The sequence below is a fragment of the Scyliorhinus canicula genome, chromosome 14, assembly GCF_902713615.1.
Source record: "Scyliorhinus canicula chromosome 14, sScyCan1.1, whole genome shotgun sequence".
Lineage (NCBI taxonomy): Eukaryota > Metazoa > Chordata > Chondrichthyes > Carcharhiniformes > Scyliorhinidae > Scyliorhinus > Scyliorhinus canicula.
Window position 1 is genome coordinate 57,116,401 of NC_052159.1, and position 1,153,433 is coordinate 58,269,833.

The following is a 1,153,433-nucleotide window of genomic DNA, read 5'->3' on the forward strand; positions in this document are numbered from 1 at the left end:
CCCTCCGAAAGGGCACCCCATCTAGGGTCTGGCCCGCCACATCCCCATAACCCGTAATCCCACCTAACCTAACTTTTTGGACACAAAGAGACAATTGATCATGAACAATCCACTTAATCTGCACTTCTTTGACTGTGGGAGGAAACCAGAACACCCAGAGGAAACCCACGCAGATAAGGGGAGAAAGTGCAAAATCTTCTTTGAGAGTGAGGACAGGTGTATTATGTGCTCTGGGAGCCCAGCAAATCATGCCCATATGTTCTGGGCATGTCCAGCATTGGGGGAATTTTGGACGGGTGTGGCAGGGACGTTGTCGAGGGTGGTAGGATCCAGGGTCAATCCGGGCTGGGGGCTCGCAGTATTTGGGGTTGCGGAGGAGCCGGGAGTGCAGGAGGCGAAAGAGGCGAGGCCCCCAAGTGTGGAGGCCTGGGTCAACGACATGGCAGGGTTTCTCAAGCTAGAGAAGGTGAAATTTGCCCTAAGGGGATCAGTGCAGGGGTTTTTCAGGAGGTGGCAGCCATTCCTGGACTTCCTGGCAGAACGATAGAAACAGACCAGCAGCAGCAGCAACCCGGGGGGAGGGAGGGAGGCGGGGGATGTTTTGTTGTTTTGTACTAAAAGGATGGGTATAGTTGTTCTGTGCCAATGTCGGGCATTAATTCATTTCCTCTTCTGTGTATACGCGGGGGGAGGGGGGGAAGGGGGGGCTTCTGTCCTGTGTATGGACGGGACGGGCAGATGTTTTGGGGGAAGGATGGGTGTTAGTTTATCTCATCCGCTGTGTATGCGTGGAGGGGGGACTGTTCTTTCTGTTCTTTGTAAAAAAAACTATCGTTTTGTTGTTGATACAGGTATTATGCAAAAATGTGAATAAAAATTATTTTTAAAAAAAGAAAGTGCGAGATCCACAGACAGTAACCCGACGCCAGAACTGAACCCGTGTCCTTGTCGCTGTGAGGCAGAAGTGCTAACCATTGTGCTTCCATGCCACCCAGTGAATTTGGATGATGGTCTGTGAGAAGTTACAGGGCTACGTGTAGGGATTGGGGGAATAGAGAGCATAGTTAATTTGTGCTGAAGAGGTAGTATTTGTTCATGGCAGCTATTTTCCTTGATATATTTTAATCCTTTCTCCAATATAGGATATTAATATAAATATAATATACTTACCCAGCACTGAACCTGATGTTTTATGTTGTGTGATTGTTCATTTCAGAATTCTAGGGCGATTACCGTACAACTGGGGCCATTCTGCCCATGCCATCTCTGCAAGATTAACATCTTATCTCACTCTCTTCTCCCTATGGTCTTGCACATTTTTTCTTTTCAGGTCATTATTTGATTATCTTTTAAAGGCCTCCATTGAATCTGCATCCACCACTCTCTCAGACAGTTTTATCCAAAACCTAACCATTCACAGCGTGTTGCTTCTGCTTCTTTTGTCAATCACCTTAAATCAGGGCCCTTGATTCTGGGTCCTTCTGCCAAAGGGAACGGTTTCTCCTATCTATCCAGATAGAACATAGAACATAGAACATAGAACAGTACAGCACAGAACAGGCCCTTCGGCCCTCGATGTTGTGCCGAACAATGATCACCCCACTTAAACCCACGTAACCCGTATACCCGTAACCCAATAATCCCCCCATTAACCTTACACTACGGGCAATTTAGCATGGCCAATCCACCTAACCCGCACATCTTTGGACTGTGGGAGGAAACCGGAGCACCCGGAGGAAACCCACGCGCACACGGGGAGGACGTGCAGACTCCACACAGACAGTGACCCAGCCGGGAATCGAACCTGGGACCCTGGAGCTGTGAAGCATTGATGCTAACCACCATGCTACCGTGAGGCCCCTTTCATTATTCTTTCATTATTTTGGATACCTGCATCAAATTTTTTTTTAGAATATTTTTATCAAAGTTTTCAATTTTACATTTTACCACAAAATGCACCAAATCCACAAAATCTAGTCCCGTACATTATTCCACATAAACATAGAGGGATTTTTATTTTAAGTCGGTGGGGATGGCGGAAGCGTCATTAAGGCTGAAGGACTGGGGCTGAGATAAGTGTTGGGATTTGGACTTGGCTTGTGGACGGGGATGGTGTTTTTCTTTATGGAAGGTTTTCTATTTGTTTGGGGTTTTGTTTTCTGTCTCTTGAATGGGGGGGGGGTTGTTTACATGTTTTGGGTTTTGGTTTTATTCCTTTTTACTGTGGGAACGGTCTTGTATTGTTCTTTGTTATAAGGGAGGTAGGTGGGTTTTGTTGGGATATGTGGGACCGGGTTACTGAGGAGGAGGTTGGGAGGGGGGGCTCTGCTAGCGCAGGCAAAGTTTGACTAATGAACGGGAGTATGGTGGGGGTGGGTCCATGGCCGTTGGAGCCTGGTCGTGCAGGGTTCAATGGACCTGGGAGGTGTGATGATGGGGGAAGGGGATCAATACTGGGTGAGGTTGGAAGAGTAAGTGGATGGTTCCCCAGGTGGATGAAGCAAAGAGGCAGGCATTGCAGGAGCCCCTGGGGTTGAGGGGGGTGCTGGATAGTATTAGGGGTATAAAGTCAGGGAAGGCCCCTGGGCCGGATGGGTACCCAGTAGAATTTTATAAGGAATTTGCGGTGGACCCTGGCACCACATCTGTTGGGGATGTTTAACGAAGTACTGGAGAAGGGGGAGTTGCAGGAGATGATGAAGCAGGCAATAATCACACTAATCCTCAAAAAAAGGAAGGATACGGTGGAATGTGAGTCATATAGACCCATATCACTATTGAACACGGATGTGAAAGTATTGGCTAAATTGTTGCGGGGAGGATGGAGGATTCTGTCCCGGGGGTGGTTCCAGAAGATCAAACAGGCTTCATGAAGGGTAGGCAGCTCGCGAGTAATATAAGACGGCTGTTGAATGTGGTGATGAATCCGTCGAGAGCTCTGGTACCGGAGGTGGTGGTGTCCATGGACGCGTAGAAAGTATTTGATCGGGTGGTGTGGTGGTACTTGTTCGAAGTTTTGGGAAGGTTTGGGTTTGGGCTGAGATTTGTAGCATAGGTGCGGTTGCTGTATGTGGTGCCAAGAGCAAGGGTGGGGACGAATGATATGAGCTCACGAACCTTTGACTTACACAGGGGTACGAGGCGGGGTGCCCACTGTCATCGCTGCTGTTTGCGTTGGCCATGGAGCCATTGGCGATCGCTCTCAGGGGGTCGGTAGAGTGGCAGGGGATGATGAGAGGACAGAGGGAGCATCGGGTGTTGCTCTATGCTGATGACCCCCTGCTGAATGTTTCGGATCCGCTGGAGAGTATGGGAAGGATTATGGGCCTGTTGGGGAGGTTTAGAGTGTTCTCGGGATACAAGCTGAATGTAGGGAAAAGCGAGGTATTCCCGGTGAATGAGCTGGCACAGCGGGCTAATTTATTGGGATGCCATTTAAGGTAGCGAGGGATAGTTTTAGGTACTCGGGGATTCAGGTAGCGAGGGAACGGATGGGGCTCCATAAGTGGAACTTTTTTTTCTCTCTATAAATTTAGATTACCCAATTAATTTTTTCCAATTAAGGGGCAATTTAGCGTGGCCAATCCACCTAACCTACACATCTTTGGGTTGTGGGGGCGAAACCCACGCAAACACAGGGAGAATTTGCAAACTCCACACGGACAGTGACCCAAAGCCGGGATCAAACCTGGGACCTCAGCGCCGTGTGCCGAGGGTGGGGAGGACCCTGCTCCAGAGGCAGCAGGGGAGTTGGCATTTCCAAACTTGCTTCATTATTATTGGGCGGCAAACATGGACAAGGTGCGGCGGCAGTGGGAAGGAGAAGGGGTAGAGTGGGTTAGGATGAAGGAGGAATCTTGTAAGGGGTCTAGTTTGAGGGCTATGGTGATGGCAGCATTGCCAATGGCTCCGAGTAGGTATTCAGGGAGCCCAGTGGTGTAGTCCACGGTGAAGATATGGAATCAGCTGAGGAGGCATTTTAGGGTGGGAGGGATGTTGGTGCTAACGCCGCTGTGCGAGAATCATGGGTTTGAGCCGGGGGGGATGGATAATGTATACAGGAGGTGGAGGGAAGTGGGGCTGGTCAAGGTGAGGGATTTGTATTTGGAGGAAGGGTTCGCCAGTCTGGAGGAGCTAAGAGAGAGGGTAGAGCTGCCGAGGGGTAGTGAGTACAGGCATCTACAGGTTGCACGAAAGGTCTGGAAGGGGTTCCCTAGATTGCCGGGATACACCCTGCTGGATCGACTGCTGCTTCCGGATGTGGAAGGGGAGGGAAAAATTGGGGATATATATAAGTGGCGGGGGGAGCAGGGAGGCGAGCGGGTAGTGAAGATCAAGGAGAAATGGGAAGCGCAGTTGGGAATGGAGATCAATTCGGGAGTATGGACTGAGGCACTGTGAAGGGTAAACGGGGCCTCCTCTTGTGCAAGGATGAGCCTGATACAGTTTAAGGTGGTCACAGGGTGCATATGACTCGGGTGAGAATGTGTGGGTTCTTTCAGAGGTAGCAGATGAGTGTGAGATGTGTGGGCGGGGCCAGCGAATCATGCGCACGTTTTGGGGTTGTGAAAAATTGGGAAGATTTTGGGTGGGAGTGTTCACGGTCTTAGCCAGGATAGTGGAGGAGAGAGTGGACCCGGACCCTTTGGTGGTGATATTTCGGGTTTCAGAGAAGCTGGAGCTCATGGAGAGGAGGAAGGCCGATGTCTTGGCCTTCACCTCTCTGATTGCACGGCGATGAATTTTGCTGGAGTGGCGGTCGGCATTGCCACCGGGGGTAGCAGCATGGTTGGGTGACCTGTATGACTTCCTGTATGAGTTAAGGGGCTCAACAGGGGAGTTTGAGAAAAGGTGGGGGATCTTTGTGACTGTGTTTGAGGAGCTGTTCGTCGCAGGGAGGTTGGGGGGGGGGGGGGGGGGGGGGGGAGGGGGAGGGGGGGTGACAAAGGAGAAAAATCTGTACAAACTGTATAGTTGATTGTTGGGAAGAATGTTTCCCGGGGTGTTTATTTGCTGTCATTCCGCATGACAACACGAGCGTCATGATGTCAGAAGATACAGACCACGCCCACTTAAAGGGAAACTGCCTAAAAATTCAAAATAACAGTCTTAAGGGTACAAAACCCAGATTTGTTACCTCAAAAGGCAGAACATTGAACTTCAACCATCAGTTGAAAATAATTTTCGCAGGACCCTGGAACACGCAGTTTACAGCATCCAAATTATTATTTTTTCTTAAATTTAGAGTACCCAATTCATTTTTTCCAATTAAGGGGCAATTTAGCCTGGCCAATCCACCGAGCCTGCACATCTTTTGTGTTGTGGGGGCGAAACCCACGCAAACACGGGGAGAATGTGCAAACTCCACACGGACAGTGACCCAGAGCCGGGATCGAACCTGGGACCTCGGCGCCTTGAGGCAGCAGGGCTAACCCACTGCACCACCGTGCAGCCCTGCAGCATCCAAATTGAAGAGCACATTAACATATCCAAAACTAAAGAAGATGATTTGTTAATTAAAAGTGAAGAGCTCAATAACAAATCCGAAACCAAAGAAATGATTTGTTTATTGAAGAATACTACTCAGACATGGCTGAGTTATTCGGATATGATGCTCATAGCATCAGCAACATGATTGAAAATCTCAATACGACTCTACTCATGGTAGATGAATCCAATACCATGATGCAATGGCAAATCGTTGATATATTGGATGACAGCAACTTGTCAAATAGCCAAGAAGAAAATAACATCACACAGAGAGTACTGACCGACTCCATTGAGAGAGTGTGATCGTCTCCATCGAAAGAACACTGCACGACTCCACAGAGAGAGCGATGTAAGACTCCACAGAGAGAGCAATGCAAGCCTCCACAAAGAGCACGTTGACAGACTCTAGAATGGAAGCAATTAAAGACCCAGAGCGACAACATGCATGAAGAAGACTATGAAGGCCTATCCACCTTTTTGGTCAACTAGAAGCAGGCAATGAATGTACACCCACTGTATGTGAGAATAGTTACAATGTGATCACAATCAATATACAAGATGTGCAAGATCACAGCGAGACTGACAGTCTCAGCTCATCTGTACAGAAGCACTCAACAATCAAAGTAAAACTACTCATGAGTCCAGTGAGACCGCATCAATTAAAATCTCATCTACTCTTGACAACCTACAAGAAACTGAAATCTTGAAGATGTTGACTCCAGAAGAGGAGCACGAAGAGATCAAAGATGAAGCAAATCAACCAGAAATGACTCCAGAAGAGGAGCACCAAGGAAGCAAAGAGGAATCAAATCAACCGGAAATGACTAATGTCACCAAGATCAATGCAACATCTGATCATTCACACATACCTTACCTCAAAAAGCTCAGTGAGCCATCAGATATCGCAAAGGACACTGATACCAATAACTTTGAGAATGGCTCAAGTTATCTACAAGGAACAGTCATTGAGCATAACAAAAACAACAACAAAAACAAGAACAACAATGAAAACAAAAAAGACAATAACAGAAACAACAAAAACAACAAAAACATAAACAATGAAGCAACAACTTGTACAACATGTACAATGAGGGACAATGTAACAGCACAGTCCAAAACAATGGCAAGAGTACAAACATAACATGCCATGACAACGAATTTCACAAATTCATATTTGCTCCAAAACAAAGAAGCAAACTAGCTTTCACGGCAGATAACATACAGAATCGATACCACAAGCACAAAAGACCAGGTCATCCGAAAGCGGATGCTGTTCAACCTCTCCACCCTGTGCCCTGGCGGCCGGGGAGGGGGGGGGGGGGGGGGGGGGGGGACCTGCCGGAATTCTTAACGCTTGAAAAGGTCAAATTTGAACTGAGGGGAAGGATGGAGGGGTTCTGCAATTCATGGGCATTATTCATTATGCACTTTAGAGAATTGGATCACATCAAACATTAGTGGGGTTGACTATGGGTGATTCATGATTCCTTTTTGTCATTTGTTTACGTTAACATGCGGGCCAATGTCTGGGGTTTGGTGGGAGTACGGGATCATTGTTATTGATATGGGGATTGACATTACATTAGTTACTGATTACTGTTTATTGTTGGGTGTAAATTTGGGAGAAAATGTGAAAAAGGAGAATAAAAAATATTTAAAAAAAAGAAAAGACCAGGTCACACAACGAACATCGCAACAGTAAGACAACAAACAGCAGTTGCTATATTGTAAAGTCTGATGAGGGTGTGCAGTCTAGACACAATCGACGAGATTTGCTAAAGGTTCAACCTCCTAAACTTGTCTTTCCAACGTGGAATCTGCATGATTCACTGACTCGACAACGCTTTAAATCATCCGTTGGTGAACAGAAGGACATTAAAAACTTCAGTGGCTCCATGTCCACTCAGGTGATCAACTAGAAGAAGCTGCAAATCCAACCGTTTGAACTTGTGACCATTAGACTGAGTAACTCATTGATTTTATGTAATGCATTTGCAAACTGCATCAACTATGTTTGTTCAATTTTCTTTACAACATACAGAAAATATGTAACACAAAAAAAAGGGATGTAGTGATCTCTGTATGTGCATGTTCATAAGGGGTTAATCTGTAATCAGAAGATCACTGGAGGGCAGCACTAACGGATATAAAAGCCAGGCTCACGCTGTTCGTCTCTCTCTTTTGGTTGTACTGTAACGAGAGCAGGAGCATCGATTTAGCTCAGAGTGATGTGTGTAGCCAAACATAGCTACTGTATTTAGATCTTGTAACCTTACTACTAGTATTAATCTTAAAGTAAAGAACTCGCAAAATTGTTGATTTAGTCACTCAATAAACCTTTCATTACTTCTGGACGACTTTCAGTCTTTTCAATCAAGATACAGAAAATCTCATCAGCAACTGGATTGGGTAACGTATGTTGCATTCAGTAGTATAACTAAACATACTACAGAAGTGTAACAAAAGAATGGTAATGGAGGATAAGAGGGACGGGTGTGAGGGACCACTGGTCAGAATAGTGACGTGAAACCTGAGGGGGTTGGGGGACCGATGAAGAGGTTGCGAGATTCGTGCACTTGAAGAATTTAAAAGCTGATATGGTGATGTGGCAGGTGTCCCATTTGAGGGTGAAGGATCAGTTGAGGCTTAGGAAGGGTAGGCTGAGTCAGGTGTTTCATTTGGGGTTTGATATAAGATTAATTAATTGACATATTCTTCAAAGGAAAAGAGGGCCCAGAAAGCCCACAAAAGGTCCATGAAAGCGGTTGAGTGTCCTACCTTACAGTGGTCACCTAAAAGGACATCCTGGACATCACCAGTTGGCAGGGGCAAGGTAGATGGACAGAGAGGCCAGAGTCAGTTCTGGAACTGATGAGTATCTAATGCACCCTCTCTAAGTAATGAGGGTATGAATTACAATGGGACATGAGTTCGGGTAGGTATATGTGTTGCAATGGTTTGTGATCAACACACTTGAGCCATGCGCCATATGTTGCATGTCCATGTCTAAGATAATGCTATTTTTCCTTATTATCTCTCCTCATTGTTAATGTGCACTCAGTTGTCTTATTCCTTCATTTCATTCATCAACCTGTGAAGAAAATGACAAAGTCTGGAATTGACCTCCATGGAGGAGGAGGTTAACTCAGGGTGAATTATCCCATCCTTTATCCATTCTTAGACAATATCAGATACTGGTGTTGCTCGTTCTGGGTGAGTGTGCTTAACACTCAATTTGGCTCTGTTTCATTCCTTAGCTTTGGAGTCGCCAGGTATCGTTAAGATACCGCCATAAGTTTCAAGTTCAAGTTCAAAGCAATAAATCCATACACCAATTAGTAAGTTCAAAGACACGTTTATTATATTACAGTAATCTACTAATCATGCATATAAAATTATAAGACTAGGCTAATCCTACCACTAATGGGCCAAATACTTATCTGGGTAAGGGGACTGCCGGATCAGGGAACAACGACCTCTAGCTTTGTCCTGGGTCCGCAGGCTTCCAGTAGTTATGGACTAAAGGGGGTCAGGAGTGTCTACTCTCGTAGCGTGCGTTGTGACACTTACCTGCTGGCGGCTGCTGTCCAGACCTCTCCTCCTCAAGGTTCTTCTGCTGCAACGGTGTTCTGCTGGGAGGGCTGGCTGGTCAAGGAGAGGCTGGCAGAGAGAGAGAGCTGGGGTCGGGGTCTCTGTTTTATACCTCTCTCAGGGTCTGGGCGGACCCTCTATTCACTCACAATCAATTGGGTCTCTTTCCAATCGATTGATTTGAATTCCCCAATAACGGGGCAGTACCTCGGTCACTGGGCGGTTCTTGGGACTTATTGTTTTGGACTTCCTTTGACGCCGAAAAGTCTGGCCTTCCATTTAATGTATCAATTTGTGTTCACTTGTTTCCATTGTACATGGGGATCGCCCGGTATCGCCTCATTAGTATGTTAACTGGTTTCTTTTCACAGTGCTGTCTGGTTTCTGCAGCAGTCAGAACTGGTTTCTGCAGTAGTCTGAATATACAAGCGCTTTGCAAGCTGCTTGCTTTTACAACATGTCCAATTTCCCTGCATTCCTTGCAATCTTCCATTTTGTGTTGGGCAGTGGTCACCCCAGGTGGCTACACTGGGATCTCGGTAGGCCCGTGTATGTCAGCTGAAACAATAGCACAAACTGAGGGGACACTGCATAATCATCAGGCTAACTGCTGGAGACTCTGACAGTCCAAGCCTTAGTCTCTTGGGGGTGTATGGGCGACCAAGATGGTGCCAAGTCTCAGGCAGATTACAAGCATTTGGAGTTATCAGTGAGGAGGCAAATGTTAGATGTTCAATAGGAGGTCGGTGAATATCTGGTGGGGCTTCTAGAAGGTATGGGGCAAATACCATGGAGGAGTCCAACTAGGCTATGAGTGCTGTCACCACACTCTGCTCTGAATGCGTAACTTCCCCCATCAAGAAATTGGCAACTCTCAGGCTAGCAGCTCAATCAGGGGTTTCTGGATATACATTTGCACCGGCAAGTCCACACACTGTCACTGATCTCAATGAGAGTGATGCACAATCAATGGACACGAAACGTAGGTGAAGTCCGAAACGAAAGGCTGTAATCATCAAGAAGTGAGCCCGGCAGCAGACGCACAGAAATGGTCTGGCTGCTGGGGAACACGGGTTCTTATACCCCACCTTCCTCTTAGCCAATAGGATTATGGAGAACAGGATACCTGGGCCAATGGACAGTGAGCTCTCTGCACCAATGGTAGCTCATACTCCCAGGTACCGTAATATCCCTAGTCATACTACCACATTCACCCCTTGCTGAGAGAGGAACCCGGGGGGGGGGGGGGGGGGGGGTGTCTACAGGGACATGGAGAGAGAGGGGGGGTGTTCCGTGCTAGTGGGTAAGAGACTGGTAGTATGACTAGTGATGTTGGATCGTACCTCTTCAACGGTGGCTGCCCACTGGCCCGCAACTATGTACAGAGTCGAGTCAGAACTATATACAGGTTTGAGTGAGGGAAAAAAAAAATGAGAGAACAGCAAGAACAAGGGTCCATCAACAGTTCACATAGACTCGATCAGCCGATCGGTTGCCTTGGACATCCTGTGCGACCAGCGGAGCTTCGCTGGAGACGTTGGAGTTGTGGGCGTCCGTGACTCCAGGAGCGATGATCCGGTCCTTGTGGCTGCGTCTATACCACTAGTCGGAGCTGGCGAGGGCCGGACCTGGGTAGGGTCGTCTGGTCCTCTAGGCAGCGCGTGTAAGGGTGTCGGTGGGCCAGGGAGGGGAGCGCCTGCCGGGAGCAGTTGCGGTTGGGGGGTGGTTGGGGGGGCCGGCGCCGGGGGAGGTGGTCGGGATCCGGTGGATACCAGGTCCCATAGGGAGACCGTGTCCTGTCGGCCGTCGGGAGACTCCACATACGCGTACTGTGGGTTCGCGTGGAGTAGCTGGACCCTCTCGACCAACGGGTCCGACTTGTGCACCCGCATGTGTTTCCGGAGCAGGATGGGCCCGGGTGTAGCCAGCCAGGTCGGGAGCGGGGTCCCTGAGGATGACTTCCTGGGAAAAACAAGAAGGCATTCATGAGGCGTTAGATTAGTGGATGTGCAAAGAAGTGACCGGATTGAGTGGAGGGTGTCTGGGAGGACTTCTTGCCAGCGGGAGACTGGGAGATTTTTGGACCGTAGGGCCAGCAGGACGGTCTTCCAGACCATACCGTTCTCCCTCTTGACCTGTCCATTACCCCGGGGGTTGTAACTGGTCGTCCTGCTGGAGGCGATGCCCCTGCTGAGCAGGAATTGACGCAGATTGTAACTCATAGAGGAGGACCCCCTATTGCTATGAATGTAAGCAGGGAATCTGAACAGGAAGAAAATGGTGTGTAGGGCTTTAATGATGGTGGGTGTGGTCATGTCGGGGCAGGGAATGGCGAACGGGAAGCGGGAGTACTCGTCAATCACGTTGAGCAAGTACGTGTTGTGGTTGGTAGAGGGGAGGGGACCTTTGAAGTCCATGCTGAGGCGTTCAAAGGGGCAGGAAGCCTTTATCAGATGCGCTTTTTCGGGGCGGTAGAAGTACGGCTTGCACTCCGCTCAGATGTGGCAGTCCCTAGTGACTGTCCTGACCTCCTCGATGGAGTAGAGCAGGTTGCGGGTCTTGATAAAGTGAAAGAAGCGGGTAACCCCCGGGTGGAGGGTTCGAAGGCGGTCCACTTGTGCGTTGGCACAGGTGCCGCGGGACAGGGCATCGGGAGGCTCGTTCAGCTTCCCAGGATGATACAAGATGTCGTAGTTGTAGGTGGAAAGTTCGATCCTCCACTGCAAGATCTTGTCGTTCTTTATCTTGCCCCTCTGTGTGTTGTCGAACATGAAGGCCACTGACCGTTGGTCTGTGAGGAGGGTGAACCTCCTGCCGGCCAGATAGTGCCTCCAATGTCGCACAGCTTCTACTGTGGCCTGTGCTTCGTTCTCGACCGAGGAGTGGCGGATTTCGGAAACATGGAGGGTACGGGAGAAGAAGGCCACGGGTCTGCCCGCATGGTTGAGGGTGGCCGCCAGAGGTACATTGGACGCATCACTCTTGATCTGGAAGGGGAGGGATTCATCGATAGCTCGCATCGTGGCCTTTGCAATATCTGCTTTGATGCGGCTAAAGGCCTGGCGGGCCTCCATCGACAGGGGGAACGTGGCTGATTGGATGAGGGGACGGGCTTTGTCAGCGTAATTGTAGACCCACTGGGTGTAATATGAAAAGAAGCCAAGACAGCGCTTGAGGGCTTTGGTGGAGTGGGGGAGGGGGAGCTCCATCAGGGGGCGCATGCGTTCCGGGTCGGGGCCTATTACTCCGTTACGCACTACGTAGCCGAGGATGGCTAGACGGTCGGTGCTAAACATGCATTTGGCCTTGTTGTAGGTCGGGTTCAGGAGTTTTGCGGTTCGGAGGAATTTACGGAGGTTGGTGTCATGGTCCTGCTGATCGTGGCCGCAGATGGTGACATTATCGAGATACGGGAAGGTTGCCCGTAAACCGTATTGGTCGACCATTCGGTCCATCTCCCTTTGAAATGAAAATCGCTTATTGTCACGAGTAGACTTCAATGAAGTTACTGTGAAAAGCCCCTAGTCGCCACATTCCGGCGCCTGTTCGGGGAGGCTGTTACGGGAATCGAACTGTGCTGCTGGCCTGCTTGGTCTGCTTTCAAAGCCAGCAATTTAGCCCAGTGTGCTAAACAGCCCCTTTGGAAGACCGAGACCCCTTTTGTGACACTGAAGGGAACCCTTACAAAGTGGTAGAGCCGCCCGTCTATTCGAACGCAGTGTACTTACGATCACTCGCGCGGATGGGGAGCAGGTGGTAGGCGGACTCGAGGTCCATCATGGAGAAGACCTTGTACACCGCGATCCTGTTGACCAGGTTAGATATATGGGGGAGAGGGTACGCGTCCAACTGCGTAAACCTGTTGATGGTCTGACTGTAGTCTATGACCATCCTATTCTTCTCCCAGTCTTTACCATCAGAACTTGTACTCACTGGGGCTGTTGCGAGCCTCGATGACCCCTTCCTTCAGAAGCCGTTGGACCTCGGACCTGATGTAGGTCCGGTCCTGGGCACTGTACCGTCGACTCTTGGTGGCGACAGGTTTGCAATCCGGGGTGAGGTTTGCAAACAAGGATGAGGGATCGACCTTGAGGGACGCGAAGCTGCAGACAGTGAGGGGGGGCATAGGGCCGCCGAATTTGAATGTTAGGCTCTGGAGGTTACACTGGAAGTCTAACCTCCAGGAGTGCTGCTGCGCAGAGCTGAGGAAGGACGAATAGCTTGTAGTTTTTAAACTCCCTGCCCTGGACCGTGAGGTCCGCTATGCAGCACCCCGTTATCTGTACTGAGTGAGAGCCGGAGGCCAGGGTGATTTTTTGCTTAACCGGGTAGACAGGGAGGGCGCAGCGTCTTACTGTGGCGGGGTGGACAAAAAACTCTGTGCTCCCAGAGTCCACCAGGCAGTTTGTCTCGTGGCCGTTGAGCAAAATCTTCGTGGTCGCTGTGGAGAGGGTACGGGGCCGAGACTGATCCAACGTGACTGAAGCGAGTCGTGGCAGATAGTTGGAGTCTTCATCAGGCAGGTCCTCGGAGCCGATCCAAGGTGGCGGCACCTGTTCCCCGCACATGGAATCGGGGGTCCAAAATGGCGGCGCCCGGGGTTGCACATGGCGTTGGGGGCGTAAAATGGCGGTGCCCGGGGATCACACGTGGCGTTGTGAGATGGGGCCGCACGGGGCCCTTGAAGGGAGCAGGGGGGTGGGGTCCCGCGGTCACTGCTTGGGATCGCAGCCCTTGCAGGTTACGGAACGGGCCGGGCAGCGCTGACGGGGGTGCTTCGCCTCGCCGCAGAAATAGCAACGGGGCCCTGCGGGTTTTTCAGGGCGCCCTGCGGCGCAGGCCTGGGGGGGTCCGAGTCCGTGGGGGAGAGGCCAAATTCCACGCTGCCCAGGGGGCCGCCGCGCGGTCGGCGGCGTATGAGCGAGCATTCCGGTTTGCGACGTCTAGGGAGGAGGCGAGGGCCCATACCTCCGTGAGGCTTAAAGTTTCTCTCTCCAACAGTCTTTGGCGGATCTGTGAGGATTGCATGCCTGTGACAAAGGCATCCTAAATCAGGACGCTCAGGAGCAGACACCTGTGGGCAGCCGCAGTTCCTCCCCAGCACGAGGAGGGACGGTAAAAATCATCTAGTGACTCAACAGGTAACTGTTGACTTGTGGCTAATAAGTGCCGAGCGTAGAGTTGGTTCACCGGCCGTATGAAATGTCCTTTCAGCAAGTTCATAGCCGCGTCGTAGTCTGTCGTGTCCTCGATGAGCGTGTATATTGTAGCCACCGAAGTTGGCCATTCCCTGAATACAAAATGGAGGAACGCAAAGCATATAGGATAAAATGGACAATGTTTGCAGCGCCAGCCGGCTGCACCTAGCAGGTGTGGATTCTGTCTGCTAAGAAAGCAGACAACACCGAAACAAACATTCTGCATACTAATGAGGCAATCACCGGGATAATTAGCATGCTAATGGAACGATTCCAGAGACAATGGACACAATTGGGGAAGCAACTGCAACATTGTAAAGGATACCAGACACTCAGGCACCAGCAAGGTTTGAAAACAAAGAGCCTGGAAACCCGCCCAGTAGCTAAGGAACAACCTCAGTATTGGGGGGATTCAAACATTTCGATTGGGAAGAGACCCAATCGATTCCAAGCAGGTAAGGGAGTCCGCCCAAAGGGGCGCGGATCCCTGGGACCTATAAAAGACAGGTCCCACACATGGTTCAGTCTTCTCGTCCAGCCCTCCTCTCTCTTTGACCAGCACTCCTCCGTGGACCAGCACCTCGACCAGCTTTTGCCAAGAAGACCTTGAACGAGAGAGAGGAGAGGGTTCGGACAGCAGCCGCCAGCAAGTAAGTGCCTCACAACGATCGCTACCAGCGATAGACACTCCTGACCCCTTTTAACTGATACCAACCTGAAGTCTGCAGACCAGAGCAGAGCAAGAGGCCTTGTTCCCTGACCCGGCAGTTCCTTCGAGATAAGTATTAGTTTATTTAGCGGTAGGAATAAGTTTAATCCTTTTAGCGTGTGCATGGGTAGTTATTATAATTGTATTATAATAAACTCAGTTGTTTGGACTTACTAATTGGTGTATGGTTTTATTGCTTTGAACTTCACCTTGAACTTGTGGCGGTGTCTTAACGATACCTGGCGACTCCAGAGCTAAGAAACAGAGCCAAATTGAGTGTTAAACACACTCACCCAGAACGACCAACAATATGGCGGTGCCTACGCACGAGTGGAGGATGTGCAGTTTCTGCTCCCTCGCCGGGACGTTTTCCGCCGTGCTTAGGTAACTGTTGAAGCAAGCCAGCCAGTGCTTAAATGCGGCTGTTGCATTCGCTGCGTGAGGGCTGAGTCGAAGACACTCTGGCTTGATGCGGAGCTCCATCCTTTAAAATCTTGCTGATTGAATTGATGCACAATCAATGGACACGAAACGTAGGTGAAGTCCGAAACGAAAGGCTTTAATCAGCAATAAGTGAGCCTGGCAGCAGACGTACAGAAATGGTCTGGCTGCTGGGGTACACGGGTTCTTATACCCCGCCTCATAGGCAGAGCTACCTTCCTCTCAGCCAATAGGAATACGGAGAACACGATACCTGGGTCAATGGGCAGTGAGCCCTCTGCACCAATGGCAGCTCACACTCCCAGGTACCGTAATACCGCTAGTCATACTACCACAGAGAGTTCACCTGGTGTCCTCACGAGGGTGCTCACACATTTCTGGTAAGATTGAAGGGTCATTTAGACCTCCCGTTGGAGGATGGGCAGCGGCTGTTTGCTTCTGGGGCCTACGGTCAGGTTGGTCCTGTTGCTAACAGCAGTTCCTCAGCCTCTCTGCCAATGATACCAGTGCTTCAGGATGCCACAGCAAAAGAGGAGGCTTCTTCCAACAGGCAGGAATCCCTCAATGCCAGAGTCCTGATGGCTTCAAATGACCAAAGGACACCCACCAAGGTCCTGCTAGTCAATGTGGTGTCAGAATCAGCAATCTGCCTTCAGTACAACCTGGAGTGATGGGGGAGCACCATGCCACACCTGTAATGAATGAACAGATCACTGTACACACAGGGCCCATCACTGGTGTTCAGTGCATGTGTAAGGCTAGATATTATGTTGTTAACTTGCTCTTTATTACATTTGTCAGTTTTATATGGTTTGGGAACTAACTTACAAGAGGCAGCAAATCTGTGACATCTTCAGATGAAGGTCACAGCCCCTTCCAAGAAATGTTTGCAGAGGTGAGCCTTTGGGGATGACTTTAGTGTATGCATCATATGCTGCAGTCACTTCCATTCTGTAGTTTGTGAGATGCCAACAAGACCTTAGTTGAACCACTTCAGATTAAGGGCCTCTTTATGTCTCCCTAGCACCCAGTCACTGCTGCCCAATGCGTGGGCCTCCATGGTTGTGCCCAGTATCTCGTTTCTCCTGGACTCATCATCTGAGAAAGAAGGGTGGTACTGAAGTCGTCATCCACTTTATCTTCATCTCTTTGCATTGCTGGGTTGTTCAGCACACACACATGACAATGAGTCAGGCAACACAATCCGCCACATACTACAAGGGGTTAGCAGAACAACTTCTGGAGCTGACCAGTGATTCTCTCTATGCTCATCCTAGTGGAGGCATAGCTGGTATTGTACCTCTCTACCTAAAGACCACAGATGCCTAATGGACCCATCATAAAACTCTCTAATGGGTATCCCTCATCACCTAACAACCAGCTATCCAAAGAGCCATGGGAGTTGGGAGTGCCTGAGAATGCATGCATTAGGACTATTCCTAGGGTGCACAAACCTGCAGGATGCACTGACAGTGATCACAATCTGCCCATTCAGTGTCATAATCTTTCCAATTGATGAAAGCCCACGGCTGGCATGGCATAGCCCAATGGTGGCATGTGAACAGTCCATGAACTCTTGCATCTTCGGAAAATCCATCACCACTCTGAACACTTGCACCCTCTCAGGCTGGCTCTGGTCAGTGATTAAATTAAAGAATGTTTCCACTCTCCTGAACAGTCCATGTGTTACAACTTTAATACAAAGGTGGGCTGGTGATTGCAAAGTGCTGCACAGAGCATGTGCAAGATTAAAAAAAAAACAATGAGAGCATCCAATTCCTTTTTTTCCAATTAAGGGACATTTTAGTGTGACCAATTGAAGTACCCTGCACATCTTTTTGGATTGTCGGGGTGAGACCCACTCAGACACGGGGAGAATGTGCAAACTCCATATGGACAGTGACCCTCGTCGTGAGGCAGCAGTGCTAACCACTGCGCCACCGAGATGCCCTAAGAATATCTATTAACTTAAAAGAAAAAGACACAAGGACTATAATACACTACAACAGTACGCGAAACTTTATTGATGGCTATATACACACACAGTATTACATGAGGTTACCCCTTTGTTTCCAACTGCCTACATTTCCTGAACTCTGAGATATCCCTTTTTCCCAGATAACACCCAATATTATAAAACTCGAAGAGCTAAATCCAACAGATAGTTACCACACACAGGTTATTTGACCATATTTGGTAAAACCTTCTTCAGTTTCAGTGAAGGTGTAATCTTCTTAGTTCAAGTTTTGGATTTTAACTGGCTGCCCTTTTTGCAATAATTTGTTTTCAGAGGAAGCTGTTCTCTGAAGCCCTTTGATAGTAATTGCTTCTACAGTGTGCCTTTCTCCAGTTATTGTACTATGGATATATCATTCTAGCCCTTTCATGTTACCTGCCCTGAGGAGCGTTTAGCATATAAATGTCAATTTCCTTATCATTCCACTTTGAAGTTACCTCTTCTATATCCCATTGTTTTCCCCGTGTCACATTGGTAAACACTTGCTTTCTCATTGGTATGCTTCAAAACCCATTCAGACAGCTGCCCTTATCAATTCCCCTTATTTTATACCAATTTTATTTTTTTAATCGTAATACTCCCCAATTCTTAACAGCTGGTATTGATCTTCCATAATTCCTTAGATTTTAAAATAGCTCCCAAGGACTGGAAGGTAGCAAATATAACTCCACTATTTAAGAAAGGTTAAACAGAAAACCTTTGGCCAGTTAGGCTAACATCAGTAGGAGGCAAAACGCTCAAATTTATGTATTTATTCTTTTAAATTAAGGGGCAATTTGCATGGCCAATACACCTACCCTGCACATCATTTTGGGTTCTGGGGGTGAGACCCATACAGATATGGGGAGAATGTGCAAATTCCACACAGTGACCCAGGCCGGGATTGAACCTGGGACCTCAGCGCTTTGACCCAGCAGTGCTAACCACTGTGCCACCATGCTTCCCCCTCAAATTTATTTTTAGAGACGTGATAGCAGGGTAAGACCGTAAGACATAGGAGCAGAATTAGGCCATTTGGCCCATTGAGTCTGCTCTGCCCATCAATCATGGCTGATATGCTTCTCATCCCCATTCACCTGCCTTTTCCCCATAACCCCTGATCTCCTTATTAATCAAGAACCTATTTATCTCTATCTTAAAGGCAGTTAGTGATTTGGACTCTTCAGCCTTCTACGGCAAAGCGTTCCATAGATTCACCACCCTCTGGCTGAAGAAATTCCTCCTTAGTCCATACTTAGTAGTGAGTACATAGTTCATACTGATTTATGAAAGGGAAATTATCCCTTTCATAATAGATTATCATGGATTGTTGATTGATTAATGGACAGAAATAAGAGCGTAGAAATAAAGTGGACTTTTACAAGTTGGCAGGTTGTAAATAGTTGGGTACCGCAAGAATCAATACTTGGGCCTCAGCTATTACGATCTTGTTAATGGCTTGGCTGAGGGAATCAAGTGTAAATCTCAAAGTTTGCTGATGATACAAAGTTCAGGAAAATAAGTGGCAAGCAAAAAGACTGTAGCGCAATGGAAGTTGGGTTCGTGGGAAATAACGTAGCGGCTGGAATACAATATGATGAAGTGCGATGTGAAAATGCAGAATATTTTTTGAACAGTGGGAGACTGGGAAATGTTTGTCTTCAGAGGGAACATGGTGTCGTACATAAATCACAAAGTTAACGGGCAGGCACAGCAAGCAATTAGGATGGTAAATGCTACGCAAGGGTTTCAAGTACAAGAATAAAGAATTATTATGACAATGGTAAGCCCACAACTGGAGTAGCATGTGCAGTTTTGGTCTCCTTACCAAAGGATGTACTTTCCCTGGAGGAACTGCAGCAAAGATTCATTTAAACTGGCTTCTGGAATAAGGAGTTAGTTCTATGAGGACAGATAAGTAAACTAGGCTAATATTCCCTGAAGTTTAGAAAAATATGAAATGATTTAATTGGAATATATAATATTCTTAAGGGTCTTGACAGAGTAGATGCTGAAAAATTGTTTCCTCTGGCTGTAGAATCTAGAATGCAGTCACAATCTCAGAATAAGAGTCAGCCATTTAAGAGTAAAGTGAGGAGAAACTTCTGAATCTTTTGAATTTTCTACCCCAAAGAGCTGTGGATCCTTAGTGCAGTATATATTTCAGACAAAGGACGATTGATTTTTGAATACTAAGTTAGTTGGGGATGTTAGGTTAATGAATGGAGGTGAAGTTGTGGTAGATCATCAATATCTTGTTGAATGACAGAGCAGAGCCAAATGGTCTACTCTTGTTCCTATCTGATCCTTGTTTTTGTATTCCATGGACTGTATTTTAATGTAGGGATGGGAAAATACCAGTCCGTCCCTTTTGCTGTTTCTGCCATTTACGTTAGAATATAGCATTGAATTTGTCAAAACATTTAACATTTACCTGTCAGAACGATCCCAATTCTTTGTTAGGCTTCCCAAAGTGGTCACAAAGTCTCCAACAAGGTGTGTTTTATAGGCTTCCAAAATCCAAAAAGCCCTTGGCTTGTTCAGCCATTTCAGAAGGCAGTTAAGAGTGAACTACATTACTGTGGGTCTGGAGTCACATGTAGGTCAGACCGGGTAAGGACAGCAGATTCCCTTCCCTAAGGACATTAGTGAACCGATCGTTTTTACAACAATTGGCAATGTTTTCATGATTATCATTAGACTTTCAAAACCAAATTTATTTTATTGAATTCAAATTTCACCATGGTGGGATTCGAATCTGGTTTCCAGAGCATTATCCTGGGTCTCTGGATTAATAGTCCAATGACGATACCACTGCGCCACTGCCTTTGTTGCAAAAAAAGCTACATGAAAATACCAGGGGGTCAGGGGGGAGAGGTAATTAGTTTTTGCTGTCATAACCTTCAGGTTTTCTGGTTTCAGATCGACAAGGGACTCATTGATGATGGGGCAGTCAGGAAAGTGGAGGCCATACTCTTATTGAATGGTGGAGCAAACATGAGGGGCCGAATGGTCTAGTCCTACTACTATTTCCTATGTTGTTCTGATGTTTCCTGACCCCATTCTTGCCTGCATCAGATGAAAAGCTGGCACCCAAACATCTATCAATAAGCCTAAAAATCCCATCTTCTTTCAATAACCTTAATCACTTGTCCCACCACCTTTAAATATTTGTGTATGTGAACCCCAGTTATATCTTTTCCTGCACCCACTTTAAGATGTCATTATTTAATTTATACTCTTCTCAATTTTCTTCAAAAATTTATAAATTCACACTTCTTTACATTCAATTTCTCAAGTCTAGTTATGTCTCCCTGAAGTCTGCCACTACCCTCCATATTATTTACTACATTTTTAAGCTTTGCGCCATCCAGAAACTTCAAAATTAAGTTTCCTGTACCCAAATCTTGGCCATTAATAATACCAAAAGGAGCAGTAGATCCAACACAACTCCTTGGGGACATCATTCTATTCTTCCATTCAGTGAAAAAAACAGCAGTTCACAATTTTTCTCTGCCTTCTGACTTGCAACATGTCCTTAATATGAGACTATATCAAACATCTTTTGAAAGTCCACGGACACATCAACTGCATTGTTCTCATCAATCCTCTCTGTTACTTCGTTAAATGCAATCAAGTTAGTTTTCAGCAAATCTGGACATATTATCCATGAGAAATTTATGACTGGCAGTGAGGTGAGACCTTTTGCCCATCATTCTGGGGAATTACAAATTCCATTCAAAGAAAACATATAATCCACGAAAAAGGAAAATTCATTTAACGTTAGACAATTTGTTTTTAAGATTAAAAATCAACAAAGTTACATTTCAAATTAATTAATTTGGTTGAATTTACCCCAGGGATCAGTGGGATGTGGGAGCTAAGAAACAGGCCAGTTGGCTGGGATACAAGTTCCGCAGATCCATCCCACTTCTTAGCCATTTTTGTGGGTGTGGAATGTGGAAGGGGGGAGACATCAAGGCTATCCATTTGCACGTGGCACAAAGCCAATCTGGCACAATAAGAGCCAATTTACGCCAACTATAAGAGTTGTCTAAGATTTTCCAGTAGGCCTCCAGGTTCCAGCAGGCAGTAGGGGCCCGTGTTGGTGCCTGAAGAAGTACCCCGTAGCAGGTCTCAAGTTTGGACTGCAGAGGAGTCCCGGCCCATCAATGTTGCCGGAGTGGATGCCAGAATTAGTTATAATTTATTTTTGAAAAAGTTGGAGAGAGGGTACCTCTATCCTGAAGTGCCTTCTCTCTTACCTTCCAACATAGCCTGCTGTATTTCAAGCTTGTAGATCTCAGATTTGCCCTCCAGCTTTGAGAGCTCCCCCCCACTCCCCCCAACTGGGTTGGGTTAGTCCCAATCTTGGTTTCCCATTCCCAGAGGGAAACTCCAGCCAAATGTAATAACAAGAGAGAACAAAAAATGTTAATATTTCAGATAATAAACAAATCATTTCTACCACAAGAAAGTTTAGAAGTATGCTTATCAATCTATGTTTTAGTATCCCAGTTAATAATAATATTTACCATAGTTAAATGCTGATGAATTCATCAAATGACTTAGTAAATTAGATTTCAATTGCTGAAAGCTACAATGTCCAGGGTATAGTGAACAATTCCTGCTTCCAGTATTTGTTCTTTTTTAAATTTAGAGTACTCAATTCTTTTTTCCAATTAAGGGGCAATTTAGCATGGCCAATCCACCTACCCTGCACATCTTTGGGTTGTGGGGATGAGACCCAAGCAGACACGGGGAGAATGTGCAAACTCCACATGGACAATAACCCGGGTCCTTGGCGCAGTAAGGCGGCAGTACTAACCACAGAGCCACCGTGCTGCCCCTTTGCTTCCAGTATTATTAAACCATTATTTAATTCATCACCCTGTACTTTTACTATTCTTGGTTGTACAACTGCTGAAGTGGTGAGCCTTTTTTGAGAGAATCGATCTGCAACAGTTGACGAGTAGCTGATTCCCAGTCTCTTCCTAGCTGCAGGCGACTACAGATTGCTGGATACTTTCTGTCTGTATTTTTAGCCCAGGCTATGGCTTTTTTTACATGTTCATCATGCCAACATCCTGTTCTGTGGAAGGCAATGATAGCAATTAATGTTGTGGAGCATTACATTGAATAAAAACACAATGCACCAATTCACCTTGTACAAAAATTATCTTTTTAATCAATTAAAAGTTTGTTCATACACACACGCAAAACCTCTCTCATTCTCTCCCCCCCCCCCCCGGCCCAGGCAGCCTATGTCTCCCCTCCTCCCTGAAAACCCCTGCTTCTCCCCAGACTGACCTCTGATACTCCTTTTCAGGCCTCTGGTTGGATGAAAATGAAATGAAAAAAATGAAAATCGCTTATTGTCACAAGTAGGCTACAATGAAGTTACTGTGAAAAGCCCCTAGACGCCACATTCCGGCACCTGTTCGGGGAGGCTGGTACGGGAATTGAACCATGCTGCTGGTCTGCCTTGGTCTGCTTTCAAAGCCAGCAATTTAGCCCTGTGCTAAACAGCCCCTGTCATACACTGCACGCTGCAGGTGAGCCTATCAGCAACAAACGTGGGAGAGAAAAGAGAAATGGCCGTGATTGGAGGAGGAGTGGCTCTTGCAGAATCTTTTGCTCCACTTACTGACACTTCAAACACCTGGTCCAAGGGCCAAGATAGAGAAGCATATTGGGGCAGATCTTGTCTGCCGGTCAGGCATTGGACAAGCCTCACCTAGACTATGCTATGATAAACCCACAGACAATTTATTGGGCACAAATGGGAAAATGTTTTTGGAGCAATGTATTATTTGACAAAAGCATTTAAAAAAAGAGCCAAATTTGTAATTGTGCAACTGCTGGAGGAGGGTGCTATGAAGGAGTTTGACATTACCTTGGCCATTGTGGCTGGAACTGGTCAACCATTTAGGGTTGTCCATGCATGGAGAGTTACGCCTTATTCTATTGCTAGTTATTACAAACTCAATCAGGGCGGCATGGTGGCGGAGTGGTTAACGCTGCTGTTTCACAGTGTAGAGGACCCAAGTTTGATCCCGGCCCAGGGTCACTGTCTGTATGGAGTTTGCACATTTCTCCCGTGTCTGAGTGGATCTCACTCCCACAACCCAAAAAGATGTGCAGGGCAGGTAAATTGGCCACGCTAAAATTGCCCCTTAAATGGAAATTTAAAACAAAATTTCAGACTCAATTGTCATGGAAAAACCGTCTTCTGTGTATGGTGCTGTATAAGGGAATTTTTCTTTGCAGAGGGAAAAGCATAGCCATTTACATTTTGAGTTAGTTTCAAAATGTGAGACTTTTACGATTTGTTCAGCATCAGTAAGGTGTCCAAACTTTTCTCAACTTGAGCTTCAATTAGTGTGCTACACGAAACTAACAAGTGATCCATCTGTTGCTAAGTTGCAGCAGGACTGTGGTTTAAGTACTAAAAAGTGCAATCCAGATGATGTTCTATCTACAAGCAATGCCATTTATAGACCAGTGCACTTGTAATTATTACTAATTCTACTCCAACATGTGAAAAAAAATTCACAAGACTACAATTGCCTCAATAATTTTCAATTAAAACTTTAAACACACCTTGAATCCAATGTCTGTTCCAGACAAAGGAGGGATGTGAGCTTAATCCCTTTCAACTGGTTAGTGAAACGAATCAACTGTAGGATCAGAAATGTAGCAATCAGCGATACAATCTCTTCAGCTGCTCGGTGACCTTTCAAAGAATAAATATTTTCAAGTCAATACTTACTTCATAATCTATCATTTAAAAGTTGTTATTGAAAATTTGGATTTTATTGCAAGTTCTGTCAAGCAAATCAACATGCAGAGAAATTACAGCAATTTAAATGCAAAATGTCAATTTCCATTGAAATATTAGCCAATGTATATCATTTGACACTGATAGTATTATGAAAAACTACTTATAAGTCATCAAAAAAATCCAGTGACCCAAAACAAAGCCAGTAATTAATTGCTCTGAGTAGACACATTATTAAAAAAAAATTTAGAATACCCAGTTCATTTTTTTACAATTAAGGGGCAATTTAGCATGGCCAATCCACCGACCCTGCACATCTTTGGGTTGTGGGGGTGAGACCCACGTACACACGGGGAGAATGTGCAAACTCCAAACGGACAGTGACCCAGCCCCAGGTCCTCGACGCCATGAGGCAGCTGTGCTAACTACTGCACCACCATGCTGCCCCAACACACATTATTACTATATATGTTTACTTGTTTTTTAAAAATCTGCTTAGAAAATTCAAAAATACAATGGGCCATGAAGTCCAACTAACAGTGTAAAGTCCTGGCCTACAGGAATGGCAAGGGTTTACAGCATAAAGACCTGTTTTGGTAAACATTTTTCAAATAACTTCATTGCAATGTTAGTGTAAGCCTACTTGTGACAATAAAGATTATTAAAATTAAAAATCTCCACTGGGTGCAGCTGCTCGGGACCTGCATCAAAAGAGTCCCCGAAGACTGAAGGTTGGTGTGGGGGTGATGGAAAGAGATAAGGACGGGTTGATGGGTGGGAGAGGGGGTGCAGTCTGATTGACTCGTTAGGTTGATGATAAAAGCTCATGGAATTGGAGGAAGTGTGTTAGCATGGATTGAAAACTGGCTGTCACATAGACAATAGAGAGTTGAAATAAATTATTCCTTTTCAGAGTGGAAAGGTATAGCTAGTAAATTAGTGGCAGGTATCGGTACTTGACCCGCAATTGTTCACTATTTACATTATTGACCTGGAGAAATCAACAGAATATAAGGTTTAAAATTTGCCAATGATACGAAAATAGGAGGAAGGACATGTTATGATGAGGATATTGTGATTCTACAACGGGATATAGGTAGATTGGATAACTAGACCAAAGCCAAGGGCAGCATGGTGCCGCAGTGGTTAGCACTGCTGACTCACAGGGCTGAAGTCCTGGGTTTGATCCTGGCCTCGAGTCACTATCCATTTGGAGTTTGCACATTCTGCCCGTGTCTGCGTGGGTCTCACCCCCATAACCCAAATATGTGCAGGGGAAGTGGATTGGCCACGCTAAATTGCCCCTTCATTGGAATAAAAAATAATTTGGTACTCTAAATTTATTTTTTAAAAACTAGGCGAAAACCTGGCAAATGCAGTTTAATGTGGGAAAGTATGAGATCATGCACTTCGGTAGGAGGAATCAAAAGGCAGATTATCTAAATGGAGAGAGAGTGCAGATGAGCAAAATGCAGAGGGATCTAGGTGTTCCTGTGCGCGAACCACAAAAAGCTAGCAGGTAGGTTCAACAAGTAGTTAAGAAGGCAAACGACATTTTGGACTTATTGCAAAGGTGTTGGAGTTTAAAATTAGGGAGATTTTGTTGCAATTGTGCAGGATGTTGGTGAGGCCTCACCTGACATACTGTTTTGGTCCCCCTTACCTAAAAAAAGATATAGTAACATTGGAGGCAGTCCAAAGGAGATTCACCAGGCTAATTCCTGGGATGATGATGATGTGCAGCGGGACCTGGGTGTCCTTGTGCACCATTCGCTCAAGGTAAGCATGTAAGTGCAACAGGCGGTAAAGAAGGCTTATAGTATGTTGGCCTTCATTGCAAGAGGTTTCAAGTACCGGAGCAGGGACGTGTTGTTGCAATTATACAGTGCCTTGGTGAGGCCACACCTAGAATATTGTGTGCATTTTTGGTCTCCTTTTCTGAGGAAGGATGTTCTTGCTCTTGAGGGAGTGCAACAAAGTTTACCAGACTGATTCCAGCGATGGCGGGAGTGTCATATGGGGAGAGATTGACTAGGTTAGGATTGTTCTCGCTGGAGTTCAGAAGAATGACGGGGATTCTCATAGAGCTTATAAAATTCTAAAAGGACGAGACAGGGTAGATGCAGGGAAGATGTTCCTGTTGGTGGGTGTGTCCAGAACCAGAGGTCACAGTCAGAATTTGGAGTAAACCATTTCGGACAGAGATGAGGGGCGCGATTCTCCGACCCCACGCCGGGTGGGAGAATTGCGGGAGTGCCGGGCGAATCACGTCATGCTGCCCTGGCACCCGCACGCGATTCTCCCACCCCCCCCAAAACGGCATGTCCCTCCGGTCGAGCGGCGATTCTCCGGCCCGGATGGGCCGAGCAGCCTGTCTAATACGACCGGTTCACGCCGGCGCCAACCACACCTGGTCGCTGCCGGCGTGAACAGTGCGCGACTGCTGCGTGTGGGGCCTGTGGGGGGCGGAGGGAGAATCGAGCACCAGGGGGTGCTCAGGAGGGGTCTGGCCCGCAATCGGTGCCCGCCGATTGTCGGGCCGGCGTCTCTGAAAGACGCACTCTTTTCCCTCCGCCGCTCCGCAAGATCACTCCAACATGTCTTGTGGGGCAGCAGAGGGGAAGACGGCAACCGCGCATGCGCGGGTTGGCGCCGGCCAACCTGCGCATGCACAGGTGACGTCATTTAGGCACCGCTGGCCGCCTCAATCAGGCGGCGCCGCTTTGACGCAAGTGTCAAGGCCCGGCACCCGAGATTGACGCGCCTCCGCTCCTCGCCCCCTGGGGGTGGGAGAATAGGGGGCGAGGAGCGGCCTCCGACGCCGGAGTGAAACACTCCGGGTTTCACTCCAGCGTCGGCACTTTGTCTCCCTTTGGGAGAATCGTGGCAGAGATATATCTTCACTCTAAGAGTGGTGAGTCTGTGGTATTCATTACCACAGGAAGTAGTTGATGCGAAAACATTGAATATATTCAAGAGGCGGCTAGATATAGCATTTGGGGAGAATAAGATTAAAGGTTATGGGGAGAAAGCAGGATTAGGCTACTGAGTTGGATGGTCAGCAAGTGTAGAGACTGAGGATGAGCATGGTACCAGGGCCAGGCTGGCTAAGAGGAAGGGCAAGCTGGGGGAGGTCGAACCCAGTGGACCTGGAGGTTTGGAGTGTATCTGCTTCAATGCACGGAGTATAACAGATAAGACAGATGAACTTAAAGCCTTGATTCTTGTGCAGAACTTGGATGTGATTGCTGTAACGGAGACTTGGTTAAAAAAGGGACATGACTGACAGCTAAATATTCCAGGATATAGATGTTTTAGGCAAGACAGGGAGGAAGGTAAAAGAGGTGGGGGAGTTGCAATACTGGTTAGAGAACATATTACAGCTGTACAGATGGAGGATACCATGGACGAATCAAGTAACGAGGCACTATGGGTACAGCTCAGAAACAGGAAGGGGGCAGTCACTATGATGGGGGTGTACTACAGGCCTCCCAACAGCCTACGGGAAGTTGAAGAACAGATATGTAAGCAGATTTTGGTTGATGTAGAAATAATAGGAGAGGCTATTTGAGGGTAAATCCACATTTGGCATGTGGGAGTCTTTTAAGGAGCAGCTGATGGGAGTGCAGGACAGGCTGTGCCGGTAAAAAGGAAGGAGAGAGAAGACAGGATTCAGGACCGTGGATAATCAGGGAAATTGCGAGTCAAGTCAAAAATAAAAAAGATACATACATGAGGTCTAGGCAATTAAAAACAGATGAGGCACTTCAATACAAGAAACGTAGAAAAGAGGTCAAGCAGGTAGTTCGGAGGTCAAAAAGGGATCACAAAATGTCCTTGGCAGATAGGATTAAGGAGAATCCCAAGGCATTTTATACATATATTATACGTATAGTAGGAACAAGAGAGTAGCTAGAGAAAGAGTTGGTCCACTCAAGGACAAAGGAGGGAAATTATGTGTAGGTGAAATTCTTAATGAGTATTTTGCATCGGTATTCACAAAGGAGAAGAACACATTGATTGATGGTATCTCAGAGGGATGTGTAAACACTTTAAACAGGTCTTATTACGAGGAAGGAAGTGTTAGGTTTGTTAAAAAGCATTACGGTAGACAAATCCCAAAGACCAGGTGGCATCTATCCCACATTACTGAGGGAGACCAGAGATGAAATCGCTGGGCCTCTAACAGAAATCTTTGTATACTAGTTGGCCACAGGTGAGATCCCAGAGGATTGGAGAATAGCCAATGCTGTACCGTTATTTAAGAAAAGTTGCAAGGATAACCCGGGTTATTATAGGCCAGTGAGCTTGATGTCAATGATAGTAAAATTGTTGGAAAAGATTTTCAGAGATAGGGGGCTGGAAACTCCAATAATGGGGCTATGTCCCCACTCCAGCGTCAAAATGCAGGCGAATCACTCTGGACTTTCCTGAAGAAAGTCCAGAGTGATTCTCCAACCTGAAGGGAGCTAGCAGGGTCCTGGAGTAGTCCTTGCAGGTCCGGCTGCCGATACGGGGCCCTGCACTTCCGGTTGAGGGATGGGTCGGCCGCCCCGCGTGACATGGCGGACTCACACCGTGGACTGGCAACAAAAAGATAGCCCCCCCCCCCCGAGATCGCACATGCCTGCGGATCGCTGGCCCCTGATCGCTAGCCTGGCGTCTGTGAGGCCTCCCCCAGTGAAGGATACCCCCGCCCCCCACCAGGGCAGCCGTGGACTGAGTCCGCAGCCGCCACACCGAGTTCCGACGAGTGGGACCATGAGAGACCCAAGCCGTTGGGAACTCGGGCAGTTACACTTCGAGAATCGCCGCAGGTACCTCTGCCAATGGCCCCCTACCCGCGCCACGTAGACCGTGTGCACGATTCGCCACGATTCTCTGGAGACCGGAGAATCACGGGAGCGGCGTTCACGCCCATTCTCCGCCCCCGTGCCAATCGCGATTTCCGTGCGGAGGCTCGGACAATCCCGCCCAGGATCTATGTACATTTGGAAGTGAATGGTCCTATTAGCAACAGACAGGATGATTTTGTACGAGGAAGGTCATGTCTCACTAATTTAATTGAGTTTTTTGAGGAGGTGACAAAATTAATTGACGAGGGAAGGGCCATGGATGTTATCTACATGGATTTTAGTAAAGCATTTGACAAGGCCCCCTTATGGCAGGCTGGTGCAAACGATTAAATCACATGGGGTCGGGGTGAACTAGCTGGATGGATTCAGAACTGGCTTGGCCATAGAAGACAGGGTAGCAATGGAAGGGCATTTTTCCGAATGAAGGTCTGTGACAAGTGGTGTTCCGCAGGGATCAGTTCTGGGACCTCTGCTGTTTGTAATATATATAAATCACTTGGAAGAAAACGTAGTGGATCTGATTGGTAAGTTTGCGGATGATACTAAGATTGCAGGAGTTGCGGATTGTAGTGAATTCCAATTGGCTTTATTGGTTGGCCAATTGGAGTATGAGCTCCCTCAATGATAGCTCATTGAGGGGGCCCATATAATCACCTGTGTAGGCTTTGTGAGCCAGTCTTTAGTTGACTGGACTGCTAGCAGCACTGTTTGCAGCTGCTCCTGTAATATCGTTATTGTAAATAAATATTGGTGTGGTGACGGAACTCCTGCCTCCCGTGGATTACTACAGTGGCGACGAGGATGGGATATAAAGTAGACAAGTCAGGCTTACATCCATTAGAAGACAGAGTAAGGGCAATAAAAGCCCCAGCTCCCACCACGGTCCAGGAGTTACGATCATTTCTAGGGTTGGTAACCTATTATGGAAAATGTATTGAAAATAGGGCGTCCATCCTAGAACCCCTCCACCAGCTACTAAAAAAGGGGCAAGAATGGAAATGGTCCATCCGCCAAAACCGAGCATTTAGGGACATTAAGGAACAGCTGTCATCCGAAAATGTCCTAGAGCATTATGACCCAAGGAAGGAATTGGTGGTCACTTGTGATGCATCCCCCTACGGGGTAGGAGCCGTCTTAGCCCATAGAGGAAGGAATAGGGAAGAATGGCCAATAGCCTATGCTTCGAGGACCTTGGCGATGGCTGAGAGGAAGTACGCCCAAATCGAGAAGGAAGGACTGGCGGTGATATTCGCAGTAAAAAAATTTCACCAGTATCTGTACGGGCGGAAATTCACCATAGTGACGGACCATAAGCCGTTATTAGGGTTATTAAAAGAAGACAAGTCAATACCCCCGATTGCATCAGCTAGAATCCAACGCTGGGCGTTGCTACTGGCGGCATATATATACGTTCTGGAGCACAGACCGGGAACGCGAGTAGCACATGCAGATGCTTTGAGCAGACTTCCCCTCCCGGACACTCCGCCGCAAATACCAAAAGTAGAGGAGACAGTAATGACTAAATTTTTTGGACACCCTACCAGTAGACGCACAACATATTCGGTTGTGGACGCAAAAAGACCCAGTTTTAGCCAAGATGAAGCATTTACTGCTAACAGGGGAACTGGAAAGACCAGTGGAGCCCCAGATGCACCCATACTGGAGCAGAAGGGACCAAATAACCGTAGAAGACGGTATCCTATTATGGGGAGCCCGGGTAATCGTCCCAGCTCAGGGCCGTCAGGCAATCTTAACTGGCTGCAAGCCAGTTGTCATAGCCTACTATGCTAAACCACCCCCTCTAGGGAGAACAATCCCAGTTTATTCAACTCTTACATAGATTACATAGAATTTACAGTGCAGAAGGAGGCCATTCGGCCCATCGAGTCTGCACCGGCTCTTGCAAAGAGCACCCTACCCGAGGTCAACACCTCCACCCTACCTCCATAACCCAGTAACCCCATCCAACACTAAGGGCAATTTTGGACACTAAGGGCAATTTATCATGGCCAATCCACCTAACCTGCACCCGGAGGAAACCCATGCACACACGGGGAGGATGTCCAGACTCCGCACAGATAGTGACCCAAGCTGGAATCGAACCTGGGACCCTGGAGCTGTGAAGCAATTGTGCTATCCACAATGCTACCGTGCTGCCCTTGGAGTTTAGAAGAGTGAGGGTGATTTTATTCAGGGTAAATGGTGAGGTGTTTCTATTAGTGGGAGAAACTCGAACAAGGGACAAGGCTACAAGAAAAGGATGAAGGGCGGGTCATTTAAAACTGAGGTGGGTAGAAATTTCTTCTCGTAGAGAGTGGTCAACCTGTGGAATTCGCTGCCCAGGAAGGTGCTGGAGGCTGGATCAGGAGTATTTAAAGTGGAGGTGGATAAATATTTGATAGATTGAGGAATAGAGGGCTATGAAGAAATGGCATGGAAAAGGAGTTGAGGCCGGCATAGATCAGTCATGATCGTATTGAATGGTGGAGCAGGCTTGAAGGGCCTGATGGCCAACACCTGCTATTTCTTGGGTGGTGGAGGTGGGGAGGGGGGTGTCTGGTCAAGTCAGGGCAGGGAGGGGGTGGTCCTGGGGAGTCCAGTATGGCTGGTGGTGTGTGGGAGGTGGAGGGAATCCCATGGGAGGGGCGGGGGTGTTGGTGTCCCTTGCAGGGCTCAGTCTGGGTCCTTAAGATAACAACACTGAAGTTAGAAGTGCTTTTATTTCTCTTTCAGAGGAACTATCAGTTACTGGCAGAACGATTCGAAGTTAGAGATTTAAATCTCTTTGTCGAATGATTCTCAGTGCAGCGCAAGTGTCCAGGAGAAGTTGCTTCGGGACAATTGGCCCTGTGTGGAAGCGTGGCCCCTTAAAGGGGCCAGGCTCCATGGACCACATGACTGGCTCAAGGCTAACTGCATGACAGCATGCAATCCCCAGCCGATGGGGAGTTTGTGTTGGGCCCTTGGAGCAGGACCCCAGGCAATGCGGACCAGGGAACTGAAGTGGAAAGGCCTGTTGTATAGTGTACTGAGCTTGTTATCTAACTGCCTTTGCCTTTCATCAATAAACCCCTTTGTTTACTATTGGAAGTCTACAGTGGATGTCTCGAGTCATCACACCATGTAAACCCTTACCTGGGAACTTCGGAGAGGGATTCCCGGATGCATCTTTGGAGTATCCCCCAAATCCAATGGTGGGGAGCCAGGAAAGTACAGGATACTTGAGCACACAATATGTTTTTGTACAATAGCGCATTAAAAATGCTTTTGAAAGGGCAGCATGGCATGCGCAGTGGTTAGCACTGCTGCATCATGGTGCCGAGGTCCCAGGTTCGATTCCGGCTCTAGGTCACTGTTCATGTGGAGTTTGCACATTCTCCCCATGTTTGCGTGGGTTTTGCCCCTACAACACAAAGATGTGCAGGCTAGGTGGAATGGCCACGCTAAATTGCCCCTTAATTGGAAAAAACTATTGGGTACTCTAAATTTAAAAAACAAATGCTTTTGTAAAGTGTTTGATTTGCAAGTATTTTTTATTATTTTATTTATTAGTACTTCTGATTTTCTAGTTAGGAAACTGTTTTTGATTGATGTTGAAATTATAACAGGAAAATTTCAAGGAATTAGAGCGTTTATTCCTCAATAACCTGGGGGAAGGGGACCTTTTAAACTCGGGAATAAATTGTTCCCAATTAGATTTTCATATTCTATGACTATATTACAAGGTTCGAATCTTAACAAAATTTGTATTTAAATTCCTAGGCCTGTTTTTACACCTGGATAGTTTTATGTAGGTTTCCCAGAGTGAGAAGTTTGGATTCCATTAAAGTCTTTGGAGAAAGAATAACCAAATTCTTGTTTTTAAAGAATAGATACTAATTTGACTGCAAATATTTTGCGGTCTCTGCTCATTTTAATTAGATTCAATTAACACTTCTGAGAGCTACTTTCCCCAGCCCTTTCTTCAAAGTGTGCTCCTGTTGTGGTGTCATGAAGTATACAACTGGTAGAAATCAATAACATTTGAACCAATTAATTTTATATTAAGTATGTTTTTTAATTTTGCGAGATATATTTTGAAGTTCTGTGAGCTTTTGCCTCCTTACATTTTGCAGTTACAAGTCCCATCTGGGCCATGCAGTTGGGAGGTGGACAACGAAGTGTATGTGTAAAAGTCTAGGAACATGGATCCCTGGTGCTGTGAGGCAGCAGTGCTAATCACTATGCCGCCCTTTATGAACATATTACTTTAACTACACTTCGCTTTCGATGTCCTTGCCCACTCTCCCAATTGACCAGGACAAATTCTACCTTGTTATTGTCCAATTTCTGAACAAACTAATTAAAATAAAATTCTGTAACTTAATATCACCGAGGGCTGTATCACAAATGTAATAGTAAGCGCCCGTCATCCTCCACATGGGACATAGCAGAGGCCAGGATATTCCTGCCCCATCTGCAGCATGCTCTGCAGCGGTGGAGGGTAGCTCACCAGCAGCTGGCGGTGGGACCTCCCGGTCTCATCACTGTCAATGGGGTTTCCTGTTGAATCCATCCCTCGGGTTTTCTTAGCGTGGTGCACCATCGGTGGGGGTATAAGATCCTGCCAACATGAATGGCCAGAAAATCCCACCCATATTTTCCTCATAATACAGATTTGATATTCCTCTAGAGCGTGAAACCAACAGTTCTCATAATTACAAGTTTATTTCTTTCCTTCAATTTATGCAATGAAAAGTCTGCAATTATTTTCAATATATCAAAGGTCTTTAGATTCAGTTGGAATAAAGTAGATTTTTTAAAATTCAAAGTAAAGTGGGTCAGGTTAAAAGGGTACGTGCTTAAAGGGGTAAATGTCAAACCAGCATGCTAAATATTAGAAATCTATAAAGGAAACCTTGAATACCCTGGCAAAAAATAGATTCTTGCCATAATATTGATATTTGCATTTATGTAGCATGGAATATACAGCACAGAAACAGGCCATTCAACCCAACTGGACTGCGTTAATGCTCCACCTGAGCCACCTTCTTCCTTCCTCATGTACTATATCAACAACACTCTTTCTTTATTTCTAGCACATACATTTATCTAGTTACCCCTTAACTCCATATATTCAGCTCAGTGGTGAAGACCCACATTCTCACCACGATCCGGGTGAAGAATGTTGTTCTGAACTCCTGATTTGATTTGTTGGTGAAAATCTTGAATTGATGACCTCTAACTTTTCTCTTCCCCACAACTGGGGAAGAGATTTTAATCGCAAAGGTTTTATAGCAGAGCACTTGGAAAATAGTGGCAGGATCGGACAGTGCCAGTATAGATTTATGATGGAGAAATCATGCTTGACAAACCTACTGGAATTCTTTGAGGATGTGACTAATAGAGTTGACGAGGGGCAGCCAGTGGATGTGGTATATTTGGTCTTTCAGAAGGCTTTGACAAAGTCCCACATAAAAGATTAGTGTGTACAATTAAAGCACATGCGATTAGTGGTTGTGTATTGAGATGGATAGAAAACTGGTTCGCAGACAGGAAACCAAGAGTAGGAATTAATGGGTCTTTTTCAAATTGGCAGGCAGTGACTGGTGGGGTACCGCAGTGATCAGTGCTAGCACCCCAGCTATTCACAATATATATTACTGATTTAGATGAGGGAGCAACATGTAATATCTCCATATTTTCAGATGACACCAAGTTGGGTGGGAGAGTGAGCTGTGAGGAGGCAGAGATCCTCCAGTGTGATTTGGACAAGTTGAGTGAGTGGGCAAATGAATGGCAGATATAGTATAATTTAGAGAAATGCAAGGTTATCCACTTTGGTAGCAAGAATGATAAGGCACTCTGTTATTTGAATGGCCAGAAATCAGGAGAGGTGAATGTGCCACGAGAGCTGGGTGTTCTCATACACCAGTCACTGAAGGTAACCTATTAAATTCTAACAGGACTAGGCAGAGTAGATGCAGGAAGGATGTTCCCTATGGTGGATGTGTCCAAAACCAGGGGTCACAGTCTGAAGATACAGGGTAGACCATTTAGGACAGAGATGAGGAGAAATTTCTTCACCCAGAGGGTGGTCAGCCTGTGGAATTTGTTTCCACAGGAACTAGTTGAGGCCAAAACATTGCATGTTTTCAAGAAGCAGTTAGATATAGCTCTTAGGGTGAAGGGGATATGGGGGCAAAGTGGGATTAGGCTATTGAGTTGGATGTTCAGCCATGATCATAATGAATGGCGGAGCAGGATCGAAGGGCCTCTTCCTGCTCCTATTTTCTATTTTTCTATTACTGGAAACATACTGGACATGATTTTGCCCTTTGGGTTGGAACCCCGATGATGAAAGATCCCCGTTGTGTGGCAAACAGTTACACGGCTGTGATTTTTCACAATATGAGGAATGGATTCCAGGTAGCCTTTCCTCCGCCATCTGAATTGTGCCTTTGGGAAAATGGCATGGGAGGTGGGGTGGTGCAAACAGGATTTGTGTGCCTGCATACTACCATGCTCACTATTTTTAGGGGCTAGATATCCAGCGCACCATGGGCGGGATTCTCTCAGAATCCCCGCGGCCGGCGCGAATCGCACCATGCCGCCCTGACGCCAGCACGCGATTCCCTGCAGAGCGTAGAATCGGCGCCATTCGCACCGGCGTGGTTGGCGCAGCGCCGGTCGCGGGCCGCTCTACGCGGCCCACCGATTCTCGGCCCGAGATGGGCCGAGCGGCCATCGTGAAAACGCCGAGTCCCGCTGTGTGGAGTTTGCACAGTCTCCCCATGTTTGCGTGAGTTTCACCCCTACAACCCAAAGATTTGCAGGGTAGGTGGATTGGCCACGCTAAATTGCCCCTTAATTGGAAAAAAATGAATTGGGTACTCTAAATTTATTAAAAAAAGGATAGATGACAGGCCATGCAGCAGGAACTCGACCGTACAGAGGCGGCCTCCCATCAGGGACAGTGCTCTCTATTGCAAAAACCTCATGTGCCTCCAATGCCTCCATAAAAACACCTCGCAGCTCTTGAAATTAGGTCATGACCACTTGCACTACAGAGCCGAGACTTTCAGAAAGAACAGCGGGCCCGATTCTCCGCTCCACACGCCGCGTGGGAGAGTCGCGGGAGGGCCCCCCAACTAATTTCACGACACCCTGGCGCCCCCCGCGATTCTCCCCGCTCAGAAGAATCGCCGCTCGCCGTTTTTCACGGCGACCGGCGATTCTCCGACACGGATGGGCCGAGCGGCCTGCCGTTTGCGACCGGTTCACGACGGCGGCAACCACACCTGGTCGCTGCCGTTGTGAAAACTCCGTGAGATGCCCGTTTGGGGCTTGTAGGGGGCCTCGTGGGGAATGAGCACCACGACTGTGCTCGGGAGGGGACGGGCCCGCGATCGATGCCCACCGATCGTCGGGCCGGCGTCTCAATCAGACGCACTATTTCCCCTCCGCCGCCCCGCAAGATCAAGCCGCCACATCTTGCGGGGCGGCTGAGGGGAAAGACGGCCACCGCGCATGCGCGGGTTCGAGCCTGCCAACCTGTGCATGCGCAGCTGATGTCACATAGGCGGCCGAGAGTTACGGAGCACCGCTCCTAGCCCCGCCGGGAGGGGAGAATAGGGGGCGTGGAGTGGCCTCCGAGGCCGTCGTGAAACTCAGCCAAGTTCACGACGGCCCTCCCGATTTTTCCCAGGAGCGAAGAATCCGCCCAGCATCTTTGTTGGCGACCACTGGCAACCACCATCCGCTGATGCACACTGCACTGTCAGGATGGGAGCCCGCTCAAAAGCAACTGCACCACTAAAGCAGGGCCCCACTATGACTACTTACAGCCACCGGGAATAAGCGAGCATTTAAACATTCTATCCAGACTCTATCAAGCCGAGACGCAGACCACAATTCGTGGGACATAGTTGTGGTAAACACCACTAGTGTATATTGGTACAGAAAGGTCATTGTGGTCATTGAAAGTGTATCAGAGACCCAAGCCATTGTGGAAGCTGTGCGACATTGGAGGCGTTATCTGGCCGACAGGAGATTCACTCTCCTCACTGACCAACGGTCGGTTGCCTTTATGTTTAATAATACACAGCGGGGAAAGATCAAAAATGACAAGATCTTGAGGTGGAGGATCGAGCTCTCCACCTATAATTATGAGATCTTGTATCACCCGGGGACGCTCAACGAGCCCCTTGATGCCCTATCCCGCTGTACAGCCAGCGCACAAGTGGACCGACTCCGGGCTCTCCGCTATGACCTCTGCCATACGGGGGTCACCCGGTTCTTCCATTTTGTCAAGGCCTGCAACCTGCCCTACTCCACTGAGGAGGTCAGGACCGTCACTAGAGACTGCCAAGTCTGCACAGAGTGCAAGCCGCACTTCTACCGGCCAGATAGAGCGCACCTGGTGAAGGACTCCCGCCCCTTTGAACGCCTCAGCATGGACTTCAAAGGGCCCCTCCCATCCACCGACCGCAACGTGTACTTCCTCAACGTTATTGAGGAGTACTCCCGGTTCCCCTTCGCCATCCCATGCCCCGACATGACTTCTGCCACAGTAATCAAAGCCCTGCACAGCACCTTCACTCTGTTCGGTTTCCCCACCTACATCCACAGCGATCGGGGATCCTCTTTCATGAGTGATGAGCTGTGCCAGTTCCTGCTCAGCAAGGGCATCGCCTCGAGCAGGACGACCAGCTACAGCCCCCGGGGAAACGGGAAGCTGGTGAGGGAGAACGGGACGGTCTGGAAGGCCATCCTGCTGGCCCTGTGGTCTAAAACACTCCCAGTCTTCCACTGGCAGGAGGTCCTCCCCAACGCGCTCCACTCCATCCGGTCGCTCCTCTGCACTGCCACTAATGGAACCCCTCACGAACATGTGTTTGCCTTCCCCAGGAAGGTCTCGCTCCCAACATGGCTGACAGTTCCTGGACCCGTCCTCCTCCGGAAGCATGTGAGGAGCCATAAATTGGAACCCTTGGTCGAGAAGGTCCACTTCCTACATGCAAACCCGCAGTACGCCTATGTGGCACACCCTGACGGGCGCCAAGACACAGTCTCCCTCCGGGACCTGGCACCCGCTGGGTCCCACCCACAACCCCCGACGTGACACTGCTCATTTCCCCCCCCCCCCCCCCCCCCCCCCCCCGGTTGCGTCATTTATCCCTGCGCCAGACACCCTCCCTCCAGCGAACCTCACCGCAGCCCCCACCCCAGCAGGATCCGGCCTCCTACTCCTACTGGATCCACTCAGGGGTGACGAAGGCGAGGACAGCATGCTCCTGGAGTCGCAGGTGACCATGTCGACGCCCGCATCACCGCCAGGACTGAGGCGATTGCGGCGGAGGGTCAAAGCCCCCGACAAATTTAATTTGGAATGTTTTCATCACCCCCGCCGGACTCTTCTTTTAACAGAGGGTGAATGTGGTAAACACCACTAGTGTATATTGTGTGTATTACAACATACTGCCCGTATATTACAGGTACAACGGTAAATCCCTGCCTGTTGGTTCCGCCCAGCAGGCGGCGTATAAAAGTGTGTGCTCTCCTGTGCTGCAGCCATTGTGGTTCCAGCTACAGGAGGCACAACAACTTGTTCAATAAAGCCTCGATTGTCCCCCCCATTCTCGTCTCGTGGTAATTGACGGTACATCAAGAGTATTAACAATGTAAACCAAAAAAAGACAAAAAAGAAATGTGTAGGAATATGAAAAGATGAGCAGAGCCAGAGCTCGCGAAAACGCAGTTGCTCCTGCATTCACATCACTCCCCCCCTCTTCCCGCCCCATCCGACACACAAACACTTCGGCCTTTAATACTATTTTTCCTCTATGCACTTCGTATTTATGCAAAAATGACATTATCAAGCAACTTCAGACATATGGATTAACATTTTACATTCAGCTACAACATTTCAGAAAAATATTAGCAGACATAGTAAGAGACCAAGGTCAGAATTCAAATAGAATCATATAAATAAATATGTAGGATGGACAATTTTGATTCATTATATAACATGGTCTCTCACTGTCAATTGCCTCACCCATCAGACCCAGTCATTTTATCTCCACCTTCAACAAACTCAACTTGGAGATTCTACTTAGTGCTACAAAATATTTTAGCAATACTTGCTGCTACTTGCTGTAGCTTACATCTAGACTAATGCACTGCCAGAGATTAAAATATACATTACCCAGAGATTTAATGCCTCTTTCTATCAGAAAAACATTAGTTAGATATTCCACATTAATTTCCAACAAGACTCCAAGATCAGATGTAAAATTCCAGTAGCCAGTCTGCAAAAATACAGAAAATAATTATGAGAAACAACAATGAATATAACACTTGTCCGATCTACTGAGCAATGGGAAGAATGTGCAAGAGGCCAGCATTGGAGAAGTGCAGAGTTTTTAGTGGTTTGTAGGTTAGGGGTAGGGGTAGAAACAGAATTTAATTTTGAGGTATTTGTGGACTGAGAACTAATGTAGATCAGCGACCACATAGAATCATAGAATCCCTGGTGCTGAAGGAGACCATTCGGCCCACTGAGTCGGCATCGACACTCTGAAAGAGCACCCTGTCTAACCCCATTTCCCTGCCCTATCCCCATAACCCTACCCAACTGTTGGACACTAAGGGGCAATTTTTACCATGGCCAATCTACCTAACCTGTACATCTTTGTAATGTGGGAGGAAACCGGAGCACCCAGAGAAAACCCACGCAGACACGGGGAGAATGTGCAAACTCCACAGTAACCCAAGGACGGAATTGAACCTGGGTCCCTGGCGCTGTGAGGCAGTAATGCTAACCAGTCCACAGGTTTCCATGGGCTCATGTTTATGACAGGCGAAATGTGGGAGGCTGACATATAAACTATTGGAACTGTCTAGTTTGGATGTAACAAAAACATGGGAGGGGCAGAGTATATAATGAAGATGGAAATAGGCGGTCTTTGATGGAGAAGATATGGAGTAGTAAGTTCAGCTCAGGTTCACAAAGCATAAATGAGTGAGATGGAGACAGAGCAAGCACTTGGGAATTTGATTAAAGTGGGAATTTGGTGTAGAGAGAAGGTGCTTCAAGCTAAAGTTTGCTGCAAGAAGTAGAGCTTGCTGAGTTTTGGTTAAGGTGGGGGTGGAGGTGGTCCTTTCTTCTACTCTTTTTTTCTAGCCTCCAGCATGAATTCCACTTTCAACAGGAGTAGATTAATCAATAACCAGAGAGGTCAGAGAGCTTAAACAGATAATAGGTGCTCAGTCTATGAGCTGACTGTATTCTACAAAAGATAAAAAGGATGCCTTTGGGAAACAGGTAAGAGATTCATTGGTGTGTATTTTGTTCATTTATCTTTCAAGATTTAGATGATTCAATTGCCATGTTAAAGTCTTATTGGCATTAGTAAAAGTTCACCAGCATTAATACAGCTTATTTGGAGCATTAGGGTCTATAAATTGTAAGAAACAATAAATATCACACAATAAAGAAGGCAGAGTAGGTGGTATGCTGCAATTGGGGGATGTGGGAGCTTTTGGATGCCACTGTGGTCCAGGGCAAACACATCTGCAGTTAAGTGTCTGCGGCTCAATGAATTTCAGCTCAGAGTTTTGAGCTGGAGGCAGAGCTGCAGATACTGTGACACATCAGGGAAGGGGAAAGTTACCTGGATGCCTTGTATCAGGAGGCGCATACACCTATTAGGATGGGGCCTTCTGTTCTGATTAGTTATCAGGGACAGAAGAGTGTGACAATGAGTGAGGGAGGAAGGGGGACCCAGAAGGCAGGAGTACAGGAGCTGCAGCCTCTGCAATTGTCCAACACATTTGAGATCCTTTCTGCTTGTTTGGATGAGTGAGAGCTGCAGGTTTGATGAGCTAATTGACCATGGCACTGTGGTACAGGAAGCCATTCAACTGGGGGGAGCAAAAAGGAATGTAGTGGTGGCAAAGGATGGTTTTAAAAATTAATTTGCGATACGTGGGTGTCATTGACAGCATTTGTTGTCCATCGCTTGTTGTTCTTGCGGAAGCGGTGACGTGCTGCCTTCATGAACTGCTGCGGTCCCCACGGTGTAGGTACATCCACAGTGCTGTTGGGGAAGGGGGGTGGAATTCCAGGTTTCTTCAGTGACAGTGAAGGAACAGCAATATATTTCCAAGTCAGGATTGTGAGTGCCTTGGAGAGAACTTCCAGGTGGGGGTATTCCTAGGTATCTGCTATCCTTGTCCTTCTAGATGGTAGCGGCCATAGACTTGGAAGGTACACTCTAAGGAACCTTTGTGAATTCCTGCAGAACATCATGTAGATGGTACACACTGATGCCACTGTTTGTTGGTGGTGGAGAATTGGATGTTTGTGAAAGGGGTACCAATCAAGCAGGCTTCCTGAGTATGATTGGAGCTGCACTCATCCAGGAAAGTAGACAGTATTCCATCACACTCCTGACTGGTGCCTTGTAGACAGTGGACAGGCTTTGGGGAGTCAGGTTAGTTATTCGCCACATGATTTCTGACTTCTGACCTACTCTTGCAGCCACAGTATTTATATGGTTAGTCCAATTCAGTTTCTGATCAAAGGTGACGCCAGGATGTTGATACTGATGGATTCAGTGTGGGTAATGTAATTGAATGTCAAGGGCTGATGGCTATTGGAGATGGTCATTGCCTGGCACCTGTGTGGTACGAATATGCCTCATCAGCACAAACATGGATATTGTCCAGGTCCTGCTGTGTTTGGACATGGACTGAGTGATTGAGACACTGTTCTGAACAGCGAAGAACATGAGTAATAATAATAAGAACCTTTTATTGTCACAAGTATGAAGTTACTGTGCAAAGCCCCTAGTCGCCAATTTCCGGCGCCTGTTCGGGTAAGGTGGTACAGGAATTGAATCCGTGCTGCTGGCCTTGTTCTGCATCACAAACCAGTTGTCTAGCACACTGAGCTAAACCAGCCCCTAGACCGGAAGGCTATGTTGCATACCCGGTGCCAACGTTCGGGACAACTGCTCAGAGCTGGACAGTAACTTGGAGTGGGAGGGCGAGGGTCCAGTTCTGGTCCTTGTAGGTACCAATGACATAGGTAAGAATAGGAAAGAGATTCTGTAGAACGTCACTTCACCTGATGAAGGAGCAGCACTCCGAAAGCTTGTGATTTCAAATAAACCCGTTGAACTTTAACCTGGTGTTGTGAAACTTCTTACTGTGCCCACCCCAGTCAAGCACCGGCATCTCCACATCATTGGCACACTAGTTAGAGATGGGTGGCATGGTAGCACAGTAGTTATCACAGTTGCATCACAGCTCCAGGGTCCCAGGTTTGATTCCCAACTTGGGTCATTGTCTGTGCGGAGTCTGCACCTTTTCCCCCGTGTCTGCGTGGGTTTCCTCCAGGTGCTCCAGTTCCTCCCACAGTCCAAAGATGTGCGGGTTAGGTGGATTGGCCATGCTAAATTTCCCTCAGTGTCCAAAAAGGTTAAGTGGGGGTTACTGGGTTACGGGGATAGGGTAGATACGTGGGCTTGAGTAGGGTGCTCTTTGTAAGGGCTGGTGCACTCAATGGGCCAAATGGCCTCCTTCAGCACTGTAAATTCTATGATTCTATGACCTTTGTTCAGGATGTCAGGATGTAGAATTGGTTTGAGTAGGGATGAGGAATAGAAGGAGAAAGAAGTCTCGAGTAGCAATGCTCTACAGACTCCCGAACTGCAACCACAACGTAGAACAAAGTATATAAGAACTTTTGGGTGCTTGTAATAAATCATGGGCGATTTTAATCCTCACAAATTTGGAAAAATCATATTGGTAAAGGGAGCCTGGAAGAGGAACTCAAAAGATGCTTGACATAGTTTCTTAGAGCAGCACATTCTGGAACCAACCAGTGAGCAGGTCATATTAGACTTGGTAGTATGTAATGTAACATGATTAATTAATGACCTCAGAATAAAGGCATGCCTTGGTAGCAGCAACCACAATATGAATTGATTTTACATTCAAATTGAAAGGGAGAAGAGTGGGTTTAAGCTAGTATTTTAAATTTAAAAAAAAGACAATTATGCGGGTATGAAAGCGGAGTTGGCTAAAGTGAAATGGGATACAAGGTTAGGGGACACATCAGTAGAGAAGCAGCGGCAAACATTTAAGGGGATATTTCAGAATGCTCAGAATAAGTACATTCTTACCATAAAGAACATTTCTAAGGAGAGGACACAAAATTTGTGGTTAACTAAAGAAGTTCAGGAAAGCATCAAACGTAAGAAAAAGTATATAACTGCAAAGAAGAGTGGCAGGACAGATGATTGGTTTGCATTTAAGAATGGCAGAGAATGACTAAAAGATTAATCAGGCAAAATAAATGTCCTTGTATGAGAGGAAGAGTACCAGAAGCTAGCTAGAAATACAAAAACAGAAAGCAAGAGTTTCTACAAGTATTTAAAATGGAAAAGAGTAAAGTGAGCATTGATCCTCTAGAAATTGACAATGGGGAGTTAATAGTAGATAAGGAAATGGCGTATGAAATGAACAAGTATTTTGCTTCTGTCTTCACAAAACAAAGTTCCAGGCATGTAAATCAGGTGGGTGGCATGGTGGCACAGTGGTTGGCACTGCTGCCTCACGGTGTCGAGGACCCGTGTTCTACCCCAGCCCCAGGTCACTGTCTGCGTGGAGTTTGCACATTCTCCCCGTGTCTGCGTGGATCTCACCCCCACAATCCAAAGATGTGGAGGGTAGGTGAATTGGCCACGCTAAATTGGAAAAAACTAATAATTGGGGACTTTAAATTTCTTAAAAAGGCATGTAGACCAGGAGGCCAAAGGAATTCAGGAACCTGGTGATATTACAATCACTAGGGAAGCCGTACTGAACAAATTGATGGAGTTTTGGATTGGCCAGTCTCCTCGATCTGTTAGACGTTATCCTAGGGTCTTAAAAGAGGGTAGATAATGAGGTAATTGTGTTGGTGCTATTTTTTCAAAATTTGCTCAATTTTTGAAAGGTTCTATCAGATTAGAAAGTAGCAAATATAACCCCTCTATTCAAGAAAGGAAAGACAGAAAGCAAGAAACTAAAGGACAGTTAGCTTGATGTCTGTCACATGGAAGGTGCTAGAATCATTCATTATGGAGGTTATAGCTGGACACTTAGGGAACCTCAAGGTAATCAGGGTTGTCTTATCGGGATAAGTTGGAGAGACTGGGCTTGTTTTCACTGGAGTTTTGACGAGTGAGGGGTAATTTCATTGAAATATATAAGTTCTTGAATAGTCTTGACAAGGTGGACTTGGAAAGGATTTTTCTTTTAGTGGGTGAGGTCAGAACTTGGGGGTGCTGTTTTAAAATTAAAAGTAAAAGTTGCCCATTTAGGACAGAGATGAAGATAAATGTTTTCTCCTAGAGGATTATGTGACTTTAGAACACGGTCTTAGAAAGTGGTGGAGATGGGGGGTCATTGAATAGTTTAAGGTGGAGGTAGATAGACTTCTATTACAGTAAGAAGTCTACAACACCAGGTTAAAGTCCAACATGTTTGTTTCAAACACTAGCTTTCGGAGCACTGCTCCTTCCTCAGGTGAATGAAGAGGTATGTTTCAGAAACATATATATAGACAAAGTCAAAGATGCCAGACAATGCTTCGAATGCAAGCATTTGCAGGTAATCAAGTCTTTACAGATCCAGAGATAGGGGTAACCCCAGGTTAAAGAGGTGTGAATTGTCTCAAGCCAGGACAATTGGTAGGACACAATTCACACCTCTTTAACCTGGGGTTACCCATCTCTCTGGATCTGTAAAGATTTAATCACCTGCTAATGCTCGCATTCTAAGCATTGTCCGGCATCTTTGAATTTGTCTATATATATGTTTCTGGAACATATCTCTTCATTCAGCTGAGGAAGGAGCAGTGCTCCGAAAGCTAGCGTTTGAAACAAACCTGTTGGACTTTAACCTGGTGTTGTAAGGCTTCTTACTGTGCTCACCCCAGTCCAACGCCGGCATCTCCACATCAAGATTTTTATTAGGCAAAGGAGTCAAAGGTTATCGGAGGTGTATGGGAATGTGGAATTCGAAAAACAAACAGGTCAGCCATGATCTTAATAAATGACCTTCTGCTCTTAATTTGTCTGTTTGTTCATAAATTAAGATTTTGAACTGTCTGATTTTGCTTCACAGGGACTGTGGAGGAGAATGGAATGATGGTGGGGCAATGGAATGTGACAGGAGCCAAAGACAATGGCTTCAGATCTTCCCAGTGTTTTTTGGAAGACCTCCGTGGTATTGGAGAAAGAAGCCAGTTCATCTTTGCATCCGAGGGTAATCCTTGAGTAATGAGCAGTTATGGCAGAGACAGGGTACTACGGTACTTGATGGGGTTCAACTTTGTCAATGATGAATGGCAAAATAAGTTGTGCTCCACCTTTGTTGAGATCTGTACCCCTTGGAGTTAAATGGATCAAAGATAGGGGTTGTAATAGGGAGAATAACTAAGGAGTGAGAAATCACAGGTTTTACTTGGTCATAGGTATCAAAAAGGGGTATTGAGAAAGTGAATGAGTAAATCAACAGCTGCAGAAATATCATGGTGAATGGACGACCAGAAAGTAGAGAGTTAGGAATTTGAGAGAGTCATTGTGACATGTGGAGGATTTATTTTCCAGAAATGGACACAGCAGAATGTACTTCATGAGGAATACAAGGACGTAATCGGAAATGGCCTTGCCCTAAGAAAAAATGAGATGGCAAGGTCGAAGGGGTGGCTATGATAATAGGTAGAGAGCTTACTTAGAAAGGATTATTTTATTAAAGGAATTTTAGGATACTTTATATTATCAGATTAGTCCAGAAATGAATGTCAGTAAGATTAGGAGGCAAACATGATAAGAATTACTGTTACATGCTCCGTTTAGAAATTTAGGCTTAAACGTTAAATTTAAAACCAGCATAATTATGTGAAATTTGAGTAAACAACTCTTTAGTCTGGCGGTGGAGCCGGTCTAATGAGCTAAGGTGTTTCAGGAACCCAAAGACAAGTCACAAAAAAGCAACAATAAAAACAGAAAATATTGTAAAAACTCAACAGGTCTGAAAGCATCAGTGAAGAGAGAAACTGAGTTAATGTTTTGAGTCCGTATGACTTCTTCAGAGCCTTTTATCATAGAATTTAAAGTACAGAAGGAGGCCATTTGGCCCATCGAGTCTGCATCAGCTCTTGGAAAGAGCACCCTACTTAAGCCCACACCTCACCCTATCCCCATAACCCCAGCTAACATTTTTTGGCAATTTAGCATGGCCAATCCACCTAACCTGCACATCTTTGGACTGTGGTAGGAAACCGGAGCACTCGGAGGAAATCCACGCAGACACGGGGAGGACGTGCAGACTCCGCACAGACAGTGACCCACGCCGAGAGTCAAACCTGGGATCCTGGAGCTGTGAAGCAACTATGCTAACCACTGTGCTACCGTGCCACCCTTTTTATCATAAAAAAGCAAGCTTGTCAGGTGTAGCATAATGGTGTGTGTAACACACTTGCATCTAAGTTTCCTTGATGTTACACGATAAGTATAATACATTTCTTCAGCCAGAGGGTGGTGAATCTCTGGAACTCTTTGCCGCAGAAGACTGTGGAGGCCAAATCAATGAGTGTCTTTAAGACAGAGACAGATAGGTACTTGATTATCAAGGGAATCAGGGAGTATGGGGAGAAGGCAGGAGAATGGAGATGAGAAACAGCCATGATTGAATGGCGGAGCAGACTCGATGAACCGAATGGCCTAATTCTGCTCCTATGTCTTATGGTCTTAAGTATTCACTTTATGCACAAAGTACTTTTTTTTTGGGTACAAATACACAGAAAATTCCATCCCTATATCCTAACACTGGAAGAGAATGGAAATAAAAATTGGCTACTTGGGATGGGGGGAGGCAAGTAGCTCAACAAACTTATCATGAATCATTTTAAAATAATAACCTTATTTTGACACATTAAGAGCTTTATCCAAGGTATTTCACAATTTTTGCTTCTTAGTGCTTTCTCTCGGTCTTCCTTTTTTTTCTGAAAGCATCCAGTTTTCTTTGGCAACTCATTTTCTTTCTTCAAACTTCTTTGGTTCTTTGCACGCATCTTTATTTTACTTCCACTTGATACACCCGTACTCTTATTTGATACACCCTCTAGATTTTTCTTCAGTTTCCGAACGCTGAAACATATTTAAAAAATATATATCAGTTATTGTTCAGTTACAATAATAAGTTGCATTAATAATTAAACTAACATTACAAAATTATGATTGTTAGTCAATTTACACAGGATTAGTGAAAAGGAAAATTTGGTGTAATGCAAAATTCTGTAACTTATGGAATATTTCTATTAATCAGTGAAGTTTTACGTGGTTACAAGTTCAAATGCCAAAATATTAATGGATGGATTATCTACACATTCAGTTTACGACAAACATCATATCCAAAGCAAGCTGTCTAAATATAAGCAAAGTCCAGTTATACTATCTGAAGTATCTGAGGGAGCTCTTTATTCAGCAGCACCGATGTGTGGCTGTGAGAAATGGGTTCAACATTGTTTTTGGCTGACAGTGGACTGAACAGATGAAGACCCAAAACGGTGTTTTGTTATTTTAACCTTCTGAGCCACTAGTGAAAATAACGGTTGTCGTGAATATCTAGTTTACTGTTCATGTGTTTTAAAATATAACTTGTAGTTTTAGGAATTAAAGTTTTAATGATAGAAAATAGGGGTAAATGCAATTAAAACAAAGCCCACTTTAAACTTTGGGCCCACGTTATGATGGAACCTGTGCTTTCGTAAAGTTTGTATATCTTTTGGCTGACCTTAATGAGAAACAGAAATTGCAAAGGGAGACACAAAAGGAAAACACAGAAAGGAAACTGACCCTCCCAGTTTCTAAGGAAACAAAAACTGAACCAGAGATTTGTAAATCAAAATTTCTGGGCAGACTGAACCTGGCTGAGGTTATATAAAGAGGCGCAGAGCCATCGAAACTCAGTGTTTGCAGTTTGGACTTGGTATGGTTTGCTGTTCACTAAGAGATAACAGAAGTAAATGTAAGTTAGCAAGACCTGCATGGAAAGCAGAGTAAAAACTACCCATCATTCATCATGCGGAATACAGTTGAAGCTTAATCTCAGCCTGAATTTTGTGAGGGAATAGAAGCTGGAAGATTGCCTAGTTTTAAACTAGTGGAATCATCTACGGTAGTCATCAGGGCCTTGTGGCAAAATAAAGCATCCAGCAGATTAGTTTGGAAGTATTGGAAAAGTAACTAGAACAAGAGGTGAGGCATCCACAGTCAAGAAATGGTAAATTAAAGTTTCGCCTTTGAGAATAGCTGGAGCCAAGGAGCATGAACGTAGTCTGAACTACTACTAGTGGCACAGTGGTAGCGCTGCAGCCTCACAGCGCCAGGCACCCAGGTTTGATTCTGGCCTTAGGTGACGGTCTGTGTGGGGTTTGCACATTTTCCCCCATCTGCGTGGGCTTCCACCGGGTGCTCTAGTTTCCTCTCACAGTTTGAAGGATTGCAGGATCGGTGGATTGGCCATACTAAATTGTCCCTTAGTGTCCAAGGATGTGTAGGTTGGGTGGAATTATGAAGATAGGGTGTGGAAGTGGGCCAAGGTAAGGGTGCTTTTTTGGAGGGTTGGCACAGACTCAATGGCTCCTTCTGCACTGTAGGGATTCTATGCAACTAGAATAGTGGGGGACTATGGAATACCTATGATTGTTCCCTACAGAAATAACTAACTATGGTGTTAACTTAATATTTGCTTTGTTTAGTTTGTTCCATTGGCAGTAAAGTTTGTGATTTGCTTAAAAACTTCTGGCATAGTTGTATTCATTAAAACAAGTGGCAGGATGGACGGCAGGCGGGAGGCAGCTGCACATTGGAGGGCTCCCGCTCGGAACGGCATTTTCAGGGTCTAACGCCCGGTCCCGGGGTAACAGAGGCGGCAAAAGCAGGGAGAAGGCACAGTGAAGGAAGATGTTGAGAACAAGTAAAAAACAGCCATGAAAAAAGCAGCTGAAAGTCCGTCAGGGAGTGGAAACGTCACTGCGGGGACGGCAAGAAAAATGGAGGCTGGGGCACCAGGAGAGGCCGCATTGCACACGGCTGAACAAATGACTAAGGTGATGGTTGCGGAACTCGAAAGGCAGTTCACAAAACACATGGAGACAATGAGGAAGGAGATGTAGGCGGTATTGAAAGTGCTGGTGGAGGAGGCAATTGCCCCTGTGAGGACGGCGGAATTGAGCGCAGTGGCGGAGGTACGGGAGCAAGGCGAGGCGCTGAAGGAAGTGGAAGAGACATTGTTGCAGCACAGCGATCAACTTACTTCGATGGGGAAGGAGATGCGGAAGGTGATAGAGATCAATGAGGGTCTGCGAACCAAAATGAACGACTTGGAAAACAGATCCAGGCGACAGAATCTGAGGATTGTGGGTCTTCCCGAAGGAGTGGAAGGCCCGAGGCCGACTGAGTATTTTGCCACGATGTTGGCGAAGTTATTGAGGGAGGGGGAGGATCCCTCTCGATGTGAACTGGATTGGGCTCATCAGTCATGGAGGCCTGTACCAAAGGAGAGTGAGCCGCCAAGAGTAGTGACTCTGTGTTTTCGTAGACCCAGTGTGAAGGAGAAGGTCCTGTGCTGGGCAAAGCAGAAGCGGGTGGTGCAGTGGGCTGCAGCTGGTATACGCATATATCAGGGGCGCGATTCTCCCAAAGGAAGGCAAAGTGCCGACGCCGGAGTGAAAACCGGAGTATTTCACTCCAGCGTCGGAGGCCGCTCCTCATCCCCTATTCTCCCACCCCCAGGGGGCTGGGAGCGGCGACGCGTCAGTTTCGCACGCCGGGCCTTGGCGCCCGCGTCAAAGCGGCGCCGCCTGAATGATGCGACCAGCGGTGCCTAAATGACATCATCCGCACATGCGCTGGTTGGCCAGCGCCAACCCGCGCATGCGTGGTCGCCGTCCTCCCCTCCACCGCCCCGCAAGACATGGAGGATTGATCTAGCGGGGCGGCGGAGGGAAAAGAGTGTGTCTTTCAGAGACGCCGGCCCGACGATCGGTGGGCACCGATCGCGGGCCAGACCCCTCCTGAGCACCCCCCTGATGCTCGATCCTCCCCCCCCCCCCCCCCCCCCCCCCCCCCACACACACACAGGCCCCACACACAGCGGTCGCGCACTGTTCAAGCCGGCAGCGACCAGGTGTGGTTGGCGCCGGCGTGAACCGGTCGGATTAAGCAGGTCGCTCGGCCCATCTGGGCCGGAGAATCGCCGCTGGCTGGAGCAGCGATTCTCCAAGTGGCCTGTCATAAAACGTGACACGCCGTTTTGGGGGGGGCGGGAGAATCGCGTGCGGGTGCCAGGGCAGCGTGGTGTGAATCGTCCGGCACTCCCGCGATTCTCCCACCCGGTGTGGGGGCCAGAGAATCGCGCCCCAGAACTTTAGGGTGGAGCTGGCGAGGAGGCGGGCTGCCTTCAGCCGGGTGAAGAAGGTGCTGTACATCAGTAAGGTGCGGTGCGGCATAGCATACCCAGCTAAATTGAGGGTGACCTACTAATCCAAGGATTTTTATTTCGGTATGACGGAAGCAGCGGGGGAGTTTGCGAAGGCAGAAGGTCTGTGTCTGACTTGAGAAGTGGTCACATACCAATGTAGCCTCATGTAGCTGTACTTTTTCACAGCGGTGGGTGTATGTGCTAAATGAGCCAACGTTGTATATACTTGGACAAGGCAAGAGGGGGACTTTCACTTGCAATTATGGTTCTTTGGAGCTTGGGTGTGTATGCAGGGTTTGTGTGCTAAAGGGGGTTTCTTAGTTTTTCTGGGGCCGGCCAAGGGGGGAAAGAGACCCGGGCAGGGGCCTCCATGCTGGCCGGTTTAAGCCAGCCAGTGAACGGGAGTGAGGTGGGGAGAAGGGCTGAAGCCATCGGATCCTGGCAGAATAGGTACCGATGAGTCTAGCCGGGGTGGAAAGATGGGGGGAAGGAACAGAGGTTGGGGGGAGGATTTTTGTAAGAGGAAGTGGAGGGGAGGAGCCGGGGAGGGAGTGAGGGGCTTGCAATGCATGGATGTCATCCACGGTACTCTTTCAGAGATTGGATGGCATTGAATGTTAGGGGGGGGGGGACTCTATAGGTTAATGGTGCCAAAGGCAATTCCTAATTTCTTTCTCTTTTATTTCTCCTTTGTTTGTCCCACCGTGGGAGGGTTTGTTCTATTTGATGCTTATATTGTCAGGTGGGTCGTTGCTTGGGGTGGTGGGAGGATGGGATTATTGTTGTTGATAAGGAAATTGACTTTGTATTTGTTACCATTTACTGCTTGTGGGTGGGATGTAAATTCTCGAGCAAATGTGAAAATGGAGAATAAAAATATTTAAAAAAAAAAAAACAAGTGGCGGGATTCTCAGTTTCAGAAACTAAGGGCGGGATCCTCTGATCCTGAGGCTAAGTGTTGATGCCGTTGTAAACGCCGTCGCGTTTCTCGACGGCACCAACATGGCCTCAGGAGCAGCGATTCTGACCCCTACAGGGGGCCAGCATGGCACTGGAGCGACCCATGCCGCTCCAGCTGCCGATCCCCGGCATCAGATGGGTGCCGTGGGTCTGCGCATGCGCAGTGGGACCGGCGCCATTGCGCGCATGTGCAGTGGCTCCCTTCTCCGCGCCGGCCCCAACGCAACAGGGCGTAGGGCTACATTGACCGGTGTGGAACAAAAGTGGCCCCTGTCATAATATGCAGCCATGCACATCATCAGGTAAAAGCAGACAGTGACAGACACCCAAGTAAGCCAATCAACATACAGAACAGAACACAACCAATCACCAGACAGAACACCAGAGGCGGACTTCCGACTATAAAACACACGAGGGATCAGCACTCTGCCTCTTTCAACTGGTGACAAATCATTCAACACCTTCTGCACATGGATCAGAGCAAGCCTGGTCTAGATAATTAGAGTTAGTTTACTTAGAGTAGTAGAGTCAACCCACAGGCAGCTGTGTGCTTCCTTACTGAATTTCAATAAATCTTATTAAACCAACGCCTACACACGACAGCCCCCAGCCCGAGAGGCCGGCCTGCCGATCGGTAGGCCCCGATCGCGGGCCAGGCCACAGTGGAGGCCCTCCCCGGGTAGGACCCCCCGGATGCATGCACGCCGAAGTCCCGCCGGGTAAGAGCAGGCGTGAATGGCGCTGGTGGGACTCGGCTTTTTTTGCGCAGCTGCTCGGCCCATCCCGGGCGGAGAATCGCCGGGGGGGGGGACCGCGTAGTATGCCCCCCCGACCAGCGCCGCGCTGAATGCGCCGATTCTCCGTTCTCCGGCCTGGGCTGAGAGAATCCAGCCCTAAGTGTTGACTCTGGGACTGAATCGGTGGATTTCTACGATAACTAAATTGGTGCTGGTCCCAGAACAATTCAGAATCTGTTAATGGGTTAGTACTGGCAGCACGTGGAACACGATCGATTTCAATGAAAAACGGTGTCCAACTTGCCAGGGTCAGGATTGCCACCTTTTCTTTAATTTAGAGTATCCAATTATTTTTTCCAATTAAGGGGCAATTTAGCATGGCCAATCCACCTGCCCAGCACATCGTTGGGTTGTGGGGGTGAGACCCAAAAAGATACGGGGAGACCATGCAAATTGCACACGATCAGTGACCTAGGGCCAGGATTGAACCCGGGTCCTCGGTGCCATGAGCCAGTGTGGTAACCACAGCGCCATGGTGCTGCCCATTGACACTCGAGGATGACAAGCTGCAGCTGCATATTAGCACTCCACTCCTCACACACACTCATTCCGTCCCAACAAAATGGAGAGCGGCACCCCGGTTTGCAAGCGCCAAGCTGGAGACCCTACTGGATGCTGTGGTGGAGTGGTGGGCCACCATGTTCCCCGGGGTGGGAAGGAGGCTGCCACGCCCCAACGTACACCGGGCCTGGGCACAGATGGCAGAGGTCATGAGTCCTGTGGGCCCCATCACAAGAACTAGATAGCAGTGCCAGAAAAAGCTGCACAACCTCAGGGCAGGCCAGGGTGAGGAGGCAGCACTGTGCCCCAGCACCAACCCCCATCCCAAATACCCGTAACTGCTCCCCCTTGCCCATATTGCGACCGAACCCACCCGCCGGAAATATGCATGCTACCCACCCTGCACCACATGACAGCAGCTTCCCATCCCCTGTGCTGCCCATGTCTGAGTGTCTCACACTGCATTTTCTGTCTACAACATCTAAGGAAGAGGTCGGCATCTGGCGACCAAGTGAGACCCAGCTGCATTGCAGTTTCCCATGGCATGTGTGGCATGGTCCCCACCACACCACACCAACGTTTCACTACTGCCCATCACCCCAATCCACGATCCAATCATGTGTCATGTCTTGTGTGTTACAGGATGACCTGACAACGAGGCGGGCCCATATGGTGTCCCCCCGCCCCCAATCCCAAGCACATTCCAGCGACAAGGGGGATGGATAGCGAAGACCAGCCCAAGACCAGGGACACAAGTCCGGGGATGACACTGACTTCCCATCACACTTGTCTCCAATACCCTCCACCATCCCAGAGACACTCACCTCGGTTGGGCATGTTAGTGATGAGACTCCTGGGGCACTATGTGGTGTGCACAACACACATGTTATGGTACATCAGGTGGAGGTAGGAACCCCCCATAGGGTGGATGGCCAGAGGGCGGCCTGACCCCAGGTTCTAGCTGTCGTCCGGACGGGTCTCGGGCCTCTGGAAAAGGTGGTCCCATCAATAATGGAGATGCAGATACAGAGCGAGGTACTGCATGAATCAGCAACCACCCAGCACCTGCAGGTGCATTTGGAGGAGTCCAACCGCTTACAAGGGCAGGAGACAGTGCCTACAATGTGTGCCACCAGGCCAATGCTGAACGGGTGGCATCCTCAGTGGAGGACTTTTGGGGGGGGGGGGGGGGGGGATGAGTTGGCCATGGTTCAGGATGTCCAAGGCCTGGGGAACTCTGGGCGGCAGTGGTCAAGCACAAGACAGGGACTGCCTTGGCACAGGCAAATATGTACCAGGGTCACCTGGACATTGCAGTGGCGCTCCAGAGCTTGGCCTCGTCACAATGGGTTATGGCTGAGGATATCGTCAGCCTTGGTAGGGCGCTGGCTGACCTCAGTGAGTCCCGGTGGAAGGTGGCACAGTCCCAGAGAAAGGTGGCACAGTCCCAGAGAAAGGTGGCACATTCCCAGCGGGAGATGGCCCAGTCCCTATGCTCCCTGGCTGCGAGCATCGAGACCCATGTCGAGACAAAGGGGGGCTCTGGGATTGGCAACGTCAGGTGGCGGGGGAGCCCAAGAGTTCATTCTGGTCGCACCCCCGTCCCACCGAGTAGTTGGGGGCCATCGGGCACCCCGAGGGAGATGGGGTGATGGGGTCCATGCCAGTGACTCCTGCAGGGAAGGTGCTGGAACACCACAGCAACTCGGTCTTCCCCCCATTTCCCAGAGAACGGCTGCCAAAGGGGGCCCATGTCACACAGCGGGATTCGCAGTAAGCTGCCTCTGCTTCTGATGTGCCGCCTGGAGGTCCACCTAGACGTAGCATTAGGGCCCATAAGGCCAGAAAGATAAAGATGGCACGGATGAAGTCCATTGGATAGCTTTAGGGGTTAGGGCATACACCGTTATAGAGATGTTTACGTGTTCTTTGTAAAATAAACACCTGTGCACAAAAGTTCCAATCTGCCCTGATGCTCTGTTAGCAGGGTGTGAAGGATGGGTTGGTTGTAGAGGGGGCCGTGAAGAGAGGGGTGGCCGGGGGGGGGGGGGGGGGGGGGGGGGGACCCCTGCACACCGCCCCTGGACCCCCCTGCATCCCATCCCCACTTCCGCCATCCCAAGAGTTCGGTGTGATCATATGATGGAATGGCAGCTCATACGCAGGGATCACCCAGGTGAACAGTGGATTTACAGTGGGCAGGAGTCAGATGGTATCAAACAAAACTGAGCACCAGACCTCTTCGAAAAGCGGGTCATCATCATCCCCCATCCCATGGACCAGTTTTGCTGTTACTGTCAACCCAGTGCCCTCAACCGCAGACAGGAATCACACAGGGGGTTCAAAGGTGGGGTGGGGTGGGGGTGGCGCCCCGCTGCTGCGCAATGTTGTGGATGATGCAGCAAGCCACCATGACGTGGGAAACTCCCCTAGCGCGATACTGGAAGGCATCCTCAGAGCAGTCCAAGCATCTGAACCGCATCATCAAGATGCCGAAGCACTGCTTGATCACACCCCTGGTTGCTACATGGGCGTCGTTGTACAGAGAACAAAGAACAAAGAAAATTACAGCACAGGAACAGGCCCTTCGGCCCTCCCAGTCTGCGCCGATCCAGATCCTTTATCTAAACCTGTTGCCTATTTACCAAGGTCTACTTCTCTCTGTTCCCCACCCGTTCATATATCTGTCCAGATGCATCTTAAATGATGCTATCGTGCCCGCCTCTACCACCTCCGCTGGCAAAGCATTCCAGGCACCCATCACCCTCTGCGTAAAAAACTTTCCACGCACATCTCCCTTAAACTTTTCCCCTATCACCTTGAAATCGTGACCCCTTGTAATTGATACCCCCATTCTTGGAAAAAGCTTGTTGCTATCCACCCTGTCAATACCTCTCATAATTTTGTAGACATCATTCAGGTCTCCCCTCAACCTCCGTCTTTCCAATGAAAACAATCCTAATCTACTCAACCTTTCTTCATAGCTAGCACCCTCCATAACAGGCAACATCCTGGCGAACCTCCTCTCCACCCTCTCTAAAGCATCCACATCCTTCTGGTAATGTGGCGACCAGAACTGCACGCAGTATTCCAGATGTGGCCTAACCAAAGTCCGATACAACTGTAACATGACCTGCCGACTCTTGTACTCAATACCCCGTCCGATGAAGGCAAGCATGCTGTATGCCTTCTTGACCACTCTATCGACCTGCGTTGCCACCTTCAGGGTACAATGGACCTGAACTCCCAGTTCTCTGTACATCAATTTTCCCCAGGACTCTTCCATTGACTATATCGTCTGCTCTTGAGTTAGATCTTCCAAAATGCATCACCTCGCATTTGCCTGGATTGAACTCCATCTGCCATTTCTCTGCCCAACTCTCCAATCTATCTATATTTTGCTGTATTCTCTCACAGTCCGCCTCGCTATCTGCAACTCCACCAATCTTAGTATCATCTGCAAACTTGTTCATCAGACCACCTATACCTTCCTCCAGATCATTTATGTATATCACAAACAACAGTGGTCCGAGCACGGATCCCTGTGGAACACCACTCGTCACCTTTCTCCATTTTGAGACACTCCCGTCCACCACTACTCTGTCTCCTGTTGCCCAGCCAGTTCTTTATCCATCTAGCTAGTACACCCTGAACCCCATACGACTTCACTTTTTCCATCAACCTGCCAATGGGAAACTTTATCAAATGCTTTACTGAAGTCCATGTATATGACATCTACAGCCCTTCCCTCATCAATTAACTTTGTCACTTCCTCAAAGAATTCTATTAGGTTTGTAAGACATGACCTTCTCTGCACAAAACCATGCTGCCTATCACCGATAAGTCTATTTTCTTCCAAATGTGAATAGATCCTATCCCTCAGTACCTTCTCCAACAGTTTGCCTACCACTGACGTCAAGCTCACAGGTCTATAATTCCCTGGATTATCCCTGCTACCCGTCTTAAACAAAGGGACAACATTAGCAATTCTCCAGTCCTCCGGGACCTCACCCATGCTCAAGGATGCTGCAAAGATATCTGTTAAGGCCCCAGCTATTTCGTCCCTCGCTTCCCTCAGTAACCTGGGATAGAGCCCATCCAGTCCTGGGGACTTGCCCACCTTAATGCCTTTTAGAATACCCAAAACCTCCCCCTTCCTTATGCTAACATGACCTAGAGTATTTAAACATCCATCCCTAGCCTCAACATCCATCATGTCCCTCTCCTTGGTGAATACCGATGCAAAGTACTCATTAAGAAGCTCACTCATTTCCTCTGACTCCACGCATAAATTCCCTCTTTTGTCTTTGAGTGGGCCAATCCTTTCTCTAGTTACCCTCTTGCTCCTTATATACGAATAAAAGGCTTTGGGATTTTCCTTAACCCTGTTAGCCAAAGATATTTCATGACCCCTTTTAGTCCTTTTTATTGCGCGTTTGAGATTTGTCCTACTTTCCCGATATTCCTCCAAGCCTCATCTGTTTTGAGTCGCCTCGATCTTATGTATGCTTCCTTTTTCATCTTAGCTAGTCTCACAATTCCACCCGTCATCCATGGTTCCCTAATCTTGCCATTTCTATCTCTCATTTTCACAGGGACATGTCTGTCCTGCACTCTAATCAACCTTTCCTTAAAAAACTCCCACATTTCAATCCTGTGGTCTGATGAGCAAGTTTGCAGATGATACTAAGATTGGTGGAGTTGCAGATAGCGAGGCGGACTGTCAGAGAATCCACATTTCAAATGTGGATTTACCCTTAAACAGCTGCTCCCAAACCACATTCCCGAGCTCCTGCCGCATTTTGTTATAGTTGGCCTTTCCCCAATTTAGCACTCTTTCTTTGTCTGTGTCCTCTGGATAGGCGTCATCAGCCACGACCACAGCAGATAACACATCGTCCAGGAGCCAACGCCTCATCCGGGGGTGTGCCTCGAAAGTGTCAGGAACCATCAAGTGTTCCAGGATGCAGGCCGCCTGTTCACTGCCCGGGTATCGGGCGCACAAGTGCATCTCATGGTCACACATCAGCTGCACACCTTGCAGTTTGTGACGACCGGTGTATCATGGGCTGGTACTCATAGGGCGACACGCATCCCGTCAATTACTCCCTGTTCCTGGGGCATCCCGGCGATGATGGCAAACCCCCCTATCTGGGCATCCTAGTCCACATTCAATTTGATATATTGTGTGAGCGGGCATATAGGGCCTCTGTGACGGTGTGGATGTACCTGTGCACCGATGTCTGTGAGATCCTAGACAGGTCCCCATGGCACCTAGAAGGACCCTGTGGTGTAAGGTTCCGGGCACTGTCACTTTGATGATCACTGGGAGTGGGTGTCCTTCCTCATAATCCCATAGTTCCAGGTGAGTCAGATCCTGGCAAATATGTTGCATGGTCCCTCTGCTCAGTCGGAGTCTTCGATGGGATGCCCGGTCCGGCAGGTCTGCCAATGACTGCCGCTGCTGGTACACAGATCTAATGTGGCTCCTCCTTCTGACCTTCTCCCTGGCCTGTTGAGTGGCTAGCTCTCCATCCACACTGGCTGCCTCCTGTTCCTCTGGGGGAGGCTCTGCTGCTGCAGGACCCTCCTTGAGCAGCTCCTGCTCATACAGCCTCAGTACATCCCCCAGAGTTGCGATGGCCAGGTTGAAGGCCACCATTCCTGTTGAATTCTGGTCCATTGTCTGCAGGGGGTGAAATACATTGTCTGCAAGGCTGAAAGAGAGACATGTTAGCATGATGCGTACCATGTGCCCAACTAGGTCTGCCGGGCTACACGATGGCCCGGCCTGCATTGCAGTTCCTGCCCATGCGTGTCTCCCTACAACTCCCCTCCCCCCCCATCCCCACCTCTAGCCGTTCCCTCGGCACTCTGCCCTCCGCACCACACCCCTGGACCTATTGGTGCCTGGCACCTTGAGTGCCTCTGGCCCTGGCACTTCTCCTTACTGACAGGGGTACCTGTGGCTAGCACTACCCATGCCAGCAGTAGGCTCTGCGACCCCCGTCCGGAGCCCTTTAAGGGTTACTGATGGCATTGTGCGGACTGAATGGCATCCAGATGGCATCCAGTTGTGGGGGTGGGGAGAGTTGGTGGGGTGAGCGTGGTTGGGACACCCACATAACTGGTGTTACTCTGCTCCACAGCGGGCCGTGGTGGGTGGTCCATGGGATAGGCAGCAAGAAGGCTGCCTTGCAGGCCACGGCAATGGCTGTCTGTGCCTGGACACCCCGGTCCCACGGAGTCACGCCAACCCCATGGTCCACCCCTGCTCACTCCCCGCTACACTCCTCAGCCCTGGCAGACGCAACACCGCCCCCTCCCCTGCCCTCCCCAGCCAGCTAGGCCAGCGGCAGGACAGGCAGCCTCTGGGAACATGTCCTACCTCCTCTCTCCCCCTCAGCAGCCAAGTCGCCTGTTTCCTGATTTTTGAAACCACAAGTGAAACTCGCCATCAGTAATTCCTCCTGACGGAGTATCACAGGAGACCCGGAGAATACCTGGGCAGACCCGTTAATGATATGCCAACGGCATTTACTGTATACGTGGAGTAGAATGATTTCACGCTGCTGACGAGGCACCGGAGCATGGCATTCTGTCGGGTGCCCGGCACCGGCCACAATTTTGCCTCACATGCGACTCCTCCCAATCGCGTTTCCCGATTCGCTGGACAGAGAATCCCACCTAAGGTGTTTGGATTTCTCAAACGTTAATAATCCCTGACCTGATTGGAACAGTGCCAAGTGCAAAGGCTACTTTTTCACACAGAAAAAATGTCTCGTTGGCACATACATTAATCACTCAGAATTCACATGCCACCCGTGCGCCCACATTCTAAAATTTCTGCCCTTCCTGAACATGCCGACTTGATTTGGGGATATAATTCTTATAATGCTAGAAGCTCTTCAGTATCTTGCCTGAGTGATTATTCTTCACCCATGAAACGGCTAGTTAGTGTCAGCAGACCACGCAACAGTGGGAAACGCTACAACAGTGTCAAATTCCAATAACCACACTTAAAATTCAGCTGGTGCCGGTATAACAGTTAGCAGTTGGGATCTTGGCTGATGTTTTACTCGGGTGCAGTGCAGCTAACTGTAGTATCCAGATTTCCAATCTCATTGAGATGAGCAAATTCAGCACAAAATAGGAATGGAACTATTTCTAACACATGCAAAATACTGCGGATGCTGGAATCTGAAACAAGAACAGAGGATGGAGAAGAAAGGTTGTTTAAAGTTGTCTAAAGTTGTTGAACTCAGAGTTTGACCTGAGGGCTGCAAGTGCGTAATCAAAAGATGAGGTGCTGCTCCCCTCACTGGAACTGTTTCTCCTTTAAAAGCAGATCCATTGAGAAAAATACAGTAACTACCATATGACAAATTGTATACAGGGCAGCTCGGTAGCACTGTGGTTAGCACAGTTGTTTCTCAGCTCCAGGGTCCCAGGTTCGATTCCTGGCTTGGGTCACTGTCTGTGGGGAGTCTGCACGTTCTCCCCGTGTCAGCGTGGGTTTCCTCCGGGTGCTCCGGTTTCCTTCCACAGTCCAAAGACGTGCAGGTCAGGTGGATTGGCCTTAGTGTCCAAAACAAAAAAGGTTAGGTGGGGTTACTGGTTTACAGAGATAGAGGGGAGGAATGGGCTTAAGTAGAGTGCACTTTCAAAAGATCGGTGCAGACTCGATAGGCTGAATGGCTTCCTTCTGCACTGTAAACTCTATGATATTGAAAAAACTTTCCAAGCTTGGTTTATTTTAGTATGATCTTCTCCACACTTACCCGATATTGGAGGTGGACCCAATCACATTGGTGTCGATATTTGGGGTTTCGGAGAAGCCGGACCTCATGGGGAGGAGGAAGGGCGATGTCTTGGCCTTTGCCTCTCTGATTGCATGGAGGCAAATTCTGCTGGAGTGGCAGTCGGCATAGTCACCAGGGTTAACGGCTTGATTGGGTGCTCTGTACGACTTCCTATGGTTCGAGAAAATAAAGTATGAATTAAGGGGCTCTGCAGGGGGGGGGGGTTTGATAAAAAGTGGGGGACTTTTGTGACCGTGTTTGACTGTATAGTTGATTGCTGGGAAGTATGTTTCCCGGGGTGTTCATTTGCTGTAATCTGTTTTGATACATGTTTGTAATAAAATACATGAAGAAAAATACTTGCCTGATATTGCTAAACTCTGAAAAATTCCTTGCAGAATGCTACATGCACAGACTGGACATTAAGGATATCAAAATGAGAAATGTGCTGCAGACAGTGCACTCATTACTTGTTAACACGGTGGTCAAAATAATATATATTTGAAATGAAAATCGCTTATTGTCACGAGTAGGCTTCAATGAAGTTACTGTGAAAAGCCCCTAGTCGCCACATTCCGGCGCCTGTCCGGGGAGGCTGGTACGGGAATCGAACCGTGCTGCTGGCCTGCTTCGTCTGCTTTAAAAGCCAGCGATTTAGCTCAGTGAGCTAAACCAGCCCCTTTATTTATCAGGATCTATCAGGACTGTTTAATAAGATTACAAGCATTCCATCAATTTTCTATATGGACATACATTGAATCAGAGTCTTTACAGTGTGAGAGACCATTGGGCTCATTGAGTCCGCACTGGCTCGCTGAAAGAGCATTCTACTGAATCCCACTCAGCTGCTATTTCCTTGTAATCTTGCACATTGAGGAGGGCAGCACGGTAGCATAGTGGTCAGCACAGCTGCTTCACAGATTATTTGAATGTGTATCCTCTAGTTCTTGATGTACTCTCAAGAGGGAACCTTTTCTCACTATTTATAGTGACTTTTGATACCCCTTACGATTTTTAATATCTCTATCAAGTTTCTTCTTAGCCTTCTATTCTCCTAAGAAAACAGACCCAACCTCTCCAATCTATCCTCATATCTACAGTCATTTATCCCTGGAATCATTCTTGTGAATTTTCTCTGTACTCTCTCCAATGTCTTCACATCCTTCCTCATATGGCACCCAGAACTGGGTGCAGTACTCCAGATGAGGCCTAATTCATGTCTTATATAAGTTCAACACAGCCTCCTTACTTTTGTACTCAATGCCTTTATTAATTAAAACCTAGGATTTATTAACTGCTCTCTCAACATGCCCTGCCACCTTCAATGACTCAAGTACATACGTGGGAAACAAGGAGGAAACGTGGGTTTCCTTCGGGTGCTCCGGTTTCCTCCCACAGTCCAAAGATGTGCGGGTTAGGTGGATTGGCCATGCTAAATTGCCCGTAGTGTCCTAAAAAGTAAGGTTAAGGGGGGGTTGTTGGGTTACGGGTATAGGGTGGATACGTGGGTTTGAGTAGGGTGATCATTGCTCGGCACAACATCGAGGGCCGAAGGGCCTGTTCTGTGCTGTACTGTTCTATATATATAGGTCCGTCTTATCCTGGACCTCACTAAAGACTTTCTCCCTTTATTTTCTACTGTCTCTCCACATTCTTGCTGCAAAGATAAATCACCTCAGACTTGTCTGCGCAATCACTTGTCTGCCCAATCAACCAATACGTCTCGCTCCTTTTGAAGTTCAAGACTATCCTCATTTCAGTTGAAAATGCTTCCAATCTTTGTATAATCTGCAAATTTGAAATCTTGCCCTTCACAGTCCAGGTCATTAATATATATCAGGAAGAGCAAGGGGTCGCAACTGAAATCCCTGTGGAATTTTACTACACGCCTTCTTCCAATCTGAAGAAAACTATTTATCACGACTCTCTGTTACCTGTCACTCAGGTAGTTTCTTATCCAAGTACCTATTTCCCCTTTTATCTCATGAGCTAGAAGTTTGCTCACAGGAGCAAGTGTGGTACTGTATCAAATGTCGTTGAAAATCCACATACAACACATCAACATCATTGCCCTCATCAACCTTTTATGTAATATGCACATAGGCTGGAAAAATCTAATTGGCAAAGGTAGCCTGGAGGCAGAGTGCATTGAATGCATTAGTGATTGTTTCCTAGAACAGTATGTTGGGGAACCAACCAGGGAGGAGGCTACTCTCGATTGGTATTTTTTAATGAGGAAGGATTAATTAATGACTTCATAGTTAAGGATCCACGAGGGAGTAGTGACCATAGTATAGTAGAATTAAGATTCAGTTTGGGGGGGCGAGAAAATGCAGTCCTACACTAGTGTTCTGGAATTAAACAAAGGAAATTACACAGGCTTGAGGTCATATTTGGCCCTTATAGACCGGGCAGGAAGGCTAAAAGGTAGGACAGATGATGAGCAGTGGCAGTTGTTTAAGGATTCCTCACACCTAAATGATATCCCAGTGAGGAAGAAAAATGGGAAGAGGGATAAAAAAAACATCCATGGCTAAAAAAGGAGGTCAATGCCATTACAAAGACAAAAACTAAGTTATATCATATTGCAAAGTCCATTAGCAGACTGGAAGATTGGGAAACTTTCAAACAAAGGGCTACTAAAAAAGTAATTTAAAAAAGCTAAGGTAAATTACGAAAAGGAACTAGCACAGAATATCAAAAAGGGAAGAGAGTCGCGAACGTGAATGTTGGCCCCTTGGAAGATGAAACTTGTGAGTTAATAGTGGGAACACAGAAATGGCAAAGATGCTAAATCAATACTTTGCCTCAGTTTTCACGTTGGAGGGCACTAGTACCATTCCTATAGGAACAGACAATTCAGAGGTAATAGAAAGGGTGGAACTTGGAACAATCAGCATCAATAGGGAAATGGTACTCAACAAACTCGGGATTGGGGGCAGACAAGTCCCTAGAGCCTGATGGCCTACAACCTAGGGTGTTAAAGGAAGTGGCAGCAGCGATAGTGGATCCCTTGGTTATGATATTCCAAAATTCCATGGACATAGGAAAGGTTACAGTGGACTGTAACCACAAAAATGCTAACGTAATGCCTTTATTCAAAAAGGGAGGGAGGCAGTGTGGTGAGATGCATCACTGTATACACAAGGGGTTAATGTACATACACAAGGGGTTAATGTAAATACACTAGAACTAAATAAACACTAGAGGGAGCACCAGAGACATCATGACACACAGACATTCAACCAATAGGCCAGTAAGATAGGACATGACCAATGGCAGTCAAGATACACCTAGAGGTGACACTACCACAAGGGGGCTACCCATATAAAAGGGCACAAATGCTCTTCTTCTTTCCATAGGCGACACTCAGAGACACAGGGACAGATCAGGAAGCATCACACCGACCGCATGGATTAGAGCAGACTGGTTAGTTAGATTGAGTTACTGTAGATAGATTAGCAGGGGAGTCGAACCCAAGTAAGAGAATTATTAACTGTTCAATAAATGTTTTAAACCTATCTCCAAGTCTGAACCTTCCTTTGTCAGAGTATACATCAAGGAAGCAGCTTATGCTACATGAAGAAGAACATGGGGAGAAGAACATGGGGGAGACTTTGGGGTGCTCTGATGCAGAGGGATCTGGGTGTCTCGTGCATGAGTCACATTAAACGAGCATTCAGATACAGCGGATAATAAGGAAAGCAAATGGAATGTTGGCATTTATAGCAAAAGGAATTGAGTATAAAGGTAAGGAAGTATTATTGTAACTATACAAGGCATTGGTAAGACTGCGCCTGGAGTATTGTGCACAGCTATGGTTCCTTTATTTCAGGAAAGATGTAGTGGCATTGGGGGCAGTTTAGAGGAGGTTACTAGATTATTTCCAGAGATGAAGGGTTTGTTGTATAAGGAGATATTGAATAATTTAGGCCTATACTCTCTGGAGTTTAGAAGAATGAGGGGAGATCTAATTGAGGTATATAAGATGTGTCATGTAAGAGTCCCTTTAAAAAAAGTGTGTTTCATCAAATGGCTGCAGTGATGTCATTGTGCGGGTGGAGCTGGAATGTGACTCTGCTTTTTACTTTTGTTTTGAGCTGGAAGCTCTTTTTGGCTCTGTGTTTTAGTTTCGCTTTCAGTTGGAGAGCTGCATTCTAACCAAGCAGACGTATACTGGTGTCTCTCTGTATGTTAAACAAGGTGTTTAGCTCACTTGATAATTTAAAAGTGATAACTGTTCTCTGTAGAGAATTCAAACCTACTGTCTTTGTGTTTTGGCTTATGGATGTGGTTAGGAAAGTTACTAAGGGTTACCTATAGAGTACTGTATCTTTTTGGGGAGTAATCAGTGTTGGTAGTTGATAAGATGATTACTGTGGGTTTATAAAATGTTAACTGGATTCATAGAATAAACATTGTTTTGTTTTAAAAATACTTTAGATCTCTGTTGCATCACACCTGTAAAGCACACCCTTGTTCCCCATAACCAAACTCTATTAAAAGTTGTGGGTCAGGTGAACTCCATGATATACTTTGGTGTTCCATAAACCCTGGCCCATAACAGATGCTAAAAGGAAGGATAAAGTAGACGTGAAGCTGATGCCTCCTCTTGTGGAGCATTCTAAAACGAGAGGTCATAATCTTAGAGTAAGGACTTCCGGTGGCGGCAATGACGTAGGAAGCCGCACATTTGAGAGCTCCCATTTTAAACTGACTTTTCGGCTCTTTTTAGAGACCAAAACGGAAATTTTTCGACGTCTCCCGGTGGGAGAAGGTGTGCTGATCGACTTTCCCCGCAGTCCATGACTCGAACTCGGAGTGGAAAGGGGGAAAAACGGCAGCAGCTCCCCAGAAAAAACGGGGGAAAGAATCCAAGATGGCGGCCGGCGGAGCTCCAGAGAAGTGGAAGCTGTGGGCCCTGGAGCAACAAGCTGCTGTCCTGCGCTGTTTTGCAGACTTCAAGGCTGAGGTACTGAGCTCTCTGCAGGAAACGAACAGAAGGCTCTCGGAGATTCAGACTACCCAGGGTGCTGCCATCAAGGAGTTGAAGACGCAGGCCACTGAACGAGAGGAGGAAGCCGGGATCCTCGTGAGTAAGGTGGAGGGACACGAGACACTCCACAAGAAGTGGCAGGAACGCTTTGAGCAGCTTGATCACCGCATGAGGCGGATAAATCTGCGGATCTTGGGCCTTGCGGAGGGGCTGGAGGGGTCGGACCTGACAACCTACGTGGCTACGATGCTGAACTCGCTAGCGGGGGCCGGGTCTTTCCATCTGCCCCTGGAGCTGGAGGGAGCCCACAGAGTACTGGCCAGGAGGCCTAAGGAGAATGAACGCCCGCGTGCGGTTCTGGTGAGGTTCCACTGGTTCAATGATCGGGAGTGCGTGCTGCGCTGGGCCAAGAAGGTGAAGAGCAGCAATTGGGAGAATGGGGTAGTACGGATCTACCAGGATTGGAGTGCGGAGGTGGCTAAGCGGCGGTCCGGATATAATCGGACGAAAGAGGTGCTTTACAGGAAAAAGATAAAGTTCGGAATGTTGCAGCCCGCGCGCCTGTGGGTACCTTATTCGGACCGGCATTATTATTTTGATTCCCCGGAGGAGGCGTGGGCCTTCGTGCGGACGGAGAAACTGGACTTGAACTAGGGGTTGTGGGTTGCGGGGTCTGTTGTAATACTTTATTGCTGGATTCGGCTGTTGCTGTGTTCTCTTTTTTTTGTACTTTTGCAATTTTGATATGGTTATTTATGGGAGTGTTGTTCTGTTATTTTTTTTGCTGTGGGGCATTGTTTGAGTTTTGTATCTAGCGGGGACGGTTGGGGGGGGTTTGTTGTATTCTATGTCGGGTTGGGGGTATGGAGTGGGGCTGGTATTTGGGAGCTGCGTCAGAAGGGTGTGGTGGGGCAGTGCGAAAGCGCGGGCTTTCCTCTGGTTTCCCGCGCTGCGGGGTGGAGACGATGACGGGGGGAGGCGGGGCCTTAACTGGTTCTTCCCCACGCTGGAGCGGTGCCTGGAGGAGGGATAGATCGGGGGAATATCCCACTTTGGGAGGGGTCGGGTTATTGGCGGGAGTTTCCGGGGTCAGCAGAAGTTAGCTGACCCACGGAAGTACAATGGAGGACGGTTCGCGGCTAGGAGGGTTCCTAGCCTGGGGGGGGGGGGGGGAGGAGAGAGAGGGGAATACCGGGTTGCTGCTGGCAGGGTCAGGAAGGAGCTGGTGGGGGCTGGGGGGACAGAAGTGAGGTGTTGTCGCTGTGGGGACTGGGTCGGGCAGTGGATGCTGGCCTGGAGCGGGCAGTCGACGGGCTATGGCTAGTCGACGGGGGAGGGGGGGGGACGCCCTCTGATTCGGTTGGTCACCTGGAATGCGAGAGGATTGAATGGGCCGGTGAAGCGGTCGAGGGTACTTGCTCATCTGAAGGGGCTGAAGGCAGATGTGGCAATGCTTCAGGAGACCCACCTGAAGGTGGTGGACCAGGTCCGTCTGAGGAAGGGATGGGTGGGGCAGGATTTCCACTCTGGGTTGGATGTGAAGAACCGGGGAGTGGCGATTCTGGTGGGGAAAAATGTGTCGTTTGAGGCATCGGAGGTGGTGGCGGATAAGGGGGGTAGGTATGTTATGGTTAGGGGCAGTCTACAAGGAGAGAAGGTGGTACTTGCTAGTGTGTATGCCCCAAATTGGGACGATGCGGGCTTTATGAGGCGTATGTTGGGACGGGTCCCGGATCTGGAGGCGGGAGGTCTGATCATGGGGGGGGGGGGGGGACTTCAATACGGTGTTGGATCCTTCACTGGATCGGTCCAGCTCTAGGACGGGTAGGAGGCCGGCGGCGGCCAAGGTACTGAGAGGGTTTATGGACCAGACGGGTGGGGTGGATCCATGGAGGTTTGTGAGGCCGAGGCCACGCGAGTACTCTTTCTTCTCCCACGTACATAGGGTCTACTCTCGGTTAGACTTCTTCGTGGTGAGTAGGGGACTGATTCCGAGAGTGGAGGAGGCCGAGTATTCGGCCATTGCAATCTCCGACCACGCTCCACATTGGATAGAGTTGGAGATGGGGGAGGTGCGGGACCAGCGCCCGTTGTGGCGATTGGATATGGGGTTGTTGGCGGAGGAGGAGGTGTGTAGGAGGGTCCGGGCAAGTATTGAGGGGTACCGCGAGGTGAATGATACGGGGGAGATTCAGGTGGGGGTGGTCTGGGAAGCCCTGAAGGCAGTGATTCGTGGGGAGCTGATATCCATCTAGGCACACAGGGAGAGGAGCGAGAGGGATAGACTGGTGGGAAAGATGCTGGAGGTAGACAGGAGGTACGCAGAGGCACCAGAGGAGGGACTGTTGGGGGAGAGGCGCAGCCTGCAGGTTAAATTTGATTTGCTGACCACTAGAAAGGCGGAGGCACAGTGGAGGAAGGCACAAGGGGCAGTGTACGAACATGGTTAAATGGCGAGTAGGATGCTGGCTCATCAGCTCCGCAAGCGGGATGCGGCTAAGGAAATTGCTGGAGTGAGAGACAAGAGTGGGAATGTTGTGCGGAAGGGGGTAGAGGTGAATGAGGTCTTCAAGGACTTTTACGGGGAACTGTACCAGTCGGAGCCAACGGGGGAGAGGAGGGGAATGGAGAGGTTCCTCGACGGGCTATCTTTCCCGAAGGTGCAGGAGGAGCAGGTGGAGGGGTTGGATGCGCCGATTGAGCTGGAGGAGCTAGTTAAGGGGATCGGGCAGATGCAGTCAGGGAAGGCACCGGGGCCGGATGGGTTCCCGGTGGAATTTTATAAAAAGTTTGTGGACCTAGTGGGCCCCTTGCTGGTGCAGACACTTAATGAAGCGTGGGGACTTTGCCCCCGACGATGTCGTGGGCGCTGATCTCGTTAATTTTAAAGAGGGACAAGGACCCCCAGCAGTGTGGTTCATACAGGCCCATATCTCTCCTCAACGTAGATGCCAAGGTGCTGGCAAAAATCCTGGCCACCAGGATAGAGGACTGTGTGCCAGGGGTTGTGCACGAGGACCAGACAGGTTTTGTGAAGGGATGGCAGCTGAACACGAATGTGCGGAGATTGTTGAATATCATCATGATGCCGGCGATTGAGGGGGAGGCAGAGATAGTGGTGGCGCTGGATGCGGAGAAGGCCTTCGACAGAGTGGAGTGTGGGTACTTATGGGAGGTGTCGGGGAGGTTTGGATTTTGTGAAGGGTTCATTAGATGGGTAAGGCCCCGATGGCGTGCGTGGCCACGAATGGGAGGAAGTTGGAGTACTTCCGGCTTTATCGAGGGACCAGGCAGGGTTGCCCCCTGTCCCCCTTGTTTGCACTGGCAATCGAGCCGCTGGCGATGGCGTTGAGGGATTCAGAGAGGTGGAGAGGTTTGGTGCGAGGTGGGGAGGAACATAGGGTGTCGTTGTATGCCGCTGACCTGTTACTGTATGTGGCGGACCCGGTGGGAGGGATGCCGGGGGTGATGGAGCTGCTAGCTGAGTTTGGGACCTTTTCAGGTGATAAACTAAATTTAGGCAAGAGTGAGGTGTTTGTGGTGCACCCTGGAGACCAGGAGGAAGGAATTGGTAGGCTCCCGCTTAGGCAGGCAGGGGAGAACTTTAGGTACCTGGGGGTGCAGGTGGCCAGGGACTGGGGGACTCTTCACAAACATAATTTCACCAGACTTGTAGATCAGATGGAGGAGGAGTTCACGAGGTGGGACATGTTGCCATTGTCGTTGGCGGGGAGGGTGCAGTCCGTCAAAATGACGGTGCTTCCGAGGTTCTTGTTCCTCTTTCAGTGCCTGCCCATCTTTATCCCCAGGGCCTTCTTTAGGAGAGTGACTAGCAGTATTTTGAGCTTTGTGTGGGCACATGGGACTCCAAGAGTGAAGAGGGTGTTCCTGGAGTGAGGGAGGGATAGAGGCGGGCTGGCGCTGCCCAACCTTCTGGGGTACTATTGGGCGGCCAATGTGTCAATGGTGCGTAAATGGGTGATGGAGGGGGGAGGGGCAGCATGGAAAAGAATGGAGATGGCGGCATGTAGAGGTACGAGCCTGGGTGCCATGGTAACGGCGCCGTTGCCGCTCTCCCCTAAGAGGTTTACCACGAGCCCGGTGGTGGCGGCGACCCTAAGAATCTGGGGACAGTGGAGACGGCATAGGGGGGAAACAGGGGGCTCGATGGAGGCTCCATTGGGTGACAATTATCGGTTCATCCCAGGGAACAGGGATGGGGGATTTAGGGGGTGGCAAAGGGTGGGCATCAGTAAATTGAGGGACCTGTTTATTGGTGGGAGGTTTGCGGGCCTGGGGGAACTGGAAGATAAAATTGGGCTTCCCCAAGGGAACATGTTCAGATACTTGCAGGTAAAGGCGTTTGCTAGGCGACAGGTAGAGGGATTCCCTTTGCTGCCCTCGCGGGGGACGATGGACAGAGTGCTTTCGGGGGTGTGGGTCGGAGAGGGGAAGGTGTCTGCCATCTATAAGGTAATGCAGGAGGTGGAGGAGTCGTTAGTGGAGGAGCTGAAGGCTAAATGGGAGGAGGAACTCGGGGAGCATATAGAGGACGGAACTTGGGCGGATGCCTTGGAGAGAGTCAACTCTTCCTCCTCATGTGCGAGGCTTAGTCTCATCCAATTTAAGGTGCTGCACCGGGCCCACATGTCCGGGACTAGGATGAATAGGTTCTTTGGGGGTGAGGACAGGTGTACCAGATGGTCGGGGAGTCCAGCGAACCACGCCCATATGTTCTGGGCATGCCCAGCACTGGAAGAATTCTGGAAGGGGTTGGCGGGGACGGTGTCGAGGGTGGTTGGATCCAGGGTCAAACCAGGGTGGGGACTCGCGATTTTTGGAGTTGCGGTAGAGCCGGGAGTGCAGGAGGCGAAAGAGGCCTTTCGGTGTGCTGGCCTTTGCGTCCCTAGTAGCCCGATGAAGGATCTTGCTACAGTGGAAGGATGCGAGGCCCCCAAGTGTGGAGACCTGGATCAGTGACATGGCGGGATTTATAAAATTTGAAAGGGTCAAATTTCCCCTGAGAGGATCAATACAAGGGTTCTATAAACGATGGCAGCCTTTTCTGGACTTCCTGGCTCAAAGATAGGTATTTTGGTCAATAGCAGCAGCAGCGGGGGGGGGGGGGGGGGGGGGGGGGGGGGGTGTTCCTTATTGTAGTTTCTATTATGTAACTTAATATTGTGTTAATTTGCATTGTTGTTAAAATGCTGTGTTGTTCATGGAGGTGGGGATGCTGTGTTGTTCATGGAGGTGGGGGCGAATGTTTATGATTGCTAATATTATTTTTTTTTTTGGTATTTTATTATGGTTCGTTGTTGTTGTATAAATTCAAAATTTTTCAATAAAAATTATTTTTTAAAAAAATCTTAGAATAAGAGGTAGCAAATTTAAAGCTGATATGAGGAAAAAATACTTCTCCCAAAGGGTTGTGAATCTGTGGAATTCGATACCTCAGAGTGTGGTGGATGCAGGGACAGGGATTGCATTTAAGAAAGAGTTAGATAGATTTTTAACTGGTAATGGGTTGCCGGGTTATGGAGAACGGGCAGGACGGTGGAATTGAGGCCAGGATGGGATCAGACATGAACACATTATGGATATTATGCTTGGGAGGCTAAATTGCCTACTTCCGCTCCTAGGTCATGTGTTCTAGGGAGGAGATTCTCTGGCTTATTTTGCGATCCAGCTCTTGGCCTGTAACATTGTAGGTCGCAGATGAGGAAGAGATCAGTCATGATAGAATGATGGAGCAGTCTCGATGGGCTGAATGGCCTAATTCTGCTTCTTTTTCTTATGAACGCCTCAAAAAATTCCAGCAACTTAGTTAAACATGATTTTTTCTTAATGAATTCACGCTGGCTTTCCTTAATTACACTGCACCTACCAAAGTGACTATTGAAATAGAAACAGAAGGTGCTGGATAAACCCAACAGGTCTGGCAGCATCTTTGGAGAGAGAAACTGAGTTAACATTTTGAGTCCATATGACTCTTCGAGTAATTAAGAGATATAGATTTTGTCCCGAATTATAGTTTCCAGAGGTTTCCCTGCCACTGAAGTCAATCTGACTCATTTGTAGTTGTCAACATTATCTTTACACCCCTTTCTGAACATTTGCAATTCTCTAGTCCTCTGGCACCACCCATCTGTCTCAGAACAATTGGAAGATTATCGCCAGTGCCTTTGAAACCTCCACTCTCACCTCCCTCTATATTTGTGGATGCATCTCATTTGGTCCTGGTGCTTTATCAACTCAAGTGAAGGTAGTAGGCTTTATAACAACATCTTCCTTCTCAATTGTAAATTCCTCGAATGTATCAGTTCCCTCATCAGCCTAGGTAGCATCCTCTTCCTTTGTATAGACAGATGCAAAATCCTCATTTAATACCAACACTACTTCTGCCTCCTCATGCAAGTCTCTTTTTTGTTCCTAATCGGCCCTAATCTTTCTTTTGTTGGATTGGCCATGCTAAATTGCCCCTTAGTAAGGTTACTGGGTTATGGGAATAGGGTGGAGGCATGGGCTTTTGTGGGGTGGGCTTGGGCAGGGTGCTCTTTCCAAGGGCCACTGCAGACTCAATGGAGTGAATGGCCTCCTTCTGCTCTGTCTGGTTCTATGGTTCAATAATGACTGACTAGCCTATTCTAGTTCTATCAAACTCTCCAAGTAGTCTATTTACCTTGATACTCGTGTCTGATATATTCTCCCTACCAGTTGATATTTCTCTACTTCCCACTGCCAGTTTTTCTCCTTTCCACTCTGAATTTCTCTTCAGGTTCCCATCTCGCTGGCAATGTAGTTTAAATTATTCACAACAGTATTAGCAAATGTCCCCACAAGGACTTTAGTCCCAGTCCTGTTAAGGTATAAACCATCCTTCTTATACAGGTTCCACCTGCTCCAGAAGTGGTCCCAATACTTCAGAAATCTAAAATCCCTGCCATTTCTCCAGTCACGTGCTGAACTGCTCAACCTTCCTATTCTTATACTGATTAGCACTTGGCATGACCGCAATCCTCAGATTACTGCTCTTGAAGTCTTGCTTGTCAATTTCTTTCCTAACTCCCTGTAATCTGCTTTCAGGCCCTTGTCCCTTTTCCTGTCTATGTCATTGATTACAATGTGGACCATGACTTCTGGCTGCTCACCCTCCTGTCCTGCATGTCCTCAATGTCCCGCAGCTGCTCTGACATCCCTCACCCTGGCACCGGGGCAGGCAATATACTATCCTGGAGTCATATCTATGGCTGGAGAAACATCTACCTGCTCCTCTAACAATGGAATTCCCTACCACTATAGCACAAGGACTTGATGTATTCATTCAAAGAAACAAGATCAAGAAAATGATTTAATATGAATTATTTTTACCTTCTGGATTGGGGATCTTGGAATGATGTTTTAAACTTTTCCCTTTTAAAATTCGTAGACATCTCAAAGTTGTGAAAATCAGTAGTAACCAAACAGGTCTCTTCAGGTGGTTCCTGTAGCACTTTTTCGTTGGCCATATTTTGATCTTGGGAAGCACTCAGGCCTGCAGATCTAAAACCATTTGATCCTGCAGGAACGTGGAGCTCTGAACTAAAATCTTTTGATTTTCCAAGTAAAGCTGTGGCTTTGGAAAAACTAGAATGTAAAGTTATTGGACAGGGAGGAGGAGGAGGCGGTGGAGGTATTGAAGACCGAGCATGAATTACAGATCTTACAGAATTACTAAGAGTGAGGTCCTCAGCCATTAAGCGAGGTGAGCCAATTGTATATGAACCCCTCGCAGAAGACGTAGCAAGTGAAACACCTGGGCCTCCAAAAGTAGAAGGTGCGGCGACTGAAGAATCTAAACCAAATAATTGATTTCTACCAGCAGCTGCCGCTGCCACCTTTAAATCAAAACGTACTGAACTTGCAGGGATGGGAGCTAGGGGCGGTGCAAATGCTGAATCAAAACGTACTGAACTTGCAGGGATGGAAGCTGGGGGCAGTGCAAATGCTGAACCAAAACGTACTGAACTTGCAGTGACGGGAGCTGGGGGTGGTGGAAGTCCCGAATCAAAACGTACTGAACTTGCAGTGACGGGAGCTGGGGGTGGTGCAAATGCTGAACCAAAACATACTGAACCTCCAGGGATGGGAGCTGGGGGTGGTGCAAATGCTGAACTAAAACATTCTGAACTTGCAGGGACGGGAGCTGGGGGTGGTGCAAATGCTGAACCAAAACATTCTGAACTTGCAGGGACGGGAGCTGGGGGTGGTGCAAATGCTGAACCAAAACATACTGAACCTCCAGGGATGGGAGCTGGGGGTGGTGCAAATGCTGAACCAAAACATACTGAACTTGCAGGGACGGGAGCTGGGGGCGGTGGAAGTCCCGAATCAAAACGTACTGAACTTGCAGGGACGGGAGCTGGGGGCAGTGGAAGCCCCGAATCAAAATGTACTGAACTTGCAGGGATGGGAGCTGCAGATGATGCAGATGTTGAACCATAACATGAATCCAAACCTAAACTTGCACGGATAGGAACTGTAGACGGTGAAAAGTCTGAATACAAACATAATGAACGTGGATGGATGGGAGCTCCAGATACTGCAAACTCAAATCCAAATAGTGAACTATTTTTAAAATCAGCACCAGTTGCTGAAAATCCTGAACCAAGATATGCTGAACTTCCAGATATGGGAGCTGCATCTAAAAGCTCATAAAAGCAGCGTCCAAAGAAATTGAATCTATTTCCTCACATTTCTCCTCAGAAAAACATAACTCTACTTCTGAGCTGTGGTATTTTAAATACTGAACTTCATCAATGGTTTTTTTAATTGAAGGATATTTTGCAGCGTTCCGATATCCACATAATGGGCTGAGGTGTGAATCCAGTAAATCAGAGTTTTCAAGAGACATTTCTGAAGAAGTAGATAATGTATTGATGCTTGAAGAACATTCCACACCAACTAGCGGTGAAGTGTTACTTTGCATTTCACCACAATAATAATCATCATAACCATCATCTCCAATGATTGCTTTTGTAAATTTGTTTGGAACTTCCCATTGTTCCATCAGTTCCTACAGGTTAAATATAAAGAAAAATTACTAAAACAAAATTTGCTGAGAAGACCATTAAAGTCCAAAAAGTACTATGATTGTTTAACACATTAATAAAATAACATGCAGTGCACAAGGTCCTTGCCTACCAGTGATAGTCCAGCCTTGATGCTCCCAAATGAACTTTATTTTTAAAACATTTTAGTGCCCAATTTATTTTTTACAATTAAGGGGCAATTTAGATTGGCCAATCCACCTACCCTGCACATCTTTGTGTTGTGGGGGTGAGATCCATGTAAACGGGGAAATGTGCAAACTCCACATGGACAGTGGCCGAGAGCCGGGATCGATCTGGGACCTCGGCGCCGTGAGGCAGCAGTACTAACTACTGTGCCACTCCAATAACTTTATATTGAAAGATAGCTGACTCATTATGTATAAAGAGAAATAAGATGCAAACAGAAATATTTCTATAAATTAAATTAAATTGAATGTGAAGAAAACACAAATTGCTATACAATCACTTAAAATAATAGAATCACTAATAGAAGAAGATCGTAGATAACTCGTATGTGTTGGGAAAAGCTTTTTCAGTTACCTAAAAGTCAGTTAACTCTTAATGGCTGTGTTGGGCCTTTGATGGATGTTCAATAATAGATTATAAAGAACAGGTTACAAAGAACTCATAGTCGAAATATTCCAACAAGAGGCAAGGCCACATTGGATTTGGTATTGGGTAATGAACCAGGACAGGTGCTAGATTTGGAGGTAGGTGAGCACTTCGGTGATAGTGACCACAATTCAGTTACGTTTACTTTAGCAATGGAAAGGGATAGGTATATACCGCAGGGCAAGATTTATAGCTGGGGGAAAGGCAATTATGATGCGATGAGGCAAGACTTAGGATGCATAGGATGGGGAAGAAAACTGCAGGGTATGGGCACAATTGAAATGTGGAGCTCATTCAAGGAACAGCTACTGCGTGTCCTTGATAAGTATGTACCTGTCAGGCAGGGAGGAAGTGGTCAAGCGAGGGAATTGTGGTTTACTAAAGTAGTTGAATCACTTGTTAAGAGGAAGAAGGAGGCTTATGTAAAGATGAGACGTGAAGGTTCAGTTAGGGCGCTCGAGAGTTACAAGTTAGCTAGGAAGGACCTAAAGAGAGAGCTAAGAAGAGCCAGGAGCGGACATGAGAAGTCTTTGGCAGGTAGGATCAAGGATAACCCTACAGCTTTCTATAGGTATGTCAGGAATAAAAGAATGACTAGGGTAAAAGTAGGGCCAGTCAAGGACAGTAGTGGGAAGTTGTGCATGGAGTCCGAGGAGATAGGAGAGGTGCTAAATGAATATTTTTCGTCAGTATTCACACGGGAAAAAGACAATGTTGTCGAGGAAAGTGTGAAAATAGAGAAGTCCCCTGGGCCGGATGGGATTTATCCTAGGATTCTCTTAGAATCTAGGGAGGAGGTTGCTGAGCCATTGGCTTTGATCTTTATGTCTACAGGAATAGTGCCAGAAGACTGGAGGATAGCAAATGTCGTCCCCTTGTTCAAGAAAGGGTGTAGAGACAGCCCCGGTAACTATAGACCAGTGAGCCTTACTTCTGTTGTGGGCAAAATCTTGGAAAGGTTTATAAGAGATAAGATTTATAATCATCTAGAAAGGAATAATTTGATTAAGGATAGTCAACATGATTTTGTGAAGGGTAGGTCGTGCCTCACAAACCTTATTGAGTTCTTTGAGAAGGTGACCAAACAGGTGGATGAGGGTAAAGCAGTTGATGTGATGTATATGGATTTCAGTAAAGCATTTGATAAGGTTCCCCACGGTAGGCTATTGCAGAAAATACGGAGGCATGGGATTCAGGGTGATTTAGCAGTTTGGATCAGAAATTGGCTCACTGTAAGAAGACAGAGGGTGGTGGTTGATGGGAAATGTTCAGCATGAAGTTCAGTTACTAGTGGTGTACCACAAGGATCTGTTTTGGGGCCACTGCAGTTTGTCATTTTTATAAATGACCTGGAGGAGGGCGTAGAAGGATGGGTGAGTAACTTTGCAGATGACACTAAAGTCGGTGGAGTTGTGGACAGTGCGGAAGGCTGTTGCAGGTTACAGAGGGACATAGATAAGCTGCAGAGCTGGGCTGAGAGGTGGCAAATGGAGTTTAATGCAGAAAAGTGTGAGGTGATTCATTTTGGAAGGAGTAACAGGAATACAGAGTACTGGGCTAATGGTAAGATTCTTGGTCGTGTGGATGAGCAGAGAGATCTCGATGTCCATGTACATAGATCCCTGAAAGTTGCCACCCAGGTTGAGAGGGTTGTTAAGAAGGCGTACGGTGTGTTCGGTTTTATTGGCAGAGGGATTGAGTTTCGGAGCCATGAGTTCATGTTGCAGCTGTACAAAACTCTGGTGCGGCCGCATTTGGAGTATTGTGTGCAGTTCTGGTCACCGCATTATAGGAAGGATGTGGAAGCATTGGAAAGGGCGCAGATGAGATTTACCAGGATGTTGCCTGGTATGGAGGGAAGATCTTATGAGGAAAGGCTGAGAGACTTAAGGCTGTTTTCGTTAGAGAGAAGAAGGTTAAGAGGTGACTTAATTGAGGCATACAAGATGATCAGAGGGTTAGATAGGGTGGACAGTGATGGTGATGTCTAGCACGAAGGGACATATATTTAAATTGAGGGAGATAGCTATAGGACAGATGTCAGAGGTAGGTTCTTTACTCAGAGAGTAGTAAGGGCGTGGAATGCCCTGCCTGCAACAGTAGTGGACTTGCCAACATTAAGGGCATTTAAATGGTCATTGGATAAACATATGGATGATAAGGGAATAGTGTCGATGGGCTTTAAAGTGGTTTCACAGGTTGGCACAACATCGAGGGCCGAACATTACTGCGCTGTAACGTTCTATGTTCTATTAATTGAATACTTTGCATCAATCTTCGTTCGTAAAGGTGATGCTCAACTATTAGAATAAAACTAGTAATATATTAGATGAACGTATTATTTTAGATATAATTAAGAATTTTAGATATAATTAAGGCAAGATTATAGTCAACCAAAGGTCTTTAGGGAGATTTGAAACATGCTGTCCAAGCCCCTAGCTCATATTTCTAAAGCTCCGTTTTAACGATAGTTCCATCGACCAAAAGGAGGCTTACGTAGTTCCCACCTTTAAAATAGGTGACTAGATGGATCCCATAACAATAGGCCTACATATTTCACATCAGCAAAAGGAAAGATGCCTGAGGGAATCATTGAGGAGGTAGTATATGCATGCTTGAATTAAACGAGGGTCTACGTACATAGAAACACAAATAGAAAATAGAAGCAGCAGTAGACCATTCGGCCCTTTGAGTCTGCACTGCCATTCATTAAAATCATGACATTCAATACCCTGATCCTGCCTTCCCCCAAATCCCTTGATCCCTTTAGCCCCAAGTGCTATATCTAATTCTTTCTTGAAATTGCACAATGTTTCCGCCTCAACTACTTTCTGTGGTAGTGAATTCCACAGGTTGGTCACCCTCTGGGTGAAGAAATTTCTCCTCACCTCAGTTCTATAAGATTTACCCCTTTTCCTCAAACTATGACCCCTAGTTCTGGACTCCCCCACTGATGTGTTATGTGCTCTGGGATAACACAGGCTGCAGCTTGATGCAGCTTTGACCAAAAGATACTCGTCTTTGTAGTAAGTTCAATGTGATTTATTGAACCATCAGAACAGTTCTCTATGAGTTTGACTCTCCTGCTAATCTTGCTATAGTAATTCAGTCTAACTAACCAGCCTGCTCTGAGCCACATGGTGGGTATGATGCTTCTGATCTGCCCCTGTCCTTCTCTCTAAGTGTCACCTGTGGAAAGAGACAGAGTATGTGTGCCCTGTCCTTTTATATGGGTTGCCCCCTTGTGGTAGTGTCACCTCTAGGTGTCTTGACTGCCCATTGGTCGTGTCCTATTCTATGTGTTCATTAGCTGTATGTCTGCATGTGATCACATCTCTGGTGCTCCCTCTAGTGTTTACTTAGTTGTAGTGTATTTGCATGAACCAGTTTCAGCTCGTGGAAGACTTCATCTCATCCAAAGACAGAAACGTCAGCGAATTCAGGGCCAGAATAATATCCTGGACTAGTTTTGAATGCCTAGATGTGTTGCAAAGGAATTTCTCATAATTTTGAATTTTGCCCCTCAAATTGGCCTGTTGCTTTTAATCTATTTTCCTCATTAGTCAGATCATCATATAATGGGAGAGTACATAATAATAATAATCTTTATTGTCACAAGTAGGCTTATATTAACACTGCAATGAAGTTACTGTGAAAATCCCCGAGTTGCCATACTCCGGTGCCTGTTCGGGTACACAGTGGGAGAATTCATAAAATCTAATTCAGCGAACAAGTTACATTGTAATGCACAAGTTATTACAATTGTTTGGGACAATCTGTGTCCTTACCTTTCCATTATTGTTCGCATATACAAAGCTCAGGATATACAGAGTAGATGATGGGTGATTTAATGTCATTTCCAAACATCATCAGTGTTTATAATAAGCCAGTGGCGCAGTGGTTAGCATTGCTTAGCATTGCTGCCTATGGCGCCGAGGAGCCGGATTCGATCCTGGCCCCGGGTCACTGTCTGTGTGGAGTTTGCACATTCTGCCAGTGTCTGCGTGGGACTCACCACCACAACCCGAAGATGTGCAGCGTAGGTGATTAGCCACGCTACATTGCTGCTTAAAGAAAATAATTGGGTACACTAAATTTATGTAACACAAAATAAGCCAGCATGCATACTGCACTCTCCACCACAAAACATGTACCACACTTTAGCTTGGAACACTATATTCATTTGCAATTCTTTTTCAAAACTTCAAGCTGTTGAAATTAATCTCAGGTTGGCGCAAAATAGACAGTATTGGCTCAGTTGTTCATAATATGCAACACTGATAATTAATTGAATTGACTGCAATGTAACTGAACATCAAACACAAAGTATAATGGGCAGATGATCCTATACCGCCCGCCTTGTGCCACTGTCGGTGATAGATTTCAAGCCACAAATTCCTTTCTTTTTTCAAACTTTTAAACTGAAACACAATTTCATATTTCACATGATTTAACTGAAAAGTAGAATCAATGCATAAGGCAGCCATATTCCGGTCAGAATGCAGAAGACGGGTATTGAAGTTTTGAATCTGTCACACGGCTTAAGTGCTGACCCACTGCAACACCTCGGTTATCCCACTACTAAGCCACTCAGGAATCAAAAGATTATACCTATATTCTTTATACTCACCCTCTTTGAAGTGCGCAATTTGAAGTTTTGATGTTTAAATTTTTCTTCCCAGTCCATATATGACAGAATATCCACACTTTCTTTTGCGGCAAGTTCCTGAATAGATGGGCTGAGAATTAAATCTTCTTCCTGTTCATACTAAGCAAGGAAAACAAGACAAGGTTTAAATAGTTCATGTAGGGCAGCACAGCGGCAGAGGCCTCACGTGGCTGAGGACCAATGTTCAATCCCAGCCCCGGGTCACTGTCCATGGTTTTCAGATTCTCCCCGTGTCTGCGTGAACCTCACCCAAAAGATATGCAGGGTAGGTCGATTGGACGTGCTAAAATTGCCCCTTAATAGGAAAATGTAAAAAAAAATGAGTGCGCTTATCTTGAACATTTTTTTTTAGTTGTGTTTGGATGTTGAATACAACACCTGTAACCTGAGACTAATTACTAAGTCTCAGTAATAATTAAATCTCAGTTATAATTAAGTCTCAAGAACACCAGATGCTCAGTCTGGCAAGAACAGTTGATCCTCTATACTTTATTTTATAAAGCTGTTGTATTTACAAATATTTGGCATAGATGTTTAATGCTGAACAACCAACAGCACATAGTGAGAGCACACTTAAAAAAGTTCCACATTTTCAATTGGAAGAGCTTATGTGATGTATTTTCCTGCAATCTTGTGCCTATGTGATGTTCTGAAGCTATCTGTAATTAGTACTATGCAATATAAAACCTTGATTTAATCTCTGACAAAAATGAAGTGATGCACAGAATAATTACAGATCAGAGGCTATTCAGTCCACCTTAATTCATCTACTCACAGAGATGGACTTACTCTTTTGTGGGCCCTGCACTCTTTGGCAGGGAGGGCTCCCAAGTCATGCCCTGCCCTCTGGTGACGTGGTGGTTCACCCACAATGTGTTGCAGGTTATATTAACTAAATCACTGGAACATGGGATGAATAATGCACAGGGGCTTGCATTGTTCAGTACAAGTCAAAAATGCCAAATACTATTTCATAATTGTTGATTCAGCACCAGATGTGTTAAGATCCAGGACCAGACACCAACATTTGTTACTGGACAAGAACCCCAAAGACTTTTAAAAAATTTTAAACTGGGAGGAAAAGATACTTCACTCCAGGAGTGATTCCACTGAGCAATGAGTATCTTTTATATCATAACAAACTTTATTCTTAACACAGGATTAAACCCACTGTAATCACAGAAATTAGCTTACAATTAACAGTTAAGCAATTCTTAACAGGGGCTGGTTTAGCACACTGGGCTAAATCGCTGGCTTTTAAAGCAGACCAAGGCAGGCCAGCAGCACGGTTCAATTCCCATACCAGCCTCCCCGAACAGGCGCCGGAATGTGGCGACTAGGGGCTTTTCACAGTAACTTCTTTGAAGCCTACTTGTGACAATAAGCGATTTTCATTTAATTTTCAATGAAAGTGCACACTTCTTAACTTCTAACTAATACTTTCTCTATCTCCAATTAAGCAAAGCCCATCACAGATCAAAAGCCACATAAATAAAGTTATCAAACACAGGGATGCTTGCGTCTCTTGGGATAGAGATTTTTGGAAAAGACTGCTTGAAGAAAGAAAGATACCCTTTCAGGTACAAGCTGCAAATCTTGCTTTTGGAGACTACTGATTAACCCGATAGCCTTTGGAAAAAGCTCCTGCTCAGTTTCACGATCCTAGTCAAAAGCTAAACTGCCTGCCACAGACCTGGCTCGTCCCATTAATTACATCACCCGTATCTCACTAATTGAGTTATGACCATCTTACTAATGCTAACCATAACCTCTCAATTATCTAAACCCCAGAGAACCTTATTTTTGTAAACTAAATTCCATTAACCCTATATAGATAAACAATATACATGATTGGAATAAATATCTCAGTTTTACAACATCTTAATTGCACCTTCTGCAGACTCAAAGTCTGCCTGTATGTTAATAACAGGACTAGACAGGGTAAATGCAGGGAAGATGTTTCTGATGGTGGGTGAGTCCAGGACCAGGGGTCAAAGTCTGAGGATTCAGGGTAAACCATTTTGGACAGAGGTGAGGAGACATTTCTTCACCCAAAGAGTGGTGAGCCTGTGGCATTCATTACCACAAAAAGTAGTTGATGTTAAATTGTTGAATGTATTCAAGAGGCGGCTAGATATAGCACTTGGGGCAAATGGGATCAAAGGTTATTGGGAGAAAGCAGCATTAGGCTATTGAGTTGGATGATCAGCCATGATCGTGATAAATGGCAGAGCAGGCTCGAATGGCCAAAAGGCCTCCTCCTTCTCCAATCTTCTACGTATCTATAGCTGCTGCTGGTTATCTGCCTGCTCTCTGCTCTCACACTCGCAGACCAGTTGCCACCCATCCCACTGACTCTCAGCCCTGACGACTAGCTCTGGTCAAGTAGCCCGGGAAGTCGCTGCTCCCTGAAAATCACTACACTGGTGCTTGCCTGGCCCTCACATCTCCCAACTGCTCACCTCTTGCTTGGGTGGCTGGGCCTTGAGCCTCAATGACCGCGTAAGCTGCTTGGCTGCTGGCTTAATCTAGCCTGGTCTCTATTCTTTCTTTGGTTGGTTGCTTCCCTGCCCACCCTCAGCCCTGGCCTTGAGGTCAAGAGTCGTCCTGCTGCTCCTCTCGACGACTGTTGGCCAGCGGGCCGCCTCCTTGCCTTGCTGAAGGCTCTGCATGCTCACTTTTGCCTTAGGTTGCCAGGCTGAATGTCAGAAACCTTGTTGCTACACTCAATTAAAGTTTAGAAATTTCACACAAGCAGCAGTGCTAACCACTGCTCCACTGTGCTGCCCCATGATTCCTTATTATAGCATCAAATTGTTTCTTATGATTCTGTAAATAAATAAACAAATAACGTTTATTGTTACAAGTAGGCTTACATTAACACTGCAATGAAGTTACCCTATTGGGGCCTCACGGTAGCATGGTGGTTAGCATCAATGCTTCACAGCTCCAGGGTCCCAGGTTCGATTCTCGGCTGGGTCACTATCTGTGTGGAGTCTGCACGTCCTCCCCGTGTGTGCGTGGGTTTCCTCCGGGTGCTCCGGTTTCCTCCCACAGTCCAAAGATGTGCGGGTTAGGTGGATTGGCCATGCTAAATTGCCCGTAGTGTAAGGTTAATGGGGGGATTGTTGGGTTATGGGTATACGGGTTACGTGGGTTTAAATAGGGTGATCATTGTTCGGCACAACATCGAGGGCCGAAGGGCCTGTTCTGTGCTGTACTGTTCTATTCTTCTATAAGAAAAGCCCCTAGTCGCCACATTCCAGCACCTGTTCGGGATTCTCAGCTGCAACGGGAATTGAACCTGCGCTGCTGGCCTTGTTCTGCATCACAAACCAGCTGTCTAGCCCACTGAGCTAAACCAGATTCTAAGGTTTTTGCCTCCACTATTCCAACTGAAGGTGCTGATATGCAGGTTATTCCCCCACCCCAGCATGATCTTTGGGCCTGTGTTTTCTGGCTGATGCCTACCAAAAGGCTTCACTGCTGGTGACTAAGAACACAGCTACATATCTAAGTGGCCTGCAGCTGAGTCTTTGATCTCATATCTGCAATTCCAACCTGATGGCCCTGTTAGATAGCACACCTTCATTTGGGTCGGATAAAGTATGCACAGGTGTAACAGTCCCTTAACAAGCTCAATGCATTTTGTGATGCATCTATCTGGTACCCGAGCTGGTAGAGGTATGGGCCAGGGAGAGTGAAGAAGAAAACCAATTCTGTACCTCAGACTGGCACAGCTCCTGCAGTGGCGGAAAAAAACACTGGGCAAAACTTGGAAAATCTGATTGGATTAAGTGCCTGTTAGGCATCCAGCCTTCCCTGAAATTCAGGAGCCCAAGGGCCGCTGGCCAATCAGAGGCTGAAAATCAAAGGTCCCTTGGCCCAGAATTACAAGTAGTAACAGCAGAAATAAGAGCAAGCAAGACATTATAGGTTTTCATATTTAGTTTCAGAAGAAACATGAACATTTTAGATTAATCTTCATGTGTCCCCCATGCTTCCCTCTTGTTAACTTACACTTACCCTTTCTTCAATGGCTACAAAACTAGTAAATTGAGTCACAAGTGAATATTCTTTGCTGAGTTCAATGATGTACGATTTCAAAGTGGATTTCTTCATCTGGAAGGAAAATATATCAGGATTACACAGTCACCATTGCAAAGCCATCTGCCTGCATGTGCAGGGCAATGATTTGCTGGATGAAGCAACATTAGATTGTAAAAACTGTTTCTTAAATCAAAATAGGAATACTTTCAGTGCTAAAACTGCTACAGGTAATTCCAAATTCCTGAAATCAAACAAGTGTATATACAGAATGTTGGTGAGCCATCATCATTCTGATTCCCCAATGAAGAAAAAGGTTGATTTTCATTGTGGTGCCTCGAAATTGTTGTAGAGATTATGTGGATGATACTCAATTACAAAAAGTTGAAAAGCAACAATCACACGTAATTATTTGGCTGCACTGCCATCCTCAGCAGGTTTTCAGATTAACAATGATAACACAATGATCAAAAGTCAATCAGCAGAGAGAATAGGAGAGCCTCTGTAAGAACCTCTTCAATGTCATTGCCAAATGCTGTTCCGTGATTGGATCAAAGTCCGTGTACACCAATCCTTTCACCCATTCGAGAAGCATCTGATGCCAACATCATCGGCATGTCAGTTCATGCCCCAAGGTTTGTGGAGAATGCAATGAACAATTCTGATACTCCATTTCATGATCTAGCTAATTTAACATCTGGTGATCTCATCCATATGCTATTAGAATATAGTTCCAAGGAAAGCTCTGCTGAAATTATTGGGAGGGGGTTATTCTAGATATAATACTTTGTTGATTGTTGATGACTCCTGCAAGTGGTCCAAAGTGTATTTTCATCTGTTCAATGACTGCAAGGTCTCTTCAATTTCCTTGAAATATCACAAGAACAAGGACCCTTTTTCTGTGCTGCTTCTCAAAGAAAAACTGATCTTTTAAATGCTGTTGATCTTTCATGGTGAATACTGCCAAAGAGCTAGTTTCCTTGCTGGCTTTAGACTGAATTGCAAACAGCCATCAATAATCTTAAAATTGAAGGCTCTTGACCACTGAAGTATCCATCAAAAGGACTGCTTGGAATCATTGCCCTATTACCATTATCAAATGGACTCATATCTTACCCAGACACAGCTGTGTTAACATTTTGCTTGCTCTGCAACTTTCTCCTCTTCGACTTGCTCTTTTATGGAAGCTACTACAACCCTTTCAGACAGCGCACTTCAGACTATAATAACTCAAACGGCAGAAGTGGAGGTGAGCGCGAGACGGCAGTGAGATCCGTCCGGGAGAAGCAAGCGACAACACCAACACCAAACCCATTAGAGTATTGCCCACTGTAATTGTTTCTCCAGCACCCAAAATGTATATTTACCTCCCCAGTCTCTACCCCCCTCCCCCTCCCTCCCCCTACAAACAGTTGCCTACTTATGTGTTGTAAATAATTTTGCCAGGTGTACAGAGATGCTGCTGTTGAGCTGGTGCACAATACCCTACCAGTTATTCTATTTTATTTTTTATTGTATTTTAAAAATTATTTTCTATTTTCTTTGGTATGTTTGGGTGTGCCCTTTTCTTCGATATATGTGTATATATATATATATATATGTTTCCTCTCCTGTGTACATAACGGTAAATATAATTTGTTCAAAAACCCAATAAAAAACATTTATTAAAAATAGACTATAATAACCCACAGTGTAATCAGACACCTTGTCAATCACCTACAATGTTTGGAATTGAATGGGTGGCTTGATTCACTGTTCTTTACCAAATACTTTGAATTATCTCCCAGAGGGCACCCCATCTAGGTACAGTACAAATGATTAAGGCTTACATACCACATCTCTGCCCTACTGAGGTGGGCATATCACTAGGGTGTAACTTTAATACTTTAAAGCTTGGAATAATCTCAAAGTCCCAACTAAAATTTGGCAGCTTATATGGCAAACAATAACGAATATCATAAATAATGATATTAAAAAATCTTTACTTTTGTCACAGTTCTTATTAGCACAAACATATTTGCACAAACCAGAAAAGACAAAGAAACAGGAGAATGCAATGGCTACTACATGGGCTCTTCATCACTTTAGAAATTATGGTGGAATTGTTTCCTGGTTTTATTGGCAAAACACTTGGTTTTCTTCTAAGAGAATCAAACAGCAGCATGAAATCCTAAGGGTTCTTGAAAATAATTGCATTTCCAGCTTTTCAATGGTCTTTATTCTCTTCCTGATCTTATTGCATACTGAATTTTTATGGGATCAAATAAAATCCATTGATGCAACTAATATTTAAGTGACAACTGCACAGAGCAAGCTGTTTTCTACTGATGAACAATCATGTAAAATACTTCAATTAAAATTACACACCTCATGTTCACTTTCATCTGTATGTAGACTTCCATTTTCATAATCTCCAATAAGAGCTCTTGCTGTAAGGCGGTGAAGTATCTGCATATGAAAGAGATATCTATTACAGGATACTTTATTTTCATTTTTGTCCAAGCACAAGTGCCAATGTAAAATAAAAGAGTCCATTACTATAGGTAATAAACATTCACAGAAAGTAGGTTCTTTGTGGTAATTGGTGAACATGGAATTAGCCCAACTATTACAATGACTAAAGAACATTTTAAGTTTGTTATTGTTGGCAGAATGCTGGGAAATCTAGACAGGAATATTTAGTGACTCCATAGTGTATTTTGACTGTGGTGGCACTGATTTGTTTGTTTCATTAAAAATTAAATAGACTTTGCTTCATAACCTGAATCCACTGAGGATAATTTTAACTTTGGGCGATGATGTAAAATGAGCAATGTCAAATTAATTGTTCATTACACATCCACCGCAGGACTGGACAAAGGAAAATTTATTTAAAATATTCAAAACACAATGTATAATGTACAGTCCGAATAGACAGGTACCACAGCTTTCCCAATGTGCATAGGGCACTAGGGAATTGGCAAGATGAATGAAAATGGATAGAGGAGCGGGAGCTATGCTACTTAATAAACATCTACTTCAGAACCAATCCATCCCACAAAGCATGCTGGAGACACCTGGGATCACACTACTGGCACCAGCTAGATTTCACCGTCACCAGATGTACCATCCTCAAAGTGTCCTCATCACTCGTAGCTTTCACAGCACTGACTGTGACACTGACCAGTCTGTGGTGTACAACAAGGCCAGACTTCAGCCATGGGAATGATATCACCCCAGGAAGAAAGGTAGGTCCTTGGATCAACACTTGCCACACCACTGACACAGAGAGAACCCACGAATATACAAATTAGGAGCAGGAATAGACTCCTAGGTCCTTGAACTTGCTCCACCATTGAATGAGATCACAGTTGCTCGGATTGTACTCGCAACCCCACATTCTTACCTACCTCCGATAATCTTTCACCCGCTTGTTAATCAAAAATATATATAGCTCTGCCTTAAAAATATTTATTCTGCTTTCACTCCCTTTGGAGGATGAGAGTTCCTGAAACTCATGACCCCCAAAGAATGAATTTCTCATCTTAAATGAGTGACCCCGTATTTTTAAACATTGATCCTCGTTCTAGCTTCTCTAACAAGAGGAAATATCCTCTCCACATCCACCCTGCCAATACCCCTCAGGATTTGAAAGGTCTCGATCAAGTCACCTCTTACTCTTCTAAACACTAGTGGATATGAACCTAACCTTTCATAAGACAACTCACCCATTCCTGGTATTCGTCTGGTAATCCTTCTCTGAACTGTTTACAACACATTTATATTTTTCTTTAAATAAGGAGACCAATACTGTACACAATCTCCAGATGTGGTCTCACCAATGCCCTGCACAACTGAAGCATAATCTCCCTACTTCTGTAATTAATTCTCCTCTGTAAGAGTCCTTCCTGATGATTCCCTTATTTCCCCTTTCTTCATTTTTGCGTTATCATTTTTGATCCATGGATGCTGAATGGACCTGTATCTTTAAGTCAAGCAGCAGAGAGAAGGAGGAATTCAGAAGTTGCAATATAGTATATGGTGCTACTAGCTTTGGATAGCATGACCCAGACTTTTCGGCACCTGAGAGATCGGGTGTGACTCAGTTTGATTGATTGGCTGGTGGCCAATGAATTGGCCAAAAGGCTGTATTCTGCCTGGTAAGAGGTAGTGATTGATTCCTACTCGAGTGGAATGATTTTCAGAGACCTAAAGAGCTCAGTTTGAATCCTGAACACTCAGGAGAAAGGACTTTCTCTCTCTCCTGCTCCAAAAAGGCTGCGAGTTGCAATATTTTTGAAACTGCAGAGACTTGAACAAATCTACAGCGAACACCATTACAGACTGGGAAGCAGAAATCTCAAACCAAAAACCTGGTTTGAAGGACGTTGTGCGAAAAAACAACCATCTGAAACAAAGACTCCTACCTTTTTTTTAAATTTAGAGTACCCAATTCATTTTTTCCAATTAAGGGGCAATTTAGCTTGTCCAATCCACCTAGCCTGCACATCTTTGTTGTGGGGGTGAAACCCACGCAAACAAGAGGAGAATGTGCAAACTCCATACGGACAGTGACCCAGAGCTGGGATCGAACCGTGAGGCAACAGGGCTAACCCACTGCGCTGCCCCAACTCCTATCTTTTACACCTCTCTCCTCCGCTCTCTGTTTGTCTGTCTTGTGTGTGTATGCAGAGGATGGGGGGGGGGGGGGGGGGGGGCAAGTGGGGATTAGGAATTAGATAATAGTTAGTTAACCGGTTGTACTTGTTGCTTACTTCATTACATTTCTTGTCATAAATAAAAAATAATTGGTTCAATTTACAAACCTGGTGACTGTAATTATTGGGCAGCCAAGGGCTTGTTTCTAAGAATTATTGGTTAATTAAATTGTATTGCGACTCTTGGTCAAGTGGGCCTGGAATTGGCCACGCACTATCCCAGGGTGTTGTAACACCTCACAATAAATAATTATACTCTGTTAGCTTTCTGAATTACTTGCTGTACCTGTATACTAACCTTACTTGCGTCAACATCCTTCATCCAGGCTCTTTCAGACAACAACGCTCAAGGAGAGAATGCGGTGTCAAAGTGAGATCATCTGTGGAACACCATTTATAGATTTGTGCTCATTGTGTACAGGAAAAGAGATCAGAGGAATGTTGCCTAGTTTAACGTTTATTGGACTTAAATGGAGCCAGTTACTGCAACACTAGGAAAGACCTCATGAACTATGAGTAAATCCCTAGCAAACAAAATCGAGATACTCTCAGAGCTATCAGAATCAAGTCTCAGCAGGCTGCTCAGCACTGTGCCAATCAATACTGGCCGATACTCCGCAACAGCATATAATCTGCTGATGAATCTGGTGATGCTATAGGGATGTATGAAGGAATCAAGTAAGCATCACGCCCAGCAACAACCAAATCAGCCCCATTGCAGACAATGACAGAGATGACCATCAATGAACCTAACAAGCAGATGGAAAGTTGGAAAACTACTTCAAACCCGACACAAAATGGAAAACATTGTCACTGAGGAAATTTTAAACACCATTCCAGACTTTCATGTCATGGAGGAGCTATAAACCGAGTCCATCGTAGTGGATCTCAACAAGGCCATTGACAGCTCCAGGAAACGATGCCATTCCACCTGGAATCATCACAAATGGGAGACTGATACTACTGCAGCATCTCCCTGGACTTCTGTGTTTTGCCAAAAGGAAAGATTTGTATCTCAAGACATATGTTTTGGAAATATAAAATCCCTGTACAAAAACAAAGGGAATCACAGCGACTGCAATAATTACCAAGGCATCCCTTTGTTAAGTATTGTGGGGAAGTTCTTTGCTCACATTGCTCAAACCAGGTTGCAGATCCTGCTGTCAAGCATCTACCTTGAATCTCAAATGACTTCAGAGCTGGCAGATTGATAGTTGATGTAATTTTCTCACTTTGCTAGTCACAACAGAAGTGCTGGTGTACACTGCTCCTTCTGCACTGTAGATTCAATGATTCCATGAGGCCGTTGATCTTGTCAGCAGAGAATATGCAGTTTCCTGAGACACAATGGAGCAACATTAGACGCTTTCAAGATCTGCAGTGGGATAAAACAGGGCTACGTCCTGGCACCAACTCCCTGTGCCATATTTTTCTCCATGCTGCTATTATACACTTTTGGCAACTAAAATTAGGGTGTCTGTCTGCATGCCAAAGCTGACGTCAAGCTGTTCAACTTGGTAAGACTGTGCTTCAAGAGCAAAGGCCATAATGTCCTGGTCCATGAATTGTTGTTTGCTGATGGTGCTGTGTTGGTATGTCATACTGAATTTCACTTGCAACAGCTGGTAGATTGGGTCACCTAGACCTGCAAGGAGTTTGGACTGACAATCTGTGTCAGGAAGACCAATATTATTGGTTAGGATGTAGATACTCCACCTTCAATCAACAAAGACAACCTCATTCTGGAGCCTGTTGACAGCTTCACATGCCTTGCATCAACAATTACCAACAAACGTTCCTCAACCCCCACGCTGGTCAATGCCTTAGCTGTCATATCAAAGTTGAGAAGTCGAGTGTGTACCATTAGCAAACTAACCAAAAATACAAAGCTCTGTGTTCTCAGCACCTTTTACAGTGGTGAATATGGACAAATTGTACAAGCCAAGAAAAGTGGCAGAACAGCTTCCATCCCTGTTGCCTCAGAGAAATACTGGGTATCTTCTGGCAAGGCAGAGTGCCGAATATGGACATCAACATGTAGGGATCCCCAGCATGTTGCTATCTTGAGTAAGCAGCGATTCCATTGGCTTGGTCATGTAACCTGAATAGATGACAGCTGCATCCCCAAAGACATGCTCTATGGTGAGCTTGCTAATGGCCCATGTCTGCAATACAAAGATGTCTGTACACAAGATTTCAAGTTGACCGGGTTTAGAGTTGATGCATGGGAAGCCCTCTCTGTTGACCAGATTGTTTGGAGACAAGTAGTTAAGAAATGCATGGAAAAAGCAAAGGACTAAAAAAATGACCAGACGGCAGAAAAAAAAGCCCATGGGAAAGAAAAGTCATCAATCGATTGGGCTAACACTATTCACCTGTGCCAACGGCAGAAGGGAACACCACCCATGTATTGGCTTCTACAGCTACAACAGGCAATGTTCAACTCTGGGTGCAGTCCATCATCTCCTGCACCACCCTGGGTGCAGTCTATCATCTCCTCCAACAGACAAATGCCAAACAAGAAGAAGAATAGACCAGTAATTCTGCCAATGTTTTACGACTATATTTATTATGAAGGCATTTGAAATTAAAAACGCCCTCAAAGGTTCAGTTGATAAATTAGCTGGCCAGTTTTAATTGAGTGATACAGACCAAGAACGCCCAGCTTCAATCACTTGTTTGCGCTGTAACAAATGATCTTAGTGAGGGCAGTAATTTGTTGTTCTAGAAATTATCTAATCTCTGGGCAGCATGGTGGCGTAGTGGTGAGCACTGCTGCCTCACGGCGCCAAGGTCCCAGGTTCAATTCCGGCTCTGGGTCATTGTCCATGTGGAGTTTGCACATTCTCCCTATGTTTGCGTGGGTTTTGCCCCCACGATCCAAAAGGGTAGATGGATTGGCCACACTAAATTGCCCCTTAATTGGAAAAAATTAATTGGGTACTGTAAATTTATTTAAAAAAGAAGACATTATATAATCTGATTTTGTTTTTTGCTTTAATCTGGTACAGCAAACAAAGTAACAAAATATATTTAGTTGGTGGCCAATGGAATGCCAGGCAGTCTAAACCATTGAAAACAGCTGTTTACATCAGTTCTCTGGTGAAGCTGCTAATCTTGACAAACATCTTAGAGCTGAAAAATCTATACTTTGTATATCAAAAGGGAACTCATTTAAAATCCAATAAATATTCTTGTGATCACTGTGATATACCAACTATAATCTATATATAATAGAAGTTGTTCATCATCACTGTAAATTCTATGATCTATGAGCTACATGTGTATTATATGTGTTACTGTTGTAGTTTTACCATCCGACCAGCAGGAGTCCCCGGACCCGGGATGCACCATGCGTTCCTGCAGAAGGTGTATGTTAGGAGTTGATAGCAGTCGCAGATTAGAGTAGCTCTGTTGTATCTTAGTGTAAGTTAATGTTAGACATTTATTTCCAAATGTATTCATCTTAGACATTTTAGTTATTTGTTAATGTAGTGTTCGTAATAAATAGCTTTGTTTATAAAACAAAGTCTAATATTCTTTGTTCATATCAGCCAATCAAAGAACATTACAATCACTATGTGGCATAATATTTAAAGCATATGTTCAATTTCTTCCATTCACTATTTTTAGAAATTGTGCTTTATAAAATATTTTTCTAGATATACCAAGTCGAAGAAACCAACAAATTTGCTCATGTGGCCAATGTTGCAAAGCACTACAGACAGGGACAGCCAAGGGCTTGGGTCCTGATAGGGGAACAGACAACGAGGAAAAGGGGCACATGATCTCTCCCAAAGAAGCAGCTGGACCTCTCCATATAACTCCAGCAGCTTTAGGCATTTTCCTCAAATGTCCAATACCTGCTGAAGGAGATGTGGACGCTCCAAATGGAGTTTGGCTAGTGTTGACGGGGGAGGTGGTGGGACAACTGTGCAGAGCCAAACGGGCAGTGCATGAGAATGGGGAGAAATGGAGCAGGATGCTCGTGTACTCGTTGAGGAGGCAGGCGGCGAGGGAGATTGGGTGGGTGAGGGATGGAGGGGGAGGTAATGGAGCCCGAGGATGTAATTGGGGTGTTTGAACTTTTTATTGGAAATTGTACAGCTTGGTGCCCCTGGTGGGGGATGAGGTCATGAGAAGTTGTCTGGATGGGCTGGAGTTCCTTAGGGTGAATGAGGCGAGGGTACAGGGGCTGGAGGCCCCAATTGGACTGGAGGTGGTGATGGATTGTGTGGGGTTGCTGCAGTTGGGGAAGGGCCTGGGCCCGGCCAGGTTCCGAGTGGAGTTTTATAAGAGGTTTGGGTTGGAGCTGGGACGCCTGTTAGTGGAGATGTACAATCAGACGGCGGTGAGAGGCAAACTTTCTCCCAAGCTGTGTCAGGCGTCTATCGCGCTCATTTTAAAGAAAGACAAAGACCCGGAGCAGTGTGGATGTACCGCCCGATATCATTGTTGAATGAACCAGGAGCTGGTTTAGCACACTGGCCTAAATAGCTTGCTTTTAAAGCAGACCAAGGCAGGCCAACAGCGCTGGTTCAATTCCCGTACCAGCCTCCCCGAACAGGTGCTGGAATGTGGTGACTAGGGGCTTTTCACAGTAACTTCATTTGAAGCCTACTTGTGACAATAAGCAATTAAAAAAATAAACACATGTTGATTTTAAGATATTGCCGAAAGTGCTGGCAATGCGGATAGAGAACTGTGTGCTGAGGGTGAAGGGAGGATCAGATGAGGTTCACGAAGGGGCGACAGCTATTGGCCTATGTTTGGAGGCTATTGAATGTGATAATGATGCCCTCGACTGGCCGGGAGGCGGAGGTGGTTGTGTCTATGGATGTGGAGAAGGCTTTTGACCATGTGAAGTGGCCGTACTTAGTTGATGTTGGTTTGGGTTTGGGCAGGGCTGAGTGAGTTTGTTTAATAGGGTTCCAAAGGCGTGTGCGAGGGACCAATAGTGTCGATTTGGAGTATTTTTGGTGGCACTGGGGTGACTAGGCAGGGGCGTCCACTCTCCCCTTTGCTCTATGCCCTAGCAATTGAACCGCTGGCAATGACGCTTAGGGCTTTGAGGGGGTGGCAGGGCATTGATGCGGGGAGGGGGGAGGAACACTGGGTCTCTTTATATGCTGATGACCCTTTTCTTATATATTGCGAACCCGGTTGAGTATTTCAACAGGATTATGGGGATCTTGGGGAGTTCAGTTTTTTTTTTGGATATAAGCTCAATATGGGGAAAAGTGAGGTATTCTTGATTTAACGCCTGGGTACGGGAGGGTTAAGGAGGTTGCTGTTTCGGTTGGAGGGGCGAGATTTAATTATCTGGGGATACACGTGGCAAAGAGCTGGGCCCAGCAGCACATGTTGAATCTGGCAAAGCTGATGGAAGGAATGGAGGAGGACTTTCGAAGGTGGGATGTGTTGTCTTTGTTGTTGGCTGGAAGGGTCCAGACAGTAAAGATGATGGTGTTGCCAAAGTTTTTGTTCGTGTTTCAGAATCTCCCGATTTTCGGGTAGAAGTATTTTTTTGTAGGGCGAATAAGATGATACTGGGGTTTGTGTGGGTGGTATGGTTCTCCGGACCAGGAGGGTGTTTCTAAAATCTGGAAAAGGATGGGGGTGGCACTGCCAAATCTGCAGAATTATTACTGGGCGACCAACATAGCTATGGCCCAGAAGTGGGCAGTGGAGGAGAGGTTGGTGTGGCAACATGTGGAGGAGGCTTTTTGTAAAGAGAGAAGTTTGAGGGGTTATTGTTGGTGCCTCTTCCGTTCTCGCCGACCAGGTACTCCACAAGCCCGGTGGTGGTATCAGCGTTGAGGGTGTCAGCAGCTTTGCAAGATGCTGGATGCAAAGTTTCAGGGGTGGGGTGTGGGGGCAGTTTGGGTTACAGTGTTTTTCAGACCAGTTTGTGGGGGGGGGGGGGGGGGGTAAGTTTGCGGAATTAGAAGAGCTTGAGCAGGTGTACTTGCTGCCGAGGGGGAATGGGTTCAGCTACCTGTGGGTGAGGGACTTCTTGAGAAAGGAGATGGGTTTGCTCCCGCAGCTGCCATCTCCAGTGCTACAGGACAAGCTGTTGTCTGAGGATGAGATAGGCGAGAGCAAGGTGTCAGATATATATGGGGAGCTGATGAAAAGGGAGGGTGCCCCAGTGGAGGAGGTCCAGCGCAAGTGGGTAGAGGTCTTGGGAGGGAAGATGCAAGCTGGGCTGTGGAGTGAGGCTCTGCAGAGGATAAACTTGTCCTTGTGTGCAAGACTGAATCTCATACAGAATAAGGTAGTGCACAGGACTCATATGGCGGGGTCTAGGATGAGCCGAGTTTTTTCAGGGGTGGAAGGTAGGCGTGGACAGTGTGCAGGGAGTCCAGTGAATTATGTCCACATGTTTTGGGTATATCCGAGGTCTGGAAAGAGTTTGCAAATGTAATGTTGAAGATTTTGGGAGTGGAGGTGGCGCCGAGCCCGTGGGTGGTGATCATAGAATCATATAATTTACATTGCAAAAGGAAGCCATTTAGCCCATCGAGTCTGCACCGACCCTTGGAAAGAGCACCTTACCTAAGCCCACATCTTCACCTTATCCCCGTAAATCCACCTTTTTTGGACATTAAGAGTAATTTAGGATGACCAATCCACCGAACCTTCACATCTTTCGACTGTGGGAGGAAACCGCTGGAGGAAACCCATGCAGACACGGGGAGAACGTGCAGACTTCACACAGACAGTGACCCAAGCCGGGAATTGAGACTGGGACCCTGGAGCTGTGAGGCAACTGTGCTAACCACTGAGCTACCGTGCCACCCATGATATTTGGGATGCCAGAGAATCTGGGAATGCAGGTGGGGAGAGAGCTAAGGGCGTAGATTAATTTTCAAATCGTTGGAAGAAATCCAGACTATCCCTTAATTTTGCTTACTCAACAGCAACATCAGGAGTGCTCAGAGAGTTGGAGGCGGGAAAGCATTTGTTTTTTCCAGCCAGCGTGTCAAGAGTAATACTAGTCGATTGAATCAATGTGTGGACTCAAAAGCTTCTAGAATACAAGCAAAGAAAGAAAATAAAGAGTTAGGTTGTGTTAAGATGAGTTTACTTCCTGAAGGTGGGGAGCATTTTTCAGCTGCGTGCCTTCTCATGTGGCGGACTGCAATATCAGATTGTCGGACTCAAGTGAGAGGGAGGGAGAGGGAGCAACTGCTCCAAAAGAAGACAAAAAAAAGAGAAAAAACTAATATGATAATAACAAAGATTAAGCAGAATTAATGCTGAAATTTCTGGTTTTAAAAGAATGATGTTTGCGAAAAAAAAATATTTTTTCTTAAAGCCACAGTCCAACCAAGAAAATAAATTAGAGGGAAGGAAAAGTTGAAAAAGTACTGCAGCTTAAGAACAGGTAACTGCAATGGTGGGAAAAGGTAGTGCTATGGAACCATTCAATGAGAATGCAGAAGTAATTGACTAAGACCCTTGAAGGGCACTTCTTGCCCAAACTATTGATTAGTGCAAAGAGATTCAGATTTCATCGACGTACCCAAGAGGGTAAACATATTCAACAATTTGTAGCCGTTGTATGGCAACCAGCAAAGAATTGAGAGTTTGAACCAACCCTTGAGGACATGCTGCGAGTCATCCTTTGTGTGCTGATTGAGAAATGAGGCAATTCAGCAATAATTGCTGACAGAAAGCTCTCTATCATTCAAACTTGCTGTTAAAATAGCAGAGTCTATGGAATTGGCAGCTAAAGAAGCTACCCAAATCAGAGCTCGCGCCAAAATAAACAAGATAAATACTGAGAAAGGAAGATCTCTCAACACGCAAGCATGCCATCGGTGTGCCCAGGTGGGGCACTCTCCACAAGAATGTTGGGCGTCGAGAAAACAGCTGTCGTAATTGTGGCAGGAAAGGTCACATAGCAAAGGCGTACTGGCCAGACAGAATCCTCAAACCTTGAAGATGGGTAAACACAAGAACGCACCCAAAGATGGAGTGATCAAGACAATGACAATGAGCGATTGGGCAACCCCAATCGTCCCAATTATCAAGTCAGATGGCTCAGACAGAATCTGTAGTGATTTTAAAATGACGATAAATCCAATGGTGTGTGCCCACCAGTATCCCTTATCATTAGTAAGAGGACCCATTTGCTGGATTGTCAATGGACAACGGTTCAGTGAGATAGATTTGTCCCAAGCGTAGCTCCAGATGAAGGTAGTAACTGAGTAGCAACCTCTTCTCACAACTGTAACACATAAAGGACTGTTCAGGGACAAGCGTCTACTGTTCAGAATAATGTCAGCATTATTCCAAACGCGCATGGACCAAGTCCTAGTGGCCACAACGGTGTTCAATAAATAATGACATCTTAATTACTGGCAGGGCTGAACAGGAATTTAGAAGAGACATTGGAGCTTAATGAAAGACACAGGGCGGGATTCTCCAAACCCCCGCCGAGTCGGGGAATCCCCGGGCGGGTGGCACGAATCCCGCCCCGCCGCCCCGATGCCAGCTGCTCTATTCTCCAGCGCCTTTTTTCAGGCGGGGGCAGGGTTTACGCCACAGCGGTCGAGGGCCGCTGGCAGCGGCCCGGCCCTCTCGGCAATTCTCCGGGCCCCGATGGGCCCAACGGCTGTCTGTTTTTGGCCAGTCCCGCCGGCGTGGGTTACGTATGGTCCCACATGGTGGGACCTGGCAGGTAGTCTTCGGCTGGGGCGGTCTTCGGGGAGGCGTGCGGGGATCCGACCCCGCGGGGGGGGCTGCTGCACGGTGGCCTGGTCTGCGATCAGGGCCCACCGATCTGCAGGTGAACCTGTGCTGTGGGGGCACTCCTTCCTTCCGCGCCGGCCCCGAAAGGGTTCCGCCATGGCCGACGTAGAGAAGAGAATCCCCCCGCGCCTGCGCCAAATCACGCCAGCCCTTTGGCTCATGCACGAACTCACGCAGTCCTTTTGGCACCAGCTGGAGCTTTCCTTCCACAATTACGACAGCTGTTTTCTCGACGCCCAACATTCTTGTGGAGAGTACCCCACCTGGGCACACCGATGGCATGCTTGCGTGTTGAGAGATCTTCCTTTCTCAGTATTTATCTGGTTTTAAAAGAATGATGTTTGCGAAAAAAAAATATTTTTTCTTAAAACCACAGTCCAACCAAGAAAATAAATTAGAGGGAAGGAAAAGTTGAAAAAGTAGTGCAGCTTAAAGAACAGGTAACTGCAATGGTGGGAAAAGGTAGTGCCATGGAACCCTCCGGCGTCCACCTAGCCCCCAGGCCAGGTGAGAATTCCTCACCTTGGTGGACTGTTGACGCCGGAGTCGTTGGCACCTGTTTTCCTGCCAGTGTGGGGAATTAGTCCCCGGAAAGGAGAATCCCAGCCACAATCTTTGCTTCAAGAGAGAGAAATGCAAGTTTTTCCCATCATCAATCAGCTATCTAGTAATTGATCGGGATGGTCTCCCACAAGGAATTAAGACAATGACTGCGATTTTAGATCCACCAAGACTGCAGAATATATTGCTATGGAGGTCTCTTTTAGAACTTAACAATTACTATTGAAAATTAATTCCAAATGTTACCACCATGTTAAAACCACTCCATACATTATTTAAAAAAAATAAATTTAGAGTACCCAATTATTTATTTTCCAATTAAGGGGCAATTTAGCGTGACCAATCAACCTAACCTGCACATCTTTGGGATGTGGGGGTGAAACCCAGGCAGAAACGGGGAGAATGTGTAAACTCCACACGGACAGTGACCCAGGGCCGAGATTCTAACCCGGGTCCTCAGCGCCATAGTCCCAGTGCTAACCACTGTGCCACATGCTCCCCTAACACACCATACATTATTAAGTGCGAACCATTAATGGGCTTGGACAAAAGGACTGCAAAGCAGCATATATTGAAGTCAAAAATTAGAAGAAATCGTAACTCTTAGTTCATTTTGATCCTAATTTATAAATACAACTTAAATGTGACACATCGCCCTTTGGGGTGGGTGCAATTGTCCTCTGTATAATGTCAAATCGAGATGAAAGATCAAGATCTTTCACTTCGAGAACATTGACAAGTGCTGAACAGAATTATGCTCAATTGGAAATGGAAGCCTTAAGTACAGTTTTTGGAATCAAATGATTTCAGTATTACCTGTATGAAAGACATTTTACCTTGTAAACAGACCACAGAACTTTGACGATTTTTGGTCCATACAAAGGAATACCATCTCCAGCTGCGAGTCATTTGCAGAGATGCTCCCTCAACTTATCAGCACGTAATTACGAGATTAAGTACAGAAAATCTGAGCGACATGCGAATACTAATGCTTTATCAAGTCTACCAATTCCGGACAAAGCCAAATCACAGGAGAACAATGTGAACTGTGTGTACTTTTTCCAGGTTCATAGTGTACCTATTAGACTTCTGTTGACAGCCATGGTGTTAGTGGTCGCACATTTGGCAGCTCACGCTCAAGGCTTTTTTCTTCCCTTTTCCCTGTTTGTAGGGTGAATGTTTTGTGGAAAAAAGGTGCAGGGGTGACTGGAGAATAGTTTAAATCCGCTGGTGGACGGATCCACAGATCTGGGCCGGGATTCTCCCCTACCCGGCGGGGCGGGTGGTCCCGGCGTAGCGGAGTGGCGCCAACCACTCCGGCGTCGGGCCTCCACAAAAGGTGCGGAATTCTCCGCACCTTTAGGGGCTAGGCCCGCGCCGGAGTGGTTGGCGCCACGCTGACTGGCGCCCAAAACCGGCGCCAACGGCCTTTGACACCCACCGCCCGGGCTAGCCGAAAGGCCTTCGCTGGTTCGCGCATGCGCCAGTGTGTCAGCGGCCGCTGTGTCACCACCAGCGCATGCGCGGTAGGTGACACAGGAGGTCTCTTCCACCTCCGCCATGGTGGAGGTTGTGGCGGCGGCGGAAGAATAAGAGTGCCCCACGGCACTGGCCCGTCCGCCGATCGGTGGGCCCCGATCACGGGCCAGGCCACCGTTAGGGCAACCCCCGGGGTCCGATCGCCCCGTGCCCACCCCAGGACCCCGGGGGCCCGCTCGCGCCGCCACTCCCGCCGGCACCAGAGGTGCTCCAATTCCCGCCGGCGGGAGAGACCTGTCAGCAGCGGGACTTCGGCCCATCGCGGGCCGGAGAATCACCGTGGGGGGCACGCTGATCGGCGCGGCATGATTACCACTGCCGCCGATTCCCGGGTGGCGGAGAATTCCGGCCACGGCGGGGGCGGGATTTACGCCGGTCCCAGGCGATTCCCCGACCCTGCGGGGGGTCGGAGAATTCCGCCCTTGAAGTGGGTCGAGAAGAAGGGAGTAGTTGGAACAAGAGAATCTTTGTGCAACACAGGTCAAGATGGCAGAGGATAAAGGGTCTGCCCTGCCTGCCCAATGGTCGACAGAGCACCTAGTGGACTTCTTAAATGGGAAGTTTTGCCATCAGAGGAGGGAGACCCAGGAGGACCTAGCCAAGGCGGTGGAACCATTAAAAGCAAGAACTGACTGCATGGCACAGAGGTTGGAGTCCCAGAGCCAGACTATTTGGAATGTGGAGGAGGTGATGGGGTCGCACGAGGAGTAGCTCACCTCGTTGGTGGTTGAAGTAGGTCTGATGCAAGAGACCCAGAAGTGGTTAAAGGAGAAGTTGGAGGATGTTGAAAACCACTCCCGGGGACAAAAATCTAAGAATCGTGGAGATGCCTGAAGGCATCGAGGGAGCGGATGCCGGCACGTATGTAGCGAAGATGTTGGAGAAGATGATGGGGGAGGGGGCCTTTGACTGGCTCCTGGAGCGCGCAGGGTGAGGATGTGAAAGCCACAGGCAAATGAGCCACCGAGGGCAATGGTGGTGCGTCTTCACCAGTTCCTGGACCAGGAGTGGCAGATGAGGAGATGCACCTGGGAGGGGAGCAAGTTTCAGATGTACCAGGACCTGGGCGCAGACCTGGCGAAGAGGAGGGCCGGGTTTAATCGGGTGAAGACTGTCCTCTAATAAGGGGTGAAGTTTGGGATGTTGCACACGGCCTGCCTCTGGGTGACTTTTAATAGCCGAGAACATTATTTTGGAACACCAGAGGAGGAGATGGAGTTTTTAAGGAGACAATGGACTGGCAGGAGAAGGAGGACATTGAACTGTGGAGGAGGTGTAAGGAGATTAATAATTTTTCTGTCCAATTTTTCTTGTATCTTTTTTCTTGTTGTTGGTTTTTGAGAACTTTTCTCCTTTTTGAAATGTTTTATTGCATTTTTAAATTTTTTTTCCAATTAAGGGGCAATTTAGCATGCCCAATCCACCTACCCTGCTGGGATCGAACCGGGGACAAAAGTGCCGTGAGACAGCAGTGCTACCCACTGTGCTGCCATGCCACCCTTGTTTTATTGCATTGAGGATGAGTTCATATTTTTTATTGTTTCATTGTTGTTTGTGAGGTTGCGAGTGGGGGGGGGGGGGGGGGAAGAGAGAATCAGCGGGGTTTGGAGGCTTAGGCGTCTTGGGCCGGGACTGCTAGACTAGCTGGGTGGGTTAGTTAATTGGAGCGCAGTGGGGGATGATCAGGTGGTTCGTGTAGCAGAGGGGGATGGGGTTGTTGTTTTGTTCACGGGAAGGGGGGAAGCTGCTGACAAAGGTGTTGCTGTGGCGTAGCATGGGAGGGAGTAGTGACAATGGACATCCGAGGGTGGGCATGGAGGGTCGCGTGGCATGTGCCAGGGACTGGCTCAAGAAAGGATATGGTGGATCGGCAGGGGTGGGGGAACGGGTGCCCTCCGACCAGGCTGGTCACATGGAATGTGAGGGAGCTGAATGGGGAATGTGAGGGAGCCGAATGGGCCAGTTAAATGATCGCGCGTTTCACGCACCTGAGGAGCTTGAAGACGGACGTGGCATCTTTACAAGAAACCCAGTTGAAGATCGGGGATCAGACAGGGCTGAGGAAAGGGTGGGTAGGGCAAGTCTTCCATGCGAGGTTAGACATGAAGACGTGGGGGGTGGCGGTGCTGGTAAACAAATGGGGGGGGATGTCAATGGTCCTAGTAAACGTTAATGCCCCAAATTGGAACAATGTGGAGTTTATGGGGTGGATATTGGGGAGGATCCTGGACCTGGACTCGCATCAGTACGCCGCATTGGATGGACTTGCAACTGGATCGGGGGCGGCCCAATGCCCGTAGTGGAGGCTGTATGTTGGGTTGTTAGTAGATGAGGTGTGTGAACGGGTGAGCGCCGTCATCCAGGGATATGTGGAACTAAATGATACAGGTGAGGTCTTGGCTGCCAAGCTGTGGGAGGTGCCCAAAAGCAATGGTTAGGGGGAGTTCATATCGATCCGGGCACATAGGGAGAAGCAAGAGGGAGTAGAGATGGCAAGGTTGGTGGACGAGATTCTGCGGGTGGACAGGAGGTATTCGGAGGACCCGGTAGCTCGATTGTTGAAGGAGAGGCAGATGCTCCAGATGGAATTTGGGCTGGTGTCCACGGGGAAGGCATTAGGGCAGTTACGGAGGGCCAAAGGGGCAATGTACGAGTACAGGGAGAAGGTTAGTCGGATGCACGTCCACCAACTCAGGAAGCAGGAGGCGGGGAGGGAGATTGGAAGGGTGAAGGACGGGTGCTACTGGACCCGGTAGGGGTGAACGAGGTATTTGAGGAGTTTTACAGGAAGCTTTATGAATCGGAGCTCCCGATTGGTGGGGGAGGGAATGCGGCGATTTCTGGATGGGTTGGAGTTCCCCAAGGTGGAGGAGGACCTGATAGAGGGGTTTGGGAGCACCTATTGGGCTGGCGGAGGTGATGGAGGGTATGGGGGCGAGGCAGGCAGGGAAGGCCCCAGGCCCAGATGGCTTCTCAGTACATTTTATAAAAGGTTTTTGGGAGACCTGGGACCCCGGCTGGTAAGGGCATTTAATGAGGCGAAGGAGAAGGGGGAGCTTCCCCCCCCCCCCCCAACGTTATTGCAGGCCTCGATATTTTTAATTTTGAAGAAGGGCAAGGACCCAGAGTAGTGTGGGTCCTACTGCCCGATATCACTGCTGAATGTAGATGGCAAGTTATTAGCAAAGGTCTTGGCCTCGCGCTTTGAGGACCGTGTGCTGGGGGGTGATAGGAGAAGACCAGACGCGGTTTGTAAAGTGAAGCATCTGTCAGCTAACATTAGGCATTTGTATCGTATGTCACATGATTACGTGGTGACATCATGAGAGGCATCTGGGAGACTTCCCTCTGTTCCACCTTAGACTTTGAGCAAGCAACACCAAGTCTGATGATCTGGCTAAGTAACCTACAATGTCCTCGTGGGTAGAGTTAAGGCGGACTTGCAAAGGTGGGATAGTCTCCCATTAATGTTGACTGGCCAGGTCCAATCGATAAAGATGAACATCTTGCCGAGATTTCTATTTTTATTTCAGTGTCTCCCGGTGTTTCTGCCCAAGTCATTTTCCCGAAAGTGGAGCAGCTTATTTCTGGTTTTATTTGGGCGGCTAAGGCCTCGAGGAGTTTGGGGGGGGTGCTTCAGAGGGAGAGGGCTTTCAAAAAATAAATTTAGAGTACCCTATTATTTTTTTCCAGTTAAGGGGCAATTTAGTGTGGCCAGTCCACATACCCTTCACATCTTTGGGTTGTGGGGCTGACACCCATGCGGACATAGGGAGAATGTGCAAACTCCACACGGACAATGACCCAGAGACAAAATCGAACCCGGGTCCTCGGCGCCATGAAGCAGCAGTGCTTACCATTGCCTTACCGTGCCTCCCAAAGGAAGAGGGTGTGGTGCTGCCAAATTTGCTGTATTATTATTGGGCGGTTTTGTGAGGGCCATGAAGAATCCAGCACAAGTTTGAGAGTCAAGCAGAAAGTAACCCTATTTACAAGAATATGTATAGAGGACCAGTAATTCATTACTGGTTTCCTCTCTAGCCAGTACCACACAGGCCAGCTCTATTTATACAGCTGTGCTGCTGGTGATTGTCCCCCCACAACCTCATTGGGGGAGCTCATATTCCTCAAGTAACATGGGGTAACCAATTGTCCCCAGCCAATAGGATCTGGGCAAGTTATAACTGTTGCCTAATGCAGAGGAGGTGCTGTTATGGTGCAGGGACCTGAGGCTCTCTGGTTTCAGATGCAGTCAGAGTCATGCAGGGGGACAAGTTTGGGGGCATTGGTAACTGCACCACTTCCGTTGGTAGCAGCACAATATTCAATGAGTCTAGTGGTGGTGGTCACCAAAATATGGTGACAACTTTGTCAGCATTTCAAGTTGGGGGCAGCTTCGAGCTTGTCTCCCATTTGTGCTAACCACGGGCTGCTCCGTTTCTGAGACTAAGTGTTGACGCCAACTGAGAATCCCTGTACTCTTACGACAGAAAAATCAGCGCCGCACCTGGATTGATTCCGCTAGCGTTGAGGGGATGGCACTGGTGCCGCACAGAACACACTTGATTCCACTGAAAAACAGTGGAGGTACGCCGGTTCCGTGATCGACACTCGGGAGGCTGACAAGCTGCAGCCAGACATACACATTACACTCCCTACACACACTTATCCCAGCCAAAAACATGGCACAGGTTGTGCTGGAGCCATACAGCTGATGGGTGAGCTGGGGCCAGAGGGTACCCCAGGGGGACACCTAGACGACCCGTGGCACCAAGTTCAAAGCGGGCTGTTAGCAGTGTGTGCAGGCAGCTGCATGGCTGCCTTGCCGGTTGTGGCAATGGTGCTCCATGCCCGTCCACCCGACCCCACAGCCCACCTCCTGGTCACCCCCCACTATTCCCCCCAGTCCTGGCAGAAGCCCCCAGCCAGTGGCACAACTGTCAGCAAACTATGGCAATGTTGGACACCTTCCACACCCACTCTCTCCCCCTGAGCAGCCGCCACGCTGGTTTCATGATTTTTAAAAGCACAAGTGAACCACGCCGTCAGGAACTTGGGCCGTTGGAGTCAGAGAATCATGGGGGCCATGGAGAGAGCCGGGATGGACCCGCTAATGATATTCAAATGGTGCCTACTGTACGTGCGGAGTGAAACGTATTGACGTTTGAGGTGCTGGAGCATTGCGATTTGCCATCAAATCAGCGCCTGCCGTGACTTTAGGCATCGGAACCAATTCTCCGCCCAATCGCCTTTCCCGATTTTGGCATTGGCTAATGGAGAATCCCGCCACATCTGTTTGAGCTGGCAAGGTTGGATGTCCCATTTTGTGCTTGGAGGGAGAGAGGGCTGGAGAGAGTGGGGGATTTATTTTTGGAGGGGGGGTTTGCCAGCTTGATGGAGCTGAAGACTCGGGCATGTTTAGGTACCTCCAGTTGCGGAGCTTTGTCAAGAGGTTTTTTTCAGCTTTCCCGGTGGTGCAACCATCTTCCTCACTGGAGCAGATTCTCTCCTGTTGGGGTCGGAGGAGGGCAGTATGTCCGGCATGAATACCCGGATAGCAGGGAAGAGTTGAATTCGGTGGAAGGGGTGAAAGCGAAATGGGTGGAGGAATTGAGGCCAATAGTGGATTGAGGATGTGGAGTGTGGCACTGCAGAGGGTGAATGCTACATTGTCATGTGCGAGACTGGGACATATTCAGTTAAAGGTACTGTTTTGAGTGCACCTCACTGAGGCAAGGATAAGCATTTTTTTTGAGGGGGTGGCGGATAGGTGCGAGCGATGCAATGTTCAAGGGAGCCCGCACAATTTTAATAGTGGATATCAATGTCCCAGTTCTGATATTTATATATATATCAAAACACATGACTGGAATTAAAGTCTTGCATCTTATCACCGCCCATGTACTCTTCAGTAAGTACACTCACACAGTTTGGTCTTATTTGTGTTTTTACAAATTATTCCTACATTTAACTTTTTAAAAATAAATTTAGAGTGCCAAATTCATTTTTTCCAATTAAGGGGCAATTTAGCATGGCCAATTCACCTACCCTACACCTAGTTGTGGGGGCTAAACCTACGCAAACACGGGGAGAATGTGCAAACTCCACATGGACAGTGACCCAGAGCCGGGATTGAATCTGGGACCTTGGCGCCTTGATGCAGCAGTGCTAACCTCTGCGCCACCGTGCTGCCCAATTCCTGCATTTATGTTCATTAAAACTGTTTTGAGAGAGGAGAATTGACAGTGTACCTTTCCCTTTGTCTTTTGCAGTTCAGTGGTGGAAACGATGGTGCTCACTTCTTGGTTATTGATCACAGCTGAGAGTGTAGCCTGATGTACACAAAAGAGTGATTAAAACATATACACATAATCTTAAACCTGAATTATAAATTTTAATAATTACATTCTTCCAAAGTACTACGCCCCTTCCAAGGTTCCCAAGTCCTAAAATTCTGATATGATACTGAAATTGGACATGTGATTTCCAGACTAGACGATGTAAAGTCATGAAGGCCACACTTTAAATGGAAACCCTGCAGAGATCTTAATACACTTTAGTCGGAAGTAATGTAAATGATCTTTAAAAGAAATAAAGTAAATCTCACCTGAGTACAATGTGACACAAAGCCATAGATGAGCAATCTTGAATTGCTGAATACAGAGCGAATCTGCGCAGGGGCTTGGACTGGATCCGAAACATTGAGATTAAATCTCTCCCACTTAACAGAAATTGAACTGCAGCCTGGTTGAGTGACTCGATTTACCTGAGATAGAACCTATCATAAAGAAATCACCTATTATGTTAAAGCCAGTATAAATGAAAGTGTGCATTAACTTTGAGCAAGCTGAAAAAATGGTCAGTTCTCTGCCTTTAAACATCAACTCTAAGGGGAAGAAAAATCTGAAGCAAGAATTGTTCGAAGCACTCTCACATTTTACAAAAGGAAAATAATTCACATTAAAGACTTTCAACTTTTTGAAAAATTCAGCTTTTCAGTTATGAAGGCACAAGAGTTCCTGTCCCTCAGTATGGTTTTGCAGGGTCAACGGCTTCACAAAGAGTCTCAGACAGGTGGGAAGCCGTGTTTCCACTAAGTTGCATGAACCTGGAAGATACCACACAGACTTTGCTCCTTTATGTGGCTTGCAAAAAAAGTATAAAGTGACTGCACAAGAAAAAAACTGGCTAAGCACAAAAACAACATTTTGAAGATAATATTACGTACAGTTACATTCCCTGTAATTTACGATAGAAATGTGTGCTAAGTATTATTCGTTAGAAAAAAGGACAGGCATTTGAAAGGCAAGAAGGATTCTCACCTTAGGCTTTGCTTTCCTTTTAATAAATATGAATGAATTAAGCACACATTATGCAGAAGCATCAGCATTACAAGTCAGCATAGTTCTATTATCTGAAGACAATGGCAGAATTCAACCAAAAAATTCCAAGTATCATTTTGAGCGAATTTGGTGGGATATTTCCTGCCGGCTTTTTGGGCAAGATCTAAAATAGCTTTCACGCACACGTAAGTCATTTTTGGGGGCCTTGGAGAGTTACCTATCTGTCTAGCCCAACTTAGAAATGGTTAAACGGTGTGGAGCTGAACTCCCCGGCAAGACTGGCTCCTCAGAGTTTGGGCTGCCATTCTGAAAGGGTGAAGTTCTCTACGTGAGCTTGAGAGTGCCCCCCCCCAACCCACCACCCCCACCCACGAATAATGTCACATGGGCTTTACCCCACACTCCCCCAAGTGAAGACACCCCACTATTGGGGGGGGGGGCACTTTTCAGGCCTCCCCACCCCCCTTTCAGGCCCCTCCCCTTTCAGGACACACAACCTCCACCCTCCAAACTTTATGAGGCCCCTTCATACCCATCCTTCTCCTTCTTCCCCTCTTTCATGGTTCCTTCAAGAAATGCCACCCAGGCACCCTGACAGTGCCAGGGTAGCAGTGTCATGTAGTCAGCCTGGCAAGGTGCCCTGGTGCTAGAAGGAGAACTAGGGTGCCACTCTGCCCTGTCCCTGACCACTCAGAGGTCTCCAAAGACTTGGGAAACCCCCTCAGATGCCGTTATCCCAGTCCACTTTGTATGGACGAGTACTAAATGGCACCCAGTTAAGGCCTCACGAAAGAGGCTATTAGTTCCTGGGAGCCCAGAGAATTTGTTTTAAAAATAAATTTAGAGTACCCAATTTTTTTTTCCAATTAGGGGGCAATTTAGTGTGACCAATCCACCTAACCTGCACATCTTTGGGTTGTGGGGGTGAAACCCATGCAGACACGGGGAGAATATGCAAACTCCACACAGACAGTGACCTGAGGCCGGGATCGAACACGGGTCCTCAACACCGTAGGCAGCAGTGCTAACTACTGTGCCACCCCAGGATGGAGAAAGCATTTTTAACTGAGTGTAATGCCAATTTAAATATGCTGATCTGGATCTCATCCAGCACGGGCAAAATCTAGATCGCAATGTCTCGTGAAGTTAGTTTGAATCTTGCGAGATGTCTCAAATCTCGGCGGCACGGTAGCACAGTGGATAGCACTGTTGCTACACAGCGCCAGGGTTCCAGGTTCGATTGTGTGTGTGTGTGTGTGTGTGTGTATATTAGAGAGAGAGAGTGGAGCAAATTAGGAAGGGGGGGGATTGGGCTAGGGGTAGCAGATAGTCAATCAGTTACATTTTCTGTCCGTTTAATTATAATACTGTATATAATAAAAGGTTACTTATGTTTTATTGTTACAAATCTGGTGACTGTAGTTTATTGGGCTCAACCAAGGGTTTCGGTATTTTAAATAAAAACTAATTTCACCTGTGTTGCAGCTCTGGGTCAAGTATTGGCTGGAATTGACCGCGCACCAGCCCAGTCATGACAACAGGTTAAGTGTGTGGGCATAAACTTGGCTGATGGAATATAATGTTGGAAAACATGAAGGTTCACCCTTTGATAGGAAGAATAAAGGAGTTGAATATTATATCAATGGAAAAAGGCTGCAGAACGGAGGGCTTTGGGGGCTCTAGTGCATAAATCACAAAAAGCTAGCATGCAAGTATTGCAGGTAATAGGTAAGGAAACCGGAATGCTCATTATTTCAAAGGGATGGAGTATAAAAACAGGGAAGTCTTGCTAAAACTATGCAAAGCACTAGTTTTTCACAGTAACTTCATTGCATTGTTAATGTGAGCCTACTTGTGACACTACTAAAGATTATTAATAGATAACATCTGGAATACTATCAACAGCTTTGGGCCCCTTATCTAAGGAAAGATATACTGGTATTGGAGGCAGACCAGGGATGGTTCACTAGGTTGATCTCGGATATGTATTCCTTGAGAAGTGACCTTATTGAGACACATAGGATTCTAAGTGGGCTTGACAGGGTAGATGATGAGAGATTGTTTCCTATTGTGGGAGAGCCTAGATCCAGAGGGCATAATCTCAGAGTAAGGGGTTGCCCATTTAAGGTAGAGATGAGGGGAATTTTTTTCTCGGAGGGTTGTGAATCTGTGGAATTCTTTACCCCAGAGAGGCTGCGTTGTTACGCATGTTCAAGGCTGAGATAGACAGATTTTTAATTGATAAGTGAATCAATGCGACAGATGAACCTACTTAGTCCTCATGATATCACTTGACATTGTAATTCAATATTACATTCCTTTTGCTTTATAAATTTAGAGTACCCACCTGCACATTTTTGGGTTGTGGGGGTGAAGCCCACGCAGATACGGGGAGAATGTGCAAACTCCAGATGGATAGTGACCCAGGGCTGGGATTCGAACCCGGGTCCTCAGCGCCGTAGTCCCAATGCTAACCACTATGCCACCCTATATTAAATTTCTGCTAAGGACTTCAGCTGATGATTTAAGTTCTCACTGCATCCTTTGAAAAAAATCAAGAGGTTTGTCCTGCATCCTGATTAGCATTGGCACAATTAACAAAGCCTCAAGAAAATATCTCAAGAAATAATTTTTATCCTGCTTTGTTCCTGATTTCAGTTTCTTCCAAATGGGTTATTCACCAGAGGTCCTGGAGCTCTATATAAAGCTCATACCAGCCCTGCTTTCTCCTGCAGTGGACTCTCCTGTGCAGCTCTCTCTAACAGATTCAGTTGTGAGATCCTGGCCTGTTTGTGTCTCTGGCACTCTCTCCCTTATTACAATATGATCCACCTTCATTTCTTCACAGTCCTGATGCCTTGCTTGCTGGCAGCTACAAAATTGAGGAATCTTTACTCCGTGATTTTGCACCCAAAGCATTGACGTACAGAGTGTGTGACGTCAGTGTACATACCGGGCGCGTATCCTGCTCTCTGCCACCGCTTCTGGCGGGAAGACTCCATCGTTCATATTTAAAAGCCGGTCGCGGTCGTTGGCCGCTTCTCCCGCGATCGGGAACACAGCGACTGATCGGTCTGCGTCTCTCCCGACACTCGCCTGCGACCCATTATGTTATGTCTCACAGTTTATAAAACCCTGCCCTACTTTTATTTTCCAGAATAACCCTTGATGTGACACCTTATCAAATGCCTTCTGGAAATCTAAGTACAGTACATCCACCGGTTTCCCTTTGATCCACAGCATGTTTTGTTTCTTCAAGGAACTCAATAAATTGGTTAAACATGCTTTCCTTTGTTTGGGGGGGGGGGGGGGGGGTGGGGGTGGGGGTGGGGGTGGGGGTGGGGGGGGGGGGGAGTGTGATACATGTGATGTTACGGTATGGGGGGAATTGTGGGTGTTATGGGGCTGTTAGTTGCATATTACTGCTTTTTGCTTTACTTGTTGTTATATTTTTATATTTTCTGTAAAAAATTCCAATAAAAATTATTTAAAAAAAAAAAAAACATACTTTCCTTTTCACAAAACCATGCTGATTCTGCCTGGTAACCTTGTATTTTTCTAAGTGCCACCTAACTTGCCTGTGGTTTCCCACTTTGTTTCCCTCCCATTTTAAATAAATGGGCGTGATTCTCCGCTCACACGCCGGGTGGGAGAATCGCGGGAGGGCCGCTCTGGCACCCCCCGCGATTCTCCCACCCCCCCCAAAATGGCGTGTCGCGTTTTGCGGCACGCCACTCGGAGAATCGCGGGCCGCCGTCCTTTCTCCGACCCGAATGGGCCGACCCTGCCGTTCCTGACTGGTTCACGCCGGCGGCAACCACACCCGGTCGCTGCCGCCGTGAACATGGCGCCAGCAGCTGTTTTGCGGCTTTTGGGGGGCGGAGAGGGGAGCGAGCACCACGGCCATGCTCGGGAGGGGACTGGCCCGCGATCGGTGCCCACCGATCGTCGGGCCGGCGTCTCAAAGGGACGCACTCTTTGCCCTCCACCGCCCCGCAAGATCACGCCGCCACGTCTTGCGGGGCAGCGGAGGGAAAGACGGAAACCTCTCCGGGTTTCACGACGACGTTGGGCCTTGCGGAGAATTCCGCCCAAATGTGCTACATTCGCTATTTTCCAATCTCATGGGACCTTCCCCAAATCCATGGAATTTTGGAAAATTTATATCAATGCGACAACTATCTCACTAGCCACTTCTTTGAAGACCCTAGGTTGAAGTCCTCAGGACCAGGGGGCTTGTCAGACCACAGTTCCAGCAATTTACTCAGTGCCACTTCCCTGAGTTCCTCCCTCGTTGCCATTTCCTGATTTACAGTTATTTCTGGGATGTTACTTGTATACTCTATAGTGAAAACTGATACAAAATACCTGTTCATCTGCCATCTCCATATTTTCTATTATTAATTCCCCAAACTCACTTTCTATGGGACTGATGCTCACTTTGTGAAATTATTTCTTTTTAAAATATCTATAGAAACTCTTAGTATACTTTTATATTTCTAACTAGCTTTCTCTCACACTCTAAATTTTCCCTCCTTATTAATCTTTTAGTAATTATTTGCTGTTTTTTATATTCTGCCCAATCTTCTGACGTGCCATCCATCTTTGCGAGACTATATGCCTTTTCTTAAGTTTGATACTCAGCATGAACACTGACTGATTTATTTTCGCATTACTGCATGTAGATTGAAGTGGTGTTTTATAGTTATCCCAATCATTTTAACCTTGTCTCTATAGTTCAACGTACCAAGGCTCCTTCAATAGCACCTTCCAAACCCACAACTTCTACCACCTAGAAGGACAAGGGCAACATATGCATGGAAACACCACCACCTACAAGTTTCCCTCAAAGCCACACATCATCCTAACTTGGAAACGTATTGTTGTTCCTTCACTGTCACTGGATCAAAATTTTGGAACTCCCTCCCTAACAGCACTGTGGGTACCTGCATCACATGGTCTGCAGTCGTTCAAGAAGGCAGCTCACCACCACCTTCTCAAGGGCAATTAGGGATGGGCAATAAACGCAGACCTATCCAATAAGGCCCATGTCCCGTGAAAGAACAAAAGATAATGCCACTGAGGGCGCTAAGTTTTCCATCCATTGTTTTAATTCACATCTTGATGAGCACAAAGTCATGTTTCCACTTCTCAAATTATTTTTTTAAAAAAAGTCTTAAAACGAATCCTAAGGCAAAAAAAGACCTACCTTTTCTTTCCAGCTGAATTTGGTATTCTTATCAAAAACCTCATGTGCTCCCCCCCCATACTGTGCCAAGATTCGAAGTATATGGCGATTCACTGTTGATCTAATTAGAAATAGAATAATTAAATATTCTGCATGTCATCATGCTGCAGTATATGCTATTTGGATCATGTATTACAGCCCATAGCTAATGTTTACCACATGTAGAAAGCTGAATTCCTTAATTAACCCTGGTTAAATAGAAAACCCCCAAAATATTAAGTAACTGGATTATGTAGTGGATGGAGAAGGGAAAAGAGCAACTTTGATATTGTCAGTCCTTCCACAATTGAGGTTTAAACCAGTCAGAAAGAGGGAGAGGAAACATCTGTAAGAAATTACAATGATCTGATGGCCTTCAATAGTCATAAATGGATATAGCAGTGCTGTAATATCTTTTGATGCTCTGCTATGGAGTGTTGATTATGCATTTATGGCCACAATGTCCTATATGGGGCAGTCGTAACTTCAGCAATACCATGAGAGAAACAAGCCAAATGGAGACCAGACATTTAAAAAAGAAAAATGGAATGGGATTGGGGGGCAGGGAGTCACTGTGAACTGCTTTTAAACCTCTGCTCAATAAAGCAGATGGACATAGCAAATGAGATAGTAAAAATTCAAACTCAAAGATAGCATGGTCAAAGGTGCAGTTTATATGGAGGGTGTAGTTATTGGGGATTCTCTGGTTGGAAAAAATGATGGTCACGTGCTTTGCAACAATAATACGTACAATGAGCTGTCCACCTAGAGATAGAAGAGAATATATTGAGGAAATGATAAGGGATACTGAAAAGGACTGAAAGATACCTTATGACTTGCTCTGGTATACTTCCACTGTTTGGGAAAGGAGAAGAATTTGAGAAAATTCAAGGTATAAATAAATAGCTGGCATCAGTATAATGAGGACAATGCACCATTCATAAAAAAAAGTGATACCTTCAAAATAGAAAGAAATGGTCTGGAAAGGCAAAGTGTATTTAAACCAAGTAAAGACAGAGACTTGTGAGTGGACTTTATTGCAGCAATCAAGAATGATTTAAACTAAATAGGTGGGGTGGAGAAAATGCAATGAATCCCAGACAAAACTTAAATAATCAACTGACAGCACGGAAGCACAAGCGGATAGCACTGTGGCTTCACAGCGCCAGAGTCTCAGGTTCGATTCCCCACTGGGTCACTGTCTGTGCGGAGTCTGCACGTTCTCCCCGTGTCTGCGTGAGTTTTCTCCGGGTGCTCCAGTTTCCTCCCACAGTCCAAAGACGTGCAGGTTAGGTGGATTGGCCATGCTAAATAGCTTTAGTGACCAAAAAAGGTCAGGTGGGATATTGGGTTACGGGGATAGGGTGGAAGTGAGGGCTTAAATGGGTCGGTGAAGACTCGATGGGCCGAATGGCCTCATTCTGCACTGTATGTTCTGTGTTCTATGGGGACAGAGTGGACGGAATCATCTTGATCCTGAAATTGAAGGCAGATCTGAGAGAAAGGTGAAATGAGAGGGTTTTTGGTCTATGGGTTCCCACCTTTGGTCAATCTTGCCAAGGGCAGAATGGAAGAGACATGGGATACACACCAGCAACATTCTTAAGTGCATATTTAATTTCCTAATTGTGGGCAGAAATCACTGTCAGGATTTTCCCAGCCACAGACTGATCCTTTTGAGGTCAAAGCCAGGAAGGGCCCTCAGTGGCACGTGTTTTGTTCTTTCACGGGACACAGGCCCATCCTTAATTGCCCTTGAGAAGGTGATGGTGAGCTGCCTTCTTGAACCACTGCAGATCATGTGAGCATACCCACAGTGCTGTTAGGGAGGGAGTTCCAAAAGCAAACCCCCACTGGAGATGAAAAGATTAGTAGATTGTGGCTGCTGGTCACCCTTGGAGGATATTTCTTACTATGTTGGTGATCTGGCAGCTGTGGTCACAGTTTTTCTTTATAATTTTCAGACATCTCAAGATAAAATTGCCCTCAAGATTCCTGTCTGACAGCAGCATCATCTATCTTTTCTGCTGGGCCTGCGGCCTTTTCAAAGCTATAGGCACTCTGACATGGCCTGCAACCTCAGGAAACAGCCCCTATGGACAGAGGGCACACATGCAGTCAATTGAGTATCCACCTCCTGCAAGATTGTGCTCTGGGCGCACTGCCGGCAAGTGTGGATTTGGGACTTGGAAATGGTCCTGACCGAACGTCCTGTGGCGGCATGTAGGACGAAGTCGCACGTTTGGTGGTTCCTGCTCGAGGCTTGACTTCTTTTTTAGAATTTAATGTCCGGTCCCAGGGGAACTTTTTCAACAAACAACTGCAAGAAGACATAAGGAAGGAGGGGGTGTCCAAAAACCAAAAGAAAGCCGCCGTGAGGAAGGGGGCGAGTAAAGGTTTGCCCTTCGAGCGAAAGGGTCAGCAACTGGAAAGACGGAGGCTGGATCGCTGGGTGGGGCCGCACTATTCACGGCAGAAAAAATGACCGAGGTCATAGTTGTGGAGTTTGAACAGCAGTATTTTTAAAGCACATGGAGGTGATGAGGAAGGACATGATTGCGGCAATGAAGGTGTTAGTGGAGGAGGTGATTGCCCCGGTGAAGGCGGTGGTGTCGAAGACATTGGCTGTGGTGCGGGAGCAGGGTGAGAAGCTGAAAGAGGTGGAGGAGACCTTGTCACAGCACACCGATCAGTTCACCCCAATGGGTGAGGAGTTGTAGAGGGTGGTGGAGGCCAACAAAAATCTGCGATCGAAGGTAGAGGGCCTGGAAAACACATCTAGACTGCAAAATATGAGGATCGCGGGCCTGCCTGAAGGGGTGGAGGGCCCGAGGCCAACTGAGTGCTTTGCCAAGATGTTGGCGGAGCTGTTGGGGGAGGGGGAAGATCCCTCCCAGTATGAACTGGATCAGGCTCATCGGTCGTTGAGGCCTAAACCAAAGGCAAATGAACCGCTAAGAATAGTGATTATTTGTTTCCATAGGTACCATGTGAAGGAGAAGGTCCCAAGTTAGGCGAAACAGTGGGCTGGAGCTGGTTTATGCATATACCAGGATGTAACCGTGGAGTTGGCGAGGAGGTGGGCACCTTCGGCTGAGTGAAGATGGCACTGTATAACAGCGGGAGTGCGGTTCTGCGTAGTGTATTCAGCTAAGTTGAGGGTGATCTACAACTACGGCGTAAGGGGGAAGTTTTGGGTATTCTAAAAGGCATTAAGGTGGACAAGTCCCCAGGTCCGGATGGGATCTATCCCAGGTTACTGAGGGAAGCGAGGGGCGAAATAGCTGGTGCCTTAACAGATATCTTTGTGGCATCCTTGAGCACGGGTGAGGTCCCGGGGGACTGGAGAATTGCTAATGTTGTCCCTTTGTTTAAGAAGGGTGGCAGGGAAAATCCAGGGACCTGTGAGCTTGACATCAGTGGTAGGCAAACTGTCGGAGAAGATACTGAGGGATAGGATCTATTCACATTTAGAAGAAAATAGACTTATAAGTGATAGGCAGCACAGTTTTGTGCAGGGAAGGTTGTCTTACAAACCTAATAGAATTCTTTGAGGAAGTGACAAAGATAATTGATGAAGGATGGGCTGTAGATGTCATATACATGGATTTCAGTAAGGCGTTTGATAAAGTTTCCGATGGCAGGTTGATGGAAAAAGTTAAGTCGCATGGGGTTCAGGGTGTACTAGCTAGATGGATAAAGAACTGGCTGGGTTTCATGAGATAGAGAGTAGTGGTGGAAGGGAGTGTCTCAAAATGGAGAAAGGTGACTAGTGGTGTTCCACAGGGATCCGTGCTCGGACCACTGTTGTTTGTGATATACATAAATGATCTGGACGAAGGTATAGGTGGTCTGATTAGCAAGTTTGCAGATGATACTAAGATTGGTGGAGTTGCAGATAGCGAGGGGGACTGTCAGAGAATACAGCAAAATATAGATAGATTGGAGAGTTAGGCAGAGAAATGGCAGATGGAGTTCAATCCAGGCAAATGCGAGGTGATGCATTTTGGAAGATCCAATTCAAGAGCGGACTATTTGGTCAATGGGAGAGTCCTGGGGAAAACTGATGTACAGAGAGGTCTGGGAGTTCAGGTCCATTGTACCCTGAAGGTGGCAACGCAGGTCGATAGAGTGGTCAAGAAGGCATACAGCATGCTTGCCTTCATCGGACGGGGTATTGAGTACAAGAGTCGGCAGGTCATGTTACAGTTGTATAGGACTTTGGTTAGGCCACATTTGGAAACTGCGTGCAGTTCTGGTCGCCACATTACCAGAAGGATGTGGATGCTTTAGAGAGGGTACAGAGAAGGTTCACCAGGATGTTGCCTGGTATGGAGGGTGCTAGCTATGAAGAAAGGTTGAGTAGATTAGGATTGTTTTCGTTGGAAAGATGGAGGTTGAGGGGGGACCTGATTGAGGTCTACAAAATTATGAGAGGTATGGACAGGGTGGATAGCAACAAACTTTTTCCAAGAGTGGGGGTGTCAATTACAAGGGGTCTCAAATTCAAGGTGAGAGGAGGAAAGTTTAAGGGAGATGTGCATGGAAAGTTTTTTATGCAGAGGGTGGTGGGTGCCTGGAACGCTTTGCCAGTGGAGGTGGTAGATACGGGCACGATAGCATCATTTAAGATGCATCTGGACAGATATATGAACTGGCAGGGAACAGAGGGATGTAGATCCTTGGAAAAGAGGTGACAGGTTTAGATATAGGATCTGGATCGGCGCAGGCTGGGAGGGCCGAAGGGCCTGTTCCTGTGCTGTAATTTTCTTTTTTCTTTAACTCCAAATGCTTTTACTTCGAGACGGTGGACCCTATGGTAGCGTTTGTGAAGGCAGAGCAGAAGTGGGAAATGGGACTGAGGATTGGTCTTGGACTGAGGGTAGGGGGTGGAAGATTGTGTACAGTTCTATTTTTTATTTCATGTTGTTATATGTGTTAAATGGGGTGAAGTTGCTTATTTGCGTAAGGCAGGAGTTGGGATTTTTTGGGGGCGGGCCAGACCCAATGGGCAGGGCCCGTGGTTATGATGATGGTGGATAGGAGGAGTGAGAGACCCCATGGCAGGATAGTTCCGTGGAAATATTCTGTGACGAGGGAGGGACTGTTGCTGAGGGACAGCGAGGAGGTTGGGGGCTGAGGCTGTCTGGGGGCGGGCCGGTGGAGGCGCAGGGCATGGGTTGGAGACTCGCCCAAGAAAGGTGATCGGCGAAGGGGGCGATGAGCCCCCAACTAGGCTGATCACCTGGAATGTACGAGGGCTAAATGGGCCGGTCAAGAGGGCACGCGTGTTCGCGCATTTGAGCGGACTGAAGACGGACGTGGTAATGCTGCAGGAGACCCACCTTAGAGTAGCTGACCAGATTAGATTAAGGAAAGGTTGGGTCGGACGGGTTTTTAACTCGGGACTGGACTTGAAGACTAGAGGGGTCGCGATCCTGATCAACAAGCGAGTGGTGTTTGAGGCGGGTAGAATAATTTCGGATGTGGGAGGCCAGTACATTATGGTCAGTGGGAAATTGGAGGGGGTGCAGGTGGTACTAGTAAATGTGTATGCGCCAAATTGGGACGATGTGGAGTTTATAAAGAGGATGCTAGGGAAGATACTGGACCTGGATTCGCATAAGGTGGTCATGGGAGCAGGATGGGCCCGGGGGTAGCCAGCCAGGTCGGGAGCGGGGACCCTGAGGAAGACTTCCTGGGGAAAACAAGAAGGCATTCGTGAGGCGTTTGGTTAGTGGATGTACAGAGAAGTGACCGGATAGAATGGAGGGCATCTGGGAGGACCTCTTGCTAGTGGGAGAATGGGAGATTTCTGGACCGAAGGGCCAGCAGGACAGTCTTCCAGACCGTACCGTTCTCCCTCTTGACCTGTCCGTTACCCCTGGGGTTGTAACTAGTCGTCCTGCTGGAGGCAATGCCCCTGCTGAGCAGGAATTGACGCAGCTCGTCACTCATAAAGGAGGACCCCCTATCGCTATGAATGTAAGCGGGGAATCCGAACAGGGAGAAAATGGTGTGAAGGGCTTTGATGATGGTGGTTGTGGTCATGTCGGGGTAGGGGATGGCGAACGGGAAGCGGGAGTACTCGTCAATCACGTTGAGGAAGTACGTGTTGCGGTTGTTGGAGGGGAGGGGACCTTTGAAGTCCATGCTGAGACGTTCATAGGGGCAGGAAGCCTTTATCAGATGCGCTTGTTCGGGGCGGTAGAAGTGCTGTTTGCACTCCGCGCAGATGTGGCATTCCCTAGTCACTGTCTTGACCCCCTCGATGGAGTGGGGCAGGTTGCGGGTCTTTATAAAGTGGAAAAAGCGGGTGACCCCCGGGTGGCAGAGGTCCGCGTGGAGGGTTCGAAGGCGGTCCACCTGTGCGTTGGCACAGGTGCCGCAGGACAGGGCATCGGGAGGCTCGTTTAGCTTCCCAGGACTATACAAGATGTCGTAGTTGTAGGTGGACAGTTCGACCCTCCACCGCAAGATCTTGTCGTTCTTTATCTTGCCCCTCTGTGCGTTGTCGAACATGAAGGCCACTGACCTGTCTGTGAGGAGGGTGAACCTCCTGCCGGCAAGATAGTGCCTCCAATGTCGCACAGCTTCTACTATGGCCTGTGCTTCCTTCTCGACCGAAGAGTGGCGGATTTCGGGAGCGTGGTGGGTACGGGAGAAGGCGGCCAAGGGTCTGCCCGTTTGATTGATGGTGGCTGCAAGAGCTATATCGGACGCGTCGCTCTTGACTTGGAAGGGGAGGGACTCGTCGATAGCTCGCATCGTGGCCTTTGCGATATCCGTTTTGATGCGGCTAAAGGCCTGGCGGGCCTCCATCGACAGGGGGAATGTGGCTGATTGGATGAGGGGACGGGCTTTGTCTGCGTAATTGGGGACCCACTGGGCGTAATATGAAAAGAAGCCCAAACAGCACTTGAGGGCTTTGAGGGAGTAGGGGAGGGGGAGCTTCATCAGGGGGCGCATACGTTCCGGGTCAGGGCCTATTACTCCGTTACTCACTACGTAGCCGAGGATGGCTAGATGGTCGGTGCTAAACACGCATTTGTCCTTGTTGTAGGTCAGATTCAGGAGTTTTGCGGTTTGGAGGAATTTTCGGAGGTTGGTGTCGTGGTTCTGCTGATCGTGGCCGCAGATGGTGACATTATCGAGATACGGGAAGGTTGCCCGTAAACTGTATTGGTCGACCATTCGGTCCATCCCTCGTTGGAAGACCGAGACCCTGTTTGTGACACCGAAGGGAACCCTTAAAAAGTGGTAGAGTCGCCCATCCGCTTCGACCGCAGTGTACTTTCGGTCACTCGCGTGGAAGGGGAGCTGATGGTAGGCGGATTTGAGGTCCACCGTGGAGAAGAACTTGTACTGCGCGATCCTGTTGACCAGATCGGAGATACGTGGAAGAGGGTATGCGTCCAGCTGCGTAAACCTGTTGATGGTCTGACTGTAGTCTATGGCCATCCTATTTTTCTCCCCGGTCTTTACCACCAGCACTTGTGCTCGCCAGGGGCTGTTGCTAGCCTCGATGACCCCTTCCTTCAGAAGCTGTTGGACCTCGGACCTGATGAAGGTCTGCTCCTAGTGGCGACGGGTTTGCAATCCGGGGTGAGGTTTGCAAACAAGGACGGGGCATCGACCTTGAGGGACGCGAGGCTAAAGACAGTAAGGGGGGGCATAGGGCCGCCGAATTTGAATGTTAAGCTCTGGAGGTTACACTGGAAGTCTAACCCCAGGAGTGCTGCCGCGCAGAGGTGAGGGAGGACGAATAGCTTGGAGTTTTTAAACTCCCTCCCCTGGACCGTGAGGTCCGCTATGCAGAACCCCGTGATCTGTACCAAGTGAGAACCAGAGGCCAGAGCGATTTTTTGTTTAACCGGGTAAACAGGAAGAGCACAGCGTCTTACCGTGGCGGGGTGGACGAAACTCTCTGTGCTCCCAGAGTCCAGAAGGCAGCTTGTCTCGTGGCCGTTGAGGAGGATCTTCGTGGTTGCTGTGGATAGGGTGCGAGGCCACAACTGGTTCAATGTGACCGAGGCAAGTCGTGGCAGAAACTCAGAGTCGTCATCAGGCAGGGAGTAGTCACCTGTGGCGTCCTCGGCGCCGATCCAAGATGGCAGCGCCCGTCGGCCGCACATGGTGGGGGCTGGACAAAATGGCGGCGCCCGTTCCCCGTACGTGGAGTCGGGGGTCCAAAACAGCGGCGCCCGGGGATCGCATGTGGCGTCGGGGGTCCAAAATGGCGGCAGCCGGGGATCGCACGTAGCGGTGGGGTGTGGGGGCAGCGAGGTCCGCGGGGGCGCCTGAGAAGAGCGGGGGGGGGAGGACCCGCGGTCGCTGCTCAGGACAGCAGCGACCGCTTTAGATTGGCAGATGGCCACAAAGTGGCCCTTCTTGCCGCAGCCCTTGCAGGTTGCGGAGCGGGGCGGGCAGCGCTGATGGGGGTGCTTTGCCTGGCCGCAGAAATAGGAGCGGGGCCCCGCGGGTTTATCGGGGCGTCCTGCGGCGCAGGCCTGGGGGGGCCCAAGTCCGTGGGGGCGAGAGAGGTTGTGTTCCACGCTGCCCAGGGGGCCGCCACGCGGTCGGGGGCGTACTCGCGAGTGCTACGATTTGCAACGTTTAGGGAGGAGGTGAGGGCCCGTGCCTCCGTGAGGCTTAAAGTCTCTCTCTCCAACAGTCTTTGGCGGATCTGCGAGGACTGCATACCTGCAACGAAGGTGTCTCTGATCAGAAGTTCGGTATGCTCAGCAGCAGGCACCTGTGGGCAGCCGCAGTTCCTCCCCAGCACGGTAAAATTCATCCAGAGACTCATCAGGTATCTGCTGCCTCGTGGCCAGTAAGTGCCGAGCATAAGACTTGGTTTACCGGCCGTTTGAAATGTCCTTTAAGTAAGTCCATAGCCGCATCGTAGTCTGTCATGTCCTCTATGAGCGTGTACACGGCAGTGCTGACGCATGAGTGGAGGATGTGCAATTTCTGTTCCCTCGTCGGGACGTTTTCGGCTGTGCTCAGGTAACTATTGAAGCAAGCCAGCCAATGCTTAAATGCTGCTGTAGCATTTGCTGCGTGCGGGCTGAGTCGAAGTCACTCTGGCTTGATGCGAAGCTCCATCCTTTAAAATCTTACTAATTAAATTGATGCACAATCAATGGACACGAAACGTAGATGAAGTCCAAACGAAAGGCTTTAATTAGCAAGAAGTGAACCCAGCAGCAGACGTACAGAAGAATGGCTGGCTGCCGGGGAACACGGGTTCTTATACCCTGCCTCGTAGGCGGAGCTACCTTCCTCTTAGCCAATTGGGCTGAGAGGCATACGATACCTGGGCCAATGGCAGCTCACACTCCCAGGTACTGTAATACCCCTAGTCATACTACCACAGTTAGTAAAGACAGTAACCAGTGCCCGCACAGGAGGTTAGACGTGGGTCTTCCAGCTGACGAAGAGGTGTGCGGGCGGCTGAGGAAATGTATTCAGAACTACCTGGAAGTCAATGACACGGGGGAAATTTCAGCAGCAGTGGTCTGGGAAGCATCGAAGGCGGTGGTTAGAGGAGAGCTGATCTCGATGCGGCCTCACAGGGAGAAGGTTGACAGGGCAGAGACGGACCAACTGGTAAAGGAGATACTACAGGTCGACAGGAGGTATGCGGAGACTCCAGAGGCAGGACTTTTAAGGGAATGGCGGAGGCTACAGGCGGAGTTCGGCTTGTTAACCACAGGGGGTGCGGTGGAGCAGCTGAGAAAGGCGAGGGGGGCCATTTAAAAAAAAATAAATTTAGAGTACTCAATACATTTTTTCCAATTAAGGGGCAATTTAGCATGGCGAATTCACCTACCCTGTACATCTTTTGGGTTATGGGGGTGAAACCCATGCAAACACGGGGAGAATGTGCAAACTCCACACGGACAGTGACACAGAGCCAGGATTTAACCTGGGACCTCGGCGCCGTGAGGCAACAGGGCTAACCCACTGTACCACCATGCTGCCCGAGAGAGGGGTGATTTATGAGCATGGAGAGAAGGCCAGCAGAATGCTTGTACAGCAGCTTAGAAAGAGGGAGGCAGCCAGGGAGATAGGGAAAGTAAAGAATGGAGATGGGAACCTGGTTGGAGACTCAGCAGGGGTGAACAAGGCATTTAAGGAGTTTTACAGTAGACTGTATGGGTCAGAACCCCCAATATTGCCAGAGGGGATGAGGCACTTCCTAGGGGGGCAGGCTCCTTTGGCGAGCGTACGGATGAATAGGACAACATCGGACTATTTTAGGCTGCATCGGGGGACAAGACAGGGGTCCTCCCCTCTCCCCACTGTTGTTTGCATTAGTCATAGACCCACTGGCAATTGTACTGAGAGCCTCAAGGGGCTGGAGGGGGCTTGTTCGGGGGTGGGTGGGGGGGGGGGGAGGGGTTACCCAGCAGAGGGATGGAAGAAATCATGAGGACTCTGGGGGAATTTGGCCAGTTTTCGGGGTATAAACGAAATATGAGAAAGTGTGAGATGTTTACGGTCGAGGCGAGGAGACAGGAGAGGCGACTGGGGGAACTGCTATTTAGAGTGGTACGGGGAAGCTTTAGGTATCTAGGCATCCAAGTGGCCCGCTGTCACTAGCCGGGAGGGTGCAGATGGTGAAGATGACGGTCCTCCCGAGATTTCTGTTTGTATTTCAGTGTCTCCCCATCTTTATTCCACGGTCCTTTTTTAAACGGGTCAACAAAGTGATCACTGGCTTTGTATGGGCGGGCAAGACCCCGCGAGTAAGGAGGGGGATGCTTGAGCGGAGCCAGGGAGAGGGTGGGCTGGTGCAACAAAATTTCAGTCACTACTATTGGGTGGCGAATATAGCCATGAACTATATTGGGTGGTGGGGGAGAGTCGGCATGGGAGCATATGGAGGCGGCTTCATGTAATGCACCAGCTTATCAAACTATTCGGAAGGACAGTGTGGATGGTAAGGGAGGTGGTATAGCTCTGTTATTTAAGGATGATGTGGAGATGCCGGCGTTGGACTGGGGTGAGCACAGTAAGAAGTCTTACAACACCAGGTTAAAGTCCAACAGGAAGGGATTCACCTGAGGAAGGAGCTGCGCTCCGAAAGCTCGTGTTTGAAACAAACCTGTTGGACTTTAACCTGGTGTTGTAAGACTTCTTACTGTGTTATTTAAGGATGACATCCGGGCAATAGTAAGGGATGACATCGGTGCTATGGAGGATAAGGTTGAATCCATTTGGGTGGAAATCAGGAATAGTAAGACGAAAAAGTCACTGATAGTAGAGTCCATAGGCCACCAAATAGTAACATTATGGTGGGGCAGGCAATAAACAAAGAAATAACTGATGCATGTAGAAATGGTACAGCAGTTATCATGGGGGATTTTAATCTACATGTCGATTGGTTTAACCATGTCGGTCAAGGCAGCCTTGAGAAGGAGTTTATAGAATGTATCCTCGATAGTTTCCTAGAACAGTATGTAATGGAACCTATGAGGGAACAAGCGGTCCTGGCCCTGATGGAATGCATCCCAGAGTGCTAAAAGAGATGGCTAGGGAAATTGCAAATGCACTAGTGATAATTTCCCAAAATTCACTAGACTCTGGGGTGGTCCCGGCGGATTGGAAATTGGCAAACGTGACACCACTGTTTAAAAAAGGAAGTAGGCAGAAAGCGGGTAATTATAGGCCAGTGATCTTAACTTCGGTAGTAGGGAAGATGCTGGAATCTATCATCAAGGAAGAAATAGCGAGGCATCTGGATGGAAATTGTCCTATTGGGCAGGCGCAGCATGGGGTTCATAAAGGGCAGGTCGTGCCTAACTATTTTAGTGGAATATTTTGAGGACATTACCAGTGTGGTAGATAATGGGGAGCCAATGGGTGTGGCATATATGGATTTCCAGAAAGCCTTTGACAAGCTGCCACACAAAAGGTTGCTGCATAAGATAAAGATGCATGGCATTAAGGGTAAAGTAGTAGCATGGATAGAGGATTGGTTAATTAATAGAAAGCAAAGAATGGGGATTAATGGGTGTTTCTCTGGTTGGCAATCAGTAGCTAGTGGTGTCCGTCAGGGATCAGTGTTGGGCCCACAATTGTTCACAATTTACATAGATGATTTGGAGTTGGGGACCAAGTGCAATGTGTCCAAGTTTGCAGACGACACCAAGATGAGTGGTAAAGCAAAAAGTGCAGAGGATACCGGAAGTCTGCAGAGGGATTTGGATAGGTTAATGGGCTAGGGTCTGGCAGATGGAATACAATGTTGACAAATGTGAGGTTATCCATTTTGGTAGGAATAACAGCAAAAGGGATTATTATTTAAATGATAAAATATTAAAACATGCTGCTGTGCAGAGAGTCCTGGGTGTGCTAGTGCATGAGTCACAAAAAGTTGGTTTACAGGTGCAACAGGTGATTAAGAAGGCAAATGGAATTTTGTCCTTCATTGCTAGAGGGATGGAGTTTAAGACTAGGGAGGTTATGCTTCAATTGTGTAAGGTGTTAGTGAGGCCACACCTGGAGTATTGTGTTCAGTTTTGGTCTCCTTACCTGAGAAAGGACGTACTGGCGCTGGAGGGTGCACAGAGGAGATTCACTAGGTTAATCCCAGAGCTGAAGGGGTTGGATTAAGAGGAGAGGTGGGTGGGTGAAATCAGAACGAGGGGGCATAGCCTCAAGATAAGCGGAAGTAGATTTAGGACTGAGTTTAGGAGGAACTTCTTCACCCAAAGGGTTGTGAATCTATGGAATTCCTTGCCCAGTGAAGCAATTGAGGCTCCTTCATTAAATGTTTTTAAGATAGAGATAGATAGTTTTTTGAAGAATAAAGGGATTAAGGGTTATGGTGTTCGGGCCGGAAAGTGGAGCTGAGTCCAGAAAAGATCAGCCATGATCTCATTGAATGGAGGAGCAGGCTCGAGGGCCCAGATGGCCTACTCCTGCTCCTAGTTCTTATGTTCTTATTATGGGCATTGATAACGGCGCCTCTGCCGTTCCCGTCGGCACGGTATTCCACCAGCCCCATGGTGGTGCCGGCCCTGAGACTCTGGGGGCAATGGAGGAGGCATGTGGGAGCATTGGTGTGGTCTTCAATTTGCAATAATCACCTGTTTGCCCCGGGAATGATGGATGGGGGGTTCCGGAGATGGCAGAGAGCAGGGATTGAGAGGATGGGGGATATGTTTATAAAGGGGAGCTTTCGTAGCTTGAGGGAGCTGGAGGAGAAATTTGGATTGGCGAGGGGAATCAAATTCAGGTACCTGCAGGTGTGGGTCTTCCTACACAGGCAGGTTTCAACCTTCCCGCTCCTACCACCAAGGGGGATACAGGACAGGGTAGTTTCCAGAGAGTGGGCGGGAGAAGAGAGGGTCTCTGACATTTACGAGGAACTTAGGGTCAGAGGAGACACAGACTGGGGAGCTACAGTGCAAGTGGGAAGGGGAGTTGGGAGGAGAGACAGAGGATGGTTTATGGGCGGACGTGTTGAGTAGAGTCAACGCATCCATAACATGTGCCAGCTCAGCCTGATACAATCCAAGGTCGTTCACCGGGCTCACATGACAGTGGCCCAGATGAGCAGGTTATTTGGGGGAGAAGAGAAGTGTGCGGGAGGGCTAACGAACCATGTCCACATGTTCTGGACATGTCCAAAGGGGATTTTGGCAGGGGTTTGCAGACATCATGTCCAAAGTATTGAAAACAAGGGTGGCACCGAGTTCAGAGGTGGCGATTTTCAGGGTGTCGGAAGATCCGGGAAACCAGGAGGAGAAAGAGGCAGGCGTTCTGGCCTTTGATTCCCTGGTAGACCGGAGACGGATATTATGAGCTTGGAGGGACTCAAAGCCCCCGAAGTCGGAGATCTGGCTATCGGACATGGCTAGCTTTCTCTGTTTGGAGAAAATCAAGTTCACCTTGAGAGGGTCACTGTTAGGGTTCGCCCGGAGGTGGCAACCGTTCATTGACTTTTTTGCGGAAAATTAATCGTCAGCAGAAGCGGGGGGGGGGGGGGGGGGGGGTTAGTTTAGCTTAGAGTAGGGGGTTAATAAATGTGGGACTTGTAAGGGAGGAAGCAGGCTTTTTGCACTATGTTTATAGATTCATGGGTATTGTTTATTTTGTTGTCGCTGTAAAACCAAAAAATACCTCAATAAAATGTTTATTTAAAAAAAAGGATTGTTCCATGGAATGGGAGGGGTTTGGGAGTGGCGGAGATTCAACTGAAAGTGTAAGACCAGGTGAGGCTCAGGAAGGGCTGGGTGAGCCAACTATTTAATTTGGGGTTCGACAGTAGGTTGCGGTTTTGGTGGATAAGAGAGTGGTTCCAGATGGAGAAGGCGGTGCTCACTCGCCCAGCTGTGGGCAGTGGAGCGGGAGAAGGTGCTGACTGGGCTTATGAGGGAAATGGAGGGGTGGCCCCGTGGAGGTTCTTGCACCCGAGGGAGCAGGAGTATTCGTTTTTCTCCTCAGTTCATGAGGTTTATTCAAGGATAGAATTTTTTGTAGTAGGGAAGGCATTGCTGGCAGGGGTTCGGGGATCAGAGTATTCGGATCATGCGCCGCATTGGGTGGACATGGTCCTGGAGAAGGGGATTGTGCAGAGACTGGGGTGGAGAATGGATGTGGGGTTGCTGGGGACAGAAGTTTCTGTGAGAAGATTGGGAAGGTGATTGAGGAGTACATGGGCTTTAACTGTGGGGGAGAATAATCACAAGCGAAGGTATGGAGGGCGATGAAGGCGGTAGTGAAGGAGGGGTGGGGGGGGGGGGGGGGGAGGAGGTGATATGATATAATTTAAGGCCAAGGTGGATAAAGGGGAGAGGGAAGAGTATCAAAGGCTTACTGAGGAGATGTTGGAGGTAGACAGGCAGTATGCAGGGGATCTTGATCCGCCCTTTTGGACAGGAGGGAGCTTCAGGCTAGTTTTGATCAGTTGCCCACAGGGAAGGTGGTACGCCAACTGAGGCGGGCAAGAGGAGCGATTTACGAATATGGGTATAAGGCTTGGCGCAAGCTGGCAGGCCAACGTCGGAGGGAGGCGGCCGCGAGGAAATTGTCCAGGTGCAGGATAGGACGGGGAAATTGGCCGTGGAAGATTAATAAGGTGTTTGAGAAGTCCATGAAAATTGTATAGATCGGAGCCACCAAGGGAGGATCAGGGGATGCGGGAGTTCCTGGATGGATTGGAGTATCCGAGGCTGGAGGAGAAAGACAGGGTCACACTGGAGTTGTCGGTGGGGGAACAGGAGGCCAAGGAGGCAACTGGGGGATTGCAATCGGGGAAGGTGGCAGGGCCAGATGGGTTTCCAATGGAGTATTGCAAGAACTTTAAAGACAAATTGACGCCACTGATGGTGGGGATGTTTGATGGTGCGATAGGGAAGGGGGTGCTACCACAAACATTGGGGCAGGCCCCAATCTCCCTGCTGTTAAAGAAAGATAAAGACCCGACGGAGTATGGGTAGTACAAGCCTATATCGCCACTGAATATTGACGCAAAGATACTGGCGAAGGTACTGTTGGCTAGGTTGCAGGGGTGTCTCCTGAAGGTGATACACGAGGATCAGACGGGGTTCGCAGGGCAACAACCCACTTCAGGTATTTGAGGATGTAGTTGGCGTGAGACTGGGGGGTTCTGTAGGTACAATTTTATAAGCTTAGTGAGAGGGTGAAAGCGGACTTGGCAAGTGGGACAACCTCCCTCTGTCACTGGCAAGTTGGGTGCAAGCGATTAAAATGGATGTGTTGTCGCGATTTCTGTTTCTATTGTAGTGCCTGCTGGTCTTTTTGTCAAAGGCATTCTTTAAGGAAGTGGACAAGTCGGTCACTTCGTTCATTTGGGGGAGGAGAGGTGGAGGTAGCCAGGGTCAGGAAGGTGGTCCTGTAGAGAGGACGACAGGCAGGAGGGTTGGGCCTCCCGAATTTCTAATACTATTGGGCGGCGAATGCTGAAAAGGTGAGAAGGAGGCCGGTGGGGTGGGGGGAGGGGAAAAGTCCCAGTGGGTTAGAATGGAGGAGGGTCTGTGTAGGGGATCGGGGTTGAGGGCGGTGGCAATGGCACGTTCCCGATGGTGGTGGCAACACTGAAGATTTGGAGGCAGCTGAGGCAGTGGCTCAGTTGGGGGATGCGTCAGTCGAGATCCTGATCAGGGGAAATCACAGGTTTGAGCTGGGGAGGCTAGATGGGAGGTTTCAGAGATCGGAGGAGAGGGGGATCAGGGTACTGAAAGACCTGTTCCGGGGGGGGGATGTTTTGCGAGGCTGGCAGAGTTGGGGGAGAGGTATGGAATGGGGCAAGGGGAAGGGTTTAGGTACCTGCAGGTCCAAGACTTTGCTGGGAAGGAGGTTCAGAGATTCCCGATAGTGCTGACCCCTTCGTTGCTGGAAGGGGTATTGATGGCAGAGGGAATGGAAAAGGGGGTGGTGTCTGCGATCCATGGGAAGATTTTGGAGGTGGACAGGGTGTCCATGGAGGGGATTAAAGCCAAGTGGGAGGAAGAGTTGTGGGAGATTATGGAAGACGGTCTGTGGTGTGAGGAGTTCGGACAGCAAACACCTCAACCTCATACGCAAGGTTGGGGCTGATAAAGCTGAAGGTCGCGTATGGGGCGCACTTCACGAGGGCGAGGATGAGAAAACTCTTTGAGGGAATGGAGAACATATGTGAGCGTTATGGGAGCAAACCACATACACATGTTTTGGTCCTGTCCAAAGCTGGAGAGGTATTGGAGGGAGGTTTTCAGTATCATCTCAGGGATACTACACATGAACTTGGAACCAGGGCCCCTAGAAGCCATTTTCGGGATGTTGGATCTGCCCGAGCTGCAGGCGAGGCAGGGGCAGATGTTTTAGCCTTCGCCTCGCTGATTGCCCAGAGGCTGGTCCTGTTGGGGTGTAGGTCAGCTTCTCCACCCTGTGCCTCGGCTTGGCTGGGGGACCTACTTGAATTTCTGACTCTCGAGAAGGTGACATTTGAGCTGAGGGGGATGAAGGAGGGGTTCTACAATTCATAGGACTGCTTATTATGTACTCTCGAGAATTGGTTGCCATTGGAGGTGGTGGCGGATGGGGTAATTGTTTTTGATTACACTGTTTACTGATCGACCGTTAATTTTTTCACCTCGAGTTCACAGGTGGATGTTTTGGTTTGTAAATTGAGGGGGTGCTGTTTTTGTTTGGGGAATTGTTATTGTAGTTGTTTTTTGTTTGTTTCTTTTCTTTTGTTGTACATCTGATGAAAATGTTTAAAAATTGGAGAATATAAAGATTTTTAAAAAAGGAAATGGTCCTGACCTGAAATTATATTGAGGTGCTAAAGAAAGGCAGATGCTGGGAATCTTGAGAGAAAGAAAATGTATCTTTAGATAATAGTGGAAAATGCTGGTAGCATTATAAATAGGATGTTACATTTAGAGGTCCTTGTGGCAGCAGTGAACAATGTCTTAAGAACGTCAGAAACCCATCCAACTCAAGAAGATGGGAACAAATAGTCAGGGGCATAAAGTGTGTCAAGAGATCAAGTGGGCGATAAATGAACTGGTGGAGATGTACACGTCAGGAGGTGAAAGAAATAGTTCTTGAGGGAGGCAGCTAAATATTAAAGGATGTACTTTGGATAGAGATCTCCAAGAATAAAAAAAAAAATCCAAGCTAACAACAGGAGCATGAATAAAGTCTTCGTGTCAGCACAGGATGATTTGCTTTGTGAAGAGATAATAACGGAATATAAGAACAGCAAAGTTATTTTAATGGTTATCTTTCATCAATCTTATATAAATTTGAGAAACCCAAATTGTTAGAAGCAGAGCTGGCAAACACTTCAAATAAAACATCTTCTACTTATTTATAATTATCTGGTTATCAAAATGACTTACCCAACACCGCATGTAAATATCCTGGTGTGTTTGATGTTCTGGTGTACTGTCTTCAGTGTAAGAGCTTCATTTTGAATGTGCCCATCAGAAATCAAAAGTATATTGCGTATCCTTTTGGATGGGGCAAGCAGGTTCAGACTCAGCAATGGTCTCCAGAAATCTGTGTTTCCCATAGGCTTGTGTACAGACTTTAACAGAACATGAAAATTAAAACATTGGTTGACTAGAGTATTATTTGGATAACTGTGTTGCTGCCTTTACATCTAGATTGCGAATTAAATTCATTCTGGCTAACTAGTAAAAGATGCTGCTGTCAGTTGAAAATGACATTCTGCCGAGCATACAATTTAGCAACGTTGTGTATGAATTTCAGAGTTAGTGTGATGCCAGGTACGCAGGCCATAGGTCCTAAGGATTGGCTGATTGAATCAAACAGTGTTTTCTTCTGGCTGTTTGCAATGGATAGAGTCCAGATAATACTCAACCAGCTCACATTTGCAAAACCCCCCAAATAAATGTCCACTGCTAGATGTGGTCTGTGAGCAGCACAGTGGCACAGTGGTTAGCACTGCAGCCTCACGGCGCCGAGGTCCCAGGTTTGATCCTGGCTCTGGGTCACTGTCCATATGGAATTTGCACATTCTCCCCGTGTTTGCGTGGGTTTCACCCCCACAACCCAAAGATGTGCAGACTAGGTGGATTGGCCATGCTAAATTGCCCCTTAATTGGAAAAAATGAATTGGGTACTCGCAATTTTAAAAAAAAGATGTGGGGCGAGATTTTCCGCAAATGCAGAGAGTCGTAAAGGCTGCCGTGAAACCAGCCGTGTTTCACGGCAGCCTTCACGCCCGTTCCCGGGACCCGATTCTCCCCCCCCCCCCCCCCCCCCGTCGGGGCTAGGAGCGGGACCCCGGGAATCACGGCGTCGCGGCCTTAACGACCGTCGTTAAGGCTGCACGCCAGGATGACGCACGGCCGGCTCCAATCCGCGCATGCGCGGGTGACGTCATCACGCCCTTGACGGAACTCGAGCATGCGCGGTTCCGCATTTCTCCACCGTCGCCCGACAAGATGTGGCAGCTTGATCTTGTCGGGCGACGGAGGTGAAATAGTGCGTCCCTTTTGGTCACAGGACCGACGATCGGTGGGCACCGAACGTGGGCCTGTCCCCTCCCGAGCACAACGGTGGTGCTCCCGCCCCAAACGGGCCTCTGGATGCCCCAAAGGGGCATCCAGCGCCCGTTTTTACGACGGCAGCAAGCAGGTGTGTTTACTGCCGTGAAAAAACGGGCGTAAAGGCCCGGCTGCGGAGAATCGCCGCTCACCGTGAAAAACGGCGAGCGGCGATTCGTGACGTGGGTCGGGCGAGGGAGAATAGCGGGAGGACGTGAAAAATGACGGGAGGCCCTCCCGCTATTCTCCCAACCGGCGTGGGGGGTGGAGAATCGCGCCCGTGGTCTGCGATTGGACAGCACTTGCTGAACAATCCTGGGCATGCAAATAGCTACACTTACAACCAATTTAAGATAACCAGTCAAACTAGTGACATGACTTATTTACACTTGCTCAAAATAACATACATTCATATGCCATTCATATGCAGGGACCTGTTCTCTGCAAACAAAAGAAATATGTTCAAGCCTTGAGCCTTTTTTGAATATCCAGGTAACCTGGGGAGCTTATAGTTAGTTCCCTGTTGCTTTCTAATTGCAACACTGTTGCTAACCATTTGCCAATCAATCAGCATGCGTTTTTCCTGTGCACCAAATTGTTGCGATCATTTGAAATCTGGTATTCATATAATTGACCTGATGAGTTCAAGACAAAAAACTTCAGGATATTCATGTTCTTACTATCAACTAGTGTTGGTGACAACTCAGTAGCAAAGCAATTTACTTTCTGTTTAGCACATGCTCAGTGTTGTTAACTGTATTTCAAAAGATTTGTTAATCTGACTACTTTAATCTTTTAAATGTTAAAAAGAAAATAAAACACATAGTACACATGAAATGCCTACCAGAATAAATTTATGTGCAGCTTTTACTGCATCTTCAGAATTTCTTTGTTGTGAACAGTGAAAGAGTTCTTGGTAATCTAAAGTGGGAAAACATTAAAATAAGATTTTTATCGAATGCCAAACAGGACTCAGGAACATTTATTGCCACAGCGATGCCAGAAATTAATAAGGCATGGATATTATCATTCCAGTGCCCTTTTCTTGTTAAATTATTGGGGTCAACCTGCACTTCTTTTTCGCTTCAACATTCTATCTGTTCACAATTTTCTTCCTTCTCTCCTGAAGATATTGGATGGCTCACTGGGTGCAAACACCTTTCAATGCCATTGCCTTTTTAAAAATGTAAATGTAGAACAGTAAGTACCAAAGGACTTCGGTGACACCACATTCGAGTATGGTCTTGTCCTTATTCAATGTTTACTCGAATCACCAGCACGTAATCTGGAGCAGAAACATATTGAACAATTGGTTCGGACATCGGGGAGGGTGGGAATCGTGACGTTGTATTGTTCTTTTCTTTGTACGTATGGTTAACATTTATTTTGTTTTGTTAATTGTTGCGAAGGTTATGCAAAAATTATGTTTTAGACAAAAGTTTGAATAAAAATAATTTAAAAAAACATTTAAATAAAACGAAAATACTGCAGATTCTAGAAATCTGAAATAAAAAAGAAAATGCTGGGTAAATTCAGCAGGTTTGGCCGAATCTGTGGAGAGAAACAGGCTTTTTAAAAAAAAAAATGTATTTTATTCCATACTTATAGCAAAAGGTTACAAAACAAACAATTCGGGAAGCAAACTCCCCACATACAACTATACAATTTGTACAAATTTTCCCCTTTTTCACTCCCATCTCCCTGACGAACAACTCCTTAAACACGGCCACAAACATACCCCACTATGCCTTGAAACTCTCCGATGAACTCCATATTTGATTTTTTCTAGCTGAAGAAAGTCATAGAAATCACACAGCCAGGCCACTACCTCCAATAAAATTCTTTGCTTGGCAATCAGAGAGGCGAAGGTCACAATAATAATATTATTCTAACGTCGGCTTTCCCCCCATACATCAGCTCCACTTCTCAGATATCGCCACCAATGGGTCCAGCTCAACATCATCCCCCGCTATCCTTTTTTAAAATAAATTGAGTGCTCAATTATTTTTTTCCAATTAAGGAGCAATTTAGCGTGGCCAATCCACCAACCCTGCACATCTTTGGGTTTTGAGGGCGAAACCCACGCAAACACGGGGAGAATGTGCAAACTCCACACGGACAGTGACCCAAAGCCGGGATTGAATCTGGGACCTCGGCGCCGTGAGGCAACAATGCTAATCACTGCACCACCGTGCTGCCCCCTCCCCCACTATCCTTGTTAGCGCTGCAACCACTCTTGCCCAGAATCTCTCCAACTTTTCGCAACCCCAGAACATATGAACATGATTCGCTGGTCCCTGTCCACACTTCTCACACTCGTCTGCCACCCCCTGGAAGAACCCACTCATTTTTGCCTGAGTCATATGTGCCTTGAGTACCACCTTGAACTTTATCAGGCTAATCCTTGCACACAAGGAGGTCGCATTTACTCTTCGTAGCGCCTCACTCCGTACTCCCCAGTTTATCTCCCCTCCCAGCTCCCCCTTCCACTTCTCCTTAATCTTCACCACCTGCTCACTTTCCTGCTCTCCCAGCTATATGTCTCTGATCCTGCCCTCCCCTTCCACATCCGGAAGCAACAATCGTTCCAATAGGATGTACCTCGGCAATCTGGGGAAGTCTTTCTAAACCCTCCGCGCCAAGTCCCTTACCTGTAGGTACCTAAACTCACTTCCTCTCTGGAGCTCTACCTCCTCTTTCAGTTCCTCTATACTGGCAAACCCTTCTTCCAGAAACAAATCCTTCACCTTAACCAGCCGCACTATGCTTCCCTTCCTATACATACTGTCTATCCCCTCCCAGCTCGAAACCGTTGTTTTTGCACAGCGGTACCAGCACTGGCATCCCTTCTATCCGGAAATGCCTCCTCAGCTGGTTCCAGACCTTTACTGTGGACTGCATCACCGAGCTCTCTGCGTATTTCCTTACGCCATTGGCAATGCCAATCTCACCATAGCCCTCAAGCTGGATCCCCTACAGGATTCTTCCTCAATCCTAACCCATTCTGCCCCCTTGCCTCCTCATCCTCTCCACGTTCGCCACCCAGTAATAATGCAGCAGGTGCGACAACCCCAACCCTCCCTTCCGCTTCAGTCTCTGTAACAGGGTCCTCTAAACCTTTGGCACCTTCCCTGCCCATACAAAGTCTGAGAAAATCATATCCAGTTTTCGAAAGAAGGCCTTCGGTACAGAGATAGGAAGTGTCTGGAATATGAACAGGAACCTTGGTAAAATATTCATTTTCACCACTTAGACCCTCCCAGTCAGAGTCAAGTGCAGCATGTGCTACCTCTTCAGATCCTCCCGGACCTCCTCCACCAGTTTTGTTAGCGATTCCATTCATGTAGTATCGCCCACTCCCTCGCTACTCGAGTCCCCAGGTATCTAAACCTGTCTTTGGCCACCTTGAATGGCAACCCCCCCGAGGGGGGCCCCCTCGGTCGGTGCGCCAACCGAGCTTGTTCACCGGGAACACTTCACTTTTCCCTATGTTTCGCTTATATCCCGAGAACAGTCCGAACGTCCCCAACAGGCCCATGATCCTCTCCATGCTCTCCAGCAGGTCCAATACATACAATAGTAGGTCAAAGAATTACAGTGCAGAAGGAGGCTATTCGGCCCATCGAGTCTGCACCAGCCCTTGGAAAAAACACCCTACTTCATCCCACGCCTTCACCCTATCACCGAACCTAGTAACCCCACCTAAATGTTTTGGATGCTAAGGGGCAATTTAACATGACCAATCCACCTAACCTGCACATCTTTGGACTGTAGGAGGAAACCGCAGGAAACCCACACAGACACAGGGAGAAAGTACAAACTCCACAGTCACCCGAGGCTGGAATTGAACCAGGGACCTGTGAGGCAGTAGTGTTAACCAGTGTGCCACTGCGCCGTCCTGCGTATAGCGGCACCCGTTGCTCCCTTTGGTCCCTCGTAATCCCTTGCCACTTTGTCAACCCCCTAAAAGCCATTGCCAAAGGTTCAATAGCTAGTGCAAAAACCAACAGCTACAGCGGGCACTCCTGCCTTGCTTCCCTGTCCAGTTCAAAATTTTGTGAGCCCATATCGTTGGTCTGCATACTCACCACCGGTGCCACTTATAACATGCCACAAACTTCAGCCCAAACCCAAACCTTCCCAGGACCTCAAATAGGTACCACCATTCTACCCAGTCAAATGCCTTCTCTGCATCCATGACACCCCCATTTTCAGTATCTGAACTCTCGATGGGGTCATGATCACGGGTAACAGTCTCCTTATATTACTAGAAAGCTGCCTGGTCTTAACAAAGTTTAGTCCTCCGCAACCACACCCGGGGCACAATCTTCCTTCGTTCCCGCAACCAACTTAGCCAGCACTTTCACATCCATATTTAACAGCAATATGGGCCTATACGACCCACATTCCAATGGGTCCTTCCCTTTTTTTGATTGTTGCCTGCGTCATCATCTCCGGCGGCTCCCCCTTCTCCAGTGCCTCATTAAACATCCCCAAGAGATGTGGTGCCAGGTCCATTGCAAACTCCTCATAGATTCCGCTGGGTAACCATCAAGCTCCGGGGCCTTCATATCCCTTATACTATCCAATACCTTCCTCAGCCCCAAGGACTCCTCTAGCACCTGCCTCTTTTCTTCCTCCAACTGTGGAAACTCCAGTTCATCTCAAAACCATCCCATGTCCCCCTCTTCACCCCCCGGGTCTGCCCTGTACAACTCCTTATAATAATTCCTCATTTATCTTCCCTGGCTCCGACACCACCTCCCCTGCCTCAGTCCCTATCTTCACTATTTCCCTGGATGCAGCCTGCCTCCGTAGCTGATGCCTAACATTCGACTCATCTTCTCCCCATATTCATACTGCAGGCCCCTTGCCCTATGCAGCTGTCCAACCGCCCTTCCCGTCGTCAACCTATTGAATTGTCCCTGCAACCTTTTCCTCCCCACCAATCCCTCCGTGGTGGGCACCTTCGACTAGTCCCTATCTACCTCAACTATCTTGTTCATTAACCGTTCATACTACTCCGTCCTTTCACTATCCGCATGTGCCTTGAACGAGATAATCTCCCCTCGGACCACTGCTTTTAGTGCTTCCCAAGATGTGGCCGCCGACACCTCCAGTTTTGGTTCAATTCTACATAATCTTTAATCACAGCCTGCACTTTATCACAAAACCCTCTGTCTGCAAACAATCCCAAATCGAGCCTCCAACCCGGCCTCTGCTCCCGTCCTGATCAAAGCTGAATCTCGAACCAATGGGGCGCATAGTCCAAGGTTACTATCCTGGGTACTCTGCCCCCTCCACCCCAACCAAAACCTCCCGGCTCACCACAAAAAAGTTGATTCTTAAATACACCCTATAAACATGTGAGAAAAAGGAATACTCCCTCCCCCCTCGGTTCTTGAAGAGCCACAGGTCTACCACACCCATTTTTTCCATAAACCCTCTCAGCTCCTTTGCTGTTCGTATCCTGTCCATTGACCTGAGGCCTGATCTATCTACCCTCGGCTCTAGACACAATTGAAATATTGAAATTTCCTCCCATAATCAACTGGTGCATGGCCAAGTCCGGGGTCGCTGCCAGCAACCCCCTCATAAAACCTAGATCGTCCCAATTCGGTGCATACACATTCACCAGTACCACCGACGTCCCCTCCAATACCCAATATCATATATCTCCCATTCGGGTCCCTCACTTCCTTTGCGCTCACAAACCCTGTTTTCTTGCTCATCAAAACGGCCACCCCCGTGACTTTGAATCAAACCTTGAGTGGAAAACCTGACCTCCCCACCCCTTTCTCAGCCTAACCTGGTCCTTCACGCGGAGGTGCGTCTCATGCAGAAAGATCACCCTCGCTTTTAAACTCCTGAGGTGTGCAAAGACCCAAGATCTTTTCACCGGTCCCTTGAGCCCTCGCATGTTCCATATTATCAGCCTTAATGGGGGCTTGCGCTTCTATTCCCCTCTACCATCCGCCATCCTCCCCTTTCGGCTCCCACTTTAATTTCACCCTGTATCTGGCCCATCCAACATAGCTCCTTTCTCTGCCCCTGACCATGCTTCTTCTCCAACTTCACTGCTTCGCATCTCCTCCACTCTGTCCCCCCTCCCCCCATCTCATGCCCCTACAGACACCTCGCTCGGCCTTCTTCCCCCACCTCACTTCCATTCACCATCATTACCTGCCAGCATGGCAACTCCTGCCCAAAGACTCCTCCTACTGACCCCCTACCCTCTCCTCCATCCTCATCTCTTAGTTCGATGAAGAATGCTCCACACAGAACTCCCCCTCCCTCACCCAACAAAGACTCATCTTGAACCACAGGCCACCTCCCCCAAAGACAAACAAAAAGAAAAAACACAGGAACAGGCAGAGGGGCAGCAATCCCCTTACAAACTTTTCACCCCTGCTACCCTTTGTCAACCCAACAGAAAAAAGAAAACCCTCCGAATCAGAGGAAAAGAAAATAGACCATCTCCTTCCAACCACAGCTCTACCCATATTCTCCATTACTCCACAGTGCCAGCACCTCTGTCTCCCAAAAATGTTCAGTTCTCCCCAGTTTATGCTCCTTGATAAAGTCATTGGCCGCTTCTGGGTCTCAAATAGTACTCTCGGCCTTCATTAGCCACTCACAGCTTTGCCTGGTAGAGCACCCCAAACCTGGGGCGGGATTTTCTGAAAATGGGGCGGAAAAACGGGTGCCAATGACTCCGGCGTCAACGGCCCCCCAAGGTGAGGAATTCTCACCTTTTTAGAGGGCTAGTTTGCTGCCAGAGTCGTCCCCGCTGCTCCAGCTGGCTGGAGGGCCAGCGAGAGTTCTCTTCTCCGCGTCAGCCCCCGGGCAATATGGCGGAGCCCTACAGTGGCCCGGCGCGGAGGAAAGAAGGCCCCCATGGAAACAGCCCGCCTGCCGATCGGTAGGCCGTGATCGCAGTTCTCCCATTCGCAGTTCCGCATCTCCCTGGCCCAGACATTTTTCCACCCTCTCCATCGAGCCCTTCTGGGGTGCTACAGCCTCTTTGATGGCCTTTGAGCGATCCTCCTCCATCTCCTTCCTCTGCTGGCGGAACTTTGCCCTGATGAAGGCCATCAACTGTTCCATCTGGGGCCTTCCAATTTTCACTGATCCTTCCCCCTCTGTCATCTTTCCAATAGCAGCTGCGCCCCATGTCTCTTCCAACTCCTTGGCCAGATCTTTCACCTTCTTCTGCCGGGTTTGGTAATCAACAGACATGCCACTCCCGGGGAACGCCTCCTCCGACCCGCAGTTACGTTTTTCTGTTGAAGTTACACCCGGTTTCGGGTAAAAAGAGCTCTTTTCTACGCCTTCAAGTAGGAGCTGCCCTGTGCATGACCACTCACACCATTGCCGTCACCGGAAGTCGGAGAGAAATAGGCTTAAGATCTAAATGATCCTTCTACAGTAAGGTAGAAATGTACAGAATATTACAGTTGGAAAGGGAGTGGAAGAGGTGGGGCAGAATAGAAGACCAGAGATAGGTCGGGCCAAAGGAGAACATGATAAAAGAGAAAAACGGAAATCCCATCGGAGAGAAGAGCAGTATTATGTATTATAAAATATTTAAATATCATATCACAATGAAATAAGGATGATAAAATTGTTTTGCAAACCTGTGCCAAAGGTAATTACATTGAACCGGCAGGCGGTTGGAAGGTATCGGAGTAGAAGAAGTGCTACCTTCTTGGCCTGTTCAAGAGCTAAGCCCCTCATGGAGTAGGAACAATCCAAGCAAATGATAGCCTCACAGTCAGAGAGAGTGCCCACATCAAATTCTGGATAGAACGCCAGCATACAGGCCTACGTGAAAACATAATAAGAGAACTTGGTTTCAGCAAGATATACAAGCTTTAATAAATAAACATTTTCCAACTTTATACAGAAAATAAATAGAGCAGGTTTCACACCAAACAATCAACAGAAGTTGTTACTGTGGCCAATGCAGAAAATTGATTGGGGCTTTTAATGGATGCAAATCTAACAGGATAGCACTATTTGCATATTACCAAATAGAGAACTTAATGTAATTATTCATTTGTAGCACTTAGCTGAACACTGCAGATTTATATTAGATGACACTTTTGATATACAAAACACATTGATAGAAAGGGTATCAGTCTCCCTTGGCGGTGTGTAAGCAGCAAGATCCAGGCATCTCATGTTACTCATAATCAGGGCTCGGTGAAAGAACCAATCCAGTCTGGACTTCTAGGTTTAAGCAGGTTTATTATTAGACATTTTCTCCTAGCAACTAACCCACAAGAAGCCCTCACCCCAAATTGTTCCAGCTGTCTGCATTTATAGGATAATCAATGTCACATATTTAACTGGCATGGTAGCACAGTGGTTATCACGATTGTTTCACAGTGCCAGGGTCCCAGGTTCGATTCCCGGCTTGGGTCACTGTCTGTGCGGAGTCTACACGTTCTCCATGTGTCTGTGCGGGTTTCCTCCGGGTGCTCCGGTTTCCTCCCACAAGTCCTGAAAGACGTGCTTCTTAGGTGAATTGGACATTCTGAATTCTCCCTCAGTGTACCCAAACAGGCACCGGAGTGTGGCGACAAGGGGCTTTTCACAGTAACTTCATTGCAGTGTTAATGTAAACCTACTTGTGACAATAAAGATTATTATTTTTATTCACAATTCACTTAGCAATGTAATTATCACACACAATGATTCACATCTCATCTGCATGGATAATCTTTTAGAAAAGTAGAAAGGACCAGAATTCTAGGTTTGGGCTCAAACAGTGGTCAAAACTGATTTATGTGCTATTGATAGACATGAGGAAGTCTGTAGACTAGGTTAACAAAGAGCATCCTAAAAACAAGGAAGGGAATGGAGCCAAGGATGATTCTTTGAGAAAAATCCAAGATGATAGTCCACAGTGGGAACAGAACCACTGCTATAGATGTTCTGATTATAATGAGAGAGACAGGAGTAGAATTAAACAGGAGCAGTCAACTGGACTGGATAACAGAAGAGAGGAGTTGCAGGTTACTGATCTAGGGTAAGAAGGACAAAATTAGAAAACTTCCCATAGTCAGCGAGAATGGTATTCATGACTTTGATTATGGCTGTTTCATTAGTTGGAAGAGGTTAAAACTTAAGTGAAGAGATTCAAACAGGGAGCTGTGGGAGAGTTGAGCATGGATATGTTCCAAGGACGAAGAGAGGAAAAGGAAGTTGAAATTGTGGCAGCACTTAGCTATGTAATCATATGAAACTACATACATCTTTCAGGAGAAAACCTGCATCCCTGGGCTGTACGAATGACTATAGTGGCAGCGTCCAAGGTCAATGGTGTTTTTTTAAATAAGTGGTGAGACAGAAGAGCAGCCATTTAGATTCAGCAAAATGGGGAGAAGTGAACCTATTGGATGCTGTGAGTGACTTTTGAATGTTTCATATTAAGACCAAGTCTGCAGAAAGTGTGCTGTATATTTGCGGGGTGGGATTATCAATGATGCTAAAACAATAAGGATTATCCTTTCTGTAGTTTACAGTATTAGTTGTCTATTAAGTCAATTTAGTCAAAGAACAAAAAGAACAAAGAAAATTACAGCACAGGAACAGGCCCTTCGGCCCTCCCAGCCTGCACCGATCCAGATCCTTTCCGATTTTGATTTTAGTTTGTTTGCGACAGTAAAAGCCTTAAAACTTTAAATCCTGTCATATGCATTCTTTGCTGATGAATATATTGAAAAATTTAAGCAAGAGAAACTAAGGTGAGGTGCATGGTTGGTTATCTCCCTCGGAAAGTTAAGGGGGTTTAATAGGACAAACCAAAAGTAACAGTAAAACCTGAACTCCTTGTGGGTCTGTTCTAGGGTTTAGCCAAGGTGGTCATTAACAGGTCCAGGCAACAGATAGTCCAGGGGATCATCTGATCAGACTGTCTATCCCTCTTCCACATCTATGTGCACAGCAGCATGGCCCTGGAAAGGGAACATGTGGTGTCCACTGGTAAAAGCCTGAGGCTTTCCACGACCAGTGGACACCGCGAGGGCTGGGGTACATCGTCAGCCTCGGGAATTATATTTTGGTTCAGCTAGTCATGCTTTCTTTAATGTTTTTGTTTTAGTTACAGTGCACCACCAGGGGCTGTCCCCCCCCTCATTACTATTTCAGTCAATTAATTATTTTTGACAGAGAATATAAATAGGGGACAGCTAGGACACCTGGTTAAGTGGGAGGAAAATTACACGGTGTAACTTGTACACAAGGACACACCTTCCCAAAAGCAGACACCTGCAAAAAATGTTTACTCATCAACAGTCTCATATATATTACATTATAATGCAGACAAAATAACACTTGAAACTAAGCACGACAGACAACCTCTGAAGCATTAAGTTCATTAGCAAGGAGGCAATGGTATAATGGTATTGTCACAGGACCAGTAATCCAGAGACCCAGGGCAAGATCTGGGGAGCTAGGTTCATATCCTTCCACGGCAGATGGTGAAATTTGAATTCAATAAAAAAGTCTAATTGTCGTAAAAACCCATTTAGTTCAGTGATGCCCTTCACGGAAGGAAGTCTTCCGTCCTTACCTGGTCTGGTTTACATGCGACTCCAGAGCCACACCAATAGGTTGACTCTCAAATGCCCTCTGAATGGAGGGCAGTTAGCGATGGGCAATAAATGTTGGCTCAGCCAACGATGCCCACATTCCTTAAATTAATTGTGAAAAAATGAAAATGAGGGGCACAAGAGTAACAGATGGATAAAATGTGTAATTGAGATTTCTTTACCCTGCATTCATAGTGATAGACAAATCACTCTATAGGGGTTCTCCTAAAATACAGCAGTGGTCTCCAGGACTTTTAGATGCCAATCATTAGTTTAAATTTTCGATGAGCAGTTAAGAAGCACATTCGGCGGCTCCCGCGGAGATCGGACTTTGGGGCTCTTTTCAGGGCCCCCAACGGAGCTGTAGCGGCAAACTCCAACGGGGGAAGAGGGAAGCAGTCGACCCCAACGGTCCCATGGTTCGGACCAGGAGCGGGGCAGAGAAAAAGCCGAAGAAAGCACCTCTGGAAAAGCGGGGGCAGGAAGATAAAATGGCGGCCGGCGGTGACCTCGAGGAGCTGAGGAGGTGGGTCCAGGAGCAGCAGGCAACGCTGCTGCACTGCTTCCAGGAGCTGAAGTTGGAACTGATGGAGACCCAGACAGCCCAGGGGGCTGCGATCCGGGAGCTGCAGCAGCAGGCCTCCGAAAGGGAGGACGAGGTCGTGGCCGTGGCAGGGAAGGTGGAGATGCACGAGGCGCTCCATAAAAGATGGCAGGAGCGGTTCGAGGAGCTGGATAACCGGTCGAGGAGGAAGAATTTGCGGATCCTAGGCCTCACGGAGGGGCTGGAGGGGTCGGACCTAGCGGCCTATGCAGTGATTATGTTAAACTCGCTGATGGGGGCTGGGTCCTTCCAGGGGCCCCTGGAGTTGGAGGGGGCCCACAGAATTCTGGCTAGGAGGCCCAAGCCGAACGAGCCGCCGCGGGCAGTGTTGGTGAGGTTTCATCGGTTCGTGGATCGTGAGTGTGTGCTCCGGTGGGCCAAGAAGGAGCGGAGCAGCAAGTGGGAGAACACGGAGGTGCGGATCTTCCAGGACTGGAGTGCGGAGGTGGCGAGACGAAGGGCCGGGTTTAACCGGACGAAGGCGGTGCTCCACAGACGGAGTGTGAAGTTCGGCATGTTGCAGCTGGCACGTCTGTGGGTCACCTATAAGGATCGGCACCATTATTTTGAGTCCCCAGAGGAGGCGTGGACCTTGGTGCAAGCTGAGAAATTGGACTTAAACTGAGGGTCTGGGATGGGGGTGTTGTATTATACTGTATTTACTGTATTTGCATTTGCTTGGTTTAGTGTAAGAAGTGGGTTGGCCTTAGGGTGGGTGGGGTGATGTCGTACTGTTTTTTCTATATGGGTTTTTAAGCAGGGATCGGGTGGACGGGTTCGGGCAGAGGGGTAAACGGGGAGTTTGGGGAGCTGGTGGGGGGGACTGACAATGGGAGTGGCCCTGGAGGAGGCGGGGCCCGGCAGGGCGAAAGCGCGGGCTTTCTGCGGGTTTCCCGCGCTGTGAGATGGTGGGGGCGGGGCCGGGACTGAGAAGCGCGGGTCGTTGCTGGCTGGTTTCCTTTCCCGCGCAAGAGCGGGGGGAGGGGCGACCCGTTGACGGGCACAATGGAGGAGGGGCAGTCCCACGTGGGGAGGAGCCGAAGGTAGGGCGGGAGTCGCCGGGGTCAGCAGAAGTTAGCTAGCTCACGGGAGTGCTGTGGAGGGAGGGGCGCGGAGGCTAGGAGGGGTCCTAGCCTGGGGGGGGGGGTACCGGGTTGCTGCTGAAACAGTCAGGAAGGAGCTGGAGGACGCAGGGGGTGCTGGAGGGGGGGAGTTGCCGCCGTGGGAAACTGGCAGAGCGGGGGACGCTGGCCAGGGGTGGGCAAGGGATGGGGTATGGATAATCGGCAGGGGAGGGGGGCAGGGAGCCCTCGGTTCCGGCTGATACCCTGGAATGTGAGGGGGCTGAATGGGCCGGTCAAACGGGCCCGGGTATTTGCGCACCTGAAGGGACTGAAGGCGGATGTGGCCATGCTCCAGGAGACACACCTGAGAGTGGCGGACCAGGTTCGGCTGAGGAAGGAATGGGTGGGCCAAGTATTTCACTCAGGGCTGGATGAGAAGAGTAGGGGGGTGGCGATCCTGGTGGGGAAGAAGGTATCGTTTGAGGCGTTAAATGTGGTGGCTGACAGTGGCGGGAGATATGTGATGGTGAGTGGCAAGCTGCAGGGGGAGCGGGTGGTGTTGGTGAATGTTTACGCCCCAAATTGGGATGATGCGGGGTTTATGCGGCGTATGTTGGGCCGCAATCCGGACCTGGAGGTGGGGGGCCTGATCATGGGGGGGGACTTCAACACAGTACTGGATCCCCCATTGGATCTATCCAAGTCCCGGACGGGTAGGAGGCCGGCGGCGGCTAAGGTGCTGAGGGGCTTCATGGTCCAGATGGGGGGGGAGTGGACCCCTGGACGTTTGCGAGGCCAAGATTCAGGGAATACTCGTTTTTCTCCCACGTACATAAGGCTTACTCGAGGATTGATTTTTTTGTCCTGAGCAGGGGGTTGGTGTCGAGGGTGGAGGATGTGGAATACTCCGCTATTGCCATTTCAGATCATGCCCCGCACTAGATGGACCTCGGGCTGGGGGAAGAGAGGGACCACGTCCGCTCTGGCGCATGGAGGTGGGGTTGCTGGCAGATGAGGAGGTGGCCAAGAGGGTTCGGGGGTGTATCGAGAGGTACCTTGAGGCCAATGATAACGGGGAGGTTCGAGTGGGGACGGTCTGGGAGGCATTGAAGGCGGTGATGAGGGGGGAATTGATCTCCATTCGAACCCATAGGGAGAGGGGGGAACAGAGGGAGAGGGAGAGACTAATAGGGGAGATGGTGCAGGTGGATAGGAGATATGCGGAGGCCCCAGAGGACGGATTGCTGGGGGAGAGGCGTAGCCTGCAGGCCAGGTTTGACCTATTGACTACCAGAAAGGCGGAAGCTCAGTGGAGGAAAGCACAGGGGGCGGTGTATGAATACGGGGAGAAGGCGAGCAGGATGCTGGCACACCAGCTCCGAAAGCGGGACGCGGCCAGGGAGATTGGGGGAGTGACGGATAGGGCTGGGAAGGTGGTGCGGAGGGGAGTAGATGTTAATGGGGTCTTCAGAGACATCTATGGGGAACTGCACCGGTCGGAGCCCCCGGTGGAGGTGGGTGGAATGGGGCGCTTCTTGGACAAGCTGCGATTCCCGAGGGTGGAGGAGGAGCAGGTGGAGGGATTAGGGGCGCCGATCGAGCTGGAGGAGGTGGTCAAGGGGATAGGGAGCATGCAGTCGGGGAAGGCGCCAGGGCCGGACGGGTTTCCGGCGGAATTTTATAAAAGGTATTTGGACCTGTTGGGCCCCCTGTTGGTCCGGACCTTTAATGAGGCAAGGGGGGGGGGGCTTTGCCCCCAACTATGTCACGGGCGCTGATTTCCTTGATCCTGAAGCGGGACAAGGACCCTCTGCAGTGCGGATCATATAGGCCGATTTCGCTGCTGAACGCCGATGCTAAGCTGCTGGCAAAGATCTTGGCCACTAGAATAGAGGTTTGCGCGCCCGGGGTCATTCATGAGGACCAGACGGGGTTTGTGAAGGGAAGGCAGCTGAATACAAACGTACGAAGGCTCCTCAACGTTATTATGATGCCGGCTGTGGAAGGGGAGGCGGAGACACTGGTGCCATTAGATGCGGAGAAGGCCTTTGATAGGGTTGAGTGGGAGTATTTGTGGGAGGTGTTGGAGAGGTTTGGGGTTGGGGAGGGGTTTATCCGGTGGGTGAGGCTGCTCTACGAGGCCCCGATGGCGAGTGTAGCCACAAATAGGAGGAGGTTGGAGTACTTTCGGCTGTACCGGGGGACGAGACAGGGGTGCCCCCTGTCCTCCTTGCTCTTCGCGTTGGCAATTGAGCCCCTGGCCATGGCATTGAGGGAGTCAGGGAACTGGAGGGGCCTGGTGCGGGGTGGGGAGGAGCATCGAGTGTCGCTGTACGCGGACGACCTGTTGCTGTATGTGGCGGACCCGGTGGGGGGGATGCCGGAGGTGATGAGGATTCTTAGTGAATTCGGGGGTTTCTCGGGGTATAAGTTGAACTTGGGCAAGAGTGAGGTGTTTGTGGTACATCCGGGGGATCAAGAAGAGGGGTTTGGTAGGCTCCCATTGAAGCAGGCAGGGAAGAGCTTCAGGTACCTAGGGGTCCAGGTGGCGGGGAGCTGGGGGGGCCCTGCACAAGCTCAACCTCACAAGGTTGGTGGAGCAGATGGAGGAGGAGTTTAAGAGGTGGGATATGTTACCGCTGTCACTGGCGGGGAGGGTGCAGTCCGTTAAGATGATGGTGCTCCCGAGGTTTTTGTTCCTGTTCCAGTTCCTTCCCATCCTTATCCCGAAGGCCTTTTTTAGGAGGGTCAACAGGAGTATCACGGGATTTGTGTGGGCGCATGGGACTCCGAGGGTTAGAAGAGTGTTCCTGGAGTGTGGCAGGGATAGGGGGGGGCTGGCGTTGCTCAACCTCTGTGGGTACTATTGGGCTGCCAATGCAGCGATGGTGCGTAAGTGGGTAATGGACGAGGAGGGGGCAGCATGGAAGAGGATGGAGGCGGCGTTTTGTGTGGGCATGAGCTTGGAGGCGCTAGTAACGGCGCCGTTGCCGCTCCCTCCAACGAGGTATACCACGAGCCCGGTGGTGGCGGCTACCCTCAAAATTTGGGGGCAATGGTGACGGCACAGGGGAGAAATGGGGGGCTCGATGGAGGCCCCGATACGGGGGAACCACGGTTTGTCCCAGGGAGCATTGATGGCGGATTTCTGGGCTGGCATAGTGCAGGGGTTAGGAGGTTGAGGGACCTGTTTGTGGAGGGGAGGTTCGCGAGCTTGGGGGAGTTAGAGGGGAAGTTTGGGCTCCCCCCGGGGAACATGTTTCGGTACATGCAGGTTAGGGCGTTTGCCAGGCGGCAGATGGAGGGGTTCCCCTTGTTGCCCCCACGTGGGGTACGGGACAGGGTGCTCTCGGGGGTGTGGGTTGGAGGAAGGAGGGTTTCGGACATATACCGGGTAATGCAGGAGGTAGACGAGGCCTCGGTGGAGGAACTGAAGGGTAAATGGGAAGAGGAGCTGGGTGAGGAGATTGAGGAGGGGACGTGGGCGGATGCCCTGGAGAGAGTGAATTCCTCCTCTTCCTGTGCGAGGCTTAGCCTCATACAGTTCAGGGTGCTGCATAGGGCCCACATGACTGGGAGGAGGATGAGTAGGTTTTTCGGGGGAGAGGACAGGTGTGCTAGGTGCTCGGGGAGCCCAGCGAACCACGCCCATATGTTTTGGGCGTGCCCAGCGTTGGGGGAGTTTTGGAAGGGGGTAGCAAGGACGGTGTCGAGGGTGGTGGGATCCAGGGTCGAGCCAGGCTGAGGACTCGCAATTTTTGGGGTGGCAGTGGAGCCGGGACTGCAGGAGGCGATAGAGGCCGGTGTCCTGGCCTTTGTGTCCCTAGTAGCCCGGCGGAGGATCTTGCTCCAATGGAAGGATGCGAGGCCCCCAAGCGTGGAGGCCTGGATCAATGATATGGCGGGGTTCATTAAATTGGAGAGGGTGAAATTTGGAGGGGGGGTGGGGAGGAAGGGGGGGGTTTGGATTGGGGGGAGGGAGAACTGTGTACATGGGTATGTGGGATGTGGCGTGTGCTATCTCTTTCCCTTTTGTTGTTTGGGTGATCTGTTGTTTTTTTTTTTTCCTTTTGTTTGAAGTTGCTCTTGAAGTTGGGGGGTATTGTTCTTGGGGTGTTACCGCGGTTGTTTGTTAATAGAGTCAAGATGTTTATATTTTGTAAAAATTTCAATAAAAATTATTATTTTTTTTAAATTAGTTTAAATTTTCACATTGCCTCTTTCCCACTCTATAACCTCATCCAACTACTCTCCGATGAGTCCATGGAGCTAAGTCAGGATGGGGCGAGAAAATCATGGGTGTTGATATGTGTAATAACGTCCTCTAACGCACCTGATCGGTAAAATAGGCAAAAATGATAGGTAAAAGATAGCTATTTAGCATGAAGTGCCATGTCTATTAAATACCCATTTTAAAACTCACTCATAACCTCAGGTCATTTCAAAACACATGTTCAGCATAATTCATTTCAAAACATAGCTTCAACAGAACACAGAAGCAGCATAATTCATTATAGATTAAAACAGCATTCTTATTCAGCTAACAAATACATTTGAAAGATAATATGACACTAAGCAGTCCAAGGACAGGGTAGCTCCATGACAACAGCATAGCAATGGTACAGTAACCTAAAGGAGCCATTGTCCTAACAATCAAGTCAGCAAGAATCCAGTTCAAGCTGCTTGCGATAACGGCACCAAATCGCATTCCAGAACACATATAAGAATTCATTTATGAAATATTTCAAGTTAATGTTGCACATTAAAGACCGGCAGCTAACCGTCAAATCAAACTTATTTGATTCTAACCCAAACCAACTAGGATTACATAGGGGTATAGCTAGATGGCTAAAGACAGATGTGATTTAGTATAACCGTGATAGATTGTATGGCCATTTTTTGTGGATCATTCTATATTATTTGATCTAAGCTAATAACTGTCTCTATCTTTCATACTTTCACTTTCTAACTCTAACTCTCGAAGTAAATGCAAGCTGTTTGGCCGTAAGCAAGAAAATCATTTCTGTATTATTTGAAAGTTATATTGTCTACTAATTGCTTCCCTTTGAGTCCTTTTGCTAGCTGGACTTATTAGAGAATACGATTTAAGTGATTCTCAACTGTAATCAACTAGAGTCAATAAAATGATTCTTATTTGCACCCGAGAAGTGTTAACTCAAATTTCTACTGAATTTTAGTATTCGCAAGTGCCACTAGATCCACATGGTAGATCTCTACACGGCCATTTGTGATATATGTATGCATTTCAGCCAAACTGCATTAAACTGGTTTCTCTTTTGTACCAGATACTCATGCCATTGTTCAATGAAGATACCAGAGTCTGACAATAACAGTTAGATTATGGATTGTTTAACTGAACAAATTTTGGTTCACAGAAGTGAAGAAGGCGCTTGACGAATTGTACAGTTACAAATAACAATGTAACTGAACACTCTGAGGCCTTGTTCATCGTGGATGGGGACTTCAACGAGGCCAACCTCAAGAATGTACTGTCAAAATTCCACCAACACATCTCCTGTCCCACCAGGGGCGACAACACTCTTGGCTACTGCTACACAAAAAACAAGGACACCTACCGATCCATCCCCTGACCACACTTCAGAAAATCAGACCATAAGACAGTGGTTCTCCTCCTGACACACAAGCAGAAACCGAAGCGGGAGAATCCGGTTAAGAAGGTTGTGCAGTGCTGGTCCGAGGCAACACAAGAGCTCCGACGCGACTGCTTGGAGACAGTGGACTGGTCCATATTTAAGAACTCAACCACTAACCTGAAAAAGTATGCCACCACCGTCACAGAATTCATCAGCAAATGTATAAACGACTGTGTGCCAAAGAAAGTAGTACGTAAGTTCCCCACCTGCAAACGATGGCTTAATCGGGAGATTGACTCCTTACTGAAGGACAGGTCTGAGGCGTTCAAGTCAGGCAACCCTAACCTATACAAGAAATCCAGGTACGACCTCTGCAAAGTTATCAGGGATGCCAAGAGATAGTATTAAACCAAGCTAGAGTCATAGACTAGCGTTACAGACTCTCGGTTGTGGCAAGGCTTAAACAACACAACAGGCTACAAAACAAAGCCGTGCAGAATCTCCGGCAGCAGCGCATCCCTCCTTGATGAACTCTATGCTCGGTTTGAGCAGGAAACCATCAGACCGCTGTCAACTGCCCCAACAGCCCCGGACACACCCACACCCACCATCACAGTTTCTGAAGTCAGATCGGCCTTCTTGAAAGTGAAAACTCAGAAGGCGAAGGGCCCGGACGGGGTCCCTGGTCGTGCATTCAGATCCTGCGTGGACCAGCTAGCAGATATGTTCGTGGACATCTTCAACCTCTCCCTTCTCCGTTCTGAGGTCCCCAGCTGCTTCAAGAAGACCACCATCACACCGGTGCCAAAGAAGAACCAGGCAACGTGCATCAATGACTATCGTCCAGTGGCCCTGACATCGATCGTAAAGAAGTGCTTCAAGAGGTTTGTCATGAGGCACATCATATTCCCTGATCCACTGCAATTTGCACATCACCATAACCGGTCCGCAGCAGACGCCATCTCCCTGGCCCTACAAACATCCCTGGAGCATCTCGGCAACAAGGACTCCTACATCAGACTCCTATTTATTGACTACAGCTCCGCCTTCAATACCATAATCTCAGTCAAGCTCATATCAAAGCTCCAAAACCTAGGACTTGGATTCTCCCTCTGCAACTGGATCCTCGATTTCCTGACCCATAGACCACAATCAATAAGAATAAATAGCAACACCTCCTCCACGATAGTCCTCAATACCGGGGCCCCGCAAGGCTGTGCACTTAGCCCCCTACTATATTCCCTATACACACATGATTCAGTGGCAAAATATGGCTCCAACTCCATCCACATGTTTGCTGATGACATGAACGTAATGGATCGGATCTCGAATAACGACGTTCAGAATGCAGGAGGGAGATAGAGAACCCAGTGGAGTGGTGTAGTGACAACAATCTCTCCCTCAATAGTAGCAAAACTAAAGAGCTGATCATTGACTTCAGGAAGCAAAGCACTCGACACACCCCTGTCTGCATCAATGGGGCCAAGGTGGAGATGTTTGACAGCTTCAAATTCCTAGGTGTGCACATCACCAAAAATCTGTCCGGGTCCACTATGTAGACGCTACGACCAAAAAATCATAACAGCACCTGTGCTTCCTCAGGAAACTAAGGAAATTCGGCATGTCCACATTGACGCTTACCAATTTTTTACAGGTGCACCATAGAAAGCATCCTATCTGGCAGCATCATAGCCTGGTATGGCAACTGCTCGGCCCAGGACCGGAAGAAACTACAGAAAGTTGTGAACACCGCCCAGTTCATCACACAAACTCGCCTCACATCCACTGACTCTGTCAACACCTCCAGCTGCCTTGGGAAAGTGGGCAGCATAATCAAAGACCCTTCCCACCCAGCTTACTCTTCTTCCAACTTGTTCCATCGGGCAAGACATACGGGCGTGTGAGAACACGCATGAACAGATTCAAAAACAGCTACTTCCCCGCTGTTACCAGACTCCTAAATGACTCTCTTATGGACTGGTCTGATCTCTTCACCACACATCTTCACCCGATGCCTGTGTATTTACATTGTGTATTTTATGTTTGCCATGTTATATATTTTCTGTTCATGTACGAAATGATCTGTTTGAGCTGCACGCAGAACAACTGTTCACTTTACACGTGACAATAAACCAATCCATCCAATTCCAGCGCATATCCAGTCTAGGGAAAAGTACATGTGGGTGGACTAAATTTGAAGGTGGTTGTGCAACAGATATTATTGGGCAGCTGGGGAGATCAAATTGTTAAGCTTGCTCTTGTTTCTTCCAATTTGAGTCTAGCATTTTCTTAACATCAGTTTTCATTAGATCGGCTTAGTGAATTTTCTGTTTACTTCCCATTACATACCTCACACTACAACTGGTAGAATACTAGCTGAATTGTTTCTTAGAAGACCGTCTAGAACAAGGTTTTCATTGCTGAAGCTACATTTAACATGGTCAATAGAAGAGAAACAATCAAGGAAGAGCGATGTTGGGGGTAGTATGAGAGAAAGAAGTTGAACCGGAAGGTCAAGGTGAAACATCATCATCATAAGTGGTTGAAGCAGTCACTGAGGAATCGTAAAAATGTGCGATCCTCACACACTTTTGTTCGTGGAAAGGTTAGGTGTGTACATATAGATTTTTACCCTCAGAGATTCACGAGTAAGAAGCAAATTAGGAAGAATCAAATGTGTCTGATAAAGCAGATAGTTGGGATACCAGTAGAATAAAAATATTCTGTCAGTCATGCCTAAAGCCAGTTCAGATCCAAGTCAGAGTCTGACACACAGGACTGATGAAGTGGGAAATTTGGTTGAAGATCAAGGTTAAAATCAGCCAATGTTGCCGAAAGCTTCTCCTCTGACTTGGATCAAGGTCATTCCCCAAATTCTGAAAGTTTGAGTCAGAAGTCCGGTTAGGAACAGGAAACCTATGGTTGACTTTGATTTGTGACTAAATGGAAGGCAAGAAAAGTATAGAATTTGTGTGGAACTTGAACATTATGTAGCTTTCTCATTAGGAGGGAGGGGTGTAGTACTTTAGGGTAGCAGGGTAGCATGGTGGTTAGCATAAATGCTTCACAGCTCCAGGGTCCCAGGTTCGATTCCCGGCTGGGTCACTGTCTGTGTGGAGTCTGCACGTCCTCCCCCTGTGTGCGTGGGTTTCCTCCGGGTGCTCCGGTTTCCTCCCACAGTCCAAAGATGTGCGGGTTAGGTGGATTGGCCATGCTAAATTGCCCGTAGTGTCCTAATAAAAGTAAGGTTAAGGGGGGGTTGTTGGGTTACGGGTATAGGGTGGATATGTGGGTTTGAGTAGGGTGATCATGGCTCGGCACAACATTGAGGGCCGAAGGGCTTGTTCTGTGCTGTACTGTTCTATGTTCTATGTTCTACTTCCCTCTTGTGGATATTGTGCATATATACAAGCCAAATTAGGTTTGTACTAGACTATTTGCCCACACAGGGACGGGAACATAGAACGTTACAGCGCAGTACAGGCCCTTCGGCCCTCAATGTTGTGCCGACCTGTGAAACCACTCTAAAGCCCAGGGAAGTGGAACAAATGCACAAATGGGCGGGTGTGTACATGGACACGCACACACATGTTGGCAGGCACGCAAGCAGGCACTTGCCCACCCAAGCAGGGATGCGTACGCATGTGCACGCACAAGGGGACGCACACAGGGACTTGCGTGCGGCGCACACCCACACTTGGGACATGCACGTTGTTACGCACACACATGGGGACGTGTGCACTCACACATGGGGACGTGCGTGCACACACACACATGGGGACGTGCGTGCACACACACACACATGGGGACGTGCGTGCACACACACACACATGGGGACGTGCGTGCACACACACACACATGAGGACGTGCTTGCACACACACACACATGGGGACGTGCTTGCACACACACACACATGGGGACGTGCGTGCACACACAGCACATGGGGACGTGCGTGCACACACACACACATGGGGACGTGCGTGCACACACACACACATGGGGACGTGCTTGCACACACACACATGGGGACGTGCTTGCACACACACACACATGGGGACGTGCGTGCACACACAGCACATGGGGACGTGCATGCACACACGCACACACATGGGGACGTTCGTGCACACACACACACATGGGGACGTGCTTGCACACACACACATGGAGACGTGCGTGCACACACACACGGGGACGTGCGTGCACACACACATGGGGACGTGCGTGCACACACACACACACACATGGGGACGTGCTTGCACACACACATGGGGACGTGCGTGCACACACACACACACACATGGGGACGTGCTTGCACACACACATACACACACGGAGACGTGCGTGCACATACACACATGGGGATGTGCGGGCACACACACACATGGGGATGTGCGTGCACACACACACACACACACATGGGGACGTGCGTGCACACACACACACACATGGGGACGTGCTTGCACACACACACATGGGGACGTGCTTGCACACACACACATGGAGACGTGCTTACACACACACTCACACACATGGAGACGTGCGTGCACACACACACACACATGGGGACGTGCGTGCACACACACACACACATGGGGATGTGCGTGCACACACACACACATGAAATGAAATGAAAATGAAAATCGCTTATTGTCACGAGTAGGCTTCAATGAAGTTACTGTGAAAAGCCCCTAGTTGCCACATTCCGGCGCCTGTCTGGGGAGGCTGGTACGGGAATCGAACTGTGCTGCTGGCCTGCTTGGTCTGCTTTAAAAGCCAGCGATTTAGCCTGGTGAGCTAAACCAGCCCCTGGGGGCTGCCACCAGCCAACATGGGGATGTGTGTGCACACACACACACACACACACACATGGGGACGTGCGTGCACACACACACACGAGGATGTGCACGAATGCACACATGAACACGTGCAGGCACAAACACATGGGGACATGCGTGCTCGCACAAACACGGGGATGTGCGTGCACACACACATGAAGGTGTACATGCATGCACCCACAAACACGCGCCGCACACACATATTGGGATGTGCATGAAAATTAAAATCGCTTATTGTCACGAGTAGGCTTCAATAAAGTTATTGTGAAAAGCCCCTAGTCTCCACATTCTGGCGCCTGTTCGGGAAGGCTGATACGGGAATCGAACCATGCTGCTGGCCTGCTTGAAAAGCCAGCGATTTAGCCCAGTGAGCTAAACCAGCCCCATGCACATGTGTGTTAGCTTTCTGTGTTCCATGCAAAAGCAGACCCAAGTCCCTTTGTGTTGCAGCTTTCTGCGTTTTTCTCTATTTAAATAATAGTTCTTTTGTACTCCCTTCCGAAATGAACTTCACGCACACACAAGCTTGGGGACATGCGCACATGCACTCGGGGACATGCGCGCATGCTTCTGTTTATGGTCATGTATAGATAGTGAAACAAAGTTAGTTACATTTAAGGGAGATTTGTAGAAAACATTTGAGAAATATGATTAAAGAGCAAGAAGAGAAGTGAAACTGGAGTAGAAAGACAGGTAAAGCTGGCACTGAAAAAGACAACAACACTGAGCTCAATAACTTTAGACTGTGACATTTCTCTTCCAACCTATTTTTAATATCACATACATTTTTTGTCTCACTGCACAAAGCCTTCCCCCACTGCCCTCCCACACCAGGCCACCTGTCTCTTGTTCTTAAGTTTGCTCCATCTTTGGTGCAATCCCTCCCAGATGCAGAATAATATCCAACATATTTTTCCTCATTTAGTTCCAATGAAGAGTCAAATCGACTTGAAGAGTTAACTCTTGTTTTCTCTCTCTACAAATGCTGGCAGACCTGCTGAGCCTTTCCAGCATTCCCTGCTTTTTGCTAAGCAAGCTGGGTCAAATTACATCCTTTTGGACTCAAGCCTATGGTTTTGCTCTACAATTTATCATTCATTCAGATTGTATTACCTTAAAGCAATATGTATAATATGACTGTGTGAAGTTGTCAAATTGGAGATTGCTTGCAATTTAGCCCACACTCCCACTTTGCACTAAGAGCAGTTGCAATGAAAGTGTAACTTTTAAAAAATATATTTTTAATTCTCTTTTTTCACATTTTCTCCCAAATTTACACCCAACAATAAACAATAATCAGTAATGAATGTAATTTTGGGACAGCACGGCAACACAAGTGGATAGCACTGTGGCTTCAAAGCGCATGGGTCTCAGGTTCAATTCCTTGCTGGGTCACTGTCTGTGCGGAATCTCTCGGCCCATCAAGTCTGCACCGACCCACTTAAGCCTTCACTTCCAGCATATCCCCGTAACTTAATAACCCCTCCTAACATTTTTGGACACTAAGGGGCAATTTATCATGCCAATCCACCTAACCTGCACATCTTTGGACTGTGGGAGGAAACCGGAGCACCCGGAGGAAACCCACACAGACACAGGGGGAACGTGCAGACTCCACACAGACAGTGAACCAGCGGGGAATCGAACCTGGGACCCTGGCGCTGTGAAGCCACAGTGCTAATCACGTGTGCTACCGTGCTGCCCCAATAATAATACATCAGGTTTGGAAGACCTAACCCCCTTTCCTCTCTGTAGTAGCACCTTTTTAATTCTGGCCACCTTCCCTCCCTATTTGAACGAGGTAATCATCCCATCAATCTCTGTAAAAAGTGCCTTGGCAGGAAAATCGGCAGGCATTGAAAAATAAACAGGAATCGCGGCAGCACATTCATTTTAACCGCCTGTGACAGAGGGAGACAATCCCACCTTGCAAGATCAGCTTTCACCCTACCCACCAAACTAGAAATGTTGTACCTAGGGAGCCCCCCGCCCTTCCAATATCTGGCAACCTGCACCCCCAGGTAGTGAAAGTGTAACTTGACATTAATAAATATGCTATTTCAAAAAGTTAAAAATTCTAAATTTTGGTAGCAATTATTAACTAGTGCAAAAATGATCCTTCGCAGTAATTCAAAACAATCACTTACACATAGTATTTCATATAATGGGCCATAATTGAGTCACCTACTTTGCTTACAGCTCACCAGCTGCAAATACTCAAATAGCACAAATCACACCTTTTAAAAAAAAAAAATTAGAGTATCCAATACTTTTTTTTCCAATGAAAGGGCAATTTAGCATGGCCAATCCACCTACCCTGCACACCCTTGGCCTGTGGAGGTGAGACGCAGACACAGGGAGAATGTGCAAACACCACACGAACAGTGACCCTGCGCCAGGATCGAATCTGGGGCCTCAACGGTGTGAGGCAGCAGTGCTAACCACTGCGCCACCGAGCCGCCCCCGCACAAATCATACCTGACTGTCCTTTTCTGGATTATTCTCCACCCACATTCTCGGGGCATGGATTTCAGCCAATAAAATCAGTAACTGGAAACCAGTTCCCAGACAACTGTTCTGCTCCACAGAGATAACAGCCGTACAGTCAGTCCGCTAAAAAATAAAATGAAAAAATCTGATTCAACATGTCACAAACTGAAAACTACCTCAAACATCCAGTAAAGTAAGGAGCAGGAATGAAAAAAATGATTACCTTAATTTTAATGTTGTGCGTTGGAGATGTGATTTCTTTTATCTCAAATGGCATCTCAATGGATAAGTTAAGTGAGAAACCACTTTATGAAAATAAAAAAACAAGTGTTTACTAAATCTTTACTTCAGTACATTTACAATGCATTTAAATTATAGTGGTTAGCGATTTCATGTACAGAGACGTGATAATAATTAAAATATTATATAATTTTAAATTAAGGTTACTTCCTCTCACCTTACCTTATGGATAAATCAAAATTAATGAGATAGCCATGAGAATCTCTACAGTGCAGAAGAAGGCCACGCAGCCCATCTCGAAAGAGCATCCCACGAAAGCACCGCAACCCCAGTTAACCTGCACATTTTTAGACATTAAGGGGCAATTTAACATGGCCAATTCTGTGCCAGTGCAAAATTATTTTGGACTTAATGGTAGAACATGTGCAATTCAGTTGGCTTGGGCCCTGGCTATGGATCCACTTTGGAGAAACAGGTTTAATATTTAAAGGTTTGAAAGTAGTCAGGTAAACATCCTTTCAGTCTTTAATGTCAGAAAGGAGCTGTGTATAACTGAGCTTTATAAACTGGTTAGTTCCAGATCCTTGGCCAGGAGAGTTTGGAAACAGCCTGCAGTCCCAGCAGTGTCTCCTGGCAGTGTTAATGGAACTGCAGAACTGTCACACTAAGATGGGACTTTCTCCCCATCATGGGGTGGAGTCTGAAATCAATTAACACTGCACCCGGCGCTCCCTGGATAACAAAAGGAGTTAGAGCTAGGATGAAGCAGGATAAAAAGAGGCATGTCCCAGATATTAGCTTTGCAAGACAACATAGAATCAGGTAGAATGCAAAAATTAAAGAGAATTGGAAAAGTAAATAAGGGCAGAGGCTGTACAAGAATAGATTGGCGGTGAACATAAAAGGGAATTGGTTTGGATTAGAATTTGTTAATTGTCACGTGTACCCGAGGTACAGTGAAAATTATTATTCTGCGTACAGTTCAGATCATTCAATACATTAAAAAAATACATAGGGCAACATTCACCGGCCTCCTATAGGCATATGAACAGTAAAATGTTTGTCAGGAATAGTGGGGTTATTAAGGAATGGAAATGGAGATCAGATAGTGGAAATTGATCTCAAAATGAGTATTTTGCATCTGTGTTAAAAAGGAAGAGGAATTGTTTACTCTAGCTTTGACCAAGTCCTCTTCCTTGTTAAACAAGGAGGCTGCAACCTCGGTACTGAGGGAAGCAAAGATGCTCGCCACAACCCTTGAATGCTTAACGATATCCTTGTGAAAAACAAGGGGAGAAGGTTAAACCTGTAAATTACAGGCCAGTCAGTTTAATGTCAGTGCTGGGGAAACTTGTGAAAACAATAATTCTGATGAATATTAACAGTCAACATTTACTTCTTAAATGTTAGGAGGGTGTCTGCCTCCACCACCTTTTCAGGCAGCGAGTTCCAGACTCCCACCCAAACTCTTGTTGAAAAGGCTTTTCCTCGCATCCCCTCTAAACTTCCTGACCCTTACCTTAGATCTATGCCCCCTGGTCATTGATCCCTCCACCAAGAGGAAAAGTTTCTTCCTCTCTAATCTATCTATGCCCCTCATAATTTTATACAACTCAATCATGTTCTCTCCCCCCCACCTCCTGTTTCTTCTGCTCCAATGAAAACAAACCCAGTCTATCCAATCTCTCTTCATAACTAAAACTCTCCAGCCCAGGCAACATCCTGGTAAATCTCCTCTGCATCCTTTCCAGTGCTATCACATCCCTCCTATAATGTGGATTCCAAAACTGCACATAATACTGGCCGAACCAACATTTTATACAGTTCCAGCATAACCTCCCTGCTCTTAAATACTATGCCTCGGCTAACAAAGGTAAGTATACATATGGTTTCTTAACGTCTTTTATCCACCTGCCCTGCTACCTTAAGGGATTGGTGTACATGATCAAGATCCCTCTGATCTTTGGTGCTTCCCAGGGTCCTGCCATCATGTATTCCCTTGCCTTGTTTGTCCTGCCCAAGTACATCACCTCACATTTATCTGGATTTCGTTCCATATTCTACTGATCAGTCCATCTGACCAGCCTATCAATGTCCAACTGTAATCTAAGGCTACCCTCCTCACTATTTACTACCCCACTAATTTCCGTATCATCCGTTAACTTACTGATCAACCTTCCTACATTCAAGTCTAAATTAGTTACATAAACCACAAACAGAAAAGGCCCCAACGCTGACCTCTGCGGGACCCCATTGGACACAGGCTTCTTGTCAGAAAAACACCCTTGACCATCACCCTCTGCTTCCTGGCACTCAGCCAATTCTGAGTCCAATTTACCAAATTTCCTTGGATCACATGGGCTCTTACATTCAATCTTAGTCTCCCATCTGGGATCTTATCAAAAGCCTTGCTAAAATACAAGTAAACTATGTCAAATGCATTTCCCTCATCGACACACCTGGTCAGACATGACCACCTCTTAATACAACCATACTGACTGTTCTTGATCAATCCATGTCTCTCCAAATGCAGATTAATTCTGTCTCTGAGGCTAGACTGACTGGCCTGTAGTTTCCTGGTTCATCCCTTCCTCCCTTCTTGAATAATGGTGCCATATTGGTTATCCTCCAGTCGTTCTGCTCCTTTGCCTCACTCAACAGCCTGGGATACCTTTCATCTGACCTAGAGATTTATCGACTTTTAAGCCGGCCAGACTACTCATAACCCCCTACATTAATTAATTTAATTTTAACGCAGTCCTATTCCCTGATTTCTATAACCAAATTGTCCGTCTCACTTCTGAACACCAACACAAAGTATTCATTTAGAACCCTACCTGCGACCTCCAGCTCCACACACATTATCATTGTGGTCCTTAATGGGCCCTACTTTTTCCTTAGTTATCCTTTTACCCTTAATGTACTTAATAATAATCTTTCTTATTGTCACAAGTAGGCTTACATTAACACTGCAATGAAGTTACTGTGAAAATCCCCTAGAAGCCACACTCCGGCACCTGTTCGGGTACACAGAGGGAGAATTCAGAATGTCCAATTCAACTAACAGCACGTCTTTCGGGACTTGTGGGAGGAAAATGGAGCACTAGAGGAAACCCACGCAGACACAAGGAGAACGAGCAGACTGCACACTGACAGTGACTCAAGCCGGGAATCGAATCTGGGACTCTGGTGCTGTGAAGCAACAGTGCTAACCACTGTGCTACTGTAGGATTTTTCTATATTTCCACATCCGGAAGCAGCAGTCGCTCCAGCAGGGTATATCCGGCAACCTAGGGAACCCCTTCTAGACCTTTTGTGCAAAGTCCCTAACCTGCAGATACCTGAACTCACTCCCCCCTCAGCAACTCTACCCTCTCCCTTAGCTCCTCCAGACTGGCAAACCCTTCCTCCAAATACAAATCCCTCACCTTTACCAGCCCCGCTTCCCTCCACCTCCTTTATACACTATCCATCCTCCCCGGCTCAAACCCATGATTCTCGCACAGCGGCGATAGCACCTTCCACCCTAAAATGCCTCCTCAGTTGATTCCATATCTTCTTTGCTACCTAAAATTAAGACCAGGACCGCCCCCTTTCTTGTAGGAGCTTGTACTTCCTGGCTTAAAAAGCTCTCCTGGATGCATTTTAATAATTCCGCTCCCTCTAAACCTTTCACACTATGACCACCCCAGCTAACATTGAGGAAATTGAAATTGCCTATTATAACTACCCTATTCATTTTATACTTCTCTGAAATTTGCCAACTTATCTGCTGTTCTATTTCTCTCGGACTGTTAGAGGGCCTATATAACCCTCCCAGCAATGTGTTGCTCCTTTTTGGCATTTAAGTTCTACCCATATGGCTTCATTTGAAGAGCCTTACAATATGTTGTCCCTCCTTACTGCTGTAATTCATTCCGTGATCAAAATTGTGACACCCTCTCCTCTTTTACCTCCTTCCATGTCTCGCCCGAAGATCCTATATTCTGGAATATTGAACTGCCAATCATGTTCCTCTCTCAACCATGTCTCACTGACAGCAATTACATCATATCCATGTTTTAATTTGTGCCCTCAACTCATCTGCTTTGTTAGTCAGACTCCTTGCATTAAAATAAATACCATCCAATCTTGCCAAACTCCCTTGTGACCTAACTGGCCTATAATTTTCCTGCCATCCTGATTCACTTGCTGTCTCTTCAAATTTTGGTTCTGCACCTCCCTTTGCTGAACCTTCTTTCAGGATCTCATTCCCCTAAGTTAGTTTAAACCTTCTCCAACAACACTAGCAAACCTCCCTGCAAAGACACTGGTCCCATTTTGGTTCAGATGCAACCCGTCTGCTTTGTACAGGACCATTATTGCCAGAAATGGTCCCAATGTCCCAGAAATCTAAAGCCCTAATTCCTGCACTATCTCTCCAGCCACGTATTCATCTGGACTTACCTTCTATTTCTATACTCACTAGCACGTGGCAATGGAAGTAATCCAGGCATTACTACCTTTTGGGTCCTTTTTTAAGTGTATTTCCTAGCTCCCTATGTGCTCCTTGCAGGACCTCACCCCCTTTCCTTCCTATATCGTTGGTACCAATATGTACCATGATATCTGTCTGTTGCCCTTCCCCTTCAGAATACCCTGCAGCCATCCAGACATCCCTGACTCTGGCATCAGGGAGGCAACATGCCATCCTGGAGTTTCTTTTGTGGCCACAGAAATGCCCATCTGTTCCCCTTACAATTGAATCTCCCACCACTATAGCCCTGCCATTCTTCCTCCTCCCCTCTTGTGCAGCAGACCACCCATGGTGCAATTAAGTTGGCTGCCATTGCTTTCCCCTGCACAGTCATCTCCCCCAACAGTACCCTAAACAGTATGGCTGTAAGAAAAAGGGATGAACACAGGGGACTCCTGCATGACCTGCCTTCCTCTACTCTGCCTGATGGTCACCCATGCCTTTTATGCCTGTTTAATCTTCATCTACGATGTGACCACATTACTGAATGTGCTATCCACGACTTGCTCAGCGTTGCTGCAGCTCCACAGTGAATCTACCCTCAGCTCCAAAGTGTAGTTATCCAGTAGCAGCACTTGAACAAACTTCTTGCACACATGATTAGCAGGGGCAACTGAATCTTCCATGATTTGACACATAGCACAAGGGAAACATATCACGGGCTCTCCTGCCATGACTACCCGTCAGCTCTTTAAAAATCATGCTTACATAAGAACACCATTAACATACCTCCCTTACGCTAACTTTCTTTCCCTTATCCTACTTTGCTTACTTAGATTACTTGATGATAATGATGTCAACTTTCACTTATTTCTGTTGTTTCTCAGTTAATCCCTTCTTCTGAAAAAAAAACACTTTTAAAAATCACGACTGCGTTATTGCGAAGTTGACTGAAATGACGCTGTTCCCACACTGCTTCATTGTGACGCTGACTGTGAGTATATCGTTCCCAGAACGGTTCTCTGCGACAATGACTGCAAGGACACTATTCCTGGACTGTTCTCAGATTTTGTTTGACTAAATTCACAGAATCACAGAATAATACAGTTCAGAAGAGGCTCTTCGACCCATCGAGTCTGCACCGACACATGAAAAACACCTGACCTGCCTACCTAATCCCATTTTCCAGCACTTAGCCCATAGCCTTGAATGTTCTAACCTGATTGAGATCTTTCTTAAGGTGACAGGGTGTGTACATGATGGGAATACAGCTAGTATATGTGGACTCCCACAAGTTACTTGATAAAGTACCACGTAATAGGCCTGTGCCCACACAGTTGTTCCTACACAACTGGCTAAGTAACAGAAAACAGGGTTATGGTTAATGACTTCATTTTGGACTGGAGGAATGTATACAATGCCCCAGTGTTCAGTCTGATGACCATTGCTAATTTTATTGACTTGGGCAGAATTTCATACTTTGCCGTTGACACCAAACTTTGAAGTGTAGTTAACAGTGAGAAAGATAGTAATAGACTTCAAGAAGATGCAGATTGGACCTTGGTGAATGGCTGGACACATGGCGGATGAAATTCAATGCAGTGCAAGGGTCCTTCCTGTTTATTCCCTTTGTATTCCCTTATTCCCACTATCATTGCCGTTCCATCTTTTGATCCATGGACATGTCTCGTCAAGGAAAGCAGCCCGAGTCTTTAATTCAGCAGAATTCAGGAGAGATCACTGTGCTAGTCTGTGCTGATTCAAACTGGAGTTGTAGACTGACTAGCACTAGTGAGAATATGGGCTGGGACTCGGTTTGATTAATTTGGTTGGTGGTCAATGAATTGGCCCAAAAGGCTGTACTTTGCTCTGTGAAGGGTGGTGATTTGATTTTATCCCAGTGGGATGGTTCAGAGATCCAAGGAAGTTTCAGTTTTGATTCTGGCAGCTCGAAGGAGACAAGACTCTGCTAACTTTCCAGAATGGCTGATGTGATCCAGCTGTCTCTCACTCCAGAAAGAATCTGAAAACTCTCCCCAGAAGAGCTTTTTATTTTTTTAATTTAGAGTATCCAATTTTTTTTCCAATTAAGGGGCAATTTAGCATGGTTAATCCACCTAACCTGCATTCCCATCATGTACACACCTCGTCACCTTAAGAAAGATCTCAATCAGGTGATAACATTCAAGGCTATGGGCTAAGTGCTGGAAAATGGCATTAGGTAGACAGGTCAGGTTTTTAAAAAAAATTTAGAGTACCCAATTATTTTCTTTCCAATTAAGGGGCAATTTAGCGTGACCAATCCACCTAACCTGCACATCTTTGGGTTGTGGGGGTGAAACCCATGCAGACACGGGGAGAATGTGGTCAGGTATTTTTAATGTGTCGGTGCAGACTTGGTGAGCCGAAGAGCCTCTTCTGCACTGCATTATTCTGTGATTCTGTGAAGTTAGTCAAACAAAATCTGGGAACAGTGTCCTCGCAGTCATTGTCGCAGAGAACTGGTCTGGGAACAATATCCTCACAAGTCAGCATCAGAGTGAAGCAGTCTGGGAACGGCGTCCTTTCAGTCAACTTCTCAGTGAAGGAGTCGTGATTTTTAAAACGTTTTTGGTTTGTGGGGGTGAGACCCATGCAGACATGGGGAGAATGTGCAAACTCCACACGGACAGTGACCCAGGGCCGGGATCGAACCTGGGACCTCGGCGCTGTGAGGCAGCAGTGCTAACCACTGTGCCGCCCTACTCCCCAGAAGAGCTGTTGTGAACTGTCTATCTCCCTCTCCAGAAAGGCTGCCTGTGAATTCTGAAATTTCTACACTACAGGGGCCTGAACACAAACCACAACCTGAAAGTAAAGATTGATAACAAAGATTCTGCTTCTCCAGGAAAGTTGTGAATATTAGATTTTCTAAGTAAGAAGTCTTACAACATCAGGTTGTTTCGAATCACTAACTTTTGGAGCACTGCTCCTTCCTCAAGTGAATGTTCGAAACAAACCTGTTGGCCTTTAACCAGGTGTAAGACTTCTTACTGTGTTCACCCCAGTCCAACATGCATCTCCACATCATAAATTTTCTAAAACATGAGAAAAACCATTACGAGGGGGGTAGCTGGAAAATTCCGGCCACCTTCTCAAAAGCGGACAACCATACAAACTACAACTGATGACTGAACGCCCAGTACAACATGTTGCTTAACAGAGTGTTCTTAGTTCCGCTTCAGGTGTCTAACGACAGAAATAAAGTGCATGATTCCGCAGATGGTTGTAGTCAAACATTTATTGATGTGCTAAAGACTAACCCAAACAAAACCTGATCCTGTCAGATTTGATATTTTCACCCCCCCCCCCCCCCCCCCACATTTTTACTCTCATCTCCTGAAAAAGGCAAGCTATACTGTGATCATGTCTAGACGTGTCCAGTAATCTTTAATGACCTCTCTTCATGCTTGAGTTTGGACAATGAGAGCAGACATTCGAATCAACCACACTTTATTCTGGAGGTGGGGGCAATGGAAGGGACGAAAGAGGAGGGTGAGCATCACAATTGAACCTGATGCTATCCTTAGTCAAAGTTGACATACTTACACTTTCCATCAAATGTCACTCGATAGTGATCAGAGTAATAAACGTCCTGATAGAATGTTCCCCATCTCAGGCCAGGGTCACAAAGGCCAATTGTAGCACCTCCACCTTTGCCTAGCTATTCTCAACTAATTGTGCGCAGAATCCTCCATGGTCCATGTGACTCAAACATCACTTATCCAGCACAGAGGATAGCGGAGATGCTGGATAGTGCTGCATCCCATTTTGCTGGTATAAAACGGTCACCCAAGGGAACAAGATTTCAGGCAGCTTGTGGCTTTCATTCTGTGTTGATGATTGATTAAGATTCCTTTGTAGGTGCCTCAAATTGCATAAGATTGTCTGCATATGCAAATTTCAGGATTAATCATACTTACTTTGAAAAGTTTGATCATGAATGGCTCCTTTATGCCTTAAAGAGATTACTAGAGGTTGCAGCATGAAAGACAAGTATTAAGCTTGTTGACTTTTTCTGGAGACATGAGGTGGAAACAGTTCTCCTTTAATCTCTAAATCAACACTGTGGACCAATGCCGGTCACCTCTCTTCTTCCCACCCATCTTCACATATGATCATCCTCCTCCCTAATCCTTGGACTTTTGCTGAGGGGCGTGGCTGATTTCCACTAAGACTAGCAAATTGCCTCTGGGGCATTTACCAGCATCAGAAACTCATCAACGATAAACATATGAGGCTGATTGACCAAGCTTCCATGTTCCTGTTGCCAGTTTCATTAGACACATGCAGTGTTCACATCACCAAGATCAAACCTTGATAAGTGTGCAATCCAATCTCTAGGCCCAAGTATTTAACGATTTGTGAACAATTCATATTTATAATCATTGTTAAAGTTGCCAAAAAGTCCTTGCTGATGAACTTACCCTGCTGGCTCCTGTTGTTTCACATCGATTTTTTTCAGAGATTCCTGAAAAAAAGTTTACAAAACTAGATTAGCACCTATCTCCATTCAGAAGCTTTATTTTTAAATTATTTCACTCAGCTAAATCGCTGGCTTTTAAAGCAGACCAAGCAGGCCAGCAGCACAGTTCGATTCCCGTACCAGTCTCCCCGGACAGGTGCCGGAATGTGGCGACTAGGGGCTTTTCACAGTAACTTCATTGAAGCCTACTCGTGACAATAAGCGATTTTCATTTTTTTCATTTCTTCCTCTCTTTTGGTTCCACCCATATTATGGGTCACACTAGCTGAGGGGGTAGGCAGCTATCCTGTTCCATTCATTAGTCAATGCCACTATCTAACTTCTTCCAAGCATCACAACAAAAACAAGGACCTTATGGCGAAAGGAATCAACAGCGTGTACATGCAGCTTTCCATTCTGTCACAGTCTCCAATGTAACCATCGCTTTTGGAAATTTTGCTATGTAGCTTTGAGAATAGTTTGTGAAACATAACCTGAAGCCTTAATTTATTTTGTGTAAATAAGGTGAATTGATTGTTTTAAGATTAAAAGAATCAATACATTAAGGAATACGTTTTCAGTCTGATTCTTTTCTGCCATATTTCTCATTTTATTTCACTATTCTCTGATTTCTGTCCTATCCTCTTCCAGAAGTTCCAATGGTTTGCTACTATCATCACTGCAGCTCTGAATAAATGATCAGAGCTGTAATTTTCAGGTTGGATTAACTCTCCTCAAAATGCTTTTCTTAATCCAAGTTGGAGTAGTCTGCCAACATGAATTGCATCATTCACTGTTGCTATTATAGCAGGACAGTATAAAATAGTGCCATGTTGAACTTGTGTGCTGTGTGAGTTTCTGAAATCTAGCAATGTCAAACAATCGCACTGCAAGTACCTTCTCCAGGTGGTCTCAAATTCAGGAGCATAAAGCTCGACAAAGTAAAAGTTAGGGACATTCTGCACTATACAAAAGGAAGAAATCATGTGAAGCATATTACATGTCATTGTCCCTCTGTAGCTATGGAGGAGCAGTGAAGCAAAGAATAAGAAGTGGGAGACAGCGCAGGAAACACCTGCAGCTTGAAGTTGTTTGAGGGGCTGAATACTATGGTGCACACAATGAATGCAAGTTGGGGCGATGGGGATGGCAAAAAGTTTGAGCAAAAATCTGAAGTTGTGATTATTATGGAACAGGCAGGTAGGAGGTGGTTGAGAAGAGATTGAGGTGGCAGACATCATAGTGTTGAGAGAGAGGACCAGAGGTAGTTATCAGAAATTCAATCATTTGAGGGACTGATAGACTATTTCTTATTTGTAACTGGGAATCCTGAATAAACTTTACCTTTCTGGTGCGAAGGTAAGGGTCATAAGAGATTGGGTGGTGGAGATAGTGCTTTTAATGTAATTAAACATCTTATTTGAAAAAGTAGTTTTATTCAACAGATTTTCAACAGTTTTACAACCCCCCCCCCCCCCCCAGAAGCAAATCTCACCTTTCCCATGGTCAAAACCCCAGCAAAGTCCCCCACCACAGCAAGGCACAGGGTGGAGAAGGTGACCTCCACCCCAACAATACCTGTCTACGAGCAATCAGCGAGGTGAAGGATAAACATCTGCCCCCACCTGTAGTTCTGGCTGGTCCGAAACCTGAATATGGCTTTTAGGGTACTGGGCTCTATGTTCACATGTAAGACCATAAGACATAGGAGCAGAATTAGGCCACTCGGCTTAGCGAGTCTGCTCCGGCATTCAATCATGGCTGATATTTTCTCATCCCCATTCTCCTGCCTTCTCCCCATAACCCCTGATCCCCTTATTAATCAAGAACCTATCTATCTCTGTTTTAAAGACATTCAGTGATTTGGCCTCCACAATCTTCTGTGGCAAAGAGTTCCACAGATTCGCCACCCTCTGGCTGAAAAAAATCCTCCTCATCTCTGTTTTAAAGGATCGTCCCTTTAGTCTGAGATGGTGTCCTCTGGTTCTACTTTTTCCTACAAGTGGAGACATCCTCTCCACATCCACTCTATCCAGGCCTTGCAGTATCCTGTAAATTTCAATAAGATTGCCCCTCATCCTTCTAAACTTCAACGAGTGCAGACCCAGAGTCCTCAACCGTTCCTCGTACGACAAGTGCTTCATTCCAGGGATCATTCTTGTGAACCTTCTCTGGACCCCTTCCAAGGCCAGCACATCCTTCCTCCGATACGGGTCCCAAAACTGCTCACAATACTCCAAATTGGGTCTGACCAAAGTCTTATACAGCCTCAGAAGTACATCCCTGGCCTTGTATTCTAGCCCTCTTGACATGAATGCGAACACTGCATTTGCCTTCTTAACTGCCAATTGAATCTGCACATTAACCTTAAGAAAATCGTGAACAAGGATTCCCAAGTCCCTTTGTACTTCTGCTTTTCAAAGCATTTCCCCATTTAGAAAATAGTCTATGCCCAAATTCCTCCTTCCAAAGTGCATAATCACACACTTTTCCTCATTGTATTTCATTTGCCACTTCATTGCCCACTCTCCTAGCTTATCCAAATCCTTCTGCAGGCCCCTTGCTTCCTCAATACTACCTGTCCCTCTACAGATCTTTGCAAACTTTGCAACAATGCCTTCAGTTCCTTCCTCCAGATCATTAGATATTGTGAAAAGTTGTGGTCCCAGCACAGACCCGACGCACACTACTACTCACCGGCTGCCATCCTGAAAAAGACCCCTTTATCCCCACTCTCTGCCTTCTGCCAGTCAGCCAATCCTCTATCCATGCCAGGATCTTATCCTTAACAACATGGGCTTTTAACTTAGTCAACTTCTCCTATGAAGCACCTTGTAATGAAAACAAAATGAAAAGCGAAAATGAAAATTGATTATAGTCACATGTAGGCTTCAAATGAAGTTACTGTGAAAAGCCCATAGTCGCCACATTCCAGCGCCAGTTCGGGGAGGCTGGTGCGGGAATTGAACCGTGCTGCCGGCCTGCCTTGTTCTGCTTTAAAAGCCAGCTCTTTAGCCCTGTGCTAAACCAGCCCCAAGTCTAAGGCCTTGTCAAAGGTCTTCTGGAAATCTAAATAAATCACGGCCACTGGTTCTCCTTTGTCTAACTTCCTTGTTACCTCCTCAAAGAACTCTACCAGATTTGTTGGACATGACCTCCCCTTGATGAAGCCGTGTTGACTCAGTCCTATTTTATCATGCACTTCCAAGTACTTCGCGATCTCATCTTTAATAACGGACTCTAAAATCTTACCAATGACCCGTCAGGCTAACCGGCCTATAATTTCCCTTCTTCTGCCTCCCTCCCTTCTTAAACAGTGGTGTTACATTAGCCACTTTCCAGTCCTCTGGGACCCTTCCTGCCTCCAGTGATTCCTGAAAGATCATCACCAATGCCTCCACAATCTCCTCAGCTATCTCTTTTATGACCCTGGAGTGCACTCCATCCGGTCCAGGTGACTTATCCACCTACAGACCTTTCAGTTTCCCCAGAACCTTCTCCTCAGTAATGGTCACTGCACTCACCTCTGCCCCCTGGTTCTCCTAGAGCTCTGGCATCCCACTGGTGTCGTCCACCGTGAAGACTGATGAAAAGTAACTGTTCAGTTTGTCTGCCATTTCTTTGTTTCCTATTATTACTTCTCCAGCTACATTTTCCAGTGGTCCAATATCTATTTTTGCCTCGCTCTTACATTTTATATATTGAAAAAACTCTTCCTATCTTCCTTTATATTACTAGCTAGCTTGCAGTCATACTTCATCTTGTCCTCTCCTTATTGCTTTTATAGTTGTCCTCTTCTTGCTTTTAAAGGCTTCCCAATCCTCTGGCATCCCACTAATCCTCGCCTTGTATGCTTTTTCATTACTTTTTATATTGTCCTTGACTTCCCTTGTCAGCATGGTTGCCTTGTCCTCCCCTTAGCATGTTTCCTCCTTCTTGAATGAATTTCTGCTGTGCCTCCCTAATAACCCCCAAAAACTCCTGCCATTGCTGTTCCACTGTCTTCCCTGCTCGGCTCCTTTTCCAATCAACTCTGGCCAGCTCCTCCCTCATGTCTTTGTAGTTACCCTTATTTAATTGTAATACCAATACATCTGATTGCAGCTTCTCCCTCTCAAACTGCAGGGTAAATACTATCATATTGTGGTCACTGCTCCCTAAGGGTTCCTTCACCTTAAGTTCCCTAATCAAGTCTCCCTCATTACACATCACCAAATCCAGAATTGCCTGTTCCCTAGTAGGCTCTGTCACAAGCTGCTCCAAAAAAACATCTCTTAGACATTCCACAAATTCCATTTCTTGGGATCCACTACCAACCTGATTTTCCCAGTCCACCTAGCCCCCATGATTATTGTAATATTGCCTTTTTTACATGCCTTTTCTGTCTCCTGATTTATTTTCTGCCCCACATCCTGACTACTGCTAAGGGGCCTGCACATAACTCCCATCAGGGTCTTTTTACCTTTGCGATTCCTCAACTCTACCCACAGAGATTCTATGCCTTCTGATCCTATATCGCTCCTTGCTATTGATTTAATTTAATTCCTTACTAACAATGCAACCCCGCCCCCTTTGCCCATCTGCCTGTCCTTTCGATAGGACATATATCCTTGGATATTTAGATTCCAGCCCTGATCAAAACCTTTCCAGCTTCGGGCAGGACCAAAACATATGTACATAGCTCGCAAGGTCCCTCTCACATTGCTTACAGACATCCTCCACCCCTTTGAACAGTCAGCTCATCCTAGACTTTGTAAGGTGCGCCCTGTACGCTACCTTCAGCTGTATCAGCCCCAGTCTCGCGCGGGAGGCATTTACCCTTCGCATCACCTCACACCACAGACCTTCCTCCAGCACCACCCCCATCTTTTCCTCCCACTTCACCTTAACCCCCTCCACCTTAACCCCCTCCATGGACTCCCAGTTCTCTTCCAAAATCCTCCTGTAAATCGCGATGACGACCTCCCTCTCCAACCCCCACGGCTGACAGCACCGCCTCCAGCAACAAGGAGGCTGGCACTATCGGGAAAGTCGGGAATACCTTCCTAGCAAAGTCCCGTACCTGCATATACCTGAAACGTTTGCAACGCGCCAGCCCAAACTTTTCACCCAACTCCTCCAAACTCTCAAATCGCCCTCCTAGAAACAGATCCATCATTTCCTTAATCCCCCTCTCTTCCCATCCCTGGAACCTCCTCGGCTCGAACCCACGATTCCCCTTAATCGGCAACCCCCCCGACTGAGCTCCAAACCTAAAATGGTGCCTAAACTAAACTGTCTCCAGATATTCAACGTGGCCACCACCACCGGACTCACCGAGTAATTCCCTGGGGCCATCGGGAGCGATGTCGTTGCCAGTTCCATCAACCCTGACCCTCTGCAATAGCCCAACTCCAACCTCACCCACAAAGCAGCCCCTCCCTGCTCCTCGCCAAATCTCCTCTGCATTTGCCGCCCAATAATAATACATCAGATTTGGGAGGCCTAGCCACCCCACCTGCAATCATGTCTGCAGTATCACCTTCCTAAACCTAGCCACCTTCCCTGCCCAAACAAACAAGGAGGTCAGCCTGTCCACCCCCTAAAAAAACGCCTTCGGCAAAAAGACCAGCAGGCATTGAAACAAGAACAAGAATCAGAGCAAAACATTCAACTTCACTGCCTGTACCCGGCCCGCCAACGACAGAGGGAGATTGTCTCACCCCAGAAAATCAGCCTTCACCCTCCCCACCAAGCTGGTGAAATTAAACTTCCGAAGCCCTGCCCCGTCCCAGGCCACCTGCACCCCCAGATACCTAAAATGAGATGCCTCCAGATGAAATGGCAGCCTCTCCCCTGCCCCGCTCCTGGAGGAGAGACCACAACGTACTCACTTTTCCTCAAATTCAATTTGAAACCTGAAAACATCTCAAATCTCTGAAGTAACCCGATTATTTATTTTTATAAATTTTGAATACCCAATTAATTTTTTCCAATTAATGGGCAATTTAGCGTGGCCAATCCACCTACCCGATTATTTATTTTTATAAATTTAGAATACCCAATTAATTTTTTCCAATTAAGGGGAAATTTAGCGTGGCCAATCCACCTACCGTGCACATTTTTGAGTTATGGGGGCGAGACTCGTGCAAACACGGGGAGAATGTGCAAACTCCACATGAACAGTGACCCAGAGCCGGGATCGAACCTGGGACCTCGGCGCTGTGAGGCAGATGTGCTAACCAGTGCGCCACCGTGCTGCCATGAAGCAACCCGATTACGCTCCCCACCGAAGAGCTCAGCTCCGAAATATACAGCAACAAGTCATCTGCATATAAGGACACCCTATGTTCCACCGCCCCGTCCCTCCCCTCACTATCCCTTTCCACAACCCTGAGCTCCTCAGCACAATGGCCAAGGGTTCTATAGCCAATGCAAATAGAAGGGGGGACATGAGGCATTTTTGCCTTGTATCCTGGTGCAATGCGAAATAACCTGAGTGCACGTTTGCCATTGACTCCTTATATAGTATCTACACCACAAGCTTCGGCCGAGTTCCAGATTTTTCCAATACCACCATCAAATAACTCCACTCCACCCGATCAAACGCCTTCTCGCATCCAACGCCACCACCACCTTCGCATCCCTTCCCTCTGCCAGAGAAAGCACCACATTCAACAGCCTCCTCACATTGAAAGACAACTGTCTTCCCTTTATGAATCCGTTGTGTTCTCCCCAATCACCTTTGGTAGACACCCCTTCAATCATAACGTCAACACCCTTGCCAATATCTAACCGTCGACATTCAGCAGAGACATAGGCCTAGACGACCCACACTCCACCAGATCCCTGTTTTTCTTAAGGAAGAGGGGCTATCAGAGAGGGAGCAGGGACCACAGAGTATTGTTCTGTGCAGATGACCTGCTCCTCTACGTATCAAACCCCCTGGCCAGCATGGGGAAGCTAACAGCACTTCTTCGGGAGTTTGGTGACGTAAGACCATCTTGCAGCAAGGGCGACACGTGGGAGGCCTGGCTCTACCGAACCTCCTATTCTACCACTGGGCAACAAATGAGGAGGGGGGGGAGCGGATAGGAAGGGGGGGGGGGGAATGAACAGAAGGGGGGTTGCAGGGAGTACCGCTGGGATGAAAGGGAGCTCAGATGAGAGACGAAGAAGAAGGACACTCGCTGGAGATAACACAGACCCCTCCCCCCACACACACATGGAAAACAGAGGACGCGGACCATCCAAACCTCCCGCGAAAACTCAATGGGGGAACAGAACTTCACCCCCATCAAAACGAGTGTAAATATAAATAAAATAAATAGCATGTCACGGATTGTAAATATAAATGTAAATAAGAGAATGCGTGCATGGGATCACAGGTAGAGTGACAACCTGTTGTGTCGATGTTTATAAAGTTGCTGTCGCTTGGTTTCTTCTTTCGTGTTCTTGCCAATGTCTTTTGTTGTGTATAAATCTTGTTATTAAATGTTAAAAATATTTTTCAAAAAAAATTAAGACTAACACATAATTTGCCTTCCTAATTGCATGCTAATTTTCTATATTTCTTGCAACAGCACACCCAAGTCTCTTTTAACATCAATATTTACAGGTTCCATACCCTATAAAAAAAACCTGCTTTCCTATTCTTATGATCAAAGTGAATAATTTCAATTTCCTCACATTATGCTCCATCTACCATAATCATGCGCACTCACTTAACCTGTCTCTATTTCTTTTCACCCTCTTTGTGCCCTTCTTCCAGCTTATTCTTCCACCTCACTTTGCATCAAAAGCAAGCCCTTCCTTTCTCAGCCCCCACTTGTCAATCAAAAGTTTGTCGAACTCGAAATTAAATATATTCAATGATCCAAGCTCCACTGGGCAGGAGAATTCGAAACACCAATGACCCTTTGAGAAGAAATTCTTCCTCATCATCTTCTTATATAGGAGACCCTTCAGTTTTAAACTATATCGCCTAGTTCTAGATTCTCCCATGAGAGAAAATATCTTCTCAGTGTCTCCCGTGTCAAGCCCCCCCAGAATCTTCTGTTTCAACAAGATCAGCTCTTATTCTTCGAAACTCCAATGAGTATTGAAATGAAATGAAAATCGCTTATTGTCACAAGTCGGCTTCAATGAAGTTACTGTGAAAAGCTCCTAGTCGCCACATTCCGGCGCCTGTTCAGGGAGGCTGGTACGGGAATTGAACCGTGCTGCTGGCCTGCCTTGGTCTTCTTTAAAAGCCAGCGATTTAGCCCAACGTGCCCAACCTCTTCTCATAAGATAACTCCTTCACCCCAGGAATCACCCAGCCAATCTTCTCTGAACTGCTTCCAATGCAAGTATATCCCTCCATAAGTAAGGTGACCAAAACTGTGTTCAGTACTGTCGGCATGATCTCAACAATGTCCTGTAATTTGTAGCAAGAGTTAGCTACTTTTATATTCCATCCCCCTTCCAATAAAGGCCAATATTCTATTTGCTTTCCTAATTACTTGTTGCACCTGAATGCTGAATTTGTGACTCATGTACAAGGACTTAATCTCTTTATACGGCAGCATTTTGCAGTCTCCATTTAAATAATATTCTGTTTCGCTATTCTTCCTGCCAAAGTGAGCAACCTCATATTTTCCCACATTATGCTCCATCTGTCAAACTTCTACCCACTCACTTTATCTTTCTATATCCCTTTGTAGATTCTTTGTATCCTCCTCACACTTTGTTTTCCTACCCATCTTTCTACTGTCAACAAATCTGGCTACATTTCAGTTGATTCCTTCATCCAAGTCATCAATATAGATCATAAATAGTTAATGATGGTAACTGTTGCTTTCCACTCATTATAGTTTGCCAACTTAAAAATGAACTATTTATCAGACACACTATTTCCTGTTAGTTGGCCAGTCATCCGTCCATGTTAATATTCTAATATTGCACTCTCAACACCATAAGCTTTCACCTTGTCAAGTAACCTTCCAGGTGGTAGCTCATCAAATTCCTTTTGGAACTCTAAATACATTACATTTACTTGTTTCCCTTTATCCACCCTGCCTGTTACATCCGCAAAAGAACTCTAATAAATTAGTCAAACATAGCTTCCCTTTCATAAAACCATGTTGATTCTGATTGTATTATGATGAACACAATAGTGAAGAAAAGGTATTATCTCCAGCGATGTGGAATTTGTATGGGCAGAGTTGAGAAACACCAAAGGACATGAGTGGGGGTTGTATATAGATCCCCGAACTATAGTTGCGATGTTGGGAATGGCATTAAACAGAAAATTAGAGACGGAAGAAATAAAGGAACATCTGTAATTATTGATGACTTTAATCTGCATGCAAATTGGGCAAATCAAATTAGTAATAATACCGGAGAGGAGGAATTCCTGGAGTGTATACCGGATGGTTTTCTGGACCAAGACTTTGAGGAACTAACAGGGAACAGACCATCCTAGACTGGATATTGTGTAATGAGAAATGAATAATTGGCAATCTAGTTGTCTGAGGCCTCTTGGAGATGAGCGACCATAATATGATAGAATTCTTCATCAAGATGGAGAGTGACGTGGTTGATTCGGGGACTAGGGTCCTGAATCTTAATAAAGGAACCTATGATGGATTGGGAAACGCTGTTTAAAGGCATGACAGTGGATGGATAGGCAATGGCAAACATTCAAAGAGCGCATGGGTAAACTGCAACAATTGTTTATTCCTGTGGCACGATGACGCAGTGGGTAGCACTGCTGCCTCACGCCGCCGAGGACCCGGGTTCAAATCCCGGCCCCGGGTTACTATCCATGTGAAGTTTGCACATTCCCATCGTGTCTGCGTGGTCTCACCCCCACAACCTAAGGATGTGCAGGGTAGGTGGATTGGCCACACTAAATTACCCCTTAATTGGAAAAAAAGAATTGGGTTTAAAAAAAAACAATTGTTTAATTCTGTCTGGTGCAACAGTACAATGGGATAGGTGGCCAAATCATGGTTTACACAGGAAATTAGAGGTAGTATTAGATCCAAAGAAGGGCATAGAAATTGGCCAGAAAAATCAACAGACTTGAGAATTGGGAGCAGTTTAGAATTCAGGAAAGGTTGACCAAGAGATTGATTAAGAAGAGGAAAATAGAGTACAAGAGTGAACTTGTGGGGAACATAAAAATTGACTGTAGAAGTTTCTATCGGTATGTGAAATTAAAATGATTGGTGAAGACAAATGTAGGCCCCTTACAGTCAGAAACAGGGGAATTTATAATGGGGAACAAAGAAATGGCTGACCAACTAAATACATACTTAGGTTCTGTCTTCACAAAGGAGGACTCAAAAAACATACAAGAAATGTTGAGGAACATGGGATTTAATGAGGAGGAACTGAAGGAAATCAGTATTAGTGGGGAAATGGTGTTGGGAATTTGATGGGCTCAAAGGGCGATAAATCCTCAAGGCCTGATAATCTACATCCCAGTAGCCCAAGAAATAATGGATACATTGGTTGTCATCTTCCAAGATTCCATATGGAACAGTTCCTACAGATTGAAGAGTAGCTAATGTAACCACTTTATTTAAAAAGGGAGCTAGAGGGAAAACAGGGAATTATAGACCAGCCAGTCTGATGTCGGTAGGGGGAAAAATTCTTAAGTCCATTATAAAAGTGTTAATAACAGCACTTGGAAAACAGTGGCAGAATCAGACAGAGTTAGATAGTGGGATGCCAGAGGATTGGGAAGCCTTTAAAAGCAAGCAGAGGACAACTAAAAAAGCATTAAGGGGAGGGCAAGATGAAGTATGAGTGCAAGCTAGCAAGTAATATAAAGGAAGATAGGAAGAGTTAGATAGGGCTCCTAGGACGAAAGGGATCAACAGATACGGGGGTAAGGTGGGAAAAGGCTATTGAGTTGAATGATCAGCCATGATCATAATGAATGGCGGAGCAGGCTCCAAGGGCCAAATGGCCTTCTCCTTCTTTCTATGTTTAAATGTCCTGTTACTACAAGGATGCAGGTCATCAAATCCAGGGATGCGTCAGCCTCAAGTGCCATTTATTTATCTCTAGTCATAGTGAATGTTTCAAATTCCTCCCTCCCCTTTGCTTCTTGATTTTCTACTATGTTTGCGATGCTTTCATTACCTCCTGTGAAGATGGAACATAAATACTTGTTCAAAGCCTTTGCCAATTCCTCGCTTCCAATTATTAATTCCCGAGTTTTATCCTCTCAGGGACCAACGCACACTTTAGCTACTCTTTTCCTTGTTATATACTTGTCGGAGATTTTACTGTCTGCTTTTGCATTTCTTGCTAGTTTTTTTCTCATATTCCAATTTCTCCCTCTTTATTATTCTCTGTCATTCTTTACTGGTTTTCAAAACTTTCCCGATCATCTATCCTACCACAAATCTTCGCCATATTGTACACCTTTTTTTCAATTTGATGCCACCCTCAACTTCCTTAGTTAGCCACGAATGGTGCATCTTTCTGGTGGTGTCTTTCTTCCTCAGTAGGATACATCTTTATTGAGGGTTATGAAATATCTTCACAATCATTTGCCACTTTCTCTCTACCACCTTCACTTTTAATGTTTTCAGTCCAGTTCAGCTTAACCAACTCTGTCTTGGTAGCCTTGTAATTGCCTTTATTTAAGTTTAAGACATACATTTCTCATTCCCAAACTGAATGTGGAATTCTATAATGCTCTATTCACTTTGCCAATAGGATCCTTTCCTATGAGGTATTTAATGAATCCTGTCTCACTACACAATACCAGGTCTGAAGTAGCCTGTTTCTTAGTCTGTTCCAGAACATATTGTTATAAGAAACTATCCTGAATACACTCGATGAACTCGTTCTCCAGGTTACTTTTGCCAATTAGATTTGTCCAATTAATGTGAATATTAAAGTTACCAATGATTATTGCAATACCTTTCTTGCAAGCCCCAATTATTCTTGCATAGCTACTGTTAGGAGGTTTATAAAGTACTCAAATCAGTAACTCTTTCCTCTGCTATTCCTCATCTTCACCCAAACTGAATCTACATCTTGACCTTCTAATACAGGATCATTTCAAACTACTATACAACATTTATTTGTTTTTGTTATTTAAAAAAATAAATTTAGAGATTGGCGTGGCCAATCTACCTACCCTGCACATCTTTGGGTTTGTGGGGGTGAGAGACACCCAGACATGCAGGGAATGTGCAAACTCCACACGGACAGCAACCCGGGGCCAGGATCGAACCTGGGTCCTCAGCGCCATAGGCAGCAGGACAAACCACTGCGCCACCATACTTCCATTCTATACATCCTTAACAGAGCTCCACTTCCTTTCCCTCTCCTCCTGTAATACCAAATACCCTTGAATGTTCAGTCTCAGCTTGGCCACCTTGTCATGCACCACAACTGGGGCAGCAGGGTAGCATGGTGGTTAGCATAAATGCTTCACAGCTCCAGGGTCAATTCCCGGCTGGGTCACTGTCTGTGTGGAGTCTGCACGTCCTCCCCCTGTGTGCGTGGGTTTCCTCCGGGTGCTCCGGTTTCCTCCCACAGTCCAAAGATGTGCGGGTTAGGTGGATTGGCCATGCTAAATTGCCCGTAGTGTCCTAAAAAAGTAAGGTTAATGGGGGGGGTTGTTGGGTTACGGGTATAGGGTGGATACGTGGGTTTGAATAGGGTGATCATGGCTCGGCACAACATTGAGGGCCGAAGGGCCTGTTCTGTGCTGTACTGTTCTATGTTCTATGTAACTCTATCATATCATAATTTATTTGTATTTGTGCTTTCAGTTCATCGCTCTGTCTGAATTCAGATAAAGAGCCTTCAATTCTGTGTTTTTGCCGACTCTGACCATACTAGCTAGTGCACGCTTGTCTGTATGCTTTGTTCCTTCCTGTCATACTCTGGTCATCATTGCTTGCATTGCTATCTGCGCGATTGCCTTGTCCTTTCTCTTTTTTTCCCAATTAAGGGGCAATTTAGTGTGGCCAATCCACCTAACCTGCACATCTTTAGGTTGTGGGGGTGAAACCCACGCAGACATGGGGAGAATGTGCAAACTCCACACGGACAGTGACCCAGGGCCGGGATTCGAACCCGGGTCCTCAGGGCCGCAGTCCCAGTGCTATCCACTGCGTCGCATGCCGCCCTGGGTCCTTTCTCTTTTAACTCTACAAATCACCCCTCACATGAACCCTCTGCTCTCCCCAACTATTTAATTAAAAAGCCTCTCCGCAGCCATAGTTATATGATTTGTCAATACTCTGGTCCCAGGCACGGTCCCAACGGTAGAGGCTCCCGCTTTTAATAGTACTCGTGCCAGTGCCTTGTGAACTGAAACCCATTTCTCACACACCAATCTCCAATTCCATTCTCTGATCTTACTTATCCTATGCCAATTTGTTGCCAACACTGCAGAGCTTCAGAGAGGGCAAGAGTTACTGGACGCTTTGTTCCAAAGGGCCCTCAAACCCATAAATAGATCTTTAAAGTCAATCAATGGTTTGGAACAGGAGTGTGCAGATACCCATGCCAAGTAGGAAGGGCCCATGTGAGGTAGGCAGCCAGGAGCTTTTGCTGCATGGGCTGTTATCATGCTAGGGAGGTTTGTGGAACTACCTTTATAAGCCACCTGTAAGTCCCTCACTGGGGACTGCCAGTCAGACCCCATCAATAATAATAATCTTTATTAGTGTCACAGGTAGGCTTACATTAACACTGCAATGAAGTTACTGTGAAAATCCCTTAGTTGCCACACTACAGTGCCTGTTCGGTACACAGATGGAGAATTCAGAATGTCCAATTCACCTAACAAGCATGTCTTTCAGGACTTGTGGAAGTAAACCGGAACACCCGGAGGAAACCCGTGCATTCACGGGGAGAACGTGCAGATACTGCACATACAGTGACCCAAGGCGGGAATTGAACCGGGTTCCTAGCACTGTGAAGAAGCTGTGCTAACCATTGTGCTACCATGCCGCCCATAAAATAGATTGGTTAGCAGTGGGATTCGAACCCACGACTCCAGGGGAGACTGCGACCTGAACGCACCGCTTTAGACCACTCGCCCACCCTGATCTGGCTCCATAGCTTCCTCTTGTTCAGGGGCTACTCATAGTTACAGCAGTGGTCGCCACTTGAATCTGGGACTGCAGGGCTGCTGGCCAATCTGGTGAACCTTCGTCTCCAGATGGGGGTAGAAGCCTTTAACCGTAGGCAGTTAATGCTGTTGCAGCGTAAAATACCTGTAGAGTAGCCAACCTTTTGGTGGGTACAGGTTTTTATAGGTTTTTCTATCCACTGACTTTTAGTCAGGGTGGGGGCGTGAAGGCAACTCCTAAAAATGGATTCTAAATAGCAACAAATTAATGAAAGCAAGTGTGGGTCATTCAGGGGCAGAAACAGGTCAAATGATTACAGAGAAAATGCACAGATATTAAACAAATACTTTATATCAGTCTTTATGTAGAAGTCATGAATAATATTCTGGAAATTAGAGGGAATCAAGGGTTTAGCAAGATTGAGGAATTAAAATAAATCAGTCTAAGTAAAGAAATAATACCGGATAATTTTTTTTTCTTCAATATTGTTATTCGCCATATTTTCAACATTTTCGCCACACAAAATTAAGCAAACAAAATAACCTCAACAATGTAAAACATAAAAGAAAGCAGTTCCCCCAAACAGCTCCGCCTTCAGCAATGAGGAGGCCGCCGCTATCAGAAAGGTCGGGAAAACTTTCCTTGCAAAATCTCGAACCTGCAGTTATCTAAACCCCTCTCCCCGTGCCAACCCTACTCTCACAGCTCCTCCATGCTTGTCTATCGTCTCCCAAGAAACAGATGCTTCATTTCCTCAATCAGCCTTGAACAAAATAACCTCCCCCCTCACTACTGCCTTCAGTGCCTCCCAAAATATTGACTGTGAAACCTCCCCCGTGCAATTAAACCCCACGTATTCCTCAATCGCCTTCCCAATCTGATCGCAAAAACTCCAGTGCCATCCCCTTCTCCAGAACAACATTGACCCAATGCGGCGCATGGTTCAAAATCAATATCGCTGAATATTCCGACCCTTTGACCTCGGCCAATAACACCTTCCCCACCATGAAAAAGTCTATTCTCGAGTACACTTTTACGTACTGGGGAGAAAAAATAATTCTCCCATTCCCGTGGGTGCAGGAACCTCCACGGGTCCACTCCTCCTATCTTTCAGGAGCCCAGTCAGCGCCCCCCCCACCGACTGGGCCAGCGAGCACGGCCGAGACCTATGCACTTTCAGCTCCTGCACCACATTCCAATCCCCCCCCCCCACCCCCTATTAACTTGTGGGTATTCAAATCCGGGATGGCATTCAGCACCCTCTTCACAAGCCCTGCATTGTCCCAGTTGGGGCCATATATGCTCGCCAGTGCCACCAGCCTGCCCTCTAACGCCCTGCTATCGACCCCTGAATGGAAAACCTGGCTCACCTAACCCTTCCTCACCTGGTCCTTCATCCTCAGCCAGATCTCCTGCAGTATCACCACATCGGCCTTTCAGCTGTTCCAATGACTGCGGCCCATCCCCCTACCATACTCCCATTCACTAGCCAACCTTTGCTTGCTATAGTGGAGGCTCTTGCCCAGGCCTCCCTCCTTTCAATTCCCTCCCCCATGACTCAATCCCTGAAAACAAAGACACTCAAACATAACCAGTGCGCAAAAACCACGCTGCAGAAAACTGCCATAATCCCAAAGCCCAATAGTCACGTACACACTGTAGCCCATAACAGAGGTACACTATCCTTACCCATCAACCAACCCAAAAACCAAACCCCCAACTGTTCCCCCCACAAATTAAAGCAAATGCACATCCTGAAACAAGAGATAAGGCTGTACACAGCATTTCACCCCCCTTCCGCCTGAAAACAAACCCCAGTCCCATCTCTCATTTCAACCTGTCCCTCAGCCTTCACAAATGCCTCCGCCGCCTCCATCGTCTCGAAGTAGATGTCCTTCGAATTGTAGGACACCCTCAGCTTCGCCAAGTAGACCACGCCAAACCTCACACCATTACTGTAGAGTGCCGCCTTCACCCAACAGAAGGCCGCCCGCCTTCTCGCCAGCTCCACAGTTAAGTCCTGGTATATACGAATACCAGCTTCTTACCACTTCCCCTCATACCTTTGCTTTGCCCAACTCAGGACCTTCTCCTTGACATGGAATTTGTGGAAAAGAATTATGACCGCCCTTGGCAGCTCGTTTGCCTTTGGCTTGGGCTGAGCAACCGATGAGCCCTGTTCAGCTCATACCGGGAGGGTTCTTCCCCCTCCCCCAACAACTCCGCCAACGTCTTTGTGAAGTATTCAGTCGGCCTCGCACCCTTCACCCCCTCTGTCAAGCCCAATATTCTCAAATTCCGCCGCCTCAACCTACTCTCCAGGTCATCCACCTTGGCTCTGAATCCTTTGCTGGCCTCCACCGCCCTCTGCAGCTCCTCACCCATCAAGATGAACTCGTTATTATGTTGCCACAGAGCTTCCTCCACCCTCTTCAACTTCTCTCCTTGCTCCCATACCTCGGCTGACGTCTTCAACACCTTCATCAGGGCCATTGCAGCCATCATCTTATGTATCACCTCCATGTGTTTGGCGAACTGACTCTCAAATTCTCCGGCCATCGCCTCGGTCAGAGTCTCCACTGTGAAAGGCGAGGTCCGACCCAATGATCCCGGCTCCGCCATCTTTCTTGCTGTCGGATTGACCCGTTCACTCGACGGCGAGCTTTCCCTCGCCCCTTTCTTCCCTGCGGCTTTTTTCTGGGTCTCCGACATTCCCCATCTTCCTTGTGTCTTCCTGCACCAGCTTATTCAAAAATTGTCCCTGGAACCGGGCTTAATCTCCAAATACCAGAACCTTGAGCAGGTGCTACCCAACGTGCGACTTCCATCGACATGCCACCACCGGAAGTCAGAACTGGAGAAATTAAGAGGACTAAATGGCTCAAATCCCCTGGACCTGACAAACTTTATTCTAGGGCTTTAAACAAAGTAGCTACAGTTAGTAGATTCATTGGTTTCAAGCTTCCAGATTCCTTTGATTTGAGAACAGTTCTAGAGGATTTGAAGGTGATAAACAGTTCCTTCCCTAAATGATGAGGATGAGTGAAAATCACTCTTTGTAAAATCAAAAGAAAGCAAAAATAGATAAAACAAAACAAGCAGCACAATTTGAATGGAAGTTATTCAAGTTTCACTGCATAGGTCTTTATACAGGTTTCACTTTCCACACTTACAATAAACACAAAATAGGTCTGTTATATTACGTGATAATAATATATCGTTACTCTTTTGCTGACTTCCAGAATGGTCAGATGGTTGTAGTTCAGTAAAACTATTAGTCTTCAAATTAAGCAAATAACATTTATTGAATAACAAATATAAATATCTATGAGTTTCTTCGCTCTTCTACAACTATAAATGAAGATTAGGTAAATAAATAAGAATAAGTATATATAATGTTTAACTACACGTGCCAACTAAGCTATATCTCTAACACTCTGCTCACTCGTCACTCCTGATATGAAGAGGTGGGAATCTCCTCCGAGTGTAGTGCATATACAGGGATCTGGTGCTGCCATCTAGTGGTTGTCTAGCACTATTATGTGGGTGTTAATCCCTTACATACCAGCAGATATACAGATCACCACAAGGTCAACTGTAACAGTTGCGGGAAACTAAATAGTTTGTCTTACAGAGAAAAATACCTCAATGCTTTGAACAGCACTTGAATTCAAATAACGGTTTAATTCAGTCAATCTTTTAAAAAAAATAAAGAATATTTGGAAGCAGAAGATAGCAATGAGCCGGAGGCCTCAATTAATTCTATAGTCAATCAAAAGAAATAAATGGAAATTGAACCTGAGTTTTCTCTTGCAATGCTTTGTCCCGTTGTTGGGATGTCAGACTTCCAGGCAGTAGAAAGGAAATGTATTCTTGATCAACAGAGAGCTCAGTGATGTAGGTGATTTTAATGATGACGTTAGCATTTGGTGGGAGATTTCCAATACTAATGGTAAAGACCTCCTGAAATGTTAAGGAAAAAATAGATTATATAGACACATCAGATAAAAATATATGAAGGTCTGAACTCAGCTGTTTACATCAGGAGTTTGAGAAAGTGAGCAAGATGATGGCGACACATGTGACACCATGTTTAAAAACATGTCAGTTTGAAATTTTCAGTTTTTAAAAATCAAATCATAGCTATTTTAATTGAATTTATTTTTAACAAAATGTAATACTTCTCATAAGTTACAAACAATATGCGGATCACTATTTTCAAGTGAATAAAGGAATGTATAGTATCATAAGTGAAAAAATGGTAGTTGTGCTGACAGCACTGAACAACACTCTTAACTGTTAGATGATTGCTTAGTAGCATCGTGAAAGATTCTGCCATTTATTTTCTCTAATTGTGCCAAATTCCAAGTTATGAAGGTTCCATCGTTAAAATATACGTAGGAGGATTGAATATAATTGTAATAATATTCACAATCAGGCATGTCAGGATTGTAAGCTACTAATCACAAAACTTTCATTTTATTGCAGGCAAAAGATTATGGACTGGATTCTCTGATTTTCAGGCTATGTCCGGAGGATCTGTGGCGTTTCACATCAAAAAATTCGGCGGTAGCTCAGCACCGATCCTCCAACTGGTGAGGGAATAGCAGCCGTACCACTAGCAGTCGTGCCGTAGAACATGGCGCCGGCCATGCGCGAACCCAACCTGCCAGATAGTGTCCCCCTGGACACCCCCTCACCACCCCCCACAGCCCTCGCCGAAGCCTCCCCCCGGGCCAGCAGCACAGCTCCTGCCCGACTGTGGAAGCGCTGGACACAGTCTGTCAAAGCGAGAAGACAGAGTGAGAGTTTGGAGTTGTCAAAGCGAGAAGAGAGAGCGAGAGTTTGGGGCCAGGCCGTCAAAGCAAGAAGAGAGAGCGAGACTTCGGGGCCGTCAAAGCGAGAAGAGAGAGGCAAGAGTTTAGAAGAATGAGAGGGGATCTCATAGAAACATATAAAATTCTGATGGGACTGGACAGGCGTTTTGCAGGAAGAACGTTCCTGATGTTGAAGATGTCCAGAACTAGGGGTCACAGCCTAAGAATAAGGGTTAAGCCATTCAGGACTGAGATGAGGAAGAACCTCTTCCCTCAGAGAGTTGTGAACTTGTGGAATTCTCAACCACAGAAAGCTGTTGGCGGCAGTTCGTTGGATATATTCAAGAGGGAGCTGGGCATGACCCTTGTGGCTAAAGGGATCAAGGGGTAGGGAGAGAAAGCGGGAGTGGGATTCTGAATTTGCATGATCATACTGAATGGTGGTGTAGGCTCGAAGGGCCGAATGGCCTACTCCTGCAACTATTTTCAATGTTTCTATGAGTTCGGGGCCGTCAAAGCGAGAAGAGAGAGTTCGATCGAGGCCGCCAAAGCGAGGAGGGAGAGCAAGAGTTCAGGGCCATCAAAGTGAGCAGTTGCTTTTCCTTATATATATTAATGACTAGATCATTTGCAGCAACTTGTTGCTAAGGCTCCTTCAACAGCAACATCCAAACCTATGACCTCTGTCACCTAGAAGAATAAGGGTAGCTGACACATGGCAACACCACCACCTGTAAGTTCCTCTACAAGTTACAAACCATCCAGACTTGGAACTAAATTACCATTCATCACTGTTGTTGGTCAAAATCCTGGAACTCCCTTCTTATCAGCATTGTCAGTATAACTACACATGGACTGTCACGATCAGCAAATTCTGACCTTGGTGATGATTCTCACTCCTCATCAAAAACAAAATCTGCAATTTTGGCAAGAGCTATGCTTCTCAATGTCAGCCAAGAGTGAGAATTCCTCATGTCAGAATCATGAAATTACATCTTCCACTGGGTGGACCAACACTTCAATGAATCAGTACTTATGAGTTTAAACACAAATGAGGACTCAGAATTTCCATTCAATGCAAAATAAAAGAAAGCTCATCTTCTCCATAACTAATGGTACAGTGACAATCTTGGGAAAGTATGGTTTTGAAACATTTAATTATGGAGAAAAAAGATAAAACTCCTATTTGCAATGAAAGAAGAACAAAATCCCAGCACCCAACTGGATATGTACCCAAGTGTTTCATATATTATTATTGACCCAAAAATCTCACAAAATAGAAACTATTAAATAAGATAAGGATAATTGCTGGATGTAAGTTGTATATCAAAGTATGGATTATACTCCAACTGAAGTCACAAAACCCTAAAAATAATACTCAATTTCTTTCACTGTTATAAGAACAGAAAATGTTGGATAAACCCAGCAGATCTGGCAACATTTGCGGAGAGAAACAGAGTTAATGTTTCAGATCTAAATGATCCTTCTACAGAACGGCAGACGGGTCATTTAGACACAAAATGTTAACTCTGTTTTTCTCCACAGATGCTGCCAGACATGTTTATTCACCATTTTGCGTTGTTATTTCAGATTCCCCCAGTATTTTGCTATTATTTGAGCCTTTCACTGTTATGCTGATTGGGGAGGGCAGCAACATGAAAAAGGATGTTTAAGACTTACAGCAGTAGCCTGATCCATAAGGTAGGCCCCGTGACCTTGTTTGATGGCTTGTCGGTACTCGTGATGAGCTTGTTGCTTTTCTTTCACCTACAAGAGCAAAAGTACATATACCAAATCAAAACTGGCTATTATATTAGCTCAGAATAGAAAATACTTATTAAAAAATGAGAATATACACGAACAAATGAAATTTTGCATTAGTCAGACACTCAGAACGCAAGAACAATTTGAAGACACACAACTTATTCAGTAGAATATTAATCAAACAGATTGAGATGTCTTTAGAAATAATCTAATTTTAGTCATTTCACCATGATGAAAAGCTTTAGCTTAATTACCTGGCCAATAATGTGCTTTCCATTAATAAAAGCCTCAAATCCACATACAGCTGCTGCATCATCCAAAGGAAATACATACTTAGCTTCAATAGGAAAAGTATTGGGGTTCGTGTAGGACTGGAAAACCATAACCTAGAAGACAAAATAATGTATTTACTAATATACTTCAAGAATGTTCTGCACAATTAAGTTTGGCATAATTATACACAATCACTCATTTGCTTGGGCTCCATCCCATTTCGCCCAAAACAAACATACAAAATACGATACTGAAAATGGGAAGAGGTAAATGTGTACGCGTTTCCTTTTTCTAGTTTACTAATGGTAAAAATATTTACAATATCTTAAAATCCATTTTCATACATGCCCTTGCTCCTATAACACAGAGGAAATCTCCTCCCCGTCGCATTTTTCAAGGAAGTTACTGGAGTGGCCAACATTTATTTTCCTGTCTTCCAGGTCTTAGCACCCTGATCAATCACAATTGGTACCTGTGCAACAAGATCCATTAACTTTGCCTCTATATGGATTTCCTGCAGAGCAATCACATTGCCAGCACTGTCCTGAAGACCAGATGTAACATTTTTCAAAGGATCCTGTGCAGCTTCCAAATCATCTGTAAGTAAAGGAAATGAAGTACTACAACTTTTTACACAACTCAAAGTTCTTATTTAAAAAAAAACATTTTTTAAGTGAGTGTTCCTAGTGGCTTTGTGGGTATATGCAGTTAGGTTGCAGGTCTGACCCCCACTCTACGATGCAGCCCAGTTGCAACTGTTCCAAACAAAAGTGTGAATGGCTGTATATCCCCTTCATACACCACAACAGGCTTGAAGCAGATCAGTTGTCTAAGCTCGACAATGGCGTGTGATACAAGGATACTTGAAACTGGGAGGGGAAGAATAAATAAAAATGTGTTTCTTAAAATCAGGTGAACATAATAAAAGTAGGGCCCTCTGCTGAAGTCCCTCACACCACAGATGCTAGTCTTCAGCCATTTCAATTCACTTTGCGTGAAACCAAGAAATGGCGAAAGGCACTGGATACTGCAAAGCCGGGTTCCGACAACATTCATCAATAGTACTGAAGACTTGTTCTCCAGAGCTAGCTGCACCCCTAGTCTAAGTGTACAGCTACAATACTGGTATCTACCCGGCATTATGGAAAATTGCCCAGGTATGTCATGTCTACAAAAAGCAGGAAAAATCCAACCCGACCAATTACCACCCGCCAGTCTACCCTCGATCAACAATAAATTGATGGAAAGTATCGTTAATACTACTGTCAAGCGGAACTTACTCAGCAATAAACTGTTGCCTGAAAATTAGTTATGGTTCTGCCAGGGCTATCAGCCCTGACCTCATTACAGCCTTGATCCAAGCATGGACAAAAGAGCTGAACTCTAGAAGTGAGGGGAGAGTGACTGCTTTGACATCAAGGCAGCAGTATGGCATCAAGAAATCCTAGCAAAACTGGTCAATGGAAAGTCCCGAAAGCGACAGATCCAGACAGTGTCACTGGGCATGCACTCAGATCCTGCACAGATCAGCTGGCGAGTGTATTCGCAGATATCTTCAACACCTAATTTCTCCGCTCCAAGGTTCCCACCACCTTCAAGAAGACCACCTTAATACCAGTACCAAAGAAGAACAAGGTAGCCTGCCTCAATGACGACCAACCAGTGGCCCTGACATCTGTTACCGTGAAATGCTTTGAGCGGCTAGTCATGAGACAGATCAACGTCAGCCTCCCAGACGGTCGCGATCCATTGCAGTTCGCCTATCGCCGCAACCAGTCCACGGCAGATGCTATGTCCCTGGCCCTACATTCAACACTCAAACACCTCGACAACAAGGACACCTATGTCAGACTGCTATACACGACTACAGCTCCGCCGTCAACATCATTATCCCGACAAAACTAATAACCAAACTCTGCAACTTGGACTTGACGCCTCCCTGTGCAGCTGGATCCTTTTTAAAAATAAATTTAGAGTACCCAATTATTTTTTCCAATTAAGGGGCAATTTAGCGTGGCCAATCCAGCTATCCTACACATCTTTGGGTTGTGGGGGTGAAACCCACGCAGACCCGGGGAGAACGTGCAAACTCCACACGGTGCAGCTGGATCCTTGACTTTCTCACCAACAGACCGCAATCGATCAGGATAGGTAACAGCACCTCCTCCACAATAGTCCTCAACACCGGGGCACCACAAGGATGTATGCTCAGTCCTCTACTGTAGTCCCCATTCACACAAGTTTTGACTCCAATTCTATCTAAAGTTTGCGGATGATATGACTGAAGTGGATCGTATCTCAAACAACGACGAGCCAAGACTACAGAAAGGAGATGGATCACTTGGCTGCATGGTGTACCGAAAACAAAATCTCTTTCAATGTCAGCAAAACCAAGGAACTGATCATCAACTTCAGGAAGCGTAGTATGACACACGCCCCTGTCTCCATCAATGGCTCCGATGTGGAGATGGCCATTAGTTTTAAGTTCCTGGTAGCCACCACCACCAACACTATCCTGGCCCAACAACGTCTCTACTTCCTACGGAAGCTAAAGAAATTTGAAATGTCTGCATCGTCTCTCATAAAATTCTACAGATGTGCCATAGAGAGCATCCTATTCGGCCCACAATTGCAAGAAACTGCAGAGTGTGGTGAAGTCAGCCCAATGCATTACACAAGCTTGCCACCCTCCTATTGATTCTGTCTACACCTCCCACTGCCTTATGAAGGCAGACAGCATTATCAGAGACCCCTCTCACCCAGGCTTTGCCCTATTCCAGACTCTTCCATCAGGCAGAAGATACAGCGTTCTGAAGACCCGTACATCCAGACTTAGGAACAGCTTCTTCCCCACAATTACCAGACTCCTCAATGACTCTTCCTCGGACTGATCTGATCCCTATAAGGCACTATTCATGATGCTTTATGCTGCTCTTGCTTATGTCGTATTTGCTTTGTTATTTTGCCCCTATTGCATACTGTAACTAATTACTTATTTGACGATGTACTGTGTATTTTTTCATATTCACTGTAACTATCGCTATTTTTTGACTGTGTTCCTTGGCCACAGAAAAATACTTTATACTGTACTTCGGTGCATGGGACAATAAATAAATAAATCAAAATCAAAGCAGGGGGAAAACTAACCACTGGTTGAAGTCATACCGAGCACAAAAGAAGACGGCTGTGATAGGTGGAGGTCAATCATCTCAGTTCTGGGACATCACTGCAGCTGGTCCTCAAGGTGGTGTCCTAGGCTCAAACATCTTCGGCTGCTCCATCAATGCGCTTCCCTTCATCATAAGGTAGAAGTGGGAAGTTCGCTGATGACTGCACCATGTTCAGCACCAATCACCTTCCAATTGTTTTTTTTACATTTTTAAAAAATTCTCCTCCTTTTTCACATTTTCTCCCAAATTTACACCCAACAGTAAATAATAATCAGTAAGGAATGTAATGCCAATCCCCATATCAATAACAATGATCTAATCCTCCCACCAAATATTAGCCCGCATGTTAACATAAACAAATGACGAAAAGGAATCAGGAATCACCCATAGTCGCCATTAACACATACAGTCCCCCTCCCCCCAACCGCCCCCCCCCCATGTTTGATGTGATCCAATTCTCAAAAGTGCAGAATGAATAACGCCCGTGAATTGTAGAACCCCTCCATCCTTCCCCTCAGTTCAAATTTGACCTTTTCAAGCCTCAAGAATTCCAGCAGGTCCCCCGCCACGCCAGGGCACCGGATGGAGAGGTTGATCTCCAACCTAATAGGATCCGCCAAGCCCCCCCCCCCACCGCTCATCCTCGCCCTTGTAAGGTGTGCTCTGTGCACCACATTCAGCTGTATCAGTGCCAACCTCACACACGAGGTGGAGGTGTTCACCCTCTGCAGCACTTCACATCAGAACCCCTCCTCCATACCCTCTCCCAACTCTTCCTCCCACTTTGCTTTGATCCCTTCCAGCCGTGCCTTCTCCTCCTCCAAAATAGTCCTGTAAACCACCGATTCTACACCCTTCTCCAGTCCCTCTGTCGGCAGCACCTCCTCCAGCAATGTGGAAGCTGGTTCTCCTGGGAAGCTCTATATCTTCTTTCTGGCAAAGTCTCGAACCTGCATGTATCTAAATATTTCCCCCTTCTCCAGCCTTTTGCTCCCAGCTCAATCCCGCAAAACGACCCCCAAGAAACAAATCTTTTAGTGTCCTAATTCCTTTCTCCTCCCATCTCCGAAAATTTCCATCCCACTTCCCTGGCTCAAATCTATGGTTTCCCTGAATTGGCATTTTCCTTGACCCTGCCCCCAACCCGAAGTGCTGTCGAAACTACCTCCAAATTCTGAACGAAGCTATTACTACCGGACTCCCTGAATATCTACCCGGGGACGTCAGAAGCGGCGCTGTCGCTAGCGCCTTCAGTCCCGACCCCGTACCCAAACTGGCATCCATTCTGACCCATTGGGAGTCAACTACCCAGCTCTGTACCTTCTCCACATTCACCGCACAGTAATAATACATCAGGTTCGGAAGACCCAAACCCCCTGCCTGCCTTCCTCTCTGTATTAGCACCTTTTTCATTCTGGCCACCTTCCCTCCCCATATGGATGAGGTAATCATTATTTCAATCTCTCTAAAAAATGCATTTGGCAGGAAAATTGGCAGGCATTGAAAAATAAACAGGAATCGCGGCAGCACATTCATTTTAACCGCCTGTACCCGACCCGCCAGTGACAGAGGGAGGTTCAGCAGCAATCACAACTCTTCAGATACTGAAACAGTCTGTGTCCATATGCAGCAAGACTTGGACAAAATCCAGGCTTGGACTGACAAATGCCAAGTAACATTCACGCCATACAAGTGCCAAACAATGACTATCTCCAACAAGGGAGTATCTAACCATTATCCCATGACATTCAATTGCATTACAATCATTGCATCCCCACTATCAACATCCTGGGGTTTACTAATGACCAGTAACTGAACTGGACCAGCCATGAAAGTAATATGGTTACAGTAGCACATTAGAAGCTGGGAGCTCTAGGGAATGTAGGTTCCTCCCAACTCCCAAATGTTGTCCACTCCCTACAAGGCACAAACTAAGAGTGCAATGGAATATGCTCAACTTGCCTGGAAGAAGCTCGACACCAGCAAGGATAAAGAAACCTGCTTGATTGACACCTAGCTACAATAAACATTCACTCCATCACTGATCCACACTGAGAGCAGAATGCACCAACTACTGCAGCAACAGACTGAGGCTCCTTAGACTGCGCCCTCCAAACCCACAACTGCTGCCAAGGTTGTGGGCAACTGATACCTCCACCTGCAAGTTCCCTTCCAAGATACTGATCATCCTAACTTGGAAATATATTGCCTTCCACTGTCCCTGGGTCAAAATCCTGAAACTTCATTGCTCACAGCATTGTGGGTGCTCTTGCAACACATGGATTGCAGCGGTTCAAGAAGGCAGCATGCTACCACCTTCTCCATGGCAATTTGGGACAGGCAATTCTCCAGAAATATTTCTCAGTTCATTTACGGGTCTTTCAGGGAGTTTCCCGCTGGCTCTGCCGAAAGGTTCTCCATCGCTATCCAATGACATTTAGTCATTTTCTTGACCCTGGCGAGATTCTCACTGCTTTAGCCCACACTCAGAATTTTTTATCAGCACTGGGGAGCTGAACTCCGAGATCGGGCCGCCATTTTAAAAGGGTGCCCCGATACGTAAGTGAGCTTGTGGGTTCCAAACGCCCCTCACTCATGAGAAATATCACCCCACACACACATGGGCACTACCCCTCTTCAGCCCCCCCTTTACAGCACCCCCTTGGCCTTCTAGAACCCCCACTCGTTATCCCCACCCAATTTCCCGGAGGCCCCTACTTACCTGCCTGCACACCCAAACCCTTCAAATCCCTCCTCCTTCCATAGGCCTGGCCCCCTCGGCCCGGCCCCTGAACCTTGGCAGTGCCACCCTGGCACCCAGGCAGTGCAACCCAGGTACCTTGGTAGTGCCTGGGTGGCAGCGCTGAGGTGAAAGCTAGGCAGTGCCAAGGTGCCCACGTTCCAGGGGGGAGAGCCAGGGGGCCTCTGTGCACTGACCCTGACCACCCAGGGGTCTCTGTCGTGCCGTTCCGCCTGGTCTATATTCTTGGCACCTGGCTGCTGCCTCCTTGAGGGAGCCAAAGAATTGAGGGAGGCCAGTGTGTTCCGGGTACGTAGGCCTGAAGTAGGTTTAAGACATACTTCCGTGAGCACCGTTTGGTCCCACCCCTTTTGGGTGGAGGCCCCATTTCGATGCCTCGTGAGACTTGGGTGAATCCCACAAGGCACAGAGGCTGCCAGGAGGCCCATGGGAGGCTTCTCCCAGTATTCTCTAGCCATGTTGTGCTCTCACTCGAGTGCAATGTGGCTAGAGAATTGCGTCCTAAGTATTGGCCGAGCCAGGGCCACCCATCCCCCTTGAACAAATATATAAAAAGATTATGAGGTGAAGAAGATAACTATATTTTGGAACACTAATTTTAAATTTAGGGCAAATTAAGGAGACCGTCTGACAGGTTCTGAAGTCTGCCTGTCAGTAAGCTTGAATGATTTAATTATTAGCGATCACAGGCAGGCTTAGATTTCTTTCATCATAAGATGGTGCAAGGTATTTACATTTGGAGAAAATTACAGTAGTCTCTGAGCTTACAATGATTCGATTCTGAGCCTCCAAAAGTCACAGAACCGGATTATAGGAATCAGGTTGTAAACAGTTGTGCTGTAACGGTCCATTTACTTCTAAGATAAAAGAGATTTGGTATCAAGAGTGTTTATTCAGTATTTCTATCGAGTGCCTAGTCCTGTTTCCAATTTGCATGCAAGGTGCTTTCACCGTGACGTGGAGAAGAAGCCATTTGTGAGATCACGTTACAGGTATCCCTACAAATCCATTGTCATAGATAGGCAGCAGTGGTGTAAGGTCGACATCCAGAAAAGGGTGCGTACCTTTGCAAGCTACCACAGCTGGATATAGAAGGGTGATGGCCTCGAGTTGAAGAGATACCATCTGCAGCCCTGCTTTTGTCCGTATAGCCTGCCAGAACCTCAAACCTGTTGGACAATTGCAAAGGCTATCTCCTCTCTTTCTGCCTTCTGGATCCCACTTCCTGCCTCCCTCACAGTCACCCTCTCTTGTCCCTGACCATGGATCAAATCTGACAACCCGATCCTCATATCCCGAAGGAGTGTGAGCATCTCCTGCAACAAAGTGCTTACGTAACATTTCCCCATCCCGATGAATTGCAATGTCTGCAGCTTGGCCTCAAGCTCAATGACCCTGAGCCAGGTTCCTTCGGTCGCAGACAGCTATTGTAGACGAGTTTGTTTTGGATCACACCGGTGTCCACAAGCTCCCACATTCTGCAACCGCCACACATTACTTCTTTAACAGGTTGTAGAACTAAGCAATATGACAAGAATTAAGAATCCCTGGGATGAAACGGTTCCTTGATGGACTGGACATCCCAGTCATAGCGGACGGCAGAAAGCGGGGCCTGGAAGCACCACTAGCACTGGGAGAGATCATGGACAGCATTAGCTCCATGCAGGCGGGGAAGGCGCCAGGACCTGACGGATTCCCGGCGGACTTCTACAAAGTATTTGCGACAGCGCTGGCCCCGCACCTGCGGGAGATGTTCACAGACTCGCTAGCTAGGGGCACACTGCCACCCACGCTAGCACAGGCCTCAATCTCGCTGATACCTAAGAAAGACAAAGACCCAACGGAATGTTGGTCATACAGACCTATCTCACTGCTGAACGCAGACGCCAAAATACTGGCCAAAATCCTAGCCAAAAGGCTAGAAGACTGTGTACCTGAGGTGGTTACAGAGGACCAGACAGGCTTCGTCAAAGGTAGACAGCTTACCTCGAACATCAGGCGCCTGCTGAACGTGATAATGACCCCCTCCGGGGAGAGAACACAAGAGGTGATCGTGTCCCTGGACACAGAAAAGGCCTTCGACAGAGTCGAATGGAAATACCTCAGAGGTACTGGAGCGGTTCGGGCTTGGAATAGGGTTCACCTCCTGGGTAAAGCTTCTATACAATGCTCCCATGGCGAGCGTACGGACCAACAATACCAACTCCCAATACTTTCAACTGCACAGGGGCACCAGACAAGGATGCCCACTGTCCATGCTGCTGTTCGCCCTAGTGATCGAACCGCTAGCAATCGCGCTCAGGGCAGCAAAAAGCTGGAGGGGGATCCGAAGGGGAGGCAGAGAGCAGAGAGTCTCACTCTATGCAGATCCAAATAGCCCATGACTGGAAAGGGATCCACAAATTGAACCTCACCAGTCTGACGGAGGAAGTAAAAAAGGACCTGCAAAGATGGAACACACTCGCACTCTCCCTCGCGGGGAGAGTCCAGACGATCAAAATGAACGTACTGCCCAGGTTCCTCTTCCTGTTTAGATTCATCCCGATCTACATCCCCAAGGTCTTTTTCAAAGCGCTGGACAAACTAATCATGGCGTTCGTATGGGGGGGGGGGGTAAAAATGCTAGGATCCCAAAGAAGGTCCTACAAAAAACAAAATCCATGGGGGGGGGGGGGGGTAAAAATGCTAGGATCCCAAAGAAGGTCCTACAAAAAACAAAATCCAGGGGGGGGGGGGGGGGGGGGGGGGGCTAGCCCTCCCAAACCTACAATTCTACCACTGGGCGGCGACAGCCGAGCGAGTAAAGGGATGGATCCAGGAGCCAGAAGCCGAGTGGGTGCGCGCGGAGGACGCCTCCTGCGTGGGGACCTCCCTCCGGGCCCTCGCCACGGTAGCACTCCCATCCCCACCCAAAAAACACTCCAGCAGCCCAGTGGTGACAGCCACCCTCCAATCCTGGAACCAACTGCAGCAGCAATTTGGCCTGACCAAAATGTCGGACAAGTCTCCCATCTGCAACAACCATAGGTTCACACCAGCACTGACTGACGCCACCTTCAAAAGGTGGAGGCAGGACGGAGGGACACTGACAGTCAGGGACCTATACACGGACGGCAGGATCGTAACACTGGACGAACTGACAGAGAAATTTCAGCTAGCCAGGGGGAGCGAGCTAAGGTATCTGTAGCTTAAAAACTTCTTACGAAAGGAGACGACGGCTAAACCTGAGGAAAGAGAGGTGAACCACGGGAAGGGGGGGGACAAGAGAGAAGAACCAGCGGGGTGGGGCGGGGGACAGGGAAATGGGAGCCGGAAGGAAGGCACGGGATGCCAAAACGTGCATGACATCTCCAGGAGGGGGGAATGAGGAAAATAAAGATGGAGGACTGGAGGAGCAGCAGAAGCGGAGGCGAGCGCGTAAATAATTTTGTCAGGTGTACAGAGCTGCCGTTGTCGAGCTGGTGCACAATACCCTACCAATATTTTATTGTATTTTATGTTGGGGTGTGCCCTTCTCTTCTAAATATGTGTATATATATATATATATATATATGTTTCTTATTCTGTGTACATAACGGTAATTATACCTTGCTCAAAAATCCAATAAAAAAACATTTATTAATAAGAATTAAGAATCCCTACAGTGCAGGAGGCCATTTGGCCCATCGAGTCTGCACCCACCCTTTTAAAAAGCAGCCCACCCATGTCCACTCTGCACTATCCCTGTTACCCCATAACCTAATCTGCACATCTCCAGCCACTAAGGAGCAATTTGCCATGGTCAATCCGTCTAACCGGCACATCTTTGGAACGTGGGAGAAAGTGGAGCACCCGGAGGAAATCCAGGCAGTCATGGGAAGACGGTATAAACTCCACACAGACATTGACCCACAGCCAGAATCGAACCGGGTCTCTGGTGCTCTAAGGCAGCAGTGCTAACCACTGTGCCACCTTGCAGCCCAATTCCAGTTTTTTTTATTTTTTTTATTTGAAGTACCCAATTCATTTTTTTCCCCCAATGGAGTGTAAAGAACCTACCTCTGACATCTCCCCTATACCTTCCTCCAATCACCTTAAAATGATGTCCCTCTCGTGACACACATTTCCGCCCTGGGAAAAAGTCTCTGGCTATCCACTCTATCCATGCCTCTCATCACCTTGTACACCTCTATCAAGTCACCTCTCTTCGTTCTTCGACCCAGTGAGAAACACCCTAGCTCCCTTAACCTTTCTTCATAAGACATGCCCTCCAGTCCAGGCAGCATCCTGGTAAATCTCCTTTGCACCCTCGCCAAAGGATCCACATCCTTCCTATAATGAGGCAACCTGAACTGGACACAATATTCCAAGTGTGGCCTAACCAGGTTTTATAAAGCTGCAGCAAAACCTCACGGCTCTTAAATTCAATCCCCCATGTTAATGAAAGCCAACACACCATCCGCCTTCTTAACAACCCTATCAACTTGGGGGATCTATGTATGTGGACCCCAAGATCCCTCTGTTCCTCCACACTTCCGCGAATCCTGCCTTTAACCCTGTATTCAGCATTCATATTTGACCTTCCAAAATGAATCACTTCACATTTATCTAGGGTGAACTCCATCTGCCTAGTTCTTGTAGGGTTAAGAGGATTTTGATCTCTTAACTGATCAGGAATAAGAGCAAAATAGAACTAACAAAGAAAGCAATCTGGACTTTGGAAATCAGATTATGTAACACAAAGTGTCTACTTGTGCACGAAACACAGAAAGCCAGCATACAGGTGCAGCAGATAATCCGGAAGCAGGTCCTCAGGAAGGCTAATAGAATGTTTGCCCTTATTTCAAGAGGGTTGCAATATAAAAGTAGAGACGTTTTGCTGCAACTATGCAAGGTACTGGTGAGATCACATGTGGAATACTGTGAGCAGTTTTGGTCCCCTTATTTAAAGAAAGATACGGTTTCATTGGAGGTGATTCAGAGAAGGTTCACAAGGCTGATTCCGGAAGGAGTGTCTGATGAACAAAGGTTAAACGTGTTGGGACTCTACTCATTTGAGTTTGGAAGAATGAGGGGGCGATCTCATTGAAACATATATAATTCTTAAGAGGCCTGACATGGTAAATGCTAAGAGGGTGTTTCCCCTCATGGAGAGTCGAGGACCAGAGGGCATTGTCTCAGAATAAAGGGGTACCAATTTAAGGTTGAGGTGTGGAGGAATTTGTTATCTCAGAGGTTTGAGTATTTGGAACTTCTTATCACAGAGTCCTTGTGTATATTTAGTTTTGAAATAGACAGATTGTTGATCAGTAAGTGAATCAAGGGTTATGGGGAAATGGCAGGAAAGTGGACGTGGGGAATGTCGGACCAGCCATGATCCCTATTGAATGGTGGAACAGGCTTGAGGGGCTGAACAGCCTAATCCAGTTCCAATTTCTTATGGTCTTAAGTACACCTGCCAGTAATAGTGATCAGGTTACTGCATCACGGTAGGGCAGCACGGTGGCATAAATGGATAGCACTGTGGCTTCACAGCGCCAGGGTCCCAGGTTCGATTCCCCGCTAGGTCACTGTCTGTGAGGAGTCTGCATGTTCTCCCCGTGTCTGTGTGGGTTTCCTCTGGATGTTCTGGTTTCCTCCCACAGTCCAAAGATGTTAGGTGGATTGGCCATGATAAATTGCCCTTAGTGTCCAAAAAGGTTAGGGAGGGTTATTGGGTTACGGGGATAGGGTGGAAGTGAGGGCTTAAGTGGGTCGGTGCAGACTCGATGGGCCGAATGGCCTCCTTCTGCACTGTATGTTCTATGATCACTGGGTCTCTCTGATACTGAAATAGATAGGTTGGGATGGACGGTATTATGGCAATCCTGAGGGAATTTGGCTGGTTCTCCGGATACAAACTGAACATGGTTATGAGCGAGTTGTTTGTAATTCAGACGAGGGGGCAGGCGAGTAGACTGAAGGGGTTGCCGTTCAGGCTAGTGGGGGAGAGTTTCCGATATTTGGGGATTCAGGTGGCAGGGGATTGGGGCAGGTTGCATAAACTCAACCTGTCCTGACTGGTGGAACGAGTGAAGGAGGAGATCCGGAGGTGGGATGCGCTCCCGCTGTCATTGGCGGGGAGGGTACAGAGTGTTAAGATGACGATTCTCCCGTGGTTCTTGTTTGTTTTTCAGTGTCTCCCCATCTTTATCCCGCGGTCCTTCTTTAAGAGGCTGAATAAAATTATTCTGGGATTTGTGTGGGCAGGGAAGTCCCCGCGGGTGAAGAGGGTGATGCTTGAAAGGAGCAGAGGAGAAGGGGGGGCTGGCGTTGCCGAACTTCAGCAACTATTACTGGGCGACCAGCATAGCGATGATAAGAAAATTGATGGCGGGGTCGGTTTGGGAGCGGATGGAGGCTGCTTCGTGCAGGGACACTAGCTTAGCAGCCCTGGTCACGGCGCCTCTGCACTTCCGCCGGCATGCTACTTCACCAGCCCGATAGTGGTGGCAGCTCTTTGGATCTGGGGCCAGTGGAGGCGCCATGTAGGGGAGGTAAGAGCATCGGTGTGGACCCCAATCTGCGGCAACCACCGAATTGCCTCGGGGAACATGGACGGGGGGGGGTATCGACTGTGGTGGAAGGCGGGGATTGTGAGGATGGGGGGGATCTGTTCCTGGAAGGGAGCTTTCCGAGCATGAGGGCGCTGGAGGAGAAGTTTGGGTTGGTGAGAGGGAACGACTTTAGATACTTGCAGGTGAGGGATTTTGTACGCAGACTGGTGCCGTCCTTCCCACGTCTCCCGCCGAAGGGGAGGCAGGACAGGGTAGCTTCTAGGGGAGAGGTGGGACAGGGTAGACTTTCAGACGTCTACAAGGAACTTATGGGAGCTGAGGATACGCAGACCGACGACCTGAAGCTTAAGTGGGAAGAGGGGCTCGGGGGGGGGGGGAAGAGAGCCCTGAGCAGAGTAAACATGACTGCAACATGCGCCAGGCTCAGCCTGATCCAGTTTAAGGTCGTGCAGCGGACCCACATGACGGTAGCCCGGATGAGCAGATTCTTCGGGCTGGAGGACAAGTGTGCTAGATGTGCCGGAGGGCCGGCTAACCATGTCCACATGTTCTGGTTGTGCCCTAAACTCAGGGGGTATTGGCAGGGATTCGCAGATGTCATGTCCCGGGTATTGAAAACTGGGGTGGTAATGGGCCCGGAGGTGGCAATCTTTGGGGTTTCGGAGGACCTGGGAGTCCAGGAAGAGAGAGAGGCTGACATTCTGGCCTTTGCTTCCCTGGTAGCCCGGCGACGAATACTGTTAGCATGGATGGACTCAAAGTCCCCGAGGGCTGAGGTATGGCTATCGGACATGGCGAGCTTTCTTGGCCTAGAGAAAGTCAAGTTCGCCTTGAGAGGTTCGCTACTAGGGATCGCCCGAAGGTGGCAGCCATTTATTTAGCAGAGGAGTAAGCATCAGCGGGGGACTGCAGCAAGGGTAGAGTCGACTAGAGAAGGGGGATATTGAGGCAGGTCCATGCGTGAACAGAGCCGTGGTTTGCACTATGTTTAATTTGTGTCTTGACTTTTTTTTTGGACTGTACAATGTTACTTTTTCTGTATGCCTAAAATACCTCAATAAAATTGTTTGTTAAAAAAAAAGATACTGAAATAGATACAAGACAGTGGCAGTCATTTCAATCCAAGTAAGACAGCTCAGACCACTGATACCATTGAACCTGAGTAAGTTTTACAAAAGATCCAAATTAATAATAACTACCAACTCAATACTTCTCTCTCCTCTCGAGAAATAGATCTGTAGCAAATGCCTCTCAGATCAATTCATTCTCTCCACTTTTAAAACCATAAGAAGTTTTAGGGCATCATTTAAAAGTACAAATGAAGAGTATCACATAAATCTGTTTTGTGCAGAAGTAATCACTACTAAATTGGTACTTTATGCATACATCTATTGCTGAAAAAAAGTACAATTGAGATTCGAACTCGAGATTAGTTATTTGTGCCACAATTTATTATCATTTTAATTTTAAGCAAAAAAAGCATGCAGGAGGTAATTCTAACCTATATCAACGTCTTCAGATGTCACTATTGAAGGAATGGTTTCTTCAGGAGCTACATTAATAAGAGGATGAAATGGTTTCAGTTGATCTTCACCAATGCAGAACTGGACAACATACTTAATTTTCACTTGGGAGGTGCTATAAACAACAAACTCATCATCCTGGAGGGAAAAAGAAGAAATATAGGTATAAATGATTTATTCATGGAAGAAAAATTACATCAAACAAATCTATATAACATTTCCATACAAAAATAAATCACTTATTTAAATGAAAACATTTGACAAATATCTTGAAACAACTATTTTTGAGAAAAAAGTGATACGTTACATATATTTGGTTTCATTTTTATTATTGTCCCCAAAACATTTTTAGAGTAACCCAGACCTGAAATATTTCATTTATTCATAGTAGACCAAAGCCCAATAACAGCATGTGGAGACTGACAGGAGAGCTAGATGAGAAGTCTGAAGAGGAAAAGTTGTGGCAGGTGAGTGCACTCAAGATCTGAAAGTGGTGGGAACGGTTGGGAATGGCGCTGGGTGTGGACCCTGGGAGCTGTGAAGCAACTGTGCTAACCACTGTGCAGCCGTGATACCCAGGTAGAAGACTTTTAAACAGATTATAGATACATGTTTGATGCAGGAATTCTGTACTTTCTCAGCTCAAAGAAACAAGAGAAATTTTATGAAGAACAAAAGGTCTTGCATCCTCCTTGTTGAAAAACAAGTCAACTTAAACATTCGTTAGTATTAGTACAGTATCTTAGTATTATCAAATTTATCCAACGCTAGGAACTGTTTTCAAAACAAAAGTTTACAAAACTGTCACAAAAACACAATTTCATGTTTATTGCATATGGTAATAGCTGACATACCTCAAACTCTGAGACAATATTTTCAGTTTTACAGATTCCATGTACACTGGAGTATTCTGCTGGTGCGGCAGTTAAGGTCAAGTCCTTCTTGTAGTAGTTCTTACATTTACCCAGTGAAACATCACAGATCACCAAGAGACGACTCCCATCAATTTTATTGGGTTTTGAGTACTTAATGCTTGTGCTACAATTGAGAAGTACGTTTTTAGTACATATTATTTCAACAAATGAAAACACAAACACAAATATTGAAGGACACTGTAGCCCTTCCACACAGTTTTTGGGCAGGCCTAGAAAATCATTTTCAGATGCCATTTTGCCTGCCAAAACACTTGTGCTGCAGCTGACGACAGGCACATTAAAATAAAAATCATCAACGAATGTAAATTTTCAACTGTGACTGACAACACTTCTGTCCAAATTAATTAAGCTTTATTAGAACAATGCTAAGCAAAGTAAAACTGACCTGATTGAATTGCTGAAGTAAATTCCACTTCCAAGATTGCCAAAATCAGTTCGCTCCACCCCATAATCTTCTACTACTGTCTTTGGCAATAATAACCCTCTGTGAAATTGGTGCAATAATACATGAATATCACTTAAACCACTGAGTGCTGTCACATGCTGTTTATCTGTGAGAACGCAATAAGATTCTCATGGATTAATTTACTAACTAAACTATTTGCCAAAATACTGTTGTAAGGATAGAACATGGTCTTTGAAAGTGCAGTGATGAGTCATTTTAAAGCATAAACATTGACAATCCCCATCTTGATAAGTGATTATTTAAAAACCCACTGTTTTTATACTTGCTGGCTAAGCAGAAAGTCAGAGTTTAAGTTGGTTTAGGCATAATAATAATAATCTTTATTAGTGTCACAAGTAGGCTTACATTAACACTGCAATGAAGTTACTGTGAAAATCCCCAAGTTGCCACCCTGCGGCGCTATTCGGGTACAATGAGGGAGAATTCAGAATGTCCAATTCACCTAATTAGCAAGTCTTTCAAGACTTGTGGGAGGAAAACTGGGGTATCCAGAGGAAACCCACACAGAGTGTGCTGACTCCGCACAGTCAGTGACCCAAGCCGGGAATCGAACCTGAGTCCTGGCGCTTTGAGCAACAGTGCTAACCACTGTGCTAATGCATAAATGACTTATTGGGTCAGAAGATCAGCACTTTGGAGAATTGTCAATGGTCACCTGCAAAAGTAGAAGACAAGGGCCCCTGGCATGAATAGGTGGATGCTGGAGTCTGACACCGACTTAGTTAAAGAACAAGACAACTCATGCTAATTTGTCCAGTGACTGAATGGGTGAAAGCCAGTTAAGATACTATAAACTGATGCTGTGAAATACTGTAATCTATCGATCTTTGCTGTATCATAATAAAAGATTAACTATATCCAAGTGGGAAAATGTAAATCCTTAAAATGTCATAGCCATTATTAGGGTATACATTTATAATAATATAAAAGGCTAACCATGACAAAGACTAACCTACAACATTACAGATTTGGGCAGCAGTTGCACACTGAAGCAGTCTACCTCAGGCACATCATGGAATTAGAATTTAATCTACAATTGACTATTTCCATTTATGATTCCATTGGGTTTCAATTTCACAATATATTAGGGGTTGGACGGAAAATATCTGTTTCTGCTCCAGAAGCAGCATTGGACAACAAATAGTATTCAAGTCAGCTGCTAACTGACACTACCCCTGATTCTCTATTCCGGTATTATTAAAAAACATTTTTTAGTACCCAATTCATTTTTTTTCCAATTAAGGGGCAATTTAGCGCACCCAATCCACTTACCTTCCACATCTTTGTGTTGTGGGGGTGAGACCCACGCAGACATGGGGAGAATATCCCTGTTTTATGAAGCATCTGGCCTCTCTTCATTTCTGAGTTCTTCCCCACACTGAAGTGGCTCGCATTGAGTACCCTGTAAGTTGTGGGAGAGAAGGATGTGCACGAACATCCACACAACTATCGTAGTGTATGTGGGAGCTAATATATAGATCAGCGAGAGTGATGGATGAGCAAGACTTTGTTCAGGATAGGATACGAACAGCAGAATTTTGGATGAGTTGAAGTATGCAGAGCATGAAAGATGGCAGACTGGCCAGGAACACATTGAAATAGCTATTTTGAGATAAGAAAAGCCTGGATGAGAGCTTCAGCAGAAGACGGACACAGGCAGGGATGGAGGTGGACCATGGTTCAGAGGTGGATAAAGGCATTCTGATGGAGAGGATATGAGCTCAGCTTGAGGTAGAATGCAAAATCAATTAAATTGGGTTCACATCAAAATGCTGAATAAAGAATTAATGGTTTCAAGGGAATAGGGCCACAAAGTGCCACAGACAAGGGCTCGAAACAGGGAACTGCTGCAAGCACCCACCCAGTACGGTCTGTGGGTGAAGGGGCCCCCCGGAGTGCAGGGGACTACCCGCGTGGCGGACACACAGTGGACGGCCATGGCGGGTGTCCCCGGGACAAGGGGGAACCCCGGAGCGCAGGGACCCGACCGCATGGGGAGAGCAGTGATAGTGGACATCCTGGACGGCCCCCTAACAAAGGGAAACCCCAGAGGGCAGGGGCGCGTCCACCGGACAAATATGGTTAACCCCACAGGAGCAAGGGGGCAGAAGCCCCCCACCAGAATAGTCACCTGGAACGTAAGGGGACTTAACGGCCCAGTGAAGAGATCTAGAGTCCTCACCCACCTTAGAAACATGAGGGCCGACATAGTCTTCCTCCAAGAGACGCACTTGAGGGAGCAGGACCAACTGCGGGTAAGAAAGGGCTGGGTGGGACAAACCTATCATTCCTGTTATGGGGCAAGGGCCAGGGGGATGGCGATCCTGATTGGCAAGAGGACAATGTTTAGGGCGACAAAGACGGTTACGGACCCAGGGGGACGGTATGTCATGGTCAGCGGGGCCCTGGATGGGGCGCCGGTAGTTCTAGTTAACGTGTACGCGCCCAACTGGGACGACACGAGCTTCATCCAAAAGACAATGGCAGAAATCCCGGACATAGCGACGCACCGACTAATCATGAGGGGGGACTTCAACTGTGTACAGGACCCAACGACGGACAGATCAAACCCCAGAACGGGGAAAACCTCAAACATGGCAAGGGAACTCAGTCACTATATGGAGCAGATGGGAGCAGTAGACCCCTGGAGATTCGCCCACCCGGGGGAGAAATAATTCTCTTTCTTCTCCCCAGTACACAACGTGTACACCAGAATTGACTTCTTTGTGGTGGGGAAAACGGTGCTTCCAGAGATAGACAAGGTGGAATACTCTGCAATTGTGATATCAGACCACGCTCCACACTACATGGATGTGCGGCTAGAGACGGGAAGGGCCCAGCGCCCCAAATGGAGGTTGGACGGTGCCTTACTAGCTGACAAGGCCTTCAGCGAAAGGATAGCGCAGGCCATAGCGGAGTACACTGAGATCAACCAAAACGGGGAGGTCTCACCCTCCACGTTCTGGGAAGCGCTTAAGGCCGTACTAAGAGGGGAAATCATAGCCTACAAAGCGCAAAGAGATAGGGAGGAAAGGGTGGCTAGGCAGAAGCTGGTCGACTCCATACTGGAGGTAGACCATAAATACTCCGAGGCCCCGACTGTAGAACTCCTGGCGGAGAGAAAAGAATTACAAAGGAACTTTGACCTGCTCTCCACCAGGAAAGCAGTACACCAACTCTGCCAGGCACGCGGGGCCCTATACGAACACGGAGACAAAGCCAGCCGCCTGTTGGCCCACCAGCTGAGAAAGCAGGCAGCCAGCAGAGAAATTGCGCAAATCAGAGATACCAGAGGCACGTTGGAAACAGAACCAGAGAGGATTAACAAAACCTTCAAGGCCTTCTACCAAGAGCTGTACACCTCAGAGCCCCCAACGGGGAAGGCTGGGATGAACCGGTTTCTTGACGGACTGGACATACCAGTTGTGGGAGAGGGCAGAAAACGGGATCTGGAAGCACCACTAGCACTGGGAGAGATCATGGAGAGCATTAGCTCCATGCAGGCGGGGAAGGCGCCGGGACCGGACGGATTCCCGGCGGACTTCTACAAAAAATTTGCGACAGCGCTGGCCCCGCACCTGCGGGAGATGTTCACAGACTCGCTAGCTAGGGGCACGTTGCCACCCACGTTAGCACAGGCCTCAATCTCGCTGATACCTAAGAAAGACAAAGACCCAACGGAATGTGGGTCATACAGACCCATATCTCTGCTGAATGCAGACGCCAAAATACTGGCCAAAATCCTAGCCAAAAGGCAAGAAGACTGTGTACCTGAGGTGGTCACAGAGGACCAGACAGGCTTTGTCAAAGGTAGACAGCTTACCGCGAACATCAGGCGCCTGCTGAACGTGATAATGACCCCCTCCGGGGAGAGAACACAAGAGGTGATCGTCTCCCTGGACGCAGAAAAGGCCTTCGACAGAGTCGAGTGGAAATACCTCATAGAGGTACTAGAGCGGTTCGGGCTTGGAACAGGGTTCACCGCTTGGGTAAAGCTCCTGTACAACGCTCCCATGGCGAGTGTACAGACCAACAATACCAACTCCCAATACTTCCAGCTGCACAGGGGCACCAGACAAGGATGCCCACTGTCCCCGCTGCTGTTCGCACTAGCAATTGAACCGCTAGCAATCGCGCTCAGGGCAGCAAAAAATTGGAGGGGGATCCGAAGGGGAGGTAGAGAGCACAGAGTCTCACTCTATGCGGATGATCTGCTCCTCTATATCTCGGACCCACAAAGCAGCATGGACGGAATCATCGCGTTCCTGAAAGAGTTTGGAGCCTTCTCGGGCTACAAACTCAACATGAGCAAAAGTGAGATCTTCCCAGTGCACCCGCAAGGGGAGGGGGGGGGGGGGGGGCAGCACTAAAGGGGCTGCCGTTCAAACAAGCCCGACATAAATTCCGCTACCTGGGGATCCAAATAGCCCATGACTGGAAAGGGATCCACAAATGGAACCTCACCAGCCTGACGGAGGAAGTTAAAAAGGACCTGCAAAGATGGAACACACTCCCGCTCTCCCTCGCGGGGAGAGTTCAGACGATCAAAATGAACGTACTGCCCAGGTTCCTCTTCCTGTTTAGATCCATTCCGATCTACATCCCCAAGGCCTTTTTCAAAGCGCTGGACAAACTCATCATGGCGTTCGTATGGGGGGGTAAAAATGCTAGGATCCCAAAGAAGGTCTTACAAAAAACAAAAACCAGGGGAGGGTTAGCCCTCCCGAATCTACAATTCTACCACTGGGCAGCAACAGCCGAGCGAGTAAGGGGATGGATCCAGGAGCCAGAAGCTGAGTGGGTGCGTGCGGAGGAGGCCTCCTGCATGGGAACCTCCCTCCGGGCCCTCGCCACGGCAGCACTCCCATCCCCACCCAAAAAACACTCCAGCAGCCCAGTGGTGACAGCCACCCTCCAATCCTGGAACCAACTGCGGCAGCAACTTGGCCTGACCAAAATGTCGAACAGGGCTCCCATCTGCAACAACCATAGGTTCACACCAGCACTGACTGACGCCACCTTCAAAAGGTGGAGGCAGGACGGGGGGGACACTGACAGTCAGGGACCTATACACGGACGACAGGATCGCAACACTGGACGAACTGACAGAGAAATTTCAGCTAGCTGGGGGGAACGAGCTACGGTACCTGCAGCTCAAAAACTTCCTACGAAAGGAGACAAGGACGTACCCACAACCGCCACGACAGACACTACTGGAAGACCTACTGGACGCAAGTATCCTAGAGAAAGGGAACTGTAGTGACATGTATGACCGACTGGTAGATAGGGACGACACCGTACTGGACGCAACAAGGAGGAAATGGGAGGACGACCTGGGGATGGAGATAGGGTGGGGACTCTGGAGCGAAGCACTGCATAGGGTCAACTCCACCTCCACGTGCGCAAGGCTCAGCCTGACGCAACTAAAAGTGGTACATAGAGCCCACTTAACAAGAACCCGTATGAGTAGGTTCTTCCCGGAGGTGGAAGACAGATGTGAACGGTGCCAAAGAGGCCCGGCCAACCACGCCCACATGTTCTGGTCTTGCCCCAGACTCGTGGTGTACTGGACAGCCTTCTTCGAGGTTATGTCCAAAGTGGTGGGAGTGAGGGTGGAGCCATGCCCGATAGTGGCGGTCTTCGGGGTTTCAGAACAGCCAGATCTATTCCTGGGGAGGAGGGCGGACGCCCTTGCCTTTGCCTCCCTGATCGCCCGCCGTAGAATCCTGTTTGGCTGGCGGTCAGCAGCACCGCCCAGAGCTGCGGACTGGCTGTCCGACCTCTCGGAATCTCTCCAAATGGAGAAAATCAAATTTGCCATCCGAGGGTCGGACGACGGCTTCCACAGAACGTGGGAGCCATTCATGCAACTGTTCCGGGACCTATTTGTGGCCAATGTACAAGAGGAAGAATAGTCGGGGGAAGGTAGCGGGAGGGGGGGGGGGGGGGGGCTACAGGCTCGTTACGGGGGTTCGATGGCTAGCTAAGGCCCAAAACCAAACTAAATAAACATGTTGAGGGGGGGGGGGGGGGGGGGGGGGGGGGCAGTTACTACTACGAAGATGCTTACCTGTAAATATGTATGTTAATTTTTGCGTGTTTGTTTTTTTTTCTCTCCTAACAATTTGTAATTTGTTCAATATAAAATATGAAAACTGAATAAAAACATTTATAAAAAAAAAAGAATTAATGGTTTCAATGATGATCGTTTCCAAAAGGTTTAGAAACACAAACCCTTCACCATCTAAAGAGCCTTTTCTGTAATTTGATCCTTATTTTCCATCTGCATAACCTAATACCGCTAAACAGCTATAGAAGCTAACAGGAATCATTCGAGTGCAAGTCAGAACTGGTTGTATTTGTGAAGATGGAAAGTAATTATTAATTGTAGAAGTTATATGTGCGGCTGGTCACAAGTGAAGAGCTGCAGGGATTGGTATGAAAGCTATTATTCAAGTCATAAAAATGATGAAAACAGAGGTGTTGGGAGAACTATTTGCAAATTCGCGCCCAGATGGGCCGAGCGGCCGCTCCGACACGACAGGGTCCCGCTGGCGCCGTCCACCCCTGGTCGCTGTCGGCGGGAACTCTACGGGAACACTCGAGGGGCGGCCTGTAGGGGGAGGGGGGGGGAGAGAAGTGGGGCTCCTTCACCGGGTGGGGGGGGGGGCCTCCAAAGGTGTCTGGCCCGCGATCGGGGCCCACCGATCGGAGGGCCGGCCTCTCTCCCCCCGGGCCTACATTCCGCCGCGGCCGGCCCCTGAACACCCACGCCATATTGCGTCGGGGCTGGCGCGCATAAGAAGTTCCCCGCGCATGCGCAGGATGGCACGGCCCAACTGCGCATGCGCAGGATTGAGCTGCCCCAACTGCGCATGCCCGGGTTGGCGCGGCGCCAGGCTGGAGTGGCGTGAACCGCTCCAGCACCGTGCTGGCCCCCTGTGGGGGCCAGAATAGGTAGTGCCCGGGCCCTGTTCGGGCCGTCGTGAAACGCAACAGCGTTCACGACAGCGCGGGCACTTGGTCCGCGGAGTGGAGAATTGCCCCCATTGACTTTTCTAGTCAGCTATAACCATGAGAGTCAGGGAAGATGCTAGAGTTTTAAATGAGACCTCCTTAAGAATAATTAACTATAATCATATTAAGCATTACTTCAGTGGAACAATAGTTGGGAATCCACTGAGGGTTAATCCAGATAATACTCTTTAATTTCTTTCTTAGGTTTCACATTTTGCAAGTTGCTTGAGGTCAGTGACATCAACTAGCTAAAAAGCCCCATTGTAAGGTAAAAACTGGACAGCTGTCCAGTACGAGTAGTCACGTTTCTAGGCCAGTCTAGGGCTGATAATTTCTTAACGAAAACTGTTTTTCTAATTAAATTGGCAAGCGATGGAATGGGAAATTGGCAACAATATATTTAAATACATATATCTCTTAAATTGATGGACAGACAGTTGGCCGAATTGAGTGAATTATGAATTAATTAAAGCCAATCAGAAGTAAAAAGGCCACACCTTAAGGTAATTATCCTTGGTGTCCTTGTATGCCGATGATGTGTTGTTATACATGTCGGAACCGAGTACGTCGATAGGACGAATATTGGAGCTGCTTTGAGTGTTTAGGTCTTTCTCGGGGTACAAACTAAATCTAGACAAGAGTGAGTATTTTGTGCTGTCTCGGCCGGGGGGGGGGGGGGCTCCGCAGGTACAACATTTCTAGTTTGGTGGGGATAGTGAAAGGTGAAAGCTGATCTGGAAAGGTGGGATGGTGTCCCTCTGTCTCTGGCGGGTCGGGTACAGGCGGTTAAAATGAACGTGTTGCTGCAATTTCTGCTTATCTTTCAATGCCTGCTGATTTTCCTGCCAAAGGCTTTTTTCAGAGAGATTGAGGGAAGGATTACGTCGTTCACATGGGGAGGGAAGGTGGCCAGAGGTAGAAAGGTGCTACTGCAGATGGGAAGGCAGGCAGGGGGTTTGGGTCTTCCGAACCTGATGTATTACTACTGGGCGGCGTATGTGGAGAAGGTGCGGAGCTGGGTCAGAGGGGTTGATTCCCAGTGGGTCAGAATGGAGGAGAGTTTGTGCAGGGGGTCGGGATTGAAAGCACTAGCAACTGCGCCGCTCCCGATAGCCCCAGGGAAATACTCAGGGTAATAATAGCTTCATTGAGAATTTGAAGGCAGTTTCGCCAACACTTCGGAATGGGGGCAGGGTCAAGGGAAATGCCGATTCGAGGGAACCACAGATTTGAGCCAGGGAGGTGGGACAGAAATTTTCGGAAATGGGAGGAGAAGGTGATTAAGACACTAAAAGATTTGTTTCTTAGGGGTCGATTTGGAGGACTGAAGGAGCTGGCAGCGAAGTATGGGCTGGAGCAGGGGGAAATGTTTAGATACATGCAGGTTCGAGATTTTGCCAGAAAGGAGATACATAGCTTCCCGGTGGAGCCGGCCTCCACATTGCTGGAGGAGGACCGGAGAAGGGGGTAGTGTCAGCGGTTTACGGAGCTATTTTGGAAGAGGAGAAGGCACCACTGGAAGGGATCACAGCAAAGTGGGAGGAAGAGTTGGGAGAGGATATGGAGGAGGGCTTCTGGTGTGAGGTGCTCCGGAGAGTAAATGCCTCCACCTCGTGCGCGAGGTTGGGGCTGATAGATCTGAAGGTGGTATACAGAGCACACCTCACGACAGCGAGGATGAGTCGATTCTTTGAGGGAGTGGAAGATGTGTGTGAACGTTGCCCGGGGGGGGGGGGGTCACGTTTATATGTTTTGGTTCTGTCCCAAGCTAGAGGATTATTGGAAGGAGGTTTTTAGGTCATTTCTAAAGTAGTGCACGTGAAACTGGACCCAGGACCCCGGGTGGCCATATTCAGGGTGTCGGACCAGTCAGGGTTGGAACTGGGTGCGGAGGCAGTTGTTGCAGCCTTCGCCTCGTTGATCACCCGAAGGCGGATCCTCATGGGTTGGAGAGCAACCTCTCCACCCTGTGCCCTGGGGACCTGTTAGAATTCTTGACTCTTGAGAAGGTTAAGATTGAACTGAGGGGAAGGATGGAGGGGTTCTACAATTCATGGGCATTATTCATTATGCACTTTCAAGAACTGGATAACATCGAACATTAGTTGGGGGGGGGGTGTTAATGGTGACATTTGTTTATGTGAACATGTGGACTAATGTTTGGGGTTTGGTGGGAGGATGGGATCGTTGTTATTGATATGGGGATTGACATATTTGTTGCTGATTATTGTTTATTGTTGGTGGGTGTAAATTTGGGGGAAAATGTGAAAATGGAGGAGAATAAAGAAATATTAAAAAAAAAGATAACCACCTCCTTAAGAATCACTTACTGGGCTGGAAAAACTCTTTCCGGAATCACCCTATCTATATTTCTGAAACCTATTTCTTTGCTGCTTGCTTTTGCTAATTGGCATCTTTCTTTTGTTTAAATCACTTAGACATTCATAGAATTTACAGTGCAGAAGGAGACCATTCGGCCCATCAAGTCTGCACCGGTTCTTGGAAAGAGCACCCTACTCAAGGTCAACACCTCCACCCTATCCCCATAACCCAGTAACCCCACCCAACACTAAGGGCAATTTTGGACACTAAGGGCAATTCACCATGGCCAATCCACCTAACCTGCACATCTTTGGACTGTGGGAGGAAACCGGAGCACCCGGAGGAAACCCACGCACACACGGGGAGGATGTGCAGACTCCGCACAGACAGTGACCCAAGCCGGAATCGAACCTGGGACCCTGGAGTTGTGAAGCAATTGCGCTATCCACAATGCTACCATGCTACACTTAGTTAGGTTATCCTGTGTATTATGATTTGAAGAGTTACCACGATCTGTAATTGAATGAAAACTCAACTACTGTATTCGTTAAAGACAATCAATCTGACTAGCTTGCTGCAGGGCTAGTTGGAACTTCCTAAATGTTGTATTGAAAATAAGGTTACTAGTGGCACAGCTGACAAATAAAGTACAAGTGGACTTTGCCAAAAAGCACAGACTTGACCTCTGTTATTTGAGAACTGAGAAGGGATAACGGATATCCAGGGTTCCGAATAGACACAGAGATCCATCAATAGGTTTTATGCTTAAAGCTGCTAAGTCGAAGATGAAGGGATGTGCTCAGAGGAGGGGCATGGCCAGTACGGCTACATAGGGATATTATTAAAGAAATATTACTGGAGAAATTAATGTGATTTACAGTCAACAATTCCTCTGGATGCTTACGGGCAGCACAGTAGCATGGTGGTTAGCATAAATGCTTCACAGCTCCAGGGTCCCAGGTTCGGTTCCCGGCTGGGTCACTGTCTGTGTGGAGTCTGCACGTCCTCCCCGTGTGTGCCTGGGTTTCCTCCGGGTGCTCCGGTTTCCTCCCACAGTCCAAAGATGTGCGGGTTAGGTGGATTGGCCATGCTAAATTGCCCGTAGTGTCCTAAAAAGTAGGGTTAAGGGGGGGTTGTTGGGTTACGGGTATAGGGTGGATACGTGGGTTTGAGTAGGGTGATCATTGCTCGGCACAACATCGAGGGCCGAAGGGCCTGTTCTGTGCTGTACTGTTCTATGTTCTATTGGTTGTTATCTTCCAGAATCCACTACATTCTAGAACTTGGATTGGCAGGTGGCAAACATAACTCCACTATTTAAGAATGGAAGGAGAGAGAAAATAGGAAACTATAGATAGAAGATAGAACAGTACAGCACAGAACAGGCCCTTCGGCCCTCGATGTTGTGCCGAGCAATGATCACCCTACTTAAACCCACGTAACCCGTATACCCGTAACCCAACAATCCCCCCATTAACCTTACACTACGGGCAATTTAGCATGGCCAATCCACCTAACCCGCACATCTTTGGACTGTGGGAGGAAACCGGAGCACCCGGAGGAAACCCACGCACACACAGGGAGGACGTGCAGACTCCACACAGACAGTGACCCAGCCGGGAATCGAACCTGGGACCCTGGAGCTGTGAAGCATTGATGCAGCTGACCTTACATCACTAGTAGAGAAAATGCTGGAATCTATTGTGAGGATCATGGTAACTGAGAATCAAATGACAATTAGGTAGTCAACACAGATTTACGAAAGATAAATTGTGTGCAACAAATTTGTTGGAAGTTTTTTGAGGATTCAACTAACTGGGCAGATAAGGAAGAAACAGTAGATATAGTGTATTCTGATTTTCAAAAAGCATTCAATAAGGTGTCAAACAAGAAGTGGTTACATCAAATTAGGAAATTAAATTGTGTGGGGGGGTGATACATTAACACAGATGAGGATAGTTGAACAGACAGAAAACAAGAAGTAGTCATAAATTGGTTATTTTCAAGTTTGCAGGCTATAACTAGTGGGGTATTGTAAGGAGCAGTGTTTTGGTCTCAGCTATTAACAATCTATAACTAAACAAGTTAAGGATTGTATCAAATTGAAAGGAAGGACATACACCGTTGTTGGAAGTATGCCAGAGGTTAGGAAAATTTTAGAAACCAATAGATGATTACAAGAAAGTATGAAAATGGTTTGAGAGTTAACTAGCAAGAACAGACAGTAAGAGATTCTACAAGTATAGAAAAAGGAAGAGCATTGCTAACATAAATGTGGGTCCCTTAGAGAATGAGATTGGGGAATTAATAATGGAAAACAACGATATGGCAGAGACTCTGGACAAGTATTTAGTACTTGTCTTCATAGGAGAAGACACTGAACGTTTTTCAATAACAGTAGAAAATCAGGAGGAAAAATAGGGAGGGGGAGGAGCTTAAAATTATCATCATTACTAGCAAGGAATACCAGGCAAACTAGTGGAAATAAGGCTGACAAGTTATAGATCATAGACTCCCAAGAGTGCAGAAGGAGGCCATTCAGCTCATCACATCTGCACCAGCTCTCCGAATGTGCACCTAGGCACACTCTCCCGCCCTAAACCCATAACCCTCTAACCCAATTTAACCGCTGGACACTAAGGGGAAATTTAACTTTGGCCAATCCACCTACCTGCATTTCTTTGGAACGCGAGAAGAAACCGGAGCACCCGGTGGAAACCCACGCAGTCAGGGGGAGAATGTGCAAATTCCACACAGGAGTCCACAGGTCCTTTGGACCTAATGACACGCATCCTAGGGTCGTATAAGAGGCGATTGCAGAGACAGTGGATGCTCTGACACAGAGTTTTATAGCACAGAATGAGGCCCTTCGGCCCATTGTCTCTGTGCTGGCCATTGATTGTAACCTTCCAAAATTCTCTAGATTCTGGACTGGAAAACTGTAAATGCAATTTCTAAATCAAGAAAGGATGGAGACAAAAAGTAGGGGATTACAGGAATCTAAGTCTAACATTTGCAATTGCAAAAATACTGGAATCCATCATTAAGAAAGCAATAGCAGGACAATTAGAAAGTCAGAAAACAATCAGGCTGGGTCAACATATTTTTAGAACCATAGTATTCTAACATTGCAGAAGGAGGCCATTTGGCCCATGAAGTCTGCACCGACGCTCCGATAGAGCACCTCAGCTAGGCCTGCTCCCCCACCCCTTCCCCAAAACCCCACCCAACCAGCACATCCCTGGACATTAAAGGGCAATTTAGAATGGCCAATCCACCTAACCTGCACATCTTTGGACTGTGGGAGGAAACTAGAACACCTGGAGGAAACCCACGCAGACATGGGAAGAAAGCGCAAACTCCACACAGACAGTCACCCAAGGCCGAAATTGAACCCCGGTCCCATTTTGTGGGACATTGCATTCTGAAAAATGTATTAGTGCTCTTTGAGGATGTAACGAGCAGGGTGGATAAAGGAAAAAACAGTAGATGTGTATTTGGATTTCCAAAAGGCATCAAATAAGATGCTACATAAAAGGTTACTGCACAAGAACCCAGAGTTTCCAGAGTAATCATACTGGACTCTAAACATTAATTCTATTTCTCTCCCCACAGATTCTGCCAGACCTGCTGAGTTTTTCAGCATTTTCTATTTTTACTTATGATGGACCAGTTAGTCTTTTTCATATAAATGGTTCGTTCATATTTTATTTACCAACAGTAAAAACCTATTAGATTCACAATGGCTGATGCAAATAAACAGTACAATTATATAAAATGCACAAGTTAATTAAACTCTCACTTACCGAGACAATATACCAACAAAGTTGCTCCCAGAAGAGGCATGGTACAATTGCTGATTATTGCCAAGTTGGCTTTGAAAATTTTGAGATTCACTTAGTCGAGCAACATGAAAAATTTGCAAGATTTTGACTGAACAAGTACTGGAAAACAAAAACAAAACCATCTGTAGATATATCCAAGTTCAGAACTGTATATTAAAAAACTCACTGCAATTCAAGTAGAGGAAAGTGATTAGAGTAGGTTATATTCAAACACACTATTACAGAGATGTTCATCTTTCAATACACAAGGAATACTATTTTACCAATTTATAATCATTGACAGTTGAAAAGGCAAGGTCCAGGAGAGGTCAGTGTCCCGAGGGATTTGTGGGAGGGTCAGTGTCCCATTGGGGTGGGGGGGGGCTGTCAGTGTCCCGGGCGTTGGGAAGGTTGCTATCAGTTTCCCGGGGGTTGGGAGGGTGGGTAAAGATCCCGGACGTTTGGGGGGGGGGGGGGGGGGGGTGTCAGTGTTCCGGAGGTTTTGGGGGAGGGGGCAGGATGTCAGTGTCCCGGGGTTTGAAGGCGGGGGGGGATGTCAGTGTCCGTGGGGGGGGGGGGGGGGGGGGGGGGGGGGGGGGATGTCAGTGTCCGGGGTGGGGGATGTGTCAATGTCCCGGGGGTTTGGGTGTTGTCAATGCCCCGGGGGTTGTGGGGTGTCAGTGTCCCGGGGGTTTGGGGAGATTTAAAAAAAAGAAAAAAAGAGAAAGACAAGGCCCACAAAATTAGTTAAATGTGCAATTTTACCATGACTACACTTTGTTAACACTAAACATATCAAAACAGTCTCCATGTCTATTACCTGATACACGCATCAAACAAAATCTAAAATCCACAAACAAAAGCCAAATATTACACATTATTTCTGGGATTTGGGACCGCAATCAAAAATTCTAAAGATTAATCAACTATTAATATTCACCATGAGAAAACATTATTAAATAACCTCACAAACTGAAGCTATTGTATTCAATTCAATATCGTGAACTCGAACATCCTACATCTTCACCGCATATTGCCCTCATAATGCATCTTTAATTCCTACTGCTCAGTTTTCTAGTTGCCTGCTTTTGTTTGATACAGAGCTTCCACACATTTTATGCCATAGTTTTATTAATACAAACGTTGTATCCTCTCAAGCAGTGGCGGACTGGCCAAGGTGTCAGCTTGCCCAATGGCAAGTGGGCCCCTGATGAAGTGGGCCCCCTATGTCAATAAAAATGCAATAAAGAAACAAACACAGACAACTGTTTTAGTAATAAAAAAGGAAGAAGAAAAAAAAAGAGAACAGGACACAAATAAGCAGTGCATTAAAAGGAACGAAGCAGGGGAGGTAGTGGGAGGATGTGGAATAGGGGGGCCCGGGTCGGGCATAATTAAGGAAATTCCATGTTTTCAGCAAGAGTGTGTGAATTAAAAGATAAAGTTACAATTCGTGATTTGAGATGGTCGGCAACTTCAAAGGATATCAAGCAGTAGTCTTGGTTCAGCCGGTACATCGGTCCGGGGCCCGGAGCCCGGAGAGCCAAGAAGGGGCCCGTGAATCTCTGAAGGGCCCTTAAAAATTATAATTAATTAGATAAATAAATCTCCAACTTCTTTCCTGAGATTTGTATTCTAACTTAATAAAATATAATTGTTTTTAAAAAGAGCAATACCAAATAAAAATGCAATAAAGAAACAAACAAATAATCACTCAGTGTATGAAGGAACGAAGCAGTGTTAAACGGATGTGAAAAAAAAGTGGGGGGAGGGGGCTGGTTCATCTGGGTCGGACATAGTTGGAAATCCACGTTTTCAGCAAGAGTGCGTGAATTTAAAGATAAAGTTACAGGTCGTGATTTGAGATGGTCGGCAACTTGAAAGGATATGAAGCAGTACATAGGGTCGTGAGGTCACCGAAAAGGAGAAGCGGTACCTTTGACCGTGAATCATGAGGTCAAAGATATTGAAGTGATAAGCCATGATCGGTAAACTCAAAGGGTAGCGACTTGTAACACTACACTGGTATCAAACTGGACATGTTAACTTTGGTCGTGGGACCATTCTTAATGTCTTACTATAGTCGGACCAAACTTCTAAGTTTCAACAGTTGTCTCAGTTGCTTGCTGGTGTGAACACTGGACAGTGGATTATCTCCTCTTCTGAAGCTGCATAGGCCACAGTAGTATTGACTAATGAACATAGCCTATTGAAGTGTAAGTAAGTTATTTTATATTTTTTATCAAGTAGGGGTTTATCTGGCGTTCCTTCAAATTATTCTCGCAATCATCAATATTCATTTTTCCCAATGTGGGCTATTTTTAATTAAGTTGTTATTTCAGGAATATTACCCCTACCAGCATGGAAAAGAAAAAGCATAAATCTGGGTCACTAAAACGCAAAGAACAAAAAGAAGCAGAAAAGAAGGAATCAGCCAAGCGATGCAGGCCTATTACAGAGTTTATAATACCACAAGCACAATCCACATCAATGTCCAGTTCTGCAACAAATAATCAAGAAGCAAGAAACAATGCTCATGGTGATGATGCAATGACATGCAAGTTACAAGAACAGAGAAGAGCTACTTTGAATGTAGAGACAAATACAAGTGCATCCATTACTAATCAACCCAGGCCCAATATTTCTTCTGGCTTCCTTGTTCCGGTATCTGTACTGCCTGTAGTTGCAACATCTGAACACATAGCTTCAACTAGTGACAGGGAATCAAATATTCCTTCAAGCATAAATGACTTGGTTTCTGAAGCACATCCTGTAAATGAACCTACGCAAGAAAATGAAAGATCAATTACTGGAATCTTCCAATATCCATCACGAGCATAGCTAAAACAGTTTTTTGCTGAACATCCACTTTAGCCACTTGATGATCTGCCATTTGATGCTCGTTTGTATGAGAGGAAAATTATGAATGACTCAGTCCCAAGAAAATGGTTAACATATAACAAAGAAAATAGATGCTTATATTGTTCATACTGCTTAGCCTTTGAGTTTCCCAACACTTGTAATCCATCACCCTTTGTACGTGGTTTTAGTGACTACAGGCGTATTAGCCAGAGCTTGACTTTACATGAATCGACAACACATGTCAGAAATGCTCAGCAATATATCAGTGTGGTTAATGATGGCACCTTAGATAAATTTTTTGCAGCATCACTAATTAAAAGGAAAGAAGAAGTATTGAAGCAGAGAAGTATTGGCATGAGGATTATAGACATCATAAAGATGTTAGGCAAGCAAGCACTTCCTTTTCAAGGTCACAGAAATGAATCGGCCTACACTCTAGATAATGAGGTTCTGAATCATGGCAATTTTTTAGCTACAGTGCAGTTGATGGCAAAATATGACCCCATTATGGCAGCTCACGTTTCTGCAGTGCAAACAAGTCTAAACAAAGAATCAAACGATTAGAGCAACAAGGAAAGGCTCAAAGTAAAGGCCGTGGTGGACTTGTCACATACCTGAGTAAAACAACTACTGTATAAACATGTTAATCAAAATTCTGAAGAATATGATACAAGAAAGAATTAGTCATGAAGTTTCTCAAGCAAAATATTATTCTATTCAGGTTGATTCAACACAAGATAATTCATCCATCAATCAGTTTAACATTATTATTCGGTATGTGCTTAAAGGTATTATCTGTGAGCGACTACTTTCAGTTGTGCCAAGTAATGATGGTACAGGACAGGGACTTTTTGATCTATTGATTGAAATATTACAGCATCTTAAAATTGACCCCCAAAATGTTTATCTGATAGCACAGATGGCGCTGCAAGGTACCATGGCCAGTATAATGGTTTACAAAGTAAAATTGCTGATGTGTCTGATCAACATGTTCATATATGGTGCTATGCCCATGTCTTGAATTTGGTGATAACTAAAACAACAAAATATTGTGTGCCTGCAGTTTCTTTTTTCAATTTGCTCCAGAATATAGCAACTTTTGTGAAAGCATCATACAAGAGAATGGCTGTATGGATAGAAGTTGTTGGAAAACATCTAGGACAAGAAAAAAATGAAATGATTAAAGCTAATTGGTGAGACCAGATGGTCAGGAAAATCCAATGCAGCAACAACTATATTTGGACGTTTTGATGATGCCGCTGCCAGTACTTTCGTAAATCTATTGACATGCTTATCAACGATACAAGATTCAGAAAAGTTTGATGCAAAAACAAAACATGAAGCAAATGTTTTAGTTCAAAGTCTTCTAAAGTTTGAAACCATATTGACAGCATTTACTTACTTGTATATATTTGAAACTACAACCCCGTTATCAAGTTATCTACAGACAAGTGGTTTAGATATGTTTACTGCATGGAGGTTGGTAGATTCAGCTACAACAAAGTTGAAGGAACAGACAAGAACATTTGATAAAATTCACAGCAAGGCTTTGGAATTTGTAAATAAATGTAATGACAGGATTTCACAGATGAATATGGATGAAAATCAAACATTGGAAATTGATGCGTTGGAAACAGCATTGCCAGTTAAGAGGCAGAGGAAGAAGAAAAGAATGGCAGATGAGCTTATTGATGATGAAAGAAATTCCTCAGATTCTCTAGCTGATTTTCGAGTAAATGCGTTTTAACCTAATAATGGATCGCATTGTCCAGTCACTAGAATCACGCTTTGTACAACACAAACAGTTGTATAAAGATTTGTCCTGCTTGGACCCAGCAAAGTTTAAAACTATTGCAGAGAAGGGCCTTGAAGATGAAGCATTGGAAAGTATTATTAAGCTGTTTCCACAAATCAGCAAAGATCAAGTAATATTGGAATTGTTTTCTTTTGCTTCAAACTTTGAAGCATTAAAGCTATTGCTTAATGATGGTGAGAATATGGATTCCAGTTGCAACAATTGTAAAATTTACAGCACTTGCCCATCGTGTGTACTAAAAATTCTGGCATCCAACAGACTTCATGACAAGGCATATGATAACCTTTATGAACTTTATAAAGTCATCTTCACACTATCAGTTACTCAAGTCCAATGTGAGAGGACATTTTCAAAGCTAAAGATCATAAAGACAAGGTTAAGAAATTCGATGTCTGAGGAGAATTTGGAATCATACATGTTGCTATCCATTGAAAAGGAATTGTTAGATGAATTGGATGCAGAAGGAATTATTGGCAGATTCGCACAATCATCTAGCGAACACAAACGATTGCTCTTAATATAGTGGACTGCATGCAATGCTCTATTGTGCTTTTGAACTATCTGTTAATGTGTAAATTGTGCAGTGAACTATTTAAAAATATCAACCAATTACTTAAAATTAAAAAATAAAAATTAAAAATTCAATTATAACATTCTGTATTTACATTTGGTATCTACTGCCAGTAATATGTACAGTGCATGTACACTGTAATTACTAAGAAATACACATTGTTTCCACAAAAATTTTAATTGCACCCTTTTCTCCATATGTATTTTTTGAAAATTTTATTTATTCGTTATGAAAATTAAATGATAGCATTGTAGTTGTGGGTGGGCCCCCTTTGTCTCCTGGCAACCAATATTTTTAGACCCAGTCCGCCACTGCAAGTAAGTGATAGATGGAGAAGAATGCTGAAGAACGAAGGAAGCACTGTTTAATGTATTTTTTAAATGATGATTGTTGTCAATGAGGAGATGCCAGCTGACTGGCAAGGGGCTAAATTCATGCTACATTCAAAAAGATACAAGCACAGATCCATTAGATTTACAAAGAACAAAGAAAGAAAAGTACAGCACAGGAACAGGCCCTTAGGCCCTCCAAGCCTGTCCCGATCATGATGCCCTGACAAAAAACAAAACCTTATTGCCCTAACTCGGTATCTAACCCTCTATTTCCTCCCTATTCATGTACCCATCCAGATGCCTCTTAAATGTTGTTAATGTTCCTGCTTCCACCACATCCTCTGGCAGTGCGTTCCAGGCACCCACCACTCTCTGCGTGAAAAACTTATCCCGCACATCTCCCTTAAGTTTTTCCCCTCTCACTTTGAACCTGTGCCCACTTGTAATTGACACTTCCACCCTTGGAAAAAGCATCTGCCTATCCGCCCTGTCTATGCCTCTTATAATTTTGTAGACCTCTATCAGGCCTCCATCTTTCCAACCTCTCCTCATAATCAACACCTTTGAGACCGGGCAAAATCCTGGTGAACCTTCTTTGCACTCTCTCCAAAGCTTCCAGGTCCTTCGATAATGTGGTGACCAGAACTGCATGTAATACTCCAAATGCGGCCTAACCAAGTGATAGATTACATATTTATTGATTTACTGATTCCTTTATTGATTTATTTGGGACATTTAAGAATTGATGCAGTATATATTTTTTTAAATGTTTTTTTTTGGATTTTTGCAGAGAATATATTTTGCTGTTATTTACACAGGATATGATGTATCTATATATACATAAGTGGGCCTCCGTTCGTGCCTTCAAGGCACTTCTGGAGGGCAATCATCAGGTGGGTTTGATGCCGGTCTTGTCCCTCGCTTCTCCCGGTCGGATTTCGCCGCCGTTGTCTTCTCGTGCGTGCTGCCGCTTTATCTGGCCCTCCTGTCCTCTGCCTGTGTTCTCCTTTTTCTCTGTTCTTGTTGTATTCAGGTTGGTTAACGCTTCCCTGCCTAACCCGCCCCCCCTGGCTTTCCCCTATTGTTCCCTATCTCTTCACTCCTCCCCCCCCCCCCCCCCCCCCCCCCTGTGGTTCGCCTTTCCTTCCTCTTTGAATGAGTTGATCCCCTCTCTCTCCCATTCGTTCTTCCCTTCTCATGCTTTGGCAGCTTTCCCCTGGTTCCTGGCTACCTGGGTATTCTTCTCCTTGTTAGTTGACCACAAACAAGTCCCGGAACAATCGGGTGATTGGCTCCCACGTTCTGTGGAAGTCATCGTCTGACCCCCGTCTGAGAATTTAATTTTCTCCATTTGGAGAGATTATGAGAGGTCGAACAGCCAGTCTGCAGCTTTAGGTGGTGCTGCTGACCGCCAGCCGAACAGGATTCTTCATCGGGTGATCAGGGAGGCAAAGGCAAGGGCGTCTGCCCTCCTCCCTAGAAATAGATCTGGCTGGTCTGAAACCCCGAAGACCGCCACTTTCAGGCATGGCTCCACCCTCACCCCCACTACTTTGGACATTGCCTCACAAAAGGCATTCCAGCACTCCACAAGTCTGGGGCAGGACCAGAACATGTGGGCGTGGTTGGCCGGGCCTCCTTGGCACCGTTCACATCTGTCCTCCACCTCCGGGAAGAACCTACTCATACGGGTTCTTGTTAAGTGGGCTCTGTGTACCACTTTTAGTTGCGTCAGGCTGAGCCTTGCGCAGATGGAGGTGGAGTTGACCCTATGCAGTGCTTCACTCCAGAGCCCCCACCCTATCTCGATCCCCAGATCCTCCTCCCACTTCATTCTTGTTGCGTCCAGCACGGTGTCAGCCCTTTATACCAGTCGGTCGTACATGTCGCTACAGTTTCCTCTCTCTAATATGCTTGCGTCCAGTAACTCTTCCAGTAATGTCTGTCGTGGCGGTTGTGGGTAAGTCCTTGTCTCCTTTCGTAGGAAGTTTCTGAGCTGCAGGTACCTTAGCTCGTTCCCCCTGGCCACCTGGAATTTCTGTCAGCTCGTCCAGTGTCGCACCCTGCCATCGGTGTATAGGTCCCTGACTGTCAGTGTCCCCTCGTCCTAGCGCCACCTTTGAAGGTGGCGTCAGTCAGTGCTGGTGGGAACCTATGGTTTTTATAGATGGGAGCTTTGTCTGACATTTGGTCAGGCCAAATTGCTGCCGTAGCTGGTTCCAGGACCGAAGGGTGGCTATCACCACCGGGCTGTGGAGCGTTTTTTTGGGTGGGGATGGGAGTGCCGCCGTGGCGAGGGCCCCTTACAGGAGGCCTCCTCCGCGCGCACCCACTCGGCTTCTGGCTCCTTGATCCATCCCCTGACTCACTCGGCAGTTGTTGCCCAGTGGTAGAATTGTAGGTTTGGGAGGGCTAGCCCTCCCCTTGATTTTGTTTTTTATAAGACCTTCTTTGTGGTCTAGCAGTCTCCCCCACCCGCCCATACAAACGCCATGATTAGTTTGTCTACTGCTTGGAAAATGGCCATGGGGATGTAGATCGGGATGGCTCTGAATAGGAAGAGGTACCTGGGCAGCACGTTCATTTTGATCATCTGTATTCTCCCCGCAAGGGAGAGTGGGAGTGTGCTCCATCTTTGCAGGTCCTTTTTTACTTCCTCTGTCAGACTGGTGAGGTTCCATTTGTGGATCCCTTTCCAGTCATGGACTGTTTGGATCCCCAGGTAGCGGAATTTGTGTCGGGCTTGTTTAAACGGCAGTCCCGTTAGTGCTGCCCCACCTACTTGTGGGTGTACCGGGGAGATCTCGCTTTTGGTCATGTTGAGTTTGTAGCCCGAGAAGGCGGCAAACTCTTTCAGGAGCGCGATGTTTCCTTCCATGTTGCTTTGTGGGTCCGAAATCCGAGATGTAGAGGAAAAGGTCATCTGCATAGAGTGAGATTCTGTGCTCTCTGCCGCCCCTTCAGATCCCCCTCCAGCCTTTTACTTCTCTGAGTGCAACTGCTAGTGGCTCGATCGCTAGAGCGAACAGCAGCGGGGACAGTGGTATCCTTGTCTGGTGCCCCTGTGCAGCTAGAAGTACCGGGAGTTGGTGTCATTTGTCTGTACGCTCGCCATGGGATCATTGTATTGGAGTTTTGCGGCAGGCGGTTGGGCGCGCGGCGATGCTGCTGACGGCGGTGGCGGTCCCAGCTCGGAGCTCTGCGCTGGCGCTCCTCCTCCTCTGCGTGTTGCTCGGCTGCTCAGCCGCCACCGACCTGCAGTACGTGACCTGCGGCTCCGTGGTCAAGCTGTTCAACGGCCGCCACAATGTTCGCTTGCAGTCGCACAACGTGTACGGCTCGGGAAGTGGTCAGCAGTCTGTGACTGGGGTGGACACACCTGACGACAGTAACAGCTACTGGGCAGTGAGAGGGAAGCCCGGCCAGGTTCGTCAGCGAGGAATACCGATCAAATGTGGCCAGTCAATACGGCTGACACATGTCAACACTGGAAGAAACCTACACAGTCATCACTTTGTGTCACCACTCTCTGGAAACCAGAAAGTAAGTGCTTTTGGTGACAATGGAGAAGGAGATGACTTGGATGTTTGGATTGTGCAATGCAGAGGGACCGGTTGGGAGCGAGATGATGATGTACGCTTCAAGCATGCAGGCACCCAAGTCTTTCTAACAATAACTGGAGAGCAGTATGGCCATCCAATATGAGGCCAGCTTGAGGTCCACGGCACATTCAGCCCCACTGCTAACAACTACTGGACTGTAATGGAGGGCGTCTTGATCAAACCCAGTGCCGTGCAATTGAAACACGATGAGCTATAGCTTTACTTTAAGACTATGTGCAGGAAAGTAATGAGAGTAAGAAATATTGTGACATTGTGTGTGTTTTACAAGTTACTTCATCCAGTCTAAAGTCAGAGACTGAAGTAAAAAAAAGTTGTACTTTTTTCTATACTTGTTCAAATTTCTAAAGAAATGGGAATATATTTAAAACAAAGTTTGTGTGTTAATGTAAGGATGCACATGTTCTAGTGAATTAATTTTTTGCTTTAATTTTCAGTTGTTTAAAAAGTCAAAATGGAAAAATCAGGTATTGGAAATAAAAGTTTCAAAGTAAAAAAAAAGGAGTTTTACCCAGGAGGTGAATCCTGTTCCAAGCCCGAACTGCTCCAGTACCTCTATGAGGTATTTCCATTCAACTCTGTCGAAGTCCTTTTCTGCATCAAGGGAGACAATCAGCTCTGGTGTTCTCTCCCTGGAGGGGGTCATTATCACGTTCAGCAGGCGCCTGATGTTGGAGCTAAGCTGTCTACCTTTGACAAAGCCCGTCTGGTCTTCTGCGACCACCTCGGGCACGCAGTCTTCTAGCCTTTTGGCTAGGATCTTGGCCAGTACTTTGCATCTGCGTTCAGCAGTGAGATGGGTCTGCATGACCCACATTCCGTTGGGTCTTTATCTTTCTTAGGTATCAGGGAGATTGAGGCCTGTGCTAGCATGGGTGGCAGTGTGCCCTTGGCCAGCAAGTCTGTGAACATCTCCCGCAAGTGCAGGGCCAGTGCTGTCGCAAATTTTTTATAGAAGTCCGCCGGGAATCCGTCCGGTCCCGGTGCCTTCCCCGCCTGTATGGAGCTTATGCTGTCCATGATCTCTCCCAGTGCTAGTGGTGCTTCCAGGTCCTGTTTTCAGCCCTCCCCCACGACTGGTATGTCCAGTCCATCAAGAAACCGTTTCATCCCGGTACCCCCCACTGGGGGCTCTGAGGTGTACAGCCCTTGGTAAAAGGCCCTGAATGCCTTGTTGATCTTTTCTGGCTCTGTTTGTAATGCGCTTCTAGTATCCCTGATTTGCGCAACTTCTCTGGTGGCTGCCTGCTTTCTCAGCTGGTGTGCCAACAGGCGGCTGGCTTTGTCTCCGTGTTCGTATATGGTCCCACGTGCTTGGCGGCGTTGAAGCACTGCTTTCCTGGTGGAGAGCAGATCGAAGTTCCTTTGCAACTCTTTCCTCTCCGCCAGGAGCTCTACGTTCGGGGCCTCGGAGTATTTACGGTCTACCTCCAGTATGGAGTCAACCAGCTGCTGCCTAACCGTCTTTTCCTCCCTATCTCTTCACGCTTTGAAAGCGATGATTTCCCTTCTTAGTAGGGCCTTCAGCGCTTCCCAGAACATGGAGGGCGAGACCTCCCAGTTCTGATTGTTCTCCGTGTATTCTGCTATGGCCCGCAATATCTTTTCTTTGAAGGTCTTGTCAGCTAATAGGGCAACGTCCAACCTCCATGTGGGGCGTTGGGCCCTGCCCGTTTCCAGCAGTGTGTCCATGTAGTGTGCAGTGTGGAGCGTGGTCTGATATGACAATTGCGGAGTATTCCACTTTGTCTATCCCGGAAGCACCATTTCCCCACCACAAAGAAGTCAACTCTGGTGTATACGTTGTATACTGGGGAGAAGAAGGAAAACTCCTTCTCCCTTGGGTGGGTGAACCTCCAGGGGCCCACCGCTCCTGTCTGTTCCACAAAGTGACTGAGTTCCCTTGCCATGTTTGCGGTCCTGCGGTCCGTCCCCCCCCCCCCCCCCCCCTCCGTAATGATTAACCGGTGCATCGCTATGGCATGGATTTCTGCCATGGTCTTCTTGATGAAGCTTGGGTCGTCCCAGTTGGGCATGTACACGTTAACTAGTACTACCGGTGCCCCATCCAGGGTCCCGCTAACCATGATGTACCGTCCCCCTGGGTCCGCAACCGTCTTTGTCGCCCTAAACATCATCCATTTGCTGACCAGTATTGCCACCCCCCTAGCCCTCGCCCCGTAACAGGAAAAGTAGGTCTGTCCCACCCAGCCCTTTCTTACCCGCAGTCGGTCCTGCTCTCTCAGGTGCGTCTCTTGAAGGAAGATTATGTCTGCCTTCATGTTCCTTAGGTGGATGAGGACTCTGGATCTTTTCACTGGGCCGTTGAGTCCCCTTACGTTCCAGGTGACTATCCTGGTGGGGGGCTTCTGTCCCCTCGCTCCTGTGGGATTAACCATATTCACCTGGTGGACGTGCCCCTGCCCTCCGGAGTTCCCCCTTGTTAGGGGGCCATCCTCGATGGTCGCTGTCACTGCTCTCTCCATGCGGTCGGGCCCCTGCACTCCGGGGCCTCCCGCCGTCCAGGGGACCCCCGCCATGGTCGCCCGCTGTGCGACCGCCACGCGGGTAGCTCCCTTCACTTTGGAGTTTCCCTTCGCCCAGCGGCTGTACTGGGTGGATGCTTACAGCGATTCCTTGTTCCAAGCCCTTGGTTGCGGCACTTGTAGCCCTATTGTTGTTCCTTTTCTAGCCTTGGTTGTCGCTCTATCCCTGAGTTCCGCCCCCCCGTGCTCCTCCCCCCCAGTCCCTCCCTTTCCTCCCCCTCTCCCGTACATCCCTCCTTTGTCCCTCTTTCCCCTGCTCCTGTCCCCATTCGCCCTCCCGCCCCTGTTGAGTGGTCCCACCCGCCCTCTGCCTGGCGCCGTCCCCTCTATTGGGGGCGCGCTGCGGCCTGCTTTTTTGCATGTCCCCGGTGCTAGCTTTCTTGCTAGTGCGGTAACCCCCTTCTGGGGAGTTACTGTCTCGCTCCTCCCCTGCCCAGCCTCTGCGTTTTTTCGCCCAACCTACCCTGCACTCCCCCTGTTTGCTCACCCTTCTCTGCTACTCTCATACCCTTGTGCTGGGGCCTGGTTTCCCACCTATGTCAGTTTGTTGGGTAGCGGTTTGCTTTTTGTTCAGGGTGCACTTGCCATGTTGGGGGTGGGGGCCTCACCCCCCCTCCCCGTCGGCACATTGTTGCCCCTTACCAGGGGGCCCGTGTTTCAACCCTCGCTGTTGGTTTTCCAGCCCATGTTCTTCGATGAATTTGATGTGAAGAAATCTATTTTAAGGGCATTTTATTGGTCACTGGATAGACATATGGATGAAATGGAATAGTGTAGGTCAGATAGGCTTCAGATGGTTTCACGGGTCGGCGCAACATCGAGGGCCGAAGGGCCCGTACTGCGCTGTAATGTTCTAAATACTCTTTTTCTTGGTATGTGACCCAGAGTTTCGCTGGTACAGCATACCAAATCGCACCGTGTTCCTGTGAAGGGCTGCTTTTGCTCTATTGAATTCGGTCCTTCTCCTGGCGAGGTCTGCCCCAATGTCTTCGTACACTCTAATGAGGTGCCCTTCCCATCTGCAGGTTCTGTTTTGCCTGGCCCAGCGCAGGATTGTTTCCCTGTCTTTGTACCGGTGCAGTTTGGCTATAACTGCCCTCGGGTGTTCCCCTGCCCTGGGTTTCGTGCGCAGCAAATGGTGTGCTCTGTCCATTTCTGGTGGGTTGGGAAAAGTTTCCCTCCCCACTAAGTTGCTCAGCATCTCAGCCACATAGGCCATGGGGTTTCTATCCTCGACACCGTCTGGGCAGCCCACTATCCTGACATTTTGTCTTCTTGAGCGGTTTTCCTGGTCGTCCACCCTGCCCTTCAGGCTCCCCTGCGTTGTGCACAGTCTCGCCACCTCCTTCTCCAGGGCCGTGATCCGGCCGCTCATGTCAGTCGCAGCCATCTCCAGCTCCTTAATGGTCGCCTTTTGGGTTTCCAGCTTCTCCTCCTGGGCTTCCAGTTTCTTCTCTGCTCTGCCCAGGGCGAGCTGCACCTCCGCCAGGGCCTTGGCCATTGCTGTCTGTACTGCGACCTCTATGTCTGCTCTGGTCCCTGCCTTACTTTCCTGCTGGTGTTCCCTCAGCGCCTCAGCAAAGGCTGCCTTCCAGTTCCCCTCTGGCCCAGGGGGTAGACGCTCCTGTCTGCCCAGTTCTTTTAGTTGCGGCGAGACTTCCATTCCGCCGGTTCGTATGCCAATTAGCTCATCTGAGTGGGCTCGTGTATTGCCCCGTTTGCTCTTGGTGCCCTTTCTCCCTCTGCTTTGGCTCCCTTCTGGCATTTTTTGTTTCCCCCTTATTCACCCCCTTCCCATCTTTTTCTCTCTCCCCTCCCTTCTGAGGAGACTCTTTTCAGGTAAGTTTGTTTTTCTGAGAAGCGTGGAAGGAGAGAGGGAATGTTCTGTCCCTTTAACACTTTTCTTTTTCTAAGTCTTTCTTCTCTTTTGTTTTTTTCCCCCCTCAGAATGAGGGAGTTTTCGTTTTCTCTTCTTTTTTTTCTTCCCCCCTCCTCCTCACTCACCCTGGAACCAGGGGGTTGAGCGAGAGAGAGAAAGGCTTCTCGGGCTGGGAGTCCCCCTTTGTTCCACTGCTGCCAGCCTCGTGGTGGTTGCCGGGGGGGGGGGGGGGGGGGGGGGGGGGGTGTGTAGCTCGGTCGGTCGGGCCAGCTCGCAGGCCCACGCTCCGCTGTGCCGTCTTCGTTCGGGTGGGGGGGGCGGCTCCGGTCGCTTCCTGGTCTCCGGCCCCTGGCACCTCCTGCATATCTTTCCTACCGTCGGCTCCCTGTGGTCTCCTCTCCGCCTCGGGGTCCAGGTCGCTCCTCCTCCTTCGTTCCCGCCGTCCAGTCGGCCTGGCTTGCGCACTCGGGCGCGCGTTCTTCGTGGGGGGAATGGGACACGACTATGTTCCCCCCTTCGGAGCTCCTCTGTATCATAGATATCATAGAATTTACAGTGCAGAAGGAGGCCATTTGGCCCATCGAGTCTGCACCGGCTCTTGGAAAGAGCACCCCACCCAAACCCACACCTCCACCCTACCTCCATAACCCAGTCACCCTACCCAACACTAAGGGCAATTTTGGACACTAAGGGCAATTTAGCATGACCAATCCACCTAACCTGCACATCTTTGGACTGTGGGAGGAAACCAGAGCACCCGGAGGAAACCCACGCAGACACGGGGAGAACGTGCAGACTCCGCACAGACAGTGACCCAAGCCGGGAATCGAACCTGGGTCCCTGGAGCTGTGAAGCAATTGTGCTAACCACTATGCTACCGTGCTGCCCTATATGTGACCGCTCCCCTCCGCCGCTGGAAGTCCTCTCCCAATGCAGTATATTTTTTAATTCAGTCCATAGACAGAATCCACAAGGTCAATGTGGCTCTAGTTTCAAATAGAAAATAGGAGTTGCTATGAAGGAATTTAACATATGAAGGAAAAGTTCCATAAAAGTCCTTTGTAATGTTTAAAAGGTGTCACAGGCTAGCAACAGAAACATTTAGTAATAAAAATGTATCAAAAGCAAGGTTCATGCAAGGGCCTTGGGCAGGATTCGCCCGCATTTGGTGCGATGGCCCGACGCCGGCTCCAAGAGCGGCGCAAACCACTCCGGCGCCGGGCTACCCGGAACTTGCGGAATCCTCTGCACTTCCGAGGGGTAGGACGGCGCCGGAGGGGTTGGTTCCGCGCCAACTGGTGCCAAAGGGCCGCCGTGGGCCAGCGCAAGTTGGCGCATGTGTAGAACTGCCAGCATGTTTCCTGCCATGTGCATCCCCCCCCCCCCCCTCCCCCCCTCCCCGAGGACTCCACTAGCCACCCTCCAAGCCAGGTCCCGCCGGGATGGACCATGTCTATTTCACGCTGGCGGGACTGGCCAAAAACGGGCGGCTGCTCGGCCTATCGGGGCTCGGAGAATTGCCGGGAGGGGGGGGGGGGGCCTACCAATGGCCCCTGACCAGCGCGGCGTGATCCCTGCCCAAAAAACTGGTGACGGAGAACTCGGCAGCTGGCGTCGGAGCGGCGGTGCGGGATTCACGCCACCTCCCGGCGATTCTCCAACCCGGCGGGGGGTCAGAGAATCCCGCCTATAATCTTTAATCTTTGTAGGAATTACATACGTGGCGGGTGCATGTAGACATTTCATTAATTTCATGATCATGAGTAAATTTTAAGTAATGACCAATGCCTGGGTAACAAACCATGTTCGAAGTGACAGACAGTTGTTTGAATAAATCAGAAAGCCTGAGCTGAAAATTAGAACCAATGAGAGAAAGGGGTTAGACCATTTATATGAATTCCCTTAAAATAAGACCTCGTGGGCGAGGTTTCATTCTTGAATTCCTGCCTTCTGAATTCATGAATCATCTTTTTTTGATAATTATTTCCTGCTTTTAGCGATGTTCTGACCAGATTATGAGTTATTTGATCTAATGCAAGTGTATTAAAGTGAATATTTAACAATAAAATCATATTTTTGGACACCCCCAATCAACCGGACTGTTGACTCTTATTTTGAAGATAAGTAAGAGATCTTATACCAAGGTTTTATACAGTTGCAATATGATTTCTCAACTTCTGTACTCAATATCCCGATTGATGGAGGCAAGCATGCCATATGCCTTCTTAATCATCTTGGCCACCTGTGTTGCCACTTTTAGCGAACTGTGGACCTGCACGCCCAGATCCCTCTGTATATTAATGTTCCTCAGGGTTCTGTCATTTATAATGTACCTCATACCTATATTTGATCCTCCAAAATGCATTACTTCACATTTGTCTGGATTAAACTCCATCTGCCATTTCTGTGCGCAAGTCTCCAATCTATCTATATCCTGTTGTATCCTCTGATAATCCTCGGCACTATCAGCAACTCTGATAATCTTCGTGTCATCCGCAATTCTATTAATCAGACCTCCCACATTTTCCTCTAGATCATACTACAAACAACAGATGTCCCAGCACTGGTCCCTGTGGAACACCACTAGCTACAGATATCCATTTGGATAAACATCCTTCCACCGCTACTCTCTGTCTTCTATAACCAAGCCAGTTCTGTATCCATCTAGCCACCCAACTCCGAATTCCATCAGATTTCGGTTTTTGTACCAGTCTACCATGTAGGGCCTTGTCAAATGCCTTACTAAAGACAATATGAACTACATCCACAGCCCTTCCCTCATCAATTTTCTTTTGTCACCTCTTCAAAAAACTCCATTAAGTTGGTGAGACATAACCTTCCCTGTACAAAACCATGCTGCCTGTCATTAACTAATCCATTTTTCACCAAATGTGCATATATCCTGTCCCTCAGTACCTTTTCCAAAAGCTTTCCAACCACTGACGTCAGGCTCACCAGCCTACAATTTGCTAGATTATCCCTGCTTCCTTTTTTAAACAAGGGAATAACATTAGCTATTCCCCGGTCCCCGGTTTTGAGGGCAAAAAGCAAAATCTTATCAAATTCCCAACATTTACACTGTTTACAACCACTCGACCAACAAGAATGTGAAGAGTTTAGAAAAATTTAACATGGAAAATTACTTGATTGAACTATCAAAGGGGTCATGGATTCAAATTTTAAAAAGGGTACTTTTAGAACAGATTGTATTCCACAGAGAATGGGCCTGAATTTATGAGCAGCAAATAAATGAGCTTTTGCATATAAGCTGCTTTTAGTTGGACACCCAGATGATGTGACACCCTCTGCAGGGCATCTGGGACTAAAGTGTACAATGCAAACAACTATGTAATGTTTGAAGAAACTTTAATGAGCAGTGCAGAATCTGAACCAGCAAGCTGAAATGAGAACAAATGCAAATATTGTCAAAGCAGTTTGAAAAAGTGAAATAAAGAGTGAAGGAAAGAAAGATTGCAATAGGTAAGAGGAAGAGAGAGATAGAAAAAAATAGAAAGTACAAAGTTTAATTATTCAAAAAATCTCCAATAACTAAAAGCTGAACAAATGGGACTCCACACTTGCAAAAGTTAATTTTCAAAACCAGAGAGGTTGTTTGCCAATAATTAAAACATACATGTTGTTAAAAGGGTGCTTTGACTGGAGCAAAAAAATGTCCTAATTTCTTTGGCGAGTTTATACCATATTTAGAACAGTAATACAGGAAATATATACCATTCATTACATTTGAATGGAGAGTCTCATGAGCAATACCATTTCGCAAAGATTATACAGAAACATCTCAGACAGCAACTTCCAGATTTTTGTATTTAACAATGTACATGTCCTCGCTGCTGTAAGTTGCTGTCAAGTTTGCAATTAATTATTGATGAATGACGTTAGCCTCACTATTACTTTCACAGTAAATTCTGGCCCAAAATGTCAGAAAAAACTTTGGGAGAAGAATAGTGGAGGCATAAACGTTAGGATCATTTAAAAAACAACTGGATGTTATGGTGGAATCACTTTAGAATACCTCTGGAAGGATGAGTCAAATAGTCTTCTGCAGACGCTGATCTATTAGGGACAGCTCACACGCGGAGCTTATTTTCAAAGAAAAGACTAAGGGACTTCCGAATGATAGGATGAAGTAGATGAGATGTTACTTGACTTGAAATATAATTTTAAAAAAGGATAAAATTGGCAAGCTTCAGGTTGCTTGCTAGATTATAATAATTGCCCTCTTCCTTTGTTCTATGTTCTATAACACTAAACGCATTCAAATGGTCATTGGATAGGCATATGGACGATAAGGGAATAGTGTAGAGGGACTTTAGAAGGGTTTCACAGGACGGCGCAACGTCGTGGGCCGAAGGGTCTGTACTGCGCTGTAATGTTCTATGTTCTATGTTCCTGGGAAGTGAATATATGGAATAGACTCCCAGCTAAAGCAAGTGATGGAAGTGTTATTAATGTGCACAAAAGTGGGATGAGTATATATTTTAGAATTGTATTGCAAATTATAGGGAAAGATATCAACAGAGATGATCAAATATTGAATGAAAGAATACTGTTCAGGAGATACTGATGATTTATGAATACCCACAATGGAATGTAAATTGTCAGAGGATTTGAAAAAGATTAGAAAATAAACCACTCTATTGTTAAATAAGACTTTACCTTTGATTCGTGTTCAATAACTGATTTTTGACAGACAAAAATTCATCACTGTTTGGATCAACATATTCAACTTGGCATCTCAGAGCATGATATTTGGTAAGTGATGAAGGTACGGGGGTCCATGATGTAGCCTCACTGGCATTAACAACATCTCTTATCAGCTGAAACACAAAAGAAAAGTGTATCTCCTACCTTCTACACTCTGTATTACATCGGCATATTTTTTGCCTTGATATGTTTTACATATCTAACATTGATAAGTATGCAAACATTGTACTTCGATGCGTTTTGGTCCGTCTAATGTGATTGGGTAGGGTGAATGTTTTATCTTGGTTTTTCAACAGGCAAAAGCAATTAGCAGAGGATAACATTTACACATAAAGCAGAGGGGAAAATATCAACAGCTAGCCTAATAAAACTGTGATTTCTGTAAGTTATTTAGCCTCAAAATTGCATTGTGGGTATAAATGCTTAGGGGAGTTTATCTGTCATTTGTCATTTTATATTGCTCCTGTGAAGTGCCTGAGGAAGTCTGATTATATTGAAGGTGCTACATAAATAAGTAGCCATTATCATTCTTGTTTGTTGTTCAACTTTCTTGCTCTGCCCCGGTGGGGGGGATGCCGGAGGTGATGAGGATTCTCAGCGAATTTGGGGGCTTTTCTGGGTATAAGCTGAACCTAGGCAAGAGTGAGTTGTTCGTGATGCACCCGGGGGATCAGGAGGAGGGGATTGGTAGGCTCCCACTGAAGCAGGCAGGGAAGAACTTCAGGTGGCTGGGAGCTGGGGGGCCCTGCACAAGCTCAACCTCACAAGGTTGGTGGAGCAGATGGAGGAGGGGTTCAAAAGGTGGGATATGTTACCGTTGTCACTGGCGGGGAGGGTGCAGTCCGTTAAGATGATGGTGCTCCCGAGGTTTTTGTTCCTGTTCCAGTGCCTTCCAATCCTTATCCCGAAGGTCTTTTTTAGAAGAGTTAACAGGAGTATTATGGGATTTGTGTGGGCGCATGGGACTCCGAGGGTAAGAAGGGTGTTCTTGGAATGGGGCGGAGGGGCTGGCGCTGCACAACCAATGTGGGTACTATTGGGCTGCCAACGCAGCGATGGTGCGTACGTGGGTAATGGACGGGGAAGGGGCAGCATGGAAGAGGATGGAGATGGCGTCCTGTGTGGGCACGAACCTGGAGGCGCTGGTAACGGCGCCGTTGCCGCTCCCTCCAATGAGGTATACCACGAGACCGGTGGTGGCGGCTACCCTCAATATTTGGGGGCAATGGAGATGGCATAGGGGAGAAATGGGGGGCTCGATGGAGGCCCCGATACGGGGGAACCATCGGTTTGTTCCAGGGAGCATGGATGGCGGATTTCTGGGCTGGCACAGGGTAGGGGTTAGGAGGTTGAGGGACCTGTTTGTGGAGGGGAGGTTCGCGAGCTTGGGGGAGTTAGAGGGGAAGTTTGGAACATGTTTCGGTACATGCAGGTTAGGGCGTTTGCCAGGCGGCAGGTGGAGGGGTTCCCCTTGTTGCCCCCACGTGGGGTAAGGGGCAGGGTGCTCTCGGGGGTGTGGGTTGGAGGAGGGAGGATTTCGGACATATACCGGGTAATGCAGGAAGTAGACGAGGCCTCGGTGGAGGAACTGAAGGGTAAATGGGAAGAGGAGCTGGGTGAGGAGATTGAGGAGGGGACGTGGGCGGATGCCCTGGAGAGAGTGAATTCCTCCTCTTCCTGTGCGAGGCGTAGCCTCATACAGTTCAAGGTGCTGCATAGGGCCCACATGACTGGGACGAGGATGAGTAGGTTTTTCGGGGGCGAAGACAGGTGTGCTAGGTGCTCGAGGAGCCCAGCGAACCACGCCCATATGTTTTGGGCATGCCCAGCGCTGGGGGAGCTTTGGAAGGGGGTAGCAAGGACGGTGTCGAGGGTGGTGGGATCCAGGGTCAAGTCAGGTTGGGGACTGGCAATTTTTGGGGTTGCAGTGGAGCCGGGAGTGCAGGAGGCGAAAGAGGCCGGTGTTCTGGCCTTTGCGTCCCTAGTAGCCCGGTGGAGGATCTTGCTTCAATGGAAGGATGCGAGGCCCCCAAGCGTGGAGGCCTGGATCAATGATATGGCGGGGTTCATCAAACTGGAGAAGGTGCAATTTGCCCTGAGGGGATCAGTACAGGGGTTCTTTCGGCGGTGGCAGCCTTTCCTGGACTTCCTGGCGGAACGGTAGGGAAATAGGCCGGCAGCAGCAGCAACCCGGGGGTGGGGGAGGGGGGTCTGGTTCGGTGGGAGGGAGAATTGGGTACATGGGTTTGTTGGATGTGGCGGGTGTTATCTCTTTCCTTTTTGTTGTCTGCCTTTCTTTTGTAGTTGCTTTTGTAGTTGGGTGGTTCTTGGATTTTTACCATGGTTGTTTTGTTAATATTGTTTTGTTGCTTATATTTTGTGAAAATCTTAATAAAAATTAATTTAAAAAAAAAACTTTCTTGCTCTGCTGTTTGAGATGTTGAACATTAAGGTAAATGTGTGAAGCATTCAGTCACTGGTATGACACCATACAATTTCAATGACTTTCTTTTTCATCTCATTCTATGTGTTCCTCAAACTTCTATTTCATACATAAGAGAAACCTGTTCAAAGGCCTCGAATGGTATGTTTGGAACTACCTTGTGTAGCCTTTTGATTTTTTCTTGTTACCTCTGTTCAGTACCCAGGTACTTTTCTTGATAACAATGCTGAAATTGGTAAAAAGCTAATGAAATTCACAAGTGTAAGCCTGAATTTGCTCCTCCGTAGTGCTGGTCCATGCTGAAAGAACCATTTTTGTTTCCATGTCAACATTAAAGTGTGATATCTATGACGTAGTCTAAAAGCATTTAAACACTGAACCAATTTTACTTGTTAACGGCTTATTTCATGAATTTCTAACTCCAGAACGAGTCATTCATTTTTTTAAATATAAATTTAGAGTACCCAATTAATTTTTTCCAATTAAGGGACAATTTAGAGTGGCCAATCCACTTACCCTGCACATCCTTGGGTTGTGGGGGCAAAACCCACGCAAACACGGGGAGGATGTGCAAACTCCACACAAAGTGACCCAGAGCCGGGATCGAACCTGGGACCTCGGCACCATGAGGCAGCAGTGCTAACCACTGCTCCACTGTGCTGCCCAAAACTAGTCATTCATAAGTGACAACAACATCAACACGGCAGCAAATTCACCGAGCAAATGTACAAAGAAGGGTAATTACCTGACAGAGATCTTGTTTCTCTGATATCTTTCTTTTAGTAATTGTAGAGTCAGTCTCAGGTTTGATTAGCAATATGGAATAAAATTGAGACATCAAATCTCTCAACATTTCTGTCTCAATTTTATCATCAATAGCTTTTTTCAGCTGTAGGAGTATCCCTTCTGCTCTGGTTATCTGAAAGTATCAAACAATGAACAGACTTTAATCTGCTTATAAAAAATATTCATTGAAATATAATACATACTTATTCATTGAACTTTTGATATGGGGTTGGTATTGGCTTCATCACATTTTTCTCTTTAATTTTTCCCTTTGATTCACGCTTTTAACTTTTGAGTCCCAGTTCAGTTCGGTTGGTGATATTCTCATCTGAGTTTGAACTAGAAACTATAACGTTCTAGTTCAAGGACGTTCTAGTTCAAATGAGATCTGCTTACAGGAGTGGCCTTTTTCTTTCCAATTAAGGAGTAATTTAACGTGGCCAATTCACCTGCCCTGCACATAGAATTTACAGTGCAGGAGGCCATTCGGCCCATTGAGTTTGCACCGGCTCTTGGAAAGAGCACCCTATTTAAGCCCACATCTCCACACTATCCCTGTAACCCAGCAAACCCATCTAACCTAAGGGCAATTCAGCATGGCCAATCCACCTAACCTGCACACCTTTGGACTGTGGGAGGAAACCGGAGCACCTGGAGGAAACCCACGCAAACGCGTGGAGAATGTGCAAACTCCACACGAATTCCAACGCCGGGATCAAACATGGGACTTTGGCATCGTGAGGCAGCAGAGCTAACCACTGCACCACCGTGCTGCCCTACAGGAGTGGTCATTGACCTAACCAAGTATACCTAATATAAAACAAACACAAGACCGATTGCTGTGCCTCATTGCTGCTCGATGGTGATTAGCTCTTGGTTGTACAGCTCAAAAATCATATTATGCAGTGCACTTGTCCAAAGAGTTATATTCTACTGGCTCCTTAAAAGCAAAACAAAAATGTATCTTACATCATTGAGAGTGATGGAGGTTGGATTGATCAACTGATCTTCTAAATGGCCCTGAGCTTCTGCCCACACCATTTCCACGAAGACTCCAACTTCATTAGAAATTCTGCTGGTATTCAGGGCTCCCTCGATTATAAGCTGTTGTCAGGAAAAATGAAAAATAAATTAGAATAGTCATCCCCCAAAAGGAGTAAAATCGAAGCAGACAGCTTGCTTGTTATGTCCAGCTTGACAGTCTGCACAGATTTCAAAAAGGTCATGCTTGACCAATCTTACTAAATTCTTTGAAGCATCTGAAAGAGTAGACAAGGGTCATGCAATAGATGTAATATATTTGGATTTGCAAAAGGTCTTCATTAAGATAATACAGAGTTGGCTCATGACTAAGGTCCTAGCACATGGGAGTGGGGGACAAGTAGCTGAAAACGAGATAACTAGTACACAGACTTCAAAATAGGATTAAATGCAGTTACTCAGAGAGAGTAGGTGGGATGTCATGTTTCAAAGGGATTGGTGCTGAAACCACTAGTGTTCATTAATTACATAAACAATTTGGACTTGGGAGTCATAAGTACAATATCAAAATTTGAAGAGGACACCCAGGGCACGGGGTGTTGGAAGGAACATATGGTTCGTACTAAGAAGACTGCACCAAAACATGGATCAACATTAGTAAACTTTTTGAATGGTGTATAATCGATAAACAATCCATCCCAGAGCTGAAGGGGTTGGATTACGAGGAGAGGTTGAGTAGACCGGGACTGTACTCGTTGGAATTTAGAATTTAGATGGTGTTCGGGCCGGAAAGTGCAGCTGAGTCCACAAAAGATCAGCCATGATCTCATTGAATGGCGGGGGCAGGCTTGAGGGCCAGATGGCCTACTACTGCTCCTAATTCTTATGTTCTAACAAACACCCATATAGATAAATTGAAGGCGGTGGATTTTGGTAGGTAGATTAAGAAGGTCATATCCTTTTTGGAAAATAATAGACCAACCAGGGTAATGGAGCAAAGAGACTTTAGTGCATCTGCGAAACTGAGAGCTACCTGGATAGCACATTCAGAGAGTTGATCACAGCACAGCTAAAGGATCTGGAGGCAGAGAGAAAATAGTTGACCGCTGGGCAGCCCAAAAGAACTATGCAGGTAGTGCAGGAGTTCACTGGGTTCTCGCTCAGAAAACATTTTTCTGATTTGGAAGCGGGTGAGGGTGCTGCTTTCTCACAGTATTATAGCCATAGTCAGGTTGGAGGCATCACGAGCAACTCGGCTGTACAAGAGAGGAGGAAGAAGAGAAGAGCAATAGTGATAGGGGATTCGTTAGTTTGGAACATTTCTGTCGTCACAAACCAGGATGGTTTGTTGCCTTCCTGGTTCCAGGGTCAGGATGTCACAGAGCGTTTGCAGGATATTCTTCTGGGGGTGAACAGTCAGAGATCATGGTCCACATTTGCACCAATGACTTAGGTGCATTCAGAATTTATGTTGCTGGACAGAACATTAGCAAGGAAAATCTCAAATGTAGTCATCTCTGGATTATTGTCAGTACCACATGATAGTGAGTATAGAAATAGGAGGATAAGGCAGATAATACGTGACTGGAAAACTGGTGCAGGAGGTAGGGCTTTAGATTCCTGGGACAAGCTCTGGGGGAGAAAGCATCTGTACAAGTCAGACGGTTGCACCTGACCAGAGCTGGGACTGGATTCCTTGAGGGGCGTTTTGCCAGTGCTGTCAGGAGGGCTTTAAACGAATGTAGCAGGAGTGTAGGAACCAAGAGGAAATATTAGGGAGGAATACCAGGATGTACAAAATACTGGGAGGTATAGAAAGCATTAGTAAAGAAAATAGTAAGTTAATAAATTAAGTCGGAGTAAGGGACAAAGTATGACATCTAAATCAGGGTTACTATACATTTATGTGAATGCACGAAGTATAATAGATTGGGGAGTTACAGATGCAGATTGCATTGTGGAAATGAGCTGGATTCTCCGCAGCCCCGCGCCAAAATCGCGTTCGTCGCAGGGAGGAGAATTAATGTTCCCGACCAAAATGGGCCTGGCGCCACTCCGGCGATTCTCCAGCCCCCGGAGAATCAATCGACCACAAAATATGCTGCGTGGCTGGGGGGCCATTGCCAGAGGACCTCCCAGCGATACTCCGATCCTTACTGGTCGAGTTCCCGACGGCGTGGAACTAATGTGGTTATGGTCGGTCGGGACTCAGTCCGCGGCCACCCCGATGGGGGTGGGGGGGGGGGGGGGGGGGGGGAGGATCAAGCCAAAGCTGCGTGAAGCTCCCCGGGTCCCTGCTAGCCACCTGCACATAAGTGAATAGCTATTTTTTTTTGCAGGAAACTGAGGAGTGAAATACCAGCGTTTTTACGCCGGCGTGGAGATATAGCCCCATTTTTGGAGAATCTAGCCCAGGGGTGGGCAAACTACGGCCCGCGGGCCGCATGCGGCCCGCCAAAGGTCTTTATGCGGCCCACCAAGATCAAGTCATAAAAGGGCCTGTTCTGTGCTGTATTGTTCTATGTTCTATTTTCTATATGAGGCGCCCAGAATCATAACCGGGTGAAGCGCCATTTTTGAAAAGTAGAGAAAAAGAGGGCTAAAGGCAGGATGCCGCCGGGGGAAGCGCTGAGGTATATGCCGCACGCTAATTGGTTACAACCGGGACTATTAATTAATATACTATGCGGCCCTTTAAAATTGTGAATTTCTGAATGTGGCCCTTGCACGGAAAAGTTTGCCCACCCCTGATCTAGCCCATGATGTTGTGACCTGGCTCAATGTTGTCATAGCCCCAGCAATTACAGGACAATCAATTTTACATCTGTGGTGGGCAAACATATGGAAACAATTATTCAGGACAGTATTTGCAGTCATATGAAAAATGTGGATTGATCAAGAAGAGACAGCATGGATTTTTAAAGGAGAAACTGGGTTTAAGTAACTTCCTGGAGCTTTTTTTGAGGAGACAACAGTGTGGATCTGGTGTAAATGGACTTTTAGAAGGTATTCACAACAGCCTTGAGAGAAAAGTTATACCTTATGGAATAAAAGGGGCACTAGCAATGTGGATACAAAACTGGCTGAATAATAAGCAGAGGACAATGGTCAACTTTTCGGGTTAGAAGAAAGTTTGTGGCGGTATTCCTCAAACATTTGCGTTTCCTGATGTCTATTAATGATTTAGATCTTGGCATGAAGGGGACAATTTTAAATTTTGCAGATGACGCAAAACTTGGAAGTATTGAAAATTATGAAGAGGTCCGTGTTGAACTTAAAGAGTACATAAACAACTTGGTGGAGAGGACAGGAAGGTGGCAGATGCATGATGGTAGGAAGAACACAGAGAAAATACAAAACAAAGGGTAAAGTTCTTAAAGGGGTGTGGGAGCAGAAGGACTTAGGTTTTTATGGGTATAGATCATTGAAGGTGGCAGGACAGGTGGAGGGAGCAGTTAATAAAGCATATAGTATTTTGAGCTTATTATAGGGGCACAGAGTAAGTACATAGAGTACAAGAGCAAGGAGGTTATGCTGAACTATGCATTTCTCTTTTCAATATATATTTCTCTTGAAAGGGTGTGTGAGATGTGAGCATGAGGGTGAGAATCACCGGTTATCCTGTTCCAGCAAAAAACCATATTGAGTCGATTATGTAAAATGTGTTCTATGCGCAGTATTACTCCTTTCTTTTATTATGTGCTGTAATCCTTGTGGTCCTGGGAAGGGAGTGATTTTTGGAAACCCCTTATCTCCTTTATAATGAAGATGAGTTGAAGTATGGCAAGGTGATGTGTGGTTGGTTGGTTGGTGTGGAATTAGACAATAGGGTTAGTTAAATCCTTACTGAGGTTGAGGAGTACTGGGTTACTTCTGTCTTTTGCGTGAGTTTGGAGTGTTTTTTGGGGGTCCTTTTTTTTTCCTCTTAGAGCTATTCGAAAAGGAGGAATTGAGTGGCGGCACACTTTAGTCAATCCTTGACTGATTTGTTGAAGAAAGAGATTGCCTCTACATTGCTGGAGCTCTTCCCTCACGTGGGGGTAGGTTTAATGGGGGAGTTAGACACCCTCTTTCAAGTCGTCTTATACGGCAGTTTCCTGATTTCTTCCATGTTGTGGTTGGGGTTTCCATGTGGAAGCAGTGTTTTTGTCTCTGTTGAGTTGGGGGGGTTTGTGGTGGTGATGCACTGCTCTGGGTGTGGTTGGTAAGGTGCAGGATTGGCTGGCGGGTAGGTTTTGGGATGTGCTAGAGGTCCTTGATCCTGTGTTTCAGAGTGTGCTGGGCTAAGCGCCAGGTCCGGTGCTGTGGTTGGTATCCTTTTGCCCTCTGGAGCTTGGGATGCCCATTTTCGAAGGCACTTATTAAAGGACAGCTGGGTCTTGCTTCTTTTGTGCACGGGGGCTTGGGGTTGAGCAGTGCCCTGCATTTTGGCTGAGATCCTGTTGTCCCCCGAATGGTCAAGGCACTTTCCTGTTTGAATGAGCAGGTTGTTCTGTTCTACATCAATGATTGTTGGGCGTGTACCGGGGGAAATACGGAGCCATGATGGGTCTTGACTCTTTTTTATCCTGTGATCCACTCTTGATAGTTCTGGTTCTTCCTTTTTGTTTTCTTGGGAGGTGTTGACGGCACTGATCATATTCCATTCATGTTGCTGCGGGTCCTCTCTGTATAAATGCGTGGAATGACATTGATTCTGTGCTGGACCTGAGATTGGGGTTATGTTATATCGTCATATATATGTAACTGGGGCTCATGTTTCTTAGTTGTATGTTGCCTTTTATTTTAGGAGTAAGTACAAAGAGTCCGTGATTGATACCTGCATGGGTGCAGCTGGGTCTGATATCCAAGGAGAGGAGGTTGTGGTGTTTCATCGGTGCCTCTGGCGCTGCTAAATTGGAGGGAAATGTGTATTCATGCATGTCTGAACATAGTGCGAAAAACGTATCATGAACTCTTGTCACAACTGTGAGCATTTGCTGCGTGGGAAGGTGGCCACCATTTTACCATGTTCTCATGGCCTTATCCTGTTTCTCCCTTGTACTGTGGCTGAACTTAGAAGAGGCATCAAGTTATGTTTAATGATTGTATTGAGCTCATTATACTGCTGTTCTTTTGTCCCCCTCATTGCCGAGTCCTTTTTTTCTTTCTGTGCTGTATCATTTTAGTGGTTTTGTTGCATTGTTTGTTAAAATGTAATACCTCGATAAATATATATTTTTATAAAGTGTGTGTGTGTTAATGGGACCATTGTAGTTTAGTACTTTGTAATCAGTAGCAATCTTAAAACCTGTGCAATTAGGGTAAAGGGGGAGTAAAGGCATATTGCATCATAATCCAATTCTTTCATGTTTCATGTTCTTTTCTTATTATTAAAACGAATTAGCGGTCCTGTAACTCTATTCCTCCACACTTTTATTAAAACAAAGTTACAGTCTTTTGAGCCAGGGTTCCATTCTGGGATCTTTTCACCCAGTTATAACATTAACTGGGTTTGTAACACAGGGATGACAGTTAAGAGGATAGATTCAAGTGATTGGGAGAATTCTTGAAGAGAAGATGACAAAGAGGATATTATATTCAAAATCATGAGGGGGCTGGACAGTGAGAGGGAGAAATTGTTCTCGCTCATAACAAGAGGGGCTGGTTTAGCTCACTCGGCTAAATCGCTGGCTTTTAAAAAAGCAGACCAAGCAGGCCAGCAGCACGGTTCGATTCCTGTACCAGCCTCCCCGGACAGGCACCAGAATGTGGCGACTAGGGGCTTTTCACAGTAACTTCATTGAAGCCTACTCGTGACAATAAGCGATTTTCATTTCATTTCATTTCAAGAGGGAAGAACAAGAGGGCACAGATTTAAAGCGATTTGCAAAAGAAACAAATGTGATTAGAGAAACAAACCTTTTCACACGATTGATTTAGGCCAAGAATGCTCTGCCTGGAAGTGTGGTGGAGTTAGGTGCAATTGAGGCATTTATAATAATAATCTTTATTATCACAAGTAGGCTTACATTAATGAAGTTACTGTTAATGAAGTTACCTCAATGAAGTTACTGTTAAAATCCCCTAGTCACCACACTCTGGTACCTGTTTGGGTACACAGAGGGAGAATTCATAATGTCCAAATTACCTAACAGCATGTCTTTCAGGACGTGTGGGGGGAAACCGGAGCACCCGGAGAAAACCCACGCAGACACGGGTAGAACGTGCGGACTCCGCACAGACAGTGACCCAAGCCTGGAATTGAACCTAGGACCCTGGTGCTGTGAAGCAAGAGTGCCACTGTGGTGCCCAAGGCATTAGATAATTGTTTGAATAGAAACAAGGGAATAGCAATATGTTATGATGGTCGTTTGGAAAGCTGTGCAGACACAATAGAGCAAATAAACCTACGAGCAGAGATTAAACAATTTGGGCTTACACTCGCTGGAGTTTAGAAGGATGAGAGGGGATCTGATCGAGGTGTATAAAATACTAAAACGGACTGATAAAGATAAAGTAAACGTAGACCAAATGTTCCCCTTTGTGGGGCAATCTAGAACGAGAGGTCACAAATATAGGTTGAGAGGCGGTAATTTAGAACTGAGATGAGGAGGCACTACTTCTCGCAGAGGGAGGTGAATTTGTGGAACTCGCTGCCCCATAGTGCAGTGGAATTGGAATCAATAAATGGTTTTTAAAAAGCGATATATAAAACGGATTAAAGAAATATGGGCAACAGGTGGGGAGGTGCATTTGAGACCAGGAAGAGATCAACCATGATCTGATTGAATGGCGGAGCAGGCTCGTAGGGCTGAATTGCCTACTTCTGTTCCTAATACCTATTCTACCAAAATTTAGTTGCAGAACAGGTTGTTCCAACATGGGTGTATTATTGCATTCAGTCTTACAGAATAGAAATTGGCCATTCTGTGTCAGCACTTTGATAGGACAACTCACCAGGTTAGTTCCTCCGGCCTTTAACTTTTTCCTTTCCCCCAAATATTTATCTACCTCTTTTATTGGAAAAAAAATTATAGATTTTACTTCTGTCAATTTCTAGTAAGACATTTCATGTCCTTATAACTCTATATAAAATGCTTTTGCCTAGCCTCTTGGTTCGCTTGGTTATGAATTTAAACTGATGCCATGAAGTGGGAATAGTTTTTCACTAAAGACCTCAGTAAATTCCTCCGAACAAAGCTTTATTTAAACTTTGTTGTTTACTGTAAAAAGAATTTGAAAGTCTAATTTCCGAACCACTTTAGTGAATCTATTCTTCACCGTATTCATTGCCTTGACATTCCTCTTTCTTAATGCAATGCAGCCAAAATTGGGCTCAAATGTTCCAACTACAGCTTAATGAGTGGTTTTAGCGTAACTTCTGTGCTTTGTACACCGTGCTTCTATTTATAAAGTAGTGGATCAAATAGTTGACAATGGATTTACTCATAACTGGTGTATTTAAGATAGCAATAAGATAGCATCAAGTTATTAAACAGTGCATATTCCCCCATTAAGTATTAATATTTTTAACCAATTCCATTTACTTTATCAGATTAAAACACATAAATAAATGGTCAAAGAAAGAAGTTGAGGAAGAGGTGTACTTATAATAATCATAATCTTTATTATTGTCACAAGTGGTCTCACATCAGCACTGCAGTGAAGTTACTGTGAAAAGCCCCTCGTCGCCACACTCTGGCGCCTCCTCGGGTACACAGAGGAAGAATTCAGAATGTCCAATTCACCTAACAAGCGCGTCTTTCGATACTTGTGGGAGGAAACAGGAGCACCCGGAATAAACGCACGCAGACACGGGGAGAACGAGCAGACGTCGCACAGACAGTGACCCAAGTCGGAATTGAACCTGGGACCCTGGTGCTGTGAAGCAACAGTGCTAACCACTGTGCTACTGTGCCGCCCACTTTAAATCATCAGGAAATTCTATTGTTGATACAAGGGACAGAGAATGGCAATACTTTTTTCACTTTGCTGCCATTTTGGCAAAAAATGCATTTATGCACATAAATAAGGGGCTGGATTCTACGATTTTGAGGCTCTGTCTCCACGCTGGTGTGGGAACGGTGGCATTTTACAACTGAATATTCGGGCAAAATCCTCCCTTTGGCTGGGGGCTAGCAGCCGAGCAGCATAGAGCACCTGGCTCTAGCTGCCGACACGGCCCAAAGAATTACCAGGTGTGTGGCCGCACATGCGCACGGTGGTGGCCTGCAGTAGCTGCACTGTCCAACACGGCGCCGGCCGCTTGCGGACTAGGTCTGCGAAATAGTGTCCTCTCTTTGGCCGGCTCGCGTGCCCTGGACCAACCCCCAACAGTGCCCCCTGCCCGCAGAACGGCCCTCCCCCGACTGTGGCGGCGCTGGACTGAGTTTGCCGCCGCCACGCCGAGTTCCCGATGGATGATACCACACGTGACCAATGCCATCGGGAACTCAGCCGTTCGGGGGCGGAGCATTAGGGGTGGGCCTCAGGCAATATCCTCAGGCTGTTGATATGTACGCCGCTTTGGAGGGTGGAGCATCACGAAATAGCACCGCCCCCGATTTGGTGGTAAACGGGTATTCTCCGGCTGATCGTCGAACGCGATTTCGGCATCGCCGACTGGAGAATCCTGCCTCATATCTCTGCTGAAGTGGAGTGGGAGAAGCCCCAAGGAAATCAACCTCCATTATTCGTACTCCCCTGTTTGTCTGTGTTTGGGCCAGCACAAATTCCAGAGATGAAAGGTTGTGCAACTACACTGCCAGTCTAATCTATTATGCTTACAGAGCTTTAGCTAAGTGTTCAAAATCGCTTTCTTTCACAGCATATGTCCAGTAAAGTGCAAAAGGTAAAATACCAGCCCAATTCTCACTGAAAAAGTGTCCTTTATTGTACAAATTCCAGAAGAATGCAGTCAACGTTATTAGCTGCATTGAAATTCCAATAGTAGCATTACATGCAACAGCTGGTCAGAAGTGCAGAAATGAAAAATATTGTTTGCTACAATAAGCCAAACTGAGATCTGTAAATTATCCATTTCATCTTTAGGTTAGTGCAATCAGATGTTATATTACTGTTTATTTCACAGCCTTCAGACAAAACCGTTGCCAAACTGCTAAACTGTGTGTACTTCTGTCCACACAAGATGTGCAGGTTAGGCTGGGGTTACAGGAATAGAGTGGGGGAGAGGGCCGAGGTAGGGTGCTCTTTCAGAGGGTCAGTGCAGACTTGATGGGCTGAATGGCCCCTTCTGCACTGTAGGAATTCCATAATTCTATGCTCCATTTAAATACTGAATGTACCTGCTCATGCAAAACATTTTAAGGAGATCACACATTGATGTGCTTGGCCAGCTTTTTCAATGATGTTTTAAAGGAAACATTGCTACAGAAGATATACAAATTCACAGACTCTCACTGCACAAGAGGGAATTTGGTCAATTGGGTCTTTGAGGGCTCTTTGAAAATTCACTGTATTCTTTTGCTCTTCCCCAGAACCCTGAAAATGCTCCTCTTTTTAAGTATATAGTTAATTCCCTTTTGAAAGTTGTCATTTAATCTGCAACACATCCTATCTATCACCCAGCTATGGAACTTAATAATTGAGCTGGACTGTAATATTCAGGAATATGTTACGGACAGGAGGGGGTCAGTTCAAATGGTACTGTTTGCTTCTTACCATCTGTCCGTAAGCAGAGGATGTTTTGAATTAGTTTGCTCTAAAAAGTAAGCAGTGGTATATTTTTTTCCAACCCCATCATTTTTGAGATACAATTTTACTAATAATTCACAGCAAACTTGGATTAGGATTAACTCAGAAGGTTAGTCGATATCACAGATTCAAAATCTAGGAAAGGCATATCTGCAATGTCCCACTCTGCATTCACACAGTAAGAGACAGGGGGAAATAGAGAAAAGGCAGGTTAACAGTACAAGGGCCACAGAAAAACGGAATATTGATTCACAGGAGTTCAAGATCCCAAAGTCAGAGTCCAATCAACTCTGATTGACGTTTAGAATTCAGCTGACTGGAGACCGCTGTTGTAAAATTGATCAATTGGTTCTGTAGGCATTGATATGGTTGAGGACCCTGGGTCTGTACTCATTGGAGTTAGAAGGATGAGGGGAGATCTTATTGAAACTTACAGGATACTGCGTGGCCTGGATAGAGTGGACGTGGAGAGGATGTTCCCACTTGTAGGAAAAACTAGAAGCAGAGACACAATCTCAGACTAAAGAGATGATCCTTTAAAACAGAGGACGAATTTCTTCAGCCAGAGGGTGGTGAATCTGTGGAACTCTTTGCCGCAGAAGGCTGTGGAAGTGAAATCACTGAGTGTCTTTAAGACAGAGATAGATAGGTTTTTGATCAATAAGGGGATCAGGCGTTTTGGGGAGAAGGCAGGAGAATGGGGTTGAGAAAAATATCAGCCATGATTGAATGGCGGAGCAGACTCGATGGGCCGAGTGGCCTAATTCTGCTCCTACATCTTATGGTCTTATGGTACTTCCAGCAGTCAGGTTAGATTGGCCGATTGTTCTAGAGCCAGCTTCTTTGTGGTTTGACAGTGGGATGGTCAAACAGCAAACTGGATGTGCAGCCCCAAAATGTAATATTAAACTGTTCAAAGGGCCAGATTCTCGGGTCATGTGACCTTCCTCCTCCACAATGACTTCAAAATGGATGTTTATTCAGTGTTTGGAATTGGCTTTGTCTTCAGGACTTACAATGTTTCAACTATTATGGATTGAAAGGGGTGCAATTTATGATGAGGGTCTGGCATTTGGGAAGCCACTATCTCAGCAGGCCCATTGACTTCACTCGCAAGGTTGGCTTATCAAATTAAAATAATCCCAGGTTGTCTGTTTTTTGTTCCTTACACATAACAAAGTGTGACATTCCCAAAACTGAGAGGGGAATGCTTTTGTTCTGGAGACTGCGGGGGATAACTCCCGGACAGAGGGTCAACCATCTTCATAGAATTCCTACAATGCAAAAGGAGGCCATTCGACCCATTGTGTCTACACCGGCCCTCTGAAATAGTATTCCACCCAAGTTCCCTCCCCCACTCTATCCCAATAACCCCTTAACCTAACATCCACCTAACCTGTACATCTTTGCACCGAGAGGAGACCGGAGGAAACCCACGCAGACACATTGAGAACGTGCAAACTCCACACAGACAGTCACCCAAGGCTGGAATTGAACCCAGGTCCCTGGCACTGTGAGGCAGCAGTGTTGGGGTCTCATTCGATTCACTGTATTCATTACCAACTTTGATGATGGAATAGAAAGCCACAAATCCAAATATCCCAATAATATTAGGATATATAACCTGAGGTATAGAACATCAGATTTAGAAAGATAATAGTGAGTTTGATAAGAACCCTGACTCAAACTCTACATTTACAGTTCATTCAGTTCCGGTCACCATATGACAGGAGCGTCACCCTGGCAGACACAGATCCAGCGCTAGGTAGGGAGTGGATAGGTAAGAAAGGTATATGTTATACAAGGTTTGGCAATCTGGGTTGCTAAGGGACACTGAGGAAATGTTTACATCAGAGACAAAAGACTATTGGAGACCTTTTTAATGTGGTTATGATTTTAATAAGTATATGCAAGCTAAGCCAGAATAAATTAATGGACATAGACACCAACTTTGTACTCCGAAGTGCTTGGAACAGACCACCCAAGGAGTTAGGAGAGGTGGATAATTCTTGCAAATTCAATAGGGAGTTAAGACTTTTCTTTGGCAAAAGAAGCGATTGAAAGACATTTTATGAATTTTGGGATTTGCCAGATAGAATGCTCAAGTCCTTTCTCAACCTGTACATATTTGTGCTCAAATGAGACATAATGCTGCTTTCAGTATTCTTCACCAGGCAGGACTTTTAAAAAATAAATATAGAGTACCCAATTCATTTTTTCCAATTAAGGGGCAATTTAGCGTGGCCAATTCCACCTAGCCTGCACGTCTTTGGGTTGTGGGGGTGAAACCCATGCAAACATGGGGAGAATGTGCAAACTCCACACATGGACAGTGACCCAGAGCCGGGATTGAACCTGGGACATCGACGCCATGAGGCAACAGTGCTAACCACTGTGCCACCATGCTGCCCCTCACCAGGCAGGACTGATACATACACATAATGCTGTAAGTCATAATGTTCAGAGAACATCCAGATTCTTATGATGTAAGCACTATACTGACCTGTTGCAACTTCTCAGAAGTTAAGTGCAGCACAGCAGACAGTTCATTAAGTTTCATTGTGAATTCCTGCGCCACTAGTTTCTTTATACACCAGTCGTAGGCTTCTTCAGCTTCCTCAGCAATCGAGGTGAAAACAAACTTTTTCTGATGCTGCTGGCTCTAGTGTATACAAATTAGCATTTGTTTCATTTTAACAAACAGATTTAATTTGCCACATGTACGTCAATAAGATTTAGTTACGCGACAAGTTTATTATTTTATTAGTTCACAGATTAGACCTCAAGTTAAAAACAAGATATTTTATGAAGTAAATATTATAGTACATACAGTAAAACATTTGATAAATATCAGCTAAATTAGGCATGAAAAGTTACGCAAAATTTTATTTCCATGTTGGGGAGGGGTTGAAAACAAAAAAAAAAAACAACATCATTGCAGTTCCTATAACAACACCTAAAGGCCAAAGGTCTCATTAGTTTCTCTCGGGACTGGATTGTAGTTATTCAAAACATGTAATGGATCCCTGTGTCTATTCGGAACCCTGGATATCTGTTATCCCTTCTCCGTTCCCAAATAACAGAGGTCATGTCTGTGCTTTTTTGCAAAGTCCACTTGTACTTTATTTGTCAGCTGTAGTGCCCATCGGTAAATTAATTTTCAATACAACATTAAGAGAATTCCGACTAGCCTTTTAGTAAGCCAGTCAGATTGATTGTCTTTAAAGAATACAGTGGTTGAGTTTTAAAATACAGATCGTGGTAATTCTTCAAATCATAATACACAGAATAACACAATTAAGTGATTTAAACAAAAGAAAGATGGCAATAGCAAAAGCAAGCAGCAAAGACATAGGTTTCAGGAAAAGAGAGAGAGAAAGAGAGAGAGTGATTCCAGAATGAATTTTTCCATCCCAGTAAATTATTCTTAAAGAGATTATTATCTTAAGGTCTCGCCTTCTTTTCACCTCTGATTGGTTTTAACTAATTTTAGTTCACTCAATTCGGCCAAACGGTCTGTCCATCAATTTCATAGAATTTACAGTGCAGAAGGAGGCCATTCGGCCCATTGAGTCTGCACCGGCTCTTGGAAAGAGCACCCCACTTAAGCCCATACCTCCACCCTATCCCCATAACCCAGTAACCCCACCTAACCTAAGGGCAATTAATCATGGCCAATCCACCTGACCCTGCAAATCTTTGGACTGTGGGAGGAGACCGGAGCACCCGGAGGAAACCCACGCAGACATGGGGAGAATGTACAGACTCCGCACAGACAGTGACCCAAGCCAGGAATCGAACCTGGGACCCTGGAGCTGTGAAGCAACTGTGCTAACCACTATGCTACCGTGCAGCCCAGAGATATATGTATTTAAATTTTCCCATACCATCGCTTGCCAATTTTCGTTCAGAAAGTATCTCTTGACTGCCTGTTTCCATAGAGACGAAACTACCAGTTCTTACTGTATAACAATGGGCCTTTTAGCTAGTTGGCGTCATTGTTCTTACAGTCTCAAGTAATTCTCAAGCAGCTTGCAAAATGTTCCCAGCTATACGGCTTCCTTTACTCTCATGGTTAATACGATTATAGTTAATTATTCTTAATGAGTTCTCATTTAAACCTCTCATATCTGACTAGAAAAGTCAATTTCTATCAACATGGCAGTAATTATTTCCCCCTCATTCTTCATCAATCATTTCCCTGCAGCCACTGTTCAAGTCCACACAGCTCCCTCACAAAAAGTGTGTCAGTGTGGAGGACAGATTGCCCCACAACAGCCCATCATTTGAGGGAGAATATTTTTTTCTGATTGTATCAGTTTCATTTTATTTACAGCACTATGATGCGCTTTTTCTGCTTTGAAGATGCCATATAAATTCAAGTTACTATTATTATCTAAAAAGTGAATGTTATCCCCAGTAAGCAATATATTGAACATAAAATAATGCATGATTATTTCAGCATTCTTTTTAGAAGTTTCAGCAGTACATCTCTTAATCATGATGGGAAATCGGCACACGTTGCTCTGGTGGACAGTGTTTCAGGGGCTACCAGGGTACGAGCACAAAAAATTGCTGCTTTGTGACAATGTGGAAGACCTGTATGAATTTTATGGAGAGAATAAATATTTGCAACAAACCAAATTGTTTGTTTGATCTCTAGTCCACAATAGCCAATTATTACAGCTTGTGGCCGGGATTCTCCGAGCCGGCGCCAGGTCGGAGAATCGCCGGTGATGCGGGAAATTCCTGCCACGCCGCCGGGACTGATTCTCCGGCGACTGGAGAATCGGAGCTAATCGCTCCCGCGCAGAGACGCGGCGGTCCCCGTGGCAATTCTCCGCGGTCCACCAGCCGAATTCCCGCTGCCGTGGTTCCAACCTGGTACCACCTGGCGGGAGCTCGGACCCGCAGCCGCGGCGGCCGTCCTGGTGTGAGGGGGTCGGGGTGATGAAACTCCGGGGGGGGGGAGGGGGCTCCACGGCGTCCAGGCCCGCGATCTGGTGGGAACCTACCTCCTTCCGCACGGGCCCGTTGTAGGGCTCCGCCATGTTGCGTGACGCGGAAACGGCCATTACGCACATGTGCCGGCTCAGAGACGGACCCATGCCGGCAGTGCAGGGCCGCGTATCGGTGCCAGAGCTGTGTGAAGCACTCCAGCGCCGTGCTGGCCCCCTGAGGGCCGCTGAATTGCTGGGCCAGGAGGCCCGTTGATGCTGGCATGCACCTCTCCGGTGTTTACGCCGGTGTAAACACTTGGCCAGGGTATTTCTCGAGTATTTACCCGGCCAGGTTATTTCTAGAGTAATCTTTAGGTTGGTCTAAAATTCCAAGATGCCAATGGGTTAGTTTCATAAATTGCATTATTGGAGATCAAGTTGCAGAGACCCAAAATGCTAGGTCTATACGAAGAAATATTTTGCTCAACTAACAATATCTCTTAACACACAGGACACATGATACTAATTTTCATTTTATGGTTAGGAAACATTTTTTATTGCAAATATTTATTCTCTCCATAAAATTCACATAGTTCTTCCTGATCATTGGTCACGATGGAATGAGTAGTGAGCTGTAAAATCTACAGCAAAATATAGTCATTTACCCTATTCTTTCTGTTAAGGAGTTTTCACGGTACGTGGAATTTATTAGCATTTATTGGGCTTAAGTAGGGTGCTCTTTCCAAGGGCCGGTGCAGACTTCATAGGCTGAATGGCCTCTGTCTGCTGTAAACTCTTTGATTCTATGAACTAGATATACTAGATATTCATTTTTAGCAACTTTTTTAGTGTATAAATAACCACAACAAAATGATAAGAACACCCACGACGGAGTTGATGGATTGGCAGTGTTTACTGAAAAACTCACACATTCACATAACAAAGTTACTGACCTGTTCAAAGTGAGAAGATATTCGAAAAGGAAACTTGCCATTTTTCTGAGAAACTTGCAATTCAAGCACCACTATTGCACCAACTCCATTTTCATTCTAATAGAAAATGTGAGACATTGTTAGTAAAGAAATGGTTTGGTTGGACAAAGCTAAACATTGGGTATTGGTTCAACTTACTATTTTGATGTTCAGAGTGCGCTGAAGGGTACGCATACCTGCATGAACTACATATAATGTTGTTTGAGTCTTTTCATGTTAATATTCATTATATGTAGCATGTCTAGTCAAATAATCATCCTTGCACTTCATTAATGATGGGTAATGCACAAGTAACAAAGTGGAAACAAATGCTGATCATTCAACATAAAACTGGACGAAGATAAAAGAAATTGTATCTTCAATATAAAAGTTGAAATATGTGTGTGCAAGGTGTCTTATAGGTTTACTGTTTGGAAGAACCTCCAGCTTCCACAATCTATCAAACCATAGAATGATACAGTACAGAAGAGGTCCTTCACCCCATCAAGCCTGCACTGACCAAAAACACAACTCTATTCTACACTAATCCCACTTCACAGCACTTGGCCCATAGCCTTGAATGCGACGACATTTCAAGTGTTCATCCGAATACTTTCAAAGATGGAGGTTTCCTGACTCCATTACTTTCCCAGGCAGTGCATTCCAGATTCCCACCATCCTCTGGGTGAAAAAACTTTTCCTCAAATTCCCTCTAAACGTTTCACCATAAAATCATGTCCCCTCGTTATTGACCATTCAACTAAGGGAAACAGCTGCTTTCAATCCATGTCCCTCAATCAGGTCTCCTCTCAGCCTTTCTGCTCCAAAGAAACAACCCGAGCTTATCCAGTGTCTCTTCATAGCTAAAATGCTCCATCCCAGGCAACATTCTCATGAATCTCCTCTGCACTCTCTCTAGTGCAGTCACATCTTTCCTACAGTGTGGTGACCAGAACTGAAAACAGTACTCCAGTTGTGGCCTAACCAAAGTCCAGTACAACACCTACATAACCTCCCTACTTATAATCTATGCCATGAATGACAAAGGCAAGTGTCCAGTATGCCACCTTACCAACCCTATTAACCTGTCCTATTGCCTTCAGGGATCTATGGATAAGCAGCCCAAGCTCCCCTGTTCCTCTGAGCTTCCTTGTGTCCAGCCATTCATTGAGTATTCCCTGTCGTGTTATTCCTTCCAAAGTGAATCTCCTCACAATTTTCAGGGTTAATTTTCATCTGCCATTGAGCCACTTATCTGTCTATATCCTCCTGTAACCTAAGACCTTCTGCTTCACTGTCAACCATCCGGCCAACCTTCGTGTCATCTGCAAACTTACTCATCATCCCCACCCCCCCCCCACATTTTCTTCTCCATCGTTTAGATATATCACAAACAATAAGGGAGCCAGCACTGATCCCTGTGGTACGCCACTGGGCACTGGCCTCCAGTCACACACACAGTTTCTACCAATACCCTCTGTCTCCTATCACTAAGCCAATTTTGGATCCAACTTGCCACATTACCCTGGGATCCCCCTGTAATGTGCTTTTACATTCTTTATATGTCTCCCATATGGGACCTTGTCAAAGGCTTTGCTGATAAACTATATCAGCATTTTATATATTTTACTGCATTTGTATTTACCAATTGATACACTTTTTTTGTCATGGTGGAAAGACACTTCAAAGGAATCCTGACCAATCTTCCAGATAACAATGCCAGTGAGATAATGTAAACAATGCTACAGTTGGTTTTTCATTTTGATCAGTGCACACAGCCCATGCCCTAAACCACCACTGAAATGTAGGCTGTACCCTACAGTAAATTCCTGAAGTTACTTTGTTCATGATCTGTAACCTGCTCCACAGCAGTGTAAAAACAGGTATAATGTTTGCACGACAAATATATTTATAACAACAATAATAATCTTTGTTAGTATCACAAGTAAGCTTATATTAACACTGCAATGAAGTTACTGTGAAATTCCCAAGTGTTGCACTACAGCGCCTGTTTGGGTATACTGATGGAGAATTCAGAATGTTCAATTCACCTAACAAGCACGTCATTTGGGGCTTGATGGAGGAAACCGGAGCACCTGGAGGAAATCCACACAAACATGGGAGAACATGCAGACTCCGCACAGGTAGTGTCCCAAGCCACGAATCAAGCCCAGTCCCTGGCGCTGTGAAGCATCAGTAATCTAATAAACCCCATTTTTGTATGGTATGGTGGTACATATTATGCTCCTTGATTCTCAGAGGCTGCAAATAATGATAAAAAAACAGCAATTAGAGCTGAATTTTATTTAACATAGGAGCACCCCTCTCTCCCGAGCTTCATTGAATGGCCTCATCAACAGTGGCCCAAATATCCCAGAGAACCTTTTATAGAACTCTACTGGGTACCCATCCGGCCCCGGGGCTTTACCCGACTGCATGGCCTTCAGCCCCTCCGCAGTCTCTTTGATCCCGATCAGGGCCCCCAGCCCTTCTACCAGCTCCCCGTCCATCTTTGTGAAATTCAGGCCCCCTAGGAAGTGTCTCATCCCCCTCCGGCCCAGGTGGGGGTTCCGAGCCGTAGAGCCTATTATAAAACTCCTTAAAACGCCTTATTCACCCCTGCTGAGTCTCCCACCAGATTCCCGTCTCCATCCTTTACTTTCCCTGCCTCCCTGGCTGCCTCCCTCTTTCTAAGCTGCTGTGCAAGCATTCTGCTGGCCTTCTCCCCATTCTCATAGATCGACTCCCTCGCCTTCCTCAGCTGCTCTACTGCCCTTCCTGTGGTTAACAAGCCGAACTCCACCTATTACCTCCGCCGTTCCCTTAGCAGTCCTGCCTCTGGGGTCTCCGCATACCTATCGACCTGTAGTATCTCCTTTACCAGTCGGTCCGTCTCTGCCCTATCCACCTTCTCCCTGTGGGCCCGTATCGAGATCAGCTCCCCTCGAATCACCACCTTCAATGCCTCCCAGACCACCGCAGCCGAAACTTCTCCCGCGTCGTTGACCTCCAGGCAGTTCTGAATACATTTCAATAACCGCCTGCACACTTCTTCGTCAGCTAAAGGTCCCACGTCTAATCTCCAGTCCAGGCGCTGGTTACTGTCTTTACTAACCTGTAGGTCAACCCAGTGCGGGGCATGGTTTGAGATTGTGATCGCCGAGTACCCCGCGTCCACTACCCCCGTCAGTAGAGTCCTGCTCAGAATAAAAAAATCAATCTGGGAGTACACTTTATGCACACCGATCTGAACCAGGGTCAATAACTGTGTTGAAGTCCTCTCCCGTGACCAGCTTATGTGAATCCAGGTCCGGTATCTTCCCCAGCATCCTCTTTATAAACTCCACATCGTCCCAGTTTGGCACATACACATTTACCAGTACCACCTGCACCCCCTCCAATTTCCCACTGACCATAATGTACTGGCCTCCCACATCTGAAACTATCAGCTGCTCCGCTGACAGCTGGGTCGACAACCAGAGGTCCGGTCCTCTGCCACGCTTATTTCCGGTGCAGCTTCAGCCCAAGCTATCTCTGTCCTTCTGTTTCTGCCTTTACAAGCACTTCTAGTCCTCCTCTCCATGCACCGATGTGGGAGTCCAGTACACAATTGCCTCTGTCATCGACTTTTCAAATCAAGTCCCGTAAAAATTCGGAGGAAATGGTCCAAAAGTCCGACCCAAGCGGGGGCCACCAAATGTGCGATTTACTCCTTCATAGCCGTCAGCAGAAGTCCCCGGAATAAAATTTAAGTCTTAAACAGCTCTCTCTTTCCCTTGTGATGTACCATTTGCAAAAAATGTTGTCCCTCGATTATGCTATTTCAGCTTTGATCAAGGTGCCTGGAGATGGCCATTTCTTATTTTCTTTCCTTCATTAGTTTAGTCCCCTTCTCTGTTCTCTGCACACTGCAAAGATGTGTTTTAGCAGATGGTTACATGTTTTTAAAAAAATTTAGAGTGCCCAATTATTTTTTTCAAATTACGGGGCAATTTAGCATGGCCAATCCACCTACCCTGCACATCTTTGGGTTGCGGAGGTGAGACCACGCAGACACGGGGAGAATGTGCAAACTCCACATGAACAGCGACCCGGGGCTGGGATTGAACCAGAGTCTTTGGCACCGTGAGACAGCAGTGCTAACAACTGCACCACTGTGCTGCACCTTGGTTACATGTTGTAACCTGTGTCACTGTCTGCATGCTGTAAAACACATACCAGAACTGTTTGCTTTTAGCAGCTCACTTCAGACATTTTCAATCAACCGGAGATTGACTGAACAGGCTACAGTCATTACTTTATCGTGCCCCAAGTAATCAACCCAATGTTATTCAAATGATTCTAAACTCCAAAGCATTTTAGTCCACACTGTAGCCTTTGATTTGTATGGACTGTGAAGTACGTACTACCTATATAAATTTGTCTATCACTCCCAGCCAATAAAGGATCTGTGAACAAAAAGTCAGCATAGAACAAAATGAGGTGAACTAATTGGTTGCAAACCTTTTCCAAAATGGAATACTTCACCACCTCAAAATCTGGTGGAAAAGGAGGAATATTGCTATCTTGTGCAGATATAAATCTGTGAAGAAAAACACAAACATTGGATTACCTTTGCAGTACATGAACAATGAATATTTACTGATTAATTACTGTGCGTTATTAAAATTAATATTAAATAATGTAGCGATGTAGTACATTGAAATACTTGCACATAGGAGGACAGAAGGATTTAATCCAGATTCACAATTGTCCCAAAGTGCTTTACTGATTTCAGCTGTAAATTGCAGGAAAGCTTTTAGGTTTCCTCCATTCTGTTCTTGGTATTTTTTTATTCTGGTTTTTCAGATTTCATTTCATTGCAAACGTTACATCGTCAGAAATGGCCAAAACATGTATTCACAATACTTTACATACATTGTGGTTCAGGCAGTAATTTGCCAGCAATCTGTCTCTTACGGTTATCTTCTCTTCTGCCTGTCCTGAGTTCGTCTTTGGGTGCATTTGTCTGCGCCCCCCCTTCTCTTCCTCCACGTCCTTCTTCCGATCCACGGATGGTGAACTTTATCTTCTCCAGCCTGAGAAATTGCTGGACAGGTCTGATCGCCAGCCGAGCAGGAATCTCTGGCGGGCGATCAGAGAGGCAAAGGCTAGGGCGTTAGCCGTCTCCCATGAAGAGCTCTGTCTGCTCTTTATTTTTTAAATATAAATTTAAAGTATCCAATTCATTTTTTTTCCAGTTAACGGGAAATTTAGTGTGGCCAATCCACGTACACTGCATAACTTTGGGTTTTGGAGGTGAGACTCATGCAGACACGGGAATAATGTGCAGAGTCCACATGGATGGTGACCCGGGACCTGGATCGAACCCGGGTCCTCTGTGCCATGAGGCAACAGTGCTAACCACTGTGGCACCATGCCGCCCGAGCTCTGGCTGCTCTGATACTCCAAAGCCTGCCACTCATGGGCTCGGCTGCACCCTCACTCCCACGACCCTGGACATGGCCTCAAAGAAGGACATCCAGTACCCTACAGGTCTGGGGCAAGACCAGAACATGTGGGTGTGGTTGGCTGGGCCTCCCTGGCACTGTTCACATTGGTTCTCCACATCCGGGAAGAACCTGCTCATGCATGTTCTGGTTAGGTGTTCCCTGTGCACCACTTTTAGTTGCGTTAGGCTCATCCCTGCCCACATGGAGGTGAAGTTTATCCTGTGCAGTACTTCGATTCGGAGCCCTCCCCCTATTTCACTGCCGAGTTCTTCCTCCCACTTTTTCTTTGTCTTGTCCAGGAGTGAGCACACCTCACAGTTCTCCGCACAATTCCCCTCCCCTAACTCGCCCGCGTTCAGTAATCTTTCTAGCAGTGACTGTCCTGGAATCTGGGGTACGTTGTTGTTTCCTTTCGGAGGACGTTTTTGACCTGCGTGTACCTTGGGTCGTTCCCTCTCAGGAGCTGGAACGTCTCCGTGATTCCCCCAGGGTGCTATTCTACTATCCGTGTACATGTCCCTAACCGTTAGTGACCACTCGTCCTGTCTCCATCTTTTGAAGGAGGCGCCCATTGTTGCGGGAGTGAACCTGTGTTTATTGCAGATGGGAGCCATGTTGGAGATTTCGGTTAGTCCGGAGGGCTGTCTCATTTGATTCCACGATCAGAATATGGCTACTACCGTGGGGCTTTTTGAGTATCTGGCTGGGGAATGGGAAAGCGGTTGTGGCTAGTGCTTGGAGGGATGTCCCTGCACGGGAACTCTCCTTCATCGTCATCCACTCCCTGTCTCCCCTCGGATACCTCTCCACCCCTTTGCCGCTCTGAGGGCGATCGCCAGTGGCTCGATTGCTTTCTTGGACATTACTTAGTGGTTAATTGTGCTGTAACACCAATAGAGACTGATGGACAGTTGAGAGCATACCATTTGCTTATTTTTGGAAAGGGATGGCACACACCAGCCATAAAAAGAGCTTAAAAGGAAGAATAAATAACTTACTTAAAATTACAGTTGGTAAATAATGATGTGATACTATATATTATTAATAAGAATCTAAGATACCTGAAGTTTTCTGCATTGTCTTGGATCTCCTCTTGAGGAATTTCAATGTTTTTTTCCATCTCTGTTGCTGTTAATGTAAATTTTTTGAGAAAAACATTAATAACTCTGCATTTTCAGAAACATAAAGGAAGAATTTTCATTTAAAAAGTGGTTTCACATCTTCAAGGGACGCCATTCAGAGTTTAGCGGCTTTTTGGGTGAGATCCAGTCCTGAGTTTGTCATTTTTGGGGGATTTGGGAAGTTTCTCACCAGTCAATCCCACATGGCCAGATCGGCTCCTTGGAGCGCCATTTTGAAAGGGTGCCCCAATCTCAAAGTGAGCTTGAGGGACCCCACACTCCCCCCACTCATGGACAAAGAAACATAGAAACTAGAAGTAGGACGACCTTCGGCCCTTTGAGCCTGCTCCGCCATTCGTTATGATCATGGCTGATCATCAAATTCAATACCCTGATCCTGCTTTCCCCCCATATCCCTTTAGCCCCAAGAGGTACATTGAATTCCTTCTTGAAATTAAACAACGATTTGGCCGCAACTACTTTCTGTGGTAGAGAATTCCACAGATTCACCACTCTCTGGGTGAAGAAATTTCTCCTCACCTCAGTTCTAACAGGCTTACCCTTATCCTCAAACTATGACCTCTAGTTCCCACCATCAGGAACATTCTTTCTGAATCTACTCTGACTAATCCTGTTAGAATTTTCTATGTTTCTATGATATCTCCTCTCACTCTTCCAACTCCAATGAATATAATCCTAACCGATTTAGTCCCGCAATCCCAGGAATCAGCCTGGTAAACCTTCGGTGCACTGCTTCCATAGCAAGAACATCCTTCTTCAGATAAGGACACCAAAACTGCACACAATATTCCAGGTGTGGCCTCACCAATGGCCTATACAATTGGAGTAAAACATCGCCATTCCTATACTCAAATTATCTCGCTATGAAGACCAAACATATATTAGCCTTCTTTATTGCCTGCAGTACCTGCGCACTTGCTTTCAACAACAGATGCACGAGGACACCAAGGTCTAGCTGAATATCCACCTCTCTCAATTTATACCCATTCAAATAATAATGTGCCTTCCTATTTTTGCTTCTGAAGCGGATAACCTCACATTTATCCACATTATACTGCCTCTGTCCATCCACTCAGCCTCTCCAAATCCTGCTGAAGCACCTCTGCATCCTCCTCACAGTTCACTCTCCCACTCAACTTTGTACCATCTGCAAATTTGGAGATAATATATTTAGTTCCCTCGTCCAAATCATTAATATATAATGTGAACAGTTGGGGTCCTAGCACAGATCCCTGCAGTACCCCACTAGTCACTGCCCACATTCATTCCAACATTTTGCTTCCTGCATGCTAAGCAACTTTCTATCTATCTCAAGACACTACCTGCAATCCCATGCACTCTCACTTTACATATTAATCTGCTATGTGAGACCTTGTCGAAAGTCTTCTGAAAGTCTAAATAAATCACATTCACTGGTCAACTCTAATAGGTACATCTTTAAAGAGTTCTAGTAACTTTGTCAAGCATGATTTTCCTTTAGTAAATCCATGCTGACTTTGTCTGATTACACTACTACTTTTCAAATGCTGTGCTGTGAAATCCTTGATAATTTACTCCAGCAACTTCCCTACTTCAGATGTTAGGCTCACTTGTCGATAGTTCCCGGTTTTATCTTTGCCTCCCTTTTTGAATAGTGGATTACATTCGCTACCCAGAAATGTTTTGGAAAATACCACCAATGGGTCTACTATTTCTCAGGCCACTTGAAATGAAAATCGCTTATTGTCACGAGTAGGCTTCAATGAAGTTACTGTGAAAAGCCCCTAGTCGCCACATTCCGGCGCCTGTTCGGGGAGGCTGGTACGGGAATCGAACCGTGCTGCTGGCCTGCTTGGTCTGCTTTAAAAGCCAGCGATTTAGCTGAGTGAGCTAAACCAGCCCCTTCAGTACTCTGGGATGAAGATTATCAGGCCCATGCGTTTTGTCCGCCTTCAATCCCATTAATTTCCCCAAAACCATTTGTTTATTAATACTAATTTCTTGCAGCTCCTCACTAAAACTTGTGCGTCTCAGAACTTCCGGAACATTATTCATGTCTTCCTTTGTGAAGACAGAGCAAAGTACGAATTTAGTTCCTCAGCCATTTCTTTTTTCCCTGTTATGAATTCCCCCGTTTCTGACTGTAGGGGGCCTTATCTTAGTTTTTATTAATCTTTTTCTCTTTACATAGTTATAGAAGCTTTTACAGTCAGTTTTGATTTCCCCATTAGTTTACTTTCAAATTGTATTTTCCCCTTCTTAATCAATCCCTTGGTCTGTCTTCGCTGAATTTTTCTTCTTTTTGTTCCTACTTTTTCACAGTTACAAAGCCAGAGCTCAAAGTGTGGATAGGGGCAACTCCCTAATCCAGCTCCTTGCCTGCTCCAAAAACCAATTCAAATTGAATCCAATCGATGGTCCCCAAAAGAGAGACATACCAGATCCAGGCATTACACCTGACCTCACGCTCAAACGTAGCCAAAAGGCCGAGAAGCGATGCCTTTGCTGAATTTTAAACTGTTACCAATCCTCAAGTCTATTGCTTTTTTGGCTAATTTGTATGTCTCTTCTTTGAATCTAAAACTATCTCTAATTTCCCTTATAAGCCATGGTGTGGCCACAGTTCGCTTTCTACTCTTGCACCAAATAGGAATAAACAACTTTTGGAGTTCATCTATTCATTCCTGGAATGCCTGCCATTGCCTGTCCGTTGTCCTTCCTTTCAGTAATGTTTCCCAGTCCATCGCAGACAGCTCATGCCTCATACCATCACAGTTACCTTTATTGAGGTTCAGGACCTTGCGGAACGATTCTCTGGAAAATTTCTAAGTATGGTAGCGAGCGGGAATTGCTGCAAACTTCCTGGCGCTTGGCCCAGCGAGGCCGGCAACGCTATTCAACATTGACATCGACAGCAAAGAGTGAGTTTGGAAATTTGAAGCGAGGTGGGAATTGAATCCAATCAGTAAGACTGTTCCTTTATAAATTTCAGGAGTTTAAATTAATCTAGAATTGTGCAGTGAAGGTTAACAACACTGCACAATTCTAGATTAATTTAAACTCCTGAAATTTATAAAGGAACAGTCTTACCGATTGGATTCAATTTCCACCTCGCTTCAAATTCCCAAACTCACTCTTTGCTGTCGATGTCAATGTTGAATAGCGTTGCCGGCCTTGCTGGGCCACCCACTCACATAACTGGTTGGCAGTTAAGTGTCAGTCACCTTAATCTACTTTGATCTATAAGCAGGTTGGGGGGGGGGGGGGGGGGGAAGAGAGAGAGAGAGAGAGAGAGAGAGAGAGAGAGAGAGAGAGAGAGTCAACTCAGGCCAATTTAAAAGAGCAACTTGTAACTCACTCCCAGTGAACCAGAGAAGACATAGCCAGAGTGAGACACAGCAAAGTGTGAGTTTGGGAATTTGAAGCTAGGTGGGGAGGAGGTGCTTTTTAACCCTGGTAAGTAGTTTTTCTTTTCGTTGTCTAATTTATTTACTTATTCTTTCATTTTTTGGAATTGTGGTTGTATAAGTTTTTAAAAATAAATTTAGAGTACCCAATTATTTTTTCCAATTAAGGGGCAATTTAGCGTGGCCAATCCACCTATCCTGCATATCTTTTGGGTTGTGGGGGTGAAACCCACGCATACACGGGGAGAATGTGCAAACTCCTCACGGATATGGTTGTGTAAGTTAAGCTAAGGTTTAAGACATGGCAGGAGATCCCAGACCCGTGTCATGCTCCTTGTGTGCGAGGTGGGAGCTCAGGGACACGTCCACCGTCCCTGGCTCCTTCACGTGCAAGACTGCTCCGGAGCTGCAGATGGACTCACTTTGGAGCATCCACGATGCTGAGGACGTTGTCGATAGCATGTTTAGCGAGTTGGTCACACCGCAGGTGAAAGTTACTGAGGGAGATTGAAAATGGGTGACCAAAAGACAGAGCAAGAGTAGGAAGGCAGTGCAGGTGTCCCCTGCAGTCATCTCCCTGCAAAACAGAGATACCGCTTTGGATACTGTGAGGGAGGTGGCTCACCAGGGGAAGGCAGCAGCAGCCAGGTTCATGGCACCGTGGCTGGCTCTGCTGCGCAGCAGGGCACGAAGAAGAATGGCAGGGCTATAGTGATAGGGGACTCAATCGTAAGGGGAATAGACAGGCGGTTCTGCGGACGCAATTGAGACTCCAGGATGGTATGTTGCCTCCCTGGTGCAAGGGTCAAGGATGTCTCGGAGTGGCTGCAGGACATTCTGGGAAGGGGGAGGGTGAACAGCCAGCTGTCGTGGTGCACATAGGCACCAACGATATAGATAAAAAAATGGGACGAGGTCCTACAAGCTGAATTCAGGGAGTTAGGAGTTAAACTAAAAAGTAGGACCTCAAAGGTAGTGATCTCAGGATTGCTGCTAGTGCCACGAGCTAGTCAGAGTAGGACTGTCAGGATAGATAGGATGAATGCGTGGCTCGAGAGATGACCGATGTCCTCGGGGGGGGGGGGGGGGGGGGTTAGAGCTGTTGGTGGTGGGGGGAGGGGTTTGTTAGAGCTGTTGGGGAGGGTTTAAACTAATGTGACAGGGGGATGGGAACTGATGCAGGAAGTCGGAAGGTAGTAAAACAGGGTCAGAAACAAAAGGCAGTAAGGGGGAAAGTGTAAGGCAGAGAAGCCATAGTCAAAAATCAAAAAGGGTGACAGTACAAGGTACAGTGACTGAGGGGAGCTCAGTGAATAGGCCCAGTAATACTAAAAAGAATAAAACGGGAAGTAAAAACATAAATGGTAAGCGACGCGGCAGGTTGTTACATGAAGATATGGGTTCAACGACAAGGAAAATTAGGAGAAAAGTTAAGAGGAAATATAACTTAGGAGAGGTTACTGATCGAGGTGTTAAGATTCAAAACAAAGGTATAAAAGCCAGCATAAGTGTACTTTACCTGAATGCTCGTAGTATTCGGAATAAGGTAATGAGTTGATGGCGCAAATCATCGTGAATGACTATGATTTAGTGGCCATTATTGAAACATGGTTAAAGGATGGTCACGACTGGGAGTTAAATATCCGAGGGTATCAAGCTATTCGGAAGGACAGAGTGGATGGTAACGGAGGTGGTGTAGCTCTGTTATTTAAGGATGACATCTGGGCAATAGTAAGGGATGACATCGGTGCTATGGAGGATAAGGTTGAATCCATTTGGGTGGAAATCAGGAATAGTAAGGCGAAAAAGTCACTGATTGGAATAGTCAGTGAATAGGCCCAGTAATACTAAAAAGAATAAATACTCTTTTGGTATAGGCCACCAAATAGTAACATTATGGTGGGGCAGGCAATAAACAAAGAAATAACTGATGCATGTAGAAATGGTACAGCAGTTATCATGGGGGGTTTTAATCTGCATGTCGATTGGTTTAACCAGGTCGGTCAAGGCAGCCTTGAGGAGGAGTTTATAGAATGTATCCGCAATAACTTCCTAGAAAAGTATGTAATGGAACCTACGAGGGAACAAGCGGTCCTAGATCTGGTCCTGTGTAATGAGACAGGATTGATTAATCATCTCATAGTTAAGGATCCTCTCGGAAGGAGCGATCACAATATGGTGGAATTTAAAATACAGCTGGAGGGTGAGAAGGTAAAATCAAACACTAGTGTTTTGTGCTTAAACAAAGGAGATTACAATGGAATGAGAGAACAGCTAGCTAAGGTAGACTGGGAGCAAAGCCTTTATGGCGAAACAATTGAGGAACAGTGGAGAACCTTCCAAGCAATTTTTCACAGTGCTCAGCAAAGGTTTATACCAACAAAAAGGAAGGACAGTAGAAAGAGGGAAAATCAACCTGGGATATCTAAGGAAATAAGGGAGAGCATCAAATTGAAGGAAAAAACATATAGTGGCAAAGATTAGTGGGAGACTAGAGGACTGGGAAATCTTTAGGGGGCAACAGAAAGCTACTAAAAAAGCTATAAAGTAGAGAAAGATAGATTATGAGAGTAAACTTGCTCAAATTATAAAAACAGATAGTAAAAGTTTCCACAAATATATAAAACAAAAAAGAGTGGTGAAGGTAAATATTGGTCCTTTAGAGGATGAGAAGGGAGATTTAATAATGGGAGATGAGGAAATGGCTGAGGAACTGAACAGGTTTTTTGGGTCGGTCATCATAGTGGAAGACACAAATAACATGCCAGTGACTGATAGAAATGAGGCTATGACAGGTGAGGACCTTGAGATGATTGTTATCACTAAGGAGGTAGTGATGGGGCTAAAGGTAGACAAGTCTCCTGGCCCTGATGGAATGCATCCCAGAGTGCTAAAAGAGATGGCTAGGGAAATTGCAAATGCACTAGTGACAATTTATCAAAATTCACTAGACTCTGGGGTGGTCCCGGCGGATTGGAAATTAGCAAACGTGACGCCATGTTTAAAAAAGGAGGTAGGCAGAAAGCAGGCAATTATAGGCCAGTGAGCTTAACTTCGGTAGTAGGGAAGATGCTGGAATCTATCATCAAGGAAGAAATAGCGAGGTATCTGGATGGAAATTGTCCCATTGGGCAGACGAAGCATGGGTTCATAAAGGGCAGGTTGTGCCTAACTAATTTAGTGGAATTTTTTTGAGGACATTACCAGTGCAGTAGATAACGGGGAGCCAATGGATGTGGTATATCTGGATTTCCAGAAAGCCTTTGACAAGGTGCCACACAAAAGGTTGCTGCATAAGATAAAGATGCATGGCATTAAGAGTAAAGTAGTAGGACAGAGGATTGGTTAATTCATAGAAAGCAAAGAGTGGGGATTAATGGGTGTTTCTCTGGTTGGCAATCAGTAGCTAGTGGTGTCCCTCAGGGATCAGTGTTGGGCCCACAATTGTACATAATTTCCATAGATGATTTGGAGTTGAGGACCAAGGGCAATGTGTCCAAGTTTGCAGACGACACTAAGATGAGTGGTAAAGCAAAAAGTGCAGAGGATACTGGAAGTCTGCAGAGGGATTTGGATCTAAGTGAATGGGCTAGGGTCTGGCAGATGGAATACAATGTTGAAAAATGTGAAGTTATCCATTTTGCTAGGAATAACAGCGAAAGGGATTATTATTTAAATGATAAAATATTAAAACATGCTGCTGTGCAGAGAGACCTGGATGTGCTCATGCATGAGTCGCAAAAAGTTGGTTTACAGGTGCAACAGGTGATCAAAAGGGCAAATGGAATTTTGTCTTTCATTGCTAGAAGGATAGAGTTTAAGACTAGGGAGATTATGCTGCAATTGTATAAGGTGTTAGTGAGGCCACACCTGGAGTATTGCGTTCAGTTTTGGTCTCCTTACGTGAGAAAGGACGTACTGGCGCTGGACGGTGTGCAGAGGAGATTCACGAGGTTAATCCCAGAGCTGAAGGGGTTGGATTACGAGGAGAAGTTGAGTAGACTGGGACTGTACTCGTTGGAATTTAGAAGGATGAGGGGGGATCTTATAGAAACATTTAAAATTATGAAGGGAATAGATAGGATAGATGCGGGCAGGTTGTTTCCACTGGCGGGTGACAGCAGAACTAGGGGGCATAGCCTCAAAATAAGGGGAAGTAGATTTAGGACTGAGTTTAGGAGGGTTATGAATCTATGGAATTCCTTGCCCAGTGAAGCAGTTGAGGCTCCTTCATTACATGTTTTTAAGGTAAAGATAGATAGTTTTTTGAAGAATAAAGGGATTAAGGGTTATGGTGTTCGGGCCGGAAAGTGGAGCTGAGTCCACAAAAGATCAGCCATGATCTAATTGAATGGCGGAGCAGGCCCGAGGGACCAGATGGCCTACTCCTGCTCCTAGTTCTTATGTTCTTATTAATTGGTCCACTTAACGAGGCCTCACGAGCTTCAACCCCAAATGCTGACTCGCAAGCTGATTCGCAGGGAATGCACTCGCCAGCCCCCAACCCCCTCCCCCACCCCCCCCAACCCCCCTCCCGCCCCTTAACAAGGTTGAGCAGCATTTACTCAGCCAACCCCAGCTAGATCGCAACAATGGCGCAGAGGAGACCAGCCCCAAGATTCGGGGACGCTGACCTGGGGAAGCTCCTGAATGCGGTGGAGGCCAGGAGGGATGTCCTGTTCCCCTGAGGGTCATGGAGGGTGAGCCACAAAGCAGCCAGTGCTGCCTGGGACGAGGTGGCAGCAGCAATCAGCTGAGGGAGTGTGACCAGGAAGACTGGCCTCCAGTGTGGGAAGGTCAACAACCTACACCAGGAAACACAATGCGTAGTCACCAATGCGCCCCCTCAAGGGAGCATCCACCCTCCCCTCCCAAGCGACCCCATCAACCCCCCCCCCCCCCCCCCCACCCTCCAAACCCGGCGGTGGGGTGCCGGACTTGAGAATCCTCATTTCCTTTGAGGAGCGGGCCCTGGAGGTGGCCGAAGACAGGGCGGTCACCCACGCGGAGGATGGAGGCTGCCAAAGAGGTGAGGGACCACAGGGCTCCACCCGGAGGACCTGTCAAACGAGAGTAGAGATTGCCTTACTGACTGACCCGTCCCTCCCACTGACCACAAGTCCATTCTCCTGCAGGTCCTCCAGCCGACGGCGGAGGCCCATCCCAGGAAGACCTCTCTCCTGACTCCGAGGAGAACACCTCGGATGATGCAATCGTTATAATCGCGTCACAGCTGTTACTCCACCCTCCACCAGCACAGATACACTAACCTTGGTGGGAAACGTTGGTGGACTGGCGTCTGAGGCACAATCTGGTGAGCACCACTCTGATGATGCACATCTAGTGGAGGCAGGAACCCCCAGGCAAGACAGAAGTCGGAGGGCTGCTGGATCCCAGGAGCCAGCTGTGTCCCAACTTGATGCTGAGCCTATGGAACAGAGTTACCCGGAACTGATGGAGACGATAGGGTGTGGCAGGGACATTCAGTGGGAGATGTCAGCGTCACTCCAGCAGATCCATAGCCGATTGGAAGAGTCCCAAAGGCTACGGGCGCAGGAAATGGCGTCAGCAATGAGTGGCACGGAGGCCAACACTGCTCAGGTGGAGAGCTGGTGCACGACGTCAGCACCATGGGTGAAGGTGTCCAAGGCGTCGCTCAGTCGGTGACGGTCATGGCCGAGGGTCTCGACAGAATGTCTGCCTTGCTTGGGAATGTCACCCAGTACCAGGCCAACCTTGATGAGGTTCTGCGGGACATGTCATGCTCTCAGATGGGCACAGCCGAGGGGCTGCGGAGCTTGTCCCAGTGGCAAGTGGGCATTGCCGAGGGACTGCAGAGCATGGCCCGATCACTAGGGGATGTGTCCCAGTCACCGAGGAGCATCGCCAATGGCATCAACACTGTGGTGCAGACATTGGCGAACCACCAGGCCTGGCAGAGCCAGATGATGCAGGGGCAGATGGGGTTCCAACCAGCTGCCCTCCATCCCATGTTGGAGCCCAGGGCCCTCTGGGCTTACTAAATTGCTGTTTGTGGGAATCTGCCAGATGCAAACGGGTTGCTGGGTTTCCTTCAACTGCGACTACACTACAAAACATTATTTTGTTGGCTGAAAAGTGCTTTGAGACATCCTGCAGATCTTGAAAGGCACTCTATAAGCTCAAGTAATTTTAAAATGGGAAATAATTCCATTTTCGCTAGTCTTTCCACATAACTGAAAATCCCTTATTCCTGGCATCATTTTAGTAAATTTCCTCTGCACTCTCCACCAGAACATCATTAGTAAGGTGGCTCGACTTTAATACAGTATTCATGTATTTTTTTAATTAATTCAAGCAATGGAGGCATTGTTAGCTTGGCCAGCATTTATTAGCTTTGGGAAGGTGGTGGGTGAGCCATCTTCCTGTACCGCTGCAGTTCATGTGGTGTAGGTACATCCACAGTGCTGTTAGGGTGGGTGTTCCAGGATTTTGATCCAGTGGCAGCGAAGGAATGGTGATATGTTTCCAAGTCAGGATGGTGTGTGGCTCAGAGGTCTAATGATTTATTTATGTTTAGAACTTTCTTGTATCTGTATTCTATGCTGATATTTGCAAAGCCAAGGATTAATTTCCTTAAAAATAAATCAGCCAGTTCAAGTATCCTGCCACATTCAATGATCGTTTTGTTCCTGCACCTTCTTTGAAATTGCCCCATTTAATTTTTATTAGCGGTCCTTTTTTAATTTAATCTGTCATTTTGTCAGTCTTTCTATATCCTCCTGAAGTCGCCTACTATTTTTCTCATCAGTAATTACATGTTCAAGCTTTGCATTATCTGAGACTGAAATGATGACCCATACAACCATGTAGAAAAAAAGCAATGGGCCTAACACTGTCCTCCAAGGGCATCACCGTACACTGCTCTCTAGTCTATAAACAACTCATTCTCTTTAGCTTTTCGTTAACTTCATTGTTTTTCAGGTATTTAGAATCAGAGCAGGTTCCCTCCACAGGATAATTTTACAGTTCAGAACATAGCATTGAAAATAAACAGGTCCTCATAGACATGGCACTATTCTGCACACACACAGCATTCCTACCTTTTCTTGCACGAGTCTCAACCAAGTTGCTTGAACATATTCTCAGACAAGTACCACGTTCAATCCTTTGTAATTAATGCCCTTGCATTATTTTAAAAATTCATTTACAGGATGTGGGCATCATTGCCTGGACCAACATTTCTTGCCCATTCCTAGTTGCCCTCGAGAGAGATACTTGGAGGGGAACCTCCAAGTGGTGGTGTTCCCAGGTATTTGCTGGCCTTGTCCTTCTAGATGGTAGTGGTCATGTGTTTTGAAGGCTGATGAGTTCCTATAATGTATCTTGTAGATGGTACACACAGTTGCCATTAAAGCAATCAAGCGAGTTGCTTTGTCCAGGATGGTGTTGAGCTTCTTGAGTGTTGTTGGAGCTGCAATCACCCAGGCAAGTTCAAAGTATTCCATTACACTCCTGACTTGTGCCTTTGAGTTTGTGGACAATCCTAGCCTTTGACCTGTTCTGGTAACCACAGTATATATATGGCTGGTCCAGTTCAGTTTCTGGTCATGCCCTAGGACATTGATAGCGGGGGATTCAGCGATGGGGGTGTTATTGAATTTCAAGGGCGATGGTTAGACTGGCACTTGCATGGCACAAATGTTGCTTGCCACTTGTCAGCCCAAGTGTGGATATTGTCCAGGTCTTGCCACATTTGGACATGGACTGCTTCATTATCTGAGGAGTCACAAATGATTCTGCACATTGCAGTCATGTGCGAACATCCCTACTTCTGATCTTACGATGGAAGGAAAGTAATTGATGAAGTAGCTGAGATGGTTGGGCCTAGGATCTTACTGCGAGGAACTCCTATATCAATGCCCTAGAGCAAAGATGATTGACCTCCAACCACACAACATCTTCCTTTGTGCCAGGTAAGACCCAACCACTGGAGGGTTTTCCATCTGATTCCCATTTACTCCAGTTTTGCTCGGGCTTCTTAATGCCATATTCAGTCAAATGCTGCCTTGATGTCAAAGGCAGCCACTCTCACTTCCCCTTTTGTTCATGTTTTAACCAAGACTGTAATGAGGTCAGGAGTTGAGTGGCCCTGACAGAACACAAACTGAGTGTCCGTGACCAGGTCATTGCCGAGGAAGTGCTGCTTGATCGCACTGTTGACGACCCCTTCCATCACCTTACTGATGATAAAGAGTAGACTAATGGGGCAGTAATTAGGCAGGTTGGATTTATCCTGTTTCTTATGTACAGGAAATACCTGGGTAATTCTCCACATTGCCGGGTAGATGCCAATGTAGTAGCTGTACTGAAACTGCTTGGCTAGGGGCGCGGCAAGTTCTGGAGCAAGTCTTCTATACTATTGCCGGAAGAGGCATAAAGCTCATTCCTTTTTTGCATGTGCACTATTCTCAAACATGTGCTGTCACATATGTACAGATCCTAATCATACATACACAAGGTTCTCAGAGACACACACAGGCACACATACACACACGATGCTTGTCACCGGTCTTCCCCAAGGTTCAATCATAAGATAGCAGGTCAAAAGATGTTAGGTAACCAAGGGGGCAGGCATCTGGACAATGTTCCTGCTAAGTCGTGCAGGTACGTGATGGGGCAGCAGGCTAAAAAACACCGTTTGTTCATTGAAAAATAATGTACCAGTGCATTAAAAAAAATTTAACAAGGAAATTTAAAAGAGCGCACACTGGAAAAGATAGGCCGCCCAGAACGACTAATGTTCATAGGGAACATCGCAAACAGACCTCAAAAGTTGAAATATCTGTGCAATTTGTGAAGGATTTAAATTGTATATTGAACTGAGGGGAGCTCCAGGAACCTAAAATGCAGAGTCGAGCCTTGGTGAAACATTGGTTGCAAAATTCTCAACAGTCCTAGGCGATCTTTGCAACTGTACCGCACAAGCTATTTGTTCATCAGTTTTACCAGTTTAATACCTATATGTGGTCATATGACAGAGTTAGTCCATTTTCACAGTGTACCTACCATCATCATTCGCACAAGGTGTTGGTTCACATGGTTTGTAGCAGCCGACATCCAAACGTTTACCTTCTTTAATGCAGTTAGGTATATAATCCAGATTTACAACAGGAATATTATATTTCTGGATGGCTTTCAGTCTACAAGAACTCATGGTATTGAGGTCAGATGCGACAACGTGGGTACACTGTAAAATTAAACAAGAAAAGGACTGATTTCTGAAGCAATTATATTTGAAAATAATCATGATCAGTCCAGTGAGCTATTAATATTTCAGTAACAAGGTAACTTGCCTTGCATTAAATCGCCAATACTTGTAATTGGTGCTGGTTGCTTGATTTGACTGTGAATTATTACAATTTTGCTAGGGTGTGGATGGGGAGTGGATGTGGGGAAAAGTGCAAGTGCAGTGTCAGTTACAACTTACAATGCATTGCACATATGATAGAAAATGGAACACAATTTTATGCGTACTTATGCACTATGGAAGAAAATCATACACTGAACCAGTTCATATCCAGTTGAGGAAAGGTCATCGGCCTGAAACTTTGGGACAACGGGAGTCTCGCCCGCTGGTTGAGAGCTGGTGCGCAGAGGCATGAGGAGGGTTGTGGTTTACAGTGTCTCCCACCCCCTTACAAATGCCAGATCTCTCACTCCGATAGTTCCTGGCTACCCTGGATGGCTGACAGTACTTGTTGGGAGCTCTTCAGAGGCCACAAGAAAGCTGGGAAATCCCCGAGTAAGCACTAAACCACAGTGGGCTCAGGGGTAATAGTATCAACTAGCCTAATTGACATCCTGCCGCCAGCACCTGGGAATCCTATGTTCATCTCTTTCCCACTGCAACATAAATGGGTGAGGTTTTATCGCTGCCAGACAAGTGGGCTCAGCAGCCATGTTTCCCACCATGATGGGCAGCATTAAAATCAAGCCCAAAAATTGTTTCGCTCTCCACAGATGCTACAGACCTGCTGAGTATTTACAGCATTGCCTGTCTTTATTTAATCTCTTGACATGGGTAGAGCTAACAAGAATCACTCAATGGACCATAGCATAAAATAGCTGTGAAATGGTTACTCACTGCTCTCTGGCTTTGGGAAATCTATTTGCTGGCAAGCTCTCATTATACACAGAGTTACCATTTATATAGCAGATTAAAAACGTTGACAGCGGGATGCCTGCATGGGAGGGCGGAACCCAAGAACAGGAATGTACATGCATAAGTCTTTGAAGGCAGCAAAACATGTTGAGAAAGTGGTTAAAAAGGCATACAATCCATGCGTCGGAAAATGGCTTGCACAAAACATGGGAGCCATTCATCCGATTGTTCCAGGACCTGTTTGTGGCCAGAAAATAAGTAACCATGAGCCAGGACGAAGTAGCCAAGATGCAATAGGAAAAGTGGGGTGGTGGAAGACGCGGGGAAACAAGAAAGTGTAGCCAAACCCAGCGAGAGAAAAGTGGGTAGTAAGGAGGAGGGAAGGTGGGGGGAGGGGGAAAACAATGGAGGAGAACCAGGAGGGAGAAAAGAGAGGGGAACACAAGCGGGATAGAAAACACGGCTCATGCAAATAAATAATAGAAACCGAAATGTAAATAGTATTAGGTGCCCCCCCCTTGTAAAAAAAAACATTTTTCATTCTGTGTGTATTTGTATTTATGTATAATAAACCCAATAAAAACAAAAAATGACATACAGGACTTTTGGCTTTATAGAAGTATAGAATTTAAAAGCAGAGGAGTTATAATAAACCTTTGTAAAACACTAGTAAGTGCCCAGCTGGAGAATTATGTCCAATTCTGAGCACCACAATTTAGGAAGGATCTCAAATCCTTAGATGATAATAATCTTTATTATTGTCACAAGTAGGTTTACATTAACACTGCAATGAAGTTACTGTGAAAATCCCCAAGTCGCCACAGGGAAAGTGGCGACTAGGGGCTTTTCACAGTAACTTCATTTGAAGCCTACTTGTGACAATAAGCGATTTTCGTTTCATTTCATTGCCTCCCTTATGTATGTTTTAAAAGAAACACAATCCCTCTTCATGTATGCAGCTTTTGGTCCAAGGTGCTAGCTCTTCTGCCTAAAATTCACTGATTCTGTTATTGGCCATAGCTTATAACACTGAGCATGGGACAACGTAACTGATGCAGAAATATATATTTAATTCTACATTATAACTGTTACTATGATGTGGTAAGCATGATTTAACAGCTATAATAATGAATTATTGGTTAAAGTCAGTCTTGCATTGGATTTTAGATTAATTAATTGAATCAAAATACAACGTTGCATTAAATACCCCAAAATTAGTCAAAATAGGATTATTCCATAATAAATGCATAATAAATGTTAACATTAGTGCAGACAAGCATATATGGTAATCTAAGTCATACCTGTCGATTGACCAGATAGGAAATTATTCCATTATTGTTCTTAATAGCAGTCTTCAACTTGTTTTTCTCTTTTATGGGTAACTCCTTCACATTCAGAACGACCACACAGTCAGTAAATAGAGCCATGGTACTCCTGCTCAAGCAAGACAATTTGCTTGAGTACACTTTGGAATTACTTCATACTGAACAGTAACTAACAACATTTAACAAAAATATTGTGATGTACAAGGTTATTTCTTTATCAAAGTTATCCATTATTCTGTAACCAGTTATATAATTTCAGTACAAGGTAGCATTTTTTCATGAAGTAGTTATTGGTATTGCAGTTTGTCCACAGAAGAAATAGTTTAGTTTAAGATGCAACTTGGTGATGAGGTTCTACTCGTAGAATGCAACTTCTTGACATTTATATCAATTTAGTGCTCAATAAGATTTAAAATCTTAAATTAATGTACTCATCAAATTACTAAAGAAGGATGCGGAGAAGCCGTTCGACAGAATTGAGTGGGTGCACCTCTTTGAGATATGGGGGGGTGGGGGGAGCGGTTTTTGGCTTTGGGCTAAAATTTATTTCATGGATTATGCTTTTGTACAGGGCCCCCAACAACAGTGTATGTACTAATGCCCTGAGCTCTGGTTATTTCCAACTGAACAGGGAGTTGGATGTGAGATGATGCATTTTGGTAGATCAAATCAGGGCTGGACCTACTTAGTTAATGGTAGGGAGTTGGGGAGAGTTACAGAACAAAAAGATCTATGAGTACAGGTTCAGAGCTCTTTGAAGGTGGAGTTGAAGGTGTACAGTGTGGTGAATAAGGCATTCAACATGCTAGGTTTTATTGGTCAGAATATTGAATACAGGAGTTGGGACGTCTTGTTGAAGTTGTACAAGACATTGATAAGACCATACTTGGAATACTGTGTTCAGTTCTGGTCACCCTATTATAGGAAGGATACTGTTAAACTAGAAATTTAATTGAGGATTCTACCAGGGCTTGATGGTCTGAGTTATAAGGAGGGGCTGGGACTTTTTTCCCTGTAGCGTAGGAGGCTTAGGTGTGATCTTATAGAGGTCTATAAAATAATGAGGAGCACAGATAAGGTACATAGTCAGCATCTTTTCCCAAAGGTAGAGGAGTTTAGAACTAGAGGTCATAGGTTTAAGGTGAGAGGTGCAAATGAGACCAGAGTGGAAATTTCGTCACACAGACGGTGATGAGCATCTGGAACGGGCTGCCAGAGGCAGTGGTAGAGGCGGGTACGATTTTGTCTTTTAAAAAGCAGTTAGTCAGTTACATGGGCAGGACGGCTATAGAGGGATATGGGCCAAATACGGGCAAGTGGGACTAGCTTAGTGATAGAAACTGTGTGGCATGGACAAGCTGGGCTGAAGGGCTGTAAACATCTATGACTCTGAGTACAAGTAAGGGGAGTCCGTCAACTCTTCTTTTTTTGCCTTATGGTAATCTACCAGATGGAGGGGGATGGAGCGTGGGGAGATGGAGCATAGGGTGTCCTTAAATGTGGACGATCTATTGTGGGGGAGATAATGGAGCTGGTCAAGAGGTTTGGCTCCTTTTTGGGGTAAAAACTAAATGTGGGCAAGAGTGAATTTTTTCCGATGAACCCTCCGGGAAGGGGAGCTGAGCTGGGGAGGCTGCCATTTCATCCAGCCAAGACGAGCTTCCGATATCTAGGTGGCCCATGCTCCATAAACATAGCTTTTCTAGTCTAGTGGATGGGGTGAAGGCTGATTTGAAAAGATGCCCTCCCTCTGACCTTAGCGGGACAGTGAAGATGAATATTCTGCCAAGGTTTTTGTTTATGTTCCAGTGCTTCCCAGTCTTTTTCCTCAAAGCTTTTGTTTGCAGGGTTAACAAATTGATATCTATTTTTGTTTGGGCTGGTAAGACTCTCGGGTTCATAAGTCGTTTTTGCAAAAGGAAAGGCAGTCGCGAGGGGAGTTGGCATTATTTAATCTGCTACGCTAATACTGGGCGGCAAATAGTGATAAGGTGCGGGCATGGTTCAAAGATCTGGACTCTACATGGGGACGGATAGTGGAGGCTTTGTGCTTAGGGTTAAGTGCGAGTGCCCTGGTTACAGCACCGCCTCCTTTTTTCCCTGCCAGGATCTCTTTGAGCCTGGTGGTGATACCATTGAGAATTTGGCATCAGTTAAGGCAGCATTTCAAACTGGGCTCCATGTCGCTGTTGGCTCTGATCTGCAGGAACCATAGGTTTGGGCCGTCTTAAATTCATTGTCTAGGGGTTGGAGAGGTTTAGAGACACGTTTCTGGAGGGTAAGGTCGTTGGACTAGAGTAGTTGTTAAAGAAGTTCTAGTTCCTGTAAGGGAATGTATTCATGTACTTTCAGGTATGTGATTTTATAGCAAGGAGCTTCCTTTGTTTAACCTGGTACCATCGCCTTCGCTTACGGACATGGTCCTGTCCTTGGCCGAGTTGGAGGAGGGTAAGATTTCAGATGTCTATGGGCAGATGTTGTCGACGGAGCAGGATCTCTGGAGGAATTTAAGAGGAAGTGGGAGGGTGAGCTGGGTTTGGTTTTTGAGGGGGGAGTGTGGATTTTTACAGGGTCAACTTCACATTTTAACGTGCGAGGTCAAGCCTGATCCAGTTCAAGGTGGCACACAGGGCGCAGCTGATTAGGACGTGCAAGAGTGGATTCTTCTCGGGAGTGGAGGATAAGTGTGAGCAGTGCTCTAGGGGGCCAGCAAATCATAAGCACATGTTTTGGTCTTGCCCCAAGTTGGTTAGTTTCTGGGTCTCCTTTTTTGATAAAAAGTCAGGGATTTGGGGCACTCGGCTGGAGTGGCCCTTTGGTGGCCATTTTTGGAGTATTGGACTTGCCAGTGCTGCAGACTAGGGCAGATGTCCTAGCCTTCGCTTTGCTAATAGCCTGGAGACGTGTTTGGTTTGGGTGGAGGTCCCTGGTGCCATCAAGGCCTTGGTTTGGTTGGTAAACCTGGTGTAATTCTTGCACCTGGATAAGATTAAGTATAACATGGTGGGGTTAGCGGAAGGGTTGTACTCGAGGTGGCACCCTTCATCTCCTTTTTCAGGGAAATGCTAATCCTTAAGTCAGATTGAGGTTTTGTTTTCTTTGCGGAGGGATGAGGGGGTATACTTGAGGAATAATATGAGGTTGGGATTTGTTGTATTGTTATGTTTGTAATAAATAAAATTTTGCTTGTATAAAAATATCTATTTTTAAAAATCACCCATGATTATTGCTGTCTGTTTATCATAACCAGCAAATATTTCTTCTTGTATACTTCGTTACCTTGTGGTTTACTGTTTGGGGCCTGCTGACTACTCCCGCTATTGACTTCTTTCCCCTTCTATTCCTTATTTCCATCCAAACCGATTCTATATGCTGACCTCCCAAACCTAGATCATCTCTAACTATTGCACTAATGCCATCCACGATCAACAATGCAACCTCTCCACTTTTACTTAGTTTCCAATTCTTTTGAATGTCATATACTCAATATTTAGAACCCAATTCTCATCATCCTGTAGCCATGTCTTCATCATAGCTCAGTTCATATTTATTTACTTCAATATTCGCTATCAATTAATTTACTTTGTTGAGTGCTACAGAGCATCTAACTTTCCTTTTTTGTTATCATTGTGACATATCGTCTTGACTATTCGTTTATCCATATGTTTTATTTCTTATCCCCTTCCTGCTATTCTATGACCCTCATTTCCCATATTACTATTATGGTTTTCTGCCTTGAATCTACCCAAGCTTGATCCTTTGGCCCCTTTTTTTTAGTTCAAAGTCTTTTCTATTTCCCTAGTTATTTGATACACAAGACGATTCATCCCAGCTGATTCAGGTGTAGACCGTACCAATGATGCAGCCTCTCCTTGCGCCAGTACTAATGCCAGTGCTCCAAGAATTGGAACCCACTTCTCCCAAATCAGACTTTGTGTCACGCACTAATTTCCCAAATCTTATTTGTTTTATGCCAATTTGCACGTGGTTCAGGTAATAATCCAGAGATTATCATTGAGGTTCTACTTCTTAATTTGGTATCCCATTTCTCATACTGACTATGCAGAACCTCTTTCCTTGTCCTGCCTACGTAGTTGGTACCTACATAGGAAGACTGGATCCTCCCCCTCCCACTGCAAATTCTGCTCCATCCCGGAGCAGAACCTTGGAACTGGGCAGGCAACACAGCCTTCTGGACTCCTTTTTGCTACAAAGAACAGTGCCAATGCACCTCACTAGCCTGTTCCCTGCTAGCACTACATGTTTGCTCCCCCACCTGAATAGCCATGGTGCCATGGCTAGTCTGTTCATCCACCTAGCAGACTTTCACCCACAAAGGTTGTGAACATCTCAAATCTGTTTGACAATTGTGAAAGTGAGGGGCTCTTCCACTACCCTCTACCTGCCTCACTCATGGTCACAACCTCCTGTTCCTCACTGCTGACCAAAACATACAACCCTATTCTAAAAGGCATGACTGTCTCCTGGAGCAAGTCACCAGGTATTTCTTCCCCTCCCTTATGTTGCAGTGTCTGCAGGTTGGGTTCCAGATAAATAGTCCTGATCCAGAATTGCTCTAGCTGCATACAGTTTCTGCAGACGCGTTTGTCATAGACCACCTTGATGTCCAAAATCTCTCACATTCCACTGTTGCAACACACCTGTCCAGTCTCATGTAAATTAACATAATTTACTGAATTAAATTATTCCTATGCATACCACACCTCTTTCTGCCGTGCACCGAATTCCCATGACAATCTAAATCACTGCTCGCTCAATCTTACTCAGTTAATTGACATAACTGCCACTCTAGACAGTTCTCTACTTAAGAAGCCAGCCTAATTTCCTTGAAGGTTAATACTATTTCTTGATTCTAAATCTATAGCTAAACCTGAAAAGGACTTAGCAGAACTTACCACATGTGCCAATGTAATTTGCTACTCGGTCAAGGTCTATCACTTTGGTGTAGTCCTCTCTCTCCTCGCACACCTTTTACAAATTTGCCATGAGGGGCTGTAAGCAATATAGATAAGCGTATAACATTACAAAGAGCTAATGTTTGGGTTAAGAAGAGCATTTTTAAATGAGAACTTTTTAATTATAGTAAATGTATACACACAAGAAATTGTAAATACTTCTATAAAATAGGGTTTGAATGCCCTACGACACAAAAACGAACTTATTTTGTGGTTTGGCTCTTCAATACAATAAGAATGTTTCTCAGGGGTTGTTTCAGTACCCTTGGGAGGTCAAAAGGGTTCAGTGTCTAGCAAGATCAAGGGCGATTAGGGCTGGGCAATAAATGTTGGCCTTGCCATTAACACCTTAGTTCAATCTTCCCAAATGTTATTTACACCTACCGGAATCATGTAATTTTGTGTTTACAATTCAAAAGTTTTTATTACAAATGGGAGAATTCGATTTGATTCGACATGTTTTTATTTGTATAACTAGTCCCTACAAAATTATCCTTAAATCCTTCGTGCCGCAATCATGACTTCTCTCCGCGCTCTGCAATTACATCACCGGCAAATGTGAGGTTGTCCGGTCCCGGTCTCACTTCCACTGTTGTTCTGTACGTCGTGGTGGAGGCTGGAAAATAAAACATGTATCCATATAGCACAATCTTACCCCAAAAAATCCCTCACATACCTCAGTTCCCTCTTTTGGTAATTATGGAGACTCCTCGCCAGTTCCGGAACATTAAGCCAACATATATTTCCTACATCCGGAACAACCAAATGTTCCTGAAAGGGACTTTGGTCATCAGAAGCAATTTGCGCTGAGTGGTACTGCACTAGGCACAAGCCCTATCCAACCCACACACCCAATAAGCAGCAGCAGGACGTGGAGATTCCAGCTTGACCGAGACTGTAGTTCTTGGAGGAGAGCCCCTGCTAAGGACTACAATACCCAGAGTGCTTAGAGACCAGGCGCATGCTCGGCGAAGACGGCGGTTTAACGTTTCAAAATGGCGGTAGATTTGAGAGCGGTTTGGAACAGTTGGCTTTGGCAGTTAAGTTGTCGCTCTCGTGCACGCTGGGCAAGTGTTGGCTGCCCGCTCCATCCAGGCAGCGCCGACAATTAGTGATTGTAAGTTTCCCCATGGCGTTTAAACTAAATACAGTGCGAGCTAGGGTTTATTCTGGTGATGATTGTGGAGTTTCCTTGTCGCGTCTCCTGATGTTACCTTACCTGTTTTCATTCCTGCATCTTCAGTTTGTATGAATATTGAAGCTGTGAACGGGATTACAGATTCAGACTCGGTGGGAGCCTTTGACAGTGTCTGCTGATGAAACCATCAAATGGGGACTTAACAAAAGGCCAAAGCGCTAGAGCTGAAAAATAAGCGATGGACCTATGCAGTAATATCATAAGCGCAATGGGACATTTTACGAGGTGATAGGTGCAACGTAAATTGACGTTTGTAAGGCCTCCAGCGAGTGTTGTTGCTATTTTCGAACATGTTAACGTTTTACAGGCTGCTTCAGGCAGATGTGATGAAAAGTAGTGGACATAGTTGATGAGGGTTTTGTGGTCGATGTTTTAGTTGTTAAGAGTACCACACAATGGTTTAAAAAATTGAATTCTTGACTTTATAGATAGAGCCATGGAGTACAAGAGCAAGTAAGTTCTGCTTACATCATTATAAAACATCAGTTAGGGCTAGCTGGTGTGTTGTAACCTGTTCTGGGCATCATGCTTTTGGATGTGTGTCAGAACAATGGCAAGGGTGCGGAGAAGATTTACTAGAACGTGGCCATGGAAATTAAGACCTTGTTATGTGGCGAGGTTAAAGAACCTTAACCTAACCTATGATTATCCCTCTCTCCAGTTGCTCCGTCTGGACTTGTAGACTTAATTACCTGCAAAGACTTGCATCCAAAGTATCGTATTGCATCTTTGACTTTGTCTATATATATGTTTCTGGAACCCACCTCTTCATTCACCTGAGGAAGGAGTGGCGTTCTGAAAGCTAGTGATTTGAAACAAACCTGTTGGACTTTAATTTGGTGTTGTAAGACTTCTTACTGTGCTTACCCCTGTCCAACGCCGGCATTTCCACATTATATCCAGTATAACCACAGGAAACATTCAAGATGGATGACATGAGGAAGATGCTTTTAATCAGCAAGTTAGGGTAATCTGGAATTCGCCGTCTGATCGTGGGGTGGAAGAAGATTGAATAATAACATGCAAAATGGAATTGGGTAAAATAATTGAAAATGAAAGATTTGCTGGGATATGGGGGGGGGGGGGGGGGGGGGGGGGGAGCAGGAGAGTGGGACTTTTTCAAAGAGCCATCATCACCACGATGACCCAAATGGTTTCTGTGTTATATTATTCTACGATTCCATAAGAACAGAACATACTGGGAGAACTGTGTTGTGTGTGTTTCAGATTTCCAGCAGCTGCGATATTTAGTTTTTCGTGACCTAAGTAACAATGAATGAACAAAGAGGAAACATTTCATAGAATTTACAGTGCAGAAGGAAGCCATTCGACCCATCGAGTCTGCACCGGCCCTTACAAAGAGCACTCTACTGAAGCCCACGTACCTACCCTATCCCAGTAACCCTCAAAACATTTTTTGGGCACTAAGGGAAATTTAGCATGTACAATCCACCTAACCTGCACATCTTTGGACTGTGGGAGGAAACCGGAGCATCTGGAGGAAACCCACGCAGACACGGGGAGAATGTGCAGACTCCGCACAGACAGTGACCCAGCCGGGAATCGACCCTGGAGCTGTGAAGCAACTATGCTAGCCACTATGTTGCTGTGCTGCGAATGTGAAACATTGCAGGTATCCATATCCTGACTCCACTCAACTCGTGTCGTGTCAATTGTATTATCAGATAAGCATTTAAGAACTCGAAGCATTATAAAGAAAGTGAAGCGCTTGACGAAAATGTGTGAAAATGGGAAGGATGGAAATCCAGGGGCGTAAGTATGATATTAAAACCGATTTGAAAATCAAACAGAAGGCAATGAAAAACAAATGTAAGAATTGACTTTACGTGGCATCTTTCAAGACTTGGATATGTCTTCAATGCTACCTTTTTGAAGTGTAGTCACTTATAATTATAGAACAACACAGAAGAAGCCACTTGGGGCCCATTGAGAATCTAGTTAACCCATTCTCTTACTATTTCTCAATCCTTGCACATTTTTCCCTGAAAGTTTTTGCTTTTGAAGGCTACTTCTGAACATGCTGCTTGTCGTGTAGGAAAGACTGAATAATGTTGATAAAGCACAATGGGCCAAAGAGCTCAGAAAAGAGAAAATAACAGCTTGACAGACAGGGTGCAGTACTCCTGTCAATAGTGCGCCTTTCTACTTCTAAAAAAATTTAATGGAATGCTTGAGGAGTGTAGTTGAGGTAAGTAGACAATTGCAGGTGAATACCAGAGGTGTAGTTGAGGTAAGTAGACAATTGGGCAAAAATGCCCATTTTGTATGGGCTTCTGAGGAGGAACGTGCGGCCATTTGGGATTTGATACAGCATGTTGACCTCTGGGATCTATGTGAACAGGCCAAGAAACATCTCTTTCACCAATTGGACTAAATTTCTTACTGAGGCTTGCTGATCCAAGATGTGAAAATCTTAATATTTAATTTGATGTAAAATCAGTTACAGATTGAGAAATAGAGAGGGAAAGATGAGATTGAGAGGGAGAAAATAGATAAAGTCTTAAAAGAAATAATTTTTTATTCTTGAAGAGTCTGCAAAATTAAGGTGATCATGCTATGATGGTTATTAATCATGCAGTCATCCTGCATCTGGACCTGACTTGGAGTTATGGGCCAGGGCTATTACCTGGGGATTCAGCTGTTGGCTAAGTCTAAGGTTTCATAAATATGGAAATTTAGTGCTGTGTATTGTGCAAGATATGAACTGATGTCTGTGGAATTACCTCAGCATTGCCTGCATATCATTGTCAATATCTGAATTACAGAAATTATGAACACTACCATTTTCTCCAAATGTGTCCTCGCACCTTTTCAGGAAAATTGATTAAATATTTAAACATATTTTTGCATCTGAAGGAATGTCAAGCTAGGAGATGAGAACACTTCAATAGGAATCATTTTTGTTTTCTGTGGCAAAGAGTTGCCGCAGGGATAATAGAAATTTTAATCTCCGAGGACAGACGAGGTTGGGATGGTTAGGATGAAAGCTTTCAAAATCTGAAACCCAGCACCAACAATAACTTTTCTTTCATGTAATGATTTAACATAGTTACACATCAGTTAAATATTGAGATGTTTCTCAGAAGTGTTATACAGACCTAATTAGACAACAAGATCCAAAGGAGATAGGATAAGTTAGCAAACGTTTGGTCAAAGAGTAGGTTTTAAGGCACATCTTAAAGGAGAAGAGGGGTAGAAAGTTCTGGGGGACAAAACCAGAGATGGAGCTAAAGCTGTTGATGGTGGTACTGCTACCAGTGATGAAGAAAATGTAATGTGAGATGCGCATAAGATAGAACTGGAAGAGCGCAGAGTTCTAAAGGGTGAGGGAGGTGGTTATAGGCCTGAAGTAAAGTACCAAGATGGGAAGGGATTTCTAAATGTGGATGAGACCCTCTGGGTTTAGGAGCCATGTAAGTCAAAGAGCACGTGGGTAGATTGGTGAATGGGATTTTATGCGAGTTAACATGTGTGCAGCAGAGTTTTGGATGACGTCTGGCTTTTGGAGGGTGGAAGATGGGATGATGATCAGGAGAGAATTGCAGTGGCCAAGTCTTGAGGTGACAAAGGCATCGTTTTAGAGCAGGTAAGTTGAGTCAGGTGCAGAGATGGGTAATGTCACAGAGGTGCAATAGGCAATCTGTTTGAGTGCAGATATGTAGCTGGAAGCTCAACTTTAGATTAGATAGGATGCTAAGCAGCCTGGGTCAGCAGGAGTCGGCTGACTTACGGAAGTACAATGACCGGAGTTACGCAGCTAGGGGGGGGCCCTAGCTTGGGGGTGGGGGGGGGGGGAAGAGGGAGGGGATACCGGGTTGCTACTGGAATGGCCAAGAAGGAGCTGGAGCGTGCAGAGGGGATCAGGATGGCGGTCTGTTGCTGGGGGGAACGGGCACATGACGGACTACGGAAAGGTGATGGCTAGTCGACGGGGGAGGGGGGCAGGTGGCCCTCCGATTCGGCTGATCACCTGGAATGTGAGGGAACTGAATGGGCCGGTCAAACGGTCCTGCGTGTTCACGCACCTGAGGGGGCTGAAGGCGGACGTGGCTATGCTTCAGGAGACTCACCTGAAGGTGGCGGATCAGGTCAGGTTGAGGAAGGGATGGGTGGGCCAAGTGTTTCATTCGGGGCTGGATGCAAAAAACCGGGGGGTGGCGATCCTCGTGGGGAAGAGGGTGTCGTTTGAGGCGTCGAGTGTGGTGGCAGACAGCGGCGGGAGGTACGTGATGGTGAGCAGCAAGCTGCAAGGGGAGCGGGTGATGCTGGTCAATGTATGTGCCTCGAATTGAGATGATGCGGGTTTCATGCAGCGCATGTTGGGCCGGATTCCAGATTTGGAGGTGGGGGGCCTGATAATGGGGGGGGGATTTCAACACGGTGCTGGATCCGCCACTGGATCGATCCAGTTCTAGGATGGGTAGGAGGCCTGCGGCAGCTAAGGTGCTGAGGGGGTTTATGGACCAGATGGGAGGGGTGGATCCTTGGAGGTTCGCGAGGCCGAGGACCAGGGAATTTTCATACTTCTCCCATGTGCATAAGGCCTACTCCCAGATCGACTTCTTTGTTTTGAGTAGGGCGCTGATTGCGGGGGTAGTAAACGCTGAGTACTCGGCGATAGCCATTTCTGACCATGCCCCACATTGGGTGGACCTCGAGCTGGGGGAGGAGAGGGACCAGTGCCCGTTGTGGTGCTTGGAGGTAGGGCTGCTGGCGAACGAGGATGTGAGGGGGCGGGTTCGAGGATGCATCGAGAGGTACCTGGAGGCCAATGATAATGGGGAGGTCCGAGTGGGGACGGTCTGGGAGGCGCTGAAGGCGGTGGTTCGGGGGGGAGTTGATCTCCATTCGGGCCCACAGGGAGAGAGGGGAGCAGAGAGAAAGGGAGAGATTGGTGGGGGAGATGCTGAGGGTGGACGCGGAGGCCCCGGAGGAGGGATTGCTGAGGGAGCGGCGCAGCCTTCGTGCTGAATTCGACTTGTTGACCACCAGAAAGGCAGAGGCTCAATGGAGAAAGGCTCAGGGTGCGGTGTACGAGTATGGGGAGAAGGCGAGTAGGATGCTGGCACACCAGCTCCGTAAGCGGGATGCGGCTAGGGAGATTGGTGGAGTTAAGGACCGGGGAGGAAATGTGGTGCGGAGGGGGGTAGACATTAATGGATCTTCAGGGACTTTTATGAGAGACTATATCGGTCCGAACCTCCGGTGGAGAAGGGTTGGATGGGGTGCTTTTTGGACCGGCTGAGATTCCCGAGGGTGGAGGAGGGACGGGTGGAGAGTCTGGGGGCGCCAGTTGAGCTTGAGGAGCTGGTTAAAGGGATAGGGAACATGCAGTCGGGGAAGGTGCCGGGCCGGATGGGTTCCCGGTTGAATTTTACAAGGCGTATGCAGACCTGCTGGGCCCCCTGTTGGTTAGGACCTTCAACGAGGCGAGGGGGGGGGCTTGGCCCCTGACGATGTCTCGGGCACTGATCTCCTTGATACTTAAGCGAGACAAGGATCCCCTGCAGTGTGGGTCATACAGGCCGAACTCACTTCTGAATGTGGACGCCAAGTTGTTGGCAAAGATCTTAGCCACGAGGATAGAAGATTGTGTGCCGCAGGTTATCCACGAGGATCAAACTGGGTTTGTGAAGGGGAGGCAGCTGAACACTAATATACGGAGGCTCTTGAACGTTATTATGATGCCGGCGGTGGAAGGGGAGGCGGAGATAGTGGTGGCGCTAGATGTGGAGAAGGCCTTTCATAGGGTCGAGTGGAGGTACTTGTGGGAGGTGCTGGAAAGGTTCGGGTTTGGGGAGGGATTTGTCAGTTGGGTGAGGCTGTTGTATGAGGCCCCGATGGCGAGTGTGGCCATGAATAAGAGGAGGTCGGAGTATTTTCGACTATACCGAGGGACGAGGCAGGGGTGTCCCCTGTCCCCCCTACTTTTGCGCTGGCAATTGAACCCCTGGCTATGGCGCTGAGGGAGTCGGGGGATTGGAGGGCGCTGGTCCGGGGTGGGGAGGAGCACCGAGTGTCGCTCTATGCGGATGACCTATTGTTGTATGTGGCGGACCTGGTGGGGGGAATGCTGGTGGTGATGGGGATTCTCCGGGAATTTGGGGATTTCTCAGGGCATAAGCTTAACTTTGGGAAAAGCAAGCTGTTTGTGGTACACCCGGGCGACCAGGAGGGGGGGATTGGGAGGCTCCCACTGAAAAGGGCGGAGAGGAGCTTCAGGTACTTGGGGGTTCAGTTGGCCAGGAGCTGGGGGGCCTTGCATAAGCTAAACCTCACAAGGCTGGTGGAGCAAATGGAGGAGGAGTTTAAGAGGTGGGACATGCTGCCGCTGTCTTTGGCGGGTAGGGTGCAGTCAGTCAAGATGACGGTGCTTCCGAGGTTTCTGTTCCTGTTCCAGTGCCTCCCCATCCTTATCCCGAAGGCCTTTTTCAGGCGGGCTAACAGGAGCATTACGGTGTTTGTGTGGGCACACGGGACTCCAAGGGTGAGACGGATGTTCTTGGAGCGGGGCAGGGATGGGGGGGGGGGCTGGCGTTGTCCAACCTCTGGGTATTATTGGGCTGCCAACGCAGCGATGGTGTGTAAGTGTGCAATGGACGGGGAGGGGGCGGCATGGAATAGCTGGAGATGGCATCTTGTGTGGGTACGAGCCTGGAAGCGCTTGCAATGGCGCCGCTGCCGCTCCCTCCGACAAGGTATACTACAAGCCCGGTGGTGGCAGCTACCGTCAAGATTTGGGGGCAATGGAGGTGGCACAGGGGGGAGGTGTGGGCCTCGAAGGGGTCCCCGATACGGGGGAACCACCGGTTTGTTCCGGGGAGAATTGATGGCGGGTTCCTGAGTTGGCACAGGGACAGGAGGCTGGGGGACCTGTTCATAGACGGGAAGTTTGCGAGCCTGGGTGAGCTGGAAGGGAAGTTCAGGCTCCCTCCGGGGAACACCTTTAGGTACATGCAAGTAAGGGCGTTTGTCAGGCGGCAGGTGGCGGGGTACCCCCTGCTGCCGCCGTGTGGGGTCCAGGACAGGGTACTCTCGGGGGTATGGGTTGGAGAGGGGAGGATCTCGGAAGTGTACCAGGTGATGGAGGAGGTAGACGAGGCCTCGGTGGAGGAGCTGAAAGATAAATGGGAGGAGGAGCTGGGTGAGGAGATTGAGGAGGGGATGTGGGCGGATGCCCTGGAAAGGGTGAACTCCTCCTGTTCGTGTGCGAGGCTTAGCCTCATACAGTTTAAGGTACTGCATAGGGCTCATATGACCGGGACAAGGATGAGCCGGTTTTTTGGGACCGAGGACAGGTGTATTAGGTGCTCAGGGAGCCCAGCAAACCATGTTCACATGTTCTGGGCATGCCCAGCGCTGGGGGAATTTTGGAAGGGCGTAGCAAGGACGGTATCGAGGGTGGTAGGATCCAGGGTCAATCCAGGCTGGGGACTTGCAATATTTGGGGTTGCAGTGGAGCCGGGAGTGCAGGAGGCGAAAGAGGCCGGTGTTCTGGCCTTTGCGTCCCTAGTAGCCCGGCGGAGGATTCTTCTTCAGTGGAAGGATGCGAGGCCCCCAAGCGTGGAGGTCTGGATCAACGATATGGCGGGGTTTATTAAATTGGAGAGGGTGAAATTTGCCCTAAGGAGGTCATTGCAGGGGTTTTTCAGGAGATGGCAACCATTCCTAGATCTGGCAGAACGGTAAAAACAAAAGGTCAGCAGCAGCAGGAAACCGGGGGAGGGGGGTTGTCTCTTTTTGTTTGTTTTGGGTTGAATATCTGTTTTTTGCCAATGACGGGCATTAATTTATTGTTTCTCTTTTGTATTTATGGGGGGGGGTGGTTCTGTTTTTTTTTGTTCTTAGAATTTTCTGTTATTGTTTTCTTTTTTGTGAAAATGTGAAAATTTGAATAAAAATTATTAAAAAAAGAAGATAGGATGCTAAGGCTGTGACTGGTCTGATGCAACCTCACAGTGACGAGAGAGGGGATGGAATTGGTAACTGGCGATTGTATTTTGTGGTGGACACCACAGTCACCTGCCTTCAATACACCCAGTTACAGGTTTAATAGATAAGGGTTGAAAGGGGGAAGTTACCATTAGGAGACAAACCCATTCTCCAGTGATGTGTCCAGCACTAAAATATTTTAATGAGGCTGAGAATCTCAAATTTAGCCATAGTTTTAACTTTTATTACCTTCAGACTGTTTTTCCCAACACAGAAAATCTGTCAACTGAAGGGAAATTAGAAAACCCAGGTTCATCAGATAAGTATCTTTACAGCACTGCCTGTGGGCCACAGTAATGTTTTGTGTTATGGTCCCATACTTCTACCTTTGCAGTCCACTCCCCCAGCAACCCTCAATCCCAAATCAACCTCTGCAACCTCCTTTTTCTCCCTGCCACAAATTCCCTTTCCCAGCCCCTACTCCTAATGTGCGCGTTGCTCACGATGTTCCTCTTTGCTCTCCTTAATGAAGGAGCTGCGCGCCAAAAGCTCGTGATTCCAAATGAACCTGTTGGACTTTAACCTGCTTTTGTAAGACTTCTTACAGTGCCCATTCCAGTCCAATGCCGGCATCTCCACATCATGGCTCCTTAATGTTGCCCTACTTTTTGAATTCCCTATTCGAATGTTTTCAATATTCTTGCTGTTATATTTCACCATTAAACAATCGTTTTGACAGCATCATAAGGCTTCATGCGTTACACCCATTCTCATGTAACAAGGATTTAAAGTTCAATTTAGGGGAGTCCTTGGAATTACAACATTCTTTGGTGAGTTCATTTTAGTGCTGGTGGCTTCACTTTCCATCATTCTCATAGCAAATCTCCTTTCTCATTTTTTGAGTAAGTTTTGCAGCTTTTCCATGTCCTGTGTTAGAAAATTGTATACTTTACAATTTACTTTACAGTTTAGTCTGGTTAGCTTTGGCGAGAACAAAATCATCATCAAGGTTTTGACCTTTTAATAAAGTCTTTGAACTACCCAATTCGGGTTTTAATTCCTGAGCTCCATTCTCCTATGGCTGCAGGTCTAATGTCCCAAGTCTGTAAATAAAGTCTTAATCAGACGTTCAGTTGAATTATCCTCCTATTTATATAGATCGCCTGGTTTCCACGGTAACCAAACCACATAGGCTTGTTGTCGGGCAGACCGTAGCAGATCACATGACACCCTGTTCAGGACAGTGCAATCTTATAACACCCCATGTTCAGAGCAGTCAGTCTTCCTGATCCACTTGTGCTAGGGCTAGTCAGATCATCCTGGGTAACAAGATTACATTCAGTGTATTTTCTTTTAAATTTAGAGTACCCATTTCTTTTCCAATTAAGGGGCAATTTAGCGTGGCAAATCTACCTAGCCTGTACATCTTTGGATTGTGGGGGTGAGAGCCACGCAGACAAGGGGAGAATGTGCAAACTCCAATCGGACAGGGACCCGGGCTGGGATAGAACCTGGGTCCTCGCCGCTGTGGGGCAGCAGTGCTAACTATATTACATTTGGTGTAGAACAGATAGAACCTTGCTGTTCGACTAACTACTTGTAGGTTAATTTGAGAGATTTTGAAGGAATTTGGTTTGGATTTTAATCTAATTCTGCATTTTGAGAGAAGTAACATCTTTTCATTTTTGCAGAATTGTGAAATGCTCGGGACACCAAAGCAAGAATTTAAGCTTTTTCCATGATCAAAACAATTTGATGGAAAATTCTAAAATGTCTACAGTGATTAACAACCAAGGACAGCATTTCTTGGCTGAGTGGACGACAAATGTTACTCGTGCAGGAGTAATATTGAATGCACCTTTTTGCTTCAATGATACCAACACACCTGCTCAGGAAGGTATAAGTGCTGATGACTCATTCATTGCTCAGTTTGCCCCACTTCAGTTCTCAAATAGCAGCAGCTGCACCAGCATTGACTCTCTTCATGATGAGCCTCTTTTGAATGTGAACATACCAAATGGGAGGGAGCAAACTGCTTTTGATATCAATACTTCACTGACTTCAGATCTTCACTCAACTATGACACAGCATACATTTTCATCCCAAAATGGCTTAGTGTACTGTAACAATGGGGCAGTGAAGCAAGCTGAAGAAAAGATCACCTGCAATACTGCTCTTATACAAAGACTTGAACAGGTGTGTATAGTAAAGATTTATCTAATCCTTTCCGCATTTAGTCATCTAACTTAGCAGCTATCTTTGTACAGTGGCAAACGGTCAGAATTTAATTGGAAGTGAAAATTTTCAGTAATTCTTTTGGTTTTTTTGTATCTATGTTGTCATCTTTCGAGTTATAATTACAGAAAAAGTCTCCAGTATAACAAATTCATAATACTGGTGTTCTGAAATAAAGACTTAAGTGCTGGAAAAGCTCAGTGGTTCTGGCAGTATGTGTGAATAGACAAACAGAGTTAACATTTCTGGTCCAATATGACTTTTTTTTGAGCTGCCAGACCTTCTGAGTTTTTCCAGCATTTTCTATCTTTATTGAAGTCTCCAACTGTAATACAAAGGACATAGAACATACAGTGCAGAAGGAGGCCATTCGCCTCATCGAGTCTGCACCGACCCACTTAAGCCCTCACTTCCACCCTATCACCCTAATCCAATAACCCCTCCTAACCTTTTTGGACACCAAGGGCAATTTAGCATGGCCAATCCACCTAATCTGCTCGTCTTTGTACGGTGGGAGGAAACCGGAGCAGACTCCGCACCGGCAGTGACTCATCAGGGAATCGAACCTGGGACCCTGGCGCTGTGAAGCCGCAGTGCTAGCCACTTGTGCTACCATGCTGCGACTTCCTGGCTCCCACATTTAGATTTGGGGGAGTACCCCATCGATGTGTTGGGGAATCCCTCTCAGAAGTTCTCAGGTAAAGCTTTATGTGACAATTACCCAGAAGTGCTAACTTGCCCTGGGCAGTTGCGCTGCACTGGGAACCATCCAACAAAGTGATTTAAATCGCTAACTTTGGATGGTTCTACCAGTGTTATGTTAATAGTTAATCTGAAAAAGTTAGAAGACATAAAATCATTTCTAACTTAAGTGTAACTTTTATATACTGAGACCAGTCCCCGCATTGTCCCACCCCCGCCAGTTACCAACCTGACCTTGACTGTCCCATGTCGGACCCACTCCCACCCCAAATCCCATCCACATATCTTAGATACTTACCTTTTCTCTGGCCTGTTATTTTCAATGGGACCTTTAAAAATTCACCAGCACTAGTGTCCTCCTTAGCTGCGATTCTTTTGGATTTTGACGCTGGACCCGGAGACAGGTTGAGCTGCCTGGATTTCGTCGGGCGCAAGTCCGGAAGTTGGATTGAGATGGGCACTGAAGAAATTTAGCATGGATAAGTGGGTATGGAGTGGCAATCCAATGCTGATTATAACTCTGAGGAACATATAGCCCAATATGTTTGCTTTTCAGTGTATTCTTTATTTATAATTTCATACAACTGTGTTTCTGTTTCCTACCACCTTTCCCAGACTTCATCTGAAAGATCCCAGTTTCCATTGAACTATTTTTAGAAGCCTGTGGCTGCACGTGCAACAGAAAGTTGTAGTTTCAAGCCCCACTTCAGAGACTTGAGCACACAATCATAGCAGACATTTCAGTTCTGATGTCTTATTCAAGACTTATCTGCTGTCTCAGGTGGAAGAAAAAGATTTCAGGGCTCTGTTGGAAGAAGAGCAGGGATGTTCTCTCTCGTGTCCAGGCCAATATTTCTTCCTCAACCAATATTATTAAAACAAAAAATGGTAATTTATCTCATTGGTATATGCAAATATGCTATCATGTTTCGGTATTTAATTAGCAATAAGGTGCTTTGGCGTTTAAATCCTTTTATAAAAAAAATTAATTTATGGGATGTGGGTGTTGCTAAGTTAGGCCAGCATTTCTTGCCCATCGCTTGTTGCCCTTAAGACGGTGGTGGTGGTGGGTTGACTTCTTGAACTGATGCAGACCCTGAAGTGTATGTGAACCCACAGTACTGTTAAGCAGGTAGTTCCAGGATTTTGGCCCAGCGACCGTGAAGATATGGCAATATATTTCCAAGTCAGGGTGGTGAGTGACTTGGAGGGGAACCTCCAGGTGGTAAGGTACCCGGGTATCAGTTGCGCTTGTCCTTCTAGGTGGTAGTTGTCGTGGGTTTGGAAGGTGCTGTCTAAGGAGCCTTTGCGATTTGCTGCAGTGCATCTTGTAGATGGTACATATGGCTTCCACTGTTCGCCGGTGGTGGTGGGATTGAATGTTTGTGGAAGGGGTAGAAATCATGGGCGGTTTTGTCCTGGATGATGTCGAGCTTTGTGAGTATTGTTGGGGCTGCACTCATCCAGGCAAGTTGAGAGTATTCCATGACACTCCTGACTTGTACCTTGTAGGTGGTGGACAGGCTTTGAGGGGGTCATGAAGTGAGTTATTTGCCATAGGATCCCTAGCCTTTGACCTGCTCTGGTAGCCACAGTATTAATATGGCTTGTCCAGTTCAGTTGCTGATCAATAGTAAATGCTAATGTGGGGGATTCAGCGGTGATGCTATTGAATGTCATGGGGTGATGATTAGATGAAATGAAATGAAAATCGCTTATTGTCACAAGTAGGCTTCAAATGAAGTTACTGTGAAAAGCCCCTAGTCGCCACAGCCGGCACCTGTTCAGGGAGGCTGTTATGGGAATTGAACCGTGCTGCTGACCTGCCTTGGTCTGCTTTAAAAGCCAGTTCTTTAGCCCTGTGCTAAACCAGCCCCTTCTTCCTCTCCTTGTTAGAGATGGGCATTGCCTGGCACTTTTGTGGCATGAATGAAACTTGCTGCTTGTCAGCCCAAGCCTGGATATTGACCAGGTCTTGCATTTTCATATGGACTGTTTCATTTTCTGATGAGTCGCACATGATGCTGAACATTGAAGTCATCTGTGAATATTCCCACTTCTGACCTTCTGATGGAAGGGAGGTCATTGATGAAGCAGCTGAAAATGTTGCACATAGGACACTACCCTGAGGAACCCCTGTAATGAGTCCTTGATCTGAGATGATTGACCTCCAACTGCCACAACATCTTTCTTTGTGCCAGGTATGACTCCAACCAGCTGAGATTCTTCCTTCTGATTCCCATTTACTCCAGTTGAGCTAGGACTCCTTGTTGCATACTCAGTCAAATGCTGCCTTGATGTGAAAGGCAGTCACCTCTGGCATTTAGCTCTTTTTGTCCATGTTTGAACTAAGGCTGTAATGAGGTCAGGAGCTAAGTGACCCAGGCGGAACCCAAACTGAGCGTCCATAAGCAGATTATTGCGGACTAAGTGCAACTTGATAGTGCTGTTGCAAACCCCCTCCATCATTTTGCTGATGATGGCGAGTAAACCGATGAGCGGTAATTGGCTGGTTGGATTTGTCCTGTTTCTTGTGTACAGGACACACCTGGGCAATTTTCCACATTTCCGGGTAGATGCCAGTGTTGTAGTTGTACTGGAACAGATTGGCTAGGGGTGTGGAAAGTTCTGGAGCACGCATCTTCAGTATTATTGCCAGAATATTGTCAGGCCCCATAGTCTTTGCAGTATCCAGTGCCTTCAGCTGTTTCTTGATATTGCGTTGAGTGAATGAATTATATTGGCTGAAGACTGACGCATGTGTTGCTGGGGACCTGAAGAGGAAGCCGAGATGAATCATCCACTCAGTACTTCTGGCTGAAGATTGTTGTGAATGCTTCAGCCTTGTCCTTTACACAGATGTGCTTGGCTCCTGCATCATTGAGGATGGGGATATTTGTGGAGCCGCCGCCTCCAGTGATTTGTTTAATTATCCATCACCATTCACGGATGGATATAGCAGGACTGCAGAGCTTAGCTCTGATGCATCTGTTGTGGAATCGCTTAGCTCTGTCAATTACTTGCTGCTTATCTTGTTTGACACACCAGTAGTCCTGTGTCGTAGCTTCACCAGGTTGACACCTCATTTTTCAGTATGTCTGGTGTTGCTCCTGGCATGCTCCCCTGTACACTTCATTGAACCGGGGTTGATTCGATGGCTTGCTGGTAATGGTAGATTGGGGAATATGCCAGGCCATGAGGTTGCAGATTGTGGTTGAGTACAATTCTGCTGCTGATGGCCCGTTAGCACCTCCGGATGACCAGTCTTGAATTGTTAGATCTGTTCGAAGTTTATCCCACTTAGCACGGTGGTAGTGTCACGTAACACAATGGAAGGTATCCTCAATATGAAGACAGGACTTTGTGTCCACAAGGACTGTACTATGGTCACTTCTTCTACCGATACTTTCATGGACAGATGCATCTGCAGCAGACAGGTTGGTGAGGATGAGGTCAAGTATATTTTTCCCTCTTGTTGGTTCCCCCATGACCTGCTGCAGTCGCAGTCTAGCAGCCATGTCCTTTAGGACCTGGTCAGCTCAGTTTGTGATGGAACTACCGAGCCACTCTTGGTGATGGACATTGAGGTCCCCACCCGGAATATATTGTGTGCCCTTGTCACCCTCTTGTGCTTCCTCCAAGGGTGTTCGACATGCCTGTCATCCAGCTGTAAATGTATGCTTATAGGAGGGTCTTGAATTTTATGTTAACACAGAGAAGTGAAAAAGCAACCGTTGCTAACACACTCTTTAAATTCAATAATCCCAAGCCAAACTAGGAATTATGCAAGGTTCTAGAAGAGCCCCCAATTTTATTACGATCCCAGACTAGATTCGAATAGTGGCTAGGATACTGGACCGAAATACCAATATTTAATTTTTTAAGACGGTACGGAAAGAATACTTTGCTCCAGATCACCCAAACAAATAGGAATTTGGTATTTTTTTGATTTACAATATTTTTTTATAAACATTTTATTGAGGTATTATAGTTTTATAACAGTAACAGAAGAAAGTGTACATACAAATATAAACATAATGCAAAAGCCGTCTTCCTCTCAGGTCCCACCTTTTCTAACCCCCTACTCTATACTAAACGAACTCTCTCTTTTCCCCCCCCCCCTTCTGCTGATGGTTAATTTTCCCTAAAGAATTCGACGTACGACTGCACCTCCGGAAGAACCCTAACATTGACCCTCTCGTGGTGAACTTGTTTTTCTTCAAACAGAGAAAGCTAGCCATGTCTGATAGCCAGGTCTCTGACTTCGGGGGCTTTGAGTCACTCCAAGCTAATAATATCCGTCTCCAGGCTATAAGACCATAAGACCATAAGACATAGGAGCGGAAGTAAGGCCATTCGGCCCATCGGGTCCACTCCACCATTCAATCATGGTTGATTTCAACTCCATTTACCCGCTCTCTCCCCATAGCCCTTAATTCCTCGAGAAATCAAGAATTTATCAATTTCTGTCTTAAAGACACTCAATGTCCCGGCCTCCACCGCCCTCTGTGGCAATGAATTCCACAGACCTACCACTCTCTGGCTGAAGAAATTTCTCCTCATCTCTGTTCTAAAGTGACTCCCTTTTATTCTAAGGCTGTGCCCCCGCGTCCTAGTCTCCCCTGCTAATGGAAACAACTTCCCTACGTCCATCCTATCCAAGCCATTCATTATCTTGTAAGTTTCTATTAGATCTCCCCTCAACCTCCTAAACTCCAATGAATATAATCCCACGATCAGGGAAGCAAAGGCCAGAACGTCTGCCTCTTTCTCCTCCTGAATTCCCGGGTCTTCCGACACTCCGGAAATCACCACCTCTGGACTTGGCACCACCCTTGTTTTCAATACTTTGGACATGATGTCCGCAAACAACTGCCAGAATCCCCTAAGCTTAAGGCATGCCCAGAACATGTGAACATGGTTTGCTGGTCCTCCTGCACACCTTACGCACCTGTCTTCCACCCCAAAGAACCTGCTCATCTGGGCCACTGTCATGTGGGCCTGGTGAACGACCTTAAACTGTATCAGGCTGAGCCTGGCACATGTTGTGGACACGTTGACTACTCAATGCGTCCGCCCAGGGACTATCCACTAACTCTCCACCTGACTCCTCTTCCCATTTGTGTTTCGGCTCCTCAGCCTATGTTTCCTCTGACCCCAGAAGCTCCTTATAAATGTCTGAAACCCTCCCTTCTCCCACCCACACTCTGGAAACTACCTGACCTGTATCCCCCTTGGTGGTAAGAGCAGGAAGATTGAGACATGCCTGCGTAGGAAGTTTTGCGCCTGCAGGTACTTAAATTTATTCCCTCCCGTCAGTTCAAATTTTACCTCCAGTTCCCTCAAGCTGGGAAATCTCCCCTCTATTAACATATTGCCCATCCTCTCGATCCCTGCTCTCTGCCACCTCTGGAACCCTCTATCTAACCTCCCCGGGGCAAACCGGTGATTATTGCAAATTGGGGACCAGATCACATGTCTCCTCCATTGCCCCCAGACTCTCAGGGCTGTGACCACCACGAGGCTGGTGGAGTAGTGTGCCGGCAGGAACAGCAGAGGCGCCGTCACCAACGCCCCCAAATTAGTGCCCTTACAAGATACCGCCTCTACTCACTCCCACACTGGACCCCCCCACTATTCACTTCCTAATCATTTGCCACCCGGTAATAATTACTAAAGTTCAGGAGTGCTAGCCCGCCCTCCCGATCATCTGCATATAGTGGGACTCTGCCCCACCCCGGACCAGCCCCTTCCAGCCCTTTGAGGCTCTCAACGCAATTGCCAGTGGTTCTATGGCCAGTGCGAACAACAGCAGGGTGAAGGGGCATCCCTGCCTCGTTATTTTAGAATAACTAAAATAGCCCAATGTCAGCCTGTTCATCCAAACACTTGCCACGGGCGCCTGATACAGCAGCCTGACATAGTCAATGAAGCCCTGCCCAAATCCAAACCGCCCCAATACCTCCCACAGATAATCCCATTCCACCCGGTCAGATACCCACACATGTCTTCCTCACTAGCGCTCTGTGCGCCCTGTCCGCCTCCAAGTATCGGGGGAACGTCTCCTCCCCCTGTAGCTTCTCAAACATAGCCGCTATGTATGCCCTTGCGTCCGTTCCTTCGTATCCCTCCGGGAGACCCACGATTCTCAGGTTCTGCCTGCGGGACCTGTTCTCTAGATCCTCCACCTTTTTGATTCACAATTAAGCAACAATAAAGGGGAAAAAACCATCTTGCTCTCAATCCATCCTACATCCCAATGGCACAGAGTAATACTTCTTTCCAGACAGATTGGCTCTTGTTAGAACCCCTGCAAGCTCTGGCTGGATGTCTCAAAAAGCTATTTCAGTTGGTTTGTTTCAACTTCCCATTGTCATCAGACAAGTCTGCACGGCTTTAAATATTTTTTTTTCCAGCTATTTTACTGTGAGAGCAAAATACCTTACTTGTATACTCTGTTAGCCAGATCAAAACTCAACTCCAACGCTTTCTCCAACTGTCTGACTGAAGACCATAGCTCCACCCAGCAATGACATCATCTCCTCAGGCTGAAAGCACAGTAACTCCCCAGGGACTCCCCCATGTCAATCAACAGTGTATTGCCCAGGCATTTTACTGTGGTCAATTTCATCTCCGGCTCCTAAAAGCTTTCTAGTCTAGCAAAACAACTTTCTTTTTAAAAGCATGACCACTGCAGTCAAGCACACTCTAACACAGGCGTTTAACTCTAATCCAAAATCCTGTGTTTATCACAAGTTATTTTATATTTATCCAACAAATCTTGTTTTACATTTTTGGTTTTGTTTTCTTTCTTTTTTTTTTACTTGCTCTAATTCCATCTGGTCTGATTTGATAATTTCATAGATTATAAATTAGAGGAAGTGAATGTCAATCTATCTAGTTGAAGCTTAGCTTTGTTAACAGTAAGTGGTTGAAATGCTTTATTTAAAAAAAAAAAAGCAGCTTGAGAACTTTGTGGCTTTTACATCATGAAACACTAATAATTGGTCATTAATTATGCAATTCCATATCCAGTTAAGGGAGTGGCAACAGGGGAAGCAAGAGCAACTGAAGAAACAACATCTGGAGCAGCTTCAGCGACTGGAGCATGAACAACAGGCGCTACTTGGTCTTATTGGTGCACAACAAGGATTTACAGGTAGAGAAGAAGTTTACATTTTAAATGTTTTTGGTTATTTTATTTTTGGTAGATAGTATTCTTTCGTTATTGAACATGTCTGTTTGAAAATGGTCACATCATTTGATTAATTGTTGCAAAAAACTCAAATTTACAGTTAATATATCAGACTGAACAGAGAAAATTAACTTTCAACCATGAAATAATGGGCAGTGAACAGTTGTGCCAGTACTTTTACTTTCAAGTACTTTTACTTTACAGTGCCAACACTTGAAATAAACCTTTTAACAGCACTGCACAAAGTGTTAGCAAAGTAAGCAATTCAAAACAAAAAAGAACTTCTGAGGCCATCCAGCAGAGGGCAGCAGAGCAGAGCTACCGATCAGCTGTTCTGGGGGAATTTACATATGTGCAGTGCGGTCAGCCTAAGTTGAAGGGGAACCGGCGAAGGAGACCCAAGGAGTTTGAGTGAAGACAAGCATCCAGCAGAGGGCAGCAGAGCAGAGCTACTGATCAGCTGTTCTGGGGGAATTTACATACGTGCAGTGCGGTCAGCCTAAGTTGAAGGGGAACCGGCGAAGGAGACCCAAGGAGTTTGAGTGAAGATAAGCATCCAGTAGAGGGCAGCAGAGCAGAACTACTGATCAGTTGTTCTGGGGGAATTTACATACGTGCAGTGCGGTCAGCCTAAGTTGAAGGGGAACCGGCGAAGGAGACCCAAGGAGTTTGAGTGAAGACAAGCATCCAGCAGAGGGCAGCAGAGCAGAGCTACTGATCAGCTGTTCTGGGGGAATTTGCATACGTGCAATGCGGTCAGCCTAAGTTGAAGGTGGTTTGTGGAGGGGCTGTTGGCAAGTGACAGTTAAACCCGAAACACTTTGTGAGTGTTTCCCACCCTACCCCATGGTGGTTGGGAAGCGGGAGCAGGGGCCTGTCGTGAACGTGAGTGAGTGCCTTTAAATTTGCTTAACTTTCAGCGGGAGCAGGGTTTGAGGTAATGTCAGGTAAGCTCTTCCTTTCTTTTTCTTTTTCTTGTTTTTTTTTTAATCTAGAGGTGATGTCAGGGAAGGCAGTACAATGCTCCTCCTGCAGAATGTTTGAGGTGAGGGACGCCGTCCGTGTCCCTGCTGATTTCATCTGTGGGAAGTGCACCCAACTCCAGCTCCTCAAAAACCGTGTTAGGGACCTGGAGCTTGAGCTGGATGAACTTCGGATCATTCGGGAGGCAGAGGGGGTCATAGATAGGAGCTTCAGGGAAGTAGTTACACCAAAGACTGGAGATAGATGGGTAACTGTAAGAGGGACTGGGAAGAAGCAGTCAGTGCAGGGACCCCCTGCGGTCGTTCCCCTGAGTAACAAGTATACCGTTTTGGATACTTGTGGGGGGGACGACTTACCAGGGGTAAGCCATGGGGTACGGGCCTCTGGCACGGAGTCTGTCCCTGTTGCTCAGAAGGGAAGGGGGGAAAGGAGTAGAACATTAGTAATTGGAGACTCAATAGTCAGGGGCACAGATAGGAGATTTTGTGGGAGCGAGAGAGACTCACGTTTGGTATGTTGCCTCCCAGGTGCAAGGGTAAGTGATGTCTCGGATCGTGTTTTCCGGGTCCTTAAGGGGGAGGGGGAGCAGCCCCAAGTCATAGTCCACATTGGCACTAACGACATAGGTAGGAAAGGGGACAAGGATGTCAGGCAGGCCTTTAAGGAGCTAGGATGGAAGCTCAGAGCGAGAACAAACAGAGTTGTTATCTCTGGGTTGTTGCCCGTGCCACGTGATAGTGAGATGAGGAATAGGGAGAGAGAGCAATTAAACACGTGGCTACAGGGATGGTGCAGGCGGGAGGGATTCAGATTTCTGGATAACTGGGGCTCTTTCTGGGGAAGGTGGGACCTCTATAGACAGGATGGTCTACATCTGAACCTGAGGGGCACCAATATCCTGGGGGGGAGATTTGTTAGTGCTCTTTGGGGGGGTTTAAACTAATTCAGCAGGGGTATGGGAACCTGGATTGTAGTTTTGGGGTACGGGAGATTGAGAGTATAGAGGTCAGGAGCACAGATTTGACTTCGCAGGAGGGTGCCAGTGTTCAGGTAGGTGGTTTGAAGTGTGTCTACTTCAATGCCAGGAGTATACGAAATAAGGTAGGGGAACTGGCAGCATGGGTTGGTACCTGGGACTTCGACGTTGTGGCCATTTCAGAGACATGGATAGAGCAGGGACAGGAATGGTTGTTGCAGGTTCCGGGGTTTAGGTGTTTTAGTAAGCTCAGAGAAGGGGGCAAAAGAGGGGGAGGTGTGGCGCTGCTAGTCAAGGACAGTATTACGGTGGCGGAAAGGATGCTAGATGGGGACTCTTCTTCTGAGGTAGTATGGGCTGAGGTTAGAAACAGGAAAGGAGAGGTCACCCTGTTGGGAGTTTTCTATAGGCCACCTAATAGTTCTAGGGATGTAGAGGAAAGGATGGCGAAGATGATTCTGGAAAAGAGCGAAAGTAACAGGGTAGTTGTTATGGGAGACTTTAACTTTCCAAATATTGACTGGAAAAGATATAGTTCGAGTACATTAGATGGGTCGTTCTTTGTACAATGTGTGCAGGAGGGTTTCCTGACACAATATGTTGACAGGCCAACAAGAGGCGAGGCCACATTGGATTTGGTTTTGGGTAATGAACCAGGCCAGGTGTTAGATCTGGAGGTAGGTGAGCACTTTGGAAACAGTGACCACAATTCGGTGACCTTTACGTTAGTGATGGAAAGGGATAAGTATACCCCGCAGGGCAAGAGTTATAGCTGGGGGAAGGGCAATTATGATGCCATTAGACATGACTTAGGATGTGTTGGTTGGAGAAGTAGGCTGCAAGGGTTGGGCACACTGGATATGTGGAGCTTGTTCAAGGAACAGCTATTGCATGTTCTTGATAAGTACGTACCAGTCAGGCAGGGAGGAAGGGGTCGAGCGAGGGAACCGTGGTTTACCAAAGAAGTGGAATCTCTTGTTAAGAGGAAGAAGGAGGCCTATGTGAAGATGAGGCATGAAGTTTCAGTTGGGGCGCTTGATAGTTACAAGGAAGCGAGGAAGGATCTAAAGAGAGAGCTGAGACGAGCAAGGAGGGGACATGAGAAGTCTTTGGCAGGTAGGATCAAGGAAAACCCAAAAGCTTTCTATAGGTATGTCAGGAATAAAAGAATGACTAGGGTAAGAGTAGGGCCAGTCAAGGACAGTGGTGGGAAGTTGTGTGTGGAGGCTGAGGAGATAAGCGAGATACTAAATGAATACTTTTCGTCAGTATTCACTCAAGAAAAAGATAATATTGTGGAGGAGAATGCTGAGACCCAGGCTATTAGAATAGATGGCATTGAGGTGCGTAGGGAAGAAGTGTTTGCAATTCTGGACAAGGTGAAAATAGATATGTCCCCGGGGCCGGATGGGATTTATCCTAGGATTCTCTGGGAAGCCAGGGAAGAGATTGCTGAGCCTTTGGCTTTGATTTTTAGGTCATCATTGGCTACAGGAATAGTGCCAGAGGACTGGAGGATAGCAAATGTGGTCCCTTTGTTCAAGAAGGGGAGTAGAGATAACCCCGGTAACTATAGGCCGGTGAGCCTAACGTCTGTGGTGGGTAAGGTCTTGGAGAGGATTATAAAAGATACGATTTATAATCATCTAGATAGGAATAATATGATTAGGGATAGTCAGCATGGTTTTGTGAAGGGTAGGTCATGCCTCACAAACCTTATCGAGTTCTTTGAGAAGGTGACTGAACAGGTAGACGAGGGTAGAGCAGTTGATGTGATGTATATGGATTTCAGTAAAGCGTTTGATAATGTTCCCCACGGTCGGCTATTGCAGAAAATACGGAGGCTGGGGATTGAGGGTGATTTAGAGATGTGGATCAGAAATTGGCTAGTTGAAAGAAGACAGAGAGTGGTAGTTGATGGGAAATGTTCAGAATGGAGTTCAGTTACGAGTGGCGTACCACAAGGATCTGTTCTGGGGCCATTGCTGTTTGTCATTTTTATAAATGACCTAGAGGAGGGCGCAGAAGGATGGGTGAGTAAATTTGCAGACGACACTAAAGTCGGTGGAGTTGTAGACAGTGCGGAAGGATGTTGCAGGTTACAGAGGGACATAGATAAGCTGCAGACCTGGGCTGAGAGGTGGCAAATGGAGTTTAATGTGGAGAAGTGTGAGGTGATTCACTTTGGAAAGAATAACAGGAATGCGGAATATTTGGCTAATGGTAAAATTCTTGGTAGTGTGGATGAGCAGAGGGATCTCGGTGTCCATGTACATAGATCCCTGAAAGTTGCCACCCAGGTTGATAGGGTTGTGAAGAAGGCCTATGGTGTGTTGGCCTTTATTGGTAGAGGGATTGAGTTCCGGAGCCATGAGGTCATGTTGCTGTTGTACAAAACTCTAGTACGGCCGCATTTGGAGTATTGCGTACAGTTCTGGTCGCCTCATTATAGGAAGGACGTGGAAGCTTTGGAACGGGTGCAGAGGAGATTTACCAGGATGTTGCCTGGTATGGAGGGAAAATCTTATGAGGAAAGGCTGATGGACTTGAGGTTGTTTTCGTTAGAGAGAAGAAGGTTAAGAGGTGACTTAATAGAGGCATACAAAATGATCAGAGGGTTAGATAGGGTGGACAGCGAGAGCCTTCTCCCGCGGATGGAGGTGGCTAGCACGAGGGGACATAGCCTTAAATTGAGGGGTAATAGATATAGGACAGAGGTCAGAGGTGGTTTTTTACGCAAAGAGTGGTGAGGCCGTGGAATGCCCTACCTGCAATAGTAGTGAACTCGCCAACATTGAGGGCATTTAAAAATTTATTGGATAAGCATATGGATGATAAGGGCATAGTGTAGGTTAGATGGCCTTTAGTTTTTTTTTTCCATGTCGGTGCAACATCGAGGGCCGAAGGGCCTGTACTGCGCTGTATCGTTCTATGTTCTATGTTCTATGTTGCTTTTGTTGCAGTAATGCAGCAGAAACTAAGAATTTAGTTATATAAGTAAACTGACTTGTTTATTGACTGCTGTTGAACAAAATGTCAATTGCACAAAACAATGAGCATGGCATCTGGCATGCATCGCTGGATCATTATAAATATATCAGCCTGTTTTACCAGACCTGTTAACTTTGGTGCTGCTAGACTCGGGCACTGCCACATATCTTTTATCCTTGCCACATATCAAACCAGTAGTCCAGGACTGTACAAAGAACATGTTCCCTGGAGTTCTTTCCCCCAGACGTCAGGCAGCTTTGGTGCTCCTCCCTGAAGCTGGGCTTCAGAAGTGAATGGGAGTCAATGAATTGAATTTGAGTTTGTTTTAAGTTTTTATAGTGTCCTATGTATTTATTGTTTTAGAAAGTCATAAACTTTGATTAAAAGCTTTTAATATTACTTGTATCCATGTTTTGCTTTTCAGTGGCATTTGCTTTAGGGTATTTACTCATTGTGGTATATAACTGAAACATTATACAAGATTTTATGAATGATTGCTTTTCTACAAATAGGGCAGCACGGTATCACAGTGGTTAGCACTTTGGCTTCACAGCACCAGTGTCCCAGGTTCAATTCCTGGTTGTCTGTGCGGAGTCTGCACATTCTACCCGTGTATGCACGGGATTCCTCCGGGTGCTCTGGTTTCCTCCCACAAGTCCCAAAAGATGTGCTGTTAGGAAATTTGGCCAAGCTGAATTCTCCCTCTGTGAGCCTGAACAAGCACCGGAATGTGGCGACGAGGGGCTTTTCACAGTAACTTCATTGCAATGTAAGCCTACTTGTGACAATAAAGATTATTACTATTATTATCTGTGTTTTTTTGCTTTTTGTACTCTCAAAAGTTAAAACGACGTTCCAGTATAGTGCTGCCAGATGGGCCATCTTTCGGATGAGACACATTCCAGTATGTGGCGGCCCTGTATGTGGCCTTGGTGAGACCATACCTGGGGTGTTGTGTGCAGCTTTGATCTCCTTTTTAAAAATAAATTTAGAGTGCCCAATTCATTTTTTCCAATTAAGGGGCAATTTAGCGTCACCAATTCACCAACCCTGCACATCTTTGGGTTGTGGGGGTGAAATCCACGCAAACACTGTGAGAATCTGCAAACTCCACACGGACAGTGACCTAGAGCTTTGAACCTGGGACCTCGGCGCTGTAAGGCAGCACTGCTAACCACTGCACCACCGTGCTGCCCTTGCTTTGATCTCCTTACCTAAAAAGGATATACATGCCATAGAGTGAGCGCAGTGAAGTTTTAACAGACTGACTCCTGCAATGGCAGGATTGTTGTACAAGGAGAGACTGGGTCAACTAGACTTGTATTCACTGGAATTTAGAAGAATGAGCAGGGATCTCATCAAAACATAAAATTATGACAGGCTAGACAGAATAGATGCTGGGATGGTTTCCTGTGGCTTGGTAGTCTAGAACAAGAAGTTGCAGTCTCATATACAGGATAGACCATTTGGGACTGAGATGAGGAAAGGTTTCTTCATCCTGTGGTTGGTGAACCTGTGGAATTCTCTAACACATAAGAGGCCAAGTCACTGAATGTATTTAAGAAAGTGAAATAGATCGATTTTGAGACACTAAAGGCATCCAAGAGTATGGAGAGAGAGCAGGAGTATGGTGTTGAAATAGAGCAAGATAACATTGAATGGTGGTTCAGGCCCAATGGACCGAATGGCCTACTCCTGTTCCTATTTTTTATGTTTCTATCTTTCATTTCTGATTTGTTTCCTTCTCTCGTGTCCCTCTGCTCAGGTTTCTATCTGCCTGCCTTTCAAATTTAAACTCTCCTCCAAAGTACTCGAGGATACTGGCCCCGGTCCTGTGTGTGCAGGTCCCAATGCCTCATGAATCTAAATCCCTGCACCATCTCTCCAGCCATGCATTCATCCAGTCTATTCTACTATTCCTGATCTCTTAAGCACATGGCACTCTTGAGTATTCCTGAGATTAGTCTGAGCCACTGGTGATGCTACAGACTTTGCTTGCACTGCATTGCCAAGAAATGGAAAATCTGTTCAAGAGGAAGATGAACCAGCTCTAGCACCATTGTGTTTTATTCTGTCTGGTCACCCATTGCTTTTCTGCCTGTGCACTCTGCGGTGTAACCACCTCATTGTACCTGCTAACCATGCCCATCTCAGCCTTGCAGATACTCCATAGTGACTGCATCTGCTGCCCCAGAACCAAAACTGATTTAGAGTAGCTGCAGCTGGAGACACTTCCTGCTCACAGTCACACTGGACATGACCCTCTCATCACACAGTAGGAGCAATCCACATGGCTGAGCTGCCCTGCCATAACTTGCCCGTAAAGTACTCCCTTTAAATTTATTTCCTCTAGTTTAAAGAATATTAAACATACTCAGGATGTAGCTTATTCATTATACTTTAAACACTACTTAATCTAAGCCAGAGACCAATTTTTACTTTAAACATTGCAGTGGAAATAATCAGTTGGTCCGACTTACCAAGACCATCATTCCTGTCATGCTAGCTCCCAGTCCCATCCTTGGATGCTTTCACAAATCATCCCTCTTGCGCCTGCACGTCTAGTTTCTGTTGACTGCTTGTCTCGGGGTTCTCCTCTCATCCTGTAGGTGCTGCTGGCATCCTGTCCCAGAGTTCTGCTGCCATGGGTGGAGTGGCTAAATGTAAGAAAGGTCGACTTGACGAGTCGCGTCTTCCCAGGCTTCTGCAGTCATATGCACAGTTATGACTGAAAGAACCTGTATAAAAATGATCCATTACTCGGCTCCTTTCATGTTTGTCTTGTTCCATGCAAGTTTTGTGTCTGCATTCAATGTCATTATTTTTAAAAATGTAGTTAAAATTGTTTTATTTGAACTTTGAAAACATCTGTCCTCCTATCACTTTTTTCCAGACTCTTTAAGTAATTTGAAAAATATGGAAAAAAAGCAACCTATTAAAGCTGACCAGCAAATTGAAAAGCATATTGAGCAAGATAATGTTGTCCTTGAAGGTAAGCAAATACAGCTGTGGCATAAATTAAAAATTTGGTTTGGAGGGCAGCATGGTGGCGCAATGGTAGCACTTCAGTCTCACGGCGCCGAGGTTCCAGGTTTGATCCCGGCTCTGGGTCACTGTCCGTGTGGAGTTTGCACATTCTCCCCGTGTTTGCGCGGGTTTCACCCCAACAACCCAAAGATATGCAAGGTAGGAGTATTGAACACGCTAAATTGCCCCTTAATTGGAAAAAAATGAATTGGGTACTCTAAATTTTTTTTTAAAAATTTGTATACAGCCCTCAGAAATAGCTGCTTTAGAAATACAAGTTCCTTTGATTTATTTATAGAAAAATATAATTTATGGGAGGCAAATTAATATTTTTGGTGTGAAATAGTATTGAAATTGGCTTTGCATCAAGGGACTGAAAATAGGTATTGCCAAAGAATAACATTTCCAAGTATTAGTTTGGTTCAGCTGTAGGCACTCTCATCTGATTCAGCAGTTACAAAATTCATTTGCGCACATAATCTAAGCTAACCACTACTGTTCAGTACTGAGAGGCTGCAACTTTTTCAGCAATTCTGTTGGTTATTATTTAGAAAAAATGCAGAGTTCTACTGGTTTTGTATCCGACAATCCTTCCTCAAACAGCATCATCAAAAATACCAGTGTAGTTTGCGGGATCTTGTGCACAAAATGTATTTATTCACATAATACACAATTAATTAATTGTATATGGATTGTTTGTGATGTTTGAGAAGTATGATGAGGTTTTATAAATGCAAATTCTTTCTTGCATAATTTTTATGATGTATTTCAAAATATTCAAAATGAAGTTTAACAAGACCATCTTTTAGCACTGTCAGCAAAAAGCGCAATCTTTTAGCACTGTCAGCAAAAAATGCAAGTGCAGGATACAAATATTGTGAAGACCTACCTACAAAAATATGTGCATTCCTAATTTTGAAAAAACACTTTTGTAGATGAGAGCGAAGGCAAGAATGAACCAAATTCAGGATGTTCATTTTCAAGAGAACCTTCGTCCAGACATCCAAATAATAAAGATTCTACAAGTGCATCGTTCTTTCAATCCCCATCTGAAGAACATGATTCTAACCATCGGCCATCCTTTACAGCTACAGAAGAAAGGTAAATGAATATTAGTAAGATGATTGTCAAAAATGTAATTGTATAAAATATTAAAACAGTATAAAAACAGTTGTATATTTATGGTGAATTAGAATGTTAATGAGAACAGATACATCAATTTTGCACTTTCTTTTTAGTCTAAAATGTTTAAAGATAGGCAGGTATACAAACTACAAAGGTTGTTAACTTTTGATTAAGCTTGAGAAATTAAAAAATTATGCAGTTGTTAATTTCTTTTAATAGACCGATTAAACCAGGAGTGGATGTAAGAAAAGAGAGTTTTGAAGAGTACCTCGATAAACAGATGCAAAGAGAAGAAGAGAGACTGAAAAATCAGCAACTTAAACTGATGCAGTCACAGGTTTGTGTTTGGAATAGTCAATCCAAAATGCATACAATCGAATGTATTGTTTGAGATTTGTGATGTTCCATTTAGTGCCATAAAATCAACAGCTTTTCATAGTATCTTCATTGCAGTGTTAATGTAAGCCTACTTGTGACAATAAAGATTATTATTAAAGATAAATTGCAGATCGTCTGAGATAGCTTAAGAGATAAGTGTATTCAGAACATAGGAAATAGGTATAGGCCGTTCAACCCCTTGAGCCTGCTCCGCCATTCAATTCGACCCTGGCTGACCTTCAACCTCAAACATAGTTTTCCAGCACTATCCCCAAATGCCTTGATGCCTTTACTATCTAGAAATCTACCAATCTCTGTCTTGAACATATTCAATGACTGAGATTTGAGAACTTTTCTGAAATAGAAAATTCCAAAGATTTACCACCATTAACCAAGTTAATAAATTTCATTGGCTCTCAGACCTAAATGATCTAACTCTGATTCTGAGACTTTGTCCCCTGATTGTAGACCCCCAGCCAGGGGAAATAACGTTCCTGCATTTACCTTGTCGAGCCCTTAAGAATTTTGTATATTTCAATGAAATTGCACCTCATTCTTCTAAATTCTGGAGAATACAGACCCTATCTCCTCAATTTCCTCGTAGGACAATCCTGCCTTCCCATGAATATCATTGTTTCACTCCCTTATGACAAGTATATCCTTCCATAGGTAAGGAGTCCAAAATTGTACATAATACCAAGCTCTATACAATTGCAGCAAGGCATCTTTACTCCTGTACGCCAATCATCTTGCAATAAAGGCCACCATGCCATTTACTTTCTAATTGCTTGCTGCATTTTCACACTAGCTTTGTAATTCATGAACAAGGACACCCAGATCCCTTTCGGCATCAACACTTCCCAATCCCATACCATTTGCAAAATACTCTGCATTTTAGTTTTACCAATATGGTAAATTTTTTTCACTTAAGTTCCATCTGCCGTGATCTAGAAACTCACTTATCCTGTTGAAATCTCCTTGAAACCTCTTTGTATCTTCCTCAATTCAAATTCCTACCTACATAGAACATAGAAGAATACAGCACAGAACAGGCTCTTCGGCCCACGATGTTGTGCCGAACTTTTGTCCTAGATCAAGAACAAATTAATCTACACCCCATCATTCTACCGTAATCCATGTACCTATCCAATAGCCGCTCGAAGGTCCCTAATGTTTCCGATTCAACTACTTCCACAGGCATTGCATTCCATGCCCCCACTACTCTCTGGGTAAAGAATCTACTTCCCCCGCTATATCTTCCACCATTTATGACCCCTTGTAATGGTTTGTTTCACCCGGGGAAAAAGTCTCTGACTGTCTACTCTATCTATTCCCCTGATCATCTTATAAACCTCTATCAAGTCGCCTCTCATTCTTCTCCGTTCTAATGAGAAAAGGCCTAGCATCCTCAACCTTTCCTCGTAAGACCTACATTTCATTCCAGGCAACATCCTGGTAAATCTCCTTTGCACCTTTTCCAAAGCTTCCACATCCTTCCTAAAATGAGGTGACCAGAACTGCACACAGTACTCCAAATGTGGCCGTACCAAGGTTTTGTACAGCTGCATCATCACCTCACGGCCCTTAAATTCGATCCCTCTGCTAATGAACGCTAGCACACCATAGACCTTCTTCACAGCTCTATCCGCTTGAGTGGCAACTTTCAAAGATCTATGAACATAGACCCCAAGATCTCTCTGCTCCATATTGCCAAGAACCCTACCGTTAACCCTGTATTCCGCATTCATATTTGTCCTTCCAGAATGGACAACCTCACATTTTTCAGGGTTAAACTCCATTTGCCACTTCTCAGCTCAGCTCTGCATCCTATCTATGTCTCTTTGCAGCTGACAACAGCCCTCCTCACTATCCACAACTCCACCAATCTTCGTATCATCTGCAAATTTACTGACCACCCTTCAACTCCCTCATCCAAGTCATTAATGAAATTCATAAACAGCAGAGGACCCAGAACTGATCCCTGCGGTACGCCACTGGTAACTGGGCTCCAGGCTGACTGTTTGCCATCCACCACCACTCTCTGACTTCTAACGGTTAGCCAGTTCGTTATCCAACTGACCAAATTTTCCACTACCCCATGCCTCCTTACTTTGCATAAGCCTACCATGGGGAACCTTATCAAATGCCTTACTAAAATCCATGTACACAACATCCACTGCTTTACCTTCATCCACGTACTTGGTCACCTCCTCAAAGAATTCAATAAGACTTAGAACATAGAACATAGAACAGTACAGCACAGAACAGGCCCTTCGGCCCTCAATGTTGTGCCGAGCCATGATCACCCTACTCAAACCCACGTATCCACCCTATACCCGTAACCCAACAACCCCCCCCTTAACCTTACTTTTATTAGGACACTACGGGCAATTTAGCACGGCCAATCCACCTAACCCGCACATCTTTGGACTGTGGGAGGAAACCGGAGCACCCGGAGGAAACCCACGCACACAGGGGGAGGACGTGCAGACTCCACACAGACAGTGACCCAGCCGGGAATCGAACCTGGGACCCTGGAGCTGTGAAGCATTTATGCTAACCACCATGCTACCCTGCTGCCCCCAAATGCCCTTGTGAGGCAAGACTTACCCCTCACAAATCTGTGCTGACTATCCCTAATCAAGCAGTGTCTTTCCAGATGCTCAGAAATCCTATCTCTCAGTACCCTTTCCATTACTTTGCCAACCACCGAAGTTAGACTAACTGGCCTGTAATTCCCAGGGTTATCCCTATTCCCTTTTTTGAACAGGGGCGCGACATCTGCCACTCTCTAATCCCCTGGTACCACCCCTTTTGACAGTGAGGACGAAAAGATAATTGCCAGCGGCTCTGCAATTTCATCTCTTGCTTCCCATAGAATCCTTGGATATATCCCGTCAGGCCTGGCGGACTTATCTATCCTCAAGTTTTTCAAAATGCCCAACACATCTTCCTTCCGAACAAGTATCTCCTCGAGCTTACAAGTCTGTTTCACACTGCCCTCTCCAACAATATGGCCCCTCTCATTCGTAAATACTGAAGAAAAGTACTCATTCAAGACTTCTCCTATCTCTTCAGACTCGATACACAATCTCCCACTACTGTCCTTGATCGGACCCACCCTTGCTCTAGTCATTCTCATATTTCCCATATATGTGTAAAAGGCCTAGTTTTGTGTTGTTAGAAAACTTGGAAATATTACGTTTGAACCCCACATCCAAATCATTGATGTAGATTGCAAGAAAGCTGGGGCCCAAGCACTGATATTTGTGGTACCACTCTAATCACAACTTGCAAACCTGAGAATTTTAAATCATGGGATGTGAGTGTTGCTGGCTGGGCCAACATTTATTGTCCAAGCCTAATTGCTGCTGTTAAGGTGGTGATGAGTTTTCTCCTTGAACCGCTGCAGTCTGTGTGGTGTAGGTACACCCACAGTGCTATTCAGGAGAGTTCCAAGAATTTAACCCAATGACCAAGAAGGAACAACAATATATTTCCAAGTCAGGATGGTGAATGGCTTTGTGGTGTTGCGTGCTGCCCTTATCCTTCCAAATAGCAGTGGTCATAGGTTTAGAAGGTGCTGTCTGCAGAGCCTTGGTGATTTCTTGCAGTGCATCTTGTAAATTGTGCGCACTGCTTCCACTATGAATCGGTGTGGAGGGAGTAAATGCCACAAGTGGGCTGCTTTGTAGATGATACACACTAACCCGTTTATTCCTACTTTGTTTTTCTGACGAATTCTCCATCCATGCCAGTCTATTATCCTCAATCCCATATGCCCTAATTTTGTTTACTATCCTCTTTTGTGTAAGACAGTCTGAAAATCCAAGCATATCAAATACACTGGTGCCCCTTATCTATTCTGCTGGTTACATCCTCAAAAGAGCTCCCAAATGGTTTGTCAAATATGATTTCCCTTTCATAACTCCGTGTGGCTCTGTCCAGTTCTATCATTATTTTCTGAATTATCCTAAAGTTATCCTTTACAATAAATTCTAGCATTTTCCCTACTACTAATGTGAGGCTAATAAGTCTGTGGTTTCCCATTTTCTTGCTTCCTCATTTTCTAAATAGTGGGATTACATTGGCTACCTTCTAATCAGCAGAAAGCATTCCAGAACCTACGTAATTTTGGAAGATGACCACCAATGCACCACTTCCAACACTCCGATGCAGATCACTATGTCCAGGATATTTATCAACGTAGTCTCATTAATTTCTCCAGTACTCTATCGGATCCCTACAGTGTTGAAGGAGGCCCCTCAGCCTATTGAGTCTGCACCGAATCTTCGTAACAGCACTCTACCTCAGCCCACTCAATCACCCGATCCCTGTAACCCTGCGCATTGATCATGGCCAATCCATCTAACCTGCACACCTAGGACTGTGGGAGGAAATGGAGCACCCATAGGAAATCTGCGCAAATACTGGGAGAACATGCAAATTTCATGCAGTCATCCAAGGCTGGAATTCAACCTGGTTCTCTGGTGTTGTGAGACAACGGTGCTAACCACTGTGCTGCCCTTTTTTGCTTATACTAATTTCCTTTAGATCCTTATTTCTGGAAGGCCCTTGGTTCTCGAGGAGAGGTAGTGGTGCAATGGTCTGTCACTGGTCTAGTAATCCAGAGACCTGGGTAAAGCTCTGGGAACCATGGTTTGAATCCCATCATAGCCGATGACGAAATTTGAATTCAATAAAAATCTGGAATTAAAACTCTAATGATGGTCATGAAACCATTGTTGACTTGTTATAAAAACCCATCTGGTTCGCTGATGTCCTTTTAGAGAAGGAAATCTGCTGTCCTTGCCTGATCTAGCCTACATGTGACTCACCCACAGGAATATGGTTGACTCTTAACTGCCCTTTCAAGGGCAATTGGGGATGGGCAATAAATGCTGGGCCAGCCAGCGACACCCACATCCCATGAATGAATTTTTAAACAATTCCTGAAGGTTTTTTGTATCTTCTTGATGACTGACATAAAGAGCTCGATTTTCTGTGCCCACTGCAGTATCAGCTGAGATCTCTTGCGATTGACCGGTGGCAGGATGTTCTGGACCTGTCTCTGTCAACGGGGTTTCATGTTGTTGGCACCCCCTGAACCTGGGGAACACTTAGCGGGGGTTCGTAATCAGGACTGGTTGGAAAATTCTGGCCAAAGCATTTGTTTTCATTCACTGACGCTTCTTTATTCCACATTGTAAATTCTCTTGGCTGAGCCTACATTTGCTGTTGCTGATCTTTTCATTCTTCCTTGCCTATAGAAGCTTTTAAATCCGTTTCTTTATTTCTTGCTAGGTTACTCTTGTATTCTATTGTTTCTTTTCTTTAAAAATATTTTTTTATTCTCCTTTTTTGCATTTTCTCCCAAATTTACACCTAACAACAACATAATCAGTAACAAATGGAATGTCAGTCCCTATATCAATAATAACAATCCCATCCTCCCACCAAACCCCCAAACATTAGCCCGTATGTTAACATAAACAAATGACAAAAAAGAATCTGGAATCACCCACAGTAACCATTAACACACACAGTCCCCCTCCCCCCAACCCTTCCACCCCCAACCCCCCTAATGTTCGAAGTGATCCAATTCTCGAAAGTGCATAATGAATAATGTCCATGAATCCCTCCATCCTTCCCCTCAGTTTGACCTTTTCAAGCGCCAAGCATTCCAGCAGATCCTCCCGCCACGCCAGGGAACGGGTAGAGAGGTTGCTCTCCACCCTAACAGGATCCGCCTTCGGGCGATCAACAAGGCGAAGGCTACAACATCTGCCTCCGCGCCCGTTTCCAACCCCGGCGGGTTTGGCCTCCCGAGGGCCTGGGTCCAATTTCACGTGGACCACTTTAGAGATTGCCCTGATCACCCCCTTCGAGTAATCCTCCAGCTTTGGACAGGAACAAAACATATGAACGTGGTTTGCGCACCACCCCCCTCCACCCGCAACATTCACGTACATCTTCTACCCCCTCAACGAACCGGCTCATCCTCGCCCCTATAAGGTGCGCTCTATACACCACCTTCAGCTGTATCAGCCCCAACCTCGCACACGAGGTGGAGGCGTTCATCCTCCGGAGCACCTCATACCAGAACCCCTCATCCGTACCCTCTCCCACCTCTTCCTCCCACTTTGCCTTGATCCCTTCTAGCGCCGTCTTTTCCTCCTCCAAAATAGGCCCATAAACCGCCGATACTACCCCCTTCTCCAGTCCCCCTGTCGTCGTCACCTCCTCCAGCAATGTGGAAGCCGGCTCTACTGGGAAGCTCCGCATCTCCTTTCTGGCAAATTCTAAAACCTGCATGTACCTAAATATTTCCCCCTGCTCCAGCCCATACTTCGCTCTCAGCTCCTTCAATCCCTCAAAACGACCCCCAAGAAACAAATATTTTAGTGTCCTAATTCCTTTCTCCTCCCATCCCGCTCAATCGTGAGTGCAAAAAGCAGGGGGGACATAAGACATCCCTGCCTAGTTCCATGGTGGAGAGGAAAGTATACTGAGCTGATGTTATTTGTGGGGACGCTGGCCCTCGACTCTTTGTATAATAGCTTTACCCAGTCCACAAATCTGGGTCCAATTCCAAACTGCTCTAGAACTACCATCCAGTACCCCGGGTCAAACGCTTTCTCGGCGTCCAATGCCACAACCACCTCTGTTTCCTTACCCTCCGTCGGTACCATAACCACATTCAGCACCCTCTTAATGTTCGAAAAGAGTTGCCTCCCTCTCACAAACCCCATCTGATCTTCACCTATCACCTTCGGAAGGCACTCCTCCAGCCTACCTGCCAGTGCCTTCGCCAATATTTTTGCATCCACGTTTAAAAGTGATATGGGCCTATACAACCCACACTCCATCGGATCCTTATCTTTCTTAAGTAACAGGGACATCGATGCCTGTTTGTGGTAACACCCCCTTACCCATCGCCTCCTCAAACACCCCACCATCAGCGGTACCAGCTTATTTTTGAATTTTTTGTAATATTCCAATGGAAACCCGCCCTGCCCCTTCCCCGACTGCATCCTCCCAATCGCATCTTTTATCTCTTGCTCCACTACCGCCCCCACTAATGTAGCCCTGTCCCCCTCACCTAACCTCGGGTACTCCACTCCATCTAGAAATTCCTGCATCTCCCGGCATCCCCAGGGGGCTCTGACCTGTACGATCTCTCGTAGGATTCCTTAAAGAGTCTCCTGCCTCATTGCTACATTGGCCTTCGAACTGTTAAGATGCACCAGCACCCTTGACCTCTTGACTGTGCCTCCCAGCCCCCTCACGTTCCACGTGACTATCCTAACTGGGGGTCTCTCACCGCCCCCCCCCCATCCACCACCATCAGTCCACCGGGCCCTGCCCCATGAGCCTGATCGATCCCTTTCCATTATTATCATCAAACTCCCCCTCCCAGAATCCGCCCCCCAGCACGTCCCCTCGAAAAAATCTCACCCAGTATCGATCCCACCCCGCCCTACTTGCTCGCCCCGTAGGCCCATCGAAACCTGCTACCCAGGATCCAATACCCAACCCTCCTCTCACCTCACCTCTGTTCACTCGCCGACTTTAGTTAGCTAGTGAGGGTAGTCCACCTTTTCTCCCTCCAAAAAGGCGTACTGTCCCCTCTCTCCTAGTCCCAGAAGAAAAGGAAAAACAATCTAACCCATGCAATTCAATGAAATAACATATAACGGTTGCAACAAAGTAAAAGGACAAAAATGCCAATCAATTCAAACAAAAACTTAAACTCTATAACAATGTGAAGTCAAGTAACTTACAATTCAGATCAGTGAAAAGAAAGTTATAACATCTGTACATTTTCCAGCTCCCCAATCACGGTCCACAATCTCTCTCCCAGCTCCACTCCTCATTTCTGTCCCAAGCCTTCTGCCTTCATGAACGCCTCGGCCACCTCCACCCTTTCAAAATAAAAATCTTTGGCATTGTACGTCACCCTCAGCTTTGCCAGGTGTACCATACCAAATCGCAGTCCCTTGTTGTACAGTGCTGCCTTCACTCGGCCAAACGCTGCTTGCCTCTTTGCCAACTCTACCGTCAAGTCCTGGTAAATCCGAACTCTAGCACCATCCCACTGCACCTCCCGCTTCTGCTTTGTCCAGTTTAACACCCTCTCCTTCATGTGGTATTTATGGAAGCAGATAATTACTGCTCTCAGCGACTCATTGACTTTGGGTTTCGGCCTTAACAACCGATGAGCTCGGTCCAGTTCATACTGGGAGGGGTCTTCATCCTCCCCCATCAACTCCGCCAGCCTCTTAGCAAAGTAATCAGTTGGCCTTGAGCCCTCTGCCCCTTCAGGCAAGCCCACAATTCTCAGATTTTTGCCGCCTTGAGAGGTTCTCCAAGTCCTCAAGCTTTGCTCGGAGTCCTCTGTTGACCTCCACCGCCCTCTGTAGTTCGTCACCCATCGAGGTGAGCTGGTCACTGTGCTGCGACACGGCCTCCTCCACTTCCTTCATCTTTTCACCCTGTTCTCTCACCTCAGCCGACGTCTTTGCCACATCCACCCTCACCGGGGCGACTGTCTCTTCCACCAATGATCTAAGTGCGACTGCCATCTCCTTCCTCAACGTCTCCATGTGCCTCGCAAACTGCTTCTCCAGCTCCACAGCCATCACTTCAGTCATCCTTTCCACTGTAAGTAGTCTGGCCCCACCATGCGGTCCGGCATCTGCCATCTTGCCAGCGCTTTTACTGGTCCTCTCCTTTGGTGGCGAACCCTCGTTTCCTCCTTTCTTCACAGCTGTTTTTGGCATCCCTTAACCACTTAGTATTTTTCTCGTTCTTTCTTCAATCTTGCGATAAGTAATTAAAACAAAATAATAAAATAAATACGCAAAATAAAAAATTAAATTAAAAAAAATTATAATAAAACTAATTTAAAAAAAACTTTTTTTTTTAAAGATAACATTTTTTTTCTCCAAAAATCAAAGTTCAAAATATCTCTTCTCCTGGAACCGGGCTTCAAACATCCCAAACATGCATTTTCGGTGTGCGCTGCTCCCCCCTTTACATCTGTGCTGGATTCAGGCCTCGCCTCAGGCCACGCTCCTCCCCCGCCGCTTGCTTCGGGTTTGATGCCCCTGCTCCTCCAGTCACGGGGGTCCCCACCGGCTCCAAACCAGCCCGACCCAGTGCCTGTCCCTCAGGCCCAACGGCCAAAGAAATCGCGACTGGAAAAACCACAGGGAAACCCCCGGAAAACACCAAAATGCCCAGACCAAAAGGGAGCCTCTCCTTTCTCTAGCACGACCACTCCACTCGCGTGCGTCACTGAAAGTCTTCTATTTTTTCTTTATCGGTTTCTTGGAACACATTTGCTGAATTCTGGAAAACCTCCTAATCCTCAGGTTCACTACTTTTCTTTGGCAACTTTGTAAGCCTCTTCCTTTAATCTAATGCAACCTTTAACTTCTCTTGTTAACCACGATTGGATCACTTTTTTGCTGCAATTTTGTACATCAAAGGAATGTATGTTCATTGTAAACCACGTATTCTTTAAATGCTGGCATGTCCTTGTCTACCATCAACACCTTTTAATATAGTTTCCCAATCTACTACATTCAACTTTTCTCTCATACCTTTGTAGTTTCCTTTCTTTATATTAAAGATCCTTAAGATTTAATTATATAACTTGCAAGATTAATGTAGAATTCAATTATATTATGATCACTCTTCCCTAGACACCTCTTTACGATTGCATTATTAATTAGCCCTTTTGTATTGCACAATATGAGATCTAAAATAACCCATTCACTAGTTTGTTCCTCAATAAGCATGTTCTAGAAAACTATTTTGTATATGTTCCAGAAAATCGGCCGTCGCAACATTATTGCTAATTTGGTTTACCCAGTCTTTTTGTAGATTGAAGTCCCCCATAATTATTGTATTGCCCTTTATTACATGCACTTTCTTTAAAATGTATTTTATTACAAACTTATATAAAAAGTTACGACACATAACAATTTGGGAAACGGGCTTCCCAACAAACGACTATACATTTTCCCCTTTTTTACCCCCTTACCCGCGCCGAACAACTCTTCAAACACGGTCATGAACACCCCACCTTCCCTCAAACCCTCCACTGAACCTATCGAACTGAAGGAAATCATACAGGTCACCCAGCCAGCCCACTACCCCCGGTGGCTTTGTTGACAGACATTCCAATATGATATGTCGCCAGGGAATCAGAGAGGCGAAGACCAGAACATTGGCCTTCCTCCCCTCCATCAGCTCCGGCTTCTCTGAAATCCCAAATATCGGCACCAAACGATCGGCTCCACCTCCTCCCCCACTATCCATGCACTTCTAATTTCCTGATTTTATACCTTGAATGTGTTGATGGTGATAAAGATGCTACATTATGCAAGTATTTCTTCATCTTATTATCACTACTGTTTTGTGGAAATTATTAATATTTGATGCCCCTTGTGTCTTTGCTCCTCCCAAACTGATTCTACGTCAAGATCTTCTGATCTAAGATCCTCTCTCATTAATGTACGGATCCCATTCTTTATTAACTGCGCTATCCCACATCCTTCTCCTTTTTGCCTATCCTTCCTAAATGTTGAATACCCTGAATATTTAGTTCCTAACCTTGATGACCCTGCAGCTATATGCTCGGAATTGCAATTAGATCATACCATTTATCATAAGGGCAGCATGGTAGCATGGTGGTTAGCATCAATGCTTCACAGCTCCAGGGTCCCAGGTTCGATTCCCGGCTGGGTCACTGTCTGTGCGGAGTCTGCACGTCCTCCCCGTGTGTGCGTGGGTTTCCTCCGGGTGCTCCGGTTTCCTCCCACAGTCCAAAGATGTGCGGGTTAGGTGGATTGGCCAGGCTAAATTGCCCTTAGTGTCCTAAAAAAATAATGTTAATGGGGGTTGTTGGGTTACGGGTATAGGGTGGATACGTGGGTTTGAGTAGGGTGATCATTGCTCGGCACAACATTGAGGGCCGAAGGGCCTGTTCTGTGCTGTACTGTTCTAATTCTAAAAAAAATCTCTATTTGTGCCATTAATTCAGCTGCATTGTTGCAGTGCGGTAGCACATGGTTAGCACTGTTGCTTCACAGCACCAGGGACCTGGCTTCGATTCCCGGCTTGGGTGACTGTCTGTGTGGAGTCTGCACATTCTCCCCGTGTCTGCGTGGGTTCCCTTCCATAATTCCCGAAAGACATGCTTGTTGGGTGAATTGGACATTCTGAATTCTCACTCCGTGTACCCGAACAGGCGCTGTGGTATAGCAACTAGGGGGATTTAAGAATAATAGTAATCGCTTATTGTCACAAGTAGGCTTCAATTAAGTTATTGTGAAAAGCCCCTAGTCGCCACATTCTAACATCTGTTTGGGGAGGCCAGTATGGGAATTGAACACGCGCTGCTGGCCTTGTTCTGCATTACAAGCCAGCTGTTTAGCCCACTGTGCTAAACCAGCCCCTAACTTAACTGTAATGTTAATGTAAGCCTACTTTGACACTAATAAAGCATTTAATAATTATTATTAATTGTCTTTTTAACTTTTTCTGTATTTTGACACTATTTGATGCTGGCCTTTGTTTCAACTGTCTTCCAATTTCATATATATACTTTTCATCCTACTATTACTAGTTTTGTTTCTCTCCTACCTGAATTCCTTCTGATCCCGATCGCCCTACCAAGCTAGTTTAAACCCTCCCCAGCAGCGCAAGCCAATCTCACGGTCTTGCCAAGGCATAACCTGTCCCTCTTGTACAGGTCCCACCTTCCCCAGAACTGGCCTCAGTGCCCCAGAAATCTAAAGCTCTACCTCCTGCACATTTCTCTAGCCACGCATTCATTTGCTGCAGCTTCCTATTTCTGTGCTCACTGGGAGCAATACTAAGATTATTGTCTTTGAAGTCCTATTTTTGAATCTCTTTGCTAGTGCTCTCAAATAAGCTTTCAGGACCTCCTCCCTCTTTCTACCTATGTCCTTGGTACTGATGTGGATCACAACCTCTGGTTACTTACTCTTTCGCATAAGAATGTCTTGCAGCCACTCTGTGTCATCCCTCACCTTAGCATCAGTGAGGCAGCATACTATTCTATTACTGCAGAAACATCTGTGTGGTTCCTTAACTATTGAATCTACTATTGTTCTTTCACTCTTCTTCCCTTCCTGTGCAACTGAGCCACCCATGGACTTGGCTTTCGCTGTATTCCTCTGAGGAACCATCGCCTTCACCAGTATCAATACGGGAAAACCAGTTTGTAACAATGTGGACTCCTGATTACTGAACAACCTTCCTGGATCTTGACTGGCAGTCACCCATTTCCTCTCTGCCTGTACTCTCTTGGCCTGCGGCATGACCACCTCCTGAAAAGTGCTATCTACATAGTTCTCAGCCCTTCAAATGTGCCAAAGTAACTTCATCTGAGGTCAACAGTTCATCCTCTCCAATCTATCCTCATAACTGAAGTTTCTCATCCCTGGAACTATTCTTGTAAACCTCTTCTGCACTCTTTCTAATGTATAGTGTGGCGCCCACAACTATACTCTATATTCCAGCTGAGATCTAACTAGTATCTTGTATAAGTTCAGCTCTTGTACTCTATGTCCCTATTACTAAAAACCAGAATACTGTCAGGCGGGATTCTCCCAACGGGAGTCTAGTGCCGACGCCGGAGTAAAAACCGGAGTGTTTTACTCTGGCATCGGCGCCCGTTCCCAGACCCCTATTCTGGGGCCTCCGTGGGGCTGGCAGGGGCATGGTGCGATTTGCGAGGGGAGCACCCTGAGCGTTCCCGCAGAGTTTCTGCCGTGCAGCGACCAGGGGTGAATGGTGCCAGCTGGACTCTGTCGTGTCGGAACGGCAGCTCGGCCCATCCGGGCTGGAGAATCGGTGGCCCTGCCGATTCCAGTAGCCGGCGCTGCGGCAAATGCGCCAGCGCAAATGGCGCCGATTCTCCGCACGTCGGAGAATCACGCACCGCGTCGTGGCACGGTTGCTGTGATTCTCCGTTGCAGGGCTCGGAGAATCTCTCTCTCTCCCCCACCACCACCCCACATATGCTTTATTAAAGGCTCTCTCAACCTTTTTTGTCACCTTCAATATCACCTTCAATGACCTATGCACATAAACACACAAGTCCCTCTGCTCCTGCACGCCTTTAAGAATTTTACCCCTTATTTTATATTTTATTTCCATGTTCTTCCTACTAAAATATGACATCACACTTCGCCACTCCAGTAAATTGTCTATGTCCTTTTTGAACTTCTACATTGTTCTCCAGTTTACTATACTTACTAGTTTTGTGTCATCTGCAAACTTTAAAATTGCCTCCCTTGCACCAAAATCTAGATCATTGATAGAAAACCTTTTCCCAGCCCAAAAAATATCCATTGACCATTACTCTCTGCTTCCTATTAGTCAGCCAATTTTGTATCCATGTTGTACTGTCTCTTTCATAACTTTTCTCCTCAAATCTGTTGTGATTGTATTGAATGCTTTTTGGAAGTCCATGTACTACACATCAACAGCATTGATCTCATTGACCTTTAGTTATTTCCTTAAAAAACTTCAGGCAATTAGTTAAATATGATTTCCCCTAGTTTCTAGAAGCCTGCCCTCCACTGATGTTAACTGACTGGTTTGTGTTACTGGGGGTATCCTTACAACCGTTTTTGAACAAGCGTGTAACATGGGTAAACCTACAGTCCTCTGGCACTTCCCGAGTCCAGAGAAGACTGAAAGATTATGGCCAGCACCCCTGCAGTTTCCATTCTTTCTTCCTTCAGTATGTTTTGATGCATCTCCTCCGGGTTCGGTCGGTTGGCCGGTCCTTGCCTATGCTTAGAATCCAGTTTGCTAGCCGCCAGTCGTTTCTCATAATCCCTCTTTGCTTCTCTTTTTTATTTAAAACATTATTATTCCAATTTTCAACATTTTACTACAAAATAAACACTGCCAAGACATTAAATTCCCCCCCCCCTCCCAAAAACAGTCGACGGTAACCAACCTTCCAAAATGCAGAATGAACAAACCCCAACTTTTGTGGAACCCATCGCTCACCCCCCTTGAGGCATATTCCACCTTCTCCAAGGCAAAGAACTCCAGTAGGTCCCTCCACCTCGTCGAGGCACAGGCTGGAGAAGCTGACCTCCACCCCCAGAAGACTCACCTACAAGCAATCAGTGAGACGAAGGTTAAAACATCTGCCCCCGCACCCACCTGCAGCTCTGGACGGTCTGACACCCTGAGTATGGCCTCCAGGGTCCTCGGCTCCACATCCACGTGAAAAACGACTGAAATGGTGTTGGAAACTGCCGTCCAGAACCTTTCCATCTTCGAGCAGGACCAGAACACATGCACATGATTAGCAGGACGCTTTCCACACCGCTTGCAGTTGTCTTCTACCCGCTCAAACAGACGGCTCATCCTTGACTTTGTCAGGTGCGCCCTGTACACCACCTTTAGCTGTATCAACCCCAGCCCCGTACACGAAGTTGAGGCATTCACCCTCTGCAGCACCTCCCACCACAACCGCTTCTCCCCACTACTTAATCTTGATTCCCTTGATGGACACCTCATCCTCTTCCAAAATCCTCCCGTAAATCACCGAGACGATTCCCATCTCCAACCCCCCTGCTGACAGCACCTCCTCCAGCAACGAGGAGGCAGTCGCTATCAGGAAGGTTGAGAAGACCCTTCTCACAAAGTCCTGCACCTGTTTGTACTGGAAACTCCTCCCACGCCAGCCCAAACTTCTCATTCACCTCCTCCAAGCTCGCAAACTGCTCTCCCAAAAACAAATCCTTCAACTCCCTCCACCCCACTCCCAACCTAAAGTGCTGCCGGAACTGCCTCCAAATCTTCAGCGTGGCCACCACCACCGGACTTCCTGAGTACTTTCCTAGAGCCAACGGGACTGTCGCCGTTGCCTCCCTATTCCACCCCTGTACCTTCTCTGCATTCGCTGGCCAATAATAATACATCAAATTCAGGAGGCCCAACCTCCCCGACTGCCGTACCCTCTACAATACAACCTTCCTTATCCTGGCTACCTTCCCCACCAGGACAAATCGGCCTGTCCACACCCTTGAAAAACTCCTTGGGCAAAAAGACCGGCTGGCACTGAAAAATAAAAACCACGGTAAAATGTTCATCTTCATTGCCTGCACCTGGCCCACCAACGACAGAGGAAGATATCCCACTTTAGAAGGTCCGCCTTCACCCTCCTGACCAGACTCGAGAAATTCAACTTCAGCAAACCTGCCCAGTCCCAAGCCACCTGCACCCCCAGATAACTAAAGTGGGATGCTGCCACCTGCTGCCCCCCCTACCCTGACCCCCACCCCTCGAGAAGAAGCCACAAAATATTCACTTTTCCCTAAATTCAGCTTATACCCTCAAACAACCCAAAACTTTGAAGCAAACCCTTTATGTCCCCCACTGAGGAGCCCAGCTCCGAAATGTGTAACAGCAAATCATCTGTGTACAAGGACGCTCCATGCCACCCCCGCCCCCACAGACACACACACACATGGGGCACCCCTGCCTCGTTCCACAGTGCAACCAAAAATACCCTAAATTAATATCATTTGTGCACAAGCTCGCCATCGGCTCCTTATACTGCAACTTCACCAAAGCCACAAATTTAGGCCCAATCCCAAATTTTTCCAACACTGCAATCAGATAACTCCACCCCAACTAATCAAACACCTTCTGCATTCTAATACCACCATTACCTCCAACTCCCAAGTATGCCCACTGTCCCCACTGCTGTTCGCTCTAGCGATCGAGCCACTAGCAATTGCACTCGGAGCAGCAAAAAGCTGGAGCGGGATCTGAAGGGGCAGCAGAGAGCAGAGTCTCACTCTATGCAGATGACCTGCTCCTCTACATTTCAGACCCACAAAGCAGCATGGACGGAATCAAACTCAACATGAGCAAAAGCGAGATTTTCCCGTTACACCCACAAGTGGGGGGGGGGCAGAACTAATGGGACAAGCCCGACACAAATTCCACTACCTGGGGATCCAAATAGCCCATGACTGGAAAGGGATCCACAAATGAAACCTCACCAGTCTGTCAGAGGAAGTAAAAAAGGACCTGCAAAGATGGAACACACTCCCACTCTCACTCTCCCTCGTGGGGAGAGTCCAAACAATCAAAATGGGGGGGAGGGAAGAAGGCTAGGATCCCAAAGAAGGTCCTACAAAAAACAAAATCCGGAGGGGGGCGCTAGCCCTTCCAAACCTACAATTCTACCACTGGGCAGCGGCGGCCGAGCGAATAAGGATCAGGAGCCAGAAGCCGAGTGGGTGTGCGCGGAAAAGGCCTCCTGCATGGAGACCGCCCTCTGAGCCCTCGCCACGGCGGCACTCTCATCCCCACCCAAAAATCACTCCAGCAACCCGGTGGTGATAGCCACCCCCCAGTCCTGGAACCAACTACGGCAGCAATTTGGCCTGACCAAAATGTCGGACAAAGCTTCCATCTGCAACAACCATAGGTTCACATCAGCGCTGACTGACACCACCTTTAAAAAGTGGGGTAGGACGGAGGGACACTGACAGTCAGGGACTTATACACGAACGGCAGGATCGCAACACTGGACGAACTGGCACAGAAATTCCAGCTAGCCAGGGGGAACAAGCTAAGGTACCTGCAACTCAAAAACATCCAACGAAAGGAGACAAGGATGTACCCACAACCGCCACGACAGACATTACTGGAAGAGTTACTGGACGCAAGCATACTAGATAAAGGAAACTGTAGTGACATGTATGACCAACTGGTATAAAGGGCCGACACCGTACTGGACGCAACAAGAAAGAAATGGGAGGAGAACCTGGGGATTGAAATAGGGAGGGGACTCTGGAGCGAAGCACTGCATAGGGTCAACTCGCCCTACGTGCGCAAGGCTCAGCCTGACGCAACTAAAAGTGGTACATAGAGCCCACTTAACAAGAACCCGTATGAGTAGGTTCTTCCTGGAGGTGGAGGAAAGGAGTGAATGGTGCCAAGGAGGCCCGGCCAACCATGCCCACATGTTCTGGTCTTGCCCCAGACTTGCGGGTTACTGGACAGCCTTCTCGAGGCAATGTCCAAAGTGGCGTGGATGAGGGTGGAGCCATGCCCAAAAGTGGCGGTCTTTAGGGTTTCAGACCAGCCAGATCTATTCCTGGGGAGGAGAGCGGAACAGCTAAAACTAAGATGAAAGAAAGGTGAACCGCAGGAGGGGGAGAGAGAAGAGTCAGGGAACAATAGAGGAGAACCAGGGAGGTGGCAGGCAGGGAAATGATAGCCGGAAGGAGGGCAGGGGAAACGATAACAAACTTGGCATCTACAGGAACAGAGAGCAAGGAGAGTATAGGCGAAAGACGGGACGAACGGCTGAGGCGGAGGTGAGCGCGAGATGACAACGGCAGCAAAATCTGTCCAGGAGAAGCAAGTGACAACACTAACACCAGACCCATTTGAGTATTGCCCTCTGTAATTGTTTCTCCGGCACCCAAATGTATATCTACCTCCTCAGTCAGTCTCTCGCTCTCTCTCTCTCTCTCTCCTATGTGTTGTAAATAATATTGCCAATTGGGCAGAGTTGGTACTGTTGAGCTGGTGTATAATACCGTACCAGTTACTTTATTTTATTTATTTATTTTTTTAAAATTATTTTTGGTTTTTTTGGTATTTTTGTGTGTGCCCTTCTCTTCTATAATATATATATATTATTCTGTGTACATAACAGTAAATAGACCTTGTTCAAAAAACCCAATAAAAAACATTTATATTAAAAAAAACTTCCAATTCCCTCCCCTTTGCTGGAGTAAGCGCCACATTCAGCAGCTGCCTCACATTTTAATGTTAAGGGCTGTCTGCCCTTAACAAATCCCGTTTGATCCTCCCCAATCACTTGGAAGGCACACCTCTATCCTTACTGCCAGCACCTTTGCCAATATCTTGGCATCCCATTCCTCTTATACGACCGACACTCCACCGTGTCTTTGTCCTTCTTTAACAGCAACAAGATGGAGGCCTGTCCCATTGTTTTCTGCACCCTCTTTGCTTTTGTAATTTACTTTTTCACCTCCCCTCTGAACCTTCTGAATGCGGATTAAGGTGCTAAATTGGGGAACGGCTAATTACAACAATCAGAAGGATGTGGATGCTTTGGATAGAGTACCAAAGAGGTTTACCAGGATGTTGCCAGGTCTGGAGAACATTAGCTATGAGGAGAGGTTGGATAAATTCAGATTTCTTCTCACTGGAATGATGGAAATTGAGGGATGACCTGATAGATGTTTACAAAATTATGAACGGCATGGACAGAGTGGATAGTCAGATGCATTTTTCCCAGGGTGGAAAAGTCAATTACTTGGGGACATAATATCATAGAATCATACAATTTACAGTGCAGAAGGAGGCCATTCGGCCACCCGAGCCTGCACCAGCCCCCGGAAAGACCGCCCCACTCAACCCCACACCTCCAACCCATCCCTGCAACTCAGCAACCCCACCAACCCCTTTTGGACACTAAGGGCAATTTAGCATGGCCAATCCACCTAACCAAATAGGCTTAAGTTGCGAGGGGGAAAGTTTAAGGAGATGTGCGAGGCAAGATTTTTTACAGAGAGTGGTGAGTGCTGGAAGGCGCTGCCGGGGGAGGTTGTGGAAGCAGATCCAATAGTGACTTTTAAGGCACCTTGACGATTACATGAATAGGATGGGAGTAGAGCGATCCGGAAGTGCAGAAGGTGTTAGTTTACACAGGCAGCATGATTGGCACAGGATTGGAGGGCTGAAGAGCCTGTTCCTGTGCTATACTGTTCTTTGTTCTTTATTCTAACTCCTCTTGATTCTCAACTGTATTTTCTACCTGACACCTGTCATAAGCAGATTTTTCTTTCTGATCTTAATTGCTATCTCCTTTTTCGTCGATGGAGCTCTGTATTTGTTTGCCCTGCCTTTCCCTTTTAAGGACTATGTCCTGACCATTTTTGTTTTGAAGGTAGCCCATTGTTCAACTCCTCCAGTTTTTCCCACCAACCTTTCGTTCCAGTCTCAGCAGCCCAGCTTTGTTTTGGCCCCATTGAAGTTGGCTCTCCCCAGTTAATTATTTTTACTCTGGATTGCATATTTTCCTTTTCTATCATCACCCTAAACCTAAAATACAATGATCACCATGTCCTAAATATTCCCCCACTGACACTTCGTTTTTAAAAATAAATTTAGAGTACCCAATTATTTCTTTCCAATTAAGGGGCAATTTAGCGTGGCTAATCCACCTACCTTGCACATCTTTGGGTTGTGGGGGCGAAACCCACGCAGGCATGGGGAGAATGTGCAAACTCCACATGGACAGTGACCCAGAGCCGGGATTCGAACTCAGGTCCTCAGCGCCACAGGCTGCAGTGCTAACCACTGTGCACACTTTGTTAACTACCAAACTATTCCCCTACTTTCTCTTTACCCATATTTACTTTTTTTTCTGTTTTTTACATTCAGCCGGATATTGTCAAGCGTAACGTATGTTACATGGACCCTTTTCAACTTAAAAAAAAAAAATCATTTATGGGATTTGGGCAGCACTGCCAAGGTCAACATTTGTCGTCCATTCTTTCTTGCCCATGAGAAGGTTTTGGAAGTTGCCTTTGATGCAGTGCGTGTAGTGTAGTGGAGTGCTACACCTTACTTTTCAATTCACTATTAGCTACCTACTGTTATAATATATGGAACGTTCCATTCTTTGGGAAATGTCAAATTTGATATAAATTATTAGATAAATGAGCAGGTAATCTATTTGAGGTATTGGCCGAGGGATAAATGAGAGGATATTGACATAACTTCGCTGTTCAGAATGTTATTCAAAGACTAAGAAATGCAAAAGCTCTTTGTGACACTTGCCGTGGATATTTTTCTTTTTCCCATATCATTGAAATTTACAGTGGACAACTTTCAATGCATGTGAAAGAATGACATCAGAGGCTGACAGAACCAAGTTGAACAAGTGTAATCATAAATTGTATTTTTCCTGTCTTCTTTCTTAGAAGCCTATTTCATGTCATCAGAGCAGCACCTTTTAACTCCAACTTATCAATACATTTCAGAGTCATCCATTGTATGTGAAATTGTCATGTCGGTAGTTCTTTTGTACACTGCAAAACCTTGCAAAATGCTATGCATGTTCAGTTAATCTATTTTTAAAGCCTTAGGGGAAAGTTGGCAAGATACTGGGAGAGTTTTCAGCTCTTTAATGAAACATGCCATTGATACTTTTAAAATTCAAATGAAGAGAAAGACAAATTTGACTATGCATCTTCTCTGAAATATGTGCTTTCATCTGTCAAGAAGCAAAGGGATGCTTCACTTTTGGAGATTCCATCCTACATACTTCTGACTTTGAACTAACAAGTTGTCACTTCCTGGTAATGGAGGTGTCACTTCCTGGTAATGGAGATGTAGTAATTTATGCCCTGGACCTTTGCCAGCATCCTAATATGCCTGAGGCTAAGGACAAGAAAATTTTTTTTTTCTTAAATTAATATTTATGTAAAAAATGAAAACCATTAATTCCTCCCCCAGGAGTTCAAAAAATTGCTATGCTTACGTAGTTAAAATGAATTAAATTTGTTACAGAAAGTTAGGTCTGGTACTTCATCCCTTAATGATCTTTTTAGTGATTGGATTTGCATTCCTGCAATACCAGTCAACCATTCTGGCTCAGAACAGGAACAACTAAAACTGTGGAGTCCTATTCCTGAAAGTAGATTGTTCCGAGATTTTAAAATTTTTTTAAATACATACATATATTTTACTTATCTCTCCCTCTCATCGCATAACAAATAAGAGCACAAGTGAACCAAGCAGCTCAAAAGAGTTTGTTCTGCAATTCAGTAAGATCATGGTAGATTCGCTATTTCAGCTCCATTTACCTGCTTTATCTCCACATCACTTGATTCCCTTAATGCCCAAAAATCAATCTCTTTCTATCTCGAATATATTCATCAGATAAGCATCCACAGCCCTCTGTTAAATAATGGCAAAAATTCACAACCCTCCTTGAGCAGCACGGTAGCATTATGGTTAGCACAATTGCTTCACAGGTTCAGAGTCCCAGTTTCGATTCCCGGCTTGGGTCACTGTCTCTGCGGAGTCGGCACGTTCTCCTCGTGTGTTCGTGGGTTTCCTCTGGGTGTTCCGGTTTCCTCCCACAGTCCAAAGATGTGCAGGTTAGGTGGATTGGCCATGCTAAATTGCCCTTGGTGCCCAAAATTGCCGTTAGTGTTGGGTGGGGTACTGGGTTATGGAGATAGGGTGGGGTTGTGGCTTGGGTGGGGTGCTCTTTCCAAGAGCTGGTGGAGACTCAATGGGCCGAATGGCCTCCTTCTGCACTGTAAATTCGATTCTATGTAAAAAGAGTGAAGACGTTTCTCCTTTCCTCAGTCCTAAATGTTTTATTTGTCTATGGGATGTGGGCATTGCTGGCTGGACTAGCATCTATTGCACTTCATTTAAATTTAAATAGCTGACCCCTTCCTGAGAGACTTTCAGATTTTAATCTAATCTTTCTTTCCTTCTCTTTATTTATTATTTTTCAGTATACAATTTGACTTTAATTCACCCTATTTCCTTCTCTGTTCTTCTTTCTGTCGCTATCTTTAAATCTCAATAATTAAGGAGATAGATTGTTGGTCCTGCCATTCACCAAGTATACAGATGTCCGATTGATCTCATTATCAGCTTGCACTTCCAGCAATTTGCACCACTAGCAAAATTACTCTACAAATTGTTCCAGTGAATTTTAGGCCAATGTTACTTTCTGCTATAGTATGAAGTACTTTGGAATGTCTTCCTGTATGTGAGAAAAGCTCTGGAATGACATTTGGTTGGTGAGTTTGGAAGCTCATGTTTTTAGAAAATGAAAATCTGATTTTTTTGTAATGTTTTCTGATACGTCACAATGTATTAAATTAAAAAAAAAACAATTCCAAAACGCTGACTAAATTATTATTACTCACCCATATGTATTCTAATTACAGCTGCCTGCAGTACTTTCTGAGGGCAAAGGCAACCAGAAAAGAAAGTTTCTTAAGCGTGGTGAAGGACTAGCAAGATTCTCAAAAGTCAAGTCAAGTATTTTGGCAACTAACAAAGCTGATAAGGAAATGAACTTAACCGACCAGCAAGTAACGGGTTCTCAAAGCTCAATGAACGCAACACATCAAAAATTGCAACGCAAATTAACATTATTGAACAAAGAAAACCATTTTGGAGACTTAACTGGGGTTAGCAACAACCCAAAGCTAGGTGGTAAAGGAAAGTACAACTCTGCCTTGTGTGTTAAAAAGGTAACTGTCTTAGACAATGGTAATGGAGATCGCGCCTACCTGTCACCTCCGAAAATGCAGACAGAGAGAATAAAAAATACACCAGTTGGTAAAGTTCAAAATGTCCATAAAATTGCGATCAACTGTAAAACTGAAAGTGCAAACATTGTTCAGGAATGCAAACAGAGTGCACCAAAACATACTGGAGAGAGCAGCGTAGCTTTAGATAGACTAATGCCAGTTCATAATGGTGAGAAATTTGAGACAAATGAAAATATAGTTCCCACATGGCCAAGTAATAAAGATGCAACTAAACCTGAATGTACACTTGAAATATCATTTCGGAAACATTTGGAGAAGTGGAGCAAGGAAAAAGAGAAAGAAAATGTCGAATTGAATGAGTTTGAGTTTCTGGAGCAAGCTGCTGAAGAACTCTCCTTCTCTAGTAATTCTTCCTTTGTACTAAAAATGGTACAGCATGATTTGCAAATCAATAAAGGTCGCAGGTTGTCATCTACCCCAATCAAATCTGATCAACAAGTGGCCCAAAATTCAAGTGTGCCAATGAATCATGGGAATACAGATTTTGAAGGAAAGGAAAATGTCGATCTTAACAGTCGTGATATTTTAGAACATAGGATTACAATAGAGGAAAATTTCAAAAATGCTTTTGCCTCACCAGTCAGGGATAAAGTAGCTTTCAAAAATGTTGAATGTGATCCTCTGGAGGATGAATATACCAGTTATGATAGCACTTCGGATTCAGAAATAGATGATCTTGATTCTACACTGACAAATGAAAAAACAATGAAGAAACAGCCAGTGATCTGCAGCAGTGACAAAGAAGACAACCCGAAATCTAAATGTAGAAAACAGCCCACAGATGGTCTCAGTAAAGACAGGAACATAGACACAGATCTGGACTTGTCATCCTCGTCATTGTCTGATGTTGATATTGAAATGCCTACTGTAATAGAAAACAAAAAGTTTTCTTTGAGCCAGAAACCAGATTCATCACTCTTTAATTCTAGGTACAAAAACAGTTCACCTTTACATCAAGAAAAGGTTGAATTTGATGATGACCAAACATGGGCTGACCTGGAAGAGGATGGACCCATTAACACTGCAGATAACTCAACTGAACCTGTTTATACTTCTGTATTGGATGCTGAAGATTCCTCTTCTAGGAAAGCTATTGAGGATAAAGTCATGCGAAGAAAAGTGGCTTCTGCTAAGAAGGGAGAGGCTGTGGATGTAAACATCATGAACAAATCCACAGATTCACCCCCCATCTCTGACTTGATAGCAAGGCTGTTTCCTTCATTGAAACCTAAGGCCGAACTTGGATCTGATCAAGGACTGGAGCAAAAATTTAAAGCTGTGAATGATAAACCATTAGGTATGATATCTATTTTCATTTTACATTAATAAATGTGAAATATATTTTCACTTAAGAATTTAAGAAAGCTTGTAGAATTCTGTGGTACTCCATATATTTCTGTTGGGCAAGAGCTAGTATGGTTAATCTTCAATGACCAAGGGCTAGATTAAGAAATGATTTGCAAGGTGTCCCATCAGTTTTAAATATAGCGTATGGCCCTGAATTATTTAACAATTTTAAAAACAAACTGCTGTTCCTGTTTTAGTGCTTTGTGATGTGTACTCTGAGGGGATGCAGGCAGTCGGGGATGATGACGACGGAGATAGGGATGAAATAGCAGGTAGACCGCATGTCAAGAACGAAGAGTTGATAAGTATTTAATCCATCTACTGCTCAATCCCACGCATACCCAAGAAGTTTGGAAATTTGCTTTTAAAACATCTTTCCTACTAACTCAGCATGGTGAGCTTTGGATAAAAATTAATCTGTACCCAGGTTAGTGTTCATCTTGTGCTTTAATAAGTTAAATGTGGCCAATGGAAGGGTGGTAATTCATAGATCATACAATTTACAGTGCAGAAGGAGGCCGTTCGGCCAATCGAGTCTGCATCGGCCCTTGGAAAGAGCAGCCTACTTAAGCCCACACCCTATCCCCATAACCCAGTAACCCCACCTGACCTTTTTGGACACTAAAGGCAATTTAGCATGGCCAATCCTAACCTGCGCATCTTTCAACTGTGGGAGGAAACCGGAGCACCAGGAGGAAACCCACGCAGACAGGGGGAGACCGTGCAGATTCCACACAGACAGTGACCCAAGCCGGGAATCGAACATGGGACCCTGGAGCTGTGATGCAACTGTGCTAACCACTGTGCTGCCCAGAGAAATTGTGCAACATGGAGGCATAAGAGGGATATGGGATAGGGGAGATGGAGGCAAGCGGATGTCATACAGTGAACTAACATTGACTATGGGGTGGGTGGGGGGTTACTGAGGCTGGATAGAGGGCCAGTGATAGGTGGAGATTAACAAAGACATCTCATGGACAGAAAGACAAAGGGAATGTAAACGGGGGTGATTTAAGGCTAAGAAAACATCAAAAGCATTGAGCCTACCGAAGAGCAGCATTTTAAAATCCGTTCCGACCTTGTTCCTCTGTAGCGAGATTCAGCCGTTGTCTGGATGTCCAGAATCGTTGCTTGTAGTTCATATTTCCTCGTTGCCAGTATTACAATCACAGGAATCCTGAGAAGGATTCAAATAAAAAGGTTTGTTCAACAAGCCAAAGCAAAGCCGCATAGCGGCGAGAAGTACATCTAGTCCGAGGAGCCGAAGATGCCGCTTCCCTTGTTGGCCGACTTTTATCAGTGGGTTTTAACAAGCCCCGGCTGTTAGACCTTCTCCCCTCAGCGGGGAGCTTTTCTTCCATGAGCCCCATGGGGAGATCAATCGGGTTGTCCTCGTGGGGGTCATTACACTGTCTTCATCCTACTCGTATGTACCAATATTTAATTTGCTTTATGTAACGTGATTAAAGTGTCAAGACTGTAAAGAAGAGTAGTAATTTAGATAAAAATAAGCCGAGTTGGTCAGGAAGAGAGAGATTACTGAGGGGCATTATTGACTAGAGTAACACCATGGGAAAATAGAAAACACTAAAGGCAGCCATTCGATGCACAAAGCTTCACAACTAAATGGATGAAGTTATTCTACAGATTTCTATTAACCATTACGGGGAATGTGGCTGTTGTATGACCAAGGCTGGGAATTAAATAGTACATGATGTTTGACCTTTAGAAGCGTTGGGCAATGCGCAATGTATATACCCCAAATTGGGACGATGTGGATTTTGAGAAGCTGGTCTTAGCGAAGATTCCGGACCTGGACACGCACCGGCTGATTATGAGGGATGATTTTAACACTTCTGTATCCAGGGTTGGGTGGGTCATGTCCTAGGTCCCGGAAGATGTTGGCGCTGGCTAAGGAATTGTTGGGGTTTATTGAGTGAATGGGTGGGGTGGACCCGTGGCAGTTTGTGAGGCCAAGGAGTTTCCGTTTTTTCTCGTATGCACTGGATGTACTTCCATAATGATTTCTTTTTTTTTTGGACAAGGCGTTGTTGGCAGGGGTGGTAGGATTGGAGTATTCGGCGATTGTGGTCTCGCACCATGCGCCGCATTGGGTGGATTTGAAGGAGGGGCCCACCGACTGCAGTGGAGGCTGCTTATCCTAACGAAGATTAAAGACCCAGAGCAGTGTGGGTCGTATCGCTGATCTTGCTGCTGAATGTAGATGCAAAGGTGTTGGCAACGTGGATAGAGGAGTGTGTGCCGGGAGCGATAGGAGAGGGGCAGGCTGGTGACCGTTAGGAATTTGATGGGGATTTGGCAGGAGAATGGTTTCATTTATTTCGGACCCAGTTAGGTGCTTCGATAGGATCATGGGGATGCTCTAGAAGTTTGGCTGCTACCAGGGGTATAAATTGAATATGGGGAAAAGCAAGGTGTTTCCAATTCGCACACGTGGAGAGGAGAGGAGTCTGGGGGAACTGCCGTTTTGTTTGGTGGGGCGAGTTTTGCTATCTTGGGGTACAGGTGACACCGAGTTGGGCCCAACTGCAAAAGTTGAATCTGGCGGGGCTGGTGGAGGGAATGAAGGAGAACTTTAAAAAGTGGGATGTGTTGTCACTGTTGTTGGTGCGTTGGGTACAGACAGTGAAAATGACGGTGCTGCCAAAGTTTTTGTTTGTGTTCCAGAACCTCCCGATTTTTGTCCCCACATTTTTTTGTTTAGGAAGGTGAACGGTATGATTTTGAGTGGGTGGGGAAGGGCCCGCAGGTTAGGAAGGTGTTCCTGGTGAGGAAGCAACAGGGGGGGGGGGGGGAGGGGTGGTTTGGCATTGCTAAAATTGATGAATTATTGAATTATTACTGGGCAGCAATCATTACTATGGTGAGGAAATGGGCAGTGAAGGAGCAGTCAGTTTGAGGGCGGATGGAGGTGGCCGCATGTAAGGGGACCCGTGTGAGGGTATTGGTTTTTGTGTCCCTTCCATTCTTGCTGGTCAGGTACACCATGAGCCCGATGCTGGTATCAGCATTGAGAGTCTGGAACTAGTGTAGGCAGCACGTCGGTTTGCTTTGGAAGGCATGTCTTTGTGGGTGCCGATCTATGTTAATCATAGGTTTGCACCGGTGGGGCTGGATGTGGGTTTCCAGGGGTGGTGGCAGGTAGGGATAGAATGTTTCAGGGCTTTATTCGTTGGAGAAAAGTTTGCAGCCCTGGAGGAGCTAGAGGTGACGTATTGGCTACCAAAGGGCCATGGATTCCAGTATTTGCAGGTTACGAACTTTGTTATGAAGGAGGCACTGTTGTTCTTTTAAAAATAGAGTATTTTTAATCAATTATAATATTAGGGAGATGGAACAGAGGAAACCAAAGCATGGCCTCCTTCCACCGAAGCAGTGGGAGCCCCCAGGGAGGCGCCATTGTTACCAGTACGGCCGCCCCCACGGAAGTGGGAGGAGAAGCTTGGAGGAGCATTGGGGCTGGAGTGTGCGGGAAGCCTTAAGGAGGCTCAGCCTTAATCAATTTAAGGTGGTGCAGAGGGCCCACATGATGGTGTTGAGGATGAGTCTGTTCTTCTCAGGAGTAGAGGATAGGTGTGGGCGGTGTGAAGGAGTGCTGGCGAACCATGGCCGTATGTTCTGGGCTTGCCCGAAGTTGAGGGGATTCTAGAAGAGCTTTTCGGAGGTTATGATAACGGTTTTGGGGCAAAGGCTGCACTGATTCGGAGGTGGTGATATTTGGAGTGTTGGAGGATTCAGGAGTGCAGGTGGGGAACGAGGCGAAGGTTTTGGCCTCCCTGATAGCCCGGAGATGGGATGCTGGCAGGATTCCGAGCCGCCAAAGGCTGGGATGGTGAGCGACTTGGCAGAATTTCTGCAGCTGGAAAAGAATTCTCTCTCTCTATTTTTTTTTTCTCTCTCTCTCTCTCTCGGTGGAATTCTCCGCAGGGGGCTGAATTCGTGAAGGCCGTCGTGAACTCGGCCGAGGTTCACGACGACCTCAGAGCTCGCACCTAATTCACCCCCACCCGGGGGGCTAGGAGCGGGCCTCCGTCTTTCTCAGCAGTGACTTTGTCACGCCGAGAATGTGAAGTCATCCGCGCATGCGCGGGTTGCCGGTTCCAACCCGCGCTTGCGCGGATGACTTCATCGCGCAGACGGCACGAACCCGCACATGCGCGGTGGCCGTCTTTCTCCTCAGCCACCCGGCAAGAACGTGGCGGCTTGATCTTGCCGGGCAGCGGAGGGGAAAGAGTGCGTCCGTTTTGGTGGTGGGCACCGATCGCGGGCCTGTCCCTTCTCGAGCACGGTCGTGGTGCTCCCGTCCCAATCGGGCCCCTAGATGTCCCAAACGGGCATCTGGCGCCCGTTTCACGAATACAGCGACCAGGTGTGTTTGCCGCCGTGGTGAAACGGGCATGAAGGTCCAGCCGCTCGGCCCATCAGGCTCGGAGAATCGCCGATCGCCGGGAATAGCAGGGGGCGCCAGGAGGGCGTAAAAAATGTCGGGGGGCCCTCCCGTGATTCTCCCAGGCCGTGTGGGGAGCGGAGAATCGCGCCCTCTCTCTCTCGCTCTCTTTCTTTCTTTCTTTCCGTCAGACTGGTCCGTGTCCAGACATGGGCCATCATGATCCCCCAGGTAGCAGAATTTGCTTTGAGTTAGTTTAAAAGTGGTCCCCCCAGCTCTATCCCTCCCCATTCGGGTTCACTGGGAATGCCTCTCTCTTGCCCAGGTTGAGTTTGCAGCCCGAGAAGGCCCAAAACTCTTCCAGAAGCTTCAAGATTGCTTTCGGGCCGTTCTGTGGGTCCAAGGTGTAGAGGAGCAGGTCATCCACATAGCGTGAAACGTTCTGCTCTCTGCCTCTTTGGATACCTTTCCAGCCTTTTGCATCTCGCAGAGTGATCGTCAGGGGTTTGATTGCCAGAGTGAACAGAAGCGTGGAGAGTGGGCGTCCCTGCTATGTGCCTCTGTGCAGCTGGAAATATTCAGAGTTTGTGGTGGTGCTCTGTACGCTCGCCTTGGGGGTGTTGTACAGGAGTTTCACCCGCGAGGTGAACCCTGTCCCTAGCCCAAACTGTTACAGTACCTCTGTGAGGTACTTCCATTCGACTCTGTCGAAGGCCTTTTCCCTGTCACCTGGCATTTTCTGCCCGGATAATGTCGTCGTCACATTCAGCAGCTGCCTGACGTTCGCAGTTAGCTGTCTACCCTTGACAAAGCCCATCTGGTCCTTTGTGACCATTTCTGGTACGCAGTTCTCCAGGACTTTCGTGAGTATTTTTGCATCTGCATTGAGCAGTGAAATGGGTCTTTTATGATGCACATTCCATCGAGTCTTTGTCTTTCTTCAGTATCAGCGATATCATGGCATGTGTAATCGAATTTGCGTAGGTTTCCTGTGGGTGCAAATTTTGTATAGAAGTCCGCAGGGAACCCATTGGGTCCCGTCGACTTCCCTGCCTGCATGGAGCTGATACTCTCCATGATCTCTCCCAGTCCTACTGGTGCTTCCAGTTTCCTCCGTCTGTCGTTCCCCCACGACTGACATGTACAGTCCATCGAGGAACCGTTTCATCCCCGTGTCCCTGTCGGAGGCTGGGAGGTGTACAGCCCACACTAGAAGGCCTCAAATGCTTGGTAGGCCTTTTTTTGTTTGGCTAACAGTCCGCCTCTGCTATCTTTCACTTGTGCTACCTCCCTCGTGGCTGCCTGCTTTCTCAGCTGTCAACAGGCAGTTAGCATTCTCTCCGTGTTCGTAAAAGGTCCCCCGTGTCTGTCTTCCAGGTGGATAGCAGGTTAAAGTCCATATGTTGCTTTTTCCTCTCCGTCAGAAGCTCTACGGGCGTGGCCTCGGAATATTTTCTGCCGATCTACAGCAGTGTACTTCAAACTTTTTTTCCGGGGACCCATTTTTACCAACCGGCCAACCTTTCGGACCCAACCCGGCCGACCTTCACGACCCACGCCGGCGAACCTTCACAACCCCCGCCGGCTGACCTGAGCGACCCACCATTTTCCCTTGCCTTGTTTGCTGCTGATAAAAATGGAGGAAATGGTTTTGGGTTCCTTTGGCCCTCGTGCACGCTCCTCCAATGGAACCTGTTGGATGAAGGTGAAGCCTTCCGGTGTCGGAAAGTATGGAGTCTCCATCTGTCCAAAGTTCTGCATTTTTTTCCTGTAAAATTTTATCACATAAAACCCCCCTGAACTTGTAAAAAAAAAATAAAATGAATAAAATAAATGAAAAAAAAAAATTAAATGAATAAAACCCCTCCCCGAACTTGTAAAACAAAAAGCTGCGGACGAACGAAGGGTCGGAGGCCGGCGCCTTGAATGGAGAGACGGCCCTCGGAAAGGGGTGGTGCCCATCTGCCGCAACCATTTGTACGGCAGCTGCCAGCGTGGGTCCAGGTGCAAATTCCTCCATTTTGGGGGCGACGGGGCCAGCGCGCTACGTGATCAAACCTTGCCATCCTTCGCCGATGCCTATGATGAATACGGCCACTTGCCGACTCATACGATCATGGTTGATTACCGCTACCTGGAGGAGGAGAACTTGATGCTGCGGAAGCGAGTCGAGGAGTTCAAGAAGCAAGCCAACAAGGTCCTCCTGGAGCAGAATGCCCACTACTGCAACCAGCCCAAGGTGGTGACCCTGACCATGGCGGCGGAGCAGCTGGTGGCGCCGCCCACCATGACCGCGGTCACCGCCTACAACCACAGCATTGTGCAGGCCCACAACTCGCTGAGCAGCCAGGCACTGCAGCTGCGGCAGGACCTGGTGGTGCCCTCTAGCGCGGGCCCCCCTCCAGCGCTGCCCTGCCCCCTCTGCCCTGGCCCAGACCATTGACCAGGGGATGGCTACACCCGTTTCCATGGCGGCTGTCAGTGTCACACAACCAATCCCGGGCATCACCATGAGCCACGCCACTTTGCCGATGGTCAGCTACACCCTGGCATCACAGAGCATGGGCATCACACCCAATTCCCCACTGAAGGGGCGAAGACGGCAAAAAATCTTGCTCTAACTTCTTCTAAAGTGGTCCCTCTTAACACAGTTGCTTGTAGGCTTATTTGTAAACTTGATCCACACAACATTAAATGTAGAATTCCAGTGTGCCACATAGTTTTACGTTTCATTCCTGGTCTTAATACCCTTTTGATTTATCCACTTGCTGCAAAGGTCAAAACTGCATTCTGGTTGCCAGCAAGATTAACTATTCTGGTTTTGAAGTGGTGATGTGTGAACAAGTATCCATGAAGTCTCACGATTGAGCCCTTTGGCAGCAGCCAGCAGGGAGAGCACAAACCTTTTGACTCGATACAGAGCCCCTGTTATCACACCCAGCTGACAGGCAGGTTACACGTGCGATACAATGGATGTGCACAGCCCACACGATTCCTATTTGCTCGTTTTTCCAAAATGTTGCACCCTGCTCCTCCACTTAGAGCTTCGAGGATTTCAGTTCGTTTGTAATCTTTGACGCACGGCTTCCAAGAGAAAAGATACTTTGTCAAGCCTTTGGGTTTAATTTAAAATTAGAAAGTGCGTCTTAATGTGCAAAGCATTTGTTTCCCTCGAGTGTTCATGCAAGGTTTTGACTGTGACGTCTTTGTTTATTTTTTCCCGTGTGTTCCACGACCTTTAAGCATGCTGATGTCAAAGTGAATTTCAGATTTGAGAGGTGACCTGGTAAATTCTGCGAAAAGATTACAAATCTTCCCCAGCAAATCTTCCTCCACTTCCCGCCTCTCCCTTCTCAAATAAAGTGTCATGTAATTTGCTTCAAAAGTCAAAAACAAAAGCTGCGACCGTTTAAAAAAAAAAAAAGTGGCAGCACTGCGCATGCGGGCCCGATCATCGGCACGCATGCGCATAGTCTTACGCATGCATGCCGATGATCGCATGCGCAATGCAGCCAAATTTTTTGTTTACATGTTCGCGGCCATTTTAAAGGCTGCTTGCAGCCGGCGTTATTAAAAGCTGGCTGCTGCGTGGGGATTTGCGCGATCGGGAGCGCCGCAAAGGATGGCCCCTCCCGACGCCCCCGAGTTTGAAGAACACTGATCTACAGGATGGAGTCGATCAATTGTTGCCTTGCCGCCCTTTTCCCTGTCTTTACGTGCCTTGTAACCTATAATCTCTCCCCTAATCACCACCTTCAGTGCCTCCCAGAACATGGAAGGTGAGACTTTCTCACCTGGTGTACTCGCCTATGGCCTGGGATGTTTTCTGGCAGAAGACCTTGGCGGCCAAGAGGTCTGTGTCCAACCTCCATGTGGGGCATTGGGCACGCCCAGTCTCCAACCTCAAATCCATGTAGTGTGGAGCATGATCAGAAATGACTGTCGTGGAGTATTCGCTCTGACTATATCTGGAAGCACCATTTCCCCACTGCAAAGAAGTTGTTACGGTGAGAAGAACAAGAATTCCTCCTCACACCACGGTCTCCTTTATAAAGTCTGTGTCATCCCAGTTGAGCACGTACATGTTTACCAGAACTACTGGTCCAGGACATCGATGGCTATGATGTACTGTCCTCTGGGTCCATAACCGTCCTTGTCACTGTAAACACCGTCCTCTTACTGAACAATTCTCCCCCCTACCCTCTCCTCGTTCCATAACATGTGTGGTATGTCTATCCTACACAGCCCTTCCTTGCCTGCAGTCGGTACTTCTCCCTCAGATGCATTTCTTGCAGGAAGACTATGTCGGCTTTTAAACTTCTTAAATGGGTGAAAACTCTGGACCTTTTCACTGGGCTATTATGTCCCCTTACATTCACTGTGTGAACAACCATACTTACCTGGTGGACGCTCCTCTTTACTCCGGGGTTCCCCTTTATTAGGGGGCCGTCCAAAATGGCCACGGTCTCCATTCTCACCATGAAGTCAGGTCCCTGCGCTTCGACATTTTCCGTTGTCCAGGGGGCTCCCAACATGGCTGCCAACCATACGTCTGCCACGTGGGTGCATCACTGCACATGGGGTTTCTGTTAGTTTAGGGACCTTCCTAAAGTAGCTGCTTGTGGCGCTATCTTGTACTCAACCTGCCCTTCACCTGCTGAAACCAATTCAAGACCCTTCCCTTTCTTCTCTTCGTGTTAAACTTGTGTGTCTCCCCCCCCCCCCCCCCCCCCAACGTCTGCCCTACTATCCCCCCTCCTGTCCCCCGTTACTCCCCCTTTGCTTTCCCCATCCCTGTCCCTGTGTTCATCTCCCCATGCCAGGCACTCCCTCTCTGCCGGGAGGAGCACCGCTGTCCCTTTTGCTACCATACTTCCTGCACTAGCTTTCCCCACTAGTGTGTTGGTCCCCCTCCCGGGGTTGATCTTACCCTTGTCTAATGCCGCTGACTGTCCGCTCCCTTTGCCTATGCCTCACCCTCTCCTACGTTCCGCTGCCCTTGCCCTTAGCTACGAGGCAGTACAGTTCCTGGGAGTAAGGAACTTTTGGAAATCTGTACTAATGAAAAAAGTACTGGAGAAATTAATCGGATATAGGCCAAAAAAGTACAGAGATGATGAATATATTGTTCTTCCAGAATTCACCAGATTCTAGAACAATCCCTTTGAATTGAAAGGTAGCAAATTGGAAGGGTGGCATGGTGGTGGCACAGTGGTTAGCACTTCTGCCTCAGCGCCATGGACCGGGGTTCAATTCCGGTCTTGGGGGACTGTCTGTGTGGAGTTTGCACTTTCTCCCTGTATCTGAGTGGGTTTCCTCCAGTTTCCTCCCGCAGTCCAAAGATGTGCATGTTAGGCGTATTGGCCATGATAAAATTGGCCCTTAGTATCCAGGGATGTGCAGGTTAGGTGTGGTTATGGGGATAAGGTGAAGGAGTGGGCCGAGGAAGGGTGCACTTTCAGAGCGCCGGTTCAGACCCGATGGCCCAAATGGCCGCCTTCTGCACTGTAGGGATTCTATTCTACAGTGGTTAGCACTGCTGCCTCACAGCACCAGGGACCCAGGTTCAATTCCAATTTTGACTGACTGTCTATATGGAGTTTACATGTTCTCCCAGTGTCTGCATGGTTTCCTCTGGCTGCAGGCCCGGTTTTCTCCTGCAGTCCAAAGATCTGCAGGTTGTATGGTGTTACGGAGACTAGGGTGGGGGAGTGGGTCTAGGAGTGCTCTTTTGGAGGGTTGGTGCAGACTCGATGGGCCAAATAGCCTCCTGCAGTGTAGGGATTCTATGCAACACCTTGTGTGTGTACATACACTACATGGACTGCTGTGGTTCAAGAAGGCGGCTCACCATTACCTTCTCCAGGGCAATTCAAGATGAGCACTAAGTGTAGCCTAGCCCACATCCTGTGAAAAGAATTTTAAAATGCAAGGAACAATTGCAGTGGAATTTAATAGTTTGGAGAAAAGTTGAAGTTTTTGAAAAATATTTTTGTTTCCTAGGAATAGCAAGGAGTGAGTGCGCAGTTGTCATGACAGTAATATGTCAAATTAGTTTTGCTAAAAATTGTTGGGAGACAAAATCTTGTGAAGTGTAATCAGTGAGAGAAAAGTAACATCATAAAAAGGACAGACTAGAACATTTGCCAATGATAAAGAAAATGTATTATCTTAATATCAATTGATAATGATTCACAACACAAAACATTGTATATAAATGTATATATAAAACAATGCATATATTGGAGTAAAATGTATTTGATGCATACATTGGAGTGAATTTATTTGGGGATTCTGTAGTTTGCCCACAGTATCTCTGGTGGAAGAAATGCAGTACTTCTGGGGGGGGGTGAAAATGTGAGCACTGGCACATATTGTTTCAATGGGTGCTTTACTGACTTTATGGTGAACAATGAAGAAAGCTACTACCCACCCCCCACCATTGTCAATTTTTAGAATGTCATAAATTGTATGTTCTCGTCAACATGAACAATGTGTTAGTTTTCCAGTTTTTCAGTAAAATTCAAAAAACGATACTTGACCGGATTAATTTTAAATAGGTTTTGCTGTTTGCTAGGTGCTGGTATCCAGTCCAAGTTGCTGAGGGATAAACTGGTAGAATTAGAATCTGAAATTGACCAGTTTCGAGCAGAAAATGCTACACTGGCCAAACTCCGAAATGATAGAGAAAAAACCCTGATGGACCTTAGGTAAGTGTGCATGGTTATTTTCACTAGAAGAGAACACTAATGCAATCCTTCTTTCTCCGTGATTTGATCTGAAATAAAGAAAAGTTCTTTCCCAATTCCTAATGCATAAAATTAAGCAAATAATCTGTACAAAATTCCACTGTACATTACTATTTTAGTAATGGTTTAGGGGCTGGTTTAGCACAGTGAGCTAAATAGCTGGCTTGCAATGCAGAACAATGCCAGCAGCGTGGGTTCAATTCCCGTACCGGCCTCCCCGAACAGGCGCCGGAATGTGGCGACTAGGGGCTTTTCATAGTAACTTCATTGTAGCCTACTTGTGACAATTAGCGAGTATTATTATTATTATTTGTTAAAGTTTTGGGTGTTCCCGTAAATATTTATTTGAGTACAGATTTGTACTTGTACTCCTCAATATCTCCCTTTAGTGTAACAATTCTATCCCACTTAAATCTGAACTTGATATATGTGACTTGCATATTCTGCCGTGTGAATGTCTATTTTTGAAAGATAACCAAGAAAACACTGTCAGCTAAATATATGTTTTGGAAAGTTTCTTAGTTTCACAGGCAATCTTTTCTGACCGCTCAGAACTAGGAATCTCTCACCAATGTACATTCCATAACCAAGAAAGGCTACAAAATTACTTTGTTTTTAGTCTTTGGCAAGCAACTTTAATACATATTCCATTAGTACTTAGTTTCAAATTGTGCAAATACACATTGCATTATTTGTGACAAAAATTTAGAAACATAAAACAATTATTGTAAGCACTCAAGAAGCGACTTGTTTAGAAAGTAGAATTTGTAGGTTTTGATTGACAACCTGAAATCTAAAAGTCTATTGTGTAACATAAAAGATGATTACAGAGTGATAGCTTTGTAAGGGAGGCGAAAGCAGGTTTAAAAAGTTGATGTTTTCTAAAGTGAGTAACAAATGTTGCTACTAATTGAACAATCAATAGGCAATGAAAGCAGTTGATACAGAAACATAATTGCAAGAAAAGCACTCTCTTGTGTCTTTTTACAATCCTCGTAACGATTGATAACTTTTCATAAAAAATGAATTTCCCGGCAACCAATGGAAATAATCAAAGGACAGGGTTCCAAGTTTTAAGCCTTTTACTCTAACAAGTAAACTCAAATCAACAAAGACAAACATTGATTTGTTGTATCAGTTGCCAGTTAAGAAAAAAGGTTGGGGCAGCGCGCTGGCGCAGTGGTTAGCATTGCTGCCTCACGACACTGAGGTCCCAGGTTCGATCCCAGCTTTGGGTCACTGTCAGTGTGGAGTTTGCATATTCTCCCCGTGTTTGCTTGCGATTCGACCCCACAACCCAAAAATGTGCAGGTAGGTGGATTAGCCATATTAAATTGCCCCTTAGTGACTAAAGACGTGCAGCTTAGGTGGGATTATGGGGATAGGGCAGGGCAGTGGTCTTGGGTAGGGAGCTCTATCAAAAGTGTCAGTGCAGACCTGATAGGCCGAATTGACTCCTTCTGCACTGTAGGAATTCTATGGTTCTAAGATATTGCTTAAGAGGGGAAAAATAGAGTTAATGAGTAAATTTGCAAGTAACAAAGGAGAACCAGTGGACGTGATCTATTTAGATTTCCAGAAGGCCTTTGACAAGGTGCCGCATATGAGATTGTTAAATAAATTAAGAGCCCATGGTGTTAAGTGTAAGATCCTGGCATGGATAGAGGATTGGCTGACTGGCAGAAGGCAGAGAGTGGGGAGAAAGGGGTCTTTTTCAGGATGGCAGCCAGTGACTAATAGTGTGCCTCAGGGGTCGGTGCTGGGACCACAACTTTTCACAATATACATTAATGATCTGGAGGAAGGAACTGAAGGCGCTGTTGCTAAGTTTGCAGATGATACAAAGATCTGTAGAGGGACAGGTATTATTGAGGAAGCAAGGGGGCTGCAGAAGGACTTTGACAGGCTAGGAGAGTTGGCAAAGAAATGGCAGATGGAATACAATGTGGAACAGTGTGAGATTATGCACTTTGGAAGGAGGAATTTAGGCATAGACTATATTATAAATGGGGAAATGCTTAGGAAATCCGAAGCACAAAGAGACTTGGGAGTCCTTGTTCATGATTCTCTAAGGTTAATGTGCAGGTTCAGTCGGCAGTTAAAAAGGCAAATGCAATGGTAGCATTCATGTCAAGAGGGCTAGAATAGAAGACCAGGGATATATACTTCTGAGGGTGTAGAAGGTTCTGGTCAGACCCCATTTGGAGTATTGTGAGCAGTTTTGGGCCCGGTATCTAAGGAAGGATGTGCTGGCCATGGAAAGGGTCCAGAAGAGGTTGACAAGAATGATCCCTGGAATGAACGCTTGTCGTATGAGGAACGGTTGAGGACTCTGGATCTGTACTCGTTGGAGTTTAGAGGGGGGAACTTACTGAAATTTACAGGATACTGTGAGGCCTGAATAGAGTGGATGTGGAGAGGATGTTTCCACTTGTAGGAAAAACGAGGGCCAGAGGACACCATCTCAAACTAAAGGGACGATCCTTTAAAACAGAGATGAGGAGGAATTTCTTAGCCAGAAGGTGATGAATCTGTGGAACACATTGCCGCAGAAGGTAGTGGAGGCTCAATAACTGAGTGTCTTTAAGACAGAGATAGATAGGCTCATGATTAATAAGGGGATCACGGCTTATGGGGAGAATGCAGGAGAATGGGGATGAGAAAAATATCAGCCATGATTGAATGGCGGAGCAGACTCGATGGGCCGAGTGGCCTAATTCTCCTCTTATGGTCTTTTATGGTCTAACATAATAGCACACTGTAAAAGCTTTTATATGTACGTAAAAAGAAAAAGATTGGTGAGCACAGATGTTAATCCGGAATCGGCAAATTTATTATAGAGAACAAGGAAATTTGTAGAGCAATTAAGCAACTACTTTAGTTCTGACTTCACAGGAAGACACAAATAACTTCCCAGAAATGCTGGGGAACCAAGAGTCTAATGATAAGAATTGACGGAAATTTAGAATTACATTTAAAAAAAAAAAAGTAGTGCTGGATAAATTAGTGGGACTGAAAGCTGATAAATCCCCATGGTCTGATAATCTACATCCCAGGGTACTAAAATGGGTGGCCATGGCAATGGTGGGTGTGTTGGTCGTCAACTTCCAAAATCCTGCAGATTCTGGAACAGCCCCAGCAAATTGAAGAATGTCGAATGTAACCCCACTATTTTAAAAAGGAGGGAGGGTGAAAAGAGGGAATTACAGACCAGTTAGCCTAACAACAGTAGTAGAGAAAATGCTAGTGCCTATTATAAAGGATGTGACAGTAGGACAGTTGAACCTCTTACGGCGAACTTAATTTTTTCCAGACTGAGAAACCCTGCATACGCCTGACTTTGGAGGCTCCGAATCCCTCCATCGCCCACCAGGGAGGAGAAGGCCAGGATATCGGCCTCCCTCCACCCTGGGTCCCCAGATCTTTTGATACCCCAATTATTGCAATTTCCGGACTCTGAGTCACCCTCCCTTCCAGGACCTCTGACATGACGTCCGCAAACCCTGCCAGAATTCCCTCAACTTCGCTCACATCCAGACATTAGCACATGATTCACTGGGCTTTCCCCACAGCATCCGCACCTATCCTCCACTTCTTCAAAAAACCTACTCCTCTGGGCCACAGTCATATGAGCCCTATGAACCACCTTGAACTGGACTCTCCTCGAGGCCTTTCCCATATTCCGACTTCCAACTCTTCCTCTCACTTCCTCTTCACCTCCTCGATTGGGACCCCTTCCAACTCCATTAATTCCTTGTATATCTCCGAGACCCTCCCCTCCCCAACTCCCGCTTTTGACATCGCCTTATCCTGTAGTTCCCTCGGGGAGGTGAGGAAAGCTTGGAACCTGCCTCCGAGCAAAGTCCTGTACCTGCAGGTACCGAAACCCTTTCCCATCCGGCAACTCAAAACTCCTCCTCCAAGCCTGCAGGCTCGCGAAACCCTCCTCAATGAAGAGATCCCAAAGTGTCTTAATCCCTGCCTGCTGCCACCTCCTAAAGCCCCCATCCAGCACCCCTGGAGCAAAACAGTGACAAAACAGTCACAAATTGGTGACCACACTGATGCTCCCTCCAGTCCCATGTGCTGTCTCCATTGCCCCCACACCCTCAGGGCTGCCACCACCACCGGGCTTGTGGAGTACCGAGCCAGTGCGAATGGCAGGGGCGCCGTTAATAAAGGCTCCAAGCTCGTGCCATTACAAGATGCCACCTCTACTCGCTCACAAACCGACCCCTCCCCCACTACCCACTTCCTGACCATCGAAATGTTGGCTGCCCAGTAATAGCTCATAAAACTCGGGAGGGCCAAGACCCATCCCCGCGACCCTGTTCCAGGAGTGCCTTCTTCACCCTCGGGGGTTTTACCAGCCCACACCAAACCCAAGATCACCGCATTCATTTTCCCCAAAAACGACCTTCGGGACAAAAATAAGGAGACATTGAAAAAAGAACAGCAGCCTCTGGAGGACTGTCATCTTCACCGTCTGCACCCTCCCCGCCAGTGCCATTGTGAGCATGTCCCACCTGCGGAAATCCCTTTTCATCTGATCGACCGCTCTACCCAAATTTAACTTGTGTAGCTGCCCGCAATCCTTATCCACCTGAATCCCCAAATACCTGAAACTCCTCCCCACCATTTTAAAAGGTAACTCCCTCAATCTCCTTTCCTGCCCCGTGCCTGAATCGCAAACACCTTGCTCTTTCCCATATTTAGCTTGTAGCTTGAAAACCGCCCAACTTCTTCCGGTGCCATCCCCTCTGACGTCCTGCGGGTCTGTGATATAAAGGAGTAAATTGTCCATGTAGAGCGAGACTTTATGCTCCACCCCCACTCTCACTATCCCCCGCCAGACATTCGATGGCCTAAGCACCATTGCCAAGGGTTCTATAGCCAGGGCACACAGCAGTGGGGAGAGCGGACAACCTTGTCTTGTCCCCCTACAAAGACTAAAATATTCTGACCGGACCCGGTTGGTTCTTGCATTCGCCACCGGAGCCTGGTATACAGCTGCCTAATTCTTCCAGCCTCCGCCAACATAGCCACTTGGTGTACTCAATTAACTATACCCTTGATTTGTGAAACTTGAAATTTTAAAATAAATTTTTATTGTTCCATTAATTTTATCACCAATTATACATTCTAAGACTTTGTCTACAACTGATGTTCAACTAACTGGTCTACAGGTTTAGCACAGTGGGCTAAACAGCTGGCTTGTAATGCAGAACAATGCCAGCAGCGCAGGTTCAATTCCCTTACCAGCCTCCCTGAACAGACGCCGGAATGTGGCAACTAGGGGCTTTTCACAGTAACTTCATTGAAGCCTACTTGTGACAATAAGCTATTGTTGTTATTATTATTATATTACAGTTAACAATTTATTTTTGACAGTTACCTTGAATATCCTTAACTGAACCAGTTACATTCTAATTTCTATCCAAAAACTTTCATGCAACATATTTATCTCTGCGATACTTTTATCCTCCACAACCAGGTTAGCCGTTTCATCACTGATTGGTTTCATGCTTGAATATCTATAAAAACCATGCCTATGTCCTTCTGATAGCTGCTAGTTTTTGTTTTTCATCTTTAGTTCAAACTTTTTATCTCCCAACTCCATCCTATGTCTATTTCTCATGAGCAATTTTTATTAAGTGTCTGTTTTTACATTTTAAATTTATGAAGTTCGCATCTTTTTGCCTTCTAGGAATATATTTTGTATGGCACCCTTCTTATTTAAAGATTCTCCACTGTTGATCCAGGTTTCAAACAGTTTAATCTGGCTGACTAAAAATAACTGCATAGCACTCGGAGTAACATTGCTTTGACAAATGCTTTTGTTGATATCTCTTTTGAAAACTGTTCATCGGTTGAAACTGTTCATTTGTTGAACTGTTCATTGCTTCACAGTGCCAGAGTCCCAGGTTCGAGTCCCGCTTGGGCCACTGTCTATGTGGAGTGTGTACTTTCTCCCTGTATCTGCGTGGGTTTCCTCCGGGTGCTCTGGTTTCCTCCCACAAGTCCCGAAAGCCGTGTTTGTTAGGTGAATTGGACATTCTGAATTTTCCCTCTATACCCGAACAGGTGCTGGAATGTGGCGAGTAGGGGCTTTTCACAGTAACTTCATTGCAGTGTTAATGTAAGCCTGTAATTGTGATACTAATAAAGATATTATTATAAATGTGATATTAATGGCAAAGCAATTAATATGTTTCATATTTAGAAAAGAAATGACAGATTTTGAACATAAGAAAACTGAAGAATTAGCCCAATTTGAGGAATACAAAAAAGAAGAATTAAAACGACTACAAAAAGAGCGAATGGTATTTGAAAAACATGCTGCAGCAGCAAGAGCAATCCCTGACAAAAAGGAGAGAGAAGAGATACAGGTGATTGTTACTCTGTTTTTATGTCATTTAAGTCCTTTTATTCAACAATTAGGATGCTCTTAATGAATTCTTAATTGATGAATCATCATTAGTTTGAGAATCTCTTAATACGTCCCTGAGTATTTTTTTCTCTTTGGTCAATTTTCTAACTTTAAATATTGCTCAAAAGAGATGTTGCTAAAGTTTTATGGGTGGCACGATGGCACAGTGGTTAGCACTGCTGCCTCACATGCTGAGGACCTGGGTTCAATCCTGGCCCCAAGTCACTGTTCATGTGGAGTTTGCACCTACTCCCTGTGTTTGCGTGGGTTTCACCTCCACAACCCAAAGATGTGCAGGGTAGGTGGATTGGTCATGTTAAAAAGTTGATGAAGTATTTTGTCTGACACTCAACAGGGCAAACACAAGAATGCCAAATTTCAAACAATGACAATTTACGCAACAGGAGAAAAGGGTGCTGATTAGTTGGCAAGTTGACCCTGACTGAGGCATTGCCACGGAGAAAGCAACAGGAAATGGGTCCCCAAACTCCCACAAGTTTAAAAATAGGCGTGCGGCCTGAACCTATTCCTTTTGTTTGCAGAGAACAGGTGCCTGAAAATTAATGTATATCATATCTACCAAGTGTAAATGAGCTATATTATGAGATCAACTAATTAGCGGATTTCTCAACCAACATTAACAATGTTTCATGCTGTTACTATGTTGTGTTCCGTGAGTGGTATTTTTCACGAACGGAATGCTGCTGTCAATCCAAAAGGATGTTCTACCTATCAGACAATTGTGTACAAATTTCAGTGCAACCACGATGCCAGGTATGTAGACTGTATGTCTCGGTGATTGGTTGATAAAATGAAATATCATGTTCCTTTGGTTGTTTGTAATAGGCAAACTACAGGCCATACTCAGCCAGTCCTGATAAGTGCAAAGTGAAAAACTTCAGCAACACTTCTCTTTTCAGCAAGATTCAAGTTCTGTACTACCAAGGGACTCCTTGTCTATACTTGTCACTTCCCGATGGTAAGATACCATCACATCCTTTAGAAAAATCACCCGTGATCTGGTATCTTTAGAGTTGTTGGAATTAACTTCACGATAGAAATAAACTAATATTTTAGAAGTAATGGTGTGGAATTAGTCTTGCAGCAGCAGTAAACCAAGCAGACAGTATGTTTTGTTGCAAAAGTAAAATACTGTAGATGCTGGAAATCTGAAATAAAAATAAAACAAAACATGCTGAAAATACTCAGCAGCTCTGGTAGCATTTTTGGTGAAAGTTCCCAGATCTTTCAACAGAAATGGGAAAAGTTGGGAATGTAATAAGTTTAAAAAAGTGCAAGGGAAAGAAAAATAAAAAGTAAGGTTTGGATGGCAGCAGAGTTTAAAAGACAATGTTTTCATGATGCAAGACAAAAGGGACTGGTATTAGGACAAGGAAAGAAACAAAATATGTGGATAGAGTAGGTGTGACGACCTGTTGCCTGAAAGGAATGGAAAGAGAGAAGCAAGGGAGGAAAAAAACCCTGCAAAAAGACATGAAATAAAATGGGGACACAGGTTACAATCAAAAACTGTTGAATTCAATGTTAAGTCCAGAAGGCTGGAAAGTACCCAGATGAATCATGAGGTGCTGTTCCTTAAAGTTAGCATTGGGAGCAGGGCAGGGATGGGGGGGGGGGGGGGGGGTGCGCTGCCCAACCTATGTGGGTATTATTGGGCTGCCAACGCAGCGATGGTGTGTACGTGGGTAATGGACGGGTACGGGGCAGCATGGAAGAAGATGGAGATGGCGCCCTGTGTGGGCACGAGCCTGGAGGCGCTGGTAACGGCGCTGCTGCCGCTCTCTCCAACGAGGTATACCACGAGCCCGGTGGTGGCGGCTACCCTCAAAATTTGGGGCAATGGAGACGGCACGGGGGAGGTGGGGGCCTCGATGGGGTCCCTGAAAGGGGGGAACCACCGGTTTGTCCCGGGGGGAATTGATGGCGGGTTCCTGAGTTGGCACAGGGCAGGTGTTAGGAGGTTGAGGGACCTGTTTGTAGATGGGAAGTTTGCGAGCCTGGGTGAGCTGGAAGGGAAGTTCGGGCTCCCCCTGGGGAACACCTTTAGGTACATGCAGGTAAGAGCGTTTGTCAGGCGGCAGGTGGCGCAGTTCCCTCTGTTGCCGTCGCGTGGGGTCCAGGACAGGGTGCTCTCGGGGGTGTGGGTTGGAGAGGGGAGGATCTCGGCAACGTACCAAGTGATGCAGGAGGTAGACGAGGCCTCGGTGGAGGAGCTGAACGGTAAATGGGAGGAGGAGCTGGGTGAGGAGATGGAGGAGGGGACGTGGGCAGATGCCCTAGGAAGGGTGAACTCCTCCTCTTCTTGTGCGAGGCTTAGTCTCATACAGTTTAAGGTGCTGCATAGGGCTCACATGACCGGGACAAGGATGAGCCGGTTCTTTGGGAGCGAAGACAGGTGTATTAGGTGCTCAGGGAGCCCAGCAAACCATGCCCATATGTTCTGAGCACGCCCAGCGCTGTGGGAATTTTGGAAGGGCGTAGCAAGGACGGTGTCGAGGGTGGTAGGATCCAGGGTCAAACCGGGCTGGGGGCTCGCAATATTTAGGATTGCAGAGGAGCCGGGAGTGCAGGAGGCAAAAGAGGCCGGCATTCTGGCCTTTGCGTCCCTAGTAGCCCGGCGGAGGATTCTTCTTCAGTGGAAGGATGCGAGACCTCCCAAGCGTGGAGGCTTGGATCAACGATATGGCGGGGTTTATTAAATTGGAGAGGGTGAAATTTGCCCTAAGGGGATCAGTGCAGGGGTTCTTCAGGAGGTGGCAACCATCCCTGGATTTCCTGGCAGAATGGTAGAAATAAGGCCGGCAACAGCAGCAACCCTAACTTTTTTAAAAGTTAGCATTGGGCTTCAATGGAACACTAAATGAGGCCGAGGATAAAATGATTAGAGTGGGAGCAGGGGGGAGAATTAAAATCCAACGTGACTGGAAGACCGGGGCCATGCTTGCATACTAAAAGAGGTGTTCTACAAAACATTTACTCTGTCTATGTGTTTGGTCTCTCCAAGATGGAGTTGTTTTTTTTATATAAATTAAAGTACTCAATTTCTTTTTCAATTAAGGGGCAATTTAGCGTGGCCAATCCCCTATCGTGTACATCTTTGGGTTGTGGGGATGAGACCCACTCAGACATGCGGAAAAAGTGCTAACTCCACATGGGCAGTGACCCGGGATCGGACCGGGTATTTGGCGCAGTGAGGCAGCAGTGCTAATCACAGCACCACCGTGCTGCCCTCCAAGAGTTAACAAAGTTCAATTAAATCACTGTTTCACTTGGAAGGAGTGTATGGGGCTTTGGATGATGAGAAAAGAGAAGAAAAGTTAGTGAGGTGAGCCAAGCCAGAAAATTGAAAACTGTGATAATGCTGGAGGATGTTGGAAGAGACATGGACATGGGTGGGAAGAGACTGAACAAAAGGAGTAAAACAGTATCATCAGGAAGAAATCGTTTCAGTGAGGCAGGCACAGGCTGATAAGATGGGTTTATCAGGCAGTCCTTTTGTGGATCTTGAGAAAGAGGTGGAATTGTGCAGTTTGGAGTTGGGGTGCTAGGAGGCTGGAGGCCATTGAGGTGAGATCTCAAGAGGAGTTGAGGTCAATGACCGTCTGGTGTGTTTGATGGTGCGGTCATGGTTCAGTGGAGGTAGGAGGTGTCTTGGAATTGGTGAGTTGGTGTTTTTGCCAATAAATTTTTAATTGAACTGTATGTATTAATCAAGCTGGTGTTGTTACAATTCACTCGGGGAGTTCGAGTTGCTATGGCGGCACGCACGTTTGTGTGCATGTTGTAGTCTGGAGCTGCGGATTGTAATGGTAGTGGCTCCAACTTTCTTTCCTTCACTTGCTTGACCAGGAAACGGTCTTGCTGCTTCCTATTGCCGTGTTTTGGAAGGATGTGTGGGTTAGTACTCAACCTGCTTGGCTGCGTTATGAATGCAACAATTTTAGAGGACCCAATTTTTTTCCAATTAAGGGACAATTTTTAGTCTGGCCAATTCACCTAATCTGCACATCTTTGGGTTGTGGGGGCGAAACCCACGCAAACACTGGGAGAATGTGCAAACTCCACACGGATGAATGCACCTCTCTTGGCCATCAAGTCCTCGGGCGGGACTTGAACCTGGAGTTTCTGGCTCAGAGGAAGGAACACTATCCACTGCACAAGCCCTCCCATTAATTAAGAGACTAATCTAAACTGCTGAAAGTTACATTTAAGGCCGATTTCATGGGAAAACTTTCTGGTGAGTGACCAAAGCATGAAATTATCTTAGTAAGAAAGTAGAAGATAAATTTTAATCATTTAGGAGACCGTGAAATAAAGCGGCACGTAACTTTTTTTTCTTCTTCTAGATGAATGATTAAGAATCACTGGCATTCTTCATTTTGTATTCTTCTTCAGATCTTCAGTATTTTAATTTGCTGGAAGTTTCTTTATAAACCTCAAGCTGTGTAACAACTAGGTTGCATTGAATTATACAAGGTAAATAGGGTTAAACTCAAATCTTAATTCTAATTCAACCAGCTTGCTGGTTAAAACTGGTGAAAGGGAAATATATGGCCATGCAAAGAGTGTTGAACACTAGGGATGATTTATATTTGAAGGATCTCGATGACATCTAAGCATTGAGACTAGATTGTGGATAAATGCTTATAAGATGTTGTCCTTGTGATAAACTAGCTGTGTAAAAATTGTGCAAGTGTCAGGCAGGCCCTAATTAAAATATAATATTAAAAATGATATTTTCCCATTTTTGGCTTAGCATTTTTCTGCCTATGTGGTTCCAAATCTTGTCATTTCAAGAATTCAACTCTGGACAACTTGAAACAGGCATTGATTTGAGTCTGGGAAATCATAAAACTATTGAAAGAACGGCTGTATTTATTATACAATGCAATTATAGTACATAATCTCACCAAAAGCTGAAATGGGGAATTCAAAAGAAACTTCTTTAGCAAGTGAGTGACAAGTTTGACAAACCTGCTACATGGAGTGGCTGAGGAAAATAGTATAGATGAATTTAAAGGGGAGCTAGAAGAGCACATAAGGGATTAGAGGGTTATACTAATGGTTAGATGACGATGGAAGGGAGGATGCTCAAGTGGAGCATAAACATCATGTATGGACTTTATGGATCAAATTGCCTGTTTTTTTTGCTGTCTATTTTATGTAGTACTTTAGTATAATAGTGACGTCCAGTTGTTTTTCATGCATGACTTTGAAATTTTATTTCCCTTTCTGGTTAGGTATTGAAGCAGCAGATTGTAGACTTGAAGGAAGAACTAAAACGAAAGGAATTAAGATGGTCAAGTATCCATTCAAGGCTTCGAAACCAGATTGATATACTGACTAAAGAAAACCAAGAGCTTAGAGATGAGGTTAACATTATCGAAAGACTTCGGTTGGAAACCTGGAAAAAAGCTGAAGCAGCAATTGAAAAGAAGATAGAGACCACAACTCCATGGTTAAAGAAAACAGAATTAGTAGTAAGCCTGTAATTCTTTGGTTGTGATTACACTTTCACATATTAAATTACTATCTATTCAGTGGTGATACAACGCACATGTTGCTCAAAAGAAAATGCCCAATGAAAATCGTGAAGTTTATCCTGCAGAGAAAACGGAGAGTCCCTTTTCCCTGGAACTATTCCCATAAATTGGTTCTGCAGCCTCTTTTTAAAAAATAAATTTAGAGTACCCAATTCATTTTTTTCCAATTATGGGGCAAATTAGCATGGCCAATCCACCTACCCTACACATCTTTGGGTTGTGGAGGCGAAACCCACGCAAACACTGGGAGAATGTGCAAACTCTACACGGACAGTGATCCAGAGCCGGGATTGAAACTGAGACCTCGGCGCATGAGGCAGCAGTGTTAACCACTGTGCTGCCCCATTGTTTCTGCAACCTCTCTAAAGTTTTCACTTTCTACCTAAAGTAGTGCAATGCCTGTTATTGAGGAGAATACTCAGTTGAGGCTGAATGGTTCATTACACCTTTGTTGCTTTTATACTGTATTTATAAGGCACAGGATCCCATATGTTTTTTAACCATTTTTTCACCCTGCCCTGTTAACTTAAAAGATTTCTGCCCATTTACCTGCCAGGACCCTCTGTTCCTGCATCTCCTTTAGAATTGTACCTTTTAGGTTATGTTGCCTCTTTTCCATTGTACCATTTGAACGCTATCTGGCATGGTATTTATCATGTGACAGGTGGTGCACATGGAGGTTTTGTGTCACTCTTTATTTTAAAATAATTGCCAATCTGATCCAAACTCATTAAAATCAATTGAACCGTGAACTGACTTGAACAAGGCTAGTATAGAGGTTTCTTTATAAATCTCAAGCTGTGTAACAACTAGGTTGCATTGAATTATACAAGGTAGATAGGGTTAAATTGCAATCTTAATTCTAATTAAACCAGCTTGCTGGTTAAAACTGGTGAAAGGGAAATACAGGGCCATGCAAAGAGTGTTGAACTCTAGGGATGATTTATATTTGAAGGATCTCGATGACATCTAAGCATTGAGACCAGATTGTGGATAAATGCTTATAAGATGTTATCCTTGTGATAAACTAGCTGTGTAAAGATTGTGCAAGTGTCTGGCAGGCCCCAATTAAAATAAAATATTAAAAATGATATTTTCCCATTTTTAGCTTAGCATTTATCTGCCTATTTTCCTGTTCTATTTTGCACCGTAGTTGCATAAAAATACAAGGTAGTTGCTTAACACATTAGTTGGTACATAGTGCAATGCCTCTATGCTTAAAAAAACAATATATATTTAATCTATCATAAGCAGCAACATTAGATGTCTATTTTAATGATTCACACTTTGTTATATAGAACAGTACAGCACAGAACAGGCCCTTCGGCCCTCGATGTTGTGCCGAGCAATGATCACCCTACTCAAACCCACATATCCACCCTATACCCGTAACCCAACATTTATGCTAACCACCATGCTACCGTGCTGCCCCTGTAAACTAGCTGCAAACTGTCACGTGCACTTACTGTTTTTACAAAGCATCCTTTTTTTGGGACTGCCAAAGTCAGTTGATTCCTTTTCTATAACCTTAATAATCCTAACCTCTGACCAGAGGCTGCTAATTAACATAAATTTCCTTCACCCATTGATCTTTAAGATGTGTCTCAAGGAGCATGTGAATAAATATTTTTTTAATTAATTTAAGGGATGTGGGCACCACTGTCTAGGCCAGCATACCTAGGCCACCATCCTTATTAGTTGCCCTGCAGAAAGTGGTAGTGAGCTGCCTTCTTGAACTGCTGCAGTCCGTGAGGTAGTAGGTTCACCCACAGTGCTGTTAGAGAGGGAATTCTAGGATTTTGACCCACCAACTGTGTATTGGTGATATATTTCCAAGTCAGGATGGTGTCCAAGTGGTGGTGTTCCCAGGTATATTCTGCTTTTGTCCTTCTAGATGGTCGTTGGGTTTGAAAGGTGCTGCCTAAGGAATCTTGGTGTATTCCTGCAGTGCATCTTGTAGCTGGTACTCAAGGCTGCCACCGTTCATCAGTGGTGGAGTCATAGAGTACTACAGCACAGAAAAGGCTCTTTTGCCCATAGCAACTTCACCGGTCGAAAACAATCACCTAACTATTCTAATCCCATTTTCCACCACTTGGGATTGCAAGTGTGCATCAAAATGCTTTTATGCAGATATCTGCCTCCACTAATCTTTCAGGCAGTGAGTTCCAAACTTCCACCACCCTCTGGGTAAAAAATGTTTTTCCTCACATCCCCTCTAAGCCTCCTGGTACTTACCTTAAATCGATGTCTCCTGGTCATTGATCCATCCACCAAGGGAAAAGGTTTCTTCCTGTCTACTCTATCTGTACTCCTAATAATTTCACATAATCAATCATGTCCCTCTTAGTCTCCTCTGTTCCAATCATAACAAACTCTCCTTTCCAGGCAACCTACTGGTAAATCTACTCTGCACCCTTTCCAATGCTATCACTTTCTTCCTATCATGTTGATTCCAGAGTTGCTCTAGCTGTGGCCTACAAAAAATGTAATTTCAGCATTTCATCCCTGCTCTTAAATCTATGCCTCGGCTGATAAAAGCAAGTATATTATGTGCCTTCTTAACCATTGTATCCACCTGCTCTGCTACCTTAAGGGACTGGTGTACAGGTACACTAAGGTCTCTCTCATTCTCGGTGCTTACAGGGACCTGCTGTTTATTATGCATTCCCTTGCCTTGTTTGTCCTGCCCAAGTGCATCACCTCACACTTATTCGGATTGAATTCCATTTGCCACTGATCAGCCCACCTGACCAGCCCTCCTACATCCTCCTGTAATCTACAGCTATCCTCACTATTTACCACCCCACCAATTTTCGTACCATCTGCAAACTTGCTGATTAATCCTCTTGCATTCAAGACCAAATCATTCATATAAACCACAAACAGCAAGGGCCTCAACACTGATCCCTGCGGGACCCCACTGGACTCAGGTTAACAGTCAGAAAAACTCCTTTCAACCAGCAACCTCTGCTTCCTGGCACTCAGCCAATTTTGGATCCAATTTGCCAAATTTCCTCGGATCACATGGGCTCTTAGCGTTACTATTAGTCTCTCATGTGGGACCTAATCAAAAGCCTTGCTGAAGTCCAAGTAGACTACGTCAAATGCATTTCCCTCATCTACACACCTGGTCACCACTTTGAAAAATTGAATCACGTTCGTCAGACATGACCTCCCTTTAACAAAACCATGTTGACTTTTCGTGATTAATCCCTGCCTCTTCAAATGCAGATTAATTCTGTGTCTCAGAATTGCTTCCAATAGTTTCCCCACCACTGAGGTTAGACAGACTGGCCTGTAGTTTCCTGGTTGATCTCTTCTTGAATAATGGTGTTACATTGGCTATCCACCAGTTTTCCAGCACCTCCTTTAGCCAGAGAGGAATTGAAAATCATTGCCAGCGCATCTGCAATTTTCTCCTTTGCCTCACTCAACAGCCTGGGATACATTTCATCTGGCCCTGGAGATTTATCAACTTTTAAGCTGCCAAACCACTCAGAACTTCCTCTCTGTCTATGCTAATCTCTTTAATTTTATTACAGTCCTTCTCTCTGATTTCTATACACACACCTCTCTTGCACATCAAACCGGCACAGTGGGCCAGTTCAGCTCAGTGGGCTAGACAGCTGGCTTATAATGCAGAACAAGGCCCATAGCGTGTGTTTAATTCCTGTACCAGCTTACCCGAACAGGCGCGGAATGTGGCGACTCGGGGCTTTTCACAGTAACTTCATACTTGTGACAATAAAAGATAATTATAATTAAGTATTCATTTAGAACTCTACCTACATCAGCTCCACACACAAATTATCAATGTAGTCCTTAATGGGCCCTATTCTTTCCCTAGTTATCCTTTTATCCTTAATGTACTTGTAAAACAACTTTTTTTAACCTTCCGGTCTCCTTTCATGTCCCCTTTTTGCTCTCTAATTTCCTTTAAGTTCTCTCTTGCACATTTATACAACTCTAGGGCTTCTGCTGTTTTGAGCCCTCGATATCTGCCATTAGCCTCCTTTTTTCTTTTCTCCTGATCCTATGCTGTATATATACATAGAATTTTCAGTGCAGGGTTCACTGGATTTGTTTGGCCCACTCATTTTCTTGATTGGAACATATTGGCTCTGTACGCTTTCTATTTCCTTCTTGAATGCGTCCAACTGTTCTGTCATAGATTTACCTAAAAGTGGCTTCTCCCAATCCACTCTAGCCAAATCATACTAATCTTATTAAAATCGGTCATTCCCTGGTTTAAAATTTTGATCTCAGGCCCATCCTTGTCGTATTCCATAACAATCTTGAATCTAACATAGTTATGATCACAATCTGCAAAATGTTCCCCACTAATATTTCAACCACTTGCCCAACTTTGTTACTGAAAATTAAGTCCAGGACTGCCCCCTCTCTTAAGGGCCTTCCAAGTACTGGCTTAAAAGTTGTTCTGGATGCATTTTAAGAATTACGCACCCTCTGAACCTTTATTGTCACAACTAGTCTTACATTAACCCTGCAATAAAGTTATTGTGAAAAGCCCCTAGTCGCCACGCTCCGGCATCTATTCGGTTACACCGAGGGAGAATTCAGAATGTCCAGATTACCTATCAGCATGTCTTTCGGGACTTGTGGGAGGAAACCGGAGCACCTGGCGCAAACCCACGCAGACACGGAGAACAGGCTGACTCCACACAGACAGTGACCCAAGCCGGGAATGAAACCTGGGACCCTGGAGCTGTGAAGCAGTAATGCTTTTCCCTGTGCCACCTTTCACACTATGGCTACCTCAGTTAATATAGGGGAGGGATTGAATGTTTGTGGAAGGGGTAGCAATGAAGCGGGCTGCTTTGTCCTGAATGATGTCGAGTTCACGAGTGTTATTCGAGCTGCACTCATCCACGCAAGTGGAGAATATACCATTACGTTCCTGTCTTGTGCCTTGTAAGGTGATGGACAGGCTTTGGGGGGTCAGGAGGTGAGTTACTCACCACAGGATCCCTAGCCTTTGACCTCCTCTGGTAGCCACAGTATATATATATATATATATATATGGCTAGTCCAGTTCAGTTTCTGGTCAATGGTAAGCCCCCAGGATGTTGATAGTCGGGGATTCAGTGATGGTAATGCCATTGAATGTCGTGGGGCAATGGTTAGACCCAGGCAGACACGGGGAGAACATGCAGACTCCGCACAGACAGTGACTCAAGCCGGGAATTGAACCCGGGTCCCTAGCGCTATTAGGCAACAGTGCTACCCCCAGTGCTACATCTGTTTCAGTATCTGAGCAGTCGCGAATGGTACTGAACATTATGCAATCATCAACGAACATCTCAAATTCTGACTTTATAATAGAAGGAAAGTCATTGATGAAGGAGCTGAAGATGGTTGGGCCGAAGGCACTATCTTGGGGAATTTATGCAGTGATGTCTTGGAGCTGAGATTGACCGCCAAAAATTCACTCGCATCTTCCTTTGCTCCAGGTATGACTCCAACCATTGGAGAGTTTTGAACCTGTTTCTCATTGATTCCAGTTTTGCAAGGGCTTCTTGATGCCACACTCAGTCAAATGCTGCCTTAACGTCAGCAGTCATTCTCACCTCGCCTGTGGCATTCGGGTGTTTGTCCATGTTTGAACCAAGGCTGTAAAGAGGTCAGGAGCTGAGTGACCCTGACGGAACCCAAACTGAGCGTCCGTGAGCAGGTTATTGTCGAATAAATGCCGCTTGATAGTGCTGTTGTTGATCAAGAGTAGACTGATGGGCATTAATTGCCTGGTTTGGATTTGTCCCGCATCTTGTGTACAGGATATGCACACCTGGGCAATTTTCCAAATTGCTGGGTAGGTGCCAGTGTTGTAGCTGTACTGGAACAGCTTGGCTTAGGATGTGGCAAATTAATAGGCTAAATGGGACAAGCCAGATTAACCAACATTCGATGTTAGGATCTAAATATCTCAACCAAGCCCCTGACCATAGGCTACCTTTTGAGCAATATCATTGAAGCAGCTGCTGTTTTAATATGTATTTGGAATATGGTACACTGTTGCTTTTTCCACAATTTGTGCCAAATGGAGAAATAATTTTTGTCCCTGCATGAATAATATTTCATATTCACGTTTTTATCAGTCCTATAATTGTATGGTGGGAGATGTGCATTCTAATTTAGCAACTTTTTTTTAAATAGATTCCTTCAGATATTGGGAAGATGGAAATTGATTCTTTAATCCGACAGACAGACAGAAGCAGAATTGCACAAGAAGGAGCCAAGAAAAGCTCTCAAAGGGCTGAACAGGTACCAACATCCAACTTTTAACACTGTTATGGATATTGTAGCTGCTAGCAAAGTCATATTTATTGTCCATCGCTAATTACTCTGAGAAGATAGTGGCAAGCAGCTCCCACAAGAAGAGTAAAAAAAAAATAACAATATATGAGATAGAATAGGATAAATAAAAATTCTTTCAGCTGAATGTCACAATTGGTGTTCTGTATTTGGGCCTCCGCTTTCTAGTATATATTAATGTATTGACTAACGTAATGGAAAGTTATATGGCCAAGGTTTCAAATGACACTTGATCTAGGAGGCACAGTAAACCTTTTCTCAGGAGCCCACCTAGATGTCAATAACCACTAAGGGTGTCAAAATCACAAATCATATCCTTTGGGCTAGGTGTTTTAGTGCAGTAATGGATGCCTGGACTGTCAGCCAAGAATGCATTGAAACAGCTGATCATGAAGAAAAACATTGCTTGTTTGACAACTCTTGCTCTCTGATCTGTGCACAATATTTATTTACATAGGCGAAGAGGTGTCAGGTGCTTGCAGTTTCCTCCATTGACACTTTCAAAGGCTTGGATGTTTGACACTTATTTATTTATTTTTTATAAATTTAGAGTACCAAATTCATTTTTTTGCAATTAAGGGGCAATTTAGCGTGGCCAATTCACCGATCCTGCACATCTTTGGGTTGTGGGGGCGAAACCCATGCAAACACTGGGAGAATGTGCAAACTCCACACAGACCCAGAACCGGGATTGACCCTGGGACCTCGGCGCCGTGAGGCAGCAGGGCTAACCCACTGCGTTACTGCGCTGCCGTAATTGACAAGTTTGTTGGACTATAGTAAAAAAAAATTAAGAAAATGAAAAATTATCAATGAATGTTTTTCGTACACCAGCGACTCACTATGCGGCTCATTGGTTCTATAGAGTGTATAATGGGTGAATGAGGGGCAATCTGGTTTGTTGGGGGACATGGAGTGTCTGAGGAGGATATTTTGAACTTGCCTTCCAAAAGGTTCCCTCATGTAGACCATGGGCTGGATTCTCCATTTGGGAGACTAAGTCTCCACGCTGGCATGAAAATGGTGGTGTTTTACGCCAGGAAAACTGGTGCGAAACGACCACCGATTCCCTGTTGGGGGGGGGGGGGGGGGGGGGTGGCTAGCAGCGTAGTGCTCCCAGCTCTAGCTGTCGATACGGCCCGGAGAATTGCCGGGTCCACGGCCGCGCCATGCTTCACGCCTTCCAAAGCACACGGACCCGGCCACAAAAATAGTGTCTCTCCACGACCCAGACCTCCTCCCCCCCCCCCCCCCCCCCCCCCCCCCCACCCCGAAAAATGACCCCCTGCCCGTGGATTGGCCTTCCCCCAACTGTGGCGGTGCTGGACAGAGTCCGCAGCCGTTGCACTGAGTTCCCAACGGATGAGACCACACGTTTCCCATGCCGTCGGCAACTCGACTGGTTGGGGATGGAGCATCGAGGGACAGGCCTCAGGCCGTGGATACAGTGTGCGGCGCACTCCTAGAGTACACCGCTTTTCAAGGGGTGGAGCATCACGCGGGCGGAGCCGCCCCCGATTCTGTCGTCATCGGGGATTCGCCGCCCCATTGCTGAACCCGATTTTGGTGTCAGAGATCAGAGAATCCAGCCCCATGTTCTCGAACACCTCTGTGAAGCATGAGTCTTTGAAAAACTAGCCCAACTCCATGGAAATGGAGGACTGGATATGCCTGTCCCTGAAATGGAGCCAGCTAAGTCAGGAGTGCAGGATTTGGATTCATGAACCGAAACCGTCACAACTTAAAACACTGTGTTGAAAATCATAAACCCCAGAAATTGGGTTGGGAATCCTGAAATGGGTAACGACTCCCATTTTCATGGAGTTCCCAAGTCATCGTTGACAATCCAGCTGACAGTGAGCTGATGTCCTGCATTAATCTTTGGGACATTTCACCGGTCACAACCTGCCACCTTGAGAATGACCCATTATGCCTATTCTTTGGATCCTGTCCATGAAATTCTACTCATGCAACTCGAAGAGCCCATATCCTTCTTATTAACCTTTTGTGTGGCACCTTATTGAATGCTTTTTGGTAATCAACTACATCTACTAATTCTCCTGTATACGCTCAAAAAATGGCAATAAATTTGTCATCCTTGATTTCCTTTTCCTAAAACAATGTTGATTTTGCATGATCATACTATGATTTTGAAGTGCATTATGAAGACTTTCTTAACAAAATATTCTAGCACTTTCCTGACAACTGCTATCAGGCTAACTGGCCAACAGTTCCCTGTTTTCTCTCTTCCTCGTTTCTTGGATAACAGTGTCACATTTGTTAACTCCCAATGGGTTGATCATATTTTTGTACCTTGAATTTCTCCAATACTTTTTCTCTGCTGTTGTAAATTGCTTAATGTTCGCACTTATTTTAGCACATGGGTTAACCTCTATTTCTGGTATGCATGTATCGCCTTATTTGTTCCACCACTTCCTCATTCTCCAAAATATTCTGGGGAAGTTTAATTTGAGAATAAAGATGAGTAGTATTTATTGTTGCAGACTTCTCCAAGAGATGTTAAACTCAGTCACACTGTGACATGCTCTGCTCCTGCAATGACCAGAAATGGCTTGAAAGAAAGTGAGTATATCTTTGCAAATAACAATGGAAAAATTTCAGTAGAAATTATATGTAATGTATATTAATCATGTCAATAAGATTATTGTTGTGCTGCAGAACATTGTAGTATTTTTAAAACAATTTTGTATTGTATTGCATTAATACTGTAAAATACAAGTTCAGGATTCTATACTATGTACCCAGTAATTTGCAAAGTTTTGCTGCTGTCTAGAAGCATGCGTGCGTGCCATATGCAATACTTTCAGAAATGTATTAGCGTTTCCGGTGGTGGCCATGGAGTGAGTGGTCACATATTTGGTAGCTCCCGCTCATGATGGTCTTTATGTGGCCATTTTGTAGCAGGAATTTTGGAGGAAAAAGGTGTAGAAGTGAGAGCAGAAGGAAGTGACCCCTAGTTTATGGAGCGGCGGACTAGAAGAAAAAAGCAAACCAGTTGGCTGAGGCGGGTGAGGTGCTGGCAACGCACGCGGAGATGGCCGATGGAGAGGGGCAGGGACCAGCCCAGTGGTCAATGGAGCAGTTGGTGAGCTTCTTGAATGAGGATTTCACCCAGCAGCTGAAGGAAAGTTTGGAAGATCTGGCTGCAGCCCAGGGACAGGCAACCAAGAGGTTGCAGGAGCTGGCAGGGGAACATGAACAGTCCACCTCTCTGGCAGCGAAGATGGGACTGATGCGAGACCAGCAGAAGCGACTGCTGGAGAAAGTGGAGGACCTGGAGACCCGATCTCATAGGCAGAACATCGGGGGCCTGCCAGAGATGAGCGAAGGAACGGATGTTGGTGCATATGTCAGGAAGGTGCTGGAGAAGCTGCTTGGGGAAGGTACGTTTGACCGACCGTTGGGAGGTGGATCGAGCCCAGAGGGCGCTGATGCGCAAGCCCCAGGGGGACGAGCCACCGAGGGCGATGGTGGTGCGGTTGCATTGGTTCCTGAATAACTAACGTATCATGAGGCGGGCCAGGTAGACGAGGTGTTGCAACTGGGAAGGTGTCGGGATTCGTGTGTATCAGGACCTGGGGCAGAGCTGGCGAAGAGGAGGGCGACCTTCAACAGGGTCATGACAGCCCTGTCCAATAAGGGCGTAAAGTTTGGACTACTGTACCCGGCTCGCCTATGGGTGACCTATGAGGGCCAGGAGTTGTACTTTGAAAGAGAATGGACTGGCAGGAGAGGGGGGCCTTGAATTTTGATGGAGGAGAAATGGAGTGAATGTACTATGTTGCGAAAATTTTGTTTTTTGATATTTGGGTTTATCTCGTTTTTCTTTTTTAGTGGCAGGCTGGTTTACAGTTCTTTGTTAAGGGATGAGGGATGGGTCTCTGTTTTCGGACCTTGGGAGGGATTGTTTGTTTGTTTGTTTTTACTTCTTGCCTTTGTTCCGACTGGGTGGGGGGGGCTAGTACTGCTGACGTGGAGGGTATTTTCAAAGTGGAGGAGGAGGATGGTTGATGATTGCGCGCCCGGGGAGGTGCGGGACATGGGCCGAAGACTGGCCTAGGAGAGGTTATGGCTGATCAGCAGGAGAGGGGGGTGGGGTGCCACCAACCAGACTGGTCACATGGAACGTTCAGGAACTGAATGGGCCAGTCAAAAGAGCCCGTGTGTTCACGCACTTGAGGCAACTGAAGGGGGACGTGGCCATGCTGCAGGAGACACATTTGAAGTTGGGGAATCAGATTAGATTTTGGAAGGGATGGATTGCGCAAGTGTTCCATTCGTGGTTAGACTTTAAAACGAGGGGGGATGCCGATTTTGGTTAATATGCGGGTGGCATTTGAGGTGGGGCATATGGAGGCGGACCCGGGGGCGTAGGTATGTTATGGTTAGTGGGAAACTGGAAGGAATGGCCGTGGTGTTGGTAAATATATATGCCCCGAAATGGGATGACGTGGCGTTTGTGAGACGGGTACTAGAACCTAGAAAAATACAGCACCGACCAGGCCCTTCAGCCCACAATGTTGTGCCGAACTTTTGTCCTAGATTAAGAACAAATTAATCTACACCCCATCATTCTACCGTAATTCATGTACCTATCCAATAGCCGCTTGAAGGTCCCTAATGTTTCCTACTCGACTACTTCCACAGGCAGTGCATTCCATGTCCCCACTACTCTCTGGATAAAGAACCTACCTCTGACCCCCCCCCCCCCCCCCCCCCCCCCCCCCCCCCCCCCCCAGTCTGTATCTTCCACCATTCACCTTAAATTTATGTCCCCTTGTAATGGTTTGTTCCATCTGGGGAAAAAGTCTGACTGTCTATCTATTCCCCTGATCACCTTAAATTTATGTCCCCTTGTAATGGTTTGTTCCATCTGGGGAAAAAGTCTGACTGTCTATCTATTCCCCTTATCACCTTATAAACCTCTATCAAGTCGCCCCTCATTCTTCTCCGTTCTAATGAGAAAAGGCCTAGCACTCTCAACCTTTCCTCGTAAGACCTACTCTCCATTCCAGGCAACATCCTGGTAAATCTCCTTTGCACCTTTTCCAAAGCTTCCACATCCTTCCTAAAATGAGGCGACCAGAACTGCACACAGTACTCCAAATGTGGCCTTACCAAGGTTTTGTACAGCTGCATCATCACCTCACGGCTCTTAAATTCAATCCCTCTACTAATGAACACTAGCACACCATAGGCCTTCTTCACAGCTCTATCCGCTTGAGTGGCAACTTTCAAAGATCAATGAACATAGACCCCAAGTTCTCTCTGCGCCTCTACATTGCCAAGAACCCTACCGTTAACCCTGTATTCCGCACTCATATTTGTCCTTCCAAAATGGACAACCTCACACTTTTCAGGGTTAAACTCCATCTGCCACTTCTCAGCCCAGCTCTGCATCCTATCTATGTCTCTTTGCAGCCGACAACAGCCGCCCTCACTATCCACAACGCCACCAATCTTTGCATCGTCTGCAAATTTACGGACCCACCCTTCAACTCTCTCATCAAAGTCATTAATAAAAATCACAAACAGCAGACGACCCAGAACTGATTCTTGCGGTACGCCACTGGTAACTGGGCTCCAGGCTGAATGTTTGCCATCCACCACCACTCTCTGTCTTCTATCGGTTAGCCAGTTCGTTATCCAACTGGCCAAATTTCCCACTATCCCCTGCCTCCCTACTTTCTGCATAAGCCTACCATGGGGAACCTTATCAAATGCCTTACTAAAATCCATGTACAGTACATCCACTGCTTTACCTTCATCGACGTGCTTGGTCACCTCCTCAAAGAATTCAATAAGACTTGTGACTACCCCGCACAAATCCGTGCTGACTATCCCTAATCAAGCAGTGTCTTTCCAGATGCTCAGAAATCCTATCCCTCAGTACCCTTTCCATTACTTTGCCTACCACCAAAGTAAGACTAACTGGCCTGTAATTCCCAGGGTTATCTCTATTCCCTTTTTTGAACACGGGCACGACATTCGCCACTCTCCAATCTCCTGGTACCACTCCTGTTGACAGTGAGGACGAAAAGATCATTGCCAACAGCTCAGCAGTTTCATCTCTTGCTTCCCATAGAATCCTTGGAAATATCCCGTCAGGCCCGGGGGACTTGTCTATCCTCAAGTTTTTCAAAATGCCCAACACATCTTCCTTCCTAACAAGTAGCTCCTCGAGATTACCAGTCTGTTTCACACTGCCCTCTCCAACAGTATGGCCCCTCACATTCATAAATACTGAAGAAAAGTACTCATTCAAGACCTCTCCTATCTCTTCAGACTCTATACACAATCTCCTGCTACTGTTTTTGATTGGACCTACCCTCGCTCTAGTCATTCTCACATTTCTCACATATGTGTAAAAGGCCTTGGGGTTTTCCTTGATCCTACCCGCCAAAGATTTTTCATGCCCTCTCTTAGCTTTCCTAATCCCTTTTTTCAGTTCCCTCCTGGCTATCTTGTATCCCTCCAGCGCCCTGTCTGAACCTTGTTTCTTCAGCCTTCCATAAGTATCCTTCCTTTTAACAAGACATTCAACCTCTCTTGTCAACCATGGTTTCCTCACTCGACCATCTGTTCCCTGCCTGACAGGCACATACATTTCATATACTGGGACTTACTGGGGAAGATTCCTGACCTAGATTCGCATCGACTAATTATGGGGGGAGATTTCAACACGGTCCTTGATCCAAGGTTGGACCGCTCGACTTCTAGGTCTGGGAAGGTATCAGCTATGGCTAAGGAGCTCCGGGAGTTCATGGAGCACATGGCGGGAGGCTCAATCTGTGGGGATTCGGGAGGCCGAGGAGTAAGGAGTCTTTGTTCCACTCCCATGTGTATAAGGTGTATTCCCGGATAGACTTCTTTGTGATGGGCAAAACGCTGCTGATAGATGTGATACATGCTGATTATTCAGCAATAGTGGTGTCGGACCACACCCCGCCCTGGGTGGACTTTCAAGTTAGTAAAGGAAAGCCCCAGCGCCTGCAATGGAGGTTGGATGTGGGGCTATTAGCCGAGGAGGAGGTGTGTGAGGGAGGCCATTCGGAGATACATAAAGATTAATGATATGGGAGAGCTGTCGGCGGGGGTGGTCTGGGAGGCACTGAAGTGGGTTATAAGGGGAGAATTCATCTCAATTCGGGACAATAAGGAGAATGGTGTATGGGCGGAGTTAGACAGACGGTTTGCAAAATTGTACAGGTGGACAGGAGATCTGCGGAGACTCCGGATGACAGGCTTTTGAAAGAGCATCCAGAGACTACAGCTAGAATTTGGGCTCCTGTCCACAGGTAAGGCGGTGGGACAACTGAGGAGGGTAACGGGGTGGTTTATGAATATGGGGAGAAAGCTAGTAGGATGCTGGTGCATCAGCTGAGGAAACAGGAGGTGGTGAATGAGATGGGGAAAGTGGGGGGGGTGGGGGGAGGAGGGAGAGGAGAGGTGGTTCTGGACCCGGCGGGGGTGAATGATGTGTTTCGGGAGTTTTACAGTAAATCGTATAAATCGGAACCACCAGCCTGGGAGGAGGGAATGAAATGATTTTTTGGGGGGGCTAGAATTCCCGAGGATAGATGAGTTGGTGGAGGATCTGGGAGCCCCAATTGGGCTTGGGGAGGTGATAGTGGGGTTGGGGGCGATGCAATCGCGCAAATCCTCAGGACCGGACAGATATACGGTGGAGTTTTATAAGGTGTTTTCTGAGCTGTTGGGGCTGCTTTTGGTAAAGGCTTTCAATGAGTCAAAGAACAAATAACAAAGAAAAGTACAGCACAGGAACAGGCCCTTCGGAGGAGTTGGGAGTGCTCCCCCTGATGTTATCGCAGGCATCGATTTCCCTTATCTTGAAATGGGATAAAGGTACAGAAAGCTGTGGGTCATATAGGCCAATCCCCCTGCTTAATGTGGATGCAAAATTGCTGGCAAAGATCTTAGCCACATGGATCAAGGACTGTGTTCCGGGGATTTGTTAAGGGACGACACCTGGCATCCAACATTAGGCGGCTCCTTAACATAACAGTGATGCCTGCGGAGGGGCGTGAGGTCGAGGTGCTGGTGGCCATGGATGCAGAAAAGGCCTTTGATCAGGTGGAGTGGAAATATCTGTGGGTGGTCCTGGGAAGGTTTGGGTTCGGGCAGGGATTTGTGGATTGGGTCCGGTTGCTATATCAGGCACCGGTGGCAAATGTAAGGACAAATCGGGTGCGATCAGAATATTTTAGGATGTGTTGGGGGAAGAGACAGGGACGTCCACTCTCCCCACTACTGTTTGCCCTGGCCATAGAGCCATTGGCAATGGCGCTTCGAACATTTGGCGGGGGATAGTGAGAGGGGGATTGGAACACAGGCTCTCACTTTCTGCGGACGTCTTGCTCCTTTAGATAACAGACCCGTTGGGGGGGACTGCAGGAATTATAGGGATACTGGAAGAATTTGGCAGGTTCTCAGGTTATAATCTGAACATGGGCAAGAGCGAGGTTTTGTGATCCAGGCAAGGAGGCAGGAGAGGAGATTTAGGGAGGTGCTGTTCAAGGTGGTGGGAATTTTAGGTACCTGGGTATTGAAGTGGCACAGAACTGGGGTCAGCTTCACAAACTAACTTTGGACAGCTCGATAGAGCAGATGAAAGGGACTTCCGAAGGTGAGCTGTGCTCCCGCTGTCATTGGCGGAGAGTACAGACTGTGAAAATTACAGTTCTCCCAAGATTGCTGTTCTTTTTTCAGTGTAACCCAATATTCATCTCTAAAGCGTTTTTTAGGAAGATGAATGCGGCGATCCCTCATTTTATGTGCGCCCCCGGGAAAGCCCTGCTGCTGAAGAAGGTCCTACTTGAGTGAGGGCAGGTGGAGGGGGGCTGGCACTTCTGAACTATATCAACTATTACTGGGTAGTGGGGGGGGGGGGGGGGGGGGTCGGGTCGATGCAGGAGCACGTAGAGGCTGCATCCTGCAAGGGCACGAGCCTGAAGGTTTTGTTAACGGCACCTCTGCCATTCTCACCGGCTCGGTACTCGACAAGCCCGGTGGTAGTGGCAGCCTTGAGGGTGTGGGGGACAATGGAGGCAGCACATGGGACTGGAGGGGGCGTCGGTGTGGTCACCGATCTATGACAACCACCGGTTTGTCTAGGGGGGGCTGGACGGGAGCTTTAGGAATGGGCAGCAGGCAGGGATTGAGAGATTTGGAGATCTTTTTATTGAAGAGGGTTTCCCCGAGTTTGGAGGAGGAGTTTGAATTGCCAGGTGGGAATGTGTTTTGGTACTTGCAAGTTACGCACCTCCCACAAAGGGGGCTACAGGACAAGATGATGTCAAAAACAGGGGTTGGGGAGGGGAAGGTCTCGGAAATATATAAGGAATTGATGGAGTGGGAAGGAGTTCCAATAAGGGAGGTGAAGAGGAAGAGTTGGGAGGAGAATTGGAAGTTGGGTTAGAGGAAGCCCTGAGGAGAGTCAATGCGTCGTATGCCAGGCTTAACCTGATCCAGTTCATGGTGGTCCACAGGGGACTGTGGACTGTGATCTATGACTGTGGTCCGGATGAGCATGTTTTTGAGGAGGTGGAGGACAGGTTTGGGAACTGTGAGGGAGGTCTTGCGCATATGTTCTGGACGTGTTTGAGGCTGAGGGGACTTTGGCAATGATTTGCGAATGTCATGTCAGAGGTCCTAGAAGGGAGGGTGACTCCGAATCCAGAGGTGGCAATATTTGGAGTGTCGGAAGATCCGGGAGCCCAGGGGGGGGAAGAAAGGCCGATGTTTTGGCCTTTGCCTCCCTGGTGGCCTGTAGACAGATTCTGTTGGGTTGGAGGGACTCGGAGCCTCAAACGTCAGAGGTTTGGGTCAGCGACGTGGCAGGGTTTCTTGGGTTGGAGAAAATCAAGTTCGCCTTAAAGGGTTAATTACATGGGTTCGCTCGGAGGGGGGGGGGGGGGGTGGAATGGGGAGGCATGAAAGTGACGAATAAGCGTAGGAAGACTAATAAAGGGAGAACTATGAGATGGAGTAATAATAATAATCGTTTACTGTCACAAATAGGTTTCAGTGAAGTTACTGTGAAAAGTCCCCAGTCGCCACATTCCGGTGCCTGTTCAGGGAGGCCGGTACGGGAATTGAACCTGCGCTGCTGGTCTTGTTCTGCATTACAAGCCATTTGTTTAGCCCATTGTGCTAAACCAGCCCCTGTAGTAGTAAATGGACCATGATAGTTGGGGTTTATATGCTTGGGGGAGATGGTTATGTTATTGTGGGTTTTTTTGTGTTTGTTGGATCTTTTTGTTTAAAATATTAAAATTATAAATGCCTTAATAAAATATTTTCTAATAAAAAGAAATGTATTAGCAACGTCTAAGTAATGGTGTCCATTTCTAACTGCAAATGTTAATTAGTAAGAAAAGTGAATTTTGCAGAACATGACCATAACATGAATGATCTGAGATCGGATAATGTTGTAGAACAAAACAGTAAAATAACTACTACAAACAAAAAAAGAACAAATTGAACTGTTGTAGTTACATAAGTAGTATTAAGATCAAAATAGATGAACAATGGAAAAAATTTGCAGAGAGAATCTAGAAATAATCGAAATATGCATGGAGAACAGGAGTGGCAAACAAATATTGCAGGACATAACACATTTAGGAATGAAAGGGAACTAAGGAAAGGAGGATGAATATCTGTCTTAGTTAAAGGTAACATAATGGCAGTAGTGAAAAATAATGCAACTTGTAGTGAGATCGATGCATATGTATCGAGTTAAAGCAAGGAATCCATTATCCTAATAGTGGTATACGATAGACCATAAATAATGATCGGGAATGTGGGGAAAAAATATGAGGTGAGAAACAGGCATAGGATAATGTTCATAAAAGATTTCAGCTATCCTAATTGATCTGGCAGGAAGACGTATTGAAAGAAGTATAGGGAATATAACTGTAAAGCCTACACAGACTTTTTTTCTCGCTCTGTATACAAGTTCAACAAAATAAATCCCAGCACTGTCTTATAATAGATAATGAACCTGAACAAACAGGTGAAGTAAGAATCGGAGAGCATCTTCATAATAGTGATCATAGCCTAGTAAGATTCAAGAATAGAATTGAGGGTGACCCAAGTAGGCCAAAATGTAAGATAATTGGAAAAGAGAAAATTGAGGAATTAAGGGTGGATCCAAAGAAGGTAAACTGGAAGAAAGTCTTGAAAAGCAAAGAGACAGAAAAATAATGGGAAATCTTTAAAAGGGTAGATGTGTTTTTACTAAAAGTCAAAAACAAGCGAGTTAATTATAGGGCACCATGAATTAATAAAAAAACTTTTAAAAAACATTGAATCTAAAAAAAGCATATTGTAAGAATTAGTTAGATGTTAAAGAAGAAGGCAAAAGAGAATTCAATGAACTTAGCAAAGAATATATATATAAAATAGGCACCAGAAAGGCAAAGATAGATTACAATATTATCAAGAATTTAAAAAGAAGTGTGTTTGAAGGAAAATTAAAGTCGGAGCATTAAAGGATAAGCAAGATAAACTCGTAAGTGATGACAGAATTGGGAGAAGTATTTAAAACTATTTTGTCACCGTGTTTACTAAGGAAGTTAACAGTATAGACGCTGCACTAGCGGATTCGTTTTAAGTTAAAATGCAGTTGGGATAGAAAGGAGGAATATAATTGACAAACCAAAGGACTGGCAGACAACAAATGTTTTATCCAGATACAAAAGGAAAAAGAAGATTACCTGGGAGCTATATCAGACAGATTAATTTCAGTTTTAAAAGTAAAAATAGGGGAATGTTTGCACAAAGAAATGATAGAAGGACATCTTAAATCAGAAAATATCATAAAAAGCAGTCCATATGAATTCCAAAAGGCTATTCATGTCTAACTAACCTCATTAAATTCTTTGGAAAGGTAACTGAAAGAGTATACAAGAGTATTATAGTAAATATCTCATACCTGGATTTCATGGGGGACTCATGATAAAGGTTCGGGCGTGTGGAAGGATGGATTGCTTAATGAATAGCAAATTGGCTAAAATGCAAAAGACAAGAATAGGTGCAATGGGTAGCTATTCAGATTGGACGAAGATAGAAAGCAATGTTCCACAAGAATCAATGCTGGGAGCCTGTTTTTTCCTAATTTACGTTTAAAGATTTGGACTGTGGGATAGGTAATAACATTTGTAGATGAATCCGAACTGGCAAGGAGGGAGGCTAACACTAAGTAAGAATATAACACAATAAAAGAAGACATTACAAAAAGGGGGAAAAATGTCTTCCATTACGAAACGCTATTCACTACTGCCAGATGTCTCGAAGCGTTTTAAAGCCAATGAAGTACTTTTGCAGTGTAGTCACTATTGTAATGTAGGAAACGTGTGAGGCAAGCTCGCACACAAACAGCAATGTGATTATAATTTTGTTTTGTGGTGTTAATTGAGGAATGAATCCTGCTTGAAATAATGTTAGGGATCTTTTACGTTTATCTGACAGGGCAAATGGAGCCTCGGTTAATAGTAGTAATAATCTTTATTAGTATCACAAGTAGGCTTGCATTAAAACCTCAATGAAGTTACTTTGAAAATCCCCAACGACGCCTGTTCGGGTACACTAAGGGAGAATTCAGAATTTCCAATTCACCTCGCAGCACGTCTTTCGGGACTTGTTGTAGGTAACCAGAACACCCGGAGGAAACCCACGCAGATACTGGGAGAACGTGAAGACTCCGCACAGACAGTGACTCAAGCTGGGAATCTAACCTGGGACCCTTGTGCTGTGAAGCAACAGTGCTAACCAATGTGCTGAAGTAAAATTTGAGCCTGCCTCCTTGCCCTACCGGAGGTACAATTCACAGTACTTTGCATTTTTGACGTGTGATTGCAAAGGGCCTGCTTTCAGGCAAAGAACTCAAAGATGTCATAAGTATGCTCAGCTGGTCTTAGAGTCCTAGAGTACTGTGCAGTTCTGGTCTCCACACTATAAAATGGGCATTGGATCAGTGAAAAATGCAAAAATGGATTTACAAGGATAATGCCAGAACTAAGATAAAAGCCATTTGGACAGATTGGGTTGTGGGACTTGGGAGGAAACCCAACTGAAGTATTTAAAATTATTAATGGGCTGGGCAGGTTATGGAGAGACTGTTTCCACCTGTGGGAGAATCAAAATCTCAGGGGGCTTAAGTGCAATATTTATGCATAGTTACCCAATAGGAAAATAATGAGAAATTTGTTTTCTTAAAGCAGCTTAAATGTGGAACTCACAACCCATAGCAAGTGGCTTCAGTAAATAGTTTGGATGTTTTCAAAAATAAATGATTGTGTTCAGCTCTGAGCATCATACTCTGGGACGACCTGAAAGCATTCGAGAGGATGCAGAAAAGATTCATGATTAACCCAGGAGGAGATTGGAGAAGCTGAGGCCATTACTCTTGGAGAAGAGAAGGTTGAGAGGAAATGAACATAGAACATAGAGTGCAGACGGAGGCCATTTGGCCCATTGAGTCTGCACCGACCCACTTAAGCCCTCACTTCCACCCTATCCCAATAACCCCTCCTAACCTTTTTGGTCACTGAGGTGGGTGAGACCCACGCAAACACGGGTAGAATGTGCAAACTCCACACGGACAGTGACCCGGGGCCGGGCAGGTCCTCAGCGCTGTAAGGCAGCAGTACTAACCACTGCGTCACTGTGCCACCCATAAAGTAGTGTGTGCATATTGCAATAATGTTGACAAGTACGGATAAAGGCTAACACCACAACCAAAGCTGATTAACCATTTTGTTTTATTGATTCAGGTTCAGTTTCAATATCATCTTCCATGTCCCTCAGTAAAAAGACTGATTCTGCAACGGGCAGTATGATGCATTCAGAGCCTTTTGAAAAGCTTCCAAACTCTGACCGGGTTTCAGTACCAGCCAGTTCTGTAAGTCTTCTGTGACGTATATTAATGAACAAAAATCAGATACAGATAACATCTAAAAGTTTAAAGCAGTGAGTTGCAAAAATAGTTTTTTTTTGGAATGTGGCGATTAATTGTATTTTATATTAGGTAAGTAAGTAAAAACATAGACATAGAATTTACAGTGCAAAAGGAGGCCATTCGGCCCATCGAGCCAGCACCGTCCATTGGAAAGAGCACTCCACTTAAGCCCATATCTCCGCCGCCATGCTTGTAACCCAGCAACCCCACCCTACCCCTTTGGACATTCAGGGCAATTTATCATGGCCAATCCACCTAGCCTGCACATCGTTGGACTGTGGGAGGAAACTGGAGCACCCGGAGGAAACCTATGTAGACACTGGGAGAAGGTGCAGACTCTGCATAGACAGAAAGCCAAGCCGGGAATCTAAGCTGGGACCAGAGAGCCGTGAAGTGATAATGCTAACCACTGTGCTATCATGCCATCCCAGATGACCATAGGCTGCTTCCTCTTTGAGGGGGAGAGCTGACTGGTGGTGATTTAACCTGAGGTCACCACACCTCAGACGAGGGGCAAGGTTGAGAAGGCAGGCCTTCATGAATAACGTCAGCCGGTGCAGGAATTTAACCCACGCTGTTGGCCTTGCTCTGCATCACAAACCAGCTGTCCAGCCAAACTGGCACCTGGTTATATTAGGGCAACCCCAATGGCCTAGTGAGTTAATGCCATGAGTAACAGAAAGGTTCCTGGTTCAATCCTTAGTCAGCCAGCCTGAACTGAGCAGTTGCAGGGTCACTAATTGGCTTGGCTGCCTCCGGTTAAGCAAAAAGAAATCAAGCCAGTGTTCTTGCTCCTAATAGTCAACTGAAGATCATTGGGCAAATCTATCTGCGAGCATCAACTGGACAGGATCAAGCTGTGATTTCTACCTCTCCTTGTGGTTCAATAGCCCACAAACTCAGCAACAAGATTCAAGTGTAAATACTGACCACTTGAACAAGGTACTGGAGGACAACATGCACTCAGGGAATTATGCCCCAGCAAACTGTCAATAGAGAGGGTACTGAAGAGGTTTAACAAGATATTAGCTGGTCTGGAGGATATTCGCTATGAGGAGAGGTTGAATAAACTTGGATTGTTTTCACTGAAACGATCGAGGTTGTGGCCAAGCTGATAGAGGTTTACAAAATTATGAGTGGCATGGATAGAGTGGATAGTCAGACCATTTTTCCAGGGTTGAAAAGTGAAGTACTAGGGGACATAGGTTAACGGTGTGAGGGGGAAAGTTTAGAGGAGATGTGCAAAGTAGGCTTTTTACACAGAGGAGGTGATGGAAGCAGATGCGATAGCGATGTTTAAGAGGCTTCTTGACAAATTCATGAATAAGATGGGAATAAAGGGATGCGGACACTGGAAGTGCCAAAGGTTTTAGTTTAGACCAGCATCATGATCGACGCAGGCTTGGTAGGCTGAAGGGCCTGTTCCTGTGCTGTACTGTTCTTTGTATATAGGACGAGAGGGGAGAAAAACGTACTTATTTAAAATACATACATTTTTTAAAAAATATATTTTTTAAAATTTAGAGTAGCCAATTATTTTTTCCAATTAAGGGGCAATTTAGCGTGGTCAATCCACCTATCCTGCACATCTTTGGGTTGTGGGGGTGAAACCCACGCAAACACTGGGAGAATGTGCAAACTCCACATGGACAGTGACCCAGAGCTGGGATTCGAACCCAGGTCCTCAGCGCCGTAGGCAGCAATGCTAACCACTGTGCCACTGTGCTGCCCTAAAATACATACATGAAGAAATGCTGGAAATAGACAATAGGTCCAATGGCATCTGTGGAGAGTGGACAGGAGGGTTATCGTTTTCCGTAAGTGATTTTTAACTGGCTCTGATGAAAATTTAATAACCTCAAACATTAGCCTTGCCTCCGTCACTCCGCCTGGCTTGCAAATAAAATCAGTTAATTTTTGGATACACTATTTATAAATGGAATTTTAGCAACAGAAATGTTGCATGTGATAAGTCTGACACAGGAAGTTTGTGCCATATGCAAGACTTTGAATGTATCATTACTTGATCTCTTATGCTCATCTTGGCATTGCTGCTTTTTCCTGTTCCCTGTTTGTTAACTTGGCTGCCTTTATCCTTCCTGTTATATTGTTCTCTTATGCTCTTCTGCTTATCTCTCATCCTTTCAGGAAGATATGATGAAAAGGCTGTGGAGTCCACTGCTGCAGGTGGCAGTTATCTTTTCCCCTCATCTCTTTCTGTTGCCTTTTTTTTTTTCTCTTTTTTTTTCTTCTCGCTGTTCTTTTGTGACATTTCTTGTTTTTTATTCTGGGTAGGTGATGTGATTAGGAAGACATAATTTTATATTAATAGCTGTCAAGTGAGGAACAAGCTGGGTTGAACTGGAGGATATGCATGTCTTTTCAATATCCCTGTCTGCACCCACAATTTGAATTCTCCAATATAGCAGCCTGATCCTGTTGATGATTTCTCCACAGATACTGGTTGAGCACCTCCATGCATGATTTTCAGTTTTGTGGGGAGATATTCAGAGAGCATTCTGATAGGAGGATTAGGTTGAATGGAATAGGTGCTTGGATGGGGTGATATTAATGAAATGGTAGAATTGGGGGTTTCGGTAGGAAACATTGGGTAGTTTGTAGAATTGGACTCTTAGCAAATCTGACTTTAAGGAAGGAATTGTAAATAAAACTTGTGTAATGCCTTTGTAATTTTATAATAGGCATTTCCTAAAAATTGTAGTTGAGCTTAATGAAAGAAATTGCTGACTTAAGGTCAAAAATGTCATGGTTTAATTATACTTTGGCTTTGGACAACTCCTATCCAGAAGGTTACATTTGATATGGGAGATTAACTTGTATTTGTGACCTTTTATTTAATAACATGTGGTTTCAAATATGAAGTCTGTTGAATCAGTTGATCAGAAATTTCAGTGAAAGTAAATATGTAAGGCATTTACTCCAGAATAATATTTGGTTTCAGAATCGACAAAGTGTCTTGAGTTTTATATATGACTGCCAGTTGATGTAAACTGGTTCTTTCTCTGAATTTCTAAAACAGAATCTAGAGTCTAATGGGACCGAGGATGAAATTCAAGAAGTGATTAAGTATCCAGATGGAAAGGTGAGAAATCATTTTTTTGTATTTACAGAATATTTCTGACTTGTAGTAAATTTATAATTGTAGGTATGTTTTTATCATTGTTACTGTTTTTCCTGTAATAAAAACATTGAAATGGCTGAAACAAGCTTTTATCTTTAGGAGCCTCACTTAATACAACCTAATTCGAAGCCGCGAACGCTTCCTGTGCAAGTTTACGTTTTGCCAATCTTTTTTTTTAATTTAGAGTGCCCAATTCATTTTTTCCAATTAAGGGGCAATTTAGTTTGGCCAACTCTGCACATCTTTGGGTTGTCTAATTTCTTTCCTTCTATAGAAAGCCATTTTGCTAATGGTTATCAGGGTGTTTTGTTGAGATCAGAAACTAACTGTATGGAATTTGTGCTAGCACTCCACTGGTTTTTAACCTTTGTCCATGTTCTTGGTTTTGCCGCATTTTGAATAGTCTGATACCAGGCTAATGGGGACCTTCAACAAGTCCTCTGCTGTACAATATCTAACAATAGAATTCTATAAAAACATGAAGGTTTAATTTAACAATTACACACATTATCTTATCACTTAAATCGGGTAACAGGCTTGTGAAGAACTTGGAGATCTTGATTTTGTCATCTAAATCACAGATTCAAGCTCCTGAGATGTTCAGAAAAAATGCCAAAGTATTTTATTATCACATTATTAGTGTGTGCACATCCAACATTGTCATTTCCTGAGCCTCCTCTTTTAAATTTATTTTCTAGGTTGAGCAGGTATTGAGAAGTGGACGGCACATAATTATTTTCTGTAATGGTACCCGAAAAGAAATTAGCGCCGATGGGAAAACTGTCAAAGTGACATTCTTTAATGGAGATGTAAAACAAATCATGTCTGACCAAACAGTGGTAAGCAATGAACCACTTAAAGGTTTCACTTTTTTTTCTTTATATTGACTTAAAATAAACTTGCATGTAATCATTCTCTATTCTGCTGGTGTCATGTGAGTGTCTGTTAAGAAAGATTTTTGTCTTACACATGGCTTCAGTGATGTCATTGTGTGGGTGGAGCTGGGCTGTGGCTGTGTGAGAGTTTTAGAACATAGAACAGTACAGCACAGAACAGGCCCTTCGGCCCTCGATGTTGTGCCGAGCAATGATCACCCCACTTAAACCCACGTAACCCGTATACCCGTAACCCAACAATCACCCCATTAACCTTACACTACGGGCAATTTAGCATGGCCAATCCACCTAACCCGCACATCTTTGGACTGTGGGAGGAAACCGGAGCACCCGGAGGAAACCCACGGAGAGGACGTGCAGACTCCACACAGACAGTGACCCGGCCGGGAATCGAACCTGGGACCCTGGAGCTGTGAAGCATTGATGCTAACCACCATGCTACCGTGAGGCCCTTTTACTTTTGCTTTCACTTTTGACTGCTGTGGACTCAGGACAGGAAAAATAAGTGTTTTGGCCTTTCTCTCTCTCTAATTTAATTTTAAATTTCTGTTCCAGTTAAAAAAAAATCACCTGCTTGGTAACTTAAAAGATATAGTTTGCTTTCCGGAAGGGTTTAAACCTGCTGGTGAGACTGGGTCAGAATCGGAGGAAAATTCAGTCTTAGCCAAATGAGAATGCGGAATGCTGGGCCACATCCTTGGTTTATGGGATTTTGGTTTATGGGATTTTGTTTTTGAATTGGAACAGTTAAGGGGGAATTCATTAAGTGTTATACATAGATTATCTGTGTTTGTAATTGATTAAAAATTCTTGATGTTTGTTTATATATAAATGTTAAAGTTTATTTTGATTAAAAGTGTCTAGGAAGATTGTTGAATCACACCTCAAGTGAAGGCTCTTGTGCTCATCTTAGCCACATTCAACAAAAACTTATAGGTCAGGTGAACTCCATAATGTCCTTTGGAGTTCCTAAACCCTGGCCCAAAACACTGGTGAGATTAAAACATCCCACAAAGTGAATTTATTTTGTTGAGTTGAGAGTGATTGCCATAGTCAAATGTCAGAGTGTGGCATCAAAGTGTTCTATTACATTTGAAGTCAATTTGAATTGAGGGAAAAACTGTCCACTGACTGGAATGATACCTAACACAAAGGAACAATGCTTGTTGTTGTTGGAGGTTAATTATCTCAGGTTAGGACATTGCTGCAGGAATTCCTCAGGGCAGTGTCTGAGGCCCTGTCATCTTCAACCAGTTCAACAATGATTTCCCTTAACAAAACCTTCAAGGCCTTCTACCAAGACCTGTACACCTCAGAGCCCCCAACGGGGAAGGCTGGGATGAACCGGTTCCTTAATGGACTGGACATACCAGTCGTGGGAGAGGGCAGAAAACTGGACCTGGAAGCACCACTAGCACTGGGAGAGATCATGGACAGCATTAGCTCCATGCAGACGGGGAAGGCGCCGGGACCGGACGGATTCCCGGCGGACTTCTACAAAAAATTCGCGACAGCGCTGGCCCCGCACCTGCGGGACATGTTCACAGACTCGCTAGCTAGGAGCACACTGCCACCCACGTTAGCACAGGCCTCAATCTCGCTGATACCTAAGAAAGACAAAGACCCAACGGAATGTGGGTCATACAGACCCATCTCTCTGCTGAACGCAGATGCCAAAATCCTAGCCAAAAGGCTAGAAGACTGTGTACCTGAGGTGGTCACAGAGGACCAGACGGGCTTTGTCAAAGGTAGACAGCTTACCTAGAACATCAGGCGCCTGCTGAACGTGATAATGACCCCCTCCGGGGAGAGAACACAAGAGGTGATCGTCTCCCTGGACGCAGAAAAGGCCTTTGACAGAGTTGAATGGAAATACCTCAGAGGTACTGGAGCAGTTCGGGCTTGGAACAGGGTTCACCGCTTGGGTAAAGCTCCTATACAATGCTCCCATGGCGAGCGTACGGACCAACAAAACCAACTCCCAATACTTCCAGCTGCACAGGGGCACCAGACAAGGATGCCTACTGTCCCCGCTGCTGTTCGCACTAGCAATTGAACCACTAGCAATCGCGTTCAGGGCAGCAAAAAATTGGAGGGGGATCCGAAGGGGAGGCAGAGAGCACAGAGTCTCACTCTATGCAGATGACCTGCTCCTCTACATCTCGGACCCACAGAGCAGCATGGACGGAATCATTGCGCTCCTGAACGAGTTTGGAGCCTTCTCGGGCTACAAACTCAACATGAGCAAAAGCGAGATCTTCCCAGTACACCCGCAAGGGGGGGGGGGGGGGGGGGGGGGGGGGGGCAGCACTAAAGGGGCTGCCGTTCAAACAAGCCCGACACAAATTCCGCTACCTGGGGATCCAAATAGCCCATGACTGGAAAGGGATCCACAAATGGAACCTCACCAGTCTGACGGAGGAAGTAAAAAAAGGACCTGCAAAGATGGAACACACTCCCACTCTCCCTCGCGGGGAGAGTCCGGATGATCAAAATGAACGTACTGCCCAGGTTCCTCTTCCTGTTTAGATCCATTCCGATCTACATCCCCAAGGCCTTTTTCTAAGCGCTGGACAAACTAATCATGGCATTCGTATGGGGGGGGGGGGGGGGGGGTAAAAATGCTAGGATCCCAAAGAAGGTCCTACAAAAAAACAAAATCTGGGGGGGGGGGCTAGCCCTCCCAAACCTACAATTCTACCACTGGGCGGCAACAGCCGAGCGAGTAAGGGGATGTATCCAGGGGCCAGAGGCCGAGTGGGTGTGTGCGGAGGAGGCCTCCTGCATGGGGACCTCCCTCCGGGCCCTCGCCACGGCAGCACTTCCATCCCCACCCAAAAAACACTCCAGCAGCCCAGTGGTGACAGCCACCCTCCAATCCTGGAACCAACTGCGTCAGCAATTTGGCCTGACCAAAATGTCGGACAAGGCTCCCATCTGCAACAACCATAGGTTCACACCAGCACTGACTGACGCCACCTTCAAAAGGTGGAGGCAGGACGGATGGACACTGACAGTCAGGGACCTATACACAGACGGCAGGATTGCAACACTGGACGAACTGACAGAGAAATTTTGGCTAGCCAGGGGGAACGAGCTACAGTATCTGCAGCTCAAAAACTTCTTATGAAAGGAGACCAGGACGTACCCACAACCGCCACGACAGACACTGCTGGAAGACCTACTGGACGCAAGTATCCTAGATAAAGGGAACTGTAGCGACATGTATGACCGACTGGTAGAGAGGGCTGACACCGTACTGGACGCAACAAGAAAGAAATGGGAGGATGACCTGGGGATTGAGATAGGGTGGGGACTCTGGAGCGAAGCACTGCATAGGGTCAACTCCACCTCCACGTGCGCAAGGCTCAGCCTGACGCAACTAAAAGTGGTACATAGAGCCCACTTAACAAGAAACCGTATGAGTAGGTTCTTCCCGGAGGTGGAGGACAGATGTGAATGGTGCCAAAGAGGCCTGGCCAACCACGCCCAAATGTTCTGGTCTTGCTCCAGACTGCCTTCTTCGAGGCTATGTCCAAAGTGGTGGGGGTGAGGGTGGAGCCATGCCCGATAGTGGCGGTCTTCGGGGTTTCAGACCAGCCAGATCTATTCCTGGGGAGGAGGGCGGACGCCCTTGCCTTTGCCTCCCTGATCGCCCGCCGTAGAATCCTGTTTGGCTGGCGGTCAGCAGCACCGCCCAGAGCTGCAGACTGGCTGTCCGACCTCTCGGAATCTCTCCAAATGGAGAAAATCAAATTCGCCATCCGAGGGTCAGACGATGGCTTCCACAGAATGTGGGAGCCATTCATGCAATTGTTCCGGGACCTGTTTGTGGCCAACGAACAAGAGGAAGAATAGTCGGGTGGCCAAGAATCAGGTGAAAATGGACGGGAGTCGGGGGAAGGTAGCCGAGGCGGGGAGGGCTACGGGTTCGTTATGGGGATTTGTTCTCATGGTTTTATGCTTATTTCTTTTTCTTGTTAATTTATTGTTTTTGTATTGGAGGGGAAGGGTTACTGTTTTTCTCTGTTGTGATAAAAATTTGTTGTTGAAAACTTGAATAAAAATTATTCCAAAAAAAAGGAAGGACAAAGCCACAAGCGACAGTCTGATGGCAAGCTAAGGCCCAAAACCAAATTGTAAATAAATGCCTATAAACATGTGCCTCGGCCATATTGGGGAAGGTAAAATATGTATGCCGGTTAAAAGGGGTGGCCACGCTTGTTATTATGAAGATGCTTGCCTGTAAATATATATGTTAATTTTTGCGTGGTTTTTTTCCAATAATTTGTAATTTGTTGGATATAACAGGAAGTGCGGATGGTCGCTGACTTGTATTCAGTTCCATTTGTAATTCCTTAGATAATGAAGCAGTCTGCCTGCACACACCAAGAACTGGATGGCATTATTGTCACTGATTACCTTACCATCAACTGACCAGAAACTTAATTGGACCAGTCATATAAATACTGTGGCTAAATAAGCAGATTAGAGGCTGGGAATTTTGTGGCAAGTAACACGCCTGACTACCCAACGTCTGCCTACCACCTAAAACATATAAGTTGCATCAGGATTGCGATGGAATAAACCCCTCCTTCCATGCCCCCATCCCAAATATTTGCCTGGATGAGTGAAGCTCCAACAACACTCAAGCTGAATACCACCCAGAACAACGCAGCCCATATGATTGACATCCAATCCACTACTTTAAACATTCTCTCCTTCCATCCACTGGTAGAGTGGCTGTAGTATATACCAACAAGATGCACTGTTGCAAATCACCATGGCTCCTTCAAGAGTACCTTCTAAACCCCTGACCTCTACCACTTAGATGAACAAGGACAGCAGATGTGTGGAAACACTATTTGAAAATTTCCCCCATCAAGTCACACTGTTTACTGACTTGTAAGTGTAATGCTGTTCCTTTACTGTCACCGGTCAAAATTCTGGCACTTCCTCCCAGCAGCACTGTGGGTGTTACACCTCAAGTACTGCAGCAGTTCAAGGCAGTAATTCACGAACACCTTAAGGGCAATTAGATATGGGCAATACATTCTGGCCTTGATATAGACGCCCATTTCATGAATGAAAAGAAAAATCACCTTCTCATAGGTACGTCAGTATATTAAAGCTCTTCTATCTTACATTTGTATCCTTGTAATATATCTGAAATATCTTGCCACAATCTCTGAATGTGCTAATTCTTTCGGTATGAAAACAAAAACAGCTGAATACTTAGTGGGTCAAAACTGTTCTGACGAAAGGTCATTGGTCTGAAATGTTATATCTGTTCTCTCTCCACAGATGCAGCCTGATCTGCTAATTATTTTCATCATTTTCTCTCTCTTATTTCAGGTTTTCAATAGTATTTTGATTTTGTAAATCTTTGGCTCTGATTAATAGTCCAAAAATAGATTTAAATAATTCAGACCTTGATTGTAATCTTCTGGAATTTTATCCTGGCTTTTCCAAATGTACTTCTTTCAAAGAATAGTTTTTGATTTTGTTCAATTAACGTTGCTTGAGATATTTCTTTTACCCTTTCTCTTAATTTTTACATGTTTTGAGATTGCCAATGTAAGCATGATGCCATGACTGTCAACTGTATAAATATCTGTGCTCTTTATATTTAATAGGTATATTATTATGCAGATGCACAGACAACACACACAACGTATACTGATGGTCTAGAGATTTTGCAGTTCCCAAGTAATCAGATCGGTATGGGAAGTTTTAATTATTTGAGCTTTCAGTGTTCATGTACTTTAAAATGCATTATCAAGGCATACTCAGAGCAGCACAGTGGCACTGTGGTTAGCACTGCTGCCTCACAGCACCAGGGACCCAGGTTCAATTCCAGCCTTGGGTGGCTGTGTGTGTGCAGTATGAACTTTCTCCCTGTGTGTGCACGTGGTTTTCCTCTGGGTGCTCCGGTTTCTTCCCAGAGTCCAAAGATGTGCAGGTTAGGTGGATTGGCCATGCTAAAATGGCCCAAATAAAAAAATCAAGGCATACTCTCTGAATTTTGTTCTAAAGTGGGCATTGTAGTGGACTGGCAGTGTTTGTTTCCCAGTGAAGTTTCATTATTTTACAAGTTTGCATACTACGTAATTGACCAATGTTATAGGTGCTAGTAAGTTAAAACACTTATGCAAAAAATCCATTAATGCACTGTATTCAGTGTAATAACTTGTTTCTCTTTTAGGATCTCCTGCTCCCGTTCTTAATACTTTCCCAATCCCTGCAGCCACGTTTATCGTGCCAGCCATTTGTTTGATCTAAGCAACTTTGCAAAGGTTGAAATGTGCACATTAAAATTCATTTTTATTTATAAAAATGACCAATATTGCTGTCATTTTAGCAGCCACTTATCCTCTTCAATCAGCTTTAACACACTAGGTCAATTGGAAAATCTACTTTGATGTGTGAGAAAACTAGATGCAAACCTGTGTCCTACTGCTCACCATATTTAATATCTGTATTACATTTTAAATCCATGAATAGCCTGTATTTTCAATGACTTAAAATTGAAAATTTCCTCTTCAGTTGATTGTTGAAATTATCTTCCACTGTATTTTGAGGGCAGAATACGTTCCTTGATCTCCCTGTGCATTGCCCCATCTGTTTCTGAGACGGGGAACGTTCTACCCTACTGATCCCAAGGATGAATCCATATTCTTATTTTTCCTTGTATTCTCCATTTCTGCTGTTATTCCTAATATTGGTAACCTAGTAGCTGCAAACAACCCCTATTATGAGGTGCTCTGGTGCACTTTTGAATGTAATTTTTGTATGTTGATTTGCTTTCATCTAATAATTTTCAAGCAGCGGGGGAGATTTTGTGTCCACCGTCAGCGAGAATCCGGAATTAAGATTCTCACCGACGAGACTGTTTCTCGACTTTCCACGCTTCTTGAGGTTCATACCCACAAAGGACGAGGACCTAATTTTAATAGATTTAGATACATTTAATTTACTTTAATTACCAATCCCCCCGTCAAATGATTTCCTCCTATCCCACTCAATATTCAAACCTCGCCAACATGATGTCACGTCAGCGAGGTTTACAGCAGGTTTTTAAAAATGTGAATCAGTCCAGGGGATACCCCACCGGGTGAAAGATAAGTATAGCCCGTGAAGAAAGAAGGACATGTGCCAAACTGTGCCAGGGGCAGAATCACTCTTGTGCGGGGGGGGGGGGGGGGGGGGGGGGGGCAACTTAATTGCAAAATGCAGAAGAGTTTAGAGTGGCCAATGAAAGAGACACGTGTTGGGATATTCTGAAGCACATTTCATTTCAAATGTGAGGTATCATTTTATTTTCATCATTAAATATTATAGTAGACGAGATGGTATTATAAATAGTTTTATGCAAACAATTGATTTAAGTATTTTGTTAAATCCAGAGAAACATTACCCAGATGGTAGAAAGGAAATCACTTTTCCAGACCAGACGATTAAATACTTGTTCACAGATGGCCATGAAGAGAGTGTGTTTCCAGATGGCACAATTATACGCATGCAGCTGTAAGTAACTACCAAAAGCAATTTATTCAGCAAAATGAGATAAATAACTTGTATACCATAGTGCTATTCAGTGCATTGAGCCGTGTGGTCATTCAATTAAATTATGCCAGATCTGCCTATGCCTTTCTTTTGACACCTGGAGAAACATTTCTGTTCTTCCTGACCCCATAATGAAAATGAAAAATATATATATTTTCCTTTCAGCCAGTTTTAGGTAATTGATCTGCTTCGCTGAATAATGTCAAACTGTGTAGTCAGTGTTTTCAGCAACTCCAGGGCAAGTATGTAACAAGAGTTTATAACTCTTTACCCACCAGGTTTCTACTTGGCAGTAGAGAATTGTTCATAGAATCATAGAATCCCTATAGAGTAGAAGGAGGCTATTTGGCCCATTGAGTCTACACTGGCCCTTTTGAACGACCACACTACCTAGGCCCAATCCCCCATCCTATTCCTTCAACCCCACCCTAAGGGGCAATTTATCATGACCAATCCACCTAACCGGCACATCTTTAGACACCGGGAGGAAACCGGAGCACCCGGAGGAAACACTGGGAGAACGTGCAAACTCCACACAGACAGTTACCAAAGGTTGGGTACCTGGTGCTATGAGGCAGCAATGCCAACCACTGTGCCACCATGCCATTCCCTATGATTACAAAAATATCACCTTCCCCTCTTCAAAAAATTTGAATTCTAGAAAGCAATGTTGCAATTTACAAAGCATCTAATCCTTTATTCAGCCTGAGCTGGGTGGTGGCATTCTCACCTGACTCAGAAGGTTATGAGTTCAAGCTTCACCCAGAGTTCTGAGTCTAGAATAAATTAACCTTTCAGAATTGCACTGTCAGAGGTGGTGGGGTGAATTCACCGCCTCCATAGCTGCGTGTTTCTCAGAGGTGCGTCGTAGCTGACGGTGGGATTCAACATTTCTGCCGTTGGAATTTCCCATTGTAGCCGCCCCATGCTGCTGGGAAACCCAGGGGCTGGGGTGTGCTGCCGGTGGAACGGAGAATCCCGGCAGTGGAGAATTCAACCCACTGTTTGCATCAGACATTTTGGAATTCTGTTTGCCTTCAAGTGGATTTAAAATCCTTTAGTTCTATTTAAAGAGCAGAAACATCCTTTCTGTATCCTGGTCAATATTTAACTCTCATACGAAATAGTCCCATCCTATTCATGTATTTGTCAAGACGTCCCTAAAATGTCTCTTTCGTACCTACTCCCACCACCTCCTCTGGCAGTGCATTCTCGGCACCCACTACTCACTGTGTGAAAAAGCTTCCCTCGCACCGTAAACCTATGTCCCCAATAATTGATTTTTCCACCCTAAGCATGCCCCTCATAATTTGTAGACTTTTATCAGGTCGCCCCTCAACCTCCGTCATTCCAGTGAGAACAAACCGAGTTATTCCAACCTCTCCTCGTAGCTAATGCCCTTGTGAACCACTTTTGTACCCTCTCCAAAGGCCCCACATCCTCCTGGTAGTGTGGCAACCAGAATTGAACACTATATTCCAAGTGTGGCCTAACTAATGTTCGAAAGAGCTGCAGCATGACTTGCCAATTTTTATACTCAAATGCCCTGACCGATGAAGGCAAGCATGCTGTATGCCTTCTTGACTACCTTCTCCTCCTGCGCTGGCACTTTCAGTGACCTGTGGACCTGTACACCCAGATCCCTCTGCCTGTCAATACTTAAGGGTTCTGCCATTTACTCTATCTTTCCCACCTGTATTAGACCTTCCAAAATGCATTACCTCACATTGGTCCAGATAAAACTTCATCTGCCATCTCTCCGCCCAAGTCTCAAATCTATCTATATCCTGTTGTATCCTCTGACAGTTCTCATTGCTATCTGCAATTCCACCAACCATTTTGTCGTCCGCAAACTTACTAATCAGACCAGTTACATTTTCCTCAAATAATTTATATATACTACAAACAGCATAGGTCCCAGCACTGATCCCTGTGGAACATCGCTAGTCACAGCCCTTCCATCAGAAAAGCACCCTTCCACTGTTGCCCTCAGTCATGGTTGATCTGTTTTGTGTTTCGAATTCCACATTTCCATCTGCCCTGATAATCGTTGATTCCCGTGCCTAACAAGAATCTGTCTACTTCTGCCTTAAAAATCTTCAATGACCCCACTTGCACTACCTTCTGAGGCAGAGAGTTCTAAAGTCACAACTCTCAGAGAAAGAATATCAACTCATTTGTGTCCTAAATGGGTGACCCCTGATTTTAAAACGGCACTCCCTAGTTCTGGACTCGCCCACACTAGGAAACATAATTTCCACATCTACCTTGTCAGTACCATTCCAGGGTCTTGTATATTTCAACCAAGTCACCCTTCACTCTTCTAAACTCCAGGGGAAACAAGCCCAGTTTGTCTAACCTTTTTTCATAAAACAACCTGCTCATTCCAGGTATCAATGAAGTAAATCTCTGAATCTTTTCCAATGTGTTTTCATCCTTCCTTAAATAAAGAGACCAGAACAGTATTTGAGATGTGGTCTTACCAATGCCCTATATAACTAAAGCATAACATCCTTCCTTTTATGTTCCATTCCTCTCATAATTAAGGATTGCATTCCATTTTTTATGGGCCAGGGTTTAGAAAACATCAAAGTATATCATGGAGTTCACCTGCCCCACAACTTTCTGGTTATGAGGAGCACAAGGGCTCACTTTCCAGGTGTGATGCAACAGAGATCTTAAGTATTTTTAAACAAAACAATGGTTATTTTATGAATCCAGTTAACATTTTATAAACACACAGTAAACATCTCATCAACTACCAACACAAATACCCCCCAAAGATAGTGTTCTATAGGTAACCCTTAATAACTTTCCTAACAACATCCATAAGCCAAACACCTTTTTTCTTCTACAAAACAGTAGGTTTGAATTCTTTACAGAAAACAAGTATTACTTTGAAGTTATCAAGTGGTCTGGAGACATTCTTTAGCATGCAGAGAGAGAGAGAGACCAAAATACAGCTTCCTTGTTTGAATGCAGCTCCCAACTGAAAACGAAACCAAAAAACTCAGAACCACAAAGCAGCTTCCAGCTCAAAACGAAAGTAAAAGACAGAATCTCAGCCCAGCCCCACCCACACAGTGACATCACTGCAACCATTTGATAAAACACACTTTTCTTAAAGGTGACATTTAAGACATGACATTTAACCTTCTTGATTATATGCTGCACCTGCATACCAACTTTTTGTGACTCATGCACTACAACCTCTCATTTCTTCAGCCGTTCCAAGCTTAAATAATACTGCTTTTTTTAATCATCCTACTAAAATTAATAACGTCTCATTTTCCCCACATTACATTCCCATTTGAGTACTGTACTGCTCCCACTCGCGTACTGTACTTTTTGCCCCTTTTCTTGGTACCATGGATTGTTTATTCTTCGGAAACCCATTTAGTTATCGGAGTAACGGTCTTTTATGACTGAAATGCCCCAAATAAATCAAGGAAAGGAAAGCTGGGAGCAGAAACTTACTGATGGAGTCTGAGGCCTCTCTGAGATCAATGACAAGTAATATGGCGGAGTCGGTTTCTGGATCTCTCCACTAACGGCCAAGGTTCTTTCTAATACCTTGACGAAAGAATTTGAAAAGCACTGATAAATTGTGTCGGAAGACCTCAAAAATCAAGTGAAGAGGCTTTTGCCCTTATTTGAGCAGCTCTGGGACAAACTAATCAGACCATTAAAGTCCAAGGAGCCACGATCAAAAATACGGAGGTGGCCTTATTGGACCACAGCAATCTGATTACCGCGCCGGAATCTGAACTGATTTTGGTGACCGAAATGAATAGCCAAGATAAATGACCTAGAAAACAGATCCAGAAGGCAAAATATCTGGATTGTGGGAATTCAGGGTCCTATGCAGGTGGGGGGGTTTTCAGTTGGGAATGCTTCATGGGCATGTTCTGCAAAATGTTGGGTGAGGATAGTTTCACATCCCCTCCTGAATTGGACTGAGGCCCCGTCCTGAAGATCCACCGCGTATGGTGGTAGTAAGGTTCCATGGCTTAAAGGAGAATGTTTTACAATGGACACACGATGATTTTAAGTGGGAAGGCCACTCCATTAGATTCTATCAGGACATGAGTATAGAGTTAGCAAAGAGAAGGGATATAATGTATATGAGTGGAGTCCGGTTGGGTTTGTCTGCCCGGCTCATCTCAGAGTAACCTTTGAGGAAAAAGACTATTTCTTTCATACGCTGGGAAAGGCGGAACAGAGACAAGTTGGCTGCGTTATAATTGGGTTTTTGGCTCTCAACAGGCATGTTGTATTGTTACGTTGTTGGGATTTCATGTTTGTTCTTGATTTTCTTGTTGGATTTGAGTTTTATAGTTTTTGATTAAAATTGGGGTTTTACACTATTGTGGGGTGCTGTTCATTATATTAATATGTAGGTTTTTTTCGGTGCTTAAGTTAAATAGGGTTTTGAAATTTTGTTCTTTATATCTACTTTTCTCTTTTTCCAACAGGCGTCTCCCTGCTAACTAAGGAGGTAGTTAACAGGAGCCGTTTTGGAGGGTTCACTGCAGTTCATTATAGTAGTGTTTTTTTTTAAAGATAATGAGCTTGGACTTCTTTTTTTTGTTTGGGTTTGTTAAACATTGGCTTTAGTATGATGGTAGGTTTGTTTGCCTGGCCCCTATTTGTACTTGGGTGTGGTCGTATTCAATGGCAATGGTGTTGGGGGAGAAGGGTGGGAGTAGTTTGCTGACGGTTTCTGTTGATCTTTCTTCATCCAGTCTTTTGACTTGGTTTGGTGGCCATCTTGGGTGGATCTATTTGCTTTATCTTTTAAGTATCCCTTGGTTAATCTCTCTTGGTGGAAATAGCTGACTCTGGATTGACGGGGAGTGGGAGACCTCCAATTCGTTTGGTCACCTGGAATGTTAGGGGTTTGACTATCCCAATGAAAAGATTAAGGGCATTTGCTCATCTCAAGAGTTTAAACCCCGAAGTGTTTTTGCAAGAGACCCATTTGTAGGTCAGATATTAAACTAGGCTGCACAAGAGAAGGGTAGGGCAGGTTTTTCATTCCGGTTTCGATGGCAGGGTCAGGAGTATGGCGATTCTTGTTAATAAAAGGGTTCAGTTTTCTGCTTCTCATGATTATAGCCAACCTCAATGGTTGACATGTTATTGTCTGTGGCTCCCTGGTGAACACCCCGATTTTCATGGTTAACATTTACCCCCCCCACCCAACTGGGATGATACAAATGTTATTAATTCCCTGCTGGCCTCCCTCCCCAATTTAGACTTTCATCAGCTTATTTTAGGTGAGGACCTGAATTGTCTCCTTGACCCTAGATTCGATCATTCCAAGCCGAAATCTCTTGCACCGTTGAGGATGTCCAGGGCTTTGTTGTCTTTCATAATGCAGATGGGGCGTTAGATCGTTGGCGTTTCTTGCACCCAGCGATAAAGTATTTTCTTTTTCTTCACAAATATATTGACACATTGATTTTTTTTGTTGTAGATATGTCTCTCCTCCCTTCAGTGGTGGCGGCTGAGTACTCAGCGATCGTTATTGTGGATCATACCCCGCACCATATTGATTTGTCGCTAGAGTCTGGCCCCATCCAATATCCACCTTGGAGATTAGACACAATATTGTGGCATGGGCAACATGGTGTCTCAGTGGTTAGCACTGCTGCCTCACAACACCAGGAACCCCTGTTTGATTCTGATCCTGGGGGAACTGTCTGTGTGGAGTTTGCACATTCTCACCGTGTTGTGTGGGTTTCCTTCGGGTATTCCGATTTCCTCCCGCGGTCCAAAGATATGCAGGTTAGGTGGATTGGTCATGCTAAAATTGCCCCCTAATGTTCAGAAGGTTAGATGGGGTTACTGGGTTACGGGAGAGGCCTAGGTAGGGTGTTTGTTCGGAGAGTCAGTGCTGACTCAATGTGCTGAATGGCCTCCTTCTGCACTGTGTTTCTATGATTCTATTGTTAGTGGATACAAATTTTGTGAACATGTGTCCGCTGCCATACATAACTATATAAAATTTAATAAATCCGATTCTCTCTCACCTTCCATGTTATGCGAGGCTCTTAAGGTGATCCTCAGGGGGAAATGATCTCCTATGAAGCACATTTGTTGAGGACAACAAGGGAGGAGCAGCAGAAGCTCATGGACTGCACTCTTGAGGTGGATCACCAGTACTCACTTGATCCTCCTCCGGAGTTACTAGCAAGTAGGAAAAAACTGCACAGTTCGAACTATTGTCGATTAGCAGGGCGGTAAGACAGTTACGATGATCAAGGGGTATGTTTATGAACACAGCGAGAAGGCCAGTTGCCTTTTGGCTCACCAACTTAAACGGTAGGTCAATCCCAGGAGATCACCCAGAAACTTAATTCGAGCGGCAATCTAGTTTCCATCTCCTCAGCTTAATGCAGCTTTTGAACATTTTTACCATGATCTTTATAGGAGAACTTCCTGCGGTTGGGTCAGTCATGTCTGACTTTCGTGTCGGCCTATCCATCCCAACAGTTGAGGTTGATAGGAGCAGTGAGTCGGAATCCCCGTTACCCCCTGATGAAATTTCAAAATTGATGCAATCTGGCAAAGCCCCTGGTCCGGATGGCTTTCCAATTGAATTCTACAAGATTTTTTCAGAGCAGCTTGCACCTTTAATTTTGGACATGTTCAATGATTCCCTTTCCTGGGGTCGTTGTCCCTGATCCTCATTCAAGCTTCTATTTTATTGCCTCTTAAGAGGGACAAAGGTCAACAGAGTGTGGTTCATATCGTACTATCTTGCTTTTAAATGCGGGTGTCAAGCTGCTCGCCAAGGTGCTGCTGCTTCAGCTGGTGCCTTGCCTCCTAAATATAGTCTTGGAGGATCAATCATGCTTCATGTAGGGCTGCCAATTTTCGGCCAATATACATCACCTGTTAAATGTTGCCTTTCCCCCTCCCTCCTCAGTGTCCTAACCAGAGGTGATAGTACCTCTTGATGGTGAAAAGTCATTTGAAGTGTGGAATGGAAGTAGTTGAGATTCTTGAAGGTTTGGTTTTGGCCGCAAATTTATTTCTTGGATTTGTCTGTTGTATGAGGCCCCCATTGCCAGTGTTCGTAAGAACACCTTGAACTCTGATTATTTTGAATAGGGGCATGAGGCAGGGGTGTCCACTGTCCCCAATCCTGCATGCTCTGGCTCTATAGTGCTGAAGTCCTTCAGTAAGAGGAGGGTGGATTAGTTGGGGAGGGGTGGAACATCCAGTGGCCCTTTACGCGGATGAACCACTTCTTTATATTACGATCCAGCCCCTTCCATAGATGACATAATGAAGTTGTTTAACACCGTTGGCTCATTCTCTGGGTACAAATTGAACTTGGGCAAGAGTGAATGCTTCCCGGTTAACCCCCCCCCCCCCCCCCCCCCCCCCCCGAGAGATGAGCCCAACTGGAGATGTTACCTTTCCGCCTTGCTAAGACAATTTTACGCTATCTGGGAGGCCGGGTGGCCCATAACAGGGACTCATTTCATACATTAAATTAGACCAGTTTGTTTAACAGCATCAAAGCAGATTTGCAGAGGTGGAACAACCTCTCCCTATCCTTGGCGGGCAGGGTTCAAACTATCAAAATAACATGCTCCCAAGGTTTTTATTTTTCTTAGTGTCTCCCCATTTTTCTCCCCAAATCCTTTTTTTCTCCCAAGGTCAACAAACAGATATCCTCTTTTATTTGGGTGGGTAAGACTCCTCGAATCTGTGGTGTTCTGCTCCAAAGGGGGACACAGTCGGGGTGCTGGCCTTACCCAATTAATTGTTTTCTTACTGGGCACTTAACATTCAAAAAATATTGTTGTGGTTTAGCGATCCCGGGTCCATTTGGGGACAAATCGGAGCTTGTTTGTGCACTACATCTAGTCTTCATGCAATAATTACTGCACATTGTCCTTTTCCCCTGCTAGATTTTCCACAAAGGTGGTCTCCTCCCTTAGAATTTAGAACCAGTTTAGACAGCATTTCAAGCTCCTTTCCATGTCTTCACTTGCCTCTATTTACAATAATCACCTCCTCCTACCTGTTGGTTTGGACTCGATATTTAAACATTGGAAGGTGAAGGTACAGGAGCGGCTTGGGGACCTGTTCGTGGAGGGGAGATTTGCCAGTTTTGGGGAGTTAGCTAAGAAATTCCAGCTGGCCAATTCCAGTTTTTTTGGGTATTTCCAAGTTCATGATTTTTCACGTAAAGCTTTTCCTTTGGCACCACCCTTTTCCTGATGAAGAAGACTCTATCACTGGCTAGGTCTGAGGTGGGACTATTTCAGAGCTATATGGTCATATCCTTTCAATGGATTCTGCTCTGTTGAGTGTGTGAGGGCGAAATGGGTCCCATTCTGAATGGTGAGGTGTGGGGTGAGGCCCTTCATAGGGTCAACTCCATGTCTTCATGTACTCGGCTGAGTCTGATTCAGTTCAAGGTATTGTACAGGACGCACTTGACCAGAGCAAGGATGAGCAGGTTCTTCCCTGATTTTCCCTGATCTCTTGGGCCAACTAACCATACGCATATGTTCTGGTCCTGCCTCAAAGGCTTCTGGGCTTCATGCCATGTAAATTTGGAACAATGTCCGCTGGTGGCCATATTTGGGGTGTCGGGTTTGTCATTGATGCAGGATGGGGTAAAGGCAGATGTCCTTTCCTTTGCCTCATTGATATCCTGGAGGCAAATATTGCTTGGTTGGAGGTCTCCCACTCCACCTAGTGCCTCTGCTTGGCTGGGCGCCTCAAAGTCATTTCTGCATTTTGAGAAGGTCAAGTTCACCAAAGGGAGTAAGTGGAGAGGTTCTATCTAAGATAGCAACTGTTTCTTTTCTTTCTTAAGGAGCTAATCAGTTGTTAGAGGACTGAGGTTAGTTTTTGTATTTAAGTTAATTAGGTGTGTGTTTTTCACTTTTTTTCTTTTTGATTGTAATGTTTTGCCTTTTTTTCCTGTTTGATTGTTATGGGTTGTATTGACTATTATGAAAAACCTCTTAATAAACATTTTTTCCTTTTTCCAGATTCAAAAAAAAATGTTTATTAAGTTTTTCCTAATAGTCAATACAACTACTTTTTGCTACTTTTCAATCTGATGTGAACTTTCCAGAATCTAATAAATTTTGTAATATCAGCACCAACACATCCACCAACTCATCAGCTACTTCTTTTAAGATCCTAAGATGAAGTTCATCTAGACTCAGACTTGTCATCCTGCAGTTCCTTCAGTTTGCTCAGTACTGCTTCCTTAGTGATTGTAATTTCACCAAGCTCCTCTCTCCCTTCAACCTCCTTTTTACAGCTATTACTGAATGTTTTTTGTATCCTCCTACAGTGAAGACAGGAGCAAAATATTTGTTCATTTCATCCGTTATTCCCTTATTATCTACATTTAACTCCCCATGGTAAATCTCTAGAGGACCAACACTTTGCTTATTCATTTCCTTTTTAAATAACTGTAGAAACTCTTGCTATCCATTTTTACATTTCTAGCTAGCTTCCTCCCGGGTTTTTAATTTCTTCCTCCTTATTAACCTTTCAGTCATTCTCTGCCATTCTTTATCGTTTGACCAGTCATCTGACCCACCACTCATCTTTTGAGAAGTTATATCATTTTTATTTAAGTTTGATGCTTTCTTTAACTACTTTAGTTAACCATGATGGTGGGTCCTTCCCGTAAAATTTTCCTTTCATAATAAATATTATTCTGAGTATTCTGAAATATCCCCTTAAATTTTTTGGCATTGCTTCTCTATTGATCTGTCCCCGAGCCTAGTATCCAAGTTCACTTTAGCTAACTCAGTTTTCTTGCCCACATAGTTGCTCTAAATTTAAAATACTAGTCTAAGACAAACTCTTCTCGCTTTCAGACTTGATGTAAAATTCCATCATGTTGGGGTTGCTGTTACCTAGGGGTGCCTTCACTCTAAGGTTATTAATCCTGTCACATCACAATACCAAGTCTAATATAACCTGCTCTCTGGTTGGTGCAGAATGTGCTGCTCTATTGCAAAAGTATCCTATGGATTCCTCATCCAGGCTACGACTGCCAATCTGATTTTTCCAGTTTATATGCAGTGTTGCTCTTTCGGCACCTGAGTAAGGTTGCCAATTAATAATGCTCTTTTTAATGAGTGGAATACTATCCCACCAGCGTCACCAATAATGTTGCCAATCGGCACCAATAATGTTGCCAAATTAACTAGATATGGCAGTTATTAATGATAATATTGCTTTTCAGAGTCGCCAGGTATCAAATGATACCACCACAAGGCTTTACCGGATATTGATCAAAGACCAAACAACCAGTTAGTCAGTTCAAGTTCAAAGATAGTTTATTTACACACAAGAATTACTTCGACATGCAACATAAAACACTACAAGTTAAACTACACCTAACAAATACAATAACCTATACTTAACTTCAGGGCAACTGGCTGTTTGCAGCTGAACAAGGCCTTTGTTCGGATCTTGCGTGGCTGGGTAGAAGTGGCTTTGTTTCTGCTGGGCTCATTCGTCGGGTAGCGATCGTTGGTCTTGAACTTGTCTTCTGGTCGTAACGCTACACTTAGTTTTAGGCGTAGGCCGGGGCCTAGAGAGACCGAACACATGGCTGTGTCTCTTTTTATCCCTCTGGGTTTTTGCGCTCTTTGGGGCGGTCCTTAGCTTTGGACCCAATAATTCGACAGGCTTCAATCACTGCCTTCGATTTTGGCCAATAAAGGGGTGGGTGCTTTGATGGCTGGGCGTGTCCTTCAAACTTCCAACATCTCGGCCTTGGACCTCCTTTTGACTTGACGTTTCTGTATCTACTACATCATCACCTCCATCTTTGATACCCTAGTCCCCAATAAAACCATTACTCTCGCCCTGGTTGTTCCCCCAGTACAATACTCACTCCACTCCCTCAAGGGACACAGACTTGAACCGATATGGCAGACAGCTGATTTAGCCATTCACTGTCAAATGTGGCTGGACACACAATGCACAATTGCTCCCTGCTCTCATCTGTTGGATGTGTTCACTATTCCAGAATAATTCTAGAATACACAAATAATTCCTACTTTATTTTCTCTACTGCAATTGTCATCTTATTTCCTCTCCCCTGTCTCCTCCACCTTCATCTCCAACAATTTGTGTGGACCTCATGGACTACCTTGTCACTAAGGTAGTGACCATTCAATCAGTTGTCTCTGCTATTTATCTCCCTCCTACTACCCCACCGAGCTGAACTTTCTCTGCATCCTCACCTCTCTGCCCTACCCCTAAACTTGCATCTTTCTGTAATTTATCTGCCTTCTCTTCCCATGCCATTTCTGAACTCATCTTATACTTGGTCCGACACCCACCACTTGTTCGCTTAACCCTTTCCCATTAAATTGCTGACCACCCAACATCTCTTCCAGGCCCCGTATTAGCTGACATTTCTAACAGTTCTCTTTCATCTTTAAATCTTTTCGTCTTTAAATCTGCCATTCCTCTCCACAAAGGAGTCTCGTCAAACTGCTTGCCATATCTCCAACCTCCCTTTACTTGTAAGTCTTTGATTGTTGCCTACCAAATCCATGCCCTTTTCCTATCTGATATTTACTCCGGCCACTTTAACAAAATGCCTCAGCCTCGACCCAAATTACATCCTCTGTGGCTGTAATAAAGGTAAACTATCCCTCTTCATTCTTCTTGACCGTCTAAAACGTTTGACAGTGTTTATCACATCATTCTCCTCCAACCCCTCCTCATGGTTATCCAGATGGTGAAACTGGTTCAATTCATGACTAATTGTAGCCAGATATCACTTGCGATGACTTTTCTTCTTGTTCCTTCACCATTTCCCTTGTTCCTCGGGATCTATGTATGGCCTGTTCCTTGCTCTTGTCTACAAGCTAACCCTCGTGACATTATCTAAAAACATAGTATTTTTTTGCATGATTGCTGATGACATCCAGCTCTACCTCCGTCACATCTGTCCTGTCACTCCCACATTTGATTAAATCATCAGACTGCTTGTCCAACATCTCCTTCCATAATTACTTCCATAATCTCTGTGCCTCTTTAAACACTCCTTAAAACCTACCTTTTTCCAACCTTTGGCCATCTGCTCTAAAATAGCCTAATATGGTTTGGCGTCAAATTTTGCTTTACTGTGAAGTGCCTTGGGATGTTTTATTATGTTACAGGTGCTTTATAAATACAAGTTGTTACTTTGGTTATTTGCTCATGGAATTTTACTGTCCACAAATTGCTGTGTTTCCCGCCATGACATTAGTAACCACAACAAAGTATTTTGTTATTAAGTGTCTCTTTACACACGCAAATAATGGGACCAAACACCGTTTGAGGCTCCCTTTACAGTGTTGGTTACCAGTAAAACCAGACATTGGGACAACTTCCTACCAAAAAGGTATGTTCTTGGCTATTTTCTTTCCTGAATGTGAAGTCAAGGGGAACATGATTGCTACTCCCAATGCCACAATTAAAGAATGCAGTTTCCAGTCTCCCTCGCAACATAGACTCCAGTCCCATCCTGGGATTCTGATTCCTCTCTTCAGACCCACCAAATCGCCAGTCCGGTCTCTTCTCTCCCTCTGGCATCAGATGTTCCAACCCAACACTGCCCTCCCAAATTCTGTTCTCCCTAAACGCAGCCTCTCGCTGCCAAAACAAGCTCATCACTTTTGAGTGCCTCTGGGCCCTTTGCCTCCAGATTCATAGCAAAGCAAAATTGTGCTGCAAATAACAGTACTTGATGTTCCCATCATATTATATTAAATGGTGCCCCAAATTGATCCAAGAACTTGAAACTCTCAACACTCCAGTTGGTATCAGCAGATAGTTAATTTTTTCTCAGTTGATGTTCTGGAATATCGCAGTGTCATGAATCCACACTAGTCTTGATCACCCAGGAGCTCCCAGAAGGCTAAAAACCCTGTTAGAATTGAAAAGTAGGGAAGTTATGAAAAATCTGTATTGGACCTTGGTAAGATCATGTTTGTGAGTACTGTAAGCTTCTGGTCGCCATATTATAAAACGGACATAGAGGCACTGGAGAGGGTGCAGAGAAGATTTACAAGGGTGGCATCAGAAATGTGCAGGAATACATATCAGGAAAGCATTGACAGATTGGGTATCATCTCTCTTGAAAAAAGAAAGTTCAGGGTGACCTAAATTAAGCCATTAAAATTATTAAAGTTTTTGATAGGGTGAATAGAGAGTGAATGTTTCCACTTGTTAGGAAGAGGATAACAATTGCCATTGTTACAAAATAGTCACCAATAAATCAAATAGAGAATTCAGAAGAGGTTAAGAAACCCAAAGAGCAGTGAGAATGTGGAACTCACTACCACAGTAAGTGGTTAAAGTGTATTGTACAATTGCATTTAAGAGGAAGCAAGACAAGCATATGAAGGAAATATAGAGTATTACAGTGAATGATAGATTTAGGTGAGGAAAGATGGGAGGAAGCTTTAGTAGAGCATAAACACCAATATGGACTGGTTGGGCTGACTGGCCTTTGCCACATATCCTATGTATGTAGTTTGAGATGTCTTGATGTTGTTAAAGAAGCTATATAAATTAAAGTTGTTTCCTTCAATGCAGTGATGGTAACAAGATAATTGAATTTATCAATGGACAAAGAGAAATACACACATCAAACTACAAAAGACGGGAGTACCCCGATGGAACTGTTAAAACAGTGTTTGCAAATGGTCAGCAAGAAACAAAATACAGCTCGGGAAGAGTAAGAATCAAAGACAAGGAAGGAAATGTAATTATGGACAGTAAACCCCAGTAATTGTAAGTCTTTAAAATATAAAAGTCCACTGTATCTGAACATTGGTTTAATTAAATGTATTTACACAGAATCTAGCATTGTACTATATAACTATATTTCATATGTTAGTAAATTGTCTTTTTTGTTTGTTTTCTATATGTAAATACTTAGTATTAGAACAATTGAGGTTTAACATAAATCAAAGTGTCTGTGACAAAATTATGATATGGAAGTTTAAATCTTTATAAAATCGTTGTCTGTTATACACTGTGAGATCATCATTCTTTAAGTTAATCTGCAATTGCATTTGATAAAGTGAACCAAATAACGTAGACCCCACTGTAAAGCTTCTCCTCGAAGATGGCGGCAGCACTGGCCCGGAGTCTGAGCGGGGGGCCCCGATCGCGGGCCTGGCCACCGTGGGGGCACCCCCCAGGGTCCGATCGCCCCGCCCCCCCCCCCCCCCCCCCCCCCAGGACCCCGGGGGCCCGCTCGCGCCGCTGATCCCTCTGTTACAGAGGTGGTTCAAACCTCGGCGGCGGGAGAGACCTCCCAGCGGTGGGACTTCGGCCCATCCGGGCCGGAGAATCACCGCAGGGGCCTCGCGGTGGCGGAGAATCTCTGCCACAGCGGGGGCCGGATTTTTGGCGGCCCCAGGCGATTCTCCGACCCTGCTGGGGGTCGGAGAATTTCGCCCCTGATTTGTACCTTTTGATAAAGGGCTTTGGGGAGTCGGGAGGTGAGTTCCTGCAGAATTCCCAGCTTCTGGCCTCTTGCAGCTGCATCATTTATGTGGCTGGTCCAGTTAGCTGGTCAGAAAGTTAATACTCTAGAGATTTGACGCTAATGCCATTAAATAGCAAAAGAAGAACTTGTGTCAATGTTACTTGCTACTTACTGGCCCAAGCCTGAATGTTGACCTGGTCTTGCCAAACATCTTCACTATCTGAGGCATTGTGAATGAAACTGAACGCTGCAATTATCTGCAAGCACTCCCTCTTCTGATGATGGAATGCCATAGAAACAGCTGAATTTCTTTGAGTCTTGGACATTTCCCTGTGGAACTCATTAAACAATAGTTTGGAGCTGTGGTGGGTGATTGGTGCTCCACAACCACCTTCCTTTGACTAGAACTCCAAACAGTGGAGTTTTCTCCCCCAATTTCCTTTGACTTCAATAATTCTGGGGCTCCTTGATGCTACACTTGCTCAAATGCTGTCTTGGTGTCAAGACAAGTCACCCTCTTCTCTAGAATTCAGCTCTTTTACCCATGTTTTGAACAAGGCTAAAATGAGGTCTGCTAAAGGTTATCCTGGCAGAACACAAACTTGGCAGAGTTGTCCAGCTTATTAGTAAATGCTACATGCTGGCACTCTCAACAATACTTTATTATTTTGCTGAAGATTGAGTGAGTGTACATTGTGGGAATGGTAATTAACCATATCAAATGTCCTTTTTTGTGGATAGGCCATATCTGTGTATGTGTCAGTCATAGCTCAGCTGATAGCACTCTTGCCTCAGTCAGAAAAATGTGGGTTCCAGCACCTCTCTTGGACACCAGCACAAAAATCAAGGTTGACACTTCAATGCAGTACTGAGTGAGTGTTGTCAGTGGAGGTGCCCTCTGAATGTGACCTTAAACTGATGTTCACCGTTTAAAGTGGAGGTAAAAGATCCCATACCACTATTTTGCAGAGGACCAGGGTGTTAACCTTGATGGCCTGGCAATATTTATCTCTCAAATCAATGTCACAAAAACAGGATTATCTCATCATTATCACATTACTATGAGAGAACTTGTTTTGTTCAACTTGATGACACGGTGATGACACAGTCATTCATTCTGACACCTGCTTTGAGATGTCTTTGGTTGTGAAAGTTGCTGTAGAAATGCACATATTTTATTGTTCTCATTGCCACCGCTACACTGCATCCCGCTGCCTCACAGGCAATGGCCTTGGGGCCATCATGATTTAGGAATTCTTGACTCTCGACCATTAAGGCAGCGGTTAAGAAGGAGGTAACAGTAGGAGTTGTTAGGAAAGCAAAGATAGGAGGATTTATGGTGGCAGCCATGAGCTGATTGGTGCACACAAAGTGGCTCCTGTTTGGAGGATTCTGTTTTGAACTTTTTTACCTGGTTCATGGGCACTTTGTTTGTAAAAAGTGCAAAATAATTGGAGGGAGTTGGTTTCTCCTCCCAAGTGGAATGTAGTGATGTGTAATGAAGCAGACTTGATTAGGGAACTTGAGGTGAAGGAACTCTGAGGTGGCAGTGACCACAAATACAATAGAATTTACCCTGCAGTTTGAGGGGGAGAAGCTGCAATCAGATGTAACGGTAACTTCAAAGACATGAGGGAGGAGCTGGCCAGGGTTGACTGGAAAAGTTGCCTAGCAGGGAACACAGTGGAACACCAACGGCAGGCGTTTTGGGGGGTTATTTAGGAGGCACAACAGAAATTCATCCCAAGGAGGAGGAAACATGCTAAGGGGAAGACAAGGCATCTATGGCCGACGAAGGAAGTCAAGGACAACATAAAGAAAAAGCATACAAAGTGGTGAGGATTAGTGGGAAGCCTTTAAAAACGAGCAGAGGTCAACAAAAAAGCAGTAAGGGGGGGCGAAGATTAAGTATGAGTTGAAGCTAGCTAGTAATATAAAGGAAGATAGGAAGAGTTAAGAGAGGCAAAAATAGACATTGGACCACTGGAAAATGTGGTTGGAGAAAATAATAGGAAACAAAGAAATGGCAGACAAACTGAATAGTTACTTTGCATCAGTCTTCACGGTGGAAGACACCAGTGGGATGCCAGAGTTCCAGGAGAACCAGGGGGCAGAGGTGAGTGCAGTGACCATTACTAAGAGAAGGTTCTGGGGAAACTGAAAGGTCTGAAGATGGATAAAACACCTGGACCGGATGAACTACATCCCAGGGGTATAAAAGAGAAGCTCAGGAGATTGTGGCGGCATTGGTGGTGATGTTTCAGGAATCACTGGAGGCAGGAAGGGTCCCAGAGGACTGGAAAGTAGCGAATGTAACACCCCTGTTTGAGAAGGGAGAGAGGCGGAAGATGGAAAATTATAGGTCGGTAGAGTCCATTATTAAAGATGAGATCGCGGAGTACTTAGAAATCCATGATAAAACAGGACTGAGTCAGCACGGCTTCATCAAGGGAGATCATGTCTGACAAATCTGTCAGAGTTCTTTGAGGAGGAAGTACCAAGGAAGCTAGACAAAGGAGAACCAGTGGATGTGATTTATTTAGATTTCTAGAAGGCCTTTGACAAGGTGCCGCATAGGAGACTGAAATAAGTTAAGAGCACATGATGTTAAGGGTAAGCTCCAGGCATGGAGAGAGGATTGGCTGACTGGCAGAAGGCAGAGAGTGGGGATAAGTAGGTCTTTTTTTAGATGGCAGACGGTGACTAGTGGTGTGCCTCGGGGGTCGGTGCTGGAACCACAACTTTTCACAATATACATTAATGATCTGGAAGAAGGAACTGAAGGCACTATTGCTGAGTTTGCAGATGATACAAAGATCTGTAGAGGGGCAGGTAGTATTGAGGAAGCAGGCAGGCTGCAGAAGTACTTGGACAGGCTAGGAGAGTCGGCAACGAAGTGACAGATGAAATACAATGTGAAAAAGTGAGATTATGCACTTTGGAAGGAGAAATGGAGGCATAGACTATTTTCTAAAGGGGCGATGCTTAGGAATTCAGAAGCATAAAGGGACTTGGAAGTCCTTGTTCATGATTCTCTTAAGGTTAATGTGCAGGTTCAGTCGGCAGTTAAAAACGCAAATGTAATGTTGGCATTCGTGTCAAGAGGGCTAGAGTATGCAGCGATTGTGACTTCGGACCACATGCCACATTATGTGGACATGAAGTTTGAAATCGGCCGAGCTCAGAGACCCCCGAGGTGGTTCGATTCAACGCTACTGGTGGACATGGAGGTGGCCTCTGCGATGGAGGACTATGTGGTGTTCAACCAAAATGGGGAGGTCTTGCCTTCCATGTTTTGGGAGGCGTTGAAGGCAGTGGTCGGGGGGGGGGGGGGGGGGGGGGGGGGGTTGTACACTATAAGGCCCACAGGAACAAGGTTGAGAGCGTGGCAAGACAGAGGTTGGTGGATGCCACTGGGCATATGGACCAACGGTACATGGGGCCCTGACCAGGGAGCTGTTAGCAGAAAAGAAGAAGCTACAGGGTGAGTTTGATCTAATAATGACAGAGAAGGCAGTGGGCCAGATTTATTGTTCAAGGGGAGTCTTTTATGAGTAGGGGGAGAAGGGTATCAGTTGAGGGGACAGGCAGCCACACAGCAGATAGCACAGGTGAGGATTGATAACACCAGAAAAAATTAACGAGGCCTTCTACTGCGGCTGTATAGGTCTGAGCCCGAGGGAGGAGGCGGAGGCGGAGGTGGAGCATTTTTTAGATGGGCTGGTATTCCCAGTGGTGGAGACGACAGGAATTGGAGGTGCCATTGGGACTGCAAGAGATATAATGGAGTGCATTGGATTGGATTGATGCAGTCGGAGAAGGCACTGGGGCCAGATGGCTCTCCGGTAGAATTTTGTAAACCGTTTTCGACAATGTTGGTGCCCCTGGGGAATGTATACTGATTAATTGGCGCAGGGGGAGTTGCCAGACATGTTGCGGCAGGCATCGATCAATTGATGCCAAAGAAGGATAAGGACCAAGTGGAGTATGAGTCTTATAGGCCCATCTTCCTGTTAAACATTGATGTTAAGTGCTGGCAAGGTGGCTGGAGGGATGCACACGGAGGACCAGACAGGGTTAAGAGGTGGCAGTTGTCGTGCAGTATTAGGTGACTCTTGAATTATGGTTTAGGGGAAAAACGGCGGAAGAAGGCTTCGACCGGGTAAAATGGAGATACTTGTTTGAGATGCTGGGGCGGTTTGGGTCAACGTTCATTTTGTGGGTGCGATTGCACGGCCAGTGTGAGGACGAACACGAGTTTGCAATATTTTCGGCTACATCAGAGCACAAGACATGGATGCCCGCTGTTGTTGGTGTTGACGATTGAGCCTTTGTATTACGATGGGGTGGGGAGAAGAGAGTGAAAGGAGAGGGAGGAAGGATTGGGCGTCATTATATGCTGATGATCTGTTGTTATATGTTTCAAACCCGCTGGAATGTATGGGGAAATAATGGACCTACTCGGGACGTTTGGTGCCTTTTCTGGGTATAAATTTAAATTGGCAAAGAGTGAGGTATTCTCAGTGAATGCCCAGGGGAGAAGTGCTACTTTGGGAGCCCGGCCATTCAGGTTGGCCAAATCAAGGTTTCGGTATCTGGTAGCTCAGGTGGACCATAACTAGGCCAGATGCATAAGTGGAACGTGACCAGTTTGGTATGGGGGGGGGGGGGGGGGGGGGGGGGGGGGGGTAAAAAGGGCATCTTAAGAGGTGGGATGCCCCATCACTCTCCTTAGCAGGGATGGTGCAGACCATAAAGATAAACATTCTCCTGGGTTTTTATTTTATTTTTTGTTTTCCAGTCCCTTACGACAGTTCTTCCAAAAGCGTTCTTTCGGAGCAGCGAAAAGTTGATCTCGGAATTTGTATGGGCAGGCAAGATGCCCATTGGCTGTAGGTGGTGGGGGGGGGGGGGGGGGAGTTTGCCACTCCAAAACTATTATATGACTAAAGGAGAGGAGCTGGAGATGGTGCATTTTTTTGGGGGGGGGGGGGGGGGGGGCTGGAGTGAAATTAGGCACTGGGTGAATTAGACATCATCCTGTGTCAGGATGAGCCTGATACAGTTTAAGGTTGTGCACATGGCCCATGGGCTCTCCCTGAGGTTGAGGACAAATGAGAGAGGTGCGCAAGGGGGCTTGTGAATCATGTCCATAGGTTCTGGCTTTGCCTGAAGTTAGGTCCCAACCGTAGAGCTTCTGGTGGAAAGGAAAAAGCTGCTGATGGACTTTGACCTGCTCTTCACCAGGAAAGCAGTGTACCAGCTCTGCCAGACAGGGGACCTTCTACGAGCATGGAAACAAAGCTGAGGAAGCAGGTAACCGTGAGGGTGGCATGGTGACGGTGGTTAGCACTGCTGCCTTACAGCACTGATGACCCGAGTTCAATCCCAGCCCCCGGTCACTGTCTACGTAGGTCTCACCCCCACAACCCAAAGATGTTGCCTCTTAATTGGAAAAAAGAATTGGGTACTGTAAATCTAGATTTTTAAAAAAATTGTTGGTCTGATTAGTAAGTTTGCAGATGACACCAAGGTTGGTGGAGTGGCAGATAGTGTTGAGGATTGTCAGAAGATACAGCAGGAGATAGATAGGTTGGAGACTTGGGCAGAGAAATGGCAAATGGAGGTAATGCATTTTGGTAGGTCTAACACAAGAGGGGAAATATACCATAAATGGTAAAACTCTTAGGAATATAGAAAGTCAGAGATCTGGGCATGCAGGTCCACAGGTCTTTGAAAGTGGCAAGACAAGTGGACAAGGTAGTCGAGAAAGCATACGGAATGCTTGCCTTCATTGGATGGGGCATTGAGTATAAAAACTAGCAAGTCATGGAACAGTTGTATCGAACCTTGGTACGGGCGCACAATTCTTGTCACCACACTACCAGAAGGATGTGGAAGCTTTGGAGAGGGTGCAGAGAAAGTTTACCAGAATATTGCCTGGTGTTTGCTATGCGGAGAGGCTGAATAGACTTGAACTGTTTTCATTACAACAGAGGTTGAGGGGTGACCTGATAGAGGTCTTGGAGATTGAGGGGCATGGATAGAGTGGATGGGAAGGCACTTTTCCCCAGGGTGGAGGGGTCAGTCACCAGGGGGCATAGATTTAAGGTTTAGAAGAGATGTGCGAGGTAGGTTTTTTCTTTTTCTTTTTACAGAGGGTGGTGAGTGCCTGGGGAGGTTGTGGAAGCAGATACATTACCGGCGTTCAAAAGGCATCTCGACAAGGGATACGGCACAAGGAAGTGCTGATGGTTTTGACCACGGGTGATATGACTGGTACAGGTGTGGGGCCTGTTCCTGTGCTGTATTGTTCTTTGAAACAACCCATATCAGGAATAACGGCAGAAATGATCAGTGAGGCCTTCCACTGGGGACTGCACAAACCCCCCCACCCCCCGAAGGGTTGTTGCAAAGATGAAGTGGTTCTTCAAAGGATTGGACATGCTAGTTGTGGGAGAGGACAAGAAAAATGGGCTGGAAGCATCAATTGAGAAGTCATGGAGAACATTAACTCCATGCAGGCAGGAAAGCCCTCAGAGCCAGATGGATTCCTGGCAGACTTCTATGAAAGATTTGCCCCAAACTTGCGGAGGAGGTTCACAGACTCATTAGCAAGGGGCACACTGCCAACAATGTTTGCACAAGCCTCAATCTCGCTGATAACCAAGAAAGACAAAGACCCAACTGAATGCAGGTCCTACAGACCCACCTTGCTGCTCAATGTAGTTGTGAAGATACTGGCCAAAATCTTGGCACACCAGAGGGATCCCTGCTGCCTGTTATTATTCGCCTTGGTAATCAAACTATTGTCGACCGCCCTCAGAACAGTGAAAAACTGGAAGGGGATCCAGAGAGGGGACACAGCACAGTGGACCTGCTACTCTTCATATCAGACTCACAAAACAGTTGGAAACTCTCATGACAATCACCCAGGGGGATTCTGAGGAGACATTCACTTGGGCATTCAGAGTAGAGAGTGTTTGCCCATTCATCTGGTATGCTTAAAAGGGACCTTGTGTTAATGAGACCATTCTAGATTGAGATGTACTTTGTAATGTGTTAATCATAAAATCTGTGGAATTGTTAAACTAAGGGCATACTGTACCATAATCCAATTTTTATTGTTAAAACTAATTACCAGTCCTGTGACTGTTCCGTCACATTTTATAAAAAGTATGTTACGGTCTTTTAATTCAGGCTTCCAGTCTGGAATCTTAACTCAGCCAAGAAGCATCATGCATACACTTTTAATAGTTCGGATTCTTGCCTTATTGGATGGTTGGGCACTAGATTCTTATAATTGAGTTGGGTTACGACTGACTTTTTGATCTGTATTCCGGTCAGCCCTTCCTGTATATTTGTGCAGCATTTGGTTACAATGGGAAGTACTTCATACCCACCTATTAATTGCCACTAAGAATGGAGTGAGAGCCATATACTGCATTGCTGCAAACAATGCACTGATGCTAACTATGCACAGAGAACAGAGACAAATTTGGTTACCCTTGAACTGTGGATTGAAGGTGCCGACAGGATTGAATCATTATAGTTTTTTGTACTAGATTCTTCTTTGCCAGGAACAAAGAACAAGGCTGAGGTTCTATTCCTTATTTCTTTCATTATTTTTCTTACCCTCCATCTTGTCACATTCTTAATTTTATTATGCTGGGGATTATCACCAATATCACTCAGCTAAGCAACTACAAGTTCCATCTGTAAAGGTCTTGCTTGTGCCCTCAAGGGTAGTCCTTTATTATTATTTTTTACAGCTGAATTACGTTTGGCCCACTCCTTCTTGGAGTCGGCCTTTATTGAGTGAATCCATCTCCAATATTTTTTCCCTTCCAACAATCTTGCCATTCGACAAGCAATGTTGGCCAATCCATAGCATGTGGCATATTGATGCTGTTTATAGAAACACACAATATTAAGTTGTTATAGTTGAGGCAACATTACTGCCTAGACTGTTTGTCAGCTGACTCTCATTGAACAAGGAAGAATTAGCCGCGTCACTGTTAGCAGGAGTCACATTAGTCAGAGCATAACTGTATCAGTTCAACTGATGTGCAAGCTGAAAGGACACTTGCTCAGTAAAGCACAAAAAATAATGATTTTAGTTATTTGGTTTCTGTTCACTCTGGGTGTTGTGGGACTGCTCTGTAGTGCTAATTTAAAAAAACAATGCAGGCCTGTGGCAGTATGATTGCTCAGTTACTTCTGGAATCTAAGGATACGGGATGCGAACTGGAAAACTTTTAACTAGTAGATGGTGATTTTCACAATAGAGTTATCTGAGCAAAAACATTGCTGTATGGCTGCCAAGGTAGGTTGAAATATTTCAATTCATTTTGGCAAGCTAGGGTGTTACTACATCTATTAATTTGAAGGCTGAACGAAATATTTAGATCTGTTGGAATGGTGATTAAAGGTGAACACTATAAGCAAGGGGGTAAAATGGCATTGAGGGTAGGCAGGAATGTGGATGAGGTTACAATCGGATCAGCCGTGGTCTTGTTGAAAGGCAGAGCAGGGTTAAAGGTGTTATGGGCCAGGGTTTAGAAAACTCCACAGTATATCATGGAGTTCACCTGATCTACAACTGTTTATTGAATTTGGCTAGGATGAGCAAAAGTGCCTGCCTTTCGAGCTTTATTAAACAGAGTTCTTAGGTGCTTGTAAGCAAAAAACAAGCTTTATTCTACAAATTTAGTTAAAATTTGTATAAACACACTAAGAATGTTATCAACTACAAACACAGCTACTGTAATCTATATAACCCTTAATTAATTCCCCCTTAACTGCTCCAATTTAATAACAAAATCCAAGTAAACCTAGAAAAACCTTTTCAAAGGTGTGGCCCAGCACATGGCATTCTTACTGGTAGAAGATTTGTTCCCCTTTTCAAACAGCAGATTTGAATTCCTTACAAAAGCAATTATCTCTTTTAAGTTATCAAGCAGTCTGGGAACAGCTTTTAAAATGAAGATAGAGACATTTTTCAACCTGTGCAGTTCATTGCTGGCACCTTTCCCGAACTGGAACTCGACCGGTCTAGTCTCTGATCTGGAACAGTGTGAAAATCTCCTCCCATCGCTTCATACTGCTCCGCAGCTGGGGGTTCCAATTTATAAAGTCGACTATAGAATTCACGAAACACATCATTTACCTCCCCCTCATATCCTTTACCTTCCCAATTTCCCTTGCCGCCTTGTTATCCCCATTTTCAAAAGGTTTGTGCAATTGTTCTATTAATATTGACGGAGTACTTCCACAACACTGATATACAATAACTTGACAGAGTTCATCAAAAGTCAAATTTATCAAAACAACAAAGCTTTATTTTGTTCTTCAAAACAGTAAAAAGATTTTTTTTCAATGGCAAATTTACAAAACCTGCATTGTAGCTTATCTTGCATTGTATAATATTCATCACTTGAACTTGGGCAAGCACACAAATCAAGTTTTCTAAAAGCCCTGTGGGACTGGAACATGAATGCTGTAATCACACTTCCTTCATATGATCTTATAATGGTAAGTAAACATCATTTTTTTTTTTTTAAAAGGACGCCATAACATCTGTTACTCCAGTGATGGAGACATTCAAGTATCCACATACATCAAAGTATCTACCTATTTTGTGGCCCTTGGCTGGGAATCATCGTCACCTTTCAAACCACTTTCTTTGTCTCAGATTTTAGAAAGGTCAGGGTCACAATCTAATATTTCCAAATTTAAAGATGTAACATTCAGCACCAAAATGTTCATGATGCTCAGAACACCATGCAAAAAGAAAATTAACTAAACTTTAATCATGTTCCATTGTAAAGCACCTCAGTGGAAATGCTACGGCCAGACACGACTTCAAAAGAGAAGCAGGAAAAATCAGAATTTTCTTGCCAATCCTGATAAGTCATGGGACACTAGTCTGAATAATAGTTACCATGGTTTTAATAATCTTACATTTTTACAGCATTACTGGCTACACTGTTTCAATTGCCTATCTTGATTGTATTCCAGTTTTTAAAAATATCACATATTGGTGTCTAAATCTGATGAAAAGTAGTGTAATTTAATCACCAAGGATATTGCTTCAATGTGCAATGTTATGAGTTATATCTATAATATGTATTTGATCAAAGAATAAACCGTATCCTTTACTACGTCATACATAACAGGTCAATTTTAACCTTCACTATTAAAATCTTGCCAATGTTGAAGATAATACTAATATTTTAACATGTGGTGAATATGGCCATCTGATCACCATAGTTTGGTTAGCATCAAATTCTACTAGACAACACTGCTATGGAGTTCAGGTTTGTATAGTTAAGTTCAATGCTTTCCAGTCACTGATGTTAAAATGTCACACTTTGATGTCTGCTCCACTCTGTTCTTTTTTCCCTAGTTTTTCTCATTTTCAACAAATAAATAACAAAAGAAAACAAACAAAAACGAATACAATTCCAATCCCCCAAACAGCACCCCATTCAGTACACATGCCAAACCTTCACCAGTACTTTCCAAGTAAAAGAAGAAAATTGTCAGTCAATCAGTAAACAGTATAAAATCAAGAACGATAACCCCAACCCCCTCCCCAATGTTCGATGACAACCAATTGTCGAAAGTGCATAATAAAACAGTCCCCATGAATTGTAGAGCCCCTCCTTCAACCCCCTCAGCTCGAACCTCACCTTCGAGAGTCAGAAATTCCAGCAGGTCCCCCTACCAAACCCAGGCACAGGGCGGAGAAGCTGACCTCCACCCCAACAGGACCCACCTCCGGACAATCAGCGAGGCGAAGGCTAAACATCTGCATCCTGTGCTCACCTGCAGCTCGGGCCGGTCCAATAACCCGAAAATGGCTTCATGGGGTCCTGGTTCCAAGTTCACGTGTAGTACCCCTGAGATGACATTGAAAACCTCCCTCCAATACTTCTCCAGCTTTGGACAGGACCAAAACATATGTACATGGTTTGTGGGGCTCCACCTATAGCGCTCACATACATCCTCAACGCCCTGAGAGTGGGCTCATCCTCGCCCTCGTGAGGTACGCCCTATACACGACCTTTAGCTGCATCAGCCCCAACCTTGCCCGTATGGTTGAGTTTACCCTCCGGTGCACCTCACATCACAAACCATCTTCCTCCCACTTGGCTTTGATCCCCTCCATGGACACCCCGTCCTCCCCTAGATTGCCGACACCACTCCATTCCCCCTGCTGTCAATACCTCTTCCAACAATGGCGCTATCGGGAATCTCTGAGCCTCCTTCCTAGCAAAGTCTCAGAGCTGCAGGTACCCAAATCCTTCCCCTTGCCCCAGTCCAAAGTTCTCGCCCAACCTCGCAAAACGTTCCCCCAGGAACAGGTTTTTTAATACCCTGATCCCCATTTCTGAAATATGCCGTCCAGCTTCCCTGGCTGAAGCCAATGAGTCCCCCTAATCGGCATCTCCCCTGACCCAGCATCCAGCTTAAAGTGCTGCCTCAACTGCCCCCTAATCTTCAGTGTGCCACCACAGGATTCCCAGAGTATTTACCCGGGGCCATTGGGAGTGATACGCTTACCAACACCCTCAACTCAGATCCCCTGCACAGACTCTCCTCCAGTCTAACCCACTGGGACTCTGCCTTCTCCAACCCAACTTCGCCATTTGCCGCTCAATAGTAATATAATAAATTCGCGAGGCCCAACCTCCTGCCTGCCACCTTCTCTGCAGGACCACCTTACTAACACTGACTACCCCGCCCCACATGAACGAGGCGATCAACTTGTCCACTTACATTAAAAAAGCCTTTGGCAAAGAGACCGGCAGGCACTGAAGTAGAAACAGAAATTGTGGCAACACATTCATTTTTAATCGCCTGTACCCGACCCACCAGTGACAGAGGGAGGCTAGCCCTCCCCACCAAGCTAGCAATATTGTACCTACAGAGCACCCCCCACCCCCGCCAGTCCCGCACCATCAGCACCCCCAGATACCTGAAGTGTTTTGCTGCCCTGTGGAATGGCAGACCTCCCACTCCCGGCCAGACACCACAAAGTATTCACTCTTTTCCAGCTTTAATTTATATCCTGAAAAAGACCCAAAAGTTCAGAGAAGTTATGTTCCCCATCAGCGCACTCGGCTGATATACGTAGAACAATAAATCGCCTGCGAACAGACACCCCCATGTTCCAACCCCTATACTATTCTGTTCCACAGCCCTGGGCTCCTTGAAGCGATGGCCAAAGGCTCTATTGCTGATGCAAATAACTGAGAGGACATAGGAACCTATGCCTGGTATCCCAGTGCAGGGCAAAGTAATCCAAACTCATTGTTTGTGCGGACACTCACCCTCAGTTCCTTATATAATAGCCGTACCCATTCCATGAATCTCGGCCTGATCCCAAACCTAAAAACCGCAATCAAAGATCCCCATTTTAATCGATCAAATGCCTTTGTCTGCACCCAGCACAACCACCACCTCTGTCTCCTTTCCCTTAGCCGATGTCATGATTAGATTTAATATTCTCCTAATATTTGAGAAAGCTGCCTTCCTTTCACGAACCCCGTCTGCCCCCCTCCCATCCCCCATCACCTTCGGGAGTCACCCCTCCAACCCAGCTGTCAGGACCGCCAGTATCTTTGCATCAACATTCAGTAGGGATATAGGCCTGTGTGTCCCACACTTCGTCGGGACCTTATCTTTCTTTAATAACAAGATGTGGAGATGCCGGTGTTGGACTGGGGTGAGCACAGTAATAAGTCTTACAACACCAGGTTAAAATCCAACAGGTTTGTTTCACTAGCTTTCGGAGCACTGCTCCTTCCTCAGGTTAATAACAAGGAGATTGAGGCCTGCCCCAATGTTTGTGGTAGCACCGGGTTCCCTATTACCTGCTCAAACATACCCACCATCAGCAGCGCCAATGTATCCTTAAATTTCTTGTAATATTCCACTGGGAATCCATCTGGCACCAACACTTTCCCCAATTGCATCCTCCCAATTGCCTTCTTTACTTCCTGTTCCCCTACTGATCTCTACAGTGTGACCCTATCTTCCTCCTCCAGCCTCGGATACTCCAATCCGTCCGGGAACACCCACATCCTCCAATCCTCCCCCGGCAGCTCCGACCCATACATGTTTTCATAAAATTCTTTAATCTGGTCCGGGACCACCACCAATTTCCCCGTCCTATCCCACGCCTGGTCAATTTCCCTCGCCACCGCCTCCCTCCAAAGTTGCCAGCATGTGCCTTCTCCCCATACTTATAAATCACTCTCCTCGCCCGCCTCAGTTGCCGCACCGCATTTCCTGTGGATAACTGATCAAAGCTAGCCTGTAACTCCCTCCTTCTGTTCAAAGGTGCTGCATGTACGAAACACAGCCAAGTATCACACACTGTAATTATCTCCCTGGCACCCAAATGTATATTCCCCCCCCCAACCCCCGCAAACAGTCGCCTACTTACGTGGTGTAAATAATTTTGCCACGTGTACAGAGCTGCCGCTGTCGAGCTGGTGCACAATACCCTACCATTTATTCTATTTCATATTTTATTGTATTTTATGTTGGGGTGTGCCCTTCTCTTCTAGATATGTGTGTATATATATATGTTTCTTATTCTGTTACAAAACGGTAATTATACCTTGTTCAAAAACCCAGCAAAAAAACATTTATAAAAAAAAAAGGTGCTGCATGTGCATCCCCGGTGTACCTCCTATCCACCTCTAATATCTCATCTATCAGCCTTTGATATAGAACATACGGTGCAGAAGCAGGCCATTCGGCCCATCGAGTCTGCACTGACCTACTTAAGCCTTCACTTCCACCCTATCCCCATAAACCCAATAACCTCTCCTAACCTTTCTGGACACTAAGGGCAATTTAGCATGGCCAATCCACCGAACCTGCTCGTCTTTGGACTGGGAGGAAACCGGAGCGCCCGGAGGAAACCCACACAGACACGGGGAGAACGTGCAGACCACACAGACAGTGACCCAGCGGGGAATCGAACCTGGGACCCTGGCGCTGTGAAGCCACAGTGCTATCCACTTGTGCTATGCTGTTCCCTCTCTTTATTCACCTTGGCTGTAAACAATATCACTTTCCCCCTCACTACCACCTTCAGGGCCTCCCATACCACCGCCTGCGATACTTCCCCTTTGCAGTTAAAGCCCACGTACTCACTTTCCTGATCTTCTCACAAAAACTTTGGTCTCCCAGCAACCCCACGTCCATTCTCCATCCCAATCTCTGTGTTTTCCCCTTCAGGACTATGTCCGCCCAATGCAGTGCGAGATCCGAAATTGCGATCTGACCTCTAACCCCAGCCAACAGCGCCTTCCCTACTACAATTCTAACCTTGAATAGACCTTATGAAGAGAGGTGAAAAATGAATACTCTCGCTCCCTTGCGCACAAGAACCTCCACCCCTCCCATTTTCCTCACAAGCCCAGTCAGTGCCTTCACCACCTCCCCCAGGACTGGCCGATCAAGCGCAGCTGTGACCTGTCCAAACTTGGCACTTGCACCAAGTTCCAATCCCCTCCCACTACTAGCTTGTGCGAACTCAAGCCCGGAATGGCTCCAAACACCTTCCTCACAAACCTTGCATCATCAAAGCTAGGGCCATACACACTTGCCAACACCGCCAACCTCCATCCAATGCCCTTGTTACCGTCACATATCTACCCCCCCCCCAGTCCGCCACCACCTTCTCCATCTGGAAACTCACTCTTTTACCGCCCAAAACTGCTACACCCGCGCGGGCGCTGCTGTCAAACCCCTAATGACATATTTGACTTACCCAGCCCTTCCTGAGCCTCACCCGATCTTTCACCCTCAGATGAGTCTCCAGTAGTGTGGTAGTCACCACTGATGTATATATTGTATGTATAGGATGTTGATATAGGTGCTTTACGGTAAGGCCCCTGTACTACAGGTACGGGGGTAGATCCCTGCCTGCTGGCTCCGCCCAGTAGGCAGAGTATAAATATGTGCGCTCCCCGTACAGCAGCCATTTCGTCAGCTGCTGTAGGATACCACACATCTGTGTAATAAAGCCTTGATTACATCCTACCCTCGTCTTTGCGTAATTGATAGTGCATCAAGTAGCATAACAACATGGGCCTTTAATCTTTTTAGGAGCACAAATACCCACCTTTTCACTGCCCCACCCGCCGACATTCCCCGTAACTATCCTGGCTGAGGGTCTCTTCCCCCCCCCCCCCCCCCCCCCCCCCCCCCCCCAACAACATTCCACATAACTATCCTATCCGAGGCGCCCCGCCCGCCATCATTATAACTGGGTTTGGCCCGTCCCGTCGTTGCCATCAAGCCCCTCCTCCCCCCCCCCCATCAAAATCCCCCTATCCACTTCCTCTCGAAAACACTTCAACCAGTATCAGTCCCCCCCCCCCCCCCCCCCCCCACTTTTCACACCTCCTAGGCCCATTACAAAAAATCCCAACTCCTACCTTATCCAAATAGGTAGCTTTACCCCATTTAGCACATGTAGCATGAAATTTAAAAAAAGAAAAAAAAACTAACTATATACAATCTTCTTCCCCCCCCACCCTTGGTCCAAGACCAATCCTCAGTCCTATTTCTCACTTCTGCCCCAGACCTGCCTTCACAAACGCCTCTGCCACTTACACCATCCCGAAATAAAAATCTTTGAAGTTGCAGGTCACCCTCAACTTAGCTGGGTACACAATGCCGAACCGCACATCACTGTTATACAGTGCTGTCTCCACTCGGCCGAAGGCCGCCCGCAACCTCGCCGACTCTACGGTTAGTTTTTGGTAAATACGTATACCAGCTCCAGCCTGCTGCACCTCCTGCTTCTGTTTTGCCCAACTCAGGACCTTCTCCTTCACGTGATGCCTGTAGAAGCAAATAATTACTGCTCGCGACAGCTCATGCGCCTTTGGTTTGGGCCTCAACGACTGATGAGCCTGATGAGTTTGTACCGGGAGGGATCTTCCCCCTCCCCCAACAGCTCTGCCAACATCTTGGCAAAGTACTCCGTCGGCCTCGGGCCCTCCACCCCTTCATGCAGGCCCACAATTCTCAGATTTTGCTGTCTAGGTTTGTTTTCCAGGTCCTCCACCTTGGCTCGCACACCTTTGTTGGCCTTGACCTCCCTCTGCAGCTCCTCACCCATCGAGGTGAGCTGATCGCTCTGTTGCAACAAGACCTCCACCACTCCCTTCAGTTTCTCACCCTGCTCTGTGAGCACCTGTTATTTGTTGAAAAAATGCTCCTGGGATCGGGAATTAAATTCTAAAAAAAAAATCAAGCCTCAAGCAGGAGCCACCCAACGTGTGACTTCCTCCTACATGCCGCCACCTGAAGTCCTGCTCCACTCTATTCACTAACAAATTGAATATACTATGTGTTCTGTATTGCTGCATAGTTATCATGTGGGTTGTCATTCGTGGAAGTAACCTTCTGTCCCAGGGCTCATCTGGATTGAGTACATGGGTTTAAGTTTCACTTCAGTGTTGTGTTGACCATCCCCAGTTTTCAAAAACCCTCAGTTTAGGTCAGGTCTCTCCCACCAATGATGTTTAATAAATTTGTTACAACAAATATAGCTTTGTACTGAAGAAATAATAAGCATTGCAACTGGAAAGTGCAACCAGAACCAGAGTAATTAAACCAAAAAACTGAATGTTGTTATGCATGCTTCATATTGTGCCACCTATTATTATTGGATGTAAACTATTTATGCATTCAAATTGCCACTCATTTCCCAGAACTACATGACTCGTTAGAACTTTGTGCAATGTCTTTTATGGTGCATAACCCTCAGTAGTCTTAATTGTTTTTCTGCAAACTTAATTATGCACAATATTGTCAAATGTGCCAACTGTTTGGTTTTTCATTTTCAACAATTGTTTTCTTCCCATGACTCCACACCTTTCACAAATTCAACACCCCAAAGCAATTTACTGTATAATCCAAGTACCTTTGAAGTGTGGCCACTTGTCATGTAGGTCAGTTCCTGTGGCACAATTTTTAAGAGGTCTCTAACCAGGTCATAGTCAATATTTACTCCCCAAAAAAGTTTTCATTTCTCTTTGTGGGACCTTATATGCAGACTGGCTACCTCATTTCCTACACCACAACAGTCACCATAGGAAATAAGTGATTTCTGATTTTAATACTAAAACATTACATTTTTCACAAACAAAACAGATCAATATGTGCCACCCTTTGGATAGTGCTTGGCTAATACAAGTTTAGTTCTTGGGTAACTTTACAGCGAGGGACCGAATAGTCATGAAAAATCCTCCACTCTGCTTTGCATTCACTATTTCATGGAATTTTGTTTTTTGGAAGTAAACGGACTCAAATCTTTATCCTTGTTGCTATTGATTGGTAGGTGATTTCATTTAACAATTCATGGTCACTTAATAGTTCCCAACTTGGAATTGTGACTGCTATCCTCCATGTCTATTAGAATTATGCATAACTGTATGTTTTCCCTGGGATGTATAACTTATTGGTCTGAATTTTTCACAGCTGTTTGTCCTGTTTCTGGATGACCAAGTACAGGAAAACATTGGTAAGCCTGCCAAGATAGAATTTAAGGCTGCAAAGAAGTGCAACTGATCAGTGTGGCCCCCAAGCCAGCATCACCACTAGCCACACTATATTTTGGCAATTTCCCCCACCAACAGGACTGAAAAACTAACTGCAATACAAGAACCTGTCACAATTATAATAATTACGCAGCAGAGGTGGCGGAACAGTGGTATAAAGTTTGGAAGGAGTTGCCTCAGGAGTCCTCAACATGGACTCTAAACCCCATGAAGTCTCATGGCTTCAGGTTAAACATGGGCAAGAAAACCTCCTGCTGATTACAATGGACCACCCACCGTCAACTGATGAATCGGTACTCCTTCATGCTGAACACTACTTGGAGGAAGCACTGAGGGGTGGCAGGGGTACAAAATACACTCTGGGTGGGGGAATTCAATGTCCATCACCAAGAGTGCCTTAGTAGTAGCACTACCGACTGAGCTGGCCGGGTCCTAAAGGACACAGCTGCTAGACAGGGACTGCAGCAACTCATGAGGGAACCAAAAGGGAAAAATATACTTGACCTTATCCTCACCAACCTGCCTGCTGCAGATGCATCTGTTCATGACAGATCAGTAGAAGTGACCACTGCACAGTCCTTGTGGAGACAAAGTCCCATCTTCATATTAAAGGATACCCTCCATTGTGTTGTATGACACTACCACAGTGCTAAATGGGATAGACTTCAAACAGATCTAGCAACTCAAGACTGGTCATTAATGAGGTGTTATGGGCCACCATTAGCAGCAGAATTGTACTCAACCACATTCTGTAACTTCATGGCCTGGTATATCTTACTCTACTATTACCACCAAGCCAGGTGATCAATCCTGGTTCAATGAAGAGTGCAGGAGAGTATGCCAGGAGCAACACCAGACGTACTGAAAAATGAGGTGTCAACCTGGTGAAGCTACAATACAAGACTACTTGTGTGCCAAACAGCGCAAGCAGGAAGCAATAGAGCTAAGTGATTCCACAACAAACACATCAAATCTAAGCTCTGCGGTCCTACCTCATCCAGTTGCGAATGATGGTGGACAATTAAACAGCTCATGGGGAGGAGGCTCCACAAATATCCCCATTCTCAATGATGGACGAGCCTAATCTGTTCCAGTACAGCTACAGCACTGCATCTATCTGGCAATGTGGAAAATTGCCCAGATGTGGCCTGTACACAGGAAACAGGACAAATCCAACCCAGCCAATTACCACCCCAGTCTACTCTTGATCATCGGCAAAATCATGGAAGGAGTCATCAACAGTGCTATCAAGCGGCACTTACTCAACAATAACCTGCTCACAGACACCCAGTTTAGGTTCTGCCAGGGTCACTCAGCTCCTGACCTCATTTCAGCCTTGGTTCAAACATGGACAAAAGAGCTGAATGCCAGAGGTGAGGTGAGAGTAACAGCTCTTGATATCAAGGCAGCATTTGACTTGAGTATCGCATCAAGGAGCCCTAGCAATACGAATCAATGGGAATCAGGGAGAAAATGCTCTGCTGGTTGGAGTCATATCTGACACAAAGGAAGATGGTTGTGGTGGTTGGAGGTCAATCACCTCAGCACCAGGATATCACTACAAGAGTTCCTCAGGGTGGTGTCCTAGGTCCAGCCACCTTCAGCTGCTTCATCAATGACCTCCCTTTCATCATAAGGTCAGAAGTGGGGACGTTTGCAGATGACTGCTCAACTTCCAACACCCAAATGCAGCAAGACCTACATACGTGCCACACGAGTGCCAAGCAATGACCATCTCTAACAAGAAAGGATATAACCAACGCCCCTTGACATTCAGTGGCATTACCATCGCTGAATTCCCCACAATCAACAACCTGGAGGTTAGCATTGACCAGAAACTGAACAAGGCTAGGCCTATTAATACTGTGGCTACCAGAGCATGCCAACGGCTAGGTAGGAATCCTACAGCGAGTAACTCACCTCCTGACCCCCAAAGCATGTCCACCATCTACAAGGACAAGTCAGGAGTGTAATGGCATACTTTCTACTTGCTACCCCTTCCACAAACATTCAATCCCTCACCAACGAACAGTGGCAGTCGTGTGTACCATCTACAAGATGCACTGAAGTAACTCACCAACGTTCCTTAGACAGCACCTTCCAAACCCACGACCACTACCATCTAGGACAAGAACAGCAGATACCTGGGAACGCCTGGAGACACCCCTCAAAGTCACTCACCACCCCGACTTGGAAATATATTGTTGTTCCTTCACTGTCATGGGAGTCAAAATCTTGGCATTCCCTCCCTAATAGCACTGTGTAACATGTCAAGGATTATAGCAGTTCAAGAAACAAACACACCACCACCTTCTGAAGATGGGCAATAAATGCTGGCCTAACTAGCGACGCCCACATCCCGTAAATGATTTTTAAAAAAATTAACCTGATGCAGAAAGATCTGAGAAACAAAGCCCACCAAATCAAATTCCAAAACAATTATGCCAGAGCTTGGTATGCGTAGTCAAATTGCCATTTTTGATACAATACATAAATGTGCTTCTTTTTGATCTGATGTACAGATTTTAGTTAAATCTTAAGTGCCTACTTATAAACAAATGAAAATACCTCAATACATTTTCCCGAGCCTCGAGGTTTTACAATATTGGTGACTTTCATCCTAATTGACTGTTTCAAGAAATAATAAATGGAAGCATGTTACTAGTAACACTTGAGAAAATAACTTTATTGAAAGTATGAACTTTTGCTTCAAACAACCAATAAATGTACATAAATCTGACAAAACTGCTCTCAAACAGCAGAATTAGTTACCATAATTGGTGTTGTTAAGACTCAGTAAAAAAAATAATAACACGGCACTGCAACATTCTTGGCAGAGAAAAAAACCCTCAAGTTTTATAGTTGAACTACCATGAACTTATCCAATTCACTCAATTGTCAAGAAAATGAAGGTATGCTAATTACCCAAAAAAGAAAACTCTGAGAAATTAACTTTAATTAGCTGTAAACTACAGTTTGCTGTTAATGCAGTTACCAAAAAGAATTCAACGATAAACATCCCGCAGAATCTTGTCCAGTTTGAAGGTTGTCCAATACCTTGTTGTTATTCTGTTTTGTGGAGAGAATAGATAGTAAAATATTTTCCTTCTGTACATTCTCAAAGTATTAAAGCTATGAAATTATGTTTTTATTAGGTAGAAACGTTTCAGTCTTAACTACACTGTACCATACTCTCTCATACTTCAATGTCTTGAATGGGTAGTGGGACAACAACTGGTAGACCTTCTACGGTCTCAAACTGGTACGTTTGGATACCAGATATGAGGATGGTGGTGTTCCAGAATATAGTACTGAAAGCTATGTTTATTGCCTATTTTCTATTCAGTCCTCTACTTTCTTCCAACCATACCAATGATATATGAAGCATAAAATATATACACGTATTCAGTTACCATGCAAGAGGGCTCATCTTCCATTACTGATTGGAATTAAATTACCGAAGGCATTTCATAATCTATTTAGAAAAACCGTACCATTCAGTTATCCAAAACACAGGTGGGAAATGGAGGAAAGAAGAAACAATCAAGTTTATTTAAAAACCTACCTTTACATATCCAAATCTGCAAGACCTTTTTCTACAAGTGGAAGGTGAATCAGTGATCCTTCTTCATACAGAAATACAGAAACTTCTGGACATAAGCTCTGAAGAACATTTTAGGTTTAGAAAAATACCAGTTTTAATGAAAAGTAACATGTAAAACACGAGTAAAACAGATTTTATTCACAGATAGCGATCACTACATGAGAATGCAAAAATTCAAGATTGCACCAATGTTTGAAAATGCCACGAAGAGCACAAGTTGAAATACCAGTGTCCGATTGTATACACAGGGCAAGAACCGTATATATAATTGATGTCTGGATAAAATTGCAGTTAATGCTGGCTGAAATTGTGAAGATCAGCCAGACACAAGTTGGATAAAAAGTTTACGATTAACTGCCTTTCCTTTTCAAATTTTTTATTTCACACCTCGAAGCAATCTTTTATATTTGATTTTGAAGTTTCCCAACTCAGAGACTACCATGCCTACATCAGAATTATGTTCCTTTAAATAACTACATTTGTTCTATTTGACATTTAAATATATTTTTACAATAAATATCTTCTTTTTACAATAAAATTACAGGCAGGTTTAATTAGCAGCAATTAAAAACAGAAACTGCCAACTGCAATACCTGCTTTATTTTTCACTCTAACCTTGCTCAAGCACTCCGGTTAATTATTAACCAGGTTTAATCAGATTACTTACCACCAAGAATGCTGTAAGTTGATTCCCTTGTACAATGTCAACCATTGTCCATAGAGCTTCCATGGACCAATCTGGACTGTAAACAAGTCGGTCCATGTCATTCATTAAAGCTGGGGGCTTAAACCCTGCCAGCTTAACTTTGATGGCTCGAACTGGATACTTTACCAAGTGTGCAGGGATCTGACGAAGCCTGCCATGAAAATTAGAGCATATATATCACAATTAATACTTGGGCACATTGTTGAGGAGAAAAGAGGTCTTATGGAATAATAGAGGCTGTGCAGTCAATCATGGATTAAGTTAACTGCAGGAGTTTCAAAGCAGGAAATATTTTGGTGATAGTTCTTACTGCGGCCTTGGATCTGAGGTCCAACATCTTTCTAGATTACAAATCATGCAGCAGAGCAAAGAAAGGGGCTTCAAGTCCCATTATTGCTTGAATAAAGCTAAGTACTGAGAGGTTAATACACCATGGTGTATGCACTTGCTATCTTCAGAGTAACATGCCTCTTCCCTCACCAGCTCACTGGCAACATACAAAAGAATCATGACTACATACTACATCCAAGAAACCACCACAGAACTTCACTATTCTCTGCCTATGGTTACAAGCAAAATCAAATACTGAAGTGGAAGCCCTTCTCATTGTAGAAAATTCTCCGGTTTCATGGTTACAATCTATATCTCCCCGCACCATTTTGGTTTAGGACGCTGTGCAGCTAAATGTGTCACTTTGATCTATTTCCCACGAAAAACAAACACGGGTGGCACAGTGGTTAGCACTACTGCTTCACAGTACCAGGCATTCGGGTTCAATTCCAACCTTCACTGTGTGGAGTTTGCACATTCTCCCCGTGTCAGCATACGTTTCCTCCCGGTGCTCCGGTTACCTACCACGTCCAAAGATGTGTAGGTTAGGTAGGTTGGCCATGCCAAACAAATTGTCCTTTCTGCCCAAAGATTAGGTGGAATTATGGGGACTGTGCGGAGGAGTGAGCCTAATTAGGGTGCTGTATTAGAGGTCGATGCAGATTCGATGGGCCGAATAGTCTCCTGAACTGGAAAGATTTATGAAAAGCAGCATAATTTCTGAACAACAACAAATTTAAATTAAACCATAATCTCCATTTTAAATATGTTCAGAAATTTAAAAATTAAGCAAAACATGAAAAAAACTATTTTTGTTACCCCACTTCTCTCTCAAACTAATCAAATAGTTGCTGTACTTTTAATGAGAAAATGGTTGTATGTCTATTCATAATGTCCACATGAAAATATGTAGTTCACCATAACACAAAATAAGGTCTGTACAAATGTGAAAGCTAAAACATATTTTAGGTAGTTACCTGTAATCTGGTAGAGATGCAGTCGAGCCAAAGTCAACATGCTGCACAAGGATCATTAATGGTTGGACTTTAGCTAGTGACAGTACTTTTGCTCTGTACCATCGCCCATCACTATATTCAGCAAGGCAAGGCATTTCTGCAAATGACCAAATTTCAAATCAGAGAAGCCGACAAAAAAATGGATTTTCCTTAATATTAAATGTATTAGTCTCATTGCACAACACCCAGTTCAAGATGGGCAGCACAGTAGCATGGTGGTTAGCATAAATGCTTCACAGCTCCAGGGTCCCTGGTTCGATTCCCGGCTGGGTCACTGTCTGTGCGGAGTCTGCACGTCCTCCCCGTGTGTGCGTGGGTTTCCTCCGGGTGCTCCGGTTTCCTCCCACAGTCCAAAGATGTGCGGGTTAGGTGGATTGGCCATGATAAATTGCCCGTAGTGTCCTAATAAAGTAAGGTTAAGGGGGGGTTATTGGGTTACGGGTATAGGGTGGTTACGTGGGTTTGAGTAGGGTGATCGTGGCTCGGCACAACATCGAGGGCCGAAGGGCCTGTTCTGTGCTGTACTGTTCTATGGCCTCTTCCCTTGCTGGATCCTCATTGTATTGGTGCAGAAAACTATCCCGTGTACACTATTGTACTGTGACTAATTTGACTCACTCAATCTATATGTCCCTATTTTTTAGTGTCATTATCTGATACAGGCCCTTGATTTATCTGCCTCTCACTTGTGTGCACATTATCCCAGCGTCTGCGTAGGTTTCCTCTGGGTGCTCCGTTTCCTCCGAGTCCCGAAAGACATCCTTGTTAGATGAATTGGACATTCTGAATTCTCCCTCAGTGAACCCGAACAGGCAGCATATTGTGGCGACCAGGGGATTTTCACAGTAGGGGATGTGACACTAATAAAGATTGTTATTACTATTTTCTTATTCTCGTTGCTGTCTTTGTCTTTTGTTCTCGATTCACCCGCTCTGAATCTTTACATAGGCTCCCACCCCCCTGCCATATTAGTTTAAACCTTCCCCAACCAGTCTAGCAAGTACCTCGGTCCAGTTTGTACAGGCCCCACCTCCCCCAGAATCGGTCCCTAGAAATCTGAAACCCTCCCCCTCATACCATCTCGTCAGCCACGTATTTATCCAATATATCCTGCTATTTCTCCGTTGACTAGCACATGGCACTGGTATTAATCCTGAGATCACTATCGTTGAAGTCCGACTTCGTGACTTTGTATCAATGTGTACCACGACCACTGACTGTCCATCCTCCCCCCACCAGAACGTTCTGTAACCGCTCTGAGACATCCTTGAACCTAGCACCATAACACCTTGGAGTCTTTTTGCAGCAATAGAAATACCTATCCCCCGTATAGTTCAATCCCCTAAAAGGGTCGGTGCAGACTTGATGGGCCGAATGGCCTCCTGCACTGTAAATTCTATGATTATATAATTACTTAAGTAGGGTGTTCGTTCCAAGGGTCGGTGCAGACCCGATAGGCCAAATAGCCTCCTGCACTGTAAATTCTATGATTCTATAATTATTCCATTCTCACACTTATTATTCCTCCCTTCCGCAGCACAACCAACCATGGTGCAACAAATTTGGCTGTTGTTTTCTCCTGAGAGATAATTCCCCTCAACCATATCCAAAGCAGTATATCTACTTTGCAGGGGAATGGCCACGGGAGATTCCTGCACTGCCTGTCTAGATCACCCGCTCTGCCTGGTGGGCACCCATTCTCTTCCTGCCTGTTGTTGAAAGATCAGGAATAACTCTACTGTTTCTTGATATAATTCAAATACTTCAGCTCTGACATGTTACCAATTGCAATACACTGCAATAGTCCTTTCATAGCTAGAGCTCTTTTTTTGCTAACATCAAGATAACTATGATGTGGAGAAGCTGGCGTTGGACTGGGGTGAGCACAATGAGAAGTCTTACAACACCAGATTAAAGTCCAACAGGTTAAAGTCCAACAGGTTTGTTTCGAATCACTAGGTTTCGAAGCACTGCTCCTTCCTCAGGTGACTGAAGAGGTGGGTTCCAGAAACACATATATAGACAAAGTCTGCAATACGATACTTTGGATGCAAGTCTTTGCAGGTAATTAAGTCTACAGGTCCAGACGGAGCAACTGGAGAGAGGGATAATCATAGGTTAGAGGTGTGAATTGTCTCAAGCCACGATAGTTGATAGAATTTTGCGCGCCCAGGCCAGATGGTTTGGGGGGAGGGGGGGGGGGGGGGTGAATGTAATGCAACATGAATTCAAGGTCCCGGTTGAGGCCGTACTCATTGTGCAGAACCTGGCTATAAGTTTCTGCTCATATAGATTGGGTGAGTCAAATTAGTCACAGTACAATAGTGTATATGGGGTGGTTTTCTGGACCAATACGATGAGGAACCAGCAAGGGAAGAGGTCATCTTGAACTGGGTGTTGTGCAATGAGAAAGGATTAGTTGGCAATCTAGTTGTGAGACACCCTTGGGGATGAGTGACCATAATATGATAGAATCAACTACCTAACTATCCACCTTGATAAAGAATTCTAAGACCAAGGTTCTGAATCTCAATAAAAGTAGCAATGATGGTATGGGACACGAGTTGGCTATGATGGACTCAAACATTACTGAAAGGAATGACAGTGGACAGGCAATGGCTGACATTCAAGGAACGAATAGGTGAACTCCAAAAAGTTGCTTATTCCTATTTGGCGCAAGAATAGAAAGGAACTGTGGCCAAAGTATGGTTTACAAGGGAAATTAGAGATAGTATTAGATTCAAAGAAGAGGCACACAAATTAGCAAGAAAAAGCAATGGACCCGAGGATTTTTAAAATTCAGCAAAGGCAGACCAAGGGACTGATTAATAGAACATAGAACAGTACAGCACAGAATAGGCCCTTCGGCCCTCGATGTTGTGCCGAGCAATGATCACCCTACTCAAACCCACGTATCCACCCTATACCCGTAAACCAACAACCCCCCCTTAACCTTACTTTTTAGGACACTACGGGCAATTTAGCATGGCCAATCCACCTAACCCGCACATCTTTGGACTGTGGGAGGAAACCGGAGCACCCGGAGGAAACCCATCCGCACAGACAGTGACCCAGCCGAGAACCGAACCTGGGACCCTGGAGCTGTGAAGCATTTATGCTAACCACCATGCTACCGTGCTGCCCCAAGAAGGGGAAAATACAATATCAAAGTAAGCCAGCAGGGAACATAAAAAATGGATTGTAAAAGTTTCTATAGATATGCAAAAGATTGATAAAAATTAATGTCAGCCCCTACAGTCAGAAACGGGGGAATTCATAACAGGGAAGAAAGAAATGGCCGAGGAACTAAATTCGTACTTTGTTCTGTCTTCACAAAGGAAGACATGAATAATGTACCGGACGCTCTGAGTAACTCAAGTTTTTAGAGGAGCTGAAGGAAATTAGTAATGGTTTGGGGGAAATTAATGGGATTGGCTTTTGGATAAATCTCCATGGCCAGATAATCTTCATCACAGAGTACTTCAGGAAGTGGCCCTAGAAATAGTAGATCCATTGGTGGTCATTTTCCAAAATTATTTGGACTCTGGGATGGTTCCCACAGATTGGAGGATAGTTCATATAACCCGCTATTGAAAAAGGGAGGTAGAGAGAAAACTGGGAACTACAGACAACCGAGTATAACGTCAGTAGTAGGGAAGTTGTGAGAGTCCATTATCAAGGATTTCACAGTACAGAACGTGGAAAGCAGTGGTATAATCATACAAAGTTAGCATGAATTACAAAATGGAAATCATTGTACCGGCATCCCCAAACAGGCGCCGGATTGTGGCGGCTAGGGGCTTTTCGCAGTAACTTCATTGAAGCCTATTTGTGACAATAAGCGATTATTATTATTATTATGCTTGACAAATCTACTAGAATTCTTTAAGAGTGCAGGTACAGCAGGCAGTAAAGAAGGCAAATTATATATTGCCCTTCATAGTGAGAGGATTTGAGTATAGGAATAGGGATGTTTTACTGAAATTGTATAGGGCTTTGGTAAGGCCACACCTGGAGTATTGTGTCAAGTTTTGGTGTCTTTATCTGAGGTAGGGTGTTCTTGCTATGGAGAGAGTGCAGTGAAAGTTTACCAGGCTGATTCTTGGGATGGCGTGACTGCCATATGAGGAGAGACAAATTCGGTTAGGATTATATTCATTGAAGTTAAGAAGAGTAAAAGTGGACTTCATAGAAACTTATTACATTTGAACAGGATTAGACAGGGTAGATCCAGAAACAATGTTTCCAACGGTGGGAATCCAGAACTTGGGGGTCATAGTTTGAGGATAAATGGTAAACCTTTTAGGACTGAGGTGAGGAGAAATTTCTTCACTCAAGTGGTGAATCTGTCGAATTCACTGTCATAATATACATCTATGTATATAATGGAGTGCAGACAGGCAGTGATTGACACACAGGATGACCAGTAAGCGCACAGAACAGAGCAGCCAATCACCAGACAGGACACGACCACTATAAAGCCAGAAGGCACCAGTTTTCCTGCTCTCTCAGGACCCAGCCTCAGACAGTCAGAGCTCGTGAGCTAGCCAGTGCAAACACCATGTGGTAGCTAGTAAGTCTGATCAGGCTAGTGTCAGGTCTCCATTCAAGTCAGCTTAGTGTCAACTCACAGTTGAACATGTATAATAGTTAGATGTTAAATAAAATTGTGTTGCATCTTATCAAGTGTTGGAAGTCTGCCTCTCGCTACACTGCATCAAGTGCAGTCCACATCAACCCAGCCAGCCCAACACATCATGGTACCAGGTAGTGATGCTGAAAATTGACAGACCTACCTTGAGTGAATCAGCATTGACCAGCAAACAGCCATCCGGTGATATGGAAAAGGTCCGCCCTCCTCCGCAGCTGCGCATCTCCGGCAACCTCGGTGCAAACTGGAAGATCTTCAAACAGAAGTTCCAACTCTATCTCGAAGCCACTGACCTCGAGGCCGCATCGGACGCCAGGAAGATCGCACTATTCCTCTCCACAGCCGGGGACCACGCCACCCACATCTACAATTCCCTTACATTTGCTAAAGGTGAAGACAAGACGAAATTTAAAACAGTCCTGTTGAAGTTCAACAGCCACTGCGACATTGAAGTGAATGAGAGCTTTGAATGGTACATTTTCCAGCAGAAACTTCAGGGTAAGGATGAACCTTTTCAATCCTTTTTGACCCATCTCCGCATCCTCGTGCAGTCATGTAACTATGACTCGACAACGGATTCCATGGTCCGGGATCAGATTGTTTTCGGGGTCCACTCCGATTCCCTTCGCCAGCAGCTCCTGAAAGTCAAGCAGCTCACCATCGCCATCGAAACGTGCGTTCTCCACGAACATGCTAACATGTACTCCCACATCAGGGCGGCAGAAACGGCAAAGCTAACATCCCACGAGGTGGAACGGGTGCAGGCCATAGCACAAATGCAAGGCCGAAATATTGACGAGAGTGGCCACTTCGCGTGCTTTCCCCGGGCCCCTGCACATGCGCGCCACAACCGAGGGAACGGCGAGGCAGAAGACCAGCCTGCGCAGGTGCCAACGTCGTTCGATCGCACTGCGCATGCGCATTGGCACACGGAATGCGCTGGCGTCATGACGTGTCCAAATTGCGGCTCCGCCCATTTAAAGCGGAGATGTCCAGCAAAATCACGACGGTGTCTTAGGGGCAGCAGGGTAGCATGGTGGTTAGCATAAATGCTTCACAGCTCCAGGGTCCCAGGTTCGATTCCCGGCTGGGTCACTGTCTGTGTGGAGTCTACACGTCCTCCCCCTGTGTGCGTGGGTTTCCTCCGGGTGCTCCGGTTTCCTCCCACAGTCCAAAGATGTGCGGGTTAGGTGGATTGGCCATGCTAAATTGCCCGTAGTGTCCTAATAAAAGTAAGGTTAAGGGGGGGGGTTGGGTTACGGGTATAGGGTGGATACGTGGGTTTGAGTAGGGTGATCATGGCTCGGCACAACATTGAGGGCCGAAGGGCCTGTTCTGTGCTGTACTGTTCTATGTTCTATGTCTTCTGTGTGGCAAGCTTGGCCACTACGCAGCCCTTTGCAGATCTGCTCCACTGCCCATCATCCAGCGATCCCAGCCACAGCGCAGAAGCGCCCGTTCTATACAGCAGGCCATGCCAGACTCCAACCCCGACAGCCCAACAGATCCTGAGGCTGAGTGCCTCAAAGCCCCATACCGGGTGGGCATCATTACGAAGCATGCACTGCCTCTCTCCAAGATAGTGAAGCACCTCCCGATCCTCAGCTTGGATCCCGACGATGAGTGGTGTGCTGTCCTCACAGTTAACAAGGCTCGCATCCGGTTCAAACTAGACACCGGCGCATAGGCGAACCTCATCTTGAAATCTGATCTTGACACTCATCAAACCAAGCATTCTTCCACCAGCCTGCCAGCTCCTTGACTACAATGGCAATGCCATAGCTGCCAGTGGCTCATGCCAACTCAGAGTTTCCAATAAATCATTTAAAGCAACACTGCGATTTGAGATTGTAGGACCTGACAGAGAATCCTTGCTAGGTGCTCGGGCCTGCAACCTCCTGAACCTGGTTCAGCGAATCCACACCATGTCATTCTCACAGGCGGCGGCCTCACCTGATGAAAACTTCCAAGCTGAAATTGATAACATCATCACGCAGTACCATAGCGTGTTCGTTGGAATGGGCACACTCCCATACCGATACAAAATCCTGCTAAAACCAAACGCCACCCCTGTGGTTCACGCACCGCGTCGGGTGCCGGCACCCCTCAGGGACTGCCTCAAGCAGCAGTTGCAGGACCTCCAGGACCAGGGCATCATATCAAAGGTCACAGAACCCACTGACTGGGTCAGCTCCATGGTCTGCGTCAAGAAGCCGTCAGGGGAGCTTTGAATCTGCATCGACCCCAAAGATCAAAATCGCAACATCATGAGGGAACATTACCCAATACCAAAACAAGAGGAGTTGACCAGCGAGAAGGCTCATGCCAAATTCTTTACTAAGCTGGACGCCTCCAAGGGATTCTGACAAATACAGCTGGATGCATCCAGTCGCAAGCTGTGTACATTCAACACCCCGTTCGGTCGCTACTGCCACAACCGGATGCCTTTTGGCATCATCTCTGCCTCAGAGGTATTTCACCGCATCATGGAACAGATGATGGAGGGTATCGAGGGGGTGCGTGTGTATGTTGAGAATGTCATAATCTGGTCCACAACTCCTCAAGAACACATCGATCGCCTCAAGCATGGCCTCCGACTCAACAGGGCCAAGTGCTCATTCGGTCAATCAGAAATCAAATTCCTTGGTGACCACATCTCGCAGCAAGGCATGCGGCCAGATGCTGACAAGAGTTCGGCGATCAATGCCATGAAGACCACAGAGGACAAGAAGACGGTCCTCCGCTTCCTAGGGATGGTCAACTTCATAGAACATAGAACAGTACAGCACAGAACAGGCCCTTCGGCCCTCGATGTTGTGCCGAGCAATGATCACCCTACTTTAACCCGTATACCCAACAATCCCCCCATTAACCTTACACTACGGGCAATTTAGCATGGCCAATCCACCTAACCCACACATCTTTGGACTGTGGGAGGAAACCGGAGCACCCGGAGGAAACCCACGCACACTTCCTCGGGAAGTTCATTCCCAACATGGCTTCCCACACCACAGCCCTCCGCCATTTCGTCAGAAAGTCAACGGAATTCCAGTTGCTGCCCGCTCAAGAGAAACAATGGTGTGAGCTGAGGGCAAAACTCACCACAGCCCCGGTTCTGGCATTTTTCGATCCTACCAATGAGACCAAAATATCCACTGCGCAAGCCAGGACGGTATTGGGGCGGTGCTCCTCCAACCTGATGACTCCTCCTCCTGGGCCCCAGCTGCATATGCCTCCAGAGCTATGACGCCCACTGAGCAACGATACGCTCAAATTGAGAAGGAATGCCTGGGCCTCCTAACGGGAATCGACAAGTTTCATGACTATGTGTATAGCCTCCCAAAATTTACGGTTGAGACGGACCACAGGCCATTAGTCCACATAATCCAGAAGGATTTAAACGACATGACACCCCGGTTACAACCAATCCTTCTCAAACTACGCCGCTACGATTTTGAACTTGTCTACACGCCAGGCAAAAACTTATTGTTGCAAATGCCCTTTCCAGGTCTATCACCACACCGTGTGAGCAAACTGACTTTGTCTGCCAAATCGATGCACAGGTGCAATTGTGTGCCTCCAACCTTCCGGCCTCTGATGAGAGGGTCGTTCAAATTCATGAGGAGACGGCCAAGGATCCTCTGCTACACCGTGTGATGCAGCAACTCACGAATGGATGGCAGAAGGGACAGTGCCACCAGTTTTACAACGTCAAGGACAACCTGACGGTGGTGGACGGCATCCTCATGAAGCTTGATAGAATCGTGATTCCGCACAGCATGCGAGCTATGGTGCTCGACCAAATCTATGAGGGTAACCTGGGGGTCGAGAAATGTCGCGCAGAGCTCGGGAGGCAATATACTGGCCGGGCATCAGGATGTTGCCAATGCGATCCTCAACTGCCCTACATGTCAAACATTTCAGCCAGCTCAACCCAAAGAAACTCTGCAGCAACATGAGATAGTGACCTCCCCATGGTCCAAAGTCGGTGTCGACCTTTTCCATGTCAAGGGACGTGACTATGTCCTCCTGGTCGACGACTTCTCCAATTACCCCGAAGTGGTGAAACTGTCCGACCTCACGTCGAAGGCGGTGATTAAAGCATGCAAGGAAACATTTGCCAGACATGGGATTCCGCTCACGGTGATGAGTGACAACGGTCCCTATTTTACAGCCAGGAGTGGTCCGGGTTTGCCCGGCTGTACAACCTTCGTCATGTCACCTCCAGCCCCCACCACCCGCAGTCAAACGGAAGGCCGAGAAAGGGGTCCATGTCGACAAGAGATTACATTGCAAGGCTGCAGACTCAGGCTCCGACTTCAATCTGGCGCTGCTGGCATACCGAGCAATCCCGCTATCCACTGGGTTGTCTCCAGCGCAGATGGTCATGAATCACACTCTGCGAACCACGGTTCCAGCCATCCATGTTCCAGATCTTGATCACCTCATGGTCATACAAAAGATGCAGCAGTCTCGGGCAGAACAGAAATGAGCATATGACGCTCATGCCACGGATCTCCCCGAACTGGTCCCAAATGATCGTGTTCGCGTGCAGCTGCCTGACAGCGGCTGATCCGCCACAGCTGTGGTGGTCAAGCAAGTGGCCCCGAGATCGTTCCTCGTCTGCATGGATGATGGTTCCTTCCTACGACGCAACAGACGGGCGCTACACAGAGTTCCACGCCCGCCACCCAACTGTGATGTCCCGCCTCCCACAATGCTTCCTCCGGACGTGCCCTACCACGAGGCCACCGATCTACCAGTAATCCTGCCGACCACTACGACCACCGCATTGGCGGCAGTCCCGCCTATCCAAGTGCAGACGGCCTCTGATCCACCTTTGAGGCGGTCAACCAGAATTCGTCGCCGCCACAAAGACTAAACTTATAGACTGAACTTTTGCACAATTTTGTTACCTCATCGTTTTGACCTCTGTACATATCGTTTCTACCGTTTCATCTGCCCTATATCTGCACTAGCAACACCTTCCTATGTATATAAGTTCATTTTAGCACATTCTGTAAATAGTCACGCATATATACACGTCCACACGCATATGCACCTTACTATTTATTATCTGAACACGAACAATGTAAAAAAAAGGGGGGGGAAAATGTCATAATATACATCTATGTATATAATGGAGTGCAGACGGGCAGTGATTGACACACAGGATGACCAGTAAGCACACAGAACAGAGCAGCCAATCACCAGACAGGACACGACCACTATAAAGCCAGAGGGCACCAGTTTTCCCACTCTCTCGGGACACAGCCTCAGACAGTCAGAGCTCGTGAGCTAGCCAGTGCAAACACCATGTGGTAGCTAGTAAGTCTGGTCAGGTCTCCATTCAAGTCAGCATAGTGTCAACCCACAGTTGAACATGTATAATAGTTAGATGTTAAATAAAATCATATTGCATCTCATCAAGTATTGGAAGTCTGTCTCTCGCTACACTGCATCAAGTGCAGTGCAGCCATCGACCCAGCCAGTCCAACACATCATTCACTACCACAGAAAGTAGTTGAGGCCAAAACGTATAATTTCAAGAAAGAATTAGATATAGATTGTGGGGCAAACAGGATCAAGAGTTATGGTGGTGGTTGGGGGGGGGGGGGGGGGGGGGGGGGGAGAACGAAGAGATCAGGCTATTGAACTTAATGATCAGCCATGATCATGGGCGGAGCAGGCTCGAAATGGCTTCCTCCTGCCTCAACCCCACCGGAACCGCTTGACCTCTGCCCACAGACTTAGTGCTGTTGTTATACTGCAAATCATTTGGGCGTTCTGGGGTTTATTGAGGTTTCCTGTGCTTATTGGCATTGCATCATATCAAAAAGGCTGGTGTCCTTGTTGTTTCAGGAGGTAGGAATATTTCTATTTCATTATGCTGGATAACCAAGCAAATTTGTTTGGACTGATTTAAGAAGCACTTTATTCCCGAAGCTCATGCTCATTGTAAGTCAGTTGGGCTTGATGAAAATTGCAAGATATTGTTGTTGCTTGACAATTGCTCAACACATTCTGATGCCCATTCTAAGAAAATCCAAAATCTAGCTTGGCTTTGGTCCCAGGGTGCCAAATGTTTGATGTCCGACCTGTAAATTCCTTTGAATTGGAATACAGAAAATCAATAATGTAGATAAATCCCCTGGAGCAGATGAGCTGCAGCCCAGAGTGTTGAAGGTGGTGGCTATAGAGGTGGTGAATGCATTGTAACTATCTTTCAAGATTCCGAATGCTGGAAACGTTTCTACAACTGGAAAGTAGCAAATGTAAGCCCACTAATTAGGATAGTTTGATGTCAGTAGCTGGGAAAATTTTAGAATTTGTTAGAAAAGGGTGCAGTAACTGGCCACTTGGAATATAATGAAATGACAGGGCAGACAACATCATGTTTTGAGGGTGTTCCTTATAGCACTAATAAATGAGAACCAGTGGATGTGATGTACTTACATTTTCAGAAGGCCTTTGATAAGGTTCCATATGAAAACAAAATTAGAGCACACAGGATTGGGGGTAATATGCTGCTAAGGATTGAGAATTGGGTTAACACAAAAAACAAAGAAAGAATAAATGAGTAATTCTCAGGAAGACAGGCTGTTACTAGTGGGGTACTGTAAGGATTAGTGCTGGGCCACAGCTAAAACAGATGGTCGTGGAAATAGTGACTACATTGGCTGTCATCGTCCAAATTCTTCAGATAGTGGGACCGTCGTGGCAGACTGGGGGGTGGAAAATGTAACCCCTCTTTTTAAAAAAGGGGAGTAAATAGGGAATTACAGATCGATTAGCCGAACATCAACATAGGGAAAATGCTAGAATATTATCAAAAGGATATGATAAGACACTTGGAAAATATCAACGGGATTATACAAATTCATCATGGATTTATGAAAGGGAAATCATGTTTGACAAACTTACTGGGATTTTATGAGGACGCAACTAGTAGAATAGATAAGGGTGAACCAGTGGATGTGGTGGATTTTGATTTTCAGAAAGCTTTTATTAAAGTCCCAAATAAGAGGTTAGTGTGCAAAACTAAAGCACATGGATGGGGGTAATATATTGGCATGGATTGAGAATTGGTTAGCAGATAGGAAACAGAGCAAGAATAAATGGGTCTTCTTCGAAGTGGCAGGTAGTGACTAGCAGGTGCCACAGGGATCAGTACTTGGGGACCCAGCTATTCAGAATATACATCAATGATTTGGATGAAGGAACCAAGTGTAATATTTCCAAGTTTGTTGATGTCACAACACTTGGTGGGAGGGTGAGTGGTGAGGACGATGTTAAGAGACTTCGAGGTGATTTAGACAAGTTGATGAGTGGGCAAAAACACGGCATAGCGTGGATAAATGTGAAGTTATCCAGTTCAGATAGACAAACAAAATGGCAGGGTCTTATTTAAATGGTGAAAGATTGGGAAATGTTGATATACAAAGGGGCCTGGGTGTGCTTGTACACCAGTCACTGAAAGCAAGCAATTAGGAAGGCAAATGGTATGCTGGCATTTATTGCAAGAGGATTGCAATAGGAAGAAGGATGTGTTACCGAAGCTGTACAGGGCCTTGGTGTGACCACACATGGATTATTGCATGCAGTTTTGATCGCCTTAACTAAAAAAGTAATACTTGCCACTGAGAAAGTGCAGCAAAGTTTCACCAGACTGATTCCTGGGATGGTAGAGCTGTTTTATGAGGAGATTGGCCAATCTCCTCATAAAAAAGCTCTACCATCGCAGGTATTTACTGTATTTACTAGAATTTAGAAGTACGAGGGGGAAATCTATTGAAACGTATGAAATTTTGACTGGGCTGGACAGACCAGACGCAGGGATCTTTTTCCTCCGGCTGTGGGTTGGGGGGTTAGCCTTGAACAAGGGATCATAATCTTCGGATACGGGGCAGCCCATTTACGATTGAGATGAGGGTAAACTTCTTGAACCTGTCGAATTATCTACCATAGAAGGCTGTGGAAGCCAAGTCACAAGAAGAAAACAGATTTCTAGACTCAGATTTCAAATGGCCTTTTCCTGATATTTATGTTTCTATAAATGATTTGAATGTGGGGACCAAATGTAATATTTCCAAGTTTGCTGATGACACAAAACTAGGTAGAAACAGGAGTCAAGTTGAGGACGCAAGGATGCTTCAGGAGTATTAGGAAATGCTAAGTGAATGGGCAAGAACTGGCAGATGGAACATAATGTACATAAGTGTGAAGTTATCCACTTTTGGTAGAAAAGACAGAAAGGCAGAGTATTCTTTAATGGTGAGGGGTTCGGAAGTGATGATATTCAAAGGGACCTGGGTGTCTTTGTTCATGATCCACTAAAGCTAGCATGCAAGTGGAGCAAACAATTAAGAAGGCTAATGGTATGTTAGCCTTCATCGCAAGGGGAATTTAATACAGTAAAGACGTCTTGCTGTAACTGTAAGAACCTTGGGGAGACCACATCACGAGTATTTTGTAGAGTTTTGGTCTACTAGTTTAAGGAAGGGTATATTTGCTATAGATAGAGCGCCACAGATGTTCACCAGACTAATCCCAGGGACGTCAAGATTATCTATAAGGAGAGATCAAGGAAACTGGGCCAGTATATTCTCTACTTTCAAAGAATAAGAGGTGATCTCATGGAAACTTACAAACTTTTTACAGGATAAAAGAGGGTATATGCAGATAGGATATTTCCCCTGGCCGATGAGTCTAGAACTAAGGGACACAATTTCCAAATAAGGGACAGGGATTTTAGGCTGAGATGAAGAGGAAATCTTTCCACTCAGAGGGTGGCGAATCTTTGGAATTCTCCAACCCAGGAGACTGTGAAAGTTCAATTATTCAGCACATTCAAGACAAGAATCAATAGATTTCTAGATACTAATGACATCAAGGAATATTAGGATAGAGGGGGAAAAAAGTACATGAGGTAGATGATCAGCCATGATGTTTCAATGGCAAATCAGTCTCGACAGCCAAATGGTCTACTCTTGCTTCTGTTTCCTATGTTCTTGACATGACAAAGACATATAATTCACAATTAATTGCAATCTTGGGTGGTGAACAGAATGCCCAGCGTATAAAACTGTTACAAACATTAAGGACTGCACATTTTGGTTATTTTTCACCTATTTAAGCAATTGTTACATACAGAAAAAGTTGACATGATCAAGGCCAAGTTTATTACAGATATGATTTTAACACATCATTGCAATTTACATTACATAGTTTTGCTGAGGTTAGAGTGGTTTTATCTGAGAGTACCAAGACAAACAAACTTACACATTAAATCTCTTTACCTGATCTGAAATCGGTGAGTAAAGCAAGTGCCTCTGTATTCTGATTAAGTTCCCTCAGAGCTTGTTCGAGATCATCTTCAGGTTCATAGCTTATGCCACTATCATCTGTGTCACTGTCAGATTCAACATCTCTCCTTGGACCAATTGAAATGTACACCTTAAGAAAATTAAAAAATATATATTTGCAGAGAAATACAAAGTAACAGGCCATTCAGTCTGAACAACATGATGTGGTGCATGTTCCATATGAGCAGTAACAGTAATCACATGTGCCTCCTCTATTCCTATATCCCTTTATTCCTTCAATCACCTATCTAACCTATTTTTAATGTTGACTTGGTCTCCGCTTCAGTCACTAATGATGCTAGTCCACTTTCTCCTGCTCTCTGTCCTAAATCTCATACATTCAATCTAATAACTATCCACTTTTCAATTACTCCACCATTAGCATCTATGTTCACCGGTTTCAATTACTGCACCATTGCTGGCCATTCTTTTGACACTAAGCTCTAGAATTGCCATCCTAACCTTGCCATCTCTCACTCCTCACAAGATTCTCTTCGTCCAAGCTTTTGGACATCTGTCTAAATTTCTCATGTGCCTTGGTCGCCAATGTGGAGAAATCAAAATGGGAACGTACAAGAGACTAGGACTGGAGGAGCAGAGATCAAAGAGGATTGGAACGGATTAGAGAGGGGTCAAGGCCTCAGGAGAATTTGAAAACAAGGATCAGGCGGCAATGTACGTCAGCATGCAGCAGGGTGAACAGGACTTGCGAGAGTCAGGATACAGACAGTTGGACGAGCTCAATATATGCCTTCAATGTAGAACAAAGTGAACAGTATTAAAGTACAGTATAATACAGGTCAGAGTGAGTAGTAATCAAACTGAATAGTGCTCTAGTCAGAGTACTTTGAATAGAGTCTTCATCTTCGGTCACCGTCAAGGAACAGACACATTTCAAGCTTTGGGAGTAAATGTGTAATAGGTGCGGCACTAGAGGTAGCATGCAAGATAATCATCACAAGTAAGCTTTATTTTGGAGGTGGTGGGGGGCGTACAGGCATGTGGAGATTCACAGGACAGAAAGATCAAAGCCTATGTCAGCCTCAGACTAAATAGGGCAAAGAGAAAATGTACAGACAGCCTACATGTTAATGATTTTTTAGGAAACTGTTGAGCCTCAACTTTAAACTTACTATTTTTCAAACTACAGATGTGCCTGCTGTATCTCTGCTGTCACCATTGTCATGTGAGAGTGCCTTTAAGAATTGGATGTTTAAGAAATGTACCTTTAAGAAATGAGGCGGATCATATTACTGAAATGATGTCACGGGGGGTGCTGAGCTCACTTCTGCTTTTTGGGAGGTTTAGTTCCAGTTTGAAGAAAGCTTGGGTGTGGCTGTGAGCTGCATTGCTGGTGACCTCTGCCATGAAGGACTATCTCCTTTGGTGAAATCGGAATTGTAAAAAGGTCTCAGTATTGAATATAAATCTAATGTGCTTCTGTTTGAAGGATTTGTTAAGTCTTTTGGATGTGTAAAGGAACAGTTTGCAGGATTAGGTAGTGTTGTATTATTTTCGGGGTTATCTTTGAAGTAAGGCGTGTTAAGAGATCCAATGTTTATTTAAAAGGTTAATCTGTGTTCATGGAATAAACATTGTTTTGTTTTAAAAACCACGTGTCCATAATTGTAATACTACACCTGGGGAACAAGCCGTGTGCTTCAAAAGCAACAATCCATTAAAGGTGGGGGTTGGTTGAACTTCATGATACATTTTGGGGTTCTGAAAACACCGCTCCCATAACACCATGTTGGAATTATAATGTACGATATCAGCACTCAACACCTTTACTCACTGGCCCTGTCAACTTGTATGGTAAGGAGGGTACAAAGAGAATAAAATGGTTCCAACGAAAAGCATAAGTCCCACACTCACCTTTTTTTAAAAAAGAAACAAAAATCCTGCATGTGTAACTCTTCCCTGATAAACTCATATCTGGATGTGGTCCATATCTGGATGTGGGCCATATCAGCAAATTTTAAATCCTTGTATGATTTATATTTTCCTCTAGAGTGCTAGAATCTGATTTTGAACTGGCATATTCAGTAAAGCCGTACTTTAATAGCCCTTCATTACTTCAGTGTCTACCCAAAACCTCTCCAGAAATGTAGTATGCCTAATATAGTATACATACCTGATTCGGAGTTTCTAGGTGCTTTACAGTTACAGGGAAAATCTTTCCAGGTAAAGGCAATAATGGATAATCATACTCTGGCACCATAAAGGTTTCAAGATGTGAAGATAGTAAATCCTGTAAACACAGATTTACAACATATTGGACATATTTGCTTTTTATGACAGGTGCATCTAAGGCTGGGTTACATTTGTGGAAATACAGAAAATACATACATGAATTTATTTCACATACATTTCCATGAGGTTTACTCTGCTATTTATTGTGCGTCTAAATACTCTGGACTTCCAGTGGAGATCATGGAGTGACTGGTCGCACATTTAGTGATACCTGCTTGTGGTGGAATTGTTTGGTCCTCGTTATGAAGGATTCTCCTTCAGGTGGGCATCTCTCAGCCCTATCAAACAAGAGTGCAACTGTAATGGCGTAATAGTCAGACCAGGAGCTTTGGTGAAGTACGACAGAAAGAAAGATGGCGCAGAGCTCTGTGGCATTGTTGCACGCTCAGTGGTCCACGGGACAGTTAGTGGAGTTTTTAATTACCAGGTTCTGGCAGCAAAGGCAGAAGGCCTTGGAGGACCTGGCTACGGTGGTGGACCCAATTCGGGCAGCCATCAAGAGAGTGGGGCAGAGGTTGAAGGCACATGCTGCATCGCTCCAAAAAGTAGAAGAGTCGGTGGCAGACCATGAGGACAGGCTGGCCTTTGGTGGCAGAGATTACGCTGTTGGCGAAGGGTCAAAGGAAGCAGAGGGAAAAAGTACACGATTTAGAGAATCAGTGGAGAAGGCAGAATTTCTGCATTGTGGGGTTGCCCAGAGACATTGAAGGCAACAAAGTATGTCGTGAGTGAGCATGTTTGGGAAGCTGGTAGAGGAGGGGGTCTTTGGCTGACCCCTGAGGTGGATTGAACACACAGGTCAGAGGAGGAGGCCGAATGCAGGGAAGTAGCCAAGGGCGATGGTGATACAATTGCACAATATCTGGCCAAGGAGAATATTATGTGTTGGGTGTAAGAGACAAGGAAGTGCACCTGGGATAGGGAATGTGATTCGGGTCTACCAGGATCTGGGTGTGGAGCTGGCTAAACGGCGGGCTGACTTTAACAGGGCCAAAGGAATTCAATGAAGGAATTAAGTTTGGGGTGCTGTACCCAGCCCAGATGTGGGTCACACACCAGGGCCAGGAGTTCTGCATGAACACGCCGGAGGAGGCGAGTAGGTTTTAGAGAGACCACAGACTTGGGGCTTGTAAGAACTTTGGACTATGGAGATACCAATGAGGGGAGTGTTGCCACTTTTCGGCCAGGTTGACTGTTGTACTGGGGTTGTGGGTATATATGGAAATGTGGAAGAGCAAGTCTGAGGGATGTGGGAAAAGCCGTTGCCTCGAGTGAGGACTACCATGCTAGCGGATAGGCTAGTTAACGGGAGTGAAGTGGGGGTAGATCTGCTGTGGGGGAGATGTGGGTGGTTTTTATCTCCTTTTTCTCTGTTAGGGATGGTGGGGGTTGCTGATGTGGGCGGAGTCGGCATGGCACAGTTGCTCTAAGGGGTGACGGCAGCAGACATCTTGGGAAGGCCCTGGGGGGGACGTTGTGTTTTTGCTAGAGACTCATTTGAAAGTGGTGGATCAGATGAGGAAGGGATGGGTGGGACAGATGTTTCATTCGAGGCTGGATATGAAGACGAGGGGAGGGGTGGCAGTGCTGGTTAATAACAGGGTGTCATTTGCGGTGGGGAGCAGAGTGGCGGACCATGACGGTAGATTTGTGATGGTGAACGGGTGAACATTTATGCCCCAAATTGAAATTATGTGGAGTTTATGAAGCGAGACCTGGCAACAATCCCAAGTCTGGACACGCGCTGGCTGATCATGCGGGGGGGGGGGGGGGGGGGGGGATTTTTAATATGGTGCTGGATCCGAAGTCAGACCGGTTGTGCCCCAGTTCTGGGAGTAGGCAATGGAGAAAGAGTTGTTGGGATTTGCGGAGCGAATAGGGATGGCAGACCTGTGGCAGTTCGAGGCAGGGAGCAAAGGAATTTTTGTTCTTTTCACACGTCCACAGGATTAACTTTTTTTGCACTGGACAAGGCACTGTTGGGACCGAGCACATTGCGAACCGTGATGTTTTACCATGCGCTGCACTGAGTGGACTTGCGGGCTGAGGGGGTAAGCTCCCAAAGGCCACAGTGGAGGTTGGATGTGGGGTTATTGGCCAATAAGAAGGTCTGTGAGATGATAGGGGTAGCTATCCAGAATTATGTGTAACATAATAAGAGGGAGAAGGTCTCTGCAGCTGTGTTGTGGGAGGTGTTGAAGGCAATGGTTGGGGAGCACATTTCCATGAGGGCACATAAGATGAGGGTGGAGCAGGCAGAGGCGGAGGCTTGTGGGGCCCATTTTGGTTATAGTCAGGTGCCGCCGAGAAGAGGCAGAAGCTCCAAATGGAGATTGGGCTCATGTCAACGGGGGAGGCAGTGAGGCAGCTGCTCAGGGCCAGAGGGGCAGTGTACGAGAATGGAGAAAAGGCAAGCAGGATGCTCATGCATCAGCTGAGAAGGCAGGTGGTGGCGAGGGAGATTCGGCGTATGTGGGACGGGTGTGGGCAACCTGGCCTGGATGGGTTTCCAGCGGAGTTTTACAAAAAGTTTGGATCAGAGCTGGGTCCCTGTTAGTGGAGATGTATAATGAGTCGGTGGGGAGGGACGGGCTTCCTCCCAAGCTGTGTTAAGCATCTACCTTGCCTTATTTTAAAGAAATACAAAGTCCCAGAGCAGTGTGTGTCGTACCATACAATATCGTTGTTAAATGTGGATGGGAAGCTATGGTGAAAGTGCAGGTAGTGCGGATAGAGAGTTCTGTGCCGGGGGTGATAGGGGAGTATCAGGCAGGGTTTGTGAGGAAGTTGCAGCTATCGGGCAATGTTTGGAGATTATTGAATGCGATAATGATGCCCTCGACCGGCCAGGAGGTGTAGATAGTTTTGTCTACAAACGTGGAGACGGTGTTTGACTGTGCAATGGTCGTACTTATTTGAGGTGCTGGGGTGATTTAGGTTTGGAAAGTGGTTTGTTGACAGGAGAGTGTGCAAACCAATAATGTCAATTTGGAGTATTTTGGGTTGTACCGGGGACGAGGCAGAGGTGCCCACTCTACTCTTTGCCCCAGCGATCGAACCACTGCCAATGACACTGAGGGCTTTGGGGGGGGGGGCAGGGTGTGGAGCACCAAATCTCTTTACACACTGATGACCGTTTGTTGGATGAAAGTTTCAACTGAGCACAGGGTTGGCAAAGAGTTTAAGGAGGTTGCCGTTTCATTTGGTAGGGGTAAGCTTTCATTATCTGGGGATACATGTGGCACAGAGCTGGACCCAACTGCACAAGTTGAATCTGGCAACGCTGGTGGAGGGAATGAAGGAGGACTTTAGGAGGTGGGATGTGTTGCTTTTGTCATTGGCTGGAAAGGTTCAGACAGTAATGACGGTGTTGCCAAAGTTTTGACTTGTGTTTCAGAATCTCCCAATTTTCCTACCCAAGTCTTTCTTTAGTAGGGTGAATAAGATGATACTGGGGTTTGTGTGAGGGAGGAATGCACCCGGACCAGGAGTGTTTTCAGAAAGGAATATGTAGGCGAGCCACGCACTGCACGAGCCCGATAGTGGTATGTGTGTTGAGGGTATAGAAACAATGTCAGCAGCAGTGTGGGATGGAAGGCCTGCCCCCTGTCGGCACCAATTTGTTGCAACCAAAGGGTTGTTCGGCGGGGCTGGATGGGAGGTTTCGGGGGTGGGGCAGTTAGAGAAAGTATTTTTGGGACTTGTTTGTGGGGGGTTAGTCTGTGGAATTTGAAGAGCTTGAGGGAGCGTATTTGCTGCCTAAGGGGAATGGGTTCCTGTACCTGCAGGTGAGGGACTTCTTGAGGAAGACGGCAGGTTCATTCCCACATCTGCCACTTCCAGCGCTACAGGGCAAGCTGCTGTCCAAGGACAGGATAGGTGAGGGCAGAGTGTCAGATATATATGGAGAGCTGATGGAGAGGAAGGATGCCCCGGTGGAGGCAGTCCGGCGCAAGTGGGATGAGTTGAGAGGGGCGATGAAAGCTGGGGTGTGGAGTGCAGCTTTGTGGAGGATAAACCCGTCTTTGTGGTGTGCAAGGTGTAGTCTCACACAGTTTAGGATGACGCATCGGGCTCATATAACGGGTCTATGATGAGCCGTTTTTTCCCAGGAGTGGAAGATGGGTGTGGATGATGTACAGAGAATCCAGTGAACTATGTCTGTATGTTCTGGACATGTCCAAGGTTGATGGGGTTCTGGGAAGAGTTGGAGAACCTAATGTCGAAGCTTTTGGGAGTGGAGGTGGCACCGAGCCAGTGGATGGCGATATTTAGGGTGTTGGGGGATCCAGAAGTGCAGGTGGGGAGCGGCTGATGTGGTAGCCTTTGCCTCCCTGATAGCCCGGAAGCGGATCTTGCTGGTGGGACTCGGAGCCGCTAAAAGTGGGCTATGGTGAGTGACTGGGCAGAGTTCCTCCACCTAGAAAAAAAATCAAGTCCACCATACGAAGGGTTCGCCACAAGGTGGAGGCTGTTCATTGACTTCTTTAAGGGACATTAGCACGTGAGGGGGGGGGGTTGTATTTTGTTTGGGTTGGGGAGGCTTGGTAAAAAGAGGGGGTTGGGGATGGTAAAGGGGAACAGTGTTAATTGTGTATGTTTTGCTGTTGCCGTTTGCTCGCTTCTGTTCTGCGTATATTTGAAAATACTTCCAATAAAATAATTTTCAAAAAGTTCTGAAAGGAACATAGTCCTTAAGTTCAGCTTGTTCACCTTCTATCAAATCAATAGTCGGATATGATACACACGATAATGGAGCTAGTTGCTGGCTAACCATAACAGTCAATTAATGTACAACAGACCCAAACATAAGACCAAGAAAGCATCAGCTGCTGAAAGCTTTGGAAACCTTGGGTCCAATGTCGGTTGGTTTCTCCCAAGCATGTTACACTGATGAAACAGCTCTCCCAATGTAACAATGTAACGCGCCCCCCCCCCCCCCCACACAAACACACAAAACTGACTAAACTGCTGAGACAGATCGGCAAAAAGTGCTTTGCAGATTATGTTAAATATGGAAGTTTGCAACTTTGACCATGTGGTGATAGAAGATCAGTGATGATAGAAGACCAGTGGTACATGCAAAAGTCAGAATAATGTGTCCCTGTGTTCCCATAATCTTGCTGTTGCACTTCTTACTGTGGTTACAAGACTCGAGAGTTGCTGTTGACATAAGCTTGGAAAAATACTACTGTAAACAAGGTACACAGTAGATAATGCAGCCAGTCCAGTTGAGAAAGGGTAGAAACGGAGTTGTGTTGATCAAGTGAACTATTTTATCCAGGATGTCATCAACCTGAGGTTTGTTGCAGATGTGGCTATTTGTTGCAGATGTGGCTATGTGGGCAAGCGGGTACATCATTACACTTTATCTACAAAGCTCAAGTCAAAGGCAATGGACTGCCAGGTGGCGAGACTCCCCTTCCCCACTATTGTAGCCATTGTGTTAATATGCCTATATTTGATATCAAGGTGGACTCAAGTGATGGTGATTGAGCTTTCTAAAAATTAGAAAGTATCTCCTGTTTGCATAACCTAAAAAGATTTAAATAGCAAAGCGACTTGCCAATCCTAAAACGTAACTAACATGCAGAATCTGGTTGTTTCCATTGAAAAGTGGCAACACGAGGATATTTAGAATTAAGAACTGACAAAAATTTAATGAGTTGTTAATACTTTTACCTCTTGTATCAAATCCCAACTCTCTTCAGGCACATTTCCATTATTTAAACCAGGACAATAGTTCTGCGAAGGAAAATAAGTTCATTTAGTGCACTGCATTACAAAGTAAATTTTAAAAAGCTTTATGATTGTTGCCAATGTGACAGTTTTACAATGTTAACACAAAATGTAAATACCGCACAAGAATGTAAAACAGAAGAATTGAATCTCCATGTAACATTTCCTGAATGACAGTGAACAGGCAATGCTGACACCTAGAGCTCAGCAGCAGCAAGCAAGATCACAATTTTACCTCTGACACTAACCCCTCTCATATTCAGGCGGCAATTACAAATCACAAAATACTACATGGTTTGAAGTATCTGCCACAGGCAGCATTGTGGCACAGTGGTTAGCACTGTTGCCTCACAGGACCAGAGACCCAGGCTCAATTCCGGCCTCGGGTGACTGTGGGGAGTTTGGACATTCTCCCCGTGTCTGCAGTGGTTTCCTCAGACAGGAGGGAGGTGAGGGGCTGGGTGGGAGGCGAGGGGACGGGAGGGTGGGGGCGATGGGACGGGAGGGGGGAGGCGATGGGACGGGAGGGGGGGGGGGAGGCGATGGGACGGGAGGGGGGGGGGGCGAGGGGACGGGAGGGGGGGAGGCGAGGGGGGGGGAGGGGGGGCGATGGGACGGGAGGGGGGGCGATGGGACGGGAGGGAGGCGAGGGGACGGAGGGAGGCGAGGGGACGGGAGGGAGGCGAGGGGACGGGAGGGAGGCGAGGGGACGGGGGGAGCAATAGTTTCCTTCTTAAAATTAAAAAAAATTCAGTTTATTGTTGTGCCAAGTTTTATGTTTCTGAAATTTGCTCATCAGCCCCTTGAATGAGAAAAATATGCAGATGTGTGGACCCTGCGGGAAAATTTTGGACACAATAATTGCAAACTTCATAGGCAAAATATTTTCTCCTTGGAGGACAGATCATTATCCCTTTAAAACTCTCAAGGAAAGTTATGCACATTCGCATATGAACTTTCATTTTTAAACAGGCTGTGTGTGAATTCTAATTGTTCAGGGAAAGTGAAGCTTCCCATCTTTGCTGATTTTAAAAACCACCATTCGTATCAAAGATACTACAGTACCATGCGTTTACATAGCACCTTTAACATGGTAAACATTCCAAGATGGAGCAACATGACCAAACCACACAACAGTGCTATTAAGGTAGGTGGCCACAAGCTTGATTAAGAGTTTGGTTTTAAGGGTGTCTAACAGGACAGAAGGTTAGTGGGAAGAGGAGTTTTGGGAATGAATCTCCAAGTTTGGAATCCATGTTACCAATGGTGGAATGATTAGAAAAGAGCAAATTCAATTGTAGTTTTCAAAAAGGAATTGGATAATTAATCTGCAGAACAAAGATTTGCAGTTCTACAGGGAAAAGATTGAGTGGGATTATATTAGTTGCTATCAGCGGTCTGGCTTGGACGCAACAAGCTGAATAGCCTCCTGTGTTGTAACCATTCGGTGATTACCTGTAGATATTCCCCATTAACATAGGCACAGTTCACTTACTTCAAAAATGCAAAACCTCTCCAGTACCAAAGTGCCTGCCAGTAAAGTGGCAATAAAATTTGGTGAAAACTTTAATTTTACCTTTAGCATTACTGACGCCTGTTCATTTTGAACAGCATGGTTGTGGAGAATCATAAAGCAAGAAACAGACATTCCATCAAAGCGAAGATCAACTAACGGCGCTTGTATGCAATTTTCTGATTCAACCTAGAATTAGTTAATATAATTTTATTATTTGAATAATTAGATCAACTCTTAACCTACTAATTTAAGGTAATACATACAAGCAATGTTGATCCTATCCTCAACCTACCCTCAATTGAACTTAATTCCAGGTAGCATTCTGATGAATTGGTGCTGTCATTGAATACGTTTCCTTGCCACAGTCCAAAAATGGGCAGGTTAGGTGGATTAGTCTCACAAAATTGCGCCATGGTGTCCAAAGGTTAGATGGGTTGCTGGGTTATGGGGAATGGGTGGAATTGTGGGCTTAGGTAGGGTGCTCTTTCTGGGGTTGTTGTAGACTTGATGGGCTGAATGGCCTCCTTCTGTAAATTCTATGAATCCGTCATTCAGATCTGGTCAACTATTAACTTGACCACTAAAACCGCGTCAGTATTGATATATCATCCTTTGGATTTAAATACCATTTGTGCATCCATACAACTAAGTTACTTTAACCAAGTTCTGCTTACATTAGTCTTGAAAATTATTTTAGGTGACGTACAGGAAAGCAATATTAATACTATACATGAATCATTTATTTTAAACAACGATGGTTGCACAAAACTATCATGCATAGGATGAAAAATAATTACCATGATCTCCACCTCCAAGTTTCTGTGTAAAAGTAATTCTCTCAGAGTGTCAATAGCATCTTCCTGCCACTTGTGTCCTACCTGTAACGGGCGGCAATTAGTTTGAACACTGTCCCCCCACAACATACAATGCCGATTTTTTTAAAATGCAAATTTAGCACGTAGCAATTTTAGTTGCAGCAAGTTTTTTTTATATTCATGGTACAATGAATGTGCTTTAACTGTAGTTTTATTTACAAAATGTACCAATTACAGTCAATTTTTAGAACCCAGTCAACATTTTTCAAAGAACAGAACATGTAGCATTAAAGCTTAGAAATAATATAGAGTACAGAATTGACTTGAGCATAAATATTAGTGCTAGACAGGTGGCCACTGATTTAAGCAGCAGATCCACCATACTGTTCACTAACCTCATATTTCAGCCAATACCATTACTCCCATTTACGATATCTTAGCCAAGAGAAAATTAACTAAATTCACTGCATGAAAGAGATTCATGCACAAGTTTGAACAAGACTTCCTCACCGCACAGGACCTTCAACCGACGTTATACACCAGATACATCGATGACATTTTTTTCCTTTGGACCCACAGCGAAGAATCACTGAAACGACTACACGATGAGATCAATAAGTTCCATCCCACCATCAGACTCACCATGGATTATTCTCCAAACCCAGTTGCATTCTTGGACACACTCATCTCCATCAAGGACAGTCACCTCAGCACTTTGCTTTACCGCAAGCCCACAGATAACCTCACGATGCTCCACTTCGCCAGCTTTCACCCGAAACACATTAAAGAAGCCATCCCCTATGGACAAGCCATCCGTATACACAGGATCTGCTCAGACGAGGAGGGGCGTAACAGACATCTACAGACACTGAAAGATGCTCTCGTACGAATGGGATATGGCGCTCGACTCATCGATCGACAGTTCCAACGCGCCACAGCAAAAAACCGCACCGACCTCCTCAGAAGACAAACACGGGACACAACTGACAGAGTACCAGTGACAGAGTACTAATCCTAAAAAAAGGGGGGGTGGGGAATTGCAGGGGGAACAGTGGACCAACCGAACATGCCCAACAAAAACATGAACAAAAAATGAGAGAGATGAGTATAGTGAGTATATTCCTCAGACTCCGAGGGATCCCAGGAATTGGCAGGAGACAAAATGGCAGCAGTGAGTTTCCCCTCCTCCTCCAGACAGTCACATGGCCGTCAGCCGACGACATCAGTCGCATCGTAGCAGCTGAATTGAAGAAATATCATCAGGACCTGGGCGGGGAAGTTCAAAGGTCGGTATACGAGTCCCTGGTCCAGATAGTGAATCAATTAGAGGGGGTGAATAAAATTATGGAGGCACGTGGGGACATGGTTAGAAACATGGTGGCACTCTCCGATCAGAGTTATCAGACCTCACCATTTGAGAGAATGTTATGAAATCCAATAAATATTTAAAAAGCTAAGTGACCTTGAAAACAGGTTCCAAAGATGGAACATTTACCTTGTGTATTTGCTGGAGTGGATGGAGTGCAACACCCCACGAAGCACATATCTAATGTGTGTGGGCAGCACGGTTGTATAGTGGTTAGCACTACGTGGGCAGCGTGGTAGCATAGTGGTTAGCATTATGGCTTCACAGCGCCAAGGTCCCAGGTTCAATTTCCAGCTTGGGTCACTGTCTGTGCGGAGTCTCCACATTCTCACCGTGTCTGCGTGGGTTTTCTCCGGGTCCTCAAGTTTCCTCCCACAAGTCCTGAAAGACATGCTATTAGGTAATTTGGTCATTCTGAATTCTCCCTCTGGGTACCCGAACAGGCGCCAGAGTGTGATGTCTAGGGACTTTTCACAGTAAATTCATTGCAGTGTTAATGTAAGCCTACTTGTGACAATAAAGATTATTGATTAATTAATTACTTGTGTTCAAGGTGGGGGGGGGGGGGGGGGGGGGCAAGGGTGTTTTCAAATCCCCACTGGATAGAGTTCATCGCACTTTGCGGCCGAGACCTCATGTGGAGGAACCCCCACTAGCAATAATCATAAGGTTCCATAATTTTAAGAAAAAAAGAACAGGTCCTTTGCTGGGCCAAGGAGCAAAATGGGAAGGTAATCCGATCCGACTGTACCAGGACCTCAGCGCAGAGCTGGCAAATTGAGGGCAGCATTCAACGGAGCGAAATCTGCTCTATTCAAGAAGGGTATTCGGTTTGGATTATTATACCCAGCCCGTTTTAGAGTTTCAGTCGGGGGAAAAAGATCACTTCTTTGACTCCCGAGACGATGTGAATTTGTTTGTTCAGAAGCTCGGATTGAACTCTGTTTAAATCTTTCTTCGTTTTCTCAAGATTGTTCTTGCTTTATGTTCTGGAGTTAAATAATTTTCTACATGGTTGGTTCATACAAAGAAATTATTGTTGGGATTTATTTTGTAAGAAATATATGTTTCTTATTAAGCTGTTATTGTCACTATATTGTTATATCTTGAATTTTTACTTGTTAATAGATTTTCTCATTTTTAAATTTAGGGTTGGATGGAGAGCTTCCCAGATGTAGGTACAATTGAGATTAGTGAGAAGGTACAAAAGTGGGTATACTGCAACTCTCATTCACAAACAGCCTGCAAATGGGAGCTTATAGTTGTCATAAGTTTGGGTTCTGTACAGATTTCATATTCTTGTTGGGGTTGTTGGGTTGGGAGGGGGCTAATTTAGTTGTTTGACTTTGTCCATGACTCTGTATTTAACACTAATCCAGAAAAAAATACAATTTACTCCCTCCCAGATTATGGATAACCCCAATGGATGTTATATTATTGTCTGTGGTTCACTGGAAAACACCCCGGTTATTTTAGTGAATATCGATGCTCCCAATTGGGATGACCAGAGATTCAAACTCCCAGGTGAGCCTCCTCCCTGACTTAGACTCACCGGATGATCCCAGGAGGTGATTAAATTGTCTTGGACCCTAAATTGGACCGTTCCATGCCAAAATCCCTGAATCAATCTGGAATGTCCAGAGCATTGGCCTTTTTTATGGAACGGATTGGAGGCGATGACCCTTGATGTTTTCTGCACAAGAACAGTAAAGAATTTTCTTTTTTTTCACATGTTCACTGTGCCTACTTCGGAATTGATATTTTTTATTGTTGACAAATCCCTCCTTCCCTCGAGTACCTGGCAATTCTCATCTCTGATCATGCCCCTCATTTTGTTGATAACTGCTTTGATTATGGCCCATTCGATCGCCCACCCTGGAGACTAGACACCACTTTCCCATTTGGTGACAAATGCTGTGAGCATCTGTCTGCTGCCATAGCAGACTTTATCAAGCTCAACAAAACAGAGTCAATATCTCCTTCAGAACTCTGGGAAACCCTAAAGGCCATCATAAGGGAGGAGATTATCTCATACAAGGCTCACATCGTGAAAAAGGAGAGGGCGGAATGACAAAGGCTAGTGAACTTCATCTTGGATGTTGACCGCCAATATTCATTTGCCCAAAGTCAGGTCTACTGATGCATAGAAAAAGTTTGCAACTTCAATTTGTTGATTTCTACGAATAAAGCGGTGCATCAGTTACGATGTTTTAAGAACATGGACAAAAGGCAGGTCAACGTCTTGCGCATCAACTCAAGATGCAGGCTGTCTCCCAAGAAATCCCTCTGATTCAGAACAAGGAAGGCAACTTAATGTCAGTCCCCCTCCAGGATGATGCAGCTTTCACCTCATATTACCATGAGCTATAACTTTATCAATATGTATGTTCCTGTTTATATTTAATAATTTAAGAAAAAATATTTGGAAATAAAAAAGGAACTCAGTTCCAGTTCTATTTAGGTGCATCCCATCCACCTCTCCCAGAGTCGATACAAATGCCCCAAAAATATAAAGCCTTCCCTCCTGCACCATCCTTTCAGCCATGCATAATTTACTTTATCCTCTTAATCCTATACTCACTTGCACGTAGTATTGGAAGTAATCCAGAAAATACTACTTTGGAGGTTTTGCGTGCAAATTTCTTACCTGATCACCCTAAATTCAATAGCCCCTGGTAGTGGTTAAAACTGGGGAGAAACGCAGAATGGTCGTGGACTACAGCCAGATCATCAATCGGTACACGCAGCTCGATGCGTACTCCCCTCCCTAGCATACCTGATATGGTCAATCAGATTGCACAGTACCGGGTCTTCTCAACGATTGACCTTAAATCCGCCTACCACCAGCTCCCCATCCGTAAATCGGACCGTCCATACATCGCCTTCGAGGCGGACTGTCGTCTCTATCAATTCCTTAGGGTTCCCTTCGGCGTCACTAACAGGGTCTCGGTATTCCAAAGAGAAATGGACCGAATGGTTGACCGGTACGGACTGCGGGCCACGTTTCCGTACCTGGACAACGTCACCATCTGCGGCCACGATCAGCAGGACCACGACGCCAATCTTGCCAAATTTCTCCACACCGCCACTCTCCTCAACCTCACCTACAATAAGGAGAAGTGCGTGTTCAGCACCACCCGCTTAGCCATCCTCGGCTATGTAGTCCAAAACGGACTCCTGGGGCCCGATCCCAACCGCATGCGCCCCCTCATGGAGCTCCCCCTTCCCCACTGCCCCAAGGCCCTCAAACCCTGCCTTGGGTTCTTCTCCTACTACACCCAGTGGGTCCCAAACTACGCGGACAAGGCCCGCCCACTTATACAGTCCACTCAATTTCCCCTCACAGCCGAGGCACAACATGCCTTCGCCCGTATTAGAGCAGACATAGCCACGGCCGGGATGCACGCAGTAGATGAGACACTGCCCTTTCAAGTGGAGAGCGACGCTTCAGATGTCGCCCTCGCCACCACTCTAAACCAGGCAGGCAGACCCGTGGCATTCTTTTCCCGCACTCTTCATGCCTCTGAAATTCAACACTCGTCTGTTGAAAAGGAGGCCCAGGCTATCTTTGAAACGGTGCGGCACGGTGCGGCATTGGAGGCATTACCTAGCCGGCAGGAGATTCACTCTCCTCACTGACCAACGGTCGGTAGCTTTCATGTTTAACAACACGCAGCGGGGCAAGATCAAAAATGATAAAATCTTGCAGTGGAGAATCAAACTCTCCACCTACAATTACGAGATTTTGTATCACCCCGGCAAGCTCAACGAGCCCCCAGACGCCCTCTCTCTCGAGGTACATGTGCCAGCGCACAAGTAAACCAACTCCGTGCCCTGCACGACAGCCTTTGTCACCCAGGGGTCACTCGATTGTACCACCTCGTCAAAGCCCACAATCTGCCCTACTCTGTCGAGGAAGTACGGACAGTCACCAGGGACTGCCTGGTCTGTGCGGAGTGCAAGCCGCACTTCTACCGGCGTCCCGCCCCTTTGAATGCCTCAGTGTGGATTTCAAAGTGCCCCTCCCTTCCACCGACCGCAACACATATATCCCCAGTGTGGTCGATGAATTCTCCAGATTCCCCTTCGCCATCCCATGCCCCGATATGACGTCTGCCACCAGCATCAAGGCCCTCAAGTCCATCTTCGCTCTGTTCGGTTTCCCCGACTACATCCACAGTGACAGGGGATCCTCATTCATGTGCAATGAGCTGCGTCAGTTCCTGCTCAGCAGGGGTATCGCCTCCAGCAGGACGACCAGCTATAATCCCCGGGGAAACGGGCAGGTTGAGAGGGAGAACGGGACGGTTTGGAGGGCCATCCAGCTGGCCCTACGGTCCAGAAACCTCCTAGCCGCTCGCTGGCAGCAGGTCCTCCCGCACTGCACTCCATCCGGTCTCTACTGTGCACCGCCACAAATAACACACCCCATTAACGTGTTTTTACCTTCCCTAGGAAGTCCACATCCGGGGTGTCGCTCCCGACTTGGCTCGCAGCTCTAGGACCGGTTCTTCTACGTAGGCATGTCCGACTCCACAAGGCGGACCCCTTGGTGGACAGGGTACACCTGCTCCACGCCAACCCCCAGTATGCCTATGTGGCGTTCCCCGACGGCCACCAGGATACAGACTCACTCAGGGACCTGGCTCCCTCAGGTTCCACTCCCACGCGCTACCCTCCCCTCCCCCAGTGCTCCCAGCATTAGCCCCACCAGGTCCATCCCTCCTTCCCCTGCCCTCGCTAGACGACGAGGAAGATTTCGGCAACGCTTCCGGAGTCATCCAACTACTGGCCAGCACCAACACCGCCAGCATCAACGCCGACACCGCCAGCACCGACATCACCACCACCGCTACGACGCTCCCAGCGAACCGTCAAACCACCGGACAGACTTAACCTCTGACGGGCACCAGACTACAAGATGGACATATTTTTTTCCCCCTCCCCTCTGTAAATTATTTGTAAATCTGTATATAGTTCCACACCACCCCCGCCGGACTCATTTGTAACAGGGGGTGAATGTGGTGATCCACTGTGCGCACCTGTATTAGGGGATGTAAGGTAGGACCTGCACTACAGGTTTGCCGGTAGCCCCTGCCGGCTAGCTCTGCCCACAAGGAGCCATATAAATGTGCATGACATCCTCCTGATCAGCCATTTCGCCAGCTGCAGCAGGAGGCCACGCATCTAACTGTAATAAAGCCACAGTTGTACCAATCTGAGTCTTTCGTGCAATTGATCGTGCATCAACGTCCTGGCATCCCAAATGGAGCCCAGTCTTCCAGTTATATCGGAAGATCAGACAGGTTTTATTAAAGGTTGACAGTTATTGACCAATGTCACTCCACCAGGAGGGAGAAGAGCGCCAGGTCTCACTCTACGCTGACGATCTACTCCTATATATTACAGATCCGGCGTCCTTAATAGACAACATTATGAGGCTACTCAAGATTTGACGCATTCTCAAGACACAAGTTAAATGTGGGTAAAAGTGCATGTTTTCCAGTGAACCCATCGGCCAGAGGGACGGGGCTTGGTTTGCTGCGGTTTCGTCTCTTGCCCCCCAATTTCCAATATCTGGGTATCCACGTAGCCCTTAACTGATGAATGTGCTCCCAAGGTTTCTATTCTTATTTCAATGTATCCTATTTTTTTGCCCAAAATATTTTTTATTAGTTAACAAATTAATATCAGCTTTTAGCTGAGCAGGTAAAAGTCCCAGATTCCGCAGTGCTCTGCATCAGAGACAGAGGATTGGGAGGCTTAGCCCTCCCGAATTTCCTGTTTTATAACTGGGCTGCCAACGTACAGAAAATCCTGCAATGGCTTGGTGATCCTGGGTCGAACTGGAGGAGAATGGAGGCTCAGTCTTGATCCACAACCTCCTCCCTACACGCCATAATTACCGTGCGGTAATTGCCCTTCTCCTCTAAGTCTTTCCTAGAGTCCTGTGTTATCCTCCCTCAGGATTTAGAAATAATTCGGCAGCCGCTCAATCTTCTCTCACTGATCTCACTAATCTCGATGTGTGACAATCACCTCTTTTGTGCCTTCGAGCTTGGACCCATCGTTCAAAGTCCTGGAGAACGGGAGGCCTGGTGCACTTTTGCGACTTATTTCTAGATGGAAGCTTTGCCAGCCTTTAAAAACCCGAGATACAGTCTGACTGGCTCCAACCTTTTTTGTTTCTTCCAAATTCGGGATTTCTCACGTTGTTATTTTCTTCCTTCCCCCGACCCCTTCTTCTTCCCGGTTGGAAAAGGTCTCAGCTATGGCACAGCAGGGAGAGGGTCTATCTCAAACCTGTACAACCTCATTCTGTCTTTGGATCCTGCCTCTTTGGATAGAGTATATGAAAAATGGGTGGGGGAGCAAGGCTCTATGCTTACTGAGGAGGTTTGGAGGGAACCCCTCTACAGGTTGAATTCCACTTCACCTTGTGCTAGACAGTTACTGAGCTTGATTCAGTTCAAAGTACAGCATAGAACGCATTGGTCAAAGCTAGAGGAGTGGGTTCTTTTGGAATGTGGAGAACAAGTGTGACCTCTGTTCACCTGCACCAGCTAACCACACGCATGCGTTTTGGTCTTGTCCTAAGCTTGCTGGGTACTGGGTTTCTTTTTTCGACACAATATTCAAGATTTTACAGATAACCCTAGAACCTTGCCCACTGGTTGCAATATTGAGTCCCAGACTTCCCTTTGTTCCATTCAGGAGCGGGGGTGGTGTTCTTGCTTTTGCTTCCTTAATAGCCAGGAGGGGAATATTACTTAACTGGAGATCACCCTCACAGACCAAAGCATCTGCATGGGTGGAAGATATGGCGCTGGATTGTCCGCCCTGGCACATTTCTGTTCCACCCGCCGGCGGGATGCTCCGATTCGCTGGCTGGTCAATGGGGTTTCCCATTGTGGGGCAGTCCCACGCCGTCGGGAAACCCCCGGGCTGCCAGCAAAACGGAGCATCCTGACGGTGGAGAATCCAGCCCATGACATCGGTCTTGCATCTGGAAAAGATGACGTGTACCATCAGGGACTCTGTGGGGAGTTTCTACCAGAGCTGGTGGCCTTTCATTTCATTCTTTAACGACCGGGACAATTTTTATGGTTAGGGGGATTGAGTTATAAGGGGTTAGTGTAGATATAGGATGACATGTCTATGTTTTTTTTAAAATTTAGATTACCCAATTATTTTTTCCAATTAAAGGGCAATTTAGTGTGGCCAATCCACCTACTCTGCACATTTTTTGGGTTGTGGGGGCGAAACCCACGCAGACACGGGGAGAATGTGCAAACTCCACACGGACAGTGACCCAGAGCCGTGATCAAACCTGGGACCTCAGCGCCGTGAGGCAGCTGTGCTAACCACTAGGCCACCGTGCTGCCCGACATGTCTATGTTAAGTGTACCAATGCAGAAAAATGCTAGCTGACTACGTATCACACCTCCCCTCCACCCCAGTCAGTGTGCTCTGCAGCCACTGAGTGACATCTTTGACTTTGGCATTCTTACAGATGCAGCCTATCTCTGACTTTGACTTCATTCTGTCTTCAAGTGGGCCACCAAGTCTGGGTCTCAATTTAATCCATCGCCCAGGTCTAGAGCCTTCCAGGTGTGCCTTTGGATCCATTCCCAAATGTCTTCAAGGTAAATGGAAAGGCCTGTGTCTGGGGCTCAATATTTCTCTCCCTGGTTCTAGCAATTCTCTTCCAAGTCCATCTCTGGTTCCATTCTAGACTCTGGGCGCGATTCTCCGATGCCGCGCCGCATCGGGAAAGCCGTCGTGAACTCTGCCGAGTTCAACGACGGCGCGGAACGGCTCCGATCGCGACCTATTCTGGCCCCGGGAATGGGCTAGCATCGGGGCCGCACGAAACAAGGGGGGGGGGGGTTTACGTCGGAAGCATGCGACACCCGAATGACGCCTATCCGCGTCGTAAAAGGCCGCAATCCACGCACAGAAAGGAGGGGGGGGGGGGGGGGAGGGGAAATGTCGGAGCCACGGAGAGCAACCCCGATACGGACCTAGAGACCTTCCTCGATGAGGTGGAGCAGCGCAGGGGCATCATCTGCCCAAGACGAGGGCATCGCCACCCTTCCAGCGTTGTGCGACAGGCCTGGCATGAGGTGGGCACGGCAGTCAGTGCTGTGGGGCAGACCCCTCGGTCTGGGGAGCAGTGCCGCAAGAAGCTCCACGACCTCACCAGGGCTGCCAGGGTAAGTGCCACGAGGGTGCCCCCGGGTCACAACCCCCCCCCCCCCCCCCCCCCCCCCCCCCATGTCCCTCATCACCCACCTCCTCCACCTGGGCACGAGGGCACTGGACCTTGCTGGGGGATCTGCCACCCGGGAGGTCGCGCAATGAGAGGTTGGAGGTGCAGGCCCAAGTGAGACAACCCCCAACCCCCCCAGCTCATCCTCTGTCCCCTCACGCTCTACCCACTGGACCCCCCATCCTCTGTCCCCTCACACTCTACCCACTGGACCCCCACATCCTCTGTCCCCTCACACACTATCCACTGGACCCCCCATCCTCTGTCCCCTCACACTCTACCCACTGGATCCCCCATCCTCTGTCCCCTCACACTCTACCCACTGGACCCCCCATCCTCTGTCCCCTCACACTCTACCCACTGGACCATCCTACGCCCGGCCGAGCGTGTCTAACTAACCCCATATTATTCTGTTCCCTAGGGCGTGCTGACGAACATCCAGGGCCGTTTGCTGCCACACACAGCCGCCCATCCGCCACGACCACCGCACCCAGGGCCGCACGCCAGAGGGTGGCAGGAGGTCGGCCAGGAGTGCCATTCGCCAAATCCGGGACTCTCGAGCAGGACGTACAGAAGACAGACAGTGACGACTTTCACGGCTGTGCGTTGCCCGAAAGTCGGGCCGTGGGACAGGACAGGACGGGGGTCAGTGGACCCAGACGCACAGAGGACGGCGACGCAGTCAACGGACTCACCTGACGCTGAACCATACATGGGCCACGTGCGCCCTGCGCTGGGACATGACTGGGACCAGGACACTCCTGACTTTCTGACAGACGAGGACCTAGAGCTTGTGGCACTGCTGTCTCCCACACCATCCACCATCCCAGAGACACTCACCCCGGTTGGGCAATTAAGTGATGAGGCTCCTGGGTCACGGTCTGGTGTGCACCACGGAGGTCGGAGCAGCCGAGGGGCTGGACGGTCGGAGGGCAGCCCAGGCCCAGCATTCAGCTGCCGCCCAGATGTTTCCTGGGTTCCTGGATTTATTCGACCCACCTGGACAGCCGAAGCATTTTGAAACCCAGGGACATAATGACGGGATGAGGGCCGTCTAGTCAAACCATGTCCAGGAGCAGGGAGTGGTGCCACTCATGGCAGCCACCCAGGCCGACACCGCACGGGTGCCGTCCACGGTCGAGGCAATGGGTGAAACGGTTTCGGCCATGGGTCAGGTTCTGCAAGGCGTTGGGCTTCATGTGCACCCATCATCCACGGCCCTAGAGAGGGCTGCCCTCTCACAGGCAGCAATGCGCCAGAGCCAACATGACATTGCCGGCGCACTACGGGCCCTGGCCGAGTCTCACCAGGCCATGGCACAGTGCCAGCAGTCAGTCACAGAGAGCATCGACCGCCTGACGCACGTGCTGGATGGCGTCGCGCACTCACAGGTTGAGGTCGCACAGTCCCTGGCGGGAATGTCTCCCTCCCTGGACTCCGTCTCTGCGAACATTCGGAACCTGGTTGATACCATTGCAGGCCTCCGGAACTGGCAGCGTCAGGTGTTGGTGGGGCGATGGGGCACCTCCACGCTCGCACCTCTGTCCCACAGTGAGGCCCGGGGGCCACCGGGCTCCCCGAGGGAGGAGGTGGTTTAATGGGCCCGTCCCATTAACTCCGTCACGGGACGTCCCTGAACGCTCGGCCTCCCCCTGTCCCATCCCTGGTGTATTGGGTGGCAGCGGGCAGAGCAGGGTGGTACCACGTCATCCGAAACGCCCGCGGAGCAGCCTGGCCCATCAAGGCCGGGTCGCCCCAGGAAACGGGTGCCGACGGGGAGACATGTCGCGGGGCGTGATTCTCAGCAGTCCGCCTCCACTCCTGCTGTACCATCTGGGGATTCACTTAGACGTAGTGGTAGGGCCCGTAAGGCAATGAAGAGGGACACATAGTAAGTTGGCACGGGTGAAGGGCACAGTTTAGTTGCAAGGGCTAGGGCATCTGAACATAATGTTAACCATTAAACTCACTGTTGCACCTAACTTGTAAGACTGTGATTTTTCCGTTGCCACGGGGATCGTGATGGTGACCGAGTGTCGTCGGGGTCGACGAGCGGTGAAACTTCGGTGCCGGGTGTGCAGTCCCTCTCTCTCTCTCTCTCTCTTCCCCCCACCTCCCACAGTCAGACACCGTAGTCCTCGGCACTCCTACGCCAGCTACCCCATGCGGGCACGTGATGGAGTGTCCCTGACAAACTCAGTGACCACCGAGATGGATGGTTCAGTTATTACCATGAGTCAGACTTTGTCTAACGATTCTGAGCTCACAGCTCATCGCAGAGCGGGCTGTCATCATTCAACATGGCACTGATCACACCCGCTGACACAGCCATCAATGTCGTCCATACCATTTTGCCGCAGTGGTAAGGGTGATCTCCAAGTGGAGCAGTGTACACGGAGCGGGGGAGGGGCGGTGGGGGTGGGAGTTGTGTGCTGACCGTCTGCGCGACTGGCGATGCAGGTGGTAGTGTTCAGCGATGCCGTCGCATGCGATGCGTGAATCTTGTAGCCACCAACGCGTCGCGGGCCCGCTGTCCTCGCCGGTGCCGTCGTGCAGCCTCCTGGACATTACCAGCACCCAGGTCGTGTCTGTGTGCTGCGCCCGACGCACCACCAACCTACTCTTCCTCCGTGTTGGCACCACTGCCAGTGGCTTCTCCTCCGACTCCTCCACCAGGGCATCTCCCCTCTGCATTGCAATGTTGTGCAGTGCACAGCATACCACAACAATGCGAGCGACCCTCTCAGGCTGGTACTGCAGGGCCCCTCCGGAGCGGTCCAAGCACCTGAATCTCATTTTCAGCAGACTAAAGCAGCGCTCCACCACACCCCTGGTTGCTGCATGGGCCTCATTGTAAAGGGCCTCCGGGTTGGTCTGAGGTCTCCGTATGGGAGTCATCAGCCAAGACCTCAGTGGATAACCCCTGTCGCCCAGCAACCAGCCCCTCAGCCGAGGGGGGGGGGGGGGGGGGGGCGTCCCTAAAACATAGCAGGGATGAACGACTGCGCAAGAATGTACGCATCATGCACACTCCCAGGGAACCTTGCGCACACGTGCATGATCTTCATGTGGGGGTCGCATACCACCTGGATGTTCATGGAGTATGTCCCCCTCCTGTTAGTGAGCACTTCCCTGTTGCCTGCAGGCGGGCGCATGGGGACATGAACACCATCAATCACTCCCTGGACCATCGGTATCCCGGCCACGTTGGCAAATGCACGGGCTCGTGCTTCTTGATTTGCTCAGTCCTCGGGAAAGATGATATAGCGGTCGGCGATAGCAAACAGGGCATTGGTCACATCCCGGATGCACCTATGGACTGATATATTCCGGATAGGTCCCCACTCGGAGACTGGAAGGAGCCAGTAGCATAAAAGTTAAGTGCCACCGTTACCTTGATGGCAACCGGTATCGCGTGTCCTCCTCCCGTTCCACGTAGGGCGAGGTGCGCCACGAGGTGGCAGATATGTGCGACCGTCTCTCTGCTGAACCGGAGTCTCCTCCTTCAGGTGATGTCTGGCAGTGTCTCGAAAGTGATCCGGACACGGTACACCCTAGGCCTCGATCGTCGCCTCTGGCGCCCTGGCTCCACCATCAATGACTCCTCCCCCTCCTCCCCCCCACCATGCTGCTCGTCATCAGTGCCCGCATCCTGTGCTGTCCTCAGCGTTTGGGGGTCAATGTTCCCCTCGGCATCCCCCGGACATGCGCGCCTGCGGCCTGTACGGCAACGACGGGCCACTCCGCGGCCATTCCCTCTGCTGCTGCAGCTGCCCCTGCATCCACATTGGGATGTCACTGGACGCTGCTGGATATCCAACTGCAGTGCAGCGGCCCCAACCACTGCGCTGAACATAGCCGTTCTGTTAGAATACATTATGGTCACCCTCAGAAGGGTGGTGGGGGGCAGAGAAACATGTTAGACGGAGGTTAGTCGACACCTCGGCAGCCGCCTGCCACGGGATACCTGTGTGTCCCGGTGGCCTGGTCGCACTGCTGACATGCGGCCAGCCTAACCCCTGGTCACTTTCTGCGTCCAACGGGCAGTTAAGAACACGTCCTCCTCACCAGTGCGTCAGTGGCATGTGCCCATCAGCCACAGGGCAACCAGCAGCCGTGTCCTCATCACCGCCCTGGGATGTTGCATCTGGGGGTGGACGACCCACTCCACTCACTCCCTCTTCCCCCCCCCCCCCCCCCTCCCAATACTCGCTCTCTCTTCTCCCCCCCGCTGCATTCTCGGGGATGCTTTCCCCAGTTTTCGAAGACTCCGTGACGTCCGCTCACATCCTCACTGCTCGTCAGCCAGCACGACTGGCTGACGACTTTAAAAAGCAGGTGTGGACGGCGACGGCGTGACCTGGGGTCACGACATCGGGACTTCAGCCCATTCAGGCCGGAGTATAGCGGGGGTTCCGGAGAATCGCTATTTTGGGTGCATCGGGCGATTCTCCGGGTTTTGGCGCGCGGAACACGATGGAACTGATTTGGCCGTTTGGGAGAATAGCGGGAGCACGTCGGACCGGCGTCGCGTGAAAAACTGGCGCGGCCCGCTATTCTCCCAACCGACTTAACATCGGAGAATCGCGCCCTCTGTCTTCGAGATCCTGCGGGTATCACTTTACACATGTGGAATCTCATTTCTTCAGAAGAAAGAATGATAGGAGTTTTTTTAAAAATGTAAAACATTTTAATTTCTTTTGACCCAAAGATCACATTTGTTGGAATTCATCATATCATAGATATCATAGAATTTACAGTGCAGAAGGAGGCCATTCGGCCCATCGAGTCTGCACCGGCTCTTGGAAAGAGCACCCCACCCAAACCCACACCTCCACCCTACCTCCATAACCCAGTCACCCCACCCAACACTAAGGGCAATTTTGGACACTAAGGGCAATTTAGCATGACCAATCCATCTAATGTGCACATCTTTGGACTGTGGGAGGAAACCGGAGAACCCGGAGGAAACCCACGGACACACGGGGAGAATTACAATCACAAGAAATGAATAACCTTAGGGACAACTACCTTTGGATGATCAGCAATAGCACGTGTTGGGGCCAATTCTTCCTTGGGGATTACTAGGTAGAAGGGAGAGGTCAGTGCTGCCTGCCATCTTAGCCTAGCATTTTGTCCCAAGTGATGATGTCATTTTCAGCAGTTGCCGTTTGTTGGCTCGAGCAGCTGCCTGCTGATTCCATATGTAACTACGCGAAGTGGCTGGAAGGTCTTGGCAGCATTTGAAGATGGAGCACCATTTTACTGACAATATGGCATCTATTGATCTTCTGTTGACACTAGTGAATCAGGCCTTCACTGTGGTGTTTCTTTTGGCTGCCATGTGAACGCATTCCCTCGCATAGCTTTTGGCACTCAACTTTAAACACAAAAGCAATCAATCGGCCACCCAGATCAGTGTTCATCCAACTGTCTGTGGTGATATGCATTTGGGAATACCCATATATAATTGTACATAGTTGTATCAATATATATATTTTTACATAATAGCACCACTGTACATAGCCACTGACCAATATATGTAGGGACAGTTCTGACCTACTGCCAGCAGGCTGAACCAGACACCGACATATATATATATTGTATATATATATATATATATGGGAGGCAGCCACTTGGCAGTGGGAAGGACAAGAGGACAGGCATCTCCCTCCATGGTTTTACAGCAACTTTGCAAATAGAAATGCATGGTTACCATCAAGAATAAATATTTGTAGTAATCATGTCTTTGTGTTCTATGTGTACCTTCATGATCAAGGAAGCAACCGAACACAACACTGTCTTGGACTCTGAAGATGAACCAAAAGGAAGTATCTACTTCAACCGAGACACAACATTGACAGCTGTACCATCAGTCAAAGATCATACTTCTCTGATTTCATTGCTAGGGTGAGGGAACACCATTTGAAAGCAGAGTTCCACGTCTGTATGCAACTTTATACTTTACACTGAACATGATCTTGTAGAGAGGCATGGCGGCACAGTGGTTAGCACTGTTTTGTCATGGCGCCAAGGACCCGGGTTCGATCCCGGCCCCGGGTCACTGTGTGGAGTTTGCACATTCTCCCCGTGTGTGTGTGGGTTTCACCCCCACAACCCAAAGATGTGCAGGGTAGGTGGATTGCACACGCTAAATTACCCCTTAATTGGAAAGAAAGAACATGATTGTATGGTCACCAAGACCATTTTCCACCAAAACAAAAGTTGACATCCTCGCAACATCAAAGCACTGACTTTCGACAGAGAGCTCCAGGGATCAAAAGGATGTGCACATTACATTTGCTACGTTTATGGCCAACGACTGTCGGACAGACCACCATTCACTTGATACTTGCACTTGAGGCGGCCCCTAAAATGAACAGACAGCTGCTGCAACAGGTACAGAGAAAATGTCAGGTTCCAGGGTTGTCAAATAATACCAATCACCCAGAACTAGAAACTACAGGAACAAATGTCATGCCACTGAGCAACGTCCAAATCCATCCACTCCTACGTATAAAGGAATCGTCATTTAGTTACAGCACTAAAAAAAAAACACCAACACTGGTTCATGACTGAAATATGCAATCTTATTGATTGTAAACAGAAACCATTCCAAACCTAGCAGCAGAATCCAAACTCCACAGAAAAGTTCATCCATTAGACAGCCAAAGTCCACAAGTTGAAGAACAAAATGGTGGAAGAATTATTTAAATTTTCACTTACAAGCTAACACACGTTATATTGTTAATGAATGAAAATCTCTTATTGTCACAAGTAGGCTTCAAATGAAGTTACTGTGAAAAGCCCCTAGTCTCCACATTTCGACGCCTGGTATGGGAATTGAACCATGCTGCTGGCCTGCGTTGGTCTACTTTAAATGCCAGCTATTTAGCCCAGTGTGCTAAGGCAACCAAATACATCTCTGGAATAAAAAGATGGCAAGATCTGTCTCAAGGACACGCACAGTATCAACATCTACTGAAAAGGGTACTTTGTAGAACTACTCAATCAGAACTCCAAGTGGACATGCACCTGTTGAAGAATCTCCATAAACATAGTGTTGAATCTTGGACAGCTTACAGACGCCATGCCATAGCACTTGTGGTGAATGAGATTCACACAGTATTATAGTTACCAATGTCACTCTGTTCTAAGTATATGTATATGTATCAATATTGTAAGTGCAGTTACACTAACTTACCACCAGGGGGAGTAGCTCTGGGAGTATTTGAGAGTTTGTACTGGGCTCCCCCCTTGGCTCCGCCCAGAACTCCTCCCCCTGGAGCTGCTGTATAAAGATCCATGCCACAGAGTCAGCCAGCCAGTTCACCGAAAGTTCAACGGCTAACAGGCTGGCTCTGTTGTAAGTATATTAAAACCGCTATTCTAATCCTACAAGCACATGTCCGTAGACTTGATGGTTCCATCAGCACTTAAATATCAACATGGTATTAGAAGAATGTTGTGGTTCAAGAACAAAAGAACACACAAGTACCCTCCAAGGCACAGGCATGCAAGTATATGTTAATGTTGCATCAGCTGAAATGGATGAGACATACCATTAGAATGCGTGACTCATGATGGCCTGAACAGGTGCTCCGTTCAGAGCTATGCCAGAGTCTTTTGGGTACGGCCAGTTTTTAAAACAAGACTCTTCTTGAGGACAGGCCATTCTTTGGTGGACAATAAACACGGTTTAATACAATACAACATGCAACTTGTATCTCAATTACATTTTATCCAAATTCTGTACATGACATACTTACAGGTACCACACCAAAAAGCTGAAATGGTAGGCATAGCTCAGGAGTATCAGGATACATTAGCACTGGGTAAACATGGCACTGAGGGATTGTTTCAGTGTATCCACGGTCAATATATTGCACCTAGCATCAAGACAATGGGTAGTTTATACACATCTCACAAGATGTAACATTTTAAAAATACTGAAATCAAAATATTTGAAAGCATGAAGAAACTATTCTTGTATTCTCCACAATGCTCACACAATAATATGGGCAGAAGTAGAATTGTTCAATACAAATGGACACAACAAAATTTTCATTATTTTATTTTTAAACTATTTGAAAGCCAGATAATGTATGATATTTTATAGACAGAAAGACCACAGAAGTGCGCTAGATACTGAAATACAAAGAGCAGAAAGTCTGGAACACCGTTTTGCAGCACAAAGCGTATCCACTTTTTTCATTGCATTCAACAAAACTTTTTAAGAAATGAATTTTTCAGTTACAAAATGGCAAAAAGGTGCAATTAGTTGCAAAGTAGGCAGAGCAGGGCTAACTGGTGGAAGGTGGGCGTGTAAAAAGTCGTCAGAAGAGCAAAACCAATGATGTGGGGAAGCAAATAGAAAAGGGTATCATAGGGTGTGGCAACTATTCAAAATGTGAAAGACTGTCCAGATGCATGTCCTGCCCAGTAGAAACAGGATAAATTTAAACTAACCAATAACACATCAAATTATACCCAATCAGCAAAACAATGGAAAGAATCAACGACGACATCAAACACTATTCATTTTAGGTTCTGCTAGAACAATTCAGTTCCATCACTGTCTTGATTCAAATTTAAATCAGGAGCTGAATGTCAGGGGAGAGGCAAGAGCAACTGCTGTTGACAGCAAGGCAGCACTGAACCAAATATAGTAGCCAGGGACCCTGGAAAAATCAAAACCAATGAATTAGAAGGGAAACTCTGCAGTGCCAGTAGTCTTATCTGGTGCAAGGAAGATGTTGCTGGTTGTGGCCGTTGTTGGAGGCAAGTTAACAAACTCCAGGCATCACAGTCAAAGTTCTTCAGGAAAATTCCCTCAGCCAAACAAGTCCTCAATGGCAGATCAGGCAGAAGATACTCATACGGTATCAATCGCTGCTATGGCGGATGAAGGCTGCAGCAGTAGGGATATCTCCAGTCATTGAGGTTCCCTTGCCACTGGAACTGGATTTACCTTGTTAAGGACCGTGAATCTGCTGATGTGCAACGGCATACCCACATTAAAAGATGTCCTGCATCTGGTGTCTACCTAGAGGAAACCAATACATCCTCCACATAGACAAGCCCTGCAGCAATTGATGAGTGGTGACGGGAACAGGACTTTGGATCGGCACATAGGTGGTGGAGTATGCTCTTGGAATAGAAACAGGAGCGCATTTCAGCAGCTTTCTTCACGAAAGGATCCACTCTGTTCACCCCTCATGAGGAAACGGCTAGAAAAGGTGCCTAAATAGTCTGTCCCATTCACAACCTGGCTGAAAAACTGCCTCCAGCAGGCTCGTATATCTGCACTTAGAAAATCAAAGTTGCCTCTATTTCAGAACCCGGAATGTACAAACCCTCACCAAGTGTAGAAGAAGTCAAACCTGCCATGAAACAAGTGAAGAATGAAAAAGTCGCAGGAGTGGTCAGGATTCCAGCGGAGATCTTTAAACTTGGAGAATAGACCATGTGTCATCGCTGTTCCTGAAAATCTGGGTCAAGAGAAGAAATTCCTGCCGACCTCAGAGTGCCATCATTGCCACAAACTTTAAGAAAGGAGACAAAGCAGACTTTGGGAACTACCGAGGAATCTCCCTACTCTCCATCGCCGGGAAGATCATTGCCTGAATCCTTGCTAGCCACCTTCTCCTAGTCTGGCTTCCGACCAAACCGTGGAACAAGAGGCATGATTTTCACTGCTTGACAACATCAAGAGAAATGCTACTCTACATGGCCTTTGTCTATCTGACCAAGGCTTCTGATTCAGTCAGTTGGTAAGTACTATGGAAGACCTTGTCAAAGGTCGGCTGTCATAGAGTCATAGATGTTTACAGCATGGAAACAGACCCTGTGGCCCTGCATGGACTGGTCCATGCAGTCCAGTTTCTATCACTAAGCTAGTCCCACATGCCCACATTTTGCCGATATCCCTCTATACCCACACTGCCATGTATCTGTCGAACTGCTTTTTAAAGGAAAGAATTGTATCCACCTCTACCACAGCTTCTGGCAGCTCGTTCCAGATGCTCACCACCGTCTGTGAAAAGATTTCCCCTCTGGTCTCTTTTGTATCTCTCCCCCTCTCATCTTAAACCTATGCCCTCTAGTTCTAGACTCCTCTACCTTTTGGAAAAGATGTTGACAAGCTACCTTATCTATACTCATTATTTTATAGACCTCTATAAGATTAACCCGAAGCCTCCTGCGCTCCAGGGAAAAAGTCCCAGTCTATCCAGCCTCTCCTTATAGACCATCAATTCCAGGTAGCATCCTCGTAAATCTCTTCTGCATTCTTTCTAGTTTAACAATATCCTTCCTATAATATGGTGAACAGAACTGAACACAGTATTCCATGTGTGGTCTTACCAATGTCTTGTACAAATTCAACAAGACGTCCCGACTCCTGTATTCAATATTCTGACCAATAGAACCTAGCATGCTGAATGCCTTCTTCACCACCATATCCACCTTCGACTCCACCTTCAAGGAGCTATGAACCAGTACCCCTACATCTCTTTGCTCTGTAACTCTCCCAACTCCCTACCATTAATGGAATAAGTCCTGCCCTGATTTGATCTACCAAAATGCATCACCTCACATTTATCCAAATTAAACTCCATCTGCCATTCAACGGCCCACTGGCCCAATTGGTCAAGATCCTGTTGCAATCTTATATAACCTTCTTCGCTATCCACTATGCCACGAATCTTGGTGTCATCTGTAAACTTACTAACTATGCCTCCTACATTCTCATCCAAATCATTAATATATATAACAAATAACAGTGGGACCAGCACCGATGCCTGAGGGACACCGCTGGTCACAGGCCTCCTATTTGAAAAACCCTCCATAACCACCTTTTGGCATCGGTTGCCTTGCCAATTTTGTATCCAATTGGATATCTCATCCTGGATTCCATGAGATTTAACCTTTTGCAACAACCTACCATACGGTATCTTGTCAAAGGCCTTGCTAAAGTCCATGTAGACAATGTCGACTGCACTGCCCTCATCTACCTTCTCGGTTACCCCTTCAAAAAAACTCAATCAAATTCGTGAGACATGACTTTCCCTAATTAGTCCTTGCTTGTCTAAATGCCTGTAGATCCTGTCCCTCAGAATGCCTTCTAACAATCTACTCACTACAGAAGGAAGGCAATAGTGTCCAGAGAAATTCATCAACATCCTCCAACTCCTCCACAACATGTTGACAACAGACCTCATCGATAGAAATAAAAGAGAAATCTTTGATGTCAAGACTGGAGTCAAGTAAGGAAACACCCCCACCCTTTTCTCCATCTTCATCACCACCAATTCTTCACCTTGTCAAGAATAAGCTTTCCAGCGGAATGGACATGGTCTACAAGATGGACAGAAACATTTCAACCTCAACCAGTTGAAATCCAAGAGGAAACTGACATTGCTCCTGTAACTTCAGTATGTGGATGACATCGTCATCTCCATTTTCTCAGAAGAGAATCTCCAAGCCATGTGTGACACCTTCGCGGAAGCAGACCGAAAAATCGGCGTCATCTTGAGCCTCAAAAAGACTCAAGTCCTTTACCAACCTGCCCCAGGGCAAGATCCAGTCACTCCCTCCATCAAGATCAGCAGAGAAACCCTGCCAAACGTAGAACATTTACCCTATCTGGAGAGTAATATCTCATCCAAGGATGACATCGATATAGGGTTCCAACATATCCAATCCACCTGTGCCTCCTTCAGACACCCAAGAACGAGAGTCTTTGATGACCGTGACATTCATGCTGACACCCACAAACTTGTGGACAAGGCAGTTGTCCTCCGAACTCTTCTATACAGCTCAGAAGCTTGGACTACGTACAGACGCCACCTCAAGACCCTGGCGAAGTACCCTAAACGCTGTCTGATATGGATTCTCTTCATCAGCTGGGAGGTTAGGCATACTAATATCAGCGTCCTTGAAGAAGCCAGCACTGAGGCCATGATCAACCAAAACCAACTTCACTGGGCCGGCCATGAGAGTCTGCCAAAGCAAATCCTCTTTGCCCAGCTCAAGGAAAGCTCCCAATCAGGACGACAAAGGAAGGACTTCAAAAACACTATGAAAGCTTACCTCAAGAAATGCAACATAGTCCTACACCTGGGAGACGTTGCTCAGAGGAGACCTACTTGGAGGAGCCTCCTGAATTAAAGGCACAATTCTTCGCGGACACTCAATTGCAAGAGGAGGCCTAGAAAAGGAGCCTGAGAAAGGAATACCAGTAATCTACAGTCCAAGGAGTGACCCCCACCTCCTGGAAGCACCTGCCAAGTCGAAGATGTGGCTCTAGGATTGGGGTCATCAGCCAATCAAGGACCCACAGAATCCATGACCAGTAACAGGGTGTTTCATATGGTTGACAGTGATCGCCGAAGATTCTGAGTACATTCAGGGACAGGTAAACAGAGATGTATTGTCAGACATTTAAAAAGGATGTTTAAGAATACACAGAAATTATATTCCAACAAGAAAGAAAAAATCCAAGAGGAGGGCTCACCATCTATGGCGAATCTAAAAAAATTAAAAAAGGTAGTATCAAACTTAAATGAAAAGCAATAACTGTGCAAAGATGGGCGGTAGGTCAGAAGATTGGGCAGTATATAAAGAACAGTAAAGAATGACCAAAACATAAATAAGGAACAGGATAAAATTGAGTATGAGAAAATGCTAGCTAGAAATATAAAGACATATAGTAAGAATGTCTATAGATAATTTGGGAAAAAAATTAACAAAGTGAACGTTGGTCCAGTAGAAAGTGAGTCTGGAGAGTTAATAATGGAAAATAAGGAGATTACAGATGAATTGAACAGGAATTTTGTATCAATCTTTACTATGACGGATACAAGTAACATCCCAGTAATAGCTGTAAATCAGGAATTGGAAGGAAGGGAGGAACTCTAGAAAGTTACAAACCAGGGGCGAAATTCTCCGACCCCCAGCAGGGTCGGAGAATCGCCTGGGGCCGCCGAAAATCCCGCCCCCGCTGTGGCAGAGATTCTCCACCACTCGGGAATTGGCGGGGGCGGGAATCACGCCACTCCGATCGGCGAGGCCCCTGCGGCGATTCTCCGGCCCGGATGGGCGCCACTGGGAGGTCTCTCCCGCCGCAAAGGTTTGAACCACCTCTGGTGGCAGCAGGATCGGCGCCGCGACCGGGCCCCCAGGGTCCTGGGGGGGGCGCGGGGCAATCGGACCCCATGGGGGTGCCGCCACGGTGGCCAGGCCCGCGATCGGGGTCCCCCGCTCAGACTCCAGGCCAGTGCCCTGGGTGCACTCCCTCTCTTCCGCCACCGCCACGGCCTCCGCCATGGCGGAAGCGGAAGAGAAACCCACATCGCGCATGCGCCGGTGGTGACGTCAGCGGCAGCTGGCCGCTGACGTCACCGCCGGTGCATGCGCCGACCGGCGAAAACCTTTCGGCCAGCCCCGCTGCCGGGCCTGAAAGGCCGCTGGCGCCGGTTTTTTGCGCCAGTCTTCTGGTGCCAACCGCTCCGGCACGGGGCTAGCCCCCAAAGGTGCGGAGAATTCCCCACCTTTGGGGAGGCCCGACCCCGGAGTGGTTGGCGCCACTCCCCTACGCCGGGACCCCCCCCGTCACGCCGGGTAGGGGAGAATCCCGCCCCAGGAAAGTGGAACTTAGCAAATCTTTGGGACTGCGGGTTCACAAGTCCCTGGGCCCTCCCTGATGGATTTCACCCATGGGTTTTACTTTTCTAGAATTCACTAGATTTAGGGGAAGGTTCAATTAGATTGAAAAATAATTAATGTAACTCCTTTATTCTAAATGGGTGGGAGTCTGAAAGTAGGAAACTAAGGGTCAGTTAACAATATCTGTCACAGGGAAAATTTTAGAAGCTATTAAAAACTTTAGGCACTTAAATAAATTCAAGGCAATCAGGTAGAATCAACATGGATTTTAAAGAGTAATCATGTTTAAACAATGTATTGAAGTTCTTTGAAGTAATAACAGGTGCTGTGGATAAAGGGGAACCTGTGACATTGCTGTACCTAAATTTTTATAATAATTTGATAAGGTGACCCAAAAGGTTATTGCACAAAATAAAAGTTTGTGGTGTAGGGGGGAGGGTAACACTGGCATGGATAGAAGATTAGTTAGCCAACTGGAAACTAAGCATCAATGGGTCATTTGCTGGTTGGCAGGATGTGACTGGTGATGTACTACAGGTATCAGGTAACTCTACAATTTATACAAATGATTTGGATGAAGGGACTGAAGGTATGGTTGCTAAATGTTATGATGTTATGATGTTATGATGACACAATGATAGAATGGAAATTAAGTTGTGAAGAGGAGCCTACAAAAGACTACAGATAGGTGCGGTGAGTGGGTAACGATCTGGTGTAGAATGTGGGAAAACGTGAGATTGCAAGAAGAAGAAGCATATTGTACAATGGGTGAGAGATTACAGAGCTCTCAGATCCAGAGGGATCTGGGTGTCTGTGCACGAATTACAAAAGGTTAGTATGAAAGCACAGTAAGTAATTAGCAAAGCTAGCAGAATGTTATTGTTTATCGAGAGAGGAATGTAGAACAAGAGTAGGGAGGTTATGCTTCAGTTATACAGGGTATTGGTGAGACCACATCTGGAGTAGTGCATAGTATTGGTCTCCTATTTATGGAAAGATGTAAATACATTCGTAGTTCAGAGAAGGTTTACTAGATTAATACACAGAATGGGCGGGTTATCTTTTGGAGGAAAGGCTAGGATTGTATCAACTGAGGATTTAGAAAAGTAAGAAGTGACTTGATTGAACCGCAAAGAGCCTGAGAAGACTTGACAGGATGGATGCGAAAAGGATGTTTCCTCTTGTGGGAGAATCTAGGACTAGGGACCACAGCTTAAAAATAAAGGATCACCTATTTATGACTGAGATGAGGAAAATCTTTTTATCTCTAGAGGGTTGAGACACTTTGGAATTCTCTTCAGACTGATGGAATAATAGATTCCCATCTCTACTTGCTGTAAAAGGTTCTGAATGGGTTTGGGAGTTTGTTTCAGAGTTCAAAGGAAAACAGAAATGACACCAACACAATTCAGGGTGGTGTTGGGATCGGATAGGGTACAGCATGTACATACATTCTGATGATCTTAAGTAAGCCAAGTGTACTCAATATGCACACAAATGCTTAGAATAGAAAAATGCTTCACTTCCTCAGTAACATCAATGCATTCTAAAAACTCTACAGTATTTGTTTAGCAACAAAGCACCACTGGAAACTTTCTACCCTGAGCCAGTGTGCAATCCACATATACTGTTCTGGGCAGCACTGAAACAATACTACATTCTGGTAAAAGACGAGTTTAAGCACCAGTACGATATTCAGGATTATAGAACCCTAGACTTAAATAGCATATTACCAAATACATAAACATTTCTCACCTTAACAGATCCCCCAATTACTTCCAAAATCCTTCCTCTGTACCAGAGTGTATCGGAACCTTTAACAATGCAGCCTTCTCTTTTGCTATAGCAATACGGTTTCAGAAATGGTAGGACTTTAAAACTGGTCTGGATAGCACTGGTCAGCATGTTGAATTGTTCTTCTATACTCAAAGCAAAAAGTGCAACAGTTGGGATCAGTTATCAGCTTGCAAGATTTCATGAGACCAAAGCAAAAATAACTAAATATTGTAAATAATATTGCATCATGTTAACATTTCAAAATTACGTTATGAAAATTAACATTGCAACACAAGTCAAGACAATACCTTATTTTGAGCCTCCGATACTTAACACAGAACATTTTTGTCCATTTGGAGCAATTCAATGCATGCACAGCAGCTTGTGATCACAAAGTTTATGGTCATTTTGTTTCAATTGTTAACCAAATATAACATTTTCGGATTGGTCACTGTTTCTGGGACTAACAACCTCAAAACGGCAGCATTTTCCAAAACCTGTGCCCCAGAGTGGGACTCAACACAGACTAAATATTCCTATGGGTCACTCCTTTCAATTTAGCAATGGATCTCCTGTGTCTTAACCTAGGGGCCACTAAAGTCATAGAGGAGGTCTTCAATTAAAAGATGAGGGGCGGGACTCTCCATCGGCCGTGCAGAAATGGGGAAACTCAATTGGGCGGAGAATCTGTTCTGACGGCGATGTCGCTGTGGGCACTGATTTGACACCAAATCGCAATTCTCCGTCGCCTCGACAGCAGCAATGAATTCTGGAACGCACGTACAGTAAACATCATTTGCGTATCATTAGCGAGCCCGACCCGGTATTATCCAGTGCCTCTGATTCTCTGCCTCCGATGGGTTGAATTCTCGACGGCAAGGTTCATTTCTATTTTTAGTAATCTGGAAACCGGCGTCGCAGCTGATGAAGGAGAGAGGAGGTAGGACATGGAGAGGCACAACCATGGGCTTCCTGGCCGGTCACTGGCTTTGGGTTGCGGGGGGGAGGAGGAATGGAACGTGCTCCAGGAGGAAGCCACCCAGGATGGAGCACCGGCTTCCCAACAGGCCAAGGGGGTGCAAAGGAAGCGCCGCTTGAGGCCTTGTACAAACTGGCAGCACCTGTTGTTTGAGGACCTGCCAGACCGGTCATGCTGTCGTAGACTCCGGCTGAACAGGGAGTCACTGTGACATATCCAAGCGATTTTTCACAGTGCTCAGCAAAGGTTTATACCAACAAAAAGGAAGGACAGTAGAAAGAGGGAAAATCGACCATGGATATCTAAGGAAATAAGGGAGAGTATCAAATTGGAGGAAAAAGCATACAAAGTGGCAAAGATTGGTGGGAGACTAGAGAAATGTGGGAAGGACACCTGCCCCCGGTGACCATCAAGGTGACGGCCGCCCTGAACTTTTATGCCACGGGGTCCTTCCAGGTTCTGGGTGGGGACTTGTCCAGGATCTCAGAGTTCGGTGCAGAAGTGCATCCGTGCCGTCCATCCATATGCCCATCGCAATGTGGACCGAGCCCAGCAGGATGCCCGGGCATTCGCTGTCATCGATGGGATGCCCCAGGTCCAAGGGGTGTATGACAGTCCTCTCTACACAAACCGAAAGGTGTTCCACTCAATGAACGTGCAGTTGGTGTGTGACAATCAGATGCGCATCATGCATGTTTGTGCCTGATACCCGGGCAGCATGCAAGACACCTTCATCCTGGCACACTCGACAATTTCTCACATGTTCGAGACGACCCCCAGCTGGGGGGGTTGGCTGTTGGGCGACAGGGATTATCCACTGTGGCCATGGCTAATGACGCCTGTCCAGGGACTACAGACCGACACCAAGATCCGCTACAACGCCCAAGCAGCATGCTATGGCCTCCTGAATATGCGTTTCAGGTGCTTGGACCAATTTGGAGGGGCCCTCTAGTACAGTGCTGGGAGGGTTGCCGGCATCCTGGCGGCCTGCTGCGTCCTCCACAACATTGCACAGAAGAGGGGTGACGTGCCGGAGGAGGAGGATGAACAGCAGTCCTCATCTGGTGAGGAGGATGCGGGGAAGGCAAATGAGCAAGTCATGGGGCCCAAGCAGACATGGGAGGCCGCACAATGCGTTGCCAGAGCCAACACGAATGGGATGCTCCGATTCCCTCTAGGTTTACCAACAACCCAGGACATAGACACTGCAGCACCCCCCCCCCCCCCCCCCCCCCGGGGTACATGCTGCACTGCAGGGCGCAGGCCCCAAGTTGGCTGCAACACCAGGTGTGGTCCATGGGATGGAGGAGGATGATAATTCGTTCTGTGATGAGCTCTGGTGCTCAGCATCGTATGAAAACCTGACCTCTGCCCACGGTAGCACTTTCATCCGTCCACCTGGGTGATCCCTGCATGCGAGCCTGCAGTTCCATCATGAGGTCCCATCGGATCTCTGGGGTGACTGTGTGTGGTTTTGCTTGGAGGGGGGGGGGTGGGGGGAAAAAGAGAAATGAAATGAAATGAAAATCGCTTATTGTCACGAGTAGGCTCAATGAAGTTACTGTGAAAAGCCTCTAGTCGCCACATTCCAGCGCCTGTCCGGGGAGGCTGGTACGGGAATCGAACCGTGCTGCTGGCCTGCTTGGTCTGCTTAAAAGCCAACGATTTAGCTGAGAGAGAGAGAGAGAGAGAGAGAGAGAGAGTGTGAGAGAGAGAGAGAGACAGAGAGAAGAGGCCACCCACAACCTCTGCCCATCCCCCCACCTGCATACCCTCTTTGACCAGCCCACTCCTCACTCCCATCTGATAAAGCACCGAGGAAGGTTGTAACAGTGCTAACGTGCATAAATATTTACAGATATGTGCCCTAGCCCTATAACTAAACTATGCCCTGCACTCATGCCATTAACTGCAGTAACTTTCTGGCTTTATGGGCCCTAATGCTACGCCTAGATAGATCCCATTAGGAGTAGAGGCGACCTACTGTGATTCCTGCACTGCGACCTGGGTCCCCGTTGACGGCTGTATTCTGGGGCGACTGGGCCTGGACAGCCCCAACTGATGCTGGTGTCCCCCAGGTGGCATGGTGCCGCCCTGTTCTGCCGCTGCCCGCCAGATGTGTCAAGGACTGCAGGAGGGATGAAGGAGGGGTAGGAGGAAGAAAGTTTGAGGTACTGCAGTATTCCGGCACCTCCCCTGCTCCCGATCTACTTCATGTGATGGGGGCGCGAGCCTGGCGCTGCCAGTCATTGAGGCCTGCTCTGGTCTCTGCATGCTTGTGGCCATGGTACAAGGAGTGGACCATCGCCGTCTGGGACTGCGTCACATTGACTGTGCCACCACATTCTGGGTCTGTCTCCCATCAGCCAGTGAATGCGTCATCTCCCTCTGGGACTGGGCCATGTCGGCCAGAGACTGGGCAATGCCAAAGACATTCACAGTCATGGCCTCCTGAGACATCACAGAACGAGTTGTCATCATCCTCCATCTCAACGACCACACCCGCTGTTACTGTCAACTCGGGGCCTGCGCCATGGCCTGCTGTGACTAGGCCACGCTCAGGAGCACAGCTGCAATTTCATAGTGGCTCTGGCACATGGCTGCCTCTGAGGCAGAAACCCTGCCCTGGGCCTCGGCCAGTGGCTGCACAGAATGGCCAGGCCTTGAACATGCTGCTCCATAGCCAAAATCCTTGTCCCCAAGACCTCCACCTTGGACATTACTCATGCTATTTTGGCCTGGGTGGCAAGCATGGTCGGCACCACCTCCTGCTCCTGCACGCGATTGGACTTCTGCAACTGCACCTGCGGGTACTGGATGCTTGCCATCAACCAAAGTAGTCCCTTGCTCTGCGACTGCATCTTCACGATCGATGGGACCGTCCGTTCGAGAAGCCCGAAACCCGTCTGGATGACAGCTAGTTTCTGGGTCGGCCCATTCTCCGACCGTCCACCCCCTTAAGGAGTTCATACCTCTTCCTAATGTACAGGATCAGCTGTGTGGTGCACACCAGATAGTGTTCCGGGGCCTCTTCACTAAAGTGCTCAACTGAGGTGGAATGGAGGAGGGTGTTGGAGACAGCTGTGATGGGAAATCTGCATCATCCCTGGACTCGAGCTCCGGTGTGTGTTGGGTTTCTTATTGAGGGCTGCCATCCATGCTGCTCTCATCACTGGCTGGCACATGGGGGGCTCCGGCTGTGGCATTGGCTGGGGGCAGTGGACACCAGAGTCAACACAAAACAAGGCTCATGATTAGACCGCACCGGGGGGGGGGGGGGGGGGGGCATGCCCAAGGCCCTCTGTTTGGCCCCGGTGAGGGGCTGCAGATCTGGCGGTTCCCTCCCAGTCTTCTCCCGCTCCCGGCGGTTATGGGTGGCCTGCCTCGGCTCCACCACATTCAGAAGGGTCGGCAGCTCAGTGTCCGTGAAACAGGGTGCCGCTCTTCTCACTGCCATTTTGTTGGCTGGTATGGTGCGTGTGGGGAGTGAAGTGCGTATATGCGGCTGCAGCTAGTCAGCCTCCTGAGTGTCAATCACAAATCCGGCACCTTTTCTCATTGTAATCAATTATGCTCCACGTGGCCATGGAGTTAGACCATCAAGTCGCTGAATCGGTCCAGGTGCGGCACCAGTTTTGCTATCGTGGAAGTCCACAAATCCTGCCCTGACATCAACAATTAGTCTCAGGAACGGAGAAGCCCACCAGAAATTTCCAGCAGTTAACAGATGCAGGATAATCTGATCAGTAAGGACGAAAATTCTGCAAGTGATGTACAAAGCCCCAACAATCCTGATATTGAATCAATTAAAAAGGTTTAAAGGGCACAGAATCCTTACGATACACTCAAGAGAACACTTGGCAGTACACAGCGAGGTCAGGATGAAACGGGACAGTGCAGCATTTAGTTTAGGCCATGAAGCGAGGGAGATGGAAAATATATCAGTGAGTGAACATTTTGCTGATATTGATAATTTTTAAGAAACAAATCACAGGAGGTGGCCAATTGGCCCATTGTGTCATTGCCGACTCCGCAAGGGCTTCTCAGTTAGTCCCATTTCCTCATAGCTTTGCAAATTCTCTGTTCAGTTTATTAACCAATTCCCTTTTATGATCTCCATAGGGACAGGTAACTTCGAAAGAGATTAGAGCTGCAATTCCAGCTGAAAAAGTGACAATGTTTCATGTTTTAAACCTTTACTGTAACAAATGACTAAAAAAAAACACATGACTAAACATTATTTTCTTTTTGTACACACCTTGTACTTTGACTACAGAAAGAAATTCTCTCCTTTAATACTTACCACACATCACACTCTCCACAGAAACAGCTCTTGTGGCAAACAATCCATAGTTGCTCACAGCTGCCAATGTGTCCCCATCGTGTCAATTAGTAACTCTGGGGGATCATTTCACAGTCTCATCTTCAGATTTCACAATTTCTTAAATCCATCACTAACAGCCTGTCCAAAGATTCCTTTTCTCACAGCCGTGCCAGGATGAATCGCCTGCAGGATTTCTGACTCGACACACGCCCTCCCATACCCGGTTATGGTTGCTCACAAAGCCAAAAACATCCTCTTTTCTCTGCTGAGCATACAGAATTACTGTCCCTTCATGATATTTAAAAAATAAATAAATTTAGAGTACCCAATTAATTTTTTCCAATGAAGGGGCAATTTAGCATGACTAATTCACCTATTCTGTACATCTTCAGGTTGTGGGGGCGAAACCACACACGGACAGTGCAAATTCCACACGGACAGTGACCTAGAGCCAGGATTGAACTGTGATCTCGGCACTGTGAGGCAGCAGTGCCAACCACTGTGCTGCCCAGTCCTCCATGATATTCATCGATTTGTAGAGAAACCTTTAACTAGATCTCAGAAATGGCTTCCTCTGCCCTCTTCCAGATGGTCATGTGATACATCAACCTTATATACAGTATAAATGCTGTTTAGCTATGCTCGACTCTTTCATCTTGCACAATTATAGCACAACTGCTTACAACCCAATAACTACAACACCTTTCTGGGACTTTGGAAGGCTCACCAGATGTACATGTAGTCAGCTCAGACGATTATCATTGTCTCCAAGCACAAATACCTTGCACCTTCTTCCCAGCACCATCTATTCCTTCCTTTGATCTCTTACAATCAAACTACCCAGGCTTACTATCAGAAAGACTTCAGAACAGGTCATATGGCCCCTTTCATTTAACACAAATTTAAAGACAGAGTCCAAAACATCACACCTGTATAAATCTCACAATTTTAACCCTTTTGTAAACCACAAATAAACCAGCAATCTCTACCTCAGGTAGTATATCCCAGAACCTAACCACTTGGGTTGCATTAAAAAAATGCTTTCCTCATGCCAAAATTAGATCTTTACTAATGACCTTAAATCAGTGTGCTCTGGTTCTTTTATGTCTTTCCATAAACTGGAATAGTTTCTCCCTATCGACTGTCCAGCCCCTCAGGATTTTGAAGATCTCATATTTTCTTTAAAGAGAACAAGTCTGCTTTATCAATCTATCCATACGACTGAAGTCTAATTCTTGGAACCATTCTGGTGCATATTTTCTCTCTGGGGTCTTCAATTACTTCCGAAAACTAGTATTTTACAAGGCTCACTACAAAATCCTTGCTTTTGTACTAGATGCCTCCATTTAGACATGATGTGGAGATGCCGGTGTTAAGACTATGGGGAGCACAGTAAGAAGTCTTACAACACCAGGTTAACGTCTTAACAGGTTTGTTTCAAACATTAGCTTTCGGAGCTCTGCTCCTTCCTCAGGTGAATGAGGAATGAGGTGAATGAGGTTCACCTGAGGAAGGAGCAGTGCTCCGAAAGCTAGTGTTTGAAACAAACCTGTTGGATTTTAACCAGGTGTTGTAAGACTTCTTACTCCATTTAGACAGACCAGGCTGCTATCTGCCTTTTTAACTGCTTTCTCAATCTGCCCTACCACTGACATCAATTTGTGCATATTCGCCTTATACTATTGCACAAGCTTTTATAATTTTATCATAGAATTACAGTGCAGAAGGAGGCCTGGAACCGTGAGACAGCAATGCTAACCACTGTACTGCCCCATGTATCCTTTTATTATATATTAACTTTCCTCGATCTTCCTGCTAAAATGTATCCCATCACACTTTTGTGCATTAAATTTCATCCGCCCATTCTGCCAGCTTACTTCCTCTCAAAGCCAACATTCCTCAGTTCACAATCCTTCAAATTTTGCATTTTTCTCAAATGTTAAACTGTGCCTTGCACAGCGAAGTCGAGGTCATTAATTTAGGTCAAGCAGTGGCCCCAATACCTACCTTGGGGAACCTTACCTTTTTTCAGTCCAAAAAATGCTAACCATTCATTACTACTGTTTCCTGTCACTCAGTCAACATCTAACCCATACTGCTACTGAACCTTTTATTCACAGGTTTCAAATTTACTGACAAACCTGTTAATAACACTTTAGCAAACACTTCTTGGAAGTCCTTGTACACTACATCAACCATATTATATTCATCAACCCCACCCCATTATCTCATCTAAAAACTCAAATAAGTCAAACATATTTGGACTTAAATACATGCTTTCCCCAATTAATCCACATGACTAATTGTATCTTTGGTAAAAGCAGATGCAAGATTCTCATTTCGTTCCTCAGCTCTTCCCTCTACCTCAATGTATAAATTCCTTTTGGCCCCTAATTGCTCCTACTCCTCCTTTTACCATCTTTCTGCTATTTTTATGGCTAAAAACAACTTCTGGATGCCCTTTTCTCTTGGCTACCAGTGTCTTCTCATATCCTTTCTTTGCTTCTCTGTTACCCCCCCCCTCTCTCTCTTTCCCCCTCCCAAAAAAAACTACCTAGTTCTCATTTGTGCTATTAACCTGACTTGGTCATACACACCTATTTGCAGCTTCATCTTACTTTCCATCTCTTTCTCCATCCAAAGAACTATGCATTTCTCCCTCATGGTAATGTACCTCAACTATACCCAAGCCAATCATTGTTTTGCGAACAACCTTTTGACTCCAATTTACTTGGGTCAGATCTGTTGTCACCCATTAAAATTGGCCTTCCTCCGATTAATTTGCTCTTTGTCCTTTTCAATAGCTAACCCAAACTTTATGGTGCCACGATCACGGTTCCTTAAATGTCCCACTACTGACATTAGATTCACTTGCCCCTCATTTCCCAGAATGAAATCAAGATAGTTGAGAAATTGGATGTGCTAAAAACTAACAAGATGTTAGAAAGGATGTCGTACTTTAAGTCATCAGGACCAGAACAAATGCCAAAGATACTGAGGGAAACAAGAGTGGTTGCAGATTCAATCATAGCAAGGGAGTTGGATAATTAACTGAATAGAAAAAAATTGCAAAGCTATGGGGGAAATGTGATGGAAGCGGTCATCAATAGCACTATCAAGCGGCACTTGCTTATCAATAACCTGCTCACTGATGCGCAGTATGGGTTCTGCCAGGATTACTCAGCTCCTGACTTCATTACAGCCTTTGTTCAAACATGGACAAAAGAGCTGAACTCCAGAGAGGAGAGAGTGGCATCCCTTGGCATCAAGATAGCATTTGGTAGAGTGCGGCATCAAGGAGCCCTAGCAAAACTGAAGTCAATGGAAATCAGGGGAAAGACTCTCTGCTGGTTGGAGTCAAACCTAGCACAAAGGGAGGTGTTTGTGGTTGTTAGGTCAATTATCTTACTTCCTGCACATCACTTCTGTTCCTCAGAGTAGTGTTCGAGGTCCAACCATTTCAGCTGCTTCAATGAACTTCCTTCCATCATAAGGTCAAAAGGATATTACCTATGATTATTTTTCAGCACCATCCGCAACTCCTCAGAGACTGGGGCAGTCCACATCCAAATACAGCAAACCTGGACAAGAACCTGACTTGGGCTGTCAAATGGCAAATAACATTTGTGCCACAAAAGTGCCAATCAATCACCGTCTCTAACAAGAGAGAAATTAACCACTGCCCCGACATTCAATGGCATTATCATCGCTGAATCTCCCACTATCAATATCCCGGGGATTACCATTTAACAGAAAGTGAACTGGACCAGCCATATAAATACTGTGGTTACAAGAGCAGGTCCGAGGCTAGCAATTCTGTAGTGATTAACTCGCCTTCTGACTCCCAAAACCTGCCCATCAACTACAATACAAGGCGCAAATTAGGAGTGTGATGGAATACTCTCCCACTGCCTGGATTAGTGCAGCCCCAACAGCACTCACGAAGCTTGACATCAAGAACAAAGCAGCCTTCTTGATTGGCACCCCATCACTTATTTAAAAGAATACATTTAGTGTCCCCAATTATTTTTTTTCCAATCAAGGGGAAATTTAGTATCACAAATCTACCTACCCTGCAGATCTTTGAGTTGTGGGGGTGAGACCCACGCAGACACAGGGAGAATGTGCAAACTCCACGCGGACACTGACCTGGGGCCAAGATTGAATCGGGTCCTCGATGCCGTGAGGCAGCAGTGCTAACTACTGCACCACAGTGCTGCCCAGATTGGCACCCCATCACAAACTCCCTCCACTACTGATGCACAGTGGCAACAGTGTGTACCATCTACAAGATGCAGTGTAGAATTTACCAAGAACCCTTAGACAATACCTTCCAAACCCACAACACACCCACAACATGGATTGCAGCAGTTCAAGAAGGTTCGCCACCACTTCTCAAGGGCAATTATGGATGAGCAGAGCAATAAAATGCTGGCCTAGCCAGCAAAGCCCCCAATCCATTAATGATTTTTTAAAAAGGTGGGTCAGTGGAACTGAATTGCTCTCCCAGAATGCAAGCATATTGGACACAAGTGGCTGAATGGCCTCTTTCTGTTCTTTAACTCTTAAAACATTTTGTGAAGTGTCAGTGAATGCATTTGGGGAGAGCAAGCACGTCAAGAGAATACAACAAATGGGTGGATACTGAGTACATGGTTATCAGGACATGTTGGTTCAACCAAAATGGGATACTTTTCTTTATTAGCCAAGGTCTGGCACACAGGTGCAGAGAGGTTATGTTAGAACTGCATTAAACACTACCAAGGCTGCCATTACAGTTCCTGCCATCACACTACAGGAAGGATATAATTGTATTGGAGAGGATACACAAGAGATTTATGAGCATGTTGCCAGGTTTTTAGCTAAAATGAAATACTGCATAGGCTGGAAATTTGGATCAGAGGAGACCGAAGAGACATTTAATTTAGCTGTATAAAATTATGAGGCCCAGAGTGTGAATATGAAGAATCTATTTCCTTTAGCAGAGAGATCAGTACACATGGGGCATACATTTAAAGTAATTGGCAGTAGGATTCAAGAGTTGTACAAGATGGCAATTTTTAAAAAATGGATCAAGCTGACTGATGCATTGGCATTACTTTAAATCAAAGAAGCCCAAGTTAGCTCTAACAGAGAGTTATGCTTGGAGATGCCAGGGGGAGATGGGTGGATACAGGGGGAGACGTTAAATCCAACGCTCATGCAAAATTAAATGGAGGTTACAATGACTGCAGTAGTCACAAGGATAAAATATTTTGGAGCACTGCACGAGTTTAAAACCGTTAATAAAACTTGATTATGAAATATGGAATAAACAGCAAATTGTAATAAAATGCCAAATTTACTGGAAAAACATACTAAGTACCAAAACCATAAATCTTTTTCCTCAAGTTGAAGTATGCAGAAAAGTCCTATATAAATGAAGAAAAAAAACGAAGACATGATGAACCTACAATAAAGATCCCAGTGTGATTCTTTACACTTCTGGGTGAAGATTGAAGTCAAAAAATCTTTAAAACTACAATAGATTTTACAGTAAGAGTCCATATAATTATCCACAGTTCTTTCTTTTAGAGGAGTATGAGTTAGTATCTTCATTGACAACTTTGATGGTCTGTAACTTACTCAATGATACTGCCATTCCATAGATGATTCCATCTTCACCAACTCCAGTTATTTCAACCTCGAAGATATTTGTATTCGGCAGGTCAGGTGATTTATACATTTTTTTGGATGGCTGGTGATTTTCACGATTGGTTATCAAATGTTCAGCAATTTCAGTTGCTTGGCCTAACGACAGTTGCCAGTCATTTTGCTTCAGATCAGCCTGTACTGCTCCGCCATCTGGTGCAGTCGAACTAAAGTGAACAAAACTAATTGGTCAGATCTGAAGGTTTAAAATTAAGCCATGACTCAACAAAAAGAATACATTTTAAACCATATGGCAGTAGTTTCCACACTTAAAATATTTAACTTCTGAACTCATGCAAATATCGTTAAACCCTCTTATAATCAAATCTTAATTCCATAACTAATTCTCAAAGCATTACATTATTTTATTGATAATTTTCAATAAAAATGCATTTGTTTTCTTAGCGGCAAACTCCTCTGGTGAAAATATTCTCACTGGTACCTCCTATAAAATTATATAAGTATAACGCATAAAATGTGGCAATAGCTCATTCAGGTTAAAAAGTCAATTCATAAAATTTCCAAGTTTAAATAGTTCAAAACGGTGATCACTGAACAGTACAAACAACCTAAATAGTGACAATGGCCTTTATTTCAGAATGCGAATGCACGTGGAGTGTCGACTTTAATTCTGAATCTGGCAATCATGGAATCCTGTACACCGAATCCATAAAGTTAAACGCTGAGACCTCAGCCAGTCATCATTAATTTTGATTGCAATTGAGCATTTGTTCTTGAACCACATTATTTTACACTAAATGGTCCACTGACTCAGAAGTGTCATTTAAGAACAAGGAAGATTTGTTTTGACAAATAAAATCATATGCTTTTACTACCTTGACAGATTACCTATCCAAAATACTGTAGGAGGGAGATGGATATGAGTACACAAAATGAAGAAATATTTCATTCTTGTGGTGATATAACCACTGTAGATATGTGTACTTGCAGTAGGGGGATGTATGGCTGTACCTGTAATACAGGTTCCTCCGGTAAGCCCCTGCCGGCTAGCTTCGCCCACAGGGAGCTTGTGTATAAATATGCCTGTGAGTCACTGAGATCCTATTCTACAGCTGCCACCAGAGGAATAGCATCACACAGCAATAAATCCTTGATTGTACATGTCTCAAGTCTCTGTGTGCAATTGTTAGCGCCACAATTTATTGCTGTGATTTTCCTTACACCATGGACATCAGGATCAAGCCTGACCGTCTGCAGCTGGATCCGCAGTCGCCTCACACCAGGAAAGACTTTGTTCAGTGGCTTGCAGTCTTCGAGGCCTCCATCTATTCAGCGGACCCTCCCCCGACGGAGGCTCAAAAAAGACGGTAGCATGGTGGTTAGCATAAATGCTTCACAGCTCCAGGGTCCCAGGTTCGGTTCCCGGCTGGGTCACTGTCTGTGCGGAGTCTGCATGTCCTCCCCGTGTGTACGTGGGTTTCCTCCGGGCGCTCCGGTTTCCTCCCACAGTCCAAAGATGTGCGGGTTAGGTGGATTGGCCATGCTAAATTGCCCGTAGTGTTAAAGTAAGGTGGGGGGGGGGGGGGGGGGGGGGTTGTTGGGTTACGGGTATAGGGTGGATACGTTGACTTGAGTAGGGTGATCATTGCTCGGCACAACATCGAGGGCCGAAGGGCCTGTTCTGTGCTGTACTGTTCTATGTTCTAAGACAACTCCTGTACTCAAGACTTAGCTCAGTGTGTTTCCGCTAATTCGAGATGCGCCTGACTACGCCAAAGCTATGGAACTGCTCAAGGAGAACTATGCACAGTCGACGAACACACTGTTTGCGAGACATCTACTCTCTACTCGCGTCCAGCAGCCGGGTGAGTCGATTGAGGACTTCTGGAGGGCCCTTATACCTCTGGTACGAGACTGCGACTGCCGGGCCCTCTCAGCCACAGAACACTCTGATTTACTCATGCACAATGCCTTTGTTACAGGCATTGCATCGGACCTCATCCGGCAACAACTGCTGGAAGGGGCTGCCCTCGACCTCGCGGCCACAAAGAGTCTGGCGCTTTCAAGGACGGCCGTCTCCCGTAGTGCGCGATCTTACTCCGCTCGACACTCGGCCCACCCGTCCTACCCCTCGTGGACCCCGCAAATGGCCCCCCAGGCCCACCCGTCCTACCCCTCATGGACCCCGCAACCGGGCCCCCCAGCAGCCATCCCCACGCACTATGCCTGCGCTGCTCGCCGCACCGCGCTCCCTGGGGGTCCCCGCTGTTACTTCTGCGGTCAGCAGAAGCACCCCCGCCAACGCTGCCCGGCCCGCACCGCGACCTGCAAAGCTTGTGGCAAGAAAGGCCACTTTGCAGTGGTGTGTAAGTCCCGAATTGTTGCCGCTATCGCGCCCCCATTCCCCCCCGCGCCTCAGCCAATCGCACAATGGGCCCTGCCGTCCGCTTCCACCGACCCCACGTGCGTTCCATGGGCGCCGCCATCTTGTCCCGACCCCACAACGTGCGCTCCATGGGTGCCGCCATCTTGTCCGCCACCATCTTCTCCCACACAGGTACTCCAGACGCCGCCATTTGTCCTCCCTCCGGGACGCTACCGCTACTCATCGGCCGATCGCCCGCTACTCGCCTCCGTTACGCTCGACCAGTCGCGTCCTCGCAACCTGGCACCCTCTTCCACAACGGTGCTGATCAACGGCCACGTGACCTCCTGCCTCATTGACTCCGGGAGCACCGAGAGCTTTGTCCACCCGGACACGGTAAGGCGCTATTCCCTTGCGGTCCATCCCACCAACCGGCAGATCTCTCTCGCCTCTGGTTCCCACTCTGTCCCGATCCGGGGTAACTGCCTGGTTAAGCTTACTGTACAGGGCGTGGAATTAGACCGTTTCCGCCTGTACATTCTCCCCAACCTCTGCGCGACACTCTTACTAGACCTGGATTTCCAATTCAATCTCCAGAGCCTCACCCTCAAATTCGGCGGACCCCTACCTCCCCTCACCGTTTGCGGCCTCGCGACCCTCAAGATCGAGCCTCCCTCCCACTTTGCCAATCTGACCGCAGATTGCAAGCCCGTCGCCACCAGGAGCAGACGGTACAGCATCCAGGACAAGGCCTTCATCAGGTCCGAAGTCCAGCGGCTGCTTCGGGAGGGTATCATCGAGGCCAGCAACAGTCCTTGGAGAGCCCAGGTGGTAGTGGTTAAGACCGGGGAAAAGCACAGGATGGTCGTGGACTACAGCCAGACCATCAACCGGTACACGCAGCTCGACGCGTACCCTCTCCCCGGCATATCTGATATGGTCAATCAGATTGCACAGTACTGGGTCTTCTCTACTATTGACCTGAAATCCGCCAACCACCAGCTCCCCATCCGTAAATCGGACCGTCCCTACACTGCCTTCGAGGCAGACGCTCGTCTGTACCAATTTCTTAGGGTTCCCTTCGGCGTCACAAATGGAGTCTCGGTATTTCAACGAGAAATGGACCGAATGGTTGACCGGTACGGACTGCAGGCCTCCTTCCCGTACCTCGACAATGTCATCATCTGCAGCCATGACCAGCAGGACCACGACGCCAACCTTTCTAAATTCCTCCACACCGCATCTCTCCTTAATCTCACGTACAACAAGGAGAAGTGCGTGTTCCGCACAGACCGCTTAGCCATCCTCGGCTACGTAGTCCAAAACGGACTACTGGGGCCCGACCCCGACCGCATGCGCCCCCTCATGGAGCTTTCACTCCCCCACTGCCCCAAGGCCCTCAAACGCTGCCTGGGGTTCTTTTCTTATTACGCCCAGTGGGTCCCACAATACGCGAACAAGGCCCGCCCACTTATCCAGTCCACACATTTTCCCCTCACGGCCGAGGCACAACAGGCCTTCGCCCACATTTGATCTGACATAGCCACGGCCGGGATGCATGCAGTAGATGAGACACTGCCTTTTCAAGTAGAAAGCGACGCTTCAGATGTCGCCCTTGCCGCCACGCTGAATCAGGCATGCAGACCCATGGCATTCTTTTCACGCACCCTCCACGCCTCTGAAATTCAACATTCCTCTGTTGAAAAGGAGGCCCAGGCAATTGTTGAAGCGGTGCGGCACTGGAGGCATTACCTGGCCGGCAGGAGATTCACTCTCCTCACTGACCAACGGTCGGTAGCCTTCATGTTCAACACCACGTAGCGGGGCAAGATCAAGAATGACAAAATCTTGCGGTGGAGAATCGAGCTCTCCACCTATAACTACGAGATCTTGTATCGCCCCGGCAAGCTCAACGAGCTCCCAGACACCCTCTCCCGAGGTACATGTGCCAGCGCACAAGTGAACCAGCTCCATGCCTTGCACGAGAGCCTTTGCCATCCGGGGGTCACTCGCTTGTACCATCTGATCAAAGCCCGCAATCTGCCCTACTCCGTCGAGGAAGTACGGACAGTCACCGGATACTGCCAGGTCTGCGCCGAGTGAAAGCCGCACTTCTACCGGCCAGATCGCGCGCGCCTGGTGAAAGCGTCCCGCTCCTTTGAACGCCTCAGCGTGGATTTCAAAGGGCCCCTCCCCTCCACCGACCGCAACACCTACATCCTTAGTGTGGTCGATGAATTTTCTAGGTTCCCCTTCGCCACCCCATGCCCGGATATGACGTCTGCCACCGTCATCAAGGCCCTGGATTCCATTTTCGCTCTGTTCGGTTTCCCCGACTACATCCACAGTGACAGGGGATCCTCGTCCATGAATGATGAGCTGCGTCAGTTCCTGCTCAGCAGGGGTATCGCCTCCAGCAGGACGACCAGCTACAACCCCCGGGGAAACGGGCAGGTAGAGAGGGAGAACGGGACGATATGGAGGGCCGTCCAGCTGGCCCTACGGTCCAGGAACCTCCCAGCGGCTCACTGGCAGAAGGTCCTCCCTGACGCGCTCCATTCCATTCGGTCACTACTGTGCACCGCAACTAACAGTACACCCCATGAACGTGTTTTTGCCTTCCCTCGGAAGTCTACATCCAGGGTGTCGCTCCCGACGTGGCTCACGACTCCGGGCCCAGTCCTTCTCCGTAGGCATGTCCGGCACCACAAGGCGGAACCCCTGGTGGACAAAGTACGCCTACTCCACGCCAACCCTCAGTATGCCTACATGGAGTTCCCCGACGGCCGCCAGGACACAGTCTCGCTCTGGGACCTGGCTCCCTCAGGTGCTGATCCCATGCCCACGCCCCTTTTCCCCCCCGCGCCACCCTCCTTTTCCCCGGTGCACCCGTATTCGTCTCCACCAGGTCCATCCCTCGTCCCCCTGCCCACACTGGAGGACACGGAAGATTTCGGCTCGCTCTCGGAGTCATCCCACCAGCAGCCAGCACCAACACTGCCAGAACCTGCACCATCGTTGCCATCACCGCCTGGGCCGTCGTCGCCACCACAGCTACGCCGATCACAGCGGAACGTTCGACCGCCGATTCGGCTCAACCTGTAACCTGCTAACCGGATGGACTCTTGGTTTTCTTTGTTTGAACCCTTTTGTAAATATATTATCCTTTGTATTATAGTTACACGTTACCCCCGCCGGACTCATTTTTTTTTTACAGGGGGTGAATGTGGTGATATAACCACTGTAGATATGTGTACTTGCAATAGGGGGATGTATGGCTGTACCTGTAATACAGGTTCCTCCGGTAAGCCCCTGCCGGCTAGCTCCGCCCACAGGGAGCTTGTGTATAAATATGCATGAGAGTCACTGACATCCTATTCTACAGCTGCCGCCGGAGGAATAGCATCACACAGCAATAAAGCCTCGATTGTACATGTCTCGAGTCTTTGTGTGCAATTGTTAGCGCCACAATCCTTATTCCACATTCTCCCCAAGCGTATATAAAAGCTGTACAAAATTTAAAAGGAAGAGGGGCCATTGCACCAGCTGTCACGACTGATCTTCCCAATCATTGTGCATTGCAGTTAAGTCTAGAGATAAATAGGGACCTCCAGTGGTGGATGTAGCAGAGAAAGAGGCAGAAGGATACTCTCTGCACTGAATCAGACTTTTAAAGCGCAACAGCTACAGTACAAGTTTTTAAAGAATGGCAAATCGACAAACAAACACAATCTGCAAAATATGCCCAGAAATAACAAGGAAGGAAACAGGACGCACATTCTCCCCGGATACCGAGGCTTCGCAGGACTCGGCAGGTGGCAAAATAGCAACGGCGACCTCTTTGCCCATGGAAACAGTCGCCTCATGGCGGCTGAACTAAGAAAATACTTTCAAAGCCTGGCAGAAGAGATGAAAAGATCTGTGAATGAAGCCCTGGCCCAGACATCAAGTAAATTAGAAATTTGAGTAAAGTTATGGGAGCATGTGGGGCTACTGTGAAAAGCATGTGAGGCTGCCCTTTCTGATCATAGCAGCCAGGTTTCTCCACTAGAAAATGGCCCGTCTTCAGTAGTGGAGACAAATAAATTTCTAACGGCCAAATTGAATGACCGAGAAAACAGGTCGCAAAGGCAGAATATCTGCCTCATGGGTTTGCTGGAGGGGATGGAGGTCGACACCGCTACAGAATATTTTTCCAACATGCTAAGCAAAATGGTGGGTGAAAGAATCTTCTCATCCCCCCTGGAGCTAGACTGTGCTCATAGCACATTGTGACCGAGACCTCGTGCTGGGGAACCCCCACACGCAGTTTACAGGTTCCACCAGTTCAAGGAAGAACAGGTCCTTCGATGAGCCAGGAACACTGGGAGATAAAATGGAAGATCACTGTTCGGTTGTATCAAGGCCTCAATGCTGAGCTGGCAAAAAGAGAGCAGCTTTCAATGGGGTGGGTCTCCAATTCGGTCTGCTATAACCAGCCCGCCTCTGGGTGTCTGTCGGAGAAAAGGATCACTTTTCCAACTCACCTGAAGAGGCAAACTTGTTTGTTCAGGAGCTCAGCTTGAATTCTGTTTAATTCTTTTTTATATTAAAGTTACTATGTGTTTTGAATTTCAACGTTTTTACATTGTTGGTATGTATTAAAAAAATTAGCTTTGGGCTTTTACAAGTGCTGAACATGGTCATCACGTTGTGCACTTGTTGCGTAATTAATTTTATAAACGTTAAAGGTTTTCTTTTCTTTGTCTATGTGGTTGAGCGGAGAGCCTTCCGGCTAAGAATAAGGTTAGCTGACGTGAAGTACAAAAGTGGATATGCTGCAGCTCTTAGACGCAAACACCTTGCGAATAGGTGTGGAATATAGTTTTCATAGCTTTAAGTTCTGTAAAGATTTAATATTACTATTGGGTGTAGGGTAGGAGGAGAGGGAGGACGTTGAAGTTAGCTGTTTGACCTTGTCCACTATTCTGGACTTTGGAGCGGGCTTGGCTGCTGTCCTGGTGGGATCTCTTCATCTTGGCTTAATTAAGATTCCTTACTTGTTAATGTTCAGAGATAATGGCTGAGCCTGGCACGAAGAGGCAGTGAGGGATCTGCATTTCACCTTGTAACTTGGAATGTTAGGGGTCCAGGCAAAGGTTTTTGCTCATCAGAAGGGTCTAAACTCAAGTTTGTATTTCTACAGGAAGCCCATCCATGGGTGAAGGCCCAGATAAGGTTTCCCAAAAATTGGGTGGGAGAAGTCTTTCACTCGGGCTTCAATGGTAGGGCTAGAGGTATGGCAATACTAATTTACAATTTACTCCCTCAGATTATGGATGGCCCCAATGGTTGTTTTATTGTAGTCTGTGGTTCACTGGAAAACACTTGTTATTTTAGTAAATATTTAGGCTCCTACTGGGACAATCCAAGTTTTATGTGTACCCTGGTGAATCTCCTCAACTTAGACTCGCTTCATTTGATTCTAGGAGGCGACCTAAATTGTGGCCAAATTGGATTGTTCCATGCCAAAATCTTTGACCCCCATCTGGGATGTTCAGGGCACTGAACTCATTCATGGGACGTACTGGGGGGTGGATCCGTGGCGTTTTCAGCATCCAAACAGTAAAGAATTTTCCTTTTTTCCCCACATGTTCACCATTCCTACTCCAGTATTGATTTTTTTCAAGTCCCTCCTTTCTTCAGTGATGGCAGCTGAATACCCGGGAATTGCCACCTCCAACCATGCTACTCATTTTGTTGATTTTTGTTTTGTATTTGGCCCTCTCAAACCCGCACCTTGGAGACTACAGACACCACTTTGTTGTCTGGTGACAAATTTTGGGAGCGTTTGTCTGTTGCTGTAGCAGACTTTATTAATCTCAATGAAACAGAGTCAATATCTCCTTCAATACTTGGGAAAGCGCCATCTAAAAGGCGTCGTAATGGGGGTGATCATTTCATATAAAGTTCACATCATGAAATTGAAGAGTGAACAACAAAGGACCCCATTTTGGAGGTTGACCGTCAATATTCATTTGCCCCAACACTAGATCTAATGATGCACAGAAAGAATTTACAACTCCAATTTGAACTGATATCTACGGACAAAGCCATGCACGAGTTGCATCGTTCCAGGGCACCTTCTAAGAACATGGGGAAAAGGTGGGTCATCTTCTTACGCATCAACTCAAGAAGCAGACTGCTTCCTGAAAAATGCCTCTAATTCGTAATAAGGGATGTAACTTAAGTGTCAGCCCCTCTCAGAGAAGCTAACACCTCTAATAATAGATATGTTTAACGATTCGCTGTCTAGGAATCCACTACCTCCGACTCTCATCCAGTCTTCAGTTTCTGTGTTCCTCACAGGAAGTGGGGGCCCAGTAAAGTGTGGGTCATACCGATCCATTTCACTCAACATAGAGGTTAAGCTTCTGGCCCACGTCGTGGCATCCCGGATGGAGCCCTGTCTCCTGGTTATAGTGTTGGAGGACCAGACAGGCATTATTAAAGACAGACAGTTGTCGGCCAATGTCCTGAACATTGTTCTCCTCTCTTCCCCCCCCCCCCCCCCCCCCCCCCCCCCCCCCCCGCCCCCGAGTACTGCTCGGAAACCTGAAGCCATATTATCAGAATATTTCCCGTTCTCCCTCCCTTCCCAGTACTGCTCGGGAACCTGAAATCATAGTATCAGAATATTTCCCGTCAGGCATGGGTACTAGACAGGGCTGTCCTCTTTCCCCGTTGCTCTTTGTACTGGTTATTGAGCCCATCTTGATAGCGTTGAGGTCATCAGAGGGGGTGGAAGGGTATACACTGGGAGGGAGTGAAGCACCGGGCCTCACTCTATGCTGATAATCCAGAAAACACTCAGGGGCTGGTTTAGCACAGTGGGCTAAACAGCTGGCTTGTAATGCAGAACAAGGCAGCAGCGCGGGTTCAATTCCCGTACCAGCCTCCACGATCAGGCATAGGAATGTGGCAACTAGGGGCTTTTCACAGTAACTTCATTGAAGCCTACTTGTGACAATAAGCGATTATTATTAAAACACTCAGTTTTAATAATAAACACTTTAGTTTCTAACCGGAGAAGATGCTGAATGTTGTGAGTATCCTCCTGTCGTCTATTGAGGAGACCGGGTATACGAGAGAGACATGAGGATACTCAACATTCGGCACCTTCTCAGGGTACAAATTAAATGCGGGTAAAAACAAATGCTTTCCATAATTCCATCAGCCAGAGAGGCTCAACTTAGTACACTGCCGTTTCGTGTCTCACCTTCTAATTTCCAACACCATGGGAATTTAGGATCTGCGTAGCTCATAACTGGATTTTGCTTCACAAGCTGAACTATTCAAGCCTCATCGGTAATGTTAAAGCGGACTTAGAGGTGGAGTACTCTTCCTTTGACTCTTGCAAGATGTGCTCCCAAGATTTCTAATTTTTTCAATGTAGTTCCATTTTTGTGCCCAAATCATTTTTATTTCAGTAAACAAATTAATTTCAACTTTTATCTAGGTAGGTAAATGTCCCAGAGTCCGCAGCACTCTGCTTCAAAGGCAGGGGATCGGGAGGTTTGGCCCCCACAAATCTGTTTTTATTATTGGGCTGCCAACATACAGAAAATCCTGCACTGGATTAGCGATCCTGGCTCGATTTGGGGTAAAATGGAGGCTCGGTCTTGTACCACAACCTCCTCCCTACATAATAGCCACACCACCGCCCTTCTCCCCTGCAGGTATTCCCTGGAGTTCTGTGATCATCTTCTCCCTCAGGATCTGAAAAGCAGTTCCGGCACCACTTCAACCTTCTCTCACTATCCTCGCTTGCCTTGATCAACAGCAATCACCTATTTGCGCCTTTGAGCTGGGACCCATCTTTCAGGTCTTGGAAGTCTTGTACACTTTGGGGACTTCTTTTTTTTTTAAAGAAGAGGTTTGCCAGCCTTGAGAGAATAACTGACAAATTTAGTTTGACTGGCTCCAATCTTTTCCTTTTCTTCCAAATTTGAGATCTTTCTTCCTTCCCCCTGACCTGACCCGCTTTTTAGTTGTAGAAGTTCCTGTCCTTGGCACAACAGAACAGAACTTAAACCTGCAAAGCCTTATATTTTCTTTGGATCCTGCCCCTCCGGATGGAGTGAAGGAGAAATGGGTTGGGGAGCTAGGCGCTGTACTGAAGAGGCTTGGAGGGAAGCCCTCTACAGGGTGAATTCCACTTCATCCTGTGCCAGACCGAGTTTGATTCAGTTCAACGTATTACATAGAACACATTGGACTAAGGTGAAGGTGAATGGATTCTTTCAAAATGTGGAGAACAAGTGTGATCGCTGCTTGCTTAGGCCAGCTAACCACACGCACGTGTTTTGACCTGTCCTAAGCTTGCTGGATACTGAGAGTCCTCTTTGAAAATGAGATCTAAGATTTTAAATGTGGGCCTAGAAGCCCACTGGTAGCAATATTTGGAGGCTCTGACTCTCTATCTTCCATTCGAGGATAGGGGCGGACATTCTCACATTTGCCTCTCTAATAGCCAGGGAGCAAATATTGCCCAATTGGAGCTCCTCCATGCCACCTAATGCATCCACAGGCTGCAGGACATGATGTCACTCTGCATCTGAAGATTAAATATACTATTAGGGTCTCAGTGGGGAGGTTCTACCAAAGGTGATGACCATTGATCTCGCTCTTTAAAGATCTGGACACGGTCAAGAGTTAAAGGGGTTAGGTCATAATGGGGCTAGTTTAATATCATAGTTGTTTAAACCAACTTATTTGTTTTTTTCTTTAATTATGTACCTATAAATATATATTTTTATAAATATATTATATATATATATATATATATATATTATTTGGTTCATATTTGATAAGTCGAGAGATAAACTGGGGCCGGTTCCATAGCCTTTAATTGAGACATGGGTATCATTTGGCACGGTCAGCAATTATTACCTAATCCTAATTGCCCTTGAACTGGGTGGTTTACCAAACCATTTCAGAGAGAAGTTAAGAGTCAACCATATCGCTGTGGGTCTAGAGTCACATGTAGGCCAGACCAGGTTATGATTCCTAAGAGGTCATCAGTGAACCAGATGGGCTTTTATCACAAATCACCGTCACCAAAATGTCATTGAAACCAAGTAATGAGAACGCAATTTTGTTTTAACTCATTACTTCAAAATGTATCAATTGTATTGCCAATAATGCAACTTTGGAAACACAACATTTTGTAAAGAGTTCTTGCTTCCCATCTCCACCTTTAAAAAAAGCAATACATTTGATATTTCTTCATTCCACTCATCACAATGAAACAAAAATCATTTTATGGTTGGAGATTTTCATCTCAAAGGTGAATTATTCTGGTAAAACAATATAGCATTCAATCAGATAAAACAGAATATTTAGTTACATTTTCTGAGGTAAGGCTAGACCTTTCTTGACCAAATACTGTGCTATGTTGATAAACTGTCCAATTTCATCCTTGGCATAGAGTTTCACTTGCAGAGGGGATTTAGATGATGTTTCCTGCAAGTTAAAAAAAAATTAAGTTTAAATACAAGGGATATTTTTAACCATTGAAGTGCTAGTTCTCTGTTAAACCAACTGCAAGGAAGTTAATAATAATAATAATCTTTATTATTGTCACAAGTAGGCTTACATTAACACCTCAATGAAGTTCCTGTTAAAATTCCCTAGTCGCCACACTCCAACGCCTGTTCGGGTACACAGAGGGAGAATTCAGAATGTCCAATTTACCTAACAGCACGTTTTTAGTGACTTGTGGGAGGAAACTGGAGCACCCAGAGAAAACCCACGCAGACACAGGGAGAACGTGCAGACTCCGCACAGACAATGACCCAAGCCAGGAATTGAACCAGGGTCCCTGGCGCTGTGAAGCAAAAGTGCTAACCACTGTGTTACCCTGCCACCCAGATTGATAAACAGATTGACAAACTAAAAAAACTTTAGTACTAATTACCCAGCATTATTAGGTAAATATGCACATTTCCTCAACATCAGCATCAAAAAAAATGTAGTCCGTTTTTCATACTGTAACTGCCATGTGATACGAAAATGAAAATCGCTTATTGTCACGAGTAGGCTTCAATGAAGTTACTGTAAAAAGCCCCTAGTCGCCACATTCCGGCGCCTGTCCAGAGAGGCTGGTACGGGAATCGAACCGTGCTGCTGGCCTGCTTGGTCTGCTTTAAAAGCCAGCGATTTAGCCTGGTGAGCTAAACCAGCCCCTTGACTGAGCAATTCCCTGCCAAATCCAGAGACTAAAAATGCCAACTCTCTGCTAGAAAAAAAGACAAAAGTTTAACATATGTCCTCCGGATCTATAATAGATTAAAAAAACTTGCATTATTGATGTCCAATACACATCCCAAAGTCAACCATGAGGAGCTTCAAATGTTCATTCCACCCAATGGCAGAAGCAGTTTGAGACACTTTCTTAAAATACAAATTCCAGGCATTGTTGGCTTTAGCTTCTACTTGCACTGCCCTCCTAAGGAAGGATGTGCTGGCCTTGGAAAGTTTCCAGAGGAGGTTCACAAGAATGATCCCAAGAATGAAGAGCTTGTCGTATGAGGAACGGCTGAGAACTCTGGGTCTGTATTCGTTGGGAGATTAGAATACAGGGGGATCTTATTGAAACTTATAGGATACTGCGAGACCTAGACAGAGTGGCCATAGAGAGGATGTTTCCACTAGTAGGAAAAACTATAACCAGAGGTCACAATCTCAGAGTAAAGGGACAATCCTTCAAAACAGAGATGAGGAGGAATTTCTTCGGCCAGAGGGTGGTGAATCTGTGGAACTCTTTGCTGCAGAAGACTGTGGAGGCCAAATCACTGAGTGTCTTTAAGACAGAGATAGATAGGTTCTTGATTAATAAGGGGATCAGAGATTATGGGAAAAAGTCAGGAGAATGGGGATGATAAAAATATCAGCTGTGATTGAATGGCGGAGCATACGCGATAGGCTGAGTGGCTTAATTTGCTCCTATGTCTTATATTCTTAACAAATTAACAGTAACAAATTAAGCCACTCAGCCTATCGCGTATGCTCCGCCATTCAATCACAGCGGATATTTTTATCATCCCCATTCTCCTGACTTTTTCCCATAACCTCTGATCCCCTTATTAATCAAGAACCTATCTATCTCTGTCTTAAAGACACTCAGTCACCTGAAGAAGGAGCCGTGCTCCGAAAGCTCGTGTTTGAAACAAACCTGTTGGACTTTAACCTGGTGTTGTAAGACTTCTTACTGTGCTCACCCCAGTCCAACGCCGGCATCTCCACATCATTATATTCTTAAGTACTCAGAGGTATAGTCAAAGAGTAAGAAAGGAAGACACGCATGTCCACGTCTCAGGGAGAGGGCCAAGGGGCCACCGATAGCCTGGGAGCCCCCCCAGGTGCTGTTCCGTCTGGTCGACATTTGTGTAGACCAGTGCTGAACGGCGCCAGGCTGAGGATTCCCTGGGGAGACTGTTAGATGCTCTTAGGCTGGTAGATCCCGGGTGTGTCGGCCTTAGTAATTTTAAGGCCTATTCTCGCAAGTGCAGCTTTCTCCCGCCCATTGTGGGCAGGATTCTAATCGGGCCGCCTCGCGGGTAGATCCCGTGAGGCATAGTGGCTGCCGGGAAGCCCGCAGGAGGCATCACCCGGCATCTACCGGCCATGCCATACTCCCGGTCGGGCGCGACATGGCCAGCAGATTGTGCCCTATATCTCTACTGACTTCACAAATGAAAGATACAAAGACAAGAGTTTGCCATGGAAATTGGGGAGGCTTCATGGACCTTTTCTCCTGCAGGTCCCTAAAGCAAGCCTTAACCCAAAATAAGAAGTGTACCTTTTCTTGGCCTCTTCTGGCCCTAGCTCTCCTCGTCCATCAATCTGGCCTCACAAGGAAGTATCAACTTCCTCACACAGGGCTCAAGTTACAATTGCAGTTTGAAACCAGTTACGTAATTGGAAACTGATCTGCATGTATAAAGAAGCAAGCTGTTGCCTTCTAGCACATGTCGCTCTCACCTTTTCTTTTGAAGAAGTGAAAATTACAATACATGATGGTAGGATCAGAGAGATGAAATCACTGTGGCCATTTTCACTATGTGGTAGTCACCACTGTTTGTATATATCACGCATATGAGATGTAATACGATAAGGCTCCTGTACTACAGGTACGGGGGCAGATCCCTGACTGCTGGCTCAGCCCAGTAGGTAGAGTATAAGTGTGTGCGCTCACCGAGCTGCAGCCATTTCAGCAGCAGCTGCAGGAGACACGCATCTCTGCTTAATAAAGCCTCGATTACTCTCTACTCTCGTCTTATCGTAATTGATAGTGCATCAATTTATTAAGCAGAGATTTTACAGCGATGGACCTCCGCATCAAGCCAGATCTCCTGCAACTGCACCCTTAAGCAGACAACGCCACATCAGCCTTCGACCACTGGCTAGCTTGCTTTGAAACCTACATCGGATCAGCGACAGAACAACACTCAGAAGCACAGAAACTCCAGATTCTGTACACACAGTTGAGCTCCGATATCATTCCCCTTATCCGGGACGCCCCCACCTACGCTGAGGCCATGGCGCTTCTGAAAGAGAACTACACCTGGCCGACCAACAAACTCGACGCCAGGCACCTCCTGTCCACACGGCAATAACTCCCCGGTGTGTCATTGGAAGATTTCTGGCGAGGGACTGCGATTGCCAGGCAGTTTCGACTGTTGAACATTCCGAACTCCTAATCAGGGACGCTTTTGTTACGGGCATAGGGTTGGCGTACATCTGCCAGTGCCTCTTAGAAGGGGGTACTCTCGACCTTGTGGCGACCAAGAAACCCGCGACCTCACTAACGGTTGCCTCCCGTAATGTACAAGCGTACGTCCCCGACCGCACTGCGCCCCTCACCTCGACATCGTGGACCCCACCAGCGACCACCCAGAGCCAACCCCAAGCCTGCGTTGTGCGGCAGCCAGCCAACCTCCCCTCCCCCCCCCCCCCCCCCCCAGTGCTATTTATGCGGGCAAAGCACCCCTGGCAGCGCTGCCCCGGCGCGGAGTGCAATCTGCCAGGCCTGCGGGAAGAAAGGGCATTTTGCTGCGGTGTGCCAGGCCTGGTCGATTGCCGCTGTAACCAGGCCCATTGTTCCTGCACCCCCATGTGCGGCCCGTGGGCGCCGCCATCTTCCTCGAATCAGAACACATGCAGCCCATGGGCGCCGCCATCTTCCTCACATCAGAACACATGCAGCCCGTGGGCGCCGCAATCTTCCCCCCATCAGACCTCGTTCGGCCCGTGGGCGCCGTGATCTTTAACGCCACCTGCCACGTGCGCCCCATGGGCGCCGTCATTTTAGGTGCCTCAGGACCCCTGCTCGTCGGACACCTCATCGGGCCACTCATTGCCCACAACCGCCACCGGCCAGCCTGGGGCCCACCAACACCAGCTCGCCTCCATCACGATCGACCAGTCCCGGCCGCACAACCTTGCAACCGAGTCGACGACGGTAAAGGTCGATGGGCACCAGACATCATGCCTTCTTGACTCTGGGAGCACGGAGAGCTTCATCCACACAATACGGTAAGGTGCTGCTCCCTCGTGGTACACCCCATTCCCCAACAAATCTCCCTGGCCTCCAGATCCCACTCCGTAGAGATCCGGGGATACTGCACCACCACCCTCACCATCCAGGGCGTAGAGTTCAGCAACTTCCGTCCTACATCCTCTGCGCTGCCTTGCTACTCGGCCAGGACTTCCAGTGCAATCTCCAAAGTCTAACTCTGAAATTCGGCGGGCCCCTACCACCCCTTACTGTATGCGGCCTCACGACCCTGAAGGTCAACCCACCTTCCCTGTTTGCAAACCTCACCCCAGATTGCAAACCCGGCGCCACGAGGAGCAGACGAAACAGTGCCCAGGACAGGACCTTCATCAGGTCGGAGGTCCAGCGGCTACTGCGGGAAGGCATCATCGAGGCTAGCAACCCTGGAGAGCCCAAGTGGTAGTTGTAAAGACTGGGGGTAAACACAGGATGGTCGTTGACTACAGTCAGACCATCAATCGGTACACGCAGCTCGACGCGTACCCCCTCCCACGCATATCCTGATATGGTCAATCAGATTGCACAGTATCGGGTCTTCTCAACTGTGGACCTGAAATCCGCCTACCACCAGCTCCCCATCCGTAAGGCGGACCGCCCATACATTGCGTTCGAAGCAGACGGCCGCCTTTACCACTTCCTTAGGGTTCCCTTTGGTGTCACTAATGGGGTCTCGGTCTTCTAACGGGAGATGGACCGAATAGTTGACCGGTAAGGACTGCGGGCCACCTTCCCGTACCTGGATAACGTCACCATCTGTGGCCACGACCAGCAGGACCACGGTGTTAACCTTTCCAAATTTCTCCACACCGCCAAATTCCTGAACCTTATGTATAACAAGGGGAAGTGCTTGTTCAGCACCTACCACTTCGCCATCCTCGGCTATGTGGTGCAAAATGGAGTTCTAGGGCCCGAGCACGACCGCATGCACCCCCTCATGGAACTCCCCCTCCCCCACTGCCCCAAGGCCCTCAAACGATGCCTGGGGTTCTTCTCATACTATGCCCAGTGGGTCCCTGACTATGCGGACAAGGCCCGCCCACTCATTCACTCCAGCGTTTTCACCGATGGCCGAGGCTCACCAGGCCTTCACGCGGTCAACGTGACCCTCCCCTTTCAAGTCGAGAGCGGTGCATCAGACGTCACTCTGGCCGCCACCCTCAACCAGGCTGGCAGACCCGTGGCATTCTTTTCACGCACCCTCCATGCCTCCAAAATTCAGCATTCCTCCGTCGAAAAGGAGGCCCAAGCCATCGTAGAAGCTGTGCTACATTGGAGGCTTTACCTGGCCGGCAGGAGATTCACTCTCCTCACTGACCAACGGTCGGTTGTCTTAATGTTCAATAACACAGCGGGGCAAGGTCAAAAATGATAAAATCTTGAGGTGGAGGATCAAGCTCTCCACCGATAATTACGGGATTTTGTATCGCCTTGGAAGCTCAACGAGCCCCCCCGAAGCTCTATCCAGAGGTACATGTGCCAGCGCACAAGTGGACCGACTCCGGGCTCTACACTATGGTCTCTGTCATCCAGGGGACACCCGGTTCTTCCACTTCATAAAGGCCTGCAACCTACCCTACTCCATTGCGGAAGTCAGGACGGTCACCAGAGACTGCCAGGTCTGCGCGGAATGCAAACCGCACTTCTACCGGCCAGACCGAGTGCACCTGGTGAAGGCCTCCCGCCCCTTTGAACGCCTCAGCATGGATTTCAAAGGGCCCCTCTCCTCCACCGACCGAAACACGCACTTCCTTAACGTGGTCGACGAATACTCCAGATTCCCCTTCGCCATCCCATGCCCCGATATGACGTCTGCCACAGTCATCAAAGCCCTCAAAAGCATCTTCACTCTGTTCGGTTTCCCCGCTTACATCCACAGCGACCGGGGATCCTCCTTTATGACCGATGAGCTGCGTCACTTCCTGCTCAACAGGGGCACTGCCTCCAGCAGGACGACCAGCTAAAAACCCCGGGGAAACTGACAGGTGGAGAGGGAGAACGGGACGGTCTGGAACGCCGTCCTGCTGGCCCTACAGTCTAAAAATCTCCCGGTCGCCCGCTGGCAAGAGGTCCTCCCCGACGCGCTCCACTCTATCCGATCGCTACTTTGCATTGCACCTAACGAAACCCCCCATGAACGTCTCCTTGTCTTCCCTAGGAAGTCCACCTCCGGGGTTTCGCTCCCAACATGGCTGGCAGCTCCAGGACCAGTTCTCCTCCGCAAGCACGTGCGGCTCCACAAGGCGGACCCGTTGGTCGAGAGGGTACAGCTACTCCATGCAAACCCGCAGTACACCTTCGTGGCGAACCCGACGGCTGCCAAGACACAGTCTCCCTCAGGGACCTGGCACCAGCTGGTTCTCCCCCCTCCCCCCCAACTGCCTCGGTGCCACCCATCCTCCCCCCAGTGCACCTCACCACAGCCCCCGCTCCAGGACAATCCGTCCTCCCCTTGGTCTACACGCTCCCGGAGTCACCGGCGACTGAGCCGGCGCCTGCATCACCACCGGGACTGTGGCGCTCACAACGGAGGATCAAGGCACCCGACCGGCTAAATTTGTGAACTTTCCCCAAAATGTACACTTTAAAAATGCTCACATACATGTAAATAGTTTTACCACACCCCCGCTGGACTCTTTTTTAAACAGGGGATGAATGTGGTAGTCACCACAGTTTGTATATATCACGTATGAGATGTAATACAGTATGGCTCCTGTACTACATGTACGGGGGTAGATCCCTGCCTGCTGGCTCTGTCTAGTAGACGGAGTATAAATGTGTGTGCTCACTGAGCTGCAGCCATTTCGGCAGCAGCTGCAGGAGGCAACACATCTCTGCATAATAAAGCCTCAATTACACACTACTCTCATCTCGTCGTAATTGATAGTGCATCACACTGCCTGCCTAGTTTGTGTTTGCCAAGCAGGGTTAAAATCAGTTCTTTAAGTGCTGTGATTGTCCTTTTCACTACCAATGTTCAGAGGGTGTTAGTTACAGATTGTATTTGTTGAGGAAGTCTCTGTGGTCTTCAGTAGGTTAACTGATCAAGTCACATGCACAGTAAAGGGTGCAGGCTAGAAGCTATTCCCATTCTCAGTCTTACTAGTCGCTTCATACTGGGTCTGGATGCCTTCTTACATCACTGTGTGGGGATTCATGGGATGTGGGCATTACTGGCTGTGCCAGCATTTATTGTCCATCCCCAATTGCCTGGAGTGGTTTTGTTAGGTCATTTCAGAGAGGATTTAATAGTCAATCACATTGTTGTGGGTCTGGAGGCATATTTCCTTCCCTGAAGGACAATAGTGAATTTTATGACAATTGCTAATCATTAGACTTTTAATTCCAGATTTTTATTGAATTCAAATGTCACAATCCGCTGTGGTCGGATTTGAATTCAATTCCCCAGAGCATTACCCTAGATCTCTAGATTACTAACCCAGTGGCAATACCACTAAATCATTGCCTCCCCACATGAACAAAGTTCCACATTAAATTTGTTATGTGCTGAACCCTTATACTATAAACGATATCTAATCAAAAATAACCCACTTATAACCATGTAGGTAAACGGGATGAAGTACAAAAGTAGGGAAGTCTGGATACAACTGTGCAGAACATTGGTGAGACCACACCCAGAGTATGGTGTAAAACTTTGGTCTTCTTACTCAAAGGATATACTTGCAATGATAGCAGTTCAGAGAAGGTTCACTCAGCTGATTTCTGGGATGAAAATCTAAAAGTTGAGCAGATTTGACTCATGAAATTTAGAAAAGTGAGAGGTGATCTTATTAAAACATGAAAGATTCTGAGGGGACTTGACAGAGTAGATGCTGTGAGGATACTTCTCTTGTGGTGGAATCTAGAAGTTGGGAGCACAGTTTAAAAATAACAGGTTCCCCAGTGAGACACATAGGAGGAGGAATTTCTTCTCGCCGAGGATTATTAATCTTTGAAATTCTCTTCCCCAGAGACCAGTGCAGGCTGGATCACTGAATGTGTTCAATTTTTGAGATCCATGGGAGTGAGAGATTATGGGGACAGGTAGGAAAGTGCCACAATCCAATCAGCAATGATCTTATTGAATCCTGGAGTAGGCTCAATGGGTCAAATGGCCCCACAGCCGCTCATATTTCTTATGAACTTAAAAACATGACAACATGTTCAAAGCAATAACATACTGAAAATTTTGTTTCTTGTATGTACATACTGCATTTCAGCAATGGAAACCAGAGAGAACACCTTACAGCTCAAAACTATTTTAAAAACTGGAGCTGATCTTCCATAGGCATTCATCCAGAAAGTTACAGCAAATACAGTCCTCATATGAAGTGCAGAGGGCAGATATTTATTTATCATTTTATCTAAAATATCTAAGTTTCAAAATATTTGGCTTTTCAATTATGACTTTATTTTTATGGATAAACAGACCTCAACGTTGACAAGTACTAAACTTCCAACCAGAATTTCTCCCAGAAAGTCACACGATGTTGCTGTCCAATTTGAGCTTCCTCCAGCTGGTCTAAAACAATGAAATCATTCAGATAATTTTTACTTCATCATACATGAACAACTCTCTCAAATAAAACTTCAATCACCCTTTCACTAGAAAAAGCTGAATTTAGTTTAAAAAACAGTGGGCGGGATTCTCCGTTTCAGAGGCTAAGTGTTGACGCCAACACAGAATTCGTTAACTTTTAGGACAGAAAAACTGGCGCCACACCAGCACCGATTCCGCTACTGCTAAGGGGCTAGCACCGGTGCCACACGGAACACAATCAATTCTACTGATCATAGATCATCATAGAATTTACAGTGCAGAAGGCCATTCGGCCCATCGAGTCTGCACCGGCTCTTGGAAAGAGCATCCTACCCAAGGTCAGCACCTCCCGCCCTATCCCCATAACCCAGTAACCCCACCTAACACTAAGGGCAATTTTGGACATTAAAGGCAATTTATCATGGCCAATCCACCTAACCTGCACATCTTTGGACTGTGGGAGGAAACCGGAGCACCCGGAGGAAACCCACGCACACACGGGGAGGATGTGCAGACTCCGCACAGACAGTGACCCAAGCCGGAATCAAACCTGGGACCCTGGAGCTGTGAAGCCATTGTGCTATCCACAATGCTACCGTGATAGATGGTGCCGGATTCACGATTCACACTCAAAGGCTGACATGCACAACTGCCGGTAGCAGAAGACAGGAGGGGGAGCCCCTGACCAGCAGCCCCTCACAGTGGCTGAGCAGAGGGCCCTGGATGTTGTCGGAGGAACGGGATGTCGCTGGAGGAATGGTATGTCACCGAGGTAGTGTTGCAGCTTGCGATTCCCTGTGTCACGCGTCAGCCGCCCCCCCCCCCCCCCCCCCCCCCCCCCCCCAACCCCGGTCTAATCATGCATGCTGTCTTGCAGGAGCTAGGTCAGCTAATCGCAGCGGCACTCCCAAGTGTGGCCCAGTCACAGAAGGCCATGGCTGGGAATGTTGGCAGGATTACCCAGACGCGGCACAAACACAGAAGGAGTCCAAGAGAGAGATGGTGCAGGCACTGGCTGATGTGACACAAACTCTGAAGGCGGCGGCACAGTCGCAGCGTGCTGTGGAGCCATCCCAGACGGAGATGGTCCACTCCCTGTGCTCCGTGGCCACGGGCGTACGGACCCTGGTCGAGATCAGAGTTGGCCTCCAGGGGGAGCCTCAGGGAATAGCTCCCCTCACACCCTCGTCCCATGGTACAGCCCAGAGGCCACAGGGTACCCCGAGTGAGGAAGAGGTGATGGGGCCCGTGTCGGTGACTCCCGCAGTGGATTCTCTCTCTCCCTCCCTCCATCTGGTGGGCAGCGCCATGCTACCCGGGACACCTGAGCAGCAGGCCCGGTCATCCCAGAAGATGGTCACCAACGGGGACCCAATTACAGGGAAGGAATCACAGCAGGCCGCTTCAACTCCTGCTGCACCGAGTGGGGAACCACCTAGACTAGGGTTAGGGCCCGTAAGGCCAGAAAGTTGGACACCAGTTAAGGTGGCACGAGGCTGGGCAGTTTAGTGATCAGGGTTAGGGCACAAACCTGTATATATTCGTTCATATTGTACACCTGTTACCACCATTACAAACTGCCTCGGTGCTCTGTCTAAATGGGTGCAAGGGGTTGGGGGAGGGGGATTGGGCAGACTCTGCGAGTCGACCGGGCTGCTGCCCTGCACCCCCCTCCAGGAACCGATGGGACCATGTGATGGAATGGCCAACTCGCATGTAGGGATCACCCAGATGGACAGTGCCACCATGGGCAGGAGTCAGACGTCGTCAGATGATATGGAGCACCAGAGATCATTGCAAAGCGGGTTGTCGTATCACACCCGATGTTACTGCCAATCTAGGGCTCCCACTCTGCAGTGCGGCAGGGACTTATCACGGAGGAAGTTGCAGGCCCTGAGGGGTTAGCATGCGGTTTCCATGCCCCTGACCAGTCTCCTCACCACCCCACCACCCCCGGTGAACCTGGAGGTGGTAAGAGTGCCGTGTGTGTTGGCCCTGGCGCACACATCGTGCAGCCTCCCATGCCTGCCTGGGCTCCCTAGCCCACCCTCTGCGTCCCGTGCAGACGAGACCTGGCATTCCTCCTTTTCCAACACATCACCCTTCTGTTGTGCGGTGTTGTGAAGGACGCAGCAGGCCTGAACCGCATCTTCAGGAGGCCAAAGCACCGCTCGATATTGTTCCTGGTCATTGCATGGGCTTCGCTGTAGTGGTTCCCTGCGTCAGTCTGTGCCTTCCCGATAGGCGTCATTGGCCACGACTGCAGTAGATAACCCGCCCGGGTACCTGACACAGACATGTATGATGCGCATCTGATGGTCACACACCGGCTGCACGTGCATCGAATGAAATCCCTTTTGGTTTCTTTGCAGTGGCCTGTTATCCGCAGGTACCATGTGGTACATGCATCCCGCTGATCACCCCATTGATCCTGAGGTATCCCATTGATCGCAGCGGAGCCCGCTGCCTGGGCATCCTGCTGGGCTCAGTCCACATTGAAAGAGAGTTATTGAGCCGCCTGGGCATATAGGGCCTCCGAGACGCCCAGATGCACCTGTCCAGCAAGATGGCTGCATTGTAGATGTTAATGGTGGACCATGCCTGGAACCCCCCCCCCCCCCAAGCCAGCCCACGGTCGCTCCTCAGCAGCTACCACGCCTGTTTCATGATATTTGAAAGCACACGTGAACCACGCCATCGGAAACTCTACCCATCGAAGGCGGAGAATCACGGAGGCCCCGGAGAATACTGGGTCAGGCCCGCTAATGACATGCAAACGGTGTTTGCTGTACGTGCATTGGTGCCGCTGTCGAGGTGATGGGGAATTGCAATTTGCCGTCATATCGGCGTCTGCCGCAGTTTTGGCGTCAGAATCCATTCTCTATCCAATCACGTTTCCCGATTCCGGCGTGGGCTGACGGAGAATCCCACCCAATGCTTATAAGTTACCTTATAAAAGTTGGATATTTTGCACATATTTGGGCATGCATTAAACAATTACTTCCTTGACCACGCTGCACCTCTTAAATAAGTGCCATCTTAAATAAGTGCCTGGGTCCCAAGCTGTGGAATTCCTTCCACCTTGCTATTGTCCTTTACTCTTTAAAAATCTACCTCTTTTACCAAACTTCTGTGATATCTGACCCAATAGTTCCTTCAGCAGCTTGATGCCATATTTTATTTATCATTCACCTGTGCAATGCTGTGGGACATTTTATGTCAACGGTGCTATACAAACATGTTGTTGTTATCTTCAAAGGTGGTGCCTTTTAATATTCACCCAAAATGACAAAACTACAATAATCACAGGAATTAAAAATCACCTGATGCATGATAAACAACATTCAAGTGCCAGAGGTCCAAATTGGAATTCTTTTTTTAATCGCCTTATCAAGCAGATGCTCACAGTTTCTTTATTTCCAAAGTCATAGCAGAACACCTGCAAAAATAACTAAACTCAGTTGAATGTACTAAAACACATGAAGACTTTATAAACTGCAACACATGTTTAAAAACTAACTTGGCCTCTCTATAATATCGTAATTTCAAACTCTGTAGTAACACACAAAAAAAAAGCAAATTTATTTTGCAATCTAACTATTACCTAGGAAATAGGTGTGTGTCACACCATGCATGCGTCACCTATTGAACTAGAGGAAAAAACACATCTAACTTAACGGTTTTTAAACACAAGTCTTCTCTCCCCGACATGTATGTGCAGCTGACAACTGTCAAGTTACTTAGATGTAACAATACAATGCTTTAATAAGTAGAGTATCTGAATATTACAAGTATCTTAAATTTAAACTATGCAGAACAATGTATTAAAAATGCATACCCATATTATGTAAATAACTGGCACCATCCAGGAGATCCCCAAAAAGGTGCATGGTGTGTCATACATTCTGATGGGAGTGGCAATTGAGTCAGATTGCCACTGCACTCAAAATGACTTGCCTGGAAATCCACGAGATCCTATTATTTTGCCTGATCTTCCAACTCAGGCCAAGCAAGATCTATGTAGTGTAGCTTTCTCCTGGGGTCTACCATCGAGGGGAGCTCAGTCACAGGTAAGTAAACCACACTCCCTTTTACCTTATAGCACTAGCTGCGGTAAGTTTAAAGGTACAGCCAAGTTTAACCGTCTTTGACAAGCCAGGAGAAGGTAAGTGCATAAGGTAACTGGGTAGGATTTGGGAAGGGCTGCAGGTTAAGTCATGCCTGGAGGTAAAGGTGGGAGTCAGGCCAGGTTAGGATGCATTTTCTCAGGACGGGCCTGGAGGGGAGGGGAGGATGATGTTACTACAATAGTTACCCAGAAGCTACAAGTGGTTTAAATTATTCTAGTTTTTTTTCTGGGTAACTATTGCTGTAACAGTAGGAATCATCCAAAATTTGTGTTTCCCAGTGGCGGGAGGTGACCCGCTGTTGGCCGGATCTTCTGGTATTGCCACTGTCAATGGGACTTCCATTGAATCCATTCAACACCGCTGGGAAATCCGCGATGGGGGCGTTCGGTCAGTGGGGCCCGTAAATCCTGCCAGCGTGAATGGTCAGAAAATTCCAGCCGAAGCGTAATGCACCTCCATTTGCCAACACCAAAACTTGCATCTAACATGCTCATTTATTGAAGTTGTCAAAGATACAAAGTTCTACAGCAACACCCTTCGTCTGATTGAACCCCAGGAAACATTACCAGATATGCAGATAGAACCTACAGCAAAGGATTACCTCCACAAACTTATCGGAGATCACTTTGGTGACTTTTCCTCTTCGCCACTCTCTGTGCTCAAAAACCAGTAATGCACAGTCCATATTTTCCTCCCATTCAACAACTTCTTGTTCCAATGTTGAATACACAACTTTCATTTCCTCCTGCAAACTGGAGGGAACATTACAGTTCTATCAATTTTACATATTCTGTTTCTATGATGGTTGAAATATTTAAGGGTTACTCTCGATAATTAAAATTCTAAATATACTGTTCAGTTTTAAGACGGGTTATTATTTAATCTAGCAATTTAACATTTTCTGTATGATACATCCAGGGGGTCTGAGTCAGCAATAAAAATGAGGAAAAAATACATATTACAAAAATGAACAGATGAATAATAGATAAAGGGATTTGGTAAAATGCTTTCAGTAAGTAAATTATCAAATCATATTATCAATCATATAATCATATTGTCAAAGTGAACACATGCTTTTGCCTTTCTATGGATACTAACCATAAAGCTACAGCTGCAACAACGTTTGATTTGATTTGATTTATTGTCACATGTACCGAAGTAGTGAAAAGTATTTTTCTGCAGCCGAGGAAATATACACAGTACATGCGTACACATAGGTGGAGATACAGTCTTATTGAAAAATACACACGAACAAGCATTGTGGGTGCATGAGATTGGAACAGCTATTAAAAGTTAGTCATTTGGACTCGAAGATAACTCGGTTTCTCTCGCGAGATGCTCCCATACCTGCTGAGTTCATCCAGCATTTTCTATTTTTATTTCAGGGGCGGGATTCTCCCGTAATCGGCGCAACCGCTGGAACCCGGCGGCAAAAACAGCGCTGATCACTCCAGCGTCGCCCACCCCCCCCCCCCCAAAACGGCACAAATTCTCCGGCCCGGAATGGGCTAGTAGCGGCATGACGCATTCGTGATGGCGTCACCCGCCGTGGATGCATGGTGTCACAGCACAAAAGACACCCCCCCCCGACAAGATGGCCACCCACCCCGAGGTTCCAGGAGCGCGACATCGAGGCGCTCCAGGATGCAGTAGAGCAGACGAGGGAAGCCCTGTACCCCGGACACGGCCGCAGGGTTCCCCCACACCTCAGCCGGAGCCTGTGGAGGTAGATGGGAGAGGCCGTCAGCGCTGTGGCTGTGACACCAAATGCCACAAGAAGGTGAATGCGCCCAATGCCACAAGAAGGTGAATGACCTTCTCAGGGCAGCCAGGGTGAGTACCCCCCCCCCTCCCATCCTGATGTGCGGCACACCCCCAGGTGCAACTAACCCTAACGTGCAGTGCACTTCTGCCAATATACACACAACCGCTGGCCTGCATGTATATCCCTGCCTAACACGGTTGCCCTTTATCCCTACCACCCACCCGCCCGCCTCCCACAGGAGAAGCGCGCACACAACAACAGGGAGCGTGAGAGGACCGGAGGGGGCCCAGCTGATGAGAGACCACTCACCGTTCATTAGGAGAGGGCCCTGGAACTGGCAGGCGGACCCGAGGACCGTGAGGTTGCCGATGCAGAGGTTGGGGGTGCACCACCAAGTGAGACCCCCCCCCCATCCCCCTTCCCCATATCCCTCCTCCCCCATATCCCCCTCCCATAAATCCCTATATCCTCCGTATCCCCCTTCCCCCATCCCCATATCCCCCCTCCCCCATATCCCCCGATCACTGCCTGTGTGTCTAACCATGCATGCTGTGTTGTGTATTGCAGGACCAAACGTCGAGGCACCCGTCGCCGCAGATGTCGACCGCCCGCCAGGACGCCCCAGGGCGGCCACGAGACAGGGAGAGACCCGGCCCCTCCTGCATGCGACGCCCCCGGACACCCCAGGGCGGCCACGAGACAGGGAGACCCCTAGCCCCTCCAGCATGCGACGCCCCCAGGATGGCCAGAAGACAGGGACAGGCCCGGAGCAACACGGAGACGACGGTCCCATCTCGTGCGAGGACGGCGACACAGGCATGCGACACCTAGCGACGAGGGGGGCAGCCACATGCCGGGACAGCCCTACCCGGGACACTGACACACACGACACCAACACAGTGGACGGGTGGACAGGAACCGCCACCCAAGGAGACCATGGACTCGGTCGGACGATGATCACGACACAACGCCACTGCTGTCTCCAACACCCACCATCATCGCAGAGACACTCACCTCGGTTGGGCACTTTAGCTATGAGGCTTCTGGTACACTCACTGATGCGCAGAACACAGCCGTACCGGTACAGCAGGTGGAGGTAGGAGCAGCCGAGGGGCTGGGCGGTCTGAGGGCAGGCCAGCCCCAGCAACCATCTGCCGCCCAGACGGGTCCCGGGTTCCTGGAGTTACCAACCCCACCCATAGACCGATGCAGTCACGGAACCAGGGACGATCGAAGGGGGTGACGGCTGGCTTGCGGCGGCTGCAGACGCAGGTGGAGGAGTGCACCCGCGTCCAGGAGCTAGGAGTGCTGCCGGTCATGCGTACCACCCAGGCCGAAACCGCAAGGGTGGCGTCCGCGGTGGAGGCAATGGTTGCGACGGTGTCAGACATGGGGAGCAGTACGCAAGGGCTGGGGCTTTCCGTGCAGACGGCATCAGAACATGGCTGCCCTCTCACAGGAGGCCATGAGCCAGAGCCAGAGCCAGCGGCAGATGGCAGAGGCGCTCCACGCAGTGGCCCAGTCTCTGCAGGCCGTGGCCCAGTCTCTGCAGGCAGTGGCCCAGTGTCAGCAGGCCATCGCCGGGGGCATCAGCGCCATTGCCCAGGTGCTGGCCGGCGTCGCCCAGACACAAACAGGGATGGCCAACTCCCTGAGCTCCATGGCTGCAAACTTGCAGACCCTTGCCGATACCAGGATGGGCCTCCAGGACTGGCAGCAGCAGGTGTTGGGGGGGCGTCGGATGGTCAGTCCGTTCGCATCCCCAACCCATGTAGAGGGCCGGGGGCCATCGGGCACCCAGAGAGAGGTGGTGGTGCTGGGACCCGTTCCAGGTCCCCCTGTAGGAGAGGCCCCGGAACACCGCGACACCTCGGACTTCACCCCCCCTTCTGTCCAAGGTGCATCTGGTGGGCAACGGGCAGGACAGCCTGGCAACTCGCCATCCCTGTCGCCCGAGCCGCAGCCTGGCCCATCTAGGCCGGGCCGCCCCAGGAAACGGCTGCCAAAGGGATCCCAAGTCACAGGGCAGGAATCGCAGGAGTCCACCTCTAGTTCTGCTGTACAGTCTGGGGAACCACCTAGACGTAGTCAAAGGGCCCGTAAGGCCAAACAATTAAACACTGAGTAAGTTGGCACGGGTGCAGGGCACAGACGAGTTATAGGGACTGGGGCACGTGTATGGATTGTTTTATTAAAATCACTTTCACAACTACAGAAGCTGCCTTTGTGCTCTGACTGAAGCATGCGGGGGCTGTCGTGTGCGTTGAGCCCCAGGGTTTGTATGGGGTGGTATTACGCCGGCCCCAGGTGAGTGTGCCCCCCCTCCCCCCGGGTCGCCCTCGCCATCCCCCCGGGCAGAGGACAGGATCGTGCGCTGCAGTGTCACGGCCGCATGCAGGGATGGTCCGGGTGGAGGGTGGCACTGTGGCCTTGGGTCAGACATTGGCCAACGATGTAGAGCCAGGAGCTCATCGCAGAGTGGGTTGTCATCATCCTCCATGGCCTGCAATAGACACGCTTCCACCGGCGACCGTGTGAGCCTGGCCCGTTGTGCTGCAGGTGGATGCGCAATGGAGGGGTGGTGTGCATGCGCATGGGGTGGGGATGTTTGGTGGTGGGTGGGTGGCTGGTGTTGTGGTGTGCAGTCTGTGCCCATACTCGGCAATTCCCATGCCCCCATAGTCAGTGAACAGGGCAGCTATCAGCCTGTCCTCAAACGTCCCAGGGATGTAAGACTGCGCCAATACGTACGAGTCATGTACACTGCCTGGGTACCGGGCGCAAACATGCAGGATCATCAGGCGGTGGTTGCAGACCACCTGAATGTTCATGGAATAGGTCCCCTTCCTATTGGTGAACACGGCCCTGTTACCTGCAGACGGCCACACCGCCACATGCATCCCATCGATCGCGCCCTGGACCATGTGAAACCCGGCCACGGCAGCGAAGCCCGCTGTCCGGGCATCCTGGCTGGCCCGGTCCACAGGGAACTGGATGTAGTGGTCTGCAATGGCATATAGGGCGTCTGTCACTGCACGGATGAACCGGTGTCTACGAGATGCCGGACAGGTCCCCACTCGGCGCCTGGAATGACCCCGAGGCATAACGTTTCAGGGCCATTGTAACCTTGACGGAGACGGGGGGGTCCTCCCCCAGTGCCACACGGTGCCAGGTGTGCCATCAGGTGGCAAATGTATGCCACGGTTTCCCGGCTGATCCGGAGTCGCCTCCTACATGCCTGGTCCATGAGGTCCTGGTACGACGAGCGGGGCTGGTACACACACAGGGCCTCTCCGTGGCGCCACCACCTCCTCCCCCCCTCCTGTTGGGCGGGCGGCCCTCCAGCCTAGGCAGCTGCCACCTGCCCCTCTGCAGCACGCTCCTCTGCGGCAGCCTCCGCTGCCTCCCTGACACGCTCCTCCTCCTCCCCCAGGGCGACATGTAGAAGCGCAGCTGCCGCCACAGCGGCCAACATCGCTGGTTGATCAGCAAAATGGCCTGCAGGGGGGTGGGAGTGGGGAACGACATGTCAGCATTGCCCGTACCACCCCTCCACCCAGGGGCCATGGGCTGCATCTGTTGGAAGCTGGCATCTGGCCAGGCGGACAAACCCCCCCCCACCCTCTCCACACCGACTGCAGCCACGCCGTCACTAATCCTGCGGCCACCGCACGCCTTGACCTACCTCCACGCTCTCCGGTGTCAACCATCAGCACTGGTTGGCGCCGTTATACAAGGTGGTTCGATTCACGCCGGCGTGACCAGTGGTCACGTTGGCGGCACTTTGGCCCATCCGGACGCGAGAATTCCCTCCATTCTCCGAAGCGGGGTGTCGGAGAATTCGGAGGCAGGATTCACTCCGCCCCCCCACCCCCCCCCCCCCCGGCGATTCTCCGACCCGAATCCCGCCCCAGATTTCCAACATTTGCAGTATTTTGTTTTTGTGAACCAAAAGTAGGTTGCTGTGCAGTAATTTTTCAGCCTGATTGGCTGCTACACACAAAAAAAAGTGCCGAAGATTAAGAAGGAATCCAGTGAACTGCAAGAACTCTTAAGGCCTTGCAACAATCATGACAGTCGTTAAACAGAGGCCTCCCAAAGGTAAAGACAATGCATTCTTCATTAACAACAGTGTCTGCATCTGAGAGTTAAGGCAGACCATTTGCAACCCAAAAGTCTGAATCGGAGGGTTAAGGCAGCCATTTGCATCCCTTCACAGGGATTTGGAAGAACAGTGAAAAATGTAGCACTGTACATAAAAGGAATTAGGTCCCACTTGCCTGGTATTTCTTTAGTAATGAATATGATACTCACTCTTTCAGCTGATGCTGCAACATTAACTGCTGCACAAATATACTGCTGGGTGAAGCCACAAATGTCACTTTCACATCCACTTCCTGACCAAAATCTGAAGCATTTCTACATGTTACTATCCCAGGAAAATTCTTTCCTTCAAGCTGCTGGCAATTTGCATTGGCGTCATGAACATGTTTTACTTCAGCTTCATTTATTTGCTTGGCAGAAGTGTTCAGCATGTTGTCACTGCACTCTACATGTCGATCTGTGGAATTGCTTTGGAAGTAACACTGAAAAGGTGAGAAACTATTTTTAAAAAAAAACAATATATATGTTATCTATCATTGGTATCATATTAATAGGAGAGAACTATCTGCAAAGTGAGTGATGACACCAATTGAAGATCAAACAAGCTAATGACAACACTGGAAACCTCCAAGAGCCCTGGAGAATCTGAACACCATCTACTGAATATACAAAATGGCACAGAACACAGCTTTCTTGCATCACAAACACCCTGCTTACTTCCAATTCCCTCTGACCTGAAAGCAATTTGGCACAACCAAGTTAGAAAGACTTCAGAGTCTTGAAATAGCACAATGTTATTAAAAGGGATAGTGTTTCTAAGTTACTTCCTGTCCTCAGATAACAATAATTGCCACTCTAGATTTAAAATAACCTATAGTTTCCATTTGAGTACAAACGCCAAGAGTCATTTTTTACGATGCACAAGAGATGATGTACTATAAGCGGTTATATAATGCACAGGCAAAGCATCAAAAGGGTTAGAGCTTCAAAAGCAAATCAAAGCACAATTACATCAATCACTGCTAATTAAAATACTAATATAGAAACTCATGCATTTTTAAAAAGAATCAAAGATGCTTACTTCTTTGTAAAGCATGCCATGTTTTCTTCAACTAACATGTTGTTTATACAAGGTTTGGTTCCATGAATATCAGCTATTGATTCATATAATTGAAGTGATAATGTATTTCCATGAGATTCACCTAAGGAAGACAAGAAATATAGAACATACATCTAAAACTTTGTGGTGGTATTATTAGCATAGCTGCCTGCCATTGGTGCAGAACACCGGCTTACCATTGGCCCTGGTCGGTCATGTGCCTCTCGACCGGTTGGTTGAGACCAGTCATGTGACGGCTCCCCGATTGGTCGAGAGGCCGAGTTAAGCGGGGTATAAATACCCAGCACTCCCGGCGGTCGTCCTTCTACTGTAATCGACCGCAGGGCTAACATTTAGCAGATTAAAGCCATACTTTTGTTCAGCAACTCGTCTCGCGTTCAATTGATGGTACATCAATTTAATCTGCTAGAAATTTGAAGATGGAGCTCCGGATCAAGCCCGAATGCCTCCTCATCAGCCCACAAACTCCGAACGCATCGGAAATCTTCAAACATTGGCTGCCGTGTTTTGATAGCTATCTGGCGACCGCAAGCAGCCCTCCCACCGTGGCACAGAAGCTTCATATTCTCCATTCCAGCGTGGGCATGGCGGCCTATGCGATGATAGGGGAAGAAAAAGAATATGACGTGGCCATGGACAAGCTAAAAGGACAATTTCTTAAGCCGGTAAACCGAGTGTTCGCCCGACATCTGCTGGCTACCAGACAACAGTTCCCCGGTGAGTCCTTAGACTATTTTTACGGGGCCCTCGCTGTCCTGGGGAGGAATTGCGCCTGCCTCGAAGTTTCTGCCACTGAGCACATGGAACTTTTGATCAGAGATGCTTACATGGCTGGGATGCAGTCTGCCGCTATCCGCCAGCGGATGCCGGAAAAAGACGACCTCAGCCTGAGGCACGGACTCTCTCCACTTCCCTGGAGGTCGCCGGCTTAAACGCCCGCGCCTATGTCCCCAGCCGCACTGCAGCGCCCTGGGCCTCATGGCACGCTTCCCCACCGCCATCCGCCGCTCCCGACCCCCCTCAGGCCTGCGCCGTGGGACGCCCCGACAAGTCTGCAGGGCCCCGCTGCTATTTCTGTGGGCTTGCCAAACACCCCGCCCGCGCTGCCCGGCCCGCTCCGCCCTTTGTAAGAGCTGCGGGAAGACGGGCCATTTTTCGTCAGTCTGGCAGGCCAAATTGGTCGCTGCTGTGCCGCGCAGCGACTGGGGATCTCCTCCTCCGGGCCCTTCCGGGGCCGTCCAGCGCACCGCACCAATCTCTCCTCCCCCCCCCCCCCCCCCCCCGGGCCCCTGCGCCCGACCTGCGCTCCTCTCTGCCCCCGCTCTCAGCCGCTCCGATCGGCCCGCCGGCACCGCTAACCCCGCCCCAGAAACCACGAGGGCCCTACGGGGCGCCGCAATCTTGGGGCCCCAACTCCACGTGCGGGTCCTGGGAGCCGCCATCTTGGGGCCCTGACCCCACGTGCAGGTCCTGGGCGCCGCCATCTTGAGGCCCCGACCCCACATGCGGGTCCTGGGCGCCGCCATCCTAGACTGACACACAAGGTCCTGCCTGCACCCACTCGGCCGACGACAACGACGAGTACAGATCTTCTCCACGGCTCGCGGCCATTCAGCGCGACCAGTCACATCCACACACGCTCGTCAAGACGACAACGCAAATACACCTCAACGGGTACGAGACGGGCTGCCTGCTAGACTCCGGGAGCACGGAAAGCTTCGTAGACCCTGACACGGTAAGACGCTGCGCGCTCCCTGTCTGCCCTGTAAAACACAAAATAGGGTTAGCCTCAGGTTCGCACTCCGTCCGCATCACCGGGTGCTGCATTGTGGACCTCACGGTCCAAGGGAAGGTTTTTAAAAATTATAAACTCCTTATCCTCCCCGACCTTTGCGCACCGGCACTCCTAGGACTGGACTTCCAATGCAACCTGCAGAGCTTGACCTTCCAATTCGGCGGCCCTATACCCTCCCTCACTGTCTGCAGTCTCGCGTCCCGCAAAGTGGACCCTCCCTCCTTGTTTGCTAATCTCACCCCCAATTGCAAACACGTCGCGACCCGGAGCAGACGGTACAGCGCCCAGGACCGGACCTTCATCAGGTCCGATGTCCAGAGGTTGCTGAAGGAAGGGGTCATCGAGGCCAGCAACAGTCCCTGGCGAGCCCAAGTGCTGGTGGTCCGGACTGGGGAGAAAAACCGGATGGTCATCGACTACAGCCAGACCATCAACCGGTTTATGCAACTGGACGCGTATCCTCTCCTCCGTATTTCCGCCATGGTAAACGAGATTGCGAAATACAAAGTCTTCTCCACGGTGGACCTCAAGTCCGCTTATCACCAGCTCCCCGTCCGCGCGAGTGACCGCAAGTACACCGCGTTCGAGGCAGATGGGCGCCTCTACCACTTCCTCAGGGTTCCATTCGGTGTCACAAATGGGGTCTCGGTCTTCCAACGGGAGATGGACCGAATGGTCGACAAGTACGGATTACGGGCTACCTTCCCGTATCTCGATAACGTCACCATCTGCGGCCACGATCAGCAGGACCATGACACCAACCTCCGAAAATTCCTCCAAACCGCAAAACTCCTTAACCTAACTTACAATAAGGATAAGTGAGTGTTTAGCACCGACCGTCTAGCCATCCTCGGCTACGTAGTGCGTAACGGAGTGATAGGCCCCGACCCCAAACGTATGCGCCCCCTGATGGAACTCCCTCTCCCCAATACCCTCCAATCCCTTAAACACTGCCTGGGTTTCTTCGCTTACTACGCCCAATGGGTTCCCAATTACACCGACAAGACCCGTCCCCTCATTCAGTCCACGACCTTCCCGCCGTCGTCAGAGGCCTGCCAGGCCTTTAGCCGCATCAAAGCGGACATCGCAAAGGCCACGATGCGCGCCATCGACGAGTCCTTCCCCTTCCAGGTCGAGAGTGACGCATCAGAAGTAGCTCTGGCGGCCACCCTGAACCAAGCGGGCAGTCCCGTGGCCTTCTTCTCCAGAACCCTCTAGGCTTCCGAACTCCACCACGCCTCAGTGGAAAAGGAAGCCCAGGCCATAGTCGAAGCTGTGCGACACTGGAGGCACTATTTGGCCGGCAGGAAGTTTACCCTCCTCACAGACCAACGGTCAGTAGCCTTCATGTTCGATAATGCACAGAGGGGCAAGATTAAGAACGACAAGATCTTACGGTGGCGGATCGAGTTGTCCACGTACAACTACGATATCTTGTATCGTCCTGGTGAGCTCAATGAGCCTCCTGATGACTTGTCCCGCGGTACCTGCGCCAGCGCGCAGATAGACCGCCTCCGCTCCCTCCACGCGGACCTCTGCCATCCAGGGGTGACCCGTTTCTATCATTTCATAAAGACCCGCAACCTGCCCTACTCCATCGAGGAAGTCAGGACAGTAACCCGTGACTGCCACATCTGCGCAGAGTGCAAACCGCACTTCTACCGCCCCGAGTGCGCGCATCTGATCAAAGCATCCCGCCCCTTCGAACATCTCAGCATAGACTTCAAGGGGCCCCTTCCCTCTAGCAGCCGCAACATTTACTTCCTGACGGTGATCGATGAATACTCCCGCTTCCCCTTCGCCATTCCCTGCCCCGACATGACCACATCGACCGTCATTAAGGCCCTCCTTTCTATATTCTCCCTGTTCGGCTACCGTCAATTGCGTCAATTCCTGCTCAGCAGGGGCATTGCCTCTAGCAGGACGACCAGCTATAACCCCCGTGGTAACGGACAGGTCGAGCGGGAGAATGGTACCATCTGGAAGACCATACTACTGGCCCTCCGGTCCAGAGATCTCCCTATTTCCCGATGGCAAGAGGTTATCCCCGATGCCCTACATTCTATCCGCTCCCTCCGCTGTACCACAACTAATCACACACATTCATGAACGCCTTCTTGTTTTCCCCAGGAAGTCGTCCTCCGGATCCCCTCTCCCGACGTGGCTGGCCGCCCCCGGATCCATCTTGCTCCGGAAGCATGTGCGGGTACACAAGTCCGACCCGTTGGTGGAACAAGTCCAGTTACTCCACGCTAACCCGCAGTATGCGTACGTGAAGTACCCCGACGGTCGGCAGGACACGGTCTCCCTCCGGGACCTGGCACCCGCTGGCGTGTGGCCCTCCCCCCCCCTTCACCACAGACCCCCCCTTGTCCTTTTTCCCCCAGCGCCCCACCCAGGCCACCCCTCCCCCATCCAAGACGTCTCCCCCACCAGCCCGGGGTACGGAGACAGTTCAAGGACCATCGCTCCCGGAGTCCAGGACATCAGCTGAACCACCATCGGCTGAACCAACGTCACCAACTCCACTGCGGCGGTCTGCCAGGACGTCACGGGCAACGAAAAGGCTGATCGAGTCCATTTGACTTCAACACCACCATGGATCTTGTATGGACACTATGTACTGTTGCTAAATGTCTGGGCCAGTGGGAAGCCAAGGATGCATTTTTTTCCTTCTCTCCTTACTACTCCACCAGTTCCCCCCCCCCCCCCCCCCCCCCCCGGCTTCTTTCTCCGCAAGGGGTGAATGTGGTGGTATGATTAGCATAGCTGCCGGCCATTGGTGCAGAACACCGGCTTACCATTGGCCCTGGTCAGTCATGTGCCTCTCGACCGGTTGGTTGAGACCAGTCATGTGACGGCTCCCCGATTGGTCGAGAGGCTGAGTTAACCCTGCCTCCAGGGCGGGGTATAAATATCCAGCAGTCGTCCTTCTACTGTAATCGACCGCAGGGCTAACATCTAGCAGATTAAAGCCATACTTTTGTTCAGCAACTCGTCTCGCGTTCAATTGATGGTACATTAAACTTTACATAGATTTTTAAGATGACCTAAAAAATTGTACTGTAGCAATGTTTGCACATCTTTAAAACTGGAGGTTGTTTAGTGTTGCTCTTTTCAGCAAAGGTGTAACACTTAGAGACTCCATGTCAAATAGATCTTGCATTCATCAGCACAGATACGAACGAGAATGCACAACTTCAAAGGGAACAACAATATATATATATAAAAAGATGCGCTGATTGTTTGGCAAGTTTGTTCTGATGAGTAGAGATGTTGACAGGGTCCTATAATCCTCGTTTAATCAAGAAAGGGGCAATGTCTGGACATATTCCTTTTGCCTGCAGAAGGCAAATTCCTGCATATGAAGATATGTAGCTTCCAGCAAACAAAAATTATAATGCAAGCCTGACACAGAATCATAGAATTTACAGTGCAGAAGGAGGCCATTCACAGCCTATAGAGTCTGTACCGGCCCTTGGAAAGAGCACAACTTAAGCCCACAACTCCACCCTACCCTGTAGCCCAACCTAACCTTGTTGGACACCGAGGGGCAATTTAGCATGACCAATCCACCTAAACTAAAACTGCACATCTTTGGACTGTGGGAGGAAACCGGTGCACCCGGAGGAAATCCACACAGACATGGGGAGAAAGTGCAAACTCCACACAGAGTCACCCAAGGCTGGAATTGAACCCAGGTCCCTGGAGCTGTGAGGCAGCAGTGCTAACCACTGTACCACGGTGCCATCCCAACAGACAATGTTAAATTGGTTGTTAGTGCAACTCTTAGCGCACTCAGGACTGTTCAGCAAATACTGCTCAATCAGAAAATCACATCTAGGTCAGACATTAAGATCTGCATTTTACAAGCATGTCTTGGTCAAGTGCAGCTAGTCTGATGCCAGGTACTTCGGCCGCACATCCCAACCACTGGTGGTTTGCATCAAACAACATAACCCTTCAGCTGTCTGTAATAACACTCCACTTTACAGAGGGTGGTGGTGGTGGCGAGTGCCTGGAACTTGCTGCCGGGGGATGGGGATTGCGACTTTTAAGAGGCATCTTGACAAATACATGAATAGGATGGGAAAAAAGGGATACGGATCCCGGAAGTGCAGACAGTTTTAGTTTAGATAGGTGTAATGATTGGCGCAGGCTTGGAGGGCCGAAGAGCCTGTTCCTGTACTGTACTTATTGTTCTCAAAGGATTGTGAATCTTCAAAATTCTCTGCCCCAAACAATTGTGGTGCTCCATTGTTAGGTTAGGTTTTTGAAAGCAGACCAACCATTCATAATTGTTACAGCTGTCATAACAAAATGCTCCAGCAACATTTCTTGAACTGACAGAACAACAGTGGTGTCCTATTTCCATTTCTATGCAGAGCTCCTCTCAATTAATGGAGGAGAGCAGGCGCAATCCTGTCAATTAAATGTGGGAGAGCATGTGCAGAGATTTTTTTCAGCTTTCAAAAAGCAGGACATTTTATAAAGCAGCCACAGCAGTGTTGATTTAACTCAGCACTAATCATGACTGATTTTAAACATTAAAAATTATTATGGCACTCTTGACAATTGGAAAAATACTATAATGTATGTCAACAATTATACAAGTCAAGCAATTTAACTTTGCAGGACAGATCTCGATGATGCATTACTTCATGAAAAACATATCTACATTACAGTACATCATCTAACAGTGATATCTGATGGTCTCATTTTGTCTTTCAGGATATTCCTAGACTCCCCAGCAGGCTTTCCTCAGTGTTCATGATTCTCCAAGGGGAGGTGACTTTTTAGGGCTTCTAAAACCATGCAAGTTCTTTGCACCTCCACCCCCTTAGAAAATATGTGCAACATTTTACACCCTGATTGCTCCCCATGTCGGAGTGGGTTTCCTCCTGGTGTCCTGTTTCCTTCCACAAGTCCCAAAAGACATGTTTGTTAGGTGAATTGGACATTCTGAATTCTCCCTCCGTGTACCTGAACAGGCGCCGGAGTGTGGTGACTGGGGCATTTCCACAGTAACTCCATTGCAGTGTTAATGTAAGCCTACTTGTGACACTGATAAAGATTATTAAAAAAAGAACTTGCACATTAATACGAAATGCCAAATGTGTAAACCACCCAACAACATTGAGAGATCAAGTCTTCATGGAAATAGCTAACCAGCACCTCATTTAGTACATGGACAGCAAGGGAAATATTGGAAGGTCAGCAGTTGAGCAAGAACCACAAAATGAAATACATTACTTACAAGTTATACAACACCACAAACATTTGTTCAATGTGAGCTGTTGAAACCTTTCCTTTACACAGTCATTCCATCCTTCTGTGCTGTCGATGGGTTCCACATCAGACAATCTGCACAATAATGCCTGAAGTACAGAGCAAGTGCACAATTATTTTAACTGCAAAAAAAAAAATCAAAATCTATACAATCAAAAATGTCCCCTTTTACTGTTATTTCTTGATGAGGGTAATGCGCTTGATGTGGTCTATATGGACTTCCAAAAGGGGTTTTATGAAGTGTCACGTAGAAGGCTTACCAAAGTTAAAGCCCATAAAGACACAGTAACAGCATAGATATGAGGTTGGCCAACTGACAGGAAGCTAAACAACGACTGACAGATTTGTAGTAAATTGGTTGTTTTTCCGACTGAAGAAAGCTAAAAGGGGTTGATACTGGACTACTGCTCTGACTTAAACCTGGATCTATAGGACACATTTTCAAAATCTGCAGTAGACACAACTTGGAACATTGTAAACTGAGCAGAGTAGGGAATTGGCTGCAAGAGAATGCAAGACAAGCTGGTGGAATGGGTGGACATGTGGCTGATGAAATTTAATGCTGCGATGGGGCAAAGTTTGTAAGGAGCATCCAGGAGGGCTTCGTAAAACGATATGTAGACAGTCCAACTACGGAAGGGGCTGTACTGGACCTGGTATTGGGGAATGAGCCCGGCCAGGTGGTAGAAGTTTCAGCAGGGGAGCATTTCGGGAACAGTGACCACAATTCAGTAAGTTTTAAAGTGCTGGTGGACAAGGATAAGAGTGGTCCTAGGGTGAATGTGCTAAAATGGAGGAAGGCTAATTATAACAATATTAGGCGGGAACTGAATAACCTAGATTGGGGGCGGATGTTTGAGGGTAAATCAACATCTGACATGTGGGAGGCTTTCAAGTGTCAGTTGAAAGGAATTCAGGACTGGCATGTTCCTGTCAGGAAGAAGGATAAATACAGCAAATTTCAGGAACTTTGCATAACGAGAGATATTGTAGGCTCGTTAAAAAGAAAAAGGAGGCATTTGTCAGGGCTAGAAGGCTGGGAACAGACGAAGCCTGTGTGGAATATAAGGAAAGTAGGAAGGAACTTAAGCAAGGAGTCAGGAGGGCTAGAAGGGGTTACGAAAAGTCATTGGAAATAGGGTTAAGGAAAATCCCAAGGCTTTTACACGCACATAAAAAGCAAGAGGGTAGCCAGGGAAAGGGTTGGCCCACTGAAGGATAGGCAAGGGAATCTATGTGTGGAGCCAGAGGAAATGGGCAAGGTACTGAATGAATAGTTTGCATCAGTATTCACCAAAGAAAAGGAATTGGTGGATGTTGAGTCTGGAGAAGGGTGTGTAGATAGCCTGGGTCACATTGAGATCCAAAAAGACGAGGTGTTGGGCGTCTTGAAAAATATTACGGTAGATAAGTCCCCAGGGCCTGATGGGATCTACCCCAGAATACTGAAGGAGGCTAGAGAGGAAATTGCTGAGGCCTTGACAAAAATCTCTGGATCCTCACCTTCTTCAGGTGATGTCCCGGAGGACTGGAGAATAGCCAATGTTGTTCCTTTGTTTAAGAAGGGTAGCAAGGATAATCCAGGGAACTACAAGCCCGTGAGCCTTACGTCAGTGGTAGGGAAATTACTGGAGAGAATTCGTCGACAGGATCTACTCCCATTTGGAAGCAAATGGACGTATTAGTGAGAGACAGCACGGTCTTGTGAAGGGGGGTCGTGTCTCACTAACTTGATAAGAGTTTTTCGAAGAGGTCACAAAGATGATTGATGCAGGTAGGGCAGTAGATGTTGTCTATATGGACTTCAGTAAGGCCTTTGACAAGGTCCCTCATGGTAGACTGGTACAAAAAGCGAAGTCACACGGGATCAGGGGTGAGCTGGCAAGGTGGATACAGAACTGGCTGTGTCATAGAAGGCAGAGAGTAGCAATGGAAGGGTGCTTTTCTAATTGGAGGGCTGTGACTAGTGGTGTTCCGCAGGGATCAGCGCTGGGACCTTTGCTGTTCATAGTATATATAAATAATTTGGAGGAAAATGTAACTGGTCTGATTAGTAAGTTTGCAGATGACACAAAGGTTAGTGGAATTGCGGATAGCGATGAGGACTGTCAGAGGATACAGCAGGATTTAGATCGTTTTGGAGACTTGGGCGGAGAGATGGGAGATGGAGTTTAATCCGGACAAATGTGGGGTAATGCATTTTGGAAGGTCGAATGCTGGTAGGGAATATACAGTGAATGGTAGAACCCTAAAGAGTATTGAAAGTCAGAGAACTCTCGGTGTACAGGTCCACAGGTCACTGAAAGGGGCAACACAGGTGGAGAAGGTAGTCGAGAAGGCATACGGCATGCTTGCCTTCATTGGCCAGGGCACTGAGTATAAGAATTGGCAAATCATGTTGCAGCTGTACAGAACTTTAGTTAGGCCACACTTGGAGTATCGTGTTCAATTCTGGTTGCCACACTACCAGAAGGATGTGGAGGCTTTATAGAGGGTGCAGAAGAGATTTACCAGGATGTTGCCTGGTACAGAGGGCATTAGCTATGAAGAGCGGTTGAATAAACTCGGTTTGTTCTCACTGGAACGACGGAGGTTGAGGGGCGACCTGCTAGAGGTCTACAAAATTATGAGGGTCATAGACAGAGTGGATCGTCAGAGGCTTTTCCCCAGGGTAGAGGGGTCAATTACTAGGGGGCATAGGTTTAAGGTGCGAGGGGCAAGGTTTAGAGTAGATGTATGAGGCTTTTTTTTTTAAACACAGAGGGTAGTGGGTGCCTGGAACTCGCTACCGGAGGAGGCGGTGGAAGCAGGGACGATAGTGACATTTAAGGGGCATCTTGACAAATACATGAATAGGATGGGAATCGAAGGATACGGACCCAGGAAGTGTAGAAGATTGTAGTTTGGTCAGTCAGCATGGTCGGCACGGGCTTGGAGGGCAGAAGGGCCTGTTCCTGTGCTGTACCTTTCTTTGTTCTTTGATTCATTTTGGTCGGAAGAACTAGCAGATACTAACATAGGCACGTGGGTCTCTGTCAGAGATATGTAGCTTCCAGCAAACAAAAATTATATTACAAGCCTGACATAGAATCATAGAATTTACAGTGCAGGAGGCCATTCAGCCTATAGCGTCTGCACCGGCCCTTGGAAAGAGCACAACTTAAGCCCACAACTCCACCCTACCCTGTAACCCAACCTAACCTTTTTGGACACTAACGGGCAACTTAGCATGGCCAATCCACCTAACCTGCACATCTTTGGACTGTGGGAGGCAGCCAGAGCACCTAGAAGAAACTCACGTAAACATGCAAACTCTACACTGACAAGTATCCAAGGCTGGAATTGAACCTGGGTCCCTAGAGCTGAGACAGCAGTGGTAACCATTATGCCACCATGCTGCCCTAAGAATCAGCCACATTGCTGTCGATCTGGAGCCCCATGGTAAGGATGGTAGATTTTCTTCCCTAAAGGGCACTAGTGAACCCGATGGGTTTTTACAACAATGGTTTCATGGCCAATGTTATGCTTTTAATTCCAGATTTTATTTTATTGAATTCAAATTTCACCACCTGCTGTGGTGAGATTTTAACCTGATCTTGCCCTGGGTCTCTGGGTTACTTGACCAGTAACAATACCACTATACCATCACCATTGCCACCAATGCTCCTTGGAGAACTTGTAGAGGAGGTTTAATGCAGAAGTCTTGACAAGTAGGTAGTGAGAAATTGTTTTCATTGGCACATGGATTGAGAATCAGAGGATACAGATTTAAGGTGACTGGAAAAATAATTTCTTAAATACAGCAAGAATCTGCAATGCCCTAAATTGAGAGTTTGATGGCAGAAAATTCAATGATTGCTTCCAAAAGGAAATTAGAAATGTACTCCAGGAAAAGAATTGAAATGCTAAGGGGACAGGCTGGGTTGTGGGACCAGCTATGTTGCTCTTGCAAAGAACCAAACTGAACTACTGAATCAGAAACCCCACGACTGTGCTATAACCCTTTGATAGTTAAATGACCATGTTCTCATAACCTCATCTTATTTTTAATGACTTCCTCTTCTCTCACTTCTCTTCTGCCCCAAGACTATTCCGGCAAACATGATAGTAGTGTGGATCTGGAGAGGCATAAGTATATTCATCTTTACTAAGAAATTCATGTCCCAAAGTGGACAGTTATGAAGTCAAAACAAGCAAATATAGAATGTAGCTACACAAGTGGTAGCTTTAAAGTGGGGCAAGAGAAGTGTAAAGGATATTATAGTTGGATTAAAAATTTACATCAGCAAATGTAATGGACAAACTTTATCCAAAAAAGAACAATTTATTTATTGGTTCTGAAGATTAAACAAGGAATATTGGCCAAGACTTAAGAATTTTTCTGTTCTCAAATGTCCGTTTAAAACAGAATGTTTATCATTTCATCCAAAACTATAGCACCTCCAATAATACATGCCCCTAAGTTCTAGTTTTTAATTTCATAATTTCCTACTCTCTCCCCCATATCCTAACACACATCAAAAGATTTTCCAATATCATGCGCAAAAGCTCTTGTAGGGAACCTATATTTTGTGAATACCCAGTGGCTACAGTTTGGTAGGTGCAAGGATGGGCAGCACGGTAGCATTGCGGATAGCACAATTGCTTCACAGCTCCAGGGTCCCAGGTTCAATTCCCGGCTTGGGTCACTGTCTGTGCGGAGTCTGCACGTTCTCCCCGTGTGTGCATGGGTTTCCTCCGGGGGCTCCGGTTTCCTCCCACAGTCCAAAGATGTGCAAGGTAGGTGGATTGGCCATGCTAAATTGCCCTTAGTGTCCAAAATCGCCCTTAGTGTTCGATGGGGTTACTGGGTTATGGGGATAGGGTGGAGGTGTGGGCTTGGGTAGAGTGCTCTTTCCAAGGGCCAGTGCAGACTCGATGGGCCGAATGGCCTCCTTCTGCATTGTAAATTCTATGAAACTGTAAAATTCTATGCTGAATTTCAAATGACACTGGCCATGGTGACAACCTTGTGGAGATCTGGCTAATGAGTACTGAGGTACACAGCTTTGGCTGGGCTAATCTGGCTAGTTGTTTGGGAATAAGAGTTCTGGCTAAGAGGAACATATGTACTGCCATATTGTATGTGTATGTGTGTTTTTGTTTGGGGGGGGGGGGGGGGGGTGCGTTCCATGAGAACAGCCCAAAGACATACTGACTCTCAAAGCCCCTAACATCCTTCAGGTTTTGTAAACCAGTTGCTTAACCCCAAAATCAAGGTGGAACAATTTGGGCTTCCATCAAAACTGAGCTGTTACCAGAGGTTCCATTACTCGGGTGTCCTGCATTGCTCACTGAGCTAGCAATTTGCTTCATAGTTAACCGTATGGTCTTAATACAGTGTACGTAGGCAGGATACAAGTTCTCCTAATGTTACATGCCAGCTGGTAGTCAAGCAGATCAATATGCTTAGAAATTCCATGTAGATTGCCTTTAGTCAAGCATGGAAGACAGCTACTAAACTGCTTCCAGGGTCATCCAATCCAAATGCCCATGTTTCTAGACACTATTACTTTGCGTCTCTTCGAAGACAGAACCTCAAGACTACTCTCTGAAGTATGTATGGTGCCAGTTATCTGCAAATGTACCATCAAGTGACACTCCCAATTTTTGTAATATTCACTCTGATGATTGTTTTAATTTCTGGATTTGAAATTGAGAAAAATGACAAGTGGTTCACCTTTTGTGACATGGTAAGCAGAAACAGATGAGCAGCTTCTGAAAAACAGATCAATTTATCATGCATGCTGTATAAAGGTGAGATAGGAATAAGGAAAGGCAATTTAAAACCTTGCAGGACTGTTAACAGGTGCCACATCGCTGACATTCCCCCAAGTGATTTTTTAAATGTAGGGCAGCATACATGAAGTGTGGCCTACCTCTTGCGGTTACCTGTTCTCCATTATTGAGTCTGTTAGTGTTAAAATTAATGAGAAGTCTTGTAGTGAATACCAGGGCAGAATAGGCTCATTTGTGAATGGTGGTAGAGATATAATGAGGTGAAATAATTCAAGGGGTAATGGGTGCAAACCATTGCCATAGGGCAGAAAAATGTGACAGAAGTATGCAGCAATCCAGGGAAGTAAAAGGTTGTGAGTGCCAGTGCAACAGGTAGTGCAAGACTAACAACATGCAAATACAGATATTGATTTTTTTTCTTTTTCATGCATTGCAACCATGCCCTAGAAGCAATACTGCTGTTTCTAGCTCACTGACCAGGCAAGCAGCCATATTGCACATATGCACCTCTCCTGCTAACAATCTCTTCAAAAGCATTGTCACAAAAACAGGTGGGCCGTTGTGACTCATCCCGTGTCTGTCACAAACTTCAGTTGTCAGTGCCTGTAGCCTACGTGTTGCACGCAAGGAAGCACCATATTGACATTTTGGCATCAGACATGGGTCTTAAACCAATTTCTACCTTTGATTTTGAAACATTTGTTCAGCTTATCCTGGGTAAACCAAAGACATAGAATTTGCATTGCAAAAGGAGGCCATTCAGCCCATCGAGTCTGCACCAGCCCTTGGAAAGAACACCCTACCCAAGCCCACACCTCCACCATAACCCAGTAACCTCACCCAACTTTTTTGAACACCAACGGCAATTTAGTATGGCCAATCCACCTAACCAGCATATCTTTGGACTGTGGGAGGAAACTGGGGCACCCGGAGGAAACCCACGCAGACACGGGGAGAACGTGCAGACTCCGCACAGACAGTGACCCAAGCCGGGAATCAAACCTGGGACCCTGGAGCTGTGAAGCAACTGTGATAACCACTGTACTGCCCAACATGTCAACCCAACATCCAGGAAACAAAAATGTTGTGTGGTAGTCTTGTACAAGAGTTGACTTGGGGAAGTCGATCGCCCAAAATTTGGGGAAATGTAGCAGAAAATATTGTAAAGACTCAGTAATTCTGGCAGCAGCATCTGTGGACAGAGAAAGTTAACACTGATCAGTGACCCTTTATCAGAACTGGAAATAGCGAATGCAGTTGCCAGGCATGTTGATATTTCTAGTAGTTTGTGCTTTTGCACCAAACATTTGGGAGATGGGTATAGACGGATACAGCCCAGGAGACTCTTTATCCCATTCAGCCTGTGCTGGTTTCTTGTAAAAGCTATCCAATTAGCCCTTTTCACCTGCTCTTTTCCCGCAGCCTCTAAAAGCTTTCAAATATTTATCCAATTCCTTTTCAAAAGTTACTGATTTTGCTTCCATCCCTGATCATAATTCAATGCATAAAAAGTTTTTTTGCCTCACATGGTCAGTGTGAAGCATTTGTAACTACGTGAAGGAAGTGTTCACAGCCTTAAGAGTTTTAGAGGCAGACATTCTGATGGCTTGCCTCCAAACATCCTAATTTATTGAATAGTAATAACACTTACCTGTATAGGTAAAGTCAGAAAGTCCTCTTTTAATTTCCGTATATTTGTTACTGGTATTCTTGCAGTGTTGCCATAATCTACATATTTGACATCAACTTCCCTATGTCCAGGTAAGCCTGAAACAAATAATTTACCCTTCTGATGCTTTAACTAAATAGAAAAATGCCAAACTCCAGAGAATAGCTCAAATACAAGTATACAAAAATGAAAAAGGCAATTTCCAAAAATGCTTTTGGATAAATACTGCGGCATTTTACAGCTATTACCAACTTTTAATTTCTTGACAAACATTTAGGGTTCAGTAGCCCTCAAATAGATAGCCATTTAGAGTATTTCACATGGCAGAAAAACGTGACACTGAGCAGAAGAAAGAAAAATACAGAAGTAAAATAATTTTAAGGAAGTTTTGGAAAGACCCAGCAAGACAAGTTTCTGGCACTGAATTACAGACGAATAGAATGCACGGCTCCTACCAAAAAGTTTTACATATATGTTTGGTGGTGTAATTTGCTAGGACATCACACGTGATAGAGTCCATGTGATAGAGCCAGTGGCTCTCACAGAAACTAGTTTTTCCACAAAAGGTGGTCCTTTAACAAGAGCTATTCCTGTTTCGAAGAGTTATGCTGCTGAAGGAATTTTGGGATAAAGATGAAGGGGTAAGTGCTTTTGAGGAAGATGGACAAAGTAAAGGATAAAACAATTAATAGTTGCAAGCATCTGACCGAAGTAGTGAAGTTGGTCCAATCAGGTCATGAATGAATAGAATTTTTAAATGTACTTCCTGGCACTATTGAACTTATGGCCAACTGTTCTAATTGTGCATTCTCATGTTAACATCCAAACTAAATACTTAAATTTACAAATTTATAGATGTTCAACATGGCTGAGTCCAAAGAGTCATCAGAAGTTTATCATGGGTAAGACAAGACACCCAACTGGTTGTTATCTTTTCTCATAACATTATCTACATTCTGGATATATCAATGCTGCAGCCAAAAGTCATTTAGGTACCAGAGTTGGGACACCCTCTCAATCCCCTACCAGCAATTGCCCAGGAAGTTCAAACTTCTGTTAGGTAAGTGCCTTTCATTGAGAACTATCCGATACTGTTACTTAAAATGGAAATTTCAGAAGTTTCCAACTGTATTACAGCAATAGTTACCCAGAAAAAGTTTGAACAACTAAAACCACTTCTACCTTCAGGGTAACAACGGTACTGACCCCCCCCCCCCCCCCCCCCCCCCCCCGCCCCCGCCCCCCGACAACAGTTAGTGATGTAAAATAGCTCCAATTCTCTTGCCCCTCAACACCCCCTTCTCAAGGCCTTGGGAGCCCACTGCACCACATCGGTCTCATCCAGCCTGACTTGGAAGGCCTGGTCAGAAAGGAATGGCTTCATTTTAAGGTGAGTAACTTGAAGTGAGTGGCAATCCAACTCTTGATTACCACTCCAAGGAGATTCAGGGCTCTTGTCTATTGCTTTACAGAGCATATTGCTACAGATCAATGAAGAATCTTTTGTGCTCAAACTGGACAACTTTGATAGATTAGCTTAAAAACAAAAACAATTCTCCTTGGACGAAAAAGGTAGATAGTTTAACACGGACAAGTGCCAGAATGGTCTCTTAGATGAGCTTTCATCATCTAAGGGGTTGGAATGTAACTTTTAAGGCTCACCAGAATTGTCCTACTTTTAAAAAAAAATCTATCCTAGCTTTCAGATGGTGGGGAGGATACAAGTCTTCACGCACTAGGCACAGCAATTGTTGAGGGACAAGCTGGGTGGATCAGAGGGTCTTTTGGTCAGTCTTTGTGCCTGTCCATAAAAATTGGTGTCACAAAATTATAGCAAGTGGTTTCACCAAGACCCATTTCCCTCTCCTAAAACTGCTGTGCCTAACAGTCAAACAAAACCAACCACGTCTGGGAACAAACAGAATACTGGCTATCAGTGTTCCTATGCATTTTATACAGGATTGGTGCAGAAGGCTAAAGAGAGCTGTGTTGATGACATCAGGAGAAAGATTTAATTCCATGGAATAAATCAATAAAGATTGGAGAGGCTACTAAGATGTGGTGTGTGAAAGATTCCAGATTGAAGATTATTAGTGAGTCAACTGCTATTATAATTGTTAGCCAATATCCACAATAAACAAGTACAATATTTTTTGTATTTTACTATTTGACTCTTGATTGCTGCCAAGTACTCCAGATAAAAAAAGTTGGGAGTTTGGACATGTCAGGGGAAGTGGTTCACTCATAATAGTGAATTTACTGAATGTATTTATTTACCATTAATCTGACATCTGTACCATCCTCCATCATCAAAGAGTGCTGCACAAGCTTGTCCTACAACTGGACACAAGATCTCCAAATTGACATCTTTTCCAGTGTAAAATTCAAACATGTTTCTTGTAAGAATGAGGAGGTCCACAGTGTCCAACTGCAGTGGAAATGAGAAAATATCAGTTACTTGGAAAACCCGGAAAAATAATTTCCTTAAATTATTACATTCATTGATCAGTATGTAATGCAATAAAATACTATAGGTTAAGACGGTTTCATCTCAACTGAGGTAGAAAACATGGAGTTGCCAGATAAGGATGCAGTCGCTCATCATTTATAATCATCTTGGAATAGTTGGTTAACACTCATCAAGGTTAATAGAAGAGGCACAGGACCTCTGCCACTGCCCCGCTGAACCATTAGACAACCATCCAACCAGTTCATATGCATGGCATCTCCAACGTTATTTTTTCCATTATTTGTTGATTGATGGTTTTCAAGCATTTTAGTCAAAAAGATAAAATTAATAAAAAGATAAATTGTTGTCTTGGAAGTGTGCAATTTCCCAATGCGAGCTCAAATGACAAATAGAAAAATACATGGAAAATAGAAGCACCTGCCCCCCACACTAGCACAGGCCACAATTTCACTGATACCCAAAAAAGATAGACCTGATGGAATGTGGATCATACAGACCCATTTCACTGCTGAACGTGGATGCGAAAATACTCGCAAAAGTCCAAGCCAAAAGGCCGAAGGGCTATGTACCAGAGGGTGGTACGGGCTTTGTTAAGGGTAGGCAGTTCACAGCGAACATCAGGCGGCTCCTGAACGTAATAATGACACCCCCATCCGGGAGAGAACACCAGAGATGATTGTTTCCCTGGACGCAGAAAAGGAAGTCGACAGAGTCGAATGGAATTAACTCCTCGAGGACTGGAACGGTTTGGGCTAGGAGCGGGATTCACCACCTGGGTGAGGCTCCTGTACAATGCTCCCAAAGCAAGCGTCCGAACTAACACCACCAGCTCTCAATATTTCCAGTTACAGAGCGTTGCCCCGCTGTCCCCACTCTTGTTCGCGCTAGCGATCGAACTCCTGGCAATAGCCCTGCGGGACGTGGAAAAACTGGAAGGGAATCCGGAGAGGAGACAGAGAGCACAGAGTCTCACTCTATGCAGATGATCTGCTCCTCTATGTCTCAAAGCCACAGGAGGGACTGAAGGCAATACTGCAAATATTGAAAGAGTTTGGATCCTTCTCGGGCTACAAACTTAACCTGGGCAAAAGTGAAGCATTCCCAGTGAACCCAAATGGGGGAGGGACAGAGCTGGAGGGGCTCCCGTTTAAAATGGCCCAGAACAGATTCCGTTACCTGGGAATCCAGATAGCCAAAGCCTGGACACAGATCCACAAGTGGAACCTGACCAGCCTGATGTAGGAAGTAAGAAAAGACCTTAAAAGGGTGGGGCTCACTCCCACTCTCCCTTCCAGGGAGAGTGCAGACGATCAAGATGAACGTACTCCCACGGTTCCTCTTCCTGTTTAGATCCATATCGATCTTCATCCCCAAGGCCTTTTTCCAAAACGTAGACAGTCTAATCATGGCGTTTGCATGGGGGTGGTAAGAACCCGAGAATACCCAAACAGACACTGCAAAGAAGGTAAATCAAAGGGGGATTGGCAGGCGCTGGTTTAGCACACTGGGCTAAATCGCTGGCTTTTAAAGCAGACCAGGCAGGCCAGCAGCACGGTTCGATTCCCGTACCAGGCGACTAGGGGCTTTTCACAGTAACTTCATTGAAGCCTACTCGTGACAATAAGCGATTTTCATTTCATTTCATTTCCAATACTACCACTGGGTAGCAATGGTAGAAAAAGTGAAGGGATGAGTACAGGAACCTGGCACAGATTGGGTACAAATGGAGGAGGCACCCTGTAAAGGAAGAGACCCTCTGGGCCCTGGCTACAGCAGCACTCCCATCCTCCTCAACAAGATACACAACAAGTCCAGTGGTAGCGGCCATGCTTAGAACGTGGACCCAGCTGAGACAACACTTTGGGATGACCAAAATGTCCCCCATATGCAGCAATCACAGATTCCCCCCAGCAATGCTAGATACTACCTTCAAAAGTGAAGGCAGGATAGGGGCACACTGATTGTCGGGACTTCTACGTAGGGCACAGACTGGCGACACTGGACGAATTGACGAGGAAGTGGAAACTAGCAAAAGGACAGGAAATGAGACACCTACAAATAAAACACTTCCTCCGCAAAGAGACAGTAGGGTACCCCGGGATCCAAGAAACCACACTACTAGAGGACCTGATAGGCACAAGCAGTGAGAAGAGGGGGCTATGTGGGAAAATATGCGGACAGCTACTGGACAGAGCTCAGGCACCACTGGACGAAACCAGACAAAATGGGAGGACGAACTGGGGACATAGATAGGGTGGGGACTCTGAGCGAAACACTGAGCAGGGCTAATTCCACATCCTCCTGCGCAAGGCTCAGCCTAATACAGCTCAAAGTGGTGCACAGAGCGCACCTGATCAGAACCCAAATGAGCAGGTTCTTCCCGGAGGTGGTGGATAAACGTGAACGGTGCCAGAGTGGCCCGGCCAACCACACCCACGTTTTGGGTTTGCCCCAAACTTGCTGGGTTCTGGACAGCCTTCTCGAAGGCAATGTCCAAGGCTGTGGGGGTGAGGGTGAAGCTATGCCCGATAGTGGCAATCTTCAGGGTACCGCAGCAGCCAGAAGTACACATGGGGAAGGGGGCTAACATCCTTGCATTCGCTTCCCTAATCGCACGCCGGAGAATCCTGCTCGGCTGGCGATCAGCAGCACCAGTGTGGTAGTCATCACTGTTGTATTATATATTGCATACAAGGGTATTACGGAAAGGCCCCTTTACTACAGGTACGAGGGTAGATCCCTGCCTGCTGGCTCCGCCCTATAAATGTGTGGGCTCTTCGAGCTGCAGCCATTTCAGCAGCAGTGCGGGAGGCTCCACATCTCTGCGTAATAAAGCCTCGATTATTCTCCACTCCCGTCTCGTCGTAATTGATAGTACATCAATCTAGTGCATCAATTTATTACGCAGAGATTTTAAAACGATGGATCTCTGCATCAAGCCTGATCGCCTGCAGCTGCACCCTCAAGCAGACAACGCCAAGTCAGCCTTCGCACATTGGCTAGCCTGCTTTTGAGGCATACACAGGATCTGCGACTGACCCACCCTCAGAGGCACAGAAGCTTCAGATCCTCTACACGCGCCTGAGCTCGGACATCTTCCCCCTCATCCAGGATGCGCCGACATATGCTGAGGCCATAGCGCAACTGAAGGAGAACTGCACGTGGCAGACCAACAAGATCTACGCCAGGCACCTCCTCGCCCCGCGGCATCAACTCCCCGGTGAGTCTGTGGAGGATTTCTGGCGTGCCCTCCAATTCCTAGTGAGAGACTGCGATTTCCAGGTCGTCTCGGCCTCTGAACATTCGGACTTTCTACTTAGAGATGCGTTTGTTATAGGCAGAGAGTCGGCCTACATCCGCCAGCGACTCTTAGAAGGGGCTACCCTCGACCTTGCAGCGACCAAGAAACTAGCGCTCTCGCTCACAGTCGCCTCGCGCAATATTCAAGGGCATGCCCCCGACCATGCGGCCCACCCCTCCTGGATATCATGGACCCCGCCAGTGAACGCCCTACCGTGCACCCAGTCAGCGACCGCCCCCAGCCAACCTCAGGCCTGCATCGCGCGGCAACCCCCAACCTTGGGGGACCCACTTGCTACTTCTGCGGACAGTCAAAGCACCCCCGACAACGCTGCCTGGCACGGAGCGCGCTCTGCAAGGCCTGCGGTCAGAAAGGACATTTTGCTGCTGTGTGCCAGGCACACTCGGTCGCCGCTGTTGCCCCGGCACTCCCCATGTGCGACCCCCGGGCGCTGCTATCTTGCTCCCCTCCCAACACGTGCGGCCCGTGGGCGCCGCCATCTTACTCACCTCACAGGTGCAGCCTGTGGGCACCACCGTCCTGCCCGCCCCAGGACACATGTAGCCCGTGGGCGCCACCATCTTCCCCGCCTCAGGATCCCTGCTCGTCGGACAACTCATCGGGCTGCTCATCGCCTGCAACCTCCGCCGACCAGCCACGCCTGGCCTCCGTTACGATCGACCAGACACGACCACACAACCTCACGACCGCATCGACGACGGTGAAGATCGACGGGCACAAGGTTTCCTGCCTTCTGGACTACGGGTGCACCGAGAGCTTTATCCACCCCAATACGGTAAGGCGCTGCTCCCTCACCGTCCACCCCACCAACCAGAGAATCTCCCTGGCCTCCGGGTCCCACTCTGTGGCAATTCGGGGGTACTGCACTGCCACCCTCACCAACCAGGGCGTAGAGTTCAGCAGCTTCCGCCTCTACGTCCTCCCCAACCTCTGCGCTGTCTTGCTACTTGGCCTGGACTTCCAGCGCAACGTCCAGAGCCTAACATTGAAATTTCGCGGGCTCCTACCACCCCTTACTGTCTGCGGTCTCACAACCCTTAAGGTCGACCCACCTTCCCTGGTTGCGAATCTCACCCCAGATTGCAAACCCGTCGCCACCAGGATCAGACGGTACAGCACCCAGGACAGGACCTTCATCAGGTCTGAGGTCCAGCGGCTGCTACAGGAAGGTATTATCAAGGCCAGCAACTCGGAGAGCCCAAGTGGTAGTGGTAAAAACTGGGGAGAAAAACAGGATGGTCGTTGACTACAGTCAGACCATCAATCGGTACACGCAGCTCGACGTGTACCCCCTACCCTCGCATATCTGATATGGTCAATCAGATTGCACAGTACCGGGTCTTCTCGACAGTGGACCTGAAATCTGCCTACCACCAGCTCCCCATTCGCAAGGCGGACTGCCAGTACACCGCATTTGAAGTGGACAGCTGCCTTTACCATTTCCTTAGGGTTCCCTTCGGCGTCTCTAACAGGGTCTCGGTCTTCCAACAGGAGATGGACCGTATGGTTGACCGGTACGGACTGCGGGCCACTTTCCCGTACCTGGACAACGTCACCATCTGCAGCCACGACCAGCAGGGCCACGAGGCTAACTTTTCCAAATTCCTCCATACCGCCAAACGTCTTAATCTAACCTACAACAAGAAGTGTGTGTTCAGCACGGACCGATTAGCCATCCTCTGCTATGTGGTCCAGAACGGAGTTCTAGGGCCCCACCCCGATCGCATGCGCCCCCTCATGCAACCTCCCCCCCCCCCCCCGATCGCATGCGCCCCCTCATGCAACCTCCCCCCCCCCCCCCCGATCGCATGCGCCCCCTCATGCAACACCCCCCCCCCCCCCCCCCGATCGCATGCGCCCCCTCATGCAACACCCCCCCCCCCCCCCCCCCCCACACACTGACCCAAGGCCTTCAGACGATGCCTGGGGTTCTTTTCGTACGACGCCCAGTGGGTCCCAAACTATGCGGACAAGGTCCGTCCTCTCATTCAATCCACCGCTTTCCCACTGACGGCCGAGGCTTACCAGACCTTCAACCGTATCAAGGCCGACATCGCCACGGCCGCGATGCACACGATCGACAAGACGTTACCATTCCAAGTGGAATGCAATGCATCAGATGTCGCTCTGGCCGCCACCCTCAACCAGGCAGGCAGGCCCGTGGCATTCTTTTCCCGCACCCTCCATGCCTCCGAAATTCGGCACTCCTCTGTCGAAAAGGAGGCCCAGGCCATCGTAGAAGCTGTGAGACATTGGAGACATTACCTGGTGACAGGAGATTCACTCTCCTCACTGACCAGCAGTCGGTTGCCATCATGTTTAACACACAGCGGGGTAAGATCAAAAATGATAAGATCTTGAGGTGGAGGATCGAGCTCTCCACCTACAATTACGAGATTTTGAACCCCCCCACGATGGCCTATCCCGAGGTACATGTGCCAGCGCATAAGTGGACCGACTCCACACCCTACACGACGATCTCCGTCACCCAGGGGTCACCCACTTTTATCACTTCATAAAAGGCCCGCATTCTGCCCTACTCCATCGAGAAGTCAGGGCTATCACCAGAGACTGCCAGGTCTGCGCGGAGTGTAAACTGCACTTCTACCGGCCAGACCGTGCGTGCCTGAAGGCCTCCCCCGGCCCTTTGAACGCCTCAGCGTGGACCTCAAAGGGCCCCTCCCCTCCAACGACCACAACACATATTTTCTCAATGTGGTCAACGAGTACTCGAGATTTCCCTTCACCATCCCATGCCCCAACATGACGTCTGCCACCGTCATCAAAGCCCTCAACACCATCTTCGCTCTGTTCGGTTTCCCCGCCAAGTCCACAGCGACCGGGGATCCTCATTTATGAGCGATGAGCTGCGCCAGTACCTGCTCAACAGGGGCATTGCCTCGAGCAGGGCGACCAGCTCCAAACCCCGGCAAAAAGGGCAGGTGGAGCGGGAGAATGGGACGGTCTGGAGGGCTGTCCAGCTGGCCCTATGGTCCAGAAATCTCCCGGCCTCCTGCTGGCAGGAGGTCCTCCCCGATGCCCTTCACTCCATTCGGTCGCTCCTGTGAACTGCGACTAACGAAACTACCCATGAACGTCTCTTTGCCTTCCCTAGGAAGCCCACCTCCGGCAATTCGCTCCCTACATGGCTGGCAGCTCCAGGACCCATTCTCCTCCGTAAGCATGTGCGGCTCCACAAAGCGGACCCATTGGTTGAGAGGGTACAGCTACTCCACGCGAACCCGCAGTACGCCTGCATAGCATACCCCGATGGCTGCCAAGACACAGTCTCCCTTCGGGACCTGGCATCAGCTGGGTCCCTGCACCACCCCCCCTCTGCCCCGGCACCACCCTCCCTCCCCACAGCGCCGCTCCAGGACGTTCCACCCTCCCCGTGGTCCCACCCGTGGATGAAGATGAGGTCGACACGCTCCCGGAGTCACCGACGACCGAACCAACGCCGGCATCAACACCGCACCTGCGGCGCTCGCAACGTCGGATCAAGGCGCCCGAACTTCTAAATTTGTAGATTCTTTCAAAATATTTTTTTACCAACCTGCATGTAAATAGTTTCCAACAACTTGTATGTAAATAGTTTCCACCACCCCCTCTGGACTCTTTTTTAACAGGGGGTGAATGTGTATTACTGTTGTATTATATACTGCATACGAGGGTATTACGGAAAGGCCCCTGTACTACAGGTACGGGGGTAGATCCCTGCCTGCTGGCTCCGCCCAGTAGGTAGAGTATAAATGTGTGTGCTCACCGAGCTGCAGCCATTTCGGCAGCAGCTGCAGGAGGCTCCACAGCTCGGCGTAATAAAGCCTCGATTACTCTACTCTCGTCTTGTCATAATTGATAGTGCATCAACCACCCACGGCTGCAGACTGGCTCGCTGACCTTTCAGAATTTCTCAACCTGGAGAAGATTAAGTAGGTCATCCGAGGGTCAGAGGAAGGCTTCCTGGATACTTGGGAGGCAGTTTATCGGCCTGTTCCAAAACCTGTTCTAGGCCAGCAGCGAGGAGTAAGCCAAAAATTAAAAAAAACAAGATAGATGGGGGGGGCGCTCCTGGCACAGATCCTTGTGGTACCCGACTAGTCACTGCCTGCCAATCAGATAAAGACTCATTTATACCAACCAAGTACTATTTGATTAATCTCAAACAAAAGTATGCCATATTGTTGACTTTAGGTGGCTCATTACTATTTTGTTAGTTCAGAATGCACCCTCTCCAGCCTCCCAGGAGAGAAGCTCTGAGAAGACACGATCAATGCATCACAGTTGTCATCCCCACCGTCCACCAGCGCAGAGACACGCACCTCTGTCGGAAATGTTAGTGGTCAGGCTTAGGGGTGCAATCTGGTGAGCACCACACAGCTGCTGATGAAATGAAATGAAATGAAATGAAAATCGCTTATTGTCACGAGTAGGCTTCAATTAAGTTATTGTGATAAGCCCCTAGTCGCCACATTCCGGCGCCTGTCTGGGGAGACTGATACGGGAATCCAACCGTGCTGGTGGCCTGCTTGGTCTGCTTTAAAAACCAGCGACTTAGCCCAGTGAGCTAAATCAGGTGCAAGCAGGAACCCCAAGTGAGACAGCAGTCGGATGTCTGCGGGATTCCACGACCCAGCTGGGTCCCAGCCTGAGCCTATGGAAGAGGTAATCCTGGAGCTGATGGAGATGATATAGGCTGGTCAGGACATTCAGAGGGAGATGTCAGCGACACTCCAGCAGACCAAAAGCCAGTTGGAGGAGTCTCAGAGGTCTTAGGCGCAGGAGATGTCAACGGGAATGTGTGGCATCGAAGCCAATACTGCTAGGGTGACGACCGCAGTGGAGATCCTTGTGCACAACATTGGCACTATTAGTGAAGGCATCGAAGGCTTTTCTCAGTCAGTGACGGCCATAGCTGAGGGTCTCAGCAGAATGTCCACATCGCTGGGAAATGTGACCCAGTACCAGGTGACCTTGATGAGGTTCCCGCTCTCAGATGGGAATGGCTAAGGCACTGCAGAGCTTATCAAGTCGCAGGTGGGCATTGCCAAGGCACTACAGGGTATGTCCCAGTCACTGAGGAGCATCATTGAGGGCGTCGACACCATGGGGAAAAGCCAGGGCTAGCAGAACCAGATGATGCAGCGGTAGCCAGGACTCGAACCAGCTGCCCCTCTGTCCCACGGTGAACCCCAGGGCCCTATGAGCACCGACCGGGAGGGGGCGCTGGGTGCCAACCCAGACACGTCCCATGGAGTGGCGACGGTGGCCACCAGCTCCCCCGAGTTCTGATTAGGCCGCGATTCGCAGTCAGCACCAGCAACAGGGCGGGACGGCTGTGCATATCCCGACGACAAGTGAGCCGGAGCGCATTGAAGGCCACGGGACGGGGTAAGCAGATGGCTGCCTCCACCTCTAATCTGCACCCTGGGGACACATATGGACCTAGTAGTAGAGCTTTAAGGCAAAGCACATCCGGCAGGGGGGACACGAGGACAACACTCGGCAGACAGGCAGAGGCCAGACTATGGCATAAATTGAGGAGCACTGTCGCTCAGCTCTCATTCCCCTGCCCTCGACGGCGACCCGCTGACAGTGCCAACTCAGTCCAAGAACCCTGGAGTGATATGACAGATCCTGGGAGGGTAGACAACATTCCAGGGCACGTCTTATGTGAAGAGGGCCTCCCTGGACTCGCTCCCTGCAGTGTCCGGCTGATTCTCCGGATCCTCCCTGGACTCGCTCCTCCAGCCCTCAGCTGGTACAGCGCTGCTTCATCATCCTCGTTCTCCTCCTCAGAGGTGGGCACATCAACCATTCAGCATCAACCTTCAGCATGTCACCCCACTGCTGTACCAGGTTGTAGAGGACACAGCAGACCACCAGCATGTCGCCACGGTTGAGGCATCAGAACCGCATCTTGAGGAGCCTGGTGCACTGCTCAATACAGCCTGGGTGGCCACACAGGCCTTTTGTATCAGGTCCCCACTTCGGTCTCCGCACTGGCGTCAGTAGCAAGATCCCCAGCAGGTACCCCTTATCCCCTAAGAGCCAGGCGTCCATCCTGGGATGGTCTCAAAGAGGCCGGGGATACCAACTAACCCTGTAACTGTCGTGGACGCTCTCGGAGACCCATGCACGACCTTCATGTGGTCGCACACAAGCTGGATGTTCAGCGAGTGGAACCCCTTTCTGTTAACAAAGGGCCTCCCAGATGGCCTGGTGTGTGCAGGGCAACATGCATGTCATCTATTGCCCTCTGGACCTTGGACGTCCCGGTGACAGTTGTGAAGCCTGCTGCCCGGGCATCTGGCTGGATTTGGTCAATGTCAAAGTGCTGTGGTTTTCAGCCCAGGCAAACAGGGCATCCGTGACCTGTCGGTCCGCAAGGACATGGCGCAGGTGCCGCATCATCTTCTTATTGAAGTGGAGCCTCCTGGGGCACATGCTGTCTGTCATCTATGCAAATAACCACCGGCGTCTGTACACCCTGGGCTGTCACGGGACTCCCCCGTCTTGTTCCTATGGGCAGCTGGGTCCTCGGGGTGTGGGGTGGGGTTCGGCACGTGGTTCGCTGCCTCGAACGTCTGCAGACACTGCTGCTGATGCCATCTCCGGCTTCTGGCCGCCTGGCCTAGCAGCAGCACGAGTAGGGCAAGTTCTGGGTCAAAAATCGCTGCCACAGCATTCAATATCTGTAAGGCATTGGGAGAGGGTGTTAGACTGACAAACAGTGGTCGCTCCCATCTGGCGACCCTCCATTCCCCCACTGATTCTCTTCTCTTCCTTCCCCCCCCCCCCCCCCCCCCCCCCCCCCCCCCCCCCAAAACACGGAATGCCCTGCCTATGAGTCCCGTCCGCAGAGGGCTCCACTCAGTGGGCTCAAGACCCTACACCCCTGACACCCGCTCACGACATCACCTGGATCGGAGGCTGGTCCCCTCCCCGAGACACTCACCCACCGACAGGCCGTAGACACGTCCCTGAAGCTGTGTCCCATTCCCATACCTTGGGTGTTTGGATGTTGGCTGCTGCATGTGTCGTGTTGCTTCCCGCAGTGTTCAGGCACAGTGTCCAGGCATGACGGTCTGATTAGGATGCTAGGCAATAGCTCCCACATGCTACATGGCCCCCCATCCCTAGAGCACAGGGGTGGTAAGCCCAGTGCTTCCGGTCTCTTTGCCTGCGAACAAAGAAGACTGCTCACCTCCACAACTCCCCACAGAAGCCCTTCTGTCAGGTTCACGTTTTTCAAAAGGAGTATTAATCAGCGCCAACATGATCACTTGTTGGGGAGGCTAATGAATGATGGGAGGCCATTGGATCGAATAATCAAATAACCTTTATTGTCACAAGCAGGCTTACAATGCAATGAAGTTACTGTGAAAAGTCCCTCGTCACAACATTCCAGCGCTTATTCGGTTACACAGAGGGAGAATTCAGAATGCCCAAATTACCTAACAGCACGTCTTTCAGGACTTGTGGGAGGAAACTGGAGCCCCCGAAGGAAACCCACGCAGACACAGACTCCACACACAGTGCCCCAAGCGGGAATCGAACCTGCGGCCCTGGCGTTGTGAAGCAACGGTGCTAACTACTGTGCTACCATGCCACCCACAGATAAGAAGTGGCTCCTGCTAATTGTATGGAAATAGAGCTTAAGTGGTGAGAATTGGATTCTCGCCATGCTATGGCAAGATCCCGATTTCACCTACAGGAGCGGGCTGGTTGCATCGCAACTATTTGGCGCCTGTTGCGGCTCAGCCTCTCCCGCTATTCATGGCCTCGTTTCACTCGTGTGAGAGTGCAACGAGGCCAGAGAATCACGCCCAACATAAATGCATTGTTCTAATAACAGAACTGGTGCTGTCAGAAAAGTTTCATATTTTAGTCTTTATGTAACAATTGCACATATAGTTTGTTCAGCAAATATATTTTACAAAAAGTGCTTAAAAATATACAAATTACCAACTGAATGTAGAAATCCAATGGGTCGTTGATATGAGTAACCATTATTTGGATCTCCTTTAGGAAAGATGGTCTGACAGGTGGATAATACTGCATAAGTAACATGTTGCTTTCCAGGTTTGGTGCAGGAACGGAATATTCACTAACAAACCTAATAAGATAAATGTTTATTTGATGTGGGAAAAGAACATTCCAATAGCTAATCTATTAAGACAAGATGTGTATTTGAATAATTGTGAAATTCCAGACATTAGATATGGAAAAGAAAACTGGTTAGGGGCAATTCATATTTATCTAATGCAGCTTTGGTATATTTTTTCGCCACACAAAAGAAACCTGGTGTGAATTTTTGAAAATGTATGGAACAATATAATTGTGCACCAGCAGCAGCACAAGAACTGGGGCATGAAATTGGACAGTTTAAAAAAAACAATGGGCGATAGATCAGTGTAGGTAGAGGCGCCTGAAAAAATATTGCTGCAGCAAAAGACACTGATACAATGATTTAATAAAATGTTCCATCATCTGGCGGAGTTTGAAGCCAATTTAGATAGTGTGTCTCTCATGTTGATGGCAAGAGTATTACACAGAATTATTTGGACAGTCCGAATCCAGTCCTGATGAAAATGGATCCAAGGTCACTGCCTGTGTGGAGTTTGCTCATTCTCCCCATGTCTGCAAGAAATTGGATCCAAAAATACAGGATAGCTGGCATGGACAATGGGAAAATACTTGGGGAGGCAAAGCAGACATTAAAATTAGGCCTTCACTCAGGTTTATTTACTGAGAATAAAATAATAGCTATAATCCAAAATTAACAGAGAGCACAAGCATTTAGATTTTCTTCAGGGGTTGAGGGATATTCTCAACGACATACCTGGCCAATTCCAAGAATACAAGTGCATCCCGTAGTGACACAGGCACATCACTCTCCATCTTATCCATAGGAGGTTTTTTCAAATCCACAAGAAGTTTGTCTCCTTCCTCTCCCAAAACAATCATTTGTACAACTTTGTTATCCACAATTCGTGTAAACTCAGTCCTGGCTTCCACATTCCAACTGTTGCTCTTTTAAATTGGTAAAAGAAAAGTTGATCAGACAAAATTAATAACATTTTATGCAAGTTATCATTTCATTCTAGACATACTTCCCTTTCCATCTATTCCAAAACCACAAATTTGATAAATTAGCATGGTAGACCCTTTTTCAGTAAGGAAAAGAATAATAAAACCTCTATTGTGGAAGACGGGGGAAAAAAGGCAACACTCCAATCACAGAAATAGTCAACGAACAAATATATAAACTGCTTTTCAGAAAAATAGAAACTCATATGGCACAAAAAAGATTTTGGTGGGCCAACTGAGACCATACAACAACAAGAATGCATAAATAACTTGGATGGTGAAAATAAAAATTTTCCCACAGAAACTAAAGGGGGGGGGTGGGGGGGGAAGGGGGGAAGAAATAGTAAAGGGTCCAGAAACAAATGAACAGACAAAACACAAAAACTCCCCGTGCCTGTTTTCTGACAGCGGATCAACATCAAAAGTGCAAACTTGCATCCCCTTCTCTGCAAGCTGACATACTGATACATTACCAGCAGCCTTCCTACAAAGGCAATGCAAAATAGATAATGCTTCATCTTCAGGAACATCCTCAAAATCCTGGAGTTACTGGTTATCTTTCCACGTTATTCCACTCAACGTTCTTTCAACAACTTGCATTTATAAAGTAAACCATTCCAAGATGCTTCACGACAGCATAAACAAACAAAAATGGGCAGAACCAAAAAGTGACATCATGACAATCCAGCTGATCAGAGGTAGGTTTTACAACATGTCTTAAAGCAGAAGAGACAGAGGAGGCTGCACAGACATGAAGAATCTAAAGGCAAGAGTATGGATTTTGGGTTCAGCAGCAAAGGCTTAGATTTCTCCACTGCATTTGGACATTTTCTATATTAGAGATGCTATGAAATGAAAATTGCTTACACGGAGGATCTCAACTGCTGCAGAGCAGAGATAATATAAAAATCAAATCCGTGCTCCTGTACTTTGTTGCACTGACTGGTGCTCAAATATATATAGTGCCTGCTTAAATGCTGCTGCTTTTTTTTTTAATAAATAGGACATGTTGTATATAAACTGCAATTTCAGTACAAGCAAAATAATTGCATCCCACTAAAATCATATTGTAAATGTGTTGAAATTCCAAGCATACAGCTAGAATGGAGTCAAGCATTTCTCCATAGTGAAGGAAGAACGAACTTGTATCCCATTTCGGGATGTACATTTTCCACTACATTCATCTCTCAATAATGAAACTAAGAACAGCTTCAACAGAGCTGAACAACTCTAACTTTATAAAGTGCACTGCACACAAAAGGAGACAAGGCAGGATATGTCTCTGCTACGAGAACAAATTTTCTCAGGAAATCCGGCCAGAACAGAAAAGTGATTATGTTCGGACACAAAACCAACATACAGAACCTTCATTGTCACAACCCTATCTTACACATAATCATCCAAAGCATGAATGGGTTCAAAGAAAAGAATCAGTGCGGCCAAGCACTCCTTTGCTCTTGGTAACGCCCTTTGAAAACCTTCTATCTTATAAGATGGTAGCTTATACTATGTGATCAACTTTGTGTTAAGGGACTTCCGGTGGCTATGGAGTGAATTTTCGCACATTTGGCAGCTCCCGCTCGAGGCAGTTTTTTAAAAATCCTTTTCCTCCTTTGTTGGGCGGGTGTTTTGATGCAAACCGGTGTAGAGGTGGTCGAGGGAAGTTAAACTCCACTGCTGGTGTTGGTGGATTGATCCATGGACCAGAAGTGGGTCGCAAAGAAGGGAGCTGTTTGAGCAAGAAATTCTTCATGTGCCACAGGTGAAGATGGCAGAGGGTAAAGGGCCAGCCCTGCCTGCCCAGTGGTTAACAGAGCAGCTGGTGGACTTCTCAAAAGAGACGTTCACCCAGCAGATGAGGGAAGCCCAGGAGGCCCTAGTCAAGGCTAAAAGCTGGAATTGATCGGGTAGAACAGAGGCTGGTGTCCCAGGGCCAGGTTATTCAGAAGGGGGAAAGGGCAGTGGGGGAGCATGAGAAGCAGTTTACCTCTTTGGCAGCCAAGATCGGGAAGATGCAGGAGACCCTGAAGCGGCTAAAGGTGAAGGTGAAGGTGGAGAATCTGGAGAACCCCTCCCCGAGGTAAAACCTATGAATCGTGGGGATGCCCGAGGGCATTGAGGGAGCAGATGCTCGCTCAAATGTAGCCAAGATGTTGGAGACGTTGATGGGGAGGGTGCCTTTGACTGGCCCCTGGGAGGTCAACCGGGCACAAAGGGCGCCGATGAGGAAGCCGCAGGCGAACGAGCCGCCGAGGGCGATGGTGGTGCAGCTCCACTGATCCCTCAACAAGGAGAAAATATTGCGGTGGGCAAGGCAGATGAGGAGTTGTACTTACGGAAATAATGAGCTCTGGATGTACCAGGACATGGGCGCATAACTGGCGAAGAGGAGAGCCGGGTTTAATCGAGTGAAGGCTGCCTCTTTAAGGGAGTGAAGATCGGGATGCTGTACCCAGCCCGCCTCTGGGTGACTCACAACAGCCAAGAACATTATTATGAGGGACAATGAACAAGGTGGACATTGAACTATGGAGGTGGTGTGAGGAGATTTTTTTTCTATCTTTTTCGTTTTTGTTGATTATGGGGAAACCTCTTTTGAGGGGTTTTGTTGGGTTCTGTGGCGGGGTATTTGGATGTGGTTGCTGTAGCGCAGCAAGGGAGGTGGTGACCGGAAGAAGTTACCGTTCTTCCCTCACCTGCCGCCCCAGGGGCTACAGGAAAAAGTGGTGTCAAAAACAGGGTTAGGTGAGGGTAAAATGTCGGAAATTTATAAGAAATTGATGGATTGGGAGGGAGCCCCGATGGGGGTAGTGAAGCTTAAGTGGGAAGAAGAGTTGAGGAGTGAGGTGGAGGCTGGGGTGTGAGAGGAAGCTTTGAGGAAGGTGAACTCATCCTCATTGTGTGCAAGGCTTAGCCTTATGCAGTTCAAGATGGTCCACAGGACACATATGACTGTGGTTAGGGTGAGCAGGTTTCTTTGAACGAGTGGAGGATAGGTATGGGCGGTGCGCAGGTGGGCTCGCGATTCATGTCCACATGTTTTGGGCCTGTCCGAAGCTTGAAGGGTTCTGACAGGAGTTTGCCGACATTATGTCGAGGTCTTGAGGTAAAGGTGGTCCTGAGTCCAGAAGTGGCGATCTTTGGAGTGTCAGAAGACCCGGGAGTCAAGGGGGCAAGAGAGGTCGATGTCTTGGTCTTTGCCTTCCTGGTAGCCCGGAGGAGAATCTAATTAGAATGGAGGGACTCGGGGCCGCCGAAACCAAGTGACCTGGCAGTTTCTTCGGCTGGAGAAGATAAAGTTTGCCTTGAGAGGGTCTGTGGAGGGTCTCCTGGAGGTGGCAGCTGCTCATCAACTTGAGAACAGTTTAGGTGTCAGAAGGGAGGGGGTAACAAAAAGGAAGATGGGGAGCGAGATGGTGAGTGTTAGGTATTTAGTTGGTTTGATTATTTGCAGCCCTGTTGGCTTGTTTTGTTTTATGGTTGTGTTTGATGTGTAAATATATAAATGCCTCAATAAAATATTTTTCAAAAAGTCATATTTCGCAGTTCTGTTTAAAGAAATGGCGAAAAGTAGTTTGTTCTTAGAATGACACCTTACAGTTAAACAAACAATACATTGCTTTAATTGATCTGCATCAGAAATAAACTTTTATTTTCAGATATTATGACGTTGTGTTTTTAATATTTGTTCTGAATTGTTTTAGTATGTGGGGGAATGGGTTAAAACATGTTTTTAAAAATCTGTGTTAAGCATCACCTGTTGTGGCAGGAGTCTTACTCTGGCATGGCATTCACTGCCACATTTGTTGCAGAGGAAGACAATGGGCTGACCGTGTGTAGGATTTCATAGAATCCCTATAGTGCAGCAGGCCCATCGAGTCTTTGGGTACTGACTCTTTGAACGACCACACTACTTCAGCCCAATTTCCCATCCTATTCCTAAAGGGCAATTTAGCATGGCCAATCAACCTAACCTGCACATCTTTGGACGTTGAGAGGAAACCAGAGCACCCGGAGGAAACCCACACAGACACGGGGAGAATGTGCAAACTCCACACTGACAGTTACCCAAAGTCAGAATCGAACCTGGGTCCCTGGCACTATGAGGCAGCAGTGCTAACCACCGTACCACTATGCTGGCATCAGTTTTCTCTGGGCCCTCTTAATCAGCTGAGCTTTCCATTTCTGCTCACCTCATCCAATGCCCCTCAGACTCTAGAGGTCATGGCTGCCTGCAACCATCGCCTGGTTGTAAATGTCCTCCATTAGGGCAGCACGATGGCGCTGTGTTTAGGACTGCTGCCTCACGGCGCCGAGGTTCCAGGTTCGATCCCGGCTCTGGGTTATTGTTCATGTGGAGTTTGCACATTCTCCCCGTATTTGCGTGGGTTTCAACCCCACAACCCAAAGATGTGCAGGGTAGGTGGATTGACCATGCTGAATTGCCCCTTAATTGGGAAAAATGAATTGGGTACTCTAAATTCATTTTTAAAAAGTTAATATCCTCCATCACATTTCACTTGCCGGAGTTACAGTGTGGAGATATAGACACCCAGTGGGCATTCACCGTACAGAAGGATATAGAGATGGAAAAATGGTATACAGCCGTCAGCCACCTGATGAGCATGGCCAAGCCAGTGAAGCCATCCTTGGTTTAACAAATTGAGTCTATGGAATTAACAAACTCCAGAACTGGACTTGGTGACCTTGTCCAATCAAGAGATGCCAATGATTTGGTTGCAAAACAAAGATGGGAACTGTTCAGCCTTCTCCTATATGGTGACTCCAATAAGGTACTGTCCCTTTTAGGTGACGTGCTCAGAATATGTTGCAGTGTTGGAGATGTCTTGCCAAAGTGTCCTGGAAATTATCCCGATGAGTTTCAAAGACCTCTTCAAACCTCCAGCAGCAAGTGAATTGAGGTGATGCACTTTTGGCAGTCAAAATCCCTAGAAATGAATTGTTCACTTCCAATTATCCACAGCATAGGGGGTTCTTTCAAGCAAATGATTATTAATTATTAATAAGCACGAGTAGGCTCCAGACTCTTAAATAATCCTCCAGGAAACCTTCCTCACACATGCTTCAACTCCTTTACACCAAGATGGCTTCCAGTGCTAAAATCGGGTTTCAACTCAACACATCTTGGCCACCTCGGAGGCTCTTTAGCAGTTAGAAGAGCAGTTGAAAGTCACCCGCCCTTTGAGGTCCGTTTGTGCACTCCCAAAAGAAGTAACCCAGTGACAATGAAGGAACAGCGATATATTTCCAAGTCAGGATGGTCCATGGCTTATGGGGAACTTGCAGATGGTGATGTTCCCATGCATTTGCTGCCCTTGTACTTTAGGTGGAAGGTGCCTTGGTGAGTTGCTACAGTGCAGCTTGAAGATGGTATACACTGCAGCCTCTGTGCATCAGTGATAGACACAGTAAAAGTTTGTGATGGATGGGATAGCAGTTAAGTGGCTGCTCTGTCCTGGACTCTTGCTTCTGCTGTTGGAGCTGTACTCATCCAGCTAAGTGGAGCACACTCCTGGCTTGTGCCATGTAGGTGGTGGTCAGGTTCTGGGAAGTCAGGAGGCAAGTTACTCACCACAGAATTCCCAGCCTCTGACCTTCTCTTTCAGCCACAGTACTTGTCAGTCCAGTTCAGATGATGGTGGTGATGTCTGGGACATTGTCTGGAATGTATGATTACGTCAGGCTGTTGCTTAACTAGTCTGTGGGACAGCTCGCCTGGTACAAGATGTTAGTAAAGAGGGCTTTGCAGGACTGACAGGGCTGATTGTGCTCTTGTTGCTTCCAGTGCCTCGGTTGATGCTGGGTGGTCTGTCCTGTTTTATTGCTTTTAGACTTTTTCGAAGTTTGATAAATTCTAGCAAGTGCCATGGGGGGATTTGAATGTCCGTGTTAGAGAGTTTGGGTCTCTGGGTTGCTAGTCTAGTGACATTACCACTGTGCCATCACCTCCCCTATAGATCTACTTAATGGATACATAATGACAGGACACTGAGCAAGATCAATTATATAAATTAATCTCACAGAAGAACATGCAGACTAAATACAGCAATCAGCAACATCTAAACTAGAGTACAAAAAATGGATCACAACTAAACATCAGTCATGACTAAAAACTGAAAGGTTTGAATGTATAGCTCAATGTCCAGGGCTGCAGATATATAATGTAAAAAGCCAAGTAGACAGACATTTTAATTTTCCATGTAGAAACTTTTGTAAAACAAGGGAGCTCCAAATTGATATATCAAAAGAAGAACCATCAGAATGTGCGTTTACTAAGCAATGCTGGAATCTAGAGAAAACCTGTGCTTTATTGCTGTTTTTGAAGACATACAAGCCTCTTACCAGATTTGCTGGAACAATATCTTTCAATGAACATTTGATGGCTAATGGAGGAATATGATTTAGTGCTTTCATTTGAGGAGTCAGTTTTCGTACATATTGATTCAAGTCACTGACGCACGTGAATGTTGCCACATCACTCTCCAACTTCTTTAAAGGGATGTCAATTCTATGAATAACAAGAAAATGTCATATTTACCTTTACATGACTTTTAAAAACATTTCTTCAAATATATAAAAAGTTCCCAATATTCAATAAGAAAGAGTACAATTACACCTAATCCTCTCTTCAGTCACAGCTGCATTGCCAGCAGAGACCAGTCAATAGTAATTGGGAAACCTGGCCAATTTTTATCTTCCTACTCGAAGAGAAGCTCAAAGTTTAAATGGCTTCCTGAGGTGAAATCAGCTTACCCATTGTGATAATATGACCAGCAGCCTGAATCTTGGGCTTGATACAGAACTGGACGCTTTAAAGCCACAGTCAGAACCACAGACAGGTCTGATGGGAAATCAAACAACCAAACTCGAATGCACTGGACAGAGACAGACAGCCGGGACAAGTCTGGGCTTGAAAGGACAACTGAAGTTAATCGGTCCCATTCAAATGGATTGATTGTTCTGGATTGCCCAGATGAAGCCAGACTTTCTGGCACCTAGATTACCTTATATGGGATAAAGTTGCGTGCAGACAATGCATCGGAGAATGGACCTCTGGGGGAATTCCTGGTGTCCTATAGGGTTGCAATAAGCAACTCCAATGAGTGCTGCGACCCCCGTCCAGCAACCTCATTGGTTGAGGGGCAGAGAAGCTTCTGGAAGGCACGAAGAGGGGTATAAGAAAGAGGAATCCAGAGACCTCCCCAGCGAAGATTCGACTCGGGCATCGGAGACGACACAATGGCAGACCAGCGGACAGAAGGAAACAGCGTGCGAGACCCACCTTTATAGACAAAGGCTTGAGATGATCAAGACTCAAGAGGATTGGGCTCGCACAGCTCGATCCAGTTCATCGGCACAGGTAGTATTAAGAATCTTAGGCTCATTATAGTTGGGATAATTTGGGGATAAACTGTTTCGTGTCTGAAAATAAATTTGAGTTGAATTGTTGTCTTGTGTCTGTCCTTTGTTCATTTTGCAAATAAGGGCACCTGGGTAAAATGCTTGAATAATAAACTGGTCTATGTGTCTGAACTTTACAGGCAACACCAGCAGAACCAGGAATTGGACCACAGGAGTTCCTCAATATGGATGTATGGTTCAGCTATGCGTTACCTAATTACACAGCTAATGCGGTTTTGAGTGTTAAACGCAACTTAAGGGAATCATAAAAATCCCATGCAAAAACAAAAAACCGCAGGTGCTGGAAATCTGAAATAAAAAAGATAATTGTGGAAATATTCAGCACATTAGATCAACATATCAGGTCGAAAACCTTTAATCAGAATTGAAGTTCTGTCACAGATTCAAAGCAAACATACAGATAGGGTAAGTGAGGATAGAACACGAGGGGAGGTCTGTGATGGGATGGGAAGATAAGCAAAATTAAATGACAAGGGAAAGATAATGCAAGGCAAAGGAGATGTAATGGGACAAGAAATTAAAGATCTGTCCAGAGAAAATGCAAATTGGAAAGCAGAATCATTAACAGATGCCATCCGAAAACAAAAAGCACACAAAGTGAGGGCAGGCGATAGGATCTGAAATCTCTGAACAACTGACATGTTGAGTCCATGAGGCTGTGTCTAATCAAAAGATAATGCGCTATTCCTCTGCACTTGGACAGTGGAGGGGACAAGGTCAGAGGCGTCAAAGTGAGAGTGGAGCAGCAAATTAAAATGACAGGTGACAAGGAGCTTTGGGGTCACACTTGTAATTTGAACGGTAGGTGTTCTGCAAAGTAATTACCCTATCTGCATTCAGTCTCCCCAATATAAAGAGGACCACACAGTGAGCATCAAATACAGTTCACAGATGCTGCCAGGCATAAGAGTATTTCTAGCATTTTGTTTCTATTTTATAAAATCATTTTTTGAATATTTTGTATTCATAGTCTTTGATAAAATGATTAAATTAGCATTGGTTCAAGTCAGAATTCGCACTCTCCAATAGGGCAATTGCTTAACAAAAACAAAATAACCAAGTTATAAAGCATCTAAAACAAATCTTGGAAGGTACAAAGCTATCAATTGTGTACTAGGGTGCAATTGGATTCTCTAATTTAACAATTTGCAATAAAGCCTGGTCAATATCCACATAAATGCACACTGTTTTCAACAAACTTGTATGAATCGCCACCTTGCTCATATGTCAAAACATAGCCAAGAGTGTGATAATCGAGCATCACAAATAATATGCAAGTACAATCTACTCTGCTTAATTGAAATGGGGTATTCACTTGAAAACTAAAGGTATTTGAATTTAACTTCATTTTGTTATATTTTTTTTCTTTTTGTTTTTTTCATATAAATTCGTTTTTTCTAATTAAGGGGCAATTTAGCATGGCCAATCCACCTTCCCTGCATATCTTTTTGGGTTGTGGGGGTTGAGATCCATGCAGACACAGGGAGAATGTGCAAACCCACACAGACCCAGGGCCGGGATCGAACCTGGGACCTTGGAACTGAGAGGCAGCAGTGCTAACCAATGTGTCGCCATACCACCATGAATTTAACTACATTTTGAAGTAAAACAGAAAATGCTGGAAACATTCAGCAGTACTAATTTGTTAATATTTTAAAATCTCAATTTGAATCGGAAGTTATTTTGAATTTTCATCCTAATTAGGTTCTCACTATTAAAATCTATTTGTTTTCAGAGGACGAGCAGCTAGCTAACCTCATCTCACCAGAAAAGGCAAATAAATTCACGGACCCTGTTTACTCGAAAACCACTGTGCAATCAATCTCGGGTCTATTTATGGGTGAGCATTCACACAGCAATCATCCATGTCTGCAATACAATTTATCTTTTAAGCCCAAAGATTATCTGTAATGCTCCTGAAGCTAAATTTTCTTTAAGACAGACTTGCATCTAAGCAAAACATTAGCTTCCATTGACAAAAAATTGTTCAAGTAGTGAAGTAGAAAAATGCAAAGCAACAAATCTTAATCATGGCTTAAGATAGAGAACAATGGTGATGACTGGGGATTTCAATGCTTCCATGTTTTTTTCTGGCAGAGGAATAACAAGATTTGCAGACATCCAAGTGCTTACAGCCAATGCGAGGATCCCAGAACTGGCAGGTCATTCCTCAACCTTCCTTTTTATAATGATGTGGAGATGCCGGCGTTGGACTGGGGTGAGCACAGTAAGAAGTCTTACAACACCAGGTTAAAGTCCAACAGGTTTGTTTCAAACACGAGCTTTCGGAGCACGGCTCCTTCTTCAGGTGAATGAAGAAGTAATTTCTTCATTCACCTGAAGAAGGAGCCGTGCTCCGAAAGCTCGTGTTTGAAACAAACCTGTTGGACTTTAACCTGGTGTTGTAAGACTTCTTACTGTTCCTTTTTATAGAGGAGGAAAAGCCCCAGTCTGTGCAGTCTTTTTTGATGATGATCATTAGGTTCTCACTATCAAAATCTATTTGTTTTCAGAGGACGAGCAGCTAGCTAACCTCATCTCACCAGAAAAGGCAAATAAATTCACAGACCCTGTTTACTCTGAAACCATCATCACCATTGTTCTCTATCTTAAGCCATGATTAAAACGGTGATCAAATGATCATCAAAAAAGACTGCACAGTCTGGGGCTTTTCCTCCTCTATAAAAAGGAAGGTTGAGGAATGATCAAAATGAAATGACTAGATACGGTTGACATAGAAAAGATGTTACACTTGTAGCATTATAACTGATCTCTCCAGGGCAGCACGTGGCACAGTGGTTAGCACTGCAGTCTATGGTGCTGAGGACCCGGGTTCGAATCCCAGCTCTGGGTTATTGTCCATGTTGAGTTTGCACATTCTCCCCATGCCTGTGTGGTTTCACCCCACAACCCAAAGATGTGCAGGGTAGGTGGATTGGCCACGCTAAATTGCCCCTTGATTAGAAAAAAAATAATTGGGTACTCTAAATTTATATTTTTTTTAAACTGGTCCCTCCAGCATTATAATTGGTCTTAGGAGTGAGAAGAGGGAGAAATACTCGATTTCCAGCATTTCACAGCCTCAGAACATTTGTCGCAAAATTCCTGCATGTGAATGTTGTTTAAACAGTATTAGGATGTCAATTGCATCTTTGATGTTGTTAAAAGATCATGGCCTGAATTCTCCGTTTTGCCGGCAGCCGGGGGTTTCCTGATGGCATGGGGCTGCCTCACAATGGGAACCCCCATTGACAAGCCAGCGAAACGGGAATCCTGATGCCGTGCTGAACCAGAAATATGGTGTGGTTGGATGGAGAAACCCGCCCCTTGTCTAGCCTCACAACAACGTTACTTAATTGGACAAGTAATCAGGGCTGTTCGTCCTTTGATTCACATCGATGTGGCACCGAGACGTTCTAGAGGGCATGTGACATCGGAGTCAGCAACTTCAAATCACAAATCTATAGCTAATCAAAGACCATTAATTTACAATACCCTGGAAGTACAAAGATTTCTGAATGTCCAGAGTCCAACATGAAGACTTGTATTGCTGCAAGATCAGTTATTCGATATGTTGTTGAATTGCTACACTCCTCATGGTTTCCTGATGACACCAGTTCCGTGATACTTCCTCGGCACCATGCACGGAAAATACTGCTTTTAACAATAATCCTCTCACCTGCATTAGAAAGAGAAAAATAATAGTAACTTTTACAATGACTATTTTAAAACAATAATCCCGCTTTCCCCCCATATGCTTTGAACACCTTCACCCTAAGTGCTATAACTAACTGCTTCTTGAAAACATGAAGTGTTTTGGCCTCACCTACTTCCTGTGGTAGCCATGATGTGGAGATGCCGGCATTAGACTAGGTTGGGCGCAGTAAGAAATCTTACAACACCAGGTTAAAATCCAACAGGTTTATTTGGATTCACTAGCTTTCAGAGTATAGCTCCTCCATCAGGTGACCTGGTGTTGTAAGACTTCTTACTGTACTACCTGTGATAACAAATGCCACAGGCCGACCACTCTCTGGGTGAAGAAATTTCTCCTCATCGAGCAGATCACCTCTCATGCTTCTAGAGCAGATAAAGGCCAATCTACTCAACCTCTCATTGTAGGACAACCCTCTAATTTCAGGAATTAATCTAATGAACCTTAACTACACTACATCCAAGTCAAGTGGATCCTTCTTTATACAAGGAAGGCAAAATTGTGCACAGTACTTCAGTTGTGGTCCCACAAGTTCTGCACAACAGTAAGACTTTATTCTAGTACTCCAAATTCATTGCATAAAAGGGCAATACTCCATTTGCCTATTGATTGCTTGCCACATTCACAGCCTGCACATTAATTTCCTTTGTTCCTTGAGGGGGAAACTCGACTTCCGGTGGCGGCGATGACGTAGGAAGCTGCACATTTGAGAGCTCCCGATTCCAACAAACTTTTCGGCTCTTTTTAGAGCCCAAGACGGAATTTTTTCGGCGTCTCCCGGTGGGAGAAGGTGTGCTGATCGACTTTCTCCGCATTTCATGACTCGAACTCGGAGTGGAAAGGGGGAAAAAACGGCAGCAGCTCCCCAGAAAAAACAGGGGAAGGATTCCAAGATGGCGGCCGGCGGAGCACCAGAGGAGTGGAAGCTGTGAGCCCAGGAGCAGCAAGCTGCTCTCCTGCACTGTTTTGCAGATTTTAAGGCTGAGGTGCTGAGCTCTCTGCAGGAAACGAATAAAAAGCTCTCGGAGATTCAGACGACCCAGGGTGCTGCCATCCAGGCGTTGCAGGCGCAGGCCACTGAACGAGAGGAGGAGGCCGTGGTCCTCGTGAGTAAGGTGGAGGGGCACGAGGCACTCCACAAGAAGTGGCAAGACCGCTTCGAGGAGCTTGATCACCGCATGAGGCGGAAGAATCTGAGGATCTTGGGCCTTGCGAAGGGGCTGGAGGGGTCGGATCTGACAACCTACGTGGCCACGATGCTGAACTCACTAGTGGGGGCAGGATCTTTCCACCTGCCCCTGGAGCTGGAGGGAACCCACAGAGTACTGGCGAGGAGGCCTAAGGAGAACGAACCCCCGCGTACGGTGCTGGTTAGGTTCCACCGGATCAGTGATCGGGAGTGTGCTGCGCTGGGCCAAGAAGGTGAAGAGCAGCAATTGGGGAGAATGGGGTAGTACGGATCTACCAGGATTGGAGTGCGGAGGTGGCTAAGCGGCGGTCCGGGTTTAATCAGACGAAAGAGGTGCTCTATCAGAAGAAGATAAGTTTGGGAATGTTGCAGTCTGCGCGCCTGTGGGTAACTTATTTGGATCGGCATTATTATTTTGATTCCCCAGAGGCGGCGTAGGCCTTCGTGCGGATGGAGAAACTGGACTCGAACTAGGGATTGGGGGTTGCGGGGTCGGTTGTAATGCTTTATTGCTGGTTTCTGCTGTTGCTGTGTTCTCTTTTTCTGTACTTTTGTAATTTTGATATGGTTATTTATTGGGGTGTTATTCTGTTTTTTGTTGGGGGGCATTGTTTGAGTTTTGTATCTTGCGGGGGGGGGGGTTGGGGGGGTTTATTGTATTCTATACAGGGTTGGGGGTATGGAGAGGGGTTGGTATTTGGGAGCTGCGTCAGACGGGTGTGGTGGGGCAGTGCAAAACCGCGAGCTTTCCTCTGGTTTCCCGCGTTGCAGGGCTGGGGGGTGGAGATGATGACGGGGGGGGCGGGGCCTTAACTGGTTCTTCCCTGTGCTGGAGCGGTGCCTGGAGGAGGGACAGGATGGGGGATGATCCCACTTTGGGAGGGGTCGGGGTTTTTCCGCAGGAGTTTCCGGGGTCAGCAGAAGCTAGCTCACCCACGGAAGTACAATGGAGGACGGTTCGTGGCTAGGAGGGTCCCTAGCCTTGGGGGGGGGGGGGGGGGGGGGGGGGGGGGGGGGGGATACCGGGTCAGGAAGGAGCTGGTGTGGGCCGGGGGGACAGAGGTGAGGTGTTGTCGCTGTGGGGACTGGGTCGGGCGAAGGGTGCTGGCCTGGAGCGGGCAGTCGACGGGCTATGGCTAGTCGACAGGGGAGGGGGGGCAGGACGCCCTCTGATCCAGTTGGTCACCTGGAATGCGAGAGGATTGAATGGGCCAGTGAAGCGATCAAGGGTACTTGCTCATCTGAGGGGGCTAAAGGCAGATATGGCAATGCTTCAGGAGACCCACCTGAAGGTGGCGGACCAGGTCCGTCTGAGGAAGGGGTGGGTGGGGCAGGTTTTCCACTCTGGGTTGGATGTGAAGAACCGGGGAGTGGCGATTCTGGTGGGGAAAAATGTGTCCTTTGAGGCATCTGAGGTGGTGGCGGATAAGTGGGGTAGGTATGTTATGGTTAGGGGCAGACTACAGGGAGAGAAGGTGGTACTTGCTAGTGTGTATGCCCCAAATTGGGACGATGCGGGCTTTATGAGGCGTATGCTGGGACGGGTCCCGGATCTAGAGGCGGGAGGTCTGATTATTGGGGGGGGGGGGGGGGGGGGGGGGGGGCGGGAGGAGGAAGAGGAGGAGGACTTCAATACGGTGTTGGATCTTTCACTGGATCGGTCCAGTTAAAGGACGGGTAGGAGGCCGGCAGCGGCCAAGGTACTGAGAGGGTTTACGGCCAAATGGGAGGGGTGGACCCATGGAGGTTTGTGAGGCTGGGGGCATGGGAGTACTCTTTCTTCTCCCACGTACATAGGGTTTATTCTCGGATAGACTTCTTCGTGGTGAGTAGGGGACTGATTCTGAGAGTGGAAGAGGCCGAATATTCGGCCATTGCAATCTCCGACCACGCTCCTCATTGGATGGAGTTGGAGATGGGGGAGGTGCGGGACCAGCGCGCGTTGTGGCGGTTGGATGTGGGGTTGTTGGCGGAGGAGGTCTGTAGGAGGGTCCGGGCAAGTATTGAGGGGTACCTCGAGGTGAATGATACGGGGGAAGTCCAGGTGGGGATGGTTTGGGAAGCCCTGAAGGCAGTGATTCGTGGGGGACTGATATCCATCCGGGCACACAGGGAAAGGAGCGAGAGGAGTGAGAGGGATAGACTGGTGGGGAAGATGCTGGAGGTAGATAGGAGGTACGCAGAGGCACCAGAGGAGGGACTGTTGGGGGAAGAGGCGCAGCCTACAGGCTAAATTTGATTTGCTGACCACTAGAAAGGCGGAGGCACAGTGGAGGAAGGCACAAGGGGCAGTATATGAACATGGTGAAAAGGCGAGAAGGATGCTGGCTCATCAGCTCCGCAAGCGGGATGCGGCTAGGGAAATTGCTGGAGTGAGAGACAAGAGTGGGAATGTGGTGCGGAAGGGGGTAGAGGTGAATGAGGTCTTTAAGGACTTTTAGGGGGAACTGCCAACGGTGGAGAGGAGGGGAATGGAGAGGTTTCTCGACGGACTATCTTTCCCGAAGGTGCAGGAGGAGCAGGTGGAGGGGTTGGGGGCGTCGATTGAGCTGGAGGAGCTGGTTAAGGGGATCGGACAGATGCAGTCAGGGAAGGCGCCGGGGTCGGATGTGTTCCCGGTGGAGTTTTATAAAAAGTTTGTGGACCTAGTGGGCCCCTTGCTGGTGCGGACACTTAATGAGGCGTGGGAAGGGGGAACTTTGCCCCCGACGATGTCGCGGGCGCTGATTTCTTTAATCTTAAAGAGGGACAAGGACCCCCAGCAGTGTGGTTCATACAGGCACATATCTCTCCTTAATGTGGATGCCAAGGTGCTGGCAAAAATCCTGGCCACCAGGATAGAGGACTGTGTGCCAGGGGTTGTACACGAGGATCAGACAGGGTTTGTGAAGGGAAGGCAGCTGAACACGAATGTGTGGAGGTTGTGGAATGTCATCATGATGCCGACGATTGAGGGGGAGGCTGAGATAGAGGTGGCGCTGGATGCGGAGAAGGCCTTCGATAGAGTGGAGTGGGGGTACTTATCGGAAGTGTTGGGGAGGTTTGGATTTGGTGACGGGTTTATTAGATGGGTGAGGCTGCTATATGAGGCCCCGATGGCGTGTGTGGCCACGAATGGGAGGAGGTCGGAGTACTTCCGGCTTTACCGAGGGACCAGGCAGGGTTGCCCCCTGTCCCCCTTGTTGTTTGCATTGGCAATCGAGCCGTTGGCGATGGCGTTGAGGGATTCAGGGAGGTGGAGGGGTTTGGTGTGGGGTGGGGAGGAACATAGGGTGTCGTTGTATGCCGATGACCTGCTACTGTATGTGGCAGACCCGGTGGGAGGGATGCCGGGGGTGATGGAGCTGCTAGCTGAGTTTGGGACCGTTTCAGGCTATAAACTAAATCTAGGCAAGAGTGAGGCGTTTGTGGTGCACCCTGGGGACCAGGAGGAAGGAATTGGTAGGCTCCCGCTTAGGAGGGCAGGGGAGAGTTTTAGGTACCTGGGGGTGCAGGTGGCCAGGGACTGGGGGACTCTTCACAAGCATAATTTCACCAGGCTTATGGATCAGATGGAGGAGGAGTTCAAGCGGTGGGACATGCTGCCATTGTCGTTGGCGGGGAGGGTGCAGTCCGTCAAAATGACGGTGCTTCCGAGGTTCTTGTTCCTCTTTCAGTGCCTGCCCATCTTCATCCCCAGGGCCTTCTTTAGGAGGGTGACTAGCAGTATTTTGAGCTTTGTGTGGGCACATGGGACTCCGAGAGTGAAGAGGGTTTTCCTGGAGCGAGGGAGGGATAGAGGCGGGCTGGCGCTACCCAACCTTTTGGGGTACTATTGGGCGGCCAATATGTCAATGGTGCGTGAATGGGTGATGGAGGGGGGGGTGGCGTGGAAAGAATGGAGATGGCGTCTTGCAGAGGTACAAGCCTGGGTGCCTTGGTAACGGCGCCGTTGCCGCTTTCTCCTAAGGGGTATACCACGAGCCTGGTGGTGGTGGCGGCGACCCTAAGAATCTGGGGACAGTGGGGACGGTATAGGGGGAAACAGGGGGCTCAATGGAGGCTCCATTATGTGGAAATCATCGGTTTCTCCCGGGGAACACTGATGGGGGATTTAGGGGGTGGGATAGGGTGGGCATCAGTAAACTGAGGGACCTGTTTATTGGCGGGAGGTTAGCGGGCCTGGGGGAACTGGAAGATAAATTTGGGCTCCACCAAGGGAACATGTTCAGATACTTGCAGGTAAAGGCGTTTGCTAGACAACAGGTAGAGGAGTTCCCTTTGCTGCCCTCGCGGGGGGCGATGGTCAGAGTGCTTTCGGGGGTGTGGGTCGGAGAGGGGAAGGTGTCTGACATTTAGAAAGTAATGCAGGAGGTGGAGGAGTCGTCAGTGGAGGAGCTGAAGGCTGAATGGGAGGGGGAACTTGGGGAGCAGATAGAGGACGGGACTTGGGCGGATGCCTTAGAGAGAGTCAACTCTTTCTCTTCATGTGCGAGGCTTAGTCTCATCCAATTCAAGGTGCTACACCGGGCCCACATGTCCGGGACTAGGATGAGTAGGTTCTTTGGGGGCGAGGACAGGTGCACCAGGTGTTCGGGGAGTCCAGCGAATCATGCCCATATGTTCTGGGCATGCCCGGCACTGGAAGAATTCTGGAAGGGGGTGGCGGGGACGGTGTCGAGGGTGGTTGGATCCAGGGTCAAACCAGGGTGGGGACTCGCGATTTTTGGAGTTGCGGTGGGGCCGGGAGTGCAGGAGACGAAAGAGGCCGGTGTCCTGGCCTTTGCGTCCCTAGTAGCCCGGATCCTGATGCAGTGGAAAGATGCGAGGCCCCCAAGTGTGGAGACCTGGATCAGTGACATGGCGGGATTTATAAAATTGGAGGGGGTCAAATTTGCCCCGAGAGGATCAATACAAGGGTTCTATAAACTTTTAAAGTGGGGGAAACTCAAATATCCCCGGAAAAATGAAACATTTGAGTTTCTCAGCATTTAAAATAAATATTTTTTCTTTCTGAAGCGGATAACCTCACATTGTATTCCATCTGCCACCTTCCATTGATTTGTCTATATCGTTTTGCAACCAGTGTATTCCTTGCAGCTTGCTGTGCCACATACTTGGCTTTGTCCAGGATTTTCCGTCCCAACATCAGCGGCAATCACATCAGAGGGGGCAGGAACATTTGGGGAGATGTTGACTTGCGGCACAACACTGCCTAGTGTATCAGGGGCAGAATATCCCACTCTGTTACATCAAAACTGCTTACATTTTTCTCGGTACCTTAAATAACTAAGATCCTAGCGTTAACCTGTGCAGCATTCCACTCATTACAGTCTGCTAATTTGAAATCACCCGATTTATTCTGATTTCCAGCTTTGTTAATTAAACTAATACTCTATTGATGCCAAAATATTATCCCAATCTCATTAACCCTCATCTTGTGAAATACCCTTTTAATTATCACCGTATCTAATGTCTTTTGGAAATCCAGGTATTCGACATAAAGATTCCTTGACTCTGGCTAATTAAGTGCCTTTTAAAACAACTCAAATAAGAAAGAACACTACAGCACCGGAACAGGCCCTTGGGCCTACCAAGCCTGCGCCGATCATGATGTCCGTCTAAACTAAAACCTTCTATCCTATTCATGTATTTGTCAAGATGCCTCTTCAACGTCGCTATTGTACCTGCTTCCACCACCTCTCCCGGCAGCAGCTTCCAGGCACCCACTACCCTGTGTACAAAAACTTCCCTCGTACATCTCCTCAAAACTTTTCCCCTCACACCTTAAACCTATGTCCCCGAGTAATTGACTTTTCCAATCTGGGTTCTGTCCATGCCACTCATTTTTGTAAATTTCTATCAGGTTGCCCCTCAACCTCCATCATTCCAGTGAAAACTCCATCATTCCAGTCAGAGCTTATCCAACCTCTCCTCAAAGCTAATACCCTCCAGACCAGGCAACATCCTCGTAAACCTCTTCTGTACTCTCTCCAAAATCTCCACAGCCTTCTGGTAGTACGGCAACCAGAGTTTTATGCAATATCCCCCATGTGACCTAATTAGAGTTCTGAACTGCTGCAGCATGACTTGCAAATTTTTTATTCAATGCCCCAACCAATGACGGCAAACATGCCAAATGCCTTCTTGACTACCTTATCCACTCTGCTTTGCCAATTTCAGTGATCTGTGGATCTGTAAGCCCATCTCTCTGCCTGTCAATACTCCCAAGGGTTCTACCATTTACTGTACACTTTCCACCTGTATGAGACTTCCAAAATGTATTACCTGACATTTGTCCAGATTAAACTCCATCTTCCATTTCTCTACCCAAGTCTCCAACTGATCTATATCCTGCCAAATCCTCTGACAATCCTCATCACTATCCGCAACTCTACCAACCTTTGTGTTTTCTGTAAACTTAATCAGATCAGTTACAATTTCCTCCAAATAATTTATATATATTACAAACAGAATAGGTCCCAGCACTGATCCCTGTGGAACACCACTAGTCACAGCCCTCTGCATCCACGTTGCCAGCCCACTTCTGATCCCGTGTGACTTCACCTTTTGTACCAGTCTCCCATGAGGGACCTTGTCAAAGGCTTTAATGAAGTCCATGTAGACAAAATCCACTGTCTTTCCTTCATCAATTATCTTCATCACTTCCTCAAGAAACGCAGTCGAGTTAGTGAGGCACAACCCACCCTTCGCAAAACCATGCTACTTCTCGCTTCGCAAAACCATGCTACCTCTCGCTAATAAGTTAAATTGTTTCCAAATGGAGTAAATCCAGTCCCAAAGAATTCTCTCCAATAACTTCCTTACCACTGACAAGGCTCAGCGGCATGTAATTTCCTGGATTATCCTTGCTACCCTTCTTAAACAAAGGAACCTTGGCTTTTCTTCGCTCCTCTGGGACCTCACCTCCTTAAAATGATTCCAATATTTTCCCAATGATTGATGTCATGTGAACCAGGTCGCAGTTCCCTATTTTCCCTTTCCTTTCTTTTTTTAAAAAATAATTTTTATTGGAATTTTTTTACAGAAAATATAAAACATAACAACAAACTATGAAATGCAACAAAATAACCCATAATAACAGTAACACCCCCCAGACCGTATCGACGCATGTATCACATCCCCCCACCCCCCCAACCCTAATGAACAAAAGAACTTAAAAATAAATTTAAATTTAATAAACAAACATAGTCATCGTCCCCCCCCCGGGTTGCTGCTGCTACTGTCCCCGTACCCTATCGTTGAGCCAGAAAGTCGAGGAAAGGTTGCCACCGCCTAAAGAACCCTTGTACCGACCCTCTCAGGGCGAATTTGACCTTCTCTAGCTTAATGAAACCCGCCATGTCATTGATCCAGGTCTCCACGCTTGGGGGCCTCGCATCCTTCCATTGTAGCAAGATCCTTCGCCGGGCTACTAGGGACGCAAAGGCCAGCACAACGGCCTCTTTCGCCTCCTGCACTCCCGGCTCCACCCCAACCCCAAAGATCGCGAGTCCCCATCCTGGCTTGACCCTGGATCCCACCACCCTCGACACCGTCCTCGCCACCCCCTTCCAGAACTCCTCCAGTGCCGGGCATGCCCAGAACATATGGGCATGGTTCGCTGCACTCCCCGAGCACCTGACACACCTGTCTTCACCCCCAAACAACCTACTCATCCTCGTCCCAGTCATGTGGGCCCGGTGCAGCACCTTGAATTGGATGAGGCTAAGCCGTGCACACGAGGAGGAAGAATTAACCCTCTCCAGGGCATGAGCCCATGTCCCGTCTTCGATCTGTTCCCCCAGTTCCCCCTCCCACTTAGCTTTCAGCTCCTCTACTAACGCCTCCTCCGCCTCCTGCATAACCTTGTAGATATCAGATATCATCCCCTCTCCGACCCAGACCCCCGAAAGCACCCTGTCACTCACCCCCCTCACGGGAAGCGAAGGGAATCCCTTCACCTGCCGTCTAGCAAATGCCTTTACCTGCAGATACCTGAACATGTTTCCCGAGGGGAGCCCAAATTTCTCCTCCAACTCCCCCAGGCTCGCAAACCTCCCATCAATAAACAGGTCCCTCAGCTGTCTGATGCCCGCTCTGTGCCAACCCTGAAATCCCCCATCAATGTTCCCCGGGACGAACCTATGGTTCCCCCATAACGGAGCCTCCATCGAGCCACCCACTTCTCCCCTATGTCGCCTCCACTGCCCCCAAATCTTGAGGGTAGCCGCCACCACCGGACTCGTGGTATACCTCGAAGGAGGGAGCGGCCACGGCGCCGTTACCAGGGCCCCCAGGCTTGTATCTCCACAGGACGCCCTCTCCATCCGTTTCCATGCTCCCCCCTCCCCCTCCATCACCCACTTGCGCACCATCGACACATTGGCCGCCCAGTAGTACCCCGAGAGATTGGGTAACGCCAGCCCCCCCATCTCTACCCCGCTCCAAGAAGACCCTCTTCACCCTCAGGGTCCCATGCGCCCAAACAAAGCTCATGATGCTGCTAGTCACCCTTCGAAAAAAGGCCCTAGGGATAAAGATGGGTAAACACTGAAAAAGGAACAAGAACCTCGGGAGAACCGTCATTTTGACGGACTGCACTCTACCCGCCAACGATAGCGGCACCATGTCCCACCTTTTAAATTCCTCCTCCATCTGCTCCACAAGCCTGGTAAAATTAAGCTATGGAGAGTCCCCCAACTCCTGGCCACCTGCACCCCCAGGTATCTGAAACTCTTCACTGCCCTCTTAAATGGGAGTTTCCCAATTCCCTCCTCCTGAACACCCGGGTGTACTACAAATACCTCGCTCTTGCCTAAATTTAACTTATAGCCCGAGAAGCCCCCAAATTCCGCTAACAGCTCCATCACCCCCGGCATTCCCCCTTCTGGATCCGCCACATACAACAGCAGGTCGTCCGCATACAGCGATACACGATGTTCCTCCCCACCCCGCACCAGACCCCTCCATCTCCCTGACTCCCTCAACGCCATAGCCAAAGGTTCAATCGCCAGTGCAAAGAGCAAGGGGGACAGGGAGCACCCCTGCCTGGTCCCACGGTAGAGCCTAAGTACTCCGATCTCCTTCCATTGGTAACTACACTTGCCATCGGAGCCGCGTAGAGCAGCCTCACCCATTTGATGAATCCCTCCCCGAATCCGAACCGCTCCAGCACCTCCTACAGGTACCCCCACTCAACTCTATCAAACGCTTTCTCTGCATCCAGCGCCACCACTATCTCCGCCTCCCCCTCCACTGCCGGCATCATAATAACATTTAGCAGTCTACGCACATTCGTGTTGAGCTGCCGTCCCTTGACAAATCCTGTCTGATCCTCGTGTATCACCCCTGGCACACAGTCCTCTATCCTGGTGGCCAGGATCTTCGCCAGCAACTTAGCGTCAACATTGAGGAGCGAGATAGGCCTGTATGATCCACACTGCAAGGGGTCCTTATCCCGCTTCAGCATCAGAGAGATCAGTGCCCGCGACATAGTCGGGGGCAAAGCCCCCCCCCCCCTCCCATGCCTCATTGAAGGCTCGCACCAACAGGGTGCATACAGATCCGCATACTTTTTATAAAATTCCACCGGGAACCCGTCCGGCCCCAGCGCCTTACCTGACTGCATTTGTCCAATCCCCCTGACTAGCTCCTCCTACTCTATCGGCGCCCCCAGCCCCTCTACCAGATCCTCTTGAACCCTTGGGAAACATAGCCTGTTCATGAAGCTCTCCATCCACCCTCTCCCCATCGGAGGTTCCGACCGGTACAGTTCCTCGTAGAAGTCCCTAAAGACCCCATCCGTCCCTATCCGTCACTCCACCAATTTCCCTAGCCGCATCTCGCCTGCGGAGCTGATGCGGCAACATCCTGCTCGCCTTCTCCCCATACTCATATACCGCACCCTGCGCCCTCCTCCACTGTGTCTCCACCTTTCTGGTGGTCAACAAGTCAAATTTGGCCTGCAAACTACGCCGTTCCCCTAGCAACCCCTCCTCCGGTGCCTCCGCGTATCTCCTGTCCACATCCAAGAGCTCCCCCACCAGTCTCTCCCTCTCCCTCCTTGCCCTATGGGCCCGGATGGAGATCAGCTCCCCCCGGATCACTGCTTTCAGAGCCTCCCAGACCATCCCCACCCGGACCTCCCCCGTGTCGTTGGTATCAAGATACCCCTCAATACTTCCCCGGGCCCCCCTACACACCTCATCAGCCAGCATCCCCACATCCAGGCGCCAGAGCAGGCGCTGGTCCCGCGCTTCCCCCATCTCCAGATCAACCCGGTGCGGAGCATGGTCTGAAATCGCTATGGCCAAATACTCGGCATCCTGCACCTTCGGGATCAATCCCCTGCTCAGGACGAAAAAACCTATTTGGAAATAGACCCTATGGACATGGGAGAAAAAGGAATACTCCCGCGCTCTCGGCCTCCCAAACCTCCAGGGATCCACCCCTCCCATCTGGTCCATAAACCCCCTCAGCACTTTGGCCGCCGCCGGTCTCCTACCCGTCCTTGAACTGGACCGGTCCAGTGGGGGATCCAGCACTGTGTTAAAGTCTCCCCCCATGATCAGGCCCCCTGCCTCCAGGTCCGGAATGAGGCCCAACAAGCGCCTTATAAAGCCGGCATCATCCCAATTCGGGGCATATACATTAACCAGCACCACCTTCTCTCCCTGCAGCCTACCCTTCACCATAATATATCTGCCCTCCTTGTCCGACACCACCTCAGCCGTCTCGAATGCCACCCTCTTCCCCACCAGAAACGCCACCCCCCGGTTCATCGCGTCCAATCCTGAGTGAAAAACCTGCCCCACCCACCCCTTCCTCAGACGAACCTGGTCCGCCACCTTCAAGTGGGTCTCCTGGAGCATAGCCACGTCCGCCTTCAGCCCCTTCAGATGAGAAAATACCCTAGTTCTCTTAACCGGCCCATTCAGCCCCCTCACGTTCCAGGTAATCAGCCGGATCAGAGGGCAACCCGCCCCTCTCCCCCGCGGCTAGCCATAGCTTATCGACTGCTCGCCCCAGGCCAGCTTGCCCTGCCTGACCCGTTCCCCATGGCGATAACGCCTCTCCTCTACCCCCCCTGGCCCACACCAGCTCCTTCCTGGCCATTCCAGCAGCAACCCGGTATCCCCTCCCACCCCCCCAGACTAGGACCCCTCCTAGCCGCGACGCACCCTCCATGGTACTTCCGTGAGTCAGCTGACTTCTGCTGACCCGGCAGCTCCCGTCAAAACCCATCCCCTCCCGGCATGGGGCCATCCCCCTCTTGCCACACCTCCTTGGCACCGCTTCAGCACGGGAAAGAAAACCAGTAGAGGCCACACCCCCACCTCCAGCTCCGCCCCCCCGCCCCACAGCGCGGGAAACCAGAGGAAAGCCCGCGCTTTCACACTGCCACACTCCACCCTTCTGACGCAGCTCCCCAAAATCCAGTTTCACCCCAACCCCCAACCACGTACAGAAGAGAACATATAAAGCACATACCCCCAACGTTCCCCACATACCCCACACCCATACCCAACAGACAAACCCACCCAGAAACAGAGCAAAAAGAAAACCAGCATTAAAAAAAACACGTGTCAAAATTGAAGAACAGCAACAGCGAAAACAGCAACGGCCATAGTGTGTCCCCAGACCCTAGTTCGAGTCCAGCTTCTCCGCCTGTACAAAGGCCCACGCCTCCTCCGGGGACTCGAAGTAGTGGTGCCGGTCCTTATATGTCACCCACAGACGCGCAGGCTGCAGCATTCCAAATCTGACCTGCTTGGCATGCAGCACCGCCTTTGTCCGGTTGAACCCAGCCCGCCGCTTTGCCACCTCCGCACTCCAGTCCTGGTAGATTCGCACTACCGAATTCTCCCACTTGCTGCTCCTCTCTTTCTTGGCCCAGCGCAGCACACACTCCCGGTCACTAAATCGATGGAACCGCACCAGCACCGCCCGCGGGGGTTCATTTGCCTTAGGCCTCCTGGCCAGCACTCTGTGAGCTCCCTCAAGCTCCAGGGGCAAATGGAAGGACCCCACTCCCATCAACAAGCTCAACATAGTGGTCACGTACGACGGGAGATCCGGCCCCTCCAGCCCCTCCGCCAGGCCCAGGATCCTCAAATTCCTTCGCCTCATGCGAACGTCCAGCTCCTCCAAGCGGCCTTGCCACTTTTTGTGAAGTGCCTCGTGCAACTCCACTTTCCCCACAAGGGCCACAGCCTCCTCCCGCTCAACGGCCTGCTGCTGCAACTCCCGAATGGACACCTCCTGGGCCGCCTGGGTCCCAAGCAGCTTGTTGGTAGTCACACTCAGGGAGTCCAGCAACTCAGCCTTCAGCTCCGCAAAACAGCGCAGAAGAGAGGCTTGCTGCTCCTGCGCCCACTTCCACCAGTCCTCGGGTGTTCCGCCGGCCGCCATTTTGTCCTTCTTCCCCCGCTTTTCTTGGGGAGCTGCTGCAGCTTTTTCCTTTGCCACACTCCGGGTGAGCACCATAAATTATGGGGAATGCTCCTCTAGACACCTTCCCCCACCGGGATTCGTCGAGACAGCACCGTTTGGGACCCTCAAATCGGCCCAAAAGTCCTTAAGTAGAGGGAGCTGCGGTGCGGCTTAGCTCCGCATAGCCGCAACCGGAAGTTTCCAAAGCCGATTTTCTGACCGCTCCACTCCTAGTCCAGGCCATCCACCGGTGGAGAATCTGAGGAGTGTTCCCACACGGGGAAAAGTCCAAACAGCACCACTACGAGCCCTTAAAAGAGCCCCAAAGTCCGAAAATAGTGGGAGCCACTGAACGTGCGGCTTAGCTCTGCATCACCGTTACCGCAAGTTCGTCCCCGCTTCTTCAATGGCCTTGGTGAGATCTTTTCACAGTTCTTCCCTCTGCTGCTAGAATTGAGCTTTCATAAAGGCCTTCAAGTCAGCTTGAGGCCTCTAAGCTGGCCCTTCCCCCACCTGCATGCTTGCAGAGGCTTTTGTCTGCTGCTGCTTCAGCCCAATCTTGCACTGTTTCTGAGGGTCTGATAACCAAGAAACATACTATTCCTGGGGGAAAGAACTCCTCGAACATTCACCTACGCCTTTTCATCGAAATTCCAACCCGTGCCGCCCAAAAAAGAGCTCTTTTCTGTAACCTTGGGCAGGAGCTGCCTGTGTGTGATCACTCACTCCATGGTGCACACCGGAAGTCTTCCCTTTCCTTTCTTGAATAGTGATATTATACTTGCTACCTTCCAGGTCCTGGGACAGTTCTAGAATAAAAGGAACTGTGGAATATCATAACCAATCCAACCACCATTTCTACAGTTATTTCTTTCAGACCTGCTAGAATGTAAACCATCAGGTTGAGGGGATCAACTGGCCTTTAGCCCATCCAATGCTTTTTTATAACTTATATTGTATTAGGCTCCTCAACCTTTTTTGCCCTTCGGTTCCCCACTATTTCTGGTATGCTGTCTTCTATTGTGGAGACAGATACAAAATGTTTAATCTTTCTACTGTTCACTTATTCTTCATTATAATTTATCTCTAAGGGAGCAACATTTACTTTTGCTACATTTCTTTTTATATATGAACTTTTAGAAGCCCTTACAATCTGTTTAGATTTTTTGTTAGTTTACTCTCATATTCCTAATTTTTTGATCAATCTTTGCTGGTTTTTGAAAGTCTAAAAGCAGCTTACTAGTTTTTACACGATTTGAAGCTTCTTTTTTAATCTGATATCTTTAACTTCTTATCAGTCTAATGGCTCATTCTTCCTGTGGAAATTTTGTTTCTCATTGGAATGTTTTTTTTGTGAGGATGCTGAATTATTTCTTAAAATGTTTGCCACTGTTCATTTAACTCAAACATTTTAATCTATTTATCCAATCAAACCAAGACAACTTTCCCCTCAAACCTATGTAACTGGCTAAGTTTTAGACCCTGACCCGAATTTTTAAAATGGCAAAAAAATGGCAGAAGACCATTTGGCGGGGGTTCAGAGTACGGCTCTGTTCATCTTTTAATCCGTCTTTTCAGCCTTGTACATCAAGAAGAAATGTGCACTGTGTCCCAAGAATTGTTATTGCTGTTTCTGCATGATAGAGCCAAGTTAGAATATTTAAATCCTCACTTGTTCATGGCGGCTGGAAGGAGTCGGGGTGGGGACTTGCCTTTACTGGTGCAGTTGCTTTTAAGCGGGCTCCTGCACTGACAGTGCTTTGTGCATCGGTGGATAATAACTGCCAACAAAGATGCTGTTTTTGCTGAAAGTCTCTGCTCTGCAGAGCAGACTGTCACAGCCCACTTCCAGGAGTTGCAGGGTGTTTGCTCGTCTTCATCATGAATTTATTAGGCTTTATATTGTCTGATAATCCTTGTGGTGAAGAGAGGGGGATGCTTTTTGCTGTCTCCCCCCCAATCTCGTCTAAAAGGAAGGTGAGCAGAGCTGGAGCGAGGCGAGGGGTGGAAATTGGGGTTGGAAGGGTTAGTTTGTCCTCACTGTGATCGAGGAAGGCCCTATCAGTTAGAGCTAATCAGTTTGGATTTTTTTTTTGCTTTAAAATTTTGATTTAGAGCATCTGTGCTTTTATCACGTGACTCCTCCTCAACTCTGGGGTTCTCAGGAATTTTCTTTCCTCTCTGGTTTTCCTTTGAAGCTTCAGGTATGAGTTAACTATGTCGCTCACTGTATCCTGTTTTTGTATAAATGGGTCTTATATCCATGAAGGAAATATGTTGGAGATATTGGCTGAGTCATCCTGTTTTATTTGTTCCCATGCTTGCAATGACTTTCTTTATGTGCTGTACCTGCTTTGTATTGATACCTATGGCCTATTTTCCAATTTTTCCTTTTGTTTTGCTACAATATTTGTAAAAGCTTGAAAAGTTCAATAAAAAAACATTTTTTTAAAAAGTGGGCATGAATGTACTCTCGCTCATTAGAAATACCAAAAGTATCAAAATGAACTGTCAAATGCAGCTGACAAGGCATTTAAAACTCCTTTTGGAAGAACTGTCTGGAGTGTTTAAAAATATAATTGCTTGCTGCATCACATGTCTGTTGACATAAGCCTAAGTGCTTTGTAAGGGCCCTTCCTGTTGATTCCCTTAATTCCTATTTCTTTTATTTTGTCATTATCGTTTTTGGTCCATGGATTTTTAATGGACATATATCTTTAAGTCGAGCTGAGGAAGGGAGACAAGAGTTTCAAAATAGTACACTGTGCCATGAAGTTTTAGCTTTTGAACAGATGAACTCAAGACTTTCTGGCACCCGAGAGATCAGAGGGATTCAGTTCAATTGGTTGGCTGGTGGCCATTTTGGCCATGAACCTTATTCTGCCCAGCAACAGAGTACCTAAGAGAAAGCTCCCGACGCTAAGAGAAGAGGTTGTGTTGCTCTCTCTCCCAAATGCTTCCTGCCTGCTGTTTCTGAGTCTACAGAGAAGTCTCGAGCTCCTGATGAATCTAGTGAAAACATTTACAGACTGAAAGCAAAGACCTCATCCAACTGGAGGCCTAGACTGAAAGAATCTAACTGGAAGATCTCTATCTGAAACAGAGACTTTTAATCTTTTACTTTAAGTATTATTTTTACACCCCTCCTTCCCATCTATGTTTGTCTAATTCATCTAACAAGCACGTCTTTCAGTACTTGTGGGAGGAAACCGGAGCACCTGGAGGAAATCCACGCAGAAACGGGGAGAACATGCAGACACCTCTCAGACTATGACCTATGCCGATAATCAAACCCCGGTCCCTGGCACTGTGGAGCAACAGTGCTAACCACTGCGTTACCGTACTATAGTTAACCAGTTGTATTTGCTGCCTACTTATTATTAATAAAAGCTAATTGTGTATAAATTTACAAATCTGGTAACTGCAGTTATTGGTCAGCCAGACTTTGGATATTTTTTAAATTAAGAGGTAATTTGCAACTCCTGCAACGGTTAGTGTTTCAACTCCGGGTCAAGTGGGTTGGAATTGACTGCGTGCTAGCCCCAGGTGCCGTAACAGCTTCCATTACTGGATTAGTGCTGCATTATTGATTTCACAACCTTCCATTATCATAGTAAAGTGCATTCCATTTCAGTTTGACTGACAGCTCCAGGTGGTTATAGACTATGCAATGGGACTATCACAGAATTTACAGCGCTGAAGCAGGCCATTCGGCCCATCAAGTCCGCACCGGCCCTTGGAAAGAGCACCCTACCCAAGTCATAGCCAAGTCAACACCTCCACCCTCCCCGCAACCCCACCAAACCTTTTTGAACAGCAAGGGCAATTTAGCATAGCCAATTCACCTAACCTGCACATCTTTGGACTGTGGGAGGAAACCGGAGCACCCGGAGAAACCCACGCAGACACGGGGAGAACATGCAGACTCCACACGGACAGTGACCCAAGCCGGGAATCGAACCTGGGACCCAGGAGCTGTGAAACAACTGTGCTAACCACTGTGCTGCCCATACAAATTCTAATTTTTGTTAATGTATGGGTGAAGAAATGTAAATGTAGTGAATGAGTTTTTTAAATGAATGAGTGTCTTTTTAAAATTAAGTCTGCAATAGACATTTAGAAGTTTATTTTTATTTAATCTCAACATAGGTTCTGAGGTTTGTCCATTGTGGATACTGGATAAATTGACATGGTAGGTGTAATGGCAAAGGTTGGGGGCCTGAATCTGCACTACGTTGGCCATGGAGTTGGGTAGAGGGACACAGGGTGGCATGGATAGGACATTGGGGAGTGCGCGTAGCTCAAGGACTATTAGGGGTGAGTGCTGTTTTTTTTCTTGACTTTGAAAAAAACACATGGACACAATGCCAGAGTATAAGGGCAGGCCTTCGCACAGGCCGTCTCCACACCAGGTAGCTATTGCATTCTTTGAGGTCACCTGGCCCAACTCCCAGGAGAACACTACCACTCGAACAAACGTCGCAGCCTTTGGGGCATATTTTCCCAGTTAGGATTTGCAGAGCTGGCCAATGTCTCAATTCTGGGAAAATCCAAGCCGCTAAAGTTTGAAAGTGACATCTAAATCCTAACATATTGCAATCATTTTGCCCCTTTATTATGAGATTACTAAGTAACCCTACCTCATTACATTATACAAGATTTAAAGTAGCCTTATATCCCTTACTGATTCCACGAGTATTGTTCTATCTCCTTCTGCTCAGCCAATTTCCTAACCAGGTTAATAACTTGACTTCACTAATTCTAATTCAACAGCTTTGATATGTGTCATCATTGGTTACCAGTCTTTTGTAATCCCTAGTCAGAAGCTGAATATTTACGGATATCCATAAGAATCAACACCTATTTACAATGCAGAAGGACTGGGATCCCCGTTGTCCTGGAGAGCATTTGCTTGGCACACTGACTTGCTCCAAGTAGGCTTTACACCCACTACCAGCAACTTCCATGGTATAAAATTGAAATCATGGATTTCAAGATCCAGATTTGTCAAATGTATGTTCAAAATAAAAAACGGTTACTTTCCACCTTTCAAATTTGTTTCAGGCCATAACAAACAGGAATACTGTAATTACCAAGTTCCAGAACAGCCGCAGGCAATTTTTGCAATTCCATATTACGGGAGAAGTTGTCAGACTCTGCAGCCAAGAGAACGGCCTTCTTTTTCTCTGAAGATTTCTGGACGTAGAAGTGGCATGGATTTATCACATGACTCACTGAAACTAATCCCTGAAAACCTGAAGTACAATGGTCAATTAAATAAAACGGAACAGCAGTTTAAACAACATCTTATGGTAAGGACACAGAGTACACGCGTACCCAAAATCCTACCTGCATAACAGCTGGTGTCTGAAACATTCTTCTTATGAAAAGTCTTCTTCTGTCGCTTTGAAACTGGTCTTAGTTTTGAATCATTTTGATCAATAGTACCTGAAAAAAATGATTCTGAAAACATCTCCTTCATAATTTTAACAGATGGTTCCATATAATTATTGAACAAAATTATTTTGCTTAAGTCACTTTAACTCTTTAGAACGCCTAGGTCAGAAAGTTTAATCCTCTTTGGAGTTTTTAAAAAATTACTGATTAATAAAAGCCATCAAAAGCTTTAAATATTACTTTCAAAGATGAACTGCTTAAAAGTCAAAGGACATCAGAAGATTAAAAATAGAGACTCCTGATTTTTTTAAAACTTCCTGGCATTTTCAGTTCATAATCAAATAATTCCAATTGATTTCCAGTGACAACATCCACAACAGGGTGTGGGGGGAAAACAGGTGTGACTAGGATCATCACGGTAGTCTGGACAATGACAGCACGGTCCCCACGTTAAACATTGTCTGGTGCAGGTTTCTGTCAGGGTCCATTTGCCAAGTTGTATGACGATGGCGAATTGGCGAGAGTGACATGGCTGTGAACCTGTGAATATTTAGTCAAGAATTTGCACACACAGGGCAGCATCATTTGTAACTGAGCAGTCCTCTTCAGGATACCCTCTGCTCATGCTAAATGGGATGGAGCAAGAAATAGGTTGTCCCACCTTCTCCTAGGTGGGGAGCCATACCCTGCAGGAACATTCATCTTTGTGGTCAAAGAAAACAAACCTCAAATTCTTCAAATTGAAATGTTAGAAAATTCATGGACAATCTCAAGAGGGCAATCCGGAAAGAATTACAATTGTATTATGTGAGCTATCAGGACTCCAAATTGGTATCACCATCCTCACTGGGAGAGGCAACTGAAGGAACAAGCACGGTATGCATTTTACAAGAAAGGAAAGGTTGAAGCAATCCTGCTATCCATGATATCTTTACCATCCAGAATAGAATCTTCAATGCATTGCCACTGCCCAATTGTACAAGTGAAAGGCTCATGACACCTCACCTGCAGCTCAGCTACACTCAATATGCCACAGTCATCAGTGATCATGCCTCGATCCTGGGCTCAGATGTTAAGGAAAAAATCTATTCTAACCTTGCTTAAGTCCTCATTGCTATCCCAAAATCAGATCACGCCTATGAGGGGGCTTTAATTTCAGAATTGGCCGTGTCTTCGATGTCTGGAGAGGAATCATTGGGAAAAACAAGTGGGAAAAGCTAATACAAATGGTATCCCCTTGGTGACAAAGTGTGTTCAGCGGCCTTTGTGGTGAATGTATTATGCCAATAATCCACCATTGTATTTGTATCTGTGCTGTTGCCCTTGTATTTGTATCTGTGCTATGCTGTTGCCCTTGTGGGCTTCTCCTATGGGCCATTGTACGGCATTAACCACAGGGGAACATGTTGGGGCATGTATGGGCTCCGCCCATGGCTCCTCCCCTTGAAGGGAGGTAAAAAGAGCAGTCGACCTGAAGGCGGTTCTCAGTGTTGGATCAATCGCAGGCAGGCACTGTTCTAAGTTGATTAAAGCCACGGTTTACTTCTACTCGTCTCGGGCGAATTGATGGTCGCATCAATTTAATCAACTGAAACGCAACTATGGAATCGGCCCTCAAACCTGACCGACTGGAACTCGATCCACAGGCCACGGAGGCAAAATAAATTTTTTCGCACTGGCTCCGCTGCTTCAAGGCCTATCTCACAGCCTTCTGTCATCGACGAACAGAAGCTGAGCCTCCTCCACGCACGGGTGAGCCATCGAATCTCTGTTCAACTCGACGAAGCCTCCTCCTATGCAGACGCTCTCGCGATGCTCAAACGCCTCTATGTACGGCCCGTGAACGAGGTCTACGCGCGACACATCCTCACCACTCACCGCCAGCGTCCGGGGAATCGCTAGAAGACTACCTACGCGACCTCAAAGTCCTCGCACGCAGCTGCAACTACCAGGCCGTTACGGCCACTCAACATATGGAACTCGCCGTCCGAGATGTCTACGTGGCAGGAGTCCGGTCCAACTACGTGAGACAGCGCCTACTCGAAAAGGGGGCCCTGGACCTGGATCAGACGGTAAAGTTAGCCTCCTCTCTGGAAGTAGCGTTCCAGAGCCTTAACGCATTCCCGGCTGGCCACGCGACCCCCACGTTGACCCCCGACCAAAGACTATCCCAGGCCTGTGCCGCGTGGCCGCCCGCCCATCATGGGGACTACCCTGCTATTTCGGCGGCCAGTCCCAACACCCCCGGCAACACTGCCTGGCCCGTAACGCGAACTGCAGCAGCTGCGGGAGAAAAGGACATTTCGCCAAAGTTTGCCTGGCCAGGTCCAAGAACTCGTAACTCACAGGCCCGATCCTCAGACTCACAGGCCCGCAGACCCCGCAGTGTGGCAGCGTGTCTGCCGACTCTGGCCCCTGCAGACGCGTCATCAGCCTCGTGCTATCCGTGGGGGCAGCCATCTTCCAGCCCTCACAACACGTACGACTCACGGGGGCCGCCATCTTGGCCAGCCTCCCCCCCCCCACGCAGCCAGCCACGGGCGATCCATGGGGACCGCCATCTTGGACGCCATCTTCTACGCCGCTCGACGCTTACTATCAACAAGAACAAACATCGCGGAGCCGCCCCAGCACCTCCGACCACGCCGACTACCCGCAATTCAGTGCGGTCGCCCTGGAATAGTCGCGACCCAAGCACCTTCAGAGCTCTATGATGACCATCCGGGTAAATGGGCATGAGTCTCCTTGCCTTTTCGACTCCGGGAGCACAGAGAGCTTCATTCACCCGGACATGGTCAGACGCTGCTCGCTCACAATTTTCCTGGCGCACCAATCCACTCCCTCGCCTCTGGGTCGCACTCGGTGTAAATCCGAGGGTGCACTACCGCAAACTTAGCAATACAGGGCGCCGAGTACGGCAATTTTAAATTATATGTGCTCCCAGACCTCTGCGCTCCTCTCCTATTGGGACTAGATCTCCAATGCAACCTCAGGAGCCTAACCCTGAAGTTCAGGGGGGCCCTGCCCCCACTCACCATATGCAGCCTCGTGACCCTAAAAGTCGACCCTCCCCCACTCTTCGCAAACCTCATCACTGACTGCAAACCAGTCGCCACCAGAAGCAGGCGGTATAGCATACAGGACAGGACTTTTATCAGGTCAGAGGTCCAACGACTCTTGCGGGAGGGAGTCATGGAGGCCAGCAATAGCCCCTGGACAGCTCAGGTGGTGGTCGTCAAGATCAGGTAAAGAAACGGATGGTTGTAGATTACAGCCAAACCATAAACCGGTACACGCAACTCTATGCGTACCCCCATCCCCGGATTGCAGACATGGTAAACCAGATCGCACACTACCGGGTGTTCTCCACGGTGAATCTGAAGTCTGCATACCACCAGCTCCCAATCCACCCGGAAGACCGCCACCACACGGCTTTTGAGGCAGACGACCGCCTTTTCCACTTCCTCCGGGTCCCCTTTGGCGTCACGAACGGGGTTTTGGTGTTCGAAAGAACAATGGACCGAATAGTGGACCAGTACGGGCTGCGGGCCACATTTCCGTGCTTGGACAATGTCACCATCTGCGGCCATGATCAGCAGGACCACGACGCCAACGTCCACAGATTTCTCCAAACCGCCCAAACCCTAAACCTCACGTACAAAAAGAAGAAATGCGTTTTCCGCACAACCAGACTAGCCATCCTCGGCTACGTCTTGGAAAACGGGGATCTAGGACGCGACCCTGACCGTATGCACCCCCTCCTACAACTTCCCCTCCCCCACTGCCCCAAGGCACTGAAGAGCTGCCCCGGGTTCTTTTCATATTATGCCCAGTGGGTCCCCAACTATGCGAACAAAGCCCGCCCACTAATCAAGGCCACAATCTTCCCACTGGCAACTGAGGCCCGCCAGGCCTTCCGCTGCATCAAGGCGGACATAGCCAAAGCCACGATGCGCGCAGTGGAAGAGTCCGTCCCCTTCCAGGTGGAGAGTGACGTATCAGAGGTTGCTCTCGCCGCTACCCTCAATCAAGCAGGCAGACCGGTTGCGTTTTTATCATGCACCCTCGCCACCTCCGAAATTCAGCACTCCTCAGTCGAGAAGGAGACCCAAGCCATCGTGGAAGCCGTACGGCACTGGAGGCACTACCCCTCTGGTAGGAGGTTTACCCTAGTCACCGACCAACGATCGGTAGCCTTCAAGTTCGACAATACGCAGCGGGGCAAAATCAAAAACGATAAGATCTTGAGGTGGAGGATCAAACTCTCCACCTATAATTACGATATAGTATATCGTCCTGGGAAGCTCAACGAGCCTCCAGATGCCCTGTCCCGCAGTACATGCGCCAGCGCGCAAGATGACCGACTACGGGCTATCCACGATGACCTCTGCCACCCGGGGGTCACCCGGCTTATCCACTATATCAAGGCCCGCAACCTGCCCTACTCCATCAAGGTGGTCAGAGCCATGACCAGGGGCTGCCAGATCTGTGCTGACAACCGCATCTGTAAACCGCACTTCTATCGACCAGATAAGGCCCACCTGGTAAAGGCATCCCGGCCCTTTGAGCACCTCAGTATTGATTTCAAAGGGCCCCTCCCATCCATTAACCGCAATATATATTTCCCCTTTGCAATCCCTTGCCCCGACATGACCACGTCCACCGCCATTAAAGCCCTACATAGTGTCTTCACCCTGTTTGGTTTCCCTAATTATGTCCACAGTAACTGGGGCTCGTCGTTCATGAGCGACGAACTGCGTCAGTACCTGCTCAGTAAGGGCATCGCCTCGAGCAGGACTACCAGTTATAACCCCGGGGGAAATGGGCAGGTGGAGATGGAGAACGCGACGATCTGGAAGACTGTCCCACTGACCCTGCGGTTCAGGAATCTCTCAGTTTCCCACTGGCAGGAGGTCCTCCCCGATGCGCTCCACTCTATTAGGTCCCTCCTTTGCATGGCCACAAACGAGACCCCTCACGTCCGCTTATTTGTTTTCCCTAGAAGATCCACCTCAGGGGCCTCGCTTCCATCCTCGCTGAAGACACCGGGGCCAGTCCTACTCAGAAAGCACGTCAGGAGCCATAAGTCCGATCCTCTGGTAGAGAGGGTCCAGCTCCTACACTCCAAACTCCAGTATGCTTATATCGAACACACCGATGGCCGACAGGATATGGTCTCCCTCCGGGACCTGGCGCCCGCCGGTTCCACCACCACCACCACCGCCCCTCCACCATATCCGAGTGCTCCAGTTTCCTCTCAGTCCAAAGATGTGCAGGTTAGGTGGATTGGCCATGCTAAATTGCCCTTAGTGTCCAAAAAGGTTAGGTGGGGTTACTGGGTTATGGGGATAGGGTGGACTCTCTGGGCCGAATGGCCTCCTTCTGCACTGTAAATTCTATGATTCTATACCAAGTTTCCACCCACTCACCTAATCCATTTGTAAATGTATTTCTTAATCACAACTTGCTCTCCCACACATTTAAGGGTTGTCTGCAAATTTAGCTACAGTACATTGTATCCCTGAATCCAAGTCATAAACATATATTGTAAATAATTGGGACTAGAGACAGACGCCTGTGGCACACCACTAGTTACAGCACAGAAAAATACCTATTTCTTCCCAATCTGCTTTCTGATGGTCAACAAATCCTCTATCTAAACTCATATATAACCACCAGCCCTGTGGGATCTTAACTGGTGTATTAACCTTTTGGGCGACATCTTATCAAATAGAGTTCATAGAATAGAATTTACAATGCAGGAGGAAGGCATTCGGCCCATCGAGTCTGCATCGGTCCTTGGAAGGGGCACCCTACTTAAACCCATGCCTGCACTCTATCCCCGTAACCCAGTAATCCCACCTAATCTTTTGGACACTAAGGGGCAATTTAGCACGGCCAATCCACCTAATCTGCACATTTTTGGACTGTAGGAGAAAACCGGAGCAGCCGGAGGAAACCCAATGTAGCCACCTAAGATGGACACTGGGCTACAAAAATGGAGAACTGCTAAGGCTGCAGGGAGAAAACAGTCTTAGCAAGGACAAGCAGTTTGCAGAAGGCTAATTAGCATTCTGCACGTACAGAAACCAGTTTATGGCCAGGTGCAGAATCTCAGCTAAAGGTGTAAATGGCAACAACGATTTGCATAGTAATGAGGTGATCCAGATCTAGGCCCACACAATAGAAACATTTAGGTTTGAATGGATACTTTGAGTGGACGCCCAGACGAAGGGGCACCATAAGTATCCATCACAAAGCACCATAGAGACCGCCCCACCCATCGAGAAGCGACCCTCAGATTGGGGGGTTTGGAAAATATCGATTGGGCGAAGACCCAATCGATATACAGCAGGTAGAGACCGCCCCAAAGAGGCACGGACTTTGGGGGGGGACCTATAAAAGTAGACCCCGCACATGGTCCGTTCTGTTGTTTTGGCTCCGGCTCTCTGCTGTCTTCATCGCTTGCTGATACATCGCATCCTGACTCCAGTTCCATCACCAGCCGTTGAGCCACCAGCCATCGAACTGTAAGTTTCACCACGACGCTCGCTACGTGAACCAGAATTGCTAGACCCTGACGACCTCTAACTTTCTGAGAGTTGCAGACCAAGAACGGGACGAAGGCCTCGCTCCCTGACCTTGCCTGTTCCTGTTTAGATAAGTATTTTAGTCATTTAGTTTAGAAGTAACTTAGTCTTTAGCGTATGCATGTGTATTTATTATATTTGTTATAATAAATATCAATCGTTTGAACTTAATCGGTGTACAGATTTATTACTTTGAACCTGACCTTGATATACTTGTGAGGTGTCTAAATACGGCACCTGGCGACTCCGAGCAGAATTACATACACAGAGCTGTAGTAGTGTTAAGCACACGGCCTTTAAACGGAGGCGTGTTAATACACTCCAATAAAACGCATAATACACTCAAGCAAAACGTGCAACACCACAGACACGGGGAGAAAGTGCAAACTCCACACAGTCACCCGAGGCTGGAATTGAACCCGGGACCCTGGAGCTGTGATGCAGCAGTGCACCCTTAGCACGGTGCCACCGTGCCACCCCTTTTTTTTTTTGGAAAGTCCAGATATACTACAGGATATACTATATCTACAGGACCCCCATTATCCACTTTTCTTGATGCATCTTCGAAGAACTCCAGCAAATTAGTCAAACACGATTTACCCTTCATAAACTATGCGGATATTGATAGCTTGAGTATCAATTTTCCAAATGTCCTGTTGCTACTTCCTTAATCATGGATTCCAACGGTTTCCCAACGACAGACATTAAACTGGTCTATACTTTCCTACTTTCTGCCTTTCTCATTTTTTGAACAGTGATGTTACATTAGCCTCTTAATGGAACCTTTTCAGAATACAGGAAATTTTTGAATATTAGAACCAATGTCTCCATTATGTCTGCTGCCACTTCTTTAAGACTCTATGGACTCCTCCTCCATTCTCATCATGGCCTCCTATACCATTCCAACAAGGCTCCAACAAACCAGTCTCTTCTCCATGAGGGGATTCAGGTGCAGACTGGAAAACTGTATGCTTTGCAGAACATCGCCATTCAATCCCCAAATGTGACAAACAAGCCACCTTTTAATTCACTCCTCTAACCTGTTACAAGTAAGCTTAAGAAACTGTACCTCATCGTTCAATTATGCACTTAATAGCCTTTTCAGGCTCAGCCTTTTCAACGCAGAATTTAATTACCCCATTCCCCAGAGGCAAGTCTGGGGCCAGGTAGTGCAATTGATTGGGCAGCAGAGTGCAGTGTGGATACCTAGTCTCCATCCCATCTCCACCTAATTAAGTCTGTGGCAAGAAAGCTTGTGGGTGGCCTTCCTGCCAGGACACTAATTGAGGCTACAGGCTTCATTCTGCCGCTGTTGATACTGACATGCTGTGGACGACAAAAGTTCCACTCCCAAGGTCTTGAATGGCAGGCACTTAAATTCATCAGGCGTCCCCAAATGGAGGTGACACAGGACTCCCACTAGTTTTCAATCAGCAGGCGAGATCTCCATCAGATTAAACTCCACCCAATGAGTTCAAAAATTTCAAATCATATTTGCCACAATTTTTGTTTATTTCAGAGCACTTGTTGGCAATTCCACTTTATCTAGACCTATCCTTTTTTTCTTTTCCTTGTCCCATTACCATTTCCTTTGCTCTGCACCTTAACCCATTTTATCATTTGATCTTGCCAGCCTCCACCCTATCGTAAAACCTTTCTCTTCTTCTCCCAAACCCGCCTACTCTCATACCCTCCTATTCTGTAGTATTTTAATACATGTTAGATTGATAATTTTTACAGTTCTGATAAAATATAGACCTGAAATTTTGATTTATGCTACCAGTCCCGTGCATTTCCAGCATTTTAGAGATCCGGAATCCAATGTTTTGCTATTATCCTAGTATCTTTCCTGCATGAAGTTTAATAGTTTATATATTTCCTGGGTTAGTGCTTCCTCGCATTTTGAAAATGGGATTTACATTTGCTGTTTATCAAATCTCTGGTACTATTTGTGAATTTTTGTATGAATTCTAGTGTCCTTGCTATCTTTGAAAATCTGCAGATGCAATCTTTCTGAAACTGTAGTCTTGTCGTCCTCATGTTTGGTTAGTTTGTCAGCCACGTAATTCAGTAAGTAAATTTCATTCCAACGTTGGAACTATTGCAACCTAGTTGGAGATTGCTTTATTCTTTGGCTTCAATTTGATTATATGGGTTCATATTTTTATGATTTTTATCCAATATAGAACCACATAAATTGAAGATTGATAATTTCCCCAAGGAAAATATAATTTTATGCATAGCATCCTGGGTTTACTTCATTTAACAAAAAAAGCTTGCTATCAAGCAGAGAGCTACGTTAAAATTCCAAGTCAAGGTATTGCTAGAGCAGATCTACAATGCATGAAAATTTACAAGGAGCATTACTGCCATTATTTAATGGAGCTGGCGACTAAATTCAGCAAGAGCTTCTCAATACTCTTATCATTGGAGGAACCAATGCCCCATATTTTGGAACATAGCTTTTACGGCTTATATATTCAAAATGCACATTTCAACTTTAAAGACACCGGTTCCTATAAAAAGTAAATTAACAGAATACATACTTATGTTATCTTCAAATATTTCTTCAATAATAACATCTCTATCTTGACTTGAGAGCGATAATCTGTTTTGAATGTGTAATGAAGACTTTCCTCTTTTTTTGGAGCTATTTTCCACCTGAGAAACATTCACATCATGGTGTGTTACAGAATCCATCTTCTGTTTTTTTTCAGAAGATTCAATTTTGCTGCTTGCAAGTCGTTGTTCTGTTCTAAGTGAACAGGTTTGTTCCGTCACTTTTCCAGAAGTATCATTTGGCAATTTATTTTCTATCCTTGAACCAATAAACCTACAAAACAGCAAGAATATCAGAGAATAAATTAATATTTAAAAGAAGGATATGCTCGTCTTTGAAGGGGTGCAGCAACTGCTCACTTGATTAATTCTTGAGATTAGAGGGCTGTCCTATAAGAGAACAGGCAGTAGAACAGACCTATATACTTTAGTGTTTGGAAGAGAGGAGATCTCATTGAAACAAAGATTCTGAGAGGACATTACTGAATAAATGTTGAGGCTTTTTTTCATAGCTGGAGTCTAGAACTTGGAATCGGTCTCAGGATAAAGGGTCAACCACTTAGGTTGAAGGCGAGGAGAAAGTATTTGGCCAGAGGGTTGTAAGTCACTGTGATTCTCTAACCAAGAGAGCAGTGGATGGTTAATCAATAATATTCAGGGCAGAGAGTCTTGAGGTTCATTTCTGGGCACCAAGGGAATTAACAATATGGCTAAAGGCAGGAAAGTGGAGTTGATGGTGAAGTTCAGCCTCAATTCCTCACAGATTTGAGGGACTGCAACACCTATTGCTATTTCTTATTTTTTTATAAAATAGACTGATTGTTAACTGTATCCTTGGGTTATGCTAAATGGCATGTATACAATTAACACTAATTGCCAACACCTGAATGTTTATTTTGTCAATGAAAGTAGAAGCATACTGTAGCATAAGGCATCTTTTTTTTTTAAATAGTTTTAGTTTTCATTTATTCCTTCACTACATTTGACTCAGTATTCTGTACATTTCTACAATTAATTTTTGATGCACCAGTATTTCCCCATCAGATTCTCAGCAAGTTCTTTCTGTAAGAACAAATGTTGCAATTCAAGATAAAGGAACTCGAAAGGAGGTGGAAAACCTGATGCTGTATTCCTTGTTAAAAAGTGGAGAAGTTTGTTTGAACGAATAGTTGGAAAAACTGGAGTGGATTTTTTAATACAAACAGCTAATGGTAAGCATAGTTTAAAAGAAGATTTTAAAGTGCGCCTTTTTGGGAGTGGAGTTTGGAAACACTCATGTGACAATCATCGGGGGGGGGGGGGATTGAGGGGGAAATCCACGGAAGTGGAGTGGCATCAGCCATTTGCTTCAAAGTAAGGTGGTATTTTTTTGAAAAACTGTATATATTTGTGAAGCACATGGCAGAGTAAAGGATTATTGTATTTTTTATAGATTTAAAGTGCCCAATTCTTTTTTTCCCCCAATTAACAGGCATTTTAGCATGGCTAATCCACCTACCCTACACATCTTTGGGTTGCGGCGGTGAAACCCACAGATACTGCACAAACTCCACATGAACCGTGATCCGGGGCTGGGATCGAACCCGGGTCCTCGGCACTATGAGACAGCAGTGTTAACCACTGCACCACCGCGCCGCCTCGGTGTATTGTATTATAATCAAACTTTCCATTTCAATAAAAATCTTTTTGTTATTAATTAACTAGCAATCTTGTGACTTCTGTTTCTCTATGTTTTCTAAAAAAGTTTAAGTAGTTAAATCTTTTGAGCCAGGGTTCCATTCTGGAATCTCACCATCCAGTAGTAACACCAACTGGGATCGTAACATTACAATATACCTCTATTCTACACCCTGCTCAATCTAACCCCGCTTTTTAAACCCTACATCCTAAACATTACTAAAATCTCTTAATTCCCCATTACCAACATTACCTGCATCTCCCCACCCAAATTGCAGAGCTGCTCAAAATTCTTATGCACATTTTTATTTTAATATACTATTCCTCCAATGTTCTATTCCTCCAATGTTCTGATCACTGGCCTCCTTACTTCAAACTTTAAACTGTCAAAAAATCCACTATCCACATACTATGTACGTTATACACCCAAATAGTCTTCATCACTACCCTTATTACCGTGCCTTGGCTCCTGACCCAATAATCTACAAATGCCTCTATGTTCAGCAGGTTTTACAAGTGCAAAAGTTCCAAATTCTGCCATGTGGCACTAGAAGATGTCAAAATCCTGTAATAGGAGAATCACGGAGTGCAGTCTCTAGCCAACTATACATGCATAAGATCACATAGGATAAAAGGAACATACCAGTTGGTTCAACCAGTCCATGTCAGTGTTTATTTTCCACTCAAAGCCTCCTCCCATCTAAATTGATCATCGTAACCATTTACTTCCTTCTCTCATATGACTATCTAGCTTCCGGAAATGGACGTAGACTATTTGCTTCAACTATTGTGGTAGAGAGTTCCACCTTTTTAGGTAAAATAAGTTCCTTCTGGAGTTCCGCACTTCTTGATGACCATTGGTGGTCGCCATCAGTTCCTCGGTGTCCACTCTCAAATTCAATAATTTTAAGCATTTTTATTAGGTCACCCTCACCTTCCTTTTTCAAGAGAGAAGAGACCCAGCTCTCTTGTCCTGTCAATATATAAACTCACATTTCTGGTTTCATCCTTGTAAATCCTCTCTGCACGCTCCTTCCAGTGGTTTTATGTTTTTTTCATAATATGGTAATAACAACTTCATGTGCATCTTGGCCATAGATTCAATACGGGTTTCTCCACTTTTCAATTCTATCCCTCGAAAAATAAAGCCCAATGCTGTGTTTGCTTTTTTAATGGCCTTGCTAACTTGGGAGTGCAACTTTTGGAGATGGTGACTAGCACTTCTTTGTTCCTCTACCTCACCTAGAGTTGCACCAAATAACAAATTACTTCCATGCTTCTCACCAAAATTTACTATATATGCCAATAACATAGAATCCCAAGTACAGGAGGCCATTCGGCCATCGAGTTTGCACCAATCCTCCGAAAGAGCACCCATCTAGACTCACTCGCTAACCCCATCCCCGCAACTCCGTAAGATGTGTGCAAGTTATCTGTGTATAGTGCAATGGATAACTGCCCTATAGATCAGAGGCACACAATAGATGAGTAATACACAAACATTCAAAAAAATATGGAACATCACTTACTTCTCTGATGCCAATTCAATTTTTCCTAAATTTGCAAGGCCCATCACTAATGGTCCAGGTTGGATTTGAAATCTGTAAAATTAAAATTTAACAGTTACTTTCCTATTTCCTTTCCCTCCTCACATAATGGGATACAGTTCACGAGTGCCGACCATCCAACGAGATAGGTCTCAAAAAGTCACCCCTGATATAAAAACTTTGTAGACAAGTATTAAGAGGTCCCTCAATTTAGGTGGGCATTACAGCAAATTCTGACCTGATCCATATCCATTTTCTACAAACATACGCTTTCAGTACTGGAGTTAGGGAAAGGGAATACAGCAATCACAAGCAGCAGTCCTATTTTTTTCCTCTGGTTGGACCATGAGCAATGAAATTAACAGCATTGTGCCAATATCTCAATAGGTTCTCAACCTACTTTTTAAGTCTAAAAAATATTCTGAGCAGATTGGTAAATAATAAATGCATAATGTTTTAAAGATGATGTTTTAAGTATATATATATATATATATTATATATATGAAATTTGAAGAATGCAGCGAGCTGCATTAAATTTACGGGGGCTTTACAATGGTAGGAGATGGTGACAACATTGGAATGAAGCAACGTCCTATATAATGGAAGCCAACAAAGGATGAACTCTTGACAGCCCAACCATGGCAGTAGTCAAGGAGTAGTCAGAAGAGGCGAGAACATGTTTATGCTACGTAACAACCAATTGCAGCACTGTGCCAAAATCTCAATACAATCCTGGACAAAGCTGCTCCATCACCAACAAATCCATGATCTCTATTAACAAGAAGAACAAGGGCAGCAAGCACTTGGAAGCACCATCACCTGCAAACACAAGTCACAGCCACCCCAATTTTGAAATGGATTACAATTATTTCACTGTTGCTATGTTAAAATCCCTACTGAAGACCACTGTAGGTGTATCTACATTACATGGACTGCAAAGTAGTTTGACATTCTAGGGTAATTAGGGATGGACTATAAGTTCTGGCCTTGCTAGCAATGCCAACATTCCATAAAGAAATTTAAAAATAAACCTCTCAACCCTGCAGCCTCAACCATCGAGGAGAAAGATCATTGTTGTGAGAACCTCTCCATTGAGAGTCAAACATATTATGCCATTCCTTAATTTCTATATCAATATTTCAATTCACACCTAGCACCACTGAAGAACCATTATTCAAAGTGTTTCTTTTCTTTCATAAATGTGAATATTCAAATTAAAGCAAGCACTTACCTTAGATCAGTGCCTTCCAGTGCCTCTACAATATTATTTGCTTGATCTAAACATTTCAAATCTTCAATAATCTACGATCAAAAAGAAAACAGGAAATAATAAAAAAAGAGAAAGCATAGAAGATACATGAATCAATTAGCATTTACCCGGGGATGTAGGTTTGTAATGGTGAGTGGCGTGTTGGCAGGGACGCCGGTGATTCTGGTCAATGTGTACACACCCAACTGGGATGATGTGGAGTTTATTAAGAAACGGTTTGGGTCCATTCCAGATTCGGACTCCCAAAGTTGATTTTGGGAGGTGATTTTAATTGTGTGCTGGACCCGAGGGTGGACAGATCACGGCCCAAGTCAATGATTAGGACAGGGGTGGCAAGGGAGTTAGGGGTGTTTATGGAACAGATGGGAGGGATCGATCTATGAAGGTTTAGCAACTTGGGGGTTGGGGGAGGGAAAATATTCCTTTCTCTTCCAGGTTCATCAGGTATACGTTTTGTGGCGGGAAGTGCTGATGGGGTGGCGAGGCCGGAGTATGCAGGCATAGTCATTTTGGACACATGCGCTGCACTACGTAGATGTGGAGCTTGAGGTGAGCGAGATCAGGATGGCGATTCGATTCAGGGTTACTGGTGGATAAAGAGTTTTGCGACTGGGCATGAAAAATTGTGGAATTTAATCAGAATGGGGAGGTCTCTGCGGCCACGCTCTGGGAGGCATTGAAGGCGGTGATCCTGGGGAAGGTGATTTCTATATGGCTCATAGGGATACAGTGGAGACACGAAGGCTGCTGGAGGATATTGTGGAAATAGACCGCAAATATTCAGTGGCCCTGACTAGGAAGCCTTTACCGGAGAGAAGGAATTGAGGGGCAGTTTTACTGACTGGGCAACGGAAAAGGCAGTGAGTCACCTTCGTAGGAGGTGTGTGTGTGTGTGTGTGTGTGTGTAAGGGGGGGGGGTAGTGTGAGTACAGTGAGAAGGTTAGTCACCTGCTGGCCTAACAGTTGAGACGACAGGCGGCAGCAAGGGAAAGTGTGCAGGTAAGGGCGACAGATAAGGATCCGCAGGTGTGTGGATCATACAGGCCCATTTTGTGGCTAAATACAGATGCGAAGATGCTGGTATGGCGGGTGTGTGCTAGAGGTGGTATGAGAAGGTCAGACAGGTTTCGTGAAGGGGCAGCAGCTGTCGAGTAACATTAGGAAGCTATTGAACATGGTCATGACCCTGTCGGGGAGCAGGGTGCCGGAGGCGAGTGCCAACGGACACGGAAGAGGCATTTGACCTAGTTGAGTAGCAGTATTTGTTTGAAGCCTTGAGGCGTTTTGGGGGTAGGGCCGATATTTGCGACATGTATATGGTTACTTTATGCATCCCCAAAACGTGTGCAAACAAATGGGATGGATTCAAAGTACTTACACAGGGGAACAAGGTAGGGTGCTCGTGAGTTCAAGGGTAAAAAATGCTACAAACTATGTATAATTATTGTGTTCATAAGTGTTTTTTTGTAAAATTTGGAACAAAGTATATTTTTAAAAAGACCTGCATTTACATAGTGCCTTTCATAACCGGACATCCTAAAGTCATTTACATCCAATTAAGTACATGGTGAAGTACAGTCACTGTTATAATGTAGGAAATGCAGCAGACAAGCGGCACAAAGCAAACTTCCACAAATGTGATGCAACCTGATGATCTGCTTTTTTAACATTGATTGATGGATAAAAATTGGCCTAGGCACCAGAGACAACACTTCTGCAGTCTAGAAGCACATGTAGAAATCAAAATAGGATTTAAAGGGCATTGAAAATGTAATATTGTTTGATGGGGAAACCCAGTGCAAAATATTTCAGCTCAAGGTATTTTAATAAACATTCTTTCATGGTGCAGCTTGTATATCTTACATCAAATTCTTACCTGTTGTGAATTAAAACAGGTTACAAGAGATGTAGATTTGGCTTCAATTGCAACTTTTATGACAGAGTCTAAGCCATTAATTTTCTCCTTGAGGGCCTTTTGAAGTTTAGTAATCCCATTAAGGTGTTGTTGAACAATGAATTCGAGTTCCTTCAACAACATCTCTTTCCTGTAAAATGCAATGCCAAACTCAATCATATTCAACAGATTTTTGTTAATCAAAACACAATTCAAAGTGATTTAAATACTTCTGATGCACAGACAGCTCAAGAAATGGATCAAAAACACACGGTACAAGTACATAGATGTAGGTTCAGAAAGAAAACTCTTAATTTCTGTTCGATTTATCTAATCCCGGGCTCTTCATACACTATAATGTCGCTTCCCATCTCGTCCCCAGTACTCAATTTCATTTCTGAAGCCAATAACCTACTCAACTCTGTTCCTATTCAAAACAGTACCATGGGACCTTTTCCATTTTGGTCCAGCCGACATCACTACAGCTGCTTTTGACAAGTGACATAGGGACAATAAATACATTAGTAAGCACATAGGACCAAGGAGGAGTAGGCCATTCAACCCCATGAGCCCACTCTTGTCATTGAATAAGATCATGGCTGATCTGTTAGTGACCACAAATTGCATCCCACCTACCCCTGATAACGTATCACCCCCTTGCTTATAAGAATCTATGTAGCCCTGCCTTAAAAAAATTCAAAAAGAGTCTGCTACCACCACCTTTTCAGGAAGAGTTTCAAAGACACACAACATAGAGAAATGTTTTTACCTCCGCTCAGGTTGAAATGGGCGATCACTAGTTCTAGATTCTCCCACAAGAGGAAACATCCTCTGCACATCCAAACTGCCTAGACTCCTCATAATCCATAGAATTCCTACAGTACAGAAGAGGGCCATTCGGTTCAGAGTCTACATTGACCCTCTAAAAAAGCACCCGATATAGGCCCACTTCCCCATAGTCCCCTAACCCCATCTTTTTTTCACTTTCAGATATGTTTTATTTTCAACACAAATATAAATTGGACTGTACAATGAACACTCAACATGTTGCATCCAACCCCTATAGAAGGGCTAAGCTGCTCCCAGAATCAGCTCCAGGAATCTCCAGCTTTCTGACTCATTGCACAGATGTTGGGGGTTTGAAGGGCCCCTTCCTATAACTACTTCTTTGTAAATGGATGTGGTTGTCTTTTTCCGTTTCCGTGGCAACTGTGTCTCAACCTCCACTTTTTCCACTGTGACTATCCTCCTTTTTCAGGAACAATTCTGCCCGTGTCATCATTTCTGCTGAAGAGGTGTGCTGGGTACAGTTCACTCATTCTGTCATCCGTGTTGTCACTCACTTAGTTTGTCACTCTCATCTGGCTTCCAGAATGCCTTTTGATTGTGACAAGGCTCCTTACTGTCAGGTTTCCGATTCCGTTTCTTCTGCGACAGGCATGTCGGGATGAAGGGGACCTCGAGAGCAGCACACTCATTAAATTTCTTTAGCGCACTTTGGTAGCGTTTTCATTCACATGGCGAAGAATGTGCTGCGATATCTTGTTAATGTGACGGATTGTCAATTTACAAAACAGCTGCTGTGGATTTTTTGTGCTGGGGGTGATATGGCTCTTACTGACTGTAATTAAGCGGTTCCTTCATTGTCAGGTACTGGTACTTCTTGCCTTTGGTGTAGGCCTATAAATCTCCCAGTCGACATGGCAACTCATATCTGGTCAGAGAACATTTCACCCAGTTGTTGAAGCCGGGCTGCAGCGCTGCTGGAGGAAGGTGGCCAGTTCTGGGCTCCAGGCGCTATAACGGCTGCGTCTCCAAGGCGCTGGTATCGTTCCCCCACCTAACCTGCACATATTTGGACTGTAGGAAGAAGCCAGAGCACCCAGGAGGAAACACTGACACTGGAGGATGTACAAACTCCACACAGATGCAGGGAGAATGTGAAAGCTCCATACAGACACCCAAGGCCGGAATCAAACCTGGGTCCCTGGCACAGTGAGGCAGCAGTGCTAACCACTGTCCAACAATGTCCTAAAGTTACCTCTTACTCTAAAGTCCAGCAGATACAAGCCTAACCTGCCTAAAGTTTCCTCATAAGACAACCCATCCATTCCAGATATTAGTCTGGTAAACCTTCTCTGAACTACTATTATATCCTTCCTTAAACAGGGTGACTAATACTGTACACAATACTCAAATGTGGTCTCACTAGTGCTCTGTACAACTGAAGCATAACCTCCGTTCTTTTGTGCATGTGTTAATTTTGAGAACTACCTCTTTTATTAATACTAATTTCCTTATTTTCATAAACCCCTCGGTTCCCTAGTATTTCTGGGAGATTTTCTGCATCATCCTCCTCCATGAAGACAGACACAATAATTATTTAGTTTCTCTACCTTTCTTTATTCTCCATTTTGAATTCTCCTGTATCTGCCTAGAATGGATCCACATTTGTCCTTGCGAAGCTTTTATCATTTGCCATTACGTTTCTCGTTAACTTGCATTCATATTCTCTTTAGATTTATTGTCAAATGTACCATGGTACAGTATAAAGTATTGTTCAGCTTACAGTCCAGGCAGATCACTCCATACATAAATACGTGGTACGTACGAGAAATACACAATGGAAATACATAAACAGGCATCAGGTGTGCATACGTAACATAGTGCTTCGACTGTAGAGAAGATGAGTAGGAAGGTCAGTTCAGTCCATAAGAGGGCGTTTCAGGAGTCTGGTAACAGCGGAGAAGAAACTGTATTTGAATCTGTTCTCAAGCTTTTGTATCTTCTGCCCTATAGAAGAGAGAATAACCGGGATGGGGTTGTGGAGTCAATGGATGGGAGGCAGGCTCGCTTGATGGACTGGGTTGTGTTCATGACTCTCTGTAGTTTCTTATGGTCTTGGGGAGAGCCATTACCATACCAGGCTGCGATGCAGCTAGATAGGATGTTTTCGATGGCACATCTATAAACATTTGTAAGAGTCATTGTGAACATGCCAAATTTCCTGAGGAAGTAAAGGCTTTGTTGTGCTTTCTTGGTCGTAGCACCGACATGGATGGACCAGGAAAGATTGTTGCCGATGTTTACACCTAGGAATTTGAAGCCGTCAACCATCACCTCCTCAGCACCATTGATACAGACAGGGGCATGAACGACACTTCACTCACTGAAGTCAATGACCAGCTCCTTACTTTTGCTAACATTGAGAGATTGTTGTGGTTGCACCATGTCACTAAGTTCTCTATCTCCCTCTTGTACTCTGACCCACTCCTGTGATGTTTGAGATCCAACCCACTATGGTGGTGTCATCAGCAAACTTGCAGATGGAGTTGGAGCCAAATTTTGCCACACAATCATATGTGTATAAGTAGTTCAGTAGGGAGCTAAGTACACAGCCTTGAGGGGCTCTGGTATTGGAGGACTATCATGGGGGAGGTGGTGTTGTTCATCCTTACTGATTGTGGTCTATGGGTCACGAAGTTGCAGAGGGAGGAACCGAGCCCTAGGATTTGGAGTTTGGATATGAGTTTGGCTGGAAGTATGGTGTTAAAGGCAGTGCTGTAGGCAATGAACAAGAGTCTGATGTAGCTAAGTCCTTGCTGTCGAGATGCTCCAGGCACGAGCATAGGGTTGGGGAGATGGCACCTGCTGCAGGCCAGTTGCAGTGGATCAATGGAATCTGGAAGGTTGGAGTTGATCTGTCTCATGATTAACCTCTCAAAGCACTCCGTAATAATAGATGACAGGGCCACCGGTCAGTAGTCGTTGAGGCATGCTGCATGGTTCTTCTTTAGCACTGGTGTGATAGTGGTTTTCTTGAAGCAGGTGGGAACCTCGGAACTGAGAAGGGAGAGATTAAAGATGTCTGCGAACACACCCACCAGTTGGTCTATGCAGGATCCGAGTGCACGACCGGGGACTCCGTCAGGACCGATGCATTTACTTTTGAGAAGGCCAGTCTAACCTCGGAGTCTGTGACAGTAGGTATGGTGTGTCCGAGGCTGTTGGGACAGAGGACATGGGTTTGTTGGCTTCTTGCTCAAAACAAGCAAAGAATGCATGGAATTCATCGGGGAGGGGTGCTCTGTTGCCAGAGATTCTACTCAGCTTGCTTTACAGCCAGTTATATTGTGCAAGTCTTGCCACAATCATTGTGAGTTTGTGGCATTAGTCTGGGACTCTACCTTAGTCTGGTATTGTCTCTTGGCAATCCTGATGCCTTTGCGAAAGTCATACCTAGATTTCTTGTATAGGTCAGGGCCTGAATTTCAGTAGGGAGTGGAGCCACCGGCTAAACCAGTTTCTGGTTAGGGAATGCTCGTACTACCTTCTTTGTCACACAGTCGTCGCACTTACTTATGAAATCTGTGACGGTACTGGCATACTAGTTTAGTTTGGTCGCTGAGTTCTTGAATATGGACCAGTCCACTGACTCCACTCCGTAGGACCACATCCGTTGCCTCGGACCAGCATTGCACGACCTTCTTAACCAGATCTTCCCACTTAAGTTTCTGTTTATATGCTGGGAGGAGGATCTTATGGTCAGATTTTCCGAAATATGGTATGGGGATGGAGCAGTAGGCACCCTAGATGTTTGTGTAGCAGTGGTCAAGGATGTTAGTGCCCCTGTTGGGACAAGAGATGCATTGGTCAGGCAGCACGGTGGCGCAGTGGGTTAGTCCTGCTACCTCACCGCGCCGAGGTCCCAGGTTAGATTCTGGCTCTTGGTCACTGTCCGTGTGGAGTTTGCACATTTTTCACGTGTCTGCCTGGGTTCGCCCCCACAACACAAAAACATGCAGGCTAGGTGGATTGGCCATGCTAAATTGCCCCTTAATTGGAAAAAATGAATTGGGTGCTCTAAATTTATTTAAAAAAACAAGAGATGCATTGGTGGAATTTTGGCAGTACACTCTCGAGGTTGGCCTGGTTGAAGTCACCGGCCATGATGAACAAGGCCTCCAGATATTCCGTTTCAAAGTCGTTTATAGCAGTGTACAATTCATCAAGCGCCTTCTTCACTTCTGCCTGAGATGGGATGTAGACCGCAGTGATAACGGCAGAAGTGAACTCCCGTGGAAGCTAGTATGGGCAGCACTCCACAGTTCGGTATTCCAGGTCCGGGGAACAGTAGTTCGCCAGGGTCGCCACGTCTGAGCTCCAGCAGGAGTTGATGAGAAGGCAAATCCCTACACCCTTCGCCTTGCCATCCAACCAGTGAATTGAGAAGCCCTCAGGTTGTATGGTACAGTCCGGTGAGGCAGGAGTGTGCCACGCCTCTGTGAAACACAGCAGTCTCTCAGAGGAAATGAGAGACTAAGTCTAGCGTTAAGCTTGTCCAGCTTGGATGTTTGCCAGGATATGCTGGGAAGAGAAGACTTGAAACCGCATTGTTTTAGTCTCACCGGCATTGTTTTTCTCTTTTCCTAGGTCGGTGGCTGCTTCTGGGTGGTCCCGGGATCTGACCTTGCATCTGGAGGAGTCCTGGGCTCTATTTGCGATTCTGGGGTCATGTTCGTGGTCGGATTAGGCCCCGGGTTCCGCAAAGTTAGGTCTTCCTTTCGGCATGTTCGGGTCCTCGCATTTTCACCTTCTTTTTCCCTTTCTTGACCAGTTTCCCACCATCAACATCTAGGATTTCCCATCATCAACATCCAGGGGCTACCTTTGACTAGACCACTGGAACAGGCAGATAAATACTGTGGCTCTATCAGCAAGTCAGAGCCTGCGAATTCGGACGCATACAACTCACCTCTTAACTTCCAAAAGCCTGTCCGTGAGGGACATCAAGATTCTGGTGGGAGATCTCCATTTGCCTGCCGAATGCAGCTCCTAACACAACTCAAGAAGCTCAAAACCATCCAAGATGGGGAAACCCACTTGAGTGGCATTCCATCCACCACCTTAAACATTCACTCTCCACCACTTGCACAGTGACAGAAGTATATACCATATACACAAGATGCACTTCATTTCTCACCAAGGCTTCTTCAAAAATTCCAAGCCTGCAACCTCTACCAGTTGGAAGAACAAGGGCAGAGGAACAAGGGCAGCAGTGCATAGCAACATCACCACCAGCAAGTTCCCCTCCCAGCCCCACATTATCCTGAAAATATATTGCTGTTCTTTCACTTTGGCTGGGCCAAAATATTGGAGCTTCCCCCTTAACAGGACTGAGTGTATCTGCTGCAGTGGGTCAAGGCACAGCTCATCACCACCTTAGAGAGAAATTACGGACAAGGGAATAAACCTTGGCCTTTCTAGAAACATTCATCCCAAGAATCAATTTTAAAAATTACCTTGATTGGTACAAAGGCTTGTCTGCAACAAAAACAAAACTACCGAATTAGGGCTACAAATCAGCTCGAACAAGCTTCAGGGAACCTCCTCAGCAACTGACTGACAACCCAAATGACAAGTTGATGGATAATTATCAATATGTGCATTCTTTGAATTTCAGAATTAATGCACTGAGCACTGCTGGTCTATGTAATGTTTTCTGACGGCGGAGGTCAAAAGCAGGCAGAAGATTTTAAATTTCCCAAACAGATGAGGCAGCAGGTGGTGAAAATTAACCGAATGCAAAATAAATCCATCCAGAACAGTTCTGGGAATCATGCGTAACCCCCGGAAGTGCAGTTAAAATTCTATCTATGATGAACCAAAGTACACAAAGGAACATTTGGAAGAATGATAATTTAATCCCAACTTTTTATTAGTGAAATATTTATACAATGAATTAGTCACCCAATGTACTTCAGAGCCTGGATCAGGATTCTCCGACCACACCCGCCTAGCGACTGGAAATTCCTGCCCGAGGTCAAAGGACCTTTATATTGTCCCAGTCCCGCCTGAAGCAACCTTGCAGATGGGGCAGAAGAATCCAGCCCCTGGTGTGCAAACAATGTGATAAATATTACCTGTTCTGAAGAGACTGCTTAATTTTCTCAAATTCTTTATCTATTTCTTTTCTAATTCCGTTACGATCTTTTTCAATTGCAACACTAATGCCTTCCAGCCGCTGTGTAAAAATGAACATGGTTTGACACAAAGTAGAGCAGTTGACTAGCCACAAGGAGAGAAAAAAAAGCACAAGCTAGGAGGGGGGAACAAATCAGGGGGGGAAAAAAAATCACTTTTTAAATTCCAGTAACTCAAATATTATTTATTCATGTAGTATGCATGAAATTATGCAGGCTATTTATTTTTTAAAACCAGCTTGCTGTGAATGGAGAAGCCACAGAACCAACTGAAGCTGTTAATTACAGCAATCAAAAACAGGCATTTTCACAGAGTTTATAGATTTATCGTAAACAAAAGCATGGATGCAGAAAAATTACAGTATCCCCAGAAAATGTTTTTTTTTATAAATTGCATTTGTTGCGCAACATCATGACAAATAACCACACTCGAATATTCGCAGATTTCAAATTTTAAAATTGAGAAAATATAGCACAATATTGTTACTATTCTTCCATGAAATAGACACTATTCTAGCAGACGATTGTAAATTGTAATGATTTTCTAAAAATAGCTTACCTGAAGCAAGTTATCAAACCTGGCCCGTTCGTACAATACTTTGTAGAAGCCATCATTTCCCCCCTAAGAAAGAAAAAAAGAGAATTAAATTGTTTTGTCATCAATCTTCAAATGAATTTGAAATCACAACTTCCAGCCGAAAATTAAACATATTTATGTTTAAATTCTGGAGATAAATGACATCCATAAGGCATTTACAATCCAAATTATTGAAGCTCAACAAGAAACTAATAAAGTTATGTTTGCTTATGCTAAATTATTCAACATTATGGATAAACAAATGCTTTAAACTCTGTAGGTCAATAAAAGCTGGTACCAGAATTAATGCTCACAACAAAAATAAATTAACAAGAACCCTCGGTGAGGGGAATACCTAGTCACATTCTTCACAATCAGTGCACAGGCTCTCACTAAGCCATCTGTGCAAAACTGGAGAAGACATGCATCATGGGAATTATATCCCATTGAGTTTCTTCTTTCCATTATGGTGATAGTAAAGGGGAGAAAAATCAAACAGATTAATACTTCACATTGTATGCTACATGGGTTCCTCAACTGTAGATTCACACCTGGTATCGAACTGTGCAGTTTGTTGGAAAGGGTAAATCACATCCAGATTTGACCTTATCTCCACTTGCTATTACAATACAAATCCTGCAGATTCCAGATATCAGGCAAAAATAGAAATCTTGGTTAATCAGTTTTTCTTAACCAATCATGTAGATATCAATTTGGCTCAGTTATTGTTTTGAACCTTTTAAATTTTAAATCGTAGTGCAGTACTACAGTTATGCTACATTGTGAAAGGTTCAGTCTTTGAAGAGAAGTTAAGCTACAACGTCTGCCTGTTCAGGTGAACACAAAACTTTCTATGGCACGACATGGGGCTTCTAGTTGGAATTTATGGAATATTACACAGGACAAACTGGCTGCCAGATTTTTCTATGCTGTAACAACTTCAAAACATTTCCAGCACGTCAAGGATGCAAAAGATTTAACTTTTCTTCTTTCCTTTCACTGAAATCCATAACAGAACATACCTTTTCTACATGTTAGTATGTTGCGAGAGGGACCAGGGTTAGACATGCAGCCACATCAGTATAGATTCAGATTCTGCACAGAAGTCACCTGTTGCATAATAAAGTGTCTCTATGGGAGACACTAAATTAGTGTGGCGTATCACTCAAAAAAGGGCTTCTTTAAAAGGAAATACAAACGTATACTGATCAACATTTGTTTTTGTAATTAGAAATCACGTCATCTGCCACATGGGCTCCTCCCAATTAATTAGCCGTAGCTGGGACTAGCAGTTGAGTTTTTTTTGCAGTGAGCAGTGAACATTTCAAATTAGGCTCACGCTTGTGGGAAACTAAATACATTGTTATTAAATTTAGAGTGTTCAAATATATATTTTTCCAATTAAGGGGCAATTTAGCGCACGTGGCCAATCCACCTAACCTGCACATCTTTGGGTTGTGGGAGTGAAACCAACTCAGACACAAGGAGAATGTGCAAACTCCACACAGACAGTGTCCAGGGCCGGGATTGAACCCGGGTCCTCAGTGCCGTAGGCAACAGTGCTAACCACTGCACCACCATGCCACCCCCAAAATACATTATAAACTCTATAAAATTTTGCACAAAGTAAAAATCCTTTTAGAGGGCTTCATAATAGCATTTTACTTTTTTAAAACTAGTGTAGGTGAGCAAATAAAACAATTTTAAACCAGGAATTATAAATGAAACCAATTGTTCTCAGTATCAGAATAGCTTACGGTGAAAATAAAGGAACCTCACAATTAATTAGGTATACTGATGCGACACATAAAAACTAAATCTTTGAATCTAAATTACGTTCTAATTAAAGTAATGTGCGTTCTGTTCAAAGTATTGTGGGAACAGGTTGTGATCTTTTTAAAGGCAGTTGAGAAGAGCAAAGCTCCACACTGAGAGGAACTGAAACCGACAACAGTTAAACTTGGTAGTCTCTGTTCAACTTTAGGAAAGCTGGACCACTGTCCAACTACATAAAATGTCAAGACATCGTCTACGTCAAATTATTTAGTTCCTAATTTTTATATATTTTTTTTAAAGAATGAGGTACATTAGTTCATCACTATTGGTTTGAATAGATGAAGCACCCTGTGGCCTTTTTTCATTTTAGCATAAGGATCAAAGAGATTAAAATCGTTATTTGCATCTCCCAGATAAAGCTGCAGAAAGCATAAGACAGTATAAACAGGATGCTACTTACATTTAAGCTTCCCAGTGATTATCAGTTCACCTAGATAAAATTCAGCATGCTGGGCATGACTGCAACACAAACTAAAGCCAATTGTTGCAAGGCATATATTTGCCCAGTTGCAGAAGAGATCTTCAGGCCTTCTTCTGTCACCATCACTAGACATCTACATATAGAAATATGATCTGCCAAAATGCCTCCAAAGAAGCACAATGTTAGTGAATAATTACATACCACTTTCAGCTCGCAATGATCCGCATGCTCCTTTTCCAATTCTGGGAACACAATGCTATTCTCACTTTCACCATTCAGTGCCATCAGTTTGGAGAAGCTGTTTATTACACAAATGAAATATGTGAGTTCAAACCACATGCTGCAGACGACCAACACCCATTATATTTAGTCAATGACCTTAAGAGTCTTGGAACAGAACAAATGTATTTCTATTCGACTCTTTAAAAGTGGTCTTATTGGCATTTTGCAATGAATTACAAGATAGGCTTCAAATCTCTCAAGACTTTCTTCCAAAAATGTACTTTATTTGTAAAGGTGTATAGTTCAACGGTGACACTTCACAGTACAATACAGATCCATTTGGTTAAATACAGCGACATGGCATTCTAGGTGCCTCATTCCACATACAAAATCAGTTTTTAACTGCAATTACATTAAACATTTTCTGATATGTTTATTAGGTAGACAGGTTTGTAAACACTGGTTCCAGCCTATGTGTACTACAGCAAGAGGGCCCTAAACTGTTTGCCCATTTAGTCAATACATTCCATAAGGAGATGAGAATATAAAGGTATAGGATAAAATAGACCATTCAGCCCCTTGGTATCCTTGGTATCAAAGATTCTCTTCCTGATTTGACTCAAGATAACTGAGCACTCAGTTTTCTGGGTGGCGAAGAATTCCAAAGGTTCAGAACCCTTTGAGGGAAGACGTTTTGCCTCATCTCAGTCCTAAATGGTCAATGATGTGGAGATGCCGGCGTTGGACTGGGGTGAGCACAGTAAGAAGTCTTACAACACCAGGTTAAAGTCCAACAGGTTTGTTTCAAACACGAGCTTTCGGAGCACGGCTCCTTCTTCAGGTGAATGGAAAGGCTTGTTCCAGAAATGTTTATATAGACACAGTCAGAGATGCCCCGGAATGCGAGCACCTGCAGGCAATCAAATCATCAAAGATGCAGAGAGAGAGGTAACTCCAGGTTAAAGAGGTGTGAATTGTCCCAAGCCAGTTCAGTCGGTAGGCCTCTGCAAGTCCAGGCTTGTTGGTGGGGGCCGAATGTAATGCGACATGAATCCCAGATCCCGGTTGAGTCCGCATTCATGCGTGCGGAACTTAGCTATAAGTTTTTGCTCAGCAATTTTGCGTTGTCGCGTCTCCTGAAGGCTTCCTTGTAGAATGCTGACCCGGAGATCAGAGGCTGAATGTCCTTGACTGCTGAAGTGTTCCCCAACTGGAAGGGAACAGTCCTGCCTGTTGATAGTCGCACGATGCCCGTTTATTCGTTGTCGCAGTGTCTGCATGGTCTCGCCAATGTACCACGCTTCGGGACATCCTTTCCTGCAGCGTATGAGGTAGACTACATTGGTCGAGTCGCACGAGTATGCGCCGCGTACCTGGTGGGTGGTGTTTCCACGTGTAATGGTGGTGTCCATGTCGATGATCTGGCATGTCTTGCAGAGATTACCCTGGCAGGGTTTTGTGGTGTTGTGGTTGCTGTTCTGAAGGCTGGGTAATTTGCTGCAAACAATGGTTTGTTTGAGGTTGCGCGGTTGTTTGAAGGCCAGTAGTGGGGGTGTGGGGATGACCTTGGCAAGATGTCCATCCTCGCTGATGATGTGTTGGAGGCTGCGAAGAAGATGTCGTAGTTTCTCCGCCCCAGGAAAGTACTGGACGACGAAGGGTACTCTGTCAGTGGTGTCCCGTGTTTGTCTTCTGAGGAGGTCGGTGCGGTTTTTTGCTGTGGCGCGGTGGAACTGTCGATCAATGAGTCGAGCGCCATATCCCGTTCGTACGAGGGCATCTTTCAGCATCTGTAGGTGTCTGTTGCGCTCCTCCTTGTCTGAGCAGATCCTGTGTATACGGAGGGCTTGTCCATAGGGGATGGCTTCTTTAATGTGTTTCGGGTGAAAGCTGGAGAAGTGGAGCATCGTGAGATTATCTGTGGGCTTGCGGTAAAGCGAGGTGCTGAGGTGACCGTCCTTGATGGAGACGAGTGTGTCCAAGAATGGAACTGAATTTGGAGAATAGTCCATGGTGAGTTTGATGGTGGGATGGAACTTATTGATGTCATCGTGTAGTCGTTTCAGTGATGTCTCGCCGTGGGTCCAAAGGAAAAAAATGTCATCGATGTATCTGGTGTATAGCATCGGTTGAAAGTCCTGTGTGGTGAGGAAGTCCTGTTCAAACTTGTGCATGAAGATGTTGGCATATTGAGGTGCAAATTTGGTCCCCATGGCTGTTCCGTGCGTCTGGATGAAGAATTTGTTGTCGAAGGTGAAGACGTTGTGGTCTAGAATGAAACGGATGAGTTGCAGAATTGCGTCTGGAGATTGGCAGTTGTCGGTGTTGAGGACTGAGGCTGTTGCAGCAATGCCGTCGTCATGCCAACATCTTCATGCACAAGTTTGAACAGGAAGATGTTGACATGAAGATGTTGGCATGACGACGGCATTGCTGCAACAGCCTCAGTCCTCAACACCGACAACTGCCAATCTCCAGACGCAATTCTGCAACTCATCCGTTTCATTCTAGACCACAACGTCTTCACCTTCGACAACAAATTCTTCATCCAGACGCACGGAACAGCCATGGGGACCAAATTTGCACCTCAATATGCCAACATCTTCATGCACAAGTTTGAACAGGACTTCCTCACCACACAGGACTTTCAACCGATGCTATACACCAGATACATCGATGACATTTTTTTCCTTTGGACCCACGGCGAGACATCACTGAAACGACTACACGATGACATCAATAAGTTCCATCCCACCATCAAACTCACCATGGACTATTCTCCAAATTCAGTTCCATTCTTGGACACACTCGTCTCCATCAAGGACGGTCACCTCAGCACCTCGCTTTACCGCAAGCCCACAGATAATCTCACGATGCTCCACTTCTCCAGCTTTCACCCGAAACACATTAAAGAAGCCATCCCCTATGGACAAGCCCTCCGTATACACAGGATCTGCTCAGACAAGGAGGAGCGCAACAGACACCTACAGATGCTGAAAGATGCCCTCGTACGAACGGGATATGGCGCTCGACTCATTGATCGACAGTTCCACCGCGCCACAGCAAAAAACCGCACCGACCTCCTCAGAAGACAAACACGGGACACCACTGACAGAGTACCCTTCGTCGTCCAGTACTTTCCTGGGGCGGAGAAACTACGACATCTTCTTCGCAGCCTCCAACACATCATCAGCGAGGATGGACATCTTGCCAAGGTCATCCCCACACCCCCACTACTGGCCTTCAAACAACCGCGCAACCTCAAACAAACCATTGTTTGCAGCAAATTACCCAGCCTTCAGAACAGCAACCACAACACCACAAAACCCTGCCAGGGTAATCTCTGCAAGACATGCCAGATCATCGACATGGACACCACCATTACACGTGGAAACACCACCCACCAGGTACGCGGCGCATACTCGTGCGACTCGACCAATGTAGTCTACCTCATACGCTGCAGGAAAGGATGTCCCGAAGCGTGGTACATTGGCGAGACCATGCAGACACTGCGACAACGAATAAACGGGCATCGTGCGACTATCAACAGGCAGGACTGTTCCCTTCCAGTTGGGGAACACTTCAGCAGTCAAGGACATTCAGCCTCTGATCTCCGGGTCAGCATTCTACAAGGAAGCCTTCAGGAGACGCGACAACGCAAAATTGCTGAGCAAAAACTTATAGCTAAGTTCCGCACGCATGAATGCGGACTCAACCGGGATCTGGGATTCATGTCGCATTACATTCGGCCCCCACCAACAAGCCTGGACTTGCAGAGGCCTACCGACTGAACTGGCTTGGGACAATTCACACCTCTTTAACCTGGAGTTACCTCTCTCTCTGCATCTTTGATGATTTGATTGCCTGCAGGTGCTCGCATTCCGGGGCATCTCTGACTGTGTCTATATAAACATTTCTGGAACAAGCCTTTCCATTCACCTGAAGAAGGAGCCGTGCTCCGAAAGCTCGTGTTTGAAACAAACCTGTTGGACTTTAACCTGGTGTTGTAAGACTTCTTACTAAATGGTCAACACATTATTGAGACTGGGACTCCTATGTCTAGACTCCCCAGCCAAAGGAAACATTTCCTCTCTCAAGCTCCTGAGAATTTTAAATGTTTCAACAAGATGTCATCTCATTCTTCTAAACTCCAGGGAATATAGAAACAAAGTGCTGGGAGTACACAGCAGGTCTAGTGGTATCATCTACGGTGAGAGAAACAGAATTTATGTTTCGAGTTGAAGAGGACTTCTGCAGAATTGAAGGAAGGTAGAAATGTGATTGGTTTAATGCCATTGAATGTGGCAAGGGTAGGAAGAACAAAAGGGAGAGGGGCAAAAAAAGAGATTCAAGCTAGACAGTAACCATTTTGCTATTCACCCGGCCGAGTTCTGGATTACGCCCATAAAACGGCAAGAATATCATTAAGCCTTAATTGTATTCATTTCAATCTCAGAAATGAGATTGAAGTTGAATGCAGTTGCCACCTGGGAATTACCCGACTCCCCAGCAGGAAATCACCCAGGTGTGGTTTAGTACTCCTTTTCAAAAATGGGAACCTGGCGCAATAGCTACTATGGGAAGTGAGAAAGTGAGTAGCCCTTTCCATTTCCCTCAGCAGGGAGACAGTGTAGCATCTGTGCCCCGTCCTCACGACATGGCACCCCGTGGAGGAGGACGACACCTGCTCCCAGTGGTCATGAAGGTAATTTCAAGCCTACACTTTATGCCATCGGGTCATTCCCAGCTTGAGCAGGGACCTGTGTGGAAAATCACGATCTTCCGCCCACAGGTGCATTCCGGAAATTCCGATTGCTTTGTATGCCCGGGCACCTTCGAACTGGACCTGGCCCATCAAGATGCCCGGGTGCAGGGTTCGCCTATATCGCCGGGACGCCCCAGGTCCAGGGAGCGATCGATGGCACGCATGTCGCCTTGTGAGCATCAGGGAGTGCCCTATATTAACAGGAAGGGGTTCCACAACTTGAATGGTCGTTGTGACCATCACCTGAGGATCATATACGTGTGTGCCTGCTACTCTGGGAGCATCCTAGAGCACACAAGAGATTCCCGGTGTCTTTGAGGACCACCAGGATGACGGGTTGGCTCGTGGGGGACAGGGGATACCTGCGGAGGTCATTGCTGATGCCGCCAGTGCGGTGGCCCGAGACCAAGTTGGAGACCCGATACAATGAGGCCCACGGCGTCACCCGTGCAGTCATTGAACAGTGCATCGGGGCGCTGAAAATGTGGTTCCGATGCCTTGCAGTACACCCACCAGAAGGTCTGCACAGCCCGCCATAATCTGGCACAGCAGTGGGGCGACATGGTGGAGAAGGAGCAGGATGAACATGCAGCCTCATCTGAGGAGGATGAAACGGTCCAGGAGGACGAGCCCAAGGAGGTGCGAGGACAGGAGGGGCAAGGGTCTAACAAGCTAGAAAGGCCCGCATCCTCTCCAGATTTTCCTAGGACTCTCCCATCCCCCTCCCGTCACGCTGCCCCCTTCCCAACCACCCTGTTCCCCCCTCCAAAGGTCAGTGTAACATTACTCCAGGGTGATGATAATTCACTGAGCAGAAAGCTCTGATGCTCCTGTTTCTGTTAATGTCTGACTCCGGTTTCCTGCTGACAGCGCGCTCACTCTCACCCTCTGAACGGGGTCTGCATCGGAGGCTTTTGATCTTCCATCACCGTGCCCGGGACAACAGGGTAGAGTGCAGGCGGGCCTGCTGTGAAGATTAACTTGACAGATGCTTCACCTGCATGAGGTGTGGAATGCTTCAATAGTTCACATTTAAACAGTGACAGATTTCCATTCCACCTAGCTACGGATAGTGACCTCACAGGTGCCCACGCAGTGCTCTCACTTTTCAATATTCCAAGGTCTACTGCTACATCTAGGTGTGTCCCCAGTATGCACAGAGGTGGAGCCGGCCTGCTGCTTTCCATGCCATTGATGCCCTTGGCAGACGTCCTCTGGATGGCCTGGAACCGTGAGAGCTCGAGACCTCGGGATCATTTGGCGCTGCCAGCCCTGGGGGCTCCCATTGTCTACACCATGGTGTTGACACCATCGGCGATGCTCCTCAGCAACTGGGCCATGTTCTGCAGTGCCTCGGCATGTTCACCTACATCTTGAACACGCCATCATCAGTGACTGGACAGGATGTCAAGACACTCAGCAGTGGTCGTCACAGAGTGAGCCATGCCTTGGACACCACCATTCAAGATGTGGACATCATACTCCTGATTTCCACTGGAGTTGCCACCCTGGCAGTGGTGCCCTTCGTCTTCTTCCAACATTGGACAGCAAAACTCCTCGTCATGCTGCCCGTAATGTTAGCCGCTGCGTCCCAGATTGCTGACCCTGCTACTAGTCCTCCAACCCCATCAGGGAAACAGGGTGCCCTGCCTTTCATCCACAGCTTTGAAAAGCCTAGAGATCAGCATCTCCAAAGCAAGGTGGTCTGCACGCTGCAATGCTTGTGTTTTGTCTGGGAGTGTGAGTGGTGAGGGGGCATAGAACTAGTTCTCTCTTGTTAGCAGAGAGCTGCTGAGGCGTGAATCAGGCGAATCAGACTGGAAGGGGCCAGTAATGCAAAGAATCTTATGGGGGCTCATTCATGGCACTAAAGTGCTGTTGAATATAGGTCAGGATCTCGCTAACACGGCAGTCGCAAAACTCCCCTCCAAACGCACCCAAAACTGGACTTTGAAATTTTTCTGTTGAATCGCACCCTCAGTAGCTGCTGGAGAGACAAGCTCAAAAACATGTCCATTCCTTTCCATACTCCTTTTTGAAGTGGGTCTTGACACCATAGGTGTGAAATTCTTTCAGCAACATGGCAGAGCATGTCTGCAGTGCAATGGTCCACTCACAATGCAAAACATCAGGTGACTCATGGCAGCCATCTTTAGCCAGTGTCTTTTCTTGTCTTTAAAAAGGCTAATTTTTAAACAGTTGTTACGACCAGCGCCTGGTGAGGTTCCCCAAAGGTTACCTCAAGCTAAACCCCTTGTTTCTCACTGATCTTCTGCGATACACTCAAATCGCTACAAATCTGAATGGGGAGAGATGACTGACTCCTTGTATTTATTCTACCCGCCCTCTGAAATGAAAACATGAAAAGAAAATTGCTTATTGTCACAAGTAGGCTTCAAATGAAGTTACTTTGAAAAGCCCCTAGTCGCGACATTCCAGTGCCTGCTCGGGGGGGCTTGTAGAAACAAGGTTTAATCTAACAAGCTTCCCTTTGCCTTGGGTTCCTTTACCAGACCAAATATTTATGTTTAAAAAGGAGCCAATTTAACCAGGCTTTAGATAGAGTAAGTTTATTAATTACTTAAAAAGGCAAGGAGAAACAGAAAACATGTGCATATACATTCATAGGGATTAGAAGAATTGAGTCCAATACTAAGTCAATAGAAAGTTTATATGGAACGATCCTCGACTTGCAAGGAGTACATTATGAGGCAGACAGCCGTTCAAATGGATTCCAGTATAGTTGACTTCTGCAGAAAAAGTTGTTTTTTCTATCTGTGGCTTGGTAGAGAGATTTCCATGCACTTTTCACCCGTGATCCTTTTGTTGGCTGGTTGATGTCCACAGTTGAAGAGTTTGTCAAAATACCTGCAAAAGGTTATTTTCTTTTTGCAGGGGCACTGCTTTTGTTACTGCACCACCTTCGGTGTGAAAAATGTCCAATTGCTTACCCTCACAGCACACAGCTAGCCCACCAGACTGACACAGACAGGCCCTGGACAGCTTGTTCAGCTGGTTTTCAACTCCCTTCTTCATATACAAGCATCCCATGATCCTAGTTCCTTTGCCTCTTTTCGATTATGCCACTTTCCAAAACAATGCTACCGACATGTCTTCATTCTTCCTTAATCGTGGTTTCCCACTCACTATGGTCGACAGGGCTATCAACAGTGTCCAACCCATCTCCTGCATGTCTGCTCTCACCCCACCAGCCTACCCATTCAAAGCATCATCCTCCACCAGTTCCAACTCCAGCAGGATGCCACCACCAAACACATCTTCCTGTCACTCCCCATTAGCAGTCCACAGGGACCGTTCCCTCCGGGACACTTTGATCCACCCCTCCATCACCCCCAACACCTCACCCTCTTCCCATGGCACCTTCCAATGCAATCTAAGGTGTAACACCTGCCCCATTAACTCGAAGAAGGTGTAACACCGGTCCCATTACCTTCTCCCAACTCACCATCCAAGGGCCTAAACACTCTTCAAGTGAGGCAGCGCTTCACGTGCACCTCCTTCAATCTAGTCTATTGCATTCACTACTCCCAATGCGGTCTACTCTACATTGGATACCATGATGTGGAGATGCCGGCATTGGACTGGGGTGAGTACAGTAAGAGTCTTACAACACCAGGTTAAAGTCCAACAGGTTTGCTTCAAATCACTAGCTTTCGGAGCACTGCTCCTTCCTCAGGTGAATGAAGAGGTAGGTTCCAGAAACATATATAGAGATAAAGTCAAAGATGCAAGATGATACTTTGAATGCGAACATTTGCAGGTAATTAAGTCTTTACAGATCCAGGCTAACCGGGCGGGCTAGTTAATGGCAGCGCAGTGGGGGGTGATCAGGTGGGTGGTGTAGCAGTGGGGGATGGTGTTGTTGTTTTGTTTGGGGGGGGGGAAACTGTTGACGAAGGTGCTGTTGCTGTGGCGTTATATGGGAGGGAGTGGCGACAGTGGACATCCGGGGGTGGGCCTGGAGGGTCACATGGCATGGGCGGGGGGCTGGCTTAAAAAGGGGTATGGTTGAGCAGCTTGGGGAGGGGCCTCCTGCCAGGCTGGTCACATGGAATGTGAGGGGCCTCCTGCCAGGCTGGTCACATGGAATGTGAGGGGGCTGAATGGGCCAGTCAAAAGATTGCATATTATCGAGCATCTGAGGAGTTTGAAGTCGGATGTGGCCTTTTTGCAAGAGACACATTTGAAGATTGGGGACCAGACAAGGCTAAGGAAAGGGTGAGTAGGGAAAGTTTTCCATTCAGGGTTGGATATGAAGACAGGGAGGGGGTGGCATTGTTCGTCAATAAGCAGGTGGCGTTTGAGGTGGGAAATATCGTAGCAGAATTGGGGGGGGGGGGAGGGGGAGAGAAGAGAGAGAGAGAGAGAGAGAGAGAGAGAGAGAGAGAGAGAGAGAGAGAGAGAGAGAGAGAGAGAGAGAGAGAGAGAGAGAGAGAGATAGAGAGAATGTTTGTGATGGTGAGCGAGAAATTTGAGATTAATGTTTACGCCCCAAATTCAGATGATGGAAGTTTATGAGGCGAGTATTGGGAAGATATCGGACCTGGACTTGCACCGGCTGATTATGGGGGGGATGTCTACTCGCGGATTGATTTTGTGGTGGGTAAGTCATTCGTGGCGGAGGTGGTGAACTCGGGATATTCAGCAATCACGGTCGCGGACCACACACCGCGTTGGGTGGACTTGCGAGTGGATTGGTTGGGGGAGGCGGCTCAACGCCTGCAGTGGAGGTTGGATGTGGGGCTGCTAGCGGAGGTGTGTGAGCGGCTGAGGGCCGCCACGCCATGGAAGGCACTCAAGCCAGTGGTCGGGGGGGGAGCTTATATCTATTTGGGCCCACAGGAAGGAGTGGGCAGAGATGTCAAGGTCGGTGGATGAGATTATGCAGACGGACAGGAGGCCTCAGAGGCGGGGTTGTTGGAGAGGCAAAAGCACCAGATGAAGTTTGTGTTGGTGTCCACAGGAAAGGCAGTGGGGCAGTTGCAGAGAGCCACAGGGGCAGTGTATGAATACAGGGAGAAGCCTAGAATGATGCTGGCCCATCAGCTCAGGAAGCAGGGGGCGACGAGGGAGATTTGCAAGGTGAAGGACAGCAAGGGTGGAGTGGTATTGGATTCGGTAGGAGTGAATGGGGTGTTTGAGTTCTGTAGGAGGCTTTATGAATCACACCCGCCGGTTGAGGGGGAGGGAATGCACCCAAGGCTGGAGGGGGCCTCGGTTTGTGCCCTGATCTGTGGAAATCACAAATTCGGTCCGGGGAAACTGCACGGTGGAGGTTTCAGGGTTGTCTGCGGACAGGAATTGAGCGCTTTGGATATTCATTTGTGAAGGGCAGCTTCCTGAGTTTGGAAGGACTGGTGGAGGAGTACAAGTTGCCCAGTGGAAACGGGTTACGATACTTACAGGTGCAGTCCTTACCTGATCTGCCACCCCTGGGGTTGCAAGACAAGGTGCTATCGAGAACAGGAGGGTAGGACATCAAAGATATATAAGGAATTAATGGATTGGGAGGGCACCACGATAGTAGTCAAGCGAAAGTGGGATGAGGACCTGGGGGGGTGAGCAGGAGGCTGGGTTATGGGAGGAAGCTTTGAGGAGAGTGAATGGGTCCTCCTTGTGCGCTAGGTTGAGTCTCATACAATTTAAGGTAGTCCATAGGGCACATACGACGGCGGCTAGAATGAGTAGGTTCTTTGAGGGGTTGGAGGATAGGTGTGGGCAGTGTGCAGGGGGGCCCGCGAACCATGTCCACATATTTTGGGCCTGCCCGAATTTGCAGGGATTTTGTTAGGGGTTCACTGGCGTGATGTCAGAGGTACTGGAGGTGAAGGTGGTCCAGAGTCCAGAATTGGCAGTGTTTCCAGTGTCAGAAGACCTGGGAGTCCATGGGGTAAGAAAGGCCAATGGTTTGGCATTTTCTGCTCTGGTAACCCGGAGACGGATCCTATTGAGATGGAGGGACTCTGAGCTTCCAAAGCCAGGGGTATGGGTGAGCGACCATGCAGATTTCCTTAGGGTGGAGAAAATCAAATTTGCCTAAGGGGTCGATGGAAGGGTTCACCGGAGATGGAAACCATTCATTGACTTCTTCCAGGACAATTAAGTCAGCAGGGGGAGGAGTTTAGGGTTAACAAGAAAAAGTGGAGGAGCGGGTTGCGGTTGTTGGCTATTTATTGTGTTATGTATGCTGTGTTCTCCTGTTTGTTATCTGTTGGGATTTTTAAAAAATCTTGATTGTGGTTTTATTTGATGTTTATTTATAAATGCCTTAATAAAAATATTTTTTTTAAAATAAAAACATGCCAGAAAGGGAAAAAAGGGTTCTGCAAGATATTTGTGGATTATTTCCACAGCAGCAGTAAGGGAAAAGGAGCTGCAATACAACATTCTCAGTAAATAAATATTTATTTTGCACACAGGATTGTGGAACCATTAAGTTTTGCCAAAGAAGTGGCTGAGGCCAAATAGCAACAGGAGCCTTGAGGATGAATTCATGGTATATTTGGGACAGCATCTTAGAACACAATGTTCTGAAACCAACCAAGGTACAGACTATTTTAGACTTGGTAACATGCAATGAGACAAGATTAAATAATATCTCAGATTAAAGGATCCTCTAGGTAAGAACGATCATAACATGGTAAATTTCACCTTTGGTTTGAGGGTGAGAAACTTGGGTCTGAAGCTAGTGGTTTAAACTAAAATAAGGGCAATAAAACAGTATGAAGGTACAGTTGGGTAAGTGGAACGGGAAAGCAGGTTAAAAGGTAAGACAGTAGACGAGCAGTGATAGACATTTAAGGAGATATTTCATAATTCTGAAAGGCATATTACATTGACAAAGAAAGATGCTACAAGGAGAATGCACAGTTGACTAAGGAAGTGTGGTATCAAATAGAAAAGTCATGCACTACTGCGAAGGTTAGTGGGCCAGAAGATACGGAAAATTTCTGAGTGATTAAACAATGATAAAAATTGTAAGAAGTCAGAATAGGAGTAAATTAACAAAAAAAAGTATAAAACCAGAAAGAGCTTCTACAAGTGCATAAAAAGAGTGGCTGAACTAAACATTGGGCCCTCAGAAAGAGACTGGAGAATTAATAAAAAATGAGGAAAAGAGAGACACTGAAGTATTTTGCGTGTCTTCACAGTCGAAGACAAAAATATCCAAAGAGTAGTAGAAAATCAAATGAAAGGGAGGAAAGAAGTCAAAAACAATCACGATCACTCGAAAAAAAAGTTATCGGGCAAATCAATGGAACTATAACGGTTGACAAATTTCCTGGACCTGATGTTCTGCACACAAGGCTCTTAAAAGTGGCGGCTGCATAGATAGCTGATGCACCGACTGTAATCTTCCAAAATCCTCTGGATTCTGGAAAAGTCCCATTAGATGGAAAACAGAAAGTTATAAGCCAGATAGTCTCAAAGCTGTCATTGGAAAAATGCTAGAATTCATTACTAAGGAAGAAGTAGAAAGGGAAATTATGGCCGGTAACTTCCTCAGAGTGACAATCAGTGGTCGATTGCCACTCCATGCGACTTACCTGTGCTTAAAATGACTAAGACAGATGAGACTGAAGAGAAGCACGTTCCCAGCTCCATCAACGAAATGCAAAAGCAGCAGCGCAAAGGAGGACATACCCCCTTGTTACAGCATTAACTGCCGCAAAGGTGAGTCTAAAAGTTCCATGAAAAGTAGACGCTAAGTTTACATGAATGGGGCATGTGTGTGTGTGTGTGTGTGTGTGTGTGTGTGTGGGGGGGGGATTGCCTGAAGTTAGCGATTCTAAATTGTTCTAACAGATGGCATCCAGCCAGCGTAATTGTCCAGGGGAAGTTAGCCTTTCTTGACAATTGCTGGGCAGACCCTTACATGGAAACTTTCAAGGGGATTCCCCAGTGCATCTCTAAGATATCCCCCAAATCCAACACTTAAAAACCAGAAAATTATGACCCCATGATCGACAATTTAGAGTTCTTGAGGTGAAATAAGCAAGGTGAATAAAAAAGAATCAATGGATGTAGTGCATTTGAATTTTCAAGACATTAAAAAGGTGGGTACATGAAAAGATCTCTATGTTGGGGTGATAGATCAACTTACTAACAGGAAACAGACTTGGCTGAATTTTTTTTTCAGGTTAGTAAACCATAACTAGTGGCATGCCCCAGGGCTGGGGGCTTCAACTATTTACAATCTGTATTAAAGTATGTGGATGTGGGACCAAATGAATTCTAGCAAAATTTGCTGTTAATACAAAGATGGGTAGGAAATCAAAAGATTAGTATGCAGCTGCAGCATCTAAGTAGGAAAACTAATAAAATGCTATTGTTTATTGCAAGGGGAATGGAATAAAAGAGTAGGGAAGTTAAGCTTCCGTTACACATACCACATCTGGAATGCAGTGCACAATATTGGTCTCCTTATTTAAGGAAAGATGCATTAGCAGTTCAGCGGTTTTCTAGATTAATACCTGGAATGGGCGTTTTGTCTTATGATGAAAGGCTGAACAGGTTAGGCTTGTATCTGGAGTTCAGAAGAGTAAAAGGCGATTTGATAGAAACACAAGATCTTGAGGGGACTTGACAGGTTGGATGTGGAAAGGATGTTTCTTCTTGTGGGAAATTTTGGGGGTTACCGTTTCCAAATAAGGGCACCCATTTAAGATGTGATGAGGAATTTTTTTTGCTCAAGTGGATTTGAGGCTTTGGAATTCTCTTCCTCAAAAGGTAGTTCAGACAGAGCCCTGAAGACAGAGGAGACAGATTATTTATAAGCTAGGACTGAAAGGTTATCAGGGTTGGGTAGGAATGTGAAGTTGAGGTTCGAGTCAGATCTGCCATCGTCCTACCGTACAGTGGGGCAGGCTCGAGGTGTTAAGTGGCTTTCCCCTGCTCCTAATTTGTATTTTTGTGCATGTCCCATTTCACAAACTGGAGCACTAGGATCTTCTCCACTAAAATTACCTGGCTATTGTCATTTGTGCAGCTTTTGATAATTTGCAGTATTCAATTCACCGCTACATTTCCCAAAATACTTTACATGATTTTAAAGCAATTTAGGGCATCTTGATCTGATCAGACACTATGTGAAACTTCGTTCTTCCCTTCCTTTGATGGTTACACACCCATATCGCTGACTTCGACTGCTGCGTTTGCGACCCTCATGCCCATTTCAGATTCTTAATTTATCTATTTTATTGCTCATCATGAAGGTGGCATAAATCTTGAATATTAGATTGCCATTCTACCAATCACCTGCCGGTATTATTTTTACTAAATAAAGCAGCACAGGTATTTCCTGGAATGCACAGTTCCGCCACTTCCTATTCAATTCAGCTCCAAGCAAGAGCAAACCATGACAATGATCTTCCAAGAGGGAAGAGCAGCTGGAGTACGGGGGGGGGGGGGGGGGGGGGGGGGGTAGGGACAAGAGGTGCAAGAGACACCGAGACTTAGCTCAGGACACAGGAAGGATATTTGAGAAAATTTACAAACAGCCTTTAAGTAGGTCCGGGGAACGCTTCCAACTGACCGACAGCTCAGGCTAATTGCTTCATCAGAAAAAACAGCCTCTTTAACCGTCGGCGCCAAAAGGCCGGTCCAACCCAGCCGCTTCTATACTCACCGGGGAGCCGAAACCGCCTCCGACACCGTGATCAGGCTCCGGGGACTACCAGCTCCCTCCGCCATTTTACACCTACCGCGTGACGGGCCCGTTCCCGCCTGTTCGGGACCGGAAATACACAACTACCCCATCCGAACCTGCGCAGTCCTCTGTTGATGTTCTTTCAGTGGGCCAAAAATAAACCGACACTTTGCGTTTAAAAGGTGTGTGGGACTGGAAATAGAAACATTCAAAATCATTCAGGAAAAACATAGAAATGCTGAATCCTAAAATGTTCCGTGCGATATACAAATGCTGATCCACTGTAGTTTCCAAGGGTGCCTCATCAGAATGGTGAAAGCAAATGGGCAATAACTATCCACTCCATTAACAGCACACTAGCACCATGACTGCAGGATAAACAGTTATAAAGAAACTACGAGCAGGAGCTATTTGGCCCTTCAAGCCTGCTCCCCCAGTCAATATGATCACGGCTGATCCTCGAACTCAATGTCATATTCCTGCTTTCTCTACCTTTGATCAGCGCAGAGTTTATCTCCTCATCTAGGAAACTCCTGGATGTGAATGCATTTGGGTGCTCCAAACAATCGTACATGTGGTGGCCGAGGACTGCCCCAATACTGTAAAGACATGCATCACATGTCCGAATGAGCAGTTTGGATGGGTTAACAACTTGGAGGACGAAAGTTGCCACTTTACTTAAAGGAATGATGAGCAGGCCTATTCCCAAGGTTGGCCTTTTTTAAACAGTCAGTGGAGGGGCTAACAGGGTACTCAGGTTCGGGATAAACTTCACAAAATAGTTTAAGGCCCAGGAAAGAATGAAGTTCAGTGGGTCCTCCCGGCACGGGGGCCTGTCGGATGGCCCGCACCTTACCCTCTTCAGGGTGTAGGCTATGATGGTCCACTTGGTAATCCAGAAATGTGACCTCGCCTGCATTGAAGATGCATTTCTTACATGGAACATACAGCGCAGGAGGCCATTCGGCCCATTGAGTCTCCACCGACACACTTTAAGCCCTCACTTCCGCCTTATCAATGTAACCCATGATGCACTATCAATTATTACAAAGATGAGGGTGGTGAATAATCGAGGCTTTATTGAGCAAAGATGTGGTGCCTCCTGTAGCTGCTACCAGAATGGGAGCAGCACCGGCGAGCACACACATTTATACACCGCCTACTGGGCGGAGCCTGCAAGCAGGGATTTACCCATGTACCTCTAGTATATGAGTCTTACCGTACTACATCTAATACAGTTAGTGGGGACTACCACATTCACCCCCTGTTAAAAAAGAGTCCGGCGGGAGTGGTGGAAAAATTTTACAAGTTCAGTCTGTCAGGAGCCTTCATCCTCCGCTGTGATCGTCTCAGTCCTGGTGGTGATGCGGGCGGCGACTTGGTCACCTGTGACTCTGGGAGCGTGTTGGGAGCAAGATCCCGGAGGTGGACTTCCTGGGAAGGCAAAGAGACATTCATGGGAGGTTTCATTAGTTGCAGTGCAGAGGAGGATCAGATGGAGTGGAGCGCGTCGGGGAGGGCATCCTGCCAGCGGGAGACCGGGAGATTTTAGGACCGGAGGGCCAGCAAGACGGCCTTCCAGACTGTCCCGTTCTCCTCTCCACCTGCCCTTTTCCCCAGGGGTTGCAGATGGTCACCTTGTTTGAGGCAATACCCTTGCTGAGCAGGAACTGACGCAGCTCATCGCTCATAAAGGAGGATCCCCGATCGCTGTGAGTAAGTGGGGAAACCGAACAGGGCGAAGATACTGTGGAGTGCTTTAATGACCGTGGCAGAAGTCATATCTGGGCATGGGATGGCGAAGGGAAACCGGGAGTACTCATTGACCACGTTCAGAAAGTACATGTTGCTGTCAGTGGAGGGGAGGAGCCCTTTGATGTCCATGCTGAGGCGCTCAAAGGGGCGGGAGGCCTTCACCAGGTGTGTTCGATCTTGCCGGTAGAACTGCGGTTCGCACTCCGCGCAGACCTGGCAGTTTCTGGTGATGGCCCTGACCACAATGGAGTAGGGCAGGTTGCGGGCCTTGATGAAGTGGAAGAACCGGGTGACCCCCAGGTGACAGAGGCCATCGTGTAGAGCCCGGAGTCAGTCCACTTGTGCGCGGGCACATGTACCTCTGGATAGGGCATCGGGGGGCTCGTTGAGCTTCCAAGGCGATACAAAATCTCGTAATTATAGGTGGAGAGCTCAATCCTCCACCTCAAGATCTTATCGTTTTTGATCTTGCCCCGCTGTGTATTATTGAACATGAAGGCAACCGACCGTTGGTCAGTGAAGAGATTGAATCTCCTGCCAGCCAGGTAGTGCCTCCAATGCCACACAGCTTCCACAATGGCCTGGGCCTCCTTTTCAACGGAGGAGTGCCGAATTTCGGAGGCACAGAGGGTGCGGGAAAAGAATGCCACGGGCCTGCCCGCTTGGTTGAGGGTGTTTGGCCAGAGCTACGTCCGATGCATCGCTCTCGACCTGAAAGGGGAGGGACTCATCGACCACGTGCATCGTGGCCTTGGCGATGTCTGCCTTGATGTGGTTAAAGGCCTGGTGGGCCTCAGTCGTCAGGGGAAAGACTGTGGACTGAATGAGTGGGCGGGCCTTGTCCGCATAGTTAGGGGCCAACTGGGCGTAATAGAAGAAGAACCCCAGGCATCGTTTCAGGGCCTTGGGGCAGTGAGGGAGGGGGAGTTCCATGAGAGGGCGCATGCGGACGAGGTTGGGCCCTGGAACTCCATTTTCCACGACATAGCCATGGATGCCTAAGCGGTTGGTGCGGAACACACATTTTTCCTTATTCTACGTGAGATTAAGGAGGTTGGCGGTGTGGTGACATTTTAGAAGGTTAGCGTCGTGGTCGTACGTGGCTGCAGATGGTGACGTTGTCTAGGTATGGGAAGGTGGCCCACAGTCCGTATCGGTCAACCATTCGGTCCATCTCACATTGGAAGACTGAGACCCCATTAGTCACGTCGAAGGGAACCCTAAGGAAGTGATAGAGGTGGCCATCTACTTCGAATGCAGTGTATTGGCGGTCCTCCGGGCGGATGGGTAGCTGGTGGTAGGTGGACTTCAGGTCCACTGTGGAAAAGATCCTATACTGTGCAATCTGATTGACCGCAGAGGTGGGGGAGGGCGTAGAGCCGGAAGTTGCTGAACTCTACGCCTTGGGCGGTGAGGGTCGCAATGCAGTTCCCCCAATTTCCACAGAATGGGATCCGGAGGCTAGGGAGATTTTCTGGGTAACGGGGTGTACCGTGAGGGAGCAGAGCCTTACCGTCGTGGGGTGGATGAAGCTTTCCATGCTCCCGGAGTCAAAAAGGCAGGGCATTTTGTGCCCATTGATTTTCACCATTCTCTTTGCAGTTGCGAGGTTGTGAGGCCGGGACTGGTCCAGGGTGATCGAGGCAGGCTGTGGCCGATGCTGGGAGGCCCCGGGCTGGACAGCAGTGGTGGCAGGCGATGAACGGCCAGACGAGCTTCCCGACGAGCAGGGGTCCTGAGGCGCCGTCAAAAATGGCGGCGAAGATGGCGGCACCCACATGGCAGGCAGCATTAAAGATGGTGACGCCCACGGGCCGCACGTGGCCTGCGGAGAAGAAGATGACGGCGCCCCCAGGCCGCACGTGACTTGCGAGGAGGAAAATGGCGGCAGTCTTGGGTCGCAAGTGAGGGGTGTAGAAACGCTAGGCCTAGAAACAGCGATGACCAACCGGGCCTGGTACACAGCAGCAAAATGTCCCTTCTTTCTGCATCCGTTGCAGGTTGCGCTCCGCGCTGGCATGCGCTGCCAGGGGTGTTTGTTCTGCCCGCAGATGTAGCATTTGGGCCCCCCTGGGGTTGGCTGGCTGCCGCGTGGCACAGGCTTGCGGTGGGTTGGGGTCAGTAGCTGGTGGGGCCCACGATGCCCACGAGGGTGCCGTGCGGTCGGGGGCATACGACTTCACGTTACGGGAGGCACTGTTAACGAATTGGCGAGCTGCCTGGTTCCCGCAAGATCAAGCGTACCCCCTTCCAATTGGCGCTGGCAGACGTACACTGACCCCATGCCCATAGCAAAGGCGTCTCTGATTAAAAGTTCTGTATGCTGGACTGCCGAAACTGCCTGGCAGTCACGGTTCCTCCCCAGGATGTGCAAGGCACGCCAGAAATCGTCTAGTGACTTACCGGGGAGTTGCTATCTCGTGGACAGGAGGTGCCTAGCGTATAGTTTATTGACTGGTCGAACTCCATTGCTTCAGAGTAAGTGGGCGCATCCCGGATGAGAGGAAAAATGTCAGGGCTCACCCGAGAATAAAGGACCTGGAGCTTCTGTGCGTCCGAGGGTTCCTCAGCGGATGTTCGGAGGTAGCTTTCGAAGCAGGCTAGCCAGTGGTCAAAAGTGGACGTAGCGTTGGCTGCTTGAGGGCTCAGCTGTAGGCGGTCAGGCTTGATGCGAAGTTCCATTGTTTTAAAAATCTTTGCTCAGTAAATTGATGCACTATCAATTACTACAAAGATGAGAGTAGTGAATAATCGAGGTTTTATTGAGCAAAGATGTGGTGCCTCCTGTAGCTGCTACCAGAATGGGAGCAGCACCGGCGAGCACACACATTTGTACGCCGCCTACTGGGTACCAGTTGGAAGTATGCGTGGCTCATGTCCAGCTTTGAGTAGGTGCGATCACCACTGAATTTCGCCTACAAATCCTCAATGCAAGGGATTGGGTAACAGTCCAGACGAGAGACACACCGGCATCTTATAATCGCCGCATAGGCCTATGGATCTATCCATCTTCATTACAGAGATGACCGGAGTAGCCCATTCGGAGAACTGAATGGAGCATATAATGTCCAAAAGCTCCAACCAATCCAATTCGACATCTGCCTCAGGCCTCAGTGTGTACGGGACCGGCCAAGCGTTGTGATACTGCGGCTGCGCCAACAGATCCACACTAATCAAGGCCCGACCCCCTGTATGGGGCCTTGGCGCGCCTGGAAAATGTTGCGGAACCTCAACAAGGCCCCTTCTGGCCCATGTGTGTACCTGCAGAGGACTAACTGCGAATCCAAATACAGGTACTGCTGACAGTCACAGTCCAGGAAACTCTGCCCACTTCCACGTACCACTACCAGCGGTAGACTCGCCAACTGCTGCACGTACATAACAGGGACCACTTATGTGCCCGCAATCAACAATGGCTCCCCGGTATATGTGGCAAGCCTGGCACCCGTATCCCGCAAAGCCAACATCGACCCCAGATTCTATCAAACATGCGACCGGCTGCCCACAGAGACCACTGCTCCAGCATCCAGCTCAAAGCCGGCCGCTCCGGTATCCAGCTCCATCTGGATGGAGTGTCCATTCACCTGCAGGGTAACGTGGATTGGAGCAACTCTCCACAATGTCCTCCTCACCTACATAGTAAACCCAGTTAAGTGGGCGATGATCATGGCCAGCGGAGTGGCGGGTGGGGGGGGGAGGGGCGGCTGGGCCTTCGCGGAGCCATCTGTCGCTCCGGTCTCGGTGGCCTATTGCTCCTGGTTTGTACTCAACATCCAGGTCCTCATGGTCAAGGGAGGCTGTATTACAGCTCTTGGGGCCTCTGCGGCTGCCGCCTACGTCTCTGCTGTAATTTCCCCATCATCAGGAGCCCGTTCCCTCAGGCTGTGACAATGCAGAACAGCGGTTGGTTGGGCGGCCCAGGCTGAGGACCGCCATGCCTTGTAACTCCTGGATGCCCTGTTCAGTGCTCTCGCCACCCAGTGCAGATCTGGGTGGGTTTCTGCCAGAAGTATGCATTGGGTTTGCCATATCATGGAGACACAGACAAAACAGTCTCTCAAGGTTTTGTTTAATATGGCACCAAACTCACAAGTTACAGCCAGCTTGCATAACTGAGTTGCTCGTCGGTTCGCTTTGGGCCTGGGTGCTGGCATGAAACTGGTACTGGTAAACAATTATTGGGGTTTTGAGGTGAAAGCGGTTCCCCAAAAGGGCCAGCAAGGAGACAAAATACCAAGTACCTGGCGCATCCGGGTGGGTCAAAGTCTTTATGTTGCTGTAGGTTGGTCCACCACAAGCCATGAGTAAGAACCTTTTGCTGTTCGCCCCCAATGATCACATTTGTTCAAAAAAAATACTGCATGTGCTCAATGTATTGTCCACAATCTTCAGTACCTCCGTCAAACGCTTCAGCTTTCCAATATGAAGCATCTCTGCCGGTGGGTTGGAAGCCTCCTGACACTCTCTTCCTTGAATACATTCAGTGAGTTGGCCTCCACAGCCTATGGTAGAGAATTCCACAAGGTCACTTGGATTGGATTAGATTTGTTTATTGTCACGTGTACCGAGGTACAGTGAAAAGTATTTTTCTGCAAGCAGCTCAACAGATCATTCAGTACATGGGAAGAAAAGGGAATTGAACAGAATTCAAGAAAATACATGAGAATACATAATAGGGCAACACAAGATATACAATGTAACTACATAAGCATTGGCATCGGATGAAGCAGACAGGGTGTAGTGTTAATGATGACAGTCCATAAAAGGGTCATTTAGGAGTCTGGTGACAGTGGGGAAGAAGCTGTTTTGAGTCTGTTCGTCCGTGTTCTCAGACTTCTGAATCTCCTGCCCGATGGAAGAAGTTGGAAAAGTGAGTAAGCCGGGTGGGAGGGATCCTTGATTATGCTGCCTGCTTTCCCCCGGCAGCGGGAGGTGTAGATGGAATCAATGGATGGGAGGCAGGTTCGTGTGATGGACTGGGCGGTATTCACAACTCTCTGAAGTTCCTTGCGGTCCTGGGCCGAGCAGTTGCCATACCAGGCTGTGATGCAGCCCGAGAGGATGCTCTCTATAGTGCATCTGTAAAAGTTGGTAAGGGTTAATGTGGACATGCCAAATTTCCTTAGTTTCCTGAGGAAGTAAAGGCGCTGTTGTGCTTTCTTGGTGATAGCGTCGAAATGAGTGGACCAGGATAGATTTTTGGTGATGTGCACCCCTAGGAATTTGAAACTGCTCACCATCTCTAGCTCGGCTCCGTTGATGCTGACAGGGGTGTGTACAGTACTATGCTTCCTGAAGTCGATGACCAGCTCTTTAGTTTTGCTGGCATTAAGGGAGAGATTGTTGTTGTTGCACCACTCCACTAAGTTCTCTATCTCCCTCCTGTATTCAGACTCGTCGTTGTTCGAGATCCGGCCCACTATGGTCGTATCGTCAGCAAACTTGTAGATGGAGTTGGAACCAAGTTTTGCCATGCAGTCGTGTGTGTACAGGGAGTAGAGTAGGGGGCTAAGTACGCAGCCTTGCGGGGCATCGGTGTTGAGGACTATTGTGGAGGAGGTGTTGGTGTTCATTCTTACTGACTGTGGTCTGTTGGTCAGAAAGTCAAGGATCCAGTTGCAGAGTGGAGAGCCAAGTCCTAGGTTTTGGAGCTTTGATATGAGCTTGGCTGGGATTATGGTGTTGAAGGCGGAGCTGTAGTCAATAAATAAGAGTCTGATGTAGGAGTCCTTGTTTTCGAGATGCTCTAGGGATGAGTGTAGGGCCAGTGAAATGGCGTCTGATGTGGACCGGTTGCGACGGTATGCGAATTGAAGTGGGTCAAGGCGTTCCGTGAGTATGGAGGTGATGCGCTTCATGATCAGCCTCTCAAAGCACTTCATTACAACTGACGTCAGGGCCACCGAGCGGTAGTCATTGAGGCACGTTGCCTGGTTCTTCTTTGGTACCGGTATGATGGTGGTCTTCTTGAAGCAGGTGGGGACCTCGGAGTGGAGTAGGGATAGGTTAAAGATGTCTGTGAAAACCTCTGCCAGCTGGTCCGCGCAGGTTCTGAGTGCACGACCAGGGATCCCGACCGGGCCCATCGCCTTCCGTGGGTTCACTTTCAGGAAGGCCGATCTGACTTCGGAAACTGTGATGGTGGGTATGGGTGAATTATGGGTTGCTGGGGCACTCGATAGCGGGTTGTTGGTTACCTGCTCAAACCGAGCATAGAATGCGTTAAGTTCATCGGGGAGGGGTGCACTGCTGCCAGAGATACTGCTCGGCTTCGCTTTGTAGCCCGTTATGTTGCTTAGTCCTTGCCACAACCGCCGAGAGTCTGTCTGTGACTCTAGCTTAGTTTGATATTCTCTCTTGGCATCTCGGATGGCTTTGCGGAGGTCGTACCTGGATTTCTTGTATAGGACAGGGTCGTCCCTTTGAGTGAAGAAATACTTCACTTCCCTTTGAGTGAAGAAATACTTCCTCATCTCCATCTTAAATGGTCTAAACAATATCATGAGACTGTGCCCCCTGCCTCTTGATTTCCCAGCCAGGGAAAACATCCTCCCTGCATCTAGTCTGTCCTGCCCTGTTAGAATTTTATATGTTTCAATCAGATCTCCTCTCATCCTTATAAACTCAAGTGAACACAAGCCCAGTCGAACCAATCTCCCCTTATAGGACAATCCTGCCAACCCCTGTATCAGCTTAGTGAACCTCCGCTGCATTCCCTCTCTGGCAAGAAAATCCTTTCTTAGGTAGGGAGACTTAAACTGCATGCAATACTCCAGGTATGGCCTCACCATTGCCCTGTGTAATTGCAGTAAGAATTACTTACTTTGGAACAAAAATCTTCTTGTAATTAAGGCCAACATACTATTTGTCTTCCTAATTACTTGCTGCACCTGCCCCTCCATTTTACTGACCGATGTACAAGGACACCCAGATCCCTTTGTGCATCCACTCTTCCCAATACATCACCAATTTGATAATACTCTTCCTTTCTGTTTTTCACACTAAAGTGTATAACTTCACATTTAGCTGCGTTGTACTGCATCTGACACACGCTTGTCAACTCACTCAACTTGTCTGAATCACCTTGAAGCCACCCTACATCCTCCTCAACTCCGCCCAGTTTTCAGTTTTTTGTTGAGAGCAAACTTGGAAATCTTACATTTGGTTCCGTCATCCAGGTCATTTATATATATTGTGAACAACTGGAGCCTAGGCATTGATTCCTGCGGTACCCCACCAGTCACTGCCTGCCACATGAAAAAGACCCATTTATTCTCAGTATATGGTCAGATTACTACAACAATACCTCCCACACATCCGACCCAACACGAAAAATGACAAGTGGATAAGTGTAGTGGGATCTCCAAGTCTCCCGCTATCCAGTGACTTTGACATACAGTGGCCCATACTGCATTCTGCATAATTGGTGTTTCAAAGGGGCTAGCATTAGAACAACTGCCCTTTCGATGTACATTAATGACCTGGACTTAGTATGCAGGGCAGAAAGTCAAAGTTTATATATGACATAAAACTTAGAAACGTAGTGAGTAATGTGGAGGATATAGTAGACCTCAGGAAGATGTTATTTAAGAAACAATATTTTTATTAGGGTATTTGTAATTTTTATAATAATAACAATAACAGTGACATAAACCTATCACAATAAATATTTCCAACCCCATCACAATCTTCACACCACCCAACAATAAAACAACAGTCTGGCACTCCTTCTCACCCCCTCCCTTTTTTGGAATTCTGCTTCTGCTGACATTTTAATTTTCTCGAGAAAGTCAACGAACGGCTGCCACCTTCGGTTGAACCCTAGCATTGACCCTTTTAAGGCGAACTTTATTTCCTCGACACTAAGAAACCCAGCCATATTACTAACTTAGGTCTCTACAGTCGGGGGCTTCGAGACCCTCCACATTAATAAGATTAATCTCCGGACTACCAGGGAGGCAAAGGCCAAAACATCAGCCTCTTTTGCCCCCTGAACTCCCGGCTCTTCCGACACTCCAAAGATCGCCACCTCCGAACTCGGCACCACCCGTGTTTTAAGTACCGTGAACATCGTCTTAGCGAAACCCTGCCAAAACCCTCTAAACTCTGGGCATGCCCAAAACAAGTGGACATGATTTGCTGGGTTCCCACGCACCTCACACACCTATCCCGAAAAACTTGCTCATCCCGGCCACCTCATGTCTGTCCGGTGGACTACCTTGAATTATATCAGGCTAAGCCTGGCACATGATGAGGACGCGTTAACCCTGCTTAGGGCATCCGCCCACAGACCTGCCTCTATCTCTCCCCCCAACCCGACTTCCCACTTGCCTTTTAGCTCCTCCACCGGAGTTTCCTCCGATTCCATAAGTTCTTGGTAGATGTCTGATACCTTCCCCTCTCCCACCCATGTCCTGGAGACTACTCTATCCTGTATCCCCCATGGCGACAGCAGTGAGAAAGCCGGAACCTGCCTTCTCAAAAAGTCTCGTACCTGCAGATACTAAACCCATTCCTTGCTGGCAATTTAAATTTAACCTCCAAGGCTCTCAAGCTGGGAAAGCTCCCGACTTTAAATAGATCCCCATCCTCCTAATTCCTAACTCTGCTATCTCCGGAACCCACCATCCAGCCTACCCAGTACAAACCGATGGTTATTATAAATCAGGGTCCAAACCGATGCTCCCTCCACTCTCTTATATCTCCTCCACTGCCCCCAGATTCCCAGAGCCTCCACCACCACCGGACTTGTGGAGTATCGGGCCGGCGAGAACTGGTGAGGTGTCGTTATCAGTGCTCCCAAACTTGTGTCTGTGGTGGTATGATTAGCATAGCTGCCTGCCATTGGTGCAGAACACCGGCTTACCATTGGCCCTGGTCGGTCATGTGCCTCTCGACCGGTTGGTTGAGACCAGTCATGTGACGGCTCCCCGATTGGTCGAGAGGCCGAGTTAACCCCGCCTTCAGAGCGGGGTATAAATACCCAGTACTCCCGGCGGTCGTCCTTCTACTGTAATCGACCGCAGGGCTAACATCTAGCAGATTAAAGCCATACTTTTGTTCAGCAACTAGTCTCGCGTTCAATTAATGGTACATCAATTTAATCTGCTAGAAATTTGAAGATGGAGCTCCGGATCAAACCCGAATGCCTCCGCGTCAGCCCGCAAACTCCGAACGCATCGGAAATCTTCAAGCATTGGCTGGCGTGTTTCGATAGCTATCTGGCGACCGCAAGCAGCCCCCCCACCATGGCACAGAAGCTTCATATTCTCCATTCCAGCGTGGTCTTGGCGTCCTACGCGATAATAGGGGAAGAAAAAGAATACGACGTGGCCATGGACAAGCTAAAAGGACAATTTCTTACGCCGGTAAACCGAGTGTTCGCCCGACAGCTGCTGGCCACCAGACAACAGTTCCCCGGTGAGTCCTTAGACGATTTTTACCAGGCCCTCGCTGTCCTGGGGAGGAATTGCTGGATGGTCATCGACTACAGCCAGACCATCAACCGGTTTACGCAACTGGACGCGTATCCTCTCCCCCGTATTTCCGCCATGGCAAACGAGATTGCGAAATACAAAGTCTTCTCCACGGTGGACCTCAAGTCCGCTTATCACCAGCTCCCCATCCGCGCGAGTGACCGCGAGTACACCGCGTTCGAGGCAGATGGGCGCCTCTACCACTTCCTCAGGGTTCCATTCGGTGTCACAAATGGGGTCTCGGTCTTCCAACGGGAGATGGACCGAATGGTCGACAAGTACGGATTACGGGCTACCTTCCCGTATCTCGATAACGTCACCATCTGCGGCCACGACCAGCAGGACCATGACACGAACCTCCAAAAATTCCTCCAAACCGCAAAACACCTTAACCTCACATACAATAAGGATAAGTGCGTGTTTAGCACCGACCGTCTAGCCATCCTCGGCTACGTAGTGCGTAACGGAGTGATAGGCCCCGACCCCAAACGCATGCGCCCCCTGATGGAACTCCCTCTCCCCAATACCCTCAAATCCCTTAAACGCTGCCTGGGTTTCTTCGCTTACTACGCCCAATGGGTTCCCAATTCCGCCGACAAGGCCCGTCCCCTCATTCAGTCCACGACCTTCCCGCCGTCGTCAGAGGCCTGCCAGGCCTTTAGCCGCATCAAAGCGGACATCGCAAAGGCCACGATGCGCGCCATCGACGAGTCCCTCCCCTTCCAGGTCGAGAGCGACGCATCAGAAGTAGGTCTGGCGGCCACCCTGAACCAAGCGGGCAGACCCGTGGCCTTCTTCTCCAGAACCCTCCAGGCTTCTGTACTCCGCCACGCCTCAGTGAAAAAGGTAGCCCAGGCCATAGTCGAAGCTGTGCGACATTGGAGGCACTATTTTGCCGGCAGGAAGTTTACCCTCCTCACAGACCAACGGTCAGTAGCCTTCATGTTCGATAATGCACAGAGGGGCAAGATTAAGAACGACAAGATCTTACGGTGGCGGATCGAGTTGTCCACGTACAACTACGATATCTTGCATCGTCCTGGGAAGCTCAATGAGCCTCCTGATGCCCTGTCCCGCGGTACCTGCGCCAGCGCGCAGATAGACCGCCTCCGCTCCCTCCACGCGGACCTCTGCCATCCAGGGGTGACCCGTTTCTATCATTTCATAAAGACCCGCAACCTGCCCTACTCCATCGAGGAAGTCAGGACAGTAACCCGTGACTGCCACATCTGCGCAGAGTGCAAACCACACTTCTACCGCCCCGAGCGCGCGCATCTGATCAAAGCATCCCGCCCCTTCGAACGTCTCAGCATAGACTTCAAGGGGCCCTTTCCCTCTAGCAGCCGCAACATTTACTTCCTGACGGTGATCGATGAATACTCCCGCTTCCCCTTCGCCATTCCCTGCCCCGACATGACCACATCGACCGTCATTAAGGCCCTCCTCTCCATCTTCTCCCTGTTCAGCTACCCCGCATACATACACAGCAATCGGGGGTCCTCCTTTATGAGCGACGAGCTGCGTCAATTCCTGCTCAGCAGGGGAATTGCCTCTAGCAGGCCGACCAGCTATAACCCCCGGGGTAACGGACAGGTCGAGCGGGAGAATGGTACCATCTGGAAGACCATACTACTGGCCCTCCGGTCCAGAGATCTCCCTATTTCCCGATGGCAAGAGGTTATCCCCGATGCCCTGCATTCTATCCACTCCCTCCTCTGTACCACAACAAATCAGACACCTCATGAATGCCTTCTTGTTTTCCCCAGGAAGTCGTCCTCCAGATCCCCTCTCCCGACGTGGCTGGCCGCCCCCGGACCCATCTTGCTCCGGAAGCATGTGCGGGTGCACAAGTCCGACCCGTTGGTGGAGCAAGTCCAATTACTCCACGCTAACCCGCAGTATGCGTACGTGGAGTACCCCGACGGTCGGCAGGACACGGTCTCCCTCCGGGACCTGGCACCCGCCGGCGTGCGGCCCTCCCCCCTTCACCACAGACACCCCCCTGTCCTTTTTCCCCCAGCGCCCCACCCAGGCCACCCCTCCCCCATCCATGGCGTCTCCCCCACCAGCCCAGGGTACGGAGACAGTTCAAGGACCATCGCTCCCGGAGTCCAGGACATCAGCTGAACCACCACCATCGGCTGAACCAATGTCACCAACTCCACTGCGGCGGTCTGCCAGGACGTCACGGGCAACGAAATGGCTGATCGAGTCCATTTGACTTCAACACCACCATGGACCTTGTATGGACACTATGTACTGTTGCTAAATGTCTGGGCCAGTGGGAAGCCAAGGATGCATTTTTTTTCCTTCTCTCCTTACTACTCATACCACCAGTTCTCTCCCCCCCCCCCAGCTCTCGTTGACACCCTCCCCCCCCCAATCCGGCTTCTTTCTCCGCAAGGGGTGAATGTGGTGGTATGATTAGCATAGCTGACTGCCATTGGTGCAGAACACCGTCTTACCATTGGCCCTGGTCGGTCATGTGCCTCTCGACCGGTTGGTTGAGACCAGTCATGTGACGGCTCCCCGATTGGTCGAGAGGCTGAGTTAACCCCGCCTTCAGAATGGGGTATAAATACCCAGTACTCCTGGCGGTCGTCCTTCTACTGTAATCGACCGCAGGGCTAACATCTAGCAGATTCAAGCCATACTTTTGTTCAGCAACTCGTCTCACAATCAATTGATGGTACATCAGTGTCTTTACATGACACCGCCTCCATTCGCTCCCACACAGACCCCTCCCCCACTACCCACTTCCTAATCATGGCTATATTAGCCACCCAGTAGTAATTACAAAAGTTCAGCAGCGCCAACCCACCCTCCCCCTGACTGCACTCCAGCAACACTTTCTTCACTCATGGGGATTTACCCGCCCGCACAAAGCCCAAAATAACCTTTTTCATCTGCTTGAAAAAGGCCCTCGGGATGAAGATGGGGAACCACTGAAACTCAAACAGAAATCTGGGGAGAACTGTCATTTTCATGGTCTGTACTCTCCCCGCCAGTGATAGCGGGAGCATGTCCCATCTCTTAAAGTCCTCTTTCATTTTTTCTACAAGCCGGGATAGATTGAACCTATGCAGTGCCTCCCATTCCTGGGCCCAGCGCCGGCCCTAGGGTTGCTGGCGCCCCGGGCAAGCTGAACTTCGGCGCCCTTGGGGGGGGGCGGGGCCGAGAGAGGGGCCCGAGGGGGAGGGGGGGGCGAGGAGGGGGGGGGGGCCAAGGGGGGGGGGGCCCGAGGGGGGGGGCGGGCCGAGGGGGGGGGCCCGAGGGGAGGGGGCCCGAGGGGGGGCCGAGGGGGGGGCCCGAGGGGGGGGGGGCCCGAGGGGGGGGGGGCCCGAGGGGGGGGGCAAGGGGGGGGGCCCGAGGGGGGGGGGCCAAGGGGGGGGCGAGGGGGGGGCCCGAGGGGGGGGGGCGAGGGGTGGGGGCGGGGGGAGCGGACCGAGGGGGGGGGCGGGGGGGAGTGGACCGAGGGGGGGGGGGAGCGGACCGAGCGGGGGGGCGGACCGGGGGAGCGGACCGAGCGGGGGGGCGGACTGAGCGGGGGGCGCCCTGGGGGAGGGCGGCCACCGCGCATGTGCTGGTTGGCACCGGCCCAACTGCGCATGCGCGGGACCCGAGTCTCTGGCGCCCCTAGCACATGGCGCCCCGGGCGACTGCCCGAGTTGCCGGTGCCTTGAGCCGGCCCTGCCTGGGCCACCTGGATTCCCAAATATCGAAAGCTCCTTCCTACCATTCTAAACGGCAGCTCTCCCAGTCTCTTCTCCTGCCCTCTCGCCTGAATCATGAACATCTCGCTTTTTCCCATGTTCAATTTATACCCCGAAAAATTACCAAATTCCCCTAAGATCCGCATAACTTCCCCCAACCCCTCCAAAGGGTATGAAATATACAAGAGCAAGTCATCTGCATAAAGCGAAACCAGGTGCGCCCCCCCCCCCCCCCCCCCCCACCACCCCAAAACAGTCCTTTCCAGTACCTAGAGGCTCTTACCGCCATGGTCAGTGGCTCTATGACCAGAGCAAACAGTAACAGGGAGAGGGGACACCCTGGCCTCGTCCCTCGGTGTAATTTAAAATAATCCAACCTCAACCGGTTCGTAAGCACACTAGCTCCTGGTGCCTGATAGAGCAACGTCACCCAGTCAATGAAGCCCTCATCAGACCCAAACCTTCCCAGCCCCTCCCATAGGTAATCCCATTCCACCCTTTCAAAAGCCTTCTCCACATCTATCGCGACCACCACCTCCATATCCCCTCCTTCTGAGGGCGTCATAATAACATTTTGGAGCCTTTGAACATTGGCCATGAGTTGCCTGCCCTTTACAAGCCCTGTCTGGTTTTCCCCTATCACCCCAGGAACACAATCCTCTATCCTTGTGGCCAATATCTTAGCCAGCTGTTTGGCGTCCACACTCACTAGAGAAATTGACCTGTAAGACCCGCATTGCTCCGGATCCTTATCCCGTTTCAATGAAACCGAGGCCTGCGACATTGTTGGGGGGAGGACTCCCTTCTCTCTTGCTTCATTAAATGCCCTCACCAGCAGTGGGCTCAATATCTCCGAAAACTTATAAAATTCCACCGGGTAGCCGTCCATTATTACTTCAATTTGAATTGGGACTCCCAGCCCTTCCACCAGATCCTCATCCACCCTTGGGAACCTCAAATGACCCAAGAAGTGCCTCATCCCCTCCACTCCAGCCGGGGGTTCCGACTTGTATAATTTACTGTAAAAGTCCTTAAACACCTCATTCACCCTCGCTGGGTCCAGGACCTACTCTTTACTCTCCCTACCTCCCTGGCTGCCTCCCTTTTCCTGAGCTGGTACGCTAACACTCTGCTTTCCTTTTCCCCATACTCATAGATCGCCCCTTGCCTTCCTCAGCTGTTCCACCGCCTTCCTTGTAGATAACAGCCCAAATTCCACCAGTAACCTCCGCCGCTCCTTCAGTAACCCCGTGTCCGGGGCTTCCGAGTGTCTCCTGTCCACCTGGAGTATCTCCCCAACTAGCCTATCCCTCTCATCTCGTTCCACCTTTTCTCTGTGGGCTCGTATCGAGATTAATTCCCCTCTGACCACTGCCTTCAAAGCTTCCCAGACCGTTGCTGCAGGGACCTGCCCCGTATCATTTGTTTCCAGGTAGTTCTGGATGGACTTGTTTACCCGCCCACAGACCGCTTTGTTTACTCACAACCCCACATCCATTCTCCATAGCGGGCGTTGTCCTCTCTCCAAACTAACCCGTAGATCCACCCAATGTGGGGCATGATCCGATACTGCAATTGCTGCGTACTGCAATCCGCCACCCCCAGTACTAGAGCCCTACTCGGAACAAAAAACTCAATGCAAGAGTATACCTTATGGACATGGGAGAAAAAAGAAAACTCCCTCGCTCTTGGCCGTCCAAACCTTCATGGGTCTACTCCCAGTTCATGCCAGAACATGCTGGTGCTCCCGCGCATGCGGCAACTCGCGCCGTTCGGTGCCGGTTAGCGCGGGGCCTATCCCGCCGGCGCCGGCCTAGCCCCTGAATGTGCAGAGGATTCCGCACCTTCCTGGCGGCCTGACACCAGAGTGGTTTGCGCCACTCCTCGGCGCCGGTACGGCCCGCCCCGCTAGATAGCGGAGAATCCCAGCCTATGGTTCTATGACCCTCAGAAAAAAATCTCTCATCCCAGTCTTAAACACGAGACCCCTTATTTTTAAATTGTATTCCCAAAGATCAGAACAGATGATGTAGATATTTTATAGAGATATTTAAAAGCACAAGTGGATTTCAAAGGATAAAAAAGGGAAACTATTTCTATGGCACAGTAAGAAGTCTTAAAACACCAAGTTAAAGTCCAACGGTTTGTTTCAGAATCACTAGCTTTCGGAGCACTGGTCCTTCCCCAGGTGAATGGAGAGGTAGGTTCCAGAAACATTTATATAGAAAAAGTCAAAGATGCCACTCAATTGACTTTGTCTATATAAATGTTTCTGGAACCTACCTCTCCATTCACCTGAGGAAGGAGCAGTGCTCCAAAAGCTAGTGATTTGAAACAAACCTGTTGGACTTTAACATGCTGTTGTAAGACTTCTTACTGTGCTCACCCCAGTCCAACGCCAGCTTCTCCACATCATGTTTCTATGGCAGAAAGATTGGTAACTGATGTCAAAAATTAAAACTGATTGAAAATAGAACCAGAAGCGACACGAGGAAGCAATTTTTAAAATTATGATCTGGAATGCATTACCTGAAAAGATGGTGGAATCATATTCAGTCATTCTGAAAACATATTTGTGGTGAAGGAAAAAGATGTTATAGGGCTCTGGGGAAAGAGAAGAATTCAACTAATTAGATAGCTCCAGCAATGAACTGGTACAGGTACAATAGACTCCTTGTGTGCTGTCTCATTCTATGATTATAGGTACACTTCAAAAACAACATCTAAGCTAATGGAAGATACAGGGGTCTTTGTGTGAACTGCAAAACATTAACATTTAATAAATTAAATATATAAGTAGAAAAGTTACATGTATCAGCCACTCAATTCAAGCAACTACACATATTAAGGCATTCATTAACCTGCTACTCCTTGGCACACACTGTTCTTGGTGAGGCATGTCAAACATGTAAACTTGCTATCCAGGTCACAATTTAGTCAGGGTCTGAAATATGAGACACTAATCTTTGTATGCCAAAGCAGGTCTTGCCTGCTTGGGGCAAGTGGATTGCAGACTGCCTAAAAAATGACATGAGCCTGTTAAGATGGAGTGTACAACATGGATCTAGCATATTGAATGCTTCTCCCAATTTGACACCCTACCCTGTGAATTTCCCACTGTCTTTTTCTGACATCCAGGACGTGCTTATGGCAAATTTTCAGACTTGACATATGTTTCATCTGCTTATTGTGTTATTTTTTTTTAATATAATTTTTATTGGAATTTTTTACAGAAAATATAAAACATAACGACAAACAATGAAATGCAACAAAATAACCCATAATAACTGTAACACCCCCAGACCGTATCGACGCATGTATCACATCCCCCACCCCCCCAACCCCAATGAACAACAAAAGAACTTAAAAATAAATTTAAATTAAATAAACAAACATAGTCATCGTCCGCCCCCCCCCCTTTTCCCTCCCCCTTCCCCCCCTCCCCCCGTGTTGCTGCTGCTACTGTCCCCGTACCCTATCGTTGAGCCAGAAAGTCGAGAAAAGGTTGCCACCGCCTAAAGAACCCTTGTACCGACCCTCTCAGGGCGAATTTGACCTTCTCTAGCTTAATGAAACCCGCCATGTCATTGATCCAGGTCTCCACGCTTGGGGGCCTCGCATCCTTCCATTGTAGCAAGATCCTACGCCGGGCTACTAGGGACGCAAAGACCAGCACACCGGCCTCTTTCGCCTCCTGCACTCCCGGCTCCACCCCAACCCCATAAATCGCGAGTCCCCATCCTGGCTTGACCCTGGATCCCACCACCCTCGACACCGTTCTCGCCACCCCCTTCCAGAACTCCTCCAGTGCCGGGCATGCCCAGAACATATGGGCATGGTTCGCTGCACTCCCCGAGCACCTGACACACCTGTCTTCACCCCCAAAGAACCTACTCATCCTCGTCCCAGTCATGTGGGCCCGGTGCAGCACCTTGAATTGGATGAGGCTAAGCCGCGCACACGAGGAGGAAGAATTAACCCTCTCCAGGGCATCAGCCCATGTCCCGTCTTCGATCTGTTCCCCCAGTTCCCCCTCCCACTTAGCTTTCAGCTCCTCTACTGACACCTCCTCCGCCTCCTGCATAACCTTGTAGATATCAGATATCTTCCCCTCTCCGACCCAGACCCCCAAAAGCACCCTGTCACTCACCCCCCTCGCGAGAAGTGAAGGGAATCCCTCCACCTGCCGCCTAGCAAATGCCTTTACCTGCAGATACCTGAACATGTTCCCCGGGGGGAGCCCAAATTTCTCCTCCAACTCCCCCAGGCTCACAAACCTCCCATCAATAAACAGGTCCCTCAGCTGTCTGATGCCCGCTCTGTGCCAACCCTGAAATCCCCCATCAATGTTCCCCGGGACGAACCTATGGTTTCCCCCTTAACGGAGCCTCCATCGAGCCCCCCACTTCTCCCCTATGTTGCCTCCACTGCCCCCAAATCTTGAGGGTAGCCGCCACCACCGGACTCGTGGTATACCTCGTAGGAGGGAGCGGCCACGGCGCCGTTACCAGGGCCCCCAGGCTTGTATCTCCACAGGACGCCCTCTCCATCCGTTTCCATGCTTCCTCCTCCCCCTCCATTACCCACTTGCGCACCATCGACACATTGGCCGCCCAATAATACCCCGAGAGATTGGGTAACGCCAGCCCCCCCCCCCCATATCTACCCCGCTCCAAGAAGACCCTCTTCACCCTCGGGGTCCCATGCGCCCAAACAAAGCTCATGATGCTGCTAGTCACCCTTTGAAAAAAGGCCCTAGGGATAAAGATGGGCAAACACTGAAAAAGGAATTTTGACGGACTGCACTCTACCCGCCAACGATAGCGGCACCATGTCCCACCTTTTAAATTCCTCCTCCATCTGCTCCACCAGCCTGGTAAAATTAAGCTTATGGAGAGTCCCCCAACTCCTGGCCACCTGCAACCCCAGGTATCTGAAACTCTTCACTGCCCTCTTAAATGGGAGTCTCCCAATTCCCTCCTCCTGATCACCCGGGTGTACTACAAATACCTCACTCTTGCCTAAATTTAACTTATAGCCCGAGAAGCCCCCAAATTCCGCTAACAGCTCCATCACCCCCGGCATTCCCCCTTCTGGATCCGCCACATACAACAGCAGGTCGTCCGCATACAGCGATACACGATGTTCCTCCCCACCCCGCACCAGACCCCTCCATCTCCCTGACTCCCTCAACGCCATAGCCAAAGGTTCAATCGCCAGTGCAAAGAGCAAGGGGGACAGGGGGCACCCCTGCCTGGTCCCACGGTAGAGCCTAAAGTACTCCGATCTCCTTCCATTGGTAACTAAACTTGCCATCGGAGCCGCGTAGAGAAGCCTCACCCATTTGATGAATCCCTCCCCGAATCCGAACCACTCCAGCACCTCCCACAGGTACCCCCACTCAACTCTATCAAACGCTTTCCGCATCCAGTGCCACCACTATCTCCGCCTCCCCCTCCACTGCCGGCATCATAATAACATTTAGCAGTCTCCGCACATTCGTGTTCAGCTGCCGTCCCTTGACAAATCCTGTCTGATCCTCGTGTATCACCCCTGGCACACAGTCCTCTATCCTGGTGGCCAGGATCTTCGCCAGCAACTTAGCGTCAACATTGAGGAGCGAGATAGGCCTGTATGATCCACACTGCAAGGGGTCCTTATCCCGCTTCAGGATCAGAGAGATCAGTGCCCGCGACATCGTCGGGGGCAAAGCCCCCCCCTCCCATGCCTCATTGAAGGCTCGCACCAACAGGGGGCCCACCAGATCCGCATACTTTTTATAAAATTCCACCGGGAACCCGTCCGGCCCCGGCGCCTTACCTGACTGCATTTGTCCAATCCCCCTGACTAGCTCCTCCAACTCTATCGGCGCCCCCAGCCCCTCTACCAGCTCCTCTTGAACCCTTGGGAAACATAGCCTGTTCATGAAGCTCTCCATCCCCCCTCTCCCCATCGGAGGTTCTGACCGGTACAGTTCCTCGTAGAAGTCCCTAAAGACCCCATTTACTTCTGTCCCCTTCTGCACTACATTCCCACCCCTATCCGTCACTCCACCAATTTCCCTAGCCGCATCTCGCCTGCGGAGCTGATGCGCAAACGTCCTGCTCGCCTTCACCCCATACTCATATACCGCGCCCTGCGACATCCTCCATTGTGTCTCCGCCTTTCTGGTGGTCAACAAGTTCAAATTTGGCCTGCAAACTACGCCGTTCCCCCAGCAACCCCTCCTCCGGTGCCTCCGCGTATCTCCTGTCCACATCCAAGAGCTCCCCCACCAGTCTCTCCCTCTCCCTCCTTGCCCTATGGGCCCGGATGGAGATCAGCTCCCCCCGGATCACTGCTTTCAGAGCCTCCCAGACCATCCCCACCCGGACCTCCCCCGTGTCGTTGGTATCAAGATACCCCTCAATACTTCCCCGGACCCTCCTACACACCTCCTCATCAGCCAGCATCCCCACATCCAGGCGCCAGAGCAGGCGCTGGTCTTGCGCCTCCCCCATCTCCAGATCAACCCAGTGTGGAGCATGGTCTGAAATTGCTATGGCCGAATACTCTGCATCCTGCACCTTCGGGATCAATCCCCTGCTCAGGATGAAAAAATCTATTCGGGAATAGACCCTATGGACATGGGAGAAAAAGGAATACTCCCGCGCTCTCGGCCTCCCAAACCTCCAGGGATCCACCCCTCCCATCTGGTCCATTAACCCCCTCAGCACTTTGGCCGCCGCCGGTCTCCTACCCGTCCTTGAACTGGACCGGTCCAGTGGGGGATCCAGCACTGTGTTAATGTCTCCCCCCATGATCAGGCCCCCTGCCTCCAGGTCCGGAATGCGGCCAAACAAGCGCCTCATGAAGCCGGCATCATCCCAATTTGGGGCATATACATTAACCAGCACCACCTTCTCTCCCTGCAGCCTACCCTTCACCATAATATATCTGCCCTCCTTGTCCGACACCACCTCAGCCGCCTCGAACGCCACCCTCTTCCCCACCAGAATTTCCACCCCCCGGTTCTTCGTGTCCAATCCTGAGTGAAAAACCTGCCCCACCCACCCCTTCCTCAGACGAACCTGGTCCGCCACCTTCAAGTGGGTCTCCTGGAGCATAGCCACGTCCGCCTTCAGCCCCTTCAGATGAGAAAATACCCTCGTTCTCTTAACCGGCCCATTCAGCCCCCTCACGTTCCAGGTAATCAGCCGGATCAGAGGGCAACCTGCCCCTCTCCCCCGCCGGCTAGCCATAGCTTATCGACTGCTCGCCCCAGGCCAGCTCGCCCCGCCTGAACCGTTCCCCATGGCGATAACGCCTCTCCTCTACCCCCCGGCCCACACCAGCTCCTTCCTGACCATTCCAGCAGCAACCCGGTATCCCCCCCCCCCCCCCCCACCCCCCCAGGCTAGGACTTCTCCTAGCCGCGACGCACCCTCCATGGTACTTCCGTGAGTCAGCTGACTTCTGCTGACCCGGCAGCTCCTGCCAAAACTCATCTCCTCCCGGCATGGGATGATCCCCCTCTTGCCACACCTCCTTGGCACCGCTTCAGCGCGGGAAAGAAAACCAGTAGAGGCCACGCCCCCACCTCCAGCTCCGCCCCCCCGCCCTGCAGCGTGGACAACCAGAGGAAAGCCCGCGCTTTCACACTGCCACACCCCACCCTTCTGACACAGCTCCTCAAAATCCAGTTTCACCCGAACCCCCAGCCCCGTACAGAAGAGAACATATAAAGCACATACCCCCAACGTTCCCCACATACCCCACACCCATACCCAACAGACAAACCCACCCGAAAACAGAGCAAAAAGAAAACCAGCATAAAAAAAACACGTGTCAAAATTGAAGAACAGCAACAGGGAAAACAGCAACGGCCATAGTGTGTCCCCAGACCCTAGTTCGAGTCCAGCTTCTCCGCCTGTACAAAGGCCCACGCCTCCTCCGGGGACTCGAAGTAGTGGTGCCGGTCCTTATATGTCACCCACAGATGCGCAGGCTGCAGCATTCCAAATCTGACCTGCTTGGCATGCAGCACCGCCTTTGTCCGGTTGAACCCGGCCCGCCGCTTTGCCACCTCCGCACTCCAGTCCTGGTAGATTCGCACTACCGAATTCTCCCACTTGCTGCTCCTCTCTTTCTTGGCCCAGCGCAGCACACACTCCCGGGCACTAAATCGATGGAACCGCACCAGCACCGCCCGCGGGGGTTCATTTGCCTTAGGCCTCCTGGCCAGCATTCTGTGAGCTCCCTCAAGCTCCAGGGGCAAATGGAAGGACCCCGCTCCCATCAACGAGCTCAACATTGTGGTCACGTACGACGGGAGATCCGACCTCTCCAGCCCCTCCGCCAGGCCCAGGATCCTCAAATTCTTTTGCCTCGTGCGAACGTCCAGCTCCTCCAAGCGGTCTTGCCACTTTTTGTGAAGTGCCTCGTGCAACTCCACTTTCCCCACGAGGACCACGGCCTCCTCCTCCCGCTCAGCGGCCTGCTGCTGCAACTCCCGAATGGACACCTCCTGGGCCGCCTGGGCCCCAAGCAGCTTGTTGGTAGTCGCATTCAGGGAGTCCAGCAACTCAGCCTTCAGCTCCGCAAAACAGTGCAGAAGAGAGGCCTGCTGCTCCTGCGCCCACTTCCATCAGTCCTCGGGTGTTCCGCCGGCCGCCATTTTGTCCTTCTTCCCCCGCTTTTCTTGGGGAGCTGCTGCAGCTTTTTCCTTTGCCACACTCCGGGTGAGCACCATAAATTATGGGGAATGCTCCTCTAGACACCTTCCCCCACCGGGATTCGTCGAGACAGCGCCGTTTGGGGCCCTCAAATCGGCCCAAAAGTCCTTAAGTAGCGGGAGCTGCGGTGCGGCTTAGCTCCGCATAGCTGCAACTGGAAGTCTCCAAAGCCGATTTTCTGACCGCTCCACTCCTAGTCCAGGCCATCCACCGGTGGAGAATCTGAGAAGGAGTGTTCCCACACGGGGAAAAGTCCAAACAGCACCACTACGAGCCCTTAAAAGAGCCCCAAAGTCCGAAAATATTGGGAGCCACTGAACGTGCGGCTTAGCTCCGCATCACCGCTACCGGAAGTCCATCTCCGCTTCTTCAATGGCCTTGGTGAGATCTTTTCACAGTTCTTCCCTCTGGTGCTAGAATTCAGCTTTCATAAAGGCCCTCAAGTCAGCTTGAGACCTCTAAGCTGGCCCTTCCCCGCTTGCATGCTTACAGAGGCTTTTGTTTGCTGCTGCTTCAGACAAATCTTGCACTGTTTCTGAGGGTCTGATAACCAAGAAACATACTATTCCTGGGGGAAAGTACTCCTCGAACATTCACCTACGCCTTTTCATCGAAATTCCAACCCGTGTTGCTTAAAAAAGAGCTCTTTTCTGTAACCTTAGGCAGGAGCTACCTCTGTGTGATCACTCACTCCATGATGCACACTGGAAGTCTCCTGCTTATTGTGTTATTAGGACGTCTTGTACCATAGGAGGTTCTTAGTCTTCAGAAAGCACCGGCAAACTAAAGCACCATCTTGCCAAGCAAAACTGTGGATCAAATATGGAAGTCCATGGTTGCCAATGTCCTTCATCCTCGAGAGGGAGTGAGAAGGTGCTATGGTCCCAGAATTCCATGGAGAGTTGTTCCATTACAATGAAGCATCTGTAGGGTTGGCTTCTTGTTCCATCAAAAAACACCCCAGGAAATTGTGGTGTGAGTTACACCATTATTCACACTGCACCACAATTTCTTGCATTTTTGTCCTACTATGTCAATATCCTCATCAAAGCCATGCATAATAAATTATCAAAGCTCTCCACCACTTCCCCAGTTAAAACAATGGCAGTCACACATTTCTTGAATGTACTCCAGATTCCCCACTGTAATCACCTAATCTGAAAAATTATGATGGAGATGAATGTGTTGCAATTTGGAATTCAAAATAATAGATGACAGTAAAATTAAAACACTTCTCCATCACGCTCTGTTAGGCTTAATTATATCGCGTGAGATGAGGCAGAAATTGATTTAGGCCTGTTTCTGGACAAGAAATGTTCAACACATTTGCAGTGTGCCAGATGTCCAATACCCTTTTGGAATTAAACCTCAATCTTCACCTGAATAATTTCATGCCTGTCACATATTCTGTAGCAACATGCCAGTTTCTACTGGACCAATCTGAGCTGGTCACAAGTAAACTTCAAATGAAGTTACTGTGAAATGCCCCTAGTCGCCAAATTCCGGCGCCTGTTCGGGGAGGCTGGTACGGGAACCATGGATAGGTACTGAAAGCAGGAGGCAAACTGTCACGGGTTGAGCATGTAAAGAGCCAGAAAAATCGATCATACTTTACCTGGCTCTGTTTCCAACCAATTTGGGAGAGATGTTCATAAACAGGCATTTGGTTCCTCATTGGCAAGTTCAGGCAGCTGCCTGGGACTACTAGTCTTACCTGAACCAACATGGTAACAGACATATTTCAGATGGGGTGCAGAGCATAGCCTTGCAAAATTGGAGCTTATTGTCCATATTTCATGCTCATGAAAAGAGCATGAAAAGATAATTGCATGTTCCAATTCCCCCCTTCAGCCATATTGTTAACTTCTAAATAAATGGTTAAAATAAAGTGCAACTTCGAATGTTCTTGAAAAGCAAACATAGCTGCTGAGTATGTGCATAACTCCAAAGATGTTCTGGTATTATCAAGTTCCTCACAGTGAAAGGGTTTCAAATTCACAGTTCTATGGTTTGGGTCAGGTCTATATTGATCATTAATTAGAAATAGAAAATTATTAATTACTTCATTGACAAGGATGGGGTAGGCCATTGGCTCTGCATCGCTTCGGAGGTCCCAGATTTCCATTATGACCGCTGCTGTACAGTCAAACTACTTTTCCAGGAAACTTTGCTCTAAGCTTACATGTGTAGACAGAGGCACAATAGAACATAGAACATTACAGTGCAGTACGGGCCCTTCGGCCCTCGATGTTGCGCCGACCCGTGAAACCATCTGAAGCCTATCTGACCTACACTATTCCACTTTCATCCATATGTTTATCTAGTGACCCCTTAAATTTGGCAAGTCTACTACTGTTGCAGGCAGGGCGTTCCACACCCCTACTACTCTCTGAGTAAAGAAACTGCCTCTGACATCTGTCCTATATCTACCACCCCGCAATTTAAAGCTATATCCCCTCATGTTGGTCATCACCATCCGAGGAAAAAGACTCTCACTGTCCACCCTATCTAACCCTCTGACTATCTTATATGTCTCTATTAAGTCTCAGCCTTCTCCTCTCTAATGAAAACAACCTCAAGTCCCTGAGCCTTTCCTCGTAAGACCTTCCCTCCATACCAGGCAACATCCTAGTAAATCTCCTCTGAACACTTTCCAAAGCTTCCACATCCTTCCTATAATGTGGTGACCAGAACTGTATGCAGTACTCCAGGTGCAGCCGCACCAAAGTTTTGTACAGCTGCAGCATGACCCCGTGGCTCCGAAACTCAATCCCCCTACTGATAAAGGCTAGCGCACCATATGCCTTCTTAACAGCCCTATTAACCTGGGTGGCAACTTTCAGGGATTTATGTACCTGGATGCCGAGATCTCTCTGTTCATCTACACTACCAAGAATCTTGCCATTAGCCCAGTACTCTGCATTCCTGTTACTCCTTCCAAAGTGAACCACCTCACACTTTTCCGCATTGAACTCCATCTGTCACCTCTCAGCCCAGCTCTGCAGCTTACCTATGTCCCTCTGTAACCTATAACATCCTTCAGCACTATCCACAACTCCACCGACCTTCGTGTCATCTGCAAATTTACTAACCCATCCTTCTACACCCTCTTCCAGGTCATTTATAAAAATGACAAACAACAGTGGCCCCAAAACAGATCCTTGCGGTACACCACTAGTAACTGAACTCCAGGATGAACATTTGCCATCAACCACCACCCTCTGTCTTCTTTCAGCTAGCCAATTACTGTTCCAAACCGCTAAATCACCTTCAATCCCATACTTCCGTATTTTCTGCAATAGCCTACCATGGGGAACCTTATCAAACGCCTTACTGAAATCCATATACACCACATCAACCGCTTTACCCTCATCCACCTGTTTGGTCACCTTCTCAAAAAACTCAATAAGGTTTGTGAGGCATGACCTACCCTTCACAAAACCATGTTGAGTATCGCTAATCAACTTGTTCTTTTCAAGATGATTATAAACCCTATCTCTTATAACCTTTTCCAACATTTTACCCACAACCGAAGTAAGGCTCACAGGTCTATAATTACCAGGGTTGTCTCTACTCCCCTTCTTGAACAAGGGGACAACATTTGCTATCCTCCAGTCTTCCGGCACTATTCCTGTCGACAAAGACGACATAAAGATCAAGGACAAAGGCTCTGCAATCTCCACCCTGGCTTCCCAGAGAATCCTAGGATAAATCCCATCTGGCCCAGGGGACTTAACTATTTTTACCCTTTCCAAAATTGCTAACACCTCCTCCTTGTGAACCTCAATCCCATCTAGCCTGGTCGACTGTACCTGAGTATTCTCCTCGACAACATTGTCTTTCTCCAGTGTAAACACTGACGAAAATATCCATTTAACGCTTCCCCTATCTCCTCTGATTCCACACACAAATTTCCACTACTATCCTCGATTGACCCTAATCTTACTCTAGTCATTCTTTTGTTCCTGATATACTTATAGGAAGCCTTAGGGTTTTCCTTGATCCTATCCGCCAACGACTTTTCCTGTCCTCTCCTCGCTCTTCTTAACTCTCCCTTTAGGTCCTTCCTGGCTAACTTGTAACTCTCAAGTTCCCTAACTGAGCCTTCATGTCTCATCCTAACATAAGCCTTCTTCTTCCTCTTGACAAGTGCTTCAACTTCCTTAGTAAACCACAGTTCCCTTGCTCGACAACTTCCTCCCTGCCTGACAGGTACATACTTATCAAGGACACGCAGTAGCTGTTCCTTGAAAAAGCTCCACATACCCATCCCCTGCAGTTTCCTTCCCCATCCTATACATCCTAAATCTTGCCGAATAGCATCATAATTGCCTTTCCCCCAGCTATAATTCTTGCCTTGCGGTATATACCTATCCCTGCCCATCGCTAAAGTAAACATAACCGAATTGTGATCACTATCACCAAAGTGCTCACCTAGATCTAAATCTAACACCTGGCCGGGTTCATTACCCAGTACCAAATCCAATATGGCATCGCCCCTTGTTGGCCTATCTACATACTGTGTCAGAAAACCCTCCTGCACACACTGCACAAAAACTGACCCATCTATAGTACTCGAACTATAGTATTTCCAGTCAATATTTGGAAAGTTAAAGTCCCCCATAACAACTACCCTGTTACTCTCGCTCCTGTCGAGAATCATCTTTGCTATCCTTTCCTCTACATCTCTGGAACTATTCAGAGGTCTATAGACAACTTCCAACAGGGTGACCTCTCCTCTCCTGTTCCTAACCTCGGCCCATACTACCTCAGTAGACGAGTCCTCAAATGCCCTTTCTGCCGCCGTAATACTTTCCTTGATTAACAATGCCACACTCCCCCCCTCTTTTACCATCTTCTCTGTTCTTACAGAAACATCTAAATCCTGGAACCTGCAACAACCATTCCTGTCCCTGCTCTACCCATGTTTCCGAAATCGCCACAACATCGAGATCCCAGGTACCAACCCATGCTGCAAGCTCACCCATCTTATTCCGGATGCTCCTGGCGTTGAAGTAGACACACTTCAAACCAGCATCTTGCTTGCCGGTGCCCTCTTTCGAACTTTTAACCCTATCCCTGACCTCACTACTCTCAACATCCTGTACACTGGGACTACAATTTAGGTTCCCATCCCCCTGCTGAATTAGTGGCATTATTAATGGCATACCCCACAGGGAGATTTCAGACTAATTTCAATCGTGATTAATACCAGCATGGTTCAGAAACAAAAGCACCACAAGATGGCACTGTTGTAAAACATGTCTCCTGTTCATAATACACACCATACCAAGCATATAAGAACATAAGAACTAGGAGCAGGGGTAGGCCATCTGATCCTTCGAGCCTGCTCTGCCATTCAATGAGATCATGGCTGATCTTTTGTGGACTCAGCTCCACTGTCCCGCCCGAACACCATAACCCTTAATCCCTTTATTCTTCAAAAAACTATCTATCTAAAGACAGTAACCAGCGCCCGCACTGGAGGTTGGATGTGGGAATTTTGGCTGACGTAGGGGTGTGCGAGCGGCTGAGGAAATGTATTCAGAACTACCTGCAGGTCAACGACAAGGGGGAAATTTCAGCAGCAATGGTCTGGGAAGCACTGAAGGCGGTGGTCAGAGGGGAGCTGATCTCAATACGGACCCATAGGGAAAAGGTGAACAGGGCAGATACGGACCTACTGGTTAAGGAGATACGGCAGATCGATAGGAGGTATGCGGAGACCCTAGAGGCAGGGCTTTTAAGGGGGCGGCAGAGGCTGCAGGCGGAGTTCGGCTTGTTAACCACAGGGAGGGTGGTGGAGGAGCTGAGAAAGGCGAGGAGGGAGATCTATGTGCAGTGGCGGACTGGCCAGGGTGTCAGCTTGCCCGATGGCAAGTGGGCCCCTGATGAAGTGGACCCCCTATATCAAATAAAAATGCAATAAAGAAACAAACACAGACAACTGTTTTAGTAATAAAAAGGAATATGAAAAAAAAGAGAACAGGACACAAATAAGCAGTGCATGAAAAGGAACGAAGCAGGGGAGGTAGTGGAAGGATGTGGAATAGGGGAGCCCGGGTCGGGCATAATTAAGGAAATTCCATGTTTTCAGCAAAAGTGTGCGAATTTAAAGATAAAGTTACAATTCGTGATTTGAGATGGTCGGCAACTTCAAAGGATATCAAGCAGTAGTCTTGGTTCAGCCGGTACATCGATCCGGGGCCCGGAGAGCCAAGAAGGGGCCCGTGAATCTCTGAAGGGCCTTTAAAAATTATAATTAATTAGATAAATAAATCTCCAACTTCTTTCCTGAGATTTGTATTCTAACTTAATAAAATATAATTGTTTTTAAAAAGATAAAAATGCAATAAAGAAACAAACAAATAATCACTCAGTGTATGAAGGAACGAAGCAGTGTTAAACGGATGTGAAAAGGAGTGGAGGGGGGGGGGGGGGGCTGGGGGGGGGGGGGGGGGGCTGGTTCACCCGGGTCGGACATAGTTGGAAATCCACGTTTTCAGCAAGAGTGTGTGAATTTAAAGATAATGTTACAGTTCGTGATTTGAGATGGTCGGCAACTTGAAAGGATATCAAGCAGTACATAGGGTCGTGAGGTCACCGAAAAGGAGAAGCGGTACCTTTGACCGTGAATCATGAGGTCAAAGATATTGAAGTGATAAGCCATGATCGGTAAACTCAAAGGGTTGCGACTTGTAACACTACACTGGTATCAAACTGGACATGTTAACTTTGGTCGTGGGACCATTCTTAATGTCTTACTATAGTCGGACCAAACTTCTAAGTTTCAACAGTTGTCTCAGTTGCTTGCTGGTGTGAACACTGGACAGTGGATTGTCTCCTCTTCTGAAGCTGCATAGGCCACAGTAGTATTGACTAATTAACATAGCCTATTGAAGTGTAAGTAAGTTATTTTATATTTTTTATCAAGTAGGGGTTTATCTGGCGTTCCTTCAAGTTATTCTTGCAATCATCAATATTCATTTTTCCCAATGTGGGCTATTTTTAATTGCGTTTTTATTTCAGGAATATTACCCCTACCAGCATGGAAAAGAAAAAGCATAAATCTGGGTCACTAAAACGCAAAGAACAAAAAGAAGCAGAAAGGAAGGAATCAGCCAAGCGATGCAGGCCTATTATAGAGTTTATAATACCACAAGCACAATCCACATCAATATCCAGTTCTGCAACAAATAATCAAGAAGCAAGAAACAATGCTCATGGTGATGATGCAATGACATGCGAGTTACAAGAACAGAGGAGAGCTACTTTGAATGTAGAGACAAATACAAGTGCATCCATTACTAATCAACCCAGGCCCAATATTTCTTCTGGCTTCCTTGTTCCGGTATCTGTACTGCCTGTAGTTGCAACATCTGAACACATAGCTTCAACTAGTGACAGGGAATCAGATATTCCTTCAAGCATAAATGACTTGGTTTCTGAAGCACATCGTGTAAATGAACCTACACAAGAAAATGAAAAATCAATTACTCGAATCTTCCAATATCCATCACGAGCAAAGCTAAAACAGTTTTTTGCTGAACATCCACTTCAGCCACTTGATGATCTGCCATTTGATGCTTGTTTGTATGAGAGGAAAATTATGAATGACTCAGTCCCAAGAAAATGGCTAACATATAAGAAAGAAAATAGGTGCTTATATTGTTCATACTGCTTAGCCTTTGAGTTTCCCAACACTTGTAATCCATCACCCTTTGTACGTGGCTTTAGTGACTACAGGCGTATTAGCCAGAGCTTGACTTTACATGAATCGACAACAACACATGTCAGAAATGCTCAGCAATATACCAGTGTGGTTAATGATGGCACCTTAGATAAATTTTTTGCAGCATCACTAATTAAAAGGAAAGAAGAAGTATTGAAGCAGAGAAGTATTGTCATGAGGATTATAGACATCATAAAGTTGTTAGGCAAGCAAGCACTTCATTTTCGAGGTCACAGAAATGAATCGCCTACACTCTAGATAATGAGGTTCTGAATCATGGCAATTTTTTAGATACAGTGCAGTTGATGGCAAAATATGACCCCATTATGGCGGCTCACGTTTCTGCAGTGCCAAACAAGTCTAAACAAAGAATCAAATGATTAGAGCAACAAAGAAAGGCTCAAAGTAAAGGCCGTGGTTGACTTGTTACATACCTGAGTAAAACAACTATAAACATGTTAATCAAAATTATGAAGAATATGATACAAGAAAGAATTAGTCATAAAGTTTCTCAAGCAAAATATTATTCTATTCAGGTTGATTCAACACAAGATAATTCATCCATCGATCAGTTTAGCATTATTATTCGGTATGTGCTTAAAGGTATTATCTGTGAGCGACTACTTTCAGTTGTGCCAAGTAATGATGGTACAGGACAGGAACTTTTTGATCTATTGATTGAAACATTACAGCATCTTAAAATTGACCCCCAAAAATGTTTATCTGATAGCACAGATGGCGCTGCAAGCTACCATGGCCAGTATAATGGTTTACAAAGTAAAATTGCTGATATGGCTGATCAACATGTTCATATATGGTGCTATGCCCATGTCTTGAATTTGGTGATAACTGAAACAACAAAATGTTGTGTGCCTGCAGTTTCTTTTTTCAATTTGCTCCAGAATATAGCAACTTTTGTGAAAGCATCATACAAGAGAATGGCTGTATGGATAGAAGTTGTTGGAAAACATCTAGGACAAGAACAAATGAAACGATTAAAGCTATTTGGTGAGATCAGATGGTCAGGAAAATCCAATGCGGCAACAACTATATTTGGACATTTTGATAATGCCGCTGCCAGTACTTTCGTAAATCTATTGACATGCTTATCAATGATACAAGATTCAGAAAAGTTTGATGCAAAAACAAAACATGAAGCAAATGTTTTACTTCAAAGTCTTTTAAAGTTTGAAACCATATTGACAGCATTTACTTACTTGTATATATTTGAAACTACAACCCCGTTATCAAGTTATCTACAGACAAGTGGTTTAGATATGTTTACTGCATGGAGTTTGGTAGATTCAGCAACAACAAAGTTGAAGGAACAGACAAGAACATTTGATAACGTTCACAGCAAGGCTTTGGAATTTGTAAATAAATGTAATGACAGGATTTCACAGATGAATATGGATGAAAATCAAACATTGGAAATTGATGCGTTGGAAACAGCATTACCAGTTAAGAGGCAAAGGAAGAAGAAAAGAATGGCAGATGAGCTTATTGATGATGAAAGAAATTCCTCAGATTCTCTAGCTGATTTTCGAGTAAATGTGTTTAACCTAATACCGGATCGCATTGTCCAGTCACTAGAATCACGCTTTGTACAACACAAACAGTTGTATAAAGATTTGTCCTGCTTCGACCCAGCAAAGTTTAAAACTATTGCAGAGAAGGGCCTTGAAGATGAAGCATTGGAAGGTATTATTAAGCTGTTTCCACAAATCAGCAAAGATCAAGTAATATTGGAATTGTTTTCTTTTGCTTCAAACTTTGATGTATTAAAGCTATTGCTTAATGATGGTGAGAATATGGATTCCAGTTGCAACAATTGTAAAATTTGCAGCACTTTCCCATCGTGTGTACTAAAAATTCTGGCATCCAACAGACTTCATGACAAGGCATATGATAACCTTTATGAACTTTATAAAGTCATCTTCACACTATCAGTTACTCAAGTCCAATGTGAGAGGACATTTTCAAAGCTAAAGATCATAAAGACAAGGTTAAGAAATTCGCTGTCTGAGGAGAATTTGGAATCATACATGTTGCTATCCATTGAAAAGGAATTGTTAGATGAATTGGATGCAGAAGCAATTATTGGCAGATTCGCACAATCATCTAGCGAACACAAACGATTGCTCTTAATATAGTGGACTGCATGCAATGCTCTATTGTGCTTTTGAACTATCTGTTAATGTGTAAATTGTGCAGTAAACTATTTAAAAATATCATCCAATTACTTAAAATAAAAAATAAAAAATTCAATTATAACATTCTGTATTTACATTTGGTATCTACTGCCAGTAATATGTACAGTACATGTACACTGTAATTACTAAGAAATACTACACATTTTTTCCACAAAAATTTTAATTGTACCCTTTTTTCCATATGTATTTTTTGAAAATTTTATTTATTCGTTATGAAAATTAAATGATAGCATTGTAGTTGTGGGTGGGCCCCCCTTGTCTCCTGGCAACCAATATTTTTAGACCCAGTCCGCCACTGTCTATGTGTATGGAGAGAAGGCCAGCAGAATGCTTGCACAGCACCTTAGAAAGAGGGAGGCAGCCAGGGAGATAGGGAAAGTAAATAACAGAGATGGGAACCTGGTTGGAAATTCAGCAGGGGTGAATATGGGGCCGGAGGGGATGAGGCACTTCTTCGGATTCTGAATTTCCCAAAGGTGGACGGGAGCTGGTAGAAGGGCTGGGGGGCCCCGATCAGGTTGGAATAGATAGTGGAGTGTCTGAAGGCCATGCAGGCGGGTAAAGCCCCGGGGTCGGATGGGTACCCAGTGGAGTTTTATAAAACGTTCTCTGAGATATTGGGGCCGGTGTTGATGAGGATATTCAATGAGGCAAAGGAAAGAAGGGTGCTGCTCCTGACGATGTCACAGGCCATAATTTCGCTGATTCTGAAGTGGGACAAGAACCCGGAGCTGTGTGGGTCCCACAGGCCGATATCCCTGTTGAATGTGGATGCCAAACTGCTGGCCAATATTTTGTCCTCCAGGATTGAGGATTGTGTTCCGGACATTATTGGGGAGGACCAGATGGGGTTTGTTAAGGGGAGGCAGTTCATGGCCAATGTAAGAAGGCTGTTAAATGTGATCATGATGCCCCCAGAAGGTAGGGAGGTGGAGGTAGTGATCGCAATGGATGCAGAAAAGGCATTTGATCGGGTAGAATGGGACTATCTGTGGGAGGTACTGGGATGGTTTGTATTTGGGCGGGGCTTTATTGACTGGGTCAGTTTGCTGTATCAGGCTCCTGTGGCAAGTGTACGGACAACTTTGGACTATTTTAGACTGTACCAGGGTCAAGACAGGGACATCCCCTCTCCCCACTGTTGTTCGCGCGAGCTATAAAGCCGTTGACAATTGCTCTGAGAGCCTCAAGGGGCTGGAGGGGGCTGGTCCGGGGTGGGGGGTGGAGCACAGAGTCTCGCTCTATGCAGACGACATGCTTCTGTATGTATCAGACCCATTAGAGGGGATGGAAAAAATCATGAGGATTCGAGGGTAATTTAGCCGGTTTTCGCGGTATAAGCTAAATATGGGGAAAAGTGAGATGTTAGCGGTCCAGGCGAGGGGACAGGAGAGGCGATTGGTGGAGCTGCCATTTAGATTAGTAGGGGGAGCTTCTGCTGGCAAAGATCTTAGCCACAAGAATAGAGGATTGTGTGCCCGAGGTCATTCACGAGGACCAGACGGGGTTTGTGAAGGGAAGGCAGTTGAATACTAATATACGAAGGCTCCTCAACGTTATTATGATGCCGGCTGTGGAAGGGGAGGCAGAGATAGTGGTGGCATTAGATGCGGAGAAGGCCTTTGATAGGGTTGAGTGGGGGTATCTGTGGGAGGTGTTGGAAAGGTTTGGGTTTGGGGAGGGGTTTGTCCGTTGGGTGAGGTTGCTCTATGAGGCCCCGATGGCGAGTATAGCCACGAATAGGAGGTCGGAGTACTTTCGGCTGTACCGGGGGACGAGACAGGGTGTCCCCTGTCCCCCTTGCTCTTTGCGTTGGCAATTGAGCCCCTGGCCATGGCGTTGAAGAAGTCAGGGAACTGGTGGGGCCTGGTGCGGAGGAGTATCGAGTGTCGCTTTATGCGGACGACCTGTTGCTGTATGTGGCGGACCCGGTGGGGGGGAAGCCGGAGGTGATGAGGATTCTCAGCGAATTTGGGGGCTTCTCTGGGTATAAGCTGAACCTGGGCAAGCGCGAGTTGTTCGTGGTGCACCCGGGGGATCAGGAGGAGGGGATTGGTAGGCTCCCACTGAAGCAGGCAGGGAAGAGCTTCAGGTACCTAGGAGTCCACGTGGCTGGGAGCTGGGGGGCCCTGCACAAGCTCAACCTCACAAGGTTGGTGGAGCAGATGGAGGAGTAGTTCAAAAGGTGGGATATGTTACCGCTGTCACTGGCGGGGAGGGTGCAGTCCGTTAAGATGACGGTGCTCCCGAGGTTTTTGTTCCTGTTCCAGTGCCTTCCAATCCTTATCCCGAAGGCCTTTTTTAGGAGAGTTAACAGGAGTATTACGGGGTTTGTGTGGGCGCATGGGACTCTGAGGGTGAGAAGGGTGTTCTTGGAATGGGGCAGGGATGGTGGGCGGGCTGGCGCTGCCCAACCTCTGTGGGTACTATTGGGCTGCCAACGCAGCGATGGTGCGTAAGTGGGTAATGGACGGGGAAGGGGCAGCATGGAAGAGGATGGAGATGGCGTCCTGTGTGGGCATGAGCCTGGAGGCGCTGGTAACGGCGCCATTGCCGCTCCCTCCAACGAGGTACACCACGAGCCCGGTGGTGGTGGCTACCCTCAAAATTTGGGGGCAATGGAAACGGCATAGGGGAGAAGTGGGGGCTCGATGGAGGCCCCGATATGGGGGAACCATCGGTTTGTTCCAGGGAGCATTGATGGCGGATTTCTGGGCTGGCACAGGGTAGGGGTTAGGAGGTTGAGGGACCTGTTTGTGGAGGGGAGGTTCACGAGTTTGGGGGAGTTAGAGGGGAAGTTTGGGCTCCCCCCCGGGGAACATGTTTCGGCACATGCAGGTGAGGGCGTTTGCCAGGCGGCAGGTGGAGGGGTTCCCCTTGTTGCCCCTATGTGGGGTACGGGACAGGGTGCTCTCGGGGGTGTGGGTTGTAGGAGGGAGGATTTCGGATATATACCGGGTAATGCAGGAGGTAGACGAGGCCTCGGTGGAGGAACTGAAGGGTAAATGGGAAGAGGAGCTGGGTGAGGAGATTGAGGAGGGGACATGGGCGGATGACCTGGAGAGAGTGAATTCCTCCTCTTCCTGTGCGAGGCTTAGCCTCATACAGTTCAAGGTGCTGCATAGGGCCCACATGACTGGGACGAGGATGAGTAGGTTTTTCGGGGGCAAAGACAGGTGTGCTAGGTGCTCGGGGAGCCCAGCGAACCACGCCCATATGTTTTGGGCATGCCCAGCGCTGGGGGAGCTTTGGAAGGGGGTAGCAAGGACGGTGTCGAGGGTGGTCGGATCCAGGGTCAAGCCAGGCTGGGGACTCGCAATTTTTGGGGTTGCAGTGGAGCCGGGAGTGCAGGAGGCGAAAGAGGCCGGTGTCCTGGCCTTTGCGTCCCTAGTAGCCCGGCAGAGGATTCTTCTTCAGTGGAAGGATGCGAGGCCCCCAAGCGTCGAGGCCTGGATCAATGATATGGCGGGGTTCATTAAATTGGAGAAGGTGAAATTTGCCCTGAGGGGATCAGTACAGGGGTTCTTTAGGCGATGGCAGCCTTTCCTGGACTTCCTGGCGGAACGGTGGGGAAATAGGCCGGCAGCAGCAGCAACCCGGGGGGGGGGGGTTCTGTTTTTATAGTTGCCTTTGTAGTTGGGTGGTTGTTGTTCTTGGGTTTTTACCATGGTTGTTTTGTTAATATTGTTTTGTTGTTTATATTTTGTGAAAATCTTAATAAAAATTATTTTTTTTTAAAAATAGTAGGGGGAGCTTTAGGTACCTAGGCATTCAAATGGCACGGGAATGGGACCGGCTGTATAAATTAAATCTGGCCCGGCTAGTAGACCAAATAAAGGACGATTTTCGGTGATGGACGCGCTCCCGTTGTCATCAGCTGGCAGGGTGCCGATGGTAAAGGTGACGGTCCTCCTGTTCGTGTTTCAATGCCTCCCCATCTTTATTCTGAGGTCCTTTTTTAAACGGATCAACAAAGTGATCTCTGGCTTTGTCTGGGCGGGCAAGACCCTGCGGGTAAGGAAGGTAATGCTTGAGCGGAGTCGGGGAGAAGGCGGGATGGCGCTGCCAAATTTTAATAACTATCACTGGGCGGCAAATATAGCCATGATAAAAAGTGTGTGGTGGAGGAGGGGTCGGCATGGGAGCGTATGGAGGCGGCTTCATGCAAGGGCACCAGTCTGGGGGCGTTGGTAACTGCGCCTGTGCCGTTCCCACCAGCACGGTACTCCACCAGCCCCATGGTGGTGGCGGCCCTGAGAGTCTGGGGGCAATGGAGGAGACCTGTGGGAACAGAGGGAACATCAGTCTGGTCCTCAATCTGTAATAATCACCGGTTTGCCCTGGGAAGTATGGATGGGGGGTTCCGGATATGGCAGAGAGCAGGGATTGAGAGGATGGGGGATATGTTTATAGAGGGGAGCGTTCCAAGTATGAGGGTGCTGGAGGAGAAGTTTGGGTTGACGAAGGAAAACAAATTCAGGTATCTGCAGGTGCGGGACTTCCTACATAAACAGGAGTCAACCTTCCCGCTCCTACCACCAAGGGGGATTCAGAACAGGGTAGTTTCCAGAGGGTGGGTAGGAGAAGGGAGGGTCTCTGACATTTACAAGGAACTTATGGGGTCAGAGGAGACGCAGACCGAGGAGCTGAAGTGCAAGTGGGAGGTTGAGCTGGGAGGATAGAGGATGGTCTATGGGCGGACGGGTTGAGTAGAGTCAACGCGTCCGCAACATGTGCCAGGCTCAGCCTGATACAATTTAAGGTCGTTCACCGGGCTCACAGGACAGTGAAAATCAAGTTCGCTTTGAGAGGGTCACTGTTAGGGTTCGCCTGGAGGTGGCAACTGTTCATCAACTTCTTTGCGGAAAATCAATCGTCAGCAGAAGGAAGGGGGGGGGGTAGTTTAGCTTAGAGTAGGGGGTATGTAAAGGTGGGACTTGTAAGGGAGGAAGATGGCTTTTGCACTATGTTTATAGCTTCATGTACATTGTTTATTGTGTTGTTATGATACCAAAAAATACCTCAATAAAATGTTTATTAAAAAAAACTATCTATCTTTATCTTGAAAGCATTCAATGAAGGAGCCTCAACTGCTTCACTGGGCAGGGAATTCCATAAATTTGGGTAAAGAAGTTCCTCCTGAGCTCAGTCCTAAATTTACTTCCCCTAATTTTGAGGCTATGCCCCGTAGTTCTGCTTTCACCCACCAGTGGAAACAACCTCCCCGCTGCTATCCCAGCTATTCCCTTCATAATTTTATATGTTTCTATAGGATCCCCCCGGCATCCTTCTAAATTCCAACGAGTATAGTCCCAGTCTACTCAACCTCTCCTCGTAATCCAACTCCCTCAATTCTGGGATTAGCCTAGTGAATCTCCTCTGCACACCCTCCAGTGCCAGTACGTCCTTTCTCAGGTAAGGAGACCGAAACTGAACACAATAGTCCAGGTATGGCCTTACTAACACCTTATACAGTTGTAGCATAACCTCCCTAGTCTTAACCTCCATCCATCTAGCAATGAAGGACAAAATTCCATTTGCCTTCTTAATCACCTGTAAACCAATTTTTTGTGACTCATGCACTAGGACACCCAGATCCCTCTGCACAGCAGCATGTTTTAATATTTCATCATTTAGATAATAATCCCTTTTGTTGTTATTCCTACCAAAATGGATAATCTCACATTTGTCAACATTGTATTCCATCTGCCAGACCCTAGCCCTTTCACTAAACTATCCAAATCCCTCTGCAGACTTCCAGTATCATCTGTACATTTTGCTTTACCACTCATCTTAGTGTCGTTTGCAAACTTGGACACGTTGCACTTGATCCCCAACTCCAAATCATCTACATAAATTGTGAACAATTGTGGGCCCAACACGGATCCCAGAGGGACACCACTAGCTACTGATTGCCAACCAGAGAAACACCCATTAATCCCCACTCTATGTTTTCTATTAACTAACCAATCCTCTATCCGTGCTACTATTTTACCCTTAACGCCCTGCATCCTTATTTTATGCAGCAACCTTTTGCGTGGCACCCTGGTAAAAGCTTTCTGGAAATCCAGATCCATTGGCTCCCCATTATCTACCACACTGGTAATGTCCTCAAAAAATTCCACTAAATTAGTCAGGCACGACCTGCCCTGTCCAATGGGACAATTTCCATCCGGATGCCTCGCTATTTTTTCCTTGATGATAGATTCCAACATCTTCCCTACTACCGAAGTTAAGATCACGGGCCTATAATTACCCGCTTTCTGCCTACCTCCTTTTTTAAACAGTGGTATCACGTTTGCTATTTTCCAATCTGCCGGGACCACCCCAGAGTCTAGTTTAGTGTTAGTTTTCGAGTGCAATACAATTTTGTATTTATTAATTATTTTTTGCTGCCAGATGTCTGACACATGGATGCACATGAGTCTCTAAGCTACTGAGAAACCCACAGTGTATAGTTATGAAGTGCACAGTTTCTTCCCATTGAGTGGATGAAACACGTGGGAAGGTTTCATAGAATCATCGAATCCTTACAGTGCAGGCCATTCAGCCCATTGAGTCTGCACCAACCCTCTGAGAGAGCACTCCACCCAAGCGCACTTCCCCATCCCAACCCAATAACCCAATCTACACATCGCTGGAAACTAAGGGACAATTAATCATGGCTAATCCACCGAACCTGCACATCTTTGGACTGTGGGAGGAAACTCATTCTGCTCCTATTTTTCTATCTTACACTGGAGTTTTACATTTCTTGTCCAGACTTTCAAACCGGGCCTGCTGAAAACTTTGGATCTGAGCTGCTCCTGGAATCCTTCAATGCAGCGTAGGAACATTTGGGAAAACAAAGCCACACTCCCTTTTACGGCATTAGCTATTGTATTCTGGCAAATTTAAATGTCCCTTTGTTTAAAAGCATTTTGACAAGCTAGGAGCGAAGGTGTGTGGTAAGGGACAGGATCGATTGGGTGGCTTTGGGGAGGTGGAGGGTTAGTTGGGTGCTGGAGTCAGGGGTGGGAGGGCAATCAGACGGTTAGGGGGGAAGTGTAGTGGGGGTGGTCATTAGCATAGCTACCCAGGAATTAGAACTAGTTTAAATTAGAACTCGGGGTGAAGCACATTCCGCCACCTGTTTGGGTACACAGAGGGAGAATTCCAAATGTCCAAATTACCTAATAGCACATCTTTCGGGACTTGTGGGAAGAAACCGGAGGAAACCCACACAGACATGGGGAGAACGTGCAGACTCCACACAGACAGTGATCCAAGCAGGGAATCAAACCTGGGACCCTGCTGCTGTGAAGCAACAGTGCTAACTACTGTGCTACCATGCAGCCCGGTCGTAGGTTGTAATTGTAGGTATGTGCAGTGAATGTCTGACAAGATTCTGTCTGTTTGTTCATTCATTGATGAGTGGGTGGCATGATGGCACAGTGGTTAGCACTGATGCCTCACAGCACTAGGGACCCAGATTCAATTCGACCTTGGGTCTCTGTCTGTAGAGTTTGCACTCTCTCCCCGTGTCTGCGTGGGTTTCCTCCGGGTGCTCCGGTTTCTTCCCACAGTCCAAAGATGCGCAGGTTAGGTGGATCGGCCATGCTAAATTGTCCCTTAATCTGCAAAGGTTAGGTAGGGTTATGGGATTAAAGAGATAGAGATTGGGCCTAGGTATGGTGCACTTTCAGAGGTTTGGTGTCGACTCGATGGGCCGCATGCCCCCTTCTACACTGTAGGGATTCTATGATTGACAGGATCCTTGGTAAATTAAGGAGGGCAGAGGAAGGCTAAGAGCTTGTTTTACAATGGATGCAAGAAAACTAATATCTCATGGTTGCTCAGTGGTTGGAGCTCCTTCAGTCGCGGGTAAATCAGTGGAAAGAAACGCATGTTATATTGCTTCCTCAATTTCACACACATCACATCATGTATCACTCGCTTAGTTTGTAATTGGCCCATGGGTGTTTTGACCAGATAAACATTGATGTTTGAATATATTAAACTTAAAAGGTGCATCCGTTAATATGTCCTGTCCTTGTCCAAGTTGCGGGGGTGGAGGGGTAAGAATTCAGAAGTCTCTAGGCAGATTTTGGCGACAGACCATGCATCATTGTAGGAAGTAGGAGGAAGTAGAAGAGTGAGCTGGGCATGGTCTTGGTTGGGGGGTGGTGCTGTTGGTGTGTGGAGTGATGTACCATCAATTCGACTCAAGACACAATTAGGATCTGAACTGTGGCTTTAATCAGCTAGTTGTTAGCCTGGTGGTCGACTACAGAGTAAGGCCGACCGTCGGGAACTCTGGGTACTTATACCCCACCTCGGAGGCGGGGCCTACTTGCCTCTCGACCAATTGGAGAGCAGTCACATGACTAGTCCCAACCAATCGGACGAGAGGCACATGACCAGCCAGAGCCAATGGGAAGCCAGTGCTCTGCACCAATGGCAGTGCTCATATCCATACCACCACATTCACCCCTTGTGGAGAAAGAAGGCGGGGGGGGTGTAAGTGGGAGAGAGAAAGAGGGGGGGGTACGAGGACTGATGGTATGAGCAGCGAAAATCGATAAAGGTGGGCTGCCCACTGGCTCGTGGCAAAACCAATAGTATTACTATTAACTACTAACAACAGAATAACAGAAAATGTCCAAAAAAAGTCCCATGGCCGCATCAGATGGACACGATCAGCCTGTCGGGTGCCCGTGGTGTTCTGGAGGACCGTCGTAGTGGAGCCGGTGATGTCGGGCCGATGGTCGTCCTTGCCTCCGGGAGCGTCGGTCGTAGATGTGCCTCCATACTCCGGGCCGGTGGTGGAGACGCTGTAATCGGGGAAGAGGGGGCATGTGTGCTGGGTCGTGGGGGCGCGGGGGGCGCTGGGGGGAACTGGTGTTGGGGGGGGAGGTGTTGATGTAGTGGGGGAAGGCTGCACGCCGGCGGGTGCCAGGTCTCAAAGCGAGACCGTATCCTGCCGATCGTCGGGATACTCCACGTACGCATACTGCGGGTTGGCGTGGAGTAACTGGACCCGCTCAACCAACGGGTTGGACTTGTGCACCCGCACATGCTTCCGGAGCAAGATGGGCCCAGGGGTGGCCAGCCAGGTCGGGAGAGGGGATCCTGAGGACGACCTCCTGGGGAAAACGAGGTGTTTAATTAGTGGTAGAGACCGGATTGAATGCAGGGCGTCGGGGATGACCTCTTGCCAACGGGGAACAGGAAGATCTCTGGACCGTAGGGCCAGCAGGATGGTCTTCCAAATGGTGCCATTCTCCCGCTCGACCTGACCGTTACCCCGAGGGTTATAACTGGTCGTCCTGCTAGAGGCTATGCCCCTGCTGAGCAGGAATTGACGCAGTTCGTCGCTCATAAAGGAGGACCCCCGGTTGCTGTGGATGTACGGTGGGTAACCGAACAGGGAGAAGGTGGATAGGAGGGCCTTACGACGGTTGTCGTGGTCATGTCGGGACAGGGAATGGCGAAAGGGAAGCGGGAATATTCGTCGATAACACTCAAGAAATAAGTGTTACAGTTGGTGGAGGGGAGGGGGCCCTTGAAGTCTATACTGAGACGTTCAAAGGGGCGGGATGCCTTGATCAGATGCGCTCGTTCGGGGTGGTAGAAGTGCGGTTTGCACTCGGGGCAGACGTGGCAGTCCCTGGTGACGGTCCTGACTTCCTCAACGGAGTAGGGCAGTTGCTGGTCTTAATAAAATGGTACAAACGGGTGACCCCTGGATGGCAGAGGTCCGTGTGGAGGGAGCGGAGGCGGTCAATCTGCGCGCTGACACAGGTACCGCGGGATAGGGCATCGGAAGGCTCGTTGAGCTTCCCAGGACGATACAAGATATCGTAGTTGTACGTGGACAACTCGATCCGCCACCGCAAGATCTTGTCGTTCTTGATCTTGCCCCTCTGTGCATTATCGAACATGAAAGCTACTGACCATTGGTCTGTGAGAAGGGTAAACCTCCTGCCGGCCAGATAGTGCCTCCAATATCGAACAGCTTCGACTATGGCCTGTGCCTCCTTTTCCACTGAGGAATGGCGGATTTCGGAAGCGTGGAGGGTTCGTGAAAAGAAGGCCACGGGTCAGCCCGCTTGGTTCAGGGTGGCCGCCAGAGCTACGTCAGACTCGTCGCTCTCGACCTGGAATGGCAGGGACTCGTCAATAGCACGCATCGTGGCCTTTGCGATATCCGCTTTGATGCGGCTAAAGGACTGGTGGGCCTCCATCGACAGGGGAAAGGAGGTGGACTGGATGAGGGGGCTGGCTTTGTCTGCGTAGTTGGGGACCCACTGGGCGTGATATGAGAAGAAGCCCAGGCAGCGTTTGAGGGATTTGAGGAGAGGGAGTTCCATCAGGGGGCGCATGCGTTCGGGATCGGGGCCTATCACTCCGTTACGCACTACGTAGCCAAGGATGGCTAGATGGTCGGTGCTAAACACCAACTTATCCTTATTGTATGTTAAATTAAGGAGTTTTGCGGTTCGGAGGAATTTTTGGAGGTTGATGTCGTGGTCCTGCTGGTCATGGCCGCAGATGGTGACGTTATCAAGATACGGGAAGGTGGCCCGTAAACCGTGCTTGTCGACCATTCGGTCCATCTCCCGTTGGAAGACCGAGGCTCCATTTGTGACACCAAATGGAACCCTGAGGAAGTGGTAGAGGTGCCCATCTGCCTCAAACGCGGTGTATTTTCGGTCACTCGCGCAGATGGGGAGCTGGTGGTAGGTGGACTTAAGGTCCACCGTGGAAAAGACTTTGTATTTCGCGATCCTATTAACCAGGTCGAAAATACGGGGGAGAGGATACGCGTCCAGCTGCGTAAGCCTGTTGATGGTCTGACTGTAATCAATGACCATCCGGTTTTTCTCCCCAGTCCGAACTACCAGCACTTGGGCTCGCCAGGGACTGTTGCTGGCCTCGATAACTCCTTCCTTAATGAGCCTCTGGACCTCGGACCCGATGAAGGTCCGGTCCTGGGCACTGTATCGTCTGCTCCGAGTGGCGACAGGTCACAATCTGGGGTGAGATTAGCAAACAAGGAAGGGGGGTCCACTTTGAGGGACGCGAGGCTGCAGACAGTAAGGGAGGGGATAGGGCCGCCGAATGGAAGGTCAAGCTCTGCAGGTTGCACTGGAAATCCAGGCCCAAGAGTGCCGGGGCACATAGTCGGGGAGAATGAGGAGTTTGAAGTTTTTGAAAACCCTCCCCTGGACCGTGAGGTCCGCTGTGCAGCACCCGGTGATTTGGACGGAGTGTGAACCCGAGGCCAATTCAATTTTATGTTTAACTGGATGGATGGAGAGCGCGCAGCGTCTTACCGTGTCGGGGTGGACGAAACTTTCCGTGCTCCCGGAGTCCAGCAGGCATGTCGTTTTGTGTCCGTTGAGCTGGACCATTGTCGTAGTCTTGGCGAGCGTGCATGGTCGCGACTGGTCGGGTTTGATGGAAGCAAGTAGTGGTGAGAGTTCCAGATCCTCCTCGGTGGCAGAGTAATCGCTGGCAGGGCCTTCCGTGTTGGCCCAAGATGGCGGCGCCCAGGACCCGCACGTGGATTCGGGGTCCCAAGATGGCGGCGCCCAGGACCCGCATGTGGCCCTTCTTCCCGCAGTTCTTACACAGAGCGGAGCGGGCCGGGCAGCGCGGGCGGGGGTGCTTGGAGAGACCACAAAATAGCAGCGGGGTCCCGCTAGTTTGTTGGAGCGACCCACAGCGCAGGATTGGGGGGGGGGGGGTCGGGGTCCGCGGAGGGTGGGGGTGCCGTGGGCCAGGAAGTCCAGGGGGTTGCCACGCGGCCGGGGGCGTATGCGCGGGCGTTCAGGTCAGCAACCTCTCGGGAGGTAGCAAGAGTCCGTACCTCAGCTAGGCTGAGGGCGTTCTTCTCCAGCAATCGTTGGCGGATAGAAGGAGACTGCATGCCAACAACGTAAGCGCCTCTAATTAAAAGTTCCATGTGCTCAGTCGCCGAAAGTTGGAGACATTCGCACGTTCTCCCTAGAGCTGTGAGGGCCTGGTAAAACTCGTCGAGTGACTCACCAGGGAACTGTTGTCTAGTCGTCAGGAGATGCCGTGCGTATACTTCGTTAACCGGCCGGAGAAAGTGTCCTTTGAGAATCTCCATGGCCGCATCATAATCGCTTTCGTCCTCAATCATAGAGTAGATCGCTGTGCCCACGCATGAGTGGAGGATGTGGAGTTTCTGCTCCTTGGTGGGCTTGCTGGCTGCAGTCATCAGGTAACTGTTGAAACATGCCTGCCAGTGTTTAAAGATTGCAGACGCATTTGCAGAATGCGGGCTGGTGCGGAGGCAGTCAGGCTTGATGCGTAGCTCCATTCCAAAATTCTAGCTGATTAAATTGATGTACCATCAATTCGACTCAAGACACAATTAGGATCCGAACTGTGCCTTTAATCATCTAGTTGTTAGCCCGGTGGTCGACTACAGAGTAAGGCCGACCGCCAGGAACTCTGGGTACTTATACCCCACCTCGGAGGCAGGGCCTACTTGCCTCTCGACCAATTGGAGAGCAGTCACATGACTAGTCCCAACCAATCGGACGAGAGGCACATGACCAGCCAGAGCCAATGGGAAGCCAGTGCTCTGCACCAATGGCAGTGCTCATATCCATACCACCACATGGAGAGAAGTTCTTTGCAGTGTTAACTTCACATTTTCATATGGGAGTTTAAGCCTGATCCAGTTCAAGATGGTGCACAGGACACACCTGACTAGGGTGCATATGAGTGGGTTCTTCTTGGGAGTGGAGGATAAGTGCAAGCGGTGCTCTAGGGGGCCGGCAAATCTTAAGCACATGTTTTGATCTTGCCCCAAGCTTGCTGGTTTCTGCGTCTCCTTTTGTGATACAAAGTCAGGGATTTGGTGCGTTCAGCTGGAGCCACGGCCATTGGTGGCCCTTTTAGGAGTACTGGACTCGCCGGTGTGGCAGACGGGGATGAGAGCAGATGTCGTAGTCTTCTCCTCCATAATAGCCCGGAGGCACGGGTTCTGTTTAGGTGGAGGTCCCTGGGGCTGCCCAAAGCCTCGGCTTAGTTGGGGATATGATGGAATTTTTGCACTTGGAGAAGATTAAACTTATCATGAGGGGGTCGGCGGAAGAGTTCTACTCGAGGTGGCAGCCCTCCATTTCCTTTGTCAGGGAACTGGTTGCCATCAACTGTTGTAGAGCAGGGGATGGAGGCAAGGGGTTTGTATTTTTTAAAGTCTGAATAAGGTTTTGTTTGTTCTGGGTGGGGGGGGGGGGGGGGGGGTGATGCAGACAATATCCTGAAATATTTATTATTTTAAAATAATTTTTATTCAAGTTTTTCAATAACAAATTTTCTCCCCACAATTTAAAACAAACAAGACGTGTTTCCACACCAATCCAAGAAAAGAACTCACCCCCCCCAAAATAAATAATAACAAAAAACCAACAGCAATACAAGAAAGAAGAAAATTACAACATAGCAAACCCACCGCCGCAAAACAAACCCCCCCCCCCCTCCCAAGTTGCTGCTGAGACCGACCACTCTCTACCCCTTCGCCAGGAAGTTGAGAAAGGGCTGCCACCGCCGAAAGAACCCCTGTACCAACCCCCTCAGGGCAAACTTCATCCTCTCCAACTTGATGAACCCAGCCATGTCGTTGGTCCAGGCCTCCGAACTCGGGGGCCGCGTATCCCTCCACTGTAACAGAATCCTGCGTTGGGCTACTATAGACGCAAAGGCCAGAATGCCGGCCTCTCTCGCCTCCTGCACTCCCGGCTCCGAAGCTACCCCAAAGACCGCGAGCCCCCAGCCTGGCTTGACCCTAGAGCCGACTACTTCCGACAAAGTTCCCGCCACCCCCTTCCAAAACCTCTCCAAGGCCAGACAAGCCCATAACATATGGGTGTGGTTCGCCGGGCCTCCCGAACACCTCCGCACCTGTCTTCCCCTCCGAAGAACCGGCTCATCCTTGCTCCTGTCACGTGCGCCCTATGCAGCACCTTCAGCTGAATTAGGCTGAGCCGTGCGCAAGAGGAGGAGGAATTCACCCTCTCCAGGGCATCCGGCCACATTCCATCTTCAATCTCTTCCCCTAGCTCTTCCTCCCACTTCGCTTTGAGCTCTTCTACTGAGGCCTCCTCCTGCATCAGCTGGTAAATAGCCGAGATCTTTCCTTCACCGACCCACGTCACCGAAAGCACCCCATCTTGCACCCCCCATGGCGGCAGCCGCGGGAACTCCGCCACCTGCCTCTTAACAAATGCCCTGACCTGCATATACCTAAAAGCGTTCACAGGGGGGAGGTTCCACTTCCCCACCAGCTCCTCCAGAGTCGCGAACTTCCCAACCAGGAAGAGGTCCCCAAACTGTCTGATGCCTGCCCTGTGCCAACTCCCAAATCCCCCACCCGTTCGCCCCAGTGCAAAACGGTGATTGCCCTGTATCGGGGCCCAAACTGAGGCCTTCACTTCCTCCCTACGCCGCCTCCACTGTCCCCAACTTTTAAGGGACGCCACCACTACCGGACTTGTAGAGTACTTTGCCGGGGGGAGTGGAAGTGGGGCCGTCACCAAAGCCTCCAGACTCGTACCCGCACAGGACGTCACCTCCAATCTCTTCCATGCGTCACCCTCCCCCTCCGTCACCCACCTGCGAATCATCACCACGTTCGCCGCCCAATAATATCCACACAGGTTGGGCAGCGCCAGGCCCCCTACCTCCCTTCTTCGCTCCAAAAATACCCTTACTCTCGGGGCCTTCCGCGCCCACACGAACCCCAGAATCGACTTATTCACCCTTCTGAAAAAAGCCTTTGGGATCAATATGGGGAGGCACTGGAAAAGAAACAAAAACCTCGGGAGCACCGTCATCTTAATCGACTGGACCCTGCCCGCCAACGAAAGCGGTAGCGCGTCCCACCTCCTAAACTCCTCCTCCATCTGCCCCACCAGCCTCGAAAAGTTAAGCCCATGCATGGCCCCCAGGTCCCAGCCACCTGGACCCCAAGATACCTAAAGCTCCTCTCAGCCCTCTTCAACGGGAGTTCACCTATCTCCCTCTCCTGATCCCCCGGGTGCAGGACAAACAGCTCACTTTTCCCCACATTGAGCTTATAGCCCGAAAAGTCCCCAAACTCCTCAAGTATCTTCAGCACCTCTGGCATCCCCTCAGCCGGATCCGCGACATACAACAGCAGATCATCTGCGTACAGCGACAACCGGTGCTCCTCCCCCACCCCGCACAACCCCCCTCCAACTCTTCGGGTCCCTCCGCGCCATGGCCAGGGGCTCAATCGCTAACGCGAAGAGCAGGGGAGACAAGGGGCACCCCTGCCTCGTCCCCCTGGAAAGCTGAAAGTCCGCCGACCTCCTCCCATTCATCACCACACTCGCCACCGGGGAGCTGTACAGCAACCTCACCCAGCTGATGAACCCCTCACCAAACCCAAACCTCCGCAACACCTCCCACAGGTAACTCCACTCCACCCTATCAAAAGCTTTCTCCGCATCCATGGATGCCACTATTTCTGACTCCCCAGCCGCTGCCGCCATCATCATGGCATTAAGGAGCCTCCGCACGTTGTAATTCAGTTGTCTCACCTTTACAAACCCCGTTTGATCCTCATGAATCACCGTCGGGACCACATCCTCCACCCTCCTGGAGCCCTAAACCCTCCACCCGCTCGTCCCCTACTCTTGGGAACTCCAGCCTATCCAAAAAGCGGTCATCCCACCTGCTTCCCTGGGGGGCACCGCCCGGTTCAGCCCCTCAGCACCTTTGCCAACAACTTGACATCTACATTAAGGAGCGAGATCGGCCTGTAAGACCCACACTGAAGGGGGTCCTTGTCACGCTTCAGGAGCAAAGAGATAATTGCCCTGGACATTGTTGGGGGCAGAGCCCCCCCCCCCCCCCCCCCCCCCCCCCCCCCCCCTCCCCCCAGCCTCATTCAGGGTCCTCACAACAGAGGGCCCAGCAAATCTGAACATTTCTTGTAGAATTCCACCGGGAACCCGTCAGGCCCCGGTGCTTTCCCTGTCTGCATACTTCCCAACGCCTCCACCAGCTCCTCCAACTCGATTGGGACCCCCAAACCCTCCAACTGCTTGTCCCTTACTCTTGGGAACTCCAGCCTATCCAAAAAGCGGTCCATCCCACCTGCATCCCTGGGGGAGCACCGCCCGGTACAGCCCCTCGTAAAAGGATCTAAACACCCTATTGGTGTCCTTTCCACCCCGCACCAAGTTCCCTCCTGCATCCGTGGCTCCCCCAATTTCTCTAGCTGCCTCCTGCTTCCAGAGCTGGTGAGCCAACATCCGACTTGCCTTCTCCCCGTACTCATATACCGCCCCCTGCGCCCTCCTCCACTGCGCCTCCGCCTTCCGGGTGGTTAAAATGTCAAATTCCGCTTGGAGATTGCGCCGCTTCCTCAAAAGCCCCTCCTCCGGGGTGCCTGCATACCTCCTATCCACCCTTACCATTTCCTCCACCAGCCTCTCCCTCTCAGCCCTCTCCCCCCTCTCCCTGTGCACCCGAATAGATATCAGCTCCCCTCTGACTACTGCCTTTAGCGCTTCCCAAACCACCCCAACTTGCACCTCCACATTATCATTGGTTTCTCGATACCCCTCTATGCCCCTATGGATCCACCCGCACACTTCCTCCTCTGCCAAAAGCCCCACATCCAGCCTCCACAGCGGGCGCTGATCCTTCCCCTCCCCCAGCTCCAGATCCACGAAATGTGGGGCATGATCAGAAATGGCTATCGCCAAATACTCCGCCCCCACTACTTTCGGGATTAGCGCCCTGCTAAGCACAAAAAAATCAATCCGGGAGTACGCCTTATGAACATGGGAGAAAAAGGAGAACTCCCTACCCCCCGGCTCCAAAAACCTCCAAGGGTCCACCCCCCCCATCTGATACATGAACCCCCTCAGCACCGAGGCCGCTGCCGGCCTCCTGCCCGTCCTAGACTTCGAGCGATGCAGAGCCGGATCCAGCACCGTGTTAAAGTCCCCACCCAGGATCAATCCCCCTGTCTCCAGGTCCGGGATCAGGCCCAGCATTCGCCGCATGAAGCCCGCATCGTCCCAGTTGGGAGCATAAACATTAACCAAGACCACCTGCTCCCCCTGAAGTCTCCCACTCACCATCACATATCTACCCGCACTATCTGCCACCACTTTGGACGCAACGAACGACAGGCTCTTACCGACAAAAATTGCCACCGCACGGTTCTTCGCATCAAGCCCCGAGTGAAACACCTGTCCCACCCAACTTTTTCTTAGCCTCACCTGATCCGTCACCCTGAGGTGCGTCTCCTGGAGCATAGCCACATCCACTCCCAACCCCCTCAAGTGAGCCAAGATCCGGGATCGCTTCACCGGACCATTCAGCCCCCTCACGTTCCATGTGACCAGCCGAACCCGGGGGGGCCATCCCCCAATATCCTGAAATATTAAAAGGCGTTCCAGCAGATCCGCCATTGAAAATGAAAAAAAAAAATGAAAATCGCTTATTGTCACGAGTAGGCTTCAATTAAGTTACTGTGAAAAGCCCCTAGTCGCCACATTCCGGCGCCTGTCCGGGGAGGCTGGTATGGGAATCGAACCGTGCTGCTAGCCTGGCTTGGTCTGCTTTAAAAGCCAGTGATTTAACCAAGTGAGCTAAACCAGCCCCATTGGTTGCGTGGCCCACCTGGGTACAGGTCGATCTCCTGAAAATGTCATTGATGTTTACATTTTTTAAAGCAGCTCTTCTTATCAGTGGGTTACAAGGGCATGTAGAAGAGAGACCTGAGACTCCATGTAGCCCAGCATTTTCCAACTGGAATATAGCCCACTGAAAACATTTAAGTCATAGGCTCTCTACCTGAGCTCACAAACATGGCAGCGATAGTGGTGAAAATGCAGTGCATTAGGCTATGATGCATTTCCTCACTGGTTCTCAGAGTTAAACTATTTTCAATCACTTATATTCATTTCATTATAATCCATCAGATGAATTGAATGAAAACATTGGGTTGGATTCTCCGTTATTGGGACTATGTCCCAACTCTGGCGTCAAAACCGTGGACTTTCACAACAGAAAAACTGGCGTGAAAGGGCCACATATTCCTAGCCCTGCAGTGGGCTAGCATGGACCCAGCGTAAATCTAGCAGCTTTTGCTGCAGATGCGAGCCCCACTCTTCCGGGTCAGAAGCTGTGGATGCACACAGCGGTGGCCTCCAGCAGCCACGCCGTGCTCCATGGCAGACTTGGATCGCAGAGTTGGAGCCTGAAAATACCCCCCCTCAATCGGCCGTGCGCCCAACCCTGTCTGCCCAGACAAACATTTCCCGGCCATGTATAAGCCCCCCCTGCTCTCCAATCGACCTGCCCCCGACCAGGATGGCCACGGACTGAGTCTGCAGCCGCCTCTCGAGTTTCCCAACCGGCTGGACCACATTAGATCCACGCCGTCGGGACGTCGGCCGGTTGGGGGCGGACTGGGCCTCCAGCAATGGCCCAGGTAGGTCCTAGAGAGTACGCAGCTTTTCGGAGCCCACAGAATTGGGGAACTGGTGCTAGTCCCGATTCTGTGCTGGAAAATGAATTCTCTGCCCCCGTGCCAGCTGCGATTACGGCATCGGGGTGCAGAGAATCCAGCCCATTTTGTTCCAGTTGCTGATACAAGTAGCACAACATTTTGGATTTGATACCATCCCCAACTTCATATTCCCACAAAGTAATTGAAAGTGAAGTAATTGACTTCTGGAAGATATGCATACTACAACATCACCAATTGAAACAAATCCACCCACGACTGCTGAAGTGGTTCTACTTTTATTTTAGAATGTAACACTCACTCAAAACCTGCAAAGGAATTTAAAACATCTATGTATTCACACATAAATCTGGTGAGAGACCTCCCTATATAGCTCCGGTAATAGTTCCTGCTACTTAACATATAACAGGATCAAATAGGTACAAGAGGTTTTGAAAGATAGGGATTATTTTAGTGAAAGGGTATAAACAAGTCCTACATTGGTGATGTATTAATAAGGCACACGTGTTTGAAATTCTGATTTTAGCATGCAGTTTTGGTTGCCAATCACGATAATTTAAACTTGCCTAGAAATGCTAAATCCAACACATGCAGGTTTAGCACTTAAGCACTGATTAGATGCAATTTTCCTCGAGCAGTGACCCACATCCACTGAAGGTGTATTGTGTGCTGGTAGGCACACAGAAGTGTATTTTACAGTGGCTCAGATGCTGGGTAAGAATGTTTACAAGTTCTTGAATAAGTCACTGAAGGTCCTAATGGATGAGTTCCAGAGGAAGAGAAATATCCTCTACCTACATAGGACGGAGTCCTTTTTTATGTCCTCAAACGTCTTTTCAAAATTTAGTACCTCATCTTTGTCACTTTTTAAAACTACTTAGCATCTGAAGGAGTGGTCAAAAATCAGCCCAAAAATGTTTTTAGACAATGCAATCAGCTTTCAGGAGGAAATTAGATTTAGAGATATATAAAACCTGTGAAAATATTGACATTACTGACATTTGCATAAAGTTGCAGAAGGTAATAAGGAAGACAATTTTATTTCAGGGGGCTGGATTATAAAAGTAAAGAGTACTAGTACAAATGTACAAGGTACAAGGTACTAGTGATGCCATATTTTGAATACTGTGTACAGTTTTAGTCCCCCTATTTAAGAAAAGATATTTTAACATTGGAGGCAGTACAGAGGAGGTTTATTAGGATGATCCTGGGTAAAAAGAACTGCCATGAGGAAAGATAGGTTGTTCTGAACTCCTTGGAGTTCAGAAGAATGAGAGGTGATATGATTGAAACATATACGATTCTTAGGGGGTTAGACAGGGTAAACATTGGGAGGATGTTTCCATTCATGGGAAAGTGTAGGACCAGAGGGCATTGTTGCAGAATAAGGAGGTGCTCATTGAAGTGAGATTTGAGGAAGAATTTTGTCTCTTGAACAGTGGTGAATCTTTGGAATTCTTTATCCCAGGAAGTTGTGGAGGTCGAGTCCTTGAACGTTTTCAAAGCTGAGGTCAATAGGTTTGTAATCATTTCATAGAATTTACAGTGCAGAAGGAGGCCATTCGGCCCATCAAGTCTGCACCAGCTCTTGGAAAGAGCACCCTACCCAAGGTCAACACCTCCACCCTATCCCCATAACCCAGTAACCCCACCCAACACTAAGGGCAATTTTGGACACTAAGGACAATTTATCATGGCCAATCCACCTAGCCTGCACATCTTTGGACTGTGGGAGGAAACCGGAGCACCCGGAGGAAACCCACGCACACACGGGGACGATGAGCAGACTCCGCACAGACAGTGACCCAAGCCGGAATCGAACCTGGGACCCTGGAGCTGTGAAGCAATTGTGCTATCCACAATGCTACCGTGCTGCCCAATCAGGAAGGGAATTAAGGGTTACGGAGATACGGCAGGAAAGTAGACTTAGTGACTATTAGACCAGACATGATCTTATTAAATGACAGAGGGTCGAAGGGCTGAATGGCCTATTCCTGTTCGTATTATGAAATGAAGTGAAAATCGCTTACTGTCACAAGTAGGCTTCAATGAAGTTACTGTGAAAAGCCACATTCCGGCGTCTGTTCAGGGAGGCTGGTACTGGAATTGAACCATGCTGCTGGCCTGCCTTGGTCTGCTTTCAAAGCGAGCAATTTAACCCAGTGTGCTAAACCAGTACCTAATTATGTTCTTATTTGAGTGAAGAATGGGCAAAATCACAAGAGGGCTACCCAGTACAGCTACCTGTCACTGAAGTCATGATCCAAATGCTTTCCTACTTATCTGCTACTGTCCCGCCACTGCTATATTATTCATCTTGACATGGCTTTTTAAAGACTGTATATTATTGTCCAAACAGCCCCAGCAGGGTATTCTATTATTATGCAGGATTTGCACCAGAGATCTTCCAATGAGCATGCAAGTGGATCAATCAGATAAAGAAGAACTAGAGAAAACAGAGATTGTTGAGGAAGCAGAGGATTTTCTGGAGGGTGTGTGACTGTGGGAGCAGACAGTCATGTGGCTGTAAGGCAGATAATAGCTCGTCCTTTGTTGACATAGGGGACAAAAAGAAAGATCTGCCCCATAAAATTTAAGCCTCTGCAAATTGATCTAATTCTATATTCTATGTTCAATGAATGTCTCATGGGATCAGCCTGTGGAGCATCCATGATTCTGACAAATTATGCAAATTCAGCACATTGAATTGTCTGACCTAGAAATTAATTATATTTATAGAACATATAACCTTTGCGAGCAAGACTTTTTAAAGAAAGATGTTGACATGATTTTCATATCTAATGGGCCCGATTGACCCAGGAGCGGGTTCAGCGCACAATTAGCAGTGCTGGGAGAAATCTTGAGCTGGGATCTATAAACTGAGGGACCTTTGGAAAGGCAAATGGCAGTCATGACTGAACTTTGAGTTCATTGATGCGATGAGGCGGCAGTGATCTCAAAGAGCCAGCTCTGACGTGGGCAGGATCCACAGGTGGCACCATGTTTCTCATGTGCCTCCCTTCAGGCTTTAATGGATGCGGTGTCAGACAGGAGAGGGCACTTGTTCTCAGTATCTGGAAGATAAAAAGTGCCTACAGATACAAAGTGGCTGTGGATGAAAGTGGTGCTGGAGGTCTGCAGCCAGGGAGACACTGGAAGGACATAGGTGCAGTGCAGCTTAGAAATTGATTCAATAACCTGATAAAGTCTGGAAAAGTGACTGTTAAGCAACACCTGGGTGACAGGTTTCAAACTCTGTATGTATCTGCATGTGCAGGAGCTGGGCAGACTGAATCCCCATAGTTCTCCAGAGCACTGTCAGATCAAGTGGCTAGCTGCATCACTGAGGCATCAGCGGCTCTAACATATGGGACACAAGTGAGCAGGGGACATCGTTGAAGAGCATGATATCTCACACTGGAATAGGTGAGCAAGGGCAGCCTGCTCGTAAATAATTCTTTCTTCATGCTGCAGGAAGAGGGAGCAAATAACTTGGGAAATGTCTTGGATGGGAGGTGTGCCAGGGCTCCGCACTGTGATGCTGTGGAGAAGATGATGTTGGAAATTGCAAGGGTGCCATCACATCAGGCTGTGGGTGATGATGAGGCAGGTGACCGAGAGGAACAGGATCATTTGATGAATTTGTCTTCTGGTGAAGGGCATGGAGGATACTGGCCGGGAATCTCCGACCCAGCGCCAGGTCGGAGAATCCCCGGGGGACCCGAGAATCGCACCCCACCGCCAGCTTACCTATTCTCCGGCGCCGATTCTCAGGTGCCCACGGGATCGCTGCCGCGCCGGTCGGGCGCTGTTGAAATTGCCCCTCCCCCCCAGCGATTCTCCGGGCCCCGACAGGCCAAGTTCGGCCAAGTCCCACCGGCGTGGGTTACTCATGTCCCACATGGCGGGACCTGGTAGGTGTGTCTGCAGGGGCCATCTGGGACGGGGTGTGGGGGGATCCAACCCCGGGGGGGGGGGGGGGGGGGCTCCACGGTGGCCTGGCCCGCGATCGGGGACTACCGATCGGCGGGTGGGCTGGTTCCGTGGGGGCCTATGTTCCTCCGCGCCGGACCCCTGTTATGCTCTGCCATATTGCCCAGGGGCCAGCCCGGAGACAGGAACCCACGCGCATGCGCAGAATCACGCCGGCCGTTCCGCGCATGCATGGAATCACGCCAGCCGTTCCACGCATGCGCAAACTCGTTCTGCACCAGCTGGAGCTGCGGGGACCACTCCAGCGCCGGCTTAGCCCCCTAGGAAGAGGAGCATTCCTCATTATCGGGGACTGTTGATGCCGGAGTGCTTGGCGCCGCTTTTCTCGCCGGCGTCAGAACTTGGCCGCGGGATTGCAGAATCCCGGCCATTATATTCCTTATAACCAGTTAATGAGGGAGGAAACCAAAACCAGTCTTTCCCTGAAATAGATTTACTCACAGAGTGAAACATTGGAGATTTCTATCCCCCGCTTGCACTCCATTCTTGAGTCAATAAATGTCATTTTATATGTGTTGAAGTAACCATTTAGTTGATGCCCTCCACCAGTATGCACCAGTCTGATACAGTGATCAGAGGATACTCCTTGTGCTATGGTTATGCTCTTGTTACAGTTGTACAGGGTTTTGGTGAGACTATGAGTGAAATTCTCCACCTTTCGCCCTGGTAGCGGAGTTACCACCGAGGCGGAGAATCCCGCAGTAGTGAAGAAATCTACCCTACCCGTTTCCGATACTCCGGCCCCTGCACTCGCATTAAGAGCGATTCAAGCCCCCAATAGAAGAGAGCCCCTGTCTGAAAGCAGGAGAGCAGTCCAGGCAGAGGCAGTGGAAAAAAGTACTGCTTTAATACTCACCTGGGCACTACACCTGCTGTCTCAGGCACAGGAAGCAGAACCTGTCAATTCCTGAAAGAGAAAAACAGTCAGCTGTGTTGAAACCCTCTCAGATCTTTGAGCAGCAAGCCATTCGTTTATTCCCTTTGACATTGATTTCACTTGGCTGTGATTGACAGCTTCAAAACACACACACAGCTGTCAGCATTGCTCCATTCATTTCCATTTAAGGTTGAGGAACTGAAGTGCTCTAACCGTGGGCAGCACGGTAGCATTGTGGACAGCACAAATGCTTAACAGCTCCAGGGTCCCAGGTTCGATTCCGGCTTGGGTCACTGTCTGTGCGGAGTCTGCACGTTCTTCCCGTGTGTGCGTGGGTTTCCTCCGGGTACTCCGGTTTCCTCCCACAGTCCAAAGATGTGCGGGTTAGGTGGATTGGCCGTGATAAATTGCCCTTAGTGTTCAAAATTGCCCTTAGTGTTGGGTGGGGTTACTGGGTTATGGGGATAAGGTGGAGGTGTTGACCTCGGGTAGGGTGCTCTTTCCAAGAGCTGGTGCAGACTCGATGGGCTGAATGGCCTCCTTCTGCACTGTACATTCTATGATCTATGAACCACAAAATTTATAAACATCAAGCTTTGATTGACAGGTCCTGGATCACTTTAAACAGAGTTAAGTCTGACAATTTCCAGCTGACCACTTCAAAATCACTCAAGCATGAAGGGAGGTGATTGGAAAGCACTTAATTCTGTTCCCTAAGGAGTCCCTCTCAATCCTCACCACGCATAACTTTGCATGGTGAAGGATTGGGAATTACTTCCTCATTTGCGCTTCCAGTGGACAAGCCCTCCGTATAAACAAGATCTGCTCAGACATGGAGGAATGCAACAGATGCTGAAAGATGCCCTCATAAGAACAGGATATGGTGCTCAACTCATAGATCGACAGTTCCGATGCGTCACAGCAAAAAACCGGACCAACCTCCACAGAAGACGAATATGGGACACGACCGACAGAGTACCTTTCGTCGTCCAACACTTCCCAAGAGTGGAAAGACTACCACATCTTTTTTGGAGCCTTCAACATGTCATTGATGACGATGAAAATCTCGCCAAGGCCATCCCCAAACCTCTACTTCAAACAAGCGCCTAACCTCAAACAGACCATTGTTCGCAGCAAACTACCTAGCCTTCAGGAGAAAAGGGTTCAGGCAGTCAAAGAGGCTGATCGAGGAGCCCACACCATAAATCTTTACCTCTGTGTCTGCTCTGATTCAGGAACCTTCCATGTCACAAGGCCCTGTGTCAAGTTGGCCCTGCATTAATACAGGCACATCAGCCAGGAAAGAAACCCCCACAGGCACTCCAAGATGAGGCCGGAACCCACAACATCTCAGTCAAATACAGAGTTACGAAAACAGGCTGCATCCACCTGTTTCAGCCACAGGGAAGCAGCGCATAGAAATGGACAGAAACGCAGGGTGCCATGCCATTTTAAAGATACACTTTATGGGTCACTGGGGTGGTGTGTTCTCAGTGCATTTGTTCATTAACTTTTCCTTTAAGAATAATTGTTAATGTCTCAATCAGGCTTGTGTTATTATTTCTGGATGTCATAAGGATCATGAAGTTAGGCTAGAGATTGCCTGGTTGTTTTGTGATGTCATGGTCTGGTTTCTGGGAGAATGTTGGCAGGGCAGATCCCTTTCTCAATATTTTTGGGTGCCAATGGGGGTCTTCAAGTTTGTGTGCTTGCTGAATGGTTTCCCCCTCTGATGGTAGGTGAATTGCAGAATCATCTGTCGTAATGACTAAGAGTTGCTCAAGTGAAACAATGCTGAATTATTGTGACCCTTCTGGCAAGGTCAGCCAATCGCATGAGGCCTCAGATAGCCACGGCAGTCATCCTCCAATGCCTAGAGTGCCACTTTCATCCTCCTCCTCTTCGTGTCCTTCTCCAAAGGAAGAGTGGTGTTTCAGGCCCTTCTCTTCATCCAGTTCCATTACTCCTTGTATTATCATGTTATACAGTGTGCAGCACATGACCACAATATGAACAGCTGGCTGGCTCATAATGGGGGGCATCACCAGACTGATCAAGGCAATGGAAGCGCACAGCAGGCTTCTCAGCAATGTTGCAGCCTATGGAAAAAAAGGGATAAAAGGTTGATTGAGTGACAGGGAACAGAAAATAGAGGTTAATGTATTTATTACAGACTGGAGGAACGTATATAGGTTTAGTGGACAGGTGGATGAAATTTAATGCAAATAAGTGTGAAATGGTGCAGTTTTGTGGGGAAGAGTGAGAAAAGGCAATATAAAATAAAGGATACAATCCTAAATGAATTGCAGGAGCAGAGGGAGATGGGAGTAATTGTGCTCAAATCTTTGAAGCTGGTTGGGCAAGTTGAGAAAGAGGTTTAAATGGCATCCTGGGCTTTAAAGAGATATGGGATTCAAAAGCAAATATATTACAGGTGGACCTTGATAAAATACTGGAATTGGCTCAACTGGACTGTTTGTGTCCAGTTCGGGGTACTGCTGGTTCGGAAGGATGTGAAGCCATTGGGGACCATGAAGAAAAGATTTCAGTTATGTGGCTGGATTGGCTGAGGCTGTTTTTGTTAGAGAGGAGGCTGTGAGGAGATTTCGTAGAGGTGTTGAAAATTTTGAGGGGTCTAAACAGAACAGATGGAGAGAAACTGTTTCCAGTGGTGAATGGGGGCGTCCAGAACCGGAGGACATCAAATTTGGTGTAGCTTTTAAAGTGATTTCCATGTAAACCTACTGGTAAGAGCAATATAGTTCGGAAGTAATGTTTCTAAAACAAATCAGAGACTGCTGGATAGCCCCTTCTTCATATATTTAATTTTGAAATTAAGTTTTACTGTGCAACAAAATTAGAATAGCTGAAAACCCTTGAATGAGCAAGAAAGCTTTGATTTCTGCTTATTGGTGCATGCTACCAATTCATGTTTGTAATTGGGGCAATTCCTGCAAGTCATTCAGGAAATTTTTTATCCTTAAACAATCTTTTGTGTGTTACTGGAACAGAAGTTATTAAAAAAAAATTAGATGATTTTAGGTCATATCAAGTTCAATTGCCAATCTGCCAATAGAAGAAACCAACCTTTTGGAAATTAAACTGATGGGGATCACAATTAGTTACTTGTCTGGCAATGTTTTCTGAGAAATCTAGATGGTTTTGCTCAATGCTGCCGGGTTCATACAAAAACAGTTTGTTGAATCTTATGAATTACATGATGTGATTGGCAATTTCTGAAACATTTTCCAATCAGGTTTGTCCCATTTATGAGCACAAATTGCATAACCTGGAAATGGTGAGCAGATCTCTTCCAAGGAATTGCTCTGCCTTATGCACCTGATTCGGTTTCAGACAGATGAAAGAAAAGCTGAAAGTTTGGAGGGGGCTCCATGCAAACTTTGCAAAAACAATGGGTGGGAATTTCAGGCCATGCCCGCCCCAAGACCGGAAAACCTCGCCGGAGAACAACTGACCTTTAAATGGTCCGCCAAATATTCCCTCCTGCCTGTGGCCACTCCCGAGGTGTGCGGGACCGGAAAATTTACCCCAATGTTGTGACATAAGTACCCCACTTTCAGCCATTTGCACTGGTTCTTTTCCTTGGGTATATAAACCTGGTATCCAGCATTGCTTTGGTGAAAGCAGACTCATCTTGAACTAGTGCAGCGACTAACTATACTCTTTGCAAAAGTTTGTGGGCAATTTCTGACACATTTTTAAAAACAACCTAGCAGCTCTGTGGTAGATTTGAGCAACAGAACTAAAACTTCTGACCAACCCCCATACTGAATGGTTCTCCTGTCCTGGGTAATTTTAATGACCTGAGACAAGCCTGATTGCAAGATCGAATGTTGAAAACGGAGTAGGAAAATGAAAAACAGCAGTGGGTTGCTTCAGCTTGTCGAACAATTACAGCAAGGCTGTCTAGGAGTGAAGTTAAGAAAATCTTCTACATGCAAAGAGTTGTAGAAGTTTGGAGCTTTCTTCCTCAAACAGCAGGGTCAATTGTTCATTTTAAATCTGAGATTTATAGATTTCTGTTAACCAGGGGAGATTAGGGATATGGAGGCCAAAGGTAGGTATGTGAAATTAGATCATAGCTCAGTCATGATCTAATTGAATGACAGAGGAGGCTAGAAGGGCCTACACTTGTGTCCTGATGTTCCTGTGGCCTCATTCCAGGCAACAGTAGATTAGAATATGTAATATGATTTAATTTTGAATGTATTAAACATTTTTATTTTTCAATTTAAGGCTGAGTTGACACACGCAACTACTTGATTCTTGCATGCAGTTTGTGTGGCCAGTGTGAAATCCTGAAACAAATCTCCTAAATTGTCATGTTGAGCACAATCATTGCAAAGGGGATGATGTGACAATGCTGAGTTATGAATAATCTCTGTTGCAACAATAAAGTCATTATTCGTGATACGTCCGCAAAGAATACCAGGTCAACTATCTAATTTTGACACAGGACAACATGAGAAAAGATGACAGAAGTGGAATGTGAATTAATTCCACAACATCTTGCAGCGGTGAGCTAATATTTTAGTGAGAAAACCTCCATCCTGATTTAAGTGTTTGAATGCTAGTAAAAACAAGAAAATTCCAGTGAAATGAAGAAATAGTACATTCAAGCAAAATAATTCTTTGCAATTACACAAGTGAAGAAAAATGTGCAAATTTTGTTATGGTATGAGAAATAAAGATGACTATTCCAAACAAGGCAATATTTTGGGATGAACCTGTGCCAGTAAAAACAAAATAACGAAACCCAGAAATACTGTTGCTAACTATGGAAACACATGGGGGAGAATCTCTGTGGGTTTCTCCCGGCTTGTCTGCCGGGTTCTGTTTTCTCCACCCCACCCCCTCCCACCCCCGAAACTTTGCTGAAAGGAAAAATTCTTGAGGAAATTTAAGCCCATTAGTCACTGCCCGACATGGAGTGTATTTCACTTGTCACAGTCAACTACAATACAAGTGAAATGCATTGACTCTCCCGTGCCCTCTGTTTCTATTCATCTAGATTTTTCGCGTTTTGTATTGAGCCCTACTTTTATGTATAATTTTTTTCCCATATTTTTTCTGTATTATATTGAGAGTATCTGAATTAACTGACATAAAGATGAAATAAATAAAAACAGCATATGGAATTCTAGTAAATAGAAAAATAGTAAATTCTAGAAATTTACTAGTTCTAATCAATCTTAATTTATATAATTTATATAACAAAGGTTACTCTATGTATAGAAGACAACATTGGTCTTCTACTAAAGTTAAATTATATTACACGGTAAACTAAGTTACCAGATTCCATCTCCCAAGAAATAAGGCTATATCTAAAATCACTGTGTCTAGCCCAGCAATATAACCATCCTCGGTTTCTGTTTACTCCAGTGTGGATCAAATTCCACTACTCTTTTATTGTTTTCAGCTGAGGATCTAAATCAATTTTATTCATGTATTTGGCTACTAGTTTCCCATTATGTCAGATGGATACCAAATTCACAAAAGGAATAAACCTCCTGTGTTGAAAATATTAACCTAGATTTTCTGCTGGAGAATAAGCCCGAGTCTAAGTTGGATGGTCTACAACTCACATCATTCCTGTATGAATTTCTCAGTTTATCCTAATGTGTGTACTTGGTTGTGATATAGATCATTACATTTAAAGTAAATTGAAATTGATCTCTGCTAACAGATAGAAATGGACTCAGAGCTAATTGACAACTTTTACACTGCACCTGTTTCTATAGTGTAGTGTAAGATGAGGTAAATCCACCTTTTTGTAGACATTAATACAATATGTAGAATATGGGCAAAATTGGCTGAAATACAGACAAATTAAAAATTCTATCTCAAAACACATCTCGACGTAAAATGGCTACAAACGAGACATCGGTAGATGAACTGATACACTGCCTTATCAAATCGGTCTGGGAGTTGCTTGAGCTGGCAAAGGTAGCCATGATGTGGAGATGCCAGCGTTGGACTGGGGTGGGCACAGTAAGAAGTCTTACACCACCAGGTTAAAGTCCAACAGGTTTGTTTGGAATCACTAGCTTTCGGAGCTTTGCTTCTTCATCAGGTGAGTGCTCCTTCACCTGATGAAGGGGCAATGCTCCAAAAACTAGTGATTCCAAACAAACCTGTTGGACTTTAAGCCTTCTTACTGAGCTGACAAAGGACAATGTGTCATGGGAAAAACTAGCCTGCTAGTTATGCAAAAACAGGCTCTGCTAGTCCTGGCTTGAAACCAAAGAACAATGCCACCCATAACAAAATGGACAAAACACATTATAGGCTCCAAGTTATCTGCGAAATCCAACAGGTTTGGGCCCAGGCTGTGTCTTGCAAAACCATCTTGATGGGAAAGTGAACAACACCTCCTGAGGCCCATCCAAACCATTTCACACCCCATCAGCTCCAAGTACAATTCAACTTGCCATTGGGAGAAGCCTGACAGAATTTCAAAGGCTGCAGCTTTTAAAATTAAATTAAGGTAAGGGACATTCGACTTTTAGGCGCGTAAAGCCCCAGTCAGAATGGGATATAAATGTATGGACGCCGGAGCACAGGGCAGTTCACTTATTCACAACTACAGCCAGGAACTCTTCTCAGGCCTTCCCAACCAATCAAACATAGACATAGACATAGAATTTACAGTGCAGAAGGAGGCCATTTGGCCCATCGAGTCCACACCGGAAAGACAAACCCACCTAAGCCCACACCCCCACCCTATCCCCAAAACCCAGTAACCCCACCTAACCTTTTTGAACATCATGGGCAATTTAGTTTGGCCAATCCACCTAATCTGCACATCTTTGGACTGTTGGAGGAAACCGGAGCACCCGGAGGAAACCCACGCAGACACAGGGAGGACGTGCAGATTCCGCACAGACAGAGACCCAAGCCGGGAATCTAGTCTGGGACCCTGGAGCTGTGAAGCAACTGTGCTAACCAGTGTTCTACTGTGCTGCCCAAACACCAAAACCTAGGACCGACGGAAGACACCAACAACCAGAACCAACTAACTTTGAGTGAGCCGCAACCTTATCAGCTCCAACAACTGAAAAGACTCTAAAATTACTCGACTCCAGGAGTGGTGAGTATATTCTACAGTCCCCAGAAATCCCCAATTAGCCAAGTGTTGAGGAAGGGTGCCCAACCCATGGAATACGAATGAGCCCCTCTTAATCAAGTGCCCAGAGATGATCTCTGTGGTGCAACCTGTTTACGTCAGGTGAGTAGATGTTGTGTAACTAAATCTGGCCATTAAAGCTGACTGGGCTTTTCCAAGGTGCCTCCCAGGTGGGAATATTTGCAGAATAGAATAGAACTTTATTGGCCATGCAAAAGTGGAAATTTGTCTTTGGCTTCACCTGCAGTATAACATATAGTCAGACAGTCATTAATTAAAATCAGTAAATACTTCACTGAGCTAAATCGCTGGCTTTTAAAGCAGACCAAGCAGGCCAGCAGCACGGTTCGATTCCCGTACCAGCCTCCCCGGACAGGCGCCGGAATGTGGCGACTAGGGGCTTTTCACAGTAACTTCATTGAAGCCTACTCGTGACAATAAGCGATTTTCATTTTTCATATATCTACATTCATATTTTTGTGCATATACAAATATGTCCATACCTTAGAAACATAACATATTGCAGTCATTTTTTAAAAAAATGTAGTTTATTACAAACATGTATATTGCAGTCATTTTTGAACACAGGGTCGTGACCCACGGGTAGGTCACGGGCGGGTGTTGGGAGGGGTGCGGGTCATCAGTCGCAGCATTCCCAATTGCAGGAAGAAGTGTCAACGGTCATGACCATCTTTTAAAATTGCCGGCCATGACCGGTTTTTAGACTGCTGGCCGTCCCGTGCATGCTCCCTCTGGGAGGTGCTGGAAGCTGTGATCAGGGATGAAGTTTATCGCTTACAAAGTATGAAGAGACAGGGAAAAGAGGGCGTTTAGGCAACAGCTAGTCCACTCCATACTGGAAGCAGACTGGTGATACTCTGAGGCCCGAACCGTAGAGTTCCTGGCGGAGAGGAAAAAGCTACCGATGGACTTTGACCTGCTCTCCACAAGGAAAGCAGTGCACCAACTCCGCCAGGCACAGAGGACCCTGTATGAACACGAAGACAAGGCCAGCCGCCTGCTGGCTCAACAGCTGAGAAAGCAGACAACCATGAGGGAAATAGTTAAGATCAGGGACAGCAGAGGTAACTTAGTAGCAGGAGTCTACAAGGCCAACAAAGCGTTTGAGGCCAGCTACCAGGAGCTGTACACTTCGGACCCTCAGTCGTGGGGTAAGACAGGAAATGGGGCCTGGAAGCACCACTCTAACTGGGAGAGGTCACGGAGAGTATTAGCTCCATGCAGGTGGGGAAGGCGCCGGGACTAAACGGTTTCCCAGTGCACTTCTACAAAAGATTTGCGACAGCACTGGCTCTGCACCTGTGAGTGATGTTCACAGACTGGCTGGCGAGGGGCACACTGCCGCCTACGCTAGCACAAGTCTCAATCTCACTGATACCTAAAAAAAGACAAAGACCCAACAGAATGCGGGTCCTACAGACCCATCTCACTCATTTTTTTTAATAAACATTTTATTGAGGTATTTATGGTTTTATAACAGTAACAGAAGGAACAGTGTACATATAAATATAAACATAGTGCAAAAGCCGTCTTCCTCTCTCACAGGTCCCACCTTTTCTAGCCTCCTACTCTAAACTAAACTAACCCCACAGCCACAACCCTCCTGCTGACGGTTAATTTTCCCTAAAGACGTCAACAAAGAGCTGCCACCTCCGGGCGAACCCTAACATTGACCTTCTCAAGGCGAACTTGATTTTCTCCAGACAGAGAAAGCTAACCATGTCTGATAGCCAGGTCTCCGACTTCAGGGGCTTTGAGTCCCTCCAAGCTAATAATATCCGTCTCCGGGCTACCAGAGGCAAAGGCCAGAACGTCTGCCTCTTTCTCCTCCTGGAATCCCGGATCTTCCAAAACCCCGAAAATCGCCACCTCTGGACTCAGTGCGAACCTTGTTTTCAATACTTTGGACATGATGTCCGCAAACCCCTGCCAGAATCCCCAAAGCTTAAGGCATCCCAGAACATGTGAACATGGTTCGCTGGTCCTCCCGCACACCTTGTGCACCTATCTTCCATCCCAATAAAAGTGCTTATCTGGGCCACTGTTATGTGAACAACCTTAAATTATATCAGGCTGAGCCTGGCACATAAGAACATAAGAACTAGGAGCAGGAGTAGGCCATCTGGCCCCTCGAGCCTGCTCCGCCATTCAATTAGATCATGGCTGATCTTTTGTGGACTCAGCTCCACTTTCCAGCCCGAACACCATAACCCTTAATCCCTTATTCTTCAAAAACTATCTATCTTTACCTTAAAAACATGTAATGAAGGAGCCTCAACTGCTTCACTGGGCAAGGAATTCCATAGATTCACAACCCTTTGGGTGAAGAAGTTCCTCCTAAACTCAGTCCTAAATCTACTTCCCCTTATTTTGAGGCTATGCCCCCTAGTTCTGCTGTCACCCGCCAGTGGAAACAACCTGCCCGCATCTATAAGAACATAAGAACTAGGAGCAGGAGTAGGCCATCTGGCCCCTTAACATGTTATGGATGTGTTGACTTTACTCAACACACCCGCCCAGAGGCAATCCTCTAACTCGCCTGCTAACTCCTCTTCCCATTTGTGTTTCAGCTCCTCGGTTTGTGTTTCCTCTGACCCCATAAGCTCCTTGTAAATGTCTGAAACCCTCCCTTCTCCCACCCACACTCTGGAAACTACCCTATCCTGTAGACCAGGGGTGGGCAAACTTTTCCGTGCAAGGGCCACATTCAAAAATTCACAATTCACAAAGGGCCGCATAGTATATTAAGTAAAATAATTACTTCACCCGGTTATGATTCTGGGCGCCTCATATAGAACATAGAACAGTACAGCACAGAACAGGCCCTTCGGCCCTCGACGTTGTGCCGAGCAATGATCACCCTACTCAAGTCAATGTATCCACCCTATACCAGTAAGTAACCCAACAGCCCGCCCCCATTAACCTTAAAAAAAATTTAAAAAAAAAAAAAAAAATTTTTTTTTAAAAAATTTTTTTTTTTTTTTTTTAATGACTTGGCGGGCCGCAGAAATACCTTTGGCGGGCCGCATGCGGCCCGCGGGCCGTAGTTTGCCCACCCCTGCTGTAGACCCATCTCACTCCTAAACGTATACGCAAAAATACTGGCCACGATCCGAGCCAAAAGGCTGAAGGACTGAGTACCAGAGGTGGTTGCAGAAGACCAAACAGGCTTTGTCAAGGGTAGACAGCTAACATCGAATATCAGGCGCCTGCTGAACGTAATCATGATCCCATCCGGGGAGAGAACATGTGAGGTGATCGTCTCCCTGGACGCTGAAAGACCTTCGACAGAGTCGAATGGAAGTACCTCATAGAGGTACTGGAGCGGTTCAGGCTAGGAACAGGTTTCACTGCCTGGATGAAAGTCCTGTACAACATTCCCAAAGCAAGCGTACAGACAAATACCACCAGCTGCAAGTCCTTCCAAGGGATAACAGGAATGACTGTTATCCCCGCTGCTGTTCGCGCTAGCGATCGAACCATTAGCGATTGCGCTTAGGGTGGCAAAGAATTGGAAAGGGATCCGGAGAGGAGACAGAGAGCACAGAGTCTCGCTCTATGCGGATGACCTGCTCCTCTACATCTCTGACCGATGAAGCAGCATGGAAGGAATCATGGCGCTCTTGAAAGAGCTTGGAACTTTCTCGGGCTTCAAACTTAACGAGCAAAAGCGAGGTCTTCTCAGTGAACCTACAAGGAGGGGCAGAGCTAGAGGGACTGCCATTTAAACATACCCAACACAAATTCCGCTACCTGGGGATCCAAATTGCTCATGACTGGACAGGGATCCACAAATGGAACCTGACTAGTCTGGCGGAGGAAGTTAAGAAAGACCTGCAGAGGTGGGACACACTTCCACTCTCCCTGGCGGGGAGACTGCAGATGATCAAAATGAATGTACTGTCTAGGTTCCTCTTCCTGTTTAGATCCATCCTGATCGTCATCCCCAAGGCTATTTTCAACTCACTGGACAAACTGATTAAGGCGTTTGTATGGGGGGGGGAAGAATGCAAGGATCCCAAAGAGAGTACTGCAGAGAATGAGATCCATGGGTGGCCTAGTCCTCCCAAACCTGCAATATTACCACTGGACATCAACCACAGTGAGAATAAAGGGGTGGATAAAGGAGTCAGAAGCTGAGTGGGTGCTTATGGAGGAGGACTCCTGCAGAGGGACCTCCCTTCAGGCCCTAGCCATGGCGGCACTCCCATCCCCACCTAATAAATATTCAACGAGCCCAGTGGTTGTAGCAACACTCTGGTCTTGGAACCAACTGCAACAGCATTCAGGTTAACCAAAATGTCTGACAAAGTCCCCATCTGTAACAACCACAGGTTCATGCCGGCAACTATGGACGCCACCTTCAATAGGTGGAGACAGGATGAGGGGATGCTGACAGTTCGGGATTTCTGCACCAACAACAGGTTAACAACACTCGAAGAGCTGACAGAAAGATTCCAGCTGATGGGGGGGAAATGAATGTAGGTACATACAAATCAAAAATTTCCTTGGAAGGGAAACAAGGACGTACCCACAACCACCACGACAGTCACTGCTGGACGCGGACATCTTAGGAAAAGGGAACTGTGGTGACATGTATGGATGACTGCTAAGGGGGGCCAACACCCAACTGGATGAGACAAGGGAGAAGTGGGAGGAGGACTGGGGTTTGAAATATGGGGGGGGACTCCGGAGTGATGCACTGCACAGGGTCAACTCCACCTCCACATGTGCAAGGCTAAGCCTAATGCAGCTAAAAGTGGTACACAGATGTGCATCCTGGGAACACACCTAGAAGTAGCCGTGGAGCAACGACGGCTAAGCACATTGAGGATCACTGAGGGCACTGGGGGAGGGGGGAGAGGGTGGATGGGGGGAGCAGGTAGGGGATGGTGGGGAGAGTGGGGAGGCACCGACGGGAGAGTGGGGCATTGTTGGACACCTGTGAAACATTAAAAGCGGCCTTCAAAATGGTAAGGAACAGATTTTAAAAATTCAGCCGCGCTACGCATGCGGCCGCATTTTTTAAAAATATGGTCCCGGCTTTTTTTTTCAAGTTCAGGGAGCCAAAGGCACTAAAGGGACCATTGGGGCCAAAGGGACCCAAAACCATTTCCTCCATTTTTGTCAGCAACAAACAAGCTAACAGAAAATGGTGGGTCGCGCACGTCGGCCGGCATAGGCCGCAAAGGTCAGCCGGTGTGGGTCACGAAGGTTGGCCGGCATGGGTTGCGAAGGTCGGCCAGGTTGGGTCCAGAAGGTTGGCCGGTTGGTAAAAATGGGTGCCCGGAAAAAAAGTTTGAAAGCACTGGCATAGATGGAGGAACACCAGCGCTCAGCTCTCTGCGGGTTCTCATCACCCCTCTGCCTTCAACAGTGACCCGCTAATTGTGCCGACACAGTCCCAGCGCCCTGGAGTGATGTGACACATACCCTAGGAGAGTGGGAAATGAGGGGGGGGGGGGGGGAGAAGTTAGCAATGACAGACCAGGCCATGTCATCAGTGAAGCGGGCGTTTACGAGGGTCTCGCTGGCCCCTCCGGGCTTGCCGGGCCCCTCACTATTGCCACCTGTCCTGCAGCCTCCATCTGGTACTCCAGTCCATCCCTGAGAGCGTCCTCCAGCCCCTGCTGGTCTTGCGCTTTCTCATCACCCTCATCCTCCTCCTCGGAGGCAGGCACATATTCCTCATCCCCAATCTCCAGCACATCGCCCCGCTGCTAAATCAGGTTGTGGAGGACGCAGCAGACCACCACAAAGTGGGCGACCCTCCAGGCGGTGTGATGCAGGGCACCCTGCCCAGTGCTGCTCAGGCATCTTGTTGGGCTTGGTCCATGTCAAATTTAATAAAGTTTTCCGCCCGGGCAAACAGGGCATCCGTGACCTGTGATCTGCACTTACAAGTCCCTGCTCAAGCCTTGGAATGATCCTGAGGTGTAAAAGTTCAGAGCTGCGGTGACTATGACGGCCACAGAGAGCGGGTGTCCTCCTCCTCCATGTTTGGATTTGTTTATTGCCACGTGTACTGAGGTACAGTGAAAAGTACTTTTCTGCGAGCAGCTCAAACAGATCTTTTGTGAAAAGAAGATCTGTTTGGGAGAGCTCGCAGAGAGTCGCCATGCTCTGGTGCCACCTTGCTGATTTTAGCCACATGGTGCCAAATCTGCAAGGACCTGGCACAGGTGCCACACCGTGTCCTTGTAGAGGCGGAGCTTCCTGCTGCACGTGCTGTCTGTCATTTGTTCAAAAGAGCAGTGACGTCTGTACAACCTGGGCTATCGCAGGACTCCCCATCTGGATCACTCCCTAGCTTACTGGGCGGCCAGGTCCTCAGGGTGTGGGGCGGGTCCCTGCACATGGCTGCCACTTCAAGCTTCTACAGTCGCTGCTGCTGACACCGTCTCCAGCGTTTGGCTGCCTGGCCTAGCAGCAGCACCACCAGGGTCTGTTCTGCGGGATCCAAAATACCGTCCATAGAGTTCAATACCTGTAAGGAATTGGGGGAGGGTGTTAAACTAACCAACAGCAGCGATTCCCACCCCAGGACCCTCCATTACCCCTTTGATCCCTACCCTCCTCCCCTCTCCCCCACACCTAGAACACCCTGGCCACGCACTCTGGCTGCAGCAGGCTCCCTCAACGGACCCCAGACCTTATACCCCAAGCACCCGCACATAACCTTATATGGACCGGGTGCTGGTCCCTAATGTGTCAGGCAAGTTGGTTCGACGTTGACTGCAACTGGATGCAGGGAGGCTAGAAACAAACGTCTGACACAGGAGATGATCTAACACTGTTTTATTTAACTATCGACTGCTGTACATGTTCAGCTGTGGGTTGACACTCTACTAATCCAACTGATGACCTCTTACTGGCTTGACCAGACTTACTAGCTACCGCATGGTAATAGTGCTCACTAACTTGTCGCAGTAGCTGGGTCCTGAGAGCGAGAGTCTTAATGCCCTGTGGGCTTTATAGTGGCGGTGTCCTGTCTGGTGATTGGTTATTCTGTGTTGTGTGTTCATTGGTTATCCTGTGTGTCAATCAGACTGCCTGTCTGCATCTCATTATATACATGAGTGGATATTATGACAGTCCCCTCCCCGTTGTACTCACCCACCCTCCGGCCGTGGACATGTCCCTGGAGCTGTGTTCTATCCCCTGGGAATTCGGATGTGGGCTGCTGCCTCTGTGATGTTGCTTCCCGCAGTGTTCAAGCACAGTGTCCAGGCATCGCAGTTTGACTGGGATGCTAGGCAATGGCTCCCACATGCTACGTGGCCCGTCAACCCACAGAAATCCACTTGGGTTGTGTGCTCACTTAGTTACGATTGCTAATTCACTATTAGCAATAGCCTTCAGCACATGGCCAGAGGCCTCAGCAGTCAGTGGAGGTTATGTGTGGTCGGTGGGGCAGGCGGGCAGGGACAAGGGTTGCCCCCGGAGCAGGTGCACATGATCCAGGGATTGGCATGGTGGAACCACACGTGGTTCCCCCCACCAGTGGATCCCTCCCATGGCGGCACACCCCTGCCAAGGGTGCTCCCACCTCCCAGCCGAGGGTGCCCCACCCCCAACTCTCTTGGCGGCCAGGTCTCTTTGCCTGTGAGCAAAGATGGCCACTCACTGTTGTGTTCTGTGGATTCCCTGTTCATGAAGACATGCAAAGAACATGTGTATTTATCTATAACAAGCATTTATTGTTAAGCAGAAGGATAGGTAACCAACAACCTTGTGTACAGTCAATTATATCTAAGTTACCGGAGAGCTACAGTGAGATGCAACTGTCCTATATGTCCGTCCTGCTACCAACTGCAACATCTCGTCAGTCACCTGATATATCTATATGTGTCTCCATGTGCGTCTGGTTCCACCTACTGGCAGGAGGTCATAACTGTCACTACATGTATTGATGATCAGCTTTATGCATTGGTACTGTTATATACAGTTAAATATATATTGGTGCAATTATATACAGCTATATATAGATATGCATATGTGCATATCACCACACTCACCCCCTCGGCTCCCCGCAGAAGCCATTCCGCCAGGTTCACGTTTTTAAAAAGGAGTACTAATCAGCGCCAGCGTGACCACTTGCTGGAGAGGCTGCTGAATCATGGGAGGCCATGAGATAAGGGGTGGCTCCTATTAATTTTATGGAAATAGGGCTTAAGCGGTGATAATTGACTTCTCACCATGCTACGGTGGGATCCCGATTTTGCCTAAGGGAGTGGGCTGGTTGCATCGCAAATGGTTTAGCGCTTGCCACGATTCTCATTTTCAGCCTCTCCTGCTATTCACTGGCTTGTTTCACTCGAGCCTCACATATTGGGATTTGGAATCGATACTAAAATCCAGAGTAAGAAAATTCTTGTTGAGTAACAACCTTATTGGCAAAAGGACAGTCACTAATTTAGAATGCAAACTAACAAGGTTTATTGGATACTAAAAATCACTATTTAACATTTCACTAGTGCACCGCACGCTACACAAGTTGATCTGTCTTTTCCATGGATTCTAGGACTTCTGGGGTCTTCTCTTCCTGGTTCCTTAAACATGGTCGCTGTACTCACAAAACCCTTTGAGATTTTAACTTAGTCAACTTAACTCTAGCATTCATCAAAATCTCTCTCCAGCTCGAAAACTTCCAGTCCCAGTCCACCATAACTGTTGAAGCTGCATACTTCACAGCTGCTTGATGAGTTTCTGTCTCTCATCACTGGGATGGTGCTGCATAGGAACACTCAGTACAATCAAAGACCTACATTAACGGAATACACAAGGGTGAATAGTTCATTTTTATATGAATTATTGGGTGAATTGTTTAATTATTGCCATTTAGAATGGTTGCCGCTTGTGGTGACTGCAACATTGTGGCCAAGAAGATACTGTAATGGCCAATAAGAGAGGAAAGATAAATCATAGGATCATAGAATTCCTGCAGTGCAGAAGGAGGAGATGCGGCCCATCGAGTCTGCACTGACCCTCTGAAAGACCACCCTACCTCGGCCCACTCCCTCGCCCGAACCCTGTAACCCTACCTAATCTGTATATTTTTAACTCTTCGGGGCAATTTAGCATGGCCAATCCTAACCTGCATATCTTGGACTGTGGGAGGAAACCGGAGCAGCTGGAGGAAACCCACGTAGACACGGGCCGAACTTATGAGCTCCACACAGTCAGTCACCCGAGGCTGGGTCCCTGGCGCTGCAAGGCAGCAGTGCTAACTATTATGCTACCGTGCTGCCTCTAGAGCTAGAAGAAAAGCCATACTAAGGTGTGAGACTGTTGGTGAATGTGGAATATTGATTGTGTGCATTCGTATCATAGTCAGGTGAGTTAATAACAGACAGCCTGGCTGGAAGTGGGATGTGTTTCTTCCATCTTCCCTTCTCTGCTTCTTCTTCCTCTTTTGGAGTTTACAGAAATTTGATATGATCTTCTTGAAACATGTAAGATTTGTAGGGAGCTTGACAGGATAGATGCTCAGACAATGTTTCCTCACATGGGGGTATCTGGAAATAAAGGACGCAATTTCAAAATAAAGTGTTTCTATTTAAGATGGAAATGAGGAGGAATTTCTCCTCTCAGATGGTCATTATTCTTTGGGATTCTCTGCCCTGGAGAGCAGTGCAGGTTGGACCATTGGAAAACATCAAGGCTGAGTGAGACAGATTTTTGATCTGCATGGGAGTTGAGGAGTATGGGGGGCAGGCAGCAAGTAGAACTGAATGGTCTCCTGCTCCTATTTCTTACAATCTAATGATCTTCTTCTTCGTCCTTCACGGATTCTTGCCGCATGCCTGGTGGCAAGGACTAATGGTGGCGAGGTTATGCAGGATGCCAAAAATCATAATGGATCATGAAACATACCCTGGGATGTACCTCAAGGTTCCTCCATAGCCCTCCAGACAGTTGAGGCATTTCTCAAACACCCCAGTGGTTGAGGTAAGAGAATTACTCCCTGAAGGCTCTGGTGGAAATACGCCACTTGCTGAGAGTCCTTCCCTCTGTTGGTAGCTTGTCCTCCTCTGTGTTGTCTGCATGTCTGTCATGCTGCAAACCAAAGGGAAAGGTGACAACAGCAACTATGTCTGGGAGCAAGTGGTCTGAACAGAACCCTTCAAGTCAGAACAAAGATCTCCACCACATGTAACTCGACCCTTGTACACTTCAACTTCAACTAGCAGAAGAAAACTCATAGCACTTGTACTATCTCAGCAAAAAGCAATATAAATCAATCAACAACTGATCTGAAAGTAGTTGATGATCCCTTTAAGTTGCAGGCATCTTTTTGCTGCTTAATGCATGTTCAGCTGTGCATGTTTAAGAGAGACTGGTTTGAGGTTCACGGTCTGCCTCCTCTATGTATTTAAATGGCACACGTTCTTAATGGCCATGTTATGCCCTCATCAAAATAGTATCTGGTGTGGGCCGTAATGTTACAGTGCATGCACAACTTAAAACAACAAAAATACAGATCCTACAGAGCCACATTTTCTGGCCCTAGTCTGTAAGATAGTAACAATGCCAATTGAATCACAAGTATGGTTAAATAGAAGCTTAATGACCTGGTGCAGCGCACATCAAATCTATCAATTATGATGCAAGGAACAGACTGTTCAGCAAGAAATATTTTGTATTTTAGTTTGTAACATTTTATATGATAATTGCCCAACTTGCACGTAAATTACTTGATATTCATCTTCCTGTGACTCACCTGCATGCAGCAGTTTGACGCAGGATATTGGACGGTAGTTTGGTTCAGTTCTGACATGGTTACTGAGGTTGTTTAGTAAAGACGTTGGTAAAAGCTGCTGAACCCTTGTAGCTCTAACGTGATTCATAGTCATTGTGACAGCTACCTTCAAGTTGAGGATCTTGATTAACAGTTGACAGTGAGGAAAGATTAATTTTGTTAATTCATTTTCTGAGATGCATTTGTCAATCCTTTAATTGTAATTTGAAGAATTTGACCGTGAGCCTGACCTTTCCACCTGTCCTTTTAGAAACATGTGCCCGATGCTGTTACACATGTACGGTGGTTGGTTGCTATCAGGCTCAACTTTTAGAGCAAAGCATGACATTGCTATCATGGCTTTCTTTCCCTCTGCTTTGACAAAACATATTTGTAAGAGAAAAGATAAATACCATCTTGTAATTAATGGCTTAATAAAATACCCAGCGATCTTAATATAATTGCTGTATTAATAAATCACAATTGCTCCATAATTGTAATTAAATTTTACGGTGTGGTTAGCATGTCCTTTTAATTTACTGCCTCCCTAATTTTAGAACGTTGGAATTTTCCAATATTATTCATTTTTCATGGGCAACGTAATTTTCTGGTCATGAAGTTTAACATCGCAGCAGTTGAAAGTCACAAGTTACGTGGTTAACTTTAAAAACTCAAAGAACTGGATGTGAGTATTGTTGCTTTACACAGTCACCTGTTAAAATATAATATTGAGTGATTTATTTTATTAGTGATGAGCATCACAGAATATGAGTCACAACATGTACATTTCCTAAATCTGTATCTACGTAAAGCTGAAACATAAAACAGTGTATTTCAATTGACCCAGATCATAGCATCTCCTTACTGACATCCAATGTTTTCCTCACTACGAGGTTCCCCCCCTCACCATTGATGCCACTTGCTTTTAACCTAGCCACTATCTTCCTCTGAGAGTTGTTTAGTCTCAGTGAGCGATGTTGTTGTTACATTTGCTCATGATGCCCCAGTACCACCATTACATTCTCCGACTATACTCACTTCTTCCCACAATTTGCTATTATAAATGCAGGGAGAGATTTTCTGGCCCTTCCAGTCCTGCCAAAGGTGACCCCCCCCAACCCCCTCACGGCTGGTCCCCTGGCAGCACGGCTAGTGAGCAACACAAATGACCATCGACTTTGGCGGGACCTGAAAATCCCACCAGTAGCTAATGGCGAGTCACCTCCAGTGCTTGCTGCTGCCACAGTCACCATCACACTTCAAAAGTGCCTGGAGATAGAGATTAATTTGTACCTCTGTATGCTGGGACATATGTGCCATAATATAGGATATTTATGCTGCTGTGGCGGTAGCTTGCGTGATTAAACATAAAGGGTCCGATCGAACAGCCTTGTCACGTCCGACTTGGAATGTGATGAGGGGAGAGACGACACTCGGTGTGCCTCAGGAGCTCTTTGGTGCCATTTAGCATGGATCCACAGAAATGTGGGCCAGGCGTAATGGCACCTAGGAGGGTCTGCCAGGCCATTACTGGCCCCCGGTTGGTCGGGCTCTGGGCAGGGTGGCACCCTTGCACTCCCGTTGCCACCCAGGCACCTTGGCACTGCCACCTGGGTGATGTGACCATCAATAAAACCAGAGACACGAGTTGGAGTAAACTGTGGCTTTAATCGGCTTACAACTGAGGCTGCCTGCGACCGTGCTGAACTGGAGACGGACTCGCAGGACCGCAGCACTTATACTTCCTGTAGGGGGCGGAGCCAAGGGCGGAGCCCTGTACATGCTCCTCATCTCCCCTGTGGGCAGAGCCGCGCAACGGCTCACAGATGGAGCCCACAGGGACACAGTAATGTACAGTGTGAATTATAGTGGTTACACATTCACCACATTCACCCCCTGTTAAAAAATGAAGTCCGGCGGGGATGACGGGTCTACAAGTTCAGGCGGTCCGGTGCCCGAATCGTGCGTTACGACCGACGAAGCACTGGTGTTGCAGCCGTTTCGGATGGCTGTGGAAGGATGTTCGGTGTGGGTCCGGGGGTGGACTCCGGGGATGGTTCTTCCTGAGCTTCGTTCCTGCGAACCGGTGTGTCGGGTGGAAGGGAGCGCGGGAAGCAAATAGATACAGGGGCGCAGGGCCTGGGAAGTCGGGTGGGGTGTAGTGTGGGAGGTACATCGACGGCAGTGGTAGTAGAGCCTGCGGGTGCCAGGCCCCGGAGGGAAACGGTGTTCTGTCGGCCATCGGGTGTTCAACAAACGCGTAGTGGGGGTTCGAGTGCAGGAGTTGGACCCTCTCTACCAGGGGGCCGGTCTTATGTGTCCGAACGTGTTTTCGGAGGAGGACAGGGCCCGGTGTCCTCAACCAGGGTGGAAGCAAGACCCCCGTAGTAGTTCCCATAGGGAAGGCAAATAGGCGATCATGAGGAGTCTGGTTCGTGGCCGTACAAAGGAGGGACCTAATAGCATGGAGCGCATCGGGGAGGACCTCCTGCCAGTGGGAGGTCGGGAGTTACCTGGACAGTAAGGTCAGTAGAACGGTCTTCCAGTCCGTCGCGTTCTCCCTCTCCACCTGCCCGTTCCCCCTGGGGTTATAGCTGGTAGTCCTGCTCGAGGCGATGCCCTTACTGAGCAGGTACTGACGCAGTTCGTCGCTCATGAAGGACGAACCTCTGTCGCTGTGGACATAGTTGGGGAAACCGAACAGGGTGAAGACACTGTGCAGGGCTCTGATAACTGTATGGGAGGTGATATCAGGGCATGGGGTGGCAAACGGGAAACAGGAGAATTCATCTACAACGTTGAGGAAATAAATGTTGCGATTAGTTGAAGGGAGGGGCCCTTTGAAATCAATGCTCAGGCGTTCAAAGGGCCGGGATGCCTTTACCAGGTGGGCCTTGTCTGGTCTATAGAAGTGTGGTTTACACTCCGCGCAGATCGAGCAATTCCTGGTGACGGCTTTGACCTCCTCAGTGGAGAAGGGCAGTTTGCGGATCTTGATGTAATGGGCGCGCCTGGTGACCCCCGGATGGCAGAGGTCATTGTGGATCACCTGAAGACGGTCGTTTTGCGCGCTGGCGCATGTGCCGTGGGACAGGGCATCTGGGGGCTCGTTGAGCTTCCCAGGACGATTTACGATATCGTAATTGTAGGTGGAGAGTTCGATCTCCACCTCAAGATCTTGTCATTTTTGATCTTGCCCCGCTGCGAATTGTCAAACATAAAGGCAACCGATCTTTGGTTGGTGATGAGGGTAAACCTCCTACCTGCGAGGTAGTGCCTCCAGTGCCGCACGGCTTCCACAATGGCTTGGGCTTCTTTTTCGACTGAGGAGTGTCGAAGTTTGGAAGAGGAGAGGGTTCGGGAAAAGAACGTTACCGGGCTGCCTACCTGGTTCAGAGTGGCAGCGAGAACGACCTCTGAGGCGTCGCTCTTCACCTGCAACGGGACGGACTCGTCTATTGCACTCATGGCAGCCTTAGCGATGTCCGCCATACTACAGTCGAAGGCCTGGTGAGCCTCGACTGACAGTGGGAAGAGGGTGGCTTTAAATAGTGGTCGGGCTTTGTCCGCATACTGGGGGACCCATTGGGCATAGTACGAAAAAATTCCGAGGCACCTCTTGAGGGCCTTGGGACAGTGAGGGAGAGGGAGTTGTAAGAGGGGGCGCATACGGTCAGGGTCGGGTCCTAGGACTCCGTTTTCCACAACGTAGCCAAGGATGGCTAGTCTGGTGGTGCGGAAAACGCATTTCTCCTTATTATAGGTGAGGTTGAGCTTTTGGGCGATCTGGAGAAATTGGTGGAGATTGGCGTCGTGGTCCTGCTGGTCATGGCCACAGATGGTGACGTTATCCAAGTACAGGAAAGTGGCCCGCAGCCTGTACTGGTCCACCATTCGGTCCATTGCTCTTTGGAACACCGAAACCCCGTTCGTGACGCCAAAGGGAACCCAGAGGAAATGGAAGAGGCGGCCGTCTGCCTCGAACGCCGTGTAGTGGCGGTCCTCCGGGCGGATTGGGAGCTGATGGTATGTGGACTTCAGATCAACTGTGGAGAACACGCAGTACTGTGTGATCTGGTTTACCATGTCTGCAATCCGGGGGAGGGGGTACGCATCAAGGTGCGTGAACCGGCTAATGGTCTGGCTGTAATCAACTACCATCCGGAGCTTTTCCCCGGTTTTGACGACCACCACCTGAGCTCTCCAGGGGCTGTTACTGGCCTCTATGACTCATTCACGCAATAGGGGCCGGACTTCAGATCTGATGAACACCCTGTCCTGCAGACTATACCTCCTGCTACGAGTGGCCACTGGCTTGCAGTTGGCGGTGAGGTTAGCGAAAAGTGAGGGGGGGGTTGATTTTCAGGGTTTCTAGGCTGCATATAGTGAGTGGGGGCAGGGGCCTGCCAAAGCTGAGTGTGAGGCTCCTGAGGTTACACTGGAAATCCAGTCCTAGGAGGAGCGGGGCGTAGAGGTCAGGGAGCACGTACAATTTGAAATTCGTGTAATTGGCGCCCTGTATGGTTAGAGTCGCTGAGGTGCACCCTTGAATTTGGAATGAGTGCGAGCCCGAAGCGAGAGAGATTGTTTTCCGTGTTGGGAATACCGGGAGCGAATAGCGCCTTACCAGGTCCGGGTGAACGAAGCTCTCGGTGCTCCCGGAGTCGAAGAGGCACGGTGTCTCATGGAGCTTTTCAGGTGCTTGGGCCGCGAATGGTCCAAGGTGACGGCGCTGAGTTGAGGGTAGACGGCGGCGTGGTCGGCGGTGCTGGAGTGGCCCCGCAATGACTGTTCGAGTTGGGCAGCGGGTGATGGCCAAAATGGCGGCCCCCGTTGATCGCACGTGGCTGACGGCGAGGAAGATGATGTCCAAGATGGCCGCCCCACGGATCGCATGTGGTGGGCGGTGAGGAAGATGGCGTCCAAGATGGCGCCCCCCATAGATCGCACGTGGCCGGCCGCGTGGGGGAGGATGGCCAAGATGGTGGCCCGCGTGAGACGCACATGTTGTGCGGAGGCGGAGTCGGCAGACACGCTGCCACGTTATGGGGTTTGCGAGCCTGAGAGTCGGAGGAGCGAGTGTTCGAGTTGGGTTTCGAGTTTTTGGACTTGGCCAGGCAGACCTTAGCGAAGTGCCCTTTTCGCCCGCAGCTGCTGCAGGTCTCGTTGCGGGCCGGGCATTGCTGCCGGGGGTGTTGCGGCTGGCCGCAAAAGTGGCTCGATAGTCCTCCGTGGTGGGCGGGTGGCCGCGCGCCGCAGGCTTGGGGCAGCCTTTGGTCGGGAGTCCACGATGGGGTCGCGTGATTGGCCGGGTACACAGTTAGGCTTTGGAAAGCGATCCCTAGCAAGGTCGCCAGTTTTACCGTGTCCTCCAGGTCCTGGGCCCCTTTCAAAAGAAGACGCTGCCACACATAATTTGATCGGACCCCTGCAACGTACACGTCTTGGATGGCGAGTTCCATGTGCTGAGAGGCTGTCACGGCTTGGAAGTTACAGTCGCGTGCTAGGGCTTTGAGGTCACGTAGATAGTTATCTAGCGACTCCCCAGGGCGCTGGCGACGAGTTGTGAAGATGTGTCGCACGTAGACTTTGTTCACGGGCCGCATGTACAGGCGGTCGAGCATCGCGAGGGCTTCGGTGTAAGGGTCAGTTTCATTAAGTTGAGTAGAAATACGATGGCTCACCCGTGCGTGGAGAAGACTTTGTTTCTGTTCATCTGTAACAGAGGAGGTCGTCGACGCAGCCAGGTAGACCTTGAAGCACCGAAGCCAATGCAAAAAAATTTCCTTTGCCTCTGCGGCCTGTGGATCGAGTTCCAGTCAGTCAGGTTTGAGGGCTGATTCCGTAGTAGTTCTTTAAGCCGATTAAATTGATGCGACCATCAATTCAACCAGAGACACGAGTTGCAGTAAACTGTGGCTTTAGTCGGCTTACAACTGAGCCTGCCTGTGACCGTGCTGAACTGGAGGCGGACTCGCAGGACCGCAGCACTTATACTTCCAGTAGGGGGCGGAGCCAAGGGCGGAGCCCTGTACATGCTTCTCATCTCCCCCTGTGGGCAGAGCCGCGCAACGGCTCACAGATGGAGCCCACAGGGACACAGTAATGTACAGTGTGAATTATAGTGGTTACACATTCAACACACTGGGCAACCCGGTCCGATTCCTGGCAGTGCCAACTTGGATGCCTTGGTATCAAGGTGCGGTGAGGGGGACTTTGGAAGGGGGGGCTCAAAGACAGGTAAGTTGTGGCGTTAGAATGGTCCAGAGGGGATGGAAGAAATCATGAGGATTCTAGGGGAATTTGGCCAGTTTTCGGGTAGAAGCTAAATATGGGGAAAAGTGAGATGTTTGCGGTCCAGGCGAGGGGATAGGGGAGGCAATTGGGGGAGATGCTGTTTAGATTAGTAGGGGGAAGCTTTAGGTATCTAGGCATCCAAGTGGCACGGGAATAGGACCTGCTGCATAAATTACATCTGGCCCGACTAGTAGACCAAATGAAGGGTGATTTTTGGAGGTGGGACACACTCCCGTTGCCACTAGCTGGGAAGGTGCAGACGGTGAAGATGACGGTCCTCCCGAGATTTCTGTTTGTATTTCAGTGTCTTCCCATCTTTTATCCGCGGTCCTTTTTTAAATGGGTCAAGGGCGGGCAAAACCCCGCGAGTAAGGAAGGTAATGCTTGAGCAGAGTCGGGGGGAGGGTGGGCTGGCGCTGCCACATTTTAGTAACTATTACTGGGCGGCAAATATCGCCATGATCAGGAAGTGGGTGGTGGGGGGGAGAGTCGGCATGGGAGCGTATGGAGGCGGCTTCATGCAAGGGCACCAGTCTGGGGGCGTTGGTAACTGCGCCTTTGCCATTCCCGCCGGCACGGTACTCCACCAGCCCTGTGGTGGTGGCGGCCCTGAGAGTCTGGGGGCAATGGAGGAGATATGTGAGAGCAGATGGAGCATCGGTCTGGTCCCTAATCTGTAATAATCACCGGTTTGCCTCGGAAAGTATGGATGGGGAGGGGTTCTGGATATGGCGGAGAGCAGGGAGTGAGAGGATGGGGGATATGTTTATAGACGGGACCTTTCCAAGTATGAGGGCGTTGGAGGAGAAGTTTGGGCTGGCAAGGGGAAACAAATTCAGGTACCTGCAAGTGCAGGCCTTCCTACGTAGACAGGTGTCCACCTTCCCGCTCCTACCACCACTGGGGATTCAGGACAGGGTAGTTTCCAGAGGGTGGGTGGGAGAGAGGAGCGTCTCTGACATTTCTAAGGAACTTATGGGGTCAGAGGAGATGCAGACCCAGGAGCTGAAGCGCAAGTGGGAAAAGGGGTTAGGGGGAGAGATAGAGGATGGTCCCTGGGCAGACGCGTTGAGTAGAGTCAACGCGTCCACAACATGTGCCAGGTTCAGCCTGATACAATTGAAGGTCGTTCATTGGGATCACATGACAGTGGCCCGGATGAGCAGATTCTTTGGGGTGGAAGACAAGTGTGCAAAGTGTGTGGGAGGACCAGCGAACCATTTCCACATGTTCTGGACATGGCCGAAGCTTAGGGAATTTTGGCAGGGGTTTGCGGATGTCAAGGGTGGCACCGAGTCCAGAAGTGGCGATTTTCGGGGTGTCGCAAGATCCGGGAGTCCAGGAAGAGAAAGAGGCAGATGTTCTGGCCGTTGCTTCCTTGGCAGCCTGGAGACGGATGCTACTAGCTTGGAGGGACTCAAAGCCCCCGAAGTCGGAGACCTGGCTATTTGACATGGCTAGCTTTCTCTGTCTGGAGAAAATTAAGTTCGCCTTGAGAAGGTCACTGTTAGGGTTCGCCCGGATGTGGCAGCCGTTCGTCGACTTCTTTGCGGAAAATTAATCGTCAGCAGAAGGGGGGGGGGGGGGGTTAGTTTAGTTTAGAGTAGGGGGTTAATAAAGGTGGGACCTGTAAGGGAGGGAGACGTCTTTTGCGCTATGTTTATAGATTCATGTACATTGTTTATTTTGTTGTTGTAATACCAAAAATACCTCAATAAAATGTTTATTAAAAAAAAAGAAAGGTCCAGAGGCTGCAGTGGGGGGTCCGGAGATCAGGGCGACATTTAAAAATGGCATCCCAATCTCTTCCTATTTGATAGCAGGATCATGCTTGGCTAAACGTGTCCAAAATGGGATTTTGTTTCTTCCCGTTAAATCGCGCCAAACACCTTTTGGTAGGGAAGTGTCATGTTCTGTATATTGGCCGAAGTAAATGATGAACTACAGAACATTTAATTTATTATTTAAACCCGCCACAAATTAACTTAGAGATTTTTTGGGAAAATCCCGCCTAATATTTCTTTTCACTGTGGTCTCTGTGCTGTAAATCTTCCTTTTCTCTATCACTCACTTTACTATCTGAATACAAGGGGGATGTCGCAAACCCTCTTTTGCATTTTGAGTGTGTACAAATAAAGCTAATCCTTTTTCAAGTTTGCTATGGGATTATTGAGAGAAAATTGGATTGCAACAATACAAGTGATTGGGAAATATGCCACCGCTTACGAAGAAGGAAACAAATTAAACACCTTTTTGTTTACGGATGGGTGTCAAGAGGAGAAATTAGTGCGGTTTAAATTAACCTCCTTTCCTGCCCATAACACTTCACTTTACACAGTGTCTGAAAGTGCATAAATGTCTTAAGGCACTTAACAAAGGAAAATATGTGAATTAAACACTGAAACAAATCAAAGAATAAATTTTAAAATCCTTGGGAGACGTGTTGGGAGGCGTAGGGGCAGGTGTTGGGGAGGATGCTGGTGCGGGTGGTGATGCTGGGCCAGTATAATTGCAGGGTAATATGTTGGCATTATTCCCTGACACATTCTGCCGGAGGGGTGGGCTGCCAACTTAAATAACTGAATCCATTGTGTTTCCTCCGGGTGCTCCGGTTTCCTCCCACAGTCCAAAGGTGTGCAGGTTAGGTGGATTGGCCATTCTAAGTTGCCCCTTAGTGTCCAAAGGTCATATTGGGTTCCAGCATTATGGGGATAGGACAGGAGAGTGTGCCTACTGGCAGCTTTGTATTGTACTTAATTGTTTGTTGAGTTTCTTGTGGTTGCTCTGTATTTTGTCTCGTTTCTTTTTGTAAAGGGAGTTCTCTCCCTCGCTCTTCTGCCATGCCCCATATCGGTGTGTCCCTTTCCGGTGGGTCTGGCCTGCTCGTTGGGCGCCTACCCACTGATGTGGAGATAACTTTGGCGGGAGGGGGCCGTATGCTCGCTTTGCAGCTGGTGGTTTGTTTAAAGGAACTGTTTTGTGTTGAACTATGTCCGAAGCACCTCAGGAGCTCGATGATGTCCGTTCAAGTCAACGGATACAAGACATCGTGCCTCTTCGACTCGGGGAGCACCGAGAGCTTCGTACATCCTGACCTGGTAAGACGTTGTTTGCTCCCTATCTTCCCTGCACGGCAAACTACCTCCCTCGCCTCGGGCTCGCACTCGGTCCAAATACAAGGGCGCACCGTTGCGACCCTAACGATTCAGGGCGCCAGCTACTCTAATTTCCAGCTGTACGTACTCCCCAACCTCTTCGCCCCACTTTTACTCGGGCTCGACTTTCAATGTAATCTCAAGAGCCTCACACTCAGCTTCGGCGGACCCCTACCTCTTCTCACTATGTGCAGCTTAGTGACTCTAAAAATCGACCCCCCTCCACTCTTCGCTAACCTAACGGCTAACTGTAAACCAGTAGCCACCCGCAGCAGGCGGTACAGCCTGCAGGACAGAGTATTCATCAGAGCCGAAGTCCAGCGGCTCCTACGTGAGGGAGTCATAGAGGCCAGTAACAGCCCCTGGAGAGCTCAGGTGGTGGTCGTCAAGACCAGGGAAAATTTCTGGATGGTGGTTGATTACAGCCAAACCATTAACCGGTTCACAGACCTCGATGCGTACCCCCTCTCCAGAATTGTAGACATGGTCAACCAGATCGCCCAGTACTGCATATTCTCCATGGTGGATCTGAAGTCTGCATACCACCAGCTCCTAATCCGCCCGGAGGACCGCCACTACACAGCGTTCGAGGCAGATGGCCACCTCTTCCATTTCCTCCGGGTCCCCTTTGGCATCACGAATGGGGTCTTGGTGTTCCAACGAGCAATGGACCAAATGGTGGACCAGTACGGGCTGCGGGCCACGTTTCCGTACTTGGACAATGTCACCAAGATCATGGCAGCAGGACCACGACATCAACCTCCACCGATTTCTCCAAACCGCCCAGAAACTCAATCTCACCTACAATAAGGAGAAATGCGTTTTCCGCACTACCAGACTAACCATCCTCGGCTATGTCATGGAAAACGGAGTCCTGGGCCCCGACCCGGACCCAACTCCCTCTTCCTCATTGTCCCAGGGTCCCAGGGTCCTCAAGAGGTGCCTGGGATTCTTCTCTTATTACACCCAGTGGGTCCCTCAATATGCGGGACAAAGCCCACCCACTATTTAAGACCACACTCTTCCCACTGTCAGCAGAGGCCCATCAGGCCTTCAACTGCATTAAGGAGGACATTGCCGAAGCCGCCATGTGGGCGGTGGATGAATCCGTCCCCTTTCAGGTGGAGAGCGACGCCTCAGAGGTCGCTCTCGCCGCCACTCTGAATCAGGCTGGAAGACAAGTAGCCTTCTTCTCCCGAACCCTCTCCGCTTCGGAACTTCGACACTCCTCAGTTGAAAAATAAGCTCAAACCATTGTGGAAGCCATACGGCACTGGAGGCACTACCTCGCAGGTAGGAGGCTTACCCTCATCACCGACCAAAGGTCGGTTGCCTTCATGTTCGACAACTCGCAAAGGGGCAAAATAAAAAACGATAAAATCTTGCGGTGGAGGATCGAACTCTCCACCTACAATTATGACATCGTATATCGACCGGGGAAGCTCAACGAGCCCCCTGATGCCCTGTCCCGTGGCACATGCACCAGCGCGCAAGACGACCGCATAAAGGCTTTCCACAACGACCTCTGCCACCCGGGGGTCACCCGGCTCGCCTACTACGTCAAAGCCCAAAATCTGTCTTTCTCCACCGAGGAGGTAAAAGCCATCACCAGGGATTGCCCGATCTGCGCGGAGTGCAAACCGCACTTCTATAGACCAGACAAGACCCACCTGGTAAAGGCATCCTGGCCCTTTGAACGACCAATCGAAATGTGTACTTCCTCAACGTCATAGATGAATTCTCCCGCTTCCCCTTCGCCATCCCGTGCCTCGATATGACCTCCCACACAGTCATCAGAGCCCTGCACAGTTCTTCTGGTCGCTGGCAGGCTCAGTTGTAAGTCTATTAAAACCACAGTTTACTTCCAATCGTGTCTCGAGTGAATTGATGGTCACATCACTCCCTACAGGATATAAACCCCGACCTGGAAGCAGTTTGGGGAAGGCGATTCCTGTAGAGAGTGGAGAGTCCCTGGAGCTGTGAGGCAGCAGTGCTAGCCACCGTACCGCCCATGTATTATAAGTTTACAGAATCATATCTGCATTGCAACCTCAAAGTACATAGAAACATAGAAGATGGGGGCAGGAGGTGGCCATTTGGCCTTCGAGCCTGCTCCGCCATTTGGATTGGATTGGATTGGATTGGATTTGTTTATTGTCACGTGTACCGAGGTACAGTGAAAAGTATTTTTCTGAAAGCAGCTCAACAGATCATTCAGTACATGGGAAGAAAAGGGAATTAAACAGAATTCAAGAAAATACAAGAAAATACATGAGAATACATAATAGGGCAACACAATATATACAATGTAACTACATACGCATTGACATCGGATAAAGCATACATGGGTGTAGTGTTAATGAGGTCAGTCCATAAGAGGGTCATTTAGGAGTCTGGTGACAGTGGGGAAGAAGCTGTTTTTGAGTCTGTTTGTGCGTGTTCTCAGACTTCTGTATCTCCTGCCCGATGGAAGAAGTTGGAAAAGTGAGTAAGCCGGGTGGGAGGGATCCTTGATTATGCTGCCCGCTTTCCCCCGGCAGCGGGAGGTGTAGATGGAATCAATGGATGGGAGGCAGGTTCGTGTGATGGACTGGGCAGTATTCACGACTCTCTGAAGTTCCTTGCGGTCCTGGGCCGAGCAGTTGCCATACCAGGCTGTGATGCAGCCCGATAGGATGCTCTCTATAGTGCATCTGTAAAAGTTGGTAAGGGTTAATGTGGACATGCCGAATTTCCTTAGTTTCCTGAGGAAGTATAGGCGCTGTTGTGCTTTCTTGCTGATAGCGTCGCGTGAGTGGACCAGGATAGATTTTTGGTGATGTGCACCCCTAGGAATTTGAAACTGCTCACCATCTCTAGCTCGGCTCCGTTGATGCTGACAGGGGTGTGCATAGTACTTTGCTTCCTGAAGTCGATGACCAGCTCTTTAGTTTTGCTGGCATTGAGGGAGAGATTGTTGTCGTTACACCACTCCGCTAAGTTCTCTATCTCCCTCCTGTATTCGGACTCGTCGTTATTCGAGATCCGGCCCACTATGGTCGTATCGTCAGCAAACTTGTAGATGGAGTTGGAACCAAATTTTGCCATGCAGTCGTGTGTGTACAGGGAGTAGAGTAGGGGGCTAAGTACGCAGCCTTGCGGGGCACCGGTGTTGAGGACTATTATGGAGGAGGTGTTGGTGTTCATTCTTACTGACTGCGGTCTGTTGGTCAGAAAGTCAAGGATCCAGTTGCAGAGTGGAGAGCCAAGTCCTAGGTTTTGGAGCTTTGATATGAGCTTGGCTGGGATTATGGTGTTGAAGGCGGAGCTGTAGTCAATAAATAGGAGTCTGATGTAGGAGTCCTTGTTTTCGAGATGCTCTAGGGATGAGTGGAGGGCCAGGGAAATGGCGTCTGATGTGGACCGGTTGCGACGGTATGCGAATTGAAGTGGGTCAAGGCCTTCCGGGAGTATGGAGGTGATGCGCTTCATGATCAGCCTCTCGAAGCACTTCATACAACTGACATCAGGGCCACCGGGCGGTAGTCATTGAGGCATGTTGCCTGGTTCTTCTTTGGTACCGGTATGATGGTGGTCTTCGTGAAGCAGGTGGGGACCTCGGAGTGGAGTAGGGATAGGTTAAAGATGTCTGTAAATACCTCTGCCAGCTGGTATGCGCAGGCTCTGAGTGCACGACCAGGGATTCCGTCCGGGCCCATCGCCTTCCCTGGGTTCACTTTCAGGAAGGCCGATCTGACTTCGGAAACTGTGATGGTGGGTATGGGTGAATTATGGGTTGCTGGGGCACTCGATAGTGGATTGTTGGTTACCTGCTCAAACCGAGCATAGAATGCATTAAGTTCATCGGGGAGGGGTGCGCTGCTGCCAGAGATACTGCTCGGCTTCGCTTTGTAACCCGTGATGTTGTTTAGTCCTTGCCACAACCGCCGAGAGTCTGTCTGTGACTCTAGCTTAGTTTGATATTCTCTCTTGGCATCTCGGATGGCTTTGCGGAGGCCGTACCTGGATTTCTTGTATAGGACAGGGTCGTCTGCCTTGAACGCCTCAGATCTGTCCTTCAGTAGGGAGTCAATCTTGCGGTTGAGCCATGGTTTCCGGTTGGGGAACATACGTACTGCTTTCTTTGGCACGCAGTCGTCCACACATTTGCTGATGAAGTCTGTGACGGTGGTGACATACTCATTTAAGTTAGTCGCTGAGTTCTTAAATATGGACCAGTCCACTGTCTCCAAGCAGTCACGTAAGAGCTCTTCTGTCTCCTCGGACCAGCACTGCACAACCTTCTTAGCTGGATTCTCCCGCTTGAGTTTCTGCTTGTAAGCCGGGAGAAGGAGCACAGTCTTATGGTCTGATTTCCCAAAGTGCGGTCGGGGGATGGAACGGTAGGCGCCCTTGATTTTTGAGTAGCAGTGGTCAAGAGTGTTGTCGCCCCTGGTGGGACAGGAGATGTGCTGGTGGAATTTTGGCAGTACACTCTTGAGGTTGGCTTTGTTGAAGTCTCCGGCCACAATGAACAAGGCCTCCGGGTGTTCTGTTTCATAGTTGTTTATGACTGTGTACAGTTCATCCAGCGCCTTCCTCACTTCTGCCTGGGGTGGGATGTAGACCGCTGTGATAATGGCTGAAGTGAACTCGCGTGGAAGATAGTATGGGCGGCACTTTACGGTCAAGTATTCCAGGTCTGGGGAGCAGTAGGTCGCCAGGGTCACCACATCCAAGCACCAGGAGGAGTTGATGAGGAGGCAAACCCCTCCACCCTTCGCTTTGCCTGAAGATGCCGTGCGGTCCGCCCGGTGAATAGAGAAGCCTTCAGGTTGTATGGCACAGTCCGGTGACGCGGGGGTGAGCCATGTCTCTGTGAAACAGAGCACACAGCAGTCTCTTACTTCCCTCTGAGAGGTAAGTCTGGCGTTAAGTTCATCCAGCTTGTTTTCAATCGCTTGGACGTTTGCCAGGAGTATGCTGGGGAGAGGGGTCTTGAAACCGCGTTCCTTCAGTCTAACCTGCAGACCGCTGTGTTTCCCTTGCTTTCTCGGTCGGCGGCTGCTGCTGGATGATCCTGGGATCCGATGGGAGACGTCCGCCCTTGTGGAAGGTAGGTGGTTGCATCTGGCGGGGTCCAGGGCGCTGGCGGGGTCCAGGGCGCTAGTGAGGTCCAGGGCGCTGTTTACATTTCCGGGGTCGCGTCTGGCAGGGCCCCGGGCGCTGGTTGAGGTAGTGGGGTTGCTGTGGGGGTGAGTTTGTGATCCGGATGGGTCCCGGCGTTCTGCGGGCACGGGAATACCTTGCAGCGTGTTCGGGTCCTTGCGCGCGGTCTCCGTTGTTTTTGGGGTCCTGGGTCATGGGCAGGGGCTTCCTGGGGCAGATTGGGCTAGGTCCAATGGTCTGTTCCCTTCCTGGGGTACTGGGGTCGGATCTTGAAGTCGGCACGGTGGGGCCTCCATGTGGATTTATCACGATCATGGCTGATCATCCAATTCAATAGCCTAATCCTGCTTTCTCCCCATAACCCTTGATCCCATTCAGCTCAAGTGCCATATCTAGCCGCCTCATGAATGTATTCAATGTCTTAGCCTCAACTACTTCCTGTGGTAATGAATTCCACAGGCTCACCACTCTTTGGGTGAAGAAATGTATCTTCATCTCTGTCCTAAATGTTCTATCCTGTCCGGGATTCTCCCCTACCCGGCGGGCGGGGGGTCCCAGCGTACCGGAGTGGCGAGAACCACTCCGGCGTCGGGCCTCCCCAAAGGTGCAGAATTCTCCGCACCTTTAGGGGCTAGGCCCGCGCCGGAGTGACTCCTGCTCCGCCGCCCAACGCGAACGGCTGGCCGAAAGGCCTTCGCCAGTCGGCATGAGTCCGTACATGCGCCAGAGCGTCAGTGGCCGCTGACGTCAGCCCGGCGCATGCGCAGTGGAGGGGGGTCTCTTCCGCCTCCGCCATGGTGGAGGCGGAAGAAAAAGAGTGCTCCCACGGCACAGGCCCGCCCGCCGATCGGTGGGACCGATCACGGGCCAGGCCACCGTGGAGGCACCCCCCGAGGTCAGATCGCCCCGCGCTCCCCCCAGGACCCCGGGGCCCGCTTGTGACGCCCACCCCCGCTGGTACCAGAGGTGGTTTAAACCACGTCGGCGGGAGAGGCCTGACAGCAGGCGGGACTCCGGCCCATCGCGGGCCGGAGAATCGGCTTGGGGGGCCCTCCGACCGGCGCAGGGGCCCACCGACCGGCACGGCACGATTCCCGCCCCGGCGCGATTCCCGCCCCCGCCGATTTCCTCATGGCGAAGAATTCCGGCCACAGTGGGGGCAGGATTTACGCCGGCCCCGGGCGATTCCCTGACCCTGCTGGGGTGGGAGAATTCCGCCCCTGAATCCTCAGACTGTGACCCCGGGTTCTGGACCCACCCACCATCGGGAACATCCTCCATGCAGCCACTCTATCTAGTCTTGTTAGAATTTTATAAGTCTCTGTGAGATTCCCCCTCATTCGTCTGAACTCCATCAAAAACAATCCTAACCTAGTCAATCTCTCCTCATACGTTAGTCCTGCCATCTCCGGATTCAGTCTGGTAAACCTTCACAGCACATCCTTGAGAGCAAGAACATCCTTCCTCATAAAAGGAGACCAAAACTGCACACAGTATTCTAGGTGTGGCCTCACCAAGGCCCTGTATAATTGCAAGAACACATCCCTATTCCTGTACTTGAGACCTCTCGCAATGAAAGCCAACATACCATTTGCCTTCTTTACCGCCTGCTGTACCTGCATGCTTATCTTCAGTGACTGGTGCACAAGGATACCCAGGTCCCGCTGCACACACTGCTCTCCCAATTTACAGCCATTCTGCCTTCTTGTTTTTGCTTCCAAAATTAATAACCTTACATTTATCCAAATTATACTGCATCTGCCATTTATTTGCCCACTCATCCTACCTGTCCAGATCATGCTGAAGGATCTCTGCATCCTCGTCACAGTTCACCCTCCCACCCAACTTGGTACCATCTGCAAACTTTGAGAAGTTACACTTTTTTCTCTCTACTACTTACATCTTCAAAGAATTCCAATAGATTTGCCAAGCATGATTTCCCCTTCATAATCCATGCTGACTCTGTCTGATCCTTCCACTGTTTTCTAAATGCTCCGCTGTAAAATCCTTGATAATGGATTTGAGAATTTTCCCCACTACTGGTCGTTAGGCCTACTGGCCTAGTATTCCCTGTTTTCTCTCTACCTCCCTTTTTGAATATTGGAGTGACATTAGCTATCCTCCAATCTGCAGAGACTGCTCCAGTGTCTATGGAATCCTGGAAGGTGACCACAATGCAGCCACTATTTCTAGAGCATCTTCCTTAAGTACTCTGGGATGTAGATTATCCAGCCCTGGAGATTTATCAGCCTTAAATTAATTTCTCCACCACCATTTCTCTACTAATATTGATCTCCTTCAATTCTTCCCTCTCACTAAATCTTGCATTCTCCAACATTTCGGGTATCTGATTTGAGTCCTCTTTTGTGAAGACAGAACCAAAGTATGTATTCAGTTGCTCAAACAAACTGAATGAAGTTGGACGGTATTTTATCCTCAAACCAGCTTTAATTCTTTAGAACTAAAACTGTCAAACTTGACATTTCTATACATCAAAGTGGTTATGAAAAGATCATATCAATGCATGAATGTTAATTGTTCTGTGTTTTCAAGCTTCCTTAAGCCAGTCATTTTCAAATTCCGCAGGTGGATGTCGGGAGGGTCACGGGGCCATAGGTCATGGAATTCCTTCTCAAGGAAGAAGTGCCCAATGGCTGTGAGTGGCTTTGAAAAGTTCCGGCTGCGACCAGCTTCTAGAATGCCGGCCGTTCCATGCATGCAGATGCCCCCTCAGCAGTGTGCAGACCCGGAGCCCAATGAGGCAGACTGCCTCCTTCTGATGTCAGCATACTGACTCAGGAGTAGATTTTTTTTTTAAATCGATGGCTTCTTCTCTCCAGAAGTGCTGGCAGAGAGCAAGTCATGCACCCAGTACACTGACAACATGTGCTCTGGGCATGAGAGAGGTCCCTCCCTTTTGTGGCTTCCAGCAGTGCTGGTGTAAGCTCCAGGGCCTCAGGTGAACAACCCATGAATAAGAAGCTGAAAATAGGAACAAAGCAGTATACAGATCATTTCTTGAGGTATGGATTTATTAATTGTGCTACTGCAAATCAGAATGCAAAGTTCATGGGCTGGATTCTCCGCCCCGCTGTGCCATATTTCTGCCCCGACCCACCGACGGGATTCTCTGTTACGCTGGCTGGTCAATGGGGTTTCCAATTGTGGGGCAGCCCCACGCCATCGGGAAGCCCCCGGAATCCGACAAAATGGGGAATCCTGCCGTCGGAGAATTCCGCCCCATGTGTGTTATATACAGGGAAGTACTGGCAAATTAAAAACCTCAAAACTTCAACAGCACTTGAAGACTAAGCATGGTGAGTTCGAGGACAAACCTCTTGATATCTTTCAATGGATGCAGTGAGATCTTAAATCATCAGCTGAAGTCCTTAGCTGAAATGTGACTTAATTTGAATAACAAAGCAAGTGAGATCATGAGGACCAAGCAGGCTGACCTGTCACATTAAAGTTAAGTGAAAATTGTGGGTCGTGAAGTTTGGCTGCCGTGGGTCCCAAAGGCTGGCCGGTCAGTAAACATGGGTCACGGGCAGAAAAGTTTGAAAAACACTGCCTTAGACCATACTGGTAGTTAATGCGTTTCTATAGATTATCACTTGCAATAAAAGGAATGCCACTTTGGAATGTTAAACCTTCAGCACAGAAAAAGCTCTGAAGTAACCAGCCAAAATAATTGCTCAGTATATAATAAACAGCTTTGTTTTTATTAAATAAGCTCTTCAGCAGCAAACAATCTTCACAACTGAACAATCTAAATACCTCTTCACTCACCTGAGGAAGGAGCAGTGCTCCGAAAGCTAGTGTTTGAAACAAACCTGTTGGACTTTAACCTGGTGTTGTAAGACTTCTTAATGAACAATCTAAAAGTTGAGATGAATTATGATGTGATCCATCCGATTTTTGGATGTGCATATATAATGTCATTTGATTGACATTTTTCTTACATATGCATTTCATATTTTCAAGCTATAATGTTTCTCTTCTGCACAGAAAAGATTTGAAAAACATATATTTAGTTAGATATAAAGGCGGTTTTGAAAATTGATGTGAAAAAAATGAAAATTAAAAATGAAATGAAATGATGTGGTTAACAATTGACCACAGAGATGTTTCAATCAGCTGATTGATGCCTGTGAGAAAATCAGAGACAGTGTCAATCACAGCTCCTCTTGTGCACCTTTCAGTGGTAATAATCTTTGGAACATGTTGCCTACCCATCCTTGGGTAATAATAAAGGATCTAAAGAAAGGGAGAAATATCAAAGGAGAAGGAAGGAATAAATTGTATTCCAAAATTTTGAATGGAAAAGGGGAAAAATACAAAATGTACCACATTGACTCTTAGAAATATACTGGTTGTTCGGTTTATGAAATCATCCCACAGCTAAATTCCATTAACATGGGAATAACATGGGAATGCTCGTTGTCATGCACTGCCCACTTGATGTGCTGGAGTACATCATGGACCCGAGGGTTCAATACAATAGCAAACAGCAGGATGATTATTATTTTTATTCCGGAAAGGAATAAAAGCTGGCTGTGAAATTCATTACTTTTGACCTACATATTTAATAATGAGCTGAATCTCTTCATATGATTTCATAAAAGGCCATTATTTACAACTGAACATTAATTGCAATACTCATTGGGTTTCCTCTAATTGAACACTCTCTTCTATTTCCTGCACTGATTTCACACTGCATTGTTTCTAATTTTAGATCTGTGAAGATGTTTCCTAATTGATTGAGCTGGTCAGTTTTAATCAGTTATAGTTTCCACGATACATTATGGACACTAATGAGTCCTAATGATTGGCTGCTCTGCCAGATAAACGGAATATAACTCCAAAAATTACAATTCAGAAGTTTGTTAATGTCCATTCAGTTGTTTACTATTGTGTTGCTGGATGGTAGAATAGGGATTTTACACTCATCATTTTCCTACCCCCTCCTCCTCACCAAACTGACCTCATCTACCAAACTCATCTGCTTTTCTCTCGGTTCCCTCTCCACTTAATTCCAATCCCCAATTACCCTTCCTGGCACCCAAGCTAGCGAAATCATCAATGTCTCCCTCCCCAGATATCTTTATGCGGAGTTGGATTTTACCAACCCCTGGAGGTGGGCTGGGAGGTGGGAAGATTCATGCAAGGGTGACAGAAGGCATTGGAAGGAGAGCCTAATTCCCGCACCATAAGATATTTCCCAAACCAGAAACAGTCATGGTGCAACTGCCACTGACCAGAAACAGACAACCAGTGACTTCACGTGCCCAATTAATGGCCATTTTAGCATGATGATGGGATTTTACTATCATTGCCTGTCATGAGGGAAACCACCAAATGAACCATGGCAGCATTCCAGTGGGTTCCTGGGAGGGAGGACTTTCGATTCTGGCCATTTCAAGGCAGAAGAGTACCTTGATAGAGGTGTTCAAAGTTATGAAGGTTTTTGATGGAGTGCTTGGGTGAAACTATTTCTATTGACAGAAGGACAATAACCAGAGAACACAGATTTATGATAATTGGCAAAAAATCCAGGTAAAAAATGAGGAGAATCCCTTTCATATAATGAGTTGTTATGATCTGTGATGCACCGTCTGAAAGGGAACAGGAGGAAATGCTATGATTCTCATAGAAACCAATAACTTTTAAAAAGAAATCCAAAATTCCAGTTAATAGCTGAAAGAATGGCAGGACAGGATTTCACATTTTAAGATTTACTGTAACAATTAAACTATTGACCAAGATTGTAGGCCACTTTTACTTTTAACATGTTGAAAAACCCTTTCACAGGTATACTTTACACTGTCCCTTATGTAGATATTCAACTCTCCTGAAACCAGCCCAAAGCGATTCTTAGTTCTCAAGAGTTTAACTCATTCCTTTTCCTGGTACTTCTTAATCCCAAAACCATCTGATGGTTTTCCTGCAATTGTCTCTCTAGATCAAGCACGGCGAATCTTCCAGTCTCATTTCAAATCCTTACAAATTCGGTCTTTTCAGTCTAAGAATGAACTCGCAATGTGCATTCCAGTGTGATGAACTAGAGACACTTTCTTCCTTTCGCTCCTTCCTTTCTCCTTGATCTTGGCAGACTAACTTCCTTTGAACTTTCAGCGATATCTTACAAAACCTACACCTCTCAAAGCCCATTTATGAAGAACCATAAATCATATGGGCCTTATATCCAAGTAGAAATTCTGATTAGCATTCTTTAGATCACAATTCGATTCTTTCTTGGAAGTGCATGGACAGTTTAAAATATATGGATTTTCAACGCTTAATTCACCACTCCAAACAAACAATACCATTTGCGATCATTCTCAACACCTTCTCTGGATTTTGAAGGTTAGTAGTCTGACCAGTGTAAACACAGACGCTACTGCTGTTGTTTCCAGTTGTGAATACCTTGCATCTTCTTTCCAACAATACAACCTGAGCCCCCCTTTAATTTTTGGCAGTCACATCACCCAAGCCCGTTGTCAAACAGACTTCATTTTACCCTAATTTTGAGACACGGTCCCAAAATATAACAATCCTATAAACCTCATATCTGTGATAGCAGAATCAATGGTAACTTTAAAAAGAGAATTGGATGTATATAAGAAAATGAGAAATGTATGTGGTTATGGGGAAAAGCAGGTGAGTGAAACTGATTGGATAACTGCCAAGAGGCAGTTATCCATGGGGCAGCACGGTAGCACAATGGTTAGCACTGTGGATTCGCAGTGCCGGGGTCCCGGCTGATTTGATTCCTGGCTGGGTCGCTGTCTGTGCGGAGTCTACACATTATCCCCGTGTTTGCATGGGTTTACTCCGGGTGCTCCGGTATCCTCCCACTAGTCCTAAAAGACGTGCTGTTGGGTAATTTGGACATTCTGAATTCTCCCTCTATGTACCTGAACAGGCGCCGGAATGTGGTGACTCGGGGATTTTCACAGTAATTCCATTGCAATGTAAGCCTACTTGTGACAATAAAGATTATTATTATTAAGATGCTGGCCTGGACATGATTGGCCAAAAGACCTCATTCTGTGTTATATGGTTCCATGGTTCTGATATTAATGGGGAGGCAGAGAAGTCGTGGGGGAGTACAGTAGAGCATGGAAGCCTCAGCATGATTCTTGAAATGGAGATGCATTTAACTAACATGTTTATGACTCCTGCTTGACTGCTGGTCACAGTGACAGTCTGACCAGTGAGCGGGAGCACAAATGAGCATCAGAAGGGCACAGCTAAGGACCAGAGAAACAGTTCCCAGCAGTTAATGTGGTGAGGGAAAGCAAACTACCCCTGTTAATCACAAGGATATCTGAAAAATAAATGTTAAACTTATATTCTGGACCCCTCCTTTCTAGCATCTGACTCCTGACATGTTTTGCCACCTTGCTTCTGATTCAGACCTCTCGTTGAAGTTGTAAATCTGGCCAGGATGGCATCCATCTACCTATTCAAAATGGGAACTTCCTCTTTCCTGCAGTTGTCCTGCTCATCTGAGTACACAGTGGCAAGGAAGCAGGGTTTGTAGTTAAGTAACCAAATATTTGGACTATTTCCCTGCTATTTGTAATAGTTGGGATCAGATAAAATGAGAGCTTATGATTTTAAAGCCCATTTGATGTTGGGAAGCGCTGTGGATTATCTGCGCATCAACCAGATATCCACCACCTCACCCCACTGTACTAACTCCCAACCACTGGGAAGTGGAAGAACAGAAAGCAAGAAGCAGCCCTGCTGGAAAGGTCAATCCATTTCATGGTCTCCCATGGGACTACAGAAATTATGTCTGTGCAGGGTCTGGCTGGAATATTGGCCCTTGTGTTTCCACGAGGAAAAAATGAAGAAGCTAGCTCAGATGGGGCCTAATAGAGATTTTTAAGATTCCAAATGTTTTTATTAGAGTAGACCCATAAAGATTGCATCCACTTGTGCAGATGAATAAAATTGAAGTATTAGGTTGTTCAGGACTATAATGTGATGTAGAGAGTGACATGGGCATGCGAGAATGTTGTAGTGAGTCTGGTAGAAGTTGGAATGAAAATAACACCTGTTATTAATAAAGTTATTGTTCAACCATGCAAAACTCTAGACAGCATACCATCTTACAGCAAAAACTCATGGCTATCAATATAAGAAATCACCAAGAAATCAAATAGGTAATTCAGAAGAAACTTCTTTATCCAGAGAGTGGTGAGAATATGGAACTCACTACCACAGGGATTTGTTGAAGTGAGTACATTTAAGGTAAGGCTAGCTAAGGATATGCAAGAGAATGGAATAGAGGTTTATGCTGATGCCTTGAATCGCTGCAGTCTATATGGTGTAGGGACATGCACAGTGCTATTAGGAAGGGAGTTCTAGGATTTTGGCCCAGCAACAGTGAAGGAATGATGAGGTAATTCCAAGTCAAGATGGTGTAGGGCTCAGGGGGTGGGGGCGCATGCAGGTGGTGGTGGTTCCATGCCTTTTAGGTGGTAGAGGTTGCGGGTTTGTAAAGTGCAGTCAAACAAGCCTTGGTGAGTTGCTGCAATTCATCTTGTAGATTTTACACACTGTTGCCACTTGTGCATCATTGGTGGAAGGAGTGAATGTTTAAGGTGGGGATGGAGTCCAATCAAACAGGCTGCTTTGTCCTATAATGTTTCTATAATGTTGGAGCTGCACTCATCCAGACAAATTAATGAGGAAGGATGGGAAGAGCTTAAGTGGAGCATTAATTCTGGTTGGGCCGAATGGTCTGTTTATGTGCTGCATATTCAATGTAATTTTAAGTGCTTCCCTTTCTACAACCAGTTCTTAAGCAACTGGAAAACCTCCTTAACACCATCATCTGGGACTACTACTTTTGAAATGCAATTTTGCTCTTTCTCCTTCTCAAATAAACGTTTGGAAATGCAGATTAAATAATGTTATTGGTGAGAGGAGAATGCTGACAAACAAGGATTCATATGATACAGCCATGCTGGCATCAATATAGCAGGAATAATATTTATTTTCTCTTGATCTGAGTGAGACTTTATTCAACGGCATTAATGGTTTGTATTTAGCTGCCTAGTTAATAAAACACCCGTAAGATTAACGTTGGGATAGAATCCTTACAAGTAATTCATAGCATGCACATTGAGGAATATAATTTCTAATTTAATCACATGATCTTATACGTAAATAGTATGTGAAATGAGTTTTTTTAAGTTTTAGGAGATAAGGCAACACTGTCTTGAGATGATCCAGAACTAATAAAATATCTTCTTTGGAACTGAAGCTAATTTATTACATTCAGATGGGTAACATTAGGAATGCTGATGGGATTAGAGTTCATCTTTGTAATGTTGGCATTCAAATCAGCATGCACATGTCAATCAATCTGAATGTCTTAGTTTTTCTTATCCCCTCAGTGTTGCACAAATTCTTCTGAAGCAATTTTAGGTTTTTGATGCTGGAGGACATGCATTCAACAATGTAACCTGTTTGGTTTACATGTATTAGCCTTTTAATCAACAGCTGAATTCAAAGCAAGCAAGTTCTGTAAGTAAGCACAGAAAACTATGGGAAACACTCGGTATATCAGACATCTAGGGAGAGAGAAAAGCAAAGTTAACGTTTCAGGTTGGTAACTTTTCATCAGAAATGGAAAACATTTGAGATGTACAGTAACAGGCATTAAGCAAGTCCAGAATTATGGAGGGGGAGGGGAGAAAAGAGCTAATGGTGATATCTGTGACGGGGAGAAGACAAGATAGATTAAATGAGAAAAGGGATGATGGTCAAAGGCAAAAGAAGATGCTAATGGGACAAGTAAAGAAACAAAAGAATGGTCTAGAGGAGATGTAAATTGCAGCATTATTAGCAACAGCTGCAGTCTGAAGAAATGGGGACGGCGGTTATGATCGGAATTATGATTATTATGATTATAATCCTCTGTCTACTAAGAATTACAAATTAAGATTGTCACTCAGGCTCGCAGTGTGGCACATTTACATGTACTGGAAGCCACATATATTAATCAGAGGGCCCTGTCCTTTCAGATAGAAAGAACGACAATGCACCTGTTTCAGTAAAACAAAATAAGTGACAGCCATTCACTGATTCATTCCGCAGGGCAATCTTTGACGAATCGGGGTCAAACTGTCTGGTTTAAATTTCAAACAATGCTCGGCAGTTATCCATCAGTCACCATCAACTGGTGCATTCTGGGGTCTTCCGGTGGTGGCATGTAGGTGGAAGTTGCACATTAGGGAGCTCCTGCAGGGGGTAACATATTGCCCCTTAGTGTCCAAAGGTGTGCAGGTGAGGTGGGGTATAAGATCAAAGGGATAGGGCAGGGAAATAAGCTAAGGTAGGATTCTCTTTTGGAGAGTCAGAGCAGATGTGATAGGCTGAATGGCCTCCTTCTGTACTGTAGGGATTCTATGGAAGGCACCACATTGTTTCACTTATGAATCACCATAGTCACCGGTGATGCCTTCTCAGTGTGTTCATTATTTTTTCCTATAATAATAATAATAATAATTGCTTTTGATCTGACTTGTATGCATATATTGCCTAATGTCAAAAGGCACATGGAGACCTCCGGTGGCAGTAGAGAGTAATGGCACATGAGGTGGCTCCCGCCAAAGTACCTGGGGTGAAACTTTGTTACTTTGATGGGATAAGAGTCCCACATAATAGAATGCCCAATAAGTACAAAACTAGGCCACAGAAAAGTAAAGATTCCTCATTGGACTCAGGGGCTTTGAGAGCTTCATCTCTCTGAAAACAAAATGGCAGTGGCTCCTGCTGCATCTGTGGCCACTCCACTAACCACCGAGATGCTTACATGCATCTTGGCGGAGGAACTTTAAAAACTGCAGCAGGCTGTCTCTGAATGTTGAGAAGGCAGGCCTTCATGAATAACCTCAGCCGGTATAGGAATTGAACCCACGCTGCTGGCCTTAGTCTGCATCACGAACCTGCTGGCTAGACAACTGGTTCCCTCAAAGGGGAAAGCAGCCTATGGTCACCCGGGACTCTGGCGACTTTACCTAGACAGCTATTATTGTAACAGCTGCATTGCATGCATCCTGGGATGACAAAGATGAAAATGCTTGCATGCAGTTATGTGTGCTGGCCCAGAATGGATATCGACATAGAGAAACAATGTGATCAATGGTCAAATGCAGTAGAACTTGCAGCCTGCAGCCCTAATGCACTAGGTCAATCATAGGTGTGACTACACGTCGATTGTGCTTCTTGTTCTTGCCCATAGTAGATGCTCACTCCAAATGGTTGGACATACACAAAATGATGTCCACATCAGCAACAGTAGAAAAATTGAGACAGACATTCAGCACCTATGGGTTGCCTGAAGTGCTGATCTCAGATAATGGGACTGCTTTTAATCGTGAGTTTCTACATTTCATGACAACCCATGGTGTTCAACGTATTCGAACCTCTCCCTACCACCCTGCTTCAAATGGACTGGCTGGGAGAGCCGTCCAAACATTCCAAGCTGCCGTGAAGAAACAGTCATCATCCCCTCTACAACCCAGACTGGCCCAGTTCCTGCTCACCTGTAGAACAATACTTCATGTCACGTGTTACACCCGTAAAGCTGCTAATGAGCAGACATATTAGAACATGATTGGACCTGATATTTCCGAATTTTGCAGCAAGGGAGGAGGTAGAGCAGAACACAGAGAAGAAACATCATGACTCAGGAAAACTTGAGAGAACGTTTGAGTTGGATGACTGGTGCATGTAAAGAATTTTGGTGCTGGTCCAAATTGGATCCCTGCAATGGTTGTGGCCAGAACATGTCCTGTGTCATATGAGATAGATGTCCAAGGAAAAAGGGTGAAGTAATACCTTGACCATTTGAGAAGGAGAGAATTGCACACGGAGTCACTGGGCAACCAGCTCCTAGTATGCCAGTCTGCAATATTGCTACAGATTAAAGTAATGCTGCAGCAAGCTAACGCGAAGAAGAGTCCAGTAATGTTTCAGGGAACTGGGGAAATTATCTGCGTGGACGCACCTTCACAAGTCAAGGTCAATTTATGGAGGTTCAAAATGAAGTTACCTCTACTGCGGGAGCAGCTGCTAATGAATTATGATGCTCCCGAAGGATCAGGAAGTCCCTGGACCAACTTACCTTATGAGGGACTGTGCTGAGATTTATTTGTTGTATAATATTGTAAATAGTTCCATTGTTGTTGTAATGTGTTAATTAGGGACTTGTAAGGGGAGGGATGTGGAAACATGCCCCTTTAAGGAGGGGGGGGGGCAGGTTCTTGGAGGGCCATGTGACCTTAAGGGCCAATCGGACTGGAGCACACTAATCTTGTTGAGTGTGGGTTTTACTGTTAGTTAAGAGTTTGGAGTCACGGAGTACGGCAGCCTTTATCTCACTCTCTGTAAATAATTATTTACCTGAATAAACCATTTATTCATTAATCTACTTGGTAGTTGCCAAGATACTACAGTAGTCTTATGCAATGAACATTTTTACACGGATAGATGTTCAAATGCATATGAAACACAAGAAATGGAAGAGAAATCTTAAGGGAATAAAAAGAAAATTACAATCCCTCATTTCTTCCTTCAGAATATTTGTAGTATGAAGGCATTAGGATATCACCATTATGTTTATTATTGCAGGTGTTTACCTGATCTTTTGTCTTCATGACAGCCATGTGATGAGATAGACTAATTGAGTTTTCATGTTGAAGGAGCTGTATAATATGCCTAACAATGACTGAGCTGCTTCTGAGACAGACAAGTAACCACTGAATTCTAATTTATTACCAGGTGTACTGAGAATCAGCGCCGGCTCTAGGGTTGCTGGCGCCCCGGGCAAGCTGAACTTCGGCGCCCTTGGGGGGGGCGGGGCCGGGGCCGGGGGGGGCGGGGCCGGGGCCGAGGGGGGGGCGGGGCTGGGGCCGAGGGGGGGGGGGCGAGCGGGGGGGGCGGGGCGGGGGCGGGGCCGAGGGGGGCGGGGCCGGGGCCGAGGGGGGGGGGGGCGCGGGGGGGGGGAGGGAGGGGGGCGAGGCCGAGGAGGGGCGGGGGGGCGAGGCCGAGGAGGGGCGGGGGTGGCGGACCCGAGGGGGGTCATCCAAATAATCTGCTATTGTGGGGGGAGAAAACAGCAAACTACCCTTCTTTGAACCATCTAGTTCTAACCCTGTTTCACAGGTATGGAAATTCCAGGATTCCAGATGATGGTCCCACTCCCAGACCAGAGAATACATAGACAGGAGTTGACACTGAATGTTTCACTGTCTTTCACGTATAAATTATAACAACCAACTCTTGGACTAAGATCTCACAGGTTGTTCCCCTGGCAATGAAGGAAATTACTGAGAGTAAATAACTGCAAATGGAAATAGTCAACTCCCACCATTCACGGGAATTCCACTCCCACTAGATCTCAAGGTTAAATTGCAAATGGTGAACACAGTTTATAATGGGACGGAATTGAAAAGGCTCAAGGCAAAGTAAGCACAGGGTGGAGAAGCACGCAGTCAAGGGTAAGAGCAAATACCTTCAGATGGGAGGGGGGTGGGAAGAGAGATGTGAAAGAGAGAATAAACAGGACTTCTTTCCTCAGTGAACTGGGTCGTGCACAAATCCAAGAGACAACCAATGTGGTTTGAATTAGCACAAAACCATTGCAGTTAATTGTTCCCTGTTGCATTCTCCATGTCGTCACATTCTCACAATCCTGTTGTTCTACGGTCTATCATTCCTGTTTACGAACCACCATGTGATTCCTCCGCACTCCATCATTCACTGATCTGATCATCGTAGCAGTGAAAAGGAGACAAATATTGACAGGATAAATTAGGTTACTTTCTTTTACTTCATGCCTGCAACTGCCTGACTCCAGGAAATATCCACAGTACACATCAAATGTTATTATTACTGCATGCTTTCGGCACATTTAATGTGGGTTACACATTATCTGACCTCACTGGCTCCATCCTCCCCGGTTACACACTGTCTGATCTCACTGGCTCCATCCTCCCCGGTTACACACTGTCTGATCTCACTGGCTCCATCCTCCCCGGGTTACACACTGTCTGATCTCACCGGCTCCAACCCCGCGGACCCGAAGGGGGGGCGGACCCGAGGGCGGGGCGGGGGGGGCGGACCCGAGGGCGGGGCGGGGGGCAGACCCGAGGGCGGGGCGGGGGGGACTGAGGGGGGGGGGTGGACCGAGCCGGGGGGCCGCCCTGGGGGCGGGCGGCCACCGCGCATGCGCTGGTTGGCACCGGCCCAACTGCGCATGCGCGGGACCCGAGTCTCTGGCGCCCCCGAGCACATAGCGCCCCGGGCGACAGCCCGAGTTGCCGGTGCCTTGAGCCGGCCCTGCTGAGAATAAGGACTGCACAGAATTGGGCCAATGGCTTTTGGTTGTCAAAGCTTTCTTTGTAACATAATAAGTTGGTTGAGCAGATGATAATAAATCAGAACAAGTTCAAGTTTGGTTTTAGTGGCTTGAACTTGGTGGAAAAATTCATTTTGGTTATTGTTCAAAAACAGTCATTCTGTCTCTCACACAAATGAGTAATGTGGTATATGAATTTCTGTGCTGGTGTGATGCCAAGTATGTAGACAATGGCCCAACACTGGTGGTTCATATCAAACAGCAAGTCCTTTCAGTTGTTCGCAACAGGGAAAGTACTGACTGTATCCTGCCAGCCCATGCTTGCAAAACTCAAAACATTGCCCAACATTAGATGTGATTCTGCAACTGGACAACACTTGCTAAACACTCCGGATTGTACTAACAATTAAATAGAAAAATAATTTAAGATAATCAATCAGGCTTCAGTTTGACTCACTTGTTCATGTTGCAAGCTAAATATTGGATTTGTTTATTGTCACGTATACCGAGGTACAGTGAAAATTTTTTTTTGCGAGCAGCACAAACAGATCATTTAGCACATGAAAATAAAATTTAAAAAAAGAAAATACCTAATAGGCCAACACAAAGTACACAACGTAAATATATAGACACCGGCATCGGGTGAAGCATACAGGAGTGTAGTATTAATCAGGTCAGTCCATAAGAGGGTAATTTAAGAGTCTGGTAACAGCGGGGAAGAAACTGTTTTTGAATCTGTTAGTGTGTGTTCTCAGACTTTTATATCTTCTGCCTGATGGAAGAAGTTGGAAGAGTGAGTAAGCCGGGTGGGAGGGGTCTTTGATTATGCTGCTCGTTTTCCCCAGGCAGCAGGAGGGGTAGATAGTCAATAGATGGCAGGCAGGTTTGTATGATGGACTGGGCAATGTTCACGTCTCTCTGAAGTTTCTTGCATATATTCACAGGGCCTTGCCTTTTGCAGGCAGAAGGAGTATGTCCATGTGTTAAACGTTTTTCAAATAAAAAGCTTGGGGGACAGCCATTCCCTGGTTAATTCCTCATGGCAAGGTCTTGACCAATCAAGAGTCGACCTGCCTGCTATGAATTTGAAAGAAAGCTTGGGAGTTAACTGTCTCCTGCTACATTCTCCATAGCAACACCATAGCAACACCTCTCCTAAGTAGAGCATCCTTGCCAACCAATCAGAACTCTCTTCTCATGCCGTACAAATTGTTGTTCCCTTTGCTGTTGGTAATCTTGTAATCTATCCGGATAAGTACGAGACGAAAAACTTAAGATAGCGCATCTTTCTTCAGCAATGCTGAAATCGTGTAAGTATTGATTCCTTTAAATAGCACTAGTGAAGCGTTCGTTCATGCCATTAAATGAGTCTTTAATTGTAGATGGTTAAGAAAGTGTAGCCTGGAGTGTGGAGCTCCAAATAGCAGCACTCAAACCAAATTAATGTTGCACACTGATTGAAGTCATGATCTCCTTTGTCCATACTGTTGGTGGATGTTAAGTGTGCATCTATTAATATCTTTGTCAAGCACAATTTGTGCCAGTATCCCATGAATCTCATTTTGGAACTGTAAAGAGGGCTTGTAGTAACAAGAAAATGGCCACTAGTAAGTCTTATTTTGGCCCCATCAGGTATGATCTGATGACATTCAAATAATAATAATAAATAATAATTTGCACGTTCTCCCTGTGTCTGCGTGGGTCTCATCCCCACAACCAAAAGATATGCAGGGTAGGTGGATTGGCCACGCTAAATTGCCTCTTAATTGGAAAAAATAATTGGGTACTCTAAGTTTATTGAAAGCATAAAAAATAAAATTAATAAAAATTAATAATCTTTATTGGTGTCATAAGATTTTAAAAATGAATTTCCGGGATGTGGGCATCGTTGGTTGGGCAGCATTTATTGACCTTCGGAAGGTGGCAGTGGGTTGCCTTTTTGAACCTCTGCAGTCCTTCAGATGTAGGCACACCCACTGTGCTGTTAGAGAGGGAGTTCCAGGATTTTGTCCCAGCGACAGCGAAGGAACGGCGATATATTTCCAAGTCCAGGTGGTGAGTGACTTGGAGGGGAACCTCCAGTGGTGGGGTTTCCAGGTATCTGCTGCTCTTGTCCTTCTAGATGGTCGTGGTCGTGGGTTTGGAAGGTGCTGTCTGAGGAACCTTGGTGAGTTACTGCAGTGCATCTTGTAGATGGTACACAAGGCTGCCACTGTTCGTCGGTGATGGAGGATTTGAATGTTTGTGGAAGTAGGAGCTGTGGTGAATCACAGTCCGTGTAATTCACACTGTTATTATATATGATGTACTGTGTCTATGTAAGCTCGGTATACGAGCAGTTGCGCGGCTCTGCCCATAGCGGGAGATGAGGAGTTTGTACTGGGCTCCACCCTTGGCTCCGCCCATGGTCCCACCCATGGCTCCTCCCACTAACCGGAAGTATAAAGCTCGGCAGTCGTGAGCCTGCCTGCCAGTTCATCTCATCGCAGGCAGGCTCTGTTGAAAGACTATTAAAACCACTGTTCACTTCCAACCATGTGTCGTGTGAATTGATGGTCACATCAATTTAATAGTCTTTGGAAACAAGAAGAAATCGAAGAAACAACTATGGAATAAGCCCTCAAACCTGACCGACTAGAACTCGACCTGCAGGCTGCAGAGGCAAGAGAAATCTTTCAGCACTGGCTCAGATGTTTCAAGGCCTACCTGGCTGAATCAAGTACTGCTGAAACTACAGAGGAGCAGAAACTCATACTGCACGCAAGAGTGAGCCACCGTATATCTTCTCAACTCAATAGTACCAACTCGTATACGGGGGCCCTGGCCATGCTAGATTGAAAGTACGTGAGGACCATCAACGAGGTCTACGCGCGCCATATTTTTACGACCCGCCGCCAGCGCCCCGCGGAGTCGTTGGAAGTATTCCTGCGGGAGTTAAAGATTTTAGCTCGGGACTGTAATTACCAGGCTGTATCAGCCGAACAGCACATGGAACTTGCAGTTAGAGATGTGTACTTGGCAGGCCTCAGATCGAATTATGTGCGCCAGCGGTTGCTAGAAAAAGGGGCCCAGAACTTAGAGGTTGAACTAGTTACCACTATGGAGGTCTCATTCCGCAGCCTCACCTCGTTCCCCGTGGACCAAGTCACCCCATCCTGGGCCCCTGACTAGCGACTGCCCCAGGCCTGTGCCATGCAGCCACACAGCCATCACGCAGCCCCAGTGTGCCATTTTTGCGGACAGCCCCAGCACCCACGGCAGCACAGCCCGGCCCGTAACGCGACCTGCAGCAGCTGCGTTCGCAAAGGACACTATGCCCGGGTCTGCCTGGCAAAGCAGGCCTCCTCTCCTAACTCCCCCGCAGCCCTGAGCACTCGCTTCCTGATGTACCATCAATTGGACGCGAGACACGATGAAGGTCCAAACTTAGGCTTTAATATGCTAGATGTTAGCCCGGTGGTCGACTACAGTGAAAGGCCGACCGCCAGGACCTCTGGGTACTTATACCCCGCCTTGGAGGCGGGGTCTACTGGCCTCTCGACCAATTGGTGAGCAGTCACATGACTAGTCTCAGCCAATCAGCCGAGAGGCACATGACCAGCCAGAGCCAATGGGAAACTGGTGCTCTGCACCAATGGCAGCGCTCCTAGTCATACCACCACATTCGTCCCTTGTGGAGAAAGAAGCCGGGGGAGGGGGGGGGAGGGAAAAGTGGGGGGGGGGGGCGAGGACTGGTGGTATGAGTGGAGAAAATGGAGATAAACGGTGGCTGCCCACTGGCTCATGGCAAATGCGAACAGAATTAATCACAGTTGAATGCAAAAAAATGGTACAAAGAGTCCAACAAAGTCCAATGGTGGCATCAGATGCCCTCGATCAGCCTGTCGGGTGCCCGTGGTGTTCTGGCGACCCGCCGCAGTGGAGCCGGTGACGTTGGGCCGGTGATCGTCCTTGACTCCGGGAGCGTCGGTCGTAGATCTGTCTCCGTACCCCGGGCCGGTGGTGGAGACGCTGTGATTGGGGAAGGGGGGCCCTGTGCGCTGGTTCGTGGGGGTGCAGGGGGCGCTGGGGGGAATCAGGATAGGGAGGGGGGTGGCGATGTAGGGGGGGAAGGCCGCACGCCTGCGGGTACCAGGTCCTGAAGCGAGACCGTATCCTGTCGACCGTCGGGATACTCCACATACGCATACTGCGGGTTGGCGTGGAGTAACTGGACTCATTCAACCAACGGGTCGGACTTGTGCACCCGCACATGCTTCCGGAGCAAGATGGGCCCGGGGGTGGCCAGCCAGGTCGGGAGCGGGGATCCTGAGGATGACTTCCTAGGGAAAACAAAAAGACGTTCATGAGGTGTTTGGTTAGTGGTGGTACAGAGGAGAAACCGGATTGAATGGAGGGCGTCGGGGATAACCTCTTGCCATCGGGAAACCGGGAGATCTCTGGACCGTAGGGCCAGTAGGATGGTCTTCCAGATGGTGCCATTCTCCCGCTCGACCTGCCCGTTACCCCGAGGGTTATAACTGGTCGTCCTGCTAGAGGCGATGCCCCTGCTGAGCAGGAATTGACGCAGTACGTCACTCATAAAGGAGGACCCCCGGTCGCTGTGGATGTACGCGGGTAACCAAACAGGGAGAAAATGGACAGAAGGGCCTTGATGACGGTTGTCGTGGTCATGTCGGGGTAGGGGATGGCGAAAGGGAAGCGGGAGTACTCATCAACCACACTCAAAAAATATGTGTTGCGATTGTTGGAGGGGAGGGGACCCTTAAAGTCTATGCTGAGACGTTCGAAGGGGCGGGACGCCTTGATTAAATGCGCTGGGTCGGGGCGGTAGAAGTGCGGTTTGCACTCTGCGCAGATGTGGTAGTCACTGATGACAGCCCTGACTTCCTCAATGGAGTAAGGCAGGTTGCGGGTCTTGATGAAGTGTTGAAACGCATTACCCCTGGATGGCAGAGGTCCGCGTGGAGGGCGCGAAGGCGGTCGACCTGTGCACTGGCGCAGGTACCGCGGGACAGGGCATCAGGAGGCTCGTTGAGCTTCCCAGGATGATACAAGATATCGTAGCTGTACGTGGACAACTCGATCCGCCACCGCAAAATCTTGTCATCCTTGATGTTACCCCTCTGTGCATTGTCAAACATGAAAGCTACTGACCGTTGGTCTGTGAGGAGGGTGAACCTCCTGCCGGCCAGATAGTGTCTCCAGTATCGCACAGCTTCCACTATGGCCTGTGCCTCCTTTTCCACCGAGGGGCAGCAGGGTAGCATGGTGGTTAGCATAAATGCTTCACAGCTCCAGGGTCCCAGGTTCGATTCCCGGCTGGGTCACTGTCTGTGTGGAGTCTGCACGTCCTCCCCCTGTGTGCGTGGGTTTCCTCCGGGTGCTCCGGTTTCCTCCCACAGTCCAAAGATGTGCGGGTTAGGTGGATTGGCCATGCTAAATTGCCCGTAGTGTCCTAAAAAAAGTAAGGTTAATGGGGGGGGTTGTTGGGTTACGGGTATAGGGTGGATACGTGGGTTTGAGTAGGGTGATCATGGCTCGGCACAACATTGAGGGCCGAAGGGCCTGTTCTGTGCTGTACTGTTCTATGTTCTATGTTCTATGAATGGCGGAGTTCGGAAGCGTGGAGGGTCTGGGAGAAGAAAGCCACGGGTCTGCCTGCTTGGTTCAGGGTGGCCGCCAGAGCTACGTCAGATGCATCGCTCTCGACCTGGAATGGGAGGGACTCGTCGATAGCATGCATCGTGGCCTTTGCGATATCCGCTTTGATGCGGCTAAAGGCCTGGCGGGCCTCCATCGACAGGGGAAAGGAAGTGGATTGGATGAGGGGACGGGCTTTGTCGGCGTAATTGGGGACCCACTGGGCGTAATAGGAGAAGAAGCCCAGACAGCATTTGAGGGATTTGAGAGTGTTGGGAATGGAAAGTTCCATCAGGGGGCGCATGCGTTTGGGATCGGAGCCTATCACTTTGTTACGCACTACGTAGCCAAGGATGGCTAGGCGGTCGGTACTAAATACGCACTTATCCTTATTGTAGGTTAAATTAAGGGGTTTTGCGGTCCGGAGGAATTTTTGAAGGTTGGTGTCGTGGTCCTGCTGGTCATGGCTGCAGATGGTGACGTTATCGAGATACGGGAAGGTAGCCCGTAAACCGTGTTTGTCGACCATTCTGTCTATCTCCCGTTGGAAGACCGAGACCCCATTTGTGACACCGAATGGAACCCTTAGGAAGTTCCCTTAGGAGGACTGGAGGATAGCAAATGTGGTCCCTTTGTTCAAGAAGGGGAGTAGAGATAACCCCGGTAACTATAGGCCGGTGAGCCTAACGTCTGTGGTGGGTAAAGTCTTGGAGAGGATTATAAATGATACGATTTATAATCATCTAGATAGGAATAATATGATTAGGGATAGTCAGCATGGTTTTGTGAAGGGTAGGTCATGCCTCACAAGCCTTATCGAGTTCTTTGAGAAGGTGACTGAACAGGTAGACGAGGGTAGAGCAGTTGATGTGGTGTATATGGATTTCAGTAAAGCGTTTGATAAGGTTCCCCACGGTCGGCTATTGCAGAAAATACGGAGGCTGGGGATTGAGGGTGATTTAGAGATGTGGATCAGAAATTGGCTAGTTGAAAGAAGACAGAGAGTGGTAGTTGATGGGAAATGTTCAGAATGGAGTTCAGTTACGAGTGGCGTACCACAAGGATCTGTTCTGGGGCCGTTGCTGTTTGTCATTTTTATAAATGACCTAGAGGAGGGCGCAGAAGGATGGGTGAGTAAATTTGCAGACGACACTAAAGTCGGTGGAGTTGTAGACAGTGCGGAAGGATGTTGCAGGTTACAGAGGGACATAGATAAGCTGCAGAGCTGGGCTGAGAGGTGGCAAATGGAGTTTAATGTGGAGAAGTGTGAGGTGATTCACTTTGGAAAGAATAACAGGAATGCGGAATATTTGGCTAATGGTAAAATTCTTGGTAGTGTGGATGAGCAGAGGGATCTCGGTGTCCATGTACATAGATCCCCGAAAGTTGCCACCCAGGTTGATAGGGTTGTGAAGAAGGCCTATGGTGTGTTGTCCTTTATTGGTAGAGGGATTGAGTTCCGGAGCCATGAGGTCATGTTGCTGTTGTACAAAACTCTAGTACGGCCGCATTTGGAGTATTGCGTACAGTTCTGGTCGCCTCATTATAGGAAGGACGTGGAAGCTTTGGAACGGGTGCAGAGGAGATTTACCAGGATGTTGCCTGGTATGGAGGGAAAATCTTATGAGGAAAGGCTGATGGACTTGAGGTTGTTTTCGTTAGAGAGAAGAAGGTTAAGAGGTGACTTAATAGAGGCATACAAAATGATCAGAGGGTTAGATAGGGTGGACAGCGAGAGCCTTCTCCTGCGGATGGAGGTGGCTAGCACGAGGGGACATAGCCTTAAATTGAGGGGTAATAGATATAGGACAGAGGTCAGAGGTGGGTTTTTTACGCAAAGAGTGGTGAGGCCGTGGAATGACCTACCTGCAACAGTAGTGAACTCGCCAACATTGAGGGCATTTAAAAGTTTATTGGATAAGCATATGGATGATAAGGGCATAGTGTAGGTTAGATGGCCTTTAGTTTTTTTCCATGTCGGTGCAACAGCGAGGGCCGAAGGGCCTGTACTGCGCTGTATCGTTCTATGTTCTATGTTCTATGAAGTGATAGAGGTGCCCATCTGCCTCAAACGCGGTGTACTTGCGGTCACTCGCGCGGATGGGGAGCTGGTGATAGGCGGACTTAAGGTCTACCGTGGAAAAGTCTTTGTATTTCACGATCCTGTTAACCAGGTCGGAAATACAGGGGAGAGGATACGTGTCCAGCTGCGTAAACCTGTTGATGGTCTGACTGTAGTCAATGACCATCTGATTTTTCTCCCCAGTCCGAACTACCAGCACTTGGGCTCGCCAGGGACTGTTGCTGGCCTCGATGACTCCTTCCTGTATTAGCCTCTGGACCTCGGACCTGATGAAGGTCCGGTCATGGGCACTGTATCGTCTGCTCCTAGTGGCGACGGGTTTACAATCTGGGGTGAGATTCGCAAACAAGGAAGGGGGGTCCACTTTGAGGGACGCGAGGCTGCAGACAGTAAGGGAGGGGATAGGGCCGCCGAATTGGAAGGTCAAGCTCTGCAGGTTGCACTGGAAATCCAGTCCCAAGAGCGCCGGAGCGCATAGACGGGGGAGGATGAGGAGTTTGTAGTTCTTGAAAACCCTCCCCTGGACCGTGAGGTCCGCTATGCAGCACCCGGTGATCTGGACGGAGTGCGAACCTGAGGCTAGCTCAATCTTATGTTTGACTGGATGGACAGGGAGCGCGCAGCGTCTTACCGTGTCGGGGTGGACGAAACTCTCTGTGCTCCCGGAGTCCAGCAGGCAACGCATCTCGTGCCCGTTGAGCCGGATCTGCGTCGTCGCCTTGGCAAGCGTGCATGGTCGCGACTGGTCGAGGGTGATTGAAGCAAGTCGTGGCGAGAGTTGCTGGCCGTCATCGTTGGCAGAGTAGCCGCTGGCGGGGCCTTCTGTGTCGGCCCAAGATGGCGGCACCCAGAACCCGCACGTGGAGTCGGGGCCCCAAGATGGTGGCGCCCAGGACCCGCACGTGGAGCCGAGGCCCCAAAATGGCAGCACCCAGGGCCCGCACGTGGAGCCGGGGCCCCAAGATGGCGGCGCCCGCAGGACCCTCGTGGCGGTTGGGGGCAGGGTCAGCGGTGTCTGCGGGCCAATCGGGGCAGCCTGGAGTGGGGGCAGGGCGGCCCGTCGGCCGGATGCGGGAGCCGGGAGGCGGGGTGGAGAGGCCTGTGCGCCGCGCTGGGCCCTGCGGTTGCCCGGGGGGGGGGGGATCCGCGGTCGCTGCGCGGGATAGGCTTGGTCTGCGACTTGGTCTGGCAGACCACAGCATAATGGCCCTTCTTCCCGCAGGTCTTGCACAAAGCGGAGCGGGCCGGGCAGCGCGGGCGGGGGTGTTTAGCTAGGCCGGAAAAATAACAGCGGGGCCCCGCAAGCTTGTCGGGGCGTCACGCAGCGCAGGCCTGAGGGTAGGTCGGGGTCAGCGGAGGACGGGGAGGGTGCGTGCCATGAAGCCCAAGGGGTTGCCGCGCGGCCGGGGGCGTATGCGCGGGCGTTCAGGTCGGCGACCTCCAGGGAGGTTGCGAGGGTCCGTGCCTCAGCTAGGCTGAGGGCGTCCTTTTCCAGTAATCGCTGGCGGATAGAGGAGGATTGCATGCCAGCAACGTAAGCTCTCTGACTAAAAGTTCCATGTGCTCTGTCGCAGAAACTTGGGGACAGGCGCAATTTCTCCCCAGAGTCGCGTGGGCCCGGTAAAACTCGTCGAGGGACTTACCAGGGAACTGTTGTCTAGTAGCCAGGAGATGCCGTGCATATACTTCGTTGACCAGCCGGAGAAAGTGTCCTCTCAGGAGATCCATAGCCGCGTCATAATCCTGTTCCTCCTCAATCATTGAGAATACCGCCGTGCACATGCACGAGTGGAGGATGTGGAGTTTCTGCTCCTTGGTGGGCTTGCTGGTGGCAGTCGTCAGGTAACTGTTGAAATACGCAAGCCAATGTTTAAAGGTTACAGGCGCGTTCGAAGCGTGCGAGCTGATGCGGAGGCAGTCAGGCTTGATGCGTAGCTCCATTTCAAAATTCTAGCTGATCAAATTGATGTACCATCAATTGGACGCGAGACACGATGAATGTCCAAATTTAGGCTTTAATCAGCTAGATGTTAGCCCGGTAGTCGACTACAGTGAAAGGCCGACCGCCGGGACCTCTGGGTACTTATACCCTGCCTTGGAGGCGGGGTCTACTTGCCTCTCGTCCAATTGGTGAGCAGTCACATGACTAGTCTCAGCCAATCAGCCGAGAGACACATGACCAGCCAGAGCCAATGGGAAACCGGTGCTCTGCACCAATGGCAACGCTCCTAGTCATACCACCACACTTCCAGAATCCACAGGCCCGCAGGCCCCGAAATGCTGCGGCCTGTACTCCGACTCCGACCCCAAACAACACGTGCGACTCATGGTGGCCGCCACCTTGGCAACCCCCCTCCACTCGGCCGGCCACGTGTGACTCATGGGGGCCGCCATCTTGGGCGCCATCTTCCTCGCCGCCTGCCACGTGCGATCCATGGGGGCGGCCATCTTCTTCCAAATCAGAAATTCGTCCAAAAGAATACGAACTCAGAGGGCAGTCATCACGGGGCCACTCCAGCACAGCTGATCGAGCCGACGACTACCCGCAACTCAGCGCAGTAACACTGGACCAGTCGCGTCCAAAACACCTCCGAAATTCAATGATGACCGTTCAAATCAACGGATACAGCCACCGTGCCTCTTCGACTCCGGGAGCACCGAGAGCTTCGTACACCCAGAACTGGTAAGACACTGTTCGCTCCCTGTTTTTCCTGCACGGCAAACTATCTCCCTCGCTTCGGGCTCCCACTCTGTTCACCTCCAAGGACGCACCGACGCGACCCTAACGATCCAGGGCACCAGCTACTAAAACTTCCAGCTGTACGTGCTCCCTGAACTCTGCGCCCCACTCCTACTGGGACTTGATTTCCAGTGCAACCTGAAAAGCCTCACACTCAGCTTCGGTGGGCCCTTGCCCCCACTCACTATTTGCAGCCTCGCCACACTAAAAATCGACCCCCCTCAACACTTTGCCAATCTCACGCCGGACTGCAAACCCGTAGCCACTCACATCAGGCGATACAGCCTGCAGGACAGGGTGTTTATCAGAACCGAGGTCCATAGGCTTCTACGTGAGGGGATCTTAGAGGCCAGTAACAGTCCCTGGAGAGCTCAGGTGGTGGCCGTCAAGACCGGGAAAAAATTCCGAATGGTAGTGGACTATAGCCAGACCATTAATCGGTTCACGCTCCTTGACGCGTATCCCCTCCCCAGAATTGCAGATATGGTGAATCAGATCACCCATTATACAGTCTTCTCACGGTGGATCTGAAGTCTGCATACCACCAGCTCCCAATCCACCCGGAGGACTGCCACTTCACGGCGTTTGAGGCCGACGGCCGTCTCTTCCACTTCCTCCGGGTTCCCTTTGGCGTCACTAATGGGGTCTCGGTGTTCCAAGGAGCAATGGACCGAATGGTGGACCAGTACGGGCTGCGGGCCACGTTTCCGTACCTGGATAACGTCACCATCTGCGGCCACGACCAGCAGCACCACAACGCTAACCTCGATCGATTTCTCCAGACGGCCCAGAAGCTCAACCTCACGTATAACACGGAGAAATGCGTTTTCCGCATGACCAGGCTAGCCATCCTCGGCTATGTCGTGGAGAACGGAACCCTGGGCCCCGACCCGGACCGTATGCGCCCCCTCTTAGAACTCTCTCTCCCTCATTGTCCCAGGGCCCTCAAGAGGTGACTGGGATTTTTCTCTTATTATGCCCAGTGGGTCCCCCAGTATGCGGACAAAGCCTGCCCACTATTTAAGGCCGCACTCTTCCCTCTATTGGATGAGGCTCGTCAGGCCTTCACTCGTATCAAGCAGGACATCGCCAAAGCGGCCATGCGGGCGGTGGATGAATCCGTCCCCTTTCAGGTAGAGAGCGATGCCTCAGAGGTCGCTCTCGCAGCCACACTAAATCAGGCACGGAGTCCAGTCGCCTTCTTCTCCCGAACCCTCTCTGCTTCGGAACTTCGACACTACTCGGTCGAAAAGGAAGCACAAGCCAGCGTGGAAGCAATACGTCACTGGAGGCACTACCTTGCAGGTAGGAGGTTCACCCTCATCACCGACCTAAGATCGGTTGCCTTTATGTTCGACAACTCTCAAAGGGGCAAGATCAAAAATGATAACATCTTACGGTGAGGATCGAACTCAGCACCTACAAGTACGATATTATGTATCGACCGGGGAAGCTCAACGAGCCCCCAGATGCCCTGCCCCACGGCACGTGCGCCAGCACGCAAGATGACCGCCTGAAAGCTATTCACGATGACCTTTGCCACCCGGGGGTCACCCGGCTCGCCCACTACGTCAAAGCCCGAAATCTGCCTTTCTCCACAGAGGAGGTGAAAGCCATCACCAGGGATTGCCCGATCTGTGCGGAGTGCAAACCGCACTTCTATAGACCAGACAGGGCCCACCTGGTCAAGGCTTCTCGGCCTTTTGAACGCCTCGCTGTCGATTTCAAAGGGCCACTCCCCTTGACCAATAGGAATGTGTACTTCCTGAACGTCATTGACGAGTTCTCTCGTTTTGCCTTTGCTATCCCGTGCCCTGATATGACCTCCCACACAGTCATTAGGGTCCTGCATAGTATCTTCACCCTGTTTGGTTTCCCCAGCTACTTACACAGCGACAGGGGTTCGTCCTTTATGAGCGACGAGCTGCGTCAGTACCTGCTCGAAAAGGGCATTGCCTCGAGCAGAACTACCAGCTACAACCCCAGGGGGAACGGGCAGGTGGAGAGGGAGAACGCGACGGTCTAGAAGACCGTCCTACTGACCCTCCGGTCCAGGAAGTTCCCGACCTCCCATTGGCAGGAAGTCCTCCCCAACGTGCTAAATGCTATTAGGTCCCTCCTATGTACGGCCACTAACCAGACCCCTCACGAACGGCTATTTGTTTTTTCCAGGGGCACTACCACGGGGGTTTCGCTCCCAGCATGGTTAAAGACACCGGGCCCGGTTCTCCTCCGGAAGCACGTCCGGACTCACAAGACTGACCCATTCATAGAGAGAGTGCTCCTGCTCCATTCAAACCCACACTACGCATTTATAGAGTACCCTGATGGCCGTCAGGACACTGTTTCCCTCCGGGACCTGGCACCTGAAGGATCCAACTCCGACACCACCGCCGCTGAAATACCCCTCCCACTATACCCCTCCCAACCCCCCGTGCCTGGCGCCCCCACGCCTGCAGTTCCGCTGCCCGTGTTCCGCGCCCCCGCGCCATTGGGTTTCCGGCGCTCCCCGTCACCAGTCGAACCAGTCGGATACAAAGCTCTGGCCGAATCACCCCCAGAGTCCGCCATGGGTCCCTCGCCGACCGCCACCGCCCAGCCACCAGAAGAGGCTGCAACCCCGGTGCTTCGCCGATCCCAGAGGACGACTCGGCCGCCAGATCGACTTAACCTGTAATTTATAACCTGTAAATTGTAACTTGTAACTCGTAATTTGGATTTTGTAGACACATCACCCCCGCCGGACTCAATTTTTTTTTACAGGGGGTGAATGTGGTGAATCACAGTCCGTGTAATTCACACTGTTATTATATATGATGTACTGTGTCTATGTAAGCTCGGTATACGAGCAGTTGCGTGGCTCTGCCCATAGGGGGAGATGAGGAGTTTGTACTGGGCTCCACCCTTGGCTCCGCCCATGGCTCCTCCCACTAACCGGAAGTATCAAGCTCGGCAGTCGTGAGCCTGCCTGCCAGTACATCTCGTCGCAGGCAGGCTCTGTTGAAAGACTATTAAAACCACTGTTCACTTCCAACCACGTGTCGTGTGAATTGATGGTCACATCAGGAGCAATCAAGCAGGCTGCTTTGTCCTGGATGGTGTCGAGTTTCTTGAGTGTTGTTGGAGATGCACTCATCCAGGCAAGTGGAGAGTTTTCCATCACACTCCTGACTTGTGCCTTTTTGATGGTTGACAGGCTTTCGGAGGTCAGGAAGTGAGTTACTCGCCATAGGATTCCTAACCTTTGACCTGCCCTGATAGCCACAGTATTAATATGGCTAGTCCAGTTCAGTTTCTGATGAATGGTAACCCCCAGGATGTTGATTGTGGGGGATTCAACGATGATAATGCCATTGAATGTCAAGAGGCAATGGTTAGATCTTCTCTGGTAGGAGATGGTCATTGCCTGGCACTTGTGTGGCGCAAATATAACTTGCCACTTGTCAGGCCAAGCCTGGATATTGTCCAGGTCTTGCTGCATTTGTACATGGATTGCTTCATTACCTGAGGTGTCGCAAATGGTGCTGAACATTATGCAAACGTCCTCACTTCTGATGTTATGACGGAAAGCAGATCATTGATGTAGTAGCTGAAGATGGTTGGGCCTGAGGAACCCCTGCAGTGATGTCCTGGAGTTGAGATGATTGACCTCCAACCACCACAACCATCTTGCTTTGTGCAACGTATGACTCCAAGGTATGACTAAGGTGTTAGTGAGGCCATACCTGGCGCATTGTGTTCAGTTTTGGTCTCCTTACCTGAGAAAGGATATTCTGGCACTGGAGGGTGTGCAGAGGGGATTCACTAGGTTAATCCCAGAGCTGAAGGGGTTGGATTACGAGGAGAGGTTGAGTAGACTGGGACTGTACTCGTTAGAATTTAGAAGGATGAGGGGGGATCTTATAGAAACATATAAAATTATGAAGGGAATAGATAGGATAGATGCGGGCAGGTTGTTTCCACTGGCGGGTGAAAGCAGAGCTAGGGGGCATAGCCTCAAATAAGGGGAAATAGATTTAGGACTGAGTTTAGGAGGAACTTCTTCACCCAAAGGGTTGTGAATCTATGGAATTCCTTGCCCAGTGAAGCAGTTGAGGCTCCTTCATTAAATGTTTTTAAGATAAAGATAGTTTTTTGAAGAATGAAGGGATTAAGGGTTCTGGTGTTCGGGCCGGAAAGTGGAGCTGAGTTCACAAAAGATCAGCCATGATCTCATTGAATGGCGGTGCAGGCTCAAGGGGCCATATGGCCTACTCCTGCTCCTAGTTCTTATGTTCTTATGGTTTTATGTTCCAACCAGCGGAGGGTTTTTCCCCCTGATTCCCATTGGCTCCAATTTAGCTAGTGCTCCTTGATGCCATACTCGGTCAAATGTTGCCTTAATATCAAGGGCCAATACTCTTGCCTCACCTCTGGCATTCAGCGCTTTTGTCCATATTTGAACCAAGGCTGTAACGAGGTCAGGAGCTGAGTGACCCTGCCAGAACCCAAACTGAGCCTCCGTGAGCAGGTTATTGTCAAGTAAGTTCCGCTTGATAGCACTGTTGCTGACTCCTTCTATCACTTTGCTGAAGATGGAGATTAGACTGATAGGTCGGTAGTTGGCTGGCTTGGATTTGTCCTGTTCCTTGTGTACAGGACACACCTGAGCAAGTTTCCACATTGCCGGGTAGGTGCCAGTGTTGTAGCTGTAGTGGAACATCTTGGCTATGGGCACGGGAAGTTCTATATTATCTATATTCAATATTATCAGGACCCTTAGCCTTTGCAGTATCCAGTGTCTTCAGCCTTTTCATAGAATTTACAGTGCAGAAGGAGGCCATTCAGCCCATCGAGTCTGCACTGGCTCTTGGAAAGGGCACCCTACCCAAAGTCAACACCTCTACCCTATCCCCATGACCCAGTAACCCCACACAACACTAAGGGCAATTTTGGACACTAAGGGCTATTTATCATGGCCAATCCACCTAACCTGCACATCTTTGGACTGTGGGTGGAAACCGGAGCACCCGGAGGAAACCCACGCACACACGGGGAGAATGTGCAGACTCCGCACAGACAGTGACACAAGCCGGAACCGAACCTGGGACCCTGGAGCTGTGAAGCAATTGTGCTCTGTCACTGTGCCCTTTTCTGCCCTTTTCTTGATATCACGTGGAGTGAATCGTATTGGCTGAAGACTGACATCTGTGATGCTGGGGACTTCTGGGGGAGAGCGAGATGGATCATCCACTCAGCACTTCTGGCTGAAGATTGCCTCATCCTTGTCTTTTGCACTTATAGAACATAGAACAGTACAGCACAGTACAGGCCCTTCGGCCCATGTGCTGGGCTCCTCCATCATTGAGAATGGAGATATTTGTGGACCTCTTCCTCCAGTGAGGGTATCCTCAATTTGGAGATGGGACTTTGTCTCCACAAGGATTGTCCAGTGGTCACTTAGAACATAGCAGAACATAGAATATACAGTGTAGAAGGAGGCCATTCGGCCCATTGAGTCTGCAACAACCTATTTAAGCCCTCACTTCCACCCTATCCCCGCAACCCAATAACCCCTCCTAACCTTTTTGGACAGTAAGGGCAATTTAGCATGGGCAATCCACCTAATCTGCACGTCTTTGGTCTGTGGGAGGAAACCGGAGCACCCGGAGGAAACCCACGCAGACATGGGGAGAACGTGCAGACTCCGCACAGACAGTGACCCAGCATGGAATCGAACCTGGGACCCTGGCGCTGTGAAGCCGCAGTGCTGGTCACATGTGTAACATACTGCCCAAATACTACCGATACAGTCATGGATAGATGTATCTGCAGCAGACGGGCCGGTGAGAATGAGGTCAAGTCTGTTTTTCCCTCTTGTTGGCTCCCTAACCACCTGCTGCAGTTCCAGTCTAGCCGCTATGTCCTTTAGGACCCGGCCAACTTGGTCTGTGGTGGTACTACCGCGTCACACTTGGTGATGGACATTGAAGTCTCTCACCCAGAGCATATTCTGCACTCTTGCCACCCTCAGTGCTTCCTCCAAGTGGTGTTCAACATGGAGGAGTACTGATTCATCAGCTGATGGTGGCCGGTATGTGGTAATCAGCAGGAGGTTTCTTTCCCCATGCTGATAGGCTGACAAGCTGCAGCCACATATACACACTTAACTCCCCACACGTACCATCCCAGCCAATAAGATGGCAGCAAGACGTGCAGCCCCACGTTTCGCAGAGCTGGATGCCCTCCTGGACACCCTGGAGGAGAGGAGGATGACCCTATACCCTGGCTTGGGAAGGAGGCTGCCAGCTGCTGCCGCTCGTCATGCCTGGGTGCAGGTGGCAGAGGCGGTCAGCGCCTTGGACATCGTAGTCCGGACGAGCCAGTAGTGCTGAAAAAAACTGCACAACCTCCTCAGGCCGACCAGGGTGAGTAGTCAGCACTGTGCCCCTGGCACTAACCCCTCTCCCACACACCCGCGACCCCAACCCCCACAACCTGCAGGGTGGCCAAATCCCCAATCTACACCAATACCGGCCGCTGTGGCCGAGTGCCCTGGTCACTGAGATCACCAGCTATCCACCCCCTGGGCTGCATCAATCGGACTATCTAACACTGACGTCTTCTGTTTCTGTCCGCACCTCACCCAGTAAAAGGCTGCTCATAACCGCCAGGAGTGGGAGAAGATAGGAGTGGGATCCGCCGGACCTGCAGCCCCTCACAATGGCACAGCAAAGGGCCCTGGATGTGGTCGGTGGTCCGGAGGAAAGGGATTTTGCCAAGGTGGAGTTGGATGGAGGGCGAGGGAGTGAGACCTTGCTTGCAGTTCTCCATGACAGGGTTTGGGGCAGCACGGTAGCTTTGTGGATAGCACAATTGCTTCACAGCTTCAGGGTCCCAGGTTCGATTCCGGCTTGGGTCACTGTCTGTGCGGAGTCTGCACATCCTCCCCGTGTGTGCGTAGGTTTCCTCCAGGTGCTCCGGTTCCCTCCCACAGTCCAAAGATGTGCAGGTTAGGTGGATTGGCCACGATAAATTGCCCTTAAGTGTCCAAAATTGCCCTTAGTGTTGTGTGGGGTTACTGGGTTATGGGGATAGGGTGGAGGTGTTGACCTTTGGTAGGGTGCTCTTTCCAAGAGCCGGTGCAGACTCGATGGGCCGAATGGCCTCCTTCTGCACTGTAAATTCTATGATGACACGTGTGCCAAACCGACCACCCCCACACCATCCTCACCCCACACCATTCTCACCTCACACCACTCTCACCCTACATCACCACCACCTCCCCCCCAGACGCCAACCCACACACCCCCCCGGCCCGCACGCAGTCCAATCGTGCGTTTTGTCTTGTATCTTGCAGGACCTGCTGGAGATGGGATGGGTCCATCTGGCACCAGAGCCAGATCCCACCCATGGGCCGAGCAGCAATGGAGCAGTTCGGACACCAGCCCTCCGCTCGAGACTCAGGAGACCCTGGAGCTAGGGTCGGAGGTTTTCTGTCACAGCTGTCACCAACACCCTCCACCATCCCAGAGACACTCACCTCGGTTGGGCACATCAGCGAAGGGACTCTGGTACGCACCACACAGATGACCTGGTACAGCAGGTGGAGGTAGGAACACCTGAGGTTGTGAACGGTCGGAGGGAGGGTCGACCCCAGCTGCCGGCCAGATGGGTTTAGGGCTTCTGGAAGGGACAGTCCCATCTATAGTGGAGTTGCAGTCGCAGAGCCCTGAAATCCTGTACTGCAAGTGCAGTTGGAGGAGTCCAACCGTGTGCAGGAGCGGGAGGTGGTGCTGACAAAGCGTGCCAACCAGGCCAACACCGCACAGGTGGCATCCGCGGTGGAGGCATTGGATTCGGCTATGGATCAGCATGTCCAAAGCCTGGGGAATTCTGTGCAGGCGCTGACAGAGGTCCACTGCAGGATTGCCGTCTCACAGGCAACCATGTGCCAGAGTCATCTGGACATCACAGCGGCACTCCTGAGCATGGCCTGGACACAGCAGGCCATAGTTGGGAACATCAGGGGCACTGCCCAGGCACTGGTTGAGGTGGTGGAGACACAGAGGGAGGTGGCCCAGTCCCAGATGGTCCGCTCCCTGTGCTTCATGGCCACGAGCGTGCGGATCCTGGTTGAGACCAGAGCAGGCCTCCATGACAGCCAGTGACAGGTGGTGAGGGAGCCTCAAAGGATGGCTCTGCTTGCACCCCGGTCCCATAGAGTAACCACTGTCAAGGTGATGGAGAATAGCGATTTGGCGTAAAATCAGTGCCCGCCGTGATTTTGCCGATTCTCCGCCCAATCGCATTTTGCGATTTCGCCGTCGATCAACAGAGAATCCCGCCCACTGTATTGACTGTCTTATTGAACCAACTAAAAGCACTTATATTACAAGTTGAATATCCTTTATCAGAAACTCTCAAGACCGACTGTGTTTCGGATTTCAGATCATTTATTTCATATAGCCCTGAACTACTCATATGACAACTGACAAAATCTAGGCTGACGACAGTCAAGTCAAGAAAAGGGCAAGAAAAGTAAGATGTACCATTGAATAATAAATACAGGGTGCCTGTAATAGGTTCGCAGCCGTGATGCCATCTGTAATTCCACTTGTAGGAGAGGACTTGCAAGTAAACAATGTAGACAAACAACAGGACTTCTCACACTAAAGATTGGGTGCCGTCAGTGAGGCTCGTGTAGGTTTGGGTCAGAGACTTCCCGTGTTACAGCTCGGGTGTGGCCAGCAAGGTTTGTGTCAGTCTGGGTCAGAGACTTCCCGTGTTAAAGGTCGGGTTTGGTCAGCAAGGCTTGTGTAGGTTTGGGTCAGAGACTTCCCATGTTAAAGGTTGGGTTTGGTCAGCAAGGCTTGTGTAGGTTTGGGTCAGAGACTTCCCGTGTTAAAGGTTGGGTTTGGTCAGCAAGATTCATGCAGGTTATTGGATACTGAGGCCACTTCCATGGAGTTGCTTTGGTTTGGCATTCAGTGGGAGGTTGCACCAATACCAGGAATATCCTGGTGGAGTCTTCCTTGCCCCCAACTGTAGCCTATTTGGTAATTATTGGCCATCCACTGCTGCGAGGTGGGTAGTTGCTTCTGTTGTTCCCCCATCTGTATTAAGATCACTCAGAGGCAGGAACACATTAACCTGTCAATCCAACACCCTCATGTCCAAGTTTGCTTCCGGTCCTGGCCTCAAATTAAACTTCATGGGACTAGGAAGGATCTGTCTTGATAGAGCACTGTTCTTGCACTGACAAATCTGGTGAAACTATTGAACTTTATCTGGCATTTCTGCCATGTCCAGAGCACTGAGCTCCTGGTTTTGACTTCCTTATTAACATCTTCCCACTGCTGCTCGAGCTTTTGTTGGTAGGTGGCTTCCAGCCACCGGGTGAAAGAAGATATCCCATCTGAGACCCCTGAAGGTAGCATCAGAATATCCTGATGCCTTCTTAAAGCCTACTGCACCCATTTCTGTATTGAAAAGTTTTTCTCCTTGATGGGGTGCTTGCTTCCTTTAAATAGCATCATTCACTTAATATCTGGCTCCTCAACTAGGATTGCAGCCAGTGAATAATAGTATCCTCACACCTGAGTCAAGTGGCAGGTATAAATATTAGATATTGTCTGGAACAATACTACCAGGAACATGGAATGTGCACATCAGTTCTCTATCTTTATCACTTTATCTATCTTTTGGCCACTTAATTTTCTAGACCAGGTACCCCTGCAACACAAGGTAAGATCAGAAATGCCTGGCCTGGTCGAGATCTTTCATCCATTGGAATGAACATACAAGGTACCACTCTCAGAGAAAGAAGGATTTTAAAAATTCATCTGTTGGGGGTGTCACAGGTAAGGCTGGCATATATTCCACATCCTGAATTGTCCTTGAGAAGGTGGTGAGCTGCCTTCTTTAACACAACAGAGTGGTTTGCTAGGTCATTTCAGAGGGTAGTTAAGAATTAACTGCAATACTATGGGTCTGGATCAGCTAACGATCCTAGATATTCTTCCCTGCAGACTAACAGTGAGCCAGGTCAGTTCAAAAAAAAAAAATCTTTGTTGTCACAAGTAGGCCAATATTACCACTGCAGGAAGTTACTGTGAAAATCCCCTGGTTGCCACATTCCGCATCCGGGAGCAGCAGTCGCTCCAGCAGGGTGTGTCCCGACAACCTAGGGAACCCCATCCAGACCTTTCGCGCAAAGTCCCTAACCTGCAGATACTGAACTCACTTCCTCTCGGCAACTCTACCCTTAACCTTAGCTCCTCCTGTTTGGGTACACAGAGGGAGAAATCAGAATGTCCAATTCATCTAAAAGCACGTCTTTCAGGACTTGTGGGAGGAAAACAGAGCACCCAGAGGGAACCCACGCAGAACGTGCAGACTCTGCACAGACAGTGACCCAAGCTGGGAATCGAACCTGGGACTATGGCACTGTGAAGCAACAGTACTAACCACTGTGCTACCGTGCCACCCATAATAACAATCCAGTAGTTACATGGGATGCAATTCTCCCGTTTGCAGACATGTTGCTTCACCGGATGGTTTCCCAACCCAGCAGTGGCCGGCAGCACCCTCCACATGGACAAATGCCCATGAAAATTAATTAATCCACTTAAGTGGCTCAATTGGCGTCCTGATGGGCAGCTGAACTTCCAACTTTTCCACCACTGGCAGAGTGGCGGGAAGGTGCCAAGCACCACCACAAAACATTCCTGTGCCATTTTCCCAGCCTTCCTGCCTCTGAATATGTCCTCAAAGGACCCAGAAAAATCCAGTCGTTAACTCTGTTTCTCTCTCCACAGATGCTGCCAAACCTGCTGAGTATTTCCAACATTCTCTCTTTTCAGAACATTTATGGAATCCAGCTGCAAATGGTGAGATGGAAAATGATGTGGTTTAAGTTGTTTTAAGAATCAGAATCAATGATTCATACAGAAGGAGGCCAGATGACCTATCATGCCTGCGCCAACTCTATTAAAGAGTTAGCCAATACGTCTTATGCCCCTGTTCTTTCTCCATAGTCCAACATTTCTTTTCCCCTTTTCAAGCCTATATTCAATTCCCCTTTGAAAGTTAACATTGAATTGGCTTCCACTACTTTTTGCGTAGTAGATCATAACAACTCACTATGTAAAAAGTCTAGGTAAAATAAATTAGCGCAATGTCAAACATAGAATTCCCAATAGATCAAGATAAAATGGGTAGCCAGTTAGATTACGGAGATGGCTGATGTCGGAAATTAAAATATTTTGCTATTGTCAGTTAGTGCTTGTCTGGAGTTGCATGTAAAATGCACTTTTGGATCAACGTGGCAAAAAGGAGCTTTAGATTGCATCTAGCTTGTATTATTTATAACCTGGAAAGACTTGATGCCAATACTAGCTTCAGACAGCGTAAAAATTCCACTTCTCACCTTTGGCATTCCACACCTCAGGACGTATGAAACCAATTTCAAAAACATAAATTATAAAATGCTCCTACTTGGTCAGGATCACCTGAACAGAGGGGGAAACGACAAGAACATAAAGTTACTTTCAGATCAAATCCTAACTTGTACACGAGAAAACTCTCCAACAAATGTGAACATTCTCAAATGTTCAAAAGCTCTTTGCTGAGTCTGAGGCAGTCTTATTACTTTCAGACAGTTTTAGATATCAGTGGACAATGTATAATACGCAAGCATTGTAAATGTCAATCGCCGGAAGATTTCATAACATTTGACGGAGATCTTGAAACCATGAGCTAGCATAGACAGGCACAGGGACCATTCAGGTAGAACAGATGTCTGAGATAAACTTTGACAGATTAATATGGGAGCATAAAAACAATCAAATCTGTATCAGTGAAAAATGGCATTGATATTTTCAAAATCAAAAGTTCAAACAGTATTATCCCCATTTTTACTTTGCTGGCAAGAATTGACCAGGTTTGAGTTTGATGTCCATTTCATACCCCATTTTACTTAATTCACTATCAAAGTCTGTGGGGAGTAGTATTGAATGGGGGACAAAGGAAGCATCATTGGGACAAGGCAAAGACCTTTCATCAAATAGCAGTGTATCCAACGATCCAGGGAAACCATGTGGGAATTAGGTCTCCTTACAGCAACCTTATAATCATATGAAAAGTCATCCATGCTGCCATTGCTAACGACGCTGTGCGAGAATCATGAGTTTGAGCCGGGGTAGATGGATAGTGTGTACAAGAGGTGGAGGGAAGTGGGGCTGGTCAAGGTGAAGGATCTGTATTTGGAGGAAGGGTTCGCCAGTCTGGAGGAGCTAAGGGAGAGGGTAGAGCTGCCGAGGGGGAGTGAGTTCAGGTACCTACAGGTTAGGGACTTTGCGCGAAAGGTCTGGAGGGGGTTCCCAAGGTTGTCGGGAACCCTGCTGGAACAACTGCTGCTCCCGGATGTGGAAGGGGAAATTGGGGATATATACAAGTGGCTGGGGGAGCAGGGAGGCAAGCGGGTGGTGAAGATCAAGGAGAAATGGGAAGCGGAGTTGGGAGGGGAGATCAATTGGGAAGCATGGAGTGAAGCACTGCGTAGGGTAAACGGGACCTCCTCTTGTGCAAGGATGATCCTGTTACAGATTACGGTGGTGCACAGGGTGCATATGACTCGGGCGAGAATGAGTGGGTTCTTTCAGAGGGTAGTGGATGAGTGTAAGAAGTGTGGGCGGGCGCCAGCGAATCATGTGCACATTTTGGGGTTGTGAAAAATTGGAAAGATTCTGGGAGTGTGTGTTCGCAGTTTTAGCCATGATAGTGGAGAAGGAGGTGGATCCGGACCCTTTGGTGGCGATATTGGGGTTTCAGAGAAGCTGGAGCTCATGGAGAGGAGGAAGGCCGATGTCTTCTGTCCATGTGGATTCTCCCTGTGTTTACGTGGGTTTTGCCCCCACAACCCAAGGATGTGCAGGCTAGGTGGATTGGTCACGCTAAATTACTCCTTAATTGGATACTCTAAATTTATTTAAAAAATGAAAGGTCACCCATTCAATGAGTGATCAAATGGCATCTGATCAAACGTCCAGGGCTTGATTCCCCATTCTGAAACGAAGTGCTGCCGCCAGTGTAGAATTGCGGGAACTGCGTGCTCCCGCTAGGACCACAGGCCAGGAGAAATTCATGTCATGCAAATGGACCAGCATGCAGTCCATATACAGGCCTCTCGATTCTGGCTGCGCTGGTGTCTGATTCTCCGGGGTCGGGAATTACGTTCAGAGCCTGAGAAGCTGCAGCAACTTTTAAGCGCCCCACTCAGCCTATACTGCCATTCCAGCCAAGAAGATGGTTGATAATAATAATAATCTTTATTAGTGTCACCAGTCGGCTTACATTAACACTGCAATTAAGTTACTGTGAAAAGCCTTTAGTGGCCATACTACGGTGCCTGTTCGGGTATACTGAAGGAGAGTTCTGAATGTCCAATTCACCTAACAGCACATCTTTAGGGACTTGTGGGAGGAAATCAGACCATCAGGAGGAAACCCACGCAGACATGGGGAGAACGTGCAGATCCCGCACAGACAGGATATGATAGGACTGATTTTGGTTGGCAACAACCCACTTTAGAGACCTGGGAGTGCAGGTGGCTCGGGACTGGGTTCGACTCCGTAAGTTAAACTTTGTGGGCTTGGTGGGCAGGGTTAAGGCGGGTTTTCTGAGGTGGGATAGCCTTCCCCTATCATTGGCAGGCTGGGTGCAGGTGGTTAAGATGAACATTTTGTCACAGATTTTATTCTTGTTCCAGTGCCTGTCGTTTTATTGCCGAAAATATTTTTTATGGGGGTGGAGAGGTTGATTTTGTCATTTGTGTGGACAGGAAAGGTAGTAAGGATGAGGAGGACAGTGCTCCAAAGAGGGCGACAGTTGGGAGGCTTGGCCCTTCCGAACTTATTATACTATAACCCTGAGAAGGTGTGGGCTGGAGTAGGGAGGTAGAGGGTTTGTGGGTGAAGATGGAGGCAGGTTTTTCTAAGGGGTCGGGGTTGCGGGCGCTGGCAATGGCACCACTTCTGTTTGTCCCAGGGACGTATTCGGGGAGTCCAGTGATAGTGGCAACGCTGAAAATATGGAGGCAGTTTCGGCAGCACTTCAAGTTGGGGCGGGTTTGATGCCTATTCGAGGGAACCATGGGTTTGAGCTTGGAAGGCTGGATGCGAGGTTTCGGGGATGGGAGGAGTGCGGGGTGGTGGAATAAAGGATCTTTTTCTAGACGGGTGGTTTGGGAGCCTGGAGGAGTTGATGTAAAGTTTGGGGCGCTGCAAGGGGAGGATTTCAGGTACATGTAGGTGCAGGATTTTGTGAAAAAGGTTTGGCTGACCTTTCCGGTAGCATCACCCTGCTCGTTGTTGGAAGGGATGTATGATGTGGAGATGTCGGTGTTGAACACAGTAAGAAGTCTTACAACACCAAGTTAAAGTCCAACAGGTTTGTTTTGAATCACTAGCTTTCGGGGCACTGCTAGTTCCTCAGGTGAATGAAGAGGTAGGTTCGAGGAGGGATGTAGTCAGAGATGGGGTTGGAGGGAGGGGGGTTGTCTTGGCGATTTCTGGGAAGGTTTTGGAGGAGGATGGGGCATTTCTGGAGGGGGTTAAGGCCAAGGGGGAAGAGGAGCTGGGGAATGCACTGGAGGGGGAGTTGTGGTGTGAGGTGCTGCGGTGGGGGAATGCCTCAACCTCATGTGGGAGGATGGGGTTGACACAGCTAAAGGCAGTACACAGAACGCACCTGATGAAGTCAAGGATAAGCTGGTTGTTTGAGGGGTGGAGGATATTTGTGAGCGATGTGGGAGGAGAAAACATGCACACATATTCTGATCCTGCCCAAAGTTGGAGACGTTTTGGAGGTCGTTCTTTAGCACCATGTCGGCAATCTTGCATGTGGATTTAGAGACTAGGCCCTGTGGGCCATATTCAGGGTGTCGGATTCGCCGGAGTTGCAGACAGGTGTGGGCAGATGTTTTAGCTTTCACCTCGTTGATCACTCGCAGGTGGGTCCTGTTGGGGTGGAGGTCAGCTTCTCCACCCTGTGCCTCAGGTGGCTGGGGATCTAATAGATTTCTTGTATTTGGAGAAGATGAAATTTGCTCTGAGGTGGGCGAGTGAGGGGTTCGACAAGAGATGGGGTTTGTTTGTGTAATGACTTAGACCAGGTTTTGAGATTGGCCAATTGGAATACGAGTTCTCTGATTAGTGGTCCAATCAGCGTAGACAGCAAGCTGAATGCACATGGTCATGCTGCTGTTGGTTTTGTTAATAAAAAGAATTCTGGTGAAGGGACTTCTGCCTCCGTGGACTCATTACAGTTTGTATTGCATTTTGGGGAACTGGTTACCGCCAACTGCTAGGGGAAGGGGGAAAGTTGGGGGTTGGGAGGGGGGTCTGGGGTTTTGTTCATGTTTGGGGTTGGTTTTACTTTGTAAATGTTATGTGTTTTATATGTTTAATTGTTTTTTTGTTTTTTAAAAAATAATTTTAATTCAAATTTTCACATTTTCACAAAAAAGAAAACAATAACAGAAAATTCTAAGATAAAAAAAAACCTGAAACCCCCCCCCCCCCCCGGCTGTAAATACAAAGAGAAACAATAAATTAACGCCCGTCATTGGCAAAAAACAGATATTCAACCCAACACAAAAACAAAGAGACAACCCCCCCCCCCCCCCGCCCCCGGGTTGCTGCTGCTGCTGACCTTTGTTTTTACCGTTCTGCCAGGAGATCTAGGAATGGTTGCCATCTCCTGAAAAACCCCTGCACTGACCCCCTTACGGCAAATTTCACCTTCTCCAATTTAATAAACCCCGCCATATCGTTGACCCAGGCCTCCACGCTTGGGGGCCTCGCATCCTTCCACTGAAGAAGAATCCTCCGCCGGGATACTAGGGACGCAAAGGCCAGAACACAGGCCTCTTTCGCCTCCTGCACTCCCGGCTCCACTGCAACCCCAAATATTGCGAGTCCCCAGCCTGGATTGACCCTGGATCCTACCACCCTCGATACCGTCCTTGCAAAATTCCCCCAGCACTGGGCATGCCCAGAACATGTGGACATGGTTTGCTGGGCTCCCTGAGCACCTAATACACCTGTCCTCGGTCCCAAAAAACCGGCTCATCCTTGTCCTGGTCATATGAGCCCTATGCAGTACCTTAAGCTGTATGAGGCTAAGCCTCGCACACTTAGAGGAGGAGTTCACCCTTTCTAGGAATCCGCCCACGTCCCCTCCTCAACCTCCTCACCCAGCTCCTCCTCCCATTTATCTTTCAGCTCCTCCACCGAGGCCTCTACCTGCATCACCTGGTACACTTCCGCGATCCTCTCCTCTCCAACCCATACCCCCGAGAGCACCCTGTCCTGGACCCCATGCGGCGGCAGCAGGGGGTACCCCGCCACCTGCCGCCTGACAAACGCCCTTACTTGCATGTACCTAAAGGTGTTCCCCGGGGTGGAGCCTGAACTTCCCTTCCAGCTCACCCAGGTTCGCAAACTTCCCGTCTATGAACAGGTCCCCCAGCCTCCTGACACCTGCCCTGTGCCAACTCAGGAACCCGCCATCAATTCTCCCCGGAACAAACCGGTGGTTCCCCCGTATCGGGGACCCCACCTCCCCCCTGTGCCGCCTCCATTGCCCCCAAATCTTGAGGGTAGCTGCTACCACCGGGCTCGTGGTATACCTCGTCGGACGGAGCGGCAGCGGTGCCGTTGCAAGCGCTTCCAGGCTCGTACCCACACAGGATGCCATCTCCAGCCTCTTCCATGCCGCCCCCTCCCCGTCCATTACCCACTTATGCACCATCACTGCGTTGGCAGCCCAATAATACCCACAGAGGTTGGGCAACGCCAGCCCCCCCATCCCTGCCCCGCTCCAAGAACACCCGTCTCACCCTTGTGCCCGTGTGCCCACACAAACCCTGTAATGCTCCTGTTAACCCGCCTGAAAAAGGCCTTCGGGATAAGGATGGGGAGGCACTAGAACAGGAACAGAAACCTCGGGGGCACCGTCATCTTGACTGACTGCACCCTACCCGCCAAAGACAGCGGCAGCATGTCGCACCTCTTAAACTCCTCCTCCATTTGCTCCACCAGCCGTGTGAGGTTTAGCTTATGCAAGGCCCCCCAGCTCCTGGCCAACTGAACACCCAAGTACCCGAAGCTCCTCTCCGCCCTTTTCAGTGGGAGCCTCCCAATCCCCCACTCCTGGTCCCCCGGGTGTACCACAAACAGCTCGCTTTTCCCAAAGTTAAGCTTATACCCTGAGAAATCCCCAAATTCCCGGAGAATCCCCATCACCACCGGCATTCCCCCCACCGGGTCCGCCACATACAACAATAGGTCATCCGCATAGAGCAACACTCGGTGCTCCTCCCCACCCCGGACCAGCCCCCTCCAATCCCCCGACTCCCTCAGCGCCATAGCCCGGGGTTCAATTGCCAGTGCAAAAAGTAAGGGGGACAGGGGACACCCCTGCCTCGTCCCTCGGTATAGTCAAAAATACTCCGACCTCCTCTTATTCGTGGCCACACTCTCCATCGGGGCCTCATACAACAGCCTCACCCAACTGACAAACCCTTCCCCAAACCCGAACCTTTCCAGCACCTCCCACTCGACCCTATCAAAGGCCTTCTCCGCATCTAGCGCCATCACTATCTCCGCCTCCCCTTCCACCGCCGGCATCATAATAACATTCAAGAGCCTCCGTATATTAGTGTTCAGCTGCCTCCCCTTCACAAACCCCGTTTGATCCTCGTGGATAACCTGCGGCACACAATCTTCTATCCTCATGGCTAAGATATTTGCCAACAACTTAGCGTCCACATTCAGGAGTGAGATCGGCCTGTATGACCCACACTGCAGGGGACCCTTGTCTCGCTTAAGGATCAAGGAGATCAGCGCCCGAGACATCGTCAGGGGCAAAGACCCCCCTCCCTCACCTCGTTGAAGGTCCTAACCAACAGGGGGTCCAGCAGGTCTGCATACGCCTTGTAAAATTCAACCGGGAACCCATCCGGCCCCGGCGCCTTCCCCGACTGCATGTTCCCTATCCCTTTAACCAGCTCCTCAAGCTCAACTGGCGCCCCCAGACCCTCCACCCGTCCCTCCTCCACCCTCGGGAATCTCAGCCGGTCCAAAAAGCGCCCCATCCCCCCCTTCTCCGCCGGAGGTTCGGACCGATATAGTCTCTCATAAAAGTCCCTGAAGACTCCATTAATGTCTACCCCCCTCCGCACCACATTTCCTCCCCGGTCCTTAACTCCACTAATCTCCCTAGCCGCATCCTGCTTACGGATCTGGTGTGCCAGCATCCTACTCCCCTTCTCCCCATACTCGTACACCGCATCCTGAGCCTTTCTCCATTGAGCCTCCGCCTTTCTGGTGGTCAACAAGTCGAACTCAGCACTAAGGCTGCGCCGCTCCCTCAGCAATCCCTCCTCCGGGGCCTCCGTGTACCTCCTGTCCATCCTCACCATCTCCCCCACCAATCTCTCCCTTTCTCTCTGCTCCCCTCTCTCCCTGTGGGGCCGAATGTAGATCAACTCCCCCCGAACCACCGCCTTCAGCGCCTCCCAGACCGTCCCCACTCGGACCTCCCCATTATCGTTGGCCTCCAGATACCTCTTGATGCATATGTTTAATTGTTAAAATATTGAAAATTTGAATAAACATATTTTTCAAAAAAATACTAAATTGCCAGTTAAATTTCCAACCTGCTGCTGTACTAGGGCTCTGCATCTTCTCCTGGCATTTTTCCAGCTGTATTTTAAAAATCATAACTACTGTATATCAGTTAGGTTGAGTAAAGAAATTACTGTAAATATCACAAAAATAAATTGTAGCCAACTTAGAATGAAGTTTGACAAAACAAATCTTGGATAAGATCAAAATCAGTGCAATGACGATGCCGATTCTATCCTGGCTATGTCAGAATGAAATGACGTGGGTTCATATTCTTCACCAGCAAGTTTTGAATCTTGGTTTGACCCCTTGGAAGGGTTCTTAGCAAATGTGAAGCACCATCAAGTTCAATCTTAAACTGCAGTTCAAATAAACAGTGCTGTACAAATGAAAGCTTGCCTTCCAGAAAATGGCCTTAGCCGTTGCAGGGTATGCTGTTTGGAAATTCCATTACTTTAAATAACTTTTGAGTCTATATATAGATTTTGGCTCAGCTGAAACAACTATTTGGATTAACTGAGATTAACTTCTGTCATAAACATATTCTTCCAATAGATAGAATATTTCAAAAGAGTAAAGTAAAATAGGTTGAGAAGGAACTCTAATTTTATCCAACATATTTTTAAAAAGCATATTTTAAAAGCCAATTTTAAGGATTGTGTTGTTCCTCCTGACGTTCTATATTTCTAATAAATTGTTATGGTGTCAATGAGTGAAACCATACTGCTTTGATAATACCGAGATCTGTGATGTCTCAAATCACTTTAGTCATCATGAAAGAATTTGATGCTTTGGAAACATTTCGAAAAGGGGTCACACGTGTCTGTCATGCTCTGTTTACCTGTCTATAATTCTTCTCTTACATAACACAGCACATGTTTCCAGTGTGCTTATGCCTGTGGACTGTTTAAAATCAACGCCGACATGCAACCAACAGTTTGTTATAATTTTTGCAAATGTGTGTGCATATTTTATGTAGCCACGGTAAAATGCTGTTATTTAGTATTGGTGTGGAAGAATTTCTTTTGGATTGCTAGTATATTTATGACACATTGTAACAATATAATTTGATGATGTTAAGCAACTCCTTCATTTTAAAATTCTCATCCTTGTTTTCAAATCGCTCCTCGTCTGTCCATCCAGCCGTCTATCTGTCCATCCATTGATTCGTCCATCTATCCATCTCTGTGATCGACTCCTGTAAATGCTAGTTTGCTGATGTGGATGCTCTGTTGGTTGAACTAGCTTAAGTAACGTCAATGTTCCCATCTATCAGCAAAATAAGATTGCCCGCCTTTGTGTGGCTGTGTGAGAAGGTCATTATTTTGGGTTCCCATTCTGACCATATGAGGTTGTCTGGGTTTGTATAGGAGGTGCCTGAGTTATGTATGTTGTTAGCAGAGGGCTTCAGATTATTTGGTACCTTTCAAATTCCAGATGGAGTTTAAAGATATATCCCACAAATATTTCACCCACCTGCTGTGGGAAGGATTGTACCTGGTTAGAGACACTTGCAATAACATTCAGGAAACTCAATAAATCAGTCTGCTTGATTGGCATCTGATTACTGAATTCAATTACTAATTCCTAACCATGTTTGCACTGTGAGTGTTGTATATATTTATTGAGCACATTGCAGGAACTCAACTGATAGGATCCTGGATGAAACCCCAACAATTTGGAATTTGTAAAACTGTGAGGAAATGATATTTCACCACAGGTGTGATAGCTCTGACCAATGAATAGATTTTATTTAAAATAAACTTTAATTTAAACACAGAAACAATTATATTAGCATCAAAGAAATAGCTTTACGGTTAACAATTAAAACATTTCTTAAATAAAAGGAAAAGCTTTCATTTTCTCCCTACACCTGAAACTATATATTCCAATTTAGCAAACTAATAGAGTTCAAAGACCACTTATAAATAAACTTTTTTTCTGTGCAAAGACCATAGAGAGAACGGTTCAGGAGCCAGCTGAAGACCTGTCTTATCTGACTAAAATCCTAAGGCAAACTGCAAACTACAGGCAGACCTGGCTCCACCCCTTAATTACATCATAAGGAATTCTTTAGTCTCCGCCCACTAAGATGTCCCATGACTTGTTTATCCAGGACCAAACACCACCCCTCCTAAATTATCTACACCTCCGGGTTCCTCCAAAATCAAAATAATGTTCCATTAGCAATCTATCTGTAAACAAGTAAATTGTTAAAATCAATATCAGTGCTTTTGGAAGGGATTTAAACTAGTTTGGCAGGGGGTGGGGACACAGTGTTTATGCAATAGGGATACAGCATGTTGAGTTTCAAGAGAGTAAGGTGAGATTGGATGGCCTCTATTTAAAAAAAAATGTAGAGTACCAAATTCATTTTTTCCAATTAAGGGGCAATTTAGCGTGGCCAATTCACCTAGCTTGCACATTTTTTGGGTGTGGGGGCGGAACCCACGCAAACACGGGGAAAATGTGCAAACTCCACACGGAGAGTGACCCAGAGCCGGGATCGAACCTGGGTCCTCAGCGCCGTGAGGCCGCAGTGTTAACCCACTGGCCTCTATTTTAATGCCTAGAATATCATGGGTAAGACAGACGAGTTAAGAATGTGTATTGGCACGTGGTGCTATGATGTTGTTGCCATTACAGACATGGTTGAGAGAGGACCAGCTCAACATTCCGAGGTATAGGATCTTCAGGCGGGATGGGGACAATGTAAAAGAGGAGGTGGTGCTGCATTATTAATTAAGGAGTCTGTTACTGCAGTGAGGAAGGGTAATATCTTGAGGTTTTGTGGGTAGGGCTTAGAAATGAAAAGGGGGAAGTCTAATTGCTTGGAGTGTATTATAGACCACAAATAGTCAGTGGGCAATAGAGGAGCAGTTATGTAGACAATTCACTGAGGCATGTAAAAACAATAATAGAGTAATTGTATGAGGGGACTTCAACTTTACCAACATTAATTGGGATAGTCACATTATAAAGGCTTTAGAGGACTTCCAGTGGCGCTCGTGAGCGGAGTGGCTGCGTCGAGAAGAGGCTCCCGCCGCTCCTCGATATTTCGGAGCTTTTTCGGGGTTTACCCGTGGTTCTTTCCTCTCGGGTTTCTTCGGCCTTTGGGACCTGAGGGACGGGCATCGGGTCAGTCCGGTTTGGAGCCGGTGAGGAGCCCCACGGGAGTGACCGGCGGCCGGAGTGGGAGGCATCGATCCAGAGGTCAGATGCGTGGGCGGAGCTTGACACGAGGCGAGGCAATTGAGGTGGCAGGCCCGAGTCCAGAACGTGATGTAGAAGGGGACTAGAGCACATTGGGTGGCTCCCACTGAAAAAGGATCTCTGAGGAGTTTGAAGTCAAGTACCCGGGGGAAGAGATTTTTTGATTTTGGAAAAATATTTTTGAAAATAATTATTTATTTACCTTCGGATTGAAGAAAGAAGGAAAAAATAATTGATATACCTTCAATTCACTGAGAGGCAGAGAGCGCGGGTGAACAGTAGGCTTTATTAGTCATGAACGTGCCTAGCCAGAGTCAGTAGTACAGATGAATGCTGCCCACAGGCGGCCGGTCTATATATGGCCCCGGTGAGGGCAGAGCCAGAGGCGGAGCCATACCGGTGTTAAAGTACAGTACCTGGAAGCAGTTCATATCACCACTTCCAGGTCATAGGTCACAGGTTACAGTATGCATACATTCACCACAATAATAAGTTGTCAGAGGATGCAAAAAGCAGCTAGGAAGAAGGAAGAAAGCCCGGGTTCGCCGTTGAATAAGAAGACTAACAAAAGCACTGATGAGATGGCGGATCCCGGACCGCATGGTGGGGCCACACTACTTACGGTGGAAAAGATGACCGTGGTGATGGCGGTGGAGCTGGAAAAACAGTTTGCGAGGCATACGGAGGCTTTGAGGAAGGAGATGGCAGTCGCATTGAAATCATTGGTGGAGGAGGCAATCGCCCCGGTGAGGGCTGCTGTGGCAAAGACATCGGCCGAGGTGAGAGAGCAGGGCGAGAAGATGAAGGAAGTGGAGGAAGCTGTGTCGCAGCACAGCGACCAGCTCACCTCGATGGGGGACGAGCTGCGGAGAGTGGTGGACTCTGAGCAAAGCTTGAGGACTTGGAGAACCGCGCGAGACTGCACAATCTGAGAATTGTGGGCTTGCCCGAAGGGACAGAGGGCCCAAGGCCAACAGAGTACTTTGCTAAGAAGTTGGCGGAGCTGATGGGGGAGGGTGAGAACTCCACCCAGTACGAGCTGGACCGAGCTCATCGGTCATTAAGGCTGAAGCCCAAGGTGAATGAGCCGCCTGTGACGCTAACAATTTCAGTCAAAGACGAGAGACAAGTACAATCGAGGATTTATTGCTGTGCGATGCTATTCCTCCGGCTGCAACTGTAGACTAGGGTCTGAGTGACTCACACGCATATTTATACACAAGCTCCTTGTGGGCAGAGCTAGCCGGCAGGGGCTTACCGGAGGAACCTGTATTACAGGTACAGCCATACATCCCCCTACTGCAAGAATGCATATCTACAGTGGTTATCACCACACTGCCAAGAACAGTAATTATCTGCTTCCATAAGTACTGCGTGAAGGAGAAGGTGTTAAGCTGGGCGAAGCAGAAGTGCGAGATGCAGTGGGACGTGCTGGAGTTCGGATCTATCAGGACTTGACGGTGGAGTTGGCAAAAAGACGAGCGGCGTTCGGGCAAGTGAAGGCGGCACGGCACAAAAAGGGGGTGCGATTTGGTATGGTATACCCGGCGAAGCGGAGGATGACATATGATGCCAAATACTTTTATTTCGAGACAGCGGAGGTGGCTGAGGTGTTTGTGAGGGCAGAAGGCTTGGGACAGACGTGGGGAGCGGAGCTGGAAGAGAGACTGTGGACTGTGTTTGGGCAGCTGGAAAATGTATAAATGCTACAGCTTTCTGTTTACTGATGTATATTGTAATTTACTTCTCTTTACATTGTTATAGAGTTCAAGTTAATGGTTGGGTTGATTGGCGTTCTGTGTTGCGACATTATATCTTATTTTAGTGAATTGTATGGGTTTGATTGTTGTTTTTGTTTTTCTTTCCCTGGGACTGGGTGAGAGTGGACGGTACATCATGGCGGAGGGAGCTACCCGCGCTAGCTAACTAAAGTTGGCTAGTGAACGGAGGTGAGGTAAGAGGAAGGCTGCGGACATTGGAGCCTGGTTGGCAGGTTTTGTTGGCCCTACGAAGCGAGTGAGGGGGGGAAGGGATTAACGCTGGAAGATGTTTTTTCGAGAGGAAATGTGGGGGGGTGGGGGGGGGGGGTTCGGAGGGGGGGAAGGGATTCGATGTTAATAATGGATAGGGGCGGATCAGGCTCATGGGGCAGGGCCCGGTGGTATGATGATGGTGGATAAGAAGGGTGGGGGGGGGTGAGAGATACCCAGCTAGGATAGTCATGTGGAACGTGAGGGGGTTAGGAGGGCCGGTCAAGAGGTTAAGGGTGCTTGCGCATCTTAATAGTTTGAAAGCCGATGTAGCAATGCTGCAGGAGACTCACTTGAGGGTGAAAGGCCAGGTGAGACTTTAAAAGGGCTGGGTTAGTCAGGTGTTTCACTCTGGATTTGATGGAAGGGCTCGAAGGGTAGCGGTAATGGTCAGCAAAAGAGTACGCTTCCAGATGGACAAGGTGGTGGCAGATCAGGGGGGTTGATATGTGATTGTGACAGGGGTGCTGGAGGGGAGGCTAGTGGCGCTGTTAAGTGTATACGGCACCATTTTGCATGATGCAGAATTCGCGAAGAAGGTGTTTGGGGCCATCCCCGACTTGGACAGACACGAACTGATAGTGGGGGGTACTGGAACTTGGTGCAGGAGCCAAGGTTGGACGGGTCGTGGCCACGCTCGCTGGCCCCATTGGGCGGGGGGGGGGGGGGGGGGGGGGGGGGGCAAGGCATTAGCTGGGTTGATGGTGAAAATGGGAGGGGTGCACCCTGGGAGGTTTCTGCACCCGAGGGAGCGGGAGGACTAGTTTTTCTCAGCAGTCCATAACGTATATTCGTGGATCGACTTTTTCATGGTGGGGAAGGCTTTGCTGGTTGGGGTTAAGGGGTCGGAATACTCGGCAATTGCAGTGTCAGATCATGCTCCGCATTGGGTGGATATGGTGCTGGAGAAGGGGGCAGCGCGGAGACCAGGGTGGAAATTAGATGTGGGACTTTGCGGGACCAAGTATTCTGTGACAAAATTGAAAAGGTAATTAAGGAATATGTAGGTTTCAACTGTACGGATGAGGTGACGAAGGCGGTTGTCTGGGAGGCTCTCAAGGCGATGGTGAGGGGGGATTTGATTTTGTTTAAGGTCAGGGTGGACAAAGAGGGGAGGTTGGAGCGACAGAGGGTAATAGATGAGATGTTGGAGATAGATAGGAGTTATGCAGAGGATGGGGACCGAGCAAAGCTGGAAAAGAGGAAGGAACTACAGGCGAGCTTTGTCCGACTATCTACCAGGAAGGCGGTGTGCTAACTAAGACGAGCAAGGGGTGCAGTTTACGAACATGGAGATAGGTTAGCAGGTCAGCTCCGGAGGGAAGCAGCGGCAAGGGAAATTGTGCAGGTGAAGGATAGAGCAGGGAAGTTGGTGGTGGCTCCGGTTCTGATTAACAAGGTTTTTGAGGAATTTTATGTACAGTCAGAGCCACCTGGGGGAGACCGTGAGATGCAGGAATTTCTAGATAGGTTGGAGTACCCAAGGTTAGGGGAGGGGGTCAGGGCTACATTAGAAGGAGCGATAGTGGAGCAGGAGATAAAAGATGCGATTGGAAGGATGCAGTCGGGGAAGGTGGCAGGGCCGGATGGGTTTCCAGTGGAATATTATAAAAAATTCAAGGATAAGCTGGCACCCCTGATGGTGGGGATGTTTGAGGAGGCGATAGGGAAGGGGGTGTTGCCACAAACTTTGGGGCAGGCATCGATTTCACTGTTGCTAAAGAAAGATACGGATCCGATGGAGTGTGGGTCGTATCGGCCCATATCACTTCTGAATGTGGACACAAAAGTATTGGCGAAGGTACTGGCGGGTAGGCTGGAGGAGTGCCTCCCGAAGGTGATAGGTGAAGATCAGACGGGGTTCGTGAAAGGGAGGCAGCTCTTTTCAAACATTAGATGGGTATTGAACGTAGTTATGGCACCGGCAGAGGGGAAAGAAACAGAGGTGGTTGAGGCATTGGACACTGAGAAGGCGTTCGACCGGGTAGAGTGGAGGTACTTGATGGCAGTTCTGGAGTGGTTTAGGATTGGACCAAGATTCGTGAAGGTGCCCAGGTAGCACTACCAGCTAGCATGGCACTGCCAGCATGTCAGGTTGGCACTTCCAAGGTGCCAAGCTGCCATTTGTGGCATGCACGTGATCGGGCCAGAGGTGCCCTGCATGGATGTTAGGGGGGGTGTAGGGTGCCAGTGACCCTCCTATAGTGTGTTTGAGTTGTAGGTCGCTTCGGGGGCCTCAGGACGCACTTTAAAAAAACGGCAAGTAGAGCTCTTCATTGTGCAAAAAAGGGCTATGTGTGACCTCGGCTGCGCATTCCCACTGAAGCCCCTTATACAACATAAGGTGCTGCGAGCACTGGGAAACATGCAGCTGAACACGCTCTCTATGGGACTTTGCTCCCAATTAATTGAATCGCGGCCATTGTATCCAACATTCTTCAGAACTTTCACCTCTCTCCACTGCAGTGCAGTTGCTGCAGGGACTTTAGCATTTCCGGCCAATCTGATTGGCCACTTGTCGCTGCTTCAAACATGAAATGGTAGAGAAACAGTCAGAGCTGGTGGGATTTCGGATGGCGGGAAGTGAGATGCCGACATCCAATAAATTCAGTTCGTGAAAAATGCATTCCCATCGTAACTGACTGGGGAAAGGGACAATCAGACAACAGGATGGATTCATCAGGCAGGTACAATGGATGGGATGTTAAAGATATAGGGCGGGATTCTCCGTCCGTCGCACTAGTTTGCTGGTGTAGCGCGCCACCGCCGGCAATGGGATCCTCCGTCCTGCCAGCTGGCCAATGGGGTTTCCCATTGTGGGCAGCCCCAATCCATCGGGAAATCCCCGGGTGTGGGTGCGCTGCAGAGCGACAGAGAATCCCACCAGTGGAGAATCCAGCCCATAAGGAGAGATCTGAAACACTCCGGGCAAACACCCCCCACGACGGGTCGGAGAATAGCGGGAGGGCCTTCCCGACATTTTTCCCGACCTCCCACTATTCTCCCCCCCCCCCCCCCCCACGGCCGCCCCACGACACGAATCGCCTTCTGTAGATCATCAACTAACCCAGAATGAAATGAAATGAAATGAAAATGAAATGAAAATCGCTTATTGTCACAAGTAGATTTGAAATGAAGTTACTGCGAAAAGCCACTAGTCGCCACATTCTGGTGCCTGTTCGGGGAGGCCGGTACGGGAAATGAATCCGCGTTGCTGGCCTTGTTCTGCTTTTCAAGCCAGCTATTTAGCCTACTGATCTAAACCTGCCCCTTGAACATCCATTTCACACAGGTTTGAATATGATTCAGTGATGAGATATAGGACGTGGTATGTCACAATCACACTTTTGCCAGATTTGCACAGTCCTTCCATGGTGATTCTTCCAATTAAAAGAAATGATAGTCCAAAATCAGTCACACACAAAAGTGTGTGTACATCTGGTAGAATAGAAATTGGGTAAACATCGAGAATATGGCTGTTTCACTTCCTTCTCTGCCTAGCAATTGTCAATTAGCTGTGGGCTCTCAAAGGCAATTCTAGGTTTCTAAGTCTAACCACATATAATATTAAGTAGACTAAACCGATCATGCCTCATCCATACACAATACTTAAGCCTGTGATTTTCTGCTAGTATCTTTCAGGGATACAGAGATGACTTGCCGCTTGGGGAAATGTTAGAGAATCAAATGGCGAAGGAGGCAGAAAGGGGGGTAAAATGAAGAAGAATTTAAACAATGCACCAATAAAATCAATGTAATCTGCTGTCTCATTTACTCCACTCCATTTTCAATTTCATTTTAATTAGAATTTAGCAGGCCAACCCCTACTTCACTTAAACAACCATTGTAAGTAATGCTGGGACATTTAAAAAATACAGTTAGAACTTATTTTAAGAATCAAATTTACTTTAAAACATCTGGCACATGTCATGCTTGTCCACAGCTTCTCATCAGTGACGTGAAGTTTAGATGCTAGTGGGGCGAGAAGAGCACACTATTGTTTCGAACTTACTGCAGGTGGGTGGAAGTTCAAACCGTTGCCTATTCTTTCAGTTCCACCAAGCAGCCCATCTTTCTCATCTGTAAAAGTAAAGTACAGGTGTTCATATTAAAAAATAATCCATGGTATCATCAGTATACAAATGATCAATAATTATCTTGGGCTTCAATCAAGCGACAGTCAATCTTTAACTAAACTGTAAGTGTGTTTTCATGGTATATTTATAATTAGTACAGGAGCTTGAATATTTTAAATACTTTTTTTGCTTGGTTTAAGAAAGGAACAAAAATATTCACGTACTCTTACCGTGTTCTTCCTCTAAATTTATTGTAAGCTAAGCTTTTAGTGATTTCAATTTCAAAATGAGTGAATGTAACAAACAGACAAGAGTATTCTCTGGAGAATTTGAACGGTTTGAGTTATAATTTGGACAGTTTAAGCTTATGGTACAATGTACACTGCCTGTATGATCTTTTAGTGATGAACTTGGAAAACAGAGTGAATACCTGATGTAGGTTAGCTTTATACATCAATGTCGCTTCAGTGGCGCTTTAGAGTGTGACTATCACTGCAACTGTGGTCTGTTGAAGGTGTGCCCAAACAACATCACAAGGGATCTGCCATTGGCTTTCTGTCAGCTTGATTTGAATGACGTGGGTAAGTTTGAGGCTTTGGAAGTATCTCTTTGGGAAGCAAGTTACAGAATTCAAGTTTCGAGCCAGGCTGGCTCATAGCTCAGTCCTAAGAGCTTGGAGACCAGAGGAGGCAGCTCTCTCTCCTATCCCTCATCCAAGGCCTTAATCACAGCTATATGACCCGCCATTGAGAAATCTCTTTGAAATTCTGCGATGGTAATGTCCATTGTGGTTCTGTCTGGTCCTGCCATATTTTCCAGAATAGCAAGCGGTGCCTTGAAGGCTTCAGTTATGATGTTTTACATGCTAGCCCAGTTGCCCCATCGCTGCTGAACTTTTTGGGACACAGATTACAGTTCATGGTACATGGGTTTGGCAGCATTGTTTTGTTCAAAGAAGGTGCGTTAGATTGGAGCCTCGGGTTCTTCAGCTAAGAGTGGCTGTCTGTTCCACCACTTGGTTCTTTATGTCAACTCATACACTGTGCACCCCATGTGCATTTACCTACCTCACTTTAAAAAAAATATATTTTTATTCTCCTTTTTCACATTTTCTCCCAAATTTACACTCACCAACAATAAACAACAGTCAGCAACAGATATGTCAATCCCCATAACAATAACAACGATCCCATCCTCCCACCAACCCCCAAACATCGGCCCGCATGTTTACACAAACAAATGACAAAAAGAAATCCGGGATTACCCATAGTCATCCTTAATATACACAGCCCCACTCCCCCCAACTAATGTTCGATGTTATCCAGTTCTTGAAAGTGCATAATAAATAATGCCCATGACTTGTAGAACCCCTCCGAGCTTCCCCTCAGTTCAAACTTAACCTTCTCAAGGGTCAAGTATTCCAACAGGTCCCCCCGCCACGCCAGGGCACAGGGTGGAGAGGCCGCTCTCCATCCCAGCAGGATCCGCCTTTGGGCGATCAACGAGGCGAAGGCTACGATGTCTGCATCTGCACCCGTTTCCAACCCTGGCTGGTCTGGCACCCCGAATATGGCCTTCTGGGGACCCGGGTCCAGTTTCACATGCACCACCTTGAAGATTACCCTAAAAACCTCCTTCCAGCACTCCTCTAGCTTTGGACTGGACCAAAACATATGAACGTGATTAGCGCCCCCCCCCCCCCCCCCCCCCCCCCCCCGCAAAGCTCACACACATCTTCTACTCCTTCAAAGAATAGGCTCATCCTCGCCCTCGTGAGGTGTGCTCTGTATACCACCTTCAGCTGTATCAGCCCCAACCTCGCACATGAGGTGGAGGCATTTACTCTCCGGAGCACCTCACACCAGACCCCCTCCTTTATAACCTCTCCCAACTCTTCCTCCCACTTTGCTTTGATCCCTTCCAGTGGTGCCTTATCCTCTTCCAAAATAGCTCTGTACACCGCTGACACTACCCCCTTCTCCAGTCCCCTCGTCGTCAGCACCTCCTCCAGCAATGTGGAGGCCGGTTCCTCCGTGAAGCTCTGTATTTCCTTCCTGGCAAAATCTCAAACCTGCATATACCTAAACACTTCTCCCTGCTCCAGCCCATACTTCACTTCCAGCTCCCTCAATCCTGCAAACCGACCCCGAAGAAATAAATCTTTTAGTGTCTTAATCCCCTTCTCTTCCCATTTCCGAAAACTTCCATCCCACGTCCCTGGCTCAAATCTGTGGTTCCCCCGAATCGGCATTTCCCTTGACCATTCCCCCAACCCGAAGTGTTGCCGAAACTGCCTCCAGATTTTCAATGAAGCTATTATTACTGGACTCCCTGAGTATTTCGCCGGAGCTATCGAGAGCGGCACTGTTGCTAGTGCTTTCAGCCCCGACCCCCTGCACAAACTCTCCTCCATTCTGACCCACTGGGAATCAACACCTCTTACCCAGCTCCGCACCTTCTCCTCATTCGCCGCCCAGTAGTAGTAGATCAGGTTCAGGAGACCCAAACCCCTGCCTGCCTTCTCCTCTGTAGCAAAACCTTCCTCACTCTAGCCACCTTCCCTCCCCATATGAATGACCCGTACCCGACCCGCCAGTGATAGAGGGAGACCATCCCACCTTGCCAGATCGGCTTTCACTCTCCCCACCAACCTAGTGATGTACCTGCAAAGCGTCCCCCACTCCTGGGCAACCTGCACCCCCAGATACCTAAAGTGAGTTCCTGCCCTACAGAATGGCAGTCCCCCCACCCCTGCCCCACCCCCGGCCAAGACACCACAAAATACTCACTCTTGTCTAGATACATCTTGTACCCCGAGAACGACCCAAATACTGACAGTAGCTCCAATAATCCCCCTGTCGACCCACTCGGTTCCGACACATACAGCAGCAAATCTACCTCACTTTTAATGCCCCTTTGTGCCTTTAGTCTTGTTCTTGGTAACTTGAGATAATCTCGATGTAATATTAACAGGCCCACAAGCATAGGGGTTACACCGTCTTCTACCTTATCTGTGTGCCTTCTTCCCCAATTAAGCAGAGGTTAGATTGAGTTGTGGGGAATCCAAATTCCCTTGAGATTTGCAGTACGAGGAATAATTGAGATTTTATAATGTGTACAGCGCACAATTTATGTATTTAACATGTAGCAGAGCATAATAGAACAAACATAGGTGTTTTACTGCACCATTGCACCCATTGTGAAGCATTTAAGAGGGGCTGTTTAGCACACTGGGCTAAATCGCTGGCTTTGAAAGCAGATCAAGGTAGGCCAGCAGCACGGTTCGATTTCCGTAACAGCCTCCCCGAACAGGCGCCAGAATGTGGCGTCTAGGGGCTTTTCACAGTAACTTCATTGAAGCCTACTCGTGACAATAAGCGATTTTCATTTTTTCATTTCAATATAGATGTACGGCAGGTATGTAGGTTCAGACTGAAAGGGGAAGCAATGACACTCATTCTTTTTTTAAATAAATTTAGAGTACCCAACTCATTTTTTTCCAATTAAGGGGCAGTTTAGCGTGGCCAATCCACCTAGCCTGCACATCTTTGGGTTGTGGAGGTGAAACCCACGCAAACGCGGGAAGAATGTGCAAACTCCACACGGAGAGTGACCCAGAGCCGGGATCGAACCTGGGACCTCGGCGCAGCTGGGCTAACCTACTGTGCCACCGTGCTTCCCTCAGCAATGACACTCATGGCCAGTAATGGGAATCTGTTGAAGGCATTCATCACATTGAAGTGAATGCAGCTGTAAATTTTTAATACAATATGCAGCTGATTCCTCTTATGTTGCCTGATATTGTCGGATCATTAATCTTCTCTCTGTACTAGGTAACCATGGAGATCAAATCAAAATACTACAGATGCTGGAGATCTGAGATAAAAATAGAAGATGCTGGAAAATTCAGCAGGTCTGGTAGCATCTGTGGAGAGAGAAACAGAGGTAACGGGTAGGGTTTTCTGGCCTTTCCTTCCGGCAGTATCTTCCGGGGGTGGGGGGGGGCGTGCAAAATTCCGTAGACTTCGGTATTCCGTAGACATCAGAAGCCAATGGCGAGCCTCCTCCACCGCGGGAAAGCACACTGTTGGTGGTGGGGGGGATCCCGGCCAAGTTTAGAGTCTAATATGACACTTCTTTGTAACACAATGTCGTGAGGTTGTGAAGGTGGTAACGATGCTAAAATTGCCTCATTCCATTGTACCCCTCGTTGGCCTCCTTCCTGAATCACTGATACAATTTCTAATTGCAGCTCATTCAGTAACACTTCCTACAGTTGCCTTCGAGAAAAACGGACACACACCTGTTGGGAAAGGCCAGCCTGACATTCTTTTCCACTGTTTTCCTCACTCTTAAGAACAGTTCTCTTGCAAAGATTGCCCTTACAACTGCTGCCGATATTTATGTTCTTCATCAACATGCTACAACCTACTTTGCGATGTCCTGTGCACCCCTCAGAGACCAGTCGTGATTCACGGCGTTCCATGACCTTCTGAGGAAGCGGGTTTGAAAGGATCACTGCCCTCTGTTTTAAATGAGCTATCCCTTATTTTTAACTTAATGAACCGGGTGCTTGGTACTCTTGGCTGGAGTACATACGAAATGCCAATGTAACAGAGCGCTTTAATTGGGTCAGGTTTCTGTTAGCGAGTTTCCTGTGTGTTGACATTCTGAAGACTGCTGACAAAATAACCTCATTGTTAAGTTGACTCAACTCCTGTCTCTTCAGATTTTCAGTCATAATCAGAAAGCACGAGTTATCTCTTCAACAAGAGTTAATGATCCATTGAACAGACTTAATGTGTTCTACTAAATAAAAGGAAGATGTGCAGTTTGAAGTCATTTGTTTTTACTGTGTACAAACACCATGGTTAAAGCTGTGTTGATTTTAGGAGTTGGTTATATTGTGGTTGTTTTCTTCCCTGAGAATAAATATTGGCGACACACAGGCAACAGGCAATGATCTTCTAGACCTCGGCTGGTGCTGCTGTGAACCAGATGGAGGGAAATGTATGATAGCTACTCTGCAATGGCATAATTAACATCAGAAACTTCATTCCACTGCCCACTATTTTATGCTGCTGTACTTTAATCCTCAAGTTGCTTCAGTGCATGCTGCTCTGAGTGTGCTGAACAATTGACCCTTTGTATTCATTCTCTTGTTTCCCTTCGATTTTCGGATTAATAACAAAATCATAGCATGCAGAACAAGGCCATTGAGCCCATCATCTCGGTACTGATTCTGAGAGGGTGATTCACTTGTTACGACACCCTGGGCTAGGGCACAGTCAATTCTAGCCCCACTCATCCTGGAGACACAACACAAGTGAATTAACCAATAATTCGCATGAAAAAATCCAAAATCTTTGGCCCTTGGTTGCCCAATAATTACAGTCACCAGGTTTGTAAGGTTACACTCAATTATTGTTTATTTAGAACAAGAACTATAATGAAATATGCAGTAAAGACAGCTAATTAACTATTAACTAATTCCTAATTCCCATTTTAACTTGCCCCCTCCCCCACCCTCTGTACACGCACACAAGACAGACAAACACAGAGGTGGAAAGGGGTAAAGTCGTAAGTGAAAGGAAAAAGAGCCCTTGTTTCAGATGATGGTTTTGAGCAGACTTTTCTTCACAGTAAACTTGCAGATTAAAGTTTTTTGGTTTCCAGCCTGTAATGGTTCTCTCTGTAGATCCATTCGTTCAGGTTCTCTGTAGTACAGAAATGCAGTACCCACAACTTTCTGGAAAGACACCTTACATCTCTTCAAACCTTCCGTTCAGTTTGTGGTTGTGTTCATGTCCCTGTAGTTTCAGGAATAAAATCCCACAGGTATTCTGGAGAGAGATAGTGCTCACAATAGTGTTCTGGCGAGAGTTAGATGAATCTTTTCTCCATGCTGCCAGAATCTGAACTGAAACCGTGGGACTCTGAAAAGCATACCAGTAGGGTAAAATCCAATCACCACCTGTTACCAGGCAAAGCACAGCCTTTTGGGTCAATTAATTGGCCATCAGAAAATCAATCAAACCGAGTTCCAACCCCATCTCTGACACTGGTGCTGAAAAGTTTGCAGCTCCAGTTTAAACCAGCAAGTGAGCTCTCCTTAAACCTCTGGATTCTTCTGCTTTAATTAAAGACATGGCTGTTTATCTTAAAGAGACATGTTCATTAACCATCCATGGATCAAAATAAGAATGGCGAAATAAAAGAAAGTGGAAATAAGGGGAATATACAGGAAGGACAGGTACACACACCTCTGCCCTTTCCCCAGAGTGTAGCAAATTTTTCCCTTTTGGGTATGTAGCCTTTGGAAATTTAGGATTGAAACTGCTTCAGATACTGCATTACAGATATTATTTAAAATAAATAATAAATATTGCAAGCTCAAAGCAGTTTTGTTTTTAATTGTAACGTGGGGCATGAAAGCTTCAGGTCTGTGCTGAGATAACTGACATTAGTTCAGGCACTGGGAGAGATGCTGCAATTGACCTTATTGCCGTTGAGTTAAATCAGAGGACGAATTAGGATCATCATCCAGTGAGCTGCTGCTGAAGATTCTGAGTATGTTTGGGGCGGTGACAAGATTGGCATAGCTGTGGCTCCCTCCACAGTTGAATAGTCAGCTGGCAATCATTGGTCTAGGGTTACAATAATGAGGTTTATTATTGTTATGTTCTGGGACTGTGGGTGGAACAGGTGCCTGGGTGGCATTGCCAAGCTAGCAGGAGCACTACCAGGTAGTCAGTACAAGGGTTAAATCGATGTGGGCTAAACCGATGAGAAACGTGACTAAGTGTGGCTCGATAGCAGTGGGGAAACTCTCAGCAAAACAGGCCACAAGTGACACTTAGAAACGTCCTGTTAGATCACACCCTTCTTAGTTTCCAGAATTGAAAATTCCCCCCTTTGTCTTTCAATTTAGGGTAAAATTAATGACCTTTGCTGAAGTCTGCCTGGCAACAGATCTGGGTGATGGGTTGGAAAGATTAAAGCAAGGCCTAGATTGTAGTGTGTGTACACTTGCAAACAATGGCAAAGGCAGTTGTGATGCCAGCGACAGACTGAGTCTCCAAGTTCCAGGAAAGATAAGAATGTCAGGCTGTAAAAGGGTGTCATATGAACTGTCTATTTAGAGTTGGGGTCCAAAGATTGCGCAGGATAGGATAGAATGAGGATCTAAAGATTTGGATGTTTTGCGCTGTACATAAGGCCCATATGATTCACTTTACCATGGGCAAAGGTGCAGAGAAAGCCATTGTAAAGAATCGATAACAGGTTTTCCTAAAATATCACTGAATATCACAGAACTGCATTAGGCTGCCAGGGTCTGGGAAAGCGAAAAAAGCTGGAGGTGAAAAATCGCTCTGGTTCACTGTACTGGGGCAAAATTCTCCCCTACCCGGCGGGGCGGGGGGAGTCCCAGCGTAGCGGAGTGGCGCCAACCACTCCAGCGTCGGGCCTCCCCAAAGGTGCGGAATTCTCCGCACCTTTAGGGGCCAAGCCCTCACATTGAGGGGCTAGGCCCGCGCCGGAGCGGTTGGCACCACACCGACTGGCGCCAAAACCGGCAACAACGGCCTTTGACGCCCGCCGCCAGGGCTGGCCAAAAGGCCTTCGCCGGTTCGCGCATGTGCCGGTGCACAGTGCCATAAAAATCTGCATGACCTCTTCAGGGCAGCCAGGGTGAGTAGGCAGCACTGTGTCCCTAGCACCTACCCCCTTCTAGCACAACTGTAACTTCGCGCAGCCCCCCCTTGGAGGGCAGCCAAACCCCCATCCTGCACCACTTGTCATCACTCATACTGGCTGCCAACCTCCCTGCACTACCACCTCCCCAAACAGCCTCCCTCCACCAACATCACCCCCACACCCTCCCTGCACTTCCACCAACATCACCCCACCACCACCCCCAATCCCTCCCTCCACTACCACGTCCCCCTCCACCAACACCACCCCATCACTACCCCCACATCCCCCTCCACCAACATCATCCCCACACCCTCCCTGCACTACCACCTCCCCCTCCACCAACAGCCTCCCTCCACCAACATCACCCCACACTCTCCCTGCACTTCCACCATCCCCTCCACCAACATCACCCCACCACCACCCCCACACCCTCCCTCCACTGCCACCTCTCCCTCCACCAACACCACCCCATCACTACCCCCACATCCCCCTCCACCAACATCACCCCTACACCCTCCCTGCACTACCACCTCCCTCTCCACTAACAGCCCCCCTCCACCGACATCACCCCCACACCCTCCCTGCACTTCCACCATTCCCTCCACCAACACCACCCCATCACTACCCCCACATCCCCCTCCACCAACACCATAATATCCCCTGTTGCCCAAGAGCCAACCCCGCAGCTAGGGGTGCAGCTCAAAGAGATCACAAACCATCTCATGGTCATTCACCAGCTGTACCTTCAACGAGTGGAACTCCTTTTGGTTTGTGAAGACAGGCCTGTAATGAGCTGGTGCTCGTAGGGTGACATGCATCACATCAATCACCCCCTTTAGCTCGGGCATCTTAGCAATGAAGGTGAACCCAGCTGCCCGGGCATCCAGGTGGGCTTGGTTCACATTGAATTTGATGTATTGCACCAATTGGGCATATTGAGCCTCCGTGATGCCACGGATGCACCTGAGCACCAAGGTCTGTGAGATTCCGGCGGGTCCCCACTCAGGACCTGGAAAGACCCCATGGCATAAATGTCCAGGGCAACCCTCACCTTGACGGCTACCGGGAGCAGGTGTCCTCCCCCATTCCCCCACGCTGACAGGTGCGCCATGATCTGGCAGATACGTCTACCTCTGCTCAGCCAGAGTCTTTGATGGCATGCCTGGTCTGGCAGGTCCTCAAATGACAGGTGCTGCCAGAACACTTGAGGTCTCATGTGGTGCCTCCTTCCCACCTCCTCCTCAGCTTGTTGCACAGCCGGATCTCCATCCACATCAACTGGCGCCTGTGCCTCTAGGGCTGGATCTGCTTGCAGGCGCAGCAATGGCAGTCCGTGCTTGGACCCCCGGTCCTGTGGTCACGCCCCCCCCTCCCCCCACTGAAGCCCACCCCCTCCGGGATTTGCAAAGCTCACCCCACCTCCAGCCAACTCTTCCAGTGGCAGGTCCAACAGCCCACGGTCACCTCTGCATGTCCTACCTTTTTCTCTCCCCTTCATCGACCACGGCGCCTGTTTACCGATTTTTGAAACCACAAGTGAAACTCACCATCGGTAATTCCCCCCGGCGGAGGCGGAGCATCGCGCAGGCCCGGAGAATTCCGGGTCATGCCAGTTAATGATATGCTAATGCCGTTTACTGTACATGTGGAGTAGAACACATTAGCACTGCTGTCGATGCTTGGGAGCATGGCATTCTGTCGCGTGCCTGGCACCAGCCATGATTTTCGGCTCACCCGCGATTCTCCGCTCAATCAACTTTCATGATTCCGGTGCATGCGCGGTGGGGTCGAACGATGTGCGCACCTGTGCAGTTCGGTCCTCGGCCTTGCCATCCCCTCAGTTCTTGCGCGCATGCACAGGAGCCTGGGAAAAGCGTGCAAAATGGCTGTCCTCATCCAGACTCAGGCCTTGGAGCTGTTTTACGGCCTGCGCCCGCTCCACATCATGGGGGCCTTGCCGCGCCGTCTCTACCGCCGTGATATGGGAGTACCGGTTAGTAGCGTGCTCATGTAGGCCGCAGGTCTCGATGGCGATGGTGAGGGTGAGCTGCTTTACTTTAAGCAGCTGCTGGCGAAGTGGATCGGAGTGGACCCCGAAAACGATCTGATCGCGGATCACGGAGTTGGAAGTGGAGCCGTAGTTGCAGGATTGCGCAAGGATACGGAGATGGGTTAAGAAGGACTGAAAAGGTTTATCCTTACCCTGAAGCCTCTGTTGGAACATATAGCTTTCAAAGCTCTCGTTGACTTCGATGTCACAGTGGCTGTCGAACTTCATCAGGACTGTTTTGAACTTTGTCTTGTCCTCACCCTCAGCAAAGGTGAGGGAGTTAAAAATGTGGATAGCGTGGTCCCCGGCTTTAGAGAGGAAGAGAGCAATATTTCTGCCATCCAATGCAGCTTTGCTGGCTTCAAGATACAGCTGAAACTTCTGCTTAAAAATCTTCCAGTTAGCACCGAGGTTGCCGGCGATGCGGAGCTGCGGGGGAGGGCGGACGCTGTCCATTTTACCGGATGGCTGATCGCTGGTCAAAGGCAGACTATCTCAAGGTAGATCCGTCAATCTCTAACATGACTCACTGGTACCATGATGTGTCGGGTATGCTGGGTCTGCGAGGACTGCGTTTACCATAGCAGTGAGAGAGACAGGCTTCCAACACTTTAATAAATGCAACTCTATTTTATTGAACTCTTAACTATTAAACATACTTTAACTGTGGGTTGACACTATGCTGAGTTGACTGGAGACCTGAGGCTAACCTGACCAGACTATCTTACTACCACATGGTGTATGTTCTAGTTGTTGCTCACAGGCTCTGACTGTCTCAGAGGCTGCATCCCGAGAGAGCGGGAAAACTAGTGCCCTCTGGCTTTAAATGGCCGTGTCCTGTCTGGTGATTGGCTGCTGTGTTCTGTGTTCATTGGTCACCCTGTGTGTCAATCAACGTCTGTCTATGCACCATCATATACTTGTGTGTATATTATGACACACACCACGTGACATCCGTGAGGGTTATAACAGTCGGCAGTGTGGGGGGGGGGGGGGAGCTCTTAATTTAGCAGCAGTGTGCAGGGTGAACCTTATGCTTTGTCAAATTTGGGATTGAATGGGAGGTTTGGATATTGGGACAGGAACAGCATGAACGTAACTGTATACAGCAGCAGTCGTTCACTACTGTTTCCTTCTCGCTCCAGTACCATACTGGTCAGCTCTATTTATACAGCTACAATTACTAGTGATTGCCCATCCCCCTCATAATCCCAAGAGTCATGGGATAACCAATTGTTCCTCCCAGCCAATAGGATTTGGGCAGGTTATAATAACATATCTGGGGGGGTTTTTTGGTCTCTTTTTCTCTCTCACAGCTGTAAGGAAATATAAATATTCAAACTACTGATGATAACAGTATCGGCAGCAATTGGAACTTTCAAAATTAAATTGATTTCTATTTTATTTGAAAAAAGTAAGAAAGATGCTAGTGGTAACTGGTGAAGGCGATGACTCGCCCACTGCAGAACCAACCCAATTTTGGGTCTGCAACTGGCTGGCATTCTCTGAAAATCAGCTGTATCAAAAATTTAATATTCTGAATTGTTTCAGATTTCTGCAATCTAATTGTTGGTATGAAGTTAATAACGGCCAATTTCTGCTACAAAATGATCAATATTATTAATCCTAGAAAGACATCTAGTTCTGTGCTTGAAGTATTTTATTAAAGTTGCAATTGTTAATATCTATGAGCACTTGTACCTTTTGAATCAAAGGTTTATAATTTGGGAAAAACCTGATCTGTCTCACACATTAATATTTGTGCCGTTTAAAATCACTGGGCAGACAGCAGTACGAAAAGTATTTTTTATACTGACGTCATTTACAAACAAATTAACCAATACTACCACCTAAGTATGCAAGTAAATGGTTTATTAAGCAGTTGATCAGATTGCAGAAGAATTTGTTCCAAAATTCTCACATTCCATATTCTGCTGAGATCATTGAGATCCACAGCGTAAGGAGGTGTCTTCATGAGTTATAGACATGATGTCGTCAGTTGCCAATGTTTCATGGATCATTACTCCCTAAGTTGTGCAGTTGACTTCCTGCACACAACTGATTTTTTATTATCACAAGATTTGAAAGTATATTTGGGGATATTTTGAACGTCCTGCTTCATCAGAGTGTAGCACACAGTCATCTCCCAGAATTGCTTGATAAGGAATGACATAGTTCAACAGAGCATTTATAGGGCTGAAACAGGCCATTTGGCCCAATTCTTTGTAGAAACCATCTCCCCATCTTACTTCATCTGACCTCTCCTTGGGCAATTCCCAGGGATCAAGGATGGCTTACTGAAGCTTACCTAACCCTCCCAACATATTGGATGTGATTCTGCTATCAGTCAGTTGAGTACATATGTTTTTTTTTAAATTTAGAGTACCTGATTATTTTATTCAATTTAAGAAGCAATTTAGTGTGGCCAATCCACCTAGCCTGCACATCTTTGGGTTGTGGGGGCAAAACGCACGCAAACACAGGGAGAATGTGCAAACTCCACACGGACAGTGATCCAGCCGGGATTCGAACCTGGGACCTCGGTGCCGTGAAGTTGAGGAGATATGTTAAGAAAAATTGATTACGGCAGGGTTTCCCAAACCTTTCAGCCACAGAACCCTTTTGACCTCCCACCAGTACTGATGGAACATCTAAGAAACATTCTTGTTATGTTGAAGAGTTAAACCACAAAAAAAGATTGCTTTAGTGCATACAAAAGTAAATTGATTTTCTATTTCATATGTGTATAAATTTAATATACCTAACATTCTCTTATTCAACAATGACTTACCTTATTTTTGTCATTTTTAATCAGAGGAGTTATACTTCTTCTTCTGCTCACAAATTTGTTTAACACTAGGGAGTGTTATTGGAGAGCTGGATTCTGATATCAGACATACACAACACATATTCTCTCTCTCCTTCACACAAACATACACTCCTCTCCCTCTCATACACACACACACACTTACATTCTCATCTCTCGCACACACATTTCTTCTCTCAGTCTCTCACAACACTCATTCTATCACCTTTCTCTCTCATACATTCACCTCTCCCTCTCTCTTACATGCTCAATAGTCACCTCTCTTTTTTGCTCACACATTCATTCTCACCTCTCTTTCACACACACTCACATGCTCACCTCTCACACACTCCCTCTCTCACAACTCTCAAACACTTACCTTTTTCTCTCACACTCTCACATGCTCACCTCTCCACACACACTCCTTTTCCCGCCTCTTTCTCATAACACTCATACTCACACACTCCACCTCTCTCTCTCGCTCTCTCTCTCACACACACACTCATTCTCACCTCTCTCTCTTTCTCTCTCATACTCACAGTCTCATCTCTCTCTCATACATGCACATTGTCACCTCTCACACACGCATGCTCACCTCTCATAGACACTCCTCTCACCTCAGTTAAATTCTCACCTCCCTTATACACACTCTCACCTGTCACACACACATACAAACAAATCTCTCACAACATTCACACTTCCACCTGTCTCTCTCACGCACATTCACATTCTAACATCTCACATACACTCCTCTCACACACTCATTCCTCTCTTTCTCACACACACACTCTCACCTCTCTCTGGGGGTCATAGGGACGAGTGTCTTTGGCACGATGGGAGGAGGGGAGTCTGAAGCAAGGACAAGGAGGGATGTCACTGGCACGATGGGAGGAGGGGGGTCTGAAGCAAGGACGGGGGAAGGGTTGGCTTCCTATTGGGGACCCCTTCCCAATGCCAGGTTGCTGATCGGGCACATTTAATGCCTGTGAAGGACGAACTTCACACCAACCCTCCAACACCCAGTAGACCACTGGCAAACCCAATGGAATGAGGCCCTAAAGTGGTCCTTAAGTATCCACTTAGGGCCTCCAGGTGGGAAGGCTGCCTGCAGGTCCTCCCTTCCCAGAGTTGATTGGAGGGAGGCTGCACGTGGCTCATCTCCAGCCTTGTCCTCCCACCCAATCACATGGCTTTCCTCACCTCTGAATTTGTCTGGAGCGGGGGTGGGGGGAGGTCTAGTAAATTTCACCACATGTTTTATTTATTCAAAAGCACTATTTCTTAATTTCCCATGCATGGCATCCACAATATTTTCAGCACAGATGGAGACCATTTGGCAAGTTGAGTTTGTGCCAGTTCTCTACATTTGTCATTTGTCTTCCCCCCCCCCCCCCCCCCCCCACCCTCTCGCTGTAGCCTTGCAAATGTTTCCCTTGCACCCAATTCCCTTTTGAAAACCCTGACTGAATCTGCCTCCACCACACTCACTTTCTGGCAGTTAATTCCGGATCCTTCATTTTTTCCTCAAGTCACCATTGATTATTTTGTCATTTACCTTAAATCTGTATCCTACTGTTCTCGACTCATCTGTCAATACAAACAATTTCTCTCTAACTACCTTGCCCAGACCCACTGTTACAAATAGTAGCCTTTAGAATCTTATCAGATCAATAGGCAAGAATTGTGAGGCCTCAGCAAGAGGTGTTTCTCTTTCCCTCACTCTCTCTCTCTGGAAAAAGACAGTTCCGAGTAGCCAAGGTCAGAGCTAAAGGAAGATAATAGCCGAGGATAAAGGGGTTTCATTGAGGCCTCCAGATGCAGGCTTTTATCTTGATATTCCTGAGTTGATAGGAGAGAGTTTTGTACCCTTTTATTCAGGCAAGGATCTGGCAGGAATTAATCAAATGAGATCCGGCATGAGATAAGTTGAAAGATGACCTCAAGGTAAAGTGATGGAGTACCTGTCTTTTGGTGATTGGCCAGATGGGATTGAACAAGCAATTAAGATGGGGTAAGCCCGCTAATACCGAAGATGGTGGATATTGGGTACTCGGCAATTGTAGTACCGGATCATGCCCCGCACTGGGTGGATCTACGATTTAGTGTGGAGAGGGGGCAGCGCCCGCTGTGGCGACTGGATGTGGGGTTGCTAACGGACGAGGCAGTCTGTGGGCGGGTTAACAAGTCCATCCAGAACTACCTGGAAACAAATGATATGGGGGAGGTGTTGGCAGCAACGGTCTGGGAAGCTTTGAATGCAGTAGTCAAGGGGGAATTAATCTCGATATGGGCCCACAGAAAAAAGGTGGAATGGGCTGAGAGGGATAGATTAGTGGAGGAGATACTCCAGGTGGACAGGAGATACTCGAAGGCCCCGGACACGGGGCTACTGAGGGAACGGCAGAGTTACAGGTGGAGTTTGGGCTGTTGACCACAGGGAAAGCAGTTGAGGAAGGCAAGGGGGACGATCTATGAGTACGGGGAAAGGGCAAGCAGAATGTTGGCGCACCAGCTCAGGAAAAGAGAGGCAGCCAGGGAGATAGGTAAAGTAAAGAGAAGAGATGGCAATACTGTCCTGGACCCAGCGGGGGTGAACAAGGTGTTTCAGGACTTTTATAGTAAATTATATGAGTCGGAACCCCTGGCTGTGGTGGAGGGGATGAGGCAATTTCTGGATTAGTTGAGGTTCCTGAGGGTGGAGAAGGACCTGGTGGAGGGGTGGGGAGCCCCAATTGAGATAGAGGAAATAATCAAGGGGCTGGAGGGAATGCAGTCGGGCAAGGCCCCGGGGCCTGACGGCTACCCGGTGGAATTCTATAAGAAGTTTTCAGAGATGTTGAGCCCACTGCTGGTGAGGACATTGAACGAAGCAAGAGAGAAGGGAGTTGTAATGACCTCCAATTAGCATTATTGGTTGGCCAATTGGAGTATGAGCTCCCTCAATGATAGCTCATTGAGGGGGCCCATATAAGCACCTGTGTAGGCTTTGTGAGCAGTCTTAAGTTGACTGGAATGCTAGCAGCACTGTTTGGAGCTGCTCTTGTATCTAGTTATTGGCAATAAATATTGGTGTGGTGACAGGACTCCTGCCTCCTGTGGATTATTACAGTGGCGACGCGGTAAACAAAGAACTTTGCGGAGACCAGCTGCCGCACTCGGAGGGTAAGCCTTGCTATTTCAAAATTGCCATTTTTTGGGAGGTTAGATGCATTCGACCCGACTATTGAGGACTGGTCCCAGTACGTGGAGAGAATGTGTTACTTCTTCCAGGCCAATGATATAATTACGGACGAAAGGAGACGGGTTATCCTGCTGTCGGCGTGCGGACCCTCAGCTTTCGCCATTATACGTAGTCTAACTTACCCCGATGCGCCGGACACGAATTCTTTCCAAGATTTAACAGAATTGGTGAAAGTTTGGGCTGTTGACCACAGGGAAAGCAGTGGAACAGTTGAGGAAGGCAAGGGGGGTAATCTATGAGTACGGGGGAAAGGCAAGCAGAATGTTGCCGCACCAGCTCAGGAAACCACCCAAAACCACCCATCATTTTGCGTAGGTACAGATTCTACACAGCGAAGCAGGAAGACAGGGAGTCAGTCACGAATTTCTTGACCCGTCTGAGAAGGCTGGCGGAAAAATGTGAGTTCGGCCCGAGGCTAAATGAAATGCTTTGGGACTAGTTAGTGTGTGGCATAAACGACCTCACAATACAGAAGCGCCTGTTGGCGGAAACGCAGCTAGACTGCAGGCAGGCATTACAGCTCGCGCTGTCCCTAGAAAAGGCAGCAAGTGGGGTGCAGGAATTACAGTGCATGCCAATGGAGGTAGATACCTGTGAGAGGGACTACCACAACGGGTCCAGCTACCAGATAGCCGCTCTCAGGAAAAGGCTGAGGAATAGAGGGCCAAAGGAAAACCCCAGAACTGCCCCCAAGTCTGCTAGGACTAACTGGAGACAGAGGGAAGTACCGGCTGAGGCTCCCCAACAGAGAAGGACCGTTTTTGGCACCAGACAGATTGGGGTAACAGCGACAGAAACCCTAGAAGGAGGTGGCAAAAGAGGAATACCAGGTGGGGACGCAGGGAAGTATACAACCTAGACGCCCCATCCTCCTCCGAAGGGGAACAATTATATAATATTGCAATGACGAAAGCAGAACCTATTAAGATTACCCTATGGTAATCAGCCGACAATAATGGAAACAGACACGGGTGCGGCCGTATCAGTTAATGGGAGTGGCAGCTTTTTTAAAAAATCAAAGATGGACTCCAGCCACTAACCCTAACAAAAACATCAACGAAACTTAAAACCTACACGGGGGAACCCCTGGAAGTTCTAGGCACGACTCATGTACCCGTGGAATATGAGAAACAATTGCTCAGATTACCGTTGACGATAGTAGAAGGCTCCGGATCAAACTTAATTGGACGGAACTGGCTGAAAGACCTAAAATTAGATTGGCTGAAAATTTTCCAGAGTGGAAGCGGGCAGTTGAGTGGAGTATTCCAAAAATACCCGGAGGTCTTCCAAGAAGGTTTGGGGGAAATCATAGGCGCCAAAGCAACTTTGCACGTGGACCCAGAAGCCCTTCCAAAATTTTGTAAGGCCAGGGCGGTACCTTTCGCGTTAAGGAAGAAAGTAGAGGTCGAAATAGAAAGGCTACGGCGCGACGGCATTATCAGACCAATACAGTTCTCGGAATGGGCAGCGCCGGTGGTACCAATTTTGAAGCCAGACGGCTCAATACGTCTCTGTGGAGATTTCAAACAGACGGTAAACAAATACGCACTGCTGGACAAATACCCGATCCTGAAAATAGACGACCTATATGCCAAATTGGCAGGTGGGCTTTTGTTCACGAAACTGGGCATGAGCCACGCCTACCTGCAGTTAAAACTGGACAAGGACTCCCAGAAGTTTGCTACGATCAACACGTTGAAGGGCCTTTTTCGTTATACTAGGCTACCTTTTGGAGTGTCATCAGCCTGCGCTATATTCCAGCGTTCAATGGAAAATATTCTGCAGGGACTACCGCAGGTGGCGATTTATTTGGACGATGTCTTAATCATGGGTAGGACGAACAGGGAACACTTAAGGAACCTGGAGGAAGTGCTCAGGCATTTCACAAAGGCAGGCGTACGGCTTAAAAGAGAAAAATGTGTTTTTCTGGCCCCACGAGTGGGGCTTACACCCATTGGAAGACAGAGTAAGGGCAATAAAAGAAGCCCCAGCTCCCACCACGGTCCAGGAGCTACGATCATTTCTAGGGTTGGTAACCTATTATGGAAAATTTATTGAAAATAGGGCGTCCATCCTAGAACTCCTCCACCAGCTACTAAAAAAGGGGCAAGAATGGAAATGGTCCGCCCGCCAAAACCGAGAATTTAGGGACATTAAGGAACAGCTGTCATCCGAAAATGTCCTAGAGCATTATGACCCAAGGAAGGAGTTGGTGGTCACTTGTGACGCATCCCCATACGGGGTAGGAGCCGACTTAGCCCAAAGAGGAAGGAATGGGGAAGAACGGCCAATAGCCTATGCTTCGAGGACCTTGGCGATGGCTGAGAGGAAGTACGCCCAAATCAAGAAGGAAGGACTGGCGGTGATATTTGCAGTAAAAAAATTTCACCAGTATCTGTACGGGCGGAAATTCACCATAGTGACGGACCATAAGCTGTTATTAGGGTTATTAAAAGAAGACCAGTCAATACCCCGATCACATCAGCTAGAATCCAATGCTGGGTGTTGCTACTGGCGGCGTATAGATACGTTCTGGAGCACAGACAGGGAACGCGAGTAGCAAATGCAGATGCTTTGAGAGGACTTCCCCTCCCGGACACCCCGCCGCTAATACCGAAAGTAGAGGAGACAGTAATGACTCTAAATTGTTTGGACACCCTACCAGTGGACACACAACATATTCGGTTGTGGACGCAAAAAGTCCCAGTTTTAGCCAAGATGAAGCATTTACTGCTAACAGGGGAACTGGAAAGATCAGTGGAGCCCCAGATGCACCCATACTGGAGCAGAAGGGACCAAATAACCGTTGAAGACGGTATCCTATTATGGGGAGCCCGGGTAATAGTCCCAGCTCAGGGCCGTCGGGCAATCTTAACCGAGTTACATCACGGACACCCAGGGGTGAATAAAATAAAGATGCTAGCTCGAAGCTACGTTTGGTGACCAGGATTGGACACAGACATAGCAGCCTTGGTACGTCGGTGCCAGAAGTGCCAACAGGGGCAAAGAGTGCCACCAGCTGCGCCATTGCACCCGTGGGAATGGCCAGGCAGACCGTGGACCCACCTGCATATTGACCACGCCGGCTTTCATGGGCTCAATGTTTTTGGTGAAAGTGGACGCCCACTCCAAATGGTTGGACGTCCACCGGGTAAACGCGGCAAGCACAGCATCGACAATCGAAAAGCTCAGGACCTCGTTTGCAACACATGGACTGCCGAAGGTATTGATGTCGGACAACGGAACGGCATTCACAAGTGGGGAATTTGGAAAATTCCTAATAGAAAACAGAGTCCGCCACATCAAGACGGCCCCCTACCATCCAGCGACCAACGGCCTGACAGAGAGAGCGGTCCAGACACTTAAAGCGGGACTCAAGAAGCAGCCGGCAGCGTCAATGGACACAAAGCTCTCCTGCTGGCTGTTTGATTACAGGACCACACCGCATTCCACAACGGGCATACCGCCAGCTGAACTCTTAATGGGAAGGCGGCTGCGAACGAGGCTGAGTCTGCTTTTCCCAAATTTAACGGGGAAAGTGGAGAAACGACAGGAGGCCCAACGCAGGGGGCATGATAATAGTCGGCAGCAGAGACATTTCCAGGTGGGGGCACCGGTTTGGGTCAAGAATTATGGGAATGGACCAACGTGGGTCAAAGGCATGGTAGAGTCCCAAACAGGGCCCATATCCTATGAAGTTTCGATAGGAGGTAAGGTGCTAAAGAAGCACCTAGACCAAATAAGGGCAGCGGAACCATACCTGGAGGCAGGCGAAGCAGGACCGGCTCAAGCTGGGATAGCCCAGACGGAAAGGATCCCCAGACCCCGTCATCCAGTCGTCAGAGTCGGAGATGGACACGTTCGCCTACGCCGCCGCGACACCTCTCTCTGAGGAGGAGGAAGAACAACTTCCAAGGAGGTCGTCAAGAAAAAAACGGGCACCTATAAAGGTACACCCCGCCCACGTCGGAGAACGACCCGGCGGACGACACAGAGGTGACAGACCCGGACATGAGGAGGAGGAGGAAGAAGCTCAGAGGAATGCCAGCTGGCAGGAATTCCTCGGACCTTGGGGGGGGGGGGTGTAATGACCTCCAATTAGCATTATTGGTTGGCCAATTGGAGTATGAGCTCCCTCAGTGATAGCTCATTGAGGGTGCCCATATAAGCACCTGTGTAGGCTTTGTGAGCAGTCTTAAGTTGACTGGAATGCTAGCGGCACTGTTTGGAGCTGCTATGTATCTAGTTATTGGCAATAAATATTGGTGTGGTGATGGGACTCCTGCCTCCTGTGGATTATTACAGGAGTCCTCCCCCCAACAATGTTGCAGGACTTGATTTCATTGATCTTGAAACAGGACAAGGATCAGGAGCAATGCGGGTCATACAGGCCGATTTCTCTACTGAATGTGGATGCCAAACTGCTGGCTAAAATACTGGCCACAAGGATGGTGATAGGGGAAGACCAGACGGGATTTGTTAAGGTCAGGCAACTCAAGGCCAATGTCCGAAGGCTTCTAATTTTATTATGATGCCCTCAGAAGAAGAGGAGGCAGAGGTGGTGGTAGCGATGGATGCAGAGAAGGCTTTTGATTGGGTGGAGTGGAATTACCTGTGGGAGGAGCTGGGAAGGTTTGGGTGTGGTGAGGACTTTATGGACTGGGTGCAGTTGCTCTATCAAGCACCAGTAGCGAGTGTGCGTAGGAACCGGCTGAGGACGGGGTATTTTGAACTACACCGAGGGAAGAGGCAAGGGTGCCCCCTCTCCTCGTTACTGTTTGCTCTGGTCATAGAGCCATTGCGTTAAGAGCCTCTAGGAACTGGAAAGGGCTGGTTCGGAGGGGGGGGGGGGGGTGGGAGGAGATGGCGCATCGGGTCTTGCACTATGCAGATGACCTGCTCTTGTACATTTCGGACACGTTGGAGGGGATGGGGAAGTAATGTGAATCTTGGGGAATTTAGCAATTTTCAGGGTATAAATTGAACATGGGGGAAAAGCGAGGTGTTTGCGATCCAGGCAAGAGCGCAGGAGAAGAGGGCTGGGAGAGCTGCTGCTTAGAATGGTAGCAAAGAGCTTTCAATATCTGGGAATCCGGGTGGCCCAGGAATGGGAGGCACTGCACAAGTTAAACCTATCCCGGCTGGTAGAACAAATGGAAGGGGACTTTAAGAGATGGGACGCACTCCTGCTATCACTGGCGGTGCGGATACAGACCGTGAAAATGACGGTACTCCCCAGATTTCTGTTTGTCTTTCAGTGCCTCCCCATCTTCATCCCTAAGGCCTTTTTTGAGGAGTGAATAAGATTATTTCGGGCTTTGTGTGGGCGAGTAAAACCCCCAATGAAGAAAGTGTTGCTGGAGTGGGGGGAAGGTCGGTTGGCGCTGCCGAACATCTGTAATTACTACTGGGTGGCTAATGTAGCCATAATTAGGAAGTGGGTAGTGGGGGAGGGGTCGGCATGGGAGCGGATGGAGGCGGCGCCATGTAAAGATACCAGTCTGGGAACATTGAACCCCTGCCGTTCTCGCCGGCCCGATACTCCACAAGTCCAGTGATAGTAACGGCTCTGAGGATCTGGGGGCACTAGAGTAGATATAAGAGAGTAGAAGGAGCATCAATTTGGACCCCGATTTATAACAACTACAGGTGTGTACCAGGTAGGCTAGATGGCGGGTTCCGGAGTTGGCAAAGGGCAGGAATTAGAAGGATGGGAGATCTATTTATAGATGGGATTATTCCCAGCTTGAAAGCTTTGGAGGATAAATTTAAATTGCCAGCAGGGATTGGTTTTAGGTATTTGCAGGTGCGCGACTTCTTGAGAAAACAGGTGCCGGCCTTTCCACTGCTGCCGCCATGGGGGGATACAGGATAGAGTAGTTTCCAGTACCAGAGTGGGAGAGGGGAAGGTATCGGATATTTACCAGGAGCTTTCGGAGGCGGATGAAACTCCGGTGCAGGAGCTTAATGACAAGTGGGAGGATGAGCTAGGAGGAGAGATAGAGGCGGGTCTATGGGTGGATGCCCTAAGCAGTGTTAATACCTCCTTATCGTGCGCCAGGCTTAGCCTGATACAATTTAAGGAAGTCTACCGGGCTACACATGTCAGTGGTTAGGATGAGCAAGTTTTCGGGGTAGAGGATAGGTGTGCGAGGTGCGCGGGAAGCCCAGCAAATCATGTCCCCATGTTTTGGGCATGGCCGAAGCTTAAAGGGTGTTGGCAGGGTTTTGCTAAGGCAATGTCCACGGTGCTAAAAACACGGGTGGTGCCGAGTCCGGAGGTAGCAATCTATGGAGTGTCTGAAGGTCCGGGAGTTCAGGTGGCAAAAGGAGCTGACGTCCTGACCTTTGCCTCCCTGGTAGCCCGGAGACGGATCTTATTAATGTGGAGGGACTCGAAGCCTCCGAGTGTAGAGATCTGGGTTAGTGACATGGCTGGGTTTCTCAGTCTTCAGAAAATAAAGTTTGCCCTAAGAGGGTCAATGTTAGGGTTCTCCCGAGGTGGCAGCCATTGGTTGACTTTCTCGGGGAAAATTAAAAATGTCAGCAGATGCAGTTTTCCAAGGGTGGGGGAGGGGGGGATTGTTGTTGTATGATTGAGGTGTGTGAAGATTGGGCTGGGGGGGAAATGTTTATTTTACCATGTTGTGTCATTGTTTTTGTTACTGTTATAAAAATGTTCCAATACCTTAATAAAATATTATTTTAAAAAAAAGATGGGGTAAACCGCCAGCCTTTAGAAATAAGAAAGAAGGAAATCCAGCTAAGAAGGTCGTGCAGTGCTGGTCCGAGGAAACAGAAGAACTCCTACGTGACTGTTTGGAGACAGTGGACTGGTTTACATTTAAGAACTCAGCGACCAACTTAAATGAGTATGCCACCACTGTCACAGACTTCGTCAGCAAATGTGTGGACGACTCTGTGCCAAAGAAAGCAGTACGTACGTTCCCCAACCAGAAACCATGGCTCAATTGCAAGATTGACTCTCTACTGAAGGACAGGTCTGAGGCGTTCAAGTCAGGCGACCCTGACCTATACAAGAAATCCAGGTACGACCTCCGAAAAGCCATCTGAGATGCCAAGTCAGAATATCAGACCAAGCTAGAGTCACAGACTAGCGTTCCAGACTCTCGGTGGTTGTGACAAGGCCTAAACAACATAAGCGACGCCGAGCAGTATCTCCAGTAGCAGCGCACCCCTCCCCGATGAACTCAATGCATTCTATGCTCAGTTCGAGCAGGAAATCAACGATCCGCTGTCAAGTGCCCCCAACCGCTCATAACACACCCATACCCACCATCACAGCTTCCGAAGTCAGATAGGTTTTCCTGAAAGTGAACCCTCGGAAGGCGACGGTCCGGACGGGATCCCTGGTCGTGCACTAAGAGCCTGCGCGGACCAGTTGGCAGATGTGTTCGCGGACATCTTTAACCAGTCCCTACTCCGCTCCGATGACCCCACCTGCTTCAAGAAGACCACCATCATATCGTTGCCAAAGAAAAACCAGGCAACATGCCTCAATGACTACCGTCCGGTGGCCCTGACTTCAGTCGTAATGAAGTGCTTCAAAACGTTGGTCATGAAGCGCATCACCTCCATACTCCCAGAACGTCTTGATCCACTGCAATTCGCATACCGCCGCAACCGGTCCACAGCAGACGCCATCTCCCTGGCCCTACACTCATCCCTCGAGCATCTCGACAACAAGGACTCCTACATCAGACTCCTATTTATTGACTACAGCTCCACCTTCAACACTATAATCTCAGCCAAGCTCATATCAAAGCTCCAAAACCTAGGACTTGGCTCCTCACTCTGCAACTGGATCCTCGACTTTCTAACCCACAGACCACAATCAATAAGAATAAACAACAACATCTCCTCCACAGTAGTACTCAATACCGGGGCCCCACAAGGTTGCGTACTTAGCCCCCTACTATACTCCCTGTACAGACAGGACTGCGTGACAAAATTTGGTTACAACTCCATCTACAAGTTTGCTGACTATACAGCCATAGTGGGTCGGATCTCGAATAATGACGGGTCAGAATACAGGAGAGAGATGAAGAACCTAGTGGAGTGGTGCAGAGACAACAATCTATCCCTCAATGCCATCAAAACTAAAAAGCTGGTCATTGACTTCAGAAAGCAAAGTACTGTACACACCCCTGTCAGCATCAACGGGGCCGAGGTGGAAATGGCTAGCAGTTTAAAATTCATAGGGGTACACATCTCCAAAAATCTGTCCTGGTTCGTATCCCGGCCCTGGGTCACTGTCCGTGTGGAGTTTGCACATTCTCCCCGTGTCTGCGTGGGTTTCACCCTCACAACCCAAAGATGTGCAGGATAGGTAGATTGGCCACTGTAATTGCCCCTTAATTGGAAAAAATAATTGGGTACTCTAAATTTAAAAAAAAAAATCTGTCCTGGTCCACCCACGTCGACGCTACCACTAAAAAAGCACAACAGCACCTATACTTCCTCAGGAAACTAAGAAAATTCGGCATGTCCACATTAACTCTTACCAACTTTTACAGATGCACTATAGAAAGCAAGCTATCTGGCTGCATCACAGCCTGGTATGGCAACTGCTCGGCCCAAGACAACAAAAACTTCAGAAAGTCATGAACACAGCCCACTCCATCACACAAACCTATCCACTGACTCCATCTACACCTCCTGCTGCCTGGGAAAAGCGGGCAGCATAATCAAAGACCCCTCCTACCCGGCTTACTCACTCTTACAACTTTTTCTATGAGGCAGGAGATACAGACGTCTGAGAACACGCAGGAACTGACTCAAAAACAGCTTCTTCCCCGCTGTTACCAGACTCCTAAATGACCCTCTTATGGGCTGACCTGATTAACAGTATGCTTCACCTGATGCCGGGTGTTATGTTGTTACATTGTGTACCTTGTGTTGCCCTATTATGTATTTTCTTTTATTTCCTTTTCTTTTCATGCACTTAATGATCCATTGAGCTGCTCGCAGAAAAATACTTTTCACTGTATCTTGGTACACATGACAATAAACAAATCCAAAGGTGTAGAAACAGGACAGGCAAGATTTTTTACAAGTAATCCCTACTGCCTGCAGCCATCAGAAGACAGAAGAAGATCAGCGAAGAATGTCCTAACCCTTCTGTTAAGAAACAGAAGGGAATACTGCTATCAACCATTGACTACCAAGACCAACACACAGCCAGCATCAGTTTGTTTGTCCTCCAGTATCAGTAAACCATTATCACCGGTCATAGGTCATATATTTTTCTGTCTGTTTACTTTATGCATTAAACTATTGCTTGTGAAACTATTTTAAAACCACTTGTGAGCTTCTTGTTTGGGAAATCTGTGATTCCCAAACTCAAATCTTACCAAATGTCTTCAACACTCCAACTTCTCCAATTAAACATGTAAATGAAGTGCCTTATTCCATGTCTGCACGCTCTCTAAAACCTTCATATCTTTCCTAAAGTGTGGTGCCCAGAATGGACACATACTCTTGTTGAGGCTGACCAGTGTTTTTAAAGGGTTATTGCAACTTCCATTCTTTTGGTGCCTCTATTTAAAAGTTTCAGGAACCTGTGCGCCTTCGCCTCTACTTTCTCAACCTGTCCTGCCACCTTCGACGAACAGTACAGCACAGGAACAGACCCTTCGGCCCTCCAAGCCTGTACCGTTGGGTCTCTTGAGCTTTCTCTTCCCACTGCATCTTATTTATCTTCCAGACTTGCCTTTTGTTGTCAGCCTCAAGTTGGTGGAATGCTGTGTGCTTGACTTGTGACCTTAGGTTGTTTTCCCAGACAATGAACGTTGCTTATTTCTGTCACAGGAGGTCATATAGGGGCTGGTTTAGGTCACTCAGCTAAATCGCTGGCTTTTAAAGCAGACCAAGCAGGCCAGCAGCATGGTTCGATTCCCGTATCAGCCTCCCCGGACAGGCGCCGGAATGTGGCGACTAGGGGCTTTTCACAGTAACTTCATTGAAGCCTACTTGTGACAATAAGCGATTTTCATTTCATTTTCATATTTCAGCATTGTTTTCTTCAAATCAGACTATGATAATCAAATCAATGATCTGGTCACAGGAGGCTAGTACAGCTGACTTTATTTGATCCCAATGTTCTGAAATTTGAGTTGGATGTGTGAAGATTTTCCAGATTGGTTTTGAGCTGAACTTGGAATTCCTCTCTTCAATTGGGCTACTTGGGGCCAAGACATTGATCATCTTCCTGTTGGATGTCTGGGTCTTGTGATGGCTTGGTGCTAGGTGGATGTTCATCGTCAATTGATCAATGATTTGCCCAGCAGGTAGGAGTCTCCCACATGGTTCGGTTGATACAGTTGTCAAACCGATGACTGCTTCATGAGGATATGAGTGCAACTCTTGATTGGGAGATCTGGAACAGTCCCTTTAAAAATCCACACTGGTAGCTGAGGGCGAGTGTCCGCATAAACAACATCAGCTCGAGATACTTATCTTTCCACCGTGGGACTAGGCAGGGATGTCCTATGAACCCCCGGCTGTTTGCACTCGCGATTGAGCCGTTAGCCATCGCATTAAGAAGTTCGGGGGTATGGAAAGGAATAGCACGGGGGGGATAGAGCATGGGGTGTCCTTATATGCCGATGACCTGCTGTTATACGCATCAGAAACGAATGTGTTGATAGGGGGAATATTGGAGCTGCTTCGAGTGTTTGGGTCTTTTTCGGGGTATTAGCTGAATCTAGACAAGAGTGAGTATTTTGTGGTGTCTTGGCCAGGTGTGAGGGCAGGGGGGGGGGGGGCTGCCATTCCGTAGGGCAGGGACTCACTTGAGGTACCTGGGGGTGCAGGTTGCCCGGGAGGTGGGGAGGGGCTCCACAGGTAAAACATTTCTAGTTTGGTGCGAAGGGTGAAAGCTGATCTGGCAAAGTGGGATGGTCTCCCTCTGTCATTGGCAGGTCAGGTACAGGCGGTTAAAACGAACGTGCTGCCACGATTTCTGTTTATTTTTCAATGCCTGCCGATTGAGGGAAGGATTACGTTGTTCATATGGGGAGGGAAGGTGGCCAGAGTTAGAAAGGTGCCAATACAGAGGGGAAGGCAGGCAGGGGGTTTTGGTCTTCCAAGCCTGATGTATTACTACTGGGCAGCGAATGTGGAGAAGGTGCGGAGCTGGGTAAGAGGGTTGATTCCCAATGGGTCAGAATGGAGGAGAGTTTGTGCAGGGGGTCGAGACTGAAAGCACTAGCAACGGCCCCGCTCCCGATAGCCCCGTGGAAGTTTTCAGGGAGTCCGGTAAGAACAGCTTCATTGAGAATTTGGAGGCAGTTTCGCCAACATTTCGGGTTGGGGGCAGGGTCAAGGAAAATGCCGATTCGGGGGAACCACAGATTTGAGCCAGGGAGGTGGGATGGAAATTTTCAGAAATGGGAGGAGAAAGGGATTAAGACACTGAAACATTTGTTTCTTAGCGGTTGGTTTGCAGGATTGAGGGAGCTGGAAGCGAAGTATGGGCTGGAGCAGGGGGAAATGTTTAGATACATGCAGGTTCGGGACTTTGCCAGAAAGGAGATACAGAACTTCCCGGAGGAGCCGGCCTCCACATTGCTGGAGGAGGTGCTGACAACAGGGTAACTGGAGAAGGGGGTAGTGTGAGCAATTTCCAGAACTATTTTTGAAGAGGAGAGGGCACCACTGGAAGGAATCAAAGTAAAGTCGGAGGAAGAGTTGGGAGATGATATGGAGGAGGGGTTCTGGTGTGAGGTGCGCCGGAGAGTGAATGCCTCCACCTCGTGCGCGAGGTTGGGTCTGATAGAGCTGAAGGTGGTATACAGAGCACATCTCACGAGGGCGAGGATGAGCCGATTCTTTGAAGGAGTAGAAGATGTGTGTGAACGTTGCGGGGCGGGCCCCGCTAATCACGTTCATATGTTTTGGTCCTGTCCAAAGCTAGAGGATTACTGGAAGGAGGTTTTTTGGGTAATTTCTAAAGTGGTGCATGTGAAACTGGACCCGGGCCCCCGGGAGGCCATGTTTGGGGTGTCGGACCAGCCAGGGTTGGAAACGGGTGTGGAGGCAGATGTTGTAGCCTTCGCCTCATTGATCGCCCGAAGGCGGATCCTGATGGGTTAGAGAGCAACCTCTCCACGCTGTGCCCTAGCATGGCGGGGGGATCTGTTTGAATTCTTTACTCTTGAGAAGGTTAAGTTTGAACTGAGGATAGAAGGATTCTACAATTCATGGGTGTAATGAACTGCAATTGGCTTTATTGGTTGGCCAATTGGAGTATGAGCTCCCTCAATGATAGCTCATTGAGGGGGCCCATATAAGCACCTGTGTAGGCTTTGTGAGCCAGTCTTAAGTTAACTGGACTGCTAGCAGCACTGTTTGTAGCTGCTCCTGTAATATCGTTACTGTAAATAAATATTGGTGTGGTGACGGAACTCCTGCCTCCCGTGGATTACTACAGTGGCGACGAGGTAAACTAAGAATTTTGCGGAGACCAGCTGCCGCACCCGGAGGGTAAGCCTTGCCATTTTAAAAATGCCGTTTTTTGGGAGGTTAGAAGCATTCGACCCGGCTATTGAGGACTGGTCACAGTATGTGGAGAGAATGTGTTACTTCTTCCGGGCAAATTATCTACTGACGGATGAAAGGAGACGGCTTATCCTGCTGCCGGCGTGCGGACCCTCCGCTTTTGCCATTATACGTAGTCTGACTTATCCCGATGCGCCGGACACGAAAACTTTCCAAGAAGTAACGGAATTGGTGAAAGAGCACTACGACCCAAAACCACCCCTCATTTTGCGTAGGTACAGATTCTACACAGCGAAGTGGGAAGACAGGGAGTCAGTCACGAATTTCTTGACCCGCCTGAGAAGGCTGGCGGAAAAATGTGAGTTCGGCCCGATGCTAAATGAAATGCTTCGGGACCGGTTAGTCTGTGGTATAAACTACCTCACAATACAGAAACGCCTGTTGGCGGAAACGGAGCTAGACTGCAGGCAGGCGTTACAGCTCGCACTGTCCCTAGAAAAGGCAGCAAGTGGGGCGCAGGAACTACAGGCCACGCCATTGGAGGTAGATACCTGTGAGAGGGACTACCACAACAGGTCCTGCTACCAGATAGCTGCTCTCAGGAAAAACGTGAGGAATACAGGGAAAAAGGAAAACCCCAGAACTGCCCCCAAGTCTGCCAGGACTAACTGGAGACAGAGGGAAGTACCGGCTGAGGTTCCCCCAACAGGGAAGGACCGTTTCTGGCACCAGACAGAGTGGGGTAACAGCGACAGAAACCCTAGAAGGAGGTAGCAAAAGAGGAATAGCAGGTGGGGACGCAGAGAAGTACACAACCTAGATGCCCCATCCTCCTCTGAAGGGGAACAATTATATAATATTGCAACGAAGAAAGCAGAACCCATTAAGATTACACCACGGGTGAACGGGCGGCTGACAATAATGGAAATAGACACGGGTGCGGCCGTATCAGTAATGGGAGTGGCAGCATTTAGAAAAATCAAAGATGGACTCCAGCCACTAACCCTAACAAAAACATCGACGAAACTTAAAACCTACACGGGGGAACCCCTGGAAGTTCTAGGTACGACTCATGTGCCCGTGGAATATGAGAAACAATTGCTCAGATTACCGTTGACGATAGTAGAGGGCTCCGGACCGAGCTTAATTGGACGAAACTGGCTGAAAGACCTAAAATTAGATTGGCTGAACATTTTCCAGAGTGGAAGCGGGCAGTTGAGTGGAGTACTCCAAAAACACCTGGAGGTCTTCCAGGAAGGTTTGGGGGAAATCATAGGCGCCAAAGCAACTTTGCACGTGGACCCAAAAGCCCTTCTGAAATTTTGTAAGGCCAGGCCAGTACCTTTTGCATTAAGGAAGAAAGTAGATGACGAAATAGAAAGGTTACGGCTTGACGGCATTATCAGACCAGTACAGTTCTCAGAATGGGCAGCGCCGGTGGTACCAATTTTGAAGCCAGACGGCTCGATACGTCTCTGTGGAGATTTCAAACAGACAGTGAACAAATACGCACTGCTGGACAAATACCCAATCCCGAAAATAGACGACCTATATGCCAAATTGGCAGGTGGGTGTTTGTTCACGAAACTAGACATGAGCCACGCCTACCTGCAGTTAAAACTGGACAAGGACTCCCAGAGGTTCGCTACGATCAACACCCTGAAGGGCCTTTTTCGTTATGCTAGGCTACCTTTCGGAGTGTCATCAGCCTGCGCTATATTCCAGCGTACGATGGAAAATATTCTGCAGGGACTACCGAAGGAGGCGATTTATTTGGACGATGTCTTAATCACGGGTAGGACAAACAGGGAACACTTAAGGAACCTGGAGGAAGTGCTCAGGCGTTTCGCAAAGACAGGCGTACGGCTAAAAAGGGTAAAATGTGTTTTTCTGGCCCCACAAGTGACGTACCTGGGATATAAAGTAGACGAGTCAGGCTTACACCCATTAGAAGACAGAGTAAGGGCAATAAAAGAAGCCCCAGCTCCCACCACGGTCCAGGAGTTACGATCATTTCTAGGGTTGGTAACCTATTATGGAAAATTTATTGAAAATAGGGCGTCCATCCTAGAACCCCTCCACCAGCTACTAAAAAAGGGGCAAGAATGGAAATGGTCCGCCCACCAAAACCGAGCATTTAGGAACATTAAGGAACAGCCGTCATCCGAAAATGTCCTAGAGCATTATGACCCAAGGAAGGAGTTGGTGGTCACTTGTGATGCATCCCCCTACGGGGTAGGAGCCGTCTTAGCCCATAGAGGAAGGAATAGGGAAGAATGGCCAATAGCCTATGCTTCGAGGACCTTGGCGATGGCTGAGAGGAAGTACGCCCAAATCGAGAAGGAAGGACTGGCGGTGATATTCGCAGTAAAAAAATGTCACCAGTATCTGTACGGGAGGAAATTCACCATAGTGACGGACCATAAGCCGTTATTAGGGTTATTAAAAGAAGACAAGTCAATACCCCCGATTGCATCAGCTAGAATCCAACGCTGGGCGTTGCTAATGGCGGCATATAGATACGTTCTGGTGCACAGACTGGGAACGCGAGTAGCAAATGCAGATGCTTTGGGCAGACTTCCCCTCCCAGACACTCCGCCGGAAATACCAAAAGTAGAGGAGACAGTAATGACTCTAAATTTTTTGGACACCCTACCAGTAGACGCACAACATATTCGGTTGTAGATGCAAAAAGACCCAGTTTTAGCCCAGATGAAGCATTTACTGCTAACAGGGGAACTGGAAAGACCAGTGGAGCCACAGATGCCCCCATACTGGAGCAGAAGGGACCAAATGACCGTAGAAGACGGTATCCTATTATGGGGAGCCCGGGTAATAGTCCCAGCTCAGGGCTGTCAGGCAATCTTAACTGAGTTACATCACGGACACCCAGGGGTGTCTAAAATGAAGATGCTAGCTCGAAGCTACGTTTGGTGGCCAGGTTTGGACACAGACATAGGAGCCTTGGTACGTCGGTGCCAGGAGTGCCAACAGGGGCAAAGAGTGCCACCAGCGGCACCATTTCACCCGTGGGAATGGCCAGGCAGACCATGGACCCGCCTGCATATTGACCACGCCGACCCTTTCATGGGCTCAATGTTTTTGGTTATAGTGGACGCCCACTCCAACGGGTAAACACGGCAAGCACAGCATCGACAATTGAAAAGCTCAGGGCCTCGTTTGCAACACATGGACTGCCGGAGGTATTAGTGTCGGACAACAGAACGGCATTCACAAGTGGGGAATTTGGAAAATTCCTGAAGGAAAACGGAGTCCGCCACATCAAAACGGCCCCTTACCATCCAGCGACCAACGGCCTGGCAGAGAGAGCGGTCCAGACACTTAAAGCGGGACTCAAGAAGCAGCCGGCAGCGTCAATGGACACAAAGCTCTCCTGCTGGCTGTTTGATTACAGGACCACATCGCATTCCACAACGGGCATACCGCCAGCTGAACTCTTAATGGGAAGGCGGCTGCGAACGAGGCTGAGTCTCCTTTTCCCAAATTTAACGGGGAAAGTGGAGAAACTTCAGGAGGCCCAACGCAGGGGGCATGATAATAGTCGGCAGCAGAGACATTTCCAGGTGGGGGCACCGGTTTGGGTCAAGAATTATGGGAATGGACCAACGTGGATCAAAGGCATGGTAGAGTCCCAAACAGGGCCCATATCCTATGAAGTTTCGATAGGAGGTAAGGTGCTGAAGAAACACCTAGACCAAATAAGGGCAGCAGAACCACACCTGGAGGCAGGCAAAGCAGGACCCCCTCAAGCTGGGATAGCCCAGACGGAAAGGATACCCACACCCCAGCCCTGAGCAATTTCCCCAGACCCCGTCATCCAGTCGTCAGAGTCGGAGATGGACACGTTCGACTACGCCGCCGCGACACCTCTCCCCGAGGAGGAGGAAGAACAACTTCCAAGGAGGTCGTCAAGGAAAAGACGGGCACCTATAAGGTACACCCCGCCCACTTCGGAGAACAACCTGGCGAGCGACACAGAGGTGACAGGCCCAGACATGAGGAGCAGGAAGAAGCTCAGAGGAATGCCAGCTGGTAGGAATTCCTCGGAACTTGGGGGGGGGGGGTGTAATGAACTCCAATTGGCTTTATTGGTTGGCCAATTGGAGTATGAGCTCCCTCAATGATAGCTCATTGAGGGGGCCCATATAAGCACCTGTGTAGGCTTTGTGAGCCAGTCTTAAGTTGACTGGACTGCTAGCAGCACTGTTTGTAGCTGCTCCTGTAATATCGTTATTGTAAATAAATATTGGTGTGGTGACGGAACTCCTGCCTCCCGTGGATTACTACAATGAACATAATTCATTCTGCACTTTCAAGAACTGGATAATCGAACATTAGTTCTGGGGGGTTGGGGGGAGGGGGGAAATGGGTGTCAATTGTAACTATGGGTGATTCCTGATTCCTTTTTGTTATTTGTTTATGTGAACATGTGGCCGAATGTTTTGGGTTAGGTTAGAGGATGGGATCGTTGTTATTAATATGGGGATTGACATATTTGTTACTGATTATTGTTTATTGTTGGTGCGTGTAAATTTGGGAGAAAATGTGAAAAAGGAGGAGAATAAAGAAATATTTTAAATGAAAAAAAAAATCCATACTAGTGTCCACCAAGGCTGTGTGATAGTCCCCATACTATTTAAAATATAACTGACAGTGCCTATTTACCTCATCAAAGATCAACTGCCACCAGTCACCTCCATGCCAATATGAACTGACCACTACAGATATACATGATCTACAGTTTATGATTGACTGCAGTGTAATTGCCCGTTCTGCACCAGATTTGTAAACCACTCGCAACCTCTTCAGGGCAGCTTTCAAGAGATTTGGCATGAAGAAACTGATTCAAAGACACTCTGAAGCTCTTCTGGAAGCCTTGACATTAATGACTGGGAGAGGTTTGCTGGAAATCGTTCAAAATAGTGACAAACTGACCACCAAGCTGCATCATTCTTTGAACCCAAATGCCTTAATGATGAGGCAGAGCTGGGGCGCAGGAAAGAAAATCCTGCATCCCACATCCCACCACTGCATAGGACATCCTGCCCCTTGTACCCAGAGAAAATTGGCCTGTTCAGGCACATGAAGATCCATAAGTAGACATCATCGTCGAATCATAGGAACATAGGAATTAGGAGCAGAAGAAGGCAACTCAGCCCTTCAAGCCTGTCCGCCATTCAATCAGATCATGGCTGACCTCTTCCTGGTCTTAAATCCACCTCCCTACCTGTTTCCCATATCCCTTTTATCGAGGGACAGCCAGGGAAAACTTCTGACTAAAAAAATCCAAAGGATCGACAAAAGGTGAAGGACAACTGGAACTGGTCTACATGCAATTTAGTGAGTTCTCACATCACATTCACACTAATATTGGGGATGTAATGAACCTAATACTACAGAATGCTTAATGTAATTTAGTCTTTTCTACTATAATCTTTAAGCTTCTGAAAATCAAGTTTGGCATTATCTAATCACTACTTTTTGATTTTCCCTGCTTTTTCAATTACACTTCAGACTCTATGATATCCTGCATCATAGGTCTTGACCTTTCTAAATTAAAGAAAAGCCTCAGCCTGCTCACAGAAAAACTACACACAAGCCAATTGGACTACACCTCTATGTGTAATCACCACCAGCTATATTCAGTGGTACTTCGAATTTGGGCATGTGTCAGCCACACAGCCATGTCGTACAACATGACGCCAGCTACACGCGGAACCAACCTGCCAGATACTGCTCCTCCTGTAACACCCCTCGCTACTCTCCGGACCACCCCCCACCAGTTTCCAGCCCCCGCCGAAGCCCCCGTGACTGTGGTGGCACTGAACACAGTCCGTAGCCGCCACATGAAGTTCACGAAAATTGAGAGGAGACACGCGATCGACGCCGTCGGTAAGTTGGCCCATCAGGGGCGGAGCAAGGGGGAGGGCCACAGGTGACGTCCTGAGGCCGTCCCAACGGTGTGCGGCGTACTCAGAGATTATGCTGTTTTTGAGGGGGCGGAGCGTCTGATAAATTGCACCGCCGCCGATTTTAGTGTAAAAACGGATTCTCCGGCCAATCGTCGAACGCGATTTTGCATCGGCGACCGGAGAATCTAGCCTGAAGTATTGACACCGGGGCAGAATATGGGGACTTTCACAAAGACAAAATTGACGCCGAACCTGGACTGATTCTGCAACTGTGGAGGGGCTAGCAGCAACACCACATGGAACACAATCGATTCCAATGAGAAACGGTGTGGGATTCGCCGGGTCTGTGATTGACACTCGGGAGGCTGACAAGCTGCAGCCACACATGCACATTACAATCCCCACACACACTCATCCCTGCCAACAAGATGGCACAGGTTGTGCTGGCGTGCACCCATTCAGCTGATGGGTTAGCTGGGGCCAGTGGACACCTGGGGAGATACCTATTCGACCTGTGGCCCTAAGTGCACAGTGGGCTGCCAGCGGTGTGCTCAGCTGCATGGCTGCCTTGCCAGCTGTGGCAATAGTGTTCCGTGCCCATCCACCCAGACCCCACAGCCCACCTCCTGGCCTCCCTCTGCTATTCCCCCTGGCCAGTGTCACAACTGTCAGTAAACTATCGCGCTGTTGAACGCTTTCCATACCCCCCTCACTCCCTCAGCAGCCATGTTGCCAGTTTCACTATTTTTAAAAGCACAAGTGAACCGTGCCGTTGGGAACTCAGCCCATCGGAGGCAGAGCATCATGGAGGCCCCGGCGAACACTGGGTTGGGCCCACTAATGGCATACAAATGGTGTTTACTGTAGGTGCGTTCCGGAATGCATTGATGCCACTGTCGAGGTGCCGGAAAATTGCGATTTGGCATGAAATCGGCGCTTGCCGCAATTTTAGCATTGTGACATACTCTCCGCCCATTTGCGTTTCGCAATTTTGGCGACAGCCAATGGAGAATCCGGCCCGGGGTATTGGCCAATAAGAGAGAATGGCATTGAATCAGCACTCTAATAATTTCCTAAAATAATTAGCCTATTAATACTTTGTTTACACTTCATTTCCTCTGGAATATAGCATTTGCACCAAAATACACTGTAAAGAAATGATGCGGAGCTTGTTCTGAAATTCTTGCAGCTAGTTGAGTAATGAAGGTCATTGACTTCAGCAGTCAATCAGCGAGTATTATGGTATCAACTCTTGCACGGAGTGGGTCACCAGAAGCTCCAATATCTTTATCCATTCTCATGTTACAACTCCAGAGACCTGACAGTTTTCTGCAAACAATGTCATGGCTAGTGTTAACGATTTGAAAACCGCTCTTCATGTTAATTGATGCTGAATCTCAAATTATTCTCCTAGAATCCAGAGATATCTTACAGGTATACAAGTAAACATTTACTGTGATACAATATAAGGCACCATCATTCAAATGCTGTGAAATAAACAGGAACATAAGAACATAAGAACTAGGAGAAGGAGTAGGCCATCTGGGCCTTCGAGCCTGCTCCACCATTTAACGAGATCATGGCTGATCTTTTGTGGACTCAGCTCCACTTTCCGGCCCGAACACCATAACCCTTAATCCCTTTATTCTTCAAAAAACTATCTATCTTTACCTTAAAAACATGTAATGAAGGAGCCTCAACTGCTTCACTGGGCAAGGAATTCCATAGATTCACAACCCTTTGGGTGAAGAAGTTCCTCCTAAACTCAGTCCTAAATCTACTTCCCCTTATTTTGAGGCTATGCCCCCTAGTTCTGCTGTCACCCGCCAGTGGAAACAACCTGCCCGCATCTATCCTATCTATTCCCTTCATAATTTTAAATGTTTCTATAAGATCCCCCCTCATCCTTCTAAATTCCAACGAGTACAGTCCCAGTCTACTCAACCTCTCCTCATAATCCAACCCCTTCAGCTCTGGGATTAACCTAGTGAATCTCCTCTGCACACCCTCCAGCGCCAGTACGTCCTTTCTCAAGTAAGGAGACCAAAACTGAACACAATACTCCAGGTGTGGCCTCACTAACACCTTATACAATTGCAGCATAACCTCCCTAGTCTTAAACTCCATCCCTCTAGCAATGAAGGACAAAACTCCATTTGCCGCCTTAATCACCTGTTGCACCTGTAAACCAACTTTCTGTGACTCATGCACTTGCACACCCAGGTCTCTCTGCACAGCAGCATGCTTTAATATTTTATCATTTAAATAATAATCCTGTTTTCTGTTATTCCGACCAAAATGGATAACCTCACATTTGTCAACATTGTATTCCATCTGCCAGACCCTAGCCCATTCACTTAACCTATCCAAATCCCTCTGCAGACTTCCAGTATCCTCTGCACTTTTCGCTTTACCACTCATCTTAGTGTCATCTGCAAACTTGGACACATTGCCCTTGGTCCCCAACTCCAAATCATCTATGTAAATTGTGAACAATTGTGGGCCCAACACGGATCCCTGAGGGACACCACTAGCTACTGATTGCCAACCAGAGAAACACCCATTAATCCCCACTCTTTGCTTTCTATTAATTAACCAATCCTCTATCCATGCTACTACTTTACCCTCAATCCCATGCATCTCTTTCTTATGCAGCAACCTTTTGTGTGGCACCTTGTTAAAGGCTTTCTGAAAATCCAGATATACCACATCCATTGGCTCCCCGTTATCTACTGCACTGGTAATGTCCTCAAACAATTCCACTAAATTAGTTAGGCACGACCTGTCCTTTATGAACCCATGCTGCGTCTGCCTAATGGGACAATCTCTATCCAGATGCCTCGCTATTTCTCCCTTGATGATAGATTTCAGCATCTTCCCTACTACCGAAGTTAAGCTCACTGGCCTATAATTTCCCGCTCTCTGCCTACCTCCTTTTTTAAACAGTGGTGTCACGTTTGCTAATTTCCAATCCACCGGGACCACCCCAGAGTCTAGTGAATTTTGGTAAATCATCACTAGTGCATCTGCAATTTCCCTAGCCATCTCTTTTAGCACTCTGGGGTGCATTCCATCAGGGCCAGGAGGATTGTCTACCTTTAGCCCCATTAGCTTGCCTATCACTACCTCCTTCGTGATAACAATCATCTCAAGGTCTTCACCTGTCATAGCCTCATTTCTATCAATCACTGGCATGTTATTTGTGTCTTCCACTGTGAAGACCGACCCAAAAAACCTGTTCAGTTCCTCAGCCATTTCCTCATCTCCCATTATTAAAACTCCCTTCTCATCCTCTAAAGGACCAATATTTACCTTAGCCACTCTTTTTTGTTTTATATATTTGTAAAAACTTTTACTGTCTGTTTTTATATTCTGAGCAAGTTTACTCTCATAATCTATTTTACTCTTCTTTATAGCTTTTTTAGTGGCTTTCTGTTGCCCCCTAAAGATTTCCCAGTCCTTCTAGTCTCCCACCAATCTTTGCCACTTTGTATGCTTTTTCCTTCAATTAGATACTCTCCCTTATTTCCTTAGATATCCATGGTCGATTTTCCCTCTTTCTACCTTCCTCCCTTTTTGTTGGTATAAACCTTTGCTGAGCACTGTGAAAAATCGCTTGGAAGGTTCTCCACTGTTCCACCATAAAGTCTTTGTTCCCAGTCTACCTTAGCTAGTTCTTCTCTCATCCCATTGTAATCTCCTTTGTTTAAACACAAAACACTAGTATTTGATTTTACCTTCTCACCCTCCATCTGTATTTTAAATTCCACCATATTGTGATCGCTCCTTCCGAGAGGATCCCTAACTATGAGATCATGAATCAATCCTGTCTCATTACACAGGACAAGATCTACGACCGCTTGTTCCCTCGTAGGTTCCATTACATACTGTTCTAGGAAACTATCGCGGATACATTCTATAAACTCCTCCTCAAGTTTGCCTTGACCGACCTGGTTAAACCAATCGACATGTAGATTAAAATCCCCCATGATAACTGCTGTACCATTTCTACATGCATCAGTTATTTCTTTGTTTATTGCCTTTCCCACCATAATGTTACTATTTGGTGGCCGATAGACTACTCCTATCAGTGACTTTTTCGCCTATTTCTGATTTCCACCCAAATGGATTCAACCTTATCCTCCATAGCGCCGATGTCATCCCTTACTATTGCCCGGATGTCATCCTTAAATAACAGAGCTACACCATCCCTTACCATCCACTCTGTCCTTGCGAATAGTTTGATACCCTCGGATATTTAACTCCCAGTCGTGACCATCCTTTAATCTTGTTTCAGTAACGGCCACTAAATCATAGTCATTCACGATGATTTGCGCCATCAACTCATTTACTTTATTCCGAATACTACGAGCATTCAGGACTAGTATAATAAACATTATCTTGGTGCTTTTAAAGGTTAATACATAGGCCAATGAAGTGTTGCTGTGCCATTATTATGATTTAGAAATAGTAGCACTATTTATCACCAATTCTATTAAAAGTATTGACACGAATAGCATACTATCTAACATGTTTAGAGGTTTTGATGAATGAGGACATGTTATCTAAAATCTCTATACAGCTGAGAATAACTAGAGTGTTAACATTGGACTGAATCAACAAGTGTCCCATGGCAAGATAATAAGGTGAGAGCACTTGAAACATCCATCATTAATAACTAAGGGCTGTATAAGTGTTCAGTTCAGGAATAGCTCAGCGTTTTCATTGCAACATAACTTATTCCAATCTCGTTGTTGAAATATTTACAATGACAGCACATGTAGCACTTGCCACAGAAGCAGAATTCCATCTCCTGAAAGATACTCTTGAAAAGATCTGAAGAATTCATAGCATGTATTCGCCCATAAAATGGCCTGCTCTGATCCAGTGATTTGTTGAAGTTTGCTGTTGTGGGTCTGATGCTTTCATGATCAGTTTGACACTACCACAGGGACGTTAGATTGCAAAATCTGAGTAATTGATATGGAAATAAGCTGGATAGCGGGCAGTCCTGGGGAGACGTGAATCCACAACTGGCCACGTACTATCTGCCAGTACTGCCTGTGAGTTTCAATGTCATTTATTAACTGAATGTACTCTGAAGTTACATTTTGTAGAATGTCTGCGTGTAGATTCACTTCAGTTACAGTCTGTACACTGACTAAATTAATATTTATTGCATATTCTAAAATACTGCACTTTTTCATTACAAAATGGCCTTTTGTAATAGAGCATGAACTCAAACCCCAGTGGAAATGACTAAATTTGTCATGGCACTGATTGTTGGCATTGATCTCTCAGAACCAAAGAAGGAACTCTAGCAGTGCTTGTTAGTAGTGTGGATCTAATGGGCAGACAATAATGAAGTAAAATAAAAATAACCACATTTGAGGATCACATTTCCTCTGGACAGATTACCTGAGCAGCAGTTAAATGGAACGACCCCCGAAAGTATAGGAGGCCAAAAATGGGCTTCTGCAAGGTCCTGGTGAGAGTGCAGGAGAGATTTATTAGAACGGTGCTAGGATGAGGACTTTAGTAATGTGGAGGGACTGGAGAAACTGTGATCGCTACCCTAACAGCAAGGAATGTTAAAAGGGGATTTGATAGAAGTGTTCAAAGTCATGAGAGAGTAAATAAGGAGTAAGTATTTCCAGTGGCAGAAGGGTTGGTTACCAGAAGATACTGATTTAAAGAGACATGAGGAAACAGTTTTTTTTATATATAACTAGCTGATGCGATCTTCCTGAAAGGGTAGTGGAAGAAGATTCAATAATAAAATTCAAAAGAAAGTTGGAGAAGCATTTTAGAAGAAAAGAAATGACAGACCAATGAGGCTGGATTCTACGTGGGCGGGATGCTCTGTTTTGCCGGCAGCCCAGACGCTTCCTGACGGTGTGGGACTGCCCCACAATAGAAAGCCCCATTCACCAGCTAGCGTAATGGAGCATCCCGCCGGCGTGCTGAAACAGAAATGTGGCGCGACGGGGCAGAGACTCCAGCCCATGGTCTCTGGGACAGCCGAGTGGCTAGCACTACTGCCTCACAGCACCAGGGACCCAGATTCAATTGCAGCCTCGGGTGACTGTCTGTGTGGAGTTTGCACTTTCTCCCATGTCTGTGTGGGTTTCCTCCGGGTGTTCCGGTTTCCTTCCACAGTCCAAAGATGTGCAGGTTAGGTGGATGGGCCTCGGTGGGGTATTCTTTCAAAGGGTTGCTGCAGACTCGATGGGCTGAATGGCCTCCTTCTGCACCATAGGGATTCTATGAAATCTATATACAGGTGTTTGCGGTTTGACTCCTGTCATTGATCTCTATGGTCGTCTATTGCCATTACTTTTAAGCCTGTGTCTGGAAATCCCTCTGACCTCTGGGGACACAGGTCACCTCTGTTTCTTTCCACCTCCGCCTTCAATGCCCATAGTGCAACATCCTAAATTCTTGGAGTCCACTCCTTTCCATATGGTGTCATTCTTCATTGCTTCACAGGTCGGATTAACTTCTCACGTGGCTGCTTCATCAATTGTTCACCTCCACTTTAAGAGGTGCAGGCTAGTTTTAAGTAGTGCAAGGAGTTAATATTTTGGGTCCCCTGTCAATGTGTGCCATAAACAGCACGGTTCAGTCAATTGAGTGGATAACATGAAGATGGCATGCTGCCTGGATTGCAATCAATGGACACAGGTTAATCATACATTGCAATCCCCACTCCTACTGTTGGGGTCTACCCACTTGAGCTTCCAGAGTGTTCACTAACATGAGACCTGGAAAAGTATCCAATCTCAAACATTACACTAAGGGAGATTCGATTTTTTAAAATAAATGCTCGAGTAAATTTTGTGCTCAAGTGAGAGTTGCTAATACTAGCAAATGGAGCACTATCTGTTCCTCACTATAAGCACACCCTAATCAATGTTGGTGTATGTTAGGTAAAAGATAACACTTCTGTATCATTATTTCAAACACTTATCTTGACTAAACTTCAGCTTCACGAACTCATTTCTGACAACACGGTAGCACAGTAGTTAGCATTGTTACTTCACAGTGCCAGGGTCCCAGGTTCGATTCCCAACTTGGGTCACTGTCTGTGTGGAGTCTGCACATTCTCCCCGTGTCTGCGTGGGTTTCCTCCGGGTGCTCCGGATTCCTCCCACAAGTCCCGAAAGACATGTAATTAGGTAATTTGAACATTCTGAATTCTCCCTCAGTGTACCTGAACAGGTGCCGGAATGTGGCGACTAGGGCCTTTTCACAGTAATGTCATTGCAGTGTTAATGTAAGCCTAATTGTGACCATAAAGATATTATTATTATTAATGATCTCTCTTGATTTGCTGTCATTTATTTCTGAATAATGCATTATGCTTTATTGTGTGAACCCATGCCCACTAGGAGCTGATTAGAAAATGCCTGAAAACTACCTTCATTTCAAAGCATTGAATTATAGAAATTTACAGCACTTAAGGAGGCCATTTGGCCCATCATATCCAGCTGAAAAAGAGCTATCCAGCTGAATCCAATTTTCCAAGTCTTGGTCCATGGCTCTGAAGCACTTCAAGTGCGTATCCAACTAAATCTTAAATGCGATTAAGTATTTCTGCCTCTACTCCCCTTTCAGGCAGTTTGAGGAACTTGCCACTCTCTGCTTGCAGTTCTAGCCTTGTCCACTGCAGCTTTTGGCACTGCAGGAACTAGTGAGCTCCTGGTCAATCAGATTGGCTGGCAACACGATGCATATGTTCTTTGTTTGGGGTGAGCTCTGCTATTCCCCTGCTTCCTCTTGTGGGGAACTGCGCTTCTGAGGAGTGCACCGAGGAGTACCAACACATGGTGGGCCATTGACTGAGCATGACCACGCCCACCCCATTGATGATACTGCTGGGTTCTTCGGGTTTACAGAGGGGCGGCCTGGCTGGGTGAGTTCCCACGTGACCAGAGGCTCTCTGAACATTTACAGGATACAGTAAGCAATCAGCAGTGTGAGCAGCCAAGAGCCTGTAACTAGCACCAAATGGGTGCATTAAATAACATACTGCAACAATGGCAGTCTGAACCAGACCACCCCGATCCCAAGGGGCATGACTTGGCACCAAGTTGTTCTCCGCTATTCCCCAGCGTCCCAGGTAGCCACCCCCTACAATAGGCCTGACACATTTTGAGTTTTTGAGTTTTCTTACTTTATCGCTCCCGCTCAACAGCCATTGTGCCCATGCCCCGCGTGTCAATACTTGCACTAATTTGCACCCGGATAACTTCCACCTGCGAGGGGTGGAGCATCATGAGGGTTGGTGCATGTTGTGTCCAACTCACTGATGAAATTTAAATTCATGCAAATGACAGTTTTGCATGGTCCCACCGGCAAACTTCACTAAAGCCACCATCGGGGGACCGGAACATCCTAACAGAATCGGCTTTGGGCGCAAATCATGGGGCAGATTTCTCTGGGTGTGGCACATCGTCGGCATTCTGTGTTTCGCCAGCAGGTCAACGGAGTTTCCCATTGTGGGGCAGACCCCGCCATCGGGAAATCCCTGGGCTGCCAACAAAATGGAGAAACCCAATGGCGGAGAAATCAGCCCCTGGGGCTGGATTCTCTGCTTTTGGGACTATGTCCACACGCCGTCGTAAAAACTGTGGACTTTCTGTTGTGAAAGGGCCACATATTCCTAGCCATGCAGTGGACTAGCAGGAACCTGGCGAAAAAATAGCAGCTTTTGCTGCAGATATGGGCCCCCGCACTTCAGGGTCAGAGGCCACGCATGCGCATGGCAGCGGCCGCGCCGTGCCCCATGGCGGACTCTGACCGTGGCGCTGGACATTAAAAATAGACCCCCCGATCGGCTGCGCGTCCAACCCTGACTGCCTGAACATTGCCCGGCAGCGTATAAGGCCCCCCTGCCCTCCGATCGGCCCGCCCCCGACCAGGGCTAAGTCCGCAGCCACCATGCTAGTATCCCGACCGGCAGGACCATGTTAGATCCACGCCCTCAGGACTTCGGCCGGTTGGGGGAAGCGAATGGTTGAGTGGGCCTCCAGCAATGGCAGCTGGTAGATGCTTTGCGGCGGAGAAACGGGGAACCAGCGCCAGTCCCAATTTTGTGCGCCAAACTGGATTCTCCTCCAGCCGTGATTTCCATTGCACACTATTCTACTCCCCATTGCAATTCCCACTGCCGGTGGTGGGAAGTGGAGAATTCAGCCCAAGGTTTCATAACAGGTGAAATGCAAGTCTGTCTGTGGTAGACCACTTTTGTGGTGAACATGAGTAAATAAAGTTGGGGACCTATTTGAAATGTAACTCTTACTTTACAGCACACGGGACAGAGTGCTAGCAAAAGATCCAGACTAAGGGTGATCATTGAAATGAGGAAGGAAGAGAGGATTCACTCATTTTCCCACCTACGTTTTCTCCTTCTCATCAGTGAGATTTTCATGCTGAGGAGTGACCAAGAGAATAGACACCAAACTTTATGCATAGCCCGTCTCCAATCTGAGGACCCGAGGTGAAAACAACTGCAAGTATCACCATGCATAATTAACCAATACCTGTGGTTTTCAATGCAGGTACCATGCAGATTTTGTCCTACCTGCTGATTTGCGCGGTAGCTGTATAGTCAGTGCCAATTAAGGTACTGCTGAGTGGCTGTATGCCTCAGCAGGAGACTGTGTGATGCTGGCACAGCTCAAAGCTCGCGTGTACCTCTTAAAAGGGAGTCACATTTTGGCTGGAGCAGGTGCTGAAACTGATTGAAAAATATAGTGTGAGCAAGAACACTGAATCATGGCACAAAAAATAGGTTCACAAGAATGATATCTGGGATCAGAAACTTTGGTTTTGAGGATAGATTGGCGAGTTTGGGACTGTTCTCCTTGGAGAGAAGATGGCTAAGAGGAAATTTGAGAGCGATATTCAAAATCATGACCGGACTGGACAGAGTGATAGGGGAAAGCTATTCCCACTTTTCAAAGGGGCAAGAACGAGAGGGCACAGATTTAAAGTGACTTGCAAAAGAAACAAATGTGATGTGAGAACATTTTCTTTCACACAGTGAGTGGTTCAGGTCTGGAATGCATTGGGCCCGATTCTCCGCTCCCCACGCCGGGTGGGAGAATCACGGGAGGGCCGGGCGACTCATGACACGTGATTCTCCCCCCGCGATTCTCCCAACCCCCGCTCGGAGAATCGGCGCTCGCCGTTTTTCACGGCGACCGCCGATTCTCCAGCCCGGATGGGCCGAGCGGCCTGACGTTCCCGACCTGTTCACGCCGGTGGCAAGCACACCTGGTCGCTGCCGTCGTGAACATGGCGCCAAAGGTTTGTTTGTGGCTTGTGGGGGGCAGAGAGGGGAGTGAGCACCACGGCCGTGCTTGGGAGGGGACTGGCCCGCGATCGGTGCCCACCGATCGTCGGGCGGCGTCTCCAAGAGACGCACTCTTTCCCCTCCGCCACCCCGCAAGATCAAGCTGCCACGTCTTGCGGGGCAGCGGAGGGGAAGACGGCAACTGCGCATGCGCGGGTTGGAGCCGGCCAACCTGCGCATGCGCGGCTGACGTCACTTAGGCGCCACCGTCGCGTCATTCTCGGTGTGCCGCCTTGACTCAAGCGTCAAGTCCGGTGGCCGAGATTTACGGAGCGCGGCTCCTAGCCCCCTAGGGGGGGTGAATAGGGTGCGAGGAGCGGCCTCCGAGGCCATTGTGAAACTCGGGCGAGTTCACGACGGCCTTCCTGATGCCGCGCGGGAGCGGAGAATTCCGCCCATTATCTGGACGTGTGGTGGAGGCAGGCTTAATCGCGGTTTCACGAGGGCATTGGATGATTACTTGAATAAACAACGTGCAGCGGTACGGGGAAAAGACAAGATAATGGCACTAAGTCATGATGCCTATTTGGAGAGCCGTGCAGCCACAATGGGCTGAATGGCCCCCTGCACTGTAACAATTCTGTGATACTGTGAAAAGACTTCTCTGACGCTGTATTGGTAGGAGAGGTGGTCAGGAGGGGAGCGCCCCTCTATACAGTCAAAAAGTGCTGGATGCAGTGTCGCAAGAAATTCAATGATCTCATAAGAATGGTGAAGCATAGTGAATGTATCTTCAAATGCCATGTACTACCAATTGCATTGCTAGACTCACACACTGCTCAATGCCCCACACCCCATCACTCAACGAACAATAAACTTCCACAATCACAATTCATACTTCAAATCCATGGCTTCAACTCACCCAACACATTTAACACCACTGCAGGGACTGCAGCAATTCAAGGTTGGCACTGCCAAGGATCGGGTCTGGGGGCCTTACCAGGTAGAGGGGGTGCTGGGGGATTCCTAGGGGTCTAAAACAGTGTTGGGGGGGCTGAAAGGGGGAGTGGGGAATGATCAGAGAAGCCTTCCAAGATGGCGCCCCGATTTGCGAGGACCCTTTTCTGCTGGCGAGCATCAGCTCACCAGCAGGAAATCGCACTACGGCCTCGGTGGAGAGAATCTCCCCAAAGCCAAAAGAAAAGGTAAGTGCCTTTGAATAGCGAGATGTAGCGTGGAGAAACACCCTGCTAAACGTGCCCGAAACCAGATATAGACATTTTCCGGGTGAATCACACCCAAGGACTGTGCGTGAATGGAGATTTGAAGCGGAAGCGGGGGGGGGGGGGGGGGGGGGGGGGGTTTACTGGTATCTACCTCAAAGTAGTTCTTCGCAGATAAGAGCGGAAGAAGCATCTAGATTGGCAGCTTCCTCCCTCTTCCGCTTCATGCTCCTACCCCTTCTCCTCATCTCTTTTCTAGCAGTTTGTCCTGCTCTCTGTGACCTCTGCTCACTATCCCAGTCCTGTTCTATTCCCATGGTAAGGCTGAGCATGCACCTACGTATGGGAGCAATTGGTTTGTGCAAACGCCTCAAAATCAGAAAGATCCTGGAGCACCCGACACATCACGAGACTCCTGAAATATGGAACACAGTAAACACGTGTAGAATCTTACCAACAGTCAGACAAAATCAACCAGTAAATATATTCTAATTGGTTGATAATCCCTTCAATAGCATTGCTTGGATGGGTCCTTCCTGCTAAATAATGCATGCTCAGCTATGTGAGGTCAAGGGAGGGCATCAGCTGGAATTTTAAACTCCAAAATGGCAGGGCTGATATCAACTCAATGTTGCATGCTGATTGACATAATGACCTCTCTATTTCACATACTTTTGTTGGATATTAGCTGCATACCTGCTAACATCTTCACCAATTTTGCATCCAGGGAAATTCACAATAGAAGTAGGCGCTTAACGAAAACCATTTTGGTCCACACAAAGCACCCAGACTGCCCAACCAACAAGCACCATCAAGCCCAATTCCACATTCTCTGCGCTCTTTCAGGTGGGTCATACTTGTTTTCAGCTGCACAAATCTTTGCAACCTTCAAATTAGCATTTACTTCAACTGAACTGCAATCAAAATAAGATTCTGTTACGGATCCATCTAACTTTTTATTAAAACAGCTCCAATATATTCCTTTTCCAAAGGTTATGTATGTTCTAAACATTGAAATTCAGTTTCTGTATTACACGGTCAATTTTTCAAATCTGTCTTCAACAACAATGACACATTTTATTTATATTTTTTGAACATACTCCCAGCTCCTAATAATCTTCAATGCTTTGTGAGGCAAATAACTGCAATCACCAGAAATAGGGCACTATCACGAATAATGTTACCCCCAAGGGAAAATTCTTAGCATTGAGATGTCAGAACAGCAGCCATAATATTGTCTCTGATTAGGATTCAACAGCTCCAAATTTGGTGAGTTGGTCTGTAATTGTTTTTTTGTCAGTTCAATACAATTATGATCTTGTTATTTCTTATTGTGATAACATTCCTAATTTTCCCTTTTTAACATTTCTTAAACATCTGTGTACAGTGTACAATGTAGTGAACTACTATTCCGTGGCTGTGTGTATAAATTAGGAGTTCTTGTATTCAGTGGGAAAAACAAGTCCTTTCAACTCCTGCATGGATGCAGACTAACCAGTCAAATTGTAATGATTTAGACTCCTGCTGTCTCTGCTCAGTCAGTGAAACGGGTGATACATTTTAAACTAAGGGATTGAGAAAATCTATATTTCCTGAAAATTTTCTTGGATGGCTGCTTAAAGCAAAAAGAGATATTCAATGCTTGGAAAATCAGAGGGAGTGTGAACAAGGCAGAGAAATAAGAAAACATTGAGAGAACAAAAAAATAAGACACTGGGATAGAAATTTGTGTGTGTGATTTCTGGGCTATCAGGATGTGGATGGGACAAGATGCTTAAATGGGTCAGGAGCCCTCATCATAATCAAATAATTGGGCAGTCAGTGTTAATTCCACTGTTAACTGCAAGGTCACCCAATAGGAGCTTTCAATATTCCATTTGTGAAATTGAACCTGACGATCGGTGAAGAAAAGAAGCAGTTCTTAAGGGAGGGAAGAAAGTTCTGAAGAAAACGCCAGCCAAGGACAGCAAAAAGAGGCGATCCAGGAAGGAAAGTTACTCCAGTTACATCTTGATGTACCTTCAATTACCACGAGACGAGAATGGTGAAACAATCGAAGCTTTATTGAAGAAGATGTTGTGCCTCCTGTAGCTGGAACCAGAATGGAAGCAGGGTAGGAGAGCACACACTTTTATACGCCGCCAGCTGGGCGGAGTCAGCAGGCAGGGATTTACTATCGTACCTGTAATATACGGGTAGTGCCATAAAACACACAATATATCACTAGTGATGTTTACCGCATTCACCCCCTGTTAAAAAAAGAGTCCGGCGGGGGTTAACATTACAAATTAAGTGTGTCGGGGGCTATGACCCTCCACCGCAATCGCCTCAGTCCTGGTGGTGGTGTGGGCGCTGACATGGTCACCTGCGGCTCCGGGGGCGTGTTGTCCTCGTCTTCATCACACCTGAGTGGATTCAGGGGGTGGGGGCTGCGGTAAGATTTGCTGGAGGGAGGGTGGGTGGCGCAGGGGTGAATGAGTCGACCCGGGGGGGGGGGAGCAGCAGCGGTGTCAGGTCGGTGGTTGTGGGTGGGGACCCAGCGGGTGCCAGGTCCCGGAAGGAGACTGTGTCTTGGCGCCCGTCAGGGTGTGCCACGCAGGCGTACTGCGGGTTTGCATGTAAGAGGTGGACTTTCTCGACCAAGGGTTCCAATTTATGGCTCCGCACATGCTTCCGGAGTAGGACGGGTCCAGGAACTGTCAGCCATGTTGGGAGCGAGACCCCGGAGGTGGACTTCCTGGGGAAGGCAAACACACGTTCGTGAGCGGTTCCATTAGTGGCGGTGCAGAGGAGCGATCGGTGGAGTGGAGCGCACTGGGAGGACCTCCTGCCAGTGGGAGCCCGGGAGATTTTTAGAGCATGGCCAGCAGGATGGCCTTCCAGACCGTGCCGCTCTCCCTCTCCACCAGCCCGTTTCTTTTCACCTGCCCGTTTCCCTGGGGGTTGTAGCTGGTCGTCCAGCTCGAGGCAATGCCCTTTCTGAGCAGGCGCTGACGCAGCTCATTGCTCATGAAAGAGGATCCCCGATCGCTGTGGATGTAGGTGGGGAAACCGAACAGAGTGAAGGTGCTGTGCAGGGCTTTGATTACCTTGGCAGAAGTCATGTCGGGGCATGGGATGGCAAAAGGGAACCGGGAGTACACATCAATGACGTTGAGGAAGTACATGTTGCGGTCGGTGGAGGGGAAGGCCCTTTGAAGTCCATGCTGAGGAGTTCAAAGGGGCGGGAGACCTTCACCAGGTATGCTCTATCTGGCTGGTAGAAGTGTGGCTTGCACTCTGCGCAGACTTGGCAGTCTCTGGTGACGGTCCTGACCTCCTCAATGGAGTAGGACAGGTTGCAGGCCTTGACAAAATGGAAGAACCGGGTGACCCCCGGGTGGCACAGGTCATAATGGAGAGCCCGGAGTCGGTCCACCTGCGCGCTGGCACATGTACCGCGGGATAGGGCATCAGGGGGCTCATTGAGCTTCCCCGGGTGATACAAGATCTCATAGTTATAGGTGGAGAGCTCCACCTCAAGATCTTGTAATTTTTGATTTTCCCCCGCTGTGTATTATTAAACATGAAGGCAACCAACCGTTGGTCAGTGAGGAGAGTGAACCTCCTGCCGGCCAGGTAATGCCTCCAATGCTGCACAGCTTCCACAATGGCTTGGGCCTCCTGCTCGACAGAGGAGTACCGAATTTCGGAGGCGTGGAGGATGCAGGAAAAGAAGGCTACGGGTCTGCCCGCCTGGTTGAGAGTGGCGGCCAGAGCCACGTCCAATGCATCGCTCTCCACCTGAAAGGGGAGGGACTCGTCAACCGCATGCATCATGGCCTTGGTGATGTCTGCCTTGATATGATTGAAGGTCTGGCAGGCCTCAGCCGTCAGGGGAAAAACTGTGGACTTACTGAGAGGGCGGGCCTTGTCCGCATAATTCGGGACCCACTGGACGTAATACGAGAAAAATCCCAGGCATCGTTTCAGGGCCTTGGGGCAGTGGGGGAGAGAGAGTTCCAGGAGGGGGCACGTGCGGTCGTGGTCAGGCCCTAGGACTCCATTTTCCACTACATAACCAAGGATGGCTAAGCGGTTGGTGCGGAACATGCATTTCTCCTTATTGTAGGTAAGGTAAGGAGTTTGGCAGTATGGAGGAATTTTTGAGGTTTACGTCACGATCCTGCTGATTGTGGCCGCAGATGGTGACGTTATCTAGGTACGGGAAGGTGGCCCGCAGCCTGTACTGGTCAACCATTCGGTCCATCCCTCGCTGGAAGATTGAGACCCCATTGGTGATGCCAAAGGGAACCCTAAGGAAGTGATAGAGGCGGCCGTCTGCTTCGAACGCAGTGTATTGGAGGTCCTCCAGGCGGATGGGGAGCTGGTGGTAGGCAGACTTCAAGTCTACTGTTGAAAAGACTCGATATTGCGCAATCTGATTGACCATGTCAGATACGTGTGGGAGGGAGTACGCGTCGAGCTGCGTGTACGGTTGATGGTCTAACTATAATCAATGACCATCCTGTGCTTCTCCCCAGTCTTCACTACTTGAGCTATCCAGGGGCTGTTGCTGGCCTCAATGATCCCCTCCTGCAGGAGCCGTTGGACCTCCGACCTGATGAAGGTCCTGTCCTGCGCTCTGTACCGTCTCCTCCTAGTGGCGACAGGTTTGCAGTCCGGGGTGAGGATCGCAAACGGTGAAGGTGGATTGACCTTAAGGGTCGTGAGGCCGCAGACGGTGAGGGGGGGGGGGGGGGGGGGGGGGGGTCCGCCGAATTTCAAAGTAAGGCTTTGGAGATGGCATTGAAAATCCAGGCATAGGAACAGGACAGCGCAGAGGTGGGGGAGGACGTAGAGCCTGAAGTTGCTCAACTCTACGCCCTGGACGGTGAGGGTTGTGATACTGTACCCCCGGATTTCAACGGAATGGGTTCTGGAGGCCAGGGAGATTTTCTGGGTGACGGGGTGTACCGGGAGAGAGCAGCACCTTACCATAGTGGGGTGGATGAAACTCTCTGTGCTGCCGGAGTCAAAGAGGCAGGTCATCTCATGCCTGTTGATCTTCACCATCGCGTAGCGGTCGCGAGTTTGCGGAGTCAAGACTGATCCAGGGTGATGGAGACGAGCTGCGGAAGATGTTGGGAGGTTCTGGGCTGATCAGCGGTGGCGGAGGTAGCAGTAGGCGGCGAACGGCCAGACGAGCAGGGGTCCTGAGGCGAGGTCCAAAATGGCACTGAAGATGGCGGCGCCCATGGGGAGCACATGGCTGGCAGCATGAAAGATGGTGGCGCCTACAGGCCGCACGAGGCTTGTGGTGGAGAAGATGGCGGCGCCCACAGGCTGCACGTGCCTTGCAGAGGGTAAGGTGGCGGCGCCCCTGGGTCGCACGCGAGGGGTGTAGAAATGCCGGGCCTGGAAACGGCGGCGACTGACCGGGCCTGGCAAACGGAAACAAAGTGTCCTTTCTTCACACACCCGTTGCAGGTCACGCTCCGCGCCGGGCAGCGCTGCCTGGGGTGCTTGCTTTGTCCACAGAAATAATACTTGGGCCTCCCAGAGTTGGCTGGCTGCCATGCGGCGCAGGCTTGCGGTGAGCTGGTGTCGGCAGTTGGTGGGGCCCACGATGCCCGCGAGGGTGCCGCGTGGTTTGGAGGTGTAGGACTGCAGGTTACGAGAGGCCACCTCTAATGAATTAGCAAGCTGCCTAGTCCCCGCAAGATCGAGCGTACCCCCTTCCAATAGTCGCTGGCGGACGTATATAGACTTCATGCCCGTGACATAAGCTTCTCTAATCAAAAGTTCGGTGTGTTGGACTGCCGAAACTGCCTGGCAGTCACATCTCCTACCGAGGATCTGTAGGGCACGCAAGAAATCGTCCAGAGTCTCCCCGAGGAGTTGCTGTCTCGTGGCCAGGAGGTGCCTGGCATACACTTGATTCACCGGTTTAACGTAATGTCCCTTTAGGAACGTCATTGCTTTGGAGTAGGTGGGCGCATCATGGATGAGGGGAAAAGTGTCAGGGCTCACCCGTGAGTAGAGGACTTGGAGCTTCTGTGGGTCCGAGAGTTCTTCAGTGGATGCTCTGAGGTAGCCTTCGAAGCAGGCTAGCCAGTGGTCGAAGGTGGATGTGGTGTTGGCTTCTTGACGGCTCAGCTGCAGGTGAACAGGCTTGATTAGGAAATCCATCTTTTAAAATCTTGTTCAATAAATTGATGTACCGTCAATTACCACGAGACAAGAATGGTGAAACAATCGAGGCTTTATTGAAGAAGGTGTTGTGCCTCCTGTAGCTGGAACCAGAATGGAAGCAGCGTAGGAGAGCACACACTTTTATACGCCGCCTGCTGGGCGGAGCCAGCAGGCAGGGATTTACCGTCGTACCTGTAATATATGGGCAGTGCCGTAATACATACAATATATCACTAGTGATGTTTACCACACATCTACATAGTGATGAAGCAGGTTCACCCAAATACTGGCATCTCTTCCAAGGTCATGAGCATCATGAACTCGTTTGTCAACCAGGGATGCGATTCTCTGGAAAGATTTCTACGTGTGGTAGTGAGCGTGAACTGCCACGAGCTTCCCGGAGCTCAGCACAGCAAGGCCATCAACGCTATTTCATCCACTTAACAAGGCCCCACGGGCTTCTCATCTCAAATTAAGGCTCGGCAGACGATTAGTCAGGACTGTGCTCGCCAGCTCCCAGCTAACAAGATCGAGCAGCACTTAAAGAGCACTTGCCGCAGCATGGTGGCGCAGTGGGTTAGCCCTGCTGCCTCACGGCGCCAGGGTCCCAGGTTCGATTCCGGCTCTGGGTCACTGTCCGTGTGGAGTTTGCACATTCTCTCCGTGTTTACGTGGGTTTTGCCTCCACAACCCAAAGATGTGGCGGGTAGGTGAATTGGCCACGCTAAATTGCCCTTTAATTGGAAAAAATGAATTGGGTATTCTGAATTTTTTTTAAAAATTGCAGGGTAGATGAATTGGCCACGCTAAATGGCTCTTTAATTGGAAAAAATGAATTGGGTATTCTAAATGTAACAAAAAAAATATCACTTGCACAGCCAACCCCAGTCAGCTTGCAACCATGGCGCCGAGAAGACCAGCCCAAGATTTGATGATGTGGACCTGGCCAGGCCCCATGACATGGTGGAGGCCAAGAGGCATGTGCACCACACGTGTGGCTAATGATGTCCTCTTTGTGTAACCGCAGGAGAAGCTCTTGCACAACCGTAGGGAGAAGGATCAGACCGGCGGCGGGGTGCCGGTAAAAATCCTCACCACCATCAAGGAAGGGCCCTGTAGATGACTGCCGTGGCCGAGTACAGAGCGGTCATAAACACAGAGGTTGGCGGAAGCCGCAAAGGTGAGGAACCACCGGGCCCCAACTGAAGGATCTGTCAAACATAAGCTGTTATTGTCTTACTGACTGACCAATCCCTCCCACTGACCACGTGTCCATTCTCCTGCAGGTCCTCCAGCCCACAGCGCTGACTCATCCTGGGTGGCCCCCTCTCCAACCTCTCATGAGACCACTTCGGAAGAGAGCTCCGAGGAAGACATGATCAATGCTTCATAGCTGCCATCTCCACCCTCCTCCAGCGCAGATTCATGCACCTCGGTGAGAAACATTTGTCAGGCTTCTGGGGACCAACCTGGTGAGCATCACACAGCTGCTGATACACATCAGGTGGAGGCAGGAATCACCAGACGAGACAGCAGTCGGAGGTCAGCTGGATCCCAGGACCCAGCTGGGTCCCAATCTGATGCTGAGCCTGTGGAAGATGTCACCCCGGAGCTGATGGAAACGTTATGATTTTCAGAGGGAGATGTCAGCGACACTCCAGCAGCAACATTGCTGATTGGAGGAGTACCAGAGGCTACAGGTGCAGGAGATGTTGCCAGCAATGCGTGGCACTGAGGCCAACACTGCTGGGTGGCAACTGCAATGGAGAGCTTGGTGCACGACGTTGGCAGCATGATTGAAGGTGTCCAAGGCGTAATGAAGTCAGTGACAGCTATGGTTAAGGGTCTCAGCAGAATGTCCAACTTGCTGGGGGATGTTACCCAGTGCCAGGTGGACCTTGGTGAGTTTCTTTTTTTTTAAATAATTTTTATTGAGATTTTCAAAAACATATCAAAAACAGAAAATAACAAGAAAACAATATTAACAACAACAAAAAGAAAAACACACTAACCCCCAAAACCAAACCCCGCCCCCCCCTCCCCCCCACTCAGTAACTACAACAAGAAGAAATAGATAAACACCCGGCATATTCAATAAACACATATACACATTTCTCCCTTCCCCCGAAACAAACCCCCCCCCCCTCCTCCCCCCTCCCCCACTCCTCTCCCCCCCCCTCCCTCCCCCCCCCCCCCCCCCCCTCCCTCCCCCCCCCCCCCCCCCCCCCCCCCAACGGGTTGCTGCTGCTGCCGGCCTATTTTCCTACCATTCTGCCAGGAAGTCCAGGAAAGGCTGCCACCGCCTAAAGAACCCTTGTACTGATCCCCTCAGGGCAAATTTTACCTTCTCCAATTTGATGAACCCCGCCATATCATTGATCCAGGCCGCCACGCTTGGGGGCCTCGCATCCTTCCATTGAAGCAAGATCCTCCGCCGGGCTACTAGGGACGCAAAGGCCAGAACACCGGCCTCTTTCGCCTCCTGCACTCCCGGCTCCACTGCAACCCCAACAATTGTGAGTCCCCAGCCTGGCTCGACCCTGGATCCTACCACCCTCGACACCGTCCTTGCTACCCCCTTCCAAAACTCCCCCAGCGCTGGGCATGCCCAGAACATACGGGCGTGGTTCGCTGGGCTCCCCGAGCACCTAGCACACCTGTCTTCGACCCCAAAAAACCTACTCATCCTCGTCCCAGTCATGTGGGCCCTGTGCAGCACCTTGAACTGTATGAGGCTGAGCCTCGCACGGGAAGAGGAGGAATTCACTCTTTCCAGGGCATCCGCCCACGTCACCTCCTCAATCTCCTCACCCAGCTCCTCCTCCCATTTACCCTTCAGCTCCTCCACCAAGGCCTCATCCACCTCCTGCATGACGTGGTACACGTCCAAAATCCTCCCCCCTCCAACCCAGACCCCCGAGAGCACCCTGTCCCGTACCCCACGTGGGGGCAGCAGAGGGAACCCCTCCACCTGCCGCCTGGCAAATGCCCTCACCTGCATGTACCTAAACATGTTCCCCGGGGGGAGCCCAAACTTCCCCTCTAACTCACCCAGGCTCGCATACCTCCCATCCACAAACAGGTCCCTCAACCTCCTAATACCTACCCTGTGCCAGCCCAGAAACCCGCCATCGATGCTCCCTGGAACAAACCGGTGGTTCCCCCGTATCGGGGACTCCATCGAGCCCCCCACCTCCCCCCTATGCCGTCTCCATTGCCCCAAAATTTTGAGGGTAGCCACCACCACCGGGCTCGTGGTATACCCCGTTGGAGGGAGCGGCAACGGCGCCGTTACCAGCGCCTCCAGGCTCGTGTCCACGCAGGACGCCATCTGCATCCTCTTCCATGCTGCCCATGCCCCGTCCATTACCCACTTACGCACCATCGCTGCGTTGGCAGCCCAATAGTACCCACAGAGGTTGGGCAACGCCAGCCCTCCCCCCCTATCCCTGCCCTGCTCCAAAAACACCCTTCTCACCCTTGGAGTCCCATGCGCCCATACAAATCCCGTAATACCCCTGTTGACCCTCCTAAAAAAGGCCTTCGGGATAAGGATGGTGAGGCACTGGAACAGGAACAAAAACCTTGGGAGCACCGTCACCTTGACTGACTGCACCCTGCCCGCCAGCGACAGTGGCAACATGTCCCATCTTTTTAACTCCTCCTCCATTTGCTCCACCAGCCTAGTGAGGTTAAGCTTGTGAAGGGCCCCCCAGCTCCTAGCCACTTGGACTCCCAGGTGCCGAAAGCTCCTCCCCGCCCTTTTCAGCGGGAGCCTACCAATCCCCTCCTCTTGATCCCCCGGGTGCACGACGAACAGCTCACTCTTACCCAGGTTGAGCTTCTACCCAGAAAAGCCCCCAAATTCCCTAAGGATCTGCATCACCTCCGGCATTCCCCCCACTGGGTCCGCCACATAAAGCAACAAGTTATCTGCGTATAATGACACTCGGTGCTCCTCCCCACCCCGCACCAGACCCCTCCAATTCCTCGACTCCCTCAACGCCATGTCCAGGGGCTCAATTGCCAACGCAAAGAGCAACGGGGACAGGGGACACCCCTGCCTCGTCCCCCGGTACAACCGAAAGTACTCCGATCTCCTCCTATTCATCGCTATGCTTGCCATCGGGGCCTCATATAGCAGCCTCACCCAACTAACAACCTCCTCCTCAAACCCAAACCTGTCCAGCACCTCCCACAAGTACCCCCACTCAACCCTATCAAAGGCCTTCTCCGCATCGAATGCTACCACTATCTCCGCCTCCTCTTCTACCGCCGGCATGATTATAACATTCAGAAGCCTACATATATTGGTGTTCACAAACCCTGTCTGGTCCTCATGAATGACCCCCGGCACACAGTCCTCTATCCTTGTGGCCAAGATCTTCGGCAACAGCTTGGCATCCACATTTAACAACGAGATCGGCCTATATGATCCACACTGTAGGGGGTCCTTGTCCCATTTAAGGATCAAGGAAATCAGCGCCCATGACAGAGTTGGGGGCAAAGCCCCCCCCCCCACCTTTGCCTCGTTAAAGGTCCTAACCAATAGGGGGCCCAACAGGTCTGCATACATTTTGTAAAATTCGACCGGAAACCCATCCGACCCTGGCGCCTTCCCCGACTGCATGCTGCCGATCCCTTTGACCAGCTCCTCCAGCTCAATCGGCGCCCCCAGCCCCTCCACCTGTCCCTCCTCCACCTTCGGAAATCTCAGCCTATCCAAAAAGCGCCCCATTCCCCCCCCCCCCTCCCCCCCCTCCACCGGGGGCTTGGACCGATACAATTCCCCATAAAAGTCCCTGAAGAGCCCATTAATGTCCACCCCCCTTTGCACCACATTGCCTCCCATATCCGTCACTCCACAAATCTCCCTAGCCGCGTCTTGCTTATGTAGCTGATGTGCCAGCATTCTACTCGTCCTCTCCCCATATTCGTACACCGCTCCCTGTGCGTTCCTCCACTGAGCTTCCGCCTTTCCGATGGTCAGCAAGTCGAACTTGGCCTGAAGGTTACGTTGCTCCCCCAACAGTCCCTCCTCCGGAGCCTCCGCGTATCTCCTGTCCACCCTCACCATGTCCCCCACCAACCTCTCCCTCTCTCTTTGCTCTCCCCTCTCCCTATGGGCTTGGATGGAAATCAACTCCCCTCTAATCACCGCCTTCAATGCCTCCTAAACCGTCCTCACCCGGACCTCCCCATTATCATTGGCCTCTAAGTACCTCTTGATACACCCCTGAACCCACCTGCCCACCTTCTCATCCACCAGCAGTCCCACCTCCAGGCGCCAGAGCGGGCGCTGGTCCCTCTCCTCCCCCAGCTCAAGGTCTACCCAGTGCGAGGCATGGTCCAAAATGACTATGGCCGAATACTCGGCATCCTTCACCCTCGAAATCGATCCGGGAATAGGCTTTATGCACGTGGGAAAAAAATGAATACTCCCCGGCCCTCAGCCTCGCGAACCTCCAAGGATCCACCCCTCCCATCTGATCCATAAACCCCCTCAACACCTTAGCCGCCACGGGCTAAGGGCAGCAGGGTAGCATGGTGGTTAGCATAAATGCTTCACAGCTCCAGGGTCCCAGGTTCGATTCCCGGCTGGGTCACTGTCTGTGTGGAGTCTGCACTTCCTCCCCCTGTGTGCGTGGGTTTCCTCCGGGTGCTCCGGTTTCCTCCCACAGTCCAAAGATGTGCGGGTTAGGTGGATTGGCCATGCTAAATTGCCCGTAGTGTCCTAATAAAAATGTAAGGTTGGGGGGGGGGGGGGGTTGTTGGGTTACGGGTATAGGGTGGATATGTGGGTTTGAGTAGGGTGATCATGGCTCGGCACAACATTGAGGGCCGAAGGGCCTGTTCTGTGCTGTACTGTTCTATGTCTATGTCTATGCCTCCTGCCCGTCCTGGACATGGATCGATCCAATGGGGGATCCAGCACCGTGTTAAAGTCCCCCCCCCCCCCAAGTATCAGGCCTCCCGTCTCTAGATCCGGAATGCGGCCCAACATGCGCCGCATAAAACCCGCATCGTCCCAATTTGGGGCATAGACATTCACCAGCACCACCCGCTCCCCTTGCAACTTGCCGCTCACCATCACATACCTCCCTCCACTGTCAGCCACCACCTTTGACGCCTCAAACGACACCCTTTTTCCCACCAGAATCGCCACCCCCTGATTTTTTGCATCCAGCTCCGAATGAAACACCTGGCCTACCCAGCCCTTCCTCAGTCTAACCTGGTCCGCCACCTTCAGGTGCGTCTCCTGGAGCATAGCCACGTCCGCCTTCAGCCCCTTCAGGTGCGTAAACACCTGGGCCCGTTTGACAGGCCCAATCAGCCCCCTCACATTCCAAGTTATCAGCCGGATCAGAGGGCTCCCTGCCCCCCTCCCCTGCCGACTAGCCATAACCCGTCCCCTGCCCGCCCCAGGCCAGCGCCCCCTGCTCGGCCCGTTCCCCACGGCGGCAAACCCCCCCCCCCCAGGCTACGACCCTTTCCAGCCGCATTACTGCCTCCGTAGCACTCCTGTGAGCGAGCTAACTTCTGCTAACCCCGGCGACTCCCGCCACACCTCCGACCCCCCAATGTGGGGCTACGTCTCCTCCCCAGACCCATCAGCAGACCCTCCTCCTCCCCCTCCCGCTCTCGCGCGGGAAAAAAGCCCGCGCTTCTCAGCTCCGACCCCGCCCCTATCCACCCTCAGCGCGGGAAACAGAAGAAAAGCCCGCGCTTTCCCTCTGCCCGACCCCGCCCACACAAAAAAGACAGCACCCCACCAGCCCAAGAACCAACACACAACCAGCTTAAAACAGCATAAAACAGCATAAAACAACATGAAACATAGACCCTTCCCACCAAAAGTTAACACAGTTATTTACAAACCCCCGACCCTCAGTCAGAGTCCAACTTCTCGGCCTGCACAAAGGCCCACGCCTCCTCCGGGGACTCAAAATAAAAATGCCGGTCCTTGAAAGTGACCCACAGGCGCGCCGGCTGTAACATGCCAAACTTCACACTCTTTCTGTGGAGCACTGCCTTCGTCCGGTTGTACCCGGCCCTCCGCTTAGCCACCTCTGTGTAGCCATGCTGGCCACGCAAAATGGACACTGAGCCAAAGTAAAATGGAAGACAGAAGGAAAAGCCTGTTTAGTGAGAACAGACAGCCTGCTCTCAACTAATTAGCATTTTGCAAGCAGCAAACCAGTTTCTGGCCAGGTGCAAGATCTCCAAGCCAAAGGTGTTAATGGCAAAGCGCTTAGCATTCTGATGAGGCAGCCCAGATCCAGGCACGAACAATGGCAACATTTCCATCTCAATGTAACACTTAATTGGTTGCGCAGACAGGATGGCACCAGAGTAACGAATATCGAAACCACCCCCCAACATCGAGGAAGGCCCTCGCATTGGAGGATTTCGAAGGTAACCGTTTGGAAACGCTCCAATCGGTACCGAAAGGTAGAGCCCGCCTAGAAGGGGGCAAGGACATTAGAGAGGGGTATAAAGGCAAATTCCCCACATAGCCCGGTCTGTTAAACCCGTGCTCCGGCCCTGATAGACATCTTGCATCCTGACTCCAGCCGTTGAGCACCAGCCGCCGAAACCGTAAGTTCAACGCTCGCTACGCGATCCAAGCCCACTAGACCCCCAGTACCAGAACGCTTGCTGAAGGCTGCAGTACAAGACCAGGACGAAGGCCTCGTTCTCTGACCTTGCCTGTTCCTGTTAGATAAGTATTCTGTTCACTTAAGTTTAGTTATAGCTTAGTCTCTTAGTGTGCATGAGTATTTATTATAACTGTATAATAAATATTGATCGTTTGAACCTTACTAATCGGTGTATCGTCTTTATTACTTTGAACTTGACCTTGGAATACTTGTGACGTTGTCTATACGGCAACTGGCGACTCCAGAGCTGAATAAATACATAGAACAGAGCCTAGTAGTGTTAAGCACACGTCGAATACGGAGGCGTGTTAATACACTCCAATAAACGCGTTTTACGCCCACAGTAAAACGTGCAACATCTGCACTCCAGTCTTGGTAGATCCGCACTACCGTGTTCTCCCACTTGCTGCTCGGCTCTTTCTTGGCCCACCTAAGCACGCACTCTCGGTCAGCGAACCGGTGGAACCGCACCAGCACCGCCCGTGGCGGCTCATTCGGCTTGAGCCTCCTGGTCAGTATTCTGTGGGCCCCCTCCAGCTCCAGGGGCCCCTGGAAGGACCCAGTCCCATCAGCGAGTTCAACAAAACGACCACATAGGCCCCCAGGTCTGACCCCTCCAGCCCCTCCGTGAGGCCCAGGATCCGCAAATGTTTCCGCCTCGACGGGTTCTCCATTTCCTCGAACCGCTCCTGCCACTTCTTATGGAGCGCCTCATGCATCTCCACCTTTACCGCGAGTGCCGCGACCTCATCCTCTCTTTCGGAGGCTTGTTGTCGGAGCTCCCGGATCTCCACCCCCTGGGCTGCCTGCGTCGCCAGAAGCTTGTCTGCATTCGCCTTCAGAAAGTCTAGCAGCTCCACTTTTAGCTCCTGAAAACATCGCTGGAGAGTCTCCTGCTGCACCTGCGGCCACTGCCTCCATTCCTCGAGGCCTCCGCCGGCCGCCATCTTGATTCTCTTCCCCCACTTTTTCTTAGATGCTGCCACCGCTATTTTGCTGGCCCCACTCCTGGTCAAGACCATAGACCACTGGGGAACCGCTGCAGACACCTTCCCACGTCGGGACCGTCGAGCAAGTACCGCTGGGGGCCCTTAAAAGAGCCCAAAAGTCCGATTCTGGCGGGAGCTGCCGAACGTGCGGCTTAGCTCCGCATAGCCGCAACCGGAAGTCCTTGGTGAGTTTCTGCCGGACATGCCCTGGCCTCAGATGGGAATGGCCGAGGCGCTGCAGAGCTTGTCCCAGTCGCCGGTGGGCATTGTCAAGGCACTGCAGAGCATGGTCCAATCACTGAGGAGCATCGCTGAGGGTGTCGATATGATGGTGCAGATATTGGAGAGCCTCCAGGGCTGGCAGAGCCAGATGATGCAGGGGCACTGGGGCCCAAACCAGCTGCCCCTCTGACCCAACATGAACTCCAGGGCCCTAAGGACACAGACCGGGAAGAGGAGGCACTGAGTGCCAACCCAGACTTGTCCCATGGAGTGGGGATGGTGGCCACCTGGTGATACACTATCAATTACGCAAAGATGAGAGTTGGATGTAATCGAGACTTTATTACACTGAGATGTGTGGCCTCCTATAGCAGTTGATGAAATGGCTGCTGTACGGGGAGCACACATATTTATACTCCGCCTACTAGGCAGAGCCAGCAGGCAGGGATCTACCCCTGTACCGGTAGTACAGGGGCCTTACCATAAAGCACCTATAACAACATCCTCTATATACAATATATACATTAGTGGTGACTACCACATTCACCCCGTTAAAAATGAGTCTGGCGGGGGTGGTGGAAATCTATGTACAGGAAATTGTGTTTTAAAAGTCCAGATAAAATTATAAATTCAGGCGGTCCGGTGCCTTAATCTGTCGTAAAGAGTTGGTCCACTTGTGCGCTGGCACATGTACCTCGGGATAGGGCATCAGGGGGTTCGTTGAGCTTACCGGGGCGATACAAAATCTCGTAGTTGTAGGTGTAGAGCTCGATCCTCCACCTCAGGATTTTATCATTTTTGATCTTGCCCCGCTGCGTGTTATTGAACATGAAGGCAACTGACTGTTGGTCAGTGAGGAGAGTGAATCTCCTGCCGGCCAGGTAATGCCTCCAATGCCGCACAGCTTCAACGATGGCTTGGGCCTCCTTTTCGACAAAGGAGTGTCGAATTTCGGAGGCATGGAGGGTGCGGGAAAAGAATGCCACGGGTCTGCCTGCCTGGTTGAGGGTGGCAGCCAGAGCGACATCTGATGCATCGCTCTCCACTTGGAATGGTAACGTCACGTCGGCAGCGTGCATCGCTGCCTTGGCGATGTCGGACTTGATACGGTTGAAGGCCTGGTGAGCCTCGGCCATCAGTGGGAAAATGGAGGATTGGATGAGTGGGCGGGCCTTGTCCGCATAGTTTGGGACCCACTGGGCGTAATACGAAAAGAACCCCAGGCACCGTTTCAGGGCCTTGGGCTGGTTGGGGAGGGGGAGTTCCATGAGGGGGCGCATGCGATCATGGTCGGGCCCCAGAACTCCGTTCTGGACCACATAGCCGAGGATGGCTAAGCGGTTCGTGCTGAACATGCACTTCTCCTTGTTATACGTGAGGTTGAGGAGAGTGACAGTGTGGAGAAATTTGGCAAGGTTGGTGTCATGGTCCTGCTGATCGTAGCCGCCGATGGTGACATTGTCCAGGTACGGAAAGGTGGCCCGCAGTCCGTACCAGTCAACCATTCGGTCCATCTCCCGTTGGAAGACCGAGACCGTTGGATCTCCCGTTGGTGACGCCGAAGGGGACCCTAAGAAAGTGGTAAAGGCGGACGTCTGCTTCGAACACAGTGTATGGGTGGTCCGCCTTACGGATGGGGAGCTGGTGGCAGGCAGATTTCAGCTCCACTGTTGAGAAGACCTGGTATTGTGCAATCTGATTGACCATATCAGATATGCGTGGAAGGGGGTATGCGCGAGCTGCATGTACCGATTGATGGTCTGACTGTAGTCAACGACCATCCTATTTTTCTCCCCAGTTTTGACTACTACCATTTGGGCTCTCCAGGGGCTGTTGCTGGCTTTGATGATGCCTTCCCAAAGCAGCCACTGGACTTCAGACCTGATGAAGGTCCTGTCCTGGGCGCTTTACCATCTGCTCCTGGTGGCGATGGGTTTGCAATCCGGGGTTACATTTGCAAAAAGGGAAGGTCGGTCGACCTTGAGGGTCGCGAGGCCGCACACAGTAAGGGGTGGTAACGGCCCGTCAAATTTCAGGGTTAGGCTCTGGAGGTTGCACTGAAAGTCCTAGGTCGAGTAGCAGGGCAGCGCAGAGGTTGGGGAGGACTTAGAGGCGGAAGCTGCTGAACTCCACGCCCTGGACAGTGAGAGTGGCGATGCAGTACCCCCAGATCGCCACGGAGTGGGATCCGGAGGCCAGGGAGATTCTCTGATTGGCAGGGTGTACTGCGAGGGAGCAGCACCTTACCTTTTCGGGGTAAATGAAGCTTTCATTGATCCCGGAGTCCAGCAGGCAGGAGATCTCATGTCCGTTGTCCTTCACATTAGTTGAAGCAGTCGTGAGGTTGTGTGGTCGAGACTGGTCAATCGTTACCGAGGCGAGACGCGGTTGGTCGTTGGTGGTTACGGGTGATGAGCGGCCTGATAAGGTGCCCGACGGGCAGGGGTCCCGAGTCGGGAAAGATGGCGGCGCCCATGTGCCGCACATGTCGTGAGGAAGGCAAGATGGCGGCGCCCGCTGGTCTTGGGAGGAACAACATGGTGGCGCCCACGGGCCGCACGTATTGCGAATCGAGCAAGATGGCGGCGTCCACTGGCCGCACATGGTCCGAGGAGAGGAAGATGGCAGCGTCCACTGGCCGCACGTGGGGGTGCCAGAACAATAGCGGCGATTGAGCGGGCCTGGCGCACTGCAGCGAAATGTCCCTTCTTGCCACCAGCCTTGCAGAGGGCGCTCTGTGCCAGGTAGCGCTGTCGGGGGTGTTTTGACTGTCCACAGAAGTAGCATTTGGACGCCCCGGGATTGGTTGGCTGACGCGCGGCACAGACGTGGGGCTGGCTAAGGGCGGTCGCTGATGGGGTCCACGATGGGGCAGTTGTCTGCGGAGTCCACGGTGCACAGGAGGGGTGGGCCACGCGGTCGGGGGCATAGGCCTGAATGTTGCGTGATACGACCATAAGTAAGAGCGCTAGCTTTTTGGTCACCGCGAGGTCGAGCGTGGCCCCTTCTAGGAGGCGCTGGCGGATGTAGTCAGACCCTATGCCCGTAACAAATGCGTCTCTCATCAACAAATTTGAGTGTTCCGTGGCCGAAACGGTCCCACAGTCACAGTCTCTAACTAGGGTGAGAAGGGCATGCCAGAAATCTTCCACTCGCTCATCAGGAAGCTGGTGCCGCGTGGAGAGGAGGTGTCTGGCATAGATTTTGTTAGTCCGCTGAGTGTAGTTTTCCTTCAGTAGCGCCATGGCCTCTGCGTAGGTTGACGCGTCCTGGACGAGTGGAAAGACGTTGGAGCTCAGCTGCGTGTAAAGGATCTGGAGCTTCTGTGCTTCTGGAATTGTGTCTGGCGCAGACCCGATGTACGCTTCGAGACAGGCTAGCCAATCTTCAAATTCCTTTTTGGCGTTGTCTGCTTGTGGATGCAGCTTCAGGCGATCCGGCTTTATGCGGAGCTCCATCTCTGAAAACTCAGTGTAATAAATTGATGCACTATCAATTACACAAAGACGAGAGTAGGATTTAATTGAGGCTTTATTACACGGAGATGTGTGGCTTCTTACAGCAGCTGATGAAATGGCTGCTGTACGGGGAGCACACATATTTATACTCCGCCTATTGGGCAAGCCAGCAGGCAGGGATCTACCCCCGTACCTGTAGTACAGGGGCCTTACCGTATAGCACCTATAACAACATCCTCTATATACAACATATACATTAGTGGTGACTACCACACCTGGTCCCCTGAGTTCTGATGAGGTCAGTGCAGGACAGGGCGGCACGGCTGTGCATGTGCTGTCGACAAGTGCGCTGGGGCCCTCTGGCCCCAGAGCCTCCAGAGTAAGCCCGTCAGGGGCATTGAAGACCACGGGTCGAAGTAAGCAGCTGGCTGCCTCCACCTCTTTATGTGCATCCTGGTGAGACACCAAGACGTAGCAGTAGAGCTACCCCCAGGAATCCCCCATCATTCCCTCTATGTGGTAAGGCCCCGGGCCCGATCCCTGACAGTGTCAACCTTGAATTGCTGCAGTCCCTGTAGTGGTGTTAAATGTGTATCGGTGAGTTGAAGATAAATAGATAGATTCTTGATAAACAAGGAGGTGAAAATTATCAGGGTAGGCGGAAATGTGGAATTGAGGTTATGATCAGATCAGCCATGATCTTATTGAATGGGGAGCAGGCTCGAAGGGCCGAATGGCCTACTCCTGCTCCTAATTCGTATGTTCCTTTGTTCATGTGTCCTGGCACCAATATAGGAAGAAATTTAATGATCTGAACACAGTTGCTATTGTAAGACTCCGGACTCCAATCTCTCATCATTCTCTGCATAACCCTGTACCATCTGAAATCCCAGCACCGAACAACTTTCTCTCCACTGAGTATCAACATTCTCCCGCATTCACTGCAGTACTTCCATTAAAAAATCTTCTGTTATTAATGCTACACTCTGCACATCCTAGTTTCTTGACCAGTATTCCCTCCGCCTCCTCACACATCAGAACCATATTATCCTTTGGCCGCCGAGCAAGGGTGGAATCTTTTCATGTTAGAAACCATGTCTAGGTTGTCTTGGTAAGAATTCAGGGCATCAGTCAATAAGACTTTTTTTAGGTGGCAAATCTTGCAATGCAGGCAAATCTGAATGCTCTCATACTGATTAAAAGTCTCTATAAGCCCTATATTTGTCTATAGCAATATGGGCACAGAGTACAAAAGCAAGGGAGATATGTTGAACCTGTATAAATGGCTGGTTTGACCTCAATTACAGTACTGTAGGGCAGCACGGTGGCGCAGTGGGTTAGCCCTGCTGCCTCACGGCGCTGAGGTCCCAGGTTCGATCCCAGCTCTGGGTCACTGTCTGTGTGGAGTTTGCACATTCTCCCCGTGTTTGCAGGGTTTCGCCCCCACAACCCAAAGATGTGTAGGGTAGGTGGATTGGCCACGCTAAATTGTCCCTTAATTGGAAAAAATGAATTGGGTAGTACTCTTAATTTTTTTTTAAAAATTACAGTACCGTGTCCAGTTCTGGGCACCACACTTTAGGAAGGATGAGAAGGCATTAGGGAAGGTTCAAGTGAGAAACTTAATTTACGTACTCAGATTGGAGAAGCGAGGGGTGTTTCCTTTGGAGTAGAGAAGATTGAGAGCAGATTTGATAGAGGTATTCAAAACCATGAGGGGTCTGGAGAGCATAGAGATGAACAAACTGTTTCCGTTAGTGGAAGGATTTGGAAGTAGAGGAAACTGATTTTTTGATTAAGTCCACATGAGACTGTCCAAAATTAAAGCACATGGCATTTATGGCAATTATAGAATCCTTACAGTGCAGAACAAGGTCATTCAGCCCATGGAGGCTGCACTGGCCCTTGGAAAGAGCACCCTAGTTAAGCCCGCCCTTCCATCCTATCCCTGTATCCCAGTTACCCTATCTCATGGCCAATCACCTAACCCGCAATTCTTTGGGCTGTGGGAGGAAAAAGCAGTGCAGCCGGAGGAAACCCACACAGACATAGGAAGAAACTGCAAACTCCACACAGACAGTCCCTCAAGGCCAGAAGTCAACAGAATACAGAGAGTAGGAATAAATGGGTCTTTTACAAAGTAACAGGCAGTGACTAGAAGGGTCCACAGGGATCAGTGCTTGGGGACCCACCTATTTCTAACACATCAATGATTTGGAAGAGGGAACCAAATGTAATATTTCCAAGTTTGCTGATGACACAAAACTTGGTGGGAATGTGAGTGGTGAGGAGGATGTCAAGAGGCTCCAAGTCGGGCAGCACGCAGCGCAGTGGTTAGCACTGCTGCCTCACGGCACCGAGGTCCCAGGTTCAATCCCGGCTCTGGGTCACTGTTCATGCACAGTTTGCCATTAGTTGCATGGGTTTCGCCCCCACAACCCAAAGATGTGCAGTGTAGATGGATTTGCCACACTAAATTGTCCCTTAATTGGAAGAAATTAATTGGGTACTCTAATTTTTTTTTTTAAAAAGAGGCTGAGTGAGTGAAGAAATACATGGCAGATGCAGTGTTACATGGATAAATGTGAAGTTATCCACTTCGGACAAAGAAACAGAATGGCAGAGTATTATTTAAATGGTGATAGATTGGGAAATGTTAATGTATAAAGGGAGCTGGGTGTTCTAGTACACCAGTCACTGAAAGCATACATGCAGGTGCAGCAAACAATTGGGAAGCAAAATGATATGTTGATCTTACAGTGGTTAGCACTGTTGCTTCACAACATCATGGACCCGGATTCGATTCCCGGCTTCGGACACTGTCTCTGCGGAATCTGCACATTCTCTCCGTGTCTGTGTGAGTTTCCTCTGGGTGCTCCAGTTTCCTCCCACCAGTCCTGAAAGACGTGCAGTTAGGTGAATTGGATGTTTTGAATTCTCCCTCTGTGTACCCGAACAGGCGCCGGAATATGGCGACTAGGGGCTTTTCACAGTAATTTAATTGCAGTGTTAATGTAAGCCTACTTGTGACACAAAGAAAGATTATTATTATTAATTGCAAGAGGACTTGAGTACAGGAGCAAGGATGCCTTACTGAAGCTATACAAGGCCTTGGTAGGACCACACACTGGAGTATTGTGTGCAGTTTTGGTCTTCCGAACTAAGAAAGGATAAACGTGTCAAAGAAAGAGTGCAGCAAAGGTTCACCAGACTGATTCCTGGGATGGCAGGATTGTCTTTTGAGGAGGGATTGGGTTGAATGAGCCTGTATTGTAATTTAGAAGAATGAGAGGGGGGGGAATCTAACTGAAATGTGTAACAGTCTGACAGGGCTGGACATCCTGGATGTAAGGATGTTATTTCCTCTGACTGTTTCTCCAAAGGTTACATATGCAGAATTTTGGGCAGGCCATTTAGGACTCAGAAGGTGGTGAACCTGTTGAATTCGCTACCAGAGAAAGCTGTGGAGGCCCAATCACTGTATATATTTAAGAAGGAAATAGATAGATTTCTAGACTCCAAAGACGTAAACGGGTTAGGGTTGCGCAGGAGTATGGCGTTGAGATAGTGGATCAGCCATCAGCACACTGAATGGTGGAATAGGCTCGACAGACTGAATGACCTATACCTGCTTCTATTTTCTATGTTTCTAAGATGATTAGTGAAAAACAGCAATAGTGTGATGAGAAAAGCATTTTTTATGCAGCAAGTGGTCAGAATCTGCAATGTACTGCCTGAGGGTGTGGCTGAGGCAGTTTCATATGGCTTTTCAAAGAGAATTGGCTCACTGTCGGAAGAGAAAACTATTGCAGTACTGTGTGGAAAAGGCAGGACAGTGGAACCAGGTGAAATATTCTTGCAAAGAGCCCACACAGAAAGGCCTCCTTCTGTGCTGGAAACATTGTATGATTCTAAGAGGATGTTATGTATTGTTTTCTGTTTGCAAAAAGGACATCAGTCACCTGCTTGATTTCCTATGGACAACAAATGAACTGATATTATTGAGATCACCTTCTGCAGCCTGGAATAAGCCCGTGGCACAGAATTTGGAGCCAACAGTGGTTGCACATCTGCAAACAATGCTGTGTGATTTTAAAAAAAATTTGCAATTGAGATGTGAGCATCGCTGGCAAGGCCAATGTTGTTTCGAAATTATCAGACACTCCGACCAGTTTATTGGTAAAATGTTTTACCCATGTTTTATTTAGGAGATGAACAAAGGACAAACACAGGTTCACGATTCAACCCAAATTTATTCACAAACACAGTAAAACAATTCTGCCCAAGATTCTAATACTACCCGTGCCGATGAACTTGATCGAGCTGCGGGTCCAGTCCTCTCAACCTCAGTCATCTCAGCGCCCTCATGCCTCTTCCGTCCTCCGTCCGTTCTCTGGTCTGCTGTTGAGTCTTCTCTATTGCCTCCCTAGAACATAGAACAGTACAGCACAGAACAGGCCCTTCGGCCCTCGATGTTGTGCCGAGCAATGATCACCCCACTCAAACCCACGTATCCACCCTATACCCGTAACCCAACAACCCCACCCCCCCCTTAACCTTACTTTTTAGGACACTAAGGGCAATTTAGCATGGCCAATCCACCTAACCCGCACATCTTTGGACTGTGGGAGGAAACCGGAGCACCCGGAGGAAACCCACGCACACACGGGGAGGACGTGCAGACTCCGCATAGACAGTGACCCAGCCGGGAACTGAACCTGGGACCCTGGAGCTGTGAAGTATTTATGCTAACCACCATGCTACCGTGCTGCCCTGTCGCATCTTCGCTGGGGAGGGTCTATGGGTGTCCCTTCTTAACCCGCTCTGTGTGCCCTCCCAGAGGTTTCTCTGTCCATCAGCCAATGAGGTCACTGGGGTCACAACACTCAATGGAGTTGCCGATCCCAAATCAACAGGACACCAAGAACTTTCCCTAGTGATCCATTCTCAGGTGAATTGTCCGCATGGAACCTTATCCCATGTAAGGTAACAGCGGGAAACCAAAGTGACAGGAATTCTGGCTGCATCTGGGCAATCCACAGCAACCAATCTATCTGAATAGGGCCGATTATCTCCGAACTCCTGTTTATAGGACAAGTCCAGGCCTGCCCTAGCTTGTTTGTCTCTGACCAGTGTATTTGAACTTGACTGTTTAATTTCTCATCAGGTCTACTTATGGTTCTGACTGTGGTTTAAGTTAAAGTGTCCACTTCTGTGTCAGGCCTAAGATTCAGGCCGTTGCTCATTTTACCACACCAACATTTATTGTCAATCCCTAATTTCCCTTGAGCAGTTGGCGCTGAGCCACCTACAATGAATCTCTTGCTAGGCCATTTCAAAGGGCAGCTAAGAGTCAACCACATTGCTAGGGACACCCAGAGACCTTGGAATCACCTGTAGGCCAGACTGGGTAAGGATGGCAGATAGATTTTTACAACAATTCACTAAATTCATGAAGATTACCATGGGCAGATTTTCCAGGCGATCCAGCGGACGGAAGGGCCGCTCCTGTTGAGATCGGCCCCCGCCACGGGTTCACTGGTGACAGGGTAGGTGAGCTATAGTCATCCCCATCCCACCCCGAGCGCAGCTTCCTCTTCCTTGCTCCTCTGATCTGTTACATCCTGTTCCAGAAGACTAGTTTTCTCTTATGCCTGGCCCTATTTTTTCTCACTCTAAAACATTGGCAGGAGATGAAAGAATTTCTATCCCCTCAGAGAAATAAAGAGGGGCAAACCAAAGTTTGTTTAAAAGAAAAATTCTGATAGCCTTAGATCAAAATTAATCAGTTTCATTCTTCATCCCATGGGATAAACAAAGAAAATCACTAGGGAAAAATGTAAAAATCTCCAAAGTATTCTGGAGTTGTCACAACATCAGGTGGTAGCACTGGGCGTGATACTTCGGCATCTTTTCACTCTAGCTCGAGCAAAACGAGGCCGGTGAATAACGGGAGAGACAAAAAACGAGAACCGCGCCAGGCGTCAAACAGTTTGCAATGCAACCGGTCCACTCCCATAGACCAAATCGGGATCTAGCTGTAGCGTGGCGAGAAACCAATTATCACCATATCAAGCCCTATTTCCATACAATTAACGGGAGCCACCCCTTATCCAACGGCCTCCCGTCATTCATTGGCCTTCCCAGCAAATGGCCATGCAGGCGCTGATTAGTACTCCTTTTGAAAAAGCTGAACCTGGCAGAAGGGCTGCTGAGGGGAGCCGAGGAGCTGAGTAGCCAACTTTACTCACAGGCAAAGAGCTCAGGGGCGCTGGTCGTGCCACGCAGTGCTCGACGGGAGGTGGGGGACCCGGGGTGGGTGACGAGGCGCTGCGGGGAGGGCAACTGCTGGCAGCATCACGATGCCAACCTCTGGATCGTGTGTACCTCTTCCAGGGTCAACCCCCCGACTGCTGAGGCCTCTGGCCAAGCGGCTAAGACTATTGCTAATAGGGAATTGGCAATAGTGGTTAAATGAGCACTACACACAGCCCAAGTGGATTTCCATGGCTGGGTGGGCCATGTAGCATGTGGGAGTAATTGCAGAGCATTCCAGACACACCTTGATGCACGGACACTGTGCTTGAATACTGTGGGAGGCAACACCACACACGCAGCAGCCAAAATCCGAACACCCAGGGGATGGGACACAGCTCCAGGAACATGTCCACACCGGGGGTGGGTGAGTGCCACCGGGAGGGTACTAGCGCCCGGTCCAGGTGATGTTGTGAACAGGGTGCAGGATCTGAGGTCCGGTGAATGGGGCCTGCTGCGGCTGGGTGTGCATGGGCAGGGAGTTCCGGGTGGAGGGGAATCAATGGGGGATTGAAATGTCTCGCAGTGGGAGCAGCCATTGTTTGTCAGTCTAACACCCTCTCCTAATAACTTACTATGCTATGGCAGGAACTTTAGACCCTGACCTTGCCCTAGTTGTGCTGCTGGAAGCCTGGTTTGCCAGACGCCGGAGACGTGGGGTGGTATGATGGAAGGGTTGGGGGGGGGGGCTGAAGGGAGAGGGGGTGGAGGGAGGCTTGGGGGTCACATCGAGAGTTGGGGTTGGGTGGCATTAGTGTCTACTCTTGGTGCAGGACCGGGGGGGGGGGGGGGGTTGCTGGCGAGTGAAGTGCCGGAGAATCAGCTGGCAAGTCTTCATTTGCGGCGACAAGCCCGGACGGCCTCATTAAGTGGACCAATAGAGTTGCCGGCCTTGCTGGGCCAAGCGCCACGAAGCTCGCGGCAGTACCTGTTCACAACCACACTTTCTGGAGAATTGCATCTATTGAGTTTGCGAAGTGAAATGAAATTAAAATGAAAATCACTTATTGCCACAAGTAGGCTTCAAATGATGTTACTGTGAAAAGCCCCTAGTCACCACATTCCGGCGCCTGTTTGGGGAGGCTGGTACGGGAATTGAACCGTGCTGCTGGCCTGGTCTACTTTAATAGCCAGCGATTTGGCCCTGTGCTAAACCAGTGGTCTTTTAACTATATTTTATGTGATTAATTTGACAACCACCTGTTGGTCTACTTAATATGATTAAACTTTGCTAAGAGAATTTTCGAACCAAATATCATTTTGTTTTCAACTTATTATGAGTGCAGTAAAATTGTCCGTGTATTTCTGTTGCTATGACTGTGGCACATTTGCAATATATTGCAGAACTGGAATGGAAGCAAGTCATCCTCGATCCCAATGGACTGCTTAAGATATACTGTGGATAACAAAATAGTAACTGGAGTATGTGTGGTGAGCCAGGCGTTGTTTTGAATCTAACTATTGGTATTTCAGCTGGTTTTAAAGCAGTACTCTCCCATGTCATGACTGTTTATACAAAAGCTGATGAATGAAAAGGGTCAAAGAGAAAGAAAATGAACCATCAATTGTTTTGACTTACTTCTCCCCAGCCGCAAGTCAATCTCAGAGTCTTGATATTTATTTTTTAAGAGTGTTCAAGAATCCTGAGCAAATAGAAATATTTATTTTGGTGTTTAAGGGTATTGCAATGATTTTCTTACACTGCGAGAGAACCCGATGAAATGGAATGGAAGCTACTTAATAGCTGCACCACAAGTGAACTTACCTAATCTCATTACAGCATTAAGGATTCTTGTCCCTGAACTTCCATGGAACATTTGGCCCAATGTTGACCTGCTGAGCCAGGAATCTCCACTCCAGCACTGACTAATATAAATCATGTGGAGTCAGAAAAGCTCCCCTACTGGCTCTGCAGGAAGATGTTTCATTAAGAAACAAAACTGGAAATACTTGTTATTAGTTGGTATCCTAATGGTCCACTTAAAAATCCTAAGCAAGTCAAGGCTGATTGGCTACCCTGTTAATTGATCATTAATGTCTCCTAGGAGCCCTTGAACAGGTTTTAGGACCCACTTACGTATCCAAAACATTTGACATATTATTAGGCGCCACCTGGATCAACTAAAAGATGGGCCTCACTAATTCAGTAATGGGACTAACCTTTTGCACATATTGAAGACAGGTCAGCCCATTGCTAAATTTGTATTCTTTGTGTCCATTCATTTTCACCCTCCCATTCCAGGCAATTTGGATTTATATGTAAGAAGAGCAATGTTGGAATTTGCTAATGCAAAGGTACAAAAATTAGCAATCAAGTAGAAGGACAGTAAATAACTAAAGAGTGTCTTCATATTAATGGAAAGGAAAAGCAAACAGTGAGGAACAATGTGTGCTGCTGCCTTGCCTCACTAAGAAGGCCCTCATTGAAATCTGTCAACTTCTGCAACCACAGCCTCAGAACAGAGTAAAGAATTCCCTTGTCAGTGGTTGTAAAGGTGACATTGGAGATACGGGTAGGTGAGCGACAGGATGTGATGATTTGAGCAATGGACAAAGCTTTTGGTGAAGTTCGTAAGATATGACATTTGGCAATGCATTCACTACCTTGTCCACTAGTGTGTGTTCATTAACTTCTTGCAACATTGCATTCATATCTTTGAGGTTAGACTCCTGGCACTGACCTTCAAGGCTATCAGGTGCCACTGTCTTATCACTGTGTGTCTGTTGATAGGATATCTTCCCTCCCTTCCCTCTCCTCCACAAAGACCTCCTGTGCAGTGTCAGAAGACCTGACTCCTACTCTCCCATTTCCAACTATTCTTCCATCTTTCCTTGGTCAAATTTGACTCCAGTACAACTACCAGCCACTCCAAACATAATGCACATTCTCGTTAAGAGGTGCAGGTAGCTCATCCTACCAAGATGAAATGTTGGGTCCACAGCTGATATGTGCAGCAAATCAGCAGCATTGTTAGTGGAAAATACCGTCCTATGCCTTTACCAATTTACCTGTTACAGTTGCATCTATTCATGTTAGGAGCGACCACTGCAGTCCTGATGGAGATGAAGCCATGTCTTCACAAAGAGACTGCCACATACTCAGATTCACAAAAGATCTGCCACTCAAAACTGGGCACCTGGGGGTTATAGGCCATCAGCAACAGCAAATCTGTACTTAACCACAACTTATAACCTTATTATGAAATAATCCTTATTTTACCATTACCATCAAACCAGATATCGAGTGTGGCAATGGCAGATGCGCGGGGTCCAGTCCCGACATCTCAGTGGTCGGCGGACCAGTTGGTGAGCTTCCTGAATGTGAAATTCACTCAACAACGCAAGGAGTGTGCGGAGGACCTGGCCCGGGCGGTGGATTCGATCAGGGCGGTGATTGACCGCGTGGAGGCGCAACTGACGACCCAGGGACAGGCGATCCAGAGGTTGGAGGAGCTGGCGGGGGAGCAGGAGGAGCAGTCCACCTCGATGGCAGCAGAGATAGGGATGCTGCAAGACGAGCAGAAGCGACTGCTGGAGAAAGTGGAGAACCTGGAGAACCGTTCTCAGAGGCAGAACATCCGGATTGTGGGTCTGCCGGAGGAAACAGAAGGATTGGATGCTGGTGCGTATGTGGAGAAGATGTTGAAGAAGGTGCGTTCGACAAGCCGCTGGAGGTGGACCGGGCCCACAGGGCACTAATGCATAAGCACCAGGGGGGGTGAACCCCCGAGGGCAATGGTGATACGATTGCATTGGTTCCTGGACAAGGATCACATTATGAGGTGGGCCAGGCAGACGAGGCGATGTAGGTGGGAAGATGCTGAGATCCGGGTGTATCAGGAGCTGGGAGCAGAACTTGCAAAGAGGAAGGCGAGTTTTAACAAGGTCAAGTCGGCCCTGTATGAAAAGGGAATAAAGTTTGGTCTGCTGTACCCGGCCTGCCTGTGGATGTCCTATGAGGGTCGGGAACTGTACTTTGGCTCAGTGGAGGACGCGGCTGACATTATGAAAGATAATAAACTGATGAGGGAAGGAAGACCTTGAATCTTGACTGTGGGGAACTGAGCCATGTTTTGAAAAACTTGGAACTTTTGACTTGCGATGTTCGGACTGACTTTGGAGGTTCTGTATATATTTGTTCCGTTTTTCTTTCGGTTCTGTTTGGGATTAGGTTAACAGCTAGTACTTTGTTAAGGGAGGAGTGGGCCTTTGTGCTCGGACCTTGGGAGGGACTGTTTGTTTGTTTTTGCTTCTTGCCATTGTTTTGATTGTTTGCACTAAGAGCCGGGGGGGGGGGGGGGGGGGGGGGGGACGGGACGGACCACCTAGGCACCGGGGGCGGGGGCTGCCAGGCTAGCTGGGAGGGCTAGTTCAATGCGGGGCAGGGGGGGAAATGGGAAGTGGGGGGGGGGGGGGGGGGGGGGGTTTGGGTGGGTGGGATTTAGATTGCTGACGGGAACGGGACTTTTAAGTTGATGGAGGAGGAGAGTTGATGGCAATAGCTGCCTGGGGCGGACCAGGTGAGGTGTGGGACATGTGCCAAGGACTGGCCGAGAAGAGGTTATGGCTGACCGGCAAGGGAGGGGGGTGGGGTGCCCCTCCCGACTAGGCTGGTCACGTGGAACATTCAGGGGCTAAATGGGCCAGTCAAAAGGACCCGTGTGTTCGCGCACTTGAGGCAACTGAAGGGGGAAGTGGCCATGTCGCAGGAGACACACTTGAAGGTGGGGGATCAGGTTAGGTTGAGGAAGGGATGGGTCGGACAGGTGTTCCATTCGGGATTGGACTTTAAAACGAGGGGGGAGGCAATCCTAGTCAATAAAAGGGTGGCATTTGAAGTGGGGAGGATAGAGGCGGACCCGGGGGTAGATTCATCATGGTTAGTGGGAAGCTGGAGGGAATGGCCATGGTATTGGTGAATATATATGCCTCAAACTGGGATGATGTCGAGTTCGTTAGGAGGGTGCTAGGGAAGATCCGAAACCTGGATTTACATCGACTGATTATGGGGTGTCATGTGAGAGTTCCTCTAAGAAATGGGTGTTTATAAATGGCTGTGGATATAAATATCTGTAGTGAGAGTACCTTTAAGAAATGAGTGTTTATTACTGCAGTGATGTCAGAGAGTGGGTGGAGCTGGGCTGTCTGTGAGCTTTTTAATTTAGTTTTTGAGCAGGCTGCAGGGTGTGTTTTTTTCAATATTTTTATTCTTTTTTTTCACATTTTCTCCCAAATTTACACCCACCAACAATAAACAAATATGTCAATCCCAATAACAACGATCCCATCCTCCCACCAAACCCCAAACATTAGCCCGCATGTTTACATAAACAAATTACAAAAAGAAATCCGGGATTACCCATAGTCACCCTTAATACACACCGCCACACTCTCCCCCCCCCCCCAACGAATGTTCGATGTTATCCAGTTCTTGAAAATGCATAATGAATAATGCCCATGACTTGTAGAACCCCTCCGAGCTTCGCCTCAGTTCAAACTTAACCTTCTCACAGGTCAAGTATTCCAACAGGTCCCCCCCCCCCTCCACGCCAAGGCACAGGGTGGAGAGGCTGCTCTCCATCCCAGCAGGATCCGCCTTCGGGGGATCAACGAGGCGAAGGCTACGATATCTGCCTCCGCACCCGTTTCCAACCCTGGCTGGTCCGACACACCGAATATGGCCTCCCGTGGACCCGGGTCCAGTTTCACATGCACCACCTTGGAGATTACCCTAAAAACCTCCTTCCAGTACTCTTCTAGCTTTGGACAGGACCAAAACACATGAACGTGATTAGCGGGGCCCGCCCCGCAACGTTCACACACATCTTCTACTCCTTCAAAGAATCGGCTCATCCTCGCCCTCGTGAGGTGTGTTCTGTGTACCACCTTCAGCTGTATCAGCCCCAACCTCACACATGAGGTGGAGGCATTTACTCTCCGGAGCACCTCATACCAGACCCCCTCCTCTATAACCTCTCCCAACTCTTCCTCCCACTTTGCTTTGATCCCTTCCAGTGGTGCCTTATCCTCTTCCAAAATAGCTCCGTACACCGCTGGTCCTACCCTCTTCGCCAGTCCCCTTGTCGTCAGCACCTCCTCCAGCAATCTGGAGGCCGGTTCCCCCGGAAAGCTCTGTATCTCCTTCCTGGCAAAATCTCGAACCTGCATGTATCTAAACATTTCTCCCTGCTCCAGCCCATACTTCGCTTCCAGCTCCCTCAATCCTGCAAACCGACCCCTAAGAAACAAATCTTTTAGCGTCTTAATCCCCTTCTCTTCCCATTTCCGAAAACTTCCATCCCACCTCCCTGGCTCAAATCTGTGGATGCCCTGAATTGGCATTTCCCTTGACCCTGCCCCCAACCCGAAGTGTTGAAGAAACTGCCTTCAGATTTTCAGTGAAGCTATTATTACCGGACTCCCTGAGTATTTCCCCGGAGCTATTGGGAGCGACGCTGTTGCTAGTGCTTTCAGTCCCGACCCCCCGCACAAACTCTCCTCCATTCTGACCCATTGGGAATCAACACCTCTGACTCAGCTCCGCGCCTTCTCCACATTCGCTGCACAGTAGTAGTACATCAGGTTCGGGAGACCCAAACCCCCTGCCTGCCTTCTCCTCTGTAGCAGCACCTTTCTCACTCTGGCCATCTTACCTCCCCATATGAGCGACGTAATCCTCTCAATCTCCCTGAAAAAAGCCTTTGGCAGGAAAATCAGTAGGCATTAAAAAATAAACAGAAATCGCAGCAACACATTCATTTTAACCGCCAGTACCTGACCCGCCAGTGACAGAGGGAGATCATCCCACCTTGCCAGATCGGCGTTCACTCTCCTCACCAAACTAGTGATGTTGTACCTGGGAAGCCTCCCCCACTCTCAGGCAACCCGCACCCCTAGATACCTAAAGTGAGTCCCTGCCCTACGGAATGCCCTACCCCTGCCCCCACCCCCGGCCGAAACACCACAAAATACTCACTCTTGTCCAGGTTCAGCTTGTACCCCGAGAACAACCCAAATACTCGAAGTAGCTCCAATATTCCCCCTATCGACCCACTCGGTTCCGACACATACAGCAGCAAGTCGTCGGCATATAAGGACACCCTATGCTCTATCCCCCCACCCCCCGCACTATTCCTTTCCATGCTCCCGATCTTCTTAATGCGATGGCCAGCGGCTCAATCGCAAGTGCAAACAGCAGGGGGGACATAGGACATCCCTGCCTCGTCCCACAGTGGAGAGAAAAGTATGTTGAGCTGATGTGTTTGTGCAGACACTCGCCTTCGGCTCCTTATATAATAGCTTTACCCAGTTCACAAATCTTGGTCCAATCCCAAACCGCTCCAGAACTGCCATCAAGTACCCCCATTTTACCCTGTCAAACGCCATCCCGGCGTCCAATGCCACAACCACCTGTTTCGTTCCCTTCCACCAGTGCCATAACGACGATCAAAACCCTCGTAATGTTCGAAAAAAGCTGCCTCCCTCTCACGAACCCTGTCTGATCCTCACCTATCACCTTCGGGAGGCACTCCTCCAGCCTACCCGCCAGTACCTTGGCCAATATTTTTGCGTCCACATTCAGAAGTGATATGGGCCTATACGACCCACACTCCATCGGATCCTTATCTTTTTTTAGCAACAGTGAAATCGATGCTTGCCCCAAGGTTTGTGGAAACACCCCCTTCCCTATCGCCTCTTCAAACATCCCCACCATCAGGGGTGGCAGCTTCTCCTTGAATTTTTTATAATATCCCACTGGAAACCCATCCGGCCCTGCCACCTTCCCCGACTGCAACCTCCCAATCGCATCCTTTAGCTCCTGCTCCAGTAGCTGCAGGGTGTGTTTTAGTTTCATTTTCAGTGTGGGAGCTGAAGCCAGACAGAGCAGCTGTACTGTTGATCTCTCTGCCATCAAAAGACTATCTCTTGATCATTTGGTGAATTCAGAATTATAAATGTTCTCAGCAGTGAAGTTAAGCCTGATGTCTTTCTGTTTTGAAGGTTTTTTAAGTCTTATGGATGTTAAAAGGAAAGCTTAAATCATTACTTAGTGTTGTATTCTTTGGGGGTTGTATTTGAATTGATGGTTGCTAAGATGTTCACTGTATGTTTTAAAAAGGTTAACTTGAGTTCATAGAATAAACATTGTTTTGCGTTAAAAAATACTTTTCCATTTCTGCTGTACCACACATTTAGAGTGGGCCATGTGCTCCCCAAACCACAATCTATTAAAAGTTGTGGGTCAGGTGAACTCCACGATACACTTTGGGGTTCTCTAAACCCTGGTCCATAACAAATTGGGGGCTCAAGCGGGATAAAAGTCTATCTATTGGATTGGCTTAGTGAACTTAAAGACAGTGAGGGATGAGCATATTGTGGTTGCTTTTCAGGTGTGGTATTTTAGTTTAAGTGGGGAGTGTGTTGTGAACAATGGCTCTTTCAGAGGCTCTGAAGTTTTTGGGGGTGGATAGTCACACGCAGTACCTTAGGAACAGAGACTAAAAGCAGACTGTTAGATTTGGCAAAAACATTGCAGTTAACATTACCTGACAAAATGCGAAAAGATGAGGTAATTGTGGCGGTGGCTAAGCATTTAAAGTTGCCTGAGATACAGTTTGACTCATTGGAAATGGCAAATATTCAATTACAACTTAAACAAATGGAACATGAGAAAGAAATAAAGCAGCTTGAATACGAAGAGAGGAAAAGAGAGAGAGAGAGTGGAAAACAAAAGAGAAAGAGATAGAGCGAAAACAGAAAGCGAAAGAGAAAGAGAGAGAGTGGAAAGAGAAAGAGAGAGGAAAAAGAAAAGGAGAGAGAAGAAAGGAGGAAAGAAAGAATAGCCTTAGCATAACAAAGAGAAAGGGAGATACAGATCAGGGAAAAAGATAAAGAGAGAGAGTTTGAACTTCAGAAAATGGCCATGAAACATGACAATCAGTTAAAATTGGCAGACGTAGAGGGAAACGTACAGTGAGATGATAGTGAGAAAGAGCATCATAGTCGAAGGCCTGATGGGAATCTATTTAAATATGTGCAAGCATTGCCAAGGTTTGATGAGAAGGAGGTAGAAGCCTTTTTCATTTCATTTGAGAAGGTAGCTAAACAAATGAAATGGCCACAGGACATGTGGGTATTACTGATTCAAGCAAAGCTGGTAGGTAGAGCTTGTGAAGTGTTGAAATCAAAAAGTGAAGATAAAGTTGAAGTTCAGTTATCAGAAACAATTTTTGATCAGATGGTTGGAAAAGAACAAGAACAGGTGGAGGATGAGGTGGATATTTTTAGTTCAGGAAAATTGGCGGTGTTACAACAGAAATATATAGAAATAAAACGGATATATCAGAAAGCACACACAGAGGAGGAATCTGAATGTATACCAGAATGTTATTGCCATAAAAGTGATGCCTTGCTGAGAAAATGGAGACCTTTACATATGCAGGCTGATGAAAAGTGCGCAGAAATTCATCAAGTGGTATTGCCGGTAGGGTATAGAAAGGAGGTGTTGCGAGTAGCACATAAGGTACCAGTCGGAGGTCATTTGGGAGTAAGGAAAATGCAAGCTAAAATACAAAAACATTTTTATTGGCCTGGACTACATCAAGATGTAGTTAAATTTTGTCGATCAGGACTTCCGGTGGCGGCTATGAAGGAGTAGGTCGCACATTTGGTGGCTCCCGCTTCCGTCGTACCTTTGGGCCTTTTCCCCCCGATTTTTTTATCGGACTTGATTCAGTAAATTGATGGTAGAGGTAATTGTGGAGTGGATTCCTACATCGGTGCATGGAGAGGCGGACTAGAAGTGCTCGCAAAGGAAGAAATAGACGAACAAAGAAGGCTTGGGCTGAAGCTGCAGCGGGAGAAAGCATGCCGGACGACCCGAGTCCTGGCTTGCCGACTCAGCGGTCAATGGAGCAGCTGATGCAGTTTATTCAGGAGGGCTTCGCCAAGCAGAAACAGGAATGCGTGGACCCAATTAAAGAATCAATTGCGCGGCTGGAACTTAGATTGGATGCCCAAAATCGGGCGATCCAGAAAGTAGAGAAGGCGCTGGCTGAGCAGGAGGAACATCAAACTGCGGTGGAGTTGGAGGTGGGGATGCTGAGAGACCAGCAGAAGAGGCTCCACGAGAAGCTGGCGGACCTAGAGAATAGGTCCCACCAGCAGAACTTGAGAATCGTTGGTCTCCCAGAGGGGTCTGAAGGAGCGGAAGCTGGGGCATACATAGCAGGCATGTTCGAGAAGTTGCTGGGGGATGGGATGTTCTCCTGACCCTTGGAGGTGGACAGGACTCACAAAGAGCTCGCAAGGAAGTCGCAAGTGGGGCACCCTCCCCCCCCCTCACGAGGGTAATCGTGGTGAGATTCCACAGGTACTTGGACAAGGAGCATATTTTACGGTGGGTCAGGCAAACCCTTGAGTTATAAATGGGAGAACAGTATCCTGCGGATCTATAAGGATCTGAGTGAGGATGTAGCCAGGAGAAGAGCGGGGTTCAATCAGATCAAGTCTACCCTTTTTAAGGAAAAGGTGAAGTCTGGACTGCTATATCCGGCCCATCTCTGGGTCACGTATAAGGAGCAATTTTTATTTTGAGTCGCCCGAGGAAGCGATGGACTTTGCTAGAAGGAAAAGACTGATGGCGGACTGAGGTCTTTGAACATTGCTGCAGCGCAAATGTTAAAAAAGTTTCTTGGGTTTTTTTGGACGTTATTGTAATGCCGTCTGTATTGATTTGGGGCCTGTTGCAGAGCTGAGTGAGTTAACGTTTAGATTTGCACTGATGGGGGGTGGAGGTGTGTTTGTTAGATGTTGGATCTTCTGTTTGAACTTTTCTTTGTTTTTCGTGTTTTTTCGGGCAATTGTGATGGGATTGCTTTTCTTTTGAATATGTGTGCAGAGTGGGAGGAGGGAACAATAGGTGGGAGAAAGTCTGGCGTCATGGGCGGGGGTCACCAAGCTAGCTGGTCAGGCTAGCTCACGGAAGTGCAGTGCGGGGTGAGCAGATGTTATACTTATTGAAGGGTTGGTTTACATAGTACTGTTACTAAGGGAGAAAGGTTCTGCTGATGGGGAGGGACGTTTGCTGTGGGACAGAAAGGAGGTCGGGGGCAGAGGCTACCTGGGGGTGGGCCGGCGGATGCGTGGGATGCGGCTGGAGACTGGCCCAAGAAAGGTAATGGCTGATCGGCGATGGCCGGGGGGGGGGGGGGGGGGGGGGGGCTGTGAGCATAAGTTGGTCATGGGAGGGGACTTTAACATAGTTATTGACCCTGGGTTAGACCGGTCGAGCTCAAGGATGGGCAGGGTGCCAGCAATGGCAAAGGAGCTAAAGGGGTTTATGGAGCAGATGGGTCTGGATCCATGGAGATTTGGGAAGTCGAGAATGAAGGAATTCTCCTTCTACTCACACGTGCATAAAGTGTGCTCCCGAATTGATTTTTTTACTTTAAGCAGGGCTCTACTGACGGTGGGAGTGGACACGGGGTATTCGGCGATCACAATCTCAGATCATTGCCCGCATTGGGTTGACCTACAGGTTAGCCAGGAGAATGGCCAGCGCCTGCACAAGACGCTGGACGTGGGTCTTCTCGCTGATGAAGAGGTGTGCGGGCGGCTGAGGAAATGTATTCAGAACTACCTGGAAGTCAACGACATGGGTGAAATTACGGCGGCGGTGGTTACAGGGGAACTTATCTCGATACGGGCCAATTGGGAGAAGGCAGACAGAGCAGAGACGGACCGACTGATAAAGGAGATATTGCAGGTCGACAGGAGGTTGCGGAGACCCCAGTGGCAGGGCTTCTAAGGGAACAACAGAGGCTACAGGCGGAGTTTGACTTGTTAACCACAGGGAAGGCCGTACAGCAGCTGAGGAAGGCGAGGGGGTCGATCTATGAGCATGGGGAGAAGGCCAACAGAATGCTTGCGCAGCAGTTTAGAAAGAGGGAGGCAGCCAGGGAGATAGTGAAAGTAAAGGACGGGGACAGGAACCTGGTTGGAGACTCAGCAGGAGTTAATCAGGTATTCAAGGAGTTTTGCAGTAGACTGTATGTGTCGGAACCCCCAGCTGAGCTGGAGGGGATGAGGCACTTTTTAGGGGGGACGAATTTCCCGAAGGTGGATGAGGGGTTGGTAGAAGGGCTGGGGGCTCCGATCGGGTTGGAAGAAATAGCAGAGGGTCTGAAGGCCATGCAGTCGGGTAAAGCCCCGGGGCCGGACGGGTACACAGTGGAGTTTTATGAAAAGTTCTCTGGGATATTGGGGCCGCTGTTGATGAGGCCATTCAATGAGGCAAGGAAGTGTGGGGTGCTTCCCCCGACAATGTCACAGGCCACAATCTCATTGATCCTGAAGCGGGACAAGGACCCGGAACTATGTGGGTCCTACAGGCCGTTATCCCTACTAAATGTAGATGCCAAACTTCTGGCCAAAATCTTGTCCTCTAGGATTGAGGACTGTGTTCTGGACGTGATTGGGGAGGACCAGACGGGATTTGTTAAGGATAGGCAGTTGGCAGCCAACGTAAGAAGGTTGTTGATATAACCTGCCTGCTTACCACTGGCTGGGGACTAATGGCAATCCCACAATCCTTTGGGAGTATGAGCTTCCCCAAAGAGGGGGGCTGAGAAAGTATTAGCAGATTCCCTGCATAAATAAGGCTGGCCAGTTTGGAACCAGCTAGAGAGGAGTGAGAAGCAAGGGTGTTGCTGCTGCTGTTGTATATATATGTTATGAATAAATGTTATTTCTTTCTATCCTTCAACTCGTGCTGGATTCTTTGTGGCTCTCACAAAACTGGCGACGAGGGGTAAAGTGGATAGCTGTCTACGCTGCTGAAGCCACCTCCCTGGATTTTTGTTGGATATAGGTTGGAAGTTGTTTTTCTGTTACACCATGCCTCTGTATTGACGTTTGGATATTTTTGATGCTGCGCTGGAAAGTTGGAATCAGTATGCACAACGAATGTATTACTATTTCTGGGCAAACAACATCACCAAAAACGAGCACCAGGTGGTCATTTTGCTCACCGCCTGCGGCCCGCATACGTTTGGGTTGACGAGGAGCCTGACGAATCCAGCTGCGCCGGACACCAAGGCGTTTGATGAACTTGTGAACTTAGTGGGGCAACATTTTAACCCAACCCTATCCACAGTAGATCAGCATTATCGGTTTAATCCCACTGAGTGGACCCCAGGAGAATCCCTTGCAGAGTTTCTATCCAGGTTACGCAGGATTGGGGAGTACTGTGACTATGGTGAAACCTTGGTCGCGATTCTCCGCAACCACGATGGGTGGGAGAATAGCGGGACGTCCACTCCCGCACCTCCCGCTATTCTCCCACCCCCCCCCAAAATGGCGTGTCCGGTTTTCCGACACGCTGCTCGGAGAAACGCGGGCCGCCGTGATTCTCCGACCCGGATGGGCTGAGCGGCCTGCCGTTCCCGACCTGTTCACGACGGCGCCAACCACATCTGGTCGCTGCCGACGTGAACATGGCGCGCCAGGTAAGTGTGGGGCCTAGGGGGGGGCGGATCGGGGATCGAGCACCACAACCGTGCTCGGGAGGGGACTGGCCCGCGATCGGTGCCCACCGATCGTCGGGCTGGCGTCTCAAGAGGACGCACTCTTTCCCCTCCGCCGCCCCGCAAGATCAAGCCGCCACGTCTTGCGGGGCGGCTGAGGGGAAAGACGGCAACCGCGCATGCGCGGGTTTCAGCTGTCTAACCTGCGCATACGCGGCTGACGTCACTAGGCTCCGCTGCGGCGTCATTCTTGGCGCGCCGGACCTTGAAGCCAGGGACAAGGCCTGGCCGCCGAGTTTCCCGGTACGGCCCGCCTATCCCCCCGGGTAGGGAGAATAGGGGGCCGGGAGAGGCTTCCGACGCCGTCGTGAACCTCTCCAGGTTCACGACGGCGTCGGGCCTTGCGGAGAATTCCGCCCCTTGTCAGAAATGTTACGCGACCGTTTGATTTGCGGTATTAACAATGCGGCCACCTAGAGAAAGTTGTTAGCTGAGCAAACATTGACTTTTCAGCAGGCCATTCAAATAGGATTATCCCGAGAGAGCGCAAAACGGGGAGTGCAGGAGCTACAGGGAATGGAGGTACACACCTTGGGGCACAACCTCTTTCATCGAAATGCGTCTCCCCGCACCCCTATGGTACCTTGGGCGAGGCGACGTCCGGATCGATGCCAGTGGCCATCGGATGTTCCTCCCCGAAGGGAGCCTTCTCCAGAACCAATGGATGAGGAGCCCTGTCCGTGTCGGACTTGTGGGCGCCGACCCAGTCACAGACGCCGGTCCTGGGGGTGCCAGAGGCGCCATCGTTCCGACAGCAACTGGGGCCAGCCCAGGGTCCATACCTTCCATTTGGATGAACCTGCGGCGACTACTCCCGAGGATGTGGAGACAGAGGACGTTGTGTGGGAGCTCCCCGTATGGCCCCATTAAGGTGACAGTACAGGTCAATGGTGACCTGCTTGAGATGGAGTTGGACACTGGCGCAGCGGTCTCCGTGATCGCCCAGAGGACATTCGACCGCATCAAGCAGGGTATACAGACCCTTACATTAACCGACACACAGGCCAGGTTGGCCACCTACAACATAGGGGAACCATTGGACATTGCAGGAACTATGATGACCCCTGTTGTTTATGGATGCCAGGAGGGGCGTTTCCCACTTATCGTGGTGCGCGGCCACGGGCCCAACCTGTTGGGTCGGGACTGGTTGCGTCATTTGCAGCTGCAGTGGCAGCACATCCTCCAAACAGTTTCTGGAGGGTTGACTGAGGTGCTAGGACGGTACCCAGATGTATTCCAACCTGGTTTGGGGAATATAAAAGGGGCCGTAGCCCATATCCAAGTTGAACCAGGAACCACGCCGCGCTATTTCCGGGCGCGCCCAGTGCCTTACGCCTTGCTCAAGAGGGTAGAAGGGGAACTCACTCGTTTGGAGACCTTTGGTATTATCAGGCCCATCCATTTCGCTGACTGGGCAGCACCAATTGTACTGTAATGAAGCCAGATGCCAGAGTTCACTTGTGCGTGACTATAAACTTACAGCAAATACGGTTTCCCGGCTCAACTGATATCCAATGCCTTGAATAGAGGATCTCTATGCGAAGCTTGCAGGCGGACTCTCGTTCACGAAATTAGATATGAGTCACACCTACCTACAGTTGGAGCTGGTCCCTGCCTTCCAGCCATATGTAACTATTAATACACACCGGGGCCTGTACGAATGCACACGGTTGCCCTTTGGGGTATCCTTTGCCTGCACTATTTTTCAATGCGTCATGGAGGGCATCTTGAGAGGTTTACCGTGTGTCGCTGTCTACTTAGACGACGTTTTGATTACAAGGACATCAGAGCAGGAACATTTGGAAAATTTGGAGGCTGTTCTTAGACTCTTTTCAGAGGCTGGTGTCCGTTTACGTCACAGAAAGTGCTTCTTTCAAGCGAAGGAAGTAGTCTACCTGGGTTATCGGGTAGACCCGAAGGTTTGCACCCCGTCGCAGTGAACGTGCGCGCAATTCAACAGGCAAGCGTCCCGACTGACACTTCGCATCTTCGTTCTTTTCTCTGTCTCGTAAACTATTACGGGAAGTTCCTCCCCAGTCTGCAACTATGCTGGCCCCATTGCATCTTCTGCTAAAGAAGAATCACACCTGGATTTGGGGTCAGCTGCAAGAAACCGCTTTCCAGTGGGTAAAACAACAATTGTCGTCTGGGTTACTAACTCACTATGATCCTGGAAAGCCTTTGCTCATCACGTGTGAAGCATCCCCATATTGGGGCTGTCCTGTCCCACAAGATGGAGAATGGGGTCGAGCGGATAGCTTTTGCCTCCCGCACATTGCATGCAGCAGAAAATAAGTAAGCGCAGATCGCGAAGGAGGGCCTGGCGGTGGTCTTTGCAGTGAAACACTTCCACCAGTATGTGTATGGCTGCCACTTCACTATTGTGACTGATCATAAGCCTCTGCTGCAACTTTTCCGAGAGGATAAGCCAATACCCCCCATTGCTTCCGCACGGATCCAGCGCTGGGCTTTGTTCCTCGCTGCATAAGAGTATTCTCTGGAGCACAAACCAGGAACACAGACAGCAAATGCTGACGCACTGCCGATTGCCTTTATCGATCGGCCCCATGTCGACCTCTACGACCGGTGAGGTGGTTGCAACCCTAAATCTTATGGACTCCTTGCCTGTCACGGCATCACAGATCCGTGAGTGGACCCAGACGGAGCCAGTCCTGTCAAAGTTTCGGCACATAGTCCTGTATGGTGGGCAGCATAGACAGCTCCCAGGTGAGTTGCGGGCATTTTCCTCCAAGCTGTCAGAATTTAGCGTGGAAGACGGTATCCTCTTGTGGGGGACGTGTGTGATTGTCCCGGAAAAAGGACAGGAGCTGATACTAAGGGAATTGCACAATGGACATCCGGGTGTGACCAAAATGAAAATGTTGGCCCGGAGTTATGTCTGGTGGCCAGGCCTCGACACCCACATTGAGACGGTGGCCCAAAACTGCTCCATTTGCCAGGAGCATCCGAAGCCTCCGCCGGCCGCGCCCCTACATCACTGGGAATGGCCAGGGCGCCCTTGGGTGCGCTTGCATGCGGATGTCGCCGGCCCTTTTCAAGGATCCATGTTCCTTCTATTAATCGATGCCCAGTCTAAATGGTTCGAGGTGCATAAGATAGCAGGCACAAAGTCCTGCGCAACAATTGAGAAGATGCGTTTGTCTTTCAGTACACATGGCCTCCCCGAGGTACTGGTCACGGACAACGGCACTCCGTTCACAAGTGAGGAGTTTGCGAGGTTAATGAAGACGAACGGCATACGCCATATCCCTACCGCTCCATATCACCCGGCTTCCAATTGGTTGGCAGAGTGCAGACATTCAAACGAGGCCTAAAGAAGAAGTCTTCTGGGTCTATGGACACGAGACTGACTCGTTTTTTGTTTTCATATAGGACCACTCCACATGTGGTGAATGGGGTAGCTCCTGCGGAACTCCTAATGGGCCGGAGACTTCGCACCCATCTTAGCATGGTTTTCCCGGACATTGGGGCAAAAGTACGCCGCACACAAGAACGGCAGGGACATGGAGGGATGTTATAGCCTGCCTGCTTAACTCTGGCTGGGGACTAATGGCAATCCCACATCCTTTGGGAGTATGAGCTTCCTAATGAGGGGGACGGAGAAATCATGAGCAGATTCCCTGCATAAATAAAGCTGGCCAGTTTGGAACAAGCTCGAGAAGAGTGAGCAGCAAGGGAGTTGCTGCTGCTGTTGTAATATATGCTATTGTAAATAAATGTTATTTCTTTCTGTCCTTCAACTCGAGCTGGATCCTTGGCGGCCCTCACAAAAGTTGTTAAATGTGATTATCATGCCCCCAGAAGTTAGGGTTGTGGAGGTAGTGGTCGCAATGGACGCAGAGAATACTTTTGATCGGTTGGAATGGGAATACCTGTGGGAGGTACTGGGGCAGTTTGGATTTGGGAGGTGCTTTATTGACTGGATCAGGCTCCTGTTGCGAGCGTACGGACAAACAGGTCAACATCGGACTATTTCAGGTTGCATTGGGGGAGGAGACAGGGGTGCCCCCTCTCCCCACTGTTGTTCGCGTTAGGCATAGAGCCGCTGGCAATTGGGCTGAGAGCCTCAAGGGGCTGGTCCGGGGGGGAGTGGAACACAGAGTATCGCTTTACGCAGACGATCTGCTCCTGTATGTTTCGGACCCACGAGAGGCGATGGAAGAAATTATGAAGATTCTGGGGGAATTTGGCTGGTTTTTGGGGTATAAACTATATATGGGGAAAAGTGAGATGTTTGCGTTCCAGGCAAGGGAGTAGGAGAGGCGATTGGGGGAGCTGCCGTTTAGGGTGGTAGGGAGAAGCTTTCGATACCTCGGCATCCAGGTGGCACGGGAATGGGAACAGCTACACAAGTTCAATTTGGCCCCATTAGTAGACCAAATGAAGGACCATTTCCGGAGGTGGGACGCGCTTCTGTTGTCACTAGCTGGGAGGGTGCAGACAGTGAAAATGACGGTCCTCCCGAGATTCCTGTTTGTTTTCAGTGTCTCCCCATCTTTATTCTACGGTCCTTCTTTAAACGGGTCAATAAGGTGATCACCGGCTTCGTATGGGCGGGTAAGACCCCGCAAGTAAAAAAGGGGATGCTTGAGCAGAGCCGGGGGTGGGCGGACTGGCGCTGCCAAACTTTAGTAATTATTACTGGGCGGTAAATATAGCCATCATCAAGAAGTGGGCGGTGGGGGTGGGTTGGTATGGGAGCATGTGGAGGCGGCTTCATCAAAGGCTCCAGTTTGGGTCATTGATAACGGCGCCTCTGCCATTTCTGCTGGCACGGTACTCCACCAGCCCCGTGGTGGTGGCGGCTCTGAGGGTCTGGGGGCAATGGAGGCGGCATGTGGGAGCGGAGGGAGCTTTGGTGTGGTCTCCAATCTGTAATAATCACCGGTTTGCGGCAGGAAGGCTGGATGGAGGGTTCCAGAGTTGGCAGAAAGCAGGGATTGAGAAGATGGGGGATATGTTTATAGAGGGGAGCTTTTCTAGCCTGAGGGAGCTGGAGGAGAAATTTGGATTGGCGAGGGATGACTAATCGGCTGGCTCTGTTGTGAGTATATTAAAACCGCTATTCTAATCCTACAAGCACGTGTCCGTAGAATTGTTGGTTCCAACAACAGGGAAACCTCAAGCAGTGAAAAAACCAGCGCCCTTAATACCCATTCCAGTATTTGAGGAACCTTTTACAATGGTCTTAATTGATTGCATAGGACCGCTTCCTCAAACAAAAAGTGGGAATCAATGGGCGCGATTCTCCGCTCCCCACGCCGGGTGGGAGAATCGCGGGAGGGCCCCCCAACAAATTTCATGCCCCCCAGTGCCCCTCGCGAATCTCTCCCCCCCTCCCCGGCTTGGAAGAATTGCCGCTCGCTGTTTTTCACGGCGAACGCTGATTCTCCGACCCGGATGGGCCAAGCGGCCTGCCGTTCGCGGCCGTTTCACAACGGCGGCAAACACACCTGGTCACTGCCGTCGTGAAACGAGAGTGAGAAGCCCGTTTGGGGCTTGTAGGTGGCCTAGCAAGGAAAGAGCACCACGACTGTGGTCGGGAGGGGACAGGCCCGTGATCGGTGCCCACCGATCGTCGGGCCGGCATCCAAATCGGACGCACTATTTCCCCTCCGCCGCCCCGCAAGATCAAGCCGCCACGTCTTGTGGGGCGGCTGAGGGGAAAGACGGCCACCGCACATGCGCGGGTTCGTGCCGTCAGCGTCATGACGTCAGCCGCGCATGCGCGGGTTGGAGCCGGCCAACCTGCGCATGCGTGGCTGACGTCATTAGGCGCACCGGCCGCGCCATTCTTGGCACGACACCCCCGCGGCCGAGAGGGGAGAATAAGGGGCGAGGAGCGGCCTCCGAGGCCGTCGTGAATGGTTGTGTGTGGACTATAGAAAGGTTAATGCAGTTACAAGAACGGACTCTTATCTTATCCCACGTTTGGAGGATTGCATTGAGAAGGTGAGACAATCAGGTTTTATTTCCAAACTGGATTTACTTAAAGATTACTGGCAGGTACCTTTATCCGAAAGGGCGAAGAAGGTTTCAGCTTTTGTGACTCCAGATGGTATATACCAATTAAAAGTAATGCCATTTGGCATGGAAAAACGCCCCAGCCACATTTCAACGGTCAATTAATAAAGTTGTTTTAGGATTACCCAATAGTGCGGTATACATCGACAATCTGGTAATTTTCAGTCAGACATGGAAAGAATATTTAAAGCATCTGATGGAGTTATTCGATCGAATTCAGGAAGTGGGTTTGGTGGTAAACCTAACCAAAAGTGAATTTGGAAAAGCCCAAGTCACTTTCCTTGGCCATACAATCGGACAGGGTCGAATGTGAAAACAAAAGTTAGAACATAGAACATAGAACAGTACAGCATAGAACAGGCCCTTCGGCCCTCGATGTTGTGCCGAGCAATGATCACCCTACTCAAACCCACGTATCCACCCTATACCCGTAACCCAACAACCCCCCCCCCCCCCTTACTTTTAAGGACACTACGGGCAATTTAGCATGGCCAATCCACCTAACCCACACATCTTTGGACTGTGGGAGGAAACCGGAGCGCCCGGAGGAAACCCACGCACACACGGGGAGGACATGCAGACTCCGCACAGACAGTGACCCAGCCGGGAACCGAACCTGGGACCCTGGAGCTGTGAAGCATTTATGCTAACCACCATGCTACCGTGCTAATACCCTCGACACGAAAGGAAATAATGCGATTTCTTGGCATGAATGGGTTTTACCGGATATTTGTGCCGAACTTTAGCAGTGTGGTTGTTCCACTGACGGACTTGCTAAAGAAGCGTAGCAACTGTAAGTGGACAGCGGAGTGTCAACAGGCATTTGACTGCCTGAAGGCTGTGTTAACCAATGCTCCTGTGTTGCAGAATTACAAGGAGATCTGTGATTGGATTGAACTAAAGTATCTGATCTTAAAGAGAAATGCTGAGGCGTAGAGACCTTCTTGTCCAAAGAGACTGTCAATCAAGAGGGATTCCAGTTGGAGGAAGAAGAACTAAAATGGACTCTGTTATTATAAATGTTTGCGTGTCTTGTTTTGTTAAAAGAAACATATATTTACTGTCAATATTTCTTAAAGGAATGTCAAATGGTGAAAAATGAAACCATCTTGAAGTTGATAGTTTTTTTTTTCTTGGGGGAGGTGTCATGTGAGAGACCCTTTAAGAAAAGTGTGTTTCATCAAATGGCTGCAGTGATGCCGTTGTGTGGGTGGAGCTAATATGTGATTCTGTCCTTTACTTTCTTTTTGAGCTGGGAGCTGCTGTGTGTCTTAGTTTCCCTTTCAGTTGGAGAGGTGCATTCAAACAAGAAGCTTTATATGTGTCTCTCTAAAAGAATGTCTCCAGATCACTTGATGATTTCAAACTAATATATTTTTCTTTAAGGAATGCAAACCTACTGTCTTTGTTAAGAAGTGTTTTGGCTTGTGGATGTTGTTAGGGAAGTTACTAAGGGTTACCTATGGAGTACTGTATCTTTTGGGGAGATTATCAGGGTTGGCAGTTGATAAGATGTTTACTGTGTGTTTATAAAATGTTAACTGGATTCATAGGATACACATTGTTTTTGTTTAAAAATACGTTTAGATCTCTGTTGCATCACATCTGCAAAGTGGGCCCTTGTGCTCTCCATAACCAAATCTATTAAACGTGGGTCAGGTGAACTCCATGATATACTTTGGTGTTCTCTAAACCCTGGCCCATAATACTGGACTTTCAAAAGGCCTTTGACAAGGTTCCACACAAGAGATTAGTGAGAAAAACTAAAGCTCATGGTATTGGGGGTAATGTATTGACGTGGATAGAGAACTGGTTGGCAGACATAAAGCAGAGAGTAGGAATAAACAGGTCTTTTTCAGAGTGGCAGGCAGTGACTAGTGGGATACTGCAGTGTTCAGTGCTGGGGCACCGGCTGTTCACAATATACATTAATGATTTAGATGAAGGAATTGCATGCCAATTTGCAGACAACACTAAGCTGGGTGTCAGTGTGTGCTGTGAGGAGGATGCAAAGAGGCTGCAGAGTGACTTGGGCAGTCTGGCTGAGTGGGCAAATACTTGGCAAATGCAATATAATGTGGGTAAATGTGAGGTTATCCACTTTGGTGACAAAAACAGGAAGGCAGATTACCCCCCTATCCCCATAACCCTGTGCATTGATCATGGCCAATCCACATAACCTGCACATTTTTGGACTGTGGGAGGAAACAGAAATGGGAGAACATGCAAACGCTACACAAGGTCGGAATCGAAATTGGATCTCTGGCGATGTGAGGCAGCACTACCAACCACTGTGCCATCAACAATGTGGAGTTTGCACTGTACTCCATACTGACCTAATTAACACTGAAGATAATGTAAGTGAACCTTCCTACACTGACATGAAGGGGCCAGGATGAACAGGAGTGCACACTGGTCTGCATGAGCCCTACACTCATCTTTATTCCGCACCCCCCCCACCCTCAAATCCAAAGGCTGAAGCCAAAAGTACACAAATTGATCAGTGTTTCTTCATTTCTTCACTTGTAAAATCATGCCTCTTTGAATAACTGCCTTGTTGAAGTCTAAGCTTATCTCTTTCTGAATGCAAGATTGCATTGCAAGATTGTAAATATTGTGACGTGAAGTGCGCAAACATGGAACTCAGGCTTCCTTAAAAGAGGCAATGCAGGGCTCTCACTGGATCTCCAGCCAGCGGACAAGTTGTTTTCATTAAATACTCCCCATTAACAGTTTCTCTCACCATAGATGCTCTCTGACTAGAGAATTTCTAGCATTTTCTGATTGAATAAATCTGTGCACATGTAGGTAAAATATTCATTATTACAATAGATCCATAGAGCACCATTGAAGTTATGTGAAGCATCTGCACAACACCATGATTTTTTAAAAAACCCTCACAACCAAAGAAAAACGAGTAAGACTGCAGAGAATATGTGTGGGGTCTTACCCGTTTCACTGGTTATGGACCACTGTTTAACTGACTGGTTGTGGCTTTATTCTCTCACATTCCTGAACCATGTCAAAGCATTCCAAGTTATTTTTAAACACTGTATACGGATTCCACTTAACATCAATGTTTTATCTGTTTACAAAACATTCCGATTACTATACACAAGGCAGACTCTCTGTGTGCCAACAAATGTGTAATGTTGTATTGCTGTGCGGTGAGTACCAGAACTGCTGCACGCGGACGTGGTTACACTGAAAGAAGTGCTCGGGAATGGAACCTTCATCGTGCTCCAGTGTTCCCCCGCCATGTTCTAGAACACGAAGTCGAGTCTCGCTCGCCCAGTCAATGTGCAAGCAGCTAAAAGGACGGGACTGTTGCAGCAGCTCGTTAAGGACCATGAACTGCAAACTCCAAATAAAACTGTTGAATCCTGTAGTCTCTCAAAATTCAAAGAGGACAAACCAATGAGTAAGAAATAAAAGTGTAAATAGAACTGAATTGCTTGTACTTTATATAGAGTTTTCTGTCTCGTCTGAAGTTGGACATCTCCATACAATGCATCAGGCCCGTTTGTGCCTTCATTTTCAGCCATCTTTTCCTCCTCTCTCTCACTTGGCCCTGTACTTCTCCAAGCCACGGTCTCAGGTTACCTTTTCTCCCAGCTTCCCCCCACTTTCAACTCAACATAATCTAATTCTCTCCACTGTTGACATTTAGCTTCTTCCCTGCAGTTTTCTTTGGTGTTGTGAGGCCAACTCTTTCCGTAACTGTCCTTCTCTCCATGATCTGACAACGGATTGAGATCTGTACCCTCTGGAAGCATTAGGTCAGCTCAGTATCATTCAAGTGGTGCAAATGAACCAGTTTGTCTGCTTTATTGCGGGTTCAAATGCCTTGACAAGAAGAATTCCTGTCCATATACAAAAAATATTGCATTGACAGGGGGGCATGATAGTGCAGTGGTTAGCACAGTTGCTTCACAACTTCAGGGTCCCAGGTTCGATTCCCAGCTTGGGTCATTGGCTGTGCGGAGTTTGCACTTTCTCCCCGTGTCTGCATGGGGTTCCTCCAGGTGCTCTGGTTTCATCCTACAGTCCAAAGATGTGCAGGTTAGATGGATTGGCCATGATAAATTGCCCTTAGTGTCCAAAAAGGTTGGGTGGGGTTTCTGGGTTCCGGGGCTAGGGTGGAGGTGTGGGCTTAGGGAGGGAGCTCTTTCCAAGGGCCGGTGCAGAATCGATGGACTGCACTGTAAATTCTATGATTCTATGACAGCATGTGAGGTGCCCTCAAACCTTTTGTGTGATTTCCTTTTGACAAAATACACACTTTATAAGGGAGGTTAGTTTACTAGCAGCTCCATCAACTTCCCACACCTTTGATCCATGGTAAATGATTTTTTTCAATAAAAGCCTGCAAGTAACAGTAGGATGATGCAGGGGAGGATAAACAATAAATCGCACCATGCCCTGTGATGGAAGGAGAAGGGGTTAAATGCCTGCGATCCCGGTACCTGCCACCCGGGGCTAAGATTTACAGGTGCGCACCTCGAATTCCAGTCCCGCCCACGTGACAGCCATTCCCTTTTTCTCAGATGCGAACTCCAGAACGCTGGAGGCCGGCAACGGCTGCGCTTCCATCGCACGCTCTGCAGGTTGGGTCTCCTCCTGATTCCATACTCAATGTGCAGGTGCTCGGCACATGCAGCATGTACAATGTAGTTCCGAACAGGTGATTGCCTCCACAATTGCCTCCGTAGAACCGACAGTAACAGTGGATCTGATAAATTGCACCTGTGCAGCTCTGCTTGGCTGAGAATAGTGATTGGCTTTCCAACTGTCGGCAGGTTGGCAATGTATGTCCGTACCTGGTTTTCTGAGGGAAACATCAATTAGAGAACCTGCATTTTGCTCCTCCTCCCCCCCCCCCCCCCCCCCCGCCTTTGGGGGTCCCAAGCCAGGATACAGTGGGCGGGATTTTACAAAATGGAGGCAGAGTGTGAACGCCATCCTGAACGCCATTGTGTTTCACGACTCTGGCCCACATAGGGGGCCAGCTCGTCGCAGGAACAGTTCATGCCGCTCCAGCCAACTGGGCGCCACGACAACCCGCGAATGCGCGGGGGACTTCCTCAACGCGCCGGCCCTGATGCAACATGGCGTGGGGGTTCAGCGGCTGGCCACGTAATAAAATAGGGCCGGGGCTGGAGAGGCCGGCCCGCCGATTGGTGGGCCCCGATCGTGGGCCTGACCCCATCGGAGGCCCCCCCCCCCCCCCCCCCCCCGTGAAGGAGCGCTTTTCACCGCCCCACAGGCTGCCCCCGACCCTATGTGCAGAGTTCCCGCTGGCTGCTAGCAGGTGTGATCTGCGCCGGTGGGACTCTGCCATTTCCGCGTGGCCGCTTGGCCCATCAGGGCCGGAGAATCGGTGGCCCAGCCTCGGACAGCGGCCCGCGACCTATGCTGCGCCAAACACACCGCCGCAAATGGCGCCGATTCTCCGCTCCTCGGATAATCGCCTGCCGGCATTGGACTGGCGCTGCGAGAAAAAATGGCGCGGACGGCGATTCTCCCCGCGGCATGGGAGAATCCCGCCCAGAGTGTTTCGTTGTAAATCCACCGCTGTTCTGGGGTCAACCAGTGACACCTAATTGTCACCCGAAGCTCACTAATTGATATTAATGACTCCCGGAAACTAATTCAGGGTGTCTTTGGGTGTGCACTGCAGCCTATTTTTCAGGCATGGTTGGACCTTAACCAATTTCTCCCCAACACCTATTGGTATCTATTGTTACAGCATGGGAGCACAGTGGTTAGCACTATGGTTTCATAGCGCCAGGGTGCCAGGTTCGATTCCTGGCTTGGGTCACTGTCTGTGCGGAGTCTGCACATTCTCCCTGTGTCTGTGTGGGTTTCCTCCGGGTGCTGCGGTTTCCTCCCACAAGTCCCGAACGATGTGCTATTAGGTAGTTTGGACATTCTGAATTCTCCCTCTGTGTACCCGAACAGGTGCCGGAATGTGGCAACTAGGGGCTTTTCACAGTAACTTCATTGCAGTGTTAATGTAAGCCTACTTGTGACAATAAAGATTATCATTATCTATAATAACCCTCATGAGACCCATGGGGATACCCCAATGGATCTCCCTGTGGGGCTGGTGGAATACGAGCTCCCCCGTTAGTGGGCAGAAGCTCATCAACTGGGGCTTGTGGAAATCGACTTATAAAAGCTGGCCCGGACTGGTACTTTGGAGCTGTAAGCCGTGTTGTGGGCTTTACATTTGTTGTTGAATTAAATATCTTTTGAATTTACGTTTTATACTGACGATAGAGATGGGATTAGAACCCACATGTGCTTGGAAGACACCCAAGCGTTTCTAAAATGAAGACACGCGCCAGGAGTTATGTGCCGTGGCCAGAGCTCGATGGCAACATCGAGCGACTGGTAGAGCAATGTGTGGCTTGCCAGGCGCACCAGAAACTCCCTCCATCAGCATAGCTCCGCCCGGCGGAGTGGCCGGACCCCCCTGGGTTGAACGCTGACTTTGCTGGTCTCTTCTTGGGATCAATGTTTATGCTGCTCCTGATCGACATCCACTCAAAGTGGATGGTCATGCACAAAATGTCTTCCACCACGTCACATGCCACCTTAGAGAGATTGCGCCAGTTCTTTAGCACCCACGGAATTCCAGAGGTGATTGTCGCTGACAATGTGATCCCCTTTAACAGTGAGGAATTTTGAGGATTTATGTGCACTAATGGGGTGAAACACATTCGAGCTACTCCATATCACCAATTTTCTAATGGTCTGGTAAAATGGACAGCCCAGACATTTAAACAGGTCATGAAAAAACAGACTGCAGGGCCAGTTGATACAAAGTTGGCACGATTCCCGTTTACTTACCGGACCACACCACATGCTACAACCGGGGTAGCGCTGCCAGAGTTACTGATGGGCCTATGCTTCTGGACCCGCCTAAATTTGATGTTCCCGAACCTTGGCGGGAAGGTAGAAAAGCAGGGCCTTCAGAAGAAATGCCACAATCATTGAATGTGTGACAGAGAGTTTAAACCTGGGGACACATAGTGAAGAGAACAAGACCAGTCTTTTCCTCAGCCAAGACTGGAGATCGAATAGTGTGAAGGCACATAGCCCATCTCAAAGGTTCCAGAGCAAACCACACAGGATGAGTCTGCCTCTTGCCTGCCATCCGTAAACCAAGGAGCACTCCCCACCAGAGACCTGTTCTCAGGCCAGCTGGATGCGGATGACACAGCGGCCGATATGGACAAGGAACCCTCTGTACTTTCAGAGGACATTATGATCGGACACGGATCACCGTGGTGTTCAGCACGAAAAGGGTGCTCCCCGACATGATACACGCTCCCCGACCCGGCCCCACAGTTACAAGAAACAGACACGGGAAAAACAGCGTAGGAGACCCCCTCTGCAACCGAGGAACCTTCGGACCTTTGGGGCGGGGGGAATGTAATAGCCCCTCACGAGACCCACAGGGATACTCCAATTGATCTCCCCGTGTGGCTCATGGAATACGGGATGCCCAATTCGAGGGCAGAGGCTCATCAGCCGGGACTTGTGGAAATTGATTTATAAAAGCCAGCCAGGGCTGGGACCGTCGAAAATGGTAGTCCTGCTTGGGACCTTGGATCTGTAAACAGCGTTACAGCCTTTACTTTTGTTGTCAAATTAAACCACTTTTGAATTTACTTTCTCGTGGGTCTCCTGAGCTTTTACAGTATCTCATAATTAATGTTGATAATTAATGTATAGAAGAAAATTACATCCCAATAATGATAAAGAAGGCCATGTTTAATTTTGAGTGCCACCAGATGGTGACATGATTCAACCATTCACACAGCTGCCAGTTAAACAAAACAAGACTTCCCATTGTAATGAAATGCTTCTAAATTTTGTTCAAAGGGACAAAGTGAAATTGGGTTTCAGGTTTCATATTTCTGAGGCACTCTGAATTTATGTGACATCACATCTCAAGCGTTTCCTGTCTTTTCACGTTACATTGAGGGAAAATTTGCAAAGTTGGTCTGAAGTTGATTCTGACTTTCAGGTAATGGGCAGGCCAAAGAATGCTTCTGTAAGAATGTTTCTTTTACTTCTAAATTCATTTGAGTACAGAACGATATTTCTGAAATTAAATGAAATGAAAATTGCTTATTGTCACAAGTAGGCTTCAAATGAAGTTACTGTGAAAAGCCCCTAGTCACCACATTCCGGTGCCTGTTCGGGGAGGCTGGTACGGGAATTGAACCGTGCTGCTGGCCTGCCTTGGTCTGCTTTCAAAGCCAGCAATGTGCACCAAAAGCACTAGCCCAGAATTTGTTTAATCAACTGCATGTAATTTCTGTTCATTCTATGTAATTAAAAGTTAATAAAAATCTAGATAAAATTGAACCTTCTTCTTGTGATTACTGCTAAGCATTGTTGAAAAATTCCATATTAGCAGTACCTGGAAAAATGTTACTTACCTTTTGATGTGACCATCAATTCACACGAGACGATTAGTAGAAGTGAACAGTGGTTTTAATCAGCTAGATCTGTGCCTGCCTGCGACTGCTCTGTACTGAGTGCCACCTACAGGCTGCAGGTTTATATACCACCCCCCTAGGGGGCGGAGCCACAGGCAGAGCCCACAGGGGCATCAACATAATACAGTACAATACAGTGGTGAATTGCAGTAGCAATACGTTCACCACACCTTTTACCCAGCTTTATTTTCATGTTGGCTGCCCCTTTCAGATTCCAACAAGGCTGGATCAAGACCCAAGACCCACTACCCCACCAAATGAGAGCCAACCTTACAGGAAAATAAGGTTGGATGGCCAATCACATTTGCTCAAACATTCACCCTTCTACCACAGACACACAGTGGCAACAATGTGTACTACCTACAGGGGGCACTGCAGCAACTCACCAAGGCTCCTTTGACAGCACCTTCTAAGCCCATGACAGTTACCATCTAGAAGGACATGGGCAGCAGACCCATGGGAACCCCATCACCTGCAAATTCCCCTCCAAGTTACACACCATCCTAACTTGGAACTAAATCACCATTCCTGGGCTGTATTTCTAGAACTCCCTTCCTAACATCACTGTGGGTGTACCTCCACCACATAGACTGCAGCAGTTCAAGAAGACAGCTCACCACCACCTTCTCAGGGGAAGGATGGGCAATAAGTGCTGGCCTTGCCAGTGACACCCACATTGTGTGAGAGAATTTGAAAAAGTTACGCCTTTGCTGGCTTCATTAGCATGGTTTCACCTGATATGGAGTTTAAATGCTGCACCAACAACCAAATGTCTTGCCCGCCTGCTGAGAGATGAGAGCCCATGCTGAGCTAGCTGATTCTAAATTTTTTAATGAGACTGATCCTGGAAATTTGCGAGGGGTCAGCACAGGGTGAGAATTCATGCACTGCTCAACTTTTGGTCAGAAACCTACCATAAAAGATGAATAGAATGAAGTGTAAAAAGAAAGAAGCTTAGTTTGGTTAAATTTGTACCTGCTATAGATATATAAATTGGCTTTGATTTTGTTGTAATGGGAAAGCTCCAAATTGTAGGAATACTCTACATTTAAGACGTAGGCTATTGGTAAAATTAATTAACTTTTGTAAATGCTGATATCCATCACTTTGATACATTTTTGTTAGGAACAGAATTTTCCAATAGTAATCAAATGTGTTATTTTCAGCACTCTATAAACTATAAGGGTTTTATGTCAGTTTTTGTACTGCAGTAAAGCTACTATATTACTTTTTAAGATACATCCATATCACTTCACTCCCTTTCCTTGACCTCTCTGTCTCCATTTCTGGTGATGGACCGACCACCAATATTCATTATAAACCCACCGATTCCCACAGCTACCTTGACGATAGCTCCTCACCCCCCAATGCCTCTAAGGCCTCCGTCCCACTATTCCAGTTTCTCCGCCTCTGTATCTCCTGTTCTGATGATGCCATCTTCTAAAATGGTGCTTCTGACATGTCTGCCTTTTTCCTTAACCAAGGTTTCCCTCCCACTGTGGTTGACAGGGCACTCAACCAGATTCAACCCATTTCCCTCACCTCTGCCCTCACATATTCCTGTCCCTCCCAGAACCATGATTGGGTCCCCCTATCTTCACTTTTCACCTCACCAGCCTCCACATTCAAAGGATGTTTGAATTTAGTGATGAATTTAGTTGCATCATTTTAGTGATGCAACCACTAAAGGTATTCCCTTCACACCCCCTGTCAGCATTCCACATAGACTGCTCCCTCTGTGACACCCTGGTACACTCCTCAACCATTCCCAACTCCTCATCATCTTCCCACGACATCTGGCCTTGCAATCGCAGGTTTCCCACCTGCCCCTTCATCTCCTTCCTCCTCTCTGTTCAGTGGTCCAAATACTCCTTTCAGGTTAAGCAGCGTTTCACTTGCATCTCTTCAATTTGGTCTATTGTATTCTCTTCTCTCAATGTGATCTCTACGTTTGGGAGACTAAATGCAGACTGGGTGACTGCTTTGCAGAACACCTTTGCTCAGAGTGCAAGCATGACCCCAACCTTCCTGTTGCCTGCCATTTTAACTCAGCATCTTGCTCTCATGCCCATATGTCTGTCCTTGGTTTGCTGCAATGCTCCAGTGAATTCCAACGCGAGATGGGATCTTCCAATTGGGCACGTTGCAGCCCTCGGGACTCAATGTTGAGTTCGCCAACTTTAGATTTTGACTTTTCTCCCCCATCTTTTCTCCCCCTTTCCTCTCTTTAAAAAAAAAAATATTCCTGACATGCATTGACTCAGTGACTCTCACACCAGGACAACTGCCATTTGTTCTTAAAGTTGTTCTTTTGCTCTAACATTCTCCCTCTTTTCAGTTCTGGTGAAGGGTCCATGACTTGAGATGTTAACTGTGTCTCTTCTCTGATGGATGCTGCCAGACCTGCTGAGTTTTGCCAGCTTCCTCTGTTCTTGTTTCAGATTCCGGCATCTGCAGTATTTTGCTTATTTTAATGTAAATACTCCAGTGAATATTTAAATAGAGCATGTTGAACAGTAAACTATACATTAACATTCAAAATGAAATTTCAGTGATTCAGATACTGTGACTTAAACAGCTCAACCTAAAGCTTTTGATCCTGAGAACTCTTATCCAAGAACTTTCTATCATTTGATGCACAGAAGAGCACCGATATATACCACAAAGTCAGACAGAGAAAGCTCATTGTTGACCTGTAAAGCTGCAGTGGAGGGAATAGAAATCCTTTGATATTCATGGCTGTTTGGCAGATCACCAAAAATTGAGCTTCACAATGCTCATAAACCAGAGTAACAGTCAGCTAGTCTTTCAGAAAGTCTGTACTCATATCGAAAGGGCTTTATCTTAAATTCTTGGATGTTCCCTTTTATAGTGCTACTCACTGACAATAAATGTCATCAGAATGCTATACAATCATACTGTATGTTGAAAGAAGACCTATCATTTTCTAGCTTGAGATATTGGTGACTGATTTAGGTTTAGGATGTGTTGCAGTATCTGTCTTCCTCACTAAATGGGGGAGCATTTTGAAATATTCTTAATATAAGTTTTCCATCTGTACTTGAGAGTGTGTAAAAGGAAATGGTACACTTACAGCCTATGATTTTATATCCATGCATTGCGGATGGGCAACATCCTGGAACTCCCTCCCTAACAGCATAGTGGGTGTACCTAGACCTCAAGGACTGCAGCGGTGCAAGAAGACAACTCACCACCACCTTCTGAAGGGTAACTGGGGATGGGCAATACATGCTGGCTTAACCAGTGAAACCCACATCCCGTAAATGATTTTTTAAAAAATCATCCAATATTCTCTCTCAGTAGTTGTACATACACATCAGGAGTGGTTAAATAAAATTTTAAAACCCTTATTTGAGTGTTACTTTTATAATTGAGGCTTAATTAGTGACAGCATTAGAAAATGATCGTTCACCACATGTTGGATGTATGCTTTACACTGAAATGAGAGAGATATTAGGAAGGCACAATCATTGTGTTTCTTTTTAGCATATAATCAATGCAAAGATGAAACAGGTGAAATGAGGGGTAGCAGCAGAAAACAAGCATCATTAATAAACTTCAAAGAGGAAAAGTGTAGATATTAAATATAAATATTTTCATTAATCAACGGAATATTCAAAATAGACCCACTTACAGCCATTAGAAAGAAAAAACTACCACTTGTGAGGACGTGTTGGGGCTGGAGCTTTCTGCCATTCACGTCGGTGGAATCGTCCGGTCCTGCCGATGGCAGGCAAAACTGTAAAGGAGAAATGGGTTGCCTTTAAAGAGGAGGTAGTTCAGTCCAGTCAAGGTACATTCTCACAAAGGTTAAAGGTAGGACAAACAAAGACAGAGTTCCTTTGATGAAGAGGGAGACAGGGAGTAAGGTGAAGCAAGAAAATAGTGTATGACAGATGTCAAGGTGATAATGCAAGTGAGGACCAGGCTGAATATAGCAAAGAGAGCATGAGAAGAGGCTGGCAGAGAACATAAAAGGGTCTTCTATCGTCATATAATTAGTAAAAGTATTGGAAAAGGAGGAATATTTTCCAATTTGCAACTAAAAAGGAGATAAATGCATGGAAGCAAAGGGAATCGCGGAGATACTAAATGAGTACTTTGCATCGACCTTTACCAAGGAAAAAGATGATGCCAAAGTCAAAGTGAAAGATGAGGCAGTGGGCTAAAAATTGCTAAAGGAGGCATTAGAAAGGCTTGCTTTACTTAAAAGTTGATAAATCATTAGGACCCTATCAGATGTGTCTGAGGGTACTGATGTAAGAAAGGATGGAAATTGCAGAGGCACTGGCTATATCCTCCTTTCAGGGGTGGTGCCAGAGGACTGGAGAATTGCAAATGTTGCACTCTCCGGAGATAAGGAAAACCTCAGCAACTCAGGCCGATCGGTTTAACATTGGTGGTGGAAATGTTTTTACAAATGGTAATCTGGAACAAAATGAACAGCCACTTGGACAGTGTGGATTAAATAAGAAAAATCAGCATATATTTGTTAAAGGTAAATTGTGTTTGGCTAATTTGATTGACTTTCTTGATGAGGATAATGCAGTTGTACATGGGTCTCCACAAGTAATTTAATAAAGTGCCACATAACAGACTTGCTCACAAAGTTAAAGCCCATGAAATTAAAGGGAAATGAAGTTGGCTCGGTGACAGGAAACAGAGACACATGGTGTACAGTTATTTTGGACTGAAGGAAGGTATATAGTGGGGTTGATCAGGGGTTGGTATTAGGACCACTACTTTTTTTGATATTATATTAATGATTTAGACTTGGATGTCCAGGGCACAATTTCAAAATTTGTGGATGACAGACAACTTGGCTGTGAACTGTGAGGATAGTGATAGACTTCAAGAGGACATAGCTAGACTGGTGGAATGGATATATATGTGGCAGATTAATTTAATATAGATAATGTATATTGATACATTTGAGAGATAAAATAGTGCATCATTTTGGAAGAGAGTGACCTGGACATATATGGACACAAATTATTGAAGGTGGTGAGGCAGGTTGAGAAATAGTACACAGAGCATACAAGATCCTGAGCTTTATAAATAGAGAAATGGCATACAAAAGCAAGGAAGGCATAATAAAGCTTTATAAAACATTGGGTCGGTCTCAATTAGAATATTATGTCCAATCCATTGCACCTGGGTCTCTCAATAGATTTTCTCACCAGATATCGGTCCAATAAAAAAAAAAATTTAGAGTACCCAATTACTTTTTCCAATTAAGGGGCAATTTAGCATGGCCAATCCCTCTACTCTGCTCACCTTTTAGGTTGTGGGGGTGAAGCCCACACCGATACGGGGAGAATGTGCAAACTCTACACGGACAGTAACCCAGCGCTGGGATGGAGACTGGGTCCTCAGTGCTGGGAGGCAGTGCTAACCACTGTGCCACCGTGCTGCCCCAATACCGGTCCAATTCTTTCTCAAAATTACTAATGTTATCAGTTTTGACCACCTTGCTGGCAAACCATTTAAGTCGTTCATCAGTATTAAATAACTATCTTCAAAAATAGGTTGAATCTCAAAGTTACTGGATGCAACACATTCCTAGTTGGTGTAGATCCCATTTTTGTTTATGTTTTCTTCCTCTTTTGTCACTTTTCCATTGAATGCACGATACAGCCTGCAGGACTTCATTGCAATGCTGTTGTAATTCTGTGATAGGCCAGTTGGAGGCATGATTCAGCAGCAAAAGCTTGTGTTTATCATGCCTGGCTAATGTGTGGCATCGTATTCAGTGACCCCATCGAATTCAGTTGAGAGACATTAGTAATTGCATATTCTGAATTGAAGTGATACACAGCCTTCGGTCTCGAGCTCAAAATATTTTGATTAGGCACTCGAGTTGAAGGGCTGTCTAGATATTGCATGTTAAAATACCTCTTGTTAACCAGATTTTATACCAAACTATTTAGAATTTCAGAGGAGTTTGGAATGATTCAAATTAAATCAAAGTAAAATATCCATCCATGTTCTGTGCTTAAATGTTGGATTATTTTAGGCCAGATGCAACATGGATTTAAGCAAAACGGATATCTTGCATTGTTTCAACAATGCTTATAGTCAGGAATTTAAAAAATGAAACCCCGCTATCTTTCTAACCATTGGGCTACCCAAAATAAAAATCTGTTGGGTTAAGTAAGAAATTCAGAGCAATTCTGTGCTGTGGACTCTGATTTCTGTCTCTTAGGTCCCTTGTGATTCTTATCCAAACTCAATTTTTTTCCCTCAAGCAGAATTTGATTCTGATTGTGGGAGATGAGCTGAAAGCAGATGTGCTTTGCTGGTTTGGACAATTGAGCATCTTGACTAAAACGGAATGTAATCTGGTTGGATTATTTGCCTGATTCTGTTATTATAATTGTTCTCCTTAGCTTTTATTTAATTTTGTTGCCTGTGTGTGTACCTGTCTGGACTCAGTTTAGTTCCCTGACAGTTTAATGGTTGTCACAGCATCTGAGTAGTTACAATAAGGTAATTAAAATAAAAACAAACGTGATTACTTACGTGGACAGATAAAGTCATCAATTACATCATGTGGGTTCAGAGCATTATCTGCAGAGGAACTCACTATCAACCAGAGCTTTACACACATTTATTTGATTACTGGGCAACCAGGCTTTTTGAGAAACACAGTTAACTATTAATTGCTTTTGCTGAGTACAGATACAAATTGTAAAATCCAACATCAAGGACTTCCAACAAAGGTAGTTTATTCCTGAGCTCAACACTATACATTTTTTTAACATGTATTTTATTACAAACATGTATTAAAACAGGTTACAGCAAATAAACACCCCGGGAAACATCCCCCCCCGCCACACCTGCGACGAACAGCTCCTCAAACATGGTCAAAAACATCCCTACATTTTCTCAAAACCCCTGCAGAGCCCCTTAACTCATACTTTATTTTCTCCAACCGCAGGAAGTCGTACAGGTCACCCAACCAACCGCTACCCCTGGTGGTGATGCCAACCGCCACTCCAGTAAAATTCGCCGCCATACAATCAGAGAGGCGAAGGCCACAATTTCGGTCTTCCTCTTCTCCATGAGCTCTGGCTTCTCTGAAACCCCAAATATCATCACCAAGGGGTCCGGGACCACCTCCTCCTCCACTATCCTGGCTAAGACCGCGAACACTCCCGCCCAGAATCTTCCCAATTTTTCGCAACCCCAAAACATGTGCGTGTGATTCGCTGGCCCCCGCCCACATCTCACACTCATCTGCTACCCCTGAAAGAACCCACTCATTCTAGCCCGAGTCATATGCACCCTGTGCACCACCTTAAACTGTATCAGGCTCATCCTTGCACAAGAGGAGGTCCCTTTTACCCTACGCAGTGCCTCACACAATGCTCCCCAAATGATCTCCCCTCCCAACTCCGCTTTCGAGCTCAACACTCAACAACCCGACTTGTACTCTATTCATGCTCCCAGGGTTAACTCCCATGCTCTCGCTATTTGACCATTTTTGTAGCCGTGTCATCATGTTCTCACGTGACCACTCTGTCTACACAAATATGAAACATTTATGTTTTATTCTTACATTAGGTTTGGATAAGTTTGAATACAGAACGGGAATTGTGCTGGGTTACTACGCATTCTAATTTAATAAATAGGTACCAGTTACCAATTAAACAGCTGTGACATTTGTCTTTTCAGTTACCAGGGCTGGTGCCTCTGGGTTGGAATGGATAATTGGGAGCTGTGAAGTCAGTCAGAGATTGCTCTCACTGGATCTCTGTTTATATTATGTGTTGCCGATTTTACAACTTGAGCATTTGTCAGTGCTTTGCATTGTTGTAGGTAGCTTCTTCCTCCTTCTCCATCTGTTCTACTGTCAGGAGTCTTTGGATGAGAAAGATACAGTGCTGCAGCAAAATACAGTGATCACAGGAACTTCAGCTGGGCCCTGGTAGCACAGTGGGTAGCACTGATGTTCACAGCTCCAGGGTCCCTGGTCAATTCCCGGCTTGGGTCATTGTCTGTGCGGAGTCAATGCAGGAGTCTGCACGTTCTCCCTGTGCCTGAGTGGCTTTCCTCCGGGTGCTCTGGTTTCCTCCCAAAGTCCTGAAAGACGTACTGTTAGGTAATTTGGACATTCTGAATTCTCCCTCTGTGTAGCCGAACAGGCGCCGGAAAGTGGCGACTAGGGGATTTTCACAGTAACTTCATTGTAGTGTTAATGTAAGCCTACTTGTGATAATAATAAAGATTATTATTGTTATACTCTTCCCAATCTTCAAAGCATGTGAAAGCTTTATTTTAATATTTTAAACAATCAATCATAACATGGAAGTCAATGTAGCCACAATTCTCAGATTTTCTTGTGGGGAAGGCAATGTGGACTCAGAGCTGATATAAAATGGATGATTTGGATCAGGGATACCGTGCCAATGAGTCAATATCCAAGAGTTTTCATAGAATCATAGACGTTATAGTGCAGAAGGAGGCCATTTGGCCCATCGAGTCTGCACCGGCCCTTGGAAAGAGCACCTTACTTAAGCCCACTCCCCCGCCCTATCCCTGTAACACCACCTAATCTTTTGGACACTAAGGGACAATTTAGCATGGCCAATCCATCTCACCTGTACATCTTTGGATTGTGGGAGGAAACCGGAGCAACTGGAGGAAACCCACGCTGACACAGGGGGAAAGTGCAAACTCCACACAGTCATCTGAGGCGGGAATTGAACCTGGGTCCGTGGAACTGTGAGGCAACAGTGCTAACCACTGTGCCACCGTGCCGCCCTCAATCACACAGTCAACTCCTCTACACTCTCAGGTCATTGAATGTGACTTAATGGCTAGAATTAAATGAATTTTATCACCTCAGAAATCTTCCTCATGTCATGCACAGCTTGTTTTGTATTTTTTTAGAATGACAGCTAATAATCATCCTAAAATCTGGTTGTGCATGATTAATGTGAACATGTTGTATCAGATTGCACTGAGTTTACTTTTCCAAATAGTAATAACACCAGGAATTGTCCTGTTGTATTATAGCCACAGATGCACAAAGAGTTGTTTTCTGAGGGCTTAGTACGCGACCTCAGTGGTGGTTTGACTGTGTAATAAGAACTATGTGTGGCATGCATAATGTTCCCCTCATTTTGTATGATGAAAAAGTAGTGGCTACCTTTACCTTGGCTGACTTCCCAATGCTATGAGCCTGTTTGTTTTCACGGTCGTTCTGTCTTTCAGTTACTCAATTGACACAGAATTTACTCTTCTAAGCAGAGTACATAGTTTTCCTAAGGTTTAGATAACCTGGTTTGCAGATAGGCAACCCTTCTTTGCTGCACAATTCTCATTCTCTGACGACTTACTTCATCACTCTTCCTGGCCAGCTGAAACAAACTATTTGAAACCTTGGCATCCTATTTGATCCTGAGCTAAGCTTTTGAGATGATGTCCTCTCCACCATCAAGACAGCCTGCCTCCATCTCCACCAGGAGCGGCACGGTAGCACAGTGGTTAGCACTGTTGCTTTACAGCACCAGGGACCCGGGTTCGATTCCCGGCTTGAGTCACTGTCTGTGTGGAGTCTGCACGTTCTCCCTGTGTTTGCGTGGGTTTCGTCCGGGTGCTCTTGTTTCCTCCCACAAGTCCCGAAAGACGTGCTTGTCAGGCGAATTGGACATTCTGAATTCTTCCTGTGTACCCGAACAGGCGTCGCAGTGTGGTGACTAGGGAATTTTCACAATAACTTCATTGAAGTGTTAATGTATGCCTCTTGTAACACAAACAGAGATTATTATTTTATTGATCTCCATCCATAACTCAGTTCATCTGCTGCTGAATCCTCATTGATGACTTGTTACCACCAGACTCGACAATTCCAATGCTCTAGTGCCTTGGTGAGTTTCTCTATTCATGCACCAAGCTAGTTCTCTCTCTATCTGGTAATAATGTGGAAATAGTCATGTTCCGTTTGGATATTGAGAAGCCAAAGTCTGTTTCATTCCAGTCACATTCTATTCCTGGGTGTAAAATCAGGAGGCTGGTGAACTGGGGAGTGGAGAATATTGATGAAAGGATTGGAGTTGGTTGGAGTCATAATTGGCACAAAGGAAAATGGTTGTGGTGGTTTTGAGGTCAATCATCTCAGCTCCAGGACATCACCGTAGGAGTTCCTCAGGCCCAACCATCTTCAGCTGCTTCATCAAAGACCTCCCTTCCATCAGAAGGTCAGAAGGGGGCATGTTTACAGATGACTGCACAATTTCAACACCATTCACAACTCCTCAGATAATGAAGCAGTTTGTGTCCAAATGCAGCAAGACATGGTCAATATCCAGGCTTGGACTGACAAGTGGCAAGTTACATTTGTGCCACACAAGTGCCAGGCAATAGCCATTTCCTACACCGCTCCTTGACATTCAATGGCATTACCATTGCTGAATCCCCCACAATCAACGTCCTGGGGGTTACAATTGATCAGAAATTGAAATGGACTAGCCACATTAATACTGTGGCTACCAGGGCAGATCAAAGGCTAGGAATCCTCCTGAACCCCCGAAGCCTGACCACCATCTACAAGGCACAAGTCAGGAGTGCAATGGAATACTCTCCACTTGCCTGGATGAGTGCAGATCCACCAACACTTGGCGGTCAGAACCATCCAGGACAAAGCCGCTTGCTTGACTGCTCCCCATTCCACAAACATTCAAACCCTCCACCACCGACGAACAGTGGCAACCATGTGTACCATCTGCAGGATACACTGCAGTAACTCACCAAGGTTCCTCAGACAGCACCTTCCAAGCCCACAAGCACTGTTATCAAGAAGGACAAGAGCAACGGATACCTGGGAACCCCACCACCTGGAGGTTCCCCTCCAAGTCACTCACCACCCTGACTTGGAAAAGATTAATATACCCTGAGAGGGTCGGAAGAAAGGCTCTATTCCAGGTGGACGCCATTCATCACTTTCCTTAAGGGGGATGGACAGGAGGGTTAGGAGGGGAGGGGATAAGGTACTGAGCAGAGTAGGGCTGAGGGGAGATAGGAGATTTAGGGTTGTTGCTGTTACTTTGTGAAAATAAAAATGACAAACTGTTTGTATGATATAATAAAGCCTTTGTATGTAATAATTTTATTGTGTTTGGAATAAAATGGGCGGGATTCTCCGTTGGCTGAGGCCAAAATTGCAAAGCGCGAATGGGCAAAGAATAGGATCCGACGCCAAAATCACGGTGGGTGCCGATTTGATGCAAAATCGCAATTCTCTGTCACCTCGACAGTGGCATCAGTGCGGTGTGGAACGCATGTACAGTAAACACCGTTTGTTTGTCATTAGTGGGCCCAACCCGGTATTCTCCAGGGGCTCCACGATGCTCCGTCTCCAATGGGCCGAGTTCCCGATGGCATTATTCACTTGTGCCTTTAAAAATCGTGTAACCGGCGTTGTGGCTGCTGAGGAAGAGCGAGGGGGGTACAAAAAGCGTCCAACATCACCAGAGTTTGCTGACAGTTGTGGTGCTGGTTGGGGGCTTCTGCCTGGGCTGGGCTGGGCTGGGCTGCCAGCCCCTCCACAGTTGCTGAATCGGTCCAGGATCGGCGGCAGTTTTGCTGTCGTGAAAGTCCACAAATTCTTCCCCGGTATCACCACTTTGTGCGCAATACTCCGGAAAAACTTCTTAGTGTGGTAGCGAGTGGGAATTGCCACGAGCTTCCCCGTGCTAGGTTCAGTGAGGCCGGCAATGCAATTCAACGTTAATTGATCCACTTAACGAGGCCTCACGGGCTTCTCGCCGCAAATGAAGGCTGTTGCTCGTTCTGGGTGAGTGTGCTTAACACTCGATTTGGCTCTGTTTTGTTACTTAGCTTTGGAGTCGAGTGTAAAAATAAATACTTGATTACATTTCCAGGGGTTCGGGGGACTGGTGGAATCCAAAAATAGGGGATCTCACTCTATACACTGTTGAGGCACGAGAGCGGTAGGCTCTCCTTCTCCATTTCCTCATCCTGAGGGTTTGGACTATAATACAGATGATCGCTATTGCTAAAAGTGATTCTATAACGTACGACAAGGAGTACCATGTCAGAAATCTGGTACACCAGATCGGGGTACTGTTACTATTGACTGGGCTGGGGGTGGTCTGGGTTTGGGAGAAGTTAGCAAACGTTGTACTGTGGGAAAGGGGGTTCGCGTCCACGCGCAACCACGCAGATGCCACAAAAGCTAAAAACATAGCAATTGGAGTGCTCTTCATCTTCTCTCTCTCTTCTCTTCTCTTTCCTGCCTGGGATCTTGCTGTGCTGTTGCTTCGGTTCCTCTCTCGAACGTCCGAAAGCTATGGGTTCAAGCATATTATCTGTCAGTGTTCAGCTTAATATCTTGATTTTAAGTATATCTGTCCTCTTTTTCCAAATTTCCCTTTATGATGGTCACCTCCATGTGACTCCCTCATTTTTTTTTTCAAAAGCGAATTTAGGACCAGAAATATACTTAAGTATTAAACCAGTGCGAGCCGTTTTGCAGACTGTTGCAATTTACCTTCCCAAAATGTTCCTGGATTTAAATAGCATGAGGGTTGCAACCAAAGGGCTGCGTTAAACGAAACCAGAGGAAAACAAACTTTTAGAAATAAGACAGGCGAAATGGGTTGCGAATGGGTCACGACGGGTAAGATTTGGGTGGAATCCCCGGGTAGGGCGTGCTGTGCTCTACCCGAGCTTAGCCGACCAAAGGGGTGGTCCTCAGACAGGGCGGGTCCTCAGTGCCGTTTCTCCACTGCCTGAGCGACCAGATTCAAACGGGCAAGAATGTATTCATTGTGGGGTTGCATCTTCTGTCCTCCATACAAAAGGGCAGTTATGAGCGGGCATGTGAAAACAAACATCTGTAAACAGAAGACAAGTCGTGAACATTGATCGATTCAGCAGAAGACATTTCAACTGATACGGCGGGGGGGGCCAATATGAGGTGGGTTGGGGAAACAAACATCTTGGTTACAGTGGTACTGTGAGATGTGAGATGGTCACAAACTTTTCAGCTGAAAAGTCTTGGGGCTGATTCTCCTAGGTGTTCTGAGCTGAATGAAAGACAAACATAGAACAAACAAACATTAAACATACTGCAGGTTACATCAGCGGTGGCGTGGGGCTGTGAAAAGCTGTTTAAATTTAAACACTGAACATTTAACAAACACATGCAAACAAACATGCAACGAATATCGTACAGGTTCCATCAGAAAGAAGGATACTGTAAATTACATTTGGCTGGGGGTGTAACTAGCATATGTGCAGTGTGACCGAAGAAGAGAGGAAGGAGAGAAACAAAAATGAATTGGCATTGCTGAGGTATCCCTGCCATGAGAAGTGGTGGGTAAGCGCTCATAGTTTGCATGGGGCAGCTGGGACCTTGTAGCTGCTGTGGGTGGTGTTCTCTTTCATATCTGGTGGCGGGTCTAGCTGGTGGTGGGGGTCTCTTGCAATCTCGGGCAAAGTGTCCTGGCTGCCTACAGTTGTAACATGACCCCTGAGGCACATAAGGCGGAGCAGGCACTCTGGTGCATTGTTCCCTTGTGTATTGTTCCCTGAGTTGGGGGTCTGGGCTGTTGGTTTTGTTGCTGCTTCGGGGGGCATTGGTGGGCTGATTCTGTTGCTGTTTCGGGGGGGCATGACATTCTCGAGCGTAATGTCCTAACTGTCCACAGTTAAAACATTCCTGTGACTTGGTCTGCTGTGGGCTGTTCCTTCCCTCATTTACACATGTGGGGTTTTGATATGTTTTAACTGGATGCATGTCTGCATCTGCCTGCTCTTCCTTGGGTTTTATAAATTCGGTTTTGCCTTGTACTGATTGCTCCCAAGCGCGGGACAATCTTTTCAATACCCATTTTTCATTATGGGCCTCTTCTGAGGGGTCATATTTGGAGCAGACATTCTGTCCTGCATCTGTGGCGTGGCAGATGATAGTGCGGATCCATTTAACCATGTTATCTCGGGTCAAATGTGCGCGGTCTAAATCACCAAAAACGGCAGTGAAATGAATCCACAGCCTTCCTGCGAATGCTGTGGGGTGCTCGGTTCTTTTCTGCCTACACTTATTTAGGCCTTCGACTGGGTCTCCTCTGTTGTACCCTATTGTGTCTAAAATAGCTGTATGCATCTCTTCGAGGGTGCCTCCTCCAACGTTCTGTGGGTCGGGGAGGGTTGCTACAACTGATGAGTCTAAACTCAAAACTGTGAGCTTCACCTGCTCTCGCTCATCCAGGCCGTACATGGTCGCCTGCTCTTTCACACATGCGAAAAATTGGTGGGGGTCTGCAGTGGTGAGGAACGGGGTGATTTTCTCACACGCGTCCCTTAGTTGTGTTACGGTTAAGGGGGTGGTGTATGTGATCTCGGGTGTGCCTTCTGCGGTTGCTTTTCTTTGGGTGGTGACTGGGTTCATTGGTGCGGGTGCTATCTGATCTGTGGGGGGGTTGGGGCGCTTTCCATTTCTGTTGCGCTGCTGGCGCACATGTTCCCTGAACATAGCGCTGCGCTGTTTCACTCAACTCCTGCCAATCTGGGGCATTTTCTTCATCTAACTGTGTCCCAAATGTCTCTTGGAACCCATTCTGCACAGAAAGCAGAGATTGCAGCTGCGCAATCTGCTTCCTACATTTCGCGTGGTCCACTGTGCTTTGCCTTTGCTTAGTGGTGGCAGCATGGAGTACCCTTAAAGCTGCCTTTAGGTCACTACACTGCTTCTTTAGTGTCTCTACCTGCTTTTCTGCTTCTTCTCTTACCAAGACTGCACGCTGCACATCTTGATAGGCCTTTTCATATTGAACTTGGGAACTGCTCAGATGGGCTAGACAAGACTGATGTGCCCTCTTGGCATCATCCACCTCTCTATACTTATCTACCAGTCGTTGCCTTAAACCTAGATTCTCCTTTTCGATGTCCCTGACATCCACTTTGCTCATTCGGTTCTTCTTCTCTAACTCTGCTCAGAGCGTCCTGACGACCTCCTCTGTGCCTCGCAATTGTGCCAAGTAGGACACAATTGCCATCAGCTTACATGCTTTACCTAAACTCTTTTTATGAATTTAAGATAGGTTCTCCCACCAAGTATGTCCTATACTCCCGGGACCTGTCTCCTCATTCACACAAAATTCACTCCAAAGGGGCCATCCTTTCCCCTTGAGGTACTTCCTGAGTTCTAGCTCCCACACGGGACACTGACCTACTCTGCTGCTGTTGATCGCTGCGACCACGAACTGCTCTGGGTTCATGAGGCGTTCCATTGCCTGCATGGCCATTTTCTCTTTCTCTATGCTCTCTTTAATTTGGAACGAGGGATAATAAGGCAATGCTTATAAAATACGGGTACGGCTTTTGCTATGTTCCGACTTATAAAACTCCCGACAATTTGTCGCAACAAAAATCTCTCGGTTTAACCTTACAACCCTGTTAGTTACGCATGCATAAAACACACTTCCGAATAGGAGTATTGGTTTGAACTACTTGAACACTTGTGGTTTTTCCTTTTCCCAATTGGATTTCAGATTCAAATTTCTGGGTTCTCTCGGAGTGGGGGGGCCACTTCTAATCGAGTCCTGTCGGATGTCGCCACTAAATGTTGCTCGTTCTGGGTGAGTGTGCTTAACACTCGATTTGGCTCTGTTTCGTTACTTAGCTTTGGAGTCGCCAGGTATCGTTAAGATACCGCCACAAGTTTCAAGGTCAAGTTCAAAGCAATAAAACCATACACCAATTAGTAAGTTCAAACAAATGAGTTTATTATAATACAATTATAAGAACATAAGAACATAAGAACTAGGAGCAGGAGTAGGCCATCTGGCCCCTCGTGCCTGCTCCGCCATTCAATTAGATCATGGCTGATCTTTTGTGGACGCAGCTCCACTTTCCGGCCCCGAACACCATAACCCTTAATTCCCTTTATTCTTCAAAAAACTATCTATCTTTACCTTAAAAACATGTAATGAAGGAGCCTCAACTGCTTCACTGGGCAAGGAATTCCATAGATTCACAACCCTTTGGGTGAAGAAGTTCCTCCTAAACTCAGTCCTAAATCTACTTCCCCTTATTTTGAGGCTATGTCCCCTAGTTCTGCTGTCACCCGCCAGTGGAAACAATTATAAACTACTCATGCACACGTTAAGATGACTAAACTATTCCTACCACTAAATAGACCAATACTTATCTGAATAAGGAACTGCCGGATCAGGGGACAAGGGCCTCTTGCTCTGCACTGGGTCGCAGCAGACTTCAGGTTGGTTCGGGTTAAAAGGGGTCAGGAGTGTCTATCTCTGGTAGCGATCGTTGTGAGACACTTACTTGCTGGCGGCTGCTGTCCGAACCTCTCCTCTCTCTCGGTCAAGGTCTTCTTCGGTGAAGGCTGGTCGAGAGGGCTGGTCAAGAGAGGAGGGCTGGTCAAGAAGAACAAACTGAGTTTGGGACCTGTCTTTTATAGGTCCTAGGGCTTTGCGTCCTTTTGGGCGGACCCTCTATCTGCTGGGGATCGACTGGGTCTCTTCCCAATCGATTTGTTTGAATCCCCCCCAATACTGAAGCTGTCCCTCGGCTACTGGGCGGGCCTTCAGGTGCTTTGTCTTCGAACCCCGCTGGTGCCCGGGGTGCCTGGCTTCCCATACAATGTTGCAATCACTTCCATATTGTGTCCTTTGTCCCTGGGATTAGTTCCATTACTATGCTAACTGTCCCGGAGATTGCCTCATTAGTATGCGGAATGTTCGTTTTGGTGCTGTCTGCTCTCTTAGCAGACAGAATACACAGTGGCTTGCTGCAGCCTGCTTGTGCTGCAAACTTTGTCCATTTTACCCTGCAAGCTTTGTGTTCCTCCATTTTGTATTGAGGGAATGGCCAACTTCGGTGGCTACAAGGCTCACCAGCTGATTCGCCGGGACCGCGCTCGCCAACCCCCCACTAATAAGGTCGAGCAGCACTTGAGCTGCACTTGCTCAGCCAACCCCAGCCAGCTCGCAACAATGGTTCCCAGGAGACCCGCCCCAAGATTCAGAGATGCTGACCTAGGGAGGCTGCTAAACACCATGGAGGCCAGAAGGGATGTCCTGTTCCCCTGAAGGGAGTCAGCCACAAGGCAGCCAGTGCTGGGATGAGGTGGCGGCAGCTGTCAGCTCAGGGTGTATGACCAGAATGGCTGGCATCCAGTGCTGAGCAAAGGTCAACGGCATACACCGGGCAGCAGGAGTGAGTAGACACCAACTCGCCCCCCAACCCCCCCTCCCAGGGAGCATCCAGCCCCCAACTCCCCATGCTGCGACCCCCAGCCCTTCCTCCACCCTCTGCACCCTCAACCCTGCCAACCCATCGTTCACACACCCCTTCTCACCGCTGTGAACTGTGGTTAACGATGTGCCCTCTCTGTATCTCCTGAGTAAAAGCTCTCCCGTAACCATCGGGAGAGGGCCCAGACTGGCGGAGGGGTGGAGGACATAAGAATCCTCACCTCCTTCGAGGAGCAGGCCCCTGAAAGGTGGACCGGTGTGGGCCAAGGCAGATCGGTCAGCCACGCGGAGGCTGGCGGACGCCGCAAAGCAGAGGAACCACCGGGCTTCGCCCAGGACCATGTGAAACGTGAGTTGTTATTGTCTCACTGACTGACCCATCCCTCCCACTGACCACATGTCCATTCTCCCACAGGTCCTCCAGCTGACAGCGCCGGCTCATCCCGGGTGGCCCCTCTTCTGCCTCCGAGGAGCACACCTCGGAGGAGAGCTGCGAGGATGCAACCGTAGTTGTGGCAACCCCACCCTCTGCCAGCACAGATACACGTATCTCGGTGGGACATGTTAGTGGACAGGCTTTGGGGGCACAATCTGGTGAGCATCACACTGCCAATAATGCACATCAGGTTGAGGCAGGAACCTCCAGGCGAGACAGCAGGCGGAGGGCTGCTGGATCCCAAGACCCAGCTGGGTTCCAGCCTGATGCTGAGCCTGTGGAATAGGGTTACCCGGAGCTGTTGGAGACGATAGGGAGCAACCGGGACATTTGGAGGGAGATGTCAGTGTCACTCCAGCAGATCCATAGCTGCTTGGAGGAGTCCCAGAGGCTAGAGGCGCTGGAGATGTTGCCGACAATAAGTGTCACTGAGGCCAACACTGCTAGGCTGGCGACCGCAGTGGAGAGCCTGTCGGCAGCATGAGTGAAGGTGTCCAGGGCATCACGCAGTCGGTGGTGGCCATGGCCGAGGGTCTCAGCAGAATGCTGACTTGCTGGGGGATGTCACCCAGTACAAGGCCGACCTTGATGTGTTTCTGCGGGACATGTCCCGCTCTCAGATGGGAATGGCCGAAGTGCTGCGGAGCTTGTCCCAGTCGCAGGTGGACATTGCTGAGGCGCTGCAGAGCATGGCCCAGTCACTGAGGAACATCGGTGAGGGCAGTGACACGATGATACGGCCATGGAAAACCGCCAGGGCTGGCAGAGCCAGATGATACGGGCAGCGCTGGGTCCTCAAACCCCTCAGCCCAAGGTGAACCCCAGGGGCCCTATGAGCACCGATCGGAAGGAGGGGGCACTGGCTGCTAAGCCGGACCCGTCCCATGGATTGTGGTGGCAGTGCCACCAGCTCCCCCGAGTTCCATCCCTCTGATGAGGCCGCGTTTTGCAGCCAGCACGCGGGACAGGGTGGCACAGCTGTGCATATGCCGCCAACAAGTGAGCCCGGGCTTCTGGTCGCAGAGCCCTGAGAGAACGCCTGCCAGGGGCATCGCATGAGTCTGGTTCGATCCAAGTCTGAATCGCTGACTCCATCAGGGGTGGCCAGAGTTTTGTTGTCTTTCGGAGGGGGAGGGGGGATAGACCCTTAGGACATTTTGCCCCCAGGTGATAAAGATTTTTTTTTTTCTCACATGTTCCTCAGATATACTCATAGATCGGGGTTTTTTTTTGGTGGATAGGTGTAATGACATAGGCCAGGGCCTTTGAGATTGGCCAATTAGAATACGAGTTCCCTGATTAACGGCCCAATCAGAGAACCCCTTTCTGTGTATATAACAGGGAGTGTCAGATCCAGCAGACTGAATGGTCATGGTTGTTCAGCTGTTGGGTTTGTAAATAAAAGGAATTTTGGTGACGGGACTTCTGCCTCCGTTGACTTATTACAGTGGCGATGAGGAAAGTGGAACGACCCTGTGGTGATATGCATCACTGTAAATACAGAAGGGGTTAATGTAAATACACTACACCTAGCTAGACACTAGAGGGAGCACCAGAGACATGACAAACAGACATTCACTCAATAGGCCAGTAAGATAGGACACGACCAACGGGCATTCACGACACACACCGAGGTGACACTACCACAGGAGGGCATTACACCAACCCATATATAAAAGGACACAGCACACATGATCTTCCTCTTTCCAGTGGAGACACTTAGTGAGTACACAGGGTTGATTGAAACACATCACACCCACCACCTGGATCTTAGCAGACTGGTTAGATAGTCTGAGTAGCTATGGCAGGATTAACAGGAGAGTCGAATCCAAGTAGGAGAATAGTTAACAGTTTAATAAATATGCTAGAGCTATCTCCAAGTTTGAACCTTCCTTTGTCAGAGTGCACATCAAGGAAGCAGCTTATGCTACGTCAAGAGAATAACAAAACAGACCCGAAGAAACCTGCTTGTCAGCAGCTGCCGCATGTTGAGGGTCAGCCACTGACAGGCAAAATGCCTTTATTCGGAAAGTTGGACTCTTTTGGCCCTGCAGTGGAAGACTGGGCCCAATATGTAGAGCGGATGAAATACTTCTTTAGAGCAAACGATATAATTCCGGATGAAAAGCAACAGGTCATTCTGATGACCGTGTGTGGGCCAGCAGCCTTTGCCATTATGCGCAGTCTCATTTTTCCGGAGGCACCGGACACAAAAACTTTCCAGGAATTGACAGACTTAGTAAAAGAGCACTATGACCCTAAGCCACATCTGATCCTGCGAAGGTACTGGTTTTACTCAGCATTCCGAGACACTGGGTTAGTTACAAACTTTTTAACAAGATTAAGGCAATTAGCAGAGGCTGGCGAATGTGGCCTGACGCTAAATGAGATGCTCTGAGACCATTTGGTACGTGGAATAAATAATTTAGCAATACAGAAACATCTGTTAGCAGAGACTGAGCTGGATTGCAAACAAGAATTGCAGCTGGCTTAGTCCTTCGAAAAAGCGGCAAGCGGAGCACATGAGTTACAGGGTACTCAGATGGTGGTCGACGCCCATACCAGTGAAACTGAGTTAAGGGACTACCGCTGTGGTATAGGCAACTGCATAGCCACCCTCAGGAACGACTCGGATACTAAGTTAATCAGGTCCACTTGCAGAAGCCCTCCCTAGCAAGGGAAAATTAAGTCCAGACAGACGGCAGCTCCTGCAGTCTTTCGCCCGGCAAAATATTGTAGTTGCTGCCAGAGATTGGAGCCAGAAAGGAGAAATAGAAGACCAGAAGCCCAAAACCATCATCTTGGAGAAGGTCACGTAGGGCGGGGTACAGGAGAATGCATACCCACCTACCTCCGACGAGGAACAACTAAGTTGTGTAACGATGGTGAAATCAAAACCCATTAAATTATCCATAAGGTTGAATGGATGTCCCACACTGATAGAAGTCGACACTGGAGCAGCTGTATCAGTGATAGGGGAAACAGTATTCAATAAAATTTGCACTGGACTCCAACCCTTATTCCTAACCAGGACCTTGGCAAAACTGAGGACATACACAGGGGAACCACTGAGAGTGTTGGGCACAACGCATGTAACTGTGGCTTATGGAGAGCAACTGGTTAGGCTGCCTTTAATGGTAGTGAAAGGTGTGGGGCCAAGCTTATTGGGACAAAACTGGCTAAAAGAGATCCATTTCCAGCTGGAAAATGGCGGGGTCTGATGATGTGACTATTTTGGGCATATATGGCCAGATCCTCTCAGTGGAGTCAGCTCTGAGTGATGTGAGGGCGAAATGGTAGGATGAGTTGGGCCCCATTCTGGATTATGAGGTATGGAGTGAGGCCCTTCACAGGGTCAACTCAATGTGTAGATGTGCTTGGGTAAGTCTGATACAATTCAAGCTGGTGCACAGGGCACTTCTAACTAAAGGGAGGATGAGTAGATTTTTCTCTCATGGTGAAGGACTAGTGTGAGTGTTGCTCTTGGGGGCCGGCTAACCACAGTCAGATGTTCTGGACTTGTCCCAAATTGGTAAGCTTTTGGGCCTCTTTCTTCGGAGACACTCAATGTTGATTTGGATCCATGTCCACTATGGCCATCTTTGGGGTATCTCAGTGGTGATTCAGACATGGGTGAAGGCGGATGTCCTCACCTTTGCCTTGTTGACAGCCCAGAGATTAATTCTGCTTCAGTCGACATATTGTACTTCGCCCACAGTGTCTCGGCTTGGTTGACCTCCTGTCTTTCTTGTCATAATATACATCTATGTATATAATGGAGTGCAGACAGGCAGTGATTGACACACAGGATGACCAGTAAGCACAGAGAACAGAGAAGCCAATCACCAGACAGGACACGACCACTATAAAGCCAGAGTTTTCCCGCTCTCTCGGGACCCAGTCTCAGAGACAGTCAGAGTTCATGAGCTGGCCAGTGCAAACACCATGTGGTAGCTAGTAAGTCTGGTTAGGCTAGTATCAGGTCTCCAGTCAAGTCAGCATCGTGTCAACCCACAGTTGAACATGTATAATAGTTTAGATGTTAAATAAAATCGTGTTGCATCTTATCAAGTGTTGGAGATCTGTCTCTCGCTACACTTCATCAAGTGCAGTCCACATCGACCCAGCCTGCCCAACACATCATTTCTTGCATTTAGAGAATGTTATGTACACCATTAGAGGATCAGTAGAAGGGTTCTACCTCAGATGACAGCTGTTCATTTCCTTTTTTAAGGAGCCAGTCACCGTCAGTCGTTCGAGGGTTTAGTTTAGTTTTTTGGGGTTAAGTTAATATGTGATTTTGCTTGTTAGTCTCATTATTTTATTGTGTAACTTTAGTTCATTATTATGTGTGATTGTCTTTATTATGAATTTAAAAAAAATAAACATATATATTTTAAACATTTTATTAACTCATTTTTTTTAACCTATCTCCCTAAACTCTTAACTATTTTCATATTTGTAGCTGGGTTTCTTTCATATTCTAATTTTTTCCTCCTTATTAATCTTTCAGTAATTCTTTGATTTTTAAAAATATTCCCTCCAATCTTCTGACCTGCAACCCATCTTTGTGCAATCTTATGTTTTTCTTTAAGTTTGATGCCACCTTTAACTATTTTAGTTCACCACAGATGATGTTCCTTCTGTTGCTCGTTGTGTTCTCTCTCTAATTGGCTCTGTTTATGGCGGTTAATATGATCGCCTTCCTTAATTCTAATTACGTTTGCTCAAGAGTCGCCAGGTATCTTTCGATACCGCCACAAGGTTCAAAACTGAATACTGATCAAAGACTCGATACACCAGTTAGTAAGTTCGAAATCAATGCTCATTTATTTACACACACAGTCAAATATACTCATGCACAAACTCTACCAACTAAACTATCACTACTACTAAAGACTATACTTAGCTTTGGGTGCCCACTCAGTCAGAGGAACAATGGCCGTTGTCCGGTTCTGAGGCTGCTGGGGTCGAGCTGGTACGGAATAGTAGCTAGGAGCATCTATCTCGTAGCGTGCGTTGACTTTGGACTTACTTGTTCTGGTGCAGCTGCTAGGCAGGCCTCTCGTCGCTGAGAGACAAGGCCAAGAAGAGCGATTCTCTCTTGGGGGCTTCTTCTTATACCCGAAGGGGGCTTCGCGTGCTTTTGGGCGGGCCTTGAACTTGGTCCCAATTAATTGGACCGTATCCTGATCATCGGTATCGATTTCCTCCAATAATGGGGTGGCTGCCCTGATTGCTGGGCGGGACCTAGGTGGCCGTTGGCCTGATTTGTTCTAGTCTCCTCTGGCGCCGGGGTGTCTGCTTTAGTATCGTTTACCTAAATGTTTCTCTTTTGCCCCCGGAGATGGCTCATTAGTATGCTAATGGTTTTGCAGTATCGGTCTTGTCTGGGAGCTACAGCTCCAATCAACAGATAAACCTTGCACCTGCTTGCTTTCTCAGCATTGTCCATTTTTTCCTTCATTCTTTGCAAAGTGTCCATTTTGTAATCTGGACGTGGCCACCCCAGGTGGCTACGCTTCCCTTGGAATTTTTCTTTCTTGTTGCAATGTATTTCTTCTGAGTATTCTAAATTATTTCCTTAAATGTCAACCATTGCGTTTCATAGAATCATAGAATTTACAGTGCAGAAGGAGGCCATTCGGCCCATTGAGTCTGCACCAGACTCTTTGAAAGAACACCCTATCTAAGCCCACACCTTCACCATGACCCAGTAACCACAAAGGGCAATTTAGCATGGCCAATCCACCTAAACCTGCACATCTTTGGACTATGGGAGGAAACCGGAGCACCCGGAGGCAACCCACTAATACGCACACGGGGATAACGTGCAGACTCCGCACAGACAGTGACCTAAGCCAAGAATCGAACCTGGGACCCTGGAGCTGTGAAACAATTGTGCTAACCACCATGACAAGTCCCTTAACCTAAATTGCCAGTTCACTTTGGCTAGTTCTGATTTCATGCCCTTCTCATTACCCTCATTTAAGTTTAAAATATTAGTCTTAGACCCATTCTTCTATCCCTCAACCTGAATGTAAAATTCAGACATATTTTGATCACTGTTACCTATGGGACACTATTGCTATCAGGTCATTAATTAATCCTATCTCATTGAACAATACCAGGTATCGCAAAATCTTCTCTCTGGTTGGTTCAAGAGAATGCTGTTCTAATAAACTCCCAACTATTCTACTAATTCCTCATCTAGACCACCATTGGCCATCTGATTTTTTTCAGTCCATATATAGATTAAAATCCCCCATGATTATCTCTGTACCTTTCTGACAATCTCCCATTATTTCTTCCTTTATACACCGTCCAAATGTATGGTCACTGTTAGGGGCTGTGTACACCACTGCCACAAGAAGCTTCTTGGGCTCGATTTAACGGAAATGTTTTCATGGGCAAGAATTACTGACCACCCCGCCGCGTTGTTTGGCAGGGGAGGAGGCTTTTGTGAGGGCCACAAAAAATCCAGCATTAGTTTGTAGAGTTGATATACCCTCAATTAAGACACGAGTGTACTTGTAAAACAAAGGCTTTAATAGAGAACTTTGCCAGCCGGGGAGATGAGTGCTCACTGAGCGCTGCCCACATGACGTCACCTTATTTCCAGCCCCTGGGAGGTGGAGCCAGAGGTGGAGTCCCCCAGGGTTCCAAACCCGGTCTTAAAGGGACATTATGTGCATGGCCTTAAAAGCACATTACCCATTCATCACATTCACCTCTTGTTTAAGAAAAACACAGAGACCGTTGGGGGTGAAATGGGATCACAAGTCCATTCTCTTTGGAGGCCTGATCGTCCTTGTCGACCTTCTCAGCTTGAGCGGTGGTGCGGCGGACACGGATGTCTTCGATGAGGGTACATCCGGGAGCACGGTGGTCGGAGCTTTCATGCGGTGCAGGGTAGGGGGTTGGGGAGTAAGGAGGGTTGGCGGTGACATCGCCGGTGTGGGTGAAGGAGGAGGAGGAGCGAGGGGGAGGCGTGGTTGGTTGCGACAGGCGGTGTGGGGGTGCAAGGGGGAACATTGGCGAGGGGGTGAACGTCAGTAAGGGAACCAGCGGGTGCCAGATCCCACAGGGAAACCGTATCTTGCCGTCCGTCTGAGTGCGCGATGTAGGCGTATTGGGGGTTTGCATGTAGCAGTTGGACCCTCTCGACCATAGGGTCTGTCTTATGGCTCCTCACATGCCTCCGGAGAAGGACAGATCCCGGAGTCGTCAGCCAAGGTGGAAGCAAAATCCCGGAGGTGGACTTCCTGAGGAAGACAAACAAGCGATTGTGAGGGGCCTCGTTCGTGGCCGTGCAGAGAAGCGACATGATGGAGTGGAGCGCGTCGGGTAGGACCTCCAGCCAGCGGGTGGTTGGGAAACTTCTCGACCGTAGAGCCAAAAGGACAGCCTGCCAAACTGTCACGTTCTCCCTCTCCACCTGCCCGTTTCCACGTGGGTTGTAGCTGGCCATTCTGCTCGAGGTGATGCCCTTGCTGAGCAGGTACTGACGCAGCTCATCGCTCATGAACGATGTACCCCGGTAGCTGTGGATATGAGCGGGGAAACCAAACAGGGTGAAGATGCTGTGCAGTGCCTTTATAACGGTGGCCGAGGTCACGTCGGGGCAGGGGGCAGCGAGTGGGAAGCGGGATAACTCGTCGATGACAGTTAAAAAATAGGTATTGAAGTTGGTGGACGGGAGGGGCCCTTTGAAGTCCATGCTTCGTCGCTCAAAGGGCCCAGAGGCCTTTACCAGGCGAGCCTTGCCTGGTCGGCAGAAGTGCGGTTTGCACTCTGCGCAGATTTGGCAAGCCTTGGTCATGGCCCTGACCTCCTCAGTGGAGTAGGGTAGGTTGCGGGACTTAAGAAAATAGGCGAGTGGATGACCCCCGGGTGACAGAAGTCATTGTGGATAGCCCGCAGGCGATCCTCCTGCGCATTGGTGCACGTGCCGTGGGACAGGGCATCTGGGGGCTCGTTGAGCTCCCCTGGACGATACTTAATATCGTACGTGTAGGTGGAGTGCTCGATTCTCCACCTCAAGATCTTGTCATTTTTGATCTTGCCCCGCTGCGCGTTATCGAACATGAAGGCGACCGACCGTTGGTCAGTGACGAGGGTGAACCTCCTACCGGCTAGGTAGTGCCTCCAGTGCCGCACGGCCTCCACAATAGCTTGCGCCTCCTTCTCGACTGCAGAGTGCCGGATCTCGGAGGCATTGATGGTTTGGGAAAAGAATGCTACTGGCCTGCCTGCCTGGTTGAGGGTAGCAGCCAGGGCGACGTCTGATGCATCGCTCTCGACCTGAAAAGGGATAGTTTCGTCCACCGCATGCATAGCGGACTTGATACGGCTGAAGGCCAACCGGGCCTCAGCCGTGAGGGGAAAAACCGTGGTCTTTATGAGTGGGCCGGCTTTGTCTGCGTATTTGTGGACCCACTGGGCGTAATAGGAGAAAAGACCCAAGCACCGTTTAAGTGCCTTGAGACTATGGGGTAGGGGGAGTTCCTTGAGGGAGTGCTTGCGGTGGGGGTCGGGTCCTAGGACCCCGTTTTCCACGACGTAGCCGAGGATGGCTAGTCGGGTTGTGTGGAAAACGCATTTTTCTTTGTTGTAGGTCAGGTTGAGGGCCCGGGCAGTCTGGAGAAACTTTTCAATGTCTGTGTCATGGTCCTGCTGATCATGGCCGCAGATGGTGACATTCTCCAAGTACGGGTAAGTAGCCCGCAGCCCGTACCGATCCACCATTTGGTCCATCGTCCTCTGGAAGATGGAGACCCCATTAGTATCACCGAAGGGGACCCTAAGGAAGTGGAAAACCCGTCCGGCTGCTTCAAAAGCAGTATAGAGGCGGTCTTCCGGGTGGATAGGGAGCTGGTGGTAGGCAGATTTCAGATTGACCGTGGAGAATACCCGGTTTGCGTGATCCAGTTGACCATCTCTGTTATGCGGGGGAAGGGGTACGCATCGAGCTGCGTGAAGCGGTTTATGGTCTGGCTGTAATCCACGACCATCCATTTATTTTCCCCTGACTGAACTACCACCACTACTGCCCTCCAGGGCTGTTGCTAGCCTCGATGACCCTCTCTTTCAGTAAACGCTGGACCTCTGACTGACTTGATGAAAGTCATATCTTGGGCACTGTGCCGCCGGCTCCTGGTGGCGACGGGCTTACAGTCGGGGGTGAGGTTCGCGAATAGTATGGGGGGGTGCAACTTTCAATGTTGTGAGGCTGCATACCGTGAGGGGGGGGGGGGGGGGGGGGGGGGGGGGGGGGGCAAGGGTCCGCCAAACTTCAGGGTCAGGCTTCGGTGGCTACATTGGAAATCCAGGCCAAGCAGTAGGGGGACGCAGAGATGAGGGAGGATGTACAGTTTAAAACGGGCATAATCGGCGCCCTGGATCGCAAGATTCGCAATACAGTACCTCTTGATTTGGACCAAATGGGACACAGAGGCGAGGTTGATGGTTTGGGATGCGGGATAGGTGCGCAGGGAGCAGCGCCTTACCATTTCAGGGTGCACGAAACTCTCCGTACTCCCGAAGTCGAAGAGGCAGGGAGTGTCGCGCCCGTTGATCTGGACGAGCATCATGGATTTCCGTAGATGCTTTGGTCGCAACTGATCGAGGGTGATTGCTCCCAGCTGTGGGTAGTCTGAGTCTTCTGCCGAGTCGGAGTCACAAAAAAGCCGCCCCTGTCGGTCGTACATGTCACGTTTAGAAGATGGCCGCCCCCATGATTCGCATGAGACCGATGACGCGTCAGAAAGGGGCGTGTACAGCTGGCGGCAGCCGCATTGCGGGGCCTGCGGGCCTATGAGTTTGATTTTTGGGCCTGTTGGGCTTTTTGTTTCTGTGCCTTGGGCCTGGTCAGGCAGACCCTCGCGAAATGCCCCTTTCTGCAGTCGCTGCAGGTTGCGGAATGGGCCGGGCAGCTCTGTCGTGGATGCTGGCCCTGCCCACAGAAAAAGAACGGTGTGTCCCCGGTCTGGGCAGGTCGCCACGCGGCGCAGGCCTGTGGCGCGGCCAAGTCTCAGGAAGGCCGAGCGGGATACGTGCCGATGTTCTGGTAGGCCACCTCCAGGGAGGTGGCGAGCTTTACCTTTTCCTGCAGATCTTTTGCCCTGTTTTCCAGGAGTCGCTGCCTAATATAGTTCGATCGGATTCCAGACACATAGACATCGTGGATGTGTAGGTTCATGTGGACCTCCGCGGTCACATCTTGATAGTTGCAGTTTCTAGCGAGCATGGTGAGCTTTTCCAAGTACTCGTCTAGCGATTCCCCTGAGCGTTGCTGGCGAGTCGAGAGCAGATGTTGTGCATGTACCTCATTGATGGGTTTTACAAAATGCTTCCTCAGAATCTCGATCGCCGCGCTGTAGTTGGCTTCCTTCTTCATCAGGCTGGAGATTCTGTGGCTCACCCGGGCGTAGAGTAGGCGCAGCTTGCGAGGCTCGGCGAAGGAGTCTGTCGAGGAGTCCAGGTAGACCTCAAAACACCGAAGCCAGTGTTCAAAAATGTCTTTGGCTTCAGCGTACATACGTCCAGGTCGAGCTTTTCTGGCTTGAGGCCGCTATCCATGCTATCGTAATCTGTTTATTAAATTGGAGCAGAAGATGGCGGCGCCCATGGGCCGCACGTGGCCTGCAGAGAAGAAGATGGCAGAGCCCACGGGCTGCACATGGGGGATGTAGGAACGCTGGGCCTAGAAACAGCGGTGACTGACCGGGCCTGGCACACAGCAGCAAAATGTCCCTTCTTTCCGCAGCCATTGCAGGTTGCGCTCCGCACCGGGCAGCGCTGCCGGGGGTGTTTGTTCTGCCCATAGAAGTAGCATTTGGGCCCCACAGGGTTGGCTGGTTGCTGTGCAGCGCAGGCTTGCGGTGGGCTGGGGTCGGTAGCTGTTGAGGCCCACGATGCACATGAGGGTGCCGTGCGGTCGGGGGCATACGACTGGACATTATGGGAGACCACTGTTAACAAGTTTGCGAGCTGTCTGGTTCCCGCACGATCAAGCGTACCCCCCCCCCCCCCCCCCAATAGGCGCTGGCGGATGTACGCCGACCCCATGCCTGTAACAAAAGCGTCTCTGATTAAAAGTTCTGTATGCTGGACTGCCGAAACTGCCTGGCAGTCACAGTTTCTCGCCAGGATGTGCAGGGTACGCCAGAAATCGTCTAGTGACTCACCGGGGAGTTGCTGTCTCGTGGACAGGAGGTGCCTGGCATATAGTTTGTTGACTGGCTGAACGTAATGTCCTTTCAGGAGCTCCATTGCTTCAGAGTAGGTGGGCGCATCTCGGATGAGAGGAAAAATGTCAGGGCTCTCCTATGAATAAAGGACCTGGAGCTTCTGTGCGTTCGAGGGTTCTTCAGCGAATGTTCGGAGGTAGCTTTTGAAGCAGGCTAGCCAGTGGTCAAAAGTGGACATAGCGTTGGCTGCTTGAGGGCTCAGCTGTAGGCAATTAGGCTTGATGCGAAGTTCCTTGTTTTAAAATTTTTGCTCAACAAATTGATGCACTATCAATTACTACAAAGACGAGAGTAGTGAATAATCGAGCTTTATTGAGCAAAGATGTGTGGCCTCCTGTAGCTGCTACCAGAATGGGAGCAGCACCGGTGAGCACACACATTTATACGCTGCCTACTGGGCGGAGCCAACAGCCAGGGATTTACCCATGTGCCTCTAGTACAGGAGTGTTACCGTACTACATCTAATATACATCTAATAGTTAGTAGTGACTACCACAGTCACTCGCCACAAAAATGGGCATTACCTAACACCCCGCTATGGGCTCCCTGGGACCCCCCCTCCCCCCGCATTCAGCTCCCCTACACCGCCTTAGAATTCCCCCCTTCCAGGACTCCCACCCGTCACCCCTCCAATGTCCCAGAGGCCCCTTCTTATTTTGTGCAGTTTTGGTCTCCTTTTCTGAGGAAGGATATTCTTGTTCTTGAGGTAGTGTAGCGAAAGTTTACCAGACTGATTCCAGGGATGGCAGGACTGTCATATGAGGAGAGATTGACTAGGTTAGGATTGTTCTCATTGGAGTTCAGAAGAATGAGGAGGGATTTCATAGAGACTTATAAAATTCTAACAGGACTAGACAGGGTAGATGCAGGTAAGATGTTACCAATGATAGGTGTGTCCAGCACCAGGGGTCACAGTCTGAGGATTCAGGGTAAACCATTTCAAACAGACATGAGGAGACGTTTCTTCACACAAAGAGTGGTGAGCCTGTGGAATTAATTACCACAGGAAGCAGTTGATGTTAAAACACTGAATATATTCAAGAGGCACCTAGATATAGCACTTGGGGCGATAGGATCAAAGATTATGGGGAGAAAGCAAAAATAGGCTATTGAGTTGGATGATCAGCCATGATCGTGGTAAATGGTGGAGCAGGCTCAAAGGGCCAAAAGGCCCCCTCCTGCTCCTATCTTCCATGTATCCTTGCACGACCAGCCTGGCAGTGCCATCCAGGCATCTTGGTAGTGCCAGAGTGGGAACCTGACAGTGCTAAGGTGCCCACATTCCAGGGGAGGGGGGCTATGGGGCCACTGTGCACTATCCCTGGCCGATGGCCTGGGAGACCCCTTGGGTACCTTTTTGCCAGATCCACGTTTGTGGGGATCAGTACTGATTGGTGACCTGCTGCAGCCTCCCTGAGGAGGCCGGTAGATAACGGGTAAGTAGGCCTTCAATAGGTTTACGGCCTGGTCCCGCCCATTGTGAGCGGGAGCCTGGTCCCGTTACCTCCCGGGACTTAGGTGGATCCCGTGAGGCGTTATGGCTGTTGGGAAACCCGTGGGAGGCTTCATCCGGCATCTACCAGCTGATAGATTGCACCCCTTGCCGTTATCATTTTTCATCTGTACCCAAAATCGCTTTTACATCCTGGTTTCCTGAAATTGGGACATCCCTCTCTATAATTAACAGAGTCAGCCCTCCACTTTTTCCTAGCTTCCAGCCCTTCTTAAATGTCAGGTACCCTTCAACATTCAGGGCCCAATCTATGTCATCCGGCAGTCATGTCTCAGTAATGACTATCAGATCATACTTATTTATTTCTATTTGTTCTCTCAGTTCATCTGTTTTGAATACTGTGGGCATTCCGATACAGAGCTTTTAGCTGTCCTTTTATCATTGTTGTAAATTCTAGCCTTATCTACTGATCTGCTGTTAGAATTATATTTTCTATTCATTCCTGTCACAGTCCGTTTATCATTTCCAATATTAATGCTTTCTCCCTTGCCTTGTTTCTGCTCTTTGATTTACCAGGGTGGGATTCTCTGTCCCGCTGCACCCGTTTACGGATGCAGCACGTCCCCGCTGGCAGCGGGATCCTCTGGCCTTACAGCCGGCCAATGGGATTTCCCATTGTGGGCACTCCTCCACTGTCGGGAAATCCGCGGGCATATGTACGCTGCCAGTGAAGTGGAGGATCCTGCCGACAAAGAGTCCACTCCCATATCTTCCCAAATTTGATTCCTTGTCCTCACAAATTAGTTATATGGTTCCTTAGAACACTAGTCCCAGCATGATTCAGGTGTAGACTGTCCCCCCACTTTCCCAGTTGAGCTGCCAGTGCCCACTTCTACCACACAAGTCTTTAATCCATGCATTTATTTCTCTATTCTTTAGACAATGACATTTATTTAACATTTGAACTAATGCATCTATACGAAAGCATTAAGCCATGAACTAATGAAAATGGCAATACCAAATGAAATGAAAATAGAAGTTGCAAAAGTCCAAGAAGACCATTGGCTGCTCTCCCCTTGAGAGAGAGCGCTGACCCGTGGTGATTTAACCTGAGGATCACCACACCTCAGGCGAGGGGCAAAGTTCAGAAGACAGGGCCTTCATGGATAACCTCAACTAGTAAGGGAATTGAACCCATGCTGTTGGCGTTCCGCATCATAAACCAGCCAGCTAGCCAACTGAGCTAACCGACCCTCAGCATCAAATAATATCTATAGTAACAACAACGGGAGTCCAGCGAGTTCACAGAGAAATGTTTATTCAGCTTTACAGCGGCACATACCAGGGCCCGGTTACACATTACTGAGTCCTTACTCCTTTCTCTCAGCTACTATAGAGGCCAAATGCTGGTTAATTTTCGGTCCAATCAGGAGAAGGGAACAATCATCCCCAGCTGGATGAACCTCATGCATGTCACGTGCAGGTTATTACAAAATCCACACAATATTGGTGAGGGTGGATGTGCACTGGACTTTCAGCAGCTGTTTGCAAGATATTTTTTAAATATATTTTTATTCTCCTCCTTTTTCACATTTTCATCCAAATTTACATCCACCAACAATCAACAGTAACAAATACAATGTCAATCCCCTGGCCAACTATCATTTTTTCCCACCAACCCGCAAACAACCCTCAACATTTTAAATACAAACATCAAAGAAAAAGAATCAGGAATCCACCATCACCCCATACATGACAAGGTGCGGCAGTGGTGGGAAGGAGATGGGATAGAGTGGGTTAGTATGGAGGGGGAATCTTGTAAGGGGTCTAGTTTGAGGGCTATGGTGACGGCACCATTGCCAATGGCTCTGAGTAGGTATTCAGGGAGCCCAGTGGTGCAGTGAAGATATGGAATCCGTTGAGGAGGTATTTTAGGGTGGAAGGGATGTTGGTGTTAACGCCACTGTGCAAGAATCATGGGTTTGACCCGGGGGGATGGATAGTGTATACAGGAGGTGGAGGGAAGTGGGGCTGGTCAAGGTGAGAGATCTGTATTTGGAGGAAGGATTCGTCAGTCGTGAGGAGCTAAGGGAGAGGGTAGAGCTGCTGAGGGGGGAGTGAGTTCAGCAATCTGCAGGTTAGGGACTTTGCGCGAAAGGTCCGGAGAACCCTTCCATCCTTCCCCTCAACTCAAACTTCACTTTCTCAAGTATTAAGAACTCAAACAGATCCTCCCATCATGCCAGGACACAGGGTGGAGAAGCTGACCTCAACTCCAACAGGAACTCGCCTTCGGGTGATCAACGAGGTCAAGGCTAAAACATCTGCCTCCGCACCTACTTCCAACCCTGGCCAATCTGATACCCCAAATATGGCTTCCAGGGGATCTGATTACTCATTCAGTAACTTGCAGGCTTCCAGAAGTAATGTCACCCAGTGGGACATTATTTCTGCTCAGGGCGGAAGAGTCAATTACTAGGGGGAATAGGTTTGCGGTGTGAGGGGCAAGGTTTAAAGGAGATGTATGAGACAGGTTTTTTACAGAGGGTGAAGGGTGATGGGTGCCTGTAACTCACTGCTGGGGGAGGTAGTGGAAGCAGATTCAATAGTGACTTTTAAGGGGCATCTTGAGAAAAACATGAATAGGATGGGAATAGAGGGATATGGTCCCCAAAGGGTCGGGGGTTTTACCTGTGGAAAAGTACCATTCTTGGTTTGGTTCTCTTTACTATGCAACACAACCAAGATCCTCACCCATTAAATGGGAAATACCACAGTAATTCCATACCAAGTGTTTTCTTATGCTTCTTGTTCGATTACATTGTCAGGGTCAGGAAAATACACGATGAGCCTCCTTCCATCATTCTTTCTGTTTTGCCACTACAGTTTCTAATGATACAACAACCCTTGATAAAGTGCTTTTAACACAGAAAAACATCTCAAGGCATTTCACAGAGACATTTGGAAATGTGGAAACCAAGCCAAAGAGCCAGAGAGTTGATCAAAATCTCACGTGTTTTAAAGAGGATCTTCAAGGTGAGAGGAGGGATGGAGAGTATTTGTGGGGCTGATTCCAGAGCATGGCTTTAAGAGGTTGAAAGCACAACCACAAATGGCCAAGTGAAGGCAGTGGGGATGCACAAGGTCAGTGTGAGAGACATAGAGAGGTTAGAGGCAGTGTTGTAGTATTAGAGGAAATTACAGAGATAGAGCGGAGCAAGGTCACAAAAATTATTCAATTTCAATGTGGTAATTTGAAACTTGTGGTGATTGGTAACTGGGAGCCAATACAGTGGGAAGGTAATGAGTGAGGTGTCTTGATGCAGGATATGGATAGCAGAATTATAAATAAACTGAAGTTAAGCGAGGGGGTGCCTGTGTGTAGCCATGCAAATTATCTTAAAAATTCCCTTGTCCATCTCTGTATAAAAGGGTTAATGGTCCTTGAACTTGCTAATATATAAACAGTCTGTCCACATTGAAACCATTCGAGGTCCTTGCCCTTTGGATAATAAAACATCACAATATTGAATTTCAAGAACGACGCAGCTGAGATTTATTGATACTGTTCTGTTTTCCTTTGTGTTCTCTATGGTCTGTGTAAAACATTGTGTTCTGTTTTCTCTAATAACAGCACATTCCACTCAGTTACCAAGCTTACTTGAAGTGTATGCAGAAAGAAAGATCCAGCAATAATTCAGGTTGGGATATTCAACCCGACCCTACATTGTTTGCATTTCCTTAACTGAACAAGATTAGGCAATGAACACTTGAGCAAAATCTATCTGTGCAAGTCAATACTGTGTCACATTTTCCCAATTCTCTCCTCTCCTTTGCTGAAGGCACTGACTGATGCTGGGATATAATTCCACAGACAATGCAAGTCTTCCTGCACCTAGTCATCAGTTGATTTGAACCATGGGGATAGCATCATCTCTGAGCCCAATTGTGTCTTCATCCAACTTCCACAAACTTGAAATTTTTAGCAGCAGCCATTGAATGTGAACAAAGCTGAGGGTCTGGTCTGATTCATAATCTCCCATAGCCCAGCCACCATTTTAACAAATCTCTCACCAATTCAGCTGGTGCAGACTGACAATCGAATGAAGGACCAAACCTAGTCATAACAACAAAGAAATTGAAGCATTTCGACTTAATCAGCATATTTTCTTCAAAGAAATAACATGGTTCAAATAAAATGCTTTGTCAGATTAAAATTGGTTTAAATATATACATTTCCAATATAAATCCAAAGTTCCTGGGGCCAGGGTGGGTTGAAAGGCAGTCAGATCCTTGTGAACTAGCTCTAGGTTCAGCAGCTCCATTTCTGATTGATGCCTGATGGAGAACAACACTCTGGTGAATCAGGTGAAGGATCATGCTGAGAAACTGGCATCGCACCCTCTCTGTAAACCAGAACTGGAAAGCAAGTGTACCTTCAGAGTAAATGCAATACGGATACATGTGGGAAGTAAAATAAATGATGCTCGTCTCAACAGGCCCATATGCTAGGATTGAAACATTGTTGAATTGTTGGCTGTGGGTGTGTTTAACTTTTATGTTGATCCTTCATGACAAAAAATAGTGAGAAACAATATTTCAACATCAGCATTGGTGTCCTACAACACTGAACAAAAATATACTCAATGAATTAAAGGAAACGAGAAACTATGGTTGGGTGTCAAAATGATTGGCTGCGTCCCACATCGTAGATTCCCTTACTGGGTCTGGAATACTGCACTTGTCGGAGGACAAATGGAGCATAAATCCATGGCACTGATAGCATTAGTGATAAGATATTAACTGTGTTGACTTCTGCAACAGGCCTTGAACAATCATGTGTCACAGGTCAGTGCAAATGTAATATTAGGATTTCAACGTTGGCCCACAACAAATCTCGCTTGGAATCAGGACTAAGCTGAACTGTATTTTCCACTTGAACGTTTATACCAATAGTGATCAGAAATGAAAGAATTTCACTAACAAGTTGATCCTAAGCAGGGGAAAGATCATAATTACAATTATTGTCACACATGTACCCTCTGCACTTTCAGGCCCGAAGCCTCTCAAGAACATTACTTTGTGGTCAGAATTTAGCACTTCTAGTATGAAACATTGTTTGAATATGTAAAATATAGTATAGATGTCATTGAGTAAGTATGTTCCAGGAAGGTCTGATAATCTGCTCATAAAATAAAGAAAACACACTCTTGAATAATCATGAGCTAATGTATATCCCCTTTCAGCAAACATAACATCTGCCAATTGCTGGCGTTGCTCCACCTGATAAATAAAACAATACTAAAGCAAGAGATATCTACTTGAATCAGGAATCGGCCCTTCTCCACAATGAGAGTACTGACACAGTGGAATGTAATGCTTTTGCTCAATTATGTCAATCTCAGGCATGAAATTATTCAAACCTGCCCATGTGATTTATAAACTATCACTATCATGCGTGTTATTAACATGGTATAATGCTGATATTAGAAAGCATTTTGGTAACTTTCATGGTGTTCATCTTGTTCTAAGGCTAGCTAGATTCCTGATACTACAATGCAGCTCTGCTTGGACAGTGGATTTCCTTGGGAATGGGATTGACTCTGGAAAATTTAGTTGGGTTAGCATTTCCAGTTTATTTATACGACCTTTAATCCCGCACCGCACACTCAAAAACTGGGCGTGCAAAAGGTTTTGAAGTTGCATTGTATCATTTAAATACTGACTTGAAAGGCATTGCTTCAAAATTCTGCACTTCAGTGAGCCCAGAAGTGGCCCATCTCTACTGCTTAGTTCAAAAGAGTTAGGATTCTGAAAGTGGCAGTCAGAATGAAGAATCTATCCAGTATGATGATTCATATAAACTGCTCAATGAATACTAAACAGAAAGCCTGATTCCTCAATCATTTGAAATCCATTAGAACAGATTCTGTCTGTAGTCAATTAGCTTAACCTCTTTACTATGGCATTTACTGTTTCAACAAACTACTGTGGTAAATGAAAATGTTTGGTAGCAGACTAGTGAGGATTGTTATCTGATCTGGCCTCAATCCACCTGTTTATTTCTGTTTAGCGACAATGGACGTGAACTTCCCGTTTCAAAACTAAGTGCTCCGCCAGCAGGAAAGCCAGAGTAGTTCCTATAGTGATCTCTGTATGTGTTAATGCATGTTCAGTTAATGTAAAGTACAGACGGATGAAAATTAGATGGCAACACTAACAGGATCTATAAAAGGAGTTTCCCACTCTTTCTTTAGTGAATGTGTGTGGAGAACAGCTAGAGTGAAGACGTGATCAAATCAAAGTTTAGTGTATTATTATAATTGTTAGTTTAATATCAGCTTACTTACTTGCTTTACTAGCTTAGTATTGAAGTGAAAGAACTCACTAGTTTATTATATATTACTCAGTAAACATTTTGTCATCATCTGGAAGACTTTGACACAAAACTCGACACATCACCAGACCCAGAGACCACCTGAAGCCCCTTTACATATCAGTGTCAATTATTGGACACTTAACATAAATGAGACAACTAATTGCAATGTCTTTTAACCCATTACTTAACAGGTTAAGTGAATGGGCTAGGGTCTGGCAGATGGAATACAATGTTGACAAATGTGAGGTTATCCATTTTGGAAGGAATAACAGCAAACGGGATTATTATTTAAACGATAAAATATTAAAGCATGCCGCTGTTCAGAGAGACTTGGGTGTGCTAGTGCATGAGTCACAGAAGGTTGGTTTACAAGTGCAACAGGTGATTAAGAAGGCAAATGGAATTTTGTCCTTCATTGCTAGAGGGTTGGAGTTTAAGACTAGGGAGGTTATGTTGCAATTGTATAAGGCGTTAGTGCGGCCACACCTGGAGTATTGTGTTCAGTTTTGGTCTCCTTACTTGAGAAAGGACGTACTGGCGCTGGAGGGTGTGCAGAGGAGATTCACTAGGTTAATCCCAGAGCTGAAGGGGTTGGATTATGAGGAGAGGTTGAGTAGACTGGGACTGTACTCGTTGGAATTTAGAAGGATGAGGGGGGATCTTATAGAAACATTTAAAATTATGAAGGGAATAGATAGGATAGATGCGGGCAGGTTGTTTCCACTGGCGGGTGACAGCAGAACTAGGGGACATAGCCTCAAAATAAGGGGAAGTAGATTTAGGACTGAGTTTAGGAGGAACTTCTTCACCCAAAGGGTTGTGAATCTATGGAATTCCTTGCCCAGTGAAGCAGTTGAGGCTCCTTCATTACATGTTTTTAAGGTAAAGATAGGTAGTTTTTTGAAGAATAAAGGGATTAAGGGTTATGGTGTTCGGGCCGGAAAGTGGAGCTGAGTCCACAAAAGATCAGCCATGATCTAATTGAATGGCGGAGCAGGCTCGAGGGGCCAGATGGCCTACTCCTGCTCCTAATTCTTATGTTCTTATGTCTCCCCTTCCTTGGAGAAAAAAAAACAATTAGGTGAAAACAAAATTTCAAGAAACTAAAACACACACACAATTTGTCCCCTTCTTTTTTTCCCAGTTTTTTTTTTGTTTGTTTGGAGGAGAGAAAAAAACAGTCACAGAAACATGCACCCTTCATAGCAGCCAAAGTGCTTTTGACCACTCTCCTTATTTTCTTTGTTTCCCACACAAGAGGGCAACATTTACCATTGTTCCCCAAAAGGAAAATTATAAAATCTCCTGCGCTTGAAACCCCATCACATAAATTTGCATAGGACCCATCACTATTAACTATGAGTTTCAAGTTCCTACGGTCACCTAAAACCAGGAACTTCAAAACACACTCCTGCATTTTTAGTTTGGCCAACGCTTTATTTGCTCTTATTATGTCTTCCACTTTGGGATCATTCATTTTTGTACTCAACTCTAAGACATCAAAACTCACATCCAATCTAGTCTGTCTACCTAACCAGTTCAGTTGCCCAATTAAACTTCACAGTTGCTCTTTTTCTATCTTTGAAACCATTGCGTCTTTTTGTGAAACCCGGCCACGACTAATTGCTATTGGACTGATGCTTTCCAAATAAGATTGCTGACGTAAAGTTGCCCCTAACTTAGTCTGTCCGATTTCCAGTCCAATATATTTAAATACACCGGAAGCCTGACTTCCAACACTGAATTATTTTCTCAAACCAGAGATTACAATAGCTTCAAAATCACTAGTCCCACCCCCCAAAAAGTCATCGACATGCATCATAAAGATGCCAGAAAGATTTCCTTTATAGTGCCAATAAAACATTGCAGGATCTGCTTTCAACTGACAACAGCCTAACGTTAACAAAACTGACCTTACCGAAAAGTACCACACTCTAGATACATCATTTAATCCACATACACATTTGTTCAACTTCCAGAGTACCCCTTCTGTGTTAGTTGCTTCTTTAGGAGGACGGACAAAAATGTCTCTCTGGAGCTGATGCGCCTGCAAAAAGGCAGCTTTTATATCTATAGATTTGCATTCCCATGCCTTTGTGGCTAATAGAGCCAAGAAAATCTTTAAAATAACCTTTCCTGCTGTAGGTTAATCTACCCTTAAATCCTGATCTTCTAAGTTTTCTTCAAATCCCCTTGCCACAAGCCTGGCCTTTGCCTTATAAGTTCCATCCGGAAGAACCTTTTCCATGCAAATCCATCTGTGGGATAGAGCTTTTTGTCCCCTATCCGGTACTTCCGTGTATACCCCAAATTCACTCCAACTATGCAATTCTTGCTGTTTAGCATCTTTGATAACTTTTTCATCTAATTTATTTGAAGCCACCAAAATCTCACGTGCATGTGGGCTTCTACTCCTATTAGTATTCGTATTCTTACTCATGTTCCGAGATCTTGATAAGCTACGTCCCTTCTCCCGCCTGGTATCTTGTTCTGTACTGCTACTGCTTGATTTTTCCCTTCTGTTGTGGGATGACCTTTCAATAGTTCTCGACCTTTTCCTGCGAACCTGTTCACTATCAGATGTACTATCTGAACTGGCACTGCGTTTCTGTGCCCTCCATTTTTGAACTTTGTTTTCCCAATCCATTGTCTTAACTCTCTTCCCTGAATACTGTACATTCAACCAATGTTTATACTTTCCAGTGGCCTTCCCTGTTCTACTAACAACAGTTGCATCCTTCCATTGACTAGACCCTTCAGGCAAGTATGTCACTTTTGTACCAACTTTTGGCAGTAGCCCTTTCGGAAAAATGGCCTGTTCTAATTTATCAGAAGTGCCGTGTTCCTCGACAGAAACCATGTCTATATCAGTTAACTGGTCCTCATAGGTCTGTAACACGTGCGTACCAGATGACTCTGGTTCCTTGTCATGTCTGTCTGCTCTGTCTAAATTTGAAAATTTGTAATCGGTACCCATTATCCTTGATGAATGTACCCGAACAGTTTGATTACCATGTTGCAAAATAATTGTTTTGCCATCTATGCCTATGATCTTCCCTGGACTTTTCCATTCATTAAAATAGTCTCTCTTATAGTATACCATGTCTCCTTGCTGAAAAACGGCATCTGATGGCCGTACATTATGTCTTAAAGCTCTGCGAATTCATTTCAGAGACTTCTACTTCCAAAAAATCTTTTCTACTGCTATGTAATGCATTTAAATGTTCAGCAAAACCAGAGCTAATTGTAGTTCCCTCCCAAGCTGGAGGCTGGTCATCCAAAATGGACGGAATTTTAGGATTTCTACCAAACACTAATTGATAAGGACTATAGCCCCCAACCATCTGCAATGAATTCTGTGCATGTACCGCCCATGCTAAAGCTGAATTGAGCCTGCAGTTTGCCAAAATTTTCCGAAGCATGTCATCGATGACAGCATTTCTTTCGCAGACACCATTACTAAATGGGCTTTCTGCAGCCGTGTTCATAACTCTGATAGTCATGTTTTCACACATATCCCTAAACTCATCATTAGCAAATTCTCCCCCATTGTCCGTAAGGAATTTTGCCCGTGGACCCAATCCTATCCCGACCCATTTTTCCAGGATTTGATCCAGAATTACTCTCTTTTCTTTACTTCGTACAATCGTAGATTGACTAAATCTGGTTGCTAAATCTACAAAATACAAAATAAATATATTATTTGCTTTATCCCAGATCTTAAGGTCCATGGCCACAATGTCGTTAAAATCCCTGGCCAAAGGTAGGGTTACTATCGGTCGTGCTGGTGTCCTTCTGTACTTCCTACAAACTTCACAGCGATCACTAACCTGTACTATTAGTTTAGTATAGTCGTCATCCCTTACCCCTGCATCCTTCAATAAATTTTTCAGCCTCCGAGGAGACGGATGTGCAAATTGCCTATGGAGTTTTACTACAACAAGCTTTTTATCAGCTAAAATCCCATTTCCAACTGCCATTAACACATCCTTAACCACTCTACTTGAAATATTATTTGTCAGTAATGGATTACAATAGTGTCCCGACTGTGTAAATTGTAAGTCCACTGTCTTTCCAAAAACTGTTGCCTTATCCTGTTCCATATCCAGTTTCATGTGTGCTTTCTTTATCGACGGTCTGCTCAGAAGCAAAGATATCTCACTTGATACAACATCCGTGCTAATGAAATGATTCACTCTGGCAATATTGCAAGGGATCACCGCTCTTTTCAGCGACTTCAGAGTATTATCATCCCCAAACCTGATACTTGTGGAACTTTCAAATTCCTTAACCTTGTTATGATTTTCAGCATTCAACGAGTCCAGATAACATTTTAATCAGTCAATCCCACACACAGTAGACGTGCAGCCACTGTCCAATACAGCACAGCTGAAGGATTGTTAATCCTTGTTAATCCTTGTAAAACTGCTTGTTAATAGGACAATGCCTTCTTTCTGGTCACTATCTTTTTCCTCTTCTGACTCTTCCGTGTCATGTGTCGCTTCAAACACTCTATCATAACGAGTTGGACAGTTGAAAGCATAAAAGCATAATGGTATTGAGAGTCACATCGAAAACATCGATTTATCATACCCCGTGCATTTCTGGGGTTTATCTTCCTATTGTAGGTTCTAACTGGGTTTCTGTCTTCATAATTTTCTTGTCTCGGTCTCCTTTTATAGTCTTGAGGCCTGTTCGTAGCCATACGATTTCACCATCCTGTTAGTAGTGTATCTTCCATGCGTGATGATGCCATCCGCGCATGTGCGGGTCGGAGCCGTCCAACCCGCGCATGCGCGGCTGACGTCATCGTGCGCTTCAGCCGGCGTGATGCTTGGTGCGCGGACTTAGCGACGGTCGCTAAGCCCGCGATGCCGTGCTTCACGGGGCCCCGCTGCTAGCCCTGCCCGGGGGGGAGAATTGGGTCCCGGGAGGGGGCGCGGAGGCTGCCGTGAAACACGGCCAGTTTCACGGCAGCCTTTACGACTCGCCGCATTTGCGGAGAATCGCGCCCTGTATCTTTCAACCCTTCACATTTACACAGCAACCATCCTCTGCTACCAATTGATAGACGTATTAGATGCTGTGGTATGAGAGAAAAAAGTTCTGTTCCTTTTTCACCAACACACTTTTATTTCTTCCAACAGACTCTGCACAAAACTCTACACTTCACCAGACCCAGAGGCCACCTGAAGCCCCTTTACATATCAGTGTCAATTATTGGACACTTAACATAAATGAGATAACTAATTGCAATGTCTCTTAACCCATTACTTAACACCGACAACAGATATGGTGAACATCACTGACAATTTGATATCAAATTCATTCAAAATTAGAACTATTGATGTCAAATTGTAATTGAGAGCATTGCCTACTCATGAAATCAAATATTATGTCAGTTTTCGGTAGGACAAGCCTGGATGTTGTTCAGGTCTTGCTGCATATCGACATGGACTGAATCATTAGGAGTTATGAATGGTACTTGAACATTGTGCAATTATCAGCGTACACTTCCTCTTCTGACCATGATGGAGGGAAGGTCAATGCTGAAGCCGCTGAATCTGGTTGGGCCCAGGACACTACCCTAAGAAACTCCGGCAGTGATGTTCCAGGACTGAGACTCTGCTGAGATGACCTCCAACCACCACAACCATCATCATTTGTGCCAGGTATGACTGCAACAAGTGGAGAATTCTGCCGCCGAACACCCCCCCCCCCCCCCCCCCCACACCCACACCCGACCGATCTTATTCATTCAGTTTTGCTTGGGCAATTCCACATTTGGTCAATTGCTGCTTTGATATCAAAGGCAACAACCTCCTGTGGCCATGTTTGAAACAAAACTGAAATGAGGTTAGGAACTGAATGATCCTGGCGGCACCCATACAGGGTATTAAAAAGCAGGTGATTGCTGTGTAAATGCCAATAGCTAAAATAAGCACAAAATCTTAAATCTCTATATGACTCATTTGTGAGTGTGGGGATCTTGATTCACGATTAACTTCATAACATAGGACATACAGTGCAGAAGGAGGCCATTCGGCCCATCGAGTCTGCACCGACCCACTTAAGCCCTCACTTCCACCCTATCCCCGTAACCCAATAACCCCTCCTAACCCTTTTTGGTCACTAAGGGCAATTTATCATGGCCAATCCACCTAACCTGCATGACTGTGGAAGGAAACCGGAGCACCTGGAAGAAACCCATAAACCCTTCCTCCTGATCAAGGTGATGCAAGCAGATTGAAAATTTTGTGCTGACATCTGCCTGATCTGCAGGGGGTCCACGTTTGTACGAGGTTAGCATGAGTTAACGATAGACTGCACCTTTCAAAGGGGAAGTACATTCTGGCTGCTGCAAGGGCTGTCACTGTTTGTGGAAGAGTTTCACAGAAGGGAGAAAGAAGCAACAGAGCAGGGGGGTCAGAGAGCACATAAAAACAGTACAATGACCTTGCACAAATACCCACGGTCAGGCAATGCAGACTCAAATACCATCCCATATCCACCACACCACCAGACACACACACTGGTCAGGGTACCACACCCACATTGCTCACCTATCAATAATCTCCAGCAATTAGGACTCATGTCTAAAACTCATACACTTAACTTCACCCACACAAACTTAACTTCACCCTCACACACTTACCACTGCTGCATGCCTCATACCTACATCTCACATCATTTATATATGTCCAACTATTAGGCTATGACAGGCATATCGCCCAAATTTATTACAACACACTCGCTGACACTCTTCCCTCTCCATTGCAAGAGAAGGTGGCACATAAGAGGATCGAACAGCAAAGAACCAGTGGGGCAGGCACAACTGCATGACCTGAGCAGCTGAAAGAGATGGTGCTCCAAGTTATTGGCACAGAGGCCATTGCAACTGGCACTGCTGAAACCATCTTGAATGAGTCCCATGTACTTTTGCCTTTCTGTACATTCCCAAACCCCAGTTCATCCTCATTCCGCAATCCAGTATGAAGTACATTCTTCAGATTGTGTGGCCAAGGGCCTCCTGTTTCCCACATCCATCCATTCCTTCGCCGCAATCCTCCCTTTCTGCCTTTATGCTTTAGACACCCAATAACAGCCAGTGCCACCTCACCATGAAGGGCAGATAACAACAGATGTCTGATGACGAAGCACCATTACTTCATCTGATAGTTGCAGCCACCAGCTCAGATGCTAGCATTTTTACTTTAGAAGGTCGTAGGGCGGAGGCATTGAGGGCACAAAGTCACAAATACGGTTGCGTAGGATATATATGAGGACTTTAGTGGGGTGATACAGGGCAAAGGGTGAAGAGTATGCACACAGAAATGCTTACCGTATTGCAGGTCTGCCAGAAAACCTATTGACATTATCAATGAGCATGGAGGAATCCAGCTCCAACTCAACAGGGCTTCACTCAGAGCTTGGAGACAAACATTTCCAATGTGAAAGTCATGTCCAGCTTCATGGTGCAGTTGTGTTTCAATACCTGCTAGCTAATGTTTCAGCTTCCACGGCAGCGCAAGCAGAAGTCACACATGATCTGAGTGCTGCACAAAATGCTCTGCTGCTTGCCATGCATTCCCAGCTTGTGGCCATGCAGACTCAGAATGCTAGCACCATGGCTGTGGATACCCAATGCTCTCAGGGGCTTTCAGAATCCCACAGCAATCCAGCAATTTCTGCCTCATCAGATTACTGGGATTGCTGAGACTCTACCCTGGGGGGTGAGTGCCAGTGGCTCTGTGGCACACAAAACATTTGTGCTCACACCACAGCCACTTTTCCAGTGACCCTCTGCTGCCATTCAGCCAGCCGATTGAAACCACTGTTCAAACCACTGTCCTCATGCTGAGGTCTTCCAGTCCAAAAATTGCCTTCCAGTCCAGAGTTGCTCATCGTTGTGGTACAAGACCATTTGCAGTCTCTCCCTACCATTGCGCCCTCCATCCGCCCCCTCGCCCCCCCACCCCAAGTGAAAGTCAGTTGCTTTCCGTTCTGATGAGGGGCCACCTCGACCTGGTATGTTAACTCTATTTCTATTTCCACAGATGCTGCCTGACCTGCTAAGTATTTCAGTATTTTTTTTTGTTTTTATTTCAGATTTCCAGCAACTGCAGTATTTTGCTTTCACACTCTGCATGTGCTATTCAGGGATGGATATTTATTCAAGAGCATGATCCAGGAGTGTTGATACGGCAGAACATGCTGCAAATGAGTGTCGATGTCATAAAACCTGCTATAGAATTTTAATTGCTTGACGGAGTATTCTGGAACAAGCAGCAAGTGTTAGAAGGGAGTGGTACTGGATTTTTGCATGGGTTCAAGTAGATTTTATTGGCCTCTGAATACAGCACAATAGAGTATAGCTACTAGTGTGTAGGGGTGAAGAAATATTCATATTTAAGAGCATAACCAACAAAGCATTAATATTAGAAACCTTGTGCAAACATGGGTCATCGAGTGTCAGATTTGATGGCAAGGCAAGCGAACCAGAGGCCGCCAGCCAGCGATACTTCAGTTTTTTTTTCCTAAGTGCCACAGCAAATGGCGGAGAAAGCCACAATTGCTGTCAGCGACTTCTATGATGCTTTTCCCGCCAACATCAGCCTTTGCCGATATTGGAGAAAATCCCAGTCAGTATTTTCACTAACACTACAGGAGAAAAAAAAGTCAAAAGCACTTCATTCAAAATAGTCAAATAGTGCTTGTCTGAGCATTCCCTCATACATTCAGTTTTGCCCGTTTAGAAAATGAGCCTGAACAGGATCTTTAAGGTCCAAAATGGCAGTTCCGGCAACAAATTTCCTCCCTCACCAGCGTATTGTAGCTACAATTGGTACTACCAATGGAATGTATTGCAGTAAATCATGAAAACCCTGTGGCCTCTGCCACCAGGAAAGACAAAAACTTCAAGATCATTGGAGTACCTGCACCTCTAAGCTCACCTCTAAGTCACATACCACCCTGAATTGCACATCGGGATTTTCCACGCCTCCCACTTTGTGGTGGCAGAGCTGGCCTGCTATTTGTTGATCTCGCCGCTGTCAATAGAGTTTCCCGTTCTATACAACACCCGCTGTTAGAAAACCTGTGGTGGGAGCTCGCTGTTGGCGTGACCAGATGATCCTGCCAGTGAGAACAGCTGAAAAATTCCAGCCACAGTGTTATTACTTCATCATCATTGAATCAAAATGCTGGAATTGCCTATTTCTTTGCCACGGCAGCAGAATCAGCACAAGAGCTGGAGTTGTTCAAAGAGAAGGACCACATTACCTTCTCAGACAAACTAGGGATAGGCAATAAAAATGTGACTTTTACAAATGTTGCACACATCCCAAAAATAAATGAACAAAAACAGTTAAAATTCTATCCAGATGGGAGTTAAGAAATGTAAACAAGGTTTTGTTTGGCTGGAATTTGAACTGGAGCCACTAGTCACTGACTCCTGACTAAAGTGTAAATACACTCCTAGGTTCAGTCTATCATGAGGCAAAGGGCTAGAAATTAGTTTATACCTGTTTCTGAGTGCAGGAATCACGATTCAAGATTTGTCTGTGCCCTTTCTATCAGGGCATCACGTAAACGTCATACTGCTTTTTCATTTGAATGGTTGTAGCATTTGGATAAGTGTGACTAATTACAATAGCTGGTTAAAGGCTCCAGAAAGGGCCCAACATGTGCATGGCTAGTATGAGTTCCACTTAGCCTGTGGGCTCTGGCAGGAGTACAAAATTTGGTGTGATGGCAAAAGGAAGTTTCGTGCTGGCGTGAGAATTGATTGGAATTCCGCATCGCAAATTTCACAGCGGGTTAATGGCAACTTTCCTGCTGATTGATGCCAGAAATCACATTTGCATGCATTTCCATATCATGAATACTCATTAACAACCCAACTCACCGGAATCATGTCCTCCCTCCAAATTAAGTGTCCCACCAATGGATAATTAGAAGGGACTGATTCACAATTGTATATAAACATTTCTTCACTTGTGACTTTGAGGTTTATAGACATCGCTTTTGCCTACCTTCAACAGTGTTTCTGCCAAATCTCACTGCTCTTTGGGCTCAGCGCCAAGACTGCTGACCATCAGGCAAGAGCAAAGGGAAGGGGGGAAGATGGAAGCATGACCGGCAGAGGGGGAAGGCAGGGGCTGTTGCTAAAGGAACAGAGCCTAGTATGTGAAATTCTGTTAAGGCTGAGACCACACTGTTGGGGGCAGATTCGGAAGACTTCCTGGAGCTGTGTGGGCCATGCTAGAGGGCCATGAATGGCACACATGTCTTGATCCCGATCCTGGGAAGTGTAGGCTTCTCTGGGCAGTATGGTGTTCAGGGCATGGTCAGTCACTTAAGTATGTTGGCCCTAGGGGTTGGAGGCTTCATACTCAGCAGAAGATGACACAATCATGGTCAGGGGATGCACCTGCAGCCTGTAAATTAGGAGCTGGTAAATGAGAGAATCATAGAATTTACAATGCAGAAGGAGGTCATTCGGCCATCGAGACTACACCAGCCCTTGGAAAGAGCACCCTACTTAAGCCCACACCTCCACCCTATCCCCGTAACCCCCCCTAACCTTTTTGGACACTAAGGACAATTTAGCATGGACAATCCACCTAACCTGCACATCTTTGGACTGTGGGAGGAAACCGGAGCACCCGGAGGAAACCCACACAGACACAGGGAAAATGTGCAAACTCCGCACAGACAGTGACCCAAGCCGGCAATCGAACCTGGGACTCTGGAGCTGTGAAGCAACAATGCTAACCACTGTGCTACCATGCAGCCGTCATGGGGGTTATTGGATGGTGTCATGGGGAGCGGGTTCTTGAAAGTCACCGTGCATAAGGTCAAAGGGAAGGTGTCAGGTCACACATGACATTGGGACATCAATAGAAAAGGGTTTAGGGGTGGGGGAGGGCAGGGACATCTACCACAATGACGACTGGCTCCAGGGTTAAAGGGGAGAGGCAAGACAGTTTTCGGAGGAAGGGGGATTTGGATGGAGGGCCTGGAGGGCCCCAGCCAGCTGTTGGTCTCCTGCTAAGGGGCAAGTGTACCCTCCTCGGCCTCACCAGCTGGAGTTGACGGGGTCACGGCAGAGGGGGTTGGGAATACCTGTACATCTTTTGAGTGTCCTGGGTGGTTGCCCCGAGGGTATCTGGCTGAAGTGGCATAGTGGCTAACACTGCTGCCTAACAGCTCCAGGGTCCCTGGTTCAATTCGGGCCTCAGGTGATAGTCTGTGCAGAGTCTGCACGTTCTCCCCGCGTCTGTGTGGTTTTCCTCTGGGTGCTCCGGTTTCCTCCCATTGACCAAAGAAATGCAGGTTAGGTGGAGTGACCATGTTAAATTGCTCCTTAGTGTCCAAAAGGTTAGGTGGTGTTACTGAGTTGCGGGGATAAGGTGAAGGTGTGGGCTTGGGTAGGGTGTTCTTTCCAAGGGTCAGTGCAGACTCGATGGGCTGAATGGCCTCCTTCTGCACTGTAAATTCTATGAAGTTCCCTCCTCCCTTTGGTTGTCCAGGGGCTCCTTCCTGACTCCTTGAAGAGAAAAGGCACCTGGAGAAAGGTTGACGTGCTCCATTCCCCCGCTCATTTAACCACTGTTGATTCCCACCCATGGCTAGATGGAGTGCTAGTCTGAGTGCAAATCTGGAGTTCTGCTGGACCTGAGTTTCCAAGCTTGCTGCCAACCTTCCAATCAGATATTGATGTCCTTGCATGCCAAAACCACAACATCAGACAGAACGCAGATGGACTCCCCCATCCTTCGTTCAAGTGTGGTGACAGCCTTTGGCAACCTTGCCTGATGTTGCCCTGACTCTCTTTCCATAGTCACATTTTGGCCGGTGCCGATTACAGAGGATTGTCATTTGACACAAATTCTTCAGGAGCCTGTTCTCCAGTAGTCTCCAGTAGATCTTGGTTGTCATTGCCCCCACCTGCTGAGGAGACAAATCAGTGAGGTGATTGCCAGAGAGTGATCCCAAGCCTTCTCTAGATCAAGATCCCAACGAGATCTGTGCCTTTGCACTGGCGGAGGTTGCAGTTGAACGCAGTGACGACTCCTCTTCAAGTAAATCTTCTGCCCCTTCATCTGAGGTGAATTGGGGCTGTGGCTGATGCACTGGCTGAAAGTGGATTGGGGGCTGGGGCTGATGCACTGGCTAAAAGTGGACTGGGGGCTGGGGCTGATGCACTGGCTAAAAGTGGACTGGATGCTGGGGCTGATGGACTGGCTGAAAGTGGACTGGGGAGCGGGGCTGATGCACTGGCTAAAAGTGGACTGGATGCTGGGGCTGATGGACTGGCTGAAGTTGGACTGGGGGCCGGGGCTGATGTGCTGGCTGAAGGTGGACTGGGGGCCAGGGCTGATGGACTGGCTGAATGTGGACTGGAGCCGGGGCTGATGTGCTGGTTGAAGGTGGACTGGGGCCGGGGCTGATGGACTGGCTGAATGTGGACTGGGACCGGGGCTGATGTGCTGGCTGAAGGTGGACTGGGGGCCGGGGCTGATGTGCTGGCTGAAGGTGGACTGGGGGCCGGGGCTGATGGACTGGCTGAAAGTGGACTGGGGAGCGGGGCTGATGCACTGGCTAAAAGTGGACTGGATGCTGGGGCTGATGGACTGGCTGAAGGTGGACTGGGAGCCGGGGCTGATGTGCTGGCTGAAGGTGGACTGGGGGCCAGGGCTGATGGACTGGCTGAATGTGGACTGGAGCCGGGGCTGATGTGCTGGTTGAAGGTGGACTGGGGCCGGGGCTGATGGACTGGCTGAATGTGGACTGGGACCGGGGCTGATGTGCTGGCTGAAGGTGGACTGGGGGCCGGGGCTGATGTGCTGGCTGAAGGTGGACTGGGGGCCGGGGCTGATGTGCTGGCTGAAGGTGGACTGGGGGCCAGGGCTGATGTGCTGGCTGAAGGTGGACTGGGGGCCGGGGCAGATGCACTGGCTGAAAGTGGACTGGGGGCCGGGGCTGATGTGCTGGCTGAAGGTGGACTGGGGAGCGGGACTGATGCACTGGCTGAAAGTGGACTGGGGGCCGGGGCTGATGTGCTGGCTGAAAGTGGACTGGGGGCCAGGGTTGATGTGCTGGCTGAAGGTGGACTGGGGGCCGGGGCTGATGTGCTGGCTGAAGGTGGACTGGGGGCTGGGGTTGATGTGCTGGCTGAAGCTGGACTGGGGGCCAGGGCTGATGTGCTGGCTGAAGGTGGACTGGGGGCCGGGGCTGATGTGCTGGCTGAAAGTGGACTGGGGGCCGGGGCTGATGTGCTGGCTGAACGTGGACTGGGGGCCGGGGCTGATGTGCTAGTTGAAGGTGGACTGGGGGCCAGGGCTGATGTGCTGGCTGAAGGTGGACTGGGGGCCGGGGCTGATGTGCTGGCTGAAGGTGGACTGGGGGCCGGGGCTGACACACTGGCTGAAAGTGGACTGGGGGCCGGGGCTGATGTGCTGGCTGAAAGTGGACTGGGGGCCGGGGCTGATGTGCTGGCTGAAGGTGGACTGGGGGCCGGGGCTGATGTGCTGGCTGAAAGTGGACTGGGGGCCGGGGCTGATGTGCTGGCTGAAAGTGGACTGGGGGCCGGGGCTGATGTGCTGGCTGAAGGTGGACTGGGGAGCGGGACTGATGCACTGGCTGAAAGTGGACTGGGGAGCGGGACTGGTGTGCTGGCTGAAAGTGGACTGGGGGCCAGGGCTGATGTGCTGGCTGAAGGTGGACTGGGGGCCGGGGCTGATGCACTGGCTGAAAGTGGACTGGGGGCCGGGGCTGATGTGCTGGCTGAAGGTGGACTGGGGAGCGGGACTGATGCACTGGCTGAAAGTGGACTGGGGGCTGGGGCTGATGTGCTGGCTGAAAGTGGACTGGGGGCCAGGGTTGATGTGCTGGCTGAAGGTGGACTGGGGGCCGGGGCTGATGTGCTGGCTGAAGGTGGACTGGGGGCCGGGGCTGATGTGCTGGCTGAAGGTGGACTGGGGGCCAGGGCTGATGTGCTGGCTGAAGGTGGACTGGGGGCCAGGACTGATGTGCTGGCTGAAAGTGGACTGGGGGCCAGGGCTGATGTGCTGGCTGAACGTGGACTGGGGGCCGGGGCTGATGTGCTGGTTGAAGGTGGACTGGGGGCCAGGGCTGATGTGCTGGCTGAAGGTGGACTGGGGGCCGGGGCTGATGTGCTGGCTGAAGGTGGACTGGGGGCCGGGGCTGACACACTGGCTGAAAGTGGACTGGGGGCCGGGGCTGATGTGCTGGCTGAAAGTGGACTGGGGGCTGGGGCTGATGTGCTGGCTGAAAGTGGACTGGGGGCCGGGGCTGATGTGCTGGCTGAAGGTGGACTGGGGGCCGGGGCTGATGTGCTGGTTGAAGGTGGACTGGGGGCCGGGGCTGATGTGCTGGCTGAAGGTGGACTGGGGGCCGGGGCTGATGTGCTGGCTGAAGGTGGACTGGGGGCCAGGGCTGATGCACTGCTGAAAGTGGACTGGGGAGCGGGACTGATGCACTGGCTGTAAGTGGACTGGGGAGCGGGGCTGATGCACTGGCTGAAAGTGGACTGGGGAGCGGGGCTGATGCCTGCTGAAGGTGGACTTGGGGCTGGGGCTGACACACTAGCTGAAAGTGGACTGGGGACTAGGGGCCAGGGCTGATCTGCTGGTTGAAGGTGGACTGGGGCTGATGTGCTGGTTGAAGGTGGACTGGGGACTGGGGATGATGTGCTGGTTGAAGGTGGACTGGGGATCGGGGCTGATGTGCTGGTTGAAGGTGGACTGGGGACTGGGCGCCGGGGCTGATGCGCTGGCTGAATGTATTTCTTGGCCTCTTCCTGCCGGTAGCTGGAACAAAGAGAAGATAAAAGTGGAACTTGAGTCGGCAGATTCCTACATATCGTAGAATCCCTACAGTGCAGAAGGAGACCATTCAGCATATTGAGTCTGCACCGCCCCTCCGAAGGAGCACCCTACCTAGGCCCACGCATTTGCCCTATCCCTGTAACCCCACCTAAACTTTTGGATACTAAGGGACAATTTAGCATGGCCAATCCACCAAACCTGCACATCTTTGGACTGTGGGAGGAAACCAGAGCACCAGGAGAAAACTCCACAAAGTCACTCAAGGTTGGAATTGAACCTATGTATCTGGCGTTGTGAGGCAGCAGTGCTAACCACTATGCTACCTTTACTTCACAGTGATTGTCAACGTCTGGCCAAAGAACAGAGGATGCTTCCTCACTGGCTTAATGGGAGGGGCCAATCTAGCCTTCCACACATGGCTGGTTCCTGTACTCTCCAGCCATTTCTGCCACTTCTTCTTCGAAGCTGGAAAGGTTGTGCAAATCCTTTGATTTGGGACCTCTCCCTTTTGTTGTGAGCTATCTTATTCTGCATAAAGACAGAAGGACGGATTGTGATCAACAGAGGCAGTTAACGCCATTTCGAGAGAGCACTTTGAGGACCTCCTCAACCAAGACATAGCCTTCGTGGTAAGTGCCCTCAACACCATCCTGCAACATGCTACCCATCACCATCTCAGCGCAATCCCAGCTCATCATGAGGTCAAAAAAGCCACCCGATAGCTGAAGAACAACAAGGCCTTTGGCACAGATGGAATCTCTGCAGAAGTATTGAATTACAGCGGAGAGACACAAAATCACAGCCTCATCACTCTTGTTTGGAAGGAAGAGAGCATGCCGTACGATCTCAGAGAAGCCTTAATTGTGACCATCTTCAAGAAAGGAGACAGGTCCGGAAACAGATTAAGTGCATTCAAAACCATTCCGAGGAATCAGAAACTAAGCTTTTCTGTGGGTGAAACAGAATGCCGGCAGCAGATAGATTAGTTACTCACAATGGGGCAGGTCACAATGCCTTCCGTATTTAGCTTGGCAATACGTCATTCTGACTTGTGAAAAAAGCCAGGAGTGACCAGTTCAAAGGGAGAACTGATTTTGAGGCTTTGTTCTCATTTTTGACTGTGTCCGACTGTGGAAATTACAGGAGGATTTCCCGACTCTCCTCCATGGGAAAGGTCATTGCAAGAATACTCCTCTACCGCCTCCCCCCAGTGGCTGAAGAGCTCCTCCCTGAATATCAGTGCGGCATCCGCCCATCAAGAGGCTCAATGGACATGAGCTTCAGTGCACGGCAAATCCAGGAAAACTGCAGGGAGCAGCATCAACCTCTGTATATGGCCATCTTCAATCTTGCAAAGGCCTTCAACACTGACAACCATAGGGCAGCACGGTGGCGCAGTGGGTTAGCCCTGTTGCCTCACGGCGCCGAGGTCCCAGGTTCGATCCCGGCTCTGGGTCACTGTCTGTGTGGAGTTTGCACATTCTCCCCGTGTTTGCGTGGGTTTCGCCCCCACAACCCAAAAGATGTGCAGAGTAGGTGGATTGGCCACGCTAAATTGCCCCTTAATAGGAAAAAAATTAATTGGGTACTCTAAATTTATAATAAAAAAAAAATAAGAAAAAAAAAAAAAAACACTGACAACCATGAGGAATTGTGGAATTCTCAAATTCGGCTGCCCGCAAAAATTCATCACCATTCTCCGCCTGCTCCCCGATGACATGCAAGCCGTGGTCCTCAGCAACAAAACCACCACAGACCTAATAATAGGTGTGGAAACTGGGGTCAAACAGGGTTGCGTTATCGCACCAACAATCTTCTCCATCTTCCTCGGAGGAAGACTCCATCCCATTACCCTGAAGCTCCCCGCTGGAGTGCAGCTAACCTATTAGACAAGTGGGCTTGGATATTTAGATCTCAATCCTGATCCCCTTGCAACTATGTCTCTATGATGCCCACAACATCGTACCAGCTCATTTCAGCGTGCGCAACAAGCTCATTTACCTTGTTTTGTATACTGCGCACATTTAGGTACAACACCCTCAGTCCTGCATTGACCTTCTCATATTTCTCCCCTTTTTTCTCTACTTGAAGTTAGATTCTTGCCACCTTCTATACTCTCTGTTCTAGTACGTGTTCTAGAATCTTTACGAATCTCTCGTGGGCCCTCGGCCCCTTTAACTAGTTTAAAGTCCTCGTCATTAACCTGCAATTCTAACTTCTCTTTAACTTGGATTTTCTAATTTCCCATACGACTGAACCCTCGCCCCAACTATTTAGTTTAAAGCCCTATCTATAACCCTAGTTATGCGATTCACCAGGACTCTGGTCCCAGCATGATTCAGATGAAGACCGTCCCATCGGAACAGGTCCCCTCTTCCGCAGTACTGGTGCCAATGCCCCATGAATTCAAACCCATTTCTCCCACACTAATCTTTGAGCCATACATTTACCTCTTTAATCTTATTGACCCTGTGCCAATTAGCTCGTCGCTCAGGCAGTAATCCAGAGATTATTACCTTTTTGTTCTGCTTTTTAATTTAGCTCCTAGCTGTTTATATTCCTTGTTCTACTCATATCATTGGTACCTACGTGGACCACAACTGGATCTTTACCCTCCCACTCCCAAGTTCCTCTGCCGGCCAGATGAGAGATCCCGAACCTGAGCACCAGGCAGGCAATACAACTTTTGGAATTCTCTATCCTGGACAAAGAAAACAGCAATGCCCCTAACTATACTATCCCCAATTACGACTACATTTCTTTTCTCTCCCCCCACTTGCAGCTCACTCACAGCCACACAATTCTGTCCCTAAATATTGGCCGAATTTAAGTTAGCTATTCTAAGGCTTGTGACCATGCATACTGCTGTGTGTGCTGAGACCCGTTCAGTCAGGGTTGAAGATGGCGTTTGTGCAGAATCTTACACTAGATTATGATAATGTGACTGGGAGATTCTACGGAAACTAATGTCCCATCTGCTCATAGTGTGTGAGATTCCTGTAGATTCAAACTCTTAGACTGCCTTATGCCCTTATGAGAGTGTGAACTTCAAATGAGGAGAAGGCTGACTTACCTTGGCAGAGCAGATTAGATCGTTCATTTTCTTGCCACACTGAAAGATGGACCTTTGTTTTCCCTTAGATGCTGATCTCTCTCATGGCCCTCCTGCTCCCATCCCTCGGAAAGAGGAACTCCTTCGTTTCCTGCACAGCCTGGAGAATAATCATCAGGGAGGCAAAGCTGAACCTTGGAGCTGCTGACTTGGATTATTTTTAAGATATTCTGAGGACATTCCCAATACAACTGGGCTGCAGAGAGTAAATTGTGGTCAAGTGCCATTTAAATATGCATTTAACCCCATGAGTTAAATGCAGAGAGAACAAAAAACTGCCCGCTGCACCATGAGCTTCAAAGAGCATAATTAATTAGAGCAAAAGAAGAAAATTGGGCTGCTAATCCTGTCCCACGACCCAACGGGAACATGCTGATTTTAGAACATAGAACAGTACAGCACAGAACAGGCCCTTCGGCCCTCGATGTTGTGCCGAGCAATGATCACCCTACTCAAACCCACGTATCCACCCTATACCCGTAACCCAACAACCCCACCCCCCTTAACCTTACTTTTTAGGACGCTACGGGCAATTTAGCATGGCCAATCCACCTAACCCACGCATCTTTGGACTGTGGGAGGAAACCGGAGCACCCGGAGGAAACCCACGCACACACGGGGAGGACGTGCAGACTCCGCACAGACAGTGACCCAGCCGGGAATCGAACCTGGGACCCTGGAGCTGTGAAGCATTTATGCTAACCACCATGCTACCGTGCTGTGTTCCCACCTGCCACCACACTTAGTTTCCAAAACAGAAAATTCTGCTCTGCTCCTCTTAAAGGCAGCCTGTCAATCTTAAATGGGAGCTGCACTCATTATAAGGAAATTACTGCAGATGGCCACGGGAAAGGACTCCTAAGTCCTTGGTAATAAAAGCAAAATACTGTAGATGCTGGAGATATGAAATAAAAACAGAAAGTGCTGGAAGACCTCAGCCAGTCTGGCAGCATCTGTGTAGAGAGAAACAGTGTTAATGTTTCGAGTCCAAAATGACTCTTCTTCGGAAGTGAACACAGGTAGGATGTGATGGGTTTTATGCTGTTGAAAAAGGGGGAGTGGTAGGTGGAGCAGAGGATGTAGCCACCTGGGGTGGCAACTGCCCAACACAAAATGGAAGATTGCAAGGAATGCAGGGAAAATGGACGTGTTGTAAAGCAAGCAGCTTGCAAAGCGCTTGTATATTTGGACTGCTGCAGAAACCAGTTTTGACTGCTGCAGAAACCAGACAGCACTATGAAAAGAAACCAGTTAACATACTAATGAGGCGATACCGGGCGATCTCCAGATACAATGGAAACAAGTTAAACACAGATCGATACATTGAATGGAAGATCAGACCTTTCGGCGCCAAAGAAGCCCAAAACAATAAGTCCCAAGAACCGCCCCAGTGACCGAGGAACTGCCCCATTATTGGGGGATTCAAACATATTGATTGGGAAGAGACCCAATCGATTCCAAGCAGGTAAGGGAGTCCGCCCAAAGGGGCGCGGATCCCCTTGGACCTATAAAAGACAGGTCCCACACATGGTTCAGTCTTCTGATCCAGCCCTCCAGCCCTTCTCTCTCTTTGACCAACACTCCTCCGTGGACCAGCACCTCGACCAGCTTTTGCCAAGAAGACCTTGAACGAGAGAGAGGAGAGGGTTCGGACAGCAGCCGCCAACAAGTAAGTGCCTCACAACGATCGCTACCAGAGATAGGCACTCCTGACCCCTTTTAACTTATACCAACCTGAAGTCTGCAGACCAGAGCAGAGCAAGAGGCCTTGTTCCCTGACCCAGCAGTTCCTTCGAGATAAGTGTTAGTTTATTTAGCGGTAGGAATACGTTTAATCCTTTTAGCGTGTGCATGGGTAGTTATTATAATTGTATTATAATAAACTCAGTTGTTTGGACTTACGAATTGGTGTATGGTTTTATTGCTTTGAACTTCACCTTGACCTTGTGGCGGTGTCTTAACAACACCAGGCAACTCCAGAGCTAAGTAAAGAAACAGAGCCAAATTGAGTGTTAAGCACACTCACCCAGAACGACCAACATTTAGTGGCGAACTCAGCCGGGACTCGATTAGAAGTGGCCCCCCCACTCCGAGAGAACCCAGAAATTTGAATTGGAAATCCAATTGGGAAAAGGAAAAACCACAAGTGTTCAAGGAGTTTAAATCAATAGTCATAATTCGGAAGTGTGTTTTTGCATGCGTAACTAACATTAACTAAGGTTAAACCGAGAGATTTTTGTTGCGTCAATCTGTCGGGAGTTGGAGGAGGCACACTAGAGGAAATGCATATATCTATTTTAGACACGATAGGGTACAATAGAGGAGACCCAGTCGAAGGCCTAAATAAGTGTAGGCAGAAGAGGACAGAGCATCCCACAGCATTCGCAGGAAGGCTGTGGATTCATTTCACTGACGTTTTTGGCGATTTAGACCACGCACATTTAACCCGCGATAAAATGGTTAGATGGACCCGCACCATAATCTCCCACGCCACAGATGCAGGACAGAATGTCTGCAGTAGTTATGACCCCTCTGAAGAGGCCCATAATGAAAAATGGGTTTTGAAAAGATTGTCCCGCGCTTGGGAACAATCCATCCAAGGCAAGGTTAAAGTAAAGACCCCAGAAGAAGCTCAGGCTGCAGCAGATATACAGGCAGTAAGAGCGCACCAAAACCCCGCATGGGTAAATGAAGGAAAGAACAGCCCCCCACAGAAGTCGCAGGAATGTTACAACTGCGGACAGTTAGGGCATTTCGCAAGGGAATGCAACGGCCCACAGAGATCTCAGAGAGGCCAGCAGACAGGCACTCTGAACAGGAACAAAGCTAAGCCTATCCACAGTATAGAGACGCAGTCAGGACAGACCAATATGGACGGAACGGACTGACGGTGTTCGGGCTCCCCCACTTGGGTCTGTGACACCCTCTGGGACCGATCCAGAAGGCCGGTGGTCACAGCAAATATTAGAGGGAAGCCCATAGAATTACTTTGGGACACAGGAGGGTCCCGCACAACCATTAATTCCACCATTACAGCACAGGCAGACACGTGGCCCACCACATCCACAATTACACTCAGCGGATTTACAGGTCACTCGCAGCAGGAACACATTACAGCCCCTATATCAATACAGCTAGGGAACATCTCCACCAGACACCCCATTGTTTTAGTTAATCTGCCCCGCACAGCAGAACACATACTGGGTATTGATTTTATGAATGCCCACAGCCTGTCGTTCGATCCAGTCAATCAGTGTGTCTGGAGAATGGCAAAATCTGACAGAGCACCCGCAACTCTCACAGTAGGAGAGTATGCAAAGAGGATTAGCGCAGTAGGCGACTATTGTTTCGACCCGACCACTCTTAGCACGGACAAACAGGTTAGGGCAGTTTTGAACCGACACAGGACAGCATTTGCCAGTCACCGGCACGACTGCGGCAGAATGACTGGACAAGTACAAGTCAGAGACCACAGAGACAGTACCGATTTCCCCTAGAAACAGAGGGAGAAATTGGAAAAGTTATAGAGAGCTTATTAGAGCAGGGTGTACTTAGGACAGTAGCCTCAACTAATAATGCACCTATTTGGCCAGTGAGGAAGCCCGACGGATCATGGCGTCTGACCATTGATTATCGGGAACTCAACAAAGTAACCCCAGCAGTAGCCCCCACGGTAGCAACAAGTCCCGAGACCATGCTCAAGCAGGGACTCCACTCCAAATATTTCACGGTATTGGACATTAGCAATGGCTTCTGGTCAATCCCATTGGACCATTACAGCACAGTACACAAAGCGTGCCAGTACAAATTTGCCTTCACATTTAAAGGACAGCAGTATACGTGGACATGCCTCCCACAAGGATTCCACAATTCCCCCTCCATTTTCCACCGACAGCTGGCAAATGGATTAGCCAAATTTTCCCGACCCGAATGTCTGGTACAGTATGTGGACGACCTATTACTGCGGACAGACACCAAGGCAGAGCACATCACGCTTCTGTCCGAGCTCCTGGAAATTTTACAAGACATTGGATGTAAAGTTAACCCCAGAAAGGCCCAAATATTAGAGAATCAAGTGATGTATTTGGGTACAGTCATCACGCACGGCAAACGCGAGATCGAGTTCAAAAGAATTGAATCGATTGTCAAATTGCCCCTTCCCCAGAATGTTTCAGCCCTCCGGTCGTTTTTAGGACTGGTTGGGTACTGTCAGAACCATATCGATGGTTTTGCGACAAAGGCAGCCCCACTCACAGACCTCCTTAAGAAAGGAGCCCCTTGGGAATGGCTTCCGCAGCATACAGAGGCTGTGGAAGAGTTAAAAAAGGCCCTTAGCGCAGCACCCGCACTACAAGTCCCAGACCAACTCTCCCCCTATGCAATAGAGGTAGCTAGCACCGATCTGACCCTCTCGGCCGTGCTCCTTCAGGAACGGCACGAGCAGCTACGACCAGTGGCTTATGCCTCACGACTTTCAGACCCCGTAGAACAGGGATTTTCAGCCTGCGAGAGGCACCTACTAGCAGTTTTTTGGGCAGTTCAGTACTTCTCGTACATTACCGGACTTAATCCCATCACCATTTTGACCGAGCACACCCCCACACAGTTACTTTTAGACGGTCGACTGAAGGACGGTTCAGTGAGCCAGCTAAGAGCAGCTAGGTGGACACTACTGTTACAAGGACGGGACATAACAGTTAAACGGACCAAAACACACAAATTTTTAGCGGACAACCTCCAATATCCAGGACAACCCCATGAATGCGAGATTGTAGCACCCCTACACAACACAGGACCCTTCATTGCAAAGGCAGGAAGATAGGGAATTCAAGCTAGAGCCCCCAGCACACAGACACGTGTGCCCCATTGAAAATATATGTGGACGGTTCATCCACAGTTTTAGATGGAGAACACATCACTGGATGCGGGATTTATGTTGAGGATGCGCAGGGTCGCGCACTAGAAGAGATTGCATTAAAATTACCAGGTCACTTAGGCGCGCAGGCAGCAGAGCTCGCGGTCATAGCATTAATAGTGGACCACCCAGACTTGTTCCCCAGCCCAGCAGACATATATTCGCACAGTTTATATGTCTATAACAGTTTAACAGATTTTCTACCCCTGTGGAGGATAAGAGGTTTTGTCTCCGCAGACGGGAAGCCCCTTCCATCAGCCCCATTACTCCGCCATTTCCTAGAGAAGGCAAAGGATAGGACGTATGGCATTATTAAAGTTAGAAGTCACCATAGGTCATCCCCCCTGGAAATGTAAAAGCCGACGCACTGGCAAAAGCAGGTTCCAGGCGAGGTCACTTTTGGACACCCCCAGCTAGCGCACCAGCTAGCGCCCCTGTGAGTGCAGTTCAGGTCTCACAGACAGAAATTAAAGATTTAGTTCAGGCACAGAAGCAGGACGAAAATCTCCGGGAGATTTTTAAAGGAAACTTTGTGGTCCAGTACGATAGATTCAAACACGCTTTGACCACACATGAGGGTGTGATCATTAAAGATAAATTGTATGTGGTTCCTGAACAGGACAGGAATCAAATGATTGCCTTATTCCATGACAGTCATGGACACCAAGGGATCGACCCTACCACAAGACACCTTAGACAACTCTGTTGGTGGCCCAACTTACGACAAGATGTAACCCACTATATTGAGAATTGTTTAATTTGTCCACAGAATAACCCGGAGAGGTATTCAAAGAAGGCACAACTCAGCCACATTCGCCCCGTTAATGGCCCCTGGACAAACCTCCAGATCGATTTTATAGGACCTTTGCCCCCTTGCAGGAATGGCTATAAATATGTTCTGGTGGTCATAGATACCTTTACCAAATGGGTAGAGGCATTCCCTTCATGCACCAACACAGCTAAGACAGCTGCAAAGATCCTGACCCACCACATCTTTACGAGATGGGGTCTCCCCAGAAGTATAGAGTCAGATCAGGGATCTCACTTTACAGGACGGGTCATGAAGAACGTCCTGACCATGTTCGGAATAAAACAGAATTTTCACATTGCGTATCACCCCCAGTCAAGCGGGATAGTAGAACGCATGAATCGGACCCTAAAATCGACCCTTTGGAAGATGGTACAGGAGAACAATTCGACTTGGGATTCAGTGCTCCCATTCGCACTGATGTTCATCCGAAATACAGTTTCATCATCTACAGGTTTCACCCCACACACACTCATGACCGGACGCCCTATGAAAGGATCAGAATTCCTTTTAGGACTGGACATGACCAGCCCAGAAGTGACGGCCCTCACACACGAGAAAGCAGTCAAAGAATTAGTTGAAACTGTGAGGTCTGCACAGTTAGCAGCCGCAGTAACATTGGGAAAACAACGGAAACAGAGCAGGGCCTGTTTCAACAAGAATGTACACCCCACAGAATTTCAGGTTGGGCAACAGGTTATGCTATCTGTTTATAACCCCAGCACATTTTTGGCTCCTAAATTTTCCGGCCCGTACTCAATTTCGGACAAAATCAGCCCCTCAGTATACAGAATAAAATACCCAAACGGTAAGACTGCGTGGTTTCATATTAACCAGCTAAAGGCTTATGGAACACAATCAAACCACATGCACCATGTACTGCTTGATGCAGCAGAACACCTCGCTCCGCCCACAAGAGACACATTTCCACCCTCCCCCTCACAGACCAGTTCCTCATCGGACTCGACCTCGACTCTGCCCACTGACTCCAGACCACGCCCCGGAACGCCCACAAGCTGCCACAGCAGAGACAGTGACAGTGACTGTGAAACTGAGGACAGCCACAGCACTCCACCCTACAGCCCTCACTTAAGCGACTACGACCCCGACTCCAGTGACCCCATGGAGATCACCTACATTAAAAATCCGGACCCACACCTACACCCACCACCCAATACTGACGACCCCGACAACGCTCCTTCAATTTTAGACCCCACGATTTGGCACAGGGACAATTCTTGGCGACTTGTCTGCAATGACGAGAGTGACCCCCGGTCACACAATGCAAAGATTGCATGCCTGATCCATACAAGGGTATGGGATCCAGGAGAAGAGGATAACTTCATGTCTGACTCCCGACACGGCAACCCCTTTGCGACCCTGTTCGCAGAGCATGAGGAGAAGTGAGGTGTCCAGATGATGTAAAAAAAGGAACCGCTTGAGAGAAGCGCTGTCCTTTCTGATGGAACCTGCATGTATGTATGTTTGTTTGTATGTTAAATGTTTGATTTGGAGATTGGCCACTTACTTTTCAGCTGAAAAGCTTGTGACCACCTCACATGCACGTTAGTTTATCCGCCGATATTTCTGAGAACTTGACACATCTGAAATGTCTGGAGCCCAGCTCAACTTTTCACAAGGAGCATCTTGGCTCCTCCCCTTTTTTTTAGGTGCCCCTCTATTCTGGAAATAGAGGCTGCAATTCCACTACGACTACATTCTTGCCCGTTCATTTCAGGTTGCTCAGACAGTGGAGAAACGGCATTGAGGACCCGCCCTGTCTTTGGTCAGCTAAGCTCGGGTACAGCACAGCACGCCCTACCCGGGGATCCCATACAACTCTTACCCGTCGCGGCCCACACGCAACTCATTCGACCTTTTCGTTTCTAAACCTTGTTTTCATTTTTGTTTAAGGTAGCCCATCAGCCGCCACTCCATATGCTATTTACATCCAAGAACATTTTGGGATGGTAAATTTCAACACTCTGCGAGACGGCTCGCACTGGTTTAAGATAAGTATATGTCTGGTCCTAAATCCGTTTTTGAAAAAAGAAAATGAGGGAGTCACATGGAGGTGACCATCATAAAGGGAAAATTGGAACAAGAGGACAGATATACTTAAAGTCAAGATATTAAGCTGAACACTAACAGATAATATGCTTGATCCCCTTAGCTTTCGGAGGTTCGCGAGAGGAACCGAAGCAACAGCACAGCAAGATCCCAGAAGAGAAGAGGAAAGAAGAGGAGAAGATGAAGAGCACTCGAATTGCTATGTTTTTAGCTATTGTGGCATCTGTGTGGTTGCGCGTGGACGCGGGCCCCCTTTCCCACAGTACAACGTTTGCTAACTTCTCCCAAACCCAGACTACACCCAGCCCAGTCAATGGTAACAGTACCCCGACCTGGTGTACCAAATTTCTGATATGGTACTCCTTGTCATATGTAATAGAATCACTTTTGGTGATTGCAGTCCTATGTATCATAGTCCAGACCCTCAGGTTGAGGAAATGGAGAAGGAGAGCCCACCGCTCGCGGGCCTCAACAGTGTACAGAGTACAATCCCCCATTTTCGGATTCTACCAATCCCCCCAACCCCTTGATGTATAATAAAATATTTAATTTTGATACGATCTGTAAATAAAGATTATTGCGGATGTATTATAATGTTCTGCGCTCGACTGCCGAGTCAGAAAACGCAATGTAAAGATGCTGTTGTATGAATGAGTAAGGGTTTAGAACGTTATAGGATGTTTTAAATGTGAGATGAGAGTAGTTTATTGAGATAGTTAGAGGTTCCCGATTCGAATTGGTAATGCATGTCCCCTTTGACATAGCGCCAATCAGAAACTGTTAGTAAAAATTTTTTTGCCATAGTTGAGGAAAGAATAGAAGCCATGGAACTCGCTGAGGTCAGGGGACCCAAAGACACCGTACTGAGGTGATCCTTCATGATTTCTCATGAGGATCACAAGGAGGGAGTGTAGCCACCTGGGGTGGCCACTGCCCAACACAAAATGGAAGATTGCAAGGAATGCAGGGAAAATGGACATGTTGTAAAGCAAGCAGCTTGCAAAGCGCTTGTATATTTGGACAAGGCAGCCTGTCAATCTTAAATGGGAGCTGCACTCATTATAAGGAAATTACTGCAGATGGCCACGGGAAAGGACTCCTAAGTCCTTGGTAATAAAAGCAAAATACTGTAGATGCTGGAGATATGAAATAAAAACAGAAAGTGCTGGAAGACCTCAGCCAGTCTGGCAGCATCTGTGTAGAGAGAAACAGTGTTAATGTTTCGAGTCCAAAATGACTCTTCTTCGGAAGTGAACACAGGTAGGATGTGATGGGTTTTATGCTGTTGAAAAAGGGGGAGTGGTAGGTGGAGCAGAGGATGTAGCCACCTGGGGTGGCCACTGCCCAACACAAAATGGAAGATTGCAAGGAATGCAGGGAAAATGGATGTGTTGTAAAGCAAGCAGCTTGCAAAGCGCTTGTATATTTGGACTGCTGCAGAAACCAGTTTTGACTGCTGCAGAAACCAGACAGCACTGTGAAAAGAAACCAGTTAACATACTAATGAGGCGATACCGGGCGATCTCCAGATACAATGGAAACAAGTTAAACACAGATCGATACATTGAATGGAAGATCAGACCTTTCGGCGCCAAAGAAGCCCAAAACAATAAGTCCCAAGAACCGCCCCAGTGACCGAGGAACTGCCCCATTATTGGGGGATTCAAACATATTGATTGGGAAGAGACCCAATCGATTCCAAGCAGGTAAGGGAGTCCGCCCAAAGGGGCGCGGATCCCCTTGGACCTATAAAGACAGGTCCCACACATGGTTCAGTCTTCTGATCCAGCCCTCCAGCCCTTCTCTCTCTTTGACCAACACTCCTCCGTGGACCAGCACCTCGACCAGCTTTTGCCAAGAAGACCTTGAACAAGAGAGAGGAGAGGGTTCGGACAGCAGCCGCCAACAAGTAAGTGCCCCACAACGATCGCTACCAGAGATAGGCACTCCTGACCCCTTTTAACTTATACCAACCTGAAGTCTGCAGACCAGAGCAGAGCAAGAGGCCTTGTTCCCTGACCCAGCAGTTCCTTCGAGATAAGTATTAGTTTATTTAGCGGTAGGAATACGTTAATCCTTTTAGCGTGTGCATGGGTAGTTATTATAATTGTATTATAATAAACTCAGTTGTTTGGACTTACTAATTGGTGTATGGTTTTATTGCTTTAAACTTCACCTTGACCTTGTGGCGGTGTCTTAACGACACCTGGCGACTCCAGAGCTAAGTAAAGAAACAGAGCCAAATTGAGTGTTAAGCACACTCACCCAGAATGACCAACAAGGAGAAGGTCAGGGATAGGTTAGAGAGTGAGGGAGATTAAAAGACAAAGGCATAATGGAACACAAGGCACAGGGAGTGGTAATGATATTATTAAAGACACAAAGCATTGGTCCAGAGTATGTGTTAATAGCAGAATAATGGTCAGCCATTCTGAAAGTAAACGAGCATCAAGTGTTAATGGCAGAATAAAGGCCATTGCTGTCTGAAAGCAAAAACATAGAAAGATCCATGGTTGAAATTGTTGGACTTAGATGCAGCAATGGGTGACAAACTGGAGAATGTTGGCAATTGTGCCTGCTACTCTCTGGAAGGATCCAATTATGTAGAAGATGAGGGTGCCTGTGAGGTTCATGCTGACAGGGACCTCTGTCCTTGTCCTGTTGTAAGGCTGCAGATTCTGTAAGGAGATGGCATATTAATTCTGTGACTACCTCCTTGATGAATCTCAGGCACCTCAGGCATTGTTCCTTGCCGAGGTTAATGTCGAAGAAGTGCTCCATTAAAGCCACTTTGAGTAGCGCCATCTATGGAGAGCTCTCCTCCCCTCGCAGCAAACCCACCTCCATTTCTCTGACATGACACAGACTCAGAGGCACTAAAACTACAGTCCCCATAACTATTGCAGTCTTTCAGTGGTCAGGTTGCATTAACTCCTCTGACCTTTCTGTCAAGGTGCAATAACTCTCCCTTCCAAATCCATCAACTGCCCAGAACCCCTTCAAAAAAACATTACAGTATTTCTACAAACTTTGCAAAAGCAAGTCGAAAGCACCTTAGCTATAAATTGAATGCCTGGTCCTTTTAATGGTATTAGTGGAGTCTTTGTCATGCAGTTGAAGAAATATTCAGCTGTGGAAGGCTAGCGTCGGACATTCACTGCTCCAAGTTTGAAGAATTTGTGTTAATTCACAATCTGCACACTGCCAAACCCTCCAGCATACTGATGGCAGGACCACACAAATACTCATCCCAGCATGGGCCATCTGATGCCAGAAGTGGCAGGAAGTGCCACACCCACTAATTTGAGGAGAGCCAGCACGACAGAGCTGAATTTTGTGGTCAAGGTTTAAAATTTCAATTGCATATAATGTATATTGATGTGTTTAACTGGCTAAAACCACATATATCTTGCCATCACAGAGAATTGCTCAGCTTCTTGTTGCCTTTCCAATTACAATAACTCTTTTCTTTAGGGTATTAACTTGCAGGCTAAATAGGAACAAAGCCAGCTGCGAGCAACAAGCCAAGTCCTCTTTTTCCATCAGTGACATTACTAGTTGGCAGATCATTGTTAGCAAGCTCAATTTCTGCCGAGGTACCTTATGCTGATCGAATTTGACCTGTTTGACTTGGTTCCAATCCCACCATTAACCCCGTATCTTAGAATAACTTCAGCCCATAAAGATCGCACACCTTCTTCTCTCTTTTCCCTAAGAAGGATGTTAACTAATTACATAGAATTACATAGAATTTACAGTGCAGAAAGAGGCCATTCGGCCCATCGAGTCTGCACCGGCTCTTGGAACCCAAGGTCAACACCTCCACCCTATTCCCATAACCCAGTAACCCCACCTAACACTAAGGGCAATTTTGGACACTAAGGGCAATTTATCATGGCCAATGCACCTAACCTGAACATCTTTGGACTGTGGGAGGAAACCGGAGCACCGGGAGGAAACCCACGCACACACGGGGAGGATGTGCAGACTCCGCACAGACAGTGACCCAAGCCGGAATCGAATCAGGGAACCAGCAATTATGCTATCCACAATGCTACCGTGCTGCCCCAAATTGACCGATGAGTCTCTGACAAGCATGGGCTTGAGTCCTCAACAGGTGGTCATGAAAGCATGAAGGACTCTTAAATCAAATAGCACGCAGAATAAGTTACCATAAAACATTTAAATACATTGTCACTGTCTTCCTAGACAAAGCATGTACCATACCGTAACTATAGTTCCATAAGATGGAAGAGCAGAGTTTCAATAGCAACTGCCTGCTTCGCTGTAACTCAATTAAGATCAACTCAGATCCATGGATATATGATCATTATCTCAATTATCTGGCATATAGATAATGCCTTCAAGAAACTGCTGTCCCAAGCCTCAGAGTTTGCTCTGGGGACTTTTCCAAGGTTGCTTGTGACAGGTCAGCCTCTTTGGTGTTTTAGATAAGAATTTAAATTCATTTAATTAAATAATTCTGGAACAAAATACAGCAACCATAACTACCCAATTGTTACAAAAAAACACGTGGTGAATATTGTCCTTCAGGGGAGGAATCCACTGTCTTTACCTGCTCTGGTCTATCTGTGACTCCAGACCCACAGAAATGTGGTTGAATGATAGCCGTTCTCTAGAACAGCCTACAAGTCACTCAGTTGTAGCAAACTGCTGCAGAAAAGTCTTAAAGAAAATAAAGCAAACATCAACCCAGGCTATTGGGTTACGGGTATAGGGTGGCTACGTGGGTTTGAGTAGGGTGATCATTGCTCGGCACAACATCGAGGGCCGAAGGGCCTGTTCTGTGCTGTACTGTTCTATGTTCTATAATACGTGGGTGTCCTTCAGGTAATTGTTCCAATACTCTTTGTCGCAAATTTGGAGGAATTATTTCTCTCATCCCCCACGACATGCCTTGCACTGTCAACTCAGATTTTCTGGAAACATATGGCTTTAATTCAGGATGCGTTCCCACTACCCTCCCCTTTCACACCATTCCCAGTACTTTCCCCATCACAAGATAATTTCTGGTATGTCGTTGGACCTGAGCTGCAGTCACTGGAACATGTTCTATCTGTGCATATTAGAAGATATTTCCACTTATGTGTGATCTGATCAGCAGGCAAAGGCAAACATGACAATACATCAGCATTGGCATGGCTCTCTGATCTCGTAGGAATGTGCAGATAATATTAAAAACCATTGTTGGAGTCTACGTGCTGCAAGCGGAGGCTATATGTAGTAATCCACGGGAGGCAGGAGTCCCGTCACCACACCAATATTTATTTACAATAACGGTATTACAGGAGCAGCTACAAACAGTGCTGCTAGCAGTCCAGTCAACTTAAGACTGGTTCACAAAGCCTACACAGGTGCTTATATGGGCCCCCTCAATGAGCTATCATTGAGGGAGCTCATACTCCAATTGGCCAACCAATAAAGACAATTGGAGTTCATTACACCCCTCCCCCCCAAGGTCCGAGGAATTCCTGCCAGCTGGCATTCCTCTGAGCTTCTTCCTGCTCCTCCTGTCTGGGTCTGTCACCTCTGTGTCGTCCGCCGGGTCGTTCTCCGAAGTGGGCGGGGTGTACCTTATAGGTGCCCATCTTTTCCTTGACGACCTCCTTGGAAGTTGTTCTTCCTCCTCCTCAGAGAGAGGTGTCGCGGCAGCCTTGTCGAACGTGTCCATCTCCGACTCTGACGACTGGATGACGGGGTCTGGAGAAATTGCTCAGGGCTGGGGTGTGGGTATCTTTTCCGTCTGGGCTATCCCAGCTTGAGGCGGTCCTGCTTTGCCTGCCTCCAGGTGTGGTTCCGCTGCCCTTATTTGGTCTAGGTGGTTCTTCAGCACCTTACCTCCTATCGAAACCTCATAGGATATGGGCCCTGTTTGGGACTCTACCGTGCCTTTGACCCACGTTGGTCCATTCCCATAATTCTTGACCCAAACCGGTGCCCCCACCTGCAAATGTCTCTGCTGCCGACTATTATCATGCCCCCTGCGTTGGGCCTCCTGTTGTTTCTCCACTTTCCCCGTTAAATTTGGGAAAAGGGGACTCAGCCTTGTTCGCAGCCGCCTTCCCATTAAGAGTTCAGCTGGCGGTATGCCCGTTGTGGAATGCGGTGTGGTCCTGTAATCAAACAGCCAGCGGGAGAGCTTTGTGTTCATTGACGCTGCCGGCTGCTTCTTGAGTCCCGCTTTAAGTGTCTGGACCGCTCTCTCTGCCAGGCCGTTGGTCACTGGATGGTAAGGGGCCGTTTTGATGTGACGGACTCCGTTTTCCTTCAGGAATTTTCCAAATTCCCCACTTGTGAATGCCGTTCCGTTGTCCGACACCAATACCTCCGGAAGTCCATGTGTTGCAAACGAGGCCCTGAGCTTTTCAATTGTCGATGCTGTGCTTGCCGCGTTTGCCCGGTGGACGTCCAACCATTTGGAGTGGGCGTCCACTATCACCAAAAACATTGAGCCCATGAAAGGGCCAGCGTGGTCAATATGCAGGGGGGTCCACGGTCTGCCTGGCCATTCCCACGGGTGCAAATGCGCCGCTGGTGGCATTCTTTGCCCCTGTTGGCACTCCTGGCACCGACGTACCAAGGCTGCTATGTCTGTGTCCAAACCTGGCCACCAAACGTAGCTTCGAGCTAGCATCTTCATTTTAGACACCCCTGGGTGTCCGTGATGTAACTCAGTTAAGATTGCCTGACGGCCCTGAGCTGGGACTATTACCCGGGCTCCCCATAATAGGATACCATCTTCTACGGTCATTTGTTCCCTTCTGCTCCAGTATGGGGGCATCTGTGGCTCCACTGGTCTTTCCAGTTCCCCTGTTAGCAGTAAATGCTTCATCTTGGCTAAAACTGGGTCTTTTTGCGTCCACAACCGAATATGTTGTGCGTCTACTGGTAGGGTGTCCAAAAAATTTAGAGTCATTACTGTCTCCTCTACTTTTGGAATTTGCGGCGGAGTGTCTGGGAGGGGAAGTCTGCTCAAAGCATCTGCATTTGCTACTCGCGATCCCGGTCTGTGCTCCAGAAAGTATCTATACGCCGCCAGTAGCAACGCCCAGCGTTGGATTCTAGCTGATGCGATCGGGGGTATTGACTTGTCTTCTTTTAATAACCCTAATAACGGCGTATGGTCCGTCACTATGGTGAAATTCCGCCCGTACAGATACTGGTGACATTTTTTTACTGCAAATATCACCGCCAGTCCTTCCTTCTCGATTTGGGCGTACTTCCTCTCAGCCATTGCCAAGGTCCTCGAAGCATAGGCTATTGCCCGTTCTTCCCCATTCCTTCCTCTATAGGCTAAGACGGCTCCTACCCCGTAGGGGGATGCATCACAAGTGACCACCAACTCCTTCCTTAGGTCATAATGCTCGAGGACATTTTCGGATGACGTCTGTTCCTTAATGTCCCTAAATGCTCGGTTTTGGTGGGCAGACCATTTCCATTCTTGCCCCTTTTTTAGTAACTGGTGGAGGGGTTCTAGGATGGACGCCCTATTTTCAATAAATTTTCCATAATAGGTTACCAACCCTAGAAATGATCGTAACTCCTGGACTGTGGTGGGAGCTGGGGCTTCTTTTATTGCCCTTAGTCTGTCTTCTAATGGGTGTACGCCTGACTCGTCTAATTTATAACCCATCCTCGTCGCCACTGTAGTAATCCACGGGAGGCAGGAGTCCTGTCACCACACCAATATTTATTTACAATAACGATATTACAGGAGCAGCTACAAACAGTGCTGCTAGCAGTCCAGTCAACTTAAGACTGGCACACAAAGCCTACACAGGTGCTTATATGGGCCCCCTCAATGAGCTATCATTGAGGGAGCTCATACTCCAATTGGCCAACCAATAAAGCCAATTGGAGTTCATTACACCATATAGCTTTATATGGCCCAAATATAGCTGTTAAAGAACTGTGATCTGTCAAGAACTGTCAACATGACTATGATTTAGTGGCCATTACGGAAACATGGTTAAAGGATGGTCAAGACTGGGAGTTAAATATCCCAGGGTATCAAACTATTCGGAAGGACAGAGTGGATGGTAAGGGAGGTGGTGTAGCTCTATTGTTTAAGGATGACATCGGTGCTATGGAGGATAAGGTTGAATCCATTTGGGTGGAAATCAGGAATAGTAAGGCGAAAAAGTCACTGATAGGAGTAGCCTATAGGCCACCAAATAGTAACATTATGGTGGGGCAAGCAATAAACAAAGAAATAACTGATGCATGTAGCAATGGTACAGCAGTTACGATGGGGGATTTTAATCTACATGTCAATTGATTTAACCAGGTCGGTCAAGCCAACTTTGAGGAGGGGTTTATAGAATGTATCCGCGATAGTTTCCTAGAACAGTATGTAATCGAATCTATGAGGGAACAAGCAGTCCTAGATCTGGTCCTGTGTAATGAGACAGGATTGATTAATGATCCCATAGTTAGGGATCCTCTCGGAAGGAGCAATTACAATATGATGGAATTTAAAATACAGATGGAGGGTGAGAAGGTAAAATCAAACACTAGTGTTTTTTGCTTAAACAAAGGAGATTACAATGGGATGAGAGAAGAACTAGCTAAGGTAGACTGGGAGCAAAGACTTTCTGGTGAAACAGTTGAGGACCAGTGGAGAACCTTCCAAGCGATTTTTCACAGTGCTCAGCAAAGGTTTATACCAACAAAAAGGAAGGACGGTAGAATGAGGGAATATCGACCGTGGATATTGTGGTGATCACAAGTTAACCAGATGCAACACAACTGAGCGACCACTAGAGGGAGCACGGGAGAGCCATATAAATAGATCAGGACAGGAAGTAGGAAACACTACACAGCAGGCAGAGCTAATAGCTGGACACACAGCAGCTAGGATAGCACTGAAGGTAGCCGTACGTATAGCTCTGAAGAATGAACGAACTCACAATAAAGCATCTTCTCCACATTTGAGACTGCGAGCTTTATTAAGACACGAGGAACAACACATGGTACCAGCAGTGATTTCAGACGCTTACTACAGGACAACTCAGCTGCAGATACAGAAAGCACAAAATGGCATGGAAATCTCCTACTGGACATTTGACTGGGGAAGACATCGCTAATTCGAGGATGTGGCATGGATACCCCACCTCAGCTGGACACGACTGGTAATGTAAGAAATGTCTGGAAAAGGTTTAAACAAATGTTCGATTTTTATCTCATAGCTAATGATGTAGCAGAAGCCTCAGACAAAATTAAAATAGCAATTCTCATCGAAGGGCCTGTCAATAGGAAAGTGTATAATGGATTTAAATACTCAAAAGGTGAAGACAGGAACAGCTTACAAACGTTACTAAACAAATTTGAAGAGTACTGTGAGAAATTTGAACAGCAAGGCATGCTCACAGTCCAACCTGCACAGAGACTGAGTGATGCAAGACTTTAAAAATCACAAAAAGATCAGGAAATCGCGAATGCACAGTACAGATCAAAAAGAAGAAATAACATGAATTTTTCACAAAGCCAAAACGCTGAAATCCAGTCCAGATCGGAAAGAAAAGGTAACTTACAACTTTTAGAAAGAAAAAACGCTGAAATCCGCGATAAAATGGCGTCGGAGCACATTTTGCAGTCTATGGTAAGCAAAGAACTACAAATCGCGTCTGCGCATGCGCCGGAACCGGAAGTCGCGCATGCGCAGTTTACAAAAGATCGCGGCGCCGATCGTTATGCGCATGCGCAAGCCGCGCATGCGCAGTCAAAAAAAGTCTTCGTTGCGGACCGTCATGCGCATGCGCAAGCCGCGCATGCGCAATGGACACCGAACCGCACAAGGAAAGAAAGCCGATTTGCGCATGTGCAAGTCGTTCCTACGCGTGACGTCATGACGTCTGAGAATCCTGACCACGCCCACTTAAAAGGGAAATGCCCGAAAATTGAAAACAAGACACTTAAAGTGGTAAAACCAAATTTTCTTGCCTCAGAACACAGAAAAACGCCTGAACTTAAACCAACAGTGAAAAACAACTTGCACAAAACCTTGAAAAAAGCTGCCTTCACCACACACAGTGAAGCGAACAAAAAGAATTCCGAAACAACAAAAGATGATTTGTTTTTCGACGATTACCTCTCAGACCTGACTGGGTCAGTCGGATATGCTTATCACAGCATCAGCGACACGGTCGCAAAGTACAACACGAACCAACTCGTGGTAGATGAATCCAACCAAAATGCTTTGGTTTTCGAAGAATACTACTCAGACATAGCTGAGTCAGTCGGATATGCTTATCACAGCATCAGCGACACGGTCGCAAAGTACAACACGAACCAACTCGTGGTAGATGAATCCAACCAAAATGCTTTGGTTTTCGAAGAATACTACTCAGACATAGCTGAGTCAGTCGGATATGCTAATCACAGCATCGGCGACACGGTCGCAAAGTTCAACACGAACCAACTCGTGGTAGAAGAAGCCAACCAAGATGAAATGGCTTTCAAAGAATACTACTCAGACATGGAGGAGTTATTTGGACATGCTGATCACAGCATCAGCGACACCGTTGCAAAGCTCAACACGAATCTACTCATGGTGGATGAATCCAACACCATGGTGCCATGGCAGCTCGTCGATACATTGGATGACAGCAATACCCAAGACGAAGACGACGCCACACAGAGAGCACAGGAAGACTCCACGGAGCGAGCGATGACAGGCTCCACAGTGCGAGTGATGAAAGACGCCAACAGGGATGCAAGCAAACACTCCCGGGCGGACACCAAACATGAACAAGACCATGAAGGTAAACCCGCTGTACCTGAGCAACCGCAAGCAGACTATGAAAGTCTACCAAGCTCACAGGAACAAGAAGAAAGAGCGGACTATGAAAGTCCAACACGCTCACAGGAACAAGAAGAAAAAGCAGACTATGAAAGTCCAACACGCTCACAGGAACAAGAAGAAGACAATGCACCTCTGCCCACTGCATGCGAAGACAGTGACAAGGTGATCACACTCAACGTACAGGATCACAGTGAGACTGACAGTTCTCAGCTTGTCTGTACCGAAGCACAGAGCGAAAACAGTGACAAGGTGCTCGCACTCGACGTACAGGATCACAGTGAGACTGACAGTTCTCAGCTTGTCTGTACCGAAGCACAGAGCAAAAACAGTGACAAGGTGCTCGCACTCGACGTACAGGATCACAGTGAGACTGACAGTTCTCAGCTTGTCTGTACAGAAGCACAGAGTCGGGCCACCCAACAGTCCAGAGAGACGATGCCGAAAGAAAACATGCAGATTTTGACTCCAGAAGAGGAGCACCTGGAGCCCAGAGAGACAACGCCAAAAGAAAACATGCAGATTTTGACTCCAGAAGAGGAGCACCTGGAGTCCACAGAGACAATGCCGAAAGAAACCATGCAGATTCTGACTCCAGAAGAGGAGCACCTGGAGTCCAGAGACATCAAACAAAAAGAAACCATGCAAATTTTGACTCCAGAAGAGGAGCACCTGGAGTCCAGTGAGATAACATCAACAGAAATCATGAAGATTTTAACTCCAGAAGCGGAGCACCAAGAGTCTAGAGAAACCACGTCAACTGAAATCATGCAGATTTGGACTCCAGAAGAGGAGCGCCGAGAGTCCACAGACACCGCGTCAAATGTAATCAAGAAGACTTTGACTCCGGAAGACGAGCACCAAGAAAGCAAAGATGCGGAATCCAATTCTCCACAACTGATTGATGTCACCTGCACCGATGCAACATCAGATCATTCGCACCACTCGCGAGAAGACGAGCACCAAGAAAGCAAAGATGCGGAATCCAATTCTCCACAACTGACTGATGTCACCTGCACCGATGCAACATCAGATCATTCGCACCACTCGCGAGACGGAATGCTCAATGACTCAAATTATCCACTCGGGACACTCATAGAGTATAACAAGAAAAACAAAAGTCAAAAGAAACACAGCAAGAACAAAAACAACATGAAGCGCGACAAGACCAACAACAATAGCAAGAAGCACAGCAGAAACGAGAACGACAACAGCAAGAAGAAAAGCAACATGAAGCGCGACAAGACAAACAACAATAGCAAGAAGCACAGCAGAAACGAGAACGACAACAGCAAGAATAAAAGCAACATGAAGCGCAACAAGACAAACAACAACGTCAGGCACAAAGATAGCGACAACGACAGGGACAGAAACAACAAGAATGGCAACAAACACAACAAAGTCAGGAACAAAGATAGCGACAACACCAAAGACGGAAACGACAAAAACAGCGACAAGTACGGCAACGAAAACAACAAAAACAAGAACGACAGAAACAACAGCAATGAAACAACGACTTGTACACAATGGCACTACTTGGCACATGACGGACAATGCCACAGCGCATGGCAAAACGATGACAAGACTACAAACATGTCATGGGATGACGACGAATCGCATAAACACACGTCTGCACCAGAACGAGCAAGCACACCAGCATCCAAGGCGGATGAGACAATAAATCAACACCACAAGCACAGAAAAAAAAAAGTCCATGCCAGTCAACATCAGTGATGTGACCATGCAGACACCTCGGGATGACGCATTGGGTACTTAAGATAACAAGGAACACCAACAACATTCACAGCGGACTTGCAATATCAATATCACCACGTCATCAACAACAAAAAGAAAAAAAGCTCTGAACAAATTCATCAAGTTTGGACTCATAAATGTTTTTATTAAGATTGGACATATAAATACATTGGCTTTGTTAACTAAGGCAATAGCATCATCACTTGTATAGATACGCATATCATAAGTTACTGTTTTGTATAATTTTCTTTAATGATGTACAGAAACTATGTAATGAGAAAAAGGGGGATGTGGTGATCGTAGATTGACTAGATACAAAACAACAGAGCAAACACGAGCGGGAGAGCTATAAATACACTGGGACAGGATGTACAATTTTCTTTAACGATGTTCAGAAAATATGTTAAGAGAAAAAGGGGGATGTGGTGATCACAAGTTAACCAGATGCAACACAACTGAGCGACCACTAGAGGGAGCACGGGAGAGCCATATAAATAGATCAGGACAGGAAGTAGGAAACACTACACAGCAGTCAGAGCTAATAGCTGGACACACAGCAGCTAGGATAGCACTGAAGGTAGCCGTACGTATAGCTCTGAAGAATGAACGAACTCACAATAAAGCATCTTCTCCACATTTGAGACTGCGAGCTTTATTAAGACACGAGGAACAACACAGATATCTAAGGAAATAAGGGAGAGTATCAAATTGAAGGAAAAAGCATACAAAGTGACAAAGATTAGTGGGAGACTAGAGGACTGGGAAATCTTTAGGGGGCAACAGAAAGCTACTAAAAAAGCTATAAAGAGTAAGATAGATTATGAGAGTAAACTTGCTCAGAATATAAAAACAGATAGTAAAAGTTTCTACAAATATATAAAACAAAAAAGAGTGGCAAAGGTAAATATTGGTCCTTTAGAGGATGAGAAGGGAGATTTAATAATGGGAGATGAGGAAATGGCTGAGGAACTGAACAGGTTTTTTGGGTCAGTCTTCACAGTGGAAGACCGACCCAATTGTTCACAATTGTCCACAATTGTTCACAATTTACGTAGATGATTTGTAGTTGGGGACCTAGGGCAATGTGTCCAAATTTGCAGACGACACTAAGATGAGTGGTAAAGCAAAAAGTGCAGAGGATACTGGAAGTCTGCAGAGGGATTTGGGTAGGTTAAGTCAATGGGCTAGGGTCTGGCAGATGGAATACAATGTTGACAAATGTGAGGTTATCCATTTTGGTATGAATAACAGCAAAAGGGATTATTATTTAAATGATAAAATATTAAAACATGTTGCTGTGCAGAGACCTGGGTGTGCTAGTGCATGAGTCCCAAAAAGTTGGTTTACAGGTGCTACAGGTGATTAAGAAGGCAAATGGAATTTTGTCCTTCATTGCTGCAATTGTATAAGGTGTTATTGAGGCCACACCTGGAGTATTGTGTTCAGTTTTGGTCTCCTTACTTGAGAAAGGGCGTATTGGCACTGGAGGGTGTGCAGAGGAGATTCACCAGGTTAATCCCAGAGCTGAAGGTGTTGGATTACGAGGAAAGGTTGAGTAGACTGGGACTGTACTCGTTGGAATTTAGAAGGATGAGGGGAGGATCTTATAGAAAAATATAAAATTATGAAGGGAATAGATAGGATAGATGCGGGCAGGTTTTTTCCACTGGCGGGTGAAAGCAGAACTAGGGGGCATAGCCTCAAAATAAGGGGAAGTAGATTTAGGACTGAGTTTAGGAGGAACTTCTTCACCCAGAGGGTTGTGAATCTATGGAATTCCTTGCCCAGTGAAGCAGTTGAGGCTCCTTCATTAATTGTTTTAAAGATAGAGATAGATAAGTTTTTTGAGGAATAAAGGGATTAAGGGTTATGGTGTTCGGGCCGGAAAGTGGAGCTGAGTCCACAAAAGATCAGCCATGATCTCATTGAATGGCAGAGCAGGCTCGAGGGGCCAGATGGCCTACTCCTGCTCCTAGTTCTTATGTAACAACGTGAAGTGACAACCATATAAGTATTAGTGAAATTTTCTCACACCAAAAATAATATTCAATGCTTCTTTCCCAACTGATTCTGCATTTGTTAAGGCACGTGACGCAAAAGCTATTGATCTTTCTTCCCCTGAAGGTAGTATATGTGACACCACCGCTCCAACCCCGTATGGTGAAGCATTACAAGCAAGTTGTAATGGTACCTTCTGGTTGAAATGTACCAACACTTCTGACATCTTCAATGCTTGTTTAGCTGACTGATGTGCTTTTTTGCATTCTGTTGTCCATTGTCAAACTTGTTTTACACACAGCATGTAATGAACAAAGAACAAAGAAAATTACAGCACAGGAACAGGCCCTTCGTCCCTCCCAGCCTGCGCCGATCCAGATCCTTTATCTAAACCTGTCTCCTATTTTCCAAGGTCTACTTCCCTCTGTTCCCGCCCATTCATATACCTGTCTAGATGCTTCTTAAATGATGCTATCGTGCCCGCCTCTACTACCTCCGCTGGTAAAGCGTTACAGGCACCCACCACCCTCTGCGTAAAAAACTTTCCACGCACATCTCCCTTAAACTTTCCCCCTCTCACCTTGAAATCGTGACCCCTTGTAATTGACACCCCCACTCTTGGGAAAAGCGTGTTGCTATCCACCCTGTCCATACCTCTCATAATTTTGTAGACCTCAATCAGGTCCCCCCTCAACCTCCGTCTTTCCAACAAAAACAATCCTAATCTACTCAACCTTTCTTCATAGCTAGCACCCTCCATACCAGGCAACATCCTGGTGAACCTCCTCTGCACCCTCTCTAAAGCATCCACATCCTTCTGGTAATGTGGCGACCAGAACTGCACGCAGTATTCCAAATGTGGCCGAACCAAAGTCCTATACAACTGTAACATGACCTGCTAACTCTTGCACTCAATACCCCGTCCGATGAAGGCAAGCATGCTGTATGCCTTCTTGACTACTCTATCAACCTGCGTTGCCACCTTCAGGGTACAATGGACCTGAACTCCCAGATCTCTCTGCACATCAATTTTCCCCAAGATCCTTCCATTGACCATATAGTCCGCTCTTGAATTTGATCTTCCAAAATGCATCACCTCGCATTTGCCTGGATTGAACTCCATCTGCCATTTCTCTGCCCAACTCTCCAATCTATCTATATTTTGTTGTATTCTCTGACAGTCCTCCTCGCTATCTACAACTCCACCAATCTTAATATCATCTGCAAACTTGCTAATCAGACCACCTATACCTTCCTCCGGCTCATTTATGTAGATCACAAACAACAGTGGTCCGAGCACGGATCCCTGTGGAACACCACTAGTCACCCTTCTCCATTTTGAGACACTCCCTTCCACCACTACTCTCTGTCTCCTGTTGCCCAGCCAGTTCTTTATCCATCTAGCTGGTACACCCTGAACCACATACGACTTCACTTTTTCCATCAACCTGCCATGGGAAACCTTATCAAATGCCTTACTAAAGTCCATGTATACGACATCTACAGCCCTTCCCTCATCAATTAACTTTGTCACTTCCTCAAGAATTCTATTAGGTTTGTAAGACATGACCTTCCCTGCACAAAACCATGCTGCCTATCACTGATAAGTCTATTTTCTTCCAGATGTGAATAGATCCTATCCCTCAGTATCTTCTCCAACAGTTTGCCTACCACTGACGTCAAGCTCACAGGTCTATAATTCCCTGGATTATCCCTGCTAACCTTCTTAAACAAAGGGACAACATTAGCAATTCTCCAGTCCTCCGGGACCTCACCCGTGCTCAAGGATGCTGCAAAGATATCTGTTAAGGCCCCAGCTATTTCGACCCTCGCTTCCCTCAGTAACCTGGGATAGATCCCATCCGGTCCTGGGGACTTGTCCACCTTAATGTCTTTTAGAATACCCAAAACTTCCCTCTTCCGTATGACAACTTGACCGAGAGTATTTAAACATCCATCCCTAGCCTCAACATCCGTCTTGTCCCTCTCCTTTGTGAATACCGATGCAAAGTACTCATTAAGAATCCCACCCATTTCCTCTGAGTCCACGCATAAATTCCCTCTTTGTCTTTAAGTGGGCCAATCCTTTCTCTAGTTACCCTCTTGCTCCTTACATACGAATAAAATGCTTTGGGATTTTCCTTAACCCTGTTAGCCAAAGATATTTCATGACCCCTTTTAGCCCTCTTTATTGCGCGTTTGAGATTCGTCCTACTTTCCCGATATTCCTGCAAAGCTTCATCAGTTTTGAATGGTTTCAGTAGGGTTGCTAGATTTGGGACGAATTTCCCATAATAGATAATTAACCCGAGGAATGATCTTAACCGTGTTACATAATAATAATAATCTTTATTATTGTCACAAGTAGGCTTACATTGACACTGCAATGACATTACTGTGAAAATCCTCTGGTCGCCACACTCCGGTGCATGTTCGGGGAGAATTCAGAATATCCAAATCACCTAACAGCACGTCTTTCGGGACTTGTGGGAGGAAACCCACGCAGACACGGGGAGAACGTGCAGACTCCGCACAGTCAGTGACCCAAGCGGGAATTGAACCCGGAACCCTGGTGCTGGTAAGCAACTGTGCTAACCACTGTGCTACCGTGCCACCCACTTGTTGGTTGTGGGGTCTCCATAATAGCCTCCATCTTCTTAGGTGCCTTGTGTATACCCTTGCTATCGATCACATGGCCTAAATATTGAACTGATGTTTGAAAGAAATGACACTTACCTTTCCTCGCACGAAACCTTGCACCAGAAGGTGTTTCAATGTGGCTTCTAAGTTGCATAAGTGTTCCTATTCATTGGTACCAGTAATTAGTATATCATCCCTGTAAACCACTAAGGATATCAGTGGACGTTGCAATAAAGCAGGTGTTGATGTTATTCTGAAAGTTATTCCATCGCGCGGCTAAGTGTTGACGCCGGCATAAAAACAGGAGTGTTTTACTCCGGGTCAACAGGCCTTTTGGCGCCCGATTCTCCTGGCCACAGGGGGCCAGCACGGTGCTGGAGCGGCCCATGCCGCCCCAGCTGCTGACCCCAGCGTCAAATGGGCTCCATGGGGTCCGCGCCTGCACAGTTGCACGGGCGCCAACGCGTGCATGCGCAGTGGCTCCCTTCTCCGTGCTGGCCCCGAAGCCAAATGGCATAGGGCTACAGGGGCCGGAACGGAAGAAAGGAGGCCCCCAGCCCAAGAGGCCGGCCCGCCAATCGGTGGGCCCCAATCGCGGGCCAGGCCACAATGGAGGCCCCCCCAGGGTCGGACCCCCCCTCCCCTCCCCACAGGCCGCCCCAGACCCTTCAACACAGAGGTCCCGCCGGCTCAGAGCATGTTGGAACAGCGCCGGCGGGACTCAGGTTTTTTTTGCTCTGCGGAGAATCGCGTCACGGCATCGGGGTCGGAGAATCCCGCCCAATCTCTTACAGCTGAAGAGGCCTTTATGCATGATAATGGTGAGCAGACGTTGAGGTTTCGCTGCAATATTCATTTGCAGGTAGGCCTATGATAAGCCCTTGCAGAATATTTGTCCTCCTGCTAGGCCAGCAAACAAATCTTCAATCAATGGTAGCGGGCATTTATTCACGCATTGAACCAGATTGATGGCTGTTTTAAAATCTCTGCAAATGCAAATAGTTCTGCCGTGCTTCATTACAGGCACAATGAGTTGTCCAGTCACTAGTAGTGATGGGTTCTAAGACTCCTGCATCAATTAGTCTCATTAGTTTGGATTCTACCTTTGAATGTGTAGCGTAGGGCACTGTTCTAGCCTTGAGACACTTCGGCTGCTATTTTGCTCAATCTAAATTTAACAACATCAAACCCAATTCGAACACTTGGACTCCTTTCATGGATCCCAGTGTGTCCTCAAATACACTGTTGTATTTTTATAGGATGATCTGTAAGTCCATCTTTGAATCAACTAAGCTGTTTACTGCACTCCAGTTTAATTTTCCAGCCAAGAAAAATGGCTGTAGAGAGCTGGAAAACTTCCTTGGACAACATGGAATGGCAGCTCCGCAGTTTGCCCACTTAATGTACTTTCACTATGATGCATCCTTAGAGGTAATATTTCATTGGTGTAGGTCCTCAGGATGACATCTGCTGGCTTTAATGGAGGTTGATTCAATTTTTGTTCATAGATGGTCTCAGGAATTAATGAAACAGTAACTTCCATATCGATCACCATTTTTATTGGCTGGCCATTCAGTTTTGGAACTACCCAGAACCAATTTGATTCACCTTGAATTGAAAGTACATTCAACTTCAATTCCCCATTAGAATTATGTGCTGTGTCTACATTGTTGTCATTCTTATTTTCTTCCAATTTGTGAATTTTCTTTGTTGAATTCTTTTGTTGCTTTTTTTTCAGAAGTGTTCTATGCTTTCCCTGAAGCATTCTTCTCTGGAGAAACTGTTTCACTCAGCAAGCTCTTGTTGTATGGCCAGTTCTGCTACAATTGTTACATTGGCTGTCCTTGCTCCAGCAATAAGCCTGTGAATGGCCCGTTTTTGGATAGCGATGACATGCCTGTTGCTGGGTAGACTTGTTCTGGGCAGCAGCCTGTTTCTGGATCTTCATGCCTGCTCCGAGCTGAGAAGCCTCATCAAACTCCATTGAAATGGTTATAATGCCTATGGTGTTTTTATAATACATTTACAGTACCCAATTATTTTTTTTTTCCAATTAAGTTGCAATTTAGCGTGGCCAACCCACCTAACCTGCACATCTTTGGGTTGTGGGGGTGAAATCCACGCTGAAACGGGAGGTGCAAATTTCCAGCCAAGCTGTGTTCTCGCTTGAGCGCAACGCGGCCGGAGAATGCCGGGAAAGGCCTCCAGTGAGCCTCCCAACTAGCTCCGTGCCTCCCGGGATTCTCCAATGCCCCACGAGAGGTGGAGTCGGAATCAAATGATCCAGGATCCAGCGGCCTCTCTTGATTCTTTGGCCTCCCCAGGGAGGCTGCAGCCGGGAACCGATCGGTGCTGGTCCGCACAAATGTGGACCAGGCGGAACGGCACCTGGGTGGGTGGGGGGAGGGATGTCTCCCAGGCCACCAGAGACCCCAGGGTGGTCAGGGTAAGTGCAGGGTGGCTCCTGACCCTCCTCTGAACACGGGCACCTTGACACAGCCCAGATGGCACCTTGGCACTGCCAGCCTGACACTGCTACACCAACAGGAGGACTTCCTGGGTGTACGGGTGGCAGTGCAGGGGTTCTTGAGTGTCAGGGTGGGACTGCCAAGGCTCAGGGGGCAAGGGTGGAGGGGGGGGTTTGGAAAATGATTTTTTAATAATCCATTCCTCATCAGCTGTTTTCTTTTTATTATACTTGCAGCATATAAGAATGGAAATGCTGAAACATGTGGACTGGATGCAATCATCAACAGAGGTTTATTCAATGGTTGTGAACTGTACAACAGCTTAGAATCCCTCCAGTACAGAAGGAGACCAGAGCACCCGGAAGAAACCCACGCAGACACAGGGAGAACGTGCAGACTCCGTACAGACAGTTACCCAAGCGGGAATGCACCTGAGACCCTGGCGCTGTGAAGTAACAGTGTTAACCACTGTGCTACCGTGCCGCTAGGAAATCCACATAGAAATGATACTTTTTCAACTTCTGCAGACCTTTCTCTTTAAGCAGCCTCCTCCAGATCCCTCTTAGGTTATCGCGTCAGGTCACTCAAGACCCAAAAATATGAGTTGGAATTTGAATTTATGAGTCCAATTTATGAGTTTGGAAGTGGGTGCGGGAGTCACATTTCAATGTTGAAACTTTTCAATGAGATCCATGCCAACACGGATGCCTGGTAAAAGGCCTCAGGCAATTTAATAGCAAGCCAAACTCAGATTGGACGCAGACTTCTGCCCTGTGAAATTGTGTATCACAATGTTGTTTAGTTAATGCTTCCCTTCCTCTGTAGTTAAATTGACATGGTGTGCACAGATCTTTGAAATACTTTGGCAGAGATGTCATTATTTCAGTCTTGGTGAGACAGGTTTTAGCCATGGCTTAGTCGGCAACTTAAATAGATCATGGACGGCACTCTCACAAGATCAAGTTCTTTCCTTTGTTCTTAAATTTTGCATCTATAGCTTGCATTTGAGACTGCTCAACTGCTGGAAACCATCAATTACTTTATTTGTGGCAAGTGGTTAGCACAGCTGCCTCACAGCACCAGAAATCCGGGTTTGATTCCGACCTTGGGTGACTGTGTGGAGTTTGCACTTTCTCTCCGTGTCCTCATGGGTTTCCTCCGGGTGCCCTGGTTTCCTCCCACAGTCCGAATATGTGCAGGTTAGGTGGATTGGCCATGATAAATTGTCCCTTGGTGCCTGAAAGGTTAGTTGGAGTTTGGGGTTTAGGTATTATGAAGGAGGCCTAGGTAGGCTGCTCTTTCGGGGGAGTTGGTGCAGACCTGAATGGCCGAATGGCTTCCTTCTGCACTGCAGAGATACTATGGGCGGAATTCTCCCATCGGGAGACAAACAGCCGATGCCGGAGTGAAACCCCCCGGGGGGGCTAGGAGCAGCGGCGCATCAATTCCGCACACCGGGTGGGCCTTGACGCTTGCGTCAAGGCGGCGCGCCGGGAATGACGCGGCCGGCGGCACCGCAATGATGTCACCCGCGCATGCGCGGTTGTCGTCTTCCCCTCGGCTGCCCCGCAAGACATGGCGGCTTGATCTTGCGAGGCAGCGGAGGGAAAGAGTGCGTCTTGTAGAGAAGCACCGATCGCGGGCCAGACATCTGCTGAGCACGCCCGTGGTACTCGATCCTCCCTCCGTCCCCCACAGGCCCCACACTCACCGGTCGCGCGCTGTTCTCGCCGGCAGCGACCAGGTGTGGTTGGCGCCGGTGTGAACCGGTCGGGTTCGGCAGGCCACTCGGCCCATCCGGGCCGGAGAATTGCCAGCCTCCATGAGAAACGGCGAGCAGCGATTCTCCGAGCGGCCTGTCGCAAAACGCGACACGCCATTTTGGGAGGGGTGGGAGAATCGCGGGGGGTGCCAGGGCGGCGTGGAATGATTCGCCTGGCCCTCCCGCGATTCTCCCCCCCCCCCCGGCGTGGGGTGCGGAGAATTGCACCCTGGACTCTATGATGGGATGGGAATGTCACTGGCAAAGCCAGTGTTTGTCCTCCCTAACTTTACTGTCACAAGTAGACTTATATTAACTCTGCAGTGAAGTTACTGTGAAAATCTTCCATTGAGATGGTGCGAATAAACCACTTCATTGAACTGCTGTGATCCATATGGTGTAGACAAACCCACACTCCTGTTCCAGGTTTTTGACCCAGTTATCAAAATTTGAAACATTTCTACCTTTTTGCTCCATAATTTGTATTATTCTAGTTCACAAGTTATTCTTTGCATTTTTATTTCTTCACACCAGGCAGTATGTAATGAATCTATGTTGTGTCCACTACAAGGCCTCAATATTGTTCCTATAGTCTGGATCCCATAACTAACACAGTAGTCTAAATGAGATCTGAGCAAAATAGGCTCATCATTGCTTGTATATTCTGTACTTCTTGTAATAAAATACAGGCTGAAATTTTCAGGGTCTTCTGATCCCGCCGATGGTGACCGCAACCCCCCCCCCCCCCCCCCCCCCCCCCCACTCAACCCCGATGCAGGTCCCTGGCGGCAAAGAGTGCAAACAACAGGAAAACCCATTGACGATAGCAGGATCGGAAGATCCCACCGCCAGCCAATGGCAAAACGTGTCGTGGGGACGGGGTCAGAAAATCCCACACACAGAATTTTTTATGCAACCTTCATCAACCTGAGATGCTGCTTTTAATATCTAAGGAAATTACACTCCCAAATCCCACTGCTGTTTGCAACTCTTAACCTATTTCCATTCAGCAGTTACCTTTCTACTAAAATGTATCATCTCATTTTAGTAACTTTGAATTCTATTTCCCACTTTTTTGGCCCATTCCCCATCTGGGATGGATTTGTTTATTGTCACATATACAGTACAGTGAAAAGTTTGTTCTGTGTAAAGTCCAGACAGATCATTCCACACATGAAAAAAGCCCACAAAGAGTTAATACACAATGTAAATACATAGACACATGCCTCGGGTGACTGTGCAATACTACTCAATACTACTCAATAGGGAAGATGTGTGAAGAGATCAGGGCCGGGATTCTCCCCTACCCGGCGGGGCGGGGGGTCCCGGTGTAGCGGAGTGGCGCCAACAACTCCGGCATCGGGCCTCCCCAAAGGTGCGGAATTCTCCGCACCTTTAGGGGCTAGGCCCACGCCGGAGTGGTTTCCGTTACGCCGACTGGTGCCAAAACTGGCGCCAACGGCCTTTGGCGCCCGCCGCCCAGCGTCGGGACTGGCCGAAAGGCCTTCGCTGGTCCACGCATGCGCCAGTGCGTCACGTCTGCTGACGTCACCACCGGCGCATGCGTGGTAGGGGTGCTCTCTTCCGCCTCCGCCATGGTGGAGGCCGTGGCGGCGGTGGAAGAAAAAATGTACTCCCACAGTACTGGCCCGCCCGCCAATCGGTGGGCTCCAATCGCGGGCCAGGCCACGGTGGGGGTACCCCCGGGGTCCGATCGCCCCGTGCCACCCCCCCCCAGGACCCCAGGGGCCCTCTCGTGCCGCCAATCCCGCCGGCACCAGAGGTGCTCCAACTCCCGCCGGCAGGAGAGACCTGTCAGCAGCGGGACTTCGGCCCATCGCGGGCTGGAGAATCGCCGCGGGGGGGCGCACCGATGGGTGCAGGGGGCATGCCGATCAGCGGGGTGTGATTCCCGCTCCCGCCGATTCCCGGGTGGCGGGGAATTCCGGCCACGGCGGGGGCGGGATTTACGCCGGCCCCGGGCGATTCACCAACCCTGAGGGGGTTCGAGAATTCCGCCCCAGATCAGTCCATAAGAGGGTCATTTAGGAGTCTGGTAATAGTGGGGAAGAAGCTGTCTTTCAACCTATTAGTGCGTGTTCTCAGACTTTTGTATCTCTTGCCCGATGGAAGAAGCTGGAAAATAGAATAACTCGGGTGGGAGGGGTCTTTGATTGTGCTGTCCGCTTTCCCAAGGCAGAGGGAGATGTAGACAGAATCAATGGATGGAAGGCGGGTTCGTGTGATGGACTGAGCTGTGTTCACGACTCTGCAGTTTCTCACGATCTTGCACTAAGCAATTGCCATACCAGGCTGTGATGCAGCCACATAGGATGTTTTCTATGGTGCATCTGTAAAAAATGGTAAGAGTCGATGTGGACATGCCAAATTTCCTTAGTTTCTTGAGAAAGTATAGGCGGTGCTGTGCTTTGTTGGTCGTAGCATCGACATGGGTGGACCAGGACAGATTGTTGGTGAAGTGCACACCGTGGAATTTGAAGCTGTCAACCATCTCCACCTCGGCACCATTGATGCAGACAGGGGTGTGTACGATATTTTACTTCCTGAAGTCAATGACCAGGTCTTTAGTTTTACTGACACTAAGGGAGATTGTTGTCATTACACCACTCAGCAAACTTGTAGGTCGAGTTGGAACCACATTTTGCCACACAGTTGTGTGTATAGGGAGTATTGTAGGGAGCTAAGTACGCAGCCTTGCGGGACCCTGGTATTGAGGACTATTGCGGAGGAGGCGTTATTACTTATCCTTACTGATTGTCGTCTGTGAATTATGAAGTCGAGGATCCAGTTGCAGAGGGAGCAGCCTAGATTTTGGAACTTCGATATGAGCTTGGCTGGGATTATGGTGTTGAAGGCAGAATAGCCTTCAATGAATAGGAGTCTGACGTAGGAGTCCTTGTTGTCGAAATGCTCCAGGGATTAGTGTAGAGCTAGGAGGGTGACGTTTACTGTGGACCGGTTGTGGCGATATGCGAATTGCAGTGGATCAAGATATTATGGGAGTATGGAGTTGAAGTGTCTCATGACCAACCTCTCAAAGCATTTCACAATGATCGATGTCAAGGCCACCGAACAGTAGTCATTGAGGCACGTTGCCTGGTTCTTCTTTGACATCGGTATGATGGTGGTCTTCTTGAAGCCGGTGGGAATCTTGGAATGGAGTGAGGAGCAGTTGAAGATGTCCGCGAACACATCCGCCAGCTGGTCTGGGCAGGATCTGAGTACATGCCCAGGGACCCCATAAGGACCTGTAGCTTTCCGTGGGTTCACTTTCAAAAAGGCCGATCTGACTTCAGACGCTGTGACAGAGGTTATGGGTGTGTCCGAGGCTGCTGGGAACTTGGCAACGATTTGATGGTTTCCTGCTCGAACCGAGCATAGAATGCATTGAGTTCATTGGGGAGGGGTGCGCTGCTGCCAGAGATTCTACTCAGCTTCGCTTTCTGGCCCGTTATGTTGTTTAAGCCTTGTAACAAACGACGAGAGTCTGTAATGGTAGTCTGTGACTCTAGCTTAGTCTGATATTGTCTATTGGTGTCCCTGATCACTTTGTGGAGGTCATACCTGGATTACTTGTATAAGTCAGGATGGCCTGTCTTAAATGTCTAAGACCTGGCCTTCAATAGGGACTCAATCTCACGATTAAGCCATGGTTTCCGGTTGGGGAATGTACCTACTACCTTCTTTGGCATGTAGTCTGTTGCTCATTCTGGTGAGTGTGCTTTACACTCAATTGGCTCGGTTTTATTACCTTGCTCTAGAGCAGTGGTTCTCAACCGGGGTCCACATGGTCCCTGGGGGTCCATGTAACATTACTGGGGGTCCACACAAAAAGAATACCAAATTGGGGGTCCACGGTGATATTTTAGTGGTCCATAGAGCAATTCTACTTCAGAACAATTGTTATTACTGAGAATTAAATTTATACAGTAATCTACGCCATATTAAAATACTAAAAGTAGAAATATTCATGTAGCTATGAATTGTTTATGGCAATCAAGTAGAAGAAAAAAACTTTACATTTGACAGTGTCGTAAATTTAAAGTTACCTAGAACAAATAGAGGTGAAAATCACCCATCGTTTCTCCTTGACAAGTTTAATGAATGATTTAACACAGTAATCACTAGAAACTATGTATATTTGATATGAATTGGTTATTTTTAGAGTAATTTAATTCAATTTAGTAAAAAGTTTTTTTCATTACTTTTCATATTAGTTTGGCAACGTGCGAAAATACCACTAATCCGTTTCCAACCCTCACGGTAAGGTAGATGGACTTTAGTCATCGGACAAAATATAAGGATTAGTTTACCACGCATATAAGAGGCTTTTTTTTCTGTGGAATGGCTATGGGGGTCCACAAAAAAAAATTAAGAGGAAAAGGGGTCCATGGGTTAATAAAGGTTGAGAACTCCTGCTCTAGAGTCACCAGGTATCTTTATGATACCACCACGAGGTTCAAGTTCAAGTGCTGATCAATGACTCAGTACACCAGTTAGTAAGGTTCAAATCAAAACGCGTTTATTATGTACACAGTTAATCGCTCCTCATGCATAAACACTACGAAACTACACTATCTCTACCACTACAGGCCAATACTTATCTTTGGAAAGGAACCCACTGAGTCAGGGAACAATGACCTCTTGTTCAATCCTGGGGCTGCGGGCTTCCAACTGGTATGGACTAAGGGTCAGGAGCGCCTATCTCATAGCGTGTGTTGACTGGACACTTACTTGGCAGTGTAGCTGTTGGCCAGGCCTCTCCTCACGGTCAAGAGTTCTTCCAAGCTGCTAAGATGTTCTGCTGGGAGGGCCGGCCAAGAGACTGAATTGAACTTGGCACCTGTCTTTTATAGGCCCCAGGGGCTTTGCGCCCTTTTGGGCGGACCCTGTACCTGACTCCAATCGATTGGATCACGTACCAATCGATCGGTTTGAATTCCCCAATACTGGGGCTGTTCCCTGATCGCTGGGCGTTTCTTGGGTGCTCGTTAGCCTCTTTTGTCTTGGACTCATGCTGGTGCCGAGGAGTCTGACTTGTTTTGACCGTTCTCGATTGTTACCGTTGTGCCCGGGAATTGCTCATTAATATTCAGATTGTTGGTTTCAATGCTGTCTGCTTTCTGCGAGTCGAATATACAGACGAACTCTGCAAACTGCTTGTTTTCTTATACTGTCCAATTTTCCCTGCGTTCTTTGCGAATCTCCATTTTAAATCGGGAAGTGGCCAACCCAGGTGGCTACAAGTCTTCTACACACTTGGTGATGAAGTCAGTGACGGTGGTGGCATACACTTTGGGTTGGTCGCTGAGTTCTTAAATATGGACCAGTCCACTGACTCCAAGCAGTCACATAGGAGTTCTTCTGTTGCCTCAGACCAGCACTGCATGGTCTTCTTAACCGGATTCTCACTCTTAAGTTTCTGCTTGTATGACGGGTCCAATCTTATGGTCCAATTTTCTGAAGTGTGGTCAGGGAATGGATCAGTAGGCACCCTTGATTTTTGTGTAGCAGTAGTCAAGAGTGTTGCCGCCCATGTGGGACAGATGTGTTGGTGGAATTTTGGCCGTAAATTCTTGAGGTTGTCCTGGTTGAAGTCACCGGATACGATGAACACCGATGAACACCGACTCCGGGTGTTCTGTTACATTGTTATTTATAGCAGTGTACAATTCGTCAAGCGCCTTCTTCACTTCCTCCTGGGGAGAGATGTAGACCGCTGTGATAATGGCTTAAGTGAACCCCCGTGGAATGTAGTTCTGGCAGCACTTCACAGTCAGGTATTCCAGGTCTAGGGCAGCACAGTGGCACAGTGGGTTAGCACTGCAGCCTCGCGGCGCCGAGGTCCCAGGTTCGATCCCGATTCTGGGTCACTGTCCGTGTGGAGTTTGCACATTCTCCCCGTGTTTGCGTGGGTTTCACCCCTACAACCCAAAAATGTGCAAGCTAGGTGGATTGGCCACGCTAAATTGCCCCTTAATTGGAAAAAATGAATTGAGTATTCTAAATTTATTTTAATAAGGTATTCCAGGTCTGGGGAACAGTAGTTTGCCAGGGTCGCCATGTCCGAGCACCAGGAGGAGTTTAAAAAAAATTTTTTTAGAGTACCCAATTAATATCGGCTTGCTACGATATTCAAGTCATTGAGAAGGACATTGGACAGCATGGATTCAGTGGATTCTTTGCCTCTTTCTTGTTAAAAGCAATGGGTTCAGTGAATCTCCCATCCACTCTTTTATGATTTTGAGCTTCACATACGCTCCTTCTTCAGTTTTCTGCCTGAAGGCAGGTCCGACCCACGATGCATCCTCCATCATGGATAGGGTAAGGAGGCAGGTTCTGAATCCATCCAGCTAAGATGGGATGAAACCCTGTGCTGTTGACACCATTCTGATCCGTGTGGCCAACTGCCCCTAAGGAGTCTGAGTCTGTAGTGGCAACATGTACTTTTACATGCATGTTGTAATCCAGGGTAATGAATAGCGATGGTAGAGGCTCCAATTTGCATTTCATCATATGACTGAGCAGCAATCTCTCTCACTTTTACACCCACCATTGGTGTGTGTTGGAAGGATTTTCAGATTGATATTTTACCTTCACATTATGAATGCCCCTTCCTTGACCATCAAGCCCTACAGTGGGACTTGAACCTAGCGTTTCTGGCTCAGAGGCAGGACGACTACCCACTGCGCCATTAGACCTCCGGAGTTCACATTCTCAATAAGTTAAGAATTCAGCTGCATCACTTCCAACTTCTTCATGAGCGCTACATGAAGCAATAGGGTTAAAGTTCTAACTAAGTCAGTGAAAGCAATGTGTAAGTAGGTTTCTCCCGATTCTTCTGTAAATCTGGAACCGTAACAATATATGAATAAAATCCGGAAGTTTAGATAAGGCTATGGTCCTTCAATGTACCCAGTATATGGCATGTGGCGATTGAAAAGTCAGTCAGATTTCTTGATACTTTTCAATTTTACGAAAATTCCTCTCCTGATGGTCAAAACTCACAATTTCATGCTGGAATAGGATAGGTATGCAGCGTCAGATATAATCCTATCTACCAGCCTCTAAAGGGTGATTTCATGGATGTTTACATACCTTTGCACTAATTTGTATGATGTTAGTTGGTTTCACTCTCACTGTTCAGTCAAGGTATTCTGGGCTCAAGTCTCACTCCAGGACTTGTGCACAATATTCAAGGCTAAGACCCCAGTCCAATACTTGGGGGTGGCTGGCATTGCTATATTTAGATGTCAAACTGAGACTCCACCTGCCTTATCAAGTGAATGTAAACAATCCCATGGCCACTATTTTAAAGGAAAGCTGTAGAATTGTGCCTGGTGTCCTGGACAATACTTTCCCTCAATCTACATCCACAAAAAAAAGGATTAACTGGTCATTATCACTTTGCTTTTTGTGAGAAATTGCGTGCTTAATGGCTGCCATATTTCCTTCATGACAACACTGATTACACTTCACAAGTACTTTATTGTCTGAAAAGTGTTTTGGGCCATCCTGAGGTTGTGGAAGGCACTATATAAATGCAAGCCTTGATTTTCTATTTGCTCCTGTCCTTTTTTTTTTATAAATGTTTTTTATTCAGTTTTCATGTTTTATATTGAACAAATTACAAATTGTTAGAGAGAGAGAAAAAAGAACACGCAAAAATTAACATATATATTTACAGGTAAGCATCTTCGTAATAATAACTGTGGCCTCCCCCCTTTAGCCGGCATACATATTTATTGGCATTTATTTACAGTTTGGTTTTGGGCCTTAGCTAGCCGTCAAACCCCCATAACGAACCCGTAGCCCCCCCCCTCAACCTTCCCCCGATTTCCATCCATTTTCCCCCGATTCTTGGCCACCCGACTATTCTTCCTCTTGTTCGTTGGCCACAAACAGGTCCCGGAACAATTGCATGAATGGCTCCCACGTTCTGTGGAAGCTGTCGTCCGACCCTCGGATGGCGAATTTGATTTTCTCCATTTGGAGAGATTCCGAGAGGTCGGACAGCCAGTCTGCAGCTCTGGGCGGTGCTGCTGACCGCCAGGCAAACAGGATTCTACGGCGGGCGATCAGGGAGGCAAAGGCAAGGGCGTCCGCCCTCCTCCCCAGGAATAGATCTGGCTGGTCTGAAACCCCGAAGACCGCCACTATCGGGCATGGCTCCACCCTCACCCCCACCACTTTGGACATAGCCTCGAAGAAGGCTGTCCAGTACTCCACAAGTCTGGGGCAAGACCAGAACATGTGGGCGTGGTTGGCCGGGCCTCTTTGGCACCGTTCGCATCTGTCCTCCACCTCCGGGAAGAACCTGCTCATACGGTTTCTTGTTAAGTGGGCTCTATGTACCACTTTTAGTTGCGTCAGGCTGAGCCTTGCGCACGTGGAGGTGGAGTTGACCCTATGTAGTGCTTCGCTCCAGAGTCCCCACCATATCTCCATCCCCAGGTCGTCCTCCCATTTCCTTCTTGTTGCGTCCAGTACGGTGTCGTCCCTTTCTACCAGTCGGTCATACAGGTCGCTACAGTTCCCTTTCTCTAGGATACTTGCGTCCAGTAGGTCTTCCAGTAGTGTCTGTCGTGGCGGTTGTGGGTACGTCCTTGTCTCCTTTCGTAGGAAGTTTTTGAGCTGGAGGTGCCGCAGCTCGTTCCCCCCAGCTAGCCGAAATTTCTCTGTCAGTTCGTCCAGTGTTGCGATCCTGTCGCCCGTGTATAGGTCCCTGATTGTCAGTGTCCCCCCCGTCCTGTCTCCACCTTTTGAAGGTGGCGTCAGTCAGTGCTGGTGTGAACCTATGGTTGTTGCAGATGGGACCCTTGTCCGACATTTTGGTCAGGCCAAAATGCTGCCGCAGTTGGTTCCAGGATTGGAGGGTGGCTGTCACCACTGGGCTGCTGGAGTGTTTTTTGGGTGGGGATGGGAGTGCTGCCGTGGCGAGGGCCCGGAGGGAGGTCCCCATGCAGGAGGCCTCCTCCGCACGCACCCACTCGGCTTCTGGCTCCTGGATCCATCCCCTTACTCGCTCGGCTGTTGCCGCCCAGTGGTAGAATTGTAGATTCGGGAGAGCTAGCCCCCCCCTGGATTTTGTTTTTTGTAGGACCTTCTTTGGGATCCTAGCATTTTTACCCCCCCCCCCCCCCCCCCCCCCATACGAATGCCATGATAAGTTTGTCCAGCACTTTGAAGAAGGCCTTGGGGATGTAGATCGGAATGGATCTAAACAGGAAGAGGAACCTGGGCAATACGTTCATTTTGATCGTCTGGACTCTCCCCGCGAGGGAGAGTGAGAGTGTGTTCCATCTTTGCAGGTCCTTTTTTACTTCCTCCGCCAGGCGGTGAGGTTCCATTTGTGGATCCCTTTCCAGTCATGGGCTATTTGGATTGCTCCTGTCCTTTTTACCTGTAGATTTTAATTCAGCCTAGATACAGTACACTGCACCGCCCCTCCCCCCCTATTTTGTAATATAGGCAAAAGATAGACCAGCCCCTGTTGAACTAGTTCATTAAGGCATGGTATCAAAGCCTTGGGACATTTTTCTATGTTACAGGTGCTATATAAATGCAAGTTTTTGCTGTACTGTGTGCTGCACTGTTTTTTCCTTTCTGATTTTAGTGCAGACGAGCCCCTTTAATGGCCTGTTGGAACTGAAGCTAAGTCAGTCTAATACTCTCAGTTTAATACTCTCGTGAATCCTAAATTTTCCATCAGAGCTTGTTGAAGAATACTGAGCCTTTCGACATACTGACATTTTGGATACCAATATTCTTTTTGTGGCTATGCATCCTGAAGCCATCACTGCTAACCTGAGAGAATCAGTACCTCAGCTTGAAATAATCTTTGATCTCTACACCACCCACTCCTATATCAACATCGCTTTGGGAATCTCAGACCCCAGTTTGTGTGCATTCAGAGAAGGGATCTAGCGAACAAAATGTCTTATTGCACACATAGAATGCATTTAGCAGAATAAATGACTGTTAATAACAAAAAATGCCAGATATGTACTTGGGTGTTTAGAGAAATGATGTGTTCTCAATTGATTTAGGAATGCTGTATAAGTAAAATCCACATCTGCAACAAAATTTATAATTTAGTTATTTCTGATTTTCGGTTTAATTTCACTGCTTAGTTCCAGCAAATATGCTAAATGCACTGTGGTCAAACCTGGTACAGTCGCTGTGTGTTTCTGGATTTTGTATTTACATTTAAATTAATTGCATTTCTCAGTGTAATAACCCTGTGTGGGTCACATGAAGGACACAAAATTATAATGTTAATGTTGGATGCTGAATTGTTAATTTTTATTTAAGAATTACATTTAGTGGAAAGGACAAATACGTTTTTGGAAGGATAAGTGCCTATTAATCTCTGTCTGACAGTTTGACTGTCCATATGTCATCATAAAACCTTACAGCATAGAACGGGACTATTCAGCTCTTTCAAAAGAAAATGAAAAGATCAAATTGACAGATTGCGGTCAGAGATTCTGATATCCCCGCCCATTCTACCTCTGCAATCTGGGATGCATTCAATCTGGGTCAGGTGGTTTGTTAACCTTGAGCGATGCTGACCTAGTTACCACCTCCTTTCTAACTATTTTTATTCTATCCAACATCTCTGTCAAGTCATGCTGCAGTTGTATAGAACCTTAGTTAGGCCACACTTGGAATATAGTGTTCAATTCTGGTCGCCACTCTACCAGAAGGATGTGGAGGCTTTGGAGAGGGTACAGAAGAGATTTACCAGGATGTTACCTGGTCTGGAGGGCATTAGCTATGAGGAGAGGTTGGATAAACTCGGTTTGTTCTCACTGGAACGACGGAAGCTGAGGGCGACCTAATAGAAGTTGTAATAAACTCCAATTGGCTTTATTGGTTGGCCAATTTGAGTATGAGCTCCCTCAATGATAGCTCATTGAGGGGGCCCATATAATCACCTGTGTAGGCTTTGTGAACAGTCTTAAGTTGACTGGACTGCTAGCAGCACTTTTGTAGCTGCTCCTGTAATATCGTTATTGTAAATAAATATTGGTGTGGTGACGGAACTCCTGCCTCCCGTGGATTACTACAGAAGTCAATAAAATTATGAGGTGCATGGACGGAGTGGAAAGTCAGAAGCTTTTTCCCAGGGTGGAAGAGCCAATTACATAGATTTAAGGTGCAAGGGGCACAGTTTAGAGGAGATTGCGAGGGAAGTGTGTGCCTGGAACTCGCTGCTGGAGGAGGTAGTGGAAGCAGGTACAATAGTGACGTTTAAGGGGCGTCTTGACAAAAAGATGAATAGGATGGGAAGTGTATGAGGCTTCAGATGAGACGGGCAGCATGGTCGGCACAGGCTTGGAGGGCCAAAGGGCCTGTTCCTCTGCTGCATGTTTCTTTGTTCTTTGCTCTCTACTATCACACTCTTCTACTACCACATTAAATTAATCCCCTTCTTTTGTCAATTCAGATTCAAACTATTATTCACTAGCCCATCCCTAGTTGCCCTTGAGAAGGTAGTGGTGAGCCACCTTCTTGAACCGCTGCAGTCCAAGTGCTGTCAGTACACCCAAGGTGTTATTAGGGAGAGAGTTCCAAGATTTTGACCCAGACAGTGAAGGAACAACAATTTATTCCAAGTCAGGATGGTGTGTGGCTTAGAGGGGGACCTGTAGTGGTGGTTTTCCCAAGTATCTGCTACCTTTGTTCTTCTAGATGGTAGAGATCATGAGTTTGAACGTTGCTGTTGAAGGAGCCTTGTAGATGATACACACTACTGCCACTGTGCAGAGACCATGGAGGAGTGAATATTTAAGGTGATTGTAGGGGTGCAAATCAAGCAGGCTGCTTAGTACTGAATGATGTTGAGCTCATTGAGTGTTGAGCTGCACTCATCCAGAAAAAGTAGAGAGTCTCATCACACACCTGTCTTGCTACTTGTGGATGGTGGACAGGCTTTGGGGAGTCAGGAGGCGAGTAACTCACTGCAGAAAACCTAGCCTCTGACTCCTCTTGCAGCCACAATATTTATATGGCTAGTTCTGCTCAGTTTCTGGCTAATTGTAACGCCCAGAATGTTGATGTGAGGGATTCAGCGATGTCAAGTCGAGAGGGTTTGAATCTCTTTGTTTCGAAATGATCATTATCAGGCGCTTGTGTGGCAAAAATGTTACTTGCCACTTATCATCCCAAACCTGTTGTCCAGATTTTGCTACATATGGACACAGACTGCTTCAGTATTGGAAGCAATAATAAGAGATCATCCCCACTTCTGATCTAATGATGGAGGGGAGGTCAGTAACAAAGCAGCTGAAGTTAGTTTGACCTAGGACACAACTCTGAGAAACTCCTGTAGCGATGTCCTTGGGCTGAGGCGATTGGTCTCCAACAATCGCAACCATCTTCCTTTGTGCTTGGTCTAACTCAAACAATTATAGAGATTTCCCCAATTCCCATTGGTTTCAGTTTTGCTATGGCTCCTTGATGCCACACTTGGTCAAGTGTTGCCTTGATGTCAAGGGCAGTCACTCTCACATAACCTCTGGAATTCAGCTTTATCGTTCTAATTTGGTCTAAGGCTGTAATAAGGTCTGAAGCCATGTAGTCTGGCAGAAACCAAACTGAACATCACTGAGCTGGTTATTGTTGATAGGTAAATGCCAGTTGATAACACTGTCAGCTTCATCTGATCACTTTGCTGGTGATCATGAGAATACCAATGGTGTGGTCATTGCTGGATTGGATATGCCCTTCTCTTTGTGGACTGGACATATCTGGGCAATGTTTCACCTTGTTGGGTCGATGCAAGTGTTGTAGCTGTACTGGAACAGTTTGGGTAGGAGTGCAGCTAATTCTGGAGCACAAGACTTCATTAAGACAGCCAGGATGTTGTCAGGGCTGGAGGACCCTCAGTCTTTGCTGTATCCAGTGCTTCAACCATTTTTTGATATCACATGGTGTGAGTCAAATTGGTTGAATAGTGGCATATGTGATGCTTGATACCTGATATGGCTCATCCATGTGGCATATCTACCTGGTTTCGAATGCGTGCTGACAATCTGGGCTCCCCTGTGTAAGTTTGTGAAGCTTCCTCCTTTGGTTGGTTGTTTAATTGTCCACATCATTCACTACTGGATAAGGCAGCACTATACAGCTTTGATCTGATTCTTTGATTGTGGGATCGCTTATCTCTGTCAATGGCATCATGCTATTAGGTATATTGTTGTTCTTGGCATGTTCTCCTGCACTTCTCATTGAACCCTTGACTTGATGGTAATGATAGAGTGAGGGAAAAGCGGGCCATGAGATTACAGATTGTGTTTGAATGCAATTCAGTTGCTGATGGTGATCCACAATGCCTTATGGAAGCCCATTTCCGAACTGCAAGATCTGTTCTTAATCTATCACAGTACCATACAACATGATGATGGGTGTCTTCAGTCATATCCACAAGACTGTGCAGTGGTTACTCCTACAAATACTGTCATGGCTAGATGCATCAGTGACAGGTGCAGGCAAAGTTAATTAGATTTTTCTCCTGTTGGTTCTATTATCGCTTGGTGCAGCCCAGTCTGGCAGATATGTCCTGCAGGACTTGTCCAGCTCAATCAGTATTGCTACTACCAAGCTACTCTTGGTGATGGACATTGACATCCTCTACCTGAAGTATATCCTGCTCCTTATATAGGATATGCAGCACAGCAACAGGCCATTCAGCTCAACCAGTCCATACCAGAGTTTATGCTGCACTCGAGCCCCCTCCAATCTTATAATTCTATCATCTTAATCTTCTATTCCCTATCGTCTCATTCGCTCCTTTAAATGAGTTTAGGCTAAACGCTTCAACGACACCCTGTGGTAGGGAATTCCCCATCTTCACTACTCTTTGGATAAAGAAGTTTCTTTTCAATTCCTCATTGGATGTTTTGGTGACTATCTTATACTGATGGTGTATGGTTATGCTCCTACCCATTAGTGGAACATTCTCTTTGTATCCACTTTCTCAAAACTTCCATAATGATGAAGATCTCCGTTAGGTCTCATCTCAATCTTTTTTTGTAAAGAAGAGACCTGGCCTTCCAATTCTTTCCTGAATTATATTCTCAGACATTTTTGGCATCATCCTTGTAAATCTTCTTTGCACACTCTCTCGTGCCTCTATATCTTTTTTATTATAATATGGCCATCAGAAATGTACTTAATACTCTGTTTGGTCTAAGCAAGATTCAACACAGGTTTATTATAACTTTGCTACTTTTCAATTCTCTCCCTCTAGAATTAGAGCTTAGGCCGCAGTGACTGTGGGTGCAAATCCCGTAATGGCCGCTAAGCCTCACGAGAGGCCAAAAATGTGACTTGCGCCAGCAAGAAATCAGTTTCAGATTGTCCTTGCCTCTCTTCGATGACGCGATCAGGAAGGGTCTGATGAACATAATTTACAATAAATTTACATTGAATTATAGGGCCTAATTGTAGCCACCTGGGGTGGCCACGTCCCGATTCCAAAATGGATACCCACAAAGAGTGCAGGGAAAAATGGACAGCACTATAGAAAACAAGCCGGTGCAAGGTTTCCTGTGTATTAGGACTTGCAGAACCCAGACAGAACTGAAACTACTAGCCATTAGCATAGTAATGAGCTATCTCCAGGGACAAAAAGAAACATTTAAGCAATCGGTACCAGGGCAGACTCCCCGGCGGCAGTGGAAGCTAAAACAAAGGCAGGCCAACGATCAGGGAACCCCCGTTATTGGAGAAAATCAATACGAACGATTGGGACATGGTCCAATTAATTGGGACCAAGTCCGGGGATCCGCCCAGAAGGGCGCGAAACCCCTGGGGGCTATAAAACAGAGTCCCCAAGGTCAGTTCACTCTCTTGGAAACTCGTGGAAGATCTCTTCATCTTCAACTTGGCATTTGGCTCTCAGCGACGAGAGGCCGCCAAGCACCAACCAAGTAAGTCTAAGGCTACGAGATAGGCACTCCTAGCTACTATTCCGTACCAGTTCAAAGCCAGCAGTATCAGAACCGGCCATTGTTCCTCTGACTGAGTGGGCCACTCAAAGCTAAGTATAGGCTTTTAGCAGTAGTTGTAGTTTAGCGAGTAGAGTTTATGCATGAGTAATAATTAACTGTGTGTGTAAATAAACGTGTATTGATTTCAAACTTACTAACTGGTGTATCATGTCATTGATCAGTATTCAGCTTTAAACCCTGTGGTGGTATCAGAAAGATACCTGGCGACTCTTGAGCAAAGGTAATTAAAACAGAGCAAATTAAGGGAAAGCATAATCAGCAACATAATGCTGCTACTTCCGCCCTCTCCGCAATGTCCAGCCCAGCCAGTGTGATGTCATGTCGGGGCGAATCATGACTGGTTTTCAAAATGTAAACCAGTCATGATGACCACACCAGGGACGTACAAATAAGTATAACCCTCAGGTGGTGAGGGACATGGTCGGGCAGTGCCCTGGAACTTGGCAGTACCCTGGCAGTGCCAATTTTCACATCTACATTGAGCAGCAAAATGGGCCTATGAGACACGTATTCAGTTGGTCTTTCTTGGATATAAGCGAGATTGAGGCTTGTGCTAGTGTTGGTGGCAGTGTGCCCCTCGCTAGCGTGACTGTAAACATCTCCACAGATGCGGGACCATTTCAGAGGATAGATTTTTTTTATTTTTAAAGTAAATTTAGAGTACCCAATCATTTTTCTTTTCCAATTAAGGGGCAATTTAGCGTGGCTAATCCACCTACTCTGCACATCTTTGGGTTGTTGGGGTGAAACCCACGCAGGCATGGAGAGAATGTGCAAACTCCACACAGACAGTGACCCGGGGCCAGGGATTTCAGAGGATAGTTAAGAGTCGACTACATTGCTGTGGACCTGGAATTACATATAGGCTAGACCAGCTAAGGAGGGCAGATTTCCTCCTCCGAAGGGCATCGGTGAATCATATGAGTTTTCATGACAATCCAATATCTCCATCTTGAATACATGCCGTTACTAATGTATTGGTTTCCTGGCCAATTTTAGTTTCCAGTCTGTCTGAGCTAAATCCCTTCTCAAATCATCAAAATTGTCTTTCTTCCTGTGGGATATTTTCACCTTTGAATTTTCTTTGACCTATTGCATATCCACTTTAAATCTAATTATGTTATAAAGGCTATTATCCAGACATTCTCCCACTGCAACATACACCACTTGCCCTACTTCATTACCCAGAACTAGGTTCAGCAGTGCTTCCTTTCTCATTGGACTAGAAACATATTAAGTAAGTTCTCCTGAACATATTTTAGAAATTTTTCACCCTCCCTTGTCCTTTTGTTCTTTCTCCGGCCTATATTAGGTTAATTAGCATTTTGGACTATTACTGCTTTATTATCTTGCTGTTCTCTCAGTTTTATATACAGATTTGCTTCTCTAATTTCTTCTCACTATTTGAGGATCTATAGTAAACAGTGATCAACTTAACAGTTCTAATCCAGTTCCGATGCTACTCTAACCAAATAGATACAGGCGGAATCTTTTTCAAAGTCAGGCTCACTGTCTGCAGATTTACATGCAACTCTCCAGCTGCACAGACCAGCTTTCATTCCAATTCTTGAGCCTTGCTGAAGAAACAAAATGAGTGAGCGGGGTTTTCGCAGTCAGTTTGGTGGAACAGGGCCTGATTGAGCCAGCAAGGCCGGTTCTACAGAGATCGGGGTGCAATCTTTAAAGGGCCCCGTGGTACAGGGAGCCACTCAAGTGGGGAGAGAGAAAAGAAATGTAGTCGTAATTATAGTTAGGAGCATTGACACTGCTCTCTGTGACCAGGATCGAGAATCCTTTTTAAAAAATAAATTTAGAGTACCCAATTCATTTTTTCTAATTAAGGGGCAATTTAGCGTGGCCAATCCACCTACCCTGCACAATTTTGGATTGTGGGGGCGAAACCCATGCAAACACGAGGTGAGTGTGCAAACTCCACACGGAAAATGACTCAGAGTCAGGATCGAACCTGGGACCTCGGTGACATGAGGCAGCAGTGCTAACCACTGTGCCTTCATGCTGCCCAGGATCAAGAATCCTGAAGGTTCTGTTGCTTGCCTGGTGCTCGGGTTCAGGATATCTCATCTGGGCTGCAGAAGAACTTGGAGTGGGAGGGTAAAGATCCAGTTGTCGTGGGCCACGTAGGTACCAATGACATAGGTAGAACAAGGACAGAGGTTCTGCTAAGCGAGTAGGAACAGCTGGGAGCTAAATTAACAAGCAGAGCCAAAAACGTAATAATCTCTGGATTACTACCTGAGCCACAAGCTAAATTGCACCAATACTGGGGAAGGAGGGAGCTGTTCCGATGGGATGGTTTTTACCTGACTCAAACTTGGATCAGAATCCTGGCAAAATGCATAACTTAGGCTGTAAATGGGGCTTGAAACTAAATAGTGGGGGGGGGGGGGGGGGGGGGGGGGGGGGGGGGTTCAGTTGTATGGAAAATTAGAAAATCAAAGTTAAAGGAGAAGGTGAGAGTGCAGGTTTAATGACGAGGACTTTAAACGAATTAAAGGGGCTAAGGACTCAGGAGAGATTAGTAGTTTCCAGAACACATAATAGAGCAGAGAGTATGGAAAGCGGCAGCAATCTAACTTCAGACACAGCAAAAAAGGGGACAATTATGAGAAGTGGGGGTTGGGTTGGGTGGTCAACGCAGAACTGGGGGTGTTGCGCCTAAATGCACAGTATATGAAACAAGATAAATGAGCTTGTTGCGCACATTGAAATTGGCGAGCATCACAGAGACGTGGCTGCAAGGGGATCAGGGCTGGGATCTAAATATCCAAGGGTATATATCCTATTGAAAGGACAGGCAGATGGGCAGAGGGGGTGGCATTGCATTGTTATTAAGAAATTGGATCCAATCTATTTGGATTTCCAGTGGACGTGATCTATTTAGATTTCCAGAAGGTGCTGTACAGGAGACTGCTTGATAAGATAATAGCCCATGGTGTTAAGGGCAAAGTACTGGCATAGATAGAGGATTGTCTGACTGGCAGATGGCAGAAATGGGGATAAAGGAGTCCTTTTCAGAATGGCAGCCGGTGGCTAGTGGTGTTCCGCAGTGGTCAGTGTTGGGACCGCAGCTATTCACAATATACATTGATGATCTGGAAGAAGGAACTAGGAGCATTGTCGCTAGGTTTGCAGATAATACAAAGAGATGTAGAGGGATAGGTTGTGTTGAGGAAGTGAGGAGGCTGCAGAAGGACCTGGACAGGCTAGGAGAGTGGGCAAAGAAGTGGCAGATGAAATAAAATATGGAAGTGTGAGGTTATGCACTTTGGTCGGAAGAATAGGTGCATAGACTTTTTTCTAAATGGGGAAACGTTTCAGAAATCAGAAGCACAAATGACTTCGGAGCCCAAGTTCACGATTCTCTTAGGGTTAACATGTGGGTTCAGTTGTAATTATGAGGGCAAATGTAATATTGGCATTCATGTCGAGAGGGCTAGAATACAAGAGAAGGGATGTACTGCTAAGGCTCTAATAAGACCCCATTTGGAATATTTTGAGCAGTTTTGGGCCCCATATCTCAGGAAGGATGTGCTGGCCTTGAAGAAGGTCCAGACTAATGATCCCCGGAATGAAGGACTTGTCATATGAGGAGCGGTTGAGGACTCTGGGTTTGTACTCAATTGAGTTTAGAAAGATGAGGGGGGATCTCATTGAAACTTGCAGGATACATGTTGGCACAGGGGCAGCATGGTAGCACAGTGGTACACACTGTTGCTTCACAGCTCCTGGGTCCCAGGTTTGATTACCGGCTTGGGTCACTGTCTGTGTGGAGTCTGCACGCTCTCCCTGTGTCTGCGTTTCCTCCGGGTGCTCCAATTTCCTCCGACAAGTCCCGAAAGACATGCTGTTAGGTGAATTGGACATTCTGAATTCTCCATCTGTGTACCCGAACAGGCGCCGGAATGTGGCGACTGGGGGCTTTTCACAGTAACTTCATTGCAGTGTTAATATAAGCATACTTGTGACAATAAAGATTATTATTATTATGCCGAGAGGATGGAAATAATGGACGTAGAGAGGATGTTTCCACTAGTCGGAGATACTAGAAACCGAGGGCACAGCCTCAGACTGAAGGAACGATCATTTCAAAGTGAGATGAGGAGGAATTTCTTCAGCCAAAGGGTGGTAAATTTGTGGAACTCTTAGCCGCAGAAGACTGTGGAGGCCAAATCACTGAGTGTCTTTAAGACAAAGATAGATAGATTCTTGATTAATAAGGGGATCATGGATTATGGGTAGAAGGGAGGAGAATGGGGATGAGAAATATATCAGCTACGATTGAACGGTGGAGCAGATCCGATGGGCCAAATGGCCTAATTTTGGTATTATGTCTTATGGTGCCAGTATTTTTCCACCCTCCATGGCCTTGGCGTTCTCCCCCCACCACATATGACAGGAACACCCTCCACCATGTGGCCCCCCATGGCACTGCCTACCGGCACAGAGTGGCACTGACAAGTTGCCACTGTGCCAACCTGGCAGTGCTAATCTGTGCCAGGGGCTGTGCCAGGGCATGTCCTTCTCCCCCAGAGCCAATACTAACCTATGCCCCTCCAGGGGAATCATGTCGACTAAATCTTGGTTTTATAAAGCTGTTGTAAACCTCGCCAATGTGACATCGCATTGGCGAGGTTTGACTATTCATTGAGGGGGGAATCATGTGACAGAGCGCTGGATACTATTTAAATTTATTAAAATCCATTAAAATGAGGTTCTCACCCCTTGTGGGCGTGAACCTTGTGACATCACTGGCAAGGAGAGGGGGAAATTGGGAAATGCGGTTCTCTATGGATTTTCCATCTGCATCGCCATTCTCTCTGATGGTGAAGGTGGGCTGAAATCCTCTTTGAATCCTCGCGTTTATGGCTTCTCCGTAGAATTGTAAAATTAATACTTGATCAATACTGTCCCCAAACTCACATACCTAATTCAATGAAGTAATATCATGACAAAAGGACAGGTAGAGGCTTCAAGGATGTTTGGTGAAGGATCCTCACCTGAAATATAAAAAAATCATCTTTTCCCTGCAACTCAGTACTTGATCTGTTGTACATTTGGAGGCTTTCTGTTTTATTTTGTCTATATACAACTTTGTTGCTTTGGAACCAAAAACAGAAAATCCTGGATAATCTCAGCAGGTCTAACAGCATCTGTGGAGATGGAAGAGAGCTAACGTTTCGAGTCTGGATGACTCTTTGTGAAAGCTAGAGAAAACTGGAAATAGGATGAGATTTATACTGTCATGTGGTGGAGTTTGGGGGTGACATGGAGTAGTCGGACTGGATAGGGGCCAGCGATAGGTGGCGATTGACAAAGATGCCGTAGGCAAAATGACAAAGCGAATGTAAACGGTTGTGTTAATGACTAAGACGGGTGCATTGGAAATACTTTTGAGATAGCAAAACTAAACAGGGAATCTAACTAATTGCTCCCTAAAATACCATGTCAGATACTGCTGAGTGTAATATTAGGGCCAGGCCAGAAGTGGTGATCTGTAGTACTGATTCCTGGTGCTAACAATTTCATATCAATTTGATTTTAGTTGATGACCTTGATATTTACGGGCCTGATAAAGTAAAGGGGTCATCAGTCACAAGTTATTATAATTTGAAACAACATTTTTTAATACTAAACAGAATACTCTAGTTTTGTTTCAAGAATATAAACAAATGTACAGAAAGAGAAAGATGACATTTCCAAAAGAGAGAGCACCTGGTAATTAGGAGAGACTTTAATACAAAATTTGTGAGCAAGTATAAAACAGAGAGTTTCTGGCAAGTATGAACTCTGTGAAATGAACCAATTGTGTGTGTGTGTGGTGGTGGTGGTGGTTGGGGGGGGGGGGGGGGGGGGGTCATCACGGTCAATGAAGGGTTAGATTCCAGAGCCTCCCCTAGCGCCAATTGCTTTTCTAACCATAGACTGGTTTGGACAAAGATCAAAGTAAAATGTTAGTGTCGGAAGCAAAAGACAAGAAAAAAATACCTAAGAGAAAACTGGAATTCATCATGAGAACCCCAAAGGAATTTGAAAGAAAAATAAAAGAATAGACGCAGGATAAAGAAAAGAGATGGCCAATATTCTCAATGCAGTGTTGAGTACATTAAATGAGCTGTACCCAAAACAACAAAATGCACAACAGAAATGGATGATGACAGTCAAATATTTAGACCTTATAGAGGAAAGGTGTGATGTAAAGATCGATGGGTAAAAAACAGAGAACACCTCAAATTGTGTGCTGATGTGAGAAAGCCTGTCTAAGAGCCACAAACATCTGGCTGAGTGAACGAGCTGAAGAAGCAGTAGAAGCTTTCAAGAATGGCCACGCGAAGAAGGCATTTTTACAAGTCACGCTCACAGCTAGAATGAAGTATAGGTTTAGGTATAAAGGATTAAAACAGAGCTTTGTTATCAGTATGAGAGCAGTTTGAGATGGGAAAACTACTGCAGGAAACTATTTGAAGAAGAATCAGAAAAGATAAACAATGAAGATTGGAAGTTAAATGAAGGAGAACTACAACCTGGGGTACTGAAAGATTAAATAAAAAGCCATAAAGAACATCAAAAGTAGAAAGTCAGAGGACAGGATCAGATACCAGTGGAAGCATCTAAAAGTGGGTGGCGAAACAATAGGAAATTAAATGAAATAGATTATTGTTTTTTTAAATTTAGAGTACCCAATTCATTTTTTCCAATTAAGGGGCAAATTATTACCTACCTTGCACATCTTTTGGGTTGTGGGGGTGAAACCACGCAAACACGGGGAAAATGTGCAAACTCCACATGGACAGTGACCCAGAGTCGGGATCGAACCTGGGACCTCGGCCCCGTGAGGCAGCAGCACTAACCACTGCACCACGTGCTGCCCTAAATGAAAGAGATTATTGATAAGACATGGACAAAAGGTGAATGACCTTGTGAGTGGAGACTGTTCAAAACATTGTATGCTAAGTGTCGTCAGTCTTGTACTAATACTGCTACATAATCATCAGAGATTCACCCACTGTGTGAAGTGGTAGAGGAGCAGTTTGGCTTCAAGAGTTCCCAGGGAGATGTGGCTACATCATTAAAAAGTTGTAGCATATGGAATATGCAGATGATACCACACTTAGCCAGAACAAAGGAAGGTCTAAGAGACCACGGCAGACCTGGTAAATGACACAGTGAGTCTATTGGACAAAACATGAATGAGGCAAAGACCAACATTGTGGCTTTAAATGGCAATGGAAAAGTCAAGAGGACAATTTAAGGGGTTCCTTGGTCCTATCAAACCACCATAGCCTGTAAAAGGACAAATGAGGTGCAGCTATAAAATGTAAAAGGGTGCTTTTGTAGAATGGTTGTTGTGTCATGTTTCTGGCTATGGTATGGCCTTTCCATGTTTTAACATCTTACAATCGGTAAGAGGCGCAGTCTTCTCCCACATCACTTCAATCAATAAACTACAGTCTGGTCAAGGAAGAGGTCAACATCATAATATAAACATAAAACTGTCTAATCCAGAGTAGTACTTATACTGACTTTTCTCAAAGAGTTCGGCACTCTTTCTCCCAGTAGAAATCAGATTAGTTTTGTGCTGACAGTCTGCATAATAAGAGTATCTATTTCTAATCCACTATTTCTAATCTGTCTCTTACTGGGTCCTAATGCCCTCTGCGAACAGAAACCCAATTCATATTAGCTTTGGTGCATAAATACTGAAGTATGTTTTGTGAATAATAATGGTACACATCATGGTTTATGTATGAATAAAAGTAAATAGAGTTTCTCTGAAAAGCACTTTAAATCAAGACCCATTATTGTGATTCAGGAAACATAACTTTTAAACTCTTTATGCCATAGGGTGGAAATGAGGCCTTAAGTGGGTCGGTGCAAACTCGATGGGCCCAATGGCCTCCTACTGCACTGTATGTTCTATGTTCAAAAAACATTGCAAAGCAAAGTATCTCATGAGGATGGGTATGCGGCAGAAGTGGAAGAGGAGTTAGGGAAGTGATACAAGGCAAAGTCAGTTTTGAGAAAGGTTTTGAAGGAAGAGAGTCAGATTAAGGTGCCGGGTTTTATGTGGAACATTGTATTATGTGGAACATCGAGTGGAGAGAGGGAGAGCTGCTAACAGGTCAATTTTGGGTAGCTAATTGGTCAATGTTGAGAGTTGAGGGATAAAGAGGAGTGAAGTAATGGCAATGGAGGGAATGTGAGGAAACATTGCGAGGACAGGTAAAAGCAAATTCCTTTGGATGCTGAAATCTTAAATAAAAACAGAAAATGTTGGAAAATCTCAGTAGGTTTGACGAAGAGTCATATGGACTTGAAACGCTGGTTCTGTTCTCTCTCCACAGATGCTGTCAGATCTGCTGAGATTTTGGTTTTGATTGAGGGGACAGGTATGATTAGAGGATGGAATTTAATGGGTTTATGATGCAAGGGACATTGTGTTGGAATTACAGCAATAGTTGGTACTCAGCAGATTGGGGAGAATACTATTAGATGGGTTACGTTCGGAGGTGATGAAGTTGCAGCAGCAATGATGATGAGATCAGGATGTAGGAAGGTGATATTGTGGCGGTGGAAATAGGTGGTCTTTGTTGGTAGCTGGAAAATGAGGTTTGAAACTTACCTCAGGGGTAAAATAAAACATTGTGTTTGCGCAAAATTGGGCTCAGAGTGTTTGCCGGGGAGAGGGATGGAGATTAAGGGTGAGGCACAGGGATTCTGATAGGATGTGCTGACCTTTAGTTAAAGGAAGTTCTTGCTTCAACCAGGACAAAGGAGTGTATGAGTTAAGAATAGTGCAAAGAAGGAGATCTGAGTGCTACTGCTGGGTGATTGAGAAAGTGAAAGTTGGTTCCATGTCTGTGAATGATTTCAGCAATGGGTAGCGTGTAGATGGGGCAGCACGGTAGCACAGTGGTTAGCATTGTGGCTTCACAGGGCCAGTGTCCCAGGTTTGATTCCCCGCTGGGTCACTGTCTGTGTTGAGTTTGCACTTTCTCCCCAAGTCTGCGTGGGTTTCCTCCGTGTGCTCCTGTTTCCTCCCACAGTCCAAAGATGTGCAGGTTAGGTGAATTGGCCATGCTAAATTGCCCTTAGTGTCCAAAAACGTTAGGATGGGTTATTGGGTTACAGGGGTAGGGTGGAAGTGAGGGCTTAAGTGGGTCGGTGCAGACTCGATGGGCCGAATGGCCTCCTTCAGCACTGTATGTTTTAGATTAGGAAAGGAAGGTAAGAATGTCAACTGGGGTTACAGCTGAGCTGATGGTGGAGTGAGAGAGCAGAATGTGCTGCAACAGATGTGCAGATTTCATTGAGGCGATTAGGCATGGAACCAAGGCTAGGACAATGCCATGGATGTATCACATGGGGGGGAGAGACAGTACCTAAAGACAGAATATTGAATACTATTAAAATAATTAAGAGTAGGATTAATTAAATGTTTTGAACCGTTGTTTTAAAGGATATTTTGGTGACTTTGAGTGGGGCAAGTGGGAATGGGATTGAATGAATTTCAAGACAGGTTAAACTGGGCAGTATGAAGCATTTAAATACTTCAGAGAGGGAGTAAATGGGCTGGTGAATCTTGGAATTCTTTACCTCAGAGGGCTATCCAGGTCAGTCATTGGGTATATTCAAGAGAGAGATCAATCAATTTCCAGATATTAAAAATATCGAGGGATATGCGGATACTGCCGGTAAATAGCATTGAGGTGGAAGACCAGCCGGAAGATCAGCCATGAGAGCCATGATCTAGATGAATGATGGAAACAGGCTCGAGGGGCTGAATGGCCTACTGCTCCTATGAAGTTTGGAGATTGGGCTGTACACGGTGGGATGGATCTATTGAGGAGGTGTGTGACATGGCAACAATTGGGCGGGGGGGGGGGGGGGGGGAGCAGAACCTGATCATATTTGTTTTATGTGAGACACGAGGACATATGAATACTTTTCAAATTCCTGCAATGATTTAGTCCCCAGAATGTTATTCCAACGTCTTCATTTCTCAACATTGGGATCCAGAAAGCGAACGTGCAGTAAACGGTGTGATACTACGCGCGGTATTTAATCAAACAAGGGGTTATTCTGTCGGCCAATTAGATATAAGGCGAAATTAAGGTGGGACAGTGCATTTGGAGCGATGATAGTTTACTCTGTAATCAGAGCGTGTGTGAGCCGGGTTGGTGTGGAATGATCTGTGGTTGACAGGACCACTAGACAGCGCCTGTCCATAAGTATAATCAGCAGAGATTCCCATCTGATATTTGCGCTGCGCAGCAGTGTAGGTAACCCGTGGGGCTTTAAGACCCAGGGCCCGGATACTTGGAGAAGAGGAGTAGTATCCATGGTAAAGCGGTGACGCTGGCTTTAACAAAGCTTATTTAATAACAAGATCGTCAGATAACCAGGCCATTCAGAACTTTCTGCCCAGACTATTAGAGTGCCGTGTGTGGGGGAGGATTGGTCAAGTCTTTCCCCAAATGAAGCTCGCGTTAGCTGCAGCGCCAAGAATCTCAGTTCGGTGAATATCTCGAAGTCTTGTCCTTAGAATGAATGCAGAGGGCGATTAAGGAATTACACATCTTCAAACTATGTCGCCTCAACAGGATAACATTGGTCAGAACCGCTCTTCCTCGCTGACGGGGGAATCTCGAATACCGGGCTGCGGGCGGTCAGGAGAGAAGGTAGCCGCGAATTTAAACCAGCTCTTGTATGAAATGTGGATCGGGCTGCTTTCTGGAAACCCGGGTGTCCATTCACAGGATAGATAGCAACCACCTCGCCGCTTTCTCGAGACAAGTACACGCTTGTTGTTCTGGGCAATTTTTATTAGTCTGTGATTGTTCTGCTGCAGTTTATTTAGTCAAATACTGTCGAAAGTAGAAGAGAGTTAGTTGTTTTCCAGTTTTCTGTTGGTTCGGCTCACCTTATTGAGGCTGGGATTAGGAAAGGTCACAGTAAATGAGGATCTCCTCCCCCTTGATACTAAACCAAAACTGTTGGTTTTGCCGACCCTTGGTGCAGACAGCAATTCTACAAACGCCAGTGAAAATTCTGACATGAAAGCAAATAGTTTTAAACTGCTCTGGAGGGTCTCTGTCTGAGGGCTCCACAGGGTGTGAATCGAAATTGACAGCTGGTAAAGAACACCATTTACTGCGGGCAAAATGTAACATTTTTGACTAATTTTCTGGCTCCTGTTCATATAGAAAATAGTCACCCATAATAGGGAGGGGAGGGGAGGGGGTACATCCCAGCACTTGGGCTGCACGGTTCGTGTTGCATCTGCGTCTGGCCTGGGACCAATGGGAATCCAACAATGCTTTTGCAAACGGCTGATAACTGGATTGTCCCAGCACTAATCGAGCCTAAGTGGGTTATTTGGCTTCAGGTAGGGTGGGCTCAGTCATTCAGTTCAAACCGTGGTAGTCTGTATGAAATGTCTGTTTGGTTGTCAGCTGTAATCGTGTGGAGCCAAAATAAGTTTTTGGGTGGCTGGTCTCCTGAGATAGTTATAAAGAGAGGAAGTTTAAAAAAAAATATAAGAACGTTTGTTCCGATTCATGGTCAGAATGAGATTTGAGATTAAAGAGAGAGGGTAAATCAGGACTCGGTGGCACCACGCTAGCTGCACAGTATATTGAGGTTCGGTTCTCCATTGGGTGCTGGAGCAGGGGCTTTGTAGTTTTGTAGCTCCCGAGGAGCTTTAATTAATTATACAATTAAACAACTCACCGCTTCTTCCCCTTTGCTGAGCTGCAGTGCCTGGAGTCTCTAGCCAGCCAGTGATTTAAGGTTGTTTGACCCCCTGAATTAATTACTTGGATATTGAGCAAGTAAAATTCGGAACACCCAAGTTGTCCACTGAATTGATATGTGATGCCGAACCTCAGAAAAATGTGAAGACCCAAATATGTAGCAGTCAGTTTATATTTCCGATAAAGGGCTGTGTGTGTCTGCAAATATGTGCCTACCGGAGAGAGGCTACTACTTGTGTAATAAATGTACGGTTTTATCATAAATATTTTTGATAGAATTACGTTGTAGAGTAACGGGCAGTCTCGAGAGCAGTCCTCACGATGAAAACAGCTCGCTGACCATCCGTGTAAACTTTTTCATTGGAACTTGATTATAAACGCAAGTCTGGCAAAGGCTGAAGAGTGAGCGATGAATTGCTGGGATGTTTAGCATTGCTTAGCCTCCCTTGGACTAGTTTGTCAATATTTGCCTCCATAAACAGTTCTAAAAATGATTATATTGAACAAATAGTATGGTTATAAACGTAGGAATGACTTTTTTTGGAATGGCATTTTTTGTTTTTGAAGGTTTTACATTCTTCATATCTGACACCACTGAAGTTACTATAAAACGACAACGTGCATTCGGCCCAAGCTTTGGGTTTGGGTGTTCTTCCGCAATATGAACAACCGTCCTGATCCCAGTATGGGCTCTGCTCCCTATCTAACCCGCTCTTAAATGTTGGCTCGTTGTCTCCTTCAATCACAAGCTCTGGAAGTACATTCCATGACTTAATCCTCTGTAAAATAAGGTTTCTTCTATTATCTGTCTTAAATCTATTCTGACAATCGCAGCATCTGTGGAGAGAGAAGGGAGCTAACGTTTCGAGTCTGGATGACTTTGTCAAAGCTCTTTGCGAAAATCATCCCGACTCGAAACGTTAGCTCACTTCTCCACAGATGCGGTCAGACCTGCTGAGATCGTCCAGCATTTTGTGTTTAAGATTCCAGCATCTGCATTAATTTGCTTATCTCTTCTTTTGTCTTTTGGTTCTTCTTTTGTCTTTTGATTCTAAATTCAATTAATCAATTTCCATCTCCTGTGCCCCGTCCTTTTATTATTTGTAACACTTTTTTTTTCAAATCCCCTTTCAATTTCATCTGTACTCTTTTACAAGTCTTTCTTCTTTGTGTTTCCTCATTGCAGACAAATTATGCTGCGAAATTTAAAACTACACACACTGTAGTGTTACTAGAAATTTGCCAATTATATCTTGCCTTTTATAATTCTACATGGTTTGCCATAAATCCGGCACACGGTCTTGCGTTGTTTTTATGGCATTATGCAATTAAGGGGCTGCTTTTCTTGTCTTGGGAACCTGAAATCCCTCTATCCATCCCCTTCACCCTACTTTCCAATTCAATGTATAATTCTACATGTGATTTTTCTTACCACAATTCAGCGAGTCACATTTACTGCAATTGAATTCCATCTGCAGCTCCTTTGCTCATTTCACATCTTGTCAATGACCCCTTGAAGTTTACTTTGAATCTTAGAATTATTTGTGCCTCGACTGAGTCTCTTCTGATAATCGAACTTGGAATCTAAATCATTGTACACTGTGAACAGAAGCAGTGAAACTCTGTGGGATACTGTTACCCACTGCCATCCATTGAGAAATGGCCCCTAATCCGACTCTCGACTTCCGCCCTTCAAACTAATCTTTAATCCAATTTGTTACCCTCCATTAATTTTATATCCTTTAATCTTCTCCAGTTGTGTCCTGTGTGCTACCATATATGAAAGAGAACAAATTCTGCTGGGAGGTGTGACTGAAATGACCTGCCGGCTGGGTGGCGATTCAATATTATTTTTGCTTATTGGAACATTTTCTGCCAAATGTTAACTGAAAATTGATGCAATTTTTATGTTATTGATCTATTTCTCCCACCCCCAGTGTTGCTTGGCCTACACACACACTCTCTCACGCATACTCACACAAACACTCACACATACACTCGGGGGCAATTTTCCCTTTGATTTTATTTTGCTCTCTGCTCGATATGTTCCAGAGTGCATAATAGCAGATGAGAGATCAGGATCTCAGTAAAAAAAGGATTTTGATATGTAGGTTAAAGTAAAGGATACGGAGGGAAAAGGGTGCAGTGTAAATAGGGATATAGCATGGATTGCCACAATCTAATTGAATTGTGAGCAGGCTTTGGGGGCGGAATCTTAATCTTTTTCCTTTGGTTCTTATAATGGGAAGCAAGTTGCACAATAATTAAAACCTTGTGTCAAAGCATTGCACCCAAAGCAGAGTTCCAAGCTCCAAGTTACTTGTACTTATTGGGAGACTACTCCTGTAGTTGCTTTGTAGCAATTAGGTTTTTATTTCATTAAACATGGGGGTGGAAGGGAAACCAAGTTTCTAAGATAATGATTTGCACTAGATAACAGTATCTGTTTTGTATAGTTGATCATAATATAGACGGAGTACAGGAGAAGTTTCGGGCATTTTAAAAATAGATACCAGTAGTCCTTGTGTAATTTAGTGCATCAAGAAAAGCTGAAAGAAATACCTCAAAAGATACAATACGGTGAGATTTTCTATGATCAGTAAGCAGCAAGGTGAGATCCGGACCAGGTGATGCAAAACTGCTCCCAAGTTCCTGACCCTCCTTATCGGGATGAGGCTCGACATTTATCCAAACTAGGAACTTTGGGACTGGGGTTTCCAAGAACATAGAAGGAATCTTACACCTTATTCAATTTCTCATATCAGTCTGTAAATTATGATTAGTTTTGGTATAGATGGTATGGATTATTTTGTGGTTATTTCACAATGATAAAAACTAGGTGTATATAACTAAATGAAAAAAATTATACAAAATTCACAAAGGTCATTCAGCCCCTGGAGTATGTTCAACATTTAATTGGATCATGTACATCAACTTCATTTATCCACCTTTGCTTCACTTCTTTAAGAACCTTACCCAGCAAAAACCCATTAACCTTCTGTCTTGATGAGTTCAATTGACCCCAATATCCACAGCCTTTGAGTAAACAGATTCTAGATTTCCACCTTAGTGTGGAAAAAGTGCTTCCGGAGTCCACTTCTAAATGGAAAGATATACTGCATTGGAAACCGTTCCGAGAAGGTTCACGATGCTAATTCTTGGGATGAAAGGGTTGTCTTTTGAGGAACGTTTAAGCAGTTGGGCCGATAATCATTGGAGTTTAAAAGAATGAGAGGTGATCTTATTGAGACATTTTAAGATTCTGAAGGGATTTGACAGGGTAAATGCTAGTAGGATGTTTCCTCGCTTGGGGGAATCTAGAACACGGGGCCACAGCTTAAAAATAAGGGGCTGGACTCTCGGCTGTTGGAATCTCCATTGCGCTGGCAGACAAGAGATTTCCCGATGGCGCAGACCTGCCCATAATGGGAAACCCCATTGGTCAGCTGGTGAGATGGAGAATCCCGTCCAAGGAGTCTCCCATTTAAGGAGATAATACGGTGAAATTTCTTCTGAGGGTCTTTATTACAGAGCACCGGAAGCCTCGATCACTGAATATATTCAAGGCTGAGTTAAACAGATTTTGGATCAACAGAGTTTAAGGGTTATGTGGAACAGGTATGTGGAGTGAGGCACAATCGGATCAGACATAATTTTGTTGGATGGTGAAGCAGGTTCAAGGAGCGAAATAGCCTACCTTTGCCCCTATTTCTTGTGTTCTTACACAAATATTGGCCAGGACGTCAAGAATAACTCCTGCTTTGCAATGAAATAGTATCATGAGATCTTTACATTCACCTGAGAGGGCAGGGGGGTCTCAGTTTAACTTTTCATCTGAAAGACACCACCTATGACAGTGCAGCAATCCCTCAAAATTTCAGTCTTCCATGTTCTAAACTGAAGGACGGAGAAATAAAGTTTATGCAATTGGGTCTTATAATTTAAACCATTTGAAACCTTGGTATCATTCTGGTGAATGTGCGCTGTACTCCTAAGGCTGATGCATTTTTTCCTGAGGTTCTGCATCCAAAACTGAATGAAGAACTCCAGTTGTGATCTGAACAAGGCTCTGTACAACTGAAGCATCACTTTTTCACTTTTGAATTCCAACTCATTTCAGATAAAGGCCAGCATTCCATGAGTCCATTTGGGCAGGATAGATTGTAGCAGCACAGTATAGCAAAACCTAAATGTAGGAACCTCAGTGCATTATTAAAAAATTAATTACCATTTCAAAATCGTGGCAATTCCACCAATGCAGTGACAGTGTTAATAACATAGTCACAAGGTGGAAATATCCATTATTACCTCAATAAATTCCAATTAGTTGACCGCTTCTGAAAATTTCATTGAGTATAATTCAAATCTTTAGCAATTGCATTTATCAAAATCTATTTGTGATATGCAACTTATTCCAGACACTAAAATAAAATTATTGGTAACTGAGACTGTTATAATCCATTTAAACTTTTCCTACTCCATGTTTGTGTGCAACCAGCAAAGGAGAAAAAAGTTCAGGGGTGAAATTCACCGACCCCCAGCAGGGTCGGAGAATCGACTGGGGCCGCCTAAAATCCCGCCCCCGCCGTGGCAGAGATTCTCCGCCACCCGGGAAGTGGCGGCGGCAGGAATCTCACCACTCCGACCGGCGAGGCCCCTGCGGTGATTCTCCGGCCCGGATGGGCCGAAGTCCCGCCGCTGTGAGGCCTCTCCCGCTGCCGAGGTTTGAACCACCTCTGTAACGGCGGGATCAGCGGCGCGAGCGGGCCCCGGGGTCCTGGGGGGGTGATCGAACCCCGGGGGGTGCCCCCACGGTGGCCTGGCCCGCGATCGGGGGCCCCCGCTCAGACTCCGGGCCAGTGGCCTGGCGGCACTCTTTCTCCTTCCGCGGCCACCACAGCGGAAGAGAACCCCACATCACGCATGCGCCGGCAGTGACGTCAGCGGCCAGCTGCCGCTAATGTCACTGCCGGCGCATGCGCCGACCGGCGAAAGCCTTTCGGCCAGCCCTGCTGCCGGGGGCGCTGGTTTTTTGCGCCAGTCTTCTGGTGCCAACTTGCTCCGGCGCGGGGCTGGCTCCCAAAGGTGGGAGAATTCCCCACCTTTGGGGAGGCCCGACCCCTGAGTGGTTGGTGCCACTCCCCTACGCCGGGATCCTCAGTCACGCAGGGTAGGGGAGAATCCCACCCCATGTCACTTTCCTGCCTGCCCCCTACTTATCCCTTGGCTGCCTTACTTAGACTTGGTTCCTGGGACCAATTTGCAGCAAGACTCCATCACTTGCCTCAGTTCATCATAATTAATTTTGCTGCAGCCCAGATGGTGTCCTGCTCTTGAAGATCCTCTTTAAATGCACTTCATCAGGTCTTCTTTGGCTGGTTCCTTCTTTTTCCATATGTTGGTGTCCATTTTCCTGCTACTCTTGTGGGATGTGTCAGTCTTGGTTATCACTTTGTCACAATGACCCGCAAGTACTTCTGGCCAGTCATATTACACACTTCTTCATGGGCGATGCTGTCTCGCCTTGTGATGCCCAGGATGTTCATGGGCAATGCTGGTGAAAGACGTCCAACTTACATGACACCTTTGCTCTTCTCTTCCATGTCTCATTGGCATAGATTATAGTTTGTAAAGTTGCAGCTTCAAAGTCTTTTGATAGTGTTCGATGCCTGAACCTATTGTCACTGGACTAATAATCCAAACAGCCAGGCTAATGCTCTGAGGACCTGGGTTCAAATCCCACCACAGCAGATGGAGAAACTTGAATTTAAAAAAAATCCAAAATTAAAAGTCGAATGATGATCATGAAACCATTGTTGGTTGTTGTAAAAATCCATCTATTTAACTAATGTTCTTTAAGGAAGGAAATCTTCCATCCTTGCCTGGTCTGGTCTACACGTGACTCCAGACCCACAGCAATGTTGGTTACTCACCGGTTCAAGGGCAATTAGGGATGGGCAATAAATGCTGGCCCAGCCAGCGATGCCCTCGTCACCAAAAAAAGAAAAAGTGGAGCCACTGGAAGATTGAAGCATCTTTACCAATTCCCACCCTCCAGATGTTGCTTCCCTGGTAAGGGAAGTGGCTAGTGTCCACACAGGATCTCAGCATCTACCTTTCAGTACCTAACCTACCTCAATCCCCAATGAATATAGGCTCAACATTTCCTCATAAGACATATCCGTCATACGAAGAATCAACCTGAATTGACTCCAATACAAATATATCCCTCCTTAGATAAGGATACAAAAACTGTAAGCAGTACTCAAGATGTAGTCTCACCAAAGACCTGTACAATTATTGCAAGACTTCTCCATTTTTATATTGTTTGCCCCTGCATTGCCACATTCCGCTTGCCTTCCTAATTACTTGCTGTACCTCCATGCTAGCTTTTTGTGATTTATGTATGAGAACATCCAGATCAGTCTGTACCAAAGCATTCTGTAATCTTCGCCAAATTGAATAATATATTGCTTTATAATTTTTCTTACCTGAAGTGGAAACCTCACATTTTGCCACATTATACACAATCTACCAAATTTTGTCCACTCACTTAACCTTTCTATATCCCTTTTGCTGTGTCCCCCTCATCTTCCCACCTATCTTTGTAATGTGAGCAAATATGGCTACAATATGCTCAGACATTTCACCCAAATTATTGACATCGATTTTAAAAAAACATCTTTTTATTCTCATTTTCATCAAATAAACAACAAAAGAAAAAAACAATCCAAAAACTAATACAATAACAACCTCCCAAACAAAACCAGCACCCCTGTCAGTATACAAACCAAAGCCATCTGCCCATGTGTTCCAGGTAAAAAATTGACAGTCAATCTGTAAATAATGTAATCGAAAACAACAATAACTCCTCTTTCCCCATCTCCCCCCCCCATGTTCAATGGCAACCAATTCTCGAGAGTACATAATAAGCAGTCCTATGAATTGTAGAACCCCTCCTTCAATCCCCTCAGCTCAAATTTCATCTTCTCGAGAGTCAGAAATTCAAGTAGGACCCCGCCAAGCTGAGGCACAGGACGGAGAAGCTGACCTCCACCCCAACAGGACCTGCCTCTGGGAAATCAGCAAGGCAAAGGCTAAAACATCTGTCCCCACACCCACCTGCAGCTCGGGCCGGTCCAACACCCCGAAAATTGCTTCTAGGGGCCCTGGTTCCAAGTTCACGTGTAGTATCCCTGAGATGATACTGAAAACCTCCCTCCAATACCTCTCCAGCTTCGGACAGGACCAAAACATGTGTATGTGGTTTGCGGGGCCTCTCCCATACGTCCTCCACTCCCTCAAGAGTTGGCTCATCCTCGCCCTCGTGAGGTGCGCCCCATACAGCTGGATCAGCCCCAACCTTGCGCATGAGGTTGAGGCATGTGCCCTCCGGAGCACCTCACACCACAAACTGTCTTCCAAATCCTCCCCTAACTCGTCCTCCCACTTGGCTTTAATCCTCTCCATGGATACCCTGTCCTCACCCAAAATCCTCCCGTAGTTCAACGACACCACTCTCTTCATTCCTCCTGCTGTCAATATGTCTTCCAACAGCGAGGGGCCGTCGCTATCGGGAATCTCTGAACCTCCTTCCCAGCAAAGTCTCGGAGCTGCAGGTACCTAAACCCTTCCCCTTGGCCCAGTCCATATTTCTCTCCCAACTCTTCCAACCTCGCAAAATATCACCCCAGAAACAGGTCTTTTAGTACCCTGATTCCCCTCTCCTCCCATCTCTGAAACCTCACATCCAGCCTCCCCAGCTCAAACCTGTGATTCCCCCGGTCGACATCTCCCCTGATCCAGCCCCCAGCTTAAAGTGCTGCCTCAACTGCCTCCAAATCTTCAGTGTTGCCACCAAATCATCAACATAAATTGTGGGCACGATTCTCTGCCCTTGTTACGCTCTCGCTCAAGTGAAACAAGGTCAGTGAATGGCAGGGGAGGCCAAAAACAAGAATCGCACCAGGCGGCAAACAGTTTGCGATGCAACTGGCCTGCTCTCGTAGGCAAAATTGGGATCGCGCTGTCGTGTGGCAAGAAACCAATTATCATCACTTAAGCCCCATTTCCATAAAATTAATGACAGCCACTCCATATTCAACAGCCTTCCGTCATTCATCGGCCTCCCCAGCAAGTGGTCATGCTGGTGCCGATTAGTATTCATTTTGAACAACGTGAACATAGCAGAAGGGCTTCTGTGGGGAGCCGAGGAGGTGAGTAGCCATCTTTGCTCACAGGCAAAGAACCCGGGGCACTGGGCTTGCCACACCAGTGCTCGGCAGGGTAGGGGACCCTCGGCTGGTTGGGGGGGGGGTCACCCTCCGGAGGGGGAGAACCATGCACGGAACCAACATGCCAACCCCTGGATCGTGTGTATCCGTTCCGGATGCCCGTCTGCCCAACTGACCACCCATAACCTATAAGGGGCAGCACGGTAGCATTGTGGATAGCGCAATTGCTTCACAGCTCCAGGGTCCCAGGTTCGATTCCCGGCTGGGTCACTGTCTGTGCGGAGTCTGCACATCCTCCCCGTGTGTGCGTGGGTTTCCTCCGGGTGCTCCGGTTTCCTCCCACAGTCCAAAGATGTGCAGGTTAGGTGGATTGGCCATGATAAATTGCCCTTAGTGTCCAAAATTGCCCTTAGTGTTGGGTGGGGTTACTGGGTTATGGGGATAAGGTGGAGGTGTTGACCTTGGGTAGGGTGCTCTTTCCAAGAGCTGGTGCAGACTCGATGGGCCGAATGGCCTCCTTCTGCACTGTAAATTCTATGATAATCAATTCTATGAAACCCCCACTGACTGTCGAGGCCTCTGGCCGTGTAACTGAAGGGTATTGTGATAGGGGATTGGAAATCGTGGTTAAGTGAGCACTTCACACAACCCAAGTGGATTCCTGTGCGTGGGCGGACCATGTAGCATGTGGGAGTCATTGCCTAGCATCCCAATCACACCTTGATACATGGACACTGCCTGAACACTGCGGGAGGCCACACCACACACTCAGCAGCCAACATCTGAAACACCCAGGGGATAGTACACAGCTCCGGGGATATGTGCACGGCTGGAGGGTAGGTGAGTGTTACAGGGGAGGGGGAAATGCCTGGAGTGATGGGCCAAGGGTTTGGAGGTCGGACCGCATTGTGGAAGAAAGTGACAGAGGCGTCAAACTGGTTGTGATCAAGGGTGTTTATTGTGTTTTACAATTCTCCACTCTCCCAATGGTGCTCCCCCCTCCCATGGCGCCCTCAATGATCCTCTGTGCTTTGCCTTCCTAGCTCTACTGCTACATCTAGGTGTGTCCCAAGGATGCACATCAGAGGTGGAGGCAGCCAGCTGCTTACCTTGTCCCGTTGCCTTCGATGCCCCTGGCGGGCACACTTGTTGCCGTACCACCCTGTTCCGGGTGCTGACTGTGTGACATGGCCTCATCAGAGGGGTAGAACTGGGGGGGAGCTGGTTGCCACCGTCACCACTCAATGGGACAGGTCCTGGTTACCACCCAGCAACCCCTCCTCTCGCCCGGTGCTAATAGGGCCCTGGGGCAACTGGTTTGAGCCATCTGACTCTGCCAGCCCTGGTGTCTCCCCGATGCTTGCACCATCGCGTTGGCGCCCTCGGCAATGCTCCTCAGTGACTGGACCATACTCTGCAGTGCCGCGGCAATGCCCACCTGAAACTGGGCAAGCTCCATAGTACCGTGGCCATTCCCATCTGAAAGTGGGGCATGTCCCGCAGAACCTCATCAAGGTCAGCCTGGTACTGAGTAACATCCCCCAGCGAGGTGGACATTCTGTCAAGAGCCTCAGCCATGGCCATCACTGACTGCGCAACGCCTTGGTCACCTTTACTCATGGTGCCGACGTCGTGCACCAGGTTCTCTAGTGCTGTCGCCACCCAAACAGTGTTGGCCTCGGTGCCACTCATTGCCGGCGACACCTCCTGCATCCGTAGGCTCTGGGACTCCTCCAATCGGCTATGGATCTGCTGGAGTGTCGCTAACAACCCCCTCTGAATGGGCTGACTGCACCCTAACATCTCCATTAGCACGTCCGTGAGCTCAGCATCAGGCTGGGACCCAGCTGGGTCCTGGAATCCGGCAGACATTCGACTTCTGTCTCGTTTAGGGGTTCCTACCTCCACCTGATGTACATCAGCAGCTTTGTGGTGCTCACCAGATTGTGCCCCAGAAGCCTGACCACTAACGTTTCCCACCGAGATGTGTATCTGCACTGGTGGAAGGTGGGAATGACAGCTGTGACGCTCGATAGTGTCTTCCTCGGAGCTCCCCTCTAAGGTGGTCTCCTGGGAGGGTGGAGAGGCGAACACTCAGGATGGGCCGGCGCCGTGGACTGGAGATGCTGTGGGAGAACGAACACGTGGTCAGTAGTAGGGAGCGGTTAGTCAGTATGGTAATAACAACTCACGTTTGACAGGTCCTTTGGGTGGAGTCCAGTGGTTCCTCATCTCTGTGGCATCCGGCAAACTCCACATGAGTGTTCACCCTGTCCTCAGCCACGCCGGTCACCTCTGGGGCCTGCTCTTCAAAGGAAGTGAGGATTCTTGTGTCCAGCACCCCTCAACCAGTCTGGGCCCTATCCCGGTGATTGTGGGAGAGCTTTTCCTGAGGAGACACAGAGAGGGCATCATTACCCACATGGGGGGGGGGGGATGTGAAGGGTTTGGGGGAAGAGGTTGAAGGGAGAGAGGGGGGGCAAAGAGACAGGTGGGGATCGCATGGAGAGTTTGGGGGGGGACGCTCGCATGGGGGCGGAAAATTCACCGGAGGGGGGGAGAGGGAGCTCATGCTGCCCGATGTAGGATGTTGACTTTTTTCTGCACTGGAGACCAGCCCTCCTGATCACACTCCTGGAATTTTCAGCCACCGCTACCTCTTTCCAGGCAGCACTGGCTGCCCAGTGGCTGACTCTCCAGGACCCTCGGGGGAACAGGACATTTTTCCTGGCCTCCACCGCATCTATGAGCCTCCATACGTCTGCGTCCGCGAATCTTGGGGCCAGTCTCCTGGGTGACATTATTGTAAGCTGACGGGGGTTGGCTGAGCAAGTGCTGCTCAACCTTGTTAGCGGGGTCTGGCGACTATGGTGCCGGTGAATCGGCTGACGAGCCTTCATTTGCAGTGAGAAGCCTGTGGGGCCTCATTAAGCTGGCCTGAACGTCGGGAAGCTCACGGCAATTCCTGCTCGCTACCACACTTAGAAATCTTTCTGGAGAATTGCGCCCTCTAAATAGTTATGGCCCCAGCACCGATCCCTATGGCACTCGACTAGTTATAATTTACCAACCGAAAAATTTCCCATTTATCCCATTATCCCCATTTTTTTCTTCTGTTAGGTAACCAATCCTCAATCAATATTACCCCTGCACCATGAGCTCTTGTGCAGTAATCTTTTATTTATTTATTTATTTATTTAAAATATAAATTTAGAGTGCTCAATTCATTTTTGCCAATTAATGGGCAATTTAGTGTGGCCAAATCACCTACCCTGCACATCTTTGGGTTGTGGGGGCAAAACCCATGCAAACACGGGGAGAATGTGTAAACTCCACACGGACAGTGACCCAGAGCTGGGATCGAGCCTGGGACCTCCATGCCGTGAGGCAGCAGTGCTAACCACTGAACCACCATGCTGCCCTGTAGTAATCTTTTATGCAGCACATTTTTGAATGCCTTTTGGAAATCCAAATAAACTCGTTGATGGTTCTTTAACGACCCTGCTTATTTCATCCTCAAATTATTTCCCTTTCATAAAACCATGTCACTCTATAGTATTAAGATTTTCAAAACAATGGATTCCAGCATTTTCTCAATGACCAATGTTGGGCTAACTGGCCTGTAGATTCCTGCTTTCTTGTGTCCCCTTTCATGAATAGCGGTGTTGTGTTTGCGGTTTTACAATCTACCAGGACCTTTTGAGAATCTCTGGAATTGTGCAAGGTTACAATCAATCCATTGAGCTGGGAGAGGTTGCATAGATAGGGAAGGGCAAAGCCATTAAGGAATATCCATACAAGAATGGGAATTTTAAATCTGAGACAATGGGGCACCTACTCCTGATGTAAATCCACAATTGCAGGAGCGGTAGATGACTGTGATGTATGCTGTTATTATTCCAATTCTCACCTGGCTGATTTCCCATCACCCTTTCTATATAAAATTCCTCATTCATAACCTTCTGCATGACTGGCGGTACTCAGATGCACAGGGCAAAAGTCAACATGCAGACAAACTTAATGCATGTAGTTGTTCTTGTTAGAGCATGAGTTTTATGGCAGGTCAGTTTGACATTTGCTTCACCCAAATAACAATCATTTTAGTTAGGACCTCAACATGTGAGTCAGTGGGCTATTCAACTGCAGGGGGCATTGCAGCCAAATTCAATCCTTTCCTCAACTGACATCGACACATGGACAATTGAGGTAATTGTATCATCAGTAACAACGCTGGCCAAATTTTTCTCACCTAATTCAAAAGCAGAGAGGCCAACTGGAGCATCCCTAACTGCACAGAATTGTTTATGCTTCAGGAATAATTAATTGACCATGAAGAACCTTGACATGACTCTGAGGTTGCGAAAGAATGCAAATTCTTCTCTTTTAAAATGACACTGGCAGAAATTAATTAAGTAGGTACAGATCAGGAATCAAACCTGATATCTCTCTCTAGTCAAGAAGAAATCTCTCCACCTTACCTGGCAATCATAACTATTGCCAGCCCAAGTATGTGAGAAAGTGGGTTCCATCAACAAAAATCAGACATATAATGAAAATATCAGACTAAAATATGATAAGTTCTACATATGCATTGACTGAGCATGGTGATTTCAACACAATGATTATACTAGCAACAATCAATGATATACCTACTTTGGAAGTAGAGGCTACTTAATTGGTACAGACAAAAGAAGTTTACCATATAGAAGAATATTTAGCCTGTAGTGACGGTGCTGGTTCTTTGTTGGACTCATTCTGGAAAATGAAAACGAGACCACATTACACATAAGTTGCACAATGGCTGGCCATAACCTACATAAATATTAAACTATATCAGCAAATCTGTAAGAATTTAAACATATTTGTTGAATAAACTATTTTGTTTTAATATTATTGTTAAATAAAAATCTCAGTGTGGGTTCCTATAACTATGGATGTAAAGCAATAACAAATATAGCTCAGCACTGCCTGCCATTGCTTTGATTCTCAATGGCCCAACAAGTTGCAACATCACACTGGTAATCTTTCATTGTTAAGAAGGTGTTTTAATTATAGGTGAACATTTGCTGCTTGGTATTTGTCTAATAATTGACCCACGAGACAATTATTTTTTTAATTCTGGTATATTTGAATGTTAAGTAGTATGATTTATGTTTTTTAAAAGACCGTGAAAATCTGTTAAGTCTGTCAGTTTCTTTTTAATGATTTGGATAGAACAGTAGATATATAATCACTAGTAAATTGAACTTTGTAGTAGTTATCATGTTTGAAAAGTCTTTTGATAATTAAATTCATTAAGCATCCTGCCTCGTGTAACTGGAGTTGTGATTAAATGCTGTTGCATGGCCTCTCTAAGCTTCGGGAGGGAATATCCCAACCATCTGTAAATTTAAACTGTTTAGAATACTTGTAAAATGCCCCACAACCCACTTTAGTCAGCAGCCTCATGGTAAGTGTTATGACCTGCCTGCTTACCACTGGCTGGGGACTAATGGCAATCCCACAATCCTTTGGGAGTATGAGCTTCTCCAATGAAGGGGGCGGAGAAATCATTAGCAGATTCCCTACATAAATAAAGCTGGCCAGTTTGAAACCAGCTAGTGAGGCCCCTCGGTATATAGACCGGCCGCCTGGGAGCGATGCTCATTTGTACAGCAGACACATGCAGGCAAGTTCTTGGTTAATAAAGCCTAAGTTCACTCACTCTCATCACCTTGCAGTCAATTATGGTACATCAATTTATTAACCAAAGACATCACTATGGAAGCCGCTCTAAAGCCTGATAAACTGGAATGTGACGCATGAGCAGTAGAAGCTAAGGAAATCTTCTCCCACTGGCTCTGCTGTTTTGAGGCCTACCTCGACTCCTTCGAAGCGCCTCTCTCCGATGCCCTCAAGCTGCGCATCCTCCACGGCCAGGTGAGCCACCGAATATCGGGTATTATTCAGGACGCGGCCACGTATGAAGCGGTGGTCGTGATCCTAAAGAGACAGTTCGTGAAGCCCTTGGACGAAGTGTTCGCACAGCACCTTCTCACTACCTGCCGTCAACGCGCCGGGGAATCGCTGGACGAACACCTAGAGAACCTGGCACTACTCGCCTGCAACTGCAAGGCCGTGACGGCCGATAAGCACATGAAACTGATGATCCGGGACACCTACTTAGCTGGGGTCCGGTCTAACTACATCCGGCAGCGGCTGCTGGAAAACGGGGCCACTGACCTACAGGACATGGTAAAACTAGCCACCTCGTTGAAAGTGGTCTACCAGAGCCTCCGTGTGTTCCCGGCTGGCCCAGCGAACCCCTCGTGGACACGGCCGTCATCAGACCCGACTAAGTCTCAGGCCTGTGCCGCGCGGCTGCCCGTGCAGCCCGGGGGACCGTCGTGCTACTTCTGTGGGCAGGGCCAACACCCCCGGCAACGTTGCCGAGCCCGCACCGCGACATGCAGCGACTGCGGCAAAAAGGGACATTTTGTTAGAGTCTGTCTGGCCCGATCCAAAGCCCCAAAATCGGAAGCTCACCAGGCCCGATCCACGGACTCACAGGCCCACAGACCTCACAAGGTGGCTGCATGCCTGCCGGTACCGCCCCCTCCAGATGCGTCACCCGCCTCGTGCAGCTCGTGGGGGGGTGCCATCTTTAACTCCGCCCGACACAAGCGGCTGATGGGGGCAACCATCTTCGACTCAGCCCGACACGTGGGGGCCGCCATCTTGTGACCGCGATACCTCCGATCACGCAGACTACCCATAGCTCGGCGCAGTAACCCTCGACCAGTCGCGGCCAAAGCATCTGAAGAATTCGATGATGGCCGTCCGGGTCAATGGGCACGAGATCCCCTGTCTTTTCGACTCTGGGAGCACAGAGAGCTTCGTCCACCCGACACGGTAAGGCGCATCCCAGACAATCTCCCTTGCCTCCGGATCCCATTCGGTACAGATCTGGGGGTACTGTGTCGTGAACCTCGCAGTACAGGACGCTGAGTACGCCCAATTTAAACTGTATGTCCTCCCTCACCTCTGCGCACCCCTACTGCTTGGACTCGATTTCCAATTGCAGTCACCGAAGCCTGACGCTAAAGTTCGGCGAACCCCTACCCCCCCCCCCTCCCCCCTCACTGTATAGAGCCTCGCGACCCTTAAGGTCCCCCCCCCATCGCTTTGCTCTTTGCGAACCTCACCCCCGACTGTAAGTCCGTCGCCACCAGGAGTAGGCGGTACAGTTCACAAAGACATGATTTTTATCAAGTCAGAGGTCCAGCGACTCTTGAGGGAGGGGATCATCAAGGCTAGCAACAGCCCCTGGAGAGCACAAGTGGTGGTCGTCATGACCGGGGAAAAGAATCGGATGGTTGTGGACTACAGCCAGACCATTAACCGGTTCACGCAACTTGATGCGTACCCCCTCACCCGCATAGCGAAGACGGTCAACCAGATCGCACAGTACCGGGTGTTCTCCATGGTCGATCCGAAGTCTGCCTACGATCAGCTCGCGATCCGCCCGAAAGAGTGCCACTACACTGCTTTTCAAGCAGCCGGCCGACTCTTCCACTTCCTCAGGGTCCCTTTCGGCGTCAGTCACGGGGTCTCGGTTTTTCAAAGAACGATGGACCGAATGGTGGACCAGTACGGGTTGCGGGCTACATACCCCTACTTGGACAATGTTACCATCTGCGGCTATGATCAGCAGGACCACGACGCCAACCTTCAGAGGTTCCTCCAGGCCGCCCAATCCCTCAACCTCACATATAACAATGAGAAGTGCGTTTTCCGCACTACCTGGCTAGCCATCCTCGGCTATTTCGTGGAAAACGGGGTTCTAGGGCCCAACCCCGACCGCATGCGCCCCCTCATCAAACGTCCATTTCCCCGCAGCCCCAAGGCCCTCAAACGCTGCCTGGGGTTATTCTCCTATTATGCCCAGTGTGTCCCCAACGATGCGGACAAAGCCCGTCCACTTATCAAAGCCACGATATTTCCCTTGCCGGCTGAGGCCCGCTCGGCCTTCAGCCGCATCAAGGCAGGTATTGCCAAAGCCGCGATGCACATGGTGGACAAGTCCACCCTTTTCAGGTAGAGAGCGATACGTCAGACGTCGCCCTGGCCGCCACCCTCAACCAGGCGGGCAGGCCAGTAGCCGCCTTTTCTAGAACCCTCCACGCCTCCGAGATTCGACACTCCGCTGTTGAGAAGGAAGCACAAGCTATTGTGGAAGCTGTGAGGCACTGGAGGCACTACCTAGCCAGTAGGAGGTTCCCTCGTCACCAACCAACGGTCGGTAGTCTTCATGTTTGACTATGCACAACGAGGCAAAATAAAAAATGACAAAATCTTGAGGTGGAGGATCGAGCTCTCCACCTATACTTACGATATCACGTATCGTCCTGGGAAGCTCAATGAGCCCTCAGATGCTCTGTCCTGCAGCACGTGCGCCAGCACACAAGATGACCGACTTCGGGCCATCCATAATGACCTCTGTCACCCAGGGGTCACCCAGCTCATCCACTTTATTAAGGCCCGCAACCTGCCCTACTCCACCGAGGAGGTCAGGGCCATGACCAGGGACTGCCAGGTCTGCGCGGAGTGCAAACCGCCCTTCTACCGGCCAGACAAGGCACACCTGGTAAAGGCCTCCTGGCCCTTTCAGCGCCTCAGTATCGACTTCAAAGGGCCCTTCCCTTCCACCAACCGTAACGTATACTTCCTGACCGTCATTGACGAGTAGTCCCGCTTCCCCTTCGCTACCCCGTGTCCCGACATAACCTCGGCCACCGTTATAAAGGCACTGCACAGCATCTTCACCCTGTTTGGTTTCCCTGCATACGTCTTCCCTGCATACGTCCACAGTGACCGGGGCACCTCTTTCATGAGCGTTGAGGTGCATCAGTACCTGCTCAGTAAGGACATCGCCTCGAGCAGGACTACGAGCTACGACCCGCAGGGAAATGGACAGGTGGAGAGGGAGAATGCGACAGTATGGAAGGCTGTCCTTCTTGCCCTTTTGGTCGAGAAGTCTCCAGATTCCCCGCTGGCAGGGGGTCCTCCCCGACGCGCTCCACTCCATTGATCGCTCCTCTGCGCAGTCACTAACGAGATCCCTCACGACCGTTTATTTGTCTTCCCAAGGAAGTCCATCTCCAGGGTCTCTCTTTCATCCTGGCTGACGATTCCGGGACCTGTCCTTCTCCGGAAACATACGAGGAGCCATAAGACCAACCCCCTGGTCGAGAGGGTCCAGCTGCTGCACGCCAACCCCCAACATGCCTACGCCGCACATCAAGACGGACAGCAAGATACGGCCTCCCTCCTGGTCCTGGTGCCCGCTGGGTCCCAGGCCAATGCGCCCCCCCCCCCCCCCCCCCCCCAGGGCTCCTGTACTGTCCCGAGCCTACACAGCCGCCATCCACCACCCCCTGCCTACCGCCGCCCCACAACTGTCACCGACACACCGGACCGAAGCTCCAGACAACACGCTCTCCGAGTCAACAACTGCAACGCCCGTACCTGGCACACCGCCAGAGCTGAGGAGGTCCAAAAGAACAGTCCAGCCTCCAGACAGACTGAACATATGATCCCACTTCACCCCCGCTGGACTTCAGTTTTTTAACAGGGGGTGAATGTATTCACCATAGTATAAGCTGTTTGTGTAGCACTGTGGCCCAATGGTAATGTGATCTTCTCACAGGTATTGTACTGGAACCTGGTGGGCTCCGCCTCTGGCTCCACCCGCCCTTGGACGGTATATGGGGCGGCGCTCATTTGTACAGCAGACACAGACAGGCAAGTTCTTGGTTAATAAAGCCTCAGTTCACTTGATGCGGCCATCAATTCACACAAAATCAGGAGTAGAAGTAAACTGTGGCTTTAATCAACTAGAACAGTGCCTGCCTACGACTTGTCTGCTAGTGGGAGCCGCTACAGGGTGACTGCTCTTTATACCTCCCCTCAAGGGGTGGAGTCAGGGGCAGAGCCCACAGGCCCCAGCATGCTACATTATAGGCAGTACCATACAATGGTCCATAGATGGAGCCCACGTGGGCAAAAGCGTAATACAGATAATCATATGGTGAATTGTTATAGCAATATATTCAGCACGGCACTCAATCTCATTGTCTTGCAGTGAATTAATGGTACCTTAGTAAATAAATGTTATTTCTTTCTCTGGCGACGAGACTGAAAGTGGATAGCTGTCTATGCTGCTGAAGCCACCTCCCTGGATTTTTATGTTGGATATCAGTTGGAAGTTGTTTTTCAGTTACATCATGCCTCTGTATGGATGTTTGGATATTTTTGATGCTGCGCTAGAAAGTTGGAACCAGTACGCATAATGGATGCATTACTATTTCCGGGCAAACAACATCACCAAAAACGAGCTCCAGGTGGTCATATTGCTCACCGCCTGCGGCCCGCATACGTTTGGGGTGATTAGGAGCCTTACGTACCCAGCTGCGCTGGAAACCAAGGCGTTTGATGAACTTGTGAACTTAGTGGGGCAACATTTTAACCCAATCCCGTCCACGATAGTCCAGCGTTACTGGTTAAATACCGCAGGAGGACCCCAAGAGAATCCCTTGCAGAGTTTCTATCCAGGCTACGCAGGATTGCGGAGTACTGTGACTATGGTGAGACCTTGTCAGAAATGTTACGCGACCGTTTGGTTTGCGGTATTAACAATGCGGCCACCCAGAGAAAGTTGTTAGCTGAGCCAACATTGACTTAACAACAGGCCATTCAAATAGTATTGTCCCGAGAGAGCGCAGAACGAGGAGTGCAGGAGTTACAGGGAATGGAGGTGCACGCCTTGGGGCACAACCTCTTCCGTCCAAAAGCGTCTCCCCACATCCCTGCGGTACCTTGGGCGAGGCGACGTCCGGATTGACGCTGGTGGCCGTTGGACATTTCTCCCCAAAGGGAGCCTTCTCCAGAACCAATGGATGAGGACTTGTGGGTGCCGACCCTGTCGCGGACGCCGGTCCTGGAGGCGCCAGAGGCGCCGACGTTCTGACAGAAACTGGGGCCAGCCCAGGGACCTTGCCTTCCATTTGGATGAATCTGCGGCGACTACTCCCGAGGACGTGGAGACGGAGGACGACTGCCTGCAGGTGCATTGTGTGGTAGCTCCCCGTGTGGCCCGCATTAAGGTGACAGTACGGGTCAATGGTCACCCGCTTGAGATGGGAGTTCCACACTGGCGCAGTGGTCTCCGTGATCGGCCAGAGGACATTCGACCGCATCAAGCAGGGTATGCAGACCCTTACATTGACCGACACACAGGCCAGGTTGGCCACCTACATGGGGGAACCATTGGACATTGCAGGAACTCCGATGACCCCTGTTGTTTTTGGACACCAGGAGGGGTGTTTCCCACTTATCGTGGTGCGCGGCCACAGGCCCAGCCAGTTGAGTCGGGACTGGTTGCGCCATTTGCAGCTGCAGTGGCAGCACATCCTCCAAACAGGTTCTGGAGGGTTGACGGAGGTGCTAGGACGGTACCGAGATGTATTCCGGCCCGGTTTGGGGAAAATAAAAGGGGCCGTAGCCCGTATCCAAGTCGAACCAGGAGCCACGCCGCGCTATTTCCGGGCGTGCCCGGTGCCTTACACCTGGCTTGAGAAGGTAGAAGGGGAGCTCATTCATTTGGAGACCTTTGGTATTATCAGGCCCGTTCATTTCACTAACTGGGCAGCACCAATTGTACCTGTAATGAAACCAGATGCCACAGTTCGCTTGTGCGGCGACTATAAACTTAGTGAATACGGCTTCCCAGCCCGCCGATATCCAATGCCTCGCATAGAGGATCTCTATGCGAAGCTTGCAGGTGGACTCTCGTTCACAAAATTAGATATGAGTCACTCCTACCTACAGGTTGGAGCTGGACCCTGCCTCCCGGCCATATGTAACTATCAATACACACTGGGGCCTGTATGAATATACACGGTTACCCTTTGGGGTATCCTCTGCCTGCACTATATTTTTCAACGCGTCATGGAGGGCATCTTGAGAGGTGTACCGCGTGTCGCTGTCTACTTACACAACGTTTCGATTGCGGAGACGTCTGAGCAGGAACATTTGGAAAATTTGGAGGCTGTCCTTAGACATTTGAGGCTGGAGTCCGTTTACGTCGCACAAAGTGCATCTTTCAGGCGAAGGAAGTAGTCTACCTGGGTTATCGGGTGAACCGTGAAGGTTTGCACCCCGCCGCAGAGAAGGTGTGCGTAATTCAACAGGCCCCCGCCCCAACTGACATTTCGCATCTTCATTCTTTTCTCGGCCTCGTAAACTATTACGGGAAGTTCTCCCCAATCTGGCAACTACGCTGGCCCCAGTGCACCTTCTGCTAAAGAAGAATCACACCTGGGTTTGGGGTCAGCCACAAGAAACCGCTTTCCGGCGGATAAAACAACAATTGTCGTCGTCTGGGTTACTAACCCACTATGATCCTGGAGAGCCTTTGCTCATCACATGTGATGCATCCCCGTAGGATATTGGGGCCGTCCTGTCCCACAAGATGGAGAACGGGCCAAGCGGCCGTTAGCTTTCACCTCCCGCACATTGACTGCACAGAAAAGTACGCGTAGATCGAGAAGGAGGACCTGGCGATGGTCTTTGCGGTGAAATGCAGCTTTTAGTTAGAAATCCGACAGATTACTGTGCACCAGATTTAATTAGCCAGGACAACAGATGTTTCATGTAGCAGTCTCCTTCCACACCTGCTGTTTTATAATTTCTTGTTCGCCTCCCTGTAGTTGCTCATCACATCATACTTAATCGACAAGCAAATATTCTCACTTTCTCCCTTCAAAATGCATAAATCTACACATCAGAGAGAGGCCATTTGGTCCATAATGCCCCATGTCAGCAATTTGCCGAGTTATCCAATTGGTCCCATTATCTTGCTTTTCCCCCATAGCCTACACATACATTTTTCCTTTTCAAGTACATAGCTGGTTTTATATGGTTTTCTATCATGTTCTCTTTCCATTTCAGAATCAGGCCAGCCAACTAATGACCAAACTGTGATCATGTTATGCTGGCTCTAAACGTGTAGATTTGAATACAAGGCATCCATCTGATTAGGAGGCCATTTTCAATTTTAACATTGACATAACTTCATAATTTATCATAAAGGAAAGTATTATTTTGTCTTTGGAAATAGCGGAGTGTTGACATTTCTAGTGTTTTTTTCATGCCATTCTATGCTGACTGAATGACCAGGTCTTGTGAAGTGTAATTAACTACAGTGGCCCTGCATTCGGACTGTCACATGAAGCTATCACAATCTATTTTCAATGGTGTAGAGATTTCAAAGACAGCATTTTAAAAATTTGATGCCTCTTTTTTTTTATCCCATTCTCCATTGGGTTCTTTGGAATGTTATTATTTGTGTAATGGGCCTTGAACAACTCCCTGCCAGTCTGGATCTTGAGTTTAAAAACTAGCAAAACTTCCTAATCTGACACCATCAGGTACTGGTGTTATAACTAAGTCCATAAATCTCCGAGGCCTGGTGTTGTTAGAATTGTTAATGCTAATTAGGTGCAAACTGTAATAGGTTTCCTAGTTTAAAAATCTAGTTTGTGGAAAAATAGATACAGTTGACCTGCATGAATCTTTATCTTTTTTTTATGCAGATAATGAAGAGTCTAGCCCAGAGACGCCAGTCGGCACCCTCTTTGGTGATAAGCAAAGCACTTAACAAGTCCAGAACACTATCCAGGTAAATCAAATCAATTTCCACACCTGCTATTTTGTAATTTCTTGTTCGCCTCCCTGTAGTTGCTCTTCATTCCTTGGCTGGAGGAAGTGAGTTCAACTCTTGCTCCCAGGCAGATTAATTAATTCATGATGGGTTGTTGGGAACTGTTTCCAAAAAGTAACTGGATAAATAACTGAAGGAAAAAGTGGTGCAGGGAATTGGGGACTAACTGGATTGTTGTTTGGAGGGGCTGGTATAGATCCAATTGGCAGAATGGCCTCCTTCTGTATTGTACTATTTATGATTATTCGGCTCTTCCTTCGAGGAAGATGGGAGTTTTCCACGTGGAGATTCTCATGACAGAATTTTTAAGCATAACACAGCATCAATATAACAAGAGCAGCACGGTAGCACAGTGGTTAGCATGGTTGCTTCACAGTGCCAGGGTCACTGTCTGTGCAAAGTCGGCACATGCTCCCCGTGTCTGCGTGGGTTTCCTCTGGGTACCTGGTTTCCTCTGGGTGCCTAGTTTCCTCCCACAGTCCAAATATGTACAGGTTACATTTTGTCCATGCTAAATTACCCTTAGTGCCCCAAAAAGGTTAGGTGGGGTTACTGGGTTACTGGGATAGGGTGGAGGTGTGGGGTGCTCTTTCCAAGGGCCAGTACAGACTTGATGGGCTGAATGGCCTCCTTCTGCATTGTAAATTATATGATTCTATAACCACTTAGCTACTGGACCGCAGCTTAGGTCTGCATTAAAATGATAGGTTATATCCAATTTAAAAAAAAAACATTTGGAGTACCCAATTGAGAGGCAATTTCGCGTGGCCAATCCACCTACCCTACACATCTTTTTTTGGGTTGTAGGGGTGAGACCCACGCAGACACTGGGAGAACGTGCAAACTCCTCACGGACAGTGACCCGGGGCTGGGATCGAACCCGGGTCCTCAGCATCGTGGGGCAGCAGTGCTAACCACTGAGCCACCGTGCAGTCCAAGATTATACGAAAAAAGTATACATTTTCACTTCATGATGTGATGTGTGCTGACGTTGAGGTGAGGCCACTGGTAAAGCCACAAACACACATCCAGGTTGAAATTAAACCTAGTGAGGATCATGGGTACAACAGGAGCCTGTTAGACATGAAAAATAAGTAGGGGAAAAAAATGACACGTTGACATACAGAGTTTATAAAGTTGTAATTTCCAGGACACGTGAAGCAACAAAGTATCTTGTGGTTATGTCCTGCCTGTAGAGTCACCCGTAATGCTGTGTTGAGCTCTTCAATGGAAAAGAATCACAGCCCACTACATTTCCGACAGGCCTAGAGATCTTTGTATATGAAATCTCTTTGGGAGTAACATGTTCACAAGCACCATACATTTTCACAATCTAGTACGAAAAGTACTTCTGGGTAAATATGAAAATTGTAATAACTCAATGTTTCCTTGAAAGCAGCTTATTGCTTCAGGAGAACTGCACTGAGAGGGCATATTTCAAATGAAACTAATAAAGGCTACCGTGTGTAATTGTGTTGGAAGCAGATATTCCTTTGGAAATGACAAGACACAGGTGGTTGTTACTGACAAATAATTAAACCATTAGATTTGGGTATGTGACTTCCCTCGTAGACAGAAAACTTTCAATCTGTTTAATGTTTGGTATTGTCAATCAGCCCTGCAACCTCACATTATAAAGATTAAAATTGTCTACAAACCTGTGTGCCCAACAGGCAAAGTAGGCCAAGGCCAACAGCGCGGGTTCAATTCCCATAACAGCCTCCCCGAACAGCCGGAAAGTGGCGACTAGGGGCTTTTCACAGTAACTTCATTTGAAGCCTACTTGTGACAATAAGCGATTTTCATTTCATTTCATTTTTCAGTCATTCAGGTTGGTGTGATACATAAGAACATAAGAACTAGGAGCAGGAGTAGGCCATCTGGCCCCTCGAGCCTGCTCCGCCATTCAATGAGATCATGGCTGATCTTTTGTGGACTTTACCTTAAAAACATTTAATGAAGGAGCCTCAACTGCTTCACTGGGCAATGAATTCACAGATTCACAACCCTTTGGGTGAAGAAGTACCTCCTAAACTCAGTCCTATATCTACTTCCCCTTATTTTGAGGCTATGTCCCCTAGTTCTGCTTTCACCCGCCAGTGGAAACAACCTGCCCGCATCTATCCTATCTATTCCCTTCATAATTTTAAATGTTTCTATAAGAATGTATCAGTCTCTCCCTGTCAGTGTGCAGCACCTCCATTGGCTAGTCTTCAGCTGTGCTTCGTCATGGTGACGCTCCCAGAGAGGTGAAGACTAAGGGAGTAAACCCTGACACAGAAAAATCTGGAGTGAATCCCAAAGGCGGACTTGTCTTTCCAGCAACTCCTGCAACTAAACCGGTGTCAAATGTAGAGCTTTGTATTGTTTTGGACTAAATTTGGGGGGGGGGGGGGGGGGGGGGGGGGTCAGGGGCACTGACATTCGGGCTGCCCAGGGTCCCCATAAACATTTGCTCGGGCCCTGGAGGAGTTCAAAGAAAATGCATGGGCAAGGTATAGGCTTTGCTGTAAGGAACTCACTGCTGTCTGATAGAACACTCTCGACAAATGGTTCAAAATGGCCTCTCAACTCAAACATGGCTTGTTAACATCCTGAGTAACTTTGATCCAACGTGGTGTTCCTCCAGAAGCAAAAGATAAGAGGAGTTTGACACGTTATCAGCAAGTGTCTCTATACTTTTCAGAATAAACCATGCCACAAGGTATCCTGGAGAAATCCAAGATCAGGCCATTGACACCAACTGGATCTGATTATCACGAGACACAACTCTCTGAATAGCATTGTCAACACATGCAGCTTACTCAGACCTTACTGTGATGCAGGTTACTCCCTGGTGTGAACGAGAGTTTGGATGCAACTCTTCAAAGCAGAAATGCCATTCTCGTATCAGTGTCAGCCACACTGCCTACCTAGATACAAACCAACAGTTCCTTGACTCTAATGGACAGGTGCTGACAGCATTCCCACACCTGACTGCTGAAGCAAAATGGAACATATTTCAAGATGCCATCTCCAATATCCCACGTCTACTCTTGCAAACAGCGTTGTGTTCTGGCACTGACACTTGTTGGCATTGTTTTCTCTTTGCTGTCATATACAGGTCATCTACAGGGAGTGTCTATTTACAGACCAGAACTAATGGAAAGCTGATCAACCTTGCTTACCTGAGGTCCAAGGTGCACAAAGCTCTCTTCAGGGAGTTGCTTTATGCTGACAATGCCACACTAGCATTCCATACTGACGAACACCTTCATGGCAATGGGCAGACTCTCATGTTTGTAAAGAGTTTGCTTTGAACATCAGCATAACAAATGTCATGGTCCAGAACATTCCCATACTGCCATCTATCAGCAGCTCACATTGTATAAGGGGCCTCCTTAGGGAACTGGAGGTTGTTGATAGCTTCACATAGCCCAGCTCCACAATCATCAGCAATCTGTCATTTGCAGCTGACGTCAACACTGGGTACTGAAGTTCAAACTGAGTGAGAGTGTGGAACAACAGAAACCTAACTGAGAACAGCACACTGAGTCTACCAAGCCTGAATCCTCGGGGCACTCCTTTACTGTGGCGACACCTGGACAACACATTACTAGGCAGGAGGAAAGGCTGAACAGTTTCCACTTTCACTGTCTCAGCTGTATCCACCCTCCACATCCCTTGGCAAGAAGGTCACCAACTCTGCAGTCCTGGAGCGTGTTCATTCCATTGACGCATATTCATTGGCACGCCAATGTTTCTGTTGGCTAAACCGTGCTGGTCGGATAGATGATGGCCACATACCTTTCGTATGATGAACTGGCCACTGGGCATTCATTCCTCCACGACGAGGACACTTGCAAGCGAGAAATGGGGTGTGATTCACCCAATTGGGAACAAATCCCATAGCAAGCACATTTAGCTGGAGGTTTCCTGGCGCACGCATTGCTGAAAAACATATGACTAGTCAACGCAGCTCACATTGTATAAGGGGCCTCCTTAGGGAACATGCGGCTGAAGTCGCACAGACCCGTTTTGTACAGTGCGGAGCTCTGCTCGCTGGACCTGCCCAGTGTAGCGAGAGGTCAAAAACGATGTCCGATCTCTTAAGGCCCCCAAAGCGACCTCTGGCAGCCCATGTCAGCTGGCAAAGCAACCTGGGTACATTGGCAGTGCCAGGCTAGCATCCAGGCAGCATTGCCAACTGGCATGGGCACCACCCTGCTCAATGGGCATGCAGCTAGGGGCTTCTGATCCCCTGGGATACCCCCATGAGTGCCCTTTCATTTGGTTCCCATTTGTGGGGACCAGTGCTGAACAGCACTCGCCTGAGGTCTCCGAGGCGAAGGGGATGAATCCCAAAGACTCGGGTACCTCTGGGAATCTGCACATGAGAGTGAGACTAGCTGTCTTGCATTGGATCTTGCGAGGCGTTGCGAGCCTGGTAGATCCTGGAGGCGGGGTCTCCTGGTTTTTATCAGAATGCTGCGCTGCACGGTGCACCTTCTCCGGCGCAGCTTGGCTATTGGATCGCACGCATGAAGTTGGTGGACATTGATACTACAACTGCGTGACAGTAGCTGACTGTTTGGAAGGGCGTTGGAAGAGACTAGCCAAAACAAAAAGCTCAGCCGATTGAAGAGGGCCTAGAGAAAATGGGGGAGCCAGTGAATCTCTCACCTTCTCCATGTGTAGTGTTAATGAGGTCAGTCAATAAGAGGGTCATTTCGGAGTCTTCTTCCCCACTGTCACCATACTCCTAAATGACCCTCTTATTGACTGACCTCATTAAGACTACACCCTGTATGCTTCATCCAATGCCAATGCTTATGTACTTACAATGTATATCTTTTGTTGCCCTATTATGTATTTTCTTATATTTTCTTGAATTTTGTTTAATTCCCTTTTCTTCCATGTACTGAATGATCAGTTAAGCTGCTTGCAGAAAAATACTTTTCACTGTACCTCGGTACACGTGACAATAAACAAATCCAATCCAATCCCATTACCGCGTTTATTGCAGAGGAAGACGGAGACTGTTACACCAGAGGTCGGGCTCCTGAGCCACACTAGGCAAAGCTTAACGCAGAGTTGGCCACTCCATGGCACAAACCATCATCACTGAGATGTCACTATGTTACAACATACCTGTGTCAATGGGCAGGATATATTACTAAAGAAAATTGGATCCAGCCACGTACAACATCACATTGCATTTTATTTCTCAATTTGTGTTGTTGTTATTTAGCTGTCTCATTTAATAAGGAGTGATGCTTTGCACTGTAAGCTTTTATTATTCACCAATACATGGTCAGTGGTTCGGACATAATTCTGGAGAGCAAGACTCGCATTTCTGTACCTAATTCAATTTCCATCTAATTGCTTTTGATAACACACATGCTTTTCAGTAATTCAATTCAAATGTGAGTTTGTTTTAATTGGATTTCTTGGACTTGGAGTTGTAAAACAAATGCTTGAACTGTGTACAGTTAAACTTCAGGGTGAGGTTCTATGAATCTGATCACAGTTGGCAAGCTCAGATGTACCTACATTTCCAAGAAATATGTTTGAAAACAAATTTTTGGCATGCCTTTCTTTGACAATTAGGCAGCACTTCCAGCGCCTGAAATGTGCTTTGATACGATATCGTTGTGGTATGTACATGATAAGGTGGTGATGTTGTTCATGTTGCTCAAAACTACATTTAGTGTTCACCACAGGCTGATTGTTGGTGTAGAGACTAAAGAATGAGCAAAGCAATAACCTAGGAAGTATTGAGAACAGCATGGCTATTTTATAGATTCTCACCACCCACTTAACCCTTAAAGATGAGTAAAGTAAACATGATTGTTCAATTAGTCAGTGATTACAGAATTGTGCATATTAGTGCCCATGAGGTACATAGAACATAGAACAGTACAGCACAGAACAGGCCCTTCGGCCCTCAATGTTGTGCCGAGCCATGATCACCCTACTCAAACCCACGTATCCACCCTATACCCCTAACCCAACAACCCCCCCCTTAACCTTACTTTTATTAGGACACTACGGGTAATTTAGCATGGCCAATCCACCTAACCCGCACATCTTTGGACTGTGGGAGGAAACCGGAGCACCCGGAGGAAACCCACGCACACAGGGGGAGGACGTGCAGACTCCACACAGACAGTGACCCAGCCGGGAATCGAACCTGGGACCCTGGAGCTGTGAAGCATTTATGCTAACCACCATGCTACCCTGCTGCCTAATTAATTTTATACCAAAATGGGAATGTATAACTGTTGAATGGCCAGGGTTACTCACAGATGCCATGACTCTTTATCCCACTGAGTAGCTCCAAGGCCAGCATCCGTAGAATAACATAGTGAGACAGAGTTGCTGAGATTTAGGTGGAATAACCCTATGGCATTTTTCCACAAAGTTTTGGACCAATAAAGCAGAATGCCTGTCTGCAAACCTGGAAGCCTGTCCAAAATTGTTATTGCATTTTACACATCATCCTCAATTAATTGTTCGCATGGACCAGGCTAGAGAAGATAGGCAGCAAGAATCAATGACAAGTGTTGGCCCCTGTGAAAAAGTTTTAAAACTCTTTCTGCTCAGCAAATAAGAGTATCTTGAAGTTGTGGAAGACCCTGTATAAATTAACATTGTCTTCTTTAACTGGACAATTAGCAAGAATGACAGAACATACTTGAGTAGAAAATACTTTCCAAGAATATGAGACAGTGGAAGCACAACAAGCATCTGCACATGCTTGCAGAATTGTAGTAAAATCAAGCGTCACGTCCATTGACTACAGTATTGCATCAGGACAATTAAACACAATATTCCCTGCTAACTACCTTAATCTGTTTCATGGTGAACGAACCGTCAGATTGTAGTGCAATATCAGAATCCGGTCACTCTATTTTATGAAGGATATAGAGACACCTGGAGATGGTGCAAAAAAGATCAAGGGCAGAATTTTCTGTTTTTAATGCAATGTCGCAGCGAGTGGGAAAAGTTGAAGCCACCAGCCCCAATGGCGGCTTTCTTCATCATATCGCGAGGAACTTTGGTTTGGGGGAGTGTTGGCCCCTGTGAAAAAGTTTTAAAACTCTTTCTGCTCAGCAAATAAGAGTATCTTGAAGTTGTGGAAGACCCTGAAGGGGGGGATATAAAAATCCAAGGGGTAGGTCCCACAATGTCACACTGACAAGGCATGATTTAATGGAGGCAATGGGGTCTCGACAACTTCATTGAGCTGACAACTCGGTTACGCTGGGATTGTATTACAACTCCATTGTTTTAGAGTGTAAAATCAGGTGCACTTTGTCAGGATACCGATTCTATTAAAAAGCTTTACGAAGAATATAAATATGTACCCAATTATGTGTTAGAGGATACATTTTCCTACTATGCTCACTTCCACTGTAAAGCTGCTCCCATCCAGAGTGCTTCACTAGTAATCATTCATGCACAAGCCATTGTTATCCATTGATGAGCTGAAATACATTGGTTGTGTAGGTAGCACAGTGGTTAGCACTGTTTCTTCACAGCGCCAAGGAGCCGGGTTCGGTTCCCAGCTTGGGTCACTGTCTACACGTTCTCTCCATTTCATTTCTTTTTTCTAAAAAAACGTTTTATTGAGATATTTTTGGTATAGTAACAACAACAAAATAAAGAATATACATGAAACCATAAACATAGTGCAAAAGCCATTTACCTCTCGTACAGGTCCCACCCTTATTGACCCCTTACTCTAATCTGAACTACTTCCTCCACCCCCGTCTGCTGATGATTAATTTCTCCCAAAGATCGAAGAACGGTTGCCACCTCCGGCTGAACCCTAACAGTGACCTTCTCAAAGCGAACTTGATTTTCTCCAAACAGAGCAAGCTAGCCATGTCCAATAGCCAGATCTCCGACTTCGGTGGCTTTGAGTCCCTCCATGCTAATAGTATCCGTCTCCGGGCTACCAGGGAAGCAAAGGCCATAACGTCTGCCTCTTTCTCCTCCTGTATTCCCGGGTCTTCTGACATCCTGAAAATCGCCACCTCTGGACTCAGCGCCACCCTTGTTTTTAACACTGTGGACGTGACATCTGCAAACCCCTGCCAAAACATGTGGACATGGTTCGCTGGTCCACCCGCACATTTTGTACACCTGTCCTCCACCCTAAAGAATCTGCTCATCTGGGCCACTCATGTGCGTCTGGTGAAGAAGCTTAAATTGTATCAGGCTGGGCCTGGCACATGTGCAGACACGTTGACTCTATTCAATGCGTCTGCCCGTAGACCATCCTCTATCTCACCTCCCAGCTCCTCCTCCCACTTGCGCTTCAGCTCCTCGGTCTGCGTCTCCTCCGACCCCATAAGCTCCTTATAAATGTCCGAGACGCTCCCTTCTCCTACCCACCCTCTGAAAACTCCCCTGTTCTGAATCCCTCTTAGCGGTAGGAGCAGGAAGGTTGACACCTGTTTACGAAGGAAATCCTGCACCTGCAGATACCTGAATTTGTTTCCTCTTGCCGACCCAAATTTTTCCTCCAACGCCCTCGTACTCTGAAAGCTCCCCTCTATGAACATATCCCCCCATCCTCTCAATGAAAAATGAAATGAAATGAAAATGAAAATCGCTTATTGTCACGAGTAGGCTTCAAATGAAGTTACTGTGAAAAGCCCCTAGTCGCCACATTCCGGCGCCTGTTCGGGGAGGCTGTTACGGGAATCAAACCGTGCTGCTGGCCTGCTTTCAAAGCCAGTGATTTAGCTGTGTGCTAAACAGCCCCTTATACTCAGGACCTTCAGATCCCTGCTCTCCGCCATAACCGGAACCCCCCGTCCATGCTCCCCAGGGCAAACCAGTGATTATCACAGATTGGGGCCCAGACCGATGCTCCCACATGCCACCTCCCACATGCCACCTCCACTGGCCCCAAACTCTCAGGGCCGCCACCACCACTGGACTGGTGGAGTACCGTGCCGGCGGGAACGGCAGAGGCGCAGTTACCAACGCCCCCAAACTGGTGCCATTACATGAAGCCACTTCCATACGCACCATGCCGACCCCTCCCCCACCACCTACTTCCTGATCATGGATATATTAGCCACCTAGTATTAGTTGCTAAAATCTGGCAGCACAAGCCTGCCCTCTCCCCGTCTCCGCTCATGCATTGCCTTCCTTACTCATGGGTCTTGCCGGCCCAGACGAAGCCCTTGATCACTCTGTTGACCCGGTTAAAAAAGAACCGCGGAATAAAGATGGGGAGATACTGATATACAAATAGGCATCTCGCGAGGACCGTCATCTTCACCATTTGCACCCTCCCAGCCAGAGACAACGGAAGCGCGTCCCATCTCCGAAAATCGTCCTTAATTTGGCCCACCAGCCGGGCCAGATTCAATTTATGCAGCCGGTCCCATTCCCGTGCCACTTGGATGCCTAGGTACCTAAAAGCTTCCCTCTACTGACCTAAAGGGCAGCTCTCCCAGTCACCTCTCCTGTCCCCTCGCCTGGACCACAAACATCTCGCTCTTTCCCAGATTAAGCTTATACCCCGAAAACCGGTCAACTTCCCCTAGAGTCCTCATGATTTCTTCCATCCCCTCTATTGGGTCCGAAACGTACAGAAGCAGGTCATCCGCATAGAGCGAAACCCTGTGCTCTTCCCCCCTCCCCTCCCCGGACCAGTCCTCTCCAGCCCCCGAGGCTCTCCGAGCAATTCCCAACGGCTTTATAGTCAGTGAAAAAAATGAAAATCGCTTATTGTTACGAGCAGGCTTCAGTGAAGTTACTGTGAAAAGCCCCTAGTCACCACATTCCGGCGCCTGTTCGGGGAGGCTGGTATGGGAATTGAACCGTGCTGCTGGCCTGCCTTGGTCTGCTTTAAAAGCCAGCGATTTAGCCCTGTGTGCTAAACCAGCCCCAACCAGTGCAACCAACAGTGGGGAGAGGGGGCATCCCTGTCTCTCCCCCGGTGCAGTCTAAAATAGTCCGATGTTGTCCTACTTGCCACAGGAGCCTGATACAGTAATCTGACCCAGTTAATAAAGCCCCGCCCGAATCCGAACCATCCCAGTATCTCCCACAGATAGTCCCATTCTACCCGATCAAAATCCTATTCTGCATCCATTGCGATCACTATCTCCACCTCCCTACTTTCCGGGAGCACCATGATCACATTTAACAGCCTTCTTACATTGGCCACCAAGTGCCTGCCCTTAATAAACCCTGTCTGGTCCTCCCCAATAACGTCCGGAACACAATCCTCGATCCTGGAGGATAAGATTTTGGCTAGCAACTTGGCATCTACATTCAACAGGGAGATCAGCCTGTAGGACCCACACAGCTCCGGGTTCTTGTCCCGCTTAAGAATCAGCTAAATAGTTGCCTGTGACTTCGTCGGTGGCAACACCCCTCTTTCCCTTGCCTCATTCAACATCCTCAACAACACCAGCCCCAATATCATCATAGAATTTACAGTGCAGAAGAAGGCCATTGGGCCCATCGAGTCTGCACCGGCTCTTGGAAAGAGCACCCTACCCAAGGTCAACACCGCCACCCTATCCCCATAACCCAGTAACCCCACCCAACACTAAGGGCAATTTTGGATACTAAGGGCAATTTATCATGGCCAATCCACCTAACCTGCACATCTTTGGACTGTGGGAGGAAACCGGAGCACCCGGAGGAAACCCACGCACACACAGGGAGGATGTGCAGATTCCGCACAGACAGTGACCCAAGCCGGAATCGAACCTGGGACCTGGAGCTGTGAAGCAATTGCGCTATCCACAATGCTACCGTGCTGCCCAATATCCCTAGTGAATCACCAACCAGGTTCCCATCTCTGTCCTTTAATTTCCCTATCTCCCTAGCTGCCTCCCTCTTCCTAAGCTGCTGTGCAAGCATTCTGCTGGCCTTCTCTCCATCATCATAGATCGCACCCCCTTGCTTTTCTCAGCTGCTCCACCACCCTCCCTGTAGTAAGCAAGCTAAACTCCGCCTGTAACCTCCGCTGTTCCCTTAAAAGCCCTGCCTCTGGTGTCTCCGCATACCTCCTATCAATCTGTAGTATCTCCCTTACCAGTCGGTCCGTCTCTGCCCTGTCCCCCTTCTCCCTATGGGCCCGGATCGAGATCAGTTACCCCCTGACACCGCCTTCAGTGCTTCCCAAACCACCGCTGCTGAAATTTCCCCCATGTCATTGACCTGCAGGTAGCTCTGAATACATTTCCTCAGCTGCTCGCACATCCCTTCATCCGCCAAAAGTCCCACATCCAACCTCCTGTACGGGCGTTGGTTACTGTCTTTACTAACCTGCAGGTCAACCCAGTGCGGAGCACGGTCTGAGATTGTAATCACCAAGTACCCAGTGTCCACTACCCCAGCCAGCAAGGCCCTACTCAAAATAAAGAAATTAATCCGGTAATACACTTTACGCAGGTGTGAGTAGAAGGAGAACTCCTTCATCCTCGGCTGCCCAAATCTCCATGCATCCACCCCCCCCCCCCCCCCCCCCCCCCCCCCCCATCAACTCCATGAAACTTTCTTAGTTCCTCTGCCATTGCTGGCACCCTGCCCGTTTTTGAGCTTGACCGGTCCAAGCCAGGGTCCATAACTGTGTTGAAGTCCCCTTCCATGACCAACCTGTGTGAGTCCAGGTACTGTATCATCCCCAGCATCCTCTTTATAAACTCCACATCATCCCAATTTGGAGCGTACAGTTACTAATACCACCTTCACCCCCTCTAGCTTCCTACTGACCATAATGTACCGACCTCCCACGTCCGAGACTATTCTACCCACCTCAAAAACCACCCGCTTATTGATTAGGATCGCGATCCCTCTCATCTTTAAATCTAGTCCCGAGTGAAAGACCTGAGTGACCCAGCCTTTCCTCAGTCTAACCTGGTCCGTTACTCTAAGGTGCGTCTCCTGCAACATTACCTCAACCGCCTTCAATCCCCTAAGATGCGCGAACACACGTGCCCTTTTGACCGGCCCATTTAACCCTCAGCATCACAAATATCTTCCATGAAACGCAAAAAGAGAAACTTTTTACAAAACAGAGAATCAAAAAGAAATAACAAAAACATGAACGTTGCAGCCAAGTTCAAAAGTTCTCAATCCATCACCAGCCCTTTCTTTTTCGCAAAGTCCAATGCGTCCTCAGGCAACTCGAAGTAGAAGTGCTGATCCTCATGCGTGACCCGGAGACGGGCTGGGTATAACAGTCCAAACTTCACCTTTTTCTTTAAAAGGATCGACCTGATCTGTTTAAGCCTGCTCCCTTCCTGGTCACCTCTACACTCAGGTCCTGGTAAACCCGCAGGATGCTATTGTCCCATTTACAGCTCCGTGTCTGCTTGGCCCACTGTAGAATGCGCTCCTTATCCGAGAACCTGTGGAATCTCACCACCATTGCCCTGTGGGCGTCTCCCATTCGCGGCTTCCTCACGAGTGCTCTGTGAGCCCTATCCACCTCCAAGGGCCGGGGGAATGCCCCATCCCCCAGCAGATTCACAAACATTTCTGCAATGTATGCCCCAGTGTCCGTTCCTTCGGACCCCTCCGGGTGCCTGACGATTCTTAAGTTCTGCCGGTGCAACCTATTCTCTAGGTCCTTCACCTTCTCCAGGAGCTTCTTCTGCTGGTCCCTCAGCATCTCCACCGCAGTCTGATGCTCCTCCTGCTCAGCCAGCGCCTTCTCCACGTTCTGGATCCCCCGATCCTGGGCGTCCAATCTACGCTCCAACCGCTCAATCGACTCTTTTATCGGGTCCAAGCAGTCCCGTTTCTGCGTAGCAAAGCCTTCCTGAATGACTTGCATCAGCTGCTCCATAGACTGCTGGGTCGACAAGCCAGAGGTCCGAACCTCCGCCATTCTGTCTTCTGCTGCAGCTACAGCCCAAGCCTTGTCTATGTTTTTGTTTCTGGCCTTACGAACACTTCTAGTCCTTCTCTCCATGCACCAAAGTGGGAATTCAGTAAACAATTGCCACTAACATCCGATTCACAATTCAAGTCACGTAGAAAAACGGGGGAAAGGTCCAAAAGTACGACCAGAGCGGGAGCCACCAAATGTGCGACTTACTCCTTCATAGCCTCCAACAAAAGTCGTTCTCCCCATTTCTGCATGGATTTCCTCCCACATGTCCCGAAAGACATGCTTGTTAGCTGAATTGGGCATTCTGAATTCTCCCTCCGTGTACCCGAACAGGCGCCAGCGTGTGACGACTAGAGGACCTTTATAGTAACTTCATTGCAGTTTTAATATAATGTTAATGTGACAGTAATAAAGATTATTATAGGGATTCAGTTTCCAAGAATCGTATTGAGTGGACAAGGGTTCTGCCGTAGCACGCAGGCAGAAAATATAACCTTTTTATGAGATTTTCATTTGCTTACATAGGAATTATTATTCAGAAAAAGCTAAGCTGTGAATTTGTGAAACAGACTTTTGGAGCAAACTTTATTCGGACCGTCTTTGCTGAAGTTATCAAAACACAAAACGTCACCCCCTAAATTCCAGAATTAATGGTTCCCCACCCAGACTTTTCCAGCAACTGTATTATTTCCAATGGGGATTGAACCACATTTTCTGTTTTGGCAGGGATAGGATTACAAGTTTCACTTGGGAATTGCTTTTACTCTTTTTTTTTTTTTTCCCCCTCGCCACTAGTCTTGTGTTTTACCTGAGTTTGTCCACTGCTGCTCCTTGGGATGGCTGACTGTTCAAAACTTTCTTTGCGCAGAGGACATTCTTGACTTTGTTTGGCAAACAACAGCAGAAGAGTTAACTGGATCCATACACTCAAGCAGATGTTTTACTTTATTATTATTAATTTAACTGCTCTGCGTCCACTGAGGGGGGTCATTGGAAACCCAACAGCACAGCCACTTAATATTTTAAAACTCAGATTATGGCTTAAAGATCCCATGACAGCATACATTAAATCTAATACGATAACAAGTGTTTTACAGGTTTTTAAAGGTGAGTGCTTGGACTATGGCCATTCACAGATCTTTTGACGTGGAGTGAATTTGAAACTTGATAAACTTGAATGAAACACTTTTGGACAGACACATGAGGTTTTCCTTCTTTGACACAGCTTAAGCATTGCTCTAACGTTTCATTCATAGCGAGATGGAACTCTGGTAGGTTGAGTGTTTTTGTGTGAAAGTGACTAGTCTAGTTCGAAAGGAAGCCCTGTCTCATATTCTTGCTTTTACATTCTCCCCTTTTTGGCTCTTTTGAAGTAAGAATTCAGAATGTGATATAGTCGCCTTCCAGTGCCGTTTAACATGCTTATGTCTAGACTTTGAGTGTGACAGGTCATTTGACCACTTGTGAACAGCTTGATCTTGCCTATGTCCAGAATGTACAGATCTTAGTGTGACTCATTCTACAATTTACAGGTTTTTAAAGACCAAACTTGCCATCACATGACCACTAATGATTTACCGCATCGTCTCTCATTCTTTACAACTTTAATGGTGCCCTGTATTTTGAACCGCGGTTCTCCAGATAGGTTAAACTTGATTTTTAAAAAGAGATAAATTTCAGGAACTGCCATCTGTTAACTTGCACATGACAACGGTCATAAAGAATGCTTCCTCAAAGATGTGCGACCTACCCAGTAACCTGAAAGATCCCCCCCCCCCCCAAACCACAGGCTCTGCACAAGTTGGCCCCTTTAAATTATAGTGAAGAGTTTGGCAACATTAAAAAAAAAATGCAACTAGGCACTTAAACAAAAGGTCCATGAGCTAAACTGGAGTACATTGGTCACAAATCACCCTGGCAAAAATGGACGATTACATAGAATGTACTCTGTTTCGAACTCTGGAATATAATATATTATCAAATATAATATCTATTTAAACCAATGGTTTAAACCAAATAGACAACTACTTGTATACCACGGCCTTTTCTAACACTTCAGTTGCAACTGAAGTTTTGTTAAATATTTTAAATGAAGTTGATGTTTGGATTGTCTGAATTTTATTTTGGGGGGCGGGATGTGGGGGATGGACGGTGTTGAGCTTGTCACAGCTGTTAAAACCTTTCCCGACAAGATAGATTTTCTGCAATAGCCAATCTCCATGGTTAAAGCTTATCAAAACCACTTCAGTTTCTTCACTCCCTGCAAGACCAGAAATATTTATTTGTGTGGAATGCTGGTCAATTGCATAATCTTTGTAGGAAAATAATGTGTTCCTTTCAGAACTAACTGTCCACATATTTTCAGCTTGTTTGATTAGCCAGTCATAGAATATAATTGCAATTGGATGAAAATAATATTTATTTTGGATACAAATGTACAATAATGTTGACGAAAGCCATATTTGCTTTTTACTTCTAATGATATTATGGGGGAAACTTTAAGTCTTAAAAAAAAACAAGTTAGGTTTGGGTCAGGTGCCAGGTTAGTATTGACAATCTAAAATTTCACCCCAATCATCTCCAACTCGTCCACTTCCAGTTTTAGGGGAGACTGGACAGGGGGTGAGCTCCACTGAGAAACATCAATCCCCTGCCCCGGTCTACGCTTCTGGACCCCGCACAGACCCAAGTGCCATCCCTGGGCAAAGAGGATGAGGGGGCCCTCACACCCGTCGCTCACAACTGGGGGTGAGGAGAAGCGTTACAACCCACGTGGAGGTCACGGGATGTGGGCCATCTGGTTCCCTGTGACCTCTACGCAGTACGAACTTTCCCGGTAATGGAGCAGGGCTTCCCCATTAATGAGGGAGCCCACTGAGTATAAAAACTCCTGCCTGAATGTAGGTCAGGGCGGGAGACCCTTCGGGGGAGTGGAGTATTGTAGTTCATGTATATATCAATAAACCTTTATTCTTGCAAATTATCCTTCATTCCATGTGATCACTGTGGATTCTACACACATTTATGTTTATTACTCTGTTGTTGTTAAACATGTCATTGTGGAGGGAGAGGTTCATGTTTTCAACTTTTTCTTTTGTTGCTGATCTGTCAGGTAAATTTGAATCTGATGGCCTCCTAGAGGTTGGTTCAATGCACCTGAGTTTTTTTGTGTTCCACCCTGTCTTTTATTTGTTTTAGCTCCACAATATCCAAGATCTCTTTGGGTTCCAATCTTATCTTTTTTTTTCTCTCTACTTGATGGGAAAAACTGTTATTGACGAGCTAACTTTCTTCAAAAATTCTCTTTTGTTATGGCCACAGGGGTTATTAATTTCCGTGTCTGCCTGTAGACAACGTTTTGACAGTTTTGGGTCCAACTGAAGGTCCAGAACCCACACTAGCTGGCAAAGGTACAGGCTTGACAAATTTCTCTGAGATGGTCGTCTAATTGCTTGCCTCTAGGCCCACTACCCAATGAAGGACAGTGGGTGAGCTACTTTCCATGAAGCCTTGGCCACTGCACTAGTCGGTCTGGGATTGAGGGCACCTCAACATGTAGGGGCATTGGACAAAGTAAATATAATTTTAAATTCTGGATGTTTGAGAGTAGAAGACTCTGCCGATTAGATTCCCAGAGGAATTGTTGAGGTTGTGGGGGATATCTTCCTGTGGGGCATTGAGCCTCTGGCTCTGGTGGCCTACCCGGCTTCTGCAGGGAGGCTGCCTCCATGAAGCTGGTGGCCTCGTCATGTAATTGAGCCACTGACTTGCCTCTGGCAAAATACTGGCTGCCCCATTGAACAGTCATAGAATTATAGAATTTACAGTGCAGAAGGAAGCCATTCAGCCCATCAATTCTACACCATCCCCTGAAAGAGCACCCTACCTAAGCCCACACTTCCACCCTAGCCCCGTAACCCAGCAACCCCACCGAATCTTTGGACACTACAGGGCAATTTACTGTGACCATTCCATGTAACCTGCACATCTTTGGACTGAGGGAGGAAACCGGAGCATCCGGAGGAAACCTGTGCAGACTCCACACAGACAGTGACCCAAGCCGGGAATTGAGCCCCGGTCCCTGGTGCTGTGAAGCGCCAACGCTAACCACTATGCTACCATACCACTCTAGAAACAGAATTGAGGAGAAACTACTTCTCCCAAAGGGTTCTGAATCTGTGGAATTCGCTACCCCAGAGTGCGGTAGATGCTAAGACAGTGAGTAACCTCTCCCCACCCCAACAATTAAGGGGCAATTTAGTGTGGCCAATCCACCTTCTCTGCGCATCTTTGGGTTGTGGGATTGAGACCCACACAGACAAGAGGAGAATGTTTAAACTCCACACTGACAGTGACCTGGGCTGGGATTGAACCTGTGTCCTCACCGTACCGCCCTTCAGGTTAATCCCCGTAAAGTACTTATTTATGCAAATTTTTTGCCTGCTTCTGTGAAATGGACAGTTGATTTACAGCCAAACCTGCCAGTCTCTAATATTTTATTGGTTCTCCAATTCTGTTTGCAGTACATGGCAGTTGGCAGTAAATTTTAGACCAATGTGTCCCTTCCCATCCCTTCCATATTGTGTTCTGTCCATCTTCTAACTTCCCTTATTCTTTCACTTTCTAATTCCTTTTCTTTCACCCCTCACTGCTAACAATGCCCTTTTGTTCTTCCTTCCCTCCTTATTCCTTTGTCACTAAGCCTTCTATCCATTCCCCCCCGTGAATGATCAGAGGTTCTTCTCTGCCTCTCTTATTTCCTACTTGTTTCCCTCGGAGACTTTATTTGTTTTCCTAAATTCAACTTGTGTTTTTTAGGGAAGTCAAATTAGAATAAGCAGAGAAGCTCTCTGTCTTTCTAATTGTGTTGTTTCCCTCTCTGTGTCCTAGTTGTTAAATGTTTCTTGGGTGCAAGCAATTAACATTGAGCTTTTCTAACTGTCAACAAAACACATGTGATAACTTCTCTCTTGCCCTGCGTTTCGCCAGTTGTGAGAAATTCTAAAGAAATTCCTGTCATCCATTTTTCTTCCTCGATCACTCTGGGCAGGATTTAGCAGATGGTGGAGTGGGAAACCCTTCCGCCTAAAGAGTCGAATAGGAGCATTGATTGGATGGAGATAGGATTTCCACATCTCTCTCACTCGGGCAGAAGTTTTGCCCCAGAGAGCTGCTGGCCAAATCTGATTAGGGGTACGGTGGGATGGAATCTCCCAGAGGAGAGGGAAAGTGAGACATATGGTGGTACAGAGCAGGGGTAGGGGGCCTTGATTGATTGCCGGGGGTGGGAGAAGGGAGCACCCGTGGGAAGCAGACCTTGGGGGCGCAGAGGTGGATTTACAGTTAGTGGGCCCCTGTGCTCTCCCTCATTTTTGGGGCTCCCCAACCTCACCTCACCTCTCCCCACAAAATGCCAACGAAGAAGCCACAAAAATACTCAAATTGATCACTGCTTCGACATGTGTAAAAACAAGCCTGTACAAATAATAGTATTGCTGGAATCCAAAGCTTACCTCTTGCCAGAATGACAGTAAAGATGTGATTCTGATCATGGATTTCAAACAACATTCACTCTACTCCCTCCCCACCCATTCCCCCCTCAAACTCTCTTTTCGCTCCTCATCCCCTATGCTCTCACCTCACTGGCCTGGGGTCCTTGAGGCAGCCTGCCTCAACCCAACCATGCTGTGTCCTCGTTATGGCCGCCAGGCCTCTCCCTTGCCTCGGGGTGGCATGCGCCTGCTGCTGGGGGGGTCTGCCCTGCTGCCGACGCCGCTTCCCCACAGCATACTGTGTCCTTGTCTGGGCCAACTGCCAACCGTCTTTCCCTCGCTCTGGGTCCCGGGTGCGCGCGCCTACAGCCAGCCATACTCACCTTCCCACTCTCTGGTTCCCATTCAGTCAGAGTCTGACTTCGCTCTGCGTTTGCTGTTGTGAGGCAGCAGCAAATGCAGGGAGGAATCGGCCTCTGATCGGATGCCCTGCTAACTAACTGGCTGGCCCCAGGTGCCTGTGCTCTCCAGCTGAGTTGACTCCGTGTTCTACTGCCGGGTTCGGCGGTACAATAGGGCCGCGAGGCAGTCTTTCGTTGAGTGTCAACCCGCCCCACAAGCGGGGTGGATTTACAATGTGGAAAAGGGGGCCCTTGAAGGAGGCACCCATCCGAGCAGGGTGATCCTACTGGACTTCTTCTCCCGCCTCTCAACACCTCGGGCATGCCTCAAAATTGAGGCTGCAGGACGGTAAAGCAGCTCTCAAACTTGAGAAAAAAAACCTGCCACATCTCCAAAGCCCTAGAAACAAACTCGGCCTCTCTGCCTTTCCATAAATGCACTTGCAGCAACCTCTGCCTTTTGTTAAGTGCTATCGGTTTTGCCTGCTCCATGTAAAATCGCTGGCAGGCGAGACGTTGGCAGCAAGGTGACCCAGGGGTCTTTATGGGCTCCTGTGCTGCTGGTGAGAAACCATGAAATTCTGCCCTCTTACAATGCAACACATTAATGGGGGGGGGGGGGGGGGGGCAGTGGCATTGCATCATAATGGAAATTTCCCAAATGCCGTTGTCATATTTTTTTGCAACATTTTTCCACAGAAAGGATATGGAAAATAGTTATATTTAAAAGTTGACATAATATGCTGTGGGGAAGGACCAAGCAACTTCTTTTTGATCATGCATTCAAATGGAAACTCTTGTGTTGCAGTATATTAAAGACGGTTTTCCTCTCTTGAAGTCCTTGCCCCAACTCCCATGGCAGTGTAATGATTCCCTGTCACTCCAAACAGCTAGATAAAAATACACTTCTGTGGCCACCTGTTATTGACCCAAGTTTGGCAATTAGTCATATTAGCAATGGAATAGAAAAAACACTATCGCTTAGCCTTTTGGTATATGATGCAATAAAATCAATTCACTTGCTGCACAACAGTAACAGAGTATTATTTTCCAATCTGCTTGCATTTACAACTTGTGTCAGATAAACGACAATTAACTCAGTTAAAACCTGGATTAATAGCCATTCCAAAAGTATAATGCTTGAATTTTATAAACCTGTAAGTTTTAACTTAACAGGAATCAACATTTAGTGCCGATAACTCAGTACAATGTTTAGCAGTGGAATTCAGTGAGAGCGAAGAGGGTTGCTGGTTCTTGTCCAGTAGGAGCCTGAATGTTTATCTTGCTGTTGAAGTATTTCTCATCCAATGACAGCTAAATTCCATTAGCTTCTACCTACTTTTAAAGAAGGGCTTTGAAATGTTTGACATTTTAACCGCTATGGAAATATAAGATAAATTCATCTTAATTGTTCACATTAAATAATTACTGCTTCAATTTGCCATCATATTGGGTTGGATTTAACGCGCGACCCGCCGCCCGGGAGGCCGCCTGCTTTTGGCCAGTGGCTGGATCTTCTGGTCCCGCCATTGTCAATGGGGTTTCCCATTGAAAGCACCCCTCACCGCTACAAAACCCGTGGCCGTCGGTGGGACCAGAATATCCCGCCATCATGAACGGCCAGAAAGTTCTGGCCAATAATGACTAATGCCCTTGCATTTTGTCTAATGTGCATGTGCAATGTTTCGCATCTTTGAAGTTCCCTTGTTAATCAAGTTAATAACCATTCAGGGTCAAGCGGATCAAGAGGTTTTGCAGAATAGTCATCTCTGCAACTTCAGTTTAGTTTCACTTGGCTGCCTTGAGTATGAATTCTTCAGTTGACCTATTGTATGTTTAAAAAAAAAATCTACCTCATGCTGACAGATGAATTTAAAAACCTGCTTTCCTGTCCAGAGTAGTTTGACTGGTAATTATTCCAGCTCTAATATGTATCCAGTCACAAATATAATATTTTAAGAATATAAATAAACAAAAGCAATTCTCATAAACTTCCTCAATTGGAAAAGAAGAATGAATACCATAAATAGTAATGCTTGCCAGGACTGTTTCTACATGCGTGGATGTTGTTATGTTTTTTTAATGATTATGTTCTGAGGTGAAAAGAGCAGGTTTAAGTCTCTCTCTAGTGGGATATGAAGAGATACTCCAGCGAGTATCAGCACGGTAGCACATGGGCAGCAAGGTAGCAAAAGTGGAGAGCACTGTGGCTTCACAGTGCCAGGGTCCCAGGTTCGATTCCCTGCTGGGTCTCTGTCTGTGCGGAGTCTGTACGTTCTCACCGTGTCTGTGTGGGTTTCCTCCGGGTGCTACGGTTTCCTCCCACAGTCCAAAGACGTGCAGGTTAGGTGGATTGGCCACTAAATTGCCCTTAGTGGCCAAAAAAGGTTAGGAGGGGTTATTGGGTTATGGGATAGGGTGGAAGTGAGGGCTTAAGTGGGTTGGTGCAGACTCAATGGGGCGAATGGCCTCCTTCTGCACTCTGTGTTCAATGTTCTATGAGTTGGCCCCAAGAACAGAAGGGTCCCAAAACCAGGAAGAGGGACAGAAGAATGTCCCAAGACGACCTTTTAGTCAGGAACAAGGAGGGGAATTTGGAACAGACCTGTTCAGCAAAGTTGAGAGTAAGGAGCAGAGGAAGATTCCAAAAATACAAAGCTGCAGGAAGCAGATGTTTTTATTTTAATAAATTAGAGTACCCAATGATTTTTTCCAATTAAGGTCCAATCCGCCTAACCTGCACATCTTTGGGTTGTGGGAGTGAAACCCATGCAGACACTGGGAGAATGTGCAAACTCCACATGGACAGTGACCCAGGGCCAGGATTCAATCCCAGCTCCTCAGCGCCGTAGTCCCAGTGCTAACCACCATGCCACCGTGCTGCCCTGCAGGAAGCAGATATAAGCAATATTGTCTTGCAAGAAACCAGAGATCCAAGGGTACCCAGTGTTTGATGACTCCTTACTACAGGCCTGTGAAGCAATGGTGTTCTCTTGGCAGGGTGGGTATCTGAGAGATTATGGGGAATGCGAAGCTTGAATGCATGTGGTGCTCCATGGAGAGGAACTTAGGAAGGAGAGTTGAAACCCTGGAGGTGGATCCTTAATGAGACATCCAAGAGGCAGTGGCATGAGAGAACATTGCAAGGCGTGTTCTTGAGAGCGGAGTTTAGAAACCCTTATGTGAAAGGCCAAGTTCCAGTGAGACCAGGTGGCTCCCAACGTGACGAGCATGGGGGAGGTTGATGAGAAATAATTTGGTTTCCGAGTGTGGTGTGTCTGACCACAGTTCACCTATTGGTTTACAGATGTACTTACTGCTTGTAGTGGATAGAAGCTGCAGAGGCCGCGCACATGACACTGGAAATGGGCTGCGGGACAGGAACCTAGAAGGCTGCTGACTCTGCAACTGTGGACTGTGTACTTACTATGAACAAGATAGATTTTGTAACTCATGTTTTTCGTACAAATCTGGATATATCTGTAAGGTGGAGCTTAGGTGAAGGAGTAGACTATTACAGTTCAGCTTTTTTTTTAAATCCTTTTGTTCAGTTTCACGTTTAAGTCAGGAACTTTCAAGCTGAATTCCAACCTGGGATCTGGCCTATCCAGTAGAAACATCAGCTGGAATCGTAACAATGACCAAACCAGTGTGCTCCTCTGCTGCCTTACTTTGTGGAAAACCTTGACTATTGCCTCCTCACTGAACCAGGGGACTGTCAGCTAATCTTGGACCTTAAGTGATTGGACGTTGCTGTGCCAGTCAGATTTTGCTGCTGTGGCCCCTAAAAATCCCAGCAACTCTCACTCTGAGTCAGCACTTGAAAAACGAAAATCGCTTATTGTCACAAGCAGGCTTCAAATGAAGTTACTGTGAAAAGCCCCTCACCAGGAGCTTGCCCGCAATATTAAAATTAGCCTGACCCCAGAAAAGTCTGCATGGTCAGCTGATTTCCCATTCGGTTGTCAGGAATACCATTCCACAATTTTACTGCTTTGATTTCTGTGCAAGAGGAAACCCTTGCCCAAGAACTCTGGTTGTTGTTGGCTGTCCTCAGCTGAAATGGAATCATCATGTAAGAAGAGTCTCCTGTCTGGATGAAGACCATCTCTGTGGGATTCATACGTAAGGTTATTTAAAGGAGTGATTATTTTTAAACACTGGATCTGGCAAATCCATCAGCCTTTGATGCTCACAACCCCAGAAGGGCTGAAGAAATTATCTTTAGAAATGAGAATGCACCAGCAGACAGTAGAAAACATCCACAGACACGTGATTCCTTTAATGCTAGCTTTTAACTAGTTAGAAAACATGTGAAGAGGATAGCATACATTTGCAATAGCAGGGACGGCATGGTGGCGCTGTGATTAGACAGCTGCTTCACAGCGCCAGGGAACCGGGTTCAATTCCAGCCTTGGGTGACTCTCTGTGTGGAGTTTGTACGTTCTCTCCATGTCTGCGTGGGTTTCCTCCGGGTGCTCCAGTTTCCTCTCCCAATCCAAAGATTTGCAGTTTAGGTGAGTTGGCCATGATAAATGTGCAGGGTTTCGGAGATTGGGCGGGGGATGGGCTGAATGAAGTGATATTTCAATGTACCCCCAGAGTCACCTAGGAGGCAGAAGGAAGACATTTGGTCCATCGAGTTGAAGTTGGCTCTCTAGTCCAACCCAGTCAGTTTGGTTCCCCAGCTCTAACCCTGTAGTTTGCAAGTTTATTTCCCCCAGTTGCCATGCAACTTTCCGTTGAAATCTTTGTTGCTGTTTCCACTGTCCCTGTATGATGTGGAGATGTTAGTGTTGGACTGGGGTGAGCACAGTATGAAGTCTTACAACACCAGGTTAAAGTCCAACAGGTTTGTTTCGAAACACTGGCTTTCATGGCACAGCTCCTTCACCTGAGGACGGACTTGGGCTCCGAAAACTAGTGATTCGAAACAAACCTGTTGGACTTTAACCTGGTGTTGTAAGACATCTTACTGTCCTTGGAGTCAGTGTGTTCCTGGTCGTTACTGCTCACTGGGTTTAAAAAAAAAGTTCTTCCTCACAACCCCTCTGTATCTCCTGCTGAAAACCATAAAAATTTGTCTGCTGCTACGTCTTGTACCTTGTCTTACTTATCTGAACTGCCATAACCTTGTACACCTCCAGCAGATCTTCCCTCGACCTCCCTTGATCCAATGAGAACAATCTCAGCTTCTCCAACTTGACCTTGTATCTAAAATCCCCCATCCCTGGAATCGTTCTGGTATATCTCCTGTGCTCCTTCAAAGAATCCTGACTTCCTTCTTAAAGTGTGATGACCAGAACTGCCCCACATTATTCTAGTTGTGACCTATCAAGAGCTTTTGGATTTGATACCTCTATTTATTGTAATCATTCAAGGGATGTAGGCTTCCTGGCAAGGCCAACATTCATTACCCATTCTTAATTGCCCCTGAGAAGCTGATAGTGAGCTGTCTTGAACTGCAGCAGACCATATGGTGTAGGTACATCCACAATGCTGTTAGGAAGAGGGTCCCAGGATTGTGACCCAGAGACATTGAAGGAACGGTGATATGTTTCCAAGTCAGAATGGTGAATGACTTGGAGAGAAATTCCAGGTGGTGGTGTTCCCATGCATCTGCTGCCCTTGTCCATCTAGATCAGGGGTGGGCAAACTACTGCCCTCGGCCCGCCAAAGGTCTTTATGCAGCCCACCAAGTCAGTTTAAAAAACTGACTTGGTCAGTTGGGTTGTTGGGTTGGGTTACTTACTGGTATAGGGTGGATACGTTGACTTGAGTAGGGTGATCATTGCTCGGCACAACATCAAGGGCCGAAGGGCCTGTTCTGTGCTGTACTGTTCTATGTTCTGTGTTCTATCAGAATCATAACCGGGTGAAGTAATTATTTTACTTAATATACTATGCGGCCCTTTAAAATTGTGAATTTCTGAATGTGGCCCTTGCACGGAAAAGTTTGCCCACCCCTGTTCTAGATGGTAAGAGTTACGAGTTTGGAAGGTGCTGCCCAATTTATGAAGCCCAAGGTCTCAAAAACTTTGCAAACAGCCCCCTCGACATGTTTGGCCACCTTTGGAGCAAACGGTAAACACTAAATGGTTTCTGATCAGCTGCCCATTTTGAACGTTGCTTGATTTTACTTTCCATTGATGGAGAGTAAAATTAGGCAGGTTAGATTAAAACCTACCCTTTATATATGAAAAATCAATATTTGGCACACATTGTAAACTGTCTATAAATATCTGTGACTCCCACGATACGACTATTCAGTGTTAAAGCTACCATGGGGCCTGATTTAATGGAACAAAAAGAGTGCTGTTTTGGGCACGTTTAGTGGGGTGTTTCTCGGCACCTGCTGCAATTACCTTAATTTCCTGCACTGACGAGCAGCTCAGCTCATCGGAACACAAAGAGATTGGGGGGCCATTTTTAAATGCCGTCTTGATCTCTGGACATATCTCAGATTCCCCACTGCAGCCTCCGGACACCCCAACTTACCTGTTAGAGGGTTCTTGAGCCCCCCCCCTCACCCCACCTCATAAGAGCAGCTCATCCTTGGGCCTGACCCTGATAGTGCCAGCCTGACACCCTGGCAGTGCCACTTGGGCAGGGTGCCCAGGTGGCAGTGTCAAGGTGCCCGGGTGGCAGCAGGAGGGATAGGGTACCACCCAGGGTCCTCTCCTAGGTGCCTGGTCCGTGGACCAATGCTAAATGACGCTATGGCAAGGTCTCCCAGGCGCGGGCATTCGATCCCAGGCCTTGGGACATTCCGGCACCGACATATTTACGTGAGCTTAACTGCTCACTTAAATATGCAAATCTGGATCATACCTTGTGATGGCAAGATCCAGATTGCGACGTCCCTTGAAACCTCATTAAATCTCACGTGGCATCCCGAGCTTCGCAAATCTTCCGAGAGGCCTCTCGTGAGATTTAACGGCTTTGTCCTGTCTTCATTCGATCGTGCCCGTGCTGTGTGATTCATAATAACTGCTGTTTTGACTGTAAATTACACTGAATCAAACCTTTTGGGAACTAAATTTCCAGAAATTGTTCAAAATGTTTATTGAAATTTCTTTTCAGCCACCATATTTTTTCTGCAATTTTAACATCCGATAGAACACATTTAAACTATTAAAATAAGAATACATGTTTCAAAATAAGCTGATTTAAAGAAGTCACAAAGCTGCTTTTTGAATTTTTTAAAGCCTTCATTAAAGAATTTACTAGAAGGTCTTTGTCTGTTCCAAAAACCTGCTCTTTAATTTGATCATTTTGCTTTGAGCTGTAGTTCTGCCACGTGAATTTGGATTGTATAGTCTGAGATTGTGCAGGTATTTATTTCTTTGCAGGAGGAATTGGTGCCACTCAATCAGCTATACTAATAGAAACATTTTCTTTTTGCTGTTAGAGTTTCCCACGTACTCCAAATGGTTTTGAAAAACAAAAATAACAAACTTCATGAGGAGTTCTTAACAAAGAAAAAAGGTTTGGGCTGGATTCTCCGCCTTGCGACACCGGGAACGCGAATCGCAATGTGAATGAGAATCAGGTGTCATGCACAAATCAAGGTTTGTGCCCGACGCTGATTCTGGTTGTCCCCTTTGGGATCGGGGTGGCCTGGCTCAAACCACCATTGCTGCACTCTGTCTTTTAAATGCACCCCTTTTGTTCCACATACAGGCCCCTGGCTGTTCACCCTGCTGAGTGCTGCCTATGTCCTGTGAATGCTCAGGGAACCTCTTGCATCTGGGAGCCCAACCAGGCCTCCCCTCGTACCTCAGCTGTTGTATCAAGGGGTGGGGTGGCCAAGCTTAATCATAGACTCACCAGGTGTTGGCACTCCTCAGAAATGCTGCCTCACTGCAGAGGAAGCAGGGGATTAGTAGAGCTCACTCCAATCAGAGAACACCTGCACCATGGTCTTTGGAACCATACCTGGTTCTCTGTCCCCTATTGGGGCAGAGGCCTCACCATTGAACCCCCACTCCTCCAGATCATCAGCTGTCTCCTCCTGGTGCGGCCGGCAGTATAGGGGCTGGTTTAGCACAGTAGGCTAAACAGCTGGCTTGTAATGCACAACAAGGCAGCAGTGCGGTATTATTGTTATTATTATTATTATTATTATTGACTGCCCCTGCCACCACCTTCCAGGTGATGTTCAGGAGGCAGGATTGAGTGTGCACCCACCCTAGGGAAGAGGGTATCCCTCCTCTCCTTACTGGTATGAAGCTGTGGGTCCACCTCGGTTCCCAGACCTCAGGGTGGGGGGGGGGGGGGGGGCAGGTCATCTCTGAGCCATCTTTGTGGCTGGAGTGTGTGTGTGGTAGGTGGAGTGCTTAAAAACTGCTCCAGCTGCGAGGCCCATTGGCGCCAACTCCAGCTCCAGTCGTTCGAACGCCTGTTGGGTGGGGAATAGCGGGAGAGGCCAAAATCTAGATCCGTGCCAAGCAGCAAACAATTTGTGATGCAACCAGCCCACTCCCATAGACAAAATTGGGATCTCACCAATTATCACCACTTAAACTGGGGTTACTGGGTTATGGGGATGGGGAGGAGGTGTGGGCTTAAGTACAGTGCTCTTTCCAAGGGCCGGTGCAGACTCGATGAGCCGAATGGCCACCTTCTGCAGTGTAAATTCTATGATTCTGTAAGCTCTATTTCCATATAATCAACGAGAGTGACCTCATATCCAACGGCCTCCGTCATTCATTGGCCTCCCCAGCCGTGAGCGGTTGCCCCCCCCCCCCCCCCCCCCCGGTTGCCCCCCCAGTACCACCCTGGTGCCGATTAGTACTCCTTTTGAAAAACGTGAACCTGATGGAAGGGCTTCTATAGGGAGCCGAGTGAGTAGCCATCTTTGCTCACAGGCAAAGACGTCAGGGGCATTGGGCTTGCCATCCCAGTGCTCGGCGGGTCGGGGTGGGGGATTGGAAGCTCGGCTGGAGGTGGGGGACCCGCTGCAGGGGTGGGCTGCCATGGGGCGGTGGGGGGGAAGGTACTGGGAGGGCAACCGGGGGGCAACCACTTACGCCAACCCCTGGATCATGTGTACCCGTTCCGGGAGCAACGGTTGTCCCTACCTGTCTGCCCAACCGATCACACATAACCCCTGCAGACTGCCAAGGCCTCTGGCTGTGCGGCTGAAGGCTATTGCTGATAGGGAATCGGCAGTCATGGTTAAATGAGCACTTCACACATGCCAAGTGGGTTCACATGGGTGGCGGCTCTGTAGCATGTGGGAATCATTGCCTCGCACCCCAATCACACCCTGATGCCTGGACACTGTGCTTGAACAATGTGAGAGGCAATACCACGCACGCAACAGCCGAACACTCCGGGGATGGGACACAGCTCCGGGAACATGTCCATGGCCGGAACCTGGGTGAGCGCCATGGGGAGGGGTAGATACCTGGAGAGATGGACAAAGGGTCCGGAGGTCGGTCTGCATTGTGGAAGAAAGTGACCAGAGGCATCATACTGGTTGTGCAAAAAGGATTTTAATGTGATGTACAATACCCCCCTCCCCTCCCCCAGTGCTCTGTGACCCTCAACGAGCTTGGCCCTCCTAGCTCTGCCATAACGTCTAGGTGTTTCCCCAGGGTGCACATCTCATCTGAGGTTGAGGCTGCCAGTTGCCTACCTTGTCCCGTGGCCCTCGATGCCCCTGGTGGGCATCCTCTGGAGGCTCTGGGGATGGAGGACCCTGGCTCACTTATCGGCAACACATGCACAGCTGTGCCACTCTGTCCTGTGCTGACCTCGAGACATGGCTGCATCAGAGGGGTGGAACTTGGGGGTGAGCTGGTGCCCACCATCGCCACTCCATGGGATGGGTCCGGGTTGGCACTCAGCGCTCCCTCCTCCCAATTGGTGTCTTTAGGGCCCTGGGGTCCACTTTGGGACAGAGGGGGTGTCGGCCACCACCGGTATGGGAATAATGCGGGAGAATGGACATGTGGTTAGTGAGAGGGAAGGGTTGTTACAGCTGGCATGAACAACACACTGACAGGTCGTCATCTGAATGGAGGCTGGTGGATACTCACTTCTGCAGCTCAGGCCAATTTCAACGTCCATGACCACTCTGTCCTCAGCCACCTCACAACCTCTAGAACCTGTTCCTCATAGGGGGTGAGGGCTCTGATGTTCAGCATCCTGCCGCCCGTCTGGACCCTTTGCCAATTGTTGTGGTCCAAATTCTCCTCCGGGAACGGAGAGAGGGCACTGTGAATCTCACACTTCATGCATCGTGGGGGGGGGGGGGGTTGTGCAGGTGTGTGCCAGGGTGTGCTGGGGCATAGGTAGGGGGGGTGGTATGGTGCCATCCATAGAGCCATGCGGGGTGGCAGACGGGACCGGTGCCAGGGGGCCAATGCCAACTCACCCATGCGGCCCAGTGGAAGTCATTGAACTTCGTGCGACACTGGGTAGCAGTCCTCCTGGTGACACTCTCCGCACTGGCGGCCACTGCCTCGAGTGGCACTGGCTGCCCTGTGGCTGATCCTCTGACCCCCTTGAGGAACAGGGTATCCTTTCTGGACTCCACCGCGTCCATCTGTCTAGCCAGGTCCGAATCTCCGAATCATGGGGCGGGTTTGGTCGGTGGCAAGGCTGCGTGCTGTCTGGGATTTGCTCTCCGGGATCGGTATAAGAGCTGCTCCCCCTTCCTAACGGGGAGCTGCCGAGCGCGGTCCTGACGAATCAGCTGGCAGGACAGTCCTTTCGGGCGTGAAGCCCATGTGATATCATTCAGTGCCCTAATTAATGTTCGATACCGGTGATGGCCTTGCCGGGTCGGCCGTTGGCAAACACCCGGCAGTTCCCGCTCGCAACTACATTAGATCGTGCCCTTTACCTTTGCTACCGAGCATTTAGTTGTGATTTTAAAAATATTATTTGTGTCCCCAAACCTGAATTTCCACGCTAGTACACCGTTTGATAGGCATTGACAAGTCTCCAATATCTTGTCCTAGTACAGTACCGCATTGTTATTTAGGACTCCGAACAGTAAAGGTTGATGGGCTTCTGTTGGCAATGCAGAAGAACTTATTGGGACCCTCCTGGTCCCATTGTTTTGCAAATAGAAAACCAACCCGGGCTGATTTCCTGCTGGGTTCATCCAGCACCAATCCTGTTGGGAAAACTGAGCATTGACTGGTCATTGAACCTAGGATGGCCCTGGTTTAAATGGTCAATACTGTTGATCCAAGAACAGCCCTAATACTATGCCAGCGAAATGTTCAACAACTAAGAAGCCGTATATTCCACCCCCCCACAACCCAGAATTATTATAGTTTGAGAAGGTAGCGCTGAACTGCTGCCTTGTAGCGCTGCAGTGTTTGTAGTAATGGGGATCCCAGAATGGTGTTAGGTATAAAATTCCATGATATTGATCCAACAATGATGAAGGTAAGGTTGTCCACAAGTCAAATTAAGATACCTAGAAAGGAACTTGCGGGTAATGGTGTTTCCATAACATTGATGCTCATGCTCTTCTTGGCAGCGTGAAGTGAAATGCTGTTGAACGAGGCTTGGAGAGTTAATGCAGTTGATCCAGTAACTGGTACATAAAGTATCATGGTGTGCAAGTGATGAATGGGTAGACATGAAGCCTATTATGAGGTTGCCTTTCTAAAGTGGTTTCCCAGGTGTGATGATATGATCTGCATACTCGTCTGCCATTGGGCCAGAACGTCGGCTTACCATTGGCCCTGGTCGGTCATGTGCCTCTCGACCGATTGGCCGAGAGGCTGAGTTAACCACGCCTCTATCAACGAGGTATAAATGCTCAGAAGCCTGACGATCGTTCCTTTCCACTGTAGACGATCGCCAGGCTGTGTTCTAGTTAATTAAAGCCTGACATTGGTAAATCACTCGCCTCGCGTGCAATTGATGGTGCATCACCAGGATCGTTCTTATTGCAGGTTTGCAGCAGAATATTGTGCGCTACCTACTCTGGACTGACTAAAACTTGCAGTATGACCGGGTTATAAGTTGTAAGGGTATCGTTGCTTAAAGGGTGAGATATCACTGTAGTGAGAAACATTTGGACAAGCTTTATACTTTTATGAAACTGAAGCAAACTACTCTAATCACTTGCTGTGCTTCATTAATATTTTAAAGCTATTTTAGCTCTTCATGTGCTTAGAATTAATCAATTACTGAGGTGGCAAATGGGTTCAATTTCTTGAAATTTGATTGTTCAATGATTTGACCTTCAACTTATTTTCATTTTGCTTTCTTTTGCAGAGAAACCTGCCTGTTCTCGGTCAGTCCAGAACTCTGTCCTCTTGTTCAGTCAATTATAGGACCGCACAGAAAGTTTCTTATGGAAGGACACGCCCAGCTCAAGACTGGTCTCCAAACCCAAGACCGACATCTCTTCCTGTTCAATGATGTTTTAGTCATTGCAAAATCCAAGTAAGAAAAGATCAGAAGCAGAGTTATATGGAGTTGAAACATTGACTTCTCTCTCCACAGATGCTGCCAGGCCAGGTTTTTCCAGCATCTTCTGTTTTTATTTCCAATTTCCATCATCCTCAGTATTTTGCTCTTTTAAGAAAAAGAGCTAATCTCCATTTTGCAGTTCTTTTGAAATTGGTTTTAATGAGACCGTGAGTCTGGGCACCATCTTGCAAAGATTATGAGAGCAGGGGAGGTTATTAAATTGCTAGTAGTTCCTAATAAGGAAAGGTAGTTAGTAAACCACACTAAACCATTCAAATGAGGAAGATACCAGCTTCAAAGCAACTGATCTCAACTGGGGCAACAGTTGGAGACCACAATTGACATCTGACTAAGGAAAAGAACAGTAAACCAAGTTTCCTGCTCCAGGTTTCTATCGTTTGAATCATATGTGTTGACTTTGGGTAAGCACAAATCAATAGAATCCCGACAAGCCAGAGGAGATCATTCAGCCCATCAAGTCTGCACCAACCTTCCGAAAGAGCACCTTATCTAGGCCTACTCCCCCAGACTACCGCATAATCCCGCGCATTGATCATGGCCAATCCATCTAACCTGCACACCTTCGGGCTGTGGGAGGAAACGAGAGCACACGGGGAGAAAGTTCAAACCCCACGCAGACACTCACTCAAGGTCGGAATTGAACCCGGGACCTGTGAGGCAGCAGTGCTAAACACTATGCCACCGTGCTGTACATAAATCTATAAATCACATTTGAATTCCACTAGCTGCAATGGTGGGGGATTTGAATCCACATCCCCAGTGTAGTAATGTGGACCTCTAGATTACTAGTCAGTGATTCTACCGTTACACCACCGTCTCCCCAGATTATAGTAAAAAGTCTTACAACACCAGGTTAAAGTCCAACAGGTTTGTTTCAAACATGAGCTTTCGGAGCACTGCTCCTTCCTCAGGTGAGGAAGGAGCTGCGCTCCGAAAGCTCGTGTTTAAAACAAACCTGTTGGACTTTAACCTGGTGTTGTAAGATTTCTTACTGTGTTCACCCCAGTCCAACGCCGGCATCTCCACATCATGGTCTCCAGATTATAAAAGGCAATTTAAGAGGAAATAAATAAATTTAGTGTTTGTGGTCATGGGGGAAAAAAACAACTTAAAGTGGAGCCGATGTGAAATGCTAATAAACTAATTAAAGTGAATGCTAAAGTTTCTTTTGAAAATGCATGCAATTCTGTGGTTTGTTGAAATAAAAAAAAGGAATAAAGATCTGGGGCGGGATTCTCCGACCCCCCGCCGGGTCGGAGAATCACCAGGGTCCGGCGTCAATCCCGCCCCCGCTGTGTCCTGAATTCACCGCCACCAGAGATTCGGCGGGGGCGGGAATCGTGCCGTGCCGGTTGGTGCCCCCCCCCCCCCCCCCCCCCCCCCCCCCCCCCACCGCCGATTCTCCAGCCCGCGAAGGGCTGAAGTCCCGCCGCTATCAAGCCTCTCCCGCTAGTGCGGATCAAAACACCTACCTGACTGGCGGCGTGGGCGGGCTCCGGGGTCCTTGGGGGGGGGGGCAATCTGGCCCTGGGGGGTGCCCCCAAGATGGCCTGGCCCGCAATCGGGGCCCACTGATCGGCAGGCGGGCCTGTGCCATGGGGGCACTCTTTTCCTTCCGCCTTCGCCATGGTCTTCACCATGGCGGAGGCGGAAGTGACCCCCTCCCCTGCGCATGCGCGGGGATGATGTCAGCAGCCGCTGATGCTCCAGCGCATGCGCGGACTTACGCCGGCCGGTGAAGTCCTTTTGGCCCTGGCTGGCGTGGCGCCAAAGGCCGTTCACGCCAGCCGGCAGTGCGCCAACCACTCCGGGGTGGGCCTAGCCCCTCAATGTGAGGGCTTGGCCCCTAAAGGTGGGAACACTTCCGCACCTTTGGGGCAGCCCGACGCCGGAGTGGTTCACGCCACTCCAACACGCCGGGTAGGGGAGAATCCCGGCCCTGATTTGGAACCCAATAATGGTAACCTAAACTGGTTGAATAGTCTGTGAAAAGCAATCTGCAAATTTCCGAAGTTAACATCAACATTTGCTGCAGAGCACGAGATAAAGAGAAAGATAAACATGTAAACAAACTAATGTAGACTGGAGATGCCTGTGCAAGATATTGCCTGCATGTATCTTTAAATACTTAAATCCCTCTGTGTAAATATGCATTTTTAATGATATGATTAAAATACTTGGTGAGAAATTGGGTTAAGTTCCGACTATTCTGATTAAGTAATGCATGTTTGAGTGCATTGTAAACTAAATGCTGCAAATGGCTGGATATATCATAATGATTTAAAATGCACAAAGTGGTCTCAGAAGCCTCCAATATGGCAGACAGAAACATATACTCATTTTGAGCTGGAAGTGCACTGTCTGCCATACTGGTAAAGACCAGAAATGCAGAATGCTGTTCCCATGTCTGGAATAGGTATTTGGTCCCTTGCATCTGTACATGAAGGACCGAGTAACCGTCTGAGACACTCATGAGCCAAGCCAATATTCCAGCTCAATGACCCCCTACATATCCAATCTGTTGCTCACTAATCTTTACTCGCTAATTGAAGTTGCTGTGATATCAGGAGAAACCTATTGTGCATTCATATGTCATCAGCTTGTTAATCTGTAGCTCAATGCAAACAAAACTGAGACCCATTATCAGGGATGGCTTGAGGCTCACTGTTCGGGCACAGGGATCCTTCCTCTGTTCCTCCTTCCACCCATGGGTCAAATTGTCAGTGGATTTGTTCAAAATATAAATATTCTAAAGTTACGTTAGTTAGATAAGTTAGCTGTAATATTCAACGGAATTTAATGCCCTGGTTTGGTGACAGGGACTCATTTAATCCCTTGTTTAAAGGCACCCTGTGCTTGATCAAGGGACCCAGCATCTGGAAGGGGGACCCACTGAGAGCCTGGCTAACCCCCCCTTTCCATCACTATGCACCTGTGGCATGGTAACCAGCAACAATATTAGGCCTTCGGTGAAAGTCATATTGGCAGCAGCAGCCGCCTCCCCAGTGGTGCCGCTGTTCAAATAGCTGCAGACCTTTAATTGCCTGGCAGCTCTTGGCGGGCAGGACTTCCACCTCGGCTTTTTGATGACAGCTGCTTGGCCCATCCGGGCCGGAGAATCGGCGTGCCGGCCCGGGGCGGAGAGCTGGCGCATACCCCGACCGGTGCCGCGCTGATGCGTCCCGGCATCGGGGCTGCATGGCGCGATTCGCGCTGCGCCGATTCTCTGACCCGGAAGGGGGGGGGGGTCAGAGAATTCCACCCCCAGTGTCTGCATTGAGCACGCTACTGCATTCGACCAATTTACCCATCTCAGAATAACTTTCCCTATTGCCCTCGTGTGTCTCACTCTCCAACAGTCCTCCCCCCACCCAACCCCAGTTCCAAGTGGGGCGTTTTCTGCTTTTGTTAATTTTAAAACCATCTTTTTCCTATCGCTCATGGTGAAATATATTACATTATTCTGGTGACTCTCAAACCGGACTCTAACTTGGGACTGAATTCTTGGGGCAAGAATCAGTTAGAAAGTAATACTGCTGCGACAAGTACAGCTTATTATCTGCTCTTGTGTAAGGGAACCTTTTAGTTGTTCTCTATAAGAGGGATTTCTCTTGATATGCCAGGGATAACTCTTGGAAGAACAGTTCCTGGGGAATGAACCAGGGAATGGCTGCCACCTATTTTGTTTAGTTGAAAAAGGTGCAACATGTGTTTCTTCCAATTTATTATTTATTGACCTCTTTAATATCAGTTTTGTCTCCAGTTTTCATTAATTGGGGCAACACTTTTAATTTGTATTGTCACAAGGTGCCAAGGTACTATAGAACCATAGAATCTATACAGTGCAAAAGGAGGCCATTCGGCCAATCGAGTCTGCACTGGCCCTTCGAATGAGCTACCCATTTATACTCCCCCCTTCCACCCTGCCCTATCCCTTCAACCCCAAAACCTAATCAGCACACCCCTGGACATTAAGGTGCAATTTACCTAACCTGCACACCTTTGGACTGTGGGAGGAAACTGGAGCACCCGAAGGAAACCCACGCAGACATGGGGAGAACGTGCATACTCAACACAGACAGTGACCCAGCATAGAATTGAACCAGGGTCCCTGGTGGTGAGGCAGCAGTGCTAACCACTGTGCCACCTTGCCATTTTGTACCGTTTCATCATAATCTAAAAATAATCCCTTTCAATATCAATGTGACTTTTCCATTTCCAACACCAGCTAATGTAATACTAACAAGTGCTGAATGATGAGTAGTTTTGTGGCTTGCTTTGGATTTATCTAGAGATCATTGGATTGGATGGAACACACAAGTTGAAATGTTTCTTTTCCAGCTCTGTGGTCTGGGTTCAAAGCCAATAGAAATCTTTGTCCTCCATCGTTTCCAATCTCCTACATAGAATCTTCAAATCCCTACAGTGCAGAAAGAAACCATTCGGCCCATCGAGTCTGCACTGACTCTCTTAAAGTTCAACCTATCCAGGTACCCACCCTATCCCCTGCAACACTGTAGCCCCACCTAACCTGCACATCCCTGGACACTAAGGGGCAATTTAGCAAGGCCAATCCACCTACTGAAATGAGTGGTAAAGTTTAATTCCAATTCTTGGTAGCAGTAAGATGTTAAGCATCAAGCTCTTCTAACTTAAACCAGAGAACTTCTCAATTTTATTCACAAATAAAACAAACATTAAAATAAAATTTGTAAGGGTGTTCCTCTTCAACTCATCAGGAAAAATAATTTCCCTCCCTGAATGTCTCCAGCCTCTGAAGTGATTAGTGTGCGTTATTCATATCTTTAAAGATCTTCATGATTTCTCCTTGTAGGACGTCTGGTGGCGGGGATGTGCTGAATAGTCACACATCAGGTGACTCTCCTCCATCAGACAGATAGATAGGCACTGTTGACCGAATTTAGCCCACAAAATCAGACTAAAACATCCCCTCACCCTCAACGACAAGATATATCGTAAAACTGCCAGGAAGCAGTATCTCATGAGGTCGCAAGAATACCAAGAACTGCGGCAAGGGACAAGAGCGGCGATCAAGCGGGTCAGCAGACCCACGAGGTGAAGGGTCCCCGGCCACCCCCGAGGGAGGGAGGCCAGTAACACGATAAACGAACCCCCCCCCCCCCCCCACATGATGGATGGAGGACATTCCTCACCAGGGAATGAAGGAGATGAGTGACAACATTAAGGCCGAAATAAAGGGGGCCATGGCAGCACTCCCATCCCTGCCAACAAAACACTGAACAAGCCCAGTGATGGTAGCCACCTTCAGAACCTGGAACCAGATGAGGCAGCACTTCGGCTTGACCAAAATGTCCACCATGGCCCCATCTGTGGCAACCAGAGGTTCACACCAGCCATGCTTGTCGCCACCTTTAAGAGGTGGAGACATGACCGGGGGGGGGGGGACACTGACTGTTGGGAAATTTTACACAGAGGACAGGCTAGGAGAGACTTCAGCTATCTAATGGAAACAAACTCCGACACCCACAGGTTAAGAACTTTCTCCGCAAGGAGACAACGGCATACCCACAGAACCCGAGACACATAATATTAGAGGAGCTATTGGACGTGGGCAATCTGGGGAGGAAAAACTGCGGGGACCTGTACAGACAGCTATTCGAAAGAACACGCTCGCCACTGAACGAAACATGGGAAAAATAACTAGAGACAGAAATAGGATGGGGACTCTGGAGGGAAGCACTGAACAGGGCCAACTCCATCTCCTTATATGTGAGGCCAGTCCTCATGCGGCTGACAGTGGTGCGCAGAGCGCACCTGACAAGAACCCGAATGAGCAGGTTTTTCCCGGAGGTGAAGGAGAAATGCGAAAGGTGCTAGAGAGGCCTGGCAAACCACACCCATATGTTCTAGGCCTGCCCCAAACCTGTTGGCTTTTGGACAGCCTTCTTCAGGACAGCCTTCTTCGAGGCAATGTCCAAGGTTTTGGGGGTGAGGGTGGAGCTGTGCCCAAGAGTGGCAGTCTTCAGGGTATCGGACCAGCCAGAACTACATATGGGGAAGTAGGCCAATGTCCTTGGCTAGGTTTCCCTAATCGCCCAGCAGAGAATCGTGCTTGGCTGGCGATCAGCAGCACCACCCATGGCTGCAGACTGGCTGTCAGAATTTCACCACCTGGAGAAGATCAAACTTGTTATCCGAGGATCAGAGGGTGGCTTCCACAAAGCATGGAGGCCATTCACCAACTTTTTCCAGGTCCTGTTTGAGGCCAACAGTCAATGGAACAAGGGGAGGTGAGAGGAACATGGGAGCGTACAAAACGGAAGGGAAGGCAGGGGAGGGGAGCAGCCAGAGACGAGAGGAGGGGAGGTCAGAAAATAGCTGAACCAGGGGACCAAGAACAAGGCCGCAAGAAACGGAACCCCCAAAGAAACACCGTACCGGGGGGGGGGGGGGGCAAGTGACATCGGGGGGGGGGGGGGGGCGGGAAGGGGAAAACGTCGCACACATGTAAATACAAGATAACTGACCATAGTATAACAAGTAACCCAAGAAAAGATCCAGAAACAACAAAAGGAGGGGGTGGGGATGGGGGTGGTGTCCATACCAAGGGAAATGTCTTGCATATTGTAACTAGCGCACATACCATTGTTGAATGTACAGTGTATAAAATGTAAAACTTTAATAAAAATATTTTAAAAAACTGATTTCTCCTTGTACTACTAACTACTAATGCTTCTCCTAAATGCCTTTTGTCCCTCTTCTCCATATGTATTTCACTGTTGCCTTATTATCTCACCTGACTTTCCTCAAAGTTCCTTGTTCTGGCCTCCTGATATTTTGACTTCTGGCCGTAAGTTGAATTATTTAGTCTTTTTCTGACCTTCTGACTTATGCCAAACAGCTCCCCCTTCTACTGTATTGCTCACTGACTGATTTCAGGGAATTGCTGAGAAGTAGTGGTATATCAGTACTCCCTGTACTCTGAAACTGGATTCTCCCCAGTAGCAAATAGTCCAGTTTCAGAGAATGGGGAAGATTGAATACTCCGGCCTCTCACCCATGTTCTGTGCATCTCTCGCACTGAAAACTCACTGAGGAATCAGCAGCCAGTCTACATGAACAGACTAGGAGAGCGACTCTGAGACACCACAATAAAGAAGAGTTTTATGTTCTGAAGGAGCTTGAATATAGGCTTTTTGTAAACTATGAGGCTTTCAGATTCATCTTACCGCCTCCTGTTTTTGGTTTGTTTCAATCTCCAATAATCAACTAGATGTTGGTTACTGTAACTTGTGCACAAAATCTTCCATTGACTTGTGTGTCAGCACCTCCTACGTTGACACTGAGGCAATCTTGCAGCAAATCATGCCAGACTCCACCAAATAGAAGCTTTGCTGATGGGAAAATACTTTCAAGGTTGAATTAGTAACTTACAGAATCTAACTTGCTGAATCTATAGGGCGCGATTCTCCGCCCCCCACGACGGGTCGGAGAATAGCGGTAGGGCCTTCCCGACATTTTTCCCGACCTCCCGCTATTCCCCCCACCCCCCACGGCCGCCCCATGACACAAATCGCTGCTCGCCGTTTTTTTACGGCGAGCAGCGATTCTTCCCTATCCGATGGGCCGATTTCCCAGGCCTTTACGGCCGTTTTCACGAAGTTAAACACACCTGCTATCACAGTTCGTGAAAACGGCCGCAAAGTGCCGTTCTGCACAACCATGCCACCGATTGGCACGGCCGTGCCAAGGGTGGCATGGGCCTGCGATCGGTGGGCACCGATCGTGGGAAGCGTGTCCGATTCCCGCGCACTCTTTGTCCGTCCGCCGCCCCGCAGGATCAGTCCGCGGGGCGGCTGAGGGGCATGACGGACCGCGCATGCGCGGGTTTGACGCATATGCGCGATGACGTCAGCCGCGCATGCGCGGGTTGGAGCCGTCCAACCCGCGCATGCACGGCTGACGTCATCGTGCGCGTCAGCCGCCGTGAGTCTTGGCGGCCGGGCTTAGCGAACGTTCGCTAAGCCCGCGCTGCCGTTCTTCCCAGGGCCGCGATGCTAGCCCCAACCGGGGGGGGGGGTGAATCGGGTCCCGGGAGGGGGCGCGGAGGCTGCCGTGAAACACGGCCGGTTTCACGGCAGCCTTTACGACTCTCCGCATTTGCGGAGAATCGCGCCCACTATGTGGTCAGCACTGGGACTAGAATCTAACTTACTGAATCTATGTGGTTAGCACTGCGACTGCGGCGCTGAGGACCCGGGTTCGAATCCCGGCCCTGGGTCACTATCTGTGTGGAGTTTGCACATTCTTCCCGTGTCTGCATGGGTTTCACCCCCACAACCCAAAAGATGTGCAGGTTAGGTGGATTGGCCATGCTAAATTTCCCCTTAATTGGGGAAAAAAAATTGCGTACTCTAAGTTTAAAAAAAACCTTACTGAATCTATTGTACATCATTTCAAAAAAGTTGCAGTGATTGAGTCAACAGCTTCATTGTTGTGGAATATTAAAGGAAAGCAAATTTCTGATATAAACTGACCAACTCAAGTGCACAGAACACTGGTGCTGTTCTTTTGCCCCCCCCCAGTCCCCCGGTTCATTTCCTCAGCTCAATAAACTGGTTAGCCATAAAACAAAAGCAAAATACTGTGGTTGTTGGAAATCTGAAATAAAAAGAGAAAATGCTGGCAATATTAGAAAGTCTGAGGTAATCTGTGGAGAGAGAGAGATTAATGTCAAGTGAGAAAGCTTTGCTATTGACTAGTTAGCTTTGATGGGCGCAACATCGAGGGCCGAAGGGCCTGTACTGCACTGTAATGTTCTATGTTCTATTCTGTGTATGCCAGCAATTTTTTGGTGCTCTACTTTTGAAAAATATTTAGTGCCCAATTAATTTTTTCCAATTAAGGGGCAATTTAGTGTGGCCAATCCACTTAACCTGCACATCTTTGGGTTGTGGGGCGAAACCCACGCAAACACGGGGAGAATGTGCAAACTCCACACGGACAGTGACCCAGAGCCGGGATCGAACTTGGGACCTCGGTGCCATGAGGCAGCAGTGCTAACCACTGTGCCACCATGCTGCCCCCTTTGGTGCTCTACTTGAGTGGTCATTCTCTGTGTGTTGCCATTCGGTGCCAGCATGCCTTGCAACCACAGGAACATGGAACTGTTCCTGGTCTCGCCTTCCATCAACTCCTACTTTCCAGCAGGGTCATTGAACCATGATCCGAAGTGGGAATCCTGCTTGCTCTGGTACTGAATCCAGTATGATCCGTGCAAAAATCAGCTAGATTAGCATAAAATAAGGATCAAACCAGGAGTCTGAGAGGATTGTGAACTCTCTCAATTGTGATGGTTTTTTTTGAGATTTTACAAAAGTAACCAAGAGGATAAAAGAGAGCTTCTATGGAAAGGACATAAACAACACGAGTACTAGGAACCTGAGATGAACCTGGAATAAAAGATAAGCATGTAACTTCCCTGTGAGGGGATGAAAGTTTCTTGTGTGCTCATCATTAAACGCCTAGTTGCAGATTAAACTATTTGTTTACCAATAAAAAATTGCTCTGCTTATAATATTTAGCTTCAGTTTGATAAGGAATTTTTTTGTTAACTTTTGCAGTTTGAAAACTGTGTGTGGGGGGGGCGCGGGGCGCAGTGCTGCTTCCCAACGCCATGCCACTTTGTCAGATGTGGGAAAGATGGCTGATTGGCTAGAATTGGGCACTCCATGCCCTAAACAGGGATGCCTGGGCAGCAAAAGAATCACCAGTATCTAACACCTTTCCCTCAGCATCACTCGTCGCACCTCATTGCCCCCCCCCCCCCAAATCCCACTGGCCCAATCACCATTGCCCGTCTGCCTTGCCCTGCATTTCCTAATCCCACTTATCCCTCTCCAAGGGCAGTGCTGGGCTGTTGGTCCATGAGATTAGGTTGGCATCACCTGGGATTGGGACTGTCATTAAAAGGAACGGCAGCCCTGGAACAGCCACTTAATTGGCCTCCCATGGGAATATGCCTCATTGGATTCTGATGTCAGCAAAACAGGAGTCACTTCCTCATCTCCCACTCTCGATCCCAGAGGTAGAACTTCTATTATCCCAGTAAAACGCAATCCACAAAAAAGAACTGTATCCTGCGTGGAATTCTAAACATTGATTTCCAGGGAAAGGTCAACATAGAATACTAAGAAAAATAGACCCACCTTTAATTCAGATATGCTATTGAAACAAAGAATATTATGATTAGGACTTGTCAGCAACATGACAAAATCCAGACTCTCTGTCCAGAAACTTCCATTTTAATTCTGTGACAAACAAAGGTGAGTGTGATGCTGAGAAACTTTGGAAATAAGCTGATTAACCAGTGAGCTCAGTAAATTGCAAAAAGTAAAGTCCTGGGCACGATTCTCCGAAATGGAGACAGAGTGTTCGCGCCGTTGTGAACTCCGTCTCGTTTCACGACGGTGCGAAACGGGTGCGGGCACTACCGATTCTGGCCCCCACAGGGGGCCAGCACGGCGCTGGAGTGGTTCATGCCACTACAGCCTCCGTTCCCGGAGCCAAATGTGCACCGCGTCAACCCGCGCATGCACAGTTGGACCGCGCCAATCCGAGCATGCGCAAGTGGGCTGCCAACCCGCGAATGCGCGGGGGACTTCCTCAGTGTGCCGGCCCTGACGCAACATGGCGTGGGGGTTCAGGGGCCAGCTGCGTAATAAAATAGGGCCGGTGATGGCGAGGCCGGCCCGCCAGACCCCATTGGAGGCCTCCCCGGTGAAGGAGCGTTTCTCCCTGCCCCACAGGCCGCCCCCCCGACCCTTTGCGCAGAGTTCCCGCCGACCAGGTGTGAATTGCGCTAGCGGGACTCTGCGATTTCCGCGCGGCCTCTTGGCCCATCAAGGCCGAAGAATCAGCGGCCCATGACCGGCGCCGTGCCAAACGCGCCGGCGCAAATGGTGCAGGTTCTCCACTCCTCGGAGAATCGCCTGCCGGCATCGGACCAGCGCCGTGGGACAAAATGGCGTGAATGGCAATTCTCCCATATGGCGCGGCATGGGAGAATCGCACCCCCCCTTTCTCTATTTAATGTAAGAAAGAGGGGAAGGGTTAAAATACAACTTTCTTGATGGCCTACCGTACGTAGCAAAGGATGTTATAAGGATGAATGATGGATACGGTGATTTAAAATAACTCATCATATGTTGCTTACATTTTGCAGATCTGCATCTCATTTCAAGCTGAAAAAACGTGTCAAAATTTGCGAGGTGTGGATGGCGACCTGCATGGATGAGGTGTGTGAAGGAAGCACGAGTCCAGAACTTTCCTTTGTGATGGGCTGGCCCACTACTAATTGTGTGGCTACTTTCGGGTAAGGATCTAGTTCGCCAATCCAAACTGATTGGATCAGATTAATGGCAATTGGCTCAATGGGCATTCTTTGCTTTGGCTAAATGTAATTAACATTTTTATTTTGTATAGATCAGTACATTAAATTTATTTGGTTCATTGTTCTACAGGTAGCAATAACTTGCTATATTACTCTTTGGTAATATATCGTTACTCTTTGCTTTATATATCCAGAATGGTCTGATGGTGTGATTCTCAAGAAACCACCAATCTTCAACTTATAACAAAATAGATTTAATGAATATCGAACTGATTAATATTGAATTCTGTAGAGTATTGCACACTCTACAGAACTCAAACTAGTAATCTAGTAATTCAGAATAAAGGGTCAACTATTTCAAACGACACGTGCTAACTATGCTGTGATCTATCTCTTGAGCATTCTGCTGCCTAGTCACCCCTGGTTCAAAGACACCCAAGATCCTTTGAGTTCTCTTACTTATATTGGAATCTAGTGTTGCCATCTAGTGGTTGTGTTACACTAAGATATAATCATGAACCCTTTATAAATCTCTCTGTATACATATCACTACAGAACTAATCTCTTGTACCCTTGATTGTGCTGTAAGTGTGATGTAAACTAGGTCACCTCCAGACAGTATTTTAATTGAAGCTATCATAGGTATAGTCTACATATGGAACTAATGAACATATCAATCAACAGGTTTCAAATTAATAATCAGATATGATAAGTTAAGCAAGTTTTGCAAGGGGCAAGTACAGGTCAGTTAAGGATGCCACATTTTAAAGACCAAAAGCAAACCTGGGCCTGTATTTGTTCAATGACGTGAGGCAGAACTTGAAATCTATGCCATGTTTACTCACATTGGACAGAGTGAAAGGACCAATGTAAACAAATCCTTGAAAGATTGCTTTATATCGTGCTGTCATGTGCCGTGTCTGTTTAGCTGCTTGTAGAATTGCCAGTAATGAATTTAAGTTCAAAAGGAGGCAAAAATACATTAAAACTCTTTTCTGTCTATATTTAATTCAACTGAATAGTGTATTCCAAGAGCATTGTCCTGCCTTTTAGGCATTAATGTGACAATTAGATCATGTAGTTTCATATGAGGGTGTCTTCCATTGTGAATCATTTTCTACACTAACTAGGCATGGTGTTATTTTTGAAATTTAAAGGATTTTATTTTGTTACAGTTCACCAGAACAGAAAGAGAAATGGATGTCTTGTCTCCACAGGTACGAAACCCCACAACATTTTATGTGATGTAAGCAATCTGATATTGTTAGGCTTTAAAGCAAAAAAGATTAAACTCACAAAAAAAAATTGTTTTCGATCGAACTGTTTACAGAGAAGCTAGTGAATTAATTTAAAGCTGTTTCCCCTGGGTTCTACCCACTGAATGGTTGTGGTCAACCTAGGAGGTGTCATGGGAGCCATGACACATACATACATACAAACAAACATGAATCAGGAGCGGTGTAGGCCATTTGGCCTCTTGAGCCTGTTCCCCCATTTAATAAGATCATGACAGATCCTAAAGCCTTGCAACTTTTCTGTCTGCCCCCATAACACTTGACTCGTTTGCTCCCATGTCAAGTAAGAGTCTGTCTAACTCAGCCTTGAATATATCAATGACCCAGCATCCACTGCTTTCTGAGGAAGTGAATTCCACAGACCCTCCGAGGGGGAAAAATGGATTCTCCTCTCATCTCCATCCTAAACGGGAGACCTCTTCCCTTAATCTGTGTCTTCCGATTTCTGTTTCCCCCATGAGTGGAAACATCCTCTTGCAGGTTCCCACCTGACCAGACTGACAGCTTGGCCAATGGGCATGAATGCAACCAAGTGGCAGGAGACCGCAGCTGGGGATTTGTGGGTGTAGTGTCCAGCAGTTAATAGTGGGGGAAAGTTCAGGGTCATGATTGGGAAGGCAAGGGTGCAGTTCTCAGATTGGGAGGGAAGGGGAGGCTAAGAGGCCAGTGCCTGGACTGGAAGTGAGCGGGGCATCTTTCTTCAATCAGGGGAAATAAGTTAGTGAGGGAAAACCAAGCACCTGTTCCCATCCTGCTCCACAAGAAAATCTGAAAGCTAAATTTACACCGGGCAGGTCTTTGCTGATCGGAAAGGTGACAATGCCCCTCCTATATCCCCTGCTCAGGCCTTGGGTTAATATTGCAGATCAAGTCCTGGACATTGATAGCAATCTCAGCACTTGCTGTTTCTTCCTAATTGTCCTTGGGAAAGTAATGCAGAACCTCAACTGAATGTCTCACTAGATCATTTCGGAGGACTGTTAAGAACAATAGCATTGCTGGGGTCTCGAGTCACATCGGCCATACTGAGTAAGGATGGCAGATTTCCTTCCCTCAAGGACATGAGTGAACAAGAAGGGACCTTAGAACAATCCAATAGTTAAGTTAGTCACCACTAATATTTTTTTTAAATTTCAGATTTTATTCAATTAACTGAATTTAAATTCCCCTGCTGTCTTGATAACAAGTGAACTGGATTTCCCTCGAATGACATAGTCACTGGCTACCATCCACCAATCATCTGGCTTGACCTGCAATTTTGAAACAGGATCCCACTCCTTTCATCCGGGTGTCTCCCCCACCCCACAGTGGAGGGGCAATTAAAATCTGGCCTGACTCACTTTAAAAATAATGAATCATTATAGTGGCTGAATTATCCAGACAATATTGGATCCAAGCAGAGGAAGCTGGACATAGGAGCTAAGGAGAAGTTGAGCGTTTGATATTCTGAGATAATTTCTGTGAATTTTTGAATTCATTGGGGTTTTTTTTTTCGAAACTTTTTTATTCTCCTCCTTTTTCACATTTTCTCCCAAATTTACACCAACAACAAACAATAATCAGTAACGATTGTAATGTCAATCCCCATGTCAATAACAACGAACCCATCCTCCCACCAAACCCCAGACATTGGCCCGCATGTTAACATAAACAAATGACAAAAAGGAATCAGGAATCGCCCATAGTCACCATTAACACATACCGTCCTCCCCCCCTCCCCCCACCTCCCAGCCCCCAACCCCCCTAATGTTCAATGTGATCCAATTCTCGAAAGTGCATAATGAGTAACGCCTATGAATTGTAGAACCCCTCCATCCTTCCCCCTCAGTTCAAACTTGGCCTTTTCAAGCGTTAAGAATTCCAACAAGTCACCCCGCCATGCCAGGGCACAGGGTGGAGAGGTTGATCTCCACCCTAACAGGATCCGCCTGCGGGCGATCAACATCTTGATCGCCCGCAGGAAGGCTACAACATCTGCCTCCGCGCCTGTTTCTAACCCCGGCTGGTCCGACACCAGGAATATGGCCTCCCGGGTCCGGTTTCACGTGCACTACTTTAGAGATTACCCTAAACACCACCTTCCAGTAATCCACCAGCTTTGGACAGGACCAAAACATTTGAACGTGGTTTGCGCCGCCCCCCCCCCCCCCCCCCCCCCCCCCCCCACACCCAACGTTCACACAAATCTTCTACCCCCTCAAAGAGCCGGTGGAGGTGGAGGCATTCACCCTCCGGAGCACCTCACACCAGAAGAGCACCCCCTCCATACTCTCTCCAACTCTTCCTCCCGCTTTGCCTTGATCCCTTCTCGTGGTGCCTTCTCCTCCTCCAAAATAGACCCGTAAACGGACGATACTGCCCCCTTCTCCAGTCCCCCTGCCGTCAGCACCTCCTCCAGCAATGTGGAAGCCAGCTCTACTGGGAAGCTCTGTATCTCCTTTCTGGCAAAGTCTCGGACCTGCATGTATCTAAATATTTCCCCCTGCATCAGCCCATTCTTCACTTCCAGCTCCTTCAATCCTGCAAAATAACCCCCAAGAAATAAAACTTTTAGTGTTCTAATTCCTTTCTCCTCCCGGGCGGGATTCTCCAATCCCGCGGCAGAGTGTCCACGCCGTTGTAAATGCCATTGTATTTTATGACGGGAAGAATGGGCTGCTCCCACGTCCAATTCTGGCCCCTACAGTGGGCCAGCACGGTGCTGGAGCGGTTTGCGCCGCTCCAGCTGCAGAACCCAGCATGCACTGTGCGCCGTGGGATCCGCGCATGCGCAGTTGCGCAGCGCCAGTGCGGACGCAACAAGGGCAGCAAAGTAGTACAAGTGGATAGCACTGTGGCTTCACAGCGCCAGGGTCCCAGGTTCGATTCCCCGCTGGGTCACTGTCTATGCGGAGTTTGCACGTTCTCCGTGTCTGTGTGGGTTTCCTCCGGGTGCTCCGGTTTCCTCCCACAGTCCAAAAACGTGCAGGTTAGGCAGATTGGCCATGATAAATTGCCCTTAGTGTCCAAAAAGGATAGGAGGGGTTACGCAGATAGGGTGGAAGTGAGGACTGAAGTGGGTCGGTGCAGACTCGATGGGCCGAATAGCCTCCTTCTGCACTGTATATTCTGTGTTCTAACATGGCACAGGGCTACAGGGGCCGGCGCGTAGGAAAGGAGGCCCCCAGCCACAGAGGCCGGCCTGCAGATCGCGGGCTAGGCCACATCGGAGGCCCCCTTTGGGATCAGACCCCACCCCCCCCCACAGGCCACTCGACCCTTGCACGCCAAGGTCCCGCCGGCCCAGAGCAGGTTAGAATGCCGCTGGCATGACTCGGCTCTTTTCCTACGGCTGCTCGGCACATCTGGGCCGGAGAATCGGCGGGCCGGCCGCGTAGAGTGGCCCGCGACTGGCGCCGCACCAACCACTGCGGAGAATCGCGTGCCGGCGTCAGGAAGACGTAGTCCGCTCGCAGGGATTCTCCTGCCCGGCGCAGGGCTTGGAGAATCCCGCCCCCATATCCGAAAATTTCCATCCCTCTTCCCTGGCTCAAATCTATGGTTTCCCCGAATCGGCATTTCCCTTGACCCTGCCCCCAACCCGAAGTGCTGTCAAAACTGCCTCCAAATTCTCAACGAAGCTATTACTACCGTTCTCCCTGAGTATCTCCCCGGAGCTGTCGGGAGTGGCGCTGTTGCTAGCGCCTTCAATCCCGACCCACTACACAAACTCTCCTCCATTCTGACCCATTGGAAGTCAACCCCTCTGACCCAGCTCCGTACCTTCTCCACATTCGCTGCCCAGTAATAATACATCAGGTTCGGGAGACCCAAACCCCCTGCCTGCCTTCCTCTCTGTAGCATCTTTTTAATTCTGGCCACCTTCCCTCCCCATATGAACAAGGTAATCATCCCTTCGATCTGTCTTTTAAAAAAAATGCCTTCGGCAGGAAAATCGGTAGGCATTGAAAAATAAACAGGAATCGCGGCAACACATTCATTTTAACCGCCTGTACCCGACACGCCAGTGACACAGAGAGGCCATCCCACCTTGCCAGATCCACTTTCACCCTCCCCACCAAGCTAGAAATGTTGTACCTATGGACCCCCCCCCCCCCCCCCCCGATCTCGGGCAACCTGCACCCCCAGGTATCTAAAGTGAGTCCCTGCCTTACGGAATGGCAGCCCCCCCCACCCCTGCTCCCACCCCCGGCCAAGACACCATAAAATACTCACTCTTGTCTAGATTTAATATGTACCCTGAGAAAGACCCAAACACCCGAAGCAGCTCCAGTATTCCCCCTATTGACACACTTGGTTCTGACACATATAATAACAAGTCATCGGCATATAAGGACATCCTATGCTCTATTCCCCCCCCCCCCCCCCCCCCCCCCCCCCCGGCACTATCCCTTTCCATACCCCCAAACTTCTTGATATGATGGCCAATGGCTCAATCGCGAGTGCAAATAGCAGGGAGGACATAGGACATCCCTGCCTAGTCCCACAGTGGAGAGAAAAGTATTCTGAGCTGATGGCATTCGTACTTTTATTGTAGGAAGATTTATTAAAACAATGTCATGGAGTTCTACAAGTTCAATGGCTCACAATAACAAACTCCTTCACTTTTGAATGAGCTTTAATAATTATGTTGAAATATGTTTTTAAAAATTCCTTCTGTTTTAACTAAATTACAATTCAAATGATAAATACGATTGCTGCAGTATCTCAATACTGGATTCTTGAGTGTTACCTGTGTCTCTCCCTCCCCACTCAGATGCATTAAAGAAGAGAAAGAAAAAGAGCATCCTAAAAGTATTCCTTTGAAGATCGTTACTAGAAATGTTGGGAGCTGTGTATATGTAAGTAATGCAACAGAACAATGAAGTCCAGTTGCAGTCTAACATGCTTGACTTCATCAACTTCTCATGTTATCTTCCACAGTACCTGAATTAACAAGGTATTTCAACTTTTCTAAAAATATATTTTTATTTGCCATATTTTCATAATTTTCGCTAGACAAAAGGGAAACAAAAACAACCCCAACAATAGATAAAAAAGAAACTATATCCCCAAACCAAAACCCCCCCTCCCCTGATTTCCCCCTCTCAACAGTAACGAACTCCCGAAAGTGCATAAGGAACAAACCCCAAGAATTGTAGAACCCCTCCTTCGCTCCCTCCCCCCCCCTCAGCTCAAGCTTCACCCTCCTTGCTCCAGCCCCGCACCTTCTCCGCATTCGCTGCCCAGTAATAGTAGAGCAAATTGGGAACATGCAGACTCCGCACAGACAGTGGCCCAAGCCGAGAATCAAACCCAGATCCCTAGTGCTGTGAAGCAACAGTGCTAACCACTGTGCTGCCTTGCCGCTATCCCCATCCACAGCCCTGAGATCCTTAGCATGATGGCCAAGGGCTCTATAGCCAATGCAAACAACAGGGGGGGGGGACATAGGACACCCCTGCCTCATACCCCGGTGCAGTGCAAAGTATCCTGAGTTCATGCTGTTAGCGCGAACACTCGCCATTGGCTCTTTGTACAACAGCCTCACCCACACATATGAACCTCGGCCCAATTCCAAAACTCTCCAAAACCGCCATCAAGTAACCCCAATGTACCTGATCAAATACCTTCTCTGCATCCAGTGCCGCTACCACCTTCGTCTCCTGTCCCTTCACCTTCATCTCCTTCCTCTCCATCGGCGACAGGACCACATTCAGAAACCTCCTCGCGTTCGGGAACAGCTGCCTTCCCTTCACAAACCTCGTCTGATCCTCCCCAATCACCTTCGGAAGACATACCTCCAGTCTTGAAGCCAGCACCTTTGCCAGTATCGTGGCATCTACCTACATTCAGTAGGGATATGGGCCTATATGACCAATGCTCCACTGGGTCCTTATCCTTTTTTAGCAGCAGCAAAATTGAAGCCTGCAGCAAAATCTGTGGCAAGACACCCCTGCCCATCACATCCTCAAACATTCCCACCACCAGCGGGGCCAACTTAACCCATCAGGTCCCATGGCCTTTCTTGCCTGCATCCTTCCAATCACCTCCTTCACTTCCTGCTCCCCCACCGGCCCCTCCAATGTTGCTCTATCCTCCTCACTCAGCCATGGATACTCCAAACCGACCAGGAACTCCCTCATCTCCCGCTCCTCTGCTGGTGGTTCCGACCCATATAATGAAATGAAAATGAAAATTGCTTATTGTCACGAGTAGGCTTCAATGAAGTTACTGTGAAAAGCCCCTGGTCGCCACATTCCGGCACCTGTCTGGGGAGGCTGGTATGGGAATCTAATCGTGCTGCTGGCCTGCTTGGTCTGTTTTAAAAGCCAGCGATTTAGCCCAGTGAGCTAAACCAGCTCCTATATAGATCCCTATAAAACTCCTTGAATAATTTATTGATCTGCTCCGGGGCCACCACCATCTTCCCCATCTTATCCCGTACCTGGACTATCTCCCTCACCGCTGCCTCCCTCTGGAGCTGGCCGGCCAGCATATGCCCTACCTTCTCCCCATACTGGTAGACAGCCCCCTTGCCCTTCTCAACTGGTGCACCGCTTTCCCTGTAGACAACTGGTCACACCGCGCCGGCAGCTCCTTCCTCTTGGCGAAGTGGACTGGGTCCGAGTCCCCTGTGTATCTCCCATCCATCTCCAGGATCTCCTCTATCATGGAGCTCCTCTCTCTCCTCCTTGTCCACCTTAGCTTTGAACAAAATCACCTCCCCCCTCACCACTGACTTCAGAGCCTCCCAAACCACCGACTGTGAAACTTCCCCAGTGCAATTAAACCCCACATATTTCCCGATCACCTTCCCGATCCTATCACAAAAACTCCGGTCCGCTAACAACCCCACATCCATTATCCACCCCGGCCTCTGGGTCATCCCCTTCTCCAAAACCACATCCACCCAATGCAGGACATGTTCTGAAATCACTATTGCTGAATACTCGGACCTCCTAACCCCAGCTAATAGCGCCTTCCCCACCGTGAAAATGTCTATCCTCAAGTACACCTTGTGTTTTGGGGAGAAAAATGAATACTCCCACTCTCTTGAGTGCAGGAACCTCCACGGGTCCATTCCATGGGTCTACTCCTCCCATCTCTCTCATGAGCCCAGCCAGCACCTTCACCCTGCCTGACTGGGCCAGCGAACACAGCTGAGACCTGTCCACCTTTTGGTTCCAGCACCACATTCTAATCTCTCTCCATCCCCCCGCCCCCCCCCCCCCAACCCCCTCCTCCCCCAACCATTAATACATGGGTATCCAAATCCAGAATGGCACCCAGCATCCTCCTGCACCAACCCCGCATCATTCCAGTTGGGGACATATATGCTTGCCAGCGCCACCAACCTCCCGTCTAGCGCCCCCGTCACGTACCTGCCCCCCTGGTCCGCCACCACCTTCTCCATCTGAAACCTTGCCCTCTTGGCCACCAATACCGCCACCCCCCAAGCCCGACTATCGAATCCCGAATGGAAAACCTCACTCACCTGATCCTTCGCCCTCAGATGGGTCTCCTGCAAGATCACCACGTCGGCCTTTAAGCTCTTTTTTTTTAAGAAACATTTTATTAAGGCATTTATGGTTTATTTCAATAAAAGATACAAGTACAAATGTATCATAATTCAGTGCATAACATACCCTTCCATCTCCCATCATTCCTGCCTAAGCTAGATAAAAATAGCCTAACTCCCCCAACCCCCCTTACTCCCTAACCCCCCACCCTTATTGTATCTGCTAACCGTTTAGTTTTCTCCGAAGAAGTCGATAAACAGCTACCACCTCCGAACGAAGCCTAATGTTGATCCTCTCAGAGTGAACTTAATTTTCTCACTAACCCATACTCCTGATTTTGGGGGCTTCGAGTCCCTCCACGCCAGTAAGATCCATCTCTGGGCTACCAAGGAGGCAAAGGCTAAAATGTTAGCCTCTCTCGCCTCCTGGACTCCTGGGTCTTCCGAGACTCCAAAAATCGCAACCTCTGGACTCGGCACCACCCTCGTTTATAGTACCGTGGACATGATATCCGCAAATCCCTGCCAGTATCCCCTGAGCTTCGGACATGTCAAAACATGTGGACATGATTTGTGGACTCTCCTGCACACCTCGCACACCGGTCCTCTACCCCAAAAATCCTACTCATCCGGGCCTTTAAGCTCTTAAGTGTGTAAAACCCTCAATCTCTCCACCCCCCCCCCCCCCCCCCCAACCCCCTCACGTTCCACGTTACTATTCTGACCAGGGTCTCACAAATTCTCCGGCCATCACCTCAGTCAGAATTTCCACAGTGAGCGGTGCGGACCCAACCAGCGATTGGATTGGATTGGATTGGATTTGTTTATTGTCACGTGTACCGAGGTACAGTGAAAAGTAGTTTTCTGCATGCAGCTCAACAGATCATTAGAAAAGGGAATTAAACAAAATTCAAGAAAATACAAGAAAATACATGAGAATACATAATAGGGCAACACAAGATATACAATGTAACTACATAAGCATTGGCATTGGTTGAAGCATACAGGGTGTAGTTTTAATGAGGTCAGTCAATAAGAGGGTCATTTAGGAGTCTGGTGACAGTGGGGAAGAAGCTGTTTTTGAGTCTGTTCGTGCGTGTTCTCAGACTTCTGAATCTCCTGCCCGATGGAAGAAGTTGGAAAAGTGAGTGAGCTGGGTGGGAGGGATCCTTGATTATGCTGCCCGCTTTCCCCCGGCAGCGGGAGGTGTAGATGGAATCAATGGATGGGAGGCAGGTTCGTGTGATGGACTGGGCGGTATTCACGACTCTCTGAAGTTCCTTGCGGTCCTGGGCCGAGCAGTTGCCATACCAGGCCATGCCATACCATACCAGGATCTAGCCTCCGCCATCTTTCCTGCTGCCGGGCTGGCCCATTCACTCAATAGCGAACGTTCGCTCGCCCCTTTCTTCCCAGCGGGTTTTTTTGGGGGTTTTAGACATTCCCACCTTCCTTATGTCTTCCTGCACCAGCTTATTCAAAAACTGCCCTGGAACCGGGCCTTAAACTCCAAAAGCCAGAGCCTTGAGCAGGTGCTACCCAACGTGCAACTTCCATCGACATGCCGCCACTGGAAGTCCAAGTTATTTAAACTTGAGTTGGTGAAATAAACCTGTACAGTTTGGAATTCTCCTTTCATTCAACGGGCAGAATCTTCTCTCATTGCTCAGAGTGTCAGCGGAGGATGAAAAATGGTTACCTTCTCCAGCTGCACAGCCGAGTTTTCCCTCCAGATTTTAGTGCACTCTGTGCAAAAGTGAATCTGGGGGTATGGTTTATGCTGCCACTTTGGTGAGGCGGGGCCTGATAGAGCCGGCATCATTAAAGCCTTCACAAGCATTGGGAACATGCAAGCCCCCAACAAATATTGGGGCATGCACACATCCTCCCCAACAAACATTGAGGCATGCAACCATCGTCCCCAACAAACATTGGGGCATGCAACCATCGTCCCCAACAAACATTGGGGTATGCACCCTCCCCCCTCCCCAACAAACATTGGGGCATGCACCCTTCCCCCTCCCCAACAAACATTGGGGCATGCACCCTTCCCCCTCTCCAACAAACATTGGGGCATGCACCCTCCCCCCTCTCCAACAAACATTGGGGCATGCACCCTCCCCCCTCCCCAACAAACATTGGGGCATGCAACCATCGTCCCCAACAAACATTGGGGCATGCACCCTCCCCCCTCCCCAACAAACATTGGGGCATGCACCTTCCCCCTCCCCAACAAACATTGGGGCATCCACCCTCCCCCCTCTCCAACAAACATTGGGGCATGCACCCTCCCCAACAAACATTGGGGCATGCACCCTCCCCCTCCCCAACAAACATTGGGGCATGCACCCTCCCCCTCCCCAACAAACATTGGGGCATGCAACCATCGTCCCCACAAGAAACATTGGGGCATGCACCCTCCCCCCTCCCCAACAAACTTTGGGGCTTGCATCCCCCCCCCCCCACCCCCACAAACATTGGGGCATGCACTCTCAGCTCAACAATATTGAGCATGCAACCCTCCCACAAATATCGGTGTATACACCCCGCACAAACATCGAGGCATGCACCTGCCCACCCCCCCCCCCCCCCCCCCCCCCCCGCCCCCGCCCACAAGCATAGGGATCTGCACCACCCCCATACACACAAACCCAACAAGCTTGGAGGCATGCAACGACCCTTCCCGACAAGCATGAAGGCATGCACCCCCCCCCCCCACACAGGCATGGAGACATGCACCCCCCACAAGCATGGAGCTATGAATCCCCTTCCCCACAAGCACGGAGGCATTTACCCTCTCCCAACGAGTATCTGGGCTCCCCCTCCCTCCTGCATAGAGGCATTCAAACCCCCCACCAGCATTGAGGCATGCACCCCTCCCCCCTCCCCACATGCATGGAGGCATGCACCCCCTCCTCAAGTATCGGGGCACCCCCTCTCCCCTCCATGGAGGCATGCACCACCCCCACCCCACAAGCATGGTGGCATGCCACACCCCTCTGCCCCGTAAGCAACAACCCCCGTCCCCCACAAACCTGGAGGCAGTTATCTCCTCCCCACAGGCATCAGGGCACCCCCCCCCCCTTATTAACATCAATCAAATTCAGGGAGACAAAGTGACAAATGCTCACCGAAGGAGCGATTGGAGGGTTGGTGCAGCCTCGATGGGCCAAATGGCCCCTTCTGCACTGTAGGGATTCTCTGGATTCTACCAGCACTATGCCTGCTCTTGACGACCTTTCCCAGATACAGAAGCTTCACAGAGCCAGGTCCCAGGTTCAATTCCCGCTTGGGTCACTGTCTGTGCAGAATCTGCATGTTCTCCCTGTGTCTGCATAGGTTTCCTCCGGGTGCTCCGGTTTCCTTCCACAAGTTCCGAAAGACTTGCTGTTAGATGAATTGGACATTCTGAATCGTCCCTCTATGTACCCGAACAGGCGCCGGAGTGTGTCGACTAGGGGATTTTCAGTTACTTCATTGCAGTGTTAATGTAAACATACTTGTGACAATAATAAAGATTATTAGATTATTAAAGATGAAGGGCTGGATTCTCCATTTCTGAGTCTACGTGCTGACGCCAATGGAGAATTGGTGGAGTTTCATGTCAGAAAAATTGGCTCCACACCTGCACCACTTCTGCTACCAGTGAGAAGCTAGCACTAGGGCTACGTGGAACACCAGCAGAACACACAAAAACAGTGCAGGAATCGTTGGGTCCGTGATGGACACTCGCAGGGCTGACCAGCTGCAGCCACACTTAAGCTACACACCCCCTACACACGCCCACTGATCGCGATAGAAAAGATGGGACAGGTTGTGCTGGAACGCCCATACAGCTGATGGGTCGGCTGGGGCCAGAGGGCCCCTAGGGCGGTGCCCTAGGGATCGGTGTGGGGGGAGTGGTGGGGGGGGGGGGTCACCTATATGACCCAGGGCACAAGGTTTAAAGTGGGCTGTCAGTGGCATGTGCAGCTGTTGGCTGCCTTGCCGGACGCGGTAATGGTGTTGCATACCCGTCCAACCCGACCCCACAGCCTACCTCCTGGCCACCCCTGGCAGAAGCCCCCCAGCCAGTGGCACGACTGACGGCGAAGTATGGCGGTGCTGGACACTGTCCGTATGCCCTCTCTCTCTCTCTCTCTCTCTCTCTCTCTCTCTCTCTCTCTCTCTCTCTCAGCAGACACCATGCCAGGTTCACGATTTGTGAGAGCACACACCAGGAACCCGGCCCATCGGAGGAGGAGCTTCGCGGGTAGGCCCACTAATGATATGCAAATAGTGTTTCAACTATGCATAGCGTGCGTCGCATTGATGCTGTTTTTGAGGAGGAGGGGCATCGCGATTCAGCGTCAAACCGCCGCCTGCTGCAATTTTGGTGTCAGGAGCTATTCTCCGCCCGATCGCACGCCCCAAATTTGCCGTCGGCCAACGGAGAATCCCGCCCAAAAACTTTGCAGTTCACTTGTTACCTAATGAGTTTGTCCATCTGTCCTCTGATTTAAATTCTGAAGTTAATACCTCACACGTAGTCCTTTTAAAAATGTAATTTTCACTGAGTAGAAGGTTTGTGAACAGTTATGCTTTAGGCAAGAACGGAAAGCAAAAGGCATATTAACCTGCTCTGTGTCCGTACACAAGTGCTTTTGATGTGAGCCCTGTAAAGGCATGAATTGGCATCCAGAATGTCACAATTGACCAGTTTATTTTAGTATCCTATGTAAATAAAAGAGGTTGTTTAAAGAAAATTGGGATGAGAGCAACTGATTTTAAATGACATCTCTTTATTAATAGCTCCGTTTTAATCTTATCAAATGAATTAAAATGTCTAGAAATCAGTGTAACTTCCAAGAGTTAATGTGCAACTGCTTTAAGATATACAGAGCAAAATATCACATTGTCAAATTAGACCATAGAATTCCTACAGTGCAGAGGGAAGCCACTCGGCCCATCAAGTCTGCACTGATCCTCCGAAAGACCATCCCAACCCCCACTCCTTGCCTTATCCCCATAACCCCATCTAACCTGCCCATCTTCGGACACTAAGGGGCAATTTAACATGGCCAATCCACCTAACCTGCACATCTTTGGACTATGGGAGGAAACCAGAGCACCCGGAGGAAACCCATGCAGACACAGGGAGAACGTACAAACTCCACAGAGACCCGAGGCCGGAATTGAACCCGGATCTCTGGCATTGTGAGGCAGCAATGCTAACCATTGTGTTACCTTGTCCCTTGAAAAAACAAGTTATTGTCCTTTTTTCTGCCAGTTATGTGTACTGAGTGAGCATGGCTGATGTGTGTAACTTGCGCTATCCTGCAAAACCTCAAGCTTCCATATAAGTGCATCGTATTAGTGAAATACTCTTTGATGTATTTTGGCAAATGTTTCAATGCTAGCTAACATTTTTAAAGAGTGCACTGGTTTGGGCAGATGAGAAAAATTAACCCCAAGGGAAAAATCATAAGATTCACTGTGCTTTGATTTTGTTTTTGGTAAGCATTTTACTTGCAACCCACAGTACCAGAGATTTCCTTCAGAGGGAAGGATGGAAGATCAAGTTTCCCTGTGGTGCCTTGCTGTCCAGTTTACTTAACATTCACAGCATCCATTTACACAATATAACAATTGTCGAACAATTACTTACATATTTATTCGAGTATCACAGATGTTGCAGGAGGAGGAGAAGGTTGTCACAAGAAAGAGATCAAAGTCCACCAGTTAGAACTGGAGTTTCACCCACCAATCCAAAGCCAACAATAATCTAGATGGGGCGCTCCGAGAAGCAGAATTTTAACTATTCCAGGGAATAAATAATCTCACTGGCTCAGCCACTTTCCAGGCACTCTGTATGCTTGAAATATAGAAATACAGGTCCATACATCAAGTACAGGCTTATTAATAATTTTCTAATAATAAACAAAAACTATAAATAAGCCCCTTTTTTTTATTGGGGATTATGTTGAGATTGTGTCACTTTGACCCAGCCTTGCCGAAGAATGTCTCATTCTCTTTTTGCAGGTTGCAGTATTGGCCTGGGCTACTGCTGCTCCAGTTGCTCCCACATCCAGGGATCGGAACTCCTCTCACTTTTCCTTCCCTGCTTCACCCTGCTTTTAGTTAACTTGGGGCATTCCCTCTCTTGTCACTGGTCTGCTGGCCTCAAAATGGATCGCATCACACACCAGGACTACTGGCTGGTCTGCTTGGGAGTAAAATTCACCCCCGCACATCTTTTTTCAAAAAAAAGTTGTAAAAAAATATTTCTGATGCGAGACATAGACTATAACAGCAAAGCCACAGAGGCCATACTGTCAGAGGTTTGCCAAGTTCATATTCAGAACCAAGGGGGGGGGGGATTCTCAGATATGGAGGCCAAGTGTTTGCGCCATCGTGAACGCCTTGGTGTTTCACGACGGCGCGAACAGGGCCCTGGCACAACCTATTCTGGCCCCCATAGGGGGCTGCACGGCGCTGAAGCGGTTCACGCCGCTCCAGCCTCCTTGCGCGGCACCAAATGGGCAACGTGCCAACCCGTGCATGCGCAGTTGGGCCAGCTCAATCCTGCGCATGCGCAGTTGGGCCTCGCCATCTTGCACATGCACGGCGAACTTCTTATGGGTGTCGGCCCCAGCCCAACATGGGTCGGTGTTCAGGGGCGGGCTGCGCCAGGAAGTAGGCCGGGGTGGGGGGGGGGAGAGGCCAGCCCGCCGATCGGTGGGCCTCCTCCGGTGAAGGAGCCCCCCCTCCCCTCCCCACAGGCCGCCCCCGAGCGTTCCCGCAGAGTTCCCACCAGCAGCGACCAGGGGTGAACGGCGCCGGCGGGACTCTGTCGTGTCGGAGCGGCCGCTCGGCCCATCCGGGCCAGAGAATCGGCGGCTCCGCCGATTCCAGCAGCCCCCGGCCAGAGCCGCGCCAAACCCTCCAGCGCAAATGGCGCCGATTCTCCGCACCTCGGAGAATTGCGCGCAGGCGTCGTGGCGCGGTCACGACGATTCTCCGGCCCTAGCGTGGGGCTCAGAGAATCGCCCCCCAAATGCCCTCCTAGTTCTGACTGGGGACTAAAACACAATCTGTGATGTGTACAAAAATAGCTTGGTGAAAAGGAAAGAGTTCACTGCTCTTTTATGGAGACATCAATATAGATTTAAATTGCATTTTTAATAAGTTCTCTTCACCTATTTCTTTCAGTCAAAGATCTTGTCTGTGAACAACACAGATACAGCAAATGATGTTGTTGCCATGACACTCCAGCAATTTGGCATCGCAGTAAGTCAATAACAAATTATATTTATTTTTAGATTACGTTTACTAAATTTAATATTTTTTAACTTTATAGCCGAATTAATTCTTCAAGCTATTTATAGTTACCTTGCCCTTTGGAAACTTTCAAAATCTGTTAGAAGTTCTCCAAAATCACATCAGGATTCAATTATTTTAGATTAATCATATGACCAAATATGACAATTATATAACTGATGCCCCTAAATTTCAAAACCTTCATTAACCAAGAATAGTAAATCAAAATATATCCTAATTTTATTTTATGGGATTTCAGATGATCAAATAGCTTTGCACGAAGAAAAATGTCTTGTGTGATTAATTTATGGAAAAATATCATCCCACACCCTGAGCTGGGTATGGTATTATTTAAGCCTTTAAGCACAGGGTACCATCATAAGTAACATTCATACCACACAAGTGTAAGGCAATGACCATCATCAACAAGAGAGAACCTAATCATCTTCCCTTGACATTCAATGGCATTACCATCACTGAATTCCCCACTATCAACATGCTAGGGGTTACCACTGACCCAAACCTGAACTAAATGAGCCATTTAAATACTGTGGCTTTAAGAGTAGGTGATAGGCTGAGAATATTGTGGACAATAATTCACCTTCTGACTCCCCAAAGCCGTCCAGAATCTACAAGGCACAAATCAGGAGTGAGATGGCATACGGGGAGGCAGTGGTGTAGTAGTATTATCACTGCTCCAGTAATCCAGAGACCCAGGGTGATGCTCTGGGAACCTGGGCTTGAATCCCACCAAAATGTCAATAAAACATCCAGAATTAAAAGTCTAACGATGACCAAAAAAACATTGTTATAAAAACCCATCTGGTTCACTAATGTCCTTTGGGGAGGGAAATCTGCCATTCTTACCTGGTCTGGCCTACATGTGACTCCAGATCCACAGCAATGTGGTTGACTCTTCATTACCTCTGAAATGGCATTTAAACAAGTTATTCAGTTGAAGGGAAATATAGGACCTCCACTACCTAGAAGTGGACTTTTGCTATCGCTGGGTCAAAATCCTGAAGCTCACTCCCTAACAGCACTGTGGGTTTACCTACACCACATGGACTGCAGCGGTTCAATAAATGCTGTCCTAGCTAGTGACTGCCACATCCCCGAATGAATGTTTTAAAAATATAACACACACATTATACCTTTAGTCAACTGTTCATTTTAACTTGATGATAAAACCACAATAATTACCTCACTGCTGATACTACTTCAATGTGGTCTTTCACATTTCAACAGTCGAACACCAAGGTATAAAAATGACTCCAAATGGAATAACATTACCTCAGATACTCCATGGTATAACTCGCATTTATGTTTAGAGTAGGTTTACTAAATTACATTTCCTTCAACGTTTTGGCCCAATTAACTAACTATTACAGAACTACTGATCGGGCTCTCCGTGTTTCCACTGAATTCCTGAAGCTTTGCAAATACAGGACAGGGGCCTATTTTTAACTTGGGGTGATGGTATGAAGCAGGCAATAGTGGACATTTCCTTTCAATATCTCTTCCTATTTTCATTTTCATTGACTTTGATGGAAATAAAAATCAGAAGAGATGCTTCTCGGGTGGTGGATCTAACATGATTGCCCAAAATCCAAGTTTTCCCCAAAATGTTGTCTGTCAACTTGTTCTAGTTAGTTGCTGTTTTTATAAAATTGCATTGTAAACTCATGGTGATGAATAGAAATATTTATGTTCCATTTGTTTACCTTCGGTTGACCTTCATCCTCAAAACCTTTCCCAGAGTAATCACTTGACATGTTTCACCTTGTGTCTTCTAGGGTAATCCTAAAGATTATCAGCTTTGGGTCATGTCTGGCAAAGAAGCTGCCCCCTATCCACTTATTGGTAAGATTTAGAATATTTAAGTCATTGTTCTGTCCTATGGAATACTGAACGCTTAATGTATTGTTTTAGTCATTTATATTGTGAATGGACTTTTAAAACATTTATTCACAGTATGCCACTGGCTAGACCAGCATTTATTGAGAAGATGGTGGTGAGCTGCCTTCTTGAACTACTGCAGTCCATGTGGTGTAGGTAAAGCCACACTGCTGTAAGGGAGGGAGTTTCAGGATTTTGACCCAGCGACAGTGAAGGAATGATTTAAAAAATCCAAGTCACAATGCGGTGGAAATGTGCAGGTGGTGCTGTCCCCAGTACATCTGCTTTCCTATCTAGGTGGTAGCATTTTCAGGTTTGGGCGCTGTTATCAAAACCGCCTTGCTGAGTTGCTGAGGTGCAATTGCTATTTAATAAATGCAAATTACTGTGGATTCTGGAATCTGAAACACAAAATGCTGGACGATCTCAGCAGGTCTGGCCGCATCTGTAGGGAGAGAAAAGAGCTAACGTTTCGAGTCTGATGACTCTTGAACGTTAGCTCTTTTCTCTCCCTACAATGCTGCCATACCTGCTGAGATTTTCCAGCATTTTCTCTTTTGTTGCAGTTGCTACTTGCCACCTATCAGCCCACACCTGAACTTTGTCTAGGCCATGTTGCTATATGATTACAGACATGGTGCCGTTGTGGTGGAGGAAGTAAATATCTAAGTGATGGATGGATGCCAATAAAGTAGGTTGCTTTGACCTGGATTATGTTGAGCATCTTGACTGTTCCTGCTGCTGCCCTTATCTGGCAAGCAGAGTGTTCTATCACCCTCCTGATTTCTGCCGCCTTGTGGGGGAAAAACTTTAGAGGAGTCAAGAGGTGAGTTACTCATGGCAGAATATCCAACTTGTAGTGGCACCCTGGTTAGCACTGTTGCTTCACAGAGGTTCGATTCCCAGCTTGGGTCACTGTCTGTGCGGTGTCTGCACATTCTCCCTGTGACTGCGTGGGTTTCCTCTGGGTGCTCTGGTTTCCTCCCACATGTCCTGAAAGATGCGCTGTTAGGTGAATTGGACATTCTGAATTCTCCCTCTGTGTACCTGAACAGGCACCGGAGTGTGGCGACTCGGGGATTTCACAGTAACTTCATTGCAGTGTTAATGTAAGCCTGCTTGTGACAATAAAGATTCTTCTTATTATTAACTATTTAAATACGAACATACAAACAGACATATGAATTAGGAGCAGGGGAAGGCCACTTGGTCCCGTGAACTTGCTCCGACATTCAATAAGGTCATGGCTGATCTGGCGATAATTCAACCCCACTTTCCCACCTACCCCGATAACCTTTCACCCCATTGTTAATCCACAATCTATCCAACTGTGCCTAAAGACTCTGCTTCCCCCGCCTTTTGAGGAAGAGAGTTTTCTTTTAAATCTTTTTGTTGGCACTTTCAAAAATTATAAACAATCATGTACATTGCTGACCGTGTTCATTCACTGTACAATACACAAAGTGTGTCTTTTCCTTCTCTTAGGTTCTCCTATATACAGTCTGCTGCCATCTGGCTCGGCGTCTGATCCCTCTTTCCCCACCCCCCTGGCCCACCTTTCTCCGTGCCCCCTTCCCCCCTCCCTTGTGTCCCCCCTTCCCCCCTCCGTTGTGCCCCCCCCCCGGTTGGTTTTGGGGAGGATTTCCCCCACCCCTCCTTTCTCCACCTTTCCTTCCCCTCCCCTCCCTTCTTTTCTACCCCCGTCAACTTTGGCTGTGTTTTTCCTGTGATTTGGGGGGGGGGGGTTTGACACCCTCCCTCCCTCCAGGTTTGTCCCTTCTGCTGTGTCACTCCAGCCTTTTCTCCTCTTCCCCCCCCCCCCCTCCGTTCCTCCGGGTTGTGCATTCCTATGTTTTCCCCCCGTCTTTATTTTCTTTTTCCCCCTCTATTTCATTTCTAACTTTCCCGTTTCCCTATCTATTCCTTGTTGCTGGCTTCACACAGGTTCTGGAACAGGCCAACGAACTGCCCCCATGCATTTAGGAAGCCTTCCTCTGACCTTCGGAAGGCATATTTAATTTTCTCCAAGTAGAGAAATTCTGAAAGGTCAGCAAGCCACTCTGCAGCTGTGGGTGGTGCTGCTGATTGCCAGCCGTGCAGGATTCTCCGGCGTGCGATTAGGAAAGCGAAAGCAAGGGCATCGGCCCTCTTCCTCATGTGTAGCTCTGGCTGCTTCAATACCCTGAAGATTGTCACATTTGGGCATTGCTTCACCCTCACCCCCACAACCTTGGACATTGCCTTGGAGAAGGCTGTCCATAACCCAGCAAGTTTGGGACAAGCCCAGAACATGTGGGTGTGGTTGGCCAGGCCTCCCTGGCCAAACAATTCCTCCTTCTCCATCTTGAATGAGTGACCCCTTATTTAAACAGTGACCCCTAGTTCTAGATTCTCTCACATGAGGAAACATCCTCCCTGCCCTGTCTCCCACATCTGCCCTGTCAAGGGCTCCTCAGGATCTTAAAAGGTTTCAACTAAGTTGCGTCTTACTCTTTTGAAATCCAGTGGATACAAGCCTAACATGTCCAACCTTTCCTCATAAGGCAACCCATGCATTCCTGCTATTAGTTTGGTCACCTTTTTGAACTGCTTCTAATTCACTTGCATCGTTCCTTAAATAAAGAGACCAACACTATACACGGTATTCCAGATGTGATCTCACCAATGCCCCATTACAGCTGAAGCATATCCTCACTACTTTTGTATTCAATTCCCCTTGCAATTAATTATAACATTCTATTAGCTTTCTAAATTACTTGCTGTACCTGCATACAAGCCTTTTGTGATTCATGCATCACGGTCACCCAGATCTCTCTGATTTGCAGCTCTCTACAATTTCTTACCATTTCGATCTCTCAGAGGGTGGTGAGTCTTTAAAACTCTCTTCCTCACACAGATCCAGAAGTGGAACCCGGCCAGCCTGGTGGAGGAAGTTAGAAAGGACCTACAGAGGTGGGGCGCATTCCCACTCTCCCTGGCGGCGAGAATGCAGACGATTAAAATAAATGTGCTGCCGAGGTTCCTCTTCCTGTACAGATCCATACCGATCTTCGTCCCCAAGGCCTTCTTCCAAAACGTATTCTTCCTGTCGAAATGGAGAATTTCACATTTGCCCACAGATTTTTGCCCACTCACGTGACCTAGCCATATTTCTTTGTAGCCGTCTTTTATCCTCTTCACAATTTATTTTCCTCCCTACCTTTGTGTTGACAGCAACTTTAGTAACCATTCCTTCAGTCCTTTCATCCAAGTTCATTGATATAAATTGTGAACAGTTGAGGCCCCTGCACTGATCCCTGTGGCACACAACCCATCACATCCTGCCAATCAGGAAAGATCCATTTATGTTGACTCCCTGTTTCCAGTGAGCTAGCCAATCTTTGGACTGGATTTCTTTATTGTTACATGTACCGAGGTACAGTAAAAAGTATTTTTCTATGAGCAGCTCAACATATCATGAAGTACATGGAAAGAAAACGGAATAAAAGAAAATACATAATAGGGCAACACAAGGTACACAATGTAACTACATAAGCACCGGCATCGGATGAAGCATACAGGAGCGTAATGTTAATGATGTCAGTCCATAAGAGGGTTATTTAGGAGTCTGGTAACAGCGGGGAAGAAGCTGTTTTTGAGTCTGTTCGTGCGTGTTCTCAAACTTCTAACCATACTAATATGTCCCCCCCCCCGAAAGCATGAGCTTTTATCTTCCTCAATATCCTTTGATGTAATATCATATCAAGTGCCTTCTGGAAATCTAGAAATATGACTGCATCAGTAAATTTTCTGATCAATTTTGGTGGCCCCAAGAATGTAGATGGTGGGGCATTTGACAATGCCAACTTTATCGAATGTCAAGTGTCATGTGAGAGTACCCTTAAGAAATGGGTGTTTCGAAGTGGCTGTGTATATATATATAAATAATAAAATATATATGGGTGTTTACTACTGCAGTGATGTCAGAGAGTGGGTAGAGCTGGGCTGTCAGCTTTTTACTTTCACGTTAGGCATTTTGCTGCAGGGTGGGTTTGGTTTCATTTAGTTTTGGAGAAGCTGCAATCACAACAGGATGTTTGTGAATCGCTGCAAGCTTCTGAATGTCCATTTGCTGATTTCAACGTGGTAACTGTTCTCAGTAGTGAATTTAAATCTGATGTGCTTCTGTTTTAAAGGTTTTTTTGAAAGTCTTATGGATGTTAAAAGGACAGCTTAAGCATTACCTAGTGTTGTATTCTTTGGGGGTTGTATTTGAATTAATGGTTGCTAAGATGTTCACTGTATGTTTTAAAAAGGTTAACTTGAATTCACAGAATAAACGTTGTTTTGTTTTTAAAAATACTTTTCCATTTCTGCTGTACCACACCTTTAGAGTGGGCCGTGTGCTCCCCATACCACTATCTATTAAAAGTTGTGGGTCAGGTGAACTCCATGATACACTTTGGGGTTCCCTAAACCCTGGCCCATAACAAATTGGGGCTCGAGGGGGATAAAAGTCTATCTATTGGATTGGCTTAGTGAACATAAAGAAAGTGAGGGGTGAGCATATTGTGGTTGTTTTTCAGGTGTGGTATTCTAGTTTAAGTAGGGAGTGTGTTGTGGGCAATGGTTCTTTCAGAGGCTCGGACGTTTTTGGGGGTGGAGACGGTAACACACAGTACATTATGGACAGAGACTAAAAGCAGACTGTTAGATTTGGCAAAAACACTGCAGTTAACATTACCTGACAAAATATGAAAAGATGAGGTAATAATGGCGTTGGCTAAGCATTTAAAGTTGCCTGAAATACAGCTTGACTCATTGGAAATGGCAAAAATTCAGTTACAAATTAAACAAATGGAACATGAGAAAGAATTAAAGCAGCTTGAATACAAAAGAAAGAATACCCTAGCAGAATAAAAAGAAAGAGAAAGGGAGATACAGATCATGGAAAAAGATAAAGAGAGAGGGGGCGATTCTCCAATATGGAGCCCATGTGTTGGCGCCGTCGCATTTGACGACGGCGTGAACCGGGCCCATGTACGACCGATTCTGGCACCCACAGGGGGCCAGCATGGCGCTAGAGTGGTTCACGCAGCTCCAGCCTCCTTTCGCGATGCCAAATGGCGCTGCACCAACCCGCGCATGTGCAGTTGGGCCGCGCCAACCTGCGCATGTGTAGTGGGACTTCTTTAGCCCGACCAACATGGCGTCAGTGTTCAGGGGCTGGCTGTGCCAGAAAGTAGGCCTTGGGGGGGGGGGGGGGAGGGGGGGGGGAGAGAGGCCGGCCCGCAATCGGTGGCCCGGCGCGGGGCACAAAGAATCACCCACAGAGAGTTTGAACTTCAGAAAATGGACATGAAACATTATAGTTAAAATTGGCAGATGTAAAGGGAAATGTACAGTTGGATGATAGTGATGAGGACAGTGAGAAAGAACATCATAGTCGAAGGCTTGGTGGGAATCTATTTGAATATGTCCAAGCATTGCCAAGGTTTGATGAGAAAGAGGTAGAAGCCTTTTTCATTTCATTTGAGAAGGTAGCTAAACAAATGAAATGGCCACAGGACATGTGGGTATTATTGATTCAAACAAAGCTGATAGTAGGGCTAGTGAAGTGTTTGCATCACTACCGGAGGAGGTATCTGGGACATATGAGGAGGTGAAAAAAATCCATCTTGGGTGCATATGAACTTGTGCCTGAAGCCTACAGACAAAGGTTTAGAAATTTAACATGGAGTTTGAAAGGCTCAAACAGAGTAATTTTGATAGGTAGATAAGGACTTTGAAAATAGACCAAACGTGTGGTGAATGTATTCACCATAGTATAAGCTGTCTGTGTAGCACTAGCCCAATGGTAATATGATCTCCTTTACAGGTATTGTACTGGAATCTGGTGGGCTCCACCTCCTGGCTCCACCCACCCTCTCGGACGGTATATAGACCGGCCGCCTGGGGGCGGCGCTCATTTGTACAGCAGACACAGGCAGACAAGTTCTTGGTTAATAAAGCCTAAGTTCACTCACTCTCATCATCTTGCAGTGAATTAATGGTACATCAAAACATATGAAGCTCTCAGAGAAATTATGCTTTTGGAGGAGTTTAAGAAATTCAATTCCTGATGTAATGAGAACTCATGTGGAAGAGCAGAGGGTTAAAACTGCGAGATTAGCAACAGAAATGGCAGATGATTATGAATGAGTTCATAAATCAAAGCTTGGTTTCTGACATCAGTTACAGCCTGTGAGGGAGAGAAACTGGGGACATGAGAAATACTCAAGTGGTAAAGGTAAAGGTGAAATGAAAAGTTTCAAATGTTTTCACTGTAATAAACTAGGCCATGTAAAGTCACAGTGTTGGTGGTTGAAGAAAATCACTGGGAAGGCTGATGTGGTAAAACAGGATAAGACAGTGGGGTTTGTTAAAGTGGTAAAAGAAAGCCCAGGTGAAGCGATGGAGGTGCAAATGATTGTACAGCCTGTTCAAGAGGTGATTGATAAGAAGGTGCCAGATGTCTTTAAAGAATTTACTTGTGTGGGTAAAGTTTACTCATGTGTATCAGGAGGAGCAGGTAAAGAAGTCACAATTTTCAGAGATACGGGAGCTAGTCAATCTTTAAAGGTAAAAGGTGAGGAGTTATGTCATTTGGGAAGAATATTGCCAGAAAAGGTGGTAATATGTGGAATTCCGGAAGAATATTGCCAGAAAAGGTGGTAATGTGTGGAATTCAGGGTGAGAGGAGTAGTATTCCATTATTTAAGGTAAGATTGGAAAGTCCAGTGAAGAGTGGTGAAGTGGTAGTAGGAGTAATAGAGAAACTATCTTGTCCAGGAATACAGTTTATCTTGGTTAATGATATAGCTGGATCACAGGTGGAAGTGATGCCTACTGTGGTTGATAAGCCAGTGGAAAATCAGACAACTGAAGTGTTGAAGGACGAGTATCTTGGGATTTTTCCGGGTTGTGTAGTTACAAGGTCGCAAAGTCACAGGTTAAGACAAGAGGAGAAATCAAAGAGTGAAGATGAAGTTCAAGGGCAATTATCAGAAACTATTTTTGACCAGATGGTTGAAAAAGAACAAGAACAGGTGGAGGATGAGGCGGATATTTTTAGTTCAGGAAAATTGGCGGAGTTACAACAGAAAGATATAGGGCGCGATTCTCTGCTCCCCACGCTGGGTGGGAGAATCGCAGGAGGGCCAGGCGACTCACGACACGCCGCCCTGGCACCCCCCGCGATTCTCCCACCCCCCGCTCGAATGAATCGGCGCTCGCCGTTTTTCACGCACTCTTTCCCCTCCGCTGCCCCGCAAGATCAAGCCGCCACGTCTTGCGGGGCAGCGGAGGGGAAGACGGCAACCGCGCATGCGCAGGTTGGAGCCGGCAGCCGTCGTGACATCAGCCGTGCATGCGCGGGTTGGAGACAGCCAACCTGCGCATGCGCGGCCGACGTCACTTAGGCACCGCCATCACGTCATTCTCGGCGCGCCGCCTTGACGGAAGCGTTAAGGCCCGGCGGCCGAGATTTATGGAGCGCCGCTCCTAGCCCCCTGGGGGGGGGGGTGAATAGGGTGCGAGGAGCGGGCTCCGAGGCCGTCGTGAAACTCGGCCGAGTTCACGATGGCCTTCCCGATGCCACGCGGGAGCGGAGAATTCCGCCCAGAGAAATAAAACGGATGTATCAGAAAGCATATACGGAAGAGGAATCAGAGTGTATATCAGAGTGTTATTACCGTAAAAGTGATGTCTTGATGAGAAAATGGAGACCTTTACCTATGCAGGCGGATGAAAGTGGACAGAAGTTCATCAAGTAGTATTGCCAGTATTTCAGATCCAGTGGAGGGGGTGGGGGTGGTCATGCAGATCCTAAAAGATTTCGGGGATTTCTCTGGGTATAAGTTGAATGTCGGGAAAAACAAGCTTTTTGTGATCCATGCGAGGGGCCAGGAAAAGAGATTGGGAGAGCTACCGCTCAAGATGGTAGAGAGGAGCTTTCACAACTTGGGCATACAGGTGGCTAAGAGTTGGGATGCCCTGCACAAGCTCAACCTAACGCGGCTTGTGGATCAGATGGAGGGGGGCTTTAAGAGGTGGGACATGCTCCCGCTTTCCTTGGCGGGCAGGGTGCAGTCCGTGAAGATGACTGTCCTCCCCAGGTTCTTGTTCGTCTTCCAGTGCTTCCCATCCTCATCCCCAATTCCTTCAAGCGGGTGAACAGGATTATCACAGGATTTGTGTGGGCAAACAAGACCCCGTTAAAAGACTGTTCTTAGAGCGCAGTTGGAGTGGGGGGGGCTGGTGCTGCCGATATTCTGCAGCTATTATTGGGTAGCGAACATATCCATGATTCAGAAATGGGTAGTAGAGGGGGTTGGGGGAGGGGGTGGGTGTGCGGCCTGGAGGCGGCGTCTTGCAGGAATACTAGCTTGGGGGCACTGATAACGGCACCGCTGCTGCTCTCGCTGGCACGGTACACCATGAGCCTGGTGGTGATGGTGGCACTGAGGATCTGGGGTCAGTGGAGAAGGCACAGGGGGAGGTAGGGGCCTCAGTCTGGACCCCGATACGAAACAACCACAGGTTTGTCCCGGGTAGAATAGATGGAGGGTTTCTAATCTGGCACAGAGCGCGTATCAAAAGGATGGGGGACTTGTTTATAGATGGGACTTTTGCTAGCCTGAGGCCGCTGGAGGGGAAATTCAGGTTGCCCCTAGGGAATACCTTTAGGTACCTGCAAGTCTGCGCTTTCTTGAAGAAGCAGGTAGTGGAATTTCCGCTGCTACCTTCCCGCAGGATACAGGACAGGGTGGTCTCGGGCATGTGGGTAGGAGACGGAAAGGTATCAGGCATATACCAGGAGCTGCAGGAGGCGGAGGAGGCCTCGGTGGAAGAGCTGAAGGGCAAGTGGGAGGAGGAGCTGGGTGCGGAGCTGGATGAGGGCTCGTGGGCGGATGCCCCGGGCAGGGTCAATTCCTCCTCGTCTTGTGCCAGGCTTAGCCTGATTCAGTTTAAGGTGGTACACCGGGCGCACATGACAGCGGCAAGAATGAGCAAGTTTTTTGGGATGGAGAACAGGTGTGTGAAGTGTTCAGGGAGCCCAGCAAACCATGTCCATATGTTTTGGGCATGCCCGGCGCTTAAAGAATTCTGGCGAGGCTTTGCAAAGGCTCTGTCCAAGGTCTTGGACACTCGGGTAAAGCCGAGTCTGGGGGATAGCGATATTTGGGGTGTCAGAAGATCCGGGAGTGCAGAGGCCGAAAGGGGTCCTGGCCTTTGCCTCCTTGGTAGCCCTGAGACGGCTCTTGTTAATGTGGAGGGATGCGAAACCCCCAAGTGTGGAGACTTGGGTCAGTGACATGGCTGGGTTTCTAAGTTTGGAGAGGAGAAAGTTTGCCTTGAGAGGGTCCTTGCTGGGGTACTCCAGGCGGTGGCAACCATTCCTTGACTTTCTCGGGAACGTTAAGTGAGGAGGTCAGCAGCAGCAGAAAACTTGGAGGGGGGGGGGAACTGTATGGGTTGTGGATAGATTTTTCTTTTTCTTGTAAATGGTAGTTATCATCCCACCTTGTTTTGTTAAATTGTTAATTCTTTTTTTTTTCCCCCTTCTTTTAGTAGTGGTTTTGTAAAAATTCTGTAACATTTTGAACATAAACAAGTTTTTTTTAAAAAGTAGCATTGCGAGTTGCACATGAGGCACCAGTGGGAGGTCATTTGGGAATAAGGAAAACTCAAGCTAAAATCCAGAAACATTTTTATTGGCCTGGACTACATAAATTTTGTCAATCATGTCACACATGTCAAGTGATAGGGAAACCTCAAACAGTGATAAAACCCTTAATACCCATTCCAGCATTTGAGGAACCTTTTACAAAGGTCCTAATTGATTGTGTAGGACCGCTTCCTAAAACGAAAAATGGGAATCAATATCTTTTGACTATAGTGGAGTGTCTACTAGGTTTCCAGAGGCCATTCCAGTACGTAATATTACAGCTAAAATGATTGTGAAGGAGTTACTTAAATTCTTAACTAGATATGGACTACCTACAGAAATACAATCGGATCAAGGATCAATTTTTACCTCAAGGTTATTCAAAGAAGTTATGGATAGCTTAGGAATAAAACAATTTAAATCAACTGCGTACCATCCAGAATCGCAGAGAACTGGATATCGATAATAAATTCTCTTATATTGTGGGCATGAGTGGAATTTTGTGTATCTCTGTTAGAATTTCAAACTCATGGTACAATAATATTATGATGAAATATTATGCCATTCTGCCCATTGAGTTTGCACCGACCATCCGAAAGAGCACTTCCTAGTTTCTCAATGATGTGTTCTGCAGTTGTTGACTTCATTAAGACCATCTCAGGCCCTTTAAATGTGCATCTACAACACCCAATAACATTTGCCCTTCGAATAGATCAGCAAAGTCAATGTGTTAACGTTGCCACCGCATTTTAGGTCACTACTCTGGATGCAATGGGGACAACAGCGTGCATTCCTTACCTGCTCACACAACTGGCACCCTCCTGCTTTTTCTTTTATTTGGGCATCAATTGCTAGCGTATGGTCCTAACCTCAAGTCATTTTGGCTGGCAATTTTCCTTAATCTTCAGAGACACTTGTACACCTTTCAGGACTCCAGTGTGTCCTCAAATACACTGCTGTATTTTTCTATTTTGTCAACAAAATTGTTGACCGTGTTCCAATTCAGTTTAATCCTTTCCAGCCAAGAGTGACCAAGGAGAGCTGGAAAATGTCCTTGCACCACAGAGAGTGGTATCTCAATCAAGTTTGAGCTAAGTGGACAAATCGCTATGATGTAACCTCTCAGTGGTACCTCTATCAGGTCCTCAAGATCACATCTGCTGGTTTCAAAGGCAGGTGATTAAGTTCCCATTCATAGATGGTCTCAGGAATTAGGGAGACAGCAGACCTTGTATTGACCTCCATTTTAATAGGTTTCCACTCAGTTTTGGCACTAACCAAAAATGGTGTCACTCACCTGGACTGAGAGCACGTTCAACTTCAATTCTTCATCAAAATGACTTGCATGCTTTTCATTGTGGTTGCTGTTCTTTTCTTCCACATTATGAATTTTCTGAGTAGGATTTGCTTTGTTTCTACCTTTGAATTAATTCTGTATCTACCTTTGAACGTTCATCTCTGGAGAAGTTATTTTACTCCAGCAAGTTCTTGCTGTGTGACCAGTTCTGCCACAGTTTTTACATTGTCTGTCCTTGCATTCATAATCAGCCTGCGAATAGCTCATTTTTCCACAGCGATGACATGCCTGTTGCTTGGTAGACTTCTTCTGGGCAGCAGTCAGTTTATGGATGCTCTGCTTATTCCGAGCTGAGAAGCCTCCTTAGCCATGAGCTCCATTGAAACAGTAATATCAAATGCAGTCTTCAGACTTCGATTATGTTCCGTTAATTATCTTCTTTGAATGGTCTCATTTTTCAAAACAGACTAAAATAATTGTCATCTAACAAGTCGCCAAATTCGCAAAACTCTGCGAGTCGCTTGAGGATTACAATTACGTAGAACATACAGTAAGAGGCCATTCGGTCCATCGAGTCTGCACCGATCCACTTAAGCCCTCACTTCTACCCTATCCCCATAACCCAATAACCCCCATCTAACCTAAGGACAATTTAGCATGGCCAATCCACCTAACCTGTATGTCTTTGGACTGTGGGAGGAAACCGGAGCACCTGGAGGAAACCCACATAGACACGGGGAGAACGTGCAATCTCCGCACAGACAGTGACCCTGTGGGGAATCGAACCTGGGACCCTGGTGCTGTGAAGCCACAGTACTATCAACTTGTGCTATCATGCTGCTCAATTAACTGAGCAATATTTCCCCCTTCTGATTCCTTTGATTAAATCACAACCTCTCCACAATAATCATCGGCTTTGGTGAATACTGATTTACTAATATTTTTACCAATTCTCTTGATATGTATTATCCCTGGTTTTTTCAGGCTGATCTAAGCTTCTTGACAAATTGAAAGTTTTGCTTCCAATTTTACTTAGGAATGCAGGGACATTAATCTCTTCCGCAATTTTATTGGAATATAATAATGGAATCTCTCTGAATGTGATTTCCGGTTCTCTGGGTCTTCATCTGAAGAGTCTATTTCCATTTCCTGCCATTTTTCATGGTATTGGAATGCTCTCCCTTTTGCTTAATTCAGTGGTCTAGTTTATTCAAGGTGGATTATCAATTTGTAACAGTTTTAACTTGCAACAGCTTTAACTTGCATGTGAGTCATGATAATCTTTTGCTCTCTGTCCCACTCTACCTCTGTGTCTTACTGTATTGCACATGGAGAGCCCCACAGCCTCATAGCCTCACTCTTCAGATTGCTGGTTTAGAATTGGCACCTTTGGATTTTGCCCCAAAACCTTACAGTCTGGTGCCAGCAATTTATGACCTTTCGTTAATCCGCTGTCCGATTGACCAAAGCTGTTGAAGCTACTTCACTCTGGTGGTTTTTAATATTCTTGAATTTTTAAATCTACTTCTAATCAGTTCCTCGTCACCAAATTTATTTTTGTAAGCAGTTGTATCTTTAGACTCGCAGTACAAAAGAAATCGATTGCTGAAGCACATGGGTTTAATGCAGGCCAACAGAGGTTTATTGACTAGGTCTTCACTGTTCAAGGTTTGACACTAGGCTCCCCAAAGCCCATGTAGCCAATGGTGTCACGCATGTGACTCCGTTTTTAAGAGACATTGCACACAGCTATTATAACCATCAGATATAACACAGATAGTACAATCTTGGTAGAGATTTGATCTGGGTGGATAGGAGGCAACAGCAAGGAAGGACCTCTTAAGGGAGATTAGCAGGCTCCATTGAGTCACTGCCACTCCCCCCCCCGCCCCCCCCCCCCCCCCCCCCCCCCCCCCCCAGGACAGCATCTCTGCAATCTGTTGGATGGTAGGTTGTTGGACTGCTGTGACGCTCTGTAAATATCCATTGCACATTGTAATCCACAGCCACAATGGCAGCATTCCCAGCTTTCGGCAGTAAGCAGATCTTGCATGACTTCAGTCTGAGTTTCCACTGCATCACTGAGACTTCTGATAGAACCTGCTGGTGCTGCAATGGAAGCTGAAACACTGAATAAGATTTTTAACTGTTCTCAAAACCCGGCCAGTTTCACAGAGCTAAAATTGGACCCATTGACCATCACACACAGCATCATGGTTTATTCCAGAATTGTGATGATGGAATTGGCCATGTTAGAAATGGTGGGTTCTAACCACTGCTGAAAGCCCGGTGTGATGTTGGTGCTGTACTCTGCAATGCTCCTCGACATTGACCGCAGGCTTCCTGACTGGCCTCCCAATGCACCAAGCACTTCATCAGCCACCTTTTGTACATTTTGCCATCAAAGTGCTCATCCAGGTCCTCTGCAGCAAAACTCGTACTGTAGGAGCATGAGTAGGCCACTTGGCTCATCGAGCTGCCCTGCAATTCAATGTGATCATGGTTGATTCTCTTTATCTTGACCCCTTCCTCCTGCTCTAACCCCATACTCCTGATGCCTTCAGTGTCTAAAAAACTATTTCATTCATAAATACATTCAACAATTTGGCCTCCACAGTCTTCTGTGGTAGACTTCCACAGGTTCAGCCCCGAATTAAGAAATTCTCCTCATCTCAGTCCTAAATGGTCTGCTCTGTATCCTGAGACCTTGATCCCTTATTCTAGCCCCCCCCCCCCCCAAGCCAAGGAAAACAAATCCCCGCATCTAATCTGTCCAGCCCTGTCAGAATTATATACATTTCATGAGATCCCCTTTAATTCTTCCAATCTCCAGCGAATACAGACTTAGTTGACCCAATCTCACTTCATACAACAATCCTGCTGTCCCAGGACTCAGACTAGTCATAAAAACTGCAGATAATACTCCAGATGTGGTCTCACCAAGTCGTAGTATGATGCCCTTGCTCCTGTACTCCAGTCCTCTTGTAATTGAGGCCAACATGCCAATTGCCTTTCTAACTGCTTGCTGTACCAACATCCTTGCTTTCAGTGATTGGGACACCCAGGTTCCTTTGTACATTAACATTACCAAATCTGTCACATTTATGGATAACTTCACACTTGTGTATGTTATACTGCATCTGCCATGTATTTGTTCACTCATTCAACTTGTCTAAATCACCTTGAAGCCTCTTTACATCCTCCTTACTGCTCACATTTCCGCCTAGTTTTGTGTCATCAGCCAACTTGGAAATGTTACATTTGATTTGCTCCTCCAAATCATTGATGTATATTATGAATACCGGGGCCCCAAGCACTGATCCTTTTAGTCCCCCACTAGTCATAGCCTTCCACTCTGAAAAATATCAATTTATTCCTATTCACTGTTTCTGTCTGCTCACCAATTCTCAATCAATGCCAATATATTACCCCCAATACATTGCTTTAATTTTGCACACTAACCTCTTATGTGGGCGGCACGGTAGCACAGTCATTAGCACTATTGCTTCACAGCGCCAGGGATCCGGGTTCGATTCCTGGCTTGGGTCACTATCTATGTGGAGACTTCACGCTTTACCCATGCCTGCGTGGGTTTCCTCTTGGTGTTCCGGTTTCCTCCCACAGTCCAAAGAGGTGCGGGTTAGGTGGATTGGCCATTCTAAATTGCCCTTAGTGTCCAAAAATGTTAGGTGAGATTATTGGGTTACGGGGATGGGTGGAGGTGTGGGGTGCTCTTTTCAGGGGCCGGTACAGACTCGATGGGCTGAATGGCCTCCTGTACTGTAAATTCTATGATTCTATGTGGGACTTTATCAAATTCTTTCTGAAAAGCCAAATGCACCACGTCTACCAGTTCACCCTTATCTGTTCATAGGAGGATGTGATCAGGGTATGACTGCACTACCTGCCTCGCGCTTTTACTCTCACTGGTCATCCATTCCCTTTCTGCCTGTGGTGTGACCACCTCACTGTACACATTATCCACAAAGATCTCAGCCTTGCAGATGCTCCACAGTGGCTCCACCTGCTGTTCAAGGTCTGAAAAGCGGATTTTGAGCAGCTACAGCTGGGGACACTGATGGTCACCCTGGACATTGGCCGTATACCTGACCTTCCACATTGCACAGGAGGAGCACTCCATGTGGCCGAGATGCCATGTCATGACTTGCCCTTAAATTACTCCCTTCGTGTTTACTTCCTCTAATTTAAAGAATATGAAATATACTAGTGCCCTCACCTTTCTTCTCAGACTTTAAACATTATCTTCTACTGCTTCACCAATGACCTCTCCTCCATTATAAGGTCAGAGTAGGAATGTTTGCTGATGATTGCACCATGTTCAACACCATTCATAACTCCTCAGATACTGAAGCAGTCCATGTCGAACTGCAGCAAGATTTGGAAAATATCCAGGCTGGCAAGTTACATTTGTGCCACACAAGTGCCAGACAATCACCATCTTATGGACTGAGAGACTTGTAGACTGATCTGATCTCTTCACACCTTCTCTACTGAGTAGCGCTACACTGCTGTATGCTTCACCCGATGCCTGTGTCTATGTATTTACATTGTGTATTTTATGTTTGCCCTATTATGTAGTTTCTTCATGTACGGAATGTGGCTGCAAGAGTAGGTCAGAGGCTAAGAGTCCTCTGGCATGTAACTCACCTCCTGATTCCCCAAAGCCTGTCCACCTCCTACAAGTCACAAGTTAGAAGTGTGATGGAATACTCTCCACTTGCCTAGATGAGTGCAGCTCCTACAATACAATAAGCTCAACATCATCCAGCACATAACAGCTCAATTGATTGACACCCCTTTCAGAAACATTCACCACTGGGAAACAGCAGCAGCAGTGTATACCATCTCCAAGATGCAGTGCAGGAACTCACCTTCTTGGGCAGCACCTTCCAATTCCACAATTGCTACCATCTAGAAGGATAAGGGCAGGAGTTACCTGGGAATAAAGTCACCTGGATGCTCCAGTCCAAGCTACTCACCATCCTGACTTGGAAATATATCGCCGTTCCTTCACCGTATCTGGGTCAAATTTCTGGAACTCCCTCCCTAACAGCTCCATAGGTGCACCTAGGAGCGGCGGCGCGTGAATTTCGCGCGCCTGGCCTTGACGCTTGTGTCAAAGCGGCGCGCCGGGAATGACGTGGCCGGCGGCACCGAAGTGACGTCAGACGTGCATGAGCGGTTGCCGTCTTCCCCTCCGCTGCCCCGCAAGACATGGCGGCTTGATCTTGCTGGGTGGCGGAGGGAAAAAAGTGCATCTTTTAGAGACGCCGGTCCGACAATCGGTGGGCACCGATCGCGTGCCAGACATCTGCTTAGCAGTCCCGTGGTGCTCAATGTTCCCTCCGCCCCCCACAGGCCCCACACTCACCGGTCGCGCGCTGTTCACGCCGGTAGCGACCAGGTGTGGTTGGCGCCGGCGTGAACCAGTCGGGTTCGGCAGGCGGCTCGGCCTATCTGGGCCGGAGAATCGCCGGTCGCCATGAGAAACGGCGAGCGGCGATTCTCCGAGCGGTGTGTCGCAAAACGTGACACGCCATTTTGGGGGGGTAGGAGAATCGCAGGGGGTGCCAGGGCGGCGTGGCGTGATTCACCCGTCCCTCCCGCGATTCCCCCCCCCCCCAGCGTGGGGAGCGGAGAATCGCGCCCCCTGTTTTTAATAAAAAAAGTAATCTGAACTAAAGACCAATTTTTTCTTTAAAGATTGTACGGTGGAAATACTCACCTGATCCCACTTATCAAGGCCGCTGCATGTTCCTTTCACGCTGGCTCCTGGTCTCATTCGGTGAATTTGTGCCTCCCCTCTGATGTCACTCTTTGGATGTTTTCAAAAAGTACTCATGCAGTTTTTAAAAAATCCACCCAGTCCTCTCGGTTCTGCTGACTGCCTGATCCAGGGTCCTTGTCTTGCGCTCTCCTCTACGTGCTGTAGAATGCCTGGCTCGGTGTCCTCCTTTCAAACACTCCTCTAGGCGCTGCTGAATGCATGGCTCAGTGTCCTCCTTTCAAACTCTCCTCTGGGTGCTGCTGTTTGCCAATTACAGAGACCTCCTCTTGCGCTTTCTTGCAAGTAACCATAGGTACAAGGTACCTGCTGCAATGAGTGGCCATTCTTTGTAATAGTAACCTGAGTACCTGTAGGCAGGCTATTGATGGTGAGAGTCTTGACAGCTGAACCTAACCCTGACCTTGCCCAACGAACGGTGGAATCATGTTGAGGCATCCGGTATCTTGACTGCATTAGTAAGGTTATCAGCCACGTTTTGAGGCCAGATTTACTTTGTTAACTTCAGAGATCCAAGTTAAAGTTGAACCTTTTATGTTAACCTGCAGGTTCAGTCCACGTTCTCTATTGCTGCTGGTCTTTTGCTCTTTGAAGTAATGTCCTCTGGCTTCTTTGAGCCTTTTATCAGTGTGAGCAATTTATCTGGGTTGACTTGGTCCATTTCCCTCATAATCTGAAAACTCCAATCAGGTCAACTTGAAATCTTTTGAAATGAGGACTGGATATTTGGATAAAACGATAAAATAATTTGGAAGTCTGTTTTTGGGAGCATTTGCCACAGCGAATGAATGACAGTAGTACAAAAATTGGCTAAGAATTTGTGGTTAACTCTTTCAACACACAGGTTTTTTGTTTTATGACCAAGATAAAAATACCATAGGGATTTGTGTTGAATAATACACTGATTCTGACCATAAACTTTTAGTAATTCTTTCTTCATTTTTTATTTGTGAAGTTGGGCAAAATTAAGTGACTGCACCGAAGTTCTGAACCTCAACAACATAGGGAGAATACAGGCCAGCAATAGGAAGTTGATTTTCTGAAGTTAGCATGTTGCAGGGTTGTAGCTGCTAACATCCCTTAAGGATCCTGCAAGAGAAGCTGTTGTATTCATGAGGATTAAAAAAAAATGTCCATGAATCTTGGAGGAGGTTTTGGACCTTAATGAAAAATTACATCTCATAGACAAACAGAAAAATACCCATCCAAAACTGAAGTTAAATCACAACGAGATGATATGCAAGATACAGGAGGAAATGATTGAATGTTGGAAAGGCTAACGTAATAATCAGTGCCAAAACAAAAAGCAATAAGACAACATTCATACTCCAGAAGATCAAACGGATAAGGAGGGAAGGATTTTGTACAGTGTAGTGAAGCCTAATAAAACACAGAGAACGAAAGTTCCTCACAGTTGGATCTGATGTCCCTTAATGATAGAAAAGGGTATTGTATCAAGCTATACAACTGCAAGCTGGATATCAGTCAAGTTGGTTCAAGAAGTTGAGACACCTAAGAAACATCAAGACCCTGGATCAGGTGAGATCTGCAATAGAAATGTTGAAAGTCTACTGGTTAAATAAGGAGTTTATTCAATATAACCAGCTGTGCACCACCTATTTGTATAGCTTTTTGGACTAAATTAGTGATTATGACATAGTTTAAAAAGGTGATGACTGTAGATGTGACAACTGCTGCCACATCCATTGTAGTTAGTTGACCAGCAAGGTCATGGGAGATTTTTTTTAAAAACACTGAGCCTCTTGAAGGAACAATTTGCAGAAAAATTAGAATTTAAAGATGTAACACAGAACTGATTCTTGCATTGTGTTAAATTGACTGTAGGAAAGGCATTTGACTTTTTGTCTGTTTAATGCATTACTATCCTGGTGCCATTGCTGAAATAACCTGATGGCAGTCACTGCTAAAAAGCATCTGCTGGATGCTTTGTTCATGCCAGTAGCAAAGGTTGGATGTAGGAAAATGCAAGTGAAAAATCTCTGCAACTTTTTGACAAGTGACATTAACGAAGGGGCTATTTCCAATAATAAAGGAGGGCAAGGCTCAGCTGAAGAGCATCTGTGTTCTGCAGAAGCAGTGCCTGGTATACACTCTGCATAATGAAAAGAAAGAGCTAGCAAACCTTTGCTGGTTTAAAAAAAAGATTGAACTAAAATCAAACAGTGGACATAAATGAGTTGGCCAAGGCTACTCCAAGAATAAAGAATAACCTTTTGATTTCTGGCAAAACCCATGGAGGTATACAATTCTTATTGCAGGGGTCCTTCTAGTCTGCAATCCCTGACAAATATATCCTTTATTAACAATGGAGAAATTTTAATGAAACATTATTCTCAGGACAGAGGTTTTTTTTAAACTTGAAAGCTATTGGATACAGGGTCTATTGTGTTAGTGCAGTTTGTAAATAGTATTAGCAATTGATCATGAGGTTATTTTGAGAATTGTATAGCATTATATTCAAAGAGGCAGCATGCAGTTAAAAATTGCTTGGGAATAGAAAGTACTAAAACGACTGCTTTGTCCAAGATTGGTCACATTTCTTGTGTTCGCTCTCAATAGACTTGGTTCTTCATCAATTTGGTTTCCTAAAAAGATCACACCCAATGCTGCTGATAAGCAGATGGTCGGTACAAGCTAAGAAATATCTAGCAATCTAATAAATCCAAAGGAAAAGACCTTTATATCAACGTGGCAGAGATCACTGTCTAGAAACAAGATCAGCATGCTTTTGTACAGACGTTGAAAAGCTTTGGTACTCCTATCTGATTTATTTTACAGAATATTAAGAACATGAATAACTAAGTTATGGCTTTTGGTATGGTCTCTTTCAAATGCTGAACTATTTTCCATTAACATGTTGTTTTATTTAAGGGTTGTACTCTTGATCCTATCTTTTTATCAAATATTTTTATTCAGGACATTTTCCATTTTGCAAAATACGCTCAATCCCCTCAATAAAATTTTCATATTTAACAACCGACCCACCATCCTGCCTTGTTCACACCCTTTTTATTACAACAAAACAAAATCCCCCCTTCCCTCCAAACCCCCCTCACTCATTTGAAGAAGGAGATAAACAGCCTCCACCTCAAGTAAAACCCTTCCTCTGACCCCTTGGTGGCAAACTTAATTTTCTCCAAATTCAGAAAATCCGACAGGTCTCCCACCTACACCAGCGCCCTAGGTGGCTCCTGTGCCAGCCATCCTAACAAAATCTGGGCTATCAGGGAAGCAAGGCTAATATATCACCCCTTCTCCCCTCTTGCATGCCCCTGGCTCGTCCAACACCCAAAATATCACTAACCGCAGGCTCAGTGCCACCCTTACTCCTAAAATCTCTGACATTGTTTTGAAAAGGACTTCCAAAATCTCACCAATTTCGGACAGGACCAGAACATGCCGGCCCCCTTAAACACCGCTCGCATCTGACCTCCACCTCCGGAAAGAACCCTTTCATGTGTGTTTGGGTAATATGTGCTCTGTGCACTGCTTTAAGCTGAATCAGGCTCAATCTTGCACACAAGGAGGTAGAGTTTATCCTGCGTAAGGCTTCACTCCACACACACACCCCCCTTCAAATGCCCCAACTCCTCCTCCCACTTCCTCTTTATTTCCTCCAGCGAGGCCCTCTCCCTTGCCATCAACTACCCATACATATCTGAGATTTTTCCCTCCTTTATCTTGTCCTCCGAGACACCCATCAATGAAGGGGGTGGTAACCACTGGCATGTGGCCAACTCATTTTCCACAAAGTTCCTAACCTGCAGATTCCGGAACCCATTTCCCTCCGGATTCTGACACGTTTCAAACAGCGCCTCCAACCCCACAAATCTACCCTCCACAAACGACCCCAAAACCTCCATACTTCCCACTCCAAAACCCTGTACTTCGAATCCAACCCCGCTGGGATAAATCTATGCTTCCCGCATATTGATGCCCACAACAACATTCACTCTAGCTTAAAATGCTGCCTAAACTCTCCATCCGCTACCAAAACGTCTCACTCTCCACAACCTATTTCCAAACCTTCTCGATAATTTCCACCCAAACGCCCTGACCCCCTGTCCCTCTGAAAAAAAGCTCTCCAGATCCGAGGCACCTTGCCTGCCCACATAAAGGACAAGGATTTTGGTAAGAAAATTGGGAGATTCTGAAAAATAATTAAGAACTTCGGAAGGATTTTAATTTTCACAGTTTGAACTTGCCCAGACAATGATAATGGAAGAACATCCCACCTCTTCAAATCACCCTTCACCCTATCAGGTTGGCCAAATTCAACTCGTGCAACAGAGACAGTTATGAACCACCTGTATTCCCAAATATTTGAAGCTCGGCCTAGCCAGCCGGAATGAAAGTTTCTCCAGGTCTCCTTCCGGTCCCTGAGAGTTCAGCGGAAACACTTCACTCTTCCCAACATTAAGTCTGTACCCCAAAAAGGAATCAAACTTATCCAACACCTCCATAATCCTGTCACATATAACAGCAAATTATCCATGTATAGGGACACTTGGTACTCCATACCTCTGCTCTTTTCCACTCGCACAATTGCCAGCGGCTCAACTGCCAACTCTAAAAGTAACGGAGAAAATGGACACCCCTGCCTTGTCCCCCTATGCAAACGAAAGTACCCCAAGCTTAATCTGTTAGATAGATAGATAGAACAGTACAGCACAGAACAGGCCCTTCGGCCCTCGATGTTGTGCCGAGCAATGATCACCAACACAAACCCACGTATCCACCCTATACCCGTAACCCAACAACCCCCCCCCCCCCCCCCAAGGTCCGAATCCAAACCGTCCCAGTATCTCAGGTACTCCCACTCTACCTGGTCGAATGCCTTCTCCATAGAATATAGAACATTACAGCGCAGTACAGGCCCTTCGGCCCTCGATGTTGCGCCATCCTGTGAAACTCCTCTAAAGTCCCTCTACACTATTCCCTTATCGTCCGTATGCCTATCCAATGACCATTTGAATGCGTTTAGTGTTGGCGAGTCCACTACTGTTGCAGGCAGGGCATTCCACGCCCTTACTACTCTCTGAGTAAATAACCTACCTCTGACATCTGTCCTGTTCTTCCTGTTATCCACATCCATGGAAATTATTACCTCCAGCTCCGAACCTGACGGGGGCAACATCACTACATTCAATAACCTTATATTGACCAACAATTGTCAGCCCTTCCCAAACCCATCTGATCTTCCGCTACCGCCCGATAAATGATCCTCCTAACGCATTGCCAGCACCTTATCTAATAACTTTGCGTCGGCATTTAATAGTGAAATGGATCGATATGATCTATATTCCTCTGGATCCTTATCCTTTTTTTAAGATTAGGGAGATCAAAGACTCTGCCAGTGTGGGCAGCTACTCATCCCGCGCTAACGAGACATTGAACACCTCCAAAGATGAAGCCCCAGCTCTGTTGCAAATTTTTAAATAAAATTCTGCTGGGAATCCATCCGGGCCAGGAGCCTTCCCAGATTGAAATAACAGATGCACCTCATAACCTTCTCCAGCCCAAGCAGGGCCTCCAGCCACTACACAATCCACTCTTCCACCACCAGGAAGCCGAAACCATCCAGGAACTGTTTCATGTCCGAGTTCCGCTCGAAGCCACCTGCTGCCTCAGCTGGTGAGCCAATAACCTATTGGCCTTCTCCTCATGTTCATAAAACGCCCCTCGTAGTCGACACAACTGGTCAACTGCTTTCCCCATCAAAACCAGCTCCAACTCCATCTGGAGCTTCTTCCTCTCCTTCAACAACTCCTCCTTTGGGGTATCCAAATACTGTTGGCCGAATGGCCTCTAACAATGTCTGTCTTTTCATCCTTCCCACCTTCTCCCTGTACATCTTAATCGAGATCATCTCCCCCCTTATTACCACCTGTAATGCCTTCCAGAGCGTGGAGGGTGAGACCACCTCGTTCGTATTGAATTCCACTTGCGTTTCTATCGCCGAGACTATCCTCTCACAGAACCTGTTCCTTATCCGCCAATAATGCCACATCCAACCTCCATGGCAGTCGCTGGGTGCTCCCTGGTCCACACAGATCCGCATAGTACGGCGCATGGTCCGATGTAACAATTGCCGAGTATTCCGATCGTACCACGTCCCGGGAGCAGTGCTTTACCCATAATAAAAATGGCAATGCGGGAGTAAACCTGGTGGATATGTGAGAAAAAGGAGAACTCCTTCTCTCTTGGATGCCTAAACCTCCATGGATCCACACCCCAACATCTGTTCCATGAACCCAAGCAACTCCTTCGCCACCGCTGATAACTTCAGGGATTTGGGGAACAACTTAACCAGCCTAGGGTCAAGCACACAGTTAAAATACCCCCATAATCCAAATCTGGGCATTAAAAGACCCCCTCCACCACCAACTGCTCGAACATCTTCGCCACATATTCTATGGCCCTCGCTCCTTGCATATCCTCGGGCAGCCCCACGATCCTCTAGTTCTGTCTCCAAGTGCTTCTCCAAGTCATCAATTTTGGCCCTCAGCATTTTTTGCCCCTCCAGCATCAACAACATCTCTGACTCCAAGGAGGCAATTCGATTCTCATGGTTGGTAACCATCTCCTTCACCTTCTTATTAACGCATTCTGTGCCTCCAACCGGTATTACACCTTTTCCAGGGCTGCCCGAATTGGTTCAGTCACTTCCGCCAAGTTTTAGGTGACCGCCTACCTTTGCTTTTTAAATTTGTCCGACAGGAACTCCATCAAGTTGTCCGTCAGCCACTGAGTGGGCAACACCGCCACAGGCCCTTCCGCCATGTTTTCCCTTCCTGCGCCACACATTCCTCGTTCGGTAACTCTTTGACATCTCTCACCGGAGGAGGGATCGCCATTCTCCTGCTGTACCACCTTTCCACCTGCACAATCCCTGCAAAACGGGCAAAAAGGAGCCAGGCAACCAGTCCTCAGGCAGGAGTCACCTTATGTGCAACCACTCACTCCCTGGCCGCCGCCCAAAGTCCTTGATCCTATCTTAACCATTTGAAATCATTTCGCTATGTGCAAAAGACAAATCCTGTGCAGTCCCAAGTGCAGTTTTATGAATTACCACAAATGTGCGGCACGGATGCTTCAAACAATTTCACAGACTGACATTCATCAAAAACATCATTGAAATCTCTAATCGAAAGTATTAATGGGATGACATAGGGATGGATTAATTTAATGTAGCACAAAATTAAACACTGAAAGTTGCTTTTGATTTTTCTCAACAGGGCATGAATATCCTTTCAGCATCAAAATGAGTCACATTCAACATGCAGCTGCACAGACACAGAGATCCAAAGACTCAATCCACCCTCTGGATTTCCAGGGGCCCTTCATCATAGAGCAGTTGCCTGTGGAGATGCAGTGTCAGTTCATACTGAAGCCAAGTCGCCTGGCATCATGCCAGCAGTTGGCTGGTAAGTATTTCTCCTAGATGGTGCAAATAAATGCAATTATTTGGTGATTATTTACATTGTTTTGTAAAACTGTGTTTAAAATTGGGGGTAGATGAGGTGGATGCTAAAAGGGATGTCTTTATTTTTATACGGACATTGTTTTTCTTTAAACAGAAATAGAGAAAATACTCGGAGAATTTTCTTTTTCTATGGGACGAGGAAAAAAACTATTGGAATTTTTCACCCTGGGAGTACAGGAAAAACATTTATAGTCCTGAAACTGTGAAAGTAAGAACTTTCCTTGTAAATTCCTGCCAATTTTTGGTTTGTGGAAAATTCAGCTGAAAAGCTTGTAACTTTCTGCCAAGCAGGAAATGACCTTCACAGAAAGTCAGTTTAATGCATCCAAAAAAATAAAATTGTACCTTCTGAAATTCCCTTGGATTTCTAAGTCATAGCCAGAACACAGGATAAATAAGAGAAAAGAAAATCCGTTTTCTTGTGGCCCTGTGTGACGATTAAAATGTGTGGCGAAGCCGGTGTCTCGATTTACTTCTCCAGTTAAAAAAATGTTTATTCGCAAAAGGCAGACACTGTGGTACTGTGGTGTCGACCACAGTATGTCCGGAGACCAGAAGCAGTCCCAAGGCACAGGAGAAGATGGGGAGGGGGGAGGGGGGGGGGGGGGGGGGGGGGGGTGCATGGGAAGACAGCACTCAAATTCAATGAACCAATTAGCTTCAAAATGTGATTGCAGAAGTGGAGTCAAGTGAATGTTCAGAGCACTTCATTATCACTGTGGTGCTATCCATCTAGAGTTGAGAGATATTTGTTGTTAAACGTGCCATATGTTTGAGATGTCTGCTCAAATCAATATTTAGGCTGTCCGTAAATGGTAGATGAAAATAACCAATTATTAAATCCTTTTAATAGAAGATGCTTTGACTTGCCATCATATTATTTTTATATTATTTCATAGATTTCATAGAATTTACAGTGCAGAAGGAGGCCATTTGGCCCATCGAGTCTGCACCGGCTCTTGGGAAGAGCACCCTACCCAAGGTCAACACCTCCACTCTATCCCCATAACCCAGTAACCCCACCCAACACTAAGGACAATTTTGGACACTAAGGGCATTTTTTTAAAATCATGGCCAATCCACCTATCCTGCACATCTTTGGACTGTGGGAGGAAACCGGGGCACCCAGAGGAAACCCACGCACACACTGGGAGAACGTGCAGACTCCGCACAGACAGTGACCCAAGCCGAGAATCGACTATATATGTTGTTTCAATATACAATAAGCCATGGATTGACTATATTTGGAAGGGAGGTTTCTTAATTTGATATTTACAAGTGAAAATGAACTACACTCTCTTCCCAAACCCATTTATTACTCTTGGATCGTCCTAAAATACAATGGCACTCCAGGTTTCTTTTCTCCCCCTCATCAATCCCTCTAAGCTCCTCTCCCCGACCCCTCTACACCAAATTCTCCCATTCAGCTGTCTCTGTCATGCCTACCTACTCACTAGCTCCATACATCTACCCACCATTTCTAGACCAGCATCAGAATCTTTTTGCAATTTTTCACTCATTTGCCCATCAAATTTTCTCAGTCATTTCATCCATGAAATAATGAATCCCACCTCCTGTTCCTTTAAATCTCTATCCACTTGACTCTTGAATACTTGAGACCCTTTCCGAATTCCACCCTTGCTGGCTTTATTGATGGCCCCTTTTCTCCAGGCATCATCCTTCTTCCTTTCTGCTGTCTTCCTCCTGAATCAAAAAGTCTTTATTCCTCCATCTCTTGCGTCCTTCACCTCTCTAATGTAGTTGAAAGTATTATTGCTTCCCAATAATCTATCCACCTTTCCCAAAACTCTTTGTCTAATAGCTTTGTCAAAATCATTAAATGTTTCTCTGTACCAAAGCCCCTGGTACACTAATGACCTTCATGCTCTTCAACCTTCCCATAGCATTTCATATTACTAACTCTATGCCATTGTCCATCCAGCCCTGAGGAACTACCCTTGCATAATTTGATTCTTATTGATCTAAAGACAGTGAATGTATCTTCAGCATTGACTTTTCCTCTCTCCATTGTAACCTCCGCAGTTCTCCAAGGATGTAGAAGATTCCATAGCACTATTCAAAGAACAGCAATATCCCCAATATCCTTGCCAATATCTATCCCTTCACCGACATCACTAAGATATGGGGCTTAGTTTTTAGAGACCTCCAAAGGTGGATTTGCATGGGGTCTTTTGGGGTGGGTGGGTGAAATTACCAGCGCCCAAGCTGCTTGTCAATTTCAAGGTAACAGTCTCAGCACCAGCAGGGATCACAAGGGCAGGAGGAAGGCAGGTCAGGAAACCTCCTCTCCTCCTAACTGAGGCCAATGAGACTTGTTGCAAAGGTCATTTAGAGCTTGTGATGGGGGAGGGTGGAATAATTAAAGATGCACACGGATTTCAGAAGTTGTACGTTTCTGCATAACTGAAGGATGGCAGATATTGGCTGGGGTGAGGGGAAGTGAGAGAGGCAGAGTCATGGCTTCCAAGGACATCACCCTGACCCCTTAAGAGAGTCTTTGGGGCAAGAGTGGGACTGGGCATTTTGTAATGGGGTGCCTTTGACATTGCGCAAGCTCGTTAGGAGTGTGGGCACAATGCCTGAACTTTGAACAGGATGAGCAACCTTCGGCATTACAAAGGCAGAAGAGCAGGGGCAAAGTTGCCACGGAAGATTTGGAGGCCAACTTAGGACAAGGAAGGCTGGAGCCGGCAATGGGGGTACGGCTGTCAGATTATGAGCTCAGCGGGAATGAGGGGCATCACTTGCACCGGAAGGGTAGAACATCTGTCATGAGGAGAGAAAGAAGGATGTCCAACTCTCAACACAAGGTGAATCACCAAAGACTGACCCACCTGGAGATGTCCAAGAACCAGTGCTGCAAGAGACTGCAACTCTCCAGGCGGATGGCCATAGACACTGTTCTCTCAATGCTGAAGACCATGCACCCTGCAGCAGTGGTCATCTGTGCCTCAGTGGACGTCAAAGTCGCTGTGGAGTTGAGCTTCTTCCTTTTGGCTCCTTCCAAGGATAATTGCCAACGTTGGTGGCATCTCCAAAATAAATGCACACTACTGCATCGTGTTGGTCACTAGTGCTTTTGTTTGCCAGAGCTGGACATTAATGACAGACATGGCCTCACAGAGCCATAAAGGATTGAGTTTTGTCTCCATCACTTTATTCCCACAGGGCATCTTCGGTTATACCCATGTAGCCAGTGAGTACCCATGATCGACCAGTGAAATCCACCAACAGGAAAGCCTTCCACTCCCTCAATGTTCATCTTGTCTGTGACAACAGTGAGAGCTTCCGCCAAGTATCCACTTGCTTTCCTGGCATCTGCCATGACATCATTTATCCTCCACCAGTCCAGGCCACCTCAGATCTTCATTCCAACCTTCAAAATGTGTGGATGGAGGTTGCGGGAGGTAAGAGAGGTGAATAGAGTTTATGCTGAACAGAGGGAAAATGTTTGCTGCAGTAATAGGTGGTATCATCCTGCCACCATCCAGAGAGAGGGACCTTTCTCCTTTCCCTTAATCGCCTCCAGGTGGACATCGGCTAAGTGAGCACCTGCCTTGCCCCAAGAACCAGTCTTCCAGTTTCCTTGTACCTCATTTCTCTTTGTTTCTGTGGTACATAACACAAATCTCTCCCTGCGAACACCCGGCAACCTTAGTGATGGTTGCCATGGTGCCTAAGCGAGTCTTACAATTGACCCACCTTCATTCCAGCCCCCCATTGGCTCTAGTTGGGCAGGAAACCCATTCCATATCGTGGGCTCACCCGTGTGAAAACCTGAACTTTAGTTTACCACCACAGGAGAACTCCTAACCCAGAATCAGAACCAAATCAGATCCGGCTATTCTGTGAAAATCCAGCCCAGGGTGTCTGATCATTTATCTCATTGCTTTTTATGGTACTTTTCTGTGGCTGTCAATTTGGATTTGTTTAAATTCTGCTCTTGAATTTTTATTTCCTTTTATTACCCTTGTTATCTCTAGATTTGACACCTAATGTTCTCCAGGCTGGCCTCCCAAATCTGACCCTCTGTAACTTCAGGTCATTCACAATTCTGCTGCCTGTGTCTTGACTCATACCAAGTCCCGTTCACCATCACCCCCTGTGCTCACTGACCTACACTGACTCCTGGACAAGAAGTGTCTTTTTCTCAAACTTGTTTTCAAATCCCTCCATAGCCACCCTCTTCCCTATCTTCGTGATCTCCTCTGCCCCCGAAACACCTCTGGAGATACCTGGAATCATCTATTTCTGGTATCTTGCATAAGAATGTAGGAAATAGGAGCAGGAGTAGGTCATTCAACCCCTCTAGCCTGCTCCACCATTCAATAAGATCATGGCGGGAATTCCAAAGTCTAATGAACCTCTGATGGGAACAAAAATTCTCCTCATCATGGGGTATTTAATAATAGGATGAGGAGGATTTTTTATTCCCATCAGAGGTAATGTGGTGAATGAATGATGTATGCATGATACCGTAACCTGTAACCTGTGACCTGGAAGTGGCGATAGGAACTGCTTCCAGGTACTGTACTGTAACCCCGGTAGGGCTCCGCCTCTGGCTCCGCCCACACCGGGGCCATATATAAGCCAGCCTCTTGTGGGCGGCATTACTCTGACTCTGGCTAGGCAAGTTCATGACTAATAAAGCCTACTGTTCACTTGCTCTCTCTGCCTCACTGTGAATTGAAGGTATGTCAATTTATTAGTCATAGACAGCACTATGGAAGCCGCTCTAAAGCCAGACAGGCTCGAACTCGACGCCCGCGCTTCCGAAGCCAAGGAAATATTCGAACATTGGCTCCGATGCTTCGAGGCCTACCTCGACTCCTCCACAACGCCTCCCACGGAGACTCTCAAGCTGCAACTCCTCCACGCCCGGGTGAGCCATTGAATCTCGGTAATGATCGAAAAAGCGGCCACGTACGAGGTGGCGGTCACAACTCTCGAGGCACATTTCGTGAAGCCCGTAAATGAGGTGTTCACCAGACATCTCCTCACTACTCGCTGTCAACGCGCCGGGAATCGCTGGACGAGTATCTCAAAACCCTGACTCTACTCGCGAGGAACTGCAGCTATGGAGATGTGACGGCGGAGGAACATATGAACTCACAGATCCGGGACACCTACGTGGCGGGAGTCCGCTCGAATTACATCAGGCAGCGTCTGCTGAAAAACGGGACCTCTGACCTGTGGGAAACGGTAAAGCTAGCGACCTCACTAGAGGTGGCCTACCAAAACCTCGGCACATTCCCCGCGGGCCTGCGGAACCCCTCGTAGACGTCTTGTCGCGACCCCCGTCGGACCCGACTACATCGCAGGCCTGTGCCGTGTGTCTGCCAGCCCAGCCCGGGGAACCGCAGTGCTACTTCTGCGGCCAGGGCCAACACCCCCGGCAGCGCTGCCCAGCCCGCACATCACCGTGTAGCAATTGTGGGCAAAAGGGGCACTTTGCTAGGGTCTGTCTTGGCTGGCCTAAGGCCCAGAAATCGAAAGCGCACCAGGCCCGCCCCATGGACTCGCAGCCCCACAGATCCCGCAATGCGGCTGCGTGCCTGCCCGGAACTCCCCCGTCAGATGCGTCATTGGCAGCGTGTGACTAGTGGGGACTGCCATCTTGGTCTCCAGCCCCAACACTGACTGACACGTGCGACTCATGGGGCCGCCATCTTGGCCAGCAGCCCCAACACCGACCGATGGGGACGGCCATCTTGGTCGTCATCTTCGCCCCAGCCCGACACGTGTGACTCATGGGGGCCACCATCTTGTGACTCCACCGGCCACACAGATTACCCACAGCTGGGCGCAGTCACCCTCGCCAGTCGCAGCCAAAACAGCTGAAGAACTACATGATGGTCATCAGAGTCAGCGGGCACAAGTGCCCCTGCCTTTTCGACTCCGGGAGCACAGAGAGCTTTGTCCACCCCGAAACAGTAAGGCACTGCTCCCTCCACACCTACCCAGCCTCCCAAACAATCTCCCTTGCCTCCGGGTCCCATTCAGTTCAGATCCGGGGGTACTGTATCACCAATCTCGCGATGCAGGGCGCAGAGTACGCTCGTTTTAAGCTCCCCCACCTCTGCGCCCCCCTACTGCTCGGGTTGGACTTTCAATGTAACCACCGAAGCCTGACCCTACAATTTGGCGGACCCTTGCCCCCCCCTCCCCCCCTCAGTGTGCAGCCTCGCGACCCTCAAGGTCTCCCCCTTCACTCTTTGCGAACCTCACTCCTAACTGTAAGCCCATCGCCACCAGGAGCAGACTGTACAGTTCGCTGGAGATTATGTTTATCAAGTTGGAGGTCCAGTGACTGTTAAGTGAAGGGATCATCGAGGCCAGTAACAGCCCCTGGAGAGCACAAGTGGTGGTCGTCCGGACCGGGGAAAAGAATCGGATGGTTGTGGACTACAGCCAGACCATTAACCAATTCACGCAACTCGATGTGTACCTTCTCCCCCGCATAGCAGAGGTGGTCAACCAGATCGCGCAGTAATGTGTGTTCTCCATGGTCGATCTGAAGTCGGCCTACCACCAGCTCCTAATCTGCCCGGAAGAGCGACACTACACTGCCTTTGAAGCAGCCGGCCGACTCTTCCACTTCCTCAGAGTCCCCTTCGGTGTCACTAACGGAGTCTCGGTCTTTCAGATAACGATGGACCGAATGGTGGACCAGTATGGTTTGCGGGCTACATACCCGTACTTGGACAAAGTGACCATCAGCGGCCATGACCATCAGGACCATGACGCCAACCTCCAGAGGTTCCTCCAGGCTGCCCAATCCCTCAATCTCACATACAACAAAGAAAAATGCATCTTCCGTACTACCCGACTAGCCATTCTCGGCTATGTCGTAGAGAACGGAGTCCTAGGGCCTGACCCCGACTGTATAAGCCCCCTCACAGAACTCCCCACTCCACAGCCTCAAGGCCCTAAAACGATGCCTGGAGCTGTGCTCCTACTACGCCCAGTGGGTCCACAACTATGCGGACAAAGCCCGCCCAATTATTCAAACAACCACCTTTCCCCTGACGGATGAGCCCGCGCTGCCTTCAGCCGCATCAAGACCGATATCACCAAGGCCGCAATGCACGCGGTGGATGAGTCCATCCCTTTTCAGGTAGAGAGCGACACGTCAGATGTCGCACTGGCCGCCACACTCAACCAGATGGGCAGGAGAGTAGCATTTTCCTCTAGGAGCCTCCACGCTTCCGAAATTCGACACCCCTTGGTCGAGAAGGAAGCACATGCCATAGTGGAAGCCGTGCGGCACTGGAGGCACTACATAGCCGGTAGGAGGTTCACCCTCGTCACCGACCAACGATCGGTAGCCTTCATGTTCGACAACGCACAACGGGGCAAACTAAAAAATGATAAAATCTTGAGGTGGAGGATCGAACTCTCCACCCACAACTACGCTATCAAGTATCGTCCTGGAAGCTCAACGAGCTCCCAGATGCCCTGTCCTGCGGCACATATGCCAGTGCGCAAGGTGACTGACTTTGGGCTATCCACAATGACCTCTGCCACCCGGGGGTCACCCGGTTTACCCACTTTATTAAGGCCCGCAATCTGCCCTTCTCCTCCGAGAAGGTCAAGGCCATGACCAGGGACGGCCAGGTCTGCGCAGAGTGCAAACCGCACTTCTACCGGCCAGACAAGGCCCACCTGGTAAAGGCCTCCCGGCCCTTTGAGCGCCTAAGCATTGACTTCAAAGGGCCCATCCCCTCCACAAATTGGAATATATACTTTCTCACCGTCATCGGTGAGTACTCTCGCTTCCCCTTTGCCGTCCCCTGCCCCGACATGACCTCAGCCACCGTAATAAAGGCACTGCACAGCATCTTCACGCTGTTCGGTTTCCCTGCCTACACCCACAGTGACCGGGGCATATCATTCATGAGCGATGAGCTGCGTCAGTACCTGTTCAACAAAGGCATTGCCTCGAGCAGGACTATGAGCTATAACCCGCAGGGAAACGGGCAGGTGGAGAGGGAGAATGCGACGGTATGGAAGGCCGTTCTTCTGGCCCTTGGGTCTAGAAGTCTCCCAATCCCCCGCTGGCAGGAGCTCCTCCCTGACACCCTCCACTCCATCAGATCACTCCTCTGCACGGCCATGAACGAGACCCCTCATGATCATTTGTTTATCTTCCCCAGGAAGTCCATCTCCGGGGTTTCGCTTCCATCTTGGCTGAAAGCTCCGGGACAAGTCCTTCTCTGGAGGCACATGAGGAGCCATAAGAGCGACCCCCTGGTCGAGGGTCCAGCTGCACCACGCTAATCCCCAGTACGCTTACATCATGCACCAGGACAGACGGAAAGATACGGTCTCCCTACGTGACCTGGCGCCAGCTGGCTCCCCCGCCAACCACCCCCCGCCTACATCCCCCCTCGCCGCTGCCACTCACAGCACCCCTTACGTCCCTTTGAGTCTCCTGTATTATCCGCGCCGACACTGCCACCACCCATCACCGCTCACTCTACCCCCGCACCCCAACCGTCTCCGACACCCCGGACTGAGGCTCAAGCTCCAGACACAACGACCCTGGAGTCATCACCTGCGACAACTGTGCCCGCCACACCAGCAGAGCTGCGCAGGTCGAAGAGAACGATCCGGCCTCCAGATAGACTGAATATGTAATGACCCCACATCACCCCCGCTGGACTTGATTTTTTTAACAGGGGGTGAATGTGGTGAATGTATTCACCATAATGTATGCATGATACCATAACCTGTGACCTGGAAGTGGTGATATGAACTGCTCCCAGGTACTGTACTGTAACAGTACATATCACTGCCTCTGGCTCCGCCCACACTGGGGCCATATATAAGCCGGCCTCTTGTGGGCGGCATTCATCTGTACTACTGACTCTGGCTAGGCAAGTTCATGACTAATAAAGCCTACTGTTCACTTGCTCCCTCTACCTCACTGTGAATTGAAGGTATATCAGATTCATTAGACTTTGGAATGCCCGCCATGATCTTATTGAATGGTGGAGCAGGCTAGAGGGGTTGAATGGCCTACTCCTGCTCCTATTTCCTATGGGAGGAGATGGATTGCCCACCCCCGCCTGCGCTAAAAGCTGGTTGGCACCTCACTGACTTTAAATTCACCTGTCCTGCAGTGATATAATGCTGGGGGTGGCTTTAATGACTTGAGTGGGAATTCTTTCCCTCGTCTAAGAAGTCCCTTGCTCGACAGCTGCCAGTTAATCTGATTGATTGGCAATTCTGTCATCCCAGCAGCACCTGAAGACAGTAGTGGCCCCTGCTGAAGAAGGATAATGATGTCTCCCAGACTTAAAGATCAGGCATTTTGAGCGGGCAGGGATCGGAGACCCCAGCAAGTGGGGGGATTGGAGTTTGTGTTTTAGAGACAAACTGGGCAGGCACAAAGTGGGGGAGATATAATCTTCAGAGGGGGAGGTGATGCCCCCAATGGGCACAGGGCACTCCACCAAAGAAGATAACCTGATAGCAGCCCATGGCTGTCTTCCCCAAAGGCTGAAAAATTGCAGCGAGGCAGAACGAGACCCTTAAGTCCAATTGTTCTCTTAAGGGCCTGAATAGGCCTATGGGCAGGTGGGCTGCCTAATACCTTAGCCACCCCCTGTAATATGTGGGACAGCTTGGGAGTGGGTAGGAAGACAGTGGGCTGGCCACCCACTTTATTTTTTTTAGACACCCCCTTCAAATATGCTGACGGGTTCCATAAAATGCACCCCTATATGTTCAATAAGATCACCACCTCTTAATTTTCTAAATTCCAACAAGTATAGGACCAACCTGCTCAACCTTTTCTCAGAAGACAATTCCTTCATCCCAGGATCAACCTAGTAAACCTTCTCTGAACTGAACTGCTTCCAATACAAGAATATCCCTCCTTAAATAAGAAGACTAAAATTATACTCTGCTCTAGGTATGATCTCACCAAGCCCTGTACAGTTGGAAGATTTCATTTATTTTATACTCCATTCCTCTTTCAATAAAGGCCAGTGTTCCATATGTCTTCCTAATTATACAGCTTGCTCTTCCTGCATGCCAACTTTTTGTGATTCATGTATAAGGATACCCAGATCCGTCTGCACTGCAGCATTTCCAGTCTCCACTGAAGTAATGCATTTTTCTTGTCTTGCATTTTCCCACTTGATACTGAATCTGCCAACTTTGTACCCACTCGTTTGACCTATCTGCACTTCTTCTACACACTTTGGCTGCAATTTTCTGGCTGTTCCTGCTGTGAGTTCCCGCAAGACGGAGGGGGCAAACAATGAGAGAACCCAGTGACCGAAAGAGCCCACCATCAGCCAATGGTGGGCCATGCCCACCACTGCAAACACACCGCCGGGCAGGGGGCAGATAATCCCACCTTTGGGTCCTCCTCACAACTTGCTTCCCTACCTATCTTTGTATTGTCAGCAAATTTGGCTACAATGCACTCAATCCCTTTATCCAAGTCATGAATATAGATTGTAAATAGCTGAGACACTGATCACCACCTCTTAAATAGCTGTGGCACATCACTAACTGCAGTGCTAGTTACTCTTAAGCATCCTCAATTCTTTTTCTAACCACATCACCATTGGTGGCCCTGCCTTCAGTTACCTAGGACATTAATTCTGGAGTACCCTCCCTATACCTGGCTGACTCGCTTTCCTTCTTTAGGGCACTACATAAACCTACCTCTTTGACCAAACTTTTGCTCATCTAATATGGCTCAGTGTCATATTTTGTTTTATAATGCTGCTGTGAAGCTCTTTGTAATATTTTATTATGTTAAAGGCACAATATAAATATAACATTGTTGTAGTTATACCATATAATTTCCAATGGAGCACTCCCTAACATTAAAACAAAGTGTATACTCTAACTGGTCTGTTAGCGAGAATGTCAAAAAAAACTTTGTGAATAATTAGTGGCAACACTTCAAAGAGACGCACTGACAAAGAGACTACAGAGCAGACATTGACTGCAGATGGATATAATATAAGCTTTTATGTTTGATTTGTGGATTCACAAAATATACCTTTAGAAGATCATCATTCCAGATAAAAGATATATATATATGTTATAAATTAATAAAGATTGCTATGCTACTTCATTAGACCCTATCATCCAACAATATTTTCAAAAATAACAAACTCATAGTACTAACACAACTAAAACGCTAAATAACAGTTTGTTATTTGAAGAATTGGTTGTTAAATTCTTTGAGCCTTAATTGCAGCCAAAAATACTCTTTACAGCATATCACCAGAGCAAATTTGAAAAGTAAATGCTGGAAAATGGTTTGTGAGAAGGGCCTCTTATCTCTTGCTACTTTTTCTTCTTTTTGTAGATCCAAGTCAAAAGCAACACAAAAGGAAAAAGCCAATTATGAACTGGGCCTTTTGGCGTGGTCCCAGCCCTCAGTTGGACAACTTGCTTCTGTCCCCAACCATCAGAACACCGGGCAGACTCTTTGGCCTCCCACTCACAGCCATTTGTGAGGATGACAATCTCCCAAAGCCAATCATTGTAAGTGACAAAATGGCGAGAATAGGCGGAGAAAGAGTCGCCATTCTATAATCATTGAGTATCAAAGTATGTCAAGGCAGCATACATGCTGAGATGTAGATCATTCTTAAAGATCTCCAGATCATTATCTGCAGAGAAGAACAAGAGAAAGTCATATAACAGCAGAATGTGCAAACTCCACACATACAAGGCTGGAAATTGAACCCAGGTCCCTGCCACAGTGATAGCCACTATGCTAACCACTGAGCTACCATGCCGCCCCATGTGTGCAATCTTGGGCAGGGTTCTCCCATCCCGCGGCAGAGTGTCCACGCTGTCGTAAGCGCCGTCGCGTTTTACGTCGGCGTGAACGGGCCACTCCCACAGTTAATTCTGGCCCCTACAGGGGGCCAGCACGGCGCTGGAGTGGTTTGTGCCGCTCCAGCTGCAGATCACGGCATGAACTGTGTGCTGCGGGACCCATGCATGCGCAGTTGCGCCGGTGCCAACGAGGACATGGGCAATCGGCGCATGCGCAGTGGCCTTCTTCAACGCGCTGGCCCCGACGCAACATGGCACAGGGCTACAGGGGCCGGCGCGTAGGAAAGGAGGCCCCAGCCACAGAGGCCGGCCCGCTGATGGGTGGGTCCCGAATGCGGGCCAGGCCACATCAGAGCCCCCCCCCCCCCCCCCCCGGGGTCGGACTCCCCCTCCCTCCCTCACAGGCCGCCACCTCACCCTTACACACCGATGTCCCGCCGGCCTAGAGCATATTAGAACGGTGCCGGCGGGACTCTGCTCTTTTCCTACGGCCGGAGAATCGGCAGGTCGGCTGCGTAGACCGGCATCACGCCGGCGCCAATGGCAACGATTCTCTGCACTGCGGAGAATCACGTGCCGGCATTGGGGCGGCGTGGCCCGTTCGCTGGGATTCTCCAGCCCGGCACAGGGCTGGGAGAATCCCACCCCTTGTTCTTCGTTTATAATGTACGAAAATAAATTCCATCACGTTTTATATTGCTGAAATTCACATTTTAGATAATTTCCTGGAAAAGAGGCATATCATGGGACTCGAAGGGGCTCATTTGGAAATGGAGCAGCCATCCTTCCGTGGCATAATTGTATTCATAATCCTAAACTGGGAAGTAATGGCTGAAAGTAATGGCTTAGAAAGCTTACACAAGCAAGCAGGAGGATGGAACCTTAGCAAAAAATGACAAACTGTCTGTTGTGGTGAGAAAAACCTTGTGAATCCTGCCGTTGATGTGAAATATCACGGAATATTGAGCCTCCAGAGAAAAGGTTTTTTTCCTGCCACATGAATCACACTGCGCTTGGGGCAGCCTCTCACTGATTTGCTAGCCCCAGGACGTGGGTGGCACCATGGCACGGTGGTTAGCACTGCTGCCTCACAGCTCCAGGGTCTCGGGTTCAATTCTGGTCTCGGGTGACTGCCTGTCTGGAGTTTGCACTTTCTCCCTATGTCTGCATAGCTTTCTTCCGGACACTCTGCTTTCCTCCCACAGTCCAAAGATGGGCAGGTTAGGTGGATTGGCCATGCTAAATTTCCCCTTAATGTCCAAAAAGGTGAGGTTGGGTTACTGGGTACGGGGATAGGGTGGAGATATGGGCTTAAGTAGTGTGCTCTTTCCAAGGGCCGGTGCAGACACGATGGGCTGAATGGCCTCCTTCTGCACTGTAGATTCTATGATTCTATAAATTATTCCTTACAATCAGTGGGGAGATCCATTTAAACTCCTCCCCTGCACTTGTTGCAAATCCAATCGAGGGGCTAGCAGCCAGGAAGTCAGCTCCATGGTTCACAGAGGGATCCCACACCAGACTCCTGGATGGAATGCAGCAGAGGTGGAACCTCCAATACCTGTGTTCCAGACAGCATTCATCCAGCAAGGTGACCACCCTCACCTGGGAGGCAGTGGCTGTGTTAGTCAGTGCCAACTCCCTGTGGAAGAGGATTTAGCAGCAATGCCGCAAAAAAAATAGTGCCCTTCTTCCCATGGCCAGGGTAAGTTTGCAGGATTTGAACTGCATGATGCAGGCACTTATGGGAATCGATGAGTTTCCACGCCAGAGGACAGCACTGCCGCACCTGTGTTGCCCGAAAGAAAGTCCAGGCCCCCATCGGGGACACCTGCCAAGGTCATTTCAGGGTGTGGAAGGCAGCAGGTCGCCTCAACCTTGGCTATGGATCGTGGGGAAACACCTAGACTAGCAGGAGGAAGAGTACGAAACTGTAGGCACTTAGTGAGCATGGGTGAACATAGGTACCTGTTGAGATAGGTCACCATTGTAATATAACTCTTGTAATAAACATCACTTTGCTCACCAGCCGATTCTCCACCCTGCTATTTCATGATGCCGTGCTCCGCAAACCCTCGCACATACTCGGAGCTTCATCCCTGTGGATTGTGAGAATGGCAAAGCTATGTCTCTCCCACCTCCTACATTGATGACAGTACAGATGTGTTGCTGCTGCCACCGGCCAGCACCCCCGGCTCTTCCCCAAGCATCAACGCTCAGGCCTCCCATTTCTGCCACTTTTCTCCAGTGATGGATGCCATGAGCTGACCAAGATTAGAGAGACAGACCCACCTTGGATGTTAATTGAGGTAAACACCAGGACCCTTGACTGGAAGGGGGCTTCAGCAGATGAGAGTTCATCCTGCATCTCTGAACCCCCATAAGTCCATTCATTGGCAGGATGTGTTCATCTCTCTGTCAGGCAGGAGTTAGACATATTGCTGTGGATGAGAAGAGTATCGCTCAGTCCTCAATCCAAGTCATCATCATTCTACCACAGTGTCCGGGCAATATCCTTAGCTCGGCCCATGAACTTGGGCATCACTACAAGAACCTATCACTGGCACTACAGAAATGATAAGACGTCACACCCCAGGGTGAGAGCTCCTCACTCCCTAGTTTTCCCCAAAGCGAGAGGCTAAGTGGGAGTCCCTGGATCATCAGGTCCTGGCCATGGCCCCAGGTCCTTTCTCCTCTGAGGGCTGCTCCTCACTGCCCTCCTTAACCTCAACCTCATCTGAGGAGATCTGACACTTGCCCCATCTCCTCCAGATCCATCTGGCCTCCTCTCTGCAGTGCCAGCAAACCACAATAATGCAGGACACCCGCTGGGGGCTGTATTAGAGGGCACCCCCTGACTGGTCCAGGCACTGGAACCGCATCTTCAACTGGCCAATCACCTGCTCGACCAACACATGTGCAGAAGCATGAGCCTCGTTGAAACGCGTCTCTGCAGGTGTTTGTGGCCCCCTCACTGGGGTCATCGGCTATCTCCTGAGTGGGCACCCCCTGTCCCTGAGAAGCTATCCCTTCAGTCGCTGCTGTCCCTAAAAACCTCAGGCATCTGTGAGCACCCCAAGATGTAACTGTCATGGACACTCCCTTTAAAATGGACACATACCTGCATTATGCGCATCCTGTGGTCACAAACCAGTTGGACATTGAGGGAGTGGGATCCCTTGCGGTTCATGAATGGTGCCATCGAGACCGCAGGGCCATGTGGGTGCAGTCTATCACATCCTGCACTCCAGGCGTGCCTACTAAACAGGCGGTGCCCATGGCCCTGGCGTCCTGGCTCACCTGTCCTGGTCCAAGTTTATAAACACATGATCTCTTGCATAAAGTACATCTGTTATCTCCCTTATGCATTTGTGTGTAGTTGGCTAGGAAATGCCACACAGGTCATCAGTGCTGCTCTGAAACAAGCCGCTTGCAGAGAAATTCAGAGTGGCCGTCTCTTTAAAAGCCACAGGGAGTGGGTGTCTTCCCATTCAATGTGGTGCCAGCTCTTGCAGAACATGGCAAAGATGGTCCATTGTCCCCAGGACAGGCGCAAACGTCTCTGGCACAGAAGCTCTGACTTCTGCAAGTAGGATGCCCAACTTCGGTAGACCCTTTGCTGATACTGTCTCCCACAAGGCTCCACCATCTATGGTGCTGCTCCTGAACAGCTATGGGTCCAGCCTCCCCCTCCTCTGCAGGACACTGGTCATGGCCACGTGAAGAAGCATGTCGATACTCTGTTGCTGCTCGATCACTATGAGCAAAATAGCAACCTCAAAAGCTCCAAGATTCTCCAGAATCATGCAGTGAAAAGAGAGCACCAGAGCGAGCGGTGACGATTCCTAACAGAGCCCTGACCTTCAACCCTCCACACATATGGGACTTCCACCCATGTCCTTCCCCCTTTAGTGAGTGCCTCTCCATTAAGCCTCTCAGCCTCCTCGCTCTCACTGTAGCCACTTCCCCACAATTGTTCCCTCTCAACTCCACTTGGATGAGTCGTGAGGATCCTCCAAGAGTCTCAGTGGCACCTTTCCCCCGACCATTCCCTAATTCCCCCCTAAACAACCCCCCCCCCCCCCCCCCCCCCCGAAGAGAGGTGGCCTTTTGGAGACGGTAGTTATTAGTTGGGTTGTCTCGAAATCTTAAAGAAAAAGGCAGGCATATAACCTGCAGTTGAATGATTTTCATAATTCACTTATCATGTATTTCCATTTTTTCCCCATATTTTAGGACATGCTTTCATTTCTGTTTCATGAGGGACCATTCACCAGGGGCATTTTCAGACGTTCTGCGAATGCTAAAGCCTGCAAAGAGCTGAAAGAGAAGCTGAATTCTGGAGCTGAAGTGCACTTAGCAAGTGAATCTGTGTTTGTGACAGCTGCTGTGTTCAAAGTATGTGAAGAACATAAACTCAGAATCCAAATTACATTTTATTTCCGTTTCATTTTACAGTTTTACATAAATTGCAATGAGAATGAGGTAGCCTGGTGTGGTGGTGCGTTAGTACACAAGTGCGGTGGTAGGACATCGGGTCGCATTAAGGATGAAACTTGGATGAGTTTTCAGTGGAAGTCAGAAAGTTAAGACTAAGTGATTCTCTACTAGGAGGAATAGAATATCAGTGGCCCGTGTTGCTGAACCTAATTGTTTCTCCCCCATTATTACATTGGCTAAGGTCAGCTAAACTGAGACATGGATCATTAGTTTCTCTAATAAGGTTTGGCCTCTGTACTTAACCTGAGTAAAATGAAGATAGCAATCATTGTATAGAGGCCATCCTGTCCACAGGATATATTGATAAACTTACTGAATGTAAAATGGTCTTTACTTTCCGTTATGTAAATAAGGTTGTAACAAATTAGCTTTGCTGTCCTGTTTATCCAAACATATTATGAAGTGTTTACAAGGAACCTGTTGTGTTAATTTGCAAATTTTAGATGATGTTTTCTGGTTTCTCCTGCCTTGCCTTTGTTAATGTGGGATTGAAATATTACAGTAAACATTTCCCACTGTGAGGAAGCAGCTGTTGTGTTCGGTGAGTAATAGGCAGCACAAAACGAGCAAGGAGGTCATAGAGGTTTACAGCATGGAAACAGGCCCTTCGGCCCAACTTGTCCATGCTGCCCAGTTTTTACCACTAAGCTAGTCCCAATTGCTCGCATTTGGCTCATATCTCTCTTATACCCATGTGACCCATATAACTGTCCAAATGCTTTTTAAAAAGAAAAAATTGTACCCGCCTCTATTACTGCCTCTGGCAGCTTGTTCCAGATACTCACCACCCTTTGTGTGAAACGATTGCCCTTCTGGACCCTTTTGTATCTCTCCCCTCTCGCCTTGAACCTATGCCCTCTAGTTTTAGACTCCCCTAGCTTTGGGGAAAGATGTTGACCGTCTATCTTATCTATGCTCCTCATTATTTTATAGACCTCTATAAGACCACTCCTAAGCCTCCTAGGTCCAGGGAAAAAAGTCCCAGCCTATCCAGCCTCCTTATAACTCAAATCATCAAGTCCTGGTAGCATCCTCGTGAATCTTTTCTGCACTTTCTAGTTTAATAATATCCTTTCTATAATAGGGTGACCAGAACTGAACACAGTATTCCAAGTGTGGCCTTACTAATGTCTTGTACAACTTCAACAAAACGACCCAACTCTTGTATTCAATGTTCTGACCAATAAAACCAAGTATGCCAAATGCCTTCTTCACCACCCTGCCCACCTGTAACTCCAATTTCAAGGAGCTATGAACCTGTACTCCTAGATCTCTTTGTTCTATAACTCTCCCCATTAAATGAGTAGATCCTGCCCTGATTCAATCTACCAAAATGCATCACCTCACAATTATCTACATTAAACTCCATCTGCCATTCATCGGTCCACTGGTCCAATTGATCTAGGTCCCATTGCAATCCTAGATAACCTTCTTCACTGTCCACTATGCCACCAATCTTGGTGTCATCTGCAAAGAAGGTTCCCATCGATTTCTAACTTACTGACTCTGACCTGGCAAAAACTGCACACGGCATGAATCCATAACTTTTATATCCTTCAATGAAGTTTCAGTTTTATGACCTTCTTTAAATCAAAGCTCAGTAAAACAGTTGAGAAAAATGGATGAAATATCAGAAATTAATATTCAGAGGGAACTTTACAATTATATTTTGTTCCATATTTCTCCCTGACTCTGCTGAAATTGCTCACTCAGAATGGGGTATGGTTTTCCGTTTGGTGGCAGCAGCTTCTATCTCACTATGTTTGAGTCTGAACAATGTAGTTCCCAATTTTCTTAGGGTCTTGTCAAGCAGTATCCAGGTAAAGGGGGCAGGAGATCCCTGGCAGAGACAGGAAATCAGGTCAAAACTGTAAATAGCGGTCGCCCTGCTAGAAGAGGGACTAGAGGAACTTGCAGCAGGCGGCAGAGGCAGACGTGACATCAGAAAAAGGTAGAGCCAGTAGGAAGGAGCCTAATGGAATTTCTGTGACTTCTGTCCTTTAAGGTCTTATTGGTCTGATGCCAGTATCTTGGTTGATAGAGGCCTGTGTCTTAAACTCCCAGAAGACAGCCAGCAGCAGTGATAAAACAATGCTCTAATAAAATGCCAGTTAAAAAAATTATTTAAAGCTGGTTTTGTTTCTTGTTCCATACATGGCTTGACAATGCCATGAATTCCTTCTCATTTAGAGTAGGGGGTTCCAAGCGATGGCTCCTGAAAATATTTACATTAGTTGATGCCAAATTTTCCTTCGATACTCCAGAGGGACTGGGAGTAGAGGCTACAGTGTTGCAAGAATCCTGAATTTTACTAGTTATCAGTAAAGTGACTGATAGGCCACTAGCTACAATGATAAGTTATTGCACAAGTTATTACAGTCAGTGGAGGTTGACTCCCATTGCTTATCTTGCCAATTGAGTATATGCATATTAAACCTTCCTGCAAGTAATCATCGTAAAATCTATTTCATTTCTTGATCAATTTATTTCTCCTCCTTCATTGCCAGCTAAAGGAAGAGCCACCTTGGGACAGGAAAGCAAATGGGGGAGGGAAAAAACTAACAATTTAAAAAACAAAAACATGAATAATTTTTATAATTTCCACTCTATTCACTAAATGAAGAGAGTCTATAAAACTGTTCAATTAATTTGGAGAAAACCGAACACAACGTGAAACCCGCATTTACAGTATACATGTCGAGAAAGATACTGCAATTTGGGAATAGAACGACTGTTCATGAAAAGTAGTTTGCATTTCTTGGCACAAGGCCATTACAATCTCCTTCCATTAGCATAGGCTGCTTGTAAAATCATATCTGGTATAGAATGAATAATCACAGTGTGATTCGTTTTGCAGGGGTAAAATAATTTTAAATATATCAAGAATTTTTAAAATGTAAATATAATTCTTGGAATTTTCTGATTTCCGAGTTTCCTGTAGATTATAATAAATCATTAGCGGTAGAAATTTCAATAGAATGTAATAAGAATATTTGGGAAAGTTCATTTTGGTCAAAAGTGATTCGGAAAACAATTTGTTTTTCTTCCAAATGGCTTCTTTAAGTCTGCAACCTGTATAACTGCAAACTGTGACTCAGACCTTGTAATGGAAAAGGTTTTAAAAAAAAACAAACATGATTATTTTTATGAAGAGGGAAAGACCATTTCACTCCAGAAGAAATTTCCTATGCTGCATATGTCCCAAGATATGTCTCAGCCAATTAACTACTTGTGAAGCACATTCACCATTGTCTTGTAGGCAAATACAGCAGCTGATTAGAGCACCACAAGATCCCATAAACAACAATGAAACAAATGGCCAGATATTTTTTGTTTGAGAGCTAAATGATAGCTAGGGCAATTTTTTACTGTTGGTTGAATGCCATGGGATTTTTAGATCCACCAAAACAGGCAGGCAAACCCTTTGTTTAACTTTTCATCTGAAAGACACCCTCAACAATGCAACATTCCTTACTCAAGTTCTAACTAAAGTTACACACGCTTAATTTTTTTGCTGGACTTGAGCCTACAACCCTCAGTCTGACCATGACCATGTGCACATCATATATGTGTATATTTCCCTCCCCCCAGCTCAAATAATTGTCTTATGAGTCATCAATTTACAAATCAATTTTATTTTATTTTTAAAAAGTTATTAAGGCATTTATATAAACAGCAAACACACAAAAGAGAGCAAGAGCAATCTGGAACAACAGAATTAATAATTAATCAACATCTGACACCCCCCCCCCCCCCCCCCTTCCCCATTTGACATCTATTTTAATGAACTTGCGATTATAATCTCTTAAATAGTCTTGCCCATTTTATTTCTAACGGGAGATGAACTTTGAAATGTTGTCCAGACCCAAAAATATCTCCCGTTGGTATCTGGTAAAGATTCATATTTGTTTTCTCAAAATGAGCAACTATGTCAAATGTTTAGATTTTTCAATTTCAATGCAAACTGCTTTGGGAAATCGTGTATGCAGGCAGCAACCCTCCATTCCCTTGACCAAGTAATCAAACATCAAGTGTGAAACCAAACATAGATCTTGTCAGGCTGTTTCACTGCAGGGGACATCATCGCAATGTCGGATTCTACCTTCACCTGCTGTTCTCATGTGCATGCTGTTCAGTAAGATTCTCTTTGCATTGGTGAAGTGATGGTGCTCTGCCTTATTTTATTTTTACCCATTCTTTTTGGATCCGGAATACTGAGTAAAGTACAGCACCTTTGGCAGGTACTCTACCAGCGATACAATGTGTTATATTTTAAATAATGACTTATCTAAAATATATATATTACTCTTGAAACCACCACGATGATAAAATGACCAATAGTCATCTTGTTGAAAGATTAACTATTTAATGAGTAACAAAATAATAAACTGAGTTATTTTACTTAATACTAAACTAACGATAAGGAATTAAAGTACAATACAGATAGCTACATAACTATACACTATTATAACAAACTAGCTCTAATTTCTCTCACTCTAGCTATTCCATGTCTTGCTTGTTCACTGTTTTGATGTCATCTCATCATCTGACTTAGAAAAGACGGGAAATCAGTTCTTATAGTATCTGACTGTGAGCCATCTAGTGTTGAAATGACTGTACTGCATTTACATACATTGATCATGTATATTGATATCTGAATATCACTACACAATGTGCATAACCATTTCCATTTTGGGAGGGCCTTAGGGCAGAATTCTCCACACCCGCGCGGAATCGGGAAGGCCATTGTGAACTCGGCCGAGTTTCACGATGGCCTCGAAGGCCGCTCCTCGCACCTTATTCACCCCCACCTGGGGGGCTAGGAGCGGCGCTCTGTAACTCTCGGCCGCCGGGCCTTGACACTTCGGCGGCGCCTAAGTGACGTCAGCCGCACATGCGCAGGTTGGCCGACTCCAACCCGCGCATGCGTGGCTGACGTCACGATGGCTGATGGCTCCAACCCGCGCATGCGCAGTTGCCGTCTTCCCATCCGCTGCCCCGCAAGACGTGGCGGCTTGATCTTGCGGGACGGCGGAGGGGAAAGCAGAGAATCGCGCCCTTAGTCTGCATGACCAAGTCTGTATATGGAAAATATTAAAATGTTTCCTGATTTATCAGACAAAACACATTTTTGAGAGCGGGCAAAAGAGAAATCCATGCATGTCTCCTTGTCCATCCCCAAGAAAGGAGTAAGCTGCTTCAAACATCACTTAACAGCCTGGCTGAGTCAACTCAGGTTGCTAAGGCAGGCAATTCTGGTCTGACAGAATATCAGTAGCAGGAGGTACCCTGTATTGACAAGGGCAAGTGGGCCTTGCAATATGAGCTTCAAATCTGTGGCTGCCTGGTTTGGTGGTGAGGAGACCTGAGGTATGCTTGAAAGATAGTTTCCAAGCAGGAAACTAAGTGCTGTAATATTTAACCTTCAATTACTTTTGTTCATGAATATATTTTTCATTTATTGCAAATTCAGGACTTTCTTCGGAATATTCCTGGAGGCATCTTTTCTTCAGGTCTCTATAATGATTGGATGGCAGCAATAGAAAAAAGAAGTAATGAGGAGAAGATAAAGGGAATTCAAAGGTTGGTAAAACTATTAAATGGGAACATCATCTCAGTGACACATGGCTGCATGGGAAGCCAGTAGATCTCAAAACCAAAGTGGACACAAAGAGGGCAGGGGGCTATAAGATGCTGGAAACTGAGGGAGACACAGTCAAAAGCTATATTGCAATAAAAATAAGCGCTCCTTCTTCCAACCACAACACATGGAGAAAACAGCTAATTATTCACTTAAAGCACAGCTCAGTAAATCTCTTTTATCATCCATTCAGGGCATGTTAGTGTCACTGGCATTTATTTTCCATCCTTAATTGCCCTCAAATGTGGTGGCGAACCACCTTCTTAAATCACTGCAGTCCCTGAGGTGAAGGTCCTCCCATGGTAGTATTAGGAAGAGAGTTCCAAACTTTGATCCGGTGATGATGAAGGAACAGCAAATTACCTCCCAAGAAAGGATGAGAGAGATTTGGAGGTTGTGGTGTTCACTTGTGCCCACTGCTCTTGTACCTACGCAAAAGAGGTTGCAGGCTTGGGAGGTGCTGCAGCCATGGTGGCTATGGATGGGGTGCCAATCAACTGAGCTGCTTTGCCCTTTTAGCTGTCTGGCTTCCTCAGTATTGTTGGAGCTGCTCTTATCCAGGCAAGTGGAGACTATTCCATCACACTCTTGTTTGTGCCCTATAAATGGGAGGCAGAGTTTGTGGAGTCGGGAGGCAGGTTAATCACCACGGAATGCTCAGCCTCTGATCCAATCTTGTTGAGAATTCAAATATGGTAATGTCATTGGATGTCAAGGCCAGGAGATTTGATTCTTTGTTACTCAACATAGGAACATAAGAATTAGGAGCAGAAGTAGGCAATTCAGCACTTGAGCCATGCAATCAGACGATGGCTGATCTCTTCCTGGTTTCAAATACACTTTGCCACCTGTTCCCTAATATCCCTCTAACCTGTTTTTATCAGACTGATACTGAAGATGGTCATTGCCATGGTCATTGCCTGGAACTTGAGTGATCTGAATGTTATTTGCCACTTATCAGCCCCCTTGTCAGCCCACTTGACAGCCTATGTCTAAAAGGTCTCGCTGCATCTAGTCATGGGCTGTTTTGGTATCTGAGCAGCTGCAGTGGTACAGAATGCTGTGCAACTATCAGTGATCATCTCCACTTCTGACCTTATGATGGCAAGAAGGTCATCGATGAAGCTCTGGGAAAGATGACCACAGCTGCTGAATTTAAATGGGTTCCCAGCTGGACTGTGCATTCCAATGCGAGTAAAGCTGGTTGTTTGAATGAACAAGCAGGAGAGGACCTTAAAGAGACAATTGGATCAAGTGATTGAGTGATCGGCTGCTAAATTTGAAGAATAAGAGGAAATAAGTTGGAAATGAGAAATGCAAAGAGGAGGTAGCCAGCAGCGTGAAATGGGAGGAAGTCCAGAACCACAGAAAATTAGTAAAAAGGTTATTAATTACTTTTATAAAAACATCTTGCCTGGTAAAATATTGGAAAGTACTTTGCAGGGTGTTAGCGAGTGACGATAAAGGAACAGCTTTGCGAGAGAGAGATAGAGGTAGAGAAATGGAGACGGTTAGGAAGAGAATTCTGGAGCTGAAAGTCATGGTCACCAATGGTGGAATGGTGAAAGTTGCAGATGAGCAAAAGGCAAACATTGGCAGAATGCAGAGATCTCCGACACACTTATCAACATGGCGGCAGCTTCCTGCAACATAAACTCCAAACTTCACAGTGGCATTGAAAGCAGATTTAAGTCGTTTTTCTGGTATTAGTTCTCAATATACGTGCAGCAGCTGCTTTGGCATTAAAAGTTAGATGAGGTTTAAACTTTTTTTAAAAAGAAGCTTTATGACATTGCCACCTAGAGGTGTAACAAGTACTGCAACTAAGTAATGGCACTTATTATGGAATTTCCCACTGATTGAAACAATTACATCAAGCAGATGACCTTTGATTAGATCCTCCCAGGAATTTTAATATGCATTAGATTGTTGGGTTGTCTCTAACATTTAGACATCAAGCTTGTGCCTCAGTGCTGTCAAAATATTAATCCAGCAGCAATAATCTTCAGTAGCATTCAGAGCAGAGAACAAAGAACAAAGAAAAGTACATCACAGGAAGAGGCCCTTCAGCCCTCCAAGCCTGCGCCGACCATGCTGTCATCTAACCTAAATCCTTCTACACTTCTGCGGTCTATATCCCTCTATTCCCATCCTATTCATGTATTTGTCAAGGCACTCCTTAAATGTCGCTATCGTACCTGCTTCCACCAACACCTCCAGCATGGGTTCCAGGTCCCCACTACCCTCTGTGTTTAAAAAAGAAAACCTCCCTCGCACCTTGTGATAGTCACCACTGATGTATATATTGTATATAGAGGATGTCGGTGCAGGTGTTTTGTGTTAAGGCCCTGTACTACAGGTACGGGGGTAGTTCCCAGCCTGCTGGCTCCGCCCAGTAGGCGGAGTATAAATATGTGTGCTCCCAGTACAGTAGCTACTTCGCCAGCTGCTGTAGGAGGCCACACATCTTAGGTAATAAAACCTCGATTGCATCCAACTCTCATCTTTGTGTAATTGATCGTGCATCACACCTTAAACTTACGTCCTGTAGTAATTGACTCTTCCATCCTGGGACAAAGCTTCTGACTATCCACTCTGTCCATGCCCCTCATAATTTTGTAGAGTTCGATCAGGCCGTCCCTCCATCTCCTTAGTTCCAGTGAGAACAAACCGAGTTTATCCAACCTCTCCTCATAGCTAATGCCCTCTGGGCAATATTCTGGTAAACCTCTGTTGTACCCTCTCCAAAGCCTCCACACCACTCTGATAGTGTGGTGACCAGAATTGAACATTATATTCCAAGTGTGGCCTAACTAAGGTTCAATACAGCTGCAGCATGACATACCATTTTTTATAGTCACTGCCCTGGCCAATGGTTCTTGCATCTTACCAGTAAATTGACAAATGTTTGTAATTACAAGACTTAATTGTATAATCCTGACTGCAATTGAAATGAGACATATCTACGTGATTCCATGATTCACACCGGGAAGCTGTGCTACCCTTTAGTATGTCTGAGGAAAGGGTTTATGGGTCGGTATTTCATAGAATCACAGAATCCCTACAGTGCAGAAGGAGGTTATTCGGCCCATTGAGTCTTCACCGACCCTCCAAAAGAGCACCAGACCTAGGCCCACTCCCCCACCCTATCCCCATAGCCCCACATAACCTGCACATCTTTGGACTGTGGGAGGAAACTAAGCACCCGGAGGAAACCCACGCAGACACTGGGAGAACGTGCAGACTCCACACAGTCACCTGAGGCCGGAATTGAACCCGGGTCCCTGGAGCTGTGAGGCAGCAGTGCTAACCACTGTGCCACCGTGCCACCCTTTGATTAGCTCCCGGAGTGTCACTCCCACACTTCGAGCAATGGATTGCAGAATTACGTCTGAAGGATTGAAAATCAGTGTTCAAAAGCAGAATAAAAATAACAGGCGCGATTTAACGGGACAAAAGCAGTCCCATTTTGGGCATGTTTAGTGGGGTGTTTCTCAGCACCTGCAGAGTCAAGAACAACACCATTATTTAACAGGACTTTGCCCTTTTATTGGCCTCAGCGAGGGACACTTAGCTGAGGCCACAATTACATAATTTCCTGACGAGTCCAGCTTGCCAGTCCAGGAAGAGTATTTATGGATCGGGGAACCATTATTAAATGCCGTCCTGGACCCCCCACTGCACCTAACTGGCCTCTGGTGGGGGTCCTCGAGACTCCTCTCACCTCATCTCTTCAGGGCAAGGCACCCCCTGGACCGGGTACCCAGGTAGCTTGGGACCCTGGCAGTGCCACTGCCAGCCTCGTGCTGCCACCCAGGGACCCTGGCAGTGGCATGGTGGCACTGCCAGGGCACTTGGGTGGCAATGCCAAGGTGCCAGGCTGGCACTGCCAAGGTGGTCAGGTGTCAGCGGGAGTGCGAGGGTATCCCTTACCCAGAGCCCGACCACCCAGGAGTTTCCGATGACCTGGGAGACCCCACCCCCTTGTCCCGTTATGCCTGCTCCACGTTTGTGTAGACCAATGCTAAAGGCACCCTGGCGAGGTCTCCTAGGCAAGGCCGTTCCCGGACCACAGGGGAAAACGGCACAGACATATTTAAATGAACCAGCGAGGGAGCGATCCAGATCACGACGTCTCACAAAAATCTCGTTAAATCTCACGAGGCGTTTTAAGTGTTGCAAATCTCACGAGAGGCCTCTCGCAAGATTCAATAACTTCATTGCGTCACCAAGTCGGGCGTGACAAGGCCATTAAATCACGCCCAATGTCTTGGACATATTAATTAAAAGACATCAAGTGCAAAAGTAATTTCAAGAAGTATTCATTCTTTTGGTGTAAGAACTCTTGCTATCTCTGTTGGAAGGGTGGGTGGGTGGGGGCGGAGGTGTTGGGAGATCACTGATCAGTGAAGAAGGTTAGCCCTTCCTGCCTTCTCTAGAGTGACAGTGTGCTCCTGAGTTTTTTAATGTTCTGACTTAACTTCTCATTTTATCCAGGTTGCTGGAGCAACTTCCCAAACTCAATACACTCCTCCTCCACCATGTGTTTGGAGTGCTTCACAACATTGAACAGCAGGCTGACGAAAACCAGATGAACGCCTTTAACTTGGCAGTCTGCATAGCGCCCAGCATCTTGTGGCCTCCCACACCCTGCAGTCCTGAGATAGAGAGCGAGTCAACTAAAAAGGTGAGAGGTTATTACCTCTATCGGTCAGGTGATCACAAGGTGGTGTGACACACACACAGCTCATAGTTCAAACATTGTGCAAAGGGTTCCAAATCTGCTGCACTTTGAGTGTACACAACTATTTAACAATTTTACAAAATTCTCACCATCAATACTTATTTAAATTCTTTTATCACCTTTACAGTGGAGCCCCTGTTTTATTTAACACTGAGGCCAGAAGACATTTCCGTATGTAATTTGAGCCACATAGGTTATAAAAGGTTGAGTCCATGTTACTGTTAAGAATATAGGGGAGAAAGAAACCTGATTACATCAGGGAATGCAGCCATTGAAAATAAATAAGCTTCATTCTACGTTGTGCTATTGAATCAGAAAAGGATATTAAAGTTTTATCTCTGATTCATTTTCCTTAATATGTAAGCTTAAGATATTGACTGTTACAGAAACAGGAAGGGCAACATTAAAGGCCATATGCTTTATAGCCTTGCTGAATGTCTGAAATTTCGAACGTGCATACGAATTAGGAGCAGGAGTAGGCCACTCGGCCCCTCAAGCCTGCACTGGTATTCGATACGATCATAGCTGATCTGATGGCAACCTCAACCCCACATCCCTGCTGACTCCTAATATCCCTTCACCCCCTTGTTAATCAAGAACCTATCTAGCTCTGCCTTAAAAGTATTCAAAGACTTTGCTTCCACTGCCTTCGGAGGAAGTGAGTTCCAGTGACGCACCACTCTCTGAGAGAAAGGATTTCTCCTTAACTCTGTTTTAAATGAACGACCCCTTATTTTTAAACAGTGATCCCTTGGTCTAGATTCTCCAAGAGGAAACATTCACTCCACATCCACCCTATCACTGCCCCTCAAGACCTTAAAGGTTTCGATCAAAGCGCCTCTTACCCTTCTAAACTCCAGTGGATACAAATCTACTCCAACCTTTCCTCATAAGGCCATTCCTGGTATTAGTCTAGTAAACCTTCTCTGAACTGCTTCTAAAACATTCACATATTTCCTTAAATAAGGTGACCAATACTGTGCACAGTACTCCAGATATGGTTTCGCCAATACCCTGTGCTACTGAAATATAGCCTCCCTACTTTTGTATTCAATTCCCCTCACATTAAATAATATAATATTGCCCTGTAAAGAAGCTTTCCCATGGAACAAGCAGCAATCAGTGACAGAAAGTGACCCCAACCAGAAAACTCTCAGCTGTAAGGCATAAATAAAGGAAGCATTCAAGAGATAAAGTCATCTGCACATGTTCCCAATATCCTTGCCAAATAAAGCATCACCTCCACTGGCCCCAGTAGTACATAAATAGTCATGAACAATACAGCATTTTCTCCAAGAGCTATTGGTGGAGACAGTAGAAGATTGTTTCCACTGATTGGCAAATTGATAACAACAAGATATCACCTAAAGATTAAAAGAACATTGGGTGGGGGTGGGGGTTTAGAAGAATGATTTCACAGTTTTTCGACAGTTATTACGTGGAATACTTTATCGCAAGTGGCTATTGAGGCAGAGGCGAGAACATCAATTAAATAGGAATTGGGTGAGTAAGGATTAGAAAAGGAAAAATATAAGAAAAGGCAGGAAAGTGGACTGGAGGTAGAAGGCATCAGTTAAAGAACCAACCGTGGTAGGGGTGCAGAATTCCTCGGCACATCACAATACAAACAATTCCAACTATTAACCCATACACAATCCTGGAAGGTGAGGCTCTGTGTCATGAGAGTGTATTTTGTAAAATAGTTCATAGCTATCCTGCACACTGATCAAAAATAAGTGATCAATAATATGTGAGCGTGTTTCTCCGATTGCGTTGCGATCAAGTGAGAGCACAATGCGACTGGAGAATCTCTGGAGAGGCCTGCAGTGAGCCTCCCAACAGCATCCGCACCTCGCGGGATTCACCAGGGTCCCACGAGACGATGGAGTCGGAATTCCGCCCAAATATCCATGACTGAATGACGCTCGTGGAAGTCAGTCGTAAACCTACTTATAACCTACCTGCCTGGGATCCACCGGCCTCCCTTGATTCTCTGGCCTCCCCAGGGAGGCTGCAGCTGGGCACTGATCAGCGCTGGTCCACACAAATGTGGACGAGCGGAACGGTACCGGGGGGGGGGGGGGGGTGTCTCCCAGGCCATCGGAGACCCCTGGGTGGTCAGGGTAGGTGCAGGGTGGACCCCTGGCCCCCCACGGAATTCGGGCACCTAGGCACTGCCACCCTGGTACTGCCAAGGTGCCCAGATGGCACTGCCAAGCCAGCAGCAGCATGTCCTGGGTGCCAGGGTGGCAGTGCAAGAGTGCCCAAGTGCCAGGGTGACGCTGCCAAGGATCAGGGGGCGAGAGGGGCCATGCCCATGAAATGAGGGTGGAGGGGGGGGGGTTTCAAGGGTGGAGGGAGGGTGTTTCAAGGGTGGAGGAGTGCAGGACAATTGAGTAGAGGCCTCCGGGAGGTTGGGTGGGGTAGGGGGTCCTAGAAGGGAGGGGGTGCTGTAAGGGGACTTGGGGGGTGGGGGGGGGCTGAAGAGGGGAGACCCCCAGGGATTGTCCTCACTTGGGGGTTGTGGGGTAGTGTGTGGGGGTGGCATTACCCATGGGTTGGGGTGTGGGCGACCCACTAGCTCACTTAGAGGTCAGGGCGCCCTTTCAAAATGGCGGCCCGATACCTGTCAGTTCCCCAGTGCTAAATAAAAATTCTAAGTGTGGGCTAAACCGGTGAGCAACTCCCCAGGGTCCAAAAAAGCGACTTAAGTGCCATTGAATAGCGATGGCGAACCTGCCAGCAGAGCCAGTGGGAAACTCCCTGAAAAACCCGCCACAAATTAACTTGGAAATCTTTTGGGAGAATAGTGCCCGGTCATTTCTCTTCAGTGAAGATGTTGTGCAGGTGAACTGGTATAACCTGCCACTTTAATACAATATAACAGCACTGTCTGCGCCAGAGAGGGCCCGCACCCTGCCCCAATAGCTTTAGCCATCTCCATCTCCAATCTTCAAGAGTTTAGCTCTACTCCTGTAATCTGCAACTGTTCCAATTGTACGTGTATCCCATTTATGATTCAAACATTAACAGCATTACAATTCTGAAATTGTAAACTTTTAGTGGTCAGTATCTGCAGAAGAAAAGTGATGGACAGTCATCAGATTACCTCACTACCAAGAGATTTTTAAATCAAGTATTTTAATTCAAAATGTATATTTCAAAAGAAATAATGAGTAAAGTATGGCAACAAGTGAGTCAGTCACCACTGATTAAACACACAACCCAATTTTCCTGTTCAATGCAGTCAATGCCCTATTCTGCATTGGAGTGGCTCAGAGAAATCCTCCACTACTGGATTGTGCTCCAAACTAGGAATGGAGCTACATTCCTGGAGTGGTTCTGCACTATTGGAGTAGTCTGACGACTATACAGACAGCTGATCTGCAAGTACCCATTTTGTGCCCCTGCCAAAGATGAATTTTACTCCCAATGCAATTCCCCTTTGCACTAGCTGAATTTAAAGAATATAATTTGAATATAGGACATTGTTGAACAACATCCATTTCATATGAATTATGCACAATTTCAGCCTTTCACGCATTCTGAAGACTCAAAATTGTGAGAAGCAAGTTGAATATTGCCCCTAAATTGCTTTGGGATTTCAAGTATCTATGTTTTTGAAGTAAGCCAACTAAAATATTTTTTCCAAGAATACTGTACTTGTTTTTGTACAGCTTTGCTAATGGGGAATGTGTGGGTTAACAGCACTTGGCCTTTCTTTGCTCCAAGCTTCACAATGTGGTTTGAAGGGACGTGCCACATCTGCACTACCTTCCTACTTTTGGAAAAAGCAGAACAATTGCACATTTGACTCCGTGCAAATGCTCCGTGTCCTGCTGTCATCTGCTGACAATGCGAAGCATGTGGTGCCAGCATGAATTCTTGGATCAGAAATTTACAACAATGAACTCACACTTCTGGCCTTTCTCCTTCTGCAGGTTGCCTTGTTTGTGCAGTTTCTAATTGAAAACTGCTGCAGGATCTTTGGAGATGTCTTTACTTCCCTTTGTGGAGCATTATCATCAAGGAGATGTGAAAGTAGAGATGATGGGTCAGGTAAAGAAGCTGTTATCCTGTCAACAATATTTAAAATAATAAAACCAATGAATTTATGTTGACCAAGGGTTGGCAATCCACCTTCAATTAATCACTGACTTCTTCCCTCTGGCATATACAACGTGGAAGAATACTTTTTCCTGAACTACCTAATGGCATGAGAGCACATCTGCAGCAATTCCATCGCCCCAAAGTTGGTAACTAATGCAAAATTAACTAGACGACCAGCTGAAAAATAACGTTAAAATAAGTAGAAATTACTCAAATGAGTAATTTTACTATATTACTGTACCAAAGGGTGGGGGGAACAGTGGTCTGATGTACCAAACACAGTCGATCATTATTGTACCCAATGCAAAGGCTCCAATCACTGTTTTAAGACTTATTGAAATGTTATGTGGAAATGCAATTATATACAGATTGCAAATTCTCCTTTTGCAGTTTTCTTTTGAAATGGTGTTGATCACTAAAGCAGAATTTTAATCCTGAGAAGGAGGAAGCTGGCACGATTCAACTGCTAATTCTATAGTTGCACTCCTGCTGTTCTTGTGATTTGTTGCTCTTTTCTTCATCTTAATGATTTGGAGAGTTATGCGGTAACTAAAGCAAAAACTTAGTGACAGCCTTTTGTCTCAGCAATGACGATCATGTTCCATAAGGTAATATTATGAGTAGGCTGTGGATAAACTTACTTATAGATATCGATATTATACACAAACTTGTACTGAGTAGAGCAGACAAGAATTATGAGTTCTTAAAAATATGTTTATATTACAGTATCAGCCTTTGTCATTGATAACACTTTTACCTCTTGAATGGAAAGCCATGGGTTTAACCTGCACTCCATTATCTAGACTGGCTCTCCAGTGCAGTACTAAGTGGGTCCTTCAATGCCAGAGGTAGTCTATCGGAGGAGATGTTAAACTGAGGCCCAAACAGCCCCCTCCGGTGGATGTAAAATATCTCATGGCATTATATGAATCTTGTGCGAATCCTTAGCCAACATAACTAAAACAGATTATCTGGTTACTTATTTCATTTCCATTTGTGGAAACGTGCAGTGGGCATACTGGCCTCTGGGTGGGATTCTCCTTTCCGGGGACTAAGTCCCCACGCCGGCGGGAAAACCGGCGCGAACCACTCTGGCTAAACAGCCCCTGAAAGTGCGTAATTCTCCACACCTCCGGGGGATTGGTGCTGCTCCAATCGGCGCCGAAGGACCAGCGTGGTTCCGCCCATGCGTGGAATTGCTGCCGTATTCTGGTGCATGCGCAGGGGGTTGTCTTCTCCGGGCCACAGGCCCGCCCACAGATCAGTGGGCCCCGATGGAGGGCCCCCCCCCCGCCGTGCCCCCCCCCCCCCCCCCCCCCCCCCCCCGAGGACTGCACCAGCCAACTTACCTGCCAGGTCCCACCATGTGGGACCATGTCCAATCCACGCCGGCGGGACTGGCCAAAAACGGACGGCAGCTCGGCCCATCGGGGCCCGGAGAATTGCTGGGGGGGGCCGCTGCCAACGGCCCCCGACCAGTGTGGTGTGAACCCCGCCCCTGTCCAAAAACTGGCGCCGGAGAATACGGCACTGGCATCAGGGTGGCGGGGCGGGATTCACGACACCCCCCCGGGGATTCTCCGACCCGGGTGGGTGTCGGAGTATCCCGTTGTCTGTGTTTCCCGACATTACAACAGTGACAGCAAGTCAAAAAACATTTAATTGGCGCTCATGCATTTTAGGATATCTGTGGATGTGAAAGGTTTCATGGGAATGCAGGTTCTTATTTGATGGGAAAAACAATCAATGTTATCAAAGAGTATTGAAATCGTGAAGAAAACTGACAAAATTGGTCTCCACAGAATGTTTACTCTAGTGGAGGATTCAAATACTAAGGGCCACATTTAGAAACCAGAATTAGGAAGAGACAAGAATTAGGAAGAGATATTGGGAGGAATATGTTTACCAAAAGGCAATGGCTTACGTAATTAATTAATAGGAATGGCCACTGAATGACTTTCTAAATTATTGCAGGAAGGAATTAAATGAATCTCCCAGGTGATAAAGAGTGGTATATGAAAAAAATGGAATAGTGGGGCTGATCTAGTAAAAAGCCTTTTAGGGACAAATGATCTTACCCTGTTCTCTATAGCTTTCTGTTGCATCATTGTCAGACTAAAGTCTGTTTTCTACTTCCTCTTGCAGATCTCTCTTCATTCCAAATGCATGACTCCTCTTACGATAGTTTGGAAAATGAGCTCAACGATGACACTGATTCTCCATCATCTAACCTAATGACAAAGAGAAATGAAGACAATCGAAGCAGGGACTCCGTTCTGACCTGGAGTGACTGTGATCTTGATCATGTAGAGGATGAAGCAAGTTGTATGAAGGTTCCAGCCTCCCAGAATGCAAGTGTGAGCTGTCAGTTTTCTAAAAATGACCTCCTGGGTTCCAACATTTATGATTACTCCACTTGCGAGAGGCACACAAGCCCCAGAAGAGGCAGACGGTGTTCAGAGCCTAATATATTTCCTCCCACTTCACAGTTTTCTCAACTTGGCAAGAATCACGAGACGGTTATCCGTAAAATTAGTTGCGATGCTGTCATGACACAATTGGATGAGAACTACCTTGCTCAATTGGAAATGCTACAAATTGAAGATCAGAAATGCATAAACAAGGGCTTTGGCCTGGACAAGTCCAGCAATGGCTGTGAGAAAGTTGCACAGAAGGGGGCACACAGCAGTAGCCGACTTCAGCCACCTCCACGCCTCAAACTTAATATCTCCTCGAAGACTAGCAACTCCAGTTTGTCTTCACCTGGCACTTCACCCTCCAGCTCCTCAATAAGTTCACTTGATGGTGCTTTCACACACAACACAGAATACTATGTGTTCACCCCAGTTGAAACCTTCTCACCATCCTGTGCTGCCATGCGGGATCAGAAAGACCAACCAGCTCTGCCAACTAGCCCCAGCATCTTTAAATATTTTTCTGGCCTTCTGTTTCCTGTTCAGGGTTCTGGCACAGCTATTACTTTGTCCTCCACTGAACTAGAAAAATGGAAGAGAACTACTAGCATGACAGGGGAAAGCTCGAAATGCATCAATGAGAGGGGCTCGGTCACACTGCATCCCAATAGCTGGCTGAAGAAAAATGGAAGTTGGACACTTAAAAGAAAGGAGAAAGGATCCAAGCTTAAAGACAAGTGCAATCCACTCTTTGTCAATAAAGAACTGGCCTGCGGCAAATTAACTGTTTCCCCAGTGACAGCAGACGTTATGGCTCAAAACGTGAACAGAAGCCAATCAGTTAAACCACTTACCGATCTGGAACCAATCAGGTCACCACTGCAAAATGCAATTGGCCAAGAAAAAGGATCAATGGCCCAATCTTCAAAACCTTCACTCCAAAAGGGACAGTCTGATTCACAGGAACCCGGGGATGACCCCATTGCTTGTGGATCTCTTCTGTTGAGTACAGAAAATCAGACTCCTCCAGGACAGAGTGGACTTAATCAAATTCCTCGGACTGTCTTTTATGGGCAGAAGTCAGAGTTATGTCTTCAGCCGACACCACGTCAACAGTCACGCTCGTTCACGCTGGGAAAAAAATGTGCTCAAAGAGAAGTTCATCAGCAAGTGTCTGAGTTAGTCGTTCCTGCTCTCGCAGACACTCAGAGCCCCGAGGAGATCGGTGAGAGTGCGCCAAATACCGGTCTATTTAAGAAAAGGGCAATGATGCTCCAAGAGAAGAAATCATTTGCATCGACAAGTGGGGAACACACAACTGAGCAGGAGTTTCCGAGTAGGTGCTCCATTGCTCTTTCTCACAGTGCAGCTGAAGCGGTTAAAGATTATTTTTTTCAGATCGATGCTGAGAACTGTTTGATAAAAACACAAGAAGTGACTGACGCCATGCTCCAGAGCAAGAAGGCATGGCAAAAGAAGTGCTGCAGTGATCCAAAATTTGAAGACTTTGAACAAGTGTTTTTCTCCGAGGAGTCTTATGTGTAAAACACTTGTTTGGAAATGGTATAATGTTACTACTTCAAAAACCCTAATTGAAAATGTTAACTCTGGTTCAATTCAAGCTGCCTTGTAACATTATTACAACATAGCTCTTAACACGTGGTCGAAATAGCTGTAAGTACATTCGTTTGGACAATGTAAAATTTGACTTTCGCCTATATGTTTTAAGATATATACAACTCTTGTATGAAGTAATCTTGTCCTGTGCAAAGCTAAATGTATATACTTTTTTAAAAAGTTATGTTGTTTAGAAATAACGATTGTATCCTAAAAATAATGGCTGCTAAGTGGGGAAATGCAAACAGCTTTTCTGACACATGTGTCCAATCCTGAAATTGAATGGGTATGTGGATTATCGGCATTGGCTCCCAGACCCACACCCAATAAAATAACATCTGTCACCATAGCTACAGAGAAATTAATAAATTGAGAGAGATGTTCTGTAGCAAATTCCCGTCTTGTTGCATTGTGTTAATCAACTGAGTTACACGTGGCCTGGTGTGGCTCAGGAGTGCCACTCTGTCATGGCAGCCTCTGCTGCATTTGTTGCAAAGGAAGAGGGCAGATGTAGAAGGTGCAGTATTTACTGCTGTCTGCTTTCTCTGGGTCCTCTTCTCAGCCAGTTGTGCTTTTCTGCTAACTTCATCCAAGTTGCTTCCAAACAGTCAGCCTCCAGAATTCACAGCCCTCAGCAACTGTCTCCCAGTTGTCAGTGACATATCTTGCTTTCAGATGTCCTGGTAGCAGAGGTATGAACACCCAGAGTTCGTGACCCAGTTCACTGTGCAAAGTGTTATCCGGCCGTCATCCATCCAATTAATGTGACTGAGCCAGCACAGGTGTTATTAACTTAGCAATGAGTTTCTGCTGATGGATTTAACACACTCGAGGAACTCTAAGTCGGTGACCTTGTCCTGCCAAGAGATGCTGAGGATACGTCTGAGTTCGCAAATGATGAAACTGTTCAGTCTTTTCTCCTACCCAGCATATATTGTCTAGGTCTCACCATCTTAGAAGAGTAAGAGGTCTTACAACACCAGGTTAAAGTCCAACAGGTTTGTTTCAAACACGAGCTTGAGGAAGGAGCAGCGCTCCGAAAGACTTCTTACTGTGTTGTAAGACTTCTTACTGTGCTTACCCCAGTCCAACGCCGGCATCTCCACATCATGGCATCTTAGAAAAGTGCGCTAAGGGCACAGGCTTGGTAAAACTCTTGGTAGCAATGTTAATACATTGATGTTTCAATGCACCAAGCATGGGCTGATTGGGCATTATCTTATGGGCAAGATTCTCCCAGAAATCAAAGACCAATGACGGGCAGGAAAAGTGGCGTTCAAGCCACCGACAGCAATGGTGGTTTTCTCCGTAGTATCGTGCAGCACTTTGGGGGAATAAAGCCTTCAAGGATCGGGTCCCACGATGTTTCGCTGGCAGGACACCCTCTGATGTTTCCACCCCACCAGCATCCCAGAAACACAAGGATCCTGAGTGCCATTTGTAAAGGTTGCCCCAGTGCACTACTAGGGAGTGCCTTCCCAGAAGGAAAAAAACAGTTCGGAGTAGTATTCTTATTTTCCCATTTTACTTCTTTTTTTCTTCTGGGTGGGAAGTATCTGGGCATGATTCTCCCCCCCCCCCCCCCCCCCCCCCCCATGCCGAAGGTGTTGCACTCATTTGAGTTCCCCTGTAAGGTCTGCTTGCCAGTTGCACACTTTCAGAGGCCAGTTGTCCTTCACATCCTTCAGCCGCTACGTAGGTGGATTTCCTGATGGGAAGGGTGAGGAATGATTCCGGGTTAGGAGCCTGAAAATGATATGTTCATTTATTATAATTATGTACCCGGCGAATGCGCCCCATTACTGATTGGGGGGGGGGGGGGGGGGAGGGTGCTTACGCCAGAGTAAAACTCGACTTTTCACTTCTCACAACATTTTCCATTCCCGTCGGCGAACCCGCACGACGCGGACGAGAGTGGAAATTCCCGGCCATGTTTCCACACAATTGGTAAGCGTGCAATCTGGGCTGCAGCAACACCAAAGTTACTGTGGGACTAGGTCAGGTGGTTCCCCTTGCAGGGAAGGCAGGAAATCAGATACAATTCACCCTTGAACCCTGTCATGCAACATCTGGCATCATTTTAAGAGTCTGGGAGCTGGCTGCCTTCTGTCTGACCGATTGGACAAGGAACAGTGCCTGTAAGGAAAAAGCTTAGGGACGGAATATAAATTAAAAGAAATTTTTTTAAAAGTACATATCATCTCTATTTAATCAAACATGTATTTTGCTTAACATGCAACAATTACATCTATTTGCGAATAGCTATGTGGGAAAAAAAGCACAATCTGAAAAAATAAGAGTTCAATGGGCTCAGTCTGGTTTGTGTTGTGTTGGTTGCTGGGTTTGTCACACGTTTATGTGGCAGTTTGAATTTCTAACGCTATCATAATGAGTCCATTTCAGAGCACATCCGAATGACTATTTAGGTATGTTGCACAATGAGGTTACCTGGATGACTGATTCACATTTTTATTTTGCTTTTGTATCTGGCTATTTATTACAGATTTTGAGCACTTTTTCCTTTCCTCTTTTTTTTTTGAAGCACCTTTAGTGGCAAGCAGCTAATATGTTTGCACTATTTCCTTTTTCCAGAGAATGCCATTATTCTGTGTGATGCATATTTTTTGTCCAGCTTCCCTGGTTGTTATTCCCTCTCATTCAGAGTCCCTACACCAGTGAACCAGTGCCCTGCGGCTGACTTAGAAGAAAAGGTCCTCAGTTGCTGAACTGCTACGATACATTGTAAATACCTTTAAATTGAGTAGGGAACGCGATAAAAGAATTTAAAAGAATAGACAATGAGTCTTTTGTTTATTAAAAGTTAGATATTGTAGCTTTAAAGTGTACACTTTGTGGTCCATAAACTGTAATATTTATTTTCTTTTTAAAAGACTTATTAACAATATTAAACTAAACTACATGGATGTGAGAGTTGCTGGCATATTAACAATGAAATTATGTTTAATTGCTCGCTCCTGTAGTTTAAGTTGATGTTAGTTTTACTGTAAATTAAAGACAGTCATTTACAGTTTAGAAAGCCCCTTTCCTGACTTTGGGGTCACTCGACAGGCGTACAGATGGGAGTCCGTGCACAGAATTTGTGACCATTAGTGGTTTTCCTGTGGAGTGCCTTGAAGTTCTCCAATTTCATTGAATGGGACTCCATGCCCAAAAATGTCCCTAAACTCTCCACTCTGGGCTGAGTTAATTGATCTCTATTGATAGTAGTGCCCCTGGGTGACGGTGGGCATAAATCAACCCTTTTCCTTTTCCAATTGCTCTGATCCTTGTTTAAAAATATATACATGCAAGACATGTGAGGAAAGGACTGGCTATGGCACTTACGATGGTCAAATAATCTGAAAAATCACTTTCAAGATTTGCATAAATAATGCAGTCAGGAAAGGTGCTGTGTGGGTGTGGTTGGGTTGGTGAACTGTACAAAACACCAACTGTTGTTTCTGGAGAGGAAGGAAAGCAGGAAAGAGAGGGGAAAATAAAAAAAAAACAAGGGCACAAAAAATGGCAGCTGATGATAGAGGAATTTTTGTTCATTGTTAATCAAACATTCCATGAACAAAACCTACGTATTCTCAACTCATTGTATTATGCTCCCACTCTTAAAGAATACAATACTTTTTATGTTAAGTGCACTGCAACCTCTCCAATCTGGAATGCTTGGGACCAAGATGTTTCGGTATTCCGGAGGTTTTCTGGATTAAAGAATGACATTTGAAAACTTAACCGCAAGTGTGTGAACTGGAAAACACCATAGATACTAATATTTAGCTGAAACCCAAAAGACTAATCAAATATTCTAAAGCTGTAATAAAAAATGTTTTATCTATCCAAATAGGGTATTTTCCATGTTTGCATTCCAAAGTACAGCATTAAAATGATACTAATGCCATTGAGGGAACAAGTGATATTGATCAAAAGATTTCCAGATTATCTTTGTTGCTAAACAATAGATTTCTGGAGTGGGAAGGTTGTAGTGTGCAATTTTTTATGGCCCAACAGGATTATTAGATAGCAAGTAAACCAATTTTTGGTTATGATACTTAATAATGTGCTTCCCATCTGATGGTGCAATTGGGTTAGGGTTAGCTCTTATTTTAGTTTAAGACTTGAAATATTGTGTTTTACATGATGCTGTCCTGAAATCGTTCTGCAGTTATGCATGAAAGTGCATTCACAACTCCAAAGCTTAAAGGAGACCTGACCTGAGGGGAAGGGGAGTAAGAAAGGGTCATGGAACCTTCCCGCGCCAATCCACCTGCTGCTTTCTGGGTTTCCTGATCTTAAACCTGTTCATCTAAGCAGGAGTGAGAGGGACACTCGCTGGAAGCCAGCAGGAAGTTTCCACAGCGAACATTTAGGCCTCTCATGCTATGTATGGACTCCTCTCCTCCACCCTCACCCCACCCCCAATGCCAGGCCCTCTCGTACCTTCTCCCAAACGGCCTCACAGCTGCTTGACTTCTAGAAATCATTCATTTGGATCCTCTGCAGCAGCCTCCTGCAATCCAATGTCCGAACCCTGCCCATTGACATGCTGGGTTCAAGGAGGAGACTGACAAAAATTGCAACCTCCAGGCTCTCATGCTGCAAAGGTTTGCAGCCAGCCTCGAGCCCCCAGAGAATACCCTTCTTTACCGGTGCATTTCAATCACTGGGATCCCTGTTCACCACCATATTTTGTAGGAACTGTTCTCCCAAGTCACATCAGCATGACATTTACATGCAATGATTTCTACCTCTGTTTCATTTTGTCATGGTGTCAACAATGCATAGTCTGGACGAAACTTCATGCTGCTTTATACATTGCTTTCCGCTGATAAAAGGCTTTGTCAAAATACAATCTGCCAAACAAATGCCTTTAATTACTGCCAGACCTATTCTTTTTGCATTTGGTAGTATTCCAGTTTTATATGATATTTTTTCATTTTAGAAGGTACCAAAGCAATTCTCCGCTTACAAAACTGCAAGCATATTTTTAAAAAGAATACAACATTGACATTTTGATGGCATGGTTATAAATGATCAAACTATATTTGTGGATTTTTGAGGAAAACGTCCCCTCCATTTGCTTTGTCATTAAATGGCTCTGTGGCTAATGAATAAATATGATTTGACACAACACTATTTGTTTTTACTATTGTATTAAAGGCAACAAAATGTGAATAATGTGCCTTCATGTCATTACTATACTGTTTGTATTCCACAGACATAGAAACCAGTAAATATAAATGGCACATTTTCCTTAATTGAAATGCTCAATGACAAATGTACTCCTCTTTAAGTGTATGTATGTGATTGTATTTATACAATAAAGTGAGTCTGAACTTTCTGAAAACATTTTGCATTTATGTTTTCAATTTTGCAGTAAATTGTACTAATACTCTATAATGAATGCACTTGGAGGCATTAGAGCTTTTGCTAATTACTTTGTTCACTTTTCAGTTATGATTGGAGAGGGTGCAGAGGAGGTTTACCAGGATGTTGCCTGGTCTGGAGGGTGTTAGCTATTCGGAGAGGCTGAATAGACTCGGACTGTTTTCATTAGAAAGACGGAGGTTGAGGGGTGACCTAATAGAGGCCTCCATGATTATGAGGGGCATGGATAGAGTGGATGGGCAGGCATTCTTTCCCAGGGTGGAGGGGTCAGTCACCAGGCAGCATGTTTAAGGTCAGCGGGGCAAAATTTAGAGGAGATGTGCGAGGCAGGTTTTTTACACAGAGGGTGACGAGTGCCTGGAACACGTTGCCAGGGGAGGTTGTGGAAGCAGATGCATTAACGGTGTTCAAAAGGCATCTTGACAAACACATAGATAGGATGGGCATAGAGGGATACGGCACAATGAAGTGCTGAGGGTTTTGGCAAAGGTTGGTATTATGATCGGTACAGGCTTGGAGGGCCGAAGGGCCTATTCCTGTGCTTTATCATTCTTTGTTCTTTGATTGTTTCTGTCATTTTGCAGACAAAGGATTAAATTTTAACTCCCAAAAACTGGTAGGTTGGAATTCAGGTCAAACAGACGCAAGGTATGGGCAACAAATTTATAATTTACAGATTATAAGGAGGCTATTTTCTTACGCGCCGGCCCCTGAACTCCCGCGCCATGTTACATCGGGGCTGGCACGTTGAGGGAGGCCACTGCGCATGTGCAGGTTGGTGCCGGTGCCACTGCGCATGTCCTCATTGATGCCGGCGCCACTGTGCAGGCATGGATCCCGAGGCGAACAGTTTGCGCTGGAATGGGAGGCTGGAGCAGCGTGAACCGCTCCAGCGCCATGCTGGCCCCCTGTAGGGGCCAGAATCGGTACTCCTAACGGCCCGTTCCGACGGCATGGACACTCTGCCGCTGAATGGGAGAATCCCGCCCCCTATCTACCCCCAATAACATTTGAGACCCTTGCCTAACAAGAATCTATCTACCTTTGTCTTAAAACGATTCAGTGATCCCACTTTCTCTGCCTACTGAGGCAGAGTTTCAAAGTCACACAAACCTCTGAGAGAAAAAAAATCTCTTCATCTCTGACCTATAAGGACGGCCCCTAATTTAAAATGGTGCCCCTTAGTTCTGGACTCAATCACAAGCGGAAACATCCTTTCAATGTTAACCTTGTCAAAACCATTCAGGATCTTGTCTACTTCAATCAAGTCACCCCTCACTTTTCTAAACTCAAGTGAAACCAAACCCAGCTTGTCCAACTTATCCTCATAAGACAGCCCACTTATTCTAGGATGGTATATTGCCTCCCTGGTGGCAGGGTCTAGGATGCCTCTGAACAGGCAGGGGATATTTTCAAGGGGGAGAGTGAACAGCCGTAGGTCGTGGTACGCATTGGTAATAACGGCATTGGTACTAACGATATAGGCAGGAAGAGTGACGTAGTCCTGCAGGAGTTCAGGGAGTTCGGTAGTAAGTTAGAAAAAACAGGACCTCAGAGTGGCATGGTAGTGCAGTGGTTAGCACCGTTGCTTCACAGCGCTGAGGACCCGGGTTCGATCCCACCCCCGGGTCACTCACTGTCTGTGTGGAGCTTGCACATTCTCCCCATGTCGGAGTGGATCTCACCACCACAAATCCAAAAAGATGTGTGGGGCTGATGAATTTTCCACACTAAATTGCCCCTTAATTGAGGAAAAGAAATGAATTGGGTACTCTAAATTAAAAGAAAACAGGACCTCTATGGTTGTAATCTCGGGATTACTCCCAGTGCCATGTGCCAGTGAGGCTAGAAATAGATAGATAGTACAGCTAAACATGTGGCTGAACAGCTGATGCAGGAGGGAGGGTTTCCGATATCTGGACCTTTGGAATTTCCTCCGGGCAGGTGGCACATGTACAAGGCGGACAGGTTGCTTCTAAACTGGAGGGGCATAAATATCCTGGCCGCGAGGTTTGCTAGCATTACTTGGGAGGGTTTAAACTAATGGGGCAGGGGAAGGGAACTGGAGCAATAGGTCAGAAGGTGGAATAGCTGAGGGGGATCTAGTGAATAAGGCAGTAAGACTGAGAGGATGAGCAGGCAGGGAGATGTTGCTGAACATAGCCTGACTGGAGGTCTGAAGTGCATTTGTTTCAATACGAGAAGTGTAACAGGTAAGGCAGATGAACCTAGAGCCTGGATTAGCACTTGGATCTATGATGTTGTTGCTGTTACAGAGACTTGGTTGAGGGAAGGACAGGATGGGCAGCTAAACGCTCTAGGATTTAGATGCTTCAGGTGGGATAGAGGGGGATGTAAAAGGGATGGGGGAGTTGCATTGCTGGTTAAGGAGAATATCACAGCTGTAGTGCAGGAGGACACCTCAGAGTGCTCATGGAGTGAGGTAATATGGGTAGAGCTCAGGAACAGGAAGGGTGCAGTCACAATGCTGGGTGTTTACTACAGGCCTCCCATCAGCCAGCAGCAGATATAAAGACAGGCTTTGGAATAATGTAAAGTAACAGGATTGTTGTGGTGCGTGACTTTAACTTCCCCTATATTGACTCGGACTCACTTAGTGCTGGGGGTTTGGATGGGGCAGAATTTGTAAGGAGCATCCAGGAGGGCTTCTTGAAATAATACGTAGATAGTCCAACTAGAGAAGGGGCTATACTGGACCTGGTATTGGGGAATGAGCACAGGCAGGTGGTTGAAGTTTCAGTAGGGGAGCATTTCGGGAACAGTGACCATAATTCAGTAAGTTTTAAGCTACTTGTGGATAAGGATAAGAAAGTGAAGGTGCTGAATTGGGTGAAAGCTAATTGTAATATTATGAGGCAGGAACTGAAGAATTTAGATTTGGGGGGGTGGGGGGGGGGGGGGGCGGCTGTTAAGAGGGTAAATTGACATCTGATATGTGGGAGTCTTTCAAACATCAGTAGCTAAGAATTCAGAACCAGCATATTCTTGTGAGGATGAAGGATAAGTATGGCAAGTTTCTGGAACCTTGGATAATGAGGGATATTGTGAGCCTAGTCAAAAAGAAAATGGAAGCGTTCTTGAGGGCTAGAAGGCTGGGAACAGGCAAAGCCCTTGAGGAATATAAAGAAAGTAGGAAGGAACGTAAGCAAGGAGTCAGGAGTACTAAAAGTGGGCATGAAAAGTCATGCGAGCATTCAAAGCATTGTCTTGCTTCTTTGACTTTGTCGATATATATGTTTCTGGAACATACCTCTTCATTCACCTGAGGAAGGAGCTGTGCTCCGAAAGCTAGTGTTTGAAACAAACATGTTGGACTTTAACCTGGTGTTGTAAGACTTCTTACTAATTTTTAAAAGCACAAGTGAAGCTCACTGTCAGGAATTCCTCCCCGGTGGAGGCAGAGGATGGCGGAGACCCTGGAGAATACCGGGTCAGGCCCGCTGAAGGTATGTGAACGGCGATTTCTGTATGTGCGGAGTGGAACACATTGACGTCACTGTCGAGGCACTGGCGAATCGCGATTTGACGTGAACCCGACACCGGCTACGATTTTGGCAACAAAACCGATTTGCCACCCAATCGCCTTTCCCGATTTCAGCAACGGCCGACGGAGAAACTCACCTGATGTTTTTCCTTGTATACAATCCTCCTGTCACATCCCATTTCCCCCTCAAACCACAATCTCTTCTGATTCGCAGGTTGCAGATGGGGAAGCATACACTTCTCCTTTCTCCTTTCAGATATCCAAGAATTGCAACTGGCCAGGCAGTGGTAGAGCAGAAAGAGATGGAAGAGCAGGAATTGATGAAGAAGAAACACAATCACTTGATTTCACACCTGCCACCAGAAAGAAAATAAGAAAGATTTGCATGTTTACAATGCCTTTCATGATCACCAAATGTCCCAAATTGTTTTACAGCCAATTATGTACTCTTGAAGTCTAGTCACTGCTATAATGTAGCAAACAGCTCAGTTACTGAAACTGCATGCACTTACTCTAGAGGGGAGCTTCGAGTCAGATCTGCAGCTGTTGAGACACTGGGCATAGGTGGCCTCTAGCCAGTTGTAGTAATCCAGGACACATGAAGATAAAGGTTGAACCAAATTTATTTATTTATTTATTTTTTAAATTTTAATTAAAATGTTTGTAAAAACATAATTTTTTTGCATAACCGTACGCAACAATTAACAGACCAAAATAAATGTTAGCCGTATATACAAAGAAAAGAACAATACAATGTAACGATTCCGCCCCCCGCCCCCCCAGGATGCTGCTGATGCTGACCTTTACTGCTCGCCTAGAAAGCCGAGGAACGGCTGCCACCTCCGACAGAACCCTGCCATGGACCCTCTCAAGGCAAACTTTATTTTCTCGAGACTGAGAAACCCAGCCATGTCACTAACCCAGGTATCTACACTCGGGGGCTTCGTGTCCCTCCACATTAAAAGGATCCGTCCGTGGGCTACCAGGGAGGCAAAGGCCAGGACGTCGGCCTCTTTCACTTCCTGAACTCCCGGATCGTCTGACACACCAAAGGTCGCTATCTCTGGACTCAGCACCACCCAGGTCTCTAAGATCTTGGACATTGCCTTTGGAAAACCCTGCCAGAATCCCTCAAGAGCTGGGCATACCCAGGGCATATGGACATGATCTGCAGGGCTTCCCGCATACCTCGCATATTTATCCTCAACCCCAAAGAGCTTGCTCATCCTGGTTGCCGTCATGTGTGCCCGGTGGACCACCTTAAACTGGATTAAGCTAAGCCTGGCACATGATGAAGAGGAATTTACCCTATTTAGGGTGTCCGCCCACAGGCCTGCATCCAGCTCCTCGCCTAGCTCCTCCTCCCATTTGCCCTTAAGCTCCTCTACAGGGGCTTCCTTTGCCTCCTGAAGTTCCCGGTAGATGTCTGAAACCTTCCCCTCCCCTACACCAGGTGCTGGAGACCACCCTATCCTGTATCCTGCGCGAGGGTAACCGCGGAAATGATACCACATGTTTTTTCAGAAAGGCGCATACATGAAGGTATCTGAAAGCGTTTCCAGGGGGCAAACTGAATTTCTCCTCCAGCGTTTTCAGGCTGGGGAAGGTCCCGTCTATGAACAGGTCCCCCAAAACCAAATTTATTTTAACTCAAAAGTAAAGCCGTACCGGTGGCACACAGCACAAGTATCCCAGCCTGGAACTAACAGGAACTCCCAGTCCAGATCCAGGATAGTATTTAAAAGGCTCGATAACGAGTCCGAGCTGGACAGGCCTCAGCCCATTACCATGGTAACTTGTACTCAACGAGCCCCACATAGGGATCAGTGGATTATTCCTCATGATCCTCATGAGGGTTATCACATCAGGTACAGGACAAAGGATAGCAGAGATGCCAGCTCATCAGAGGGCGAGGTCATGCAGGGGTAGTGCTACAGAGGAGGACAAGGGAATGCTGAAATGCTGGTTGCATTGCAGACCTGCCAGAAAGCTTGGAGTCACTGTCAAGGAGCGTGGTAGCATCCAGCACCAACTAGGCACAGATCTTTGCCCCATTAAGGGGCAATTTAATGTCCAATCCATCTACCCTGTACATCTTTTGGGTTGTGGGGGTGAGACCCACACAATCACGGGGAGAATGTGCAAACTCCTCACGGACAGTGACCTAGGGCTGGGATTGAGCCCGGGTCCTTGGCACCATGAGGCAGCAGTGCTAACCATTGCGCCACCGTGCCGCCTGTAGATTGAGCTCAGTTAATTGTCACGTAAGCTCAGATTTTGCCCATGCAATGCTGCCACGGAGGTTGGAACTGCATTAAAGTAGTGAAAAACTATGTTTAAAGGGACTTGCAAGATATCAGAGCAATTCAGCAATCTGCCCTTCAATACATTGCTCAGAATGCTGAGTGGCAGTGGTTCTGTGGAGACTGAGAGTAACTCGGGGTCTTCCTGCAAGGCCATCTGCAGTTTCCTCCACTGTAACTTGTAGCCACTGCAGCATTGCCCAGAAACACTAGGACAGGAAAAGCACACCGAATATGGGCACTAAGGGAGTTCAGAAGGGTGATTAATTACCATTTGTATTGGGAATGACATAGTTTTATTTTACATTCATTTGAGAGGGCTTGATGGGATCTGAGATTTATGTCCCATTAGAGACACATCACCTCCAAAATTCCATCATTCGCTCCATATCACATTTAAGTGTCAGTTTAAGTAATCTGCCCCCTACCTTTGGGGTAGGACTTAAAATGACCATCTTCTGACTTAGAAGTCAGGGTGCTCCCACTAAGCCAAGACAGGTATTGTAAATGAAGATGCCTTGGTCAGAACTGCTAAATTAATCTTACCCTGAGACATTGAATCAATTATCAAAGGATGACATGTTTTTTAAAAATAGGCTCAGAAGGGATTCAATTATCGATCCAAGCCATTTACAACACCTGCTATTAAAGAATCTTAAATAACCACCTCCAGCTACTCTCCATGGGATTGGAATGTGACAACAACTATTACATTTCCATGTTATGAAATTGTTAATTCAGGAGGGGACACTGTTCTGAAAAACTTTGGAAGCAATGTAAGTTTTCTGGGAACTTCTGAATGATGGTTGGCCAGGCAACAAAAGGTTCGTGCTTCGCTGGCTCTCCTGCGGTATTGGTGTGGTTGATTGGATGTACATGGAGATATGGATGATCAGTCCAACGGTATTCATCAAATCTAAATGTTTCTCTCCTTCTGTACAGGCAATATGTAATACTCCTCCCTGGAATGAATAGCAAATCCCTGAGGTCAATAAATGGTCATCCTCAAAAAGTTGTTTGTTTGTTGGTTGTTTGAGCAGGGTATGTAGCTGCAAAGATGGCATTTGAGAAGATCAGAAATATTGCTATGTTGTACAATTTGTTTTTACTTAAATAAGACTGGCCTGAGTTGAAGGGACTTTGTAATGTGAGGCAAACAAGTGAACTGTGATAAATTTGCTGTAGTGTTCTGTATGATGCACATCTGGAGGAGTCTTCATCTGGGTATCATGGAGGAATGCAGGCTTTTTGTGATAAATAGAGAATATTAGCACATCGCAGGCAAGATTATCCTTTCCGGTGGGATTATTTTTGTGTAGTGGGATAGGATTGCTGCCACCTGTCCCAGAAATGACCCCAGCAGTTCTGAACAGATTCACTTTCATTTAAATAACGCAGATGGACTCTGTGCCGTATTCTTGCTTCTGATAGGAAAATCGGAACAGAAGCAAAGTAAACGGCATGATGATGTACAATTTGAATACTTGCGTTAGTTTATGGAGGTTGGCAACCATTGTTTTTTATTGAAAAACAAGAGTTGAAAACCTGAGAGATGTGCTGGAAAGTACATTAACCCTCAACTTTTTGAGGCCTTCAATTGAAGGAGATAATTATATGGACTAAAGTTCCTCCTCAAGGGTGCCATGTGTGATATGTCAGTGGTGCAAGATGTTTAATAGCCTTAACAGGCCAGATAAGATCAGAGAAATCAGCCACATCCCCAACAGTATATCTTGTTAAGTATGTTAGCTACAATGGGCAGCATGGTGGCACAGTGGCTCGCACTGCTGCCTCATGGCACCAAAGACCTGGGTTCAATTCTGGCCTTGGGTGACCGTGTGGAGTTTGCACATTCTTCCCATGTCTGGGTAGGTGTGCTCTGATTTCTTCTCACCGTCCAATTATGTTCAGGTTAGGTGGATTAGCCACGATCAATGCACAGGGTTATGGGGATAGGGTGGGGTAGTGGGCCTGGGTAGAGTGCTCTTTCGGAGGGGCAGTGCAAACTTAAAGGACTGAATGGCCTCCTTCTGCACTTTAGAGATTCTGTGGACTTGTCCACTCCTTATTCTATGTTAAATCAAGTGCATTATTTGTCATCAATGCCTTGGAGGCAGCATGGTGTACCCTTTAGACACTCAGCTTTTTTTCCAAGTACTCCTTCACTCATAGCCTTACATGCAATCACCATAGTAAAGATCTCATATGGACTTTGACTGCATGATGAACTGTCAAGTTGAACAATCATTCAACTCAAAGGTCATTCTAAATGTGTACATTCTTTGACAGGGGATAGGCTAACAGGTTGAGAAAGACTAAGGTGGGAAAAGGAAGCTATTGCGAATGCTGGAAATGTGAAATTTTAAAAATAAACAGTTACTATTGGAAGTAGACAGCATCTGTGAAGAGAGAGTTAACATTCCAGGTCGATGACCTTTCAACTGCTTTTCTGAGGGAAGAGGTGAAAGTATGAGTTGGAGGAGGAGATGGTAATGAGATAAGAAACAAAAGGTTCTGGAGGAGGCGTAAATTGGAAAGCAGAATTATTATCAATGCTGCCACACAAAAGGAAACAAAATAAAATGGGGGCAATGGTTAAGTGTGAAATTGTTGAACTCAATGCTGAGTCTGGGAAGCTCTAATGTGTCTAATTGGAAGATGAGGTACTGGTCCTCAAGGTTACATTGCAGTTTATAGAAATATTGTACGAGGTTGGGGACAGAAAGGTCAGAGTGGGATTGGAGCAGAGGGGCGCAATTCTCCCAAAGGGAGACAAACAGCCGACGCCGGAGTGAAACCCGGAGTGTTTCACTCCGGCGTCGGAGACCGCTCCTCGCCCCCTATTCCTCCCCCCCCACCAGGGGGCTAGGAGCGAGAATCTCGGGCGCCGGGCCTTGATGCTTGCATCAAAGCGGCTCGCCGGGAATGATGCGGCGTCTAAGTGACGTCAGCTGCGCATGCGCAGGTTGGCCGGCGCCAGCCCGCGCATGCGCAGTTGCCGTCTTCCCCTCCGCTGCCCCGCAAGACATGGCGGCTTGATCTTGCGGGGCTGCGGAGGGAAAAGAGTGCGTCTTTTAGAGACGCCGACCCGACGATCGGTGGGCACCGATCGCGGGCCAGACACCTCCTCAGGATGCCCGTGGTGCTCGATCCTCCCTCCACCCCCCCCACAGGCCCCACACACACCGATCGCGTGCTGTTCACGCCGGCAACGACCAGGTGTGGTTGGCGTCGGTGTGAACCGGTCGGGTTCGGCAGGCCACTCGTACCATCCAGGCTGGAGAATCGGCGGTCGGCGTTAGAAACGATGAGCGGCAATTCCCCGAGTGGCCTGTCGCAAAACACGACACGCCATTTTGGGGGGGGGGAAGAGAATCGCGGGGGGTGCCAGGGCGGCGTGGTGTGATTCGCCTGGCCCTCCCGCAATTCTCCCACCCGGCGTGGGGGTCGGAGAATCGCGCCCGAGATTTTAAATAACAGGTGATCAGGGGCGGGATTCTCCCCTACCCTGTGCGTCCCGGCGGAGCAGAGTGCGTCAAACACTAGGCCCGCGCCGGAGCAGTTGGCACCACGCCGACTGGCGCCAAAACCGGCACCAACAGCCTTTGACGCCCGCCGCCCGCCGCCAGGGCTGGCCGAAAGGCCTTCGCCGGTTCGCGCATGCGCCGGTGCTGACGTCACCACCGGCGCATGCGCGCTGGGGGATTCCCTTCCGCTTCCACCATGGTGTAGGCCGTGGCGGCGGCGGAAGAGAAAGAGTGCCCCCACGGCACTGGCCCGCCCGCCGATCGGTGGGCCCCGATCGCGGGCCTGGCCACCGTGGGGGCACCCCCCGGGGTCCGATCGCCACGCGACCCCCCAGCACCCCGGGGGCCCGCTCACGCCACCGATCCCGCCGCCACCAGAGGTGGTTCAAACCTCGGCGGCAGGAGAGGCCTCCCAGCGGCGGGACTTTGGCCCATCGCGGGCCGGAGAATAACGGCAGCACAGAAACCCGTAGCCTCCCGCCGGCCCCCGCCATTCTCCGAGGCGGGCGGCGGGATTGGCGGCACGCCGACCTTTTGCGGGTGGGAGAATTCTGGACATGGCGGGGGCGGGACTTTCGTCGGCCCCGGGATCACTCCTGTGGATTGAACAGGGTTTCTACACAAAACAATCACCCAATCTGGTTTGGTCTCCCCAATGTAGAGGAGACAACTTCATTAGCAGTTAATACAGTAGAAACAGCAATATGGTGCAATCTGTGACTCCTAAGACATCAAACCAGCTTGCCACTCTGTGAAGTTGCAATGTCAGAGAATGCTGCTGCCAGCTGATTCTAGGAAATATTGCATCCGGAACTTGCTTTATGCACAGTTGATTGGCTTAGACCCTTTCATCGCTCCACCTACACCCTGTAATGCGGCTACAGCACATTTTCACAGGAACTTCATTGCAATGTTAATGTAAGCCTACTTGTGACACTGATAAAGATTATTATTAACTTCACAGCCACTAACAATGCTATCCTTTTTTTAAAATAGATAAATTTTATTCCAAACATTATCAAATTCTTACATACAAATATAATTTGTCATTTTTATTTTAACGAAGTAACAGCTACAACTCTAAATCCCCAATCCACCTCAGCCCCACTATCCTTCCACCCTTACCCCCTCCCCATCTAACCCTCGTGTCCATCTCCCTAACTGCTGACCATGAACAGGTCTCTGAAGGAAGTGATTCCATCTGGAATAGAACCTTTCTTCTGGCCCTCTCAGGGTATATTTAATCTTTTCCAATCGCAGGAATTCTGCCAGGTCACTCAATCATGCCAAGGCCCCGGGTGGCACCGCCGACCTCCATCCAAGCAGGAGTCGCCTCCAGGGCTACCAAGGAGGCAAAGGCCAAGATGTCAGCCTCCACCACCCTCCTACCCCTGTTCAAGGAGATCTCAGGAGTCTGACACCCCAAGGATCGCCATCAGCGGACATGGCTCTAGTTTGACCCCAACGATCTTCAACATGATCTCAAAAAATGAGATCCAGAACCCAACTAGCTTGGGGCAGGACCAGAGCATGTACGAATGAGTCACAGGCCCCCTGAACAACGCTCATCCTTGTTGTTGCTTGTTATGCTTTCCCTTAATTTGCTCTGTTTTAATTATCTTTGCTCAAGAGTCACCAGGTACTTCCTTTGAGGTACTTCCTAATTTCCTCTTCCCAAACGGGACACTGTCCTACTCTGCTGGTCGCTGCAACCTCGAATTCCTGTGGGTTCATAAGGCGTTCCATTGCCTTCATTGCCATTTTTCCTATCTCTGGGTTCTCTATTAAATTTGGAACAGGGGGTGATAAAGCGGTGATGTAGACACGGATACGGCTTACGCCAGTTTCCGGCCTACAAAACTCCCGACAGTTTTACGCAACAAAATCTCTCAGGTTTACCTTAAATCCCTGTTAGTACACATGCAATAACACACTTCCGAATTCTGGAGGATTGATCAGTACTGCTTAAATTCTTGTGGTTCTTCTGTTTCCAATTGGATTTCTAATTCAAATTTTGGGTTCTCTCGGAGTGGGGGGGCCACTTCTAAGTCGAGTCCCGTCAGAGGTCGCCAGTAAATGTTGCTCGTTATGCTTTCCCTTAATTTGCTCTGTTTTAATTACCTTTGCTCAAGAGTCGCCAGGTATCTTTCTGATACTGCCACAAGGTTCAAAGCCAAGTACTGATCAATGACTCAATACACTAGTTAGTAAGTTTGAAATCAATGCACATTTATTTACACACACAGTCAATTATTACTCACACACAAACTCTACTCACTAAACTACAACTACTACTAAAAGCCTATACTTAGCTTCGAGCGGCCCACTCAGTCAGAGGAACAATGGCCGTTGTCCGGTTCTGATACGGCTGGCTTCGAACTGGTATAGAATAGTAGCTAGGAGCATCTATGTTGTAGCGTGCGTTGACCTTAGACTTACTTGGCTGCTGCTTGGCGGGCCTCTCGTCACTGAGAGCCAAATGCCAAGGTGAAGATGGAGAAGCTAAGCGTTCTCAAGAGAGCGAACTGACCTTGGGGACTCTGTTTTATAGCCCCCAGGGGTTTTGCGCCCTTCTGGGCGGACCCTGGACTTGGTCCCAATTAATTGGACCAGGTCCCAATCGTTTGTATCGATTCTCTCCAATAACGGGGTCATTCCCTGATCGTTGGGCGGGCTCTAGGTAACCGTTGGCCTGCCTTTGTTTTAGCCTCCACTGGCGCCGGGAAGTCTGTCCTGGTACCGATTGTTTCAATGTTTCTTTTTGTCCCCGGAGATAGCTCATTACAATGCTAATGGCTTGTAGTTTCAGTTCTGTCTGGGTTCTGCAAGTTCCAATCCACAGGAACCTTGCACCTGCTTGTTTTTCTATTGTTGTCCATTTTTCACTGCACTCTTTGCGAGTATCTATTTTGAAATCGGGACATGGCCACCCCAGGTGGCTACACTGTCCTCCACCTCAGGGAAGAATCCACTCATAAACGTCTTTGTTAAGTGCACGCTATGTACTACTTTAAATTGTATCAGTCTCAACCTAGCATAGGAGGAGGTAATGTTCACCCTATGCAGCATCGCACTCCACACTCCTTCCTCTAGCCTTAGGCCCATCTCTAAATCCCACTTCCCCCTCTAGTGCCTTCCGCTGCTCCTTGATATCCATTGAGTGAATCATATTGGCTGGTGATGCTGGTGTCCGCCGGAGGAGACCAAGATGGATCATCCACTCGTCACTTCTGACTGAAGATTGTTGCCAATGCTTCAGCCTTGTCTTTTGCACAGATGTGCTGGACTCCTCCTCATTGAGGAAGGGGATATTTGTGGAGCCTCCTCCTCCAGTGAGCTGTTTAATTGTCCACCACCATTCATGGCTGGATGCGGCAGAACTACAGAGCTTAGATCTGATGTGTCCATTGTGAAAGCGCTTAGCTCTGTCTATTACTTGATGCATATGCTGTTTGGCACACAAGTAGTCCTGTGTTGTAACATCACCAGATTTACACCTCATTTTTAGGTATGCCTGTTGTTGCTCCTGGCATGGCCCTCCTGCACTCTTCATTGAACTAGGGTTGATCCCCTGTCTTGGTGGTAATGGTAGAGTGAGGATGTGCCAGGCCATGAGGTTGCAGATTGTGGTTGAGTACAATTCTGCTGCTGATGGCCCACAGCGCCTCATGGGTGCCCAGTCTTGAGTTTCTAGATCTGTTCGAAGTCTATCCCATTTAGCACAGTGGTAGTGCCACACAACACGATGGAGGGTGTCCTTAATGTGAATTTGGAACTTTGTCTCCACAAGGACTGTGTGGTGGTCACTTCTGATGATATTGTCATGGACAGATCCATTTTCAGCAGGCAGGTTGATGAGGATGAGGTCAAGTGTGTTTTTCCCGCTTGTTGGTTCCCTCAGCACCTGCTGCAGTCCCAGTCACATCCTCCACAGGTAATCCTCCTGGGTCAGTGGGAGGCAGTAATGTTACAGACTTAATAATGTGGAGTGGGAGTATTTCCAGATGCATGCTAAATGCCTACTGAGTTGCCTGTTGAGCTTGGTTTCTCTCTGTTGTTATTTTTAATCTACTTCCAAAAGACAAAAGTACAAAGGTCATGCTAATGTAAACCCCATTGTGTGATCCTGTGACCCAAGAAAAGGGGTAAAAAGTGGGAGTCCCACAGTGGAAACCATAAAAATAGATGGCAAAGCTAGAGTCAATAATGAGAAGAAAGAAACATTCTGGCAATCAGGCTAGAAATAAGAATTTTACAGAACTTCTCAAAGTACTTGGAATGTTTTCCTATCTTTCTGATGGCACTGAATGTCTATTGTAGCTGCAAATGTAATATTGGGTTACTTACAATGGTTAAAGATTCAATTTATGTTTTGTTTCAGTGTTAAACTGTGCTGTGAACAATGTGAAATGATCAGACAGCTCAGCTTAATGGAACACAGTTCAGCACATTATAAGTCCTGACCTCGGCTGCCAGATAGAGTTGCACATGTACACTTAACTCACACTGTATCAACCAGCACATGTGTAGATTCTACTGCCGCTGATATCATTGGTGTGCTCATGATCAACCAATGCCGGTTAAAGTCAGAAATGATGTTCCTCTTTCAGCTACTCTCTTTGCTGTGCCAGTCATTCCCGCCTCTCGCGACCTGCAGGTCAAGGAGCAGCCCTGCCCACCGCTGGCCACCTCTCATCACTCCTCTCCTGCACTCTGTGCTGCCTAGTGCTCTGGTCTCCCACCATTACCAGTGGAGTCTATCAGGACAGGATTCTCCCCCTCCCCCGCCAGTGGGTTCAATGGTGGGCAGGGGTTGGAATGTGGCAGGAAGTCCAAAAATTGGTTTTATGTCAGTGTGAATTTCCTGTGGGTTGTTCCGCCGTAACCGCCATGGCAGATCGAGAAACCCGCTGGAGGACAGCGTGAAACTGATTTGTATCCCGCTAACGAGATGCAGATGAAGGCCCGATCAGAATCTTTCACTCACACCTGATTCTCCACGGCGCCAGTGGGGAAACACGCTGGTACGAACTATGTGGGCACAAAGTGGCATGCAATTGTTAAGACTTACTTGAACAATGTCTGGAGTTCGGGATGGAGGCCGTCATCAACCCTAGACCTGGGAATACCACAGCAGTGGGTGGGGGGAGCATCTTCAGATGGATCTTCCAGATTCAGTGCCCTGGAGGAGGTCCATCTTCCAGCCTCAGAATGTTTCAGAAGAGCCATCTTCTTTTTCAGAAAGTCCATCTTCCAGTTTCAGAATGTGCCTGGAGATTCATCTTCATTTTCAGGAGGTCCTTTTTTTCTTCAATAGTGGGTCAGTGATGTTGTGCATCTTTTCAATATGGGGCCCGGATATGACATCGGACTACACACCATCAGGACTGTGCTACCATGGAATACAGCGCAAAACACCCGGTTGCATAATTAGTTAGGTTGGGGCCAGAAAATATTCTACTGGCCTCTGCAGTGGGAAGCACTTTACATTCCCACCCCCAGCATTGGATTTAGTCCCCAATGGGAGAATTCCGTCCTCAGGCTCCCTCTCACTCGCCCCAGGAATCCATACCTCATTCTCTAATGCGGCAGACCCTCGCTGGGTTAACAACCAGCTTTGAATTGAAAATCCCATTTCATACAGCTGGCCTGAAGACTACTTTAGTCAGCAATTGTAGTACAAAGCTATTATTGTGGATCTGCACTATCTAGTTTGGTGAAGTTAAATTACAATCTCTGAACACCAATGCAGCTTTGTTCGTAGTTTCCAGTTGAATGTTTCTTTTTTCCCCACCTGTGATCAGTCACCACATTGTAAAATGGACCATTCAATACAAAAATAACTATAATCAGTGTTTCTGCTCAAACCCAAATAAGAGACAAATCATAGAATCCCTATAGAGCAGAAGGAAGCCATTCGGCCCATCGCGTCTGCAAAGAGCGCCCTACCTAAACCCTATCCCCCACCTTATCCCTGTAACCCCACCTAGCCTTTGGACAGTAAGAGGGCAATTTAGCGTGGCCAATACACCTAACCTGCATATCTTTGGACTGAATACAGTCACTGCAATCACCCTGTGCCCTCTTCCCCAAACCACCCCCTACCAGCACCATGATCCTGCACTCCATTCTCTAACTTGGCAGAACCTCTCCTTCACTGCTTGTGACTTTATTGCATCTGCTCCATCTTTGATGCTGGTGATTTTGAGGCACTGTATAGGAAGTGAGCTCTTTGTAGTTGCAATGTCACCAAGTTCAACTTTGAAAATATTGCAGTCTGACAAGCAATACGTTTTATGAACTTTAGTTTTCAAACTGGTAATTAACTCTGAAAGATGCATGTCTAAATTAGGATCAAATCCTACAAATGTGAACAAGCTGCAAATCCACTTTAACGTGCAATCATATTCCTGTTTAGCAAATAGAGCATTCCATTTCTCTCTGATGCACAGAATTCATGTAGAGTGCATGGTTAATTGCCTGTACAATGTACATTTGGTTGATTGAAGATTCATTGGGTAGAATGAAGTTAATGATGTATACCACCTTGTTTGAGCAGTGTTTAGTAAACTAGATTGTGATTATTGGCTTAAGCTGCTATATGTGTTCTTTGCCAAGTTCTGTTTCTAATTAGGTTTCATGTTTTCTGAGGACAGTTATTCTGGGGCTGATTTTGGGCCTGCGTTAGCCATCAGTGAGAACGGTGACGTGGGGGCAAACCTGCAGAGAATCAGAAAATGCGATTGTCTCTGGTGAGATCGGGATTTCCGATTTTCATCCTCCCTCTCCAGGGGAGGAACGCGAATCGCGCCACTAGAGCTGGGAACCTCATTTTAGTAGATTAGCATGTCATCAGTGCGCACTCACCCCGGGACCTCCACTCACTGAATATTCAGCCAGTTCCAACAGCCATTACAACGGGCTTATATAAACGTGAACCTGGCGGCCTCACCTCTGAGCTGTCAGTCAGCCATCACCCTCCAGGGTGTTAAATTCTCAGGGTGGACTGGCAAGGTCATGGGGGACATGGATAAGTTCAAGTTGGGACCGGGAGTGGGGCTCAGTCTCTCAATCTCTTGGGGGGGGGGGGGGGGGGGCTCCTTGCAGGCCTTACATTCCCTTGATTTTGGGGCGCCCCTGCTTTAAGGGGTCTGGAGACTGGCATGCAGGCATCACTTCCTGTGTCCTCCTTGCTGGGCTTGTGCTCACATCACCTCTGAGGGACTGTCTGTCCTCGTGGGAGCTGGAAACTGGGTGGGAGAAGGTCATTACAGAGGGTCAGCACCGGGGGCGGCTCTGAGATGCCTGGGTGGGGTTCGATGAAGACCCTCGCATTGGGGGGAGGACGACTGCAGTGTGGAACTCCACACCTAGGCAGCAGTCTTTTTAAAATTAATTTACTGGATGCAGCTATAATGAGATCCAGAAGCCCCACTATGATGCTGACACTCATGGATTCCCACCAGTGCCTACACCATGAAGTTGAAATCCAGCACCATGGAGCTCATGTCCTCAGCTATGTTGGTCATGAACTGAGTGTTGAAGCGGATATCCCCCACCATGGAATGCATGCCCTGTGCCAAGGTTTCCACTGCGGATGCCACCATCGCAGAGTTGGCCTTGTTGCATAGGAGTGACAGCATCATCTCCTCGAACAGAAGGCGATGGGATTCTTCCAGTTAACCTTACAGTCTGAGGAGGGATGCTGTCATCCCTTCCTGATGCTCCCGACACTGCCTTTCCAGTTCCAGCAGCTCTGGGATGACCAGGCCCAGGAACACATCATCTGCCAGGAGCTCAGCAGAGTACTGGGTTCCGGTGTCCCTCCAAATGCTGATTCCCTGGAATGTTCCTTCCCCTATATGCTGTGGAGCTTCAATAGTGAAGTGCTGACCAGTGAGTGACTCAGAAGCCTGCCTCCTACTTAATTCCACCGAAGTGTGAGTATCTGTGCTGGTGGAGGGTGCGGGTGACAGATGCGATGCCTCTTCAATGGAGGTATCCGAGAGGTCTCCCTCAGGGCTCAGGTCTGTGGTCTCCCAGAGACGCGAGGATGGTCGGGGGCGGTCCACTGATATCCCTCCAAGAGAAGGGAGATGGAATTTGTGCATCACAAGGATAAATAATGGGACAATGTTGATGGAACCATCAATTCACTAGACACGTGCTTTAAGATATGAACAGTGCTTTTAATCTACTTACTACAGAGCCAGCCTGTTACCCGTTGAACTCTCGATGAACTGCAGGCTGGCTCTGGACAAGGGTATTTATACAGTAGTCCAGGGGGAGGAGTCATGGGTGGAGCCAAGGGTGGAGCCCTGTACAAACTCCTGAGTATTCCCAGAGCTACTCCCTGTTGCACGTTTTGCTATGGGCGTAAAACGCGTTTATTGGGGTGTATTAACTTCCAAGTGCTTAACACCACTAGGCTCTGTCTTATGTATTTATTCAGCTTAGGAGTCGCCAGTTGCCGTATAGACAACGTCACGAGTATTCCAAGGTCAAGTTCAAAGTAATAAAGACGATACACCGATTAGTAAGGTCCAAACGATAATATTTATTATACAGTAATAATAAATATTCATGCACACACTAAGAGACTAAGCTATGACTAAACTAAAGTAATCAGAATACTTATCTAACAGGAACAGGCAAGGTCAGGGAGCGAGGCCTTCGTCCTGGTCTTGGGCTGCAACCTTCAGCAAGCGTTCTGGTCACTGGGGGTTCTAGCGGGCTTAGTTCGCGTAGCGAGCGTCGTACTGGCACTTACGGTTCGGCGGCTGGTGCTCGACGGCTGGAGTCAGATTGGATCTTCAAGGTCTTGGTCAGAGCCGGAGCACGGAAAAAAACAGACCGGACAACACGAGGTCCCTGTCTTTTATAGGGATCCCATTGTCCTTCCCTCTTCTTGGGCGGGCTTTACCTATTGGGTCAATTCCTCATCGATACTGTTTTAATTCCCCAATGCGAGGGGGTCTCCGTGATGGGGGGGGCGTTTCTTATGCCCTTTTGTTTGGAGGTTTCTGGTGCCTCGATGTCTGGGCCTTGATTCAAATGTGTCCATTCAGAATCAAATGTATCTATTGTGTGGGTGTTCAGGTCTGATTGCCTCATTAGCATGCAAAGCGTTTTGCCATTTGCACCTAGCTAAGGTCTTCTCACCTGAGCCCAAACTGGTTTCTGCTGCTTGCAGAATGCAAAATGCTCTCTTTGCAGACTGCTGTTCTGGCTAAACTGTCTGTTTCCCAGCAGTCTTAGCGCTTGGCTTAATTTGTAGCTCAGCGTCCATTTTAGGTGGCTACATTCCCTCCTTGTGATCCTCACAATCAAAATATTGTGAAGGATCACAATGTACGTCGCCTTGAGTGCATCTGGGTTGCCTTCTTTGTGTCCCCTGACCTCTTGCCAGTTCCTGGGCTACTCTATCTTAAACTATGGGAAGAAAATTTTTTTTACCTTACATCTCTACTTGGCGCTATGTCAAAGGGGACATGCATTACCATAAACTGGGAACCTCTACCTATCACGATTATCCTTAACTTTACTTAAACATTTCCTCACACTCTAAAACCTTAACCATTCACACCACAACATCACATTTCCTAACTCGGCAGTCGAGTATAGGACAATACAATACAGGGTCAAATTTTTATTCATTACACAGTGCTTTATTCATCATGGGGCAAAGGGGATTGATGAAATCGGAAAATAGGAGATCGAACTCCATAGACGGAAGGGCAAGAACGGGAGGCTCTCCTCTTCCACTTCCTCAACCTGAGGGTCTGTACAAGGATAACGAGGATCGCAATCACCAGTAGTGATTCGATTACGTATGACATGGAGTACCATGTCATAAATTTAGTGCACCAGGTCTGAACCTCACTGATCAGAGCTGAGCACTGGGGAGTGGTTGTAAGGGAAACATTTACTGTGGGGGTTGTGGGGGAAACGTGTCTTGTTTCCACACATACAAATATAACAGTTAACAACAATAGGTGAGCTTCCATCATCTTCAACTTGGTTTTCCTTCTTTCTTCCTCCTGTATGGACAATCCTTGCTTCGATCCCTGTCTCGTCCTTTGAAAGCTATGGGATCAAGCACAGTATCTGTCAATACACAGTTTAAGATCTTTACCTGTTAGTGCATCTGTCTTTTATATTCCAATTGACCCTTTAAAAATGACTGGCCAAGTCACACCCTGTGACTCCCCTCATTTTTTTTTTTTCAAAAGCGAATTTGAAGACCAGAATACACCTAACAATCCTTCTTCTGCGAGCCGTCTCGCAGGCTTTGCTAGTTTACCATCCGAATGTTCCTGGATGTAAATAGCATGTGGGATGGCGGCCTAAGGGCTGCCTAACGAAAAAGGAAAACAAATTTGAAATGAAAGGTCGAATGGGTTGCGTATGGGCCGCTACGGGTACGATTTGGATGGGATCCCCGGGTAGGGCGTGCTGTGCCATACCCGAGCTTGGCTGACCAAAGTGGGTTCTCAGACAGGGCGGGTCCTCAGTGCCGTTTGTCCACTGCCTGAGTAACCTGGATTAAAACGGGTACGAATGTGTTAACCGTGACTTGCAGCCTCTATTCGCCGAATAGAGGGGCACCTAAAAACAAGGGAGCCAAGATGCTCCTTCATCTGAAAGCATGAGCTGGGCTTCAGACAATTTGGCTGATACGGTGAGCTGCTCACCATAGAAGTTCTCAGAGGTTTCGGCAGAGATACTATTGGGTGTGTAAGGTGGTCACAAGCCTTACAACTTTGAAAAGATCTCCAATCAAACTGGTGTTTTGGAACCGAAGTTCTCAAAGGTATCTGCGGAAAAACTAACGTGTATGTGAGGTGGTCACAATCTTTTCAGCTGAAAAGAAGATGTCCATCCTCCAGCTGAACCATTTACATTCCTGAAACAAAACAAACATAAAACGAAGGCAAACATACGTGCAGGTTCCATCAGAAAGGACATCGCTTCCCTCAAAAGATTCCTATTTTACATCATCTGGACACCTCACTTTTCCTCTGTCTCTGTGAACAGGGTCACAAAGGGGTTGCCGTATCGGGATTCAGACACCGTGTCGTCCTGCTCTCCCGGATCCCACACCCTTGTGTGGATCAGGCATGCTATTTTCGAATTGTGTGACCGGGGGTCACTTTCATCATTGCGGACAAGTCTGTATGAATTGTCCCTGTGCCATAGTGTTGTGTCAAGTGTGTTGTCGGGGTAGTCGGGGTCGGGTGGTGGTTCTGGGTTTTTAAGGTAAGTGACTTCCATGGGGTCACTGGAGTCGGGGTCGTAGTTGGTGCAGTGTGGGCTGTATGGCTGTGTGCTGTCGCTGTCCTCAGAGTCAGTGTCTGTCCTGCTGTCTCTGCTGTGGCGGCTTGTGGGCGTTTCGGGGCGTGGTCTGTTGTGGTCTGTGGGCGGACTCGTGGGCGAGTCCGTTGATGAACTGGTCTGTGAGGGGGATGGTGGAAAAGTGTCTCTAGTGGGCGGGGTGAAGTGTTCTGCTGCATCTAGCAGTACATGATGAGCATGGTTAGACTGTGTTCCATATGCCTTTAACTGGTTGATATGGAACCACGCAGTCTTCCCATTAGGGTATTTTATCCTGTAAACTGAGGGGCTAATTTTATCCGAAATTGAGTATGGACCGGAATATTTTGGAGCCAAAAAACTGCTGGGGTTGTAAACAGATAACATTACCTGTTGCCCAACCTGGAATTCTGTGGGGTGTACGGTCTTATTAAAACAAGCTGTGCGTTGTTGACGGCGTTTTCCAAGCTGAACTGCGGCTGCAATCTGTGCAGACCTCACAGTCTCAACCAAGTCTTTAACCGTCTTTTCGTGTGTGAGGGCTGTCACCTCGGGGCTGGTCATGTCCAGTCCTAAAAGGAATTCTGTCCCTTTCATAGGGCGTCCGGTCATGAGTGTATGTGGTGTGTAGCCTGTGGAAGTGGAAACAGTGTTCCTTATGAACATGAGTGCAAAGGGGAGCACTGAATCCCATGTGGAGTTATTCTCCTGAACCATTTTTCTAAGGGTAGTTTTTAGAGTCCGATTCATGCGCTCCACAATCCCGCTGGACTGTGGATGATACGCAATGTGGAAATTTTGTTTTATGCCGAATATTGTCAGGACGTTCTTCATGACCCGTCCTGTGAAGTGAGATCCCTGGTCCGAATCAATACTTCGGGGTAAACCCCATCTCGTGAAGATGTGGTGGGTCAGGATCTTTGCAGCTGTCTTAGCTGTATTTGTTCTGGAGGGGAATGCCTCTACCCATTTGGTAAAGGTATCGATGACCACCAGAACGTATTTATAGCCATTCCTACAAGGGGGCAATGGTCCTATAAAATCGATCTGGAGGTTTGTCCAGGGGCCGTTTACTGGGCGAGTATGCCGAAGTTGTGCCTTCTTAGAATACCTCTCCGGGTTATTCTGTGCACAAATAAGGCAATTCTCTATGTAATGCGTGACATCAGTCCTGAGATTAGGCCACCAACAGAGTTGCCTGAGGTGCCTCGTTGTTGCATCAATTCCCTGATGCCTGTGGTTATCATGGAATAAAGCAATCATTGCATTCCTGTCCTGCTGCGGGACCACATAAAGTTGTTCCTTTATGATCACACCCTCATGTGTGGTCAGTGCGTGTTTAAATCTCTCGTACTCTGGCACAAAGTTGCCTTTAAAAACCTCCCTGAGGTCCTTATCCTGCTTCTGTGCTGCTACAAGATCTTTAATGTCTGTCTGTGAGATTTGGACTGCGCTCACAGGGGTGCTAGCTGGTGCGCTAGCTGGGGGGGTCCATAAGTGTCCTCGCCTGGAACCTGCCTTAGCCAGTGCGTCGGCTTTTACATTCCCAGGGGGGGATGACCTATGGTGACTTCGTACCTTTATTATTCCGAAGGTCCTGTCCTTCGCTTTTTCTAAAATATGCTGGAGTAGAGGGGCTGATGGAAGGGGTTTCCCGTCTGCGGAGACAAAACCTCGTGTCCTCCACAGGGGCAGAAAATCGGTCAAACTGTTACAGACATATAAGCTGTCTGAATATATGTCTGCTGGGCTGGGGAAAGAAGCGGGGTGGTCCACTATATACGCTATGGCCGCGAGCTCTGCTGCCTGCGCGCCTAAGTGGCCTGGTAGTTTTAGAGCTATCTCTTCGAGAGCGCGCCCCTGCGCGTCCTCTACATAGATGCCGCATCCTGTGATACGCTCACCATTTAAAACTGTGGAGGAACCGTCTACATAAATCCTCAGTGGTCCACACGTGTCTGTGGGTTGGGGGCTTTGTTTTGGGTTCCCTATCTTCCTGGGGGGTGTTTTTGCTATAAAGGGTCCTGTGTTATGCAGGGGAGCTACAATTTCACAGTCATGGGGCTGTCCGGGGTATTGGAGGTTGTCTGCTAAATATGTGTATGTGCGGGTCCGTTTTACTGTAATGTCCCGTCCTTTTAAAAGTAGTGTCCATCTAGCTGCCCTAATCTGGCTAACTGAACCGTCCTTCAGTCGACCGTCTAGGAGTAGCTGTGTGGGTGTGTGTTCGGTCAGAATAGTAATGGGGTTGAGTCCGGTAATGTATGAGAAGTATTGTACTGCCCAGAAGACAGCAAGGAGGTGCCTCTCACAGGCAGAGAATCCTTGTTCTACCGGGTCTAACAGTCGGGAGGCATAAGCCACTGGTCTTAGCTGCTCGTGCCGTTCCTGAAGCAACACGGCCGAGAGGGTCAGATCGGTGCTCGCTACCTCTATTGCGTAGGGTGAAAGTTGGTCTGGGACTAGCAGCGCGGGTGCTGCGCTAAGGGCTCGTTTTAACTCCTCCACAGCCTCTGTATGCTGCGGAAGCCATTCCCAGGGGGCTCCTTTCTTAAGGAGGTCTGAGAGTGGGGCGGCTTTTGTCGCGAATCCGTCGATGTGGTTCCGACAATAGCCAACCAGTCCTAAAAACGACCGGAGGGCCGAAACATTTTGGGGAAGGGGCAATTTGACAATCGAATCAATTCTTTTGAATTCGATCTCGCGTTTGCCGTGTGTGATGACTGTTCCCAAATACATCACTTTACTTTCCAAAATCTGGGCCTTTCTTGGGTTAACTTTACATCCAATTGAAGTCAACAGTTCCAGGAGTTCGGCCAGAAGCGTAATGTGCTCTGCCTTTGTGTCTGTCTGCAGTAGTAGGTCGTCTACATACTGTACCAGACATTCGGGGCGGGAGAATTTCTCTAAACCACTTGCCAACTGTCGGTGGAAAATGGAGGGGGAATTGTGGAATCCTTGTGGAAGGCATGTCCACGTATACTGCTGCGATTTGAAAGTGAAGGCAAATTTGTACTGGCACGCTTTTGCCAATGGTATTGACCAGAATCCGTTACTGATGTCCAATACCGTGAAGTATTTGGAGTTGAGTCCCTGCTTGAGCATGGTCTCGGGACTAGTAGCTACCGTTGGGGCTACTGCGGGGGTTACTTTGTTGAGTTCCCGATAATCGATGGTCAGACGCCATGATCCATCGGGCTTCCTCACTGGCCAAATAGGGGCATTATTGGTCGAGGCTACCGCTCTGAGCACACCTTGCTCCAATAAGCTTCCTATCACCTTTTCTATTTCCACCTCTGCTTCCAGGGGAAATCTATACTGTTTCTGTGGTCGGGGGTCCTGTCCGGTAACGTGAACTGGTCCAGTCATTCTGCCACAGTCATGACGGTGACTTGCAAATGCTGTCCTGTGTTTGTTCAGTAGGGCTTTTATTTGTCTGTCGGAGTGGAGTGTAGTCAGGTCAAATGAGTACTCTCCCACTGCGCTAATCCGATTAGCGTAGTCTCCGACTGTGAGGGTGGCTGGTGCTCTGTCTGATCTAGCCATTCGCCAGACACACTGGTTCACTGGGTCGAACGACAAGCTATGAGCGTTCATAAAATCTATCCCCAGGATGTGTTCTGCTGTCCGGGGAAGATTTACTAAAACTACGGGGTGTTTGGTTGAGATGTTCCCTAGCTGGATCGCTACGGGTGCTGTGATATGTCCCTGCTGCGAGTGTCCGGTGAACCCGCTAAGTGTAATGGTGGATGTGGTCGGCCACGTGTCTGCGTGTGCCGTGGTCGTAGAGTTAATGGTGGTGCGGGAGCCTCCTGTGTCCCACAGTAACTCTATGGGCTTCCCTTTTACTCTTGCTGTGACTACGGGTCTCCCTGATGAGTCCCATAGTGTGTCACAGACCCAAGTGGGGGAGCCCGAACACCGTCAGTTCGTCTCGTCCGCATTGGTGGGTCCTGACTGTACTGCTGTATTGTGGATGGGTTTTGCCTTACTGCGGTTCAGAGTGCCTGTCTGCTGGCCTCTCTGAGATCGCCGGGGTGCATTGCATTCTTTTGCCCAATGCCCTAACTGTCCACAGTTATAGCACTCCTTTCCTTTCTGCTGTGGGCTGCTCTTCCCTTCATTTACCCATGCGGGTTTCTGGTGCTCTCTCACTGCCTGAATATCTGCGGCAGCCTGAGCCTCTTCTGGGGATTGAACCTTACTCTTTCCCTGAATTGATTGCTCCCAAGCGCGGGACAACCTTTTCAGGACCCATTTCTCATTATGGGCCTCTTCTGAAGGGTCATAACTGTTGCAAGCGCTCTGTCCTGCCTCTGTCGCGTGTGAGATTATGGTTCGCGTCCATTTGACCATATTTTCCCGGTTCAAATGCGCTCTATTTAACTCGCCGAAAACTGCGTTGAAATGAATCCACAGCCTTCCTGCGAATGCTGTGGGGTGTTCGGATCTTTTCTGCCGGCACTTATTCAGTCCTTCCACGGGGTCACCTCGATTATACCCGATGGCATCTAAAATGGAGGTGTGCATCTCTTCTAGGGTGCCTCCGGCAACGTTCTGTGGGTCGGGGAGGGCTGCTACTACTGACTGGTCTAAGCTCAGCACGGTGAGCTTAACCTGCTCTCTCATCCAGGCCGTACATGGTAGCCTGCTGTTTCACTTTAGCAAAGAACTGGTGGGGGTCTGCGGTGGGGAGGAACGGAGTGATCTTCTCACATGCGTCCCTGAGCTGGGTTACAGTTAAGGGGGTGGTGTAGGTTATATCTGGTGCGCCTTCTGCTATAGCTTTTCTCTGCGTGGTTACTGGGTTCATGGGTGCGGTTATGATCTGATCTGTGGGGGGTGGGGGTGCCTGCCTTTTCTGTTGCGCTGCTGGCGCACATGTTCCCTGAACATATCGCTGCGCTGTTTCACTTAATTCTTGCCAATCTGGGGCATTTTCTCCATCTAACTGGGTTCCAAAGGTGCTTTGGAACCCATTTTGCACCGAAAGCAGCGATTGCAGCTCTGCAATCTGTTTCCTGCATTTCGCGTGGTCTACTGTACTTTGCCTTTGCTCTGTGGTTGCAGCATGGAGTGCTCTCAAAGCTGCTTTGAGATCAGAGCATTGCCTCTGCAATGCCTCCACCTGCTTGTCTGATTCCTCTCTTATCAGAACGGCACGTTGCACGTCCTGATAAGCCTTTTCGTACTGGGTCTGGGAACTGCTGAGATGGGCTAGACAAGACTGATGTGCCCTCTTGGCATCATCCACCTCTCTACCTTTCTCTACCAACTTCCCTCTTAGATCCAGATTTTCCTTCTCAATGTCCCTGACATCGACCTTACTCATTCGGTTCCTTTCTTCTAAATCTGCCCGGAGCGTCCTGACGACCTCCTCTGTGCCTCGCAACTGTGCCAAACAGGACACAATCGCCATCGGCTTGCGTGCTTTACTAAGGTTCTTTTTGTGAATTTGAGAGAGGTTCTCCCACCAAGTATGTCCTATACTTCCGGGACCTGTCTCCTCATTCAAACAAAACTCTTTCCAAAGGGGCCATCCCTTTCCTTGTAAATATTTGCGGAGTTCCAGCTCCCACGTGGGACACTGGCCTACCCTGCTACTGTTGCTGGTCACTGCGACCACAAACCTTTCTGGATCCATCAGACGTTCCATTGCCTGCATGGCCATTTTCTCTGACTCTCTTTTAGTTAATTTGGAACAGGGGGTTGCTGGGGTTGTGTTTCAAGAAACGGGTACGGCTTACACTATGTTCCGTTCACAAAACTACCGAAAGTTTGTCGCAACAAAATGCTTTCAGTTTTACCTTACAACCCTGTTAGTACACATGCACTAAACACACTTCCGAATTACGCTTATTAGTTTGAACACCTTGAATACTCGTGATTTTCTTTACTTTCTTACTTTCTCTGTAATTTGGAGTTCTAATTCAAATTTCAGGGTCCTGGACGGTGTGGGGTTTCCACTTACAACCGTGTCCCGTCAGGGAGTCGCCACTAAATGTTGCACGTTTTGCTATGGGCGTAAAACGCGTTTATTGGGGTGTATTAACTTCCAAGTGCTTAACACCACTAGGCTCTGTCTTATGTATTTATTCAGCTTAGGAGTCGCCAGTTGCCGTATAGACAACGTCACGAGTATTCCAAGGTCAAGTTCAAAGTAATAAAGACGATACACCGATTAGTAAGGTCCAAACGATAATATTTATTATATAGTAATAATAAATATTCATGCACACACTAAGAGACTAAGCTATGACTAAACTAAAGTAATCAGAATACTTATCTAACAGGAACAGGCAAGGTCAGGGAGCGAGGCCTTCGTCCTGGTCTTGGGCTGCAACCTTCAGCAAGCGTTCTGGTCACTGGGGGTTCTAGCGGGCTTAGTTCGCGTAGCGAGCGTCGTACTGGCACTTACGGTTCGGCGGCTGGTGCTCGACGGCTGGAGTCAGATTGGATCTTCAAGGTCTTGGTCAGAGCCGGAGCACGGAAAAAAACAGACCGGACAACACGAGGTCCCTGTCTTTTATAGGGATCCCATTGTCCTTCCCTCTTCTTGGGCGGGCTTTACCTATTGGGTCAATTCCTCATCGATACTGTTTTAATTCCCCAATGCGAGGGGGTCTCCGTGATGGGGGGGGCGTTTCTTATGCCCTTTTGATTGGAGGTTTCTGGTGCCTCGATGTCTGGGCCTTGATTCAAATGTGTCCATTCAGAATCAAATGTATCTATTGTGTGGGTGTTCAGGTCTGATTGCCTCATTAGCATGCAAAGCGTTTTGCCATTTGCACCTAGCTAAGGTCTTCTCACCTGAGCCCAAACTGGTTTCTGCTGCTTGCAGAATGCAAAATGCTCTCTTTGCAGACTGCTGGTCTGGCTAAACTGTCTGTTTCCCAGCAGTCTTAGCGCTTGGCTTAATTTGTAGCTCAGCGTCCATTTTAGGTGGCTACATCCCCCTAGTGGTCGGATAACACTACTGCGCTTACAATGGTATTGGTAAATACAGTGTGAATTACTAAGTTACATTCACCACAAATGTTTACTCACAAGAGGCTTGAAGAAAGACTGTGTGTCCTGAGGGCTCTCACTATTGTCTGCAGCCACCACTTTGCATTCTGCACAGGCGCTGTCTTGCTTCTCCCCAACCACCACAAGGGCTCTTTCCTCAAAGGGAGTGAGGCATCTGAGCTCACATGACTCCAGGTGGCCACTCACATCTGTTATCGGAATTGTAGGTCTTAGCAACCTGCGAAGTGGCTGGGGAGGAGATGTTTGGAGAAGCAAGGGTGGTGCAGCAAGAGATTGGAGGTAGCATTCTGACCAGCGAGATAGGCGCCACCAGAGCTGCTTATCACCCCACTATGTCTCAAAATAGAAGAATTCCACCCATTGTTTCTTTTCTTACCTAAACAGATATGTGCTTATTAGCACATGATTTCTCTTTGAGTTCAGGAAAGGTAAAAAGGAAATTCAGAAATCCTACACTGCAGTAAGGGACTCACACCTACAAAACTGTCCAACACATCTTGTTGTTCTGAAAATCTGTAGGATGCTTTATTTCTGCCAATTCCAAAGAAAGACAGTCTAATTTCCTTCATGCTACTTCACATTCTGCTCGGAATGAGATATACATCATCTAATGCAGGGTATTTCAAACTCAGGGTCGCGATCCATGGATGGGTCACAGGTGAGTGTTGGAAAGGTTGCAGAAGGATCGGTCGCAGTTGTGGGGAGAAGCAAGGCAGCGCAGTGGTTAGCACTGCGGCCTCATGGCGCTGAGGTCCCAGGTTCGATCTCAGCTCTGGGTCACTGTCCATGTGGAGTTTGCACATTTTCCCCATGTTTGTGTGAGTTCCTTCCCACAACCCAAAGATGTGCAGGGTAGGTGGATTGGCCACGCCAAAGTTGCCCCTTAATTGGAAAAAATGAATTGGATACGCTAAATTTATATATTTTTTAAATTGTGGGGAGAAGCGCCCAACGGCCGCAACCGGCTTTTAAGAACGCTGGCTGCGACCGGCCTTTAAATACAAACAATGGATTTGGTGGTGACAGAAGTGGTGACAGAGAGCAGGTCATGCACGTGGCACATAGACAGATGTCACGTGCCCTGTACATCTGTGCTTTGGGCATGAAATCACGAAGGAGAGCTTCCTCCATTTTCTATTTGTGAGCGAGCAAGCAACAGGACTGTGTGAAGAACTGAAGATGGGCCATTTTGTAATAAAGGAAGAGAGGGCCAGAGACACAAACAGGCCAGGATCCCACAACGGAATCTGCTGGAGAGAGCTGCTCAGGAGAGTCCACGGGAGGACAATACAGTGTTGGTGTGAGCTTTATATAGAGCTCCAGAGCCTTTGGTGAAATGCCAACAAAGAAGAAACTGAAATTGGGAACACAACAGTATAAAAATGATTACTTGAGGCGTGGCTTTGTTAATTGGGCCAATACAAATCAGAATGCAAAGCCCATGTGTGTTATATGCAGGGAAGTAGTGGCAAATGAAAATTTTAAACCCTCAAAACCTCAAAGGCATTTGAAGACTAAGCATAGTGAGTTTGAGGACAAACCTCTTGATTTTTTTCAAAGGATGCAGTGAGAACTTAAATCATCAGCTGAAGTCCTTAACAGAAATGTAACATTGAATGACAAAGTAAGTGAGATTGTGAGGACCAAGCAGGCTCACCTGTCGCATTAAATGTAAGAAATAATGGTGGGTCGTGAAGGTCGGCCAGTGTAGGCCACGGAAGTCGGCCGGCATGTGTCACGAAGGTCGGGCGGCGTGGGTCGCGAAGGTCGGCCGGCGTGGGTCACGAAGGTCGGCTGGCATGTGTTGGTAAAAGTGGGTCCTGAGAAAAAAGACTTTGGAAAACACTGATCTAAGGAAATAGTTGTAAACTGCCATCAAGTTAACATGGTTGAAAAGTATGTCACAGATAACAGTTTTCCAGAAAGCTGTACACAGTTTGTGACTAACCTAAGGCTCAGATTAGAAATTTAAGCTTGTTTCACATAACCGTGGGAAAATCTGACAAAACATATTGGTCTGGGCTTATGATGGCGCATTGGTTAGCACTGCTGCCTCATGGTACTCAGGATCTGGCTTCAATCCCAGCCTCTGGTCACTGTCCATGTGGAGTTTGCCCATTCTCCACGTATCTGCGTGGGTCTCACCCCCACAACCCAAAAGATGTGCAGGGTAGGTGGAGTGGCCACGCTAAATTGCCCCTCTATTGGAAAAAAAAAGAATTGGATACTCTAAATTTACTTTAAAAATTAACATATCGGTATAATTTCCTTACTATAAGAAAACAGAAAAACAAGCGTAATCTAATGAACAATTATTGTAATATTTTCATGAAGTTCAAATTAAAACTGAATTAGATTTTCTAGCAGATGCGTGAAATATACATATTTCAGGTGAAACTATAAATATAAAAAATGTTAGATTAGCAGATAGCTGACTGCCCTCGATTATTTTATTCTGATAAGGGAATGACAAATCTCTTTTTTACAATTTGTAGGAAGATGATACAGAAATAAGATTGTCGTGTGTATATTTTGGTGCTATAATTGCTGAGTACAATTAATGTGTTTGCAAGTAGGTTACAGTTCAAATTACTGCAGGCCATAGCTCTGCTCCAACTGTGCAGATCCTGGAACTTCTTTATGATTCAAAATTAATGTGCAGCCAGGCAGACAATGCCCATTTGGCAGTCGGATAGGGCACATATTTGCCATCATCCAGAGCAAAATGTGGGCTCCAGACCATGAACTATCTGCAAAAATCAAATGGATTATTTCTCCTGGGTAGATGATTATTTTTTATGCCGGTTCTGACGGCCGATGTGGGTTTGTAGAGAAAATAAATGTTAACACAACAGGATAGTAACTGAAGTCACTCTGGCTCAGATATTCAGGGATATTAATTATATTTTCTGGTAACGTCCAGGCTGGAAAATAAAAGGTTTTCAGGTCACATAATATGTGCTTTCACAGATTTCAGTGTATCACACAGATAAATAATCAGTGCCTTCTAAATGAATGGAATTGCTGCAATTATGCAAAAGCCAGGATCTATTCCTGTTGAAAACGGCATACAAAATTACAAACTTGGACCAAAACTATTGGCGAATGATCAAAGTTGCAATTCAATATTAAGTTTATGGATAAAATCTTTGAACTGTTCAATTTGCTTTTTACCTTTCCAACCAATACCCCATAAGGGGCTGTTTAGCACAGGGCTAAATCGCTGGCTTTGAAAGCAGACCAAGGCAGGCCAGCAGCACAGTTCAATTCCCGTACCAGCCTCCCTGAACAGGTGCTGGAATGTGGCAACTAGGGGCTTTTCACAGTAACTTCATTTGAAGCCTACTTGTGACAATAAGCGATTTTCATTTTTATTTTCATGGAAATAGTTTGCGTGAAGCAAATTTCTTTTGCAAGGGCTGTTGACAGGGGGGGAAGTAAAGCTTAAAACAAGCTGCTCCATTTATTATTCTATCTGTTTTGACTGAGCTTTCTGGAGGTTCCTAAATTACTAACGTTTGTTGTTTAATTTTCAAAAATAGACATTATTTTCCCCACATTTATCTGTGCAAGATTTTCTACAAAGCACACTGAAACCATGATGCTCCTTCACAGCCGGTAGCCTGCCTATCTGGCTAGTTTTGAACTTGCAAAAGTTGGCAATCCAACAACGTAACAGACCGTTCTGAGAGAGATTCATACGGACTAATTAATTTGATTAATAAGGGACTTTTGGTGGCGGCCATGGAGTGAGTGGTCCCACATTGGTGGATCTCGCTCAAAGTGAATTTTGTTGGTCCTTCCCCACCCGTATTGGGGGCGTTTTGAGTACAAAAGGTGTGTGAGTGCCTTGGTATGGTAATACTCCTCTGGTGAGATGGGTGTATGGATCAGAGAATGAGAGGTGCCACGAGAATGAGAGAGCAGCTGGAGCAGGGCAGTTTTTGCGGTGCGCCACAGGTTAAGATGGCGGAGGGCAAGGGGGCAGCACTGCCTGCCCAGTGGGCGAAGGAGCAGCTCGTGGAATTTTAAATAATAAATTCCATCAGCAGAGGAAGGAGTCCTCGGAAGACCTGGCTAAGATGGCGGAGCCACTCAGAGCAGCGATTGAGAGAGTGGAGCAGAGGCTGGAGGCTCAGGGCCTGATGATATAGAAGGTGGAGGAGGCGGTGAGGGAACATGAGAAGCGGATGGCCTCATTGGAGACAGTAAGATTCGTCTTATCTTTCGTTCATAGATAAGTCAGTCCGGTCGAATGAATGGAAGCAAAGTTTTTATTTCTTAAAAACACATTTTGGTACATTCACACAAAATTAACTGGAAAATGCTTTCTTCGAGTCTCTCAAAGTGTCTCCTGATTTCTGTGCCACATTCAAACTCCCTATGTTACATCTGGTCGCAGCTAGAATACTGTTTCAATCTTGTTGAATGTACCTTCGTATCAGATAACGTCAGAACTTGGAGTTCATTACTTGTAACACTTGATACAGCCATGGACGGTGTTTATAATTATAATTATAACTTACTCATCAGTAATTTTCAGGAATCTTTTTTAGTTAATATTTTAAAGGGCCCCCCCTCTATAATTGCTGAATCCAAAAGAGACGGAGTTGGGGATGGTGGTGGACAGCCAGAAAAGGCTGAGGGAGAAGTTAGAGGACCTAGAGAATCGCTCCAGGCGACAGAATTTATAGATAGTCGGAATCTTGTAAAGCGTCTAGTTTGAGGGCTATGGTGTTTGAGGGCAGCATTGCTAATGCCTCCAAGTAGGTATTCATGGAGCTGAATGGTGCAGTCGACGGTGAAGATATGGAATCAGCTGAGGAGGCATTTTAGGGTGGAAGGGTGTCGGTGCTAATGCCGCTGTGCGAGAATAATAGGTTTGAGCCGGAGGGGATGGATAGTGTATACAGGAGGTGGAGGGAAGTGAGGCTGGTCAAGGTGAGGGATTTGTATTTGGAGGAAGGGTTCGCCAGTCTGGAGGAGCTAAGGGAGAGGGTAGAGCTGCCGAGGGGTAGTTGAGTTCAGGTATCTACAGATTAGGGACTTTGCACAAAAGGTCTGGAAGGAGTTCCCTAGATTGCCGGGATACACCCTGCTGGAGCGACTGCTGCTTCCGGATGTGGAAGTGGAGGGAAGAATTGGGGATATATATAAGTGGCTGAGGGAGCAGGGAGGCGAGCGAGTGGTGAAGATCAAGGAGAAATGGGAAGCAGAGTTGGGAATGGAGCTCAATTGGGGAGTATGGAGTGAGGCACTGCGAAGGGTAAACGGGACCTCCTCGTGTGCAAGGATGAGCCTGATACAGTTCAAGGTGGTGCACAGGGCACATCTGACTTGGGCAAGAATGAGTGGGTTCTTTCGGGGGTAGCAGATGAGTGTGAGAGGTGTGGGCAGGGGCCAGCGAATCATATGCACATGTTTTGGGGTTGTGAAAAATTGGGAAGTTTCTGGGCGTGAGTGTTCACAGTCTTCGCCAGGATAGGGAGGAGGGAGTGGACCAGGACCCTTTGGTGGCGATATTTGGGGTTTCAGAGAAGCCGGAGCTCATGGAGAGGAGGAAGGCCGATGCCTTGGCCTTGGCCTCTCTGATTGCATGGTGACAAATTTTGCTGGAGTGGCGTCAGCATTGCCACCGGGGGTAGCAGCATGGTTGGGTGACCTGTATGACTTCCTGCGGTTAGAGAAGATAAAGTATGAGTTAAGGGGCTCAGCAGGGGAGTTTGAGAAAAGGTGGGGGATCTTTGTGACCGTGTTTGAGGAGCTGTTCGTCGCAGGGAGGGGGGGGGGGGGGGGGGTAGTCGGGATGCCCAAGGGCATTGAGGGAGCAGACACCGCCAAGTATGTGGCGAGGATGTTGGAGCAGGTGATGGGAGAAGGGGCTTTTGATCGACCTCTCGAGGTGAATTGGGCGCACAGGGTGCTGAGGAGGAGGCTGCAGCTGGGCGAGCTTCTGAGGGCAATGGTGGTGTGGTTGCACCATTTCTCGGACAAGGAAAATATTTTGAAATGGGCGAGGTGGACCTGGAGGTGCACTTGGGAAGCGGGTGAGCTGCGGCTCCATTAAAACCTGGGTGCAAGTTCCCGAAGAGGAGAACCGGTTTCAACCAGGCAAAGGCTGCCCTCTTCAAGAAGGGGGTTGAGTTTGGGATTATTGTACCCTGCCCACTTGTGGGTGACACATCAGAAGCAGGAGTTTTATTTTGACTCCTCAGAGGAGGCAATGGACTTTAGGAGAGACCATGCACTGGGAGGAATGTGAGGCCACTGAACTTTGGAGAGGAGTTTTGTGTTCATGGTAAGCATGTTTAGGATGGGAAGCTCGGGGTGGGTTTTGACGGGGAGCAACGCTGGCCGGGCCAGTTAACGGAAATTAAATGGGGGTCAGGAAAAAGGCATGGGGGAGGGGTGGGAATGGGGTTGGTTCTTTGTTTGGAGTGGGGGGGAGGAGAGGGGGGAGAGTTGTTGACATGGGTGCGGTTGGTTTGGCGCAGTTTGGAAGGGAGAGATGGCGGTGAATATCCGAGGGCGGGCCTGGAGGGGCACAAGATGCAGGCCAGGCCCTGGCCCAAGAAGGGGTATGGCTGATCAGCAGTGAGGGGAGGGGATGAAGGTGGAATTCAAAAGGTGGGACGTTTTGCTGTGGTCACTGGTGGGGCAAGTGCAGACAGTAAAAATGATAGTATTGCCTAGGTTTCTGTTTATGTTTCAGAACCTCCCCATCTTTGTCCCTAAATCGTTTTTCAGGAAAATCAATGTTGGGTTTGTGTTGGCGGGGAAGGCCCCTCGGTTAGAGCGGGCTTTTTTCAAACGGGGTGAGGGAGGTGGCTGTTGTTGCTGAATTTGCTGAATTATTATTGGGCTGCAAACATTGCGCTAGTGAGGAAATTGGCCGTGGAGGCGAAGTCGGTTTGGGGATGATTGGAGGTGGCATCGTGTAGGGGAACAAGTTTGAGGGCACTGTTGTTGGCACCTTTGCCATTCTCGCTGACCAGGTTTTCCGTTAATCCAGTGTTGGCATCAGCTTTGAGGGTGTGGGGGCAGTGGAGGCAGAACTTGGGGTCAGAGGGTTTGTCATTGTGGGTGCCTATTTGTGATAACAATGGATTTGTGCCGGCGAGATTGGATGCGAGGTTCCGAGGGTGGCGGCAGGTGGGGATTGAGTACTTTAGGGATTGATTTATAGGGGGCAGATTTGCAGGGCTGGAGGAGTTGGAGGAATTGTATGAGTTGCCCAAGGGGAATGGTTTAAGGTGCCTGCAGGTTTGGGATTTCGTGAGGAGGGAGGTGCCAGAGTCCCCCGGGGTTGCCGCCTCCGTGCTGCAAGATAAGCTTCAGTAGGAGGGCCAAATAGGGGACGGGAAGGTGTATATTTATAGGGAACTGATGGAGAGGGAGGGTGCCGTGGTGGAGGATATTAAGTGCAAATGGAAGGAGGAGCAGGGAGAGGAAGTGGGACATGGGCTGAGGCTTTGCGGAGGGTGAATGTGTCCACATCGTGTGCAAGGTAAAACCTCATCCAGTTTAAAGTGGTGCATAGAGCCCACGTGATGATGGCGAAGATGAGCAGGGTTTTTGAATGGAGGATAGGTGTGGGCAGTGTACAGGGGGGCCTGAGAATCATGTCCATATGTTCTAGGCGTTCTATGGTGATGTGCAGGGGGGCTTGCGAATCATGTTCACATGTTCTAGAGGGTGGTTGTGGTTTTCGGGGGAGGTCAGGGATTGAAAATGGGGAAGGCGGGGCGTGGATAGGAGCCAGTGTCAGGGGGGCTGGAGGGTCAGAACTGTTTGTTGGGTTGCTGTGATGTTTGCTGTTCTTTGGTTGATCTTTTGACATTCTGTATATTTATATTTTTGTTGAAAAGCTTTGAATAAAAATATTTTTTAAGAACGTGATTAATAAGCGGATCAAGGGTTATGGGGAAAAGCAGGAGAATCTAGACGAGAAACGTATCAGCCATGATTGAATGGCAGAACAGACTCGATGGGCTGAATGGCCTAATTCTGCTCCTATATCTTACAGTCTTATGGACTGGAAACGTTAACTCAGTTTTTCTCAGGCACACTGGCGCAGTGGTTAGCACTGCTTGCCTGTGGCGCTGAGGACCCAAGTTCGATCCCGGTCTTGGGTCACTGTCTGGGAGAAGTTTGCATATCTCCCTGTGTCTGCATGGGTCTCACCCCCACAACCCAAAAGATGTGCAGGGTGGGTGGATTGGCCATGCTAAATTGCCCCTTAATTGGGAAAAAAATTATAATTTGGGACTCTAAATATATTTTTTTTAAACTCATTTTTTCTCTCCACAGTTGTTGCCAGATCTACTGGGTTTTTCCAGTAACTTCTGTTTTTATTTCAGATTTCCTGCATCCGTAATATTTTGTTTTTATAGTTGGCACAGTGGCTGCAGTTCTGCAAACAATATTGTGGGGAACCAGAGTTACTTCCTCATGGGAAGGGCAAAAAATGTGCAACCATTTATTGAGACGTGCTGTTAGGTGAATTCTTCCTCAGTGAACCCGAACAGGTGCCGGAATGTGGCATCTAGGGGATTTTCAGTGACTTCATTGTCGTGTTAATGTAAGCCTACTTGTGACAATAAAGATTATTATTGGGAGTCTGCTTCTGAACTTTGTCTATTGCTACAAATCATTTTAAAAGCAGGATTATTGGGAGGTTCTCCCGCTCATCCATCATCATTTTGAAATGGATGTGGAAATCCTGGATAAATGGCGTGTGCAGCATTTACACCGCTGTCTTCTGGCCCTTCAATTTGTGATGCACTGGGCATGAATGAGAAGCCAAGATTCAATCAAAGCTCTGACACTACTTTTTGTAGGACACAATTCCAAAATTTACAGATGTCACAAATATAAAGCATTTTGAACTATGAGGAGGTTGGTGATAATGTCCAAGATGACATTGACTGTGGACATATGGACGATGACATTTAATGCAGTGAAGTGTTGCATTTGGTAAGAAGAATGAGCAGAGACTATATAAACTAAAGGCTGCAATTCTAAAGGGAGTCCAGGAATGGAGGCACCTGGGGGTATATGTGTACAAATTGTTGAAGGTAACAGGACAGGTTGAGAAAGTAGTTAACAAGTCATATGGGATCCTGGGCTTTATAACTAGAAGAAGAGTATAAAAGCAAGGAACCTTTATAAAACACTGGTTCATCCTCAACTGGAGCACTGAACCAATTCTGGGCACTGTACATTAGGAAGGATATGAAGGCATTAGGGAGGATACAGAAAACAATTACAAGAATGGTTCCAAAGCTGAGGGACTTCAGATGGATGGATTGGAGCCAGTGCGGCTGTTCTCCCGAGAGAAGAGAAGGTCACGAGGAGATTTGATTGGAAGTGTTCAGTATCATGAGAGATCTGTATAGAGTAGATAGGAAGACACTGATTCCATTGGTGGCAGGGTTAAGAACCAGAAGAAACCGATTTAAAGTGAATGATAAAAGAACCAAAGGTGGCATGAGGGAAAAACATTTTACCGCAGCATATGGTTAGGCTCTGGATTGTACAACCTGAGAGTGTGGTGGAAGCAGATTCAATCACTGCTATCAAAGGGGAATTGGATAGGGAAATGGAGGACGGGCTGTGGGCAGAGGCCCTGAGTAGGATAAATTCGACCGCGACATGTGCCAGGCTCGGGCTGATTCAATTTAAGGTCGTTCACCGGGCCCACATGACGGTGGCTCAGATGAGCAAATTCTTTGGGATAGAGGACAAATGCGCTAGGTGCGTGGGAGGACCAGCGAACCACGTTCACATGTTTTGGGCATGCCCTAAGCTTAGGGGGTACTGGAAGGGATTTGCGGGCGTCATGTCCCGGGTGCTAAAAACAAGGGTGGCGATGGGTCCAGGGGTGGCAATTTTTGGGGTTTTGGAAGACCCAGGAGTCCAGGGGGAGAAAGAGGCTGATGTTTTGGCCTTTGCTTCCCTGATAGCCCGGCGACGAATACTATTGGCGTGGAGGGACTCAAAGCCCCCGA

General features: G+C 47.4%; 4 protein-coding genes, 2 long non-coding RNA genes and 1 pseudogene across 10 annotated transcripts in view; 3 read left to right on the top strand and 4 right to left on the bottom strand.

The window, feature by feature from the left end:
• Positions 1-20,135: 20,135 nt before the first annotated feature.
• parp4 (poly (ADP-ribose) polymerase family, member 4) lies at positions 20,136-280,678 on the bottom strand. The gene is given in 38 exon segments (XM_038818701.1): positions 20,136-22,517; positions 24,029-24,161; positions 39,249-39,351; positions 47,019-47,247; positions 60,624-60,815; positions 73,012-74,321; positions 74,324-74,695; positions 79,975-80,112; positions 84,040-84,135; positions 86,428-86,508; positions 105,869-105,949; positions 106,225-106,395; positions 112,170-112,269; positions 130,052-130,239; positions 132,069-132,145; positions 138,862-139,048; positions 156,420-156,554; positions 156,655-156,736; positions 165,594-165,637; positions 183,505-183,669; positions 186,204-186,290; positions 186,542-186,673; positions 187,033-187,157; positions 200,529-200,688; positions 201,405-201,588; positions 201,871-201,969; positions 215,097-215,234; positions 233,418-233,578; positions 236,654-236,827; positions 237,664-237,798; positions 249,875-250,033; positions 253,265-253,360; positions 257,786-257,864; positions 259,836-259,902; positions 272,351-272,531; positions 274,748-274,880; positions 279,688-279,784; positions 280,424-280,678. Coding segments are annotated over 37 exon segments (6,189 nt in total). The 5' UTR covers positions 279,693-279,784; positions 280,424-280,678; the 3' UTR covers positions 20,136-22,327.
• LOC119977759 lies at positions 223,858-224,536 on the top strand (annotated as a pseudogene).
• Positions 280,679-280,693: 15 nt separating the features above from the next.
• cenpj (centromere protein J) lies at positions 280,694-401,411 on the top strand. Of its 4 annotated transcripts, none has more exons than XM_038818697.1 (18): positions 280,715-280,864; positions 290,590-291,094; positions 298,871-298,994; positions 306,875-306,973; positions 307,944-308,109; positions 308,353-308,470; positions 330,546-332,232; positions 343,268-343,400; positions 349,663-349,828; positions 355,131-355,370; positions 361,611-361,718; positions 364,259-364,352; positions 375,587-375,714; positions 378,812-378,874; positions 379,612-379,752; positions 385,446-385,530; positions 387,216-387,336; positions 400,972-401,411. In XM_038818697.1, the coding sequence occupies exons 2-18, from the start codon at positions 290,654-290,656 to the stop codon at positions 401,165-401,167; spliced, it is 4,110 nt and encodes a 1,369-aa protein (XP_038674625.1). In that variant the 5' UTR covers positions 280,715-280,864; positions 290,590-290,653; the 3' UTR covers positions 401,168-401,411. The 4 variants fall into 4 exon arrangements, with proteins under 4 accessions (XP_038674628.1, XP_038674625.1, XP_038674627.1 ...); XM_038818699.1 differs by having other exon boundaries at positions 364,274-364,352; XM_038818698.1 differs by lacking the exon at positions 280,715-280,864 and adding an exon at positions 282,562-282,578.
• A 20,997-nt stretch (positions 401,412-422,408) lies between these two features.
• rnf17 (ring finger protein 17) lies at positions 422,409-634,255 on the bottom strand. Of its 2 annotated transcripts, none has more exons than XM_038817770.1 (35): positions 634,181-634,255; positions 602,252-602,348; positions 599,776-599,838; positions 599,157-599,257; positions 592,216-592,384; positions 590,301-590,371; positions 589,052-589,123; positions 585,833-586,119; positions 576,649-576,747; positions 576,393-576,554; positions 557,477-557,660; positions 552,902-553,067; positions 546,291-546,481; positions 545,414-545,564; positions 533,931-534,081; positions 531,636-531,751; positions 524,175-524,295; positions 517,084-517,204; positions 516,213-516,470; positions 510,735-510,885; positions 509,327-509,442; positions 505,895-505,985; positions 497,255-497,370; positions 485,475-485,707; positions 474,526-474,689; positions 466,872-466,991; positions 449,447-449,527; positions 448,710-448,835; positions 447,077-447,139; positions 441,276-441,392; positions 439,076-439,232; positions 425,087-425,222; positions 423,741-423,930; positions 423,035-423,132; positions 422,409-422,538 (listed from the first exon to the last, which is right to left on the bottom strand). In XM_038817770.1, the coding sequence occupies exons 2-34, from the start codon at positions 602,333-602,335 to the stop codon at positions 423,037-423,039; spliced, it is 4,524 nt and encodes a 1,507-aa protein (XP_038673698.1). In that variant the 5' UTR covers positions 602,336-602,348; positions 634,181-634,255; the 3' UTR covers positions 422,409-422,538; positions 423,035-423,036. The 2 variants fall into 2 exon arrangements, with proteins under 2 accessions (XP_038673698.1, XP_038673697.1); XM_038817769.1 differs by lacking the exon at positions 634,181-634,255 and adding an exon at positions 616,687-616,792.
• Positions 634,256-758,749: 124,494 nt separating this feature from the next.
• On the bottom strand, positions 758,750-1,009,231 carry LOC119977138. The gene is made up of 4 exons (XR_005463125.1): positions 1,009,097-1,009,231; positions 981,540-981,595; positions 861,455-861,559; positions 758,750-759,064 (listed from the first exon to the last, which is right to left on the bottom strand). It is a non-coding gene; the product is annotated as an uncharacterized LOC119977138 (long non-coding RNA).
• On the top strand, positions 967,003-1,111,932 carry arhgap20 (Rho GTPase activating protein 20). Its single transcript, XM_038817771.1, has 15 exons — positions 967,003-967,532; positions 990,475-990,560; positions 1,021,601-1,021,771; positions 1,033,026-1,033,175; positions 1,034,369-1,034,410; positions 1,039,245-1,039,329; positions 1,049,181-1,049,258; positions 1,051,085-1,051,151; positions 1,075,238-1,075,426; positions 1,086,845-1,087,023; positions 1,091,560-1,091,721; positions 1,097,297-1,097,406; positions 1,101,962-1,102,151; positions 1,106,150-1,106,267; positions 1,108,464-1,111,932. The coding sequence occupies exons 1-15, from the start codon at positions 967,440-967,442 to the stop codon at positions 1,110,275-1,110,277; spliced, it is 3,534 nt and encodes a 1,177-aa protein (XP_038673699.1). The 5' UTR covers positions 967,003-967,439; the 3' UTR covers positions 1,110,278-1,111,932.
• LOC119977139 overlaps positions 1,105,501-1,153,433 on the bottom strand; it is a 49,542-nt gene continuing 1,609 nt past the window's right edge. The window contains exons 2-4 of the long non-coding RNA XR_005463126.1: positions 1,145,081-1,145,243; positions 1,119,389-1,119,604; positions 1,105,501-1,106,284 (exon numbers count right to left, since the gene is read on the bottom strand). This is a non-coding gene — a long non-coding RNA (uncharacterized LOC119977139). The remainder of the gene's footprint in view (positions 1,106,285-1,119,388; positions 1,119,605-1,145,080; positions 1,145,244-1,153,433) is intronic.

Bases quoted from the DNA above. Each gene is read 5' to 3' on its own strand.
- cenpj (XM_038818697.1), top strand. From the start codon at position 290,654: ATGGAAAATTCTAAAATGTCTACAGTGATTAACAACCAAGGACAGCAT. The intron at 291,095-298,870 runs GTGTGTATAGTA...TTCCATATCCAG, and splicing joins TTATACAAAGACTTGAACAG to TTAAGGGAGTGGCAACAGGG. The intron at 343,401-349,662 runs GTAAGTGTGCAT...TTTCATATTTAG, and splicing joins AAAACCCTGATGGACCTTAG to AAAAGAAATGACAGATTTTG.
- rnf17 (XM_038817769.1), bottom strand. From the start codon at position 616,751: ATGGCGGAGGGAGCTGGTAGTCCCCGGAGCCTGATCACGGTGTCGGAG. The intron at 466,992-474,525 runs GTGAGAAATGTT...TCTTGATGCTAG, and splicing joins TAATTGGGGGATCTGTTAAG to GTGCAATATATTGACCGTGG. The intron at 425,223-439,075 runs GTAAAGAGATTT...GGTCATTTGCAG, and splicing joins ACTCACCGATTTCAGATCAG to AAATGCCTTGCCTTGCTGAA.
- arhgap20 (XM_038817771.1), top strand. From the start codon at position 967,440: ATGTCGCCTCAACAGGATAACATTGGTCAGAACCGCTCTTCCTCGCTG. The intron at 1,021,772-1,033,025 runs GTAAGAAAAGAT...TACATTTTGCAG, and splicing joins TTAGTCATTGCAAAATCCAA to ATCTGCATCTCATTTCAAGC. The intron at 1,049,259-1,051,084 runs GTAAGTCAATAA...TGTGTCTTCTAG, and splicing joins TCCAGCAATTTGGCATCGCA to GGTAATCCTAAAGATTATCA.